General features: G+C 37.6%; 9 protein-coding genes and 2 long non-coding RNA genes across 29 annotated transcripts; 2 read left to right on the forward strand and 9 right to left on the reverse strand.

The window, feature by feature from the left end:
• Positions 1–834: 834 nt before the first annotated feature.
• On the reverse strand, positions 835–276,596 carry LOC5575210 (serine/threonine-protein phosphatase 6 regulatory ankyrin repeat subunit B). Of its 9 annotated transcripts, none has more exons than XM_021846207.1 (16): positions 275,062–276,596; positions 230,289–230,390; positions 180,074–180,175; positions 134,369–134,485; positions 110,957–111,049; positions 86,364–86,577; positions 77,617–77,912; positions 77,254–77,556; positions 75,764–77,191; positions 75,168–75,704; positions 74,867–75,073; positions 58,015–58,708; positions 38,277–38,488; positions 30,962–31,090; positions 16,284–16,398; positions 835–1,542 (listed from the first exon to the last, which is right to left on the reverse strand). In XM_021846207.1, exons 1-16 carry the CDS (start codon positions 275,506–275,508, stop codon positions 1,280–1,282), a joined length of 5,259 nt encoding a protein of 1,752 aa, XP_021701899.1. In that variant the 5' UTR covers positions 275,509–276,596; the 3' UTR covers positions 835–1,279. The 9 variants fall into 9 exon arrangements, with proteins under 9 accessions (XP_021701899.1, XP_021701892.1, XP_021701891.1 ...); XM_021846200.1 differs by lacking the exon at positions 38,277–38,488 and adding an exon at positions 37,725–37,954 and having other exon boundaries at positions 16,314–16,398; positions 275,062–276,592; XM_021846199.1 differs by lacking the exon at positions 38,277–38,488 and adding an exon at positions 37,725–37,954 and having other exon boundaries at positions 275,062–276,592.
• A 14,517-nt stretch (positions 276,597–291,113) lies between these two features.
• On the forward strand, positions 291,114–293,465 carry LOC5564950 (acyl-CoA synthetase family member 2, mitochondrial). Its single transcript, XM_021846208.1, has 6 exons — positions 291,114–291,375; positions 291,456–291,684; positions 291,745–291,873; positions 291,945–292,168; positions 292,222–292,584; positions 292,641–293,465. The coding sequence occupies exons 1-6, from the start codon at positions 291,332–291,334 to the stop codon at positions 293,446–293,448; spliced, it is 1,797 nt and encodes a 598-aa protein (XP_021701900.1). The 5' UTR covers positions 291,114–291,331; the 3' UTR covers positions 293,449–293,465.
• Positions 293,466–308,799: 15,334 nt separating this feature from the next.
• LOC5575211 (acyl-CoA synthetase family member 2, mitochondrial) lies at positions 308,800–311,958 on the reverse strand. Of its 2 annotated transcripts, XM_001661796.2 has the most exons (6): positions 310,908–311,958; positions 310,674–310,839; positions 310,485–310,613; positions 310,191–310,417; positions 309,766–310,131; positions 308,800–309,706 (listed from the first exon to the last, which is right to left on the reverse strand). In XM_001661796.2, the coding sequence occupies exons 1-6, from the start codon at positions 310,949–310,951 to the stop codon at positions 308,902–308,904; spliced, it is 1,737 nt and encodes a 578-aa protein (XP_001661846.2). In that variant the 5' UTR covers positions 310,952–311,958; the 3' UTR covers positions 308,800–308,901. The 2 variants fall into 2 exon arrangements, with proteins under 2 accessions (XP_001661846.2, XP_021701901.1); XM_021846209.1 differs by lacking the exon at positions 310,908–311,958 and having other exon boundaries at positions 310,485–310,609; positions 310,674–310,766.
• Positions 311,959–323,363: 11,405 nt separating this feature from the next.
• On the reverse strand, positions 323,364–338,704 carry LOC5575209 (acyl-CoA synthetase family member 2, mitochondrial). 2 transcript variants are annotated; one of them, XM_021846211.1, is made up of 5 exons: positions 338,421–338,702; positions 326,769–327,111; positions 324,689–324,915; positions 324,261–324,623; positions 323,364–324,203 (listed from the first exon to the last, which is right to left on the reverse strand). In XM_021846211.1, the coding sequence occupies exons 1-5, from the start codon at positions 338,465–338,467 to the stop codon at positions 323,396–323,398; spliced, it is 1,788 nt and encodes a 595-aa protein (XP_021701903.1). In that variant the 5' UTR covers positions 338,468–338,702; the 3' UTR covers positions 323,364–323,395. The 2 variants fall into 2 exon arrangements, with proteins under 2 accessions (XP_021701903.1, XP_021701902.1); XM_021846210.1 differs by lacking the exons at positions 323,364–324,203; positions 324,261–324,623; positions 324,689–324,915 and adding exons at positions 324,996–325,824; positions 325,884–326,246; positions 326,306–326,532 and having other exon boundaries at positions 338,421–338,704.
• A 24,061-nt stretch (positions 338,705–362,765) lies between these two features.
• Positions 362,766–963,556, reverse strand: LOC5575208. Of its 3 annotated transcripts, none has more exons than XM_021846215.1 (11): positions 962,888–963,556; positions 940,767–941,297; positions 930,994–931,828; positions 787,151–790,533; positions 726,134–726,228; positions 608,925–609,089; positions 583,562–583,726; positions 393,382–393,887; positions 377,118–377,301; positions 376,288–377,059; positions 362,766–365,865 (listed from the first exon to the last, which is right to left on the reverse strand). In XM_021846215.1, the coding sequence occupies exons 3-11, from the start codon at positions 931,000–931,002 to the stop codon at positions 364,413–364,415; spliced, it is 6,732 nt and encodes a 2,243-aa protein (XP_021701907.1). In that variant the 5' UTR covers positions 931,003–931,828; positions 940,767–941,297; positions 962,888–963,556; the 3' UTR covers positions 362,766–364,412. The 3 variants fall into 3 exon arrangements, with proteins under 3 accessions (XP_021701907.1, XP_021701904.1, XP_021701905.1); XM_021846212.1 differs by having other exon boundaries at positions 726,134–726,231; XM_021846213.1 differs by lacking the exons at positions 940,767–941,297; positions 962,888–963,556 and adding an exon at positions 931,942–931,958 and having other exon boundaries at positions 726,134–726,231.
• On the reverse strand, positions 420,323–421,246 carry LOC110676839. Its single transcript, XM_021846216.1, has 2 exons — positions 421,106–421,246; positions 420,323–421,013 (listed from the first exon to the last, which is right to left on the reverse strand). Exons 1-2 carry the CDS (start codon positions 421,109–421,111, stop codon positions 420,336–420,338), a joined length of 684 nt encoding a protein of 227 aa, XP_021701908.1. The 5' UTR covers positions 421,112–421,246; the 3' UTR covers positions 420,323–420,335.
• Positions 963,557–992,385: 28,829 nt separating the features above from the next.
• On the reverse strand, positions 992,386–1,096,989 carry LOC5566648 (protein mothers against dpp). Of its 7 annotated transcripts, none has more exons than XM_021846222.1 (4): positions 1,096,822–1,096,989; positions 1,083,242–1,083,466; positions 1,000,378–1,000,661; positions 992,386–994,389 (listed from the first exon to the last, which is right to left on the reverse strand). In XM_021846222.1, the coding sequence occupies exons 3-4, from the start codon at positions 1,000,645–1,000,647 to the stop codon at positions 993,244–993,246; spliced, it is 1,416 nt and encodes a 471-aa protein (XP_021701914.1). In that variant the 5' UTR covers positions 1,000,648–1,000,661; positions 1,083,242–1,083,466; positions 1,096,822–1,096,989; the 3' UTR covers positions 992,386–993,243. The 7 variants fall into 7 exon arrangements, with proteins under 7 accessions (XP_021701914.1, XP_021701913.1, XP_021701912.1 ...); XM_021846221.1 differs by having other exon boundaries at positions 1,083,242–1,083,749; XM_021846220.1 differs by having other exon boundaries at positions 1,083,242–1,083,782.
• Positions 1,072,123–1,074,580, forward strand: LOC5566649 (pollen-specific leucine-rich repeat extensin-like protein 1). The gene is made up of 2 exons (XM_001650982.2): positions 1,072,123–1,073,402; positions 1,073,468–1,074,580. The coding sequence occupies exons 1-2, from the start codon at positions 1,073,313–1,073,315 to the stop codon at positions 1,074,155–1,074,157; spliced, it is 780 nt and encodes a 259-aa protein (XP_001651032.2). The 5' UTR covers positions 1,072,123–1,073,312; the 3' UTR covers positions 1,074,158–1,074,580.
• A 2,771-nt stretch (positions 1,096,990–1,099,760) lies between the features above and the next one.
• Positions 1,099,761–1,101,813, reverse strand: LOC110676840. Its single transcript, XR_002500770.1, has 2 exons — positions 1,101,664–1,101,813; positions 1,099,761–1,100,737 (listed from the first exon to the last, which is right to left on the reverse strand). It is a non-coding gene; the product is annotated as an uncharacterized LOC110676840 (long non-coding RNA).
• Positions 1,101,814–1,102,540: 727 nt separating this feature from the next.
• LOC5564615 (polycomb protein eed-B) lies at positions 1,102,541–1,119,026 on the reverse strand. Its single transcript, XM_001648915.2, has 4 exons — positions 1,118,808–1,119,026; positions 1,118,604–1,118,737; positions 1,118,369–1,118,540; positions 1,102,541–1,103,532 (listed from the first exon to the last, which is right to left on the reverse strand). The coding sequence occupies exons 1-4, from the start codon at positions 1,118,883–1,118,885 to the stop codon at positions 1,102,639–1,102,641; spliced, it is 1,278 nt and encodes a 425-aa protein (XP_001648965.1). The 5' UTR covers positions 1,118,886–1,119,026; the 3' UTR covers positions 1,102,541–1,102,638.
• Positions 1,119,027–1,121,624: 2,598 nt separating this feature from the next.
• Positions 1,121,625–1,123,488, reverse strand: LOC110675868. Its single transcript, XR_002499864.1, has 3 exons — positions 1,122,444–1,123,488; positions 1,121,991–1,122,118; positions 1,121,625–1,121,925 (listed from the first exon to the last, which is right to left on the reverse strand). It is a non-coding gene; the product is annotated as an uncharacterized LOC110675868 (long non-coding RNA).
• Positions 1,123,489–1,129,868: the final 6,380 nt, after the last annotated feature.

Here is a 1,129,868-nt window from a genome sequence, read left to right on the forward strand (position 1 = left end):
TTTGAAATTTCTATCGAAATCGACACTTTTTCGTAAATTATCGGGTATTTTGAGTTGTATTCTAAAAAACAACTATATTCTTCAGTGCCAGGGAGGTAATTTTGTTTTGTACTGCGTCACCATGTTTTTTAATCACATTTTGTTCTGAAAAATGACCCTTAGTTGATCCATAACTGTGGGGTGACTGTAGGATATATTAGCGATTGCGTGATTTTCTGATTCCAGGCACCTATAACGGACGCCCGGGTCTCCCAAAAATAACATGTGATTTAACATATCACGCGTGGATTGCAAATGAGAGTCCTTATCATGATTGGCAAACAAGTTGATGGATATCGCCATTGTAAAACACGTTCAAATCATGTGAAACAGTCTTTGCTATCGAACCAAAGTCAATCCTTAACAGAATCACAAGTTAAACATGTCATTTCACCTTGCAATTTGACACGACAGATCCACATTAAAAAGAATTAGGATCGAACGTGTGGATTATTTTAAGTGTAAATAACTGGGCCCGTCAGCTAGTTTCGAAACTTGTAAACAAACGGAAAACATATGATTCGAAACGTCTCATAAAATGACTTATAAGATAGAGATTAATCAAAGCCAAACTCCAAATCATCAATAGCACATATCCAGAGAACCAGATAGTGGTTCAAACTGAAAACCACCATCGAATAATTCTTAAGGTATGTGCTGTTGATGACCAGAGGCCTGATTTCGATACACCTTCATCATTAGAACCGTGGAAAATTTAAGAAATGCACATTTACAAGATCCTTGAATACACGAAATGTGAATTTGTGATATATTGGAAGAGAAAGATGTTTCATATCATATTCGAATTAATTACAAAATATATTATAACCATCTCGTTTTGAAAAATGTACATTTTTACAGCAACTTTACAAATTTCCCTATCGAGTTTCCTTCGCGTAACGGACCCTATGTACATGGAACTTCCTATTATATCCTAAGCGATTTCGTATTAACTTGTTGATGATGTTAGCTACTAAAACTATGAAAGTCAAAATTTAGAAACACTTCCAAAAGTACGATCTTGAAGCTATAGCTCAATCTAAGCAAATCTATTCCTATATTTACAAGCAAATGTGACAAATGTATGTACAAAATGGTTGCATCTATTTCCCTTCTCGAATGAATCTGATCCATCAATGATTGAATACAAAAAACTATCATTTTGTTGCTGCGTCTATATCTCTCTCTCTCTCTGCCTGATCCGTATTGCACAGTCCACCGGCCTTGCAAACAACTCCGCTTAGACCTGATTGGCGTTCACGTTGTTGCCCATCTGCTGCTGGTTCTGCTCGTTGTTGCCCTCGTTGGCCGTCGAGCGGTTGTCACCCTCCGAGTCCTTCATAGAGCTGCTGCCGTCCTCGGAATCGATTCCCACCAGTTCCCGGTACTTTTTGGAAATCTCCGCCCAATCGGCAACGTTCTCGATTCGGGTCGTATTGACAGTGGTGAAACTGACTTGCGACCCAAGGGGAGACAGGTGCATAACGGACAGAGCGGTGGAATCTACGGAACGCGTCGCAGGACAATGTAGAACACGACGGAAGACACACCCGGACGGGAATATGGGAAAAGAAAAATTCGGTCAGTTTGAGGGTCGTTTCAGGGCTACCAAGCGGTCCACGAATGACGTAACCGAAGTTCAAGTTCTGAAAAGCCAACAGCAATATCTTCGAGCGCTGTAAGCTTTCCACGTTTTGAAAGTGATCCAATGGCGATCGGTGAGGTCATTCGAGGAAAGATCGACACACAAAATTAAAAGTGGCTTTCTACAGCCTCGTTCGGTGGAAGCTGGCTTTCAAAGTAGAGTAAAAGGCACATCTCAATTTTGTGTGCAACGAAAGAAAACTTAAAAATCAACGTCAATCCTAGCTACTGGCTATATAGCTAACAGTTAGACTCATTCATCGGGTCCCTAGATGAATAAGGAAGATACGAAATGAAAACACTGAAAATAGAAGAAATCAAATGTACGTTCCAAATCTACCAAGACCTACTACTCCGAGCAAGATACTTAAACTAGTTACACAGTGGTTGACATTTGTATGGTCAAGTTTTTTTTCTTAAAATTAGTCAGAAAATTCCTAGAAAATAGTTTTAATGGATTATTTTTGGCCGTGGTTATACTATATAATACTGCTTCATGGGTTGGTGATATATCGCACTTACAAACACTGAAAGAAAAACACGGAACAACATATGTCATTTTTGACCTAGACTTTTGTTTAGCAGCTCTCGTTTAAGTGATTTTTTTCTTAAATTGCTGAAATTTTTCCCCTTTATTTTTTTTTTGGGTAAAAGAAATTAAAAAGGCTTTGATATCTGCATATTTCTCTTCCTTTAAGATATTTAGAATAATATATGGGTACTTCTTTAGCCGAGTTAGAGTCCTCGGCTACAAAGCAAAGCCATGCGGTTAGAACGTTAAGCTGAGAAGAAGGCTCTGTCCCAGTGAGGAAGTAATGTTAAAAAGAATGCATAGGAGAAGGTATCGACCGTGATTGTTTTTATTTTAATTGTTTTATGGCTTTAGCGGTCATGTGACTCAATGCTAAAGGGAGTCAATAGAAGCAAATGATGGAAAATGAATAGGTGGATAGGCGTCGCAAGGGAGCGACAAGATTGAAATTTAATTAGGTGGTGAAAGTTGAGCAAGCCATTTTAAAGTCAGTAAGCATCGAAGCGTCCTGTATTTTGCCTAGCTTCTCTACTGGAAAAGGGTTGGCTTAAAGGTTGACCGCTAAAGCCATAAAACAATTAAAATAAAAAGTTAAAAAGAATAAAAAGAAGAACAATTTAAAGAAAGTATTAACGGCTCTGGAATTAAGATCAAAATGAATTAATTCCATGAAAATTTGTTACCGCGGTGACTCAACTGGGGTTAACCCGTTGACGCCCAAGGTATCCCTCAATTGTACTTAAGTCCCGAAAAATAAACACATTTTCAGCTAAACAATTAGAGGTGAGAAATAGAAAAATTGGAAGTTTGTCGTCGATATATGGCAGCTTCATAGAATTAATATTGCATGTAATTAAGACCAAATTTATGCTAGTTCATACTTTACAAACAGTCAGTGCTGTTAAAAATAATTTCGGTTTGAAAAGTTCAACTCTTTTATCACCAAGGACAAGAAAACTTATGTTTGCTTGGGTTGGGATTTTGAAATTTGTGCAGCAATCAGACACTTTTCCAAATCAAGAAGTTTTTAAGGTATATTCCAGTATGCCTAAAGTTATTTAGCAAAAAGTACTTCCTAGTTTTATCCGGTATGCATTTGTGCACAAATTAAGCAATGTACCGTTTTGTCTCAATTTCCTAACAGACTTATATTTCAAACAATTGTATTTTGTATCCAGATGCCGCTGAAACATTTTATTGAAAACTGTTAATGAATTTCTAGATAACGTCGATCATTTGCATTTCATTTACAATGCCTACAATGCTAACTTAGACCTTCTGTAGTTCCATGTTGCACATAGGTCCAGTTTTTCAAATAGCTGGCAAAAACCGAATTTCCAAATTTAGTTTAAAGTTGAAAAATAAAGCTAAACATTCATCTACAATATCAGATAGTTAAGAAATCGTACAGGAATCAAAAAAAAAAAAATATTTTTCAACATTTTCGGATGCAAACTAGCACATGTCCAAAACCTTAATTTATGCTTCAAAACCCGTGCAAGGTTTTAGAATGACTCTCTTTAGATTTTAGGTCAATAACTCTCTTTAACCTAGATTCGGCATCTCTGGATGCATATTGATTTTCATATGTCGTTTACCTTATTAAATGAACGCGAAGATAATTTGCTCAAATCGATTTGCTTGAATCGATTGAAGAAGATTCATCTTGCTTAGTTTTCCTAAACGTTAGTTTTTTGAAAAAGGTGAGAGCCTCAAAATATATATTAAAAACAGCAATTTTGTTATAATTCCAATCTATGACAAACAAAATATTGTGACATTGCACAAAATAGGAAAATGTGAGGAATGCGGAATTTTGCCATGATTTTTAAAATATGGAACACTGTGTGTCGAAACCATTTACTCAGATGCATTTAATTGCGATATTTTTTTAAGTAAAAATCACAACAGAACATCTTTAACATTGTTTTTATCAGCACAGTCAATAGTTTACAGTTTAACTTTTCAAAGGGATAAAAAGTTTCAAAAATTTCAGCTGACTCATGCCCATTATATGCATTTTAACTTAATGCATCAGCCTTATTTCTAAACCTTTTATTCTATGTATTAAAATTAGACCAACTGACATGTAGTTTTTTTCATTATGACTATGATTGTAGAAGCCCAACGAACATACTTGAGCAGAAATATAAATATTTTTATAACAGTTTGCATATAAAGCAAAATTCAATGCGCTTACTAATTGTTTTCTCAACTGAAACATGACTGCAAAAGTCTAGTGAATATGTTTATGCAAAAATACAAACATTTTTGATAACATCTCAAATTTATTTCAATTTCAAAACTATAAAAACCCCATATTTTTTAAACTGTTTGCCAATAAATCAAAATTTCAAACGATACATTTAGTGTTTTCACTTAAAATATAATTATACAGCCATTCCATGAAAAACCGATCTAGTGGGTGACCGAATTCCATGAAAATTTGCTATTTTGTTACTTATCCGAAATAAAGATACACGTTTTCTTGGATTTTTTTTTATGAGGGTGACCTTTCCAAAATAGGGTGTCCTTAAAAATCGCGACCTTGCAATTTTTTTTTTAAATTAGCTTTTAAACCGCTTGACCGATTTTCAATTTTCTTGAACGAAATAAAAGCTAAACATTTTGACTACTCAAAAAATGTATGAAATTCCATAAAAATTGTTTTTCTACCTGAAAAATAAATCAAAGATTTCGTTTTTTATGTGTTTTGAAGGCCTCAGGACCAAAAGGGTTATCGTTGTTCTCATTTTTTCTTGAAAGTTCAGAAAATTTTACGTTTACTGTCAAATTTTCAGCAATGTATGTTTCTTAATTTTGTATGGTAGATTTTTTTTGAAAATAAAAATCATTCATTTTTTATCGACACACACTGCAAGTCTCAGCGTTTCAACAACTTTTCAGAAAAAAAAACCCTATTTCGGAAATGGTCACCCTAATCAAAAAAAAAATAATCTAAAAACACGTGTATCCTTATTTCGGATAAGGAATAAAATAGAAAATTTTCACGCTTTTTTATGGAATGGCTGTATAAAGGTCTAGTTAACATTTTTGGGTAGAGATCGAAGTTTTAAATGCACTCAATATTGATTGTACTGGAAAATCTACGAATTTTTTTTTTCAAAATTTTTGCCTGCAAATCAAAAATTTAAACAAAGATATATAACGTATTTTTAAAAAAAGACACCGACACGTTAATGCTTCCAGTGTACGATTTGCCCTTTGAAGGAAGACCACACTAGACAACGGACTAACACGCAACGCCCAGTGGCATCGTCAAAATACATTTCTGGGTCAAAGGGTGTTGACTTGATGCGGCAAAATGTTAGGTAACACTAACCTCACGGCCACGAGACCTACAAATATTATTAAATTAAATTTGAAAAGTATAATTAGGTAAATATAGGAGAAGAGATCTGGGTTTTTAGGTAAAAGAAACTTTAAGTGTTTTCAAATTATATATTATTCTCTAGAGATTATATCTAGGATTCCTCAAGGAATTCCATGAGGATTTCTTCGTGAGATTTTATAAGGAGTTTTGTCATGCCATTCTGATATTTCATCATCCTCCAAGGATTACAGCAGAAGTTCTTCTAGAGATTACTGTAGGAGTTCCTCTAGGGATTCCATCAGGAGTCCTTCTGGGAATTTTATCAGGAGTTCCTCCAAAAGTTACATCAGGATTTCCTTCAAGAATATTAAAATTTTCTGTAAGAGTTTCTTCAAAAGTACTACTTCGAATTCAGAGTTTCTCTAGGGATTCCACCAGAAATTCCACCAGAGATTACTTCAGAAGTTCTTCCAAGTATTCCATCTGAAGTTTTTCTAGGGATTTCATCAGGAGTCTTTCAATAGATTTCATTAGGAGTTTTGCAGGGATTCCATCAGGATTCTATTACCAGAATCATTCAAGATATATCTTCCGGAATATCTCAAGGAATTTCTCGTGGAATATTTCCTGGGATTCTTGGGGGTTTTCAAGAACTCCACCAGCAGTTTTAACAAATTCTTATAAAGATTTCATAAGTAATTTTGGAATCCACGAGAATGAGTATCCTTCAGTGACTCTATGAGGAATCTTTTCTTCTAGGATTCACTGATAATTCCTTCAGTAATTTCACCAGGAATTCCTCCGAAAATTTCGTAACGATTTCCTCTAAGGATTCCAACTGAAAACCCCCTAAAATTTCTCCAACGATTTCAACTAAAAATCCTCCAATGATTCCTCTAAGGATTCTACCAGAGGTTCCTCCATGGATTGCATCTAAAAGTCACCCAGGGAATTCTCCATGCTTTTATTGGGAAAACCTTCAAGGATTTTAGTTAAAACACTCATATGGATTCCACCAAAAAATATTTCAGAAATTCCACCAATATTTTTCCGGTGATTTTACAGGGAATTCACAAAATCCTCTAGAGATCCTTTTGAAACATTCTGGAAAAAAATCCTTCAAAGGTTCCGCCAAGATGATCTCTAAGGATCCCATAACAAATTTCTTATGGGAATTGATCACAATTTCTGAAAAATATGCCTCTAGTAATTCCTTTAGAGACATCACCAGTATTTTTCTAGTTAATCCACAAGTAATTTTTCGAGAGAGGATTTTTCTTATGAATTCTGCCAGGAGTCCTTCCAGGGTTAACACTGGGAATATCACCAGAGTTTTACAACAATTCACATCAGAATAATCATTCAGAGCTTCGCCAGAAGTTCTACCAGAATATACTTCAATGGTTTTAGTAGGATTTTCCTTCTCAGAATTTTAGGATTTATCAGAAATTCCTCCAGGGAATTAACGAAAACATTCAAAAAGTTCACAAGACCTTTTTTTTTGGAAACCACCAATAATTTCACGAGAGAATCGACCAGGAATTCCGCGAAGCATTAAACTAGAAGTTCTTCCTTTATCTACACTAGGTATTCCATTAGGAAGGCATCTACAACATTCCAAAAGATAATTCCTCCAGGGATTCCACTGATATTTGCTAAGAGGATTGAAAAATTTGAAAAAAATAGAAACAATCTATTGTGAAATCACCAAAGAAATCACCGGGATAATTCCCAGAGAGTTCGTTGACAAAATTCCTTATATATCTCTCTGGCAGAACTTTTAAAGCAATCCCTGAAAGAGTTCCTATAGGATTACCCATGGTAATTCCTGGTGGACTTTACTTGAAAAAATAAATCCTTCAAGAAATACTGGAAGAAATTGATGGATGAGTTCTTTTCTAAGTCATCGGAGAAATTTCTGGTAGATTCTAGAAGTAATTCTTCCAAAAACCAAAGGTCAAATTCCTCGTAGGTTTACTTCAGTGATACAAGGAAAAAATTTGAAGGAAACACTGGAAGAATTTATAAAATAATTTATCGAAGATTCCCTAGAAGAATCTCCTGAGAATAACCTGAGGAAACCTCTCTAAAAATTGCAAACAGAATCTCTTAAGGAATGCCTGTTGGAATCCCTGGAGGAATCCCTTGATAAATCCTTAGAGAAATTCTGGGTAGAATCACTGTAAGAGTTCCTGGCGTAAATCTCTGTATGTATTTCTGTCAGTGGCGCGGGAAGTGAGTTGGGCAGGTAGGACATGCACTACGCACACAAACAATTGGGTAGGACAGTCAAAGGATAGTCCTACCCATGATTCAACAAAATAAAACAACAAGATCAGCAGATAGAATGGAGTTAAGTGTGATATGGTTTGTGCATGACCCCATACGTTCTGGCTCTCGAGAAGAACGATTGAGAATATTCATATTAAAAATCCTGGGAAACTCACTGTAATATTTACTACAAGCAAGTTCTTTTACCGCTTAGAAAAATAATGGAACAAACCTCTAAGTCATTTCTGAATGAATCAACTGCCTTTTTTTATTTTGAAAAACATTTACGGTCAACCATGTATATGATCTGGCCGTGAACTTTTCTGCAAGTAATTATTCAGAATTTGCTGGAACATCCATAGATTTTTTTTTTATCTTTATTAAGGAGACTTTCAGCCAGTGGCTGGTTCGTCTCCGTACATCCATAGATACTTTTCGGGAGATTATCGAAGAATCTCACAGAACATGCGATCACTTTTGATATAATCTATCAAAATATTGCTGAATCTCTTGACGATTTTCAGAGGAACCCCTACAAAGCTCCTACAGCTCAGATGATAATTACATTTTTTGCGATTCCGTTGCAAATCAATCAACTTTTCATTGATAAGATGCACTATATAATGGCCTACTTTTCCTACCAAAATAACAATGCTGAAAAGTGCTACTTTTCAGCACTGTTTTCGGTGCTGAAAAGTAGCACTTTTCGGTACTGTTTTGGAGGTGTCAGTCAAATATCCCAGTCTATTCTGCCAGAGCATCTGATTTTATATGTGATGTGCGATCCAGATGCAAGACTGTTAGAATTGTTGGCGCAAAAAAAAAAAAAATAGAAAAAGTTTCTCGCCGAAGTTAGATTTTTCTCAGAATCTATGCGAGATACCTAACTTTAGAAGTTGTGCATTCGGTTCGCATCCGGATGTGCTCTAATACGCCCTATTTCCGAAGCAGGATATCTTTCATGGATACCGAGAAATATCCATTTTAGGCGCACTGCATTTTCAGACCGATCTGACAATACTTGTTTGGATACGGATCGTCCAGCATTCGTAGTGGTGGCAGCAGAACCCGCTACTGTACGCACCTGTTCTGTCCTCCTATAGGGAATATGGGTCTGTGTGATGTGACGAGAAAATTTGTGACATTTGTAGATAGTACTATGTCGCAGCCTACGCGATTGAAAAATACTGAAATGATACTACACATGGATGTACACCTACGTGGTTTCTGTCGAAATGTTTGTTCGTGCTTTTGGAAATGATCCAACTTAAACGGAATTTTTCGTAATAGCAAAAAATGTTGTATGCAACACGTTGCAAAACTCAATTTTTTCAGCACTCGTTGTAATTATCCAACTCGGCGAGCCTCGTTGGATAAATGTACAACTCGTGCTGAAAAAATCATCATTTTGCAACTTGTTGCATAAATAACTATTTTGATATGACTGATAAAAAAAGTTGATACAATGGATGTTCTTAAGTATTTGTTTTAACCAAAATGGGATTTTTAAGTTTTTTATTTCATTATTTTACTCACATTGAATCCTGATGCAAAATTGTACAGGCTTCAAAGAAACCTTTTAAGGATTATGACAGTTTCAGCTAGCTTTTCAAGAATTTTTTCTCAGATTCTCTAAAAAAAAGCTTCTGGAATTATCATAGTGTTTTTATTTAGAATACTTTCAGGGTCTCCTTCAGGGATCGCTCCAGAAATGTTTCTAGGGCTCCATCCCATTACCCCGAACGCCATTACCCCGAACGCCACTACCCCGAACGCCACTACCCCGAATGGGTCACTACCCCGAAAGCCATTACCCCGAATGGGTCATTACCCCGAACGCCACTACCCCGAATGAGCCATTACCCCGAATAGTATGAGAAACAGTACAGTATCTTGTTTTGCGAGCAAAAATGCGTCTCTAATGAAGGCTGGTAATTAATGGCACGTAAAATTCGTCGGTAAAATGTTCATCATATATTTATTCTTTCGAAATATCTTGATGGCAACTATATTCTTCTCATTCTTTCTGAGACAGTGCCTGTTCATCAGCTCAGTGGGCACCTTCGCAATTCAAGGGTTCATTCACAAATTTCATTTCGCCAACAATTGCCATTTGTAACACCTACCCACCCCTCGTACTTTTTTTTTGTATGGAAATCCTACATATTGTGAATGGGCTGTAACATTTTGAGGAAAACCACCCACAAACTTTTATGCTCCCTTCAGCGTTACGAAATTTGTGAATGGGCTTTAATAAAATAAACCTTTTATTGACTGAAAGGAATTCGAATTCATAACCCTCAATATGGTGTTGCTAAACATATGCCTAATCACCGGTAGTTGGACTTGTTAGTGGTGTTGATATTTCAATCTTGTTTTGAACAAATATTTTTCTTTCTTATGAATATAGGCTGTGTCATAGCATCACGTTGTTACAGTGATCATTCACGTCATAGCTGCAAACATTTCACCAGAAATTTGCCCTTCTTTTTTAAATAGGCTGTTCTTTCACGTTTTTGTTGGATAAGCTAGTCACTAATATTTCTATATAGAAAAGCTTTTTATAAAGGAATATATCTTGAAGGCATTCACTAAAGTGATTCCTGCTATAATTCTAATCGAAAATTTTTCCTATCTTTTATCTTCTTGTGTTGAAACAGACAGGTCTCTTATGGATTTACTCACCACTTTTCTGCCATCATCATTTCTTCATTGTCTCGAATCAAAAAAATATTTTTATCTTGAATCAAAAAAAATAATGATCCCACAAATCAACAAAAGTTCTAACTGTAGCGTCAATCATAGGCCGCCGATTTTTCTAACATGTACATGTGTACAAGTGCGATAGCGGAACGGTCGTCTATTAGGTTGGTTTTTAGGCGGGTTCCATACAACAACTTTTGCAGCGACTACTCAGGGTGAACTTTCATTACCATCGTTTACGAAACAAAATCTTTAAGAAGATCTTAATCTTAATGCCCGACACCTATAAAATGAGTAAAGGAAGTGGCTACCGACGTCCAATAAGAGACTTTACTACATCCTAATTTTGTACATATTATAGCTATCCTTCTCATAATAAATTCACCCTTCTTTTCGAAATAGGCTGTTCTTCAGAGCATTGCAATGTGGCTGTGTGAATCTTCCCAAAATTAGAGGACAAAACTTAGTGTGTAAAAATTATTTGCTGAACAATCAGCTGCTTTTTTATCTTTTAGTATTTGAAAAATACATTTTTGAGCCAAACTCGTAAAATACTCAAAAGGAAGCGTACAATTATCTCCCCACTCTCTAACTAGAATATGTCTCAAAATGTTATCCATTCGGGGTAATGGCGTTCGGGGTAGTGTCCTATTCGGGGTAGTGGCGTTCGGGGTAATGACCCATTCGGGGTAATGGCTTTCGGGGTAGTGGCGTTCGGGGTAGTGGCATTCGGGGTAGTGGCGTTCGGGGTAGTGTCATAGAATCGTTTCTAGAGATTTCTACACCAACTTTTCCATCGATTTTTCAAAGGATGCTTAGAAGAGTTTCTACAGAATTTGCTCCACGAATCCTTGAGAACTCCGAAGCTACTACCCCCAGTAATTTCCTCAGGTATTACTTTGATTTTTTTCCAACAAATCCTAGAATTTCCTCCAGATATTTTTTCACAAATCCTTCAGCCGAATTCTCCAGTTTTTACTTTAGGAGATCTTCCGAAGATTTCTGCAGAATTTCTTCCGAGGAAATCCACAAAGTTGCTTAAGGTTTTTTTTTCAAAAAACTCTGCAAGAATTCTTCTGACTATTCATGTGGATTCCTTCAAGAATCCATCAAAGTTTCATCCAAGAAATCCAAAATTCCTCAAAGTTTTTTTTTCGAACAAATCAACTTTTTTCTAGGATTTTCTGCAGTATTTCATCTAAATGTTACTCCTGCAGTTTTCTTTTCTTTTAAAATTTCTCAAAAAATTTCAAGCAGCCATCGAATGTTTTATTTATGTTGTCACTCCAGTTAATACGACAGCTATTTTTTGAACCACTCTAATACGCAGTTAAGCAAGCAGTTTTTAAGTAGTAATTTACGGAACAAGTTGCAGAATGATTTTTACAGCACGAGTCGTACATTTATCCTACGAGGCTTGCCGAGTAATGATTCCTTACGCAACGCTTTTCCATTACGCAACTGTTTTGGGTTGCGTAATGAATCATAGCACAACAATTTTTCAGATATTGTGAAATAATGGTGAGTGCATTCCGGGGGGTATCTCGCATAGCTTCCGAGGAAAATCCAACTTCGGCAAATTGCATTTTCTAATCATTGACCGAATTTCCATGAGGATCGCTGAATATTATGATACGCAAAGCTTAACGTATCTACTAAAATTGAACAATCCGTTTTTCTGGGTAAAACCACTGGTGTTTTTTGTACAAGATTCTTTGGATTTTAAATTAAAGCCATGGTGTTGTTGTGACGGTGTTCACACTCATGCTGTTGAAAAATATGGTTTTCACAACATGCTCCCCATCTTCTCCCTTACAAAATTTAACATTGCTGCCCGAAACATGTTCAAACTGGATGTATATGGTACTTTTCCATGACCATGTAAACCAAACAGATTGATTTTGAAACTTCTCAGATCATCCCTCACACTTTTTCATAACTTTAGACATACATGTTAGCCATATTTTTCATGGACTTGTGAAAATTTTTGGCTTTCAAATTATAATTCAATCAGCCCTGTCCAACGTTCGTCCCGTTTGGCACCCTTTGGCCGAGAATAAGCGAATCAGCGGCGTAGAGTATAAATAAGCCTACAAGCGCAAATAGTTTCGCGTACCCTAAATAAAATGAAATCAATTAATTTAACTGAGAATAAACGATAAATAATCAACAATTGAGCTCCCGAATGAAAAATTGTTAAATGCAGAACAAGTGGTGAAAAATTTTGACAGATCAAACAACAATTTTAGATTAGCGCTTACTTAGATCATACTATAAAATCAGTTCGCAAGAAACGTCAAATTGAATCACCCCCTTCAGTTTTATGCTAGCGTTAAAAGCTGGATAAATGTAAAATCAACATATTAAACCGTTTAAGCAGGTTCCTTTTGAAGCCTAAGCCAGCATGATATTTCGTGAAATCCGTTTCTGACACATAGCAAACAACTCGGAAAACTCAATGATTGCTGAGATGAAAATTTCAGTTCACTGTGATTTTTCTAGCAACCCACTATAAAAAAAATGTGCCAGTCAGTGCGCCGAAATGTGCCATAGCTGCGCAAGGCACACTGCGTAAAGTGACCACCTCCTTGCCTTCTGCTTAGTTTATATCTTCTCTTCTCTAGGCCTCATCCAAGCATATTGACAGGGCTTCGATACTTTGCTCAAGGGATGATGTTGATGAGGTTTTAGGTTTCTATCTGCTCACGGGGGGCTTCCAAAATTTTGTCCGCTACTTTTGCTTGACCGTCCAGCGAAGCAGTTGGCATAGCAGCGATAATAAAACGAGTGGTGTTTGAAAGGGCTCGCTGCCAGAGGTTAGATAGCACATTGTCGGTGCAACCTACTCCACCCAAGCGTCGCATCTCGGACAGGAGGACACTTGGTTTTTGATCTCCTAAGGATATACCAGAGAGCAGGCTGGTCTATCGCTGTGTTTCTGATGGTTGGAAATGCGCCAGTACCGCTGCTTTGAGGCGGTCGTACTTGACGTTCGACGTTTGAAACTACATGTTACCGCCTTGAATCTAGATGTATTGTTGAATGTATTTTCCAGGGGCCCAGATAGCCGTTGCGGTAAACGCGCAGCTATTCAGCAAGACCAAGCTGAGGGTCGTGGGTGGTAAATGACTGGACAATGCGTATCATTGGTACTTCGCGTACCTGCAGGTATAAAATTGACCCCATTTGTGGTCCCTAGCCTCTAGTCCAGTAAAACCTATCTCTACCTCCCCGTGGTGCCGCCTGGGGTACGAGTAACCGTAGGGGTGGTTATACCATTCATCTACCAGAGCTGCGGCAACAGACATGAGCTGGGCACAGCTTTTATCGTGATGGGCGAAATGCAGAGGCGCGTAATTGGGTGGTGGCCAATCGACAACAGAAAGTTGAGGATCAAAGGCCGTTTCTTCAATATCAGCATAATCAACGTGCATAGCCCTCACCTGGCAAGTGACAATAACGATAAGGACGCTTTCTACGCGCAGCTGGAACGTGAATTCGACGGCTGCCCAAGCCATGATGTCAAAATCGTTATCGGATCTCAACGCTCAGGTTGGCCAGGAGGAGGAATTTAGACCGATTATAGGGAAGTTCAGCGCTCACCAGCTTACGAACGAAAACGGCCTTAGACTGATTGATTTCGCCGCCTCCAAAAACATGGCCATACGTAGTACCTATTTCCAGCACAGCCTTCCGTATCGGTACACCTGGAGATCACCCCAAAAGACTGAATCGCAAATCGACCACGTTTTGATTGATGGAAGGCACTTCTCGGACATTATCGACGTCAGAACTTATCGCAGCGCAAACATCGATTCGGACCACTACCTTGTGACGGTTAAAGTGTGCCAATGACTCTCCGTTGTGAACAACATTCGGTACCGACGCCCGCCTCGGTACAATCTGGAGCGACTCAAGCAACCCGAGGTCGCAACTGAATACGCGCAAAGCCTTGAGGCAGCGATAACGTCGGATAACAACTGCATCAGAGAAATTCGAAGACGTATCATCGCCGGAAGTCGTGCTTACTATGGACTCCACAAGACCTTGCGGTCTGGTAAACTTCACTTCCGTACTAAGTGTACCATGTACAAGACGCTAATAAGACCAGTAGTCCTCTACGGGCATGAGACGTGGACAATGCTCGAAGAAGACCTGCAAGCGCTACGAGTTTTTGAACGACGTGTGCTTAGGACAATCTTCGGCGGAGTATGTGAGAACGGCGTATGGAGGAGAAGAATGAACCACGAGCTTGCGCAACTCTTCGGTGAACCCAGTATCCAGAAAGTCGCCAAAGCTGGATGGGTACGATGGGCGGGACAATCCCGCAAAAATGATGTTCACCTCAAATCCGGCCGGTACAAGACGAAGGGGAGCGCAACGAGCCAGGTGGTTTGACCAAGTGGATCTTGGAAGTGTGGGGCGATAGAGAAATTGAAGGATAGCAGCCATGAAGCGAGTTAGTTGGCGTAACATTGTGGCGCAGGTCATGTCTTGAAGGACGTAGAGCCAGCAAAAGTAAAGTAAGTAAGCAGAGCATAGGAGACGTAACGCCAGAAAGAAGAAGAATTTTCCAAAATGATAGGAGTCGTTTATTGCTAAATAATTTTGGGTAAACGCATTTGTTTCGAGACAATTAAAATGGACGTTGATATTGAATGATGCTCGTATTCATTGCTGATTTTTTTTTCAAAAGCGCTTCGAAAACAAAAGAGATATGCATTCTAAAAGTTGGAATTCCATTTTTTTCAGGGATGTGCAGGTGTTAAAGTACACTTAATCATAATGTGACGCCACCTGTTGATGAAATCCGAAATAAAGTGTTCACTGAGTGGAAGATATCAGATCTAGGAACAAGTTTTCCAAACACTATACTATGTGACTATACCATTATATTTTATGTCGTTTTCAAGTTATTTGCGTAAAGCACTTTCCTCAATTTAGCACGCTGAGTGTTAAAGGGTTAAACAACTTCGGTTTATAAAAATAAAATAATTAAAAAACAAATGAACAGGGATTGAAAACCCAGCCTGCAATATTTTACTTTTATTTTCTTTATAAAATTTCTGTCACATTTAATTTTGTTTAATTCCATAAACATTTGTATCTGCATCAGTTTCAAATGCTGCAAATGAAAGGAGATATACCATCACATTTGCGACGCAGATGATGTGCAACTGAAATTACATGATATTACACAACATATTTTGCTATGGATAACTTTTATTAATTACGCTAAATGTCTTAAAAAGAACAAACACAATCTACAACTCAAACGACAATCTATTTTAAACACCTGTGAATCTAATAACAATAAAAATAACAATGCAGCAATGGCATAACCACGAAAAAAAAATTTTCAGTGGAACTAATATCTGATACATTTTAAAAGTAAAACTAACAAAGCTACACGAATGTCAACCACTATTCAAAATACTTATTCAGACTAGCTAAACGTTACACCCTTTCAAGCAATACTGCATTCATTAACATACTGCGTTCGATTCGGCATATCCTCTCATCGAAACTCAGGAGAGAAAGTTCAAAACATTGATTAAATGACCAAAAAAATCAAGCTGACTCGTAACGAAACCAAAAACCAAAAAAACTAATTTCTCCAAAAAAGTTCAAAACCAAACCAAAAAAAAAACTACAACACTCCGGTTAGCCGAAGGTAGAAAGGCCAGAGGTAGCGACTACGTCCGGGTTGATGCAATATTACTAGCAAGCACACGTGCACACCTTTTGGAGCCACCTGACCTTTCTTCACTTTCGACAACCATTTGGCACCGGCTTTGGAGCGGGGACTCTGCTGGCCCCGGTGGAGGTTCATCATCTGCACCAGCGACGGCCGTTTCTTCTTGACCAGTTTGGCCTGAGGGTTTTTTTTTTGGCGGTTCCGGAAGTGGGTTTTGCATTTGGCGGAAGTGTGTTGGGTGGTGGGAGTGGCGATGAACCGGGACGTGAACAGTTGTTGAAAAAGGGATAAATTTGATTAGTTGATGTAAGATTGTTAAATGTGTTCAGGTTGAGGAAGTAAAGCAGAGATGTTGCGATGTCGATTTCCAAAATCGTGACATTTCGTTGGATACGATATTAAAATCTTGTGATGATGGAAAAGCCATCTTCACTACATACTATCGCGGTCGAAATTATCAATTGATATGGAAATCGACAAGATAAACGCTAGATAAACAGACGTAACACTTAGCACAAATTTCTTTAAAATTCATCCCTCAGCTCACACCATCATCATCTGCCGAGTATATTGCACGAAATACTGTTTTGCGCAACAAAACCTGCAGATTGCTGTAATGTGAAACGTCAAACGCGAATCATTGCGCACGCCTCTAGCTGTGAGGTTTGGACCAGAACAGATTTCAAATTATCGTTAAATGAATGGTAGACGGAAATTTCGTCAGGATTACGTCTGTTTGTCTGTGATTAAGGTTTGTAACAGATGCTGCAGTCACTGCACCGGGGAACTCAAAAAGATAGATAGTGTTTTCAAAAATGTGAGATTCAAGTTTGTAAAAAATGCTTCTTCTTTAGAGACCTACGCGATGACATCTGAAACTTTTTTTACATACTCTTAACTTAGGCTTAATCGAAGAATTAATCGTGGTTAAGTAAATTGTGAATGGATTTGGACTGTGGAGTGATTTGGAGATTGAATGGACTTGGAACAGTCCGAGGACCAAACAATGGAGAACATAAACTGCCGTCGGGACAGCTGTTGAAGTTAACATGAACTTCAGTTTGAGTGTTGGTGAAAATTTAGACTCTGGAATGTCCAAAACAATATTAGTAATGATAATGTTGTAAGGTGAAGATGGGATGAAGCCACACCTCAAATTATAAATAGAAAACCAGACAATAATACAAGCTAAAAATTTGGTTATGACAAATTGATCTTGTTTTCAGCTTGTACGGGATTATGATTCTCTAGTTAGGCGATCTTGAAGATTTGTGGTATGGCTTCGGTTCATTTTCACCCTGAAAGACAATATCGAACGGTACATTGAACATGGAGATCGGCCCATGATTGTTCTGGAGATTTCAGAAGGTAAAATCTATTTTTCCATCAACACGTTATCAATTTATACACGGTGTCTTTGGATGAAGAAAATCGTTTCAAAACAATTCCTTCAAATTACCCATCAAACAAATGCATAAATCTTTTCGATTTAATTTGCACTCAGACAGAAATCAACCATCAATTTTACTAGATAAAAATAAAACCCTTGGTATTTTTTGATTCTTCTAGAATCTTCACTTTTGAATAAAAGTTATTCTTTCAACAGTGTAAGTGTAAAGTTTCATTGTTTTCAAAAAATATCTATTACCTTGTGTTCCATTCGTATTTTTTAATCTAATCTGTCTTCATTACGATAAATTTTGTATCATAAACTTAGGCTAGAAATAAATTCTACATATGTTAATCTCGACAAATAAAATTAATCAGGGCTTTGTGGAGTTATATATAAAATGGCCTGAAAGCCACGTCTAGGAAGATCATCAAATCTTCAGCTTGACATGTAAAATTCATTCCAATCCAAATTCAAAAATTTGAAATTTAAGTAGTCCTTTTTAATTTCTTAGAAAGCGAACAATGTCAAATATTTGTGTTTGAATATAAGCCCAAAAAAATCCTGTATGGTATATACATGCTAAAAAGTCGTTAGCTTCTTGAAGTTGAATATGGGTAATCATGTTATTAGTATGGACAAATTTTCTTTCAAATTTAGATAAAATAAGTAAAACATCTAAGTCGTAAAATCAAAAAATGTCTAAATTTACAATTTAACTTCCACAAATCTAATATAATTGGGTCAAAAATTATCAATAAAAAAGCGAAGAAGGAGCAGCAATTTGATGAAGAAATTGGGGTGCTCTTTTAATGTGAATTCCGTTTTTCCATTTATGTATTTGAGGCTACGTAGCTTCAGTTTGGTACATTCTTATTAATGTTAAGTACACTTAGAACATTGAATCTTGAACTAAGCCAAGGTTTTTATGGCCATATTCTCCAAGATGATCTTTATGAACTCTTGAACTCCTTGGAGTACAGGTGCTTAAATTTATAGAGCTGTTCTTCAAGAGCTTTATCATTGCAATTCATGCTCACGTAAAAACAACTAAAATCTATTGTGTTTTCAGTTCAACGCTTATCTAAGGTGATTCAAGTACTTATTTGAATTTAGGACTTCAAACCTACACGCATAACCAGTGACCTTTCTGATGTTAATGCATAAGGTTTACTCCCGAACATGCTCAATCAAATATTTGGTATCGAGATTCTATGTATATCTAGATTCTATGTAAATTCTCCTTATCACCACCCGCTGAGCAATTGAAATTGATCTCCGATCATCAGTCTGCGATTCAGTAGCTAGTTGATTGTCAAGTAGGCAGTGGATTAGAGTATTTGTAGCCTGACTTCTCTATCTTGCCGTTTTCGACTAGACGACCACAGCTTTAATTGTCTTCGAATGTGGAAACGTAGGAAAGTAGTCGAGTCGTATTAGGAAACCGGACTTCCTATCGCGATAGTTGCCAGCCCAATCGGCATCTGCATACATCTCGAGTCCGTCAGCTGTGAATCCTAGAAGTGTGGTTGCTGGTCAAATTTAAGTTTCCGAGCACCCTCTTGGCCTCGTGTCAATTTAGTTGTGTCGGACCGCTTGATTTTTGAGCCAAAATAGTAACTGCTACATACAGCAGACCGCCGATAAGACTCAGATATTGAGTATTGTTCAGCAAACGTAGTTCCTGCTCCTCCTCCTTCTACTTAAGGTAGCCAGGATCCAATGGTATTTTTGAAGGCTTGACGTTTTTCAGACCGAACCGTTCCACGAGCTTCAGGATATACCGTTCTTGATTAAGCTGGAATCCGTTACCATCCCTCTCGATTTTGATTCCTAGGAAATGTTTAAACATCTTCTAGTACTGTCACGTGAGTAGCGTCCTGAGGGTCACCTGCTTACCAATGGGTGCGAAGACCCCGTCGAAGCCTACGCCGTATTTCTGGTTTAACCCTCGTGCAACCAGCCTTATTTGTGCCGCCCGAAGTTTCCTCTTTCGTCCTCCTTCGCTTTTAAGGCTCCCCCAAATCAAGGCGATTTTTTAGGGCGACAGTAACAAACAATCTCCGCGATTTCGCTGGTGTTTTGCTGCATGCACAGTTCAATGAGCGTGTCTAAACCACAGCGACGCGATTTCGCAGCGATTTTCGTCACGTTGGTCTAGATAGTATCATATAAGAGTGCTTGCAACGACTCAACGACGGAATCGCGTCGATTTTTCGTCGCAGTCGCTGACAAAAAATCACATTGATTTGGGGGAGCCTTAAAGATCCACCTGCAGCCGATAGCTTTTCGTCCGGAGGTAGCTCCACTAGCTCCCACGTGTTGTTCTCGATCTGAGCTCGATATTCGTCGTCCATTGCTTGCTTCCACGGTCTCGCTTCAGGTCCCCTCAATGCTTCCACGCACTCCGATCACCACCGGTTGATGGTTGACGCCTGGCTGCTAGTCCTTGTTGCCGGTCACTAGCTGCGGGTCCAGGAAGGTAGATGGTGCTTCCTGCGTCCACGTAGATATCAGACTTGAGTTGGTTGTCTGAAAATCGATCGGAAGAGAGTCCTCTACTCGGAGAGTAAAAATCGTTTAACTTGCCTGGTAGGTAGCGCTCCCGTCCGCTGCGCCTCAACGCATGTGACTCGGGCGGATTTGAAGATAATCGCGGAGGGAACTCAGAGTTTGTCACGTCACAAATGGAATCAAGGAATTCTTCATCTTCAGAGTATGATTGATGTTCTTCCACAGGCACTATTTCATCTTCGACGTCAGCTGCTTCAGTTCGAACCGGTTCGGGATCCTCATGTACTGGAAAGGGATCACACAAGTCTAATCGTACGACTTTTTCTTCGATTTTGGATCCCACAGACGATATGCTTCTGTATCCTTGTCATATCCAATGAGTATACATTCGAATGCTTTCGCATCTCACTTTTTGCGCTTCGGCTTCGGAACGTGTGCCATTACCTTCGAAACGAAAACAGGAACGTGCGCCAGATTTGGTTTCCTACCGCTCCAAACTTCCTGTGGGGTCGCCGAGTTTCCTTTGATAGGAGACCTATTGAAAGACTGCTGTCGCTGTAGCTTCTGTCCAAAACGCTTTCGGGAGATTCGCTTCGAAAAGTATACATCGCGCTCGTTCGACGATGGTTCTGTTGACTCGCTCCGCCAGACCCTTCTGCTTGGGAGTGTAGTCCGCCGTTGTTTGAGAACGGATTGCCAAACTCTTCAAATGGTCTTTCAGTTTCCGATTTGTGCATTTAGGAATAATCTTCATCGTACCGCGGTTTGCGGCAATTAATGTGCCATCGCACTTACGAAGCTCCACCTGATACTGCGCTGTCTTCGTAAAATGATTAGATGCTCCCGAGTCGAATCGTTATCGTCCTCTTCAACCGCTGACATCACCGTGCACCAGGCATTTCAGTCGCTTTTCTTCGGCTCTCTGATCGAACACTCTTTTGAAATGTGGCCGAGATTGTGAAAGCTTCTGCACTTCGGACCTTTGCTTGATATTAGATACGGGTTTATGCTTTGCTGGCACGACATAAAAATTAACAAGGCAGGCTCTTCACTGATGTAAATATCAAGTTTGATTGTAAACATCTGACGTCACTCCTATCGTACCATATACCTTCCGGACCACTAGATCATTTTTTTCGCAAATTTGTTCGAGGTAGATAGGAATGACGTCGTCAATTAGCTGTCAGTTTTCGGAATATATCACCTTCTTAAATATAGTACACCGTGCTTTGCTGGATTGGTTTTCGGCCATGCTTGTTGCTAGCGAATGTGCCCCCCCACGATGGCACTCTGATCACCTGCAGCAATTTTGTCTAGATTACGTAATCGGTAATCGCTGCTCCGCAGCTTTCAAGAGCCTTGGGCAAAGGTCGATATTTTTCAGGTAAACCGGCCAGCAAAAGTGTTCCTATCCACTCGTCGGTAATCTCGAAGCCAATCCCACGCAGTTGATATGCGGTTGCTATGATGTCGTTAACAAACGTCTCCAGTTGGTGGTTGCCAAGCAGGTTGTGATTAGTTTTCTCAACAGGCCGACTTTCCGGGTCAATCCAGAGTCCTCGAACGCTGCACACTGGGGCAGAATCGAAAAAAACGCTGAAACAACCTGTAGTTCTTCGGAATGAAGAGATAGACGTTTGATGTCTTCTGCAAAAATGATCCTTTCAATGCACATTGGTCCCAAAGCAATATCTAGGAAGACAAAAATGATTGCGCCTAAATCGTCAATTTTAGATATATGGTGTCTTCGGCAAAGTTTCTCCATATTATTCAGACATTTTTTTCAGAGATGAGGCCGATGTTTTGAGATGAAGTCTTATTTTTTAGTGTTATTCGCATAAATGACTCATATGCCATTTCGGTCAAATGGCAGTTTAGGTGTATGGTTTCTTCGGCAAAGTTGATCGTTATTTTATGCTGAAAATAATTGCTGAAGACGTCAAATTTCCAAGGCCTACTACTTTTGAAATATTGGCATTTTTCATAAAAATGTGCTTAAAAATGAAATTTTTGAGTTTTGCTTATATTTTCAATTTAAATACCATATATCACCTACGATTATCTCAATTATTAACATAAAGCAGGTCTGGTGAAACTTCGATGGTAAAAATAATATTTTATTCGATACTAGTGGTCCCGGCAAACTTCGTCTTGCCATCAAGTAGGCTGTTGAAAAACGCTTTTGATCGTCCCATATAAAATGACAGTTTCGTTCGCGCTCGTTTTTTCAATTTTCCCGGTGAATATACTGGGATTTTTATACACACAAACACGTCGGAACCCTTGACGAACAAAATGGAGAAAGAATCATCCAAATCCGCTGACCCGTTCGTAAGCCATTTCGTGACATACAAACACCATTCCATTTTTATTTAAATAGATTTTTAGTAAAATTTTCAAAAAACAGGGATATTGCGTATAGGCCATTCTTGCAATCGGGCAAGTTCGGGCAGGTGTTTTCATCGCCATCCACTTACGAAAGGTCAGAGCATTCATGCCTTATTTTTTCAAGGATATGATATTTAATATATTTTTTCTATGCGGTCTGGAAGTATGCTAAGTTTATTAAAAGGTTCAAAATTATTTTATATGACAATGTAAAAGTTTTCCAATGAAAACACAAGTTTAGCATAATCATGAGCATTCTTGCAGTTTACTGGTAGCTAAATGTACTTAGCTATTTGCTTTTTACATTGCTTGTATCATGGGATAAGACACTCATTAATATTGGTATTAATATCCGTTAATACGGATTAATATATATTATTTTTATGATATCATCGAGATAGCCACGATTTTCCTAAAGACATCTGACAGAAGTATCTTGAATTTAAGTCAATGGCTTATGTACAAGCGGCTAGGGATCGTGGATTGTATGTCTTGCGGATCTGACATACCGCAGGAAACAAATTGTATCGGAATCGAGTTCGGAATGGCCCGGAAATCTTAGAAAGATGTGGGGCATTGATGACAATGAAGCTTCACCGAATGTGATGCATCGTACAAGGTGCCAGTCTCTTTCTAGCCAGACAAACAGTCTGTCTTGTATTTCTCATATATTTTGCTCAATATAGAGAATGGAGGTGAGGATGTTCTAATCACTGAATTTATTAATGGTATAATGGGGAATATCCTGGTCTGCAGAGACCTGTCAAGTATAGATTCTGATATTACTCCAACACATATTATGCTTCAGGAATATGTTTTCTTTCTTTTATTTTGGCTAAAAGGCAATTCTGATCCATTCACTCATCATAATATCACGACCAAATGGATCTGAGACGAAATGACAATAAACACAACTTGTTTTTTCATATAAATAACCAATTTGCCTTGGCAACTCTGGCAACAGGCAAACAGCAAAACTCCATGCATACTTGATAATATTCTCAATATCAATATTAATATCATTAATAAATATTAATATTTTAATACTGGATCTAGTGTCCTGCCCCATGGCTTGTATATTTGCTATTCGCAAAAAAGGTCCTAAGTGCCAGACTAATTATATCACACCATTTCGGTCGAATTGAAATTTAGATATATCATTTCTTCGGCAAAGTCAATCGTTATTTTAAGCTGAAGATGTCAAATTGCCATCTTTGAAAATGTGACATCTACAGCAATTGTATGCAGCTTAAAATAACGATCGACTTTTCCGAAGAAATCATAAGGACTGTTCATTTTATAAAGTGGACACCTTGTGCATACTGTATCTTTTTAATTTATCAATGAAATTTCAATCTGTTGTCTGCACATCGTTCGACTAGTATTGTACAATGTTGTGATAATAAAAATTCTCCAAAATAATTAATTTTCACGCGAATACGGAAAAACGATTAGAACGGTCGACTTTTTGGGGGTTATCAAAATCAATGATTGTTAGAAATTGGCTGGAAAATTCAACAACTTATATATTTTATTTTCAAAAAAGGCTTGTTTTTCGCAAGCATCATCAATCAGAAGCCTTATGGAAAAAATTAAGTTATTTTCGGAACAACAATTTTACGGATATAATAAAATCATTTTTACCCCATATTTTCTAGAGAAACTATTTTAAATTTGAAGGGAACTGATATGAGTAGAATCTTTTGATTAAAAGTACGTCCTGACGGAAGTCCTAATATAGTTTTAATATGAAAAATAACTTACGCCTTCAAAGAGTTACTTATTTAGTCCCCACGTCACATTTAAAGCACAATAGAAACACAATTGCTTTACTCTTAGAAGACCTTTCAAAGTACATTGACAATCATCAAAATTGGCAACACTGCTGTAATAAAATATATTTTATTTTCCACATATTATTTTCATAAAATGTAATTCTAAGATTACCAATTGAAATATTCGGAAAAAAACATTTACAATTTGCTGTAGATCGATGAATATGAGTACACGATTTTAAAAGTATGAGACTTTCTAGTAAAACTACCATAAACAGTAAAATTTGTACTTAAGACTGTGGTTTAAACGCACGATTTAGCTTTCGTTTGTACAAATATAGTTTCTTTAGTGAAACAAACAAGTTTTGAACACACTTTTTGCTTTTTTTTTTACTGGGAGTGATAGGATGGAATATCAACAAATTTGACCATAAATGAGTAAATCACTAAAGTTACCTAATGTCAGAGAATGGTGGAATATAGTGATTTTTTTTTAAAGCTATACCTTTAGTAGAATGGTAAAGGATACAAACATACAATTTGTTCATAAAAAATGAAAGTTTTGTTTTACGAAAAATAATGTTGAACTTTGACGAACAGCTTTTATTAGGAGTTTTTGGAAAAACTATTTAGCTCTTCAACCAAAAGCATTTTCTAAGATCTTATATTTTCATAGCATTGTAGAATAATAGTTAAACAATGCACAGAAAACCGATTATGATTTTATCAATAAATTAAAAAAATATAGCATAATCAAAGTGTCCACTTTATAAAATGAACAATCATTATACCTAAATTTCCATTTGACCGAAATGGTTTTGAAATAATGAGTCTGGCGCTTAAGGCGTTTTTGCGAATAGCAAATATACAAGCAAATAGATAAGTACATTTAGCTATCAGTACACTGCAAGAATGCCCATAATTATGTTGAACTTTTGTTTTTATTGGAAAACTATTACATTGTCAAGTAAAATAATTTTTAACCTTTATAATCTTTATAAACTTAGCATACTTCCAGATCACATAGAAAAAATATATTAAATATCATATCCTTGAAAAAATAAGTCACGAATATTCTGACCTTTCTTTAGTTGATGGAGATGAAAACCCCTGCCCGAACTTGCCCGATCACAAGAATGGCCTATACGCAATATCCCTGTTTTTTGAAAGTTTTACTAAAAATATCAAACAAAATATTATTTTTACCATCAAATTTTCACCAGACTTGCTATATGTTGATTAATGAGATAATCATAGGTGATATATGGTATTTTAATTTAAAAAAATACAAGCAAAATTAAAAAAAACGGTTTTTAGCACATTTTTATGAAAAATGCCAATATTTCAAAAATAGTAGGTCTTGGAAATTTGACGTCTTCAGCAATTATTTTCAGCATAAAATAACGATCAACTTTGCCGAAGAAACCATACACCTAAACTGCCATTTGACCGAAATGGTATAGGAGTCATTTATGCGAATAACACCAAAAAATAAGACTTCATCTCAAAACATCGGCCTCATTGAAAGGATCATTTTCGCAGAAGACATCAAATGTCTATCTCTTCATTCCGCATCTAACTGGAAAATTCGAGGAAAACCATAATTTTTATAGGTAAACATTTTCGTATTGTTTTTTTTTTTTATTTTTAACGGTAGGACTTTCGGTTTGTTGCAGTCTTTCATTTTTTGAATGGAGAATCTTTAAATCAAAAATTCTTTAAAATAGGTGGGGTCGGAAATGTAATTCGAACCATTTGGACGATTTTTATATTTTTTGACGATTTTCTCGTCGAAAAAGTTAAAATTTAGCGTGACATAATATGTGTACCATCCCTAATTATTTAGACAATAAACCTAGGAAGAACAGTATATGTTCAAAAGAAGGGAGAATATGCCATGAAAGCCAAAAATCAAATTCCATTAATTTACTTTGTGACATCAATCTACATCAATCTCCCTTTGAAAGTACAATTAGAAAGAACAGCCAATTTAAAAAGAAGGAAGAATAACTATGAAAACAAAAAAAACAATAGCTTGGATCAAGTTTGATCATAAAACACAGTATGGCATATGTAGAAACAGCTTATGTTAAACGATTGAGCTACTTTTCCTCGAACGTCGGTTTCCCAAATGTCGTTTCTCCGAACGCCAGTTCCCAGAATGCCAGTGCCCTGAACAACCCGTTTCCCCGAATAGCCTAGTTTCCGAAAAGTTTTTAGCTCTTATTATTATCATAACTTTTGTGTTTCGAGGTGGTAACGAATTGGTCATCTAATATGTACCCTTCTTTACTTGATTGGCGGTTCTTTCGAGTTTCACTATCATTGGCATTTTTCGCAAGATATATTTAGTCGAGGATGACTTTCAAATCTATATTATCTTCTTCTTCTTCTAATTTCTTCTAATTGCTAATCATTCATGCTAGTTCAGCACCCAGACCTTAAAGACTATTCTTGCACCTGTTTGAACTGCATCACTATTCGGGGATTCAGGGAAACGACAGTAGCACAATTATGAAATTAATTAAGACACAATTAAGAAAATTGTTTGACAGCATTTTCCTCCTAAGATTATGGTTGGGTCTGCCGATGAACTACTTAGCCACAAAACCACCTCTTTCCCCCTTAGTGATTTTTTGACCGTAAAAACTTTTTGAAATTTGTATGCCACCAAACCTCCCCCCCCCCCTCCATAGAAGATCAAGTGATTTATGGACGGCAGCTTAGATGGTTTGCCTGAGAAAGAGGAAGCAAACACTCGCCGTTCAAAAGATTTTTTAACTCAATTCCGATTTTATTCGCTTGAGATCCATAATAATGAATTTGACAAAATAATATTTTGGGTGAATTGACGTCTGTGTCCGGAATTCGAAGCTTCTGGGAATTCGAATCAATTCAGTAGGTACATTTCTTAACGACAAAAAAACTAAACTAGCAATTTTTTCCACTCTTTACAAACGTATAAAACCCATTCTGAGGAATGGTTTTCTGGGGAATGTCCCATTCTGGGGAATGGGTTTCTGGGGAACGTCATTCTGGGGAATGTCGTTCTGGGGTTTGACTTTCTGGGAAATGTCCTACAACCTCATATCTTATGCCTTCATTGCTCTTGTGACAGGACCATGAAACATCTTTTATTCCCGATGTAACGCCGATTCGAATCACCCTAACGAAAACGAATTCTCTAAGCAGTGCTAGTTTTTTTTATGTAACAGCTTGAAACTATACTTATTTATCCTAGTGAAGACAGGCCGAAACCAAACGTAAATAAGTTATTTCTTTTTTCGTTGATTTCTTATCTATCACTCACATTCTATAGTTTTCTGATTATTTTCCCCCTTCAACTAGTCAAATTCTGGTAGCGTGCAATTAAAAAAGCCCGTAGAGGAATCAATCTAGCTCCTAATCAACTGGAAGATTTCTGATTACGTTTGTTGAACTGAAGGCCTGTACTCAAAGAAGTTCTTGTATAACCTTGAACGGTCGTTGAAATAAAAAAAATGGTGGAATATATTCTCATGAGCCTATGTGAGCATAAATGTTGTTTTATAAGCCTATGAGAGTTCACTAGTTCACTTCTAGATCTGATGACATGTACTCAAAGGAGGATTTGATTACCTTGAATAATCGATGAACTTGAAACATGGTACAGCCTAACTGTATGGGTCTCTATAGATATTATCCTAGTTTGCAAGATTCTGAAAGGCCACTCGTTAGGATTGTAGATCTGATGACCTATATTCAAAGTAGTTCTTGGATAACCTTAAATACCCAAGTAACACCGAAAACATTTTTCCAGATAGCAGATAGCAGATAGTGTCATATAAGAGTTATAATGGTGAATACCATAACATCTTGTGTTATATAAATGTTATAAAATAGCTATCGGAAAACAAGTCATCCCAAAACATTAAATGCAAAAACGACAACCTGACTTGGTTGATTGGATGCTCTACAAACGTACATAATAAAATGTATGTTGTAATTATGCATTTTAAACGAATTTTTTACAAGATTCAAACATCAATATACCCATCATCGTCGATACATGTTGTGTGTCATTCTAACATCGACCATTGAAGTTGGGACAAAAATGCCATAATCAAACCTTGTGGAGAAAAATTGAACGTAATGAAATCGTTAGCGGGTGGTTTTCTAAGTTCGGTTGCTTTTCATTATCACAAAAAAAAAACAATCGGTTTGATACTATAAACTTCTGAAAGGGTGGTTTCAGTGGTTTCAGAGTGTACTGCGAATTGCCAAAATAAATATTTTTTTAGGTGAACAAAACTTCTGCCAACTGCGTTTGCTTCTTCAACTAGAATTCGGTGTTTTACACATGCACATAACGAATTTTGATATATTCAGATTGGAAAATAAACGCACGGTTTTAACACCGTGGTTGTCCAGAGTGTTTTATGTATATCGGCACCATAATTTCAAATTTGTTCTGGTAGCAGAAAACACATGATCCAAATGATGTATATTCCACTAGTGTTCAAATAAAGCAGGTTTCTTCTGTGCGGGCCAAAATTATTGTAGTCGAATAGGCTCTCAAATTGATGAATATCGTCGAAAATAACAAATAGCTACTGCGTGAGGTCTGTCAACATTACTGCAATTTTCACATTGTTGACATTTGTAGAGTAATGTTTGACGTTTGACAGATTAAAATCTATCCACTAAGCAAGAAGCTATATTTAAGTTATTTGGATGTTATAAACATTATTGAGAAAACAATCAAATGGTTTTTTAGATAATATGTTCTTATGACGTATTATGAACGTTATTTTAAGTCAATCTAAATCCTCTAGTTAAGATGCTCTGGAGACGTTATTACAACGTAATTTCAACTCATATCTGAATCAACATACACAAACATTTCACATTTTGCTAAATAAATAATCAGGCTTACAGTAACGGTTGAAAACTTGAATCACCTTACTTCGAATCTATTTAATTTGCATATCGATAATATTAAATTAAATAAATTGATTAGAAATCAGAATCAATTTGATAAGTTGCGTCATTCACAGCGATATAAAACAATTGAGTATGAAAAATTTAATAAAACAATTGAACCGTTCCAATATTTTTGGACGGCGCTGTAAGACATATTAAAAATCTGCCATCTTATTTTTTCGTGAGAATTGAAGAAAATTATACAAAACTGCACAATTTTGGGTGGCTTCGTTATACATTTAGAAATTATTATAATGGCCCATGAATTATTGAAAAGTGAAATTGAAAGTTTCACCATTAATTTTGATCCGCATAATAAACTTCTCAAATATCGTTCAACACCATCCTTTTTAATTTTATTCATCTCCGTGATGAAAAACAATCTTAGATTTTTTAGTTTGGAAACATTTGCCAGGCTATGGTAGCCATGTATTTTTGGAGGCAAATATGTGTTTTTTTTTTCTGTAAGTTACTTCGTTTTGCAGATTGGACATTTCAAGCAGATAATATGTAATATGATTGTGTTTTGCAAGTTATATAGCTTTCAAATAACGTCACAATAACCAGAGCATTTGCCTGTATTATAATCTAGTCATCTTGTGCCATATATATGTGGTTTGTACTTTAAAATAGCTCAATTACAGCACATGAAGTATGTCGTCATATACACTTGAATTGTGAGTCTTTAATGCTGAAAAATAACCTAATTATAACAACTGTTCATTATAGCTTATATTCCCATCTTTATTATGTTGAGAGTATGTTTATAAATCGTCAATAGTACGTCATTATAAGTGGTTGTCAGACCTATGAGATGTTATATAAGCCGCCATTTTTTGCGCTGTTTTAGCTATACAAGTGTTAGATATAAAGTAAATATCACTAGAAAAATACAACAGAATGTGTTAAAAACTGGAATTTTTAACTCTTATATAACTAGCTGTGTTACTTGGGTAGTCGTTGAGCTCAAATTCTATTAGCATGTAATTATGTAAGCCCGTATAGGTATCTACCTTATTCCTCCGAAAGATCACTGGTTACGCTTGTAGATCTGAAGGCCTGTACTCAATGAAGTTCTTGATCACCTTGTAGTAATAAATTTTCATGAGCCTATTTCAGTATCTATATTATTCAGATCACTATATATTATATTATGCTTGTTAAACAAATCTAGTTTGTATTCTAATCAATATTTATTCAAAATATTTTATACACAATTAACTGTGCGGGCTTAAATTCCATTAACGTAACAAAACCTCAATTTACGTTATATTCTGTTTTAAAAGTTGTTTGGATGTAGTTGGGCTTTAGACTTCTGTCATGATGCCAGTTAAAATAGGAGTGTGGACTAATAAATCCAAGAAGTTTTTGAAAATGAATTACTTTCGACAAAAATACTGAAATCTTTAAATTATGAAATCAAAGCACAAATACTGAACGTTTTCGAAAAAAATATTCCAGGTATACGGAAATTCGACAATAATATAAATTTGGACACCGTGTGGTGAAGAATGTGCCGTACCTATCTCGATTGATTGATATGATATACTTTACATTTTATCACTGAGAGTTCCAAATTTTTTTAATCCATAGTATATTATGTTGATGTTTCTCAAGCTCAATGCCCGAAAGTTTTGAGTTAAATATATTTTTTTTGATTAGTACAAAATTACCCCACAACCTTACCTCATGCATTCAGCATCCAACTTACCCTCAGTTTTTCCACAATCCACACGAACCACGTGGTAATCAGGTTCATCGGCGACGGGGCCGTCGAAGTTCGATGCATATTCCGGATCAGCTTCGACAGACCGTACTTCCACTCGATGTCGGATTGGGCCTGGCGCGTTAACCCGTTTTAAATCGCGCACGGTAACACAACAACGCAACGCAGAAGAAGAAAAATCGAGAACAAAACAAGCAAAAAACCGCTTAAGCATTAAGGCGACTAAGCATTTAGAAGGAAATTCAATGGAAATGTAAAAGTTATAAAACAATAACAAGAACAGGGAACAAACTCTGAACTGAACATGAAACAGAACAATGAAAGGGCAATTTATTTGGTCATATAACGCACACCCACCAGGCCACTGACGGATCGGAACAGACTCTGGGTCACTGATGGAAACGATGATCCGGCATCGATTTCAGCAGGACCCTCACTCGGAATCATTCAAACCCGTCATTGATCCCTCTTCGGATTGAGAAAGAACGGTCAAAACAGTAAGTTAGAGTAGGGAAAAACGTGACTGTGAAAATCGAAGACAGAGATGGGTAGAAGCCCGAAAGATGGGTGTGCGCCCTTACCAGAATAAACTACAAACTTGAGTTCACCAATGGATCTAAAGAAACATATGGGAGGTGGTGCATTGCTCAGTGTATACTATATTAGGAGAAAAAATGGACGCAATTCAGCCGCGATCGAACGACTTATGAATAATATGCTATTTGAAGAAAGGAATTACAAACAATCGAGTGGTAGCTATCTTGTTCCTGTAAAACATTAGTCATATTGCCCATTCTGCCCGCTTTCTTCTACTTTTATGAAAAACTCATATATTTTGGATAATATTGTGAAAAAAATGAAAAAGTTCAAACAACATTGCTGGCTTGTACGAAAAAGATCAAATAATCATTAGATTTACATCGAATCAAATTGTCATCAAAACGGTCGAAGAATAAACAACAAAGCGAGAGTGCTCACAACCGTTTGTCCCTACTTTTGCGGATTGGGATACAATCAAAAGAAAAATTGTCATGACTATCACAAGGGACAACATTGTTGCAACTTTTTAAGTTCATGATTAATCAGTTTTTAAACACAAAATCAAATTTGTTCTATGGATGCTGTTCGATAATGTTGCAATGTTTACCAAGACGGAGAAGGTTCTCGAAAGTTGCAATGCAAAGCCTAGCAAATTGTTGCGCATGCGATGAGCGATTATTGTCAGAGTCTGTCCAAGTGGTGACTGTTGTGGTCCAACTGTTGTTGCTGAACAAAATTGTTGCAACAAGAATAGGAGAGAACAATGTCTTTGTTGCTGCTTGTTGGTTGACAATTGATTCATTGATTTACACTTATAAAAGATGATCTCACTATTAGACATTACATTTTACCCACTTTACCCTAAATGGCCGTCCATTAATTTCGAAAGAGGTTTTTTGATTTGCATACAAAAAATCCTACTATGGGGGGATGAGGGTTGAAAAACCGTTAGAATAGTCTTACGATATTAATGAACAACCTCGTAACATAAAAATAGGGAAGATGTGCCGGTATGCGCCATAGTACCAGTATTCGTCACTCCGAATTATATACCTTATTACAACACAAATGAGCAAAAATCGTTAAGTATTCGTCAAATTGCTTTCAGATACGAAAATATTCTTGGAGACCTAAATTTCCTCAAAATTTTGCTAATTATTACGCCATGGTTTTCCTGATTCGCCATCATCCATATGAATTAACGTAGCTGGCGAATTCAGAAGCTAATATAAAAAACATGACATATACTGGTGCAAGTGATCGAGTATTCACCACCTCAAAAAATATGATTGACGAGTACCGACCAAATAAGGTACTGTCTTGCCCCTTGTCTTATTGAAGCAACTATCTCCTCTATACCTAGTCCTCCCTGTTAGTAGAAAAATGGAGAAATTGTTCGTCATTTCATGCAAATTTGTTTAGATAATATTGGATAATGGGCTTTTAATAACGGTTTTACTTTTTCGGTTCCGAAAACTAAATTTATTATATTTTCACCTTAAGTGTAAATTTATATCTAAATGGGTTTTAAATTGAACAGGTATATGATTATAAATATCTTGGCATTTGGTATGACTCCAAATTGAACTGGAACTCGCATATTACATACATTCAAAAAGTTTGTTCAAAAAGAATTAATTTTCTTGGTACTATTACAGGTACTTGGTGGGGAGCTCATCCTTCTGATATGATTACTCTTTGCAAAACTACAATACGTTCTGTTTTGGAATATGGATGTTTTACTTTTGGTTGTGCTACTCAAACTTATTTTTCAACACTTGAAAAAATCCAAATTCGCTGCTTAAGAATTTGTTTGAAATTAATGAATTCCACTAATACAAAATCTGTTGAAGTTTTAGCTGGCGTGGTTCCACTTAAATTCCGTTACGATGAATCAAATTCTAAATTTCTTATTCAATGCTTCAGTAATAATCATCCAATAAATGGAATTTTGAAAGATATACATGAAATAAATCGCACTTGTAAATTATTGAACTCATTTAATTATATTTTTACACAAAATATTGTTCCATTTGTTTCAAATATTTTTTATGATTGTTACATAAATATCCACTCTTTCCATCCATTGATTGATTTATCTTTACAAATGGAATTGAAACAAATTCCAAATTATACACATCATCATTTTTTCAAAATTATTATTGGAACGTAAATTTAATGAATTTGATAGAAAGCAAATATTTTATACGGATGGATCGCTAATTAATAATTGTGCTGGTTTTGGTGTGTATCATGTAGATGCCACTCATTTTTTCAGATTGCAATCCCCTTGATCCATTTTTGTTGCGGAATTGATCGCTTTATATTTTACATGTAACCTTATAGAGCAGTACTCTCAAAATGTTTATATCATATGTACTGATAACATGAGTTGCATAAATGCTACTAAATCTACTAATTTCAATTATAAAACACACCATTTATTATTGTTGTTGAGAAGTTTGTTGTATAATTTACATAATCGAGGATTCTTTATTAAATTTTTCTGGGCTCCAGCTCATTGTCAAAAATATGGTAATGAACAAGCTGATTATTTAGCTAAGATGGGTGCAACTCGTGGTATTATTTTCCATCGTGATATTTTCTATTCAGAATATTTTGCAAAATTGAAAAGAATCACAATGGACTTCTGGCAAATTGATTGGGATTCTAGTGATAAAGGTAGTTGGTGTCATTCTATTTGTCCAATTGTGCATAAAAATCCCTGGTTCATGTATTTATCTGTTGGTAGAAATTTTATTTGCCTTTTTTCCAGAATTATTTCCAATCATTATATTTGTAATAGTCATTTATATCGCATTAATATTATAGATTCTAATTTATGTGACTGTGGCGAGTCTTATCAAGATTTAGATCACATTATTTTTCATTGCAAGAATTAGGGGAAGATGGGGTAAGAGCGCCCGCCGGGGTAAGACGGACCACCTTCAGTTTGGCATGAAAATGGCAATTTTCTTAAAAGATCACCAAGCACTATCCATAAACACAAGATTTTTGACATTCCGTGTGTGATATTTACATCAAATTTTTCATAACAAATGTCAAAAACAAAGTTTCTGCTCGGCGATATTGAATTTGATCTAAATTTACCAGATGCTAACTTAAGGATTTCGGAAGGGATTTTTTTGGAAACACATAACAAATTACCCGTCCATGCTTTAACAGAAATGTGAAATATGCTTCGGTGAAGTGAAATATGAATTGTAAATATTAAGCTTTGAAATAAGGCCATAGTTGTGAAAAATGCGCAAGTGGGATAAAACCGACCACTGTTGACGGGGTAAGACCCCCACCCCTAATATACACAATAACTGTATAAATCATTTTTACGAGTTTTAACTACGTTGTACATTACAGTTTAAGTGAAATGTAATCAATTTTGTGAAAAATACAAGCCAAATCCGCATATTTTTTCTAGAATATGGGTGTTTGAAGGTAATAATAAGTAGGGTAAGTGTTCCCTTAGTTGATGGTGTTCCTATAGTTGCGGTAGTGTCGTTTTCACTGATTTTATTACCTTAGCCACAGAACCGACACTGGCAATCGACGTATTGGCTTGTTGATACACGGAATACTTGAAAAGAGCGTTCAAATTGCTTAAAAACTGATAAAATATCACTAAAAAAGCTAAAATTGTTTTTGCTTGTACCAATAGTTGCGGTAAAATGTTCCTATAGTGGAGGATCCCATAAGAAAACCACGGATACCGCAACTATAGGAACACAAATTAAAAATATACCGCAACTAAAGGAACAGTGTACCAATGGTGGAGGTATTATTTTTCACTGACATGCCGTGGATTACTGCGATGAAATTATTTTTCTCATTAAGTCAATGGTCGTTACTTCCCGTTACAACATCAACATGTACATTAATTGCACTTCTTGAATTTAAGTGGTTAAATGAAATTCAATCGTGCTTAGTACCTCCACTATTGGTACATCTACCCTATATATTTAAGTTTTATGAAATAATTAATCCTAAAAATGATTAAATATCCACGTTTATCAATGTGGGATTCATAAAACATTATACTTTTTAGAATCATAGGGAACTTATATATTTTTTTCGCAAAATTATGTATGAAAATCGTGGTGGTCGCTCTTACCCCGTGGGTGGGCGGTTTTACCCCGTCGCTAAAAATAATCGTGATAAGACATCACTTTCTAAAGCTTCAAGAAATAAATATTTTTTAGAAGTACAACACCTGTGATATTTTTTGATCATGCCTAAGGCTACAAAAAACGACATGCTATGTCATAAAGGATTTATTGATTCTTGATCTTGACATATGAATTAAATTGCTCAGGCGGACGGTCTAACCCCGTCTTCCCCTATGTTTTACCTAGAAAGAAAACACTGCGGAACACGTTTTTGTCTCCAGCACCAATATACCACTAATCACTTATTATTATTATTATCGGACAATTTGGGCCGAAGGTTCTCCGATTTGTATGAAATATTCACCAGAGGTAGAGCTCGTGGATACATGTCATACAGTCTCAATACTAAAGGTTACAAATAAAGGACATACAAAACACCCAACAGACCAATGGAGAGTGTTCCGATTGACGAAAAGCTTCTTCTTACTGGAAAGGGAAAGATTGTTTACTGCGTTACACTTACAATGCGTGTAAATTACTGCTGCCGTTAGCGCACGGTTATGAGGCCCACAATAGAACACATTTTCCTATGGGAAGCGCGCGGGTGGTCATCGGTTTTTCAATTGTGTCGCCCAGACGGTAAAAGATACCACTTTGGCGTCTTTGAACGAAAGTTAGAGTATAGATTGATGAAACAAAAAAAAAATAAAATTTTCCATGGTACAGACGATAGTTTTTTCGCTATTTTTCCTACCATTTCCTACCATTGTAAAAAAATTTCCGGGAAATGATTTTGTTTTTATATTTTTAATAGATTGCTGAGGAAATTTCCTTTCGATTTCACTAAAAACTTTTGTTCTACAATGCATAGTGCAGGAGATATGAATTTTTAAAGTTTGAGGTATATAAGGATATCGTGAAAATTCATCTAGAGTTTCCCGAGAAAATAGGCCACTATAATTTTTTTGAATTTCACTTTTAGTCATGTATCTACGAGCTTTACCTCTGCTGAAAATTTCATAAAAATCGGAGAACCTCCGGCCCAAACCTGTCCGATAATTGAAAATTTAATTATTTTTTTGTTAAAACCAATAAATAAATACATAAGACCACTAAGTTTCAAAAAACTTTCACCAAAAATTCGGCATGCGAGGGCTAAATCTTCATGAATCCATGTGATTCCATGTGACCATGTGGCCATCTGAAAGTTATGAGATTTTCTTTTCTATCTTACTGCTAGGTTTATTACTCACAAAATGTTTGCATTTTGTTTCTCTGAACAAGACCAGGATCATGTTTCGACCACAGTTGGTCCAATTATGGTGCAAAACACTCTTATATGGGGTCATCTAAAAATGATGTCCATCATGGGAGAGGGGGGTCAATAGTGCAAGGTCAAGAAATTCCGAAAAACGATGGACGTCATATTTGAATCGTCCCTATGTTCAACATATTATTTTTTTGTCATGCTTGTATGGTACAAAAAACATGTTCAAAATAATTACTGTTGAAGTTCAAATTCAAGGTCACGTCAATACGTCAACTTTAACCTTATTTCAAAAAGTTTCAATTCTTCAAAAATGCTTTATTGGACCATGTTTTGTACATATTTTATCGATGTCCAGTGTTGGGTGCTGCCTGGCACTGGACGATCTTCTCCTTATTTCTGATGTTTAAAGGATAGTAAACAAAATTAGATACTATTTGACCAGAAATAGACAATAAGCTTATCATCGTGAACACCACATGATTATTCGATCTTTTCTGTAAGAACCAGTAATATTTTTGATCATTTTTCTCGACAATATTAGGTACTTAAAATATATGAGTTTTTCACATATATAGTAGAAATTAGGAAAAATGGGACACTTACCTATGCATTTCAGAAAAAGGATGGGCGCCACTCGATTCTTCGTATTTTTTGTTGACGACAGCCTTTTTCATGAGCCGTTCGATCCCGGCTGAATTGCGTCCCTTTCCCCCCAACATAGTACACTGTGCATTTGGGGGGCTTTACCAATTCGTGCGATATTCGGAATTATATGGGGAAGGGATTCTATGTTTCTTCTTTAGTCATATGATACCTGAATTCTCTGGTACGTATCAGACATCATAGCAATGAGCAGATTGATAAGGACAACTACCGATACCAACATGTAAATGCCGAACACAATTTTGAACAAGTACTCGGTCCAATAGGGCTGCGTTCTCGGGGTATTCGTGGTCATTTTATCAATTTGTGTTTGATCGGTGGTGGTTTGACCAAATACAGCGAAAAAGAGCAGTTCAAAGGACAGAATCGGATTCATGCGCACTGTAGTTAGTTAGTTGTTAGTTGTGGGCATCGGGCGGAGGCAGCGGCGTATGGTAGGTGTGAACAGCAGGAGGGGCGTTTCAGCGCAGTGGTGGCAATTTGTGAGGGGCGGGGCCGGTCGACGTTTCGCATATGGTTATTGGTCGGATCCGGCGGCCGATGAGGTTTTTTTTGGATTTGTCCGATTGGTATTGATTTTGCACGTTCGGTTCCAATTGGTCATTTTGTTTTGACATGTTCGACACACACGACATATACACGAAGATGGGAGGGAAAGAAAAGAAAAAAAGAACAGCATTTAGCAACCCAGAGCACGACTAACCTGAATGCGTTGATAGGTATCCGACATCATCGCGATAAGAAGATTAATTAGTACAACTACGGAGACTAACATATAAATGCCAAAAACTATTTTGAAGAGATTTTCCGTCCATTCGGGACGCGTAGACCGCTGGGAGTTGATGTCGTCCGGTGAGGTCTGGCCGAAGACGGCGAAGAACAGGCGCTCGAAGGCGATGATTGGCGTCATCGGGACTGCGTTGTTGGCGTTGGCATTATCCGAGAGGGGGGTGGGATAGGAAAATCATGTTAGATGGACTGAACCCAACTGGGGGGCATGCTCTGTCCTAACACCTATTCTGATCGGGATTCCAATTCGTTGGTTGCACTGGTTGTTGATGTTGTAGTAGTTGTTGTTGTTGATGTTGGTGATTGTAGAGGTCTGTTGTTGTATTTTGTGTTGATGAAGGCAGCATTCGATGCCTTTGGTTGGCTCAACAAGTCAGTTGATTGAAAGCAAGCATGCAGTATTGAAATAACTACTAGTAATAAGCATTGTAAGTGAAATGAATGGTTTCAGGAGGATAAGACATGATTAAATAATCAGCTGTGACTGGAGATGAACCAGCCGTGGTCTGAAAATCTCCCTAATAAAGGTAATAATAATCAGCTGTGAAGAATTACTAATATTTACAACGGCTTTTTCTCTACCAGGGTAAAATTCCTATAACCTAAAATTCTGCAACTATTATTCAGCGAAGATTTAATGGGTTGGTATATCAATCTACTTAAAGTTTCATGAACTATTATTTGGTTTGTCGATGACAGCTTGAGATCTCTTACAGGAAAATACAGATAACTGGTTCGTCTTCAGAGAAGTTTCCAACCAAACCATCAAAATTTAAAAACATGAATTGTTACAATCCCTCAGAGTTAATAAAATGCAATCTTTACACAATTCAAAATAATTATCTTGGTAATTCTTGTGAAATGTTTGTCAAATTTCTTAGTTGCATTCGATAACATAGGTGAAACATAAGAATTATTTTTGCGAGCCATTAACTTGGCTTATTATTGGCTCACGTCCTTCTAAGAGGTCGTGATATACCCAACCATTATTTAATGCAAATTTAAACATTCTCGAAGCTTATAACGTGCTACGCCAAGACATTCAGCAGTATTTTATGCCATCCTTCAACCAACAAACATGGTGAATCTGTGAGTTATTGGACAGATCTGAATCTTTGGATGACATTTTTTTCAGCCATTCTGTCGAAAAAAAATTATACAGCTTACCTATACTGCCCATGTTCCCAAGGTTGCACCATTGACAATTGAAGCACAAATTTCAAGGTAGAATGCAGGAGAGAGATAGACTTTTGTACAGAGCCCAAATGCGCAGCTAAACAAATCAGATTGTATAGGAGCAGGAAAGTTATTGATGCTGGCACTTATTCTACAACCTTAGGTCCTTAGGTTGCTAATTTTTACTTTGTTGGATTACAGCTTAGTGAAAGCAGAAAAAGCTAGCTATGTGGCTGAAAGACTTTGGCATTATAGATATGTTAACGCTAATCGTACAATTTTTTCAACTGTTGAAGAGCAGAAAACAAATAATCGAGACCTAAAATTGTGGGTTAGGTTTGGATTTAGCGTTGTAAGTTATGGTAAAGATTATTATTTAAAACTAGTGGGCCCGGCAAACTTCGTCTTGCCATCAAGTAGGCTGTTGAAAAATGCTTTGGATCGTCCCATACAAAATGACAGTTTCGTTCACGATCGTTTTTCCGACTTTCCCAGTAAATATCCTGGGATTTTTATACACACAAACACGTCGGAACACTTGACGAACAAAACGGAAAAATAATCATTCAAATCGGTTGACCCGTTTGGAAGCCATTTCGTGACATACAAACACCACTCCATTTTTATTTATATAGATATTCGGGAAGAAATTTGGCAGAGCACCATTCGAAGATTTTGTAAAATCGTCGACTAAAAGGTCGTACGATTGATTGATTACACCGCCTTCAAAAACTTCTAGCACAGCCTTCACCAGTACACACCTGCCCATCAACAAATCAGACAGAATCATCGTAGGTATAACATCAACTCTAACCAATATCTGATGATCCACTGTAATCAACGTCATGAACTATGTTTGGTACCAACGGTCACCTCGTTATGACCTTAACCTGCTATTAGCAGGCTGCAGACTGCACGTGTGGTCTTGTTGCAGCAAGCGAAACTTCTGAACTTAGAATGTTATGAACTGAAATAGAGCAGACCCATATCGTTAAGAAGAAAAAAAACCGTCTAAAGTAATCCTATGCAAGGGTAAGAGGAAGCTGCATCAAGTTGAGTTATACATGGATAAGCATGGGATATCTTGACGGGCGTTTGTTAGGTTATTGAAAGTTGGAAGCAACACTTCTATTAACACCTGAACGGTGCTGAGAGCCCAAACCATGAGGGTCAAGATACCGGAGAAGTGGCGAGTGTGGCGTAAGGAGAGTTGGCAGAAGTCGCGTCAAATAAGGCACCGGTACCCAAACGGTATTCCGAATGTTTCCCAAAAAGTGTCAGTCAATGCGGATCCGGACATGTTCAGAACCATAATTCAACGCTGCATAGATCAAGAAATCAAATTGAATTGAATTACTTTTTATGGAAGGGTTTCTCTGTCGTAGGCAGGTTCTTCCCTGGTCAGGTTTTAAAAACAGAACTAGCCTGAAAAAAAACTACAGAAATGTTGAGTTTAACGTAAGTACACAGAGTTTTTAATATGGCACGAATTCAAACAAACAATGAGCTAGAAACACAATATATACCCGTTTCGTATGTGACTAACTTTCAGAGCGGACAGCGATCCGACAAGTTAAAAACTTCTACAAAACATGCATATCAAATCTTATAAACTAAACCAGCGTCCTTTATGAACGAGATAAGCGCCTCCATTGAAGAGAGGTCGTCCTGCAGGGCTTCTCCAATACTACCAGAAATCCCATACATCTGTCTGGGGTCATCAAAGGCTGAACAGTTCCAGATAAAATACTCAACCGTGTTACCCGTGTCACATATCTCATAGGACCTCATAGGTCCAATGGAAGGGTTTCTAACGTAATTGTGGGAAACTCTTGTGTAGCCAGTTCTCAACCGAGTCTTTGGTCTTTCATTGACCTCAGGTCTGTCCAAGCATCAGTGCTACGTTTGATTTTTCGCTGGTAGGCCCCTCGTGAGTTCGCCCACTCTGCCTGCCATGTCTGGCGTATGATTGATTTCACCCACCGTCGAATATCGGCAAGGAGCTGCAAGGAGGGCCGGATCATAATAGGAAGTTTGCAGTTGCGTTACCAGGAACACCGCAATGTCCAGGGACCCACATTATGGTGGCGTCATACGGAGCCTTTTCATTATCTCCTGAATCCACGTATGACGAAGGGCTTTGGATTGGAGCGCTGTGAAGCAGCTTGGTGAGTCGGTAATGATGACTATCGGGCTAGTAGTTGGTGCAAATGACTGGATAATGCGTACCATTGGTAATTCGCGTACCTGCAGGTATAAAATAGACCCCATTTGTGGTCCTTAGCCTCTTGTCCAGTAACTCCTATCCCAACCTCCGCATGGTGCCGCCTGGGGTACGAGTAACCGTAGGGAAGATCGGATAACCAACCCTGGTGGGACCTTGGTCGTATGCTGACAGGGTGAATGCTCTTCTGAGGGTGTAGCTTATCAGAGCGTCTGTTCTCCAAGTTAGCGGCGGCTCAAAACAGCGTCTGTTCTCCATGTTAGGAGAGGCTGATCATCGTCCTATTGACAGCATGGGACTCTAAACAGTGCTGTGTACGATGATCCTCCGGCGAGACAAGGGGTTGGTGCATGCCTTACAAGCCAGCCGTAAAAATCATCAGTACAGGAAGCATCGGAACAATCGGCATAGACCCAGGCATCAAAAGTAGGTGCAGTAGCGACATATAAAAAAGCAGCTGCTTTAGAGGAGAAGATTAAGCACTATCCAGGGAGGCTGAGGCTGGCTGATAGATTTTCATACATTATAACTATTCCAACACCTCGTACGGAGAGTGATCCATCAGTGTATCGTCGCTGGTGTGCTGAGTAGTCTCTCCGTAGAATCTCGGCGACGATTTTTCGCAACCGAATGGATGAGTTCCCTGTCCTGAAGCTCTTTTTAATTCTGTCATCAAATTTAAGATTTGAACTGCGCCAGTCTCGCTCCCCACACCAATATGTTTTGGCAAATGGTGGGAGATGCAAGCCGGTGGCGTTCTCAAACAGATGGTCTGCTACGTCCATGAGGCGAGTTCTGCGGTTTCCCACGGTTCTCTCTGCAATGGCGGCTGCTTTCGTGCAGAGAGTCACGACGACGTGGAAGCAAAATGGAAGGAGTCCGGCTTCCACACATGAAGGGTCAGCCGGAATTGCACGGAGAAGCCCCAAGACAATTCGAAAATTTCAGCTGTAGATCGAGGATAGCGCGTCGATGAGGTTGTTCATAGCCAGATACGTGATTTCCAATCTGTACAGCAGGCGACTATCGATGATGGCAGCGGCTATACGGAATCGGATATTCTGGTTATTGCTGTAAGGAGGTCCTTATCTCAATAAATTAAGACGACTTGGCAGTTGGCCCTGGCTCCTTCATAGTGGGGCTTGAAGGTCAGGTCCCAGTCGATGGTGACACCGAGGATTCTTGCCGTCTTACGGACAGGGATGGCTTGGTTGTTGATGGTGATCACTGTTATGAGGATCCCAATCAACGCACCAGCTGACAATATTTCCGCATGGTAGGTAGACATATGCCACAGATATTGTTGTGCTTCCCTGAATTTTTACCCTGACAACTGGAAGTTGGGAGCCGATATTGAAGAAAGTAGACGGAATCAACTTGAGCACCACGAGGGCGACGGAATGGCGGAAGTTGCTTCAGCGCTTAAGGTTCCAGGATCCAAGGGGATTCGCTTCTTGTGAGGATTTCAAGGTGAGCTCCGCCAGATTGTTAAAGAACCCGTTCATGCACAGCAAAAAAATCTTAAATTAACATGGCACGTAAACTTTCATGATTGTCATGTGAATCGAATTATCATTTGATATTAAACGATAAATAATGTAAACTGCCTCATTGCATTCAGGAATGCTTGCAAACTTGAGTGAAACTGAAACATTTCATGATCTTGCATCCAACATTCGCCAATGTTGCATGCTTACTTGCACCTTGAAAGTGAAATTGAAAACAAGATCGCTCAGTTTACATGATTCCACGTTGAATATTCTGCCAAAAATAATGCACATGGATGGATCGACGGCGTGTCATTCCATGTGCATTATTTATGATTGAATTTTCAGTGGGAAAATCATGTAAATCGAGCCGTTTTGCAAGCAACATTCTTTGAGAGAAGGCGTTTCGCGATCAATATTAAGGAATTTGGTAACAATGTTGTATATAATAGATGTGTTCATAGGTTTTATCATTGAATAAAACATGAGAGATGGCTTTACATGATTGAAACTAAAACAACGTTACGTGTAAATCTAAGATTTTTTTGGTGTGTGTGCCACTGCAGGCAAAATCTCGCTGGTGCTGGAGTGGGGTGACTTCTGCTTTCGCTCGGAGTTTGATTGAGTTAGTGGACGGTGTTAGTGCAACGGATGGACCACATTCCTACCAGCGGTAGATCTTGAGGGTGAACTAACAATAAGTGGCAGTTGAATGGCCCAAGTAGCACACGAAACATCTTCCAAAGAGATGCTTTCCAAAAATGGTTTCAATCGCATATCAATAAGAGCATCTGTAACTTACCTGGTTCTAGTTCGGTTGCATATCAATATTAGGGCTCATAAAGTTTCATTGTCATTCCAATGAACATGCATTTCACTCCTTGTTTGACGTTTAACGTTTTTGAAACGACAAGATTTGCTGCAAATGTCCTTTGCAAATAGCAATGAAGTCAAGTTTATCAAGATGTTTTCAGCAACTTTTCAAACAAACTCTTGAAACTTCTCCCAAAATGCCGTTTCTAATGTTATGTTTCAAACTACTTTCATTTAAAGCATCCGCAACTTGCATTCAATTTTCGTTCCCATACCCACAACTCAAGAAGATGCATCCCAGTTGCGAGATAGTTGCACACAACTACGTGTATGACAGCTAGAAGTTTGTTTGTTTCCATCCAGTTGCAATATGGTTAAATTGCACCTTACGAATCATCTAACAACGAAAACATGTTCTGGCAACAGTTTGTTTGTTTGAAAGGTGTTTCTCATTTGTTGCGTGGACGTTTTTGCGAAAAGTTTAGATTATTTCAGGCGTGGTCTAATTTTGCAGGTAATGAACTTGTATTCCGAAAGGTGCAGTAGAGTTATAAGCAACAAGTTTTGATTAATGGGCCATGTGGTCGCTTTTATAGTGCATTAGTGAAGCAATTATTCGAAGAGCTGGTGGAGTAGTGAGTAGAAGAAAGGATTGGTGATCTTGAGGTCGAAAGTTCGATTCTCGTTCATCGTTTTGTTTTCATTTTTTTTTCTTCTAAGCATTTTGCAACAAATAAGCAAATTCGATATAACTTAAATATGTTGCAAACAGACTCCGCCTCTTGCGCTTTTTGAGTTGCTATTCAGTGCAATTGTAAGTTATATTTTCAACAATTGACAACTCTGATTAGTTTAAAGAGATAATTTTGTTCCTGAGCTGAAACAAACTGTGCTGCTTGGGGGGGATCGGATGGTATTTCGGTATCGCTCTCGGTGTACTAACAAGACAGAGCTCAGATGGCAGGAATGTCCCGACAATATGAAAAAAGGGGATTGCAAAGGGAGACAATTGAATTGCTGTGACTAAGACCTTGCGTGATTCTGTGTTTGGAGGTAGCTTCACTTCCTGCGTTGTCCTTCAGAGTGGCGGGTAGACCCGAGTACCGTAAAACGGGGTAACTTTGATAATGCGGGTAACTTTGATAGTGCGAGACCCACGACATACTTAACGAAATAACAAAGTTTCTATTAATCACTTAAGCAAAACGAATGTAAAAGTAAATAATATTAGTATGACACTTCATGTCAAAGCTATTTTCGTTGAAATCAAGTACATTTGAGGATTTATATGCAAATATTAAAAATGTATAAGATTTTAGCATTTTTGAAACGCTCACAAACAATCTGTTCTACGATCACTAATTGATGAAGTCATAATGAGTTCGTCGCTTATCCTTGACAGCCTAGTTGTAGTAGAACATGAATTCGAAAACCATTTTTACAGACTGGGACCATTTTTGTAATCTAATTCAGAAATTTCCATATAGCGTTAAACGCCTAGAGGTATGCAACGCCCTATAAATGTTCCGTAATTGATTCAATTTTGTTCGATTTATACTCCATTATCAAAGTTACCCCAAAACAGAAAACCGACTTTCGATTATATGAAAAATTACATATCCATTCAGAATAAATCTTTTGGCAATCTATCAACTGCAATCGATAGTTAGGATACCAGTACTTGTTTTAAAAATATAAATTATAATTCTTTGAATCAGCATGCCTAAATATTGAAGTTTATTTTTTAAAACACTATCAAAGTTACCCCGTTTTACGGTACTTCAAGTTTCAATCCTGGGACCAATGTTATGAAGTGCGATGTACGATGAGGTACTGAGGCTGTCCCTTTCAACGGGTGTTAAGATTGTTGGCTTCGCAGACCACTAGTCTATGGCGGAAGTATAGCTTACAGCAGTTCCTTCTATCACCATAGTAGTGGAATGGATGAAATCTAGGAAACTAGGACTGGCCCGTCACAATACTGAGGTGGTAGTGGTCAATAACAGCACGTTCGAGCAACGTGCGCTTATCTCGGTCGGTGATTGCACCATAGAGTCCAAGATATTTCTTAGGCATCTTAGGGTAATGATCGATGACAGCTTGTTGTAAAAAGGGTATCTACGGCTTAAGCGGCGCTTTCGAGGTTGATGTGTAACAGCTTTGCTGTAATTGCCACGCAGGAAAAAAATACGTTGCTGGATTCATGAACAAAAAGCAGGCTTTGGAACAGTTAACGATCATTGACACACGAGCCATAATTTCATACCATTTAACCGCCTGCATTCATACAATACGCATGACATTTATCGTTCGTGGAAGATAACGAGCCATAAACGAAAACTAGACAGACACACAACAACCTAGAGGTTGTGGACTCGAAGATTTAGGTAGTTCAAATTGAACACAATCTTTTCCACGAGTGCTCACCATTGTGTGTTTGCTTGTCTCGTAGGAAACTACATTCAAAATGCACACTTAAAATACTTCACACAAAGCTCCATCCGTTCAATGCAGGAAATGAACCCAATGAATAGACTTATTCAGAAAGTCCTGGCCGTATGTTAGTTAGGAACATATTTTGAACAGTTGTACAAAACTTATACATAATTTGGACCAAACACAACAATTCTTTAACAGTTGGCTGTCTTTGTGTTACATACATTGTACAACAAGCGTGTCGAAATCACGACCGTAACTTTCCAGGCGTACTCAGATAATTTTTATGAAAGATTGAGTTTGACAGAAGCCTGGCTGCTTGTGGATTTTCCGTTCGCATCTCCCAGACAACAACCACTGTTTGGCGCCGATCACTGTCTGTCACTACTTATAACATTCGCTAACCCGCTCTCATTCTGATCATGAAACAGAGGCGAATATTTTCCGTTTTCTGTGCTATGTTTGCAACCAAAGGGGTTTTCATTGGATTATAATTGAGTTGGTAAAGGCTGAATTTCCAGAAAATATGAAAGTTATTACCAATTTTATGTAAACATAAATCACCAAAATGGCTCGATACTGTTTCAGTCTGTGAGAGTTGCTGCTCTTGAACGCTCTCGTGCCACGTACCAAACGAGAGAGACAAAAAGTCATGAATTCATAAAATTTTATGTTTCAAGATATCATGACTAAAAGTCATGAAATCGTGACTATTATGCAAGAATGCGTATAATTAGGGCGTTACACAAATCCACTTTCTTCACCATAGTCAACGTGTCTCATGGCGATCGGTAATGTTTTCTAGTGAAATTATAAAACAAGTTTTGTTTTTGAAAAAGTTCAAATTCTTCGAAACCTTGTCATCATATCGATTGCATCCTTGGCGAAATTTCCGTGGGTTCCCACATTGTTTCACGACACAATTAAGGGGTCGTCCATAAATGACGTAGCTTTTTAGGGGGGAGGGGGGTCTTCACGAATTTGTGACGAGGGGGAGGGAGGGGTCCTAGCTAGTGGACGTAGCATTTTGAATCAAGTCCGTTAAAAGAAAGGCGCTGAGAAAAATTGCATACAATTATTTTTTTATGACACTTCTTTTTTTTTACTCATAAACTTGGCTTATAAAATTATGATTAAGCTTAAAAACATTAATATGACAAGATTGAAAAAAATATCTATGAAACTGCAATCAAACAGATGTTTTGAAGCTTTAAATAATTATGTGAATATTATATTATATTCGTGTCCAAATTAATAAATTTATAAATAAACGAAATAAGTTTAATGAATTGATTAAAAATCAATGCTCTAACTACTTGGATTACATATTTTGCCATTTGTTAACATGACATAAAGTCAACCGTTTTAGTTTTAATTCCTTCAAGAAAATAAAATATGCTCTTCTTGGCAAATATTACATTTAAAGCAAGATATTTATTCCGTGAATTATGCCTTCAATGTTGCAGGAGATCTCCACCCAATCAACTCATCGTTTGTTTTGATATATCAATGCTCTTGATGGAATAGCCTGAATATCAATGAGAATAATAGATTCAAGTGTTAATAAAATTGCCCTATCATTAAATTTTGGTAATAACTCGGTAATTTATAAGATCAATTCAGTATGGAAACGATAAGAAAAATCAACTGAAATATTAATAGAGATTATTGTATTTGTATAATAATCGCTAAAATTTTCTAAACATTCCAAATATTTCAAGTTTAATCTTTTATGTATTTGGCCACTGTTTGCTAAAAATGATTTGAAATTGGATAATATTAACGATGATTCATTTCAAATTAATATATTTTCTTGATCATCTTCATTGAAGTCTATTTCCTAACAACGAATAATTAAAAAAATAAACAATCTTCTTATGTAACGAAATTTTTGTTCAATATATTATAAAATATATTGGTCCCTAACTCGACAGTAACGAGCTTCATCAATCCAATATTTTTTTTTTCACGTTTTTTATAGTAAACATGTTTTTTATGGGGCCCAGATAGCCGTAGCGGTAAACGCGCAGCTATTAGCATGACCATGCTGAGGGTCGTGGGTTCTAATCCCACTGCACTAGTTTTCACTGTAAATGAGAAGTATGACGTTTGATTTCAAGATATCCTATCTTAGGCAATATCACCATTAGCCAAACCGAATATATCATTGCGTAAAAGACCTGAAAATTGTCACTCAGCCCTGAAAAATGGCGTATTTAAAAAATACACGTTATTAAAAGCTGCATACTTTTAATTTTTCAAAATTTTACGGAACATATTTTGTAGTCAAGGAAAGCAGTGCCACGTGTCAGTTACCATGGATTTGATAGCTATTAAGTTACTCTTTTATATGTAAGCTAAAAATGTTGCCCCAATTTGCCCCTGTAAATGTTAGAGGAAGGTGAAATAGTCAATTTTTCAACATAAAATATCATATAACTCCGAAAATATAAGAGATACATTTTTTATGTCTTCTGAAGAAATGCATATTTTATTAATTAAAACAACTTTGTAGAACATGTGAAAAATCTCAAAAATACTCAGAAAGAGATATAACGAAAAAACTAGTTTTAAGGGGTCGTTCACAAAAAATGACCCATATCTCTTAAAATTCAATAGATAGAGCAAAAGTGTCTTCAGCAAATTTTCATGTAGTGAAATTATCTACAACTTTGCCGAAGACACCATTGCTGTATCTCCACTTTTGCAAAAAAGTGAAAATCTATCTCACTGCTAGGTGGATTCATCACAAAAATAATTCTTTCTTAAGAAGGGCTTCAACATCCCGAACAACTTCTCTGAAGACACCATACCTCTAAAACCAACTTTTCTGGTGCAAAACATTTTCGATCACGAATTTAGGCCCTTGGAAGCACTGTGCACTGGTCGAGGATCTTTTCGTAAAGGAAATTTTCTCGATTCCCAGGGCATAGAGTGTCTTCGTACCTGCCGCACGATATACACATGCAAAAATGGTCAATCGGCAAAGAAATCTCTCAGTTAATAACTGTGGAAGTGCTCATAAGAAGCAGGCTCTGTCCCAGTTGGGACGTAACGCCAGAAAGGAAGGAGGAGGATGTTTTTTTATGGTAAGAACAGCAATAGTAATATAATTTAGTCTATAAGAAACTGGAAACCAAAACCAAGGAAAATGTTTATTTAAGATTTTTCTAAATTACTTTTGAGCGCTACTGTATATCAAACTGTTAGAATAGATTATCCTTTCATTTCAGTCAGTAATCAATATCAAACTTTGTATTGAACTTCTCAATTGCATTTTTTTGTTTCAACCCAGTCACTAAGGAAAACAAAAAAAAAGGGGGGGGATGCTCGTTATGCTACGTATTTTCCAGGGGGAGTACCAGCATTTGTGACGAAATGCTACGAGGGGGGAGGGGGTGTAAAAAATCAGTGAAAAAATGCTACATCATTTATGGACGGCCCCTAATCTGCCGGAGCTGTTGGATGTTTCATAATGTACTTACTTCATCCTGACTATGCAGAACCGGGCAATGTTTGAATTTGAGTGAAGATTTTGTTTGACAAGCTTCTCGGTGATTTCAACTGTGCGGAAGTGATGCATTCACCACGTCCTACAACAGATCCGCTAAAAAAAGGCCTTCGGCAGCCAGATGTTCCAGATCCACTTTCAAAATCCACAGAGTCGTTAAGGAGTGTTCCATCACTCATGCAGTCCACCAGCCCAGGGACCAATTGCCAATTCAATTGATGCTCGAAACAACATTTTGCGTACAAACCTAACCACCGAATGTTCGCGTTCCTGCTAAAGATGTGGCACATTTAAGGAATGTTTTCACGGTTAATTACGAAACTACCGGCACAAAAGCAGTAACAATTTTAATCTTAATATTATTTGTTTACCAATAGCAAAGATAAACTGGGATCTTAATTGACGTATAATATTCGTTTTCATGAAATGAGTTCATGATTCAGGGATCAGTGATGCACTTTAAACTGAACGCGAGCCAAAAGTGAACTGAACGCGTTCTAATTTTGCACGAGAACCTAGTAGACATTGAACTCTCGTGCATGATTCTGCACCTGCTCATTGAAGTAAAAAACACGAAAAACACTACTTCTGAATTCCAATCGTTACAAATATATGACACTTTAAATGTTTCCTAGCATCTTTGCAAAACATTGCAACTTTGAAATTAGAGTTACATATTTATCAGGAGCTCGTAAATGTACTGACGAGCCTCCAACCAAACCGTCTCTTGGCTCATCGGAATCCTAGTGTGCTGCGCAAGACGGAGGCTCACGAAAATTCTAAAAGCGCGCGCTAGGTGATGTGCTCTCGGGAGAGTCGTCTCAGGTGCTGCTGGACGCTACGGCTCGCCAACGGTCACTAAGTTGTGGAACAACTGCTTAGTAACGAAGAGCATCTAAAACTATTTTCGCCTCATTCTGCAGGTGTCTAGATGGCCTACATGATATGGTCGAAGACTCGCGATCCAAGAGTTACAATTTCGATCGTTGAAAACTTTTGTAATCGCTTCAATTATTGCGCTAAATTTTAAGGCTAAGTAGGCCGTCATTGAAATTTGTACGCGTCGTTGATGATTGTTGCTAATTCATCTCACGATTTCGAATCAAAGAAAATCTGTTGGTTTTGCACTGACACACCTGAAAAAGTATCAGCATACTTTATGCAGGTTAGCGCGTACAGTGATACTTTTTCAAGCCAATATAAACTATCAAGGCTGAGTTTTATCACTTAGAAATCCAAGCTGAGAAGTCATCCTTGTTGCCAAAACGAATGACGGGCTACTTAGCCTTAAACAGCACATGTGACGGAGCGCATGAGATCGCATTGAGACACTTCTCAATGGCGCACCAAAAAAGGTCTCACAATGTACTGCGCGCCCGTGCGATTGCAAGCAGTGCTGGAAAAGTTCGCATCACGAAGCAGCTCACGAGTGTATACCAACGCATAACAAACATCACAGACTCGGGATCTGGCTAGGTGTGAGTAAGCCCGCACCCGTCTGCTCGGGAGAACATGTCAAAAGAAGTAGCAACAAGCTCGCGAGCGTTTACTCGCGAGTAACCGAGCAAGGTGTGATTTATTATGGTTTTGACAGACAAATTAATGGTATAACCATCATATCGATAGTAAACTACTAGTTTGTAGTCAAAAGCCCCCGAAAACCATAAATCTCGGAGGGTAAGCAGCTTTTTTCCCAAAAGCACAATATGACTCTGAGCAGCTCCGAACACGTTCACGAATCACTTTTTGCTTCAGTTACTCGGGAGTCGACAGATGCGAGTAAGCCAGCGCTCTGACGCTCGGGAGCGTTTGGTTTTGTTTTTGTTCCAGTTCAGATGAAGCGTTCGCTACTTTCCATCACTGATTGCAAGCAATGAGGCTCCGACACCTAAGGCTACAGCACGTGCACAGTAACTCTATTTGAAATAGGTCGTGTGACGACAGTTTTCATTCCGCGTTCAATTTTCAGCTCGCACGGGTTCAAATTTTTGAACTACTCAATGTTCAAGCCTACTTGATCCCTCGTTCAAAGGTTTGAACTCGAACGCAAACTGAATGCGTTCAAATGCAACACTGTCAGGGATCCTGCTTCATGATTTCAGCGAAATTGGAATCATAAATGACAGGCATCTGAATACATGAAAAGTGCTTATGTTTTCATGACCTGTTTCATGATATAAGATCTTGCTTCATGATTTCATGACGGGAATAAATGACAGATGACTAAATCGATGAATAGGCTTATGTTTCCAGCAATTTTTCTTCGCTAAAATTGAAAACGTAACGCACAACCGGCGTAACGATAAAATGCTTCATGATTTCATGACTTTTGGTCATGGTGTATTTCATAATATGAAAACACACCGTCCTCCCGAAATCATGACTCTTTCTCCTGTATTAGAGTATCGCATTTTTACCCGTGCAGCAAACGCAAGGTTGTGGCAGGCGTAACGCTATTCATACTGAGGTATGGAGGTCAAAATCGCTTAGAACAAGCAGAAATCTAAAGTGGTTGGACAGCACGTATGGGATCATGGAAGCACATATCGATTGGCTTCTAAAAAGGCCGTGTGTATCATGTGCCAGGATGACGCCCATCGGGCTCATCATCAAGGAACATGCCCAATACTTCAACCAAAGAGGTACCAGAGAAGTCCGCAACGCGTGTAAGGAGACAACGCTCAGAAGTTGGCAGCAGGAATGGGATAACTCCACTAAAGTAGGACGAACCCATCGTCTAATACCAATTGTGTCAGATTGGTACCGTTTTGATTCATATTACGGACACTTAAGGCCCCTGTGAAGTATAACCGATTGAAAAGCATATAAATTGAAACAAATTGCATGATACCTGTGCGTTACCAGACTTTTGAAACACTTAACTTCCCAACGGTGGCCGAAGATTCGGATTCCAAAGCTTGAATTACCTAAAATAAATAGAAATTAATGATCTTTAAATGATTCTTATTCCGGACGCATCCTCACTTTTGCTTCATTTTACGGACACCTTGTTTCAAATTCCGGACAACTCACGAAAAGAAAAACTTCAATAGTTAAATTATAATTAAACTCCCGCATTCATAATAGCAACGTCAAAACAAGTTGCGCATTATAAATTTTCATGGATTGCTATTTGAAATTCATATTAAAACGCGCCTGAAAGTTGGGAACTTTCAAACAGGAAATTTTGAAACATTTCAATTGAAACCTTTCCCATACAAAGTATAGTGTCCGGAATTAGAAGCTGTCCGCAATTTGAATCAAAACGGTATAAAAGAAACCATGGGGAAATGAACCTCCACCTGACACAGTTCCTTTCAGGACATGGTAGCTATAGGTAGTACCTGCACAGGTTTGAGCGCTCAGAATCACCTGCGTTCCCGAATTATGCTGGTATGGAGGGAACAGCGGACCATGTCGTGTTCGATTGCCCACGTTTAATTGTTGTGAGAAATATTATGCTCGTTATATGTATAGGAGACACGGATAACATAACACAGAAAATATGTTCAGATGTCGAGTGCTGGAATGCAGTAGCTACAGCTGTCACTCACATTATACTAAAATTGCAGCGCCTATGGTGCGCCGATCAAAAGTCGGCTGCGTAGGATTGGCCGTGCTGGGTTGATCCCCATGTAACAATGTTTAAGTTGCCTAAGAGGAGCAGATTGTTTAGGCTACTTCTGCTACAAGTGTTCATGTTAGTAGGTCGTCGGTAGTGCGGCATCCCGACACTCCCTGAGTCATCTTCTCAGGGCTCTGGTTGCAAATTTCCCCCATGTTAAAAAGATAGTCGTTGACAAATCAATATAAGTTGGAAAACTGACAATATTGAGTTCCTTCAATAACGTATCTCCTACGAGATTTGTTCTTTTTATCATTATTGACCATATTTCTAGCCCTGGGCTAGTTCATTCTGGGGTCAACGGATTTATATCCCTTCCAAAGGAAGTTGCCACTATAATTTTTTTTTTAAATTACTATCTCAGGGATGGGAATCGATCCCAAGTCCTCGGGGTGCGAGGCGTGTGTTCTAACCACTACACCCCTGCTACGAAATTTCAAAAAAGTGCTGATAGGACTTCTCCTTGGGAGTATCCGCATGCTTTTGTGCAGCTTCCAATATGACATCGAAAGATACGTCATTAAATGCACCTTCAATTTCCAAGAAAATAGGAAAAGGAAGGAAGGAAAAAAACATTTGTAATCGGATGAGTAATCATGAAGTTATGGTCAAACAAAGTTGAAATGTTTAGTTAAATGAGAAAAAAATGGAATAAACTACTTCTAACTAAAACTTGTTTTGATTTAAGACAAATTTGGTGTTCTACAAAGGTTCCATATATTTAATTTGGAAGGTTTTCATCCTAAAAGTTTCAAAATCGGTCGAAAAATAAAAAATGTTATGTTTACTTCACTGAGGGTCAATTTTTATAACATGAAAATTCACCTTGCGCCACCTCTAAATGTTAATATTTTTGGCTCAGATTTTGAGGTTTCTCTTTTAATGTGATTTGAATTCAGTAGAGCACTCGAATTTTTGGTTTTGAGAACTTTCGAAAAATAAGCCGCACCCGAATGTCTATTCACATGAAGACGCATGTTTGTAAAACGATGATCGGTAATGCGTTCCAGACATTAAAGAAAAAAAGAGGTCAGACTGCTAAATTATTAAGGGCCTATTAAATCCATTCGGTAGTTACGATATTGCAAGCCAAAGTCAGAGACTCCCTCATGAAAAGACGTTTCCTTAATCCATACATGCTATGTCTACGCATTTGGGGAAGTGTGCATAAAATAAACATTATAAAATACTTCATCAGAAGTCAGAAGACAACATTAAGCCAGCAAATTTCGTTCACTTGGAAATCTTTATTCAAACGTCTTAACTTAAACTGGAAGCATTTGTGCAAATTTTTCCTAGTTGAGAGTCAGACTCGGTTCCAGTTGAGACATAACGCAAGAATGAAAACAGTATATCAGTAATTTTGGATAAAACATTAAAATTGAACCTATGATTTGATAAAGTAGCCGATTAGTGAAACGTACTCTTAACATTTGGTTTTCTGACAAAGATAAGATAGAAGATAGAATCGAATATACTCCTCTCTGATGCCATTCATTTCACTTAGTCCTACATTTCCAATTATCGGTGTATGAGATGATTCTACTATTTCATTACTAAACTACCCTAAGGATTCTACCAAGTGCACTCAAATTTGGACAAGACTTTCCAACATTCACAATCGCAACGAAAAAAATCAACCAAAATCAAAACAGAACAAAGACATCGCTTGGTGGGTGCTTGTGTGCCAGGAGGTCATGCAGGCTCGAGTCTCCTTCCTTCACCGGATGCGTTCTTACCCCGATTTCTGCAGGCAAAAAGGGTTGCAGTCAGCCAGTTAGCCAGCCATGAGGTGAGAATTCCACGAAGCCCCCGTTTTTTGTACATGCATCAACGCAATTCAGATCAACAACGGCTTTTGTGAGCGTGTTCTTGTGGTCCGTCCATTCGCAGAGCCTTCCTATGTACATCGTCGACGGGTTTCAGAAAAAAACGGTCTAGATCTAGATAGTTGGTGCGATTTTTATTGAATTGTAACAAGTGATACCGAAAACTCATATGAAAAGCTGATGGTGCCAGGAAAGAACAGGAAAAGAAGCAACTTCATGCGCAGTCAGACCAAAGTAGCATCGAACATTGAACGTATGTTACAGCATGAATGGAAATTTGGCTACACATCACCATCACAGAAAAGGAAAATCATACGCAACGATTTAAACTATGTATTTTTTTTTTCATTGATCATCGAGTAACTTACATACACCGGACAGTGACAGTGTGGTTTTGAACGCGAAAAAACGTTTGGAAGAACGGTACAATAATGAAAACTGAAAACAACATTCCAAATCATAGAACCGAAAGAAAACTTAAATTCGACAAGGCAGAGATTGGTGCGTGGTTTGAGAAACACTGATAAAATTGATATCGATGGACGAAAAAGGACACAGACAACAGAGGCCGGCCTGAACAAACCGTGCAGAATCATTCGCCACATTCGCTTTGTAGGTTTTGGGTTTTTGTGGTGATTTCAATTTTAGTTTGGAGAATAATTTAGATATTTATCCTACTTGACAAATTTATTGGAATTTTCAGCTTCCAAATTCCCGTTCGGCATTGGAAAATTCGATCACTTACTGTCGGTTTTGTGTTTACGACGATAATCAGTTACGGATTGGCCAGCGGCCGCTCGTTTTATACGCTCAACCTCGTCGCTATGATAATCGCTGTTTTCGTCTGAGTAGAAAGCATCTTCTGCGATAGGAAAGTTGAGAGAATGTTAAAGAGTGGTGCCAGGGCCGGAGTTGGACGATGGGAGCGATTCGGAACCATGACAAACCAGGGTGGCCAGGTTGTGTTTTTATACGCTATCAATAGATTTGACGAAAAAAATATCTGTAGGTTCATTTAACTGAATAAAATATATAGGACGAAAAATAGGATCAAAAAGAGTTTTGGAAATAATGCTTAAGCCGTATAGATTTAAAACATTATATTGATTAACTGGAGATTATCAAATATCTACAAAAACATTAGTGTCAAACAAGATTATGACTTTTGTTTATGACTAACCTAAAAGAAAAAAAATCATCATTTTAGTTTAAAAGTATAAAAGTAAACATAGATGACCGTAGAATTCGTAGTTGCTACTCCGTGATTGACCAGAATAATCGAAGTTGCACAGAGATTTAATGAATGGGGCTTGGGATTAGCTTACCATTCTTCAATGTGCACTAATCGAGAGCTCACGTCCTCACGAGAGTCACGTCCTTACGGGCGGGGAAGGGAAGGAATGTTAGTTCAGCAACCGTTGTTACTAGAGACCGAGATCACCTCTGCATCTCCACAGTTGTCATGGAAATGTTATTGGGTTAATGGGATAAGATAGAGAACTGGGAGTCACCAATGTTTGGTGATGCGATCCATGATATAATCACGCTTTACCAAATTCGCGAAATAATTCGATTACCGCATAGTACTCCGAATGAGTGTTCGCCACTCGCCCACGCAAGAGCAAGCGACTCGATCAATAGATCAAACACTACTAACGATTCGCGGTGCTTTTTTATTTCACTTAGCGAACGAAGCGCGACATGTTTGATCCTGCCCTCATCACCCGCCCCCGCAGGAGCTAGCTTCAAGGTCGAAGGATCAAACACAACTCTTTAATATTAAAAAGCTCCGCAGATCACAAAGTATAATACCCTTTGCCCTTATAGAAAACAGTGGAGAAATTCCTTTTAGAATCTCTGGAAAACTTTTCCGGGTAATAAATAGCTTCCTATATAAATCTACAGATATCTCTTGAAACTAAAGCTCCTTGGTGACATAGCCCATTCCGTAATGTGGGCAACTGTTGAGCTAGAAATTGATTCGATTACAATTCAATGACCCTTAAAATTTATATACCGAATTTAAATTAAAAACGAATTCAAAACATAACTTTGAATAAAAAAAATAAGAGGCAAAAAATCAATTGTCAAACATTCGTAGTTTTTAGTTTAAAATAAAACATAAAAACAAAACAAAAAAAAAATGAATTGTGCTGAATTTAAGAAATTAACAGAAGACAAAAATGAAGGCCAAGAAATCTGTAGGCCTGGCCACCCTGATGAGAGGTCCTGTGGGCGGTCATACCCCAAGTTCACGGTTCAGAATCGCTGCAATCTGAAAATGAGTTTTGAAGTATAGTTGTTCGATATGGGATGACTAAACCAAGTTTAAAAACGGATAAAATTGATAGATTACTTATAACAAACTCGACATACTACCTGTTACAGAGTCTCTATATATCATGCAAATTTGGAAATAATATGGTTAATCAATCTTCTTATTTTCGCGCATCTTTTACCCAGGTTATCATGGTAAATAAAACATTACATCATTATCGGTGTGAGCTTTCGCTCACATAGCTACTTACGACCCCGGCAAATGGCAACTTACCATCGCTGAAGATTTCCTTATTCCTCGTCGACAGAGGTAACCGTCGGACCTCATCCTGACTTAGATTGTGAAACGATTGATTCAGCGCCACGATGTGCATCGAGAAGCCAAACACGAAAATCGCCAACACGGCTAGAAACCGAGCCAAATCCTTGAGCAGATCTCCGATGATGATGGCCCAAGGCCCGAACAGGTGATGGAACGACAGAAAGTCCAGAATCTGGACACACGCCAACAGGAACGAAAGGGCAAACAGCTGATTTCGGCAATACAGCAACGTTGGCCAATAGGTTTTCTGCACATACAGCATACCGGACACGTGCACCCCGACCCCGATGATCCCAAATAGCAGCACCAGTACCTTGATACTTCCGAGACCGGATTTGTCGCTTGGATTGGTCAGTTCGAACAACAGCAAACCGCTGAGCCAGATCAGCAGGCCCCACTCGTACCAGTAGGGCAGGAGACTGGCTCGCACTACCGGATAGATGGGCGTTATGCCCACAATCATCAGATGGATCATCAGGTAGATGTGCGATGTGAGATAGGACATGAACTTGATGATGGGCACCTTGTAATAGTTGTGCCCCAGCGGCAACGTGAAGATGATCCACACCGGGGGGCACACGATGAAGCCGACAAACAGCAACATTATTCGCCACGCCGTCCAGTTGAGCGTGCCTCGCCAGAGTTCCTGTTGAAGAGGGGGGTGAATTAGAGTGGGAATTACACTTTTGATTTTATTTTAAGAAACATGGACAAACTAGACACTGAAGATGGCTTTACAGTTGAGGTCGAAATACGCGTATGTATCTATCAAAGGATTGAAACTCTAGTGGAATTAAATGGTGTACTACTAGCTTAGGTTTTCATTTATTTTCATCCAGTTCAGTTGTTTACTTCGACACCTTCAGTCGCTGATTTTTCACGGTCAGTTATTTCTTTCGATTCCCCTTTAATAATTATGCTAATTACTATCGGACCCCAGTGTGTAGTATACTTTTGCCACCGGTGATTAGTGAATAGTGAGGATTTTGACAATAGCTGTCACATAACATTAAAAAACGCAATTCAATTTACAATTGTCCAGGCGTAAGGACGCTACAGAAAATCGCCTTCGCTGTGAAACAAACCTACACGGAGAAAATGAAGTATTCAAAATTGAATTCATTACACCCAATACGAGGTGTTCGTGCGTTAACTTAATTTTGAGTTAATGGGGTAGAAGTTACTTCAATTGGGTCCTAAAGCCCTGTCCCAATTTTAGTGCCAAACGCTTAAAATTAGGCCAAAAACACATGTTTACTCAATTTTCTATTGTTTTCCGTTGGTTTAAGCCCAAAAACATTTTTATTAGATTTTGTCGAATCCTTTGGCTTAAACTCAAATTTTGGGTGTATTTTGTTGTCCGTGTCCCTTACGAAACGTCAGATAGGAACAACCCCAGTGGTCGAACTAAAACCCCTGTGGTGTTTTTGTCGACTTAGCGAACGTCAAACATGATCAAAAGTGTCAAGGTTCATTTATGGACCAAATTTTTAAATTAAAGTTTAAACATGATACAGCCATTATTTGAGCGGGAAAAATTGCTAAAGTAATTACAGTAACATGCTTTTTCGTGTTATTAAATAAAAACAAGATTTCATTACAAATTTTAGGACCCAATTGCAGCCATGCAAAAAAAAACCTGCTGGCTATGTTCTGTTCAACCGACAGATCAACTAACTCAACTTTCAGTACCGTAATCCGGGGTATCATTGATCAGCGGGGTAATATTGATCGGAACGACTCATCTCATAAAAAGTTCGAATCATCATTTATTGATGAAACTTTTCCAAAGCATGAATTGCGTTTCTACCTTTTATATTCATGAGCTAATAAAAATTAAGAATTTCAAAATTGAGTTTACTTCATGCGTAAATTTGTCAATATTTCGAAACAACAATTTCAACGCTTGAGGACGACACTACCGAAGATTCATGTCTCACATAAGTTCTGCAAGCGATATGAGCAAGGAAAATGCGGTTCTCACCAAAAATGGCATCGCCGAAAACGGTTCCGTTGTCAATACTTCCGTTGTTGAGAATGTGGAATTTCCTTAGGAAATTGACTACCTTTAGGCGTATTCCGCGGATTATGGAGTTTTTAAGTTTGAAATAACTCAAAAAGTAAATGATTTGTATGCATTTGGGCTTCATATTCAGCTTAAGAAGCTATGATTGAAGTAAGTAACGACATTTTCAATATTACCGTAAGTTGTTTACATAGTTGATAAAAAAAAACCAGCTCAAACATTTTTTAAGCTTTTTAAAAACAAAATATAGTATTATCTCAAGCTCTGAGTAACAGTATTTGTTTCAAAAATATAAAACTTGCAAAATTTGCATTTCCATATGAAATATTTAAGAAATATCCGAAAAACTGATCAATGTTACCCCGGATTACGGTACTATGCCACTTACTCAAATTTGAGATAACGCCTTAACGTTCGGTTTTTGATTTGTTGTTTTGCTCTTCGCTCTCTGACAACATTAGAAAGAGCGAATGAAATAGGGAGAGAAAAATAACTCAAAATAAGTTAAAAAATACTCGGTTTCCGTTTTCTCCATGTACCGTAATTCGGGGTGTTGTTGATCAGCGGGGAGAAGTTGATCATTCCCGTACCCACATGTATAGACTGTTATAAGAGCTATGGCACGATTTCAATTATCACAATTTCTGAGTTGTGGCATTACCTGATAGCTACTCTTGATTTTCATAAATTCGGTTTGGCGTGCAAGGTAATTATTTCATGGAAAAACAGATTTTTTAGAAAATTTTTCATGAACTGTTGAAGGGTTCTTCTCCAAACAATCGACTTTTTCCACGGCTATACAAAGCTACAGTTTTAATAAACTGTTTCATACATTCCAGATATGTTTTGTGTTCCCAGTTTCGAATTTGTATTGAGGACACAAATACTTATTTTTAGAGAAAAAATGATCTTTTTGCAAGAGGGTTGCTAATTTCAAAGAAAATTGCCTACTTTTAGGCGTTTAATGTGGTGTAATCTGTAATTCACAACTTTCAATTAAAAAACTACCAGATTCATCAATCAGTTGTAAGATTTTTAAGTCTTGATTCTCTTGACCCCAAATTTAATGAATAGCATACTTCTTTATTTTAGGAAACCTATCGCAGTAATTGATCAACTTCACCCCGGAATCAAAAACACCACTTTTTGATCTCCAACAATTGTTTTTGTTATTACGATAATAATTCGTCAAAATTTCATTTATATAATTCGTTAAACATTCAACCAGTACAGGTTTTAAAAATGTTCGGATGATAATACAAGCATCCCACTAGGAATTATAGCACATAATCGCTCAAAAGTGATCAACTTCCCCCCAGTTTACGGTACGTCAGTTTTTTCTACTTTAACTTGCACGCAAGTCCGTGTTCGCTTGCAAGTTCTGCCTCATATCAACCCCGGAACTCAGGAGCGCAGCAACCACAAAGACCTAGCTAAAATTGCAACTGCCGCAGGTACTATTAAAGACAAAAAGCAAGACAACGGCAGTCTCCGTTGAGCAGAATCAGTCGGTAGTTTCGATGGATATTGCAGTTTCTGGAACCAACAAGGGAACTAAGCCGAAATTAAGGGAAAAATGCGGAATTTAACAGCGATGAACTTTTCGCCAAACGAACCAAGGCCAACAAATCGGTGATGTACATTTGGGGATTTTTTTTATTATCGTACAAATTGGGCCGAAGGGTCTCAGATTTTCATGAAACTTTTTCCACAGGCAGGGCTCATGGATATATGAATAAAAAAAAATTGAGAAAAATTCAGGGTCGCCTATTTTTCCGGAAAACTCAGGTGGAAATTTTTTGTTTTCCCTTGACACTACTTACTTTGAAAAATCATAACTCAAGAATGAAGCATCGTAGAAACAAAGTTTTTTTATGAAAATATAAGCAAACTTTCTCAGAAATCCAAAAAAAAAATATGAACTGGAAAAAGTTTTCCACAAAATTTTCCACCGTTGGGAAAATTCGTAAAGAAAATCCGGAAAAACTATGCTATAACTATAAATATTTTCGAGAAGGTAATTTTATGAGCTTTAATCACTGAAATTTTTGGAATGCACTTTTTTTTCGTTTTTGAGTTATGGCCAATTTTGTGAAAAATGTCCAGATGTGCCATATAAGACTTTTCTTTGAAAAATCATAACTCAAGAACGAAACATTGTAGAAACAAAGTTTTTATATGAAAATTTAAGCAGAAATCCAAAAAAATATGAACTGGAAAAAGTTTTCCACAAAATTTTCCACCGTTAGGAAAATTCATAAAGAAAAGCTGGAAAATCTATGCCCGAACTCGCGGAAAATTTTTATTAAAATATTGTTGAGAAGGAAACTTTATAAACTTCAATTCTAGTAACTTTTAGGATGTACTTTTTTTTTGTTCCTGAGTTATGGTCAATTTTGTAAAAAATGCAAAGATTTGGCATACATGCCTTTTCGTTTAAAAATCATGACTCAAGACTCATCATGACTTGTCGAACCGGTAATGGAGCACTTCACGCAAATTTTCATCTTTTCCGTAATCCACCAAACTCCATTCGAATGAAGCTTACTGATGAGGCCCTGGCTGATCGATCGTAGATTTGTCCTTACTGATTTGTGGCCGTCCAGTCCGAAGGGGTTACAGCATAAAGAATTGTATTCGTAATATTGAACTTTGTCCATTTCAACAGCTTCGGGAAAACTTTTTTCACTTTCCAAAAATTAATAACGAGGAATATACAGCTGATAGACAACACTTGCACTTTCTCACTGCTCTTTGTTAGTTTTTGGTAAACTTATGATTCTCAAGCCATTTCAACGCTTTAAACTTGAATTGGTAAATACCTATTTGTCATATTGTTTACCCATTTATTTAACTGTCAATTTTATAGTTACCTAACAGGAAAAAATTGCCTACATTCTGATTGAAGAAAACTTTGTTTCTATGTAGTTTCGTTCTTAAGAAATTTTGCTTATGAACTTATAAATTTGTAAATATATAATTCAAATAGCTCATCCTAGCAATATTTGATCATGTTTTAGGAACGAAAAATGAGCGTATTGAAAAATATTGTAGGATTGGATCTTATTGATCGCTCTTTTCAAATATACTTTGTTTGAAAGCTGGAATAGCTAATCAGGTTTTCATTATTTGTTTTCATAAACAGTGAAAAATGTCCTGGGAAATTGATTCCATTTCAAAAATTTCATATTTTTGAGATAATTTGAGTCCGGTTCGACAAGTCATGATGAGTCTTGAGTCGTGATTTTTAAACGAAAAGGCATGTATGGCAAATCTTTGCATTTTTCACAAAATTGACCATAGATCAGGAACTAAAGAAAAGTACATCCTAAAAGTTACCAGAATTGAAGCTTATAAAGTTTCTTTCTTAAAAATATTTTATTAAAAAATTTCCGCGAGTTCGGGCATAGATTTTCCAGCTTTTCTTTATGAATTTCCCCAACGGTGGAAAATTTTGTGGAAAACTTTTTCCAGTTCATATTTTTTTGGATTTCTGAGAAAATTTGCTTAAATTTTCATATAAAAACTTTGTTTCTACAATGTTTCGTTCTTGAGTTATGATTTTTCAAAGAAAAGTCTTATATGGCACATCTGGACATTTTTTACAAAATTGGCCATAACTCAAAAACGAAAAAAAAGTGCATTCCAAAAATTTCAGTGATTGAAGCTTATAAAATTACCTTCTCGAAAATATTTTTTTGATAATTTTCCACGAGTTCGGGCATAGTTTTTCCGGCTTTTCTTTACGAATTTTCCCAACGGTGGAAAATTTTGTGGAAAACTTTCCAGTTCATATTTTTTTTTGATTTCTGAGAAAATTTGCTTAAACTTTCATAAAAAAACTTTGTTTCTACGATGCTTCATTCTTGAGTTATGATTTTTCAAAGTAAAAAGTGTCAAGGGAAAACAAAAAATTTCCACTTGAGTTTTCCGGAAAAATAGGCGACCCTGAATTTTTCTCAATTTTTTTTTATTCATATATCCATGAGCCCTGCCTGTGGAAAAAGTTTCATGAAAATCTGAGACCCTTCGGCCCAAACCCGTACGGTAATAAAAAAAAATCCCCTTTCTAATTCTGAAAACTTCATAGAACTTTTCAATGCCCTTCAAAATGAGTCTGAGGTCGCAGAACATGGGGCCCAGATAGCCGTAGCGGTAAACGCGCAGCTATTCAGCAAGACCAAGCTGAGGGTCGTGGGTTCGAATCCCACCGGTCGAGGATCTTTTCGGGTTGGAAATTTTTTCGACTTCCCAGGGCATAGAGTATCTTCGTACCTGCCACACGATATACACATGCAAAAATCGTCATTGGCATAGTAAGCTTTCAGTTGATAACTGTGGAAGTGCTCATAAGAACACTAAGCTGAGAAGCAGGCTCTGTCCCAGCGGGGACGTAACGCCAGAAAGAAGAAGAAGGTCGCAGAACATGATATTTCGTCCTCGTCGGATGAATCAATGCAAGAGATCGAAACAGAATAAATAGTTTCATAAAGTTCGTCCTCTATTTCCAAATTACCTCAAATTATGTCACTACAGTGGATTGTACACCAAAAAGACATCTTTACTACGAAGAACTATTCTGTTACAGAACACGCATAAAAAAGAGGACTGCATAAAGGATAACGCCTTGGGCAGTCTGGGGCCCACTAGTGCAAAAGACTATGGTGTACCGAAACTGGTGGATAACCCCCTGGCCCCTTTGTAGTAGATACAGGTTTCATGATGAACATGTATAAAAAAATAACGGTGCATGACTAGTAACTGTTTAGCGTGCCTGTCTATAAATCGAAACGTGCCATAAAAAAAGAAACGCGTAAATAAAGCATGACGGTTTTGTCGAGTGTGATCTCTGAAAAGATCGCCTTTGCGTGGAAATGCGGGAAGGTGACAGCATGCGGTGGAGTCGTAGTTTACACGCTTTCCTTTTTCATCACAAACGCGAATGTGATGAACAAGGAAAGCGTGTAAACTACGACTCCACCGCTTCGGGAAGTCGGAAACGAACACGTTGATCGATATCGAGCGTGCCGTTGCGACTGTACGGATTATTCAGTCTGTTGGAAAATTTTAGTGCGAATAGACGTGCTTTTAAATATGTAGTTACTTGGTTTTGATCGCGAAGAATTGTGAATTGATTATTTAATCCAGCAATTTCGGGAAAGAGTCACGACAGGCTTGTTGGCAAATTCCTTGAGAACGAACAGAACGAGAGACATCAGATTTGGGACGCGTGATAACTTCATACATGCTTCACCTTGGTTACGAATCAACAGGTCTATCCTTCTTGATGCTAGATCAGACGCGCAAAAGTATGACCAATGGAAATACGATACCGACAACACCGCTATTCCCGTGGCCGTCCCTTCATCATCTTCGTCCGTGACATCTGTGGTTTCAACCCATCCGCAACAAGCAAGACCTCTATCAGCGGAGTTCCGTGACAGTCTATAGGCCTTTTCATGTGACAGGTCCGTCTATGCTTTTATTTACATCGGTGGAGGACCGGTGCTAACACGGGCCTGTCATTCGCATAGAAGAAATGTCAAAGTGCTTCCCAATCAGCTGATTTGAGACGTCATTTGAATAGGCCTATCTCTACCCTAGTAGCACACATGTTATAATAGAGGCAGAATAACTCTTATATAACCAGATCTGGTCATATAAGAGTTATTCTGTCTCAATTATAACATGTGTGCTACTCGGGTAGTCATAGCACCCTCGGAAAGCAAACAAAGCCAGCATTCAGATAAGACAAAAGAGTAAGGATTATTCCAATACACCAACACGACGCTAGTAGAATGAAAAGTATACGTTCATTACTAGCACTACAACAGAACATGAATGGCTTTTTAAACAATATGGCAGACCTAGAATTATGCTGCAGCGCCAACACCCGTTATAATTGCCATCCAAGAAGCATGGGCGTAAATAGCCATCAGACTTGAGGGGGGCCAGGGCCCCTTCTCATGAGAGATAAAAGTCGTAAAGGATTTAGATAATTTAACGATGCTTGTTTCGATAATATTTGTGAACCGATTATAGTGACGCACTTTCTTACAGAGGTAGATCAAAACCTAAAAATCATCCAAAACCGATTGATCAACTTTCTTAGATACCAAATGTCACTTATATGGAAAAATAGTAAAAATTTATTTAAAAATTTTTGTTTTCGTTTTAGATTGCCAAGATGACGTATTCAACCCAATCTTATACATAGATCTCGAATAGAATACAAGGATTTAAAAACAGATTATAATCAGGATTTACCTTTCAAATTCGATTTGAACTAGATGTTTGCAAAGTTATAAAACAAGATAAATATTTAAATGTATCACCTAAGCCTTTGCAAAAAAAAATGCTTGCTTGTTTGAAAATATGGATTATTGTTGCTCAGCATTTCTGATTTATTTCTCTAAACCTCTTGAAACATGGTCGCAGTGGTTTAAATCCCGACACAAAAAAACTTCTTGAAACCAACATTTGTACATAGGATTCATATTATTTTTTTGTTAAGAACTTTAAATCCTAAAGTTGCTTGGCTACCATCATATTGAAAGATTGAAGTTTTTTTTGTATTCTAATAAAGCTTACAGAGCAGAAGTTCGATCTTAGTGGTATAATCAATTTTTTTATAAAAACAATAGCAGTTGAAAATAAATACCATTCAGTGAACCTTCAACATATTTGCTATTATTTCAATGATTGTCTTAAACAAACTTCTGCCCCATCGGTGGGGTTCGACACTTTTGCGACAGACATACTTTATATAAACTTATGTTTACAGATAAATACACTCTAATTTTTCATCAAAAAATTGCCCAAAGCTCAAAAAACCGTTTTTCGCAAAACTAGGTGAAAATGTAAAATGTTTTTTCGCACGATCAGCCAAATTTCGCTAAAGTTGAAGATAATATGTGAATTTGGGGTAATTTGTAAATTTCTCTGCTAGGTCGAACTTTTGGCCCGCTGATTTGAACACACTATAGGCCAAAAATTGATTCCAAGCAATTATATAGTAACTAATACACCTCAAAGCATCCTTATGATGCATAAAAACGCCCTTACATAAAAAATCAGAGAAGATTTTATTCTCATTTCTTTCCTTGCAATGAAAGTTTGATAAAAAATTATAATGTTCACGTCAAAAAAACAACAAATAGCCATTATTTTTCCAAATCTCAATCGAATCTTATGATATTTGTAGTGAAAGTCTCTTACTTGAACACTATGGCATTTATAAGCTTTTATTTGATTTGAGCTAGAAGTCATAAACATTCGATATCTTATCCTTCATCTAGAAACAAGTTTTATCTATTTTTCTTACAAATAACGCAACTTCTTCTAATTACAGAAATTTTACATGAATACATATATATTTATAACGAAAAAAACATCTATGAACCGAATTGATGTGATGACGGACCTGGTGTAGAAAACACGACGAGGGCCTGGGATCGAATCCCATTCTGGAGGTAGTCACATATGACTCCAAAATTTATAGTGGCGACTTTATTTGGAAGGAAAGCGAAACTGTTGGTCTCGAAATGAACTAGCCCAGGGTTGAAAATCTCGTTTCCAAAGACAAACGAAAAAAATTGATGTAATGTCCATATAAACTTCTTAGGACGCCAAAAAAATTGGCGCAAGAAAAAATAATAAAAATAAATAAAAAAAAGGGTCAAATTATAAATACTTATAGAAGAATTAAGAGCGTGTCTTAAACCAATCTTCAGTATGAAATATCTTACTATATGTAAAGGAATTTCAATGTTCACAGTTTTGCTGTCACATTTTAATGCAACTGCTTCACTGTCGTCTACTTACTAGCAGTTTATATCTGTTCCCGACGTCTCGGAGACAAACTTATCGAATAGCTCATCAATTTAAATATGAAACCTTGGTTGGTTGGCAAGCCCATGGTTCAGGGGGGCCAGGCCCCCCCTTGCCCCTCCCTATTTACGCCAATGCCAAGAAGTCCATAGAGCAGATACCTCAACAAAGGGAAAACATTACCAGGCCAATACGAAAGGATTTTGAAAGGAGGCTCGGACATCTATCAGTCTGCAACATTTGGTATCTACAAGTCGACGACATATGTTGCTTATACTGCCGACAACCTAAGTTGAATCTCCCTTCCCGATAACTGTCGTTAGTATTTATGTACCACCATCGGATTGCAATAGTCTTGAAATCCTTATCTTGTTCCGAGAGATTTCAATGCTATGTTAGTTGGGGTTTACGAAGGAATACCAAAAAGGGTTCCGAAATTCTCCAGGCTTCAGAGAAAGCAAACCTTTGTGTACTCAATGACGACTCGTCCACTTTCTCTAGACCGCAAATCAGCTCTGCCATAGAGGTGCCCTTCGTTAATGAGAACCTTATCGGCAGCCTTCAGTGGTTGATCTCAGATGATCCCTTAGGTAGCGATCCCTACTAATCATTAATTTCATCTCTCCCAAAGCCATCACCGGGGGTGGGGGGAGGGGATGGAGGGGAGCTCGGTGGAAATGTGAGCTAGCTGACAGGCAGCTTTTCCAAGATACAATAGAAATCAGGCCTTTAGAAGACGATACACCACTACATAATCTAACGAACATAAGCCGCAGCTTCCGAAGGTATTCCAAAAACAAACCCGAATGCCGGGCGTTTAGATGATGGTCACCAGAAATCAAAGCTGCTATTGAAATGAGCAGAAAAGCGCTTAGAAATATTAAGCGAACTCCAAAAAGCCACCCTGACGCCGAAGCAACAGCTACAGATTACCGCACAAACCGCAATGCATGCCGAAATGCTATTCATACCGCAAAGCGCAAGTCATGGGATGCCTTTCTGAACAGTATAAGCAGTGTCAGTACAACTTCCGATTACATAAAATACACAACTCTTGCGTTTAGTATCATACAGGCGTATCTGCAGTGATCGATTTCTCTTTGGATTAGTACACGAAATTCAATCGATTTACACTACATTTTGCGATGTAGCATGATGATGGACGATGAATAATAATTATTGAATAAAAAATAAAAGTCCAAAACAGTTTCCCGGCCAAGTTATTAGATAAAAAGACAGTCGATGAAGAGAAATTGATCATTTGGTATTAGCCGATGGGTACATCTACCTATATTTGGGCTATCCCATTCCTGCTGCCAACTTCTGAACGTTTCCTTTTTACACGCGTTGCGGACTCCTCTGGTACCTCGATGGGCGTCATCCCGGCTATGATTCACACGGCCACTTTAGAAACCATTCGGTACGTGCTTGCTACTCTTAAGCACATGATCCTATAGTGCTTTCCAACCGCATTAGGTTTCTACTCGTTCTAAGCGCTTTTGACCAGATTATTCCTTCGATTCTCAGTAGGGATCCCAATAATTGTAGCAGACCGATTTTGACCAATCACATTGCTCTTGAGTTTGACGAGAGTTTAATACCGAAAATGTAAAATGTGTATTGTAAAGCCTATATTGAGGGTCCAGACGAAGGCTCGTGTGGCATGTAGCAAAGTGGAGCCGTATATGGGTATGTGAATCAATATGGTTATACAGGTTGGTAAATGCTGGGCATGGCGTACCATTGGTACCAGATGTACCTGAAGGAACAAAATAGATCCCTTTGAGTGGTTCATAGCCTCCAATTGTAAATGTTCCTGTGCTGAGGCTTGCAGAGCCTGACACAAACCCCCTAGATTTCAGGAGAACCATTCCCCCTAATGTTTGGAGGGCCATAAACCACAGTTTAGCTTAGAGTTTTACTCTGGCACTCGGACAATGATCAGCCGCCGCTCCTGACAATGGTACGCCATGCCAGTATTTACCACCCAAACGAACCATAATGTTCAATTGGTTGTAGTTTCTTAGAAAAATCGTTAACATGAATACAACTTCACACCGCACAAAAATACAAGCAACAGAAAAAACGTAATTAGGACATGAACTCAGAAAACCAGAAACATCAAACCAATATACATGGTCAAGCAAGTGCTGAAACTAGACAAAATTTTCCGTCGAATGCTTCTGGATGCATCCAATTACATTCAATTTTCAAAAAGTTTCAAGCACTTGTATTTAGGAAAAATTTCGCCTAACTCAATTATTCAGTACAGGGGACAACAGTCTTAGAACACTATTGTGTGAAACAGGCAGTGTTCCACATGGGATGTAAAGCCAAAGAAAAAAGATGATATAAAACGATTTGACACAGCTCAATGAGTCCTATAAATTAATTATTTTATTTGCAACTGATGTTGGAAAATACATAGTGGGACAGATATGCGTAGAAATTCAGTATTGAGACAGTTATGCGTAGAAATTCAATAGTGGGACAAATTGACTTGGTATGTTTTTCATAGAGTGTTCGAACAAAGTATATGTTTTTGAATTGTTTTATAATAATATGTGTTAAAATAGACTTTTTGGCTACAAAAGCTAAAAAATGACAAAAAGTAACATGGGACAATTATGCGTATAACAGCAGCATAGGCTTGTGGGAAGAGTACATTGATTATCGATCGCAGCAAGTCGGGTCACTTCTCTTAGAATGCTATGGCACCGCTGTTGCTGCACCGCGTTCTTCTCTTTGTGCTTCTGTGCGTGCGTGTTGCAGTGCACTGTTGCACTCTTCATCTATCCCGAAAGCAGATTGCTCGAAGATTTGCAATTGATTCGCACCACCAGTACATCGAAGGCTTGTTCTCTCTAGGAGGGGCTTTTCTCGGCATGGAAGTATCAGACGTTCGTAATATCACAGCAACTATCTCTTCGCCGTTTAGGTCCAGAGTGTTCCGTTCGCGCCTCAGGGCTTCAGTGAATACTTCGCCGTCGAAGCGCGCTGTTTTCCAACCTTGGACTTGGGTCGAGTTACATCGCGCTGCCTTCCGCCCGCCTGGTATTATACTATAGCGAATCGATTGATGGTCGCTATGAGTATAACCGTCATCAACGCGCCAGTCCATGGTACTTAAAACATTAGGACTACAAAACCTCACGTCGATAATCGATTCTGTACCATTTCTGCGGAAGGTACTAACTGTACCTACATTTTCCAGCTCTACATTTATTGCGGCCAGGGATTCCAGCAATAGTTGGCCTCTGGCTATCACTACTGACTGCAGATTAGCTAGCTCGGCTATCAATCTGTCGGTCATGCGGAAAAATTCCTTAATCGACCACCATTAGTCCTGGGCCATCGGTCACCTCACATGTTGTACTGGAGCGGCCAGTGCCTGCCATCGTCACAGTGTATACGCTTTTGTCTACACTGTTCTCATTTAAGTTGATGTTGGTCGCCTCCTTTCTTGGCGGGAACCTAAGCTGGTTACTGATAGGTCCAGAAGCCTCTCCTTCACATTCCGCTTGTTGTTTGTTTTCATTGATTATCTCTCATGGGTCCCCCTAAGAGCCACTATCCATCTGCGCTTGAATAGTCGCCTCTATGATCCCATGGTTATCCATGGGTATAATGTTCAGAGCCGGATCAGCGCAATGTCAGGTAATGGCATCGGAGCCTACTCCCGCCCAGTTGGAACAACCAGGCGACGGATTTGGAACGTACTCTAAGGCCAGCCAAGGTTTTACGGAACGGGGCAGTCTGCGCCATTAACCCACTCTCTGTTTCGTTCCAGTGTCACCCGGCCCTACTAAGGAAGTATAATGTCGCCGCTGTCAGCCTCAACGCATATTATCCAGTACATATACCTTATCCTTAGTCGTGCGCTGCCAGTATACATAATTACGGCCATACTGGCGTTGGTTCGTGCTCGAAGCACTCCGGTTCCATGCCTTGTCCGTTTGTTTGGTCTAAGGTGCTTTGGTACTTTAAGCGGCACCGGTTGCTTTGACAGAGTTGCATTCGGATTTTTGTGGATTTTACGAAGGTTCATCGGAGCCCACTCTAAACTGCACCCCATTCTAGACAACACCCCTCGTAGGGGTCCTAAAGGCGGATCCATTATACCCCTGGACTTTAGTCCATGCTGCCCCGATGCGTATTGTGTGGCAAGTATGATGATACTCTATCTCTTGAAAGTCAACAAAACTTCCAATCCAAAATGATCCTCGACCGGTGAGATTTGAACCCACGATCCTCAGCTCGGTCTTGCTGCGTGTTTACCGCTACGGCTTTCTGGGTCATACAATTATATTAATTTATTTAGTTAACATCTCAACAGATACCACTGTATCAAAAATTTCACGCCGCAATATTCGGTTCCTGTCCGCATCTCTCCATTCACTGTTCTGCTTCACGCCTTCTTGTACCAACCAGATCCGAAGCGAACACCATCTTTGCAGGATTGCTGTGCGGCATTCTTGCAACATGCCCTGCTCATCGTATCCTTCCAGCTTTGGACATCTTCTGGATACTGGGTTCGCCAGCCACACACCGTATTCCTGAAGAGCACCAGATGTTCGAAAACTTCAAGTATTTACAGATCCTCTTTGAGCATGGTTTACGTTTCATGCCCGTAGAGGACTACCGGTCTTATCAGCGTTTTGTATATGGTACATTTGGTTCAAGGATCAATCTTTTTTGACCACTGCTCCTTGTGGAGACCATAGTCGCCTCCAAATTTCACGGCGAACGTGCTATCAGCCGTCAGCTATGATCCAATGTAGACGAACTCGTCGTTCGAGGTAGACGTATCTCTGTATAACATTGCGTAACATTGCTTCCTAGGCGAGCCCTGTCGCGCTCGGCTGTACCTACTAGCATGTTTTTTGGCTTGGATGCATTCACCACCAGTCCAACTTTCGCTGGTTCTAGTTTTAGGGTGATATGCAGGTATATCACTTTTTGAAATGTTCGGTCGACAATGTCCATATCATCCGCGAGGTAAACAAAAAGACTGGATCTCGTGAAAATCGTACCTCAACTGTTGAGCCTGGCTCTCCGCATAACACCTTCAAGCACAATATTGAACAACAGGCACGAAAGTCCATCAGCTTGGCGTAGTCCCAGTCGTAATGCCATATCCGCGGTCCTTCAGGAAATCGGCGAGTATGCGTGTGCTTCAGATGAAGTTGAGTGATTAACTGTTCGCTGATTGTCATCGTTCGTATTCTCTCGACCAACCCCTTAGATTTCCGGAGCACCATTCCCCCTAAATGTTCGGAAGAGCGTAGTTCACAGCTTAGCGTCCTGCTCTGGCACTCCGACGATGATCAGCCGCCCTTGACATGGGGAACAGACTCTGTTGTGTGCCGCTCCTAACATGGAGAACAGACGCTCTAGGCTTACAGAAGCAAATCTCCTCTCCCTGCCAGAATACGACCAAAGCTCCCATCGGGGTTGATCACGCAATCTTTGCTAAGGTTGTTAGTACCCCAGCCAGTACCACGATGAGGTAAGTGTGTGACAGTGAATGCACATTTCCAAATACGCTAGCTTCCAACCCTCACAACCAAAAGCCTATTAACAGGACGCCTAGAATGTAGCATCAGATCGCACAACAAACTATCTAGTAGGCATGGCAAATCATAGAGGCGGCACTCTTCCAGTAACGTCAAAGCAAAATGTCGTGCTCTTAGTGGAGCTCCCGTTTGCTTGCCACAATACTAAACTTCACATTTGGCGAATCCTGTCAGGTTTTGTAACAATTAGGAAGCATGTTTTCGAACATTAATGGGTGAGCAATCGGGAGCTTCCACTAGATTTGGCTAGCAGTACATTTTGAAAGTTGAAATATTAAAATAATAATAGTTTCTGAGCAGGAGGCTTAGGACCACACAAAGGTGTCTACTTTATTCTTTCAGGTACGTGAGTCACCAATGGTACGCCATGCCCAGCATTTGCCAAACATTTTATAATTAGCCTAGTTTTCCTCACAAGAATAATTAAGAGAAATGATGCTGAAATTTATTAAAAATTAGTAAATTTATCGTTACTTACCAAAAATTGAATTCAGTAAAAAACAAATAAAAGCAAACAATATAAACTTATTAAACATAAATGAACAAACACCTATCTGTAGAAATGGCTACAGTTTGGCAATGCTTGAAAAGAAACAAAACACCGAAATAAAATAAAACAATATCAAAGTTCTGATCCGAAAGGAAATCTTGATAGTGAAAAACTCAAGTGGTACGTATATGTTTTTTGAGTTTTTAATTGTATTTGAACAACCATATGAAGTTCTCATTTAGTCTTTCTTCTTTGAGATTTGTGTTACTATTCAACTACTAAGTTTTCTGTGTCTTATATCTATTTCATGCTGCATTCCAATTTTAAACTGAAAGCTTCAAATACGTGGAGTTCATTTATATTTTCGTACCTTTTATAGAAACATGCATTCAGATATTTATAATACAATATCAGCATCCTGTTCTCAAAAGCCGTATCACGCCCTTATGTTTGATTGCAGGATTCTGTCATATAGATATTTACAGATTAACGATTCACGAAGATGAAGATGCGACTCGACATTCACTGGCCTAGAATGTAGATATCACATCCTGTTTTAGTCGAAGACATTCATCGCTGAGGCAAAATTTATTTATCAGCGCACGCATATGTTTAGCAAAATCACATTTGCTAACGCATTGGGTGCAAACTCTTCAACTGGAAACACTTCACAATCTGGACATCTTCTTGAAACTCATGGTATCTTGGTAGTGACGTGAGCATGCCCAACTGCTTCATCATGCTATGAGGTCCGAGATCGTAGTCTATAATCGCCAGGATAATTCAATCTTTAGTGGAGTGCATTTTCATGTGTCATGTGCGAGAGAAACTACCATGCAGTTCGAGAATACCTTAACGGTAACAAAATTACCTATTTTTTACCTGCAGATATCTTTGCACCACCGTGTGAGCGATCACCTCCTTCTGCTCGTTCTCGATCAGCACGTCCAGAAACTCCATGTTGCGTCGATCGGTGGCAGTTAGAATACGACCTGCCGAGTCTGCACCGGCGGCCAGCGCCAGCAGCTCGGTAGCCATCGTTTCGCACTGTTTCCCGGCGGCGATCAGATCTTTGGCTCGTTCCTTTTCCTGTTGTCGGAGTGTGGGTGCCGTAAAGGATAATGATAGGTGTTTTTCTTACAGTGCATTTTATGTCAAGCTATATGAGCTCTAGGCAACTTACCTTAGTCGATAAAACTATAAAAATATTTGACAACTTTGCGGCAGTATCAACGGGTGCAGGGGAAACCAGGACAAACTCCTCGATCGGCTTATTGTTATGATTCTTGGAGACGATCATCAGGTTGTATACGAATCGTTTGTCCTCCATCAGTGCGTAGGTGTCGTGCTCCTTGTGCATCAGATACTTGAGCACGTCGTTGTGGCCCTCCGAAGCGGCGAACCAAATCGGAGCGCAGCCGTAATTGGTTTCGGATTTGGGTGATCCGCCGGCTTCCACCAGCAGCTTCACGACATCCAGATGACCGGCTTTGGCAGTGCAGTGCAGAGGAGTCCAGCCGTTCTTGTCGGAGGCGTTGATCTCCGAACCTTGACCCAGCAGGACCTCCACCATCTGGTAGTGTCCGTGCATAGCCGCTATGTGCAGACCGGTCTTCCCGTGCCGGTCCACACTATGCAGAAGCTCGGCCGATCTGCTCAGCAGAAGGCCCACGATCGGTACGTGCCCACCAAAGCACGCTAAATGCAGGGGATTGTAACCCTGGAAAGACACGAAAGCATTACATTTATACATCACCTTAGCATTTACTGACCACTCACATTTTCCGTAGTCGCAGCATCGACTTGAACACCAGCGGAGTTGAGTAGCAGTCGAACAACGTTTTCGTTGCCGGAATACGCTGCCAGATGCAGCGGAGTCAGCCCGGATTCGTTCCCTAATTCAGGTACTAATGATGTGCCAGATGGAGAATCAGATTTAACCGTTGCGGGTACGTTGATGAGTAGCTCCCTCACGGTGTCCGCTTGACCGTAATAGGCAGCTACGTGCAGCGGCGTTAAACCCAATTTTTTACTGGACACCCTTAGCGAATTAGTGCTCCGCATAACCTCGAGCACCTGGCCGTGCCCGTTTTTTGCCGCCATATGGACAGCGGTGAAACCGGACTTGTTTTCGTCGGTACAGGAAGCCCCTGCTCGAACAAGGACCTTGACGACGTCCGCATGACCGCCTTCCGCAGCTAGTTGCAATGGGGTCGAGTCAGTTAGCTTGTTCCTGGTAGAAATTACACCATTCCGATCGAATTTCATCAGTTCCTCTATCACCTTCACCGAACCTTGCATGGCAGCTATATGAGCACAAGTGTTGCCATCTTTGCTCGTGGCCATGACAAGGTTTGGATGCTGCTGGAGAAATAATTTGGCAACTTCGGAGTAATTGTTTTGTGCTGCTACGTGGATTGGTTTCTGGCCAACGTCGTCCGTCGCATCGATATTGGCACCTAGTTCTAGAAGTAGCTTACATACATTCATCTGCCCACTGGCTGCGGCTAGATGTAGGGGAGTCTGTTTCCTCAGGGTTAAAATATCTACCACAGCGTTGTGATCTCGGATCAAAAACTTGACTAATTCCGTGTACCCGTTCATAGCGGCCAGATGGAGAGCCGTTCGACCGACTCGTGACTTAGAATTAATAAACGCCTTATTGGTAATGAGTGCATCACAGACTTGTAGGTAGCCATGTTCGGCCGCCAAGTGAAGTGCCGATCGGCCTTCGTTATCGAACACATCCACCCTCGCATGGTTGGCTAACAGCGTATTCACCAAATCCATGTGACCTCGATTACACGCGATCAACAGCGGTGTCCAACCGACCGATGACTGCCGATTCATCGCTTTCTGGATATCCGTAGTCGAAAGGTGGTTAATCATTTCTGAAAGAACATCGTTGTTACCAGCTACGGAAACCGCGTGAAAACATGTCTCTTGGGTGGCCTTGGTCGCCAGCGATACGTCGGCCCCATTCTCAAGCAGCATCTTCACGATTTCCCGATCGCCCGTTCCAGACTTCACCTCGTCTTTCGTCACCTGACAGGCGTAGTGCAATGCCGTCGCTCCGTCCTCGTTTGTGAAGTTTAAGTAGCTCTTCAACACTTCCTTCCCATGTTTCTGTAACACAAAGTCTATCAGGTGCCTAACAATAGCTGGATGACAGTTTCGCGCGCCCAAGTGAAGTGGAGTCTCGCCAACCTAATAAAACATGAAAATGCTTATCAATTTGCTAGAAATAAATGTGGATACAATATTCTTACATTCGACTTTATCAGTGGATCACCGTTATCCTCCAGCAGCAGATCCAAGGTTTGCACATTCCCGTACTTGGCAGCCACGTGGACAGGCGTCTGCCCATCGTCAGTCGTTTTGTTGGCACCTGCTCCAGACTTCAGCAACATAAGCGCGCATCGGTCCCCATCCGCCACTCGGGCAGCAATGTGCAGAGGCGTCTCCCTTAGCTTTCCACCTCGAACGTGCACTTCGGCACCAAACCCCAACAGCGTCTCCACCACTGCCGGCTTGGCCGACTGAACTGCGATATGGAGGGCAGTGTAGTTGTCCTGAAACAAAATTGTCCATTACATTTACTGAAAATCAGAGATTCAATACCCAATACTCACATTCGTGGGCACGTCGACCTTTTCGCCCTTGTTCAGCAGGGTGCTGATGATGCCCACGTGCCCGTACTTGGCTGCGGTGTGAATGCTCCGCGCGCCGCCTTTGTTCGGCATGTGCAGGTAGACACCCTTCTTGAACAGCGTCGTTGCGCACTCAGCGTGACCGTTCAACGAGGCGATGTGCATCAACGTACTTCCGTCCTTTGTGCGCTCGTAGATACTGGCCCGGAACTTGTCCGCCAGGATTTCGATGATTGACGCGTGACCGTTCTCCGCTGCGAGATGCATCGGCGTGCGATCTGGAGTGTTGGGAAAAATATAGAAGCATTATTTTTTAGTCTTTAATGGATTAAGTAAAAAAAAAAAATATAAAAAAATCGCTTACAACATTATCAATGTATAAATGAATCATCTATTGCTTGAAAAAAAAATAGTCCGTATAATTTTGCATTTTTTTCAGAGACATTCATTTTAATGATTCTGAACAGGTTTTCCAAAATGCATATCTAATATCAAGCGTGTGCTAGAAAAAGGGTGAAAGTAACATGATCAATTTCTCTTCATCGATTATCTCTTCAGTGAATTAAAGTGACAAAATGGAAATTTATTCGAACTGTTTTCCATCAAGACGCTTGGTCAAATCATGTCACAGAGAGGATCTGTGAAGAGAAATCGATCATGTTGCTTACGCACATATTCTAGCACACTCTTGATGTAGCAATTTTCTTCTCCACTGGCATAGTTGACAAGGAGACCAAGAAGTACAAAAATAGAATAGCTTCAGTGATTTCTTCGAATAGTTTTTATGTGCACTGAATTATTTTGTACGTGGTTTATTTTGAAAAATTACGATTAAAATCCCAGTCTATTTTTTTTAAATACAGAACAATGTTCTACATAATGTTAAGTATCGTTACGAAACGTCGAAAAACAAGAAGACTTTGTAAGGTTTAGAATTTTGTTCTGTAATATGGTCAACTCAAAAACAGCTTTATCCTTAGGATGGTTAGAACAAAAATCAAAGCAGAATGAATGCTCCGCAAGTAGCAAGTTGAGCACCCCTATCAAATACCTTTTAACGCCACTGCCCATAAGCCATAAGCATTGATGCAACGCGCAAAACATACTGCTACCGTCACCTACAAGTAATTTAAGGGAATCTGGGGTAATATGCACCCTTGAGTCAAATCGACCCACGGTAGGCTTTTTGCGAAGTGATTTTGAACAATATTTCATCAGGGGCTGATAGAAGAGAACCCTACCCAGACAACCAGAATGCACGTATAATGAAATCATCTTTTGCGTTATGCGATGCTTATATGTGCAATGTTTCACGTATAAGATGTTGTGAAACATACAAAAGTGGAAGCGATATACGTGCATATTTTAAATGACGAAACAAAGCATTCAACGCGAGTGTGTAGATTTTATTGCGAACTAATCTATACTCTTATGCGACATTATGATAACAAAATTTATTTGGCAGCTGCTACGGATTGATCCGAATTATTTTGTACGAGTATACGGAACGAAACGAAATGTACATATGAACTCGTAACATAGCGTTTTATGCGAGGAAACTCATCGATGAAACGATTTCAACCACCATTTAGTGCAGATGTGATGCAATTTATATGAGTAAACAACTTTGTTCGTAAACTGTTATGCGACTTCTGGTTGTCAGGGTAGCATATGATATGTCAAGAAAAAATCCGCGAAAATCGCTCATTTTTTCCAAAATATTCATAGAAACCCCAAAAAGTTGCTTTGCTCCAGGGGTGCATAGTTGCCCCTACACGAGAGGGATCCAATACTTATTCCGCTAGTGACGACCACGACGTCATCGCAGCCAGTATTGACTGTTTAACGATAAATTTGCGACGATCGACGCGCCACCATATTTCATACAACTTAACTTGGAGGTTATTTGGCAATTTGGAAGTTAAAATCCCCTCCAAACACTAGTGATTTTGCGGTGGGATGTTGACGTTTGATGACAAATAGGTGGATAGTAATCGATCAGATCGGAGATAGCCAGCTCACACATACATAGATCGCGCAAGATCATCTCAGTGTTCTCTCGTTAGATGGAGGGCTGCGGCAGGCATGATAATATTGCTCAATATCATTAGAGTTCGGTGAAATACTCTAGAGCATCGTGCTGCCTTTGCCGTTTTGCGAGAGAGCGATAAAATGAGCGAGGAAGATGCAACACAAAACACAACAGAGTAAAATTCCATCTAAAAAGGGTGCTCTCACAACTCCCCGAGGACTGTTTGTTCGGGCGGCAGGCTCAAGAGCTCTTTTGAAGTGTGAGTGAAGGTGAGCATCGCAACAAGAGAGAGAAAGTACGTAGCGTGGCCTCATGGCGCCCTTGGCGAACCCTCATTTCAGCGCCCCTTAGTCAAATCTTATCAAAACATACAAATAAAATTTCCTTGAATTGTCATAAATAATTAAAACATTTTCTTTAGTTTAGAACACATTAAATTAAATTAAATTATTTATTGACTCAACTTTTGCAAGAAAATATGTAGAATGTTTTTTTTTTTAAATATTATCTGTCCAAGAAATTTACAGTTCATATAGCTAGAAATAAATCTACAGAATCTACTGTATGTATCAAACAATATTTTTCGTTGCAAATTTTAGTGTAATACAAATTTTCATAGAAATTATCGTAAACATCTCTGAACAATTTCATGTAGATTTTTTAAGCTTTTTGCCCTGACGAATTTAAAAGCTTATGCCTGAAATAGAATTCAAAAGCCATAGCAACACTTCAAGAATTATTTATAATGACTTACTTTATAATTGCAATCGTAAACGAAAAATTGTAACTTTTTTAGATAGGCTAGGAAAGTTTAGCTTCATCAGAAATTCAGAAAAAATCTCTATGATTTAAAAATATATTTAATTGGAAATTTCGCGTAGATTTAGTCAAGATATTCCCTATAAGTTTTATTGCAAAATAGCAATGTGAAAATCTAAAATTTTGTCATTAATCAGTAAAAATTTTTTTGAAATACATCAAAGAGTTTTCAATTAGTTTCCAAGGAATCGCTGTTACCGTTGAACCGATTGAAAGCTTTTTTTTATAGTCGGATTTCAGAAAATGGGAATATTTACAAAAAATTCCAAAGGTTTTTCTAATAACATTATAATTGAATTCAACTTCATGGTGGAAGAGAAGGTTCATCAAGAATCTATCAAAAGTAAGTTTGCCATGTATAATTTAGATTGAATAAACTTAAAAAACCATCAAATGAATAAAAAAAATCTTAAACAGGCAAAACTTTTGAAAGATGAAAAGTTCAAAATAGTTACAGTCAATCTTTCTACTATATATTTTTTTCAGAAAACCAAACGAGTTGCAGCTAGTGTAGAGCATTCTTTGGCTTATTAAAATGTATTATAGATTCAAAAATTATGTCAGCTGTAAAAGTTTTCGGTTAGGTTTGAAGCAGATTAAAAAACTGTTCATAGATATCGAAAACTAACCAACATTCTATCAGAATTACACAATTATGTGCAAGACCAATCAACATAAAGCGAGAGCTCTGCTCAGAATCCTACCCTTGATTTTGTGAGAATCTTGTCCAACTTAATGTTGAAATTATGTCCAGAGATTCGAGGATTCCATTCAGAATAATGTTAAATTTATGTTCAGCATTCTATGAAAACTCTTTTTAGGGTCTAGCCTGGGATTGAGTGAGATTGTGTTCTACGAATTTAGTCATGATGCTGCATTCACGACGTAGCATTTTAAGTAGATTGTTAACACCACCTCCCCCATCGTAGCCTGTCATTTATAGACGGGCCCTAGGTGAGAAAGTATTTCTTGTAATTTCAATAAATGAATCGAGCGATCGCAACATACAGTCTAACGTCCAGCATGTATATATGTTTCTATTATATTCTCTTAAAAATGATTTTGGCTTAGTTATTCAACAAAAACTACCCAAAAACATGATTTTTTAATGAAAAAAAAAACAATTTCTTTGGATTATTTAAGTTTTTTCGCAGGAAATTACATTTTTTCTATAAAAATTAAATTTATAAAGCATCTTGCCTTAATTACGAGTTGAATAGTGAATATATTTTCTAACATATGCAAACATATTTTTGTTTCAATATTATTTAAAAATTGTTGCAAAGTCCTTTTCAAGGTTTAACAAATGAGAAAAACCAGTTGCATCTTTAGAGATAATATTAAACTAGCAAAAATTTGCAAAAAAAAAACTGGCATTTTTAGTTAAAAAATCATGTTTTTGTGTAGTTTTTGCTGAATAACTTAGTCAAGATATTTTTTTTTAGGAAAATTTGATGTATGAAAGGTTTGAATTGAATTAGCTTCAAAAGCATGTAAAAAGATTAAGAAATGGTTGAGTGATCATAAGCCTATGATTACTACAAAGTTGAAATTTTTAGTAAAATAAGGAAAAATTTGGAATAAATTGCTACAACTAAAACATGTTCTGATTTTAAACAAATTTGGTGTTCTACAAAGTTTTTATAAATTTAATTTTGAAGGTATTGATGCTACCGCGCCAGTTGTTTAGGCGTATTGTGCCACGAAGCGTGGGTTCGATTCCCGCTCCAGTCAGTGGAAACTTTTTGTCAAACGAAAAATTCATCGCTGGGCTACTGGGTGTTCCGTGTTGTCCGTTGCCTAATGTTCGTGATTGTTCAGCCTGTGCAGCCTTTGGCTGAAGACGGTGTAAATTGTCTTTTTTTACTTCACTGAAGGTCATTTTTTATAACCTGAAAATTCACCTTCAAGACGCTTGCACCACTTCTAAATGTTAATATTTTTGACTCAGATTTAGAGGTTTCTCTCCTAATGTGATTTGAATTCAGTAGAACACACGAATTTTTGGTTTTAAGAAGTTTTGAAAAAAAGCCATACCTTAGTGTGCATTTTATAGCAGTATGGGAAAATACAAAAATTTCTTGGAATTACCAAGACCTCAAAAGTGTTTATTTGAAGCTGAAATTTCATATAGTTCATATCGCATATTGGGTGAAGGGTCAGAAAAAAAATCGGATTGAAATACCATTATTAATACATTACGAGGCTCATGAATAACCTCAATGTGACTATAATGCGATAACAATTGACAATGTGACAAAACAACTTGGTATTTCTTTCAAGTTTTCTAGAACAATCTCACAGATTTCAATAAGTGGATCGAAAGTGTTCATCATTTGATGATCCTGCACGGTATTGAATCGAAATTGTCAAAAAAGTCGAATGTGATAAAAATGCAGCTATAGGCAGTAGGGGTCGGTAAAGTCACTCCCGACCAAGTGATCGCACTCAGCGTCGGTTACGACATAGAGGACTTGCTGTTGTAGAGAAATTCCGAGTGTGGACGGTCGAGGAGTGAAGAACTACTCTCCAGTAGCGGGTTCATCTACAATCCTAGGGCAGCCAGCCCAAAACCAGGCAGGATTACGAGATTTTTCCTATGGCGACATGAATTGCTTCAAAAAATGTTCCGTAATTTGCCCTGAAGTTGTCTTTAGGAATCGCTCTAATGATAAACTTGACTTTTTAATGTGAAATTATAATACTACTACTCCTTAGGATCCTTACAAGATTAACCTAAATAAGCATACTCGCTAAATTTTTTTTTCCAACTTCACGACTTTTTATTAGCGTGCCGCTGGATTTTTTTTTTCAAAGCACTACTAAGGCAGGAGTTTTTCTATATATCTTTTTCTTTCATCTTTTAAATTTGTCAAAGAATCAACTAGAAATTCACCTAAGAACACTTTCAAGCATTGCTCGAGGTATTTTCCAAAAAAAAAAATCTTCAATGAGTGCTTCAAAACATTTTGAGTTTGTTAGGAATATCTGTAGGTCACTTGTATTCAATGTTTTTGCTATCATAAACATACAAACAAATAATTATAATCATGCCATCATCAATTGATAGACAAAACATGTTATGTTAAACGGATTTACTGTATAAGGTGTAAAATGTATCTGTTCTCGAATACCCAAATTTTAATTTAGTTCTTATCTAAAATCAATCTAAACACTTTTTGTACGATAAATTATTTCTATTCGCAAATTTACGAATTCTGGTTTTCGATTTTTCTAATTTTTGTTTTTCTATAATCTTAAAAAGTGTGGGTCCCATTTAGTGTGCTATACAAAACTGTGTACATATTATATTCTTCTACAAATTAAAAAAAATCAAACCTGTTTTTCCGTTAGTTACACGGAAAATATACTATGTTCCAGAAAAAAATGAAATTTTCGTACACTCAAAAGTACCGCAAGCAGTAACATTTATCTTCTTCTTTCTGGCATTACGTTCCAACTGGGACAAAGCCTGTTTCTCAGATTAGTGTTCTTATGGGCACTTCCACAGTTATTAACTGAGAGCTTTCTTTGCCGATTGACCATTTTTGCATGTGTATCCGTGTGGCAGGTACGAAGATACTCTATGCCCTGGGAATCGAGAAAATTTCCTTCACGAAAAGATCCTCGACCAGCGGGATTCGAACCCACGACCCTCAGCTTGGTCATGCTGAATAGCTGCGCGTTTACCGCTACGGCTATCTGGTCCCCTATAAAGTAACATTTATATTGTTGTCAAAAATTGGTAACCAGGAAAGGCTCCAAGAAATAATGAAAAAGGAAAAGGATGTTCTTATATTTTCTGTGTAACTAACAAAAAAACAGGTTTATTTTTTTTAATGCCATAAAGCTCTCCTTCTGTGATAGGTTGTTTGTAAAAGAATATAATATGTGCACAGTTTTGTATACCACACTAAATGGGACCCTGAGACGAGATACTCTTTGGAATTTTGCGTAGCTTGGTATTTAAAATGATTTAATTTTTTGCTTAAGGTTTGGGCCATAACACATATATTGAGAAAGTTTTGTATGACTTTTGAAACTGTTTTGTATTACTGGAAAATGTTTGAAAATTGTTTTTTTATAACCTACAAATACCAGGGGTTCATTTAATGTGCAATTCAAAAAATCGTACACTTTATATTTTCTACAATCAACCTATCACAGAAGAATAAAATAATTTCATACCTATTTTTTCTATCTCTTATAATAATTTTATAAATATTTTTCTGGTAGCTACACGGAAAATAAGAAAAAACTCCAGAAAAAAATAAAAGTTCATTATTTTTAAGAGTGTTGTAAAAACTCATATTTTTATAATTGCCAAGACTCAGTAATCAGAAGAGGCTTCAAGAAAAAAAAAACGAAAAATACATCCAGGCAAATACATGAACACATCTTGTATATTAAATTAAGGGGTTCAGTTTTTGCGTTACTTTTTTGTCATAAAGCTGTCATAATTCAACTAAGGTATGAAATCTTATACATATTTTTTAACTCATTTTTTCAAGAAATCTGATTCTGTTCATTTATCAACAAAAATTAAAGCCATTTGAAAAAGTTTCTATAAGATATTTTGAGGTGCAGTAAAAACTGAGGTTAAAACCGGAAGATACATCGTTGGTATACACTAACTCCGAAAACATCAGAAGGATTTCCGTAATTTTCTAAAAATGGAACGTCTATTCAGCAGGATCAACGGTTTTTTGAAGAAAACGTGAGATACATACAAAATCTTACGACAGTGTTGGTTTTCATTTTGTGAAAAGCATACTGCTGGATAGATTAACATCAAAAATCACTGTGTTGTTTCGTTTGGCAATGCACTATGGTCCATAGTGCAGTATAATGCATTTAGTGCAGTTTAATGAAACATAAGATGAACACGGTCATCCACAAATTTATGTGTATTAGTAATGCCCTTTTGTTTGTTTTTTTTTAATCAAGGTGGTACACATTTTCTTAAAAATTGTATACCCAACTTTCTTATATGTCGAAATAATAGTACTGTCAGACGGGGCTACTGTTGATTCTAGGGACACTCACTTTTGGATTTATTTGCAGCATAAATATTAATCTGAACAATTTTGTGTCATCAGCGCTTTTATTAAGCAATATATGCTCTGCAACCAGGCGTAATTATTTTTTGGAACAACATCAACAATAACAGGATAAACAAGATTTTTTTTAAAAAAGACCAAACATATATTCACAAAGTAAAAAACGTATGCTAGAACGACACATAAAGCGCTCGCATTGCAATAATCGTTCCACATTTTATAAAGCAAAAAGTATGAATTTCGATAGTTCAGCTCGCTGCGTGTAGGCTCGGGATGTAGCAGTATGGAAAATTCAATTTTTGAGCCACTCTAAACTAATCAAGGAAAGGTTTTGCCAAATTGAAAATCTGGTCTAACTATTTTAGAAACTGATTCGACTCATCAAATTTGAAGGAGCTCGGAGCACTATTAAATATACATTTTTTCTGTGAGAGGAACGGTACCATTCACGGGAAAACAAGAATTTTAGTTTCCCTAGGTAATCGAAAGCTTCCGGTTTGTTTCAGTTTCTTCTATATTAATTGGCTAAGCTTCAAATCCATTATGGAAGACTTCCACCAACTCTAGTACAATCTTTGGTCGAAAATGTCATTAAGACCGTTTTCCAATATACTTGGTCGATTTCTTCGATACAAACTGCTCGTTTAGTTTGCTTAGAGTTGACAGATTCCGCTCAAATTTTTATGGTAGCTTTTGGGGTTTTTGTATGAACACATTTTAGAGATGTTGCTAAATATTTTTGAAGTTCGATCATTATGGAATTGCAATCTTTGATACTTTGTTGCAATCCAAAAGTCTCCAAATCTTTTAATTCTCACCTTGATTATCTATGATTCCCGCAGAAGCACGAACTGAAAAGAAGTACTTGACCATCGACTCGTCGCCTTCGGCCGCCGCTATATGGAGTGCCGTTTGACCATCGCCGTTCTGAAGATCCACATTGGCACCGTAATCCAAAAGGATCCGGGCCATCTCGACGTCTTTCCGCCGGGCGGCCAGGTGCAATGCCGTATCGCCATTGTTGGTAGTGGCCTAGAGGGGAAATCACATTTTTGTTCAAGTGGGAAGAAAACAAATAGATAGAGTATTAGTAATCGAACAACGGTAGGACACAATATCACTAATCCGGATTTTACATCGTCTACTACATCGAGTATGATTCCCCATCGTCGCCGCATTCTGAACCAATTTGGGTTAATCCAATCGCTTACTGCAAAAGCGGGTCATAAACTGCACAAATCCAATCATCTAATTGAACACATTTTGGCAGCTAACGGTCGACCACACTGTGCCAAGTCACTACACACATCAGCGCTAGTCCGCGAACTTACCGTAACTGGGCCCACCGATCCGCGATTCACTGGGTCAAGCCGTCTTGGCCAAGTCTTCCAAGCGGTTTTGTAGTTTTTCTCGCATTGGCTTCACGGATGTGTTTTTTTTTCTCCTTGAAGCAGGGCTAGCAGGGCTGTTAAGCTATCAAGAGGAAACAATAGAACAGTACCAATAAAAACAAAACATGACTACCTTTGAGAAAATTCTAAAACCAAATTATTATAAAGAGCTCTCAGTTAATAACTGTGGAAGTGTTAATAAAACATTAGAAGCGAAAAGCAGGCCCTGCCCAATGGGGACGCATTGCTTTGAAAAACAAGAGTAGTTAATACTACAGCATATTCAAATTCAAATTCTATCAAGAATTTCTTAAGTTTCATCAAAGGTTACTTAAAAAATTTTTATTTGAAAATTCCTCGGATAGATAATTTTTTTGTCTTGTTTTTTTTTTTTTGTTTTTCAAGACACTCAGCCACTACCAGCCCTGTTGATATCATCCTATTCTCCATATAAATCTATTCTAAGAAGTGAGGACAAACCTGCAGCTGTGAATCGGAAGGAACCCGAGAAAGGGAAAGTCCAACCAAATGGAAGTAGAGACAGAGAGCGCATTTTTTCCCATCTTGTTTGCCGGACTTCAGCGGCAACTCGCATGACACTTTCCATCCGCTTTCAGCCATGGCGGAAATGACGACGAAAGGAGGTGTTTACACATGTAGGGACGGAACTATAGCTATAAGTCTTGTGGCATGGTCAGCGCTTACCGTGGGACGTTTCTTGGCAGTCCTACTCGACTGTGGAAGACAGCATGAAAGAGTGTTAGACAATTTATAGCTTCGATTGTTTGCCCACTCGCATGTATTGTTGATGATATTTGAAGAAGGCTGCCAAAGCACGCGTTTCAGGGTTCAACTCAAGAAGGATATACGTGCAAAAAGTTTTCGCTTTAGCAACAGGCCTCAATGGTAGGTAACCGAAGGAAGGGTTGTTGAGGGACACACATCTTCGTTAATTGTAAATTTATTGCCGAGAGCCTTCTTTTGAGGGTGGCAGAACGGAGTCAAGCATACTCTGTGGAAATTGACCCTTTCAGGTACATGTTACACAAAACAAAACCTAATTTCAATCTACTTATCAAATGTTTTCAGTTGGTATAGCATTAGTATTTTCCTGACAAATTGTAAAATTAAAAAAAAAATCGTTAGGACGCTAAGGCCGTCTATTATGTGATGGAAGATACCAAAAAGTTTATATACACAAATTGCGGGGGTAACCATAAGTCTATCTTTTGGTATTTGCGCAAACTAATCGTTGTTAGCTCAGAAATTGGGTCCTAAAATGTTTAATGAATTCTTGTTTTATTTAATAATGCGAAAGAGCATGTTATTGCGACTACTTTAGCAAGTTTTCCAGCTCAAATAACGGCTATAACATTTTTAAACTTCAATTTTAAAAATGGTTTCGAATATGAACCTTGACACTTGTGATCTTGTTTGACATTCACGTTTTCGACAAAAATGCCACAGGGCATATAGTTTGAACACTGGGGTTGTTCCTATCTGACATTTCGGAAGGGACACGGAAAACAAAATATACCCAACATTTGAGTTTAAACCAAAAGGTGTGACAAATCATAAAAAAATGTTTTTTGTACTTAAACCAATGAAAATCAATTAAAAATTGAGTAAACATGTGTTTCTGCCCTAAACTTAAGCGTTTAATACTAAAACTGAGACAGGGCTTTAGGACCCTATTGCTACAGAAATGCCTCCAAATAACACTATCTACAACTCGGTTGGAAAGGGTTACCTCCAAGCACAAGCTGACATGGCGAGCCATAAGACGAATGTAAAAGAGCTCAATGTTTGCCAGTATTTAGTGCTCCTGGTCAGATAGCTGTTTTTCCTCACTATTCGTTTCCGTCGTTTGAGCACTCTTCCTGTCTCCCTTCCTACTCTTTACACGATTCCCCATTATGAATGAAATCAAGCAAAGTTGGGAAACCCCGTGGGAAATTTTCCCCCTCTAAACCAACATAGCATGGATTCCTTCGAAACTATACTTTTACAAAGCAGAACACAGCTAAGGAATGGCCATTTCACGTTCCATTGCATACAGGTTGGTGAAGTGTGGGCGGTTTTGGCCTGAACAAACTGAAAAACAGTCTCCTAGAATGGAATGATGAAGGAAAAAACCCTACTGGAGAGTCTCCAAGGCTCCAAGTAGTTTTTCATTATCCCCCACGGTTCGGTTGTGTCTATTTCGAGAACAAATTAAATACATTCAGACCGGTACTTGCAGGTTGGCATTTCGAGATCAGATCACCTTTATGCGGTTTTGTAAGCACTCTGAAAAAGTGTTGCCCAGCGGTCAAGGGTGTTAACGAATTACCCTGCAGTGTTGCATAATCAGTTCGAGTTTTTATGTCCAAATATAGCTAAGAATAACGCAAGTTAAAATTTCAATTTTGCTTTTTTTCAGACGACTACAGCACCAGAAATAAAACGCTCCCCCTACAGCGGAGAGACAAGTTCAAGTGAAACATCCATACAACAATGAATCACAAAGTTTTTCAACACCTAGAGACATGCCAACACTCGTTCGGTCGACTCACTTTTACCCCAGTTTTGGGAACAACATTTTTTGCTACCATAGTTATTGTATGCCTACAAAGTTTTCACTGTTTACGTTTCATTGCGAATTTTTCAAGGTTTTCCCCCCTAATGAACACAATACTATGGGTGATCAATACAAGTAGAATCGACCAGCTAATCGTTTGTGTTGAATTGTGCTGGTATCATTCTGAAGGAATTTACGAATTCAATTCCACTTCAATTGAATATAGTAGTGTACGTAAATCAACATTTTTTGTTTGGGGTTGAGAAGTATTTGGTTCAATTTCATTCTCGGGATTGAAACTTAAACACTCGAAAATTTTGCGAGGCAAAGCGTCACTGTTTAGCCGATTGTGTTCGTGAGTTTAATATCTTCACACAATTACACTGATCCCAATTTCAATTATTCCGTTGCCACGTGATTTTGGCTTATCATGTTATAGAAAAGGTGTTGGTAACATAAGGAAAACAAAAACGACGCGTTGTCAAGGAAGACCCAGTACAATAAAGTAAACTTTGCTTACGACTGAAATTACCAAAATGAATGAACATTTTTGGTAGCGTCATATAAACAAATGGTTATTATTAGCACAATATTGATAACTGATGTCTGCCATGGCTGGCGATTTGCGAAACAGAAAATCGATACCGAGTGAACTACAAATATAAATGGATTGTTTTGAGCGTTGTTGAAAAATCCATTGATAATACTCTCTACATCTGTAAGTAGGTAATGATCGATATTTAAAAAAAATATGAAATAGTGGGCTTCGTGACCGTGCGGTTAGTGCCACCAAGCATTCATACGCATCGAATCAAGGAGTGTGGATTTTTTCCGCTTCAGGTCGGAAAACTTTTCGTCAGGAATGTATTTCGACTGTGCCAGTGGGCGTTGCAGGCTAGTCCGTTGTCTAGTGTGGTGCTTCCTTCAAAGGACATAATCGTCCACTGGAAGCATTAACGTGCCGGTGTCTATTTAAGTTTTATCCATAATAGGCAAAAAAACCGAATATTCCATCAAAAAGTCTCTGAAATTTACCCCAGCAGTTCAACGGCATGTCCTCCGGCACCATTTTCTAAATTTTGTGAAGAAATTAAACTCTTTCGTTATTATTTTTGTCTGTACAATCATAAACTACCTTTGAAAATTAAGCATAAAAAAAAATCATTTTTGCGTGACTCAAAGATCAAATAATATATCTCTAGTATATTTGGGATTGCTGAATCTGATGCCACTTCCAGAAATGCTCCGGCACGTTACAATCCTGAGCTACTGATCGCCAAAGCTGAATATAATCCTACACACCAAAAAAAATCTTAGATTTACACGTAACGTAATTTAAGCCTCAATCTCTCAAAGCCATTTCCCATGTATTTTTCAATGATAAAACCTTTAAACACATCCATTATATACAACATTGTTACCAAAATCCTTAATATTGAACGCTAACCGTCTTCTCTCGAAGAATATTGCATGCAAAACGGCTCGGTTAACATGATTTTCACCGAATTTAGTACTATACCATTTGATTGCACTAGAGTTTGAATCTGTCAAAGGATACAAACTCTAGTGGAGTTAAATGGTATTGTACTAAATTCGGTTTTTTCATCTACTTATAGGTATTCTACTAAACAGCTCGAAGATTTATTATGATTTTCACGCTGAAAATTCAATCATAAATAATGCACATGAAATGACAAGCCGTCGATTCATCTATGTGCATTATTTTTGACAGAATTTTCAGCGTAGAATCATGTAAATGGAGCATTCTTGTTTGCAATTTCTCTTTCAAGATGCAAGAAAGCATGCAATATTGGCGAATGTTGGATGTAAGATCATGAAATGCTTCAATTTCACTCAAGATTGCAAGCATTTTCGAATCATTGCATTCAGTTTACAATAATTATCGTTGAATGTTCAGTTGCATCTCCTATTACAGGATTATCATAAAACATTACGTGTCATGTAAATTTGAGATTTTTTGCTGTGTAGATAAATAGGAATTTAAACTATGATTTATCATGGAAAACCTAACATTACATATTCTTTGCAATTTGATTAAATTGACGTGAAATTTGAGAAAAAGTTACACGTCTTTTCGGTAAGAGTCGAACTCACGTCTTCCAGTGCACTAGATAGGGCGCGTTACCCCTACACCACGAGAGGACTCATGGACGCAGAAGTCAAGTGAAGAATCATCAAATGATAAACATTTTCGATCATCTTACTGAAATCTGTGAGATTGATCAAGAAAATTCGAAGAAAATACCAAGTTGTTTGTCACATTGGTAATTGTAACCGCATAGCAGCCACATTGAGATTGTGCATGAACCTCGTAATGTAGAAGCAATGAAATTTTATCAGAATTAATTTCTTACTATTTATCCAATATTCATTAGTAGCTGTACAAAATTTCATGCTTATATAAGCAACTATGATGATCTCCAGGATTATTCACGGTATTTTAGGTGATTATTCTTGAAATTTGTTAACAACTCATCCAATTTATCTTCCACGAATTTGCTTCAGTAAACTCTAGAAAGTAGGAACCTGACAATAAAATATTTTTAAAAATTTTCACGTTATTCATCTCTGTTGAATATTCTAGAGAAATACTAAATGAACAATTATTATATCAAACAAAACCCTATATCAATTGGATTTGGCCGGATTTGGTCGGAATATCCCAGAACCGGTTCTGGTAGGGTGTGATGTGGACATTTTCAGATCATCATAGCCCCATCATGCGACAGATCATAATTCATGATTTTTTATCCAGATCATCATTCCAAATATCAAACATATTTATTCTTCATTTAATTATTCTTCTTGTTTCTGGCGTTACGTCCCAACAGGGATAGAGTCATCTTCTCAGCTTAGTGCTCCTAAGAGAACTTTGACAGTTATTTACTAAGAGCTATCTCTGTCGATTTGCATTTGCATTTTTGCATGTGCATATCGTGTGGCAGGTACGAAGATACTTTATGCTCTGGGAAATCGAGAAAAATAAGAAGATTAGGAACATTTGAGTACTATTTCTCCAGTTTTGTGCCTTTGAAAACGCGAGTAGGGTCACAAGTCGGCCATTGTGACGGCCATCTTTGAACTCCGAGATGTTTCACCTTAACGCTCATTAACCGTATAGCTGCATGGCGTGCTATCTCAAAGTAAGTTTTGGCGAAATAACGGGCTGCTTTAGTGCTATACCTTCAGGAGCGTTTCATGTTTCTGTCAAAAAAGCGTAACGCCTCGCGTTAATAAGGCGAATCAAAACAGAAATATTTTCTCCCTCTTCCCCTCTCGCTTCACGCCGTTGCTGTTGTTTTTTTTTGGATTCTTTTCGATGTTGTGTTGCATGTTTTTTGCTTCTTTTATTGCTGATCCGGTGATTGCTGATTGAAGTGCCTCGGGCAGAAATGTACGCTACAGATGATATAGTGCTGATCCTTGATTTTATGCATTAATTAAGATACGTTCTGTTCATTCATTTTGCTTCAAGCAGATTATGAAAACCTTAGGTATTCGATATGCGAGATTGGGATCATTGAATGCCAATGGGGTTCCGCATGAACGCCTCCAGTGAATCCTTAGTAGATTTTTCAAGTAAAATTTTTACTGGGATTTAGGGATTTCCTCCAAGGAATTTTCCAAGAATCCTTCCAGATATTCCTCCAGGAACTCTTCATGCGGTTTATCCTGATATTCTTTAAGAGATTCCTCCAGAGACTCCTTTCAAGATTCATCTTGGAAAAACTCTATAGGGATGCATGCATAAATGTCTCCAAGTCTTTCTCCAGGGGTTGCACTAGAACAAACAATCTTCAAGGATTACTCTAGATATTCATCAAAAATTTCTCCATAGATTTTATCAAAAAAAACATACAGGGATATCCCCAGGTAGTCCGCTTCAGGGCTCCATGGACTCCTCCAGGGATCGCTCCAGAGATTTCTCCAGGGATTCAACCAGAATTTTTTCCTCACTTCATGAATTTTTTGAGGGATTCTTCCAGGAATTTCTAGAGGAATACCTCCTGGAAAATCGCTAGGTAAATTACTTCAAAAAAAATTCTTCAAAGACTCGTTCTGGTTTTCTAAAAATTCCTCAGGGAATTCATTCCCTTAGAAATTCCTCTTTGGAATCATTCACCAAGAATTCTTTCAGAAAATACTCTAAGAATTTTCTCAGGGATTACATTGGGAAAATCTCTACCTAGATTCCTCTAGAAATGTCTCTTTATGGATTCCTCTAGATATTTCCCCATGGAATTTTCCAAGAATCATGCATGAATTTCAACAGAAATATCTCTGCAGGGATTCCTTCTTTACAGTGATTATTTCAGGGATTCCTTCAAGCATTACTCCATGAATTTCTCCAGGGATTCCTTTAGAAATTTTCCCAGGCATTCTTTCAAAGATCCCTTCATCAATCAAGCAAGGTAACCTTTAATTGATTCTTCCAGGAAAATCACTCCATAGTTCCTCCAAAGATTGACCCAGTCGTTTCTTTAACCCTCTAATACCCAACCTTGCCTTTAGACGGGGTACACTTTGGAATTTTGTGTATTTTTTCGTAGCTCGGAAATCAAAATGATTTTATTTTTGGCTTAAACCTTGACTTATAACACGCATATAAGAAAAGTTTTTATGACTTTTGAATCTTTTTTGTATTTTTGAAAACTGTTTGATAAAATGTATTCTTATATAACCTACAAATGCCCGGGGTTCATTTAACGTGTAATATAAAAAAACATACCTTTTATATTTTTCTACGATCAACCTATCACAAAAGAAGAGCGTGGAGGTATAAAAACAAATTCAAACCTGTTTTTCCGTTAATTGCACGAAAAATACAAATTTTGTAAAAATTTGAATTAATATTATAGCCAAAAATCAGTAACTAGAAGAGGCTTCAAAAAAAAAAATGAAAAAGGGTAGGGATGTTCAAAAATAAAAAACCAAAATTCATAGATTTGCGAATAAAAATAAATCATTGCCCAAAACGTGTTCAGAACGATTTTAGATAACTTAAAAGGATATTTAGATCGAAAATAAAAATTTGGGTATTAGAGGTTTAAGGAATTTCTCCAAGAAGTACTTCAGAAATATGTCGATACTAGTTCCAATAAAAATTGTTCCTGTGATTCCTTCAGGAATTCTTCCAGATATTTCCTAGGGTATTCAATAAGAAACGCATGATATTTTTCGGAGCATTTTCCAATGAATTTTCAGGGATTAGGCAAGAATTCCGCAACAGATTCTTCCCGATATTACTTTTGGCATAACTTTATGAAATTTTTCTAAAGTTTCCTCAAGGGATGGCCCAAAGAATTGCTCCAGCGATTCCTTCATGAATTTACTCAGGGGCTTTTTAAAATCTTCTGCATTAAAAGATTTCCTTGAGCAATTAGCCCCCTATGGATCACCATTTTTGTTTTTTTTTTTCTGGAGAAATCATTGAGGGATATCTAGGGATTACTCTAAGGATTTTGGGATTACTCTAAAGAATTCACGAAAAAGAAGTTTCTCGAGCAATTTCTGGTAAAAACTCTCAGAATAATTTCTGATTGAATTCTCGAAGGAAGCCTTGCGGAATTTATATAGCAATAACGAATCTCTAGAACAAATTCTCAATGAATTCCTGGAGTATTTCATATAGCGATTTCCTAAGAGATATCTCTAGGAGAGTTGAAATATAATAAATCTTCGAGCTGTATAGTGGAATACCTATAAGTAGATCAAAAACTGAATTTAGTACTATACCGTTTAATTCCACTAGAATTTTTATCCTTTGACTGATACGCGTATTTCAACCTCAACTGTAAGGCCGTCTTCGGTGTCTAGTACACGACACTGAAGACGGCCTTACAGTTAAGGGTACAAACTCTGATGGAATTAAATGGTATTGTACTAAATTTGGTTTTTCATCTACTTGAATTCTTGAAGAAAAACCTTATAGAATCCCTTGAGGAATTCCTGACGGAAACTTTGAAGAAATTTCTGGTGAAATCCTTGAAGGAATCCCTGAAGATATCTCCGGAATGATTTTTTTTTTTTGAGAAATCTCGAGAGGTCTACCTGGGTCAATTTATGCAAGTATGCTTGTAGGAATTCTATAGACATTTTCCTGGTGGACTCTTTGGATGAGTCTCTGGAAGGAAGCTCTATAAGAATATCAGAAGAAAACTTTTTAAGGGAATCTTTGAAGGAACCCTGGAGCTTGGAAAGGACATGGAGTAACTCTTGGCAAAAATTCCTGAAAGAATCCCTGTAAAGATTGTACTGGAAGAATCTATGGAAGAATTCCTAGAGACTCTCCTTTCCTGGAACAAACTGTTGAGGAATCCCTAGAATTGCCAGAATTGCTGAAGGTAGTCATAGGATTTAGTGCTTCTGGTTGAAGAATTTAATAGTAATTTAACACTACTAAATCGTAAGTTTTCACCGTATTTTGAAGTATGATTTTTACTTTACCTTTTATTGAAAATTCTCATATTTTAAAACATCTACACACTTCAACGGTTTCGCCGAGAACCCAACAGCTGATATCTCGGTAATAATTTGACGATTCTCGGTAAAACTTTTACCGAGATCTCGGTAAACGTTTACCGAATCTCGGTAACGTTCGCCGAGATCTCGGCAAAAAATTCGGATTGCCGAAATCTCGGTAAAATAAGTACCGAGATTCGGCGTTAAAATTTACCGAGCTCTCAGCTGTTGGATTCTCGGCGAAAAAATTTACTGAGGTCGGTGAAATAATTTAAGTGTGTATGCTCATTTACCGATCTACAGCAGTTTGTGAACGTTTTTTTTTTTTGAATCGGTGATTTCAAGACAACATTTTATGAAAATTGAGCACAGGAAGCCATAGCGGTTAATGCGCAGTTATTCAGCAAGACCACCAGTCAACGGAATTTTTATCGTAACGGAAATTCTCTTGACTTCCCGGGACGTAGAGTATCTTCATGGCTGCCACACGATGCAAAAATTGTTAATTGGCAAAGAAAGCTCTTAGTTAATAATTGTGGAAATGCTCATAAGAAGTTGAAGAGCAGGCTCTGTTCCAGTTGTGTGTTTAAAGCCAGAGAGAAAAATTATTACATTATGAAAATAATGTAATGGAACATTAATTCTATTCCATTGCATCAGAGTTGCCAATTTTGATGAATTTCATTGTGCTCTGGGAGGTTTTCTGAGAGCATTTTTTCTCAATTGTGTTTTAAATATGACTTTGGACAAAAAGAGCAACTCCGAGAAGGCGTAGATTATTTTTCATACAAAGACTATATTAGAACTTCCGTTAAGGCTCAAGAATCCATCATTCAATCATCAGCAGTCATCAGAAATGAAAAACCAGTTTTTTCGTTCAAATTCAATGAAATCCTCTTGAAAATCTATCATTGCATTGTAGGTAGCAAGTATAGTGCGATGATAGATTGTCTTGAACATTGCTTCAATTTTGAGTAAAAAAACTGGTTTTGAACATTTGTGAAACGATGATGGTTATTTTCCTCTTAAGACGTATGTACATTAAGCTGGAGCTTGTTTAAGCTTTATTGGCCGCCCGTGGTTGCTACTCCAGTATCGCCAGATCAGCTGCACCTACTCAAGGAACTAACCAGATGACTGCTTGGGACTAACAGACACCCTCAGTGTATAAGTGCTGGTGATCTTCTATTTTCAGGCCATTGTTGCCTGAAAATAGAAAATCACCAGCACTTATACACTGCCACGGCAGAATGCTGACCAATGAGGGGAAGGGGGAAGAATTGATGATGCACTAAACTAGCTCCCACAGTAGACCGGATATACCCCTGCATCTACGCCAGTTCATAGGAGAAGGTGTAGGGCTGGCAAAATTTTATGGCAGAGCGGCTTGCTGTTTGTTTAGCATATTGTCTATGTATCAGGCGTAAGGAAAGGCGTGCTATAATGATGGAAGTATGGAAGCTTAGAGAACCGGTTGTTTAAGGCGCAAGAGAAAATGGCACAAAAGTCAGAACTGAAAAAGCAGTTTTCTCCTTTTAAAACAACAAATTGATGAAAATAAAAACACACAGCCTTCTTATTTGGCAAATAAAAGTGCTGTGTGTTTTTATTTTCATCAATTTGTCGATTTATAAAGAGAAAACTACTTTTTCAGTTTTGACTTTTGTATCATTTTTACTTGGGCCTTAATCTGTCTCTGGTTTTAAGCAAATGCTATGAACTGTGATAGATTAAGAGTGGAAGATAGAAGCTAGTGAATGATACAACTACAAAGTACGAATGGGACGGAACTGGGATAAAGCGATAAACCACCAGCCCCGTCTATAGTACTTCCGTCAGGACTTAAAGCCTAAATCTACAATTGAAATTTATTTCAATTCTTTTAATTTAAAGATATTTTTATTTAAAAAACCGGTGAAAATTGTTTTTATGATATCTGGAAAATTGTTGCTTCAAAAACAACTTGATTTTTCATGGTATTTCTCGTAGAAAACCCATATTTTGAAAATAAAATATATAGTTTTATCATTTTTTTCAGCCAATTTCTTATAATAATTTAGTTTGATAACCATCAACAATCGACCGTTCTAAACATTTTTCGTAATTTGTGTGTGACCATATGGTCTAATTCACCGTTGTACTAAATTCACTCGGTCTGAGCATTGTGACACTTGAGAAGAACACGCTCCCGTATGATCCCCACGTGATCTGAACCCGCTCTAGTGTCAACATTCTTCGACCAGGATAGTTTAGTACACCAGTGGATAAGAGCATTTTCGACATACTTCGTTCCAAATAGCCAAACACTCACTCTTACCGTGAATGTTTTTTTTAAAGTAGCTTGTAAAAAGAGTTACGAATAATTGTGAGATCACTTGGAGCAAGGACATTTTTTCTCCGATCCATCAAAATTTGAAACAACGTATTCCGATATTCTACAACATTTTAAAGTTATTATTATTATCTTTATTAGGGAGATTTTCAGCCTAGGGCTGGTTCATCTCCATGAGACATTTTAAAGTTTTACAGAACATTATATGTATATTATAATAATTTGTAAAACTTTTAATTTAATTAAAATGTTTTAATGATTTAAAAAAGGTTTTGCTAACAATTATTGATTATTTGTTTTTATTTTTTATTTTCGCATTTTGTTTTAATTATTACTTTCTTCTTTTTTTTCCTGGCGTCGCGTCCAAAATGGAACAGAGCCTGCTTCTCTGCTAAGTGTTCTTGTGAGCACTTTCACAGTTATTTCTTTGCCAAAGTTGCCATTTTCGCATTCGTATATCGTGAGGCAGGTACGAAGATACTCTATGCGCTGAGAAGTCGAGAAAATTTCCAACCAGAAAAGATCATCACCCTTCTAGGTCCTATTAGAGGTGTCCGGGTTCGATTCCCGGTCGGTCCAGGATCATTTCGTAATGGAAATTTACTTGACTTCCCTGGACATAGAGTATCAACGTACCTGCCTCACTATATACGAATGCGAAAATGGCAACTTTGGCAAAGAAAGCTCTCAGTTAACTGGGGAAGTGCTCATAAGAACAGTAAGCCGAGAAGCCGGCTCTGTTCCAGTGGGGACGTTAATGCCAAGAAGAGGGAGGATACAATTTATTTTATTCACTTGGGCACATTTTCAAATTAATCTTTTATGATTTTTCGTCAAAATTTTCACTTTAATATTTATTTTAGTTGTGATTGGAAAATTTATCAAACATATTTTTCGATATTCAAGTTATGTCCTAAAAGCTGCGAAAATATTATTTCAAACCACACATTAAACAACTTTTCGCTGAATCTATCTATCGAAACTACTATCTAGCCTATCAAAGTTGACCATTTTGTATCAAAAATCGAAAAAGTTTCACATATATTGTCCATTGCTGTACACATCGAGAATATTGCCTGACGGAATTATTTTTCCCTCCGATCCTCTCAAGTGGTTCCCCGGCGACCCCACAAACTGAATGTGGTAGTGAAGCAATAAATATCCGTGAACCGACAACAATGTGTGAACCCGAGTGTTACAGTGTGCCTTAACTGGTGTCCTTCTGTGTATGATAGGCCCCTCAGCATTCCCATTTCGATCAACAAACGGTGTAAATGCTGACAAAGGAATACTTCCCACGCCCATTCCCAACCCCCTTCCAGTTCTTCTTTCCTCGTTGATCTCTCGGTGTGAAATTGGTGAAAAAATAATGGCCTCAATTTAGATTGCATGATTGCTTTCGGGTATTACTAGTGTTCGTTGGTGCTACCTATACTGCCCATAAAAGCTTTACTGTCCCAAATGGGATTTCGAACCAACACTTTCTATCGTCGCAACATTCGTGTTTAAATATAAAATTATCAAGCTTTGCTTGAAAATGTTGCATATAAATATAAATTTAATACGTAAATGACAATCAAATTGTATAGTCCATTTAATTCCAATAGAGTTTGTATCCTTTGACAGATACGCGTATTTCGACCTCAACTGTAACGTTGCCTTCAGTGTACTTACCTTAACAGGAAGAAATCCATCGTTTTCACACATTATATATACGAACAAAATACACGGATCTGTCAAAAGGTATGAACTCTGGTGGAATTAAATGGTATAGTACTAAATTCGATTTTCATTTACTTAAAGGTATTCTTCTAAACAGCTCGAATTATATTGATAATTAAAGTTATGCCTAAAAGCCAAAATAGCTAGGGCAAAATGTATTTTTTTTATTTTTAGGTGATCCATAGAAGTTAATTGAATAAATACGGAATGCAGAATTGTAGTAAAACAATATGATCATTTGTATGAGAAGACAAGCTTCTAGCTCAGTGCGCTATTTTTTCAATGCCTATTTTTCCCATATGGGACAGTTATGCTTTTATTGGCAGTATACTGTTGTCTACTAGTGTCTACTCAAAGCGTACACCTGCTCAAGGATATCGTAGAGTAGCATAGAAACGGCAATTCGAATGCTTCGGAGGGTTGTTTACCGTTGCTTAGTGGAGCCGAGCCTTCATAATTACGCTGCTGAATAATTGCGTCGAATTATTTACCCGTCTTTAACAAAGCGGGCTTTTCCACCGCCGAAAAGGGATTCGTGATGGATATCGATGATTGTTCTAATGAGGTGTTCGGTAGAGTAGGATATGTTCAAGGTTTAAGTTACAATCAAAAATTGAATGGCGGAGATAAACTATCATGAAAATAATATGTTTGAAAAAAATATAAGATTTTAGGCTAATAATACGTAACAAATCCGATTTGATATGAGCGAAATGTCGTATAAAGCTTTTTGTGTTTCATGATTCAATTCTCGTGAATGGTATATGAAGCAACTCGTTTCCATCAACGTTAGCACAAATTCAAGAACATAGTTCTTGTTTGCAAAGCTTTCATATTTGTTGAGTAACGCTTCCATGGCCGTGAATCTCAAATCACATTATCGAGAAGTAATAAGGCCGTACCCATGATTTTTTTTTTCAAAAACTCCTTTCAAGCGTACTGCTCAATTCGATAACGAAGGCATAAATTCAAATACCCTAAAGTTAGCAAAACAACATCTAATATAAATCTGCCGTTCTGTTTCTGCTTTCTAGCAGTTCATTTATGGATTTATAGTAATTTTGCATTAATTTTCTATGCAGTTCATGGATTCATGACGTTCTAACTAAGTTTATCCGTCCCCTCATATAATTCATAAGTCATATCAGCAAACATCAGCTTGTGAGCGAGATTTACATCTGAATCTTGAAGATCCTGAGCTGAATATGTGGATATCTAGTGGAATTCTGAGCTTCCTAAGATAATCCTGAGAACTTCCAATGGATTCTTTTAATTTCTAAGCTTCTAAGCCTTTTTTTTAATTCTGTTCGGAAATGCAAGATTTGAAAGTTTTATATTTACCAAACATGTGACGGTCAGATTTCTTTGGCTGTCTGAATAGCTTTGTCGAAGACTCGAACTTGCTATTTCATTAGGATTACAATACAGAACTAGCTTGAAATTATTCATTCAACATGTTCACTACCGCGACCTAGTGACAAAATTACGAGCTAAGCTATTTGCCTTTTGGATTACCTAGACCTTCTAACAACTTTGTCGAAAAATTGAACATTCTTCCTTATTAAAGTTATGAGGTAGAACATGTATGAAAATAAAAACAATTAAATCAATCTGTTTTCCGGATGCTCTTGACTTTCTGAACAACTTTGCAGAAGGCTCGAGCTTTCAATTTCATCTGGTTTCCAGAATAGAATTTGTTGGAATAAATATGCCTACTAGTGCCGGTTTGCGTTTCGGATGTCCTTGACATTATTTACAACTTTTCACAAGAAAGATGGAAAGATCGACCATTTTATTTGGATCAAAAGGTAAAACTAGTTAAGAATGCTCAATTTCACATGATCACTAGCGCCACCTAGCAGCAAAATTTAGAACCAAACTGTATGCAATTTAGATGTCCTTGAAATTATAATACACTTGGCCGAAAACTCAAACTTTCTATCTTATCTGGATGATGGGATAGATGCTCAATTGTATCTGCACACTAGCGCCACTTAGTGTCTAAATTTTGAATCAAATAAACTGTTTTCCGGATGTCCTTTATTTCCTGAACAACTTTGTCGAAGACTCGAACTTCCTATCCCATATGGATCACGAGATAGAACTTGCATAAAAATGCTCAAATTTATCTACTCACTAGTGTCACCTAGTGGCAAAATTGCGAACTAAACTGTCTGTCTTCCGAATGTTCTTGAACTTTGCCGGAGACTCGAACTTTCTGTTTCGTGCGGATCACAAGATAGAACATGTTTCAAATGCTCAATTTTACATGCTAACTAGTGCCACCTAGCGGTGAAATTGTTATCCAAACTATTTGCTTTCCAAATGTCCTTGATCTGCTGAACAAGTTTGCTGAAGACCGCAGCATTATAGATCACCAGCATCTCGAGATATACCTACCTGAATGTTTCTGTTTTGAGGTGATGCTAAACTTTTCAGAGTGATTCAATATTCAGCTGAGTGCATAAGGACTATATAAAGTACCGTAATCCGGGGGCAAATTAATCACTATTTTACAACTTTTTGTTGTGTTACCCATGGGAATTCATATATTGTCAAATAAATTTCGATAAAATCAGTACTCCATTGATCTTTATCAGTTTATGTAATCGAATTTTCATGAAAATATATGTAACATATTATAAAAATAGTTTAAATATCAAACAATAAAAAAAACATACTGGGGTGAAATTGATTACCATATAACAAAGCATGTTTAAGAATGAAAAATACTAAAAATACTAAATTAAGGTCTCCTGAATCTGAAAATGATGTCAAAATTCTCACAACTCGAGTATTTGATCAATTTATTGCAAAATTCAATCTTGAAAATCTGCATAATACGCCTAAATGTAGGCAATTTCCCTTGATATAAGCACATTTTTTTTTTAAATAAACGGTTTTATGAGCAAAAAAACTATACTTGCTATGCTGTATGATATCAAAAATAAGTTCAGTAGTTCATACTTAAGCTTCCGCAACATTTTAAATACTCAAAGTTGACATGTACGCATAGCACCAGTATATTGTTTAGCACCGACATTTCCAACGGAATTGCTTACACCTTAAAAAAGTGTGAATATTTCTATACAAAACTTACCCTAATAAAAATGAGAAAGTGCAACATCATCATTACACATCTATAAACTAGAAAACATGGTATGTCTGTGGTGCCAACGAAGCTTTCAGCATCCTTCGGAGGAAATGTTTTTTGGTACCGACCTAGTCAAATTCACCCCACTGATCAATTTGCCCCCGGATTATTGTACCGTAAAACGGGGTAACTTTGGTAGTTTTTTCGAAGAAAACTTCAATATTTAGGCATGCTGTTTCAAATAATTTTAATTAATATTTTTAAAACAAGTACTGGTATCCTAACTACCGATTGCAGTTGATAGATTGCCAAAAGATTTATTATGAATAGATATATAATTTTTCATATAATCGAAAGTCGGTATTCTGTTTTGGGGTAACTTTGATAGTGGAGTATAAATCGAACAAAATCGAATCAATTACGGAACATTTATAGGGCGTTGCATCCTTCTAGGCGTTTAACATTATATGGAAATTTCTGACTTAGATTACAAAAATGATCCCAGTTTGTAAAAATGGTTTTCGCTAAGAGATTTGAGACCGAATTCATGTTCTACTACAATCAGGCTGTCAAGGATAAGCGACGAATTTATTATGACTCCATCAATTAGTGATCGTAGAACCGATTGTTTGTTAGCGTTTTAAAAATGCTAAAATCTTATAAGTTTTTAATATTCGCATAAAAGTCCTCAAATGTACTAGATTCCAACGAAAATAGCTTGGACATGAAGTGTCATACTAATACTCTTTACTTTTGTATTCGTTTTGCTTAACTGATTAACAGAAACTTTGTTATTTCGTTAAGTACCGTAAAACGGGGTAACTTTGATAGTTTTTTCGAAGAAAACTTGAATATTTATGCATGCTGTTTTAAAGATGTACAATTTATATTTTTAAAACAAGTACTGGCATCCTAGCTATCGATTACAGTCGATAGATTGGCAAAAGATTTATTATGAATGGATATATAATTTTTCATATAATCGAAAGTCGGTTTTCTGTTTTGGGGTAACTTTGATAATGGAGTAAGATTCGAACAAAATTGAATGAATAACGAACATTTGTAGGGCATTGCATACCTCTAGGCGTTTAACGTTATATGGAAATTTGTGACTAAGATTACAAAAATGGTCCCAGTTTGTGAAAATGCTTTTAGCTAAGGGATTTGAGACCGATTGCAAGTTCTATGATAACTAGGCTGTCAAAAATAAGTGGCCAACTATTCAAAACTACATCCAATAGTGATCGTAGAACAGATTGTTTGTAAGCGTTTCGAAAATGCTAAAATTGTGTATTTTTTTTAAATTCGCATAAAAAGGCTAATATGTTCTTGATTCAAATGAAAACCGCTCTTTCATGAAGTGTCATACTAATATTCTTAAGTTTTGCATTCGTTTTGCTTAACTGATTAACAGAAATTATGATATTTCGTTTAGTTTGTGGTGGGTTACGCACTATCAAAGTTACCCGCATTATCAAAGTTACCCCGTTTTACGGTATGTCGTAGATCTTGCACTATCAGAGTTACCCGCATTATCAAGGTTACCCCGTTTTACGGTACTCACAATGACACTTCACAATCACAATGACACAATCACATTTTTTCAACGCTCATTACCTGATTAACATTACATATTATATGTGATGTGCTAGATTTAAGTTTAAATAACTGTTGTTGAATTTTATTTTAAGTTGTATCTTTCACTTGATTCTATCTCCCACTCTTAATCTATCACACTTAAACTGTTCGTCCATATCATTCGCTAGAACCAGAGAAAAAATATTTAATGATTAAGCTTTTTGGCTAGTTAACATAAATTTATGAGTACTACAAACAAAGATTTACATGGAATTGCAGCTACGATTTTCCCAAGATTATCTTAATCAAGGTTTTTGAGGAAGATCTTCAGAAGCACTTTTGAAAAATCTCTAGAAATATGGATAAATATGGCAAAAGAGCTTCTGAAGATAAAATAAGCCACAGGTTTCGAGAAACAAAAAAAAACGCAATATTAAAGATTTTAGAAAATTAACTCTTTTAAGAATTTTTTCACATGAAAATATATAAAAATTTCTAGTTTTTAAGGAAATGTTAATATGTTTTCATGATTTTTTTTTTCAGAGTTTTATATTTTTTTCTGAAAAGTTGATATCTTAGGCTTTTATTCCATAAAAAAAGCTTGGAAATCGGTTAAGCTGTTCATAAGTAATGATTTTTGTAAAATAAAAAATCTAATGTGCTGAGACCTACAGCGTGTGCTGATAAAAAATGACTGATTTTTTTTCTAAAAAATATATCTCATAAACTAAAAAACATACATCGCTGAAAATTTGACAGTAAACGTAAAATTTTCTGAACTTTCAAGGAAAAGTGAGAACAGCGATAGCCGTTTTTGTTCCGAGGCCATCAAAACACGAAAAAACGGAAGTTTTATGTTTTTCATGAAAAGTCAAAATCTTTAGCTTTCATTCCGTCCAAGAAATTTAAAGATCGGTCAAGCTGTTCAAAAATTATGATTTTTTTTAAATGAAAATTTAGCAAAGTCGCGATTTTTCTGGTCACTCTATTTCGGAAATGATCACCCTAATAAAAAAAGATCCAAAAACACGTGTTTTTTTATTTCGGATTTTTCACGGAATTCGGTGACCCACTAGGTCGGGTTTTCATGGAATGGCTGTTAGAGTGGTTCAAAAAATCGTTTTTGCTCCACATCGCTCATTCGATTCTTAGGTGTATTCTTAGTAACCTGTCAAAATTTGAGCTCATTTGATTAAAAACTGAGATTGCACAAGCCGTTTAAAGTTTGTATGGAAATTACTATGGGAAAACGTCTATTTATGGTCAACTTCCTCTAGGTTTTCCCAACGATACCTAGAGACCAGTCTAATGCAAGTATGTGTAGCTTAGTGTAATAGCTTTCAACTGGTGGTTGAAGTTTTAAAAACGAGTCACCCAAAAATTAGTTATTGATTTTTCTTTAAAGTTGGAAAGTTCAACCATGATCTTTGAAGTTTATTACAGGCAACACTTCTCAACGAATTTTGATCGTAGTAGCTGAACGATGCACTTTTGAATGCATTTCTGTGTTTTCGGTTTTTTGACATATTGCTGTTTGCATTTGGGAAGCAAATCTAGACTAAACGTCCTCCAAATGCGGTTACACAAAACAATCAAAGGACACCTAGCAACAATTAAATAAATCACCGCCGGCCTAGCAAGAAAAATCTATCTTTGACATCGCATTTCTTGTGAAATATCTTACCGCGTTTGGTGTTCCCGCATTTGATGTTTGCATTTCAAACGCACACAGCAATATAATGTTAGCGACCATCATCTGCGTGAAGTTAGCGAGTTTGTGTGATTCCCACTCTACTTTATGTGTATCTATCTCCGGGAGGGGATTCGATCTAAGGTCTTCGGCGTGAGAGGCGTGTGTTCTCACCACCTGAGAAAGACTCGCGAAGAGGAAAAATATCAACGTCATATGCAGCCCAGATTCCCCTCTCACGAAACGTCAAATGCAGCCCACCGTTTTTATGGCTGAAAAAGTGAAAAGTATTGTGTTCAAAGTAAACTGTTATAAAAAACCTCAGGCGGTGGAGCAGTTGCTGATAAATCTAAGCAGAAGATTGATTATTTCTAATGTCTGCTACGTTTGCTGGCATGAAATTTCACTCAAACGGCTATTTATGATTCGATGTGATGCAAACTCAATCATTTTTTGCTGAGAGGTTCATGTGAGGATTTGAACAGCATGCGCATAATAGCTTAGCTTAGCTTAGCTTAGACTGACTACACATATCAATGGTTGCTATTCCGTGATTGACCGAAGTCAGTGAAAATGCACAAAGAATCAACTAGAAGTTCGGCTGGGATCGGCCATAATCTTCTTCAGTGTGCATAATTCAGTGCCTCTATTTATACAGGGTCAATAACGGCGCCGGCCACGTCCTTGCAGTCAGGTGGGATTGGGGGAAGGAATGTTAGTGTGTAACCTTTGCTATTTGGAGACCGTGTTTGCCTCTGCATCTCCACAAAGGTTACTGGGAGGGATGTTTGTTAATGGGGAGGATCGTTGGGTCTCAGGATTCACTTTGATAAGCGATTAGACCATGATAAATAATGATTTGTGAGATATATACATGCTTATACGTAAATATAATATTTTCATTTGATATGAACAATTTCTATGTAGAGGAAAATTATGCCGACACTTGAGGTGACGAACCATTCAAAGTTTGTTGAACAAATACCTAAATGTAACATTCCTACAGCTGTCAGTACGAAAGCATGTGTTATTATATTTTACTCATTTGAAAAGAAACAAAAAGCTCGATTGGTTGGGACATCATAGAACACTCTTATTCTTATGCCGACACTTACAGTGGCGAACCATCCAAAGTTTGTTGAATAAAGTGAACCTTTCGCAAGTCTACACTTGTAGTGTCGAACCATTCAAAGTTTTTTTTTAATTACAAAAATAAAGGTATATAAGAGGTGTTCTGAAAAAAAAATGTTAAACATAAATAAATCATGAATCAGAGTTTGTGTCGACACTCACAGTGACGAACCATCCATAGTTTGTTGAAAAATCATATTTACATCCCACCATTGTAATGATTGAATGTGCAGTTATACATATTTTATAGATTAGAAATAGTAGCATGAAACGAGCTCACCAATTGATCCGTTATCCTTGACTGAGCAGCCACAATCCACTTTCGGCTTCACTCGTTTGCTCGGCTATAAAAAAGCACTCAGGAAAAAAAAATAAGCGCGCGACCCAAAAAGAATAAAAAAAGAACTGTTCGGGCTTTCTTGACGCACTGCCCAGGAGCAAGCGTCAAGGTCGAAGGATCAAACAGAACTAACCGATCGCGGCACTTTTTCAGTTACTCCAACCGAACTCACCGATCACGCCACTTTTTCACTTACTAGACCAACGCGCGACATGTTTGATCCTGCCCTCGTCGCTCGCCCCGGCAAAAGCAAGTGTCAAGGTCGAAAGATCAAACAGAACTAACCGATCGCGGCACTTTTTCACTTTCTTCAACCGAACTCACCGATCACGCCACTTTTTCACTTACGAGACCGACGCGCGACATGTTTGATCCTGCCCTCGTCGCTTGCCCCGGGAAAAGCAAGTGTCAAGGTCGAAAGATCAAACAGAACTCCGATTTGAACAGCATGCGCATAATTGGTATAAACACAAAGTGGAATAAGAAAAAAAAACTCAGCAATCACAGAAAAAGAAGACCGTCTTCGCGAGTCTCGTCTCAGCTCACCACTACACTAGGTCCGTTCCCATCTCAATCAATGATTTCCGTGGCTGATTGAACAACTTTGCCGAAAACGCTTTCTTTACAAGACGTCAGGATTCTGAAAAATCTTGCCAACAACTGCTCACTAGCACCGCCTGATGGCAGAATCTCGAATCTGTTGGCTGGAATAATGATAGCCTCTGGGGCTATCTTCGGCTACTGAAGCAGTTTGCCGAAGATTGAATCTTTCTAAGTGTTTAAGTTCCTGATATATCTACAAAACAAAAGTTCCATGTTCACTAGCGCCGCCTGGTGGCAAAGTTATGAATCAACTAGCTCTAATAATCATAGCCATTGATTTACTGAAAAACATTGCTGAGGACGCCAACTTTCTAAATAGACAGGCTCCTGAAATGTTTTCAAAAGTAAATGTTCATGCCTACTAGTGTCACCTAGTGGCCAAATTCCGAATTAAATGATGTACCATCAGATTACACTCCACTTTCAGAACAACTTTTTTCAAGACTCCAAGTTTCGAAATGATCTGGATTTGGAGATATGCCGATTTCAAATTGTGGTCTAACCGAACCGTATATAGTGCGTCCATTATTATGTGACTTATATTTACATTTGTTGATTTTACCGCTTTATAAAGGGCAATACGGGGATATGGGGTAAAATGGCTCACCTCATTAAATCATTTCCAGAACGTTTCAATTTGTATTCCTCGCCAAACGATGTAAAAATATGTTTCACCAAGAGTTGCCACCACAACCCTGGACATAAACTCACTGATTTTTGCTTGATTTTCCGGTGAAATCCAACATTTTTCTCCTTTTTGCCCAAATATTAAGATATCCCATGATTTCATTAAGTAATAAGCGTTTCCATACCACAGAGCAAACTCATGGAGAAATATGGTTGCTAACTACTAGTTGTTCATACTAAATGGCATTCTACCCCATCCATTTGGTCATTTTGAACCACCCCCATTTTTCAACCAACTTTTCTACACGATTTAAACCCGTTAAAAACTTAAATTTGGGAAATGTTTTCATTATGGGAGCTAGCAAATATTGTAAAGTTTCTGTTAGGACTTCGAATGGCGTTAAAATACCATATTTTTTTCTCATTAGGAGAAAACGACACAAATCCTTAAAGTGGTATTTTGCACCATTTGACCCTACTCTCAACAAGAACCGTCGAGTACTGTTCTTAAGATGATTCTTGAGGAAAACATTTTAGTTTGGTGTCGATAAATGTCTTTACTGCAAAATCATAGCATATAAATCTCGTTCCGAGATGAGCCAGCCTCGGGCAGCAAATCTCGTTAATAAAGATAATAATAATAATAATAATAATAATAATAATATAAATCTCAACTCTTGTACAAAGTACAGCGCGACAGCCCGAAGTTTAATGATGTATATTGCCCATAACTGTATGTTTGTTATATTCAAAAAAAGTAGGCATTGAGTAAATGGATAACCAAGTATATATTTCATAGCAGTATGGGAAAAATATATTTCTAAAAATTTCCAAGAACTCATAACGAGATCAATCAATTATTACCAAATTGTTAATTGGAGAAAATCACAGTTGATTTTATAATAAATTTTTTATACCATTACTGTAAAATTGTTATAGGATTCTTTGAAGTCATTTCTGGAGATAACCTGAAAAAAATTACTGGTTCAATGCTTCGCGAATCCTAAACAAAAAAATAAAGAAATTCCTTGAAAGATAATAACAAAATAAATTTTCATCCATTTATTTTGCATTTATTTATTATATATTTATTATTTTCCACTTGAAGGAAATTAGGAAAGGGCCTAAGATGTTTAATGAAATTGTTGAAGTAAATCATGAAAAAACGTAAGTGTAATACCTGGCGAATTATACAAGGATGAATCTGGTAGGTAGTTAATTAAAATCTTAGGGGATTTTTTAGTCAGGTTGTCGGAGATTTCTGTTAGGTCTCTTTTGATTCCATCTTGGTCTCGTTAAGGTTCCTGTTCGGTTTAATACATAGGGTGTCTAAATTTCCTATTATTATATACTTTGTCGCTGTCAATTTCATGAAGATAAGTAATTTGTAAAATAATTGGCACACAAATACTGCAAAACAAAACAGTTAAGTGGATTTGCGTTGATTGAATATCATTCGGCGCGGAATAAGGGCAAAGAATGTTTTGGATGTTTCATAAAAACCCTGTGTGTTTGAAAAACTGTGAATATTTCATTAAAATCGATCCTTAATTAACTCAGATATAATCCTCTCAAGTAAACCATTTTGTATTAAATATCGAAGAAGTAGCAAATGTATTGTCCCATGTTTGCACTTTCATCATCAATTTTGGTAGAGGAATCGCTCACGAATGCCAACACTCGATGTGTGTATGGTAACGGACGGGCGCATATGTGTGTGGTGAAATGCAGCACGTGGTTACGTAATGGGAGCGAATTCCGATTACGGTCGTTTTCGGCTAATTTCGGATGGAAGAGCTTTTTTTCTGGGATGGTATTAATGATTGGAATGTGGTTGACAATAAGGGGTCTGGTACTCACCTTCAGTTGATCCGCCGTTTGTGCCGATAGTAACTCCCTGCACATAGACTGGTTACCAGCCTCGACAGCAAGCAGGAGCGGTATTTTGCCTTTCTGTAAAAAATTATTCCTTACAATCTCTTTCCATGATGCAATCTGCCTCTTCTGTCTTTTTCTTCTATTCAAAGCGACAAAATTGGTGGCGAGCTTGTGAACTTCGACCCGGTTACTAGGAAAGGCCACGGTCCCACCCCGCCGTGACGGAGACGGGCTTTTACCAACCGAAGCACGCTGTTTACTAGCACCGACACCTCCAACGCCAAGTTTCACCGAACTGTTCTTACGCGTTGTACTATTCTTGCGAGCTGTACTGTTCTTCCGCGGTCCAGCGGGCTCATTTACCTCTGAGTTGACCACTGCGGCTGATAGCATATCCAAGGTGGGTGTCCTGGAACCCGCATCCGAGACGGAACCCTCCGGAGATTCACCTCCCATTGTGGCAGCCGCAGCCGCGAAAGCCGAAGCCTTGGCCGGATTAAACTTCGCATATTTTGATTGTACATTCTGAAAACGCTTTGCGGTATTAGACATGGTCCGATCGTACCAACTGTCATATTGAAACTACTGATGCGCGCAATTCTGCTTCGTTTCACTTGAGCAAAACTACCCAACCAATTCCGATACGATACGGTTATTATTATACACATTGATAGCGCAAACCCAGAGAGGAGACCTCGTCCTGTGGGGAAGGACAAGGACCGGGCGGACATAGGCGGAGTGGTGCACTATAACAACGCAAAGCGAATCCTATCCAAATCATATCGCCCCAACCAAACAAACAGGTTCGCAAACCAAACCCGGAGCCATCGTCGGTCGTCAGTCCTCGGAGGTGCACGGGACAAAGTCACGGACGGCGATGAAAGGTAGGTTTTTATCCACCGACGCCACACTAGCGAAATATTGCCAAAATATGAGACTTATCTCCCTACGGGAAAGTCGAACTACCTTTACACTTCAGAGCTAGATTCAGCGGAAACTCGAATGCTCTTCCACAATACGTAAGGTAAGAACGGATATTCATATCATCATTTGGCTTCGGAAGGTACCAACCCATACTACCACTACTATCACCACTACCGGTACGTTCATTTTCTTCGTAGTGGCATTCCAATAATGCTCATTGGAAATTTGCAATAAAATAAAGACAAGCAAACTCATGAAGCGGGTAAAAGCCCATGACGGAAACTCGCGGCGGCTATGGTGCCAAAATCAACAATACACAACAACACCGATGACGACTATGGAGATATCTCCGTTTCGGTAGTTTCCGACCAACCCCAGTAATTTTTTTGTTCTCTTCGTATGATTGTTAAGGTTGTAAAGAACGTTGAACTACGATGCAATCCTATGAGAATAACAATACTTTAAAGAGAGTATACTGTGAAAAAAATGGAACAAATTGGTGCAACCATTTTTGAGTAAAGATCATCTACGTTTTTGGCCAAAAAATATTTGAAAAACGTGAACAACAAAATATTATAATTTTGAGATTTCCTGAAGACAAACAAACTGATTTGTATGATTTTTTTTCGGAGAAGCTCCTTCCTGATATTGTATAAACACATTTTTTCATAAATGCATTAAAAACAAATTTGGTAAATGTCAGTCCCCAAGGAATATCGAAATATTTTCGAACCGAGATGACCAATAGTCGACAAAAACTCTAAAAAATAGCAGAGTTTCTTGAAAAATGATTCTGAAGTATCAAGAAATAAAAAGTTATTTGGGTATAATTGTTTTTCTTTTCTTTTTTAATGAAAAATGAAGCTGCTATTATGTTCTTGATGATCTTGAGAACTTTTTTGTGAGGCGCTGCCATTGTATGAATCACATTTTTATGAACCCGTCGTGAATCATCTAGAACTAGATACATAAATTCACCGTGGAAGCAATCGAAAGAATTGCCCCATAAAACCGAACACGTTTCACACACAATATTTCATCCCTCGATGAAAGTAAACCACACAGATATACACGATTTCGCAGCCCGATATCGTGACGTGGTCTAGACGCGATTCCATAGGCGCGTGACAACAGCGAGAAAACTTTTCACAATGTTCCACTTTTCACCCACTTTGACATTGCTTTTGTTGGATTGTTTGTTCGTTATTTTATTCTCACACACAAAAGAATACTAGAATCAATTACCAACCTCATCAAGTTGCAGTACATCGCTTCGATTGATTCGCAAATGGGATCGCGTTCGCAGTCGCATCAATGCGAACAGGTGGCTCCAAATGAACTGACCTGTGTTGGAAAACCAGGTGGTCACTTGAAGTAATGGGTCAATCAAGATAGCGTCTAATTATAAATTGCAACTTTAATGCGGCAATCACCCACCTACAAACCTGCAATCTAGATGTAAAGAAGAAATATTTTTCCATCCACTTCTTCAAGGGAAATGGACTTGAGGCACGGAATTGTTCCTGATTATACAACATGACGTTTAATTGCAACATCAAAAAAGTCTTGGTGACTTTTTAAATGACGAACAATAATAAATAACTAAATGCCATTTATGTTGAACGGAGATTGCAGCCTTTGATCTATAAGTAATGCGTCAAAAGATAGATGTAAAGAGCCACTTTCTTTTTTTCTGGATTCTTCGCGGACTTGTGAAATGAAAATTCCCAAGGTAGCCTAACAGAGCTTACAGGAAGAAACTAATAATTTCTGGACTTTCTTGAATCGCAAGTCGGCAGATATGTAAAAATTAGGCATTCAGAAATGGAATGGGAAGATTTGTGCGTTTTTGCCTAATTTTACAGAAAAAATCGTGCTGTATCATTAGTGCAACTAAAAGAGCATTGGAAGCATTACCATGAGCATGAGCATGATTGATCACCCGCATTTGCTGCTCCGTTATTGCAGGAACAGCTGTACTTCCACAGGTAACCAACAGACGCTACTCGAGATCAGTAGCATCCTCAGTAAGTACTGGTGCTTTCATTGTTTTAACAAACAATAACGGTGTCGGCTCGTACGTACCTATTCCGGACAATTTGAGGATAAGTGGAATATGTTAACTTGTTACTTGCTTTATGGAAGCCGAGCAGTCCTCTGAACTACTTTTGTTTGGGTAAACACTGAAAATATAATTTGAAATGAATACGTAAGCATATTCTTACACGGATGACCAAACCGATGTCATGGTTACTACTTTAACCAGAAATGATCGTTTCTTTGTTCGCTCCACAGATGCAACAGATTTAACGGATCAAACACTGAAAGATCATTGGAAGATATGTTGCAAACTGATATAATCTCAATTATCAATATCAACTAAAAAATCTTGGTCAATTGTTCAACGTACAGAAACTTTAGATATTTCACTGGATGTTTTCAACTACTCTGTATGCACTTTTAGTGTTTTCGACAAGACTTTTTTCCGAAATTCTCTAAAAATTAGAAAAGCCTACTACAATTCAGCCAAAAACTTCTACAGAGTGTGTTACGGGAAAATGCTCAACGGACCGTCAAGAATTTCTTCAAGTAATGCCTAGAGAAATCAAGATCATCATCAGCTACTGCCAGCAGCACAACACTCGTGTGTAACAAGCGAGCTTTGTTGAGGATGCGCAAACTCAGTGCACGATGCGGCCGGTCTTGAACTAATATATGGATTGTTCCAACGATTCTTTAGGACTCTTTCGATAGTTCTCCATCCATATTGCGGTAATTTATCAATAAAAAATTCTACATGTACATCTATCTGTAGATATTATATAGGAATGATGTCACTACGTGTTGGATAATGAGTAGGACAATCCTTTGACCGTCCTACCCAAGTTTTTTTTTGTGTAATCTTTAATTATAACTACCCAAACAAGCAAAATGTACGTATAGAGCGGTTCCACTCCAAATCGGTAAACGATGAAACTCGACTACCTTGGATTCAAATGGAATTTTGCACATAGTTTCGATATAATAGAATAAGTTTTTTCCACTGGTCTTCTTCTTCTTCTTCTTTCTGGCGTTACATCCCCACTGGGACAAAGCCTGCTTCTCAGCTTAGTGTTCTTATGAGCACTTCCACAGTTATTAACTGAGAGCTTACTGTGCCAATGACCATTTTTGCATGCGTATATCGTGTGGCAGGGACGAAGATACTCTATGCCCTGGGAAGTCGAGAAAATTTCCAACCCGAAAAGATCCTCGACTGGTGGGATTCGAGCCCACGACCCTCAGCTTGGTCTTGCTGAATAGCTGCGCGTTTACCGCTACGGCTATCTGGGCCCCTTTTTCCACTGGTGGAGAGACCATTTAAAATCAAGAGTAACTTCTGATAAGGGCGTAATATTTTTAGCATCACCATTTAAAAAAAATGTACCTCGGAAACCGTTTGTTATAGAGAAAAAGTGTCTGAGGAGGGATGGTAGACAATCAAATAGGCTTTGTAAAAAAATATACACTGAAAAAAATACCTTTATTTTCATGAAAAAATCAAAATTAAATCTTAAAACACAAATTGCAAAAAATAGGTATCTTCGATTTTTTTCAAATTTTTTCTGTAAAATTTCAATGTAAAACCAGATGTTTTAAGCACAGTTTCAACATGGCGCAATCTAAAATAAAAAAGTTTTTCTAAGAGCAACTTTTGGTGCATTTCTGAAAATTCAATTTCTGGCCGTAGAAAAGACGTTTTGATGCTGTAATATGATTCTTCACCCAATTCAAACAATTCAAAATGCTAATAACAATGATCTTCCTAAAACTAGCCGTTTTCAAGATATTTAGGATTCAATTATATAAATATCATAAAACTTAAGAAAATACGCCCGTTTCATAAGTTACTCCAGATGCTCCACCAACAATGTTACGTTTATCTCTTTCCACATGAATATCCCATGTTTTAAGGGCAGTTTCAACATGGTGCAATTTAAAATATAAATATCCCAATATAAAAATAAAAAAAAAATTGCGACCTTATGTCAATTTAAATCAAAGTACGATATTGACGTAGAATGGCATTTTTTTGCCACTGCACATGGTAAAGGGCCATGTGATGCCATTGGTGGCACATTGAAAAGGATGGCAACTAGAGCAAGTCCAGCAAGACAGCATGAGCATCCAATCACTAATGCAAAAGCTTTGTATGAGTGGGCTAGTAAGCGGAGAGAAGAATACCTGACAAAATTGTCATTTTGTTTTGTGTCACAGGAAGGTTACGAACAAGGATCAGAACTAAGTAACATACATAGGCTGACCATAAGCCAACCAGATAAAAACGGGACAGATAAAAAAATAAAAACGGGACAATTTTAAAAGACATAGATTAAGCGATTGTGCTACTTTTCCTCGAATTCCAGTTATCCGAATGGCCCGTTTCTCCGAATTCATTTCCCCGAATGACCCTTTCCTTTGTAAAGCAATGCAGCTCAAAAAAGTGCAATAATAGTCTTTATCCAAGCAGGCGAAAAAAGCTAAGTAATAGCAATCTTGGATACGGACATACAAAAGTGATAGTAACTTGAAAGATATAAGAGATAAAAGATCCGAAAATAATATCTAAAATTTACTCCTGGAATACTATTAGCATATCATATTTAGCTTTTATAAGATCTCACCAATATCAGCGAGTTATTCCTTAGATCTTCCAACATCAAATTTAGCTATTGCTCAGAAGTTCCAGGAATAATATTTTGATATTATCTTCAGATCTTTTGTCTCTTATGTCAATCAAATCAATAGCTCGATTTAATGGTCAGAACTTTGCTTCTGCTCATGTAGTGAGATAGTGTTAAGTTGGAAAAATCGATAAGCTACCAAAGAAGGAGATATTTGATCATTCTCGACTAATTACATGTTGTCAAAAATACATATTGTTCACCACCTTGAAATGCGAAAGGTTATGACAATTATGAGTGTTAGAACTTTTCAGAGAACTGAGCTATTGGCGTAAACGGGGTTTTCGGGGAACTAGCATTCTGAGAACGGGCGTTGGGAGAACGACATTCGGGAAACCGCCATTCGAGGGAAAGTAGCAGAACCAGATTATGCAATCCCAAGCTACATGTCTGTATGATTCAATAAAATTCACTTAAGAACCTTGAAGCGCATTCATTGATTTCCGAAAAGCAGTTTTTTTTAAGAATTTCCTTAAAAAAATCGTTACACTTTTCAATTTTTCAATTTCAAACTTCAATTTTTCCGATATTTCTTTATTTTATTGAAATATCCACTTTTTAAACAGTTAATCCAATCAATTGCGTATCAGAAGCAGGCTTGATAGAAACTCCTCTGCGATGAAAAGAGGAGGCGATTTTGCCGTTTTTCTGAGGAGAAAAAAATAAACTCAAAATTTGCAACACAGATCCTCAAGTGATTCAAGTGAGAGTGTAAAAAAATGCGTGGATTTTTTCAGGTACTCTCTCTCTCGTTGCGATGCTCACCATCACTCACCATTCAAACGAACTCTTGAGTCTGCCGCCCGAACAGACAGTCCTCGGGGAGTTGTGAGAGCACCCTTTTTTGATGGAATTTTACTCGGTTGTGTTTTGTGCTACATCTTCCTCGCTCATTTTTCGTTGCTTCTTTGCTTAGCATTTTTTCGCTCCCTCGCAAAGAGGCAAGGGCAGCACGCAGCTCTAGAGTATGTCACCGAACTCTGATGATGTTGAGGAGAATTATCAAGCCTGATCAGAAGTAAACACATAGTTGTTCTTTTTCATTTTAGGTATTATATGAATAATTATCTTATGAAGATCCGTATTTTGAAAATCCACAAAAATTTGGCATAAATATGAGTAAAGAAACGCAAAATGTTAAGCAGAATCATGTACGGATCAAGTTTAACTGTGTTTGTGAAACTAATAATTGCTTGGAAAATAGATGAGTAAGACAATAAACTCTGAAATATTTCTAAAACTGTTTGTTATGTTGTTATTTTTATTTTTTTCACTGGTTTTGGAAATTATGTGCCAATTCTCTATTTCCCAAAATACGGGACAATTCGAGCATTTTCCATAAAACGACGGGACAGCCCGTCGAGGGGACGAAAACGGTACTGTCCCGTTAAATACGGTACGTATGGTCAGCCTAAACATACATCAACAAGCAAAGCTAATTCCAGGAACACAGAAATTTCATTGCTTTGTACCCATTTCCGAAAACAAAATCGCAGCAAAACTGTATTCAAGTGATGAGGCAGTAAGCTATTATAATGTTTATAGAAAAGTAAAAACATAATCATATAAGTTGACATTTCAAATCTGTTCTATACAAATATATATTGAAACAGATAAAAATATTAAAATTATGTACAATAATCGTGAGAATAAATGAATAAGGTTAAGAAGTGTAAAGGCGTTTTTCCTTCTTCCCGTCCTTAACATCATTCATATTATCATCTTCCATCGTAATACCACAGACAAACAGAAGTAACACCTAGAACATTTTTCACAAAATTCTCTCGACCACAAATACTACCACCATCTAGTGAGCTTATTCAACGAAATAACTTTCTGTGCCACATGTCCAACAGGTGGCGGTAGTGTGAAACGTCAAACACGAAGGAAAGCGACGCGCGCGCCTCTGGTTGTGAACTTGACAACTGTTGTATTTTAAACTGATCGTTAAATTCGTGGGCGATGGAAATTTATCCAGTGTTACGTCTGTTTGTCTGTGGTAATACTTATATTAATTCTCAACAATATTCCAACAATCATCCTGTATCTTTCGGACAGTTCATCCAACCGTCTAAATGTCAAAAAAAAAGTAAATGGGATATTAATGTGGGAAGAGATTAACGTAACATTGTTGATGGAGCATCTGGAATAATGCAAGAAACGGGCGTATTTTCTTAAGTTTTATGATATTAATATAATTCAATCCCAAATATCTTGCAGCGGTTACTTATAGGAAGATCATTGATATTAGAATTTTGAATTGTTTTTGGATAAAAAATCATATTGCAGCATCAAGACGCCTTTTTTATAACCAGAAATTGAATTTTCACAAATACACCAAAAGTTGCCCTTAGAAAATTTTGTTTTTTTTTTTATTTTAAATTGCACCATGTTGAAACTGCCCTTAAAACATGGGATATTCATGTGGAAAGAGATAAACGTAACATTGTTGGTGGAGCATCTGGAGTAACTTATGAAACGGACGTCTTTTCTTAAGTTTTATGATATTTATATAATTGAATCCTAAATATCTAGAAAACGACTAGTTTAAGGAAGATCATTGTTATTAGCATTTTGAATTGTTTTTGGATGAAGAATCATATTACAGCATCAAAACGTCTTTTCTACGGCCAGAAATTGAATTTTCAGAAATGCACCAAAAGTTGCTCTTAGAAAAACTTTTTTATTTTAGATTGCGCCATGTTGAAACTGTGCTTAAAACATCTGGTTTTACATTGAAATTTTACAGAAAAAATTTGAAAAAAATCGAAGATACCTATTTTTTGCAATTTGTGTTTTAAGGTTTAATTTTGATATTTTCATGAAAATAAAAGTATTTTTTTTTTCAGTGTATATTTTTTTTTACAAAACCTATTTGATTGTCTACCATCCCTCCTCAGACACTATTTCTCTATAACAAACGGTTTCCGAGGTGCATTTTTTTTAAATGGTGGTGCCAAAAATACATACGCCCTTATCAAAAGTTACTCTCGATTCTAAACGATCCCCAATTATATGAGATAATTTTCGTCTCATATACTTAATACATCTGCGCAGTTTCATCCAAATCGGAATGGTACATGTCAGATTTCAGCATTTTATGGACGATTTCGCGTGGAACCGCTCTATAACAAAATTACTTTTTGCGTTTTGCGAGGCTCACGTAAAAGATGACACGAAAAGGCCTTCTTCGTACAAAAGTGGAGACGATAAACGTGCATATATTATGTGATGAAAAATGGCATGCAATGCGAGTGTATTACGCTATTACGCGAGTGAATTACGCTTCTGGTTATCTGTGTAAACTTCAAATAGAAAATCAGCTTCATTCGATGAAAAACGACTGAGAAACTGTGTTGGAAGAAAAGTGGTCGGTGTCTAATAAAAAAATTGACTGTAACTGATTTTGCTAAAGAGCATATAATGCTGTGACAAAATTTATCTGCTTAATTCGCTGAAGGTCCTATCAGAGCGGGCGTCGGTACCGTTTGTATTTAACGACAGGGAGCACTTTGATAGATTATGGCGGAGAAGTACAATCCATCAATCAAAACCAGATAAATTTGAGATTCCGTTTGCTGTGGTGATTTCTTGGGTGTCCGGCCATTTGGCCGAATTACGAATCAAAATTATAAAATTGCTACAACGCTGATGTGTAAGATTCTTAGGTGTTGCCCAATAATTGATCTGTTAATTAATTAATTGACTTATGAAGGGACGTCATGTTTGCCACTATATAAGTCACGGTGCTCTCCTGACCGTTATTATGAAAAACATATCTCCATAAAATATGTGCTCACCAGTCGTTTCGTATGACTAAACTGCGTGTCTGGGCAAAATTAAAGAAAAATCGTAGGGCCCGTGGTGGTTCATTTGCCGTTATGATTAAAAATAATATTTCATCGTTGATTGAAATTTCAGTTATTTTGTAGTACACCTAAACTTCACCTCCAGACTTATTCTTGGAAAAAAATCCTATTTGATTTCGAGTTACGCCCTTATAAGCCCTTGATAAAAAATGCATCTTTATTGTCGGATCTGTTACTCTTAATGCGCTGAATCAGAGCAGGTACGTTGTTACAATATACTTTTGGTACATTGGCATATTGCACCAACGGGATATTTTCGTCTAGAAATTGAAGTGTGTTCGCAATATTGAGTTATCGAAAAAATGATTTTGAGTTTTTACCTTTCGCAACTTCACTCAATTCTATGACACTAAACATATCGTCAAAGTGCGAGTTCATCTTCACAAGCTTGTTTTTAACTCCAGCTTCAAAACGCACGCCGCCACGTTTACATCCATTCATTATACCTAGTAATGCAATCAAAAAAGAAAATTTTATAAATTCTTGAGATTACTTGTAGAACTAATAAAATGCTACCCAGAGACTATGGAGATATCTCCGTTTCGGTAGTTTCCGACCAACCCCAGTAATTTTTTTGTTCTCTTCGTATGATTGTTAAGGTTGTAAAGAACGTTGAACTACGATGCAATCCTATGAGAATAACAATACTTTAAAGAGAGTATACTGTGAAAAAAATGGAACAAATTGGTGCAACCATTTTTGAGTAAAGATCATCTACGTTTTTGGCCAAAAAATATTTGAAAAACGTGAACAACAAAATATTATAATTTTGAGATTTCCTGAAGACAAACAAACTGATTTGTATGATTTTTTTTCGGAGAAGCTCCTTCCTGATATTGTATAAACACATTTTTTCATAAATGCATTAAAAACAAATTTGGTAAATGTCAGTCCCCAAGGAATATCGAAATATTTTCGAACCGAGATGACCAATAGTCGACAAAAACTCTAAAAAATAGCAGAGTTTCTTGAAAAATGATTCTGAAGTATCAAGAAATAAAAAGTTATTTGGGTATAATTGTTTTTCTTTTCTTTTTTAATGAAAAATGAAGCTGCTATTATGTTCTTGATGATCTTGAGAACTTTTTTGTGAGGCGCTGCCATTGTATGAATCACATTTTTATGAACCCGTCGTGAATCATCTAGAACTAGATACATAAATTCACCGTGGAAGCAATCGAAAGAATTGCCCCATAAAACCGAACACGTTTCACACACAATATTTCATCCCTCGATGAAAGTAAACCACACAGATATACACGATTTCGCAGCCCGATATCGTGACGTGGTCTAGACGCGATTCCATAGGCGCGTGACAACAGCGAGAAAACTTTTCACAATGTTCCACTTTTCACCCACTTTGACATTGCTTTTGTTGGATTGTTTGTTCGTTATTTTATTCTCACACACAAAAGAATACTAGAATCAATTACCAACCTCATCAAGTTGCAGTACATCGCTTCGATTGATTCGCAAATGGGATCGCGTTCGCAGTCGCATCAATGCGAACAGGTGGCTCCAAATGAACTGACCTGTGTTGGAAAACCAGGTGGTCACTTGAAGTAATGGGTCAATCAAGATAGCGTCTAATTATAAATTGCAACTTTAATGCGGCAATCACCCACCTACAAACCTGCAATCTAGATGTAAAGAAGAAATATTTTTCCATCCACTTCTTCAAGGGAAATGGACTTGAGGCACGGAATTGTTCCTGATTATACAACATGACGTTTAATTGCAACATCAAAAAAGTCTTGGTGACTTTTTAAATGACGAACAATAATAAATAACTAAATGCCATTTATGTTGAACGGAGATTGCAGCCTTTGATCTATAAGTAATGCGTCAAAAGATAGATGTAAAGAGCCACTTTCTTTTTTTCTGGATTCTTCGCGGACTTGTGAAATGAAAATTCCCAAGGTAGCCTAACAGAGCTTACAGGAAGAAACTAATAATTTCTGGACTTTCTTGAATCGCAAGTCGGCAGATATGTAAAAATTAGGCATTCAGAAATGGAATGGGAAGATTTGTGCGTTTTTGCCTAATTTTACAGAAAAAATCGTGCTGTATCATTAGTGCAACTAAAAGAGCATTGGAAGCATTACCATGAGCATGAGCATGATTGATCACCCGCATTTGCTGCTCCGTTATTGCAGGAACAGCTGTACTTCCACAGGTAACCAACAGACGCTACTCGAGATCAGTAGCATCCTCAGTAAGTACTGGTGCTTTCATTGTTTTAACAAACAATAACGGTGTCGGCTCGTACGTACCTATTCCGGACAATTTGAGGATAAGTGGAATATGTTAACTTGTTACTTGCTTTATGGAAGCCGAGCAGTCCTCTGAACTACTTTTGTTTGGGTAAACACTGAAAATATAATTTGAAATGAATACGTAAGCATATTCTTACACGGATGACCAAACCGATGTCATGGTTACTACTTTAACCAGAAATGATCGTTTCTTTGTTCGCTCCACAGATGCAACAGATTTAACGGATCAAACACTGAAAGATCATTGGAAGATATGTTGCAAACTGATATAATCTCAATTATCAATATCAACTAAAAAATCTTGGTCAATTGTTCAACGTACAGAAACTTTAGATATTTCACTGGATGTTTTCAACTACTCTGTATGCACTTTTAGTGTTTTCGACAAGACTTTTTTCCGAAATTCTCTAAAAATTAGAAAAGCCTACTACAATTCAGCCAAAAACTTCTACAGAGTGTGTTACGGGAAAATGCTCAACGGACCGTCAAGAATTTCTTCAAGTAATGCCTAGAGAAATCAAGATCATCATCAGCTACTGCCAGCAGCACAACACTCGTGTGTAACAAGCGAGCTTTGTTGAGGATGCGCAAACTCAGTGCACGATGCGGCCGGTCTTGAACTAATATATGGATTGTTCCAACGATTCTTTAGGACTCTTTCGATAGTTCTCCATCCATATTGCGGTAATTTATCAATAAAAAATTCTACATGTACATCTATCTGTAGATATTATATAGGAATGATGTCACTACGTGTTGGATAATGAGTAGGACAATCCTTTGACCGTCCTACCCAAGTTTTTTTTTGTGTAATCTTTAATTATAACTACCCAAACAAGCAAAATGTACGTATAGAGCGGTTCCACTCCAAATCGGTAAACGATGAAACTCGACTACCTTGGATTCAAATGGAATTTTGCACATAGTTTCGATATAATAGAATAAGTTTTTTCCACTGGTCTTCTTCTTCTTCTTCTTTCTGGCGTTACATCCCCACTGGGACAAAGCCTGCTTCTCAGCTTAGTGTTCTTATGAGCACTTCCACAGTTATTAACTGAGAGCTTACTGTGCCAATGACCATTTTTGCATGCGTATATCGTGTGGCAGGGACGAAGATACTCTATGCCCTGGGAAGTCGAGAAAATTTCCAACCCGAAAAGATCCTCGACTGGTGGGATTCGAGCCCACGACCCTCAGCTTGGTCTTGCTGAATAGCTGCGCGTTTACCGCTACGGCTATCTGGGCCCCTTTTTCCACTGGTGGAGAGACCATTTAAAATCAAGAGTAACTTCTGATAAGGGCGTAATATTTTTAGCATCACCATTTAAAAAAAATGTACCTCGGAAACCGTTTGTTATAGAGAAAAAGTGTCTGAGGAGGGATGGTAGACAATCAAATAGGCTTTGTAAAAAAATATACACTGAAAAAAATACCTTTATTTTCATGAAAAAATCAAAATTAAATCTTAAAACACAAATTGCAAAAAATAGGTATCTTCGATTTTTTTCAAATTTTTTCTGTAAAATTTCAATGTAAAACCAGATGTTTTAAGCACAGTTTCAACATGGCGCAATCTAAAATAAAAAAGTTTTTCTAAGAGCAACTTTTGGTGCATTTCTGAAAATTCAATTTCTGGCCGTAGAAAAGACGTTTTGATGCTGTAATATGATTCTTCACCCAATTCAAACAATTCAAAATGCTAATAACAATGATCTTCCTAAAACTAGCCGTTTTCAAGATATTTAGGATTCAATTATATAAATATCATAAAACTTAAGAAAATACGCCCGTTTCATAAGTTACTCCAGATGCTCCACCAACAATGTTACGTTTATCTCTTTCCACATGAATATCCCATGTTTTAAGGGCAGTTTCAACATGGTGCAATTTAAAATATAAATATCCCAATATAAAAATAAAAAAAAAATTGCGACCTTATGTCAATTTAAATCAAAGTACGATATTGACGTAGAATGGCATTTTTTTGCCACTGCACATGGTAAAGGGCCATGTGATGCCATTGGTGGCACATTGAAAAGGATGGCAACTAGAGCAAGTCCAGCAAGACAGCATGAGCATCCAATCACTAATGCAAAAGCTTTGTATGAGTGGGCTAGTAAGCGGAGAGAAGAATACCTGACAAAATTGTCATTTTGTTTTGTGTCACAGGAAGGTTACGAACAAGGATCAGAACTAAGTAACATACATAGGCTGACCATAAGCCAACCAGATAAAAACGGGACAGATAAAAAAATAAAAACGGGACAATTTTAAAAGACATAGATTAAGCGATTGTGCTACTTTTCCTCGAATTCCAGTTATCCGAATGGCCCGTTTCTCCGAATTCATTTCCCCGAATGACCCTTTCCTTTGTAAAGCAATGCAGCTCAAAAAAGTGCAATAATAGTCTTTATCCAAGCAGGCGAAAAAAGCTAAGTAATAGCAATCTTGGATACGGACATACAAAAGTGATAGTAACTTGAAAGATATAAGAGATAAAAGATCCGAAAATAATATCTAAAATTTACTCCTGGAATACTATTAGCATATCATATTTAGCTTTTATAAGATCTCACCAATATCAGCGAGTTATTCCTTAGATCTTCCAACATCAAATTTAGCTATTGCTCAGAAGTTCCAGGAATAATATTTTGATATTATCTTCAGATCTTTTGTCTCTTATGTCAATCAAATCAATAGCTCGATTTAATGGTCAGAACTTTGCTTCTGCTCATGTAGTGAGATAGTGTTAAGTTGGAAAAATCGATAAGCTACCAAAGAAGGAGATATTTGATCATTCTCGACTAATTACATGTTGTCAAAAATACATATTGTTCACCACCTTGAAATGCGAAAGGTTATGACAATTATGAGTGTTAGAACTTTTCAGAGAACTGAGCTATTGGCGTAAACGGGGTTTTCGGGGAACTAGCATTCTGAGAACGGGCGTTGGGAGAACGACATTCGGGAAACCGCCATTCGAGGGAAAGTAGCAGAACCAGATTATGCAATCCCAAGCTACATGTCTGTATGATTCAATAAAATTCACTTAAGAACCTTGAAGCGCATTCATTGATTTCCGAAAAGCAGTTTTTTTTAAGAATTTCCTTAAAAAAATCGTTACACTTTTCAATTTTTCAATTTCAAACTTCAATTTTTCCGATATTTCTTTATTTTATTGAAATATCCACTTTTTAAACAGTTAATCCAATCAATTGCGTATCAGAAGCAGGCTTGATAGAAACTCCTCTGCGATGAAAAGAGGAGGCGATTTTGCCGTTTTTCTGAGGAGAAAAAAATAAACTCAAAATTTGCAACACAGATCCTCAAGTGATTCAAGTGAGAGTGTAAAAAAATGCGTGGATTTTTTCAGGTACTCTCTCTCTCGTTGCGATGCTCACCATCACTCACCATTCAAACGAACTCTTGAGTCTGCCGCCCGAACAGACAGTCCTCGGGGAGTTGTGAGAGCACCCTTTTTTGATGGAATTTTACTCGGTTGTGTTTTGTGCTACATCTTCCTCGCTCATTTTTCGTTGCTTCTTTGCTTAGCATTTTTTCGCTCCCTCGCAAAGAGGCAAGGGCAGCACGCAGCTCTAGAGTATGTCACCGAACTCTGATGATGTTGAGGAGAATTATCAAGCCTGATCAGAAGTAAACACATAGTTGTTCTTTTTCATTTTAGGTATTATATGAATAATTATCTTATGAAGATCCGTATTTTGAAAATCCACAAAAATTTGGCATAAATATGAGTAAAGAAACGCAAAATGTTAAGCAGAATCATGTACGGATCAAGTTTAACTGTGTTTGTGAAACTAATAATTGCTTGGAAAATAGATGAGTAAGACAATAAACTCTGAAATATTTCTAAAACTGTTTGTTATGTTGTTATTTTTATTTTTTTCACTGGTTTTGGAAATTATGTGCCAATTCTCTATTTCCCAAAATACGGGACAATTCGAGCATTTTCCATAAAACGACGGGACAGCCCGTCGAGGGGACGAAAACGGTACTGTCCCGTTAAATACGGTACGTATGGTCAGCCTAAACATACATCAACAAGCAAAGCTAATTCCAGGAACACAGAAATTCCATTGCTTTGTACCCATTTCCGAAAACAAAATCGCAGCAAAACTGTATTCAAGTGATGAGGCAGTAAGCTATTATAATGTTTATAGAAAAGTAAAAACATAATCATATAAGTTGACATTTCAAATCTGTTCTATACAAATATATATTGAAACAGATAAAAATATTAAAATTATGTACAATAATCGTGAGAATAAATGAATAAGGTTAAGAAGTGTAAAGGCGTTTTTCCTTCTTCCCGTCCTTAACATCATTCATATTATCATCTTCCATCGTAATACCACAGACAAACAGAAGTAACACCTAGAACATTTTTCACAAAATTCTCTCGACCACAAATACTACCACCATCTAGTGAGCTTATTCAACGAAATAACTTTCTGTGCCACATGTCCAACAGGTGGCGGTAGTGTGAAACGTCAAACACGAAGGAAAGCGACGCGCGCGCCTCTGGTTGTGAACTTGACAACTGTTGTATTTTAAACTGATCGTTAAATTCGTGGGCGATGGAAATTTATCCAGTGTTACGTCTGTTTGTCTGTGGTAATACTTATATTAATTCTCAACAATATTCCAACAATCATCCTGTATCTTTCGGACAGTTCATCCAACCGTCTAAATGTCAAAAAAAAAGTAAATGGGATATTAATGTGGGAAGAGATTAACGTAACATTGTTGATGGAGCATCTGGAATAATGCAAGAAACGGGCGTATTTTCTTAAGTTTTATGATATTAATATAATTCAATCCCAAATATCTTGCAGCGGTTACTTATAGGAAGATCATTGATATTAGAATTTTGAATTGTTTTTGGATAAAAAATCATATTGCAGCATCAAGACGCCTTTTTTATAACCAGAAATTGAATTTTCACAAATACACCAAAAGTTGCCCTTAGAAAATTTTGTTTTTTTTTTTATTTTAAATTGCACCATGTTGAAACTGCCCTTAAAACATGGGATATTCATGTGGAAAGAGATAAACGTAACATTGTTGGTGGAGCATCTGGAGTAACTTATGAAACGGACGTCTTTTCTTAAGTTTTATGATATTTATATAATTGAATCCTAAATATCTAGAAAACGACTAGTTTAAGGAAGATCATTGTTATTAGCATTTTGAATTGTTTTTGGATGAAGAATCATATTACAGCATCAAAACGTCTTTTCTACGGCCAGAAATTGAATTTTCAGAAATGCACCAAAAGTTGCTCTTAGAAAAACTTTTTTATTTTAGATTGCGCCATGTTGAAACTGTGCTTAAAACATCTGGTTTTACATTGAAATTTTACAGAAAAAATTTGAAAAAAATCGAAGATACCTATTTTTTGCAATTTGTGTTTTAAGGTTTAATTTTGATATTTTCATGAAAATAAAAGTATTTTTTTTTTCAGTGTATATTTTTTTTTACAAAACCTATTTGATTGTCTACCATCCCTCCTCAGACACTATTTCTCTATAACAAACGGTTTCCGAGGTGCATTTTTTTTAAATGGTGGTGCCAAAAATACATACGCCCTTATCAAAAGTTACTCTCGATTCTAAACGATCCCCAATTATATGAGATAATTTTCGTCTCATATACTTAATACATCTGCGCAGTTTCATCCAAATCGGAATGGTACATGTCAGATTTCAGCATTTTATGGACGATTTCGCGTGGAACCGCTCTATAACAAAATTACTTTTTGCGTTTTGCGAGGCTCACGTAAAAGATGACACGAAAAGGCCTTCTTCGTACAAAAGTGGAGACGATAAACGTGCATATATTATGTGATGAAAAATGGCATGCAATGCGAGTGTATTACGCTATTACGCGAGTGAATTACGCTTCTGGTTATCTGTGTAAACTTCAAATAGAAAATCAGCTTCATTCGATGAAAAACGACTGAGAAACTGTGTTGGAAGAAAAGTGGTCGGTGTCTAATAAAAAAATTGACTGTAACTGATTTTGCTAAAGAGCATATAATGCTGTGACAAAATTTATCTGCTTAATTCGCTGAAGGTCCTATCAGAGCGGGCGTCGGTACCGTTTGTATTTAACGACAGGGAGCACTTTGATAGATTATGGCGGAGAAGTACAATCCATCAATCAAAACCAGATAAATTTGAGATTCCGTTTGCTGTGGTGATTTCTTGGGTGTCCGGCCATTTGGCCGAATTACGAATCAAAATTATAAAATTGCTACAACGCTGATGTGTAAGATTCTTAGGTGTTGCCCAATAATTGATCTGTTAATTAATTAATTGACTTATGAAGGGACGTCATGTTTGCCACTATATAAGTCACGGTGCTCTCCTGACCGTTATTATGAAAAACATATCTCCATAAAATATGTGCTCACCAGTCGTTTCGTATGACTAAACTGCGTGTCTGGGCAAAATTAAAGAAAAATCGTAGGGCCCGTGGTGGTTCATTTGCCGTTATGATTAAAAATAATATTTCATCGTTGATTGAAATTTCAGTTATTTTGTAGTACACCTAAACTTCACCTCCAGACTTATTCTTGGAAAAAAATCCTATTTGATTTCGAGTTACGCCCTTATAAGCCCTTGATAAAAAATGCATCTTTATTGTCGGATCTGTTACTCTTAATGCGCTGAATCAGAGCAGGTACGTTGTTACAATATACTTTTGGTACATTGGCATATTGCACCAACGGGATATTTTCGTCTAGAAATTGAAGTGTGTTCGCAATATTGAGTTATCGAAAAAATGATTTTGAGTTTTTACCTTTCGCAACTTCACTCAATTCTATGACACTAAACATATCGTCAAAGTGCGAGTTCATCTTCACAAGCTTGTTTTTAACTCCAGCTTCAAAACGCACGCCGCCACGTTTACATCCATTCATTATACCTAGTAATGCAATCAAAAAAGAAAATTTTATAAATTCTTGAGATTACTTGTAGAACTAATAAAATGCTACCCAGAGTTCTTCGTAAGCTCAAGTTATTTTTCGCATTTACTTTAAACAAGTCTTCGGTTTTTACCTTCGTTTGATCGTTTGCAGAGGTTTTCGAATTTATCTTCTTATAAATTGATGGCTTCCCATGCCGGTTTGAGAGCCGAATATCGCTGGATTCTATATAATTTAAAAATATCTAGTATTCATATTATATTAAATATTACGAATAAATACTATCCTACCAGATTTTGTCGATTTTTCTGCCAGGAAATCAGATACAGCAGCATCAGATGATGTCTTATTCTCTTGTTTTAGAATACGTGCCAAATTTTCTCCCCGACATGTAGTAGTGCAAAAATGCTTTCTACCACCATGAATCTCAGCCAGACATAAACTACACATTCGGACGATCTTTTTATCTACTGCTGCACCTGATTTTGGACGGCCTCGATTTTTTGTTCTAGCGAATTTTCCTGGCAAGTTTTTAGCCGTTGTTCTGCAAAATTGCAATCCATGGTTTTCCCTTTTTCCCCTTTCCTCTGGACAAACAAGCCCATAAGGCGCTTTAGCTTTTTGTAACACTGAAAACTTGTCAGCTGCCTTTCACGAAACTAGTTCTTAAAATCTTGGAATTGAGCTCCAATACCCATCGTGCAACGGCTCATTCTTCATGTTTAGTCATGAATAGGTCAACTTTAGACCGAAAATGGATATTTAACTAGAATGGCCACTTTGGGGACCTCCTATAGTTCCCTAAGGAACCTATCACTTTTGGGACCACCGGAATTTCCCGGAGGAATCTGTCATTGAAGACATCACAGCTTCCCTCAGGGATATCCGGTGGTCCCAAAATTGGCCACTGTAGTCAATTATCCATTTTAGGTCTACAATAGCCCTATTTAGCACGAGACATGAAAAATGAACTGTCGCACGATATGTATTGGAGTTCAATTTCAATTGTCCCTAATTATAGGTTCCCTCGGGGACATCCGGTGGTCCCGGAAGTAGTCACTGTAGTCAACTATCTATTTTGAGTCTACAGTTGCCCTATTTACGACAAGACTTGAAGAATGAGCCGTCGCATGATATGCTTTGGTGTCAAAATCGAAATGTCCCCTATGCAAGGTTCCCCCGGGGCACTGGGCGGCGCCATGAGTGGCCAAATCTGTACAAGACTCATTTTCAATTTATAATAAGGTATTTTATGATAAGCTAGGGAGAAAACAATATTGCGCGACATATTTTGAGTGAATAAATTGTTTGATCCCAATTCGGATCCACTACCGGCACCGATTCCGGGGAAATGGCCATATGTTGATTGTTTCTGGACCAATATTAATACTTGGCGCACCAATCACTTCAGAGTTAGATCTTCTATCTTCATGTGTAGTAAAATTTTGATTTTTTAGCCTAGACCTTTGCTAAAAACACGTCATAATTTTACTGCATAAGACATGCTTCCGGAAATCCGGATTATCACCGGTATCCGGTGGTCATAGTTTATCTCCGTGGATGCACCTCAAAACTAGATTAGTTGACCCGTCCATTACTTTTTAAAGAATTGAAATCGGTCAATTTTTGTCAAAGTTACAGCATTCCAAAGTTGGCCCAATTTGTGCCTGTCCCAGTTATTTTGACAACCCCCTGTATATGCATGCACCTTGTGCCGCAGCTCGCCCTATGGTATCAAGTAGTGTTTTGACATTCTAGATTCAATTGAACGTGATCAACAATTTTCCTGACATAAACAGGAGATGGTGTGCTGTTTCACATTTGTTTGAGCTGGAAATCCCATATTAACTTCAATTTAATAAAAGGACCGAATGAGCTGAAATTTTCAGGAAATCTTCCTTTATCCCTAAGGGATAATCCCGGGGGTGCCCTTGGAATTTAAAAAACTTTATTTTTCTCCCATACTGAGCTGGGCCAGTCTAATCTATAGTGTCCGGTGGCCAATATGCATGCCCATGTAAGCTACTAAAACTGTTTCAAATTTGCCGTCGAATGCTTTCAGATGCATCCTATTACATTTTTTTTTTTCAAGTTATGAGCTCTTGAATTTAGGAAAAATGTCGCCTATTTTATTCAATTTGCCTATCCTCTGTGCAGTACCATAGTGTTATTTATAGTGTTGAACAGGAAATGTTCTACATGGGATTTAAAGCCAAAGTACAAAGATGGTATGATAATAATTTTACACAGCCTAATAAAACCAATAAATTAGGGGGACGGACCTGGTGTAGTGGTTAGAACACACGCCTCTCACGCCGAGGACCTGGGATCGAATCCCATCCCCGAGATAGTCACTAAAATTTTTTCAGTGACGTCTTCCTTCGGAAGGGAAGTAAAGCCGTTGGTCCCGAGATGAACTAGCCCAGGGCTAAAAATCTCGTTAATAAAGATAGAAAAAAAAAACTATAAATTAAGCTATTAACTATTAAGCAACCTATAATTTAGCACTTTATTTGAAATCGGTGCAGATAAATACATAGTGGGACAGTTATGCGTATAAATTCAACAGTGGGACAAATTGACTTCGTATGCTTTTCAAAAAGTCAAGCTTGATTTTTTAAATTGTTCTCCAATAGAACTAAAACTAAACTAAAATAGACTATTTGGCTATAAGAAGTCAAAAACGACGAATAATAACATGGGACAATTATGCGTATAATGACAGTTAAATGCAACCTTAAGCACGGTTCATCAGAATGAGAAGCTTAAGCAAACATATTTCTGGGTCTCTAGCGCTTCAGATATAAATCCGTTCTAGCATTTTATATGGGCATTACTCCTATCTTCCCTACCATTTTATAACGCTTGAGTTCAATTGCACAGATCACAAAGGAATTCCAACTCGAACGTACCCCCACGCCAAACCATCAAAATATCGATCCATCTATCCAACCAACCAGCCGAATTGCTCCGAACAATTGCCGATTCGATAAGCTTACTATGAGCCCGGTTGCGTGTATTGGTGCAATAAATTTTTCGATGTTTTCGTCACATTCCCAAGAACTTTACCTCCCCCCACCCCAACTACGAAGGATTGGCGGAAACAGGAAATGGGGTGGATATTGTCTGTGACTCGGTGAGCTTTATCAGTGCATCTTTCCAGCTGTATCGTTATCATGCTTCCAATTGGTTGCGGTTACACGCACGGTCAGTTTGGAGCTGTGGTTGTGGTCATTTCGGAGATTTCAATGAGCGTTGTTGTGAGGAAACTTTGGATTTGGCTCAACCGACACGTACACAGGCAAACCCCATCCTCAATCAATATTTCAATGAATCACAGTAGAATGGAAACTAGCGAAAAACAAACAATGTCAGACCACAGGAACAACAATTTTGTCAGATGCCAAGAAATAAAATTGGAAATTGATTTCCATTCCCACAGCATGGCGTAAACAGAACACCTACACCTTGGCAACAAACACTGTAAGGGGGTTCCTATTTCTACTGCGAAATTCGTTCGACTTACTTCCTGCAATCTAGGCCACGTGTAGTAACACCTGTCAATTGTTTATCATTCAAAATTTTGCCCACCCTTCTGCTAAATTCCGTCCGTCTTCCTCGAAAGTCGAAAATCCATGGAAACTGTTGTAAAGCGCGTTACAAACAAACTTCTCCTAATAAGGATGGGGGGAGGGGCTCGGAAGGAAAGGGGTCAAAACTGGGCTGAATATTACACGGTTTATCATTCTCCGTTATTTTAAAAGATAAATTCGCTTCCATAAAAGCGGGATTAAAAATTGTCATTAAACGTAGCAATAGGACGTTTCTCCGGAATACGTGCTTCCTTCCAAGGGAGAAATAGTTAATGTTGATAATTGCATCGAAATGAGTAATCAGTTCGATAATTTAGACAAATTTTCCAAAGCCCAAATTGAAGCAGCATCTAGCCTTGGCCCTTTGATTCAAGTGAGGAAACAAAGAGTGCCGCCTATCGTAGTTATTTGTTTCGAACTTGGAGAATTTAAGCCGGAGATCTTGTATTTGATTAGAGGAATCAAGGTTTCCTTCCAAATACTTAAATAAAGGAGACTGTCGCGTTTTGTCGGAAACTCTTAACTTCTTCTCAAACACCAGAGAAGAAACAGAGAAGAAGCACATATTTTTAACATATGACGAAAAAACTGAACGTTTGTCTTGAAAGGTCTTTCAAGTGACTATAAGTCACCTGGAGAGATCAAAAATTAAATAAATGATTTATTTGGATTTTTCCAGTCCATGAAAAAGAGAACTCAATCTGGCATTCGTCAAAAAGAACTTTTCTCGAGAAACTTATTAAGTTCACTTTAACAAAAGTGAAGGAACCTTCAAAACGACCTTATTCAAAATTCCGGAGTAACTGCATCTTTTTTTGTCATCTTCCTAGAGGTATTATATTCTACAATAGAATAAGTAGATAAACCATTTAGCATTTAAAGGTTCGAAGGCATTTTTTTACAATAACGGTGAATAAAGCACCATTGTACCCGATTTCCCGCTTTTTTCCCCGCAGTGTTCAGCCACCTCTTGGTCGCATTTGAAGGGAAGAAAAAGACCATCAGGAGGAAATCGATTGTATCATTCGAAGCACACAAACAGGAGCGCATACTTACACCGTCAGTCTTTGTTCGGATATCCTTACCGGCCGCAGCTAAAAGTGCCCGTAAAATAGCGGTTGCAGTGCCGGTTTGTCTACTAGCTACCAAATGAACAGCCGTTTGTTGCCGTGACTGGAATGCGGGGGGAAGAACAACGAGATAATTAGATTAATTGGCGTGTAATTAGAAGGATGAACTAAAAAAAAAATTGCGGGTTAATCTTTCACTTAGCTTACAAATCGAAGGAAACCGAATCCTGCCTGGGTTGGGTTATAGGAAACTTGCAACTTTTACCGTTCTGGTTCTGAGAATAACTTACCCCTGGTCCTACCAGACCGTCCGGCAACAGTTCACCTACGAACTGCTCATCTTCCAGTACCAGTCTCTGAAAGATTTTGAAGAAGGCATCCTCCTTCGCTAGCTGCAGCTGCTGTTCTTCTTCGACAGCATTGAGAATCGCTTTCTGGAAGGATAAAGTTTGGAGTGTGGGAATGGTCGATTGAGAGGATTTGTTTCTTCAATGGCTGTCCATGCAAACCGATCGTGTTGATGCACGCGTAGTTTTATGGGATTTATAACCTACAACCATCTTTCACGCCAGCTTTTTGTGAGCTTGGAGATTATGCATATCGTGTGGGATTGAAATCCGTAACCTAAGAAGTGAATCTGAATCCGTCAACTTCAAGCCAAACGCCCACTTTTTGTATAAAGTGTACGAATTTTGAGGCTGCACGATCCCCCACTGTATGTCAAACTTACACAACTGCTGCCAAAAACACATGGGCATCCGAATAAAAGCGTACTTTTAAGCTGTTTCTTGCAAACATACAGTTATCCCGCTATTTTTTTATTTATTTATATAAAAACTTCAAAAGCCTGGCCTATTGTATGTTGGTGTGGGACTCACGTTAGGCGTGCTTAACCACTTAAAGCTTTCCCTACTGCTGCTGTGCCTCGGTGTTCCCCGGAGCTACATCTGGCAACTTCATCGGGGGAGGGCTGTGCTCGCTTATGCACTTTGTTAGTCTCAGCCTCAAACTGTTCTGTTAGCTCGCTGTTGAAGCTAAATGTCATCAAAAACGCTGCACTCTACGACTTTTCTACGGTGTCTCTGCAACTACTCGTTTTGCCCAATTAGGGATGGTAAACAAATTATGTCACGCTGAATTTCAACTTTTTTGACCCCCTCCCCCTCCTTTGTCACGTTTTTTGTATGAGTCCTCCAAAATTTTTGTAAGGCTTGTCACGCTTGGCTTGACCCCCTCCCCCCCCCCCCTCGGAGCGTGACGTAATTTGTGCATGACCCCTTAGTGGTAAAGACGGCGCCGGGGCTTTGGACAGCTTTCTGTGTGACGACGCATACTTCCCTTGGGCTGGCCTCGCGCCAGAGCCCTGTTTAACTTCTACTGGGCGCTCATGTGCACTTCGTTGCTCTACGACGACACTTTCTCCGCTGCTGCTGGTTGGATGGCGAGGTTGGTTCAACGATAACGGTTGGACGATGACTTCCGGTTCACTGGCGCCCCGACGACCCTTAACTGGTTTTTTACGATCGAGGCTACTCGGACTAATCCCGGACGGTGGAGCTAGCCTGCTCCGGCTACGCGCTTCTTCGTGCTTCGATACTGGCCGGTGGAGTGTCGAAGTCGGTCCAGCGATTCCGGTTGGAGGATGGCTTCCGGTGATACACAACGTATTACTCAGAGTAGTCCCAGGCGGTAGATCTATCCTACTACGGCGAGGATTTCCACGGCAGCGGAGGATCTCCCGAACCGATGCTACCTGGGCAGATGCCGCGGTCGGTCCTGCGATTCCGGTGGTGGGAAGCTTCCGATTCACCGGCGCCCCGACGATCATTTGCCGGTGCAACTACGCGTTCAACTCAACTAGTCCCCAGCAGTGGACTTAGTTTACTCCAAAGTTGGCCGGGCAGATGCCAAGGTTGGTACTGAGATTCCGGTGGAGGGAAACTTCCGGTTAACAGGTACCCTTACGATAATTTGCCGATAGTGTTTTGCTAATTACTCAGCTAGACTCCGACGGTGGACTCCGGCCTACTCCGATTCGACGTTGGTCGGCCAAATGCCAGGGTCGCTTCTGCAATAGCGGTTGGAGGATTGCAGGCACCCCGACGAATTATTATCGATACCACGCTACGCCTGCTCTACTCGGTCTAGTCCCCGACTAGGATCTAGCCTACTCCGATCGCGACCCGGAGCTATCTGGTCTTCACGTCATCTTGTTCAGATCGAATATAACATCCTCCGGTGTCTCCTCGATATTTGAACAGGCCGGATAATGTGAAGACTTTGCGTGTCCAAATCTGTGCAGATATTTTTGAAAGTATCCATGGCCTGGCAGAAAACTGGGTCAGGAAGAAGTTAATTTATCCATGTTTTCTGGTGGTCCACACCTACACGTTAGATATGAGCCTGTAGGTCCACCTTCCTTTTTCCGAGTTATTCCACTCCTACTGCCACTTGGCCATTGCATCCAACCTAATGGTATACCTCACATTCCTAGTGTCTCTTTGCTGGCAGCATGAGAAGTCCTCAGTCAGAGTGATGCAGATTGGGATCATTCCGGCGATAACGCACTCGCCAGCCGTATAGCCATGAGCCGGAACGTACCTGCCAGCTTATCTTGATTGTGTTTGGTTGTCAACACTGCAGCCCAGGCTTGGACTCCATATATCAGTATGGACGATGATATGGTCGCCAGAAGATGCTTCGTACTGCTTCTCGGTCCTCCAATGTTGGGCATGATCGCAGGCATAGTCTACGTGGCTGTTGAAGTTTAGCCTGTCATCGACCATTACTCCAAGGTGCTTTAGGGAGCGTTTCGATGGAATTGCGTGTCCTCCAGCTACTGAATCGCTTTGCAACCGCTTTATTGCTTATTATTCTCCAATTTATGCTGTGTATGGTTCCCTGTGGAACTCCCGCCGTTACTTTCGTTGACATCCGTTCCTGGTTTGTGTCGTAGATAAGTACCCGGTTTTGAAAGTAGCTTTGCAGAACTTTACGCAGATTTTCGGGAACCCGCATTCAGTGTAGGACTACGGCGATAGCCTCCCAACTGGCACTGTTGAACGCGTTCTTAATGTTTATTTAGCACTGCACAGTATCGATTGCCCCTCCTCTTCTGCTTGGACGCTTTCTCCGCGCACGCGATGACTGTCCGAATAGCATCAGCATAGCAACTGCCTTTTCGACAATCCGTTCTCGCCTTCCTTATAAATCGTTAGCCTGCCGAGGATAACCTTCTTCAGAAGTTCAGAAGTATCCAGCAAGCATATATAGAATCCCTAGCCCATCTGGTCCAGGAGCTTTGTTCAGCTTCAATCCTTTTGCAACTGTTATCAGCTCGGCGTTAGACACTTGGATACTGGCATTTTCTTTATCTACGTCAGCGTACGGTGTTGACGGCCACTCGGTGGGAGCATGCGTAGGAATGAAACCGTCTACAGGGTGTCCGCAAATTATCCGTACAAACTTTGAAGACATGGCTCTACTCAATCAAGCATAATAAATTAAATATTCTTGCATAGTTTTAAACATTGACTTATTATATTCTTAAGCAGTAAGTTTGACACATTTCCGATTTCAAATAATTGCACAACCAAAATGTATTGAGGTGTCTTAAAAGGAGCTGTTTTCCGAGCTTTATGACGGAAGAGAAATGTCCATACAACTCACTGGATTTGAACCGTACAATTTTCTATTTGCAGTTTAACTTGAAGCCACTAACCTGTAGATTACTTCAAATAATGATAGGACATTTGGATTCATCTCTTTTAGGTTTTAGGGATAACACATCTCCAGTATGACTAGCGGCCCTCAGGAAATACGTCTCACGTCGTCTTCTGTTGTGATCTCGTCCAGTTCTCTGCATTCGATCACTGCCTCCTGGGATGGTGCCTCGTTATCCAGCGACTTCGCGACGAGCTCCCGGCAGGCCGAACTCTTGATCGACGGATCTTTTTTGAGCTCAAAGAGTATGTCACCTTTCTGGATGCGCTTGGTTCTCAATACGTTTTCACCCAGCTCCTTCAGCTCTGGATCCTTCCTCATTCTCCTATCTTCCTATCTCACTTGCCTCAATGACAAGAGCATCGCTCTTGAACCTCTCACGAGGTGACCGCCGCTTTTTTTTCTTTGGTTTCTTTCCTCTCCTTTTGTGCTGTATTCTTCTCCTTTTGGACTTCCTTTTGGAATCTTCCTGTTCTCCTGTTATATTCCTTGTTCTTTTTTTCCGAGCGGGTGTTCGGATTGCTCCTAGGCGTCTCCTGTGAAACAGCTGTTGCATCCACTAAAATTAATGCTTTTTCCGCTATTATCCGCAATTCCTTCTATCCGCGTTCTGCGGCAGTGACGGCGGACTTGATGCTCGTGACCAGATGCTTGACCCTTAGGTGGACTTTTTTAGAGTTCATTGACCTTCCTCTTTACTTCCGACAACACTGACTTTTCATGCTGTCGGTCGTCTTGAACAGTGCTACTCCCCGACTTTGATGTGAACACTTGACTCAGAAAACCTGCATCCTGCTGGTTTCCTGTTGACTCACTCGGTGTGCTGTATCTGCTTGTGCTGGCTCCTACCGTCTGTGGAATCACTGGCGATCCCTGCATCTTTCCTTCATTCTCCTTGCGAACACTATCGCGACTTCGTTTCCTCCACAAGTTTCTCCATCCAAATCGATTATTATTTTGCTCCATTCGATTCCCTTCGGGCCGCTATCTCTACTGGTTGTATATTGTCGCCTCTCGTGATCCCATGGTTGTCTATGCAAGCAGGGAGGCCATGCTAGGGTTGACACAATCTTTCATGGGGGTTGTGTTCAGAGCCAGATCGGCGTTAGTCAGGAATTTTACATCTGAGCCTACCGCTAACCGAGGTTGGTGACGAGTTTTGGACGTACATTAAGGCCTGCCAAGGTTTTATCAGGACGGAGACAGTTTCCTCATAGTCTTATTCGCCGTTTCAAGTTGGTGTCACCCTTCTTTACCCAGGGATCAGTAGACTACGCTGCCAGCCCACGACTGTTAGTCGACGTATCCAATCCGAAATCCGTGTCTTGTCCGTTATTCTGCGCTGTGACCAGTAGACCATAATCTGGATTTCACTGGCATTCATCCTGATGTGCCGGTTGGCACTCCAGAGGGCTAAGGCACTTTGAAAGGTACCAGGATGTTTGTTCAGGGCTATGGGCTATGTGCAGTATGTGTTTTTTTGTAGAGATTCAACAGATCCCACTGCTGAACCCGCACCACATCCTAAGTAGACCATGCTTGAGCCCCTGGTCAGATGGACCACACGCTCGGCCACCTCCCGAAGGATGTACTAAAGGTGGTATTCCAAACGGCTGTATGTACGAGTTTCTCTTGGAAAGGGTAAGAATCCCAAGCTCTCACCTGACAACCCCTCACTCTAGCTGATGTCAGAAGGACAACAGTGCCCAATAATTCTTCTAAACAATTGCAAATCACATCAAAACATCTCTCAAAAAATGTAACAGCTAAAACAGCGTGTTTGTGTTGAACAAGTTGTACAGAGAAATCCCTAGAGGAACTTCTGGGAGAAATACTGGAGGAATCTCTGGTTAAACCTTTTTAAACATAACATAGGATAACTCTTGGAGGAACCATAAAATGAGTTTTCTGGAGTAATCTCTGGAGAAAATCCCGAAGAAGTAGACGGAAAAATCTCAGAAGGATTAGCTGGGTAAATTGCTGAGGAAATCCTTGGATACATCTTTGAAGAAATCCCTGGCGAAAATTCCTGGAGTTTCCTTGGAAAAAAAATGTGGAAAAATTACTGTAGAGATATTGCTGGAGAAATCTCTGTCTATATTTTTCTGGAAAAATCCCTGGAATAATCCTTGGACAAATTACTAAATTTATGGAGAATTACCTGGAAAAGTCTGGAGGTATCACCGATGAAGTCTCTAGAACAAATCTCTAGTGAAATGTCTGGAGTAATGAAATAGAGCTTTATCGCAACTGGTGTAGAAAATACGGTTGTGATTGAAAGTTCTTCCCAAGGAAATCTCTAAAGACATTTTTTGGAGAAATTTCTTGCAAAATTATTTGAAGAACCTCTGGAGAAATAGATACTATATAGATTTGGAGAAAATTATGATTAATAAAACGACCTACTGGGTGGCAATACAACGTAGGCCGGGTCAACGAGTTGAAAATTAAATCCCGGGAGGTTTTGTTATGTGAAAGTCCTCAATAAATTTATGAAAAGCCATTGGAATGAATCTGAAAGTGTTCCTGAAAAAATCCTTGCAGGATTTATTCCTTCTTAAAGCATTAAGAAAAAAATACACATTATGTATTAAGGGTCAGAAATGACCCATGCCTTGGAAACGCTATCAAAAAAAAATTGAAACGATATTCGTTCTTTTAGCTTTATATGAAAGATAGGGATTCCAAGAATACAACTCTGGACAGTTTTTGTAGGCATGGCCATTCTGAGCTCAATGGCACAAGGACAGCTGTTTCACAAGGAAATGGTACATATCACAATCAGTAGTTTAAACGTATGTGTGGTACAACGTTTCGGTTCTAGTAGTATATGGTGTGAATATTTTCAAACCGTCATATAGTTCCATAATGCGAAAGCACAAAATTCATGATTTTTCATCCAGATTTAAATAGACCGATGCCAAAAATCAAACATAAAATTCTCCTTGTTGCTAGCGTTACGTCCCAACCGAGATAGAGTGTACTTCTAAGCTTATTGTCCTTATGAGAACTTTTACATTTATTGACTGAGATTTCCCTTTGCTGATTGACCATTTCTGCATGGTTTGTGGCAGGTACGAAGATACTCCATGCTCTGGTAAGTCGGAAACATTTTCAATCCAAAAAGATTCTCGACGAAAAAAAAATTTAAGGAATCGGTATCATTCAAGTAATAATTCATGTCTTTTTTATCTATTAGTAAAACGACATTTTATTGCTGACGAATTTTATTTTTTGACAGCAATTAAATGACCAGTTCAAATGGGGCTCCAGATATTCCATCAGGAAAACTTCCAGGGATTCCTTCAAATATTCCTCCCGAAATATCTCCATAGACTCTTCAAGAGATGTCACTAGGAATTTCTTTTTTAGATTTCTCTAAGGATTTTACCAGAAATCCTCCAAAATAATCTCTCCCGTAATCTTTATAGGGATTTCTCAAAGGATTCAACCAGGGCATTTTCCAGGGATTTTGCCATGAGACAATTTAGACCATTTCTGATAGGGCTCCAGGATTACCTTCAGCAGTTCCTCCAGGAATTTTTCCAAGGATAATTCCAGGATTTTTTGCAGGGATATTTGCACAGGGATTCCTTTATTTAAAGATTTTGCAAGTAGTTCCTGCAGGAATGTCTCGAGTAATTCCTGTATTGATCCCTTCAGTAAAATCTTCACAGGTATTCTTCCAGGAATTTCTCCAAGGATTCCTCTATGATTTGTTTTAGGAGTACTCGGAGATTTTTGAAGCGATTTATCCTTGTATTCCTTCTCTAGGAAATCTTTCAAAGACTTGTCCAAGGATTCCTCTAGGAAGATCTCTACAAAGATATCTTGAAGGCATTCTTTAGGTATTGTTCCAGGAGTTACACTAGAATAATCTCTTCAAGCATTACAGAAGATGTTGCTTGCTCCATGACATACTCCAACGATCTCTCCAGATAATCATACAGGGATTCCCCTGGAATTTCTCGAGAGATTCGTTCCTCCTGGAGGTCTTCTTGAGATTCTCGCATGAATTCCTGCAGGAATTTTATAAGAAACTATCTTAACAATTTCTCCAGAAATTACACTAGGAAAATGCATAGTAAAATAAAGTATAATCTCTGCATCAATTTCTTTTGTAAAATCTCTTCTTGGATCCGAAGATTTCACCTGATGTTTCCACAATAAAAATAAATGGATTTCTGTAAGGGATGGTACACAAATTATGTCACGCTAAATTTCAAATTTTCAACTATAATCAACTATGACGACAATCGGCAATATAACCACAACCGAGACTCGTACTTATATGTATAACTTTTATAATGTATTTTATAAAGTATAGAATTTTATAAATATTATAAATAGAATCACTTCTCAACTTTTATCTATGAAAATTTGCTTCTTCTTGAAAATCTGTGGATTTTTCTTATATATTCAATCAAAAGGTTCTACAAATGCGTAAGCTAACAGGAATGCGCGCAATGAAATAATTGCAAGATTGATTTGCAACTATCATAGGAAAACCTATAGGTATTATGTATTTACAAAAGCTGATGAAAAAAACACAATTGGTTTCATAAAAAAAACATTTGACTCAAAATATTTATGTTTATTCAATTGCTGCCGAACAACAGAAAATTTCGTCGACAAAACACCTCGTAACCGAAAACAAAATGACTGAAAACACGTATGTTTCAAACCGCATGTTCCTCTAAATGTATATCCAATGCTCAAAGAAAATGTTTATTTGTCTTTTTGATTTATCCGTCACTGCAAAACATTGTAATTTTGATCAACAGGTTGATCAATAACACAAGTAAAAGTTGCAAGTTTACGCTCGACAATCACTAACTAGTACAAACATTGTTATTTACATCATCTATCACTTTCAGAATTATGTTTTTCATGTTCTTCTTGGCTCGTAACTTTTCCATTTCTGTCAGCTATTCTTCCAACGTGCACTCCGCAATTCAAACCACTTTTAAATACAAACGTCCAAGAATCACTCACAAAGCGTCTTGTTGCTGAGCTCCAACTATTTTGTAATCACCAGACAGGCAGAAACGTTTCTGAAGAGCCCCAAAACTCCACCGAAAAAAAAAACAGGAGAAATTATCGCCTGACCCAATGCTCTCCATTTTCAATAATCGCACGACGTTCTATCCATTTTTTGGGTGACTATAGGGTGGATCCAAAAATATGGAAATGGTTTTTCCTAATCAGGTTTACAAGTATATTATCATATCGTACTCTGGGAAACCTAAGGCAAGCTTCCGAATATTCTGATTTGGTTATCAATGAACGGAATTGCAACAGTGATAAATCTTCAAATTGCATGACCCTTTTTTTTCGCCTGGTTACATGCGGCGTTCAGTTTCATGTTCGACAGACATTTATTGACTTACTGAGTGGCTCGCGAGTGGCAACGGCACAACAATAACAACGGCGAAGATAACTCCCGGTGGATGCACACAAATTCACTGTTTACAGCAATATCCAATGAAAATTGCACTAGATGAGAGATTTTTCCAAATTTAGTTGCAAAATACTCAAACTTTTCTAATTTTCCCCCGGTCTGCTGGAGCTTTCCGGTGTACGCTCATTAACACGATCCGTTGGCAACTGAACGCAAAACGCGCCTTTTCTTACCCAGGTTTCGGCTTGGTGCAGATCAAACAGTTTGGAAAATAGTTCCATGGCGTCCTGGAAATTACTGTAAGCCAACCGGAGTTTTCGTGCCGCACAAAACCGGCCGATTAGTGCATACCAAGCCGACAAAGACGACGACCGGGGAGGAAAGTTTTTCACTCATTCCAACGGCTAAGGAGTGTATCGAAAAGTGGTCGCAAACATTTACCTATTCAAACATTTATTGCAATAAATAACTGGATGTTTCCCAATTGCCGACAGACCAGCATTTTTTATAATTTCGTGCAATATAAAAAAATGAACCTCCAGAAGATCCAAAATTTCATTAAGTGTAAGTCGAGTCTACAATACGACGCTGAAGATGGCCTTACTGTTGAGGTCGAAATAAGCGTATCTGTCAAAGGATACAAACTCGAGTGGATTTAAATGGTACAGTACTAAATTAGATTTTTCATTTATTATAGGTATTCCACTAAACAGCTAAAAGATTTGTTTAGTAAGATTTTGATTATAATTTTAGTTTCTTCAAAACTTGATGACAAAATGAAAATTTACCTAAAACAATGGTTGAAAGTCACCATTTAAGCTCTGAGTTATACCATTTTGAATGTTTGCAACTACTTTTCGATACACTCCTAATTGCAGCCAACTACAGTAGAACGCAAATATTGAAGAAAAGCTCTCTGCCTCTACAGTTGTCTGTGATTGATCCATCATCAGCGTGCTTTCCACCATTACCACCACCGCCGGGATTAAGAGGGGCAGCACGGAAGAGGAAAACTTTTTGACTGCAAACAAATCAAATTGAAGTGCCATTATTTGCTGCAATTCTCCAGACAGTTTTCCACGAGCGCAATCCGGCACTAGGAAGCGAACCTATACGAGTGTGTGAGCAATTCAAATCAAACTCGAAGTCGCTTTCACTGGGTGTAAGGTGTGCTATTTTTACACGTCAAAAGAAAAGGTTTCTACCATGTGGATTACGGAAAACTATTAGAATTATTTTGGACAACTAGAACAGCTGTATCAGGCAGTTGCTGATTGGGGGACGGATATCGCCATCATATCGGACCCATACCGAGTACCCGCCGGCAACGGCAACTGGGTCGTGGATGGATCCGGAAAAATGGCGGCGATATGGTCGACCGAGCGGTTCACGCAGATGCTGGGCTGTATGACGACCGTGCTGACAGGGCGAAGGCCAGTTGTAATAGCGGGTGACTTCAATGCCTGGGCCGTGGAATGGGGAAGCCGTATCACGAACCAGCGAGGTCAAATCCTGCTAGAGGCACTGGCCGTGCTAGATGTCGATTTGGCTAATGTTGGTACCAAAAGTACCTTTAGCCGAAACGGAGCGGAGTCGATTATCGACGTTACTTTTTGTAGTCCTGGCCTAACGAGTAGTTCGAACTGGAGGGTAGACAATGCCTACACTCACAGCGATCACCTGGCGGTTCGCTACATTATCGACTACAACAACAGCAGGCAGCGGATTGAGGAAGCGGCTAGGTCAAGGCCAAGCCCTCGTAGGTAGAAGACATCGTACTTCAATGACGAAGTTCTTAGAGAGGCGCTCCGCCGTGAGCGTAACCTACTCGGCCTAAGCGGGGACGAACTGGTAGCGGTTCTTTCGCGTGCATACGATGGGACCATGCCTAGGAAAGTCCTGATGGACTCAAGCAATTGCGAACCTGCGCCGTGCCTGCCTACGGGCCAGAAGGCGGATGCAGCGAGCACGTACCGAGCAGGAGCGTGAAGAACGACGGGCGGTATTCACCGCTGCCATAGTCGCGCTGAAGTCCGAGATAAGGGCAAGCAAAAAGGCCTGCTTTGAGGAACTCTGTCAGAGTGCCAACGCGAAAACGTGGAGTGATGCCTACAGGATCGTTATGGCGAAGACAAGAGGTGCAACGGCTCCTACAGAGCAATCTCCAGAGATGCTGGAGGGGATCATCGAGGGGCTCTTTCCGCGCCACAAACCTAGCCCATGGCCTCCTCTCGTAGGACAGCCAGGGATTGGGGCTGGCGATGAGGATAGGGTAACCGATGAGGAACTTGTAGGGATTGCAAAATCCCTCAGCATGGGACGGAGTTCCAAACCTGGCCCTCAAAGTCGCAATCTTGCACGGATAAAAATCTGATTCCCACACCATGATTTACAAGTCATGACATTCGAAAATTGGTTAGGTCGTGATATCAAGACGACAAATCATGGTTTCTGGAATCATAATCATGATTCTTCATAAACGTAACATCCAGAGCGACAACACAAAGCGGTGCACTTTGCTTCAAGTAATTCGCATCGATCACCCATCATTCATCACGATAGATTGGTACTGTGGTAAAGTATGTGGCTTTCAATCTAAAGGTTCTTGGTTCGAATCTTGTTTTAGCAATATTTGTTTTTTTTTTTGTTTTCATTTCATCGGGTTGACTGACAAAATTATAAATAGATCCGAAACGAATGCGCAAATCATGATTTTCGAGCATACGATGCATGATTTCGAGCACTCAGCTGTCGCGTTGTGACAATCTGACTCATGATATCGTGAGTCCAAATCATGGTGTATTTTTATACGATGAAAACAAACTGGAATCATGATATCCGGGTGCATAATCATGATTTTGGATTCTGATTTCTACCCGTGTGGAGGCTCCCAGGATGTTCAGATCTCCTATGTAGATACCCAGACAACCAAAATGTACGTATAACGCAATCACCTGGAGGCTTTGTATATGCAAAATTACACTCATAAGATGTCGCGAAAAGGCCTTCTACATACAAAAGTGGAGGCGATATGCGTGCATATTTTATGTGATGAATAATAACATGCAATGCGAGTGAATAAAAGTTCTACCGAACTAATCTGTGATTTTTTGCGACTTAACTTATGATAACAAATGTTGATTTGACAGCTGCTACGGATTGATTCGACTTACTTTGTACGAGTGTACGGGACGAAACAAAATGTACAAACTAACTCAGAAAAGAAGTGTTTTATGCGAGGAAACTCATCAATCTGACGAATTTGTCTACGGTGTTTTGCGGGTTTGATGTAATTAGTATTAATAAACGAGTTGTAATGTGAACTTTCATGTGATTTCTGGTTGTCTGGGTATGCCTGAACGAGGGAGTATTTCCAGATGTGTGAAAGAGGCAGAGCCTGGTACTATTGCCAAAGGCGGGAAAACCACCCGGTGACCCGTCGGCGTATAGACCAATATGCTTGATTGACACGGCGGGGAAGGTGCTCGAGAAGATCATCCTCAACAGACTGTTGAGGTACACTGAGGGTGTAAATGGTCTCTCAAGCAACCAGTTCGGCTTCCGGAAACGGAGGTCCACCGTAGACGCTATTCTGACGGTTAAGAAAACCGCTGAGATAGCACTCCAGCGTAAGAGGAGGGGTATTCGCTACTGCGCAGTAGTGACTCTGGATGTAAGGAACGCATTTAATAGCGCCAGTTGGGTGGCTATTGCTGATGCGCTCCTGCGTCTGGGGATACCCGAATACCTGTACAAGATTCTCGGAAGTTACTTTCAGAATCGGGTATTAGTCTATTACACAGAGGTGGGAAGGAAGTGCTTTCACATAACCTCAGGAGTCCCGCAAGGTTCCATCCTGGGCCCGGTGTTATGGAATGTCATGTACGACGAGGTGTTGAGATTAAAATTCCCGGTGGGTGTGGTCATCGTTGGCTTTGCCGACGATATTACGCTGGAGGTCTGCGGTGAATCGATCGAAGAAGTGGAATTGACTGCAGCCTACTCGATTGCAATTGTGGAGGAGTGGATGAGCTCCCGGAAACTGGAATTGGCTCACCACAACACTGAGGCAGTTGTTGTCAACAACTGAAAGTCGGTGCAGCAAACGGTGATCAGTGTAGGCGACTGCACGATCACTTCGAAGCGCTCCGTCAAACACTTGGGGGTGATGATCGACGTTACCTTCGGTAGCCACGTTGATTATGCCTGCAAGAGAGCCTCCACAGCTATTGTGGCACTGTCCCGGATGATGTCCAATAGCTCTGTGGTGTACGCCAGTAAGCGTAAGCTGCTGGCCAGTGTCGCCTCGTCCATACTGAGGTATAGTGGCCCGGCTTGGGGCACAGCTTTAAATACCGATAGCTACCGTAGCAAGCTCGAGAGTACTTATAGGCTAATGTGCCTGAGGGTTGCGAGCGCGTACCGTACCGTGTCACACGATGCACTCTGCGTCATCACCGGTATGGTGCCTATTGGTATCTTTATCATGGAAGACGAAAGGCGCGGCACAAGAGGCATACGAAGGACTGCCAGACAGGCCTCTATGGTCAAATGGCAGCGTGCGTGGGACAGTTCCACCAAGGGAGTGTGGACTCACAGGTTGATTCCAAGGTTTGATATCTGGGTCAATAGGCGCCATGGGGAAGTAACATTCCACCTGACACAGGTCCTCTCGGGCCATGGTTGCTTTAGACAGTATCTACACCGTTTCGGTCATGCGGGTTCTCCCGAATGTTCAGTTTGTGCAGGTTTAGAGGAAACGGCGGAACACGTTTTGTTCGTGTGCCCGCGTTTCTGCACAATGCGTGACCGCATGTTTGCCACATGCGGTCGGAACACGACTCCGGACAATTTGGTTCATAGGATGTGTGAAGACGAGTTTGGCTGGAATGCCGTTTTATCGGCTATCACCCACATCGTCTCGGAACTACATTACAACCCATTGCACTCTAGGCAGTTTGGCACTTTGCCTGACCTACATGCTGGGTTATGAAAAGTCATCAAAATGCCTCCCGAGTAGGAACGGTTCATGTCACATGTATAAAGTTCTTTGTTAAACCAAAACATCTGTTAAGCAAATCACCTGTTCGATAGCGATTGGCTATGTGCATTTTTAAACGTTTGTCCAAGCTCCTCCCATTCGTGCAGATTTGAAATTTATGTGTAGAGTTTATGTTTCAATGTATCAAAAAGAAATGATTGAATGAAGAATGATTTCAACGTTCAACTAGAGCGGTACACGTGCTATATACAGTGAACTCTCTCTTACTCGATATTCTGTATCGCGATATCGAGTTAGAGAACCATAGTAAAAGTTGGTTTCCATGGCTACCTCGATGGTCCCTTGGATCGCAATTCCACTGGTTTTGTGTTCTATAACTCGATGGTCTCTTCAATATTGAGTTATGGAGAGTTGACTGTATTTCAATATGCTTGACTGTTATTGTTCATGTTTTGTTCTCAATTTTCTCTCGTGTCGATATGATCATTATCAAAGGTAACTAGACCGATTTTTTGAAATTTAAACCAATTAAGGCCCAAGTAAAAAAAAATAACAAATCAAATAGAACGCGCAGCTTTTCAAAAATTAAACTCCGATCTTTAGCAATCAAAAAGTATTTGTCACAAAACCTGTGTTCCAGAAATATGGTTTTATCGCATCCTAACTACTTTTATTTAGATTACGACCGATTTACCTTTACGAAACAGTTGTAGGGGGAGATCCCCCAGTACCGGACAGCACCCAGACAAAATCGAAAAATTGGGAAATCGTGTTCCAATCAGGATGATATATCAGAAGAAAAGAAAGCTAGTATGGAGAGTAATGTTTGCGTAGCTCAACATATCCTTGAAATATTTATGTTTTTATAAAAAGTAAATATGTATGGAAATTTTTAAAATTTGGTCTGTCAAAATTCATATTTCTATTTTCAAATTTATTTTTGTAAGCTACAAAATTGGTAATGTTTATCATAAATGGGTAACAGGATCACATAAAACCAATAGTTTTTTAATATTAATTTAGTGGCTTAAGTGTCCGGTACTGGGGGATCTCCCCCTAATTCATATTCCCAATGATGAGAGTATCCTTCAAATTCGCATTTTTGTGTTCAAGATAATTCTTTCTATCTGAGGATAATTATCGGCCTTAGTAGTCATGAATAAAGGCGAAAACAAGTTTGACTTTACATACGACGGTTTCAGTTGTTTTATACAACCTTTATCAAGGATTCTAAAAAGATCGAAAAGTGTCTTATCAATTTTTAAATTTATCTTACTATAACTTAAAGACGCGTTTCGTTGTTAAAGAAGGGGTGGAGACCGTTAAAGAAGATGAGGACCGTATGCAGAACACCCTTATTAGTTTTATTGGTAACGTTTTGGTTTTTGGTAATACTCCAGAGGAGCATGATCGAGCTTTACAGAAGGTGATGGACACTTTTGAAAGCAAACATATTCTTCAAAATCATACCAAGTGTGTTTTCCGTGTCACCGAACTAGATTTTCTAGGACACCATCTATCAGGAAAAAGAGTGAGACCTACTGAAGAAAAAATAGTTGCTTTGAAATCTTTTCGGGCGCGTCAAACGGCAGAAAAACTGAGGAGTTTTCTGGGGTTCGTTACGTACGTTGGTAAATTTCTTCCGGATTAAGCAACTGTATGTGCATCGTTACGAGAGCTAACGCACAATGGAACCACGTTCAAGTGACTGCCATATCATAAGAAAGCATTCCAGTATCTAAAAGAAATGATTGCTGACATAAAAATGATACGGTTTTTCGACAATTCACTAAGTACCAAAGTGATTGCAGATGCATCGCCAGTATGATTAGGTGCTGCACTGATACAGTTTAGTGATACTGCAAACGATCTGGATCCACGTGTCATTTCTTATGCTAGTAAAAGTTTGAGCCCTGCAGAAAAACTCTATTTAATATTATATATTGGCTTTTCTCGGTGACAACACCGTGTTGCCACCGAGAAAAGCCAATATATAATATTAAATAGAAATTCACGGTGATCAATTCAACCAATAGAAAAACTCTATTGTCAAACAGAGAAGGAAGCGCTGGCGTTTCCACGACTTACCGTTTTCGAATTAAACTAAAAAGTCTCTCGGTTACTTACTTTTGTCTTTGAACAACGTGGAACTTTACGTGAAATGACTGCAATGTAATAATTCCCTCACAGGCAAAACTTCAAGTTATTTGTAGTTCGTCATCCAAGTTTTAGACAATTCGGACCACTAGAAGCTGATATACAGCACCCCAAACTTGGGCATTTTGTATGAAAAAACAGCATTTGGTTACTAACTTATGTCACTGACAGTAAGAAATGAATGTAATGTTTGGAATGATACTAATAAAGAAATTAAAAAAAAGAATCGAGTAAAGTTTATCAACGTGATGCACCACATCTAAAGAAAGTTCTTAGTTGTACATCTGTCAAAATCAAATTTCATCTTATATTTTTTTCTAGAGTACGACATCCAACCAAAAAACCCTCTTATTTGAAGGATTTTGGTATCCACGAAGTGTCTTCAGAGTGAATTATAATTCTATGAGAAAAACTAATATATATACGTTGATATGTTGAAATGTTAACCTTTGTACTTATAACTTATTATTGATAAGAGTGGAGGAGAAAAGAAGATAAACAAGAAAGGATAAACAAAGCTGTCCTTTACGACATGTGGAATACAACTATCGTATTATTGGAATATTAGTGGAACATTGTGGAATATAAATAATCTGGAGGTCAAGACTGCACAATCTGCATTATTTTCAACATCATTGTTTGCTTTCTTCCGTCTCCTTGTGGCAATTGAAGCCGCCCGTTGTATGTTAGTAGGGTAACTGGGGGTAAAATGCGCCCTCTAAGGAAGGAAGCGTTTTTAACTATGAAGAACATTATTATAAACCTTTTTTATTCATTATCTCATAGACAAACATGTTTTCTATCAAATAGTAAAAACATCTTTCCATTTTCTTTTTTCTGGAGTTAATAAATCAGTTTTTATAAAATGCTTGCTTATCTGCATTTTTATTTTTTGCGGGGTAAAACGCGCCACCTGATCTCGGCGTTAGTCGTTCGCGCGCACGCATGCGCAATCATGCTTGCAAATACATTGCATACATAAGGGCGTTTAATCAGATGTTATTGTTCGATTATAGTATACATGCTGATTCGAAAAATGTGCATTTGTAAGGTTCAAATTGGCACGTAACTACAGCTTGGCATTACGTTTGCTGGAATTTGAATTCAAACGGCTGTTTTGGTGTTATGAAATAGGTGTGGCCGTTTTGCCCCACGAGTTGATTAAAGTTTAAGTCCTTCAATACGCTTTTTAAGGATAGATTCAACACTTTTTGACGTAGAAGTACGTCTTTCTTCTCTATACAGGAGTGAAATTGGAATTTCAAAACCAAGAGCGTTACGCTGGCATGAAATATTTTAAACGCTTATAACTTCTCGCTGGTTTAACGAAATTTCTTGATTAGCACCTCAATCGAAAGATAAGACATCAAAGCTTCATGTCGTTTACTTACTGAATCCCACATGCCTGTCCAAATAGTTTAATAACTGTTTTAAAATAGAACGTTGATTTCAAGCAAATCTATAAATAGGGGTGGCTAGAGAAAATTTGACGTCATTTGCTTTTCACTCTCCGATTGGCTCGCATCTCAGCAGGCGACAGATCGGCTTGCTCTGACCGGGCCTGCTTCTCAGGCACAGACATCGATAGCGAAGGACCTCCCCGTTTGTCTTGCTTCGCTCAAATCAAACTGTCGAGCGAGCGAGAGAAGATGCCGTCCGAAGCCAAAGCCATCACCGATGCCGCCGCCAAGAAGAGGAAGAGGAAGCAGTCCACAGGAGAATTTGCGGTTGAACTGTGAACACGGTCGGGCGAGTCATTCTCGCTTTGTGGTTCACCGCTTGTTTGCGTTCACCCAGCCATCGTCATCGCCGCCGCAAATTTCATCGGCCGAGGAGCTGTTGACCCGCGCTTCAAAATTTCGACTCGTGATGAAATCATCATTGGTGGTCAAGAAGCAATCCCGTTAGGAGCAAATACCAGAAGCCCCCTGAGTTTTGCTGGTCCGAGCAGTGTTATTGATCCGTAACAACATCGAAGCTAACAAAGCCATCGGTTCTTTTCAGAGCCATCAAATTTGTGGAAAAGAGTTAAAAGAGAAATATTTCCGACTTTATATATAACTTCTAATATGCCTAAATCAATTTCACGGCTTCATACAAAATTTCATTGGTCATGAATAATTTATGACTCAACCATTTTAGATTGTACTCGCGGACGCTGCTGCAGTGCCGTCGGGGTGAGTGCTCAACATTTCACAACGATTGTAAAATAGAGTGGCTTTTCCAACAGCGCCTTTTATGTTCCATATTTTATGGGAACACTTTGATTAGGAAAATTATCCCATGTAACAAAATTGCGACAAATTTAGAATGCTTTTGATAAGACATTCTCGTTGAACAATTGTAATAATTTTGGCACCCATGGATCCGAAATTTACCGTCATAATAAAGAAAACTATTAATTATCAATAGCTCGTATTGAATATTTAGGGAATGTCAATCATTCCAACAATTCATGTTCGAGCAATTTCTCACGTATTAGTATTCTCCGCAATTTTCAAGTAATTCCAAACCCAACACATTATTGGCACATACCCATTTCCCAGATTGGTCGATCAGAAAGCGAAGAGTACAAAAGGGAGGAGCATCATCTGCTATTCCAAGGTTATAAAACATGCTGCCTTCGTTGGATTCAGTTTCATTCCATTTCCGCTTTCGAGCTGGTAAGAGCTCTTGCTTAGCGAGAAGTACCTCGCTGCTAGAAGCCTGCTAAGCTGTTAATCCAGAATCTGGTTTGTGAAATCGCTCAAGATTTCAAAATTGAGCTACGTTTCCAGATTTCAACTAAATCCCTGTGATCCGCTACCCTGTTGCTGTTGTGCACCCATGAAATATTTAGCTGGTTTGTCGAATAAACAAAGAACTTATTCACATCTTCTTCTTCTTCTTCTTCTTCTTGGCATTAACGTCCTCACTTAGACAGAGCCTGCTTCTCAGCTTAGTGTTCTTATGACACTTCCACAGTTATTAACTGAGAGCTCTCTTTGCCAAAGTTTCCATTTTTGCATTCGTATATCGTGTGGCAGGTACGATTATACTCTATGCCCAGGGAAGTCAAGAAAATTTCCATTACGAAAAGATCCTAAACCGACCGGGAATCGAACCCAGCCACCTTCAGCATGGCTTTGCTTTGTAGCCGCGGACTCTAACCACTCGGCTAAGGAAGGCCCCAACTTATTCACATGCATTTGAAACTTTTTCAATATTCCATACAAAATGACCAACTTTGGTAAGTTAGATCTCAGTTATTTATGGAAATATTTTCGAATGAAACTTTCACAGAACATCAGATGTAACTTGAGTTTTAACATATATTTTTGAATAATTTTTCCAATCACAAGTTTATAAGTAATAACGGTTTGACTAAACTGTAATTTTCGACGAAAAATTCAAAACTTTTTGTCTTAAAATCTGATAGCCTTACACAAAAACTGTCTTCAGCAAACTTATTCATCTCGTCCAAATCTACAACTTTGCTGAAGATACCATGAAGCTATTCCTTCAATATGTTTAGTTATGTCAATTATAAAAAATCGTCAAAAAATTCACTTTAGTCAAACCGTAACTGCTTTTCAACGTGTGATTGAAAAAATCACTCAATAATATATGTTAAAATTTAAGTTATGTCTGATATTCTGTGAAAATTCATTCATTCATCGGTCCATAAATAACTGAGATATAGTTTATCAAAGTTGGTAATTTTGCATGAAAAATCAAAAGAGTTGCAGTTTTTTTTCTCAGCGAAGAATCACACGGTGTGATTCACACCATCAACGAAAATAGCGCGAAAGCAATAACCAATCGCGTGCGAGTAGCGAACGGAGTGACGAAACAACCAAGCGAGAACCCCACCACTCGCCATCGGTGAACGGAGCTCGTGCAAATAAAACCACTGGTTGTTCTGCTCCCAGCTCATTCACAAATCGAACGGCATAATGAACGGATCAAGCAGCGGAGCAGCAAAGAAGAGCGCGTGAAAGCCACAGCAGTGTGCGAGTAGCGAACGGAACCAGAGAGCAACGAAGCTAAAGCAACAACTGAAAATCATTCAGTGGACGGATTAGTAGTCAGCGCCAATCGGCGACCTGTTGGAAAGTAACGCCAGCGAAATATACACCATCTGCCTCTCCTTACCATTCATATTCTTGTACTTGATGAATTCAATGAAATGGTTTGGTTTGGCGATGGAGCAAAGAGTTATTTAGGATGATTTTACTTGACAAAGAGTTGTTGATAAATATTCCAATCAAAAAGAGTTGTTTTGAAAAAGTTCACTTTTAGCAGATTTTTCCTCGGAAAATATATGCTTTACCAAAGAGTTGTTAATGAAATTCCTGCAGCAAAGGGTTGAGTTTCTCCCCACGAATATTTCCAGCCAGGACCAGTCATGGCTCCCGTTTCCAAAATTCTCGAGTACGGAAATTGGAAAATGTATTAAAATTGCGACAGATTTTAAATACTGTTAAAAAAACTGTTTCTTGACCAAAAAAAAAACTATTGATCTAAAATGATTTTTCTACATGTTGTCTATTGCGTTAATCTGAGAAACAGGCTATATGAAATTGATGTCTTGGCAAGGGATGTACAAGATGAGCATTATGCTGTTATTGCATCACGACGGCACTGCAGCAGCGTTCTCGGACCATCCTAAAATTGTCGTATTGTCGATTATTCATGACAAATCAGATATTGTATGATGCTACGAGATGAATTAAGAGATTATAGCAAGTATGTGGTAAGCACATTAAAAAATATTACTAGCTATACTGTGTTTATCACGAGAAGTTCTTACTAGCTCGAAAGTGTAAATGAAATGAACCGAATCCTGTTGTTGTTACAGAGGGATTTTAATCCGAAGGTCATTCGTCCCTTGCATGAACCGAATCTGTCGAAGATAGTATGTTTTACATAATTTGAATTGCAGACGATGCTCCTCCCTTTCGTATTCTTCGCCTTCTTCTGATTGACCAATCTAGGATAAGATACATGAAGTTGATGTCTTGGTTAGGGATTTACATATCTTGGAAAATTCACATGCGCGTTCGTATGTACAGTAAAAATATCAACATTATTTTAACAGCTTACAATAAATTAAAATCACGCATGTTTTGGTTTCGTGCAAATTTAAAATATTTCTGATCAATGTTCAATGTGTTCTGATATATACTATGACATTTGCAATAGACTAACTTGTAGAAAAATTTCAGATCACTAGTTGCTCATTACAATTGGTCAGGAAACAGTTTATTGAACAGTATTTAAAATCTGTCGCAATTTTAATACATTTTCCAATTTCCATACTCGAGAATTTAGGAAGTGTTCCCCCATTATATGATAAATCAACGTTGCTGTTAGAAATACCATACAATGCTGAGTAGTATGATGTTATTACGGTCCGACGGTGCTGCAGCGATAAATTCTCAAATTCATGTAATTATGTGGGGTAAATGATGTGAACCAAATTATAGTATACCGCGATATTTAGATCATTATAGATAAATCAGTAAATATCATCCAATAAACCCTTTTATGAACGTATGTTGGCCCTGAAAAGGGCCGATTGAGCTTGGATGTTGTGACCACGAGTTTACCACGAGTCGAAATTTAGAAGCGCGGATCGGTCAACCTAGAAATCTTGAGCGATTTCACAAACCAGATGCTGGATTGGCAGCTTGAAGATTAACAGCTCAGCAAATTTCTAGCAGCGAGGTACTTCTCGCTGAGCAAGTTCGGAGGAGCTCTCACCAGCTCGAAAGCGGAATTGGAATGATACTGAATCCGACGAAGGAAGCATGTTTTATAACCTCAGAATAGCAGATGATGCTCCTCCCTTTTGTGCTCTTCGCTTTCTGATCGACCAATCTGGGAAATGGGTATGTGCCAATAATGTGTTGGGCTTGGAATTACTTGAAAATTGCGAAGAATGCTAATGCGTGAGAAATTGGTCGAACATGAATTGCTGGAAAGGTTCACATTAACTTAATATTCAATACGAGCTATTGATAATTAATAGTTTTCTTTATCATGAAGGTAAATTTCTGATCCATGGGTGCCAAAATTATTACAACTGTTCAATGAGAATGTATTATCAAAAGCATTCTAAATATGTCGCAATTTTGTTGCATGTGATAATTTTCGTAATCAAAGTGTTCCCTTAAAATATGGAACATCAAAGACGCTGTTGGAAAAGCCACTCAATTTTACAATTGTTGTGGAATGTTGAGCACTCACCCCGACGGCACTGCAGCAGCGTCCGCGATTACAGTCTCAAAATGTTTAGTCATAAATTATTCACGACAAATGAAATTTTGTATGAAGCTGTGAAATTGATTTAGGAGTATTAGAAGTCATATATAAAGTCGGAAATATTTCTCTTTTAACTCTTTTCCACTAATTTGATGGCCCTGAAAAGGGCCGATGGCTTTTTTAGCTGTGATGCTCTTACAGATAAATAACACTGCGGGATGTTATCAGTTGATTGCCATGGTCAAACGGGGAATCCTCAACTCAAATGTATAAATTTGAGCAAGTTATTTGCTTATACGACGAACCGAAAGTTTCGTGGCGTGGATGGCGCACAACAGTAACAGGTAGTGGATCACCGGGCTTAAGTCGAAATCTGATGATGGCGGCGATGACGATGGCTGGGTGAACGCAAACAAGCGGTGAAGCACAAAGCGAGAATGACTTGCCCGACCGTGTTCACAGTTCTACCGCAAATTTTCCTGTGGACTGCTTCCCCTTCTTCTTCTTCTTGGTGGCGGCAGCGGTGATGACTTTGGCTTCGGACGGCATCTTCTCTCGCTCGCTCGACAGTTTGATTTGAGCGAAGCAAGACAAACGGGGAGGTCCTTCGCTATCGATGTCTGTGCCTGAGAATCACGCCCGGTCAGAGCCAGACGATCTATTGCCTGCTAAGATGCGATCCAAGCGGAGAATGGAAAGCAAATGACGTCAAATTTTCTCTAGCACTCCTATTTATAGATTTGCTTGAAATCAACGATCTCTTTTAAAACAGTAATTAAACTATTTGGACAGGTATGTGGGATTCAGTAAGTAAACGACATGAAGCTTTGATGTCTTGTCTTTCAATTGAGGTGCCATTCAAGGAATTTCGTTAAACCAGCAAACAGTTATAAGAGTTCAAAATATTTCATGCCAACGTCAGGCTCTTGGTTTTGAAATTCCAATTTCACTCCTGTATAGAGAATTTTCATTTTACTTTCAAACTGTGCGGCATAATCAAATGCAAACGCATTCAGTTCCCGATGGTTAGTGCCTGTGCTTTTACTGTTCATAAGTCGCAAGGTGGAACTTTCCCCGAGGTCGTGTACGACTATGACAAAAGCCAGGATCAGCAATTGGTATATGTTGGTTTGTCGCGGGTTACTTCATTGCAAGGACTATTTTTGACAAACTCTACTTTTTTCAAGTTCCATCACGCCAAAGGCAGCAATTCTCCCAAGAGGGTTGACTTAAGGAATGAGCTGCAGCGCTTAGGCAATCGCTTTGAGACGAACTGCGTGAAATACTGGATCATAGCGGCCAAACCTGCATATTGATGAGTATCGATGTACAGAGCCTAAATGCTCATGCAATGGATATTGCTACAGACCATAGCACTGGACCGATTCTATCGATTCTAACGATCGAAGCACCCGAGCTATCAAACATCTAATCTACTGGATGAGTTTGGCGAACTACAGCTGGAGCCAGAAACCGATCACCCAACCAAGCAACACAAGGAAGCAACGACCAAACAAACAAATTCAATCATCTGGCCTTATTCCTGGAACACCAAACACTGGTTCTCGGAACCACAGAACGACAAATGGTTCTTTTCAGGACTACCAAAATGAGTCCAAAAAGAGTTAACTTCTGAAAACTTCATCCGATCAATAACAACACAAAACTAGCACACTTACAAATTCATACACATGACAAATCAAATTATTGATCATCGTAGTTCTACGTCAACCCCGCGGTAATGTAATAGACATTACCCACCCCAAATTTTTTTGCATGGAATACAAACTATGGGAGTGCACAAGTCGATTCTCGGTGATAGTTTCAAAAATTTTGTTGTTTTTCGGCCTGAAAAATGGCCTAGAAAATAACACAAAATTACAACGAAAACAGCGAAAAACGTTTTTTCGAGTTTTTCACGATTTTTACCAGGAAAACACTTAAAAATATATATAGAGAAGTATTTTAATACATTTTCATTAACTCGGGTGAAAAACAACGTCCCAAAGCACTTAGTTCGTTCAAAACACGTGGCGTGTAGTTCGTTCAAACACGTGGCGTGTAGTTCGTTCAAACACGTGGCGCGTTTTACCCCAACGGCGCATTTTACACCCAGTTCCCCTAACCATCCTCAGCTTTACAGAGTAATTGCTTCTTGCTTCTTGCAGTCTTCTGTGCAGTACATCTGTGTAAATCTTTTCAATTTCTTGCCTAGTTACTGAAATCCATGCATTTGAAGCAGCTTCCATCCCTCACGAGGGATCACTTTCAGTGGGTAGATCGTCCATTCTACCGAACTGATCTTGCCGGCCTCTGTAGGCATGTGAACTGTGACCACATTTTACCACCGTTTATCGATTCTGCCTGTCAACCAAAACGCAAAGCAGCGACAGCACCAATACCATCATGCGCTACGCTGCCAACGGTTCACACAATGCTTTTGTCTAGCTACAAGATGATCGTTTTCTCTTCGGACAGCCATCTCGCGGTGAATGGTTGAATACAATGTTCAATTGATCAAGTGATTGATCAGTATCACTCTAACATTTGCCTCGTCTTCCATTTTTTTTTTTTCGTTTTTTTTTGCCTCAGCTCGCTGGCACACTTCTCTGTTTTGAGAATCTGCCTGTCCACTCGGTGTATCCCTCGTTTTTTTTTTTTTTTCGAGCGGATATCCTCATGGGTGCTGCGAACTGAACCCCTTTTTTTATTTCCAAGCAAATCTTGTAATATTATTCTTGTGAATAATTGGGTTTGTCGTATCAGTCCCTCAAATGTTACCTCAAATTCTCTGTTCATTAATTTTCGCTCTTTGATCTCTCTCTTGAAAACGTTCTAACTAACATGACTTTCTCAAAATGTGTTTAAACATATCTTGAGATCGGCTAATAGTTGGTCTTCGAGAAGTGCGTGGATCTATTCCACTTTTTATGCGACTGTGTCTGTGGAATACAATGAGATGTTCGTTCACTTAAAATTGAATATGTGCAGGCTTTTGCCCGAAAGTTTTTGTATTGAGCCGTGAAAACCCCTATTATGAAAATTTATGATATCATGGCTTTGTGTTCATTCGATATTTTTCTATGCATAGAAAAATTTTAACAGAATGTTAGTGATAATAAATTTTTTCTATAACCAAGTTTTATAAAGAACAATCACTTGGAAAGACTCCTTATTATTATTCGTAGACCTTTTAAAAAACGGCCGCATCATACAATGATTGAGAGCTATCGCTTACAACGCAATGCGTTACAGTCGAAGTCAGTTCAATCTAAGCCTGTTCAACCTCATCAAAGCCTCACGTCAACCGGAAACACATTGCATTCCATACCAGTTCCTCGCAATTTTCGACCATTTGCCTGTCAATCAAGTATCGCGATAAAACACCAATTGTTATTTATCCTAAATGATTGCTTCCTAGCAATTCACAACAATTCTGGAAACAACTCATTAACACTACGCGAAAATCTTCACAGCCCCCAAATAGCTTCCCTTGGCATTGATATCAAGGCCACAAAATTCAGCACGATCGGTTTGCAAAATTCACTAACATTGGCGACGTCATTCAGTGTAATTATCAACCACCTTACCTTGATCTTCCAACCCTTGGTGAGCGACATGCCCCGCTGCAGTATTCTCAGTGCTAGACAGTAGTAATAAAGTCCTTGCGCATATCTCCAACAGCAATGTTCACAACAGTGTGGCTCGGTTAAGTCCTGAAACACTGCCGCCACCATAAGCAGCCATCCAAGACCGAGCATTAGGGCCGTTTTGGGTCGTCTTGGTTCACGCTTGGGGGAGGCGGACTCCACCCCCACCTCCAACTATACGATATGCTACGATTGATGCACCTATTCGTGGATACACTCGCGTTGCAAAAATCATACTCTCACCGACATCTACCAGGAAATAGCTGCAAGCTTAGCTCATTTGCTTCCTAGATGGCGCTGACGTAGCTTTACTGACATAGGGCACCTAACTTTCTAGGTCACTTACTGGTGCAATGCACTTCAACGGGACGCATGAAGCACTTCTGTACTGGATTGACCCTGATCGGTTCACCATAAATTTTATGTCGCTTCTATTGGTATTATACATGCCAATTTCACTACAGATATAGCTGTAATTACGTAACAAACTCCCGCCGGTTGATGACATTCTCCGGAGCTCTACGTTATAGCACTACATCACGATCTTCACCGGTTCATACGTCACACACATCGGCCGAGTATGGATCGAAACGAAATGACACATTCAGCGATTCGCCGGAATTTCTTCACGCAGGACGTCTACGACTGAGAGAAGCCAAAGTTCTACTGAAGTGTGGCGTCCAAACGAGCCCATCTTCCGTCATTCGAGTACAAGACATAATATATAGAAATATGAACTCGCATAACATCGCGACACGATAGCAAGTACGTGAATCCTAGCGCCGCGCCGCTTGCATACGAATAAACAACTAAAATAGGGATCAAAGTGGATGCCAGGAAAAAAAACTATCAAACAAAATAATATTATTGCACCACACCGGTTCTACCTCACACCCCGATGTGCAAAAAAAGTATAAAACTCAATAATAATATTCCCCAATGGTACTGGTATTGGTAGCGACGCTTGCTCTTGCAGTTTGGATGTTCTTCGATTCGCGGTTACGCTCGGTGAAGCGAAATCGTTGAATAACCTCGGAGTCCAAATCGTCACCCTCGGAAAAGCAGACAAAGACAATCTGCGGCGCAGAGGTTCCAAACTTGGTGCTACTCATACTGTAAGACAATCCTAAGAAAAACAATTTAGGAATGTCCCTATAAACTTATGAAGGAATATAAGGAAGCATCCAGGTGGTATTCATGAATTAATTTCTAGAGATATTGATTATTTTTGTTCTAATGAAACTAATAATAACATTATGAACAGGATTCCTTTCGTAAGAAAAAAATCATTAATTGCATCCACGCAAAAATTTTGAGGAGAAATTCTTGGAGATGCTTACAAAGTTATCACAGCACAAATTTTTGAAAAAAATGTTTAGTATGTCTTGAACAAATTCTAGAGGACATCTTTTCAGTAATTCCAGCAAAAAAAAAATGCCAGACTTCAAATTGAAATCCTTGCATTTATTCCTAGTGTTACTCCCGACAATTTCTTTTGAAAAATCTTTAAGGATCTTCTCTGGTATTCTCAGAAAGCAATCCTTGAAAAATTCTGATGAAATGCAGGGTAAATGTACAGTTATGCAGCAAGGCTGTGTAGAACACGAAGTATTTCCGTAAAATGAGGCGGACAATACTCGATGGCTTGTAAGTGCTCCAGACGTATGGATCACATGAAGTTATAGCAAGTCTTTAAAGAGACGAATATCATCAAGCGTACAAAATAGGTCAGACTTCAGTGGGCTTATTACGTATTATCCTGGTATAGATCGGCGATATCATGGAATACGTTGGCTCTAAAAGCTAAATGTACATTAAAGCTAAAATATCCAAAAACGATCACTGTGCTACTATAAGACTTGGAGCTCCAACGAAATAGAAATTTGTACGAATAAAATCGATCAACTATATGGAAAACCCTGTTTTTGCAATTTAGACGTATGTGGTAGAATAATCGATGCATTTATTTTATTAGTGACTAAAGATTCTTAAAGTATAAGAGAAAAAAAAAGTTAGGTTGATTTTATTCTGTAGATATGTCCTTTTACCTCGAAGGACTTTTATTTCGGTTTCCTCAGGTATCACGTTTTTTTTTTGTTTCTAAAGGGCAAAGCTTCCGATTTGTTTCAGTCTCTTATCTGGTGATTGGGGAGTTTTCAAGTCACTAACGTAAAAATTTATCGATAATGGCGTCACATGTGAAAATGTAGTTGAAACATGTGTACAGTAGGGCGGTACAAAATTTGAAAATGTTTGAAAACCCAATCTCCAATATGTTCCTTACCATCCTTACCATAAAATAGTGTTCTGTGAAATGTTCAGCTTTTTCAGTGGTGGTTTAAAGGTCTGCCCAAAGACAATGTAGGTTTATATGGAAATTACTATGGAGAAATGTTGAGACATGTTCCAAACACTAGTACTGTAATGTAAGTACAAACTTATCATTCCATAGTAAAAATAAAAAAAAAACATTCTTCAAACCATAACAATGAAGTTTTCTGAAGAGAGAAATTCAATCCGACGGATAGCAGAAAAGATATTCATATGTTGGTTTGCTATTATTTAGCTTAATATGGGATTATAGCCCTGCAAGCATGTACAAAAATCCCAAACAAAATTAGCTCTAAAGCGATTTGTTTCTTCATCAACATCCTTCATTAAGGTTTGCAGAAAGTGTTTTCAATATGGGATGATAAGTTTCTACTTATTTTACACTACTAGCGTGTTTGGAACATTTCTCAAAATTTCTTCAGTGTCCTTAAACCTAGAAAGCTGAAAATTTTACAGAACACTATTTTTATGGTAAGGATGGTAAGAAGCATATGGGATATTGGATTTTCAAATATTTTTAATATTTGAATCGCCCTAATGTACAGTCAGTGACAAATGTAAGTAATCAAACGCTGTTTTTCCATGCAAAATGTCCAAGTTTGGGGATCTGTATCTCAGTAGTTCAAATTGGCTGAAATTTAGCTGACGTCTGCAAATAACTCGAAGTTTTGTAATTCATTAAATAGCATTCATTTTTCAAAGAGTTTCAGAGGGTTGTTTGAAGTAACGAAGAAATTTCTTCATTTAACCCAAAAACGGTAAGTTGCGGGTGGTTAATTTTTTCAGAAAAAATATTTACTTTCAGAAGTTATGCAAATTTGCAGAGCACTCCAAATAATTTCAACTTACCGCTTTTTAAGTAAATCGAAAAACCTTTCAGATACTTACTTATGCCTTCGAACAACCCTCTGAAACTTTGAAAAATGTCTGAGTTGTAAAGATTTGACTACTGACAAACTGGTTATTTGCTGATATACAGATATCGAAACTTGGGCATTTTATATGGAAAAACAGCATTTGGCTCCTAGCTTTTGTCACTGATTGTATATAATGAATTTCGCTTATACCTTCATGATAGGTTCTGCGGGATAGACGATCTATTTCTACAAAATGTATGGACATCCCTGGTGACGAACAGTAAAAAATGAATCAAAATAATACTATATACCAGGCTGTAAAGAAAACGTCGACACTTTTTGTGTCAAACCATCCAAAGTTATTTTTTATTAAAAAAACAAGAGCTAATGCATAAGTTTTTTTAAAATGAAAAATATGAAATAGAGCATGCCGTCATTGGGAGCGACGAACCATTTATTGTTTTTAAACAAACCGATATCCTTAACATTCGTACTGTTGTGCCGACAAAAACGTGAAGAGTCAAATTTTACTTATTAGACATAAAAGCATGAAACGAGCTCACCAATTTATAGTCCATCGTCAAAAGGGCAGAAACTTTCAATTTCGTCAGCAATTTCACCTTACACACACGAGCTACTTGACGAAAAAACACCACCGAGACGCAAAAACCGACTTGACGACTCGTGCCATATCAAAATTTTGTCCGCCAAACCGTGTGCAATCCGAGAACAGGAAAAACACGAGGCGAGAGTACCGACTTGTTTGCTCGGGCCTTCTCAAAGCACTCCTTGAGGAATTCCATCAGGATTACAATTTAAAAATATAAAAAGTTCATCTAGGGATTTTATCAGGACTTCCGTGAGGAATCTTATCCGGATTTCCTCCAGTGATTTCATCAGGAATTCAGGAGTTCCTATAGAGCTCCTATAGGAGGTCCTTCAGGGCTTCCAACAGAGTTCTTCTCAAGATTTCATCAAGAGTTCCTTCAGAGATTCCACCTGGCATTCCTCCAGAGATTATATCAGTAATTCGTAGAGAAATTTGATCAGGATTTCTTCTAGGAATATCATGGGCAGTTCCTCTGGAGATTCTATCAGGAGTACCATCAGAAATCTTATTAGAAATTCCTTCATGGATTTCGTCAAGAGTTCCTATAGGGCTTCAATCATGAGTTCCTCTAGAGATTCCATAAGAAGATTCTTCAGAGATTCCACCGGAAACTCCTCCAGGGATTCTTCTAGTTGTTACATCAGGAGTTATTTTAGGGATTTCATCAGGAGTTCCTTCAGGCATTTCATTAACATTTTTTAGATATTCTACCTGGTATTCATCGTGGGGTTCTATCAAAAGTTTCCAGGAGTTCCCCTGAGTCTTTTAATAGGAGTTCTTGTTGGGGTTTTGTCAAGAGTTCCCAAGGGATCAGGAATTTCCAGTTGGGAATTCCTACAGGAACAACAACAGAAGTTCTATCAGAGCAGCGTTGCCAACCTTCCAGATTTTCGAGGCCTCATTTTACAAAAATCTGGAAGATCCTGATAAAATTTGTAATTAATTTGTAAGGTTTTGTAAATAATTTGAAAGGTTCTTCATATACGACATAAAAGATCCATAATTTCCCAGACAAATTTTCAAAATATTCCAGATTTTAAAAAATGACTTGGCATCCCTGCTTCAGAGATTTCACCTGCAATTTCTACAGGGATTCTTTCAGAAGTTTCACTAGGGATTCTATCTAGAGTTTCTTCGGAGATTGTACCTGGAATTCCTCTAGAGATTATATCAGGGGTTCCACAACGAAATCCATCAGGATTTCTACTTGGGATTTTACAAGCTGTCTGCCAGGTATATTATCAAGAATCTCTCCAGGGATTTCATCAGGAGTTCTTATAGGGATCCCGTTAGGAGTTCTTTTAGAGATTCCATAAGGACTTTCTCCAGGGATTACATTAGAAGTTCTTCTAGGGATTTTATCACAAGTTCCTCCAGGGTTTCCATTAGGAATTCCTTTTGAGATACTACCTGGAATTTCTACAGAACTTCTATCAAGAATTTCTCTAATGATTCCATCAGAAGTTCTTCCAAGGACTCCATCAGAAGTTTTTTCAGAAATTCTATCAAAAGCTTCCGTAGGGATTCCATCAGGAGTTCCCTTGAGTCTATCAATAGCAGTTCTTGTTGGAATTTTATTAGGAGTTCCCAAGAGATTCCATCAGGAGTTTCTAATTAGGATTTCCTACAGGAATACCAACAGAATCAATAGTTTCCCCAGGGATTCCACAAGGAGTACCTTTAGAGATTCCTCTTAGAATTCCTACTGGGGTTCTCTCAGAAGTTTTATTAGGGATTCCATCTGGAGTTCTTCGGAGATTTTATCTGGAATTCTTATAGAGATTATGTCAGGGATTCCTCAAGGAATTCCATCAGGATTTCTACTTGGAATTTTACAAGGAGTTCCGCCAGGTATATTATCAGGAATCTCTCCAGGGATTCCGTCAGGAGTTCCTTTAGAGATTCCATTAGGAGTTCCTCAAGTGATTACATCAGAAGTACTGCTATGAATTACAGAAGGAGTTCCTCCAGGGACTCCATCAGGATTTCTTCTAGGGATTTTATCACGAGTTCCTCCAGAGTTCCCATTAGGAGCTCCTTCTGAGATACTACCTAGAATTCCTACAATTTCTCCAATTCCTAGAATTCAATAATTTCTCCAATGATTCCATCGGGTGTGCCTCCTGGGATTTCATCAGAAGTTCTTCCAAGGACTCCATCAGAAGTTTCTCTAGGGTTTTCATGAGGAGTTCTTCAATAGAATTCATTGGGAGCTTCTGCAGGTATTGCATCAAAAGTTCTTCCATAGATTCCGTTAGAAATACTTCTAAGATTTCATTATAAATTTCTCCTTGGACTTCATGTTGAACACCTTCTGGGATTCCATCAGAAGTTCTGTCAGGGATTCTATCAGGAATTCTTCTTAAGTTTCCTACAGGAACTCCTCTAGGATTATACTGGGTTCTATCAGGCTAATAATTACAGATTCCTCCCGAAGTTAATTGCGGAATTCCACCAGATTTTTCTTCCAGGGGTTTTTATTGAGAATTCTTCAAAAGGTTCCTCCAGGAACTCTTCAAGGAAGTTCTCCCGGAATTAATCAAGGAATGCCTCCTAAAATTCCTCAAGCAATTAATCCTGATGGAATTCCTCATGGAATCTCTAAGGATTATCGAGGGCAATGAGGAATTCCTCCAGGAATTTTACCAGAAATTTATTATAAAGATTTCATCACCGAAATGACTCAAGAGATTCTTTCCGGAATTTCTCAATGGATTCCTCGTGGAATTCATCACGGGATTACCCCTGGAATTCATTAGGGAATTAATCTTGTAAATCCTCAAGGGATCCATCCGGATTTTTACAAGCAATTTCTCGCGAAATATTTCCAGAAACTCTTGAGGGTTTTCAGGAATTCCTCCAGCGATTTAAACAGAAATTTATATAGGGATTTTAGTGATTTGAGAATTCCTCAGTATATCATGCAGTGACTCTATTAGGAGTTCTTCCTGGGATTCAAAACAGGATTTTCTTCAGGGATCCCTGAAGGAGTTCCTAAAAGATTCTCTAAGTGGAAAAATCTTTCAAGAAATACTGGAAGAGATTGATGGATAAATTCCTTTAAGAATCCTCGGAGAATTTTTTGGTAGATTCTTGAAGTAATTCTTGTAGAAATACCAGGACAAAAGCCTCGTAGGGTCCCTTCAAAAGTACAAGGAAAAATCATTGATGGAAACACTCGTGGAATTTGTAAAAGAATTTATTGATGATTCCCTAGAAGAATACCGGAGGATAAATTGGGCAAACCTCTCCAACAAATTGCAAGCATAATCTTTAAGGGAATTCCTGGTGATATCACGTGTTGGAAGTTTGATGAATTCTATTACAGCATTTCTCGTGGAATCCCTGAAGGCTTTTTGGTGGTCTCCTTGGAGGAATTCTTGATGGAATCCATGGAGGAACTCATTGACGAATCCTTGAAGAAATTCTGGGTAGAATCATTGTAAGAGTACCTGGAGTAAATCTTTGCATGTATTTCTGTAGGAATTTCTAGAGAAAATCGGTGAAGGATTTCCTGGAGGAACCTGTGGAGGTATTACAAGGGACATCACTAGATGAATCACTGGAAGATTTTTGATAGGAACAATTCCTGGTGAAAATTCTTGGTGGTATTTTTGATGGAATTCCTGTATTTATTTCTGAGAAGAGATTCTTAAAAAGATAGCCCAAGAATATCTATTTTAGAATTTCTAGAGGAATTCCTGATGGAATCGCAGTAAAAAATCCTGTTTAGATATTTCCTGAGTTCCGCTGGAAGAATTCTTAAATTAATCCTTGAAGGGTTTTATGGTGGGATTATTGCAGGAAGCATTGGATGAATCATTGAAGAACTCTCAGTAAGTTTTTGTATAATTCTCTGGAGGAATTTATAGAAACATTACTAGAAAGAATTGCTGAAGCAATTCCTGATGGAAATTCTGATGGAAGTTCTGAAGCAATTCCTTGTGGAACTTAAGTAGGAATTCTAGGAGAAAGTCCTGAAAAAAGTGCTGGTGAAATTCTTGGGGGAATTTCTGGTGACGATTTTCTCGAGGAATCCCTTGAGATTCCTAGATAATGCGAGACGGAATATTTGGAACTAACTACTTGAGAAATTCCTTTAGGAATCTTTGAAGAAATTGTTATGTCTGGAGGAGTTCTTGGAGGCAGCCTTGAAGTAAGCACTGAAGAATTACTAAATAAATTAAAAGAGGAATTTTTCGGATTGCTCTTTGAAGGATCAGTGGAGGAAATCCTAAATAATTTGTAGAGGAACCTTTGATGGTATCTCGGGAATAATGCGACCTGAACGATTTTCCCCGGAGGAATCTCTGGTTGAATGTGTTGATAATTTTTTAGAGAAATCATTGAAAAAAATGCAGGTAGAATCCCAAGAATCCCTAGTATAACTACAGGAAACCACTGAAAGGTTCTGGAGATAATGTCTGAAAAAAATCATCATGACTATTCCCATATAGATGACTTTTCAGAATAATCCCGACAGGGACCCCTCATAGTTTTGCTGGAATACTTTATGCGGATTATAACTGGAATTCCTCATCCATATCCATTTTTTCCAGCACTTCAACTTAGAAAGTTCTGCTCTTTCTTACTACGATTATTTTTAAAAAATCGTAGAGATGTTTTCGCCACAGCTGCAGAATGCAAAAAAAAAAATAATACATTCACATGTGTGTTTTGAGTCAATATTGGTCAAACCGTCTGAGCATCTGTGGGCTGCATTAGTGACTGCTGCCAACAACACTATATAACAATTTTCACTGGTAGGCACTGGAGGCAAAACAAAACTGAAATATAGTCGAATAGCATCCAATAAAAAACTCTTTCTAAATCACTTTGACCGAACAGAGAAGCCAAGATGGTAGAGAGGACGATGACGGTACCGTAATCCGGGGTAACATTGATCATTTTTTTGAATATTTCTCAAATATTTCGTTTGAAAATGCAAATGTTGCAAATTTTATATTTTTAAAACAAGTACTGCCACCCATAGCTCGTGACTTTGTACTGCATTTTGTTTTTTGAAAGATTTAAGCATGTTTAAAAAAATGTTTTAAGTGATTTTTTGATTTAGCTGATATGGGGTAACATTGATTACCTATGAAAACAGCGTTCGGTAATATTGAAAATATCGTTACTTACTTAAATCATGTCCCCTGAAGCCGAATATGAAGGCCAAACGCTTACAAGTTATTCACTTTTTGAGTTATTTCAAAATTAAAAACACCTCGAACCCTGGAATACGCCTTAAGGTAGGCAATTTCCTAAGGGATTTCTATATTCTTTACAGTAATTCGATAATGTTGCCAAATTGAGCATACTTATGAAAGTTTTGATAACGGAATCGTTTTCGGAGAGGCCATTTTTAGTAAGAACCGCATTTTCCTTGCTCATATCGTTTGCAGAACTTATGTAAGGCATGAATCTTCGGTAGTGTCATCCCTACCCGTTGAAATCATTGTTTCGAAAAGATGACAAATTTACGCATAATGTCAACGCAATTTTCGTAAAAATTCTCACTTACATTAGCTTATGAATATAAGAAAAAGAAGCACCATTCGCGATTTGGAAATGTTTCATCAATAAATTATGATACGAACTTTTTACGAGTTGAGTCATTCCATTGAATGTTACCCCGCTGATCAATGATACCCCGGATTACGGTACTCACAATGCCGTGGAAACTGGAGCCAAGGAACAGATGTCGTACAGCCACGGTGTACCATATTAAGAAGGTGATATATTCCGGAAACTGACAGCTACTTAACGACGTCATTCCTACCAACATGGAACAAACTTTGGGAAAAAATGATCTAGTGGTCCAGATGGTATATGGTACGATAGAAGTGACGTCACATGTTTACAATCAAACTTGATGTTTACATCAGTAAAGAGCCTGTCTTGTTAATTTTTTATGCCGTGTTACAGCCTACTGGTGAAACGGGACTTTAAGCATACTATGAGCGATAGGTTTTCCTTGTATTACACATACCGAGTCGTTATAGCAATGAATAAGGGCTCTTCCATGCCAACTGCGATGTACCCAGAGAAGCTTAAGATACCCGACTAAACGGACAAGATTATAATAGAATGTGTTACCCAGATATGATTTAAAAATAAAATAACAAAAATTCTAACAAAGTTTGCACCAAATTAAACTAAAATATAACAAACCCTGTTACAATTATAACAAAATTATTACAGAATGTGTTGCAAGGATGTTACAAAATAACAAAATTATTGCGAACTATGTTACTGTTCATGACATCGGATGTTATTTGCTACAAACTTAGAAATGCGATGTCAAAAATATAACAAATCTCGAAGACGTATTCAAACAGACTCAAGTCAAAAAAGTATATAAACTTGCTTTATCGATTATATGTGTTTCGCAGACGAAATTCTACAAATTCCGCTCTTAACCAATTTGATTTTTCACTTTTAGAACGTTTAATTTCCGAATTTACAAAACGACGAAAGTAAGATTCTCCACTTTCGCAACCTAACCGCTACTTTCGCCGCTCCGTTCGGAGACAAAGTGACTTAACCACGAATCAAAACAAAACACTACTTGAGTCGATTTTACACTGATACAAAAACGTCTTAAGTAATTGATTGAAACGGCTTATCATTTTCTCATACATTTTTTGTGGAAAATGATAGAAACTACCTAGTGTTTTAACGCGAGCTGATTGCATGCAAAATTCGAGCGATGTACACTGTAAAAAATGTTAAAAATGGGATTAATTTTAAAACAGTTTTAGAAGAAAGGTTGTGATTCTTCTTAATTAACGTTCTCAAAACCGTATGAAAGTTACTTACGTCGATTTGAAAAAGTAATCGAGAAATGTTGTTATAAATGTGTTACTAAAAATATAAGAAGTTGAGAACAAAGCCATCTTGATAAAAAAAATTTTGTTATTTTAATAGCTGCTGATAGGAATGTGTTATAATTTTGTTATGTGGTTCTGGTCGGGTAATCATAAATGTTTTTTCCAGCCATCAATAAATATCGTATGGTGAAAGTGAAAAAAGCAATTGCAGTACAAAAGATTCCGCAATACTTTACCAAAAACACCGAAGCTCTAGGACGTGCATCCAGAGTACTATAGGTTTCAGCCGTGAAACACAACACAGTGCCAAGTGAGGTGGAGGATAGCTTCACCGTCAGGAGCTATGTGGAGAGCAGGGGTTGAATTCTGAGAAAATTGAGAGTATCCAGGTTGGGAAAATTTAACGAACATTGACACACGAACCATAATTTCATCCCATTTATCCGCCTGCATTCACACAACACGCATGACACTTAACGTTCGAGGAAGATAACGAGCCACGAAAGAAAACAAGACAGACACACACACCACTTACTGTTTGGTAACACTTGTAACCTTCGTCTCATTCTTATCAAGAAACATAGGCGAATATTTTCTATTTTCTGTGCTATGTTTACAGCCATAGTGGTGTTTGAGGATCCAATAGATTATAACTAAGCTGTTTAAGGTTGCATTAGCAGAACATATGGTAGGGGGACTGGGGGTAGTTTGCCCACGTTAAGGAGAACAGCGATTTTAGATGTGAAAAACATTATTTTATGCTCTTTTTTATTATGGTCGGATAGACAAACATGTTTTCTACTAAATAGTGGAAACAGCTATCCATTCTAACTTTTCTGGGGTTTATAAATTAATTTTAAAAAATGCTTGCTTAAGTGCGTATTGTTTTGCGGGGTAAAACGCCCCGCTTGAGTTCGGCGTTAGCCATGCTGTAAACGAACGCACACAATCATGCATGTATATGTGTTGCATACATCCGGGCGTTTGTTCAGATGTTATTGTTCAATAATAGTATACATGCTGATGCGAAAAATGTACATTTGTAAGGTTCCAATTTTTGTGTAACCTCAACGTGGCATTACGTTTGGTAGAATTTGAATTCAAACGGCTGTTTTGGTGTTATGATATAGGGGTGGGCGTTTTGCCCCCAAAGTTGATTAAAGTTTAGGTCCTTCAATAAGCTTTTTGAGGGCAAATTTAATATATATTTTGCACGTAATACAAACTATGACAGTGCACAAGTTGGCTCTTGGCAATAGTTTCAGTAATTTGGTTATTTATCGACCTAAAAAATGACATTGAAAATCGCAGAAAATTGCAACGAAAATAGCGAAAAACGTTTTTATACGATTTTATCGATTTGTTTGAGAAAAACACATAAAAACATATTAGGAAAAGCATTTTCATCCATGTTCTATGATCTAGGGTGAAAAAAAGCATTGTAAAACTCATCGTTCGTCCAAATCGATGGTGGCGCGTTTTGCCCCCTATGGGCATATTACCCCCAGTTCCCCTAGTCATCACCAATTCTATGCAACACATATATCACCCGAATAGCTCGGCACCCTTGTAGACTGTGAGAGTTGCTGCTCTTGAACGCTCTCTCGCCACGTACCAAACGAGAGATTGAATGTAAACATTCATAGGGCTCTCCGATTGCAATATGCCACGAACTGTCACACTCTCCGAATATGGTTCGATCGGCTTATTCGGATGAAAATCCAAACATTGAGAGTATCCATCACTCATCGCTCTTTGTAACAATCATTATCCGCAACACATCATGAGAATATGTTTATTTTCCACTGCTACAGCTTTGAACTTTGATCAGGGGGATAACAGTGCATGATAAAACCCATCCAAACAAACTCCAAATCTGTGGGACGCTATCGCTATCAGATGTTTTGGGATTGATTTTGATGCCAAAAGAGTAAATCAACTGATATAAATAAGTGAGAAAACTGGTTTTCATCAACGCTCTCTTTTTGGGGCTCTACTTTGCGGCAGTTATTCATCAAGTTTGGTACAACTTGCGAACATTGCAGATCGTGAAACAATACAGATGCGATGTTTTTCTTCGCTTGCATTATTCGTGCTTCGAAATCGATTGAGTACGAATTCTGCACTGCCAGGTGGAGAGTATTCGAAAAGAAACCACGAAGTTAATTAGAAGAGCAAGTTTTAAAATAACAAAGACGTTGCTATGTAAAATATCAAGCAAATTTTCATAGTTCCTCATTCGATTTTATGTATAACCTAAGTCATCGGTATATTCTGCTAACTTCAAACCTTCAACTGAATTACAAGTTTGATTATTGAACTAAATAAGGCCCAGAATTTGCAAACCTCTGAACTTCGCTGGCAATCAGAATGGAAAAGCATATTATAAAGTTTTCAATTTGCTCCAAACGTAGACACAATAAGCAGATCGTTCGTAGAACGATTGAGTCGTTTCGAAACAAGTCTTATGGAAATGAAAAGAAAAAGTTGTTAGTCGTTCATCTAGAGGAGTAACCGAGACGTAAGCAAAAGAAGCGCCTATTAAACGGTGACAATCAAAAGTATAGTTTTTTTCCGGACTAAACTGAAACACTAAATCTTACTAAACGAGGAGGATGGGGGACATTATTAGATTTGGACGAAATGAGGAACAAAGTCTGATGCTTCGAACTTGTATCCAAAAGCAAGCAGCTTGGAAGCGGTGAAGAGAGTGCATGACTTCACAACGTTTGTCAACAGCTCAATCTCTATTGAATCTCTTGAGGAATGGGGAAAGTGTTCTACCAATGGCAACGTATTTTGTTATATGATTGATGATATAAAAACTGTGTCGAAAATGCACAAGTATCAAACAATATATGAAATTTCATTCCAAAAATCAAATAATACTTTCAAAATAGAAGGACATTTGCTCCCAAGTATATCACGAACAGATCCATTAATACAATTCATAATGTTTTTTAAGCGATTTTAATAATTCTAGGTAGGACATATTTCGTACATACAAACACAATATGATCAATATCTTCATAAAAATCACCGCAATCACATAAATTTGAATCCTTCAAATTTATACGATATAAATGACTGTTACAAATATAATGATTTGAAATCAATCTTGAAAAACAACAAATGACGTTTCTACTAAAACTTATATTTTTAAATCAGGGAGAATAATTTACTACAGGATAAATAGAATGACACCAACGACCTTTGTCGCTTGAATTCCAAGAATTTTGCCATTCATCCAAACAAAATGATTTAAGTTTAGAATAGAATTCTGAAGCAAAAATATTACGATTATAAATTATACCTCGAGCAACACCCAGTTTTGCTAAACAATCAGCTTGTTCATTGCCATATATATAACAATAACGTTTTTTTTGAGTGCTAAAAATATATGATCCGATTTGAAATTAAAATTTATGGAATTCAATGCATGTAGACAACTCATGCTGTCAGAACATACTATAAATAAATTTGGTTCACAATCATTATTTAAGTTACATGCATAGTATAAAGCAACTAATTCAGCTATAAAAATTGAACAAGGATTTTGTAGTTTCAAAAAATGACCTAACACAGTATTTTATACTCCAAAACTTGCAACATTTTGAATAAGGGAACCATCCGTGAAATACAACTGATTACGATTAATGCCATAACATTTCCTTTCAAATAATAAATTAGCTAAACGAGAATGTAATTGCTTTGGAATTTGTTGCAACTCTACATATAGAGAAAAATCAATTAGTGGTTGAAATGTATGAATATTTATATTGTAATTATGAAAACCAATAGAATTATCATGATTTATATTTAACGTGGAACAATAAATATAAGAACTAAATATTTTACTTGTGGGATTAATTTCGTATAAAGTTTGCAAGGTATTAATTATTGGATGATTGTATGAAAAGCATTGAATCAAAAATTTACAATTTAATTTGTGAAAACGAATGTTAAGAGGTTTAATGGCAGCTAAGACTTCGATGGATTAATTTTAAACAAATTCGTAAACATCGAAACTGAATCTTCTCTAGTTTTGAAAAATGAGTTTGAATAGCACTACCAAATGTGAAACATCCATATTCCATTACTGAACGAATAGTTGTTTTATACAGGGTTATCATATCAGAAGGGTGGGCACCCCACCAAGTACCAGTAATAGTACGGAGAAAATGTATTCTTTTCGAACATACTTTCTGAATATATGAAATGTGATTCTTCCAATTTAATTTTGAATCGAACCATAAACCAAGATATTTATAATCAAAAACTTGTTCAATTTCATAGCCGTTTAGATATAAACAAATATAAGTGATTTAATGTTTTTGAAATAGAAAATGTGAAACCATTATTATGTGCCCAGGTATCAATGTTATCTACGGAAAGTTGCATAAAATGTCGTATGATTTCTCTGTTTTTTCCACTAGTAGATAAAACATTATCATCTGCAAATTGTAATACATTACACCCATTAGGAATAATAGAAGCCATATCTGAAGTAAATAAATTAAATAAAAATGGACTCAAACAAGAATCTTGTGGAAGTCCAAAACAACTATAACGAATAGTTCTTGAAGATCCATTATGGAAAAAGTGCATAATTTTTAAAGAAAATAAATTGTAAATGAAATTTGAAATCATGATAGGAATTTTTAAATTATTCATTTTATCGAAAAGCAAATCAATTAAAACAGAATCATATGCACCCGAAACATCAAGAAAAGTAGAAACAACATCTTGTATCTTGTTAAACGAAAGTTGTATTTGAGAAACTAAGAGCGCAATACAATCACGAGTACCACGACCTTTTCGAAATCCAAATTGAGAAGAAGAAAATATTTTATTACTCTCAGCCCACAGTTCCAAACGATTTAATAACATACGTTCCATAAGCTTACGAAAACATTCAAGTAAGCTTATAGGTCTTCGACTATCAACTAAAGATGGATCTTTACCAGGTTTTAAAATACTTACTACTTTAACAAAACGCCACTCAGAAGGAATTATATTTTGAGAAATAAATGAATTATATATCGAAAGTAAATATTCTTCTCCATCTTCTGGTAAATTTTGAAGAACAATGAATTTTATATTATCAATACCTGGAGCAGTATTATTGGTTAGTGATAAGGCCAAATTCATCTCCGCTAAAGAAAATGGAATACACAAATCAGGAAAATGATTCACACATCTTGTTTTGTAATTTACAAAACTGGGAACGAAACTTGGGCATATTTTGGATGCAAATTGATCAATCCACTCTTCTGAATATTCTAACACATTTGGAGAAGTACAATCATAATTCCTTAAATTTCTAGCTACGGACCATAATTTTGTAAGTGAAGTATCTTAATCGAGGCTTTCTACAAATGTTTTTCAATAGTATCTTTTCTTGAATTTAGTAATTCTAGTGAATAATGCTTCAGCTTTCTGATATGAAAAATAATGTTCCCTACAACCAGATTTACGAAATAGTTTAAATGCAGCAGATTTATTTTTTAAAGCAATAGTACACTCATTATCCCACCAAAAAGGAGGACGCTTTTTCTTAAAAACATCTAGACCAACCTTTATTTTCTGTGCTTTATGTAAACAATCAGTTAAAAGATTTGAAAAATGATTGTACTTCTCTAACACAGAAAATGAATTACCATCATTATACAAAGAAAATGATACATAATCGGCAAATTTAATCCAACCTACATTATCACATAGATCAGGAACATGTACTTTTTGTGGCGTTTTGTTATGCATAAGATTTTGAAATCAAATTGAAATAGGTAAATGATCACTATTATTCGGATCATCAATAGTTTTCCAAGACGACATCATGAATAAACTATTAGAACAAAGAGATAAATCAATACATGATGAATGAGAAGGAGGTACTGCAATTCTGGTAAAAGATCCATCATTTAAAATATTTAAATTTAACTCATCAATCAATTCCAATATCAAAGAACCTCTTCCATCAGAGCTATGAATACCCCACGCTATATTATTGACATTAAAATCACTCAATATATAATAAGGAGAAGGAATTTCTTTTAAAATACATTTAATTTGCGATAAAGAAAAACTTACGTTGGGAGGTAAATAGAAACAAACAATAAAAAATTCAAAACCATCTTTTCTAATTGTAACGGCAATATATTTAATGTGTGATTGTATTGAAATATCCAAATATTTAAATTCAATATTATTTCGTATTCCAATCAGAAATCCTCCATATGAATCACAACGATGTTTTCTAAAAATTTTGAATTGTGGAACACGTAAAAATTTAGATTCTGTTAGCCAAGTTTCATTTAAACAAAAAATATTGGTATTTAAGCTATTTATCAAGGCTTTTGATCTATCGAGTTTGTTAATGATGCTGCGACAATTCCATTTTAAAATATTAAAACTATTTATATTTTTTGAAGCCATTAGGATGAAAACAAAGATGCAATGAGTGGTCCAAAATTATTCAATTTATCCAAAATAGAAGCCACAAAAGGTAAGATAATTTTAATATTTTTTTTCCAAAGACCACTAAGACCTAAAAATTCAACTAATTCTTCTAAAATATTCAAAATGGAATTATCGCTACCTTTATTTTTTCTATCTCCTGAAGTATTATTAGTGTTTGAATCAACATTGTTTGAGGAGTTATCAACTTTTTGAAAACCAGGAATGATTTTGGGGGTATTGGAAACATTGAGTGAAGGAAAATGTGTCTCATAAGAAGTAGATGGTTGAGGTTCAAAAGTAGGAATTGATTTTCTTGATGAGTTAATATAAGTTCGTTTTCTTTTGTTCACAGGATTGTTAAGAAAATTATGTTGTTTGTCATAATCATTATCATAGACATCTGGTAATAATGCAAATGAATTTGAAGTACTAATATTATCAGAAGATTTCATTATAGCAGCATAAGGGCTATCCATTAATTACGTAAGGGTTTAAGGGGGGAGGGGGGGTTTGAGATTTCTTACGCGCCATACAATTTATTTTGGATTTTTATACAAAAAATCTTATCACGGGGGGAGGGGGGGTTGAAAAATCCCGAAAAATGTCTTACGTAATTAATGGACCACCCCAATATGATAAAAGATTTTTGTTTTAAATTTTTTTATTCAATTTTGATTGATGCTCAATATATACAGAACATTCTCTCAAACTAGTATGTTTTTGTCTACAATAAATAAAAACATCAAATTTTTTCTTACAATCTTCCGATGAATGAAGGTCTCCGCATTTGGAGCATTTCAATTTATTCGAACAAAAATTAGATGTGTGGCCAAAAAGGAGACAACGCTCACAGTGCATGAACTTAGGGTAGTAAAGTCTAACATGAAAAATGACGTTATCAATCATAACATAATCTGGGAGAACCGATCCAGAAAATGTTATTTTTATACAATTAGATTAAACATATTTGCATTCATTGTCACTAAAAAATAATTTTGATAAACGATTACAATCTAAAATACTAACAGGAGCAATGGATTTGTTTTTAAACATACCAGTACCATTATTCCTAATGTCGTCACAATTTAAATCTTCATCGTATATAACTCCATTGATTTCACAAAAATCACATGGAGCATATACACGATAAGAATTTACAAAAAATGTTGATTCTAAAAGAGAGTTGGCATCCTCTCGAGATGCAAAAACTACTCTTAATTTGTCGAGAGAAATTTTCTTGATTTCTTTTACTGATTTAAATTTTTTGTAAACCTCAGCAGAAATCAACAAAACATTAATAGGTCTCTCCTTTTTTCTAAAATAAACTACATATGAACCCGGAAAAGTGGATGGATTAATTTTTATGCGAAAAGGTTTAATTGAAGGGGTTTCTATAGAATGATCATTTTCATTTGAATCTCCTTCTCCTGAATCAGTTTCCATAATTGTAGATAAATTCAAAACAATAACTAAATGTAAGATAGGAATAGAGAAAAAGAAACTTATACTCAACTATAATATATATAATAATGATACTTATCAAGCTTTCAACAAAGAAAATGTGTAGTTGAAACCACCAAATTGAGAATCCAGGAATCTTATAAAATCCAAAAATCTTGCCACTCGAACAGCATTACTCTTGTCAATACGCCAATCAAACTTGAAAGCCACCGCCAAATCAACGCACAAACAAACGTCCCAGGAACGTAGTCTTCAAATCTTCCGAGAATCAGACCCCACACGCACGCAAGTCTCAAGATTGCACAACCACTCTTTAACGAATCCAAACGATCCAAATACGGTCCTTGAAACACCTCCCTACACGTAAATCCTCACAATCGGAAATTCTTGAAAAAATCGTTTCTGAAAAATGGAAAAAAATGACAAGCAGAAAAAAAAGATGTAGTGGGACTGATTTGAGATTACTTTTATTTATAGAACAGTTTGATACGATGGTTTTCCTTAACTCTGCTGAACAAAAAGTGTTGTTTCGTTAATGATACTGTAAGTTCAAAACAGAAAAATGCGACTGGAAATAACTTGGTTCACGGCAGCTTAATGAATTAGAGAAAATGAAATACTAAACTAAGGTAAACTGTTTCGTTCCTATAAAGGAGTAATATCACATCCATGCTTTGCTTCCAGCATTACGTGTTTGCATCACGAGAAATGGTTTGACTTAACCTACATGAAATTATTCTGAAATATCAGCTCGAATAATTTCGTTACTCTATTCAGCTATCATAAAAAGCTTCTCACCTTTTCTATAATTAACCCAACGCCAAAGCAGGATTCGATTTCCTTATTGTGTTGAAATAATCAAGCTGAGTGCTGTCGATAAAACCTGCTACATCATTACAATAAAAAATAAAAAAGTAATAATCGCAAAAAAAAATCCAGGTCACAGTACTATACTTACCCCTCCCGTGGAGTATGGGTCGATGCCACGCTTATTTAAAAGTAATTTAACTACATCTTCTCTAGAGTACATGGAAGCAATATGTATCACATTGTAATTGTCCTAAAACGATAAATAAATTGGGATTAGTGTTCGAATCAATATGGGGAGGAAAAATATTTCCGATGATGATTAGGTACGGTCCCAAAATAGCACTCTGATGATTGATGAAGCCCAGAAAAAAAGGAAGCAATCTATTTCCATTTTAGTTTCTTTCTTGGAACATGAATTTCACTTTTGAACTATCACGCCCTTTCGGCGTTTAATTTCTCCGGAACAAACTCATTATCAAATTCATAAGAAGTGATGTATGCTTATAAGTTGATTGGATTTCTGCCCGTGGTGAAAAGGAACACACCCTTCGTATTATAATGACGAAGTAACATGCACGTATCGCTCACGTATGCATGCGGTGGCCAACAGTTGGTTGGGGGTTACTTATGAGAATGGCTAATTATTGTACTGGTAGTGCTGTCGTCATAGATTGAAGAAAACTGGGTTAGGCAGTAAGAAGTGATACATCTAAAGATAAGTTATTAGGTCACCTGCTTGTAAATGTCATATGCATTATGAGGATTGAATTTAAATTGGTCCAGTTTGTTATATGAATTAGAGCCTGAAGTGGACTCTCCTTCAACAATAAGAACATGACTCAATGTTTCAAGTAGCGTTTTTGTCAAGCATATTGCAGGAAGTTAATCCAGAAAAGATGAGGAAGGGTGTAAGTAAAAAAATGTGCTCTTCTTCACTTCAAGGTGTTTGAGAATAAGTTCGAGATCTTTAAAAATTCCCGGCGAAACGCGACAATCTCCTTTCTTTACGATTTGGAAGGAAACCTTGATTCCGCTAATGAAGTTCAAAATCTCCCGCCTAAATCCTCCTAATTTAGAACAACTGATCACAATTAGTGGTACTCTTTGATTCCTCACTTGAATCAAAAAGCCTGGTCAAGAGGCTACTTCGATTTGATGTTCGGAAAATTGGTCTAAAGCGTCGAATTGATTTGATGCAATTATCAATATTCGCCATTTCGCATTTCGACTTCAAAGAAATCCAAGACACCATCAAGGACGTTCCAGAAAAAAATAGTGCCGCACCGGTTAAAATAAATCAAATTGGCCGAATTCCGACAAATCCGTTTTCATGTTGCGGAAGCTCACGTGCCCCAAACTTATCCAAATTTAATGGTTTAACTGCAACGATAAATAACCACTCATCTGTTTGTCTTGGCTCCCCGAAAAAAAAGGAAACATAATAAAAATGATCGTTATCTGTTGCTGCACTATCACGGACGCGGTTCTGGCGGTAATAGTACTTTAACATTTAACCTGTGGAGCTTCCTGGGAGGTTGGCTTCAATCTTCTCCCTATTTGATGGTTTGGTTCTCTTTGGCAGCCCAATTTACAAGAATTTAAAGGAGAGGAGCATTCAGTGTTTGAGTTTTGATCCGAATAAGCCGATCGAACCATGATCAGAGAGTGTAACAGCTCTTCTTCTTCTTGGTATTAACGTCCTCACTGGGACAGAGCGTGCTTCTCAGCTTAGTGTTCATATGAGCACTTCCACAGTTCCACTGAGAGCTTTCTTTACCAACGTCGCCATTTTCGCATTCATATATCGTGTGGCAGGTACGATGATACTCTATGTCCAGGGAAGTCAAGGAAATTTCCATTACGAAAAGATCCTGGACCGACCGGGAATCGAACCCAGACACCTTCAGCGTGGCTTTGCTTTGTAGCCGCGCACTCTAACCACTCGACTACTTAAGGAAGGCCCCATACTCAATTAGTGCTTGTTTCGAATTATTTTACTGGTTGTTTTGAGAGAAATTAGTGCTGGTTATCCTTTTCCTAGGGCACGCCAATATTTCCCCCATTCTCTTTTCTCCACCGAGGTCAGGGTCAATCGGTCAGGCATTTGGATAGCTAGGTGCGGTTCTGTTCGAGAGCATCTTGGGCAGAGTACTCGCGGGCTGGCACGATGTGCATGATTCTAATTCATTTTCTTTACTCTGCACATCGATCGCGATAAGAAGCATGCAGGGAAGCATAAAGGGTATAGGGTAAGGAGAAAGTCTTTGGTCGAAAATTGCATGTTTGCGAGTGCTTATGACCACACCTAGGGTTGAGGAGCCTGTTGGGCGATGTGCAATAAATGTACACGTGTGTACAAGGATCCTGGTGAAAAATAAGAATCAGCGCCTTCGATTGCAAACGAAGAAATAATAGGAGGAAATCCTTGATGGTTAGTTCATAATTGTCGAGCATCATGACGACTTTTTATAAAATTAGTATGATTAAATTGATTGAAGGAATGAGCATACTCGGTAAAGTGCAGTGTACAGCCACATCTTTGTAGCCTACTTTCTTGCTTGGTTCATCCACCTATCTCGCTCCTCTACGTCTTATACACGTCAAATTCGAGCCATATAAGTTTGTTGTCTGACATTCTTGAAACGTACCGTGTAAATAGTATAATTCCAACTTAATTCTTGATACTGGGGTCGTCAAAAAGTTGCTCCAAGTCGTGATTCATTTTTCTCACTCATACGCTGTTTTCATGTACTCTTCCATAGATGACCCTTATCACATGGCGTTCATAAACTATCACTATTAGTCTACTAGTGCTTCAAAAATCCTCCTCGAGCATTGCTCACGTGTTGTGCACATATCGGCTTCATTAAGGTTTTGTGTCAGGTACACTTAGCATAGAGTTGCTGTTTGTTAGTTATCATGGATCTCAAGATCTTCTGGAGTTCATACTAAGCACGAATTCAGACAATAAAGCATCTCCGAATTTCATGGCAGCAGTTGTTATCCAACGTTTTTTATGATCCTAGGTATACGAACGCACCTACATCCTCGAATTCAGCGCCATCGACATTTCTATCAACAAAAAGATTCAGATTTAGACCCTCTGGAAAAAAAGCAATCTCTCTTTCTGTCAGCAAACGTCCATAGTGAAGTTTCAGGGTTCTCGTAACGATAATCACACCAAATAAAATTGGAATAAGTTCATGTCCTTTCCTAAATCAAATGATAACTAAAGTATATCCGTTCTTGTTTTGGACATATCAAACGAGAAATCAAAAGCTGAGAGCAGTAATATTGAGAATTTCTCATAGAACATTAACGAATTTACTCCACTCCACAGTATTTCCCTTCCTAACTAAGGCATCATTATAATCCGACTACAGCAGGTCTTTTCTTTTATTATAGGACGGTTATTTTTTTCAGATTTAGATATTCCTGGAACAATATCTGCTTCCAGAACCTAAATATCATTTTTGACAAAAATTCTAAACGAATTTTGAACATACTTTTTGAAGGAAATAATTAAAAAATGTTAAAGGGTTTTCCGTCATACTTTCTGAAGCTATGCCTGAATCGCATTGCTTTAATCAACGAATTCTGGGTTTTCTAATTGAAGGTGGTGGCCGATCTCTATCAAATGCAGAGCTATCGTTATAAGCTCTCTTGCAATGTTTAAGTGTGTTCTTAACTGTGCTTTTTTATGTACCGTCGTGCGGCGTGCCATTGGGACTAGGGGGTGACTTTGACCGCCCTTTTCGATGCATCTCATGGCTAGTACGGGAGTCGAAAAACTAACCCATGACCATCCAGTGGCTATTTATAATGCATTCTTGAAGTTTGTCACTTTGTTTTTCATTATTCCGGGTTTGGTTTGGCCCCCCTTACTTTTTATATTCAATGGGAATAAACGAAACGCAAAGTCATGTCTGGAAGGCGTTATTAGGAAAAGCCTAATAATTGATTTGTATTAGTATTGTCTATGTCATTCGTTTTAATCTCTGCGCAATATTCTTGGTTGTAAAAATCAAACTTCTTTAGAAGAGCCATACATACATAGTTAATGTCAGAAATCCGCGCCGAAAACCCGTTATGGATCTAATTCAAACAAGGATTTCGAAGGCAGTGTTGGAAATGTTCGCATCACGAAGCACCTCACGAGTGTAAACCAACGCAAAAAAAAAACATGACAGATTCTAGAACAGGCTTGGTGCGAGTAAGTTTTCACCCGCAGAACATACCAAAAGAAATAGCAAATAGTTCGCGAATGTTTACTCGCGAGCAACCGAACAAGGTTCGTTTTTTATGGTTTTGACAAACAAATCGACAGTATACTGACACCAGTTTGTAGTCAAAAAACTTTGAGAGGGAACATAGTTTTTTTCAGAAGCGCAATTGATTCTGAACAATGTCGAATACGTTCGCGAATCACTTTAGCTTCGTTTACTCACGAGCACGATAGAGCATGAGCATGAGCATAGATGACCGTACAATTTGTAGTTGCTACTCCGTGATTGCCCAGAACAATCGAAGTTGCACAGAAATTTAATGAATGGGGCTTGGAATTAGCTTACCATTCTAAATGTGCACAAATCAAGAGCTCAAAATTCAAAAGTCAATAACGGCGCCGGCCACGTCCTTACGGTCATCGGTGGAGCGAAAGAATATTAGTGTGACTACCGTTGTTACGAGAGACCGAGATCACCTCTGCATCTCCACGGTTGTCATGGAAAGGATATTGGGTTAGTGGGATAAGGTAGAGATCTGGGAGTCACCAATGTTTGGCGATGAGATCCATGATATAATCATGCGCGGCATGTTCGATCCTGCCCTCATCGCCCGCCCCCGCAGGAGCTAGCAACAAGGTCGAAGGATCAAACACTACTCTCGTTTACTCACGAGCACGATAGATGTGAGTAAATCAACACTATGATGCTCGCAAGCTTTTCGTTTTGTTTTTATTCCGGTTCAGCAGACATGTTCGTGACTTTTCATCACTGCTTGAAAGTTAAATAGTTGTCATTTCAGCAGTTAAACTGTGAATTTAATTGAATTTTAAAAATAGTTGCTTCTTTCATCAATTCAGGAATTCATTACAGTGTTTGTCTAGGAAAGTCACTACGTATACTTCCAAAAATATTCTCAGGATTTTTTCTACAAATTTTTCTGTAGTCTTCTTCAGATGTTTTTCCTTCCAGGGATTTAACCCAGGATATCTCCAAAACATCTTATAGCAAATCTTGCAGAAATCACCCTGATTTACACCACTACGTACAAAAAACATTAAATTTTCCCAGTTATAAATTCGTTGCATTTCACATACAAACGTTTAAATCATCGCAAATCCATAATTTCAGGTCAATCGGAGTACCTGCATCAGGCATTCAAACAAGACCATTTTATATGAAAAGTACCCAATGCAATTTAGTCTGTCCAGTACTGTATCTGTAAGACTTCCAGGACTCAACAAACAATTTCATACAAGTTGTCACTATTCGATATAAATATAGAATACATATTTGGCGCGGTAAATGGCTGGGCATGGCGTACCATTGGTACCTCGCGTACCTGCAAGAATAAAATAGATAAAATAGAATAGACCGCACAGAGGGGCGGTCCTTAGCCTCTTGCCCAGCAACTCCTATCCCTACCTCCTCGTGGTACTGGCCGGGGTACGAGTAACCTTGGGGAAGATCAGGTAACCAACCCCCGGTGGGAACTTTGGTCGTATGCTGACAGGGAAGGGGGGGTTTGCTTTTGCTTTTGCTTTTGCAAACCTGGAGCGTCTGTACTCCATGTTAGGAGCGGCTAACAACAGCGTCTGTTCCCCATGTCAGGGGCGGCTGATCATCGTCCGAGTGCCAGAGAAGAACTCTAAGCTAAACTGTGCTCTATGGCCCTCCGAACATGTAGGGGGAATGGTCCTCCAGAAATCTAGGGGGTTGGTGTCAGGCCCTGCAAGCCAACCGTAAAAACACATCAGCACAGGAACGTCAACGAGAGAATACGGACCGGAACAATCGGCGAAGACCACAGCAATGAAAAAGGACTAGCAATTGAAAACTCGGTACGTGGAACTGCAAATCTCTCAACTTCATTGGAAGTACTCGCATACTCTCCGATGTACTGAAGACCCGCGGTTTCGACATCGTAGCGCTGCAGGAGGTGTGTTGGACAGGAGCATTGGTGCGAACGTTTAGAGGTAATCATACCATCTACCAGAGCTGCGGCAACACACGCGAGCTGAGAACAGCTTTCATCGTGATGGGTCATATGCAAAGGCGCGTGATCGGGTGGTGGCCGATCAATGAACGAATGTGCAAGTTAAGAATCAAAGGCCGATTCTTTAACTTCAGCATAATCAACGTGCATAGCCCACACTCCGGAAGCACTGATGATGACAAGGACGAATTTTACGCGCAGCTCGAACGCGAGTACGACCGCTGCCCAAGCCTCGACGTCAAGATCATCACAGGAGATTTGAACGCTCAGGTTGGCCAGGAGGAGGAGTTCAGACCGACGATTGGAAAGTTCAGCGCCCACCGGCTGACGAAAGAGAACGGCCTACGACAGATAGATTTTGCCGCCTCCAAGAATATGGCCATTCGTAGCACCTATTTCCACACAGCCTCCCGTATCGGTACACCTGGAGATCACCTCAGCAGACAGAATCGCAAATCGACCACGTTTTGATCGATGGACGGCACTTCTTCGACATAACCGACGTCAGAACCTATCGTGGCGCTTTCATGGACTTCGACCACTACCTGGTGATGGTGAAACTGCGCCCAAAACTATCCGTCATCAATGATGTACGGTACCGACGCCCGCTCCGGTACAATCTCGAGCGGCTGAAACAACCGGATGTCGCCAATGCATACGCGCAGCATCTTGAGGCAGCGTTGCCGGATGAGGGCGAGCTCGATAGGGCCCCTCTTGAGGACTGCTGGAGGACAGTCAAAGCAGCCATTAACGACACTGCCGAAAGCATTGTCGGATATGTGGAGCGGAGCTCAAGAAACGATTGGTTCGACGAGGAGTGCCAGGAGGTTTTAGAGGAGAAGAATGCAGCGCGGGCTGCGATGCTGCAGCATGGTACGCGGCAAAACGTGGAACGATACAGACTGAAGCGGAAACAGCAAACCCGCCTATTCCGGGACAAAAAGCGCCGCCTGGAAGAGGTGGAATGCCAAGAGATGGAGTTGCTGTACCGTTCCCAAGAAACGCAGAAATTCTATCAGAAGCTCAACACATCCCGCAAAGGCTTCGTGCCGCGAGCTGAGATGTGCCCGGATAAGGATGGGAGCATCTTGACGGACGGACGCGAGGTGATCGAAAGGTGGAAGCAGCACTACGATGAACACCTGAATGGCGCAGAGAACACAGGCACAGAAGGTCAGGATAACGAAGGCGATGGCTACGTCAGCACAGCGGACAGCGGAAACCAACCAGCTCCCACGATGGGGGAAGTTAAGGATGCATTCAACAGCTCAAGAACAACAAGGCCGCTGGCAAGGATGGTATCGGAGCCGAACTCATCAAGATGGGCCCGGACAGGTTGGCCGCTTGTCTGCATCGGCTGATAGTCAGAATCTGGGAAACGGAACAGCTACCGGAGGACCAAGCAAGGCGTTCTATGGCCTATCTACAAAAAGGGCGACAAACTGGAGTTTGAAAATTATCGTGCAATCACCATCCTAAACGCCGCCTACAAAGTGCTATCCCAGATTCTCTTCCGTCGTCTATCACCTATAGCAAACGAGTTCGTGGGAAGTTATCAAGCAGGTTTCATCAACGGCCGCTCGACAACGGACCAGATCTTTTCCGTGCGGCAAATCCTCCAGAAATGCCGTGAGTACCAGGTCCCTACGCACCATTTGTTCATCGATTTCAAGGCGGCATACGATAGTATCGACCGCGTAGAGCTATGAAAAATCATGGACGAGAACAGCTTTCCCGGGAAGCTCACAACATTGATCAGAGCAACGATGAACGGTGTGCAAAACTGCGTGAAGATCTCGGGCGAACACTCCAGTTCGTTCGAGTCTCGGCGGGGACTACGACAGGGCGATGGACTTTCGTGCCTGTTGTTCAATATTGCGCTTGAAGGTGTTATGCGGAGAGCCGGACTTAACAGTCGAGGCACGATTTTCACGAGATCCGGACAATTTGTTTGCTTCGCGGACGACATGGATATTATTGGGAGAAAATTTGAAACGGTGGCAGATTTGTTCACCCGCCTGAAACGCGAAGCAACAAGAGTCGGGCTAATGGTGAATGCGTCGAAAACAAAGTACATGCTGGTTGGCGGAACTGAGCGCGACAGGACCCGCCTAGGAAGCAGTGTTCCTATAGACGGAGATACCTTCGAGGTGGTGGACGAGTTTGTCTACCTCGGATCCTTGTTGACGGCTGACAACAATGTTAGTCGGGAAATACGAAGGCGCATCATCAGCGGAAGTCGTGCCTACTATGGGCTCCAGAAGAAACTGCGGTCAAGAAAGATTCACCCCCGCACCAAACGTACGATGTACAAAACGCTCATAAGACCGGTAGTCCTCTACGGGCATGAGGCGTGGACTATGCTCGAGGAGGACTTGCAAGCTCTTGGGGTTTTCGAACGCCGAGTGCTAAGGACGATCTTCGGCGGTGTACAGGAGAACGGCGTGTGGCGGCGAAGGATGAACCACGAGCTCGCTCAACTCTACGGCGAACCCAGTATCGTGAAGGTAGCTAAAGCTGGAAGGATACACTGGGATGCCCTGCCAACCCCAGAATGCCGGACAACAACCCTGTTAAGATGGTTTTCGCTACGAATCCGGTCGGAACAAGAAAGCGTGGGGCGCAGTGAGCTAGGTGGATTGACCAGGTGCACCAGTACCTTGAGAGCATGGGTCACAGTCGAGGATGGAGAGAAGCGGCCATGAACCGAGTGAATTGGCGAATTATTGTTGGCGAGGCTTTATCAAGATAATTGATGTAAAGCCAAATAAGTAAGTAAGTAACATAAATTTTACTTAACAATTTTCGTATGAATTATAGGGTCTGTTTACTACTGGTGATGAGGAACAGGTGCTCCGCGCAACAATTTTATTTAAAAAAGTGCTCCGCGAGCCAAAAAGGCTGAAAACCCCTGTAGTAATGGATATGATGTTGATGCAAGTATTAATGTGTTTTTTTAATTCGAATGTTTTTTTTTATTATTGAAGATGTTTTAAATTACTAGAAACAAACTTGTAGATGTGGGTATCGTACTGTAATTAGTTTAAGTAATTCAATGAGAACAAAAAGATCAGTTGAAGTAAGTATCACAATTAAATAAATAAATAAATAAATATTCATCCAGGAACTATTCAATGAGATTCGACCAGGAACCCATCCAGAAATTTCTTTTTGTGTTGGTTCTTATTTTACTGAGAAACTCAGTAACGAATCCACTGATCCTTGCAGAGTTTTGCTTCAGAACTCAGAAAAAACATATGGTATATGATTATATTTCTAGATGATTTCCCAGATAAAATGTAAGAAAAAATAGAGCAGCTCTTTGGAGAATCCATGAACATCTGTTGCATATCAAGAGAGCATATGAAATTTTCTGTTTGAACTCATGGAAGAAGCAGCATTTTACCTCCTGCAAGAATTAAGGTGAGACTTCTTGGAAAAATCCCTCGAGGAGTTGTGGAAGATTTGATGTAGGGAGTCATGTGGCAATGCCTTCAGAAATTCTAATAACAATTCCTTCATTTTGTTTTAACAGCAGAGAAAATTATTGGAAAAATTTCTGGAAGAATTCCAGGACACATCATTATAGTTCACTTGTAGCTTTTCTAGAACAATGCGTGCATATAATATTGTTAGATTTCTTAAAAAGCCTCTGTAGAAATGAAATAATTTTATATATGTATATCGTAGAGCAAGCACGACAACATTCTAGGTCCTGGAAGGGAATGTCCGAAAGCTGTGCTAAACACATGCGTGCCACTTCGAAAATAATTGTGTCTCCCATTCTTCGCGAGTAAACTCAAAGCAAGGTGCAAGACCAGCGTTGCCAACCTTCCAGATTTGTTTAGAATATTCCAGATTTATGAAACCCCATTTAAAAAAATATGGTAGATTCAAATAAAAATTTATAATGAATTTGTAAGGTTAGGTCGTGTATGAAGCTTCTCCAAAAAAGTTTTCAAAATCTTCCAGATTTTTGAAAAAATGACTTGGCATCTTTGTGCAGAAGACAATTTGTTTTTAAGCGAGAACAAGCAAGACACAATCTCTTCCAGCTAGCACAAAAATTCACTCTAGGAAAATTTCGGCAAGGTATGCTTTGAAGGCGGACAAACTTATTAAGTACTTTACAAAAAAATATATGTATGGATCTTTATGTTATTGGTGAAGTCAGAATCATAAGGTGGCGATAAAATAAGTTCATCGTGTTTAAGAGTTTTGACAGTCACATATTAGTGAAATTAATTCAAATGGAATTTTTGACGCGTGTACGAAAACGCAAGAGTGAAAATGAGTAAACTCGATACCACGCAGCCAAGAGCACATTGCGAGTCAGCACTGCCAGGGTGCAGCGCAGAGAAATTGCTCGTGCACGTCTCTTTCGAATTGAAGGTGCTATCTCGCAGTAGCGCGTATAGCACCGAAAAAGATTTGAGTCGCACCCTTCCCTGGGAAGTTGAGAATAGTAAGAATTCGAAACTGTTAAAATCAGCTTGACTCTAATGAGCTTTTCAAATGCTCTAATTGAATGTCATAGACCCATTGGATTTTTTTTTTTTAATTGATTGTTAAGTAAAAAAATAGGTGTTTATTTTGAAATCATTGGGAACATCAAATATCTTCTGATTTGTCAAGCTCCAAATTCAAATCCAAACACGCTGATAAGCTGTCAAATTTTAACTTAAAACATAATGCATCACAGAATTGGTTCACAGATAAATAAAAATGGTGTAGAATTTTCAATTTTTTTTTTAATTTTACGTTTTCCTGGAAAGATTCAGTGACACAAACAAACAAACAGTATCTAGTAAAATTATAATTGATTGTTGGATCTACGTAAATTTGTAGATTATCTTCCTGTCACTTCTGAATAAAAAGTGACCATTTCCAAACGAATAATCTGAATATCGCCTCCTCTAGTCTACATGGTTCATTTTCGAGGCAATATTGAATTTGCCGTAGTGTTGTCGACCCCGTGATTAATATTTCACCACCACACCATTCTCATGTAAGATACTTACATAGCACTTGTCAGTCAAACATTCCAAGTGGGGGTCTTTCTCGAACATAGTCTAAGTTGAATGTCGTGCAATCTTGTACATTTTGTCATAGATTGTAATACGCCTCAAGGTAAACCTTTTCCGATAGCCGTATTAGATACATGTTTTGTCGACATTTATATTGAGGGTGATGGGTTCGAATAACGGATTGCAAATTTACTCGCCCACCCGAAGCATAAAGTATATTCATGTTTGTTACATTCACGATATTCACGTGCTAAATTATTCATTTTTCAGACAGAAATAGCTCTCAGTTAATAACTGTGGGAATGATCGTGGCCAAACTAAGCTAAAAACTATTTGCCCCAGTTGGTCTTATCAACGAAAAAAAAAAAAGATTTCCGCTCTATTATTGTTCTCATCTTCGATTGAAATAGCACTACCACCTAGAAATAGTAAAAAGCAATCATTTAATGAACCCATCACTTGTCTGAACACCAGTCCTGTTCTGACTCTGAATCACTTGGAGTTTATGCAGAGGGTTGGTGCTTGCGGTCAAGCAATTCAAGTGATGTGTCATACCGATTTCAATGAGATGTGACATAGTGGGGGAAAATAAAAATAGTAACTGTAACCCAAGAAGGAGAAAAAAACAGCAAAGAGGGAAAAAATCAAAGCAACTGCACGCAAAACTTGTTGCTTCCTGTTGGAATTCCAAACAACAAAACACCAACACCTCGCGTTGTTTGCAATGACGTTGACGACGCCAAGCCAACTTTGCAAATGATGATGATAATGATAAATGGGGGATTTGGGGTGGTATAGTCGTTTTCATCCTCACCATTTCACCCCAACCATGAAGCAGGTGTTCACATTTGATAGTATTGGTGTAACAAAAAACAGGTGTGAATGAAGTTGTCCTTTTCTGACACCTTGCGCCGTGTAATGTTTGGCTCTTGCCTGGAAAGCTTGCCTCCCAGCACATGGCCGCGGCGACCACGTGCGGGTGTTGATTTGCATTCCACTGGAATGTGGAAAGCTTGCACCTTAAGGGGGGGGGAGGTATTTGTTTACGTTTGCTTGCGAATTACTGAGACGGTGGACATTATTCAACTGTTCGTAGAAAATAAACTATTTTTAACATAGATCCACGTTCGGAACAATGGGTAGGATAATATTTTGTGCACAGTGAAGTAAATTTTTAACACTATTGAAGGCTGTATATTGAAAGTGACCTGAAGCAGGGGCCCAAACGCAAAATGGTGTAAGTGACATTTAAGTTGGTTTTGAGTTGCGTATATCGAGTATATCTATATAAATAAAAATGGAATGGTGTTTGTATGTCACGAAATGGCTTGAGAACGGTTCAACGAATTTCAACAATTCTTTCACTGTCGCATTTGCCAAGGGTTCCGACGTGTTCGTGCGTAAAAAAAGTTTGGGAAAGTCTTCGAAATAGTTGTAAAAACGGGTTTTCTTTCGTGTTTCATTTTGTATGAGAGTTTGTATGTCATTTTTCAACAGCCTACTTGATGGCAAGACGAAGTTTGCCGGGACCACTAGTTGAGTATAAAAATCTACCGTTTGCAAGCTTTCTAACGCTATTTTCAGATTATTTTTCCGCTCAAGAGGAAAAAATAACATAATTCTTAGAAGCCTGGCTTGATCTTAAAATTATGTTTTTGTCTCTGACCTCCAGATGATGGATCAGCTATGCATAGCTCAAGAAACGCAGTTCCTGTTCTGAGTTCTATCAAAAGCTCACCGAATCCCGTAAAGGGTTCGTACCGTAAACCGTAAGACGAACATAAATGAAGATGGAAGTGTCTTGGTAAACAAACGTGAGGTTATTGAATGCTGAAAGCAGCACTTTAGTGAACATCTCAATAATGCTTTCAGCCGATTAAATCAATCCACACTTTGAGGAGAGTTATGGATATCTTTTAATAGCTCAGGAACAATGAAGCAACTGTTAAATGACATTGCACATTGGTCCACGGAACGAAATTAAGTGGAATAAATTAATAACTTGTAAAATATAAGAGATAGAGTTTTGGTGTCTTCTGAACATTTGTTTGTCTGGTCATGGCGCGTTATATGCAAAAGTGTCATAAGCGCCAAATTTCATAGCTTTCGAAATTCGCTCTCAAACTTTTTTATTCAAAAGATAGCGCGACAAAATTTTCTACAATATTGAAGATTATAGAAAATATGAAAACTTCGTAGAACATCATTTTTTTCTATATCTGATAGTTTTAGAGATATAGGTCACTTTAGAACTTTTTGGTCAAAAATCGGGTTTTCCTCAATACTAACGAAAATATCAATTTTTCAAGCATACTATGTTCTGAAGAGTTTTAGATATAAGCAAAATACACATTTTCTCTGAAGACGTCATACCTCTAAAATTTTCATATGAAAAGATATAAGCGTTTTTGCAGTTTTTTCACCCACTTTTCCAAGCGTAACATTTCAAAATGGCGCAAGTGGAATCAAAAACTTTTCCCGTTACTTGAATAAGCATATCTTCAAGCTTTTCCCGTTACTTGAATAAGCATATTTTCAAGTGTATTTTAAGAAACTTCGGTGATAGTACATTTTGATTTTCTCTAATAAATGCGTTTTGAATTATTCCTCAATTTTACTTAGAAAACAGATTTTTTCTGACGTCTGGTGATACTTATGCAATTACAGCAGAATACTTTACAATATATTCATAAAAAATGAATTATATTAGGCGCAAACAAGAATATTGTAGATGTTTATCATGCCAATTTTTTTATAAATATCGGTAATAATTTAACTTTACAGAAAAGTTCGGCCTTTTAATTACCTTGACTTTTCATTATAGAATTCTGTTTACACTAAGTTTCATGGTAACGCCACAAATGCGGTCAAAATTATGCATATTGCATATGCACGCTCCTTCAAAGTGCGATAGCATAAGGGTCATCCAAAAATGACGTCCATCAATTGGGGAGATGGAGGGGATCTATGAAGGTGTAACAGTGCATGCATAAGGTATTGAAAAAAGCGTGACAGCGGACGGAGGGGTGTCCGGAAATCCCGAAAAACGATGGACGTCATATTTGAATCGTCCCATACCGTGTGTGTCATCTTATCCTTATGGTGTATTCGGTGCACTTATTCCTTATAATGTAATGTAACAAGTGCAGCGAATGAATCGGAATGATCTGATGCGGACGTGTAATTATGTCACACTTTTCTACACCCTGCAAATTGTGTGACCGTCCACCGTACGACGGGGAAGTACTCAATAATTTGTACAATCACGATCATATAAATCATATAAATTTCAAGTTAAAAAATTTTCTACTTGAATCATCGTGATTTCAATCAACATCGTCAGTCTTAAACTTTTTTGGCTGAATGGTGTAAAATTGTATATACTAGAATATAAATTGCTATTTTGATCCTCTCCCACTTCTCTAATACATATGAGTGGAACCATAAATAAAACTGCTGCTTTTCATGTTGGATAAATACAGTTTATACACTAAACGTCATTTTTCCGCACTTAAATTCGCAAACATGCACTTAAACCACACTTATGATGTCACGTTTTATAAATTATTTATTGGTAAAGAAAATAAAATGTGAGTTTTAAATTTTTTTTCACTTTTTAATCATTTAAGCTCAAAAATATTCAAAATCTATCATTATTTGCTTGTATCAGTCATATTCGAAAATTAATATTAAAATGATAATAAATCTTAGAGCTGTTTAGTTGAATAGATAAAAACCGAATTTAGTAGTATTCCATTTTGTACCGGAGGGCGTTACACCCGTCGAAGCTGCGGCAGAAATACCCACAGGGATGCTGAAAATCTGACGGACAGCTTGTCATCCTTTTGCTCTGATGAAGTAGGTACCGAAGTACAAAAGAAAACAACACGATGAGATTGTTTCCGAAAATCATGTAGTGTGACCGATGAGAGAAATGGTAACAAGTTTAATCGTCAGCCTATGAGTTTAGGAGTTTATACTCGAATTGTTTCCCTGCGCTAATACGTAAATTGTGTGTTGCGATTGAGCTTCAATTATATCGTGAGTCAAATGTTAAAAATAATACACAAAAATTAAATTACACTAAATTATACTCATACAAACATTTTAGGTTAGCTTCCATGCATTCCATACTCTTAAACTAAATGAATTAAACCTAAATTTCTTAAATTTGAATTGAATTCTACAATTACAAACTGTGAGTAAACTTATGACTATGTTTTTTGACTTATGACTAAGAAAATTGTACTTAAAACAGTTAGATCGACTAGAGACAAATATCACAGGACGGTTGTAATGACGTAAGAGAAGTTGACTAGGAGTCACAGATTTGTAAGTATTTGACACCTTCGAACCCAGAACCATAAGCAATAACAATTGTATAATACTTTTAGCTTTAAAGCTCTATCATGAATAAAATGAACTGCTACGAGAGCCGTGATTTCTTGATCTACGTTATGACCCGTGCCTACATCCTTTAAAGAAATCTACTCGATGCGAAGCTGGATCAATAGAATCGACAGACTTGCGGACATTACGGACGAATCCATGACGCCCCCAATTACGCGAGCAGCGGCGAAGGCCAATGCGGAGAACCCTCAGCGCACTTGCCAGGTGTGCAAACAATCCATTCACGCAGCAAACATGATAGCTTGCGATCGGTGCAATCGTTGGTGTCATCGTGCGTGTGTGGGGCTGGCTGAGAGTCTCGGTGGTAAGTGGACGTGTAAAGATTGTATCCCGACGGTGTCCATAAGTGGTACTTCGGTGTCTGGGAGATCCAGTAACTCTTCGCGGTCGACGCTGTTTCAACTTCGACTCATGCGGTTGGAGGAAGAAAAGAAGGCACAGGAGGAGGCCCTGGCTGAGAAAGCTGCCCTGGAAAAGAAATACCTCGACGAAAAATATGCTCTACTGTTGGCTGAGGCGGAGGCCACAGGAGCAGAAAGTCAGCGGAGTCGTCGAAGTCGTCGTAGTCGAGAAAGTCAACACGATCAGGTTCGGGAATGGATTCAGGGAGTAGATGAAGCTGCTGGGGGATTTTCGATTCTCGAAAATGTCGAGGAAATATTCCCGCCGATTCCGCTCGCCAGTGCCATGGGTGTGCCAAGAGGAATGGTGACGAAATACACCGGAACAGTGCCAAAAATCCCATCTACTACGACGAACGAAGCAATGAACGCTGGAGATAAGTTTTCTTCATCGAAACCTTCGACTGAATGGGCGGTTGGCAACGTTGCTAATGTAGGTGTAGGTTCTATTGCTGGTATAAAGGACCCGATCACTGCATCCACTCCGATTCGAGCGGTTGACGTGGTTCAACAGCAAACTTTACCCACCTCGCGATGTACACAAACGTTCGTACAGCCGTTGCGAACGGAGCCAGTGTACGCACAGTCGGTGATTACCCCTGTACCGTCCCTGCAGGCCGCCCCTGGAAGATCGAAATTAGTACCACGACCGGCTCTACCTACCTTTCTTTTCCAGCAACCTCTATCAATGCCAACTGATCGAGAGAGAGTATCTCTTCCACCAATAAGTGAGTCACCGGTGTCACAGTTGATCCCCATGCAGGCTGCTGCAGAAACGAATATCGAAACGTCTCGCTCGCGTTTAGCACAGCCACAACCACTAGCTCAGCGAACTATAGTGTCGTCGTCTCCACCACAACCATCCCATATGTTGCAGTCGCCGTTGGAACATTCAAGCAGTCCGGCTGAACAGAGATCGATGGTCCAACCAACGATGATATCGTCGTTCGATCAGTTGTCTCAGTTTCCACACACCCATGCATTCCAGAAATTGGGTCTGTATAATGAAACAGAGAAACGATCGAATCCTCCATCTGTATTTCGCTCATCATATACCCCGCAACCACCGCACCCACCCGTTTCGGAGGTCTTAGTGCGTGATATACCGGAACACCACCAGTTTACACAGTCGTCGTCACATGCATCGCTACAGCAACAGCCTGGGCCAAACGTTAGCCATCTGCAGCAATTGCAAAACCAACAGGCAATGTGGGGGCAATTCCAACAGCAATTGTCTGCCAGACAGGTGGTGCCTAAGGAACTTCCTGTATTCTCAGGAAATCCCGAGGAATGGCCTCTTTTTATAAGCAGCTTTCGCAACTCAACTGCCATGTGTGGCTACTCACAAGCGGAAAATTTGATGCGATTGCAGCGTTGCCTCAAAGGCAAAGCACTGGAAGCAGTCAGGAGTAACCTGATGCTACCTTCATCGGTGCCGAAAATTATGGATACGCTAGAAACGTTATTCGGTAGCCCAGAGCGACTAGTACAGTCGCTGCTTAATAAAGTGCGAAGTGTTCCCACGCCGAAGCCGGAAAGGCTCGAAATGCTGGTGAATTTCGGCCTCGTTGTCCAAAATCTTGTTGGGCATCTCAAGGCCGCCAACCAACAAGCCCACTTGACTAATCCCACTATGCTGCAAGAGTTAGTGGATAAATTGCCACCACACCTCCGGCTAGATTGGGCTTTGTATAAAAAAGCGGCTGGACATGTGGATTTGGGTACATTCTGCGACTACATGAGTGCCATTACGTCGGCGGCGAGTGACGTAGCGCATTTCAGCGACTTCGAAGGACCTCGAACAGGCGGAAATGAAAGGCCAAAGAAGGAAAAGGCGTTCATCAATGCTCACGTGACTTCCGAGCCCAAGAAGTTGGAGCAGCAGGGAAAGAAGGTTGAAAACAAAGACAGGCCGTGCTATATTTGCCAAAGCGTAAAGCACAGAATCAAGGACTGCAACAAATTCAAGTCCTTGCCACTCGGCGAGCGTCTGAAAGCGGTAGAGACACACCAACTGTGTGCGATCTGTCTGGTGCCTCACGGACGGTGGTCTTGCAAGTCCACACGGACCTGTGGAATCGGGAACTGTGACAAGAGGCATCATCCGTCACTGCATCCCAGCCCACCGACTACTACCAAATCAACTTCTTCTGATAACTCCGGGGCACCGTCAAAATCCGATGTCATCGTTAATCTGCACGACCGAATCCAGAAAGCTACGATTTTCCGTATAATACCAGTGATTTTGTACGGCAAGCAGGGAAGAGTATCTACCTTTGCCTTTCTTGACGAAGGGTCTTCGTCGACACTGATTGACGCCGAAATTGCTGCACTATTGAATCTTGAAGGAGAATCTCATTCACTGTCGCTGACATGGACAGCGAATGTTTCTCGACACGAATCGAATTCTCGGCTGGTCAATCTGATGATCTCTGGGGAAGAAAGCAACCGAATTTTCCCGTTGACGGCTGTGAGTACCGTGAGCAGTTTAGATCTTCCTATACAGACGGTGGACTATGGTGAATTGTCCAAGCGATACCCGTATTTAGCTGGTCTACCTGTGAAGAGCTACAAAGAAGCCGTTCCGAGAATCCTGATTGGACTGGACAATTTGAAACTCGCGGTACCTCTCAAGGTACGTGAAGGCCGACTGAATGGGCTGGTAGCAGCCAAAACAAGACTGGGATGGGCTGTTTTCGGAAGCATCGATAGCTCAACAGGAAATGTGAGTTCCTCGGCAGTTTTGCACATCAACAAGAGCGTGGAGGATAGTAACATACACGAGCTTGTCAAAAGTTACTTTGCGACGGAAAATCTTGGCGTTTCTGCAACACGTGAACTGGAATCCGAAGAAGATCGACGAGCGAAAGAGATTTTGCAACAAACGACTGTGAAGCGGAGTGACGGCCACTATGAGACAGGACTGTTGTGGCGGTACGATTTGGTGGAACTACCATCAAGCTACGGTATGGCGGAACGTCGTTTGATTTGTCTCGAACGGAAGCTAAGCAAACACGCCACATTGCGCGAGAGTTTGGACAAACAAATTGCCGAGTACCAGACCAAAGGCTATGCTCATAGGATAACGTCGCAGGAGCTCAAAGAAAGTGATCCACATCGAACCTGGTACCTCCCACTTGGCGTCGTAACAAATCCGCGCAAGCCTGGAAAAGTGCGCATCATCTGGGACGCGGCTGCCAAGGCGAACGGAGTTTCGCTCAATGACATGCTGTTAAAGGGCCCAGACCTTCTTACATCGTTGCCAGCAGTATTGTGTCGCTTTCGACAGCGGCAGGTGGCGATCGCAGGAGACATCCGTGAAATGTACCATCAGCTGAAGATTAGGAAAGAAGATCGTCAGGTACAACGTTTTCTCTACAGGAACGACCCGTCTAAAAAGCCGGATATATTTGTGATGGACGTGGCCATCTTTGGATCCACATGTTCGCCTTGTTCGGCAAATTTCGTAAAAAATACGAACGCGATGGAGTGGCAAGAAGAACTACCAGAAGCAACAGCAGCAGTAATAGAAAATCACTATGTTGATGACTATTTGGACAGTCGAGATACGGAAGAAGAATTGGCAATACTGGCGTCTGATGTACGGAAGATTCAGCAGAATGCAGGCTTTGAGCTACGTAACTGGCGTTCAAACTCGCTGAAGGTGCTGCAGATCATCGGAGAAAGCGCAACAGAAACGAAGAAGGAGTTCAACGCTGACAAAGCAACTCAAGTGGAGCGTGTTCTTGGTATGGCCTGGGTACCGGAGAAAGACTTCTTCATGTACTCCGTCAAGTTACCGGACAATCAGGAACATGCAGGACCATCAAAGTTCACTGCAACGAAGAGAAGCGTCCTGAGGTTCGTGATGAGCGTTTTTGACCCGCTCGGGTTGATAGCGCATTTACTGGTGCACGGTAAGATGATCATACAAGACCTGTGGAGGGCTCAAGTGGGTTGGGATGATACGATTCCAGCGAACATTTTCGAGAACTGGGAACGATGGATCAAGCAGCTTTCCAATCTGAGTGAAATACGTATTCCACGTTGTTATTTTCCCGGATATGATCAGGACAGCTTCAGATCATTGCAACTGCACATATTTGTAGACGCAAGTGAGTTTGCATTCGCTTGTGTTGGCTATTTCCGAATAATTGATCGTGGTCAACCACGATGTGCATTGATAGCCTCAAAGGCCAAAGTGGCTCCACTGAAGCCGCTGTCAGTCCCTAGATTAGAGCTACAAGCGGCCGTTATCGGGAGCCGATTAGCGAAATCCATCGCCGAGAACCACACCCTTCCTGTAAGTCGCAGATTCTTTTGGAGCGACTCTAAAACTGTCCTTTCCTGGATCGCCTCAGACGCTAGAAAGTACAAACAGTATGTAGCCGTACGAATTGGTGAGATTCTGGAAGATACGCAGCCTGAGGAGTGGCACTGGATACCCACCAAACTCAATGTCGCGGACGAGGCCACGAAATGGGGAAAAGGTCCCTCCTGCCAATCGGACAACCGGTGGTTCACAGGACCAAATTTCCTTTTGTTGTCAGAGAATGAGTGGCCCCAGCAGCAGGAACCTACAGTGAGCACCATCGAAGAAATACGAACTGTGCACGTGCATCGAGTGAAGTTTCGGGACCCATGCGTCGAGCCGCATCGGTTCTCCAAGTGGGAACGAATGCTCAGAAGTACGGCATACGCCTTTTCGTTCATGGATCGCTATTTGATCTTCGGCAAACGAGCGGATAAACAAGTGCTGAAGCAAGAGGATCTGGTTCGCGCAGAGAGGGCTCTGTGGCGAATCGCTCAGACGGATTCATACTCCGAGGAGATTTTCATTCTACAGCAAAACAAAAGTGCAGAAGGAAATCCGGCATTGAAACTTGATAGAAGCAGTACAATCAGGCAACTATCACCATTCATAGACGACTTTGGCGTTCTTCGTATAGCAGGTCGAACAGAAGCTTCCCCGTTGGCTGCATATGATGCGAAATTCCCAGTAATCCTGCCGAAAGATCATCGTGTCACCAAGCTTCTAGTTGACTGGTATCACAGACGGTTTGGGCATCAGTGCAATGAGACTGTAGTTAACGAAATCCGTCAACGGTATCACATTTCAACTCTTCGGACGGTGGTGCGCCAAGTAGCAAAACGGTGTCAATGGTGCATCGTGTACAAGGCGCGCCCTGAAGTGCCTAGGATGGCGCCTCTACCGGAAGCACGTGTAACCCCGTTTGTCCGACCATTTTCGCTGGTTGGAATCGATTATTTCGGCCCGTATTTGATAAAGATCGGGCGTGGTCAAGTGAAGCGTTGGGTAGCGCTCTTTACTTGCTTGGTCGTCAGAGCGGTTCATTTGGAAGTTGTCGCATCTCTTTCAGCAGAATCCTGTAAATTCGCTCTGCGCCGGTTCATCGCGCGCCGAGGTGCCCCAACACAAATTTACTCCGATCACGGAACGAATTTTGTAGGGGCTAGCAGAGAGTTGGCTGCTCAAATTGCTACAATGAATCGAGAATTGTCGGAGAGCTTCACCGACGCCAAAACTCGTTGGTTCTTCATCCCACCATCCTCCCCGCACATGGGAGGTGCGTGGGAAAGAATGGTAAGATCTGTGAAAGCAGCTTTGGAGGCAGTTAACTGTTCTCGCACGCCGACAGAAGAAATTTTCCAAACCATTCTGTGTGACGCAGAGTCAATGGTCAACTCCAGACCGTTGACGTATATGCCGCTGGAAACGTCGGATCAGGAGGCCTTGACTCCGAATCATTTTATCCTGCTTAGTTCCAGTGGGGTCAAACAACCGGAGAAACTACCAGCCACGGAGGGTGAAGGACTACGAAATGGCTGGAACTTGTGCCGATATATTCTGGATCAGTTTTGGGTGAGATGGATCCGAGAATATCTTCCCGTCTTGACTCGGAGAACCAAATGGCACGACGAGGTGAAACCCATTCAAGAAGGAGATGTTGTGTTCATCGTGGGGGAGACAACGAGGAATCGATGGCCTCGGGGTAAGGTGATTAACGTCATTCAAGGAAAAGATGGTCGAATACGGCAAGCGGATGTTCAGACTGGAGTTGGTGTTCTACGTCGTCCTGTGGCGAAACTCGCCGTGGTCAATGTTCTTCCGGTAAGTAATCCTGCTGGACCTGAGCAGAATTACGGAGAGGGGGATGTACCGGAGGGCGTTACACCCGTCGAAGCTGCGGCAGAAATACCCACAGGGATGCTGAAAATCTGACGGACAGCTTGTCATCCTTTTGCTCTGATGAAGTAGGTACCGAAGTACAAAAGAAAACAACACGATGAGATTGTTTCCGAAAATCATGTAGTGTGACCGATGAGAGAAATGGTAACAAGTTTAATCGTCAGCCTATGAGTTTAGGAGTTTATACTCGAATTGTTTCCCTGCGCTAATACGTAAATTGTGTGTTGCGATTGAGCTTCAATTATATCGTGAGTCAAATGTTAAAAATAATACACAAAAATTAAATTACACTAAATTATACTCATACAAACATTTTAGGTTAGCTTCCATGCATTCCATACTCTTAAACTAAATGAATTAAACCTAAATTTCTTAAATTTGAATTGAATTCTACAATTACAAACTGTGAGTAAACTTATGACTATGTTTTTTGACTTATGACTAAGAAAATTGTACTTAAAACAGTTAGATCGACTAGAGACAAATATCACAGGACGGTTGTAATGACGTAAGAGAAGTTGACTAGGAGTCACAGATTTGTAAGTATTTGACACCTTCGAACCCAGAACCATAAGCAATAACAATTGTATAATACTTTTAGCTTTAAAGCTCTATCATGAATAAAATGAACTGCTACGAGAGCCGTGATTTCTTGATCTACGTTATGACCCGTGCCTACACATTTAATTAGACTAGTTGAGTCTAGTAAACGACACTGAAGACGGCAGTTGAGGTCGAAATACGCGTATCTGTCAAAGGATACAAACTCTAGTGGAATTAAATGCTACTTATTAAAAGCCAAACTTCGAATTTTCAAGTGCACAAGACAGGATAATCTGACAACAGTTCGCGTTGAAAATCAATCAAATTACTTCCTTGCTGGTGGTGACCAGCAATGGGATAAGTTTTCAACGTGGAGTGCTGTTTGGCTCTCAAGTCTTGTGCTCTTGAAAATTTGAGGTGTGACTTCGTTCTATAATTACCTTAAATGAGGGATTAGTAAAGGTAATATATAAACTTGAAAAGGTATCGAAAATAAGTAGTTTTTAATATTTTTGAGATTTTGATCAAAATTTTATTTTCCAATGTTATATTCATACGGAGGCCGAGTGCATATAATTGACATAGTTAAGTATTGTCTAGTTCAAAAAACACTTATACAAACTTAAAAAAGGGAATGCAACTGCATTTGCATTGTCCAATCTAGTGAAAGCTTCAGCTTATATTGGCAGGACTTCCTTTAAATTTGTTTAAATTCGTCGAGTTTTCCTTCCATTGACGGTATTTTATAGCAAAGAACGAATATTTCTGTAATTATTAACGATATGAATAAAAATACCAATACTAAACTACTTGTTCATCCCAAGAATGATTCAGTATTTATTTATGTATTAAAAAATGTTCGACTGTAATTGAATAAGAATCTCAAGAAGTTGAAAATTCTGTTTTCTAAGTAAAATTAAGGGATAATTCAAAACACATTTATTAGAGAAAATCAAAATATACTATCACCAAATTTTCTAAGAATGCACTTAAAGATATGCTTATTCAAGTAACGGGAAAAGTTTTTGGTTTCACTTGCGCCATTTTGAAATGTTACGCTTGAAAATGTGGGTTAAAAAACTACAAAAACGCTTATATCTTTTCATATGAAAATTTTAGAGATATGACGTCTTCAGAGAAAATGTGTATTTTGCTTATATCTAAAACTCTACAGAACATAGTAGGCCTGAAAAATTGATATTTACGTTAGTATTGAGGAAAAACCCGATTTTTGACCATAAAGTTCTAAAGTGACCTATATCTCTAAAACTATCAGATATAGAAAAAAATGATGTTCTACAAAGTTTTCATATTTTCTATAATCTTCAATATTGTAGAAAATTTTGTCGCGCTATCTTTTGAAATAAAAAAGTTTAAGAGCGAATTTCGAATGCTATGAAATTTGGCGCTTAGGACACTTTTGCGTATAACGCGCCTTGACCAGACAAACAAATGTTTAGAAGACACCAAAACCCTATCTCTTATATTTTGGTGCATTGGTGCTGAACTCATCGAAATGGGCCCGGAGAATCTAGTCATTTTGGGCAACCTAGTGCCTATAAGGCTATAAGGAGGTCCTGTCGAATCAAGATGACAGGACAGCCACAAGAAAAGTGGTTCTACAAATTGGAGTGTGAAAATATCGTAGAAAACAATTAACAACTTTACAGGCTCATTTACGCTTTTATAGTTCCTGGGATAAAAGTTTTCATGTCCCTACAAATTGATTTCACGTGTCCACCACTTTTCCAATGCTGCATGTGACTTACGTCATAATGCGTACAAACATCAACTTGTTTCGCAACAATCAAGACGAAAAACCAAATTTACATCCCATTTTGAATGTTCCCATCTACGTCATAGATCTTCGCTTAAAAACGGCACCCTCTTGACCGATAACGACAGTTACTGGTCGGTGTCGGTGACCTGCTGCTAGTGGGATGAGGAACATAATTAATATAAAAGAAATCAGCCAACCGAACGCAATTTCCCCACCTCCTGAACTGGAAGACACGCTAATGCGGGTGGTCAGTCCTGCAAATCGCCACGTGGTGGATGACGTTCGAGGTGTTGAATTAGGTATCACTCCCTGCTTTCCACGTGGACTTCTATTCCATTTTCTATGTCCCTGCTTATCGCATGACTGGGAAACAAGTCAACAAAATTTCCCGCACTGCCCAAAGCTCACAAGGAACGCCGAAAATCGAGATTGTGACTACGCAAGACACGCCATCAGGTGATTGTCGCTGTATTTAGGTGGTGTGTAGGTATGGGACGGCATATTTTTGTAGCCTAGGACAAATCCAAGCAGTGGGAATTCCTTAAGAAACAGAGAGCCACAAACAAGTAGAAGTAATAATAACAGCACAGCAAGAAGTAAATGTGTAGCACACGAAACGTGATTCACGCCGAATAAACGGGGTCATGGTCTTCGGTCGAGAATGTCGTCCTCTTTGGAACTGGTAAATTTTGCCTTACGCGGTGACATCAGTTTTCATAGTTTACTGGTGTCAAACATGTCATTAATTTGCTGTTTAATGCGTTGTTCGATACGGAAAACATTAAGTGAGACAATGTTCCGTATTCATCATACGGCATAAAAAAAAACACAGAATCAGGAAATGCTTTAAAAATGTCAAAAAAGGAGCTTTCTCTTTAAAATAAAAAAATGTGTTTTAAAACTGTATATAATTGTGGCAACAAAAGAAGCAAGGACTTTTCTTCGGAATGCGTGCCTATTTCCAAGGTTGAAATGGTTGATTTTGATAATTGCATCGAAATGAGTAGTCAATTCGATACTTTAGAAAAAGTAAGAGGTTGTTTCCGAGATACGACCGCCAAATTCACGTTGGATAACGTTAGTGTCTTCTATTTCCTGGCTTGAGACCGTCATAAACCTATGAAAGATTTCTACTGCTAAAAATCCAATCAATTTTCACACTTTTTGTTGTATGTCAATTCTGATCTATTATGGACATTTTGTATTATTTGTTTGGTTCGGTTAACATTTCAACAATAGAACCGGTCGATGGAAGAAGACTTTTGCTCTTGAAACAAATATTCTGGTTGAACGTTAAAGCCACGCACATTTTTGGTTTCCGCTTCCCACTACGGGGCCGTCCATTAATTACGTAAGGGCTTATGGGGTGAGGGGGGGTTTGAGATTTCTTACGCGCCATACAATTTATTTTTTATTTTCATACCAAAAGTCTTATCATGGGGGGAGGGGGGGTTGAAAAATCCCAAAAATTGTCTTACGTAATAAATGGACCGCCCCTACACGGAGCCAAAAATTACGTACGAATTTCATAAGAGAACGCTTGTGAATTGCTTTCTTGACTGGGTTTCCCTCTTTCATGAGATTCTTATAAAACACAAAACGTCCGATATTCACAAGAAATTCTTGTCGTTGTCATTAGAGATCCTTTGAATACCTATCTTTTCTTAAATTCAAAGAGCGATTCTCTAAATACCTTATGGTCCTAAAGAATTACATAATTGAAATCTATGATCCTTCATAAGAGTATCTTATGATATTACACTCATTTGTATTATGAACGCAATGATTGATGGAAGTTCACAAGTTTTTCGAGTGAAATTACTGCGTGTTTTTTTTATAGGAAGTTGACTCTTTTTCACAAGTGTTACTAATCATTGTCATACGCACACTTATGAATCTCTATCGATAGTATTATGCTATTGACATCGCTCCTCGTAATTCATAAGATTTTCTTATGATTTTTTTTTTACGAAATTCTTTCTCCATAAAAGCGTCTCATAAAAGCCAACGATCAATCCGTATGATTACCAAATAGAGTTTCTTATAAAATTATATCTGTTTATGCTATGAGTATCATTTCCTTAGTCTTTTATGGAATATTATAAGATTCTAGAATGAAAAACAAAATACCGTAAAACGGGGTAACTTTGAGAATGCGGGTAACTTTGATAGTGCGAGACCCACAACATACTAAACGAAGTAACGATGTTTCTGTCAATCAGTTAAGCAAAACGAATGCAAAAGTAAAGAGTATTAGTATGACACTTCATGTCAAAGCTATTTTCGTTGGAATCAAGTGCATTTGGGGATTTATATGCAAATATTAAAAAAAATATAAGATTGTAGCATTTTTGCAACGCTTACAAACAATCTGTTTTACGATCACACAGCCATAATGAGTTCGTCACTTATCCTTGACAGCCTAGTTATTGTAGAACATGAATTCAGTCTCAAATCTCTTAGCGAAAACCTATTTTACAAACTGGGACCATTTTTGTAATCGAAGTCAGAAATATCCATATAGCGTTAAACGCCTAGAGGTATGCAACGCCCTATAAATGTTTCGTAATTCATTCAATTTTGTTCGATTTATACTCCATTATCAAAGTTACCCCAAAACAGAAAACCGACTTTCGATCATATGAAAAATAATATATCTATTCAGAATAAACCTTTTGGTAATCTATTAAGTGCAATCGATAGCTAGGATGCCAGTACTTGTTTTAAAAATATAAATTGTAATTCTTTGAAACAGAATGCATAAATATTGAAGTTATCTTCGAAAAAACTATCAATGTTACCCCATTTTACGGTACTTCTTATGTCGTTATTCCATAAGAAAATCTTATTTACTCATACGTTCGATTTCCGCAGTGAATAACATAATATTATCGATAGAGATTCATAAGTGTGCGTATGACTATAATTAGTAACACTTGTGAAAAAGAGTCAACTTCCTATCAAAAACACGTAGGAATTTCATACGAACTTATAATGGAATAAAGACATAAGATGCAGCTAATGAGACACATATCATAAATGTGTTTGAACGTGATTGGTTATATAAGAAAGGGGTCAACATTTTACGATTTTTCAATAGTTTGTTGCTAATAATCAATAGTGTTCTCCGTTTGAATCAATTTGAATAAATTTCCGATCGATTGATGGATAAATATTGAAAATCTATCAATAATTGGCTGAGTTATAAGCGGTCAAAACCTAACAATTTTTCGTCGCATGCTCAATTTTTCGTTTTTTGGAATTGTACCCCCATATGTTGCCGAAGGACGTTATCCAACGTTAAAACACATTTGTTAGAAAATTTTGGCACATGAGTCAAAGAGGCTGACCGTCGTACTTGTTTTCCTGCATTCAGTTTTTCAACATTATTGAAAACAGACAAGAAAACCATGAAAAATGATCAATTTCACCCGAAATTACGGTGCATGTAAATTTCAAACGTCAAAACCTTATAACAGCAAGAAAAATGTGCTTTTCTATGGAAAATAAGACATGCCTCGATATTTACCTATTTATCAATAGTTTAGTCATGAAAATCAATAGTTTTCATTATTGGAATCGATTCGTAGAAAGATTTACGATCGATTGGTGCAAGAATCTCGAAAATCTATACGGGCGTTAGTATGTTATTAACAGTCAAAATCTAACCACTTTTCGTGACGCGAGCGATTTTCGTTTTTCGAAATTGTACCCCAGTATGTTGCCGTAAGACGTTATCCAACGTCAAAAAAAATCGAATCGAAGCTGTCTCTAACCCAGGCTCTTTGATTCATGTAAGGAGACAAAGAGTGCCGCCAATTGTGGTCAGTTGTTAAAAATTTGGAGGTTCAAGATCATTTCTACTGGGTGAAAATCACTAAAAAATCTTGAAGAATATGCAAATCTATGATAAAACTATGATAAAAATAAATAAAGCCAGTTAGAATCTAAATTGTTACTTAGATTGGACTCACTCATCTTCGTTGCATTCCGTGATCGTAATCGGTCCTCTTGTTGTCGTTTCGATTTGGACCTTCTGACCCTGGAATTACTACGACTAGCAGCTGCAATTGTTTCCAGTGGATTTGGCCTTTCTGCATCTCCGTCACAATGCTTCTGTTTACGAGATTTTCTGGTTCTTTCAACGGTCACAAAACTGTCGCCGCCATCATCGGAGCTAGATTTGTTGCTCACTGTGCGAGGTCTCTCCCTAACCTTGCATTTGATTGTGCCATATTTTCCGAGAACAAGCGAAACTTCCAGGTCGGTTATCTCGGGTGGAAAATCGAAGATCCTCACGTACCGAATGCATCCTCCTGTAACCGTCATTCGTATTTCTACAGTTATTCCGTTGGAATACCGGAACGTGTAAGGATGGGGATTCTGTAGAAGAGCCTCTTTCATCGCTGCATCTAATTTGAACTTGATACAGATTACTCATTCATCAGAAATTTGTAGCTTGACTCCATGGTTTTCTTATCGGCATCAAACGCTTTTACAAAGCGAACAATCTCCACCAGGGTGGGCCCTGCAGTGCAGTTTCTGGGAACTGGAATACCAGCGTGTTTTTAACTACTCAATTCGACATCCTTCCTTTGGCTTTTTACCGGTTAGCCAGTTACGACTTAGAAAGCAGGTAAAATCTTTTTTTTGCATTCAATTCATGTTTATTTTTGTCAGATTTTACCTAGTAACAGTTTTTACATCTTAAGTGGTTGACCTTCAGGTCCTTTAGCTTTGTTTGCAATGGTTGTTTTTGATGCATTTATGAATTGGTTTTACCCTAGTGTTATTGCTCGGCCTTATAGGCTCTGGTAGTTTAAAGAAAAATTTGTTAACCTAACTACTGTTTACAAGGCTACTAATAAAAATTTGATAACCTAGGGGGGAACGAGGTCCCGGATGATCTGCTGGCCAGATTGTTGACAACGAGCTCTATACATATCGATCGAGTCACCAAAGCGCTCCACAAGTGTTTTCATCTCGGCCAGACCTCGGATTTCCTCATTCTCGGAGGAATTTATTCTGGGTCCTCTGGAGCCTCAGATGGTGGGTTTTGGCGCAACTCTCCCAGATTGGTACGCCATATTCAATGACCGAAAGAATGACCTGCTTGTGATCAGAGCAAGCTTGTTCTTCATAGACAAGGTTGACTTTCGGTTGACCAGTGGCTAAAGTGCTTTACTTAATCAAGATGTTGCATTTGGTGACCGTTTTGTCAACCTGTTGTTTGAAGAGAAGCTTGCTGTCTAGCCTTAAATCAAGGTAGTCGGCTACATCAGACCATTCCACCGTTGATCCATCGAGGTTGATTATACAATCCTCAGCCGAAACAAGTCTGGGTGATTTGGAATAGGGGAAGAGGATGACCTGGGTCTTCGCCGAGTTGATACAGATCATCCAGCTGTTTAAGTAATCTGACAAGACATTCAGGCCTCTCCGGAATCGAGATGTTAACGCTCTCGTGTATATGCCGCTGTAGACGACTGAGGTGTCGTCAGCGAACAGTGATAGAGAGCCGCCTTCAGGAAGCTGAGGCATGTCCGAGGTTGTATAGTAGGGGACCTAAAATACTTCCCTGTGGCACACTTGCGGAGATGTTGAGTGGGTCTGAGTTGACTCCATTGAGGGAAACCCTGAACGTCCTGTCAAACAGATAATTTTTGATGATTTTCACCAAATAGGTGGAAAGATTGTATCGGTGCAGCTTGTACACCAGGCCGTCATGCCTGACGTTGTCCAATGCTTTTTCAACATCGAGCAACGCCATGGCGGAGGATTTGGCGTGGGACTTGTTCCGCCTGAGAATGTTGGTTACTCGAGTCAGTTGGTGCACGGCTGAACGACCGCGTCGAAAGCCAAACTTCACTAAGGGTGGTTTCCATACAGACTGGCGGCCAAAAATATTTTTCCCATCTCATGTCTTATTCATGAGTTCTGTGATACAAATTTTATGTTTTATTTTCAAAAACAAGTTTTCGAGACTAACTTTTGAATAGGGCCTATACTGCCCATAACTGCATATCAGTCACATTTGACATTTTTGACAATTTCGAGTTAAAACCGTGGAGAGTCAATAAATGATATATACTTTCGATCTACTTACTAAAATCTGTGATTTCGTTCTAGAAAATTCGAAAAAAAAATACCAAGTTGTTTCTGTCTCAAATAAGCACGTTTGAGTTCCTGGTATTTTTTTTAGAAATTTTAGTTTCTTCCCATACCGCCATAAAATGCACACTTGGTGTTCAATTTACTCAATGCCTACTTCTGTCGAATGTTACAGATATGCAGTTATGGGCAGTATAGCGAAATAATAAATTTTGTTACTAATGATGCATATAAGTCATTTATGCGATTAACGTTGTGCAAACCATTATAAATGTTAGAACTAACGTAGAAATGATGATACACACTTAAATTATTTTACGGATTCCTGTAAAAATCTCAACAGCTGAACAGTTCGGTGAAATAAATTAACGGAGTACGGTAAATTTTTACAGTATTCGGTGAAAAATCACCGGAATCCGTAAAATTTCGACGAAATTACGATGTTTTATTTCACCGAACTGTTCAGCTGTTGAGATTACGGTGAAATTCACCGTAAGAGCTTAGTGTGTATACATGATTTAGCGATGTTCAGTGGGTGTGTAAATTGTATCCAGCACATGAATAATTTCTCTAGAATCTAAAAATTCGTGGAATGGTCAATATTCAATATAAATATAGATGTACATACATTGTTATATAATTATATTGTTTTTTTTCATGTTCTTCAATGTTAATTTATTATTCGTGTTAATTTATTGTTCATGTAATTATACATTATTTGATTGTCAAAATTAACAAATTCAATAGTTCACTTAAATATATGCGATATTCAATATCACAGTTCACAATGAAATGCACCTGTCCAAAACCGCATACAAAACTTGCATACAAGTCGCCTTCTACTAATACTGTATCAAATAAAAGTCCCTGTCGCCTTACAAACTGTTCCGACAGAGCGACCATCACCAATTTCTATTAGCGTGGACAGGCCACGTGTGAAGCCCCCGACGATCCCCATCGTCGTCAACTGCGTCATCCGTCATCGACGCATGTAATTTCCAGCGTGCGACACTTCATCAAGAGTTATTCCAAAAAGTCGCAGTTCGTTGCTGTATTTGGGGTGGCTGTCGCAATACCACCATCGTCGATGCGCTAAATCCGGAATTCTGCTTTGCCGTCGCATTTTTCGTCCGACACTTCTGCTTTGCCGGCGCATTACTCACCGTCGCTTCTGCTTTGCCGTCGGCATTCATCGCAGCTAAAGGAGTCCGTTAGTAACAACCAGAAACAAACTAAACATGCGCATGCGTTAAACTCCACACAACTAACCGAGCTCGGGAAGATGAAAGTGATCGTTGAACAGCGATAGAAGCAGGATAGAAAAACCGCACACACATTAGGGAAAGTAGGAAGAAGAATGACGAGGAAAGGAACACACAATTCTGAATAAAAACCTAGGTTATCAAATTTGAAACAATTTCTAAATGTTTTTGCTGTTCTCAACCAAATTATATATTTTTGTAATATGTTAGTGCTTTCCCTGTAACAGTTTTTGGTCTTCGAGATTTCTCACGTTTCGCGTCGTTCTACCTGTTTCTTTTTCTGTTTTTTGTACGCCAGGATAGACTGCCTGGGAAATCGGTCTCTCCACTCACGTGTCTGAAGCGGACTGGGAAATTTGAATGGGTGAGATCTTCCAGTCATGATATTTGTGAGTGGTGTCTTTTTGTGTCGGTAGAACGACGGTCAGCATCAACTATTTTTTGAGAATCGCTTAAGGCGACCTCTATAACTGAGAAATCTCGATCCACTATACCCTTTGAGTTTTCTGTATCGTTTCCTAAATTGCTATTTTTACTCTTATAAAACAAACCCGCCCTGAGGTTGGGTTTCTTGCCGGGCAAACATAACTCGACAGACGGTCCTCTTCGGAGGTGGCGCTAAAGCCGTCTGTTTTTTGAGCCAGGGAACGAAACAGGAGACGGAAAACCTTTAGCCGTATTTTACGTGCTACAATAGTGTAAAAATTCAAAACGCCCTAAGTTAAAAAAGTGCAAATTTGTGCAGTTAAATTCTTCACGATCTTTAAGTTTACAACTCAAAGTACCCTTGGAAATAAGTTTTAACCTGGGACAACTTGGGACAAAAAAGTATGGGATGTGTAAAGATTCGATATGAAATCAGTGCACTCCCCGCATTTTTCCGACCTAAGGTATGAATTTTTATGTAATTTTATTCTTCTAAGATAGCTTTTTCAATAAGCTTTCGGACAGTGTATAAAGATCTGTATAAAATATTACGATTATGCAGTATATTGGATTCAATGTGTACCTAGTGTTTGCACTGAATTATTCATTTTTCTTAAAAACTCTCACTTTGACATACTGTATCAATCAAAATATAAAAGATCTTGTCCTGATATTCCAGGAATATCTTAATAGAAGTGTTTACTATGGAATGATGTACAAGAAAAACTTATCAGAACAAGTCATTTTTCGATTATTGGCCACCTGATCGCCCATAGTCAACTGTTCCTCGAGTAAGATATTGCTTTGATCGGCTGTCGAAAGCAGCCGTCTGTTGATCGCTTTTTCAAAAAGCTTTCTTAATAATAATTAAGAGTAGGCTGATGGGTCGATAGCTTTTGGAGGAGGAAGATCCTTCCCAGGTTTCCTGTAGGGGATGACTTTTGCTGACTTCCACGACGAAGGGAAGTAGCTAAGTCGGAGGCACTGATTGAAAATCAGTGCCAGATGATGATAGAACTGGAGAGTCAATTGCTTGAGCTCTAAGTTCAGGATGTTGTCGAAACCTGGGACCTTCATGTTTTTAGATGTTTTGACGAACCAATGACATTTGGTCGAAAGACATTTAGTCGAATGACATTTGTTTAATGACGTTTGGTCGAAAGTACATTTGGTCGAACGGACATTTCGTCGAATGGACATTTGATCGAAAAGGTTTAGTTGCAACAGAAAGCATATGATATTTTTTTCGAACCAACATTTCGTGGAGAGGATGGTGGTCGAATCTAAATAGTATGGAAATAAAGTATAACATTTCGTCTGACTATCGTCGAGAGTAGCATTTTGTCGTCAATACAGTAGTGATTGAAATTTTACCAACAATCTCTATGCGATTAGCAAAATTTTGTTATCCAAGTTAATGGACGCTCTCCCAAAATATTAACTGTCACGCTACTGTGAGAAAAAAAAACCCCCGTAGACGACGGTGACCCCAAAACAGCGTTACACGGACTTTTCGAAAAATCATAACTTCACAAATATTTGTCCAAATGCTGAAAGTTTTTCACTAAACATTGTGGTCAAACGCTTATAGAAAAATAACACACATGGTCGTAGCAGGGTAGACGGTCCGTGAGGGGCTGAGCAAAGATGGTCAAACTCAGAAAAAAACAGCGTTACAATGGTTCAGAGCTCATATCTCAGCCATCAGACAACAACATTATAATTTTATTTTACCGTTGGAAACATTCAAGACCAGCATTGCAGGGAAAAATAGCAAACATAGCCGTAGCAAGGCAAATAGAGATCGGGGGGCTTCTATTTGGAATGTTTACCAAATCTATGAAAAAATATTGCAGTGCCGCTATGCAATCAATTTTCGATTTTGTTTCAGAAATCGACACTTGTAGTGCAGATATTCAAATGAAAAATATTTAACAGGGTCGTAGCGTGGAAATACAGGAATAAGGGGCTGTCATTTAAAATATGCCCAAAAACTTTAAAAATTCATAACTTTATAATGAGCAAACCGATTTTCGATTTTCTTTCACCATTTGAATGCCTGCAGTTGTGTCTTTCAGAGAAGAAAAAGTAAGAGGTTGTTTCCGAGATACGACCGCCAAATTCACGTTGGATAACGTTAGTGTCTTCTATTTCCTGGCTTGAGACCGTCATAAACCTATGAAAGATTTCTACTGCTAAAAATCCAATCAATTTTCACACTTTTTGTTGTATGTCAATTCTGATCTATTATGGACATTTTGTATTATTTGTTTGGTTCGGTTAACATTTCAACAATAGAACCGGTCGATGGAAGAAGACTTTTGCTCTTGAAACAAATATTCTGGTTGAACGTTAAACCCACGCACATTTTTGGTTTCCGCTTCCCACTACGGGGCCGTCCATTAATTACGTAAGGGCTTATGGGGTGAGGGGGGGTTTGAGATTTCTTACGCGCCATACAATTTATTTTTTATTTTCATACCAAAAGTCTTATCATGGGGGGAGGGGGGGTTGAAAAATCCCAAAAATTGTCTTACGTAATAAATGGACCGCCCCTACACGGAGCCAAAAATTACGTACGAATTTCATAAGAGAACGCTTGTGAATTGCTTTCTTGACTGGGTTTCCCTCTTTCATGAGATTCTTATAAAACACAAAACGTCCGATATTCACAAGAAATTCTTGTCGTTGTCATTAGAGATCCTTTGAATACCTATCTTTTCTTAAATTCAAAGAGCGATTCTCTAAATACCTTATGGTCCTAAAGAATTACATAATTGAAATCTATGATCCTTCATAAGAGTATCTTATGATATTACACTCATTTGTATTATGAACGCAATGATTGATGGAAGTTCACAAGTTTTTCGAGTGAAATTACTGCGTGTTTTTTTTATAGGAAGTTGACTCTTTTTCACAAGTGTTACTAATCATTGTCATACGCACACTTATGAATCTCTATCGATAGTATTATGCTATTGACATCGCTCCTCGTAATTCATAAGATTTTCTTATGATTTTTTTTTACGAAATTCTTTCTCCATAAAAGCGTCTCATAAAAGCCAACGATCAATCCGTATGATTACCAAATAGAGTTTCTTATAAAATTATATCTGTTTATGCTATGAGTATCATTTCCTTAGTCTTTTATGGAATATTATAAGATTCTAGAATGAAAAACAAAATACCGTAAAACGGGGTAACTTTGAGAATGCGGGTAACTTTGATAGTGCGAGACCCACAACATACTAAACGAAGTAACGATGTTTCTGTCAATCAGTTAAGCAAAACGAATGCAAAAGTAAAGAGTATTAGTATGACACTTCATGTCAAAGCTATTTTCGTTGGAATCAAGTGCATTTGGGGATTTATATGCAAATATTAAAAAAAATATAAGATTGTAGCATTTTTGCAACGCTTACAAACAATCTGTTTTACGATCACACAGCCATAATGAGTTCGTCACTTATCCTTGACAGCCTAGTTATTGTAGAACATGAATTCAGTCTCAAATCTCTTAGCGAAAACCTATTTTACAAACTGGGACCATTTTTGTAATCGAAGTCAGAAATATCCATATAGCGTTAAACGCCTAGAGGTATGCAACGCCCTATAAATGTTTCGTAATTCATTCAATTTTGTTCGATTTATACTCCATTATCAAAGTTACCCCAAAACAGAAAACCGACTTTCGATCATATGAAAAATAATATATCTATTCAGAATAAACCTTTTGGTAATCTATTAAGTGCAATCGATAGCTAGGATGCCAGTACTTGTTTTAAAAATATAAATTGTAATTCTTTGAAACAGAATGCATAAATATTGAAGTTATCTTCGAAAAAACTATCAATGTTACCCCATTTTACGGTACTTCTTATGTCGTTATTCCATAAGAAAATCTTATTTACTCATACGTTCGATTTCCGCAGTGAATAACATAATATTATCGATAGAGATTCATAAGTGTGCGTATGACTATAATTAGTAACACTTGTGAAAAAGAGTCAACTTCCTATCAAAAACACGTAGGAATTTCATACGAACTTATAATGGAATAAAGACATAAGATGCAGCTAATGAGACACATATCATAAATGTGTTTGAACGTGATTGGTTATATAAGAAAGGGGTCAACATTTTACGATTTTTCAATAGTTTGTTGCTAATAATCAATAGTGTTCTCCGTTTGAATCAATTTGAATAAATTTCCGATCGATTGATGGATAAATATTGAAAATCTATCAATAATTGGCTGAGTTATAAGCGGTCAAAACCTAACAATTTTTCGTCGCATGCTCAATTTTTCGTTTTTTGGAATTGTACCCCCATATGTTGCCGAAGGACGTTATCCAACGTTAAAACACATTTGTTAGAAAATTTTGGCACATGAGTCAAAGAGGCTGACCGTCGTACTTGTTTTCCTGCATTCAGTTTTTCAACATTATTGAAAACAGACAAGAAAACCATGAAAAATGATCAATTTCACCCGAAATTACGGTGCATGTAAATTTCAAACGTCAAAACCTTATAACAGCAAGAAAAATGTGCTTTTCTATGGAAAATAAGACATGCCTCGATATTTACCTATTTATCAATAGTTTAGTCATGAAAATCAATAGTTTTCATTATTGGAATCGATTCGTAGAAAGATTTACGATCGATTGGTGCAAGAATCTCGAAAATCTATACGGGCGTTAGTATGTTATTAACAGTCAAAATCTAACCACTTTTCGTGACGCGAGCGATTTTCGTTTTTCGAAATTGTACCCCAGTATGTTGCCGTAAGACGTTATCCAACGTCAAAAATATTACACATAGAGGTAGCAAGATATAAGGTTTTTAAGGGGTATCCCCTATTTAATTGTCCAGTTTGCCTGTAAATTGAAATTCATAGCTATGACATATAGTTTTTTCTGCATATCGTTGATTGTCGAAATGAACTTGAAAAATTTTAATGAAGATATATATTTTTGAAAACACTTAAAATTTATTTTACCTAAAATATAGCGGAAAAACTTTTTTTTAACTTGATTGCCTGTAGCTCAAAATAAAAAGCAATTATATGTACGTTTTTCACAATTAAAATAATTGCACAAGTCAAGTGAAGATGTTTGAATAAGAGAAGAAACTTCTGATTACACTCAAAATTTATTTTACCAAAGAAACTGCTAAAAACTCAATTTCATGAGTATGTCTGCCTGTAGATCGAAATCCAAAGCAATGGCATATAGATTTCTCGACATGAACTTGCTTGTGGAAGCAAAGTAAACATTTTTGAGTAGAAATAGACATTTTCTGATAACATTTCAAATTTGTTTAACCTAAGAATCTACGAGAAACCCTATTGCATGAGCTTGTTTACCTGTAAATCTGAATTCAAAGAGATGGGTCATAGCTTTTTCGGAAAACAATGTTATAGATAATTTATAGAAGTTAGGTTAGCATGTTTGAGTAGAAATAGATATTCCTAAATACACTAAAAATGTATTTTACCCAAGAAACTTCGTGAAACCCTGTTAACTGAATATATACGATTGTAAATAAAAATTCAAATCGATAGTTTTTATGTTTTCCAACTTGAGATTGATTTTAGAAGTCAAGTTTACATGTTTGGGGAGTAATACAATTTTTTGATTACACCCAAAATTTATTTTACCCAAAAAAACTACGCAAAACCAAATTCAATAGATATTTATGCTTGTAAAAAATATTCAGAGCAATAATATTTCATTTTTTTCAACATCAAATTGATTGTAGAAGTGTTATTACCATGTTTGAGTAGAAATAGACATTTCTGATTTCATTCCAAATTTATTTTGCCAAAGAAACTACGTAAAACCCTGTTTAATAAACATATACGCTTGTAAATTAAAATTCAAACCGGTAGTACATTGTTTTCAAACATAAAATTTATTTGAGAAGTCAAGTTAATATGTTTGAGGAGTAAAACTATTTTTGGATTACTCTTAAAATTTATTTTAACAAAAAAAAATACATATATGCTTATAAGAAACTATTAAAAGCAATAATGTTTTGTTTTTTCAACACCAAATTGATTGTAGAAGTTAATCTATCATGTTTAGGAACTATTGGAAATTTTTCATTACACTCAAAATTTAGTTCACATAAGAATCTAAGTAAACCCAGTTATCATGATTCTGTTTTCTTGTGAATCAAAATTTAAAGCGATGACATTTAATATTTACGTTATGAATTTACTTAAAGAAGTTTTACTTACATATAATGCTTGATTACACTTAAAGTTTATTATACTTTAAAAACTATGAAAAATATCATATTTCAAATTGTACTTCTCTAAACAAAATCTAAGGCGATGATATGTACTTTTTTGACAATAAATTGATTTTACAAGTCAAGTTAACATTAATGAGTGGAAATATAAATTTTTCATTACACTCAAAATTAGAAAGTTATTCAAGCAGTTTCTTACGTAATATAAGAAACTGCTAAAAACCTTATTTCATGAGACTGTTTGCATGTGAATCGAAATCCAAAGCAATGACAAGTAGTTTTTTTGGCATTAACTTGCTTATAAAAGTAAAGCGAACACTTCCAATTTATTTAGCCTAAGTAACTACGGGAAACTCTATTTCATGAGCTTGTTTGAGTGTAACTCTAAATTCAAAGCGATGACACTTGGCATTTTCAGAATGAATTTGCTTATAGAAGTTACGTTGACATATTTGAGTAAAAAAAGAATTACACTCACCATGTATTTCACCAAATAAACTACGTAAAACCCTTTAAATAAACATATATGCTTGTAGATTAAAATTCAAATCGATTTCATGTTATTTTTTTAACGAAAAATTGATTTTAGAAGTGCAGTAAACAGGTTTGAGAAGTTATACCATTTTTTTGAATAAACTCAAAATTTATTTTACCCAAAAACTACGTAAAACTAAGTACAATGCATATTTATGATTGCGAAGAAATATTCAAAGAAATATTTTTTTGTTTTAACATAAAATTGATCGCAGGAGTTAAGTAAACATGTTTGAGAAGTAATGGAAATTTTTGTTTGCACTCAAAATTTATTTCACCTTAGTATCTAAGAATACCCCTCTATCAATACCCTATTTTCCTTTGAATAAAAATTCAAAACGAAAGCATTTTTTTTTATGTTATTACTATATTACTATATTTTAGTTAAAATCATATTTTTTACCACACTCAAAATTTATTATACTTTAAAAACTATGAAAATCCCATTTTGTTTTCAAGTTAAGGTTCAAAATCTGGGATTTTTTTTTTGGTTCTAAGTCAAATAATTTTTAAGTGTAATTTCCTCGTTCTTGTTAACTAAACTGCAGTGAAGAAATTTATGTCGGAAAAAAATGATGTCATCTCTTTGAATTGTGCTTTACACTCAAACAGGCTCGTGCAGCAGGGTTATTCATATTTTCTTAGGTGAAATAAATTTTGAGTGTAACCAAACATTTATATTTCCTATTTAACATGTTAAGTTAACCTCTACACTAAATTTTATGCTGGAAAATCAACATATCATCGCCTTAAATATATCTTCACAGGCAGAAATGTTTATTTAACATGTTCTACAAAGTTTCTAATGTAAAATAAAATTTGAGTATAAATAAAAATTTCTATTACATCTCAAACATGTTTACTTGACTTCGATCAACAATTTTATGCTTAAAAACATAACATACTATCTCTTTGAATTGTCATTTAAAGGCATATATGTTTATGAAGCAGGATTTTACGTAGTTTCTTGGGTAAAACACATTTTTAGTGTAATCAGAAATGTCGATTTCTACTCAAACATGTTAACCTAACTTCTATAGGCAAAATTATTTCGAAAAAGCTACGAGTTATCACTTTGAATTTATATTTACAGGCAAACAAGCTCATGAAATAGGGTTTCTTGTAGTTACTTAGGCTGAATAAATTTGAAGTGTTATCAGAAAATGTCTATTTCTTCTAAAAAATGTTCACTTAACTTCTATCAGCAAGTTCATGTTGAAAAAATACATGTCATTGCTTTGGATTTCGATTAGCAGGCACACATACTTATTAAATTGAGTTGAAGTAGCCCGTCATTCGTTTTGGCAATAATGATGACTTTTCAGCTTGCATTTCAAAGTGATAAAACTCAGTCTTGATAGTTTATATAGACTTGAAAAAGTATCACTGTACGCGCTAACATGCATAGAGTATGCTGATACTTTTTCAGACGTGTCAGTGCAAAACCAACTGATTTTCTTTGATTTGAAATCGTGAGGTGAATTAGCAACAATCATCAACGGCGCGTACAAATTCTAATGACGGCCTACTTCGCCTTAAAGCAGTTTCTTTGGTAAAATAAATTTTGTGTGTAATCAGAAGCTTCTTTACTTATTCAAACATCTTCACTTGACTCGTGCAATTAATTTAATGGCGAAAAAAGTACATGCCACTGCTTTGAATTTTAAGCTCCAGGTTAAAAAAGGGTTTTCTGCAGTTTTTTAGGTAAAATAAATTTTTAGTGTTTACAAAAATGTATATCTTTACTAAAATTTATCAAGTTCACAACGACATGGAGAAAAAATTACATTTCATAGCTATGAATTTTGATTTACAGGCAAACGGGACCAAGAAATAGGACATACCCCTTAAAAACCTTATATCTTGCTACGACTATGTGTAATATTATTTTTCTCTGAAAGGCACAACTATATGCATCCAAATGGTGAAAGAAGATCGAAAATCGGTTTGCTCATTATAAAGTTATGAATTTTTGAAGTTTTTGGGCATTTTTTTAATGGAAGCCCCTTATTACTGTTTTTCCTAGCTACGAACATGTTGAGTATTTTTCATTTGAAGATCTGCACTGGAAGTGTTGAATTCTGAAACAAAATCGAAAATTGATTGCATAGTGGCACTGAAATATTTTTTTATAGGTTTGGTAAACATTTCAGATAGGAGTCTCTCATTCTTCATTTGCCTTGCTACGACTATGTTTGATATTTTTCCCTGCAATGCTGGTCTTGAATATTTCCAGCGGTGAAATAAAATTATAATATTTTTGCCTGATGGCTGAGATTTGAGCTCTCAACCATTGTAACGCTGTTTTTTAAGGAAGACATATTTTCACACCCCCCCTTAAAACTCTTTGTTCCTTGCTACGACTATGTAGTATATTTTTATTTATCAGTTGAAGAGTCAAGCTTCATGACTGTGAAAGAAGATTTGAAATCGAATGACTAGTTTGAGAGTAATGGCTGTTTAAAATTCTGTGTAACGCTAATTTTTAGCACCGTTTAGTGACAGTTAATCAACCTCTTGCGTTTCTGCAATTCAAGATAAACTGAATTTAAGGCGAAGTAGGCCGTCATTGAAATTTGTACGCGTCGTTAATGATTGTTGCTAATTCATCTCACGATTTCGAATCAAAGAAAATCAGTTGGTTTTGCACTGACATAGCTGAAAAAGTATCAGCATACTTTATGCATGTTAGCGCGTACAGTGATTCTTTTTCAAGTCAATATAAACTATCAAGACTGAGTTTTATCACTTTGAAATGCATGCTGAAAAGTCATCATTGTTGCCAAAACGAATGACGGGCTACTTAGCCTTAAATGGAAGCAAGCCAATTTTTGTCATCTCAGTCAACTTGTCTTCCCTTACTTGACACATAGAATTAGCACAGTTTTCAAGGCTTCTAATACACACACTGTTATTCACCCGAGGTCATCAACACTGTCAACAGAGCCATATATTTGCCTGAGGAATGTTCTTAAGCTGGAATTCACAATAAGCTAAATTACCATAAGCAGAATTACATACACCTAACATTTACTTCGCCGTAAAGGTTTTCCACAAAGAATTTTTTCCGTCCGCTTTATTTCTGATTCCCGCATTCAAAAATTGTACCCACGTCCGTAAGCTGCAAGACCCGGAATTCAAAAAAAGATCCCGAGCACACTTTCCGAATGCTTCCATCAGATGGAAATCAGCAGTTCATTACGAAGAACGATGATATTTCAAAAGAATAATATATAATAAAAACATTATGCACACTTGTTGAGCAGTTTTTCAAAGAATGATGATATTTCCAAAGAATAATAAACTCACTAGAGCTTAATATTTCAGTCAGTGTACAAAACAAAAACTCTTGTAAAAAGTTTATTTGAATAATCTAAAAATAAATCTACATAAAATGTCCCATTTTTATTCAACAACAGCTAATGATTCAGATCATTCAAGAGAATACGTTATCTCACTAACATTGTTTTATCCATTTTATGAACATTTAGAAAACAATATCCAATTTTACCAAATGATCTTTCAATAAACTATTTCAAAATAAGATTTCATTCAAATTACCGTTAAACTAAACTTCATTCGACCAAAATAAATGTTCCAAAATAATTCGACCAAATGTCCATTCGACCAACTATCCTTTCGACCAAATGTACTTTCGACCAAACGTCATTCTACCAAATGTCATTCGACGAAATGTCCTAAAGCCGTTTTGACATAGGCCAGCAATTCGTTAGCAGTGATCTCCAACTCCTCCGAGAAGTCGTAGGGAGATCGGTATAGGTTAACTGCATGTTCGGAGACAGCAGCTTCGTGTGGGCTAAGCAGGTAGAAACAAAGTGGATTCACCATGAATAGCTGATTCTGAGTGCAGTGGTTAAACAAAAAAGAATTTCGCTCCGAAAACTGATCATCTATTGCAGGGGTTCTCAACCGGTGGTCCGCGGACCCCTAGGGGGCCGGGAAGAGCTTTCAGGGGATCCGCGAATCCATTGAGAGCAAGTGCCGTTTCTCCTGATTGGTGTTAAATGTGAGGAATCTTAAATCCGATTTGGTTTAAGAAAAACATTAGAACCGAGTTTCAAATTTTTGATCTGGTAAGTATTTTTAAAGTTTAACCTATTTTATTTTTGTTTTTTCAACTGTGAAAGTACCAGGAAATACCTTCAATGTGATCCTGTCAGTTATGGATTGCACATCAACTATAATTACTCAATATCCGTTCAAATCTATCCAGTGAGATCTTAAAAATTAAAAACAATGAATTCTAGGAGATACCCATTTGAAAATTTCTGGAATATTTGTGGCATAATCCTTGGTAGGTTTCGCCAACTCACTGACAAGATCCAAGGTTTTCGGAGATTTCCCGACTTTTTTTTTGTTAATTCTTTCAACGGCAGATAGTAGGTTTTTAAAGAACTCACGAAATCTGCAGTTAACTCCTGGGAATGATGGCACAAATCTCCCAACTGGTGGGGAACGTGCCTTTGGAGCCGGCCTTCTGATAACTCCTGGGAATATTTTTGACGATTTATTAACGGAATTAGGAATGTTTGCAAGTGTTTTATTCTTTTCGCTTCTGATTCACTTCGTAGTTTCTTTTAAATTGCTGAGCTCATATTTGGTCGCAAAATTTGTTGTTTTCAAGCGCTTCTTATTGCCAAGTTTCAGATGATTCGGCCGAGAAAATTCCTCCCGTCAAAGTTGATACGGGAAATGTCAAAGTTCTTTATTTTATTCTGAACCATACATAAATGGGGCTTTCAGTTGTTCCTATTTGACCTGCATGAATTGATTACTTTTGTCAAGAACCTTTATGGAAGTTCCTTGTCGTATTATTGGAAAAATACTAGGTACATTCCTGACTCAATTCTTAGTGGACTCTTCCGAAAGATCACAGCAGGATTCTTCCATACGATTTCTTAAGTTCAGTTGTGGATTACAGGCATGATTTGTAGGAGTGCCTGCCCATTACATCAGATAACATTTCAATATTCGTATTGTGTATTTTGTACAACACAGTTGAAAAAACCTCTCTTTTTGTTCTCAGCAACAACGTGGTGCTTCTGGCAATGGTCAACCGCGTGACGACCGGAAAAATAAATCATTTTGACAGATTTGTTTTTTTTTTTACATTAACATTGGTTTTAAGAACATCCATCTTTAGGGGTCCTCTAGATGTTTGTAAAGGTTCAAAGGGGGTCGCGGCTCCGAAAAGGTTGAGAACCACTGATCTATTGGAATGTTAATAATAGCTTAATTCAGTTTCAACAAAATAAGGATTGTTGTGTTGCTCAACACGGAAAACCTATACATCTATATGAATAAAAATGGAGTGTTGTTTGTATGTCACGAAATGACATGCGAATGGGCTACCAGATTTTGACAATACTTTCTCTGAAGTGTTCGTGAACTATTCCGACGTGTTTGTTTGTATAAAAAGTTCAGAATATTCACCGAAAACGTCATAAATACAAAAGCGAACAGATCATGATCTTTTGTATGGTAGGTATCAAAGCGATTTTCAATAGCACAGCGTAACAAAAACATTTTTGTTTTTAATTAAGAATCGTGGTTTACGGCTTACCAGCCGAGTGGAAGTTTAACAACTACCGAAAAGCTAAACATTACATATAATTTGCAATTGGATTAGATGGACAAATTGATGTGAAGATTTGCGAAAAAGTTACACGTCTTCTCTGTGAGAATCGAACTCACAACTCCCCGATCTCTAGTTGGGGCGCGTTACCACTACGCCATGAGAGGACTCATGAATGCAGAAGTTAACCTGAATTCGATTTCAGCTCAATAATCACGTGGTCCTTTTTCGCAAGTGCACGCAAGTGCACAAAGTGCACGACGCGACCCATTGGAAGCCCACACAATAGAAACCTCAGCCAGCGCAGTTGCTGGCTAGTGTAGTGTGCTATTCCTATACCTAAAAAACAATGCGCTCTCGGGCTAGGCATTGGATTTATATAGAAAGCGTTGTGTTTGGATGGGCGTCTAATTCTTCCGAAAGAGGTGCACTCTGCGAAAAAGGACCACGTGCTTATTGAGCTGAAATCGAATTCAGGTTAACTTCTGCGTTCATGAGTCCTCTCATGGCGTAGTGGTAACGCGCCTCAACTAGAGATCGGGGAGTCGTGAGTTCGATTCTCACTGATGAAGACGTGTAACTTTTTCGCAAATCTTCACATCAATTTGTCCATCTAATCCAATTGCAAATTATATGTAATGTTTAGCTTTTCGGAAGTTGTTAAACATTTTTGTGTTTCTAAAGGATCAAATTATGTGTCTCTCGAAGATTTGGGGTAGCTGAATCTGATGCCATTCTCAGATATGTTAAAGCACGTCACAATTTTTAGCTACAGATCGCCAAAGTTGTATAAAACACCCATGTTTACCTAAAATTTAAAGTATGATTTAACAAACTTGTTTGCGATCTAATTTACCGTGCATGCATAATAGGACTTAAACTTTCATTTTAGATATAATTTGGTTGAAATTACCTGATTAAATTTAGATTAAACCGATTTTTTTTCTAACATGCTTGCTGTCTTCATACAAAATCTTCGTATCTCTTATATGGAATAATACAATACTTTTTCAAACCTCCAAAAAATAAATTTTCTGCATCGAAAACATTATAAATTTTGTGGATAAGTATTGTTATACACATTAAGTTTGATTTCTGTGAATAAAGCAAATGAATTACCTCCCAAGTAACAATTTTAGTTTTACGAATTACTTCCAGGCTGCTATAAATAAACGCCTATAAAACCATGGTCAAGGCACTGTTGTCTTCATCGCATCCCCCAAAACCTCTTGTAGATTAGAACGTGACTAGTTGGCCCACTCTGAAAGAGGCTATGAAGTGTATAATTATGTCACACGAATAAAGCAAAATAGCATTTATGGTAGCTATTTTGAGGCCACCTGTTCTAGATGAATGTCACTTTATCTTGAAAATGATTTTATCATAACGTCGATTTATTCCAAAGTAAACAAAAGAAAAATAGATTGAAAACACGGCTGTGATAGATTATTTCGTAGTGCTTTTTATTTGAATATAGTACCCAAATCTTTAGTGCCGAGTGAGATTTACTGTGAAATGTGATGAGAAAGAAGTAAATTTGCCCGTGCCCCCTCTGAAAGTGGCATATTTCTAGTTATTTAGTATTTGCTAAAATGAATCGCCAGGTGAAGAATTGAACATTTCTTAGTTTGAGTGGGCAGTAATTGTGCTTTAAATTATATTCAGTCAGTTTAATCATCACACCATAGCATCTGATGAGCGAATTCATGGAGATAATATTATTTGAAAAAGTGAAATTGTGGTAACCGAAGTGAAATTTAAATGGAGGAACCATAATTGATTGATTATCATCAACAAATGCTGTCTTGCCATCATAAATGCACAAATAAGGGTGCACTGTTATGATTCGGCATTTGCAGATGTAAAATTGCTTAAAAAATGCTGATTGAAGATGATTCAGCTTTTTTTTCGCTTTTTATGGTAACCAAGCAGCATTCAACAAAGTTTGCTGTTTGGGTATGCTATTATGAAGAATATATACGAAAAAATTAAAACGAACATTAGTTCGTCGTTTTTCCGTCAGGATAAGTGTTCGCCCAAGAGCCCAAATATCGATCCAAGAGGTATCAATAAGGTAAGTTATCAAGATTAAAGTGCAAATCAATCAGTTTAAAAGCAGCTTTTATGGCAACAAGGTGTATTATATCAATCTTTTATCATAGCCGTCACAAATCAGTGTCACTCAGCCTCCACTAGCAGTTTAAATGAGGTATTCTATGCTGCAATAAAGCTGGTTCTGTAGCCACAAAATTTTAACTTTATAGTTTGTCTCTAAAAGGTTTTGAAAACAACCAAGAGCTGACTTACAAAATATGACATTCTAGCAACGTTAAATGTCGCCTCTAGCTATCATAGCATTCACGTTACTGTCTTAGAACATTAATAAATTCACTCGAATGCCAAATTGCTGTGGAATTGTTACTTGGGCTTACAAGCTGGCAAACTTGCATGCAAGTTGTCTGATATTTCCACTTTTTTGCGTTTTCTATAGCTTATATCTCAAAAACTAGACGTGCTATGATGTTTTTGAAAACCGGAATGGATTCAGCAACCCTTAAGGTGAAGATGAATCGAAGCCAAACTTCAAATTTTCAAGAGCACGGATCTGGAGAACCAAACATCCGTTTGAGCTGAAAACTTAATCGATTGGTCACTAGCTGATTAGGTTTTCAGCTTAAACGGATGTTTGGTTCTCCAGATCCGTGCTCTTGAAAATTTGAACTTTGGCTTCGATTCATCTTCACCTTAATTGAATAAATGGCGGTATTTTGGTGCTTGAAACAAAATTGTGTTCCGCAGTGTAGCCTATTTGATGGCAAGACGAAATTTGCCGGGACCACTAGTAAGAAATAAACGTAGTGTTAAAAATGATTGTAATTGTAATTGTAATTGCTCGATCCACACCCTGGCAGACATCCGTCCGCCTATCTAGACACGGGCTAGGTGAGGACCTACCAAGCCTCCCCCGTTAACATGTCCTATACCGTTTAGCACACCGGGATCTTCCACAAGCAGGCGCCGGTATTTAAAGCGGTCCCACAAGTTTCAGATACATTAAATAGATATAGTCCCTCTGGCACTAAACCGAATAGCGCCCTCCACATCATCACCAGCACTGCCCATCCCGCGCGCCAACAAAATGCCGGAAGTAGCGTGCCGTGTAGCACATCAGATGTTTTACACAGCACACCACCTCCGACACCATGCTCAACGTACAGCAAAGACAGCGCTGATAAAAAGCGGAATGCGTCATTCGATTCAGTACCAGAGGGACTATAAATGTAACGAAGAGGAAATGAAAAAGATAGTAGAGATGGTTTGGCTGTTGGATTGCTGAAACGAGAAGAAATAAATAAAGTTATTACGTTAAAACGTGGTTTTTATAGTTAAATAAATGTATCGATAGTTTCTCATCTGTTTCTTTTCCGTATCGTAGTTGCGTCGATTATATCCAACTCGAGTTTTATCGTCTCCGCTCGGGCAATGAGGACCGCGATGAAATGAAAATATAAAAATATGAGCATTAGTGTTTATCTATTATTTAATGTGGTTCTCATTTGCTTTCCAATACCTAAGTAACATGTGAACTCTGCCTCTATCAGAAAATTCTAATAAATTATAATTTATCCTCCTACACTTCCCTAACACAAAGTATCTCTATTAAATAAAACATTTACAAGTGCAAAAGCGCAAATAATTACCAAACAAATACCCCAAAATTCTTTCTCATTGTACGACAAACATTTCAAAACAATTACGAAATGCTAAAATTCAACAATAACTACCCTCAACAAAACTTTCATTCAATCACCCTTAAAATACCTACACAGTCATCAGTAGACCCTGCACTATAATAACCTCCTAATATAACGCAGAGCTAAAAATGCTCTCTTGCGTTACACAATCTAAACAAGAAGCCATTTTCAAATACTTCCCATAATTTGTGCGCGGCAAAACAGATTCCACTTTCTACATAATGTAACCCAGCATGAACAGCTGCCCAACTCTCCAGATCTGCGCCCTCCAAGTACCAAGGTGCTGCTGCCTTACGTTGAAAACTTCTTTCCTCAAAGTCTGTCTATCAATTCCGAACTCTATTGCATTCTACCATACCAATCAGACCCTATTCCTGACTAGACACAAAGTCATAACCCCAATGTGATGGATTTACCCAGTAAATCCACAACCTTGTCATAACCCCTTTTACGTTAAGCAATCCTCGAGAGTCATCCATATTGATGCTTGGCAAAAAAAGAAATATAGGTGTCAGTATTCAATCCACAAATTCCAAATTACACCACATTACGTTGGTCCGTTTGGCGTCGCCGGTGGATACCTGTTCTGGCATTCGTTTCTTTCAAATTTTACTTCTGTCCTCCCACTTTATCAATACGAATGTTGACGAATCACGATAATCTGAAGATCGTGACCAGAACGGAGGTAGGATTTATCACTAGGGACCAACCACCACCAAGAAATAAACGTAGTGTTAAAAATGATACCAATAAAAGATTAAAAAAACATTTTGTTAAAAAATAGTAAATAATGTGTTTGAAAGTTCTGGCTAAGCTAATACACCATGAACCGTAAAACTACTCCTATAACAATGCGCGAAAATACTCGCAACAATCTGATAAAATCTATTTCGGTTCTGTCGATTTCGCGGTAAACACATTCATAAGCGTTGGGCATCAGCAACCGGTCATCACGCCAATTGATTACCGTATGGCTGGTTAAACTTAACCTGGAATGCTAATCAGATCCACTCATTTAGTCCTAGCCACCTACTAACGGTGTTCTGACTGGTCCCAAACACCTGGAACAACTTGAAAAGGAAATGTGCACGATTAATCGCTCCAAACACAAATGCCCTTAGCCACCCACCCTTCACCGGTTTACGAATCTGACGCGACTGGCGCGTGGGTGAAAACTATGCTTTCCGTTTGAGTGTGGCATTGATTTGGGATGTCAAGAGTTTATTGGGGGTGATTGTGTGTGAGCGGTTTGTTCTTGAATTATTACGGTTTTATGGAGATCTTGAAATACTTTTTTTTATCGTGCCGCTTCACCCATTCGGTGATAGTTTTTCAAGGTCTAAAATGAGAAGTCCATCTAGGAAAGAAATCACCGTTTTACGGGTTGATTATTCACGTATATTTGGAACCAGACCATTATTAAACTTAAATGAACCTAAACTTTTTTTCAGAGGGTTTTATTTTATGTACTAAACTATTCGAAAATCCTTCGTTCAAAATACTGTGAAAACTTAAAAAAGCGAAGATTGAAAAAATACATCATGGTTTCATTCACAGCTCGTGGTTTTGGTGTTTGTGTAACTAAAAAGTCAGTAAAGAGATCGTCTACCTAAGACGTTACGTGAGTATATATTGAACCAAGGATTTTCTGAAAGGTTAGACCATAAACTAAGACTCTGATATAGTTACTTTCAAGTACGATAATAATGCGGTTCCAGATATGATTCGCCCCATTAAACTAATCATCATCGGAGAAAAATTGAGAACACAGAATAAACGCTACTAATCACTCATACGCAAATTACTATGTCCTTAAAAAAACCAGCTACTTACATTATTCCTCGCCCCGACGTCCGATCCAAGTTCTATAAGCCTATCTAAGATTGATGTCCGGTTGTCCTTTACGGCATACATTAGCGGTGTCATTCCGGTGGCCTGCAAGAAAAAAAACACGTAAATGGAAACGAGCCATTAGACTTGGGGACGAACTTGATGTAGCCGAAAAAGTACTACCGTGAAACGTGGTTGCTTTGATAGTTATTTATTCATTAGATTTTTATGAGGCGTCTCTGAATTCATAGAAATACAGAAGAATTATGTTGGTACTTAATATGCAAAAAAATAAAAAATATAAAAAAAATCCCTTTTTAGTAGCATTTTTTAATAACTGATAAAGCTGAACCCTTTTTAACACCAGAAAAAATAAGTTTGCTGTATCTTGATACCTCTTTAATTCGATGGTCCCTTCAATACCTGGCATTATATTATTTAGAAAACTGTGGAACGGTAAGTAGTAACCCGCATTATGAAAGACACTCCGTTTTACGGTACCAGACATATTTTGTCCTACTAGATGAGGTTTTAAAAACCAGCACTAATCGCTTCCTCTCGTGGCCCTCCAGTGCAGCCCCCTGCAGAGTTGTTCCGGGTCCCCCAGTGTACTCCTCACGAAAGGAAGGAAGAAGGCTTTCATACGAGTTGCCATTCCTTTTTATCGGCTGGCCTAAATCTGGCGGTTCTGTTGCCAATCCTAAAGAACGGCCAGCACTTGGTCAACGACGGACAGAAGAAAATTGCCGGTCAGGTGGTTTGTAACTCAACGTGAGTAGTTGGTATCAGCGCCTGAACTGGATAATGGAATGGCAAATATCCGAAACATGCAACACGCTTCTGCTAGCGAGAGTGCTAGTAGTGTAACGAAATTGGTGGGGTGACTTTAAGTTCACCGAAGAATTGAGCTCAATGGACGAAAGGGTTAGTTTTAGTAGCTGGCGATTGCAGTCACGTTTAAAGAATTATGGAATCTATGTCATAGGCTGACCAGTAGCGTGTGATTTATTAAACAAAATTCCACGTAAATGTTTACCACGGAAGAAATAAATCATCGCATAGTCTCATGTTTTTTTATATTTCATTGAGATTGAAATTTGTAGGAGCAATTTTGGTTTTATCGCAGTTTTATGAACTCCTTCTTTTTTCATTTTTTTTTTTTTGGAACTTAGTGTTCAATGAGCACTTCCACAGTTATTAACTTAGAGCTTTCTTTGTCAAAGTTGCCATTTCCACATCTTTTTTTGTTTTACATTCGTATATTGTGTGGCATATACGATGGTACTCTATGCACAGGGAAGTCAAGGAAACTTCCATTACGAAAAGATCATGGACCGACCGGGAATCGAACCCTGATACCTTCAATCGAGTGTACGAATATTATTTATGTTATCGAAGTGATTTAAGGAAGTAAATCACAAAATATCAAAACATATGGTTTTGAACGATCAAAGAACTTTCTGTTGAATTTGTCAAACTTAGCAACACAATTTGTTATCTATTGAAGACTTTCTAATGCAAGACAATGTCCAAAAGTCTTTCGAAAATAATATCATTGGCTATCCAGGAAGAAAATATCGACCCTCAATCTATAAGTGTAACCAGTGGTCAATGACGATTTTTAATTCAGCATAGACCTTTAAAACTGCCCATAACTGCATAACAGTCACATTCGACATTTTTGACAAATTGGAGTTAATGCCATGGAGAGTCATCAAATGGTAAATACTTTCGATCAACTTACTAAAATATGTGATTTTGTTCTAGAAAATTCGGAAAAAATACCAAGTTGTTTTGTCACATTGGCAATTGTAACCGCATAACAGTCACATTGAGATTGTACATGAGCCTCATAATGTAGTAGCAACGAAATTTCTATCAGAATTATTTTCTGACTATCCACCCAATATGCGATATGAGTTGTAGAGTAAGGTGGGGCAAAAGTTCGACCTTAGTGGTATAATCAAAGTTTCCAGGAAAATAATAGCAGATGAAACAAAACAAATACCATACAGCGAACCTTCAACATATTGGCTATAACTTTGCTGAACAAACTTGTGTCAAAATATTTACCCATTTTTAGTTACAACAGATTCAAAATTGATTGTCTTAAACGAACTTTTGCCCCACCGGTGGGGCAAAAGTTCGAATCTAGTGTGGGGCAAAAGTTCGTTGGCTAAAACACAAAATATCAATACTTTTATGCCAGGCATACTTTATACCAGCCGTAAACTTATGTTTGCCGAAAAATACACACTAAATTTTCATCAAAAAATACCCAAAACAGGGTTAATTGTAATACACCCAAAAAAAAGCAGTTTTTCGCAAAACTAAGTGAAAATGTAAAATTTTTGTGACATTTTTCGCACGATCAGGCAAATTTCGCTAAATGTGAAGATAATATGTAGATTTCAGGAAATTTGAAAAATTTTCCGTGGGTTTATACATGGGTCGAACTTTTGCCCCGCAGATTCGAACTTTTGCCCCACTATGGGCCAAAAATTGATTCCAACTATTTATGGAAAAACTAATAAACATCAAAGCATCCTTATGATAGGCATAGAAACGCCCTTACATAAAATATTGAAAAATATTTTATCCTTATTTGGTTCCATGCATCGAAAGTTTGACCAAATATTACAATATTTACGTCGAAAAAAAAACAAATAGCCATAACTTTTCCAAATTTCAATCATTTTTTATGATATTTGGAGTGAAAGTCTCTTACTTGAATAGCATTCGAACCACCATGACATTTCTATGTTTTGATTTGATTTTAGCTAAAAATCTTAAAAGAAACTCTTGCTCCACTCGAACTTTTGCCCCACTTTACTCTAACGTGCTTTTTTAGAATGAAGCTGTATTAAAGAACAAAAGATGTCATCCCGTGTGAGTGAAATTTGAACATGAAAATGTTCCAAAGTAGGTCAAATGGTTACAAATCTTAGCTTGATTGGTTTAAAAAAAGAAAAAAAAGATAATCTCTTGTACTTCAAACTTGAATCTTCTGATCCTAAGGCCCAAGCCTTACCATCGACTCTATATTGAGCCGATGGCGATAAACTGTAGGGTTCAAAGACATGACGTCTAAATCAACTGTGGTTTTCATAGAGTGTATATGTGTTGGCAACCCTATGAGATTTAAGGGTATAGAGTGATACACTTTTCAATTATTTCGAAGTGAAATTCAATTCTCACATGAAAATGATGTATGAACGATATGTTCGTAACACTTAAATCAAATAGATAGTTTAATTGGATACAAAATATAATAAGATTTTTATCGGAATTTATAAGGCAAATTGAAAAAATATATTGCTTTTTTCGATATTTTTTGCCTAATTACGTTAAAAGTGGTTTATGGACAAAAGGTCGAAAGACAAAACGTCGAAAGGACAAAAGGTCGAAAGTCAAAAAGTCGAAAGGACAAAAGGTCGAAAATGATTTGCTTGGTGGGAAATTTTCACTTTTTTTTAAAAAAGATTTTCGACCTTTTGTCCCTTCTTTTTTGTTCTTCGACCTTTTTTTTAGGAAGCGGTCAAAACATCCTAGTGTCTTCGGCAAGTGATACACTATTGCGTTAGCAAAAGGTTAGTGTTATTTTCGAATCATTTTCATTGATATTTCTGGGTTTCAAGAACGCATTTTGGGAAAAAAGTCCAAAAAACCACAAAATCGATTTGATACACCTCTAAAACTTAACCAAATTGGCTCATTTTCGGATAGATAACTTATTTTGATAATTTGATGAATTTGATGTGGCACAGAGAGTCGGATAACTTTTTCCAAAAAGTGAACAGGTCTAATGTAGATAAAGTGCGCCTTAACGCCCTAAATCAATTAAAAACGCCCTGGAGTAATTTGATCTTATTTCAAGAAAATTAGGTGCATCTTAACGCCCTGAAGGATATCAATTGTAAAATACATGCTTCTAAAACGCATTAGAGTAATCTGACATTGTCTAATGTAGATCATTTTCATCTTAACACTCTATACAACTTGAAAATTTCAAGCTGTATAAAGGCCCTGGAGTAATGTGACCAGTGCTGGGAATGGTAATAGTAGTAGGCTTGAGTTTTTGCGAAAATCACGTGGCTCTCCTAATACAGTAGTTCAAAATTGTGAATCTCATCAAGTAGCCTATGTTGGGTACATGAATTTTCTAAATCAGGAGTGTCATTGAAGGCTGCAAATGCGGGAAATGCAACGGGAAATAGAACATTTTTCTACAGTAGTTTTGGGTTGCCCTTAGCAACGGGTGTTTTGCTATTTTCAAGGCATTTTGCCTACAGCAGCGATACGCGTGAGTTTCACTGGCTCCGGTGACTGTGATGCCTGCGCTACGCATGCCTACTGTAGTGTAGCTCCGGCTAGCGTACGACGGGTACTACCAGCATCCCGAAATGTTACCCACAATCAATCGATTGAAAGGCGAAATGTTGGCGCTTCAGCGTAACTTTTCGCACATGTTTATGCGAATGAACGAGACGCACGTGGCGGGAGAACCCGTCTCGATATTTCAATTGGGGGAGAGACGAAGGAGAAGGACCGTCATCACCCAGTTGCAAACGGAGGAGAATGAGACCGTTGCTGAGCCAGCAGCGATCGAAGCAAATCTGCTAAGCTTCTTCTCACGTCTCTACACGGAGGAAGCCACAGCAGAAAATAACAACGATGACGGGTTTACATGCGAGCGTGTGATCCCACCCAATGATCCCATCAATCAAGCCTGCACGGACGAGATCACCACTGCAGAAATCTTCTCTGCCATCCGAGCGAGTGCCCCACGGCGTTCCCCCGGCAATGATGGTATCCCACGGGAATTTTATTTGCGTCTCTTCGACGTGATCCATCGAGAGCTCAATCTCCTGCTCAACGAAGCACTAGCAGGAAACCTTCCCCCTGCTTTTGTGGAGGGCATCATCGTGCTGGTGAAGAAGAAGGGAGGCGACAACACGGCCCGATCGTATCGACCCATCTCGCTGCTCAACAGCGACTACAAACTCCTCTCGCGCATTCTCAAAACCAGGCTAGAGTGCGTCATGCGAGCCCACCACGTGCTGAGCGATGGGCAAAAATGCTCTAATTCTGAGCGAAACATCTTCCAAGCCACTCTCGCACTGAAAGATCGGATTGCGAGTCTCCGTCACCACCGGCGCACCGGCAAGCTTATCAGCTTCGATTTGGAGAACGCTTTCGATCGGGTTCGCCTCTCATTCCTGTTCGACACCATGTGCTCGCTCGGCTTCAATCGGGATCTCATCGCTCTTCTCTCGCGCATCGCCAGCCGATCCACCTCTCGGCTGCTCATCAACGGGCGTCTCTCACGTCCGTTCGACATCCAACGATCGGTCCGGCAAGGTGACCCGTTGTCCATGCACCTCTTCGTGCTCTACCTCCACCCCCTGGTGTGTAGACTCGAGCAAGCATGTGGCAATGATTTATTGGTCGCATATGCCGACGACATCAGCGTCATCGTGACGTCAGCCGGGCAGATAGAATTAATGAATGAAATATTCACCCGGTTCGGGACTGTTGCCGGCGCGCGTTTGAACGTGCGTAAAACTGTGGCGATCGATGTCGGGTTTTGCGAGGGTAATTTAATAAACACCCAATGGCTGCAAACAGCCAATGTTGTCAAAATTTTGGGTATTACCTTCGCAAACTCGATTCGATTAATGACCACCCTTAATTGGAATGCGCTGGTGGGAAAATTTACGCAGCAAATGTGGCTGCAATCTTTGCGTACACTGACGTTACAACAGAAGGTGATCATGCTGAACACGTTCGGCACATCGAAGCTGTGGTACGTTTCATCAGTATTGCCACCGCTAGGAGTGCACACGGCAAAAGTCACCTCCACGATGGGTGCTTTCCTGTGGAGAGGAATCCCCGCCCGCGTCCCAATGGTACAGCTGGCTCGCAGCAAGGAGAATGGAGGACTGAATCTCCATCTGCCAGCATTCAAGGCAAAGTCGTTGGCAATCAACCGACATTTAAAAGAGATCGATTCCCTTCCCTACTATAAATCCTTTCTATTCCACGATCATCCCCGCCCAGTAATCTCAATAGACCATCCTGACCTCAAAATAATCCTGACAAACTATTCCCACATTCCACCCCTTATCCAAGAAAACCCCTCCGCCGATCTCATCCACCGGCATTTCGTCTCCCAAACGGACATGCCCAAGGTGGAACGAAGTCATCCGACGATCGACTGGCTCCGTGTGTGGCGTAACATCAGCGACAACAAGCTCTTCTCGGCGGAGCGCTCAAAGCTCTACCTGTTGGTGAATGAGAAGTGGGAGCACCGAAAACTGCTGTTCGTGATGCGAAGGGCAGATGATGAGTTTTGTACGCACTGCGGCGGACAGCAAATTGAAACGCTCCGGCATAAATTTTGCGACTGTGCTCGTGTCGGCCCGGCTTGGACGGTCCTACAGCAGAGACTTGCAGCGCTAATGAATGGATGGAGACGACTTTCGTTCGACGACTTGATGCGACCGGCGTTGCCCGGTATTAGGAGAGCAACAAGAGTGAAGATACTAAAATTGCTTATAAAGTACATCTGTTTTGTTGATAATGTTAACGGAATGATTGATGTAAATCAGCTTAATTTTCACCTGGACCTAGAATTTTGAAATTGTACATAACTGTTTTTGTAAAACTTTAAATTGACTAGCAAATAAAACCTATTTTACTATAAAAAAAAAAAAAAAAATCTCAGAACTTTTCCCAACTCTGAATGTGACCGTATCCTACATAGATCAGCTGCATATTACCACCCTTTATGGCATCAATCAAAATTGTTAAGGTTCATTAACGTCATGGAGTTTGACCATGTCTCATTTAGATCAGACCTGTAGGACATAAACTGAAATATCCAAGCAGTATCAACGTTCTGGAGTAATTTGACATTATTATATGTAGATCGGCTGCATCTCATCGTCGTGTAGGGCAACAATTAAAAATTTCAAACTTTATCAACGCACTGAAGTATTTTGACCTAATTCCACGTAGATCATGTGCATATCTACGCCCTGTATGGTATTAATCAAAATTGTCAAGCTGTATAAATGCCTTGGAGTAAATTTTAGATGAGCAGCATCTTAACGCCCTCTGTGATATCAATAGAAATTAACCCGAGATGTATTAACGCACTGGAGTAACTTGATATTGTCTCAGATAGCCCATCCTAATTCTCTAGAACAATAATTTAAAATTCAAGCTTTATCAACGCCTGCAGAAATATGACCTTAATCCACATAGATCAGGTACATCTTTACGCTCTGTAGGACACCAATCGAAATTGTCAAGGTGTATAAACACCCTGGAGTAATCAGGAGCAAATAAACGCCTTGTAGAAAATCAACTGAAATTTCCGAGGTGTACAACCCCTTGTCATCACTGAGTTCTGAAATTCTGATATTTCTTCGGTATATAAATCACTTTTTCGTGTGAAAAGAAAAAATATGTTGAAATTGCGGCATAACTTCAGCATGAAACAATATCGATCGTATCATCTTAAGTAACTCTTGCAGTTTGATGAGATACGTGAAATTTTGAAGCAAAAAAAAACATTTCATATTTTCTAAAGACAGTCAGTTCATATTCTTGTTCATTTTGGGCCAATTGTTTTCATGTGGTAGTGAAAATTCATTATCAAGAACGCATCAAAAGCGGTATCTGCTGAAATGAGTTCGAAAACCTGCTGTAATGAATAATTACCAACTCTAAAACCAACGGTCTTATTTATTTATGAAAACAACATATTTCGTACAACAAAGTAATAAGTACAGTGACCCCACGCAATTGAATCACCCACAATTTATTAATCAGCTGACTTCAAAAGACAAAATTATTATCAAACTTGTCACAAGGCTTCACAGAATTATTTTTACACATAGTTTCTTATCAGTAAAAATAATTCTGTGATGTTTTGTGACAAGTTTGATTATAATTTTGTCTTTTGAAGTCAGCTGATTCATAAATTGTGGGTGATTCAACTGCGTGGGGTGACTGTATATCGCAGGTTCTTTCCTCGAATAAACTGTAAAATGGGATAAATTTTTGGGGTAAAAAATCTGGTGGCCATATTGTTTTATGACGCCGTCTTGATTTTAAGCAAAAGTATGAGTTATTTAGTATGATGATACTTACCACGATGAAATGAAATTAAAATAGAGTTGAAGCAAATACTCTCCATTTTGGTAATTTGTGTGAATTTTGATCATTTGTCCCTGGTTTTGAAGATATTCCGATGTATCTAGAGGGCTCGACATTATCCATATATTTTTTTCTCAAATTTATAGGTGTTTCTCCGTTTCACATTTTGATTGGAATGAACATTGAGCATGATCATGAGCATTGATGACCGTACAATTCGTAGTTGCTACTCCGTGATTGACAAGAATCATCGAAATTGTACAGGGAACCTACAGATGTAGCTTGGGAGTAGCATACCATCTTCAATGTACATTTTCAAGGACTCTGAAATTAGTAATGCCAATAACGGCGTCGGCCACGTCCTTACGGTCATGCTTGGGCCTCCGCAAAGCACTGGGCAAACGAACGAAGCCAGCAAAAAACACTCCGAACGCTCGAAAATGAATCGGACTGCTTGGGCCTCCGCAAAGCACTCCATTTTAATTGAAATGAACATTGAACACAAACTAAACACGTGCAAATGCAAATAAGTTCTCATGTGTTTGGAATATATGTATATTAATTTGATACAATTTTCTTGTGAGACTCCCTCATTAACGCTTGGGAGTACAAGCTCTGGGCTATGAGCCTCTGTACGTGCCATAAATTCTTTTGTTCTTCTGACTATTACTGTGCGCCGTGTGATGGTGCTGTCTCGCTCTCTCTCTCACGGGCAACTTGAAAACAGGGCGCACAGTAAAAGTCAAACGTTTCTAGCATGCATAGGCTCATAGCAACGCCCTCCTCAAAAGGGGATGACTAAGAAGCTCAAATTTTACGGCGACAGGGCTGAATATAACCCTATGTAAGATTGTTACAGAAAATTTGTCGAATTTAGAATAGACTTTTAGCAAGTTTCTTTAGAAATAATGAATAACATTCTCAATTCTCAACTCTCATTTTAAAATTTATACGAATACTGGGCAAGATTCTGGAGAAGAACAAGGTACATTCACATAAAATCTTGTACAGCATTTTCACTTAACTCTGAACTAAATTTTCGTCAAAGAAGGATTTTCACACATTTAGGGTCATGATTCTCATAAAATCTTTTGCAGGATTTCGAATCCGAGGTTAAATTTTGAGTAGTTTTTTTAAGCTTGATATCATATCCACAAATGCTGATGTAGATTTTTCAAAATATTCTGTCCTAGATTATTACATGATTCCAGAAGGGATTCTCAAAATATACAAATTTGCTTCATTCACTTATTTTTTCAAATTTCATTGTACTTACTAACTTTTGTCAGATTTCAATGCGAATATTTATGCATTTAGAAATGTGGCCCGCCACACAAAATTCTTGCTGCGATTTGGTTCACGATTCGAATAGGTTGGGCCTGCGTTTGAAGATAGTAGAGATGTTCGAGCTTCACATTTTGTGAAGCCAAACCTGACCCGTATCCGACTTATTTTATTTCATCTAACCCGGACCGAACACGAACCCGAAAAATCGCATTCCAAACCCGAACCTGACCCGAAATCCTATTTCTTTTTATGCACGAAAATTCCGAATAAAATCTTAGTTATAAAAATGATAAATTCATCTTTTCTAATGCATAGGGAAGCTTTCAGGTTGTTACACTGTTCGCAATTCTTACCAAACCCGACCCGTACCCGATAATTTTATATTGAAGGCTATAAAATTATCGGGTACGGGTCGGGTTTGGTGAGAATTGCGAACAGTGTAACAACCTGAAAGCTTCCCTGTGCATTAGAAATGATGAATTCATCATTTTTATAACTAAAAAAAATGAATTTTCCTGAACTCGGGTTTGGGTTCGTCTCGAAATTTGAGTTTGAAAATCCAAGCCTCGTACTGACATTATGAATATGCAGTCGGGGCCTCTCGTGATATGCTAGCATTGATCAGTGAGAACTGCAATTTTCCCAGTATTGCAGTGAATGATGCTGATAAAAACCAATGCCGAACATTTCTTTCTCAAAACGGCTTCAGCATTGTACAATAAGATTTTGATAAATCTTGATATATTTTCGGAAATAATGCAAAGAAAATGCATCTTGGCGTATTCTCAATTTGTTGTATCGTTTTTATTTCTGTCGCAATCAGTTTTCAGATTCGCCTCATAGCTTACGGCTCCCTGTGATATAGTGAGTGGTCAAAACGCAAAATATCAACGCTACAATAAAATGTTTACTAGAATATATAGATCTACGGACATCTCCCTCCATTCCTTCAGCATGATGGAATATACTGATCTTCTTTAAAATTCATTATTGTTATCAAAATTTAGTCCAAACATATAAACACAATTCCTTTTGACCGAACAATTATGGCATTTGCTCATAGTGCATCGAAAACAACACAATCAAAGGAACCGTATTTTTACGTCGATTTTTACGACGAATTATAGCGATTACGACGAAGTAGAACGAAACCCTACGTCATGCTTAAACTTTTTCACACATATTGTTTTGAATCTTCAAAACGTTTGCTATACATTCACTAGAATATGCACTCACAAGACGAAAACAGTGTTGAACATAATCATAAATGTGAATGCTTTACAAAACATACTACTCAAATTACGCCCATATTCACACTTGTGTACAATGTTGTAATCTTATGTGTAAAATGTTTAGCGTGAATCTTAAGTTGCATGACAGCCCACGACAGCATTCTCACGACAGCTGACTCGAGTTGACGAAGACTGTTACAGACCTTCGGTGGTTGTAATGTGAAACAGCCTGTTCGGCTCGCTACGGAATGATCACGAATGCTGTCAGCTGAGCTCGTTAGGAAGTGACTATTCCAATAAAGCCAACATTCATGATCCACGTTTGATTCGAAACGTACAGCAGAAAGAGGCAGTGAAAACGCACAGCGACCGTCGGTTCGGTATTTTCGCCTGCAGTCGTGTCGAGGCTGTACATTTGGAAAGCCTGGGTGTAACTTTTAATCGCGTGGGTTAAAATTATGTTTATGTTCCAATATGTATTGGAAACAAGAAGAGCTACGTCAGTTAATCTTGGGCGCGGTGATCGATAATCCTGGTCAGTCACACAGGTGGATGGAGACCATGGAGCGGGCTGGGCTACGTGTTTTTATGGTCAGGAAGGCGCCAAACCGGACTGACAAGCTAAACACGGTGGCCAAATTGCGTGCGCGGAAGCTGTACCGGCAAGGTCCGGAAGAGAAAGATGGATGAAGTACCCATTGTGGCAAACGATCTGCGAGTGCGGACATTACAGCAAGCCGTCCGTTACAACCGGCACCATAAGTGGGCAGATTTATCGAGAGGAATGCTTGCAGAAGCGCTTGCTACCCTTCCTCCGCTCTCACCGTGGTCCCACACTGTTCTGGCCGGATCTTGCTTCGTGCCATTACGCCAAGCCTGTAATGGATTGGTACGAAGCGCAGGGCGTCCCGAAGGAGGTGAACATGCCAAATACACCAGAACTGCGTCCGATCGAAAAGTTTTGAGCGATAATGAAGAAGAAGTTGAATAAAAGTGGAAAAACATTCGAAACCGATGAAATTTTGAAGAAAAACTGGGAGAAATTGTGTAAGAAAGATAGACAAAGTCTCGCCCAAGATCTCATGAGCAGTGTTATGAGAAATGAACGAGAATTTAGCTTGAGGGAGGAAATTCAATAAATAAATTATGCCAAAACATTGCAAATAGGTATATAGTTATTAAATACCTGAAAATTTGAGAAGTATGCGTTTAAAAATGAATTTTTGGTTATCGTTTTCGTGTGCCTCATTTTTCTGAGTCCAGTCTTTGGTCTTCCAGTCTACTGTCAGTCTACTGTCTAATTCAGTCTACTGTCTTCGGAGAAAATTTTGTACCTACTTAGTAATATCTGCCTTTAGGAGTTGAGAATCATTTTTTAAACTCAGAACATGGCCGGTAGTGTGATTCAAAACTTGAAACTGTTTGCCTATCATACCCTCATAGCTATTTCTTTTTAATTGAGATCAGTTTACATAGATATATTCAGATTTGTTGACGGTGTAAGCAATACTGTTGGAACTGTCGGTAATAAACGTTCCGCTGTTGCTAAGAAGCTGTCCGTTAACCACGTTGGCATTTTTTGGATTTTCAAACCCCTCCCCCCTGGTTACCAACTATCTTTCAGTAAAATTTTTCCTGAAACTCAACAAACAAACATCACGTTCAGCGAGATCTCGACAGAAAAATTGTTTGCTAATAACTAACCGGAGATTATCTCGGTAAAATGTTTTGAAAAATGCCGAGCTTCACCGCTAAAAATTAAGTTTGCATAAAAAATTGTGCAGGACCTAATTTTGGCTTAATTTGAGAGATTTGATTTGAGAATATTTTCACGTTTGCGAAGTGGTAATCATGAAAAAATGGGGTGGGTAATGTCTGTTACATTACCGCAGGGTTAACGTAGAACTACTATGGACACAACTTCGATCAATTCTGCGTCAGGCACTAACCACTGGGTGCTGAATACGTTTGCATTTGATTATGCCGCTCAGTTTGATACTAAAATAATAATTTTCTGTACAGAAGTGAAAGTGGAATTTCAAAACCAAAAGCGTTACGTTGGCATTACGTTGGTTACTTTGACAAGACATCAAAGGTTCATGTCGTTTACTTACTGAATCCCACTTACCTGTCCAAATAGTTTAATAACTATTTTAAAAGAGAACGTTGATTTCAAGCAAATCTTTAAATAGGGGTGCTAGAGAAAATTTGACGCCATTTGCTTTTCACTCTCCGATTGGCTCGCATTTCAGCAGGCAACAGATCGGCTTGTTCTGACCGGGCGTGCTTCTCAGGCACAGACATCGATATTGAAGGACCCCCCGTTTTTCTTGCTTCGCTCAAATCAAACTGTCGAGCGAGCGAGAGAAGATGCCGTCCGAAGCCAAAGCCATCACCGCTGCCGCCGTTAAGAAGAAAAAGAGGAAGCAGTCCACAAGAGAATGAGATAGTTGTGGCCGCTATCGCAGTCCTAAACTGTGACTATGGCTGGCAACCGAGAAGAAGGAGGAGAAAAAAAAAAGGCAGTTACTAAGCCAAACCCCACCAAGTTTCGAAGACCGCCGTGATGAAAAAGACCCTGAAGAAGCCGCCACCGCAAACCTCATCGGGCGAGGAGGATTTCAACCAGTAGGCCGTCAAAATGTGTTCCTTGAATTCAACAATTCAATCGGCCCTTTTCAGAGCCAACAAATGGGTTCTAAAGAGTTATCTGTGTAATATTTCCAAATATGTTTACCACATACTTGCTATAATCTCTTAATTCATCTTTTAGCATCATACAATATCTGATTTATTACGAATAATCGACAATACGATAATTTGAGGATGTTTCCAAGGACGGTGCTACAATGCCGTCGGGATGCAATAACAGCATAATGCTCATCAAAGACATCAATTTCATATAGCTTATTTCCTATTTAGCCTATTTCTTCGCTTTCTGATCTGGGAAATAGGCTATATAACAACCACAGCGATTAAGTCGAAATCTGGAAACGTAGCTCAATCTTGAGCGATTCCACATACCCAAAGATTGACAGCTTCTCGGATCATTCGATTATGAGGCTTCTTGTAAGGGGGTGCCTAACGGGATTGTATCTCGACTTTACCGATGCTGCGATTATCACGAGCAGGGATGGGAAATGTACTGTAGCAAACATTTACCATCTCGACATTTATATTTTTCTACACGACCATCAAAATCCAAAACAAACCATGACCGTTCAAAACAAAAAAATGTCACGGCTCTTTGAAACTGTAATATTTTTCTTCCCAACGTTTTTTCAAACCCGAATGCGAAATGACTCGAGCACAGTGGTGACACGATTTTTCCGGTTTTCGGGGTTTTTGCATTTTTGCTCGATAAAGGCAGCATTAAATTGAACTTGTTTATATGTATCGCAACGGAATGATTGTGCTCTTGCTATTAGCGCTAATAGATTTCAATTAGTTGAAAACACAAGCGAAATATTAGCGATTGAATTATTTAACATTTTTTTCAATCATTCACCTCGAGATGGCTGCCCGAAAACGATCATAGTGGAGAGACAAAAACATTCAAGCAGTGTGTGAACCGTTGGCAGCGCAACGCCTGATGGTATTGATGCTGCTGCTGCTTTGTGTTTTGGTTGACTGGCAGAATCGATGAACTGTGGTAAACAATTCCCCAGCCTGATCACGAGGAGCTCTTACTACCTCGAAGGTTCAAATGAAATGAACCGAATCAGTCGAAAGTAGTAGAGTAAGGTGGGGCAAAAGTTCGACCTTAGTGGTATAATCAAAGTTCCCAGAAAAACAATAGCTATTAAAACAAAACAAATACCATACAGTGAACCTTCAACATATTGGCTATAATTTTGCTGAACAAACTTGTGTTCAAATATTTACCCATTTTTAGTTATAACAGTTTCAAAATTTATTGTCTTATTCGAACTTTTGCCCCACCGGTGGGGCAAGAGTTCGAATCTAGTGTGGGGCAAAAGTTCGCTGGCTAAAACACAAAATATCGATCCTTTTATGACAGGCATACTTTACACCAGCCGAAAACTTAAGTTTGCCGAAAAATACACACTAAAATTTCATCAAAAAATTGCCCAAAACCGGGTTAATTGTAATATACTCAAAAATAGCAGTTTTTCGCAAAACTAAGTGGAAATGTAAAATTTTGGTGACAGTTTTCACACGATCAGACAAATTCAACTAAATTTGAAGATAATATGTGGATTTTAGGCAATTTGAAATTTTTTCCGTGATTTTATACATGGGTCGAACTTTTGCCCCGCTGATTCGAACTTTTGCCCCACTATGAGCCAAAAATTGTTTTCAAGCATTTATGCAAAATCTAATACACTTCAAAGCAACCTTATGATTGGCCTAGAAACGCCCTTACATAAAATATTGAAAAAGATTTTATCTTCAATTGGTTCCATGCAACGAAAGTTTGACCAAAAATTACAATATTCACGTCGAAAAACAACAAATAGCCATAACTTTTCCAAATCTCAATCGATTTTTATGATATTTGGAGTGGAAGTCTCTTACTTGAATAGCATTCAAACCACAATGACATTTATAAGATTTGTTTTGAATTGAGCTAGAAATCTTAAAAAGAAACTCTTACCCCACTCGAACTTTTACCCCACTTTACTCTATGTTTTACATAATTTGAATGGAAGACTCTTTCGTATTCTTCGCCTTCTTCTGATCGACCAATCTGGGACATAAGGTATATGAAGTTGATGTCTTGGTTAGGGATTTACATATCTTTGAAAATTCATGGACGCGTTCGGATGGACCATAAAATCGTCCCTTTAATGCTACAACTAGATAACTCGAAAATCGACGTTTTGAGATAAACGACTTTGAATATATTTGACCGTTTTTAAAGAACATGGTGCTCCGTTTCGGAGTATTTCTTTAATTTTATTTTATGATACAAACGTAATTAACTCATTCATTTTCCTATCATGTACAAATTCAGGCATCAGTATTATTTTTCACGGAGAAAAAAATCATTATTTGAAAATTTTGCTAGTTATCTAGTTGTAGCATGCACAATCATACAACAATTGAGGTTTGGTGATTGAGTGACCGATTTGTAAGGCTGTTTGGTTGACTTTGCTCTGCTAATTACTGTTAACGCTTGTGTATAACCGCTTTTAAAAAAGATTTCGAACGTCGTTATATTGTATGCCGAGTAACATCTCTCTGCTGTTTGAATTACATCAAGTCTTACAGTGTGTAGTGATATTAAAACTGCTTCGAATTTTCGGATACGAAATTCACAAATTGGTACCCGCCATTCCTACGCTGAGTGATCAAGAGCCTATTATGCAGTGTAATAAATGCATGCACACTATCGATCGAAAGCGAGACCGCTATACTGTGTGCGAGGGAAAGTGTGCAAAACGTTATCACGCCAAATGCGTTGGCTTATCTGAGGCTACCGTGTGCGCTTTTTTCTCCAAAAATATTCTATGTAGTTATTCATGTTTTTGTGCTGTATGTATTCATTCATTAATTTTAAGGTAAAATTTCAATAAGACCACAATGGTCAGTTGGAAGTAACAATAAATAAATAAACAATTTCTTCATATTCCGAGATACCTAGTTCAAGCCAATTGATAAAAATAACTCAAATACTACATAATTGATATCTTTTAAGATGATTCGCAACACTTACATGGAAACTATGATTAAAAGGAGGATTTCCAGACACCGGACACTTTCCCGTATCGAACAATGTTCAAAAAATATTTCTCCAAGGTGCTGAATAAGAAAAAGGAAAACTGTTTTAGTGAGCATTGTATTCATGAAATAATACTGATTTAAACCATGCACGAGTTTAAACAAATACAATGGTTCGAAACCGTTGAACATTGACGGTACGTCAAATTTTTAAACATTATTAACAAAATTTTTGTGAGAAAATTAATTTGTATCACAAAATTATAATTTAAAACAATAACAAATAGTCCAATTGAATTGAATGTGGACAAAAGATAGTGTTGGTCTTGCATGAATTTGTACTCCAGTTCATTTTCAATGATATATTGCAGGATATATTTTCACATTAGTGTCTGAAACTACACTTATTTTCTTTGTTTTTGACGACCATACCTTCAGACATACAATAAAACTGGTAAGCTGAACGTTAAGACCAGTAGAGTAAATGGTAAAAGGCTTAGAAATGTTAAGACGCTTGTTGATTGACGTCTACCTTAACAAGTCTAACTCTAATTAACCACATCTATTAACCAAAGCTCATATCAATATTTTCAAATCTATTTTTGGATGAATAGCCATGATTTAACTTGTCATAAATAAGTAATTTCAATAAATTATTTATTGTATGCTGTCTTTGAATAATTTTAAAGTTTTTTATTCAATGGTTCAATTGATTACCATATAGATACTGTAGGATCTCTACCGAGACTAGTTTTCCATTTTGTTTTCATAATAGCCAGTTGTTTCTTTTTTTTACCTACTTTAAGCACAAAATACGTTTGTTCTACGTTGAGTTATCTAGTTTTGAAAAAATACTATAACTTTTTTGTTTTAAATCGCACGTTTATGAGCTTTGGATATGTAATAGAGCCAGTTAAGAGCAATATTTTGGCATACTCAACTCAAAAACTTCAAATTTCGAGTTATCTAGTTGTCACATTTAGGGGACGAAATATTATTTCAATAGTTTACAATAAATGACAAACACGAATGTTTTGCCTTCGAGCAAATTTTTAATATTTCTGATCAATGTGCGTAAAAGTTATGGAAATCAGAATTCAAAACCCAATACAAGCGTTAATTTGAATGCTCTGCTTTATATAATATGGCAAATGTCAAATGGATTTCTTTATTGAAACTAACATGTAGAAAAATTTTAGATTAATAGATGCTTATTACAACTGGTCAAGAAACAGTTTAGTGAACAGTATTTAAAATCTGTTGTAATTTTAATACATTTCCCAATTTCCGTACTCGAGAATTTAGGAAGTGTTCCCCCATTATATGATAAATCAACGATGCAGAAAGAACGTTTGATGGCCCTCAAAAGGGCCGATTGAGCTTGTATGCTGTCACAGATGAATAGCACTACGGGATGTTATCAGTTGATTGCCATGGTTAAACAGGGAAACACCAACGAAAGTGTATATATGAATAGGTTCTCTTTTTATATGACAAACCAGCTGAATATTTCATGGGTGCACAACAGCAACAGGGTAGCGGATCACAGGGATTTAGTTGAAATCTGGAAACGTAGCTCAATCTTTTAATCTTGAATTTCACAAACCAGATGCTGTATTGACAGCTTCAAGGTTAACTGCTCAGCAGGTTTCAAGCAGCGATTTACTTCTGGCTAAGCAAGTTCGGAGGAGCTCTTACCAGCTGGAAAGCGGAAATGGAATGAAACTGAATCCGACGAAGGAAGTATGTTTTATAACCTTAGAATAGCACATGATGCTCCTCCCTTTTGTGCTCTTCGCTTTCTGATCGACCAATCTGGGAAATAGGTATGTGTCAATAATGTGTTGGGCTTAGAATTATTTGAAAATCGCGAAGAATGCTAATGCGTGAGAAATTGGTCGAACATGAATTGTTGAAAGGGTTGACATTCCCTAAATATTCAATACTTAACTATTGATAATCAATAGTTTTCTTCATTATGAAGGTAAATTTCTGATCCATGGGTACCAAAATTATTACACTTATTCTTTTCAAAAGCTTTCGAAATATGTGGCAATTTTGTTATATGTGATAATTTTTCTAATCAAAGTGTTCCTATAAAATATGACGCTGATATCAAGGACGCTGTTGGAAATGCCACTCTATTCTACAATCGTTGTGAAATGTTGAGCACTCACCCGACGGCACTGCAGCAGCGCCCGCGAATACAGTCTCAAATTGTTGAGTCATAAATTATTCATGACAAATCAAATTTTGTATGAAGCTGTGAAATTGATTTAGGAATATAAGAAGTCATAAATAATGTCGAAAATATTTCTTTTTTAACTCTTTTCCACTAATTTGATGGCCCTGAAAATGGCCGATGGCTTTCTTAGCTTCGATGCTCTTCCAGATAAATAATACTGCGGGATGTTATCAATTGATTGCCATGGTCAAACGGGGAATCCTCAACTCAAATGTATAAATTTGAGCAAGTTATTTGCTTATACGACGAACCAGCTGAATGTTTCGTGGCGATGGCTGGGTGAACGCAAACAAGCGGTCAACCGCAATGCAACAATGATTCGCACGACCGTGTTCACAGTTCGATCGCAAATTCTTCTGTGAACTGCTTCCTCTTCTTCTTGGCGGCGGCAGCGGTGATGGCTTCGGACGGCATCATCTCTCGCTCGCTCGACAGTTTGATTTGAGTGAAGCAAGACAAACGGGGGGGTACTTCGCTATCTCTGTGCCTGAGAAGCACGCCCGGTCAGAACAAGCCGATCTGTCGCCTGCTGAGATGCGATGGCTGAACTAAAGATCACCGTTCAGTGATTTGGTTCACTCTGACTGAACAATTTCTAGGAAAATAACAATCATGTAATGCTTGCATGGTCATATCCCTCTGGGGCCTTCCTTAGCCGAGTGGTTAGATTCCACGGCTACAAAGCAAATCCATGCTGAAGGTTTTTGGGTTTGAATCCCGGTCGGTCCAGGATCTGTTCGTAATTGAAGTTTCCTTGACTTCCCTGGGCATAAAGTATTATCGTACCCTGCCACATGATATACGAATGCGAAAATGGCAACTTAGGCAAAGAAAGCTCTTAGTTAATAACTGTGGAAGTGCTCATTAGAACACTAAGCTGAGAAGCAGGCTCTGTTCCACTGGAACGTTAATGCCAAGAAGAAGAAAAATCTGCTAGTTTAGACATAGCGTACATCAGTGTGCATTTCGAAGAAAATTTCATGCGTTTTATACAATCCTGACAACATGTCAACAATAATAACCATTGAATTTTTGTAATGCACGTCGAAAAAAATCAAAATTTCATCGATGGAATATTTAAAAACCTTCCGATTATGAAAATATAACCCAATTACTGAGCTCTAGCGAAAAAACAATCCGAGGTACATTCGATTTTCATAATCCGCTGGCTTAGACATAGCGTGTGAAGATATAAATTATAGCCAGCATAAGACTCTCAAGAAGCTTGAGTTCTCTACAATATATCAACTTAGTGGTATCAAGTCCCTTCTTAGGTTTTTTTTATAAATGCTACCTGCTCTGAAAGTGTTACTTGAGATTAGTCGAATACGAATGAAAATGTAATGGCCAAATATATATATAGTCGTGAATAGTCTTCCCAAATCTGTTAAAAACTTTCAACGAATATTTCTAACCTACGAAACCGTTGACATACTACAAAAAAACAAAAGTAACTTCATCCGATGACCCAGAATAAGCCTTTTCAAACGGATGTTCCAACGACCATATGACGCTACCAGCGATAGTTATCGACCATTATAGTATAAAATGGACCCGCAACACGACAAATAGCCTTTATAATCAGTCATGTATTTTTACTCATGTTATTGAGCTCGGGGCTGAATGAAATGGACTTTCTCTACATCAGTTAGAGGACATTTTTTGCTAGCGCAGCCAATGCACTTGGAAAGTTTTCAACCATCATAAAGTTACACCCACTCTCACTATTATAAGGTCCACAACATTCAGTTGCATCATCAACGACATTTCGCATTTGACACATTCTCCAAGTCAAGTGGTAGTTCTACTTATAGTTTCAACGTTGAGCACAACCTTTCAAGCTATTTGTAGGAAACAAAGATACATTTAGCACGGAAGTTAAAGACTTCTACGACATCCTGGCAGCTAGACCGTCAGGAAAATATGTTGCTATGGTTGGCTAATCGCCATTTAATTACACTTGCCAATTCTTATCATTTCTGTCAATCAGTGTGTTGGCGGGTATGTACAACTGAGAAACAAAGGAAACGCCTGGTCATTCAAGCAGTCCGACTTACAACCATAACATTCCAATATCAACGGCTAGAAGCAATTTATCAGATTTTCCTCTCGCATTACGCTCGCACTCTAAAGGTTAATCATCTGGATAAAAAGCGAAGAAAAACGCCGCGGAGCGTGCGGCGATAAGCGAGACGGCCTTGAAAGTGGTTTACAATCGCGCTTTCCCCCGTACTGGTAACGACGACCTATGGATGGTGCTTGCATGGTTGCTTGTAGGGGAACTAGGAGTAAAATGCACCATTGGGGTAAAACGATTCACTGCAATATCTCCAAGATCAGAGCGTGCTAAATTTTTCCGAATGTAATTTCCCCGAACGCCTGTTCCCCGAAAAGTTACATTGTGACAGGGTGTTGAACTAAAAAGAACGATAAACAATAAAAAAGGAGATATTTCGTCTTTTTCACATAGAGACATAAAGAATTATATGCCTTCTATAAAATTCTATTCTTCACCTCTACTAGCGTTCGGGGAAACGATATTCGAGGAAACAAAATTAGGGAAAAAGTAGCACAACCCCAAAGTCAATGGTATTCAGTTAAATTTATTCATTTCATACGCCTCTCACGAAAAAAAATCCCAATTTCGACATAAACAATCAAAAACAATTTTGGCAAACTTGGGAATAAATGACGTTGTACAAAACGTGCCACAATCAATGGTTGCTCAGAAACCATCGATGAAATTCAAATAATGCCGCAAAAACTTCAGTTCAAACGAGACAGCAGAATATGGAGAAATAGCATGCTTTTGCACAAAAAATCCATTTGAAACAAAGTGGTGCGTTGTAATCCGCTGTTTTGAAAATCTTTAACTATGGTTTCATTTCTTTGAAATTCCATTTCTAAGATATGATTGCCACAATCTTTTGATTGTGTTTATACATTGTAAGCATAATTATGATTATGAGACTTCTCTATAAATCCTTTAAGAACAACGTTTTCGACGACATTCACAATTTTTTTTTTCCTATAAGGCACATATTATCCCGCCTTCCCTTAGAATAAAGTTGTGTGATGGCAGGTCGTCGTCGTGGTCAATGCTATTCAGCGAGGGAAGGACGCTTCAAGAGTGTGGTTTTGACTTGCCAGGATCGCGCGGTTTTACTCCGTGACTTTGCCGCACGGGGTTGACTGATGGGTGGCCACAAGTAGCCTGACGCGAGCCATACACTTATTGCAAATGGAGGAGAAACGTATAATTTCTGCTAAATTTAGCACTTGCAATTTATTTGATTTATGGGGAATGGTGTTTGGTGGAAAAGACGTGAAATGAGAAATGTTGTAGTTCCAGTGTTGAATGCCGTCATATGAAATAATCAAGGATGTCAAATTTTATCTTGTAAAATTACAGTTTCGGACATATAAAATGCGCCAAAGCCATTTTTCTATGCAAAATGGACAACTTTGCGATTGTTATATCATTTCTCAACCGAATCTTTTCATTTTTATGTGATGAACTACAAAAAATCTCAAATTTTGATAACTATGGAAAAGTGGTGTGAAAATTGTTGTTGCAAGTTCTACTATGCCGTTGTATGTGGAAGTCCCCACAAAATCATATATTTTATCATAACTTTTTATCCGAAATTTTTGACATTTTTTATGTTTTCTACATAGTTGTTTGTCATGAACAAAACCCGTGTTTTTGCTGAACTTATAATCACGCTATCTTTTGAAGTAACAAAGTTATTTATGTATTACACTTTTCTCAAGGGGTAGTTTAGACCCCTATAACTGCCTTCGGCGCAAAATAGTGCAGACAATTCAATGAAAGTACCATATCTTCTCATTCGGCATTTGTCTAAAAGTTTATTTTTATGAGGTCTTACTTTTGAACAAATAAGTCTTATTAAAACGATTTCTACCGATAATTCCTTTATTTTAGGAGATAGAGAGGTGCAATATTCAAATTTCAAAAGTCTATAACGGCGCCGGCCACGTCCTTACAGTCATCGGGGAAGGGAAGGAATGTTAGTTCGACAACCGTTGATACTAGAGACCGAGATCACCTCTGCATCTCCACAGTTGTCATGGAAAGGATATTGGGTTAGTGGGATAAGGTATAGATCTAGCGCCTCCAATGTTTGATGATGCAATCCATGATATAAGCACACCTAACCGGATTCGCGATATTATTCGACAATCCCGTTATACGCCGAAGAAGTGTTCATCACTCGCCCCCGCAGGAGCAAGCGACACGATCAATAGATCAAACACTACTGATGCTTGCGGCACTTTTTCACTCTAACGCACAGACGCGCGACATATTTGATCCTGCCCTCGTCGCTCGCTCCCACAGGAGCAAGCAACAAGGACGAAGGATCAAACACTACTCAGAGCACTATTTTTATGGTAAGGAACATATAGGAGATTGGATTCTCAAACATTTTTAATTTTTGAACCGCCCTACTCTCCATAAATCGATATTCAAGGGACCATCGACTAATAGAATTATTGAGTCACAAAAAAATCGAAGAAACAAATTTCTGTATTTCCAATACATATATGGTCACTTCTATAAGAAAGCAATATTATTTTGTTCATAGTATTTTACAAACTATTATGTGAGAACTATTTTCAAAATGCTCGAAAAATCACATTATTTTACTGGCAATATTTTTTGTTATTTTCATGTTTTTCAACTTCTGATACAATTTGCAATTATCTATTCATTTCCAAACAGTAGTTAGATCAAGTTTCTCAAAATATGAATGATTTTTTAATAGATATCGAGTTATGGAGAGAAATTTACCTCTCACGTGACATCGACTTGTGGAGATATCGAGTTATAGAAATATTGACTTATGGAGAATGGGAATTTGAATCGGTCCCTTCAAAAATATCCATCGAGTTATAGAATATAGTGTATCGAGTTGTAGAGAGTCGACTGTATATTGTACTTGTTGACCAGATTCAAAGGAGAACAACCAAATTTTTTGTCTGTTGAAAATATCTCTTCTTAGATACACCTGGAGTTTCATCAAATCAAGCATTTTTTCAGCTAATAATTCTTACATATAATTACGATGATATTCTTCCAAAGGATGAAATAACTATTGAGTGTTGTGGAATTATGGTATTAATTCAAATAAGCAGAATGATTTTTGTATGATATGAATTTCAGTATTATTTTCACATTGTTTAATATTTGTGCATCCCTATTCTTTTTAACGTTCGAATATTCTTGCGATCGAAAACCGTTTTGCATTTACGTTCACGCCAGCAAAATCAAGACGACTATGGATTTGAACGAATAGGATTCGATCGCAAGTAAACGAGAATAAGGTAGATTGTCATCAACTGATCCGAAAGTTATAAGCGCTTTTTGACATAATATGTCCAAGGTTTGTTAAAATTTGATAAAATATTCAAAGGATGACCTCTGAATATTTTTTTCAAAACTTTTTGAAAATTAAAACCATTAGAATTTTGAAAATACAAGATTAGAAAAATGCGTACTAAATTTAATTACAGTGGGATTCCGTTTTTGGCAACAAAGTCGAAATTTTCAGTTGCCATAAACGGAACCGTGCCAAAATCGGAACCCAATTTTAAAATTTTATTTTTCAATTATTGGTTCTAAAAACATCATTGGGATGTTGTTACATCATCCTTATGGAATCATACGAGATCGAGACTACGAAACGGTCTACTTCGAGGCCGATTTCCGTAGAATTGGACTATACTATGTATCTATAGCCACGTAACACTAATTATGAATGTACCGTAAAACGGGGTAACTTTGATAATGCGGGTAACTTTGATAATGCGAGACTCACAACATACTAAACAAAATAACAAAGTTCCTATTAATCTGTTAAGCAAAACGAATGCAAAAGTAAAGAGTATGACACTTCATGTTAAAGCTATTTCCGTTGGAATCAAGTACATTTGAGGGTTTATATGCAAATATGGAAAATTTATAAGATTTTAGCAATTTTGAAATGCTGTCAAACAATCTGTTCTACGATCACTATTTGATGAAGTCATAATGAATTCGTCACTTATACTTGACAGCCTAGTTATAGTAGAACTCGACTTCGGTCTCAAAACTCTTAGCGAATACTATTTTTACAAACTGGGGCCATTTTTGTAATCTAAGTCAGAAATTTCCATATAGCGTTAAACGCCTAAAGATATGCAACGCCCTACAAATGTTCTGTAATTCATTCAATTTTGTTCGAGTGATGCTCCATTATCAAAGTTACCCCAAAACAGAAAACCGACTTTCGATTATATGAAAAATTATACATCCAATAAGAAAAAATCTTTTGGAAATCTATCAACTGGAATCGATAGTAAGGATACCAGTACTTGTATTAAAAAAATGAATTAAAATTCTTTGAAACAGCATGCATATATATTCAAGTTTTCTTCGAAAAAACTATCAAAGTTACCCCGTTTTACGGTACATACTTTTTATCTCTTAAATGTCTTCAATAATTTTTATAAGCTCTATGCACACTATGTGTGTGTCATATAAAAGCAATAATCGCATAAGTAACCTTTATTCAAAAACTGGAGATTTCTTTTAGAACTGTGTAAAATTACAAAAAAAAAACACTGGGTTTTACGAAACTGCATGAGCTTTTTAATTTATTGAACATTTAGAATCAGTTTAACTATATGGCCCGCGTAAAATTTGACATAATTCAGTTTGTTAAAATAAGTGCAGCTCATTACGAATGATTGACTGCAGTCAATAGGGCATGAATGCGGCCAATAATTTCGAAGAATACTCATAAAACTTCTTAAAATTTTGATTTGAAATGAGTTTCAATTGTTTTTTTTTAGAAGTTGAGCTTGATAGTAGTTGGAAGAATCGACTGGTACTTGATGATGCTAATTTATTCCGCTATCTCAGTCTTAATGTTTTACAACGATATTTATTTAATTCTGCCCGACGTTTCGGCCACGGATTTTGGCCTTTTTCAAGGGTAAAATTGTCTATCGTTTTGTCCTGGTTGAAATCGTCGTTTCTTCTGTCAGTTTTTTGTAGTCATTGCTTTTTTGTACTATTAAATAGTACAAAAAAGCAATGACTACAAAAAACTGACAGAAGAAACGACGATTTCAACCAGGACAAAACGATAGACAATTTTACCCTTGAAAAAGGCCAAAATCCGTGGCCGAAACGTCGGGCAGAATTAAATAAATATCGTTGAGATTTGAGACCGAATTTATGTTCTACTATAACTAGGCTGTCAAGGATAAGGGACGAACTTATTAAGACTTCATCCAATAGTGATCGTAGAACTGATTGTTTGTGAGCGTTTCAAAAATGCTAAAATCTTACAAATTTTTAATATTTGCATATAAATCCTCAAATGTACCTGCTTCCAACAAAAATAGCTTTGACATGAAGTGTCATACTAATACTCTTTACTTTTGCATTAGTTTTGCTTAACTGATTAACAGAAACTTTGTTATTTCGTTTAGTATGTTCTGGGTCTCGCACTATCAAAGTTACCCGCATTATCAAAGTTACCCCGTTTTACGGTACCCTTTCGTTGAAGATTCATATTGATTGCTAGATAGAGGAAGTTACTCATTACACTCAAAATAATTCAAACGTCATAGCTAAGTGAAAAATGACGTAGAAGAATTGATTTGCCTTAAGTTTACCTGACTAAGACCAAATTTGATTAAAAGATGGAGACCCGGCAGTTTTCACTGTAGTAAGCTTAGGCTTATCACACTTAAATTCTGACACGAGTTTCAATATCTAGACATTGCCTGTTAGTTAGTTAGTTAGCCGATTTATTTCAATCAATCTATTTCGAGGTAGGTAAATATGGTGTTAAGATACCGAATAATCCCCTATTTATCAAGAAAAACTGATTAACTATAATGGGTTACATGCATGGCCCGATTCGCTACTCACCACATAGTACCGTAAAATGGGGTGAAGTTGATCATTTTCGAGCGATTCTGTTCTGTAACTCCTAGTAGAATATATGTATTATTATCCAAATATTTTTAAAACATGTACTGGTTGGATGTCTATCGAATTATACAAACCAAATTTCGACGAAATGTTCACTTAATATCAAAAACATTTAAAAAAATCAAAAAGTGGAGTTTTTGATTCCGGGGTGAAGTTGATCAAGTAATGGGATGAGTTTCCTAAAATAAAGAAATATTCTATTTACTAAATTTGGAGTCACTGAATCTTGATTAAGCCTCAAAAATCTTATAACGTAATGATTAATCGATCAATTTCAAATTTAATGTTATAAATTACAGAACACACCACATTAAACGCCTAAAGGTATGCAATTTTCTTTGAAACTAGCAACTCCCGCACAACAATATACATTTTTTACTCAGAAAATGAGTGTTTATCCACTAAGCAAATTCAAAACTGGATTCACAGAACATATGCATGACACAGTTTATTTAAATGGTGTCTTTATATAGTCTTGTCAATAGTCGATTGTTTGGAAAAGAACCCTTCAACAGTTCATCAAACATTTCATAAAAATCTGTTTTTCCATGGTATAATTATATTGAACGTCAAACCAACCTAAGGAACATCAAAAGCAGCCATCAGGTAATACGACGTTACTGAAATTGTGCTAAATGATATCGAATCATAGCTCTCTTGACAGTTTATACATGTGGGTACGCGAATGATCAACTTCTACCCACTGATCAACTACACCCCGAATTACGGTAACGCACATACGCTACCCAAGTAGCACTGGTAACAAATGCAATATTTTAGAAAAATAAAACAAATTACATTGCCGTTGCATTTCACATAATTTGTAGCATATCTTAATGACAATTTTCAATTTTGGTTACTAAACTATTACATTGTAACTTACGCTTTGTTTACATTACATATGTGTTGCATTTTTACTTGCATGTAACTTAGCCTAGAGCTGTCAAAATGAATAAGTTACATTGAAATTGAATCTGTGGTTGCAAAGAAACAAATAACACACTAGGTTACATACAGATTGCTAAGTCACATGTGTGTAACAACATGAAGTTTATTTACCATGTGCCTTGGGGAAGGGGTGAAAAAATGAACAGGATAGTAAATAAACACCGAACTTGTTACACACGAACAACAAATTTCAATAAGTTTTATTAGGCACGGATGATTTAGAGCATAAATAAGAGTGTTTTTGTTGATACGGAGATGACGTCCAGTAATTAAAACTGATGTAATTTTATGTACGGAGGTGTAGAGGTTTTTCAATGAGGTGAATATCGTAATGATATGATGTCGAATCAGAAACTTTAGAACTGTTTTCGTTATGTGTTTCATTTATAGATGTATTTTCAGGACTGTAATAAAAACATTTCAAAAATGTTTGTTATGCTCGTGTGTTTAACCACCAACATAAAATGAACATTTCCATAATATTTTAATGACAATAAAAATATGTGACAATTTAGGTATCTTAGTCTTAATTCGCGTCGCTGCGTTAATTAACATCTATATTTTTGATGCTGTGCGATAGAACTAGTTATAATAAATAAAAACAATATAAATGAAGAACAATTTCGCGAGTAGACATATCACAGAATATCGAGTTACGATTGTAATGTTCTCTTTACTACTTTAGTGGGGAACGCCAAACTTTGGGCCGATGACACGGAATGACGAGAATTCATTTAAGGTGGCAGGATCCGTCATCAACTCGATAATTTTCAAAAGCAGTTTTTTTTTTCGTTCAAAATCATGAATATATTCATGAAAATGTGTTCACTGTATTTTATTCTCCAACTGAAACACAGTGAACACATTTTCGACGAGTAAATTTCAGTTTTGAACAGAAAAATGGCTGTTGAAGTTTCGATGATTACGATGACAGATCCTTGAACGTTAAAGTGTTTGGGTTATCTAGACAATTCTTAATCTACGTCCCAACTGGGACAAAGCCTGCTTCTCAGATTAGTGTTATTATGAGCACTTCCACAGTTATTAACTGAGAGCTTTCTTTGCCGATTGACCATTTTTGCATGTGTATATCGTGTGGCAGGTACGAAGATACTTTAAGCCCTGGGAATCAAGGAAATTTCCATTACGAAAAGATCCTGGACCAGCTGGAATCGAACCCACGACCCTCAACATGGTCATGCTGAATAGCTGCGCGTTTACCGCTACGGCTGGGAATCACGTTGTTACAGTGATTATTCACGTCATAGCTGCAAGCATTTTATCAGATATTATCGCTTTTTTTATCTTTATTAACGAGATTTTTAGCCCTGAGCTAGTTCTTCTCGGGACCAATGGTTTTACTTTCTTTCCGACGGAAGTCGTCACTTTAACTTTTATGTCATAATAGACTATCTCGGGGATGGGACTCGATCCCAGTTCCTCGGCTTGAAAGACACGGGATCTAACCCTTACACCAAGTCCGTCCCCAATTTTCCCTTCTTTCTAAAATAGGCTGTTCTTTCAAGTCCCTAATATTTTCATATGGAACAGCTAATTCTTTTGAAAGCAGGTTATATTTACAGCTTTCTTTGATTTTGAGGAATCGATCATATATCGAAACTGAAAGAGCAGATTTTTCCTGATTGATCAACAAATCAAGAAACACAAGATCGTCCGTGCATCATAACTCATCATAACGGTCGTTTTCATTTTTCTAGATTGTTTGTGTGATCGGAAAAGAACTGCTTGAAACAGTGAGGTATCTTGTGATACCTTGTGTACTGCTCACCATTTTTCTACCATCATCATTTCTCCATTGTCTTGAATTACACGCAGCTTATTTTTGTGGATATCTTATCAAAATTCAGCCCATAAACCAACGAAAGTTTTTACTGTAGCAACGATTGTCTATCAGGTTGCAGACCGATAATATCAGGAAGATCATCCATTGCCATCGTTTAAAAAAAAAACAAAACAAAATATTTTGGAAGATCCTAATGCCGGTAGGCCGACTACTGCGAGCAAGGTCCAAAAGAAGACGTCACACGGTAGTGAAAATGGTGCTTACTTCACTCTGTTTTCATTATTTTATTAGATCAATTATCATTTTTTCATACAAATTTCGTAATTTAAGGGTAATTATAAAGCCTTTCCAGTCACTTTGGTGTGTACGAAATGTTCTCGTTCCACTTTCTGCTATCAATGTGCAATCACGCGAGTAATTTCCCGAAAAATGTACTCCAAATTACAAAATTATTCTTTGCGTTGCTGGCTTCTAACGGCTGAAGCACATATTTTGAGAGTCATTCGTGGCCTGGCGAAGACTTTCTAATGGCATCTAAATACTCTTGGTTGGGTTCACTTTCATCGAAGCCGGAAGAAAGTGGCACACTCATGACGTGGCACATCCACCTGCCGGAAACTGCGTCAGTGTTCGCACGGAAATAAAATATGCTAATTGGCACTTTAAACACAATAGCAAAATCGGTCCAAATTCCGTGAGTCACGCGTGATAACCGCGCAACCTCATTTTCGAATCCTTGTAAATCAGAACACAGTTCACGCAAATCTTTTCAAAGCTCATCACGACGACTTGGCAACCGCCGCCGAGGGTTGTAATTAATTCAGGTACCTACACGCTAGTGGCCTCGGGCGGCTTGGCGTCTCTCAATACAGATGGCCACTTCCGTCGAATGGCCGGAGATTATTTCTTTTTGACACACAGTGCCGCAAAGCTGGTCAAAATTGTCAAAAATGAGATTTTAAAATTCACTCACTGATGTTTATTAAGCTTTCTTTGGCACTAAATGGCAATTCTTCAAAGTTTAAGATCGATTGGTGTATATGGTCAGATCTCCTATAAGACGCTGCCACCCGCTTCACGCTCGCCATAATTTCTCAGCTATTGCCCTATAGATTCTGAGTAAAGTTGGTAAGTAATAAGCTCATAGGACTATGCCCCAGTCACATACGAAAAATCAGTTTCATTCTTTGAGCAACAACTTAGAAATTGTCGTGGGATGAAAGTGAGCGTTAGCGTATCATAGGACTATCATAGGTGTATCATGACCGTATTTTAATTTTTCATATTATGTGAACTGTAAAGATGTATATCCTTCAAATCGTGTTCCAAGTCTAATCTCAAAAATAAGTATTATTTTTAAACGATTTAAGTAAGATTGGAACATTTGGCATACATTTGTGTCGAAAGCGGCCACCGTGCGTCATTGACGCTATGGGGTAAAGGGGCACTCAACATGTGTGCGTGCTACTGAGTGGAAAAAATTAAAACCTTCGTGAGTCGACGTCTTACCAACAGTTGAATTTATGTGTAAATAGGAAAGAAACCGTCCTGTGCGGACATAAATCCTGCAGGTCAGCTCTCTTGGCAAGTGGTAAGCTATCGTCGGAGGCCTTTGTCCTTCGGTTGTGGTTTCTTCTGCCTTCTGCCGGTTTGCAACAGTCGTGAGTGCGATAATAATTAAACTAAATTTATTCCAGGCCATTCGAGGTAGCCTATGAGAGGTTAGGTCCTTTAAAGCCGAAAATGTCCGTGCAAATAAGTGCATGTGGGTTGCATAAGTTTGCAGGGACCGTTCATGTTGTTATGCAATCAACAATATTCTCGTTGCAAAATGTCTCCACATCAGTCTATATAATTCCACCATTAGCATTGGCACTGGGTTCCTCCTTGTTTGCGAATCCTTGCCCTAATGCGGATTACCTATAGGCGAATGGAACCAGAAATGGGACAAAAAAGCTTTTTCCATTGGGGCAGTTCAGGACGAACCGTCCGCGGAATGATTTGCAATGCAGAACCTGGCTGACGGCGACGGTCAATGGACTTGGGCGTGCTATGTACGGAAATGGGCTAAGTTTTGCAAAGCTATTTCAGTTGATGTGACAAAGTGACGACGTAATGACGTTAGTATCGAAAATATAACTGAACATATTTAGTAACAGTTTCTCATTCAATCGACTAGAAATTTGAAATTTAATAGAGAAACATATAAAAATATGCACCGTCCATAAATTATGTTACGCTCTAGGGAGAAGGGAAGCAGGTTCAAACGTTACGGATCACACAAAGTTTGTTTTCCATACGTAATAAATGGACGTTGCCATATTAGTTTGCTAAAGAAAGTACGCACTGCTACTTTCTGGGTCCTATAGCCGGTCTGAACTACATCTTCTGACAACCTGAGTGTTTAAATCTCTCATGACGTGTTTTACGTTTTATGTTTTTTTTTTCTTTTGGACAGCTGTCACACTTGAGTACGAATTTTTACCAAGGATTCGATATCCCTAAAGATAATCAAATCCAAACACACATTTCAAGGAAAATTCCTTTCATAATTATCAGAAATTCTTCGATGAACCCCTTCCGTGTTTTTTGTTACTTGTGTTACCTCAAGAGATTTTACAAATTTACATCGTGAGTTCCTTCATAGATTCCACTAGAAACTCTCCCACATACTACTACAAGCAATCGCCTAGAATTCTTTTAAGGATAATCTTATACCTTGAAAATCGAAAATCATCCAAATATTGCTTTGAAACTCCTCCAAGTTTACACCTTCTCTGATTTTGCAACGATTTTTATATAATTTTCTTCAGGTGTTCATTCAAAAATTATCTAGGCATTTTCCAGAAAATTTATCCAATCAGGATTGTCTCGTCTTGTCTAGGGGCCCAGATAGCCGTAGCGGTAAACGCGCAGCTATTCAGCAAGACCAAGCTGAGGGTCGTGGGTTAGAATCCCACCGGTCGAGGATCTTTTCGGGTTGGAAATTTTCTCGACTTCCCAGGGCATAGAGTATCTTCGTACCTGCCACACGATATACGCATGCAAAAATGGTCATTGGCACAGTAAGCTCTTAGTTAATAACTGTGGAAGTGCTCATTAGAACACTAAACTGAGAAGCAGGCTCTGTCCCAGTGGGGACGTAGCGCCAGAAAGAAGAAGAAGGATTATCTCTCGCGGTGGCGGATTAGCCACCTACAATATTTTTGAATCGACCGTTAAAAAGGTGGTCGATGGACAATGATGAGAGTGTCTCGTCTATTTGTCTGTGGATTAACCTTCGCCTTCAATAACCCTGTTCCGTAGGTAGATGGCTCCTCAACATTCGGAATTTAGTTGTTTCTAGGGAACCTTCTCCGGTCGTTTTAACTGGGTCACAGGCCTTCATACATAATTCTCGAACCACTACATTTATTCATGCCAAAACTGGGCAATTATTTACCTTAACTCTGACATTTATTTTCTCTTATCGACTAACACAAAACGGATTGAAAATAGCCCGTGCGCAGCCTCCACACACGATCGGTGGTCTATTGGTATCTGCCCAATCAATATCATGCAGGTCATCAGTCTACCATGATCGCCCATATGCGATGTTTTACCTTCGGGTTCAGTGGGCCCTGTGAGAGTCGGCTACATCTCTTTATCTCTCCTTATTAGACGATGGTCATATTCACCACTGCTGCGGCTTATGGGAATCCATCCACGCTATATACATGGAGCTCATACCTAATTCTCCCGCTCTTGACCTCAGCAATGTGCGACAGTTCAAGCAGAAAGTAAGAACAACTGCATTCTCGTTCCGTATGTAGGTCAGTTATCTGCATCTTGAACAGGGTTGAATTCTGGATAGTACCGCTCTCCAACGCCCTCTATCAGGCTAATTTATTCTAAAATCATCCAAATTAAGTAGATGAAAACACCGAATTTAGTACTATATCATTTAATTCCACTAGAGTTTGTATCCTTTGACAGATACGCGTATTTCGACCTCAACTGTAAGGCCGTCTTCAGTGTCGTGTACTAGACTCGAAATTAAACTTCGCGGCACTTCAATAATGTGTTTTTTCTTGTTTCCGACACGGTTGACATCCCATCAATTGTCTTCGCTGAGTAAAGGGCTAGAAGCTCTGACTAAATGCCTTTCAATATGGTTTATGGACAAAAGGTCGTAAGACAAAACTCCAAAAGTGCCAAAGGTCGAAAGAGAGAAGATAGAACGGACAAAAAATCTAAAATGTTTTGCTTGGTGGAATTTTTTTCCTTCTTTAAAATAACATTTTTGGCCTCTTGTCCCTTCTCTTAAGTTTTATTTTTTTAACCTTGTGTCCTTTCGACCTAATATCTTTTGACCTTCTGTCCTTCTCGAAAAGTATTGTTAACCCGAATCTGCCTAGCAAATAGAAGAATGTTCAAATTGTTACCATTTTGGTAATCCTTGACGGATTGCCTTCGTTTTAGTTCGAATAGAATCGTCTAGATGTCTAATTTTTCAAGAATCATTCTCATACAACCAGAAGTCGCAAAAGAATTAACGCGAAAACTCGTTTACTTGTACAAATAACATCACACCCGCACAAAACGGTGTCGGAAATCGTTTAATGACGGGTTTCCTCGCATATTTTCGAGTGCATCAGTGCATTTAGCTACTTTCCGTATACACGTACAAAATACGTACAAAGTAATCCGTAGCAGCTGTCAAATCAACTTTATTATCATAAATTAAGTCACGTAAGATTACGGAATAGTTCGCAATAAAATCTTTACACTCGCATTGCATGTCAATTTTATATGCACATATATCGCCTCTACTTTTGTACGCACATTGCAACATTGCACATATAACCATCGCATAACTCAAAATGTGATTTCATTATACGTACATTTTGGTTATCTGGGTTGGAATTTTCGTTAATGCCCAGTGGTTTGAAGTTATCCCAGTGGGTAACTGGGTCAAACCGGGTAAAAAAGACAAAAAACTTTCATTTCAATTGACTTTTACCCAACTAATAAGTATAAATTTAACGTCAGTTTAACTACAGATTTTAACATAGTTTAAATTACAGACGTCATGTAAAAACTTAACTAGAAATTCAGACCAGCTTTATCCTTGAGTATTTTCTCGGTTGTTTATGGGCCCTCCTTGGAACCTGCCGACGATAGGTCAATTTTATTTTTCTTCTAAACTGTCGAAATTTGGGTGATAAATTTCATCATTTTCAAAAGCTTACTCAGATATGAAAAACGGAATATTCATTTCAAGGATATTGGCCACCAGTCACTTAATTGTGATCCAGGTTTTTTTTTACAAAATGGGAAAATCTTGTGCTTAGGAAATATTGTCACCTAATCTTCTATTTCTAGGTGGCTGATACCCTTAAAATAATCTTGTCCATACAGGTCTGATCTGCTTTTTCAAAATGATAATGATTTATAACCATTGCCAGTTTAGAAGAGAAATCTAATTGGCCTATTTGAGGCTGGTTCCGAGGAGGTCCCATAAATATCTTAACATATACCCTAAGCCAAAGCTGGTCCCATTGTCTAACTTATTTAACACATAACGTCCGTAGTCGAAAAAATTGAAATGGTGTCAGATTAATATTAATTAAGATGAGCCTTCCTTAGCCGAGTGGTTAGAGTCTGCGGCTACAAAGCAAAGCCATGCTGAAGGTGTCTGGGTTCGATTCCCGGTCGGTCCAGGATCTTTTCGTAATGGAAATTTCCGTGACTTCCCTGGGCATAGAGTATCATCGTCCTGCCATACGATTTCCGAAAGCGAAAATGGCGACTTTGGCAAAGAAAGCTCTCAGTTAATTACGCTAAGAAGCAGGTTTTGTCCCAGTGTGGACGTAAATGCCAAGAATAAGAAGAAGAAGAAGAAGATGATGAAGAAGAACCTCAAGGCCTCTTTTACCACCACACCCTTTATTTTTAAAAAAATGAGTAATATATTTTGTGCAATTGAGTCAAGGTGAAATTTTTACCCCTATTGTTGCAGAAATTTAAAAAACATGTACTCCAAATGTTGATATCTTTGAACGTCTCAGATGAGAAAACTATGAGAACGTTTTCATTTCAAAGAGATTATTCATTTTGAGAATAATATTTTTGAAAAAAAACCTCCGTTACTTGAAAAAAAAATCGAGATAGCTTTCAGATGGTCTCAGCAAAAATGAACTCAATTGAAAGTTCTAGAACAAAGTATAGTATACTAGTAGACTGTTGGAATAGTAATGATACCGTAAATTCGGGTGAAATTGATCACCATGGCATACGATTTTATTTCTTACTAATACAGTACCAATATCAATGAAACCTGTAGTACATGAACGTTTTTTATCTCAACTATTATCTAATTGTGTTTTGTGAAGTATTTTTTTGTTGATATTCTATAAAAAATATGTTAATTTCCAAAATCATTTTCGGTGTGGTATACGTACATCCATAAACTTTTTGTTCTAAACATGAACTTGGATATGGTGTTATCCGGAAACTTTGTGAGGATGCTCGAAATACATTCCCAAAACAGCATGGATCATCAACATTCGTATCAATTTGCTCGTTTTGTTGAAAAAAAAAGGAATTTTTGTAAGATATTAGGACATTCCAATGGAAATTGCTCACATTTAGGCGTTTTTTGCGTTATTCTTTATACTTATTTATTCATTATTTCCATAAATATTGTATTGTTAAGAATTTGACAAGCATAACACTGCTGAGCACGTTTTTGCTTCAAGCACCAAAATACCGCTATTTATATAATTAAGGATTGCTGAATCCATTGCCGTTTTCAAAACTATCATAGCACGTCTCGTTTTTGATACAAATTTTATTTTTCTATTATATCACCTTCCTTTCAAAAATCCAATAATTTTGAACGGGAGAAAAAAACAAGATTCATATTTTTTTTTTTTTTTTTGACAACAGTTGTTTTTTTTAACTTTTAAAGTAAAAAACTGGTAAAATATTGATTCACAGGACGATTGAAAAAACTTTAACAACTATCGTTAAAAATAAAAATTCCAACAAATGACTATTTTTTATTTTTATTTTTGTTCCTTATTTAGTTATCCCTCCACCCCCCCGTACCTTCCAAGTGGTCTCGGACATAAAAGAAAATTAATATTTGTATCAGCCTTATTGGTTGTTAAAAATGTAAAATTCAACAATTTAGTTAACTTGCATACAAGTTGCAAGTTGATGTGTATAACAATAGTTACCAGCAATGTTAACTATACTCTTTCTATGCTCAAAATTTATTTTTTGTTTAGGGTAAAAGCACCGGTTTTGGCCAGTCTAAGAGAGAATGTCAATAAACAGCTTCCCATACTGTATTTATACTACAAATATGTCAAATGCAAGCTTTCAATCCATATTATGTAGGTAATATAGCGAAACTTAACTAAAACCATTATTTTGCTTTGAAAATTTCGTTGGTCAAGATAGGCCACCAGAACCAGTTTCGGCCAGAGATTTAACTTCGGTTCCTTAATTGGCCAATCGCATTGATTTCTTATGACAGTCCTATTTGGCATGCTTGGTGGATCACATCAAAAAAAAGTTTGATAAATCATACCTTTTTCATGTAAACAGCAATAAAACCACTGCTTCATACAACTTTGACGACCTGTAGCTAAAAATTGTGAAGTGTCGCAACATTTCTGAAAACAGATCCAGCAAAATATCAGATTCAGCAATCCCAAATCTATTAGAGACACATAATTTGATTCTTGAGACACGCAAAAATGTCATTCTTGTTTCGCTGTGTAATCGGATTCAGAGACCCAAAATTAGTTATGTAGACTTGTTTTCAAACAATTATCGTATTGACAAGTTATCAATTACACTCCGAAATGGAATTTGCCGATTTTTTAAATTTAGAGATGATTTTTAACACTAAAATCAAATTTATTATAAAATTTCGGTACATGAGCCAATGATGTTCACCGTCGTACTTGTTTTTTCTGCATTCAATTGTTTGGCATTGACAACATTTTTAAAAATATGCCAGTGATCAATTTCAAACAAAATTACGGTAGTTCTGTATGCTTACCAAAGTAAAATTGGTACCGTAAAACGGGTTATAGTTTTTTAGATAAAAAAATCAGAATATTTCTGTATTTTATTTTAAATATTTTTATTTTATATTTTTTAAACAAGTACTGGTATCTCATTTATCGATTGCCGTTGAATGATTGCTTAACGATTAATTTTGAATGGACTTATAAATTTGCTTATAATCGAAAGTCTATTTTCGGTTTTGGGGTAACTTTGATAATGGGTATTTAAGCACATGACAATCGACAGCCGAACTAATGTTTGGCATCATTTCAGTTGAAACTTGATTGGAGAATGTTAATGGAGAACGTGGATTAAATTTTGTTAATAAAAAAAAATAAAACAAAAAATACAGAAAGAAAAACACCAACAAAAGTGTTTTTCGATCAAACATGTATGGATTAACGTACAATAATGCTTGTTAAAAGATCTCGATTGATATTCACATTTAGACATCCAGTTCATCATATAGATAAGTATATTCCGGACAAAACCAAATGAATTACTTGGAGAAAATAGAGCATTGCATGCTTCTAGGCGTTTAACATTATATGGAAATGTCTGACTTCAACCGAAAAAATTGCCCCAATTTTTACAGATGATCATCGATAAGGGTTTAGAGACCGGATGCATGTTCTACTACAACTGGGCTGTCAAAGATAAGCGACGAATCCTTCGAAATTTCATCAAGAAATGATCATACACACTTAAATTATTTTACGGATTCCTGTGAAATCTCAACAGCTGAACAGTTCGGTAAAATAAATTAACGGACTACGGTAAATTTTTACAGTATTCGGTAAAAAATCACCGGAATCCGTTAAATTCCGACGAAGTTACGGTGTTTTATTTCACCGAACTGTTCAGCTGTTGAAATTACGGTGAAATTTACCGTAAGAGCTTAGTGTGTAGAACAGACTATTTATTAGGGTTTCAAATAAGCTAAAACCTCATCAATTTTTAATATTTGAATATAAAGCTTCATATATAATACTCTCTACTTCTGAATTCAATTTGCTTAACTGATCAACAGAAATTATGTTATTTCGTTTAGTTTGTTGTGAGTCCCCTTATATCAAAGTTACCCACATTATTAAAATTACCTCATTTTACGGTGTTTATTATTTATTTATTTTTATTAAAACTTTGAAAGAGGGAAAACCTCTGTCAGAGATTTTTATTCAAAATCTTACTCAAAGAAGCACAAAACCTATTTAATTTCTCTGTACACGTTACAACACAAAATAAAAACTTTCTAAATGCTCACACGGCAACTTATCTTGATACCGTAATTTCGGGTGAAATTGATCATTTTTCACGGTTTCTCTTGCCCGTTTTCTATAATGTTGACAATGCCAAACAATTGAATGCAGGAAAACCAGTACAAAGGTGAGTCTCATTGACTCATGTACCGAAATTTTCTAATAAATGTCATTTTAGTGCTAAGAAATATCTCTAAAATAAAAAATCGGAAATCTCATTTCGGGGTGAAATTGATCACTTGTCAATGCGATTATTGTTAGTTTTCAAACCAACTCTATATAAAAAATTTGAGGTACCTGAATCCGAATATGCTTGCTAAATTCTTAACAATACAATAATTATAGAAATAATGAATAGTTAAATTTCAAGAATTACGCGAAAAACGCCTAAATGTATGCAATTTCCTAAGGAATATCTCGATATCTCACAGAAATTCAATAATTTCCACCGAATGACCAAATTGGTACGAACTTTTGGTTATGAAATCTGGTTTGGGGATATATTTCAAGCATCCTCACAAACTTTCAGGTTTATACCATGTTCAAATCCTCGTTTAGAACTAGAAGTTTATGGATGTTTGTCAATATTGTACCGCACATGATATTGGAATTTTACATTATTTTCATAGAAATAAACATTCTTTAACGCAAAACACTTGACAACACACAATTCAACAATAGTTACGACAAACAACGTTCATTCACTGCAGGTTACATTGATATTTGTGCTCCATTAGGATGAAATAAAATCGAGTGACACGATGATCAATTTCACCTTACTGATCAATTTCACCCGAATTTACGGTACATAAAAATCAGCTTTATTATTACGTTTCTGTTATCCAAATAACACCTTATTCTGCCAGAATGCAGTTTATACAGCTCATTACAGCTGAATGAACTTGTATTAACTCTTTACTAGCAGCATCACTTTTTTGCACAAAAAATTCAATTTCAAGAATTTTTTGTTTTCCAATATTTTTGCACCATTTTTCCACAAGTTCTCAAAAAGCTTTAGGAACTTGTTAAGGAGTCCGGAAAATTCCGTAATTCTTTGGAGAAACAAATTGTAGCCATATCCCACGTAAATATCTCAGGTTACTGATTTTTTTTAATGTTTAGCTATTCACTTTATGAAATCATAATTTGATAAGATAAGGTTCGTTGGCTTTGTGGTCGTTCGGTTAGTGTTATCAAGCATTTAGTCGTATAAATTCAAGGAGTGTGGGTTCGATTCCCGCTTCAGTCCAGAAATCTTTTCGTCAGGAACGTATTTCGACTGTGCCACTGGCCGTAGCATGCTAGTCCGTTGTCTAAAGTGGTGCTTCTTTCAAAGGACAAATCGTCCACTGGAATCATTAACATGTCGGTATCTTAAAATAAGAGTCTGTTGTGAAAAATGAAACAAATTTGTGCATCTGTTTCTGAGTGATTAGCAGTTATGTGTAAAAAGATCTTGAAAACTTCAAACAACATCATATTGTAATCACAGTTTTCTTGAGGACTACTCAACCAATTTTGACGATTTTTTTCAGAGAAGCTCCTTATAATCTAGCGTTATATAGCCTACATTTTATTTATTTGTTTTTTTGATGAATCTGCTAAAACCAAAAAGGCAGTTAAATAAATTTTATATGGGAAGTTTCTCTCAAAGAATACCGAAAAATCTTTAAACTCAAGGGCTGATGATCAATATCGAAACAGATTCTGATAATAAAAAAGTGTTACGAGTCCTTGAGAAAATATGGAGCAAAAATATTGAGATATAAAAGAGGTATTGCGATTTGAATATTTTTGTGGAGTAAAAAAAGGCTGCTGGCGGAGGGTTTAAGCTACCAAAGTTACTTGTGTTAGACTTATAGAAGAATATTATATAAAACAGGAATTTTTGAGGAAAATTATTATTTTGTGTTTTTTGCTAACCTCTCTTCTAAGGACCACATGTTATGGACTGTCGACTCTGAATACACAGAAGCTCATTACGAGAAATATATGCACGGAAAGTAACGATGAAATCTCAATAATTTCTTCGAGAGATTTTCAAAAAGGTCCTTCAATAATTCCACCAAGAATTAGAAATTCGTTCGCATTTTCAGGGTTTCTCTTAAAAGTCCCCAATATTTCCTTACAAAAAATAATACAGATGTTCCTGTAGTTTTCATCTAAGAGTCAGCTCAAGGACACAACAAAAGATTTTTCAAGAATTCTTGTCTTTGACTAAAGGAGTAATAAGTAAACCCATAAAAAATATTTGCATAAATTTATCTACGAAATCATCCAACATTTTCTCATACATTTATTGTACTTTTAGAAACACTAATGAAGAGATTTTACTCAAGATTGCTTCAGATATATTTCCGAGAAATCTAATCCAGGGAGGCCTCGTAACAATTTCTCAAAGATTTCTATAAAAATACATTCTAAAACTTCTCCAAGAGTTCCTGTATGTATTCCACAATTGAGTTTATCTTGAAAAATCCTTCAGCAGTTCCTCATTGATTTATTGTACATATATTCCTACGTGTTCCACCAAACAATCTTCAATGAGTAGCTCTAGAATGTTGTCCCATATCAGGGTGTCTATTACCTGGAAAAACCTGGAAAACCTGGAATTCTCAGGGAATTTTATTCAACCTGGAAAAAAACCTGGAATTCTTGGGGAATTCTGGCCGAACTCAGGGAAAAAATTTTGGAACAGTAATTCATGGTTGACTATGTCCACGATTAACTATTTCGAAATAATTTTTGCACACTTTATTTAATATATAAAATTTCGGCTGCGCCGCTTTAAAATGCTACTTGAACGATTCAGTTCATTAATGAACTTGGACGTGTTCCGTGAAATGCTTTCAAATAATTCACCATATATTTATCATAAGGTACTGAAATCATCGATTATTCGTAGTTTCGGAAAAAAATGTCTGTTTGTTACAGGTTATGAATCAGCATAATTAAAAATTTCAAAGGTAGCAGTAATATTACACAGCTTAACAAAGATAATGTTTTTGAGTGACTCAAAGATTAAATCATGTGCCTAGTGAATTTGGGGTTGATGAATTTAGGGTTGGTGAATTTGGGGTTGGTGAATTTGAAGCTGATTTCGAAAATGTTTCAGCACGTTACAATTTTGAATTACGGGTCCTCAAAGTTGTATAAAATGCTGTTTTTATAATGTTGAAAGTTAAACTATGATTGATATATTAGATCACTATATACCATCATAGTTTAACTTCCAACATTAAAACAAACAGCATTTTATACAACTTTGAGGACCCGTAATTCAAAATTGTAACGTGCAGAAACATTTTCGAAATCTGCTTCAAATTCACCAATCCCAAATCCAATAATCATCAGAATAGGATTATGTAGGATTCACTTTGAGTTGAATGCCAAATAAATGTTGAATAAATCGATTTTTCAACACGCCGCCATCGTCACACAAAATTATTCGTTCCTATTATATGGCAAGACACCATACTTTTCTAATACATCAACTAATAACTTTTGTGCTTTGAAAGTATTATGAAATTTGTTGAAAAGTATTCTCCAACACATTAGCCGTGAATTCTGTAGTAAACTAAGCAAATAAATCTTCATATAAGCTAGTTCTTGCATGTAAGTTGACTGTAGTCGTTAAACAATGCAATTCAACACCCAATATGTCAAAAACTAGAAGATATTTTTGAAAATGGTCATGGTTTCATTCTAATTTAAGTAAATAGCAGTATTTTGATGCTTGAAACAAAGACCAGACTAGCTGTTTAGAGCCCGCTCTCAGAATATATTTTAAGCATTCCTGTTTTTCGTAAAAATTCTAATGAAATACAAAAAAAAACAAAAGACATTTTATGTCTTTTGCAGAGTTGGTAGCAGGTGTACTTGGTGTCTATTTCAATGCCAGTCTTGAAAAAGTTACTATTTTTTTAAGGAAGATCTCTAAAGTCTCTGTTGTGAACAAAATGTTACTTTATTCATAATATTGCTTGCAGTTAATCCTGATGCAAAATTATACACTGTAACATTCAGAGATTATAATACGACTATTCAACAGTTTCATCTAGATTTTTTTCTCGGATCCCTCGACGACAAGCTTCAAGAAATATCCCAGTAATTCCAAGAGATTTGATCTGGAATACTTTCAAAGATGTTCTCTAGATTTTTTTATAGAGTTCTCTCTACCAATAATTCCAGAAATTCATCCAGTGATTTTTTGAAGGATGCTTAGAGGAATTTCTCCAGATTGTGCTCCCGTAATTTCTTCATTTATTTCTTTGATTTATTTTTTCGAAAACTATCCCAAAACTATGCACTAATTCAAATTCTAAATTCGCTTAGATATTTTACCAAGAGGACCCCACAAAAATTCCTACGCTTTTTCATGTGAATTCCTTTAGAGTTCATCTATGGGTTCTTCCAGAAATCGCTCCAACAGTTTTTCGAGGGGTTATTCGAAGAAATCTATTAGGAAGGAAGGATTTCCCAATAAACTCGATCGTCGATTCATCATAATGCTCCTATAAATTGTTTCTAGAATGTTCTTCAGCATTCAGCATCCAAACGTTTTCCAATGAATTTCTCGAATAAAATTCCCTTGAAATCTTCTAAAGTTTGTTACCACCACTGCAAATTTCCAGTAATTACTCCGATCATTCTTACACAAACTTCTTTGGGAATTCCTTCCAATGTTGTTCAAGAAATTAGAATTCAGAAAATTCTACGGGATAAGCTATTCGATTGATTTTTGTTTACTTAACAATTGATCTAGGAAATCTTCTAAAACTTCCTCAGGTGTCCAGGAGTTCATCAAGAGTTATTTACTCAAACCATACATAAGCTTCATCAGAGTTTACTTTAGGTTTTCTTCTAAAAAAATACTCGTCCAGATTTTTATCAAAGATGTATTTAATAATTTCTGAAAAATTTTCATGAACTTTCTTTGACGATATCCTTTTAAAAATGCCTGAAAAAATATTTGAAGACTTACTTGGGAAATATCTCAATGAATTACTTGAGTAATTCCTTAAGAAATCTTAGAAGAAATGTCTAGGGTACAACCAGCAAATATCCATAGAGAAATTTCAAGTTGAAATTTTAAAGATATCCTAAATAAACAATGTTGTAGGGAATTCTAAGGTGCTTTCTGGAGAAGATACTGTTCTTTAGATGTTCTAAACGGGTATCTTTGAAAGTGCCCAAAAGGAAGCGATGGAAGAATCATTGCATAAAAGTCTGGAGGACCTAAGACTTTTTAGGAGAATTAAATTAAAATTAAAATTAGGAGTAATTTTTAATGAAATCTCTGAGGTGTTTTCTGTGGTTCTCCTTAAAAAAAATCCGTATTGTATTCTTAAGGTTTCTAAAATGACATTGTAGGGAGAATTTTTCGGGAAATAATCACTAAAGAACTAATTAAATCTTTGTTTTTTTTTTTTTTTGTTGAAGTGTTTTGAAGCCACCTATCGTTAGAAATGAATTCAAATTCATTCAACATTAATAATTCAATAATCATTAGTATTTAAGAGTTTTTTTTAAACCTGGAATTATTTCTTAAGACCTGGAAAAAACCTGGTAATATCAGGGAATTCCATTTCAGTAAACGAGTAGACACTCTGCATATTTTCTCGTGAGATTTCTCTAATGATTCTTTCTAAAATTTGTCCGAGATAGAATACAAATAGTTTGAGTTGTATGAGTATAAAGGTCGATTTCTAGCAATCCGATTGGTCTGAAATTTGAACTGCATGTGGGAAATAACTTCAAATTTGACCATTGAAACGATTGGACCATATCATAATGAGAAAGGTAACCCTTTTCCGGCTAGTGAAAACATATCATTTCATCATTTACATCAAACCATTGACAAGGGTGTAGTTATTGAAAAGGACTTGGCAACTATGAGTGATCGGGAAAACCGAAGGAGACGTTTCAAACAGCCCACTTTTGCTCTTCCATTATTACTTGAAACGCTTCGTTCGTATTTACATGCAATAGTTGCGAAATGGAAAAAGAAACAAGATAAATAGCCATCATTTATAAGTTTCCTTCTAGCCAAACCCAAACAAACCCGATCAAACTTACCGGATCCATGACCCCGGCTAGCGGGGTTGTGTTGGCGTCCTCTCCGCCGGCGGCTACCGCCTTCTCCAAGCCTTTCAGCACAGCTTCAACGGGAGCCCATTCGCTCTTCATGGCCAGGGTAAGAACTTTCTGGGCACCGTCGCGGACCGTCGCTCCAGCACTGCCAGGCTTCGGCTGCGATGGTTGCTCAGTGTCAGCCTTATCCGATTTTTTGTCGCCGTTTGCCGCAGCGGAAGTTTCATCCTTGGTGGCACCCGGTCCACTGGGATCTCCTTCCGCCTTAGCGCCGGCTCCCGGTGCGTCACTATCACTGGGCTTTTTGGGCGGTCCTTTGCCGCCGCCACTTGCTCCTGCTCCAGGTCCACCTTTTTTTCCTCCTCCAGGTCCTGGGGCTCCACCAGCTGCTCCACCGCCAACTGTTGTCGGTGGTTTCTTCGACTTATCCATGTTTGTTCACTTGGATAATGAATTCGAACTACTTTCGATTTTAGGACACAGGCTTCTTATCTCCTACAAACACCATATTGGATCGAAAAGTAACTCTGATCACTATTCTGAGGAAAGCTTCCAGTTAGCTCACTTTCTACCATAACGAGGAACACAAATCCATTGCTTCCATAGTTTCAACATTGCAAACCCTTTTCACTGGTTCAAATAACTCAAAAACTTTAGATTATCCGAGATGTCTTCGTACGAACGGTTCCAGTACGCACTCCTACGTTCTAAAACTCACAAGTCACAAGCTTTCTACCAAGGTAGCCACAAACTCAATCCGACTCCGAAAAAATCGATGCTTATCGTAATATCCTTGACGAAATCTGTTCGAGGTTGGAACCTACATTACTTCTTGCGCTAGCTACACACGGGTTTTGTGTAATAAAACTACAATTCACTACGGGCACTTTTTCACAAATTATCTACAAAACTATTTACATGAACTTTTTTACAGAAAAATCAATTCTTTTTCGCTAGGCTACTGATTGCAAAACGGGGTTTTTCTTCAATTTTTTGCTCCTTCTTAGAGAGGGCCGCGGAGCCAACGCGCAACCACGACCTTTCTCGTGCACAATCTCAACTGAAATAGCCACTGGAGAACTTTTATGGAAGGCGAGAACATCTAATTAACACACTTTTGCTCTACTTGAACTCCTTTCGGTCACTCTTCGTGGTCTGGCCTAGCCTAGCGTGTATACGATTATTATGTTTCTTTTCTGACTGTTCCAAGAAACCTCCGGAGAGGGGGATACGACCCGCGATTTCCACCCTATTCGAGCTGCAGTCAATGGAGAAGCCGTCCTTATGTAATTCGCGGCACCTCCGTGCTCTCTGTAGTAACCTGTTCTTCGCTATCCTTTATATGGCTGAGATTTGGGAACTTCCAAAAGCTCGAAAGAAATAGCACTACTGCTTCGAATTCCAGCGAACTCGCTTCTGTCTTTTTCGCTCAAGAAAACAAATCACTCGAGAACCGTGTCTCAATTGGCAAACAACCGATTCTTCGTGGGTCCAAGAACCGCAAAACTTTCAATCCGTTCGACTCCACGTCTCAAAGCTGTCTAAAACGTCGTAAGTGAAACCTCAACGGTGGCACCTATCGACTAACCGTCTGTAACGACTTCGTCACCATCGTCAGAACCTCGCTGCGTTTCTAAGACCGTACACACGTTATCCCCCCAAATGCTAACCCACGAATCGCTCACGCCAGCATAAACTACCCACACTAAACCACTTCTCCGCTGGGGATGTCGGAATTCGCACATGCCACATAGCCCACATTTCACCGTTTGGCGTCCGCTAGCCGGGAAACCTCGAAGGCGCGCGCCTTTCATCCGTTGCCTGGGAGAAGCATCTTACCAATACCAGTACGCAATGGATCTAGAAACAGGTACCTCAGGATGGAAACTAGGCTCCCCACATACCGGATTGGACTTCCAATGGAAATGCGAGAGAACGGTAGAAAACGTGAGAGAGCATGTTTTCCAACTATAAACAAAATACCGGTTGAAGACGCTGCTTAGTTTGTTGCCTTTGGCATGTGAGCTAAACAGCTATGTTACAACGAAGGGGTGGAAGGAGGCGGATTAGCTGTATTTGCCTAGACAGGGAAAAATCGTGCCACACAAAATGTTGTATCACACCTTGTAGAATATTGCAATGAGATGTAACAGATGCAACAATCATTTTTTTCTAAATAGATACATGATGGTACAGATGTTGTGAAATTCATTTATTTATATTTCTTTTTGATGAAAAATGTATGATTGCAATTTTCTTTTAAACAGTACCTCCCAAATTTTCCCTCACCCATGTCTGGCAGTAAATCACAGAGTTAAAAAAATAAAACATGTTTAACTCACAATTTGATCCATAGTTACCCAAAGTAAACAACGGATTTAAATAAATAACCCTAACATATTGGAACCCTAATGTATTGGAATTCAATTCCAATTGTACAAAATCTCAGATTCCCTCGGGGAAATTCCCGATGGTCTAAAAAGTGGTCACTCTACTCAAATATCTATTTTCAGTCTATAGTTAACCTACTCATGAAGAATGAGCCATCTCATAATATTTATTGGAGTTCAATTCCAATTTTCTCCAATTACAGGTTCGCTCGAGGACATCCAAAGGTCTCAAAGGTGGCCACATTAGTTAAATATGCACATTGTGTCTACCGTTACTCTGGCCTAACGTTTTGGTGTAAAAATTGAAATGTATAGGTTCCTTTGGGAACTACAGGTGGTCCCCAAAGTGACCATTCTAGTTAAATATCAATTTTCGGTCTAAAGTTGACCTGTTCATGACTAGACATGAAGAATGAGTCGTCGCACGATGAGTATTGGAGCTCAATTCCAATTATCCCCAATCATAGGTTCCCTAGGGGACACCCGGTGGTCCCAAAAGTGGCCACTTCAATTAAATTCCCACGTTGAGTCTACAGTTACTTTATTCACGACAAGGCATGAAGAAAAAGCCGTCGCATGATATGTTTTGGTGTAAAAACAGAAATGTCCCCAATGACAGGTTCCTCCGGGAAATTCCGGTGGTCCCAAAAGTGGCCACTGTAGTCAAATACCCATTTTAGGTCTGCAATAGCCCTATTTAACACGAGACATGAAAAATGAACCGTCACACGATATGTATTGGAGTTCAATTTCAATTCTCCCTAATTACAAGTTCCCTCGGGGATATCCGGTTGTCATTAAAGTAGTCACTGTAGTCAACTATCCATTTTGAATCTACAGTTGCCCTATTTAAATGGAGAATGAGCCATCGCATGATATGTTTTGGTGTCAAAATCGAAATGTCCCCTATGCAAGGTTCCCCCGGGACAATTGGCGGCGCCATGAGTGGCCAAATATGCACTACCGGCACCGATTCCGGGGAAATGACCATATCTTGGTTGTTTCTGGACCGATCTTAATACTTGGTGCACCAATCGCTTCAGAATTTGATCTTCTATCTTCATGTGCAGTAAAATTCTGATTTTTTTTTATCCGAGATCTTTGCTTAAAATACGTCGAATTTTACTGCATAAGACATGCTTCCGGAAAGCCGGATTATCACCGGTAGCCGGTGGTCATAGTTCATCTCTGCGAATGCACCTCAAAACTAGTTTAGAATTGTCCATTACTTCTTAAAGAAATAAAATCTGTCAATTTTCGTCATTTTCTATTTCACTTCATTTGACTTTATTGTTATCTTGAGTATGAGATTAGATATGAGCTGATCTGATGTAAACAGAAAATCCTACAGGGTAACAGTACACAACGCCTGATTCAACTCAAAAACCAAGTATAAACCAAACAAGAAGTAAAAATGAACATACTGGATAATGAATCATCAAAATTTTACTGAAACCCAATGATAACACTTTATATAAGCATTTATGATCAATTTCTTCGATAATCACTTCACTATGAGATGGATGTACTGAGTGAGCGACTGGGGTCACAAACCGGACCATATTTGTTTTCCAATCTTACGGTGTAGTTACAGCTGCATACGATGAAAATCAAACAAGAAAAGATGCTTCAGCATTTTACTGGCAAATTTTTAATGCTCTTACTGTAATAACTTGAAAACTGATAGTCACAAATTTGCAACCTGTCTCACTTTTTTTTTTATTTTCGTTTCTTTGATATGTTTGTAAAAATTAAATCATACGCGTTAGTTATAGTAAACGCAAATCAACTGGCGTTGTGATGATGAATTACCTAAAGAATATGTACATATAGAAAAAGTTCGACCTTAGTGGTATAATCAAAGTTTCAAGAAAAATTAAAAAAAAAGTTGAAACAAAATAAATACCGTACAGAGAAACTTTAACATATGAGCTATATTCTGATTTTCCAATTTGTTCCACATGCAACTGCAAACTTACTATTAAACATGTACTATTAGATTGTAAAAAATATAATAGGTGTAGAAAAGCTATAGGAATTAATGGAACATTGAACAATTTGTTACAAAATGATAAACAACACGAAGATAAAATAATAAGTTTTGTAAAAGCAATAGATTTGAACAATATATTGTAATCAATATTCATGTAATAATAATAATATTGTCAATAAAGAAAGACGCGAATGACCTATATGGTTAAAACGTCTATAATGAAAAAAAAAATATATATATATATATGAGCTATAATTTTGCTGAACAAACTTGTGTCTAAATATTTACCCTTCTTTAGTTATAACAGTTTCAAAATTGATTGTCTCAAACGAACTGTTCCTCCACCGGTGGGGCAAGAGTTCCAATCTAGTGTGGGGCAAAAGTTCGCTGGGTAAAACACAAAATATCAATACTTTTATAACAGGCATACTTTATACAAACCGTAAACTTATGTTTGCCGAAAAATATACACTAAATTTTCATAAAAAAAAATACCCAAATCAGGATTAATTGCAATAAACACAAAAATATCAGTTTTTCGCATGTTACCATGAAGATACCATGTGGATTTTAGGCAATTTGATTTTGTTATCAGTTAGTTTAAATTGTAAATTATGCACCTTATCGAAGGCGACGATTTGTAATCGTCGCCGATGAAACCGTTGCCAGCCAAGCAACTGCTGTGAATTTGACGTTTCACCACTTTAACCAACACAATGGCATATCACCTCCCTTGATTCATTTTCTGACGTTTGACGTTTCACCAGTCTTACCAACATAAAGGCAACTCACCTCCTATGATTGGTTTTGCTGGCGACGATTTTTCAGTCTGTTTGAAAGTTGGCGGCGTGTTTTGTTATGAATGAAACAGACAACATATGGGTCCAACTTTGGCCCCTCTGATTTGAACTTTTGGCCCACTATGGTCTACAGAAGATTAAAACAGCATCACTCTCGTTACGGAGACGAAATGACCACACGCTCACGCAGGAAGATAATATGTTTGTCGATAGCTGTATAAAACGAAAAGAGGAATCGATGTATCGTAAAACGGGGTAACTTTGATAGTTTTTTCGAAGAAAGCTTGAATATTTATGCATGTTGTTTCAAAGATTTACAATTTATATTTTTAAAACAAGTACTGGCATCCTAGCTATCGATTCGGTCGATAGATTAGCAAAAGATTTATTATGAATGGATATATAATTTTTCAAAAAAGAAAAGATTTCGGCTCTGTTATGCCCTACGGCACCCGAGTCTGCCAAATAAACGAGTTAAGTAAAAAAAAATCTAAAATATTATTCAATTTTTAAATATTGAAACAGGCTTAGATGCCTAAGATCGAATATCGAAATAATATGTTTCTATTTTCTTAGCCCACGGCCTCCCAAGCAACTTTGGTGAAGTATGTATGCTTCTCCCAAAATATCGGATTTTTTTTAAATATTTTTCCCTGGTCAAAAAAGAAATCTAGCGAACGAATTTTGGAATATGTTGTACTTATTTCGCAGATCATTCTCCTAAAATATTTTAGAATCTTTCTTCTAAAATATTCAATATTTTGAAACACGAATTTTTATCATATTTTTTATCAAAAAAAAAAAATAAAAGCATCTGAAAGATAATCGGGATAATTTGTAGCTGTTTTCGGAGACTATATATGAATAAAACGATAAAAAAAACTTGGTTCTCTGATATTTGTCGATACATAGCTGCATATTGCTCTTAGAATAACTGTGATTTTCTATTGTTTACTCAACATCATGCAAGCAAACAAAACATCATTGTATTGAACAAAGTTTATATCAAGCATCTAAATCAATGATTGATACAAAACTTCAACATTGCTGATATTGCTGTTATTTACACGCGATACGCGAGTGCTTCTTATCAAATCGTCATTCATAAAATGAGCGATCATTAGATCCGAAACGACTCGTATATTGGACTATTCAATGTTACATGAACAAGACAAGGCATTTCATATGAAAATATAATGTTATCAGTCCCTTGTACCGCGACTAATCTACTAATAACAGCGCGCTGTGTATTCAAAGATTATCTGATAGATGCGTTATGTTTCAAACATGATTCTATATGGGCCCATTCACAAATTTCATAACGCTGAAGGGGGTGTCCTCGTGCTGTTACGGCTCATAAAAAATTTATAAAATGTAAAAAGCGTTACGAGGGGGTGGGTGGGTGTCGTAAATGGCCATTTTTAGCGTTATGAAATTTGTGAATAAACCCTATTGCTACGAGTTGAGCCGCGTTCGGATTTAGTTGTGCGCTATTTGGTTTGGTGACGATCTGACGATAGCATTCTGCATTCTACATGATGCGGCCCTGCCTATTTCAGGCGTGTGTGGCAGCGTTACTTCTCAAATGACGTTTCTCTATCCGCACGGCAGCTGATTGAAAAAATATGCCGCTGCTAAGTGGGGTCACGACAAATTTTTCAAAAATTATGTGCAAAAATGCTCAAATTAGGGCCCCCCACTATGCCTATGACCTGCAGGGGAATACGAGGGTGCAGGATATACAAAAATATGGGTATATTTTTTGTATATAAGCTTCAAATGAGAGGGTGAAAAAATCATTCATTTCAATACACTGATCCATAGACGCAGACGTTACACGTTCAATTTTTGAACCAGTTTGTGGAAAATCCTTGGGAAAAACGTTTATAGTTTCAATTTATCACCTGAATCAAGATAGTTACCCTTTATTCAGTAATTAAAAATATTTAGAAAATTCATATCCAGCCCAGTCGTTTAATATTTAGGCACATTTCCACGGTACGAAAGTATCAAATTTTCCGGGAAAATCGAGAACTGATTTTCCGGAAAGTACCTCAGTGACAATGTTTGAGATCATTTAAACCATTTTGAGTAGAAAAAAGTATATGTCACCGCTTTAAATTTCCTGAAAATTACGTAAATACCTAATTGGTGGAAAAATTTTCCCGACTTTGCTTGTTTCGCCGAAGTAGGAAAAACGAAGGAAAATTCTGGAAAAGTTTTTTCCACGATTTGAAGGAAACATGATCCCTCGTAGCGTGAAAGGTTTTATATGACCCAATTCAGCCAGGTTTAAGCAGCCCAATGGTCTAAAGTCAGCATAACGCCTTCGCTCCCATACAAATTTCAAATCGCTCAAACCCATTAGACGATCGCCTTAACGCATCCCGGAAAAGCTTCGTGCCGCGAGCCGAAATGTGTAGGGATAAAGATGGAAGCATCTTCACGGACGGTGATTGAAAGGTGGAAGCAGCACTACGATGAACACCTGAATATCACGGAGAACACAGGCGCAGGGGTTCAAGACAGCGGAGAAAGTGACTATGTCAGCACGGTGGATAAAGGAAACCAACCTGTTACCACATTGAGGGAAGTTAAGGATGTCATCAACCAGCTCAAGAACAACAAGGCAGCTGGTAAGGACGATATTGGAACTGAACGAGGAAGGTGCCAGCTCTGGACGTGAAGAATACGACAGCAGCTGGAGTGCAAGCAGCATGAACAATTCGATGGAGAAACACGCGTAATGTTTTCTTACGGAAAATCAAGGATGAATCAGATGAATGGAAGGATCGATATAGTTGGCGTGAACAGTGGGTTATCTCCCGCCTAAAGGCCAGAACGCAATGATAGCGGAACGGCAACGGAAGGCGGAACCGATTCGCCAGCACGAACTATAACATGCTTGTCGTTCATGTTGTTGGTTCACTTTCATTCGTTGACAGCTCAGTCGAGATGGTGTTATTCTTGCGTTTGGGTCTTAAGAGTAGGGCACACCCGTTTAACACATGCGAATTTTATTTCAAAGGTTGAACAACCCAGATGTGTACCTTGTGGACAAGCTCTTACAGTGGAGCACATCCTTCTAAAATTCGTCCAATGTGATAAAGAGAGAACTTCCACAAACTTGCCCACAACTATATAGAAGGAAAAAAATCTTAGATTCACAAGCCTATCTTCATTGTACGATTGTATATGGAAATGTAGCGGAACAAAATTAGATTTAAATAATTCTCGAGGCGAACCAGCCGCCAGGTTTAAAGCCTTTTCAATAAGCAACTACCTGGCGCACAATTAATAATACCACAGAAAAATTAAGAGAAGTTTTCGCAACTTTTGTATCACAGTCAATTGATATTTAAACGGATCAAAATTTATACCCGTACCTTGCAGCATGCATAAACACTTCACAACGGTCAGCTGGTATACCAGTTTTGACATTAAATTTTGTCCTCGTTTTCGTTGGCCACACACAATTGATCTAGACGGCGCGCAACTATCTCGACGAAAGTAAAATTTTACAAAAATATTCGTAATACACGGTGTCGTGTATTTTAGTAGCACAAATACAGTTAGGTTTCCTATAAGACGCTGCCTCCCACTTTCCGCCTACGGCAATTTCTCAGCAGATTGGTATAGGATTGGTAGCCGATTTTTTGTTTATGACTAACACATACTATGAGCTAATCGCCTACCGGATTTCACTTGAATCGATATGACGACAGCTTAGAAATTGCGGTGGGCGTAAAGTGGGGGATAATGTCTAACAAGAGACCTGCCTATAGCAGTTTGCTCAAGAAGTTAAACTGTCGTTTTAAATTCCTTTTGTCTTCCATTTTTCTAATCAAATCCTATTTAACTGATACACTCCCGTGCAATGCCAAACAAAGTCACTTTTTTTCATGATACGAAGATACATTTTGATAAATTTACTCTTAATTAATACATAGTATTTTAGAAACTTTTCATAAATTTAGTTTTAAATAAATTGTAAAAACAAGTTAAACCCTAATTTCCACCTATCAACAATTTTGATTAATTTTCTGTTTTCATTAGTTTCATTATTCTAGATTCGCAATTGAATCATCTTGTTGAAAAAAAACACTTGTCTAATGAGTTTCTCAAAAAGGTTTAAACCAAACTAAAAACCATCGCCACTCTACTAAGTCGCGTGACAAGGAATCGAACTATTCCCAAGTAACATTACCCACCGTACAAGCAACGTGAAACTATTTGCTGCAACAAACACATTAATTGTCGAGTCATGTTTTGTAGCACCTAAGTTACAGAACATTCTCTCACTACGGTAGAAAGCTCTCCCTCATTTGTTACCGGCATGCAACAAAACATTCTTCAACGTACAACGCAATGTTCAAGCAATATACCTAATCCCAATAAGCGACGAACTTTCTTATGTGCAAACATTCGTTCCAGCTGGCAGCAAGCGTCTCCGTCGGTTATATTTATGCTTCTCCACGTTTAGTTTCGCGTGTTCCCCATACATCCTTAGCCTTACTTGCATGCACGGATAGTTTGCTTCCCGGTTGAGGATATTTTTCGCTAATTTGCATAATCGATCCCTTCATACTAGCCCACATTCTGCTACAGGTTTTCGTTCTTTGGCGGACTCTCCTGTTAGTGCGAATATATTACAGGATATTTTCGCCTGTCCGTTATGCACCTATTTTGGGCCAGCCCCTCCGAAGCGGACAAGACATTTGAATTCCGTGAACTTTTGAATGAACTCCACCCGGCGTGTTGCGTGGCATGCATTCGCTGTTATCGGCGCGCACAGTGGTACCGTTCATAGGCCATAAATCAAAATGTAGTATGGTTTGTTTCTCACTTCATCGCCTTTTCTTAAATCAATTGTGATCTCAAGAAAGAAGAAATCTTGGCTGTTTTTATTTTTTTAATATATGTGTATATCATGTGTTTCTGCAGTATATTTATTGTCGATTACAAGTTTATACATTTTATACACCGTGCTTTGTAGACCTCCTGTGAGTTCGCTAAACAAACTCGGCTACGACTTCCACGTGCGATCCATCGAACAGGTTCGGGTCTGGGCTTTGGTGGGGATTGATTTACGCAGACAGCAAGAAAGTTATGCGGTCGGTCGGAGACGCCGTTTATTGACTGGCAGACTGAAGCCGAGACTAGATACAGGTTACGGAATGCGACCGGTGCTGGATGGACGGATTTGAGAGAACCGATGCAAGTTGGGGCGCGGATTTCTGTTGCTAGAAGTGAATTTTGTTTAATCGAAATATTTATAGACAACGTGATGCGTTGTATTGTGCCACGTGTGCCGCTAACTTCCGCTAGGGAGTAGAGTGGAAAGTCATTCGAATGTGTGTTAAGCGATGGGGGGTGAGTTCGATGCGTGCAGTTCAGCTGAATTGGGCTATACAGAAACGGAAACTATAAACAGGTCGTCGACGAGCCCTCCTCCCATTAGGCAAGTTAAAAGTAGTTTTGGCAAACGGGAGGGAAAGTGTTTTGTCGTTATACACGAGAATTAGAACCGCGATGGGAATGTTTCGGCTATGTTGTCACGAGCAATTATGCCGGGAGTTGATTTATCAATATTGATTGATAGGTGGTCGGAAAATTCGGAGGAATGTATTTAGATAATGCTATTGGCTTTATAAATGTGTTTTTGCATTTTGCGTAAACTGATCAGGATCGCTAATAAAGACAATCAAAAGTAGATTTCAGTATTTTGTACCCTTTAATTCTGCCTGTATTACTAATCTTATCACAGATTCCCGTATTTCGACTTAACTGGTTTGGACGATAGCTCGAAGCTTCTGCAGGATTTTTATCCGGTTTTAAAATTCGTACAACCTTGGCATTTTTCTAGTTGTCATGGAAATATGCCAACTGAAAACATTTGCAAATTAAATCAACTTAGAATGATAAGATATGTTCTGTAAGTTTTTTAATAAGGATGTAAAAATACAATTGTGCTACTTTTCCACGAATGACCCGTTTCCCTGAATGCCATTTCCCCGAATGACCCAAAAAGTGGAGCAGTTTAAATAGGTATTATAATAGTTTTCAGTGGCAGGATGGTGCATTAGAAAGAACGGTAAGCAATCAAAAGTAGGAGATTTTTGGTCATTTTCGGCTATGAATATGTTTCCAAAAATGCTGAAGACAGTAAAACTCATAAGAACCGCCAATCAAATAGGGAATGGTGCCTATCAGGTGACCAGCACGCTCACCACTCTGAAATGCATAAAGTTATGACAATTATGAGCGCTAAAAATTTTTCGGAGAAGTAGGCTATTCGGAGAAACAGGATATTCTGGGAAAAGGCATTCGGGGAACTGGCGTTCGGGGAAACGACATTCGGAGAAAAGTAGCAAAACCGTTAAAAATGCCATAATCATCCAGGACTGTATTTTTAAATTTTTAAATAATAGTTCTCACTTCTTCCATACTAGTCCCTTAGGAACCTTCGAAACGTTTTCTTTATTTAGAATACCTCGGAGATCCAGAATAACTTGATTTTCAATTGAATTAAAACTACTTGCGACATCATTGGCATAGGTATTTCCTTGGATATTTCTTTTCAAATTGAAAAAAAAAATCAAACGTTACCCCCCGATGAAAGAAAATTAGTTTGTGAATAGGCATGATTACAATTTACCTTTCGGGTGTGATTATTATGCAACAATCGTTAACTGAAAAATGGAAATTTATTCAGTGCTCTTATGTGTTTTCTATTTTATCAGAAAAGACCAGAAAACCCAAAAATAAAATTGTAGATTCGTAAAAAATCTAAATGTTGCCGTAATAGCTAGCCACCCCCTAGTTGGGCTACAACAATATTTTATGAATAATAATAATTACTCAAAATTGGCTTCGTAATGCCTTACAGCGCTTGAGCCTTTGAAAAATTAATCAACTGTAAAATACTTTGGCGACATGTATATGCAATTTGTCAATGCAAACATTTGAGCATGCTTAACGGTATCAAAATGTCTAATTAATCTATAAAAAATTAGTGTTTTCAACAAAAAAGGGAGTCATCTCAAATTTCGTCTATCTTCTCATTCAGAACTCTACCACGAGGTTGCAAACAACTAACCAGCTTTGAATCAAATTTTGATGGTATATTTCTTCTGATAATCAAGGCCAGTGAAAACCCGTTTAAATATCTCAAATTTCCTTTGAATTAGTGGACATCAAAAGGGCGTAGCTTTAAAACATCCCGGGATGAAAAATACCGTAAATTCGGGTGAAATTGATCAGTAGGGTGAAATTGATCATCGTGTCACACGATTTAGAGCACAGAAATCATTGCAACCTACAGTAAATGAACATTGTTTGTCTCAACTATTGTCGAATTGCATGTTGTGAAGTTTTTTGTGTTAAGGTACGTTTATTTCTATGAAAATAATAGAAAATTCCATAATCGTGTTCTGTGTGGTATTGGCAGACATCAATAAACTTATAGTTTTAAACAAGGATTTGGACATGCTGTCAATCTGAAAATTTATAAGGACGCTTGAAATATATCCTCAAAACAAATTTTATCATCAAAATTCGTACCAATTTTTTCATTTTGTTGTATAATTGAATTTTTTATAGATATCAGAAGATTCCTTTGGAAATTGCCTACATTTGAGCGTTTTCTGCGGTATTGTTGAAAATTAATTGTTTATTATTTCCATAAATTTTGCATTGTTAAGAATTTGGCAAGCATATTTGTATTCAGGAAGCCCAAATCAAATAAGTAAAGTTGATTTCGAAACTAACAATAATTGTTTCGACAGGTGATCAATTTCACTCCGAAATGGAATTCCTTGATTTTTTATTTTAGAGACGATTTTCAGCACTTAAATAACAACTGTATGAAAATTTCAGTATATAAGCCAATGAGGCTCACCACCGTACTTGTTTTCCTGCATTAAGTTGTTTGGAATTAGCAACATCATAGAAAATATACATGGAAAAGTGATCAATTTCACCCGAAATTACGGTACCGGGATTTGACAAATTTCTGGATCTTCCGATGTCAGAACTAATATCCTGGGAATCCCGGGAATTCCAGGTTTCCCGAAATGTGCGTAAAATTCGGTAAGAACCACTAAATTTCAATGAAAAACTGGGTGGGCTTCGTGGCCGTGCGATTAGCGGCGTCAGTCGTTTAACCGTATTATGTCACGGGGTGTGGGTTCGATTCCCACTCTGGTTGGTGGAAACTTTTCGTCAAACGAAAAATTCATCACTGGGCTACTGGGTGTTCCGTGTTGTCCGTCGCCTAATGTTAGTGATCGTTCAGTCTGTGCAGCCTTTGGCTGAAGACGGTGTGAATTGTCTATTTTTTTAAACAATGACAAATTTATTCATTATTAAGCCTTATTTGATGAAATAGAAATATATCATGAAAAAAATTATAAACGAGTAATTATTTTCATGATAAGACCAATTTATCGAATATGAAATACATATTTTTATTTGTCCAGATGTTGTTTTTAAATGCTTTTCTCTTCAACATTAGACATTTAATTAGCCTAAGCTGAGAAAGCAAATTTAAAAGCACACATAAACTCAATGATTTTTAGTAATGAACTCTTAGCATGATCTTCTATGATGCTATTCAATCGTTTCTTTTGTTCTGAAGATTTGATGACTTTTCAAAAGTTTGAATCTAACTGCTTTGATATTATGGCTTAATTCTTTACCATACTTCCATTCAAAAGTGTGATAGAGAATTCGAGCAAACCTGTAAATAGTCAAGCTAAGTTTTAATTTTTGTTAAGTTACTTCATCAGAATAAGAAAGTCATATCTTCTATACAAATAAAAATGGAATGATGTTTGTATGTCACGAAATGGCTTGAGAACCGGCAATCGGATTTTGAACATTCTTCCATAGTTATGTTCCTCAGGTGTTCCGAAGTGTTTGTGTATATAAAAATCACAGGATATTGAACGGAAAAGTCGAAACAACGGGAGTGAACGAAACGGTCATTTTGTACGGGACATTTCATGGCATTTTTCAATAGCCAACTTGATACTTCAATAGCCTTATTGAAAATTTTAGAAATCCCGGCATCCCGAGATTTCTTCAGCAGTTCATTAAATGATTATTCCCCGTGGAATTCCTCCAAGAACTTTGTTTTGGATATGTCAAGAATTTAACCTAGATTTAGTTCAAGGATACCCATAGAAGTTACCTTAGCGAGCCCATCAGGAATTTCCCTTAAATTCTTTTAGATCTTTTTCAAGAAAGTCCTTAGTCTCCAAGAATTTTACGGTGATTCTTTCATAATTTCCTTAGTATGTCCTCCAAGATTTATGTTTAGAACATGTTCAAAAAATCTTTGTAAGATCTCTTATAGTAACAACTGGAGAATTCTGTTGAAGAATTGGTGTAAAATACCTAGAGGAACTCTTAGTATAGTATTCGGAAAAAAAATTCGGGGTATCCCTAAGACATTTACTGGAGGTAGTATCGTTAGAAGAATTTCTGGGAGAATCGGTAGAAGAATCTCTACAAGAATTGCTAGAGAGATCCCTGTATGAGTCCCTGAAAATATTCCAGATGAAATGCTTGAGATTCCTTCAAGTTCTTCCTCGAGACATGTGTGGTAAAATTCTTGACGAACCTGCTGAATAGACGCTTTAAAATTTTTTTTTTCTCTTGAGCCTGTACAATTTTGCATCAGGATTCACTGTAATTAGAAGAAGGAAAAAAAACTTTAGATACTATTTTGAAAAACTAGAGGTTTTGGAGAACTTCCATAGAATAAAGAGATTTTTTAGAGACTTGCATTTGAATAGTAACCAAAGCTCCGGGCCCCCACATTTGTAAATCCGGCCCTGCTTGTAGTGATAAACCATCCATAGTGTCTTGTTCTTGATTATCCATAGTTTGTTTGAAAAATACAAAACCGTAACGTTGCCTCGATATAAATTTGTAATCATAAGCATGAAACGTGCTCACCAGTTGGTAATTGGTAAAAACAGATGAAAAAGGGAACCGCATCGACGACACAAAAAAGAACACTTTTGCTTGGGACTCCCTGAAACACTGCCAAGCAAATCGCGCACAAACTGAGAAGAGGGGGACCCGCATCGAGACCCGCACAAAAACCACGAACGCTTTGGCTTGGGCTTCCCCGAAGCACTCGGCGAATCAGTTCAATTGATCCAAAAAGATTATAAATTTTGAGGGGTCCAAAAATTACCTCAACTTTTCTAAACATTAGGTGATTTTGAAATTCCGTAATACCCACGGTTTTAATGTAGACGCATCTCTGTCCTTGTCTACTTCGGAGTAATTATGTGAAGGAGCCCCTGGAGGACATTTTGTATGAATTCTATGATGGTAGCATTTTTAGATTCCAACTTTGTTGGTGGGGTTCGTGTATGAATGCCTGAAGAAATCCACAAATATTTTTTTGAATAACCATAACCAATTTTATGGACGATTAACTGTGAGCATCCCTGGATGAGTTCTTGGAAAATTTTCTCGATAAATATTAAGATGAATTCTTTGAAATTAAGGATGTGGTTCCTGTAGAAACCATTCAAGGAATGCTTCAAAAATTCCTGAAAAAGTATCTGGATAAGTTCTCAGCGCAATCCCTAATCTTCCTGCAGAAATGTTTCACAAATATTACACAGCAATTTGTCTTTCGTCGTGCTATTATCTTCATGTTTTGATTTAAAAAAACAACTCAATGACTGCAAGAAACGCATTCACCCCATCGTTTGTTTACCAGCTTCCGTATTCCAATCAGCAATACCACCACCGGTAGGCCCACAAGACGACGCTACTATCACCACTGCACTAAAAAGACGTTGTTTATGCTTTGGTCTGACTAATGCCGGCAACGCTGGCGCTAACTGATTACGCTTAACTCGACGCTCGTGCTGATTGGAGAATTATTTTCGTAGTTGATACAACAGAATCTCGTTAGTTCAGTTTGAACAGTCGCGGGGGTCAGCTCGACGACATAGCTTGCGGTACAAACTCCACAATCATTGTGCAAATTCCATTTTTTAAGAAGAGATAAGTCTTAAGTTTGGATACTGTTTTCAATTTTCAAAATGCTTAGAAACTCACGCTTGGCTTTGAGGATTACACCAAAGAGGTAAGCTGAAAAAAATGTCATTTGTACGATACTGAATCCCATGGTGGGCGCTATTACTGATAAGGTGCACTCTTTCACAGATTACTCCACATATCTCCAAAAGTTTTGCGCTCTTCGTCTGGGATCGAAGTCCAATCGTTGACCGCCGAAGGTAATCAAAGCTATGTGCACAACGCAGATGCACGACCTTTGCTGTACCGGAACATTGGCCAGCACATTCGCTTAGCTGCAGAGAAATATCCGAACAATGAAGCGTTGGTGTCTTGCCATGAATCCAAACGGTTTTCGTTTTCTGATGTTTTGGAAAAGGTTGTTGATGGATGCGAATAATGTGTTGAAAGTAGGACAAACTGATTTGTTCGTTTACAGGTTGATCGATTGGCCAGCAGCTTGCATCTTCTCGGATTGGAAAAGGGTGATCGCGTAGGAATTTGGGCACCCAACTGTTCTGCCTACTATTTGACCACTTTGGCAATCTCACGTGCTGGAATGATCGCCGTAAGTATATACTTTACATATTGTAAAGTATATTAATCGTTGTTCTGATCCTAAGTTCGTTATCTTCGTAGGTTGGTATCAATCCGGCTTTACAATTGCCAGAAGTTGAATATGCAATGAACAAAGTTCAAATAAAAGCTCTGGTGACTATTGAAAGCTACAGAACGCAAAAATACTACGAAGCGCTGTGTCAATTGATGCCGGAGCTTGCCGAGAGTTCTCCAGGAAAACTGAAGTCTTCCAAAGTTCCTTCCCTGAAAATGGTCATAGTTGATACGGAATCCAAAAAGTTACCGTAAGTTTTCTCCTATATTCCGTCCATGGAATTGAAACAAATTAATTTTTCAGGGGAACCATGACCTTGAACGACATGCTGCAGATGGCATCCGAGGAGGAGATATCCAAGATTGAGTCTCTTCAGCCGGGTATTTCTCCGGATAGCGGTGCCGCCTTGTTATTCACCTCTGGAACCACTGGTCAACCAAAAGCTGCCCTGTTATCTCATTTTGGATTGGTTAACAACGGAACGCACTCGGCCAACCGTCTGGAGCTTGATTGCAAACCGCATCGTATTTGTCTTCAAGTCCCACTATTTCACGTGTTCGGGATGTCCCTGGGACTAATGGCGTCGTTCAACTACGGCAGTGCGTTGGTGTTCCCATCAGCAGGATTCCAGGCCATTGCCTCTCTGAAAGCCATCGTGGAAGAGAAGTACAATTTCATCAATCCGTTATTCGGTCAAAACCTAACACTTCCTTCGTTTCCAGATGTACCATGATTTACGGAACTCCAACGATGTTCGTGGATTTGTTGAATGAAGTCCAGAAGGATAGCAAAAAACTACCTCCGCTTGACTTCGCGCTGATTGGGGCTTCTAGTTGTTCACCGAATCTCATACTGGAGGTGAAAAAAGGTTTGGGTGTTCGAGAAGTGCTGGCTGGCTATGGAATGACGGAAGCTTCCGGAGCGACGTTCACTTCTGGCCGAGGAGACAAAACGGAAGTTGCTTTGGCTACGGTTGGCAAGCTTATGGAGCACTTTGAGGCAAAGGTCGTTGACAATGAGGGTAATGCAGTGCCGTTTGGAACACCTGGCGAGCTGTGCTTGCGAGGCTATGGGACCATGCTGGGTTACTGGGAAGAAGAACAGAAAACCAAGGAGATAATAGGAGCAGATCATTGGTTGAAAACTGGCGATCAATTCGTGTTGAGTCAAAACGGTTACGGTACGGTGGTTGGTCGAATTAAGGAGGTTATCATCAGAGGAGGAGAGAACGTGTATCCTAAAGAGATTGAAGACATATTGAATACGCATCCACATCTGCTGGAAGCGTACTGTATTGGCGTGCCGGACGAGCGATTGGTAGAGGAAATTTGTGCTTTCGTGAGAGTGAAAGAGACGGCACCGAAAGGAGCGATCGATCTAGATGAGATCAAGCAATTCTGCCAAGGGAAGCTGGCCAATTTCAAAATTCCTCGACATTTGAGGATAGTTGAACATTTCCCGAAGACGACTTCTGGGAAAATTCAGAAATTCAAATTGTTAGAAATGTTTATGAATGAAAATAAAGTATAAATATGTTTTTAAATAAATATTTATTAAATAGATGCTAGCCTTCCAAATAAATTCAACTAAATTTTGAAAAAGTGTTTCGAACACAGACTTGGAGTTTGATTTAACGCGCACCATCAAAACTAAGATAGAAATAGTACTAGTTCTTGAATGATTTATCGTGGTCATCGTTAACAAAAGGTAATCTTAATTGTTATAGAATTTGTACTTTGGACGATAATTCATCGTTTAATATCCAGCGCTCCATCATATATCTATCTTTTACCCGACTCCGTGAATCATATCCAAACCTAAACAGATTTATGGGGAAAAATAACGCTCTGGCGAAAAAAATTCATGCCAATTTCACTGGACATCTAAGGCTCCAAGAACACCGAATCTTCCGTGGTTGTCGAAACCCTGGAAAACTTCTTGGTAGTCTATTCTAGGATTCGCCATAAGCAGCTAAACCAGCTTATCTTATTTTGTAATTCCGCAGGACCATAGCATCCTTTTTCTTCACGTAAGAGCTCAGCTTTGCGCCCAGGTCTAATTTTGTCAAATCCATCGGCTTTAATGGCATCGGTGCCACGTCACAATCCTTCTTTTTGAAGCTGAAGTAAAACTGTTAGATCTTATCAACAGGAAAGTTGATGCCACATTGCTCTTTTCCGAGTGAATAATGAGAAAATCTGGTCATCTCTATTACCAAACCCAACCTAGCCTCTTAGGACACTTTCAAATGTCGGTCCTTATCTCTCGCGTGCTGATTTTGAAGCATTTCGAAGCAGTTGGACCCTTAGGGCACGGAATGACCTTCAGACCAGAATACGGCACCGACACATACTTCGCTATCTCGAAGTCAGTCCTTCTTCATGCATTGTTGAGAAAAGAGCAGTACGCCAACTCTGTTTCACAGCACATCTCCAAGGCGTTCAATGACGCACCTTGTTTTTTTTACAAGGGGACAGTTTGCATAAGCCATTCTCGCTGAATTGCTCAAGCGGTGTACAGAGTTCACCGACATTGCCCTTGGCCTCAAACCCTCATCTCCCCGGAACCACCTTACGGTATTTCTTCGGGGAAGGGCCAGTGCATATAGCACAACACATATAGCAGAAGTACCCAAGTAACCATAAGCACTAATAATGTGCCCTTAATCAGCATCATAGATGCGTACATGCATTATAATAGCACCACAAATGCTTACACACCTTATAACAGCACTTCCGCTGCAAAGAAACCCTATTACAGCATCATTAATGCTTCTAAGCCTGATACATACAGGCATTAAATAAGCACTATATTGGCTTTATATTCGAATACAGGGCATGTTTAAATGCCATCCAGTGTTTTGACAGATAGTGCTTTGTGTTTGCATATAGTGGTAAGAGGGAGTCAAACATAAATCTGCTCACTACTACAATTGCAGGTTTTATGACGGGGAAAAGTGATGGTTTAAATTGGTCACTTTTCTTTCCAATACTATTCATCTTATGTGGCCGTAGGAGCAAAGGAGCAGGACAACAACTCAACAATACGGGTGTCGCAGGTTCGAGACGCAAAATGAGGAATTTCATCATCATAAAACGAGGATCAAAATGTGGCAATTGCAAGTCCTCAAAAGGATGAAAACTACCTAAACGAATATGTCTGATACGGAGAAGTACTATCTGTATCATTTTATTACATTTTTTGCATACTATTAGAGGTTTCCGTTTTCATTTATTCATTTATTTACCTTGTGTACCAGTTGCTTGGCCGCATACGCGAAAGCTCTCTGGCTGCGTACGCGAAAGCACAAAATATTCGCCCTAAAAACCTGGCGAAAACAACTGACGTTTCTCACGTGGTCTTATATCACTTATGGCACTATAATGGCACGCTATTTCGCTTTTTCTGGCATTATAATAGCATTATATACGTATATAAAACTGACATGCATCAAATGATTACCCTATATGCGCATATAATGCTGTTACCGTGCCGCATTATCGTGCTTACTGGTTACTTGGGTAGCCTAGGCAAACTGCTTATTCTAGCCAAAAACAATGTTACAAGAGAAAGAACAGCCTCGACAGAGCTAATCTTCTGCAGCCAACTCTTGGTCGGCACGCCATAGGCGCTGCAGTTCTAACATAATGTGAGTGACAGCCGTAGTTACTGCATTCCAGCACTCGGCATCCGCACACATTCCCTCTATTGTTTTGTCGGGGGACGTGCCCCCTCTGCATGTAGCAGGCATACGATCTCTCACAACAATGAAAAGGGTGTTCAATTGCTCCCTCAACATGGTCCATTGTTCCCTCCACACCAGCACAATTGGGTCACGCAGGAGATCCTGAGTGCCTAAACCTATTCAGGTACTGCCTATAGCAACCATGTCCTGACAGAAACTGCGTCAGGTGGAAGTTCACTTCCCCATGGTTTCTTTTATACCGATCTGACTCATTTGGAATTGGCCGATGGGTCCATCTACCTTTAGTGGTGTTAGTCCTGTGTGGGGCGAGACAACGCTGGTGATTGTATTTCGTTGATACCGAAAAACTTTGTTGAAAATTAACAAGTGAAATTTTCTCGAATACTCTCCAGACTCGTACCATATTGAAAGAAATTGTCACGACGCAACCATGTTCGCTTCCGGAAAATATGTTCGTGCGCCTCCAGCAGAGCCAAGTGACGATGAGGGCACATCTTGTGATGAAGTTGAAGCGGGACGTTTCGTGCGTGCTCCTCATCTTCAATACTCCAATATCGAAGAAACTGATGATGATTACGCCGATTACTCACGCGTTGGTCCAAATTATCAAGAGGAAATGGAAGCACGGATTTTGCAGTTTCAGAACGCCTTGAAAGAAATGAGCGAAACTCTTGAAGCTTCCCGTAACCGTGCCCACAAGGAAAGTCCAAACATGGAAGTGACTAAAACAGTGAATGTTCCGTTGACCACGCCGTCAGTACCACCATCGGTTCCGTCTTCCATCTCACCATCTGCTCCTCCTACCAGTGGAAATGTGATCCGGTGGGACAACATTAAGCCTTTCCCCAAAAATGTGGCGGCAGCCAAAATGTGGGAAGCTTGGATACACTTTCTGGAGGATTTTGAGATTGCTGCCTCTCTTTCATACCTTCAGGATCCAAAACGTCGGGTTGAGCTTCTCCTGTTGTGCATGGGTGATGAGCTCAAGAGCATTGTACGAGCCGCAAAACTTCGACCTAGAGAAGATGAAGGGGAAAATTATTACAAACAATTTGTTGACAACATCTATCGGCACCTGAAGGCGATGACGGATCCTGCAGCAGAACACGAAGAATTTTCAAGAATGGTCCAGGAAGAAGGCGAATCGGCTGTGAAGTACCACGCTCGTCTTACCGAAAAGGTACTCCTGTGCGATTACAATCCAGCGGACCAGGATCGATTCGTCCGAACTCAGCTCTTAAGAGGACTTCGCAATGAGGAACTGAGAAGAGCAGCACGAACGTACAGCCATGATTCAAACACGATTGTCCATGCAGCTACACGAGCCGAAGCATTTCAAGCGGAAATAGCGGTTCGCGGGAGCGACTCGAATGCCCTTGTAGTAAGCAGCAACAGATTCCGTCCGTCCGAACGTCAAATCAAGCGCAAGCAGGCTTTCCATCAGCCAACAAGCAATCCAGTGAAGCGGTCCAAGTTTGACAGGCCGCCTAGTTTCGAACAAAGAGCAGGCTCTAGTCGTCGTAATAGGTGTTCCAGATGTTTCAGACCTGCTCACCGAAATGAAGAATGCCCAGCGCTGCGAAGAAATTGCAACTCTTGTGGAGAACGCGGCCATTTCGCAGTGGCTTGCCGAATGGATCGCGTGAGCACGGTTAAGAACGAGAACTCAACAATGCCTGTGGATGAAATGGGTACAGAACAGGTAGAGAAGTAGACGAAATTATTCAAAGAATAAATAAAAGAGATACCTATGTCGATTTGGTCCAAAAAAAAACCTTTTTTTTCTTCTCGTTATAGTTTGTCAATGCCTTGTCCCTTGAAGATGTATTGGTAGAATGCCGAATCGGTTCATCTAGCCCAATCAAACTTTTGATCGATTCTGGAGCTGACGTCAATGTAATAGGAGGTGCGGATTGGGTTGTGCTGGAGAGGCAATTCAAGCTGGGAACAGCTACTCTTGACTTCAGCACAGCCTCGCCTAAAGCCAATCTTCGAGCCTATGCTACTATTGAACCAATGCAGGTACAATATAGCTTCAGAGCTACGGTGAAAGCAATTGGGTTTACCAAGCCTATAATTGATGCAGATTTTCTGGTCGTTAAAGAAGGTAGGAGATCTTTACTCAGCAGAGTCACAGCGAGTGACATGGATCTTTTGAAAGCTGGAGCAATGGTTAATACCTGTGAAAAACCAACAATATTCCCGAAGATGCCTGGAGTGAAAGTGCGGTTCAGTATTGACCCCGCGATTCCTCCTGTTCGTAATGCCTATTTCAACATTCCGGCAGCTTACCGAGAAGAAGCACGTCAAAGACTTGAACAGATGGAAGCGAAAGGAATCATAGAGAGGGTCACTAGCGCACCGAAGTGGATCAGTGGCATGTCTGCCGTCCCAAAGGGTAAGAAAGATTTCCGCTTAGTGGTAAATATGAAGGCACCAAACAAAGCCATTAAGCGGGAGTATTTCCGCTTGCCGCTCATCGATGAGATGAAGGTAAAGTTACATGGTGCTAAATTTTTTACCAAGCTCGATCTTTCGGATGCATTCTACCATCTTGAACTAAGCGAAGAGTCCCGGGATCTTACCACGTTCGTATCAGAAAATGGAATGTACCGATTCACGAGGCTAATGTTCAGCGTGAATTGCGCCCCAGAAGTGTTTCAGCGTGAAATGACACGTATTTTGAAGGACGTGAAAAACAAAATCATATACATCGCTATTGTTTGCTGAAACTATACAGGAGCTGAGAATAATAGTAACCCAAACGCTGCAAATCCTAAGATCGAATAATCTGACTCTAAATGCCTTGAAGTGTGAGTTCGACCGGACACATCTCAACTTCCTAGGGCACGAGCTGAGTGAAAAAGGTTTCAATATTGAGGCGTCGAAGGTAAACGATATTCGAACATTCCGTCATCCATCCACGTCATCTGAACTCCGAAGCTTCCTTGGACTTGCATCGTTCGTAAGTCCATATATCAAAAACTTCGCAGACATATCTGCTCCTTTATGGTCAGTTTCGACAGCACAAAAATGGAGCTGGGGTAAAGAGCAGAAAAGTGCGTTCGAATTCGTGAAACAGCGCATCATAGATTCGACAATATCACTTGGATTCTTCTCTGATTCAGACCGAACAATTTTGTACACGGACGCGTCCCCTCATGCTTTGGGCGCCGTATTGATTCAAGAAAATAAGGGGTCTATTTTATAAGTCGAGTCGACCAAAGTGACTCGACTGGAGTCACTGTCGACCAAAAATTTCACTCGACACGGCCTTGTCACTCGAGTTTTTCGACAGTTGTCACTTTAAGTGACTGGATTACTATGGGAGTCGACGGGTGACATCTGAAATATGCATGCTTACTTTGATCGACAGTGACCACAGATGAGTCACTTGGATCTGCTTGATTTACAAAATAGACCCCTAAGGATGGAAAACCACGAATCATAGGGGCCTATTTTATAAATCGAGCAGATTCATGTGACTCGTCTGTATTCATTGTCGATCAAAGCAAGCATGCATATTTCAGATGTCACCCGTCGACTCCCATAGTAATCCAGTCACATAGAGTGACAACTGTCGAAAAACTCGAGTGACAGAGCTGAGTCGAGCGAATTTTTCGGTCGACAGTGACTCCAGTCGAGTCATTTTGATCGGCTCGACTTATAAAATAGACCCCATAAGCTTTGCCTCAAAATCGCTGACAACGACTGAAAAGAAGTACGCCCAGAACCACCGAGAGGCGCTAAGCGCAGTTTGGGCGGTGGAGCATTTCTCCTACTTTTTGCTAGGACGGCATTTCACTCTGCGCACGGATGCCCAAGGGGTAACATTTATTTTAAACCGATCCCGTGAATCGTCTAAACGGGCATTAACAAGGGCTGATGGATGGGCCCTGCGTCTCAGCCCATACGATTATGAAATCGAATATATCCGAGGAGTGGAAAATATAGCGGACCCGTCGTCGCGACTATATTGTGGAGATGATGACGAGTTTAGTGAAGAAGTCAGCCCTTGGGAAGTATGCTCCTTGGAAAAACGTAGTAATGAAATTCTCACTGAGAAAAAGATTCACGACTACACTCAGCGAGATGAGACCCTGATGAAGGTAATTACTCTTGTTTATAAAAACGACAAATTTCTTACTTTAGTTTTTTTCTTGTTGCGAACTTAGGTGGTTCATGCCATGCAAACTCAAATTTGGCCTAGAGATTTGTTCAAATTTAAGTCTATTGCGACTGAGTTGAACTTTTCCGACGGAATTCTCGTTAAGAATGGTTGTGTGGTCATCCCACACGCGCTTCGAGATAAAACACTGGAAATAGCGCACGCAGGACACCCGCTTGAGGCGAAAATGAAAAGCATTATGCGTAGACGAGTTTGGTGGCCCAGAATGGCTGGTGATGTAGAGAATTGGGTAAAATCTTGTGCTGTTTGTGCAGTAAATGGCCGTCCAGAAAGGCCACCCCCCATGCGAAGAGCATTCGCCCCTAAGGGTGTATGGAAAACCATCGCCCTCGATTTCAACGGGCCATATAATAAACTAGGAGGTATATCAATCCTAGTTATTATAGACCTTCGGTCTAGGTACGCCATAGCAAGACCAGTGAAGTCAACTAAGTTTGAGCACACAAAAGTCGTGTTGGATACTGTGTTTGAGAGAGAAGGTTTTCCAAAAGCAATCAAGTCCGATAATGGACCGCCGTTCAATGGCGAGGAATATGCAAGTTATTGCGCTGTACGGGGTATTCAAACCATATTTTCGACCCCGTTCTACCCCCAGCAAAACGGGTTGGTAGAAAGTTTTATGGAAGTTGTTAACAAAGCTATGTCTGCAGCAATATCATCAGAAGCAAACTATCAAAAAGAACTGCAGGCTGCAGTTCAATCATATAATGCAGCCGATCATAGCATCACTAAACTCCCACCCGAGGAAGTAATGACTGGGCGTAAAACTAAGCGTGGGTTACCACTGGTTAGCAACGAGAGTTCTAGTAAGAAAGAGCAGTCGCTGGACGAAAGAGATCGCATCGCTAAACTGCTGTCAAAAGAACGAGAAGACGGTCGGCGAGGAGCCAAACCGTGCCGAGTCAAACCTGGTGATACCGTCATCGTGGAGCGTACATCTAGTGGTAAAGGTGACAGCAGGTTTGATCCTAAGCGCTTCACCGTGGTACAGGAAAACAACGGAAGTTTGGTCATCTGCGATTCAGAGGGGCAGCAGCTGAGACGCCATGTATCGCAAACCAAGAAAGTCCGGCAGTGGCAAGATACAGTATCGCCTGGACGATCTAGCGGTTCTGTGACTTCCGTACATCCCACAAGTAAGAGCGGCGATGTAAGCGAGCGGCCCAATCGATTGAAGCGGCCTCCTTCGTATCTGGCGGAATACACCCAAGTAATTGAGAATTGGCAGAATAAATCACTCAGTCAGGGCTTTATTTTATGCATGTAAGTTGTAACTTACCATTTCTTTTCATAACAGGAGTTTTAATTTCTTTTATTCATGCCTGTTATTCTTGACTTTCGCTTCCTTATAGTAATCTGTGCACGAACATTTTGGAACTTCAGAAATTGTTCTCCAGTCCTCGGAATTCACTTCTTCATGGCACCGGCTCTTGCAGGAAACTTATTTTTTTCATGACAGGAAGTGTCAGGGCTAGCTACGATTTTTTTTAAGGATGGAAGATTTTCAATAGTCAATAAAGTTTTTAGCTAAGTTTACTTTGTTTAATTTTTTTTCGATCGGAGAGAAAGGGGGATGTGTGGGGCGAGACAACGCTGGGCTATTACGGCCCGTATTATATACTACCTATGTGGTTGTAGCTCATGCAGTTGCTCGTCATACGGGAAGGACTTCCTCATTCGAGGTCAAATAGCTGACGAGATAACACGCGTGTTGGAGCTGCAAATTGTGAACTGCGCAATGGGTGATTTCCTCGTGGAGTTCTACACTACACAAGTCCATTCCTGCTGCCAACCTCTGAGCGTTGTTTCTTTACACGCGTTGTGGACTCCTCTGGTGCCTCTTTGGTTGAAGCATTGAACATCTTCCTTGATAGCGAGCCATCACGGCTCTGATGCATACGGCTTCTTTAGATACCGTTCGGTATGCACTTGCTACTTTAAGCACATGATCTTGTACGTGCTTCCCAATTGCTTTGAGTTTCTGCTCGTTCTAAGTGCTTTTGATCAGATTTATCCCTCTTACCACAATATGGATAGCGACACGCCTGCCAGAAGCTTGCGTTGGCTGGCAATTACAGCAGAGCTGTTAGAAATAATCCTCGCCGATATAGCCGTAGATGCCCTGTTACAGGCATATTCAATGTGGCTAGCGAAGCTGAGCTTGTCATCGATCATTACCTCAAGTTGTCTAAGGGATCGCTTGGACTCTATGATGCAATCACCTACCGAGATAAGTGCCCATTGCTTGGAGTTGCGCTTGTTGCCCACCACCCCCTCAGTCTTGTGACGGGCCAGTCCTAGTTTCCTAGACTTCATCCATTTCTCAACTATGGAAATAAAGTGCGCTGCTGTCAACCCGTTGAAGGAGGCAGCCTCAGTACGTCATCGTACATCGCATTCCATATCAGCGGGCCCAGGATTGAACCTTGAGGTACTCCCGCGGTAATTCGAACGCTTTTCTGCCCCTCCTCTGTGTCATACAGTAGAATCCTACCATCAAAATAGCTTTCTAGAAGCTTACACAACTGTACCGGTACCTTGAGGCAGTGAGGTGCGTGTGCTAATGCTTCCCAGCTTGCACTGTTGAACGCATTCTTCGCATCCAGAGTGACAACCGCGCAGTAACGGATATCGCTCCTTTTATGCGCGATTGCCACCTCAGCTGTCTGAATGACTGACTGGATAGCGTCCATAGTAGATTTACCTTTCCTGAATCTAAACTGGTTGATTGACAGGCCCTCCACACTCTCCGTATACGGTACTAGCCTGTTGAGAATCAACCTTTCCTATAACTTGCCCGTCGTATCTAGTAGACAGATAGGTCTATACGCCGACGGGTCACCTGGTGGTTTCCACGCCTTTGGTAGTAGCACCAATTTCTGTCGCTTCCATACCTCCGGGAAGATTCCTCGAACAATGTAGCGTTGCATTGTGATTCTGAGCGTGTCCAAATCCGCATTCACTGCCGCTTTTAAGGCAACATTCTGGATACCATCGGGTCCCGGTGCCTTATTTGACGCGAACCATTTCACGACTTCAGCCAGCTCTTAGTTCGTCAACCTCGCGACTTCTTCTCCTTCATCTGCCGCATACGGCGCTGGAGGTCATGGGTTTGTGGGGTGATGCGGGGAGAGTACATCGATTATCGATCGCTGCAACTCGAGCGGCTTCTCTTGGGGCGCCATGGCACCATTGGTCTTAGCCATAGACCAATGCTTGCGTTCACTCGTTGACGTTTGAGCGGTGCCGTGTTATTTATGTGACCATAGAAACGCGTAAACTTGGCACCGTCCAAACGTCAAATTAGAGAACTTGTGCATCGGTCCATTACCACTCTGTAGGCGTCACCCCATGGACTCGAATTGGCACTCTCGCATAGACTATCAAAGCATGGCCGTTTTCGACTCTTGATTTCCTTTTTGAGGGCCAACTTTGTCTCTCTGAATGTTTCACCGCGTTCTTTTCTTTGTGCTTCTGAGCGTGCGCGTTGCATTCTTCGTATAACCCGAAGGCAGATTGATCGAAGATTTGCAATTGATTCGCACCACCAGGAGGAGCATTTCTCGGCATGGAAGCATCACATGCTCGTTATATCACAGCAACTAGCTCTTCACTGTTAAGGTCCAGAGTGTTTCGTTCACGCCTAAGGGCTTCAATGAATACTTCGCCGTAGCCGTCGCCTGTTTTCAGACCTCGGGCTTGAGTCAAGATACATCGCGCTGCCTTCCGCCAACCTGGGATTCCAACAATAGCTGGCCTCTTTGGTTGAAGGCTTTAAAGTCGCCAGCTACCACTACTGGCTGCCGATTAGATAGTGTAACCGTTCAAAATCCACGAGGTTTTGCTTAAACTCGGTGGCTTAGGTGCCACTCCCGGAAACCGAGAGACCACCGGTCGTTTTAAACTTTGCCCGACTACTTTGAGACTTTGCCCTCAGGGGACTCGTGAACGGCTTTACTAACTTCTCTCTCACCTTGACGAACCTTTTAACTCCACGCCAAAAGTTAACCTTCAATCCACAAAAACTTTTACCTCAAGACTTTAAAGTCGTTCAACCTGATCTGACCTTGAATGGAGTTTAGAATTCTGAAAGGCCAACCTACCAGAAAACGAAAAGCAAACAATTGACTTTCAGAACTTCAACTACTCTTTATTCACGGAAACTCATTCGGGTTGGACCTATTTACTGTCGGGTAATAAGGGAAACTATCATGGCCACGAATAAGTTTTCCACGTACCTGCACAGGATTTTCGGTGACTCGATGACGTTTGACGTATCCGGCGGTTGTCGCCGGAGGACGGTCGTCGCTTTGATCGCTCCTCGGAGCAATGGCGGGAACTTAGCTTGTCCGCTGCTATGATGGCGGCAGCGACGAATAGTTTGAGCTCGGGGAGAATGGCCAATTTATCGTTGCGAAGGAGTTGGAGGCTGGACGGAAGGCTTCCGATTTGGTCTTCTACGAGAGCCGCAACGACGGTTTGTCGTGCTTCCCGGGTTTGACCGCCTCGAGGCCAACGTACCGTCGCATGACTTTGCCTTGGGGGATCTGACCGCACGCGATAAAATGAAACCCTCACCTCCAGATTTGGTCCGATCCAACGTACGACAATTGGCTACGAACGGGGATCGCGCTCTCGGATTCCGTTCATCGCGGTTGTAGCGTAAGGTGAAGTAGCGACGGTTTTTGGCTACCGTCTGAGAACTTCGTTCAAAGGGTTGACGAACTTCACCTCCCTTCGTTTAGCTACCTTTATGGCGAGCCTTAGTGGATCCCGAGCTCGAATACTCTTGTTGATGGTGGCGCCGGATACGCCACGGTTGAAACCCAAAAGGGCTCCACTTGTCGAAACTCTCAAACCAGCCCATAATACAAAAAGCGCATAAGCGCTGGAAAAGTCCAACGCGAATGGCGAAGTTAGCATTTTGTTAAGAACACGAATAATAAACTCAAACAATTACCTTTTTGTACGAATTCACAAACACGAATAGAAGATTCGTGGAACCACGGTCAAAGCGACCGGAAACAACGCGTACAATTTACTAAAATTACAGGAAAGATACAAAAAAAACCGTTTTAAACACTTCACATAAAATTCACCTCTTTACACAAAACTACCTTCAGTACGTTAGCGAAGGGCACAGAAAAGTCTAACAACTTAAAAACCGCGATTACGTCTATACTCCAGCCTAGTAAAGAATGAAATGACCAAGATTAAGTCTTTTTCGCTTAAAGAAATCTACATTGAACAATCCCCTTTTTGTCTAAAGAATCGCGCCAACGAATCTTTCGACGGCGATCTTTGCGCTTCTTTGGGTTCGTCAAGATGGTGTAAATGAGTTACATATATTCAGGAGCCATTACTGCACTCACTACGTCTTTTTATGGCATGCATTTAGCCTAGACACAAACCAATTACATACAGTTTCTATTTCACGTTCCCATGAGGCAAAGTCAAAATGAGAATTTGAAACTAAATCCAAAATACTCTTCGTCGATATTTACAGATAGTTATTTTATTTCACAAATTTTATTTAACAATTTCAAACTATAATTTTGCGGGCCTTTCTAAGGTGGATGGCCTTACTGGCTACGTCGATGTCACACTGGTCTTTGCTTGCGCCCTGTGGATGCACTACCTGGCTCGGGTTATCCCGTGGCTCCTTTTTCTTGGCTTTCTTGGCCTTAGGCTTGGTGTTGGCCTCTCCTTTGTTGCCATGTCCTCTTGATCGTGGAGCTTGGCTCGTGCCAGCTTTTCCGCTCTGGAGGACGGCCGCGTAGGTCACTTTTCCCTTAGCAACCATACGTCTTTTCGCCACGTATGCATCTTCGGAAGGTCTTCTCTTTCGCATCGCGTATCGAATAATATCATCAGATATATTCGCGTTGCCTGTGAGGGTCTGACTCGACTTAGTGCCTATTTTGCCTTCTACCATGCCAAGTTATTCCTTGGCTTTTTCGTACTCCTGCTTTGCAGCTAAGACTGATTGTCGCAATTTCAGTAGACTAGTTGTTTGTTTCTAGACCAGTACGCACTGGTCTGTCAGTCGCAAAGTTCCAGGTTGTTACAAAAACTTATTTGTTTCATAATTGCTAGCGTTGATTTTTATAGGGGGTTTCTATGTATTTCGATAGTCGGCCCATCAAGGCTCTTGACGTTCTGGCAGGTGTTTTACCGCTACAGAACCGATTCTGGGTACTCTCGCTAAGAATACTGATTAGTGTGGAACGAGCGACGAACTCGTTATAGAAAACTTCGAAGAAATGTTCAAACTGAATACTCAGTCAAAATTCATGAGAGTTTATATGTACTACATGTCTTCTGACATAAGTCTTCCATGTTATAACCCTCCACGTGTATGTTTCACCAATGACAGTTCCACTGTTGAATACAATCTGTCCATGAAACAAGTCATTCATGGAATTCCAGATCAACTTCGATGTATAATTATTCTATGTATTCTCAACGCAACGTACTACAATGTCGATGCCTACAAGAGATATTTAACTCACGGGTCCCGTATTAACTGATCTACTGGCTTCGGTGTCTTCAACGAAAACTCTTCCGCCTTCCGAAAACTTCAGGAATTTTGCTCGGTTTATGTTGCTGAGCTGGCAGCATTCAGCTTCGCTTTGGGGATGATCTCAAATATGCCCGCAGACCACTTCTCCATCTTCTCGGATAGCCTCAGTTCAATTGAAACACTCCGGTCGATTAAACCTGTATAGCACACATCTTACTTTCTTACAAAAATAAGAGAGCCGATGTGCGCACTAGTCGAAAGATCATACATTGTATGGGTCCCCTCACATTGCTTAATTTATGGCAATGAGGCGGACTCTCTCGCAAAGTTGGGTTCTGAGGAAGGTGAGACATATGGTCGGCGTTAAGTCAGAGGGGACCAAGTACAAAACTTGGGAAAATTGATTATTCTCGCATTAGATGCGAAATTACCTTACCTCCGATTCACTTTGATCAGATTTTGAATATGCTGTAAACTGCAAGAGATATGTAACAAATTTACTTTGGATGATCAATAAAAATCGATAAAAGGTGCAGTCAGAGTGGACCAAGGTCTTATTACCATATCAACGAAAATGATCAGCGCGCTGAGAAATGCGAGGAAATGAAAAACAATAGGGTCCTAAAGCCCTGTCCCAATTTTAGTGCCAAACTCTTAAGTTTAGGCCAATAACAAATGTTTACTCAATTTTCTAATGTTTGCCGTTGGTTTGAGTCCAAAAAAACATTTTTTATGTTTTTTTTAGATTTTGTCACACCCCTTGGCTTAAACTCAAATTTTGGGTGTATTTTGCTTTCCGTGTCGCTTCCGAAATGTCAGATAGGAACAACCCCAATGTTAAAACTAAAACCCCTGTGGTGTTTTTGTCGACTATGCGAACGTCAAACATGATCAAAAGTGTCAAGGTTCATTTATGGACCCAATTTTTAAATTAAAGTTTAAACATGATATAGCCGTTATTTGAGCGGGAAAAATTGCTAAAGCAGTTGCAGTAACATGCTCTTTCATGTTATTGAATAAAAACAAGATTTCATTAAAAATTTTAGGACCCAATTCAAGAGATTCGTCAGATTTCTCGACATGGAATGATTCTTCTACTTATTCATCAATAGAAATTTATAAATATTAGTTAATTCGGTGCATTAGAATTTGATTTTCAATCATTTACCATATTTGGATGGGTGGTCAGAAATTGTTCCAATTTTTGTGCAGATAGAGTGGACCATGTGTTGAAAAGCAATCAACTGATTGATTATTGCATTGAGTCAATTTCAGAGTCTGATAGAAGTTTATGGTAGTTCTATAGTGTATGTATGGAATGTGCTACAACCCGCATATTGGACCAGCATATTTTGGTCGGTACTCAAGATTTTCACTTGATCCACTCTGACTGAACACATATTTGAATATTTTTGGTCTTCAGTACTCTGACCCTGCAAAACCTTAATTTTCAAGCTGGCACTGATTTCGGTATTGACGGTATGGATTATTGAAGAATTTACGATACTGATGTTGAAAGGTCTTTATAATCTGTTTTTCTTAGAGATATGCGCCCAGTTTGACCATGCAAGCATTGAATGATTGTTATTTTCCAAGAAATTGTTCAATCAGAGTGGACCAAGTACACATAGTCCACCAAAAAATCGTTCTATCAGAGGTTTGGACTATGATTTTTCATGATTACCACTTCACATTATATTGTTTAAAAGTAACACAAAGATGTGTACAAATATTGAACCAAATTTTGAACGAGTTCAAAAATTACAGAGCGTTAGACTTTAAATTTATTTTTCTCAATATATGAAAAATGTCACTTGGTCCACTCTGACTTAACGCCGACCATATGATAAATGAATTTCACATTCATTCATTTTTTTTTTTCATTTAGTATGTCAAAGTTCTCTTCACGGTTGGCAAAGCGATTGGCTAAATGACCAACTGGGACGGTGGTTACATTCCATAATCCCAAAAGTTTCCTTGCGAGCGTTAGATTAAGTTAAGGTTAGGATGTAAGTCGAGATTTCCAGAGCGCAACTTTTGGATACCCTTGCCGAGGTAGACAATCCTATGTTACAGTTAGAGATGTGTTGGGCTCCCACGATTTCGTCTACATGATGTTGATTTGCGATTTTCCACCCTGACCATCCTAAAAAAACAAATCTGACCATTAATCTCGAGTTGCCACGAGTACCCTGGCTCCATCCCGTACTAACTTTGACATCTAAGAAATTATCAAATTCTTTACAAATACAAAAAAATCGGCTCCGTAAAGTGTCAAACGCGATTGAGCCTTAAATAAAATAGTGAAATAAAAAATCAAGGCTCTTGTACATTTGGGGTAATAAAATTCTTGATTATGGACTTCGTTGTTATGCTACATTCGGATTGATGGCACCTGAGGTAATGACATTCGAGGTAATGGAATTCCTGATTATGGAATAGAATACTGCACAGAGCTTCAAATATGATTATTTTCTTGACAAAATCATTCAGAAAACTGTTTAGTTACCCACATGATTTTATTGACAACGATAACATCATAACAAATTTAAAAAATAATCCAAACTAAAGCTTCTTCTTCTGTTCCATAAAACGCTCCAAAAGTTTAAACTTTTGGATTTTACCAGACGTGGTCTTAGGGAAGTGATCAATGATTTCCACATACTTCGGTACCTTAAAGTGGGCAATTTTTCCTTTGCAAAACTCCTTAACCTGAACCCGATCAAACTCATTCACACCATTATTCAACCGCACGAAAGCGCACACTTCCTCTCCCATCCGATCATCTGGAACCCCAACGCAATGCACTTCCAAAACATCCGGATGCGTAATGAGAACGTCTTCGATTTCCCTTGGATAAATGTTTTCACCTCCCCTTATCACCACCTCTTTGATTCGCCCTACAATCTTTCCGTATCCATCCTCCCTCAGAACGAATTGATCTCCAGTTTTGAGCCATTTATCGATTGCGATCGTTTCCTTGGTCTTCTGCTCATCTTCCCAGTAGCCCAGCATAGTGCCATAACCGCGAACGCATAGCTCTCCAGGCATTCCAAATGGCACCAAATCACCGTTTTGGTCAACCACCTTTGCCTCCCAATGGTCACCCAGGTGTCCAACTGTGGTCAGAACCTTCTCCTGAGACTCTTCCCAAACTGAGTGGAAACAAACGCAGGTGGTTTCCGTGAGTCCGTAGATCGTTTTAACCTGCTCAACTCCGAGTACGCTCTGGATGTCTTTGTAGAGTTGCGGTGCACATGGAGCTCCCCCAGTTACGACCAATTTGATCGACGGTAGATCGGTTCCCGTTTTCTTGACTTCGTTCACCAAATCCACGTACATTGTAGGCGTTCCATAGATTACGTTGCATCTGTTGATGAGATCTTGTATGTGTGTTGGGTTAGTTCGACGATTGATTCATTAGAATACCTTTCACTAACGATGGCCAGTACGGATGCTGAAGGGTTATAGCCTGGCCCAGGGACAACGAGAGCACAACCATGGCTAATCGAACCCAGAATACCAGTGACGACTCCAAATACGTGGAAGAACGGAACCTGAATGCAGACTCGGTGATTTTCGGTGAGATTGAATCCATGCTTGAGCCCTAGTGAAATTGCATTGTTGATGAAGTTGAAGTGCGAAAGGAGAGCTGCTTTCGGTTGTCCAGTGGTGCCTGAAGTGAACTGAAGATTTACGCCACTGTCCGGTGAGATGTTGTGCTGAATGGACTCCACATAAGCGATGTCTTTCTCAGAAACGGTCTTCATCAGGTCTTCGTACGAAATGGTTCCTCTGAAATAGATAGAATCGTGAGTTTCCCTGGCGGTAAATGTACATTGGAAAACTGATACTGAAGCTTATTTCCACTATTACTCTTCATAATCACTGCTGACAAAGATGGGACCTTTGAGCTTACGATATTTCCAGCGTAGGACGATTCCAACTCTGGTACAATCTGTTTAATCATTTCGTAATAATTTGTGCTGCGATAACTTTCTGCTGCAATCAGTGCTTTAACTCCTACTTTGTTCAATGCGTATTTCACTTCCGGAATCTGGTAAGCTGGATTGATCCCAACCTTAAGAATAGTAGTAGAGAATCGTTAACAGCTAATATCTGATGAGATGTGCGAAATGATAGCTTACCGAGATCATTCCTGCACGTGCCGCAGCCAAAGTGGATATATAAAATTGGGTTCCACTTGGTGCCCATATCGCAATGCGATCACCCTTCTGCAGACCCAGTTGATAGAACGAAGCTGCTAGACGATCTACCTAGAAGATAATACGTATCTTCTGAAAATGTCTCTAGATCCGTCGACTACAATCCCAAACCTTATCTAAAACATCGGAGAACGTCATCCGCTTTGCTTCGTGAACAGAAACCAGGGCTTCATTATTTGGAAACCTCTCCGCTGCCAATTTGAGATGTTGACCAACATTTCTATACGCTAACGGATGCTTTCCAATGTTGTGGACGTAGCTTAAATGTCTAGCAGTGCTTTGGAAGTAACATCGAAATCTACATTAGTTCATGTGATGAGAAATGAGAAATACTATGCTGATTACCCTTGAAAGGAACGTAACCTGAACATTTGCCTTATCCGTATCATTCTATTTCAAATGTAAATAAACGCCAGAAGTGCGAAAATGATGACACCGCACTTTTTTCTATATTAAGATGGTGTTCTCCACGCGAATGCCAAGCGGTAACTGAATGATGTGTGTGGCCGGCAAGCAAGAAGAGCGGAGAATTCCCATCCTCAAGTGCTCCCCAAACCGACTCGGGAGACTGACGCGATTTCGTTTCCAATCCGCTACATGCACTTTTTTATGAGCTACCACTTCAATGCGACAAAAATTCTGTTCTCTCATTGATGTTTACAGCAAATGAGTAGAGAAATCGCAGGGACAGAGCGACAAAAATCGCAGCGAATAGTCGAACCGGTATGAAAGAAGCTTGACACGAGAGCGAACGCTAAAGCTATCAATACACATTTTACTGCAAATATTTGACTACGAATGAATCAACAGACAAACATCAAGTTCAATTCTGAATGAAGCTCTGCAATATCAAACATTCATTTGCCTCCGATCCACTCGTAGCTAAATAAGCCCCACCGGGCACTGATGCTTGAGGAAACCATATCATTCCCAGACTAATGTTACGAACGAGCGATATTGCCAAAAAAGATGCTCTACATATGCTTGGATCTTAGTGAGAAAAATAGGAAAAAAAGGAGACTGAATAAATCATTAAGTCGTTGAAATGATTACTATAGCGGGTATCCCTTTATTTGCGAGGCTAATTAGTAGCGCATACATGAAGCCTTGTTGCTAATAAAATTTCGTTCAATTAGTTTTCAAACGGCCTATCAATGACATCAAAACTATGGAGACGCATGGTAATTTTATGAAAAGAACCAATGGAATCAATTCGCTTGTGTTACAATTTTATGCATAAACTCCTTCGGATATTCATCTAGGACAGGGGTGTCCAACCTTTTCTTCTCATTTTCAACATAAATGGTTGGTACGTCCGCAGGATTAGTTCAATATGAGAAATTTTAACCTCAAATGAAAACTCTGTTGTATACCTACTAATCCATGAAGTTAACTAAAAATTTAACTAAAATTCTAGGCTAGCAATGCAATTATGTCGAAAAATTCGTGCGGCCTACTGGCCGGATTGATTTTTGCCTTTGTTTGAATAGATAGCAAAAAAAAAATCGATACAACTATACATGGATTAGTTGGATATAATATCGAGCTTTTGTTTGAAACAAAAATGGCTCATATCGTCCAATTCTTGCGGACGCGTCAACCATTTATGTCGATAAAGAGATAACAAGGTTGGGCAGGGCTGATCTAGGAACTCTTTTAATTATTCCTTCAGAGTATCTTTCAATAGTATCTAAAGGAATATATCTAGAAATACTTCTAGTTTTACTTTCTAGAATAACCTCAGCGTTTCCTGAAATCCACTTCAGTGGTTTTTGAATAACTTTTTAATTCCTACAAATTTTTAATATGAATTTCTCTCTACAGTGTAGCTTCTGAAATCCTCCCAGAGATTCCTTCCAGATTATTTCATCGTTTGCTATAGGAGATTTTGAGATTTCTAAAACTCATCTGTGAGAAGATGTCGCACTTTTAGAATCTCGCCGGAGACTACGGCAGGATGATGGATGTTCGTGCCTACTATTCAGTATTGTGCGTGGAGGAGTCACCCGGTACGTTTTTACAAGATCCAATCAATTTGTTTGCTTCGCGGACGACATGGAAATTATGAGATGAAAATTGGAAACAATGGCAGATAAGTACACCCCCTTGTAAAGCGAAGCAACAAAAGTCAAATTCGTAATAAACATGGCGAAAACAAAGTAAGTAGGATGAGTAGGATGGAGTTTACTTCCAGAAATATTTCGTAGTGAAAATTAACAAAGTGTAAAATGATCATCGATTCCTAAATTTTATCCTGAGCTTGAGCTTGATTAGCTTGATTAGCCGCCCGTTGTTGCCACTCCAGTATCCCCAGATCAGCTGCTCTTACACAAGGAACCAATCAGACGACTGCTTGGGTTTAACAGACACCCTCAGTGTCAGGGATTGAATCCTGAGAAAATTGAGAGAATATCTCACGTATCGCTCTCTGTAACTATCATAACATGCTGCACATTATGAGAGACTGTTTATCGTATACTGCTACAACTTTGATTAGATTGGGGGGATAGTAGTGCATGATAAAACCCCTCTAAACATGCTCCAAGCCTGGGGGACACTATTGCTATTTGAAGTTCGTGGATTGTTTATCGTGTCAGTAAAGAAAAACACCTGTCCCCAACGGTAAACAAGCGAGAAAAATGGATTTTATCATCGCTCTCTCTTTGGGGCTCTCGCTTACTGCTTCCATTTATCAGACTTGTTACACCTTGCGATACAATGACGATCGTGGACCGCAACAGATGGGATGTTTTTCTTTGCTTGCTTTGATCATGCTTCATACTCAAATGAGAGCGAATTCTGCAATGCATGCTCAGTAGACCTATTCATATTTTCAAAAATGTCTGGAAACTCCCCAGTCAACCAATACTTTGGTTTTTCAGTGCGAAATGAACTTCTGGCCAAAATTTCACTTAATTTAGAGTAAATTTAGTTGTGCTTCAAATCAATTATATGTTTTTGGGCTATTTTCAAGCTTTAAAAAATCATAACTACCGAACGAAGCATCAAAATTTATCGGAAATACTTCTACATAGTAGTTTATCCAATTCTACGAACTTTTGCCGAACACAATTTTATGATTGGAGCAAGTCTTAACATAGTTTGGTTGAGGTTTGTATCTCGAGGTTCTTGAAAATCTCTTTTTTCGGGAATTGTTTTCACTGAACAGCATGCCTGCATGAAAATTTCGGATTTTTAATTTCCAGACAAGATGACAATGCATATCTAAAAGTCAATCCCGTTCAAAGTAACCATTTATCTTACGAACATTAATTGTAAAAAATAGGTAATTATGAAGCACATTTGTAAATCCACTATTGGTGAGCCAAGAGCACCACCGTGAGCTTCAATGAATACGAAAAATGAACACGTTAGCACTGCCTTTTCTTAGTCGATGATGATGTTTGTTTCAAATCGTTCTAAATGATCAGTGAAATGCGATCAAAACAATCATCACTCGGAAAGAAAAAGCAATGCTAACTTGTTCAATTCATTCGTTTCCGGTACATGTGTCATGCATGATTTAACTATCATCAGGTTGCGATGCGGTGCTCGATCTTTGGGCATTTATTGTAATTTATTGACTTTAGCAACATGTAATCTGTTGATGGTCAATGAATTCATAAATGTATTATGTTTGATTCCCGTTGACTAGGGCCTGAAAAAATAATACCAATGCATGTTTTATATACCATGTATATTGAGAAAACTGTAATTTCTGGGTACAGCGGAGTACAAATTTGGATCAAACAATGTTAAAACTCAATTTAATCTTGTTAGCGTGTTCGACAAACTTTAGCAGAACAGAATTAGCTTTCAAATAGTGGTAATAGCAAGTGGTTTTGATTTTCCACATGCTAGTTATGATTTTTCAAACCTTGAAATAAGCCCAAAAACACATTTTCAACTTGAAGCATACTGAAATCTTCATCAAATGAGCTAAAAATTTGACCAGACATTGTTCTTAGCATGAGAATTCTGAATACTGCTTGACCGGTAGATTTCCAGACATTTTTTAAAATATGAACAGGTCTAATGCTCAGTGTATAAATACTGATGATTTTCTACTTTAGGCAACAATGGTGCCTGCCACGTCAGAATGCAGACCAATGAGGGGAATGGGAAGGAGTTGATGATGTTTCAACTGGCTTCCACGGTAGACCGTGTATACCACGGTGTCTACGCCAGTTCATGCAGGAAGGTTGAAGGGGTGGGGTAATTTTTTTATGGCAGAGAGGCTTGCTGGTTTGGTTAGCAGACTGCCTAAGTATTAGGCGTGAGGAAAGGCGTGCTATAATGATAGAAGAATAGAAGCGTGAGGAAACAGTCTCGAGACCTAGAAAATGCTATGAACTATGATACATCAAAGTACGAGGAAAGGGACGGGCCTGGGATTGAACCCATGACCTTCTGCTTCTGAAGCAGAAGCGGTAATCATTGGACCACGAACCCCGTCATCGGTCCCTAAATTATATCTTGTGAAAAAAAAGATTTTAGACGAAGGTGTAAAGGTGGCACAAAGGGCACTTTTCGCGATTTTAGAGAATTCTTCATTATTTTGTAACGGTTTGAAGGTTGTTCAGATTTTCAGTTTATTTCAATAATGAAAACAAAACCCAACAAAAAATTGTATGACATCGATACATCTACAGGAAATGTATGGTTTTCGTATAGAAAATATAAGATTACAATACGAATACTGTAAATGCCTTAAATTTTCTGTATATGCAATGACATTATACAATACTTGTAAGTATTCCATGCAGAATTTTCACTGCACTGCAGAAAAAATGTACTAAAAGCAGCACCTAATACATGCGGTTGTACTATTGGTGATCAGGTGGCTAAAACTCGAAACAATGACTAATTCTTATGGGTATTTCTTGTACAGCATTCCATAGTAAACACTTATAATAAGATATTCCTGGAATGCTAGAGTAAGAACTTTTGTAGTTTCCTTGATATAGTATGCCAAAGTTGGAGATTTTAATGAAAATAAAGAATTCGGTGCAAACACAAGGTAAACGTTGATTGAAGTATACTGCATGATCGTAGTACTACATAGCGTAAAACGGGGTATCTTTGATAATGCGGGTAACTTCGATAGTGCGTTACCCACCACATACTAAACCAAATATCATATTTTCTGTCAATCGGTTAAGTAAAACGAATGCAAAACTAAAGAATATTAGTATGACACTTCATGTAACAGCAGTTTCACTATTTGATGTAGTTTTTAATAGTTCGTCACTTTTTTTTGACAGCATAGTTATAATAGAACTTTTATATGGTCTCGAATCTCTTAGCGAATATCATTTTCACAATCACCATTTTTGTAACCTAAGTCAGAAGTTTCCATATAACGATAAACGCCTACAGATATGCAATGCCCTTTAAATGTTCCTAATTCATTCAATTTTGTTTGATTTATGCTCCATTATCAAAGTTACCCCAAAACAGAAAATCGACTTTTGATTATACGAAAAATTATATATCCATTCAAAATAAATCTTTCGGCTATCTATCAACTGCCGTCGATAGTTAGGATGCCAGGACTTGTTTTAAAAATAAAAATTATAAATCTTTGAAACAGCATGCATAAATATTCAAGTTTTCTTCGAAAAAACTATCAAAGTTACCTCGTTTTACGGTACACAAAATCATCCATTATCTCAAGCCTGCTCTGGCGTAGTCAGACCACCTAGGAGTTTATCCGTTATACTGTAGGCCAGTTTTAATGCAACACAATTCCCCCGCCCAGTGACGTAGCTAGAATTTTGGGGGCCGGTGCGGGGGTGGATTTTAGGGGCCAAATAGAAGTTTGCCAAATATGCCTTTTGTTACCGAACTCATACGTACCTTCATTTTTTTCGAAAACGTTTAACATTTGGAAGAAAATTTTGTGATTTAAAGGTCAAACAATATTCTGCCGGTAAAACACGCTCGTATGGGCGCGGCCAAGATTTCCGCCAGGACGTAGTCAAGATGTTTTTGTGCTCTGTCTTGTGATATCAAAAAATATATATGAAACAATTGCTAAAGAAATATCTGTTTCTGTTTAAAAGAATCTTAAAAGGTATTCTTGGATAACTTTCTGTATGTCGTACGGTATTCTGTAGTTTGCTTACAGTTATTCCTAGTTGAACTCTTTGAAGATTTGTGAAAAGGAATCTTGGAACAATTCTTATGAAAATATCTGGTTAAATCGTTGGACAATTTTTTTTTTGCTTTTTCATGATCTACAGGAGGCAATCAAGTTGAAATGTTTGATTTTATTATTTATGTTATTTTATGGGAAATTCCCAACACTCAAAGAGGCATCCAAAGTGAGCTTTTTGTAATATACCATAAAAGAAAACGTGTAGAGATTCTTCTGAAATGAGAATTTGTTCTTAGAACTAGAAAATCCTTATATTCTCGGATTTTTCTTGGAAAAAAACTGGTAGGATCGTTTAGGAGTTTCTGAGGAAATAACTGATTTTATCACTTGAAGAACTCCTTGTAGTAATGAACAAATTCATGAAGCGCTCACTGAAAAAATGAAGGACACATCCAGAAAGATTGCAAATTATCTGAAGAATTCTCGCAAATTCTCAAAGAAGGATACGAGAAAAAAAATCATCACATAAATTGGAGTATATTTGAAATAAGTTAAATAATTCGTGGAAGAATACCTGGAGTTATTGGTAAAAGAATACTTGGGAAAATCATAGAATTTCTTGGCCAAAGGTTAGCCAACAAATCCCACCAGTGCACTATGGGCCAGAAATGAAAATTTCGCGACAAAATGTCAAACAGCTTCAAAATGTATGAAAATCAAACTAAAAATAACACCAACTTATGAAAACATGGAAAAGTCGCATTTGGGACGAATAAGATGCATTTTGAGTTGATTTGAGAATATTTGTAAGGATTATGAGTCTTTGGAAAAATATGTTAATTAAAGCATTATTAATCAAAATTCCCTTATAGTTCATATTACAAAATATATTGCACATTTTCAAAGATATCATTCATATATTTCAAAGTATTTTGAAGATACACCATGAAATTGCTTAGAATAATTTGAAATGCCTGAAAAATGTGATCATGAAGTCAGAGTTGTTTGACAACTATTAATTAAACATATATATCAGTATTTCACAGTATATTAGCATTTAATTTATCATTTACTATTTAAATTTTATAAAGCCTTGTTTTCGCTATACATCAAGCTATAAAATCATCATACAGTAATAGAGCAATTGTCCGAAATGTAATTAGTTAATATGAGTTGCATATTTGTAGATGCTTTGCTGTTTTAAGCATAAGAAATTCACATAGTTTGAAGCGTTTCCATCAAACTAACTATCAAAATATTATGGTTAGAAATACTTTAGCTGTAATGGATGTGTTGAAACATCAGGATCCAGTTCACATCAGGTTTCGGACGATATTATAGTATTACTTACTTACTTATTTGGCTTTACATCAATTATCTTGATAAAGCCTCGCCAACAATATTTCGCCAATTCCCTCGGTTCATGGCCGATTCTCTCCATCCTCGACTGTGACCCACGCTCTCCAGGTCCTGGTGTACCTGGTCAATCCACCTAGCTCGCTGCGCCCCACACCTTCTTGTTCCGACCGAATTCGTGGCGAACACCATCTATACAGGGTTGTTGTCCGGCATTCTTGCAACATGCCCTGCCCAGCGTATCCTTCCAGCTTTAGCTACCTTCACGATACTGGGTTCGCCGTAGAGTTGAGCGAGCTAGTGGTTCATCCTTCACCGCCACACGCCGTTCTCCTGCACGCCGCCGAAGATCGTCTTTAGCACTCGGCATTCGAAAACCCCAAGAGCTTGCAAGTCCTCCTCGAGCATAGTCCACGCCTCATGCCCATAGAGGACTACCGGTCTTATGAGCGTTTTGTACATCGTGCATTTGGTGCGGGGGTGATCTTTCTTGACCGCAGTTTCTTCTGGAGCCCATAGTAGGCACGACTTCCGCTGATGATGCGCCTTCGTATTTCCCGACTAACATTGTTGTCAGCCGTCAACAAGGATCCGAGGTAGACGAACTCGTCCACCACCTCGAAGGTATCTCCGTCTATCGTAACACTGCTTCCTAGGCGGGTCCTGTCGCGCTCAGTTCCGCCAACCAGCATGTACTTTGTTTTCGACGCATTCATCATTAGCCCGACTCTTGTTGCTTCGCGTTTTAGGCGGGTGAACAAATCTGCCACCGTTTCAAATTTTCTCCCAATAATATCCATGTCGTCCGCGAAGCAAACAAATTGTCCGGATCTCGTGAAAATCGTGCCTCGACTGTTAAGTCCGGCTCTCCGCATAACACCTTCAAGTGCAATATTGAACAACAGGCACGAAAGTCCATCGCCCTGTCGTAGTCCACGCCGAGACTCGAACGAACTGGAGTGTTCGCCCGAGATCTTCACGCAGTTTTGCACACCGTCCATCGTTGCTCTGATCAATCTTGTGAGCTTCCCGGGAAAGCTGTTCTCGTCCATGATTTTCCATAGCTCTACGCGGTCGATACTATCGTATGCCGCCTTGAAATCGATGAACAAATGGTGCGTAGGGACCTGGTACTCACGGCATTTCTGGAGGATTTGCCGCACGGAAAAGATCTGGTCCGTTGTCGAGCGGCCGTCGATGAAACCTGCTTGATAACTTCCCACGAACTCGTTTGCTATAGGTGATAGACGACGGAAGAGAATCTGGGATAGGCGGCGTTTAGGATGGTGATTGCACGATAATTTTCACACTCCAGTTTGTCGCCCATTTTGTAGATAGGGCATATAACGCCTTGCTTCCACTCCTCCGGTAGCTGTTCCGTTTCCCAGATTCTGACTATCAGCCGATGCAGACAAGCGGCCAACCTGTCCGGGCCCATCTTGATGAGTTCGGCTCCGATACCATCCTTGCCAGCGGCTTTGTTGTTCTTGAGCTGTTGAATGGCATCCTTAACTTCTCCCATCGTGGGAGCTGGTTGATTTCCGCTGTCCGCTGTGCTGACGTAGCCATCGCCTTCGCTGTCCTGACCTTCTGTGCCTGTGTTCTCTGCGCCATTCAGGTGTTCATCGTAGTGCTGCTTCCACCTTTCGATCACCTCGCGTCCGTCCGTCAAGATGCTCCCATCCTTATCCCAGCACATCTCAGCTCGCGGCACGAAGCCTTTGCGGGATGTGTTGAGCTTCTGATAGAACTTCCGCGTTTCTTGAGAACGGTACAGCAACTCCATCTCTTGGCATTCCACCTCTTCCAGGTGGCGCTTTTTGTCCCGGAATAGGCGGGTTTGCTGTTTCCGCTTCAGTCTGTATCGTTCCACGTTTTGCCGCGTACCATGCTGCAGCATTGCAGCCCGCGCTGCATTCTTCTCCTCTAAAACCTCCTGGCACTCCTCGTCGAACCAATCGTTTCTTGAGCTCCGTTCCACATATCCGACAACGCTTTCGGCAGCGTCGTTAATGGCTGCTTTGACTGTCCTCCAGCAGTCCTCAAGAGGGGCCCTATCGAGCTCGCCCTCATCCGGCAACGCTGCCTCAAGATGCTGCGCGTACGCATTAGCGACATCCGGTTGTTTCAGCCGCTCGATATTGTACCGGGGCGGGCGTCGGTACCGTACATTGTTGATGACGGATAGTTTTGGGCGCAGTTTCACCATCACCAGGTAGTGGTCGGAGTCAATGTTGGCGCCACGATAGGTTCTGACGTCGGTTATGTCGGAGAAGTGCCGTCCATCGATCAAAACGTGGTCGATTTGCGATTCTGTCTGCTGAGGTGATCTCCAGGTGTACTGATACGGGAGGCTGTGCTGGAAATAGGTGCTATATTATAGTATTACATGCAGGAAATTCTTATATGAGAATCATCAATTTTTATCCAGATCTCGCATAAGATTGATTTTTTATTGAAATAAATCAAGCAGAATTCCTAGTGTCTCATTTGCTTTCAACGAAATTTGATGATTCACTTATGCACAAATTAATAGTTCATATACTTAAACCACTTATATTCTCTCGATACCATCACGCTGAAGTTGCCAATATCTCTCTTTTCTGATATTCCAACGTAGTATATAGTACATAGCTGCTTTTTTATAATCTTTTGAAAAATATAAATTCATTCTAAGTACAAAAAAACACTAAAATAAAGACAAAACAAAACATAATGGACCATTAAATTTAAAATCGGGCTCGTTTTAGATGTTTCTTCTTGATCTTTAAAACTTTTGTAAAATGTTATACCAATGATTCAATCCTGATTAAAAAATACTCAGCATGATTGATATGACTCGTTTTAGAAAATTTATTCTAAATGTCTATTATTAATTAAAATCATCGCGTTAAGACATACAAAAACTCCAGCCGTAACATATTTCTTCAAAAGTCTATTATCTTTAACTGGAGGTTGTCCAGAAACGTCACATAAGTTGTTATAGTGGGAGCCTCAAACAGATTCCTCTGCTATAAGCTTATCATCACATATATAACTTGACCTCAAAAGAAAATTGGACAAATTAAAATTTAATATATATATTTTCTTAAAGGACTCTACCCATATTTCTGAATTTCAGCTAGCTCATGAATGGACCCTTGCTAAAAAGTAGACGGTAATGGCTGCTTTCGATGTTTTGAAATCAATAAAACTTATGTAATTGATTGATTGTATTAACAGCAGCGAAGTTGAAAATATAAAGTCAAAAAATTAACCGAATTATACTTAAACGAATCTATATCGGCCATCCGCAAAAATATGCAAAAACTTTTGGTAGCACATGAAAGAGTGAAGTCCAGACTTCCAACTCAAACTGGTAGCAAGTCCAATACGGTGGAATACTTTAACTTTTAAGTTGAAATAGTAAAAAAAAAATATTATGGGTACATTGTGAAATTCAAATTTAACGTTATTTATATATCAAACATGTAAAATACACTTAATTTGCCTTCCAAAAATGTACACGCAATAATTTTTCTCGCGATTTGTCCCCACAAACCAATTTTTTTTAATATAGGCTGAAGTTCATGTTTTTCAGTTTAAATAAAATTGAACTCCATAAATTGCAATGAAATAATGTTATAAATCAAAAAAGATTGTTGGTTTAAAATCACACATGTTCAAAAAAATGAGAAATTCAAATTCATTCATTTTATTAAAAAAAAAAAAGGATTTTGGACTTTTGTCGCGAAATTTTGATTCCTGGCCCATAGTGAAGTGGTTTAAAGCAGAAAATGACGTTATGTTTCCTAGAATGATTCAAGTAGAAACTCTTAAATAATTCTTGAAAAATTAAGGTATAGATTTTCGGAATTTCTGAGGCAATTTTATCAAAAATCCCTTAATGAATTGACGTCCATATAGGAGCAATAAGATTATTACTAGCTATATTATAGTAGTTTTACACCTTAAATAATTCTTCAAAAATTACTAGCTTAATTCCTGATGGCATTGCTCAGAATTTTCTGGTGAGTTTCTACGTGGAAGCGTTGGAAAAAGTTCCCTGGATTTATTGCTAATTGTGTATCTAAAGCAATCCTGTTAGAATTTCTGCAAAACTTTTCAAGCGAGTTCATGGAAGAATTATCGCGTTTTTTTTAACAAAAAGTAGGAGAAATCTCTGGATAGTCCCACAAAAATTCAAAAGTTTTAAAGGAGAGAAAAATAAACAAGCTCTGTTTAACCCCATCAGGGTTTTAACGTATTCAAAGTCAAGCAACTCCATTGAATAACAACCCCAACCTAAACAACCTTCTAACATTTCGTCAGAAAGCTCAAAATTTCGATTCAGATTTTTGGAGGGCTACAAACTTTAGTAGATTTGATTGGAATTAAGAATTCATGAAGTAAATATTTAGGAATTCAAAGCCGTAATTCGACTCAGTATCATCAAAAAATGTATTTGAGCCTACTTAAGCATCTACATTAGGGCCGCGTTTCGCTATAAGAAGACTCAGTTCTCTCATGCATGCAATCGATTGAACAAAAACAAATATCTGTGAAGGCTCCGAAAATGTGGGCGCACAAAGCCGCACCTCCAGTTCATTTTTCAACTAGCTCTAAAGTATCAATGATAATCAAGGGACTCCTCCTATACATCACTGATCAGAGTATCCTCCGAAACATATGCTTGTCATGCTCATTTTCAGTTTCCTACAAGCTATATCGAACTTGCATTCATTTTAGGAGCTAGGGCCCGGTGTGGACCGCACCCATCCCTAGCTACGCCATTGCCTCCGCTTTCCGCTCATTGGCACCTGCGACATTTGCGCCTAAAAATAGAAGATCACCAGCACTTATACACTGAGGGTGTCTGTTAGTCCCAAGCTTTCATCTGGTTAGTGGTTCTTTGTGTAAGTGCAGCTGATCTGGCGATACTGGAGTAGCAATCACGGGCGACCAATCAAGCTCAAGCTCTCAAACTCCATTGGTCCTAATATTGCTGCCACACGTTTCAGGAGCATAAATAGCCACTTTTTCAAATGTCTGGTCTACAATATCCATGCCATCCGTGAAGGGAGTCTGGACCAGCTGGAGGATCTAGTTTGTTTTGGAGCAGCCATCAACGCAATCAGAGCTTGATAATTCGAAACATACTCAACGAATCAACAGATCATCAGGATTACCAGTGGACCAAAGCATCATCCAAATTTGACCAAAACTTCGACCAATACCAGCAAATTTAAAAACCCAGACTATGCAACGTTGCAGAGATCTGTTATTATTTGAAGAGCTTCTGTCGTCAGTAAAGGCTCGTTGGATTTATTCTTTTACGGATAAATCCTTAACATAAACACGATGGATCAAAAACATTTCAACGATAAAAAATCTTGTTTTATTTGCCCTCTCCGGATTCTTCTTTAAACATTTCTACAAGTTTAAACTTTTGCACCTTACCGGATGTTGTTTTCGGAAATTCTTTCACCACCCGTAAGTACTTTGGCACCTTGAAATGTGCTAAATTCCCCTTGCAAAAATCCTTAATTTCGTCGAAAGTCAACATCTGCCCTTCTTCCTTCAACCTTACAAACGCACAAATCTCTTCCCCCATTCGCGAATCCGGCACTCCCACACAATGCGTTTCCAGCACCTTGGGATGCGTGTTCAAATAGTCCTCGATCTCCCGCGGAAAAATATTCTCCCCTCCTCGAATAATGATCTCCTTGATCCGCCCGACAATCTTCCCATAACCGTCCTCTCGCAGCACAAATTGATCCCCGGTACGTAGCCATCCATCCGCATCTAGCGTCTCCTTCGTTTTCTTCTCATCACCCCAGTAGCCGAGCATCATCCCCGACGATCGAACCCATAGTTCTCCGGGTGTCCCGAAGGGAACGGTATTGCCCTGCCCGTCCACAATTTTGGCTTCAAAGTGATCCATGATATGTCCGACCGTCTCCAATATTTTCTCTCGAGAATCGTCAAACAACGATTGGAAAACGATACCGCAGGCCTCCGTCAGCCCGTATACAGTTTTCGCCTTGCGGACGTTTAGGACTTCTAGGATATCGGAGAAGAGTTGTGGAGAGCAGGTAGCTCCTCCAGTGACGGCTAGGTCAACCGGCGGTAGTTTTATATTGGTTTCTCGGGCTTTGTTCACAAGATCAACGTACATGGTTGGCGTTCCGTAGATCGCTGTACACCTAGAATTTCAGAAGGGTGGTTAGGAATATTTGAGTATACCGCAGAAGGCGTAGTACTTCTCTTTTATTATCGCTTCAATCGATTCCATAGGTTTGTAGCGTGCCCCTGGTAGTACAATGGTTGTCCCATAGGTGAATGCAGTCAGGACACCAACCACCATAGCAAAAGCATGAAACAACGGTAACTGAAGACAGATGCGGTGCTGCTTCACATCAAACTCATTGCGATGAGCCAAGTGAATGGCGTTGTTAATGAACCCATTGTGCGTCACGAGAGCTGCTTTCGGAAGACCGGTAGTTCCGGACGTGAACTGCATGTTCAAACCACTATCCGGAGATATGCTGCTCTGAAGGGATTCGATTGCGCTGATGTTCTGTTCAGTTGGTAGCCGTAGCATATCTCTGTAGGATATTGTTCCACTAAAATTAAAGGAGTATTGAAGCAGGTTATGATACGGTTCGTTCCTGATCCTCGAACAACTCACGGCAATGCAGATCCATTATTCGTGTCTACGACAACAGTTTCGAGGGTGGGAACTCGGGTACTTCTCAGTTTACCAGGTAGACTGTTCTTCAATTCGGGAACCACCTGTGTTGTCAAATCATAGTAGTTCTGCGTGAAATGCTGTTCAGCCAATATCAAGGCTTTGACGCCAGCTTTGTTCAAAGCATATTCGGCCTCTGGAGCTTGAAATGCTGGATTGATCCCTACCTAAAATTATTGGTTTGATATAAAAGAAATCCAACAATTTTCATTGAAAGAAAGTCATCATAACAGAAAGCAAAACAAAATAAGAGGTCGTGACTTTATTTCTGATCACTTTGGACGGATTCAGATTTGAATAATTCTACTAGCTTAAATTTCTGTATTTTTCCTGACACGGTTTTCGGGAAGTCATCGACAATCCTTAAATACCTGGGAATTTTGAAGTGAGCGATTTTTCCCTTGCAAAATGCTTTCATCTCTGCGTGATCTAAACTCATGGATGAATCCTGAAGTCGCACATAAGCGCAAATTTCTTCTCCCATTCGTTCATCTGGAACACCAATACAATGCGTCTCCAAAATCTTCGGATGTGTGCACAGAAAGTCTTCCAGTTCCTTAGGGTAAATGTTTTCTCCACCTCTGATCACCATCTCCTTCATGCGACCAACGATCTTTCCGTAACCGTCCTCTCGTAGCTGGAATTGATCACCGGTCTTCAACCACTTGTCAACGTCGATTGTTTCTTTGGTTTTCTGCTCATCACCCCAGTATCCAAGCATGGTTCCGTAGCCTCTCACCCAAAGTTCTCCAGACGTTCCAAACGGCACTGTATTCCCATCCTGATCGACAACCTTCGCCTCGTAGTGATCCGTTAGATGACCAACCGTCTCAAGGACATTTTCCTTTGATTCGTTAAACAGAGATTGGAACAACACAGCAGAGGCTTCCGTCATACCGAAGACAGTTTTCACTTGTCGAACTCCCAGAGCTTTCTGAATGTCCACGAAGAGCTGTGGAGAACAGGCAGCTCCTCCCGTTACGGCAAGATCGACTGGTGGTAGTTTGATCCCGCTCTCTCTCACGGCTCGTACCAAGTCAACGTACATGGTTGGGGTTCCGTAGATCACCGAACATCTGTGGAAAACAAAGTTGTTACAATATTCGTTGGTAAATTAGTCTAAATCGCTACTAACTTCTCCTTGGCGATCGTCTCCAGCGATTCGGACGCCTTAAACCCAGGTCCCGGCAAGACCAGTGTTGTTCCGTAACTCATTGCACCTACGATCCCGATGACGATTCCAAACACGTGGAAAAACGGCGTCTGAACGCAGATCCGATGGTCTTTCAGGTCAAACTCGTTCCTGTGACCAATGTGGATCGCATTGTTGACGAACCCGTAGTGGGACATGAAAGCCGCCTTCGGTTGACCTGTTGTACCGGATGTAAACTGGATATTAACACCACTATCAGGAGGGATTTTCGACTGTAGTGCCTCAATTTTGGAAATTGCCGGCTCTGAGGGAAGATTGAGCAGTTCTTTGAAAGCGATGGCACCTCTGCAATTAAATTGATCATAAGTCTTACGAATTTTTTAGAAAAGACAACAATATCTTACGGCAGCTTGTTATTCTGTTCACTATCGATGACAACTGTCCTGAGCGATGGCAGTTTAGAGCTTTTGAGCTCGCTAGGTTTACACTGGGCTAGTTCCGGTGCCAGTTGAGCTAACATGTTGTAGTACTGCTGAGATCTGTAGCTCTCATTGGCAATGATGGCCTTCACCCCAACTTTGTTGATAGCATATTCAATCTCAGGTACTTGATAAGCCGGGTTGATCAGAACCTGTAGATGAAATAAGGGTTTAATCATAGTGTAATACCTAAAACCATGTGGATACATACATGAGAAATTATATGAAGAATAAAACTTATACACTTCAATCACTGTTCACTAACCGAAAGATCATGCAAAACTATTCGATAGCGAGGGTCTTTACGTTTGTAGAGAAGATTCATTGATAACAGAAGTTAAAGTCAACAGAAGAACTTTTCTTAACAAAAAAAAGTCCACCAACTCACCGATATCATTCCGGCTCGTGCCGCAGCCAGCGAAGACAAGTAGAACTGCGTTCCGTTGGGAGCCCAAATTCCAACGCGATCACCTTTCTTCAGGCCCAGCTGGTAGAAGGAAGCCGCGATACGATCGGCCTTTTCCAGCACATCCGAAAACGTGAGCCGTTTGTTCTCGTGACACGATACCAGTGCTTCATTGTTGGGATACTTTTCCGCTGCGATTTGTAGATGTTGGCCGACATTCCGATAGACCAGGGGCTTCTTCCCGATGTGATGGATGTAGCTTTGGTTGCGTTCGGTTGTGTTGGTGTTTGCTGAGCAGGCTAGGGGTTTGTAGGTGTGGATCGTTCTGAAATTAGGCAAAAAAAACAGGATGTACTTAGCTACATATTATTGATTCTCGATTTTTCGGTCCAATATTTTTAACAGCATTTAGGCAGCGTCCATTTATTACGTAACGCTAAAATTGGAAATGTTTTACCCCCTCCCCCCTCCTCCGTAACGTTTTTTGTATGAAAATTTTTAAATTTTTGTATGAGTCGTAACGCTTGAGCCTACTCCCTTCTTCCCCCTAGAGCGTTACGTAATTTGTGGATGCCGCCTTACGAGAAACCCCCGTGTTGCAAAATTGATTTTTTACGGATTATTCAAGAAGTTCCTGTAGGTATAAGCACATCTACTTGTTTTTCGAAACACTTCTTTCAAAATTTCCATAAATTCTATCAAGAATAACATTTCTTAAGGACTTCATTTCCTTCACAGGGCCTTCCTTAGCCGAGTGTTTAGAGTCCGCGGCTACAAAGCAAGGCCATGCTGAAGGTGTCTGAATTCGATTCCCGGTCGGTCCAGGATCTTTTCGTAATGGAAATTTCCTTGACTTCCCTGGGCAAAGAAAGCTCTCAGTTAATAACTGTAGAAGTGCTCTTAGAACAATACGCTGAGTAGCCGGCTCTGTCCCCATGCTAAAATGAAGAAGAAGAAGGATTTCATTTTAGAATAAACATCATACAACAGAATGAGTACCACTTCTAGTACTGCATTTGATCCCTTGGTACAGTAAAAGGTACCCAAGTTTGATATATCGCAGTATACTTTTTACTCACTTTTCTAGATTTTGCTCTATCACCTTACTTACTTTACTTTTGATGGCGCTTCTGCCTTCAAGACATGACCTGCGTCACAATGCTACGCCAACTAACTCGATCCATGGCTGCTAACTTCCAGTTTCTCGATCGCCCCACGCTTCTAAGATCCTGCTCCACTTGGTCAAACCACCTAGCTCGTTGCGCTCCTCTTCGTCTTGTACCGGCTGGATTCGAGGTGAGCACCATTTTTGCGGGATTGTTCTCCGGCATTCTCACAACGTGTCCCGCCAATCGTACTCTTCCAGCTTTGGCGACTTCACCGTAGAGTTGCGCAAGCTCGTGGTTCGTTCTTCCCCTCCATACACCGTTCTCAAATAATCCGCCAAAGATCGTCCTAAGCACACGTCATTCAAAAACTCCTTGCGCTTGCGGGTCTTTTTCGAGAATTGTTTACGCCCCATGCCCGTAGAGGAATACCGGTCTTCTCAGCGTCTTGTACACACAAATAGTACGGAGATGAAGTTTACCAGCCCGAAAGGTCTTGTGGAGTCCGTAGTAAGCACGACTTCCGGCAATGATACGTCTTCGAATTTCTCTGATTCACGTTTCAGCCTGGTATACTGTTCAGAAACCACCTGGTACGTTCTTACGACAATGTCCACGTCGTTAGCAAAACAGATGAACTGGCTGGATTTATTGAAGATCGTGCCCCGCATGTTGAAGCCCGCCCGTTTCATAACACTTTCTAGCGCAATATTAAATAGGAGGCAGGCGAGACCATCGCCTTGTAAGGCCTTAGCGTGTTTCAAACGGGTCCTATAATGCACCCGATATCTTCACACTGCACTGCACACTATCCATCGTTGCCTTGATCAGGCTAGTCAGTTTCCCGGGAAAACTATTCTCGTCCAAAATCATCCATAGCACTACGCGGTCGATGGTATCATAGGCCGCTTTGAAATCGATGAATAGTTGGTGCGTAGGGACTTGACATTCACGGCACTTTTGGAAGATCTGTCGCAACATAAAGATTTGGTCTATTGTCGATCGCCCGTCCACAAAACCGGCCTGATAACTTCCCACAAATCTGCTTGCCAGTGGCGATAGACGGCGGAAGATGATCTGGGAAAGCACTTTATAGGCTGCGTTAAGAATGGTGATCGCTCGATAGTTCTCACATTCTAACTTGTCACCCTTTTTGTATATTGGGTATATTATTCCCTCCTTCCACTCCTCTGGTAGCTGTTCTGTATCCCAGATCCTGGCTATCAATCGGTGCAGATAGGTAACAAATCTGCCCGGGCCTATTTTAATAAGTTCCGCTCCAAAACCATCCTTTCCAGCTGCTTTGTTGTTTTTCAGCTGTTTGATAGCATCCTTAGCTTCACCTATTGTGGAAGTTGGCACGTCTCCCTTATCCGCCATACTGATTAAGCCATTCCTCCTGCTGACTTGGGCTTCCTCCTCTGTGCCATGCAGGTGTTCATCGTAGTGCTGCTTCAACCTTGCAATCTCCTCACGTTCGTCCGTCAAGATACCTCCGTTCTTATCTCGGCACATTTCGGTTCGCGGCACAAAGCCTTCGCGGGATGCATTGAGTTTCTTGTAGAACTTACGCGTTTCTTAAGAACGATACAGCTGCTCCATCTCTACGCACTCCAACTCTTCCAGGCGGCGCTGTTTATCCCGGAATAGAAGGGTTTGCTGTCTTCGCTTCTGTTTGTATCGTTCCACGTTTTGAAGGGTTCCTTCCTGCAGCGTAATCACCCGCGTCCAATACCGTCTGACGCTCCTCGTCGAACCAACTGTTTCGCCGATATCCTTCCGCGAACCCAATGGATCTTCCGCTGCGTTGTTAATGGCTGTTTTGACATTACTCCAGCAGTCCTCGAGAGGGACTTCGTTGAGCTCTTCCTCTTCCGGCAATGCTGCTTCAAGGCTTTGCGCGTAATCAGTTGCGACTTCGAATAGCTTGAGTCGTTCCAGATAGTATCGTGGTGGGCGTCAGTACCGAATGTTGTGAACAACGGAAAGTCTTTGGCGCACTTTGACCATCACAACGACATTTTCACAATTTTCGACAGTCTATCGTCAAAAATCAAAAGTTTTCTTAATTTGAGTAAAATGTTGTATTAATTCCCGACCGATTGGTGGGAAAGTATTGAAATTCTACCGGTAAATGGCTGAATTATTAGTATTAAAAATCTTACATAATTTCGTGACGGTCGCAGCATTTTAGATTTTCAATTGGCACCCAGTATATTGCCGTAAGACGTATTTAACGTCAAAAATAGAATCCACACGGAATTCCCAGTATTTCTACACAATCCACACAGAATCCCTGAAGGTTTCGCACCCAAATTCCCAGAGAATTCTCACATGACTCTTATGAGATTATTACATGATTCCCAAAGTATTTCCAAGGGATTCTCTCAGAATACTAATTGTTTGCCACTTTACTCTCACAGGATTCCTTCCGAACTCACATCGAATACTTTTCACAGAACATATTTCTACGGTGTTTCCACGAGATTTCAACAATATTTCAAAATCACACTCACAGGACTCCCACAGTATGGCCACTAAAAGACCAGGATTCTCACATTTAATTATTTCCATTGGAATTGCAGAAGCCTCACTGAAATATAAGCATTTACACTGAAAAATCATTATCCTCACTGGAATTCCAGGATCCACATTGGAATCCAAAAATCCGGACTGAAAATCCAGGATCCACACTGTAATCTCAGGATTCACCTTGGAAATCAAGAATTCAAGTCCCAGTCCCACACTGAAATTGCAAGATCCACATTAAAAGTCCAAGATCCACACTGGAATTACAATGTACACTAAGGTGCGGCTTATTTTTCAAAACTTCTCAAAACCAAAAATTCTTATGCTCTACTGAATTCTAATCACATTAAAAGAGAAACCTCAAAATCTGAGCCAAAAATATTAAAATTTAGAGGGGGTGCAAGCGTCTTGAAGGTAAATTTTCAGGTAATGAAAAATGACCTTCAGTGAAGTAAACATAACTTTGATATTATTCAACCGATTTTGAAACTATTAAAATTAAATTTATGAAAACTCTATAGAACATCATATTTGTCTGAAATCAAAAATAGTTTTAGTTACAAGTAATTTATTCAAATATTTTCCTCATTTTTCTAAAAATTTCAAATTTGTTTGACCATAACTTCATGATTACGCCCGATTCCAAATCTTTTTACATGATTTTAAAGCTTATTTAATTGGTTTCAAACCTTTCATACATCCCATTTCACTAAAAAAATGTCTTGACCAAGTTTTTCAGCAAAAACTGAACAAAATCATGATTTTATAACGAAAAATGCCAGTTTTTTTTTTTTAATTTTTTGCCAGTTAAATATTATCTTTAAAGCTGAAACTGGTTTTTCTCATTTGTTTAACCTTTGTGAATGACTTAGCAACAATTTTTAAATAATTCTGCTACAAAAATATTTTTGCGTGTGTAAAAATATATATATATATGCACTATTCAACTCGTAATTTAGGCAAGATGCTTTATAAATTTAAGTTTAATTGAAAAAAAGCAACTTCCGGCGAAAAAAAACCTAAATAATCAATAAAAATTTGATTTTTTCATTGAAAAATCATGTTTTTGGGTAGTTTTTGTTGAATAACTAAGTCAAAACCATTTTTAAGAAAAATGTGTTGTATGAACAATTTAAGAACAAATAAATTTGCTTCAAAAACATGAAAAAAGATTCGGATTCGATTAAGTTATTATGAAGTTATGGTAAAAAAAATGATCTTTTTTGTAAAATGAGGAAAAATTTGGATAAAAGTATTTTTAACTAAGACTAGTTTTGATTTTAGACAAATTCGATGTTCTACAATGTTTTTACAAATTTAATTTTAAAGGTTTTTATGCCAAACGTTTCAAAATCGGTTGAAAAGTTACAAAGTTATGTTTATTTCACTGAAGGTCGTTTTTCATAACCTGAAAATTCACCTTCAAGACGCTTGCGCCACCTCTAAATGTTAATATTTTTGGTTCATATTTTGAGGTTTCTCTTTTAATGTGATTAGAATTCAGTATAGCATACGAATTTTTGGTTTTGAGAACTTTTGAAAAATAAGCCGCACCCTAATGTACACATTTAAATCTAAAGATCCACACTGAAATCCCGCGACGCACGTTACAATCTGGAGTACTGGAGTACTAGGATTTACACTAAAACCCCATTATCCACTCTGGAATCCCAAGATTCACACTGGCACACTACGATCGATACTGACATACTACAAACCACACTGAAATCCTAGGATCCACAATGCAGTAACACAATCAACACTAGAATCCCAGAATCCATACAGCCCAAGTAACCACGAGCCCGCTAATTCGCCTTTTTGGCCTTATAAGGCTATTGTACGGCCAATCAATGTGCAATGTAGGACATGACAGCTCTATAATAGCCCTATGTCAGCACGCAGGGTGCTATTTGGTTACATGGGTAAAGCACCAGGATCCACCTTGTAATCCCAGGATCTACACTGCATCCCCTGAATTTCAGAATCCATACAGGATTTCCAGGATTTCAACTGAAATTCCAGGATCAACACTTAAATACAAAGATCCATACTGGGAAGCAGTAATATTTAATTCACAAATGCAAATGTTCTGAGTTTTATATTTTTAAACAAGTACTACCACCCATAGCTCGTGACTTTATACTGTATTTTGGTTTTTGAAAAATTTAAGTATGTTTACAAACATGTTTTATGTGATTTTTTCATTTAGCTGATATGGGGTAACATTGATCATCCATGTAAACAACGTTCGGTAATATTGAAAATGTCGTTACTTACTAAAATCATGGCCCCTGAAGCCGAATATGATGTCAAAACGCTTACATCTTATTTACTGTTTAAGTTATTTTAAAATTACAAACACCTCGAACAGCAGAATATGCCTAAAGGTAGGCAATTTCCTAAGGGAATTCTATTTTCTTAACAGTAATTCGTCAATGTTGCCTAATTGAACATTCTTATAAAAGTGTTGACAGCGGAATGGTTTCTGGCGATGCCATTTTTAGTGAGAGCTGCATTTTCCTTGCTCATATCGCTTGCAGAACTTAAGTGAGACATGAATCTTCGGTAGTGTCATCCTTAACCATTGAAATCCTTGTTTCGCAAACTTTACAAATTTACGCATAAAGTTAACGCAATTTTTGCTGAAATCTTAATTTTTAATAGCTCATAAATATAAGAAAGAGAAGCAGCATTCAAACTTTGGAAACGTTTCATCAATAAATGATGATTACCGTAAAACGGGGTAACTTTGATAGTTTTTTCGAAGAAAACTTGAATATTTATGCATGCTGTTTCAAAGAATAATAATTTATATTTTTAAAACAAGTACTGGCATCCTAGCTATCGATTGCAGTCGATAGATTTCCTAAAGATTTATTGTGAATGGATATATAATTTTTCATATAATCGAAAGTTGGTTTTCTGTTTTGGGGTAACTTTGATAATGGAGTATGAATCGAACAAAATTGAATGAATAACGAACATTTGTAGGGCATTGCATACCTCTAGGCGTTTAACGTTATATGGAAATTTCTGACTTAGATTACAAAAATGGTCCCAGTTTGTGAAAATGCTATTCGCTAAGAGATTTGAGACCGTGTTCAAGTTTTATGATAACTAGGCTGTCAAAGATAAGTGGCCAACTATTCAAAACTACATGAAATAGTGATCGTAGAACAGATTGTTTGTGAGCGTTTCGAAAATGCTAAAAATGTGTCAATTTTTAATATTCGTATAAAAAGCCTCAAATGCACTTGATTCCAATGAAAATAGCTTTGACATGAATTGTCATACTAATAATCTTTACTTTTGCATTTGTTTTACTTAACTGATTAACAGAAATTTCGTTATTTTGTTTAATATGTTGCGGGTCTCGCACTATCAAAGTTACCCGCATTATCAAAGTTACCCCGTTTTACGGTACCCCAAAGTCTTGCACGGTAGTGTAATTTCCATTATCTAGGCGAATTGTCTGCATTATCTAGCGAATCACCACAAATCAGCAGGAACAAACTTCCCTCTTCTTTCTGGCTTTAAGTCCCCAACCGATATAGTGCCTACTTTTCAGCATAGTGTTCATATGAGTACCGTTATCCGGGGTAACATTGATCAGTTTTTTGGATATTTCTTAAATATTTAATTCACAAATGCAAATGTTCTGAGTTTTATATTTTTAAAACAAGTACTACCACCCATAGCTCGTGACTTTATACTGTATTTTGGTTTTTGAAAGATTTAAGTATGTTTACAAACATGTTTTATGTGATTTTTTCATTTAGCTGATATGGGGTAACATTGATCATCCATGTAAACAACGTTCGGTAATATTGAAAATTTCGTTACTTACTAAAATCATAGCCCCTGAAGCCGAACATGATTTCCAAACGCTTACATCTTATTTACTTTTTGAGTTATTTTAAAATTAAAAACACCTCGAACAGCGGAATATGCCTAAAGGTAGGTAATTTCCTAAGGGAATTCTACATTCTTAACAGTAATTCGTCAATGTTGCCTAATTGAACTTTCTTATAAAAGTGTTGACAGCGGAATCGTTTCTGGCGATGCCATGTTTAGTGAGAGCCGCATTTTCCTTGCTCATATCGCTTGCAGAACATAAGTGAGACATGAATCTTCGGTAGTGTCATCCTTAACCATTGAAATCATTGTTTCGCAAACTTGACAAATTTACGCATAAAGTTAATAACGCAGTTTTTGCTGAAATCTTAATTTTTAATAGCTCATAAATATAAGAAAGAGAAGCTGCATCCAAGCTTTGGAAACGTTTCATCAATAAATGATGATACCAACTTATTACGAGATGAGTCATTCAGATCAATGATACCCCGGATTACGGTACTTCCACAGTTATCCACTGAGAGTTTTCTTTGCCAATTGATCATTGTTGCATTCGTTTATCGTCGGGAAGCACGAAAATACTCCGTGTCTTGATGAAACAAACTTTACTACAGCTGATAAAGGCAGTGGGTGGACGCAACTGTACGAATCCGAGATAGGTTATCTAAATTATTCTCTGATTGACGGAGCTATTAAGCATTCTCGTTTGCCGCTGATAATGTTAATTCGATAATTTACAAACGGACAAAAATTAGGCGATGCTTCCTGCTTTGCGTTATCTACGGTTAAATGACCTGTGATGGATTACCGTATCTGGAAAGGAACGTCTGTGTTCTAAGCAAGTATGATAGTGATTGAAAAAGCTGAGTCCTGATCCGTATTTTTGCAGTTAAAGCATGATCAGAAGACTATAATGCTGCATTGGGTCATTAGAGATGCAATTACCCGCAAAATAAGATACTGCACTGTATCTCATTCTATTCGGGGTAATGGCTCATTCGGGGTAGTGGCGTTCGGGATAATGGCATTCGGGGTAATGGCGTTTAGGGTAATGGGTTGGAGCCCTTTGCAATAGGATGTGACTCATTGTTTATTTTCACCAAATCACTGCAATTCAAATGCAATGAGTTGAAAATCTCTTGATTTCAAACAGTGATCCATAATATGCCACAATTTGATCCATAATATGAAAATTGATCCATAATAGTGTTTTCAGACACTGATAGAGCTTTTAATTTTTATGCAATTCTGAGTTTTTTACACACCTAACAGTTTACTTGAACTGGATTCGACACTTATTGATCCATAACTGTGGGACCATAGTACATAAGAGTGATGCAAATTTTGAAATTTTGGCTTCCACTTAAACGATTACCGTAAATAGCATCCTCCCAGAGTTTGATGAATGATTCGGAAGAAATTTGACTGTACATACGCCATTTGAAGTTTATATGGAGATTACTATGGAAAACGCCAACCTTTCATGTTCAGCCGTCTATCTCTTCGTCATAATATTTTATGGAAAAGTGAACAACCTCTTCACATAGGAAATCCTTCCAGTTACACTTCAAATTTTGGCAGAATGGTTTTTACCATAATTGACACCGTTTAAGCATAGAGGAGCAAAAACTTTAAAATTTGCTAGACTGACGCAAATTACATATTTGATTAATTAAATATTCATTTTAAAATTTCTCCAGCAGATCTCGCTTACAAAATCTACGTTCAATTGTATAAACCGATTCTATAAGTTCAATGAAATAATAGTTTGACTAGTTAATTTTCGATAATAGATTCCGTGGAGTCTTACTAAAAGCAGTGCTTTGTGATAGTTCAAGCAGTAAGAATAGTTTGTGGCTGCTCGGTCCAGGAATTGGTGAGCTCGTTTCATCCTGTCCTCGATCCCACCTGACTATAAGGATGTGGCTGGCGCCGTTTTTGACGTTATACGAATAGAGGCACTCAATTACGCACACTGAAGTAGGTTACTGCCCATCCAAGGCGAACATAATTTCTGAACATTTCTGGACAAACATTTGGAAAAGGTCCTAAGAAGTCTTGAGCCTCTAGTTCAGAAACGTTGCTGTTGAGCCCTTTTTAACCTGCCCACGAAAATGACCGCTCTTCCTTATAGTGGTATTGGTGAGCGTGATCGAGTTGAAATGGGCTCAACAGCCAATGCTTTCCAACGTCGATGTGCCCTTTTGAAATGTTTCACGTTAAAAAAAAGTTACACAATACAGGTCGGACTCGATTATCCGGAGTTTAGTTTTTTTTTTCTTATTCCGGATAATCGAATCACTAAGAAAAAAATTTAAATCTTCGATAAAAGAGCTTAAATATTTTTTTTTTTTTTGTTGTTTTATTTATATGATGCGGTGGTGTAACCAGATTAATTCTTAGAACAGTAGGGGTCTATATAAGAAAAAAAATTTTGACCAAGCATACACAAAAAACACTTTTTCAAGCCCCCCTTTTCTTAAATACGTTCAAAACTGCAAAATCATTCATATTGTATATTGCAATACCAAATTTATCAATAAATGTGGAGGCTTGCCCCAACCCACCTCGATCTTTTCAGCCGAGGCTACGGCTATCCTTTCGGCTATCACAGAACAAAACTCCACCTGGAAAGCTATTATCACCGACTCAGCCAGTGTGCTGAGAGCCCTTGAGAACCCAAAGAACAAACACCCTTTGGTGCAAGCTATCAGAACAGCCTCAAACATCAACACCATATATGTCTGGGTCCCCAGCCATTGCGGTATCAAGGGAAATGAAGCTACGGACAAGCTGGCAGCAGAAGGCAGATCAATAATACCAGCGAACCCCGAAGTACCTGCAGCGGATTTGAAAATATGGATCAAAGCAGTTTTTGCTTCGGCATGGGAGAACGAATGGAGACAGGTTCAAGACTCTTTTCTACGGAAAATAAAAGGCGACCCACATCGCTGAACCGACACAAAAAACTGGCAGGACCAGAGAATACTTTCTAGATTACGCTGCGGCAATACCAGATTCTCACACGACCTCGGATCCCGGGATGGTTTCCTCAAACAGTGTACGGTGTGCTCAACCCATATGTCGGTAGAGCACTTGATTATTAATTGTCCTGCATTCCAAATCATCCGAGATCAACATGACATCGGTTCCAGCATTAGAGATGCATTATCCAACGATGCAGGCAGAGAAAAATCAATAATCGAATTCCGACTACTAACACCGACTACTACCAAATAACATAGACCTGCGTAACCATTTATGACAAGGTTGACGGACGGGACTAGACGAAACATGCTTACTGATATGTTAAATGGACGAACGACGACTACACCCCCGAAGGCCATGAACACTATCCACCTAAAACTGAAGAAAATTAAGTTCATATCCTCGAATTTCGTAGGAATTTAAAAAAAGCTTTATATACCCACATACTGTAAAAATTACCATAACTCTTTTCTTTCAAAAGAGACAAACCAGCTCAGGGCTGAAAGTCTCTATAATAAAGCAATAAAACAAAAATACCAAATTATCTCAGATTCATGCGTGAAAATTGAAAAACAAGAACATCAAAAAACAAATTCCGAATAATCGAATCCCGGATAATCGAGTACCCGGATAATCGAGTCTCCGGCTAATCGAGTCCGACCTGTATTGAGTGCAACTCACACAAAATATAGCTCTTCTGGCCCATCACTTTTTAACATATGCTGGAAAACCTGTTGTTAGGATGATTTCTTCTTCTTTTTGCAGAAGCTCTGTAATACTAAGCATCTCTGTGCGTCGTGTAGTTTGAGGATATTAATCAAAAACCAGCACAATATTGATTTTTCAGGATGATTGTTGGTCTAGAGGAGCCCGATTTTGTGTAAAAAGCTCTCTTAAGCTTGGCACGCTATGTCCAACCCCCTCCCCAGCTCTCTTGAAGTATTTGTGTATAACTACTAAGCTGAATTCCGTAGGAACTGAGTAAAGTAAAGTTGTATAGTCACATAATGATTTAGTATTGTGAATGAACCCTAATTAGACCCAAAGAAAACCTTATTTTGCATTATCATTATTTTTTCCCTGCTATCAGCACCGCAGGTTCGTTGCACTAGTTTTCGACCTAAACCCTTACGCTTCACATTTTTAATAAGTTCACCTTACTCCACTCGCAAAGGATAACTTCTTCGACGAAATCCGCAACATAGCGAAACGCAGCCTCGGAGCTCGGTAATTAAAAATTATAATTTTCGCGTCGCTCTACAACTACACGCACTAACGTCGCAAATTATTCGCTATCAGTTCGCTAAACAGCGCAATAAACACTCGGTAATCAGCGGTAATGAACGATTGAATGGCGCGGTCACGAAAACGGCTTAGCTTAGCTGGAACCGAACCACCGAATCGCTGAACGACGACTAACTGAACTGAAGCAACCAAATGGTCGGTTTCATGTTTGGGTGCGCGACCGGCTTCTTATCATCCAGTTTAGAACCCATTATCAAGTCATTTGCATTGCTCGTTCATTCGCGATTTTTTTCGCCACCAAGTCGTTGTGATCTTCTCGGAGGACTATGGACTATTAGGTGGCCAAAAATCAAAATGACTCGTTCTGATGTGTTTTTCATCTTTTTCATTTTTTCTAGCTTTATATCCCAAATATTACGTAAATGGTTATTTAGTTTGGCACATAATATACTGATGAATGTTTAGTATATTTTGAACATTGAAGCATGTGCTTAACCAAGAGAACATCTTGGTAGCTATATCTTGTTCGTCTTGGAGGCTATATGGTGATATAAGGTATGTCTACTTGAACTCCTTGGAGTTTAGGTATTCAGTGCTAATCAGAAGCCTTAGTATTGCAAGTAATACTCACGTAAGATCAAACAACTAAGATCCATTATGATTTAAGTTCAACGCCTATCTAAGGTTGTCCAAATAATCCATTGATTTTTTGGGCTTTAAATCTACACGCATAACCAGTGAACTTTCAAACGTTAATGAATAGTTTACACTCCAACATGCTCAATAACGGTTATCCAAAACCTTCTTTGAATGTTAATGAATGAGGTTCAAACCCAAGCAAATTCAAACAAAAACTTGGAGTCCAACAGCTTTCTAGGGTTATCCAAGAACTCCTCCAAGAGCCTAAGTTCACCCATCAACAAACTTAACCAGCAATATACTTCTTTTTTGCATTACGTCCTCACTGGGCAGAATCTGCTTCTCAGCTTAGTCTAGGAAATTTCCATCACGAAATGTTCCTGAATGTATTATTTCACTTCAAAAACATGGTTTTAAAAACAAAATTTCTACTTTGTACAACAAAACAATTTTGAAAATATTTTGACCACCAGATTACACGGAAATTACCCAAAGTGCGGGGGCTCGACAGATGATCGAATGTTTGGTCGCGACTGCGGAATTGGGTTTGTTCGTTTGTTTGTTTGTTTGGGTGGATTAAGTCTCCTTTTGGGCGAATGAATAACCGGTATTTATAATGGTAGGTATATCTCGACCGGTTGAATTTGGGCATTGGCTTTGCACTGTGAATGGGGCATGACAAAGAAATGTGCAAATTCATGGTGATCATGCTTGGAAGGCGTGAGCGAAGATAAGGTATTCTGTGAAATTTTCCACGTATCTTCCATCCTCAGGTTGAAGACCTAAGATGTTTTGAGAAATAGAATCCCATTATTTTTGTATTTGTTTTCATGAACACTATTCCAAACTTATTTTTAGCATCAAGGTATTCTAAACTTGTTTATCTTCTTCTTCCTGGCATTACATCCTCAATAGAACAGAGCCTGCTTCTCAGCTTAGTGTTCTTATGAGCACTTCCACAGCTATTAACTGAGAGCTTTCTTTGCCAATGTTGCCATTTTCGCATTCGTATATCGTGTGGCAGGTACGACAATACTCTATGCCCAGGGAAGTCAAGGATATTTCCATTACGTAAAGATCCTGGACCGACCGAGAATCGAATCCAGACACCTTCAGCATGGCTATGCTTTGTAGCAGCACACTCTCACCGCTCGGCTAAGGGTGGCCCTTTTTTGAACATCCCTATCCTTTTTCATTTTTTCTTGAGGCCTCTTATGGTTTACGAATTTTGTCAATAATAAAAATTTGAGTTTTTGCTATTCCTTTGTTATTTTTTTCCGGAACATATTTTATTTTCCGTGTAACAAACGAAAAAACTCCAGCCGCAGGAACATTCTCGAGATTCTTTGGTCACTTTTAGAAACTAGATATATGCACGAGTATACTGACAAATAATAATTGAAATCCGTTATGTATTCGCTTAGTTAGTTTTAGTTTTTTTCACTCAGGACTGTACGGGTTAAGTGTGAACTTCTGAACTCATTTTTGAAATCATACAGCATACCGTCGGACGGGGCTACTTTTGATTCCGGGGGCTACTTTGGACACTCACCTTTTGAATTTATTTGCAGCATAAATATTAATCTGAGCAATTTTGTGTCTTCAGCATTTTTATTAATCAATGTATGCTCTAGCACTAGGCATGAAATTTTTTTGGAACAATATCAACAATATCAGGATAAACAAGAAAACATTTCAAAAAAGTTCGAATAAATATTCACAAGGTATAAACCATTGGCTATGCAAACATGGTGTCAATTTTTCCCAAGTCGTGGAAAATTATTGGGAGCATCATAAAACTATCAAATCGTCATGTTTCTTAAAAAAATTGATTGTGTTTTATTAAAATATGTTATTTTATTAAAATAATTGATCAAATGTCATATTTTTAGGCCTTTTATTTAATTATAATGTATTGGTTTATAAAATTTACAAAATAAAAACAAATAAAATAAATATTTGTAAATGTGAATATTTTGATACGTACCAATGGCAAGTTCACGACATAATCTCCAAACAAAATATTTTACAAAGGTTTGCAGTATAAATAAGAGTATAAAACAATTGCGTCCTTCTATTTCTAAAATAAACTACTCTTAAGCCAGCTCTAGCTCTAAACTGCTAAGAAGCTAAAATACTAACTTTTACTTCTTTACGATCTTGCAAAACTTTACTTCATAGATTGCGTTTTAAATGAAAATTACTCTTTAGTTACAGGTAATTCATGTGATGCTTCTACATATCGTTCATGTTATATGAAGAAGAATAGAAAAGTTAGTTTTTGTACATTACTCATTAATCATCGCAGTACCTATTAGTTACATCGCTCGTTTGTGTCAACTTAAAAATCAAGCACGACCTTGTATATTGAAAAGCTCAAAAAAGAATTTTGTATCTTACTTTTATAGGGATAGATCAAAATGCTGAATGCATCAAAATAAACGCATTCACTGACTGGAGACCAAGTTTTTCAGTAAGAGAATACGCTTTTTTTGATGCATTCAACATTTTGATCTATTCCCCTAAAAGTAAGATGAAAATTCATTTTTTGAACTTTTCAATATGCAAGGATGGCAAAAGTGGTAGAAAATGCTGTTTAGAACAACTTTGTTGAGGACACCAAGTTGGTAAGATCAATACTTTGCAAGATACACTGAAACCTTAATTTACGTCGTTATTTTTACGAAGTGCCAGTGGCGTAGCTAGGGTTTTTGGGACCCGGTGCGGAGTTCGATTTAGGGTCCCTCAAAATTAAGCTGAACGCCGTCTAAGTGGAAGACGCTAATGTTGGACCGACTGTTGAAATAAACATTGAACAAATAGCTTTTGTAAACTAAATGGATGGAGCTTATGTTGGTATGTTGATATGTTGTTATCAAGAGGACTTCCAATGAATTGACATGGAAGTGGAAATATTAGCTGGCAAAGTAGCGCTGGAAAGCAATTTTCTAAGAAAATTCGGACAGTTCTCAATTTTATGTTTTTGAGAAATTTCCCAAAGATGTCTTCAAAGAATTACCCCAGTCATTTTCTCAGGAATATCTCCAGAAAGAGATAAAGGATTTTTTTCAGAAATTATTGGTGAAATTTTTCAAAAATTCAGGAGATATTTTAGAAGAAAATCTGAAAGTAGCATCTGATGAAACTCGATTTAGTTTGAAAGTAACCCTTGACGAACTCCCACAAAGTTCTTTGAAAGAACTCTTGGGCTCTCGAGAAAGTCTTGAAGGATTTCGTTAGTGAATTGCTAAGATAATTGGAATAACTAGAATCTTTACTGTAGTATCTTGGAGATGAACTAGCCACCAGCTGAAAGTCTCGATAATCTGTACTGTGGTACCTCAGATGACCTTTGGTAGAAGCCATGAAAAATAACCTTGAAAAAATACACGAGAAATTGTTTGGAACAATTGCAGGAGTGATTTGGCATAAAATGTTGGAGGAATCTTTAGAGAAATTTCTGAAGGAGCTTCATGAGGAATCCCAAGTTCTCAGAATCTAAGAGGAGTTCCTAGAATAGCATTCATTATATATCCTAGGATAATCCCAGGAAAAATTTTAGGATCAACTCCTTGGAAAAATGTGAATAAATGCTTGAAGGAATTCATATAATTACTGAAAGCATAATTGAAGAAACTGTCACAGGAATTCTCGAAGATCCTTCCTGGAAAAATCCCCAAATAAATTTCTTTAAAAACTGTGGAATGATTTTTTTTTTCTTACGATAACTCCTGTAGGAAATTTTGGAAGATCTACTATAGTTACAACTGGGGAAGACAAAATAGTCAAGATAAGCGTTTTAGTGCTCATGGATTTAATGGATCAAATTACGAAAAACATCATCCAACCATCTCTTGAAACAATGCTGGAAAAATGTTTGGGAAACTTAGTGGTGGGATCAATAGAGACATTTCTCAAGAAGATCCTAGAAGTATAGCTGAATAGATTTTTGTTTAAATCACCAGAAGAATTCCTTAAGTGCCTCGAGGAATCTGGAAAGAAATTCCTGAAGACCCGGTAAAAAATCGCGTAATAGTCTCTGAAGGTATCTATCATTAAAAACAAAGAAATGCATTAAAATAGAAACTAAACTACTAAAAAAAGATCTACAACCATTCTGGTATGTGCTCAAACCATGTCCCAGAGATGGTAATTTATTTATTTTTTCAACTATAATTGAAATTAAAATTGACTAGAAGCAGAGGTGAACCGACTTTGAAGTTGAGAACCTCTTTTATAAAGATAATAATAATAAAATCCACTAGAAGAATATGATCTGTAACATTCCTCCAAATCAGTTCCAGATACAATTATGGGCCCCGCACATTTAGGTAGATCCGGCTAAATTACAAAATTAAACCGAGTTATCGAGAATGAATTTTTAATAGGTATTTGAGCTACTCTAATAACTAATAACATTGGTCATGGACCCCCTACAAACTGCCGATCAAGGTCACTTTCAAACTGAGTTTGTATCTGCATGTTTACGTGTTAGTTTTCTAGTAACGATTTTGGGGCCCCTATGAGCTCGGGGCCCGGTGCGAACCGTACTCCCCTAGCTACGCTACTGCGAAGTGTGTAAATTGAGTTTAGACAATTATGCGGGAAATTATGTAATGGAATGACCTCCTAAATTCAAGAACATCGGTACAGATCACTACATTGATCCATTTGCTTATATGAAGAGTTAAGATTTTAAGCAATAGCGAAGTACTCAAGCCTATATTCCGTAGAGTCCTTTGAAGTCCACGAACATCGACACAACTACAATACTTCGTTTACTAATATGGATATTTAGGGGCCTTCGCAATATTCAAAAACTACATATTGATAATTTATTACGCTAGTAGATCCTAAGGCTATATTCGATAAAAATCTTAGAGGACCAAGAACATTCACACAAACTACGAAGAGTTTTGTATGGAGACTGGAGGCATGTTGATTTAATCGATTTAATCGATTTAATCTTAATTTTCTCGTGCAATTTCAACCAAATTATATCTGAAATGGAAGTCCTATTTTACATGCAATGGCAACACAATAATCAAATTGAACACAATAATTTAGTAATATTTGTAGAGTAATAAAAATTAACGGTAATCAAATGAGAGATTGAAACTACAAAAAAAGGTGCTTCTAGTGGATGGAGTATCCTTTTAAAGAAACACAATTACCAAAGCAACCAAAAGTTCAGATATTACTTAATAATCGAACTCAGAAGTTCACATTTAGCTTAGATTTAGTTCCGTAGAACTTTATCGCTGAATAACAAGTACGTGTGTACGTCAAAGATATTTAATTCCCCAAGAAGTACCAATTATAATTAATGAAACCAAAAAGTTCAAATAGATTTAAACAGAACTTCTATCGAACCTCCAACACAAAGTTCGTTTAAAGTATAAACCGAACTTATCGTGAACTTCTGAGAGAAGGCGAGTTGATCAACACAATCCAGCTTTAAATGCATTTTCACTTTTAGTAAATAATTCAATCAAACGTACCTGTTGAGCATTCTTCAATTCAGATATCTCGATGTGAATGCCTTTTCGTTCGTCTGAGGGTTTTGTAGAGCTCCACTGCCACAAGTGCAAAATATTCACACAAAAAATCAAATCCTTCACTGATATCCACTTTATATATATACCAATGTGTAGTTAGCCTCTGAATATATATTAGGCCCTCTATTCAGCATTTCTGTAAGATAGTTTTATTTCTAATCTGATTAGCGCAGAGATTCAAAACATCATTGGGAATCAAAACAAACTGAGAAATGTCAAACTATGAAGTTCACAAACAGTTCCTCGTGAACTTTTTCAAACTTTTAAGTTCGGTTTAAGTTTAAAGTGAACTCTTAGGAGAACTTTAAGTTCATAATAAGTTTCTAGGGGAATAGATTGAGTCTGGATTCATGAAATCACCATATTGAGTAAAAGAATGTATAATTCCACTACGCGCACATGCAGCAGTGGTATGCGCTCTGGCTTCAACGCTAGGAACTCGAGTTCGAGTCTCGACGTAAGTATCAATACGAATATGTACAACATAAAAAAACTAATATGCGTACAGTTCATAATCCCGTTCCCAACCAGCAACAAGCTGCCACAAATGTTGGCCATCCGTTATTTTCTTTTTTTGTCAGTTTTTCGCAGTTTATTTTTTGGCTTAACAACATTCTTTTCAGCGGCTATTGCGAACCTTTTGTGAACTAAAGTTCGGTTAATTACTTAAAAAGTTAGCTGCATAGACGGCTTTTCATAGTCTTTCAAATAGCTGATTAAGCCAAAATATACCATTTAATCCGTACTTTTGGTTGCTTGGGTTAATCATTGAAAACCAAATATATTTTACGTAATGTAAAAAAATATAATTTAATAATTTAATAAATAATGTACGTTGTTTGTTGGCGGTTAGCATACATATGTAAACAAATGAAGGTATAATTAAATCAGTAATTCAGAATTAAGGATTTAAGGAAACGTTTAATGCAAAATTTAAATGATAATCGATCGGTTGTTGATTGGATATCACTTGGTAGATTAAGCTCAAAAGTGTTTTTATAGCAGCAATTACACTCACACTAACACATGTTGTGATATTCAAACATTAGATAATAATTCATCAACAATAACATAGAAAATTTCAATCAGCAGTGCCATTAAATGACAAAAATGGCCAAACTTTACTGCGTTAGACATCCCAGGTAATATTGATAGCTGAATAACAGCTAATTCAGCTGAAATTCTTCTTATACAGCCCCTTTTAAGCTGAATAAATTGTTACCTGATCTAAACTGTTAGTTATGACCCCGTCAATGTTGCTATGAATATGCATACCCTCAAACGGGGTAACTTGCAACAGGGGTGAAACTTGCAACACTACGACATGTAACTGAATTGACGTTTTCTAAAGCATTAAGTAGAATTCTAATTTGTTACACCGGCTAATGACCTCAGGTATAAAAAGGGAGGTTTTGGTGAGGCTTTGGGTATTATTTTTACTTTGGTTGGTTTGCTAGAGTAGAAAATCATATCACGCGTTTGATCGAAAATCAAACGGGATATTAATGTTATTCTAGGTATTTGCTATTCGTTGCAGTATTAATAGTGTTCAAAAGGACTATAACAAAGTTTTGTTAAATTTGCGTTTAAATACTGAAAATTATTAAAGAAGTTTTTGACTAACCATGTGGGGTAACTTGCAACAGCATTTTCAATCTCAATGGCAAGATGTTTTCTGCCGTTTGTCATCAAAAACACATTGAAAAGCAAGATTGACCATTTATTTGTACATTAACATTTTTGTACCTCAACCAACTTATTACACGTTTGGTATAAAATACTAGAAAAGTTACATTAATTGCATTATTATTGGAATTTATTATTTTTTCTTCGTGAAAACTATGATTAATTTGAAAAATCTGTTTCAAATGTAACTTGCAGATCTACCATTGTGATCTTTTTGCATGAAATATAGAGTTAGCTATTTTCAATGGCTTACAGAGGCCATTTCAAGGCATGTTATCAACATATGATCTGTTGCTTTGGTTAATATATGAATAAAAAATAAGTTATGTGAAGCAAAACCTAAAAAACAATGCATTTAAATAAAAAGGTTGCACTAAAACATTTGAATGGCTTTCCCCTAGCCAAGACGTGTGATTTGCTAGAATTTCCACTTGTGTTCCACATCAAAATACAAATTCAATTATTTTTTTAATCGGATAGGGTCAATACACTCATAATTCAATAAATAATTATGATTTTTCAAAAAGTATGGTACTTTGTTTATTGTCATGCTTTTACTGCAGTTAATTATTAATGATAAAGAACACGGTATTGATAAAAAATTTTGATAGTATACCTTAGTCAGCATTGTGTGTTGCATGTTACCCCACTTAAGGGGTAGCATTAAAAATGCATATTTTCAGCCTCTCCTGATCCCAGGAAACCAAACTATAATAAAATAAATACCACATGGTATTCTTTACGTGGCGATTAGGATAACAGATTGTATTTGGTTCATCTGAGTCCTTAACATTTTCATCCACATAGATTTGAAGTTGGAACGTGTTGCAAGTTACCCCGTTTGACGGTACCATAGAGAAGAGAGCATATTGAGAACGTTTTGAGAAAGGGGCTGACAAAATTGGTTGCAGTAAAGATTTTGTGGAAATTAATTTAACAATATTTAAATGCCACAATATAACATAACAAAAAATTGTATACAATATATTTTATAAAATAGTGATCAATTTACCCCGGATTACAGTACTACAATATAATGAGGCAAGACAAATGTCGACAGCAAGACCACATTACCTGTCATACGCTATAATTGTATTGCAATTGTCAACGAAAGCTTTCATTTATTAACCGTGGAGGTGCTCATAGCATTGAGACGTAGAAGGAAAAAAAAATTAACGTAACAAGTGAAAATTAATTTCCCAAATCACTGAGGTATGATAAAAATTAATCGTCATCCACTTTTAGATTTCTTAATAAGACATAAAACAGCTTCAACAAACAAAACTACAGTCATCTCTCCCTTACTCGATATTCTGTATCTCGATTTTTCCCCTAACTCGATGGAATGCGCGGTCCCTTCAATCTAGCATGCTTTGATACCTCTGTAAGTCGATACCTCTCTAACTCGATGTTCCCTAACTCGATGCTATCTGTTTCAGTTTCCCAAGTAAGTTCACCTCTCTAACTCGATATTTTCATGAAAAGTTCCAAATATCCTCCAAACGTTAATAAATTTCATGAATTTGATTATTATGATTTAATTGGTAGTAAAATTAAGGTTTACTGCCGATTTCTGGGTGCTAAAATTTTTAATTTTTGCGGATCGGTAAAAAAGTATCACATAGGTAAATATGGAAAAATTGTAATGTTTTTCACGTTAAAATAACTATTTTGAATGTATTTTGTCAAAATAATAAAAAGTTTAATATTTGAAAAATATGTGTTCTGTATCTCGATACCTCCCTAACTCGATGGTCCCTTCAATATCGAGTAAGGGAGAGTTAACTGTATACCCTTAATTTTTATTATACATATGGTCGGCGTTAAGTCAGAGTGGACCAAATGACATTTTTGATATTTTGCGAAAAATGGGTTTAAAGTCTAACGCTCTGTAATTTTTGAACTCATTCAAATTTTGGTTTTAAATTTTTGCCCATCTTTATGTTACTTTCAAACAATATAATGTGAAGTGATAATCATGAAAAATCATAATCCAAGCCTCTGATAGAACGATTTTTTGATGGACTATGTGTACTTGGTCCACTCTGACTGAACTAAAGACCACCGTTCAGTGTAGTTGGTTCACTCTGACTGAATAATTTCTAGAAAAATAACAATCATTCAATGCTTGCATGGTCATACTGGGTGCAAATCTCCAAGATAAGCAGATTATCAAGACCCTTCGACACCAGTATAGTAAATTCTCCAATAATCCATATAGTCAATACCTAAATCAGTGGCATTACGATAGCTTGAAAATTACACTCAAAAAAATCCAAACGTCATTGCTACGTGAAAAATCACGTAGACCATTCCAAATTCATTTTACCTCCACTTCACCTGACTGAGATAAAGATCACTAAACCATTCATAACCACCAAATAGTGACTCGGTAATGTTTACTGAGGTTACCTATCGCACTTACGTGGAATTCTCGTAGGTGCCTAAGTTTATTTTGACATCTGCATAGTGTACGTACATTCGGTGTTGAGCTCAAATCCTAAGATGGCGCCCGCTTGATTTTTGAAGAACTTCAGAAGCTGCTGCTGCTTTAAACACTGTGTAAGATTGATTTCAAGGTAAATATGCTTTGAATACCGAAGAATCCCTGCATTACTTCATATTTTATACCTGATTTATAATCTCTATCAATTATAGCACGCGAAGGCTACAACAAGACAGACTAAACTCACAAAATTGGGGAAACAAGATTCAAAATGCTCAGATTGACAATAAAAATATCACAATATTTTAAGTTTGTTTACATTTTCCAATTGGGAATAAGTTTTCTTCCAAAGCCTATTAGAAATAAGATTGGTCTTTATTACAGATAAATTTAATGCAAAGCCATCTATGTCCTATTGAAACGCATCGTAAAGGCTACTGGAAAATCCACGTAGCTCTTACGTTTAGCGACGGTGGAATGGACGAACTTCCAAAGTTCATGCGTTCATTCTGGGCTACCTATGATTTACGTAAGAGCTACGTGAAAAGTGCGATGGAAAAAAATCACGTATGTTTTCACGTAACAATGACGTTTGGATTATTTTGAGTGTAAGGTTTTGCAGGGTCAGGGCATTGAATACCAGAAATATTCAAATATGCGTTCAGTCAGAGTGGACCAAGTGAAACCAAAATATGCTGGTCCAATAAGCGGGTCCTAGGACATGCCATACATACACCATATAACTACCAAAAACTTCTAGCGGACTCTGAAATTGACTCAAAAAATGCCATAACCAATTAGATTATTGCTTTTCAACACTTGGTCCGCTCTGTCTGCACAGAAATTGTTGCAATTTTTGACCACCGATCCGAATATGGTAAATTGTCAAAAATCAAAATCAAATGCATCGAATTATGTAATATTTATAAATTTCTATTGAAGGATAAGTATAAGAATCATTCGATGTCGAAAAATCTGACAAATCGCTTGAAATGTTTTTCATTTCCTCGCATTCCTCTGCGCGATGAGCATTTCCGCTGTTATGGTAATAAGCACTTGGTCCACTCTGACTGCACACTTTCATTGATTTTTTTTGATCATCCAAAGTAAATAGGGTAATGTTTATTTTGTTCTCAAACGCTAGCAGTTGGCGCTAGCGGCAAAAATTACAGGCAACAACCTTTCGACCATTCAGTTTCTTCCACTGGCCGCCGTGCGACGACACTGTTGTTTGTATCCCTCTCACTGATCGCGCTACGCTGGATTCTCAAATTTCTCAAACTTCCAACACAAGCGCATGGAAGAATGGTAGTCGGAGAACTGTCAAAACGTATGGAAAATAATGAAAATCGTGAATTGCTTGCAATTAGGAAACTGAATCAAAAAAGTAGTGATTAGAAATCAAGTGTAAAGTGAATACATAACTTTTTGTGTTAAGTTTATCTTCCGTGGTGCTTTCTTTGCTTCAGGATTTCGTTTTTACTACCATTGAAAAAGAGCCATCTATTGCATTTTCAGTTTTGAATATCGCCCTATTTATTACATATCTCTCGCAATTTACAGCATTCATCAAATCTGATCAAAGTGTAACGGAGGTAAGGTAATTTCACATCTAATGAGACAATAAGCCAAATTTCCCAAGTTTTGTACTTGGTCCCCTCTGACTTAACGCCGACCATATCATAGACAGCAATTACTCAAATTAAACATTTTATGTCGAAACAGAATCGGCTAATAGTAACATGGAACAACAGCAGTATTATTAGATTAGCAACGAATTATTCTTTGTTCAATTTGTTACTCTTTTATTTCTGTCAAAAATCGTAACTTTTTGATTTTGCTTTCTTTTTTTTCATGATATGAAACGACTGCTAACTATGAGTCTTACTATGCCGATTGAATGGATTTTTTTTTTTTTTTTTTTTTTTTTTTTTTTTTTTTTTTTTTTTTTTTTTTTTTTTTTTTTTTTTTTTTTTTTTTTAATTTCTTTATTAGTATCATTCCAAACATTACATTCATTTCTTATATCTAGGTGTTCTGTGTTATTAGACAACACTATCATCCTAATTTGGTAAAACAAATTTAAGATTTTATTAACATTTTGTTAACAACATATTACATTTCATTTGCCGTAGCAGTTCAGATTTTTTACAGGTGAGTTGATTTCACCTACTTATAAGAGGAAAAAAAAAAGTTTTTAATATACTTAACCTAACTTAACCTAAACATATAACGCATTAATCGTGGCAATAGAAGATTGTAACGATTTTTGCCTGAAATTATTAATTATTTTATTTGACATTTGTTCCAATGTTTCAACATTGGATATTCTATGTAACTCATTGGTACTATACCAGGGAGGAAGTCTCAGAATCATTTTCAAAATTTTATTTTGAATTCTCTGCAGAGCTTTCTTCCTGGTATTACAACAACTAGTCCATATTGGTACAGCATACAACATGGCTGGCCTGAAAATTTGTTTGAATATCAAAAGCTTGTTCTTAAGACAAAGCTTTGATTTTCTATTAATAAGGGGATAGAGACATTTTACATATTTATTACATTTGGCTTGAATGCCCTCAATGTGATTTTTGAAAGTTAAATTCTTATCTAGCATGAGCCCTAGATACTTAACTTCATCTGACCAATTTATTGGAACCCCTCTCATCGTGACAACATGTCTACTTGAAGGTTTCAAATAAAGAGCTTTTGGTTTATGTGGGAATATTATTAGTTGAGTTTTGGAAGCATTAGGAGAAATCTTCCATTTTTGCAAGTATGAAGAAAAAATATCCAAACTTTTTTGCAATCGACTACAGATGACACGCAAGCTTCGTCCTTTGGCGAAGAGGCCTGTGTCATCCGCAAACAAAGATTTTTGACATCCCTGAGGTAACTCAGGTAAGTCAGATGTGAAAATATTGTATAATATTGGTCCCAAAATGCTGCCTTGGGGAACACCAGCTCTTACAGGAAGTCTTTCAGATCTGGAGTTCTGATAATTAACCTGAAGTGTACGATTTGACAGATAACTTTGAATTATTCTAACAATGTATGTTGGAAAATTAAAGTTTTTTAATTTTACAATCAAACCTTCATGCCAAACACTGTCGAATGCTTTTTCTATGTCTAGAAGAGCAAGACCAGTAGAATAGCCTTCAGATTTGTTGGAACGGATCAAATTTGTTACACGTAAAAGTTGATGAGTGGTCGAATGTCCATGGCGGAATCCGAACTGTTCATTGGCAAAAATTGAATTTTCGTTGATGTGGGCCATCATTCTGTTCAAAATAACCTTTTCAAAAAGTTTACTGATGGAGGATAGCAAACTGATTGGACGATAGCTAGAAGCTTCTGCGGGATTTTTTTCTGGTTTTAAAATTGGAACAACCTTAGCATTTTTCCATTTGTCAGGAAAATATGCTAATTGAAAACATTTGTTAAATATATCAACTAAAAATGATAAGCTACTTTCTGGAAGTTTCTTGATGAGGATGTAGAAAATTCCATCATCGCCAGGAGCTTTCGTGTTTTTGAATTTTTTAATAATAGTTCTCACTTCTTCCAAATCAGTCTCCCAGGCATTTTCGAAAACGTTCTCTTGATTGAGAATATTTTCGAACTCCTGAGTAACTTGATTTTCAATTGGACTAGTAAGTCCTAAATTAAAATTGTGCGCACTTTCAAACTGCATAGCAAGTTTTTGAGCTTTTTCACAATTAGTTAGTAATAATTTGTTTTCGTCTTTCAATGCCGGTATTGGCTTCTGAGGTTTTTTCAAAATTTTAGATAATTTCCAAAAGGGCTTAGAGCCAGGGTCCAATTGAGAAATCTTATTTTCAAAATTTTTATTTCTTAATTGAGCAAAACGTTTCTTGATTTCTTTCTGCAAATCTTGCCATATAATTTTCATAGCAGGATCACGAGTGCGTTGAAATTGCCTTCTCCTCACATTTTTAAGACGGATCAAGAGTTTAAGATCATCGTCTATGATCACGGATTCAAATTTTACTTCACATTTTGGAATTGCAATGCTCCTGGCTTCAACAATGGAATTTGTTAAAGTTTCAAGAGCATTGTCAATATCAAGTTTTGTTTGTAAGGGAATATTAACATCAAGATTAGAGTCAATAAATGTTTCATATATATTCCAGTCGGCTCGAAAATAATTGAAAGTGGAGCTAATAGGATTGAGAATCGCTTCATGGGATATTTGAAATGTAACAGGGACATGATCAGAATCAAAATCAGCATGAGTAATCAGTTGACTACAAAGATGACTAGAGTCAGTTAAGACCAAATCAATCGTAGATGGATTCCTAGAAGAGGAAAAATATGTAGGGCTATCAGGGTATTGAATTGAGAAATATCCTGAAGAGCACTCATCAAATAAAATTCTGCCGTTGGAATTACTTTGAGAATTATTCCATGACCGATGTTTGGCATTAAAGTCACCAATGACAAAAAAATTTGACTTATTGCGAGTCAATTTACGCAAGTCAGTTTGGAGCAAATTAACTTGCTGCCCAGAGCATTGAAAAGGCAAATAGGCAGCTATGAAAGTATATTTACCAAACTGTGTTTCAACAGAAACACCTAAAGTTTCAAAAACTTTAGTTTCAAATGACGAAAACAGTTGATGTTTTATACGCCTATGAATGATGATTGCAACTCCCCCACATGCCCCATCAAGTCGATCATTACGATAAACAAAAAAGTTAGGATCTCTTTTGAGTTTAGATCCAGGTTTTAAATACGTTTCGGTAATAACTGCTATATGCACGTTATTAACCGTAAGAAAATTAAACAGCTCGTCCTCTTTACCATTCAGAGAACGAGCATTCCAATTTAAAATATTTAAATTATTATTTGGATCCATTAGAAAAACGTAATCCAATAACAATTTGATTTGTAAATTTTACACCTACTTGGACTGCTTCAGTCATAGTGGTGGCTTTGAACATTGCATCAATCATTAGATTCAATTGTTCAGTTAGAAAATTAAAATCTGTGGCAGACATATAACTTGAAGTGGGTCCATTTGATGATTTCCCATTAGAATTTTCGGTAGACGAAGAAGCTGAGTAAGAGTTACCTGTGGCGGTAGGGTTTTTTCCATTTGATTTGAAACAAGTAGAATGGGTACTTATGGAACGAACAGGGGAGGAGTTCGAATTTCCTGCTACGATATCGGCAAAGGATTTACCGTGGGTAGATACATTCGAAATAGAAAGATTCGAACGGCTACCCGACGGATTAAAATTTGTTTGTGAATGAGCATGATTATGATCTTCCTGATGGGTATGATTCATGATCAAGCGATCGTTAACTGAAAAATGAGCATTGTTCGATACTCTACCAGGCAAATTCCGGAAACGACCGTTATCGTAACGGATATCATCTTTCATCTGCCTGGCACGAGCCTCAATGACCCTTTTGCGTGAAGGACAATTCCAAAAATTGGACTTATGGTTAGCCCCGCAATTACAGCATATGAACTTAGTGGTATCTTCCTTCACTGGACAGACGTCCTTGGCGTGAGAAGAACCTCCACAAATCATGCATTTAGCATCCATGCGACAATTTTTTGTACCATGACCCCACTTTTGGCACCGACGGCACTGAGTGGGGTTCTGGTAATTTCCTCCAGGTTTCTGGAAATGTTCCCATGTCACACGGACATCAAACAAAAGTTTTGCTTTTTCTAAAGCTTTAATATTATTTAGTTCTTTTTTGTTAAAGTGAACTAAATAAAATTCTTGAGAAAGCCCTTTCCGAACAATGCCAGATTGGGTTCTCTTTTTCATAATGATTACTTGGACTGGGGAAAATCCAAGTAAATCATTTATTCCATTTTTGATCTCTTCAGGTGATTTATAGTCACTTGAGAGACCTTTCAAGACAACTTTGAACAAACGTTCAGTTCTGTCGTCATAAGTAAAAAATTGGGGTGGGTAATGTCCATTACATTACCGCGGGGTTGACGTAGAACTACGATGATTAATAATTTGATTTGTCATGTGTATGAATTTGTAAGTGTACTAGTTTTGTGTTGTTATTGATCGGATGAATTTTTCAGAATTTAACTCTTTTTGGACTCATTTTGGTACTCCTTAAAAGAACCATTTGTCGTTCTGTGGTTCTGAGAACCAGTGTTTGGTGTTCCAGGAATAATGCCAGATGATTGAATTTGTTTGTTTGGTCGTTGCTTCCTTGTGTTGCTTGGTTGGGTGATCGGTTTCTGGCTCCAGCTGTAGTTCGCCAAATTTCTCCAGTAGATTAGACGTTTGATAGCTCGGGTGCTTCGATCGCGAAAATCGATAAAATCGGTCCAGTGCTTTGGTCTGTAGCAATATCCATTGCATGAGCATTTAGGCTCTGTACCTTGATACTCATCAATATGCAGGCTTGGCCGCTATAATCCAGTATTTCACGCACTTCGTCTCAAAGCGTCACTAATCGATGATTGCCTAAGCGCTGCAGCTCATTCCTCAAGTCAACCCTCTTGGGAGAATTGCTGCCTTTGGCGTGATGGAACTTAAAAAAGTAAGAGGTTGTTTCCAAGATACGACCGCCCAGTTGACGTTGGAAAACGTTAGCCTATTCTATTTTCTGGCTTGGGACCGTCACGAACTTATGAAAGATTTCTACTGCTAAAGATCCAATTAGTTTTCACACTATTTGTTGCATGTCAATTCTGATTTATTATAGACATTTGTGTTATTATTTTGTGTTAATACAAAATAATCACTTTACATGTATTCAGAAGCTTAGTCCGTTATATTGAAGAATTGATTTTTAAGTGTATACTTAATCATTGTTAATTTGGAGCAATTAATTCAAAATATTTGAAACATTCCTTAACAATAGAAAATATATTGCATTACGACAGCACTGCAGCAGCGTCTTCGGAAACATTCTCAAATTGTCGTTTTGTCAATTATTCATAACCAATCAGAGATGAATTATAGCAAGAATGTGGTAAACACATTAGCAAATATAACACAAATAACTCTTTAGTACACATTTGTTAGCACTGAAAAGGGCCGATTGAACTGTGAGAATCGAGTAACTATTATTTAGTTTACCGACAGTTCTGTTTCTGTGAGAATTGCCAATACTGTTGCGCTTCAAGGTAGAAATATTTTCAAAACTCTTTCAAAATTGAATTGTCGTCCTGAAAAGGACGGTTGGGTTTGGATATCGTCGATCGCCATTCCATGCTCAGGTTTGATGGATTCAGTGCTAGTTTTGAATTCTGGTCTCGGTGATGGAGGTGGTTTAACCTCAAAATCTGTACAGCGTACGGCCCTGCCACTTCAGAGCGTAGCCGACAGAATTCTGGATGACTTCAGCACACCGCGGGTTTTCTCGTAGATGAGACCGAAGGTACGCTTGACGTCACCACGGCGAGCCAGACGGCGGTGGTTTGGTGATGATGCAATTGATGTTGTCACGCAAAACCTTGCGATGACGCTTGGCGCTTCCTTTTCCGAGTCCGGTCTATCTTCGGTAACGATTGTAACAAAACTGATGCTTGGCCGCCGGCTCGGCTCCTTTTATGCGGTACGCAATGGATAAATTCTTCTTGCTCGCTCGCTGTTCACTGTTCGTCTCGCTCGCTCGCAAGAGAAGATCATAAAAGGGACCGGCAGCCGCGCACATTCAATCATTCATTTGTTTCAATCCGTCCAGAGAACACTACGACGATGGCTCTACCAAGCAGACTGCCCGTAAGTCCACTGGTGGAAGCGGCCCCACGAAAGTCGCTCGCTAGAGCGCCTCAGCCACCGGAGGAGTCAAGAAGCCGTATCGCTATCAGCCATGAACGGTCTCTCTGCGTGAGATCCGTCGCTACCAGAATTCGACGGAGCTGCTGATCCACAAATTGTTTTTCCAGCGCCTGGTCCGTGAAATTGCTCAGGACTTCAAGACCGATCTGCGATTACAGAGCTTGGCCGACATGGCCCTGCAGGAAGCGAGCTAGGCCTATCTTTGAGGCTACCAACATGTGCGCGATCCACGCCAAGCGTGTGACCATCATGCCGAAAGCCTTCTAGCTGGCTCGTCGTATCCGTGACGAACGAGTTTAAATTGAATTGGGACACAAGCAAAACGGCCCTTTTCAGAGCCACAACAATGCATTCCACGTAAAAGAGTTACGGCTAGAGATATTTCACCTTTTATTATTAATTAATTAATTTATTTAATTGCCAATTGAAATTTCGGATGATTAGTTTTCCAACGGAGTGAAATGGCAAACAAAGTTTTATATAGGTTCGCGTCGGGCGGCGGTAGCATTTTTGCAGTCTTCTCTGTGCGATTATTAGGTTTCGATCGACAATTTCTTACCAAATCAAATCATCAGCGAAGCTGTTGCTGATAAGTTTTAGCTTTCAAATCGACAAGTTTATACTGATCGATTTGTCATGCATGTGGTTAGCAACGACGACGACAACGGCATTATTCAATCATCGCTAAATGCGAGGCAAACCGGGATCCTCATTCTAGTGCCGTCCCCAATTTATGTCTCATGCACACAATGTCGAAAATTGCCCTGCAAGAGCGCGATGGGAAATTGATTTCTTGGCCCTGTGATTCTCGAAAAGCACTAATGTTGACGCTAATGAAAGATTGCATGCAAATGACTGACCGAAATATGAATCCATCACATCCATTCACCAGTAATGTCGCTCTTCACGGTGTAAAATTCTCATAACTCGCTTTCAAAATGAAATTGTCGTCCTGAAAAGGACGGTTGGTGGTAGTCACAATCGATCGAACTGGGTTTTCATTCCATTCTTAGACAGAAACACACCAAAAGATTACCGAAGACGATTTAATTAAAATGCGGTCGTGCGCGTGCGCGTGAAGTGGAATTTGATTGGCTTCGACTGAACACGAGATAATGGAGAGAAGTAAGAAGAAGACTGAAAGGGGCGTTTCCCTTTGAATGACGAAAATGGCTAAGATATCGCGCAATGATGTCTGTGTCAGGAATACACAAGAAAAATGTGCTTTTCTATGAAAAATAAGACATGCTTCGATATTTCTCAATTTTTCAATAGTTTAGTCATGTGAATCAATAGTTTTCATTGTTGGAGTAGATTCGTAGAAAGATTTCCAATCGATTGGTGCAAGAATCTTGAAAATCTATCCGGGCGTTAGTAAGTTATTAACAGTCAAAATCTAACCACCTTTCGTGACGCGAGCGATTTTTCGTTTTTCGAAATTGTACTCCAGTATGTTGCCGTAAGACGTTATCCAACGTCAACATCAATTCAGATCAATAGTTGCTCATTACAATTGGTCAAGAAACAGTTTATTGAACAGTATTTAAAATCTGTCGCAATTTTAATACATTTTCCAATTTCCGTACTCGAGAATTTTGGAAGCGGGGGCCGTGATGCTCGGGATGGATTGTCCTCCATGACTGGTCCTGGCTGGAAATATTCGTGGGGAGAAACTCGAGTGCGTTTGCTGCAGGAATTTCATTAACAACTCTTTGGTAAAGCAGAAATTTTCCGAGGAAAATTCTGATAAAAGTGAACTTTTCCAAAACAACTCTTATTGATTGGAATATTTATCAACAACTCTTTGTTAAGTAAAATCATCCTTAATAACTCTTTGCTCCATCGCCAAACCAAACCATTTCATTGAATTCATCAAGTACAAGAATATGAATGGTAAGGAGAGGCAGATGGTGTATATTTCGCTTGCGTTACTTTCCAACAGGTCGCCGGTTGGCGCTGACTACTAATCCGTCCACTGAATGATTTTCAGTTGTTGCTTTCGCTTCGTTGCTCTCTGGTTCCGTTCGCTACTCGCACACTGCTGTGGCTTTCACGCGCTCTTCTTTGCTGCTCCGCTGCTTGATCCATTCGTTATGCCGTTCGATTTGTGAATGAGCTGGAAGCAGAACAACCAGTGGTTTTATTTGCTCGAGCTCCGTTCACCGATGGCGAGTGGTGGGGTTCTCGCTTGGTTGTTTCGTCACTCCGTTCGTTACTCGCACGCGATTGGTTATTGCTTTCGCGCTATTTTCGTTGATGGTGTGATTCTTCGCTGAGAAAAAAAACTGCAACTCTTTTGATTTTTCATGCAAAATGACCAACTTTGATAAACTATATCTCAGTTATTTATGGACCGATTTGAATGAAATTTTCACAGAATATCAGACATAACTTAAAGTTTAACATGTATTTTTGAGTGATTTTTCCAATCACACGTTGAAAAGCAGTAACGGTTTGACTAAAGTGAATTTTTTGACGATTTTTTATAGTTGACATAACTAAACATATTGAAGGAATAGCTTCACGGTATCTTCAGCAAAGTTGTAGATTTTGACGAGATGAATAAGTTTGCTGAAGACAGTTTTTGTGTAAGGCTATCAGATTTTAAGATAAAAAGTTTTGAATTTTTCGTCGAAAATTACAGTTTAGTCATACGGTTATCACTTATAAACTTGTGATTTGAAAAATTATTCAAAAATGTATGTTAAAATTCAAGTAACATCTGATGTTCTGTGAAAGTTTCATTCGAAAATATTTCCATAAATAAATGAGATCTAACTTACCAAAGTTGGTCATTTTGTATGGAAAATCGAAAAAGTTTCAAAGGCATGTGAATAAGTTGGGGCCTTCCTTAGCCGAGTGGTTAGAGTCGGCGGCTACAAAGCAAAGCCATGCTGAAGGTGTCTGGGTTCGATTCCCGGTCGGTCCAGGATCTTTTCGTAATGGAAATTTTTTTGACTTCCCTGGGCATAGAGTATAAATCGTACCTGCCACACGATATACGAATGCAAGAATGGAAACTTTGGTAAAGAAAGCTCTCAGTTAATAACTGTGGAAGTGCTCAGCTGAGAAGCAGGCTCTGTCCCAGTGAGGACGTTAATGCCAAGAAGAAGAAGAAGAAGAATAAGAAGATGTGAATAAGTTCTCAGTTTATTCGACAAACCAGCTAAATATTTCATGGGTGCACAACAGTAACAGGGCAGCGGATCACAGGGATTTAGTTGAAATCTGGAAACGTAGCTCAATCTTGAAATCTTGAGCGATTTCACAAACCAGATTCTGGATTAACAGCTCAGCAGGCTTCTAGCAGCGAGGTACTTCTCGCTAAGCAAGTTCGGAGGAGCTCTTACCAGCTCGAAAGCGGAAATGGAATGAAACTGAATCCAACGAAGGCAGCATGTTTTATAACCTCAGAATAGCAGATGATGCTCCTCCCTTTTGTGCTCTTCGCTTTCTGATGGACCAATCTGGGAAATGGGTATGTGCCAATAATGTGTTGGGCTTGGAATTACTTGAAAATTGCGGAGAATACTAATACGTGAGAAATTGGTCGAACATGAATTGTTGGAATGATTGGCATTCCCTAAATATTCAATACGAGCTATTGATAACTAATAGTTTTCTTTATTATGACGGTTAATTTCTGATCCATGGGTGCCAAAATTATTACAATTGTTCAATGAGAATGTCTTTTCAAAAGCATTCTAAATATGTCGCAATTTTGTTACATGGGATAATTTTCCTAATCAAAGTGTTCCCATAAAATATGGAACATAAAAGGCGCTGTTGGAAAAGCCATTCTATTTTACAATCGTTGTGAAATGTTGAGCATCCACCCCGACGGCACTGCAGCAGCGTCCGCGAGTCCAATCTCAAATGGTTGAGTCATAAATTATTCATGACAAATGAAATTTTGTATGAAGCCGTGAAATTGATTTAGGAATATTAGAAGTTATAAATAAAGTCGGAAATATTTCTCTTTTAACTCTTTTCCACAAACTTGATGGCTCTGAAAAGAACCGATGGCTTTTTTAGCTTCGATGTTGTTACGGATAAATAACACTGCCTGGACCAGCAAAACTCAGGGGGTTTCTGGTATTTGCTCCTAACGGGATTGCTTCTTGACCACCAATGATGATTTCATCACGAGTCGAAATTTTGAAGCGCGGGTCAACAGCTCCTCGGCCGATGAAATTTGCGGCGGCGATGACGATGGCTGGGTGAACGCAAACAAGCGGTGAATCACAAAGCGAGAATGACTCGCCCGACCATGTTCACAGTTCGACCGCAAATTCACCTGTGGACTGCTTCCTCTTTTTCTTCTAGACGTCGGCAGCGGTGATGGCTTTGGATTCGGACGGCATCTTCTTTCGCTCGCTCGACAGTTTGATTTGAGCGAAGCAAGACAAATGGGGGCTTCCTTCGCTATTGATGTCTGTGCCTGAGAAGCTCGCCCGGTCAGAGAAAGCCGATCTGTCGCCTGCTGAGATGCGAGCCAATCGGAGAGTGAAAAGCAAATGACGTCAAATTTTCTCTAGCCGCCCCTATTTATAGATTTGCTTGAAATCAACGTTCTCTTTTAAAACAGTTATTAAACTATTTGGACAGGTATGTGGGATTCAGTAAGTAAACGACATGAAGCTTTGATGTCTTATCTTTCGATTGAGGTGCTAATCAAGAAATTTCGTTAAGCCAGCGAGAAGTTATAAACGTTTAAAATATTTCATGCCAGCGTAACGCTCTTGGTTTTGTAATTCCAATTTCACTCCTGTATAGAGAAGAAAGACGTACTTCTACGTCAAAAATTGTGCTTCTTCTCTTCAAGATGTCTGAGAAGAAGTTCACGATCTTTAAGAGTTTCCGGCAAAACGCGACAGTCTCCTTTCTTTGCGATTTGGAAGGAAACCTTGATTCCCCTAATGGAGTTCAAGATCTCCTGCCTAAATCCCGCAAATTCGGAACAACTGACCACGATAGGCGGCACTCTTTGCTTCCTCACTTGAATCAAAGAGCCTGGGCTAGAGGCTGCTTCGATTTGGTGTTCGGAAAATTTGTCTAGAGCATCGAACTGATTGCTCATTTCGATACAATTATTCATTTCACCCTTGGAAGAAAGTTCGCATTCCGGGGAAGCGTCCTTTCTTCCATTCTTGCCACGTGTAGTGACAGTTTTAAAACCCACTTTTTTGGAAGGAAGTAGTGAATTCAGAGATTCACCCTTCCTTTTGTTAGTTGTTGATACCATGTTTAGTTAATAAACGAGAAAGACGTGACCTTCGAGAGGTTTTTTCCCTAGACGGTGTCCAAGAAGGATTACCACCGCTAGCTTTCGCCAACGGGTCCAACGAAAAATCGAAGGCACGGGTCCAAACAAGGATCGTAAAGGGATCAATAGTAGAAAAAATAGTACTGAAAAGTACTGTTTAAGTAGCACTGAAAAGTACCGTTTTTAATTTTAGCACTGAAAAGTACTGTTTGTGTAGCACTGAAAAGTACTGTTTTATTGCTTTAGGTAGTTTTTAAGAAAACTTCCAAGAGCAGAGAGAATTCGTGTACGCACAGCACGAAGGTACGATGCGCACTGGCGATTGAATGGATTATGAAACACAAAACACAGACAAACAGACGTAACACTTAGAACAAATCTCAATCAAAATCATAGTCACGAGGACATGTACGCCCAATACTAAAATCGGTGTGTATGGCCGACAGGCCAACAGATGGCGGTAGTGCGTAAACGTCAAACGCGAACAAAAACGATGCGAGCGCTGCGGGTGGCAGATTGGCCACTTACCATATTTTTGAATCGACCGTTAAAAAGGTGGTCGATGGACAATGATGAGAGTGTGACGTCTGTTTGTCTGTGCACAAAACTTGGCTATTTCAAAAAGTATCTAGGGCACGATAGCATTTAATTAGCGTGTAGTGTTCAATACATGCTGTCACTTCTAGTGCTTTATTATCCAAGACACAGTACCTATGCTGTCAGTTTCTAAATTCGAATCGAAACATTTCAGAGTGGCTTGCGAATAAAGAGAACGCATGGTACTTTGTACAAAACGGTGATGAAGAATGATGTCCACAAGAATCAAAATGAGGAGTTTCGGATGAAAATAAGTAACACCAACGCAGAATTTATTCATATTTTCAGTTTATTGTGTGTCACTGTTTCAATTAATTATCTCATTTCACTTTTAGTTGCATAAACTGCTAGCTGAATGTGTGTCTGTAGGTATATGTTAATCTGTCCACCTGACTCTCTGAGGGGTCAGTTCCGCTTTATATCAATGCAATAAACGTAATATCGTACATCAGAACTCTGTTGCATATCCTACGCAATTTCTCTTTCTTGTAAATAAAGTCAAATCATCATTACCATCTCTTCGCGTCTCGAAACTATCTTTTTCTCGTGTTGCTCTTTGCTAGTATCATTTCGTCCTTAGTCGGGATTTGCCGTTTCTTCAGTAGCTAACGTGCAAAACTGAAAAGACTTCATTTCAACGATCTAATTGGTTCACCAAAAGCTTAAAAGCCAATGCAAAAAGAATGCATTGCATTATAGCATTGAGCCAACAATTGGTAATATTTGGAGAACGAAAAACAGCAAGAAAATAAACGTTCATCACCCTACGCAATAAAAAAAATGGAAAAGTGTTTCACATATCTATAGATAAAACGCTACAAATTGGTTTCAATATATATCCTCAAGAACTGCTCGCTAATTAAAAATGTAGTTTGATTATTCCTCATCCAAAGATTCCAAAAGGGCGGTTAAGTATAATCCATTATTGTGTGTGATTTCTGTTTAGTAAACTTTCGCTACAAACTACTACACAATATGTGACAAAGTTGTTTCATTTTATATCGAGCTGCAGCACTTCGCATGCTGAAGCATATCTAATGCGCAAATTCCAAATGAGCACCAATTTTTTTCCTATCGCTTCGGCTGTTTCTGGTCCAAAAAATGTCTACGGTGCCTTCGCTTCACAAATCGTCCGCCGCTTTGTCGCTACTCTAAAGATTAGTCGTATTATTATACACAAATAGGGGTCGAACTGCTTTTGATTCTTTATTATTTTCGACAAGTTTTTACATTCTGGATTAAATCTCTCTCTTATAAGTCTAATAACAATTAAATATTTTTCTGCCAAAGGACAATTTCTTGTTCACTTAAACGAGCTTTTTTGTATTATCTTCAAAAGCCGACTCTACGAGTAGAAGATCGACGAAAAATCTTACTCTGCTAATAACACATCCTTCTTCCATTTATCTTTCATTTTAATTTGCTCCGCATTAATCGCCTAATAGTTACAACGACACAAAATTATTAATCTTTCAACCGCTTGTGACTGACTGTTTCTTTTGCATATTGATTATATAATCTGCTGCTTTCTATAGTTGAATCACTAAACACAAACTCAAACATGCCATCGAACGGATACTCGTTAAAAAAGAAACTGAACAAAACTGAAGAAACAATGAACAAAACTCCCTCTCAATCTCATACGCATATCTCATTGGACCTTTTCTTATCGCGCGCGCAAAACCTTTTCCTCTACTGACTTTTACATATAAATACAGAAAATTATACATTTAACAACTGATTAACCTGACTAACTGTGTAAAACAAACAGAACCTACTGTAATAATAAAAAAAATCAGGATGACGGCCATTATTTCGAGCTTTCGAAGCCATCAGTCAGCGCATGTTCACATAGACGGGAAACGAGAGCGACTTGGCCACTCCGTTTCCGTAACATTTAAAAGCTATCATCGTCTTGTCATACGATGGACTCGGACGGATCTCCGTCCTCGGACCAGCTGACTTCCATGGGCGTGTCATTGCCCTCGTTGGAAATGGTTCCGTTCAGACTAGCTACGATTTTCCGCAACAGGGGATCTTCGCTAGACATTGCCCCGCGGATTTGTCCGTGTTCTTCCAGCTGCACTAGCGCTTCCCGAGCCTCACCGGACGACGACCGGGATGAACAGGATGGTCCTCCGGTGCTAGAGGAGCTGCTACTGCTACTTCCACTGCTAGTGCAGCTTGCTCCAGACGAGAGGTCATCGGATAGGCAAGAAGAGGAGGATGCCTCATCGTCCGAGTTCGAACCGGATACTAAGGCCTCTCCGGCCGCTTCCTTTGGTAACGAGTTGCTCTTGCCAGTTAGGCTTTTGCGTGCAAACTCACGCCGTTTCTTGTGCGCCGGAGTGTCGCTCCCGTACTCTGTCAGCGCTGTCGTATCACAAGTTATCAAACCCCGATTTTCTTTGCTTTTCTTAAAGTTTGGGGTTTTGTCCCGGTGAAAAAACTCGACCGGCTGCTCCGATGTACCTTCGGCAGGTCCCTCTCCGAATGATCCCGCTCGGCTCCTGCTGTAAGGGCTTTCGCCACCCATCTCGCCTAGAAATTCCGTTTCTTCGAGAAATAAATCTTTCCCATCTCGAAACGACTTACTGACACCGTTTTCCATTCGCTCGTTCAGAAACCTTTTGTGAGCGTACGGGGAGCTGCTGTAAAGTGGGGGTTCCTTCCACGAAAGTGGCATCTCTGCCATCCGAATGGGTTTGGAAACCGCCGACGACGAAGCACCCGAGTTCGAACGTACGATCTTCTTTGGTGGTTCTGTGGCCGCTTTGATGCTGACAGATTTAGACCTCAGTCTCGGGGTTGTGGGCGTTCCCATCTTGGATGGCGATGCCTCTTGCTGCTTCAAGATTGATCCCACTGAGCTGGATTGTTGAATACCGTTCAACGAAGTGTTGAAGCATCGCTGTCGTTTCACATCCTGATTGGCACCACCGGCGGCGTTTGCATACGAAGACCGAAAGGATCCCGCTCGACGAACCATTCGCGAGGCGGAAATCTCCGGTGGTTCGTCGTCCATCTCCAGAACCCACGAAACCGAATCGCTCTTTTCAACCACACCCTTGATGACCGGAGAAGTCGGTGGCGACAGGTCGTCCATCTCGAATACCCGCTCTGAACCGGCACTGGATCGGCTGTGGTTGACCTGCGAAGTTGTCGGCGGGTCCAAACTGACCCGGGTTGCGTTCATGAAGCTGCTGGTGTCGTGGTAGCTCTTGGACAGCTCGGCGTACACGTGTGAGAACTTCTCCGAGTTCTGTTTCAGCTTCCACTGCAGTTCCTCGTTGTGCTGCGACAGTCGGGTCTTGGTTTTGGTTTCCTGCTTCAGGTTGTCCTGGAGTAGCTTCAGCTTCTGCTGCAGGTCCCTGGAATGAAAGAGTGAGGAGGTTAGTTTGCTATTCGTGGATGAAGAGGGTGAAATATGGGCCCTTATAATGACAATGTAATATCTATGATAAGGATAACGAAAGCCATGTAATTCACATGAATATTATCACGATGTTAAAGTAAGTTGTCTTTGTGATGTATTTTTACCGTGTAGCGATATACTTAACCTTCCTTGAACCGCAACAAAAAGTTAAAGACCCGGAATTTCAAACAGCTCACAAAAATCAGTCAGTTGGCTGATGTCGGTTCTGTTGGGCTGAGGTCCGCTACTATTGAGTTGATGAATAGTTTGCCTACAATTAGGAAATATCTTACCGGGACCAACCGGATGCCATTTATTTTGAATTCCGTCAAGTTAGATCTATGCGGAACCATTCCTGGGAACTCGAAAGGTGGCATCATCCATAAATTTTAATGCCTGTGGCTTTTTAGTTCAATTATAGATGAATGACTGTGGAAATGGGACATTTTGTAGCAAAACTTAACATTCGGCGACTTAATCTTAAAGGCGAAGTTGAAGTGGTGCGAATCGAAGTAAAAACACACACTGTTATTTTAGTTGCCAAATAAAACAGATGTGTGTTTTTATTTTCTTCAAAAAAAAAACTGAAAACTTCATTTCAGTTTTACCTTTTGCTCCATTTTTACTTGGATCTTAATGATTTATCATGTAACTCATCCCACAAAAATCTGTTCTTTTTCGACTACATTTTTTACTTGTAGCATCAGAATTCATTTTTATGGAGCAAAAAAAAAAATCAACAGTGCTCTCCGAACAACTTCTTCGCCGTTGGCGTAGTTTACTCAAAAATATTTAGTTTAGAAGTGCTCTAGATCAACGCCTGTATTGAGAAAAAAAATATCAGTTTACACCAATTATGTCAATCTTCACAAGTTTGCTCAGAGTGTCGAAGTCAAACTAGTGATATGATATATACATAAAAAAATTGAGATTTCTTGTATTTAGGTGAATATAAATCAAAACCGTATCTCAATTTTTTAAGAACTTCTAAAAAAATAAGGTTAGAGGTATTTAAAAATTAACATTGACTATAACTTCTTGTTTTAAGAAATGTTTAAAAATTGCTGAATCAGGGTTCAAGCGTTACATTAGGATTATATCAGGAGCTTTCTTTCCTTCTTTGTTTTTTTTTTCTAAGACTACGCATAGAATTCCCCAGAAATTGTAAAGATATTTCTAAAGATGTCTCATGGGTTCTGAATAATTACTCGAATTTTTTTTCCTGATAATCCAGAAAGTCCATCGAAAGCAGAAATTCTATAAATTTGGCTTAAAGGATTTTTTCGATAATGCATATAAATTTTGTGAGAGTTCTTGGAGATATTCATAAAAGATCTTAAAGGAGTTTCTTAGAGCACTGCTGGATGAACGAGAAATGCAAGAGAGACATCAGAGTTTTTTTTTTCTTTCTTTGGTAATGAGGTTTTCAGCTTTAGGCTGGTTCATATCAGATCTGAAAAAAAAATATTATTATCGCATACTTAATTGAATCCCTGAATGCATTCGTTTAGAATCTTTAGATAAATTCCTTTTGAAAGAAAACCAAGGCCCAATTCATATCAGAATCCGAAAACATTAACAAAAATAAATTACCTGTAACGCATTGACGTAAAGAATTAAATTGAAAATACAGTGGGGATTCGCTGGTTAGAACATAACTGCCATACAACTAACGAGTCCGAAGCATTAGTTGGAATGCACATAAACATGCAAGTTTATTCTATATATGGAGAGTTCAATGCGACGGTTTTGGAGACGTCAATGCCAGTTTGACATCTACTATTGACATGTTTGTGCGTTTTAGTTGAATTTTTATCCAACCACAGAGTCGTTCAATGTAGTGAAGTCCCAACGAGCGAATTCCCACTGTATCTATTCCAAAATAATAAACACATTTTTTGGAAAAAAAAAAAAAACAAAACATATACTATGTGATTCCTGAAAAAGCGATTGGCAGTGTTCATTAAATATTCTCAAGAAGTCCAAATGTTGATCTATCTTGGAGAAATTGAAGGCGGAATTTTTGAAAAACATCTTAGCAATTTTTAGCGAAAACTCAGGATGTGGTTTCTTAGATTATACGAATCATTCCTCCATAGAATAATCTAATGATTTCTTTAAAATCTTTGGATTATTTTATGGAGGAATAATGTAAAAGTTCTTAAAACAGTAAATGAAATAATTCCTTGTGATATTAAAAAAATATTGAGCTCAAAAAAGCTTCTGGAGGAAATCTTAGAAAAGTTCCTGGAGAAGTATGGGAGAAAAATCTTGTAAAATACTAATTTTAAAAGAAATTTTTAGGGAACTCTGTTTGATTCTTTGTACCAATTCTCCGAGATAGATCTTCTGCATAACTAAAATTTTATCTTGAAAAAACTTGAGAAAAAACTCAAGAAAGTTTATAACACAACTTGACAAACATCGTACTTAGTTCGATTTAAATTAAACAATTTAGTGGTCTAGAATTTTTCCGAAAAACGTCTAGAAAGTCAAGGAAGATAATAAATCTTCAAGCTGTTTAGTGGAATACCTATAAGTAGATGAAAAACCGAATTTATTACTATGTATACCATTTAATTCCAGTAGAGTTTGTATCCTTTGACAGATACGCGTATTTCGACCTCAACTGTAAGGCCGTCTTCAGTGTCGTGTACTAGACTCGACTAGTCGGCTCATCTCTTCCACAATATTTTGGAACAGTTTATTTATATTTTTTTTTTTGTATCAAAACTAGGAATTCGACTGATCATGGTTGTGACCTGGGAGTGAGAAACCGATACGAAATTTATGTACGTCAAGGTGAGCTGAGATTTCGCTGTCACGAACTGTCACTGTGAGCCAAAATTTTAAACAATGGACAAACATGATAAAAGCGCGTAATTGATCAAAACATATTTTTGCATTGCATCAAATGTGACAAAAATCGATTGAGAGGCTATTCGTGGCACGCACACTAAATGTCTTCTTCTTCATCTTGGTATATACTCTCATTGCGTATACACCACTGCGTCTACGCCAGTTCATGCGGGAAAGTGTATAGGGGTGGTAAATTTATGGCAGAGAGGCTTGCTGTTTGGTTAGTAGACAGCCTATGTATCAGGCATAAGGAAAAGCGTGCTATAATGATGAAAGTGCTTCCAGTGCACAATGGTCCAGATAGCAAGTTTAGACGGACATGAACTTTTCGACGTCATTTTGAGGTTTTAGAGTATAGGTTGCTTCCCAGAAGTGTCTCGAAATTAGTTGTACTACAATTCGTACGAAAGGGATTTTTTTCTCTGCACTAATCGCAATAGTGTCCTATACGCCAACTTTTTTATGTTAATAGATAGCAAGTTGGTATGTTCAGCAAAGTTGTAGCATATTTTAATACAAAAAACATTGTAGAACAAACTTTTTCTCTATCTTTTATACTTTCTGAGATAATTGACTTTATATATGAAAAAAAAATGAAGGAAATCAGTTTTTCACTCATAAGTCATTTATTTCCAAATTTTAGCAGCCTACTATGTTCTACAAAGATTTTGGTACTGCTATATTCTACAACTTTGGTGAATATACCACAGTTGTATTTCTTCTCGTTTTCTTATTGTCTTCTTCTTCTTCTTCCTGACGTAACGTCCCAAAGAAGATTTTAATTTAAAATCATGCCGTATTAAAAATCATACATGGTAATATGTTGCAAGAGTTGAGAGGCATTCAATTTATTTATCTTGAGTCTTTGATTTATGTATAGCAGTAACTATTACAGTAGTTAAAGTCGTATTGACATCAGTCATAGTAACCATGTCAAAAAAATACAATTGCGATTGCTACTCACATCAGATCCAGTGATCTCACTGACAAATCGTCGAATCGCACAGAAGCATTCGGAATTGCACGAAGAAGCGCAAGAATTATTGAAAAAGTTTTGAAAATAATGCTTTTCAACAAATATAGTACAGTCTACAAAATCAAACAGGTGTTGATTATTTCATGCTGAATCGCGGCGGCCATCCCAACTAACAATTTTAGCGCTATAAGCCAAGATTATTTGCTTTGTGCTGTATAACAGTTGAATTGAAGCAGCGAACGCAGCAAATAATGAAAGCTGCCAAAAATAGAACGATTAGCGTTAATACAGCTGTAACGCAAACTTTTTGCAGCTACAAATATTAGCTGAATAAATTTCGTCAGTTATCGCTTTTGCTGCTTTCACTAAGCTGTAACTCAACACCGTAAAAGATAGCAACCTAATGATGTGGAATAAAACTCGCCATCATCAATCCGGCTGCTTCTATACAATATGATTTGTTATGCTGCTCAATATATATTTAAGAAGCGCTTTGTCGTTAGTTATACAGCAAGCATACAGCAGTATGCAGTAAAACAACAACTTGTGGCGCATCTACTCAGCTTGTTGGATGTAAACAATGCGTTTGACGTTTCGCACCCTTTTACAGCCTGATGAAGTGGTGTAAGCGCGGCTATGGCATCTTTTACGATCATTATAAAATATTGTGTGAACCGTTTTCGATGTAGAACAAAACGGTGTGTTTTCTTTGCCTTTCAATATAGACTGTGGTGGCAACAAGGACAGCGTCGAGACTTGTGGATGCAGAGATCGTGAGTTCGATTCCAAGCGGTAGCAGGTAACGTTGGGAATATTAAATTCAGATACTTATGATATGAATTCCGGAAGCTGTGAAACAGCTTGAAAATAATATTTAATCGATAATACAGCGAAGCTGTATAATAATTATTCAACAGTTGCGAAATGGTTGAGAAAGCGCCTTCGGAAGAAGTTACACAGCTACTTGTCGTATAACTGTCGAGATAGAGCAATGATCGGTATGAATAAAAGCTGCCAACACAGCTTAAAAGTAGCTGAGTAGATTCGCCAGATTTGTTGGTAAAGGGATCGCATAGAAGATTTCGTTCGTATGTACAGCGCCTTTACTCAGCATAAAGCCGTATAAAGAGGGCCTAGAGAATGTTTAAATTTGCACTAAATGTTAGTTGGGGAGGGCCTAGAGAATGTTTAAATTTGCACTAAATGTTAGTTGGGATGACTTTTGTGTGTTTTATAAAAAAGATGATTAATTAATGTATTTTAATTGCAAATCACCCGTCATTGAAGATAGTCTTAAAAATATATATAAACATAATATATTCACCAAATTTCACTCAAATACTCTTTAAGGGGTGTAGAGCCACGGTGTGACAGGTAGGTTCATTTTCAAGTGCATCTTTGCGAGTTATTTGGCCTGTAATACGGTATGGTTTTAAATTAATATCTCCTACAATAAGAAAACCAGAAGAAACACAACTGTGGTATATTCACCAAAGTTGTAGAATATAATAGTATCAAAAACTTTGTAGAACATAGTAGGCTGCTTAAATTTGGAAATAAATGACTTATGAGTGGAAAAATGATTTTCTTCATTTTTTTATATAAAAAGTCAATTATCTCAGAAAGTATAAGATATAGAGAAAAAGTTTGTTCTACAAAGTTTTTTGTATTAAAATATGCTACAACTTTGCTGAATATACCAACTTGCTATCTATTAACATAAAAAATTTGGCGTATAGGACACTATTGCGATTAGTGCAGAGAAAAAATCCCTTTCGTACGAATTGTAGTACAACTAATTTCGAGACACTTCTGGGAAGCAACCTATACTCTAAAACCTCAAAATGACGTCGAAAAGTTCATGTCCGCCTAAACTTGCTATCTGGACCACTGTGCAGTGTCCGTCTCTAGTTCTAGCAAATGCTATGAACGAATAGATCAACTGTAATAGATTAAAAGTGGAAAGATAGAAGCAAGTGAAAGATACAAATACAAAATACGAGGAACGGGAAGGGCCTAGGATTGAACCCATGATCTTCTGCTTATGAAGCAGAGGCGGTAGCCATTAGACCACCAACCCCGTCACTACTCTTAGATCAGACATCAAGAAGTAGAAAAAGGAGGTGTAGAGAGCAGAAGCTGTTGAAATCAAATTAGCGAAGACTAAAAGTGCTCTGGCGACGGTGATACTGCAGCAAGAAAAAACCGGAACATCCACCGGAAAAAGGAACAGAGTAAAAGGGAAGTCAGTTGGAGCCACACCCGGTTTCATTCCAAAAAGAACTCGATCGTCGCCAGGTGACGAAAGATTGGCAGCATCCAAGAAACAAAAGAGCGCAGATGTAAAACCGACGGACGAAGCAACCGGCGGTGAAAATAGTGACACCCCTTGGCGGATGGTTCAAATCAGGAAAGACAGGAGAAGGATGGATAGCGCGAGAAAGCAAAAGCCCATCAGGAAAAAAGGAAAAGGTGAAGCGGTCGTCGTAAAAGCAATCAAAGCCACATACGCCGTCTTGCGGCCCATAAGACCCACAACTCAAGGGGTTTGGTGCTGACATGTGCTGACGTGCAAAAAGTCAGACGCACTTAAGCAGGGGATCATCGAGTTGAAAAAGGACTGGGTGAACAGAAGCTTAGCTTATAAAGAGCCTACAGAGAGCGTAATGGGCAAGAAGGTGAAAGTGGCAGCCACGAGTCCTCCACTGATTTGGACGAAATTACCTCTGAAGATGAGATAAGGGCCGCTGTGAGAGAATTTGATGGCTTCCAGTAGACGCAGCCAGCAAAGCGCTGAAAACCGACAAAATCAAGGTCGAATATTCGGTATGCCTACTAAACGGCTCTCAGCGACCTGATGGGTGCTACAGGTGCCTAGAATATGACCATCTGGCCCTGTTCTGCAAAGGTGTCGAAATAAGTAAGCTGTGTAGATGGTTAGGAAGGCCACAGAGCACAAGACTGTACCAAATCACAAAAATGTCTGATTTGTGCAGACAAAAAACGTAACAAGCCTAAATGCCCGGCCTCTAACCAGAGAATCATTAAACCAAAGTGCAGGTAACCCAACTAAACCTCAACCAATGCGACACAGCACAACAATTGCTGTGGCAATACGTAACGGAATCGAAGTGTGATGTAGCTCCCTGACTGAGCCGTATCGCATACCACATGGAGACGGTAACTGGATCGCCGTTAAAGCAAAGACAGCTGCAATATGGACGATGGGGAAATATCCTATCCAAGAAGTTGTGTTCCAGGCTTCGTGATCGCCAAAATGAATGAAGTACTAGTGTGTAGCTGCTACGCACCACTTCGATGGAAAACAGTTCAATCAGATGGTGGATGAACTAACTGCTGTTCGGAAATCACTTGTAATCGCCGGCGACTTCAATGCATTGGGCGGTAGAGTGGGGCAGTCGTCTTACCAACCCACGAAGTCATAGTCTGCTCGAAGCCCTGGCAAAGCTGAATGAAGACTTAGCAAACGATGGAATCACTAGTACGTACCAAAGAGATGGACGAGAATCGATAATCGATATCACCTTTTGTTGCCTAGTGCTATCGGGAAGTACGAACTGCAGAGTCTGCGACGGATATACCCACAGCGATCACCAAGAGGTCCGGTATACAATCGGTGAACGGACACAGAATACCCAAAGCGAAAGGCAACTAGATAGAGCACTCAGAAGAGAAGATCCGATACTGAATTTGAATTCGGAGGTTTTATTTTTTATCGGAAAGAGTTTCCATAAAGAACTTCGATAGAAAAGCAAAATGTGAAAGTTTCCCCAAGTAACCACTAGCCTGCTAATTCGCCTATTTGGCCATATAGGGCTATTGTACGGCTAATATATGGCATGTCAGCTGTATTATAGTACTAGATTGGCACGTAGGGCGAATTAAAGTGCTACCGTTTTCTCAATGCGTACTTCTTGCTTGCTAGATACACTCGGGAAGCTACTGGAGAGGATCATCCTTAATAAGCTGACGGTGCTGCTTAATATCAATCATATCAGCTGATGGCTGATGGTCTAAAACTATCAATATCACTTGCGAGCTATCATTATCCCTTTGATTTGACAACCAACAGCAGTGATGTGACATCGCACTCTAGATCAAAATCACTGCAGAATGAGTGATCACGTGGTCATTATCCATGTTATTAATGTTTTTCAGTGACCAACACATAGTTTTAATCTATCTGCAACACTGCCGAAAATATCGTACTGATAAATTGCCATTTTATCTGCTTAATTTAAAGCTAAACTTAACCCATCAGTGATATCCATAGTCTATCGCTATCAATGCACTGGTGATGGAGTAGACAGCATAATATTGATGTGATATTGTTGTCGAAGAATTCGTGTACTTGGGCTCACTGGTGACCGCCGACAACGACACCAGCAGAGAAATCCAGAGACGCATCGTTGCTGGAAATCGTGCCTACTTTGGACTCCGCAGAACGCTCCGATCGAGCAAAGTTCGCCATCGCACGAAGTTGACCATCTATAAGACGCTGATTAGACCGGTACTCCTCTATGGGCACGAAACATGGACCCTACGTGCAGAGGATCAACGCACCCTTGGTGTTTTCGAACGGAAGGTGTTGCGGACCATCTACGGCGGAGTGCAGATGGAAGACGGAACGTGGAGAAGGCGGATGAACCATGAATTGCACCAGCTGCTGGGAGAACCAACCATTGTCCACCTCGCAAAAATTGGGAGGCTGCGGTGGGCCGGGCATGTCACCAGAATATCGGATACCAACCCGGTGAAAATGGTTCTCGAAAACAATCCGACCGGCACAAGACGACGTGGTGCGCAGCGAGCAAGATGGGTCGATCAAGTTGAGGACGATCTGCGGACCCTTCGCAGAATGCGTGGCTGGCAACGGGCAGCCATGGACCGAGTCGAATGGAGACGTCTCCTACGTACAGCAGAGGCCACCCAGGCCTTAGCCTGACTGGTAAGGTAAGATGATGTGATATGGAATGATCCGATTTGTATCGCAGTCGGCCTGTACAAATCAGCAAATTTTAAGCATTGATAGTGACATCGAGCAACTCTGCTGACGGCGATGCGGTTCGGATTTCGGAGAGGGAAGTCAATGATAGATGCAATCAAAAGCGTGGTGGACACAGCCAATAAAGCAAGAACGATAAAACGATGAGGCAACCGCTTTTGTGCAGTCGTTACGATCGATGTAAAGAACGCATTTAACAGCGCAAGAAGGGAAGCCATTGCTGCAGCGCTGCATACGATGAAGGTTCCTGACTATCTGTGCAGGATTCTTAGAAGTTATTTTGACAATCGGACACTGAGTTACAACATTTGTGAATAAGAGAAGAATATTGGAATCAATGCGGGCTTGCCCAGGGCTCTATTTTGAGTTCGACGCCGTGGAACGCAATGAACGATGGAGTGTTGATCCTGAAGCTATCAAGAGGCGTCGAAATTGTAAGATTTGTACGCGACATAACGTTGGTGGTGGTTGGCGAATCACTGGAAAAAGTGGAGATGCCGTTGTTGAAAACATGGATGCGGGAGAAAAAGTTGACCATAGCTCATTAGAAAACTGATGCTCATCAGCAACTGTAAAACGGTTCAGAATGCTGAAATCACAGTTGAGGAACACGTCATAGCATCAAAACGAGAACTGAAACATCTCGGCGAAATGATCAATGTTCGGCTCAACATTAATAGCCATGTCGATGAAGGCAGCAAAAGCGAATACGGAACTATTCAGGATTATGCCTAACAATTCGGATATAAACAGTAGCAAGAGAAGGTTATTGGTGAGCACGTCATCATCCATCCTTAGGTACGCTGGCCCAGAGGTATCGAGTTCGACTTGGCAGTAAGTTCAGCGTTCAGGCTGATGGCCATTCGGGTATCGAGTGCCTACCGCACCATATCGTCGGAGGCGGTTTGTGTGATAGCCGGCATGATCCCTATCGGCTACGTTTTGGAAAAAAAATATTATGAGTGCTACGAGGCCAGGGGCAATAGAGGAATTCGGAAGACTTTAAGAATCGACACAATGAGGAAGTGGCAGCAGGAGTCCTACGCTACGAATGGAAGGGGACCTATCGTCTTACCCCAAACCTGTCGAAATGGGTGAACAGGACGCTCGGAGAAGTCAGGTTCAACATGACGCAGTTCCTATCAGGCCACAGCTTTTTTAAAAAGTTCCTGCATAGGTTCGAGCACTTTGGATCGCCGCTCTGTCCAGAGTGCGGTGATGTAGAAGAAACGTCTGAACACGTAATTTTCGAGTAGCCCAGTACGTAATACTGCAAGGTGGTGCAGGAGGGAAAGTCAGGTGAAAGCGATCCTAGGAGTGTTTTAGTGGCACACAAGTGAATCCCACACAGCGCCAAATTAATCTGAACACCGGCATGTGAATGAACAATACACACAACAGGTCAGTCTTTAGAAGATTTTTAAGTTCCTAGACGCACAAAAAACAACTTAATGGACAATCGACCTCTTCCCCTTTTAAAATTAGTAACTATCAATCAATTGCTTCATTCTACTTACTTTTCCTCCTCAGTTTTGGTCCGAAGCTGCACCTGCAGATCCTCAATTCTCGACTCCAGGGCGGAGATCTTCACCAGCGCTCCGGGCAGCTCCTTGGCGTCGCGTTCGTACTCCTGCGTCAGCTTTCGCAGGTCGGATATCTCCCGCTGCTTAAGATCCAGCACGCATCGCAGGCTGTTCACCTCATCCTGCAGCACCTGCGCCTGGCTCAGATTTCCCGACGACCGGTTCGTCTGCAGCGGAGCTCCCGTAAACGAGTGATCCGATGTGAACGATCCGCCAAGGGAGGTACGCTGCGGTGGTTCGTGATCCTCGTTTGGCGGCGATGGTTCCAGCGAGCTTCGGCTGTGCCGTAGCACGGTACACTCATCCTGTGTGAGGCTGATCTTCTCCTCTAGTTCTAGCTCCCGAGCCTCCGCTGCTCGGCGCATTTCCTCCATCTGCCGGTTTAGCTGCTTGAGCTGTTCGGAAAGGTCACGTTCGCGCATTGCTGCCGCTTGGAGCCGTTCGCTAAACTCCAACTCGCTGGAGTGCACTTTCTCGCGGAGCTCATTCTCGGTACAGGTGAGGGCGTTTATTCGCTGAAGCAAGTCCTGTTCCCGGGCTTGCGACAGTTTGAGCTCGGCTTCCCGTTCGGCCAGACGGGATTCGTACAGTTCTGTCGTAGATAGTAGCTTGTCGTTCGCTTCAAGTTCCTTTCGAAGCGCTTCTGCTTCCAGGGCGGTAATCCGATCCGCGGCCGAGCGTTGATGCTCTTCTAGACAGGCTTCCACTGTAATGGGATCGTATGGTTAACTATGGGTACTACATGACTCGATGATGTAACATACCTTTATTAATTTCACATCGGTGCAGTTCCTGAAGTTCTGCCTCCCGTTCGGTGTTCTCCAGCAGCTGCTGCTTGAGCGACTGGCACGTGCTGCGCTCCTCATCGAGCATTGATTTGGTCTCTAGCAGGTCATGGGTGGTCTTCTGATGGGACTTTTTGACAGTGGGACAGGAAAAGGCATCCAGCTGTAATGATAACCAACGAGAGAACGAAAACTGATTAGATCCACAATCCAAGCCAAGGTGGGGATGCTTCTCAAACCAAGAGGAAGTGAAATCTTTGGAACATATTGTGAAGGCACGCGCCCTGTTCCGAGGACAAACTACGAATAAAACGAAACCATACAGATTTCCAATAAAACAAAAATGAGATCAATCTTTGAGAGATCGATGCGCGATCTGGGGCTACACAGAAGATCCAGATGATGCGTGATGGCGGCAACCATTCGAGAAGGGCAGATAAAATAAAACACGGGCAATCAATTCCGTTCCGTGTGAGTGATCCGTGCCGGCAACGACAAAGTCGTTTTCGGTTTCCAGCCTCCGTGTGCAATAGGTAGACGAACTTCACATCGTGCTCACCAGTTATGAAGGATGAAAATTGAGATCTTCTTCTAGATCGATCGGGCATTGGAGAATAATATGGAAATGTGCAGTTTGTGTTTTTTTGTCTGTTCTGCTTGTCGGTTGACTACCTGAGTTAGATTCAAACGACAAGTTCTGTCTTCGCTTATCCTGCCTGGTTCTTTACAGGTGAACCTACTTAAAGCTAGCTGCCTGTTGATTAGACTAATCCTTAATAGAAATGCCTTCTACCTTCATGAGATTAAATAACTTTGCACTACAATTTTTTGCAAATATCCCAAATATTGCGCCGAAGAAGGCTAGTTTGCCTTTAAATTTAATATCACTTACTTATCATAATATGATTGCTATTGTAGAAGGGGTAATATGCATCATCAAACGCATCTGGTCGTTTGAGAACGTCGCGACCCATTGGAAGCCCACACAATAGAAACCTCAAGCAGCACAGTTGCTGGCTAGTGTAGTGTGCTATTTCAATACCTAAAAAATAATGCGCTCTCGGGCTAGGCAATGGATATAAATAGAAAGCGTTGTGTTTTGATGGGCATCTAATTCTTCCGAAAGAGGTGCACTTTGCGAAAAACGACCACGTGATTATTGAGCTGAAATCGAATTCAGGTTAACTTCTGCGTCCATGAGTCTCATGGCGTAGGGGTAACGCGCCCTAACTAAAGATCAGGGAGTCGTGAGTTCGATTCTCACTGAGAAGGTGTGTAACTTTTTCGCAAAACTTCACATCAATTTGTCCATTTAATCCAATTGCAAAGTATATGTAATGTTTAGCTTTTCGGTAGTTGTTATCACTATTCAGTTTAGAGTTGCAAAATCCATGGGCGGCCATCTTAAAAAAAAAAAATCATGTCACATAAGAATGCATTGTTTTTTGAAACCAATCATCTTGCATACAAGTTTATCGGTTTGTATGCTGATTTATTCGCTTAATTTTCTACACATATGTATGGAGATTTTATTTGTAAAGATCTTTGAACATTTAGTCGATTTTTTGCGTAAATTGCGGATCTTGTTCAACTCATAATGATACCCATGATGGATTGTATACAGGATTTTTATTGGTGTTTTTCTTGTCAGATTTTATTGCAAATTCAGGGTGGATTTCAACATGTTGAAATTATGGTCTGGTCAAGATTCTTTTCAGATACAAATTTTCTGGATTTCGTGTTCGCCACACAACATAACTTAGTCAATGGGCAAAAGAAGGTTTCAGTTGAAAACTGTCAAGGTTTTTGTTTATTGAAAACTATGTTGAGAGGCAGTATTTGACTTAGTTGGGAAATAATGCCAGAAAGAGGGAAAAAAGTAGCTGATTTCTGAAAGGCTCTCTTTGGATTGCTGTTAATTGCACATTCTAAAACAGTTCTTAAAATAAAACTAAAAAAGTGGGGTTCTAAAATGTATTAATGCAATATTGTTTTTATTTAATTACACATAAGAGCACGTTCTTGCCACTACATTAGCAATTTTTCCCGCTCAAATAACGGCTATATCATAATTGAAATTTCATTTGAAAAACAGGTACAAATATGAACCTTGACACTTTGGATTATGTTTGACACTGGAGTTCTTACTATCTGACATTTCGGAAGGGACACGAAAAACAAAATACACCCAAATTTGAGTTTAAACCAAGAGGTGTGACAAAATCTCAAAAACCGTAAAATAATATTTACGGACTTACATCAACGAAAAACATTTAAAAACTGAGTAAACATGTGGTTCTGGCCTAAACTTAAGCGTTTGGTACTAGAATTGGGACATGGTTTTAGAACCCTATTGTTAAAGAAATTCCTGCGATTCCCACCACAGCCATTGAACATTTTCATCAGGAATATTTCTCGGCTTCGAAGCATGCTTGTCCGTTGTTTAGTGTTAAGTTGTGTGGACTTCGTGGCCGTGCGGTTAGTGTAACCAAGCATTTAGCCGCATCGAATCAAGGAGTGTGGGTTCGATTCCCGCTTGAGTCCGGCAAACTTTTCGTCAGGAACATATTTCGACTGTGCCACTGGGCGTTGCATGCTAGTCCGTTGTCTAGTGTGGTGCTGCTTCCTTCAAAGGACAAATCGTCCACTGGAAGCATTAATGTGTCGGTCTCTTTTTAAGGTACAGTCTGTTCAGCTTAATGGCTGAAGATGGTCTTCGTGATTTTTAATCTATGATATAAGAGAAATCTTGTAGAAATTCATTAAAAATGGGACAAAATGTGAAGGAATCTCATAAACCATGTTTGGAGTGTGAATTTTTTTTCTCTGCATTCTAAGTCCATTAGTTAAGAGCTGTCATTTTTGTAAACGTCAACTGAGAGCAGTATAAAGCGTGTACTGATCCGATTTTGTCAGCTTTTTGTTTGCGCGGATTTTGTTGTTGTCACCGTTCTATAGTCGAGTTGCCTCCATTTTATTAATCCAGCTTAAAAACTCTTAATTAGGGTAGAAGCATCGGTTTTAGCCATACGCCAGCGTAGGCATAGTGGATTACACTGTTTTACATCACCAATATGCAGGTAACCTTTTGTGTTCACATGAAGCAGCTACATTAATTCACTCGTCATAAAGGTTGACAATAGAACTACAATAGCTTTGAATCCCTGAAGAAGATTCAATATGGATCGAAACGTTAAAAAAAGGTCAAAAACTAGTTTTTGATCCCGAAAATCCGCGTGAAGCGCCAAAAATTTCTCGTAAAACGTTGCAATTTTTAAAAATCACTTATGACATTAACAGGGCTGGTAGCGGCTAGACAGCAAAATGATAATGATTTTAGGGACTATACTTATCAGAAAAGTACGCCCTAAATCGAAAATACATTAATTCTGGTAATGAATAGAAATCTACCATATTATGTGAAACTTAAAAAGTGGTATTCTGCATTGTAATCTGAAATATGTCCTAACCGTTTCATTCCCATGGTAGCTCCAGAGACCCATTGGTTTTCAACGATCTTGAGGCAAACCGAGTCAGATTAAATTTCTATTATAGTTACTAGAATGTGATTCCATATTCATATTAATCAGATCAGAATCCAATAGTCAAATTATTGTTTTAAAAGTAAAACGATTGATAAACAATAAATTCACTATTGAAAACAATTTTTTGATGCACTTTGGCAGTGGAGTTTTTTGAAAGCTGTTGAGCCCTTTTTTTGCTAAAATATGCGTCGTATTAGACAAATTAAACATCGAATTGCCCAAGTAGCTCTGCACTAGGGCTGTTCAAAATTGAAAATTCAATCTCCCATATCTTTCTTACCATAAAAATAGTGTTCTGTGAAATTTTCAGCATTCTAGGTAGTTATTAAAAGGTGTCCCAAAGACGATGTAGGTTTATATGGAAATTACTATGTAGAAATTTTGAAAAATGTTTCAAACACGTTAGTACTGGAATGTAAGTATAAATTTATCATCACATAGTAAGAACTCATTTTTCACAAAGTAGCTGAAGAGAGCAATTGAATTCGACGGATAGGAGAATAGATATTCACCACCTAGAAAGCTGTAAGTTTGACAGAACACTATATTCATGGTAAGCATAGTACGAAATATATGAGAGATTGGATTTTCAAACATTTTATAATGTCTGAATCGCCCTACTCTGCACCCCATTGTTTGTTCAAGCACTTCTTATAAAATTGCTTTATTCGTAGAGAAATAGTCGATCGAAGCCGTGGGAAAGACAGGGTTAACAGTTATCCGTCCAAGATACGACTTGATTGCTCAACTGTAGAATTTTATTTATCATAATATCATGTATGGAGCGTCATTGCATGTTGGTATTATATCTATAATTTCATATTTCGAATGTCAGGTGGAAGAAAAAATCTGGAAAATCAAGTCGATGTACTCCGGAATTGAAGTGTTTATAAAATTAATTCAACATATTTCATATGTTGTCTTTTGGTATTTCTGGATTTATTCGTGGAGGAGGAAAAAGGGTAAATTTTTCAACAAAAACGCGGATTTCCCGAGGATCTTATTCCGATGCTTTTAGATCAATGGGCAGAATATAAAACAAAGAAAGAATACTTGGAACGAATTCTTATAAAAAATAATGAACAAATTTTCTACTGAGTTTTAGGCGAGATCCTTGAGTAAGATTGTTTGGAACTCCAGTGCAATTTCTAAATTATTTTCTAAAAAATTGTGTTGATACTTCTTTAGAAGGTAGTTCAGAGATTCCTCCTAGTTATCCGCCGACAAAAAACTCTAAAAATTTACACAGCAATTCCGTTATACAGATCTGAAGGAAATACGTCATGGGTTTCAGCCAAACTATTAAACTATCTCACCCACAAAATTCTGTCCAAAACTGCTTTTCAAATTTTACCTGAGTTTTCACCACAATTCTGCCACAAATTTTTGCGTGACATTTGGCAGAATAATCGCCAGGTATCCCTCTTTCTCCTAAATTATAGATGTCATGATTTAAAAAGTTTGTCTTTTGGATAACATAAAAAAATTTACATCTTGCTGTTTTAGTCGAAGAAGACTATGATAACTTTATCTTCATATCACGGAAATAGTTACTTTAGTGACCAGTTTTGTAAGAATAGTAACTGTAGTGACTTTTTGATGAAAATATGGACTTTTCAGTGGCCAGGTTGAAAATAGTGACCAAGCCACTAAAAAATGACTCGCTACCAGCACTGCTTGGAACAATTTCATTGTATGGTTACAAAAACTGTCATGTCAATCATTCAATAATTTTCACCCTGCAGATATAGATCCTTTGGCAGTCACAAAAGGATAACTGCAGAACTGCTACCGAATTAGCCGAACGTAAGCCACGTTTCTTCATGTGTTCGGTATGAGTGCTTCTCAGGCACGAAAATGACTCAACTTTCTCATTGCTCCAGTTTACAATAATTGATCCATGCTGTGCATGATACCTGCCATTTTATCACAGATTCGTAGTGTTGTTCTTACCCATAGACTTCACTAGAGATTTTTGTCTGATCCTTTTCCTTCCAGATAGGTTGAAGAAACAATTTATGAAATACATAGCTTAAGAAATTTGAACAAGATTTCCATTTCTATTAAAAGTTGAGTGCAGGATTCAAACCAGTGAATGGTAGTAAGTTATGCAATTATCTAAGTCAAAGCTATTCGACTAAGAGGCAAAGTTTTGAGATGCAAATGATAATCAGCTACATTGCGTTCTACAGACCTTGCTATCCAGAGTAACCATGAGTTCGAAAATGAAACTCGTTACATTTCCAGTCAATCAGAGAAACTTGTGCTCGAGAAATTGCGAGACAATATAATTGGTATAAGCTTATGATGCAGTGCACTTCATGGTTCAAGTAAAATGTTAAGTAGATTTCTGAATAAGGATTTTAAGTATACAACGATAATTTGCAGTTTTATAATAATCAATCATTGACTTACAGCTTCATGCAGTACATTATTTTAAAAATCTAGAATTTTTTATCATACTTTCAGTACTGGATTAATAATCGGTTCCTAGAAACTAGGAGCGTAGATAACTATTATTTAAATTTTCATTTCAATAAATGTAAACCTAGCATTGTAGTAACACTTCTAGTCGTTTCTGACATAGTAAAGAATACATTAATTTATAATTCCAATATCACGTCATGGATATCCTGAGCATATGTTATTACGCCCCTTGGAGCTCGGGTTCAATCAATCACAGTCTATTTAATTAAGCAATTTGCAATTTGATTTGATAAAGTTGTATCGTAGAAGCAGAACGAGGAATTTGAACTCTAATTCTGATTTGATTTGAAAAAAAGCACATTTCTCACCCTTTGCAGGTCGTAGATATTCATATCCATAAGGTTGAACATTTTCTGTTGAATCACTGATCCGATGCCGCTCAGAATTCCTGTCATACTTTGTTACATTGCACTTTTCACTTAGGTTTGAAAAAAAAATCACATATCCAGTTTCAAATGAAACGCGTTTTACCACAGGAAAGATTCAAACTGACTGACACTGTCGTACCGGTAAGGTACTTTCCCAGTCTCATTTGTCAGCTGAGCTGGGACCCACCACCTTCGTCTTGTTAGTGGTAGTTGTCCAAAGGGATCACTTCGCAAAGGTAGTTGTGGGGTGCATGTGCTGAATACTAACGCAGATTTCCAGAGATCCCGAACCATTTATGATCGAAGCTCAGGCAAAATTGAAAGTGACTACAACCTGGTGTAACGTGGGACCACGCTTCGGTTACCGGTCAGGTACACCGAATCCCGACCGGAATCACATAACAAGATTGTAACATATTTCTATCAACAGCAGTTGAAAACAACGACAGTTAATATAATTTTCCTATCAAGATGGGTTCGTTCTTAATTCTTAATTCTCTTAAAAAAAAGTTACCCAAAAAGGCCGACATCTGCGTAGAATTTTCACAAACGCTAAAAACTTAGATTTTTCTTGCTAATATATGCTCAATTTTCATGTCAGGTTGAGATGCCTCATATTGCGAAGCATCTTCCTGTGTCATATACTTTGCAAAAAAGGTAAAAGAAATCACTTAAGAAGCAGTTTTCCAGAATGTGTTTAAATTACAAACATGATGTGTTGGTCCAGTGAATCAATTGTCAGCCAACACGTAGCAACAAAGACATTCTCCTATCCTATTCTTGTTGCGACAATCTTATTCTGCAACAAAAGTTTATCACAACTTGAACAGAATATGACAATGATTGTTCACACGGGCGCAACGACTATTTAGGCTTAGCATTGCAATTTTCGAGAACTTTCTCCGACTTAGTGAATAATGCCACATTTACGAATTACAACCATAAAACTAATTTGTGTATGAAATGACTGATCAATTACGAGTTGGAAAGGTTGCAACAATGTTGCTGTTACAATATTGTTTCTTCCGTCTGGTCGGGGTTGAAGTAAATTTCCATAGGTAAATTGTTACCGGGATAAAGTACAAAGCAATCAAAGCTGCATTTCATGCCTATGCGGGGATATAATCGGACACCAGGTAAAATCGTTTCGATTTGAATATTGGACACGTATTAGTATTTGTGTGCGGGACACATCTGGACAGGTACCGGCAAGCTTTTATGGTCGTCGGAGCAAGAAAGAAATGCCATGCCGCAAAATTTATTACCCCTCCGCCTAAGCGCCAGCCCGCCGGTTACACCGCTGGAAGAGGTCATTTCGTTGTATCAATCTAGTTCATGGTTGATAGAATCTCGTCCCTAATTGTTCCTCTATTTGATTTGGATATTTTTAAGGGAGTGGTATCAAAACTAAATATGTGTTTGTGATAGGCGTTTTACATGAAAACTTCGAATTTAAAAACATTTTTGTACTGTAATATTTATTTCATACAGAAATCACTCAATTTTTTTTGTGAGGATACATAATAATAAGCGAATATCAAGCTATTGAACACGAAACTAGTAGTGAGGTGAAACAGCTTGAAATCTAGTAATCTAGTATACCAAAACTTTGGCACAAATCTCGTTAAGAAAAAACAACATTTATATTTTAATTTTGTACACTACCAATAAGAAAGTTTAAAATGAGAAGTTTGATTTGATTGGTTTACTGATATTTAGTGCCTTTGGAGAAGAATGCTTTTGCTATTATTCAAAATCGTGATCAAGATATAAAATATAAATATGTGGAAAGTATTTCGTAATATCAAACATTAATACATTACATTGGAGCTTAATCTCATGGAATCCATCTTTTACTTCAAATTTCGAATGATGTTTTGCTGACGTAACTAACGTGTTTTATTTTGTTTTATAATTATATACTTTTCCGGCAAACTCTTGCCAGTTGATGTAATAGAGGATCCAAAATCAATGTTAACAAAACTGTCAAGAACACCCATTTCTGATAAGAAGATTAATTAACGCAACATTTCTAAGAACTTCACATTCATTTTGGGTGTTTTAGCATTTCAGACATCGATTATGATGTAATACCTACAGAAATATAACGAGATTTCTACCAAAAAATAACACTCACAAACCAATCACCGATAGCAAAGCTAGCAAAAGGACTCGCCATCGATTGACTTTTATTGTTAGCTGGGAATGATGGGAGATACCCCATTCGATTGCACCGATTCGACAGAAAGGAGGTTTGTTATGTATGCTAAGGTTCAACCCTTTCCTACCCCCTTGTTAATAACGGCCGGTGAGGACGGTGGCAGAACAGAAAATGTGGATAAATATACGACAGGTTTGATGGAATGGAAGAAATAAAAATCGAAAAGAAGAAGGAGTGCATCTACCTGGTGAACTAGAAACGTGGTGGAATCGATTATTTTCTAATTATGGAAAAAAAAATTGGGAAGCGACACACTCGTAAGCAATGTGTGGTTTTACATTTTCAACACTCAGAGGTAAAGAACAAATCTTGTGTCTCCAGCAAATTTGAAAGTTTCACCAGGAGTTCTATCAGAAATTCCAAAAGGGATTTTTTTAGCGGTTCCGGGAATTGTTATCCGACAACTCCCAAAGAGATTTCTTCAGAGATTCTCCCAATGCTTCCTTAAGGAATTCCACCAAAAAATCCTCCAAAAATTATTCGAAAATTCCTCCAGCTTAACTTCAGGAATTCCCAACCAGACTCTTTTAGGATTCTTTTCCTGCGATTCCACCAGATATTTCTCTAAAAATTCATAAAAAGACTGCTCAAGGAATCCCTCCCAAGAAATTACCACAGGGAATCCATAAAAAAAATCTACCATGAATTCCTCCTATCAAAAATTTTCCAAAAATCCTGGAGAATCATCTAGGCGAGTTCCAGATGAAATCTATGGAGGAACCTCTGGTGGAATCCTAAGAGAAATCCTTTAAGGATTTATGGAGGGAATTTTAGTTGGAATACTTAGAGAAAATCCTAGCGGAATTTTCGAAGGCATTCCTGGTGGAATTACGAAAGGAATTCATAGAGGAATCCCTAAATTCAATCCATTTTGAATTTGATAGTCACTGGACGATAAACTGGTGGATTCCCTAATTACTGGTAAAATCTAATTGAGTAATTTCTGATAACACCTACGCTGCCGTTATACGCATAATTGTCCCATGTTTCAAAATATGCTATCGAGAAAAATGCGTTTAAAGATTTTAATACATTTAGGCCTCGTATTGACCACAAGTGTAGTTAATTAAATTAAAATCTTTACAATAGTATAAAGAACACCGTGTTCATTAAAGTCAAGAGTTTGTATTATGGGAATAAAGTAAAATAAGCTACGAAATTCAAAGTGGGACTGTTATGCCCAGAAATACGGGTTTTTTGGTGAATTTTTACGCATAACAGTCCCATTGATAGTAGTGACCAATTATGTGCTAAGCATACTGCTGTAGATGACCGTTCTTACGTATAGTTTGTACCGCATGTAGAGGTATTTCATCCTCAAGACTATGTTAAGGCACCTAATGAAGGCTCAAGTGACATGTGCCAAACGGGGCCACGTATGGGGAAGTAAAGAAATACAATTTTATACATGGGGATAGAAAGCAAAGTTTTCTGTATGTGTGATAATGAGAAAATGTATGAGTAAATGGAAGTAAGATTGGATGAGTCAGTTAGAGAGTTTATAAAATGTAATAGATTCCTATACCGACTCTTCCAGCTGCAGGCTTGACAGAAACTCAACTGCGAATTCAAGGTTATCCTGGGGAGTGAATATTTAACTAAAAATTGACGACACAAAACTTCACACGGTTTGACATTTCTTTGAACTTGGTTTGCAAAATCATGATATTCGATGCATCGCAAATTAAGTTTTAGAACCGCCAACATATTTGCCACTTGCACCGAAGAACCAGTTATCCGGAATAACCCAGTATGTGGCCTCTTGAACTATTCTTCTTTTGACTTGATTTGCAAATTCATGAAGTTTGATATGTTGCAAGATAGGTTTCAGAACCAAAACAACCTGGCATGTTATCAAGTCATCCAAGAACGTTTGAATTACCATTCTTTAGCCTTGATTTGGGAATTTATGAAGTTTAATGTTGCCAGCTTGGTTCCAGAACTGACAGTTTAGTGGCCATTTCATCCAGGGAATCGGGAATTCGGAACAATCCAACGTGTGGTCAAGTCATTCAAGTCATTCATGAAAATTGATATGTCGCAAGCCAGGTTTCAGATTCGCCAATATGATGGCCACTTTTACCAGTGAACCGGTATTCGAAACAACCCAGCATGTGGCCAAGTCATCCAAAAACGGTCGAACTATATTTATTTAGACTTGGTGTGCTAAATCATGAAGTTGATTTGTCGCAAGCCATGGACTCGAAATTAAAGTGATTACTAATTCTTCAAGTGGAATTTCTTCAGTACTCCCCGTGATGAATCCAAAATTACGGTAAATTTCTAATCGATGGTAGCGGTTCCAAAAACTAAAAGAATTTTGTGATCGCCCCTGAAAATTCAACTTAAATTCAATGAAAAACGGGTGGGAAATAATATTTTGATATTGAAAATTTCAATCAATTTTGACGCCAGGCTCGCATCCCGATAATTCACATAAAACAGGTTGTGTTCCACATTGGATGTAAAGCCAACGTAAGAAGATGTTCAAAACGATTTTCTCCAACACCAGCTGATTAAAAACTGACTACTGAATATTTTGTTCGAGATCAACGCAGCGACTTGTATAGTGTGACAGTTATGCGTAGAAATACAGTAGTGGGACAGTTATGCGTGGAAATTCAACAATGGGACAAAATGACTTGGCTTGCTTTTCATTGAATTTCCGAACAAAGTTATTTTTTGGTTAATGTTTTCTAAAACCATACGTAGAAATAAACTATTCGATGACAAAAAGTCAAAATGCATAAAAATGAACATGGGACAATTATGCGTATAACGACAGTACGAATCTCTGGAGAAATTCCTTTTAAAATCCCTTGATGAATTCCAGGATTAAGTCCTTGAAAAGTTTCGAGAGGAATATCTTGATTAATTCCGCAAGGAATCCCTTGAAAATTATCGGTGGTGAAATCCTTATAAAATTTTTTTGGTAAAATCTCTGGAGGAGTTCTCGATATCCCTCGGGAACTATTTGAGATAATCCGGAAGAAATGCTGAGAGGGATCCCTTAAAAAATTCCGAGATTAATTCCTTGCGGAATTTCGGGACGCATTGTTTTATTGATTCCGGGAGAAATTTCATGAGGAATACCGGAAGGATTCCCTTGAAGAATTCCTGGAGGAATCTCTTGAAGAGTTCCCTAGAGAAGAACTCCTGATGTAATCCGCAGAAGATCTTTTGATATAATCCCAGGTGATATCTTTTGATGTATTCTTTAGAAGAGCTCCTGATGGAATCCATATAAGAACTCCTATTGAAATTTTCGGAGGAATTCCTGATAAGATTCTGATGGAATCTCAGAAGGAACATCTGATGAAATCTCTAAAAGAAATAATATCTGGAAAAAATCAAGTGGAACCTCAGAAGAAACTTCTAATGGAATCTCAAGAAGTAATTACATCACTCCTGATGTAATCCTTATATGAACTCCTGATGAAATCCCTGGAGGGATTCCTGTTAAGATTCCTGATAAGATTCCTGAAAGAACTCTTGATGGAATCGTTGGAGGAATACCCAATTATATTCTTGAGGGAATTCCTGATGGAATCATTGGAGGAACTCCTTATGTAATCCCTAGAAATCACCTGAAGAAATCCCTAGAGGAATTTCTGATGGAATCCTCTGAGGGAATTCCTGGTGGAATCTTTGTGAATCTTCTGATGAAAATGCTAGAGAAACTCCTGATGGAATTCCTAGAGAAGTTCTAGGTGGATTCCCTGAAGAGACTTCTGATAATATTCCTGGAGATATTTTAGATGAAATCTCTGAAGGAACTCCTAATGGAATTCCTGGAGGAACTTCTGGTAAAATCCTCAGAAGAACTCATGATGGAATTCCTAGAGATACTTCCGATGGAATCCCGAGAAGAATTTCCGATTTTGATGAAGTTCGTGGGGGAATCTCTGAAGCAATAATGACTCCCATTTATTTTTTGCAGTTTTGATTATGAACTAAAAAACGATCCTAAAAATTCAACTACCAACAAAAACTCCTTTTAAGGTGTTCGAACTCTCTGAGCAGAATCTCAACAAAGAGAATCCTAATTGCTTTTATTTGTCAAATACGCGTATTTCGACTACCATTGGTAGCCTTCTTCAGTGTAGGTTACTCGCATACAAAAAAAAAAAATCAAGTCAGAGCAATACAAGCGTTTACTATCACTGAATACGGTCATACATCGAGTGAGCTAGCTGTTAAAATGGGACCTTCCTTAGCCGAGTGGTTAGAGTTCGCGGCTACGAGGCAAAGCCATGCTGAAGGTGTCTGGGTTCGATTCCCGGTCGGTCCAGGATCTTTTCGTAATGGAAATTTCCTTGACTTCCCTGGGCATTGTGTATCATCGTACTTGCCACATGATATACGAATGTGAATATGACAACTTAGGCAAAGAAAGCTCTCAGTTAATAACTGTGGAAGTGCTCATAAGCAATACTAAGCTGAGTAGCCAGCTCTGTCCCAGTGAGGACGTCAATGCCAAGAAGAAGAAGAAGCTGTTTAAATGAAATGTAAACCAATAATAAATTCTTCGAGCAATTCTACTTACCTTCAAATTGTTTCCGAAGTTCCTGCAGAAATTTGTCTAGGAATTTCTTCATCAATTATCCCAGCAATTTTATATGGATTCTGTCAGCGGCCACCATTCGTGGCATTCGTGGGATGCTCTGGGAACTATTCCAAAAAAATCGTGTATAAATTCGTTTTAAAACACGAAAAACAATCCTCTCGGAATATCTCCAACAATTTCATAATGAATTTCTGCAGGAGTTTATTCAAAGATCTATCCAAGAAGGGCTTCTTCGAGTGATTTCCCAAGAAATCCGTGAAATATTTGTCCAGAGATTTTTCCATGGATTTTTGTTACCACAAAAATTTATTCATTGATTTCTCCAAAAGCTGATCAAGTTCTCCGAATTCCCCAAAGGATTCTCCCAGAATATCGCAAATAATGATACCAGGTATTCATTCAGCAACTTTTCTATAGAAAATCATTCAAAGGTTATTACTTCGTTTTTAATAGAGTTGTCTAACGATTTCTTCATGTTTTTTTAACAATGAAAAAATGTTGGGAAATTTATTCTAATATTCATCCAGGAAATTTCAAAATGATTTGTTTTAAGTTTTTAACTAATAATTCCTGCATGCATTCCTCATAGTAAAACTCTTGAACTTTCATAATTGCCTCAATTATAATTGTTTCCAGGACTATTTTAAGCAATTAATCCAGAGAATCCATCAATATATAGATCGAAATTGACAACAATTCAACAATGCTCATAGGCTGCTCAACTTTAACATTTGTTGAGATTCCTGAAAAACCTTATATTGCTAGTTCTTGTAAAGTTCCTCCGAGTATTCAAGGATTCCTCAATGTTTGTTTTTTTTCGGAGTACTTCAAATCATTTTAAGGATTACTCCAAATAAATAAAAATAAAAATCGAGTTACTTTACATCGCGAGATATAATTGTAAAAGCAAATTTCAACAGCCAATCATGCACAGTTAAAAATGTTACATCGAATTGCATACTTATTAGACAAATTCCATCCAGAATGAGTCGAAAAAAAATCGAGCTCGATGATCTTCGATTTTGATTAAATTTCACACATGTTTTCAGTATGTAAGAATAAGTGTTTTTCATAGATAAATATATTATTTTGACTCAAGAATAAATTTTGAAAGTAACCTATGATATTTTGCATGCAATTTGTTTGAAAAATTCTAGTTCCGACATTGTTGATTTTAGAGAAAAGTGTTCTATGGGGAAGTTGTAATGAACTGTTATACACTGAAAAAATGTTCTATTTTTTATCATGAAAAATTTAATTTAAATTTCAAATTACTCAAAAACCACATTTTTCATATTATTTAAATTTTCACAATAGAATCTTAATACAAACAGATGTTTGAGACAAAGTGTCATGATGGAAATTTTTTGAATAAAAATAAGTCATTATAGAGAAATATGGCATATACTCTCAAAAACCTATTGTTCTTGATGGAGAGCCGCAAATAACTGATGAAAATGGCCTATTTTATTATTAAAATAATAGATATAATAGATTTTTGTTTAAAATTTGAAATAACTCAAAAATCTATACTTATAGAGAAGTGATCGTGATTATCATTTTGGTTAAAAATAATTTCAAGTTGCTTATTAAAAGTTTCCTTTATCGGCTTTTCCGGCTATTATTTATCTCACGAAGTCGTCGCAGCCCTATGAGATTTCAACTGTGAAAGAACTGCGTAGATCCGTTGACTCGTTCTTAAGCCAAATCGTGACATTGAAACATCATTTCATTTGTATTCATTTGTATATGTTCAATCTTTCAAATGGTACGAAGTTTTACTTTTCTGGTCTGTCTTGATTTTATTCTATACTTTGCATGCACCAACATAGAAACATCAAAAAGCGCAACTAATCTGGCTAATGATGCCACATCTGACAGAAGTCCAAACTTCGAATAGAGAAATAAAAAGAAACGACAATCCCTATGAGAACCCATACCTACAATATTTCTCTCAAATTTAAAGCAAGAGCTACACCGAGTCATGAAGCCATTCACTTACAAACAGTTTAATCTATCTCAAATGCAACCATTCTTTATCCCAGATTTCATCTGTCTGGCTCATAAGTCATCCTTTCATAATCTCTAAAAAGCTTCTGGCGGATAAAGAGCAATTATGTGCATCAACGCTTATCTCTCCTGTGTATAGTGGTCCTCCAATACTTATTCAACTTCAGAACGATTGAAATACTTCGTATCTAGGAAAGAGCTTCTAGAATATATTTCAAATCTGGGAATTATCAAATTAATTCGAGACACATGATCACATATTTCCCCATCTGACACCACAAAACCCAATTCTGTCGGGTGATTCAAAGTACATCTTTATTGCCCTGACTACCCGGGCAATCCCCGGAAAGGATTCAATTTTCTACGCCGAGGACCTCACTGGAGAATCGCAAAAAACACCAGAAAGGATTCGAATGAGTGGCATTCGGAGCATTTGCATATTTAATTGCCCTTGCTCTAATTTGCATACTTTTGCCAACCCACTTTTGACACCTTGTGCCCAATTGGAGAAATCCACCACCAATCGAATCTTGGGCGGAAAACCATCACCTGTGAATTGTTCCTTCGTTGCAGTGGCGTGACAGGAAGTGGTGCACTTGCAATTTAAAGAATGGATTTGCCACGTTAATTGCTTTCTCTATAGTCGAGTTGAAATATTACCCACTGAAGGATCGTATGCAAATGAAAGGATTTAAGTAAGGGTATGCGATACTAGACACGGAATTCCTAGTAAGGGATTGTTCAAATATTACGTAACGCAACAGGGGGAGGGACATAGTGTTACGGTTCATACAAAAATTTAAAAATTTCCATACAAAAGCTGTTACGTGGGGGAGGGAGGGGGTCCAAAAATGGGCAAATTTTGCGTTACGTAATATTTGAATGAACCCTAATGATAATGACAAAACTAAACGGAATATAGAAATGATTCAACTAATCAGCTATGAGTTGAGAATTTTCTGCGCTAAGACTATGAAACACCTCCTGTGGTTGCCATCAACCTCAACCATTAAAAAAGCGAAATTAAATAACGGGATATACTCACATTAAAAACTAAGTATTGTACTAAAACTCCCAGCGCCTCCACGCCCCGGTTGGCATGATTGAGCAAACTAATATCGACTAAATTGTTGTTGCGGTACGAGTCCACATTATTGCGTCCACCAGTGCCATCTCCAGTAGTGCCGCCATTTAGCAGTGTCGTCGTCTCTTTGCTGCCAAGGATCTTCTGTCCAACGACGACTGGCGGCACATCGCCTCCTCCATCTCTTCCCCCAAGAATCAACGGCGAGCTGGTCTTCTCCAGGATAATGGTTCCGTTGCGTTGGATATTGGCAGCATTCTTCAGCGCGGTCCCATTGCTGGTGATGGTGTTATTGTTGTTGTTGTTGCTTTTGGGACAGGAAGGCGTCGTCGTGGTGGTCGTCGTATTTGTGGGTGGCGTCACGGGAGATGGGTGGGATCGGATCAAAGTCTTTGTCTGCGTTTTCGGTGAATTCGCTCCGGGCTGCTGTCTGACATTTGGCGTCGGGCCAACCAAGCGATTATGATCTGGAAAATTGAAATAGAAGAAAAAAAAATGATATTAATAGACGACTTTACCGGATTATAAATATGTGTTTGAAAAGTAAAAATTAAACAGACGGAGCATTTTCATTCACCTGTTTTTCTCGAACGAAAACAAACTCTGACGCACGAAGATGTGAATCAATTTCTGCTAATTTAAATTCTTACGGGCGCTGCAGAAAACACACATTTCCAAATCGATAATATGCACGTTTGGGATAAACAAAAACAAAAAACCAATTGGCATTGGATCTGTATCGAAGCATGTACGAGAAGAGCTGTCTCTGGTAAAATTAGAATCGATTCAATACGTCTTCTCTTGGTGAAATCGAACGCTTCATTCATTTTTTACAAATCAAACGCAAAAAAGCGTGTCTAGGGTTACCATCCGTCCTGATTTAGATTCTATTGAGGTGTCCTGGTTTATTTGTCATATTTCAAGTTTTGTCCTGCTTTTTCTACTTGCCGAACCATGAAATTTTAAAGATAATTCAAATTAAAAAATAGCTTTAATTATATCACTGTCAGAATGAAAGAGATATCTGAAACTTCTATTATCGAAGTTTAGCACAAATGGTAGCAATCATGGGATCAGAAAAATGTTTCCTATCGTCGTATAATATTTTGATGCATCGCAAGAATCCCTCATTTGGATGCCATATTTTTGGAACTCTAGAAAGTATCGAATGAGAAGGCTTGTACTATTGCTGTCATCATAGAATATTCAAGATTGCTGAATTAACAGAAACCACGGCCGAAACTACCAGCGGATGCACGACTGCCCAACATCTCAAACACCACATAGCTTGCAATGAATTTTTGGAGAAATCCTACACAAATGCTTCTCAGAATCAAAAGATGTCTGTAAGATTTCTCTCAGGTTGATTATAAGTGGGACCCTTCATGATTTTCTGGCGCGATCCTTGGCAAAATCGCACAGGATTCTAATGAAAATATAAAGAAAGCTTCTTCATGAAATTAATTACAAGATTTTTGGCAGAATGTCTGTAAACCATGATTCGAGGAACCCGAGCGGAATTTCCTTGCATCTCAATTAAATCTTTGAAAATTAACTTTATGCAAACTCAACAAAATCATACAGTTCTATTCTACATTCTCAATGGATTTTTTAAATATATTTTTTTAGATTATATGAAATATACCTAATTGATTATTTTCTGACGTTCTTAATAATTTTCTAGCAAGATTTTGATTAGACACTAAGTAGATTTCTTTGAAAATCATCGGTTTATTGCTTGTGAGATTGTTGCAGGATTTCTTTAGATATCTAAATGGGTATTTTGAGACCCATGGCAAATTCTCAAAGGATTTCTGTTGCTGGGATCCGGGATGATTTAAAAGCCGCACAGGACGTCATTATAATCACCCTATTCATTTGAAGAAACAAATCTTGAGTACCACTTCATACATCGATGCGGATGAATTCTATATATATAGTGCACTGCCCATAAAAGCATAACTGTCCCATATAAATTTTCGAACCAACACGTTTTTTCATCGCAATATGTAGGTTTAATATATACATTACTATGCATACAAAAATTTACAAACTTTGTTTGAAAATGTTGCGAAAAAATATGAGCTTGGTGCAGTCCCATATTGAAAAATAAAGACATAACAGTCTCTATATGAACTTTCAACCCAGTTAGCAACAGCAAAACGTAAATTGTGTTCAAGTTTATATTTTTTGCTGATCAGTAGAAGCAAAATGAGTTATCTGTTTGGTGGTGCTTAATGAATAAAGCGTGCAGAAATATACTAGAAAATTATGAAAATTTATATGAGAAAACAAACTTCAAACTATGAGCGTTATTTTCTCAATGCTTACTTATTCCATATGGGACAGTTATGCCTTTATGGGCACAACCCATTAAATTTCCAGCTTCATCGGTTCACTAAACCTTGAGATTTGCTTCTGCAAAGTTTTGATGATACTTGTTACAGTGAGACATAAGATATGAAAAACAACACGGTTTCTCGTGCTACCTTAAGCGAGAATTCTTCTGCAGTTTTTGGCAGACTTCAAACAATAACATTGAGAAATTTCTTATCAGAAACCAAGCCAAACTATTGTAAACCTCTGACGATTTTTTGTTGTATGATCCCGACTAGAGGGTTCTAACAGAAAATTAACATGATTATAACACATTTTGATATTTATAACTTATACTGATATAATTTAGTTGTGATTGATTGGCGTCCTGTAAATGATGTAACTCAATTGTAACAAATTATGATAACATTTGACAGTAGGATGACGCTTATTTTCACTTATGAACAAAATTTAATATGAGACTTGATCATATTTGACGTTCGCTTAGTCGCCAAAAACACCACAATGGTTTTCAGTTTTAACACTGGGGTTGTTCCTATCTGACATTTCAGAAGGGACACGGAAAACAAAATACACCCTAAGTTCGAGTTTAAGCCAAGGGGTGTGACAAAATCTAAAAAAATAAAACAATAAAAAATTGTTTTGGACTTAAACTAACGAAAAACATTGAAAAATTGTAAACATGTGTTTTTGGCATAAACTTAAGCGTTTCCCGACTATGGGTAAATAACAAAATTCTATCACCTTATGATATCGTCCCCTTAATGCTACAACTAGATAACTCGAAAATCAAAATTTTGAGATGTGCAACTTTGAAAGTATGACCGTTTAACAAGGTGATGGTTAATCGCAGAGATTATGATTGAAAAATAATCTTTAACTTGTGTATTTTGAATCACACGCTTAAGACCTGTGGATATTTTGCAGTTCTAATTAAGAAAAATGTTTTGACATATTGAAGTCAAAAAATTCGAATTTCGAGTTATCTAGTTGTACCATCAAGGGGACAATATTATGATAAGTATAAAGATTTTATCGAACATAGGTTGATACAATTTTGATGCAGGATGTTGTTAAAATAACTAAAATTATAACAAAACATATATTTTTTTGTTATAATTTCAGTATTGTATAATAAATATAATTAAATGTGTTTTAGATCAATCAAAAACATATCAAAATCAGTAATAATTTCTGATACGAAGTATCAAAATTATAATATTGTGAAATGTACGGGGTAACTCATTTAGTTACGAGTTTTTTGATCAATTATAAGAAAATTCTAATAAGACAATAAACAGAAAAATGTATGTTTTGCTATAAAACAAGCAATTTAATATTGGCATTGTGAAGCAACAAGTTAATTTTTAATCACGCAATTATTCAATCATATGATGATCATAACATTTTGTTAACAAATCCCAGAGATTTTTCTTTTATTCTCCCTAAATGAAAACATAGTAACTCATTTTTATCATAAGTTAGTTAATATTTACAAAAAAATGATATGATTAACAACAATATAGATATACAATTTGTGTAAATGTTGAAATAATAAAGAATATGATTGGCACTAACAATGGGAACAATGCTTTAGGACCCTTTTGAAGCGAATCATTGATGCGACATTATTTAACTTATTAGAACGCTTATAAATGTACATATTTTCAAATAATTTCAATTATTAACTGAGAGCTTTGTATGCCAGTTGACCATTTCTGCATTCATATATCGAGTGGTAGGTACGAAGATACTCTATGCCCTGAGAAGTCGAGATTTTTTTCAACCCGAAAATACCCTCGACCGGTGGGACTCGAACCCACGATCGTCAGCTTGGTCTTGCTGAATAACTGCGTGGTGACCGCTACGGCTATGGTATATATAATTCTATTAAAATCTAGTGGTCCCGGCAAACTTCGTTTTGCCATCAAGTAAGCTGTTGCAAAGCATCATGTAATTCCCCATACAAAATGACGCCTCGTTTTTCCGATTATTCCAGAGACTTTCCTAAACTTTTTTTCTTACACGAACACGTCGTATCCGTTGAACCGTTCTCCACTCCATTTTTATTTATAAAGATAGATAGATTAATCGTAACTCAAGGAGTTAAAACATGACATAATTTTGTTCAAATTTAAACAAAACATGTTACTTTTTTGATAGGACTCAATACAATGAGTTTTATAATTGCCCAACATGATGATCAATTCCTTAACATTACAAGTCCACAAAAATAAAAAAGAATAAAAATAACCGTTGAAATCGCTACTGTATGAAAAATGAACTATATTCGGAATTTGAGACAAACATTTTGTCCATTAATGGAACTTACAAAAAAAGTTGTGAAAATTTAAAAATGTTCTGATTTTGAATCTTCAGGAGATGGTCACCCTAAACGTGTTCATTCATCTTTTCCAGCACCATCATTTAATTGGATACACGGTGTGGTGCGAAAAATTGATATAAACAACTCTTAATGATTAATATGTAGGGTCGGTGTTCTCTTAGTAGACATTCCCCTATAGTCGCACTAGTGGCTATGAATTGTTGCAAAATATTTAATGACATCAAGGTCAGGAGCCATTTATCTAAGTACCATAGACTCACAGGTTGATTATATCCAAAAAATGCACCTATTGTACCTATAGTAGCACTACTGAGAGAAACTATTTTTATTACACAAAATAAAGGAAGAATTATGAAATTTTTAGTGACTCTATAATATCGCGATATGAACATTATTGACATTGCGTTTCTGAGATGGTTTCATGACGCTCAATTTGTTCCTTGCCTCCTATCCATAAAGTACTTCCGGAACCTGGTTCCAGGCACACGCCATGCATGAAAATAAATAAAATGATATATTTTTGCACTCATCCGTTATTTTAAGTCTAAAAATGGCTTAAACCTATCGTTAAATATTGGTTTCGTTGCTAAAGTTGTAAAAATGTGACAAGGGGAAAACTTATTTTCGGTTGACAAACAAGTCAAGACCTGAGCTTCCGGTTTGAAAACCCCGCTCGCAGGAAGTCTAACTCATCTCAGCAATCGTAGTGAAAATCGTGTTTCATTGAACTTAGGGGACGTGGTGGTAAAATGAACAGGGGTGGTAAAATGAACACCGTGCCTTTTATCGAGTAAAAACAAATTTCGATGAATTTTTATCACGCACGGACGATTTAGAGCATAAATCTGAGTGTTCGAATTGATACGGAGGAAAAGGAAAGTGAAAATGTCAACAAAACTAAGATTTTAGAAAACCACGTTTGAAAATTAGAACTGACGTAACTTTTAGCTCGGAAGACTTGGGGTTTTTCAGTGAGGTGAATATCGTTATGATATGATGTCAAATTTGATACCTTTAGAATTCTTTTTGAATGGGTTACAATCATTATTAGGTGTATTTTTGGTGGGGCAATGAAAATTTTGAGAAATATTTGTTTTGCTCACGTTTTTTGCATGGTGTTCATTTTACCACCAACCGCTGTTCATTTTACCCACATAGTGCAGGTAAAATGAACATTTGCATCGCTTTTTGTTAGCGATGAAAATATGTGAAAATTTAGCTATTTTAGTCTGAATCCATGTAGCTACTATAGATTACATCCCTATTTTTGATGTTGTGCGGTTGAACTATACAAATTCCTCGTTTTTCTATCAGAAACAAGATGATTTCCTTAAGGTGTTCATTTTACCACCCCTTCCCCTATTTGTTTCTGAGCACCAGTCGATGGAAAATAAAATGTCTGTTCCGGGGCTTTGAGGGTAAACACGATTTACGTGCAATTTCAATTAAACAATGTCGCATACGATTGTACGACATTTTCCAGAATGACGGTCCCCAGAATGACATTCCCCAGAACGCCAATCCCCAGAATGGGACATTCCCCAGAAAAAAAATAACAAGTGATTTTTGGCCTGTTCGAATCCAGGTAAATGGTAAATAGTAAATTGTGAACACATTTAATTGGACAAATTCGAGGAAAACCATATTATAGTTTTCATAGGTTAAACATTTTTTGTTTTTTGTTGCAGTCTTCAATTCATTGATTAATGAATCTCTAAATCCAAAACACAAGAAATTATTCAAATACAGCGTCGGAAATGTAATTGGAACCGTTTGGACGATTTTTATATATTTTGAAGATTTTCTTCTTACAAACTTCAAGCTCGTTTATCCCCTCCTTAGAGTTGATGGATTCTGTTTAAAATTTTTACAGTAGTTTATTATAGGCTGACTAATATGGGCCACTCAGACACAGATTTGGCGGCATCCACAAATTACGTAACGCTCTAGGGAGAGGGGGGAGTAGGCTCAAGCGTTACGACTCATTCAAAAATTTGAAATTTGTCATAAAGCTTTACTGAGGGGGGGAGGGGTTCAAAAATTTCAAATTTATGCGTTACGTTATAAATGGACGCTGCCTTTTTTTATTTTGTAGCTATTAAGTTTTGCTGTAAAAAGAAACTATCAAAGACAAGAGAAATTTTCTAGTGTAATTGTGTTTCATTAATTTACATTTTTATGAATACAATAAACCTAGGAAGAACAGCCAGGAAGGGGCCCAGATAGCCGTAGCGGTAAACGCGCAGCTATTCAGCATAACCAAGCTAAGGGTCGTGGGTTTGAATCCCACCGGTCGAGGATCTTTTCGGGTTGGAAATTTTCTCGACTTCCCAGGGTATAGAGTGTCTTCGTACCTGCCACACGATATACACATGCAAAAATGGTCATTGGCATTGTAAGCTCTCAGTGAATAACTGTGGAAGTGCTCATAAGAACACTGAGCTGAGAAGCAGGCTCTGTCCCAGTGGGGACGTAACGCCAGAAAGAAGAAGAAGAAGGAAGAACAGCATATGTTCAAAAGAAGGGAAAATATGGTATGAAAGCAAAAAAATCTATTAATTTATTTTGTAACTAAAAAATAATATTATCACACAAATACATATCACTCTTTAAAAATACAATAAGAAAGAACAGCCAATTTAAAAAAAAGGATAATAACTATGAAAAACATTAAATAGCATGGGTCAAGTTTGATAAAAAAAACATAGTATTACAAATGTAAAAGCAGTTTATCTCAAACAGTTGTACTACGTTTCCCCCAAAGTTGGTTCCCCCAATATCGTTTCCCCAAACGCCAGTTCCCAGAATGCCATTGCCTCGAACACCGCGTTTCCCCGAATAGCTTAGTTCACCGAAAAGTGTTTATCTCTGATGTGCACCCTTCTTTACATGATTGGCAGTTCTTCCGAGTTTCACCATCATCGCCATTTTTGGCCAAATGTTTTTAGTCGAGGATGACCTTATAATCAATATTATCTTCTTCTTTCGATTGCTTATCATTATTTATAGTTCAGCACCCAGTCCCTAGAGACTATTCTTGCACCTGTTTGAACTGCATCACTTTTCGGAGAAATGTCTTTTGGGGAAACTGGTCATGCGGAGAGCTGGCATTCGGGGAAATGCTATTCAGGGAAACGACAGTAGCACAATCATGTTAAGCAGATGTAAAACTGTTAAACAGAATTTTCCTTAAGATTCCATTTGTTTTTTTTTTTGGATTCGATTCCGATTTTATACTCTTGAGATCCATTATAATGATTTTAACAAAATAATATTTTGGGTGAAATGACGTCTATGTCCTGAATTCGAAGCTTTTGAGATTTCGAATCAATTCATAGATACATTTTTCTAACAACAAATAAACTAAATAACAAAATTTATGTTATCCATTCTTTAAAAATGTACAAAAACGATTCTGGGAAATGTCCTATTCTTGGAAATGGGATTCTGGGGAATGTCATTCTGCGGTTTGACTTTCTGGGAAATGTTCTTCAACCTCTCATACAAAAGTTTAAGTAAACTCGGCGGATTAAAGTACGAATAATAACAATACATCATAGTTTGAATACCATTTAAACATTATTAAAACCAGTATTTTGACAACTTTGACGTCTTGTAACACAAAATTATGACATGCTGGAACTTTTCTGAGAGCGGAAACGGATTCAGCAATACCAAGCACCCCCCCCCTCGCCTGATGAGATGTTAAGCGAATATCTATTGAAATGTAGTTCTTCTTCTTCTTCTAAGCATTTACGTCCTCACTGGGACAGAGCCTGCTTCTCAGCGTAGTGTTCTTATGTCTTGTGGCAGGCACGATGATACTCTATGCCCAGGGAAGTCAAGGAAATTTCCTTTACGAAAAGATCCTGGACCGACCGGGATTCAAACACAGGCACCTTCAGCATGGCTTTGCTTTGTAGCCGCGGACTCTGATCACTCGGCTAAGGAAGGCCCTTAAAATGAAATAATTTCAACACCCAATTGTTCTAGAAGTAACCCTAGGAATTACTGTCAGATTTTCTACATAATTTCTGCAACAATCCTTTAACGGATACCGTCAGGAATTACTCTTGGCCTCTCACGCCGAGGATCGGGGATCGAATCTCACCTCAAGATAGTCACTTATGATATAAAAAGTTATAATGACGTTGACCCCGAGATGAACTTACCTAGGGTTAAAAATCCCGTTAATAGAAAAAAAAATCACGAATAGTTTAGTTTAATGAATTGTGTAGTAAAACATTACAGCAAATTGTCTGGCGATTTTTAAATGAGATTTCCAAAACTATTTTGAAAAGAACTATTGAATAAGCATCTAAATGATCATCTTCAAATGTTCCTCGAAGGATTCTTAAATTATTTTATTTCGTATTGTTCCAGGAGTTACATAGAGATAACTACAGGAATATATCGCAGAACTTGTCATTGTTTTTTTTAGGATTTCTAAAAAACACTCAATGGACATCAGCAGTATTCCCCTAGAAAAAATGAGCTGTACAGAAATTGTTCTTAAAAACTAGCAGAGAAGTTCTCTTTAAATATAACAATTTGTGACGACTTTAGAAATTGATTTACAGATTGCTTCAGAATTTTTCGCAGAAACATCTTAGAATTTCATCTATGAAAGGAAATTTCTGAATTTCTTTTAGAGCTGATGCTCCAAAAGCACTGGTCGACAGCTCATCTACAGGTATTTAAACAAGAACGCATATGACTGAGATGCTTGGATAAACTAAACTAACTAATTATCATATGGGTTCTTGTTCAAATACCTGTAGATGAGCTGAAGAACAATTCCCGGATGCATCCCAAAATAAATCCCCAGGAGAACTTATGAAGGAATGTCCAACTGTCTCTGGATTAATTCCAATGGGATTTTTTTTTCAGAATTGTTACAATTTTTTGTTACAATAAATGTTAATTGTTGAATGTTAGTCCACAATTGCGTTAAATCACTAAATAATGGGTAAAAGGCCCTAAGTCAATTGAGTGGAACCTTACAAAGGTATAAAAATTAAATGCTTCAAGAAAGTAGATGATTTGTGACGTGTTCAAATAGCCCGAAAGAAGGCAAATTTAGGACTTGATTAATTTGTGCCACTACATGTTTGTGCATTTTATTGCTTTCCGACCCCAGACATTAACTTGTTAATGTCAAAGAAGACGATTCAATAAAAGGGTGCCTAGTAAGAGATGGAATCCTAGACAAAAATTCAGCTATGAGGGCAGAACTTATGCCACTGTCGACTAAAAGCAATGAAGCTTATTGAGAACCTTGTATTTACGGGAATGACTTGAGGACCCAAACATGTAATAAGAAACCTCGTGATAGGCCAGGAGAAGTGGATGAACTTGTTATTCATTTTCCTGTCAATTTTCATACAACATCTACTTTTTCTCTGCTATAAATTCACTCGGGGTGAACCACTTTCCCTGGCCTATCCCGCAGGGCTCAAATAGTGACGTTCCTCATACAAGTAGTAGTGAAAACGTTACAAATGTAACTTGATGTTATGTGATTTGTCTGCTCGTATAATTGTCTTAATTTATTGATTTTTGTAACAGAATTTTCCCTGATTTATCTTCTCAGAAGTTTGGTTGCAGATTTCCTTCTTGTAAAAATACACCTTCTGTACATTGTGATGAGATATCCTGAAAAAATCACATCTTTGTTACGTATGTGAAACTATTCGGGCGTTAATGGCTCAGTAGCATCCGCAGCAAAACCATTCGTTCTTATAAACTACAAACTTCAAGCTACTACAATGGATCACCCCGACCACCCAGAGCAGTGCATAAACCATTGCACCACATATATTTCACATTCTCTTCATCATATCCCGAAACCTCCAAGTAACCGGAGAAGGTGCCAGAACCCCGAAAGCTTCCCCAAGACGGAAGCCGGACTAGTCCCCGGCCGGATGGAAACTGGGCAAGATTTATTGGACAACTATCCTGCTGCACACCCGTATCGGTTTTTTGCTTCGTAGTTGCTCTCTGCTACTGAAAACAGAACAGTAACCCGAGCGAGCAAGTTTATAATTTTTTTGAATTTCCTTTCCTGTTTCTGCATCTTTTCGGTCGACACGGGCGACTTTTGAGAACGGTCTTTGGTCATAACCATTTTTGTCAGATTTTCGGTACGGCACACGAAGGTCCAGGTTCTGAAAAGCTGGTAAAAACCCAATTTTAAAACGAGTTTGAGCTTGAGCTTGATTGGCCACCCGTGGTTGCTGCTCTAGTATCGCCAGATCAGCTGCACTTACACAAGGAATCAACCAGATGACTGCTTGGGACTAACAGACATCCTCAGTGTATATGTGCTGGTGATCTTCTATTCTTAGGCGATAATGGCGTCTGCCACGTCAGAATGCTGACCAATGAGAAGAAGAGGAGGACTTGATGATACATTAAACTAGCTCCCACGGTAGACCGTATATACCACTGCGTCTACGTCAGATCATGTGGGAAGGTGTAGGGCTGGTATAATTTTTACGGCAGAGAGACTTGCTGTTTGCAGACTGCCTATGTATCAGGCGTAAGGAAAGGCGTGCTAAAATGATGGAAGAATGGAAGCAAGTGAAATATACAACTACAAAGTACGAAGAAAGGACGGGCCTGGGATTAAATGGATGACATCCAATTTTCAAACGAGTTTGAGTTAAAAAAGGCAAGCAACAAAGTCAGAAAGTCAGATAGTTAAGAACACATATACGAAAATCTTAAAGGGGCAGGATCCGTCATTAATTTTGAAATTTTCGAAAGCAGTTTTTTGTTCAAAATCAAGAAAATTTACAGGAAAATGTGTTCACTGTATTCTACTCTCCAACCGAAACACAGTGAATACATTTTCATAGAATAATTTTTCGTTTTGAACAAAAAACTGCTTAAGAAGTTTCGATGATGACGATGATTACGATGACGGAGCGTTAAACATTAAGAGGAAATTGTTTTCTTCGAAGATTTTCTAAATCCGTACCACTGTTCGGCTGCTCCGATAAAAGATAAGGACCATATTTTGCCGTGCATCTCCCGGGCAGAGGGAAATATGATTTAGCCTTCATGAATATGGTGATGATAACCTATGACGGCGCATCCAAAGCGTAAACTTCACTTTTGCCTTTATCGGTGGTGCAACAGACGGTGACTGTTTGCGATGTGGGCGGTGGTTGTGTTGTGGTGGCGTTGATTGTGATGATGATGGAAATCAAATTCTATTGAGGCAAAATTTGCACCTCAACCAGGTTTTGGCTTTTCGGGTAGTGAAAGTTATTCGTGTGGGTGCAAACTTTCCTCCGCGCGAGGTGCATCAAGTGGAACTTTATGGGAAGGAATACCTCATGCACTAGAGACTAAGGACGTAGCCAGAGGAGGGTCCCTTGTGGCCAATGAAAAAAATAGATCGATACGGATATTATTTTGTAGAATTTCATTGATCATTTTTCAGGGGTCCACGGGATGACTGTAAAACAACAAAAGGGCGCAGCTTCAAAAAGGTAGTGAACTACTGGTGTAGAGGTTGTGTATCATGGTTGTTTCTGCTTGAAATTCCTGAATGAACTTTTGGGTTCGCTTGCGAGCAACACCCCCCCCCCCCCCATTTAGATGAAAAACCTTGCTTCACCCATGAACGTACTCAGGCCATTATCTCCGTTTGTAAATCGTGACTTAACGATGACGGCGGAAGTGATTCGCCACAAAGTAAGTGAATATAGACAGGCACTTTGGCCGACGAGGGAGGCATACATACACATAATTAATTTATACAAACTGTTTGTGTTCGCATAATTTCGAGCTCCAGAGCGCATTCTTTTACGCTTGGAAGAGCACCCGTCAACCGTCGTTGACGGAGAATGTATCGTTCGTACACAAATGGTTTTATGAATTTCATGCGACAATCATGATAATTATGACTGGTCGGGGTCGGTCTCCATCGGTTGCGGTGTCCATTACGGGGCACGTACTTTTGCGGCATACAATGAGCGTTTCAGTAGAGCACCAGATCGGACACGCTTGATTATCCGAGAATATTGGGGTTAATGCAGATTAGAGCCATGTCGTTGGCGTCATCGTCGTCGTAATCATGATGATGTGGAGCTTGGATCTGGTGACATTTTTCATCCGACAATCATGATGAAAGGAGAAAAAAAAACTGTCAGGGTATTTGCTCTCTCGGTGCTGTAAATTACTTGGTATATTGAATTAATTTGTTTAAATTAGCAATGTGGAAGTTATAGTTGAGACAGTTGCATCAAGTGGAACGGATCCACTGTCATTCGAGAGCAAACCTTGCATTGGCATAGATGCGGTGTAGAGCTACTCGCCTACATGTGTTATTACATTCATGGCCATTATGACGGGTGATTACGACACTTGAACTGTACTGTGAATTAAACATTCAAGTATAAGTACGATATTCTATTTATTGTACAACGTTTAGTGACCTTTAGCAGGATGTATGTGTTTTCATCTTTCTGACTCAAACTTAGGCGTCATAATTGATGGAAACTCGATCCTAAGCAATCTTGATAGAAACTCTTTTGCGGTGCAAAGATAAGGCGATTTTGTCGTTTTTCTAAGGAGTAAAAACTGAACTCAAAATTTTCAAGCGATTCGAGTGAAAGTGCAAAAAAAATGCGAGGGTTTTTTCGGGTACTCTCTTACTCTCACGCTTCACGCTCACCTTTACTCACGCTTCAAAAGAACTCTTGAGTGTCCCGCCCTAACAGGACAGTCCTCGGTGTGTTGTGAGAGCACTCTTTTTCGATGGAATTTTACTCTGTTGTGTATTGTGCTGCATCTTCTTCGCTCATTTTTCGCTTAAATTTTTTTTCGCTCCCTCGCAAAGAGGCACAGTCAGCACGCTGCTCTAAAGTATGTTACCGAACTCTGATAATGTTGGGGAGTATTATCAAGCCTGATCCTAAGTTTACACCACGGAACTCGATCTTAAGTTTACACCATTCTTGATAGAATTTCTGAAGGAGTTTATAAAAAATTCCGAAATACTTCCAAAGGGAATCTCTGGAGAAATTCATGAAGGAATCACCGGAGGGATCCGTGGAGACATGTTCATTGCAATGCTTGGAAAACTCCTGAAGCATTCCCAGGAGAAATTTCTGGTGTAGTTTATAAAGAATTTCAAGATGAATTCCTGGAGAAATTTCCGAGGAATACTCTAGAAGAATTTCTGAAGTAATAACTGAAGACTCTACAGAGGAGTTCCCGAAAAGATCAATGCAGGAATTTCAGGATGAATACTTGAAAGAATCCATAGAAGAATCCTTGGGATAATTCCTGAAGTGATACCTGGAGAAATCTCTGAAGGAATTCCTGGTGGAAACCTTTCATAAATTATCAAAATAATTCCTGGAGAAATACCCGAATGAGTTCCCAGAAAGCTTCCTACAGGAATTTGTAAGAGGATTTTCTGGAAGTAGTACCTTAATGAATACATACCAAAAAAGTATTATAAACACTTCATAATGTCCATATAATCATATGATAATAAAAAGACACGGATACCATCTTCAGCCATTTAGCTGCACAGACTGTAACTTAACACTAGACAACGAACAAGCATGCTCCAGTGGCACGGCCGAGAAACATTCCTAACGAAAGTTTCAATGGCTGAAGCAGGAATCGAACCCACACCCCATGACACAATACGCTTAAATGCCTGACGACACTAACCGCACGTCCACGAGACCCATATATGTTTATATTATCGGCAGATCACCTTTAGTTGCCTGTTTTCATCAAACCTTTTCCAAAACTGGTTCTCCGATAGATCAAACGACATGATAAATAAGAAGATCCGGGTGTGTTATCGTAGTGCACTTCACTACTGGCACTATGTCAGATCTCTTCTTTCTAAAAAAAATGAATTTGAAGCTGTCACAAAGTACCAAGTCTATGAGATCTATAAGACTTCCATTTAAGGCCTACCGGTACTGATATTGGAACAGCTGGATATGGTCATGTCCTGTTATTGGTTTATGGCACCATGTCTATTAACTTATAGATGAAAAGTCGTTGAACTTTATTATTATGTAAAACTTCCTAAGTGTCCCTTCAGTCCCTATATCGGACCATATGGCAACAATGGTCCTGTATAATCTTAAACTGCTCAGAATACAGAGTATCTAAGTGTTAATCATAATGAATTTCGGCTCCGTAAAGCATTTGGAGCGGTTGAGCTTCAACTAAATGATTCTGTAAAAAATGTTCTCATCATGTAATTGATTACTCGATGTTTTAGAGTAATTCAAATAGGTATTTGCTGTAGATATCCTTTTTTTTTGGCTGTCTTACATACACCACAGAACATTGAACCTTTTTTAAAATAAGGTAGTTTTACGAATTATTTACATAGCATACACACTCCGAAAAAATCATGTGATTTTACGTCTTTTGGATGCACATAAAAGAAGCAATCCGTATGACGTGAATTTATGTCACACGGTGCCCCGACAGACCGTTATTATGTAAAAAAATTGTCCATCAAATCTGAGCACAGGGCTCAATTCCTGAGGTCATTCTGCACCTCTGGGCCAATTTAAAAAAAATCCTTAGGAGGAGTCTCAAGAAATCTTGATTTGAAGTTTTTTCACTTAAAAATTAAATATAATCTATATCAAAATGTTGCAACAGCACTGAAAAACCCTACAAAAACGCTCAAAAAGTAAGCCAAACTGTTCGCAACTAGTATACAATTGTTACCGTTGTAACAATTAGAAATATTTACAACTGGCTTAATTTACCAGAGTGGCTTAAGTATATTTTTACATGGCTTAAACCAGTGAGCTTAGTTAAATAGAATGAAATCTAAGAAATAAATGTCAATATTTGATTGATGTCTCGTTCGATAAACGTGAAGCATTCAATGGAGAATATTATCAATTAACAGCTTATTTTACGACTTTCATACTAAGTGACCAGCCCACCAAAGTCTGCCGTATTTATTTTGCTTAATAAAAATTGCTTTTTGTACATCTGGTACTTCTCTTGATGTTTACGTCAAGTTTTCCACCGATTATTGCCCTCAGCACTTAACATAAAAAATGTTTTGTTCAACATTCTCAGCCACAACAGGATTATAACTACACGAGAAACATGATTGTCATATGGTGGGTGTTCAGATAGACTGGACCAAGTGTTTTTTAATGGTTTCAGGAAAACGTACCCCAAACAGTCGGTATAAGTATTATAAAATATGTGCATTATTTGCTGTAAGAAGGGAACTTATCTATTTGAAGAAACATCTGTTTCAAAATAGAATTATAAATATTGTAATTGATGAAGTCCTTGATTTATATTTGCAAGGCCAAAATGTCATCTAGTCAGATCTGTCTGAACACCGACCATATGTAGCTAGTGTTCGACGATTAACAACTTCAAACAAATTCCCAATAAGTACTATTTAAGTATCAACTTCACTAGGACATTCACTATATATACCTGCAACCCTTCACTTCGTTTTATTTTTTCGGGATTCATCGTCAATCTATTTATTGACTTCTAAGTCGCATTCGACTCAGTAATAAAAAAAATAGCTGTTGCAGGTAATATCAAAGACTTAAAGCTGAATAAGTTGACAAATACAATCAGGTGTAAGAATTATAGACGAGGAGCTTATTTTTTTTTGGTAAAATTACTTGGAATAAGAAAAGATGAGTTTCTGAATTTACTGTTCGATATTGCGTTTTGTCGCATATACTCCTTGATTTTGCAGACCAGGATTTTATTGGAATCGATCGCAGTTCAGTAAAGAAGGGTTACACTATTTCAAAGATGAACAACTAGGATAAGCTTGTAATACCATTAACTCTACCCAAACGTATATGGTTGCATGTAGAGAAAGAAGCAGGTTCAGATGTGTTGGTGCCGAAGTAGTGCTTGATTGATGTGGATGAATTTGTTGAAGAGCCATATAACACTTGTGACGTATGATAATAATGTTTCCCTTGTAGTAAAAACACGTGTTCTGGCTGCGAATATCTCCTTTTACGGATTACGTAAAACGACATTTGAAAAAGGCTTATCGGACTTCATAGATCCATTATTTCATTAACAACTTCGCCAAAACACCTCGCGATCCTTTATTGTACAACACTGAAAAGTGTTTCGAAGACCAAATCAGTTTTCAATAATAATGCAAAGAGAGCAACGATGAATGCAAGCATGCCTAAAAGAAACATCACTGTTAATTTGCCATGTATAAAACCGCTTATTCTTGGCTCCCTTAGCACATTTATTTGAGAACAGGAGCGAAAACTATTGAGCGAATACAATAGGCAAACTTCAATGAGCTGGTCATTTAGTGCGAATCCCGGAAAAAAAAGTTACATCAATCAGGTGAAGCTTAGCGACCCCGTGGATGGCATCGGCGTATGATTATTCTGTTATTGACTTGAGCGTACCAGAGTAACTAAATCATTCAAAATTTGAAAGAACCAGTAATACTAGCTCTAATTGACTATAAAAGTATTCACATGACTTATCTGCTAACTATTATTGTGCTATTATTCCCAGATCCTTTTTTTAAATAACAATATTGTGAATTATTGATTTATTTGGTTTACTTTTCAATCGGCTTAACATGGAAAACAACAATCAATGAAAATTAAACCAGTAAACTATGAAAATAAAAAAGTTAAATCGAAGCCAAGCATCATTTTTTTAAGATCACGAATCTGGAAAATTAAACATGAATGAATGAATTCAGCTTAAACCGTTTAAGCTGAAAACCTAATCGACTGGTCTCTAGCTGGTGGTGACCAATCGATTAAATCTTCAGCTCAAACGGGTGTTCGGTTCTCCAGATTTGTGCTCTTGAAAATTTGAAGTTTGGCTTCGATTTAACTTACTTTATCATTCATATTCACCTTAAGGAGTGGATTAAGTTAAGCCAGTTGTAAATATTTCTAATTTAAACAACGGTAACAATTGTTACTTGTTGAGAACAGTTTGGTCAACTTTTTGAGCGTTTTTGTAGGTTTTTTCAGTGCTTTTGCGATATTTTAATATGGACTATATTGAATTTTTAAGTAAAAAACTTCAAATCACGATTTCTCGAGATTCCTCCTAGGGATTTTTTTTTTAAATTGGCCCAGAGATGCAGAATGACCTCAGGAATCGAGCCCTGTGCTCAGATTTGATGGACAATTTTTTTACATAATAACGGTCTGTCGGGGCACCGTGTGTCACATTTCAAATACCATAGCGTCTGATTCGGGAAATGACGATCATAGTGACATCGTTTTTGTGTCTTTTAACGTGTAAAATTACATTTTTTGTTCAATACATCTTCATGGACACATTTTTGTGTCGTTTTATTATTTACATCATGTATCATTTAGTCATATTATGAATTACGTCCACAGTAATTTTCATTATTTTTAAGAGTGATAGCATAGCAAAGGGGAACCAGATAGCCGTAGCGGTAAACGCGCAGCTATTCAGCATGACCAAGCTGAGGGTCGTGGGTTCGAATCCCACCGGTCGAGGATCTTTTCGGGTTGAAAATTTTCTCGACTTCCCAGGGCATAGAGTATCTTCGTACCTGCCACACGATATACACATGCAAAAATGGTCATCGGCATAGTAAGCTCTCAGTTAATAACTGTGGAAGTGCTCATAAGAACACTAAGCTGAGAAGCAGGCTCTGTCCCAGTGGGGACGTAAACACCAGAAAGGAGGAGCATAGCAAAGGCTGACTGACTACACACTACGAAACAATCATGTGATTTTACATCTTTTGGATGCACATAAAAGAAGCGAGCCAAATGAAGTGAATGTGTGTCACATTTAAAATACGATGGTGTCTGATTTGGGAAATGTCAACCATAGTGGCAGCGTTTTCATGTCCTTCATCATGTAAAATAACATTTTTCGTTCAATACATTTCTCAGAACACATTTTTACGTCATTTCATCAATTACATCCTGTGTCATTCAGTCATAATGTAAATTACGTCCGCAGTGATTTTCATTATTTTTAAGAGTGTACTCCGTGATTGATCGGAACTGGTAATGATTACACTTGGATTCAAATTAATGGGGGATGGGACTTTCCGCTTGCTCTCCAGGTGCACATTTGAGCAGCTCTCATAATATTGATTAATAACGACGCCGGCCAAGTCCCTACAGTCAGTTGGGATGGGGAAGGAATGTTAGGGTGTAATTATTGTTTTCTCAAGAGCTCGAAAATACCTCTGCATCTCCACAATCACCACGGAAAGGGTGTTGATTATTAAGGGAGGAAAAAGAACTTGGAGTCACCTTTGGCTGAAGATGCGATCCATGGAAAAGGTGAAAATTACGACTCTTACTTAAACCTAGTTTTGCATTTTTATCTTGCGGTGAGAATAAAATGGCAGAAAATCAAAAAAAAGTACGGCGACATTAATCGAACTGTTCAAAAATTATTTTTAGTTATGAGAAAAAAGGAACATTATATGAAACAAAATGTGTTATTATGAACACGAAAGCATAAAAGCTCATCATCCTTGACTAAACACATTTCTTTTGAAACAACGCCCGTCTTAAGAATTATTCACAATTATACTAGTTTTCCGATCCATGGAGGCAAAATTATTGAAAGTTGAAGAAAAAAAAATGATTTTTTATGTTGGTACTGTAACGAAAGCGTTATACGATGCTTATATGTGTAAAGTTGCACGTATAAAATGTCGCTAAAATGCATGATACGAAAGAAATGATGCATATTTCATAAGATAAAACATAAAATTCAATGCGAGCGTAAAACCTTTTATTGCGAACTAATCTGAACTCTTCTGTGACTTAATCTAACAAAGTTGGTTTGACAGCTGCTATGGATTGATCCGATTTGTTTTGTACAAGTATACGGGACGAAATGAAATGTACATATCTTGCGTTCAGTATCATACAGGCGTATCTACATTGATCGATTTCTCTTCGTAGATTTTCTCTTTGAGTCGAGTCAGTACACGAAATTCAATCGATTTTCCCAACATTTTACGATGCAGGACGATGAGTTCATTAAACTTAATGAGAAATAGTGGTTGAAAACAGTCGTCCGGCCAAAAAGTTAAAGAAAAAAAATCGATGAAGAGAAATCGATCACTGTAGTTACGCCCTTATGACACTGAACGCGAGATGAAACAACGTTTTATGCGACCAAACTCATTGATCAAACGATTCCATCCAATATGTAGTGCGGGAGTGATGCAATTATATAAACTACTTTATTCGTAAACTATTATGCGACATCTGGTTGTCTGGATTGAGAACAACAATCGTCAAATTTCGTGTAGTAATTTGTGTAGGAATTTCAACAGGATTTCTACAGATTCTTCCCAGATTTTCGTTGTATTTTTATTTATTTTTTTTTGTACGGATTTCTCTTTGTTACGGAACCAGTGGAGGAGACAATTCACAGAGCTACAACCAGGGATGGACTGCAACTCACATACCTTTCGGTGCTACACGCACTGCTGCGAGACAACACCTTAAATTTGAAAGAGACGTGCACGAGTAATTTTTCTGCACTGTACCCACTACACCCCAGTGCTGACTCACAATGTGCGATGGTTTGAGTGGGTATCGAGTTGTCTCATGTGTTTCGTACACGTGTCAAAAATTCAACTTGAATTCATTTCACTAATATGTGACTGTCAAAACTCTTAAACAAGATGAATATAATTTATTACCACCTTATGTTTCTGAATTTATAAAATATATTAAGATCCACAACCATTAGTTTTTGCAGAGCACTTATTAAGCTTGTCCGCTTTCAAAGCACACCTTGCTGAAATTTTCCCAGAGTGATTTTTTGTGCTGGCACGAAAGAGATTGAAAGAGTAGAGTTTGTGCTTCACTTTGTCTTGCAAGTACAAGTAGTAACAAGTAGGCCTTTTCACAAGACGTTTCTAATCAGCTGATTCGAAAGCTGTTTCACAGTTATTTTTCCGGAAATGACAGTACCGTTACATGAAAAGGCCTATTTTTTCCTGCACCTTGCTTCGAGTTTACTAGCAAAGAATAAGAAACGCACAAATAATTTCGGAGTGGCACGCGTGTTTTTTGCACAGCACTGCACTGAGTCAAAACTTACAAATGAATTTAATTAAAGAACGCTTATGAATTGATTTTTTGACTATTTTTCTTTCTTTTTATAAGATTCTTGAAAAAGCACAAAACATCCGATATATACAAGAAATTCTTGACGTTATCACTAGATCAAACCACTAAATGTAACCCTACAAAACCACTTTATTAGTACAACCATCGTGTGACATTGGCGCAGAACCAAGAAAAACATGTTATGTTTCCGAAACATAGCTTGCTGACAGACCTAGCAAGTAGTCAAACCTTGTCATCAAAAACATATTTGATTAGTGCTGTATGTTTATCGGCAGTGGCAGTGGTCTGCGCTAAACATAATCGCCGCCTTCGCATACTGTTCACTGTGAAAAAGCAATGTTCACAGTGAAGCAGCAAGAGAGACAGAGAGAGAATTGCGTCATGCAGTGCTGTGCGCCCTAAACAACCGATCATCGCCGTGTTTATAATTTGTGTGCGTGTAAACAAATTAGCACATTTCGGCGCGAGCCAACCCGAGAGAGGGTCACGCACGCACGGTTAGTTGGTTTTGACTTTTGAACATATACCTACACGCGATCGGTTTACGATGCTCATTTCGGCCATTCAGCCGGTCGTTACAAATCAAAAACATCGAAAATTTACGTTTGATTGCCGTAAACTACGACGACCACTAGGGGGATTCGCGTATTCTCGTCAGTCTAAGCCAATTTCGCGCTTTCAATAACTATATCTGACAAACGAAGACAATTTTGTTGTTTGCCTTATTATATGTATGCGCTATTAGTTACCTGTACTGATTGACATCGATGGAATTATCAAAAACTGTTTATAAAACCATGTTACAATGCTTTGAACTTTTCATGCGAGTGTATCTATTATCGGCAGCCTTATTGTCTTCGACAACCTACCCATAAGAACCACTAGTTAATCTGCTGTTCTTTTATCGGCCTCTATAGTCAACCCCGTTTTTGGTCGTATTAATTTTGAATGGAGCCAAAACCGTAACTTACCCTAGCTGTCCATTCTTACAACTCGCGGGACTTCATATCGTGGAACAAATCTTGAAATTGCACTGAACAATTCAGCTTGGCCATTCGATCGTTGTTGGGTTGAGTTGCCCAACGACGATGCCCGGCGACAGCTGCGAAACGTGCGATGAAGGACAAGATCGGCTGTGTGTTTGCGATAGACTTGACTTGAACGGTTCTGGCAAATTTCCAACGCCCAAAATTACGCGCCACGAACGCGATCGCGAGACGGACCGAAAACCCAAACAAAAACAACAGATGCAGGCCGCGGTAGTGATCTGCCCGACCAGGCGAATTGTAGAAGAAATTGTGCCGATTGTTGGTGGGATGACTCAAAATTGATGGATTTACCAGAATGATCTGCCTATAGATACCTATTTATGAGAAATTGGAGTAGTTCACGAAGCGGTGATGTTACCTTCACCGTAATAACTAATTATCGTGGACGAATCACTTACAAACGCTTCAAATAACGTTTTATCAGTTGTTTGGGACATAACATTGAATGAGGAACTTTTTTAATTGTGTTCTTTCATGTTTCCAGAACAACGACCGTTAAGGGCTATCCAAAAACATCATAGAGTGTATGACTCTATCTATATCTTTATCTATGAGCATAACCAAGGAGTATGTGGATGTTTATGAACAATTATCATAGCCATATAGACTTATGAAAATATATTCTGACAATTTTTTAATTCTACGGGCGTTAAAGATTCTCCGAAAACTAGTTACTTAAGGTATAGATCATCAGATCTACGAGTGTAAGGAGTATTTACGGGAGCTTATGCAAATAGTTAATACTTATATAGGTTAGTTTGGAGGCCTTCGTTAGCCGAGTGATTAGAGTCCGCGGCTACAAAGGAAAGCCATGCTTAAGGTGTCTAGGTTCGATTCCCGGTCGGTCCAGGATCTTTTCGTAATGGAAATTTGCTGGACTTCCCTGGACATAAAGTATCATCGTACCTGCCACACGATATACGAATGCGAAAAATGGCAACTTTGACAAAGAAAGCTCCCAATTAATAACTTTGGAAGTGCTAATTGAACACTAAGCTGAGAAGCAGGCTCTGTCCCAGTGAGGACGTAATTGCCAAGAAGAAGAAAAAGGTTAATTGAACTCATAACCGCCCAATATATCCCAAAATTATAATTAAGCACCGATTTTATTACCAATAGTTAAGTTGTCTACTAGAATTGCCCACCGGCTGGTTGGATGGCCTCATCCGCCCTATCTACAAGAAAGGGCACAGACTGGAGTGTGCCAATTACAGAGGAATTACCCTGCTGAATTCGGCGTACAAAATTCTGTCGCGCATCCTGTTTAACAGACTGAGACCGCTCGAAGAGTCCTTCGTCGGCGAACACCAAGCTGTTTTTCGTGAGGGCCGTTCGACAACGGACCAGATGTTTAGCTTGCGAATGATCCTAGACAAATTCCGGGAGTATAACCTGCAGACTCACCATCTGTTTATTGATTTCAAGGCGGCGTACGACTCAGTGAAAAGAAATGAGCTTTGGCAGATAATGTCTGAAAATGGTTTTCCGGCGAAACTAATTAGGCTTATACATGCTACGCTGGATGGTTCGAAATCAAGTGTCCGGATTGCAGACGAGGTGTCAACCTCGTTTTTGACGTTAGACGGATTGAAGCAGGGAGACGCACTTTCGAATTTACTGTTCAACATTGCACTCGAGGGTGCTATTAGGAGATCTGGCGTGCAGAGAAATGGCACTACTATCACAAGGTCGCACATGCTCCTTGGCTTTGCGCATGATATAGACCTAATTGTAATCGATCGCAGGTCAGAGGAAGAGGCCTTCGTGCCTCCGAAGAGGGAGACAGCGAGGATAGGCCTGACCATTAATTCAACCAAAACGAAGAGATAGAGTCAGGCATGGTGGTGTAGGTGCTCAGGTAGTGTTTGATGGGGATGTGTTTGAAGTTGTTGAAGAATTTGTTTACCTTGGAACACTTGTGACATGTGACAACGACGTTTCCCGCGAAGTGAAAAGACGTGTTACGGCTGCGAATAGGGCTTTTTACGGACTACGTAACCAGCTTAGGTCCCGCAGCTTGCAAACAGAAACAAAATTCGCCCTGTATAAAACATTGATTCTCCCGGTGGCTCTCTACGGGCTGCGAATAGGGCCTTTTACGGACTACGTAACCAGCTTAGGTCCCGCAGCTTGCAAACGGAAACAAAATTCGCCCTGTATAAAACATTGATTCTTCCGGTGGCTCTCTACGGGCACGAAGCGTGGACGTTGAAAGAGTCAGACCGGAAAGCTCTCGGTGTTTTCGAGCGTAAAGTGCTGCGGACAATATTCGGTGGGAAACCCGAAAATGGTGTGTGGCGGAGACGCATGAATCACGAGTTGTATCAAGTGTACAAAGATGCGAATATTATCAAGCGTGTAAAATACGGTAGACTTCAGTGGGCTGGTCACTTAGTGCGAATGTCGGAAGAAAGAATTGCGAAAATAATATTCAGCAGGAAACCAGGTAGAGGTCGGCGGCTTCGGGGAAGACCACGAATACGCTGGCTGTACGCAGTGGAAGAGGACCTGGCGACCCTTACGCCCGGCAATGGCGTGACGTTACGCTGTAGCCATCAAGGTATCAAGGTAGGTAGTTAAGTTGTTTCTACATAACAAATTATTATCAAAAAATTTACCTCTATTGTTTGAGTCAAATAAGAAATCTTAAACTGTGTTGATAATATCTGACATCTTCATAGGATTATGAAATTTTTGACCAATGTAATTTTGTCCTCCTTTTTTTATAATCACTTTATAATCTAGAGATACACAATATTATCTAATTTTATAGATACTACCGCCCACTAGTGGGCGAATTCAGAATCGAACTAACTCTGTTTTGACTTTATCTACAGTTTTCTGAATATAGCATCCTTCCAGCAAATTAGAATCTTGAAATGCAAATATTTTTAAATATGTACAAACACTAGGGCCTTGATCAATTGAAACTCTCTGTGACTGTCAAGACGTGTTATGAAAACCTTAATTCTGCTTCTTCGCGCTCAAAAACAAATTTTACGTCACGAAATATGTTTAAGCATTTGATTATCATAGGCCAGTGATTCCCGAAGTAGGCGTTTTTACCGACAGGGGGCGATTTTCAAGTCCAGGGTGGCGAAAATGAGAAAAGCAGAATTTTTGAAATCATTAGAGAGTGAGCGAAAGTACAGTTACGGGAAGAAACAATCATATATAAGGACTGTTCATTTTATAAAGTTGACACTTTGTTTATGCTATATCTTTTTTATTTATTGATAAAATCGTAATCAGTTTTATGTGTATCGTTCACCTATTATTGCTATGAAAATATAAGATCTTAGAAAATGCTTTTGATTGGAAAGCTAAATATGTTTTCCAAAAACTCGTAAGAAAAGCTGTTCGTCAAAGTTTAACATTATTTTTCGCAAAACAAAAATCCTCATTTTTATGAACAAATTGTATATGTGTTTTCTATTCTACTTTACTATTCCACTAATGATAAAGCTTAAAAAATAATAATTATATTCCACCATTCTCTGACATTAGGTAACTTTAGTGATTTACCCATTTATGGCCAAATTTGCTGATACACCATCCTTTCACTCCTAGCAAAAGAGAAAAGTAAAAAGCGTGTTCAAAACTAGTTTGGATTACTAAAGAAACTATATTTGAATAAACGAGAGCTAAATCGTGAGTTTAAACCACAGTCTTGAGTATAAATATTACTGTTTATGGTAGTTTTACTAAAACGTCTCATACTTTTAAAATCATGTGCGCATATTTATTTATTTACAGCAAATTGTAAACGGATTTCTCCGAATTTTCAATTGGTAATCTCAGAATAACATATTATGAAAATAATATGTGGAAAATAACATCGATTTTATTACAGCAGTGTTGCCAATTTTGATGATTGTCAATGTACTTTGATAGATCTTCTAAGAGTAAAGCAATTGTGTTTTATTTGTGCTTTAAATGTGACGTAGGGACTTAATTAGTAACTCTATGAAGGCGTAAGTCATTTTTCATATTAATACTATATTAGTACCTCCATCAGGACGTACTTTTAACCAAAAAATTCTACTCATATCAATTCCCTTCAAATTGAAAATATTTTTCTTTAAAAATATACGGGATAAATGATTTTATTATAACTGTAAAATTGTTGCTCCAAATGAACTTGATATTTTTCATCAGGCTTTTGATTAACAATGCTTTCGAAGAGCAAGCCTTTTTTGAAAATAAAAAAAATTAAATTATCGGATTTTCCAGCCAATTTCTAACAATCATTGATTTCGATAACCTTCAAAAATTGACCGTTCTAATCGTTGTTCCATATTCGTGTGAAATTTCATTATTTTAGTGAATTTTTATTATCACAACATTGTACAATACTAGTCGAACGATGTGCAAAAAGCGATTGAAATTGCATTGATAAGTTTAAAAAAAACAGCATGCACAAGGTGTCCACTTTATAAAATGAACAGTCCTTCAGGTATCAGGTATCAGTTAGTCGGCTCTAACGGCACGTTCCCCTCCAAATGGGAGATTTGTGCCATCGCATTTCATAGCCTGTATCATCATTTACCTGAGGGGAAAGGATGAACGAGGAAAGGAAAATTAGGATAAGAAAAGGAAGAAAAGGAGAGGTTTGAAGGAAAGAGAGTACATTACATGCAAAAGCGAAGAAGAGCATGAGCTCTTTATCATAAGTTTAAGATATTACAGTAGTAAATTCTTTGAAACGTTCAATTAAATTAAATCCGAATTGATCAGTAAGAGTTACTTAAAAGTTAATTTTACATAAAATTGAAAATCATCATTTATTATAAAATCGAACACTTAAAAAGTTATTTTAGAGAATTTAAAATTTGTTTCTAATAAATAGTGCCAAAATGCGGAAACATCAGCCTTTTCACGAAAGATTTACATATTGTACTGCATATAGCGTAAACGAGTAGAATATATATTCAAAAACTGAGCTATTATTCGACAAAATTCACTTTATTCAAATTTAAGCACTTACTTAATGAAAAGAAAAAAAAAATCAATTCAAACTTGTTTTACATGATGTTATTAGGCGAAAATACATTATGCGGTGTCATTTTTTGCTGTGATTGACAAAAACACTTGAGAAAAGGCATAAAATACTTTACATCGTTGTGATTCTATAGCCGAAACAGAGCCTTCGTCGATTTCCATAATTATCGTATGCCGACCTCCTTGTGGTGGAAGCACTCTCAATACTCTCCAATAGTTCGTGCATAGATTTGGGTTTAGCCTAGCAATATTGCGAAGAACCGACGACTTGGCATCCTTGCCAAGACGTGGTATCGTGGGGACTGAGAAGACAACTCGTCGAAGAGGAGAGATCTTAGTGTACGGCAGCACTTCCAGATCAGGGATGATCCGTTTTTCCACAATCCGTTTCAAAGCTGACTTTAGCCATAGCATCGATTCGTCATCCCTGGCATAAAACCATCCAATGCCCATCTTGAAACCGGATCCATAAAATCCAGGATAAGTAACATCACTGGGAATATCACTTTGAATATCCGAAAGCGCTGAACAAACTGCCTCAAAGAATTGTTGGTCAACCTCGGCATTTTTTCTTTTAAACGCTAACTTCAAATCTGTATTCTCCACATGCGACTTTTTCGCCTCGCTAGAGGCTGGAGAGTTAGCGGCCCTTTTAGCACTATCCTTGCTTGCTGAAGATGCATTTGCTGGTGACATCAGTAGGCGATATTCCGTTTCAAAATCGATGTCCTAAAAAATAAAAAATAAAAATACATTTGTTTCTGATTTCGTCGCAGTTCATAATAGAGAATTAAAATTCGGTATTCTATTTAAATACTTACGGACATACTATTCACAGTTTTAGTTAATAACAAATTTTATTAAATAAACTTAATCAACCCGCGTGCAAAAAACCGCACTTGCTAACGATGACAAAGAATCGATTGTGGACGAGTTTACAGAAAAGGAGAATAGAGTACAAAGGTTCGATATCATTGAGATAATATTAAGGTGAAAATGGATCGTTGTATCGAAGCCACCCTTCAGATCTTCAAGGGCACAAATCATGAGAACCCATTGAAGCTGAAAAACTTGATCGATTTATCACTCATTTGTGGTGACCAATCGATCGAGTTTTCACTTCAAGACGCTATCTGGTTCATTGGATTTGTGGTCTCAAAGATCCGAAATATGGCTTCAATGCATCTTCACCTTAAGAGCAAAAGTTTTATGTATATTTCGGATAGCATTCAGCTGTACATTTGTTTTCCGCTTCTATCGTTATATCATATTATCACAGTGCGTGTAGTAGTTGTAGACGGAGCGAATAGATGATCAAGTGAATTATTGAACATCAGGTGCTCTCAAACTGTTGTATGCAACCCACGTAATATTTTCTATTATAGATAGTATCAACGATTGAAAGTTGACAATTTATACATTTTAAAATGGATGAATCGTCATGAGTAGTATTGCTAAAATTGAAATAATTGAGTTAGTGCACACAGAAGCCATAGCGCAAAAACACATTCACTTAGATTTGTCATTGTGATACACTGATTTCCGCAAGCCAATACAATTGCATATTTCGCACACAATCATGGAACAAAAAATAATTTCACATTGAACAGCATCACAAATATTAAGTTTCTTCAATTGAGATTAAATAATTTATAACACAAACAACATATCATTAGAAGATAGAACTTCAGAATTCTAAAATTAATCAATTTGATTTTTTTCATTGTTGATTTCACTGAGATTTAACTGAAAAAACACTAGCTATTCAAGCGTGCCATACGTCTAATACGTACGCACACTTGTCACTATGAAAATAATATGTGGAAAATAACATCGATTTTATTACAGCAGTGTTGCCAATTTTGATGATTGTCAATGTACTTTGATAGATCTTCTAAGAGTAAAGCAATTGTGTTTTATTTGTGCTTTAAATGTGACGTAGGGACTTAATTAGTAACTCTATGAAGGCGTAAGTCATTTTTCATATTAATACTATATTAGTACCTCCATCAGGACGTACTTTTAACCAAAAAATTCTACTCATATCAATTCCCTTCAAATTGAAAATATTTTTCTTTAAAAATATACGGGATAAATGATTTTATTATAACTGTAAAATTGTTGCTCCAAATGAACTTGATATTTTTCATCAGGCTTTTGATTAACAATGCTTTCGAAGAGCAAGCCTTTTTTGAAAATAAAAAAAATTAAATTATCGGATTTTCCAGCCAATTTCTAACAATCATTGATTTCGATAACCTTCAAAAATTGACCGTTCTAATCGTTGTTCCATATTCGTGTGAAATTTCATTATTTTAGTGAATTTTTATTATCACAACATTGTACAATACTAGTCGAACGATGTGCAAAAAGCGATTGAAATTGCATTGATAAGTTTAAAAAAAACAGCATGCACAAGGTGTCCACTTTATAAAATGAACAGTCCTTATTAATCAATATCAATATCAATATACAGCCATTCCATGAAAAACCAATCTAGTGGGTCACCGAATTCCGTGAAAATTTGCTATTCTGTTCCTTATCCGAAATAAGGATACAGGTGTTTTTGGATTTTTTTATTAGGGCGACCATTTCCGAAAAAGGTTGACCAGAAAAATCGCGACATTGCAAAATTTTCATTAAAAAAAATCATAACTTTTGAACCGCTTGACCGATTTTCATTTTTTTTGGACGAAATGAAAGCTAAAGATTTTGACTTTTCAAGAAAAATATAAAATTTCACAAAAATTGTTTTTACATGTAAAAAATTAATTTCCGTTTTTTTTTGTGTTTTGAAGGTCTTGGGACAATAGGAGCGATTACTGTTCTCATTTTTTCTTGAAAGTTCAAAAAATTTTACGTGTTTTATTTTACTGGCATGATAAACAATTGTTGAACGTCTGATAGCAATAGTGGCTCCCAGGCTTTGGAGCAAATTTTCATGCAAAAATATTGTTGATATCTATTTTGGTTCAGAAGTTATTAAAGTTTTTGTGATAAAAAATATTTGACTTTCAAGACGTTTTATTAGAGTTACAAAAATAACACATTTGTAATTTTTTGATATAATATACAATTTTATTTTGTCTTTTGAACGCCGTCAAAAGATATTTTTTATGTTTGCCCCAATCAGAGCTATTCACAATCAAAGTAGGCATGTTTTTGAGAGAAAAACAACAATAACTCCTAAACGGAAGGAGATAGCGGGTTTCTTCACTCACCAAAATATGCATTTTTAAAAGCTCTAAAAGTGTTTCATAGACTACTTTGATGAGAAATTTGAATTGAAAACTCTAGAGCCAGAAAACCAGTTTTGTTTGGACCACCCTATGTCACCGTAGGAAAAAAGCTCTAAATCGGTCAATTTAAGAGATACAAAAAAACTTTTTTTGGCAAAGTTGCTTGAAATTAAATGGTCTATAACTTTGCTGAAGCAAGTATAATATAGTTTCTACAAATAAGAAAGTTAGTTACACAATTTCTATGAAAATGTTGTCCACCCTAATTTTCAATAATATCAAACAAAGGGCTTAACTAATACAAACAACTTTGTAGAAGACCATTTTTGTCTAATGTTTCATTCTAAAGCTCAAAATGCATCTTTCCGCGTAAAACTGATTCCTGGACCATAGTGCACTGTTATCCTCCGATCTAATCAGAGCTGTACTGCCCATAAAAACAAAACTGTCCCTTATTAATTTTTGAACCAACAACTTTTCTCATTGCAACATTCATGTTTTACTTTATACTTTACTAAACATATAAAAACTTGACAAACTTTGTTTGAAAATGTCGTAGAAAAAGATGAGATTAGTGTGGTCCCATATTGAAAAATAAAGGCATAACAGTCTCTATATGAACTTTGAACCCCAATAGCAGCTGCAAACCTTGAATTAAGTTCAAGTTCATATTTTTTGCTGATCAATAGAAGCAAATTATGTAATCTGTGCGGTTATGCTAAATTACTATGGCATGCGAAAGTGTACTAGAAAATTATGAACATTTGTATGAAAAGGCAAAATTTTGAGAATTATTTTCTTAATGCCTACTTTTTCAATATAGGACAGTTTTGCCTTTATGGGCAGTGTAGCAGAAGATGATAAACAGGTTCTCATGATGTGCTGCGGATCTTGATTGGTATAGAGCGCTATATGTGAGAGATACTCTCAATTTTCTATGAAAATCAACGTTTACTAAGGTTCTCTAATTCGATATCAAGATACGCAATATCGAGTAAGGGAGAGGCAACTGTAATAATAATAATTTGAATTAATGTACAAAACATGGGAGCCAATTATTAAGAAGGTAACTTTTCGGTATTCTGCGCCCCTTCGCTTCCAGATTGTCCCAATTACTCTAATCAAAATTGAAGGCGATCATTTTCCATTAGTATATTATTGAAGTGGAGACGCTGCTGTGGAGGTCAATCAACCAAGTACACAATCGTAAAGCAAAGTACACATACGTATAATAGGTGCACCACCCTCAATTAGTTTGCTCATCATTTGGCCACGCACTTGTTTGCGGCGATGCTCGTTAAATTGCTTGCACACATGGATGGGTCGGATAAATAGTAGTTAGATGGCTAGGCCACATCAACGGACAATTCCATGTCAAGAGCGGTTGCTGGTTCACTCACTCTGACCACCAATTGATTGGACGTCGTCACGGTGCGTGGGTGGCATCTTTGCGTCTTCCGTTTCATTTACCTTACGGCCACCACACTACATACCGATGACAGCGTGTATTCATTAGAGATGTCACATTACCCTAAATGCTAATTGTAATCGAGAAGCAGGTCAATTGTATCACCCACATCGCTAGGATAGAAGGTGATGCTGGGTGGTCGTCACAAGTGGGACGGTTACCGATGCACAGTGGTACCAAATGTAGGCCACAAATCTGGATTGAAAAATGAGTTTCCACTATGGAATGATAAGATAATTCTTAAATTTTTGAAAACTTATCCATAGTAATTTCTTTGGGCCACCGAAAAAGCTGAAAATTACTCAGATAAGGATGAAAACGGAGATTTGATTTCCAAACTGTTTTGAATTTTGAACCGCCCTAATATGTAACTTTGATTATTCTGGTCAATCGTGGAGTGCAACTACGAAGCAGTCATCCATGCTCATGCTCAAGCTTATGACTATGAGTTTCAGTTTCTTTTTGTCGCATAAAATATTTTAAATAACACTGAAATTACAATATTGAAAAAAAAAATAAATTGTTTTGATTGTAAAAAAAAACTTGATAGATTACTTTAGTAATGTGTGGTATTTTTCATCCTTTATTGTTTAACATGACTTACAACCACACTGTAGAAAAATGAAACCATTGTGCGATGTAAGTGTACGCCTTGTATCCGCGTTGGTGCCAGATCATAGAGCGAATGTAATGTTCTTTCACCAATAAAAAGCACATTCAAAGTTAAAAGGTTAGGTCGTTGTCATTACGAGACGGTAGCGCTGCCATTACGTGAACCATTCATGAAGAAACCCAGAAACTTAATCTTCTCAGTCGGTAGGAATTCGGAATGACTATTTTCAGTGTCACTGCTCCTCCGCCCGGTGGAATGCAAGACAATAAGCACTCCAGTTTCGTTTCACTTGTCTGATTATGTCACTTTCTTAGCAGCGCTTCGACACAACCAGCAGTAGGTGCCTTGTTCAACAATCGTTACACCTCATTTTCCAGTTCACATTCCACCACTCACAGCGCGGAGCAAGGCGAAAAAAAAAACAAATCGCTTTCCAAGCGCATTTCGAATCAAATCGAAATCGACTAGTTTCGAGCACAACAAATAGAAAAGCTTCAGAGGAAAACAATGGCTAAATCGATTGGATTAGCGCGATTAATGCCGCTGGCTGTTGAGGTGTTATGCTTGTCTAGTTGCGATAATCGATGGCGGTGAATGTGTGATCTAGGGATGTTCCGATTTATCGGGATATCTTGGTAAATTTAGGAGGGTTTACCGCAAAAGGATAATGCTGAAAGCTGAAGGTGATGTTAATTTTAGTTGACGTGTAGTGTATAAAAAACTAAATAGTACTTCCAGGACTATAAAATATTTAATGGCTACCAACATCTCTTATCCCTTAAATATCAGGATTCCGCTGGTTCATATGATATGACGTCTTATCGATATTCTTATTCATCATATCGATGGAATCTATACTTTGATTCGGTAGTCGTATCGCTCTGCTTCAAACTGCTCATCTTCGTTTATAAAAATATGCGTGTCCTACTTAACTTTCAACAGTGCAACCCACTGTAAAAGAAAAATAAACACTTGATCCGCTACTACTACTGTGCAAAATAGATTCATGAATGGCATACGACCGGGAATTTCCATTTCATTCTTCATCGCAAAGAAAGATTGGAGCATTCGTGTATCGAAAACAATCACATCCGGTGCGAACTAATTATAAAATTCTACCTGTGCGTACCGTTTTGATTCATATTACGGACACTTAAGGACTCAGGGAAATATAATCCAGCATAGAGCATACAAAATAAATCATTCTGTATGATTCCTTAGCGCTATCGAGCGTCGGAAGCCCTTTACTTTCGAACGGTGGGTGAAGAATACGCTTCCACAACTTCAATAATTTTAAATAAATCAAAATGTGTGGCCTTTTCATGATTCTTATTCCGGACGCTGCCTCACTTTTGCCTCATATTCCGGACACTTTGAATCGAATTCCGGACAGCTCATGATAATCATTAATGGAACAGTCAAATCATCAATCGAAATCGTTAAACCACCAAAGAGATATCTAAGGTAGTTGGGCATTATAAAATTTCAAAGATATTTATGGAAAAAGTTTACTAAAACGAGCCTTGAAATTGAGAACTTTTGAACAGCAAAAACTGAAACATTTCGCGTGAAATGTTTCCCATACAAAGAAGAGTGTCCGGAATTTGAAGCTGTCCGTAATATGAATCAAAACGGTACGTCTGCCAACGAACACCGGAAGATATACACCATACCTCGAACATACAAAAAAGAAAACAGAAATCTTGTTATTTTTGGCACTGCCTTCCAAGAAAAACAGATTGGCATTTATCGCACCGTGATGTCTCCCCTGGGTCTCACGAAAAAATACTCATTACCGGCAATGCTTTAAACTGTTATTTCACACAACATTCTAGCACAGACGCCCTTTCTGTGTTCCCTCATACAGTAGGTACTTCAAATCATTGCTTTGCAATACGATATCGATTCCCATGGCAGTTCTTGCGGACGTGATCATCACCTTCAAACATCTCCGCAAACGCCGGATACCGGAGGTGTAATTTAGAGTGTAACCTAGCGCTCATTAAACTCGTTGTCAATCATCCCGCGCGTAACAATATTCACCGAGGAGGCCGGAATGAGAATGGAAAGGCGTGCCTATAAAAAAAGGTCATAACAGGCCTATTCTCTTTCTTCCTGTCGCATTCACAACAAGTGCGTTGCGTAGCACTTGTTGACAAACTCGGAAGGCTAATTATTATTACAAATACTTCCGGTCTTGGTTCCATGCTCGCGCTGGAACCGACTCTATAACTCATCATTTACCTGCAACCACAAGAAGATCGTCGTCATCGTCTTCATTACTGTTTCATGGGTGTGACTAGGTTTCAATCAGGGGGTAATCGAAAGGTAGTTTTACATATTTAAAAAAGAAAACAGCATTTTTGACACATTCGTGCTGAATGATTTCGTCTAGGGATTCCTATAGATATAGTCATTATTTTTCTTCGAGATTCTTTTCTCAGAACTCTTTTAAAAACTTATCTAAAAAATTATCGAGGCTTTTTTCAATAAACTACTAAAGAGAATCAACTCTTTAGGAAATTCAAAAAGATTATATATTAAGTGACGGGTTTAGAAGCAAAGGGATATATAGTATGGCCCATAAAAAAATGCGAAAATTGTTTGAACGTGAATATAGCATCCACGAGCGTTATTTTCATTGTTTTTGCTAGTGAATGTAATTTCTGATTATTGTAGTATATTCTGACATAACTTCGCTATCCAGGACATTTTTTGTCATATTTTTCTTCCTGTTCTAAATAATGTAATAAAGCAAAGAAGCTCAAAGGTTGTGTCCGCCCAAAGCAAGAAACAGCGTCTGATTGTCGTATACTCTGGTGATAAACTTTCCACCTTTAAAAATCACACTTTATTGTTGAAAATTATAGTTTGTTTGGAATCAGAGGATGGAGGAGTTCTTAGAGAACGTGTTTTTCATGATCACAATAACATATTTTGCCGGGGTCATAGTTTTGAGGGCAGTTGCGTCTTATAGGTTTGATATGCCTTTATTTTTTGTAAAAGCTGAATAAAAAATAAATACGAAGGCCTATACCAGATTTTTGAGGATGGAATTTGTTCCTTCGGTTAGAGACAACTTATATCAATACTAGCTCTTAGGTTTTGAGCAAAACGGAGCCGCTTATCACACTTATGTGAAGGTTCAATCAAAGCTCTCCAAAATGAGCCGTTTTTTCGAAAATATGTTTAAGTCTCCAATGACCCAGGTATGAACCAATTCTATCTTTTGATATGGGCGTATGCTGGAGACAAGGCCTGTGAAGAAGCTGACGTCATCGTTGATGTTGTAGAAGCTTTCATCACACAGATATTGAACTCGACGTCCGCATGATAAAATTTGAAGGTATGCTTCCAATTCCTCTCTGGTAAGGTGAAAGTAACAGATAAAAATCATGTCCAAAGCTAAAAACTGAGTCTTAATAGATTATAAAATACAAGTAATGAATAATATTTATGTTTCATTCACATTTTGTATATAAAACTACTATAAAACATGATATGACGATTTTCACATTTTTCTATGGGCCATACTGTAAGTGACAAAAACATGCTTTTAAGAAAAACGATTTTGAAGTTTCTGCAGCAATTGTGCATTCCATAATAATGCCAATCTTCTACGAATAATGTTATTTCTTCTGTTAGATGGAAAATTCACCCAAAAATACCGTTGAGAAGCTTGAAAACAATAGATTTTTAGTGTACTTTACTCAAAACCGATAAAAATATCACATGCACCCCTCTGCGTTTTAGTAAAGATAAAAATGTCACTTTAACGATCAACGCTCCGTCATCGTAATCATCGTCATCATTGAAACTTCAAAAGCAGTTTTCTGTTCAAAACTAAACATTATTCGATGAAAATGTGTTCACTGTGTTTCGGTTGGAGAATAGAATACAGTGAACACATTTTCCTGTAATTTTTCTTGATTTTGAAAGAAAAAACTGCTTTTGAAAATTCCGAAATCAATGACGGATCCTGCCCCCTTAACTCCCCTGCATTCGAGACTTGATTCTTCCATGAATTTATCAGATTTTTTACAAGATTTCGTCTTTAAGTGCTTCAGAAGAGACACTCAGAATTCTCGAAGAGATTATTTCAGAAGCATGAGCATTAGACTGATGCAAATTTTGAAGTTTTTGCTCCCCTATGCTTGAACGGTGTCCATTATGATGAAAATCATTCTCCCAAAATTTGAAGTGATTTGGATGAAATTTGGTTGTGCACACGCCATTTGAAGTTTATGGAAAAGCCAAACCTTTTGTGTTCAGTCCTCTATCTGCGCGTCATAATAATATATGAAAAAGCGAACACACTCTTCCGATGCAAAATCTTCCCAGCTACAACTTTGCCGAAGACCACATTTTGTTGGGACGTAAGGATAATTTGTTATTCTTGATTCCAAAGTCTAAACCATGCTGAGATGATCATTCTACTACTTTCAGAGTAACACTGCTGTTTTGCTGTAGAACATAGTAGCCTGGATTACTTTGATCTATTCTTCCCGCCAGGAGCACCACTGTTGCCTGCCGAATAGTTGGTGAAGCTTACTGAAGGCAAACCCACTTTATGATGATGAATAACAATTTTTCCTGACGTTCAATCAAAATGTGGTCTTCGGCAAAGTTGTAGCTGGAAAAATTTCACTTGAGAAGAGTGTGTTCACTTTTCCATAAAATATTATGACGAAGAAATAGAGGGCTGAACACAAAAGGTTGGCGTTTTCCATAGTAATCTCCATATAAACCTCAAATGGCGTGTGCACAGTCAAATGTCTTCCAAATCATTTCAAATTTTGGGAGGATGCTTTTTACCATAATTTAAATCGTTTAAGCATAGGGGAGCAAAAATTTCGAAATTTGCATCACTCTAATGAGCATAGATGACCGTACAATTCGTAGCTGCTATTCCGTGATTGACCAGAACAATCGAAGTTGCACAGAGATTTAATGAATGCGGCTTGGGATTAGCTTACCATTCTCAATGTACACAAATCGAGAGCTCAAATTTTAAAAGTCAATAACGGTGCCACGTCCTCACGGTCACCGAGGAAAGGAACGATTGTTAGTTGGACTACCGATGTTACTAGAGACCGAGTATACTTCTGCATCTCCACAGTTGTCATGGAAAGGATATTGGGTTAGTGAGATCAGGTAAGGATCTGGGAATTACCAATGGTGATGCGTTCCATGATATATATACGCCTAAACCAAATTCGCAATATTATTCGATAATCGCATTGCACGCCGAACAAGTGTTCATCGCTCGCTCTCGCAAGAGCAAGCGACGGGATCAATAGATCAAACACTACTAACAATCCAAGGCGCTTTTCATTTAACTACGCGAACGACGCGTGACATGTTTGATCCTGCCCTCATCGCCCGCCACCGCAAGAGCATAACTCGAAGGATCAAGCATAACTAACTCTCTGAGAGATTATGTCAGGAGTCACAAAAGTTCAAATTTGGTATTTTTTCTCAGAATAATTACAATTTTATTTTCTTCGGATACCTAAAGCTTTGAAATATTATTCACCAAATATTCTGTTCTAGGAGTATTTCTCTAGGGCATCCCGATGAGATATTTTAGATATTCAGCACCTCCAAGAAATCGGTCAATCATTTCAGAGAATTTCTGGAAGTAATCCTGTCTTTGTTCTAAGATAAATTGCTGTACGAATCCATACATTATTCTGGATAAATCGTTTGAGTAATTGAAAAATAATTTCTTCGATAATCTTTTGAAAAAAGTCAAGCAATTGATGAAGCTATAATTGTCGGAGTAATTCCTAAAGTTTTTGGGCATAGACATATAAGGAATAATTTGTGCAAAACTAACTTGAAGTTCATCTTCATTCTGGCCTTAATTTCTAGGACAGAGCCTCAGGTACGTGTTCTTTTCAGCACTTCCACAGTTATTAACTGATAGCTTTTTTCATAAGTGACATATAATCTGAAAGGAAAATCTAGCCTATTATTTCATCTAACATAAGATCTTATAGGTTCGATCCTTTTACATTTTGGAGTTCTAACAGGCGTAGAGAAAAAGGTTCGCTTGAAACTTGTAAGTTGGCGAACATTTTTCATAGTTCCATTTCGAATGTGTTGCGAACAATTGTTATAATAAATAAAAAATATGACAATTTCACAAATAAAAATATCACAGAAAATATAATCACTGGGCTGGTAGCGGTCAGCTAGCAAAATAATAGTGATTATTTATGATTATATTAAGTGACTTCAAAACTATACATAAGTCATAAAAATCAATCTACATATTGGGTGAGTTTAAAATGTAGAAGTCTTATTCTATACGGAATAAGACTTGATTACCATACATGATCAAAAAGATGGCGCATTGGAGATTTCACTTCTCATTTTTAGCGACACGAATATTACTTTGGCATAGGTTACATACGTGAACCAGTATTGTGAAAAACTCAATTTCTCATAACTCACGCTTGAATTTTTTCATGCGTGAGTTATCAATCACGCAACTCAGCAGTCATAAAATCATAGATGAGTTGCTTCACCTGTTTGACTTTTTGTCTCGTATTTTCACAGTTTACTCGTACACGGCAATAATTTTATGTTAGTCTGGTAGAATTATAGTAATCCTTTCTAACGTAAACAACAGCATTCAAGTTTCACTAGTTTTTGACGGGTTTTGTGACTGAATCATGTTTTACGGTTTGAGTTGATTGACTGATTTTGCATCAACATCTCAAGATTTGCGAAGCAGTCTCTAATGAGTTCGCTCTCACGGAATAGCGTTTTAAGATTTGAGTGTGAGTCTATCAACATGGACTACGAAAAATAAACTTGTGATACATTTTTTAGGTAATATTTCTGTAAATGAAGAACCTATTGCCCAAAATTCATAGAAGATTTTGCAATAGAGGTACAAAACGAAATAAATGAAACATTTACAAATCTGTGGAATGAATCGAGGGAAAATTTTTGGTTTGGATTGTGGCGGATTTTTTAGAAAGTATCGCGAATGAATTTGAAAAAAAATCCTGTTGGAATTTAAATTTCAAAAACAAGCAAAAAATAAAAATTCATGGCAAGTTAGTGGCAGAATTTCAGTAAAATTAAATAATTTCTTCTACATAAACCGTAACTCCAGAACACAATTGATTTTTGACGATTGTGGCAAACCAAATTCGATAAATGTTGCGCATAAATAATTAGAAAATGATTCCATGCGTATTTAAAATATAATTTCAACTGAACGTTTCAAAAAATGAATTATTAAAAACAATGATATCACTCACAGACGACTTATAACCTCTTGTTCAATCTGTTCTACTACACTGAAAATGATTAATTTTGCATACTTACATTAAAAACAAACAGTAAACAATTGAAATCGTTTTTTTAAACAAATTTTTATTTATTAGATTCATATTTGTTGCTGCAATTCGTAGCCACTGATCTGATATCACTATTGGTTAATTATTATTGTCCAACAATTACAGGAATTTATTATATAAACAGGTTTTTGGTATTGTTGACCAACCAAAGTTATGGAAAACACAGTACCAAGGGTTAAGAAATGTAAAAATGTATGGCTTATTTGTTTCGGAATAGCGACCAGAAAATTCAGGCCAAAGTCGCTTCCTAAGTTTTGCTAGAATCTTCTCCAAAACTTCAGCCAGAGTTTGATTTACAGTTTCCGTTAGAAAGTCTACCTGAATTCTTCCAGGAAGTTCACCATGAATCCCTATCTTTCTTGACACTTTGATTTCCAAATCACACTTCTGCTGTTTATGTTTGACCCAGCCTTAAATTTCATTATCAACAAATCACGAAAATAGTGATTTAAGTGACATTTTTCTAAAAAAAGGGACCTCAGTAACTTTTTGTTGCAAATAGTGACTTTTTAGTGAGCAGGTCGAAAAAAGTGACCATAAAAAATAGACTCTCTAACAGCCCTGTAATTACATTTGAATCGTTCCTCCTGACTCGTGTGGGGAACGTCATTTTTGAGCCCTATGCGATGATGAGGTTTCGTATTAAATGTCTGGGTCCTCAAGTCGTTCCCGTATATACCAGTATATTTTACGAAGTAAATTGCTCTTAGTTGACAGTGTCACAATTTTTGTCTTCATAGCTGAATTTGATCCCGGATTCCAACTCCTACATAACAACTTATACTCAATCGACTCTTTTGTAACTAACAACTTGATGTCTGGGGTCAAAAAGAACTAAAATGCACAAACATGTGTTGGCACAAATTAATTAAGTCCAAAATTAGCTGTCTTTCTTCTTTCGGGCTATTCGAACACGTCACAAACCATGTGCTTTCTTGATGCATTAAAATTTAAACTTTTGTAAGGTTCCAGTCGATTGATTTAGGTATTTTTACACATTATTTAGTGACTTAACGCAAATGAACAAACATTCAACAATTCCAATCTATTGTAACAAAAATAATCATAATAAAATATACAGAAGCACAAAAGCGATAATTAAAACAAAACTCGTAATATTTAAGAGAATAAGAATTCTGAAAATAACGGCAACTTTTAGGGTAGGCGCACCGGTTTTGGTCGGCCTTAGAGAAAATATCTTTAAACATTATGATGAAAGCCCAATATGCACAGTTAAAAAACTGATTGATTTTTCAGTGACATTGGACGTATTTTTAAAACAAATACGCATTTTAAAATGTGAATTCTATCAACCTTACGTTGTTACATCTTTACATGATATTTTTCTTAACGTGAAAATTACGTCATTTTTTTTGTAATGTGTACAGTTTGTGCTCATAATATGAATGTCTCTAACGTTTAAAATTTTTGTTATATTGTCATAGATCCGCCAAAGGGAAATCATCGAACAGTTAGCGAAAGTTTTGGAAAAAAAATGTTGATTTTTGGTGCAAATGATCAGAAAATTATGTTACACACAGAGGTTTGTACACACCATAAAATTCTTAAATTTACATGTAACGTAATACTACCATCAATCATGTATCCCCATTAGTAATGGATAATTTACGGATAAATTTCACAAAGACGGTTATTACATCAAATATTACTAACAAAATCCTAAATATTGAGCTTAAAATGTCTACTCTTTAAGAATATTGCAAGCGAAATGACTCCATTTACATGAATTCAAACTGAAATTTTTGTCACGAATGAGGCAAATAAATGATGGAGCCCATTTATGTGCATTATATTGACAAAATTTTTAGCGTGTAAACGTGTAAAAAGATCATTTTAGACTGAAATTTCACTTTCAAGTTGCAAGAAATCATGCAATATTGACGAATGCTGTATGCAAGATCATGAAATGTTTCAGTAATCAATATTGCAAGCATTTTTACATTCGATGAAGCAGTTTACATTATTGAACGTCGAATATTCAGTTATAACTTATTTTACATGATGAACACTGCGAAACACGTTTTTGTCTCTAGCATCAAAATACCCCTATTTACTAAATTAAGGGTTGCTGAATCCAAAGCCGTTTTCAGAAATCTCATAGCACGTCTAGTTTCTGAGATATTGACTGTCGAAAATGCAGAATATGGCTATTTCAGCCAACTTGCATGCAAGTGTGCCAGCTTGTATGGCAATTTATTCGTTTAATTTGCGAAAGAATTCAAACTTCATATGTATTACAATTATTATCATCAAAGTTCATATTACTTTTGATGCTCGAAAGTTATTTTTTGATGCGTTCAAAATAGTAGTTCACGGAACAAGTTCCAGAATGATTATTTTTGTTTGATGATTACCTGCATTTTATGAATGAAGAGAACGGAAGAGGTTACATTTGACAAATTGCAATTAGGCTGTAAGAAGGCATTGTTGTGTAATATTTTTTAGAGTGAGATTAGTCAATAGTGTTTTTATTCTCTTCAGCTGCAAAATAAGATTATTTTTCCAAAACTTTCCAGATTTAGATTTAGATTTATAGCTGGTACATTTTTTTTTTCAAATGATATAAATAGTTAAAAAATAGTTATCATGGGCTACTGTTTTCATCTCCAATATGATCATATTTATTTTTATACCTTTTAGAATCCCATTGTCTTTGAAAAAGTAATGGTTTTTTTTTTAAGACAATGGGGTCCTAAAAGGTAAAAAAATAAATATGATCTTATTGGAGATGAAAACAGTAGCCCATGATATTCAAGGCTCCTCTTTTGGATACTCATGGATACATGTGAAACCTATAGAATATACAACGGATAATGATGTAATTTGAATTCTGGGAGATTTTATCGACATACATTTTCCTACGACAAAATCATGAAAAATGGCCATTGTTTACTCAAAACTTACAATATGTTTTCCTGTTTGCATTTTAAACCCCTATTGAATTCCACAAAGTTGTGTATATCGATTACACTGCGGAACACGTTTTTGTCTCAAGCACCAAAATGCTGCTATTTACTTAATTCAGGGTTGCTGAATCCATTACCGTTTTCAAAAATATCATAGCACGTCTAGTTTTTGAAATTTTGGTAGTGGAAAATGCAAAATTAGACTATTTCATCTAACTTGCATGCAAGTTTGCCAACTTGTATGGCAATATATATGCTTAATTTGTCCCATATTTCAAACTTTATGAGTAAAACAATATTTATCAACGAAGTTTTTTATAATATTTTCAATGCTCAAAAATTATTTTTTGGTGTTTTAGAAAAGTTTTGTATTTTGCCATATAAGAGAAACTGCAGGGAAGACTGCAATCATGTTGAAAAATTCGATCGATTCTGAATTTATTCGAGCAATATCAACCAAATTTTATCTGAAATGAAGGTTCAGATCCTATTTTACATACTCGGTGGTTAGGATCACAGAAAAGTTTGATAAATCATACTTTAAATTGTATGTAAACATCAATGAAATCAGGGTTTTATACAACTTTGATGACCTGTAGCTAAAAATTGAAACGTGCTGGAACATTTCTGTGAGCGGCATCAGATTCAGCAACCCTAAATCTACTAAATACACATAATTTGATCCTTGAGACAAGCAAACATGTCATTTTTATTATGCTGTGTTATTTACATTATTTTGTAGAAATATCAAAAACCTCAAATTTTGAAAATATTACAAAAAACGATATTTTGAAGTCCTTTTATAAATTGTTTGTGTCCTTCGGCAGGGTTACCAGATAGAAAATTGGTGTATTTAGAAAACTTGTTTCCCTTACAATTATTTAAAACTTTGTCAAAGACACCATGTTTGGAAATCGTCAGTTAAAAAGTTTAAACTTACAACGCCACCTGTGGCGGATTTCCGAACCAAATGTTCTGGTTTTCATCCGAAGACACCATACCGATAAATACACGTTTCAGCACAATACTGAAAAAAGTTCATGATTTTGAGCATTCGGCCCAGTATGAGTTGATTTCGTTTTTTTGTTTCATTGGCCAAAGGGGAGGCAGTGCCCCACCCACCTGCCGTCTTTCGGCTTCGCCCCTGTTACTGTTTCTTCTTATTCTTCTTCGGCGAAGACCGGATAACATGCAAAGGCCTCGTATAGTGAGCGGATCCAAACGCAACCAAATTATGGAAAACTGTCTCCCGTCATCATAAGCAGTCGTTACGCGCGCTCGATCCAAACGGTGGATTTAATGTGTCAAAACAAGGCTCATGTCGTCGTCGCCCCGAAGCGGAACGCACAAATCACCGGCTAATGAAAGGTACTTTGACAGAGTTTACGCTTGATGACAAAACGTGTATTGTGTCTCCTGTGGTTAAACATGTGCGATTATTACAGCACACGGGCCAACGACGAAGCAATTATGCTACTTTGGGTGCTTTCGACGCGAAATTGAAACCACCAGTTAAATTTGCATCACTCGAGATTTACCACGTGACTTACGGCCATAGGGGAAAGTGGGGCAGTTAGGCCACCTTACGGAAAATTTATATTAAAATAAAATTAATATAATTGCTGAAAATAGATTGAATCTGAGGAATTTTGAATTACTTCCAACAATGGATCATTGAAGGTAGTTTTTGCCAATGCTCACCGCATCAAAACAAAGGCGCCACTGTATATAGGATTTGATATTGTGACAGCATTGCTGTTCTGTCAAACACAAAAGGCTACGGTGGCGCTATCTATGCTTTTCATAGCGGCCGTTTTGGTTATTTTAATGATCCATTGTCAGTTTATTACATTATATGCACTTTTCCCTTTTTTAAAAGCTCACGAATTAATGAATGGTTTTTCATTTTTGTCCTGTTTTTTTTACCGATGGGATTGCACTTGAAAGTTGATATTATCTATAGCTTTTCGGGGTAATATGGGCTGATTTTCCGAACATTAATTATTTTCATTTGAACATTTAGTTTTCTATGAGTTTAGAATACTGACTTGTTACATGTTCATTGTTTTATTACCTTGTCAGTTTTAGGGGTCAGTTTAAGGTTGTTCCTGATGTAATTTTAAGAATTTATGCGGTTTCTCATCTCATTGGCGAAATAGCCCCGACCTCCCCTAATTCCGCCGTCGAGTGAGAGTAGTCTTTTAAAATCGCTCATAACGGCGGCCATGCTTACCTGCAAAGAAACAAAGCAGAAAAGAAGGGTTGTTAGTGAAAATTGTTCAATCGATGGGGCTGTTGCGGTGTGTTTGTGTGTCTAGGAAGGTACTCGAAAGCAATAGAAAAGCAATCAAAGTGTCAGCAACCTTCGGTTTTCGCGGCGACGAAGAAAACGACGACTTTGCGAGCGAGGAAATTTACTTGGATTGGCAAAATTGCAACAGGTGGTGCCGGGTGTTGGCGATGGTAAGTTGTTCCGCTCTCGGAGGTGAGATCCTTCCCTTGACTGTTGCTTATGGAAATAATGGGGGTTTGTTTGCTTTCGATGTTGCTTTCAAAACAGAACAACAAAGTCAACAACATCGATTAATTTCAATCTTGAACACGGTTGCGCAACTCGAATTGATAGTAATTATGAATTGAACATGGCTATGAAAGTCATTGGGGATTTATTGTTGCTTGAAGCATGTGTTAACTGTTGGATGTATGTGATTGATTTTCCCATGAGCGGTTCCGGTTTAGAAACAACTTTGTAGTGACTCGCATAGGCTTAAAAACTCGAGCATTACGCTATCTATTGGGAGAAAGTCTGCTTTTCAGCTGAATGTTCTGGAGCACTTACATCTTGCCATCTGATCATTTTTGCATATCATAGATACTACAATCCTGAAAAGAAGATTTACATCGCGAAAAGATCCTCAACACATAGATCAGAAATGTATATTTATAATTTTAGATCGTACAGAGTTACTGAATTTATAAAACAAATCTTTTTAAAGAAATTATAGGTGTAATAAGAAAAAAACTTAAATAAGTAGTATTGGGTAATTAATAAGTATAACATCACGCCAAGGGCCTTCCTTAGCCGAGTGGTTAAAGTCCGCGCAAAGCAAAGTCAAGCTGAAGGTGTCTGGGTTCGATTCCCGGTCGGTCCAGGATCTTTTCGTAATGAAAATTTCTTTGACTTCCCTGGGCATAGAGTATAATCGTACCTGCCACACGATATACGAATGCGAAAATGGCAACTTTGGCAAAGAAAGCTCTCAGTTAATTACTGTGGAAGTGCTCATAAGGACAGCTGAGAAGCAGGCTCTGTCCCAGTGAGGACGTTAATGCAAAGAAGAAGAAGTATATATGATGAAAGATAGCACATTTTACGATGTTGTTGTGAATGTTCATTCTTCTTAATTTTATTGCATGTGTGATACCATGATCGACGGAATCCATAAAAAAGGAATGTATTTCTAGACACTGGTGCCATAATTACAAAGATATCATATAACAAAGCAAGCTGTCCGAAACTGGGGGACAGGAGGTACTTAACCAAAATTGTAATTTGTCCATATTTAGTTCAATTATGATACAAAATTCATTCATACTACCAAATAAGGCATATGTTCGAACATGCTTGCGTGATCCAAAGTATTTTTTCATATTCAAAATAATTACTAAATAGGCTTAAAATTAACCTTCCAGTCGTCGCGCGGTTTGCCACCGTCAGAACCACCACGCTGCTGTTGTGAACGAAAAGCGAGGTTTTTTCTACAGTGTTGTACAAAATACAACAGCGCAACGACTGAAGTGTTAAGGCGATACGTAAATTTTTTAAGTTTTTCAAACTTCTCTACTGTTTTAAAAAGGCATGCATATTTCAAGGGTGTGTTATTGTACACAAACATTAGTCTCTATAGTAGCTTTCTTTTCTACTAATACACCATCATGATTGGACCATGATTTCTCAATTTTTCGACTTTGTTCGGTATTGGGTGCTGTTAAGTACTAGGGGATTTCCCCCTACATGGTTTTCTTTCGAATCTTCAAGGAATTCTTTCAACAATCGCACCAGTGTTACATAATTTCCAGAAATTGTTCCTTTGAGTACCTTGAATTTCTCAGTTGTCAGTTATACCTTAAGGTATTTTTTTGGAATGCACCTCTGGGGTCATGCCAGATTAACTAATTCTTCAAAACACAAGGAATAGCTTCATGATTTTGATTGAAGAGTTCTAGCAAAAAACTTACTGAGAAGCTTATAAAGATTTCTCCGAGTATTCGTTTAAGATGGCACGTTATGGGATTCTCCTGTTTTTTTTTTTAAAATAACGCCTTCTACAATTTTCTACATATTTTTTCTAGCATTTTCTCTCTAACTCAGTAAGGAGTTACTGCCTGTATTCTGATTTTAGATTTATATATTTTTGAGTATCACTTAAGGAATACTTTCTTATATTTCTTATCTTGAAATTTATGAATCACTCCATAAACTCTATAAAGGATGCCTTCAAAATTCCTTTTCCTGATATTTTTCTGGAAATCTTTGATAAAATATAACTCTGGATTCATTCGGGGAAACCTCTGAGAACTCCTCTAAGAACTCATTGTGAGATGTTTACAAAAATTTCACTTATCTTAATTTTTACAGACTTAACATAATTTTAACAGAATTTTCAACAAACTTTTCAAACAATTCTTTCTGATCATTTCGTTGAATTCCGAAACTACTACGATTATCGAAAGTTTCGTAGAGGATTTATGATTGGTATTTGTTCAGGAAAGCGCTGCATATTTTCTCGAGCGTTTCTTTGTCGAAAAATAACGGTATCATTAGGAAGGTGGGTTCTACGAAACTATTATTGTACGTGTGTAAGTGTATGAGGGATTGGAAAAACGTGACAAAGGAGGGGTTCTAGAAATCCAAAAAAAAAACGATGGACGTCATGTTTGAATCATCCCTTTTCAAATTGTTACATAAATTACTGCAAGTTAATATAAAAACATCCAGGTTAAAGACATAAAAATATCATATGGCACTTTCTGCTGAACTTTTCTCCAGGCAATTTTTTGAGGGCTCAAAAAGTTCCCTAAAAATTCTTACGAAGAATTCGACAGCTTTCAAGTTTTTTCGAAAAAACAAATCGAGAAATAAACTAGAAGTACCTTCAATTTGATTTCATACAGGGATTACATTTAAAACGTATCGTATTGATTTGTCATGGAATTATTTTTGTGATTTACTCAGAAAAAAGTCTAATGATTTTTCTCGGCATTCCACTTTAGATGCAATCGGAATGAAAAATCATCGGCATAATTCTAAGCATGTTCTTCAACATATTGCTTCTCGGATTCCACAAAATTTTGATATTAGGGAGAGTGGAAATTTTTTAGTTGAAATCGTTGCATAAGTTTCCAAACAAAAATCAGAAATATTTTTAAAAGATAGTCCTGGATAAATTTTCAAAGCATTCTTGGTAATATTTATGTAGAAATCTCTATATGGAACAATGGAAGAATTTTTCTAAATTATGTTTAAAGGGATTCTAAGAAGAGCTCCTGCGGAATTATATTTTCTTTTTTGCATAAGTTTCTGAAGAAATTCGTGGAGTAATTTTAGGTAATCTCTGTAAGAACTTTGATAATCTAAAAGAATTTTTTAGATTCTTTGGTGTTAATATTAAAAGAATTCTTGACATGACGAACTTCTGTACGGAATATTAAATGAGTTTTCAGATTTTTTCGAAGATATCTCTGAAAGAGCTTGTGATAAAATCCTTGTTTAAATTTTATAACAATTATTTTCATTAGCTTTATTATTGTGGCTGATTCATCTCCAAATAAATGTTATTAAGAATCTCCAGAGAAATTCCTCAGGAAAGATATGATGAATGAATCTTTAATAAAATTAATGCAAAATTTGTGAGTTCTTGAAAAATTACCAGAGGTAATGTCTAAGGAATTATCTTGAGGATGTCTCAAAAAAAAAGTTAGATGAAATTTAAAATAATATATTAAAAAAATCTTGAATTGTTTCTTAAAATTACATTGACAGTATCCCTGAATCAATACTTAGAGTAATTCCGAGTGTAATTCCTGAAGGAATTGAAGATGAGATATTTGGAATCTCTGTAACAAATGTTAGTATAAAACTGCATTGTGCATTGTGTCTTTTCAGAAATCTATTTGATGGAATACATTGAGCTGTTTCTGAAAACACTCTGTCTATTTCTAGACATATTCATGAATTTTCTGTCTGATCCCTTGGAGAAAATATTGCTTTAATGCATGATGAAATTTGCAAATTATTCCTGGAAGAAATTATGGATTGATCTATCTTAGAGAGTCCTTGGAGAAACTGTATTGAATCTTTATATTCCATTTCAAATACTAGGTAGACTAAAATTGCCGGTCAACAGGACCCCAAAGAACATCAGTAGCTCAAGTATGTTTGAGAGTGATTTTTTCAACTATTACTATTCAAATGTTTGCTGGGAACTCAACCAATCGAATCTTTAGACTTTTTTCAATCTGAAATTTTCCGAGTTGTTAAAGGGATCAGTTATTTGGTGAACAATTTGAACCAAGTCGCATTTTGGATTCCACTTTGCTCATTGAGAAGGAAAACAGGAGGGTGGATGTCTGTCACATTTTAATGATTCATGCAAAAAAAATACGCAAAAAAAACCGGGCTACGAACATGTATTTCAGACAATTCGGTCAAACAAGTGAATAATAGAAGTTTCCAATTAGCTCTGTGCTTTTAGTAAAAGTGACGATTATTTTTATTGTTGACAAATTTTTTGATCTTCAAAAAAATTGGAAATTGTTAGAGATGGCTGTGTTTAACATTTTTCAAACCCGACTCAAAATCCGAAATTTTTGTAGTCGTCGGGTTCGGATTTGAAAACGAGGAACTTACATTTCTGGACCTTTCTATTTTACAGTTTAAACTCTTTGTAGGTTATAGATATTAGCTCCTAAGTTGTTGTAGAGATAATCTTACGAAATACATATATCTGTTTTAGCATTAAGTTCAACAAATTTCATCTGCAGTAGTTCGTAACTAGGTTGAGAAACTAATTTGAGCACTAACTGTTGTTTTTAACTATTGTTTAACAATTTTTCTGTATAAAATAGCTTAAGAAGAAACACTCAACGCTGTCTATCGATAGTTTTAGTTTTGTTTTTGATTCCATCGCAATGACGTCGAAAAATCTCTCGGTTACTAACTTTTCTCTTTGACCAACCCTCTGAATCTTTTCGGAAAATAACTGAAACTTAGTGAGCTCAGTATACACAAACTTCTGGTTGGGTAGAATCGCTGCAGTACTAGGGTAAATATACCAATAGTGGAGGTACTAATTGTACGATTCAAGAAGCGCAATTAATGTACATGTTAATGTTGTAACGGAAAGTATCTACCATTGACTTAATGAGAAAAATGATTTCATCGCAGCAATCCACGACATGTCAGCGAAAAATAATACCTCCACTATTGGTACACTGTTTTTTTAGTTGCGGTATATTTTTAATTTGTGTTCCTATACTTGCGGTAATCGTTGTTTTCTTATGGGATCCTCCCCTATAGGACACTTTACCGCAACTATTGGTACAAGCAAGAACAGTTTTAGCAATTTTAGTGATATTTCATCAGTTTTAAAGCAATTTCAACGCTTTTTCAACTATTCCGTGTATCAACAAGCCAATACGTCGGTTGGCAGTGTCGATTCTGTGGCTTATGCAATAAAATCAGTGAAAACGGTACTACCGCAACTATTAGAACACCCACAACTAAGGGAACACTTACCCTACTTGGTGTGAAACCGACAATGAGATTTTTAGAGTCCATGGAGATTTTATTTGAGACATTTAAAATGCTTGAAGGAACTGCAATGACTCTTGAATGAAGTGCTAGAGAAAATACTGGAGAAGCTTCATGAAATATTTCAGGTTGAATTGATAAAGGCATCCCTTTAGGATTTTTGGGAGCAATTCCTGGGGGTAACAGTGAAAAAAAATCTTCAAAATATCCACATGCCTGGACGAATAACTGGAACAACTGGAAATGGAAATGTTGAAGGTTTTTTTTTCAATACTACAAAAGATTTCAGAACCCTAGAAATTCGGGAACAAATTTTTGTGATTTTCTCGGAAATACTTCTGTAAAAATCATTGTAAGAACTTTTGGAATAACATCTGGAGAAATCGGTGCAAGTATTGGTGGAAAAACATATAGAGTAACGTGATTTCTTTGGAGCCTCTAGATTTTTGCATCAGAATCTATTGCAAGCAGATAAAGGAAACAAAAAACTTTAGATCCCTTTATAAGAAACAGACATGTTTAAGAGACTTGAATAATAATAGTGACCAAGTATCAGTAAATAGACCTGCTGCTAGCCCTGCAATAGATTCGGTTCAATTTTTCACAAATAGTTTGAAGGTGATCCTTCAATATTTGCACTTTAATAATTACCAGCCATTCCACTTCAATAAAAATAGTGTTATAACATCACAATACGATATCCACAGGTTTTATCACGGGGTGCGAGTTTTTCTGGCCTAGTGGTAATGCCCTCGGTAGGTACTTATAAAAATCAGGCTTTATAATGCTCCTCAACGTCACCAGAGTTCGGAAACATACTCTAGGTCTAGAGTAGCGTGCTGTCTTTGCCTTTTTTTGAGAGAGCGAAAAAATGCTAAGCAGAGAGGCAACGAAAAATGAGCGAAGAAGATGTGACACAAAACACAACGAAGGAAAATTCCATCAAAGAAGAGTGCCAATCCAACTCCGCGAGGCCTGTGCTGTTCGAACTAGTCACTCAAGAGATTTTTTTTCCAAATCTGAGAAAAAGTGAGCAGCAAGGAAGAAAGGGTTTCTACCAGAAAAAATCCTCGCATTTCGATGCACTCTCACTCGAATCGTTTGAGGATTCGTCTGGTAAATTTTGAGTTCACTTTCTACTCCTCAGAAAATTCTCGAAATCACCTATTTGTGCATCACAGAGGAGTTTCTTTCAAGCCTGGTTAAAACGGTAAATTTGACGCAAGCTCTCAGTTAATAACTGAGAAAGTGCTCATAGAATACTTAGCTGAGAAGCAGGATCTGTCCTAATGTGGTCGTAATACAAAGATAATAAAAAAGTAAAAGAAAAATAATAATAAGCAGAAATTAGTTATTCAGACTAGATGCACAAATCATATTTTAACTCAAGGCTGATATTTCGTTCTGTAACATAAACCTCACTCTCTAATTCGATTGCATGAAGGGCAATGTCACCGATTCACCTGCAATTTCAACGAAATGATCCTAAACAACACAAACCGAAATGCTTGCACACACATGGTTCGGGTTCATTAGCAAACCATGTAAACAAATCGTATGTTGTAATCCTTGTAATCTTCTGCCTCGCCATCATGGTGATGTACATTCTTCATGCAAACTCACGCCACGCTTCAACCGTCCAACTCCGCTAACCGAACTGCACCCAGCGCAAAACGATCGCCGCTTGTTTCGGCTGAGCAATTTCACGTCCAATACGGCCGACCAAGCAGTAGGGTAGATGTACCAGTATTCGCGACCCTATGGACATTTCACCACTCATCAACTTTTACGTGTGACAAATTGATTCGTTCCAAAAAATCTTAAGGCTATTTTACTGGTCTTGCTCTTCTGGACATAGAAAAAGCATTCGACTCTGTTTGGCTTGAGTAAAATTAAAAAAAACAATTTTTGTGTAAGAATAATCTAGTTATTTCTAAAATCGTACACTTCTAGTAAATCATTAGAACTTAAAGTCTGAAAGACTTCCTGTAAGACCTGGTGTTCCTCAAGGCAGCATTTTGGGACCAATATTATACAATATTTTCACATCTGACTTACCTGAGTTACCTCAGGGATGTCAAAAATCTTTGTTTGCGGATGACACAGGCCTCTCCGCCAAAGGAGATCGTGCGTGTCATCTGTAGTAGACTGCAAAAAAGTGCAGGATGATAGGAATTCCAATAATTTGGTCAGATGAAGATAAGTATCTTGGACTCATGCTAGATAAAAATTTACTTCAAAAAATCACATTGAGGATATTCAAGCCAAATGCAACAAGAGGATTCAAAATAAAATTCTGAAAATGATTCTGAAGCTCCCTTTTTGCTTAAAGTACTAGCCAATATTAAAACGTTGCTATATTAAAACATTGGAACAAATGTCGAATATATATATTTATTAATAATTGAATACAAAAACCGTTGCGATCTTTTCTTACCACGATTTTTTTTCTATTATTTTCTTGGCATTTCGGCGAATGTTGCCATATTATTTCAAAGTGATTTTAAAAACCTAGTTATACCTATTGTGAAACTGTATATTGTCTGATGTTTCGTATATTGGTACTATACCAACTACCGGTGCATCTACCCTAGTAGGTAACTCGCTCGCCAAGAAGAAAAACTGTTGCATGCCAGCCAGTCCAATTTATCGAATTTCCCCTAGGTAAAGGTAAAAACTGTGACTGACTGAGACTGATGGCTGATCGATGGACAGTTGGTCCGTGTCGGTGAATGCGATCAACCAAGCGCGAAAAGCGGTTCCAAGAAGTCGTGCAACCACCATAGCAGAGAGCTCTCTGGTCGTCGAGCTTCACGGGTTTAACTAATTGGAAATTAATATATGCGTGCGAGCGCAACTCTAACTCGAGCTCGGTTTCCGTGTGTTGATTTACCGAGTTTCCCTCACTATACCTACTGACTGGCTGGGAGTGAGAGATTGAGTGCATTTTTGGGTCCGTTGTCAGTCGTCGTCGTGGCGGTGTAGAAAGTAATCAATATGAGCCATATCTATTTAGTGGACGGGTTTCCGGTGCTCCAAGGCGGAACGGTTTCCCGGGTATAGTCCACTGATGACGACCGGTGGTGGCCGTGGGTGTAGCCAGGATATCACCTCAAAACATTATTCACGAATTTCACGCAAAAACGACGAAGAGAAACGTATACGATAATCAATCTATCGTAAAAATTCTGGGGAAATATTAAAAGCTTTCTCAAAAGAAATTTCCAGGATTCCAGGACGAAATTATTTTATGAATGTAAGTGCTGGGTATAATCTTTGAAATTCAATCACAAGATTTTTCCAGTAGAATTTATTCCCTCTGACTACGTCCATGACTGGATACGAATGCTGGGAGCACTGATCGATCAGCAAATGGACCGCAGACAACCGTAGCCGATTGGATTCGATTTTGACGCCGTTTAATGGAATCGAAAAGACGCACAAACAGACCTTTGCAGTGATGATTATGATTGACGGATGGAATGATGATGATTCGCTGCTGAGTGCGATTCCTGTAGCTACTGGAAGGAAGCGCCGATTTTGAAGAAACTGAATGAAGAATAGGCGAATCGAGGCTATAAGGTTATGGTGTAACGGGGCTGGTATCTTGGGCTGGTTATCTGTTGCGATTGATTGTTTTGCGAATAACAAGTCAATTTTCAGTTTTGCAGTCAGTTCAGCAGCAAATTTCAATTGTTCAAGTGACAATTTCAATCATTATAATAATGTCAGTCCTCATAATGATCTCGAAGAAAACCTGAGATCTGAGTGATATCGTTATGACCATCTAGACCGTTCAAAAACATTCATAAGACTCTAAATTCATGAATCACTCTATTTAGTTGATACAACTTGAAGTTGAATCGGCCTAGTCATATATTATGATAGTGATCCAAAGGTGTATGCACATAGTTTACACGGGTTCTATCCCGTTAGGCCGAAGGTCGTTAGGCCGAAGGCCATTGGGCCGCATGCCGTTCTTAGGGTTGTAGGACATTTCCCAGAATGACATTCCCCAGAGCGCCATTCCCCAGAATGACGTTCCCCAGAATCCCATTCCCCAGAAATCCATTCCTCAGAATGGGACATTCTCCATAATAGGACATTCCCCAGAATTGTTTTAATACATTTTTAAATAACGGAAAGAAATAAATTTGGTTTTATTTAGTCTTCTGTCGTTAAAAAAATGAACTTATCGAACTGATTTGAATTCCCAGACGCTATGAATTCCGGACATCGACATCAATTCACCCAAAATGTTATTTCATTAAAATCATCATTATGGATCTCAAGCGAATATAAGTTGAGGCCAAAAAATCCTTTTATGTGTTTGCTTGTCTCAGGCAAACTATCTAAGAAGCCGCCCACAAATTATTTGGTCATATATGGGGTGAAAGGTTTTGGCCAAAGATTACGGCCCAAATGATCAGCGAGAATGAAGTGGTCTTGAAAATATTAAATAAATGACTACGTGATTTATGGCCAGACCCGACCAAAATCTTGAAGAGAAAATGCTGTTTAACATGATTGTGTTACTTTTCCCCGAATGCCAGGTCTCAGAATGACCCGTTTCACCGAAAGCCATTTCCCCGAATGACCTGTTGCTTCGAAAAGCGATGCAGTGTAAACAGGTACAAGAATAGACTAGGGACTGGGTTCTGAATTAGCAAGATTTATAAGCAATCAAAAGGAGGAGATTATAAGATCATTGTCAAAAATGCCAAGATCGATTAAACTCGGAAGAATCACCAATCCAGTGAAGAAGGGTGCATATCAGATGACCGGTTCGTTCATCACCTTGAAGCACAAAAAGTTATGGCTATTATGAGAGCTAAAAACTTTTCGGGGAATTGGGCTATTAAGATAAACTGCTCTTAAACATGTATGTTATACTATGTTTTATGATCAAACTTTACTCAAGCTATTCGGAAAATTATTTTGTTTGGAATTCATAGTTATTCTGCCTTCTTTTAAAATTGGCTGTTCTTTCTAATTGTATTTTAGGTGACTTGTATTACTGTAATATTCTTTATATTCACGAAATAAATTGATGGAATTTGTTTTTTTTTTGCTTTCATAGCATATTCTCCCTTCTTTTTAACATTGGCTGTTCTTCCTAGGTTTATTGTGTTCGTAATTATGAAGAATAATAGTACACTAGAAAGTTTCCTTTGTCTTTGACAATTCCTTTTTACAGCAAACTACTTTAATCAATTAGAGGATGGATGCGGAGCAGCATCCATCAACTCTAAGGTGGGGTTTTTACGAGCTTGAAGTTTGTAAGGAGAAAGTCATCCAAATACATGAAAATTGTTCAAACGGTTCTAACAACATTTCCGACCATAGTTGGCGCTGTAATGAACTGGAATTTCGTGATTTATTAATTTGAAGATTCTCATTTAGTTAATAAAAGACTGCAACAAACAGGAAGTTTTGTCGTTAAAAAAAAAACAAAAATTTGAGCTATGAAAGCTAAAATTTGATTTTCCCTAAATTTTCCAGTTATTTGTGTTCACTATTTACCATTTACCTGGATTTTAACAGCCCAAAAATTTCCTATATTTTTTCTGGGGAATGTTCCATTCTGGGGAATGTCCTATTCTGGGGAATGGAATTCTGGGGAATGTCCCATTCTAGGGAATGGCGTTCTGGGGAACGTCATTCTGGGAAATGGGTTTCAGGGAAATGTCGTACAATCGTTCTTAGCAGTGAAATGTGAAAAAATAAGTAGAAAGTTCTTGGGCGAATCACTAACATATTTTCTAGTGTATTTGTGGAGGAATCCCTGGCATCTTTAAAAATATCGGAGGAATCTATAGGAAAATCGACAGGCAAACTTTACTATAATTCCAGCATAAAATAAAAATACAACATCTGCCAGAATACCTGAAGAAAAAACGCTTGTTAACAGCATTATGGAACTATTGAAAGTTCCTGAAATGTGCATTTAAATTTTTATAGGATTTTATTATGCTAAATTTGACAAGTCATAATTCATGTTTTTTGACTATAAGTAAAAAGACATTTTATCACTGGCAATTTATAGCTTTTGACAGCAATCGAAATTTTGGGACCAATTCAAATAAGGCGAGATCCTTCCACCTCCACGAGTTCCTTCGGAAAAACCTCCAGAGATTCCTTCAAGAAATCCCCTCCGCCTCCCCTCTTCCATAGATTTCTTCAGGAATTCCTTCGAAGATTCCTTCAAGAATTTAACCAGTAATTGCTCTAATGCAGCGTCCATTTATTACGTAACGTTAAAATTGCATCCCCCCTCCGTAACGCTTTTTGTATGGAAAATATAGAAATTTTGTGTGAACCGTAACGCTTGAGCCTACTCTCCCCCTCCTCATAGAGCGTTACGTAATGTGTGGATGACGTCTAAGATAATCTACCCTAATCCCTACATCGATTTCTCTATCTGTAGATTACACCAGAGATTTTACCAGAGATTGCTTTAGGAAGAACTTGTCCGCTACCAGATAAATTTAAGACCGGTTCCTATATAGCTCCAGAATTTCTGAAGATAGCAACTCCTTCAGGAATTATGCCAAGAGTGCTTCCAATGTTTCTTCCAAGAATTATTCTGGCAATTCTAGCGATTTCGCGAGGAGTTTCTCTAGGAATTCCTGCCGGAATGCCTTCAGTGATTTCCTCTATAGATTACTCAAGTAACATCTTTACTGGGATTTATTCAGTAATTTATCCAAAGATTCTTGAAGGAAACTTTTCCAGTAATTCGAGATTACTTCAGAGATTCCTCCAAAGATTGTTCAAGTGATTCCTCAAGATATTCTTACCAAAAATACTTCAAAAGACTCCTCTGAGGATTCTTTCAGGAAAGTCTTCACAGTCATTCTGGCAGAGTTTTCTTCAAGGCTTTCTCCAAATTACAATAATCTCTTCAAAGGTTACTTCTCTCAAGAAAAATCCCAAAAGGATACTTGCAGGGTTTTCCTCAGATAGTTTTCTCGAGATTCCTCTAGCAGTAATTTCTTTAGGGGTTCATCCAGGAATCGCTTCAGAGATTCTACCAGAAATTCCTACATGGATTCTACAAGAAATACTCCCCAAGAGTTTTCTTCAAGAGATACGTTCAGGAAAATCGCTACATGAATTATTCCAAGTATTATACCAGGTTATCCCCAGGGATTCTTCCTAATATATCTATAAAGATTCCGTGCCTCCAAAAAATTTCTTTAGAATTTTTTTCCAGAGATTCCCCAATGAATTCTTCCAGAGATTTCAACAAAAACGATTTTTTCTAGAAATATCTTCAGAAACTCTTTTCTGTAAGAAATTCCTGCAGGGATTCTTTAAGCAATCGGTAGAGAAATTTCTAGAAAAAATTCTTGTGTAATCCTTAGAGGAATCCTTTGAGAAATCCCCGGTTGAATCCCTGGAGAAATCCATGCAAGAGCGAATCGAGGAAATCTCTGGGAAAATTCGTGATGAAAACCCTGGAACAATTTTTAGAGGAAATCATGTAGATTTTTATGGAGTAATCTTCGGAGAAATTCCTGAAAAAGTTGCAAGTGAAACCTCTACCGGAATCCCTGTAGAGATTTTTCTAGAGATCTCTGGAGAAGTCTCTGAAAATAAATTCCTGTAGGAATCTCTGAAGGATTATCTGAGTAAATTTCAAAAGGAAAAGAAAGTTTTTCTGAGGTAATTACTGAAAGACTCCCGGAGGCCATCTTTAGAGGAATTTTTGATGGAATCCCTGCAAAATTCGTGGAGGTATCCGAGGAAGAATTATTGTAGAGATTTTGCTAGAGGAATCCCTAGACAATTCTCTGGAAAAATCCATGTAGAGATTTTTCTGAGGAATCCATAAAGAAATCTCAGAAGAGATCACTATAGGAATCTATTTAGAGATAATATAAAACGAATGTATTAGAAGATTTTACTGCAGAAATTAATATACAGATTTTGCTAATGTAATTCCTAAAGAAACTCTGAAGATAATTTCTGATAAAATTTCTAGATGATTACATGGATCTCAGGGCGAATTTTTAGGAGAAATCCTCGGAGGATTTTTAGAGGCCCAGAACAAAAATGTCTATTAAAACCGCTGGATATTGAAAATGGATGGATGGAAAAATGAAGATTTTGGATAACTTCAAAGGAATTCCTCAAAAGCTTCTGAAACACTGATGTTGGGTTTTTTAAATGACTTTCTGGATTCTCTATATGGCCTCTTGCTAAATGCTCTGACAAATTAAATAGTGATGTTTAGAAGATGTGTAGAAAAATTCATATATCTTCTAAAATTGAATGAATAGATGAATTAATAAATGAATATTTTTAATTCTTGGTGGACTGGCTGACAAAACTCTGGAAGAAAATGTAATTTTCGGCACAAGGATAGAAAAAATTCTGCAATAATCTGCGACAGAAGTTCTAGGATGTTTTTGAACTCTATCTGAATTCGAACTCAAATTGGCAGGTTCTTTCAGGTTTTTGACTATGCATTTTTTATCGAGTTCCAGGTGACATTTCATTATGAGTTTATAGTTCAAGAAAAAAATCCTAGCAGTTAGGACCAAAAAACGAAGTTATATCCTATGGAAAATTGCAGATCGAAATTTGCTTGCTGATTCTTGGAATGCCCTAAAATAATTCCTCTAGACCCCTGTTGTCCTTAATAATTCTGGAACGAGTTTGAGAGAGGATGACTAAAAAATGTATTGCAGAATATGTAGAAGAATCCCTGTAAGTGCAGTACGAAGTATTTTCAGATGAATATTTGGAGCAAGCCTTAAAAATATCATGCCTCGTGCAATAATTACTTAAACAATTCAAAAAGTGAATTCTCTGTGCTTCTGATAAAATATGAATGAAATACTCGGAAGAACGCTCTAAAAAATCAACGCTTTTCGGCAGGGACTCAGAAAAAACTACAATTTTGTAGTTACAAAATTGATCATATTTGTAGTTCTTTCAGCTCGATTGCTTGAAAGGGAACAAAACTACAGCATGTCAAAGTTGAGCATTTTGTATGAAAATCGACATGCGTTGCTATTATTCAGAACAGCACTGTAGATTTTTCATGAAAATTTAAACTATCAATGCAAACATGCCAAATCAAATTTCGACCCATGGTGTCAAAATCATGTTTATTATAGAATTTCAATGTGCCTTGGATATTTTTGCGAACAGGTTCAGCATTTGGGCTTAAATTTCGTAATTAGATAGTTGACAAAAATCTGTCGGTGAAAATTATCCGTTCTATTTTGTATAGGACAGATTAAGGCGTATCACAAATTTAGTATGGAGAAACACCTAAAAGTTAAAAAAAACTTCCCACAGGGGATATGTGCACGTATTTAAAAGTTGGTCAGAATAGTTATCCAATTCGAAAAATAGTGTATGTACCTTAGATATTTTTCGACTTCGATAAGTTATCTGACCAACTTTAGTAAAAATTTTAAAATCGTGTGATTTTTACCAAATTTTGAAATTTATGAAAAATAATGTGAATCCTGAATAATCATGCAATATGTCATGCTAGAAGAAAAAAAATAAAACAATTAATAAATTGCTGGGATTTGCACACAAATCCTCCAGGTAAGTCGCTTTTCGTGACATTCCCTGATTTTCGAGATCAAATTTGCAATTTTGTAGCTTCCGAATTGTTTTTGTTTTTCATTGATCCCGTTTTTATCTTGTTAGCTTCTGGTCAACCTAATCCATTCAGATTGTTCCGTTCATCAGAGGTAGACTCGATCAAAAAGCTCAAAATCTGGAATAATTATTTAGCATAGGAAGAAGGAGTTTTGCAAATATTTTTAAAAGCAAAACGAAATTTAGAAATCTAAATAAGAGTACTAAAGAAAAGTTTATTCAGTTATCCAAATTATTGAAATAAATTTGTGTATATCATAAACAGAAAATTGGCTCAGTAATGCCTTATAGTGCTTTACTGCCCATAACTGCATATTTGTAACATTCGACAAAAGTAGGCATTGAGTAAATGGGATACCGTAATCCGGGGTAACATTGATCATTTTTCTGAATGTTTCTTCAATATTTCGTTTGAAAATGCAAATGTTGCAGGTTTTATATTTTTAAAACAAGTACTGCCACTAATAGCTCGAGACTATATACTGTATTTTGTTTATAGAAAGATTTAAGCAGGTTGAAAAAAATGTTTTAGGCGATTTTTTTATTTAGTTGATATGGGGTAACATTGATCACCTATATAAACAACGTTCGGTAATACTGAAAATGTCGTTTCTTACTTAAATCATGGCCCCTGAAGCCGAATATGAAAGCTAAACGCTTACAAGTCATTTACTTTTTGAGTTATTTTAAAATTAACAACACTTTGAACCACGGAATACGCCTAAAAGTAGGCAATTTCCTAAGCGAATTTTACATTCTCAACAGTAATTCGGTAATGTTGCCTAATTGAGCATACTTATAAAAGTTTTGACAACGGAATCGTTTTCGGCGATGTCATTTTTAGTAAGAATCACATTTTCCTTGCTTATTTCGTTTTCAGAACTTATGTGAGACATGAATCTTTGGTAGTGTCATCCATAACAATTAAAATCATTATTTCGGAAAGTTGACAAATTTACGCATAAGGTAATCGCAATTTTCACAAAAATATTAACGTTTATTAGCTTATGAATATAAGAAAGAGAAGCACCATTCATGATTTGGAAATGTTTCATCAATAAATGATAATACGAACTTTTGATGAGGTGAGTCAATCCGATCAATGTTACCCCGCTGATCAATGATACCCCGGATTACGGTACCAAGTTTACATTTTATTGCAGTATGGAATGAAACTAAAATTTCAAAAAATCACTAAGAATTCAAAAGTGCTTATTTGAGGCTGAAATTTTGTACAAGTCATATCGCATATTGGATGAATAGTCAGAAAATAATTATGATAGGAATTTCGTTTCTACTGCATTATGAGGCTCATGTATAATCTCAATGTGACTGTTATGCGGTTACAATTGCCAATGTGACAAAACAACTTGGTATTTTTTTCGAATTTTCTAGATCAATCTCACAGATTTCAATAAGTTGATCGAAAGTATTTATCAGTTGATGACTCTTCCTGGTATTAACTCCAATTTGTCAAAAATGTCGAATGTGACTGTTATGCAGTTATGGGCAGTTTAGCCGATAATAAATAAGTTGTTTTTTAGAGAAAAAAGGAAAGTTAAGGAATGTAACAGCAGTTTGTCATTGCCAACATTTGAACATGATTAACGGTATTAAATGCAAAATTAGTCTATTTAACCTTTGCGTCCTTAACCTATTTTTACAACCAAATGTTCGTGATGTTTTGGCACTAATTACCGCAATTCTCAGCTGATTCCAATGAAATTTTGACACAACACCACAACACTATTCATGTTCCATGAGCTATACTGCGTTCTCAAATCGAACTATCGGTTCCAAATTTATACGGATGTCCCATGGGGTCTGTCCTAAGGTCATTTGAGACACTTGCATACTTATTTTATACGGTTCAAACAAAACTACAGTGTGTGTAAGTGAATCATGAACTAGTAGTATATTCCTCCTCGTCCAACTTATTTGAAACCATAATGGCCAGTTCTGGATTCCCTAGAATCGGCTCCTGGGGCATCAATTGAGACCAAAATGTGATCAGCACAAACCTTTATTCGAAACGCGACTCGTCAATCTTCAAGATTTAACAACGGAACTATAATACAATGCATATTGAGTGATTTCTTGCAACATAGGATCATTTACATGTGCTTCCGGGATGTTCTGGAGCCGATTCCATGACTTTGGATGAGGACAACAATCCAATGATTGCAAACCCTATCATGAGACATATCCATGTTCAAGATTTTGTTTGATCCGTGCAAAGTATTTATGCAAATATCCCAAATGATCTTCGGACAGACCCCACGGGACATCCATATAAATCCGGAACCGATCGTCCGACTTGGTTTTCCAGTACAGGCCATCAAACTAGAATAGTGTTGTAGTGTTGTAGTGTTGTTCATTGAAATCGGCTGAAAACTGTGGAAATTAGAGCTTAGGTTCAACCACGAAAATTTGTTAGTGAAAAATAGGTTAGGGACGCAAAGGTTAAAATGAGTGCATTTCATTGTTACGTCGCATAAGATCATAACTCCAAATTTAAAAGATCTCTTCATTCAAAACTACGTTAAGAGTCTGAACATGTCAACTTTGAATTATGTTCTGAGCAGGCTTCCGAATTCTCACTCACTCTCACGATAATGGATTTATCCCTCACAGCAATTTTTAGCGATTAGCTGCTTTGCGATTTTATCCGTCCACAAAACAAAGCGAAAATAGATAATTGCACATTTCCGCAGCTGTGATAAGTTTGTTTTCTCTTTCTCCGATCCATGGAGAACTTTTCCTGTATGTATCGCCACAAGCAGCAGTTGCTTTTATGCACCAAATCAACCACTCCTTTCGTCAAGTTGGTGTGCTAGCATGGTTAGCGTGCACGCATCGCGGTTGTTTTTAGCAATGTTCTAGGTTTTTTTTTTTTTTTTTTTTTATTGATATTAGAAAAGGGTACAGTTTATACTTGGATTACATGTTCATTTTTCCTTATCAAAACCTTATTACTATGTACTTTTCAACATATATTCAAATTATTTCCAAAGTGTTTTACAAAAAGTTTTCGATTGTTCCATCTTAGCTCTCTTAATTGCTTTTTAAAAACAAACAAATTAGGAACGGATCCTGCTAAATTGAACGAAATCACGCGTAAAGTCAACCATAATGCAGCTTTCTGTTTTTGTGATCGCAAACATATCGTTTGTGAAAGAAACTCTTCTAAATCATCTACGTTACAACCCATTCGTGTCCGAATAATCTGACTACACCATTGCCATACAATTTTGGCATTTGGCCAAACCTTAAGCCTGTGAGTTACATTATCTACTCCTCCACATTTATCACAAACTGCTGCTTTACGAACATTATAGGCATAGAGTTTTTCTCCTGTAGCTATCAAATTGTTTACAAAACAGAACACTTTGGAACGATCATTCAAAGAAATAAAATTGTGATTTAAATTTTCCCATAATGTCGGCCAATCAATATCGATTTTTTCTTCAATTTTTGGTACAGAATTGTTCATACCAACAAAATAGTCGTATAATGACTTTGTTGAATTTAACTGAGGTCTAGATTTAACTTCAATAGCGTTTGCTATCCATTCTCGAGCATTTTTCGTTATTCTTTGAGGTGTTCTTAATTGAACTAAAAAGTTTTCCTCTAAGAAGTCTCCATTCATGTCTTCATTATAGAGTAAATTTTTTATGAAAAGCGCTTTCATTTTTGCCTCGGGATCAATTAATCTCAATCCTCCCTTGAAATAATCAAGATAAAGTTGATTCCTTTCCAATCTAAATATCAAACCATTCCAGATAAAGTTTCCACAAATTTTTCTAATTTCAGCAATATGTCGATTGAGTGGCGGAAAAACCTGAGCAATATACCAAAGCTTTGATAAGATGAAGGTATTTAAAACCATACATCTTTCATAAAGGTTCATGTTTCTTGTTTTATGTTTCTGCAAGAGTGATTTTATATGACTTATTACCGAATCATAATTTGCAACTACTGTGAGATACCAGCTTTTATAGAATGTAACTCCTAGAATTTTCATATTTTCCGCTTCTTTTATTCTTTGTGGTCCTTTCATAGCCTTATTCAAACGCATATATGATGACTTCTCAAAATTTATTTTGATCTTTGCATACCTTGAGTAGCACTCAAAAATGGTTAACAGTAAGTCAAATTCTACTTCGCTCCGCACTATAACGTTGAAATCATCAGCAAAGACAATAACTTTAATGAACTTGTCATACACCCAAAATCCTTGTAAGCTTTCTGAAATTTTCCTAATCAACGGCTCTAAATACAGAACGAATAAAATCATACTCATAGGACAGCCCTGTCTAACCGATCTTGTGATCCTAAAGGCGTCCGTAAGAAATCCGTTTGCTAAAACCCGAGAGAAAGCAATATCATATAGATTTTTTAAGCAATTTATTAGTGTTGGAGGAAACCCAAATTTCTCTAATACATTCCATAAGTATTCATGATCTACTCTGTCAAATGCTTTGTTCAAGTCAATGCTCACCAAACATGCTTTGAACCGTTTATTTTCGCAGGATTTCGTAAGAACTCTTCTCAAATTTTTTAGGTTATCTATACAAGATGTCTTCTGGAGGCACGCTGTTTGACCGGTTCCTAGTAACTTATGCATCTTGCTCTGAATCCTTTCTGCTAGAATTTTCGTAAATATTTTATAGTCGCAGTTCAACATGGAAATCGGTCGATAGTTATCCAAGGATAATTTTTTCCTGTGATCTTTCGGTACCAGCGTGATCACTCCATCTGAGAAGCCTTTCGGTGGTAAAAAGGTTCCCGAGAGATAAGCGTTGAAGATTTCTAACATATCATACTTTATAACCTCAAAGTTTTGCAAATAAAACTCATAGGTTAGTCCATCCGGACCGGGGGATTTTTTCTTCTTAGCTAACTCTAAAGCATCTTTCAACTCATCTAAACTTATAGGTGATACCAACTGTGCTCTATCCTCATCATCCAAACAATTCGTTAGATGATTCAAAGAATCTTCAATCTCTCTCTGGTTTGAAACAACAGTTTCCTTTTTAAATTGATTTGAATAGTAATCGTAAACGTGTTTTCTGAGCTGTATTGAATCAGTAATTATCACATTATTTTCTTCGAGTTTTAAAATGTTATTTCTTTCTTGTCGCTTAATCTGGGCAGCAATCTGAAAAACGTTGATTATTTCACCTTGAAGCAGGTTTTGGATACTGAAAGTGTTCCCCAAATGGTTCAGTCTTTCAGTTTCGATTTCCATTATCCTTGATTTAATCACTTTAATATCCAAATATGTATCATCACCCCTATTTATTTTTTCCATATACTCTTTCATTTTACCATAAAAATATTGTTTTTCGTTTGTTATCCTACTTATCAATTCCCAACTTTTTGATTTGTAAAACTGTTTACATTTAATTTTGAATACTTCATTCCACCATTTGTTTTTATTTAAATCGTACACTTGCCTCAACTTCCATGAATCGCAAGCCTCTGCAAATAGTTCAGAAACTCTATCATCTTTTAGAACAGTTGAATTTATTTTCCAAAATCCTCGTCCTCGGCTAACTATCATCGTTTGATCTACTTTTATTTTCATGACTACCCCGCAATGATCAGAAAAAACAACAGGCTCTGTTTTGAAATCAAGAATGTTACTTATGAAGTTTTGTGGTACATAGAAACGGTCCAATCGGGACGCAGAGTTCGCTCTATGAAAAGTAAACTGATTCTTTTTCAATTCCCACGCTACATCTTTCCATCCAAATGCCTCAATTAATTGTCGCAGACCCACACAGTAGCTTTTAGAATCTCCCAAGCAATCAGAACTGTTGATGATACAGTTGAAATCTCCTCCCACAATGTTCGTAGATACATTTGCCTTCGCTAGATGTGTCGTCAGATCATTTAGGAACAACTCATCCCTCTCTTTTTTGCGGTTAGATCCCGAAAATGCATATACGTTCACAAAATTTATGTTCTGAATCACGATTGAAGTTATTCTACCATTCAAACTGAATAAAGGTTGACTTGTCTCGAATGAATTCCGTATCAAAACAGCAGTTCCGGATTCACGCTCATTTACATTGATATACGGGATATGTGATGGAACAAACGAAAATTTTGAATAACAGACTTCTTGCAAAAATATTACATCTAAATCATTGTTAAAAATGAAATCCTTCAACAGGTTTTTGTTGACTAAGTTCGTACTGCTATTTAAATTAACACTTGCTATTCTCATAACATGATTCATCTTGAATTATTTTTTGAAAAGGTTTGAAAATCTACAAAATTATCAATTACAAATCAACAAATCTTCAAATTTACAAATCTACAAATCTACAAATCAACAAATCTACAATTCAACAAATGTACAAATTAAAAATCTTCATGTCTAATAAATCTACCAATCTACTTATCTACTAAACTGCTAATTGCGAATCTGCAAAACAATAACTCTACATTTCTGCATATCAATACATCCATAATCTCTATCGTTGCTCAATATAAAACTCTCCCATAAAACATCCATACTCATACCGGAACTCACAAATATTCCTATGTATCGTAGATACAACTATTCTCTTGCTAATTAACTTTGTTCTAATCATCGTTTGATTTTTCCCTCACTGTTGGTTCACATCCTGCAACAGCGCTACTCACATCGTCACTCATTTTTTTCTGTTTTGATCTGCTACGAGTTATACGATCGAGCGATTCACTCAACGCACCTACCTTAACCCCTGCTTGAGTCGTTGGGTCACGATGCAGCTTTTCGGATGGTGACTCATCCGAATCCGAAGTTCCTTCTTTTTCTGCCGACTTCTGATGTTTCCGTCCTCTTTTACCGGTGACCTTGATGAAGGCATTATCCGCTACATCCATAACGCTTTGTTCCACGTTGCCACAGTTGTCCTCGTGCTCTGTTTCGCTTACGCAGAGCTCGTTCTGGTTCACTGTAGATGTTTGGACGTCCTCAATATGGTTATCCTCGTTTCACTGCGCTGCCCCTTCATCCCTGTCCTGACACGAATCCAATAGTGCTTGAGTTGTATTGGATCGCTTTGGAAGACCTTGACCGAGTTTGATCATTCCGTCTTTTTCATTGCTGCTTGTTTTCACTTGTTGTTTCAACCATTTTCCACCACCCCTCAAAATTCCGCTGTACGACGATGATTGATGATTGGTCAATCGCTCGTTAACCGACTTTTTCTCCGGACACTCCGCTTTGAAATGATCTTTACTCCCACATAAATAGCACTTGTTGATTATGCCCTCATAGGAAACTCTCGCGCGAAGATTCCTGATGAAAACCGTTGCCGGCACTTCAATACCCTCCTTCAACTCCACATATACACCACGAACCGAAGTCCATATTGGGAACCCCGTTTCTTCTCCATACTTTTCCCGCACTAACCGCACAACTTTTCCATAACGTTGCATCACTACTGAAATTTCGCGATCATCGACCTCTGGAGGCAAATTGAACAGTCTTATGTATCGCACGATAGCATTTGCCGATGACAATTTAACCTCCGTACTCTCATATTTGCTATACTCAAAAACCATCGTTCCCGGTAGATCTGATAAAGTGTTTCGCATATCTTCCTCCTTTTTGAACTTGACGATAATCGACGTTTCATTCTTGTCCTTGTACATCGAAAGCAACTTTTCGCTGTTGAGACCCATCTTCGATTTCATGAATTTGAAAATCTCACTATCCGCCGGCTCCGGCACCCCGCGTTCGAAACGAATGCGCAGAGAATTCGCTCTCAACTCTGTATCAGCCATTTTCTTCACTACTCCTCACTTCTTCTTTCAAAAACTAACGCTTTCACTTTTTTTTGGAATCAGCCTTGCTGAGATCCGGGCGCTCACAAATCAGAACTTTTTCTTTCGTACTCTCTATTATACGTCTGCACGGCACGAAATCCAAACACGAACTGGGGTTCGAATCCCGTCGCCGGCACTAGTTTTTGTTTATCCACATAGTTATAATTCTCGGGAGCAGTTGGTGAGCGAAAATATGATGGAGTGAAAAATATATTATCCCCGGAGTGGAGTGATTTTCGGTTATCCACCATCGTAGCTCCAGGGAAAATTAATGTGAGCGATAAAAGATGTTCACGTGAGGAAGCGAAAAAAGTATTCTCCTTACGTGCGAAAAATCGTAGATTTAGCATCATTGATACGAACAATTAGAACCCTGGTTCTGAGGATATATGCCTTATGATAATCACGGCAAATGACAGCCCGAATACATTTTTTTCGTTTTTCTTTGAATTTGTAAAATCATAACCATAAAAAGGGCGTAACTTCAAAATGGGCCCAATGATTTTTTTATTTTGGTCAAACATACAGCTTAAACGTAGAAAACGATTGCTGAGCACAGATTCGATGAAATTTTTTTTTCTGATAACAACGGTCTGGGGAGCACCGTGCCATCGTCCAATAATCACCATCTCGACAGCACAACTTGTTGATCGAATTCGGCGCAACGATAGGCAGCCACCACTCGATCATTTCGCTGAGTGTGATCGATCGACAGATGATGATTTTTGAACAGCAGGCGCCATCGTCTCCGACTGTAGTAACTTCATCACAGGATCGACGGTCAATATCTCTCCGAAAAAGTATAATTAACTCTTGAACCTTTCAAGTCACCGACCGCCGTCCAACTGGTGGAATGTGTAATTCCATTAGCCCAAATTATGTAAATCGATCCGATTAACTTTCAAGTTTGGACGGAAATGCGATCGAGCTGTTTTAGTTGTGAATTTGGTTACATCACCTATTTCTGTCTGCGTTTGGCTGCAGGAAATCTCAATGATTTAATGGAAAGGTTCAAGCCCTGAATTTGCCACTCGAGAGTCAAGTTCATGAACTTCGGGCACGGAATAAATCACTGTGCGAGCTGAACTTGTGCTCGAAGCAAGGCTCAAGTTTCACCCCGGTGAACAGAGGAGGTTCTGGTGACTGTTCCTGTTCTCTACTAAATTTGGATTTGGCGTCATATGTGTGAACAGTAGGTACATACACGTAGCACATGAAAGCGTGATGATGATTCATTTGCCTGGCTTTTAGATCGGATCGAGATGGGTGGGATGTGGCCCGTGAATGGTCTGGTGCAGATGTTTTATTTTTAATTACCAGGAAGAGGCAAAGGTTGGGACAACTTTGGCCTTCGGTTGTTTGTGTATTGTGGCAAAAGGAAAGGGAGCGTTGTCCGGGTAGCTTGAAGAAACTGAGAAACATACTTCTCAACTTAGTATTTCTTATGAACACTTCCACCGATTTCGAATAAGAGCTTTCTGTGCAGGTTGACCTTTTCTACATATATCATGTTAAAGGATTTGCGATTGGAAACTCGGATCGAGAAACTGCTGATATTTGAATTTCATTTGGAGTACACGAACTTCGTGTCACGAAGGCTCTTCGATGGACTGAAGAATCGTAGCATCTATTCCCAGCACAGCCTTCCGTATCGCCACACCTAGAGATCACCACAGCAGACAGAATTGCAAACCAACCACGGATTTGAACGATGGCCGGAAACCATATCGCTAACATTGACTTCGACCACTGGTGATAGTGCAACTGCGCCCAAAACTATCCGACATCAACGATTTACGGTACCGACGCCCGTTTTGGTACAATCTTGCACAACTGAAAGAACTACAGACGTTCGGTATGATGGACGTTTCAAATAAAGTAATTTCATTCAAGGACAGGTAGCATTATATAGATGCATAATTATCTTTATGCCAAAAATTCATTATGCGAAACGTCCACTCAAAAAAACTATGCGAAATAATTCGTCTTTCTCAAGGAAATCGTAGGATTCCTCAATCCGAAAATTTCCTGAACCGTTGGAATTCTCTTTCAGAATGATATTATCAAATAACTGCGCCTTTTCCATCTGAGTTAGACAAAGGCCCTGATGGTATCTCTTTCGTTTCGCTAATCATGAGAAAAATCATGGCAATTAGTTGCCCTAGAGCTTAATCTTCCTCGACAATAAAGTTAAACCTAAGCAGCGCGCGCTTGTATTTCGAAACCCCCGTTGTCGGCCTTAACTCACACATAATAGCCCACAAGAGGAACGAACAATAAACAATTAGCAAGCTAGAAAGAAAAAACAACTTTCGTTCTCACATTTTGGCACTTCCTCGATGCAGTTGCTTTCTCTTCTTCCGTTGAACGCCGAAATCCAAATCTTCTCTCTAGCTTCACCAAACAAGCACTGCACTAGTTCAGTTTGCTCAAAAAAAAATCAATCCCAAAGTGCGGTTGCCGTTCACTGCCACGCACAGTTTCCTATGACGCAACACCGGAAAAATACTCAAACAAACGGTCGAATCGAGCGTCCGCAGTTTCCCGTAGTAAACAAATCCCCGAAAATATTGGTTTCCGATTCTGGCCGCGCGCGCAGCCAAAACAAACTGTCGTGTGACGGCGGTCACACGACTACCTACGACTTTGAGTGCAGATTGCAGCAACGGAATCAACGCGTGAGCCTTAGTGAGACCGAAGAAAGCGCTACCAGCATACTGAATTAATTTATTCACGAGTCGGTTCGGCATGGTTCTTGTTTTGATTGCTCACAGGAGCATTAACGCTCATCTCTAGAATCTTGGCGTTCTGCGGAATGACGATGGCCTTAATTTGAGCGGAGAGAATGTGACGGTATCGTGCCGCTAGAATTGGGAGCATATTGCGCATTTCTTTTACAGTTGGATTTTCAAAACTTTGGACTTTTCTGAGAGTCATAGTGGAAGATTACGTCAACCAGACTATAACGATCCAGTGCGCATTGTAATCTTCTGCTATAATTACCTCAATTTATACTTTAGACACATTTTTCGAACATCAAATCCTAGTAGCCTCTAACTCAGGCTCTTTAATTCACCTGAGGAAGCAAAGGGTACCGCAAATCGTAGTCAGTTGTTCCGAATTTGGAGGATTTAGGCAGGAGATCTTGAACTCCATTAAGAGAATCAAGGTTTCCTTCCAAATCGCGTTTTGTCGGAATCTCTTAAAGATCGCGAACCTCTCCTCAAACATCTTGAAGAGAAGAAGCACACATTTTTTACTAATGACGACAAAACTGAACGTTTGTTCGAAGTCGTCTTGAAGGGTTTCTCAAGTGACTATGAGTCACCTGAAGAGATCAAAGAGTGAATAAATGATTTACTTGGATTTTCCCCAGTCCTAGTTATCATTATGAAAAAGAGAACCCAATCTGGCATTTTTCGGAAAGGGCTTTCTCAAGAATATTATTTAGCTCACTTTAACAAAAAAGATCTAAATAATATTGAAGCTTTAGAAAAAGCAAGACTTATGTTCGATGTCCATGTGACATGGGAACATTTCCTGAAACCTGAAGGAATTTTCAAGAACTCCACTCAGTGCCGTCGGTGCCAAAAGTGGGGACATGGTACAAAAAAATGTCGCATGGATGCTAAATGCATGATTAGCGGATATTCTTCTCACGCTAAGGACGTCTGTCCTGTGAATGATGATACCACAAAGTTTGTGTGCGCGAATTGCGGGGGCCATCATAAGTCAAACTTTTGGGTTTGCCCTTCGCGTAGGCGAGTCGTTGTGACTCGCTTGATTAAGAATCATACCAGTGGCGTGGGAAGTGGGTAGGATAGGTAGGACATGTACTACGCACAAAAAGACCTAGGTATGACGGAAATCTTCTCACGAACGAACGTGAGGTGGTCGAAAGGTGGCGGCAGCACTACGACGAGCACCTTAATGGTGATGTGGCCAGTACCGGAGGTGGCACGGAAATAACTTTGGGAGCACGCGCGGACGACGAAAGACTTCCGCCTCCAGATCTCCAAGAGGTAGAAACGGAGATTAGACGGTTGAAAAACAACAAAGCCGCTGGAGTGGACCAACTTCCGAGCGAGTTGCTAAAATACGGTGGTGATGCACTGACAAGAGCGCTGCACTGGGTTATTTCCAAGATTTGGGAGGAGGAAGTATTGCCGGAGGAGTAGATGGAAGGTGACGTGTGTCCCATCTACAAAAAGGGGACAAGTTGGATTGCGCCAATTATCGTGCGATCACAATTTTGAGCGCCGCCTACAAGGTACTCTCCCAAATTCTATGCCGCAGTCTATCACCAATTGCTAGAGAATTCGTTGGACAATATCAGGCAGGATTTATGGGCGAACGAGCAACAACGGACCAGATATTCGCCATCCGCCAGGTGTTGCAGAAATGCCGCGTATACAATGTACCCACACATCATTTATTCATCGATTTTAAATCGGCCTATGATACAATCGATCGAGAACAGCTATGGCAGATTATGCACGAATACGGTTTCCCGGACAAACTGATAAGATTGATCAAGGCGACGATGGAGCGAGTGATGTGCGTAGTCCGAGTATCAGGGACACTCTCGAGTCCCTTCGAATCTCGCAGAGGGTTACGGCAAGGTGATGGCCTTTCGTGTTTACTGTTCAACATTGCTTTAGAGGGTGTGATAAGAAGAGCGGGGATAGACACGAGTGGCACGATTTTCAGAAAGTCCGTTCAGTTACTTGGTTTCGCCGACGACATTGATATTGTTGCACGCAACTTTGAGACGATGGCGGACACGTACATCCGACTAAGGGCTGAAGCTAGGCGAATCGGACTGAACATCAATGTGTCAAAGACGAAGTACATGATAGCGAGGGGCTCAAGAGAAGACACGGCACGCCCCCCACCTCGAGTTCATATTGACGGTGATGAAATCGAGGTTGTCGAAGATTTCGTGTACTTGGGCTCACTGGTGACCGCCGACAACGACACCAGCAGAGAAATCCAGAGACGCATCGTTGCTGGAAATCGTGCCTACTTTGGACTCCGCAGAACGCTCCGATCGAGCAAAGTTCGCCATCGCACGAAGTTGACCATCTACAAGACGCTGATTAGACCGGTACTCCTCTATGGGCACGAAACATGGACCCTACGTGCAGAGGATCAACGCGCCCTTGGTGTTTTCGAACGGAAGGTGTTGCGGACCATCTACGGCGGAGTGCAGATGGAAGACGGAACGTGGATAAGGCGGATGAACCATGAATTGCACCAGCTGCTGGGAGAACCAACCATTGTCCACCTCGCAAAAATTGGGAGGCTGCGGTGGGCCGGGCATGTCACCAGAATGTCGGATACCAACCCGGTGAAAATGGTTCTCGAAAACAATCCGACCGGCACAAGACGACGTGGTGCGCAGCGAGCAAGATGGGTCGATCAAGTTGAGGACGATCTGCGGACCCTTCGCAGAATTCGTGGCTGGCGACGGGCAGCCATGGACCGAGTCGAATGGAGACGTCTCCTACGTACAGCAGAGGCCACCCAGGCCTTAGCCTGACTGGTAAGGTAAGTAATGACAGTCTTAGGACTGTCCTACCCACGATTCAACAAAAAAAAAACAATAAAATCATCAGAAAGCTTGGCCTCGTGTGAAAAACGATTGAGAATATCTATAGGAAACTCACTGTAAGAATTGTAATAAGAAACTTCTTTAACTGTTAGAAAAACAAATGCAGCAATGGCATTTCTGAATGAATCAATGGATGGTATCTTAAAAATATCTAAGGCCAACCCTGTAATGAGATGTTTTTGGAAACTCGATCATTATTTCTTGAAGAATCTTTGGATGAAGTAATGGTTTAACCCTCTAATACCCAAATTTTTATTTTCGATTTAAATATTATTTTTCGTTATCTAAAATCGTTCTAAACACGTTTTGGGCATTTATTTATTTTTATTCGCAAATTTTTAAATTTTGGTTTTTGATTTTTATAATTTTTATTTTTGAACATCCCTAGCTTTTTTCATTTTTTCTTGAAGCCTTCTCTAGTTGTTAATTTTTGGCAATAATAAAAATTTTAATTGTTACGGTATTTTGAAAAATATTAAATTTTTAATTTTTTTTCGGAGCGTATTTTATTTTCCGTGTAACTAACGGAAAAACAGGTTTGAAATGATTTTAATACCACCAGGCTCTTCGTTTGTGATAGGTTAATCGTAGAAAAATATAAAAGGTACGATTTTTTATATTACACGTTAAATGAAGCCCAGGCATTTGTAGGTTATATAAGAATGCTATTTTTCAAACAATTTCTAAAAATACAAAAAAGTTTCAAAACTCATAAAAAACTTTTCTGATATGCGTGTTATGCGTCAAGGTATAAGCCAAAAATAAAATCATTTTGATTTCCGAGCTACGAAAAAATACACAAAATTCCAAAGTGTACCCCGTCTAAAGGCGGGGTTGGGTATTAGAGGGTTAATCTAATACCAGTCCTAACGTGTTATTCACAGCACGAGTGTGACGGTGCTAGCGATTTTTGAACGTGCAATCATTTTCGATATAATCTATCAAAATATTGCTGAATTTCTTGACGATTTTCAAGGCAATTCCTACAGAACTCCCACAATAAGTTCTTGAAAAATGATTAGATCTTGAGGCATCATTCATAAAAATATTCAGAGCAGATTTAGACGATTGTCTGAGAAATGTTTTTTTTTTCAGGATTGTCGAAGATGTTCTAGTGAAATATTTGATGGAGTTTTTGCGCGATGAAACATTTTTCAAGAAAATTCAGATTTTTCTGATAATATTTGCTGTTAGGGTCACTTCAGTGCAAAAAAAAAACGAAACTACATAAGTTAGAAGAATTTCGGCTGTTCAATAATTTGTTATCTAGGAAATAAGAACAACCTCACTGGTTGTGAAGACAAGCAGTTTGGTCTATTGAATAATAATTCAAGTTGACCCAATAAATGACCCTAAAGGAAGGGCTGATGGTAGGTTTACTTTTAGAGACTTGGTCTCTATTATAATGCAAGTCTCTAAAACGTCTATTTTTAATGGTGAATCTCTTCAGTCTCTATTTTAACCAAAAATGATCTCTAAAATCTCTATTTTCCTAATTCTGCTAGTTTTGAGTCCTAGTGCAAAATTACACAGACTCCTGAGAAACCTTCAGAGACTAGGTTCAACAGGCTCTTTAAGAGAGATTCCCTCAGATTCCCCGAGGAAAAGCTTCAGGAATGATGATAGTGATTGTAGTGACCTACAAGAATCTCTCCAGAAATTCACCTAGAGATTTCTCTACTAATTCTTGTAGAAATTCTTTCAGAAAATTTTCAAAAGATGCTTAGGAGAATTTCTCCAGAGTTTCCTTCAGGAATTTTTTTTGAACTCCAAAGCTACTACCTACAGTAATTTCCTCATGTATTCTTTTCCAAAACTATCCTAGAATTTCCACCAGATATTTTTTCACTAATCCTTCAACTCAATTCTCCAGTTGTTACTCTAGAAGACCTTCCTAATATTTCTACAGAATTTCTCCTGAGGAAAAGGATTTCAGAGTTTTTGGTTTTTGATTTCGAGAAACTCCTCCGCATGTTCATGTAGATTCCTTCGAGAATTCATTGACAATTCCTCCCAGAAATTCAAAATTCTTTAAGGGGTTCTTCGAAAAATAAATCTATTATTTTCTAGGAATTCATCCAGCATTTCATCCAAGCATTACTCATGCAGTTTTTCCGAGCATTTTTTAAAAAAGTTTCTCAAAAAATTTCCATGCAATTTTATAAGTTTATTTAAGTTTCCACAATAGCTAATAAAACAACAATTTTCTCAATAATTCTTCCGATTATTCCTAAACAAACTATTATAGAGATTCTGTCCATTGCATTTCGTGAAATTCCTTTAGAAATCGCTGCGAAATACTATCATGAGATTCAATCGATTTTTTTTAGATCGTCTTAGCATTATCTTGGAAAACTTCTTAAAACTTCCTCACGAGTCCAGGCGTTATTCCAGAGATCATTGTTCATACAGAGTGACTTTAAAGCGTCCACTAGTTTTATATGAGGTTATTTCAGGATTTTCTTTTGAAGTGCCTCACGGATTTATTTTTCAGAATAATTTGCTTGACATTTTCCTGGAAGTTTATTTTACTTGAGAAAATCTCAAGGTATTACAGGAGGAATTTCTGCAGAAACCTTAGAAGAAATTTTTGCAAACGCTGAAGGTATTGTTAGAGAAATCTCTAGTTGCAATCTCATATAAATTCCCATAGACAGTTTTATAGGAAATCCCTAATAATTCTTGGTGGTATTTCTGGAGAAGTTTTTGACTGAATTTCAGAAGATGTTTTGACCGGACAGCTTGCAGGATGTCTCAGTGAAATAAAGTGATTAATCCCACTGGATAAAATCTTAGAGGAGTTAGGATATTTTTGAAAAAAAAAATCATAAAGAATTTTTGAGGAATTATGATGATTCCTGAAGCTATCTTTGGAGAAATTCCCTTTCTGTGCTTCTCCTTGAATAAATCCAGGCTGTATTCTTGAGGCATCCAAAACAAGAATCTTGGAGAAATTCTCTAGGAAAATTCAACAAATTCGTCTAGAAATTTCCGGAAATATATTTAAACATTTTATCTGAATAAATTTTAGATAAAACTCCTAGAGGAATTTAGCTAATTCAGATCCCAAACAGTCTGCTCTGGTGCTATGATGAATCAAACTCTTATCTCATGGCTCTAATTAGGTTTTGTTTTGTTTTCTTGGTTCCTGTTTGGTTTCTTTTCGGCCACTTAGTCTTATGGTAACGACAGGCATGACACTGAGGGGATTAGAAGCAAAGGGGTGTCAGTGACAAAAAAAAATAGTTTTAAGAAAGTCTACTTTGAAGTTTTTCAGCAAGTTATGCTAGTCCATTGTCTAGTGTGGTGCTTCCTTCAAAGGACTAAAGTCCACTGGAAGCATTAACGTGTCGGTGTCTTTTTTAAACAAGTTTTCATTCTATACAAATTGTATAAGTCAAAAAAAAAACAAGCCGGTATGTTATTTCTTTTCTGAAAATATCGTTAGAACGCTTGGAAACAATTGAAGCTCCTCAACACAAAACCGACTAAAATATCACTTACACCCATTTACGTTTGAACCCCTAAAATATGATTATTTTCCAGTCTAGGATTCCATAGGGTTAAAAATTTTCTTAGCTTGACTGTGCACACAATGTTTGCCAACGTTTGTCCTATCCATGGGATTTTTCTCGGGATTGTTATCAGAATCCTATCGGAATGCTCATCAGATTCCTCTCAAATTTTTACCAGAACTTTCTCGAAAATCTCATCAGAATCCTCTAATTCTTGATTCTCATTAGAAAACTCTCGGAGTTCTCATCAGAGTTTTCTCTGGATTATAATCAGAATCCTCTCCTGACTCTCATCAGATTTCTCTAGGGATTCTCATCAGAATCCTCTCGAGAATCTCATCAGAATGCTATCGAGCTTCTAATGAGAATCCTCTCAGGATTCTCATCAGATTTCTCTCGGTATTGTCATCAACAATCCTCTCATTATTCTCATTATTATACTTTCAGGATTCGCATCAAAATTCTCTTGGGATTTTTAACAGACTTATTTCAAAATTCTCATCCGATTTCTCTCGGGATTCTCATTAGAATTCTATCGAAATACTCATCAGAATCCTCTCCAATTTCCTCTCGGAATTCTCATCAGAATCCTATCTTGATTCTGATTAGAATATTCTAAAGATTCTCATCAGGGGTGGTAAAATGAACACCTTAAGGAAATCATCTTGTTTCTGATAGAAAAACGAGGAATTTGAATAGTTCTATCGCACAACATCAAAAATAGGGATGTTATCTAAAGTAGTGACATGAATTCAGACTAAGATAGCAAAATTTTAACACATTTTTATCGCTAGCAAAAATAGATGGAAATGTTCATTTTACCTGCACTATGTGGGTAAAATAAACAGCTGTTGGTGGTAAAATGAACATCATGCGTAATACGTCAGCAAAACAAATATTTTTGAAAATTTTCGTTGCATTTCCGTAAATATATCCATAAATGATTGTAACCCATTCAAAAAGAAATCGATATGGCATCATATCATAACGATATTCACCTCACTGCAAAACCTCAAGACCCCCGTGCTAAAAGTTACGTCACCTCATATTTTCTAACGCGGTTTTCTAAAATCTTAGTTTTCGTTGATATATTCACTTCAATTGACTTCTGTATCAAATCGAACACTTCAATTTATGCACTAAATTTACGTGCGTGATAAAAATGTATTAAAATATGTTTTTTCTCGGTAAAAGGCACGGTGTTCATTTTACCACCCCTGTTCATTTTGCCACCACTTCCCCTAAGGAATTAAAAAAACTAAACCATGGTCGTTCATCTCCACATCCAAAAACCCTTCAATACAATACATCAAACGATCCATCAGCTAAAGCTGAATTCCGTTAACCATCATCATAAAATTTCCAGCATATTTTGAATAAATCAAATTTGATGCTCACCTTCCGGCAGAAATTTCCGATGGACTTATACGATGATCCAGAGCCACGTTTCTCTTTGAACACTTGCATCCGTTACTTTGTGGCAAAGTCCTCCGTTCGCATCTGGAGTGGAGATTTAGCAAGCCACATCGCGAAGCCGATATGTAAATGTAAATAATGTTACTTCTTCCGATAAATTTGTTTACCCGCTCTCGCGTTCTGACTTCACAACTTAAAGTATTTCGCTTTCCGGATAACTCATGGGATGTTGATCTTAAGGAGTGCCGCAGCGGAAAATATGTTTCCCCTTCGTGCGCCTTACATCCCAAATCATAAAATCAATATTTGTACTCAGCATGTTCCTTTGTTCTCCGCCCGAAAGGGCTCGCATTTTTCCTCGAATTTTCGCTCATTGATGTTCAATTTTCCCATTTCCCCAAGTGGATTTGAGATATTTTCCCATTTTTCATTCCTGCAGACACCGTGTCTCGTCAAGATCAAAGGCACACATAAACTAATTTTCCCACCGTGCTCGGTAAGCTGTTTTGTGCTCGCCCGACTAGCAAATCATATTATGAAAAATATGATGAATGTATTATATTGTAATATGTTTAATTCTTGTTGTTAAAATTTAGATATGAAAAAACATGTCTCCAAAATCTCAAGCAAGATTGTATCAATTATATGTATGTAATAATTAATTTTATTACACACTAATATACAATTTCGTTCTAATTTTGAGAAAATCGATTTTGACTCCTAATTTTGACAAAAGACATAGCCATCTTGCATGGTATTATGCACATCTATACAAATAAAAATGGAATGGTATTTGTATGTCATGAGTTGGTTTGAAATGGGTAAAAGAATGTACCTGATTCTTCATAATTAGGTGCTTGAAATGATCCGACACATCGAGTTATAATTCTGTCAGTTCCAGCTAGTCGGAATGGTTCCTCCGCATGGTGCTAATCTTCCGGGAAAATTGTCAATTAGTAAAACAAATGCACTGGAAATGCCAAATATTTTCACAAAACTTGTCATAATTTATGAGGCAATACGGTATGTGTATGCCCGTTCCGCACGTATGGTTGCGGCTTCCAATTTTTTCGTTTTCCAATTAAGCCTTTCTCCGTCCGGTTTTGAGTACGGGTTCATGCGCTTTGGTGCACGTGTTGCATTTATTGTCGGGGCGGCGGATATGCGAACCATCGACTCGCACTTTTCACCATAGTTCAAAAATATTAAAGAGAGCGGTGGGAATCCAACTGTGACCGGGTGCGTGTGTTTGTATAAATTTCTGAGTTCTTCCGTTTATCGTGTTTCGATTGGACTGTTTTTTGTTATTGATTTCTCACGCATTCTTGAATTATGGGCGCAGCCGGAGCGGAAAGTTAAGCGAGACAGGATGCGGTCGATTCGTGGTTTGCGGTTTGATGTGATCTTACAATGAAGATTTAATTCTCATTTAACTAGTGAAATGTGAGAAACAGAAACTGACTTCACACATTTGATATTGAAGTACAATTAACGTTAACGTTACATATAACGTTGTAGGCCAAAAATTTATTAGGGTGCGATGCTATAATTTCAGATGTGTAATGCGCTTTTCATATAAAAAAAAACTAAATCTTTTTAAAACCATCCTTTAAAGGTAGATAAAGACGTTTTGTGCCCTTTTGAAAACGATTTCGAATTGATATCACTTAAAGGGGTTTTTCCCTCTTTCAAAAATAAACAAATAAATAAATAAATCCATTAGTGGTTTGGTCCAACTGAAAGACAAATGAAATATCTAGGGATGTCATATCCATTATAAAACTGAATCATGCTCATCAACAAACAAATTTTATCCCTACCATGTATCGATTTTTGATCCTGTCAGATTTATCTCAGAGCCAATTGAGATGCATATAAATTATATATCGATATCAATCTTGACGAAACCGTTTCTTTGCAGACAAAAGCTGGTATTGGCAATACGCACATTGAAGAAGTTGGGGGCCCAGATAGCCGTAGCGGTAAACGCACAGCTTTTCAGCATGACCATGCTGAGGGTCGTGGGTTCAAATCCCGCTGGTCGAGAATCTTTTCGTGAAGGAAATTTTCTCGATTCCCAGGGCATAGAGTATATTCGTACCTGCCACACGATATACACATGCAAAAATGGTCAATCGGCAAAGAAAACTCTCAGTTAATAACTGTGGAAGTGCTCATAAGAACACTAATCTGAGAAGCAGGCTTTGTCCCAGTTGGGACGTAATGCCAGAAAGAAGAAGAAGAACATTGAAGAAGTGAGGAAATTAGAAGCAAAGGGATGTAAGTGACAAAAAACTAGTTTTGAGAAAATCGACTGAAATTTTTTCAGCAACTTTTCAATACATACAAATTATATGAAAGAATCATATAAAAAAAGCATGAAAACATAAGATTCCAGTAAACTCAACTGAAAACCGACCAAAATGTTACTAACACCCCTTAGCGCTTGAGCCCCTTTAGTAAAATTCGATCTTAAGCCTTCGATTCGTCTTAAAACGTGATGAGAATGTATTTTCAATAAGTAATTTTGAGGTATTATTAAAATTTTTATAGAAACACTTATTTAAATTTCAACATTTCACTCAATAAATCATTTAATTTTTTTTTTAAATTTTTATATTTTGTTTATCTTGTCACAGATAGGTCTATTTTGTTGGCGAATGACAGACTTTCAAACGAGCACTTGACACTGAAAAAGTCGGCAAGCAAAATTAAGCATAAGCATAAGTATAGATGACCGTACAATTCGTAGTTGCTACTCCGTGATTGACCAGAACAATCGAAGTTGCACAGGGAATTAATGAATGGGGCTTGGGATTAGCTTACCATTCTTCAATGTGCACAAATCGAGAGCTCAAATTTAAAAGTCAATAACGGCGCCGGCCACGTCCTTACGGTCATCGGGGAAGGGAAGGAATGTTAGTGTGACTACCGTTGTTACTAGAGACCGAGATCACCTCTGCATCTCCACGGTTGTCATGGAGAGGATATTGGGTTAGTGGGATAAGATAAAGATCTGGGAGTCACCAATGTTTGGTGATGCGATCCATGATATAATCACGCCTAACCGGATTCGCGAAATAATTCGATAATCGCATTAAACGCCGAACACGTGTTCGTCACTCGCCCACGCAAGAGCAAGCGACGCGATCAATAGATCAAACACTACTAGCGATCCGCGGCGCTTTTTCATTTCTCTGAGCGAACGACGCGCGACATGTTTGATCCTGCCCTCATCACACGCCCCCGCAGGAGCAAGTGTCAAGGTCGAAGGATCAAACACTACTAACGAACCGATCACTTTTCCACCGCTTCACTACCGACTCGCGACATGCTTGAACTGAAAAAGTCGGCAAGCAAAATTGTTCAGAAATAACGTTTTCTACATGTTTACTGCAAAGTGGTACCACGAACAATACAGTTTGTTTTATAATTTAAACTCAAATGTCGATTCCATCCAGAATAAGTCGAAATTTCTGGAACATGCTTTTGTGCTATCCATAAAAAAATCGATTCTTTTGACTCAGGAATAAGTTTTCAAAATAATTTATTTAAGAAATTCGGAACTGTTCATTTCAGAGAAAAAAAAAATCTATGAAGAAGTTGTAGAGAACCGTTTTGGACTACAAACAAGAAATACAGTGCCTTACCGATTTTGGCAACAAAGCGTGATTTTTATGTAACCCTTATGGGGATGTTGCCAAAATCGGGAATTTAGAAATATGTTTTTAATCATTTTAATCTCTAATAGTATCAGAAAAGGCATGGTAACTATTACGAATTATGTGAACAATGTCTGGGAGCCTTCTTCAGTTCAGCTTTTGACCCAAAAGTATAGACATCATGCACTGATTATATGCACTATCTGAAAAGCAGACTTGTTTGTTGTACACAATGCATGCGTGGTATTACTTTCAGTGGCCGTTTGCGACAGTTCTAGGGTGTAAAAGTACAACTTTAAAGCCAGACTATATTGAAAGTAGCAGATACATCATCCTTTCGAGTGGGTTAATTTTTGGTATACCCTAAACATAGAGTGCAATTTTGTATTACCACACGTCTTATGTAGTGAACAAGGGTCTAAGTAGAAAAAAGTGTAAGTTCTTATAAATTACTAAGCTTAAATTTATTTTCTCAGAGTTAAAACATAGTAGTAAACATATCAAGAATGAATAGAAAAAAATAAAGTCATGGCACTTTTCAATGCTTTTTATCGAGATCTTTATGCACCAGATAAAATAAATGACGAGATCTCATCAAGCAGTATGTTCGTTTGCTGAGATTCGGGAAATATTTTGCTGAGAGTAGCAAAATGAATGAAGGATTGGAAGGAATCATTGTGCTGGAATTATTGAAGCAACATGATTAGTAATTGTTAAATTGAATATAAGTGTATATTTCTGAAATTTCACGTTTCACTCTTTTCATTGCGTTTCACAAAAATACCGTTATATTTTTTACCGTTTTTTTTTTAAGAAACTGCTTGCGGAATCGCTTTGATTCCATCAATTGATGCTTCTGATGAAAATACAAACCCATTCTCAACAGTTTGCCCAAATTGTCATCTAGAGTTATGAACAAAGTTTCTCAATGCTTTCCTCAACAACTGTTATTGAAATGCCGACAGAAATACCTTAAAGAAACCACTCACCAGCTATTCCATTTTTTTATGGATTAACTAATCGATAACCACGAGGTATTTTGAAAACATTTACAGGCTCATCAGACCGTTACATATCATCTATGTAGTAATAATTTATTCAGCTTGCCTGCTTTATAAGACTCCTCCTATACGTTAATTAAAAACTTTGAAAAATATATATTTTCCAATATGTTGCCGAACTCGGGAAATTTTTTTACCAACAACGGGTGTTGCTAAAATCGGGGGTAGACAAAAGCGGGTTTTGCCAAAATCGGAGAGGTACTTTACGCACTAAAACAAATAGTTTATGTTTTTTTTTTCATAAAATTCAAAAACAGAACTTAAAGTTTTAATTACACAAAAACCCCTTTTTACTTTGTTTTTATATTTTCACCATAAAATCTTGATAGATAAGAGATGTTTAAGACAAAGTTTCATAATGGGATAATTTTTAATAAAAAAGATTTTCTAAGAACAACTTTCGGTCATTTTTTTTTTGTCAAAATAATACGTTGGTATGATAAGTTCTGATGATCACTTCTCTAAAAGTAGCCACTTTAGAATTTTATTGAAACGCAAAAAAATATTAATTAAAGAAGGCCATTTTCATCAGTTATTCACGATTCTTTAAAAAAATATATGGCCTATACTCTCGAAAACGTATTTTGTTTCTATGGAGAATCGCGAATAACAAATGAAAATGGCCTATTTGATTATTTAATTCATATTTTTTTGCATTTAAATTGATATAATTAACAAATGGCCAAGCATGGAAAAATTCACTCACTCACCCGAACGCTACCGATAAAATATCTGCAAAGTATCTGCTGCCACCGAATGTTCAGTGACTGTCGAACGCTACTAGGGTAAGCGCAATCCCGACGAATCGCAAACGATTGAGATAAATCAAAAATGAAAAGATATACGGAGTGGAGAGAGCACCTATCCGCTCTTAAATGGGAGACACAAAAGAACGCGTTCACCATTCAATCACTGGATGCTTTCTGCGAAATGTACAGATCTTGCGTTCACTGAATTATTTCGCCTTGTGTATTCCCAGTCAGTGAACGCTCTTCAGCTCTCAAACACGAATGCCACTCGTGCGGAATCGGAATGTAAAGAATCATTCGCTGCAGTAATCTGATGCCTTCGGCACTAGGAGTCGGTAGTGAATCATTCTGTTGCCGTTTTTGTCTAACTTGTCGCTCAGCTAACAAGAAGAAAGCGCATTGGAAATTGAAACACTCAGCTTGGTTGGAGACGGCAACCTCGCTCCTGACCGCTTGTGGAAGTGAGCGAGAGAAACGCAATATTCGATTGAATGTTTCCCATGCTTGCAAAGTGATCATGATAATCATTATGGTTTAGAAAAATTTCAAGATACTTATTGTATCATCAGATCAAGATTTTCTGGTGAAAATTTAAAAAAAATATTTTTTTGTGTAATTTTTAATTTGAGTTTTATTTTTGATTTTTTTTTTTCAGTGTATATTTTTTATTTGCAGTCCAAACGGTTCTCTTCAACTTTTTCATAGAACATTTTTCTCTTAAATCAATTATTTCAGAGAAAGAATTTTTCAAATAAATTGCATGTAAAAGCTTATAGGCCATTTTCAAAAGTTATTCTTAAGTCAAAATTATCTATTTTTTTTTTTTTTAATTAAATGCTACCTGTGAAAATTTTGTTTGGTAATATAAATTTTGACATTGAAATTTTTGATATTAGAAAATCAATTCTTATCTAGCCAACACAGCCCCTACTTTTATATTGTGTTGGAACTTAACTAGTAATGAATGTTTTTTTATCAAAATTCTTTGATGTAATGAGTTCAACTACATTTTAACTTAAAAGATCCACAAGATTTTTTTTTTTCAAATTTTATTTGTTTCGCTAGAAAACCTTTGACGAAATGGTAAAATTCTAAAACAATGCTTGTTTTTCTCTCCACATAAAATTATGTTCACGAAATCATAGCTTTTCAGGTATTTTCAATGTAAATAAAAATTTATTTCAATTTTACTTAAGTCAAATATCTATACTTTTAGATAGACAGTGAGTTGAGGAAAAGCAGAAGAAAATTCATGTTCTAGTAACTCTTTTTCTCGTCTCCATTGAAAATAAGGACGTAAACAATTTTTTTATTGATCTAAAAAAATAGGAACTCTGAAAATTTACATTGAGGAAGATGAACTGGTTTCAATCGTTATCTATTAGTTTGCTGTGCTATAGGGTGCGGCTTATTTTTCGGAAGTTTTTAAAACCGAAAATTCGTGTGCTCTTCTTATTTCAGATCACATGAGAAGAGTAACCTCAAAGTTTGCGCCAAACATATTAAGATTCAGAGGTGGCGCATGCGACTTGAAGATGAATTTTTGCGTTCTTACATATGACATCCAGTTGTTATTTGTTATTTTCCAATCAATTTTAAAGATTTTAGCATTAGCAATCAAAATTATAGAAAAAATGGTTGAACGTCAAATTTCTCTGCAATCATAACTAGTCTTAGTTAAGAGTAGTTTTCTCCAAATTTTTCGATTGTACGACATTTCCCAGAATGACGTTCCCCAGAACGACATTCCCCAGAACGCCATTCCCCAGAATGGGACATTCCCAAGAAATCCATTCCCCAGAATGGGACATTCCCCAGAAAACCATTCCCCAGAATGGGACATTCCCCAGAAAAAAAATAACAAGTGATTTTTGGGATGCTAAAATCTAGGAAAATAGTAAATAGTAAATAGTGAACGCATTTAACTGGAAAATTCAAGGAAAACCAAATTATAGTTTTCAAAGGTTAATCATTTTCGTATTATTTTTTTTAACGATAGGACTTTCGGTTTATTGCAATCTTTCATTTATTGACTGGAGAATCTTTAAATCAAAATTTCTAGAAATTAATCAAATACAGCGCCACCTATGGTCGGAAATGTAATTCGACCCGTTTGGACGATTTTTATATATTTTGACTATTTTATCCTTACAAACTTCAAGCTGGTTTAGCCCCTCCTTAGAGTTGATGGATTCTGTTCAAATGTGTACAGTATTTTATTGCAGTCTATTAGGGACCACCCTAGTGCTACGATATTTTGTAGCTATTAAGTTTTGCTATAAACGGAAATTTTCAAAGACTAGAGAATTCTAGTGTAATTGCGTTCCATTAATCTACATAATTACGAAGACAATAAACCTAGGAAGAACAGCATATGTTCAAAAGAAGGGAGAATAGGCTATGAAAGCAAAAAAACAAATTACATCAATTTATTTTGTACATATAAGGAATATTACACTATACAAATCACCCTTTGAAAATATAATTAGAAAGAACAGCCAATTTTGAAAGAAGGAAGAATAACTATGAAAAAAATCCAATAGCTTGGGTCAAGTTTGAGCATAATCGGTTCCCCAAAAGTCGTTTCCCCGAACGCCAGTTCCCAGAACGCCTGTGCCCCAAACAACCCGTTTCCCCGAATAGCCTAGTTCCCGAAAAGTTTTAGTTCTTATAATTGTCTTAACTATTTGTGTTTCAAGTGGTGAACGAACCGGTCAACTGATATGCACCCTTCTTCACTTGATTAGCGGTTCTTTCGAGTTTCGCCATCATCGACATTTTTGGCAAGATGTTATAATCTATATTATCTTCTTTTAATTGCTTATCATTCAATATTCAATGATATTCAGGGAAACGTCAGTAGCACAACCATGTTAAGTAGATGTAAAACTGATAAACAGCATTTTCCCATTAAGATTTTGGTTGGGTATGCCGGTGAACCACGTTATCATTTATTTTGGATTTTCAAAACCACCTCCTCTGCCCTTCGTGATCTTTTGTCAGTATAAACGTTTTGAAATGTGAATAGGACGTGGTTTTTGACCAAACATGCCCCCTATAGATGATCAAGTGGTTTATGGACGGCCCCTTGTATGGTTTTCCTGAGACAAGGGAAGCAGAACTCAATTCCGATTTTATCCGTTTGAGATCCATAATAATGATATTGATAAAATAATATTTTGGCTGAATTGACCTCTGTGTCCGGAATTCGAAGCTTCTTGGAATTCGAATCAACTGAGAGGGTACATTTTTTAACGAGAAAAAAATCTAAATACCCAAATTGATTTTTCCACTCTTTAAAAACGTTTAAAAACGATTCTGGGGAATGTCCTATTCTGGGGAATGGTTTTCTGGGGAACGTCATTCTGGGGAATGCCGTTCTGGGGTTTGGCTTTCTGGGAAATGTCCTACAACCCTTTTGAACGGCAAAAATTGAAACATTTCGTGTGAAATGTTTCCCATACAAAGTAAAGTGTCCGGAATTTGAAGCTGTCGGTAATATGAATCAAAACGGTATTTTGGGTGAATTGACGCCTGTGTCCGGAATTCGAAGTTTCTGGCAATTCGAATCAATTCAGCAGGTACATTTTTTAACGACAATAAAACTAAATAACCAAATTTATTTTTTCCACTCTTCTATAACGTATTAAAACGATTCTGGGGAATGTCATATTCTGGGGAATGTCCCATTCTGGGGAATGGATTTCTGGGGAATATCCCAATCTGGGGAATGAGATTCTGGGGAACGTCATTCTGGGGAATGTCGTTCTGGGGTTTGGCTTTCTGGGAAATGTCCTACAACCAATTTTTCATTATTTTACTAAAATAAATCATCTTTATTTGACAATAACTTCATGAATACTCAAAAAAATTCAAATATTTGTAAATGCTTTTGAAGCAAATTTAGTTTTTTTAATTTGTATACAAAACATTTAATTTAAAAATTGTTTGGCCTAATTATCTAACAAAACCAGCTAAACACATAATTTTTAATGAAATAATCTTTTTTTGTGTAGGAAATTACATTTTTACAATTACACTGAAGTTTATAGAGTATCTTGTTATATCTGCTGTAACAAGTTGAATGATGCATATATATTTTGACAAATGAAAAACATATTTTGTTATAAAAGTTATTTGAAATTGTTGTAAAGACTTTTCTTGAGCTTCAACAAAAGAGAAAACCCAGTTTCAGCTTTATTATTTAAAAAATGGCATTTCTCATTAAAATTTTTATATTTTTGGTAGTTTTTGTTGAATAAATAAGTTAAAACATTTTTAATAAAATGTGTTGTATACACAATCTAAAAACTGCTTTCATAACTTATAAGCATATAAGAGATGTGAAATCGGTTGAGTATTTATTAAGTTATGGTCAAACATAGATTAATTTTTCAGTAACATGAAAAACATTGGAGAAACTACTTTTAATCAAGACAAGTTTCACTTTGGTACAAATTTGGTTAGAAAATAACAAAGTTATAGAGACTTCGCTGAAGGTCATATTTTATAACTTGAAAATTCACCTTCAAGTTATTTCATAACTTGAAAATTCACCTTCAAGTTGTTTGCGCCACCTTAAGGTTCACACATTCGGTTTGTTTACCACAGTTTGCTCAAAATTGTGTACAGCCCCCTTTGCACAGAATCTGTGCTGCATGAAGAGAGGCTGATTTTGTGTACTCGGCACTCATTTCTGAGCGTGACAAATTTAGCGTGAAGATTATCAAGAGAATCAAGAGAATCAAGAGAACAAAGAGAATATAGAGAATCAAGAGAATCTAGAAATACAAAGAATCAAAAGAATCACGAGAATCAAGAGATGCAAAAAAAAATCAAGAGAATAAAAAGAATCAAGAAAATTGATTCTTTCAATTATCTTGATTCTATAGATAATTGAAAGAATCAAAAGAATGGATGAAATAAATGAAAGAACTACGTGCTCTATATTTCAGCTTTCAGGTTTTGATATTATTTTCCAAAATTGTATACTCGCAACACTTTCTCGATGACGACATCATTTTAAAAATGTTTGGGACGCGCCGGTTCCAAATTCATCATCAAACCTAGGCCCTTCACACCCATAGATCAAATCGAAGGAGCGACGACGGCATGGCGAGACAGTTCAAGTGATATCCGCGAAAAACACAGCATCCCAAGTCGGATGACATCATCGCTACCGGTAAGGGAAGCCATCCATACTAAACGGTGCCACAACATTCAGGCACATGCGCACAATTTATTGAAAGAAGGCACAGCATAGCAGCAGCAAAACAGATGATTCTGAACCGGGCAATGCAACAATTGTCGTCGGAGATGAGCAGATACCGACATCGATCTGATTGAACAGTACCGCAATGAGATTTTTTGTCATGCATCAGGAATAAAATATTCATGATATCTATTAAGTATGATTTTTTTGAACTGATCTAATAAAGTGTTTTCTCTAAACAAAAATTGAAATTTGAGTTTTTAACACAAGTTTTTTTTTTAAATTTTTTCTTTAACTGAAAAAATATTTTTGAAGTTAAGCTTATAACATAACATATGTAACATATACTGCCCATAACTGAATATCAGTCACATTCGACATTTTTGACAATTTCAAGTTAATACCGTGGAGAGTCATCAAATGATGTATACTTTCGATCAACTTACCAAAGTCTGTGATTTTGTTGTAGAAAATTTGGAAAAAAATACCAAGTTGTTTTGTCACATTGGTAACTATAACCGCATAACAGTCACATTGAGATTATGCATGAGCCTCGTAGTGCTACTACACTACGAAAGAAATTTCTATCAGAATTATTTTCTGACTATTCGCCCAATATACGATATGAGCTGTATAAAATTTCTGCCTCAAATAAACACTTTTGAGTTTTTTGTAATTTAGCTAGCTTAGCTAGCTTAGCTTAGCTTAGCTTAGCTTAGACTGACTACACATATCAATGGTTGCTATTCCGTGATTGACCGAAGTCAGTGAAAATGCACAAAGAATCAACTAGAAGTTCAGCTGGGATAGGCCATAATCTTCTTCAGTGTGCATAATTCAGTGCCTCTATTTATACAAGGTCAATAACGGCGCCGGCCACGTCCTTGCAGTCAGGTGGGATTGAGGGAAGGAATGTTAGTGTGTAACCTTTGCTATTTGGAGACCGTGTTTGCCTCTGCATCTCCACAAAGGTTACTGGGAGGGATGTTTGTTAATGGGGAGGATCGTTGGGTCAAAGGATTCACTTTGATAAGCGATTAGACCATGATAAACAATGATTTGTGAGATATATACATGCTTATACGTAAATATAATTGTTCATATAATTTCTATGTAGAGGAAAATTATGCCGACACTTGAGGTGACGAACCATTCAAAGTTTGTTGAACAAATACCTAAATGTAACATTCCTACAGCTGTCAGTACGAAAGCATGTGTTATTATATTTTACTCATTTGAAAAGAAACAAAAGACTCAATTGGTTGGGACATCATAGAACACTCTTATTCTTATGCCGACACTTACAGTGGCGAACCATCCAAAGTTTGTTGAATAAAGTGGACCTTTCGCAAGTCTACACTTGTAGTGTCGAACCATTCAAAGTTTTTTTAATTACAAAAATAAAGGTATATAAGGGGTGTTCTGAAAAAAAAAAAATGTTAAACATAAATAAATCATGAATCAGAGTTTGTGTCGACACTCACAGTGACGAACCATCCATAGTTTGTTGAAACATCATATTTACATCCCACCATTGTAACGATTAAATGTGCAGTCATACATATTTTATAGATTAGAAATAGTAGCATGAAACGAGCTCACCAATTGATCCGTTATCCTTGACTGAGCGGCCACAATCCATTTTCAGCTTCACTCGTTTGCTCGGCTAGCACCCAGAAAAAAAAAAAAAAAAAAAAAAAAAAAAAAAAAAAAAAAAAGGCGCGCGACTCGAAAAAAAAACACGGACGACAGCTCGGGCTTTCTTGACGCACTGCCCAGGAGCAAGCGTCAAGGTCGTCGAAAGATCAAAAAGAACGAACCGATCGCGGCACTTTTTAACTTACTCCAACCGAACTCCCCGATCACGCCACTTTTTCACTTACGAGACCGACGCGCGACATGTTTGATCCTGCCCTCGTCGCTCGCTCCGGCAAAAGCAAGCATCAAGGTCGAAAGATCAAACAGAACTAACCGATCGCGGCACTTTTTCACTCACTCCAACCGAACTTCCCGATCACGCCACTTTTTCACTTACGAGACCGACGCGCGACATGTTTGATCCTGCCCTCGTCGCTCGCTCCGGCAAAAGCAAGCGTCAAGGTCGAAAGATCAAACAGAACTAACCGATCGCGGCACTTTTTCACTTACTCCAACCGAACTTCCCGATCACGCCACTTTTTCACTTACGAGACCGACGCGCGACATGTTTGATTCTGCCCTTGTCGCTCGCTCCGGCAAAAGCAAGCATCAAGGTCGAAAGATCAAACAGAACTAACCGATCGCGGCACTTTTTTACTTACTCCAACCGAACTCCTCGATCACGCCACTTTTTCACTTACTAGACCGACGCGCGACATGTTTGATCCTGCCCTCGTCGCTCGCTCCGGCAAAAGCAAGCATCAAGGTCGAAAGATCAAACAGAACTCACACTTTTGAGTTTTTTGTAATTTTTAGAAAATTTGGTTTCTTCCCATACTGCCATAAAATGCACACTTGTTATTCCATCTACTCAATGCATACTTTTGTCGAATGTTACAAATATGCAGTTATGGTCAGTATAGCAGTTATACTCATTTGAAACCTGGATCCGAACTCAAAATATTTTTGTTGTTCGTAATGATCGTCAGACTGGAGCAGTTATTGTGTTATCAAACATCAACTTTTTTCGTAATTTGAAACCAAAGTTTTCCAAAGTGAGTGCGTATGTCCACTTTGGAAAACTTATGGAAAATACCAGTTATCCATAAGTCTTACCACATATATATAATATGTACTAAGAAAATGAAGCATGAAATAAAATCTGTAATATTTCTAAGACAAACATTTTTTAAAAGAAGGGTCTTACGTTTTCCGTACTGAAAAAAAGCAATGATGCATTCAGCATCGTCAATTTATCTGGTAACAAGTTTATAATCAATTTGTGGTAACAAGCTTATTTGAATCGTTTGTAGTAAAGGAAGGACTTATTATTAGAAATTTAATATCCCCTCCAATAAATTCGAAAATAAAGACATAAGTTAGTGGAGTCTAATGATGCTCGCGATTATAAAAACCAACATCACCAATAAAATAGGAATTTTTATACTTCGACGAGTGTAAGTTGACCACCAGACCGGAAAATCCTTTGTCGGTTTTGACGTCACGCGTATCCCCAGTCACTTGAGTAACCATCATCGTATATGAGTTTATAAGCTACACTCTATGATCGTTATGATCATCATCGAAGTGCATCGTCGTCGGGAGCCCAATTATAGAAAGTGAAGCCTCTTGGTCCAACAATTAGCTCACTCGCATGCCATCTGTCCGGTGTGATGGCGTAGTAACAACCACTCAGAGCCATAGCCGATTTTAGAGCAGAGTTTACCAAACTTTTTTAACTGTTGCCCTCTTGATCGCAACATTTTTAAACAGTTTTTGAAAGCTTTTTTAATTTGTATTTTTATTTTTTGCGAACATAAGTTTGTCGCTGGTATGGAGGATGCCTGTCATAAAATTATCGATATTTTGTGTTTCAAATTGCGAAATTTGGTTTCACGCTAGTTTCGAAATATTGTCCTACCGGTGGGCAGAGCTTCGTTTTTTATAATCAATTTCAAAACTGTTAAAACTAAAAATAAGTAAATATTTTGAGTATTTTCAGCAAAACTGAAGCCAATATGTTGGAGATTCACTATGTGGGATTTATTTTGTTTCAACTGTTATAGTTTTTCTGAAAATTTGTAATATTCCATTATTTAAGGTCGAACTTGCATCACCTTTACTCTACAATAAACTGAATGTACCCTCCAAACTTTGGGAATCACTGCACAAGAGTAAGTGCATGACGCTGAGAGGCACATCTCCATTCGGGGAAGCAATACTGGCGAGCGAGCGGTTGTTTACATACTGTAAGTTAATTTTGCTCATCAATCCGATCATGCGGTCGGTGGAGGTGTTGATTGGAAATTGGAAAATCATATGGCTTTCGGTCCGAACATTTGACCACTAAGGCGAATGGACGACGGTACGCCGCACAGTGGACGCATTCAACATAAATATTGACCAAAAGTACAAATCTCGTTCAAAAATCCCTATTCATTGACAAAACACGATTTTTGAAGGCCATTTAATGAAAATGAAAAAACACGTCATTTCAGGTTTAAAATAAACACATTTCTTTACTTTACCTAATAAAACCGTAATTAAAATGCACACCAATGAATCTGAAACTTGTGAAAATAAATATTCAATGCTTAAGAAAGCCAGAAAAAAAAATATAAAGAAAATTATTTTCTAACTTTGTTTACATATTGGCCAGCATTAGACCACTGTGCGCCGGAAAAGAGGAAAGTCTTGGAAATTTATTCGCGGCATGGCCCAGTGGAGTTCATCCACACATAAAGCCACGGACCGACGAAGACGACGATTGATGAAAGTATCGATTGATGGGCGGCAGTGCCCCCCAAATGGTCAATTTGAGGAAAATGTATGGGGGAAAATCGAAGGTGAGTCAGAGGGTCAAGTTTGTTTGGAAAACATGAACATAAGGCGGGAGGTAGGTTGCTCTCGATCGTTTACCTGGTGTATGCGGATCATCCTTTATTAGATGGGCGGTCAGCTTACCTGAAATGGAGAAGAGAGATTGTTGAGATGTTAGAAAGTGATCGTATTGGATTTTTGTTGATTGGGATTGGGATTGATAATGCGAGACCACCAAGATTGTGAAATTTAAAAAAATGAGGTATAATAATGTTGATATGAATATGCTTGGATTTTGTAGGATACATATTGAATAAGGTAATACGTTATTTAACTACCGAAATTTGAGTTATTTGTGGACTTCAGTATCGTACTAAAGTCCACGACTACAAAACACAGCCTTGCTTAAAATGGCAGGGTTCGATTCTCGGTCAGTCCAAGATCTTTCGCAACGGAAGTCGTGGGGAATTTCTACTTTTCCAAAATCTAGGTTTCGGCCACGTCCCCACGGTCATCAAGAAAGAGAAGAAATGCTAGATACTGAAGTAGCGATGGGCAATCTTGAATCGATGTTCCGAACATAGATTTTTTCGTTTTGATAATCGATTTTATGAATCGATGTTAGGAGCACTCAAAATCGAGTGAATCAATTTTCTTCATTCGATTTTTTGTTTCGATTTGAAAGTATGATATACATCAATTTTTTTTGAATGAGCTGATTTACTATAAACACAGATTTGAACTAGCCTGTTAAGTACTTAAATGTACAATTTTAAATATCAAACGCTATTTAAATAGAGGAACTAAAAAACCAAATGCGAATGCATGTGGTCTTATTATGAGAACTTGTTTTTGTAAATTTTTATATAATCTTGGAAATCGAATCGATTCAAAAACATCGAATCAGTTGATCGATGAACCGATTCGACATATCGAATACGTATCGATTTAGTAACATCGATGTTCTGGTCAAATTTGTCCAACGCTATACTAAAGACGGATAGAATAATTTCAAAACGACGTCGAAATATTTCGCATAATTCTGTAGAGTATATCTTGTTTCAGTTTTTTGATGATTTTTTAAGAAGTTCCTAAATAGATTCTGAGAGCAGACTCTTCAGACAGAATTATTGAAAAGCTTTTTATGAATTTTGGTAGGGACATCTAAAAAGCTCCTATTATTTATTAGATTTCAGGTCAAATTAACATAATTTATGTTTGATTCTTAAACTTGTGAACATTTGTTTAACATATTGGATCAAGTTACAGTTATGCTTTGAAAAGCTGTTCGAGGAGGCCATCTTAGTGAAAATGAATGTTTGTAACGAAATGTGAAACATTAGTCATGTAGGTCCCACCGTTTATTATTGATTGTTATTAGGAGATGGGCAGAACGGCTCTATTTAGTGAATCGGATCTTTTGAATGGCTCACGCGATTCGGGCCATTCGCGACTACGAAGGTAATTTCCACCACAGTTGACCCTATGCGTGAAGCTCCGATTTATTTACATGGGAAAGCATAGGAAGTCAATTTTCAAATGCTTCTTAAACATTGAAAACACAAACCACTAAAGAGACATCTAAGGTAGTTGGGCATTATAAATTTTCGAAGATATTCATGGAAAAAGCTTACTAAAACGAGCCTCGAAATTTAGAACTTTTGAACGGCAAAAATTGAAAAATTTCGTGTGAAATGTTCCCCATACAAAGTAGAGTGTCCGGAATTTGAAGCTGTCCGTAATATGAATCAAAACGGTATGATTTTTGCTATCTAAAATCGATCTAAGCACGTTTTAGACAGTATCTTTACTCAGATTTGTTTCGAATTTGGTTTTTATTGTTCTGTTTTCTCTTTGTACATCCTTATCCATTTTCATTGTTTCTTGAACCCTCGTCTGGGTGTTAATTTTTTAAACAATATTTTCAAGTTTTGCGGTTCTTGAACATTTATTATATTTTCTTTTTTTTATTTTTATTTTTTGTGTGATTAACGGATTCCCAAGTTATGAGTAATTTAACCATCACCCGAATTTTATTCTGGGAAAAATGTTCGCAAAAATCAAGTAGAAAAAAATATATTTAGCGCATGATGGATATACGAGGCACAACTTATTCTCTTAACCTTCCAGTCGTCGCGCGGTTTGCAACCGTCAGAACCACCTCGCCGTTGCTGTGTACGAAAAGCGAGGTTTTTTCACCAGTGTTGTACAAAATACACCAGCGCGACGACTGAAGTGTTAAAATATGATTATTTCATAAAAAAAATATTATAACTTTTTCTCAGCTTGAAATTAGTGTGTAAGCTAGGTGATGAAAGAATCTATTTTTTTAGCAAAGTAAGAAATCCAGAGAAGTTCTTTCTTGCTTATTTGATTGAGAAATAGTTCATATTCAAAATGAAAGGCTGATACTCTTTATTAATAGTTTATTCACGATTTACTTTTGTTTTCGATACGATGTTTTAGCTCGTTTTCCTGACATTTTATATGATTTTTATCAGCATGAACCAATGCAGCACGATTTACTTATAAAAAACCTTAAAACTAACAGAGGGTAACTGAAAAGTATTGCCATTTCATAGTCTAAGGCAGCAACCATTTATTACGATACGACACAATCACACTTTTTTTTTAATTTGGTATGCGCCGTAACGCTTGAGCCTAAATCCCCCTTTGGCATTAAGTAATTTGTGGACTCCGCCTAAAACTATTAACTAATTGCTAGGTGTGTTCATTGTGCCTTCAATCCTCCTAAAATGGCTAAACAAAATATCGGTTACTTTTTTTTTAAATCATTAAAACTAAACCAGCAACAATCTATCGGTATCTCCAAAAAATAGTCCAGAGATTCCTTCAGGGATGTCTTAGGATTTCTGTTGGAAATTTCGTCAGAATTAATTTGAAAGAATTGACTTATAGAAAATTGAAGGATTAGTCTAGTGAATCATCTGAAGATTTTTTCAGCAGTTTTCAACAGATTTCTACAGAAAAGTGCCCATGAATTCCTCAAATAATTTAATCAAAAACTCTTCCATGGATTTCTCAGAAAATTTCTCTAGAGAATTGTCGTTTCTTTAAAAAAAAAAACACTGATGAAATTCTGGTAAAATGCATGAAAAACTTCTACAGGAAAGGAGGAACTTCTGAACCCTTGAGGATATTCCAAAAAAAAAACTTTCATCGGAAAAATCACCTAGCGAAATCCGGGATAATATTCAGCTGGGGCTGTGAAATCGCATGTGAACTTTTGAAGAATACATGGAGAATTTATTTGAAAAACTACTCGAAACATCTTTGGACGAGACAGCAAAAGTAATCTAAATGGAAATATTAAGAGAATCCTACAAAAATTGCTGGTAGAATTAAGGGAAATAGGTTTCAAATATTTAGTAAAAATGGTCGGGTTCATTTACATTCACATTTTATTTTGATTTCTGATGAATAAGGAAGCTTTAAGGTTGTTTCTTTAATCGCAATGCTCAACAAACCCGAATATAACCTTAATTTTTCCGAAACTAGACCAGACCCGTACCAGATAGTTTTGTAACCTTTCAAACCCGAGCGCGAAAAGTTTTGATTTTACAAACCTGGGTCTGGTTTTGGGTATGAAAACCCGAGACCCGACTATCTCTTATACTTATACTTATACCCAGAGAGCCGTAGTGGTAAACGCACAGCTATTCAGCAAGACCAAGCTGAAGGTCGTGGGTTCGAATCCCACCAGCTGACGATCTCGAACTTTTCTCAACTTCCCAAAGCATATAAATATGCAAGAATGGTGAAATGGCAAAAAAAACTCTCAGTTACTAACTGTGAAAGTACTGAGAAGCAGGCTCTTGGTTGGGCCAGTTAGTACGTAATGCCAGAAAGAAGAAGATAAAGTCATGATGAAGAACAGGTGCTCCGCGCAACAATTTTATTAGAAAAAGTGCTCCGCGAGCCAAAAAGGCTGAAAACCCTGCCCTAAGTATTTTTTTTTATTGAAAAATACATGGAAATTTTACTTGAGAAACATCTTCAGACAAGAATGCAGAAATAATTCCAGCATGTCCAACTGAAAATATTTTTTTACAATGCGATTCGACTTATCGACTCCTTGAACGAGTTATTGTAGAATATATTAATAAAAATTCTGTAGGGCTCTTTGTAGACTATACTAGAGTAACAACTGGGAGAATCTTTAGATTATTTCTTGGAGGATGTTCGGAATTAATCCAGCATTGGACTGCTGAAGGATTTTCTTGGATGGAATTCTGAAGGAATTCTGTTGTTCATGAGCATCCCTTATGGATCTAGAGGATCTTATCATCGAAGGAATTTCATAAAGGATTTTTAGGAAAACTGACGGTGCAATTTTTAGAGGAATTGAGGTTTGAGGAATTTGTGAAGAAACTCCTGAACAGTATACAGTATGACCCAGAAAAATGCGAAAATCGTCTTATCATGTTTTATGGTAGTTTTTATATGAAAAGTTAAAATAAAACAGAAATGGTAGAAATTATTTTCATTGTTTAATTTGACACAGAATAAAAACTGTTTTTCGCTATGGACATGATATTTATCTGTTACTTTTTCCTCACTAGAGAGTAATTGGAAACATACCTTCAAATTTTATCATTTAGTCATCGAATTCAATGTATATGAGATGAAAGCTTTTAAAACGTCAACGATGGAATGTGATTCTTCACATGCCTTGATTGAACATTCACCAATGTTAAATGATAGGATGCATTTGTACCCTATACGTGGAGTGCTGGAGACCTAAACATATTTTAGAACAAAAGGCCCATTCTTAAGAGCCGTTGTTAAACCTTTATATAAATGTAATAAACGGCTGTTTTTGCAAAAAAAAAAAAAAAAAAAAACATATGAGCCTCTGTTGATCAACAGTTAAAGGTACAAACGTCTTCCTCAAAAAACTCTTCTAGACCTCTGAATCTGGTTTTATTGAACTTCAACGAACAATAAAGGTACACAAATCAATAAGACGCAAATGCTCCCAAAACTATGACCCTGGCAACATAATTATATTGTGACTATGAAAAACACGTTTCCTAAGATCTCCTCCATCCTCTGATGCCAAACAAACTAATATTTTCAATAAGGCTGATACAAATATTAATTTTCTTTTATGTCCGAGACCACTTGGAAGGTACGAGGGGGGGGGGGGATAAAAATAAATAAGAAACAAAATAATAAGAAGAAAAAATTTTTTTTTTAATTTTTATTTTTAAAGATAGTTGTTGAACTTTCTTCAATCGCCCTCTGGATCACTATTTAACCTGTTTTTTACTTTAAAAATTGAAAAAAAACTAACTGTTGTCAAAAAAAATATGAATCTTTTTTTTGTCCCTTCAAAATTTTTGGATTTTTGAAGCGGGGGGGGGGGGGGGGGTTGACATAAAAGAAAATTAATATTTGTATCAGCCTAAATAAATGTGATTTTCGAAGGTGGAAAGTGCGACTATCAAACGCGTTTTCTAACAAAAACTTCGAACTTTTTTGCTTTAGTACATTATTTAGTTATGTAAAAAAATACGATAAAAATCGTCTTTTATAGTAAACCTATGTCAGCCACTCACGAAAACAATGAAAACAACGCATGTGGATGCTAAATATACATTCAAACAACTGCAAAAAACACTGCAAGAATAAATAACTGGAATGCTGTAAATATTTCTTAACTATGAACTTCTGCATGTTGATGCACGATTATTGAAAATCATATCAATGTGACAATTTCCATCCAGTCGATATGTGTGAACAGAACAGTAGAAATGTCCAGAACGAAAAAAACGGTAACCCAATCAACAAGGAAAAATCGAAACCGTCCCATACCCCTTCCCCGCAAAACAAGTAGGTCGAAGCTGCTAACTATTCCCGTTTTGAGAAAGCAAACCGGGATAGAACGGATCGCGTTCTGAATTGATGGCGTAATTTCTGCAAACAAATATCGAACCTAATGTGATGCAAGGCATCTTTGACGCAACACAATTATCTCAAGCGAATCATGCAATTGAAATAAAGTCTTAAAAACAATTCACTATCAAGGGAAATCCACACTGAGCGAAGCTGATGAAGATGATGATGATGGTGGGAAAACTCTGGAACATCGCGTAAAAATGCATCAATTGAAACCAGAAAAACTCAAAACACCTACTCTTTGCCAGATTCCGCTTTGCTTTCTTCCACGGGATCAAATAGATTAATGAATTCATCGCTATGATTGTGCACTGGGGGGCAATGTGATTACTTTTCGTTGCGGATTCGAAGTTTCGCGGTTCCGTTTACTTTTTTCTTATTTGCGAACGCAAATTTATGGCTCACTTTTAATGGTCCGTAAGAGAAAAAAAAACTCAAGATGCGGAAAACATCGTGAAAAAGTTGACACGAAACACACAAGCAACACTCAAATGTTGATGACACCGAAGAGCGCAACTTCCAGATGGAAAACGAACGTACGAAAAATCACACAAGCAACTACACAACATGAAGAAAAAAAAACGACTACACAACAGCACCCAGCTTCGGATGTCGCGACTTTTGCAATTATGACGGTGAAAAGTAACTGCAATCCTTTCGTCTCGTCGTTCGGTGTGAATGACTCAGATAATGGCTGACAATGTTGTCACTTTTGTTTTTCACTCCGCGGATTCGCAATTTATCTCCGAAAATTAATTCACTTCCACTCCAAGGAGCTACGAAAAAAAAGGCTTTTCCTCGATTCGCGTCAGCAGATCCAAATTTGACGTTTCCTGCTGCACACTGCACCGAGTGTTTCTCGAGTTTGCTTTGCAGTAGTGCATCCGCTTTTGACATCACCACCCACTTCCCCTCGAGTTTCTTGGGCACACAGAGGAGTAAGTTGGGACAATCATGGACAAACCAGTAACATGATCCCTCTGATTTTGATTTTTCAACTGAACAATTGAAACAAATGATTGTTGCAATGTTCAAAACCACCATAATGGCTGAAGCAGTCCAAGTTGATGTAAAATTTACTAATCAAATTGTGATTGGATTACGTTTCTCCAAGGGATCCAAATAATTGTTTAAACATTTTGAATTAGAATGCTCGTTTTTTGAATGGTATATAAGATGTTTAATTTTCTAAAAGCTAATAACAAACATATAGCAGTTATTACTGAAACTTATTTGAAACCTGGATACAAACTCAAAAGAGATCCAAACTTTTTGTTGATTTGAATGATCGATTTGATGGGGCGTATAAAAAAACTTTTTTCGTCATTCGAAACCAAAATTTTTGAAACTTTGGGTGTTTCTGTTGACATAGCTTGGTTAATATACTTTCATAGCTGTCTATTTGCCTTTTCAATGCGCTGGGCAGCAAGTTAATTTGCTACAAACTGACTTGAGGAAATTGATTCGCAATAAGTAATTTTTGTGTCATTTGTGACTTTAATGCCAAACATCGGACATGGAATAATTCTCAAAGTAATTCCAACGGCCGAATTTTATTTGATGATTGCTCTGCAGGACATTTCTCAATTCAATACCCTGATAGCCGTGCTTGTTTTTCCTCTTCTAGAAACCCTTCTACGATTGATTTGGTCTTAACCGACTCTAGTCACCGTTGTAGCCTGGTTACTCACAAAGATTTCGATTCTGGTCATGTCCCTGTTACATTTCTAATATCCCATGAAGTGATTCTCAATCCTATCAGCTCCACTTTCAATTATTTTCAAACCGATTGGAATACATATGAATTATACATCGATAGTAATCTTGGTGTTGTTTTTTGCAAACAGAACTTGATTAGACTATGCTCTCGAAACTTTGACAAATTCCATTGTTGAAGCAAGGGGCATTGCAATGCCAAAATGTGAAGTAAAATTCGACTCCGTGATTATAGACGATGATCTTAAACTCTTGATCCGTCTTAAAAACGTGAGGAGATGGCAATTTCAACGTATTCGCGATTCTGCTATGAAAATAACTGCAAAAAGAAACTAAAAAACGTTTTTTTTTTCAATTAAGAAGCAAAAATTTTGAAAATAAAATGTCTCAATGGGACCCTGGCTCTAACCCCTTTTTGGAAATTATTGAAAAAACCTCAGAAGCCAATGCCGGCATTGAAAGAGGAAAACAAATTGTTACAAACTAATTACGAAAAAGCTCAAAAACTTGCTATGCAGTTTGAAGGCACGCATAATTTTAATTTAGGACTTACTAGTTCAATAGAAAATCAAGCTACTCAGGATTACGAAAATTTTGTCAATCAAAAGAACGTTGTCGAAAATCATTGTCGTAGCTAGGATTTTTTTCAGGAGGGTCCTAGGGGAGGGGGGGCTAGCAAATACTTATTTTACAGATGTAATGTCGGTCGCAATAATCACGATTTTCGCTAATTTCGTAGTTTTCTCGTTTCGTTGCACATCAGTGATATTTGTAAATTTGAATTTTCAATCCAGTCAAAAATCTTCAAAATTACAGGTATTATTTTAGGTATTCAACCATGTGCGTTGAAGTAATTTTTCGAATTTCTAAGGGAATTTCTTCATAAATTATGTTCGTACTTTTCAGGGCTTGCTCGAAAAACTCCTTTTCCTGTTTTCACTGAGATCGTGCTGAGATTCTCACGGAAAATCATTTCTAAACTTTCTGATCTCACCAGAAAATTTATCGAATTACTTAAAAAATTTCATGAAGAATTCCACCAGAGAATGCATTACAAATTCTTTAAAAATTTCTCCTGGAAGGTCCTCCAGGTACTTATTACATACAAGTTCCAATTGTTAGTTTAAAGTATCCTCCTGTGTTCAATAATAACACTGCGGAACATGTTTTTGTCTCAAGCACCAAAATACCACTATTTACTCAATTAGGGGTTGCTGAATCGATTGCCGTTTTCAAATATATCATAGCACTTCTAGTTTTTGAGATATTGACTGTTAAAAATGCTAAATTTTAAACTTTCAGCCTACTTGCATACAAGTTTTCCAACTTGTATGGCAATTTATTGGCTTAATTTGTCACACAATTCAAACTTCATGTATTAAACACAACTTTTCAACAAAGTTCATAATTCTTCCGCTGGTAAAATGTTATTTTTTGGTGGTTCTGAAAAGTATGGTCTTATGCCATATAATTCGATTTGGCGGCTATTCGGCCTCAATGGAAGTTGATCCTCAATATCAGCTTCTATATTCGAATAGCCTAGATAGCCGTGTAGTGTCGGTAGCCGATTGCAACAAGGCTAGAAATAACACTACGGATTGCCTGTTCCGGTGGTATAAGTCCATCATACAGGTGGCCCCTAATTCATGGTGTCATGCGGCTAAAAGCATACCGTGCCTAGGAATGAATGGTTAGGGGGGTCAAAAGAAACCTAACCGTGAACGGTGCCTGTGGAGTACCAGGGCACCCTCCACAGTATTATGCCCTTACTGTGCTACCCGGAGCAATGGCGCAGTTGACCTTGTACTTCTCCGAAATAATCGGCTACTCATATTTAGCCTCAAATCAGAGGCTTGATACGAGTGGGAGCATGTTAATATAATATGAATCGAATCAAAATTATCCAGGTGAACCTTCATCATGCAAAGGGCGCATCAGCAGTGCTCAGCAGAAGGTTCACCAAGGAAAATATCAATGTGGGACTAATTCAAGAGCCCTGGGTAAATAATGGAAGGGTACTTGGTTGCCCTTCGAGCAGTTGTAGAGTTTTGTACGACGAAACTCAGTCCAAACCACGGACGGCTATTCTTGTAAATAGGGACACAAAATTTGTCCCAATCACAGAATTTATCCGTAGAGACATTGTTGCGATCAAAGTAGAGGTGCCAACTATCCGTGGGAAAACGGAGGTATGTATTGCTTCTGCTTACTTTCCTGGAGATGTTGAAGATGTGCCTCCATGCTCTGTCGTTCATTTTGTCAACTACTGTAAGAAAATTAATGCCCAATTTATAATAGGGTGCGATGCAAATGCCCATCATACAATTTGGAGCAGCACCGATATTAATAAAAGAGGAGAAGATCTTTTAAACTACATGTCGTCTAACAACATAGACATATGTAATAGAGGTGATTCTCCTACTTTTGTAAACTCTATCCGACAAGAGGTTCTTGATCTCACGATCTGTAGCGACTTGTTATCGGAGAAGATTGTGAACTGGCATGTTTCTGATGAAGAATCATTGTCAGATCATAAACAAATCCGGTTCGATTTTAAAGCTGGATCAGAAATAACAGAAAGCTATAGAAACCCGAAGAAAACCAATTGGGATCTCTATCGTTTTCATTTAACGAATAAGAATTCGTATAACGGTGAACAGTTCACGACTGTTTCACAACTGGAATATGCCTCTGATGGGATCATTGACCAAATGGTCTCATCTTATCATGCTAGCTGTCCTATTCAACAAAGGTCATCTAACAGGGATGTGCCTTGGTGGAATGACAAGCTGGCAGGATTGAGGAAGAAATCCAGGCGGTTGTTCAGTAGAGCAAAGATCACTTTAGATTGGGTTGAATACAAAAAAGCCCTAACAGAATACAACAGAGAACTAAGGCACGCCAAACGTAAGGACTGGAGACGGGTATGTGAAACCATCAACAACGCTCCTGCAGCTGCAAGGCTGCACAAAGTCCTTTCAAAAGACCATTCAAATGGTCTAGGTTGCCTTAAAAAAGAAGACGGCAGTTATACTGTTGACTCTTCTGAAACACTGGAAGTAATGATGAGAACTCATTTCCCTGAATCGATCCCATATTCGGATGAAGAACAGGTCTCAGATGAGGCAAGACATGTATGGTCGATAAATGCCTATCAGAAAGCTTGTGAAATCTTCACGCCTTCGAGGGTCGAATGGGCATTGAGTTCTTTTCAGCCTTTCAAATCTGCCGGGAAAGATGATATTTTCCCAGCCTTACTGCAACAAGGAAAAGAGACGCTTTGTCCGCTCTTAACCGAAATATTCAAAGCAAGTGTTGCGCTTTCATATATTCCAAAAGCGTGGCAAAAGGTTCGAGTTGTCTTCATTCCAAAAGCTGGAAGAAAGGATAAAACAACTCCCAAAGCCTTTAGACCTATAAGCCTTTCCTCTGTTCTTTTAAAGACAATGGAAAAAATAATTGATGACTTCATCAAGTCAACAAGTTTAATAGAAATGCCTCTTTGTAAATACCAATTTGCGTATCAATCAGGTAAATCTACCATTACGGCGCTGCAGTCGCTGGTAAATAAAATCGAGAAATCTCTTGAAGCCAAAGAAATAGCCGTGGTTGCTTTTCTCGATATTGAAGGAGCATTCGATAATGCATCCTATAGCTCTATGAGTTCAGCCATGGAAGCAAGGGGCTTGGATAAAAGTGTTATCGAATGGGTTATGACCATGCTCAAGGGTCGCACAATTTCTGCTGATCTAGGAGGTGCGCAAATATCTATAAGATCTACGAAGGGATGTCCTCAAGGAGGAGTGTTATCGCCCTTACTGTGGTCTCTTGTAGTAGACGAACTCCTCAGAAATTTAATAGATCAAGGTTTTGAGGTAATTGGATATGCCGACGATGTGGCCATCTTAGTTCGTGGAAAGTTTGATAACACGATTTCCGATCGGTTGCAAACTGCGTTAAACATTACTCTCAAATGGTGTAGGAAAGAGGGGTTAAACGTAAACCCTTCAAAAACTACTATCGTGCCTTTTACCAGAAGGAAAAAGGTAAAGCTTATACAGCCTTCTTTGAATGGAGTTCAAATTCAATTTTCGGAAGAAGTTAAACACCTTGGTGTTACTTTGGATAAGAAATTGAACTGGAACTCTCATCTGAGCAAGGTCATAAGTAAGGGTACTAATGCCCTATGGGTCTGCAATAAAGCCCTAGGAAAAACTTGGGGACTGCGACCTAATATGGTAAACTGGATTTATTCAGCAATAGTCCGACCAAAAATTAGTTATGCTTCACTGGTATGGTGGCCCAAGACAAATGAGGTAACCGCTCAGAAGAAGCTGGCTAAGTTGCAGAGACTTGCTTGTATATCAATGACAGGGGCAATGAAAAGTACACCATCGGTTGCCTTGGATGCCCTTCTTAATATACTGCCTTTGCATCAATTCATTAAACTGCAAGCTGCAAAAAATGCCTTGCAGTTTATTCGTTATAATAAAATACTAGATGGTGATTTGATTGGTCACATGAAAATCATCAAGGAATTCGATTTGAATTCAGATAACAAAACAATAGAAGATTGGATGACAACGAAGACCAACTATGATGTTCCCTTTAAAGTGGTTAAACCAAGCCGCTATACTTGGGATTCTGGTGGGCCAAGTTTACGTGCAGGTTCTATTGTGTTTTATACCGACGGGTCAAAGATGGGCGACAATACCGGAGCTGGAGTTTTCGGCCCTGGTATCAGCAAGGTAATCGCTATGGGGCGCAGTCCCACTGTGTTCCAAGCTGAAATACAAGCCATCATTGACTGTACAAATGTTTGTCTCAAAAGAAACTATAGGTTTGCAAAGATCTGTATTTTCTCAGACAGTCAAGCAGCTTTGAATGCTCTAAAGGCATTCACATGTAGATCAAAGTTAGTGTGGGAATGCATTCTTTCTTTGAAGCAATTGGCCAGTAGGAACGAAGTTACATTGTACTGGGTGCCCGGCCATTGTGGAATTGAGGGGAATGAAATCGCCGACAATCTAGCAAGACAGGGTGCAGCTTCGAGCTTTGTCGGCCCTGAACCGTTCTGTGGTATTCCTGAGTGCACTCTCAGGATGAAACTGAAAAATTGGGAAATGTCCATGGTAGAATCCAATTGGAACGCCACGGATACGTCCAAGCAAGCGAAAAGATTCATAAAACCCAGTCTAGCTAAAGCCCGGGCTATACTGAATCTTAATAAAGAAAATCTTAGGGTAATAACTGGCCTGATGACCGGTCACTGCCCAAGTAGGTATCATCTTAAAAATATAGGAAAAATACAATCCTCTGAGTGTCGTTTTTGTCAAGCTGAAGACGAAACTGCTGAGCATTTACTCTGCAACTGCGGAGCATTGCTTAATCAAAGAACGTTAACATTTGGAAAAGGGTTATTGGAGCCCTTGGAAATTTGGCAAGGTAGTCCTAATAGGGTAATAGACTTTATAAAACGAGTTGTGCCCAGTTGGGACAGTGTGACACATCAACCAATGTCTATCACATCTCAATTGTGAAAGGATATTTGATGAGCACCAAATAAAATATGGGTCATACCACAATATTCCTAAATAATGGAAGCAGTGGTTAAAAGGCTCTACAGATGAGGAAGAAAAAATGTCATATAAGAGAAACGAAGAATTTTATATGGTGACTGCAAGCATGTTGAAAAAATCGATTTAAACTGAAGTTAGGCTGATACAAATATTAAATTTCTTTTATGTCCGAGACCTTTTGGAAGGTACGAGGGGGGGGGATAAAAATAAATAAGGAACAAAAAAATGAAAATGAAAAAAAAAGTTATTTTTCGAATTTTTATTTTAAACGATAATTGTTAAACTTTTTTCAAACGTCATCTGGATCAATATTTTACTTGTTTTTTACTTTAAAAATTGATTACAACCTAACTGATGTCAAGAAAATGATAAATCTATTTTTTCTCCCCTTCAAAATTTTCGGATTTTTGAAGGGGGGGGGGGGTGACATAAAAGAAAATTAATATTTGTATCAGCCTTAATGGTACAATCAAATTATATCTCAATTGAAAGTTCAAGTCCTATTTTGGATTGAATCACAAAAAAGTTTGATAAATTATACTTTAAATTGAATGTAAACATTAATAAAACCTGTGTTTTATACAACTTTGGCGACCTGTAGCTAAAAATTGTGACGTGCTGGAACATTTCTGAGAACGGCATCAAATTCAGCGTCCCAAAATCTACTAAAGACACATAATTTGATCCTTGAGACACGCAAAAATGTAATTTTTGTTATGCTGTGTAATTTGTTGAGAATTTTCAGGAATTTCTAAGCATTTCTCCAAAAAATAGTACAAAAAATTCTAGGAGTCTCACCGAAAATGTCTTCAAAATCATCATTCGAGTATTAATTCCTCGAATTTTTCAGAGAGTTTGCCAACAGTTTTGCTCTTGAAGTTTTTTAAGTCTCACTAAAGGATTGTTTGAAAAAAATCGCAGCAAAAATTATCCTGACTTCCTGTCAAAAAAATAAATGACTTATCCAGGTGTTACTTTAAAGATTCCTCGTATTAATCTTCAAGAATTTCATGAGCAATTAAAAAGAATTCAATTGGGAAAATGTTATTCATGATTTCTCAGAGTAGTTCTCCGCAAATTTCTCTGTATTTTTCGACACATAATTATTTTTTTTTATTTATCTGAATTCAAGGAGCAACATCTCACATTCCCTCAAAACTCTCTCAATTTTTTTTTATTATTTTTTTTTTCAAGAATGCCTAACTAAGAAGTGTTTAATAAATTCTAACATTCCTATAAAACTCCTAGCGGAAAACGTTTAATTGTTCTTTCAAAAACTCTTCTGCAAAAATACTCACAGATTTTCCAAGTATTTTGTTCAGGGATTCCCCAAAGAATTTTATTATTGTTTCCTAAGTTTCTTCCGAAAAATAAAATAACAATTATTCGTCTAAGCATTTTTCAGATTTTTTTTTTCTTTAAGCCGCACCAACGATTTTTTTGAGTTTTATTTTTATTTTAAGAAATTGTACACCAGATTTTCTAAGATTTTACAATTTATTCTTGAACTTCTCAAAAAAAAAAAAAAAAAAATCTCCAGAAGTTTCATCAAGTATTCTTTTAGGCTTTAGAAACAACTCCCATTTTTTTTGCAAATGCTAATTCAAAATCTCTGGATTCTTTCATAAATAACATTTGAAAATTTATCCACTCTCAATTTTATTAGTTCAAAAACTACTCCAGGAATATCTGAATATTTTTCAGGGATTGCTTTACAAATTCCTCTACAAATCATTCCATATTAGATTTCTGAAGAAACAAATATAAATAAAGGTTTGAAAGAACTTTATTGGTAATTTCTCGAATAATTTCAGCTTTAATATAATTTGGAAAAAAATACTAAATTCCTGTCGTCAAATTCAAGAATTAAATCGCACAATTTCTGAAACTTGTTAAGAATGTAACTCACAGAAAAGCTTGTGAGATTGAATACAAAAAATCTTGTTCTTTTTTCTACGTCCTTTATAATAGAAAATGATTGGTGTTAAAACGGGTGGTTTTTTTACCGAAGTATTTGTAACTTAAGTCTTGGATAATATTGTGTGTGAACTCCGAAGTTTCATGACAATATGGTGAACATATTGCTGTGTAGTCCATTTTTTCCTGCCTCTAGAAATTCCGAACAAACTTTTTTATCGACTTTGTAGTACTGTAGAAGTTTAACGCGAAAATGTAAGATTTTAGTGTATTTAAATCTTAGTGAAAACTTTTGCATTACTTTGAAAATTTGTTGAGGAATACCTGATGGACTTTCAGGAATCAGAAACCATACGTATAAGAAATCTACAATTTTTCAAAGCTCCTATAATTTACATTTTAGAATATTCTTTGAAATTTTGGACGATTGAAAAATTTTTGTACGAAGTTCTCCAAGCATCATGCAAAGGAAGAAGAAATAACAAAATGTTGAAGCAGGTAGAACAATAGATGGGCAATGGTACTATGAAAGATAGTTTATAATATTTTCTCTGGAAGTAAATTACTGAATAGTAAAAACCTCTCTAATTAGTCAACAAATGACACAAATTTCACAAGAATCACAATTTTCTTTAGAAATTATTCTTGAAATTCATCCTTCCTTTCTTTCTAGAATTCTGCTAGAAAGCCTCTTCAAATTCCACACTCGAATCGCATAATTCAAACCAAGAATATGGATTCTGCCAATATTTGGTAAAATTATTTATAAAGAAGTGTTTTAAGGAAAATCAATACAAATATCTTTATGAATAGCTTAATAAATCTTTTCTCCTTCCCAGTTATTTTGCTACATGTTCCTCTACAGATTCCTTTACCGCTATGCTAATTTCAAAAGCGAAAGTTTTTCTGGGGATTTTCAACAAATTTCCTCTAAAGATTCAAAAGCAAGAGCATTTGAAGCAAAATTTTTGCAACAAAAAACATAGCAGAATTTTTTATTTAATTTGTGAAGTATTTTGAAAATATTATTTAATGACTTTTAATGAACTTTGAAGAATTTGCAATATTTTTTTGGTAAAACTATTCAAACAGGAGAATTTCTAATAAAAATTACAGCGATATATATCTATATTAGATTTGACAGAATCATTGATTTTTTGGAGGAATTGCGAGAAAAAACTGATCGTTTGAAAGATTAAGTAACATTTTTCAGGTAAATCCGGGAATAGAAAGTAATAGAAAGTAAACATAGAAGGAATGGATGTCCACCTGGAAGAATTCGCTTTAAAAGTATTAACAAGTCCCACAATATTATTTGACAAATTGAAAAAAAAAATTGCAAAAGTTTTGAAACCACTTCAGTCGTCGTGCTGTTGTATTTTGTACAACACTGGAGAAAAAACCTCGCTTTTCGTTTACAACAGCAGCGTGGTGGTTTTGACGGTGACAAACCACGCGACGACTGAAAAGTTAAATATTCCTTGAGGAATTTGATTAAACTAAAAGTTTATCGAAAAGTTTTTTGATTCACGCGAAAAAACTTTAAAAATTAAATCCAATTCAAAGAGAGCTGGAATAAAACACTGTGGTCGATTTTGGTACATTTCTGCCATTCATCTTCATTTAAATTTCTGCCATTCATCTTCATAAAACTTGGCCATGCCGAAATTTCTTGAAAGCTAAGCTTTATTTTTCGTCAAAAATTTCCGCTATGCAATGTCTGAGAAATTCCTTAACTAATTTTGTCAATTTTTTTAATTATTTTTTCGGATAATATAAGAGTTGAAATTAATGTACAAAATTCTTTAGTGAATACTCATAAGGAAGATCATCATCATCACCACACACATCGAGCAGGGTATGCTTCTAAAACATAAGAAATCAGATTGCAGTGAATATGCTGCTTTATGTTGAAACAGCATTATTTGGATTTTTCAGAAAAAAAAACGGACTTTTGAAATCAAACTTTTGTTTTCGCAAACTTTCGACGGGCTGTTGTCGCACGATTCACCGAGGTCAGAACCGTTACGCTGATGCTGTACAAGGTAAGCGTGGTTTTCTAACTATAGTGTTGAACAACAGAAAATAACATCGCCACTGAAGAATTTTTGTCAATAACAAGAGTCAGGTACATTGATTCAGAAGATTTTGCATAATGTTCAATTGTTTTTTTATTATCATTAAAAATTCTGGGGAGGCCTGGATGGTTCTGGAGGGGGGCAGGCCCACCTACCCCCCCCCCCCTTTCCCAGTTCCTACGCCAATGTCTAAAATTCCTGGAGACTGATTTGGAAGAAGTGAAAACTTTTATTAAAAAAAAACAAAAATATGAAAGGCCCTGACGATGATGGAATTTTCTACATCATCATCGAGGAACTTTTTGAGAAAGTAGCCTATCATTCTTGGTTGATATATGTAACAAATGTTTTCAGTTGGCATATTTTCCTGACAAATGGAAAAATCCTAAGGTTGTATCAATTTTAAAACCAGACAAAAATATTGCAGAAGCTTCCAGCTATCGTCCAATTAGCTTTCTATCTTCCATCATTAAACTTTTTGAAAGGTCATTTTAAACAGAATGATGGTCCACATCAACGAAAATTCATTTTTTACCAATGAACAGTTCGGATTTCGACGGACATTCGACAAGTCATCAACTTTTACGTGTAACAAATTTTATTGGTTCTATCAAAGCTGAAGGCTATTCTGCGGGTCTTGCTGTTCTAGACATAGAAGAAGCATTCGACAGTGTTTGGCATAAAGGCTTGTGATTGTAAAATTAAGAAATTTTAATTTTCCAAATTACATTGTTAGAATAATTCAAACTTTTTTGTCGAATCGTACACTCCAGGTTAATTATCAGAACTCCAAGTCTGAAAGGCTTTCTGTAAGAGTTGGTGTTCTTCAAAGCAGCATTTTGGGGCCAATATTATACAATATTTTCACATCTGACAACCTGAGTTACCTGAGGGATGTCAAAAACCTTTGTTCGTTGTTGTTATTGAAATTTCAAGTGATGAACGAAGCGTAAGAGTTGTATGCTGTAACTGATAGGTAATATTTTTAAGTTTCACACTGTGACCGAAACTATACCGGGTCGTGCCGCGTAAAACAACTTTTTTTTTATAATTATTTACTAACTAGTGGTCCTGGCAAACTTCGTCTAGCAATCAAGTAGGTTGTTGAAAAATCATTTACAAGTTATTTATACGCAATTTTATACAGTAGCTGATTCTGTATTCATACACAAAAAGCGTAGTGCAAATTTCATATATATTTTTTAGAAACTGAACGGAAACAGAAAAACAACAATTCTCTACACATAACGGATATTGAAAAACAAAAACATTTTAAGAGCACTTGTTTCGTAATTTTCTCACATTTTTACAATTTATTTGAAGATTTCTTCATGTTACCATAACATTCGGCATTCTATTTGCTTTGTATAAAAAATATAGCGGAATCAAAAATCTGAACTTTCAAAATTTTAAATTATGACTACTGTTTTGTTCTAGTCACTCTTCTGTGCACCGCCACGAACACCAACGAGTGGAAACCGGCTGTCCAAAGGATATGCGAACCGAACGCAAAAGAGGGTCGCGATTCTGGCAAAATCAATGGAAACGTGCAGTGCTTGTGCAAGGACGAAAAAGGGTGCGCGCGCATACCGATGACTGTGATGATGCCGCCGGCTGTGTCCTCAATGTACGTGCGATTGGTATGTGTGCAAGAATGTGGAAGGAACGATGCAGCCTGTACTACACTGAGGCAAAACTCTCGCATGATTTTCATAAGATCAAACTAATGAACGCGTTTTTTATTATTTTTTTGTTGGTTCATAAGACACTTGCGTATTTCATTCGACGAGATTGAGATTCATAAGACAAGTGTAATTTTTTCATAACAATCAATTGCCAATGTCATAAGAACGCTTATGAACCCCATTGCTCATCATTGTGAAGAACCACGTGAGGCAAATTTTCTCGGTACAGCCATTTCACTATCAGAAATTCAATATGGCTTCCGAAATGGACGTGTTTGCTGATTTGTCGCTGGCTGACTCCGTTTCTAATGCATCAAAGGGTAAATATTTTCTATTTATCATCAATTCCGCTGTAACTAACACTTTCTTTCGATCAGATTAAGGAATTGGATCCAAAGAATAAGATTTTTGAATGAAAATTCAAAACAATTTGTATGACGCGTAAGAAATCACAAACCCCCTCATCCATTGATCCGCCCCTAACGTAAACCTGCACCAATTCAGGCGTTCTTCGCAACTTTTTTCAATAATGTTTCGCTGCTATAATATACTTTTTCGCGTTCAAAATAGGTTAGCCAACTAGAGAAAATCGAATTTTCATCCATTTTGTCGTATCGCAAATCGATTCTAATGCTTACAGTAAAGTGCTTTAATCGAATTGCGACATGACAAAATGGATGAAAATTTGATTTTCCCAAGTTGGTTAACCTATTTTTCAACGCGGATTAGTATTATTCACTCATTGAAATTTATAATCTAAAGCTCAAATTACACAAGACAGTCTTATGGAACCAAGAATGGATCAGAACGTAATTCATAAGACTATCTATGGATTTTGTTATCAAATCAATGCTGGTTCATAAGACCATCTTACGAAATTCCTTCGAGGTGTATTATGGAAACAACATCTGCCGAAAACCATACGATGGTCTTATGAATTTCAAAGATTTTTCTTGTGTCGTAATTCCATAAGCAAATCTTATGACAATCTTACGTTTGCTTTCCTCAGTGTATAGTTACAGCTGGCAATCGATGTATACGCCACTAGCACCATTTTTTTGGGGTTAGGAATAAAAGAAGGGTGCCGAAGATGTTATTTAGAAAATTACAAACGTCTATCAAGGACGGAAAGACTTTTCCGGAATATCACAAAATCCTAATTTCCAAACAACAAGCACGCCAAAAACTACATAAGAATATGTTAGAAATTTCTAGAATGCCATGCAAAGTTTTACGTAATCAGTGGATGAGCCCTTTCAACAGAAAAACCAGTATAAAGGAAAGAGCAAAGAACGAATAAGGGATTGCGAAAGGAAAACATCGCCAATTTCTGCGAAGATGAGTCATCCTTATGCGTAGCATTTGCGTATTTATTGGAACACATTTAGAGCATTACCTCAACCAGGTTAATTGAATTGGGTTGGAATTTGAATTGGCGTTTGGGTTTGGATGCTTGGATTGAAACTTCGATTGGGACTTGGATTGGAACTTGGATTGGGACTTGGATTAGGACTTGGATTTAGACATGAATTCAGACTGAGGTTAGGATAAAAAAAATAGATTGAGATTTGAACTAGAACTTGAATCGGGACTTTGAGAGGTACTTAAACTATGTTTTGGATTGGGACTTTGGTTTGGGCTTGGTTTTGAACTTGATTGAGAATTGAATTGGGACTTGGGTTAGGACTTGGATTGAGATATGAATTGGGACTGAGGTTAGGACTTGGCTTGGAACATAGATTGGAACTCGGGACTTATATTGGGACTAGAATTGAAACTTGGAATTTGACTTGGAATGAAACATGAATAGGGACTTAGGCTAGGACTTGGTTTGGAACTAGGATTGGCCCTAGAATTGGGACTTGGGTTGAGACATGGATTGGGGCATGGATTACGACTTGGATTGGGACTTTAATTGAGACTTGGATTAAATCATGGATTGAGACATGCACTGGGATTGATATTAAGACTTCGACAAGGTCTTAGATAGGGATTTGTATTGCATTTTGAATGGATTTCGATTTGATTTCGATGGGTTTTGGGCATTTCAGTTGGATTCGATTGCATTTTCTATTAGATTATTCGATTCAACTGGTTTTTGATTAAACTGTTCTTTTTATTTATTTGATTATGACGTTTTTCAAAATCTATCAAACAAAATGAAATATTTGGAAAGCAATCAGGAGAAATTTATCGACAAACCAACGCGTCTTTGGCTTCCGCTATGACACCGCAAAACAATACCGCAAATCAGCATAAAAATCCGCGGCAAACTGTCATAATTGATTCAACACAAACGAGACCCCATTTCATAACTGTCCCCATAGGAGAGAGGGAACGATCAAATCCACTTGTAATGAGCACTTGTCCACCGCAGTTTTCGCTGCTGCCGGTCGTCGTCTTGGTCATTAGTGCCCAATGGGTCCCACTTTCCCCGCCATTCTGCGTGGCAGTAAAAGCATCAGCCCGAGCACTAGGAACTAGGCAGTAGCAGGCGACAGGTATCCAATAGGGTGCGGCTTATTGTTCGGAAGCTCTCAAAAACTAAAAATCGTGTGATCTTCTAGATATAAGTTACATGAAAATAAGGAACCTCAATGTTTTAGCTTAAAATATCAAGTTTTAAAGGTACCTAAAACGATTTGAATGTGTGTCTTCAGTCCATAAAAATTTGCACAACTTATTTTTTTCTTCCCGCGCCATTGACATTACGTCTTCACTAGGACAAATCCGGCTGCTTAGCTTATTGTTCAATGAGTACTTCCACAGATATTAATTGAGAGTTTTCTTTGCATTCGCATATCGTGTGGCAGGTACGATGATACTTTATGCTCAGGGAAATCAAGGAAATTTCCATTACGAAAAGATGCTGGACCGACCGGGAATCGAACCCAGACACCTTCAGTATGGCTTTGCTTTGTAGCCGCAATATCTTCAATATTAAATTTATGAAAGTGTTGTAGAAGAATTTAAAATTTCATAATTTCATTTTTTTTTTCTTCGTAAAATAAGCCACACCCTAGTGTCCAATCATAATAATAATCGCCATTGTTGTCCCCATCGTGGCTTTAGAAAACAGACAGCCTCTTGGTGGGTCATTTAGATTTTGCATTTTCCTCAGTTGTCAGTCAGTCACTAGATACGGGTTGCGTGTGGGTATATGTCACCTTGATTTGAGTTGAATCGCTCTAACTAACCGAAGTACGCTGGCAACCTACGGCAGATATTGTGAGTGTTTCAACAATAGGGCACAAGTGCATCGTTGGTGTCTGTTTATCGTTACGAGCATAATAGGCAAATGTAGTGAGGTGGGCTATTTGCCATTAAGTTTGATGGGAGACAGGTGCAACTTTGAACTGATAGATCACGTCCATTTCAAATCCGCGATAGTATTTTTAATGATGTAGCACACGCCAAACATTCTACGTCCGAAAGCATTTGATGTGACTTGTTTTTGTCGATGAGCCTCCGCATATTTTCTGTTATTGCCGATTTGAATCAAAAAAAAAAAAAAATTCAAAGATGATTGTCAAAATTGATCTTTACATTTACACCAAATTCTTTGGTGAGCTCATTTCATAACTTTTTTTGAAAATATTTTGGCATTTAAGTGGATTACATTATTTTCTCTCTGTAAGCATTGAGTATATCCAATTGGATTAATATTCCGCATAACTACATAAAAGTCTCACTAGGGTAGCTGTAGCGGAATCAGCATTTACTGACTTTACTGAAAAATGATATAAAAATCTAGATAATAAATCTTCGAGGTGCTTAGTGAAATATCTATCAAAAAATGAAAAATCATTTAATTCCACTAGAGTTAGTATACATTGACAGATACGCATATTTCGACCTCAACTTACAGTTAAGGTATTCGCGTATCTTCCAAAGTATGCAAACTCTAATGGAATTTAATGGTAAAGTACTGAATTCGGTTTCTATTTATTTAAAAAAATCTTTTTTAACTTTTCATCAAGAAGATGAATAACATAGTTTTCTTACCAAATGAAAAGTGACACTTCACCATATGGACACAAAATCTCAAGCACCATAATCGTTTTGGAGAGAAATATTGGAAACATTGTTAAATATTGTTGTTGATTCCCATATACCTAAATCGATAATCTGGTATCAATTGAGAAGCTCAAATGCAAAGGGATGTAATTGTACTGTTTCCAAGCTGTCCAACGTGATTTTAGGTGATTTTTTCGTCAAACAGAAAAAAATATAACATAATTTTGGCTTTTCTAAATGGCTCTTTTGCAATTTGTATGGAACGAAGAATTGCTGAACCAATATCGAAGCCTATATTCTCAAAAAAGGTATTCGGCACCTACATACCTATGCTTCTAACCCCCTCAGTTTAATTTACATGATGCGTTATGGGTTTGCTTCTCTTGACGTTTCGAAGTCCTAGCAGAAGTGAAGAAAAATGGAAGCTATTCCACTTTTTAAGTGGATGATTTTAGATTTTTTTTTACTCTTCATTTGCAAACGTATTCTCAATTAGCATTAACATTGTAAGGATCAACTTATGGATATATTGAAAAGATACAGGGCTTTCAATTTTCCAATTTTAGTACGTCACAGTCCTTAAGTCGAATTATTATTATTAAATCATCCAGGAATTAAATGAAAATCTTAAGTGGATTTAGTCAGACATCAGCCGAGTATGTTGTTAATAATCTGCCAAAAAAACATGTACAATCCGCCTTGATGAAAATGCAGCAGAACCTGAAACTGGGAGGTAGAGGTTTACAATGAAACAGTTATTTTTCTTTTTGAATAACTAACAATATGTTTTGAAGAAACAGGCATTTCCATCCATTGAACTATTGCTTTTTCCACATCTTTGGTTTCGATCTCTTGTCATGTTATAATTGAACCACAAATCAAAGTTTATTCGGCGAACTGCTATGAATATATTTGCAAGAAAATTGTGGTAAAATTTTCCTAAAATCTATTTTTTTACAAAGACTTGTTTTTGATAGGTTTTAAAATAGTTTACACACAGCTTTAAAAAGTATCTTAGAAAAAATAAGTTCAGTGTTTAAATTTAACTGTGCATATAATCTTAATGAAAATGCAGACAATGTGGAGGGTATGATTTGAAAATATACAAGTGGTGAACAAATCTGATGCTTAATGTTGTTTATCAGGACAAACACCATCTAAATGACATCTGATTGATGGGGTAATTATGAAAAAAAGTTTTACTGGTTGAAAACAGTTTGCTGGAATCAACTGGATTGTTTTTGAATTTCCTTATTGAAAATTGACATCAACAAAGTTATTATTTAGAAATAAGTCTCGCCTTCTTATGCTCGTAGGTTTGTTGTGTTAACCCGTATAGGCCTGAGTGAAAGCAAAAATACTGAAACCCTCACCGCTCAGAGAATTCTTGACGGATTCAAATGAGTTTTTGTCAGTTCACTGGCCCATATATCTTGTTTCTAGAAGTGGCCACAGGAACTCGGAAATATTCCTGTGGCCGGAGTTATTCTGGTGGGTCACTGGGTCAAGTCGGGTAAAAATTGGCTATTTTTTGGGACATGCCAAGTTACCTTTATTAATTTGCAATGACAATCATTTTAATTTGCATAAATCATTAAGATCTAATATTTAACATTATGAATGAAGAGCTTTACATTGTTTGAGCTATACCGGAAGTGGCCATTCGGACGTAATGCCCGGAAGAACCGGCTATAGATTCGTTGGATACTAAACCGTTTCAATTCTCGAAAAGTAGAAATCGAATATAATTTTAACCCAAAATGCATTCCTATAAGCTTGGCACAGATGTTCAGATACAAATTGGCCACTTCATCGTATGTTTGAGGCGTCCCAGGACCCGAAAATGGTCATTTGTAGGATTTATCAAATGCAAAACTCATAGTTATCCAATTCAAATGTTTCTCAAAAGGTTTACACTGATGAAATTTTCTCAATATTCCGTCATATAGTGGCCACATTATACCCGATTCCGGAATTTATCTTTGATTTGAAATTTGCCTACCTCCAGTGGCACAAACGCAGAGCACCCTTTTCACCCGACCTGACCCAATGATACATCGCACAGTGGTTCCATTCGTTCTACGAAGCGGTCATAAATAATTTTACTCAATATCCGAGGCAAATACCATCAGAATTTGCCAAATTAATTATTTTTGACTGTTAAAACTCCGTCGAGGATGATGTCGTAATTCATATCACTTCAAACATTCTGATTAGGATGTGGAGATCATAATGCGAAGGCTCTGTTATATGAATGATTATATAAGTGCATAAAACCGATATTGCAATTATCTCTCCTTCCGTGTTTAAAATTAATTAAAGTATTTAATATTTTTTTGAGAAGAATAACAAAGTCTATACATTGAAAGCAATATATCAGGATTATTTATTCCATCTTGAGAAAGTTCCCGGCTCAGAGTTGCTCATAAGCCTACTTTTAAGTATGGTCAGGCCCGGATTTGGGGGGGTGCCAAGGGGGCAAATGCCCCGGGCCCCCCGATGAAGGGGCCCCCCCGAAGAATCAAAGTTAAAAACAAAAATCATTTTGAAATACCCTAAAATAGTTTCTCTTGAGACATTTAGACATATAACTCTAACGTCAAAGTCAACTTTCCAATATTTTAGTTATCTTTTTTTCATTACCTAATCTCACAGTATGGTTTGGTCAATTGTGATCCTTCAATATATTCCAAAAAAAAACATGAATATTAAGCCAAAATCTTCAAAATTCTTCTCTAGTTAATTTTCAAAAATATTTGAATTCGAAATGCGCTTAACATATTTGCAGGATCTTCAAAAATACGACGAAACCTATAAAGCACTGCTAAATTCAAAGAGTTTATCTGGTTCCAATCAGAACTTTATAATTAAAACATATTTGCAATTCTATCAGAAACATAAAGCATAAGGGGAATTCTTTTGTGATTATTTTTAAATACTTTTCTGTTTGCTTTATTCCGTAGTTGATGAAATTTTCTTTGAATTCAGGAAAAGCTTAGAGTAAACCTTGAATATAGTTAATAGAATATTCAGTACATTAAGGCAGATTTTAACACAAAAATAATCAAGTTTAGGGAACTGTAAAACAGCTTCTAACAAACCGATTGAGCTGAAATTTGAACTACATCTCATAAATAACTTGAAATTTAATTTATGAATTATATTAATTATATTCAAGAGTTTGGTAGCTATTAAAAATACTGTTTTGAGAAATTTTCAAATTGGGATATTTTTGTAATGTGGATATTTAGAAAAAAATCGTGCTTCTGCAAATTCGTTCTCTTAGATGAAATGCAACACTTTGTAGAAGATTATACTTATCCTAAATTGTTTTTTTTTTTTTAATACCTTCAAAGCATCAAAATTTGGACATTTTTGTCGAAATGGGTGGATTTTAAGAACTTAGATACTTTTGCATAGAATTTGATGATTCATTCACAAAGTTAATTTGATATTTTTCCCAACCTGCACCTCAATTTTCAGGTCAATTGGCCTTGTATACTGTATTCTTGCCAGTACTGCCAATACTTTGTTTTTGTTTTTTTTCTGAGAATGCGGCAACCAGAGACAAATTGGAATCAGAAAAACGGCTTTGAAGATTTTCAGCAATTTTTCACTCTAAACAAATTATCAAGCAAAAAAACGAGCCAATCTCCTAATAATTATTATATTTTTCTCTTTGGACGGAAAAATCACCACAAAACACAATTGGAAAGCTTAAAAACAATCGAATTTGTCAATATATGTTATATGCAATGTTGTACGCAACCGAAAATGTCACAATTGGAAGTAGTGTAGATTTTGGGCCCATCATATGTTTAGATTGACCAAAGACAAATTAAAGACCTCCATGTCCCTTGCAGTTGCCTAAAATTTTATGGCTCATAAGGTAATCTAGAATGCCGTGAAAAGTGTTTTGCGATCTGTCAAACTTGGGTACCTTTTGCACTACCGAGGGACCAAATGCAGTACTAGAAGTGGTACCCAATCTGAGCCCGAGTGGGACGGATCTGGACTGACCATCTCGTTCAAAACTCAAATTTAATACGTTAGTTTGTGGAATCCCAAAACGTGCTGAATTTTGTATAAAGGGGCCCCCTTTATGAGATCTGACCTGGGCCCCCCGAACCCCAAATCCGGCACTGAGTATGGTGGTATGAAAAGCTATTGTACACTTTTCTAAGTGCCGAAGATGTGAATACCAAATAAACACTTGAAACACTTATTAATTCATAATGCCAATTTCAGATCATATCTCTACCAAAACCAAATAACGAACATGCCATCTAATGTAATTAACATACTTACAACTAAGAAATAACCAATGAATTATTTGTTGATATATTGTTGCTTCTTGATATATTTTTTATTCTCACACTTTTATATTTTAGCGCTGGATCTATAGATACTAGAATTTTGTGGAAGATCTTGTTTTGATGCTAAACATATAACATTTTCATGTTGTTCCTCCCACTTTTTGGGAAGTTGTGTCATGTGTATTTGAATGGATGTTGTACAATTACTAATTTTCTTAGGATTTTATTGTCTCAACGCCCTCACTAAAACTACTCAATAAATCAATGTACAATGTTGCAAGTGTATTCATAATCAATTGAAGCATAAGTAGTGAGAATTTTATAATTTTGTACATTCATTCCAGTTAGCTATAATTATACTGGTATGTAATAAATTATATGAATATTTTTATCAATACCTTTATTGGTAAAAACCAACAACTTCGAAGGCACACTGCTAACTTATTTGCAAATATTTGCAGCTACAACCTTCACAAGTTTATTTTCCTATCCAAATATTATCATGTGGTGGCAGAAGTTTGATTAAATGTGATTAAGAACATGTTCAAAAACGTACTTCATATAAAGTGATGTAGTTACCAAGTGAGTATATTTTCTATCCTCATTACTCACATTAATACTGACTCCTAGATGTCACATAACACTCTAAAATGTATCGGAAGTGATAGATATACATCTGTAGTAAGCTTCTGCAATATAAACTGATGGAAAAATCATTTGATTCCGGTTTGCGAAGACAATAAACAAAGTATTGAAATCGCTTAATTTTCAACGTATTTTTAACACATGAAAAATACATTTCATCATTCATAGCGCTACTATGAATATCATACAGGAACGCCTTTAATTTGTATGTTTTTACATTCTTGAGATCATTATTGATCCATGAAAAAGTAAAGGAGTGACAAACAAGACATTTTGTTTTTCGATTTATGGCCTATGGGCGGTACCACTGTGCACCGGAATAACTCCGACCACAGGAATATTTCCGCGTTCCTCTGGCCACTTCTAGAAACTAGATATGTGTACCAGTGAACTGACAAAAAATCATTTGAATCCATTAAGAATTCGCTGAGCGGTGAGGGTTTTAGAATTTTTGCTTTCACTCAGGCCTACACGGGTTAATATATTTTTGGTTGCAGCTGCTTACGATTGCATCAGAAAGTTTCGCTTCTTTTACTAGAAGGCTGTTCTTTAAAGATAAATACACTGGTCCCACAGTTATGAAGCATTTAAGGCTCTGCTTAAATTTGAAAAATTGTAGAGAGCAAAATAAACAATATTTTTTGATGAAATCAATGCCAAATGGTAAAGTGGGGTATATACCTGCAGTTCATGCACAATGTTATAATTAAATTTGTTGAAAACATTTGAAATTTTCACTTATTTGAACATTGTTTTAAACCACAATTTATGAATCGGCAAAAAATTTGCCCACAAATATGAATCAATGTGAATACGGTTTATGAATCAGTTGTTTACTTTCAATTATTTTGCAATCAAATGCTATATAGTTCATATGTTTATTACAACACCGCCTCGGACAACGTTAATTATATCCGGAGGAGAACCGGAACCAAGTATTTTAAGAATCTGCATGACATTGCATGATTTTCAATGTTGTTACTGAGCGGGCTGAACTAGTGATCATTGAATTCATATGCTTCTGAAGCATGTTTATTTGGAGGATGGTGAAAGGTAGTGTAAATTTGAACATTGTTTTAAACCACAATTTATGAATCGGCAAAAAATTTGCCCACAAATATGAATCAATGTGAATACGATTTATGAATCAGTTGTTTACTTTCAATTATTTCGCAATCAAATGCTATATAGTTCATATGTTGATCATTGAATTTGTGGATTTATATGCTTCTGAAGCATGTTTATTTGGAGGATGGTGAAAGGTAGTGTAATTACTAATTAGACAATCATTATATCTAGATTGCAGAACTCGTATATGCTTGACCTTACGACTGCCTTTACTGCAGTGATGAAAATTCACACGTTCGATTTGTGTGTTTAAAATTATCGATCGATTCATGAACGTCCATATCGAATTGCTGTGATTTTTTCTGCAAACTTCGTGTGTGTTACACATTTAATTCCTCTGTTTTAGTTCATGGATTGATTCATCAACCGATTACAGGGATTCCAAAATTTGTCCACACAAGTTCCGGAAGCTTTCCCTTCAGATTTGTGTGCGTCAACCTATGGACGCATTGATCATCACCCAACACGGATTCAGTGTGTTTTGCTTACGATTAGCTTATGTTCAAGTTGGTCAATTGGTCGATTTGCTCAATGAGTTTGTTATGTTGAAATCGATGAGCTTTGCTACCGATTTCCATGTTGAAAACTTTTAAATTGTTTGTGATAAACCCATAGCGAACTATACTGCGGTTGGACCTCGTATCGAACAACAGTCATCATCATTCTTCCAAAGAGAAGAAGCAAATTTTGAAACTGAATGTGTTATATGAAAATTTGTGAATCCGATTCTTCTTTTATTAGTAAAGTTGTCCGATGTTTTTATTTTTAAAAATGTGAATATCTTTCGCTTCTCCATGTGTCTGATAAAAGAGCCAACAGTTTTTAGCCTGGGAGTTGATCTAATAAAAACTTACGTGCAACAAAAGTGACCATAAAAATGACAAACAATTGGTATTGATATCAATCAGAGAGGATGCAAACCAGTTCTTTTCTTTTCCACTCGTTGCTTTTGGTCCTTCTTCAGAAGCGATACCCCGTTTTTATAGCGAAATAATGGAGAACCTATCAGGTGTAACTAAATAATTTGTTTACATTTTTTACATCTATTCTGTTTCTCTTTGTTCCTCACATATTTAGGAGTTTTATTTATCCAAAAATTATTCAACATAATAATCTTTGAGGCCTAACAAAAAAAACGTCCTCAATTTTAATAGCCATATAAGACTATAAGCCCCCTAAATAACTTTTTTATAAGAATTTGTTTTTTTTTTCAAAATCATGGAAATTCATTTGTAGGTTCAAGTTCCTTTTCCACAAACAAAATTCCGTAGTTTATGAACGGTCCCAAACCACTTTTGCTGTCCCATAACAAAATTTTACATTGAAAATTACTTGAGACTAAGAATCTAGTAGTTTGAACGCTGATTCATAAACTGTGACTGGTGTGTATATTTCCCACAATTTATTGATCAAGTATTTTACTCAAAAATCTTATCCAAATCCGTATAAAGACGCATTTATCTCTCATAGCTATGTTTATTGAATCTGTAAAAGTTGTCTGGGGCTTAATCTCTCAAAAAAATCTTTGAAACAAACTGTAAAACGTCATGTCTAGCTAAGCGTCAAACGCCACACGGCTTACAAAGTTGGCCAAAAATACAGCCGAAATAGCTACAAAAATAATTTAGTAATTTTGTTGGTTCATCAAGAGCTTTTTTACTGAGATAAGAAGGTTTGAATTGGCTGAACACTATGTGTTGCTTAACAGTAAAAATAATTCTGTGATATTTTGTGATAAGTTTGATAATAATTTTTTCTTCTTAAATCAGCTGATTCATAAATTGTGGATGATTCAACTGCGTGGGGTTACTGTACATCAATCAAATTAATAGAGCTATTGAAATGGTCATTCGAATTTTTACTTATTTATGAGTAATTTTTTCGAGTGTGTTCGTTAAAGCAGTTACTACACATTCTATTGTTTTCATCCATCATCTACTCTAAAATACAAAGATATTTATGTTTCAAAATCGGCAATAATAATGTTTGGCAGAATTGTTTCTAAACATATTAAAATATTTATCTGTAAAATTCATATTTTTTGTCAGAAAATTGGTAAATTAGCATGGCGTTGCGTCTTTTTAGAAGTATCTGGATGGAGAATCCTGGAGTTTCAATAATGTACAGGCCAGGTACAAAAACTTCTATCTCTAGCCATATTAAAACCTTATGGATTTACTGAAGTTACAGCCCTTTATGTCACACTAAGTATAATGAAAAAATACGTTTGGTCTAAAGTACGAAAATCATAAGGAAAATTGGTGAAATAATATATATTTGGGAAAATATTTGAATAAAATAAATAAATGAAAAAACAGCATATCATCAAGAGAAGGGAAAATTTTAAATGAAATATTATCAGCATAGTGCAAATAACCATTGAAACAGTATAACTCAAAAGAAAAGCCTATTATTCTAAGAAAGAAAATTAGGACAAATGTCCATACGGCCAAACATCTTCATGCCAAACTTATCGCTTCCAATGAAACTGCCTATCATACGCTCTCTTTTTCATGCCATCCTATCATCATTTTTTAAATGTTATGCCCGTGGTACATCTTTTTGAACAGTAGTTATTTATACACATGGATCTTATAACAAATTTTCATATAAACTTACTTCTGGTAGTACGATGAACACATTTTGGTAGCAGAATCATGAATAGCTTTCAGTATGTAGAATAAATGAGATTTTTTTTTCGAAGAAATGGTACATTCGAACATCATTCGATTCGGCGAAATGGCCGACAATCGGTACGATGATACTCTATGCCCAAGGCAATTCAATGAAATTTATAGCACCGGACTTTTTCCACTTGGTCAAGGAAAGCCCTCAAGTTTCTACAAATTAATTGTGTAAATATTATCTAGATATTTTGGTAAACTATTCTAAGAATTCTTGAGAAATTCATGATTTCATGGCTGCATCTGGATGAAAACATAATTTTCACATCGCACTTACAAAGTAATTCGCAGATTGCGTAGATTCTGGAAGTTATTATTCGGTTTACTCTTATAATTAATCATTAATAATTAATCATGAAAACTATTTCGAAAGCATGGTAAGGCACAAAAGTTCTGTCATTAGCCTAGTTATTTTTTTTTTCAATACAAAAAAGAAGAATTATAACGATAATATGAAGACAAAGACTCAAAATGACCTTAATGATGTCAAAATCGAAAGATGTGGATTAGGATTCACTTTAAGAAATGATACAAACTAGGTGTTTGGAATAAAATTTGGAGGAATTCCAAACCAGCCTACTACAATAAGTTTGAATTAAACTTCTGGTGAAATTGTTAAAGAAAATACTTCTATAAAATCTGACACAGTTCCAGGAATGGTTTGAAGAGTCTCTTTACAAATTCTAGGGTTTTTAGAACGAACTCAAAGATAAATTATTAAACAAATATATAAAACTATCAGGATGGACTCTCTAAAACTAAGATTAACCCATTATTCACAAGTACCAAGTTTGTAAATTGATTTATATTTTTTCTTTATTCTGGGACCAATATTGTACACTATTTTCACATCTGGCTTATTTGATATATGTCAAAAACCTTTGCTGAAGAATAACATAGGCCTCTCCGCCAAAGAACGAAGTCTGCGTGTCATCTGTAGAAGATTGCAAAAAGATTTGAATATTTTTTCTTCATAATAGCAACAATGGAAGAGAAATCCTAATGCTTCCAAAACTCAACTTATAATATTCCCACTTATACCAAAAGTTCTTTATTTGAAACCTTCAAGTAGACATATTGTCACGATGAGAGAGGATTCAATAAATTGGTCTGATGAAGTTACATATCTAGGGTTCATGCTAGATAAACATTTAACTTGCAAAACTCACAATGAAGGCATTCAGACCAAATGTAATAAATATATAAAATTTCTATTCACTTAACAACAGAAAATCAGGACTTTGTCTCAAGAACAATCTTCAAACAAATTTTCAGCCGGCCCATGTTGCACATATATTGGTACATATGGACTAGCTGTTGTAATACCAGAAAGAAAGCTCTGCACAGGATTCAAAATAAAAATTTAAAAATGATTCTGAAGCTCCCTCTCTAAAATAGTAGTAATGACTAACATAGGGTATAGAGAATGATGATTTCCATAGAAAACATAAATTTTTGCTAAGTTGCAGAAGTAGAAATGTAAAAGTCTTTTTATACATATTTTAACAAACTATAGGATTTATGTTAGAATCATAGAAAGGTCAAATTCGCTCTTTCAAAATAACATTTTAAAGAGTATTTTATTGACAGTACAAGCATTTTCCCACTTCCCATTGACCTCAATTCTAAAACGAGCGTTAAGTCCAGATAAGCCAGTTGACAAACGACCTCATCCAACGACTCTGCCGAGGAATGACTCACAAGTCCCACCCGGATGAAAGGGATTGGTCATGCTGAGAGACTTATGCCATCACCGTACCCTTGATGAGTCAGTCAATGCAGGTCAAGCTGCATCATCGCCCATCGCTCGTCAATATTCCCAACCAAACGCCCCATCATTACCTTTAATTTTCTTCGGAATCCTCAGCGAACTCCACAGCGTCTGTTTCTTGACTCCATAATCACTGCTCTTTTTGCATATGTCGAAATCGCTGCCAAACAACTGCTGCCGCTGCGCACTGGATTTCAACCTGTTGAGCTGATTCTGCTGATCCAGATAGGTATCCTCCTCCACGTCACCGTTTGCAGCATTCCGGCGCCGGCCACTTCCAACATCTCCCGTGGCCGCCGCAGACAACACGTCCGATTTGGACATCGAAATCAACTTGTTCAGTCCCATTTTGTTGCCAAAACATACACTTGATCTCTAAGTAAGATCCTCGCCTAGAACACCATCACAAGAAATTGATTGCTTTCTAAGCCCCGCCGTCACTTTTCGATCCCTTGACCGTCTTCATTCCAAGCGCCGATTGCTTCATTTCATATCACACCGTTCTAACACATGGCTGTATCCAATTGACTGCGAAACTGCTCACGACCTCAATCAAGATCAATGTGCCGTTTGATCCATAAAGACTCTCTCCCAACTTGCACTCTCACCGCTGCCGTGATGCACTAAATTCTTACTCCTCCTGGACCCCTTCGCCACCTCCCTTCAAGAACTTCTTGACCCACCGAAACCGTTGATTCACTTCACGTGCATTTCCCCGCAAGAAGAAAACCACGGTCGCGTCATTTCGAAAAATCTCGCGGCAAAACGCGCGCTTGCATATTGGTTTACGAACTGGTTGAGACCCCAACTCGTCGGCACTACGGTTACGATCGGTTCGGCGTCGTGAATGAAACTGAGCTAATCGTCTGGCTTCGCGGCCGGCAGCTCTCGGCTCTTGGGCGCCCTCCTCGGCAACCGTCGTCGCGTCAGCAGCAGAATACGCACTCTCTTCTTTCGCGCTCCTTCGTGCACACAATTTCGCCGCAGCGGAGTTTCCTCAAGAGATGCGCGAGGAGAACGGTAATTTTATGCTGGGTAGGGTGATCGCTTGTTGTGGGAATTTTCTGGCGACAGATGCGCCTAGGTGACTTTTTGTTAACCCTCTCAGGACGACTTTTTTCTACACATAGATTACGTACGGATTTGAATTTTTGTGCTGATATGTACAGGACAGAATAAAGTACGCATTTGCCGTTTTTCCATACATATTAGTCAAGTTTGGAAGCTTTGATCACGACTATAAGTTCTCCGATTGATCTGAAGCAGCTTGTATGTTACTTTATATTTAATAAGAGATGAATCCAGCTTGTCATAAACATACTTTTGAGTCTCAAATTTTGATAGAAATGAAAAAAAAATAGAAATAATTCTTATTTGGAAAATTTAAGAGCAATTTTCCCTCCTAAAAAAAAATGTTCATTTAGATAAGACACACAAGTTTGTTAAATAACAATTTTTAGTAAAACTGTTTGTTTTCAAAATATTTCCAAAATAAGTTCATGTCATTTTTCACAAAATAAGAGATTTTCAACCTTTATAGTACTGGGTGCCGATATCAAAGTTTTATAATTGTGTAACTTCGTAATCGTTCGATTGGTTTTGATGCAATTTTCAGGGGAAATCACAAATGAAATATATTTTTAATTCAGGCATTGAAAGTTTCGAATTCGGTGATGGCTTTAGACTTAGGCTCAAATTTGTTGGGGTCCTAGGGTGTTTCATTATGAAAATTATGGGGGAAATGCAAGAAATATCGTTGAAAACTTATAAAAAAAAGCAATGTAACTTTGATTTACTTGACAGAATGCATCATCTGTTACAATTTGGAGACTATTGTGGTCGTTCCGAAAACATAGTCATCATTTCCAAACTACTTTGTACTGATACCTTTCGACAGCTCAAAATTTATGATTTTCTACCCAGAAATGAATAAATGCCATGTCGTGAATTATTAAGTGGTTCTGATCAGGGCTGGGCTTGGTAAAAGTAATAGGCTTGAATTTCGCCAATATTACGTGGCTCTTCTCACTACAGTAGTTTTAAATCATGAATCTCATCAAGTAGCCGGTGCATGAATTTTCTGAATCAGTAGTGTCATTGACATTGTGACATTGGCTATACATTGCTCTATTCGCAAAAATGCCCTAAGCGCCAGACTGATTTTATCAAACCATTTCGGTCGAATGACAATTTAGGTATGTATATGATTTCTTCGGCCACTTTGATCGTTATTTTATGCTGATATTAATTGCTGAAGATGTCAAATTTCCAAAGCCCACTATTTATGTAAAACTGATAAAAAAAATTTCAGTACTATATTCAGTTTCTCCGTACTACACTCGGTACCCAAGATTGGCCAACATGTGTTACACTTGCATTGGAGTTTGTTTGTTACACTCTCAGTATTTTACATTTTTGTATATTACCTCAAATGTCATCAAATTTTAAGCAAATGCAAGCAAAATGATCGTCTTTATTTCGTCCTTGGTTAGAGTGAATGCATTTGTGCATTGCGATAAGTTTGCGTTTTGGAATTTTTGGCTGAAATCCCATATGCTACGAGTACTTCATGCACGCGGTATGAATAACTGTCCAACAAAGGAAAAGCTGTACAAGCTTTGACACAGTTAACCGCAAGAATATTCATCATTATTTGGAACTTCTTTAGCTTAGCTTAGCTTAGACTGACTACACATATCAATGGTTGCTATTCCGTGATTGACCGAAGTCAGTGAAAATGCACAAAGAATCAACTAGAAGTTCGGATGGGATTGGCCATAATCTTCTTCAGTGTGCATAATTCAGTGCCTCTATTTATACAGGGTCAATAACGGCGCCGGCCACGTCCTTGCAGTCAGGTGGGATTGGGGGAAGGAATGTTAGTGTGTAACTTTTGCTATTTGGAGACCGTGTTTGCCTCTGCATCTCCACAAAGATTACTGGGAGGGATGTTTGTTAATGGGGAGGATCGTTGGGTCACAGGATTCACTTTGATAAGCGATTAGACCATGATAAATAATTATTTGTGAGATATAAACATGCTTATATGTAAATATAATATTTTCATTTGATATGAACAATATCTATGTAGAGAAAAATTATGCCGACACTTGAGGTGACGAACCTTTCAAAGTTTGTTGAAAAATCATATTTACGTCTCACCGTTCTAACGATTAAAGGTGCAGTCATACATATTTTATAGATTAGAAATAGTAGCATGAAACGAGCTCACCAATTGATCCGTCATCCTTGAGCAGCAACAATCCACTTTCAGCTTCACTCGTTTGCTCGGCTATATAAAAGCACTCAGAGAAAATAGGCGCGCGACCCGAGAGGGAAAACAACTGACGACTGCTCGGGCTTTCTTGACGCACTGCCCAGGAGAAAGCGTCAACGTCGAAAGATAAAAAAAAACTAATCGAACGCGGCACTTTTTCACTTTCACTCGACTGACATGTTTGATCCTGCCCTCATCGCAGGAGCAAGCGTCAAGGTCGAAGGATCAAACACAACTCTTTATTCGTGATACCACATATAACAGACGTTTAAGTCCGATTGTAAAACTGTGTAAGGGCCGATTTCTTCTCCTTCGTTTAAGCCGTAAACAACGTTTACACATACGATTAAACCAGGTTTCTTCATCATTATTTGGAACTTCTTTAAATGAAAAACTTTGGAAATTTGACATCTCTAGCAATTATTGTCAGCTAAAATAACGATCAAATTTTATACCTTCCAAAATATCAAATCGACCGAAATGGTTTTACATAATAAATCTGGCGCTTAGGGCATTTTTGCGAATACATAAGCAATGGATATGACAAATATTTAAGTAAATATAGCCACCAGTATACCGCAAGGATGCTCATTATTATATTTAACTTTTATTTTCATTGGAAAATTGCTACATGGTGATGTAGAATAATTGACCCAGCATAAGGAATACAAACGCACGCAACAGATAGTAGACGAAACTTAAATTATTCCGATAGGGCATGTTTGCTACCAATAGACGTTAAAGCGTAGATAGGAAGGTCACCAAAAAGAAATTTTCGTCATTAGCCGATAGTCCGTTATGAGTTTACAAAAACCACCAAAGTGTAAGATTTAAAAAAAAACAGTTCACGATGCTATAACATTTTTAAAACGCTTTAAAATAATTTCACAGCATGTACCAACATACAATTTACCAGACAGTTACAGTTAGACAAAACTTAAGACCAAAAACGGCAGAATTAGTGTAAGTTGTACTGACGAGACTATGTATCGGACAACATTATTAGTGGCATATTTACACACTTCCAGTTCCCCCTGAAGAAGACACCAACCCCGTGTCGAAACGTTGGGCAAGTAATAAACCTCGTTTCATTCCCGAAAAGACTGCGAAGCCGTTAAATCCGAACGAGATAGTGTTACAGTCAAACCCCCGCCAGATTAATATATTAAATATCATATCCTAGAAAATAATAGACAATAATGCTCTGACTTTTCGTCAGTGGATGGCGATGAAAACACCAGCCCGAACTTGCCCGATCGCAAGAATGGCCTATACGCAATATCACTGTTTTTTTAAATATTCTTTAAAAATCGAACAAAATTTTATTTTTACCATCAAATTTTTGCCAGACTAGCTTCATGCAAATAATTGACATAGTCATAGGCGATATATAACATTTTAATAAAAAAAAAATACAACAGAACTTAAGAATTACGGTTTTCTGCACTATTTTCTTAAAAACTGTCTATAATTTAAAAATATTAGGCGTTGGAAATTTGACGTCTTCAGCATAACACAATGAACAACTTTGCCGAAGAACCCATACACCTAAAATGCCATTTGATTTTTTAGTAAAAACTCACATAAAGGTGTACCATTTCTCGTATACATTATTGTACAATGCGCCAAGTAAGCCTTTTGAGATACTTGAAGTCGACAGACAGTAAAATTTCTGCAGATTGGCTGGGTGACGTCAGTGTCAAAATTGCAACAGTGTCGAATTGTCATTTCCATATAAAACCGCAGCAGCAGGAGATCTGTCAAAACTGGGACATGGAAGAAAGGTCGAAAGACAAAACTTCGAAAGGACAAAACGAATAACGACATATTGAGGAAAAGACGAAAATAATATTCGTCTAAATCTTTTACTTCCAGTAATAAATCTTAGAGTTTCTCCAGTAATTTTACCATAAAATATCTCGGAAGCATCTCAAATTTCTTGAGAGAGCCCACAGCAATATTTTTTTGCGAATGTCTCTAAAAAATCTTACAATTCATTCATGAACTAGCCTGAGAATTTTGTCTTTTTTTTTTAATCCGCAAAGAATTTCCCCGAATACCTTTCCAAAAATTTATCTATGTGAAAATCTTTCAAAACACAATTGTTTCATGTATTGTTATTCCATAACTTTTAGCATTGAACATAATAGGAAAATTGTTAGATTTCTCCATGTATTTATTACAATTGGCAGCTTCAGGAGTTTTTCTACACAAGAATTCGTCAATAAATTTATTCATGCTTTCCGTCCAGGATTTACAATCCGATGTTCTTTCAAAGATTAATACATCAAGGGTGCCTTTATGAATTTATTCCTTTGCATAATCCATCCAGTTGTTTGTGTTTTCTATTTATTCTGAAAGTTCATTAAGTAATTTCTTTTACTTTCCTCCTAAAATTATTTTCCATTATTTTAATTATTTTATAGCTTTCCTAGCAAATCCAAGCATTCCTTCTCGTATTCCTTTGGAAACTACCTAAAGCATTATTTGAATGAATTCTCACAGCAATTATTGCAGATTTTTTTAGGGAAATGGAAGGGACTCCACCAAAGATTTTTTCCAGTATTGTATCTAGGAATTCTTCTTTGTACCTTGTGTTTTTATGGCGAAGTTTAATAGTTCTTGCAGAATTTCTCAAGAACTGTTTGTTAATGAAAAATGAACGTTTCGGTCCGGATTTAAGACCTGATGATGGACCAACAGTTGTTTCGATACAGCACAAGTAAGCCGGTGATGATAGAAAATTAATCATCCCAATTGACCAGACCTTACTACGAAAAATCAGAGAAAGTTCATGGACGTATAATTCTTGGGATTCCAGAAAGAAACCCAAAATCAATTGATAGTTGAAGTATAAGACAATAGCGACAAATTCATGATTTCATAGTAAAGTTATTAAACAAATATCTGTCGAAACCTGGAGAATCCTGGAAACAAAAATTAGTTTTTTCATTAGTTTTTATATTGTATATATTTTTTATATTTTTTTTCTCAAAATTCAAGGAATCCATCATGGATTCCACACAAAAATATAATAATACTTATAGAAATTTCGAGTTTGGCGAGAAGTTCCTTCGAAAAATTACAGTTATCCTTCCATCTAAAGGTAATTTTCCATGGAAACGAAAAAAAAACATCTACGGAAGTCCCAAGAAATTTCTCAGAGCTGCTTCGGCACTTCCACGATTCACTTTGGCATGGGGATTTGGAATAGGATTCGGCTCCCTATTAATTCTCCAATCCCAGTTGGAGATACAGTAGAAGCTCGTTAAAACTTTTATAGCGACAAAAGTTCTCTATAACGACATTTTTCGGTCCCTTGAAAAATATGTTTATGTTATATCTATTCTCTTTAACGACTTTTCTCTATTACAACGGTCCTTTGCGATGTCGTTATAACAAGCTTCGACTGTATTATGAAAAGTAAAACCGATCTTGACAAAACATTTGAGGAGTTTCTAAAAAGCTTCTGAGAAAAATTATAGAAGAAATTACCTAAGAAACTCTTCGACAAATCCTCGAGATTACTGAAAAATTTTGTAGAATTTTTTTCTGTTTTAAGAAGCTTCAAGAAACGCTCGTGAGCAAATTACTGTCAGTATTTTGAAGGAGATCTAAAAGAAACCCTTGGAGCTTTATGGTTTAGTATCTGAAGAAATTTTGGAAATCAAAGAGTAATGTGTAGATTCTTGAGGTTGTCTCTGGTGATAATTGAGGAAAAAAAAACAAATATTTGTCTGGAAGAATTTGTGAAAAGAAAAAAAAATCTTCGAGATGTCCTTACAAATGTTTCTGGAAGTATTGTTGCAGAAATGGTCTCATTTCTGTAGCAATCTCCAGCGATGAGATCTCTGGAGAATATCTTACGGAATCCATAGAATAGTTCATTGCAGGATTTTCAGGAGAAATGTCTTATGAGATATCTCGACGTTATTAAAAAAAACTGATTGAAACTGTGAAGTAAATCTGAGTATAATTCCCGAAATAAATCAAAGATAAAATACTACTCACCGAAAGTATGTAATCGCTGCGACACTGAGTATTGCAGGACTGAGGAAAAAATCAAATCCTTGGTAGATGTAGTAAACCATTTGTCCTAAACTGGTGGATTATTTGACGATCCTTGAAGATCTAATATGCATATCTATATAATATAATATCTAGCTTTTGAATGAATAACTCCGGTTGATGCAGTAGATGCTCAAGCTGATTTGTTCTTAGGATATCAAGTATGTAAGAACATAAATTGGCAGTACTGTACATAGATTCACAGAAGGTGGTTACAGTATGTACTGTTAAAAATAAAAAGAGTGAGAGTCTTGGTAGATCTGATAGATCATCTGACAAGAACTCCCGGATTATTTGACGGCCTGGAACATCTCGCAGAAAAGCTTAAATAACATATACCGTTATTGAACATCATGAAAATATAAATAATGATTACAAATTCATATTTAATATTTCTAATATACTCTAAAATAAATTTCCAAAAGTAAAGCGACCATATATGTCCCGCGAAACGTTTCCTAATCAAACATCATCCATATTGATAGCGTATTCTACAATTATGCTAGGCCGTAATCATGATCTAAATGCTTAGTTCAGTCAAATCAATAGATTTGACGCTATAATACCCTGATGAAAATTGCGCTGTCCCGCGAAACGCGGGACGTTTGGTTACTTTATCCAAATGTTTTGGATATCTCCTTTCAAAATAGGGTAAGTGTTCCCTTTGTTGTGGGTGTTCCTATAGTTGCGGTAGTGACGTTTTCACTGATCTTATTACATTAACCACAGAACCGACACTGCCAATCGACGCCTTGGCTTGTTGATACACGGAATAGTTGAAAAGAGCGTTCAAATTGCTGTAAAACTGATGAAATATCGCTAAAATTGCTAAAACTGTTCTTGCTTGTACCAATAGTTTCAGTAAAGTGTTCCTATAGTGGTGGATCCCATAAGAAAACAACGGATACCGCAACTATAGGAACACAAATTAAAAAAATACCGTAACTAAAGGAACAGTGTATCAATAGTGGAGGTATTATTTTCACTGACATGCCGTGGATTACTGCGATGAAATTATTTTTCTCATTAAGTTAATGGTCGTTACTTCCCGTTACAAAATTAACATGTACATTAATTGCGTTTCTTTAATTTAGGGGGTCTTTACTTAGTTGTTCACTTCTGATACCTTTGGTCACAATTACAAACACTATCGTAAAAAAAACCACAAGACGTTACATCAGTCACAAAACGAAGAAATTGACCCACCCTAACTCGTTGATTGGTCTGCAACCGGTGCGTGCGCTACTACACCTTGAATGCGCTCTCTCTCCCTCTCGAATGTGCGCGCGCGCACAAAACGAGAAGAGAGCGAAATGTGCGCACGCAACCCAACCGACGATATTTCGCCCGGTTTCGATCGAGAAGTTTGGATATTTTCGCGTATCTTTTTGGCACACTTGTGAACTTCTTAGCCCTGAAGAGGTTTCGGTGCTTTCTAGGGTGCGTTCGAGGATGGACTGGTGAACGTCAGCAGCTGGTGGGCGCCTTCTGACCATGGCACACGTCGGCTAAGGTCGTGGGGGCATATTTGGGGTGCCCTGCTTCTGATGTTCGCTTCACTTGACGCAGCAAGAGTGGCTCGAAGAAGGCCGTTAGAAATATGGACTTAAGGGGCTCTCTTCGAGTGCTTGGTACGAGGGTGGATGCCGTTCTACGCCAGAAGTGGTCTTGAATTGGTAAACGTATCACGGTAGATTAGCTATGGACGGTCAGTTCATAACTGACAAGAGAATTTGACAGGGTGGGTTTTTTTGGTTTTGTAATGAATCTTTCATGAGTATCTTGGTTGAATGCAGTGCTGTCAATCTGTTAATGATCGTTAGAGCGATCTAATAATTGGCCAAAATCAGGGAACTATTTGTTCAATGTCAGTTTGATCCATTAGGGGAAGACGGGGTAAGACCGCCCGCCTAAGCAATTTAATTCATACGTCAAAATCAAGAATCAATAAATCCTTTTTCGACGCAGCATCTCGTATTTTGAAACCTTAGGCATGACCAAAAAATATCACAGGTGTTGTATTTCTAAAAAATAATTATGTTTTGAAGCTTTAAAAAAGTGATGTATTATCACGATTATTTTTAGCGACGGGGTAAAACCGCCCACCCAAGGGGTAAGAGCGACCACCACGATTTTCGTACACAATTTTGCGAAAAAATATATCAGTTCCCTGTGATTCTAAAAAGTATAATGTTTTATGAATTCTACATTGATAAACGTGGATATTGAATCATTTTTAGGATTAATTATTCCTAAAAACTTGAATATATACTTATTAGTACCTTCAAAAACCCATATTGTGGAAAAACTATGCGGATTTAGCTTGTATTTTTCACAAAATTGATGTCATTTCACTTGAACAGTAATGTACAACGTAGTTACAACTTCTAAAATGGTTTACACAGTTATTTGGTATAAATCAGGGGTGGCGGTCTTACCCCGTCAACAGTGGTCGGTTTTACCCCGCTTGCGCAATTTTCACAACTATGGCCTTATTTCAAAGCTTAATATTTACAATTCATATTTCACTTCACCGAAGCATATTTCACATTTCTGTTAAAGCATACACGGGTAATTTGTTATGTTTAACCAAAAAAATCCCTTCCGAAATCCTGTTAAATTTAGATCAAATTCACTATCGACAAGCAGAAACTTTGTTTTTGACATTTGTTATGTAAAATTTGATGTAAATATCACACTAAATTTCCGGAATGTCAAAAATTTTATGTTCATTGAAAGTGCTTGATGAACTTTTAAGAAAATTGTCATTTTCATGCCAAACTGAAGGTAGTCCGTCTTACCCCGGCGGGCGCTCTTACCCCGTCTTCCCCTATACTTTTTTGTCAGTAGACATAATAACCGTCAGGTAATAATCACTAAAACTATTATCACACTAAGCTGGGTTTCTGTCAAAATAGAGGCGTACTGCCACAAATAACAAGAAGAGCATCTCTCGGCTAACACTAAATTTGTGTAACTTTCATAAAACAAGATTAAATTTCGATAATTTTTCAAGGATGTTGAAAAACTCATCATGGCAAATTTAGCAAAACTTTGCTGAATCCAGCGAAATTTTTTTTTTTTTTTGAGAGCTTCTCTATAATGAATTGTAAATAAACCGTTCGTCATACCTTGCGCCCATGAATATTGAACTCACGTGAAACTTTAAACCACTACAACGCACATGCTTCTTCCGATCCAGGGTTACCTAATTTGCTCACCGATTATCTGTGTGCCATTGTTTCTGGCGGCACATGTGGCTATAATTACCACTATAAATGTACAAAAATAGCCTCGCATCGAGCCCCCGCAATTTGGGAAAACGTTCCATCGCTCCCAAAGCTTACGGGTTTTATGTATGGATACCGAAATTGACGTTCGTGTGTGTATATTTAAAAAAATCAAATTACACCTGCTAATTACTGAAGCATCATTCAATAATATTCGCACAAAACTCAAACACTGACGGCTGAGGAGTAGGTAATTGTTTTCTAAGTTGTTTTCGTCTTACTCCACGAATGAATACACAGTGGTTCAAGCCCAGTTAAAATGTCAAAATTCAAAGTCTTTGTTTCCGGACGGTATTATTTTTCTCGGCTTTCCAGCACTTTTGTGGTTTGCATCAAAAACTTTAACCGGATTCATTGTATTTTAAATTTTAAAAAATTCTTCGAGCGAACCGTGGAAATAATTGTTTAGGAAAACAGACGTTTGCCATGCATAATTCACCAGCTATTTATGAATACAAACAAAATTGGTATTTTTAGAAAAGTTGTTCTTAGATACATAAAATATAAAATGTTTTCAAAAAAAAAAAAAAAAAAGTTGTTCAGAACCTTGAATGCAATTTAAGGCAACACTGTTTTGTTAGCAGTGTTACCGCTACGTGGCGCTAGTAAGCATGTTATTTGGGCATATTCCAGTAGACTCTAGCTCATGATCCTGACCACCTGAAAAGTTCGTGTCTTCAGCAAAGTTGTTAAGAAGCGTGAAAGCAATTTAAGGCAACACTGTTTAGTTAGCAATTTTGCCACTACAAGGCGCTATTGTGCATGAAAATTCGGTAATGTTCATGAAGCTTGAAAGCAATTTGAGGAAGCACTATTTAGTTAGATATTTTACCGCTATGTGGCGCTAGTGTGCATGTAATTTGGACATATTCCAGTAGACTCTAGCTCATGATCCTGGCAACCTAGAAAGCATGTGTTTAGCAAAGTTGTTCAGAAACTTGAATGCAATTAATAGAAATATTAGTAGATCGCTGGTGGCGCTGTTGTCACAAAACTGAATTAATTTATAATCAACTTTAACTGTAACTTTTCATGCTTTGATCAATGCCATGTTGTAGAGGATGATATGTTGTGTTTTTAAAATTTTTTTTGACATTTTGAGTCCCGGTACTCACACTGTCAGCACGTGGCGAACTAGATGTTGGTAACACGAACAGTCGCGACATTAACATTCTAAGCAGAACTGAAACTGAAGCAGCAAAATTGCTAACTAAACATGGCTTTCTCAAATTGCTTCCAAGCTTCAGAACAACTTTGCAAAAAACACAAACTTTCTAAGTAGTTGGGATAATGGGCTAGAATATGGCCAAATTGCATGCACACTAGCGTCATGCAGTGGCAAAATTGCCAACCAAATAGTGCTGACTCAAATTGCTTTCAAGCTTCTGAATAACTTTGCTGAAGATACAAAATTTATAAGTGTTCCGGATCATGAGCTAGAACCTTCTATAATATGATCGAATTACACGCACACTTGTGCCACGTAGCGGCAAAATTGCCAATTAAACAGTGTTTTATGAAATTTGTTTCAAGCTTCTTAACAACTTTGAAGGCACGAATTTTTTAGGTGCTCTGGATCATGAACTAAAGTCTACTGGAATATGACCATGGATGGAAATCTAGTGATCATGATAAAACAAATGATGCATCGTGGTTGTTCTTTGTCATGCGATCATAGCAACAACGATAAACCCTTAGTCGTCAAGCCATCACAACAAACTTGGCTCCGGAAAAAATGAATCTCTCGGCATGTGTGCAAACGATCAATTGTTCGCAAACCGAATTCATAAATTTTGGAAGATTTTCACGCTTTCACTCTGCGATATGACCTCTAGCATACCATTTTTGATCCTAAAGTCAATCGTGCATGGAATGTGAGAAAGTTTATCCGTGAATTTTAAATTGATTCGCATTAATCGCAACTTGTTACAATATCCGACAAACCTTTTGTCCTACGACAAACAGTTTATCGGATGCTCGATATATCTATGATTAGCGCGCGTGGTGAGGTGTTGAAATCATGTTGCTGCAAGATCGATGGCCCTCTTGGGCCGTTCAAATACCGTGTTTTTTTTTCTATCTTTATTAACGAGATTTTTAGCCCTGGGCTAGTTCATCTCGGGACCAACGGCTTTACTTCCCTTCCGAAGGAAGTCGTCACTGAAATATTTTTAGTGACTATCTCTGGGATGGGATTCGATCCCAGGTCCTCGGCGTGAGAGGCGTGTGTTCTAACCACTACACCAGGTCCTTCCCCTAAATACCGTGTTGTTTGTCGTTAGAGCTGATTTTTTTCCATCCTTGAATATAACCAAATAATATGCTCACTAGCGCCACATACCGGCAAAATTCCGCTTCAAAAATTTTACCTAATAAATGCCATAAGGTTGTTGAACAACTTTTCTGAAAACCGCAACTTTGCAGAGAGTAAGGATTTCAAGAAACTGCATCATAAATATTATAGTTTTAAGGTGATGCTAAACTTTTCGGGGTGCTGCAATATTCAATTGGGGTATTGCAACACTATGTGATGCGATTTCATACTTATGGTGGGTAGTGTAAATTTAAAAATATGTTTCGAACACCAGAACTTATGATATTCAAACTATTGAGATTGTTATATTGAAAAATGAAGCTTCGAAGTAATAACAACATTAAAGTTACCAGACGTACCGGGTTGTGCGGGACAGTCTCGGATTTGAGTAATCTGTCTCGCATCACCAAGCGTCCCGGAAAACGTCCCGGATTGCAAAGATAATTAAAAATAATGGAATTTGTGCTTGAAATATGAACAATTAATTGTTATTACTTGTTTAATGAAAATTCAAAATTAACAACCACATACTGGTCGGGTTTCTCTAAGAAACAACAAGATTCAAATACAGAACATCCAGGATTCTAGTCAATATCTTAACAGAACTTTGTTCGTATTCTTATTAAATTTATGTTGAAATCTTCGCAGAAAAGTTTGGGAATCCTAACATAATTCTGTTCGCACTCAACATTGCTGTAACTGTTTAAATTTTTGTTCGAAATTTATGGTATCCACGGATTTACCTATCGTCGGAATTCCAACATGATTATAGCTAATATCAGAATTTTCACAATTATTAACGAGTGGAATTTTTCACAATATTTCAACCAGAGCCTTGCCAAAATACATAGTGGGTACGGAACAGTATTTATTATAGTTTACGCTCAGGTTTTGATTAGAGTTTTCTCACTGTTAGGTACTGTTAGGAAACCTCTCATAGTTCTGCCCAGAGTCTTCCAATAATTTCCAGTAGCTCTGTTCTCAAAACATTTGTGCTACTCCTACAAAGATTTTTTCTAGGATCACGTGCGAATTCTGAGGAATTCGTCAAGCATAATAATTCTCCGTTTACAGATTAGAATATTTCTAGATTAAGGATTGAGTTCGAAATGCTATAAACTTTAGCTTCAGTATCTATGAAATCGGTTTGAGGTGCTTACAAAAATCTGATTGGAACTCCTTAAGAAAACTGGTTCGAAAATATATATATTGTAATATTGGATATATTGGAATATATTGCAAAATATTGCACAACAGACAATGGAAAACTCACTAAAATATGTGGAATTTTGAGCAAAAGTGTGAAGCAGTCATTTTGATAGTTTAAGAACTCGATAAAAATAAGGCCCAAGTAAAATTGGAAAGAATGTTAAAACCTGTTTTAACGTTAAGTCCAATTTAGTCAGCAGTCAAAAAATCATGGATGAGTTGGATCACCTTTTTGATTCATTGTCTCGTTTTTCCACAGTTTACTCAAACACGGCAATAATTTCTTGTTAGTCTGGTAAAATTATAGTAATCCTTTCTAACGTAAACAACAATATTCGGGTTTCACGAGTTTTTGACGGGTTTTGCGACTGAATCATTTGTTTTACGGTTTGAGTTGATTGAGTGATTTTGCATCAAAATCTCAAGCGTGAGATTTGCGAAGCAGATCTATAATGAGTTTGCTCTCACGGGAGAGCGTATTGATTGAGATTTGAGTGTGAGTCTAACACTGACCATGACGTAGAAGATAGTATGTAGATTTTCGGCAATTTGTAAGTTTATCCGCGAGGTAATGTATGGTTTGATCTTTTATCCCGCTGATTCCAACTTTTCCCCACTATGGGCCAAAATTTATTTCTATTGGGCTTATTCTACGAATGGCGCGGGCAGAGAATTGTCGGTCTCGTATAGTGATGTGACAAGTCTCGACACGAGTGAAGTGACTCGCCGTGTAAATCAAATGGAGAGTCAATTCACTCTAGTCGAGAATTGTCACCTCGCTATACGAGACCGACAGTTCTCACCTCACGTCACTCGTAGAATAAACCCTTATGTGTTTATGAAAAAAAAAACTAATACAACATAAAACATTCAAATGATAAAGTCTTGAAACTCTCATTCGTAAAAAAAAAATCGATTTCATTTTTATTTTGTTTCATGCTATGGAAGTTCGACTGAAGTTTAAATCACGTCTAAAATCAACAAATAGCCATAACTTTTCCTAACCTTATTCGTTTTCTATAATATTTAAAGTGAAAGTCTCTTACTTGAATAGTAGCCCTGAATACGAAATAATTGAAAATAAAATTTAGTAAAGACAATATGTTAAACATTTATGTGAGGCAAAAGTACAATATTAACTATTTCTATAAAAGTTTGAGGTTTTGCCCATTATTTGATCTAGATCGATCCACTGTGGACTGGTTCGTAACGGTTCCGTCCATACCCCGGCTTTTCCTTCACGCTCCATTATGTGCATCGGATCTTGAGTCGATCGTTGGCATCTTTGGCTTCAGAAACCCTCACCGTCAAGCAGGTAGGTAGTCGTAAGTAACCTTGCGTATCGTTCAATGTTAGGACCCAGCGTGTAATTTGCATTACGAGATGATTTCTACCGCCGCTTTGTGGGCTAAACATTTTTGGTCCGGAGATCCAAATGTTTGAAAGCTCAATAATTGTGAGAAGGCCCAAAGTTGTGTTTGTTGTTGTGGCGGAGTTTCCTTGAATCAATCAAAACAAGATACAAGCGCAAAAAAGTGGATAGGAAGCCCCAGAAATGAGTTTCAAACTACCAAATGGAATGGAAGCGCTACAAGCGAGATGCCTAGCAATTTGGCGGTCAATCGGTGATGCGAAACATCCGTAGGGTCGAGCGGTAGCTATGGGAATCAGGGAGCAAACGCAGGAAAGCGGTCAAACGTCCGTCCATATGCGTCTTAAGCTTCGATGAACGACGACTATGTCTTCACACCATTGATGAGATGTTTCACTTATTGGACGGTGCTAGGCTATGGTTAGTCGGTTGGAATAGGGTAGTGGATCGACTTGAGAGCTATGATTACGAATACAGGCAAAATTAGGTGTGGAAAACGGTGGTTACCGAGCCATGGTCACTAAATTTGGACATCAATAATATTTTCCTAACGGAAGGAACAACCTTAATAGTTTCAAATGAAATTTGAAATGACCAAAACTAAAAAATCTGTTTTATTTAGTATAACATATATTAAGAAACTGGGATTAACCAATCAAGATCTGAAGGAATAGTCAAGAAAAATGGACCTCCCAGTGGTCCACTTTTTCATGATAATTTATTTGATGGAATTGGTGTCAATTTTTGATGCTTTGGAATTTCAAGGGCACATATCTGGAGAACCAGACAATCGTTCACGCTGAATACATGATCGATTGATCACTTGTTGATGAAAACTAATCGATCAAATATTCAACGCAGAACATTTTTCGATACTTAAACTCGTAATCTACAAAATTCGATGTAGGGCTATGATTTATCTTTACTTTAAAGCTAGAATAAGTCAAAATTTTCACATGAAATTTTAATTTTCCTATATAAAAAGTGCCTCATTGCAACGCGGCCAAGTAAATTTTCGTTTGTTTTAAATCAAAAACAAAAAATAGATGCTGAAAATATGCATTTTAGAATTGCCTCAAATTAATTTGAGATTTTATATGTTTAATGTTGATAAACACAACTCTTAGAAACTTCAAAGTTCCAATCTAGATCCGAGGAGCATCTTAGGGGCCCAGATAGCCGTAGCGGTAAACACGCAGCTATTCAGCATGACCAAGCTGAGGGTCGTGGGTTCGAATCTCACCGGTCGAGGATCTTTTCGGGTTGGAAATTTTCTCGACTTCCCTGGGCATAGAGTATCTTCGTACCTGCCACACGATATACACATGCAAATGGTCATTGGCATAGTAAGCTCTCAGTGAATAACTGTGGAAGTGCTCATAAGAACACTAAGCTGAGAAGCAGGCCCTGTCCCAGTGGGGACGTAACGCCAGAAAGAAGAAGAAGAGCATCTTAAACAGCTTTCTATTTTAAATTCTTCGAAACTTCGCAAAGAAGTTATCAACAAGTTTTTGTAGCCTCTCAACCAATAACTCATCAAGAAGCTCTATTTATATATTGAAACATAAAATAAGATATTTCAAAAGCATAACAAGTAATCATAAGCATAAGGGGCCCAGATAGCCGTAGCGGTAAACGCACAGCTATTCAGCAACCATGCTGAGGGTCGTGGGTTCGAATCCCGCTGGTCGAGGATCTTTTCGTAAAGGAAATTTTCTCGATTCCCAGGGCATAGAGTATCTTCGTACCTGCCACACGATATACACATGCAAAAATGGTCAATCGGCAAAGAAAGCTCTCAGTTAATAACTGTGGAAGTGCTCATAAGAACACTAATCTGAGAAGCAGGCTTTGTCCCAGTTGGGACGTAATGCCACAAAGAAGAAGAAGAAGAAGAAGAACAAGTAATCAAGATAATGGAAAAATAGTGATGGATTAGCTGTTTGACGCCAAACATTTGGTAAATACTAAATTAATTGTCGACCAAACGTATAGAAACCTATTTACCTGTAGCTGGTGTCAATCAAATTTTAACATACCTGTAAAGAGAGAAAAAAAAGCGTTAATTTTATCACCTAAGCATACATGCAAAAAATAATAGAGTGAGTATCAGTATCGTCTCACAGCACCCTATTACCCTATTAACTCAATTAACTATTCAGATTTCAGCCTTTTATGTGCAACTGAGCTCCCCCTGATAGAGATCTCCCGCTATCATGACGATCGTGAAGCTCACAGAGGTGCAGCCACGCGATTTTGATGTTCGTTCCATGTTAGGTACAAGTCCAATTCCCTTTCAGCGCCCCAACCAACCGCATACATCAAAAACATCAAGTTGCACATACGGGGCAATATCAGATTTATTACACGATGATAAAAAGTACACACATAGCTAGATATCGAATCGACAAAGCCCCTTTTCGCCAAAGCGCGTTTCGAAATCCCTTTCATTTTTTGGATCGAAAAATCCAGCTGACTAGAGCAGACCGTTGTTGTTGGTTGTTGTTGATGGGCATGCATGTTGACGTGATTATTGCACTGCACTGTCGAAGCACAATGGTTTAAAAAATTGGCCAAAACACAAAAACCGAGTGTTCGGAATATGAGTCTGTGCATTAGGTATATTTTGAGCATAATAAAAATGAAAATGTAAAAATCTTACAATAACTGTTTTAACTTTTGGCTACTTTTTTGCCTGAGGCTCGACCATTGTGCAGCGATCATAGTTGCAAGAGCCGACGACGCACGAAAGGGGGGTTCGGTATTGTAATTTTTCATGCCAACAAACTGGTAAGTAGACCGAAAAACTTTGCACAGCTGCCGCTCCCTTTAAAAACATCCAACAGCGATGCGCAGAGTATCGATTTGCATCTCTGATCTTTGCGGCGATGGCTGGTTGCTTCTCCGTTCGAGTGAGATTAAGTCATAAATGCTCGGTGTTTCCCACGGCGGAGGCATGAACCAACAGTAAGATCATAACAACTGTGTAAGTGCCCCCCCCCCTCTCCTTTTACAACCAAGTGCGTTTCTGTTATTAGGGGAAAGAAATTATTGTTCCATTGAGGTGATGATTGAAGTTTATTATTTGAGTGCAGGAGATTCCCGAGATATGCGATTGGATTTGAAGTTGTCGGACTGTATAATTACAATTCAATGTAATACACAATATGGGACGTAGTTTATAAGTTGAGTCGAACAAAATGATGGAGTCACTATCACTAACTTTAAAGACCTAGAAAAAAAACCAAAAAGATCGACCGTAGGGTCGATGTACCAATAGCCGCATAGCTAAGAACAAATATTCGTATAAAATCGAAAAATAACGCTAGCGTCATTATTTTTACATCATCTGAAAGCTTTTTATCTTGGTTTTGTGGGAAAAATATGAAAACTACGAAAACTCAAATGTTTGTATTTATTATCGCGTGCGCCACTATAGGAATACATGTGCCTATAATAGCACTATTTCTAATTTCTGTTCCTATAGTAGCACTAGCATCAAAGCGTTGGCAAAATACTTATCAAAACAGTATTTTTACAAAACTTTCATATTTTTCCTACAAAGTGTGGATCAAATGCTTTCGTTTGATGTAAAGTTCTTAATTCATCAATTATTTTGTATAATAAAAAATAGTTTCTCTCAGTAGTGCTACTATAGGAACAGTATGTACTATAGGCGCAAGGGAGCTTAAATTTTAATCAAAACTAATTATTTCGATCATTTTTTGAACAAAACCAATCTGTGTATCAAAGGTACTTAGATAAATAGCTCCTGACCTTCATGTCAAAAAATGTTTTGAAAAGATTTATAGCAAAACGGCCGTAAAAAGCCACTAGTGCGACTATAGGGGACTGTCCGCTAAGGGAACACCGACCCTACATGAACCAAGAACATAAAAATGATTCAAGCAGGAAGGAGTTAAGATGAAGCAAAAGAAGTTTTCTTACTTAATTCAAAACAAGCGACATAAATTTCACTTGAAAAATCATATAAATAGATTGAGATTTGGAGACAGTAGGTTTTTCACAAGAAAATAGTAAATGTTGAGCTAACTTCAATCATAAGAAAAAAAAAATCTTCAATTCAGAGCTGCAGCAAAAGATAATAAACAGACTCTCACGATGGGTTGCGGATCATGATTGTTACAGAGAGCGATAAATGAGAGATATTCTTGATTTTCTCAAAATTTAACCCCTGGTTACAATCGTTGAATTTTTGTTGCGTTTCAATTTCAAACTTTTGCCCCAACTTTCGGAAGATATATTTATAAGTTCGTTTGATGATTCTTTTACAAACTTTTTAAGCCATTCTCGGAGATTTTTTTTATGCTACCTTCAAGAATTCATCTTGGATTTTTTTTTAAATAACCTCAAAAAAACTCTAAAGACTCCACCAGGAATGCCCTCAGGATATTTTTTTTTTCGAAATATTCTACACATTTTTTTCAAGAAAGCCCTAGGTCATCCAGAAATTCGTCCAAGATTTCAGTTTAGAGCATCTTGAAGAATTAAAGCAATAATTTCTACAAAATTTGCATAAGAAAGTTCTAAAAAATTCTCTGGGAAATGAAGTTCTCGAAGATTTTTCTCAGAAATGTCTCCAGGAAAATGGCAAGGATGTTGTTTACAAATTGATTTGAAAACCCGAACAAAATACAGGAAGAGTTTGTAAATGAAATAATGTTATTGTGTTGTTGAGGATTTTTTTTAGAAATCTCTGTAAAGATCATAGAAAAAACACCAGGACTCCAGTCCATTTTATAAACATAAGAATAAGCAATTCGTAGAATAATCGAAGTTGCACAAGGAACCAACAGATGTAGTTTGGAAGAAACTTTCCATCTTCAATGCACCCTTTCTAGAACTCCAAACATTGAAAAGTCAATAACGAGAGACAATAGAGACCGAGATCACCTCTACATCTCCATGGTTGTCATGGGAGAGAATTTTGTTAGTAGGGAGGGATCATAGCTGCATGATCAGGATTCACCTAGGTAAGTGATGCGATCCAAACAACCTCAGTTCAAAAAATCACCTATCAGTACTCTAGACAACGTGAACATATGTTATGCCGACCCTTTAAGCGTGGATGGATGGATAAATTACTGAAAAAAAAATATCCAAAACCATATAGAGAAATTCCAGGGTAATTCCATGAATAATTACTGGAGCGTTTCCTTGAAGTCAACTGGCGCAAATAATGGAAGAATTCCTGGATATATTCCCCAAGAAGCCTGGAAAATGATTGGAGGAATACCAGGAAGAGTCTTTCTAAGATAGTAATATCCTGATGAATTTTTGAAAAAAAAAATAGTCATTGAAGGAATTCTTGACAAAAGAAGTGATGGTGCCGTTCAAACTGTTTTAAGCCGTCTTAAGCTTCTTTAAGTCGTATTAAGCCGGTTAAGCCGCTTCAAGCCGTTCAAAGCTGTTTCAACCTTTAAACCGTCTTAAGCCGTATAACGTCGATTTAAACCGTGTTCAAAGTCGTTTAAAGCTCTATTAAGTTGTTTTAAGCCGTTTCATGTCGTTTTAAGCTGTTTTAAGCCGTTTTCAGCTGTTTCAAGCCGTTACAAGCAGTTTTAAATCATTTTTAGCCGTTTTAAGCTGTTTAAGGTCGTTTTTGGATTTGGATTCCAATTTTTGGATGTTGGATTTGGATTCCAATATTTGGATTTTGGATTTTGAATTTTGGATTTTGGATTTTGGATTTTGGATGTTGGATTTTGGATTTTGGATTTTGGATTTTGGATTTTGGATTTTGGATTTTGGATTTTGGATTTTGGATTTTGGATTTTGGATTTTGGATTTTGGATTTTGGATTTTGGATTTTGGATTTTGGATTTTGGATTTTGGATTTTGGATTTTGGATTTTGGATTTTGGATTTTGGATTTTGGATTTTGGATTTTGGATTTTGGATTTTGGATTTTGGATTTTGGATTTTGGATTTTGGATTTTGGATTTTGGATTTTGGATTTTGGATTTTGGATTTTGGATTTTGGATTTTGGATTTTGGATTTTGGATTTTGGATTTTGGATTTTGGATTTTGGATTTTGGATTTTGGATTTTGGATTTTGGATTTTGGATTTTGGATTTTGGATTTTGGATTTTGGATTTTGGATTTTGGATTTTGGATTTTGGATTTTGGATTTTGGATTTTGGATTTGGATTTTGGATTTTGGATTTTGGATTTTGGATTTTGGATTTTGGATTTTGGATTTTGGATTTTGGATTTTGGATTTTGGATTTTGGATTTTGGATTTTGGATTTTGGATTTTGGATTTTGGATTTTGGATTTTGGATTTTGGATTTTGGATTTTGGATTTTGGATTTTGGATTTTGGATTTTGGATTTTGGATTTTGGATTTTGGATTTTGGATTTTGGATTTTGGATTTTGGATTTTGGATTTTGGATTTTGGATTTTGGATTTTGGATTTTGGATTTTGGATTTTGGATTTTGGATTTTGGATTTTGGATTTTGGATTTTGGATTTTGGATTTTGGATTTTGGATTTTGGATTTTGGATTTTGGATTTTGGATTTTGGATTTTGGATTTTGGATTTTGGATTTTGGATTTTGGATTTTGGATTTTGGATTTTGGATTTTGGATTTTGGATTTGGATTTTGGATTTTGGATTTTGGATTTTGGATTTTGGATTTTGGATTTTGGATTTTGGATTTTGGATTTTGGATTTTGGATTTTGGATTTTGGATTTTGGATTTTGGATTTTGGATTTTGGATTTTGGATTTTGGATTTTGGATTTTGGATTTTGGATTTTGGATTTTGGATTTTGGATTTTGGATTTTGGATTTTGGATTTTGGATTTTGGATTTTGGATTTTGGATTTTGGATTTTGGATTTTGGATTTTGGATTTTGGATTTTGGATTTTGGATTTTGGATTTTGGATTTTGGATTTTGGATTTTGGATTTTGGATTTTGGATTTTGGATTTTGGATTTTGGATTTTGGATTTTGGATTTGGATTTTGGATTTTGGATTTTGGATTTTGGATTTTGGATTTTGGATTTTGGATTTTGGATTTTGGATTTTGGATTTTGGATTTTGGATTTTGGATTTTGGATTTTGGATTTTGGATTTTGGATTTTGGATTTTGGATTTTGGATTTTGGATTTTGGATTTTGGATTTTGGATTTTGGATTTTGGATTTTGGATTTTGGATTTTGGATTTTGGATTTTGGATTTTGGATTTTGGATTTTGGATTTTGGATTTTGGATTTTGGATTTTGGATTTTGGATTTTGGATTTTGGATTTTGGATTTTGGATTTTGGATTTTGGATTTTGGATTTTGGATTTTGGATTTTGGATTTTGGATTTTGGATTTTGGATTTTGGATTTTGGATTTTGGATTTTGGATTTTGGATTTGGATTTTGGATTTTGGATTTTGGATTTTGGATTTTGGATTTTGGATTTTGGATTTTGGATTTTGGATTTTGGATTTTGGATTTTGGATTTTGGATTTTGGATTTTGGATTTTGGATTTTGGATTTTGGATTTTGGATTTTGGATTTTGGATTTTGGATTTTGGATTTTGGATTTTGGATTTTGGATTTTGGATTTTGGATTTTGGATTTTGGATTTTGGATTTTGGATTTTGGATTTTGGATTTTGGATTTTGGATTTTGGATTTTGGATTTTGGATTTTGGATTTTGGATTTTGGATTTTGGATTTTGGATTTTGGATTTTGGATTTTGGATTTTGGATTTTGGATTTTGGATTTTGGATTTTGGATTTTGGATTTTGGATTTTGGATTTTGGATTTTGGATTTTGGATTTTGGATTTTGGATTTTGGATTTTGGATTTGCATTTCCGTCAAAAATCACACATTTTCATGATAATACAGTGGGATTCCGTTTTTGGCAACAAAGTTGAAATTTTCAGTTGCCAAAAACGGAACCGTGCCAAAATCGGAACCCATATTTCAAATTTTATTATTCAAATATTAGTTTTGAAAGCATCATTACAATGTTAATACATCATTTTTATGGAATCATAAGGCGTTGAGACTTCGAAAAGGTTCACTTCGAAGCATTTTCCCGAAGGGTTATACCATGCTATGAATCTATAGCTTCGTAATATTAAATCTGGCAAACGATATTCTGGTCGCGTTTTTACGCCTCAACGTATTCAATTATTTTTTAGAAGCTTTATGCATAATTTTTGTATAAGAGGGCCTTGTAAAACCAATAATCGCATAAGTGACTTTTATTGAAGAACTGGACATTTTCTTAAAACTATGAGAGAAAACAAAAAAAAATGTTTTTTTTAAAGACGTATTTGCGAATCAAAAGCGCTGGGTATTGCAAAACGGCATGACCTTTTTTCTAATTAAATGAACATTTAAAATCAGTTTAACTTTTGGACTTTAGCGTAAAATTTGAAAAATTCGGTAAGTTTGGAATTGCTCCTTCAATTTATGTTTCTAATAAAGTGAAGCATTTTATAATGAATGGTTGACAGTATCAAAAGGGCAAACAAAAACATGAGAAGATGCATAAATGTCTTGTAATTGTGTGGAATTTATTTTTTTCTTGAAATAATTGTTAATTTAGCTAGATATATGCTTTACACCTGCCTTATGGAATCAACTGAAATTTACAGGATCCTGTTATGAAACCTCATGAACCTTATAGGAATCTTCAGGTTCTCATAAGAAATCTACAGAAAAAACGCTTGAGCACTAAAGCATCTTGCCAAGCATCCGTAGGATCTCGCAGAGCGTTCTAAGGATCTTGTTAAGGATTTTGCTATGAGTTAACATCTTGGAATTCCGTTGCGATGTTGCCGAAAATTCTCAAGTCTCCGATGAAAAAAAAATAAAAGTTTATTATTATTAGGCTACCACTAGCACACCTCAAATTCCTCTGGGAACCTTTTCAAAATCCTAAAGCTTTCGCCGAAAATATTAAAAATACTACTAGAAATTCACATTATCCCGCTTAAAATTTACAGGACGCCCTAGAGTTTATTAGGAATCACCAGATTTTGGACATAATCCTCCATAACCATTTATACACTCTAAAGATCCCTTAAGAAGCTCTCAGTGTCCACTTGTAATCTGCAGATATCCTCATGAATTCGTTAAAATTTCTGAAAAGTTCCACAAGAACGAAGAATCCCTTAAGGATTCTCCAGGGTACAGTAAGGATACTCATAGACTCAGCTCGTAAGGAACATTTTGATGATGTTGAGACCCGTATCCTTGATTAATAATCTTGTACAGAATTCTGGATCGTCTCTTAACAAATCTTACGCCTTATAGAGTCTATAAAAAAAAGAGAACGTAGCTTTAAATAGTTGACGCAGAAAGATCAATATATACACCAATACCACAGACAAAAAGTAAAAACACTCTCAGTCGTATTTACCGCACGCTTCAATGGTATTATTGAAAATAAATTGTAGTTTGGACTGTATTCGCATTTGTCATGTTATTTAATGAAATTAAAAAAAAGGTTATGATACACGACATTTTGCTGTACATATTTATATCTATTATTGCGGTGTGTTTTTACATACGCAATGTTTGTAAATCCATAATAATAAAGACAGCGAGACAAAATTTATGATTGTAACTCTGTGTGAGTCATAAATTTTTCGTTGCTCTTATGTGCTTTGTTCGAACAAGCTGTTCCAAATCTGAAGAAAAGTGTTTTTATTGTATCACCTACTGGCAGACTCAAGTGGGCTGGTCAATATGGATGCCTATGAAAAGAGATTGGTCTTAAGTTGAGATACTGGTGGAGATTATTGGTGTCATGAAACGTTGCCTATGTATGACCAATGACCATTCTTAAGTAAGTAAGCGCGTACGCGAGTTCTAGTAGTTGGTGAGATTTGGGGAAACATCGACGAAAATGGAGATCTGGAATGTAATCGGTGTGGAGTTGACATGCTATTCAAGTGACTAAAGCAACAGACACGATAATATTTACAAAAAAATACAAATTTTAATGGTATTGAAAAATGTTGCCAAAAACGGATCCATTTTGTTGCCAAAATCGGGGGGTGCCAAAATCGGAGCATGCCAAAAACGGAGCATGCCAAAAACGGAATCCCACTGTATTAGAAACCGTCTTCATTTCAGATCGTCATCATTGTAAGGCGAAGTAGGCCGTCATTGAAATTTGTACGCGTCGTTGATGATTGTTGCTAATTCATCCCACGATTTTGAATCAAAGAAAATCAGTTGGTTTTGCATTGACACAGCTGAAAAATTATCAGCATACTTAATGCATATTAGCGCGTACAGTGATACTTTTTCAAGTCAATATAAACTTCGAAGACTGAGTTTTATCACTTTGAAATTGAAAGTTTCAAAGTCATCATGGCTGCCAACATGAATGACGGGCTACTTAGCCTTGATGAATTTTGATGTGTCGTATACATATATAGAATAGTAAAACTGTATTTTGTTCAATCATTGACAAACTAGAAGTTGCTTGTAATTTTAGTTGATTTCTTTTCATCTCTTAACACCCCATTTTCGGTATATTATCAAATTTCTGGATACATTCCTAAAGGAATCCCAAGTAGAATTTCTGGAAAATCCATGGCGTAATTCTTTGGAGGATACCTTTGAAAAAAATCTTGTTGAGAACATTGTACATTTCCATAGAAGCATCCATGGAGGTATTCTAGGATAAGTATTTAAATTTTAAGTTGTAAGAGGGATCGTAGAAAGAATTTTTGTAAGGATCTTAGACAAAAATCGTAAGGCAATATCTTAAAAATTTCCTTGAACATTTTCTTGGAAAAATACTTTTTCTCCAGTTGAACTATGAAAATACAAGATCGGCGTAAGGCGCACACTTCTAAGTCCATATTCATCTACAATATCCATCCTGATCTCCCAGGAGGGCAACAGAGTGAACGCACTTTTCCCCCTGTTTTGACGTCTGAATCCCAGTTTTCGAACAATAACTTCACGTTTTTCGCTCCACTACTTCGGCGCACACAATTCGCGCCCGCGGGAAAACGGTAGTCAAAACTGGGTCAGAAAAGTCGGCTCCGGCGATCTTGTTTAACCCATATGCTGAATGGAGAATCGAACCGTGCGATTTGTGCGTCTCGTTTGCTTCCAACGAAACAGCTGTTAATCCGCTAAGCGTTGAAGAGAAGCTTAATCGGTGAATTTAGAGCATCGATTATGGTAAAATGGTTCAAATTTCCAATTTACACCAGCTCACTATTCTACGGTGGTGGCGGTGGCGTGAAGTAAAAGTTAAATACTCCAAAACAAGCTACGATTCCAACGCCGAAGTCGGAAGAATGTGACGTATTTCATTCAACAATCAGCGCTCCTACTCAGTGAATGAACTCATTCACATGCTTTGCACGTCTTCATGTAAGTGTACCACGTGTAGTATGCTACTGCTTTCTTATGGAAGAAGCTACACGGGAGTGCGAAAAAGGTTATCTCGGTGCTCGTCAAAACAAAGAGTGCTTCACCGTGTTGCAAAACCACCCAAGAAGGAGTCGAGAGATTTCCCGAGGAAGACATTCCGACGGTTCGTCCGTCCGTATGTTCGCCAGCCAACTCGTACGGAGGCGGTTCTTTTGTGCAGATGCCGACATCTCGCGGCGAAATCACTTCGCATCCATCTTTCGGATTTTGCACAATTCGTTTATGAGCGATGGAGAAAAAAAACGCAAGAAGAAAATTGAATGAATGCTACGTACTTACATCAAAAGCTGCATAATTTTGGCACGCGTATGGTATTCGGGCTCTTTGTTATGATGTGGGTAATAAATTTTGTGGCTGCCGTATGCTACCATATGGCAGTTTGAGGTGCTGCATGGAAAAGGTTGTCTAATCTTTCTACATAAGGAAGTGTCTAACTTAACTAAACCGTAATTGCTATCTTAGAATGAGTCTAATGAACAATAATTAATTAACCATTCAATTTCACGGGCAATTGAGTGGTGGGCTAATTCCAGTCGTATTATGTTTTGATAGGCGAAAACACACTTTTTCCCTGCTTATGATGAATGATCCTGATACAAACCAATGCCAAACAGTTCTTTAACTAGAAGAAATTATCATGATGAATAAGTATATTGATAAATCTTGATCGAATTTTGGTGATTTTAAAATAAATTAATCACCGATCGTCGCCTATTCCCATCATTTCTATTTTTATTCTAGTCATAATAATTTGTAATTCCCGTCTATCATGAATATCAGCCTTCAAATCTAATACCTAGGGTCAATGGAAATTCGCGAATTCGCGGAAGCCGCGAAATCCGCGAAATTTGAGCATCGCCGGAAATTCCGCGAAAATAGTTAAATTTGGAGAATTTATATGAAAATCACAATCAATTTCAATGTTTTTGCTTATGAAAATTGTTTTTTCATCTTAAAGTCGAAGTTTCATAGAATATATCATCCATTTAGTTTTAACTTGGACGTCTTTCTGGCTTACTACTTTCGTTTTAAACCTTGCATTAATCCTCTAATAACAAATTCTATTATCTAGGTTTGTAAAATAAAAGGTATGTTTAATAAAATTCCGTGAAATTTACACAATTTAATTTTTTTGTTCACTGAAAATGTGTATTTTTTTTGTAAAATATGGCCAAATGTATGACACCGCGACAAAGCCGAGAAATTTTAAGATTTTCGTTTTGGTCGCCCACGAAATTTTAAAAATTTTGCCGCGAATTTCCATTGTTCCTACTAATACCTGACAGATTATAGGGACGTCTTTTAAAGTACATCGGTCTCATCTCGATATTGTGTAAAAAATATCGGATCGCAAATTTAGTGGGTTAAATCCACCTCCAGGAACCAAACGGAAAAGAGTCGGCGTGACGTAGTGACGGTCGGAGGAGCATCTTTGAACCGAAAGCTATCTTTCACCGGAAACATAGAACTGAATTCAAAAGCTGACAGTTCTTAAGAAGTTAAGCTCTAATGCCATGACATGTTGTTTTTAAGCTATTGAACGCCGAACTCAACTAACCTTAAAGTGTCAACTGTTGCGTTCCCATCTTACACAGTACTAAACTAACCATTATGCATTTGTTTTCAGCATTGTTCAGGTGTTCATCGTAGTACCTCTACCAACTTTCAATTACTGTATTTTTTGTACACATTCTTCCTGATCCTATTGCGAATTGCACAGTGATAGGACTATTTATATGCTTCGAAAATGTTTGACGCTAGTATTATTTTACTTCCAATTGTAAATTTAATCTTCGATCCATAAACAATGCAATAGAAATAAATAAAAAATATAGATACAGTAAAAGGAAGTCTTTCTATAATCACTCATTTCACTTTTCCTTCCTCGATCCGATATGTAAAATAAACATTGAAAAGTTTCCACCTTCAATCGAGATGCATTTCTCTTAATTAAGTCTCAGTCGCTTCCGCCAATAAGCCAACTAACCAACTGACCGGTTTAACCAAACTCGTACGTGGCACGCTCCCTTTATGCAGCATAGCTTAAACAAGCCCCCATCATCTCATCGTCATCAAAGAACCTTCCATCCAACCAAGTGATGACAACGGTTAATACGGAACAACATAAACAACCGCGGCGGGCCCCGACACAGAAAGTGCAAATAAAATCAACTTTTGCTCTCGAACCGGCTTCCCCCGATTGGGGGAATACCTTGTTAATGGACGAAGCAAAGGATGCAACGGAAAGCAAGCAACATTTCTGCCTTAACGACGACGACCACTCCAAAACTGAACTGTAATGGACGGAGGAATTGTATAACTCTGGCGATTCCCGGCTAATGTAGCCGCGCGAAAATGATGCAGGATTAGAGATTTGGTGTATGACGGCGATCCTTTCGGTGATGAATCTGGTCGACACCTCTCGATCAACGGTGCACCCCGTTGGCAGCAGTGCACAATGGTTCGAATTGATAATTTTGGAGGAGAAAACATTGCTCTCGTTGATTTTAACCGAAGGATACTTTCAGAGAAGTTGTTCGTAATTGCGTGTTAAGGATACTTTCAGAGAAGTTGTTCGTAATTGCGTGTTGCATCTCCTTAGAAAAAAGGTGGTCCTTATTCAGCTTTTCAATTTTCAATGGAACTATTTTGTTCAAAATAATTTGTGGTAACGTTTTTCAGAAACTTTCGGAAATTGTTAATATGAACAACTTAGCCGTATACACTACTGATACAATTCTTTATTTGAGCTTAGTTAATCTAATCTGAAAGTTTAAACTTAGGGTGTACCAGGGTGTTTTCGATTTGTTGATGAACTGGGCTTTAGAAAATTTGTAGATGAAGTAATGGTATACATATTTGCTGAACAAGTGAATCCTCCGGTGGGGCGAAAGATTACTTTGGAGAATTAATTTTTAAGCTGTTATAACAAATTAATCTGACATAAGCTTGCGTAGAAAAATAGTAGCCAATATATAATGATCTAGTCCGCGGTATGTATTTCTTTTGAAGTGTAATTGTTTTTCTGGTACTACCGTTAAGTCACCAGTCACCGTGCGGTCTCCATTCACCGTGCACACATACAAATTCCTACAGAATATTCATATAATTTTCACAAATTATTCTTTTGTCAGCAATATAAGGTAAAACTGATTGAATTAAGTGGTTCTTTTCACAAAGCCTTCTGAAAAACCTGATTTTAGTAGTCAAAATCATGTGAAATCTGTTCAATAATGGAATTTTTTAAAGCTCTTAGTAGAAATGCCAGAAAATCACATTTTTCATTATAACGTTACAGTATCAAATTTTTCAAAATTTCAATATGTTTTCGCCATTGATACTTCTAGTTACATGTATTTCATCGTATGAACCATGACATTTTATGCAAATTAGATTTTTTTATTGTGTTTCAGTCGAAACACAAATGCACGGTGAATGGACCCTTTTCAATATGTATGGCTCCTATTACCGTGCATTAGTGTAAAAGGCTTGAAATTTTTGGGTAATATTGGATTTATCGTTATGACCTGATTTAACTAATCCACATTCAATTGTTGAGCCAATAGGAAATTGTTTGGACAATACAGTCAAACCTCCTATAACGATTTCAATGAAAAAATAATAATTTAGCCAGTTTTTCAACTTTCTATGGCTTTCATTGTAAAATAAGGTTTGAATACCCTTAAAACTGGGTGCGCACGCTACTAGTAACGTAGTTGCTCCACCAACAACGTTTCTTCAAGATACAAAATTAAATCATGACGAAAACTATACGCACGGTAAATGGTGCACCAGTGTGCACGGTAAATGGTGACATAGCACGGTACGAGGCGACCTTAACAATACATTTGTAAACACATTTTTTGAGTTTTTTTTGTTATGCATCGCTAATTTCAGATTTTTCCCTGAATTATGGTATAATTGTACGACTCTTAGTGGTATTCTAGTTCGCTTAAAATAATTTGGAAAAATAATATAATTTTTTGAAGTGTAGATTTTTCTTAAATGCACGGTGAATGGTGGCTTGACGGTATTCATTATTTTAATGAGGTCAAACTGTTGCCCGTCTTGCTCTTAGTATTTTTACGCTATTTTTCAGATCCTGGGGACTCCAGGTCTGGTAGGTAGCGACTAAGTATTTTGAAAATAGCCGTTTAGAGACCTCTTGCCTGAAAAAAAGAGACCGAAACGAGACCAGGACAGGAACAAACAAAATAGAAATGTAGGTATCAAGAAAACAAAGTGAACGCACAGAATGTCTTTAGGAATATTTTTAAGATATTTTTTGGGAATTCCTCATGACAATACTGCTTGTATTGCCATATGTAATCCATCATTATTTTCTCCAGGAATCGATTGAGTTAGATATTTGCTCAAAGCTTCCCTCAGATATTTCTCCGAATATTTCTTCAAAACCTTTTTTATTGATGTTTACGAAACTTCCTAAGAAATCTCTCCTAAAGTTTAGAGTTTGGTACTTTCAGGAATTTGTCCAAAAATAACTACAAAAGTTTACCCAGAAATTCCATCAGGAATTCATCCAAAGATTCTTTTAGATTTTTTTAAGAAGGTGCTAAGTCCTCCAGGATTTACCCATTTATTCTACTATCGTTTTCTTCTCGAATTCAACCAGTATTTTCTCCAAGGATTCTCTGGAATTTCCTGCAAAATCGACTTTCAAGATTTCTCTAAGATTTCGATCAGAATTTCCTGAAAGAATACCGCTTTTGGAATCAATCCAGAGATTATTTCTGATATTTCTTCAGGTAATTTTTTGATAATTTTGCCAAGGTTTCTTCAAAAAGTTTTTCCTGCAATTTTTTAGACATGTCTCCAGGAAAATTACTGGAATGATTACTGTAAAAATGTAATGTTATGAAGATTTTACTTGAGAAATTGCTCTAAAAATTGTTTGGAAGAACTGCAGAAGTAATTCTTGAATTGAAAGCTGCATGATTTTAAAAAAAATATTCTGGAGGAATATTCTGGAAGAGTAATTAATATATTGTCTCGAAATTCCGCCAACATTTTTGGAGAAATTCCTGATACTTGAACCAAAAAACTACGATTTGTACAAGAAGCTGCATATCCGACGATTTGCATAAGCAAAAGCTTTTACTTCGCTGAGATTACCTGTGAACATTCTTGTGTGTTCATTCAAATTGATATGATAAAACTGAGCAATTGAGTACCTATTTACTTCCAAGCTTGAAAATCCATATGAACTGAATGCTGTACTCGTCTACTGAACTACCTCACATATAAATTAACATTTTTTTAAATTTGGCTATTTCTTTTCCCAGGTAAAATTATAGCTATTCCCAAAGAACTTCCCTGGAGAATTGAAATCCCACATAGATTTCTCAGAACTTCCTCTTGAAATTTTAAAACATATTATTCCAGATAATCCTTCAATGCTTCTCCATGAACTCGTCTAAGCTTTCCCCTAGAAGCATTTTATCTCCAGGGTCTCTAAAAATTGTTGGATGTTTCATTCAGATTCAAGACTGAAGAATCAAGAATAGCATTTGGAATACTTCTAAAACTATTTTTCAAGAATCACATGAAATTTTCCCAAGATGATTTCTTTTCTTTCTCTAAGAATACTTTCGATAATACTTCACGGTGATTCGTGACAGGAAATTCGTTTAATTATTTTAGGATTTCAGTATTATTTACCCCAAGTTTTTCTCTCAGAGGAATTTATCTAAATATTCTTAAGGTGATTACAAAACGAAGCCAAACTTCGAATTTTAAAGTTTACAGATCTAGATAACTTGGCATTTGATCGATTGGTTGCACTCTGGTAATGATCAAATGAAAAAATTTTCAGCTCAGATCGCTGTTTCGTTCTTCAAACTAGTGCTCTTGAAAATTCGAGGTTTGGCTTTGTTTTATACTCATCTTAACGGAACGCTTTCAGTGATTGAATAATGCGCTAATAATTAATTTAATTTAAGATTATTTCCAAGAATATTCCTGAAATTTCTGCTTTTCTGGGATTAAAAAATCGAGGAATTTTGAGAGGCAATCTTAAAAGTTCTGGAGAATTTCCTGGGTATATTCTCCAAGTATAAAAAACTGGGCATATCTATAAGAAACCTCCTGATTAAAGTCCTGAAAGGAGGCGGTATTATCTGAATAGACTGTTTTCAGGAACAACCTGAATAAAAATCAAGAAATATCCTATCCGAGGATATCTGTAATAGCCATATTTGGTGGATTTCTGCAAGATTTCTTGATATTTGATAAGGTGTTTCGAAGAATTGACAAGTGAAAAAATGAAGAACAAATTCTCACTAAAGATAGCTATCAGAGCTTGGTGGACTTAACTTTACTTAGGTAATATCCGGCAACATACATATTGAGGTAGGCTACTTGCCTACTAGTAGACTAAGTGGTGGATCCGGGATGGTGGTGATATTTTACTTAATTAAAAGGCTCAATTAAGTGATGATCTGAGACCATCGAATGGAACTGGCTGTATTTGGCTGGTCAGAGGTATTTTATACCCGTCCAGCACTTCAAAAGTGTCGCACTACATTTTACAATTACATAGGGTCTATCGGAAGACTTCTGGAGTGATTTGTGCTTTGGTCAGCGCGTGACAATTAAAGTCCATCAAGTGGATGGCTCATAGCAAACGAACATATTGCAATCGAACTGTGCCCCCAATGGGGCGACGGTTCGATGCAGTCTTTCGCGCGCGTAAGCATAACTATTTGGTAGGTGCTATGTGTTAGCACCGAATTTAAATATTGCGCATGGGCACATGTTTTCACAAGTACACCACAATATGTATTTTTTTTTTGCAAGATCTTTATGGATTTCTAGGAAAATCTTTAGACAATAATTGAGTATTATGTTCAAATCTTGTGAAAATTCACTGGTATTCGCTGGACAAATATTGGGTATTTATTTTTTAAATCTTGTGAAAATTCGCTGGTATGGCTCTCAAGACATCCCTAATCAACTCCAGGAAAAATCTTTGCCTAATTGTTGACGTTTATTAAGGAAGGAGACATATCTTATGACTGATATTTTTGATTCGCTTTGGTATAGGGTTCTCTGAAAGCTACTGATTATTATTTCAAAATATGATCAATATGTACAGTATATGAGTACATCTAACTGCTGAACTTCAGACAATTTGACCGCAACAACGTGAAAGTGAATCATGGAGGCGATTACCATACTTACCATGCATTATTTCAGTGAGATTGGATTATTTTTAATGGAAGTTCCTTATTGGACTATTGAAAAGTTTTTCTACCAATTGCCAAGTATTGCTGTTAAATTATTCTAAGATCTTCGACCATTGATTTCAAGAACATCCCTTTTTGGGGGTCCGTGTATTATTTGTAGAACTTCAAAGGGGGTCATAGCATTAAAAAAGGTTGGGAGCCACTGATTTAGCTAGAGTCATGGTTTTAGAGGTAATTGCATTTTGTGGGTTTTACGTTCCTTAATCATTTACCAAAGTTTAACGAAATGTAAATACAGACGGTAATTCTTCTTCTTCTTTTTGAAATTTACGTCCTCACTGAGACAGAGCCTGCTTCTCAGCGTGGTGGTCTTATGAGCACTTCCACAGCTATTAACTGAGAGCTTTCTTTGCCAAAGTTGGCATTTTTCGCATTCGTATTCGTGTGGCAGGTACGATGATACTCTATGCTCAGGGAAGTCGACAAAATTTCCATTATGAAAAGATCCTGGACCGACCGGGATTCGAACCCAGACACCTTCAGCATGGCTTTGCTTTGTAGTCGTGGACTCTAACCGCTCGGCTAAGGAAGGCCCTTTTTCATTATTCTTATTCAAAAATGTAGTCAATTTTCCACAAGTCATCCATACAACACTCTTTTACAGGAGTTGCGATTTTTCGAAATCAGGTGAAAAAGTTTGGCTCGTTTTATATAATAGTCCAGATAAATTTTGGAAAAACTAAGTATGCAAAGTGGCGGTCAGAAAATTTTATGAAATTTGAGAGGGTGATGCCAACATCTGTTCGAGTTGGCGCGAAATGCGTTTTTTATAAACAACACTTTTCTTCGAAGCTGCAGTCCGTATTCCGATATTGATATTTCAAGAGGGCTTATTTACATTAATTGATTTCTCTTCATCAGAAAACTGATTCACTTTTCATGACACGCTTCCATGCTGTAGGATCAAAAAAACACTACAACTTGCTTCATGAACAAGAAATACACATGAATTTCGAGTTTCAAAGGGTATATATTTTGAAAGTTAATTCCTTCAGTTATAAAAATAATATAACTTTTGCAGAAAATTTGCATTGAGTACAATTTTTCAAATGCCATAAAAAGAAAAAATATCGAACCAACTCTATGAGACATTGGCATGTTGGCATGTTACTTCCTCTACAACTCTTCTGAGAACCGAATTCTTAAAACATAAATAAATAAAAACAACTGCTAGAACAAAAAACTTGATTTATTCAAAAAAGTTTGATTCAAGATTTAAAAATAGATAGGGTGATGAGCTAGTATCAATCGTATCAAGCATTGATCATTAACAACAGCAATTTTCCCAGTATTGCAGTGAATGAAGCTGATACAAACCAATGCCGAACATTTTTTTCTCAAAACGGCTTCAGCATTGTATAATAAGATTTTGATAAACGTCGATCTATTTTTGGAAACAATGAAAAGAAAATGCATCTTGCCGTATTATCAATTCGTCGTATCGTTTTCATTTCTGCCACAATCAGTTTCCAGATTCGTCTTACAACTCACGAATCACTGTGATATAGTGAGTGGTCAAAACACAACATATCAACGCTATAATAAAATGTTTAACTAGAATATATAGACAGCTTTCACAAAATTATACTTGCAAAATAAATCTATGTTGCAGATAGGTTAGAATATCCGCCGTAGTGGAACATTTCAAAATCGATACGACGAATAATAGCGCTTACGACGAAGTAGAACGAAACCCTATGTACCACCCTATCCATTTATTTTCTAAGAAAAATGAATTTGAAATTTTCAATAAGGTACCGCGGGGCAAGTGAGAATCCGGGGTAAGTGGGGCGTTTCGTCATAGCTCAACTAGGAAAAGTTTTTCATGGGGGTATTCTTCTAGAAAGTTGAAGATACAATGACAAGGAATGTATTTAGTACTAAACATATTGTTATTTTTATTACCATGTGGTTCATGTAACAGTTGTCAGTTTAGCGCCATTTTCAACTTGCATGATAAATTGTGACACGTTTCACGTCTTGTATTGACCCACAAAAAATAAATGTGTTTTAAATCGAATTTCCATCAGTAAGCTATAATTTCAAGTATTAATACAAGCTGCTTACGATAAACCAGTATTTTGTTTTCATTTCATATGAAATTTTCGATGGTCTATCTTACCCCAAAATATATTTGTACCTGGGGTAAGTGGGACCTATCAAAACAAAAACCAGAATCAAAACTTTTCGTACACGTTTCATACATTTTCCTAGAGAGTAGCACTAAAACATTCAAAAAATGATTTTTATGAAAAAAAAAAAGATCAACCTCAAATTGCGTAATTGCATAAGAGGGGAATAAAAGTGTTATTATTCTTTATTTTTTAATTTATTTTTTATTTTTGAAATACAACTTCAAAATTGAACAAACACACAGCTGAAATTTGAAGTGCATCATGATAACGATTACTTTTCTATTTTATTTGAAATTTACTTGTTATTTCTACCAAATTAAGGATTTGACTTCCCGGGAAACGGTAAATAAAATTTTCATTTCCCGGGAATTCCCGGGATCCCGGGAAATTCTCAAGAACATGAAAATTAAGTTAATTTTATGCTTTTTTAGCAACTCTCCGTATTTTATGTATATTGTATTATATGCCCGTAAATTTCTCTTTTTTCTAAGTCATTTTTTTATGTTCCTTACAAACGCTTGGCTTGAGTTGAACAAAAAGCTCCAGAACAACAAAAAAATAATATAAAATTTATCTCAAAGACCACGCAATAAAATTAAGCTCATTCTCGACCAGTGGCGATTCCCTCACCTTGTTTTACAACAAATTCACATCTACTTGGAAGAAAATGGTTCTAATAGTTGATTTCAATCATCGTAAATTTGCCATAACATCAATTTATAGTACCGTAGCACAGGTAAAAAGTGAGGTTACGAGTCGCCTCTGTTCTCGACAAATCTAATAAAGTTGAAATCATATTTGGCAACATTAAATTAAAACGATCAAGTACTAAAATAAGACCCAACTAGAGTCTTACATTGAAATTATGACTTTTTCACTGAACAGAATCAAATTTGATAACCCTTCTTAAGTTATGAAATAGATCTCTCGAAAATTTTGCATTGCAATATCATGCTTTAAAAAATAAGAAGATATGAATTTGATTGATAAGTAACTATTTGATTACAAAAAAGCAACAAATAAACATTGAAATATAATTGCACAATAAAATAATGGTCAAGTTATTGGCAATTCCTGCTTTCTGTTATAAGGTTTTTGACGTTTTGAAGTTTACATATACACGACGAAACACGTGTCAAATGTACACATTGAAATTGAAATTGCAAAAAGAAACCACGTGCTCCAGTGGGGATCGAACCCACGGCTCCCTATTCGCTAGATGGGCGCTTCCACCTACAAGCCGCGGAGCTCCTTGAGAGACCCCGACACTCGATGGCGAACTAAACTCGATTACCTCAAAGCACATGCCCAGTAAACACAAACTCGTATGCGAATGCGCATAAGAGTACACAAGTGGAGGCGATATACGTACATGCGCCATAAGGCTGCATGCAAGATGTACGTATATCGCCTCCACCTTTGTACTCTTATATACCATCATATACGATGGTGTGTTTACTGGGTGGGATCATCATTGCGCATCATTTTGAAATATAACTAGTGAACTAGTAAGGACTTTGATTGGCATAACATGACGAGTAAATTGTGCGATAGTTTTTCTTTGAAATAATTTCAAATTTCATTTTTTAATGAAGTAGAACTTCCCGAGAAATACGGGAATCCCGGGAAACAGACATCTTTTTCCCGGGAAACGGGAATCCCGGGAAATCTCATTTCCCGGGAATTCTTTCCGGGATTGGAAACTCTATTATAAATGATATATTTTGAACATGTTTAATTCCTCTTTACGCTTTTATTGAGGAATGTGAGGTAACATAAAGGGTTTCTTCCTAAAACGTACCGTATTTTATGGTTGATCCCTTATCAGGGCCGGATTTACAAATGTGGGGGCCCGGGGGCCAGTGTCTGGTGGGGGCTCTTTTACCAGAAAAACATTTTGATACTTAAAAATGGACTAGATATTTTTTAATGTTTATTGTAAGGTTTGATTATCAGAAGTCATACTATTTTATAACGTTCAAAAATGCTTTAGATCCCTTATGAAAGTTAACCAATTTGAAATTTTTATTAGTGGGGCCCAGATAGCCGTAGCGGTAAACGCGCAGCTATTCAGCATGACCATGCTGAGGGTCGTGGGTTCGAATCCCGCTGGTCGAGGATCTTTTCGTAAAGTAAATTTTCTCGATTCCCAGAGTATCTTCGTACCTGCCACACGATATACATATGCAAAAATGGTCAATCGGCAAAGAAAGCTCTCAGTTAATAACTGTGGAAGTGCTCATAAGAACACTAATCTGAGAAGCAGGCTTTGTCCCAGTGGGGACGTAACGCCAGAAAGAAGAAGAAGAAGAAGAAGAAGATTATTGTGACTAAAGTATCTTTGTAGGTTTTATTTTTTCAGGTTAAATTCAATGATTTAGAGCTTATTTGTCAACAACAAAATCCATATGTCGATTATCTTCTTATTGGTTATTCTATCATGTTTTCATATTCAAGTTGTTTAACATACAGATTTACTTCCCAACAAACAATTTAGCTGAATAAAAGTTGAGCAAATCACTCTTAAGCATATCTCAGCCCAATAAACTATTATTCAACTATCAATGTTACTTGGGTAACCAGTTTTGAGTTGAAGATGTAGGGCTGGTAGCAGGTCGCTTTCTAGAGACTTGGCCTCAGTTTTAATGCAGGGTTATATTTTCATTGTAAGGTCTGTAAAGTCTTTATTTAACTCAAATTGGACTCTACAGTCTCAAATTTCCTTATTCTGATTGCAGTGAATCATAATGCAAAATTCTTTAGGATCCATCCAGAGAAAAGTTCAAAGACTATAACGCGGCTATTCAGCAGGTTCTTCGAAAATTTTGTCTCACATTCGTCGAGGAAAAACTTCAAGACACCTTGTCCAAAGATTTTATCTGCAATACTTTCAGAAACTTCAACATGGATCTCTCCAGAAATTCTTCTAGATATTCCTCTGCCAGAAATTCTTTCAGGGAACTACGAAAATCGCTGGATGAATCACCGGATTAAATTCTGGAGGGCTTAGGACTTCCTTGAAAATAATCTTAAATAATATATAAAAAAATTCCTGTTGGAATCTCTTAGGTAATTTATATGGTTATCCTTGGAAAAATCCAGGTTATATCCGAAGATATCTATATAGAAATTCTTGGATGAATTCAACGGTAAATAATTACTTAATGAACTACTGGAGAAGTCTTCGGAATGATCTCTGAATCTTTAGAAAAATACTTAAATTCCTAATGATATTCTTAGATAAATCATGTACTTACAAACAGTAATACGAGCAGTAATAATGTCGTAATGTCGAGAAGAATTACGAAAACAAAGAGACATGTCTGGCCTAATTCTATAATGAAGAATCAAAGTGTTGTTTTCTGGTTTCTATTTAGTAACGTTTTGTTTTCCTGTTAGGTCTATTCTTGGTCTCTTTTTTTAGGCTAGATAATGTTCTTTTTTCAAGGCACTTATATGCTACCAGCTCTGCAATACTTTTCAAATTTTTTATTTTCGAATAAATATTCAAATAATTAAGTCCCATTACTTGATCTGCAAATGTATAAATTGTATTCAAACCTAGTGTTAAACATCGTTGAGAAAACTTTCGTTATTTTTCGTTCGTTAGGAAAAAAAACGTTATAAAACTGTTGGGAATTCAAGCAAAAGGATGTAACTTGTTTATTCAAATCGTTTTTGAATCTTTCTTATTCTTCTTGTTTCCCGTGAAGTCAACAACATCTCATTCTGAATGTTATAATATGTGGTTTTAATAATTTATTTCTGAATCTTTTAAATCATATGATGCAGTTCCAAAAAGTGTGACCATTGCAGAAGTTCAACTATAAGTATGTTTATCGAGATTTGTGGGGGCCCCAAAAATGTGAGGGCCCGGGGGCCATGGCCCTCTCGGACCCCCCGTAAATGCGGTCCTGTCCCTTATGTACATCAAGTATGTACCTAAAATTAAAAATCTATGACTTATCAATCCTATTATTGTAATGGTTGACTTACTGATGTGGATTGACGCATGAAACTGGATGTGTCCCACTTGCCCCGTTTAGTGAGGCAACTGCGTCCAATGGCTCATTCTAAAACTTTCTTCCAAGGATTTCACAATTTCGAAATTATTCGATTAGTTTCATGCACACACCAGCAAATATGTTGCCAAAACATGATTGTGTTGTTGGATTTGAAAAATATTGACATTTGGAAATGTTATTGAACAATTTGTTTGAACTATCGTTTTTTTCGTTCCCACTTGCCCCGCGGTACCTTAATGAACACCTTATCTGAAGAATTCATACGTCTAAAATTAACGGGAACAGAGAAAAAAGTTTCTTCCTTTTTAGTTGCCAATTCGGACCATCGTGCGCTGTTACTGACTGACTTCTTGCTCGCGCAGTTGCCCTCGATTGCGATGATGATGGTGTAAGAGATAAATCTTTAACTTTCCACGCAGATCTACAACCACGGGGGGTGCCGAAATGATTGACAGTCACCGGTGCGATTTTTATGTTTTACCACCGCATTGTGGAACGAATTATTCGGTTGCTCAAACCAGAGCATCGTAGTAAAACAATTAACTATTCGCGGCCGTTAAATATATGGGAAAACGATGGATTGGTTAATAAGTTTCGTCTGATGGGCCTCTGGGGTGAGCGATTGGTGTGTGAAAGCTGTAATTGTTCCGAAAATTAATGAGTTGTCATAGTGTTATTGACAAGAAAATGCTTTGAAGGATTGAGTAATGCTTTACTTCGCAGAAAACATAATGCTGCTTGAGAAATTTTGCCAAGCCTGCTGAATCTCTTCATTTGCTTATCAAACAATAAAACCTTGAGCAACAATCACAATCTTGTCCGTTCGCCGCTGTGGTCAAAAAACCCTATTACAAATTAGATTTGGTAAGCCTAAATCGTCTGTCGTCAGCAATTATGGGCACTTTGGGCTTTGAACGTTCAGTGCGAAGGCTGTCAGTGAACTTTGCGTAGAGAAAACTATGAAGTAATAAGGCGAAGGCCCCACACGGCGAACCTTGGCAAAGTGAAATTTGCTTGTTGACCGTCCATAATTACTCTAATTGTGTGGTCTTCGCAGAAATTCATTGCATAATCAATGCCAAACGAAATGCGTCACAAGGTGATAATATAAAGTGCGAAGGAGATTTAAAAGCCTTGAAAAAGAGGTAAACGTGTTGTAGTTTGATAACACGTGGTATTTAGGAAACAAAATCACAGGAACTTTATCTTTCCAAAAAAAAAGGGCGAAAAGAAATAAAAAAAAAAACAAAAGCAGACCAGGAAATAATCTGAATATGTTATAAGAACTCTTCAGAAATTGGGCCATACATAACTCTATGTATTTTTATTTTCCATAATTTTCTCTACCAATTTCAACACTTTTTTTTGTATTTGCTTAAGATTACCTTCTGGTATAACGTTTGTGATTCAAAGATTACTGATTAACAGTGATCGAAAGTGGTGAACATGAAACAAAAACAAAACAAAATGCTCGCGTCTGACGTACTCGCAAGTAAACGAAGCTAAAGTTATTCGTGAACGTTTTCGGAGCCGTTCAGAGTCAATTTTACGTTTTGGAAAGAGCTATTTCCCTTCCGAGATTTCTGGTTTTCAGGGGTTTTATACTACCAACTGGTAGATTACTGTCGATTTGATGGATATATAATTGATTTGTCAGTCAAAACCGTAATAAATCAAACCTTGTTCGGTTACTCGCGAGTAAAAGTTGGCGAACTTTTTGCAAATAGCAAATAGCTTTTGGTAAAATCTCCTGAACAGACGAGAGCGAACTTACTCACACAAGGCCTGTTCGCGAGTCTGTCATGTGAGTTCGTGAGTTTGTGAGTTCAAGAAGATATGTCTTACTTAGATCATCAAGACGGATAAGATTACCTTTGTTGACATTATAAGAAGCTTCAGTGTACTAATAGGGGCCAAAATAGCCGTAAAGGTAAACGCTCAGTCCCGAATTTGGACGTAACGTCAGAAAGAAGAAGCACGACAACTAATTAACCAACCCACTCTATTAATTTTAAATAAGTCATTTCCGTTCGATAGCAACCATCAAACACCATTAAGATAAAACCTCCACCCGGCAGGAAACCCTTCCACCGTTTAATAACCATTTCCTGCCCCATGGGTGGTGGTTGCGTTGAGTGCAACCACGACCGACCGACCGACCACAACCCCAGGCGATAACGTGCAAAAATTGCATTAACAAACCACGAACCCCGCCGTGGTCATCGCTCGATGACGATCCGGTTTGTAATGCATCTCTTCGTGGACGCATTCAATCACTTGGAAGTGCGCAAAAAAGTTCGATCATCGTTCCATCGGTCGACAACACGTTGAAAGTGAAAATTCCAGCTGCCAACCTTCCTTCTGGTGAACACACTTCTCAGAAATGCGCCAAACCAATGCGCGAGTTTTCCGCGTCTGTTTTTGCTCTCGTCATTTCAAGATCATGTTGGTTTGTTTTGCAATCGTCATCATCTACTCTACGCGCGGTCGATAGTGCGGCTGTTGAAGTTCGATTGAAGTGTGTAACGTAACAGGTTTCCATCGATCGATGGATCGATCAACCAGAGGAAGGTATGAACATGGGAAAGCATGCTTACACGTGGAGATCGATCACGCAATATAATCAACATACCAACACTGCACGAGAGCATGCGAACCCAGAGTAGGTGCGTTATTGATAGAGACTGAGAGAAAATCGATGTCTACAAAATCTGAATAAAGGCGAAAACAACTCGTGGATCTTGATATGGTTTAGACAAATATTGAGTAATAAACTTTGCTTTTTTGGGAAAGATTATGAACGTGGAAAGATACCACTCCAAGTGTACAAATACTCAATCGGGGATCATTGTTCGATCGTCGTTGAATGGGGTTTCCCAGGCTTAACAATTTTGTTTGAGCAATGTTAAAGAGCATTTCACGTTCAATATTGAGCCATTATTATCGATATGGATGTGGCACGTGTGGCTCAAACTTTACAATTTTACGCTTTGAGAGCATTTCTAGACTTCTGATCTAATGAGTTAGATCAACTTTTGAAATCAAGGCAAGTTCACCACAGACAAGGTTCGGATAATTTCTGAAAAGTTTTATCATAATCTTGACAGTTTACTTGACGAATTACTAAAGTTTTAGCATAGACGAATATTTTCTTTCTGCCTCTTTTTCATTCTGCTTTAAATTTTTACTCTAACTGTGATTTGGCATATCGATTGAGTTAGCGATATTTTAACCCAGGTGAAATAGCAAATAGCATAAAAATTACAGCAGAGTGAAAGAGAGACTGATAGAAAATAATCATATATTACTATAATGTGAAAAATTCTGTGGTTATCCGTGTTTCTGAGTATACCTGTCAATAGAGTGAGTATTCACAAATTAGTTGTAATATTCCTGTGATGGGACTGCAGTAGCTTAGTACAAACGTTGTTTCGCCCTTTTAACATGTAAGTTTAAATTTGAGGACGTTTAGAAAGCTTAAGGATCGATTTCCCAAAACATTACATTCGTTTATACTCTGTCAGGATTTGAATTTTGAGAAAATTGAGAGTATCTCCCACTTATCGCACTCTGTAACAATCATGATCCACAACACAACATTATCGTCTACAGCTCTGAATGTATCGGGGGGATAAAAGTGCATGATAAAACCAATCTAAACAAGCTCCAAACCTGGGGGTCATTATTGCTATAGGAAGTTCTGGGGTTTTTCATCATGTCAGTGAAGTAAAAATCTACACCCAATGGTAAATAAGCGAGAAAAATGGATTTTATCATCGCTCTCTCTCTCTCTTTGGGGCTTTCTTTCGCAGCTGCTATTTATCAAGCTTGTTACAACTTGCGAAACATTGCCAATCATGGGCCGAGGCAGATGCAATGTTTTTTCTCGCTTGATTTGATCGTGCTTCGAAATCAATTGAGAACGAATTCAGCAATGATTCTCGTCAACTTATTGATATTGGTGCTATCTCATTAGGTCGAATTCCATTAGACCGAACTCATTTTGAAGGGTTGTTAGGCCAGACAAGGTTTCTCAATTATAAATGTCGTAAAACTAAAACGGTTGTTAGGCCAAAATGGTCGAAGCGTCGAAAGGACCGATCAATCAAAAATGCCCTTAACTCGATAAGCTTGGAAGACTAAAATGGTCGTTAGGCCGGAAAGCTCATTAGACTTAAGGTGAAGATGAATAGAAGCCAAATGACAAATTTTAAAAAGCACAAATGTAAGGAACCAGACAACGGATCAAGTGGAAAACTTAATCAAGTGACCAATCGATCAAGTTTTCAGCCTAAACCACTGTCCAGTTCTCTAGATTTGTGCTCTGGAAAATTTGAGGTTTGGCTTCGATTCATCTTCACCTTAAAGGCTCGTTAGGTTGAATTTGGTTATGGGCCGAATAAGTCGTGATGCCGATAGGGTCGATCAACCAAAAGGATCATAATGCTGTCAATCAATCAATCTGACAAAACTCAGGTTACATTTATAAGGTTTAATCACCGCATGACTTTATTATTATGAAAATTTATTGGCTTTTTTCGGTGAATGCAATACCTATACTCAGAGTGTTAGTAGTGACCAACACTACAACATCTAGCCGTTCGAGACCAGGACGTTAGGCAACGATTTGTCGTTTCGATTGTGTTGTTCACACATATGGCCCTCTGTTAAAACAAATTTTCAACTTCTATTCATTTCTCTCGTCGCTCGCTTGCGATTCTATCCATCTTGTCATTTCATTACTTTCGTTACTCCCTTTCACTCTGAGTATAGGTATTGCATTCACCGAAAAAAGCCAATAAATTTTCATAATAATAAAAAACTCAGGTTAGTTTGACAGATTAATCACGCAAGACAAAGTAAATAAGTAATGCCATCTCTCCTTTCCAGAGCGCAATCTGTCAAAATGACATGAGTATTGTCAAACTTAGTGAGGACACTTTATGTTGGATGAAAAACGGTATGGTAAGCGAATCAGGGTCGTTCAATTACTAGAGATAATAGTGTAAACTAGGCTGAATTCCGTGGATTCAAACCACTTTTAATCTAGAGTAGCGGTTTTCATATCGTGCTCCGCGACAGTTTTGGAAGTTTGTACCAATGTCTTGAAATAATTCATTTGTTTGTTTTGAATTACACTTTTGATTACTCCAAACTAAGCAAGTATAAATTTAAAAAAACGATCGCACTAAAAAAACACATTAACATTTTTAGAATAAATTGCAGTAAACTGTGAAATTGATCAGTAGATTTTGACTGTAAACGAAAAAATACAGATTTTTCTGTAAAATATACAATTTTATCAACAAAATCCGTGAAATCTGCTATTTTACCGCCAAAATACAGGAAAACAAACAAATTTACCGTAATCCTGTAAAATAATAACGAACTGTTCGGTGACAGTGGCCACTCAAGCAGGCGTGATCTCCTTTTCTTTCGGTCTTTGCACACCACTGATAATCGGTGAACGCTGATGTAGGGTAGAAGTACCAATTATGGCTATAGCACCAATTATGGCAATAGTGGGAACAAAAAGAGATTTTTCTTATTGTTTAACTAGAACATAACGGCTTATATTCACAAGAATGATAAATCTATTTGTATTTGATGGTAACTAAACCATAATGAGACCATTCGTGCAATAAGCTTCGAAAAATGAACATTTGAAAATTTTGCCTCACACATATGTCACCTTCTTAGCAGTTTGCTAAAGAACACTCGTTACAAAATTTATGTTTTCATCCCGAAAAACTGCTTCACCCGATAAATGTATGTTTCCTAGTGAGCATAAATGAATAAATTTAGGTAGTGAGCAATCAAATCTACTGTTTTAAGTTGGAAATCGTGTTATTTCCACTATGTCGATAACTGGCACAAAGAGTGTATGAGAGCCCAATTATGGCAATACTCTGGAGGCGGTTTGTTTACATATTTTGATCAGTGAAATTAAAGAAGTAAAGCTGTTTTACGGGTGACTTCCACGACGGGACGGTTCGGTAAGGCATTATCTTCATGTTTTGTACACAATTACTAAGATTTTTTAATCACACGTTCGAAAACTTTGGCAAGCGGAAGATGCTAATTTCATGGTAGAGAGGGGTTTTCAGAGACACTCGATTTTTGAGTTTTCCCTCTTTTCTCGTTAAAACTATGCACTGGAAAGGTAATGTGAGTTCATTAATGCTGTTTTGTATCATAATCTGCATTTTCACTACATTTCGACTCCTTTTTGAAAATTAATTTGCTCCCATGAACCCATAGCAATAAATTGATTTAACATCTATTTAACACAATGTTTTTGGAAAAATTTATGAGCAATCACTTCATTACATATTAGCGTTGCATTATCATTCGCTCTGGATGGCGTTTGAGTTCATTTCGTGCGAATATTCGATAGTCCATAATTGGTACACTTTTATGTCGAATGCTAGGAACGCTATTGCCATAATTGGTACAGAGACAAGACTTTTTGAAACACATGTTTAATAACCTCAAGTCAATTTACTACTAAAACTGTTTATATCAACTGTTTTGCAAGGCTTCAAACTAGTAATTAACACCAACAAGTCATGCTTACGTTTTAGAAACGCGGTTAAAACTTTATTTTTATCTATCCTGTTGACATATTGCATCCATATTTGGTACACCGACCCTAGTAGAAACCATCCTGTCTTATGATCGATTGGTCGAGAGTTCAAGTCCCATTTTTCGTATGATTTTGTACAACGATTTCACAGATTGTTAAACAGTTTTTCACCGATAGAATTTTCATTTTAGACCGCTGTGTTGCTCTCTAGTTTGTCCTAATGGAAATTTAGAGGTGGTTTTAAGTTATCTTCGCCATTTAATGTTTGCGACGTTATAGTGGACACATTTTTACAAGTCTAATACAGTGTCAATCGCTATTAATATGGACTTTTATGTACCTCGAATATTTTTTCGGAAACGTTCAACATTTTGGGTAGTTACAATATACTGGAAGGTTAAAAATATTCTATTGATGGCATTTTTCTCTAGTATTTTGTATGGGACAGTTTTATTGGATTGTCTTGAATTTAATATGGAAAACAACTCTTAGAGTAGTAGAATTCCAATTTCCTCCAAGAGAATATTTTGAAACTTTCAGGATTACTTATTCTCTTCGAAAAAAAATCTGAGGCACATGCCATTTCGATGAAAATTGAAATTTTTTCATCATGATATTCCCTGTATCACATTTTTAATTCACGATTTATTAGAATTTTTCCGAGAGTGTTGAAATTGTTTTCATCGTTTCAGACACATTAACACTTCAGTCGTCGCGCTGTTGTATTTTGTACAACACTGTTGAAAAAACCTCGTTCTTTATTCACAACAGCAGCGTGGTGGTTCTTACGTTGACAAACCGCGCGACGACTGAAAGGTTAAAAAAGGTTTAAAAGAAGATATATATCTCCCAAAATAAGCTCGCTCCAAGCCAAACATTTTGAAATATTTGACGAAATCAGTTTCATTTAGATGCCTAATTGTCCTAATTAAACCTTGTTCAAAAATTGTTCAATCAAATGAAACAAATATTTTTAAAATAAAATATAATCAAAGTTATTGAAAGATTGACCAACACTTTATAATTTTGGTAGGAATTATACGGTCGATTTAAGCGAATCGAGATTTCAAACGGAATAACGATGAAGACCAGGTGCTTCGCGAAACAATTTTATTTCAAAAACTGCTCCGCGAGTCAAAAAGGCTGAAAACCCCCGATCTAGAAGAACGAATCCAAAGCTCAAAACTAGAAAAAAACATGTTATTTGAAAAATAACAAATAAAATGCCAATCATAATCAATACGTTACACTTATGACCATTTTAGCCAAATCGCAGTTATGTTTCAGCTTTTATGACTAAATAAAAAGGATCTTATTTAACAACCTTTCAGTGTTTGGATTTCGATCCGAACATGCCGAATAATCCATATTCAGAGAGTGTAAAATTTCATGAACCGTAACAGTTCGTGGCACATCGCAATCGGAGAGCTCAATGAATGTTTATTATTATTACTCTCTCGATTGGTTCGTGACGAAAGAGCGTTCAATAGCAGCAACTCTCGCCGACGACAACGGTACTGAGCGATATTTTGCCTAAAACTTGGACTAACTTGCATGTTTTCTGGTAATAAACCCATATTTATAATCTTTTGGTTCATCAAACATCGCTTTGGATTCAAACATAGCACTGAAAATGGAACATATTCGCTTCTGTTTCTTGATCAGAATGAGAGAGTGTCAGCGAATGTTGCAATTGGTTACACACAGTGATCTTTTTTTCTCCTTTACAAGTCATTATCTTCCAGGAACGAATAAATTCATGCGTGTTGTGTGAATGCAGGCGGGTAAAATGGATAAACCTATGGTTCGTGTGTCAATGATCATTGAATTTTCCAAAGTCTGCAACCTTTTCATCCCAACGACTCTTCCAGTCCAAAAATCACATCAGCCTATGAACCTTGTTGAAGTTTCATGTCAATTTGGACTGCCCAGTGAACACAAAATCTTATACGATAGTGTATAAGAGTGCAAATGTGGAGGCGATATACGCCCATGTGCCGCAAGGCAGTATGTAAAAAGTACGAATATCACATCCACTTCTGTTTTCTTATATGCTATCATATATGATCGTGTGTTTACTAGGTAATGGCTGTTCAGTGAATAAACAATCATATATAGTATCGCATATAAGTAAAAAAAAAGTGGAGGCGATATACAGACATTTCATAGTCAGTTTAAAGAATCTCTTGAGAGATTGCTAGATATGTCTTTCGAGGAATTTATGGTGGTTTCGGTAGTCCTGAGCGAAAATCATGGGGAAATCCCTTGCATAATTTGCTGGTTAAAATTCTGAAGAAATTCTAGTAAAAACATGGAATAATTTGTATTGTAACCCCTGGATATAATCAAAAGAGATAAAAAACTTGCAGGAACAATTTCATAAGAAACCCGGACCAAAACCTTAGATCTTAGACATTCATGGTCAGATTGTCTAGGAATCCCTAGTTCAAGGCACAATGTAAGAAGAATTGTTTGGAAGAATTTCTCCTAGAGACATTCTTTCTGGTATAATTGACTGAGTAGTATCTGGAATAATATCTGGTTCAATGCTTAGACGAATTCAAAGCTAACAAAAAACAATAATAGGGTGGCTGATCCAGTGGTAGTGTGTGTTCCAATAATAGTGGTAGTTCGGTTTTAAGCGTGTTATAGGTATTTATATATTTATGTGTATTTTTCTAACATGGCCCTTGTTAAAATAATATGAATGTGTATAAAAAAATCTTGGATATCAGTAAGGAAATAGTAGAAAACAATTGAAACCCTTAACTTTTTTGGTCCTTTGCACCAGCAATAGTGGGGCGTTCCTATAATAGTGAATCTCAATGGTAAATTAATATAAACCATCATTATAGGAACACCAGTTAGCAAATACCACTATTACTGGAACATGTTACAGTAATGAAGGAAATGATTTTTTGAAAGATTCAATGAGTTTATCATTCTAAGATTATTTTTTACGCGAAATGGAATAGAATAGTTTTCGAATGACGTATTCAGATATGAAAAACGACCTTCCGTTATTTTTTGGCGATTTTTTATTCCTCAATCTGTTACTATTGCCTCTATCACTCGTACAGACGCCTTAATGTGTAAAAAAATCTCTGAAGTAATATATGGAAGTGTGCTGATTGGGATTCTTTTCGAATGTTTGAGAATTTCTTGCAGGAACCGCATGGCGAACTCTTTTAGTAGATGTTGGTTGGTGTAAATTCTGAAAAAATAATTAAGAGTATCTCAGAAAAATTTCAGAACACATCTGTAGAATATTTTTTGGCAGTGTATTTCCAGATCGAAATCGTGGAGTAATCCCTTAGGGGATTTCTGCTTGTGTTTCTGGTATTATGAAATTATTCCTTGCGTTTAGCAATAACTTTTTTTAGAAAATGCACTGGAGATGTCAATAAAGAAATTCTTTGTGGAAAAATTACAGCTACCTTCCAGACAACCAAAATGTACGTATAACGAAATCACCTGGAAATAACCTGTGATCTTATACGACTTAACTTATGATAACATATGTTGATTTGACAGCTGCTACGGATTGATTGTACGGGGTTGAGTGTACGGGACGAAACAAAATGTATAAATGAACTCAGAAAAAAGGCGTTTTATGTGAGGAAACTCATCAATCCGACGATTTTATCCTCCGTGTTTTGCGGAGTTGATGTAATTTGTATGAAATAACGAGTTATTACGTTAACTTTTATGTGACTTCTGGTTGTCTAGGTGATCACTGAGGACTTTCATAAAAAAAAATCGTGAAGGATCAGATTGATTCATAAAACAACTCTCTGGAGAATTTTCACAGTAATTTTCTTCAGGAAAGTTTCTCTTCTGGAAGAATTTCTATGGCGATATTCCATAATCTCTATAGAAGACTAGTAATAATTCCTGAGGAAATTCTTAGAGGTATTTCTGGAGAGATAAAAAATGCGGAAAGTTTCTATATTAATGTTGTATGACCTTATTATATATTTTCCTCATGGTACACCACTGGCAGAAGTCTGAAGAGATCTACGACGAATTTCCAACGAATAACTTCCAGTGAAATCTTTGGAAAAAGTAGAATCTTGAAATTTCTGGCTAGACTAGAACTAGACGTTCTATGATATTTTTGAAGTTGGCAATGGATTCAGCATCCCTAAATTTAGAAAATAACGGTATTTTTGTGCTTGAGACCAAAACGTGTTCAACAGTTTAATTAGTACATTATTGACATAAATGACAAAAACATATTTTGTAAGTTAAATATCATTCGTAACAAGGCAAGTGAAAAACAACATTTAACTTTTTTACTGACCATGTCATTCACGATTCCGATGATCAAAATGTTTGATTTAGGTATCATCCATCAAAATTTGAAGTCAAAATGTTTATTCACTTTCCTCAATTCATGCTTTCTACGCTCATAAAACACAAAGGAAGTTTCTTTCAAACAAAAATCTGCCAACGATCGTCTGTCAATTTCTGGCCGTTAATCAACATACAGCATACACTTCAAATGCTACCGCACAAGGCAAGGGTGCCAACCGAGTCGTAACGAAAATTAATGAAAAATGTTTCCAAAAGCTTTGAATATTAATATTTTGACACAGCACCAGCAAACCCTGCCGCCAAATGGATCGCAGTTTCGGGCGAAAAACAGAGGAAAAGCGAAAACTTGCGCGTAAATCACCAATGGAACGACCGACGACGACGAGTGCGTGGACAGGGGGGCTGAGCTGGGCCCGGAGTTGTCTTGATGAAAAGGTTTTCTTTTTGCGGTTTCTCCACCTGAATGTTTGTCTCCGAGTAATTTTTCATCGCGTTTTACGATCCACTTTTCGGGCGGATGGTTCCATTCTTACAAAACCATGATGGTGTCTTCGTCAGGTGCGATGTGGGATCTTTTCCTGAACAAACGGTTTAGCTAATTGAAAAATTAGAGCGGTTCAAATCACAAAAAATATATCTGAAAATCCAATCTTCCATATCTTTTTTACAATTCAAAATTAATTTATTTGTTGCTTTAGCATCTCTCTTCATTAGTCGGTGTTTCAAACTAGCATCAACAATGATTATGATAGTTCTACTGATATTGAAAGTATTATTTTAATTTCTACAATTATTTTTTATGTAAACCTTTGCATACCCATTTAAACGGCTGAAATTTTGACAGAACTATAGATTCATGGAAGCTGGAACTTTTAAACTTTTTTCTCAATTTGAACCGCCCCAATGAAACATGTTGTTTTTGACGCTTGATAATGATTATCCATAAGTTGCACTAAGATGACCGTTAGCTACGGTTGCGGATGAAGAAAGGTGTTCACCCATAGAGTCCCATCCCGAATGAGTGAACATTTTTTCGGCTACTTTAAATGGAAATTTTCACCTTCTCTAAAAACAATTGTGAACATACAAACGAAAACTTCGCACCACCAGACGGTCGATGTTCGTTCGAGTGAGGGCGCTCAAATCGCGAGCACAGGTGCATGCCAAAGCTCCGTAACAGTGAAGGGTAAAACCCTGCTTTTGCTTTATGGGGGTTTTAATGATTATACAAACACCCACTTTTCGAGACAAGGAATTCCATTTCATCGTGGCTTGCTTATTATTAGCGTGAGATTTATTGAATGAAGTGGTGCCTCGATGTCTACAGATAGGTGTGATCACTGAGATTTTGAGTTTCTATCGCTAGAAAACATTATTGTCAAAATGTCGGAGATGGGATTCGATCCCAGGTCTACGGTATAAGTGGCGTGTGTTCTAACCACTACACTAGGTCCGCCGTGAGTTCAACTATGAACCATAAGAAATTTGATTAGACCTCATGGTAAGCTCGAATTAACGCTGTACAGACGTCATTTTAGTTAAATTTCAAAAGATCAATTATATTGTATTAAAATACTTTTTCAAGCAAAACCAAACAATAGGCCAATTGAAATTCAGCGCAATATGTTCAGTCCAGTGACGAAGCAATCGAATGACGCCCTAACTTAACCAGTTCGTGATTACTGTGACTGACGGTTTGTGCGGACAGCGTTTGCGAAAACGTCCAAAGCACAGTGCTTTTAATTGCGAGCAGACACTGGATTTTCCATAACCAATTTGAATTAGGTTTTTTTTACCAACAACCGCCGTGCGAACACAAATAACTGTGATTGCTGCGCTGAAAGCTTGATTATTTGATGCGAAAATGATGACATTCACCGTAAGATTGGACAGATTTTACGCGGAGCGTTCGGTCTTCTGCACTGTAGTTGGGGTTATTTGGGAGTGGTGATTTGCTCGACATGGAATGATGCAATTTATGGATAATTGCGATGACAGTTTAAAATTCTTCCAAAACAAAACCAACCTACCACTCTAAAGTTAGATGACCGTGGATGAACAATAAATTGAACTCTTAAAAAAAAACGCGTATGTGTCTGGCAAGAATTGCATTCAATTTTGCTTTGATCATTCAATCATAACTTCAATTGCTCACAAAATAGGGTTTAAATACTTTTTGATGAAATGAACTCACGAGCTGTCTTTGTCTCTGCAAGCAACCATGTTCTTCGCTAGATATCTAGATATTCAATTCACCAACACACTTTTGGTATGAATAAAAAGCCTTTCGAACATGCAGTACGTACTGCTTTCGAACATGAGCTTTTACTACATACGAGTAGCAGTGACTGATTTGTGTGACAGTGTGTATGATTTCATGACGATGGTACATCAAAAAATTTTCTGGGTGGGTTGCGGTCTTCGCCAGCGCCAGTGTTTGACGATTTTTTTAAATTTTAGCTTAAAATCTATGAAGAGATCTTGAGATTACAGCTATCAAAGTAAGAACCACATATTTCCTAGCACCAGTACTGAGATTCTGGTGAAATTGCAGTACAATTTTGAAGCTCCCCGTGTGTTTTCTTAACAGCATGTTGAATTCCGGAAATTCTAAGTGTTTCTGTGATATTCTCGTTATTTTGGTGGGGTTCCTGATAGTATCCTTGTAATTTCTAGCATGTATAATGTAGAGATTTTTATGGGAATTGTAGTGACTGCGATGATAGTCGTTAGAATTCAATAAGGATCTCTCCCAAAACACCAGAATTCCCTTTGAAATTATTAAGATTCTTATCGATTTCACAAAAGATCCCATTGTAATCTAGAAAATATTTACCGACATTCAAAAGGTTTATATTAAAGCTTCGCTTTGAAATTCTAACGGAACTGGAGATCAACGGTTTTTACAATTATTCCAAAGATTAATTTTCAGAATTCCAAATAAGGTACCGTGGGGTAAGTGGATACAGAAAAATCATTAGTTAACTTTATTGTTATGTACAGCTAACGTGAATAATGTAATTCAAACTTTTTTCTGTGGATAACAAATGAGGGACTATTATACTTCAAATCGTCATTTATTTCTATTTTTCTAATTGTTATGTAATGAGTATAAGAGACTTAAAAATTTGCGCCAAATGATCCACTTGCCCCACCATGGTGGGGTAAGTGGATCACCAATTAAAAAAATCTGTTCTCCAAACAAATGTGGTGTGATTATGTATAATTAAAATGATGTTACTCTCGTTCTTGTTATTAGTGCTAGAAATGTTTAAAAAAATTCAAAATATAGTAAAAAGTATGTATATATTAGTTCATACTAAATCTAACAAAAAAAACATTGACTCTAGAAAAAATTGGAGGAAATTCATCCATTTATACGCATCAGTTATACAGAAGTATTGTTGGATTATTCCTAACGATATTTTCGAAAAACACTCTTAGTTTAAAAATATTAGTTACTTTTACTTTGGAATAACAAACTGAAATCCTTCTTTTTTATTTATGAACACATGTGTATCATCTGTCTAGAACAATTTATATGGTCAAATAAGGTCGATTGGAAAATAAGTATATTTTGCTCTTTTACAACTCAACTTAGATAAAACACGAAAAGTTTCATGTAAATTTTGAAATTATTATTCTTTTATATTTTTTTTCTGCCAGAAAGGTTAAAAAAAACTTTTTGGTGGATTAATTCAAATTTTCTATGGTCAATATGACAAATTCAAGCCGGGAAGAAAGAAAATAAAGATAAACAACATTTGCGGATATTAAAGCTTAATAAAATTCATGTAAGCAGTCTGCCAATAAATGATAATAATTCTTGATCCACTAACCCCATCCCATTAAAAAGTAGGGGTAAGTGTACCATGTCCAATATATTTGTATTTATTTATAAAAATCACATATTTTTCATTGTGATTCATTCAATAAGAACTGAAATGCTCACCATGTGTCGAAAAAATAATAGAATTCGATTTAAGACAGAGATACAATGGATTTTTGATTGATGGAAAACGATTTTCAAATTAATTACTTTTTGCAGCTAACAAGTTTGCTTGTGTTAGTGTACGTGTAGTACCAGTTTTGCAATAGTATCAGTGTGGGCATAAGAATATAACCTAAAACGAAGCAATGGTGCGAAAGCATTCAACATATTCAAGTATTTATGCTTTATATTGACAAATGATCCACTTACCCCACTGATACACTTCCCCCACTGTACCTTATGTACCGTAAAATGGGGTGTTAAGGACTCGTGGGGTTTTAAGGGATTGAACTTCTCCATCAAGTTTGACAAGTCACAAAAACGTCGAAAGTCGATATATCAGTCATTTGAAATGCTTGATTTGTGCGGAGGATTGTGAACTGCAGTATGTGCTAGGGAATGTCTAAAAAAATAAAGTATTGTGGAGTCTAGATATTGAAAACGATTCAAAAAATTTTGGTTCAAATTTTATAGGCTAAATACATTAATCTACAAAACTATGTAACAATATTAAGATAAATATGTGAGTAACTTAGAAGATAAGTATATTTAATTGAAATCACAATGTAGGCAACAAATTTTGAAAATTTTATCTAGATTTCGAGTTTTAATATTTTTAATGGAAAAAGTCTGCTTTTGAAAATACGTGGGGTGTTAAGGAATTATTTTTTCTACTTTTTCCAAGTTACTAAACTCATTCGATTTATGCTGTAATATATTTCAATATACTTTTGCCTTACTCCGTGAGGTAGAACTGCATTGTAAAAGTTAGGGACCCTGTTTTGTTTGTTACTGAATATCCCAAAAATGTCTAATCTCAAAAATTGGTTAAACTGGTTGGAAAATCTTGTTAACTACGTATTAAAGTAAATATAGGATTTTTCTAGATATTATTTCCAAAACTTGTTCGAACTTACTGGTAAAATTTTTGATAAGTTAAAAGGATTCTTTTACTTGGAAATGCAAAATGGTTTTGCAGCCGTTGTTTCTTTCAGTGGTAATCCTATGAAGTGGTAAACAAAAATAATATTTTGTCATTTCTCAGAGTCTATAAATGAAAAGTTGCGCGAAGAGTTAAAACAAATCTATCGAGCTTTCAAACCGTCCAGCTATCAAACAGATCAGCAAAACAAATTAAGGCTTTTTTCAAAGACGAAGGAGAACAATCAATCAAAGAAGCCTCTTCGCGTAACTCTCTGTACATAAACTCTGTCATTTCTGAGCTCTTTTGAGCACTTAACGTGTTATATAGTGAGCGTTTGATTTCCGCTCCATACTGGAACACTTTTCCTCTTCGGTATTTTTCGACCATGCCACTGGGTGTTGCATGCAGATACTTTGTTTAGTGTGTTATATTTTCAGGACAAATTGACCATTTCCCCTATTAAAAATAAAAGCTTGTTGAAATTATCCTTATACTATAGATTATTTAAGAAGTTGCTCTGCATAGCTTACAGGATTCGTAAACTGCAAATATTTAGGTTATGATCCTGTTGCATATAAGTATAAAAATCATTTCAAGACAATTTTATGATGTTTTGATAGTTCCCAAATAGGATTAATAACTGTGAAAAATTTAGCAGTTAAAATGAAACGGTTTGCGTTTGCAGGAGTTCCAAGTTCAATAATATTGATGTATTATCTGATTAAGGTTGAACATAACTTATGAAATTGAATAAAAGCACCAAAGTTATTGACCAAAAAGATTATGTTTTGCTGTTTGAAAAGTATGGTTTAATTTACGAAACTTAAATTCCTTAACACCCCATTTTTCATTTCCGTCAAAAATCACACATTTTCATTATTATCTCAGATATCTCTCATGGGATCTTTATAATTGTATTTGGCTTTTGATATACACGACGAGAGAATGGTAGGACAATACTTTGTTCAATTATTGACATACTAGAAGTTGCTTGAAATTCTAGTTGAAATTTTTTTTCCACCCCTAACACCCCATTTTACGGTACACAATAATTCGCAAGAATACCACCTAGATCTCAAGGATTCTTATAGAAATACCGTCTCAATGATACCCACAGAATTGAAAAAAAAAAAAAAATAACCGGAATCCCATTCCCACATAAATTCTAGAGTTTTTAGCAGATTCCTAATACCTATGTTTGCAATATTCCTATTTTTTAATAATATCAGAATTATCATTAAAATCCGACATGCCTATCGGAATCCCAAAGTCCCTACTGGAATTCCAAACGAAATCTGAGAACCTGAGATATCAGAATTCACACGTAAAATTCAGAATTGCTTTATAAATATCTGAGTTACAACCGACATCTCAAAATTCTAAGAAAATAACAAAATAACATAATTATCGTAATACCAGAATTCACACGGATATTAAAAATGTCTACGGCTGGTAATCTTACCGGAATCTCAGAATTGGCGGGGCGAATGTTTCCGTAACCTCAGAACTCCTAAGCAAAACTCAAAATATCAAAACTCATATAGTTTTCTCATGATTTTTACTCAAAACTATATTTTTCCATTCAATTCCGCAACCTCAAAGCATGTATAGCAACCAGGCATTGCAGAATTCGCTCTCATTTGAGAATGAAGCACGATCAAAGCAAGCAAAGAAAAACATCCCATCTGTTGCGATCTACGATCGTCATTGTATCGCAAGGTGTAACAAGTCTGATAAATGGAAGCAGCGAGCGAGAGCCCCAAAGAGAGAGCGATGATAAAATCCATTTTTCTCGCTTGTTTACCGTTGGGGATAGGTATTTTTCTTTACTGGCACGATAAGCAATCCATGAACTTCCAATAGCAATAGTGCCCCCCAGGTTTGGAGCATGTTTAGAGGGGTTTTATCATGCACTACTATCCCCCCAATCTGATCAAAGTTGTAGCAGTATACGATAAACAGTCTCTCATAATGTGCAGCATGTTATGATAGTTACAGAGAACGATACGTGAGAGATTCTCTCAATTTTCTCAGGATTCAATCCCTGATAGCAACCTCTGAAGCTGATTCCCAGTAGCTTTGTAGTAAATGGGGATTTTTGACGTTGGATAACGTCCTTCGGCAACATATGGGGGTACAATTTCAAAAAACAAAAAATTGAGCATGTAACGAAAAATGGTCAGGTTTTGACCGCTAATTACTCAGCCATTTGTCGATAGATTTTCAATATTTATACATCAATCGATCGGAAATTTATCTACGCGTCGATTCAAATGGATGACACTATTTATTATTGGCAACAAACTATTGAAAAATCGTAAAATGTTGACCCCTTTCTTATCTAACCAATCACGTTCAAGCACATTTTTGGGTTCCGCTTCCCACTATAAAAGCGCACCGGTCCTGCTTCTTCCCTCAGTCTTCTTTTTGCGGTCGGACTATGAACACGGTCGGGCGAGTCATTTTCGCTTTGCGTTTGCTCCCGCCGTCACAGTTCAATTTGTGTCTTCGGAAGAAGAAGACGCAAGGTTGTTTTGCGGCGGAGATGACGATGGCTTGAGCGAATAACGTCCAAGCCGTCGTCATCGCCGCCGCAAATTTATCCGCGCTTGCAGATTTCGACTTTGAATTCAGCATCGGTGTTCAAGAAGCAAGCCCGCTAGGAACGAAATACCACAGGCCCTCTGAGTTGCTGATCAGAGGAGCTGCTTCTAATCGAGCGTCGGACTTGTGAAATCGCTCAAGATTTTAAGAGTGAGCATCGTTTGCAGATTTCGACTTATGCCCGGTAAACAACAACCCGTTGCTCTTGTGCGCCATCCACGTCACATCATTTAGATGGTTCGTCGTATAAGCAAATCGACGCTTTTTAGGGCCATCAAAGGTGTTGAAAAGAGATGAAAGAATAATATTTTCGACCTTATTACATCTTTCTTCATTTCTCAATCAATCTCACAGTTTCATACAAAATTTAATTTGTCATGAATAATTGATGGCACGACAATTTGATACTGTATTCGCGGACGCTGCTGCAGTGCCGTCATAACATTTCACAACGATTGTAAAATAGAGTGGCATTTTCAACAGCTTCTTAGACTTGTCATATTTTATGAGAACATATGTAACAAAATTGCGACATATTTAGAATGCTTCTGAAAAGAAATTTTTATTGAACAATTATCATCATTTTGGCACCCATGGATCAGAAATTTTCATTCATACAAAAGAAAACTATTCATTATCAATAGCTAACCATTGCATATTGGAAATCTTTCTACGAATCGACTCCAATAATTAAAACTATTGATTTTCATGAAAAAACTATTGAAAAATCGATAAATATCAAGGCATGTCTTATTTTCCATAGAAAAGCACATTTTTCTTGTGTATTCCTAGCACAGACATCATTGCTCGATATCTTAGCCACTTTCGTCATGCAAAGGGAAACGCCCCTTTCGGTTTTCTTCTTACTCCTCTTTATTCTATCGTGTTCAGTTGAAGCCAACCAAAATTCAATGATCCCCGCACACATCAGTCAATCATTGACCAGCAATTGGAGAAGAACTCCTATCGGAATAAATTTTACACATTCGTCGCTGCCGCTGCTTCTGCTCTTTTTTATTCCCAACCCAAGCTAAATGCTGCAGGTTCCGTGAAATCGCTCATCATGGCCATGGGCATCCAGCTGCACCAACAAATTCGTGGAGAACTCGTCTAGAAACCTTGAAAATTGCCGTCGGAGGAGTGAGCAAACCAACGAAAACAACGAAGTACAAAATTACCGACTGCATTTCGATTTAATCGTCTTCGGTAATCTTTTGGTGTATTTCTGTCTAACAATGGATTGACAACCCAGTTTGATCGACGGTGACCAACCGTCCTTTTCAGGACGACCATTTCATTTTGAAAGAGTTGTGAGAATTTTCCACCGTGAAGAGCGACATTACTGGTGATTGGATGTGATTGATTCAGATTTTGGTCAGTAATTTGCATGCAATCATTTATCACGGCTAAATAATGCTTCTCGAGAATCACAGTGTCAAGAAATAAAATTCCCATTGTGCGCGCGCGGTCAGGTAAATCGCAAACGGCACTTGAATTAAGAATCCATCACGGTTTGCCTCGCAATTAGTGATGATTGAATGATGCCGTTGTCGTCGTCGCATGCTAGAGCGATCAGTATCAACTTGGCGAACAAAGAGCCAAAACTTATCAGCAACAGCTTTGTTGACGTTTTGATTTGGTAAGAAATTGTCGAATCGAAATACACACACAGAGAAGACTGCAAAAATGCTACCGCCGCCCGACCCTAGTGACGAGAACCTAGATACAACTTTGTTTGCCATTTATCTCCGTTGAAAGCTTATCATTCGAAATTACAATTGATAACTAAATATTATTTATTCAATTGTGGCCCTGTAAAGGGTTGTTGTTTGAAATTGTGCTTCAATGCAATTTAAGCGCCTTCGCCACGGATACGACGAGCCAGCTGGATGTACTTCGGCATGATGGTGACACGCTTGGCGTGGATCGCGTACAGGTTGGTATCCTCAAACAAACCGACCAGTTAGGCCACGCTCGCTTCCTACAGGGCCATGACGGTCGCGCTCTGGAATCGCAGATCGGTCTTAAGGTGACACGGGAGACCGTGTTATTTTCCCTATCTTTTGTCTCACTCTAACAATTATCATCATAACTTTGCAGAAGCAAATCTCTAGTTTAGGTGAACCGATTAAACTGAAAATTTAATGGGTTGTGCACTACATATATATAATGCTAGTGATACATTTTTCGCATCGATATATTGAGTGTCACTTGAGATAATTTTTTCAAATGGAGAGGGTGATTAAAACACCGTCCCGTGACCTTAATCTAGAAGTCCTGATCGATTTCACCGCCAGCAACAACGATTGCTGTGGCGCACAAGATTCGAAAACTCTGCACCTGTTATGATGTGGAGCTTGGCTTGTCAGATGATTATGGTAATATTTGCGCTGCCGAGATCACTATAATGAATTGTCGGCCACTACTGGTTTGCCTCTACATTTCTCCGGATACCACAATGAAGCAGAAGAAGTTCTTTATGGCGCGGAACTTCTTCGAGTATCAAAAGGAGACCATGCCAATCATCGTGACAGGTAACTTCAACATCGATTTGAGCAAAGAGGAGTACACAGAGTTAGAGGACTTCATGGACAAGAGCCTCAACCTCAAACTGGCTTCGGAATCCACTAAAGCAACCAATCTTAGAGGATCATGAATGGACCTAACGTTCAACCGGTATATTTGTTAGGAGAGCAAAAGTTACCGCTCATGCTTCATCTTCCATCGACCGGTTCTATCGGTGTTGAAGTGTTAACCGAACCAACCAAACAATAACACTCAATGTCCTTAATAGATCAGAATTGACATGCAACAAATAGTTTGAAAATTGATTAGATTTTTTGTCAGTACCTAGAAATCTTTCATAAGTTCGTGACGGTCCTAAATCAGGAAATAGAAGAAGCTAACGTTATCCAACGTCAACTTGGCGGTCGTATCTCGGAAACAACCTCTTACTTTTTTTATTACCGTACGGGTCATGATGAGTCTTGAGTCATGATTTTTAAACGAAAAGGCATGTATGGCAAATCTGTGCATTTTTCACAAAATTGACCATAGATCAGGAACTAAAGAAAAGTACATCCTAAAAGTTACCAGAATTGAAGTTTATAAAGTTTCTTTCTTGAAAATATTTTATTAAAAAATTTCCGCGTGTTCGGGCATAGATTTTCCAGCTTTTCTTTATGAATTTCCCTAACGGTGGAAAATTTTGTGGAAAACTTTTTCCAGTTCATATTTTTTTTTGATTTCTGAGAAAATTTGCTTAAATTTTCATATAAAAACTTTGTTTCTACAATGTTTCGTTCTTGAGTTATGATTTTTCAAAGAAATGTCTTATATGGCACATCTGGACATTTTTCACAAAATTGACCATAACTCAAAAACGAAAAAAAGTGCATTCCAAAAATTTCAGTGATTAAAGCTTATAAAATTACCTTCTCGAAAATATTTTTTTGAAAATTTCCCACGAGTTCGGGCATAGTTTTTCCGGCTTTTCTTTACGAATTTTCCCAACGGTGAAAAATTTTGTGGAAAACTTTTTCCAGTTCATTTTTTTTTTTGGATTTTTGAGAAAATTTGCTTAAATTTTCATATAAAAACTTTGTTTCTACGATGCTTCGTTCTTGAGTTATGATTTTTCAAAGTAAGTAGTGTCAAGGGAAAACACAAAATTTCCACCTGAGTTTTCCGGAAAAATAGGCGACCCTGAATTTTTCTCAATTTTTTTTTATTCACATATCCATGAGCCCTGCCTGTGGAAAAAGTTTCATGAAAATCTGAGTTCCTTCGGGCCAATTTGTACGATAATAAAAAAAAATCCCCAAATGCTACCATCATTCAAGGCAACGCGTTGTTTGTAGTATGTTCGAAAGGTGTAGAAAGGAAAATGACACAAACATGTTCCACTCGTGTTCCTCATGTAGCGTTTCCTACCGAGAATGTAGTAAACTCAACTTTACTACATTTTATACATACCTCGCAATGAATCAGGACGAATTTTGAAGGATTTCATAAACTACTGCCTTCGGCGAATTCATCAAACAAATGTTTAAGTAATCTCTGTTGAAACGGCTTGTAGAATTACAAATAAGAAAAAAAAAACAAGAGCAAACTGTACCTATTTAACAAAAAAAAACTTGTCTTCTTAATCCAGGTAGATAGTCATCCATGAATGCACACAAAACCTCTCTACAAGTTCACTCAAAATAACGATAACTTTCACAATAACTTCGCTCATCACTGTATCATTGTGCAAAAAACGATCATAAACCTCAAATTTTAAAGTATACCTTTAGGCTAACCCATGAATTCACCCCAGACGCTTCATTTATTAAATTTTAAGCGTTTCCATTCACTTACGTTTGTGAAAATTCACGGAAAGACAAAAACATCGAACACAAAAATGACTGGAGGTGTATTTCGAAACTCACCTTTCAGTGGCGTCTTCACCACGGTGTTGCCTGAGACCGGCGTGGAAAGCGTTCGCTTTGCGATGAAGTTGCGCTTCGGTGGCGGTGGCGATCCCTTCAGCTGCTCCGGAACGATCGACGGTATGGTGGCGTTTGCCACATTGCCGGGCGTCGATATTCGTTTCTCTGCAAGGAAAAAAAGAAATGCAATGGTGAAGAAGTGAGATTCGTTGAGGTAAGGTGAATTTGAAAAGTAATTTGAATGCATACATTCAGGCGGAAACATATTTCTTTTGGTAATCCTCCAATATCCAAATATTAATTTTCGATCAAATAAATACCTTTTTTTTGCTATCTAAATACAATCGAACACGTTTTGGACACTGATTTATTTTTATTCCATCTTTTTCAATAAAGTTTTTAAATTTTCTGACATTTGAAGAACTGCACCTGTTTTTGAAGGTGACATAATAAAGTCATTTTTTGGAGTGAATCTAATATCATCAGTTTTTTTTATATGATAGGTTGAATGTAAAATCTATAAAATATACAATAATCGCATAACTCATGATCTCACCCTAAAAGCCATTGATAACCTAGTGTGTAGCAGTAGAGTGATGCAAATTTTGAAAACTTGGCTCCCCTATGCTTAAAAGATTTGTATTATGGTAAATAGCATCTTCCCAAAGTTTGAAGTGATTGGGAAGAAATTTGACTGTGCACACGCCATTTGAAGTTTATATAGAGATTACTCTGGAAAACGCCAACTTTTTGTGTTCAGCCCTCTATCTCGTCGTCATAATATTTTATGGAAAAGTGAATAAACTCTACTCATGTGAAATCTACAGCTACAACTTTGCCGAAAACCACATTTCGATTGCACTTCAGGATAAATTGCTATCCATAATCATAAAGTGGGCTTGCATTTTACATGCTCAACCAACTGCTCGGCAGGCAACAGTGGTGCTCCTGGCGGGTAGAATAGATCAAAGTAATCCAGGCTACTATGTTCTACACCAAAAAAGCAGTGTTGCTCTGAAAGAAATTGAATGATCATCTCAGCATGATTTAGACTTTGTTATTTATGATAACAAATTATCCTTAGTCCAATCAAAATGTGGTCTTCGGCAAAGTTGTAGCTGGGAAGAATTCACATGAGAAGAGTATATTCACTTTTCCATAGATTATTATTACGAGCAGTTAGAGGACTGAACACAAAAGGTTTGCCTTTTCAATAGTAATTTACATATAAACTTCAAATGGCGTGTGCACAACCAAATTTCTTCCAAATCACTTCAAATTTTGGGAGAATGATTTTTGACGTAGAAGTACGTCTTTCTTCTCTATACAGGAGTGAAATTGGAATTTCAAAACCAAGAGCGTTACGCTGGCATGAAATATTTTAAACGTTCATAACTTTTCGCTGGCTTAACGAAATTTCTTGATTAGCACCTCAATCGAAAGATAAGACATCAAAGCTTCATGTCGTTTACTTACTGAATCCCACATACCTGTCTAAATAGTTTAATAACTGTTTTAAAATAGAACGTTGATTTCAAGCAAATCTATAAATAGGGGTGGCTAGAGAAAATTTGACGTCATTTGCTTTTCACTCTCCGATTGGCTCGCATCACAGCAGGCGACAGATCGGCTTGCTCTGACCGGGCGTGCTTCTCAGGCACAGACATCGACAGCGATGGACCTCCCGTTTGTCGTGGTTCGCTCAAATTAAACTGTCGAGCGAGCGAGAGAAGATGCCGTCTGAAGCTAAAGCCATCACCGCTGCCGCTGCCTAGAAGAAGAAGAGAAAGCAGTCCACAGGTGAACTTGCGGTCGAACTGTGAACATGGTCGGGCGAGTCATTCTCGCTTTGTGGCTCACCGCTTGTTTGCGTTCACCCAGCCATCGTCATCGCCGCCGCAAATTTCATCGGCCGAGGAGTTGTTGACCCGCGCTTCAAAATTTCGACTCGTGATGAAATCATCATTGGTGGTCAAAAAGCAATCCCGTTAGGAGCAAATACCAGAAGCCCCCTGAGTTTTGCTGGTCCGAGCAGTGTTATTTATCCGTAACAACATCGAAGCTAACAAAGCCATCGGTTCTTTTCAGAGCCATCAAATTTGTGGAAAAGAGTTAAAAGAGAAATATTTCCGACTTTATTTATAACTTCTAATATTCCTAAATCAATTTCACGGCTTCATACAAAATTTCATTTGTCATGAATAATTTATGACTCAACCATTTTAGATTGTACTCGCGGGGGTCGGGGTGAGTGCTCAACATTTCACAACGATTGAAAAAAAGAGTGGCTTTTCCAACAACGCCTTTTATGTTCCATATTTTATGGGAACACTTTGATTAGGAAAATTATCCCGTGTAACAAAATTGCGACGTATTTAGAACGCTTTTGATAAGACATTCTTATTGAACAATTGTAATAATTTTGGCACCCATGGATCCGAAATTTACCGTCATAATAAAGAATACTTTTGATTATCAATAGCTCGTATTGAATATTTAGGGAATGCCAATCATTCCAAAAAATCATGTTCGACCAATTTCTCACGTATTAGTATTCTCCACAATTTTCAAGTAATTCCAAGCCCAACACATTATTAGCATATACCCATTTCCCAGATTGGTCGATCAGAAAGCGAAGAGCACAAAAGGGAGGAGCATCATCTGCTATTCCAAGGTTATGAAACATGCTGCCTTCGTTGGATTCAGTTTCATTCCATTTCCGCTTTCGAGCTGGTAAGAGCTCTTGCTTAGCGAGAAGTACCTCGCTGCTAGAAGCCTGCTGAGCTGTTAATCCAGAATCTGGTTTGTGAAATCGCTCAAGATTTCAAAATTGAGCTACGTTTCCAGATTTCAACTAAATCCCTGTGATCCGCTACCCTTTTGCTGTTGTGCACCCATGAAATATTTAGCTGGTTTGTCGAATAAACTGAGAACTTATTCACATCTTCTTCTTCTTCTTGGCATTAACGTCCTCACTGGGACAGAGCCTGCTTCTCAGCTTAGTGTTCTTATGACACTTCCACAGTTATTAACTGAGAGCTTTCTTTGCCAAAGTTTCCATTTTTGCATTCGTATATCGTGTGGCAGGTACGATTATACTCTATGCCCAGGGAAGTCAAGAAAATTTCCATAACGAAAAGATCCTGAACCGACCGGGAATCGAACCCAGACACCTTCAGCATGGCTTTGCTTTGTAGCCGCGGACTCTAACCACTCTTCTAAGGATTTGAAACTTTTTCAATTTTCCATACAAAATGACCAACTTTGGTAAGTTAGATCTCAGTTATTTATGGAAATATATTCGAATGAAACTTTCACAGAACATCAGATGTAACTTGAGTTTTAACATATATTTTTGAATAATTTTTCCAATCACACTAAACTGTAATTTTCGACGAAAAATTCAAAACTTTTTATCTTAAAATCTGATAGCCTTACACAAAAACTGTCTTCAGCAAACTTATTCATCTCGTCAAAATCTACAACTTTGCTGGAGATACCATGAAGCTATTCCTTCAATATGTTTAGTTATGTCAATTATAAAAAATCGTCAAAAAATTCACTTTAGTCAAACCGTTACTGCTTTTCAACGTGTGATTGGAAAAATCACTCAATAATATATGTTAAAATTTAAGTTATGTCTGATATTTTGTGAAAATTTCATTCAAATCGGTCCATAAATAACTGAGATATAGTTTATCAAAGTTGGTCATTTTGCATGAAAAATCAAAAGAGTTGCAGTTTTTTTTTTCTCAGCGAAGAATCACACCATCAACGAAAATAGCGCGAAAGCAATAACCAATCGCGTGCGAGTAACGAACGGAGTGACGAAACAACCAAGCGAGAACCCCACCACTCGCCATCGGTGAACGGAGCTCGAGCAAATAAAACCACTGGTTGTTCTGCTCCCAGCTCATTCACAAATCGAACGGCATAACGAACGGATCAAGCAGCGGAGCAGCAAAGAAGAGCGCGTGAAAGCCACAGCAGTGTGCGAGTAGCGAACGGAACCAGAGAGCAACGAAGCGAAAGCAACAACTGAAAATCATTCAGTGGACGGATTAGTAGTCAGCGCCAACCGGCGACCTGTTGGAAAGTATCGCCAGCAAAATATACACCATCTGCCTCTCTTTACCATTCATATTCTTGTACTTGATGAATTCAATGAAATGGTTTGGTTTGGCGATGGAGCAAAGAGTTATTTAGGATGATTTTACTTGACAAAGAGTTGTTGATAAATATTCTAATCAATAAGAGTTGTTTTGAAAAAGTTCACTTTTAGCAGAATTTTCCTCGGAAAATTTCTGCTTTACCAAAGAGTTGTTAATGAAATTCCTGCAGCAAAGGGTCGAGTTTCTCCCCACGAATATTTCCAGCCAGGACCAGTCATGGCCCCCGCTTCCAAAATTCTCGAGTACGGAAATTGGAAAATGTATTAAAATTGCGACAGATTTTAAATACTGTTCAATAAACTGTTTCTTGACCAATTGTAATGCGCAACTATTGATCTGTATTGATTTTTCTACATGTTGTATATTGCGTTAATCTCACGGTGTACTAAAATTAAGAAGGTGATATATTCCGAAAACTGACAGCTACTTGCGACGTCATTCCTATCCACCTCGAACAAATTTTCGAAAAAAAATGATCTAGTGGTCCGGAAGGTGTATGGTACGATAGGAGTGACGTCACATGTTTACAATGAAACTTGATATTTACATCTGTAAAAAGACTGCCTTGTTAATTTTTATGCCGTGGTTAATCTGAGAAATAGGCTATATGAAATTGATGTCTTGGCAAGGGATGTACAAGATGAGCATTATGCTGTTATTGCATCCCGACGGCACTGCAGCAGCGTTCTCGGACCATCCTCAAATTGTCGTATTGTCGATTATTCGAGATATTCAGATATTGTATGATGCTACGAGATGAATTAAGAGATTATAGCAAGTATGTGGTAAGCACATTAAGAAATATTACTAGCTTTACTGTGTTTATCACGAGAAGTTCTTACTAGCTCAAAAGTTTAAATGAAATGAACCGAATCCTGTTGTTGTTACAGAGGGATTTTAATCCAAAAGTCATTCGTCCCTTAAATGAACCGAATCTGTCGAAGATAGTATGTTTTACATCATTTGAATTGCAGACGATGCTCCTCCCTTTCGTATTCTTCGCCTTCTTCTGATTGAACAATCTAGTATAAGGTACATGAAATTGATGTCTTGGTTAGGGATTTACATATCTTGGAAAATTCACATGCGCGTTCGTATGGACAGTAAAAATATCAACATTATTTTAACAGCTTACAATAAATTAATATCACGCATGTTTTGGTTTCGGGCAAATTTTAAATATTTCTGATCAATGTTCAATGTGTTCTGATTTATACTATGACATTTGCAATAGACTAACCTGTAGAAAAATTTCAGATCAATAGTTACAATTGGTCATTACAATTGGTCAGGAAACAGTTTATTGAACAGTATTTAAAATCTGTCGCAATTTTAATACATTTTCCAATTTCCATACTCGAAAATTAAGGAAGTGTTCCCCCATTATATGATAAATCAACGATGCTGTTAGAAATACCATACAATGCTGAGTAGTATGATGTTATTACGGTCCGACGGTGCTGCAGCGGTAAATTCTCAAATTCATGTAATTATGTGGGGTAAATTATGTGAACCAAATTATAGTATACCGCGATATTTAAATCATTATAGATAAATCAGTAAATATCATCCAATAAACCCTTTTATGAACGTATGTTGGCCCTGAAGAGGGCCGATTGAGCTTGGATGCTGTGACCACGAGTTTACCACGAGTTGAAATTTAGAAGCACGGATCGGTCAACCTACAAATCTTGAGCAGTTTCACAAACCAGATGCTGGATTGGCAGCTTGAAGATTAACAGCTCAGCAGGCTTCTAGCAGCGAGGTTCTTCTCGCTAAGCAAATTCGGAGGAGCTCTTACCAGCTCGAAAGCGGAATTGGAATGAAACTGAATCCGACGAAGGAAGCATGTTTTATAACCTCAGAATAGCAGATGATGCTCCTCCCTTTTGTGCTCTTCGCTTTCTGATCGACCAATCTGGGAAATGGATATGTGCCAATAATGTGTTGGGCTTGGAATTACTTGAAAATTGCGGAGAATGCTAATGCGTGAGAAATTGGTCGAACATGAATTGCTGGAAGGGTTGACATTAACTAAATATTCAATACGAGCTATTGATAATCAATAGTTTTCTTTATTATGAAGGTAAATTTCTGATCCATGGGTGCCAAAATTATTCCAATTGTTCAATGAAAATGTCTTTTCAAAAGCATTCTAAATATGTCGCAATTTTGTTACATGTGATAATTTTCCTAATCAAAGTGTTCCCTTAAAATATGGAACATCAAAGACGCTGTTGGAAATGCCACTCTATTTTACAATTGTTGTGGAATGTTGAGCACTCACCCCGACGGCACTGCAGCAGCGTCCGCGATTACAGTCTCAAAATGTTTAGTCATAAATTATTCATGACAAATGAAATTTTGTATGAAGCTGGGAAATTGATTTAGGAATATTAGAAGTCATATATAAAGTCGGAAATATTTCTCTTTTAACTCTTTTCCACTAATTAAAGGCCCTGAAAAGGGCCGATGGCTTTGTTAGCTTTGATGCTCTTACAGATAAATAATACTGCGGGATGTTATCAGTTGATTGCCATGGTCAAACGGGGAATCCTCAACTCAAATGTATAAATTTGAGCAAGTTATTTGCTTATACGACGAACCGAAAGTTTCGTGGCGTGGATGGCGCACAACAGTAACAGGTAGTGGATCACCGGGTTTAGGTCGAAATCTGATGATGGCGGCGATGACGATGGCTGGGTGAACGTAAACAAGCGGTGAAGCACAAAGCGAGAATGACTTGCCCGACCGTGTCAACAGTTCGACCGCAAATTTTCCTGTGGACTGCTTCCCCTTCCTCTTCTTTTTCTTCTTGGCGGCGGCAGCGGTGGTGACTTAGGCTTCGGACGGCATCTTCTCTCGCTCGCTCGACAGTTTGATTTGAGCGAAGCAAGACAAACGGGGAGGTCCTTCGCTATCGATGTCTGTGCCTGAGAAGCACGCCCGGTCAGAGCCAGACGATCTATTGCCTGCTGAGATGCGATCCAAGCGGTGAATGGAAAGCAAATGACCAAATTTTCTCTAGCACCCCTATTTATAAATTTGCTTGAAATCAACGTTCTATCTTAAAACAGTAATTAAACTATTTGGACAGGTATGTGGGATTCAGTAAGTAAACGACATGACCCTTTTTTGTCTTGTCTTTCAATTGAGGTGCCATTCAAGGAATTTCGTTAAACCAGCAAACAGTTATAAAAGTTCAAAATATTTCATGTCAACGTATGGCTTTTGGTTTTGAAATTCCAATTTCACTCCTGTATAGAGAATTTTTATTTTACTTTCAAACTGTGCGGTATAATCAAATGCAAACGCATTCAGTTCCCGATGGTTAGTGCCTGTGCTTTTACTGTTCATAAGTCGCAAGGTGGAACTTTCCCCGAGGTCGTGTACGACTATGACAAAAGCCAGGATCAGCAATTGATATATGTTGGTTTGTCGCGGGTTACTTCATTGCAAGGACTATTTTTGACAAACTCTACTTTTTTCAAGTTGCATCACGCCAAAGGCAGCAATTCTCCCAAGAGGGTTGACTTAAGGAATGAGCTGCAGCGCATAGGCAATCATCGATTAGTGACGCTTTGAGACGAACTGCGTGAAATACTGGATCATAGCGGCCAAGCCTGCATATTGATTCTCATGCAATGGATATTGCTACAGACCAAAGCACTGGACCGATTTTTTCGATTCTAACGATCGAAGCACCCGAGCTATCAAACATCTAATCTACTGGAGGAGTTTGGCGAACTACAGCTGGAGCCAGAAATCGATCACCCAAGGAAGCAACGACCAAACAAACAAATTCAATCATCTGACATTATTCCTGGAACACCAAACACTGGTTCTCGGAACCAAAGAACGACAAATGATTCTTTCCAGGACTACCAAAATGAGTCCAAAAAGAGTTAACTTCTGAAAACTTCATCCGATCAATAACAACACAAAACTAGTACACTTACACATTCATACACATGACAAATCAAATTATAATTCATCGTAGTTCTACGTCAACCCCGCGGTAATGTAATAGACATTACCCACCCCAATTTTTTCATAATTGACATCGTTTAAGCATAGGGGAGCAAAAACTTCAAAATTTGCATCAGTCTAGTGTAGCAGGTTGTTTTTGAGAAAATTAATTGACCAAGATAAAAACTATCACCACTGGCAGGTAGCAGAAGCTCTTTTCTTTATTGTAGTATTGTATCTCGAAACTTACCTCCTCTAAAAAGTTTAATATTTAATAAAAAAGCACTTATTTATCAAAAAATGGGGAATAAATCCCTGTCATTACATGTTAAATAAAAATACCAGGCCGTATTAATAATAAACAAATAACTCAGGCGAATAGATACGTTTTAATTCTTAAAAAGCTACAAAAGTTTCATAACAAAGCGTCACATTTTATGTTTCTATTTTGACACATGAGGCTCTGCAAAAAAACATATGATACAATACACTGAATGTGATTCTACACTCCAATACAAAAAAAAATTGAGTCACTTAGGGCAAATCAAAACTCATCTTCAAATCAACGCTTGGAAGCCGTTATTAGTCTTCATAACTTCATTACCAAAACTAAACCAAGACACCGTTCACCCCTCAGCTAGTCCGAAACAACCGCCCAACGATTTACGATTTCCTGTCCCGTGTCGACCCTGACCCCAAGCGACCAAAGCGCGCCCAGTGCACAACCAGCCAGCAACCCAGAGCCAGAGGTTAATGAATGAAACTTCGAAACAAGGGACAGCAACTCTGCCATGAACGCTAGAAGCAGCAAAAAAGCTTTTCACAACAAAACGCAAGCGAACCTCTTTCTCCACCACCATTGGATAGGTCCCTACTAAAGTATGCTTATTTCTTGTATGACCAGAAGCATACACAGCAGCAGAACAGTAGATGGCAGTGACATTACAACAATTCAGCAACAACGACGACGACGATAACGCAGCAACCGGTTATGTTACGGAAGATGACTTTCCCGGCTTGCGTCGTTGCCTCCCAAACCACCCTCGCAAGACTCTTTTCGATTACCTTCGGGCGAGCTTGAAGATGCACTTCTTGTTCCTGTATGAGGAGAAACAGCACACCACAGCTTCTAGTCTAGCATCTAAGTGGGTGGTCATGGGCGTAGCCAGTATTTTCGTCAGGGAAGGAGGATATGCGAACGACTTTTAAAGTTATTTTCAACGTAAAAAGTTTAAATCAACATTTTTCGTTTGAACATTGCCAATAAGTACCTACATGGAAGGTTCATTCTTTCTCATAAATATTCATGAGCTAAAAAGTAAGAGGTTGTTTCCGAGATACGACCGCCAAGTTGACGTTGGATAACGTTAGCTTCTTCTATTTCCTGATTTAGGACCGTCACGAACTTATGAAAGATTTCTAGGTACTGACAAAAAATCTAATCAATTTTCAAACTATTTGTTGCATGTCAATTCTGATCTATTAAGGACATTGAGTGTTATTGTTTGGTTGGTTCGGTTAACACTTCAACACCGATAGAACCGGTCGATGGAAGATGAAGCATGAGCGGTAACTTTTGCTCTCCTAACAAATATACCGGTTGAACGTTAGGTCCATTCATGATCCTCTAAGATTGGTTGCTTTAGTGGATTCCGAAGCCAGTTTGAGGTTGAGGCTCTTGTCCATGAAGTCCTCTAACTCTGTGTACTCCTCTTTGCTCAAATCGATGTTGAAGTTACCTGTCACGATGATTGGCATGGTCTCCTTTTGATACTCGAAGAAGTTCCGCGCCATAAAGAACTTCTTCTGCTTCATTGTGGTATCCGGAGAAATGTAGAGGCAAACCAGTAGTGGCCGACAATTCATTATAGTGATCTCGGCAGCGCAAATATTACCATAATCATCTGACAAGCCAAGCTCCACATCATAACAGGTGCAGAGTTTTCGAATCTTGTGCGCCACAGCAATCGTTGTTGCTGGCGGTGAAATCGATCAGGACTTCTAGATTAAGGTCACGGGACGGTGTTTTAATCACCCTCTCCATTTGAAAAAAATTATCTCAAGTGACACTCAATATATCGATGCGAAAAATGTATCACTAGCATTATATATATGTAGTGCACAACCCATTAAATTTTCAGTTTAATCGGTTCACCTAAACTAGAGATTTGCTTCTGCAAAGTTATGATGATAATTGTTAGAGTGAGACAAAAGATAGGGAAAATAACACGGTCTCCCGTGTCACCTTAAGACCGATCTGCGATTCCAGAGCGCGACCGTCATGGCCCTGTAGGAAGCGAGCGTGGCCTAACTGGTCGGTTTGTTTGAGGATACCAACCTGTACGCGATCCACGCCAAGCGTGTCACCATCATGCCGAAGTACATCCAGCTGGCTCGTCGTATCCGTGGCGAAGGCGCTTAAATTGCATTGAAGCACAATTTCAAACAACAACCCTTTACAGGGCCACAATTGAATAAATAATATTTAGTTATCAATTGTAATTTCGAATGATAAGCTTTCAACGGAGATAAATGGCAAACAAAGTTGTATCTAGGTTCTCGTCACTAGGGTCGGGCGGCGGTAGCATTTTTGCAGTCTTCTCTGTGTGTGTATTTCGATTCGACAATTTCTTACCAAATCAAAACGTCAACAAAGCTGTTGCTGATAAGTTTTGGCTCTTTGTTCGCCAAGTTGATACTGATCGCTCTAGCATGCGACGACGACAACGGCATCATTCAATCATCACTAATTGCGAGGCAAACCGTGATGGATTCTTAATTCAAGTGCCGTTTGCGATTTACCTGACCGCGCGCGCACAATGGGAATTTTATTTCTTGACACTGTGATTCTCGAGAAGCATTATTTAGCCGTGATAAATGATTGCATGCAAATTACTGACCAAAATCTGAATCAATCACATCCAATCACCAGTAATGTCGCTCTTCACGGTGGAAAATTCTCACAACTCTTTCAAAATGAAATGGTCGTCCTGAAAAGGACGGTTGGTCACCGTCGATCAAACTGGGTTGTCAATCCATTGTTAGACAGAAATACACCAAAAGATTACCGAAGACGATTAAATCGAAATGCAGTCGGTAATTTTGTACTTCGTTGTTTTCGTTGGTTTGCTCACTCCTCCGACGGCAATTTTCAAGGTTTCTAGACGAGTTCTCCACGAATTTGTTGGTGCAGCTGGATGCCCATGGCCATGATGAGCGATTTCACGGAACCTGCAGCATTTAGCTTGGGTTGGGAATAAAAAAGAGCAGAAGCAGCGGCAGCGACGAATGTGTAAAATTTATTCCGATAGGAGTTCTTCTCCAATTGCTGGTCAATGATTGACTGATGTGTGCGGGGATCATTGAATTTTGGTTGGCTTCAACTGAACACGATAGAATAAAGAGGAGTAAGAAGAAAACCGAAAGGGGCGTTTCCCTTTGCATGACGAAAGTGGCTAAGAAATCGAGCAATGATGTCTGTGCTAGGAATACACAAGAAAAATGTGCTTTTCTATGGAAAATAAGACATGCCTTGATATTTATCGATTTTTCAATAGTTTTTTCATGAAAATCAATAGTTTTAATTATTGGAGTCGATTCGTAGAAAGATTTCCAATATGCAATGGTTAGCTATTGATAATGAATAGTTTTCTTTTGTATGAATGAAAATTTCTGATCCATGGGTGCCAAAATGATGATAATTGTTCAATAAAAATTTCTTTTCAGAAGCATTCTAAATATGTCGCAATTTTGTTACATATGTTCTCATAAAATATGACAAGTCTAAGAAGCTGTTGAAAATGCCACTCTATTTTACAATCGTTGTGAAATGTTATGACGGCACTGCAGCAGCGTCCGCGAATACAGTATCAAATTGTCGTGCCATCAATTATTCATGACAAATTAAATTTTGTATGAAACTGTGAGATTGATTGAGAAATGAAGAAAGATGTAATAAGGTCGAAAATATTATTCTTTCATCTCTTTTCAACACCTTTGATGGCCCTAAAAAGCGTCGATTTGCTTATACGACGAACCATCTAAATGATGTGACGTGGATGGCGCACAAGAGCAACGGGTTGTTGTTTACCGGGCATAAGTCGAAATCTGCAAACGATGCTCACTCTTAAAATCTTGAGCGATTTCACAAGTCCGACGCTCGATTAGAAGCAGCTCCTCTGATCAGCAACTCAGAGGGCCTGTGGTATTTCGTTCCTAGCGGGCTTGCTTCTTGAACACCGATGCTGAATTCAAAGTCGAAATCTGCAAGCGCGGATAAATTTGCGGCGGCGATGACGACGGCTTGGACGTTATTCGCTCAAGCCATCGTCATCTCCGCCGCAAAACAACCTTGCGTCTTCTTCTTCCGAAGACACAAATTGAACTGTGACGGCGGGAGCAAACGCAAAGCGAAAATGACTCGCCCGACCGTGTTCATAGTCCGACCGCAAAAAGAAGACTGAGGGAAGAAGCAGGACCGGTGCGCTTTTATAGTGGGAAGCGGAACCCAAAAATGTGCTTGAACGTGATTGGTTAGATAAGAAAGGGGTCAACATTTTACGATTTTTCAATAGTTTGTTGCCAATAATAAATAGTGTCATCCATTTGAATCGACGCGTAGATAAATTTCCGATCGATTGATGTATAAATATTGAAAATCTATCGACAAATGGCTGAGTAATTAGCGGTCAAAACCTGACCATTTTTCGTTACATGCTCAATTTTTTGTTTTTTGAAATTGTACCCCCATATGTTGCCGAAGGACGTTATCCAACGTCAAAAAATGAGGTTCATGCGAAGAGTAAGCTGCCCATAACTGCATATTTGTAACATTCGACAAAAGTAGGCATTGAGTAAATTGTGCATTTTATGGCAGTATGGGAGGAAATTAAAATTTCTAAAAATTACCCGGAACTCAAAAGTGCTTATTTGAGGCTGATATTTGGTACAACTCATATCGCATACAAGCAAAATAGTCAGAATCTTACAGATTTCAGTAAGCTTATCGAAAGTATTTATAATTTGATGACTCTCCATGGTATTAACTCCAATTTGTCAAAAATGTCGAATGTGACTGTTTTGCAGTTATGGGCAGTAAGGTCCTTTGTCAAATTTTTGAAACAAAGATTTCCATGATTTTGCGTAACAATCCTAGAGATTTATGTCTCACATGAGCTCTACTAATAATATTAGCAAGTAAAATGCTGTTTTTACAAAAAGGGCATACGATTACGCTGTCATGATTATCATACGTATGTTCAATAGTGTGGGACAAAATTTAGATTCCCACTCCAGTCCACTTTTTGGATTGTATTTAAGTCCCATAACAACTGTGCAAAATTTCAGCTCGATCGGAGAAACTTTATTTTAGCGCCAGCCGTTCAAAGTTTGTATGGGATTTACTATGGGAAAACTTACTTTTACAAAGAAAAATCGCCAGAGGCCGCCCATTGAAAAATTAAAAAAATCACACAAAATGAACACAGACCGATGAAGAATATTGATGAAGACCGCGAAACAATCCGACACTTGTGAAAAAAGTTATTGAATGAAAACCTTTTGGCAAGGCGACGTTGATTAACACTTAAATGAATAACAATAATAACAAAATCGGTCAAAATTTCTGAATAGTTTATGCTTAATAACTTTTTTCACAAGCATCGGATTGCTTTGTGGTCTTCGGCAATGTTGTTCATCGTTGAAATACCTATCTAGATCTGGGGTTAATAATTTTTATAGAGGACAATAGGCAATCTCTTCCGATTTTTCTTTGTAAAAGTAGGTTTTCCCATAGTAAATCCCATACAAACTTTGAACGGCTGCCGCTCAAATATAGTTTCATCGATCAAGCTGAAATTTTGCACAGTTGTTATGGGTTCTAGATGCAATTCAAAAAGTGGACTGGAGCGAGAATCTAATTTTTTCATATAACCGTGTCCTAGGCTAATGTTCAATTAAGCAAAATCAACAATATCCTTAAGAAATTGTCTACTTTCAGGCGTATTCCAGAGATATATGATTTGTACGAGTTTGGCTTTCATATTCGGCTTCAGGGACCATTGTTTAGGTAAGGAACGGTATTTTCAAAATAATCGTGTGGGTTTGTTTTCAAATTTCATAACGCTGAAAGGGGTGAGTGGGTGTCCACGAAATGTTACAGCTCACACAAAATTCCTAAAATATTTATACAAAAAGTGTTACGAGGGGGTGGGTGACTGTCAAAAAAGGCCTTTTTTGATGTTATGAAATTTGTGAATGAACCCTATTACTTAGATTTACTTGAATGATCAACGTTATCCCAAATCAACTAGATAAAAAATCGCCAATAACATTTTTAAATCATTCTTAAAACATTCATTAAACAAAATACAGTAACAGTCATGAGCAAGGTTAGGAATTCTCACTCACTCTCACGATAATGAATTTATACCTATAATTACTGAGGCGCAGAACAGCATGGAACAAAATGATATGCAGAGATTTTACGAAACTGCCAATGGCGAGCGAAGAATAACAGCGCCGTCTCCCGTCATGGGCAATGGGAGAAAGATGAACTGCCTGCTAGCTGACTCAGTATTAGAAGGGACACAGACTGGAGTGTGTCAATTACCGAGGAATGAAGCTTCTCAATTCGGCGTACAAAATAACGCTACGTATTCTGTTCAACAGATTAAGGCCGCTGCAGGAGACCTTCGTCGGCGAATACCAAGCTGGTTATCGTGAGCGCGAACAACAACGGATCAAAAATGTTTACCTTGCGACAAGTTCCGGGAAACCAACTTGCAGACTCACCATCTGTTTATTGAGTTAAGCCCCAAGCACAATGTGAGCGGCAGCGCGGTACAGCGGCAAAACGGCAAGCCCATCTTGAGCTACACTCTACTTGTCAAGTCAATGTTGAAAAGGATTTAGTCAACACTGGATTGATAAGTAAAGTATCGATCAAGATGGGCATGCCGTTTTGCCGTTGTACCGCGTTGCCGTTCACATTGTGCTTGAGGCCTTAGGTGCGGCGAACGATCCACCGAAGAGAAATGAGTTATGATAGAACATGGTTTTCCGACGAAACTGATTAGACTGATTCGTGCCAAGTTAGATGGATCGAAATCAAGTGTGCGCGTTGCGGATGAGATTTCGACTTCCTTCGTAGCGTTAGATGGATTGAAGCAAGGAGATACGCTTTCGAACTCTGTTCTACATATTCGACGTAGGTTCAACGTTGCGGATTGTAGCACATCAAGTATCAAGTAAGTATCCAAAAAGTTGATCAATGATAGTGTTGAGTCAACTCCACACTATCTTTGTATGATTTTTTTCCTGTATGAAATGTGACACTATGAAAGGCATACAACCTCCCTTGTCTTAAAAAAGCGACAAAGTTGAATTTCTCGGCTGAGTAAGAAGTGCCGAAATGATTGGTCAGCCTTTGTAGTTTACAGAATAAAACAATTGATTCTATAAAAAAATTCAAAGAGTTTTCCAGTTTTTTCAACGCTTTTTTGAGAAAAACAATATCCATTTTTTTCTAGGGAATTTATGGAGGAATCTTTGAAAGACAGCAATTCGAATTTCATGAAGATCCAGTATGGATATTCATTCATAAATTATATCAGGTAACTATTTCTCCAGATAATTCTTCGAGGTCTACATTAATGAATGTTTGCCCTTTACTGGCATAAACCAGATTTGCTGGTATGTCTGAAACATAGTATTTGGAAACTTGCAATCAGAAGACACAGTGTGTTTGTTTGACAAATTGAGACATGAATTTGCGAAAAAATACGCGTTCTAGTGAGACTCGAACTCACGACTCCGTGTACGCTAGACCGGCGCTTTAACCAACTAAGCTACAGAACACCTTACCGAAAAATCTTCTATAAATTTCTCAATGAATTTTCAAAAATTCTTCAAATTATTCATATAAGAACTCTTCTATTGAAACCTTCATGAATTTCTTCATTCTTCAAAAACTTCCTTCGTCCAGAGATAGCGAATACCTAACAAAATTTCTGGTAAAACTATTGTGGATATAATTTAAAAATAAATAGTGGAAAAATCCATAGAAAAATTCCATTAGTTTGTTTTAAAGAACAATTTTAAAAGAAATTTTAGCAGAATCTTTTGTAGAGATGTTCGAGATGTGCTAGAAAATCATCGATCGAGTTTGGATATTCGTTCATAAATTCTTTCAGGTAAGTATTTGTCCAGATAATTCTTCATGCTCTTTTCCGAAAAATCTTCCATAAATTTCTCAAGTATTTTCAGTTTTCAACTCTAGGAGGACTCACAAAATTCAGAGCTTTTTGAGAAAGCCTTAGAGGAGTTTCTTCTAAAAATTCTAAGGAAATTTTGATGATATTCTAAGCGGAGTTCTATTTCCTGATTCTGAAGATTCTGCAGTAATCACTGTATAAATTTCATAAGGAATTTTAAAAAAATCTTTAGCAAAATCGCTGCTTGAAATCCGGATAAATCCTTAGGATATTCTTTATAAATTCCTTGGAATAAATCCCTAGATTTTTTCTTTTACGATTTTTTCAATGTAATCAAAGGAATCCTAACAAAGCAGCAACTTCTTTTGGAATAACGAAAATACATAAAACTGTTTCTCAAAAAGTTTCTATACCAATTTTTTTTTCAGAAGTTTCAGAATACATTTTTGTAAAAGTATTGAAGAGTACCTAGAATATTTTATATAACTGTGCATAGACAAATTCCTTCCTCTTGGAAGAATAATGGAAAAAAATGTAGAAAAATAGGAAATTGATAGGAAAATACATAAAATGGTGTTGGTGTTTATATGTCACGAATTGGCCTACAAACGAGCTACAAGGTTTTGAATATTTTTCACTATTTTGTTTATGAAGTGTGCCTACGTGTTTGTATGCACAAAAAGATGAAGATATTCAAAGAGTAAGTCGAAAAACTGAGTAAAACGAAACTGTCAGTATTTTAACGAAGTTTTACATGGAATCATTAACAGCGTACTTAGAGGCAATACACCGGGACCATTAGTTTCTGATAAAATCAATGGACGAATTTCTAAAGAAATTCTTGTAGCAATTTCAACGCAAGTTGCAGACAACTCTTCACTTCTCGATATTAAAGGCACCATCGAGATAGCGAGGAACTGCAAATAGGATAGTGCAAAGGAACAACGAGGTAGCCATGAAAACCAACTTTTACTTTGGTTCTCTAACTCGATATAGAGATACGAAATATCGAGTAAGGGAGAGTTGACTGTACAGAAATATGGAGTTATTATTAGCTACGGATTGAAATCTTTCCAAATTCCATTGATCCATTATCCATTGATTTCCATATTACTTTCTGCAACATTTCCGATTAGAGCATATTCAAGAATTCAAAATTACTTCAGGGATCGCTCGAATTTTTTTATAACAATTTCTCAAGGGTTTTTTTTTTCAATCAAAGGATGTCTCCAGGTAAATGTCAAGGATTTTTTTTAAACATGTCAAAATGACTAAAAAATTATAGGACTGCACATAGCAATAGCGGCAAAAAGATTTGGTGTCGCAATAAGGACATATTCTACCATGTATTACTGATTCAAAATAATTTCCCTGATTGTGGCCGAAATTCTCTGGGAACTCCAGGTTAAAATCCCCTGATATGTCCAAGTTTTTCAGGTTGTAGACACCCTGATATATCTTTGCAAGAATTCTTTGCAGTAACACATAGAGTAAGTCGTGGGCGAATCCGTGAAAAGATGTATGGAAAGCTGTTGAATTCTCGTTAAACTTTTTGGAGGAACACCACAAAGAAATCCACAGATAAATCGCATAGGGTATACCTCAAATAACTAAAATAATTCCTTGAGTTGTTCCTAAAGGAGTCAAATGCTTGTTTTAAGACCACACAATGACATTTTTTTAAATTACTCTCGGCTAGTTTTCATGTTTTATGTTAGTACGACGTGCTACATTCATTCATGTTAATAAAAATCATATCATATACCAGAAAGTGGGCTTCGTGGCCTTGCGGTTAGCGGCGTCAGTCGTCTAGGCGTATTGTGCCACGAGGTGTGGGTTCGATTCCCGCTCCAGTCGGTGGAAACTTTTCGTCAAACGAAAAATTCGTCACTGGGCTACTGGGTGTTACGTGTTGTCCGTTGCCTAATGTTAGTGATCGTTCAGTCTGTGCAGCCTATGTGCTGAAGACGGTGTAAATTGTCTTTTAAAAGTGAGATAGCAAATTAGGTCCAAAACAAGGCTAGTAAAAAGATATCGGGGCAAAATGAACACTTGCATGAAATTTAATGATTCCAATATATTGAATGTCTGTCAATCGTTTCAATGTGTAAAAGGGCTCTCCCACTATCATAAGAGTTGAAAAGAACCTTTCTGGATTAGTTATTTTGCTCAAAAATTAGATTCTCCCACCGCACTGTGTTTTAATTCCTCGTTTTCATGGGCTTTTTGAATAGCGCCCTAACCGTTGATTTTAGCGATATAGTTTGTTCGGAGAAGTTTCTTGGTATATTAAGGCGCAACTTTTGACGAAAAAATTTTTGTGATCAATCCACCTAGCAGTGAGATAGAAAAACTATTTTTTCAAAACATTTAGATAGACATATGGTGTCTTCGGCAAAGTTGTAGAATTGGCAATTTGAAACAACTTTGTTGAAGACACAATTTTTCTATCTCTTATACTTTTTGAGATATATGCCGTTGTATGTGAATGACCCCTAAAAATCATATTTTTTATCATAACTTTTTTCCAAGATTTTTAACATTTTTTGTGTTTTCTACAAAGTTGTTTGTCATAGAAAAACCCGTGTTTTTGCTTAACATATCATCACCCTATCTTTTGAAGTAACAAAGTTATTCATGAATTACTCTTTTTTCAAGGGGTAGTTTAGGCCTCTATAACTGGCTTCGGCGCAAAATGGCGCAGACAACTCTTACAAATCATAAAAGTACCTTATCTCCCCTTTTGGCAGTTGATAAAAACTTTTGTCTATAAGCGTCTTTGCATGGGTTTTTACTATCAAACAAATAAGCCTTATTAAAACAAATTCGACTGATAATTCTTTTACTTTAAGAGATAGAGAGGTGCAATGTTCAGCAAAAACACGCGTTTTAAGATGTTTAACAACTTTGTAGAAGACATGAAAAATGTAAAAATAAAACTCTGAAAAAAAAATAAATGAAAATAAATATATAATAGATTCTAGTTTATAAGGAAATTTTTATTGTTTTGCTTGTTAGCTCCTTGACAAAAAAAAACTGGGGAGATGCATGATAAATTTAATCGAATTTTATTTTGCGAGATCCGTGGTGTATTTCGACGAAATCTATAGGGAGATCTTTGGGAGAAACCTGGAAGTATTGTGGACACCATACATTATGGGTAACGCCCCACCTCCCCATCTAGCTACGCCCATGATATGGGTATGCGGGCACCCCAGAAGTTTATACACGGTTCTAAAACTCTTTAACCACTCATCCTTTGGTTGGAGTTGGAGCAAACGATAATTTATTCATGCTTCAAAAGGTATGGGGCTACCTACCTTCGAAGGTGACCAAGAAGCACAACGCTAGCCAATCATATCTTGCCCATCGGCTTCCCGAAGGGGGGGAAAGGGAGAATCGAACCTTTTGCTTGAGCGAGTAAGTAAACGCTAAGCCAAATCGGAACGATTTTCCGCTTGCTTAGGCTTCCCTTACCGAAGAGAGGCGATCCGATCCATGGTGTGGAGATTGTGGAGAGAAGAACGATCGGACGATGAGGTGAGTGTGTAGAAGCGTAGCTAAAGATATGAAGCCATTTATGTGCTTCGGGAAAGGTGTAACAGCAGCGGCGACCAGGGGACAATAAACGCGAAGTTTTATGCGCTCATGTATTGTGTGTTTGAACGAATGGACGAAGAGGAAGAGAACCGAGCATTTATGGGAAGAGGAAAAATGTTCCATCTATGGAACATTGATGAACGGTTTCTTCCCTGAGTGGGCCTGTTAATACCTTCACTACCGGTTGACGGGCAATCGATTCTGTGTCACCAGGCTAGTTGGGTAAATGCTAATTGAGTCGAGCTTGTTGAGGTAAACAAGAAATGTATGAAACCAGGACAATCAGAATAATTAACTATGGTATTTGATTAACCATGACTTGATTGAGGCAAATGTTAAGTGACTTTAGTCCCTCTTTTCGGATACCCGAGGTCCATAAATACAAGGTCCAATTGAAAACAATTGTTAACAAGTTTTGTTGCCATGTTGCTTCCATTGACGTCGCCGGCCAAGTCCTTACAGTCAGTTGAGATGAAGAAGTGTGTAATGATTGTTGCTTCTACAGACCGAGAATACCTCTGCATCTTCACAATCACCACGGGAAGCATGTACCTTTCGTCGGTGATGAGTTCCATAGATAATGTGGAAAAACACGGTTCTTATTTAAAACAAGTTTTGCATTTGAGCGGTTCCATTTGAATTCGAATGTCGGCTTACTTTTGTATTTTTTGATTTGGCTGAAATTTGGCATATGCTTTCTTTATACCAAAAAATGCCTATTTGCGTCATCGGTTCGCCATTTTTACCCTTGCGTTACTTTTGAGAAGGGCCTAAGAAAAAAACCTTAACAATTTTCAAAAAAATTAAACTAAAATATTGAAACTATTTGTCTGATTGGTTTGGTGTCTTCCACAAAGTTTTATGTTATTGTTGGAACTATCTGGAAAAAAATATACACTGTAATAAAAAATGCTGTAATTTTTTGTTTATCTCGAAAATAAAGCCCAAAAATCCATTTTCTCAAAAATCGTTTTTTTGATTTTTTATTTTTATAATTTAAAGTAGACAAAAAATGGAGTCTATTCCATAGTGGGTCAAGATGGAGACATCATGGACAAAAAACTTATGATATTTTTAAAAAAGGTTGATTTTTCAATATAGTCTAAATAAACTTTTTGAATGCTTTTCGACCCGATTCTATGAAAGTACGCAAAATTTGCCTCAAAAAAGGTTTATGAGAAAATTTTGCTAATTGCTACCGTTTCCGAGATCCAGCGATTTTAAAATTAAATTTACTGAAAATTCACAACTTTTGGTTCTTTTCGAAAGATTTTCGAGTTGATAAAATAAAGAATTTTTTTTTTCTGAAAGCATTTTATTTCATGTTCTTATACAATGATGGAGCATCCTATTTTGATACAGATTTCTTACTTTTTCATAATGTTTACAATTTTTTTTACTATCATTACAGTTTGGAAATTGCCTAACTTCTATTTTATCTACGGAAACTGGAATAAATGAATGGTATTTTGGTGTTCCCTGAATAGTTATTGCTTTCGAATATGTTCATACTCTGTTGTAGTTGCATAAGAAAAGAAAATTTGTGTTAGTTGCTCCTCCTTTCGCTTTTGAGCATTTGAGGGACGTTGGAATCCGTTGTCTCAATCGATGTTGCTGACGTTGCTTCTAATGTCTCCTTACTAGAAACATTCAAGTTGGAGTTCGTTGATTCTATTGAAGTTGCTGACGTTGCTTCCAATGACTCCTGACTAGGAATATTCATATTGGAATCCGTTGACTGTATTGAAGTTGCTGATGCTGATGCTTCTATTGTTTCCTCTTCCATGCAAACATCTTCCTCTTCACTACTTGATAAGTCATCAATGCTTGATAATGCTGTTCTTTTGGCCAATTGTAAACGACACGAATCGCAAATTTTAAATTGTTTATTAAGCTGATTTTCATCTGCAAATCCTAGTTCAACTAGTTTGGCAATATTGCTTTCCGTGAGATTTCGGTAACTTTTTGAACACTTTTTGAAAACACATTTACACAACCTTTGTTGATGGTGTTCATTTTATACTTCATTGTTCTAAGCTATCTTTTACTTTTCAGTTGATTATCACTTGCTTGTGTCTTTGCTGCATCAGCTCTTTTTATACCAACATGGGTGCTTGAATCAACTATTATGTACGTTTCTGTCCGACCACAAAAATATACCAACGTGCTGTACTTTAAGAAAACGTCAGGTATATTTGTGTGAGACAACTGGGCACGTTACTCCTCTATTCATAAAGCTTTTGTTTTCGAATGGAAATATTTCATTATCTAAAATCAACATAAATGCATTTCACGTATTGATTGCTTTATATTCGTTATTTTGTTATTTTTAAACTTTTAACATTTTGTTCCATACTTTCTTGATAATTACATATCAAAATATCACAATGTTGAATGTTGAAGTTGTGTTACGTTAAAAAAATAAATAAATCATTTTTACAGGGCACATTTTTTATTTCGCCTCAAACCATAAAAAAATACCAAATCAATATTTTTTCAAACATTTTAGTCAAAAATTATCTGCTCTTTCAGACAATGAACAAATTTCTAGGCTTATGAGCCTCGAAAAACATTCGAAAATGACCGAAAATTGAAAATTATATCATAATTTTGTATTAAAATCGCTGTATCTTTGAAACGGTAAAAGTTAGCCTAATTTCCTCCCTTTTTTGTTGTAAATTTTGCGTACTTTTATAAAATCGAGTCGTAAAACATTTAAAAAGTTTATTAGGACCATATTCAAAAATTCACCTTTTTTTTAATATTTAATATATATTTTTTTAATATTTTGTCCATGATTTCTCCATCTTGACCCACTGTGCAAAAGACTTCATTTTTTGTCTACTTTAACATATAAAAAAATAAAAAAAATCAAAAATACGATTTTTGAGAAAATTGATTTTTAAGCTTTATTTTTTTTACAGTGCATATTTTTTCCAGATAGTCCCAACAATAACCTAAAACTTTGCGGAAGACAAACTGATCGGACGAACCGTTTCTAAGTTATAATTTTTTGAAAATTATTAAGGATTTTTTTCTTAGGCCCTTCTCAAAAGTAAGGCTAGAGTCAAAATGGCGAACCGATTATGCAAAAGGCATTTTTGGGCATAAAAAAAGCATGTGCAAAATTTCATCCAAATCAAAAACTATAAAAATGAAATTTGGGAAAATAAACTATAAAAATGAAATTTGGGAAATTTCTGTGGAACCGCTCCTTTTGATTAAAATACATTGGTTCCAGATTAAAAAGTTCGTCGATATTCATAAGGTCAAACTATTTAAATGTTTGTTTATAAGAATGACGAAAAGAGGTATGTGTACATTAAAACTATACGAAACAGGATAATAAGAGTTTATATTGGCACTTGTAGTGACGAACTATCCATAGCTTGTTTGAAAATAACATAAACAAAGAAAATAGACAAACAAAAGAGTATTGCAAAATATTCATATTAACATTAACAATCAAGACAAAAATTTGAAGGCTTCGAAAAAAATAGTACTACAGCTGAAAAAGTCTTCAGATTATCTTCTTTATCTTGCTATTGATCTCACATTCGATTTTAAATTCGTGAATAATTTTGCAAACCAGTCAGTGAAACCCTGAAGCAGAATAAAATCAGCTCCGCAGCATTCAAATCAAAATCGAACAACGCGTAAATTTTCATCATCATCATTGATGCTCCGGAGATTGCCATCTTTTGTCCCCCCGTGGTGAGGACCAATCAAATCCAAAACCTAAATCCGCTTCACGTAGTGTGCCGTATCTGGTGGGACGTATCACAACAATTGCCCGAATCGACATTTAGGTCCACATGTACCTACATACATTAGGTACTTCTCGAAACTCGATGGGAATCCAACCGAGCTCTGCCATTTGATTCGCAAAAAGTGTCCCCAACAAATATCACTTTCAAAAAGCCAATCAAATCATAAATCTCCCTCTGCTCCGCTGTGGATTCCACTCGCTTGTTTCTATCGATTCATGTGTGAATTAGAGTGTGGCTCATTTTTGAAAGTTTTAAAGTAGTAGTTCTAGGAACATTTACTAATTTTAATTTTGAAGATTTTGGTGCGGAAAGGTTTGAAATTGGTTGAAAACTAACAAAGCTATACTGTTCCTCAATTTTGAGGTTCTCTTTTTATGTTATTTGAATTCAGACAAAACGTTTAGTTTTTCGACTTTTCGAAAAATAATTCACACTCTATTGTGCATGGCTGAGCGCCTGTATGGCAAACGTTTTATGCTTTGGAGCTTGTGTTTGGGAATTTGGCGAAACACAACTGCACTCTTAGGATTGAAAGCGGCAGAAGCACCGGTGGAGATTATAGGGTTTTGTTCTTCTTCGTCGTAAGCGCTACTATTCGTCGTATCAAACTTTAAATGTTCCACTACGGCGGATACACAAACTTACCTGCAAAATAGATTCATTAATTTTGTGAAAGCTGTTATGGTTTGTACACTTGTACACCAAAAATGCAATAAAACTACTGTATTTCGGTAAATAACTTCAGTTCAATTATCCACTTTGCACTTTTTCACCGAAATCGCATGGACGAACACGATTTGAGAGAAATGCTTAGCGATCGACTGAGCCACACCACTTTCCAACACACGTTTCTTCCCACCCCCGTGGGTGACTTACTTCGCCGGGCACTTATTTTCACTATGGAAAACCTTCGTACTTCTTCACTGAAGGATTTCATTCCAATCACACGCCGTAAAACTTCAATAAATTATCAAATTTTACGAAATTTCCTCAACCGCCGCGTATAATTGAGAATGTAAACAAAGTTCTATCCGTCGTACTGAGAAAAAAAAGCTTGTGCGCATCAATGTGTGTGCGACGCTCGACGTAAAAATACGGTTCCTTTGATTGTGTTGTTTTCGCTGTACTGTGAGCAAATGCCATAATTGTACGGTCAAAAGGAATTGTGTTCATATGTTTGGGCTGAATTTTGATGACGAATAATGAATTTTAAAGGAAATTAGTATATTCCATCATGCTAAAGGAATGGAGGGAGATGCCCGTAGATCTATATATTCTAGTAAAACATTTTATTATAGCGTTGATATGTTGTGTTTTCACCATTCAATACACACAGTGAGCCGTAAGTTGTGAGACGAATCTGGAAACTGATTGCGACGGAGTTGAAAACGATACGACGGACTGAGAATACGGTAAAATGCATTTTCTTTGCATTATTTCCAAAAAAAAGATCAATATTTATCAAAATGTTATTGTACAATGCTAAAGCCGTTTTGAGAAAGAATTGTTTGGCATCGGTTTGTGTCAGCATCATTCACTGCAATACTGGGAAAATTGCAGTTCTCACTGATCAATGCTTAATACGATGGATACTAGCACATCACCCTATTAGCAATTCCGATCGGAGAATTTCACTTACGCAATGTGGCCGCCGCTCGGAGACTAGCTCGCTGGTGTTGTGTCTGCATTGGGTTGGTGATGGCATTGGGCCCATTATTGCCACTGCTGCCGACGGTTTTCGACGGTGGACCCAAATCGCTGGATGACGAGTTGATTGTGCGCACATCTCGCTTTTTGGCCGGTCCTGCAAGAAGAAAAGGAGAATATGTTCGGTTGAGAAAAACGGGTTGATGATATGATAATCGGAATTTCAGATTTTCAAACGGCTCAGGGCAGGGTTGTTAAGGATATGTGAGAAATTTTAACAAGACTGGCAGCTGTACCCGACAAAGCAATTGAACTGTCGGCACAGTGATTTATAACTCAATAAAAGAGATTGCTGCAGGAGAGGTTTTCGATAAAATTACCAACGATGGTTTCGTTCAATATACAATTAGATGCATCTGAATTGTTGTGGTTGTTAACATTTCTTATTCTTTCTGGCGTTACGTCCCATCTGACACAAAGCATGCTTCTCAGCATAGAGTTCTTATGAGCACTTCCACATTTATTAACTTAGTGAATGAATTGCCCAATGACCATTTTTGCATTCGCATATCGTGTGGCAAGTACGAATGAGAAGTCTAGAAAATTTCCAAGCCGATAAGCCCTTTTCGAACTTATGACCCTCAGCTTGGTATTGTAATTGGCTGCGCGTTTACCGTTACGGCTCTCTGGGCTGGGCTGTTAACCCTCTAATAAGCCATTTTACGAAGCCTGGTCCAGGGTTGGGAAAAAATCTGAAACTCACTCTACAGTAGCCAAACAAAGCCAATCACAGTCAGCGAAGCCAGTGAAATTCACGCCCATCGCTGCTGTAGGCAAAAGCCTTGAAAATTGAAAAACACTCGTTGCTAAGGGCAACACGAAATTACTGTAGAAAAATGTTCTGTTTCCCGCTGCATTTCCCGCATTTAGAGCCTTCAATGACACTCATGATTTAGAAAATTCGTGCACCCAACATAGGCTACTTGATGAGATTCATGTTTTTGAACTACTGTACTGGGAGAGCCACGTGATTTTCGCGAAAAGTCAAGCCTACTACTATTACCATTCCCAGCACTGGCCTGGTCAAATAACAGGAGACCTGGGATTTTTCAATCATCGGCGTCAGTTTTCGCGATGATGATGGTTGATGACTGTGCGCATTTCTAGCGTAGCTTTTCATCCAGGCGAAAACTTAAATGGGGAAAAAATATTAAAATATTTCTGATCACAAAAGTGCTTTTTTATGTGCAATATGGGTAACAAAGAGGTAGCTGATACAATAACTAGGTGTAGTGTTGCAGTAACGAACATTTTTGGATCTCATTTTCGTCATTTTCTCCATGTCCTCGTTTGGTGAGATGAGGCGTTATTGAAAATTACGCTGGATTTAATCCCAGGTCTCCTGTCAATTGACGCCGTTGCGGCGATCAGCTGTTCCGAAACGTCTCGTAAAATGGCTCATTGACTCCGTTGCGGCGATCAGCTGTTCCGAAACGTCTAGTAAAATGGCTCATACCCAAAATTATTTTCGTTCTATACAGGGTGTTCGAATACAACATTTCATCGTTGTGTAGGTGCGCACCATGTAAAATGCACATTGTTTTGGTATTGGTATCAGCTTTAGCCTAACCGACGCGCATGATGTCGACTTGCTGTCATTTGTTGTTTGTTTATCGCGCACGATGAAAGAGCTCCGCGACGTCGTAGTAAAGTTGTTTTCGAGAAGTGAGCGACCCCGTGGCATATTCCGACGATTGAAATCCCTCGTGGTGAAGCGGAATTTCATTTATACCACCATACCATCAGACTGGGAGACGGGCTCGGTCAAGGGCCGTGTGAGATCCGGGCGACCGCTGCTGACCTGGATGTGTCGATTAGGACTGCTCAGACCATTATGACGAAGGACCTGGGATACAAGCCGTACAAGAAGCGCAAGGTTCACGGAGTAACGGAGGCTACAACGAAAAAGAGGCTTGACAGAGCCAAACTGATACTTTCGCGGCACGCAGGTCAGGATTTCGCGTTTTCTGATGAGAAACTCTTTGTTTTGCAACAGCCACACAATGTCTAAAATGAGCAGCTTTGAGCGCTGACGTTCGCCAGCATCCCCAAGTTCCTCATAAACGTCCCAAAGCGCCTCGTCGGTGATGGTTTGGGTGCCGTATTCAGGCGTGGAGAAAAACGTGATAATCAAGGCAGCGTATTATAAGGACCTCTACGGTAAGGATCATTACGCCTTCAAAAGCGGTGCACCCACGGCGAATATCGTCCAAGCGTGGTGTCGAGAGAATTTGACTGATTTTCTCGATAAGCCTCCCAGCTCCCCAAATCTTTTATGTATATCCGTACATGCTGGCCAAGCAGAGCGAATATAAAGTAAGCACTATGGATTAATTTAAAGAGGCTCATTTCTAAGATTTGGAACGAGATGCCGATGAACTCGCCACAAATCACAAAGGGGGATGCTCACAATAAATATTACTTCAATAGAAGTTCACTTAGAAAAGAATATCACGTATTTATTTTTTTTAACATTTTTAAAGTGCATTCGAACTTATTTAACACCTAGTATATCAATTGTTACTGTCCTAAATCGATCCCAGAACGTTTTGAGCAATACTTTACTTTATTTGTAGATTTATGAACCCAGGTTTTTGATTTTTTTTTGTTCAATCCTTATTTTAATCGGTTCAATCGAAGAAGTCAACATTCGAGGAGAATTCCCTATGTGGATAATGAGCTTAAATGACTTTCATCACAGATCAAATGAGATTTCACTGTGCTTTGCAATATAATCAATGATTTCAGAGTAAACATTTCGAACAAGAGTCATACTCAAATTTGAGTAAGCTTTCTTTTAAATTTCTACAATGTCGAGTTTTTCAATGGGTTATTGTCAAAATTTGTTGTGTATTTCTGACACCAACTCTACCAAGTTTCTCTCGTGATGTTCTCCCAAGAATTTCCCCAGCGGTTTCTCCAGAATTTCCTTCAGGTTTTTAAGCTTTATAAACGAATTTCTTCAGGGATTTCAACACAATTTTAAGAATTAAAGAAATCATTCATTCAAGGCTTTTAGCATTTTTTCTCAGAGATTCTTCCAAGTATCTAATTAGATTAGTGAAATTTTCGTCAGGAACTAAAGCTTTTAAAAACTTTTTTGAGATGCGTGTTACTGAGTGATATGTGGTCTTTTGATTGTTTTGCGAGCATTCCGGTACGTTATACATTGACATTTAGCCCGTATTCGTTTTTCTGGTTGGTGACGAAATTTATAGTAATTTGGAGCTGCACTGTCGACGATGGGTTTATCAATTGGTGAGCTCGTTTCACGCTTCTATTTCAAATGAGCGAAGTATGTTTACACAAATCTTTATCGTGAATTCATACTGTTAATGTTGCGATTGTGTATTTATTCAAAAGACAATGATTGATGTGACACTCCAAGTGTCGGCGTACTATGATTCATGTTTTACATAATACATATTGAAGACGCATACCAGACCAAACGAAAGTTTTTGTAATTACAAAACGGAACTAAAATGTACAAAACTTTAAATGATTCAGCACAAGACATGTACATAGACGCACAAGCACAAGAAATTTCTTTATAGACTGATAGAAGCCTTTCTTTATTCATGTCCCATTAAACGAATCACTTACCAAACGAATATATCCTATATTGCATTTACAAACTCTTTGGATGGCTCGTCACCAGAGGGGTCGATATTTTTTATGCTCAGCATAATATAATAGCAAAAGTCTATGTAAATAGATAACTTTTAAAATTGAGGTTGCATGATTCGTACATCTTACCAAGGTGAATCCCGATTGTTTAGCTTCTAAATTCTTCCCTCTGAAAAAATCTTCCAGTGACAACCATGAAGATGCAGAGATATACTCGGTCTAGTATCAACGGATGTCACCAGAGGCGCCAACTTCATGAAAATATTGGAGGGGAAAAGCTTACAATTCGACGAGATCGCGGAATCAAGTATTTCTGTTTTGTTAATTATAAGGTTTTTGACAATTGTAAATTCCCTTATTTTTATATTAACGGATACACATTTGTCTTAAATTAAACCATTTTTTTCGACTCTGCTGTATTTACCCCAACTGCCCAAGTAACCACTAGCCCGCTAATTCGCCTTTTTGGGCTAGAATAAGGCAAATCAGCTCTAAAAAATCCCAATATTAGCACGGAGGGCGAATTAAGGTGCTATTTAGTTACTAACTTAACCAGGTTTAGCTTAATGTTTTTGAACACTAATTACCAATGCTGATTTGAGCGACATTTTTTCTCCGTCATGAGAAACTTTCATAGAGGGGAGCTTACGTATTTTCAGTCGATTTGTTCTCTTCGTCATGAGGAAATTTTGTCGACCAAATCTTCTTCAATTCAGCAGTAAGATGCGCTTATAGGCTAACAGTTTTGGTGCAAAATTGGTGCTCAATATGTTTTAGAAAACCACCCAAGACGAATAGAGCAAAGCCACCGAATTTACTACAAGCCACCTTGTACCTATGAACTTAAAAATTTTCGTCTATATTCTTTGCATAAAAAGCAATACAATGATCAATTTCAGACAACTTATTGAACAAAACTACCTGTTGCATACCGTTCTTAACAGACAAAGCGTAACGTGAATCCCGAGCGCTCCCTTACATGAACTGTCAGCAGAACGACGAGAACAATAGGAAATCGCGGAGCGAGAGATGCGTGTGTGTACTGGTCGACTCTGTTCACCATGATACATCGGCGTATGCTGTAGAATAGATGAGAAGCCAGTTAATCGCATAAATTTAGTGATCGGTAGCATCGGGTAGAATTGTGAAAGCCAAATTTAGCTGTTTATTAACCGGTATCACGGCAGCCTGGACTCTGCACGGTGATATACAGTTTGAACCGATTGTGACACCAATTTGTGGGCAACCCAGAAAGACAATTGAGCGCTATAGTGTAGAACCAATATTTGCTATAGAGTTGTAAGTGATAACATAATTTGTTATGCCTTAATATGAATTCATTGCTGATAGCAAAAGCTGTTATTTCTTATGATCGATCCAATTATTCATTTTGTTCTCTTCAGCCATGATTAGGATCAATGAAAATCGTGTTGAAATTGAGCTGAATTAGTTTGCCTTGCGGTTTCTTGAAGAGCAGAAGAAACACTTAATGTAAGCGTTAAATTCAATTGTAATCTTTAAAAAATTAATGAAATCTAATAAATTTCAGCTTAAAAGCTGGGAAACATCCAACCTGCTAAAAAGACAGTTTTCTTCCTTGGAAACCCGCAAACTCGAACAAACTTTTAAGATTAACTGTTCATCGAGAAAGTCCTTCGAAGTAAGTGATCCTGCGTAGTAAGCAGATTAGACCTGCGAAGTAAGCAGTACAGTGCCCATTTCAGAACCTCCACTGCACACCGGAATCCCTCTTTTGTTGATGATGGTGGGACATGCTAAGACCTGCGGTGTGTGCACCAACGGTGGGACGACCGCCTCGATGATGGGGTGTGATATGTGTGATTCGTGGTTCCACCCTAACTGCATTGGTGCAAGCGAAACCAATATCGAACCGGACAAGACCTGGAGATGCAGTCGCTGTGCTAGAGATGGCGAAGTTACAGAACCGGCAAGTGCGTGCAGTCTTAAGTCGAATCGAAGTTCGGCTAGCAGCCAAGCGCGTAAACAATTATTGATACAACAGCTCGAAGAACAGCGTGCCCTGAAACTGAAGCAACGGGCCGAGGAGGACGAAATCCGTAAACGACGAGCGGAAGAGGACGAAGCCTACCTTCAGCAGAAGCTGAACATTATCTTGGAGGAAGATGATGACGAAGAGAAAATGAGCCGTTTGAGCAGTCGCGCCAGCCGTAAGAAGGTCCTAGATTGGCTAACTAATGAACAATCAATCGGAAAAGCTCCCGTTACTGGTTCATCCATTATCAACGTCAACCAAACGCACGGAACTCCAGTCACGGTATCTGGGCTACAAATCCCAGGAGCTGTGGTTACAACATATAGTACGATGGTCGTGCCAGCATCTACATCGACACCGAATTCGGAAACCAACGGAGCTCCCCCACCCGTTTCTCATGCAATAGTGCCGACAGAAGCGACTACTACAATGTTGGATGCTAGGAAGCCTATGTTAGCATTTCCGGTAACTCGGGCAGGCATCACGGGTTACACCGCACCGCCAGAGCACCAAGTGAGTGGTACATTTGGTAATATTGCAAATCATCCGGAAATTCACTCCACAAAAATACGCGTAAGACCTGCCTTGCCGGCAATTCCAACTGGTTCAAATTATGCTTTTGGGTCAATCCCGTCGATAATGCCGCTAACGACACAATTCGCCACCGGTCTATCACTTCGAAGTTTACCTGCTGGTCAACCATCGATGGGTTTCTCGGCTGGCGCTCCGGCAATTCAATCAACCACGATTTTCTCCGGCGATGTGGCATCACGCTTTAACCAAATTCCTCCTCTATCAGACCCAACAGCCGCAGTACATTCTCGACCAACTATAATTTCGCAAGATCCGGTGCCACCAAGACCAACACCGAGCTCAGTGACATACCAACCGAATCACGTTCCACAGCCTGGAGTTGGTGACGAACAGCAGCAGTTGGGATTTCCATACCAATCGGTGCCCACTAGTGCGCAATTAGCAGCACGCCAAGTAATGCCCCGGGAATTGCCCGTCTTCTCCGGTGATCCGCAGGACTGGCCGTTGTTTTCTAGTTCATTCTATAACACTACGGCAGCGTGTGGGTTCACAGACGCTGAGAATCTGGCTCGACTCCAACGTTGCTTGAAAGGGCACGCGTTAGACTCAGTGAAAAGTCGCTTGTTAATGCCAGAATCAGTGCCCCACGTTATGGAGACACTGAGGAAATTATATGGACGCCCGGAAGTCTTAATTCACACTCTGATGCAGCGGTTACGCGAAGTATCATCTCCAAAAGCCGAGAATCTCCAATCAATCATAAACTTTGGAATGGCTGTTCGTAACTTGGTGGACCATATGTTCGTGGCACAGCTCGTAGACCACCTCCGAAATCCGATGCTGCTACATGAGCTAGTAGAAAAACTCCCACCGCAACTAAAAATGCAATGGGCGTGGTATAAACGTATGCAAACCGACGTCAACTTAGCGACGTTTGGTGAGTTCATGACCGAACTTGTGGATACCGCATCAGATGTAACACTTCCATCGCAAACACAACTCCAACAGAGTTTAAACAAGGCGGGCCGAGACAACCATAAACTGTATGCTCACGCAGAAGCCGAAGGTAATCCAAATATGACAGCTACTAGCCATCTTAGACGTTCACAAGTCGCAGAATCAAGCAAACGAGCTTGCTGGTATTGCTCTGACGAGGCGCACGAGGTAGCTGGCTGCCCGCAGTTTAAGTCTTTAGATTTGGATGGACGATGGAAAGTGATTCGTTCGAAGGGCCTTTGTAGAACATGTCTTATTCCACACCGTAGATGGCCTTGTCGTTCATTAAAGGAATGTGGGGTTGATGGTTGTCGACTACACCACCATGCTCTACTTCATTCACCAGCAGCGTCTAACGTTGCCGTCGACCACCATTTGGCCTTGCAGAATCATCACTCGACGCTGAGCATTTGCCTTTTCCGCTATGTTCCAGTGACGCTCGAAAATAACGGAAAGAAGGTGGAAACGTTTGCGTTTTTAGACGACGGGTGTCAAACTACGCTTATGGAAACTGAATTGGCAACGGAGCTAGAAATCTATGGACCAACGGAAACACTCTGGCTTGGATGGACCGGAAACATTTCTCGTGAAGAAAGGGGTTCACAACGAGTCAATGTGAACATTTCCGGTAGAGGGCTAAAAAGCAAGTTTAAACTGAGCAACGTGCGGACTGTACAACAACTGAAACTGCAGGGACAGACGTTAGATTATGATGAGTTACAGAAGAGGTATCCACATATGCGAGGTCTCCCACTGTACAGCTACGTGGATGCGACACCAAGGATCATTATCGGCATTGAACATGTGCAGCTCCTTACCACTCTCAAAGCACGAGAAGGGCGACCGAACGAACCAGTGGCCGTCAAGACACGATTAGGCTGGTGCGTATATGGCAAGCAGGCAGGAGAATGTGAGTCAGTTGAACGGCTGCATATCCATACAGAAAAGCATATTGAGAATCATGAGCTGCACGAATTGATGAAGCAGTTTTTTGAAGTCGATGAAGCAGCAGTAGCCTCGCCGATCGAGTCCGCGGATGACATTCGGGCCCGGAACATTCTGGAACGTACAACACGTAGAATAGAAGGAGGATTTGAGACTGGCTTGCTGTGGAAGTATGATCAGCCAACCTTTCCCGATAGTTATCCATTGGCACTCCACAGACTAGAATCGTTGGAGAGGCGTTTCAACAAAGATCCAGAATTGCGGGAGCGAGTGGTATCCCTAATACATGAGTATGAGAAGAAGGGGTACGCTCACAAAATTACTACAGAAGAGCTAGAGTCAACAGAATCCAATCGGGTGTGGTACCTACCTATTGGAGTGGTGCGGAATCCGAGAAAGCCGGAGAAAATTCGCTTGATTTGGGACGCTGCAGCACGAGTTCGTGGTCTCTGCTTCAATGACATGCTGTTGAAAGGACCAGACATGTTGACTTCATTATTCGACGTCTTGCTTCGGTTTAGACAGAGATCCATAGCTATTTGTGGGGATATTCGAGAGATGTTCCACCAAGTCCGTATCATCTCAAGCGATAAACAATCCCAGAGGTTTCTTTTTCGTGAACATCAATCGGAGCAGCCACAGATCTACGTTATGGATGTGGCTACCTTTGGCGCAAAGTGTTCACCTTGTTCATCGCAAGCTGTGAAAAACAAGAATGCGGAAGAGTTTGCAGCAGAATACCCCAGAGCAGCCGAGGCCATCATCAACGCCCACTACGTGGATGACTACCTCGATAGTGTAGATACTGTCGAAGAAGCCGTGCAACTGGTGACAGACGTCAAGCACGTACATGCAAAAGGTGGATTTGAGATCCGCAATTTTTCGTCCAATTCGGTGGATGTGCTACAGCAGCTGGGAGAAGCACGAAGTCTGGAAAAGAAGTCGTTGAGCATGGATGTATCGGCATACGTGGAACGTGTGCTAGGCATGGTTTGGAAACCAGCCCTGGATTTGTTCACCTTCGACACGGCACTGAAAGATGAACTGGAACAACTTTTGGAGCAGAATGTAACACCAACCAAGCGGCAGGTACTGCGATTGGTAATGTCGCTGTTCGATCCATGTGGTTTTATTGCTCATTTTACCGTGCATGGTAAAATACTGATGCAGCATATCTGGCGAAGCGGGACAGACTGGGATGAGCAAATAGCTGACGATTTACGTGAAATGTGGAAGGATTGGACACGACTGTTGAAACAGCTGATCGACGTCCAAGTTCCAAGATGTTTCTTTGGAGAAGGTGAAAGTAAACTACCCGCCACTATCCAGCTCCATCTTTTCGTTGATGCAAGCGAACTCGCATATGCATGCGTGGCCTATTTGCGAATTGTACAAGCCGAGACAGTTCGTTGCATTCTGGTTGCAGCCAAAACCAAAGTGGCTCCACTAAAACCACTCTCCATTCCTCGGCTGGAGCTACAAGCTGGCGTAATAGGCTGTCGTCTGTTGAACACAATCTGTACCGCACTGGACCTACCGATCGAGTCAAGGTACATTTGGACTGATTCAGCAACGGTACTTTCCTGGATCAAGTCTGACAGTCGACGATACCACCCGTTCGTAGCGTTTCGCGTGGGTGAAATCTTAAATAGCACTAACGTCGACGAGTGGCACCATGTACCAAGCAAACTAAATGTGGCTGATGACGCAACGAAGTGGGGCAGTGGCCCTGATTTCAACCCGAATAGCCGCTATTATGTCGGTGAAAACTTTCTGTATCTACCGATGGATGAATGGCCAAAACAAACCAAGCAGAAGTACATCACGAAGGAAGAGCTTCGGACAGTATTCCACCTCCATCGAGAAATACCCTCACCGCTGATAAATGTGTCCCGATTCTCCAACTGGAACCGGTTGGTGCGATCAACTGCATACGTGCTTCGTTCGCTGAAGAAGATGCGTGGCGCAAAACTCTTCGGTGAATTAACTAGCGATGAACTACTACAGGCTGAGAACTTTCTCTGGCGCCAAGTACAGCTCGAAGTATACCCAGACGAGTATTATTCGCTGCAGTATAATAAACAACACCCTGACGACACGCCGAAGTCAATCGATAAGAGTAGCCCACTCTACCAGGATTCCCTGTTCTTAGACGATGCGGGAGTGATTAGGATGTTCAGTAGAATAGGGGCGGCACCCACTGCCCCATACGAAGCTAAGTATCCAATTATCCTACCTAAAGATCACCTCTTAACGTTGCTCCTTGTCGACAGCTATCATCGCCGATTCGTTCATATTAATCATGAAACCGTGCTTAATGAGGTGCGCCGGCGATTCAGAATCCCTCAACTACGTCGCGTGATCAAACGCGTCGCGAATTCTTGTCAACGGTGCAAGGTCAAGAAAGCTACTCCGCGTCCACCGATGATGGCACCGCTTCCTGAATTCCGACTGACACCGAATATTCGGGCATTTAGCTACACCGGCATTGACTACTTCGGTCCGCTCTTGGTGAAGGTGGGCCGCAGCTTGGCGAAGCGCTGGGTAGCGCTTTTCACGTGCCTCACTACACGTGCAGTGCACTTGGAAGTTATACATAGTCTTTCAACAAAAGCATGCATCATGGCAATCCGTAGGTTTGTAGCCCGAAGAGGTTCTCCAGCAGCAATCTACTCCGACAACGGGACATGCTTCAAGGGGGCCAGTAACATATTAGCCAACCAAATTCAAGGCATACACGAAGACTGTGCAGTTACTTTCACAAACGCAAGGACAACATGGCACTTTAACCCCCCGTCCGCTCCCCATATGGGCGGATGCTGGGAGCGAATGGTTCGCTCAATCAAGGTAGCAATGGCGGGAATTGCAGAGTACCCTCATCATCCAACAGACGAAGTGTTAGAAACTGTTGTACTGGAGGCGGAATCTATTGTAAATTCGCGACCGCTAACGTACATTCCGCTTGACGACATGGAGCAGGAGGCCTTAACACCAAACCATTTTCTCCTGTACGGCGTTCAGGGGGTCGTTCAACCTAGATCAGTCTGTGAAATTGAAGGTGCAACACTACGTGATAGCTGGAAACTAACCCAGTGTTTAGTTGATCACTTTTGGAAGCGCTGGGTCCATGAATACCTGCCAACAATAACCAGGCGCACCAAGTGGTTTCGGCCAGTCAAGCCATTGGAACTAGGCGATTTGGTACTAGTGGTGGACGAGAATAAACGAAATGGGTGGTTGAGAGGACGGATCATCGAGGTGAAGCGCGGAAGTGACGGACAGGTGCGCAGCGCAGTTGTGCGCACCAAAGATGGGACACTCACCAGACCAGCCGTCAAGCTGGCACTGTTGGACGTTCGTACTATTGACGATCAGGATATAGAAGAGAGAGCGCCGGTACTACACGGGGAGGAGAATGTTGCATACCGTTCTTAACAGACAAAGCGTAACGTGAATCCCGAGCGCTCCCTTACATGAACTGTCAGCAGAACGACGAGAACAATAGGAAATCGCGGAGCGAGAGATGCGTGTGTGTACTGGTCGACTCTGTTCACCATGATACATCGGCGTATGCTGTAGAATAGATGAGAAGCCAGTTAATCGCATAAATTTAGTGATCGGTAGCATCGGGTAGAATTGTGAAAGCCAAATTTAGCTGTTTATTAACCGGTATCACGGCAGCCTGGACTCTGCACGGTGATATACAGTTTGAACCGATTGTGACACCAATTTGTGGGCAACCCAGAAAGACAATTGAGCGCTATAGTGTAGAACCAATATTTGCTATAGAGTTGTAAGTGATAACATAATTTGTTATGCCTTAATATGAATTCATTGCTGATAGCAAAAGCTGTTATTTCTTATGATCGATCCAATTATTCATTTTGTTCTCTTCAGCCATGATTAGGATCAATGAAAATCGTGTTGAAATTGAGCTGAATTAGTTTGCCTTGCGGTTTCTTGAAGAGCAGAAGAAACACTTAATGTAAGCGTTAAATTCAATTGTAATCTTTAAAAAATTAATGAAATCTAATAAATTTCAGCTTAAAAGCTGGGAAACATCCAACCTGCTAAAAAGACAGTTTTCTTCCTTGGAAACCCGCAAACTCGAACACTACCAAAACTTGTTTCCTAAGTATCCCGTTTATAAATAAGCAAGGGCAGGATTTCACGTGATTCGTAGTTCATTTTTTTGTCTTGAACTGGACAAAATGTTAAGCTTTTTCAACATGTTCCAAAATTCAGCTTTATCGATGGACTATACCTTAGAGAGATTACTAAAAAAATCAAATAATTATAAATTCAGGAAATGTGGCTTCACTTCAGAACCACATTTGTACAAAAATTTAAAATACACGACCTTTTTTATTTTAAGAATGTTAGCATATTAGCCAAAAAATTTTAGAAGCGTGACAACATTCATTGCCGGCCACGCAAATTTCTCCATGAGCAATGAAGAAATGTTGATAATAATGCAGAGTGGCCACCAAATATCCATTTTGAAATTCCCGCTTTTTTCCCGGTTTTCCCGGTATAATTTTCTAAACTTTCCAAAAGGGTGACCCTTTGATCGGTTTTTTAATTGAATATCCAAAAAAACTGATTTTTTAATCCAATAGGGAACAAACTATATTATTCGTAGAAGATTGGCTTATTTTTTGGCTCCCGAACAATTAGTATTCTTATTCTTCTTCTTCTTCTTGGCATTAACGGCCTCGCTAGGACAGAGCCGGCTTCTCAGCGTAGTGTTCTTATGAACACTTCCACACCCCATTAAACATTTGACAGTTCAACAACCGACTAAATTGGTCGAAAAATCGGTCGATTGTTGCACCGACGCCTATGGAAGTTTAACACAGCGATCAACTGAATAATCGCTAGATTAAATCGGGTGACCGAGGAAATCTGATGTTTAGTAGGTCAACTTGCTTGGATTTTACTCAAAATACCGATTTATCCACATATTTAGTAGGATTGCGTCGGCCCACCCAATTAAATCGGGTGATATTCGGTTGATCCCTGTGTTAATCTTCCATAAGCGTCGGTGCAACAATCGACCAATTTTTCAACCAATTTAGTCGGCTGTTGAACTGCCAAATGTTTAATGGGGCAGTTAACTTGACTGAGAGCTTTCTTTGCCAAAGTTGCCATTTTTGTATTCGTATATCGTATGGCAGGTACGATGATACACTATGCCCAGGGAAGTCAAGGAAATTTCCTTTACGAAAAGTCCTGGACCGACCTGGATTCGAACCCAGACACCTTCTACATGGCCTTGCTTTGTAGCCGCGGACTCTAACCACTCGGCTAAGGAAGGCCTCCCCGTACAATGAGTTTGGTACAAAAATTTTTAAGTCGACTTTCTCAAAACTGAGTTTCTGTCAGTTACACCCTTTTGCTTCTAATCCTTCTAATTGTGCCAATAGGACGGTTTCTACTCTTGGTACTTTTGATTCATTTTAACATGGGTTTTGTCCAGTACGCTGATCATAAGTACTGTGCAAAAGGATAGGACAAGAAACGGTCAAGGAATGATTCCGCTACCGAAATTACTTGAGCTGTACGCTACTGAGAAGTAGAGCTGATTTCATAACGTCGGTAACGCTTGCTGTACAAATCAAATAGAGCTGTCACATTTCCGTACGGAAAAATGTGCCGCTTAATTATTCCGTAAGTAAAAGTGACACTTTGCTCATACTGGATCGGCTGTCAAAATTACTTTGGTAAAAAAGAGTAATTTTACTTGAGCGCATTACGTTTCAGGTGCATACTACGCATTTATTTTAAAAGCTACCAAGTCCATATTTATCAACTGTCAGCTGTCCCGGCAAACGTTGTATTGACCAGTAGGCCGTAGAGACTTTGACAAAAATCCCGAAGTTTATGTCCAATTTGCATTTCCCGTTTTTTCAACTTTCTCGGAGGATTTTAAAAAATATTATTCCACAAACACGCGTTAGAGCCCTTGATGAAAAAAGTGAAAACATTGTTCACATCGATCGTTACGTTCTCAAGCAACTCGTGATATACAAACACCATTCCATTTTAGTTTATATAGATATGCCCCTTTTGTACATCTTATTACCACACTATTTGAAAGTATTTCAATTCTTAATCCTTCGATTTTTTGTCTTCCTAAAAATGAAGAGTTCACTTAAGTAAATAAGATTAAGATAAGGATGAAACAAGCTTTAAAGCTGCACATGTTGAACATGTGTCTCCTTACTGATTTAATTGTTAGCCGATTAGATAACGACTTATACATTATAAATAAAAGGAAAAATCAATGCCTGACAGTAAGAGAAAAAAATCATAAAATATTCCGTAACATAACCAACTAATTTGAAACATTTCTAAGAAGTTTAGTGTAATAAAGTAAATTATTTCTACAAGTAGTTGAATCAATAATGTTTAAATGTAATTTGTCCAAGGTCACTTATGCTTAATGGAAATATCATCAACCATATCAACTTTCTACAACTTATTTTTGGTGGTTTGTAGATTTAGGGCTTGTTTAAAATTATTTTCCCGGTGATCGTCTCAAATTCCCGGTTTTTCCCGTTTTTTTTTTTTCCGATGGATTCAAATTCCCGTCATTTTCCCGTTTTTCCCGGTTCGGTGGCCACCCTGAATAATGGTATGACCTCGTTAAAGAGAGACAAGCTGTGAAGTAGGGTGCGGCTTAGTGCTCGAAAGTTCTCAAAATCAAAAATTCGTGTGCTCTTCCGGATTCAAATCACATAAAAATGGAACCCTCAAAATTTGAGCCAAAAATATTAAGATTTAGAGGTGGCGCAAGCTACTTGAAGGTGAATTTTCAAGTTATGAAATATGACCTTCAGGGGTCTTCATAACTTTGTTGTTATCCTACCAATTTTGAAGCTCTTAGCATCATTCTCTTTAAAATTAAATTTATGAAAAGTTTGTAGAATATCAAAGTAATCTACAATCAAAAGTAGTATAAGTTAAAAGTAGTTTTCTCTAATGTTTTCCTCGTTTTTACATAAAAAATCATCTTCTTTTAACCATAACACCATGAATACTCATCTGATTCCAGATCTTTTCACATAATTTTGAAGCTAATTTAGTTGTTTTCATACTGTTTATACATCGAATTTAATTGAAAAATAGTTTGACTTTGTTATTTAACAAAAACTAACCAAAACCACGATTTTCAACAACAAAAATTCAAATTTCTTCGAATTGTCGATTATTTCTTGCCAAAAATCACATTTTCACTGTTTAATTAAAGTTTATGAAACATCTTGTTGTAACTTCGAGTTAAAAAGTGCATAGTTTTAAAAATTTCAAAAATATTTTTGTTATACGATTTATGAAAAATTACTTCTAAGTCCTTTTCAAAGGTTCAACAAATGAGAAAAACCAGTAAGCTGAAAAGTATTAACATTTAACTGGTAAACAATTGAAGAATATAATATTTTCCGTTGAAAATTCGTGTGTTTGGGCAGTTTTTGTCAAAACAATCTTATAAATTAATTTTTGTACACACATCTGAAACCAAAGCAGCTTGTATTAAAGCTTTAAAATTGTTGGAAAGAGAACTTATTCTAAATTGGAATAAATTTCCATGTAATGTATCTAAAGTTTTATGCAAAAAGTGATCAAACAGAAGAAAAAATTGTCGATCATTGTTTGCATTAGATAAAGGCTATAAAAACTAGAGGAATTCGTGAAAAATTGATAAAATTATTTTAAAACATAGAGCCATGCTCAAAGTATCTATGTTTGATTCTCCGTTGGTTCAGAATATTTTTGTTATGCAAATTTCATTGCCTTCCAAGGGCATAGAATACTATATCGCCTGACAAACGAATATATTAATTTTAGGAAAGACAGCACTCAGTTATTTACTGTGAAAGTGCTGTTAAACATTAAGCTGAGAAATAGGCTCTGTTGTAATGGGAAAACAATACAAAAATGGAGAAGAAAACATAAATTAAACTAAGTAGAATCCTAATTGTTATTCGAGTACTTTTATTGTTCTAAAATGATCACTCTTATTATGCTTTGAGACATTGATTGCCTTCTCTGGAAACTAGTTTGTTTGATCAAATTAAAAGAATGCAGCCATACGGTGGAAACCTCCTCGCCTCATTTCATTGCAATTCTTTATAAGACTGCAATCGCGATAAACATTTGGAAGCAGCCACTGCGCAACAGAACTCTATAGTGCAATATATTGCAGTAGTTTTTCTTTTCCCGACATTCCCCAACAAAGTAGATGTAGATTCTTGCTCACTAGTCCGGATGGAACGTTCACCCGGAGCGGATCTTCGCCGGGGTTTTGATCTCAATAGGAATGAGAAAGAAGATTAGCAAAATGCAGATATGATGATACACGTCGCTTCATAGAAATGAGGACTGTGATGAATTTAACTTGTAAAATCACACAACGTTAACCTCAAAATTATTGTATCTATGCATTTCAGATTAATTCTGTTTATTATTCAAAATCTATTAAAAAAATTAAGCTTGTAAAGAACGCACTCATTAGCTCTGTTTATCTGAAACAATTGATACATAAGAACGTAAAAAAAATGTTTCGCCAAATCGACAGAAAATTTATTGTTTTAGAGAGAAACTATGAGAAATAGTCAAATATTTTTGTAGATTTTCTTGTAAACCGATAACCTAAAATATATTTAATTAACAGAAAAAGTTATAAGTTTGATCCTATGACATTCCGGAGTATATTCTCATACAAGACTTTGACTTTTCCAAGTTTAGTTGGTCACAGTCCTTAAGTGCACTCGTGTGGCGGCATTATGCTCAAGCTTCCTCAAGCTGTTTTGTAAGGCAGAGGCTTAATCTACTATATGCAGATAAGTGCACATACATACGGGCGAGCGATGGATGAATGTCACTCAAAGTGAAGCTGCTTCACAAGTTGCTTCGGAAAGACGCTTTTTTCTTGTCTTGGATAGGCGGACATTTTTATGGGATTAAAATTAGATTAAATCCGATTCTTTTGTACGCAAGGGTGGAAAGTAAGCTGATTGAGTGAGCAATTCCGTAGCGAAGAATTGCACACGATGGAATGCGAGAGTTTTATTGTGAGTCGCCCACAATGAGAGGCGTTCAGTCGTTTGTTTTCCATAAAATTGCTCTTAGGTTTCTCATTGAGTTCATACTAATTGACACTCCGACTGCTAATCAAATGGTAATTGAGACTACAAATTTACAATCGCTCATTAGATCAAGTTTGATAATTAGTCCCACAATTTCTACGCAATTCCAAATATTTTATTCATAAGATCATGCCAAATTGTTGTGTCAATCGGTTGTTTCTACCTTCCCAGCTGTGAGCTAATCTTTCCAGTTCGTACATTTCAAAGCCAACTAAAGGCGATAACATTGACTGCCATTCTGCGAGGCGTAATCTTAACTGTATGTTAAATTATAACAACCTCATAATACGTTACGTACGTACCTCGCGCAAGTCCATACCGGGTAGAGAGAGCACGTCTCAAGTTCAAGATCTTCGTTCACAGCTAGAGCTGTCTGCCTACCGGTAGTCACGAGTTTACCTTCCGATTTCCGCGAGGGAAGCAAACCAACCCATAGCCATAGCAAGTGTATAATGAGTACTCACTCGCACTGCGATGTTTATTGTTTTAATTCAATCGTTTTGACTCCTCGTCGGGGGTTCTCTTCATGGTGTGTAGTAAGTAGTTGGTAAACAGCTGCTGTGACTTGGAGAGAACCAGTTTCCATCGTTTGGAATGTTGGCTAGAATTGGCTAAATGGAATTGTGTATTTGCTAGTGGATGTTCATGGAGGAGTTGGTTGTAATGCTTTATATCAGATGATATTTATTGGGGGTGCAAATTGAAATACAAAAACTGTAAGGAAAATTTCCTGAAATTAGTGTTGGTTTAGAACAGCTAGACTTCGTGAGAATCTACGGCAAACTGTTAGGGTGAGATTCCTGAGACAGCATTGAAAAAAATTAATTTTTGAGCCAACCTGTGCCATAAGTTACAAATAAGAGCATACGCTGGTAAAGTGTTTTTTGTTAATTTTATTACAACTCTTTTCTAATCTGTTTGTTAGAAAACAAAAAGATTATAAACGTATTGTAATAAAATTCTAAAATTTTGAATAGTCAGAAAAATTTCATCCATTTTTTTTTTTAAGTTGTTGCAAAAAAAGCATGCGACAACAAACAGAGTCATTCTTTGGATACATTATTTAAGGAACTCTCAAAATATCCGTAAATAATATTTGTGAATTCTTGTAGTTATTGCCTTTTTTAAGTCAAAAGATATTCTTAGTAGTGCATCCATAAGTCACGTCTGTATTTCAACACAGATAACACAAGCATAATGCCGAGTTATTCTGGATCTGGATAGACTAAGTAAATCAAAAATCTTGACTTGAGGAACTTTTAAAAAGAAAATTGCCAAAATTTAACAAAAACCAGGTTGCTGAGAAGCCACTAATTTGTCAAAGATATTCTTAGAAGAACAATACAGATTTCGGTAATAATCGTGCTAAAGGTTTTTAGGTTTCACCTTTTTTTTGGGTATTTTCAAAGTTTCATCAGTATCCGCAAAGCTTCGTCAAAAAATTTCCAAAAATAGTTTGGGTGTCTATCAAGTATCCCCCCGACAATATGTTATGAATATTTTGATAAACTTGCTAATGGGTATTTTATGAGTCAACTTACGACATTTTGAAAAAAAAAAATCTTCAAAAATTTTGTTGGGATTTCCTCAAAAATTTTGTCAGATATTCTTCAAGAATCTTCACTGATATCTTCCAAGGATCACTGCAACAGATACCGATCGTTCATCGTTCTTGCTGATAGGTTCGAGAAGATTTCGAAAACGTGAACAATTTTCAGACCCGTGAATAGTTTGGAATTGGTAAAGAATACTTTTTTTGATGTTCATACAAAAAATCTTGCCATGGGAGGAGGGGGGTCCGACAAAATAGTCTTACGTGGACTACATCATAAGCTCCAATTCCTTATATCAATGTTTTTTTTTTTTGCAGAAAGCTTGGTGGAATGATTCATGGGTCTAGTCAGAGGGGGGCAGGGAGGATTGCAAAATATTATTCTCTACGGATTCCTAAATAAGTCTGGAAACAACTTTCTGTGTTAGTTATCATACTGGCAATTTTGTTGTTGATTGTATTGTTGTACTTGATGCCGGTGTGCTACCCTCCACAAAGTTGTTCTGAAATGCTGAAAAATGATCATTTTTATCGTCTTCTAGCACAAAAATGATTTGCAACCGCCCTCCTTAAATCAACCTCTTACAACCACTCACAAACCCCTGCAAAAAGAAGCAAATATTTATGACCACAATTCAAATGAAAAAGACATTGGCACCACATTTAAGCCAAAGCTCAGAGAAAGAGCGAAAAAGATGAAACATTGCGCATTGTATTGTTTTCCGGGGCGTCTGTTTCCCAAGTGTACAACATAAATTTTCGCATTCGCTTCGTCGGGAAAGTTCATCGTGTGGAGATCATCATCATCTTCCATCCAACATGAAATGGCAACATCGTCGTCATTGTTGGTATAAACATTCTTCTGTGGGCCAACATTTTTCCTCTCTATGTTGTTTGCAGAATTCCACCTTTTCGTTTGAAGTGCGGTGTATTATTATTATTGGAGGGGGATTGTTCCGGTTGTTGATTACCACTAAAAGCAGCCATAGAAATTTTTGAAACAAAGTTTAAGTCTTGGGAAAATAGGGCGTACGACATAAACATCACTTTAGTCCGACAAATTGTGAGTGGCTTCTAAGAGAACCACCCTATCGACAAACAAAACATCTGACTGGCAAATGTTTGCCATTTCCTCCATCAGCGAGCGTTAAGAGTTTGGACCTCGGGAAAAAAAATCCCCATTTCCCCGTTTGTTCTTTGTATGCAAATTTCGACAAATGCCGACCATTTCGCTTCCTAAAATGCAAAATACAACGTCTTCTCTGATCCGTCACAAGTTCCCTTCTTTGTTGCAAATATTTGCTTAATTGCAGATCAACATTTGAAAACAATCTAGGTAACAAAAATCAAAAACGGCGTGGAAAAAATGTAAAAAGGACGTTTTTCCGAAATGCACACTTTCATCCAAGAGAGGAATGGATAATGTTGAAAATTGCATCCAAATGAGCTATCAGATTGATGCTTTAAACAAACTTTTCAAATCAAGTGGGGAAGCAAAGAGTTTCGCCAATCGTGGTCAGTATTTCCGAATTTGGAGGATTTAAGCAGCAGATCTTGAACTTCACTTCAAAATAGCGTTTTTTTTACATTTCAGAATAAGATATTTTTATATGTTAGTCAACAATTGTCTTTCATCTGTTTCCAGTGTTATTATATAGCATCAAAACTACAAACCTGTTCTGCCTCTCTTCCCAAAACTTCCGAACCGCTCCCGCTCGATGGATTGCACATGTACATAGCGTTCGGAAGCGGATCGTGTCAGCTTTTCCTTGGAACCATGAGCCCCCATGATGATCGGGCGACTTTTTTGCTATCTAGTAGCGCACTATCACTTCACTTTTCGTCCAGCAATCACTTTCTTCTTCCTCACATGACGAATAATTGCCATCACTCACAAAAGTTTCCCAACCAAAACGTTTCACGCAACACGGTTTCCCCTTTCCTGGAGCTGAATTATTGTTACCATTCGTGCCTAATTAACACCCATCTCGGCGCGGTTGCATTTGGACACATTTCCATGGTTGGGATTTTCCGCCTTTCAGAACTTTCTGCTGGCTTTTTTTTCTCTCGGTTCCGGTTCTCAACTGGATTCGTTCATTTTCACTTCAGACATATAAAAAAGGGAAAAACATGGCATGAAAACTCCTCAAACCATCGTACAGTGGGCAAAAAACGGACCCAAAACCGCAATTTTTTAAAGCCAACATTATAATGGGACTATTTCCATGAAAAAAAACACTTAAAATTGATTGGTGATAGTCTCGTCTTGGGCAGACTTAAGGATTGGACGATTGTTTTTGAAACTTTAGGTGTTTTTGTTGAAGCATAACTTGGTAAATTTGCTTTCATAGCTGACTATTTGCCTTTTTAATGCTCTGGGCAGCAAATTAATTTGCTTTAAACTAACTTGCGAAAATTGACTCGCAATAATTCAAAATTGTTTGTCATTGGTGACTTTGATGCAAAACATCTGTAATGGAATAATACGCCAAATAATTCTAATGGTAGAATTTTATTTGATGAGTAGAGTAAGGTGGGGCAAAAGTTCGATCTTAGTGGTATAGAGTAAGGTGGGGCAAAAGTTCGACCTTAGTGGTATAATCAAAGTTTCCAGGAAAACAATAGCAGTTAAAACAAAACAAATACTATACAATGAACCTTCAACATATTGGCTATAATTTTGCTGAATAAACTTGTGTCAAAATATTTACCCATTTTTAGTTATAACAGTTTCAAAATTGATTGTCTTATTCGAACTTTTGCCCCACCGGTGGGGCAAGAGTTCGAATCTAGTGTGGGGCAAAAGTTCGCTGGCTAAAACACAAAATATCGATCCTTTTATGACAGGCATGCCTTACACCAGCCGTAAACTTAAGTTTAACGAAAAATACACACTAAATTTTCATCAAAAAATTGTCCAAAACCGAGTAAATTGTAATATACTCAAAAATAGCAGTTTTTTGCAAAACTAAGTGGAAATGTAAAACTTTGGTGACAATTTTCACACGACAGACAAATTTAACTAAATTTGAAGATAATATGTGGATTTTAGGCAATTTGCAAATTTTTCCGTGATTTTATACATGGGTCGAACTTTTGCCCCACTGATTCGAACTTTTGCCCCACTATGGGCCAAAAATTGTTTTTAAACATTTATGCAAAAACTAATACACCTCAAAGCAACCTTATAATAGGCCTAGAAACGCCCTCTCATAAAATATTGAAAAAGATTTTATCTTCAATTGGTTCCATGCAACGAAAGTTTGATCAAAAATTACAATATTCACGTCGAAAAAAAACAAATAGCCATAACTTTTCCAAATCTCAATCGATTTTTATGATATTTGGAGTGAAAGTCTCTTACTTGAATAGCATTCGAACCACCATGACATTTATAAGATTTGTTTTGAATCGAGCTGGAAATCTTGAAAAGAAACTCTTACCCCACTCGAACTTTTGCCCCACTTTACTCTACTCTTCGGGATAGTTCTCAATTCAATATCCTGACAGCCCTACTTGGTTTACCTCCTTTAGAAACCCTTCTACGATTGATTTGGTCTTAACCGACTCTAGTCACCTTTGAAGCCAACTGGTTACTGACGCTGATATTGATTCTGATCATATCCCTGTTATATTTCAATTATCCCATTAAGCGATTCTCAGTTTTATTTTCAATTATTTACGAGCCGACGGGAATACATATGAAACATTCATCCATAGTTACCTTGATGGTAAACATTCTTTGCAAACAATACTTGATAATTGACAATGCATTCGTTATCTACTTTATAGTATAAAATGTTATGCATGAATGAAGATACTTCCCACTAGTTTAATGCTGTTTTGATCTTATTACATTTGAAAAAAAAATCGAATTAGGGCGAAATGGAGCAAAATCAGACACTTCCCAAAGTCTGCACAAAATGAGATCATCATTAATCGATTCCTCGTGATTTTTTTACATAAAGTTTTAAGCCAGCAGCTCCTAAAATTTACTTTTTTATCCGTGTTTGCCCACTGTGCATCGGAATGAACCGCTTTTGCCAGTCAGACTGGCAAATGAAATCTGGGAAGGGCTCCGTTCCCACCACAACCACAGCATACCGTTTCGCTTCGTTAACACCGGTGACCTTCGCTTCCCTGTCAGTCCGCCATGGTACAATTTAATTATTTCCCTAGTACTCTCAATGCTTTTCCATCAGGGTTAGGGTTTTGCCATTCTTGATTTCGTTGATTCGCCATTCCGCATCCAATTCTTCGTCAGTTCGATCAGTTAGGCGAAGATGCAACCTGGGTATCTTCTACTTTCGCCCCCTCAATACGTGGGCTGCACATCTTGTCTACTTTTTTAAAATTTCCAAGCACTCATTATGCCGCGGGGAATTGGAGATAATTATGCTCACTGGCGCTATTCTGCTTTTTTCGCTTCAAAATTCCACGATACGACTTTTACGGGGGAGAGCACTGAAGCTTCACGCTCTTTTTTCTGGCACTATTCGCTAATCACTTTAATTTGGCATCGGTGAAGCTGGAAATGAAATTATCAACTTTATGGGTATATGTTCGTAACTCGGTTTAATGTTTCAGAGATCGTGTACGCGGTGTCAGTTTTTATGCATGGTGGAGAACTCAACAGATAGTCTTAATGGCTATAAATACATTATGACGAAAGTTTTCAGGTGCAATGGATATTTGTACTGCTCGACGGGATGAGAACTAAATTAAGCCGAATTTCAACAGGTTCCACTTCCACAGTATCACATTGGCTTTAAACTGATCGAATTTGAGTCAATGAAATTAAATTTAAATAAACATTTTTATTGAGATCATAAACAGATTGATTATGATTGCTACTTTTTGATGGACAAGCGGAAGTGAAATTGCACCTTGAATAAACGAAAAGGTAATCCAGAAGTTTTTTTTGACCATAGTTGAAGTTCAGGTGGCTTGTCAGCTTTAATAACTGTGGAAGAATTCTTAGAACTCTTAGCTGAGAAAAAGTCTCTGTACCAGAGCGGACGTAATGCTTAATGAGAGAAGGAGTGAAGTAATAATAAACAATCAATTTGGGTTTTAAGATTCCTACATATAGAACTTTCATAGAAATAACATAAATATAACCAAAGAAGAATATCTCTCAAGTTTGAGAATACTGAATAGAAATAGCATGGAATGAGCTCACCATTTCATTACCCAACTCCAAGCTACAGCAGATTTGACCAAGGGAACACAAATAGCAAATGTGATTTGTTGATTATAACTAACACGAAGAAGCGTAGGAAAAGTGTTGATATCTTGTCGTGCTTATCGCGAAGCACTCTGTGAATTTTATGCGGAAATGAGCGACATTCCTTACAAAAAGGCTAACTTGTTTAAGACTTCCTATGGCAAGATTTTCTAAGAAGGTAATGCAATTTTTCAAGAACGATTTGTTGTTCCTATCATTAGGTTTGATTTATGAAAAATAGCCAAAACGAATTACTAATCTTATTTTCTTTAAACGATTACCGACAAGGATCATAACATAATCAATATATAGTCAAGATTATGCCAGAACGCCACTAAGAATACAATTTCACTCAATATTTGTGTAAGTGCTCTTAGAACACTAAGCTGAGAGCATCCTCTGTTCCATAGCGAACGTAATGCCCGAAAAAAAACAAGGAGATAATCTGTATAATTTGAGAAAAGTGGATAAAGCAGCATGGAATGAGCTCACCATTTTTTTCTCATTATCAAACTTCAATCTACAGCAGGTTCAACCAAGAAATCACAAATATCAAATGTGAGTGATTGAGTCTAGTTTAGGAAAGCGAGACAATCAATATATGTTAGCAGAAAATTAGCGGAACTCTTTCCAAAGAGACTAGCTTTTTAATGTCTTTATGCCGCCAATTTGAACAAAACGGGATTTTCTTAGAAAGTGATGCAGTTTTTAAAGATTATTCGTTGTTCCCATCGTTAGGATTGAAGTATGGAAAATAGCCTAAACGAACTATTGAACGTTTGTTTTAAACGGATAAGGATTTCCGACAAGGATCGTAACAGATGTCTATCAATAAATAGTCGAGGTAATACCAGAATTTCATTTAGAAGCTTATGAGGCACTTGAAGTAAAATTCGAAATGTTGTCGAAAGCCTTTTGCAAATTGAGTCATGCAAATTCACTTAGAATCTTTCCCGTCTGTATCTGAGTTTGAAATGTCAATGATGCCAGGAATCCACGGACCACCAATTGGGAACGATTGCCATAAAGGAATAATTCGTTGCAGTGAAGTTTATCGATGGATTCTCGTAAAAGTTCGTTTAGAAATCCTTAGCATTTCAATCAGAAGAATTCCTAGAGATTTGATAGAAACTTCTACAGAAATGCTTCAAAAACTTTTGAAAATTTCTTCGAGAATTTTCAACAAAATTTCCATTTTTCACTCGATTTTCAGTCTAAAATTACTTCACAGTATCAATTGGAAATGTCTTCAAGAACTTTAACAGAAACGTAAACATTTCCTTCAGTGTTAAAAAAAGCGTCGAAAAAATGAGAAAGATTTTTTGTTAGGAATTATTTCTTAAATGATCTGAAAATTCTGGACTTTCTCATGAAATTTGTGAAAAATTCCGTAAAGAAATCATGTACCCCACTTGACTTTTTTCTAGAAGATTTGCCTAAAATTTGTCTAAGAGTTATCGCCGCGAGATAATTAGCAGCAGTTCAAATCATTAAATCAGTAAAATTCTAACAGCTTGTCGAGACCCGCTCGATGTCGCAAACTCCGATTAAAAGGATCACATTTACATAACGCAAAAAAAAACCAGGTTCGAAAGGGACATAGTATATAAGCATAAAACAAATAAAATTTAGCCCCTTCAAGTTTGCAAGAAAAATCAATAAAACATTTGTAAATCCCTGGACTAAAAAGGGATATGGAAATTTCCACTCAACATTATTTCAGTTGTACATAATTATACAACAACAGTGTAATCTGTAGAGTTACAATAACTTTTGTACATTTGACACGAAATAAACCAAGTTCAAAGCTCACTCCAGGGTTTCTATTTATCCGAAACCACGGACTCAAGTATAGTACAAGGTAATTATTAATCCAGCAGCCAAGTGAAAATTTATCTCCTTTACTGGAGAAAAAAGTAGCTTGGTAAACCTAGAAAGGAAGTTCAGATACAGAAGCGAAAAAAGGATCTCCAACTGGAGAATCAAGTAGCTTTCTGAAATTGACAAGTTTCAACAGCAATACCGTCAGTATAAGTAACATTTTTTGTTTTTGCTAGAAAGCAGCCCATTTTTCTGTTTTTCAAACTGTTATAAATAAAGCATAAAAAAAAAACAATCCTCATTACTCTTCTACAGGGGGTTTGTGAATTTTTAGCTCGCGGAGCACTTTTTGAAATAAAATTATTGCGCGGAGCACCTGGTTTTTTATTACGAAGTGGTCCATCATTCAATTTTTCGGACACGCGTAAATCGACCCTATAATTGCTACCATCGGGAAGTAATTTTTAAGTTCGTCACTTTGGTTCAATTTTAACATTTTAATTCCAATAACTGATTTTATTTATTTTTTATTGAGAAAGCTTTACAGCTCAACCTGTGACAATTCTCCTTAGAACTGTTTTTAATTTATCATAAAATTTTCCAAAAATCTTTGTTCGAAAACGGAAAAGCTGCTTTGATTAGTACATATTCCGAATTTTGTTTTGAGTTCATACAACTGAGGAAGTTACTGTAGCGAAATACCGCAAGTTGTTACGAGCTCGAACTACAGATTCGTTACAATTCCTTAAGTCTAAACTAGCATTTAAGGTAATAAATTTGAGATGCAAATAATCGTCATTTCCTGAAATTTTTTTGGTATATTTTAATAAAATGTTTCAACCAAATCTTCATATGAAACTCAAGTGTTCGAAGTATGAGTCTGATCGGAATTTGAGACAAACGGTGTTCTTTTTAAGCCTTTATCAAAGTGTTAATGGGACCTTCCTTATCCGAGTGGTTAGAGTCCGCGACTACAAAGGAAGGCCATGCTAAAGGTGTTTGGGTTTGATACCCGGTAGGTCCGGATTTTTTTCGTAATGGTAATTCCTTGACTTCCCTGGCCATAGAGTGTCATCGTACCAGCCACACGATGTACGAAAGCGAAAATGACAACTTTGGAAAAAGAAAGCTCACAGATAATAACTGTGGAAGTGCACAATGAACACTGAAGCTGAGAACCAGGCGCTGGCCCATTGAGGACGTAACGCCAAGAAGAAAAAGATCTTATAACTGTACCTGGAATTTCTGTTGGAATTCCTGCAAGAAAAATACAAAATATATGTGCAAGGGATATCTTAAGATATTCCTTCAGTAATTTATTCACAGATCTTTTGGATCTATCTTCCCATGATTTCATCCTAAGAGAATCACAGTACAGGTCGGACTCGATTATCCGGCGACTCGATTATCCGGGATTCGATTATCCGAAATTTTAACTCGATTATCCGGAATTTGTTTTTTAATGTTCTTTTTTTCAGTTTGTTGCATAAATTTGAGATAATTTGATAATATTGCAATTTGCAATATTGCAATATAAATTATGAATGGTTTTGAAGTTTTGGATGTAGGTATTAAAATAGGGGTTAGAAAAAGGTTTTTTTAGTGTGCTGATCAAAAATATTTTCTTCTTCTCAAGACCCCTAATATTCCTAGAAATAACTTCTAACTACGCCACTGCATCATATAAATAAAACAACGACAAAAGATAACATTTAAGTTTTATCACAGAATTTATTTTTCTTTTAGTGATTCGATTATCCGAAGGATTCGATTATCCGGAGTCAAAAAAATCGATACTCCGGATAATCGAGTCCGACCTGTAGTTCCTTACAGGAAACTCTTAATAATTCCACTGTTATAAAAACCTGCGGAATCTTTAAAAATTTCTTAAGAACCTGCTGATGGATGTTTGCTAGTGAATTCTTCTGTAATTCCCTAAAAACTATACCCAATTATTCTTCACGGTTCGCTCCTTTTACTACTCTAGGTATTCCTGTATGTACTTTCTCAAAAGAAACCTACGAAAGTATTTTCCTGGAGTAGTTTTACCTAATAACTCTCTAGAAACTCGGGCCTTCTTTCAGAAATTTCTGCATGATTTATCTTGGACTTTCTTTATGAATTTTAGCAAAGATTTTTGCAGTAAACCAGAAATTCGCTATTGAAAGTGCACCATGGTTTTTTTTTCATGGAAATTCTACTACGCTTCTTCACTGATATTGTTCTAGATATTTATAAGGTAATTTCAACAGAGCTCGCGTGAGCTTGAGCTTGATTGGCCCGTGGTTGCTACTCCAGTATCACCAGATCAGCTGCACTTGCACAAGGAACCAACCAGATGACTGCTTGGGACTAACAGACACCCTCAGTGTGATCTTCTATTTTTAGACAACAATGGCGCCTGCCTCGTCAGAATGCAGACCAATGCACACTGTAGCCGTCGCTGAAAAAACGTGATCGAAATTGTTTTGACCTTGAAAACATGATTTTAGTACTATAGTGTCTTCGGGAAAGTTTTTCCAAAAAATAATCGCTATTTTATGAAAGTGTCAATTTGGTGATTAATCCACCTAAAAGTGAGAACAAAATTTTATTTTTCGTATTTATGAATTTAAAAATAAACTTTATTCGGGAAAGTTTAGAAGAAACAACTTTGCTCAAGACACCGTATGCTCATTTTTTGATTTTCATGTACATTTGTGGAACGCCCCTAAAAATCACTTTTTTCATCATAACTTGGTTGGATGATTTTGTACAATTTTCAATTGTTCTAGTGTTATTTGTTACTTGCAAAAACGCATAACTTTCTCCAAAAGAGCATATTTTTATCTCTCATACTTTTCGAGTAATTGAAGGTTTTATATAAAATTTTGCACCTTTTTGACACTAAAAATCATTAGGTCGCGCACATTTCCGCAGTCTGAAACATGCTCATCCAATGGTTTGAAACTGATACTATGAAATGCAAAGAATGCCACTTTTAGCCTGCTTTAGCCTGACGGTCAAAAAAAAGTCTGAAAAAATGTTTACTTACATGCAGATATAATTTACACTTATTCACTTCACCCTATATTGGCTTAACTTGAATATCTGGCATCACCATATCGAATTTTATGCAATCAAATCAACAATGACATCAATCAACAACAGATCGGAATAATCTGTTCAGACAGGTTTACCACAGACAAACAGACTAAATATCATACACTCTTTTCATCGTTCACTTTTCTAACGCTAGTTCCATATATGAAGTAGGTGGTCAATTAGGGATTCCGGCTCCGACTACTTTTGCTGAATACCGATTCAACGGTACTACATCGATCAGTATTGGTAGGGTTCATGGACAAAAGGTCGAAAGACAAAACGTCGAAAGGACAAAAGGTCGAAAGACAAAAGGTCGAAAGGACAAAAGGTCAAAAATGATTTGCTTGGTGGGAATTTTTTCCTTCTTTGAAAAAAGATTTTCGACCTTTTATTCTTCGACCTTTAGTCCTTTCGACCTTTTGTCTTTCGACCTTCTGTCCTTTCGGCCTTTTGCCTTTCGACCTTGTGTCATAGATTCATCGGTAGTACTAGTAAAATACCGATAATGAAATTTTTTCCCACTAAACCAATAAAAAATGTTATAGTTTTCGTGTAGCTCATAAGAAATCCCTATATTTTAGTTTTATTCACAATTAATACATTTATGCATTTTATTTTACAATAAATAGTTGATAATTTGTGGAGAATGAAAAAAAAAAAAATACGTTTGTTGAAATATTTTAGAATATTAGTAATAGTTATCGGAAATATTTACCCTCGTGTCATGTGATTTGCCATCACCAGAACCGCTTGATTGATGATACGATTGGCGAAGGTTATTTATCAGCATCATACAAAATAAAACAGCGGAATTACAGAAATCTTTAGATGATCATATTAAAGATCATGTAACAAAATTTGTTCATACATTTTTCTATGATAACATTTTGTTGAATTTGTTCATTTGTGGTGATCGAACCCAGGTATAAAAGGGAGCATTCATAAATTACAACCTGCTTACACTGCTCATCTACACTTGATTGTCCCATTTTCTTTGTAAACCTTATGAGCTGCGAGCCAAATATGCGTAGAACGGCAGTACACGAAGGCGATTGTGGATTGTTTCTTCATAATTGTGTAAATATGTTTTAATGCGAGAAAATCGGTAAGTATGCATTTCAAACTTAATTGCTTTTTGGTTTATATGAGTGGCACCCAATATCAGCATCCGTAATAGCTTTGGCTGAGTTTAAATTGATATTTCGGATATTTAAGTTGTCATTACGATTAATCGATATTTTGAATCGATGTTTGGAGCATCTAGAATCGAATGAATTGATTTTCTTAATTCGAGTTTTTGATTCGATTCATTTTGTAGAAATCGATAAATATTTCTTAATGAATTGATGGGAGAGAAACCAGATTTTTAATAAGTGAAACTGTTGTATCGAATATGAAAACTGATTTTATTGAAAGATGTTGGTGTCGACTGCTAATTCATTTGATCCCATACCAAACTTCATAAATTTCAATTCAAATATATAGATGCAAAGGATTCGATTAAATCAATAAATAGATTCGACAGTTCAAATGTGAATCGATACAGTAACATCGATGCTATGGAGAAATTTGCTCAACGCTTTGTACACTGAATCCTTATACGAGGAAGTGAGGTAATTTCTTTCTTGGTCTCTATTGGACAGTTGACCGAAAAGGCTCAAGAGGATATAACAAGGATATTAAGAATTGCAGGGAGGATCTCCAGAATTGATACTGACTAAGAATTATTACACTGTTTGTTGGCGACATCAAATCCTATGATTACATCTATTAGAGCATTCCCGAGAAAAAAGTGTTTCCTTATCAGGATGGGAAAATCTTTTGGTTGAAATAGATAACGAACAAACCAGTGATAGCGAAGCTAAAAATAATGATGATAATCTTAAACATTAATATTTACTGATTTATGGATTGCATATGAATTTTAAAGGAAGAAATAAATGTTTCATAGTTATATTATACATTTTACTTTTTGCTGTGAGCTCCGAAAAATTCTCAAGAAAGGACTGAGACTTCTTGCAGAAAAAATAGCCAATATAGGGTGTAGTGAATAAGTGTAAATTATATCTGCATGTAAGTAAACATTTTTTCAGACTTTTTTTTGACCGTCAGGCTAAAGCAGGCTAAAAGCGGCTTTCTTTGCATTTCATAGTTTCAGTTTCAAACCATTGGATGAGCATGTTTCAGACTGCGGAAATGTGCGCGACCTAATGATTTTTAGTGTCAAAAAGGTGCAAAATTTTATATAAAACCTTCAATTACTCGAAAAGTATGAGAGATAAAAATATGCTCTTTTGGAGAAAGTTATGCGTTTTTGCAAGTAACAAATAACACTAGAACAATTGAAAATTGTACAAAATCATCCAACCAAGTTATGATGAAAAAAGTGATTTTTAGGGGCGTTCCACAAATGTACATGAAAATCAAAAAATATGCATACTGTGTCTTCAGCAAAGTTGTTTCTTCTAATATTACCTACAACTTTACCGAATAAAGTTTATTTTTAAATTCATAAATACGAAAAATAAAATTTTGTTCTCACTTTTAGGTGGATTAATCACCAAATTGACACTTTCATAAAATAGCGATTATTTAATGGAAAAACTTTCCCGAAGACACTATAGTACTAAAATCATGTTTTCAAGGTCAAAACAATTTCGATCACGTTTTTTCAGCGACGGCTACAGTGTGCAATGAGGGGAAGGGGGTGGAATTGATGATACATTAAACTGGCTCCCACGGTAGACCGTATATACCACTGCGTGTACGCCAGTTCATGTGGAAAAGGATAAGAGGTAAGGTAATTTTATGGCAGAGTGGCTTGCTCTTGGTTAGCAGACTGCCTATGTATCGATTCTACCCCATTACCCCGAATCCCATTACCCCGAATGCCATTAACCCGAACGCCATTACCCCGAATTCCAAAACCCCGAACGGCCCATCACCCCGAATGACATTACCCCGAATTCCAATATCATGAGAAACTGTCATCAATATCATCATGTCAAGATAATTGTTAATTCGGGGAGATAGCATTCGGGGTGATGGAATTCGGGGTAATGGTACATTCGAGGTAATGGAATTCGGGGTGATGGCATTCGGGGAAATGGTATTCGGGGTAATGGGGTAGAATCTATGTATCAGGCGTAAGGAAAGACGTACTATAATAACGGAAGAATGGAAGCGTAAGGAAACGGCTATAGCAATTGCTAGGAACGAATAGTTGAAGTGTGATAGATTAAGAGTGGAAGATGAACCAAAAATTACGAGAAAAGGGACGTGTCTGGGATTGAACCCACGACCTTCTACTTATGAAGCAGAAGCGGTAGCTATTCAACTATCAATCCCGTACTTCTTCCAAAAATTACTCTAAGTATTCTCGTAGAAACATTTGAAGTAATTATTTAAAAAAAAAATACGATTCATACAAAAAATCTACAGCAATTTTGTTTCAGATATTTTTTAAATAATACTTCTAATAAATTCTCCATAAATTTACCCAGAAGTTCTTTTAGCAATACTTTTAGTGATTACTTAAATAATTTATCTTAACGTTTCTACAAGCTTGTAGAAACATTTTGGCAATCATAGAGGGATCTTTGCCAAAAAATCTGGATTAATTTTAAATGTAACGTTTGAAATTCTTGAAATAAATATTTAGAGTGCTATATAACCAAATTTATATCCGAGTCTGGAGAACTAGAAATTGACGTATAAGAATCGCAATAACTCATGGAGTAAATCTAGGAAAAGTGCGATAACCTGTGAACAAATGGGAAAATGCCTGTGAAAATCTGTTAATTTTCTGCAGAATTCCTGTAGCAATAACTTTTTCATTCTCAACATAAAATCAAGAAAAAGTACCTTGAAAAATCCCTAAGAAATTGTGTCTAGGTAATTCTAAGAGCAAACATGAATAAATGAGATTTCTGGTCAGATCTTTGAGAAAATCGCGTTTTCTGGAGGAATCTTGTGAGTAAACCCTGAAAGAATTTTTGACTGCATTTCTTTTTAATTATTATTATAAGAAAACCCTGACGGAGATCTAGAAACATTTCTAAAGAAATTCCTAAATGTTCCATCAAGACAAACTCACAAAAATATTGCAGGAATTCATAGAATTTCATGTATGTAATAATACCAGCTGCCATTCCTGGGAAAATATGTAAAAGGTAGTAGGAGAATGGTTTAATTTTATAAACGAATTCCTAGAGAACTCTCAGGAAGAATTCCTGTATAAATTCAAACAGAACGAAATATTTGAGATTTATTCTTTGAATTTGTTTATCGACATATCGGTCTATTTTGCTCGAAGTAAGAGGGAGCATGGAGAAGAAAGCAATGAATACTAGATGGATAGGTACCGTAAGGGAACGGCGAGAGAAATTGGATTAGATGTTGAAGAGGGCTTACTATATGAAACAGTATTACTTGAAACGTCCTTCCTTGTGGCTAACGTTCCCTATGGGAACGGCTTGGTGTGTATTGAGAATGACACTACCAAGACAGCCAAGGGGACCCATAATATTGTGAACAGTGTATTCCTCAACATCCTAGGAATGACTTTTGGTGAGATTGAGTTTCTAATTACTCACACGGTACAACAAATTTCAACTATTTTTCATGCACATGAAGGAAATGTCAGGAATGACACAAAATTCTGCGATCCTTAAAATTTACACTTAGATTGGGCGTAATGTAAATTTTAATCGTCGTGTGAACAGTGTTGTAAGCAGTCTCGGTAATCGACACGTTTTCATTAACATTCGACAACTTTTGCCTTCAGCATTCAGAGCGGCCAAACGAACGAACGAAAGAAAAATGTCTATTGAATGCCGTTTTTTTTTTCATAATAAGTGCTACTTTCACTGTATGTGTGTCACATTCAACATAACAAGCAAGAATAAACGCTTCTTATAGTTTATGGTCGGACATTTCTGAAATCTATGTAATATTTGTGATTTATGAAAATGTCATCGTGTCAAACGATATTTATTCCACTTTACTAGTTTTTCCCCGAGAGTTTTTCGAAATTTGTCAATTTTTACAAAATAATTAGAGCTACACAAGAACTGATTAGAGTACGTGTAACCAAAATAACAAAATGTACAATGTAGAATTTGTTCCTATAGAAACTGAAGGAAGGCAATGGAAACAGTTGTTGTTTAGCACCAAATAAGTTATCGATGATAATCAAAATTTCTAATAAATTAAGAAGAATTCTTGAATGTTCTTCGTTAATAGTTAAATAACTGAATGCATAACTCAGAGTATTATAAACCACCATATACAAAATAAAATCTTGGATATAGTAAGGATTAAAAATAATTATTCTTCATATGTATTAGAGCATTAAGCTGCGTATCTCCTCCAGGCATTATAAGTCGTTGTTTTAAATTGCTAACATGCTGAAAATTTCACCCCCTCGCAACCTTTTCCGACCTAAATTCCATTCAAGAAATTTTCGCCTCCTAGACCTGAAAATCGCCCCTAGGGGCGCAAACTCCTCCACTTTCGGAACAACTGTGACAAAGGAATCCATGGATGTATTCTTGGTATAGCCGTTATTTGAGAGAAAAAAATCCCAAGTAGTAGCAAGAAATCGCTCTATCGTGTTATTCAATAAAATCAAGATTTTATCAAAAATGTTAGGACTCTATTATCAGTAACTTACGAAAAGATCCTGGACCGACCGTGAATCGAACCCAGACACCTCCAGCATGGCTTTGCTTTGTAGCCGCGGACTCTAACCACTCGGCTATGGAAGGCCCCTGTTCATAATCCTAGATTTTTATTATTTTGGCAAGAAATAAACAGAAATGTATTCAATGTTAAAACGTATCTTGACATGCAAAAGATATCGTCATGAAGGTAAATGTAAGATCTATAGTTCGTCTTCTTAAACCCAAAAAATATATGTCGACGTCACCTTCAAAATTCGATTTCAACATTCGATTCTGTTAAACTTAACAGATCTTCTACAGAAATGCCACCATTGACATGGACAACCTGTTACGTTGACAACGCAAAGCAACACATTACTCAATGGCTCACGTTTCGTCTCAATGTCATCACCTAGTTATCGACCGTTTCAAAATAATTTTATGCGTTTATTTTTCTTCTGTTGGATAAACTCATCGACATAAGCCGCAGCCACCCACCGTCGTCGTGGATCAATGCGACTTCTCAGATGCCACCATGACTGCGGCACATTTGAAACTCTCAGCGCCACTCCACAACCACGAAAAATGAACAATATTCCCACGTCATCAGCATCAGCAACAAACCGAGAGAGAAAACGATAAAACAGAAATGTTTTCTATGCTGCCTCATTTAGTTTGTAACACAATCTTGACCAGCGCCATAAATTGTCGCAACAAATCCGGGCCGCCTGACTTCGGGTGGGTCATCGAAGCGTTGGTGGATGATCCAATTTTTCACACTTCAATCAAAAGTTGTCCGATCCTCCATCGAAATCTCATTTACCCCAGGGGGGGTTGACAATATTTTCCGATCCAATCTCATTAGCCGGGTTGGTCCGAAATTGAACCGTGGATTGAATTTCCAGGGAAACCAATCGAATAAATTTACTCCCCCCGTTTGGCGCCAAATGCTCGCATATGAAGTGCAGAAAAATTGTAAAACTGCAAAGTTGAATGCTGCGCTCCAAAACAGGGCAAGAGAAAAATGAAACGATGATAATGGATATTAATGTCATTTTACTCGACACATTTGCGCTCGGGTGATATGCCAGGAGGAGTCAGCTAAAGTGAACTCTCGAAGAGACGACGATCCGACCGTAAAATGCTGTATGTCATGCGAGCGAAAATGTGACCGCTGCACTTAATTCAATTTTGAAAATGCTACACTTATGACAGCTGTCCCGGGGATCCCTTTCGGATCACCAGAGTTCGGTGGCAGTGATTTCCAAAGTGGATGATTTTAAGGTTCAGGGAATTAGGAATTTAGGAGGCGAGAGTACAAGTATGGAAGCAATTGAAAGTAACTTTTTTCCAATCAACTTAAATTAGCTTTACCTAAATATTTATTTAAAGTGAAGATGAATCGAAGCCAAACCTCAAATTTTCAAGAGCACAAATCTGGAGAACCAAATAGCCGTTTGAGCTGGAAACTTAATCGATTGGTTACCACCAGCTAGTGACCAATCGATTAAGTTTTCAGCTTAAACGGATGTTTGGTTCTCCAGATTTGTGCTCATGAAAATTTGAGGTTTAGCTTCGATTTATTTTCACCTTAACGCATCAACAACAATAGAAGAGGCAACGATTTTTGTCTAACATTATTTAAAATTTTATTCGACATTTGTTACAATTTTTAAAGATTTTTGAAGCTTTTACATAAAGAATGTGAGAAGAAATTTCTGCAGAACCTCTGGAATAGTTGCGTAGTAATCTCTGAAATTATCTAGGCTCTAGATTTTGCACCACCATATTGTATTTTAACAGAGACTAAGTCTTAAAGACTAAAGAGACCCGCTACCAGCCCTAAAGTCACATGTCAAAGAAGGCATTTCCGAAAAATGTTATTTTCAAGGAAGATTAAGAAACACTGGCTTATGGGTGTATTAACAATTTTACAAAATAGTGTACTGATTGCAGCAGGAAACTCAATCCCAGCCAAAATCCATCACAGTTTCCACAAATTGAGCGCATTTTGATTACATTCTCCTCCGCCGCCGTTGGCACCGCAATTTGGTGAGCACTTGAAGCAATGACGACTTCTGACGGAAATCGATTCCATTTCGGTGCAGAAAGATAAGCAACCCGTACCAGTCGCAGTCAAAAACGCGATATTCGATGAAAAGAAAAATCACCACCATTTTCCATTTCCACTCAAAAGCAGCCGGGTTTCGTTTTCTGGGAAAATATGATGGAACTGCGAGCTGCAACCCACCTCGTTTCTACGAACCGCTACTCGAGGCCCTTGGCGTATCCTCTCTATAGTTGGTACCGTAAACCGGTATAAGATTGATCTATTTTTTGGATATTTCTTGAAAATTTCAATCATTTGAAACACACTTAGAACAGAACTGGCAACCATTTAGAGTAAACAATGTAATAGCGGATTATTCAATGTAAAAATCATTTAAACGCATGTATTGCAATCAACATTGCTAACAAAATCTCCAATATTGAGCGCAAAGTGTCCACTCTCAGAGAATGTTGCAAGCAAATCGACTCCCTCTACACATGAATCGAAAAATGTTGATTAGAACTTTTTACAAGGAGGACCGTTCCGATCGATGTTACCCCATTTTACGTTACATATTGATTACGAAAAGCCATTCTGACGTAGTGCGCCAGAAGCATATTAAAATAAATTTCGTTCGTGTTTTCGCTGTTCCGATTTTGCAATCCGGGCAGAGTGCACATGGGGGGAACGAGCCAAAGTGGAAGCAGAGCACTACTAAAGTCGAAGCACGTTTCTGGAAGAAATTGAAGGAAGCTATGAAACTATTTCGGTGTGTTGCGCGATGAGAGGTGCGATGATATGGAGGTGAATCATTTTTGGATCCGATTGCTCCATTGAATTCAAGTGGAATGACTGCAACGGAGTAGCATGGGAAAAGAATATTATCGTAAATTATTGGGAAACGTAACTACTTACTGTGGTTACTAAACTGATAAGCAGACTCTGTCCCAATAGAAATATAATATCAGGAAGAATAAAAATTGAGTCATATCATAGATTTGAAGGAGAGAATATTTTCGTTTTAAAAGCTTCACTATTTGTAAAAAGTCTTTTGAAAGATAGATTTGGAGTTTTATGCCTTTCTTTTTCAGTAAGTCCCAATTAAGAACAAGTTTTTATGACTATATGCCATTTAGAGCGATTGAAAATTTTTCTTCTCCTTCTTCTTCTTGACCTGCTTTTCAGCTTAGTGTTCAATAAGCACTTTCACAGTTTTTAACTGAGAGCTTTCTTTGCAAAAGTTGTCATTTTCGCATTCGTATGTCGCGTGTCAGTGAATCATGTAAGAAGTGAATTCCCAGGATCCTTACAGGAATTCTAATTGTTTGTCATATAACTCTCACAGGATTTCCTCCAAACTCATACCAAAACCCTCAGACTTTCCACAGGGCATTCACAAGAATTCCAGGTTACCAGTAAGATTCTTCAGGTATTCTGAAATGATTTGCTCACTATTACCGCAGTGTTTCTACAATATTAGCACAGTAGCATAAAAAAAACTCTCACCGGATTCCCTCAGTATTGCCACTGAAAGCCCAGGATTGTCACAAGATTCCTAGGATTCCCATTTAACCATTCCCATTGGAATTCCACAATTCTCACTGGAATACTGGCAGCCAAACTGGAAAGCCATAAACTTCACTGGAATCCCAGGATCAAACACTGGAATCTCAAAATCTACACTAGAAATCTAGCATCTGTACGGTAATCCCAGAATTCGCAGTGGAATACAAGGAAACTCAAAATATCCACTGAAATCTTACGATCTACACTGAAATTCCAGGACCCATACACTGAAATCTCAAGATCCTCACTGGAATCTCAGGTTCGACACTCCAATTCCATGATGCATACTGACACACTACTATCCACACTACAGACCCGGATTTCACACTGAAATTCATCAAAACCACACTGGAATCCCAATATCCACATTAGAAGCCTAGGATCAACAATGAAGTAACTTAACCCACACTAGAATTCGAGGCCCACACTGAAACTCTAGGACTCTAAGAACACCAAGATCCACATTACAATCCAAAGATCCACACTATATTCCCAGCATCCACAATGGAATCCCAGAAACCGTACTGGATATCCAAGATCCATATTGAAATCCCAGCATTCACATTGGAATCCAAAGATCTATACTGGAATCTCAGAATCCGCATTGGATTCCCTTGATCCACATTGAAAAACTAAAATCCACACTAGAAACTCAGAACCCACATTGGAATCCCAAGTACTGGAAAATCAGAATCCACACTAAAATACTGGAATTCCATTTAAAACATAGAAATCACAGGATCCAGACTCGAATCACAAGATCCAACCTGGAATCCCAGCATCTACCCTGGAGTCATAGGATCTAAACTAGTTATCATATGATACACACTGAAATAACAGAATTCAGGCTGTAATCTCAGAATCCACACTGTAATTCCAAGATCCACACTGAAATCCCAAAATTAACATTTTAATCCTAAGATTTACACTGTTACCAAAGGATCCACACTGAAGTAACAAAATCCTTTCAGATATCACAGGATCCCCACTTTAATCCCAATATTCACACTGGATTCCTAGGATCTACACGGGGATCTTAAAATCTATACTGGAGGCCTAAGATCCACACTAGAATCTCAATACTTACACTGGAATTCAAGGATCCACACTGAAATACCACGATCCACATTGTTACCCTACAATTCACATAACAGTTCTACACGCTCAAAAAAGAGTTTTGGAAAACGTGAACTGTCAAAAATACACCATGAACTACCATCATGTTTACGCAAAAACATGATCTAGTTCACGGTGTATTTTTGTTTGTTGACGAGTTCACGTCTGCTGTTCACGGATACGAGAACGGATTTTTTTCTGTGTAGGATCCACTCTGATATCATTCGATCAACACTACAATCCCAGGATTCACACTGGAATAAAGGGATTCACTCTGAAATACCAAAATCCTTACTGTAGTTCTGGGATCAACACTAGAATCCTTATATTCCAATTGAAAACCTGCGATCTACCGTCAAATTCTGCGATCCACACTATCCCAGTATCTTCACTAAAATTCTGCGAGCCATATTACAAACCCAGGATCAACATTGTAATCGAAGGATCCACACTGAAATATCAGGATTCATAGTGGAGTTCCAGGATCCACACTAGAATCCAAATTTGTATTCCAAGTTCCTCTCTGCAATTCGTCGATCCACATTACAATCCCAAGATCCACACTGAAATCCTAAGATCTACACTACAATCCCAATATCCACACTGTAATCAAAGAATCCACACTGAAATACCAAGATCCACACTAAAATGCTAAGATCCCGTTGAAATACCAGGATACACTTTGGAGACTTAGGATCCACACTGTGGAATTCTAGAATCCATACTGAAATCCTACAATCCGCACTACAATTGCTTTTACAACTTTGCCGAAGATACCATCAATCCATGGTGTCTAAAAACTAAACTGTATTCATAAAAGCAACTGATCTCAAATTGATCACTGGACGTTCGAGTATTCTGATCTCAAAATAGAACACTGGGCGTTAATGGGTTAAGCTTAAGGAATCGATTAGGGAAGAATTGTTTTGCCCAAGTTTGCCTAAACATTCTTTTTTTTTAATTAATAAGCTCATTACTCGCGATAAAGATGTATAAATTATAATAAAACCTTCTGACTTATAGGGACACCAAGCGGCTCGGTAGCTTTGTTGGTAAAGCACTCGTCTAGCATACAAGAGTCGTCGGTTCAAATCCCACCTGACCACGTGAATTGCTTTTTTTTATAACTTCACTCATAATTTATCCATCTTTATGATTTTTAATGAGTTAATTATTTTAAAAACCATCCGGATTATTTTTTTCGAAGAATTTGAGAGCCTCAAAATGTACTTTGTTAAGATTTTGTTCGATAAAAACCGAAAAATGGTGACTATGTCCAAAATAGGGTCTGCAACCCTAAAACATATTTCACAACACTTGACATAATCAAAACATTAAAAAATAGTGAATGCGTAATTTTTAAAATGGTTTTTCAAGCCTGGTCAATTGTGCAGGAGTAACCGTAATGGTATCAGCAGAAACCTCATCCGGATCAATTTTTCAAAGGTATTCACAACTAGGGGTCTTAATCGAGATCGCCTCGAAAGTTTTCACAGATATTTTCAAAGAAGCCTCGACAGAGTTTTTTAAGCATATCTCCAAAAAACCCACAGACATCTCATAGTGATCTTCACAGTAGCCTCCCCAAAAATTTTCACAGAGACCTCCATAGCCCGAATCATATACATGCAAAATTTGAGCAAGAAAAAAACTGATATTTGACCAGATTTGTTTATACAACAGCTGCCATGATAAAAATAATATTTTTTGTGCAGCTTGGGAAAAATCTGCAAAAAAAATATCCCATGAAGGCTTCAGAAATATTTCCACTGAAGTGTTTTCAGCGTTTCCATAGAGGACTCCATAGGTATCGCCAAAGATGTTTCAAGTATTCTTCACAGAGTTCTCCATAGAAGTTTACACCACAGAATATGCACTCTAGGGTGCAACTTATTTTTCAAAATTTTTCAAATCTGAAAATTCGTGTACTCTTCTGAGTTTAAAATCACATAAAAATGGAAACCTTAAATATTGAGGCAAAAATATTTAGATTTAAAAGTGGCACAAGCAACTTGAACGAGAATATCCAAGTTATGAAATATGAACTTCAGTGAAGTCATCATAATTTTTATTCAAACCAATTTTGAATCTCTTAGCATCATTCTCTTCAAAATTAAGTTTATGAAAAGTTTGTAGAGTATCAAATTTGTCTAAAATCAAAACTAGTCTTTTAACTAAGACTTAGTTTTCTCTAATTTTTTTCCTCGTTTAACTTGAAAAATATCATTTTTGTTTGACCATAACTTCATGAATACAAATTCGATTTCAGATCTGTTTACATACTTTTGAAAAATTGTAGTTATTTAACAAAAACTTCCCAAAAACATGATTATCAATGAAAAAAAAAACATTTTCTTCAAATTGTTATTAATTTTACGCCGGAAATAACATTTTTGAAGTTTATCTTGTTATAACTTCAAGCTAAAAAAGGCATACATTTTAAAAAACCTCGAAAAACATTTTTGTTCAAGAATTTATGAAATATTGTTTCTAAGACCTTTTTGAATGTTAAAAAAAATAGACAAAAAGTTTCTGCTTAGATTTAAGGTTTAGATTTGAGGTTTAACCGACAAAAAATTGAAAAAAATATGTTATTTTCTTTTGAAATTTCATGACAGTTATGGCTAAATGAGTAAGTCACAACAATTTTAAAATTAATTTTTTGTTCCCACAATTTGAAATCTATTGATTTTGATTCAAAAGCATGCAAAACAGATTTAGAATCAGTTAAGTTTTCATGAAGTTATGGTAAAAAAAAACGATTTTTTTATTAACAAGATGAAAAATTTGGAGAGAACTACTTTTAACTAAGACTAGTTTAAACATTAGAAAAATTTGATATTCTATAGACTTTTCATAAATTTAAATTTAAAAATAATGATGCTAAGAGCTTCAAAATTGGTTGAAAAAGTTATGAAGAATGAAGATCATATTTCATAACTTGAAAATTCACGTTCAAGTTGCTTGTGCCATCTCTAAATCTTAATATTTTTGCCTCAAAATGTAGGACTTCCATTTTTATGTGTTTTTAACCCCTTTACAGGCAGTTTCAATTTTTAACGCTAAAAAATATTCAAATCACGATAGCTTTTTTGTTTCTCGATATTTTTGCACCATTTATTCACAAGACCACAAAAAAACTCTCCTTTGTTTTTAGAGTCCGTGTCGGTATTAATCATTGGTGATCTAGTAAATTTGAAGATATTCCGATGGTCCTTGGGGGACCGACATTCTTCATATAAAATGTCTTTGGTGACCATTTTGTTTTTGGTCAATTTATCAAAAAAAAAATGTGGGCTATATAATGCCTGGTAATAAGGAGCTACTTTGAAAAAATAATACAAATCAATTGTGAATTCTGAAAATTACGATATGATGTTCTTTTATGTTTTTAAGATCTTGATTTGGCCAGCGTGGTTCCAGAAACCTAAATGCTCATTACCTAAAGACGGCTGCACCAAATTGCTTATTTTTTTCAAAACATACTCTCTTTAATGTATTGTTCCGAAGCAGGCGTTGCAGAATTCGCTCTCTTTTGAGTATGAAGCACGATCAAAGCAAGCAAAGACAAACATCCCATCTGTTGCGGTCTACGATCGTCATTGTATCGCAAGGTGTAACAAGTCTGATAAATGGAAGCAGCGAGCGAGAGCCCCAATGAGAGAGCGATGATAAAATCCATTTTTCTCGCTTGTTTACCGTTGGGGAAAGGTGTTTTTCTTTACTGGTGCGATAAACAATCCACGAACTTCCAATAGCAATAGTGTCCCCCAGGCTTGGAGCATGTTTAGAGGGGTTTTATCATGCACTACTATCCCCCCAATCTGATCAAAGTTGTAGCAGTATACGATAAACAGTCTCTCATAATGTGCAGCATGTTATGATAGTTACAGAGAACGATACGTGAGAGATTCTCTCAATTTTCTCAGGATTCAATCCCTGTTCCGAAGAGTGAATATCTGTATACGATTTAAAATCTGTAGCCTGAGAAATTAACGGGTGTTCTGGTTACGCGTCGGTCTCCCAAGAAATTTTCGAATATCTTCAAAACCAGATGATCAATGATCAATATCGACACAGATCCTAAAACTAGAAGAGTTTTTTGAGAACTTGTAAAAAAATTACTGCAAAAATATTGACAAACAAATAATAATTTATAACGATTTGAATATTTATGCAGTAAAAAATGAAGCTGCCGGCCCCTCTACCTCTACCTCTACCCCTCTGCCTTAAGATCGTAGTGAGTGAGAGAACAAAAGAATTAGCCTCCTTCTGAGTGAAATAATCGAGGACTTCACATAAATCTGCATAGAAGGCTCTTCAAAAGTGAGCTGCGCGTAAAAGAAAGGAGCGTTAGTTTATTTAGTTTATTATAACGCAATAAAAAAACCTAATTTAAAACTAAGTGAGCACTTAAAAAGCCGATTCGTTACCCGTTCTGTGGCGTAGTTGCTTAACGCGCCCAGTCTAGCGTATTTGGAGTCGTGGGATCGAAGCTCACCAGAACGATTCCATTATTTTTCCCAATTTTACATCTCAATTTGTTCAAAATGATTTTTGTGTCTACGAACTTCAGGTTATTTTTACTTGAAAATGTTACACAGTATTGATTTGAAAAGTTTTCGATAGAATGAGTGAAATTTCTGGCAAAATGCCAGTGTACTTTCTTCACGGGTTCCATGGATTGGCAAATTTACTAAATGAATTCCAGAATGGATCTGTTTAATAGTCAGATATTTGGACGCGATTAATACGAAGCCGATTTTGTACATTTCTTCAAGTATCCATCTAGAAACATTCACATGTTTTGGAATGATTTTGTCTATTGGTCAGAACAGAATGAAACATTATCCAATAGGTGAATTACTCAGAGCATCACACTTTTTTTTCGCAAAACTGATTGATAGAAAACGGCGGCACGACATCACGCGTGGAAGTGATCATGCCTCTTCACACCGTGTCGGACACTAATATCCGTTCGGATGAAAATAACAAGCCAACTACAATCATATACCATGCTAAGCTATAATACCTTGACTTGTTTTTGTTATCTATAACAGTACAGGCATTGCAGAATCGACAATGAATCGCAATTTGTAACAAGCTTGGTAACAAGCAGCTGCGAAGGAGAGCCCCAAAGAGAATGCGATGATAATGAAACCCATTTTTCTCGTTTATTTGCCATTGGTGGAAGGTGTTTAACTTTACTTTCAAACATCCAATAGTGCCCTCCAGGTTAGAAGCTTGTATAGATGGGTTTTATCATGCTCTGTTATCCCTTAGACATAATCAGAGCTGTAGCAGTAGACGATAAACAAGCTCTCATGATGTGTTACGGATCATGATTGTTACAGAGAGTGATGAGTGCGAGATACTCTCAATTTTCTCGTAATTAGATGATATAGTATTAAAAGACCTCTGTTTGTTATTGTGCAGACTTAGATGCTGGTATTTAATTTCAATACCATATGACATGGTATTCTTTGTGATGCTTTCCTGCTCGAGATGCGAAGCAAATGAAGGAGGAGTAAATGATCGTCGACCGATGGATTGTGCGGAGGTCGGAAGCTAGTCATCTCGTTGGGATAATTTTGTTTTCAATTGGAGACGGTTGTTATCCAATCTGTGTGAGGTAGGTCCCGGCAACACACGACATCTATAAGGGCGCGGTGCGGTAACTTGTGGTATAATCGGGTAAAAGACTCTTATTATCTGACGCGGATTGGCGGATAGCCGCCAATCCTCAGTAGGATGGAAAATGATGTAACATAATTTCGTTCACGCCTCGGTGAGATGGAATTATTTGGGCTTCAACTTGGTGGGATGTGGCGGCAACCGTTTAAGGAAAATTTGCGGAGTTCACTTCTGGGACCTTCAACTGTTGCCCGTGCCGGGAAGATTTATCGCCAATAAAGGAAAATTCCACGCTGTCGGAGAGCGATCGTAAAACACTCTCGCGAGGATTCCACTGGTATTAAAATCTGCGAGGATTGAGAAAATGGAATCAGCCAGAAGCGGAATCTTGATTCCAACTTTAGGACCGTGATGATATAAAACGAATGATGGAATCGTAAGACCGGAGGAAAACGACTTCAACAAGGTTTATTCTCGCGAAGACTAGAGTTGGAACTCCAAATTTTAGCACAGCACTTATTGAAATGTGCAATTACTCACCTGTGATGACGGAAGACTTAAGGATCCCCAATGCTCATTGTCCCAACTCAATAATTTACGGTGTTTATTTTTAAAATGATCCCAAACTTAACAAATCTCACCCGAACAATTAAGTATTCGATTACTGTCACGAGAAATTCCCCATCTTGCGGAAATGGCCCCGAGACGCGTCACTCAAAATCCCTCCCAAAACGAATTATGATCCCATCCGCGTTCGTTGCCGTAAAGAACCGGCATCATCCGCCAAAAATAGCTCAGAGTTTTCTGCGAGTACTACTTGGGCCGAAGCGATTGGCGGCAGACACTTGTCAGTGGTAAATTGCCATAAAGTAAAATTTAGATTAGACAAGAAGGAGTTGTTCTGCGCTTAGATCAACCAGCTGCTACTTGTGGTTCCAAGTTGTGAGTCATCTCAACGCTTCAATATCCAAAATCAACGTCGAAATTTCCACTTTCACACAATTTATGCACAATCTGTATGCTCTGGGATTAGAAACTGAGGATAGATTCGTCCGTTTCGATGGAAACAGCTCAAAACAAGACAAACGACCGACGGCAGTCGGTCATGTTCCAGTTTGTTTTGGAATTAGTCATCCCTGGATGCTCTCCGCTGGCTGTTCGCAAACGATCCGTGGAAACCTTCACTTCCATAAGGGACACGTCACAGCCGCGAAAGCATAGAAATCACGGCCGACGGGATGACATTAATTTTAGAGCTGCACACGATGCTTGTAAAACGTAAAACGAAAACCATGCTGATGACGTGTGAGCTTGCATTGCAAAATCTTCGTCGATGGAGTCATCTTTGACTTTGCTCTGGCTCTCTCTAGGTCGGAGATGACATAAAAGCAACATGACATGTTCCCGCGATTTGGATAAGTGTATGCATGCATCTACATGGGTACCAACGAAAACGGTGAAAGATTTTCAGATAATCAGGCGTCACACGACATATGGAATATTCATAAATATCTTTTGAGTGCTTGACAAGATTTTTTTCAGATTGAAATACAGTTTATCATATTACAAACGATTCACACGGTAGTAAGATACAGAAAAGTGGAAAGAGGATTAATTCCTTTTATTTTTAGTTTATTCGACAGCATATTTGCCGTATTTCCTTTTTATATGGGAGCCTTCCACGCGGCTACTAAAAAACGGTGTCTGAGTTCGAGTCCCAGTCGGTCCAGGATCTATTCCTTGACTTCCCTGGGCATAGAGTATACCACACGATATACGAATGCGGAACTGGCAACTTTTGCAAAGAAAGCTCTCAGTTAATAACTGTGGAAACACTAAACTGATAAGCAGACTCTGTCCCAGTGAAGACGTAATGCCAAGAAGAAAAGAAAAAAAGGCATCAGAAGTAGGGGGAGATCCCCCAGTACCGGACACTTAAGCCACTAAATTCATAATTCGAAAAATATTGGTTTTATGTGCTCGTGTTACCCATTTATGATAAATATTATCATTTTTATAGTGTACAAAAATAAATTTGAAAATATAAGTATGAATTTTGACATTGCATTTTGATGATGTATTTTAGTACCAAATTGAAAGGTGGCACCCAATACCGGACACAATCTGGAAATGCCTCGAATTCTGTAAATTTGAACATCATTGAATGTGTACACTTTAGGAATAGTAATAATTGCCAACTCAATGCATTTGCAACATTTACAAGAACAATTTGAGTATATCATAGTTTGCAAGATGCCATCAAAAACCTCTTTCTTATATGATTAAAAAAATAGCACATTTTACGATGTTGTTCTGAATGTTCATTTTTCTTAATTTTAGAGCATGTTTGATACCATGATCGACGGAATCCATGAAAAATGAATGTATTTTGAGACACTCGTGCAATAATTACAAAGATATCATATAACAAACCAGGCTGTCCGAAACTGGGGGACAGGAGTCCAATTATGGTACAAACATTCATTCATACTATCAAATTAGGATTATGTTTGAATATGCTTGCGTGATCCAAAGTATTTTTTCATATTCAAAATAATTACTAAATAGGCTCAAAATTAAGGCAATACGTCAATTATTTTGAAATTTTCAATCTTTTGTACTTTGTTAAAAAGGCATGCATATTTCGAGGATGTGTTATTCTACGCAAACATTAGTCTCCAGAATAGCTTCCTTTACTACTAATACACCATATTGATTGGACCATGATTTCTCAATATTTCGACTTTGTCCGGTATTGGGTGCTGTCCGGTACTGGGGGATCTCCCCCTAGAGAGACAGTCTCGAACATATCGCAGACCCGAGTTCAACTCCCGTCTTGGTCAGGATTTTTAAAAGTCGATTTTTTTACACTATTGTGACAATATAAAATAAGAATCACACTTTAACTTTTAAAACATCAGAAAAGAGTTTACAAAATAAATATCAAAATAAGTTTTTACTTATTTATACTAGTAAATACTAGTAAATGTGTTATTTTGTAACACGCCCAGTTAAATTGAAAATGATAACACCAGTTTTTATAATTCTGTTTTCTCTGTGCCAGATCCTCGACCATATCGAACACCGAACGCAGCTATTGATATAGCTTTGCGTAATAGCTGTGGAATTTACAACAAGATGCAGAAAGATTTCTCAATAAAATGAAAACAAACTGATTATCCAAAGTGTCTAAAATTATGATAATATGTTTTCCTTTACTACATTGAAAAGAATACCATAAATATCATCATATTGCTCCGGCACCATGTGAACCCATTTGTTCTTGAACCCATTATACACCTTTCACAGCGCCAGGGAACCAAACCACATCAACCACCTTCGTTCGTTAGTTTGTAATTTTATTTTTCACATCCAAACCGCCCGATTCAATTGCATTTATGTTTCCACATTGCACCAACCGCAATTGCACTGCTGGTCATGTCGTCGTTAGAAATGAAACATTGTTTTTAATTTTATCTAGAATGGTGCCCTTGCTCGTTTGGTGGTTGGTATGCGGTAGCCTCCCATCGGTAGACTACAAAAAAAATGGGCGGATATATTCGAATTCGTGGAGACACACTAGAAAAAGTGTTCAACGCGTGTTGGCATCTACTCTTAGAGAGCGGACATCGTTTTTCATTTTTATGACCGCTGTATGAATCCAGATGAGATTTGCGTTTTATGTTTTTGCAATTTGTGACAGAATGTTTGAGATAATCACAGAATACTGCACTTTGAGGAATGTGTCTGAATGATATTTTGATAAACTTATTATTATTGCCCTGATTATACTCTAAATTATTTTAGTAGTTAACAGCTTGAGAACTAGCTACAAGGTTGTCAATACACATGACTATTAAAACATGGCATACACTTTTCAAAGTTTAAGTCTCCTGAGTTAGAGAAATTCAAAGTCCAGGAACAATTCAACGATCCGAAACGGAGGTCCTAGAAATATCTTTAAACCATAAAGCCCAACAATCATTTTGTACCTCAAAATTGGTGAGCTCGTTTTATGTTATTTATTCAGATTTCTTCTCTACACGATTCATTGAAACAGCCAGATTGATAATGCTAACCGACAGTCAACTGAGAATATGATACAAACAAGTAATATTTTAGTTTTGGGCAAATTTGAAGAAATCGCGCATCTCATCGAACCAGGGGAAATATCGAGATACAGATAATCGAGCAAAAGAGAGTATCATACATTTCTACCAGTCTAAAATTCTAGGGCATGTGTATGAAAATGTTCAAACGAAGCAAACATTTTTGAGGTAGGGTGCAAAGCTACTTGGACACTTCCATGATTGTGGCCACATATGAGCTCAGTAACTTTCGAAAATTCCCACTGCCGAAGTGAATCAAAAGTGCCAAGAATCCCTATCAGGTTTTAACCAAACATTTTTAAGGTATGACATTAACAACCTCATGAAGTGCTCCTCGTACATTATCATCGTATTATTATTGATTCTGAAATCAACAAGTTACAAAATGAGATTTCCAGTATTGTGACTACAAATTTCTAAAAAAATATCTGTGTGTGACCTATTATCTGAAAGCTGAATTCCAATCCAAAAGTCTCATATAGCGATAGTGCGAATAACCAATGAATAAACAAGACCAAACGAAAAGTAAAATCCTTAGAAGGCAGTCCCAGTGCCCTCGAAAGAACCTTCACATCACGCAAAACTATGGCAACTTCTCAAAAGGGCCCTCAGCAACAGCCCATTATTCCAAAATAGTCCAAGCACAAGCCTCTCCTAGGTAGGTAACTAACCGAAATAATTAGGCGACACTGTCGTCAGTCGGCCGAAAGCAGAAGGCAAATGATGGTGCATGTTAAACGCGATACCATCCTTCACCAACAACGCCACAAGGCACTATGGGCGATCAGGTGGCCAAAAATCGATAAAAATGACTTGTTCTGATAGGGTTTTCTTGTTCATAATCCTACAGGTAATACTTCCAGATGTATCTGGAACATCAAAGCATGATCTTTTGTAGATTTGTTGATACAGTTTGCTAAAGTTGAAGATGTTAAGTAGAACAAGGTATCCGTTGAATAAAATAAACTGCCATGTATTTCCTACATCGAAAAAAAACATAGAATTTATATCGCAAAACTCATAAATATGACAAAAGATGACAAAAAATACATTTTGCCGCCAGACTAAGTAGAAACTGCTCAGAGTGCGCTGCAGTGCCTAGGACATTGTGGGGACACTTGAGCATGAATAGTTGTTGGGTGCAAAGTAGCGATGATGGTGCACAAGATGTCGACGACGACATAAGCAACTCAGAGGCCAAATCATGTGGTGACGACGCGACGGCACAGTGCTCAACTTGGGTAGTTACCAGCGTCGTTGTCGTCCTCTTGAAGCTGCTGTTGACCGATGGAGCAATCATTGCGGGTTGATTATTGGCCCAATTTTTCGTACGTTCACCTGGCTGCAGAGCCGTCATCACCGCTGGATTTACATGCAAAATTGGTCGCTTTCCCACCATCAATTTGTGTTTTTGCTCTTTTGGGTACTGACGACAACTGGTCGGACCGCGATAATGACAGAGCAAGTGTTGATTTTGCGTTTTATTGAGTAAGACCGTAAATTGGCAATTGGCAAAATCCTGTATGCTGAATGCAGAATGCGACTTGACTGAGAGTGATTCATTTAGTTTTACCGTAAATCTATTCAATACGATACGTAGAACAGCCGATTTATGCATAGCGGTGACAAATTCTTGAACGAATTACATCATGCATTCTAGCGAATTTCGTCAACACAATGAAATTGAATTCAGTACGCATTTGTTCTCGTGTTACATCTCAGAGCTACAAAACAGTACCTTTTTGAGATGACTGAGTCATGATGTCCGAGTCATTATAAGTTTATGTGAAATCTGTATAAATAAAAATGGAATGGTGTTTGTATGTCACGAGTTGGCTTGAGATCGACACAACAAATTAAATTTCTTATGTCCACAATAAGACATTTTTAAAATAAAATTTCTCAATTGAATCCTGGCTCTAAGCACCTTTGGAAATTATCTAAAATTTTGTAAAAACCTCAACAGTCAACTCCGGAATTGAAAGAGGAAAACAAATTATTACTAACTAATTGCGGAAAAGCTCAAAAACTTGCTATGTAGTTTGAAAGCGCGCACAATTTAAATTTAGAACTTACTAGTTCAATAGAAAATCAAGTTACTGAGGACTTTGAAACATTCTCAATCAAGAGAACGTTTTAGAAAATTCCTGGGAGATTGATTTGGAAGAAGTGAGAACTATTATTAAAAAAATAAAAAATATGAAAGCCCCTGGCGATGATGAAATTTTCTACATCCTTATCAAGAAACTTCCAGAAAGTAGCTTATCATTTTTAATTGATATATTTAACAAATGTTTTCATTGCCATATTTTCCTGGCAAATGAAAAAAAAATCCAAGTCCAAGACCAAAACCGGACAAAAATCCTGCGGAAGCTTCTAGCTATCATTTTAAACTGATCACATTCTGCTTCTACTATAAGATATAAGCTATAAGAGAAATTTTATGGAAGTCGGCCTGTATACTAACTTCAACCAACAAACTCTGTTGTAATACTGGGCTTATAGAAGCGACGGTGTTTGTTGTTTGCGTTAAACTGAATAAATTTAATTCAATTTAGAAAAACTTCAACCACATCATGCGTCTCGGTTGGAATCGCCCCCTGCAAAAAGCGACAGTCAGCGGATGAAGCTCAAAGAGATTCAACTTTGACTTGATTTTTTGCGAGCAGATCAAACCACTTACTCTGACCGGCAAACTGCTGCGATTAGAATCCTGACCGGATCTCATCACCAGCAAGATGCGGAGAAGAATTCAATTTATGCTTTGGTCCATCTGATGTGTAGCTTGAAGGATCACTACCAGCACAGTTTTTGGTATCGCTGGGACTTATGTGAGGGGGAAACTAAAACGGGAAAAATATTATTGTGCCCTAATGAAAAATTCAAAACAGGCTAAAATGAGTATAAATTAGCAACTGAAAATTCTAAAGAGGGTTAAAAATACACGTTTGGCCAAAAAACCACAAATAAAAACAATAAAAATATGAAAATCAGCTCTTCAGAATATTTTACAGGAAAAAAGTTCCAATGATTATTTTTCCATTGAGTTTTTTCGATTTTTAAATACTAAGTTTCAATTTGAATTTGATTGTTTCGGGTTATGTAGTGTTTTTTATTATTATTTGACATCAAGTAGGCTGTTGTAAAACGTTATGTGATCGCCCATACAAAATGACACATCAGTCTTCTCTCGTTTTCCAGATTACCCCGTAGACTTTCTCAAACAATTTCCATCGCACTATCACGGCGCAGCCCTTGCCGAGTGCAAAACTTATGTCAATCCGTTCATCCGTTCTCAAGCCATTTTGTGACATACGAACACCACTCCATTTTTATTTCTATAGATTTTCAATTGCCTTTTTAGAGAGTGTTCCCCTTCTTTAAATGCTTGCACATTTGGCTGCCAATCTAAAACCATCAAGTAGAAGCAAGTTTGAGTAGATTGTGTTTGTTCTTTGTTGTGGTTTATAAAGTGTAGGGCTTCGACTTGGACTGGGTAATGGGGATGGTCGGAAATGATCCGAACATTACTCGAGACCTCATCTGGGATTGAGTTTGTGACGCTGTTGTATTTGCCAGATCAAAGCCGGAGATTTCGGAACGAACAGCTTGCGATGCCAGTAATTTGATAAACCGGCGAGACTTTTTGTGGTTTCGATAGTCTCTAATAGGGTTGATACTCGTTTCACACTGAGTCAGAAGCGTGAAACCGGTAGCGTTGGGGATCTTAGAATCAGATTGGTGTTATGAGTCAAGCCCGAACAATAAAGTTTAGAAGTAAAAAAAATCGAGTTTTCCTTATAAAATCATATAAACCATGAAATTTGAGGGGACGGACCTGGTGTAGTGTTTAGAACACACGCCTCTCACGCCGAGGACCTGGGATCGAATCCCACTCCCAAGATAGTCTCTTATGACGCAAAAATCTCATAGTGACGACTTCCTTCGGAAGGGGAAGTAAACCCGTTGGTCCCGAGACGAACTAGCCTAGGGCTAAAAATCTCGTTAATAAAGATAGAAAAAAAAATGAAATTTGACTAAAAATCCATGGTTCGTAGCAAAGCTAATGCATACAGAACTGCTTTGGAATCATATAATGAACAAATGGCGTCAGAAATTTAAACAGTATTGCCAGATTATCTCTTTTTATTGAATTGATAAAAAATATCAAACTAAGGACATGTTATTCAAATGTATCAAGTTTCTATGATTTATAGTGTTGTTACAAAATGTGATGGATGTCTAGAATTTTTTTTATCAATATTCAAACAAAAATAACAAGTAGTCTGATATAAAACATAGCATATCGAGAAACAGTGGCAGCTCATATTTCATATAAAAAGTTTTTGAATATATGGTGAATTAGCAACAGGGGTTTTTTTTTATTTCCGTACGGGTTTGGGTCGAATGTCAAATTTCAAAAATGTATGCAACCATGAAAATGATTTTAAAATTAAAGCAGTATGGCACTTTTTCCCAACCTCACATGGAAAAGGTCCTTGTGATGGTATCGGTGGCAACATTAAGCGAATGGCTAGAGATGCTAGTATTAGAAAGTCAGCAGACATTAATAACGCCAAACAATTTTTCGACTGGGCTGTGTCGCAAAAGGTGAAAGACCAATTTAAAAAAGATTGGGAATTTATCTATGCAACTGAAAATGACTATTCAGAGGATGAGAAATTTTTTCAGGAAAGATTTTCTAACCTTGTTCCAATTCCTGGGACAAAAAAATATCATTCATTTATACCAAAAGACGAACGAAGCATTTTTGCTAGTGAATTCTCAGATGCACATGAAAACCAAGAAAATACAGCATGCTTTGTTCTTGATAATACAAAGAAACGAAAATCTTCTGGTGTTAGCAACCAAAGACAATCTTCCCGGTTGAAAAAATAGATAGTATTAAGATGAAAATGTAAGTTATATACTGAATAATTGAATAAATAAAATTAAAAAAATAATAATAATAATCTTATTTGTTCCAAAGAAAGAATCCCTTTTCAGTGTAATGAATAATTGAGGCATAAACAGTTTTTTTTTTCAGTTTTTCTTAGCGGTGTAATTTTTTGTGAAAAATATCATCCATTCCGACTAATACTTCATTAAAACCAATCCCATATCTTTTTTCAGATGTTTTAGAAAATTTGCAATTGCTTTGATAAAAAATCTTTGTTTTTCCTATGATTCGATTGAAATATGGGTTTTCAAAGAAAAGGCATATATGGTCTGGTCATTTTCCACAAAATTGGCCATAACTCAAAAACGAAAAAAAAAAAATACCATTTCAAAAATTTCAGCGATTAAAGCTTATGAAATTACCTTCTCAAAAATATATTTTTGAAAGTTTTCCACTAATTGGAACATAGTTTTTCCGGCTTTTCTTTACGAATTTTCTCAACGGTGGAAAATTTTGTGGAAAACTGCTTCCAGTTTATATTTTTTTTTATTCCTGAGCAAATTTGCTTTCATTTTCATAAAAAAAAACTTTGTTTCTACGATGCTTCTTTCTTGAGTTATGATTTTTCTCAAAATGGCACATTTGCACATTTTTTCAAAATTGTCCATAACTCAAAAACGAAAATAAAGTACATTTTAAAAATTTCAGCGATTAAAGCTTATGAAATTATCTTCTCAAAAATATTTTTTTTTTAATTTTCCACGAGTTGGAGCATAGTTTTTCCGGCTTTTCTTTACGAATTTTATTTTATTCATATATTGATGAGCCCTGCCTGTGGAAAAAGTTTCATGAAAATCTGAGACCCTTCAGCCCACTTTGTACGGAAATAAAAAAAATCCCCAACACTGTTGCCGATTTTTCATTGTCTATTGCTTGTGTAATTCTTAAAATGTTCAGAATATCTTAAATTTTATTTGACCCTAAGCTTTTCGATAAAAGCAAAATTTCTTGAGATTTGATATGGAAAATTCATTTTTTTTTTTTCAAAATGCTATTTTTTGGGGTTGGCTCAAAACACTTTGGGTAGTTAAGTGTTTCTAAAGGAAAATGTCTAATAAATACAATGGGATCAAAATATTTGAAATAAAATATTGAAACATTAGACATTGACCATTGAAAAATGGACTGATTTTTTAAAGTAGGAAATATGCATGTTTAGCAACACTGCATTAAAAAAAATTATCGTTACAAATGCTTAAAGACACTTTTATGTACGTCCAAAAAATTCCAAGATATAAATGCAAAACTATGCATTTTTATCAATTACAATTACGGAAGTGATCCGATAGGCTTAAAATTGGATTTCTTTGCGTACTGCAAGCTGACGAGATTTTTTAAGAGAAAGACAATTTACACCGTCTTCAGCCAAAGGCTGCACAGACTGAACAATCACTATCATTAGACAACGGGCAACACGAAACACCCAGTAGCCCAGAAATGAATTTTTCGTTTTACGAAAAGTTTCCATCGACTGGAGCGGGAATCAAACCCACACCTCGAGGCACAATAAGTCTAAACGACTGACGCCGTTAACCGCACGGCCACGAAACCCACAATTTGACCGAAATTTGGTTGAAATTGACCATCAAATTGCACTTTTTTTACTTTTTATGGGCACTTGGTATGAATTGACCCATATCTCTTATCATTATTTTTTGCAAGTATCTTTCTTCAATTCAAATACTACAGGGACTCTTGCAGGAATCACCACAGAATAATTTTAGGTATTTCCCTAGATTTTTTTTTACAGGAACTCTGGAAGTTGATACGACTTTCTAATGTGAATAATAAAAATTCTCTTGAATACTAAAATTGAATAATACAATTTCTCTTGAATACTCTTGTAGTCGTATTTTTTTTTCGGATGCTTTCATGAATTATCCGGGACATTACATAAACAAAATCTTCCGCGATTCCAATAGGATTTTTTTTTTCAGGGGATTCTCAAAAATTTAAACATTTTTTTTTTTCAAAGAGTCTGGAAGTGTTTAGTCCGAAGATCTCCTAAGCATTTCCTCACGAATTACAGGATTGTCTAGAATTTAGTAGGCGAAAAACACTAGTTTTCAACCCACAAGAAATCTGTGTAAATTCTCAGATTTTCATACAAAGTAGGCCTTGATTGATGTCAACATTTCTCCATTCTTTTTGATGCAGGGATTCCTTCAAGAATTTATCCAGCGAATGTTCTAGAAAAATATTCTCTATGCAGATTTTTTCCAGGGTCCCACAAAGAATTCAATAGGAATGTGAAGATCTACAAAAAAATATTAGTATTTAACCAAATTAGTATGGAATGAAAAGTTGCTGAAAAAACTTCAAAGTAGATATTATCTTAAATTGATATTTGAAAACAAAATAACCAGCGTTCCTGAAATAATCCTTACAGAAATTTCAGGCCTAATTCCTATAAAAATTAAAGAGGAAACACCATAAGGTATCCACTGACGAATTGCTGTAGGACTTAATGATAAATTCTTAGACATATACTTCACGCATTCCTGTAGAATGTTTTTATGAAATAATCTTTGCTTAGATTCCCTGCAAAAATAATGAAGTGATTCCATGTGATTTTAGAAGCAAAACCTATAGGATTATGATCCTAGTCTAAACAATTTAGGAGAATATCCTGGATTCGGAAAATTCGGAGAAATTTACACAGGAATTGCAAAATCATATCCAGAGGAATTTCTGTCAGATTGCTCGGAGAAATCTTTGAAGTTTTTTTTGCAGAAATTCTAGTTATTACTGCTAGAGTAATTAGATCAAATGCTGACGGATTTTTTCCATGGGATTTTTATTTATTGATTTCGGATTTCTTTCGCAACCGACCTAATCAAATCAAATCAAAAATCGTTTACTGAGCTCATTGCCTAGTTAAGAAATAAAATTGCTCGTATGACTCTGCTTACCGCACTACAACACAGAGTGGAGGGTATACGGTTTCATGCAAAAGTTTAGAATACTCACACATATCATCAACTCAAGAATAACCATTTTGTGAGATATTGGTATATAATGAATTTGAGGCTGTTTATCCTGATGAAAATTCTGGCTATGCCCTTGAGTAATCTTGATTGGGAATCGATGTAATTCTGACTCTTAATAACTCGACAATCGAAACCTTTTATCGATAATAAAATCTAAGAACAATCCTTAACTGACATAAACGTCATAGAACATGATTTCCACCTGATGGCCAATTCCCATGAACAACCAAGAATCAAGATTGCAATTCCAAATGGGATTCAATTCCAGTCAACACAGCCATAAATCAATTTTACTTTTGCTTGTTTTCCCAGCAACTTTCCACAATCGCTCCAAGGCTCACATTCTGAACCGTAGTCCGAGAGCAATTACATTTCAGTGGAAATGTGTCGCCACAGGATCGTTTGCCAAAAAGACGAGACGTTTTGGCACACTCACTAGCTTAGCTAGTAAGTAGGTACCTACTAGAGAACCGAAGGACGCCACTTCTGCAAAGAGCATTACTGGCGTCATCGGTGATGAAAAATCGAATGTCAACCTCGGAATGGTCCGAAATCGCACTTCGCCGGTTTGTCAAGCAGGCAACATAGTGGTTTTACGTGGTACTGGTATAACCTTGGTTGGATTGCCACTTAATCAAATAGAGTTGTGTGTCGCTGATGATGGCGTTATTTGACGTGGCTTGTTTACTCAGAATTCTGTGGTGAAATTTTCCGACAGAAAATTAATGGATTTTCAATCCGATCGAAATCGAAATGTTAGAAATGGACTGTGAACGGTGATTGAAATTGATATTTTTCAGCAAAATTTGGAGCTACTGTGCTTCGAACTTTCTGTTACTTGGGTTCCCTGAAAATTGAGTGTAAAACTTTCAACGTTGATGCAGATTGATAATACCTTATATTATAGGAATGCACCGTAAATCATTTATTCATCTGATTACTTTTTATTGCTCACTTCAGTGTTGCATCTACCAAACACTCAAAAACTTTCAGTTTCGTCCAGACGCCAATGAAATTCGGTACAACAACAATCTACATTAGACTGGCCCATCTCAATATGGGAGAAAAATAAAGTTGTATGATTCCACAGGGCACCCTTCAGGATTATTTCTTGGGGTTAGACAAAACCTTTCTGAAAAATTCAGCTCATTTGGTCGTTCCATGAGCTGGCGCAATTGAATTGAAGTTAATATAGGATTTTCAGCTTAAACATATGAGCAACAGCACATCATTTACTGTTTGGTTCAGGAAAAATGATGATCGCGTTCAATTGGACCCAGAATGTCAAAAACACTACTTGATGTAATAGCGAAGAATATTGTAGAAGATTGTACCATGATCAAAATTAATAAAGTTGGTGTTTTAACCATCTGAAGTATATCATGGAATACTGCTTGTATTTCTTCAACATAGCTTGGAGGTAGCCACTAAGCGCATCATAGCCACCTATGACGCTGGGCGAGCTGAGGCACATGTCGCATGCATATAAGTGACTGTACGGGAGTGCTGATCTAAGCCTAACTTTCAACAACTGAAAGAGTAATGAAAATGAGATTAAATCCAGATACAACCTTCTGCAATTGTGTTTATTAGGGTATCAACTAGTGTATTTGTCATTCTGGGCTTATTTGAACGCGAACAATTAGTTTACGGAACGAAACAGTGACATAGGATCAATTTTCAATATATTTGAGACGAATATCCCATACAAACTTCAAATCGAATGCGCCAGCTGGTGAAGCAACCAATTGAGTTGAAATTTTGAGAGAGTTTTTTTCTTACCCTAAGGTTCATATCTAGGGGGTGCCCCGTTGAATTTTACAACTTTTTTGTTTAAGGGCCAGTCTAATCTACATTGACAACAAAGACAACAGATATTGACGTTTGCAACGCTTGTAGCACACAACTTGTATGCAAGGTAATGACAGTGTCGTTATGATCCGAAGACTAGACTTCTACAAAATTTTTGGTTAACCAATAATAAACGTGTTGGGCAGAGGTTTTCTTGTGGTTTTATAACTGACTTGAAGCCACAATACAACCAAAAGTTTTACTAGGGAGCCCAAATAGTCAGCGGTAAACGCACACAAGCTCGAATCTTGGTCCAGTCGAGAATCTTCTTAAGTTCGAAACTTTCTTGACTTATCCGGGTATTTTTGTGTTTGCCACACGATATACGAATACAAAAATGGACAAATGGTAAATAAAGCTCTAGTCAACACCATAGATCTCAAAGCTGGGCTTTTCTCCAGAAACAAAACGCTGGAAAGCAGAAGAAATCGAAGCTTCCCTGTAAATGAATTGATTGCCGCCCATGGCATGAATGGTTTCACACTTCCAGCACGAAATCATTAAAAGTAACGCTTTCGCACTGTCACCAAACTATGCAGCAACACGTTCCAAAGCCGTAAACTCGTCAATTGGTCCGGTAACTTGTGTGCAAACCATCTTGGCCAAACACTGCACCAGCTTCGAGCCAGTTAGTCTCGTTCACTTCACGACACACACAAGGCTTGCCACACAAGAGGCAATTTTCTCAATAGGAGTAGCTCAACCGGCATCTCCGGGCAAAATTACTTTTGCTTTGGAAGATCCATACTCTCCAATCATTGCAAGTGTGTAGGCACTGCACTGTAGGGTGCGGTTTGTTTTTCTAAAATTTGCATAACCAATAGTTTGTGCGCTCTTCGGATCTCAAATTATATGGAAAAAGAAACCTCAAAGTTTGAGTCAAAGTATTAAGATCTAGAGGTGGCGCAAGCGACTTGAAGGCGAATTTCCAAGTTGTAGAATATAAACTTCAGTGAAATTATCATAACTTAGTTGTATTCTAATTAATTTTGATTGCTGTAGCATCATATTCTTCAAAATTGAATTGATGAAAACTTTGTACAACATCTAGTTTAAGACAAAATTGTTCTACACGCATTGGATCAATTAGAATTTGAGAAGAATGGTGTAAAATGAATCAAAATTGATTGAAAAATAACGAATTTATAAAAAAAAACTACATCTTATTGTTCTTTCTGGCATTAACGTCTTCACTGAGACAGAGCCTGCTTCTCAGCTTAGTGTTCTTATGAGCACTTGCACAGTTATTAACTGAGAGTTTTCTTTGCCTAAGTTGCCATCTTCGCATTCGTAAATCGTGTGGCAGGGTACGATTATACTCTATGCCCAGGGAAATCAAGGAAATTTCCATTAAGAAAAGATCCTGGACCGACCGGAAATAGAACCCAGACACCTTCAGCATGGCTTTGCTTTATAGCCGCGGACTCTAACCACTCGGCTAAAGAAGGCCCCAAAAATAACTTCACTGAAGATCATATTTTAAAACCTGAAAATTCATCTTCAAGTTGCTTGTACCACCACTAGGTTATTTTTGGCTCAAACTTTTAGGTTTCTGTTTTGAATTCATACAAAAAACACGGTTGTTTTTGTTTTGAGAACTTTCGAAAAATAAGCCGCACCCTACCACACAGAGGCTACTGATTGGTCATCTCGCCGAGGACGACGACGCTCATGCAATATCGGATGAGTAGTTTTAAATTAAATTTAACCCTGCAACGCTGTCCCCGCACTCTGTGGATAAATTGCGTCGCCTTATCGAAACCAACCTCACCTTTTATCCAACTAGGGCATACGCTGTGCTCTTCCCCCCAAACAGGAGTACCGTAAACGGGTGGAAAATTGATCACTTCAGAACGTGCTGTTAGATTATTGTTAAGAATTCGTATTATGTCAAATTCATTTAGACAAAATCAGCACTTCGTTGATCTCTATCAGTTTTGTTAATAGATTTTTTAAAAAGTAACATTTTATGAAAGTGTCATTTAAATTATATACCTACTAAGGCAACATTTGAGTATAATAATAGTATAATAAAACAGGATTTGTAATAAAAAAAAGGTCTCGTGAACCAGAAAATGATGTCAAAATACTTACAACTCGTGTAAATGGCAAAATTGAGCTTTAGAAATCAGTATAATACGCCTAAATGTAGGCAATTTTTCTTTAAATAAGCTCGTTTTTTTAAATAAGTTTCATTATTGAAGAACTCTGCTTTGTACAGACTTTTTCAAGATATTGCCTACAACTTCAAAAATTGTGAATATTTCTATACAAAACTAATCTTATCTACTTTTCAATCTATCGATCTGTATAAATAAAAATGGAATGGTGTTTGTATGTCACAAAATTGCTTGGCTATCAGATTTTCAAAATTCTTCTAGAAAACATGGAATGCCTGTGATGTCAGATTGGCATGCAGCACCCTTGGAAGGATACCATTTGATACCATCCCATTCAAACTAACCCCGAATTACGGTACCACCTCGATATCACCTTGGCAAGAGCAAACTTGGCACATACTTGCTCCCAGCAAATTGCTCTACACTGCGTTCACCGGTCGTGTGCGTTCGTGTGCCTCCTGGATCCAGTTGCGGCATACTACAGAAGACTTTTAACTGGAGCGTCCAATGCTACTGTTTCAATAAAAGGAAGGGGTTTAAGGCGGCCCCTGGTGTAATTATGGAATGCACATAAATATGTGTTCATGAAGTGCACCACACCGCCGCGTGTCCTCCTGGGCACCTGTTTCGCTCTCGGGAAGACTTTGGGCTTCATAGAGACTGCGAAAGCGGTTTCCGTGGACAATTGGAGAGCAACGCCGTGCGGTATGCGATGCGGGCGGTCCAAGTTTGTCGAGATAGTTTAAGATGCTGTGCCTGCAGCCGATGTTGTTTGCGATTTAGAAAGTATTTAGTTTTCTAAGCTGTGAGATCCGGTACCTCCGCTTATTGGAAGAAACGGTAAATGACTTCTGTTTCAACTTGCAAAGTAATCTAAGAGCGAATCATCAATATTTACTTCCTTTTTTCGAAGCGCTTTTTCCAATTAGCTAAGAATAACACTACGAACTGCCTTTTCCGGTGGTGAAATCCCACCTCACAGATGACCCATAATTCATGAGTCTAACAGCGTTATGAGTGAGGTTATGAATATGTTGTTATTTAATAAAAAAATATCACCTACATGGCTTCGCATTATGCGTTTTACAGTGTATTCTGTGCTTTTCGCCGTTCGCGAATTTCTATAGATAGCAATATGGTGTTTTTGCTGCTGGTCTCTTTCGTGCTGAGATTGTAAAAAGCCTAACCCTGCCTAGTTTGGGTAGTGTTTTCGATGAGGATAGTTCAGATCAATCCTCAGCATAAAAGTACAGCAGCGTAGAAAGGCAGACTCATGCGAAATGGTACAGCCCAAGTGGCGCTTATCCAAGAACCATACTTTCGTAAGGAGAACTTCTATCTTGGTGTGCAATCGTTGCCACACCCTTCTTCCAACTGGGACAGAGCCTGCTTCTCAGCTTAATGTTCTTATGAGCACTTCCACAGTTATTAACTGAGAGCTTTCTTCTATGCCAATTGACCATTTTTGCATGTGTATATCGTGTGGCAGGTACGAAGATACTCTATGCCCTGGGAAGTCGAGAAAATTTCCAACCCGAAAAGATCCTCGATCGGTGGGATTCGAACCCACGACCCTCAGCTTGGTCTTGCTGAATAGCTGCGCGTTTACCGCTACGGCTATCTAGGCCCCACCCATTTCTGAGTAAACAACCAGAGATGTGTGTGCTGTCACAATCGAAGTTTCTGTTGGCGACCTCAATAGGAAATACGTCTTTTGTTCGATGTATTTATCACATGATGAATCATCCCCAACGGATGATTTTAAACGAGTTGTCGTACATTGCGTAACAAAAGGCCTTCCGCTGATTGGGGTCAGTGATGCCGATGCTCATCATATCATCTGAGGTAGCTCAGACATAAATTTGAGAGTCTCCAATCTGATGGAGTACTTGAGTAGTACAGACTTTGGATCGTCGTCGAACAATCGCCCAATACTCATGGTATCTACCAGAGAAGAAGCGTTAGACAAACGCTCTGCTCGAATAAGGTCAGTCACGTGTTGACGACTTGACATGTATCAGATGAGAAAGCATTACCTGACCATCGCTACATCTTTTTTGAACATTCGAATGTAACTTCACAGACTTGTCGTTTCAGAAATCTACAGTCAACTAACTGGGAACTCTAAATTGAATTGATTACGACCAAATTTCATCAATACTCTCCGTCCTTTAAAAATCCAAGTGATTCGCATGTGCTGTTGATGCTACAACATCCTACATTATGGAAGCTTCTGAAGAAGAATGTCCTCTGCGGTCTATGGAGACTACAAGAGGGTCCCTAGGATGGAGTTCCGATCTGACTAGACTCAAACCATGTAGAACCAGTTGGAACAGACGCCGATCAACTGGATCAGAGTCGTTCAAGTCGGCTCGCAAGGCTAACAAGAAGGCTCTTCGATCTGCTGCTTTGTACAAATGTTTCCCGTTTGTATGAAATCAGCCGGCTAAGTAAAATCCCTGCAAAATCTAAGGATTTTCAAGTGGGCGAAATTTGCTTACCTAATGGTGACTTAACTTCATCTGATGAACAAGTTTTAGAATGTTTATTCAATACATACTTTCCCGGATGTGTGGACATAGCATCTACGGATGAACCAAATGTCTTTTCAAGTAGTTATGAGCCTCTGGCTTCGGCTCGCAGCATCATAACTACTGAATCGATTTAATGGGCACTCAATAGTTTTGCTCCTTTCAAATCTCCTGGAGCAGATGGGATTTATCCTGTTCTATTCCAGAAGGGATTTGAGTTTATCAAACATTTTTTGAAAAAGCTAGTTGTAAGCAGTTTTGCTACCGGGTATATTACCGTTAAGTCACCAGTCACCGTGCGGCCTCCATTCACCGTGCACTCATACAAATTCCTACAGAATATTCATACAATTTTCCCAAATTATTTTTTTGTCAGCAATATAAGGTAAAACTGATGGAATTAAGTAGTTCTTGTCACAAAGCCTTCTGAAAAACCTGATTCTAGTAGTCAAAATCATGTGAAATCTGTTCAATAATGGAATTTTTTAAAACTCTTAGTAGAAACGCCAAAAAATCACATATTTCATTATAACGTTACAGTATCAAATTTTTCAAAATTTCAATATGTTTTCGCCATTGATACTTCTAGTTACATGTATTTCATCGTATGAACTATGACATTTCATGCAAATTAGATTTTTTTATTGTGTTTCAGTCAAAACACAAATGCACGGTGAATGGACCCTTTTCAATATGTATGGCTCCTATTACCGTGCATTAGTGTAAAAGGCTTGAAATTTTTGGGTAATATTGGATTTATTACTATCACATGATTTAACTACTCCATATTCAATTGTTGAGCTAATATGAAATTGTTTGGACAATACAGTCAAACCTCCTATAACGATTTCAATGAAAAAATAATGATTTAGCCAGTTTCTCCAACTTTCTATGGCTTTCATTGTAAAAAAAGGTTTGAATACCCTTAAAACTGAGTGCGCACGCTACTAGTAACGTAGTTGCTCCACCAACAACGTTTCTTCAAGATACAAAATTAAATCATGACGAAAACTATACGCACGGTAAATGGTGACATAGCACGGTACGAGGCGACCTTAACAATACATTTGTAAACACATTTTTAAGTATGTTTTTGTTATACATCGCTAATTTCAGATTTTTCCCTGAATTATGGTATAATTGTACGCCTCGTAGTGGTATTCTAGTTCGCTTAAAATGATTTGGAAAAATAATACAATTTTTTGAAGTGCAGATTTTTCTTAAATGCACGGTGAATGGTGGCTTGACGGTACCAGATCCTGGCGTGATATTACTGTGAAGTTTGTGGGCTTCGTGGCCTTGCGGTTAGCGGCGTCAGTCGTCTAGGCGTATTGTACCACGGGGTGTGGGTTCGATTCCCGCTCCAGTCGGTGAAAACTTTTCGTCGAACGAAAAATTCATCGCTGGGCTACTGGGCGTTTCGTGTTGTCCGTTGCCTAATGTTAGTGATTGTTCAGTCTGTGCAGCCTTTGTGCTGAAGACGGTGTAAATTGTCTTTTTTATTGTCTTTAACCCGAAAGGAGAGCGAGCGTCGTACGAAGAAATAAAGAGTATTAGACCAATCAGTCCGACATCTTTTCTTCTGAAATGTTTTGAACGCATTATCGATCACCATATCCGTTATGTTTATGTGAATCAACATGCTTACCAATCTGGAAAGCCCTCTCGCAATTTTTTTTCACAAAGTTATATAGGATAATGAGAAGGCATTCGCTTAGAAGCAATCCTTCTTGGGGTGTTTTCTTGGATATTGGGGATGCCTTCGATAACGTGACTTACGATGCCATATTGGAAGCTACACGAAAACAAATAGCTACAATGATTACCAATTGGATTCATCAAATGCTCAAAGACCGACATCTCTTCTCGATATTGCGTCAATATGCGACTCGAAAATTGAGTGTTTGCGGATGCCCTCAAGGGGGAGTATTTTAACCATTTTTGTGGAATCTCGTAGTCAATACGCTATTGAGGCAACTCAATAACAGCGATTTTCCAACTTACGGGTTTGCCGACTATGATCTAGCTTTAGATATTTGGTATGTGCATAAGTACCCAGTTCGACCTGATGCAAAGAGCTCTTCAGATAGTCAAGAGTTGGTGTCGCCAATACGGTCTTTCGGTAAACCCGAAAAAAACATCTATTGTTATTTTTACGGAAAGACGGAACCGTGATGAAATTCGACTTTAACGTCGGCACTGAGATTGACGTGATTGATCAAGTAAAGTACACCGGAGTCATTCTAGATCGCAAACTTTCCTGGACACCTCACATTTAATACAGAGTCAAGAAATCTTGCATGGCCTTTGGGCAGTGCCGGCGAACCTTTGGTAAGATAAGATTGCGGCCTCACACAAGTAAAAATGGATTAACAAGGGGTCGCATTCGCGAGGGAGCTGAGGAGGCCATAGGACTCCACAAATCTCGACAAACATATTTACGAAAAATTGAAATCAATGCAATGGTACATACATTTTGGGATTGTATTAAATATTCAAGGTGCCTCAAAAATGCGAAATGATGGGCGAAATTTATGCAAATAAACCTAAATAAAATAACTAAACCAAAACATTAGATCATTCAGAACAGGATTTTATTGGCTTCACGAGAAACAAGAAAGTTTAAAAAGATTCAAAAACAATTTGGATAAACAAGTAAGGTGCCATTCTTTTGCTTAAATTCCTAACGTGAGTATTTCCAACTGTTACGAAAGCAATCTCAACTAACTTTACAACTAGGTTTGATGTACTGAGTCACCGAATTCCGTGAAAATTTGCTATTTTGTTCCTTATCCGTAGTGAGGGTACACGTGTTTTTGAATTTCTTGATTAGGGTGCCATTTTCAAAATAGGGAGACCAAAAAACCGCGATTTTGCAAATTTTTTATTTATAAAAAAATTATAACTTTTGAACCATTTGATCGATTTTAAATTTTCTTCGACGAAATAAAAGCTAAAGATTTTGACTTTTCAAGAAAATTATAATTTCACAAAAATTATTTTTTTACATGAAAAAATGAGAATTTCCGTTGTTTCGTGTTTTGAAGGCCTCGGGACAAAAGAGGTTATTGCTGTTCTTAGTTTTTCTTGAAAGTTCAGAAAATTTACGTTTACTGTCAAATTTTCAGATAGCCGTAGCGGTAAACGCGCAGCTATTCAGCATGACCATGCTGAGGGTCGTGGGTTCGAATCCCGCTGGTCGAGGATCTTTTCGTAAAGGAAATTTTCTCGATTCCCAGGGCATAGAGTATCCTCGTACCTGCCACACGATATACACATGCAAAAATGGTCAATCGGCAAAGAAAGCTTTCAGTTAATAACTGTGGAAGTGCTCATAAGAACACTAATCTGAGAAGCAGGCTTTGTCCCAGGTGGGACGTAGCGCCAGAAAGAATAAGAATAGGATGTTTTTTAGATTTTGAGATATATTTTTTTTAAATAAAAAATCAGTCATTTTTCACTAGCCCACACTGTAGGTCTCAGTGCATTAGATTTTTTATTTTAAAATCATAGCTTTCGAATAGCTCAACCGATTTCCAATCTTTTTACATGGAAGAGCTTAAGATTTCAATTTTTCAGAAAAAATATAAAAGTCTGAGTTTTTTTTTACATGAAACAATATAAAAATTTCCTAAAATACAAAATATTTTTATATTTTTTCATGTAACATTTTTTTTTCAAGGTTTTCAATTTTGTCTGAAAAGTTGAAATCTTAAGCTTTCATTCCATAAAAAAAAGATTGAAAATCGGTCGAGCTCTTCAAAAGTTATGATTTTTTTTTGAATAAAAAATCTAATGCGCTGAAACCTACAGTGTGTGCCGCTAAAAAATAACTGATTTTGTATTTTAAAAAAAAAAAAAAAAAAAAAAAAACTTAAAAACATACAATATTGGTTCGAAAGTTATAATTTTTTTATAAATAAAAAATTTGCAAAATCGCGATTTTTTATGGTTACCTTGATTCGGAAATGGTCACCTTTAATTAACCCAATTAATCAAAAAATCCAAAAACACGTGTATCCTTATTTCGGATAAGGAACAAAATAGCAAATTTACACGGAATTCGGTGACCCACTACATACATTTTTCATGGAATGCATATATATGACTTAAACATTTTAATATTTATTTTGAAAACAACTCAAGCGATCACACTGCAGAGCTGGTGGCGTTTAAATGTCTCGAAAACAGGAACTTTATAAACCTCTAGCCTGAAAAAAGATACTTAAAAGGCCAGACACGAACCAAGAAGAGACCGAAAATGGACCAAACAGGAAACAGAAAAACAAAACGTAACTCAATAGGAACCAGAAGAAAAGAGTTTGATTCTTCATCATAGAATCAGGCCAAACACTTCTCATTTTCATTTTTAATTCCTCGTGACATTACGACAGTATTGCTAACTGCTATTATTGATGTATGTATTTTTCTGATTTTTCATGACTTTCTCTAGGAATTTCGTGATAATTTAGGTATTTTCCTAAAGATTCAGAGACTATTCTAATTTTGTTTCGGATATCTCAAGAATATAACCTGTTTTATTTCCAAATATACCCATAGAAATACCTCATTTCCATCAGAAATTTCTCGAAAGATTATGATACATATTTTTTAAGAAAGTTTGAATGCCCTCCAAAATTTTATCCAGTGATTCTTCCATCGATTTCCTTGGTATATCCTCCAAAATTTCCGTTACGAATATTATCAAAAAATCTATGTAACATCTAGAGTTTTAACTGGAGAATTCGGTTGAAGAATTAATATCTGAAAAATATCTGAAGGAACTAGTATACTGCCCTTATACGCATAATTGTCCCATGTTGCCATTTGACCATTTTGATTTTTTGTCATCAAACAGTTAATTTTTACGTATAGTTTTAGAAAACACTTACCAAAAATTACCTTTGTTCGGAAACTCAATGAAAAGAAAGCCAAGTCAATTTGTCCCATTGTTGAATTTCCACGCATAACTGTCCCACTACTGTATTTCTACGCATAACTGTCACACTATACAATTCGCTGCGCTGATCTCGAACAAAATATCCATTTGTCAGTTTTGAATTAGCTGGTGTTTGAGAAAATCGTTTTGAACACCTTCTTACGTTGGCTTTACATCCCATGTGGAACATAACCTGTTTTAATCAGGAAAAAAATCGTGATAATCCTTGCGGAAATTACTGGATAGTATCGTTGGAGGGCTCAAAAATTTCCCAGAGAAAATTCTGAAGAAAATCCTCTAAGCGTCATTTGAAAAATCGCAGGGAGAACTTCTGGGAGAATTGGTAGAGGAATCTCTAGGGCAATTTTTGGAAAGATCCCTGTAGGAATCTCTGGAAGCAATCCACATGAAATCTTTGGACAAATTACTACAATATTTCATGAAGTTTTTCCTCGAGGAATGTGAGACGAAACTATTGAAACTATTGAGCTGAGTAGCCGCGTCATTGCTTCTAAAGCCTGTAGAATTTTGCATCAGAATCCACTGCAACCAGAATAAAGAAAACGAAGAATTTAGAACCAATTTAGTTAAAATAGAGACTTTAGAGACCTTCCGCTGAAAATTGAAGCTTTTTAGAGGCTTTCATTAAAATAAAGTACAAGTCTCTAGAAAGAGACCTGATATCAGCCAAGTAAATCTGTATTTTCATCAATTTGGATAGCTATTAAACATGAATAAAATAAGCATAATATGAATTAAGATACCGATAAGAAGGGAACATTAAAGGTTTAAAGCATTTTTTGAACGTTATAAAATGGTTTGACTTCTGTTAATGGAAAACTTACGAAGAATATTAAATTCCGGCCCTGGATTTACACAACTTTCGTTCGACCAATATTGGCATATGATAGTCTTGTGTGTAACACAAGAGTGGAAGTGAGAATAATCCAATAAAAATTGGACTATCTTCAAAAAATGTACTTGATGACGATGTCTGGTGCGTTTTTCCGACGTTGCGCCACTACACATACATCTTAAACAAGAAGCACTCTCCTGCTCTATCCGTTTTTGAGTACTGGATCTACTGTAGAAAAATCCAGTGAATCGTAGATCTACACACATTTCGTTGTTTCCACTTTTGGTGAATTGGGACAACATTGTCCTTGCCCCAAACGATCTCATAATTGCTTGTCCTGTTTCCTTAAAGTATGTTGCACTGATGGCTCCCTTCTTGACGGTAGAGCTGGTTCTGGTGTATACTCTCGTGAGCTAAGGCTGAATCAGTTCTACTCACTTGGTAGATACTGCACCATTTTTCAGGCGGAATTATTTGTTCTAATGTGTACAGTGCAACCGCACTTTAACAGCACGTAATGAGTGAAGCCATATACTTATGTTCACATAGTCAGGCTGCTCTTGCTTCGACCAACTCAAGATCGAAGCTTGTTATCGCATGTCGAACTCAAATTGAGGAATTGAACTCAGTCAACTCTGTGCATCTTGGCCAATCTTCCATCGCTATAAATGGATTGGCTGATGAGCTAGCTCGTAATGGAGCATCACATGACTTCGTTTGCTCTGAACCAGCTATTCCAATTCCGAAGAGCTGGGTGAAGCTTCAGATCAATTTTTGGGCGGCAACTCAGCACAAGTACTGCCCATAACTGCATATTTGTCACATTCGACATTTTTGACGATTTCAAGTTAACACCGTAGAACATCATCAAATCATCAATTCTTTCGACTAACTTAATAAAATCTATGAGTTTGTTCTAGAAAGTTCGGAAAAAATACCAAGTTGTTTTGTCACATTGGTAATTATAACCGCATAACAGTCACATTGAGATTATACGTGGGTCTCGTAATGTTGTGACAAAGAAATTTCTATCAGAATTATTTTCTGACTATTCACTCAATATGTGAGACGAGTTGTAGAAAATTTCAGCTTCATATATGCATTGTTGAATTCTCGGTAATGTTTTGAAATTTTGGGGTCTTCCCATACTGACGAGAAATTCACATTTTGTACTCCATTTACTCAGTGCCTACTTTTGTCGAATGTTACAAATATGCAGTTATGGGCAGAGTAGTTCCGTAATAGTTTGGAGTCGTGTCGTCAAACAAAATTGTACATTACTGAGCCATCTCCAAGGGTGATGAATTATTCAACACATCTGTCAAAGCAGAATTGCAGTCTCTTCGTCAGAGCGTTGACAGGCCACTGCTTACTCAACTATCACGAGGCAAACATGCAGCGTGCAGATTCATTTGAATGTGATAGTTGTGAGTCCGATTACGGAACTTCGAATCATCTGGTATGTAATGGTCCAGTTTTTGCAAATCTGTGGTTCCAATTACTTGCGTAGACGTTTATGCGTAATTCTGTAATACTGTTATACCCCTGCTATCTCTCATTTTTCCTTTTCGGGTAGATGATTCGTTATTTTTGTGATATACACCTGGTGTGATTGCCACATATACTGTTTTAGTATTTTGTTTCTAAGCGGTGAAATTCGCTACAATCAAAAGAGAAACAGATATTGAATGAGTCAGTGAATGACTTCTGTGTTAGCTCGAAAAGGATTCTAAGAAGTAACACACAGTTCGAACGAAACGTGTAAATTTCTGAGACATATAATGCACATAATTGGAGCGTGGAATATAATGGATATTTACATGATATCGTCCCCTTGATGCTACAACTAGATAACTCGAAAATCAAAATTTTGAGATGTGCAACGTTGCAAATATGACCGTTTTACAATGTGATGGTTAATTGCAGAGAATATGATTGGAAAATAAACTTCAACTTATGTATTTTGAATAACACGCTTGTGAGCTGTGTATATTTTGCAGATCTGTTTGAGAATAATGTTTTGACATATTGAAGTCAAAAATTGCAAATTTCAAGATATCTACTTGTAGCATCAAGGGGACGATATGTCATGTAAACTTCATTCCTTGCTGTGCGCTTGAACAAGCCAGTTCAGTTTTTGGCAGTCGGTAGTTTTTTGGTTTTTTCTTCCACCGCCCGTGTGGTTTTTACCAGTGCAGTATTGTACCGTAGTGCTTTAAACCGCGCATCGTGAAGGAAGCGAACCAGATTGGCAAGGGTCAACTGGTATCGTGCCACGAGAAGATATTGTCACCATCATCCCCTGGTGATTGGATTCCCCGTTTGCATCAGCAGCAAAACGACGACACGTTTTTTCTGCCTACCTACGGTGTAGAAGACCAGCTGCGGTCATCGAACGGGAACGGATAAGTATCAATTGTATACCTACTCCACATCCTTTTGAATTGCTTTCGCATCTCCGAACAAACAAGGTTGAGTTCAAGGTTGTTTTTCGGTTCACTTCTGTCTCTCTCCCGGTGCCAGTTTTGCCCGAATAGGGGAGGCTTGTACAAAACAGCCCTAATCGGTTAAGTTTTTTTTTCTCGATATATTTTTTTTTTTTTTTGGTATTATTTTTTTTTTTTTTGCCCGTATAGGGGAGGTGTGTACAAAATAGCCCACTGATAAGTTAACTTTAAGCATTTTTTGTTTTTTTTTTTTTGTACTTTATTATTATTATTTTTCTTTTTTTTTTTTACTTTATTGTTTTTTTTTTTATAATTATTTGGTTGCGGTTGATTTTTATCCCGCATGGACGAATCGGATGGAGGCGATACGCCTCCTAAAGATCTCGTTGCTCGAACGCGGTTTTATCAACCGTCTTCGGCTGGGCCTTGGGTTGTCTATTTCCGGCGCAAAAATAAGATTTTGAATGTGCTCTCGATCTCTAGAGAGCTGACGCGTAAATATCCTGGGACCGTTATTCACCAAGTGAAGCAATCCAAGCTGCGTGTAACTGCACCTAGTTACAAAGCAGCGAATGAGATTGCTCAGCATGAGGCTTTTACTGTGGAGTATTTTATCTACATACCTGCCAGAGAGGTCGAGGTGGAAGGGAAAATTATCGACGCGAGTCTGACATGCGAAGACATTAAGACTGGCAAAGGTGTTTTTGAGAACCGGTCCATTCCTGATGTGGCTATACTGGATTGTAAACAATTACAATCAGTTTCCATGGAAGGAAATAAAAAAGTGTTTTCGCCGTCAGCCTCGTTTCGTGTAACTTTTCCTGGTTCCGTTCTCCCGAAATTTGTTTGCATTGATAGTGTTTTTTACCCAGTGCGCCTTTACGTGCCGAAGGTATTCAATTGTACCAACTGCAAACAGCTTGGTCATAGTGCTAGCTTTTGCGACAACAAGCCCCGTTGTGGCAAATGCAACCAAGCTCACTTGGAAGATGATTGCACACAGGAAGCTGAAAAATGCAGCTACTGTCGTGAGGATCTTCATGATTTGCAGAAGTGCCCGGCATACAAAAGGCGCATTCGAAATGAGAGTCGCTCCATTGTGAAGCGCTCCAAGAAGACGTATGCGGAAATGGTGAAAGCTTTAAATCCGCCTGCAAAAGAGTCTTCATCAGCCATCCCAGTTGGTAACTCTTTTCAAGAGTTGTCTTCCGACGAAGCGAACGACGACGAAACCGATGGGGGAGATTCTTCGGAGGTACACGCACCCGGAAAACGAAAGTCTCCATCTTCTCCGGGACTGCGCCGTAAGGTAATGAAATCTTCCCTCAAAAGTTTGCCGAATTCTAAAGGAGGTGGGGCAAATTTGAAAATCCCGAAGAAACAGGTCTTTGATGCTTCCGTTCCGTGTTGCAGCAAAGATCTGCCGCCCCCGCCTCCGCCGATTAAATATACTTCGAAAAGATGCTCTAGACAAGATAGCAAGAAAAAAGCTACTGAAGTTCCTCGCTCTTCCTCGAAAACCCCCCGGGCCAAGCGAGGACTGATAACTTTTACGGCCCTTGTGGATCGCATATGTGATGCCCTCGGAGTTTCAGACTCATTCAGAGGCATACTCGACCTTTTTCTCCCCGCAATAGAAGAGTATCTCAGGGAATTGACTATCTCGTGGCCCCTCCTTGCTTCGATCATATCTTTCGATGGATAATTCATCGAGTGAGGTACAAGATATGATCACTGTGTTACAGTGGAACTGTCATAGTCTAAAACCTAAATTAGACACATTTAAGTTTTTGCTTCACAATTCAGATTGTGATATATTTGCACTTTGTGAAACATGGCTTTCTTCTGAAGATGATCTTAACTTCTACGATTTTAACATTATACGCCAGGATCGAGATGATAATTACGGGGGTGTGCTTTTAGGGATCAAAAAGTGCCATTCATTCTACAGAATCCCCATCCCGACTCATCCAGGCATAGAAATCGTTGCTTGCCAAATAAACGTAAAGGGTAAAGATCTTTGCGTAGCTTCTGTTTATATTCCTCCAAGAGTTTCAATAAACCGCCGTCATCTTTGGAATGCAGTCTCTATGCTTTCATCTCCAGTTTTAATACTGGGTGATATGAACTCACATGGTACTGGATGGGGCGAATCTTATGACGATTATAGAGCGGCTATTTTCTATGACTTATGCGACGATTTCAACTTGAACATTTTGAACACAGGTGAAGTGACACGTATTTCATCCGACGGCAAAGAAAGCCGTCTTGACCTGTCTTTAGGATCAAGTTCACTATCATTCGATTGCATGTGGAAGGTGATCGATGACCCCCATGGTAGTGATCACTTGCCCATAATAACCTCTATCAGAACTAATTGTGAAAGGTCAGAACAGTCAATTCAGGTTCCTTTTGACCTCACTAGGAATATCGATTGGCAAAAATTTGCATCAGCGGTAACTTTTGGTATCGAATCATTCAACACTCTCCCACCGTTGGATGAGTATCGATTCCTAACAGAATTGATTTATAAAAGTGCATTAGAATCCCAAAAGCAACGAGTTCCAAGTGCATCCTTCAAAAGACGACCAGCCACACCTGGTTGGGATGATGAATGCACTCAGTTGTATCGAGAAAAATCTAATGCCTTTAAAGCTTTTCGTAGATATGGTACCTCAGAACTTTATTTAGAGTACTCGAAGCTCGAAAAAAGACTGAAGAATCTTATTAAAGCGAAGAAGCGTAGCTATTGGCGGCGTTTCATCGATGGCCTCTCACGAGAAACTTCAATGACGACGCTTTGGAGAGTGGCTCGCAACATGCGAAACCGCTCATCCTCAAATGAGAGTGACGAATACTCCAATCGTTGGATATTCAACTTCGCAAAAAAGGTCTGTCCAGACTCAGTTCCAGCTCATCCGCCTTTTTGGGAAACTCCAAGAGACGATGCTTTGGATAGACCATTCACTATGCTGGAATTTTCTATGGCTCTTCTTTCATCAAACAACTCCTCTCCGGGAAGCGATATGATTAAGTTCAATCTTCTTAAAAATCTCCCTGATATCGCTAAAAGACGGTTGCTTGACCTGTTCAACTCATTCATGGAACACAACATTGTTCCACCTGAATGGAGACAGGTCAAAGTAATAGCTATTCAAAAGCCTGGGAAACCAGCGTCTGATCATAATTCGTACCGCCCGATCGCTATGTTATCATGTTTAAGGAAATTGTTAGAAAAAATGATCCTATCCCGACTCGATCACTGGGTCGAATCAAACAACATGCTTTCCAGTACACAATTTGGCTTTCGCAAGGGCAAAGGAACAAACGATTGTCTAGCGTTGCTTTCATCAGATATTCAACTAGCCTTTGCGGACAAGGAGCAATTGGCTTCGGTTTTCTTGGATATTAAGGGCGCTTTTGATTCAGTTTCCATAGAAATATTGTCAGAAAGCCTGCACAATAGTGGATTACCTGGAATATTGAATAATTTCTTGTACAATCTGTTGTCAGAAAAACACATGAGCTTCACTCTCGGTCAACTGACAACTTCCAGAATTAGCTATATGGGCCTTCCCCAAGGCTCATGTCTGAGTCCCTTGCTTTATAATTTTTATGTTAAAGATATTGACAACTGTTTGGAAGAACCATGCACGCTTAGACAACTTGCAGATGATGCTGTGGTCTCTATGAAGGGTCCACGAGCGGAAATCCTGCAAAGACCATTGCAAAATTCCCTTGATAATCTATCCACTTGGGCTAGAAACTTAGGGATCGAGTTTGCTCCGCAAAAAACTCAACTGGTTGTATTTTCTAGGAAGCGGAATCCTGCCCAACTGAAGCTTAAGCTTTTGGGAACAGACATCGACCAGTCTTTGACTTCAAAATACCTTGGGGTCTGGTTTGATTCAAAAGGCACTTGGCGAACCCATATTAGGCATTTAACGGAAAAATGCCAACAAAGGATCAATTTTCTACGAACAATTACCGGAACATGGTGGGGTGCTCACCCGGAAGACCTCATAAAACTCTATAAAACAACCATTCTCTCTGTTCTAGAGTATGGCTCTTTCTGTTTTCTCTCAGCAGCAAACTGCCACCTGATTAAATTGGAACGAATTCAATATCTTTGTTTGCGTATCGCCTTAGGGTGTATGCACTCAACACATAATGCGAGCCTAGAGGTTCTGGCAGGGGTTTTACCGCTACAGAACCGATTCTGGGAGCTCTCGCTAAGAATACTGATTAAGTGTGGAGTGAGCAACACACTCGTTATCGAAAATTTCGAAGAATTGCTCAAACTGAATGCTCAGTCAAAATTCATGAGAGTTTATCTCTACTACATGTCATCTGACATTAGCCTTCCATGTTACAACCCCCCACGTGTACGCTTCACCAATGACAGTTCCTCTGTTGAATATGATCTATCCATGAAACAAGCTATTCATGGAATTCCAGATCAACTTCGATGTATTACTATCCCACGTATTTTTAACGCAAAGTACCAGAATGTCGATTCCTACAGGAGATATTTCACTGACGGGTCCCGTATAAATGGATCCACTGGCTTCGGTGTCTTCAATGAAAACTCTTCCGCCTTCCGAAAACTTCAGGAACCTTGCACGGTTTATGTTGCTGAGCTGGCAGCAATCAACTTCGCTTTGGGGATGATCTCAAACATGCCCGCAGACCACTTCTTCATCTTCTCGGATAGTCTCAGTTCTATTGAGGCTCTCCGATCGATGAAACCTGTAAAGCATGAATCTTACTTTCTTACAAAAATAAGAGAGCAGATGTGTGCACTGGTCGAAAGATCATATAAGATTACCTTTGTATGGGTCCCCTCACATTGCTTAATTTATGGCAATGAGAAGGCGGACTCTCTCGCAAAGGTGGGCGCTGAGGAAGGTGAGATTTATGATAGACGAATTTCACACGATGAATTTTTTCATTTAGTACGTCAAAATTCTCTTCACGGTTGGCAAAGCGATTGGCTAAATGACCAACTGGGACGGTGGTTACATTCCATAATTCCTAGAGTTTCCTTGCGAGCCTGGTGGAAAGGTTTGGACATAAGTCGAGATTTCATTCGCGTGATGTCAAGACTTATGGCCAACCATTACTCGCTAGATGCACATCTACATAGGATTAACCTCGCGCTGAGCAATATTTGTAGTAGGTGTGGTTCCGGTTATGATGACATCGATCACGTAGTTTGGCAGTGCCCGGATATGGACGCCTCCAGAGCGCAACTTTTGGATACCCTTGCGGCCCGAGGTAGACAACCCTATGTTCCAGTTAGAGATGTGTTGGGCACCCGCGATTTCACTTATATGGTCGCAATTTACGATTTCCTTCGCTTGTCTTGTATAAAAGTTTAATTCTCTTGTGTTCTCTTCTCCAGTTTTTTTTTTCTCTGTGTTGTCCCTTTTGTGTTGGATTGAGGATCCTGGCCATCCGGCAGACGAATACCGGCAAGAAATTGGTACCAACGCCATGACACGATAATAGAGCTACCACGCTATACCTCCCGGATGAGCTGCAGAGAACCCTAAACCCAATCCTTACCATGTCCTTCCCTTTCAAAATTGTGACCATTAACCTCGAGTTGCCACGAGTACCCTGGCTCCATCCCATACTAACTTTGGTAATGAAAATGTAAATAAATTGTAAATAGTACAAAAATGAACTTCGGCTCCGTAAAGCGTTACACGCATTTGAGCCCCAAATAAACGAACTAGTAAAAAAAAAAAAAAATGTCATGTAAACTTCAATTATATGTCATGTAATGTAGCAGAATCCTGAGTGATTACATGACATATAACACATTTTTACATGATTTCAGAATTAAATTTACATGACGTTGTGTTTACATGGCATAAATGAAGTTTACATGACGTGTAATCTTCATTATTTTTAACTGTGCACGTTTCGAGTGTTACGAACGGTTAAATAAGCCCACGATATCTCATAATGTTCACACTCGACCGAAAGCGAGAATCTAGAACAAGATCAGCAACGTACAACCAGCGTATTCTTGCCAACTTCCACTAAATCGCAACGTTTCTATCGCTTTCCTCACACCTACCGCTAATTCATCCGAGCATAACACGTATAGTGCACAAGTTCTTCCAAACGACCGACCGAGCATTCCCACGCACACATGTCATCGAGCCGGCATTTAACCGAATTGATCCGGCACAGCTCTCCGGAGTTGTTTCACGTTCCCAAAGCCTTACCCTCCACGGTCTGCACGATGCAATTCGAGTGACACTGGAATAACAGCTCAACGAGAGCTGTGAGACAAGTTCCGTTTGTAATAGAGTCTTTCAAAGGGACTTACATCAATACCGATCTTGTAATGGTACACTAGGAGAAGAGGGCACATAAATTCTAGATGATTTTTGGATGGAATCGACAAAAAAATGATTCAATAAACTTGATTGAGACTTTGATGGATTGATTGAGGTTTCTTCGATGTGCCCGAAATAATCAGCAAGAGTTATGAATGAAATTTTCACAAATCCAATGAAGAAATTCCATCACATTTACGATCTGCATTTTTTCGGGTGTAGCTTTAACAGACTGTTGCATAACTCGGACGCGGTTCGGCAACCATCACCGCCGCACACACCATTCCGCCGTTAATGATCGCTAGAGAGAAGTTTTTGGAGCGCGTAGGTGAACCATCATATGGACGGACATCACCACCGCCGGCTCACAGTGGTCGAGATTTTAAAAATTATGGCGAAAAATTACAGAAACTTAAAAGTAGATGGAGTACCGTATACCTTTTAATTCCACTCCTAAATGCTTATCTTTGACAGATACGCGTATTTCGACTACCACTTGCAATCTTCTTCAGTGTCAGTTACTCGTATCAACTCTGGAAACGAGTAACTGACACTGAAGAATACTGCAAGTGGTAGTCGAAATACGCTTATTTGTCAAAGATAAGCATTTAGGAGCGGAATTAAAAGGTATACGGTACTCCATCTACTTTTAAGTATCTCTATTGAGATTCTGCTCAGAGGTTTCGAACATTAATTGAAGAGAAAAATTACACATATTTTGTACAGTCAATCCTCCATGAGTCGATATTGAAGGAACCATCGACTAGACAATTGTTTGATTTCGTTTTTCCATTTTGAACCATGTTTAGAAGTTGGCATTTTGCCAGTTTTTTTATAAAACCGGGTCCTCTGTGTAACCGCTCCGTGGAGGTAAGCTCGGTTGAATTCGGCGACGCAACGCAACTCAAATGGCAATCGGCAGACAAAAACAAAAACGTGACCAAAATAAACTTCCTGCCGTGACTGTTTTGGCGCCCCGGCGATTTACGTTTTCGGAACATGTGAATGAGCAATTTGGAGTTGCACATTGGTCGGTTGGTGAAAGAAGAAACATCACTTCAATCATCTCTTCCGAGGTGCTGTAATAGCATAGGCGATGGTGATCGATGTTCCGAGAAGAACCTTTTGGGCACGATTGCGAAAATCGAAATTTCCCGTCGGCTCCACATCGATTCTCCGCTAGAAACACAGTCTAGAGTTTGAGACACGTACACAATGGGCCAATTTGCATACGAGTTCCATTCTGGTCTAGCCATGGTCCAACAACTAGGTATATTGTTGCCTGTGCAGCAAAGTTTTTTCCATTCAGACTATAACAGTTCATTCAAATTATCATCCTACGTCGTTTGCCACATCCTGTGTACCTAGTTGCTTCGGGGGAGCCGGTGCCCAAACAAAGGGAAGTCATAGTTTCAAAACAAATTAATAATCCGATAGCAATAGCGATCGAATAGTGGTGGTATAGTTGTAGTTCTAGTTTCATTTTTATGAGATGTCCAGAAAGTCTGCTCAAGCTTTTGAATAATTCCCCTTCAAATATGTGCACTGATACTAGAGAAACGTTATCGTCCAAACCATGAGTGATTACACAAAAGGTCAATATAATTTATGAAATTTCCTTAAAACAAAATAGAACGAGCTCGCCAATAAAGTGAATAACTACCTTGGCAACAGAAATACCAATTCCCTTTAGTGTCTTTCTTCGTCAAATCAGCTGCTGTGGCTTTGCAGTTTACGAATTTCGTTAAAGAGTGAAACTGAGTAAAAGATTTTCATGGAAAGCCGGTGTAACTGAATTTTTTTCTAACATGCTATCATTTCAGTAACCCTTCGCCAATTTTGTGCTAGCAGTTGGTACAAAAAGTATGTGTGTATTTCATTAAACAGCTCAAAGATTTATTATTATTCCCATTTCTGTTATCAAAATTTATCAAAAAAAAATCAGGATAATTTTTTTCATGTAAATCTCTAAGTACGATTTTTTAGATTTAAACCCGAAATTTCTCACAATGTATCAGGAATCAATTCAGAGATTCGTAAAGGACATCGTTCAAACATTTTTCCAGAAATTTACCAAGGAATTCCTCACATAATTTATCGCGGAATTGTTGCAGGGAAGATCTATAAACGAGTGTGAAAGTTAAAACCCCGTTAAGCGGAAAGAACATATTAAATCTTACTGAATCCAGAGCCAAACGCCCATTCAATCTTGCTCACACATATAAGTTAAACCGACGCGCAACAAGTTCCATTCCGATGCACGTACCATTTTCTTAAATAAAACTCAACAACCAAAAGAACAAATCACTTTGGCAACTGTAATACACACCAGCACTACCAAAACCAGCAAATTCCACACATCGATCTTGATAAGAATTAGATGGCGATGCAGTGCAGCAACCAATGAATTTAGCTGTTGCACTGCAATGCCGTTTACAAGTTTGGTCGTTTTTGCTGGTGCACGTTTCACAGTCGAAATACACGGCGCCCTCTAATTAGATCCACTTAGCATGCAACAACACAATACTGGAGCAGTCAACGAACGAACAGAACTGTAAATTAAATTATCACCTTGAATCAACCGCAGCGCGCGGATTGTGAACATACCGAAAACCCTACCGTTGAGTTCGGATCTCCGGTGGGGTTCCTTTCTCTTCTTTGAGTACAATGGCTGGCAAAGTAATCGTTCGAGAAAAAAAAGAACGCATATTTCTTCCAGCCAACATAAACTTTCATGTTGCCTTCATCGTTCACTGACTGGATTTTGTTCGTGCATTTATACTCAAGTGTAAGTCACCTTTCGCCGACAATTTCGTTGTTGATTCCAACCTCATGATAAATTTGTACTACACGCACCGAACGCTCATTTGAATGCTCTTACTTTGGCACAAATCTGTTTCGTGCGACGACCTTTTCAGCCTTTGACAGCCCGGAATCGGATTGCAAAATCGAACGACATGTGTTCAACAATGCAAAATCGTGACCCACCTCATTTCGGGACGGGGGAACGAACCATCCAGCTGTGAAGAAACCGGAGACCCTATAATTGTTTCGGGATGGTTGTACGATGACGCAGGCCTTACGTTGCGGTACCACCCATGAATAGCCGAGAGGACGACGTTCGGCAAGTCCTCTATGATTTAGTACCCTTGTACTTTTGCATATCATTATGAAAAGCTCTCCGGCTCTCACTCTTGTCGGCGGGATCCACAAAAGCGGGAAGAACAGGTTCGCAGATTTGTGTTCGCAAATTTGCCCTCAGCCTAGCGACTAAAAAGGGTGGCCAGGTCTAACAATTTCTCGGTAGGCGTATTGATTCACAGGCCTGAGCTCATAAAAACTTCCAATTAAGTGTCTTAAGAATAGCAACTTTAGAGACCACTTACTTGCTCAAAAAATAGCCAAAACCAGAACAAACAAGTACCAAGAGGAAAATAAGAAACCTTAATGGAACCAGGAATTGCTCATATAATTTGACCAGACATTTCTCTAAGAACATTTTTAAGCATTTTTAGGAATTCTTTGTGATACGAATACGACTAGTGTTACCGCTCGTATTACAGTATGTATTTTATCACGATTTTGCACAAAAATTTCATCAGAGTATTTCTTCAAATATGACTTCGATGTTTTCTTCAGGTGCTCAGAAATTTTTCAACCAGCTCTGAAATTCTCTAAAAATTAATCCAGTAATTCATCAATCCATTTCTCCAGGAATTCCTCCAAGACTCCTGTTCAAAACTGTACAAGAATTTTTAATTTTAGATTTCATCCAGAGATGCCTCTGGGTATTTCTTAGGATTTCCAAGATCAACTCAACTGGGATTTCCAAAATCGTCGTTTAGAATTTCTTCAAGACATCAACTAGAAATTTCTCTAAGGATACCATCAGGAATCATTCCAGAGATTCATCCTAAAATTTCTCCAGAAATGCTTTGAGAAATCTCCCAAGGAAGTCTCAATTTTTTTTCAGATATTCTATGTATAATTTTTTATGAGATGTATTTAAAAAAAAATAAAAGAAGCAAAAGAAACTCGTAAAATAATAAGTAATGAAACTTGTGTAAATTCTAGAGTGTGTTTGATAGCTTAGCTTAGCTTAGCTTAGACTGACTACACATATCAATGGTTGCTATTCCGTGATTGACCGAAGTCAGTGAAAATGCACAAAGAATCAACTAGAAGTTCGGCTGGGATTGGCCATAATCTTCTTCAGTGTGCATAATTCAGTGCCTCTATTTATACAGGGTCAATAACGGCGCCGGCCACGTCCTTGCAGTCAGGTGGGATTGGGGGAAGGAATGTTAGTGTGTAACCTTTGCTTTTTGGAGACCGTGTTTGCCTCTGCATCTCCACAAAGGTTACTGGGAGGGATGTTTGTTAATGGGGAGGATCGTTGGGTCATAGGATTCACTTTGATAAGCGATTAGACCATGATAAACAATGATTGTGATATATACATGCTTATAGGTAAATATAATATTTTCATTTGATATGAACAATTTCTATGTAGAGGAAAATTATGCCGACACTTGAGGTGACGAACCATTCAAAGTTTGTTGAAAAAATACCTAAATGTAATATTCCTACAGCTGTCAGGACGAAAGCATGTGTTATTATATTTTACTCATTTGAAAAGAAACAAAAAACTCGATTGGTTGGGACATCATAGAACACTCTTATTCTTATGCCGACACTTACAGTTGCGAACCATCCAAAGTTTGTTGAATAAAGTGAACCTTTCGCAAGTCTACACTTGTAGTGTCGAACCATTCAAAGTTTTTTTAATTACAAAAACAAAGGTATATAAGAGGTGTTCTGAAAAAGAAATGTTAAACATAAATAAATCATGAATCAAGGTTTGTGTCGACACTCACAGTGACGAACCATCCATAGTTTGTTGAAAAATCATATTTACATCCCACCATTGTAACGATTGAATGTGCAGTCATACATATTTTATAGATTAGAAATAGTAGCATGAAACGAGCTCACCAATTGATCCGTTATCCTTGACTGAGCCGCCACAATCCACTTTCGGCTTCACTCGTTTGCTCGGCTATAAAAAAGCACTCAGGAAAAAAAAATAAGCGCGCGACCCAAAAAGAATAAAAAAAAAAAAAAAAAAAAAAAACTGTTCGGGCTTCCTTGACGCACTGCCCAGGAGCAAGCGTCAAGGTCGAAGGATCAAACAGAACTCGTAAATTCTAGAGTGTGTTTGATCTTGATAAACTCTTGGAAAGATTTCGACTTTTGAGGAGGCCATAGAGAGTTTTCTAGAGCCTCTGAAAAATTTCATGTAGCATTTTCTGAAGGAATTTCTTGAAAATATTGGACAAAATCCCACAAGAAATTAGATTTGATTTTTTTTAACCTTTAAATTAATCTACGGAGATTTACATTGAGAAATAACTCGAGAAATGTGTTTAAGAACTGCAGGAACAATTCGTGTAAAATATTTTGGATAAGTTCATAGGAAAAAAAGTCTCGAATTTATTGAAGAAATATTGGAAGAGTTTCAATAGATTTCCTTTATGATCCAAAGGGTAATTCTTGGGAGTAACCGTGGGTAAATTCCTATCGAATTTTATATAAGAATGTCTGGAAGAATAATTGGAAAAATCAGCACACTGGAATTCTTGTCAGGTTTCATGGAAAAATCCATAAACGAATTTCTTTAAAAACTCTGAAATAAACCGTTGTGGATTTTCTTGGAAGATCTTCTTCAAGAATTAGAAAAACTATGGATCCTCTGTATAATCACAGATTCATTAAGGGATTTTATTGAAGTAAAAAAAAATCAAAGAGCTTTTACTTGAATTGTACTAGTATTTTGAACTGAAATTCAATCATCATTTTCTCAGATATTTTCCCCCAGGATTTCTACCATCATTTTACTAAGGATTTCTCTAGAGGTTGTGCGAAGGATTCTGAAAGGGATTTCCCCAAAAGTTTCTTCAGAGATACCTTTGTACTTTGTAGATACTTTTTGTAATTATTTATCCAGAATTTTTATTTTTTTCATGTTTTGAAAGAACTCTCAAGGATTTCCAACAGATATTCCTCCAGAAATTCTAGCAAGAATACTTGGAAGCATCTCTCAGTGTTTTCTGCAAAATTTAGCCTGGAATTGATCAAAGCATTTCATCAGAGATTCTACAAGGATTTACTCTCATATTTTAAAATGCATTCAAGTTTCCACATTGAAATATTTTCGATTTTTTCGAGGATTCATTTTTGAGAAATTGAATGGCGATATTTCGATATGAGAGATTACCTGAAGAAACCAGTGGAAATATGTCTGCAATATTTCCCTCAAGATTGCTCGAAGGGTTCTCGGATTTATTTGAGAAGAAATTTCTGAAGGAATTACTGGAAAAATTATATGAAATCCTGGAAAATGAAAAAGAATGTAAAAAATCAAGAAGAAGTTTTCGGAGTGCTCTTAGATAATTGTTTGCTAATTGTGACACAATTTAGACAAAAATCTAGGAAATTAATTATCCCTAGAGAAAACTCTGGATCAATGCATGTAAGTATTTGAAAAGAAATTACTCTTAATACCACATATACAAACGACTGAAAGGTTTTTACAGAAATTTCTCATAAAATTCTCTTAATATATTCATACAATGGATTTTTCAAAGAGTGGAAAATAGAGAAGCTACCTGAAGAAACTTTTGAAAATATATTTTTTTTATGATGTAGTGTCTCTCTATATAAAAAAAATTTCATAAATAATATGGATCTGAGATTCTTGGTTTTTTTGCTATTCCTGGAGAATTCGCTTGTATAATTCTTGTAATAATATCTTTTCTTAAATACTTTTCCAATAAATCACCAAAGCACAATGGTCCTAATCGACAATTTATCAGAAAAAAAGGTGTTTTCACTGTTTTTGTCCATACGTCTATGATGTCGTCATAGAAGTGCTTTGTAATTTAGTTTACATAGGGCAAACGCTCCGTTAGTGGAGGTAGCTCCAATAGTGGAGGTAGTGTGTTTTGGCATGTTTCGCGCTAATAAATTATTATGTGATATTTTTGTATTATGTACGATGCGAAAATGATACAAGTAATTGAATAATATTCATGAAATTTAACCGTAAAACTATTTAAAACAATTGTTTTGCTTAATTTTTTTTGCTCCTTTGCACCTATAGTGGTGCATCAGTACCCATAGTGGAGGGTCCCATAAGAAATCAATGGTTTGCGCCACTAAAGGAACCATCCTTAAAATATACCTCCACTAAAGGAACAGTGTTCCTATTATTGGTGCAAGGCTTTTTGCAGGAAAATTTCAAATGAATCGTGATTTTTATACATTTGAATGATAGAAGGATTTGAGATCTATCGAATGATACGTTAAAATCATATATTTCATGATCTTAACACCGTGTTTTAGCAGTTTTCCCTTAGGTGCACCACTAATGGTACACTTGCCCTATTCCAAGAAAAAAGATGATTAATGTGGCCCTAATTTGAGTTTAAATTTTGACTCAAACTTTTTTGTTTGATGAAATTTGTGGCTGCAGTTATTTTGAACAACTTTGCCCAAGACACATTCGGTCTACCTCTTAATTTGAGCTAAAGCAATTTGGTACTGAAAGTTTAAAAAAAAAATCAGTTTTTCGTTTTCAGTTTAACGTGAATTTGGTTTTCAGAAGAGTTATAGCCGAAGTAAAGATACACATTTTTGCAGAACATTGCAAATTTGTAATTCTTGTGATTTTGGAGTTATAAACAAATTTAAGTTACAAGCAAAATCGATAAGACCGAAGAAAACTCTTTTCTCTACTAAATTGTTGATGATCTGATTGTACAAAGGTAAATTATTCAGAGTGGAAATTTTATGAAAATTATTGTACAAAATTAAAGAATGACTTCTGAAAGAAATAATGAGATATCCTTTATGTAATATTTAGATTGAATATCTTAAAAGCATGTTATCTTCTATATGAATGAAAATGGAGTGGTGTTTGTGTATGACGAGTTGGATCAAGAACGGGCAAACTTACAAAATTGATGAAACTCACTCGAAAACTAGAAAAAAACGCGTGAAAAGAAAACTGTCACTTTTTATAAAAGCTCTGAAAAACAAATCACATAGCATACTCAGTGGCAATGCAATGTTTGCCGGGACAACTAGATTTCAATAAAAAAAACTTCCTTTATAATTTTTATATCCTGCAAATAATGAATAAAATAATATGTTAACCAGTCCACAGTTCGGGAAGTCTCTCTTCTGCGCCTACGGTAGCCAGTATTTATAGCTCAGAAATCCCGTAGGTACGAACAGGTAAAAGGTACCAGAGTCATAAGGAATATCACTTGAGATAGGTAGACATGACAATAATGACCTTGAACATTTAAATTCTAGGAGCAAAACGGATTGACACGATTATATATACCAACTTATCCAAACAAACCAAGGTGTCCATTCAAAATCAATTTTTCAATTCTCGGTTTTTTTTCCCGGAAGCCTAAAAGTCGCAGAACCATGACGACTTCATATTTTTAGATATTTTTAACAGAAAGTTTTAATATTCAATGTAACTTGAAAGAAAAAATATCAATCTAATGGCTTTCAAAGTAATGCCTTCAAATAATAAGTTTTTTTCCCCGATCAAAAACTTTATGTCAAACTACACTACAAATGTCAGAACACCATTTCATTTTAATGCTATAAATTATGAAATGTTGAATTTAACAGAGTAGAGTATTATTTGAATTTAATCACTAACTCTTAGAAGGATTTTGTAGATTCTTCAGCTGTTTGCTTTTGGAATAATTCAGAACTTATCAAAACATTTGCCACTTTTTTGTTTTGTCATAAAAATCATCAAATTTTTAGGTACTATCAAAGTAAAATAAAACGAAGAACAATAAAGTACTGTGTGTTAGAAACGCTTGAATTTTGAAATAGTTTTGGACAAACAGATATTATAGAGTTATTAAAAGTCTAAAAGACCAGCAATAAAGATGTTTTACGCAAACTTCCATGAATTCACAGGACAAAAAGTTTGCTAAAGTTACCCTTAGACCAGGTTTTTTCTACACCCAAAAGTTGAAACCGTCATTATAGGAGTTTTCTGCGTCTATTGATGGCGGAAAAGTGTTCTTCTGAGCGACATGACGTTTTTGAGCGTCTATTGATAGGCAGATAATCCGGTCATTGAGTCGAGCAGTTTTTACGGTACAAATGGGGAAGTACAACTTCATATGCTTTTTGAACCACGCATACCAACAAGCGGGTTTAGTGCTGTGGTATAGTATTTGGTTCTCACGCTCATGACCATGGATCGATCCTGGTTGATGTCGCATGTGTATTTTTTTTTCATGTGCGTGCATCACCAACACATGTATTAAAAAATAAAACTTCCACACATATGCCTCTTTTAAGTGCATGTATTGGAAGTATGGAAATACGCAAAAAAACGAGAGGGTGCAAACCAGATCCGAACCATGATCATCGGATCGACTAGCACACTGTGTATCTACTGCTCCAAACTTACTGCTGAAGTGAAGAGTAACCAAAGTCGATGTGGTTTTACGTTTCATATGCATGATTGCTCATGCTGTTGATAAACATGTGAACATGTGTTATCCCCAGCAAAATAAAGATATACAGTCAAGTCTCCTTTAAAGCGTTAATCAACGTATGTTGAACAAGTTTAATGTATATTCATAATAATTTATAACCTACCAGAGTAGCCACATTCTCTATTGTAGAACTTACTTAAGGACTGTTCATTTTATAAAGTGGACACCTTGTGCATGCTATATCTTTATAATATATCAATAGAATCGTAATCGGTTTTATGTATACAGTATCGTTAGACTATTATATTATTGCACGACGGTGTTATAACAAAAAAGCCATCAAAATAATTATAATTCACACGAATAAGGAACAATGTTTAGAATGGTCAAAGATTGGTAGGTCTGGAGCCAAGTATAATAGTTGAGTATACCAAAACACAATTCATTCATAAAAATTCGGATTTTTGGTATGTGAAAAATATTGTTTAAGTTTGAAGAACATCTTTTCTAGGAAGTTTTTGTCGAAACTTCTTTGTTCTTCTTTGTAAGATCTTATATTTCCATATAAGAGGAAAATAATAGTATTACGATGTACAGAAAACCGATTATGATTTCATTGATAAACTAGCTAACCCAGCGTGGCTAGTCACGTTCCATAAGAATTTTCAAGCAAACACCTCTTTCAAAGATTAATAATGTTTATGTTCAATTACAAAACGATAACATGGACAGAGAAATTTCTCTGTTGATTAATATGCCATTGGTGTATGAATAATAAGCTGAGACACGCATGATATTTATGAACGCAAATTTATGCTCTAACCATACTCCACTGTTATAGTGCCGTTATTCTGATCTGAAATAATTACAGCCTTAAATGCTGTTGTGAAATATTTCAAAAGTTCCAGAAGCTTCTATAAATTAGAGAGAAGAATCTGACTGAAAATTCTAGAATATTCTATTGAATCCCGATTAACCAGTGCTACAATTTCTGTATAGATCTTTGTGCTGCGATGGCGATCGTCAACGATATACAACGAATCGAATTGTAATTAGGGGACTATCGACTAATGAATATATCGTGCCATCGAACAGGAATGCTTTGGAAAGCTCTTTTAGGGGACCATTATAGTTACCATAAAAAAATATTTTTATTTTGCCTTCATAAGTCGATGTCGAACCATGGAACATCGACTCAAGAAGGTTGTGTAAATAAAAAAAAACTAGAATATTCGGCCCACAATCATGTTTATCTTTCCTTTGCAAATATCTTATTTGTTTTTGAACCTTATATTGAAATGACGAAAACCGTAATGAATCACATTTTCAACTTGCATCGGAATTTAAGTGCGGTTGAACAGCATAAAGTTGGTTTGTTTACATTTTGATTACCGTCCAAGTTCATAAAACCGGAAAACTACAATGATAAAAAGATCGTGACTTTTATACGAATTAGGAAGGACAAAGCTCCGGAAAACTCTAGAACACCCTGTGCAATAGCTGTTATAGTGCTCCACAATTTGCAATAGGGTCCTAAAATGGTTAATTAAATCTTGTTTTCATTTAATAACACGAAAGATCATATTACTGCAACTACTTTAGCAATTTTTCTCGCTCAAATAACGGATATATCATATTTAAACTTTAATTTCAAAATTGGATCCATAAATGAACCTTGACACTTGAGATCATGTTTGACGTTCGCTTAGTCGACAAAAATATCACAGGGGTTTTAGTTTTAACACTGGGGTTGTTGCTATCTGACATTTCGGAAGGGACACGGAAAACAAAATACACCCGAAATTTGAGTTCAAATCAAGGAGTGTGACAAAATCTATAAAAACATAAAAAAATGTTTTTTGTACTTAAACAAATGAAAAACATTAAAAAATTGAGTAAACATGTGTTTTTGGCCTGAACGTAAGCGTTTGGCACTAAAATGGGACAGGGCTTTAGGACCCTATTGTAATGTTGTTACATTCAAATGGACTTTTGCAGTGCTCTTAATTTGACTGTTGTTGTGCTCTTAAATTGCTGTTGTATACTGCTCAATGAAACCTTTCAAAGCGTTACTGACAGACAGAAAACTCTGGGATTTTATATACATGATAAAAAAGATATAGCATAAACAAGGTGTCCTCTTTATAAAAAATAATAAATGAATAGTCTTTAAAACATGAAAACTCTGTGGAATCTTTTGCTGGTGCTATTCAAAGAAAACAAGATCACGGTTCTACTTTCACATTGATAAAAAAAATATCGATCCAATGCTGATGAATGCTACCCAGAATGAGCCGATTATAAGAAACCGTGCCCCATATATGGGATTAAATTTTAACCATGGTTTTAGTATAATAGTAAAAGAGTTTTCTATAGATGAATCGATCATTTTGACTCAAGAACAACTTCTGCAAATTGGCTATTAGTTTTTGCAAGCAATTGATTTTAAGAATTATGGCACCGATATGTTGATTTTAGAACAGAACGTTCAGTGGGGAGATTGTAGTAAACCGTTTGGAGAAGTCAAGAGAACATATATACTGATTTTTTTTATCATGAAAAATATGAAAACAACATTTCATTTTTATATAACGCAATAATCTTTTTTTATCATTTTTAATTTTGACTATCTATGAATTGTGATAAGAATTAGTTGTTCAGGACAAAATTTCAGAGACATTTTCGATAAGAAAGTTTTTCTAAGAACAACTTATGCTGTCCATAAAGGCCCATATTGAAAAAAGTAGGCACTGAGAAAATAGCGCTCAAACTTTGAAGTTTTTCTTTCATACAAATGTTTATAATTTTCTATTAGGGGCCGTCCATAAATAACGTAGCATTTTTCACTGATTTTTTACACCCCCCTTCCCTCTCGTACCGTTTCGTCACAAATGCTGATACTTCCCCTTGGAAAATACGTAGCATATCAAGCACCCCCCCCTTCTTCTTCTTCTTCTTATTCTTCTTCTTGGCATTGACATCCTCACTGGGACAGAGCCTGCTTCTCAGCTTAGTGTTCTTATGAGCACTTCCACAGTTATTAACTGAGAGCTTTCTATGCCAAAGTTGCCATTTTCGCATTCGTATATCGTGTGGCAGGTACGATGATACTCTATGCCCAGGGAAGTCGAGAAAATTTCCAACCCGAAAAGATCCTGGACCGACCGGGAATCGAACCCAGACACCTTCAGCATGGCTTTGCTTTGTAGCCGCGGACTCTAACCACTCGGCTAAGGAAGGCCCCCCTTTGCATTTTTTATCAATTTTCCTCAGTGATTGGGTTGAAACAAAAAATTAGAATTCAGAAGTTCAATACAAAATTTGATATTAATTACTGACTAAAATGTAAGGATAATCTAATCTAACAGTATGATATACAGTAGCGCTCGAAAGTAATTTGGAAAACAGTTTCAAATAAACACAGTTCCTGTTACATAATTTTGGTATCTAGTTTCATATAGGCTAAATTGTATTACTTTTGCTGTTGTCACCAAGCCAAACAAGTTTACTATAGAAAATGTGAAAAAAAATTGATTGGATTGATGAAGCTCGTTATTGTTGAGTTAGGGTACAATATATTTTTAGTTTATTTTTAGTTAGAACAAAAATTTCGTTATTAAAGGATTGTTTTTTTTTTTTTTAATTATTCTTTGTTAGGAAATAGATTTCAATGAAAATGAACAATAAAATATATTAATTCGAAATGAATTATTATCCAAATTCAAATCCATTTGGCAATCAGTGGCCAGATATAGAAAAGATTACACTTGATATACTTGGAATGTTTAGAAAATTTTAGCGATTATTATACAAATTATTTATATCTATTAATATTTCAGCTGAACTTCATTATCTTTCTTCATAATAAAATAAACCTACACAACCTATAATGAAACAGTTAAATAATAAAAAATTATCATATTACCAAGTTATCAATAAAATTGAATGATAGGGCAATTTCGATATCACTCGAATCTGTTGTCCTCATTAATATTCAGGCTATTCCATCAAGAGCATTGATACATCAAAACAAATCGATGAGTTGATTGAGTGAGATCTCCTGCAACATTGAATGCATAATACACGGTATAAATATCTTGTTTCATGTAATATTTGCCGAAAAGAGCATATTTTATTGTCTTGAAAACGGCTGACTTTATGACTTGTTAACAAATGAGAAAACAATGTACTCCAAGTAGTTAAAGCATTGATTTTTAATTTATTTATTAAACTTTGATTTTGTTTATTTATAAATTTATCAATTAAGACACGAATATAATATAATATTTACATAACCATTTAAAGCTTTGAAAAATCTGTTTGATTGCATTTATCAAGAAAATCTAAAATTTCTCAGATTTCTTTTCAATCTTGATGAATGTTTTGAAGCTGAATCATCATTTTATAAACCAAGTTTATAAGTCAAACAAAACAGAGGACAGAGCCTGCATCTCAGTTTTCTTATGAGCACTTCAACAGTTATTAACTGAAAGCTTACTGTGTCAATGACCATTTTTGCTTGCGTATATCGTGTGGCAGGAACGAAGATACTCTATGCTCTGGGAAGTCGAGAAAATTTCCAACCCGAAAAGATCCTCTACCGGTGGGATTCGAACCCACGACCTTCAGCTTGATCATGCTGAATAGCTCCGCGTTTACCACTACGACTATATGGGCCCCGTAAAGATCCCCCTCCCCCCTAAATAGCTACGTCATTTATGGATGACCCCTTACATTTCTTCCTGACATATTTAACACAACCGCATAGCTTACTAATTTTGCTTCTAATGATCAGCAAAAAATAATAAACTTGAACACAATTCACGTTTGCACCTGAAATTTAAATTAAAAGTTCATATGGAGACTGGTATGCCTTTATTTTTCAATATGGGACTGCACCAACTTCATATTTTCCAATACATTTTCAAACAATGTGTGTTTATTTTTATATGCATAATAAAATGCAGATTAAAATAAGTTTTATTGCACTCATTCGAAAACTGTCAAGCAATGATACATAGTTTTGACATCATGAATGCATGACTTTAAATCGAAAATATGTTGAGCATTATTATTATTAGTAAATTTTCTGGGATGTAGAAAAAATATTGTTCGGAAAAGATCTTCACGAGTTTTAATTAGTTATGCGGCTTGGCAAACCTCTGAACGAACACCAACACCAAAAAATCCACTTAAGGGTTGAAGAAATCATTTCGTGACGCGTTCACCATTATTTTGCGATTATGTTGTGCACATAAGTTTTTTGAGAATTATTATTTATGTATATCAATTCCAAAAATATGGAAAATCTGGCTTTGGTGTAAAATGTTGAGTGCGATAATTAAACCTTATTGTTATTTCTGTAAATTCCAGTAAGGTACTATTGCATCTTCTTTACAAAAAAATATATAACGGTAAATGTAAATGACTGCTAATAAGAGCGGTTTTAAATTTAAAAAAAGTTTGAAATTCCAATCCCCATATCTTTCTTAGGGGTCGTCCATAAACCACGTGAACATTTTTCCTGACTTTTCAGTCACCTCCTCCCCCCTCGTGCTTTTGTGTGGTTTTGACGAATAACCCCCCGCTCGCCCAATGATCATGTGTTTCATTTGTTCATGAATGAAACAGAAATTTGAAAAATGGGAGAAAAGATATTTATGAATTGGTTTGCTATTATTAAGCAAAATTTGAGATTATAGTGTGACAAACTTCTGCAAAAATCCCTAACAAAATTAGCTTCAAAAAGATTTGTTTCTACTGCAGTGTTCCTTATTATTGTTTGAGGAATTAGTTTTCACTTAGAGATAATTTTGTATCAACATTACAGTACTAACATGTGGGGAACATTTTTTTTTTTTTTCAAATTTTGTCATAGTAATTTCCATAGAAATCTTAATCGTCTTCTAATCGTTGTTGGTAAAAAAGATATGAAATATTGAATTTTAAAACTTTTTTTTTTAATTTGAACCATCCGACTGCTAATGAAACGTTTCAGGTTTAGTTGATGGTGGAATTTTCTTTGAAACACAAATGGGTGGACCGTGGTCTTTGGCTAGATACCCCCTCCCCGCTAAATGATAACATAGTTTATCAACGGCCTCTATTTTGATAAGTAATTGTTAAAAGAATTACGGTAATCCAGTTTGCTGTATGCACACTTAGATGTTTGATTACAATATTACATCGTCAAATGAATCGAATCCCACAAACCCTGGGTCTCCTACTTCGAGGAGTCTCATACCGACCCCAACCATGCGAGTAATAGGAGACCGAAATGTAAATAAATGAAAAGTAAATCAATCAGCAAACGTCAACGATAAAATTCTGCTTATAAAGCGCCCGACTGTTATAATCAAGTGTGTTTATTTGTTTCTCCCTAATATATTACCCAATCCAACACGCACGGCATGAAATTCTATTTCCACTGCAAATGTATAAGTCATTGCCGATAATAAAGATATACAAACATATAGATTTTGACTCTGGTATAAGTAAGATATTCCCGCAGCACCGCGTTGGTACTTTAAATATATTTATAGAACATATCATCTCACCCCTTCTCGCACTTGGCTGTCCAACGGGTGTTGTATTTTGCTCCTCTTGCAGGTTGTCCTCCGTGACAAGATGGTTCCATGTTGTGTGATGTAGAGAACTCCACACATGAGAAACTGCGATAGGGGAGTAGTGTGGGTTTATGTTCAAGGATCCGAAGGTAGCGGTTTCAAATCCAGTTACTGTGATTATTTTTTTGTTTTTCATATTTTGGTGTCTAAGGCAAATTTCTTGTGGCGGAGCCTTGGGGCAATCGGGTATATGGGGTAGCTAACAAGGGAAGGTCACGATGTGTTACACGGGGTTTTCAACCGGACTATTTTTGTTGGATTCAACATGTCGAAATATGTGAAACCCCAAAGCCTTTCGGGTGAAGAGCCAGGGAGATGTAGTATGTTGTTAACAAAATGTTAATAAAATCTTAAATTTGTTTTACCAAATTAGGATGATAGTGTTGTCTAACACAGATCACCTAGATATAAGAAATGAATGTAATGTTTGGAATGATACTAATAAAGAAATTAAAAAAAACATGTACATCGTAATGTTCTGAATGGCTTCAACGGATGACGCATGAATTTGGATACTAGGTTCAAATAATGACTTATTCAGTAGGTACAAGAATGTTGACACTTTTGACCGGGTTAAATCCGCTCGATAAAGGCAATAAATACATTACTTAGAAAAGAGATAACTTAACTTTATATAAAATGAGTAGTAGAAAATCGGTAAAATAGAATGGTGTTTGATTTTCGATGATGTTATTACTTTTAATAAAAGTAACATTGTTGCTAAATAAATAACTTTACTCAAGAAAATTGTTTTAAAAAGAACAAAATGTTTATTATTTATGTGTGATTTTTTGTGTATTCATACACTAACAAATGAGGCCATTTGAAATCACAGATCTGACTGTTATTTTTTTAGTTTCAGTTCAGTCATTTAAAACGACAATATTTTCACTTGTCACACTAGTTTCCAAAATTTTCAATATTTACCTTGAACTTTGGCACAAACATTAAATTTAAATATAGCATAGATTTAGTATGAAACAATCTGAAAAATATAGTAGATCTTATTCATTTTATTTATTTTAAGAACCCTCTCTATACGATTTCCTTTACCCATTTGTCACACGGTACCTTATTTCGATAGTCACTCAAGCAAAATGATTATCTAAATACAGGGACCGGAATCTATTATGATAATACGCCACAAGAAATCGGGTTGAATTTCATAAATTTGCCTGAAGAACCAAAAAATAAAAACAAAATATATACTCGCGCTTATTCAGAATCGAACCAAGGACCCCCCGATTCATAAACAAGTACTAACTCCACGAACCTATCAACGGCTTGATGAGAGAAGTGACAAAAGCAATATATAAAGCGTTTTATATTGCAATATTCATTCCATTCCTCTGACATGTCCACCATCCATTTGCCGCGTGACCATTTGCCTAAGTGTGCGTTTCCGATGCCATCATTCGGCTTCGGATTGGTTGTGCAATTGTGTGGGTCGGGCGTAAACATTTAGATTGCTCGAATTTTGAAGTCCAATGTGCTCGATTTCAATTGACGGGTTTGCCCATCTACGCTTAGGAGGCGAATCTTACCATCAATAGGTGGATTTAGCACCTAATACGCTAGGAGGGAAATTCGCCATCCGAATTATTTTGGGTGTAGATGTATCAATCCATTTTTTTTTTTTGAAAATTGCATTTAACTTCGAATTTGCAGAAGAAAATAATTGAAATGGTAGAAATAACCTACTAGTACTTATTTTCAGTCGAAAGAACCAAAATACGGATAATGGCATTCACCCAATAGAATTCATAAGAAATTCAGAGATTTTCGAATTAAACTGTGTATCTAAATTCAGGTCATTGTTCCAGTAATCAATAATGTTCAGAATGGGCAACCCATCATCTATAAATAAATACAAATAAATTCTTGATCTGGTGCATTTCTTGGGGGTCTAAGAAATTTTTATGACATATAGGTACATCGCAAAAAAATGACTAATTGCTTGCAAAAAAATAATGACATATCTCCAAACAAGCATCTTTGCAGGAATCCATCGAAAATTTCGTCAAGAATGTTTTCAAGAAATAAACAGAATCAAGGATACATAGATTACCTTGCCACTTATTCATCCATCAAAAAGCTCTACATTAATTCATTAAAGGTCTCACAAGGAATACGCTTAGAATGACAGGAAGACGTCACTGTAAATCTGCAGAAACTTATACAAAATCTCGTCAAGTACCAAACTTGGACTTGGTTATAGATCACGAATTAGTCAAATTAGTAATCCAAACAAAACTTCCTCAGGAATCCGTCAAAAAGCAAATCTAAATGAATGTGTCCAAAATATCACTGGGAAACCACTAAAATCTTCCAAAAATTTCATAACAATCTTCAAGCTCAGTTTTACTACAATCGCTAGTAGTGTGCTTAAAATTTCAAGAAAAAATCGCCGCCACTAAAAATCTCATTTCCAAAGCACTAGTTTTTTTCAGTGATTTTCCAAAGAACTTTCAAGCAACTGATCATTTATCGCCTCGATTCCATTTAAGATTCCTGAAAAGATGTCATCAAAAATGTACCATAGAAATTCATCAAGTCAAAACACTTGCCAGGTAGTTGCAAGTAGTCTTCTAAACATTTTGCAATGATACTAATGATTTTTTTTTTCTACAAATTGCTTTATGTTTTAGCTTAAAAAATCACAAAACATTTTAAAAGAAATCGTTAACAATTGTGACACAGATCTTTTTTTTTTTTTGAAACCAACGAGTTTTTGGCTGAAAACTATATCAGAAACCGTTAACTATTTCTCTAGCATTCAGTCGTGCACTCCATGGCAAAATTTTCTAGTGCCTTTTTCCGGTGTGTCCTCAAATTTCCCGTGTATTTCTTGTATTTCTCCCGGTCATTTAAAATTCCCGGGTTCTTCCCGCTTTTCCCGGATGTCCCGGGTGAAACACTCTGAAACAAACACATCTTTGATTTGACGTTTGTTCGGATAGTTCAGCGTATAAACCAGGTTACTAAGACAGTGACCGGATGTTTACGTCAATTCTTGCATATCTCGCCCAACAATTCAAAAGGGCCAATCCTCAAATCGTTGATTCTGAGAAAATTCGGTGTAGATATTGTTCACCACATTTTCTTTTTTATAGGCCAACTTGAATTTTGTTAGCGTGCCCTAGCCCTAGGCTTTTTTCGCTTGTAGGCTCTCGTGATGGAGATAGATCCGATCATTCAGGGTGGCCACCAAATAATCATTTTGAAATTCCCGCTTTTTTCCCGGTTTTCCCGGTATAATTTTCAAAATTTTCCCGTTTTTTTCTGAGGGGCCCAAGCGCAAAAGGGTGACCCTTTGGTCGATTTTTCAATTGAATTATACTAAAAAAATCTACTTCAAGCTTTTTAACGGTAGTTTCAGGTGATTTTTCCGGAAAAATAATATTACATATTAGTGGGAAAAAATAATATTCAATATTAATATGAAAAATAATATTATTCTTGTATTTTTCTTTTTGGCTCCCATACAATGAAACCAAAAAATGCTGAAAAAAGTTTCTGTCACTTACACCTCTTAACTTTTAACACACTTTTGATTCACTTCGGCAGGGGTTTGTTTTTAAAGCTACCGTAGAAGCTTTGAAAAAAACCAGAATTATATGTCAAATTTGAATTTTTTCGATTTCCTAACTTTCTCGGAGGATTCTCAAAAATAACATTCCACACAAACACGTCGGAGACCTTGAGGGAAATAAAAGTGAAAGAATTGTACAAAGTGGTCGTCTCGCTCTTTTTTTTTTTCGTTTTTTTACAACTCGTGACCAGTGTTGTGAAAAACTCAATTTCTCATAACTTACGTTTGAGATTTTTCATGCGTGAGTTGTCAATCACACAACTCAGCAGTTAAAAGATCATGGATGAGTTGGCTCGCCTTTTTGACTCATTGTCTCGTATTTCCACAGTTTACTCACACACGGCAATAATTTCTTGTTAGTCTGGTAAAATTATAGTTATCCTTTCTAACGTAAAAAACAACATTTGGGTTTCACGAGTCTTTGATGGATTTTAAGACTGACTCATTTTTTACGGTTTAAGTTGATCAAGCGTGAGATTTGCGAAGCAGATCTCTAATGAGTTTGCTCTCACGGGAGAGCATTGATTGATTGAGATTTGAGTGTGAGCCTATCAACACTGCTCGTGACATACAAACACCATTTCATTTTCATTCATATGTATAGATAGAGAGCCGGATCCTATTCTTGGTACTTTTAATCCACTTCGGCAGTGGGTTTTTTTTTTTGAAAGCAACTGAGCCAATATTTGGCCCCAATATGCGTCGTATTGATGTGCTTCTAATTGCAAAGTTTCAGACAATTCCGCCGAGAAAACTCCCCATGCCAAAATGAATCATGGAAGTGCCCAAGTAGCTCTGCACCCTATGCCCCTTTTGAGTATCTTACTATGTTATTTGAAAGTATTTCAGTTCCTGATCTATCGATATTTTTCTTCATAAAAAATAGAAGTTCACTAAAGCAAATAGATTTAAGGTATGAATGCAAGCCACACATGTTGAAGCACGTATATAATATTACTTATTCAATTTTTAGTCGATTAGATAACTTGTGATACATTTAAATAAAGTATTGTTGGCAAGAATATTCTGATTTATTGATTTATTACTAACTAAAGAAAATTACGAATCCAATATGTATGAGTGCTTAAACCTTCTGCAAGAAGTTTTGAAACTCTGAATCAAAACATTGAGTCAGATAACTTAGAGAAAAATTGAAGCCCTGATAATAAGAGAAAATAAAAACATTACATATTTCAAAACATTGTCAACCAATAAGAAATGGGAAACATTTTTAAAATGTATAGTGTAGCAAGGCAGACTATCTTTACAAGAAGTTAAATAATTAATTTTTACATGTTATGTGTCCAAGTTTACAGATGCTTAATGACAATATCATCAATCATATCAACTTTCTACAGCCTATTTTTGGTGGTTTGTTGATTCAAGCTTAAAGATTTTCAAAATAATTTTCCCGGTGATCATCTCAAATTCCCGGTTTTTCCCGTCTTTTTCCCGATGAATTCAAATTCCCGTCTTTTTCCCGCTTTTCCCGTTTTTCCCGGTTCGGTGGCCACCCTGTTGGCCGTTTTAAGTAGAAGGCCAATTAATGAATTTCGAAAATCGGGTTGGTAACGGTAAGTTTTATGATTATGTTGACAATGTTTGAATAGTTTGTGGGTATTGGGAGATGCTATCGAATGGTATCAAAACCCAATTTGTTTACAATTTGATCATTGGCCGTTTAGAATTGTTACGCGAGATATAATCGTTCATCAGATTGGTCGTAAAAAATATTGTTCCAGTTGCAGTTACAAAAGTATGACTTCAATCTAAACTCGGTCAACTTTTGAATTTCATTTTTCAGAAAATGTACAGATTATTTGTCTGAAATTATCAACAGATGCAAGAAAGCAGCTGGAAACACTAACGCGGTTACGTCAATCACGCAAACATGCGCAGAACTGTGTAAACTTTTTTTTCTCGTTTTTTACCTCCCCCATAATACTACAAATATTTTTTACTGAACACATAAGCAATATATCACTATTTAAAATAATCGATTCAACTTTTGACCTCAGCGCTATCCTAAGGACACCAATATACTTGTAATTTTGCACCTCATATCCTGAATTATTATCAAAAAAGGCGTAAGTTAATGCCTTCATGATCTACATGTTATAGCGTCATATATTTTCACACTACAAATACAGTAGACATATGTAGGTACTCAAAGTACCTTGAAATTATGCAAATAGAGTTTAAAGTGCTAGCTGAGTATGTCAAGGTATTCAGAAAGTCTCAAAAGCATCTTAAAGTTATTTCCTAAAATCCTATGTAATCTACCACTTTTTTTTACACAACTACCAACAAAATCTACAGTTCAGATCTTGCTTAACCCCAAACAAAAATTTTACATTAATCTAGTTCATTCGAAGTACTCCAGAGTTGAGGTCTTCAATGTCTACAAACTCTACCGAAAGATTAATTAATCTATAACTCATAAGGATTATATTTGACTATATCAATAACATCTCAATATAGGATTTATATCTGTCGGTATAACCATTGATGCCATCAAAATTGATGTGTAGAGTTTCCTAAACTATATGGACTACAGTTAGTTTTAGTCGATATACGCATGTGGTTTATATTCGTTGCTATCCATAGTGCCTCGAAACCATTGCCCATACTGTGTTAGTTGAACATTGTAAGGTGTCTAAAGGGTTGTTTCTTAAATTATGTACACTCAACTATATTTCAATTTGTACGATTAGGCTCTGTAAAACGAATATGATATTTCAAATCGATGGCCGAACAGCTGAGACTTGAAACTTAAGTCCAACACTTGTTATTCAGCCCACCGATTTTTGTTCATCAAACCTACCGATAACGAAAAAAATTAACCTGGCAACCCTACAGTCGGCTCCAGCAGCCAGAGCCAGCAAGCCGTCAGGTTGTTAGCAAAAACGTGTATAAAAGAGTATCATAGAGTCGCCATCACACACCCCGCACTCTGGCTGGGGTCAGGGCGAGCGGGTAGGACCTAACGGGATTTCTCGCTTTATTTGCGTTCTTTTCTTCGGAAAGCGTGTATTTTCTGCGGAATCTCCCTCGGACGGAACTCTACATGCTACACGATGTGGAGCCCCCGTGCCCGGAATTCGTGGTTTGCCAATGCGCGAAATTGCCGGTTTTTATGCTTTTCTTCGCTTCATTGTACTAGGTACCTGCATTTCATGGCCCCAGGTCAGTAGTTAGTCATCCGCTGATAGTGATCTGCGTGCTCTCAGTTTGTACCAACTGATGCTTCAAGAACCCCCCCAACTATAAGATGGTGGGGTGGATTCGAAAGTCCTCATTTGTACCGTTTCGTTGCTGGGCGAGATTACTATCATCGAAAAGTAGTGAGTGAGTGAGCTCGTGAAATTCATCCACTGATTTGTTGTCTTGATGCTGGTCGAGGAATCATTTCTCCCATTATGTGCCCGATAAAGATCATTGATGACCTGAAGCATGCCATGGGGGGAGTACTGTTGATGAACTCAACGTGCCAAGGCGTGCGGCCAGCGAAGCGTGTCTGATCTGGACCATACTTAAAAGCACCCACGCGGAATCACGAAATAACTTGAGTGCCTTCTTTTATGGCTTAATTGGCTCTCCTCAAGTGACCCCTTGTTGCTGGTCATTGTCAAGAGATTCGGCTTGCGAGTTCAGGTGGGAATTCAAAGCGGAAGAGCGGATGTTTGAGAGCTGCATAAACATCGGCTGGCTATTTGTTTTGATATGGAAAACATAATCAAATTAGGTTGAGAATAGTGAAACGTAATTTGTTCATCAATTTTTTAAAATTTAAATTTATTTATGTATTTGCAGTTTTGTTCAGAATAATACTAGTAAAAGCTGATTTTCATACAAAGTGCTCAACTTTGGCATGCTGTAACCATGTTTCCCGACTAGTAATTTGTACGTTTTTTACAAAGAACTACAAATATGTTCAAAATGATTATTACAAAATTTAATTTAAGGTTAAAAAAAACTAAGCACCAGATGAAATCGCTCAAAATAATAGCAGTTTTTGTGCTGAAAATGTTGGTGCAGCAACAATTCTGTAAAAATGGCCTGCTTATATATTTGTAGCTTGGGTGGAGATTTTTGAAACGATGAACGAAGAAACATTTTATAACATTTTATTAATAAATAATTCAATAAGAATATTTACCTAAATTCTTGAAGGATCATGTCAGAAGTCAATCAAGGATCGAAACAAAAATCCACCAAGGCACTGACTGTTTTGTCATACAATTAAATAAAATGAAATGTTTTAAAATTTATTTCTTGCGTTACGACCCAACTGAAACAGAGCCTGCGTTTCAGCATAGTGTTCCTCTGAGCACAGTAATCAACTGAGAGCTTTCCTTACCCATTGACCATTTCTGGCGAGGGAAAATCAAGAAAATGGTCAACACCAAGAGATCTCGACCGATGGGATCAAAATCCACGATCTTCAGTTTGGTCTCGCTGAAAAGCTGCGCGTTTACAGCTATAGCTATTCGGGATCTTATTTATTTTTTATTCAACTTTGATGATAGTGCATTATTATTTCAAAACCGTCATTGTTCTCAAGCCAAAATCATGAAACCAGTTATTCCAATCGTCATTTCATAAATTATCATCTATAGACATCAAAGTGTTAAGCATTCTTCTCCACCATGCATAATCCTGAAACGCCATAGTTTTTTCAACGATTAACACAGAGCAAGTCCTGGGATTAGAATATCGCCACCACACAGCATTGGAAAACATACCGTTCGAGCTCCTCTCTCTCTCTCTATCACACTAACTTCATCCTATTCGAATGAAATCCCGAAAAAAAATCACACAGGCACACAGTGAAACGGTTGCATAAAGATTTATGCAAATTTTATGAAAGCTTCCAACAAGATAAAAATTAAAACCTGCTGCTGGTCGTACAAATGTCCCATTCGCCGGCACATGACCGGCCCGCACCGAACACTACACGCTAAAACGAAGTTGCACAAAATTGAGTACGAGCTCTTCTGGACCAACACATCAGGTGTGTACTTTCAACACATGCTGTTCCTGGTATGATTTATTCTTCGTATTTTGTGCAAAGTATATTCGTAAGCAGAAATCTGTACTAAACCGATTTTCCAGGATGTGTGAAAACAACACACATGGTGTGTTGGTCCAGAAGAGACTCGTTTTTTGTGTAACTTTATTTGAGAGAGTATCCACTATCAGCAACTACTGGTCGTCGTTTCGTTTCACCAACCACTATGCTAGCGCGCGGGTGACAATATTTTATGCACACGTTATCTCTGAATCCCCAGCTCAACGCAGCGACAATCCTCATTGGGGCCGGCAGCGAAAACTACCAGCAACATAGGGGGGCTAACCCGCACCGAGTACACTTGTCGCCGGTTTAGCTTTCCGACAGCACAGGAAATTTGCCGTTGTTTGTACAATTTCTGGTTTTTATTTGCTATGCCACCGTAGCCGGTTTCAGTTGTGTGGCTAAGCACTTTGGGCCAGAAATCGAAATTTAGCGACAAAATCACAATCATTTCAAAAATGAGAAAAAAAATCAACCTAAAAGTAATACAAACTTAAGTATACCTGTAAAAGTCGTGATTGCAGTGACAAAGATGCCTCTTGAATTAATTGAAAAAAATAATTACGTGAATTTATATAATTACGGCAAGCTGTTCTCTTCATCACGGCAGGTTTTTATTCAACCGAATTCTCTGAAATTGGGCAGTTAAATTGCGCTTACATTAAAAAAATATTGATGCAAACTTCAAGCAAAACATGTTCTGAAAGACAAAGCTGCCGAAAATATAACAAGTCTCGCATAAACTGTGGTCTCGCCCTAAAAGCCATTGGTAACCGAGTGTGTAGCAAATGAATGAATCAGGATGAAAACTATCAGCACTGGGAGAGAGAGGAGTATCTTCTCTTCATCATAGCATTGTTGAATAACGTGTAAATCCATTCGTTTGCTCGGTAACAACGAGCTAAACACTCGGTTACCAATGGCTTTTAGGGCGAGATCACAAATTATGCGAGAAGTCACCCTAGTTCACTTATAATTATTATCAGGGTTTGAAAAAATCTTGAAATCTACTCAACAGTAGCCAAGCAAAGCTAATCACAGTCAGCAAAGCCAGTGAAACTCACGCTCATCGCTGCTGTAGGCAAAAAGCCTTGAAAATAGTAAAACACCCGTTGCTAAGGGCAACCCAAAATTACTGTATAAAAATGTTGTTTCCCGCTGCATTTCCATTATTTAGGGCTTTTAATGACACTAATGATTTGAAAAATTCATGCACCTTGATGAGATTCACGTTTTTGAACTACTGTACTGGGAAGAGCCACGTGAGTTTCTCGAAATTCAAACCTACTACTATTACCATGAGGGCCCAGATAGCCGTAGCGGTAAACGCGCAGCTATTCAGCAAGACCAAGCTGAGGGTCGTGGGTTCGAATCCCACTCGTCGAGGATCTTTTCGGGATGGAAATTTTCTCGACTTCTCAGGGCATAGAGTATCTTCGTACCTGCCACACGATATACACAAGCAAAATGGTCATTGGCATAGTAAGCTCTCAGTTAATAACTGTGGGAGTGCTCATAAGAACACTAAGCTGAGAAGCAGGCTCTATCCCAGTGGGGACGTAACGCCAGAAAGAAGAAGAAGAAGACTATTACCATTCTCAGCACTGTTTATTATTACAAAATATATTCTCAATTTTTCAAAGATGTCCGTCATGCATTTTGGTATATTTCGAAGTATTAAGTTTCTAAACAAAAAAAAATCAAAATGCATAAAAAATATGATCAAGAAGTCGCTTTCTCAAATTCTGCTGATATACCAACATTAAAAAATGTAATAAGATCAGATAGAGTACAGAGATTGCTTGATTCAGATTACCAATTCCTATAAGCAATTCATATTATGAATCGACTCTTTTAATCAATTCAGTGACATATTTTCTAAAATAAAAAATAAGCATGTATCTCACATAACAATATATTTCAATTTTAATATTAGAATTTTTATACAATTGGTTAAATTATGGTTTATGGGCAAAAGGTCGAAAGACATAACATCGAAAAAACAGAAAAATGATAGACAAAAAGTCGAAAATGATTTACTTGATGGGAAATTTTTCCTTCTTTGAAAAAAGATTTTCGACCTTTTGTCCCTTCTTTTTGGTTTTTTGGCCTTTTGTCTTTCGACCGTCTGCTCTTCCAACCTTTTGTCTAGATTTGGAGCTTTCTTTCAAAAATTTTGGTGCTAGAAAATGGCGACTCTTTCCAAAAGAATCGTGAGTCGTTGACTATTTTATAAAAATCGATTCTGAATGATTTTTGACTGAGTCGCCCAAAAACAAGCATGGAAATAAAACAATTCTAAAATATACAGAACTTTGATTGTTGATAGGGATGTTATCTATAGCAGCAACACGAATTCAGTCTGAAATAGTTAAATTTTCACATATTTTTATCGCTAGCAAAAAACGAAACAAATGTTCATTTTACATGCACTTTGTGGGTAAAATGAACATCATGCAAAAAACGTGAGTAAAACAAATATTTTTGAAAATTTTCATTGCATTCCCGAAAATATATTCATTGATGATAGTAACCCTAAAGGGAACAGATTTGACATCATATCATAACGATCCTGTTCGGAACATAAACCACTGCGACCAAGATTTGATCTATTGTAGTAATATCATAACGATATTGACCTCACTGAAAAACCTCAAGACTCCAGAGCTAATTTTCAAAAGTGGTTTTCTAAAAAATTGGTTTTCATTGACATTCTCACTTCAATAGACTTCCATATCAAACCGAACACTCCGATTTATGCTCTTAATCGTCCGTGAGAGATAAAAATTCATTGAAATTTGTTTTATCTCGGTAGAAGGCACGGTGTTCATTTTGCCACCACTTTCCCTGTACCTGTGTATTGGGAAGATTACAAAAATTGCTTTCATACCATATATTTTTAAAGAATATAAGATGTTGCTATAACTTTTAGAAGTTAAACTTTCTCTTCAAACTCAATGAAAAACACATTGTATTGATAAAATGTTACTTCCAATCAAACAAAAAATCCAAGTTGTTATACACGAGCTCGGCTGTGCAAATCTCGGTTTTTCAATTTTACCCGAAACTCAGTAAACAAATTGCCCGGTTGCTTAGCAACGAAGGACGATTTGCTGATACGATTTTATTTCCCGGCTGTGCAAATCTCTGTTGAAATTAGCCAAGATTCTGCAGTGTGTAGGTATTCCACTAAACAACTCGAAGGTTCATTATGAAAAAAACATGTTTTATTTAAAATCTGAAAATTCACGAGATTCAGCAATTTCATCCCAAACACTGTTACAGGCAAAAAAGCAGGGAAATTGACCCTCTAATCTTAATTTCTCCAGCAAAAGCAAGACCTAACACCAAAAATCTATAATATCGTTGCATATACAGAAAACATAAGGTTACCTTACAGAGAATATTACACAGTTAAAAATTATGAAGATTACACGTCATGTAAATTTCATTTATGCGATGTAAACATGAAGTCATGTAAATTTAAGTCTGAAATCATGTAAAAATGTGTTATATGTCATGTAACCACAGAGGATCCTGCTGGATTACATCATATATAATTGAAGTTTACATGAAATATCATGTAAATATCCATGATACTCCACGCTCCAATTATGTGCATTATTTGTCTCAGAAATTTACACGTTTCGTTCGAACTGTGTATGTTTCAATACAAATACTGTAAAATATCCTTGGATTTTCTGTAAAGAGTAAAGTGGGACAAAAGTTCGAGTGGGGTAAGAGTTTCTTTTGAAGATTTCTAGCTCAATTCCAAACAAAACTTAAAAATGTTATGGTGGTTCGAATGCTATTCAAGTTGAAGACTTTCACTCTAAATATCATAAAAATTGATTGAGATTTGGAAAAGTTATGGCTATTTGTTGTTTTTTGACGTGAATATTGTAATTTTTGGCCAAACTTTCGATGCATGGAACCAAATGAAGATAAAATATTTTTCAATATTTTTTGTAACGGCGTTTCTAGGTTAATTATAAGGATGCGTTGAGGTGCATTATTTATGCATAAATGCTTGGAAACGATTTTTGGGATCGCAGCAGGCTGTGCGCGCGGATGGATGTGTTTTGCTTTTGCTGTCACGTTTCATCTCGGTTCCTAAATTTTTGTTCTAATTCGGCTGGTGAGAATAGTGGTGCTATGCCACCTGGAAGATATTTCGATGTGAGAAAAATTGTGAGAATTGTGAAAAGAAAGTGATGGAAAAGGTTTATTTCGATTTCGCGTTATTGACAAGTTCGGCTGGTTAAAATTGAATCGGCTGATGGTGCCACCCGGCATAGCATGTGAAGAAAATTCATTTGTGAAGTGACTGCAAAAAAAAACCTGAAATGTTTAAGAAAACGGAGTTCTGCATAATGTTTAAGTGCTTTTCTGTGCTTCAAGAAAAGTGTTGTTCCGTGACAGCCAAATCCGCGGGGTTATTTTCGCGTCCCTGTGAGAATTTTTTTTCTCGATTACCATGTATGGATAGTGCGTGGTAAAGCGTGTTTGTTTTTGCATCGAATACAGAACGGGTATGCTGGACAGTTTAGAGGTGAATTTAATAAAAACTTCTAAAAAGAATCGGTGAGATTGTACGAGTACCGTTTGACCGTCTTAGTGTGTGTAGCTTGCTTTTGCGAGTGGATTAGAAAAACTAAATTCAGGATCAATTTTGTTTAATAAGCAGTGCGCGTAATCAAATAGTAATGCGAATCGCGTCGTGTTTGATCTCTCGAGCGTTTAGCCTACTCCTGCGGGGATGAGCACAAGAGCGTTTTCCATAAAGCAGCGATGGAAAGGACAACAAACTGGTGAGATCGTTCATAATTATATAACCTTTTGAAAACACTAAATACGTGCCAGAGTCGAAAATTTAATTTTCGATTCGGGAAGTGTGAACTCATTTTAGATATCCATTTGATATCCAGATGTTTTCATGCGGGGCTTGCTGTAGTGAGAACGACCTCAGAATGTGTGTGTATGAACAGCCATTCTTGAAATGGGTCGTTGGAATTGCAGTAGAGCTATCACCTTCCATCTCCAGGGCTAAAGTTGTCTGCACCTATATAGACATACATGATTCTCGATAAATAGATGCAAACAAATTTCTTCCATAAAAGCACTGCCGGTCAGTGGGCGGTGGATTGTAAACACACACACACACACACACACACACACACACACACACACACACACACACACACACACACACACACACACACACACACACACACACACACACACACACACACACACACACACACACACACACACACACACACACACACACACACACACACACACACACACACACACACACACACACACACACACACACACACACACACACACACACAATGCTTGGAAACGATTTTTGGTCCATAGTGGGGCAAAAGTTCGAATCAGCGGGGCAAAAGTTCGACCCTTGTATAAACTCACGGAAAAATTTGCAAATTGCCTGAAATCCACATATTATCTTCAGATTTAGCTAAATTTGCCTGCTCGTGAGAAAAATGTTACCAAACTTTTACATTTTCGCTTAGTTTTGCGAAAAAACTGCTATTTTTGGGTATATTACAATTAACCTTGTTTTGGGCAATTTTTTTGATAAAAATTTAGTGTGTATTTTTCAGCAAACATAAGTTTACGGATGGTATAAAGTAAGCCTGTCACAAAAGTATCGATATTTTGTGTTTTGGCCAGCGAACTTTTGCCCCACCGGTGGGGCAAAAGTTCGTTTAAGACAATCAATTTTGAAACTGTTATAACTAAAAATGGGTAAATGTTTTGACACAAGTTTGTTCAGCAAAACTTCAGCCAATATGTTGAAGGTTCACTGTATGGTGTTTGTTTTGTTTCATCTGCTATTGTTTTCCTGGAAACTTTGATTATACCACTAAGGTCGAACTTTTGCCCCACCTTACTCTATGCGCCGATATTATACGAGATTTGTAAAGTTTTCATGCACAATTGTATTAAAATCTGGCAGTCATTGGTTGGGTATCCTAACACGTCTTTTTCATATATAGTTGAGTTTGTATTACTTATAGGTTGATTTTTGTTAATTATGAAGTTAAGAAATTTGTCGCCAAATTTCGATTTCCGTCCCATAGTGAACCGATTTCAGTTGCACGGGTACGGAATGCTCTCGTAAATCCTGTTCTACACTCCGACGACCGGCACGACCCTTTCACTGCGCCGCGTCGTCATCCAGCTGCGATCAATCTCTTCGCTCGGGTTAAGCTCTTCTGACTCGTACACAGGTTACATACTTAGAAGGGACCACACGTGCTTCGTCGACGGTATTCACTTCCCATAAGCCCCAGGATCCAAATTCAAGCGATCATCACGCACAACTTGACAACAGGAAGCCTCCCCAACTTCCAATCTTAATCACTCCTTTTTCGGTGACCCAATTCTCGGCTGCCAAACACCACACACATAAATCAAAACAACAGCAGCTCTTCCATTTTTAGCACGTTTGATTCAAAATTAACATTAGAACAAAACCAGACAGAATTACGCACATCGCACTTTTGCACTAACGAGCTACCAGGGAGATCACACTTAAAGGGAGTTACACAAAATTGAGTACGATTCGCATGAAATCGAGCCCTTCTGGATCAACACATAAGATGTGTCTTGAGATGGTTTCTTCTTTTTTTTTGCAAAGTATATGACACATCTCTGTGCGTCGTCTTAGTCCAGAAGAGTCCGATTTTGTGTAACTTTATTTTAGAGAGAAGGGCCCGCAGAACCAACTTCAAGAATAGCAATTCACACACGCACCGGTGGAGAATATCGTCAAGATGTCGTTGTCACGGATTAGATGTCCGTCCACTTCACGCGCCAGTGAATTTCGACTTCGAGCGTCGCGTCCTCGGCGTCGTTGTCGTCGTCATGTGTTGTTTGCCCACAACACAACCTGCGCGTCGGAATGCGTTTTTTAGTTTTGTTTCGACGTCGTCCGGTAAAAAGCGCGGCAGGAGAAAAGACCCGAACGCGATCGGAACTTAATTCGTACTAAACTGTTGGGCTAAGTCGTCCGGCTTTCGTTTGTGCTCCACGCGCGATCGCCGTTACTCTCCTCGGCTGCGCTAAGTCGGCTCTCAGCTGGCGGTGTTCGGTCAATCCGCAGATCGTTTGTTGCATAAAAAAGACACGTTCTGCGGGTTATGCGCAAAACTCTTTCATTGCGTGTGTGAGAGTGTGGATTACGGCCGAAGGTAAACGAAGGTTTTGTGACAGTGGAGCATCGTTGGAGCGGATGGGGTGGATAAGTGAGGCTCACTTGAGCTGTCCGGGCGGTTGAGAGAGCTATTAGAAACGGAGTAGTGAGATAAGTGAACTGCGAAAGCCGGTTGCGAGATGAAGTGACGTTTTTGATGTGCCTGATTGAAGGGTTTAATATGGACATCGGTTACTAGTGATCTATAATACTTTTGTAGCTCATAATGTCATAAATGCAATGGATCGTTTTATTGAATAGGATTTAAAATGTTGTATTCGTATTAAGCTAAGAATGCCGATTGCCATGATCGTGTAATTGGTAGTTGTTACTCTGTGATTGGCCAAATAAGTGAGGCTTAGTATTAGCTGAACTTTGAATGCGCAAAAATGTAGAGTTCAGAACTTGCAATTTTCTTAGTCAACGTCCTTAGTAGAGTCATTGCAGGGAAAGAGCACTAATTGTCGACCCATCAATAGTTTTGGCCTACTTTGTATGAAAATCCAAAAACTGACACAGAATTCTTATAGGGTAGATGTACCAATAGTGGAGGTACAAAGCATGATTGAAATTCATTTAACCGCCTAAATTCAAGAAGCGCAATTAATGTACATGTTAATGTTGTAACGGGAAGTAACGACCATTGATTTAATGAGAAAAATGGTTTCATCGCAGTAATCCGAAGTGAAAAATAATACCTCCACTATTGGTACACTGTTCCTTTAGTTGCGGTATATTTTTAATATGTGTTCCTATAGTTGCGGTATCCGTTGTTTTCTTATGGGATCCTCCACTATAGGAACACTTTACCGCAACTATTGGTACAAGTAAGTAAAGCTTTAGCAATTTTAGTGATATTTAATCAATTTTAAAGAAACTTGAGCGATCTTTTCAACTATTCCGTGTATCAAGAAGCCAATACGTCGATTGGCAGTGTCGGTTCTGTGGCTAGTGCAATAAAATCAGTGAAAACGGCACTACCGCAACTATAGGAACACCCACAACTAAGGGAACACTTACCCTATGTCGAAACTTAGTGCTTTTCCCCTTTGTACAGAAACAAATCTGAGGTAGGTTTCGCGGTTTATTACTTTTTTCTGTAAAAACCATTTTGCTTCTAAAAGCGACTTCAAATGGATAAAACAAACTTCAATGTATTGACAATACAGATTCTAGATATTTTTCTAGAATTTATTAGAACATTCTTTCCGAAGCAACTCCAGAGATTTGAGCGTCGAAGAAAGTCAAAAATCTTTGTTTGTGAATGACACAAGCCTCTCCGCCACAGGACGAAGCCTGCGTGTCAGTTTGGATATTTTTTCTTCATACTTGCAAAAATAAAATTGAATAAAATATAATAAAATAAAATAAAATAAAATAAAATAAAATTGAAAATTCAATCCACTGATTGAATGTAAATTTTTTTGCAAAATATTTATTGAAATTTCTTGAAAATTTTATGAAGCTTAAAAAAATTCCAGTAAGAATTCTTAGATGAAATTCTTGGAAAAATATTTAGAGATATCATTGAGTTTTCTTCAGAGGAAAACCTTCCGAAACCGCTATAAAAATTCTATAAAGCAATACCTTAATTAATTCCTACAAAGAGGCGTTTTGAAATATGCACAAAGGAAAACACCTTACGAAGTTTTTTATTGACAAAATATATTCAACCTGCAAATAATTATGAAATAATTCTTTGAGAGATAGTTGCATATTTCAGATTTTTTTTTAACTTTTACAATCAAAAACTCATAAAGGTTTAACGACTCAAAACATCGTAATAATTCTTTCATGAAATTCTTTATGTTTTTATTCGTGAATAGCTGACATAATAAGGTATCAGTAGTGCTTCCCGGCTTTTATTATCCTGTGTTTAAAAAGACCCACTGCGAACTTTTGCCCCTCAAATTATTCTTTGTTAAATGTCGAGATGTCTATTAGAATTTCCCAGCTCGGCATTGCATTATTGTTAAATTTTCGAAGATTCCTCCAAAGATTATACAAGAAATAACTCCAAAATAATCTCTATCGCAATCCCTACAGTGATTTCTCCAGGGGTTCCCCTGGCGATTTTGTCAGAGATTCCTTCAGGAAGAAGTTTTATTCGATACCAGATTTTCTAGACCGGTTCCGATAGGGCTCTAGGTATCCAGTGAATCCACCATAGATTCTTCTAGTAATATCTTTACTTATTTCTCTTGAAGTTCCTCCGAAAAATCTTCCAGAAACACCTCAAAGGATTCCTCTATGATATGGATTTAACGTTTCGGTGTTTATTATACCTTCTTCAGGGAATTAGAACTTATAGTCGTTCTCGTTCTAGAACCTCAGTCGATAGCATTCCGTGATTACAATAAATAACTTCATAATTCCTTTTCACATTCCTCACATGAATTATTCAAATGATTTCATCCCTATGAAATTTCTCCAGAGATACTTCCTACAGAGATTAACCCATGAATTCCTCCAGGGATTTCATCACAAAGTATAAAAAGTCTTCCAGGGTTTCCATCGCGTTTTTTAGAGCGTCCTTTAACGTACTCCTTTTTCTGAAATTTTTTTTTTATGAATTCCTGGAGCAAACTCTGGGGAACCCGTTGAAAAAATCTAGAAGAATCCCCGGTGAAATTCCAGAAGAAAATCCTGGAGAAATTCCTGCAGGAGCCTGAAGAAATCCCTGGAATTTCTTATAATAATATACTTTTTGGCTACATAAATTCATTAAAATTTACAGTCGAATCTCTACCAGCTCATCCCTGCTACAATTTCTAGAGGGAACCATTAGAGATTTTTTGGAGCAATCCTTAGAAGAATCCCTGAAAGAAAACCTGGAGAAATCTCTGCAGGAATCCCTCTAGAGATTTCCCTAGAGTAAACCCTAGAGGAGTCTCTGAAGAAATTCCTCGTGGAAAGATTATCTAAGTTAATTACTAAAGGACTCCTCTCTGAAAGAATCCCTGGAGATTTTTTTGAAATATCCCTGGAAAAGTCACTGTAAAGATTTTGCTGGTGGAATCCCTAGAAAAATCCCGGAAAACCCCCTTGTAGAGATTTTTCTGAAGACATTCCTGGTATTATCCTTGGAGGAATCCATGGAGAAATTTCTTTAAAAATCCCAGGTGAATACTCTGAAGGAATCAATGACGAGATTTTTCAAATAGAATTGATGTAGAGATTAAACTGGGGAATTTTTGTAGACATTTTTCCTAGAGAAATCGTTAGGATGATTTCTGACAAAATTATTGTAGGATTTCGTGGGAGAATTGGACCCGATTGGACCCAATCCTCCCCAATTGGAGAATGGGAGAATAACTTTTTAGAGTCCTAGAACGAATATCTTGAGAAATCTCTGGGGAATCCCTGTAGGGTTATCTGGAGAGATCCTTGGAGTAAGTCATGTAGCGATTATTCTGGTGATATCCTGAGTAATCTTTGAAGAGACTGCTCTTTGTTCTACTCTTGGTTCTGCTCTTGGAAGACTACTTGCAACATTCTTGGTAAACTTCTCCAGAGGATGGTAGTAAATTTCTTATGTGCTACATAGTGGATTTCAGAAGAAATCTGAAAAAGAAAAAGTGCTCGCCAAGAATTTTTGATTTATTTCTCATGATTGGACGATTTTTCTAGAGCTTTTAAACAAGCTTCTTGTTAGATCTGATCTGATAAGCTGGCAAATACATAGATTATTGAGAAACTTTTACGACATCCTTGTTGAATTTCGGAGGAGAACTTTGCCGGAAGTCTTTTGAAATTATTAAGTAATTTCAGTTAATTCAATATGATTTTCATTTAAATTTTCATATTATAATCACAGTTTTTTACTGGACGAATTTAGCCAAATTTTCCGTTTCCCTGAACTTTGATTTCACTCGTTACTCAAATCATGATAAGACATATTTGTATTAGCCTTCATGACAAGGATCACTGGTTTTGCATGCAGATCTAAGGTATGAACTAAACTAAGATGAAATTCGCTTGCTAGAACTTATTTGATTGATCACGCATGAGTACAACCTGCTTAACCAATATGTTCAAAAATAGTCGTCAGTGGCTGACCAATTTTCATATGATACGAAATATGAACTACGGCTGCTTTAGTGGAGTACTAAAATATGCTTCAGGTGCTTCAAGAGAGTACTTTAAGTTGCTCAGGACCATTAGTGGGTAACCAATTTATCCCTGTAGAGTAGAATATTGTTTCATGAGGTCCACAGCAAGCAAAAATAAAGATGTTTGTATTCAAAGCTTCACCTTTCCTACAGATTCATCATCCAAGAGTAATTTTTTTATGTAAATACAATCGCTTCATTTTGTCAGTATAGTTGCAGAAAAAACAAACACCGACATATAATTGGTGAAGACTGTTCCGAATTTGAAAGTTTTGAAATATAGAAATTCGAAGAAACAGCATTAAGAGATATTTAGTGACAGGTACCGTTTTGACTCATATTCCGAACACTTAAGGCCAACATGTGATGTGTGGCATGTGATACGTAGAAGTATCGAACAACATTTTGATTCAAATGCCGAACACTGTGTTCATTTTGTCTCATATTCCGAACAGCACGAATAAATCGCATTCAAATGAAAAATTTCACAAAGAAGTTTATCTAAGCTAGTTTTACTGGTCTCAAACGAGATGATCATCAGTACTCCCGAAGCATAAAATAGATTGAAAGACGTTAAAATTGAATTGCAATCGACTGCCATTTCTTGGTTATTTTATGACATATTTCAGCGAAACATTTCAACCAAATCACCATACAAAAACCGAGTGTTCAGAATATGAGTCTGTACGGAATTTGAGACAAAACGGTACGTCATATTCCAACCAATTAAAGAACCACTACCATTGATTTGGGTGATTAAGGGGTGTTGAAGGTTGCAATTATGCAAAGCAAAAATATCAAAACTGTTTCAAGAAAAAATCTTTGCAACTCAAACCATATAAAGAACTTTTTTTGTGGCAAACCATATAAAGAACTCAAATGGCATTTATCACTTTATAAAATTTTTATGTGCAAAATTTCAAGATTTTAAGTTTTTTAAACTAAACATTCCTCTTCGGCAGTTGTTTTTGTAATTTGTAGAACAAAGCTTCAAAAGTCGTAAGCAATTTCTTAACATTTTCTTCATTAAATATCAATGTGCAAATCTCTTCCAGATGATAAAAAAAACAATCTAGTCCTATTTCACTAATCGCCGAGAGCAACCTGTTCAACTCTTTGTGCTATCTCTCGTGAGAAAAGAAGCAAAAAACTTCCGCTCACTGTTCATCAGAAGATGAGAGAACAGCGTAATGAAAACAAACAAAACTTGTAAGCAGAGCCCATCCGCAGCTACGGAAGGTGGAAAATTGCCCTTTTTAAACCGCATTCAATCCACCTTGAATCGAGAGAAGGTGCTCACTTATTCGCGAACAACACCGAAACGATGACTAGTATAAAACAGCAATAAAGCGATATGGGAACAAGTGGTTTGTTGGTAAATCCATCATCAAGCAGCGTCGTATTATGTTATTTCATTTAGGATTTCCACCGGCTTTAAGTGGATAGCAACGTGAGAAGCAAAGCTGTTGCTACATACACTTTACAATGAAGGAAGAGGCCAGCTATTCGAAGTTTGGAACTGAGACGGGGGAAGAACAGCTTCATAAGATCAATATCGACAGAAGGTTCAGCACTAGAGTGGTAGCTGCCGTCTTCGGATGGTATTGATGAATTTAACCGCTTTTGACAACGATCGAGGCAATTATTCTGCGAAACGTAGAACGCATTATTAGGTAGACTCGCGTAACATTTCAAAATGACCCATCTAACAATGAGATGCTCTCTTTGCTTACTTTCTCTTTTATCATTAACTTAGGCAAATTAACCTTCTCTGTTGCGTATTTTCTGTGAAACGCTATCCAAGGACATTGTCGTTCGATCTATAGTGAAAAACTTCCGGAAAACTTTAGTATGACATTGTTATAATCGAAAGAGAGCTTAGAATGTTAGAATTCAAATAATTGAAGGAATGTAACATATTTTTTGCGAGGATGCATAATGCAATTAAATTTCGAAGAATTCTGTGATAATTTTGGCTTAAAGCATCTCATGTTGTTTCTCTGCAATAAGAACGAAAGGAACAAACCCAAACCAAAGCTCCGATGGTCTACCCATCCAAGTTTCTCTCCACCAACCGAAAAAAAATAAAAGAACAAACTCAACAAAGAAAAACAAAACTTTGGGCGCCAAACTCGGTTGAAGGCAGAAGTTTTCTTTTCTCCGCAAGCACGTGCGAAGCATTCCGACCGAAAGGAAAACACATCCACGAAGCATTGTGTCGTGGTGGTGAAAACGAACGACACGAAAGAAACCGCCAAAAAGTATGCAACTAGCGAGGCAATCGTACCTACCCATCATCACTACGGAAGCGATCGACTCGATTCTCTTACGTGAGGGAAAGGAAAGCTTCTCGGTAAGAATTTCGAATTTTTTGTGCTATACGCTGAAGCGGGTTTAAAAATTGAGTGAGTGTTTTAAAAAAATTGGTCCTGTGCAATCATTCGAATAATCGTAGAAACATCAAATATATTATATCAATTATTTCAAAAATATTAAGTGAAAAAAGTGCTTTTCCAATTTTAAATTCATTCATTGATTTTTTATATGAAATATTTATTCGAATTGCAGTTGATTCAGATAGGCGTATCCGCCTTATCCGACCTTGTACTCACCCAAGTTCAAATCATATCTAACAAAATGATTTTCTCTACGGGGATGAACCAGATGAAATCAACTAATAAAATGATCATTTTCTGGCTGGATATTCATGAAAGTAGGATATAAAACATATTCAAGCATTGAAGTAATCTTCAACTGGAAGTCAAGTAATGAAGAAATGTCTTCCCTGAGAGAATTGTGACAATCAGTATAGTATAAAGGAAAAGCTACTTACGTGTGCTGGATGCTTTGGTCTGCAGCTTCGGTGATCCACCCGTCAAGCTCAGATCACTCTGCGAGCTTTGCTGGCTGTCTTTGCTGTGGGTGCGACTGCTGAAACGGAAAAGCGGAAACGGAACGTGAGATTTTATGTCTTCGTTCGTTTATATCGGAGGAGATAAGGAGCGTGTGACGTGAGACGTGAAGGTGCAAATACAATGTGGTAAATGTGTAGATAAAAGCGTTGGAAAGTGCCTGAATCGAGGAGATAAGAGGAATGGTCTGTTGGGGAGATCGCTTGACCAGTGGAATTTGGTGTAGAGTGGACAAATTTAGGAGGCGATATCTTGTTTACATTTCACCGGCAGCGAATCGAAAGGTTTGTTATCAATATGATAAGAGTGTGGCGTTTGAAAGACAGCTTTAATTGAACTAGGAATGCGGTAAGCACGTTTACTGATAAAATACGAAAGGGAGGGTTTTTGGTGAACGAGTTCGGTTGACACCACAATCGGTAATGGTTGAAATGAACAAAGTAATGTAATAATCATTGACAGCGTTAAAACAAAATAGGGAGCCGGGCCTGCTTTTTTTTTTTTAAATTGTGTTTTTGATGTAGATTTAAGAGAATTTTGGCGTACATAGAAGAATTTCTAGCACCAGAACGGACTCATTTATGATTTTTATTTTTTTTTTTTTTGGCACCAATAGTGTAACTTCTGGCACAAAAATGGACTCATTTATGATTTTTTTTTAAATATTTTTGGCTCCAATAGTGTAACTTCGGTGCAGTAAAGTGATCAAAACTGAGTATAAACGATTTTTTGATTTGGAGTTTGGGGGGACACGTGCCCCCCGTTGGGGGTCTACGCCAATGCGGATCATATTCTTGGCACTATTGATTCACTTCGGCAATGGGGTTTTTTGAAAGCTACAGAGGCTACATATTTGGTCAATATATGCGTCGTATACTATTCAATGATGCGAATAGTAAAAAGGGACATGCCACAAAAGTTCAATCCAATGGAATTGGAATGGCTTAACCTTTCCAACAAAAAAAAATGCGTCGGACTAAAGCACTTCTTATTGAAAAGTTTCAGACTATTCGGCCGAGAAAAACCTTCCATGCCGAAGTGAATCAAGGAAGTGCCAAAGTAGCTCTGCACCCTACATTGCCTTAAATATAGAAGTTTTATTGAATGCATGATTTTCCAATACTTGTTATTCAAATGCTTTGGTTATAAGCAAAGCTATTAATATTTATATATAACATATTTATATATTGACAATTTTAAATTTTCTTGGAATTTCTAAAGTAGAGTTTCTACAGCCCATTTTTTTTAACTAACCCTTAACTTATTTTCGAGAGATTTATGAACGTTTTCTGTAGAAATTACTTAAAAATTCTTTGAAAGGATTAAAACATTTTGGCATAATAAAAATCTATGTAATCAAACTGCTGATTTCAGAGAATAGTACGATGCCACCTCCTTTTGCCACTCACTTTAAATATGTTGTGCTTATTTAGTAAGGATATTTATGAACAAAACTTATTTGAGTCCTTTAAACGTTCTCAGAGAAATTTGAGGCAGAAACAAACGAAAGGTAAATCATGATATTGGATAAAAAATTCTAAATATTTGTTAAGATCTTTCAGATTATGTTTTAACTCATTCCCAATTCCCACTAGACCGAGGCTTTGAGTTATATATATCTTATGCAAAAAGTAAGTTTGATATTGTTGTATGTTATTTCAGAAGCAAATTTCTGTTATTGTTGTTATTTTCATTCAAAAAATTTAGTAGTTCAGTTATTCACCTCTCGAGATGCAATTAATAGTTCATGACAGAACACCGGGGATTTTTCCCGGCAGAACTGCATATTATTCTTAGTTGTTTTTCCATTTGTAGTTTTAGAGGAATTCCAAGATGAAAATTGTGCTGGAATCAATGTAGAGCAACCAATCTTCTGTATATGTATAAATAAAAATAAAATGATGTTTGTAACTCACGAGTTGGCTTGATAACTAGTCAACGGATTTAAATGATTCTATCCCCGTTTTTTTTCCTCAAGATTTTCCGACATGTTCGTGTGCACTAATAGTTTGAGAAATCCACCGGAAAACTATGAAAAATCGAAGAAAAATAAATGACAGTTTTATGGAGGTCTTCAGAGCATCAAAAAACAATACAATACATGGGTGACAATACAACGTTTCCCAAGCAAAATTGTTCTGAATAATTGAGAATAATCTGGACATTTTTCCATGTTTTTTTCAGAATACATTTGTAGAAAATTGCTTTACTGAATATGCGACCATTTGAATAGAAATTTCTGGATGAAGTCTCATTACGTATTTTCAGCATCAATCGCTTCAGTAATTTTTATGTAAATTTTTAAACAAACCCTGATATTACAATTCCATTGAATTTTTTGTTAAAAATGTATTCCGGAGAATTTCCGCAACAAATTTCTCTGGGAATCTTATTTATGTTTTGCGCTAGGAATTCCTCCACCAGTCGTCTAAACGTTTCCATTGGTATCGTGGTGAACATCCTTCCCTGGATTCCCACTTAAACTACGCCGGAAGCTTTGTCCCATAGCTAAGGGGAAGTCTTGCAACTGATTATGAAAGCACTTGCTTTATTCAATGCGTTATCCAGATCCTTTGTAGAGCCAAACGAAGTAATAATTTAATTGCCTGAGATGGATAACATCAATTCGAAACCAACATTTCAATGTCTTGGACGTAGTTTGGCTTTGGTTCATAATCATGTTAAGTGCATTTTAATGCTGAATATCAGATAATTTGGCTGACAAAAGCCCCAGGTGCCTAAGTAAATCATCAAGATGTCCAAGTAGTTCTTTGCCGTAATTGAAATTATTTCAATTCTTAATCGTTTGAATTTTCTTCTCTAAAGCAAATAAGTTCAAGGTATGAATGGAACAAGGCCACACATATAGAAGCATTTATTTAGGGATCACTCACAATTTTAATAACACCGAAAATTATCATTTTTGCCATCCACCCACCCTCTCGTAATGCTTTTTGTATATGGATATTCTACACGTGAATGAGCCCTTATTCAAAATTTTGTCGATTAGCTAACTAGCTTAAAACCATTTTATAAAAAAGGCTTGTTTTCAAGATAAGTTGTGGTAGTCAGTAATTACAGAAGAGTTGTTGTAGTTTGTTTGAGGGGAGCTTTAAGCCGAAGGTCATTCGTTCCTTTTACAGATGAGTACTAAACCAATCTGCAATAAGAAATTAAACTTTGATACAAAACATCGAAACATTTTTAAGAAATATGGTGTAGCATAGTAGAAATTAAATCATTAATGTTTGAAAGATATTTGTTCGAAAATGCGGTTGGTTTGTAGATAACAGCTTGAAGTGTTCGTTCAAAACGGTTTTCCTGATGATCTTCCCAAATGCTCGGTTTTCCCGTCTTTTTCCCGGTGGATTCGAATTCCCGTATTTTTCTTGCATTTCCCGGTTCGGTGGCTTGAAATCGTCGAGAGATTCCACCCGAAATTTCAACAGAACTTTCGCCAATAATTGCTGCCAAACATATGTCTAAAATTTCGCTTCAAACTTGTTGAGCACTGATTTCAGTAATTACATTCAAATTTCTTCGAAAATTCTATCAGAAGATCCATAAGTATCACTATAACTTTATTCTGATTTTTTTCAGTTACTGCATCTGGAATTTTTGCAAAGTTTCCTCCAAAAAACTTCGCCACACTAAGAACCCGATCAAGATTTCTACAAATAATAAAGGTGAAAATCCCACAAGAGATTCAGTAGAATGAAAAACAAACATTATTTTCACTGCAATTCCACTGATTGATCTACCAAATTTTCAACAAAAAAAAATTTTCTCATCATTTTTTGTTCAATACACCTTTAAGGAAACGTTTTTGTGTCGTTCCATCACGTACAGTGACCGGCAAAAATGAGAAAAAAACATTTTCCAGAGCAGCTGGACAGCGGATTGAAAGGCCACTCGCTGGTGGTGATAAATCGGTCAGGTTTTCAGCTTGAACTGCTGTATGGTTCTCTAGATTTGTGCTTTAGTTTTGGTTTCGTTCCATCTTTACTAGAAATATTGTTTTTTTTTTTTAGTTCGCACGTGTTCTGAGTGCAATTGAGTTCAGGTTTTCGCGTCGTCGGAGTGATTTTTGGAGTATGCTGATTAAAGTAGCTACAGTTGCTCAATCAAGTATGGATAAGGATCAAATTGATGAGCTCGTTCCATGCTTTTGTTTTAAATGAACAACATATTATAAAACGTATAAACATATTACAAACGTCATGATGGGAATTTTACTTAAGTGAATTGGTTTAACAAAATATGAACAGTTCGTCACTGTAAGTGTCGTCATAGACTTTCGAAAACCACTATTTTTTATCATTTCAAGGTTATTTCCTTTAAATGGTTCGACGCTAAAAGTGTCAACTTACCGTATGTTGCATTGTCTTTAGAGTACTGATAGGTGATTTATTGAACTGAGGTTGCATGAATCGCATCACTTACCAAGGTGAATCTTGATCATGCAGCTATGATCCCTTTCCATTAACAAAACTCCTTCCCGAGACAACCATGGAGATGCAGAGGTGATTGGTCTCTAGTAACAATCGAAGTCACTAACGTTCTTTCCCTTCCTCGATGACCGTAAGGACGTGGCCGGCGCCGTTATTTACTTTTTAATGTTTGGAGTTCTCGAAAGTTTACACTGAGGATGGAAAGCTACTCCCAAGCTACGTTTCTTGGTTTCTTGTGCAACTTCGATTATTCTGGTCAATCACGGAGTAGCAACTACGAATTGTACAGTCATCAATGCTTATGCTTATGCTTAAAAAAATTCTCGCGGATTTGAAAAACAATTATACAAAAGTTAGAGAGCAATTCATTTGGAAATGCTTTAAGTAATCAAATCATATTTTTTAGTAATTATGCCAAAAAAACTACCTAAAACTCCTCCGAAAACTGTGTTATGAGTATTGTCATAAATCTTTGCTATTGGGAGAATGTTCAAAAGCAGAGGGATGTAAGTAAAATTTTGGTCTATTTTGAATAATGTATACATAAATATTCTGCTGTTGTCAATCTTTTTAAAAGAAATAGTTGGTGATTTTACTGTCAAACAGGCAAACTAACGTTATTCGTAAACATGAGCTTGTTTTGCTACATTCTATACAATTCGTATGATGATAAAAATTGCTGAAAAACTTTAAAGACGTGTTTCTTTAATGTTGTTTTTTACACTCACAATTCTTCGCTTTTAATAAACTTAGAAAGCGCATTACTCAAACTTTGTCTTAAATTATAAGTTATCATTTTGAATGATTGAATCACTATATCTGACTTATTTGATAATTACTACTTACTAAAATGTCATTGACATACAAATTTAACGTTTAAAACAAAGTTAATTGCTCATGACCCAGTAAACACACCATCGTATATGATGGTATACAAGAGTAGAAAGAAGGAGGCGATATACGTACATCTTGCATGCAGCCTTATGGCGCATGTACGTATATTGCCTCCATTGTTGTACTCTTATGCGCTATCGTATACGAGTTTGTGTTCACTGGGGAAACAGTTGTTGATTAATAACGTGCAAACTTATTAAATTTTTCATCAATTTATATTTCGACGAATGTCTTTACAGGATTTCGTTGTTCGAATAACATTCAAAAAGGATTTATTTCCTGTATTGCACCAAATTTGTTCTGTTGTACGAATTATCACGTCTATTACAACGCAAAAACTGGGCTTGTAGAAGAAATAATCAAAAGATAAGTCCCTTAACCACACACAAAAAATAAACGATCAAAACAGTTCGGCAATTGTAACAATCCTCATCAGTCAGCAACACGTCCATTCAGGAAAAATACAACAACAACAGCAAAAAACGTGTGTCAACATTACGACAAACACGTAACAACCATTAACGACTGTCATCGCAATAAGTATTTCATCACTCACTGTGCCGAGACGACTGGCAGAAGCGTCACAACACAATGCTTTGCCACGCAGTTATCACAACAAGCAAGATACGAGAATATCAACCTGTTTTCCGATTCATTTGCTTCCACAATGTGGTGGCTCTGGACTAGATGGACTGGATCATAGTTTCCCAAACTGTGGGTCGCGAGCCCCTGGGTCCGGTTGCAAAAAAATACAAAGAACGTTCAAAGTAAATCCTTTTAGTGTGGAATATTTACATAGAATTATAAGCGCATATCGTAAAATATTTAACTTCTGTTTGTATTATAAGAGCATCTGATCAGTAATCTGAAATGTTTTGAAAATACTATCATTAAATGTTTTGAAGTCATAATGCATTTTAATTAAAAATATTGTTAAAAAAAATTGAAATATAATGGCGGAGACGAACCAGCCAACGGCTGAAAGTCTCGATAATAAAGATAATAATATAAAATATAATTTCTTGATTCCAGCATAGAATATTTAATGGTTATTTTAAAAAATAGTTCAAAAAACCGCAATTAACGCCTCAGAACTTCAAATTGGCCGACAAAACTCATCCAAATCATGGGGACTGTCCATAAATGACGTAGCATTTTCTGACTGCTTTCAACACCCTCTCCCCCTCGAAACTTTTTATCCGAATGTTGAAAGTTTTTATTATGTTTGAGTTGAGCTTGCTGCTTTCAAATCTTCAATTTTCATAAAAACTTGACACAGATTTAAATTTTAGGGGACTTACTAAGGAGCCTAGCATAGCCGAGTGGTTAGAGTTCGTGGCTACAAAGCAAAGCCATGCTGAAGGTGCCTGGGTTCGATTCCCGGTCGGTTCAGGATCTTTTCGTAATGGAAATTTCCTTGGCTTCCCTAGGCATAGAGTATAATCGTACCTGCCACACGATATACGATGCGAAAAGGGCAACTTTGGCAAAGAAAGCTCTGAGTTAATAACTGTTTTAGTGCTCATTGAACACTAAGCCGAGAAGCAGGCTTTGTCCCAGTGAGAACGTTAATGCCAAGAAGAAGAAGAAGAAGAAGAAGAAGAAGAAGAAGAGGCTTACTAAGAGCACAAGATTTTTTGGTGGGTCGTAAAAATTACACTTGACGTGTAAGGCCGATGACATAGTAACGCGTATGCGTGCGCGAACGCATTGCGATCAAAGGAAATCTTATTGTTGATATTCTGATTTCGCATACGCGCACGCAACGCATGACGCGTTCACTATGGCAGCGCCCTAAAGGTGTCGAACATCAGAAAAGATTGGGAACCTATGGACTACATGGATGCTAGACTTGACACCGCAATTGCTCGAATGTGGAGGTGTATATCGGAAAGGTGGTCGTCGTGTCCAGCTTACATCATCTTATCGACTCCGATTCCATTCTCACCATTTCAAGCAACTGCATCCCCGCCCTTATCTTATCTTCGCAGACGCGCTTCCTAATCGCATTCGCTTTTGTTCCCCAATTTCAATATGTGTCTCGGTTCGGTATGCGATCGATTGTTGTCGCCTCCGATTCGACGGCGACAAAAGATTTGTCTCAATTCGTGAGTGATTGAACGATTCTTCTGTGCTCGAATGGGCGGCGGTATCATTTAGGTAGGTGTGTGAGAGAGACCACTTAACGCTATCAATATAAACTTAATCACAATTCAATGAATCAGTTGCTGCAACTGCGACGCCAAAGGGACGACAGCTGGGGACGTGTTGGAAATTAATTAGCTGGATTTGGTCAACCGCTGTTCGTCCAAGGTCACTTCCAGTGCTGCCAATCTCCCAGTTTGTTCTAAATTTTCCATATATTTGAAATTCTATTTAAGAAAAGTCTAGAAATTCCAGACATAATTCTTCAAACTTCTAAAATTAACCAGATTTGTAAAAAAATGACCTGACATCCCTGATCAAATCCGAGATATCCCGCATGTTTTTTTTTTGTCGCTTCGCGCCCGATTTGGCTGTGAGAGTAAACTCTCTGCGATTGGCGGTGGCGATTCTGGCTTTGCTTTGGCGTGGACAATAGTGGACAATAAAAGATGACTTTTGGGACGAAGGCGATGAAGAGAGAGCAAGAAACACATTTTTCATAGCTCGTTCAAAAGGTATATGTAGTTGCAAGCTCCAACAGAGGCCAGAGGTTCAGCTATAATGGTAGTCTTGAATGTATGGGAACCACCGGGGATCCATTTATACGCATAATTTGGTACGGCTGGACTGGTGAATGACTTCGTGGAGATGATTTTTTATATTTTTTGGAAACTTATTGAGATGACCGTCTGGAACTGATTCATTTGATGAAATAAGAATTGATTTTGTAATGCCACGTTCACGTTTCACGAGTTTTTGGCTAAGAACCTAAGCAGGAACAAATACAATAATTAGTTATCGTTCAGTAGTTCTGGTATTATACTGTTATTGGAAATTCATATAAAATTATCTGATGTGTCAAATTATCTCGTATGGAATACCTCAGCTTGGTATTCAGCAGCAATACTCCTCGGGAAGAATAGACTTTTTATTTTAGAAAAATAATATATTTGTTTCAATAGAAAAACGTGAGAGATTTCACATGATTATACAGCATTTGTAAAATGGGCACTGCGTCCTATTTCTATCGAATAAGACAGAGAATTGTTAATATAAGCGTTGATAAACTTATACTCAAATCCCAATCTACCGGCAGTTTCATTTCTTACCACAAAAGTATTCAAACAGCGATAACTTTTTTGTTTTTCGATATTTTTGCACCAGTTTTTTACAAGCCTTTAAAAACAGAAGAGTTTTAGAATCTGCATCAATATTGATCACTGGACATATGGTTTTGATTATATTAAGATGTTTCTTGGGGGACCAACATTCCCCATATAAAAATTTTTTGGCCACCATTTTCTTTTTAGCTAGTTTTTCAAAAACTAAAATATGAGCTATACAATGTCAAGTTATAGAAGCTTCTCTGAAAAAATCATATAAACGGTTAAGTTGTCTTCAAGAAATCTTAAAATTATAAAATAATATTTTTTGACCAGGAACCAGGTACCAGGAACAAAAATGTTCATTACTCCAAAACTGTTGCACCAATTTACTTCATTTCTTAACAGCAGACTCTCATTGAAACATTGTTTTGAGCAGGGTTGGGAAAAAATCTGAAATTCACTCTACAGTAGTTAAACAAAGCCAATCACAGTCAGCGAAGCTCATTGAAACATTGTTTTGAGCAGGGTTGGGAAAAAATCTGAAATTCACTCTACAGTAGTTAAACAAAGCCAATCACAGTCAGCGAAGCCAGTGAAACTCACGCCCATCGCTGCTGTAGGCAAAGAGCCTTGAAAATTGCAAAACACCCGTTGCTAAGGGCAACCCAAAATTACTGTATTACTGCATTTCCCGCATTTAGAGCCTTCAATGACACTACTGATTTAGAGAAATTCATGTACCCAATATAGGCTACTTGATGAGATTCACAATTTTAAACTACTGTAGTGAGAGAGCCTAGGTCGAACATGAGAAACATTCTGTAGCCTGAGATGTCTAAGTGGGTTATAGAAAAACGCCGGAACCAGATGACCAATGACCAATATCAACACAGATTCTTAAAATAGTAGAGTTTTTTTAGGGCTTGTGAAAAAATGGTGCAAAAACATCGAAAAACAAAAAAGTTATCGCTGTTTGACTATTTTTTTTTTTGTGGTATAAAAGTGAAGCTGACGGTTGAGGGGTTAAGCTCTCACGCGGGAGTAAAATCACTTCACTCACTTGAGTTCATGCCATCAAAATTAATCATAAATCAATCGAAAAATCGCCAAACTCTTCAAAATTTCGTCCATAGAGGAATTAGGATTTCCCCAAAAAAAAAAAAATGTTCCGGATCTCTGTAAAATTTCAATGAGAAACTTTTTCTAAGGATAACTTCTGGAATTATTCCAGAGATTGCTCTAGCCCTAGAGCCAAGGATAACTCCTGTTAAAATATCTAGACGCATTTTTTAAGAAATTCTAATATAATCTCAGATTGAACTTCTTGAAATATATAATTAACTCGTGTAGGAGAAAAATCCTGCTAGGCTCTCAGAATCAACTAACAGTCGGGTCTCCTATTAGACGCTGCCACTCAATTTACGCCCACCGAAATTTCTCAGCTGTTGTCCAATTGATACCAATTGAATTTAATATCTAATAAGTTCATATTATGCCTCAGTCACAAAAGAAAAATCTGTTTCATCCGATTGAAAACAGCTGAGAAATTGTGGTGGGAGAAAAGCGGGTAGCAGCGTCATAAAGGAGACCTTACTGTATAAACCCTTGAAAAAGCCTTCACAGATAAAAATATTTAGTTCTCAATGTAGCGTAAACATAAGAGTAAAGCAAAAGTATATTAAATTCGTCTATTGTAAATTTAAGGTGCATTCGATTAAAAATTCAGTTTATTTTGCTGTTCCAATTATGTGCATGAATATTAACTGAAACTTACAACATATTTTTAGCTGTGTTGGTTGATACTATAAATATATAAAATATTACATAATATCAAAAAATACTGGAATATCAAACGTTTGGTTGACGAAACGTCGTAAAATGTAGAAGGTGCAAAACGTCGAAAGGAGCAAATTGGAAGGGAACAAAAATTTCTTGTAAGAATGATCATCTTCCGAACGAATAAATAGTTCAACGTTTTGTCCTTTCGACGTTTTGTCTTCCGACATTTCGTCCTTAACCTTCCAGTCGTCGCGTGGTTGACCACCGTCAAAACCACCACGCTGCTGTTGTGAACAAAGAGCGAGGTTTTTTCACCACTGTTGTACAAAGTACAACAGCGCGACGACTGAAGTGTTAAACCATATTAATCAATGATGGAAAACGTGAAATAACATTTCAAAGAACTTTCGTTTGAATTGTTGTTCACTAAATGAAATTCTGGGGAAACCCTGCAGCAAACTGTTAATAAATTCCTGAAGGAGCTCTATGAGCACACATTATAGAGAAATCCTGAAGAATCACTCCTGGGAAAATGCCACGGAATTCAATCGGACTGTAAATTTGGTAGATGTTTTTTTTTATGGCTTATGTTGACTTCCAACCCAGTGATCTTGCTTAGGAATAGATTGAATACTGGTAGAGAGAAAAAGACGATGAATTTCTTGCAGAAGCTTCCAAGTTAGTCGAAAACAACTAAAAAACGATGTAATTTATCTTTCTACATGAATACACGTGTTTCCTTTGATTTGATGTACTTAGGTAGCCATGACTTTTGTGAGTTGAACATGTATGAATATTCAATAAATAAATATATATATATATATATATATATATATATATATATATATATATATATATATATATATATATATATATATATATATATATATATATATATATATATATATATATATATATATATATATATATATATATATATATATATATATATATATATATATATATATATATATATATATATATATATATATATATATATATATATATATATATATATATATATATATATATATATATATATATATATATATATATATATATATATATATATATATATATATATATATATATATATATATATATATATATATATATATATATATATATATATATATATATATATATATATATATATATATATATATATATATATATATATATATATATATATATATATATATATATATATATATATATATATATATATATATATATATATATATATATATATATATATATATATATATATATATATATATATATATATATATCGTCTATTAGTAAAATCGGTTTTAAACTAGATAGAAAAATATCATCTTCTCCATACAAAATAGCTAATTTTAAGATGAAAAACTCAAATAACATGAAAACCATGAGAAATACACCTTTGGTATGTTCAGCAAAGTTGTAGCAAATGATAAGTATGAAAACTTTGTAAAACATAGTAGGCCAATAAAACTAAAAAATAAAACAATTAAGAGCAAAAAACGATTTTTTATTAAAAATACTTAATTAAGGGGGCAGGATCCGTCATTGATTTTGGAATTTTCAAAAGCAGTTTTTTCGTTCAAAATCAAGAAAATTTACGGGAAAATGTGTTCACTGTATTCTTTTCTCCAAACAAAACACAGTGAACACATTTTCATCGAATAATTTTTAATTTTGAACAGAAAAACTGCTTTTGAAGTTTAGATGATGACGATGATTACGATGACGGAGAGTTGATCGTTAACTCGGCTCTTAAGCAAAACCGAGAAAGAGTTTGTTCGCAAAGTTGTTCCTATGATTATTTGCTACAACTTTGCTGAACATACAAACTTACGATTCGTTAAAATAAAAAAGTTGGCCTATACGTCACTCTTACGATTCTTGATCCGTACATTTTGTAGTACTGAAAATTCTGAATATATATTCTCAGAAGAAACTATGACTCGAAAATCAATAAATCTTGACGAAAACCTCATGTCCGCCTAAATTAGCTTCCTGGACCAGTGTGCACTGGCCGCGCTGAAAGCGTTCATGTCGAATCAGAAGGTAAAATCTCCCGAGGAAATGTCATAGATCATGGGATCCCTGACAGACAAACGTCATTGCAGTGAAGATTAGAGGAGACATTGTTAATCCTTCGGATTGTAATATTTCATTTCGAATAGCTTAAATTCTACCCCTAACTTTGAGCACAAGTGTATTATCTACTTCACTAGCTTAACCTGAAAGGTTCTGATAGAATTGTTAACCCTTATACTACCAGCGGTAAAGAGAATAGTTGAGCATACCAAACCTTATTGCTCTGAAGCGCCGCGTAAAATAAGATTTGTTGGGAGAGATTGAAACTTGAAACACCAGATTGTAAGTAGTATGAGCGTTAAGCATAAAAACAATCTAATAATAAACTCTTCTCTCAGTTTTAAGAATTCGGTACACTAAATCTACCCAACAACTTCCATAGGTCTACTTGAGAAATAACTCGAGACATTTTTTGAACAGTCTGCTCTAGTAGTCCACTGAATGAAATTCTGGTGAAACCACAGAGAAATCTGTGTAGAAATTCCTGGAGGAGCATCATGAGCAAACACTGGACAAATTCATAGAGAAATCATGACGATATTTCAGAAGAAATACTTGAAATAACTTTGAGGAAACTCTTGAGCAACTACCCAAGAATTCGGAAACATTCTGGAGGTTTTCCAACATAATGTAGAATAGAATTTCTTAATCAATTTTAAAGAAAATCCGTAGGGAAATTATCTGAATATTAGTGCAAAAACGGCCAAGTAAATGCTGGAGAAATTGTTGAAGGATTCCTGAAAGAAAAATTATGAATTTCTCCAAATTTTATAGCAAACATTTTTATGTTTTTACGCTATAATTTCTTCTGAAATATTTAAAAGATCTCCTGGCAATCTTCAAAATAACTACGTAAAAATCTGAGGACAAAACCTTGATATCCGTGAGAATGTTTTCAGAGCAGTTTTCGTGGAAATTATTGGATGTATGAGCGGTATTCTGAAGGAAATTCCGTAGGAAGGCGCTGAAGATTTTCGAAACAAAACCCTGGAAGAACTGTTGGAGGAATTAATGGAAGAATTCCTGGTGCTTCCGTTTATATTTCTGATAGAATGTTTGGTGGAATGAATAAAACATTCGTCTATGAAATATATTCAAAAATCCATCTTGATTATTATTGGAAGTTTCCAGGAAGGTTCATAGTATGTTTTTTAATTATCCATTTCACGCGGCTCTTTTGCTCGTAATATGACATAATGCTTGAACATAATTCGCCTAGAATGATTTGGCGGAATCGTTGTAGTTAAAGATAGAACTATAGGAAAACTTCTGTTCAACTAATTCATGCTGTGACAGATCTTTGGTGTTAATACATAAGGATTACCCGATAGCAAATTTTGAGATTTTTTAAAATGGAACAATAAATGAAAGTCATTTTGGGCGAATTACTAGTTGTTCCTACATAATTGCTGTTTAAATTAATATAATTTGTGTTTAGAAAGTGTTACACTACATATTTTTAAAGGGTTTCTAAAAGAAGTTTTTGATGCAATCAGTTTGACCAATTATGTCGGAATTTTCAAAGAACTTTGCAAACTTTTGGTAAGCAGTGTTGGAAAATTACAAAAAAGTCATGAAATAAAATTGATATTCTCATTTAATAATAGACGTTTTTATTCTAGAAAGCAATGCCAACTACAATAATGGAGCAATGACAATGACAATGATGCCAAGATCACGCGCAGCGATTATACTTATGTCACAAGAGACAATGATATTCACTGAAACTTTAAAGCTGTGGCGGTAGATTATAGTTGTTTTTGACGGTATTATCGATGAAATGTTTTTCAAGCATTTTTAGGTAGTGGCGCAGTTTCTGAAGTAACAATGAGAGAAAAAATACTTAGTATTAGCAATTATTGTAGTATATTCTAGGGTAACTGTTTGATATACTATTGATTCAAGATCCTAAAAAAATCATTTTCAAAATCAGGTGGTCGAAATTTAGAAGTTAACGAATTTTTTATTCCTAAACTTATTTTGGTGATCCATTTCGCCCCCTTTTTTATATTCAAGATAGTTTTATGATATATTTAATGAAATTTCATAAAAAAAAATCAATAACGTACACTGGTAGAGATCAACGAAGTACTGATATTGTCGAAATTAAGTAGACAATATCTCAAATCCTAAGGATAATATAACAAAAAGTATCAATTTGCTTGATCAATTTGCCCCGAATTATGGTACTTATTTCTCACAAGTGGAAATTAAATTAACAATTATCAAAACTCGTTTAAAACTTTTACGCTCTGGTGGTCGGTTATAGTTGTTTTTGAAAAAAATATTCTTGTTGTGTTTCGCAAGATTTTTTCTTAGGGTTTTTTTAAGTGATTCATGACTAAACTCCTGGCAAAGTTTCTTAACTAATAATGAGAATACTTGCGCAATAACTGATATATTATTGATTGAAGATCCTAATATCATGATACTAAAAGAAAAACCGTATATGAAAAGATAGATCATATCATAGTTAAAATCATTACTATTCAAACATGAAACGTTACCATCCAAGCGGAAGCACCCATTAGAGGAAGTAATGTGTAGGTACTCCTGTGCATAGTCACGCATAACCTTGCAGCCATAATCTGATGATAGGCAGTGTTGCTGTGGCCCATCCCTAGAACATAGAGCACCAGCTCATTCCGATAACATCATCGTGTTCCGTTTTACTTTGTGCTTTCCACAGTGCTCCAAAGACCTGGACCCAACCCAAGCCCGGAAAGTGACGCAATAAATCAATAATCAAACACTATTAGGTACGGGATACCGTTGTGATATCGCTCCTAGCAAGACTCGAGCTACACATATCGGGTGTTATGAGGTCCTTCTTCGATTCTTACCTGTATCAAAGAGTAGAGCAGGGCAAAAATTCGACATTAGTAGAAAATATTATATAATATTGGCCCCAAAATGCTGCCTTGAAGAATACCAGCTCTTACAAGAAGTCTTTCAAATTTGGAGTTCTGGTAATTAGCTTGAAGTGTACGATCTGACAGATAGTTCTGGATTATTCTAACAATGCACAGTGGTCCAGATAGCAAGTTTAGGCGGACATGAACTTTTAGACGTCATTTTGTGGTTTTAGAGTATAGGTTACTTCCCAGAAGTGTCTCAAAATTAGTTGTACTACAATTCGTACGAAAGGGATTTCTTTTCTGCACTAATCGCAATAGTGTCCTATACGCCAACTTTTTTATGTTCATAGATAGCAAGTTGGTATATTGAGCAAAGTTGTAGCATATTTTAATACAAAAAACTTTGTAGAACAAACTTTTTCTCTATCTCTTATACTTTCTGAGATAATTGACTTTTTATATGAAAAAAATGAAGAAAATCATTTTTTCACTCATAAGTTAATTATTTACAAATTTTAGCAGCCTACTATGTTCTACAAAGTTTTTGGTAATATTATATTCTACAACTTTGGTTACTATACCACAGTTGTATTTCTTTTGGTTTTCTTATTGTGGGAGATATTAATTTAAAATCATGCCGTATTACAGGCCAAATAACTCGCAAAGATGCACTTGAAAATGAACCTACCTATCACACCGTGGCTCTACACCCCTTAAAGAGTATTAGAGTGAAATTTGGTGAATATATTGTGTTTATATATATTTTTAAGACTATTTTCAATGACGGGTGATTTGCAATTAAAACACATTAATTGTCATCTTTTCTATTCTTCTTCTTTCCTCTGGTCGAAGCTATCATCTGACAGCTTCTGTTTGTGGCCCGGTGACTTCGACCATATGGCCACATCTTTTCTATAAAATACACAAAAGTCATGGCCGCCGCGATTCAGCATGAAATAATCAACACCTGTTTAGATTTTGTAGAGTTTACTAAATTTGTTAAAAAGCATAATTTTCAAAAAAAAATCAATAATTCTTGCGCTTCTTCTTGCAATTCCGAATAATTCTGTGCGATTCGACGATTTGTCATTGAGATCACTGGATCTGATGTGAGTAGCAATCGCTAGAACACGTCATTCAAGTTCACTAGTCGACTGAACTTGCGGGAATGGTGCTCCCTGAATTTCCTTATGCACTTGTTGCGTGTCTCCTGGGCTTCCTCACTCAACATTCCGAGGGGTAATGCAGCGTGTTTAATAATATCGCTGCCGTGTAGCAGCAGTTTATGTACTGTAGGAGACAGCATATACCAGCCGTACACCTTGCAGTACATTCGATGCGTCTCGGCAGCATAATTCTCGAAACTTACTTCGTCGATCTCCTTGTTACAGTTGACTATAAAAAGCAGTGTTGCGAATCGGGATAGGAGGTTTCGGTTGAGTCCGGTGATTGAAGCGACCGTCTCGACCTCCCGGAAAAATCACCGTGCTGTGTTCCCGTCGTTAGAGTTGCCTCCACCTGGAAGCGGTTCATTGCAAATCCCAGCTTCTCTTTCAATGCTTGTCGGATGGAAACCTGGCGGTCCTTAACAATTGAATTGTCTTTGCTTACGCGCCAAGACGATTTTGGTAACGTAAGCCGATAACTTACATTCAGTAACAACTCCATGGTTCTAATTTGGGCGTGAAGTGGAGAGAACACACACTTCACACTAGGGAAACGGGGCAGACGGGTCAAATGTACGGCTCGGAACGCACCAACAGGGTAGCTCACCGGGACAGACGTACCAGATATGCAGATGGCAGGTTCGGGATCGCACAGACAGGGTCACTCACTCACGGTCACACACGGAAACGGAACAGACGGGTCAAATTTACGGCTCGGGATTGCACCAACCTTCTGCGCGTCAACGCCTACTGATCTTTAACAATTGTAGTTTTTTGACATGGTAATTATGACTGATTTCAATAAACTTTAACTTCTGTTATAATTACTGCTATACATAAATCAAAGACTCAAGATAAATAAATTGAATGCCTCTCAACTCTTGCAACATACCCAAGTAATCAAATAGCACTTTAATTCACTCTGCGTGCTAGTATACTGCTATTATACAGCTGACAAGCCCTATATTAGCCGTACAATAGCCCTTTAATGCCAAAGAGGCGAATTAGCGGGCTAGTGGTTACTTGGGTATTACCATAAATGACTTTTAATACGGCATGATTTTAAATTAAAATCTTCTTTGGGACGTTACGCCAGGAAGAAAAAGAAGAAGACAATAAGAAAACGAGAAGAAATACAACTGTGGTATATCCACCAAAGTTGTAGAATATAATAGTAACAAAATCATTGTAGAACATAGTAGGCTGCTAAAATTTGTGAGTAAATGACTTATGAGTGAAAAAATGATTTTCTTCATTTTTTTCATATAAAAAGTCAATGATCTCAGAAAGTATCAGAGATAGAGAAAAAAATTGTTCTACAAAGTTTTTTGTATTAAAATATGCTACAACTTTGCTGAATATACCAACTTGCTATCTATTAACATAAAAAAGTTGGCGTATAGGACACTATTGCGATTAGTGCAGAAAAGAAATCCCTTTCGTACGAATTGTAGTACAACTAATTTCGAGACACTTCTGGGAAGCAACCTATACTCTAAAACCTCAAAATGACGTCGAAAAGTTCATGTCCGCCTAAACTTGCTATCTGGACCATTGTGCAATGCATGTTTGGCAATTTTTTTTTTATTTTACAATGAATCCTTCATGCCAAACACTTTCCAATGTTTTTTTTATATTTCTAAAATAGCAAAATCAAAAGAATAGCCTTCAGATTTGTTGAAACGAATCAAAGTTGATCCAATCAATATTTTTGTCCGGTTTTGAAATTGGAACAACCTTGGCATTTTTTAATTTATCAGGAAAATATGCTAACTGAAAACATTTGTAAACTTTATCAACCAAGAATGATACTCTATTCTCTGGAAGTTTCTTGATGAGTATGTAGAAAATTCCATCATCACCAGAGGCTTTCATATTTATGATTTTTTTAAAATAGTTCTCACTTCTTTCAAATTAGTCTCCCAAGAATTTTCAAAAACGTTCTCTTGATTGAGAATGCTTTCTTAACTTGATTTTCAATTTGACTAGTGAGTCCTAAATTGAAATCCTTCGTGTTTTCAAACTGCATAGCAAGATTTTGAGTTTTGATTTTTGAGACATTTGTAACATTCGTTTTCAATTGGTCTAGAAATCTCAAAGAGGAACCTTTGCCCCACTTTACTCTAATATCCATCCAACAAAACGCCTCGGATGTGGGAGGAGGAGGGTATAGTTCGATCTGATTTACTACCAACCAGGACTGCTACGGATTTGCTTCTATTGTTTCCAACAAGATTATCGTCCGACAATAACCAACAACGAAGCCCCGGCGACGGCTCCGAATGATTGAGTTCTGTGCCTATGGCGGCAATGAGAAGTAGAACGGAATTTGTGCTCCATAAATATCGACCCGTTCGAGCATTCCGACGAAGGGGATGAAGGGGACGGACCTTGACTGGGCAGTTATGAGAACTGTGGCCCTGGGGATTCGATCTCGGTTGAATCGTAGAGGTTTGATTTGGGTTAGATATGCATATGATGTTGAAAAGTTTCCAATCGAATAGGATGGAATATTGCAATTTGAATATCATCATCATCATTATCATCTATATTGCACAGACAATCAGGCGTAACACTAACGAAATTTGCATCGACCACCCTTTAAACGATCATCTCAGAGTGTGCGACGCTTTTAGAAGGAAATTTTTCTAAGTGTTACGTCAGTTTGTATCTGTATATAGGATTAAGGCAAGTAGCTCACCGCCAACCGATAGCATGCAGTAATGAAAGCGAAACTTCACAGCCAAGGTTCGGGCAAGTAGTAAACATGTGCCTATCTATGGGATGCTAATATTATAATCATAGAGTCAATTGAGCGCGAAATCAATTATCATTATTATTACTCGCTGGGTGATTGTGCGGATCATACACAGTGTTACGTGTGCTGCAAAGTTGCGTACCGGAAGATTATGGCTAAGAGCGGTCGCACCTTGTACTGACTACTGAGTACATAGCTCAGTGAAAAACCACGATTATTGTGCACAGCTCGAGCGTAGCTCGTTACAACTGATGAAACGTTAAGAAAATTACTAATTTTGTTGAAACAAAAAGAAGTTTCTTAACTTTGTGGGCTTCGTGGTCGTGCGGTTAGTGTTACCAAGCATTTAGCCGCATCGAGTCAAAGAGTGTGGGTTCGATCTAGTCTGGAAAACTTTTTGTCAGGAATGTATTTCGACTGTGCCACTGGGCGTTGCATGCCAGTCCGTTGTCTAGTGTGGTGCTTCCTTCCACTGGAAGCATTAACGCACTGGAAGCAAAACTTTGTTATATGTAAATTCTTCTTCTTTCTGGCTTTGTAACATAATTTAGGGTTAAGTTTGCTTCTCAGGCACGAGCACTTCCGCAGTTATCAACTGAGAGTTTTCTTTACAAATAGACATTTTTTGTATTTTTTCTAGGCCAAAAAAATCCATTACCGACAATATTTGAACCCACCAGCTCAGCTGATTACTGCTAAAGCTATTTTGCCTTTATAGTTTAGGTAATCTACATAACTTCAGAGCAAGGATTGGAAAACTCACTTGATTTGAAACACATTCAAAATCTTTTTAGTAATTCAATAACACATAACGTTTTTTATAAGACTATTGTATTTTGGATTGATCTGTATGAATGTATGTTGTATAATTCATGAATGGGTATTGTATGATACATGTTGGTAATCCAAATGATTTAAATCATATCTATTATAGTAGATACCGTTCTGATTCAATTTCTAGACACTCTACTTTGTATGCGAAACATTTGCCGGTCAAAAATTACATCTTTTGAGGCTCATTTTAAGAATCATTTCCCAAATATACATACGAAATTCTCAACATTCTTAGACGACTTTCTAACAGCTGGGTGAGTTCAATTAATAATTGACATTTCTAATCATGATTTTCATGACCTGTCAATAATTCGAATTAAAGTGTACGGAATATGATGCAAAAGTGAAGAAGTGTCCGAAATAATTATCTTGAAAAGACCACGCAGTTCTATTTATTTAAATTATTTCTAGTAAAGGAAGCGTAATCTTCACTTTCCATTCAAATGCTAAAGGTTTCCCAAGCTTGATAACGATGATGATTTTTTTTGTATGCTCTATTTTGAGCTACACTCCACTGTAGTGTAAAGTGTCGGTAAAATTAATCAAAACAGTAAAATTTTATATATATTTTTTAATTTTATATTTTATATGTTTTCGATTGATCCAAATTCTTAGAAAGTTATGGAATAACTCAAAAGAAAAATATTACAAAATAAGAAGAGATTTTTTTTATTCTCAACGCAATTTGGAAAGCATTTGTTATTGAGTTGGATAGAATTCTAACTTCCTTGGTATAGTTTTTTACAGAATTTCTGATAAAAATCTTGACTCCCTGCAGAAAATTATGAAAGAATGTCAGCAGAAGATTTTTGTTCAAGCATATTATTTTAGAAATACTTCTAAGAACTTCACGACTCGAATGACCAGATAAAAAGGTCGTAAATAAATCAAACAACAACAAAATTCTAAGAACTGAAGAAGTGTGACCATATTTTCAAGTCTTTAAAAAATGATATCAATTCGTTGAATTATTTTTTTCTTAAATATGATTTACTAAATTAGTAACTTGAATCATAAAACCCAAACTACATGTTTAATTTTCCTCTATGAACAGGGCTGGTAGCAAGAAGTGGTACTAAAAAAAGTTGTTTTTGTGACCATATTCTAGAGACTAAGAAGTGACTTTTGATTCTCGAAAAAGTGACTTGAAAATCAAACTGTAACCAGTTTTACTTCAATTATATTATTCTGTTTTAGGATCAATATCCAATATGATAGGGAGAATTCAATATGATCTACTGCAGGTAGTAGGTCTAGTTGAGTACAATAGTTGGATTTTTTTATTGTACTTCCAAAATTTTAAGATATTGCCTACAATTGTTTCAAACTGAAAAATTAACATTTACGTAAACAATCCTTTTTAAGCAAATTTTTAATCTTTTCAGAATTTTGGGTCTTTTATAACACCCAAGTATTGTGTTTTATCATTTCACATTTCCATCCAAACTCCCACATAAATAGCATCTGAAAAACCACTAGAATTGAATTCATTGTAAACTGTGGAGATCCCTAATTTAAAAATTATAAGCATATAGATGAATTTACGACATATGTAATATTCACAGAAGACAATTTTCTATTAAGCGTTATTAGATTGTACTTTAACGCTTCTAATAAGGCCAATATTTTGTGTAACTAGATCAAGATTACGGAAAAGGTAATACTTGGGCATTAATCAATTTTTTTTATTAAAATAATGATAGAAGATTGAATATGATTGAAATACCGATTAAGAGATAACAAATGGTTGACATAAGCCTGAGTGACATTAGAATTTTCCATCAGTAAGGTAAATAGGAGGTATTTTATGTGTAGAAACAATTGGTAAAATAGATTCCTTAATAGATGCTTAAATACATGCATAATAAAAAAAGAAGTCCTAAAAGGAATTTTTGTACGCGGTGCCGCATAAAAAAAACACGTTATTTAAAAAAAACGGTTTATAGATTTGGTTTGTAAATAGTCTTTCTAAGAAGTATTATAAAAGAAGATTCAAATATGACGCACATCGTTTTTCAGGATTTCTTGACCCCCCCCCCCCTTCCCACTCTGTGACGCTTTTTCCAGTACATAACACATGTACTGTCACACTTTAGTAGATACCACCCCCTCCCCCAAATGATGGACGTCATTTTAGGATGACCCTCAAGTTTTTACTTTCAAATAGAATAAAATATAATTAGAATCATTTTTTTGTTTTGCATTTTAGTGTTAAATACCTATATTAGAAATTTTGTAAAAATTTAATAGCTAGTATGCTTTATACCAGGATGGTTTGGTTAAAAAACGAATTTCGAAGACAAAGAGAATAATTAAGAAATCTATTGAAGATTTTTTTTAATCCATATTTTGATACTGGCATGAAGTTGTTCTGGAGAAAACCTAACTTAAAATGTACCCTTAATTAAAAAAAGTCGATTCATAATATTTTCCCGAAATTATAGCTAAAATAAGTTGAAAAAAGTGACTTTTTGACAGAAAAAGTGACTTTAGTTGAAATAACTTCAAAAAAGAGGCTTTAAAGTGACTGGCTTAAAATAAGTGACCAAGTCACTAAAAGGTGACTCGCTTCCAGCCTTGTCTATGAAAAGCATACCTACAAAAAGTCACAACATTATAAATACAATACACTAAAACCTCGATTTACGAATTTTTTTTTCTATCTTTATTAACGAGATTTTTAGCCCTGGGCTAGTTCATCTCGGGACCAACAACTTTACTTCCCTTCCGAAGGAAGTCGTCACTGAAATTTTTAGTGACTATCTCGGGGATGGGATTCGATCCCAGGTCCTCAGCGTGAGAGGCGTGTGTTCTAACCACTACACCAGGTCCGTCCCCTAAGCCTTTTTACGTAAATTCAATTTACGTTACTTTTTTACGATATTCGTAATTTGAGTTAAAAAATTAGTATGATATGTTTCGCGAAAATAATGTGATGTATTTTCAACTTCTTGTTTATAGTTCAGTTCAAACGTGTTTATTTAAAGACACCATAATACAAATTTTCGGCCATACCTTACTTAAAGTCCGGAATACTCTGGAATATGATTTCCAAATCTACAAGCGTGATCTTTGAACTTTTGAAAATCTTTGCAAATGCAATGAAGTTCAGAGCAATATGTTGGTTTGGTTTTATTGTTGAATTATATTAAAGAAATGTTTTGAGTCATCTAAGAGCTTCCTGTATTGTAGGCTTTAAGATTCTCAACCGTGATAAGAAACTAGAAGGACGATTACACTGCGGAACACGTTTTTGTCTCAAGCATCAAAATACCGCTATTAACTAATTAAGAGTTGCTGAATCCATTGCCGTTTGCAAAAATATCATAGCACGTCTAGTTTTGGAGATATTGGCTATACATACAACTTTGGCGACGTATAGTTAAAAATTGTGACGTGCAGGGACATTTCTGAGAACGGGATTAGATTCTACAAATCTACTAGAAACACATAATTTAATCTTTGAGACACGCAAAAATGTAATTTATGCTACACTTTGTTATTGATGTAGTACATGTTTTTAGTTATTCAACGAAGTGAGTTTCATAAAATCTAAATCTGAATAGAAGAAAAATGGATAAATAAATTTTGTAATATCTGGGTCATCCAAGAACTTTCTGATATCTCGCGTAACAATTCTAAAGAGCCAATAATCAAATTGTAAACAAATCAGGGTTTGATACCATTCGATAGCATCTCCCAACACCTACAAACTATGCAAACATTGTCAACATAATCATAAAACTTACCGTTATAAAATCGATTTTCAAAACGACCAATAACCGCTTTTTTTCAAATAATACATTGGCTCCTTTCTCGAAACAGCCAATGATCGCTTCTCTTTCTATCAAGTGGGCCTACAATCGGAAAATTTCGCAAACTGTTATTGGCCTTAGCGTGGTGAGAGGCCAATGACTCTCTCTTGCTCACTTATTGAAAACCACTCATCGAGCAAGAAATCATACTGAGAAATATGAATTGAAAATGTGGTGAACAATATTCACATTTCTCAGAATCAACGATCTATGGATTGGCCCTTTTGAATTGTTACGCGAGATATGTAGGTCTTGAAATCCACGAGCGTGATTTGTTACATATCGAAGGGTTTGAAATTTAATCTGTATGAATTTATGAGTTCAACGAGTGCTATTTCCGACCAGTGAATGAAGTCTCGTTTTACGTAAATTGCCTTTACGCACCTTTTTTTATTACCAAGTTCGTAGATTGAATTAAGACGATTCTATGGAAAACTTTTTAATGGAATGATAATTTTAGCTTTGTCGTTTAGTTCACACATGTTCAGCCTATAAATTAAATTAATGATACATATTCTCGGTTATACTAAATATTGTCTTCATATGTACAAACGTGATCTGTGGAACATTGAAAATCTTAACAAACGCAAAGAAGTTCAAGGCAACATGTTGCTTTGATTTTGTTGTTGTATGTCGAATTCAAAAGATGTGCTGAACCATCCAAGTACTTCTTGGAATGCAGGTCTTTTGGTCTACATACATAACAAGTGACATTTTAGTGAATTATTACAACAGTACATGCTCAGCTCGTAGTCAGTCAGTGAAGTAAAATTTCGAATTCGATACATGCTCAGCAAATATTGAAGAATAGTATTGCGTATTTCAATGAATAGTACACAAATTCAAAGCCATCCTGAAACTTCTCGAAAACATAGGTGCCAGGATCTACTAGCTAAGTAGAAGCTAAGGCCTGTAATATATGGAGTCCTTGGAGTACTTAGCACATCAGTATGAATCAATATATTACTCCATTTACTTATAGGAAGAGTTGAAATTCCATGCCATAATAAAATACCACCAATACCGTTTTGATTCAAATTCCGGACAGCTTCTAATTCCGGACACTCTACTTTGTATGGGAAAGGTTTCAATTGAAATGTTTCAAAATTTCCTGTTTGCAAGTTCCCAACTTTCAGGCGCGTTTTAATATGAATTTCAAATAGCAATCCATGAAAATTTATAATGCGCAACTTGTTTTGACGTTGCTTTTACGAATGCGAGAGTTTATTTATAATTTAACTATTAAAGTTCTTCTCTTCGTGAGTTGTCCGGAATTTGAAACAAGGTGTCCGTAAAATGAAGCAAAAGTGAGGTTGTGTCCGGAATAAGAATCATGGAAAGATCATTAATTTCTATTTATTTTAGGTAATTCAAGCTTTGGAATCCGAATCTTCGCCCACCGTTCGGAAGTTGAGTGTTTCAAAACTCTGATAACGCACAGGTATCATACAAAATGTTTCAATTTATATGCTTTTCAATCGATTATACTTCACAGAGGCCTTAAGCGTCCGTAATATGAATCAAAACGGTATATAACTGCTTACGTTTGAAGATCCTAAAGCTCATATTTCATGAAACCTTGGAAGAACCAAGATCATAAATATAAATCAGTACAACACTCTGTTTACTGATATGAAAGGATAAGATTATCAGCCATAACTAAAAACTATAAGTAGAGCAGTGATTACGCTTGTATGTGCTAAGGCTTGTATTACATGAAGTCCTCCGAGAACCAAGAATGCTCGTACAAATTAAAACAATAACCTGTTTATTTATATGAAGAGTTATGGTTTTAGGCTATAGCCAAATACCATCAATATACAACTCCTTACGCTCGTAGATCTTTAAGGCCTTCATTCCGTGGAGTCCTTGGAGGTCCAAGAACATCGAAACATATCAATATAATCGTTAGGACCAAAAACGTCCGTATAATCATTCCGATAGCTCAAATGAATGGTTGTGAGACTGTACCATGTTTAAAACTATCAATAAATCAATGCTCACACTTGAAGATACGAAAGCTTATATTCCACGGAGTCTTTGGAAGACCAAGAACGTCGATACAAATTATAACAATACTCACAATCAGTTTACTGAAACGAATAGATAAGGACCTGTGGCATATCAAAAGAATATCAACGAATAGCGAAATACGCCATTTAATTACAGGTATACATTCCAGGATTTTTTTGTATAATCTAGAACACCTATTGTTCTTATCAAGTTATCCAAACGGGGACCTTGATGAAACAATTGATTGTACAGAAAAAAAACAACTATCTAAGAGACCAGGGTTCAGAGATGTTCTAATGCTTGGAAATATTGAGTAGATCTCCTTTTACTCAAATAGAGTCCCAAATCCCAAGGAAATATTGAAAGAATCGCAGATATTGTGGCTAGCTAAGATTCATAAAAATCAATTTAATATGATTTGTTCCTGGAAAGCAAAATTTCTTGAGACGATGAATTTCTTACGAACAGACTTCAAAAGGCAAAACCTCGGTTTACGAACTAAACTCCCTCGTTTAACGAATTGATTCAATTTACGAACCCCCGATCTAGTTCGTTAATTGAGGATCCAGTGTTTATTAGTATTCAATGTAAAAGCTGGAATATATTAAATATAAAAAAATATTAATGAATGTATCGCGGTAATTTATATACAGATTCGGTAAGAAGTTCAATTTTTCCTCTTGAGTTTATGTGATGTGGTATAAATAGCACCAAACATGGGTTTCGTGAGAAATGATAAAGCAGAATCCACAGAAAAAGAAGAAGAATTCCTCCATCAAATTTGTGAATCAATTTTGCCGCAATTCCTAACAACAAATTTCGACAGTAATTCTCCTAAAATTTTCTAAAAAAAAACTTCTCTAGAAGTTCCGTAACAAATGTCTGCGATCCGCTGATTTTTTTTTTTTTTTTCATAAATCCAATTAGTATTTCTCCCACAAGCCTCTTGAGAATATTCGTAAGAATACATCCAACAATACATTGTTAGGATTTTTTAGGAGCTCTGTCAGAAAATGCAAAAAAAGTACCTCCAGAGAATAATAAAAAATGCTCTCAGAAAAACCATCATATACCTACGAATGATTTGGAGTGAACTTTTTACGAAGAATAATGGTAAAACATCCAACAATTGATTCTAAAATCTGAATTCTTTAGTACAGTGGGGCTACCGTTACTTATGTTCTAGAGAGTCTGTAGCGCGTACTTTTTCCAGAAAAAAGTTCATTTCAATAGTTAACAGTACAAGGTTTCGAATACTTGCCTGGAATTTGATGGCAATCTATTCATTTGTTTGGACTGCTCAATGGACATGGCTTCAGCTTGTATGACAAACCGATAGTTAAAATTGGTCTCGTAGATATTTTCATTATCATTTTCTACCGGGTAGGAAGATATTAATGATATTCAATTGAACGATATTCAAAACTGAAAAGGCGAAATGATGCAATAAAGGAAGCACCATGGAACATGAAGTAAACGCAAAAAGTTATTTATTCACATTACGCATGATTTATAATCACTACTTTTTCTATCCATTTTCCAAATTATAAGTAATTTACGTTTTTAATTATTTTCCATACATTTTGACTGCTCTCGACTACCATTCTTTCATGCTTGTGTTGGAAGTTTAAGAAATTTGAGAACCGAGCGTAGAACGATCAGTGAATGGAGTACTAGTATCAGTGTCGCCGCTCGACGGCCAGTGAGATAAACTAAATGTTCGAAAGATTATTGTCTCTACTTTTTGTCGCTGGTGCCGACTGTTAGCATTTAAGAAACGATGTAAATAGTCAATAATCCTATTGACCCATACAATAACTAGTTACTTATTAGAGAAACGCGATCTAAAATTTGAATATCAGTTCGAGAAATTAGAAGCCCACATATATTTTTTGATGATCACAAGCTTCTTTTTTCTAGACAAACCTTCGTAATCACACAATTTCCAATTCGTGAATTCTGTTGAAAACGTCTTAACCAACATTTGAGGCTAACATAACTACACTGTTCCGGCATTGCTACCGCTCTATTTTCTCCTGCAAATAAGAATGATTCTCGGACCATTAACCGCGCAGCAGTCATCTGAATCAATATTCAATCAGCACCATCGCCATCAAGCCATTTACCGAAATAATGCGAGCAACGAACCCCAGGCGAAAGCAAATACCATCCAACATACTAGCCTAGGTCTCGGATGCCAAACTGAAACGAGACTACGGGGGTATCAAATCAATATTGAGCTTCATACCCCACCATGCCTCGTGAAACAAACCAAATTTGTCGCCCAGCAATAACAACAGGAGCAACAAGCAATTTACTAATTGACACATCCCAGATAGAGCTCGGAATTGAATGAGTTGGTTATTTGTCATAAACCACCAATCAATGGACGCAATAGCGCTAGTGGAACCGAAACTCCCATATTGTTTTACTGACCTAGGTCCTAATGGCCAAATCTAGACAGTTAATTAAATTTCGGGGACCATCCATCAACCATCAACTACTGATTTGGTTGTCGGGGCGCAACAGTTCCAAAATGAATTCCTGCAGTTGATTGGTGGTTAATTAAGCGGAATGTATTGTATAAATGGGCACTGAACAATGGTCGAAAATCAATAAAGTTTGACCAAAACTAATTTTATCGCGTTATACAAAGAAATATCTGCTATTGGCCTAAATAGCAATAGTATTGCGTATTTTAATTGTTTTAGAAGGGACTATTAACATATAACATAAGTTTTGTTTAACCGTCTTTTCATTTATACTTGTTTTATTTAAAAAAAAAACTTATTTAATGACTGACTTTTGTTGGATGTCATAAAATGGATTTGTTTGTGCACTACAAAAAATTTGGCCTGCAACCAAATACAGTTTTTTTTATTTGTCCCGCTTTTCATAAATTAAAACATAATGCATTAGATATACTTAAAAAATAAAATAAAACATATTGAAATTTAGTAATTCTGGCCACCTCTTTGTACGAAGCCCGACCACAGTGCACTGTGTTGCATTGTCCAGTGATTACTGATAAATGATTTGGCTGTGAGCCTATTGTCGCAGAACTCATCCTAAACCGAGTGGTTCGACAGGTTTGGTGACATTTTAGCCGGTTCATGATAATCGAACTAACACCCCGTGGGGTGACGAAAGCAAACCAGGGAAATATTTGCTTCAGAATGACACGACGGATTTGTGCTTTGAAGATAAGAAAGAATCACACAGTGCAGTGTGGTCTGAGGCAGGTAGATCGAAGAAAAATGATACAAGTCTGGACACGAGTGCGCTGCCGGTATGGAACCGCAACCTATGGGTTGCATATCTGCTCGATTTCTTAACCATACCGTGCTGATATGATGCAGGAGATGCAAAGCACACGTATTTTCCATAGGTGTGTCTATTTATAAACCATTGTGTCAAATGATTTGGAAAACAGGTTGACATTCTCCTCCGCCAGCATGACATTGTTGTGATAGCCCGGCGGCGGCAGCGAGATGCGAAGTAAATACGTATGATTCCAGCTGTTGATGTCGCGTCTGTTTTTGCCATGGCAGTGAGAAATGGACTTTTTATTGTGATGACACTGGTGGGAGCGTTTTGTGTACCAATGCATAAACAACAGTGATGTTTGCACAACTTGTGTGACATTTTCTTCATTGTTTCCCAAAAGTTGACGGATATGGATGCACCTAATTCATTTTGCTTTGTTTAAACAGACTATACATTATTATACACTTCATATCAAATCCTCCGGTAGCGATTCAGTTGCCCACATTGGAATGATAAGCTAAAGTATTGTGATAACGGCGAGCAAATTTAGCAGGCACTGACATTGATTTCACAAGTACATTGGAAAGCGCCCAATAGATTTGTCGGCGTTTCGTGTGATAGATTACCTACTTCTTCATTTTCACTGACAAGTAACGTTCTCTGGAAGCTTCCTGAATGAAATATGCCGAGCTGGCTTGCGTAATTTCTTATTGCTCTTCTCCGGATAATGAGAAAGCAGACCTTCTATGTAATGTATTAGAAGGTATTATTTAAGAGTTTGAGCTTGATTGGCCGCCCGCGGTTGGTACTCCAGTATCGTCAGATCAACTGCACTTACACAAAGAACCAACCAGATGACTACTTAGGGCTTACAGACATCCTCAGCGTGTAAGTGCTGATGATCTTCTATTTTTAGACAACAATGTCGCTTGTCATGTCAGAATACAGACCCCAATGAGCGGAAAAGAAATTGAATTGCATTTAAAACTGACCTACAGTAGACCGGATATACCACTGCATCTACGCCAATTCATGCGGGAAGGAACAGCAGTAAGGCATTTTTTGGCCTAGCCTAGAGGCTTGCTTTTGGTTATCAGACTGCCAATGTATCAGACGCAGGGAAAGATCTGATACATAGGCAGTCTGCTAACCAAAAGCAAGCCTCTCGGCCGCAAAAATTGCCTTACTGCTATTCCTTCCCGCATGAACTGATGTAGATGCAGGGTTATATCCGGTCTATTGTAGGTCAGTTTTTAATGCAATATAATATTTTTCCATGTTATAAGGATGGAAGAATGGAAGCGTATTTATGTGTGATAGATCAAAAAAGAAAATAGAAGCAATTACAAAGTACAACAAAAGCGAAGGATCTGGCATGTCCAACTACTATGTGTTAAACTCATCGACTTTATATTTTCGACGATGCTTAGTTAACTGGTTTAAATTAGTTCTGTATAACACAGAATGCATAATCTCGTTGAAAAGGTTTGAAGAGAAATTTGAGAAATCATGAGAATCTGTGTTGTGGGCCCAGATAGCCGTAGCGGTAAACGCGCAGCTATTCAGCAAGACCAAGCTGAGGGTTGTGGGTTCGAATCCCACCGGATCTTTTCAGGTTGGAAATTTTCTCGACTTCCTAGGGCATAGAGTATCTTCGTACCTGCCACACGATATACACATGCAAAAATGGTCAATTGGCATAGAAAGCTCTCAGTTAATAACTGTGGAAGTGCTCATAAGAACACTAATCTGAGAAGCAGGCTCTGTCCCAGTTGGGACGTAACGCCAGAAAGAAGAAGAGAATCTCGCTAATCTGGAGATTTTTTTTTTCATTGCTCGATACCTGAACTTGTAGCTTACACTTATCTAAAAGGCATTTATGTAGGAATAGTTTGAAATTCCAGAAGCACCACCAGTAATTTTACCAGAAGGTCTGCTTCATGCTTAACGTGACACAATTCAAAAGTACTTTTCGTAGTACCGTAATCTTTATGAGAAACATGATTTCATCGCAGTAATCCACGGCACGTCAGTGAAAAATAATACCTCCACTATTGGTACACTGTTCCTTTAGTTGCGTTATATTTTTAATTTGTGTTCCTATAGTTGCGGTATCCGTTGTTTTCTTATGGGATCCTCCACTATAGGAACACTTTACTGCAACTATTGGTACAAGTAAAAAAGGTTTTAGCAATTTTAGTGATATTTCATCGAATTCAAAGCAATTTGAGCGGTATTTTCATCTATTCCGTGTATCAACAAGCCAATACGTCGGTTGGCAGTGTCGCACGGTGTGCTGGAACACACTTATTATCGAACTTGCATGAACCTCCGATCTTTTTTCACTAAAATTTCGCCTTGGTAGACTAGATAAGCTTGCGGCATATTAAAAAATCTTTCATCGGCAAAAATGTGAAAAAAGTCGATTTTTGTATGTTTGTCCTTTCTTTATATATGGGGTTCATAGGAGAATAGTGAGTTACACTAATTTCGATGAATTTCAACCGGTCAAAGACTAATTTCGCACATCATAAACCCAAGTGAATTATAAAACGTTCCACATTTAGAAAAAAATCACAAACATCTACACAATATTACCAGCCCATGATAGTATGCCGTATTTTACCAACTTGACATTTACTAAGCACACATAAATATTATCAATGTTATCGATTTCTCAAAATAAATGGAATCATGGCGATTCGTTAATCTAAAAGGTTAGGAATTTGCTTGAGATAATAGAAATATTATACAAATATATAATTGCATACAGCCATTAGATCATTATAGAGCACTGTACTGTTTTAATTTAGTCTGTGATTTTGAATTTTAATCGTCTTGTTGTTTACCAGTAATATTGAAACTTTTATTTATTTTCTAAATTTTCGGAGAAAGATATAGAAGGGTTTTTGCTGCATAAATTCAATCAGATTCCATTGATTTCCAGCGTTGACTGTAGCTATCAATTGTTTTGCTTTGGTGGTTTTTAAATATAAAAAAAAAACTCGAATCCTTAAAAAAAAAAGACCCCAAACGGGTTTAAACGTCGGGAAAGATTGAAAAACCTTGTTTTCAATTCTTACCAAGACTGCTAAGCCAATTTTTCCCAAAGATTAAATTCGCGGTCTTCTGCAATATTCTTCATCGTAAAAATATCATTTGAGGTCTGTGTTTATATTTTTATAGACGTCAATGTATGACCTCTTACGATTTTTCATTGCATAAGCAAGTCGTTCCATACAATATCCCATTGGTATAAACATTGAACGGCTGGCGCAAAATTTAATTTTACACCAATTGAGCTGTAAAACTGTTCAAGTTCTGGAATCCAAAGAGTGGACTGGAACGAGTATTTGAATCTGATGTTCCAGTAGTGGAAGTTGATTCACTGATGGTCACCACTAGCGAGTAATCAATCGGTCAAGTTTTCAATTCAAACCCCCGACTCGTTATCTAGATTTGCGGTTTTGAAAATTTGAGGTGGGGCTCTGTTGTATCTTCACCTACAAATAAAGTAAAGTTCTAGAGATTATTTGTACGAAACATTCAAAAGATTTCAATTACTGCTACTACAAAAATGTTCAACTGACGTGCAAATTTATTACTTTATTTTAAAGCTTTTGCACCAGTCTTTTACTGTAGCACTATCCAAACTATTGGTAAACGTTCACCAGCAGTAATTAATATTGGTACCGGTATCCTAGCTGCTGCAATGTGCTTAGTGAAAATTTTGATTACTTCAAATGCGGCATACTGTCATGGGCTGGTCATATTATGTGAGTGTATATAAAAATTACGGTAAATTCAGAACCTCTTATAAATTATTTGGGTTCAAGATGTGTCAAATTGGTCTTTAAGCGTTGAAGTTTACCAAAATTAGTGTAACTCAATTATTATTCTATGAACCTATTCTATTAGAGGACAAAAGCACAAAAATCGACTTTTTCAAATTTTTGCCGATAAAAGATTTTTTAATAAGCCGCATGCTTTTCTTGTCTACCAAGGCAAACTTTTAGTGAAAAAATATCGGAGGTTCATGCAAGTTCTATAATATGTGTGTTCCAGCACACCGTGTGTTGGTTCTGTAGCTAGTGTAATAAAATCAGTGAAAACGGTACTATCGTAACTATAGCAACACCCACAGCTAAGGGAACACTTACCCTATGTTAGATAAGCACAACTTCTGGAATATTTTAGGTAAGTTACTAATGGGATTAAGTAGCAAACTTACGGACGTCATATTTTTTTACATTTCGTCAAGAACTCTTAGAAACATTTTCAGCTGTCCATTAAAAAACTTAGCACACAATTGTTTCGTGTATTACTGCTACAGATTTCAATGGAAAATCTCATACGACGTCCTCCAGAATGATTCGAAGGAATTCCGCCAATGAGTGAAAATTTCGAATCCCATTATACCCTTTCATAGTTCGACAAGGAACATCCAAGTATTTTTTAAAGGAATTTGACCCAATTTGCAAAGGTTCTTAACCCGTATAGGCCTGAGTGAAAGTAAAAATTCTAAAACCCTCACCGCTCAGCGAATTCTTAATGGATTCAAATGATTTTTTTTTTTTTTTTTTATCAGTATACTGGCACACATATCTAGTTTCTAGAAAAGGAAAGAGGAACGCGGAAATATTCCTGTGGCCGTCAGTGCGCATCGTACCTTCGTGCTGTGCGTACACGAATTCTCTCTGCTCTTGGAAGTTTTCTTAAAAACTACCTAAAGCAATAAAACAGTACTTTTCAGTGCTACACAAACAGTACTTTTCAGTGCTAAAATTAAAAACGGTACTTTTCAGTGCTACTTAAACAGTACTTTTCAGTACTATTTTTTCTACTATTGATCCCTTTACGATCCTTGTTTGGACCCGTGCCTTCGATTTTTCGTTGGACCCGTTGGCGAAAGCTAGCGGTGGTAATCCTTCTTGGACACCGTCTAGGGAAAAAACCTCTCTAAGGTCACGTCTTTCTCGTTTATTAACTAAACATGGTATCAACAACTAACAAAAGGAAGGGTGAATCTCTGAATTCACTACTTCCTTCCAAAAAAGTGGGTTTTAAAACTGTCACTACACGTGGCAAGAATGGAAGAAAGGACGCTTCCCCGGAATGCGAAGTTTCTTCCAAGGGTGAAATGAATAATTGTATTGAAATGAGCAATCAGTTCGATGCTCTAGACAAATTTTCCGAACACCAAATCGAAGCAGCCTCTAGCCCAGGCTCTTTGATTCAAGTGAGGAAGCAAAGAGTGCCGCCTATCGTGGTCAGTTGTTCCGAATTTGGGGGATTTAGGCAGGAGATCTTGAACTCCATTAGGGGAATCAAGGTTTCCTTCCAAATCGCAAAGAAAGGAGACTGTCGCGTTTTGCAGGAAACTCTTAAAGATCGCGAACTTCTTCTCAGATATCTTGAAGAGAAGAAGCACAAATTTTTTACTTATGACGACAAAACTGAACGTTTGTTCAAAGTCGTCTTGAAAGGTCTCTCAAGTGACTATAAGTCACCTGAAGAGATCAAAAATGGAATAAATGATTTACTTGGATTTTCACCAGTCCAAGTAATCATTATGAAAAAGAGAACCCAATCTGGCATTGTTCGGAAAGGGCTTTCTCAAGAATATTATTTAGTTCACTTTAACAAAAAAGAACTAAATAATATTAAAGCTTTAGAAAAAGCTAAACTTATGTTCGATGTCCGTGTGACGTGGGAACATTTCCAGAAACCTGGAGGAAATTACCAGAACCCCACACAGTGCCGTCGGTGCCAAAAGTGGGGTCATGGTACAAAAAATTGTCGCATGGATGCTAAATGCATGATTTGCGGAGGTTCTTCTCACGCTAAGGACGACTGTCCTGTGAAAGAAGATACCAGAAAATTTCAATGCGCCAATTGCAAGGGCCCTCACAAAGCTAACTTTTGGGAATGCATTTCACGTAAAAGAGTCGTTGAGGCTCGTGCCAAGCAGATGAAGGATAATATCCGTTACGATAACGGTCGTTTCCGGAATTTGCCTGGTAGAGTATCGAACAATGCTCATTTTTCAGTTAACGATCGCTTGATCATGAATCATACCCATCAGGAAGATCATAATCATGCTCATTCACAAACTTATTTTAATCCGTCGGGTAGCCGTTCGAATCTTTCAATTTCGAATGTTTCTACCCACGGTAAATCCTTTGCCGATATCGTAGCAGGAAATTCGAACTCCTCCCCTGTTCGATCCATGGGTACCCATTCTACTTGTTTCAAATCAAATGGAAAAAACCCTACCGCCACAGGTAACTCCTACCCCGCTTCTTCGTCTACCGAAAATTCCAATGGGAAATCATCAGATGATATGTCTGCCTCTGATATTAATTTTCTAACTGAACAACTGAATCTAATGATTGATGCAATGTTCAAAGCCACCACTATGACTGAAGCAGTCCAAGTAGGTGTAAAATTTACAAATAAAATTGTTATTGGATTACGTTTTTCTAATGGATCCAAATAATAATTTAAATATTTTAAATTGGAATGCTCGTTCTCTGAATGGTAAAGAGGACGAGCTGTTTAATTTTCTTACAGCTAATAAAGTGCATATAGCAGTTATTACCGAAACTTATTTAAAACCTGGATCCAAATTTAAAAAAGATCCTAACTTTTTTGTTTATCGTAATAATCGACTTGATGGCGCATGTGGGGGAGTTGCAATCATCATTCATAGGCGTATAAAACATCAACTGTTTTCGTCATTTGAAACTAAAGTTTTTGAAACTTTAGGTGTTTCTGTTGAAACACAGTTTGGTAAATATACTTTCATAGCTGCCTATTTGCCTTTTCAATGCTCTGGACAGCAAGTTAATTGGCTTCAAACTGACTTGCGAAAATTGACTCGCAATAAGTCAAAATTTTTTGTCATTGGTGACTTTAATGCCAAACATCGGTCATGGAATAATTCTCAAAGTAATTCCAACGGCAGAATTTTATTTGATGAGTGCTCTTCAGGATATTTCTCAATTCAATACCCTGATAGCCCTACATGTTTTTCCTCTTCTAGAAATCCATCTACGATTGACTTGGTCTTAACCGACTCTAGTCATCTTTGTAGCCAATTAGTTACTCATGCTGATTTTGATTCTGATCATGTCCCTGTTACATTTCAAATATCGCATGAAGCGATTCTCAATCCTATCAGCTCCACTTTCAATTATTTACGAGCCGACTGGAATATATATGAAACGTTTGTTGACTCTAATCTTGATGTTAACATTTCTTTAGAAACTAAAATTGATATTGACAATGCTCTTGAAACTTTAACAAATTCCATTGTTGAAGCCAGGAACATTGCAATTCCAAAATGTGAAGTAAAATTTGAATCCGTGATTATAGACGATGATCTTAAACTCTTGATCCGTCTTAAAAACGTGAGGAGAAGGCAATTTCAACGCACTCGTGATCCTGCTATGAAAATTATATGGCAGGATTTGCAGAAAGAAATCAAGAAACGTTTTGCAGATTTAAGAAACAAAAATTTTGAAAATAAAATTTCTCAATTGGACCCCGGCTCTAAGCCCTTTTGGAAATTATCTAAAATCTTGAAAAAACCTCAGAAGCCTATACCGGCATTGAAAGAGGAAAACAAATTATTACTAACTAATTGCGAAAAAGCTCAAAAACTTGCTATGCAGTTTGAAAGTGCTCACAATTTTAATTTAGGACTTACTAGTCCAATTGAAAATGAAGTTACTCAGGAGTTCGAAAATATTCTCAATCAAGAGAACGTTTTCGAAAATGCCTGGGAGACTGATTTGGAAGAAGTGAGAACTATTATTAAAAAATTCAAAAATATGAAAGCTCCTGGCGATGATGGAATTTTCTACATCCTCATCAAGAAACTTCCAGAAAGTAGCTTATCATTTTTAGTTGATATATTTAACAAATGTTTTCAATTAGCATATTTTCCTGACAAATGGAAAAATGCTAAGGTTGTTCCAATTTTAAAACCAGACAAAAATCCTGCAGAAGCTTCTAGCTATCGTCCAATCAGTTTGCTTTCCTCCATCAGTAAACTTTTTGAAAAGGTTATTTTGAACAGAATGATGGCCCACATCAACGAAAATTCAATTTTTGCCAATGAACAGTTCGGATTCCGCCATGGACATTCGACCACTCATCAACTTTTACGTGTAACAAATTTGATCCGTTCCAACAAATCTGAAGGCTACTCTACTGGTCTTGCTCTTCTAGACATAGAAAAAGCATTCGACAGTGTTTGGCATGAAGGTTTGATTGTAAAATTGAAAAATTTTAATTTTCCAACATACATTGTTAGAATAATTCAAAGTTATCTGTCAAATCGTACACTTCAGGTTAATTAGGCTGATACAAATATTAAATTTCTTTTATGTCCGAGACCTCTTGGAAGGTACGAGGGGGGGGATAAAAATATATAAGGAACAAAAAAATAAAAATGAAAAAAAAGTTATTTTTTCGAATTTTTATTTTTGATGATAGTTGTTAAACTGTTTTTAATCGTCCTCTGGATCATTATTTTACTTGTTTTTTGCTTTAGAAATTGAAAAAACCTAACTGATGTCAAAAAAATGATGAATCTTTTTTTTTCTCCCCTTCAAAATTTTCGGATTTTCGAAGGGGGGGGGGTGACATAAAAGAAAATTAATATTTGTATCAGCCTTATCAGAACTCCAGATCTGAAAGACTTCCTGTAAGAGCTGGTGTTCCCCAAGGCAGCATTTTGGGACCAATATTATACAATATTTTCACATCTGACTTACCTGAGTTACCTCAGGGATGTCAAAAATCTTTGTTTGCGGATGACACAGGCCTCTCCGCCAAAGGACGAAGCCTGCGTGTCATCTGTAGTCGATTGCAAAAAAGTTTGGATATTTTTTCTTCATACTTGCAAAAATGGAAGATTTCTCCTAATGCTTCCAAAACTCAACTAATAATATTCCCACATAAACCAAAAGCTCTTTATTTGAAACCTTCAAGTAGACATGTTGTCACGATGAGAGGGGTTCCAATAAATTGGTCAGATGAATTTAAGTATCTAGGACTCATGCTAGATAAGAATTTAACTTTCAAAAATCACATTGAGGGCATTCAAGCCAAATGTAACAAATATGTAAAATGTCTCTATCCCCTTATTAATAGAAAATCAAAACTTTGTCTTAAGAACAAGCTTTTGATATTCAAACAAATTTTCAGGCCAGTCATGTTGTATGCTGTACCAATATGGACTAGCTGTTGTAATACCAGGAAGAAAGCTCTGCAGAGAATTCAAAATAAAATTTTGAAAATGATTCTGAGGCTTCCTCCCTGGTATAGTACCAATGAGTTACATAGGATATCCAATGTTGAAACATTGGAACAAATGTCAAATAAAATAATCAATAATTTCAGGCAAAAATCGTTACAATCTTCTATTGCCACGATTAATGCGTTATATGATTAGGTTAAGTTAGGTTAAGTATATTAAAAACTTTTTTTTTCTCTTATAAGCAGGTGAAATCAACTCACCTGTAAAAAATCTGAACTGCTACGGCAAATGAAATGTAATATGTTGTTAACAAAATGTTAATAAAATCTTAGATTTGTTTTACCAAATTAGGATGATAGTGTTGTCTAATAACACAGAACACCTAGATATAAGAAATAATGAATGTAATGTTTGGAATGATACTAATAAAGAAATTAAAAAAAAAAAAAAAAAAATCCTGTGGCCGGAGTTTTTCCGATGGATCACTGGGTCAGGTCGGATGAGAAGGGTACTGTGCGTTTGTGCCCTTGGAGGTACGCAAATTTCAAGTCACAGATAATTTCCGGAATCGGCTATCAAACGGTACAAAACTCTTCATTTATAATGTTGAATATCAGATCTTAATGATTTTTACAAATTAAAATGATTGTCATTGCAAATATATAAAGGTAACTAGGCATGTCCCAAAAAAATAGCCCTTTTTTATCCGACTTGACCCAGTGACCCACCGGAATAACTCCGGCCACAGGAATATTTCCGAGTTCCTTTGGCTACTTCTAGAAACTAGAAATGTGGGCCAGTGAGCTGACAAAAAATCATTTTAATCCGTTCAGAAGTCGCTCAGCGGTGAGTGTTTCAAAATTTTTCCTTTAACTCAGGCCTATACGGGTTAAACAAATGAATTTCCTACCAATGCATCTAGGAACGATATAAGTTGCATTTCCAATAAATAGACACAAATTCGCGCTGGAAAAAATATTCCAGAAATGCCAGTTAGGTAGAAAAAAGGCTTGAAGTCTCTCATTATTCCTTTCGTTACCAAACCCCCTAAACAAGAGTAAAAAAACACGTTTTAGGATGTAACATTGTCACAAGAAGCGGATATTTTTTTAAAGATAGCACATTCTATGAATAAGCTTCAATGTCTGGGACCTATTTGGCCGTTGTGCAGCATAGCATAGCATAGCATAGACTGACTGTACATTTCAATGGTTGCTATCCCGTGATTGATCGGAACTGGTAAGAATTGCACTACGATCCAAATGAATAAGGGATGGGAGTTTCCGCTTACTCTCGAACTGCAATTTTAGCAGATCTAATATTATTGATCAATAACGGCGCCGGCCAAGCCCTTACAGTCAGTTGGAATGGGGAAAGAATGTTAGGGTGTAATGATTGTTGCTTCTAGAGACCGAGAATACCTCTGCATCTCCACAATCACCACGGGAAGGGTGTTTATTAGGGAGGGAGGAAAAGATCTGGGAGTCACCTCTGGTCGGTGATGCGATCCATGGACAAGGGGGAAATATACGACTTATATTTAAAGCTAGTTTTGTATTTTTGTCTCGAGAAGTTTTTGGTAGAAGCTTTGAAAAATACGTCAACATCTATAATGTCGAACAATTCAAAGCAATGACGAAAACTGAAAATTACATGTATATATTTTAAATTATATGAAATAGGAATAATGCCGACACTTGTAGTGACGAACCATACATAGTTTGTTTGAAAATTACATATGAGTATTACTGTGCATTTTGTCTCGATATGGTAGAAGTCTTAGAAAATACGTCAACATTCACAATGTCTAACAATTCAAAAGATAATTTTTAATAATGTCAAAAAGAGAAAAACATATGTATATTAAAATTGTATAAGAAAAAAGCATAATGCCGACACTTATAGTGACGAACCATACAAAGTTTGTTTTAATATTACATAAAAGTTACGCTTTCAAGAAAAAATGTGTTATCATAAGCATGAAACGAACTCACCAGTTGGTTATCCATTCTCGACTGAACACAAAACTGACACTGACAGCAAAACTTCTTGGCGTCCCGAAAAAAACGTCTTGCTTGGGCCTTCCCAAATACCTACCCAGCAAGACGCTCCAAAACAGGAAAAAAAATCTCCGGCGACGAAAACACGCGAAACCGTGAGCAAAATTTATCGGACGACGCAAAATCGAACTGTCCTGCTTGGGCTTTACGAAGTAGTCTCTGGGACCTATTTGGCCGTTGTGAAATCAAAACCCGGGTTTCCGAGGACCGTTACTCGGAAACCAGGATATAGATTCCAAAGGGGTCAAATAGATCTCGGGCGTTGCAGCTCACCCATAGAATGTAAGATCTCCAAAAGTAAAGTTTACTGACTTTCTATAATTGACCCCGGAACCGGTTCCTCGGAAACCCGGATACCGGATCCAAAGTGGTCAAATGGATTCGGTACTGTGCAGCTCATAGAGTGAAATCATTTGCAAAACCATGAAGTTTGATGTGTCACATTTAGTGTATTTAGTCACCTTCGAAAATTGAGCCCGGAACCAGTTCCTCGAAATCCCGGATATCGATTCCAAAGTGGCCAAATAGGTCTCAATCGTTACACATCAGCCATAGAAGGTAATATCTTTCAAAGTCATGAAGTTTGATGTGTCGCATGACAATGATTACTAAGTTTTAAATAATTGTTCCAGGAACCGGTTAATCGGGAATCCGGATATCGTTTTCAAAGTGGCCAAATAGGTTCTGTGCTGTGCAGCTCGGATATAGAACGCAATCATTTGAAAAATGATGACGTTTGATGTGTCGCATGATAGTATTTAGTCGCCTTCGAAGATTAACCCCGGAACCGGTTCGTCGGAAACCCGGCTATCGGTTCCAAAGCGGTCAAATAGGGGCCAGTCATTGCAGCTCACCCATAGAATGTAATATCTTTCAAAACCACGAAGTTTGATGCGTCATATGATGATTTTCATCGATTGATTCCGGAACCACTTCTTCGGAAATCCGTATACCAGTTCCAAAGTGGCCAAATGGGTTCTGTACTGTACAATTCAGTCATAGAATGCAATCATGTAAAAAAATCATGAAATTTGATGTGCCGCATGGTAATATTTACTCACTTCCAAAAAATGGTTTGGGACCAGTTCCCCGGAACATCCACAAATTGTGATCCGCGCTCAGAAGTGATCATGATGGACTTCAAGACATCCTTTCCCATCGTTATAGAACTAAAAACTCAAATGATTGCACATTGCAAATCCACTTTTTTTTTTGGAATTGGGCAAATTGAAACATCCGACTTGATTTCGGAATAACTCCGGAACCAGATGGCCAATTCTAAAATTCTGACCACCACTAGAAAGATCTTCTTGTGTCAAATTTAGGTTTAAAAATATCGAAAAACAAAAAAATTACCCGATTCCCGCTTCAGTCTGGAAAACTTTTCGTCAGAAATGTATTTCGACTGTGCCACTGGGCTTTGCTTGCTAGTCCGTTGTCTAGCCTGGTGCTTTCTTCAAAGGGCAAATCTGGAAACATTAACGTGTTGGTGTCGTTTTTTAACTACATTTATTTAAAATTGGGTCCTGAAATTTTTAATGAAATTTTGTTTTTATTTAATAACACGAAAGAGCATCTTACTGCAACTACTTTAGCAATTTTTCCCGCTATATCATGTTTAAACTTTAATTTAAAAATTGGGTCCATAAATGAACCTTGACACTTTTGATCATGTTTGACGTTCGACAAAAACATCACATGGGTTTTAGTTTTAACACTGGGGTTGTTCCTATCTGACATTTCGGAAGGGACACGGGAAACAAAATACACCCAAAATTTGAGTTTAATCCAAGGGGTGTGACAAAATCTAAAAAAACACAAAAAAATGTGTTTTGGGCTCAAACCAACGGAAAACTTTAGAAAAATGAGTAAACATGTGTTATTGGTCTACATACTTAAATTATTCAACGGATTCCTGTGAAATTTCAACAGCTGAACAGTTCGGTAAAATAAATTAGCGGAGTACGGTAAATTTTTACAGTATTCGGTAAAAAATCACCGGAATCCGTTAAATTCCGACGAAGTTACGGTGTTTTATTTCACCGTACTGTTCAGCTGTTGACATCACGGTGAAATACACCGTAAGAGCTTAGTGTGTTAACTTAAGCGTTTGGCACTAAAATTGGGACAGGGCTTAAGGACTTCCTTCGAGATTAGTAGATAGAGTTCTGAACCACGAGCTCGCTCAACTCTACGGCGAACCCAGTATCGTGAAGGTAGCTAAAGCTGGAAGGATACGCTGGGCAGGGCATGTTGCAAGAATGCCGGACAACAACCCTGTAAAGATGGTGTTCGCCACGAATCCGGTCGGAACAAGAAGTCGTGGGGCGCAGTGAGCTAGGTGGATTGACCAGGTACACCAGGATCTGGAGAGCGTGGGTCACAGTCGAGGATGAAACATTGTCAACAAATAACAAATAACATTGTCCGCACTACGAAGCCACGAACTACTACAACCATGCTCTATCCTCCTAAGATAGAAAAGCAGATGGTTAAGCTTGAGTACTGCACACAAAATCGATCAATTTTGATCCTAGAGAGCCACAATTCAAGTTTCGGTGAAATGAAATGAGTGAGTGAGTGAGTGCGAATCATTTCACCGAAACTTGAATTGCGGCCCACCGAGATCGAAACTGTCGGATCCCATGTGCAACACTCAAGCCCAACCACCTCCCCCTCCATCTCAGGAATACAACGCACAGTTATAACAGTTCATGGCTTCACAGGGCTTCACAATTCGAATTTCGGGGAAATGAGTCTGGTCAACACTGGGGAGAATCAGTATTCAGCTGAGGTTAAAAGGGTGAAAGGAATTAAACAAGGATGTCCGTTATCACCATTGCTCTTTAATTATTTAATACAAGATGTTCTCAAAAAAGTAGTTGCAGAAATCCCAGAATTGAAACTAATGGGCATTAATCAATTGATTCTTCCACTATTTCTAGTGTTTGCAGATGACATTCTAATTATAGCTAGAACGAAGGCGGAGTTAGAGAAAATATTGCATAAATTAGAACTGCAACTTGCAAAAGTGGGCCTTGAAATTAATTGCGACAAAAGTCAGGTTTTGATTAGATATCCAAACGATAAGGCTCAACACCCAAAGGAGATTCTTCTAAATAACAAGATATTCAAAGTGAACGACAGTTTAGCTTACCTAGGAATATGCTTGACTGCGACGTTAAATCGTAAACTTACATGTAAGCAAAGGTGTTTGAATGCAGTAAAATCATCGAGGATAATAGTAGATTTTTGAAAAATTTTTAAGCCAAGCTGGGGATTAAGAAAGTTAATGTATAAGACCGTGATAGCACCGTCGTTGATATACGGAACTAAAGTGTCTGTTATGACTAAGAAAAGCAGGTTAAAAATAGGTAATTATGAAAAACTTATACTCAGGAACATTTATCAATATTGTAAGAAACCAAAAGACTTAAAATTCAATGCTAGAAAATTATTAGACGGAAAAACCATTAACAGAAGAATTAGAGTAGGAAGAATAAGTTATTTTGGTCATGTAAGACGTAGAGAAAAAAACCATCCGCTGAAGTTAGCATATAAATTGAAATTTGATAAAAAGAAAGAAGGCAGACCATCTTTAACATGGCTGAAATCATTAGATCAGGATTTTGAGAGGTATTGAATAGAAGTAGTTGGGAGGAGCTATCAAAAGACAGGGTAAAGATTAAAAAGAAGCTTGATGAAATTTATAAAAATGAGGAGAGCGAAATTTCCGATGGGGAGTCTTCAGATAGGGACCAAAACTCGAGATACAAACATAGGAAATGGAAAAGGAGGAATGAGAAATGAAGCGATTCAGAATGGCTAGAGTTGAAGAAGAGATGAGAGAAGATCACCATATTGGGCATTGCCAGAATAAAGGTATTGTAAGTACAAATCAATGTTTTAAATGTGTAAAATGGAAGTCGAACAAGTATACGTTATACTAGGAAGGTTTAATATAATTGTAAGAGAAATTATTACAAAACATAATCAATAGTACTAATCGTAATTTTCATATATCATATATCAAACAGGACACCCAATTGAAGCAATATGGATGAGGAGAGTGGAATTGCCAACTCCTTTTCGATAAAATACTGTGGATTGTCCTTAAACCCCACTCATTGAGACTTCCTTTTGTATTATGAAATGACCGGTAGACCGGTGACCAGTATATAGGTTATAATTTTTAGAATGCCTTAGGTAAACCTTAAATAATAGCAAAGAACTGAAACTATCAACTGGATAACATCATATAAAACGGACAGTCTACTGCAACAATGAGTGGTTACCCTTACATACATACATACATACATACAAAATTGGGACAGGGCTTTAGGACCCTATTGGCCTCTTGGACTCCTTGGAAAGTCGTAACGGTTCACTAGGACCACCGGTTGGGAAACCCTGCTTTAGGGAATTACAAACGCTAGTTTTTTTTTTAATATTTTCCCGGCGTTTCGGTCCGTCTCAAGAGTTCAATCACTACGGTTTTCTAGGCAATATAGCTTTGCTAAACTCTAAAAATTGCCAAAAAATCATCCAGGCAGTCTCTTTGTTATTGCACTACAATTAATGCTAGACAATCTTCAGGTGATGCATATAATGATTTATTCCGAAATCTCTTAAGTAATTGTACCATAAATTCTGGTGTCCAAGAGATGTGTTGTTATGATCCATAATTTTTACTGAAAAATAATTCTTCAAGAAATTTTGCCAGGCAAAATAGAAATCAGAAATATCAAAGTGAATGCCAGGAAATTCAAAAAAATAATTTATTTATTTCTTTAAATTCATTTTTTTTTTCATCAATACCGTCAATGATTTGTCAAGCAACTTTTTAGAAGTATGCTTCAACAATTTCAATAGAAGTGCCTACATGGACTGACTCAGGTTTTGTTTCAAAAATTTGTTCATTAGTATCGCGAAAAAATATAGGAGGGAAGCGGAAGATATGGATTGTGAGTTGATAATAAGTCCAGAGTGAGACGAAAATCAATTGAAAGTGTTAATATTCAGTCGGGACGTTGCCCACTATTGGGATAATCAAGAGTTTATTGACAGTGAGTTAGGAGAGATATCGAATACTATTTGCTGTCAACAAATTCGAGTCCAATCGGAACATAAAACAATGGCTTTAGATCTTTTTGGTGGATTTTTTCTTCGGCTTTTCAAGCATAGTGCTCTTGCCTCGTTATGTACGAATTCATACAATAACTGGAAAAGCCATTCGATTGACAAATGAGAAAATCTTTGAGCTTTACTAAAGGACCTATGTAACAATAAGAGATTCTCTCCTCTCTTGCTCTCTTTCGATTAAAGCAGTGCAATTCTAAAGCTTTTGAGAAGCTTTTCATTATAGATCGAAGGACAATGTCCTTGGGAAGCGTTTCATACAAAAAACGCAACAGAAAAGGTTAGTGTGATTCAGCTACTGATTAAGGAGAAAGTTAACAAAGAGAGCCTCTCAATCGGGGGTGCGAACTGGATATCAACAAGCAGCCAGGCTGCTGTCAAGCTAAAATGTTCATCAAAATGATCCGAGTATGCCTAGGAATGTGTAGCCATTGCTTCGTCACGCTAAAAACTGGTAAGCATTTTATGTGACAAAAAACTATCAACTGTTGAAAAAACGTTTACTTGGTCTTATTGATGCGCAAGTTTTTCAGAACTTTTGTAAAACATATTTTTAACTAACATACGATCAGAAACTATCTGGTTCAGCTGATTAATTGGACTTATTACCTGCATCAAATTGCAGAAGCTTTGTGTGAAGTATTTTAAGTGTGCATCTTGAAAATGGTTTCCTGCGAGACAACCAAACAGACAACGGTTAGCACTGGTTGAAAAATTTGTGTTCAAATTGAATGACCAAAATGTTCGAAACCGCACCCCTCATCTCTCAATAGAAAGCTGATTATAGAAAAAGTAAACTAAGGTAGTTTTTCTATGTTAGATAGGTCGCTTTGAAAAGTTACTCAAGAAATGCATGTTATGGGAACACTAATTCGAAGGAGTAAACCAAGATTATCAAGAAGATTTTGGAATTCGGTTTTCTACATATACCTATTACACAAATGAGCAAAACGTGCCGTTAGTTCCGTAGACTTTTTCCCCGGTCAAACAGCTGATGATGACCGATGACGGACTGGTCTTCGTGAGTTGATCAGGTCATCGACCAGCAGCCTTAAATCCGCTGACGATCAACCCCGAAGACATTACACTCCGGCGGGGCGGCTGATAATGGTGATGAGAAAACGAGTTGGAAAAATTGGTAATCATCATCATCAGTTTATGAGCGATTAGAGAGCGCGCCCGGTGCTTATACCCGGTCAGGGTCAACGTTGAGCTCTTTTGCAGAGTATAGCTGCGCTGCAGGTGAAATCCTCGTTTCTTTCTTTCGCCGCACTGCGCCGCACTGCATAGCGCTATCAGTAAAGTTCACGGAGATCAAAGCTAATAATGGGCTTTGTATGGTTTGCTTTAGCGTAGTTTGGTAAACTTGACTATCATTTTCGTTCAGCTGGCTGAACGTGGAATGGAAATTTCCTCGCTTTGTCAAAGACTAGTAACTAGGTCAGTTCAACAGTTCCTGCTGCCAGTATAGATGAACCATACTCTTCAGTTGATTATTCAAAATGAATATTGATATTTGACATAGGACTGTGAACGAATTCGTTTGTTTGACTCCGTTTTCAAAAAGCCAAGCTGTGTTCGCGCAAAAATTCGATCCTAATTATGGATGTAAATTAAAGCAGTATGTGAACAATGTTTCGTCCACGGTCGTTGCTGATAGCAAAACAACCATAAGCCTACGGATACTGGAGATTCTCAGGAAGAGAAATTTAACGGACCTGTTGACTATAACTCATCAACTTCGTGGATGGGCTTCTCTGACGATATGTTTGCCGCAAGCTACTCGCAATAGGGGAAGATGGTCAACAGTGGAATAAAAGTTTGTTCAGCAGATCTAGTTATTCGCAAATATTTTTGTATAAGCCTATCAACTTCAGGAATAAGCTTCTTATTCTTCTTCTTCTTCTTCTTGGCACTGCATCCTCACTGGAACAGAGCCTGCTTCTCAGCGTAGTGTTCGTATGAGCACTTCCACAGTTATTAACTGAAAGCTTTCTTTGCCAATGTTGCCATTTTCGCATTCGTATATCGTGTGACATGTACGATGATACTCTATGCCCAGGGAAGTCGAGGAAATTTCCATTACGAAAAGACAGGATCTTCCGGGAGCCAGACCGGGAGTCGAACTCAGGCAGCTTCAGCATGGCTTTGCTTTGTAGCCGTGGACTCTAACCACTCGGCTAAGGAAGGAATAAGCTAATCCGCTTTAATTAGATGTTTCAGAAGATTTTTGGTTTCAGAAGTCTCACTTTTCACAACTTTCCCCTACACACGTTCCGTACCGTGATGGCGCAATCAAAGGCCCGCTCAATGATCGATTCGTAGCCGGTACCGGCACACAAATACCTATTTGCACTGTCGAAGTAATTTTGCAGTTTATGAGTTTGCTGTTGTCTTTTCCGTTTGCAGACTTGTTCGTTTCTTGAACAGAGGAGCATTGGTTGCGACGATCTGCGCGCGCTCCGCTAAATTGTTGCTTTGATTAAGATGGATCGCCATCGAACTGACTGCTGTAGCTCCGGCTGATTTTTTGCTAAAGCGTTGATTTATCTCTGAAGGAAGCAGTTTTTGGTGGTGTTTTTGGTTTATATCGGAAAGAAATCTTGCTTTTCGCTGTCGGCTTTCGGCAATTTCATGGTAATCCGGGTGGGCCAGTAGCTGTACAACTATTATGGGGTGTAATTAATAGCATTGTTGTTGAATTAATGATGTCGATTAGAAGTCATGGCTGATGCATCCAAGTTAGCATGAAGACCTTTTACATAAGGGCGTTTTTCATAATGGATGGTTGTCTAAATGAGAATTATATGCCTTTTCAAAGTGCTGCCTGTGCTTGTATGATATTGCATTATGTCAAACGTCCTTATGCGAAACTTCCTTGTGCGAAACGTCTTCATGCGAAATGGGCCACCTCAAAAGGGTTTGTCTAAATGGAGATGGCAAGAAGAAAAATGAATGCACCGGTTTTGACTATAATAAAACATTAAGCCATTAGTATTGAACATCATTTTACGAAGCGAATTAGGCTTTGTAAGCTCACTCCCATAAGAAAACAAAAAAAATCGTTACAGCCAGTACAGAAAGCCAATATTTTGCGCCAACTCGAACAGATGTTGGCAGCATCCTTTCAGAATTCTATGAAATGTGTAGACAGAGTCTGACAAAATAAGCCACTTTGCATACTTAGTTTTTCCAAAATTTATCCTTCCCCTATCCCAAGTTTCGGTAAAGATGGGCGTGGCCGGGAATAGTGATATTCATACTTTTAGTAGTCTTGTTTATGATTTGAACAAGGTATGCTCCCCTGCCTTGTTCCTGAAAGTAGTCAGGATGAGATTATTAAAAAGAAACATGAATGTTGCTAGTATCCAATCTACGAAGTATACCGTAACTACGCTAACGCTAACGCTAACGCTAATTTATCTGGACAAGTTTTTGAAAAGGTCCAACATTTTAAGACGTTTTTTTTTAAATAATGTAATCGAGAGCGTTAAAAGTGTTATAAAGATGACTTGTAGATAATTGTGTAAATTTTTGAATAAAAATACTGAAAAAAATCTCGTTTGTGGAAATTGAAACAAATTTATTTTAAAAAATGAAAGTCGATTTAGAAAAAATGACCATTTTTTATTTAAATGAAATGTTATCTCAAGATAGATAATTAGGTTTGCTACCAGTGGTCCATACATCGCGAGATGGGCACTTTTAAGGAAAAAAAGTTTTTTTAACAATAGCTTTTTCGTGCCTTAATTTTATTTTTGCGTATCATTTACAGACTAAACACGTGAAAGTCACAATTATATCAGAATTCAATGAAGCTTGTTAAGCGAGTTAATTTGGTCTAATCAGTATACAGTAATGCCTTGATACAACGTAACTCGATTTTTATTTTCGTTACGTTATATCAAAGCTTTAATTTTGTTCTACGAGTATTTATTGATGAGAAAATAAATTTAAAATTTATGTTATTCACCTAGCAGGCATTTTCAGCCTTTCTTACATTTATTTCCATTATTTTTCCCTGTTTTATTTTTTGTATTTAATTGTTTATACTCCATAACTAAGTAACTTAAAGATTACTGGAGGAATTCTTTGAAAATGTATTTAAATAAATAAGAAAGATTTTTTTTTTCAGAAATCTAAAAAAAGTTTATGTTTAGAGCATTAATTTCTAGTGCATTCTGATCGATTTCGACTAAAATGTATTGATGGATTTTCTAGATAAATGCTGAGAGAATCCTGGAAACAATAATGAAGAAGGCAATAACGGAAATTCATTTATTATACAGAAAATCATAGTTATAAAACTTAAAACAAACTAATTTGAAATTGATTGGAAGAATGTGTGAACAAAATTTTGCAAGAATTCTTGAAAAATATAAAAAGAATTCACGAAGAAATCATCAGACAGTTCAATCAAAAATCAAGAAATATTATTGAAGGATTTTCTATAGAAAAGTTCCAGAAATAGCTGGTAGAATTATTCGCAGTATTCCGGGAGCATTCTTTGGGAAACTTGAGGAACTTTATCAGTTTTTGGAGTAATCATAGAATATTTTTTTTAAATAAAAGTTCTATGTATTGGTTCAAAAAAAAAAAAAATTCTGGGAGAAATCACTGAAAGAACCAATTGAGTAGTTCCTTCAGAACTTCCTGGTGGAATCAATGAAGGATTTCTCTCCTACAAGAAGTTCTTCAAGAAATTTAAGTAGTACGTGTGGTTCTTGAATAATTTTTTGGGGAATCTCCTGAAGAAGTTTATAATGAAATTACTGCAGATATTCCGAGAGCATTTTTTTTGTGTTTGAACGATTATCTGCACGATTTTTTTTTTTCAATAATTGCTTGAGCAATCCACGAATAATTACTAGATTTCTCCGCTGAAAAACAAATTATGCAAATTTGCTGGAATGATTTACGAAGGAGTCTCTAGATAAATCCCTACATGAACTCCGGAAATGATTCAAATGTGTCGTAGGCTTAATTACTTGAAGAATTCATAGTAAAATTCACTTTAAATTCTAGACAAATTACTTGATGAGGTTTTTTATCAAAGGCATAGCAGAACTCATGGATACATTTTTTTTTCAACTATTGGAGAAATTCAAAATCCTTGAGTTCAAATTTCCTTGAATCCAGAAAAAAAAACTTTTCCTAAGCATTTTTCGAGCGAATTTTCAGTGTTTTAAAACTTCTAGATGACGGAAACCGTGCTCTTGGTAATGCAAAATGTAAACAAAGTTATGGCAGTCATCTTTCAATTCTAGCAACTTAAGATATTTATGGAGGCAATGATTGTGGAATTGCTGCATTTCTGATGAAGTATGTGTAAATCTAACTGAAAATTCCGAGAAAAATCCCAGAAGAGAGATTTGGATTAATTTCTGATTGGAACTTGGGAGAGATTTTGCAAGATTTGGCCGATTCTTTCAATATTCCTGAACATATAATTCAAACGTGTGCTAGAATAAAGGTGAACGTAACATGATCGATTTCTCCTCATCGTCCCTTCTTTCTGTGATTAAAGGTGACAAGATGTGAATTTGTTTGCATGTTTCCGCCTCAGGATACAAGATTGCTTCGATGACTAACATCTTGAAAAGAAAAAGTGCTAAGAAACTTGCATCTTGTCACCTTTATTCGCAGAAGAGATAATCAATGATATTATGTTCAAAAATATGCCTGGAGAAATTTCTGAAGAAACATTTGGAAGGTAAACCTCTTTGGTGAACCCATTAAGCAATTCTCAAAGGAATTGCTGCATAAGTACTCCAAAAACATTATACAACAGCTTCTGTGTCGAGTCACGGAGGAATCACTGAACCAAAAGTTTTTCTTCTAATTTCTTGTGATATTACTACAAGTATTACTGTATGTATTTTTTGTGATGTTCTCAAAGTGATAACCTTAATAAGTCTTGCAATTTTCTTAAAATTCCGTCATGTAGTGGCCACATTATAACCGATTCTGGTAAAAACCTGTGACTTGAAATTTGCCTACCTCCAGGGGCACAAACGCACAGTACCCTTCTCACCCGACCTGACCCAGTGATCCACCGGAATAACTCCGAGCACAGGAATATTTCCGCGTTCTTCAGTCCTTTTCTAGAATTTAGATTTGTGTGCCAGTATACTGACAAAAAATTATTTGAATCCATTAGGAATTCGCTGAGTGGTGAGAGTTTTAGAATTTTTGCTTTCACTCAGGCCTATACGGGTTAAGCATTCAAAACATGTGATATCCAAGCATCTTGCCTGTAAATTTGAAATCATTACGTCGAGAAAATCTGAAGTTACAGCGATTTGTATATTTACCATTATTTCTATGAAGTCTAAATTAGAGCTTTTTTTTGGCTTCTTTATATTAGTGGACAGAATTTACAAACAAAAATGTCCATATGACTGACACTCGGCATTCAAAGGATGATTATTCAAGCATCTTCGCAGCTAGTTTGAGAATACTTTATGTAGAGACAATACTACTAAAGTACTTTGAAGTTTTGGACCTATAATAAAATAAATTTTGAGTATTCAATTATCACGTTCAATGTTTTACCACTACTAATTGCAACAAATTCATATCAATATGTTGATCAATGTGATTTAATAGCAAGATTGACCGCCTACTGTTGCTTCTCCGTTATTACAAGAGCAACTATACATTATTTTATTTTTTTTAGAACATTATCTGGATGAAATTTTGGTCAAAAACCTGAATTAATTTTTGATGAAAGCTTCATAGAGAAAGAGATTTGGTTTCCCCTTTCTCAGTTCAGGGAAAAGCAATATTTTTTCAATTTCTCAGTTCGGTTGAGAGTATTTCCACACAGTTCTTCGTTTCCCATCGGAATTACACTCTTCTGATGACGGAGTACTCACCCTCAGTTCATCTCAAAAGCAATGATGAGGAGTTTGCAGAGCCCCGCAGTAAGCAATAGATGTCAAATGGAAGATGTGCATTTGGCTACAGCCAACGTTTCTCTCTACTCTCTTAGCCACGAATTGTTCAATTAAATCCAATGCTCTCATAATTATTGTGAGCGTACGAGTTTACTCCATCTATCAGAACAAGATGAGTAAAATAAAGCTTGGAGCAGGGATTGAATCCTGAGAAAATTTAGAGTATCCCTTACTTTTCGCTCTCTGTCGCATTCATGATCAGCAACACATCATGAGAGTACGCTGCTATAGCTCTGATTGAATCGGGGAGATAACAGTGCATGATAAAACCCATCAACAGAAGAACCTAGAGGACAGTATTGCTATTGTATGTTTCAGGATTATTTATCATGTCAGCAAAATAAAACGCCAACCCCCAATGATAAATAAGAGAGAAAAACGGGTTTCATCATCGCTCACTCTTTGAGGCACTCGCTCGCTTTCGTAGTTTATCAAGCTTGTTACCGTTTTGATTCATATTACGGACACTTAAGGCCTCGGTGAAGTATAACCCAGCTTGCACCATACAAAATGAATCATTCTGTATGATTTTTTAGCGTTATCGAGCGTCGGAAGCCCTTAACTTTCGGATGGTTGGTAAAAAATACGCGTCCGCAACTTGAATAATTTTAAATAAATCAAAATGTGTGGCCTTTTCATGATTCTTATTCCGGACGCTCCCTCACTTTTGCCTCATATTCCGGACGCTTTGATTCGAATTACGGACAGCTCATGATAATCATTAATGGAATAGTCAAATCATCAATTGAAACCGTCCAACCACTTAAGAGACGTCTAAGGTAGTTGGGCATTATAAATTTGCAATGATATTTATGGAAAAAACCTAATAAAACGAGCCTCGAAAATGAGAACTTTTGGACGGCGAAAATTGAAACATTTCGTGTGAAATGTTTCCCATACAAACGAGAGTGTCCGGAATTTGAAGCTGTCCGTAATATGAATCAAAACGGTACAACATGCGAAACATTGCCGATCATGGACCGAAACAGATGGAATGCTTTTCTTCGCTTGCTTTGATCGTGCTTCAAAATCAAATGAGAGCGAATTCTATAATGTCAGGCCTGGAGTAATAATCTCCAGACTAAATGCTGAAAAAACATAGAGAAATTTCTAAAGACAATCAATTAGAAATTGCTGGTCGATTTTTTGTGAATTTCCTGAAAAAGTTCTCCATTGATTTTCTGGAATAATCTCTGAGCGAATTTTTGAGAAATTTCTGGAAAAAAAAATGTGGATGAATTATTTTTTCTTGGGAAGTAATCTTGGCTTCGTGCTTGCCAATCGATATACAAAGGCAGAAATGGTAGGTTCGCAAAGAAAACTCTCAATTACTAACTGTGGAAGAATTCGTAGAACACCACCCAATAGGGACATACCATCTAAACAAAATAGACGAATAAATAAAATAGTTCAACATAGAACGACTGCCCCTCTGTAGAATTCGGCCCTAACGCCCTAACGCGTCCACATCACCTCGTCGTCGCCAAATTGACCCATATTCTGGTATTGAGCCACTTCGATTTGAACTTGCGCCAAAACAGCCGCCGTCGTCTAGCAAACAGAAAAGAAAGAAACCCTGCAGCCGGCGGGCGACTCGATGTCATTATCAAAAGCATCGTTTGTCCGACCGAACGCGAGTTCGGCTTGGTTTCGCCTAGCTGCTTGACCCAGCAAATGCGGCAGCGCAGCGTCGTCGTAACCAGCCGACCACGAACGAAGCTTTGGCAGCCGCCCCTCAAGTCTAGGCTCTAGATCGGTACGCTCAACATTTGTGAAACTCACCCATCCATCGAACGAACACTCGCACTCTCAGTATGCACACTAGGGTGGTCTGTGATGATTAGAATACAAAAATTTCAAGTTACACCTTTCAAATATGTTCGTTTAGACCCCAAAAAGATACTGTGAAAGTTTGAGCGGAATCCGTCAACTCTAATGCTTTGTGGCAGTCTATTCTCTATTGATAGGTGAATCTCTGGTGAAGACACCAGATCGATCCGACGTAATCCCGCACTTTTAACAAACTTCAGGGTCGTTCAGCCTCTTCTTAGAAATGACAGATTCCGCTGAAACTTTGTCAGTAGCTTCTAGTAGTCCAAATGATAAAAATGGATGAATGAAACTAACGTATTTTGTAGTTTGATCATTATGGACCACCCTAATGTACACCTAATCTACTTAGAAGGTACACAACAAGCGCAAAGCTATGCCGCCGACCTAAGAGAGGTGCCCGAGATTTTTCGAACGTTTTGGCTTCATTCAACGCAATCTACCTCTATAGCTAACAACTATTGTTCGGGGCAAACACAAAATCCTACATATGCATGAAGCTAGGTTTGCATAATTGCGAAAATCACTTCAAAGTGATTTTCCGAACGCAAAACAATCATCCCAGCTTTTATTGCGACTTGAATTTACCCGTCAATTTAGTCGATGTTGACTTGAAAAATTATGACCTGTGCGCTGCTGAGATTCCAACAAATGTGACGACATGCTTCGTCTTCCACGCATGATTGACTAGCAAGCTTGAATGCTCTCTTCTTCATTCAAATCCACCTACCTACTAACGTTCGTAAGTATACTACTATGTACTTTTTCTTCTCCTTTCTGATGTTACGTCCCAACTGGGACAGAGGCTTCCAGCTCCAGCTCCAAAGATCCTCGAACGGCGGGATTCGAACCCACGACCCTTACCGCATACGGCTATTTGGCTCTCTAGTATAGTAGTAAGTATAATACTGTAGGTCAATATTTACGTAGCACTATACTACCTCTTTACGCAAAACTGTCCCATGTATATAGGAAATCCAATAGAACACTGGACAGTTATGTGGAGAATATTACCTATATGCGTCGTCATCGTGCAAGGTAGTACACTTCAACCGGAGCAATTAAATAATAGCTTGTTTTCATTATCATCACTGGATGGAGGCATCTCAAGTGGACTCGCGCAGTGGTCATTCACATAAATCGCAGGTGAACGCGAGCTGAAGTGTACGATGGTGTTTGCAAACAGCTGACTGACTGGTCACTACTACTGACTGTGTGAGAAATTCGTTTTCATGTTCGGAGTTGAGTTGGTGTTGAGCGATAGCAGCCTTTAACTTATCATCGACGAATGCACCTTGCCTGAAGTTCCAGTAAAAGGTACATGTTGAGTTTTGAGGTGCTGCGCTCTGTCAAGGGGCCGATGCAAACAAATGGCCACCAACATCAAAGTGCCTTTAGGTGAGAAACCGGTTCTTTACATAATATAGACCTGCGTTGTGGGCCGTATGCACCAGTAGGGATTCGTGATGACTTAGAGTTAATTCCAAGTTTGTGGAATTCGGGTTACGAGCATTCAGGAAAATAGTTGTCGGGTACATGACTTAGAATCATTATCAGATTTATGCTGTTCTAAAAAAATAACATGGTCGTTTAGTCTAGAAAAAATATTTTTCTTGGAAACAGTGCTTGCCAATATAATTATTTTATTTTTATTTAAATAGTTTGTTTATTTGAGGCTCAATTGTGTTCAACGCTTTACGGAGCCATTTTTTTTTGTATTACACTGTCGTTCTACGCATATTTGTCCCACGGTCCATAAAATTTACATACTTGATTATCCGGATACTCGATTATCTGGCGACTCGATTATCCGGGATTCGATTATCCGGAATTTTGGACTCGATTATCCCTTGTTGTTCAGTTTTTATGCATAAATTTGAGATAAATTAGTATTGCAATATACAATATGAATGGTTTTGCAGTTTTGAACGTAGGTAAGAAAAGGGATGTTTGAAAAAGGGTTTTTTCATGTATGATGCTCAACAATATTTTTTTCTTCTCGAGGTCCCTAATGTTCCTAGAAATAATTTCTGACTACGCCACTGCATCATATAAATAAAACAATGAAAAAAGATTATATTTATGTTTTTATCGCAGATTTTATTTTTCTTTTAGTGATTCGATTATCCGGAGTGAAAAAAATCGGTACTCCGGATAATCGCGTCCGACCTTCTTCTTCTTCTTCTTGGCATTACGTCCTCTCTGGGACAGAGCTTCTCAGCTTAGTGTGTTCTTATGCACACTTCCACAGTGAAAATACTTTATTCGCTGAGTTTGAAGAAAATTATATTGATCAGTTATCATTTGAGCAATGGGTGACCACGGATAGGTGTGACCTAGAAACTATTGTAAAACCTGTAGATGAGTTTGTGTCATTTTTTTGCTTGAAATTAGAAAGTTTAATTCCTCACGACTTTATTAAAACAGAGCAATCCCGCTTTTTAAAAATACGAAAAACACATTACAAGATGGTGAATTTTTAGTCATTTGTGATTTTTCTGAAAACTATAGCTTTGTATTGCAAGATGAAGTGCAGTCCCATCACTGGAACGTACAACAAGCTACAATTCATCCATTCGTTATTTATTTCAATGGAAGTACGCAAATTGAACATTTTAGTTTTATTGTAATTTCCGAAGATTTAAGACACGACTCAGTATCTGTAAATTTGTTCATTGCCAAAATGATTAACTTTTTACGCGTTGATAAGGATAAAGAAATCAGAAAGATATATTTCATGTCTTATGGAGCAGCATCGCAGTACAAAAACCGTAAGAATTTTTCGAGCCTATGTCAATTTAAATCAAAGTACGGAATTGATGCAGAATGGCATTTCTTTGCTACCGTTGGTAGTTCGACTGTAGTTCGTTATTGGTGATATATTGGCTTTTCAGTCTTGACAAAATTAAAAACTGTTATTTTATTTTGTCCAACGTTTCGGTCCGTTCGGGACCTTCCTCAGGGACTCTGGAAATTTGTTATGTTTTCATATAATTTTATGTTAAGTTTTAATGTATTGAATTTTTACCAATTGTTACAGTTCTTTCGTCCAGTGTGGTTCGGTAGAACCTGTAACTGTCTGGAGGATCGATTTTCTGTTTGAATTACAAAAAGTTAATATCGACACTCATTTTACGCCTACGCATTCTTTCCGTGTACTTACTCCCGCACGACCGCAGCCAGTTTAGGATGCTTTTTCGGTGGGAAAATCGAACTTAAAGCTGCGCACCGAAATTTAGTACCTGATCCAATATCGATCACCATTGCTTTTCGTTTTTGTTGTAGTGTTCGTGTGGCATGTCGTATTTGTCAGTGTGTGTAATTAAAATCTAAATTGCAGTGTGCGTGTGGGGATTTACAATTTGTTTTTCATGTTCGTTTTGATCGATCTGTTCTGTTTCTCCGGTACAGCTGTACCGGATTGTAAATCCCCACACGCACACTGCAATTTAGATTTAAGTAAGTACACGGAAAGAATGCGTAGGCGTAAAATGAGTGTCGATATTAACTTTTTGTAATTCAAACAGAAAATCGATCCTCCAGACAGTTACAGGTTCTACCGAACCACACTGGACGAAAGAACTGTAACAATTGGTAAAAATTCAATACATTAAAACTAAACATAAAATTATATGAAAACATAATAAATTTCCAGAGTCCCTGAGGAAGGTCCCAAACGGACCGAAACGTTGGACAAAATAAAATAACAGTTTTTAATTTTGTCAAGACTGAAAAGCCAATATTTCTTTGCTACGTCACATGGCAAAGGTCCTTGTGATGCTATTGGAGGAACCATAAAGCCCATGGCCACAAGAGCAAGTTTAGCCAAAGAACGTGAGCATCCAATTAAAACTGCAAAAGAACTATTGGATTGGGCGAATCGCAGAAAAGAAGAAGATTTAACAAAATTATCATTTTGTTTTACTACTACTGAAGAGTACGAATTAACGGCATCAGAGCTCAGCGAGCAATATAATAACGCGAAAACGATCCAAGGAACCCAAAAATTTCACTGTTTCATTCCATTGTCAGAAAATAAAATTAAAGCAAAACTATACTCGAACTGTACTGATAATGATGCAAAAGTGTTCGCTATTGTAAAAAAATTGAATAACAATAAATAAATAAATAAGTATTAATAAAATGTTTTCATGATCTCATAACGCATACCCAAATCCAAAACTTTTAAAGTTTATATATAACATTTAGAAACTCATCGATCATACTCTAAAAAAAATATCCTGGTAAAAAAAAAATTATTTTCGTGTAATCTGTTAATTCATTTTAATTTATACATATATACATATACATATAATATTTATACATATACATAATATTTATACATATAATATACATAATACTAATGAATACATGAAAACGACTTGTTTAATTCACGCAAGGCCCTTAACAATAAAATCAGCAACAAACTGCGGTTCCCGTAATAATTTACACCGAAAAAACAATTTTTTTTCTACTAAATGTGAAAATTGTGACATGTTTGAAATGTCATAACTTTTTTGTTTATTGGTTTACCATAACCAAATTTTTATGGTAGATAGCTAATATAATGGACCGTTTTCCCTCAAAAAATTACGTTGGTATTCCGATAGAGTTTTGAGATATTTGAGTTTGTGTGTCAAAAATTATGTTTTTCAATGCAAAAAAAAAATTTTTACTGTGTGTATTTTTTGGAATCTTTATTTAGTTGTCTAACTTTGTTTCTTTAGTTGTCTAACAATCGAACGAACCGTTTTTGCTGTGCAGCTTTTTGAATATTTTTGAACCATTTTCACATACACCCTTTTGAAAAGTTAGTCGTGACTCAACTTGAAGATTTGATATCGGAAAATGACGATTTAGATGGAACTGGAAAACTGTGTAAAGTTTCAGCTCAATAGAAAAAAATGAATTAAAAAATTTACCAAATTTTGGTGCTGTTGCTTGGAATCACTCATCTCCTAACGAAAACATCAGTGGCCAGTTTTTTTTTTCAGCGATGGCTTAAAAGAACAGCCTGTTCCAAAAAAAGGTAATTTCTTAGCAAATGTTTGTATCTATGATGCCAATAATAACTATAACAATAAGACTCCATTATATTCAACATAGGATTTCTGATTCAAATAATAGGGAGATATATTTTTTTTTTCCTTTGTTATGATACTTGCCGTACAGTGAATACTGTCCGAAGCTCTAAACTAGACATTAAATAGGAAAGAGAACGTAATCCTTCTGAAGCAGTTCACCAGACGTACACGGAAAGATGGCAGACAGATGATACCGTCGAGATGAAAATGAAATGCCTCACATAGGGTGGCCAGCCGCTTCTATCGCGCCAACAGGCATGAATCAGCCACAAGCTGAAAACGTCTCTAAACAGGTAATGATAATATCGATAAATCATTATAATACGCCCAAAAACATTGTTTGAATAAGGGTTTATAGTGTTTTTTTTTAATTTAAGTACAACTGGTGCATAGAACATGGGATAAGTAGGCGTAGAAGGGGAGTATAAAGGAGCAAAATTCGCATCCCGGCAAAATTTAATAAATTTTATACATATTCTATGCAGCCCTTGTTCACAGGCGCCACTGAACTTTCATATTTGAACGACAAATAATCAATACTTTAACATTTTTCCACGCATAGGAGAGTGTGAGTGATCTCACCCTGAAAGCCATTGGCTTTTAAGGCGAGATCAGAAGTTCAGCATGATTTTATTCGAAATTATAAACTGAATAATGAAATTATGTAATGACATATATGTATTTTCCTCAAAGTTTCCTTGACTTGAAAACAAGTGTAAACTAACAAGTTATCGTAAGAATAAATTAACAAATTACAAATTACCAAATTAGAATGTTGCAATCGTCAATGGCGCTTACGTCATCCTTGGGCAGTATAGGTGCTTTTTGAGTGTTGAACCATTCATTGTTTTACAAATCTGTTTATTATATTTTATTAGAAGTAATGCAAAACAACTAAACATGTTTTACAGGTATTGTAAACCCGTTTAGTAAAGCTTCTGAAAATAAACACGTATGAAAACATTATTCCCTTATGGAGCATACGGCCCACCACGCCCGAAGCATCAACTCTCAAAGCAAACCAATTTGCAGCCACCTAAGCGAGTTTGCCGCATTGTGACGTTGATTCCACAAGCATGATCGGCCGAAATCCCAAACAACACAAAAAACACAAATCACGCGCACTGAAAGGTTGTTGCTGATTCAATCAATCGATTATCTCAGCCGCGGAGTGTTGTTTTGCTTTGGGCGCATGTTATTGTAGTGTCCGAACTCTGAATTCGATCGAATCGAAAATCAATTTCCACACTGGGCGGCTGCCATTTAGGTATTGCAAATTCGCATCCACGTGAATCCCATTGACGGCATTTGATTTGAATTGTTGATTATGTTTGAGACGTGAATGTTAAAATAGATTTCTTTACGTAACGAAAAGTGGCAAACTGGAGAGCTTGAATCAGCTGATAGCAAAAGGGCACACTTACCGCTTCACCGATCCGGAAATAGTCCGCTTCCCGCCCGTCATCGGAATTGCTCCGATGCTCCGGTTGCCCACACTGCTGCATTCCGAAGGAGGACTTTTGAGCGACGCCGGAGAATCCAGTCGACGCCCCGACGCCACCGATGAGGACGACGTCGAAACCACCGTCTTGCCGCAACTGATTTTCGACTTCACATCACTGAAATTTTTCTTCACGACGGCCTTATTCTCGGCAATTTTACTCATCACTGCGTCCCATTTGTTCGGGGTGGCTGATTTCTTCGTAAAGCTCAAATTTCCGACACTGGCACTGGCACGTGGACCACAGCCACCGCGATTAGCACTGGTGGGACGCTTATTTTCCTGATTTTCACACTCATTCTCGACGTCCAGATTCATAGCACTTCCGCCGACACTACGCGACGCTTTCGAAACGGCGCTCTCCTTGAAGAGACGCGTCCTGACCGCGCGCGACGACATTTCATGTTTTTTCAGCACTAAATTGGATTCGTTTTTCTGCTGTTTACGACTGGAACCGGGCTTTTTGCCAACACTACCGACATTACTACTACCGATACCTCCACTACCGACGAGTGCGCCAGACAAACTGTCGGTGCTGCTAGCGATTGGCCCTGCTCGGACGATGGTGATGATGTTAGTTGCGCTCTCGGCTTTACTACTAGCCGCTTCACCAACACAAGTGACGCCGACGCCGTTCTCACCACAATCGATTCGGCTGCCGGCGTCGCTCACCAAAGAGGTCGCCGACGGTGACGATTGGATCTGGTGCGACGCTGTTGCATCAATAGCCGCGGCGCCACCACTTAAAGAAGGTGTGACAACGTGTTTGGTGACGTCACTTTCACGGTAAAGACTCTCCGGTTTTGACCCATCGAGTTGGGCAGGTGTTTTTGAGTCGTTAGCGTTTATGGGTGGAACCATTGAAGTAGTTTGTAAACAACTAGCACCGTGTTCGGCGTTTCTCGCGTTTAGCGGAACCACCTTCTTCTGACTGCAAGCCGTATTGCTGCTGCTGATCGTATCGGTAGACACGTCAGGGCTCATATCGCTATCGGCAACCTGCTGACCTACCCCGTTGATGGAATGCTCGTCATCTTCCTCACGTTCTAACCGGTCTTCGTTCTCAGACCTTCTATGCACGAGATCGTCCTCCCCGCGGTTCTCCACATCCGTAAAGATACCACTCGACTCCATGCACGAGTCATCATTTTGCGGTTGTTGATTTATGAATACATTAGCCCCCTGCATCATCGGTCCGTACAATTGGCCGTCAATTATCTGCGCCCTTCGATCTCCGCGATTCAACACATCATCTGCATCGCTTTCGGTGAAGAAGTCACTGTCTGTCATCGGATCCGGCCGGCGTGGCACTGGGGCTGGCTGTGCTACCGGACCGTTCCATATGGCTGCAGCTGCTTGATTTTTCAATCTTGGTCCATTCGACGGGGAGTGGTCGGCCCCGCGGCTTGCTGGACGAGACATTTCGCCATCTCCCTGGTAGCCGGTGTCCAAACTGGTGATGCTAGTGATGCTGGTAATGAAGCTGTTGGATACCTTGGAGGTGGCAGATTTCGTCATCTGATCCGTTTTGGAATCCGAATCTGTTTGAGATATCTCTTGGTACATTATTGGGCCGGCGTTCGAAAGAATCTCCGACGGTAGAATGATGTCAGACATGTCGGTTTTGACACCAATTGGGTCTAGGGGCAACTCTTCGGGCGATGGTGTTTGATCTATTCGACAGTGATGGAGACCGTGTTTGTGAGAACCAGTGTTCAATTGAAGCTCCAAGTTGTTGGTATTGTTCGTGTTAGTAGTTGTAGAGTCCAAGAATTCTTTCATCTGATCGGGTGTCAGTATTCCCAAACTTTCGTCCATTTCAAACGATCCTTGTTTCGTCATGCAGCTAGATACAGGTGATTTCAGGTGTGGTTTTGCCGACGATATCGAGGAGTCGCAAAGTTCTATGGAGCAGTCGTGCAGCAGCGTTTCAGTAAGATCCAGACCAAACGAATAGCGCTGTCTCGCCGGAATCGAGGTTCTTCCTTCGATCGGACGGATCAGCACTTCATCCTTCCCTATAGACGGCGGTTCATCTAAACTCAAATCAAACATCTCCTTCCCCACTCCGCCATCGTCAACATCCATCGTTTCGCCGAATTTCGCTCCATCCAAATCCTCCGCCACCAGCGTGCGATCTCCACCACTCACGTCTAACTGCATAGCGTCCACTAAGCTGGATCCATGGATGTCTCTCGTGACGTTCAAAACATCCTCAATTGTTCCCACCGCCAGAGGCGAATGCATCGTCGAGCTGAAAACTTGCGTCTTATTCAAGGCTGCCGTAGGATCAGACGCATTCAAAATGTTCATGGTTTCGTTCATGTTGAACGTCAGTCTAGTGGGGCGCTGGGGAACCATCGGCTCCGTAGGCAATAGCCTGTCGGGGCTAAGCACTTCATGCGTTTGATACATCAAACTCCTTCGATTGATGTGCGGCATACCTTCGATTTCTGCGGTAACATTTGGAATGCTTTGTGTGACGTTCATCGGCCTGTCAGAGACCATGGTCGAACTAAACGGCCCCTTACAATCTCCCACATCGATCAATATCGTATGGGTTTTGTCCAAAACCGGCGACTCCCCGCTGCTATTGCTTTGAAACAAGGACGCTCCCCTCGTTCGGTTCAATGATTCTCGACTACCGCCGAGTTTCAGCGACTCCTGGGACGACTTGACAAAGGTTTCGCTGCGTTTCACTTCATACGTGACGTTTCCGTCGCAGTTGAGCGTCACGGTTTCGTTACTAGACGCCGGTTTCAGCATGTTCATACCGTTCTGGTTCTGTTGAGCTAGCACAATGTTGTCCGTACTGTCGGCCCCGACCAGCTCCAGCGATTCATCAACTAGCATCCGACCGTCATCATTGTAGTCTACGTTTTGGCTAGCTGGCCTAGGCTGCGTCGTCGTCGTAGATGATGGCAGGGCAAATGTGTCATGCAGGTTTTCGGTCGATGCCAGCTCCAGCTTCTGGTAGAACTCGAGCCCACTGGTGGGTTTCACAGTCGGGGCTGGGGTAGAGGCGGCCAGAGCTGGCAGAAGAGGTGTGCTTTCACCGCATAGTGCGTCCCCGGAGTAGGATCGGGCGATGCTGATTGCTGTGGACTTCGGCGGCCGAAGATGTCTTCCGGCAGGTGGTGGCGCTGGTGTTGCAAATGGGGTTGACGGTGCAGGGATCGCGGAGGTGGAGGGTTTGGCTATTTTCGACTGGAATCGTGCTTGGGGTAGACGAATCGATCCGGGAATTGGGATTCTACTGCTACTTGTGGTGCTGCCGATCCGTGGTATCCGTGACTGAGTGGGGTCCTGCAATGAAAAAAAGCAGAAGCTGTTTTAGCAAAATAATTTTATATCTTCAAAGTTCTATAATGTTATAGATCGACATGATAACAAGTTTCGGCGGTAGGATGAATCGACGTAAAAAAAAATCCTGGAAACATGTTTTATGAAATTCCTGAATTAAATTTCAGGTATTTCTGCAACATTTCTAACAGAATTCTTGAAGTTTTTTGGTCATGGAAGAAACTTCTAAAGATATCCTTCAAAAATCCAGAAAGAACACTGCGTAGAATTCTTATGAGAATTTGTGCAGTGTATCTCGCAGGAATATTTCAAGAAATTCTTGGAAAAATGCAAGGTGTAATTCTTGAAGCAATTCCCAAGGGAGTTTTATTAAAATTCTTTCAATAGTTCCTAGAAAGACCTTTTCCCGTATGGAATCATGGAGAAAACTGGTGAAAATGTAGCAATAATATTTGTAGTCTTTTAAAGCTTTTCAAAGAAATAAAGAAGGATTCGCAGGATTTCCGGAAGAAATTCCAAGGAAAATGATTGCAGGAATTTTCGATAAAATCCCAAAAAAAAAAAATCAAGAAGAGCCTGACCAGCTATAGCAGGAATATATTGCTGTGTGCGTTCGAACGCAAATATTAAATATGGGAACACCAAACGCGGTAAGATTTTTAACAAGGAAAGCGTAGTCAAGGATTGGTTTTCTTTGCTAGGTTGGCGGTGATATGGACCATGGTTGCTAAGTATTCTTTAGTTACTGTGTGTTACCGCATTTGAAGCTTAGTGAAACTGGATTTGTACGTCACACGCAAACAGCAATATGAATAAATCCTATCACGGCTTCGTAACTGTGCGGTTAGCGGGGTCAGTCGTTTAGGTGACGAAGCGTTGATTCAATTTCGGCGCTGTCGATGGAAACTATTCAACGAACGGGGCTTTTTGGTATTTCTTGTTGTCCATTTACTAATGTTAGTGATCGTTCAGTCTGTGCAATTTTTGGCTGAAGACAATGTAATATTTTTGTCTGTTTAAGGCTAAGTAGCCCGTCATTCGTTTTGGCAACAATGATGACTTTTCAGCTTGCATTTCAAAGTGATAAAACTCAGTCTTGATAGTTTATATTGACTTGAAAAAGTATCACTGTACGCACTTACAAGCATAAAGAAAAACTCTTACGATCATTGCTTAACGATTCCTGTGATAAATATTACTTGGTGGAACTAAATGATAAATGTTTGAAAAAATCCATTTAGGAGCAATCTTTGGATGAATATCTAAGTTTGTTGTAGGTTATGGCCTTCAGTCTATTATGCTCAAAAACGGATTTTAAGTTTTCATCCGACGTTTCGGACACATCTATTGTGCCTTTTTCAAGGAGTTATCTGTGTTCCGTTTTTTGGTTAACTTGCCCACAGCATAGGCAGCATAAGTCAACATACAGAATTTTGCCCGTTCTGGTCTTAACACGGGCTTAGAATCCGAAAAACGATCCGGGTCGCAGAACTTCGATAAAGTTGCCTGTTTATCGCCACTTATTATAAGCGAATTACTAGCTCGATATCTGGACGAACATCTTGGGAGAATCCATAGACAAAATTCTCGTAAAAATCCCTGAAGAATACTCTGAAAAAAATCCATTATTCTTAGAGGAATACCATGTATATGAGATCGAGAGGCGCGTCCCTGTGCGAAACCATGGGTAGGACAAACAATGGCAAATATTTTGTGCACAGTGAAGATAAGAAAAATATTAATACTATGGAATCTTAGGCTGGAAATTGAAAGTGACTAATTTTGAGGGACCCAAACGCAAAGAGGTGTAAGTGAGTTTGAGGTTTTGAGTTGAGAATATTGAAACAAATACTGTTTCCAGGCTTATATATTTTCAAGGGATTGTCCGAGCAACAGAAAAAAAACTAGTTCTGAGAATAAGGACTGCTCATTTTACAAAGTGGATACCTTGTTCATGCTATGTTGTGAGAAGTTATAAAATCTAACCAAATACTTCTGATTGAAGAACTAAATATTTTCTGCAGACACTCCCAACTTAGGAGTCCTAAGAAAAGTTGTTCTTCGAAGGTGAACATAATTTAACGCATCCCAAAAATCCTCATTTCAATGATCAAATTGTATTTTGTTATCCTTTACTATTCTACTATAGGTAGAGCTTCGAACCAAATTGCGGGAAAAACACAAAGTTGATTTTCTCAAAATTAGGTTTTCTGTCCCTGACATCCCTTTACTTCTTACCCCTTATTTTCATGCCAGTCGTTACTACAAGACTAAGAAAGCTTTTTCAGGGTATCTATTCATTGAAATTCACTGATATTTCCAGTGAATACAAATGTACATCTAACAGGAACCATGACAGCTTGATTCCTCATTTGAACAGGCACTCATCTAAGAATATTTCCAAGACTTCTTCTTGGGATTTCTGGTGACATTTCGACAAGTATAAATGCTCGTTTTACTGTAGTTTTATTTCACACTAGTGGTCCTGGCAAACTTCGTCTTGCCATCAAGCAGGCTGTTAAAAAAAGCTATTGATCGTCCCATACAAAATGACAGATCTGTGCACTCTCGTTTTTTCAACTTTCCCGGTGAATATCTTGGGATTTTTATACACACAAACACGTCGGAACCCTTGACGAACAAAACGGAGATAGAATCATTGTAATCCGTTGACCCGTTCGTAAGCCATTTCGTGACATACAAACACCATTACATTTTTATTTATATAGAAGAAGATATTACTCCGAAGATCTTTTTAGAGGTTTCTTTGGTGATTTTTCACGAACTTTTTAAGTAATACATCCTACAATTTCGTTTCAGATACATTTAGGAATTCAATTTGTAAATTTTCTATAGAAAGCCACATAAATTACTACGAAGATTTTACTAGGAATCCATCCAAAGATCGTCTCAGACATTTTCGAAAAAAGTCCCAAGTTCTCTAAAAAATTGTCCATTGATTTTCCTAGGTTTTCCTCCAACATTCCCATATTTCAAGAATTAAAAGTTCCTTCAATAATTTTTCCAAATTTGTTGGAAAAATTTCCCAAGGGTGTTAAATTTGTTATAGTAATTCATCCAGGGATGTGTCCAGAGAAAAATATAAGCAATTTTTCAGAGTTTCTGGAGAAAATTTTGTGAAAATTCCGAGAAAACTCCTGCATTCTTCTCGATTGAATTGTTCCTAGAATTTTCTTAATTGCTATGATTGAGCCGGTACATATTTGACTTTGGCTTCTTGTGTCCCCCCTTTCAAAATGTTCCCGCCCAATTTGGTATTTTGAGGGGGCAGTTGAAACAATATTTATCAAATCCTGAAGGTTTTCACATAATTTCTTCTTTAATATTTTTTTCAATTTTATTGCTTATTTTTTATTATCTTCCCTCTCAACCGTCCGAATGTCGACATTTTGACAGAAATTTCTAGTAGAAAATCAGACAGAATCTTTTTTAAAATTTATCTATGAATGATTGGAGCAATAACTGTAATAATTACTGCAATATTACCTGGTGTGAAACATCGGAAGCTTTGAAAAATGCATGGAGATTAGGAAATTTTGTTTGATTTTTTAAATGTTTGAACCACAGCAATAATATTTTAAAATGCTGGAGAGAAGCCGAGAGAAATTTCTGGAGGAACCTAATGTCTAATCTCAGATGAAATTTTTCGAGGAATTCTTGGAAAACTTTGTAATAGTTCGAACAATAAGCAGGATTTTTTTAGCAATTTCTGAAAGTAATCGTGGACAAATTCCTGAAATAATCCCTATAAAAATGTCTGGAATAAATAAAAAAAATAGGCGTAGGAATTATTGTAGGGGTTCTTCGAAAAATGTCGAAACATATTTTTAACTCTGAATAAACGTTGGTGAGCAATTGGATAAAAACTGTGAAAGAATCAGTGGAAAAAAACATCTGGAGGATTTAATTTTTCATAGTAATCTTTCTGAAAACGACGGGAAATAGTAGCGTTGCTCTGGTTTTCAAAAAATATACGTTAAGTGAAATTGATTCTGAATAGTCATGAATCAACGAAATTTCTGAAATAGGACAATCAAATTTAAACAAAAAACGATGAATTAATTTCCCCTAACGAAGACACCATCCCCGTGTCGAAACGTTGGGTTAAAACAAAACTCGCTTAAATCATTCCAAGATTGCGTAGCTGTGAATTCCACTATTAAACAATACAGTCGATTCCACGATTCTTCTTCTCCACCATACATTGATTCATTCAGAAATGCCATAGAGGATTACTTCATTAGTGGTTGATCTGCTATATGAACTATTCAGTAAAAAATGTAGAAAATCTTATGAAGAAAACTTTGGATAAATTCCTGACGAAGTCTCTGGAATAATTTCTGCGAGAGTTCTTAGAAGTGTGCATATATGAAATACTGGAGAAATCTTCGAATACCTGGAGGAACCCCTTATGAAATTTCTAGAAGAATCTATGGCAAGAATAATCAAACAATATCTATCTGAATACTCAGAGATATCCTTGGAAAAACTACTTAGAAGGTACTATAGAATGAAGCCCTGTAGAAATAATTGTTGGAAACTCTGTAGAAGTTTTAGGATTCCTTGATTCTTGATCGAATTCTCATTGAAATTGTTAGATATCTCGCATAACTTGTGATCTCGCCCTAAAAGCCATTGGTAACCGAGTGTGTAGCTCCTTGTTTCTAAGCAAATGAGTGAACCAGGATGAAAGCTTTCGCCACTGGAAGATAGATGAGGATCTTCTCTTCATCGTAGCATTGTTCAATAATGTGTAGATCCATTCGTTTGCTCGGTAACAACAAGCTACACAGTAGGTTACCAATGGCTTTTAGGGCGAGATCACAAGTTATGCGAGATATAGGTATTTTTGAAGGTTCTATTAACCTGTCAATGGTGTGCGGAGAAAAACAGCGCCGTCTACCGCCATGTGCAACGACCACGAGGTAGGAAACATTGGTGGCCGCCAGGTGGAAAGAGTACTTCAAGTCATTGTTGAACGGAGATAACGGAAGTGGATCTGGTAGTAGAATCAAAATCGATGACGATGGACAGGCTGTGGAACTACTGTCCATCGTCATCATCGAGAAAGCTATTAATGGGCTGAAGAACAACAAGGCTGGTGGGAAGGACGAGCGCCCTGCCGAACTTCTCAAACACATTTGCCTACATTTGCCCTTTGTACAAGAAATGGTATCCACAGGCATTGCAGAATTCGCTCTCATTTGAGTTTGAAGCACGATTAAAGCAAGCAAAGAAAAACATCCCATCTGTTGCGTTCCACGATCGTCATTGTCGCAGGTTGTAACAAGTCTGATAAATGGAAGCAGTGAGCGAGAGCCCCAAAGAGAGAGCGATGATAAAATCCATTTTTCTCGCTTGTTTACCATTGGGGATAGGTGTTTTTTTTACTGGCACGGTAAACAATCCACGAACTTCCAATAGCAATAGTGTCCCCCAGGCTTGGAGCATGTTTAGAGGGGTTTTATCATGCACTACTAGCCCCCCAATCTGATCAAAGTTGTAGCAGTATACGATAAACAGTCTCTCATAATGTGCAGCATGTTATGATAGTTACAGAGAGCGATATGTGAGAGATTCTCTCAATTTTCTTTGGATTCAATTCCTGTGTCGACCCCACTGGAGTGCGCTAATTACCGAGGGATAACACTCCTGAATTCGGCGTGCAAAATCATGACTGGACAGTGCTGTAAACATTCGACACTTTGCGCGACGTTCGTTACGTTGCCATGGTCAGCAGTTACAGCACAAGTGTCAATTGAATGTCGTCTGACACGATGACATTTGCATAAATCATAAGTTTTGCATAGAATTCAGACATCAGATCATAAACAACATGAATAGTATGATCTTGCCTGTTATGTCGAATTTGACACACATACAGTGGAAGCAGAAAAGATACAAACAAAACCGTAATGTTTCCTAGCGAAGCTATCGTGGTCAGAGGCATTCAATTGACATTTTTCTTTTCGACATTCGTTTGATCGCTCGTGTTGTGCATCTTTAAGGGAAGCGCTGTCGAATATCAGCAAAAACGTGTCGACTACCGTGATTGCTTACAATACTGTGTCTGGAATTCTATTCAACAGATTGAGACCGTATGAGGAGTCCTTTGTCGGCGAATAACAGTATGGTTTTCAAGAGGGCCGATCAACGACGGATCAAATGTTTACCCTGCGTCAAATCCTAGATAATTTCCGGGACTACAACATGCAGACTCATCATCTGTTTATAGATTTCGACGCAGCGTACGATTCACTGAAGAGAAACGAGTTGTGGCAAATTACGTACGAACATGGCTTCCTGCGAAGCTGATAAGACTGATTCGTGCAACGCTTGATGGATCGAAATCATGTGTGCGGGTCGAGATTTTGTCATCGTTCGTAACCTTAGAAGGATTAAACAGGGTGATGCTCTTTCTAATTTGCTGTTTAACATACCGATCAAAGTTGCTTTCAGGATAATTCAGGTCGACTGGAAGCGATTGGCCCAGGACCGATATCAGTGACGAAGACTCATCCATTCGGCGCCGTTTCATCGTAGCGAGTTGTAGCCCATCAAATATAAAATAAGTAAGATATTTTAGATGAAATTACAAAGGAAATTTCTTAAAAAATCAGTGAATAAAATTTCTTTGAAAAAGTTTCTGGACATGGACCTGGTAAATTTTTTGGAACAATCCTAGAAGATGTTCCTGGTCAAATATTGAACAATTTCATGGAGCAACCAATAGAGGAAATATAGGAAAATTCATCCAGAAATCTTTTGGGAAATTTGTAGAGTTATTTCTAATGGAATCATACTAATTCTAGGGGGATCTTCAAAGAAGATCTAAAAGACAAAACTTTGACACAAAATAATACATAAATGAAATATTGGAGGACTTTTTTTTCAGAATTATCTTAATCCCCAAAGCAATTTCTAGTTGAATTGCTGGCAGTTGTATTTGAAGAATATGTGACAGAATAATTATTGATATTATTTGAAGCAATCCCGTAGAGAAATTCAACTTCTGAAGATGTTCATGGAGGAATCATTGTAGATTTATCAGAATGAATGTCTGTAGAAGTTATTGAAGGTATCCATGGGGAAGTTCCAGGAGGCTGCCTCGGAAGAGTCTCTGGTAGAATTCTGTAGCGGTATTTCTGAAGAAATCTCTATAGGAATTCTTGGAGAAATCTATCAACGAATTTCTGTAAGAATCGTTGTAGGAATTCTTAAAGCAAATATTCATTATAAACCTTGCGAAGTTTAGAAAAACAATTGTTTTATTCTTTTATTAATTATGCCAAAATATTGAAAATATTAGAAATTGACTAAACTTGTAATAAATGATCCTAATATCGATTTCTATCATTTCCTTCATCAATTCGCATTCGGAAATGGACAAATGGTATTCCCCCACTAAATTGAAATTCGCTTATCATTCAGCAAACGCAAAAAAAAAACTGATTTACTCTCGGTTCATCATTCGCAAATATTCGTCGGTCGGCAGTCGTCACTCTTGGCAAAAACTGCCCGAAATTCACAATGACACAGCACCCTGCCCATTTATTTCATTCGAGATACCGAAAGCCCGGGAACAATATCAACGAGCCCAACTGTGAACTCCTCCCCGATTCCCCCGGGACCTCGTTCTCTCCGAGAGATGCCGGACGAGTGATGAATGGTTTTATCAGCTGAACATGAATTTTATTACCCTCCGTTGGATTACCACAATTTGCTCGCACACAAGCATAGCCAGGACCAACAACGGTCCTATGTAGCAGCGTTGAATCCTTTCACCGGAATGCCCCGCGGTTCATGACAACAGCTCAACCATTGTTGTTTCTGGTAACAGGCACATTCAGATAACTGGGAAATGTACAGAGTACATTTCCACTCTATCGCATCCCCACCCATGATCCAAATGCGCGCCCAAACCGGAACATAGAGGGATGTAAAGCTCATTCGAATCGCAAACAGCCATTAAATTAAGTAATGAAAGCGAATGGTCTAGTGTCCTCTGGCGGCAAAGTTCTAGGTAGGAGTGTCGGAATGTGTGAGTGCGAGTTGTAAAGCCTGATCCGCAAGTAAATCGGTGCATTTCAATTCAGTTCTGTTTCAGTTTTGTTCTGTTTCTGTTCCTGCTCCCGTTCCTGTTCCTGTTCATGTTCTTGTTCTTATTCCTGTTCCTGTTCCTGTCCCTATTCCTGTTCCTATTACTGTTCGTATTCCTGTTCATGTTCATGTTCATGTTCCTGTTCTGTTCTGTTCAATTTCAGCATTCATTTCCACTGTTTGATACCATCGTCATTTTTTATCATATTATTCCTTCATTCTATTCCAGCATTCTATTCCATCGATCAATATTCATAATTCAATTTCATAATTCCTTTCCTTACATTCACTTTTAGTTCTTTTCCACGCTATTTCATTTTCATACTTTCATGCTTTCTATTTCATTTAATTTAACTCTACCGTTAAGTCACCAGTCACCGTGCGGCCTCCATTCACCGTGCATATATACAAATTCCTACAGAATATTCATACAATTTTTACAAATTATTCTTTTGTCAGCAAAATAAGATAAAACTGATGAAATGAAGTAGTTTTTGTCACAAAGCATTTTGAAAAACCTAGTTTATGTAGTCAAAATCATGTCAATTCTGTTTGATAATGATATTTTATGGTTCCTTTTACCGTGCATTAGTGTAAAAGGCATGAAACTATTCGGTAATATTAGATTTATTGTTATGTTGTCATTGCACTACTTCATATTTAGTTTTTGAGTGAACATGGAATGGTTTGGACAATACAGTCAAACCTCCTATAACGGTTTTAATGAAAAAATAATGATTTAGACAATTTTAATTTTTTTATGGTTTTTATTGTAAATGATGATTTGAATACTCTTAAAAATAAGTGCGCACACTACTAGCAACATAGTTGCACCATCAACAACGTTTCTTCGAGATACAAAATTAAATCATGACTAAAACTATACGCACGGTGAATGGTGACATAGAACGGTACGAGGCGACCTTAACATTACATTTTCAAACATAATTTTTGAGTATTTTTTTGCTATGCATGATTAGTTTTAAATTTTTCCTTGAATTATTATATAATTGCACGCTACGTAGTGGTATTCTAGTGCGCTTCAAATTATTTGGAAAAGTTTTATAATTTTTTGAAGATCAAATTTTTCTTAAATGCACGGTGAATGGTAGCTTGACGGTACTACATTCTATTTCTCTTTTCCCCAATGGTTCAATGGTTCAATCTAATTAGTTGCAACAATTTTTAGATCGATTTAAAGATACCACTACTCAAAATCGAATCGACTGTGTACAAATTTACCACTGGTCAATCATCCCATCTCCCAATCTCAATGGTCTGTGTCAAATTTTACACCCCTTCACTTCTGCTCACCGTGGAATGTGGTTTCCGTCCGCGCGTAGGAGGAAAAACGTAGCCATGAAAGTGTGGCATTGAACCGAAGACGAGAGAGAGACAGAAAAAAGGGCATCCTTTCTTTCGAGAGCACTCCAGCTTCCGGGAAATGATTTTAATTAAAACGACTATTGCCGTCACTTCCGGGAGACGCATTTCCCATTTTTTTTGTTGAGAATGAGTTAGGGAATCGGAGATTACACGGGTTTTATGTGACTGGGCTAGATTGAGCGTAGAGGAATCTGAAAGGCTTGGATTCAAATGGGTGGAAAAAGTTCTTACTAGAATTGATTACTAGAGGAAATTAACTTAATCAACTCCGAGCAAAAAGATGGACAGTAGAAAAAGAGGATAATGAACAGAAAGCTTGGATTTTATTGAACTGTTCTGCTATCTCATCACAATTTATTTTAGTTCGCCTCTCCAGGAATACTTCCAGGGATGCTTCCAGAGATTCTTCAGAAAATTCTTTGGGAGATTCTTCCAGGAATCCCTCCGTAGATTCCACCAGGAATCTTTCTGGAGATTGCTTAAGGAATCCCTCCGGAGATACCTCCAGGAATCTCTCTTGAGATTGATTTAGGAATCCCGCAGGTTGCTCCATGAATCTCTTCAGAGATTCTTCCAGGAATCCCTCTTGAGATTCGTCCAGGAATCTCTCTGAAGATTGCTTTAGGAATACCTCTGGAGACTCCTTCAGGAATCCTTCCGGAGATTCCTCCAGGAGATTCAGAGATACACTCGGAAATCTCTCCAAAGATTCTTCCAGAAATCTCTCCAAAGATTCTTCCAGAAATCTCTCCAAAGATTCTTCCAGAAATCTCTCCAAAGATCTCCCCAGATATTCCTCCAGGAATCTTTTCAGATATTCCTCCATGAATTTTTTTTTTCAGAGATTACTCCAGGAATCTATCCAAAGATTTTGCAGGAATCTCTCCAGAGATTCTGCCCCAAATCCCTCCAGAGATTTCTCCAGAATTCCCCTCTAGAGTAACAATTGATTTTTGAATTATTTCTTCAATTTAAAAATGGTTTTGCAGCAAATTCGTAAACAATTGCTCGCACACAAAACCCATCACAGATCGTTACATCGCGCTTGGCAGGGTATATTCACATTTTTTTTGGCGTCAAGCCGTCAATGTACACCCAACGCTCCAAATTCAACTTTTTTCTCTTTCATTTCGCGATTGCCGCTAATTAAACTGATCGCCGCGGATGTAATCACATCACGGTCAGCCATCTCCAGCTGCGGTCGGTAGTCTTGTTGTTTTTTTTTTCTGAAATTGTTTGTATGAACTCGATACGCACATAATCATCATCATCATCATTATCCAACGAGAGAAGCTCGTTCCGGAAAGCATCATGTGCAAAGTGTGGCCAAGATTAACACTGCACACCGATCATCATTAACGCTTAGTGGGACATCGAGATTGCGATCAAAGGCGGAGGCAGATTATGATTTGTTTTTCACAGCAAGTAACTTGGGGTGAAATATGTAATCAGATGATGTTGGATCATGTAGGAGATCCAATTATAGCGAAAAATGCGTTGGCTGAGGAATCGATCTTTAAAATTATCGTTGGGTACAAAACACCAAAACTATCATTTTCAGATCATCAAAGCTCGTTATGGTTAATGGAATCCTAATAAACGCAAAACTACCAGTTTCGAATCGCACTTCATCGTCACCCGCAATTCCATCAACAAGGTGGTTCGTGCCTCACTTACAGGGGGTGCTAATTAATCACGCCTCTGAAAACGGAAAATTTATCCAATCAGCCGGGTCTATCGCTCACCGACGAGCATCATAATCTTCAGGGCACGCACGTGCTATCATCTAACGCAGAGGTTCCCAATCTTTCCGGATGTGCGGCTCACCTAAATGTCAGGATTACTTTTCGCTACCACTAACGAGAAATGATAAGATGAAAGTTTTAAAGTTTGGTTAGGGAAAGTACCAGTTATGGCCATAGTGGTTCCCTATTTGGCCATATTTGAAATTTTGATAACGTTCACATTTTAAATATTTTTGAATGTTTAAATATCTTAAATCTAATTACTCCAACACACAAAAATTTTCATTATTTGAAGACATCAAAGTAATATTGTATGGCGAAATAGGGAACCACTATGTCTATAACTGGTACACCTACCCTACTTGATGAAATTTTTTTTGTAGAATATTTCATATGATCAATATTAGGATTGCATTTTTCCAGTTTACAGTGAATGATGCTGATACAAACCGATGCTAAACAGTGCTTTCCGAAGACGTCTTTCGCATTGTGCAATAAGCTTTAAATACATCTTTACCGTTTTTTTTATAAAAAATACAATTGAATTATCACTTTCAACTGCCTATTTCCGTCGTATTCATTTTAATTATAATCATAATCAGTTTCGATTCGTCTCAAAGCTAACGGTTGACTGTGATATACTGCCGTGAATTGCAAGCCAGTCCCATCAATAAAAAGTAGGCATTGAGAAAATGGTATGTGAAGGTTCCAAACTCGTTTTCCATACGAATATTTATAAATTCCAATGATTTGGAACATGTTCAAATCTTACTGAAACTTTAACAAATTTGCTTTTTATTACGATATCTCGCCGAGAAAAACATAAAGATGATCAAAACACGGTTCATTTTTGTGTTACACGGTGCGGACATCTGTAGTGGGTTACTTTTCATTATGAGGCAATTTGACTTGCTTTTCTCTCTATTGTTTTCGAACAAATCATATTATCTCATTAGTGCAGCTAAAAGAGCATTGAAAGTTATGTTGAAAACTGAACTCAACTCAATTTTGACGAAAACGCAGATGGGACTGACTTGCGATTCACGGCAGTATAGTGAGTGTTCAAATAACAATATTTCAACTTATAAAACTATGTTTAAATTTTTGTTTTTTGTTCGGGCTTTCGCATTCATTTCTTCAGCATGAAAATAATTTAAACACAGCCCAAATGTATGAGAACAATAACTTTTGACTGTACAAATGCATTACGGTGAGCTTTAGGACATTTGGTCGAATGACATTTGGTCGAAAGTACATTTGGTAGAAGGGACATTTAGTCGAATGGACGTTTGGTCGAACTACCTTAAAAAAAATTGTATTATTTTGTACGAAATATCGTTTGGTTCAACAGATATATTTTGCACAATGAATGATCTTATGTCTTTTTCGGGTAAACATACTTTTCATCAGAAGCCCATGACGAATTTATCTATATTTTTTGACTACGCTTTGTAGCGTGGTTAGCATGCATATTAGATTGATGCAAATTTTGAATTTTTTGCTCCCCTATGCTTAAACGGTGTCAATTATGATAAAAATCATTTTCTCAAAATTTGAAGTGATTTGGAAGAAATTTGTGTGTGCACACGCCATTTGAAGTTTCTATGAAAATTACTATGAAAAAGGCAAAGCTTTTGTGCTCAGCCCTCTAACTGCTCGAAATAATAATCTATGAAAAAATGAACAAACTCTTCTCATGTAAAATCTTCCCAGCTACAACTTTGCCGAAGACCACATTTAGATGCACACACAAATTTCTTCCAGTTGTAGCTGAAAGGATTTTACATGAGAAGATTGTGTTCACTTTTTCATAAAACATTATGACGAAGAGATAGAGGGCTGAACACAAAAGGATGGCGTTTTCTATAGTAATCTCCATATAAACTTCAAATGGCCTGTGCACAGTCAAATTTCTTCCGATTCATTTCAAACTTTGGGAGCATGCTATTTACCATAATATAAGTCGTTTAAGCAGTTTAAGGGGAGCCAATCACTATAATGCATATATTAGTGTCTATATATAGGATTAATAATTCTTGTACATGTACTCATTAGACCATTTCACAAGAATCGAAATTTCTGGGATTCAACCAGTCATCCCCTAGTCCTAATTGCAATACTTAAACAAACTACCAGACACATTTTCATCCAATTTGGAGAAGATTAGGAGGTGCCTCAAGTCGAATTTGTGTTTTTTGGCTATTTTTTATCTTCAACAAATTCTAACAAGAATTTGGAAACACGAAAACTCAAATAAATACCACTAGTTGAACTATTATTAATATTTTACAACTTTTGAGAACACTGTATGCCGATTAGAGATGGTTTTGACCTCATAAAATTGATTTCTGTTCAATAAAGTACCTGTAAAACATACATTTCTCTACAGTTTTTGTTCTACGAAATTCTTAACCTCATTCCTAATCATAAAAATTCAACCGTAGTATCATTCCTTTGTCTTTTCTGAACATTATTGTAGTACATCATTTTCGTGTCCGAATTACAAATAGATTGCAAAAAATCGTCGGAAATACGGCATTCCTCATTTCTCGGCATTTAGAGCTGCTGACAAATGGCGCAATTGCTGACATGCAAAGCTACTATGCTTTTTCAATGATGGATGATGATTGGAGCAAACATCTAGCAAAAGTCATCAATGCAGTCGAGCCACAAACAACATTTGCATTTGATGCCAAGCAATTGCATATGCGATATAGCCCCTAGGTCAAGCTTCTCGACTTCCGATCTTGAGGATTAATTTAATTGATTTGTTCTATTATTACGAAGAATAAGAGGACGAATTTTGATGGCCATGGTTTTTAGGAAACGATTTTGACGGAGTCCATCGGAAGATCCGCCTGTAGGATACGTTTCCTACTCATGATGAATTATCGTTATGATTATAAATTCCAGCTAAACTACATTCCTTGGGCAAACATGTGGGTTTGATAGCGGAGTTGATGACTTTTATCGTAAATAAGCTGATTATTAATTAAATCGAAAGTAATCAAACAAGATACTTGTGTTAATCCCATGTATCGCGTGAGGTGAGACGAGTCGACTTGGTTGATGAAAGTTTACTTGCTCCTATTTGAGCTCAGCTCTTCGTGATTCATCCGACTCGCAGAATAAGCCTGAATTAGAAAAATGACATCGAGTGGCGTCAACAATGTCGATTTTGTGGGAGTCTGGAAGATCAACTGGAATCCCATAATATCGCTCGTCGCTTATTAAAAGCTTGAAGTTTATTCAATAAATACCAGGAAACCAATGCAGATTTCTTGCTCTCTATCATGTTGTTCTTGCTTCTGCAACCTCACGTAATAGCTCCTACCATACATGCTTTCTGCTCTTTCAATCTCAATAACTGTATATTAATGTCAAAATATCACTCTATAAAATATAATCTGAAAAACATCTACCAAATGTACTTTCGACAAAATGTCATTCGACCAAACACCATTCGACCAAATGCAGCAGATTGATTACGGTGCATATGGTGCTGCAAAAACAATCACAATCAAAGGAATCGTTTTCTACGCCAAATATCACGCACACATTGATGCGCACAAGTTTTTTCTCAGTCCGGAGTCCGGACGAATGAAAAACTTTGTCTACGTTCTGAGTTCTATGCGGTCGTGAATTATAGTAGTTTTACGGCGTGTGGGGCCCAGATAGCCGTAGCTGTAAACGCGCAGCTATTCAGCAAGCCAAGCTGAGGGTCGTGGGTTCGAATCCCATCGGTCGAGGATCTTTTCGGGTTGGAAATTTTCTCGACTCCCAGGGCATAGAGTATCATCGTACCTGCCACACGATATACAATTGCAAAAAAAAAGGTCAATTGGCAAAGAAAGCTCTCAGTTAATAACTGTGGAAGTGCTCATAAAAACACTATGCTGAGAAAGCAGGCTTTGTCCTAGTTGGGACGTTACGCCAGAAAGAAGAAGAAGACGGCGTGTGATTGGAGAAAAATCCTTCAGTGAAGATGTACGAAGGTTTTCCATAGTGTAAATAAAGGCAAGTTGAAGTAAGTTACACAGGAGGGGGGCGGTAGGAAATAATGTGGCGAAGCTCAGTCGATCGCTAATCAGATTTCGCTCGATACGTCTTCGTCCATGCGAGTTGGGTGAAAAGATGCAAAGTGGATAATTGAACTGAAGTTATTTATCCAAATACAGTAGTTTGATTGTATTTTTGGTATACAAGTGGACACATCATAAGAGCTTTCACAAAATTACACTTGGTTTGATATGACGAATATTAGCGCCTGCGACGAAGTAGATCAAAACCCTGGTTGTGATACATTTCCTCGAATATCGTTTCCCCGAACACCACTTCCCCGAATGACAGTTCTCGGAATACCCCGTTTCCTCGGATAGCCCATTTTTCCGAAAAGTTTTTGTATTTTTCAAGGTGGTGAACGGCATTGGCGTAGCTAGGATTTTTTTTCTGAAGGAAGGCTAGGGGGAAGGGGTATAGCAAATTTTTGTTTTACAGAAGTAATGTCGGCCGCAATAATCAATATTTTCACTAATTTCGTAGTTTGCGTTGATTTCATTTGTTTGTGATTTTGTCTCACTGCACATCAGTTATATTTGTAAATTTTAATTTTCACTACGAAAAATATTCATTTTTTGTCTAATCCAGTATGAAAAATCCTTTAGGAATTCTTACGAAGAACTCACGAGGCATAACGCTTGTGATCCTACACGAACTTTTCAGGTATTCTACCATGTGGTTTTCAGAGATTTCTCTGAGAATTGTAACGGGGATTCATTAATAAATTCTTTACGTACTTTTTCAGAGCTTTTTCTAACAGATCCTTAACCTGGATTCTCTGAGTTCCTCCTGGTATTTCCACGCAAAATCGTGCCCGAAATTAGTAGTTCTTATTCAACAGATTTTGTTTTAGGCTTACGGATTTACCTAGAAAATTTCTCGAAGGTTCTATATCAGATAGTTTTAAAACCCTATTGAAGGATTCCGCCACAGAGTACTTCAGAAATTCTTCTAAATTCTAAATTTTATACATTTCACCATACTCTCCTTTGCACTGGTCCTCCGCATAACTTGTTACATATAAATTTCAATTGTAAATTTAATTTCATCTATCCATGAACAAAAAATTTCTTCAAGATTTTCTGGAATTACTGAGGAATTTCCTAAGAAATAGTACAAAAAATAGGAGTCTTACCAAAATTGTCCACAAGGATTTAAGTTCACCAATGGTTTTTCCAGCATTGCCTTTGAGGTTATTTCTATAGTTTCAAATACCTTCCACAAATCTTTCAGAAAATCTTTCGAAAATTCTTCAAGGGTTGCTTGAAAAATCCGCAGCAAAATTCTTCAGGATCCTCTGAAAAAAAAATTAAATAATTCTCCCAGGTGTTACTTTAAGGATTCCTCCTAATATTCCACAATATTTTTATAAAAAATTAAACAAAACTCGATTAAAAAAATGTTCTTGATGATTTCTCAGAGAGATTCTTCGCTGATCTATTTGCATTTTTCCACAAAAAATCTTAAAACTCTCTAAAAATCAATATGATGTTCCTTTAAAACTATCTCAGGAATAATATATTATAACTTCTTCAAACAAGAGAAGAAAATTTGGAAAAAAAAACAATAAATATTCCTATAAATTTTAGGGCGGAATGGGTTCAAATGTTATTTCTCAATGTCTTCTGAGAAAATACTTAAAATTTTCCCGAGCATTCCTCTTGGAATGTCCTCCTAGGGGTTTTCCAAAAACGAAATATCAAAGATTCATCCAACTATGTTCCAGGGCTTTTTTTTAGCAGCACTAGCGATTCTTCGAGAGAATAGTTCAACAGATTCACAATAGCATTTGTAATTCGTTCTTGAACTTCTAAAAAAAAAAATCTTCGAAAATTGCATCAGGTTCCTTTTTTGTAGTTCTTTATAAATTTGTAGTTCTTTATAAAATTTCCTTGATTTCCCTGGGTTATAAAATTCTTTATGAAGACAAAAAAATCGGGAATTATACGGTGAATTCTGGAAGTTTCCGACAAGGTTGAGTACATTTTTCGAATTCAATTTTAGCTACTATTATCTATCAAATTTCTTAATGAACCTATAAAGAAATTTGATGGATAGTTGCAGTTTAAATTGAATTCGGAAAATGTACTCAATCCTTCCAGAAACTTCAAAAATTCACCATTCTGAAACTTTGTGTCTTGATTTCTGACGATATATTTCACGGAATAGTTTAAATAATTTTTATTACTACAAAAAATATGGTTTTTTCTTCCTTTTTTATAATGGACAATTGAATGGCGTTGAAACGAATGGAATTTTTACTGAAGATATTTATATCTAACATCTTTGAAAATGTTTTGCATGAACTCCGAAGTTCTGTGATAGTATGGCGAAGACATTAACGTAGAAACTATTTTTTTTCTTCTTGAAAAAAATTCAAACAAACTTTTTTGAAGGCCATAATTTAATTATTGTGGTAGAACTGTGGAAGTTTAACGCGAAAGTATTGGTGTTTTTTAAGAACATTGCCAATGATGTGTTATAATAAAGTTCGTAATGTAAGATTTCACTGAATTTAAACATTGGAGGAATAACTTTAAAAAATCATTGAAGAGTTCCTAATGAACTTTTAGAAATCGAGAACCATACGTATTAGAATTCTGTAATTTTTTCAATGTTTTAGAGTTAACCTTTTTTCTTGAAATTCTCTTAAGAATTGCTCTTTGGACAATGAAAAGTTTTTTGTAAGGAGTTCAAGCAAATGTCATGCGAAGGAAAGAGAAACAACAAAATGTTGGACAACGAAATAATGAAAGATAAGTGACTATTAAAAGGTGAATGGTTAAAAGGTAATTAATTACCTCTCTAATGATTTAAAAAAGAAAATTTCTCAAGAATTTCAAAGTTAAGAAAATTATCCTAGCAGGAATTTCTGTCAGAAAGCTTCTGAGAATTTATCCTGGGAATTGCACAAGAATTCAATTAAGGATTCTGCCAACAATTGATAATACTATTAGACATAGCTAGGGAAAATTTTTACAAATCTCTTTATATTCTTCTTCTTCTTATTGGCATTACGTCCTCTTTGGGACAGAGCCTGCTTCTCAACTTAGTGTTAAATTAGCACTTCCACAATTATTAACGGAGAGCTTTATTTTGCCAAAGTTGCCATTGTTGCATTCGTATATCGTGTAGCAGGTACGATGATAGACTATGCCCAGGGAAGTGAAGGAAATTTTCATTACGAAAAGATCCTGGACCGACTGGGAATCGAACCCAAACACCTTCAGCATGGCTTCTAGCCACGGGTTTTAATCATTCGGCTAAGAAAGGTCCCAAATCTCTATGTATTTCCTATTAAACCTCTTCTCCCTTCTCAGTTGTTTTGAAGATTCGATGGCAAAAGACATTTCAAACACACTTTCGTTGGTAGTTCTTGTATAATCCTGAGGTTTGAAGCAGTATTTACAAAAAAAAACTGTGACGCAATTTGTGATGTATTTTAAAAATATTTCTGGAGAACTTCGCGAAAGAATTTGTATTATATTACTGGCGAATTATTTGAAGGAATTCACAGAGGTATTTACAGTATAATTTTCAGCTAAATGTCTGAGTATAAGATATGACAGAATATATGATTCTTTTTTTAAGGGATTGCGAGGGAAAATTTTGATGTTTTGAAAAGTATTTTTTTCTAGTTGAATCCGAGAACATATTCCGGAACTGGTAATTTGTACAAAAAAGCAGGCATATAATAAATTGTTGTTCTCCTGGAGGAATTCACGTTCAATGTATGAACAAATCTCACAATATTATTTGACTAATTTCTAAGATATTCGAAGCGAAAATTCTAGAGCCACTCATCGATATTACTTGGAGATAAGAGTCATGTTTCTCCACCTTATAGACAATTATTTTTTAAATTTTTTATTTTTGAAAATTCTGGGGGCCTGGCCAATTGTCTGAAATGCATCCTTTTTTATATAATGAGCTTTTTTTTTCTCAAATTTAAGTGTTCAAATTTTTGGCAATATCTTTTAAGTCGAGAATGACCTTTCATCTCCCTCTTTCGATTGCTCATCACTTTGTCACTAAAGATAATTATTGTACTTTTTAAATTGCATAATTTTTCGGGGAAACGGGTCACTCAAGGAATATTTCAGTTATCTGGTATATTGTTCCTTATTGAGGATTTTCTTGGAGAGTTTTCGATCTAACTAAAATTGTTTGAAGCTTATTAAATTACTGCTAGGTCAGAAAATTTCTGCTTTCCATCTTTAAATTTTACTTATTCTTTGAGCAATTTAACAAAAAGTAAGTTTCAGTAATTATTGTACAATTTTTGGCATTCCAAAACGTAGGCTGAAATCCAAAACTCTCTTGATATGGGCTCACATACCCCCGGGGAGCTGCGACCTGCAGTTTGGGAAACTATGATCTAATACTGTTAGATTCCATCAGTTGAGGGTCCACGTCAAGTCAGGGAGCGATTTCCTAAACCGACATCGTTTGTCCATTTTTTTTCGCGGTTTTCTTTACGCCTGTCAACCGCTCTGCTGGTACAAAAAAAGGTCACTGGATTAGCGGCGCCGGACAGCTTGTGAAGTTCCTAATCTAATTAACTCACGTCGTCGTTTGATGGGTGGGCATTTTGATCCACGATGACGAGCCGCACCCTAATCCCCAAAAACCGTCACCGTTCTTTCGAATGGTAGCTAGAGCATGACAAAAAATGGTTTGCGGCAACCACCTGGTGGCCATTTACTGTAACATAGGCTTCTCATACCATGTGCTTTAAATCATCCGAATGGTAAAACTCTTCTTCCTGACTTTACATCATAAATGGGAAAAAATTTGCTCCCATTCTATAATTGTTTTCACCACCTAATATAATAGAAACTTTCTAAGCAGAGAGAATCGGGCCGATTTTACTGTAGAAGACATAGGGTTGGTGTACCAGTTATGGACATAGTGGTTCCCTATTTCGCCTTACAGGATTACTCGAATTTCTTCACATTTTGAAAGGTTTTTTGTGGTGTAGTAGTAAGATTTAAGATATAGGTCTATCTTGATATTTAAACATTCAAAAAGATTTAAAATGTGAAAGTTATCGAAATTTCACGAATGGCCAAATAGGGAACCACTATGACCATAACTGGTACACTTTCCCTATGTCTCGTAAAAATTTCAAACTAATCACGAACCCTGACCTCTTCAGCATGACTTTCGTAACAACGCATTTTTCCACAGAGCTAGGAAAGGCCTCATTTCGTATACAGCAATGGCCATCCACCCCATAAATCTAGATATTGTCAACCGAAGCGATGCTGTTGTTTGCACAAACATGCCTGACGAAGTACGAACCGATAACTTTGTTGTCCGATAACGTGACACAGGTGAACTTCAAGCGCCAAATTGTCTAGGCTTGTGAAACCTGCTGCAATAAAACTCACAGACAGGACGGCACTCAAACCAACTTTTAAAACAATCAATATGCAAATTGAACGAATTGTTTGTTCTAGCTACAGAGTACTCAGAGAGATATTTTTCATACATACAGATGTGATCAAAATAATAGTACGAAAGGCGTTTTTCATAAAAATAAGATAATTTTGACATGCTGTAACATTGATGCCATATGAGCAATCAGCATGAAATTTTGACAGAAAACTACTAATAAGCTAAGGAATATGACATTTTCGATCTATTAAAAAGTTAAACACCGTGTAAAAACACTTAAAATATGTAATCATAATCAGAAGCAGAAACAGAAGCAGAATCAGAATCAGAATCAGAATCAAGATCATAATCAGAAACAGAAAAAGAATCAGAATCAAAATCAGAATCAGAACCATGATCATAGTCATATTCATAATCGTATTCATTATAATAATTATATTTTTCTAGGAATTTTTATATAAATTTTGATAAGTGCAAAACATATTGCAAAAAGCTAAACAACATTTTTTGAAATAGACCCCTTGAAAATAACTAAAAACTCATAAGCCTTGTTACCATTACATTAGATCACTATAATGTATGTCATAAATAACAGCAACAAAAGATATTCAGGAAGCTCGCCGTAATTCATCCGACGTAATTTGTTTAATCGTATGCATGACAGCATAATGTTGCGGCTGCTACAGCCAAATCGATTCGGCTCCATACCCGCAGCAACGAGCAATACATAATTTGTTTGCATCCTCTCTCTCGCGCGCGTGAGCAACATATGTATGCTTTCAGATGTCCACCGTATCATCTCGATCCCAAGCCAAGCGAGTATTGTTTGCTACTGTGCCGTATGTAATTAATTTGTTTTCACAGCACGGCAATCAATTAGTTTTATTAATTTTATTCGCCAAACAGCTAAAACAATATTGAACATGATACTGCACGAGAACGAGTGATGTTGTTTCACCGGCGGATGATTGTGATTTTAAATTGCACATTATGATACAGATCATCATCAACATAAGGAAGTATCAACTTTAATACTGTCGGAGTGTGATTGATGGTTTCATATTTAAGTTGATGGGGACCAGATAGTCATAACTGTTAACGTGCCGTTATTCAGCAAGACCAAGTTGAGGGTCGTGGGTTCGAATCTCACCGTTTGAGGATCTTTTCGTAAAGAAAATTTTCTCTTGGGTGATCAAAATGATCAATTTGCAAAGAAAGGTTATAGTTAATAACTGTGGAAGAACACTAAAATGAAAAGCAAGCTCTGTCCAAGTTGGGACGTAATGCCATTAAAAGAAAAATAACATTAAAGTTGCTCATCAAATTCTGACGCAACAGTCGCAGTCTTCAACAGCGTGCCGAGAAGAATGCTCCTATTAAGATCGGTCGATAAGGCACGATTCTGTTTTGTTCTGTTAGAAGATTTGCCGATTTTCGTCTACAGCGGTTCAGCGGGTGGGTGGGTAATAACTGCCGGTCATGAACTCGACTCTGACGCCCATTACTATTGATTTTATTACTACTTATTATGAGACTGATTCACTTTCAGGGTTGCAAAAATGCGATTTCACGATATATAAAGAGTTTGGCGTATCAATGTCCAATAGATTTCATACACTCCCGTGTAAAATTTTTGGTTTACCCCCTAAAATACACACAGAAGTGTTTTGTCCATATCTCTGTGATTACACGTCCAATTGAAACTCTCTAGGGCGCATTCGACAGTCAATGAGTTATTCTTACTTCGTGAGTATTTGTCCAATTTTTTTTTCAGTTTTGCATACTAAATTTTTACTTGAAGTTGTGACACTTTTCAAAAACACACTAAAAACATGGCTAATTTTGTCAGCTTTGGATTGACCAAAATTTTAAATAAATGTGTCATTAGAATTGTAATCTTATATTTTTTAAAGAGCACTTACGAAATTTTGGCGGAAAAATCGGAAAACTATTCAAAATCAATAAAACAGTCATTTAAGACATCGTGCGAAAGTTTGTGTTAACTCCTCAGTATATACACCATGCTGCAAAAGTTTGGGTTCATTTTAAATTAATGATTTAAAATTTAGGTCGATCCAATGCTAAGGAAATAAGCCATGTTTTTCAACGTATTTTTGAAAAATGTCACAACCTTAAGTAAAACTTTAGTATTTGAAATTCAAAAAATGTTGTTGGAAAATACATACGAAGTAAAAATAATTCATTGCCTTTCGAATGCGCTATAGAGAATTTCAATTGAACATGGTACATGGGTGAAATTGTGAAAAAAATCCACGTACTCGGCTGGGATTTGAACTCAGGGCTCTTGTATGCTAGATGAGTGCTTTACCAACTACCCAAGTAGCACACATGTTATAATTGACGCAGATTAATTCTTATATGACCAAATCTGGTCATATTTCAGTTGATATGCCTTAATTACAACATGTGTGTTACTCGGGTAAGCTACCGAGCCACTTGGTTACCCAATAACTGAGTTGGTTACAAGTTTAGATTTCAAATCCTCACAGACCACACACTGAAAATATCTTTTCGTATTTTATCCAAAATCCATTTCGTAATAGTAGTTTACGGAACAAGTTGCAGAATGATGATTTTTACAGCACGAGTCGTAAATTTATCCTACGAGGCTTGCCGAGTAGGATAATTACGACGAGTGCTGTAAAAATCGAGTTCTGCACCGAGTTACGTACAACATTTTTTGCAATTTCGTAGAAGACCACTTGAGGGTATCAGAAATTATATCAGAATGCATTCACCATTATTTTACAATTTCTGAGAAATTGTTGTGTTATGATTCATTACGCAACTCAAAACAGTTGCGTAATGAGAAAGCGTTGCGTAATGAATCATTACAGCACTGGTTTTCTTAAGGTAATGACTATTCCCGCACTGCATACTTCAGTGCAGGAAAGTAGGCCGTTCCATGACAGATTGGCGTGATGAAAAACAGCCTATTACGATGAGAAATTGCAAAAAACAAGTTTTCGTATATTTAACGCTATTTTCATTCATTGTACGAATTATTTTTACTTGACAGAATTTCGCGATTCAGTGACTTTACGAAATAATCGTAAGATGTACGATATACAATTCGTAGATGTGCGTTATGGTGTTGTTCGTATTACGAATTGTTTAGTATTACGAAACTGATCATTTAATCTACGAAATCATTCGTTAGTTTTCTGCAACGAAAGGTATCGTAGACACATTTCGTAAAATACATCATGACACGACCGCAGCCGAGGGAGGTAAGTAGAAGCGCATATAAATGTTCGTTCTGAATACGAAACAAACGAATTTCGATTACGAAATGTTTAGTACATTATAGCAATCATTGTTTGTTTCGATTTCGAGCTTGAATCATCTTCTGAAGCTGGTTGCATACATTTTACGAAACTGTTTCGTTGCAGAAAACAACGAATAATTTTGTAGTTCAAACGAACGATTTCGTAATATAAAACAATATATATTTTCAGTGCACAGACCTTTTTCATATCGCACATCCATCCATCACATGTATACTACACACATACTAGTGATTAACTCAGTTATTGAGTCACCAAGTGGCTCGGTACCTTAGTTGGTAAAGCGCTCGTGTAGCATATAGGATTCCTGAGTTGAAATCCCAGCCGAGCACGTGGATTTTTTTTCATAATTTCACCCATAATTTATCCATCTTTACTACGCGCAATGAATTAAATAATTTAATAACCATGCGGATTGGATTACCGAACAGCTTCATATAAGCGTCAATTTACAATTTTGTATGTTCTTATGGGGGTGAACCCAAACTTTTGCATGGGATATTATACATAAGTTGCAATTTGAATGAATTGATAGGAGTACATAACATATTACTTACAGTCATACATTTTGTAGAAAAAAACATCGTACCTGCAAAAATAAAATAAAACACATCAGTTGCGATTGGAAAAAAAAAGTTTTCAAAAAATCAATTGTAGCTTAAACTATGCGATATCACTGTTTGATGAAATAAAATCAAAGTTTTTATTTCTTTTTGATCGAGATTTTGATATTTTTCAATACGTTTTATGCACTCTATCAAAACATCATTAGAAAAAAAATATGTATCAGAATTAAAATAATGTTTATGACATATCCAAAATTATACTACTTATTCTTCTTACTCACACAAATGTAACTATTCAGGGCTGGTAGCGAGACACTTCGTCACTATTTAGAAGCCAGTCTATAAGATATTTTTAAAAAGACATTTGTACTAAAGTCATATTTTAACGGTAAGCCAATATTTTGGGCAAAAGTTCCAAGATAAATTATTATAGGCCATTTTTTCTTGACGTTAAACTAAGTTTTAAGTTTGGATACCCAAAGTATAATTTCAAGGGAATATTAAAATATTAGTTCTTGATGTTTTAGTGAAATAATTTAAATGCATTATTGTAAATCTAATGGTTTGAATCTTCAATGTCCTACTTGTATTTTCCTGGAATTCTTCTTAAAAGTGGCGTCCATTTATTACATAACCCCCCTTCAGTAAAACTTGTTGTATGAAAAACAAACAAATTATTTTATGAGACATAACGCTCTTTTTCCAAAACTTTTTTAGATTGCTTCTAAAAGATATTTTCTTGAGATACAGTACTGGATAGAATAAAATCATATCAATCGTTTTTCCATTCAAAATCCGAATGACCTAAAATTTTCACCACAGCTTGAAAGTACTTTCAAATTTGGTAAGCTGGAAATTTTGAGCTTTACATAACCAAACTTTTGAATTATCACAAATTTCCATGCCTGACAAAAATCATAAAATTTTGAATCAGAAATAATTTTTATTGGACAATCTTATAGCAGTCCGCCCTTCTATAGAATAGTTCAATACAAGACATACAAGTTAGTAGAACAATTTTATGTAAAATTAATTGTTTTAAAAATATTTCCAAACTATTTTTTGCAAGTTCATATTATTTCTAAACTGTGGTGAACATTTCAGGTCTGTCGGATCATTCAAAGCCGAGATCTAGACCTCTTATTATTGCTAATTCGAAATAAAAATGAAAAACGAGTACTACATTCTGTCCAGAACTATATGAGCTCTAGATGGGTGCCAACTAAACGTATACATGGGGAAAAAAGTTACTAGGGTCGGTGTTCCCTTAGTAGACAGTCCCCTATAGTCACACTAGTGGCTTTTTACGGCCGTTTTGGTTTAAATCTTTTTAAAATATTTTTTGACATGAAGGTCATAAACTATTTATCAAAGTACTATTTGCACACAACTTGATTTTGTTCAAAAAATGATCGAAATTATTAGTTTTGTTTAAAATTTGAGCTCCCTTGCGCTTATAGTAAACCTTTGGTTCTTATAGTAGCACTACTGAGAGAAACTATTTTTTGTTATACGCAGTAATTAATGAATTAAGAACTTTTTTACGTCAAACGAAAGCTTTTGATCCAAACTTTGAAGAAAAAATATAAAAGTTTTGTAAAAATACGATTTTGATTTGTATTTTGCCAACGCCGTGGTACTAGTGCTACTATAGGACCAGAAATTAGAAATAGTGCTACTATAGGCACATGTGTTCCTATAGTGGTACATGCAATAATAAATACAATCATATGAGTTTTCGTAGTTTTCATATTTTTCCCACAAAACCAAGATGAAAAGCTTTCAGATGATTTAAAAATAATGACGCTAGCGTTATTTTTCGATTTTATACGAATATTTGTTCTTAGCTATGCGGCTATTGGTACATCGACCCTATATATTAAGAAAAACCGTGAAGTGCAAATTACTGGTTGTCAAAAAATAATATATGATATATAGATTGAAAAACTTGAGCTTAATCAGACAAGGCCAACTTGATGACAAAACGTAACAAAAAAACTTTATTGCATATCACAAGGATCTATGAGTCTTTAGTAAATTTGGTGTTGCTGGATCTGATGCTGCTTTCAGAAATGTTTCAGCACGTCACAATTTTGAGCTAAAGGTAGTCGAAAGTTGTATAAAATTTTGGTTTTCACAATACTCACATGAAATTGAAACTATGAATTATCAAATTTTTTTGAGAGCGTCTACCTTGCATGCAGAGTAGGAATTTAACATTCATATAGGATATAATTGCCCATAAAACCAAAACTGTCCCTTATGCAAGTAGTAGGCATTTGAAAAATTGGCGCTCAAAGTGTGAAGTCGGTCTTCTCGTGCATATGTTATTGCTATTTGGGTTTGAAGTTTATATAGAGACTGATACCGTTTTGACTCATATTCCGAACACTTAAGGCCAACAGTTATTTCAAATGCATCTGATTGGCATAAATTGGCTGATATTCGTGTAAATTTTAATTTCCTTGCAAAGCCTTAATGTTAGCTGTTGGTTGAACCAATAATAATGTTAATTTAATTAGTTTTAGTATTGTTTTTACGTAAAAGTATCGAACTACACTTTGATTCAAATGCCGAACACTGTGCTTATTTGGTCTCATATTCCGAACACCTTGATTCAAACTCCGAACAGCACCAATAAATCGTATTTAAATGAATAATTTCGCAAATAAATGTATCTGAGCTTGTTCTACTGGTCTCAAACTCAACTACAAAAACTGAGTGTTCGGAATATGAGTCTGTTCGGAATTTGAGACAAAACGGTATGTCTTTGTTTGCAATGTAGAACTGTACTTAACTCATATTTTTCCACAACATTTTCATACAAATTGTGTTCATTTTCATTTGCGTAGTAAAGAATATATTAAACATGATTATTTTGTCGATCATATGTGTTTGTTTCAGAAATGTGTTTTTGTAGAAGTACAGTTTGGTTAAAATCGAACGATCAAATTTAAATTTGATCAATTTGTACAATAATCTTGCAGCCTCCATTCTTTTCTTTTATATGACAAGATACAAAAAAAAGTAAAGCATCGAAAGTATTATAAACCATTAACTTTAAAGTTTAAACTCTATGGAAAATTGAAGTAAATTAAAACACTAGCTTGTATGTAGAGCTAGTAAACTTGCATGTAAATTGACTGGAATTGTTAAATAACGTATTTTCAACGACCAATATTACAAAACCTTGAATTACTACGATTTTTTTTTCAAAACGGCAAATAAAACAACCCATTGATGCTACAGACAAAACAAATTCTGCAGTGTGATGTATACATAATCATAAAATACTAGTTGTCTCAGCATTCTTCGTCTTGCTATCAAGTAGGCTGTTGTAAAATGTCATATATTCCCCCATACAAATTGGCACATTAGTCTTCTCCCGTTTTCCCAATTATTCCGGACACTTTCCAAAACTTTTTCCTCGCAATATCACGTCGCATCTCTTATGGAGTGCAGATGTGAAAATTTTAAATCGATCCGTTAATCCGTTCTCAAGTCATTTCGTGACAAAAAAACAACTTAATTTTTATTTATATAGATAGATGTAGATTCATCCTTTTTTTGTAAAATGTGAACATAAGAAATGTACCTACATGAATCTAGGCTAACAATTCCAAAGTTTTTACCAGGGATTGTTTTTTTATAGAATATCCTGATGAATAATTTTATTTTCACACTAACTTTATTGAACCATTCGTTCTTAATTAACGTTGCAATCTATGAAAAATTGGTTTCATGGAGTATTTATAATCTTATTCGATATTCTATCAAAATTTAAAATGACTAATGTTGATGTTGTTCTATTTACACAAAACATTAGTCCATTATGGTAGAAGGGATAATTTTTACAAATAGAGTTTTACAGTTACAATTTACAGTTTGTACAAATACAATTGAAATTTGTTCGTTCGATTATCTTTAGATGGGTTACGTTGTAAATGGGCTCCCCTTAAACATAAGAGGCAAATTGCCGATGTTAGGGGTCTATTTTGTAAATCGCGCAGATTCACGTGACTCATCTGTAGTCACTGTCGATCAAAGAAAGCATGTGTATTTCAGATGTAATCCATTCACATAAAGTGACACTTGTCGAAAAACTCGAGTGACAGAGCCGTGTCGATCGAATTTTTTGGTCAACAGTGACTCTAGTCGAGTCATTTTGATCGACTCGTCTTATAAAATAGTTCCCTTAGTAGCTCTGTATTTCTCTTGTAGTCGATTATTTGACAGCTCAAAACTCAGCCCTATTAGTGAAAGTCTTTCAAGTGGTTAGCCACCTTTAGCGAAACGAACAAAAATTTACTACAGTAGTAATATCTTTATCCCTCCAGCAAAAGTAAATTTCACATGAATATTTCTTTTTTTTTCTAGAACTTTCACATGCACATCTTCTGTCTTTCTAGAACTTCAACTTCAACAAGATTGGAAATGACGGCACGCTCAAAAAAGAGTTCTGGAGAACGTGAACTGTTAAAAATACACCATGAACAACCATCATATTTACATGAACGTTCTCGGAACTAGGCAACGCGCTCACATAAACATGATCTAGTTCACGGTGTATTTTTGCTTGTTGACGAGTTCACGACTGCTGTTCACGGATACGAGAACGGATTTTTTTCTGTGGTTTTCATTTGGTTTTCATTAGTACTCGACTAAATGTACAACTTGCAGTAGATGTATAATTTTTTATGACAGTGCAATTGAACTAAAATTAAACTGATTATGGTTTGATATTCAAGTCACTTTTAGTGTTTCGCGTTTACTTCGTTCCGCGTTTTTTCAATTCGGCTGGTGAAAATTAGATTCGGCGGATGGTACTTTACTACTTTTTTTACTTATTTTTTTCGATTTGCGCGCGTTTCGCTCGAGTAGAACTCGTTTCGCGCGACTCGTTCTTTTTAATCTCGTGTGTGTGTGTGATTCAAAAATTTAATATGGTTTGTAGATGCTCGGTTGGGGATGGATTACCAACTGCAGTTTTTTGTCGGTTTTTCGGGCGGTACGTGCATTTTGATGGGCAGTGCTAAGTTACGGCTCAAATAAGCATGTCCATTTATGTTATGTAGTTTCTAAAAATGAATGTGATGAGTTTGTTTTGATCAGCAGCGCCAAATCTGGTCAATTAAATAATCAATTTTGGCAACCAACACTGCTATACTGAGATGCAACTCAATTTTTTGTGAAGTGTTTGGCATAGGTCAATCGATATAAGTTTACTTTGTCTAGATTTCAAACTGTTTGAACATGTCTGAAGCTGAACTTCAACACATAAATCGCAATTCATAGGTGAATGTCCTAACACACCATTTCCCATAAAGCATCCCACCGAGAATTGCACGTCAAAGTTCGACAATTTGCTTCACGAATCAAACTTTTTATCTCTTTCGACGAAACCACCCGGGAAGAACAAACTCTTAATTTCTAAATCAAAAGTTTTCTTTCTCGTGGCTTCCTTTCGCCGAACTTCTCTCGCCACCCCTAAAGTGACGCATCACATTATCGTCGGAAAGTGTCGGTGAGTTTTCCAACAAACGGCTAACATTCACCAATCACGCGAAGCGCGAAAAAGTTTTCCCGATTGAAGAGGATTAGCATGCCCAATTTGCGAGAATGGTCCTCGATTGGGGAGCAACTTTTCCCAGTTTTTGGAAGAGTTTCGTCACCACTTTAATTGAAAGTTAAGCCGCCGATGAAGAGATTCTCCATTTGGATTTCACTCCCAATTTACAATTTGGGCACTCGTAAAAGTAGGCCATCTGAAACTTTCTGACCGTAGAACAATGGAAATGTTAAACGGGGAATTTTCCCGGAAGCCGAGAGCAAATTTTACGGGCCCATGAACCATGAATTGTTCCCTTCCGGTGCCTGACAGCTTTCGTGTCGAACGGGATAATGGAGAGAAGGATTTACTCTGCCCGGCTGTGGTTGCATTTCAGTAGGTATTATCCCCGATAGGATCAAACTTTCTCGTATTTACCGGCGTGTATGCAAAGGCAGGCATACGAAAGTTGATGAGAAATGACAAAATAACAGCGAATATACATCATCGCGAATTCATGGAGGACTGTTCTCACCAGCAAAGCGAACAATAGGCGTTCAATTTTGGTACCATATTTACTCTGGGATTTTTGGAGTATTATGCAGTTATGTACGAGAGATAGATGCATTGTGAACTCACGAGGCTGTAAGTTGTGAATCAATTATCGAAATGAAATGCGGAGGTTTTATGAAACAGTCAATGGAACGTGGATGAATACTGTGCCGGTACCCACCATATGCACCATGTTCATCGATCAGCGTGAATGGTTGTCAGGTACTTTAGATTTGTGCTCTTGAAAATTCGAGGTTTGGCTTCGATGCATCTTCGCCGTAACGCCAGAAGGAAGAGAAAACTATAGAAACATTATCCGATATTAACTTTTTAATAACTCTAGAGAATTCGCTCAAAAACTTGGGACCAAAGGTGTTTTAAAATTATTTACACAAAACATTCGATAGAATTATAGGTAAACAATCCTATATATTGGGGGATAAGCCTGGTGTAGTAGTTAGAAAACATGTCCCTCACGCCGAGGACGCCAATCCTAGAAAATAAGTTTTTTTTTAAGAATTTGGAAGAAAAAATTTCGATTGATTTCAAAGCTAACAATATAGTGCCCCTCATCGTAAAACTCATAATTTTGCACCTCTTTTCATTGCTTTCATCATTTTAAATGAGCACAAACCCCACTTCACAATCAATGTTGAGTTTATGTTCAACGTCGTAAAATATTCAATGTAATCGTTTTCCGCTACTTCGTTATCAACATCGTAATACATTTCCCAATACACGACACGAAAAAAAAACCTCAGCCCCAAAAACCTTTCCAATATTGACTGGGCCGAACAGAACCGGTCACCGTTTGTGCTGTGCCCCATTTCCCGGTAATTATTAGATTTGCCCAAATCCCAAACACAGATTCGATGAATATTTAAAAGCACAAACAAAACCGATCGCCGGTCGCTGGGACGGAAGCTCGGATTTACTCTAATGTATGGAACCGTCACAAACAACGTGTTGTCCTCGAAAAGGCGTCAGAATGCTTAAAGTGTCGTTTCGGATGACGATTGAAGCTTGTGAAGTATGGTGGAAAAATCATCAACTGCCAACAAACGGACGAGAACCAGTTATTTGCTGGGAAATTGTGGCGCATGCGTATTATGGCGCCTGAGGGAAATGTTATTCTTATCCGATTCACTTCTATGGGGATGTCTATAGACAACGTCGATCAATTTCCTGATTAAAAAAGTTAAAGGTATCTTGAATGAACATTCGTCAAAATTTGCATGATGAGAAAACAGTTTCCTTTCTAATAAATCCTTAGGTGCGTAATTAATGGACGGCCCCTTTTGGAGTTCACTCTTTCATGTAGCAAAGTAGACTCTCATGTACGAATGGAGCCTTCAGGGAGATATTTGCTGAACATTATGAATGAAATATCCCAGTAACCGATTTGCGACTCACTTGGTGAAATGAATCTTTCTTCCTTGAATTTTGTTTCAATATCCGAATTTATAGGAAATTTCCAGTTCAGTCTCCCTAAAAGCTTCGATTTTGTTCGAATCTCGTTCTCTGTCCAAAGGGGTAGATTATTTCTCCTCTTGTGAAAGGTATGCAAATTTTAATTAAATTGATTCCGGTTTTATTCCGATGTTGAGTGCAAAAGTTTTCAAGAGACACAATTTCCACCATCGAACATGGATTTCGTTTCAATAGTTCGCTTTCGATTCTGGTCATGAAGGTGCAAATCAATGGCTGTCTCTCGTTTGGCCACTCAACGATGACTATGAACAAACAGCAAACAGAGCTAAAACGAATGTTTATCCTTGGCTCGATACGTATGTTTGTTTTTCCGGGCCAACCGTTGTCCGTTGTTTTCTATGCGAATGTCCACTCTCAGCGTCCACCAGTTTTGGGAACCTAGTATGGAATAATCAGTAGGAGTGCTGGGGACGGGGTCCATAGAGGGCTGTTTGCATGTGGTATGGAGTCCTATTTCCTCATTTAGTGCTTATGGGAGCTAAACGTGGTGAACTGGGTTGCGGTTGTTTGCGATACTGCCAAAATATTCAATTAGTGGCAGGGAAATCAATCGAATTTGGTTCTAGGAATCTATGACAGAATGTCGAGAAACGAAACGTTGGGTCGACAGGTAAAAACCGTTGGAAAGTGAAGAGGAAGTTTGGGAAAAAATGAAGAGACAGGCCAAAACTCTACATTAAGAGAAAAAAAAGATTTTCATTACAGCAGTTCAACTTTATAGTTTTATGCTTATGACTCTTTTCCTTTTATCTCTCTGATATTTTGTCTTTCGATCTTCTAAAAGGGTTTGTTCTAATTTTGCTAAATGATATTTGTTGGATAATCCTAATATTTTGTATAGGATGAATATGTAGGACATCTACGCTCCATACGATTTCTCTAGGAATTCTCCAAGAAATATCCAGCAATTCCCTCAGAAATTCTTCTTGGACTGCTTCTGAGAACCAATTCAGAGATTCTTCCAGGTACTCCTCTTTTATTTGGTCGGTGTTCAGACAGACCGGACTAGATGATATTTTGGCGTCCTAAAGATACGTCAAGGTCTCCATCTAATTTTTTTGATCTATTTTGATACAGATTCATTATTAAACATATAAGTTCTATTATCACAGAAATTAGCGCCAATATCTTGATATTTGGAATGTCTGGGGTACGTTTTCCTAAAACCACTAAAAAAACACTTGGTCCAATCTGTCTGAACTCCGACCATTTCAGAAAGAGACTTCCAAAACTTCCTCTTTCTTCTAGAGAATCCGTCAGACACTTCTTCTGATATACGTTTTATGTCGATCCTGAGCTGTTTGATAGCATTAATTTCCCTAACCGTTGCAATATTGATATTCTACCTCCACGCCATTCAGGTGTTCATCGTAGTGCTCCTCCCACCTTTCAATAACCTCATTTTCATCCGTCTAGATTCTTTCAGCATATCACGTCAAACATCAGAAATAACATTTATCTTGAATAGTATCCGGTTTCATTGCTGAAACAATTTAGAAAACTAAATGCTTATTTGCCAATTGACTATTTGTATTTGTATTGGCTATGTGTATATCGTGTGATAGATATGTTCTATGCCCTGGGAAGTCGAGGAAATTTCCAAACCGAAAAGATCCTCGACCGGTGGGATTCAAACACACGACCCTCAGCTTGGTATTGCTGAATAAATGTGCGTTTATCGCTAAAACTATCTGGGCCCCTATGTCAAACAATTTTATGCCAAATGGGGAAAAATCATCTTATTCGATAATGGATATGAATTCATGTTTACTGAATCATTTATTAACAATTATGTAAGAAAGATTGCGCTTATTCTCAATAAACGTTTTGATCTAATTATCCCGAGTTTCGTGTATAGCACAAGGGTAGTATGCGAGTATAATTCATATAAAAACTACATGCACCGACGGCATTGCCGATTGGGGAAATAAATCGGTTTCTGTGAAAATGTAGCTGAGAGAGGAATAAATGGTCTTCCAAGCAGTTCACAAATAATAAGTTTGGCGATAAAAATTTGAGCTGAAAATATGATCCCGAAAGCTGATATTAAGTATCGTCTCTTTGGGGGAAGCTAGACGCCGTAAAAATGCAGTAAGTGGAATGCTGATGATAATAGAAAATTTATCGTAATGTGCTGTATCTGAACCGAAGCCGACAGAACTCTGCCCTGATTGCTGTCACTATCCCCAGCTAATTTATGTAGCAGTTTACTGGGAGAATAAAAATCAAAATTTCTGGACATTTTAACCCATTAGGGCCCAGTACATGAATGATTGTTAGCTATGTAATGGATTACGTAGTTAGTAAGTGTTTGCTGTAATCGTTGCATACACTGAAATTGCATAACTACACAAACATTTCAACACATCCCCTACCAGGGCAAAGTAGGTTAAAACGGTTGATGAAACTATCCTTCCCCACTTGTCACGAGCACAGAAACCACCCTAGCAGTAAGTTTGACCTGCTCACTCACAGTTCAAGATTGATGCACACTCCACCCGCTGCTGGGCGAAGAAGGATATTCTTTCCTTGCGATAGCTCACGAACCCAGACATACGAAACAGCAGCGTTTTTCAAACAGTGGTTCGCGATTCACTGACTTAGTGCTTTAAATGCTCAGCTGACTATAATATGTTTTTTTGCAATTCCGTTATATATTGGCCTACTTTTAATCAAGAAGATAGACTACATAACGGCCTACTTTTCTTAATCAAAGAAACAGCACTGTTAACGGTGCTGAAAAGTAGCACTTTTCAGTACTGTTTTGGTAATCCTCAACTAAATATCGAAGTGTCCGTGAAAACCATTCATCGAATTGCTCTGGTTTTTTCAATGATTGACATTTTATTTTACATCCGTTGAACGATCCAAATCCGACTCAGGTGAGCGTTTCTGATTCGAAATAGGATCGTCTAGCAAAATAGATGAGGTTTACCCCCCAAAAAGTCCGGCGCTTAATGCGTCTAAACCAAAGCATCCCAAACACGGTTTTCGCGGCGCACCAGCCGTTCGCAGGATCACTTCTTCGCGCCGCAAAAACCGAGTTTGGGAAGCGCGGGTCTACACGGTTCAGGATACAAGTGTAGGCGATTTGGAAAATTAAGAATATACAATTTATCCGGTATTTTACCTGGCTTCTGTCAAACAATAAGTTGTGGTCATTTCAGCTACGATGGTGAAAATTTGTGACAGTTTTGTAGAATGTATGAATCATAGCTTACCTGATTGGAAAATATTGATTTTATACTACGCATGTACGCCCACGTGGGTTTTCATGAAACATGTTTGTGATCCTAGAATCAATCCGAATGAAACGGTATTTTTTCGTAATAGCAAAATATGTTATAAGTAACTCGTTGCAAAACTTGATTTTTTCAGCACTCGTCATGTTCATCCAACTCGGCGAGCCTCGTTGGATAAATGTACAACTCATGCTGAAAAAATCATCATTTTGCATCTTGTTGCATAAATAACTATTACAAGCATCAGTAATTTTACCGAATATCGATAGATTTTGAAAATATATAAAATAATTACACAGCGCAACAATTTTGCCATCCAAACAACAACGAAAAATTCTGCTGTTTGCTCAATTTATGGTTGCTAAATAGCATGGTACGTCATGTTTTTGAGATATTGGATTATACAGTCAACTCTCCTAACTCGATATTGAAAGATGGTACCGAGTTAGGAGGGCAGCTACTGAAAACAAAACCAGTGCAAATGCGATCCAAGGGACCATAGCGATAGCTTTGAACACCAACTTTTAACAAGGTTCTCGAACTTGATTCGTAATACCGAATACGAAGTAAGGGAGAATTGACTCTATATCAATTTCAGTAAATTTTCATGCAAGTTTATCAGCTTGTATGCTGATGTACATCCTAAATTTATAACAAAAAAATGTAGTATGTATCATTGATGCTTGTAACAATTCGGATATTAAAAAGGTATTTTTTTTTTATGTTTTGGAGAAGTGTTGTATGCAGCCATTGTATAACCTTCCAAATTTTTAGTGCACAAATGATTTCTACATGTTTGTACACTCATAGTTAGTTGAAAAAATACTTTTTGAGAATTTGTAAAAGTATTGCTGCTGAGCTCAAAGAGATTTTTTTAAAAGTCCTCAAATTAATGTTTACAATTTTATAAGGATTCATCTCAGAATTCAGCTAGAAATCCACATAGGATTTTGTAAAAATGCCATCCAGTATTATTATGAGAAATATGTCCCGGATTTTGTGAGAATCCTGCAAAGTGTTCTGTAAAAAAAATCTAGTATTCCTTTAAAAATCTCATCAAAATTCAATTGCAATTCTAGAATGCTGTACAGGGTAATATGAAAATCCCAGTGTTTGGATTTTGATCCGAATAAGCCGATCGAACCATATTTGGAGAGTGTAGCAGCTCGCGAACCATAACAGTTCGGGGCACATCGCATTCGGGGAGCCCAATGAATGTAAACAGTCACTCTCTCGTTTGGTACGTGGCATGAGAGCGTTCAAGAGCAGCAACTCTCACAGACTGCAACAGTGTCGAGCTATAGGCCAGGAGAAGTGGATGAACTTGTCATTAATTTTCATGCCAATTTTCATACAAAATCTATTTTTTCTCTGCTATAAATTCAATCTAGGTGACCCCCTTCCGTTGGCCTATTCGGGTGATTTATGTTTTGCATAAAATTGGTAATAATCTTTTGGATTATTTAACACCCCTTTGGTTGCAAAAATAGCACAGAAAATAAAAAAAATATTCGCCTCTGTTTCTTGATCTGAATGAGGTTGTACCACCGAAAGTTACAAGTGTTGACACACAGTGATCGGCACCAAACAGTGAGTCGTATGCGTCTGTCTTTTTTCCTTTCGTGGCTCGTTACCTGTCACGAACGATAAATGTCATGCGTGTTGTATAGATGCAGGCGTATAAATGAGATGAAATTATGGCTCGTTTGTCAATGATCGTTAAATTATCCAAAGCCTGAAAAATCCAGCAGTGCTTTCACTGCGCATATGTGTGTCACATTCGACATATCAAGCCAGATCTAGGTACATACATGGGGGCCTTCCTTAGCCGAGTGGTTAGAGTCCGTGGCTACAAAGCAAAGCAATGCTGAAGGTGTCTGGATTCAAATCCCGGTCGGTCCAGGATCTTTTCGTTATGGAAATTTCTTTGACTTCCCTGGGCATAGAGTATAATCGTACCTGCCACACGATATACGAATACAAAAATGGCAACTTTGGTAAAGAAAGCTCTCAGTTAATGACTGTGGAAGTGCTGAGAAGCAGGCTCTGTCCCAGTGAGGATGTAATGCCAAGAAGAAGACAAAGTACATAGTGATGTTGGTTATGATCTGATACCGTTTTGATTCATATTACGGACAGCTTTTAATTCCGGACACTCTTCTTTGTATGGGAAACATTTCACACGAAATGTTTCAATTTTTGCCGTTCAATAGTTCGCACTTTCGAAGCTAGTTTTAATAAACGTTTTTCATAAATATCGATGCAAATTTTCAATGCCCAACTGCCTTAGACGTCTGTTAAGTGGTTTGGCGATTTCAATTATTCGACTTTTCTATTTATGATTTTTCATGAGCTGTCCGGAATTCGAATCAAAGTGTCCGGAAATCAAGGCAAAAGTAAGGATGCGTCCGGAATAAGAATCATGGGGAGTCCACACATTTCCATTTATTTAAAATTATTCATGTTGCGGAATCAAAACCTTCACCCACCATTCGAAAGCTAAGGGTTTTCAAGGCTCGATAACGCAAAGGAATCATACAAACTGATTTATTGTACATGTTTTTTGATGAGTAACACTTCACTGAGGCCTTAAGTGTCCGTAATATGAATCAAAACGGTATGTCTGAATTCTTTGCAAAACTTATGATTTTAGGAAATGTCATCGTGTCAGACGACGTTCAATCGATAGTTTTTTGTGTTTGTCGATGTTCATTCGAGCTGTGTAAGAGATGGCGGTAGTGGAAGAGTGCTGAAAAATAAAATGACTGCTGAACATGACAACGAAACGAACGTCACGCTAAGTGTCGAATGTTTACAAAACTGGGTTCACTCAAAAGAACGAGTGATCCATTCGTGATCAAACGTCAACACCCCACCGCAAAATCGCTAGTGTTTGGAGGTGATTTTAACCTCCAAATTGCGAAATCATCACCTCCACAATAGTTCTAATACCCTCCGTTATATGAATTATGATGGCTCGTCGATCGTCGCAAGATTCTTGTTAAACAGTCAATTGGTCTTTTTTGGCGAGAGTCGGTTCTTGATCAGCACGGATCAGACAAAAGGTTGCCTGGAAAAGAACAAATCGATTTGTGTCCACTATTCTCCTTCGTTCGCTTCTCGGCTCTATTATAACGCTTGACACATGCCTTCCTTTATGCGCTAAGGCACACATGCAAACGTAGTTTGCTGCAGCTCGGCACTCTCAGCATACACAACTAAACACATTCATACATTTGACATTTTTGACAATTTGGAGTTAATACTTAAATTGAGGACTTCGGCTCCGTAATGCCTTCGGGCGCTTGAGCCTTTAGAATAAACAAAAAAAACTTAAAGAATCCTGTCCAATAGTTTGATAGAATTCTCCCTAAGCTTTTATGACAAAAAAACAATGATCTAAATAATTGTGATAGGGCAAATGTACCATTAGTGGTGCATCTAAGGAAAAACAGCTAAAATGCGATGATAAGATCACGTAATGTGTGATTTTAACGTATAAATCGATAGATTTTAATTCCTCTATCATTCAAATGTATGAAAATCACGATTTATTTGAAATTTCCCTGCAAAAAGCCTTGCACCAAAAATAGGAACACTTTTCCATTAGTGGATGTACCTTTTGAGAGTGATTCCTTTAATGGCACAAACCATTGTTTCCTTAAGAGACCCTCCACGATGTACCACTATAGGTGCAAAGGAGCAAAAATCTTAAGCAGAAGAAATTGTTTTAAATGGCTTTATGATTAAATTATTTTCGCATCTTACATAATTGAAAAACATCAACTAACCAACTAAGAGCGAAACATGTCGAAACACACTACTTCCACTAAGGGAGCGTTTACTCTGACTCTGTCCTGTCCATAAATGTGAATATGGGCTATGTAAAATGCATGACTAGTATTCTGTAAGCATCCAGCTGTTGATTCGATGAGACCAATAATTGGTTTATTTATTGGCAACAACATTCATTCAAGCTTTGAGAAAATTTCGTCTACCAAATAATGTAAAAAGTTGGAAGAAGGAATACGTTTTTTGGTACTTTATCCTTATGAAACCTTCTTAACTATTTAAAATTGAATATTTTCGGCCAAACATAAAATCAAGTAAATGAAAAATAATAGAATAAAATATGAAAAAAAACATCAAACCAAAAGGTTAGTATGATATAGTGTATAAATATGAAATAATTATTCCTGATACTTTCTAACTTATAGTTGGTAGTGCGATCAACGGGTCAACTAGTATCTGTACATCACGTATAATTAAAAATGGAGTGGTGTTTGTATGTCACGAAATGGCTTGAAAATGGAACAACGGATTGACGTAAGTTTTTCACTGTTACACTTGACAAGGGATGCGTGTGAGGAAAAAGTTCTGGAAAGTTTCCGGAAAAATCTGGGTGTCATGTGGTAGGAGGGATTACAAGACGTTTCACAAACAGTCTACTTTAAGGCAAGATGATGTTTGCCGGGAGCACTAGCATCTATATATGAATGAAAATGGAATGGTGTTTGTAGGTATATCACTAGTTGATTAGGAAGCGAGAAAATGGATTCATTGTGTTTTTTCACAATAACCTTTGTTCAAGGTTCCGAGGTGTTCGTGTGAAATTATATGTGAGAAACCCTATCGCGAATGTTGGGAATACAGGAAATACAAATTTAACATTTTGTAAAGGGTTTTTTTTTCTAAAATTAACGGCTTTTCAGTCTTACGGATGAATCAAAACGCTACGTTTTATTTAAAATCCAACGTTTCGGCCATTGGACTTGGCCTTCTTCAGGGATATAAAGGTATCCCTAAAGAAGGCCAAGTCCAATGGCCGAAACGTTGGATTTTAAAAAAACGTAGCGTTTTGATTCATCTGTAAGACTGAAAAGCCGTTAATTTTAGAAGTTACACAACAGTCGTATTCTAATAAAAAGGGGTTTTTTCCAAAGCCGACTACAAATTCTACTGGGCAGCCATGCTGAAGGTGTCTGGGTCAGCGTTGGGCGATTTTGAATCGAGATGTGTGTGTGTAATTCTTCTAACCCCCACTGTCCGGCAGTGGTATTATGGAAGAAAACTTTCTGCACTTCAGAACATTCTTTGTTTGCAAAAAGTTTTAGTCCGGGAGTTAGATGGCGATAGCTCTATTGTAGATCCCATGACCCATTTCAGAATGGCTGGAGAGACACGTCCATTCAGAAGTCACTTTCACTTACAATAAGCCCCGCATGTATATATTGTCTTTATCAAATGGATAATGGCAATGTATTCACGCTTCCTGGTTTAAAGATTTCATCTTTATACCTGGCGCGTATTTAGTTAATATTCATGATAATATGCATGTTAATATAATTGATTCGATCTCACCATTTTCTGCTTTTCCACTCCTTTTCCGATGCGATAGCTTCCTCTGAGATTCTCTGTATCTCTCCTCTTTCTTTTATTCGGGCGATTTTGAATCGATGTTCCAAAAATCGATGTTTTCATTCCGATTAATCGATTTTTTGAATCGATGTTTGGGGCATCTAAAGTCGGATGAATCGATTTTCTTCATTCGATTTTTTGATTCGATTCATTTTGTTGAAATCGTTGGATATTTCTAAATGAGCTGATGAAAAAGACTTCGAATTGTGAAGTAGTCGTGAAGTAATGATTTTTTTCTATTGAATTTCTAAACTGATTTGTTTTAAAGGTGTTAAAATCGAATGTAAATGCATTTGATCTCATTTTAAATTCATAAATTTTAATTCAAACTCGATTCGCATTGATTCACAAAACATCGATTCAAAGGATTTGATTAAATCGGTAAATCGATTCGACAGTTCAAATGTGAATCGATTCAGTAACATAGATGTTATAGACGAATTTGCCCAACGCGAGTCTGGGTTCGATTCCCGGTCGGCCCAGAATCTTTTCGTAATGGAAATTCCCTTGACTTCCCTGGGCATAGAGTATCTTCGTACCTGCCACACGATATAGGAATGCGAAAATGGCAACTTTGGCAAAAAAAGCTCTCAGTTAATAACTGTAGAAGTGCTCATAAGAACACTACGCTGAGAAGCAGGCTCTTTCCCTGTGAGGACTATAATGCCAAGAAGAAGAAGAAGAAGAAGAAGAAGAAGAATCATTTGACATAAACTTTACTTGGTTTAAAATTGCATGTTGTATGGATCGTACGGTTATTGGATATTTATGAATTGAAATTGATATTTGTTGCAAATTAATTTGTGATCAAAGTGATTCTGCACCCAATAAAAGGTTGAAACCCCCTGTATTACATAATATTTTTTCCTCTCCACCTCCTTTCAAAAATACTGAAGTGTAGTCGTCGTCTTCGTCGTAGTTATGGATGGAATACAAACCCCTTGTTCGCCCTGGCCCCGAAGCTGGAATGACAGGCGCCACTTGCCCTGGTTGCTACCGTCCGTATTTTTTTCTTTTTCTACTCCGTGTCATGATGCGATATTTATTGTGGCGTATTTTTCCCTCGTCGTCAAACAACATCAACAGCAACAACAAATCTTGGTCCAAGAAGAAGGAAAACCGCGTCGGGTGTCGGCCAAGGCGACGGCGGCGGGAAAACCCTCTTGAAATGCACAACAAAAATAGAGCAACGAAAAATGATTCACATAGCGATGCATAAGGGGGCGCGGATAGCCGCAGCGGTAAACACGCAGCTATTCAGCAAGACCAAGCTGAGGATCGTGGGTTCGAATCCCACCGGTTAAGGATCTTTTCGTAAAGGAAATTTTCTCGACTTCCCTGGACATAGAGTATCTTCGTATCTGTCACACGATATAGACATGCAAAAATGATCAATTAGTAAAGAAAGCCGAGAACCAGACCAGGCTCTTTCCCAGTTGGGACGTTAAACCAGAAAGAAGAAGTAGAATCGTTGCAGTTCGTCAAAGTAGCGTCACATGGCGAGGCCACGACCGCCTGATGGTTTTGTGCATTGCTCGAGGTTCGAGACACCTTAGCTCTAGCTAACGCCGCGCTGTTGCACTTTTTGCAAGATGTGTGCGTATACAAAGAAAAATGAAGGAAAACTGTAATGGCAAAAAGATGAATCACCAAATGTCGTGCTTCGGGATGTTTCAAGTAAGGATTGAGATTGGAACAATGTACTGAGGGCGTCGGTCTAGAGTTCTTATGTTAGCAACTTTTGTGATTGAATGATGGTTTTATTGCAGCTTTTTACTTAAAATGATGCACGCACGGAAACAAATTGTACAATCACAAACATAATAAATAACTGACATCTAGCCTTCCAAACTTGATCATTTTCTATTCTATTCCATTCTAAGTGCTTGTACAGTCAATATTGAAACGAATCTTGCAAAAACCGAAATTTTTTCCACAAATTTTCTTGTTAGAATTAATGTTTGTAGCATTATATTTTTCAATGATTTTATAGAAATATCAAAATGGCCAAGTCTTTTGCAGAATTGAGCTTTTGAATGTAATTTAAAAATCTCCGGCGATCAGATTTTCCACTAACATTATTGGTGGAAAATATTAACAAAAATTGTGAGGGAAGAAATGGAGATAATCGCATCAACCGTTCCATTGAGAAAAGATTAAGCTAATTTCGCAGACTGTTAGATCTGAACGATAAGATTACTGCTTATTAATTGTCTGATTTGTCGGAAATTTCAATAAAATTTGGTTAGTTTATTGCTCATCAACTGGAATTGAAATGTTGTTGAGTTAATATACCGAATAAATCCTCTCTGGGCATTATATTGTCGGTTTAATTGTTTCGCATCGTATATTCAAACAATATTTTAAAGCATTTTAAAAGCAAATACAAAAAAAAATCGTTCTAGCCCTTGAATAAAAGTTGCGTCTATCTATCTTACAGGATGAGGCAACTGTTTGATTCCGGAGAGCACATGCTGATACATACCGTTTTAAGAGCATCTTCTATAGCTATACCGTCTATACTGACTATTTTTGCGTCACCTTCGTTGAGCTGGCAAGCATGGATTTTTAAATATAGAACTGTAAAAAAAGTTCCATCCTCCATACACAAGTGGAAAGTCGACGACAACCACCTGCGAGTAATTTCTCCCCGCCCTTCTTTCCACAACCCCTCACGAAATGTTCATCTCGCGTGTAGTGGAACGATGTTATGTTTCTGGAGTAGAGAAAAACAACTCCCACTTGGTACATTGTTTCCATACTACGTAGCTACCACCCTTTGCGCGGCTGGCAGTTTCAGAACGGAACCACCTAGCAGGAGGCGCTAATTGCTTCCAAACAGACAATCTCCGACAATGTAGGGCGACGCATAGAACATAAAGCGTACTGGAAGATCATATCTGGGTCTGGATGTAATCAAGAAGTCAAATAGTTTAAGACCTCCATTCAATCCTTCTTACTCTTCTTCTGCTCGGTATTACATTCCCTCAGGGACAAAATTTGATTTTTAGCTTAGTATATTAGGAGCACTTCCACAGCTATTAGATTTGTGTTTTGTTAAACAAACTTGTCATTTTTGCTTTCGTTAATAATGTCTCAGAAACAATACTTCTTATTCGTGCAATTGGAATGCTGGCTTAGGACTCTTAAGGCCTAAATGATGTATAACTCATTAATAAAGCATATAAAATGAATCATTCTGTATGATTCCTCCGCGATATCGAGCCATCGAAACACTTTACTTTCGAATGTTGGATTTCGTGTGAAATGTTCCCCATACAATGTAGAGTATCCGAAATTTGAAGCTGTCTGTAATGTGCATTAAAACGGTATGAAAGTTGTTTATTCGAGTGTCTCATAAAATGTGTATTTTACTCACAAAAAACAGAATTATGGCAAAATCATGATGAAGGCATAAATAGAAGAAACTAGGGTTGACTGCATGGTTGGATTCTTCTTCTTCTTTTTGGCATTACATCTTCACAAAATCTACGCTATGTTCTGAGCGTATGATGGAGTTGCCACCTTGACAAATACTCCGAGCTTAATAGCCGTAAAATTGCGAGAGCTTAAGTGATGTGTTTTAGTCTAAGCGGAACTAATGTAATCGTACTTGAACAGTTGGAACTAGACTTATTTGTTTCTTTGGTTGAATCTAGGTAAATTTCTTTGGCTCTTTCGTTGATTATCCCTCTACTGCCTGCGAAAATGCTTGCAAGGGGTCATCCATTAATTATAGAAGGTAAGAGTTTATGGGAGACGGGGGTTTAGAAATTTTGTATGTGCCAAACAAATTATTTTTTAATTTTCATACAAAAAATCTTGCTAGACCCCTAGACGGTGTCTGAAAACCGCCAAAATTGTCATACGTAATTAATGGACAGCCCCCAGAGGAAGATGCGACACACATTCAACGGAGGAAAATTCCACAAATAAGAGTGCCATCAAAAATCTGCGAGGCCCGTTTTATTCGGACGGGTCACTCAAGAGTTCATTTAAAGTGCGAGTAAGGGTGAGCATAGAAGCAAGAGAAAAAGAGTACCAAAATCTCGCATTTCGTTGCACTCTCACTTGAATCGTTTGAGGATTCATGTTGTAAATTTTGAATTTAAATTTTGCTCTAAAGAAAAAATTTCGAAATCACAGAAAGTTACTATCAAGCCTTCCTACAAGTTAAGCAATTTTGTTTAGTTACTTAATACTAGAACTATGCCATTGCGTTTCCCGTAACGCGGGTAGATCACCTTCTCGAGGTGCGTTACGAGGTAATATCTACCATATTGTACTCTTGTTGTATTTGTTCTTGTTAATACTGATAAGTTATGGTCCGAAGAGTATAAGAGAGTAACAAGTCACTAAGACCCACCTAATTGTCCTAGATGATGAGGAGGTCAAAGTGGAATAAAAAATGATTCAATCAGAATCTGAGGCTGGTTTCAATCCATGAGACAAGTTCTTTCCGAGATCAAGTGCTTATTTTATAAAAACCTAGGAGGTAAACGATTCCAAATCAGTAGAGTAGCAGACCTCCTACATTTTAAACAAGCTTCGTGTTTCAAGAAATCTAAATATCTTATGCGATGGAACCTGTTAACAATTATAAAAACAGCTTTGAACCTTATAAGTAGATGCAATAACTTGATACGCAAGAGTACCGCTGCATGGTCAAAATCGGTATCATTCAACCAGCATAGTGGCCGAATCTGATTAAGGAGCGCGCTTTTGAGAGTTTAATGGTGACAAACTGTTTTCTCCAAAAGGTATAAATAGCGGAATAGAGGGTCTATGCAAAATGGTGAAGAATGATAAGTGTATAAAAAACGACTACTTCATTATTTATTAAAAGTATTGAAGTAGAACGACATGGACTAAACAAAGGACACGGGTATACCGCAAAAGATCACAGAAAACTGGTCGTAGTGGTTCATCCCGAACAGAAACAGATACCATAGAGTGTTAGTCTTGATCTAACAAAGTTTAAAATACCGCCAACAAAGTTTAAAATACCGTCTCTTTAAGGTAGTCATTAATAACTTTCACTGCCTGGTGTTTCTACCTAACATCACTAGCGGTATTCTTTACAGTACCTCATGATTTCGCTATCTTTTACTTCTGTGTTCTTCCTATGGGAGTTCTGGACAGCGTAGCAAAAATCTCAAATTCTAATTTCTTATGCTTGAGCTTTTTTACGCTTGATTTGCAACGCATCTCACCCAACTCAGCAGCGAATTGGCTTGTATTTATTTCCACAGATTTTCTACGCAAAGCACTTATTCTTTAAGTTTTTGTTAAAAATCTAACAAACTTTTCTAATGTAAACTATAACATTGAATTTTAACAGATTTTTGATGGATTTAAAGATGGATTCATTATTGACGACATGATCGTGAGCAAGTCATTTTGCATTAAAGTCTCATGCGTGAGTTTTGCGAAGCAGATCTCAAGTGAGTTTGCTCTCACGGAAGTACTCAATTACTGAGGTTTGAGTGTGAATCTACTGACGAAAGGGCACTCTCCTCTGCTTCCCGAACAGTGGACTGATTAACATGTTATTTTCTTTTTTTTTCCTTTTTAAAACAAAATGGTCAAATTTGGAGGACCTGATCTAACTTTTTTATGCATTAGATTTGAATAAATTCGATTTTGGACAAAACAGATACATTATTTATTGAAATATCTGAAAGACCTCCTCGAATTTATGGGAAGTTCAGAGAGATTTGTTTTCGGTGTATCTTAATTTAGAAAACATATTTCCATAAAAGAGCAAAGTTCAATAGCCAACCCAATACCGTTTAAGAATGCCTTCCAAATGATGAGTTAAATATGGGTTATATTTCAAAGATATAGCCAAGAATTAACAACATAACAAAATCTAGGCAAGAATCCTAAAGGATTTCGCTATTTATTTATCCATCGAAGGTCTTGCCATGAATCTATGAATAATCTTACTATTTGTCGGGAATTATTGAACAAATCGGCTATAAATTTGCCGAAATCCATACAAAATCTCGTGAAAGGCCTCATAAGAAATTTGTCATAGTTCAAGGACTATCAACACTAGTCCAGAAAAACCTTCACCTAGAATCAGTATCATCAACAACCCTAGATATGCTCCAACGAAATTCATAATGAATCTGTCCCTGACTTCAGTAAATCTACCAAGATAGATATATCTTTTGGCTCAACTTTTCGTCAAACTCTACAAATGTACAAAGAATTTAAAAAAAATCAGCCAAGCATATTTTTCAAAATATCTAAACACTGCATTAGCAATCTACTCATAAACTTTTCAGTGTTAGAAAGAACTTCCAAGAAACTGGTCAATTATCGACTCGATTTCTATTAGGATTCCAGCAAAGTTCTCATTCAAAATTTAGCATGAATCGAAATGGAATTATAACAAGCATATCATCAAGAACCAACAATCTCTAAGTCCGCTTCTAGAAATACTTCAAAAAACTCAATTAAAAATCTTATGTTTGAAATACACAATTTACCAGTGTGTTCTGCACCTTGTAGTTCTTCCTTAATACTTCTATGACAGATACGCGAATTTCAACTACCACTTGCAGTCTTCTTCAGTGTCAGTTACAGTGGATACGACACTGAAGAAGACTGCAAGTGGTAGTCGAAATACGCGTATCTGTCAAAGATAAGCATTTAGGGTGGAATTAAAAGGTACAAGGTACTCCAATTTACTTCTAAGCTTCTATATTGAGATTCTGCTCAGAGTATTCGAATATTAAAAAGAGCTAGAATGCATAACTTTTTATGTACAGATACTGAATATAGGGTAAAGAACTACTTGGGCATTCATTTTGGTATGTGGGGTTGTTCTCGGCCGAATTGATTGAATGTTTTCAGTAAGAAGTATTTCAGTATGTGATGCCTTTTGTGGTCAAATATGACCCATTGGAATTGATTCAAATTTTTCAAGAATGGGATACGAAGCTGCACAAGGAACCAACAGATGTAGCTTGGGAATAGCTTTCCATCTTCAATGTACACTTTCGAGAACCCCAAACATTATAAAGTCAATAACGGCACCGGCCACGACCCTACGGTCATCGAAGAAAGGAAGAATAATGAGTTTGACATCCATTGTTACTAGAGACCGAGATCACCTTTGCATCTTCATGGTTGTCACAGGAAGGATTTTGTTAGTGGGGAGGGGTTTAAAAGCGATGCGATTCATGCAGACTCAGTTCAGAAAGTCACACATAAGACACTAAAGACAGCGTGAACATATTCTAAGTCGACATTTTTAGTGTCGAACTATTGAAAAGGGTTTTTGTAATGGCAAGAAATAGGTGAAATAAAAGATATGTTATCCTAACCATGAACAAGATTTGGTCGACTCATATAGTGAAGAACCATTCATATTCTGTTGTAAAAATACATAAAGAGTGACATTCCTATCGTTTTCATGATAAACATATTGTTAAAAGGCACCAACACGTAATGCTTCCAGTGGACGATTTGCCTTTTGAAGGAAGCACCACACTAGACAACGGACTAGCAAGCAACGCCCAGTGGCACAGTTGAAATCTTGGGTGGGAATCGAACCCACACTCCTTGACTCGATGCGGTTAAATGCTTGGTAGCACTAACTGCACCGCCACGGAGCCCACAATATGTTTCATAATAATCAAATATTTAAGATAAGAAGCATGTAACGGGCTCACCAAATTAATTATCCATGCGTGATGAGCAGGAGCATACAAAAATCCACTACGCAACGCGAAAACCGAACTCTGAAGCTTGGGCCATTTTTTCCGGACGTAAACCTTGAAAATTATAAATGAAAAATCGTATCACAAACGCTGCCTATATTCACTAAAAAGGATCATTCGGAAGCAACAGAAAAAAACGCGAGCGAAAAATGTTGACGTCTGTATCTCACTTCCATCCTATTTGCGCAGTAGCGTAGCTAGGGGGGTGCGGTGGGTGCGGTCCGCACCGGGCCCCATATTTCTAGGGGCCCCAAAATCGTGGAAAAAAAAATCCTCATACTATTGAAAATTCGTCTACCACTGAACTAATATGTAAACCATGAATGCAAAATCCAATTTTGAACATGCCTGAATTGATAGTTTGTAGGGGCCCTTGATCAACTAGTACATGTGATATGGGTCCGTATATTTCGAAAACAATTTCAATTTTGCAAAACAGTTTATGCAATAAGATAAACTGCTTGCTTTATGCGATAAGATAAATTGCTTGCAAAAATCACTATTTTGAGTTTATAGTTAAATACTTTATTCAAATAAATAAACCTCATTATTTGGGGCCCCTAAATCATGGTCCTGTTAAGTCTAATGTTCATCTGTTGATTTGTGTGGTGTCTAGTACTTAAAAGGTTCCAACAAGAATTTAAATTTATGCGAAATTGAGGACTTCTTTAACTTTGTTCAACAGTTGTGATTTATATGCTATAATTTTGTAATAAAGATATCTATCGACACCAAACCAAAATGTATCCCTCAAGAATCTTCTTAAGAACAATACTCAACAAATTTTGTTTACAGTATGGCTCTTTATAATGCGATTAAATAAACAAATGTACATAGAAGTCGGATAATAAGGAGTAGACCACAATTTTATATCGGTATATCTCAAAATCCAGATAATTTCGAAACATGGGGTCTTCAGTACAGTCAAAGATGGTTAAAAGGAAACAGATGATCGACTCTTTATTTTGCCATATATTTTGTCGACGACACGTTATTCAAGTAACACTACTGCCATCTGTTGAGTCAAAAGCGCGTAAACATTATATTCAGCTAAATTAAAATCATCGTGCAATCAAAAAACGAAAAGTGGAAGAAATCAAAACAACCATGCTTAAAAATTGTTAAACATAAGTGAGTTCGACTCACATAATATCAGGCTTTTCTGGAACAACACAAAATTTGAGTAATTTTTATACATACTAAAAACTGTTCATTTGCTGTTTTTTTCTTCTTTTTCTCACATTTTATGCCATTTAGAGATGATCGGCAATGTCACACATCCTCGTTTGAGCTGTGTACTTTTTTTCAAGCGTGAATGTCATTAACGAACACCTCAACATCTGGTGGTCACTAGGAGAACATTGCATATTAGTTGGCTTTTGACTCACCAGAGCGGCACTATTCATGTCGCCTAGAAAACACGAGAGTCGGTTATCTTTTTCTTTCTAACCATCTTTGGTACAGTTGTTATGGAGGTGGAGCGCTATCTGATGGTACATCATTTATTTTGGAATTTGACCGCTAGGTGGCACTAGTGGACATGGAACTTTTACTTTTGTTCTGCATATATTTCAGGATCCTGACCATTTAGAAAGTTGGCATCTTCGGAAAAGTTGTTCAGTAAGTTACACACTAAAGTCATTTTATCGGAAATCGATGAATTTCACCGTAATATCAACAGCTGAAAAGTTCGATGAAATAAAACACCGTAATTTCGTCAGAATTTCACGGTTTCCGGTGAATTTTCAACGAATACATCGTAATAGGCTGTTTTTCATCACGTCAATCGGTCATGAAACCGCCTACTTTCCTGCACCGAAGTATGCATTGCGGGAATAGTAATTAAGCAACTGAAACCAGTGCTGTAATGATTCATTACGCAACGCTTTCTCATTACACTACTGTTTTGAGTTGCGTAATGAATCATAACACACATTTTCTTCAGAAATTGTTAAATGATGGTGAATGCATTCTGATACAATTTCTGATATCCTCAAGTGGTCTTCTACGAAATTGCAAATAATGTTGTACGTAACTCGTGGCAGAACTAGATTTTTACGGCCCTCGTCGTAATTATCCTCGTGCTGTAAAAATCATCATTCTGCAACTTGTTCCGTAAGTAGATGAAAAAACCGAAATTAGTACTATACCATTTAATTCCACTACACTGAAGACGGCCTTACAGTTGAGGTCGAAATACGCGTATCTGTCAAAGGATACAAACTCTAGTGGAATTAAATGGTATAGTACTAAATTCGTTTTTTTATCATCTACTTATAGGTATTCTACTGACAGCTCGAAAATTTATTATCATTGTTCCGTAAACTACTATTACCGAACTGTTCAGCTGTTGAGATTTCACAGGAATCCGTAAAATAATTTAAGTGTGTAAGAACTATCATTGTTCGAGCTAGTTGATTCAAAATGTTGCCACCAAGCGGCGCTAGCGAGCATGAAACTTTTGTTTTACTGATACTCAAGGATCCTGACCTTTTAGAAAGATGGTATCTTCGACAAAGTTGATGCGTAGCTCAAGGACCATCATTATTTTAGCTAATCTCGAACTTCAGGGATTAAACAAAGAAAGGATTAAAGCTACTGAACAACTTTGCCGGAGATGCCATCTTTCTAAGTGGTCAAGATCCTGAGATCTACCAAACAAATGTTTCATTCTCACTAGCGTCACCTGTTGGCAAAATTAAGAATCAACTAACTCGATCAATTATAGCCCATGAGACACTGAACAACTTTGCCGAAGACCCTATCTTTCTAAGTAGTCAGGCTCCTGGGATATTCGCAAAACCAAGCATGTTGTACAAAGTACAACGCGCGACGACCGAAAGGTTAAGTATTTATTGCTAAATTATCTGATAGTAACGAGAAAGCTGAAGGTTCAACAAAACATTCAAATCAATAGAGTAACGCGATGTAAGCACATATGTAACAATCAATGTCTAATAGAGCTGTCTGAGATATACTGGAAAACATTAAGAATGATCACTTGAGGATTACCTAAAAAGGGTTTTTGGTCAAATAGTTGAATTTAATCCACATTTTCAATCATATTTATTAATTGTAGATTTCTCAAAAAAAAATTAATAAACTTATAGATTTATTCTTGAAAAAAGAAATATACAAAAACTATTGAATTTGAATTAAAAATACAACGATATAATAAAGTCATACTACAAATCATATTTGACATTGAACTTGGGTGCACAATGTTTGACGTTTGAATTTGTGAGGCACTTAATGGATAAATTAGCTGCTCCAAAAACGCTAATTTGGAGCAGCTAGTTTATCCCTTAAGTTATTTTTTGTTCCCAATATTTTTGCCACATCTTTTGAATGAAGGGTTGTTATCACTGAGCTATGAAATATGCTTCGGAACGCTACGAGATACCTTGATAGATTTAAAACATTTTTTTATTCTCAGGTAGCTTTCGATCTATGTCTTTAAAAATTTTACCAAAAATAAAGAAATCATCAAAATCATTTATTTTGTAATTCTTCCGAAACACCTTATTTGTTTGACATACGAATTATTATGTTTGACGATTACTGTAGAATAATTAAACTTTCTTGAATCTTTCAAGGACTTTCCCCTAAGAATTTGCAATTAACTAATACAGCAACAGCTTATTTCAGGCCTGTCCAACCTTTTTGAATAGCGGGTCGAATCGCAATAGTTAACAATGTGACGCAGTCAATTTTTTAAATGTTCAAATATTCGCATGAAAGGAGATTGGGCAAATCTGGGCCCGGAATGTACACAGATGACTCATATGTCATTTGAAAGATCTAAATGAGACAAGAAAAAGTTGGTATGGGGTCAAAAATATCCGTCGTGGGAGAAAAAAGTTATTCCGCATGGTTTGAGATGAATTTTCTATGTTTATTATTATATTTTTGCTATATTTTTTATCGATTAAAAAAAAACATATATTTTTCTGCACCTATATAATGGTTAAAAGCTCTATGTTTTAAAGAAGTGAATTAGGACTTTGATTCAAAGATGAAAACATTACATGGTGATGTTAGACCGTAATAACATTACAAATCGTTTTAAAATACATATGTGCTATTCAGTAAAGTTTTCTACCAGACCCTGCTACCCACATTATACAAACCAAAATGCTTAACGGTTTTTAACCGACTTATACGATATTTTTGTTCGTAATAAGGTAATATTACGACTTGTATTCAAGTAAAAAAGTCAGCCTCATTCGATGAAAAATAATTGGAAAACAGCGGTGAAAGAAAAGTGTGTGATGTCTTATAAAAGAACTGACTGTAATTGTTTTTGCTGAAGTAAATATTTCTACAGAACGGATTTTGCGAAGAGATCAATAAAACCATCAGCTTATCCTCAATGAACAACATCATCAGTAAAAAAAAGTTTAATGTGAGTTGAAATGCTCATTGTCAAATGCTACGCAGCCTCTATGTAAATGCGTAGTTTTAGGATTTCATGTGTTTAAATCAATGATAATCTAGCTCGCTAGTATAAACCATATCGCGCTGTATACTGCATACGTGGATGTTTAGTATCACCTCTACTCCTACATTATCCAACCAGTCTTAAATTAAAATGTCAATCATTATCGTTTTACAAGTTGGTATACGAAAGACGTGGAGTTCAATGACATTATTTTTTTCTAATGAGTGCATACATATCTTATAGTATCTCCTACCTCTCTCTTCGTCTATTATCCTTCAGTAACTTGTGTGCAAACCTTTGACAATGTATTACAGATAGAAGAAAAGACAGATAGATAATCACTAACGTTTTCTGTAGATAGAATATTTAACCCGTTGGCTCTACTCCTCTTGCAGATGTTATGTCTGCCAGGTTCTTACTATCAGCCGATGCAGACAAGCGATCAACTTTTCCGGGCTCATCTTGATGAGTTCCACTCATATACCATCCTCAGCAATTGCTGTGTTATTCTTGAGCAGTTGAACGTCATCCTTAACTTCACTCAAAGTGGGATTTGGTTGGTTGCTTTCGTCCAATATTCGGACGTAGAAATGCTCTCCTTAGCCTTGAACCACTGGTCCTGTGTCATCAACACAAGTCTGCTGCTTCAGCTTCTGTGTATGGTGCTTCATGTTCTTTTCCTCTAGAATAATTCGAAACCTTTCAGCTAACCAATCGTACCATAAACTACGTTCAACGCACAATGACTCCATCTGTGAGTTGATGGCTACTTTTACTGTAGTACAACAGACAAGAAGGGTTTCAGCAAGCAAAACCTATTCTGGTTACGCTTGCTAGAGATGTAGAACGATGCTGTGGCGACATCCGTCTACTTCAGACGCTGAAGGTCATGCTGAGGTGGGTGTCGGTACCGTTCATTGTTAACGACAGGAAGTTTGAAGTGCATTTTTATAATTATCAGGAGTGAATGTTAGCACCACGATAGTTTTTAACGATGATTATGTTGAAGATGTGCAATATATCAAGCAATACCTGATCGATTCGAAATTCCATTTGCTTGTGGATAACTGTGGCGATCACCATTGGTACAGGAGGTTATCTTAGAAGTAGGTGCTAGACCATAATGACCATATTCTTGGAGGCGGAAATACAATCAAGCATTGGACATTCAGAGCACTGATCTTCCCAATCGTCAATCTCGATTCCTTATCTTGGCGTTCAAATCTCATATAATGATCTTGACGTGGAAACATGGGTAGCGGTCCTACTTGCGTTCAAGCTGCGTCTTTGTTATCATCCGTTGACCGAATGTTAATCCTCAACCTGCACATTCTTTTGTTGATCGACCACCATCCGAGCTCATGTTTTTGCATGTCGCTCATCCCGATGAAAGCTGTTCCCAACTCAAGTGTGTCGCGCAGATCTAGAAGATGGTATGATTACTTCTAAACATTCACATTATTGAAATCCTCATGAGTATTTAGCGTTCTTAGCGAAGCATTTGTGGAGCCACATGTGCTCAGGCGTCGCCTATGGAGTTGATATTGATACGGACTGAAATGGTTCTGGTCGGATTATTGGCAGTTTGTTCATAAACAGTCAAATACAACAGTTACTTCTAGTTCAAATGATCGCCTTCTCTGAGAAGCAATAGCATCCTAGTATAATGTTATTGATATCAAAGATATTAGTGTGGAAACTGTCGCGCGGATTTCTAGCCCGCTAAAGCTGTGTACGATAAGCGAGGTATTTCTTCCAGTGTAGTACAGAATACAACAACGCAACCACTGTAATGTTAAAACGGATATAGTCTGGAAAATCCTTCCTGAGTAAAACGCCGGTTTATACAAACATATTGCTAGAACACTGAAATAGGGTAATACGATTTGATATTTCTGTCCAACTGTTACTTAAAGTGACATGTTTGTCAAACGCCCATACCTATATCTTTAAATTTTTTATCTCCGTATGTTTTAAGTATTCACATTTCAGCAACTCAAAACGTTCTGAAATCTGTGTCAAATCACAACATTTTTGAAATATTTACAATAAAAATAAAAATATACCTAAGCACATTTAAAGGCACGAGTTCAAAACATTTGCGCAAGCAAATATGCTTGAATAGAAAACTGTCCAAAACATACCTCTTTTTCCACCATTCCAGTACACATAACTTTTTTCTCCCACGACGGATATTTTTGGCCCCATATCAACTTCTTTTTGTCTCATTTAGATCTTTCAAATGATATATGAGTCATCCGTGTACATTCCGGGACCAAACTCCATACATTTTTGCCCAATCTCCTTTGACAGATGTCAGTGAATGAAGCAAATTTCTCTTGTAGAAATGAAAAAAAAAAGACAAATGCTGATGGATCAATAGAGAGAGAAATCATATGATAATCTTGCAGAGTATATGTTGAAAAGTCTACCTCAGAAAATTTTTGACCCTGTGATAATAATACCGAAGATTTTATATGAAGTATACATGGATTCTAAATCCTGGTTAGAATTCTGTGAAACTCAGGATTGTGCCTAGGATTTTTTTTTCAGAACTTTGCCCAATATTCATCTTAAAAATCTATCTTGAAAACTTTGAAAATGCTGTCCAGGATTCCATTCTAACCTTGGCAAAGTAAATTCTAGCTAGAACTCTATGGAATCCTATTGAAGATTCTGTTAGAATCTTGCCCATGTTATCCGCGAAGATCATATTCAGAACTCATGGCCAAAATTTCGTGAAAATCGATTTGAAATTCTAGTCATAACAATATTTTTTGTTAATTTTTCAATTATCGAAATTTGAAGGAAGTCATGTAAAAATTATTGTTGTTACCTAACAGGCATAATCTTATAGAATGATTAGAGTTACATATTTCTCAGGAGCACATAAATGTACTGACGAGCCTCCAACCAAACTGTCTCTCAGCTCATCGGAATCCTAGTGTGCTGCGCTAGACGGAGGCTCACGAAAATTTTGAAAGCGCGCGCTGGTGATGTGCTCCCGGGGAGACTCGTCTCATGCGCTGTTCGGCGCTACTGCTCGCCTTCGGTATCCAAGTTGTGAAACAACTGCTTAGTAACAAAGAGCCTCGACAACTATTTTCGCTTCATTATAAAGGTGTCTAGATGGTCGAAGACTCGCGATCCAAGAGTTACAATTTCGATCCCCGTTGAAAACTTTTGTAATCACTTCAATTATTGCGCTGAATTTTAAACAGCACATGTGACGGTGCACATGAGAGCGCAGTGAGACACATCTCAAGAAAAATGAGGCGCACCGATCAAGGTCTCACAATGTACAGCGCTCCCGTGCGCTTGCAAGCAATGAGGCTCCTGAACATAAGGCTACAGCAACTCCAAGAATGATTTTTTTTTTCAATTTTATTGATCCTCAAATTTATCTTCTCTAGTAAGATTCATTTGCAGAATAATAGAATAGCTAGAAATATTTACTGAATTTTGCTGATGAATATCAAATTCAGTTATTTGAATGAAAAACCAGCCATTAAAATAATTCAGTAGGACATTTTCAACCCAACGAGCATTATTATGGAGCTGAACAAAATCATTGAATTCCATGATCAAGAAAACAATTTCTCATTATATAATTATTTGCTTTTTTCAGAAAGGTGGCGTATTGGTCCCTATGAACATATCTTGATTGCCATTGTGGGTACAACTACTCTACTAACTAAAGTCTCATTCTTTTACTATTAATCATAATAACATAAGACAAACACTTCTACTTTAGGGGCCCCCAAAACTGACTCCGCACCGGGCTCCGAAAACCCTAGCTACGCCACTGTATTTGCGTATTCAATCAAAACGTACTTATTCAAGAATTTAACTGCGAATCTATAGTTTTTTTCTTCGTTCTTATCAGACAACTTTATTTATTTTCATTTCATATGAAATCTGAACACAAATTTAAACAAATGCCTTCTACGATTTCGCAAAAAAAAACTTAGCTGAGTGAAAGTAAAATTACTGAAGCCTCACCGCTCCTCAAATACTTGACGGATTAAAAAAAAATGTTAGAAAACTCGTACACATATCTGGTTTCTAAAAGTGGCCAGAGGAACTCGGCAATGTTCCTGTAAGCGGAGTTATTCCAGTGGGTCACTGGGTCAGGTCGGAAAAGGGCTATTTTTAGGACATGCCAGGACCGACTAGAATACACTGGATATAGCCACTCGGATTTAATGCCATGAAGAATCGGCTATAGATTTTATGGATACTAAATCGTTTCAATTCTCGAAAAGTAGTTATCAATCATAATAGATCACAAAAATGTGTTTCCATAAGCTTGGGACAGATGTTTAGATACAAATTCACTACTTTATAGTAAATTTCCAGAGACCCGGAAATGGTGTAGGATCAATCAAATGCAGGAAATATGGATATCCAATTTAATCGTTCACACTCATCCGTTTTTCTTAAAATTTGCCTAACTCCAGGGGCACAAAAGCACAGCACCCTTTTCACCAGTAACCCACCGGAAAAATTCCGGCCACAGAAACATTCTCGAGATCGTTTCGACACTTTTAGAAATTAGATATGTGTACGAGTATACTGACAAAACATATTTGCAATCCGTCAAATTTTCGCTGAGCGGTGAAAGTTTTTGTTTTTTTTTTTGTTTCATTCAGGCCAGTATACGTGAATCAAGTCAGCCCCATCCGTAAAAAGTAGGCATTGAGAAAATGGTTTGTGCAGTTTAAAAATTCGGTGTCCATACGAATATTGAAAAAAATCCAAAAGATTCAAACATACTTGAATCTCAATGTGATTTTCACATATTGATTTTCTCTCCGATAGCTTTCCGAGAAAAAATTGACGTGACCAAAATACGGTTCATTTTTTTAGTTCCGCGGTGCGGAAATCTGTAGTGGGTCTGATATACGGTTACATTCTATTATGGGACAAAATAATATCAACTCAATTTTGACCAAATGTGTAGATGGGACTGACTTGCGATTCACGGCAGCATACGGGTTAAATTATTTTAACCGAGGTTTAGCTTACCAATTGTTCGATCAGCAACGAAGCAAGATCACCGAGCATACTCAGTCTAATTTTGTCAACATGTTACCAAACATTCCACCTAAAAACATGTTAAAAATTTCGGGAAACATTTTCAGGAAATCTACACAAAATAGCTTGGCGGAATGCGCCAGAGAGTTCACAATTTCGAAAAAAACCCCAACATATTCAAAAAATTGAATGTCTTCAAAATATGTCAAATGTCTTGAAGACATATCTGCACGACTCGCAAATTTCATCAAGTCAATGCTAATTGGAAGGTATCAAATGCATTCCACCAGTGAAGATTTACCCTTCCCATTCTGGACACACATAATTTTGTCACACATCCGACCACAAACAACCCAGAGATGAAGCCTGTAGATGATCCGTAATAAATTACGGAAGTAGGGGAACATACTTATTTACGGTCGATTTTTTTCTTCGTGATGGGGGGTTTCAGTCGACCGAATCCTCTGAAATTCGACAGTAAGACACTCTAGAGGCATATAACAAAGCTGTCGAAAATTCAACAAGTCTTCCTACTTCTACTGTGAAAAAAATAATATTCAAGATGTTCAACTTTATTATGGCGCATTAATTCGGACTACCTCCACCTCAAAAACATTTAGCACGATATTGCACACTACTTCAATTGTATCATAACATCTTATGTCATCGAATCTACCCCGTGAAAATATCATCCAATCGAACTTTCACTTTAACCGCATCTCTATCACTTGGCCCTTATACAAGACAAACGATTCAGTACAAAACCACAGTATAGACTAAGAAAAAGTTCATATCAACCATCGCCCGGGTGGCGGAAGCGTGAAGCATGCGATCGGACTAAAAAGGTGGCGTTTCACATGAGCGAAACTGGAAAAGCCCCTTGGTTCGGGAAAAGCCTTCAACGTTTGTTTTTTATCTTCCTAAATGGTTGACGGCCTTTCCCCTGTTTCCATTTGTGTGGTGGCATCTTTTGCTCTCTTATTGCGCAACACAAACAGACACTGTGCGGCACACAATTCAGCGCAAATCTGCGCGCGCGACTAAGGGAGATGCTCTAATGGTGGAGGTACTAAGTATGATTCAAGTGGCTGGCAATCAACTTTATTTGGAGTTTATTTTAAGTTTTTATTCAAATACTTGTTGCTTTCTTATATGGAATTCACCTCTATAGGAACATTTTAATGCAACTATTGCTGCAAGAAAAAATAACTTAGTAGTACTCCTGGATGTATTTAATAAAATTTGATGAATTTCCAACATTATTTTCTTCTTTTCATGATTTTTATAAGCTTATCTATCGATAAGAAGTGCCAATAGGCCAGGGGAAGTGGTTCACCCAGAGTGGATTTATAGCAGAGAAAAAGTAGATTTTGTATGAAAATTGACAGGAAAATGAATGACAAGTTCATCCACTTCTCCTGGCCTATAAGGCAGCTTATTCAATGAACACAGTATAAATGGCACTACCGCAACTATAGGAACACCCACAACTAATAGACCACTAACCCTACTGCTCTCCACATCTCATTGGCCATGGCGATTACATACGGCGCGCGGTAGTGGCGCTTCAAGCTCGAGGAAATTGGTAAAGATAACTGAGGCCGTGAATTGAAAGGAAAAGTGTTAGGCAAAAGGCGGTAAACGAATGCCATTAATCGTTGAAATGGAAAGATGATTGATTTATTGTTGCAGGTGTGTTAAGATTTGTCGGCTCCAGGGTAGTTGTAGATATATATTTTCTTGAAAGGCCCAGATTGAAAACAAATAAGTAAGGCAATATATATTTTCAACATTTCCTGCGCCACTAACTTCCAGTCTACATCAGCTGTGTGGTACGTACGCAAAGCCACACTGTAAATGTCTGGGTTCAATTCCCGAAACAGTTCGGGAACTTTTAAGCTTAGCTTAGCTTAGCTTAGTTTAGGCTGACTACACATATCAATGGTTGCTATTCCGTGATTGACCGAAGTCAGTGAAAATGCACAAAGAATCAACTAGAATTTCGGCTGGGATTGGCCATAATCTTCTTCAGTGTGCATGATTCAGTGCCTCTATTTATACAGGGTCAATAACGGCGCTGGCCACGTCCTTGCAGTCAGGTGGGATTGGGGGAAGGAATGTTAGTATGTAACCTTTGCTATTTGGAGACCGTGTTTGCCTCTGCATCTCCACAAAGGTTACTGGGAGGGATGTTTGTTAGTGGGGAGGATCGTTGGGTCACAAGATTCACTTTGATAAGCGATTAGACCAGGGGTTTTCAGCCTTTCTGACTCACAGAGCACTTTTAAAAATAAAATTGTTGCACGAAGCACCTGTTTTTCAACCTGTTTTCCTACGAAAATTGTGAAGTAAGATTTGTATGACTCAATCTGTTATAAATTTTGATTTTATTCTAATCCAAAAATATTTGTTCTTCGGAAATCGAAAAAAAATCGGAATTCTTCAACATTATTGATTGTTTTCCATACTAAATTCATGAAAACTCAATAAAACTTTCCCATACGAAATGTGTGAGAAAACTTTCACCAAAAGAACCTTATTAACATTTTAGTTACAATGCCCAAATGTTGAACGTTTTCGTGAAAATAGACTCAAAAATCAATTCGACATTATATTATAGCTGAACGTTCGTTTAAAAATAACTTAATACGAAATGGCCAATAAAGCCATAAAGGAAACTCTAAAATGTTCCGACCGGGAATCGATCTCTTGCCCTACCGATCAGGAAGTAGACTTATTACCACTACACAAGCATTAACTGATTATTAGTGTTCTGCCCATAACTGCATATTTGTAACATTCGACAAAAGTAGGCATTGAGTAAATGGAATACAAAATGTGCATTTTATGGCAGTATGGGAGGAAACTAAAATTTCTAAAAAAAATACCAGGAACTCAAAAGTGCTTGTTTGAGGCTGATATTTTGTACAACTCATATCGCATACTAGGTGAATTGTCAGAAAACAATGCTGATAGAAATTTCATTGCTATTACATTACGAGGCTCATTCATAATCTCAATGTGACTGTTATGCGGTTATAATTACCAATGTGACAAAACAGCTTGGTATATTTTTAGAATTTTCTAGAACAATCTCACAGATTTCAGTAAGTTGATCGAAAGTATTTATCATTTGATGACTCTCCATGGTATTAACTCCAATTTGTCAAAAATGTCGAATGTGACTGTTTTGCAGTTATGGGCAGTGTTGTGAAAAACCAAAAGAAAAGGAGCTCATACTTGCCAAAGCCTCTGTTAAATGATTTCACAGAAGTTCGGTGAAAATAATGCTGTCACAGAATTTTTCGTTAGTATTTACATATTTACGACAAATTTGTTTGTTTTCACAACAATTGAAAATCATCAATACTGTGCGGAAAAATCAATATGTTTTGTATTTATTGGGAGTCAAACCTTGTTTTCCAGTCTTACATTCTTATAATATCTCGCATATTTTGCGTTGGTGAGTTAAAGATATTTGTCTAATTTTTTGTACTAAACATTTTAATTGTAATATTTATACAACCCTCAATTAGTACTCAATTTATACTTATCCTGCATTAAACATCAAAATATTGATTTGAACTACGTGAAATTAGAGGTGGCACTTTTGCCCCGGGTGTCCTTCTTGCCCCATGTCCCTCTACGTTTGTCGATCAGTCGACTCAACGGAATGTTTGGATAACTCTAGAAAGCAAGCCGTTTGACTTGATATAATATGTTTGTTAGAGTCTGTTCGGGCATGGAGCTTCAAAAGATCACTGGTTACGCCTGTAGACACAAAGACCTTCATTCAAAGAGATGTTTAGGTAATCACAGAAAATAATTGATTTCGAAATTTTATACGACAGCCTGTTTGGGTATGAACTTTATTCATTAGCGTCAGAGAGGACACTGGTTAAGCGTCCTAAATTCGAAGGAGTAGTTGGACAAGTAATATCTAATATAACGTGAAAAGAATTACGAATTAGGCGCATTTTCCTCAACATTAATCTCCGCTCTTCATACAAAAAGCGCGTTTTTTTAATTTTCAACAATTCATCCAACAAAATTTATTGAAACTTCCACGTCGCTTTTTTAAAGAAAGAAAGCAAAACGAAAAAAGTCATATCCTACCAACAGCAAAAATCTATCGACGTCATTCAATGTAATACATCTTCATCAAACAGAATGAACCGAGGCAATATAAGAGGAACGTTAAAGCAAAAAGAGGTACTCAATCAATATTGAACCAGAATAAAATCGTTCAACTTTTTGCTCCGTCCACAGGAAAAGGGAAAAAGTTATGTCTTAATACTTATCATCATAAATTATGGATTCATGTCAAGGAGCCAAACGGATGAAGTTTACAGTTTTAATTGCCTGGAAGCAAACTAAGGAAGGGTTTCTACTTAACTAAATGATGCATGCCTTTACCGTACCGTGCCATCCAGTGTAATCGTCCGAATAAAGTTCATAATCCATTACCTGCAACGAGACGAAAAGACGAAATTGTCCATTAGTGTTTTGAACAGATTAACAAGTTTGAAATTTGTTGGGCTATCGATTATGGGACATGTTGTTTAGTTTGATCATGGAAGAAAAAGTTTAAATCGTTATTCACATCGGTACAGAGAATGAAGTGCCTTTGAGAGTTGTTCCATACAGTATCTGTATTAACCTCAACTCAGCAAAATTCTACAAAATATACCGAGATGGCATGCACGTATATTCCTACTAACCTATATTTTTATTTTACGTATACATCAACAATTTGATATTTGATACCTCGCAAGTGAATAAGTAAAATTTTCGACTGACAATGATTATATCACCTGTGAAGTAAACGAATTGACTGGATGAATTCAGAACAATTCAAGTGTTCATCGAAGTGTTACTTCCATATCTCAAACATCTCATGTTTGTCCGTCTAGAAGCTCCTATCATTACCACTGCGCACCCAGATTTGATTGTGTTGGATCAGTATCCAGTCATACTTTGAAAAACTATTAAAACAAGTTCTTATGGCTCGGCAAAGGTAAATATTAAGAAAACTCAACCGTATATTTCCGAACAGAAACTCATCAAATTTTTGTCAAGTAGCTTGTCCTCCACAATGACGTTGATAACGACTCAAAACCGCCAAAGTGAAAAATTACAATTGCGAAAATTGCCATTCGAGCAGAGAATCTCCCATTACCGGTAGGATAATATACTCCATATTAATAAACTTTTCGGTATGATATAACCGCAACAACAAAACTGTTCACATCTGCAGCGAGAGTAAAATTAATGGCTTCCATAAAACCAAACTTTACTGGCGCACATTAAACACAACAACTGAGCTGCACTTGCCGTTTCGCGCTTTCGCGTATCACTCAATTCGCGCAAGAAATTAATTTACGTTACATTCGCCCAAACGACCATTCCCAATTATAAACGTTCGAGTTTATGTGAGTAGTTTCGGATGGGAAAACTGCACCCATAACCTCACCTCTCGGGCAACTTGTTAAAGTGAAACCGAAAGTATGACTGTTGCAGCGAAAACTCTCTGCCAAATTGCATCTCCTGCGCCGCGGCGGTGACGAACTCTACTCAAGTAGATATTGCCGGTAAAATGTGGGGATCAAGGTGGCCCATTTTTATATGGAAACAAAATCATATCGTAAAAGTCTTGTTACAATCATTCATCCAACCAAGCCTTCAAGTCTAAAAAGGGCATAACGAATATGAAGTATTTTAAAGATAAAATTGATCAAAAGAATGTTAATTACATTTTAGGTCATAGGTGGCGCTTTAATTGATGCAATTCCAGCATTTGAAGATTATCCAATCAATCTATATAAATAAAAATGGAATGGTGTTTGTATGTCACGAAATGACTTACGGACGGATCAACAGATTTGAATGATTCATTCTCCGTTTACCGCTCGGCTATCTGGGCCCCTTACACCTGATGGATCGCGTACAAATTTTCCTTATAGCTTAAGGGATTTTGTGTGACTAAATTTGGAGGGTGGTAACTTAAGATGTCTACTAGACCTATTCATATTTTCAAAAATGTCGGGAAATCAACCAGTCAACCAATATAGCAATAAAAAATCATAACTACCGAACGGAACACCAAAAATCATTGGAAATACCTCTACACAGTAGTTGATTCAATTCTACGAACTTTTGTCGAACATGATTTTACGATTGGAGCAAGTTTTAACATAGTTTGGTTGAAGTTTGTGCTACGAGGTTCTTGAAAATCACTAGTTTTAGGAAGTGTACTCTTTAAAAAACATACCTGTATGAAAATTTCAGATTTTTAATTTCCAGAACATGATGACTACACATATCTATAACTCAATTCCGTTGAAAGTTACAAGTTATCTTACGAAAATAAATTGTTAAAAATTATAAATTAGGAAGCACATATGTGTATCCGCTGTGGGAAAGCAAAGGGCACCATCGTGAGCGTTGTGGAATGTAAAAAATGAACACGTTAGCACTGCTTTTTCTCAGTCGATGATGATGATTGTTTTCAAATCGTTCTGAATCGTCAATGAAATGCGATCAAAACAATCATCAATCGGAAAGAAAAAGCAATGCTAACGTGTTCAAATCATTCATTCGTCGGTACATGTGTCATGCGTGATTTAACTATCATCAGATTGCGATGCAGTGCTCGATCTTTGGGCATTTTTTGTAATTTATTACCTTAGGTAACATGTAAGCTGTTAATGGTTAATGAATTTATAGCTTTACAATGTTCTATTCCCGTTGACTATGGTCTGAAAAAATAATGTCAATGTGTGTTTTTTGTACCATATATATTCAAAAAACTGTGATTTCAGGGTACTGCGGAGAACAAATCTCGATCAAACAATGTTACAACTCAATTTGATCTTATTAGCGTGTTCGACAAACTTTAACAGAACAGAATTAGCTTTCAAGAAGTGGTAATAGCAAGTGGTTTTGATTTTCCAAATGCTAGTTAAGATTTTTCAAACCTTGATATAAGCTCAAAAACACATTTTCAACTTGAAGCATATTGAAATCTTTATCAAATGAGCTGAAAATTTGACCAGACATTGTTCTTAGCATAATAATTCGGAATACTGCTTGACCGGTAGATTTCCAGACATTTTTTTCAAATATGAACAGGTCTTATGTCTACTCTTTGATGGCAATGGACCACCCTAGTGTTGATGTTGCACTGCTGGCCGACGCTTCGTCTCTGTTACCATTTTTTGACCGTACTTGCCTATTACAGAAGCTGGGGCAGTGCGACATCTCGCGAATGGGAAATTTTTAAACCCACCGAAGCGCATCTGCTCGAAGCGCTGCTGTGCCTACTCAGCTATTTGTAGCGTTACGGGGTTAATCGAGCGTGCCGCTTTGTTGTGTCATCGGACGACGGGCGACAGATTGAGTTTGGATTCGATTTCAGAGATTAGGGGACAATAATCTTGATTTAAGGATTAAACTAATTCGAATGGATGTTTTGGATACGATTTAGCGATGTCTGGTATGATGTTTAAAACAGATCACACTAAATTAATTAACTCATTACGCGTGGTAATATAAGCGTCAATTTACAGATCAAACTAAATTACTGTAAATTAAGCTCATGGGCGTAACCAGAGTTGGTATGAGGTGGCAGCTAGTTTAGTTGTTCAACAGATTGAAACAACTTGAATAGTCCTTCGAATACCAAGCTGGTTTTCGTCAGGGCCGATCGACGTCTGGTCAAATGTTTACCCTGCAACAGATCCTCGATGAATTCCGAGAGTACAACTTGCAGACTCATCCTCTGTTCATTGTTTTCAAGGCGGCGTACGATTCAGTGAGAAGAAAACGAGTTGTAGAAAATAAGGATGGAACATGGTTTTCCGGAGAAGCTCTTTAGACTGATTCGTGCAACGTTATAAGGATGGAAATCAAGTAAACGAGCTGCGGATGTGATTTCAACATCCGTCGTGACCTTAGACGGATTGAAGCAAGACGATGTACTTTCAAATCTATTGTTCAACATAGCGTTAGAAGGTGCAATAAGGAGAACTTGCGTGCATAAGAACGGCACTATCATCACACGTTCTAGACAGCGCGAATTTAGCTCATCATAATACCGTGATGAATCAAAATCCGGACGGGACCAATATCCGGACACTCAATTAATATTAATTGTTTTACCGATTAAATTTAACAATTATCTTGTTATATTTTCTTGTATTTTTAGATTTAAACTAATTTTGTCATTTCACAATAATTTTACATCTAGTATGCTTTGCCATTAAATATTAAAAATGAAAACAAATTCGCAACTTCAGTTTTGCTTTTTTCCTGCGTCGTGCATGTTCATATTGTAAAGTTTCCAATTGGCTCATCAGAATTCATTCATTGGCGAATGTGTGAATAGATATTATTTTTACTGCTTGTTTGGGTCAGAAAAGTGAATGTGATGGTAAAGTATAAAGTTTGTTGTGATGAAACAGTGATTTGATGTGAAAATCAACTAAATCAAGAGCAAAAAGACGCTGTCCGGGTTTGTGAGCCAGTGTTTCTCTAGCCGGACACGAAATGATATCGCAATATATTTGCCATGAAAAGTTCTGTGTTTGAAGAATATTTGAGAAAAAATAAAAGTTATGATGGGAAATGAATGTGATCAAAGATAAGACAATTGTTTTTCGCAGAAAACTGCTTAAAACCACGATTGTTTCTGTGGCACTGCAGCACATTTTCAGCATCGAATCACAAACAATGAATGCAGGTAAAAATGTGCTCATTAAACATAAAGTTCGTAATTATATTTTATCAAACAGCAAATGTATGTACTACATTACCGGAACAACAATCTTCTAGTTGATTTTAATGATTTTTATACAGATATAGTCAATTTAAATAACGTTGTCCGGATTTTGATTCATGAATGTCCGGCTTATTGATTCACATGTCTGGGTTTAAGGACAAGAATTGCTTCATTGTTTTAACGTTTTACAAGTGGTTTTTGCTAGTTTTACTGAAATTTTCTCGTTTTTGTGAAGATGTGATCCTAAACTAATTGTATAAATATCACACATTATTCATGTGAGAAAATAAGGTTGTTAAACCTGAGGTGGTCCATTTGGTGCCTCCTCAACGTCCGGATATTGATGCATCACGGTACCACAAAGGCAAAATAAAGGTCGCTGGTAGACAACGTAGGCCCATAGGTGATGTCGGTAGTGAGGTGGTGATAGGTGCTGATACTTTTGAAGTAGTTGAAACATTTGTGTACCTTGAAACTCTAGAGACTTACGATAATGATGTTACCCACGAGGTAAAAAAGCGTATTAGAGCTGCGAGTAGGGCATTTTGCGGACTTCGTAACTAGGGTAAGTCCCGCAGCTTACAGACGAAGACCTCGCGTTGTACAAGACTCTAAATCTTCCGATTGTACGGCCACGAATCTTGGCCGTGAAAGAGGTCAACCGGAGAGCTATGACGTAAATGGTAGATTGGCTTTTCAGTCTTGACAAGCTTAGCTTAGCTTAGCTTAGACTGACTACACATATCAATGGTTGCTATTCCGTGATTGACCGAAGTCAGTGTAAATCCACAAAGAATCAACTAGAAGTTCGGCTGGGATTGGCCATAATCTTCTTCAGTGTGCATAATTCAGTGCCTCTATTTATACAGGGTCAATAACGGCGCCGGCCACGTCCTTGCAGTCAGGTGGGATTGGGGGAAGGAATGTTAGTGTGTAACCTTTGCTATTTGGAGACCGTGTTTGCCTCTGCATCTCCGCAAAGGTTACTGGGAGGGATGTTTGTTAATGGGGAGGATCGTTGGGTCACAAGATTCACTTTGATAAGCGATTAGACCATGATAAACGATTATTTGTGAGATATTAACATACTTAGAAATATAATATTTTCGATTGACATGAAAAATTTTCAAGTATGAGAAAATAATGCCGTTACTTGAAGTGACGAACCATTCAAAGTTTGTTGAACAAATAGCTAAAAGCAACATTCCTACAGGATATTTTACTCAAATTGAAAAAAAATATCGATTGGCTAGACCATCACATAATATTCTTATGCCGAAACTTACAGTGGCGAACCATTCAAAGTTTTTTGAATAAAATGGACGTTTTGCAAGTCTACACTTCTAGCACAGACCAAACCATTCAAAGCATTTTTTTATGTATAAAAATAAAGGTAAGTGATTTTATATAAAAAATATAAAACAATAAAGTTAGAAGCGAAGTTTTTTCAGCAGTGTTATACAAAATACAACAGAGCGACGGCTGAAGTATTAAACATACTTAAAACAATTTTTTTTTCTCTGAAAAAAATGAAGCACATTTTAGAGGCCACTAGGGACTTTCTGTAGCCCATATTTTATTTTTCCGATAAATTGACTAAACATAATTGGCGGTCAAAGAAAATGTATCTAGAGAGTGTTGATAGGTCCCTTGAGGATGGTCAAAAAAAAAAAACAAAATGATCAGTGATCAAAATCGATAAAGGTACTAAAAATAGAAGAGTTATTTGACAAATTTAGGAAAAATGGTTTTAACCCGTATAGACCTGAGTGGAAGCAAAAATTCTAAAACCCTCACCGCTCAGTGAATTCTTAATGGATTCAAATGATATTTTGTCAGTATACTTGCACACATGTCCAGTTTCTAGAAGTGGACAGAGGAACGCGGAAATATTCTTGGGGCCGGAGTTATTCCGGTGGATCACTGTGTCAGGTCGGGTGAGAAGGATACTGTGCGTTTGTGCCCCTGAAAGTAGGCAAATTTCAAGTCACAGATAATTTCCGTAATTGGCTATAATGTGACCACTGCATGACGGAATTTTATGAAAATTGCGTCAGTGTATACCTTTTGAGAAACGATTGAATTGGATAACTATGAGTTTTGCATTTGATCAATCCTACAAGTGGCCATTTTCGGGTCCCGGGACGCCTCAAACTTATGATAAAGTGGCTAATTTGTATCTGGACAACTGTGCCAAACTTATGGGAATGCATTTTAGTGCACAATTATTTTTTATTTCTACTTTTCGACAGTTGAAACGGTTTAGTATCCAACAAATCTACAGTCGGTTCTTTCGGGCATTACGTCCGAATGGCCACATCCGATATATTTTAAACGGTGCAAAACTCTTCATTTATAATGTTGAATATCAGATCTAAATGATTTATGCAAATAAAAATGATTGTCATTGCAAATAAATAAAGGTAACTTAGCATGTCCCAAAAAATAGTTCTTTTTTACCCGACTTGACCCAGTGACCCACCGGAATAAATCCGGTCACAGGAATATTTCCGAGTTCATCTGGTCACTTCCAGAAACTATATATGTGGGCCAGTGAACTGACAAAAAATTATTTGAATCCGTTAAGAATTCGCTGAGCGGTGAGGGTTTCAGTATTCTTGCTTTCACTCAGGCCTATACGCGTTAAAATAACAAAAAATAAGAAGCTGTCGAAAGATTTTGATCTGAGATCTGTGTGACAACAAAATTAGGCTGCCGAAATTCTGCGTAATCACCGAAGAGCAGACTAAACTCACAAACCTCATTAGGAAAGAATTTCGATCCCGCCGTTAACATAAATCAAGCAAAATATGTGATACTCAAACATGTATGATAACAATGCAGCAAACCATTGTGGGAACTGAATTCAAATTATTTTTTTGCCGCGGTTCAAGATGCCGACAATGAGATGATGACGTTTCTACGGCTGATGGGAGATTATCGCACCACACCCATTATCACCGTCGTCGTCGTCGTCGTTGGGGTATTATTCAAACGTAATGAGTTTTACTTTTATTTATGTCATTTTTTCGCTTTCTTGGCGTAAAACGATTTGCAACTTAAACTGGCATTCATCGAGAAAACTTTGGAGCAGCGTGGTCTTAATTAAATATGATAGAGATAACTTTGTTCGCAGCAATATATTGTGCGTTTTAGATGCTTCATGCTGCAATTTAGAATCGAGAATAATTGAACTGAAACTTTTTTTTTTCAGACCTACTTTCTTAAGTTTAAGTTCAACCATCATTTGCCACACAAATGTCTAAGCTAGTATCATTCCGAAGAACACGTTTATCAGATTTCATGGAAAACATCCTGTCAGCTTCACGATCCTGTATCGCAACGGGCGAAGTGATAAAAAGGCCATAATTGTGTAACAAATTTACAGCGATTTTGTCGGTGGTGATTGTCGTCGCTATTCTTAGCTAGCAGACATATATTTGCAGCTGTGGAAAAAAAAACACAGCGCCGGAGAGAAAAACCGCAGCTGGCAAACCGTATAAAACCAGTAGATAAGGGCACTTTGCACGACAAACGTGATGAGCATAACTCTTAGAACTCTACACAGTCGGATGAACACCCTATAGGTCCCTTTCCTAGGTGTGTACACTTCCGGGCAAAAGTTTTGGGTCACCCCCTAAAAACATGTAAAAGCGTTTTGTTCATAACTCTGTGATTACATTTCTCATTAAGTTGAAGATGAATCGAGGCCAAAGTTCAAATTTTCAAGAGCACGGATCTGGAGAACCAAACATCCGATTGAGCTGAAAACATAATCGATTAGTCACTAGCTGGTGGTGACCAATCGATTAGGTTTTCAGCTCAAACGGATGTTTGGTTCTCCAGATCCGTGCTCTTGAAAATTTGAACTTTGGCTTTGATTCATCTTCACCTTAAAGCTCTTTATAGCTCATTCAAAAACGCAATGAATTATTTTTCGTAGGTATTTTGAAAAAAAAAAGTTTTTTGTTTACTGAATTTGAAGTTGATACATTTTTGAAAAATCACATCTTATGCTAGTAATGGACCCCTTAGTAGCTGAAATTCATTCTCGACGCTTTTCCGCAATGATATCTCAGACAAATATACGTTTTGTATAGTCTAACAACAAGTTCAATGTCTACTTCATAGTACGCCTATGAAACGTACAAAATCATTCGATTTTCCCAGCGAAATATACATTTGGAAAACTGTTGTCCGAATGCCTATTATTATAGGAATGTTTACAAATTTGACGTTTCCTTTAATGTACCCTCCATTTGATTCCTATGTAATCCGGCTCGCTGCCGACGTATTATGGACCCTCTTGTGTGGTTTAATTTACAAAACTGTTCAAATATCTGTATTTATGCATCTCAAATCGAATATTTTGTCTGAAACTGCTGACTAACAATGCGATCGAAGTTCCCCCGGTGGATTTTCATAGGAATAAGGTTGCTTTGAGTGTTAATTTTATGTTTTTCTGTTGGGGGTAGCGTTGGGCAAAATTGTCTATAACTTCGATGTTACTGAATCGATTCACATTTGAATCGATTCAGCAGATTCACCGATTTAATCGAATCTCTTGAATCGATGTTTTTGAATCGATTCGAATCGAATTCAAATTCAAAATATAGTTTGAAATGAGACAAGATGCAATTACATTCAATTTTAATATACCTCAATTAAATCAGTTCTGAAACTCAATAGAACAGATTTACTATTGCAAACGGCTTATTAAAAAAATGATTTATTTTTCATCATGCCAATAAGAAATATTCATAATTTTCAACAAAATGAATCGAATCAAAAAATCGAATAAAGAGAATCGATTCACTCGATTTCAGATGCCCCAAACATCGATTCAAAAAATCGATTAATCGTAATGAAAACATCGATTTTCGGAACATCGATTCAAAATCGCCCATCGCTAGTTGGGGGTCCATAATACGCAAAGGGTCCATAACCGGCATCGACTCCCTATGTTACAATGAGAGATTCTCTCCTCTTTCGCACTCGTTCGGTAATAACAGTGCAATACTAAAGCTTTTGAGGAGTTTTTCACTGTTTTGGTTTTTCAGTGTATTTTTCATATTTAATAACTTCAAACAACAATTTTGTAAGAAAAATAAAAACCTGTTTTTTTAAATACCTACTAAGTAACTAATTATGTTTGGAAATACCCATAGAGAATTTCAATTAGAAGCGTAATTACAGATCAAACATTTTTAACGTTTTAAAACTTTTGTACGGAAGTGTAGATACTGCCACCACTAGAACTTTGCTGCGCTGGAATGGCGTTAGAATTGTAAATGAGCCATTCAGTTCAAGGTCGTTGCGGTGTCGGCGGCGTTAGATGCTGCTCCACAGTTAGACACGGTGTCGTTTTATTCTCTGCTAACTAAGGGGCGACACATCTGGCAGAATGCGATCTAATCAAATTATGTTGACATGAAAATTGATACGCGGCCTCGAAGGAGATTAAGCAATTGAGGTTCCGTGATTGGGATGCACAAGAGCGTTCTGAATAACTTAGGTGGTTCCATATGTTTGAGATTGGGTTGATGTTTCAAAGAAGGCTTCAGTGAAATGAATAATGGGATTAACAAAAGAAACATTGAAGAGCATTAGTTGAATATCTTCATAGAGTCTATAAAAACTTCATGATGCTTGAAAATATTTGTAAAGCTCATACTCTTTGGTGTGTTGGCAACATCTTACAATGTGAACATTTGGAAAAGAATTTGGAAAATTATAGTAAATAAACTGACATTTACATAAATGATTTGGACCGTTAGAAGTCAATACTAAACAATTTCAAATAGATCTTTGCAATAACTTTTGTTCAAATTTATAAAAAAGTTTTTAAAATAATACTACAATCATTTGCAAATGCTAAAAAAATGAAATATGTTAATTTTTCATTGATAAAAAATGAAATTCTGAAGCAACTAAATTCTACAGATATCTGTTTGCTCGCGTATACGTAGCCTAATCAACCTTGAAAAGTATGATCTCCACACTTTTTCGATTGCCATTGGAATGATATCTTTTAGCCTCGATTGCCACAGGCAATAGCTAGAGCAATCACTATACTCATCCTGCCGACTAGATTCCAGTTTATCGAGATTCAAGCCTGCGGATAATGCAGCTACAATGTCTATACACCGCACAGACATATCTGCACACATAATTCCGTTCCATTCAGTGTGTTCCTGGCAGACATTGTGCTGCCAACTGCTGCTTCCAACATGTACGCCGTTCCCGATAGGGAAAAGAAAAGTTTTTCAATAAATTTTGCACCATTTTCCAACATCCTTTATCGCAACTGATCTTACTATGTCTGGTGCGCCTTGGGGACTGCAACAGTCCCATATGTTTTCACACTTTCCGCAGGAAAAAGCCAGGCTAAGTTTAGAAAATTATTACTTGTACCGTCAAGTTTTCACAACACAACCCGTTGCTCCGTTCAGAAAGGTTAAGTACGTGACCTGCCAGGGGTTGGAGTCCGATTTCGAAACGGCCTGTTCGAAAATCAACGACTTCACTACGTGATACTGGCAACTTTATGGCAATTTCAATTCTGAATTTCGTACGTTCCCGAACAGTCGGAAAGATCGTGAACAGCTATTGATTAGTTAAAAATAAGAAATAAAATATTGAAAAAATATTCAAAATTATTATAGAGAAGCATTGAACAACATCTTGTACGATATCATAAGACCAAAATGATATCAGGCAATTTTATAGATTGAACAACAAATCAATATCAATGTGACAAATGATGAAGATTTAAAAAAAACACCAAAGGTCAACAACCAGCATCAAACCCTGGACTTTCAGATTTATTAACAGATTTGATAATCATTAGGCTATGTTTCACAATTGGAACACTTGATAATTAATCTCACATATGATATTAAAATTTGTTCGATTCGAGATATCATTTTGATATTTCCGCTCGCCCAGGTTCCGAGTGGTTCTTCCCTAAGATAGTCGAGTATCTTTCCGTCTAAGCGCAAATCCCTAGAATCACACAAACAAGTGGATTGCAACTTCGACGAGCTACGGTTGATGCAATCTTGATGTCCTATAAAACGGTCTTATGCGCTTCTTCTATGAGCTCCGGTAAGCTAAGCGCCCACGACGACAGTCAAACCGGCGACGCCGGTTGGTGTTGATTTAGAGCTGGCGATAAAATTATATGACCGAGTCTTTTTTTTTCCACATTCACTGCTCCAAATTACACGGTTCATCTTCGTCAATTTTGAACACGTGCCCGGTGGAGGTGGTTTGTCGTTTCGTCTTCGAAGTAGGCATTAGCTGTGAGAGCGCCGGGTGCATGCCATGGTCTGGCTGAATTAGGACTGGAGTGGATTCATGAATGAGCTTGAAGTGCTTCTTCAAACGGAAGATTGCTGACTAGTCAAACGATGTGTAAACACGAAAATGATTTGTTTAGATTGATGGCATTTGGAGGAGGGTTAATCGAGAATGTAGGAAGTTGAGTGTTGATTAGCCAATTTTGAGTTTATTTTTATGTGCAGTCAAAAAATGCTCAAATTTCGTACGATACAAAAAACCATTCTATATAAATCAAGGGGCAATCTGGTCTATAATTATGATAAATACAAATAATAAATAAACTATTGTTATAATTGAGGGGCCCAAACGCAAAGAAGTGCAAGTGGCATTTTGGTCAGATTTTAGTTAGGTGTACTGAAATATTCCACTATTGTAAAGCTTCCCAACTGTATTTTTAACGATTTTTTCATCGAACAGGAGAATAATCATAATTCATAGAAGATTGGCTTGTTTATTCAGTTCCCAATTTGTATTAAGCAAGAATTTACTGAAAAACTTCAAAGCCGTGTAATTATCGGGTAAGCCAATCGGGAGCACCACAGAGACTCCCTGGCTCAAAACCTCAGGGTCGGTAGGCTTACCAATATAACTCGCGGTTAGAAAATTCTCACACGTAAATTAGTTAACCACAGAACTTCTTCAAACAATTTATTGGCTGGCTAGCTCCACTCCCACCTTCTTAACCTAGTCTAACCTTATGCGGGGCCCTTTCTTCTTCACCACCACCTTGCTGCTACAGGATCTCTGCAACTACGGCTTCTGCGACGCAGATCGGTGCAGAGCTCTACCTCGACGACGAGGCAGCACGGCGTTGTCTTCTGGGGTGGCTTGGGGTTAGGGCTTCATAGATCTACTGTGTACCCTGGTCCTGCCGATATGGTAACAGATCGGCCTTCGGCGGGTTCGTTGCCGGAATGCTGCCCAGATGGACACCGGGACACCGCAAGGACGGTCTACTAATGCTATTTTAAACCGGCGTGGTTCTGCATGGAAAAAAATGCCGTCATGTTTCGTCACAGTGACTGAACTTGTTTTTGTCTTTAACCCTTTTTTTACAAGGCTATCTTGATGTTATTTCACGTTACAATGGTCAATGGTAGTTAAAATTGTTACTAGCAATAATCAATTTTCTAAAACTGACAATCAAAAACATCAACGATAACGACATGGTTTGTTTTCTTCATCTACTTTTGTGCCATCTTCATTAATACAATCATATTGTTAGTGGTGCGGTTACTTTGATGGTGGCATAAATGTCAGTAAATTGAGTACACTGAGCATATTATTTTTCTTCCCTGCATTTGACAATTTACATTCTACGATTTTTTTTAGATACCGAAAGCTAGGGTGAAATTGATCACTGTACCATATGATTTTCTTTCCTACTGAAAAAGCAACAATGTTAATGTAACCAGTAGAAAATGAACGCAGTTAGTTTGTCTTAACTATTGTGAAATTGTGTATTGGGAAGGTATGTTTATTTTTATAAAAATTATGTAAAATTCCAGAATCATGTTTGGTGTGGTATTCAGTGATGCATTTCAAACTGAACGCGAGCCAAAAGTGAACTGAACCCGTTCTAATTTTGCACGTGAACGCAGTAAACATTGAACTCTCGAGCAAAATTCTGACGCTGCTCACGAACGGCCCCGTTCAGTTTGAAATGCACTGTGAAGCACAAAACTTTGAAACACTACTTTAAACTACATTGAATTAATATCACACACAGTGTACAGAACCTTAAATGTTCCTAATTGTTCCTTGACACCTTTGGAAAATCTTCCTGCTTTTAAATATGTTTAAAACCTGCAATGAACGCAATTTTCCTCTCGCGTTCATTTTCCAGCTCCTTTGAGTTCAAATGTTTAAACTGATCAATGTTCAAGCCTACTTGATCTCTCGTTCAAAAAATTGAACTGGAACGCAAACTGAACGCGTTCAAATGCAACACTGGTGGTATTGACAGACATTCATGAACTTCTAATTATAAACAAGGGTTTGGACATGGTGTCAGCCCGAAAGTTTTTGAATATACTGAAAATGTATGTATGATTTTATCACCGATATTTGTATCATTTTGTGCATTTTGTTAAAATAATTGAATTTCTGTTATATATTAGGACATACCTTTAGCCTACATTTAGGCGTTTTACGCGGTATTCTTGATATTTAATTACACTGTTCGACAAAAAAGTCGATCTGAATGCACAGAGACCGGATAACCCGGGCTTGACAGTATAAAAATAAACAAAAATAATGGCGTTTTCAGAATGTTCGTGTCTGCCCCAAGTCATTTTTAAAATATACTTGAACTTTTTGCATTTTTTTATTTAAAAATCTAATCTGATCAATAAACCGACACAGTGTTTTATATTCAGGACAGCGGAATTCATGTACCATATAATGTTTTAAACGTTAAGTCCAATATGAAGAGTTGTAATAAGATTTACAGGAAGCCCTCCCCCCTTTTTTTGCACCCTCCCCATTTTTAAAGTATCGCAAATGATGAAATATTTGATGTACAGGGGGTTGTCAAAATAACTGGGACAGGCAAAAATTGGGCCAACTTTGGAATGCTGTAACTTTGACAAAAATTGACCGATTTCAATTCTTTAAGAAGTAATGGACGGGTCAACTAATCTAGTTTTGAGGTGCATGCACGGAGATGAACTATGACCACCGGATACCGGTGATAATCCGGATTTACGGAAGCATGTCTTATGCAGTAAAATTATGACATTTTTTTAGCAAAGGTCTCGGCTAAAAATTCAAAATTTTATTACACATGAAGATAGAAGATCAAATTCTGAAGCGATTGGTGCGCCAAGTATTATGATCGATCCAGAAACAACCAAGATATGGCCATTTCCCCGGAATCGGTGCCAGTAGTGGATCCGAATTGGGATCAAACAATTTATTCACTCAAAATATGTCGCGCAATATTGTTTTTTCCCTAGCTTATCATAAAATACTCTATTATAAATTGAGAAAGAGTCTTGTACAGATTTGGCCACTCATGGCGCCGCCAAGTGCCCCGGGGGAACCTTGCATAGGGGACATTTCGATTTCGACACCAAAGCATATCTTGCGACGGCTCATTCTTCATGTCTTGTCGTAAATAGGGCAACTGTAGACTCAAAACGGATAGTTGACTACAGTGACTACTTCCGGGACCACCGGATGTCCCCGAGGGAACCTGTAATTAGGGACAATTTAAATTGAACTCCAATACATATCGTGCGACGGTTCATTTTTCATGTCTCGTGCTAAATAGGGCTAATGTAGACCTAAAATTGATAATTGACTACAGTGGCCACTTTTGGGACCACCGGAATTTCCCGGAGGAACCTGTCATTGGGGACATTTCTGTTCTTACACCAAAACATATCATGCGACGGCTCTTTCTTCATCTGGTATGATACCATAAAGGACTTATCGGAATTAGTCAACTTGACTCTCTGGTTGTTGATTATGTTCTGTCTTTTATTTTGAAGTCAATCTTACAGCTAACCTCGAGCTTAATCTAGTACTCCACTATATTACGAGAAGGCTGAAACAACCAATATCAATTAACCAATCATAGAATACAAATTTAAAAGAAGGCGTTTACCAAACGGATGGGTAAACGTTTACATGTGTGTTCGCTGGGCCGTTGCACTGTCGGGTCAAATCAGTGCAAAGGCAAAAGTAGAAATTGTCTTTATGGGAATTGAAATATGAAGCTTCTCAGCATGAATGCGCTTCGTCATGAGAACAAAATAAGTTGCTCAAGTTGTGTGGTATGTGGATAATCGATGGGTTGAAAAATGAAACCTAGTCAATTAGTTGAAAAATGACATGTACCAAATGCTTTGAAGATGCAAGTACAGCTAACTTGCGTGTGGGAATGTTTTCCTAGAAGTTGAGCAATGTAAGCTGTCATGATCCTTAAATTATGATCTTTTTGAAATGCGTTAAGATAAACATGCTACACCATCCCCCTTTGGGTGAATGACGTAACGTAGTGAAGACATTCAATTCTTGTCAACATATGTGATATAAATGAAAAAAAAAAATGTTGTTTCAATCTCCTTTACAATGTTAGATTATATTATTTTGATAGAATATTGGTAAATGTATTCAAAAACAAGAAGAAAAAATGCTTAATTAAATATCCGAATTTCTCACTTCTCAGCTTGCGCTAAGAATTTTGACCTATCTCATTTTTTTACTGTTTTTTGATTTTCATTATTTTTTTATGAGATTAGGCTCGGTTTTAAAACTAACACTTCCTAGGATTTAATTAACCTATTTTTATGAACTAAAGATAATTGATTTGTTTGTAAATTGATGATCTCACAATTTGGTTCTGTTATTGATTTTACTTTATATGGACCTGAATAAAATGAATCTAATTTACGTCTGTTTTCTTTTTGCAAATAAACTATATCTCCTATCTTGATTTGTAATGGGTTTATCGAACGATCATTTATTTCCTTTCGTATTTGTTTTTGTTCAAGTAATTTTTGTTTAACTATTTCATGTGACTTTTGAAGTTTGTATCTTAATTCTTTACTATAGAGATCAAAATTATAAACAGGATCAATTCTATCTGTGTATGTTTCGTGTGGTACTTTTGCTTTAACTCCAAAAACCAATTCATATGGTGTTAAACCATGATCAGTGTGTGGGCTAGTATTATATGTAAATGCATAAAATTGTAACCAATCATCCCAATCTGACTGATGTTCGTTGACAAAATTTCGCAGGTATTCATTTAAACACCTGTGATTTCTTTCCAACGAACCAATCGTTTGAGGATGATAGGCTGTAGAAAAAGTTTGCTTAACCTGTAATAGTTTACAAATTTGATCAAGGACTTCATTTTTGTATTCAGTTCCTTGATCCGATTTTAACTCTAAAAATTTTCCATATATTAAAATAAAATTTTCAACTAAAGATTTAGCAATTACGTTTGCTTCTTTTGTTGGAATAGGGACTAAAACTACATATTTAGTTAATTCACACTGTATCGTTACAGCATATCTATTATTATTGTTTGATTTGGGAAGTGGTCCTATAGTATCAATAGATACCACTTCAAACGGTTTAGACGGTGTATTTGTAATTGTTAATTTTTCCTTTGTATGTTTGGTAATCTTGTTCAGTTTACACAATTCACAGGCCTTTATAAATTGTGCTATTGAACTTTTCATATTTGTCCAATTATAAATTTCTCTCAACTTGAGGTATAGTCTGTGCTGACCTATATGTCCTCCAGTCGGTGTTTGATGGTAATTTTCAAGTATTCTTTTAATCTCATCAAGATCACTAATGAACTTGGGTGGATTATATATTATTATCTGCAAATTTTTTATAGATTTCAAAACTAGTTCTTTAAATGTTTCTTTGGGTACCCATTCAAAAATACAGTCATGACTCGATAGCGCGATTTTTGTAATTCTCTTCATTTGCATTTCTTTTTCTAACACTGAAAGTGCAAACACTAATGTTTGTCTTATACTTCGCAGTTGTGTTGTAATTCGTATTATTATTTTATTCTTTTGTGATGCTTCATGTAATGTAAAAATTAAATTCTCATTTTCCATTGCACTTCGAAGTTTTGGTAGTTTTCTAGTTTCAGTCGGATTCTCTGTCGTATAAATAACAAGTTGATCAGGCTTATTATTAACGGCATTGTTTTGACTTTTGTTTTCATCAGGTAGTTCCTGACTACGTTTAGACTCTTTCAGTTTTCTTTTTGTCATGGCTCGTGTATTAACAGTAAATATACTTTTAGATTTTAATTCATCTGACGTCGTTACTATACGTGATAACGCGTCGGCAGTAACATTTGTTTTACCTTGAATATATTCAATAGTAAAATCGAAATCTTCCAAATCTAATCTCATCCGGGTCAGTTTGGATGTTGGGTTTTTCATATTAAATAAAAATACCAATGGACGATGATCTGTACGAATTACAAATTTACGTCCATACAAATAAGCTTTGAAGTAATCGATAGCCCAATGTATTGCTGTCAATTCCTTCAAAATTACTGATTTATTCTTTTCTCCAGGCGTAAAACTTTTACTGGCAAACGCTATGGGTAAATCGTTGCCATCAATATTCTGTGATAATACCGCACCACATCCTACATCTGATGCGTCGGTAGTCAATATAAATGTTTGCTTAAAATCTGGATATTGTAATAGTTTTGGTGACATCAAAAATGATTTTAGAGCATTAAAAGCATCTTCACATTTTGATGACCATTCAAATTTTATGTTTTTTCTCAACAATTGATTCAACGGGTATGCAATTGTTGCAAAATTTGGGACGAATTTCCGGTAGTAGTTACAAAAAGCTACAAACCTTCTGACTTCGTCACTGTTCTTGGGAACTGGATAGTTCTTTACGGTATCATATTTACTACTGTCGGGCAAAATACCTCTATCGGTTATTCTGTGCCCTAAGTACGTTACTTCTGTATTAAAAAATTTGCATTTTGACAAATTTAATTTTAAATTATATTTTCGAATTCTTTCAAAAACAACTGATAAGTTGTGTAAATGGTGTTGCATTGAACAACCTACAACAATTATATCATCGATGTAAACAAATGCTAGTTCTGGCGTCAACCCAGACATTGCAATTGTCATCATCCTTTGAAAGCTGTTTGGGCTAATGTTTAGTCCAAACGGCAATCTTGTAAACTGGTAATGACCTGATTGGGTCGAAAAAGCTGTATATTTTTTCGAATTTTCATCCAATGGGATTTGGTGAAATCCCGACATTAAATCTAAAGTTGAAAAATACTTCGCTCTACCAAGCTGATCTAATATGGAATCAATTCTTGGTAAAGGAAATTTGTCACTTAAAATCTTTTTGTTGAGTTGTCTAAAATCTATGACAAGACGCCATTTTTTCTTATCATCTGTTGATTTCTTCGGAACCAAGAGTATTGGACTATTATATAAGGATACTGAGGGTTCAATAATATTATCCTTCAACATTTTATTAACTTGGGATTGTATTTCATTACTTTGAGAATGAATAGTTTTATAATTTGGTATATAAGTTGGAACTGGATCATTCAAATTAATGGTCTGTTCGTAAAAATTGTTTGTAGTTACTGGTTCATCGGGTAGTGAAAAAATATCTGTATATTTTGTAATTAATTGTTTTAAATCATTTTTTGCATAATCTGGAACATTTGTTAAGTCAACTTCCTTCAAAATTTCATTATTTCTTTTCTGTGTGTCATCGGGTTTATTAATTTTTCTAGTATTTAATATTTGATAACGGGTTAATGGTTCTAACATAAATTCTAGGTCAACATTTGAAACATTGATGGGTCGTGATGTAGTATTCATAAATTTTACATACTGACAGGTTGGTGAAATTATTGCATTACCACAGAAAAGACCAGGCTTAATTTCCTTAGAAAATAAAACCATGTCTTCCGTGATTTTTAAATCTTTGATCTTCCGAATCACTTCACATCTCTGTGGAATTATGTAATTCTCATTTACTGTATCTTGGATTGGAACAGATACAGCTATATTATCAATATTAAAATTCAAAAGCCAAGATTCGTAATCAATATTGCATCTAAAAAGAGACAAAAAATCTCTTCCTAAAATACCATCTGTTAAAATCGGAAAATTCGCATCAACTAAATGAAATGAATGATTAACTCTTATCCCATTTCCAAAATTCAACACTGTCTCTGTTATTGCCATTGTTTCAATTTCTCCTTCTGTAATGCCTGTAATTCTTGTTTTAACTTTGTAGTTTATATTGTGATTTGTTAAAATTTTGTCAGTTTTAAATATAGAAATGTCCGCACCAGAATCTACAAGTAAAGTACAAACTGAATTTGCCATTTCTACTCCAATCTCGATAAAATTAGAAGCAGAAAGGTTTATGGTTAACACTGACCTAAAAAATTTCTTTGACTTTGTTGTTGTTGTTGTTGTTGGGGAGCAGCTCTGTTTGGAGCATCGCGGTTCTGGTTTTGTGGTGGACCGTACGGTTGATCCACATTTGCCACATATACTCGATTAGGGTTGTCATATCGTGGACGATTATCATTAAATCTTCCACGATTATTGTATCCGTTATGGTAACCACCACGTTGGTATCTTCCACGCGAAGAGTTATGATAATAATTGTTTTGGGGTCTTTGAGAAAAACCTCCTCTATAGCAATTTCCAAAATTTCGGTTTCTGTTGAAACCATTACTTCGGAAATTCATTTTCCTTTCATTTGGGTTAAATTGTTTATTCCGCAAATTGAAAACTTGCGATGATGTATTATCAGTAGCACTCTCTTGTGCTTTTTGCAAGGCTTCTCTAATCGAAGAGAAATTGCCAGCTTTTAGGATTAGTTTAGTTTCGCTAGCGTTAATGCCATTAATGAGAGCATTTACGCCTGCTTTTGTGGTCATTGCCTTTGCTACATTTTCCGGGACCTTTTGGGAAATGTAACTATTTTCGAGTTTGCTACAGAGATTTTCAATCTCTTCACAGAAATTTAATACTTGCCCTCTCTGTTTTGTTGCATTTAATTTTGCAACGATCAGATCTGGTGTTAAAGTATCTTGACACTTTATTTTAATGTGCTCAATTAATGCATCAATTGTTACTATCGTATCTGGAAAGCCACAGCGAGCTTTTCCTGTTAAACGTGTTTTAAGGAATTTTACGGCCATTGCCGTATGGTTAGGTTGAATCAATTCTTTTAAAAAATTTACAGAATCGATAAACGATTCCAAACCAGCCGCACTACCATCATAGGGCTGCACTAGCGCTGTTGCTTGTTTAACGTCAAACTGACGTTCCACTTCTGGTTGCACCATACTGATCGAAGTTTCGTCCAACTGGTTTTTGGTGTTTAAATTATCTAACTTGGCTTTTAAAACTTGATTTATTTCTAAATACCACTTTTTTGCATTACTTATTAAAATTTCATCCACAGAGTTTTCACTAAAATAAATTTGCAAATTTTCATAAATTTCCTTACAAGAATCTGATTTCTCTCTCAGGGTGTTCTCTGTGAGAGGAGTGTTAATTGATTTTTTTATATAATTATATAAATGTTTTAATTTTTCATATTCACTCATTTGAAATTCAAGATTATTAAATCTTTGGAAATTATTAACTATAAATGAAATTACTAAAATAACAATAAATTTGTGATGCTTGCTATGTGTTACATAATAATTTTTCCTAAATCAGTATATGATGGTGATGTAATAGTGATGTAATTGCACGTAGAGAAATAGATACACTGACCTCATCTAGTCGACTGGTCCGCGACTACAAACCTCAGCGACGGTAAGCCGGAATCATCTTACGTACGAACTGGTCCGCATTCCGCAACCACGAATCTCCGCGGCAGCAAGCAGGCATCATCTTCTTATTAAGCTGCCTAGAATCACTGGACACTGGCACCATCCCTGTACGTTGAATTGTTGCACCACTGCTCCACCGCAAAAAATCTCAAATTTACACGACTCGCAATTTCACCTTGAACCATGTAAAGTCATTCTTTTCCACGTTTCTGAAATAACTTTTTCCGTGAACTCTCAAAATGCTCACATAATTGTGCACTGTACGGTGGTATTAGATTTTCATTTGCACACATACTGTACTGGAACCAAGAATGTTTTGTTCGTAATCACCTTTTAACCTTTTCAAACTGTGCGGAGGTTACTTAATTGTACTTCTCTCCTCGCTTCTTCTTTCACTTTTCCTTGCATGTACTTTGTGTACATCCTCATTATGACGAAAAGAATTAAAACTGCCACAATCACTACGAGTGTAGATGCAATTACTGTGTTCTCGGGCGTGGATGCATTGGCAACAATCTCATCGTTACTGAAAAAGCCCATTATCACTTATAATATCACTGTTTTTCCACTAAAACTTTGTCTGATTTTCCACTAAGACTTTGTCAGTTTTTCCACTAAAACTTTGTTGACTGTGAATATTTCACAAAGTGTCAACCAGTCCGGTCGCCATCTGGTATGATACCATAAAGGACTTATCGGAATTAGTCAACTTGACTCTCTGGTTGTTGATTATGTTCTGTCTTTTATTTTGAAGTCAATCTTACAGCTAACCTCGAGCTTAATCTAGTACTCCACTATATTACGAGAAGGCTGAAACAACCAATATCAATTAACCAATCATAGAATACAAATTTAAAAGAAGGCGTTTACCAAACGGATGGGTAAACGTTTACATGTGTGTTCGCTGGGCCGTTGCACTGTCGGGTCAAATCAGTGCAAAGGCAAAAGTAGAAATTGTCTTTATGGGAATTGAAATATGAAGCTTCTCAGCATGAATGCGCTTCGTCATGAGAACAAAATAAGTTGCTCAAGTTGTGTGGTATGTGGATAATCGATGGGTTGAAAAATGAAACCTAGTCAATTAGTTGAAAAATGACATGTACCAAATGCTTTGAAGATGCAAGTACAGCTAACTTGCGTGTGGGAATGTTTTCCTAGAAGTTGAGCAATGTAAGCTGTCATGATCCTTAAATTATGATCTTTTTGAAATGCGTTAAGATAAACATGCTACATCATGCCTTGTCGTAAATAAAGTAACTGTAGACTCAAAATGGGAATTTATTTGAATTGGCCACTTTTGGGACCACCGGGTGTCTCCTAGGGAACCTATGATCGAAGACAATTGGAATTGAGCTCCAATACTCATCGTGCAACGGCTCATTCTTCATGTCTAGTCATGAATAGATCAACTTTAGACCGAAAATGGATATTTAACTAGAATGGCCACTTTGGGGACCTCCTATAGTTCCCTTAGGAACCTATCATTGGGGACATTTCGATTTTTACACCCAAACATATCATGCGACAGTTCGTTCTTCATGTCTTGTCGTAAATAGGGCAACTGTAGACTCAATGTGTATATTTAAATATTGTGGCCACTTTTGAGACCACCGGATGTTCCAGAGGGAACCTGTAATTAGGGAAAATTGAAATTGAACTCCAATACATATCGTGCGACGGTTCATTTTTTATGTCTCGTGCTAAATAGGGCTATTGTAGACCTTAAGTGGATATTTGACTACAGTGGCCACTTTTAAGACCACTGGAATTTCCCGGAGGAATCTGTCATTGGGGACATCACAGCCTCCCTCAGGGATATCCGGTGGTCACAAAAGTGGCCACTGTAGTCAAATATCCACTTAAGGTCTACAATAGCCCTATTTAGCACAAGACATGAAAAATGAACCATCGCACGATATGTATTGGAGTTCAATTTCAATTGCCCCTAATTACAGGTTCCCTCTGGAACATCCGGTGGTCCCGGAAGTAGTCACTGTAGTCAACTATCCGTTTTGAGTCTACAGTTGCCCTATTTACGACAAGACAGAAAGAATGAGCCGTCGCATGATATGCTTTGGTGTCGAAATCGAAATGTCCCCTATGCAAGGTTCCCCCGGGGCACTTGGCGGCGCCATGAGTGGCCAAATCTGTACAAGACTCTTTCTCAATTTATAATAGGGTATTTTATGATAAGCTAGGGAGAAAACAATATTGCGCGACATATTTTGAGTGAATAAATTGTTTGATACACTACCGGCACCGATTCCGGGGAAATGGCCATATCTTGGTTGTTTCTGGATCGATCTTAATACTTGGCGCACCAATCGCTTCAAAATTAGATCTTCTATCTTCTTGTGTAATAAAATTTTGAATTTTTAGCCGAGACCTTTGCTAAAAACATGTCATAATTTTACTGCATAAGACATGCTTCTGGAAATCCGGATTATCACCGGTATCCGGTGGTCATAGTTCATCTCCGTGGATGCACCTCAAAACTAGATTAGTTGACCCGTCCATTACTTCTTAAAGAATTGAAATCGGTCAGTTTTTGTCAAAGTTACAGCATTCCAAAGTTGGCCCAATTTTTACCTGTCCCAGTTATTTTGACAACCCCCTGTACCGTAATTCGGGGTGTAGTTGATCAGCGGGGAGAAGTTGATCATTCCCTTACCCACATGTATAGAGTGTTATAAAAGCTATGACACGATTTCAATTATCACAACTTCTGAGTTGTGGCATTACCTGATAGCTACTCTTGATTTTCACAAATTCGGTTTGGAACTCAAGGTAATTATATCATGGAAAAACATATTTTTTAATAAATGTTTGATGAACTGTTGAAGGGTTCTTCTCCAAACAATCGACTATTTCAACGGCTATACAAGATTTCAATTTTAATAAACTGTTTCATACATTCCAGATATATTTGGTGTACCCAATTTTGAATTTATATTGAGGATACAAATTCTTTTTTTAGAGAAAAAATGATCTTTTTGCAAAAGAATTGCGAATTTCAAAGAAAATTGCCTACCTTTAGGCGTTTAATGTGGTGTAATCTGTAATTCACAACTTTCAATTAAAAAAATACCCGATTTATCAATAAGTTGTAAGATTTTTGAGTCTTGATTCAGATTCAGAGACCTGAAATTTAGTAAATAGCATTCTTCTTTATTTTAGGAAACCTATCGCAGTAATTGATCAACTTCACCCCGGAATCAAAAACACCACTTTTTGATTTCCAAAAAATGTTTTTGTTATTATGATGATAATTCGTCAAAATTTCATTTATATAATTCGTTAAACATTCAACCAGTACAGGTTTTAAAAATATTTGGATGATAATACATGCATCCCACTAGGAATTATAGCACAGAATCGGTCAAAAGTGATCAACTTCCCCCCAGTTTACGGTACATCAAATATTCCATCATTTGCGATACTTTAAAAATGGGGAGGGTGCAAAAAAGGGGGGAGGGCTTCCTGCAAATCTTATTACAACTCTTCATATTGGATTTAACGTTTAAAACATTATATGGTACATGATTTCCGCTGTCCTGAATATAAAACACTGTGTCGGTTTATTGATCAGATTAGATTTTTAAATAAAAAATGCAAAAAGTTCAAGTATATTTTAAAAATGACCTGGGGCAGACACGAACATTCTGAAAACGCCATTATTTTTGTTTATTTTTATATTTTCAAGCCCGGGTTATCCGGTCTCTGTGCATTCAGATCGACTTTTTTTGTCGAACAGTGTTATTTAAGATATGTCCATATATATTATATTGTTGAAAATTGAGCAAGGATATTCGGATTCAGGGAGCTCAAATTAAGTATGCAGAGTTATTTTCGTTGTTATCACATTGACAAATGATCAATTTCATCCCGATATGAGATACAATGAGGGTATTCACTTAAAGCTGCGTACACTCAAATCCTGCGTAAGATAGAAAAGTTCAAGTGATATGCTTTTCTTCATATTCTAATGTCATGTCAAATAAGGAAAATTTAATCTAGTTGCCCGCTATAACCGTCAATAACACTCTTCACAATTTTGTTGTTGGAACTAGAAAAAAAAACACGCTTCCATCGGGATACGCGTTGCTGATCTTTACTGTTGGAAACCCAGGCGCTGCTGACTTTTATTTTCTAATCCGTGATAAATTTGATAAATATGTACCTTACACTCTCAGTCGTTGTTCACGAGGATCGAAATAAAAATAAGCCCATCTTCTTATCAAAATAGATATGATTAAGATGCATTGGTTAATTCTGTTCAATAATATTTACTTCCATTCCGTAAAGCTGTGAAGATAACAACAATAGTTCAACAGAATCTTAATACAAGACGTTTTTTAATGGAAAGCACGGATATTGAGACCAATAGCTTCTGATAATGAACAACGTAGCATATATTGCGGTTATTTTGAAAAAATTCCATTTTGCGGTAGCCGCCAAGTTCTACCGCAGCTGTCAAAGTTCTACCGCAGGCTTGAAAATCATTATATCATTGAACGGAAACATCTAATCAAAGTATGCTAGTAGAGTCCAAAGCTTTGGAAAACAGCAGAAAACAACAATCATTAGCGTGGTTTCCAAGCTATCATCGAAGCCGGTCGATGATGCTTTGTGAAAATCAGTAATGTGACAGTTGCGGTAGCTTTCTGTTCAACCGTAGAACGGAAAGTTATCTCTGAAATTGCAATATCTTTTTGTTAATCTACGTGTTACCACAGTATTTTGTCTTTCGTTTCTCAACATATTTTGATCCATTTGTTTTTTTTTTTTTTGTAGTCTTGACAGTTGCCAAGATCACCGGATTACTCGGATCGCTATACGGGCAACTTTTAACAACCTGAAATGTTTCATAAGCAGCTTAAGTAATTGCATGAAATATTTGATATACCGTACCGGGGTAACATTGATCATTTTTTTTAGTTTTTCTTAAATTTTTCATTTCACAATACAAATGTTACAAGTTTCATATTTTTAAAACAAGTACTGGCACCCACCGCTCCTAACTATGTACTTTATTTTGTTTTTCGAAAGATTTAATTATGTTTAAATAAATGTTTTAAGTGATTTTTTGATTCAGCTGATATGGGGTAACATTGATCACCCAAGTAAACAACGTTCGCTAATATTGGAAATGTCGTTACTTACTAAAATCAGGGCCCCTGAAGCCGAATATGAAGACCAAACTCTTACAAGTCATTTACTTTTTGAGTTATTTCAAAATTAAAAACACCTTGAACCGCGGAATACGCCTAAAAGTAGGCAATTTACTCATGAAATTCTACATTCGTAATAGTAATTAGTTAATGTTGCCTAATTGAATAAACTTATGAAAGATTTGACAACGGAATCGTTTTTGGCGATGCCATTTTTAGTAACACCCGCATTTTCCTTGATCACATCGTCTGCAGAACTCACGTGAGACATGAATTTTCGGTAGTTTCAGTGAAAATGATAGAAATCATTGTTTCAAAAAGTTGACAAGTTTGCGCATGAACTAAACGCAATTTTGGCAAAAACCTTAATTATCATTAGCTTATGAATATACGAAAGAGAGGCACCATTCATGGTTCGAAAATGTTTCATCAATATATCTTTATTTGAACGTTTAACAAGATGAGTCATCCCGATCAATGTTACCCCGCTGATCAATGTTACCCCGGATTACGGTACTCAATTTACGCAGCTTATTACGCTGTTAGATAAATCACCTTAATGATTTTTATGGTTATGGTTTATGGGTTATGAAAGGGGTCTGCGTGGTCTGTAAGGATTTGAATTCTAAACTTGTAACCAACTCAGTTATTGGGTCACCAAGTGGCTCGGTAGCTTAGTTGGTAAAGCGCTCGTCTAGCATACAAGAGTCCCGAGCCGAGCACGTGGATTTTTTTCATAGTTCCACCCATAATTTGTCCATCTCTACCACGCGTAATGAGTTAATTAATTTAATAACCATGCGGATTGAATTACCGAACAGCTCAATATAAGCGTCATTTTTTTCTCGTAAAGGATATGCCATGGGAGATCTATTTTGACATCTCTGGCAAGAATATTAGTATGAACATAGAACATAGCTTAAAATTTGCTGGCCGATAGCCTATGCAATATCCAGTCTAGATTATTTGTAAGGATTCAACCCCGTGAACAACTTGACCCGGCACATCTTTTCGTCGAATGTAACATAACTCCGATTTCCATTACTAATGCAAACTGATAGGGTAAGATCGAAATCTTTTAGATTTTAGACTCAAACCATAAAATATTATCTTTTATCTTCAGCATATTATTTTTAAGAATTCTTTCATACATTTTATGAAGAGTTTCCGGGGATATTTCTTGACAAGATCCTTTATGAGTTCTTGCGGAATTTTTTGGTGGGTGTTTCGCTAAAAAATTATGGATCATTTGTAAAATTGTTAATTTATGACAAAAATTGATGATTCATGATGCTTGGTTCTTAAACAGAAATTGTCAATTGCTACCATATTTCAGACAACTTTAATACTTTCTGTTTTGTAGCATTTCGGTCATCTCACTTATTTCTCTTTCCAACCGGGCCAACTAACGACAAAATAATTCTGATTAATTTCCTAAGAAGAGCATGCTTTGTGTCGTGTTCGATTACACTCATCGTAGCACATGCTACCAAGTGAAACTGAGTGCGAAAAGCCAACGCCAACGATACGGAGCCATGCTAGAAAGCTACTTCCACGGAAGTAGAACAGTTGGAGTGTTGGAAGATGTTCATCGAAAATGGCACAAGAGACCCCTTTAGGGGAGTTGGCGTGCTTGGCTACATTTTACCTCCCAATAATGCATTATTTACCTAGTCTCTAGTTGGATCGTGCGCTAGAATTACCGCTTGAGAGAGACGAAAGGCTTGCATGACAATTACACACATACAGGCACCTCACACGATGAGATGGCGAAATAGAACACACCCGAACTCCGGGTGGTATCCAAACCACCCAAGTGAAACCAGGGGTATTTCCGAGAGAGCCATCCATCGAAGCGAACAAACAACGACAGACCGAAATAAGAGACAAAATCAACTTCGCCACTAATGAATCAGTAAATTTAGAGATATTTTGCGCCACCAAGAGCTCTTCAGCGCTTGTTTGATTTACCCGTTACGATCGAGGAAAGCAAATATAACGATGCCTTTTGGGCACAGAAAGGCACCCGAAAAAAATGGATCAATTTCATTCGGTAATAAGTCGACATTCTGACAAAAAAAGTAAAACGTAAAAAACGTAAAACACTTTGCAAATGGATCGCTCATTATAATTATCCGAGTGTCCATTGTTTCAGTCAGATTTAATTCGTTGCAAGATTGTTCCATCTACATCTTATACAACGCCACAATATAAATTAAATCGTACCAAATTTGCAACTTGAACAAGTTGAACACACCATTCATTCCATTCCAACCGAGCGAACGAATTGAAAGCCTTCAATTCACATAATGAGAGTACTTCAATTATGCAGTTTCCTCGACGCGAAAATTAAATGCATCTATTTGGTCTACACTTGTAACGCTGACTGTCATCGTGCAGTAACTTGTTCGTCAGTGGCAGCAAACGAGATGCTGAAGAGGCTGAATCTCAGATGGAATCTCTTGCAGTTAACGTACAACCCATTCTGGTACACTATCTTGTACAAATGCTCTATAACAGACAGACAATTGCATATAAAATAGGATAACCCGATCAGTGAATTAAAACAGAATTGTAACAGAGATTGTAACTTGATTGACACGTTTTTTCTTACAAAATATATTATGATTTTGTAAGGTTAGTTATCAGAATAATAAAATTTATAACAAAATAACATCGAACAAAATTGTAACAAAACATGTTACAATTTAAACAAAAATGTAATTCAGTATATTTTAAATTAAACAAAAATCTAACTTATTGTGTTGTTTTCCATAATTGAACTATAACAATATGTGTAATTATCTAAACATAAAATAAAACTTATATAAGTAATTCTGACCAGGAACGAAAAGTACAAGTGTAACGACCAGAGAAATTATTTTTAAAAATATTTTTAACAGATTGAATTACGACTTTACGACCGGTTAGGTGTTAAATTGTACAACTTCATGAAATTGAAGACCTTGACATAAATTCACCTAATTTTCAACACATTCATATAATTTTAAGGGAGATGTTATAAAACAGGTATATATTTTCAATAGGAAATAAAGTAAAGCACAACAATTACTGATCTTGTAATAGTTTCAATGTTTTCAGGCTGGTTGAGAACTGTCTGGTGCACAGAAATTTACAATTCAATGCACTTTGTTCGGCCACTTAATTGTCTTGTCAAAATTCCGAGTGGCATCAAAACTGTACCAAACAATGCTGGATAATAGCGTTTGAGTGCTGCACAACAACAACCAGTGACTATTGGGCGAAGTTTCGTTTTTTGCCATTTCCTATGATTTACAGTGGTGGCTGATCGGTTTGGTACCCCGTAGCCCAGTGGCAAAACATGTTTTTTCCTTCTATTGTTGTCGATGGATACTTTGCATTCCGTTTCATTAGCGGACATGTAATTATTGCTGCTAATTTTGTTTCTTTCTTTTTGCTACTGCTGGTGTGCACTGTGTAGTGGAAAAGTTTACTGCCTAGTCAATGGCGAATTTATGCCCTTCTAGTATGGAGAGGCTATGGTCGATCGTAAAGTCGACATAAATAGCAGCTGTCGACTGGTTTACTTAAGGCAGGGCTAGGCGGTCTCAGCCATTTACAAAACAAACAACTTAATTGTTGGCGTGAAAACAAGGTGCTGAAGCAGGTGAACAAGAAATCGGGGCATTGTGATTGATTTTTTGCTTTATTTTTTCCTACAGCTTATTCGGTTGTCATTTCAATCCAATAAGTTGATCGAAGTAAGTTGATTCGAAACATACGTTAAATAGGTATAGTTACGAAACATTGAAGAAAAAGTAATTATAATAATTGTTCGAGCAACCACTTATCTAATCGGAACTAATGTATCATTCTTCTTGTTCCCGGTTTTAAATATAATTTTTAATTGTTTTACATCCTAGTATTATAACTTGGAGCATCTACAGCTGAGCCTTCTACAGTAGGTAATAATCACCTCATCTTCTTGGTTTCACGTATCCACTGGGACAGAGGCTGATTCTCAGCTTAGTTTCAATGATCACTTTCTAAGTTAGCTTTCTTTCACTAGAACGTAAAAATCTTGAACTGTACTGGGATCCAATTCATGACACTTTTGGCATTGCTTTGTAGATACATAAGCACGTTATCAAACAGATAGATAAACCTACGGAAGAGTTCGAACACTTTGACGCGCAATTTTTGATTGAATAACAATTATCACGCTATTATGAACCGTATCCTATGTTGATACTTTATTATTGCCGAAATTTTTTAATGCCAATCGTCTTGGTATACTTATGAGGTAATTTCTGTACAAATTCCGGAAGCGCTGTATGTTTTCGGTGAAATTTTGATATAATTTCGATGACAAATTTTAGTGTAAACACCCTCATAATTCGATCGTTTTTTTTTTTCATGAGCTATTCTAAAAACATGCATCTGCGGCCCGCGAAGGTTTTTAAGATTATTAACATTCTTCCGTTTAATATTCTATCAGTTTCTAATTAAATCTTACCAAGTTTACAATCTTGATATAATTTATAGCAAATATTTAGTTTATAATTTTGTACATTATATTTTTGATTCTTCGAAGTAAGGCTTGTTAATCAGGACCATCTGCTTAAAATCCAGCGATTTTTTCTGGTCAGCTTTTCCCACTTCATCAAATTTCTCCAGCTCTTCAATTAACGAACAAGCTTCAACAAGCAGCAAAAGCTTTCGGAGATACTGAGGAAATTTTTAAGAAAAAAATTGAAAATTCCTTGGAAAATCCGGAAGATATTTTTAAACTAAATTCTAAGGATATTACTGATTATGGTGAAATCGTGCATAATTCATACAGAAGAGGTATTTTGAAGATTTTCGAATTCCTTCCGGATGAATTTCACTAAAATTTGAAGAACCCATGGTGAAATTACTTCAGAAATTATTCTCTAAAACTTTGAAAACTTCTGGAGAAATTTATGAGAAATCCCCGGTTGAATTTATTGTGAAATTTCTGGAATGATTCCTGTGGAAGGATATTGTGCAAAAATCCTTGAAAGAATTTCTAGACCAATTTTTCTCTGGGGTAAGACCTGAAGAAGTGGTTCTAAAAATGACTGAAAGCATTACTAGAAGAGCGTCATTAGAGCTTTTTCAATTAAAAAAAAATATAAATGAATTTCTTTAACCTTTGTAAATGTTCCTGGAAGAAGATCTATAGGAATATTTCTCGAATTATTAATATGAGAAAATAATACTGAAGAAATCGGTAGAACATTGTTTTTTTTTTAATCTTCCCAGAAAATCCTGCAAGAATTTCTGGAAGCATTTGCATAGTAATTCAATTGTTGGACTGCTGAAGCATACCTTGAAAAATCATTAGAAAAATTTCCAGAAGAATTCCTCGGAGAGTCGCTAGGGTCATCTTTATAACAATTTCTGGAGAGAATTCTGAAGGAGTATTTGTACGTGTTCCTGAAGGAAGCTCTAGATTGTTCACTGGAAGAATTCCTAGTTTAAAATCAGGAATTCCTTAAACCTGTGGAACAGTTGTAGCAGCCTCTGGAATTTCAAGAATCTGGGTTTATCTCAATGCGAAAAATGAAAAAAGGGGACTCCATATACTGTTTTATGTAAATAGAGACTGTTGAAGGCTTGTTTCAAATTATGGCTTTTAATAAAGTGTTTCCAATCCAGTTCCTGGTTTCCTCTGGCTCAAGTAATAAGAGCATTCCGGAAATTCGATGATAAACAGAATAATGTATATTTGAACCCAAAAACACCATGTTATGTAAAAAATAAGGGCTTCTACATATTACCAATTCAGATCTTGATCCTCCCTGTGAGTATACATATTTGTTTGCAAAAAACGAACATCTACTACGATGGGAATTTTCACCATGATTACGGGGCCCCTGAGAAGCCGGGGCCCGGAGCGATCGCACCCAACGCACCCCCTTAGCTACGCTACTGGAGTTGTTCCAACGATTCTTTAGGAATCTCTTGAAAGTTCTCCATGCCAATTCCAGTTATTTGTCAAGAAATACTTCCAGGAATGCTCATGGCAATCAATCCAAAAAGGGAAATCTCAAATTTCGAGCCAAAAATATTAATATTTAGAGGTGGCGCAAGCGACTTGAAGGTCAAATCTATTTTTTAAAATGATTTATTGTACCCACAGTTTGAACACTTCTGAATTTGCTTCAAAAGCATGTAAAAAGATTTGAAATCGGTTAAGTGTTCATGAAGTTGTGGTCAAACAAAAATATTTTTTTAGTTAAAAAGAGGAAAAATTTGGAGAAAACTACTTTTAATTTTTTTTTTAATAAATTTGATGTACTACAAACTTTTCGAAAATTTAATTTTCAATGCAAAGAGCTTCAAAATTTGAAAATAACGAAGTAATGAAGACTTCACTGAAGGTCATATTTCATAACTTAAACATTCACCTTCAAGTCGCTTACGCCACCTCTGATTCTGAATATTTTTGGCTCCAAATTGGAGGTTTTCTCTTTTTATGTGATGTGAATTCAGAAGAGCTCACGAATTTTTGGTTTTGAAAACATTCGAAAAATAAGCCGCACCTTACTGTATAAATTATGTAGGAATGATGTCACTTCGTGAAGAATCATGGGTAGGACAATCGTTTGACTGTTCTACTCATGTATGTTAGTTTACCGGGTTTTCACCACCCAATATTCGGATTACGATGTCGAACCATAACAAAACCGACACCGATCGCTATGACTTCAGATCAACAACTATCTCTTTATTCAATTCAAAGCAATATACCTACATCAGTTCACCACTTTTTATTAGGAATGCTCAATTCTTAAATCTAACATGTATTTTGTGCGTAGGACATGTCCTACCAGCCCTATCCACTTTCCGCTCCACTACGAAAAATACAGTGTTTTTTCGAAGCATTAAACAAGTACGTCTTGAGTATCAATAGTACTATGAGTCTTGTTTTTGGTACATTGAAATTGAATATTGTAATCATTTGAAAAAAAAAACAATAACAAGCTAATAAACTTGGCAATGGGTGCAGTAGCTCTAAACTAAGGGACAAGCGGTATTTTGGGGCATAAAAAAAATATTACGCTGTATTATTCCAAAAACTTGCGAAAATGAATCAAGTAAAACTAAGGGCCCAGATCAAGTAAGGGGGCCCAGATAGCCGTAGCGATAAACGCTCAGCTATTCAGCATGACCATGCTGAGGGTCGTGGGTTCAAATCCCGCTGGTCAAGGATCTTTTCGTAAAGGAAATTTTCACAATTCCCAGGGCATAGAGTATCTTCCTACCTGCCACACGATATACACATGCAAAAATGGCCAATCGGCAAAGAAAGCTCTCAGTTAATAACCGTGGAAGTGCTCATAAGAACACTAATCTGTGAAGCAGGCTTTGTCTCAGTTGGGACGTAACACCAGAAAGAAGAAGAAGAAGAAGAAAACTTTTTCACAGTTCAAACAGAGAAGCGTACATAACATAACGCAAGTTTAAATTTCTAGCGCCAGAAAAGGAATCGCAAATTCAAAAGAGCTCCGTTAACCAAATCAGATATTGTTGAGGAGTACCACAGAGAACAGACATAAATCTCCCTCAAAGTAATGTAAAGATTTGATATGGAATTCGTCGAAATCACTAGCGCCGCCACAGAGCGTATTGCAACAATCAGTGGTAAGTATTTGCATCCTTAAATATTTAATATTCATCACTGACGTCGTCATGGGTACTTAGCGATATTAGTGCCACCAGGGTATTGCTACTTGTGTTGCCATTTTCTTCACACAGTTTCAAAATTGGACTTGGATCTTCACAGAAATCACTACAAGGATCTCTAAAGTGATTACAGGAGGCTTCAAAATAGTATTTAGAGTGGTTTCCACTGAACTCCTCAAATGGGTCTCAATAAAAGTATTCACTGGGGTTTTGCATAGGAACACCTACAGAAATTTCCACAGTTTCAACAGATGTCTCCATAGAAGTCTCCACAGTAGTTACTGCACAGAAGTACTGCTTCACACTGTCTTCACAGAGGTCTCTCACGAAGGTCCTACAGAAGCTTCAAGAGAAGTTTTCACAAAGGTATCCACATAAACCTTCTCGAAAATCTCCACAAATAGTTTCCACAGAGGTTTGCATAGAATACATTGAACAACTGGAGTGTTAAATAAATAAGCAGAGCGTAACTAGGTCGACACCGATCATGATCATATGAGCAAACCTAAGGTAGGCTTTCACTTCTTATTAACGGGAATAGTGTAGGTAAAAAACTTCAAAACAAATGTTTGAATAAACTTCTAGCGAGCGCAAGCAGTGTATAGAACAATGCACAATTTGTGAACGTAAACTGACGATTAATGCTTAGAAATCACGTGCCCCATTTCCCGATTATTTGCGTGTTCGAAAGCGGTAGTCGTTGACACTAGAAGTTATATACACACACCAGCATACCATGCATACTCCATATCGACAAACACTGAGCACAGGGAAAAAACTAAAACAAAAGAGCCTATTCCGGCACAAAAACTGTCGCCGCCGGTAGGAAAAAAGTATGAATTTTTAATCACATTGACAGGCAAGTCAAACCCGGTCGCAATATACAGCAGCTATGTGTTCCCTTTCTGCGAAGGCCTCTACACATATCGTTCTACGTAATACCTCCATGGAGAATGCTGTTTCGAAGCTATTCGAGTGAGGAACCGGGAAAATAGTCACCCGCCCCATGAACCTATAGCTGCGAAAATTGGAATATCGATTTTCTTGGCAGCTCTGCTTCGGTGGTTCTCTATTTTTCTGTGAAGGCTAGCCGACAATGGATGACAGCCCTCACACGAGGTGCATATTGGCAGCAACGACACATGCCACTCATATGTAGACACGGCGGCCGTTCTACCGGGAGCTAAGGTGATAAATGAACGCGCATGCTGTTATATGTATGAAAATTGCAGGTATAAATTTTCAAAACGACGTATGGAAATACTGAGAAGAAACGAGAAAAATGCGATATTATATTATATCGCAAGTGCATTTTCTACACCTGTGTCTAGCATGAGTTGAGAATAAGAACACTAGTGCTTTAGCAACAGTATGACGTATCTGCTGATCGAAATTTATGTTTTGATTCTGCACAAAAGTCGTTTTACTATTAACGTATATTTGGTACGTATGCAATCATTAAACAAGCTGACAGTTGAGCCACTTTGCAAAGCGTAGGGTGTATGAAAAACATCAAGAGACTTGCACATTGGGCACACATAAGAGAAAATTGTTTTAAACAAAATTTGAAAATTGCTTTTGTAGACTCAGTATGCAGTTTATGTGATTGTCGAGCGCATGCAAATCAAATCTCGACTTGATTATTTTTGTGCCTTCCGTCGTAATGGAAAGCTCCACTCGAACTTTATGCACTCTACCGATACGTGCGCTGCAACTCTCCTAGGGCTAGACAAATGAAAATTCCCTAATCCCACAGCTTTATGTTTGGCCATCGTCGGTCTGTTCATGGCGGATTTTCCGCACATAAAGCACCGGCACGTTCCCCTTCGGAACTATGATGCATGACTCACAATAACCATAATTTTTCTCTCCTCTCCCAGCAGGACGCAAGATACCCCTTTCAGGTTTTGGGTTATAAATTTCGAACATTCGGTACCTGTCCATCAAGACCGCTCCGCCGCCTCAATCAAAACCCAACAACCAAATGCCACGTAATAGTGAAAGATTTATTCGAGGTCGCTCAAAGATGCGATATACCCCACTCTCATATTCAACTCTAATGTTGCACATCCATCAAGTCTACTTTCTAGAGAATAAGAAAAACGGTCGAACTTTGCTTCATTTTATATCGGAAAACCGCCTTCCGCCGGCTAAATCGGTGTTCTAAAAAATTCATGATCAAAACAGAGGAACGGTTCCATCACAGACAAGTGGCATCATTTTTCTCAGACGTTCGCGAGGACTAAAAATAATCCATCGTGCGGAATACGGTTAAGGAATTGGGCAACATAATATATGGCGCTGCTGCCGTTCGGGGGTCATTCATAAATCACGACAAGGCTGACGAAAGTGTCTGCGGTCGATAACGTACGGAAGAAAGTCTACGTGGCGGGAGGATAGTCGAAAATTTGTCTACGTGGTTTGTGGACTACGCTTCGCTATACATATCACACAATTTTCTTGGCATTGATCCAGATTTTCTCATCTAGTGAGTGAATGTTGCACACAATTCGCCTAGCCGGGCACGTTCATATGTTGCTTTATTGATCCCCTGATGCTGGTGAGAATTTCGAAAATGATGGATTGTTCAAGGAGCTATTGTGTTATACCGCGAAAATCGTCTACCAGTATGTATCATAATCAAGTTGGCAGAACATGCCTACATAACTGATTGGGGGAAGGAAGTGGTAAACTAGTTTCATACTATAGTTGATCCTTTCGCAATATTTTCATGGAAAACATTTTGATCACTAATTGACTCTTTTTATAAAACAAATCAACCATAGAAAAGTTAATTAAGGTAAAGATGCATCGAAGCCAAACCTCGAATTTTCAAGAGCACAAATCTGGAGAACCTGACAAACATTGCCGCTGATTTGATCGATTGGTCACCATCACCGAGTGACCATTGAGTTAAATTTTCAGCACAAACGGTTCTTTGGAGCTCTGGATTTGTCTCTTCAAAATACAAAGATTGCCTTCTATGTATCTTCACCTCAAATTCTTATATTGGTTCATCTAATTTCCCAGACACTACTGCGAAAGTTCGAGCAAAATCCATCAAGTCTAAGTAGAGCTCAGTGAGCTTGAAGTTTGTATGAAGAAAATCGCTAAGATATATGATAAATACTGTTCGAATTACATTTTTAGCCATAAATGGCGCTGTAGGTGAGGAATATTTTTCGTTCTTGGGTCGAATAATCTCCAATTAAAATAGAGACCAAAAAGATTTACCTATGAAAAGTAAAATGATGGTTACCTCGGTGTAAAATGAACAAATCCACAGTGAAAAAGTCATTTTCAAACTCAGTCTCTTCTCTATTGATTTGGGAATATTCAAGTCACTGACATCTTAGATATGTTAACAACATTGTAAAACGAAGGAAACTATAATTACCTACTCCATATAATGATTATTGTTTTTATTTTGTCAAAAATGAACTTCTGATCGAGTGCTATGTAGATCAAGCCAAAAATTTGATTGTTGTTTTTCGTTATATTTCGGTCAATCGTCCATTATAACAAAAATGATCTTCGAATCAACCCTTTAAGTTTCTAAGCATTAAATTGCTCGTTAATTTCAAGTTCGGTAATGTATTATAGCCTATACATACATAAATAAAATGGAAACCATTCCATGTTTATGTCACGATTTACTGATTTACTGATTTACAATTTTTCCACTGATACATTCAATCTTGTTCGTACGTACAAAAATACAAATTCACCGGGAATGTCTAGAAAAACTAGAGAAAACTGAACTGTAGAGCATTAGTACAAATTGGGAAAATAATACCCATGAAAGAAGGAAGAAATCATTAGTTATGCTTGTAGATCTTGTATAGATCGGTATGATTATATTTATTGAAGTTCTTAAATGATATTTAACCTGAATGAATGAAAACCTTATTCCTTATTCATCGGTTTTCTATTTTTATTTTAACACATTCTCATCATTTTAAATTATTCTTAACACACTTGACGATTACTTAGTTGATACTTGATGGGCTACAATTCGCTAAGATGAATCTGCGCCGATTGGATGAGTCTTCTCCACTGGGCTCTGTCCTGGGCCAATCGCTTCCAGTCGCCCTGAACGTTAAGTGCCCTTAAGTCCTCCTCAACCACAAAAAGCCATCGTGTGCACGGCCTGCCACGAAGTCGGCGGCCTCGTCCGGGTTCTCTGTTGAATATTATCTTTGCTTGTCGTTCTTCCGGCATACGGGCAACGTGACCAGCCCTACGCATGATTCATGCGACGCCGCTAGATGCCGTTTTCTAGTTTACCGCCGAGTATTGTTCGCAGCACTTTACGTTCAAACGCCCCGAAAGCTCTCCGGTCTACTTCCTTCAATATCCATGATTCATGGCCATATAGGACAACCGGAAGGATCAGTGTCTTGTATAACGCGAGTTTTGTTTTCGTTTGCTGACTACGGGACTTCAGCTGGTTACGGAGCCCGCAGAAAGCCCGACTCGCAGCTGCAATACGTCTTTTCACCTCGCGGGCAACATCATTATCGCATGTCACTAGTGTTCCAAGATACACAAATTCTTCCACGAAATCTTGTCCACCACCCGCGCACTTGATTTTGATCCATCAAGCGTTGCACGAATCAGTCTAATCAGCTTCGCCGGAAAGCCATGTTCGGACATAATTTGCCACAACTCGTTTCTCTTCACTGAATCGTACGCTTCTTTGAAATCTACAAACAGATGATGAGTCTGCAAGTTGTACTCCCGGAATTCATCTAGGATTTGACGCAGGGTAAACATTTGATCCGTCGTTGATCGGCCCTCTCGAAAACCAGCTTGGTATTCGCCGACAAAGGACTCCTCATACGGTCTCAATCTGTTGAACAGAATTCCAGATATGATTTTGTACGCCGAATTAAGGAGTGTTATCCCACGGTAATTGGCGAACTCCAGTCGATGCCCTTTCTTGTATAGAGGGGAAATGAGACCTTCCAACCAACTAGTAGGCATTTGTTCTTCCTCCCATATCCTCAATATGATACGGTGAAGGAGTTCGTGCAGCTGCTCACTTCCGTGTTTGAGAAGTTCGGCCGGGAGCTCGTCCTTCCCAGCAGCCTTGTTGTTATTCAGCCCATTGATAGCTTTTTTTACCTTATCTAGCGTTGGAGGTTCCACAGCCTGTCCATCGTCATCGATTTGAATTCTGCTACCAGATCCACTTCCATTATCTCCGTTTAACAATGACTCGAAGTATTCTTTCCACCTGGCGGGCACCATTGTTTTATCCGTCAGCAAGTTTCCTTCGCGGTCGTTGCACATGGCGGGAGACGGCGCTGTTTTTCTCCGCACACTATTTACGGACTCGTAGAACCGTCGCATGTTGTTCTGTTCCATAGCTTCACGCCTGAGCAATTACTGCCTCTTCATGCTCCTTTTTCTTTCTGCGATGGAGCCGTTTTTTGGCTGCCCTTGCTTCCTTGTACCGCTCTCTGCTCTGACGGGTACCAGACACCAGCATCCGGTTTCTAGCCAAGTTCTTCTCGTTCGTCATTCTCTGGCACTCCTCGTCGAACCAACCGTTCTTTGGTCTCCGTTGAGCAGTACCTACCACTTCTCGCGCTACTGTGCTCACCGCTCCGTGGATTGACTCCCACAGATCGCTGAGGTTGACGCTTTCGTCGATTTCGCTAATCCGCTCGTCGAGCTTTTGATGGTAGTCCGCTGCTACACCATCTGCTGACAGGCGTTGGATATTGAAACGCAACGATTGTCGATTTCTAGAACTCGAAACGGTTGATAATCGCGCTCGAATTTTGCTTACAACGAGATAGTGGTCTGAGTCGATATTAGGACCCCTGAAAGTTCGAACATCAATGACATCGGAAAAATGTCGGCCGTCTACCAGAACATGGTCGATTTGGTTGCAAAGTTCGCCATTTGGGTGTTGCCAGGTGTGCTTGCGGATATCCTTGCGTGCAAAGTAAGTGCTACTGATGGCCATCCCTCTGGTGGCAGCAAAGTTCACTAAACGTAGGCCGTTGTCGTTGGTAACAGAGTGAAGACTCTCTTTACCAATGATAGGGCGGAAGAAGTCCTCTTTTCCGACCTGCGCATTAGCGTCACCGATGACAATTTTCACGTCGTGTTTTGGGCATTCTCCATAGGTCTTGTCGAGACAATCGTAAAACGCGTCCTTCACGTCATCGGGTTTGTCGTTAGTCGGTGCATATACGTTGATCAGGCTGTAGTTGAAGACCTTGCCCCAAATCCTCAATACGTAGATCCGCTCGTTGATCGGCTTCCACCTAATAACGCGCTTCATCTGTTTCCCGATCACTATGAAACCGACTCCGTGTTCAGCTTTATCGCCACCGCTGTGGTAGATGTTGTATTTGAAAGCGGTGTTAGCCAACGCACTTCCTGAATTGCAGCCACGCACACGCCAACTTTTCGCAATTCACGAGCCAAAAGGCTCACTCGTCCAGGTTCATTTAAGGTCCTGACGTTCCAGGTACCGAGTTTCCAATCATAGTCCTTATTTCGTTGCCAGGTCGGTTGCCGAAAATAACGTTCGTTTCTTCTTCTTTCTCCATTTTTCGTGGTGGATAATGAATTCGGTATGCTACCTTACCGGGGTCGCGCTACCTACATCACGTTGATGGGACTGCCATCTTAGGTGTAGCTGACGTGATACAGCGTGTCATACTCAGCCGCTGGATGCCAGAACAGACACTGTTTGAGCCGCACCTCCTGGTGTGCAGACGCTCAAAACGCACCTCCTCACTCTAGCTGATGTCAGAAGGACAACATTGCCCAGGCTGCACTACCAGCTAAGTACGCAACCCTTAGCTGGCGGTCTTTGTCATCATTTGACCCGTGGAAGCGCGATGTAGGAACTTGTGGGGACCAGAGCTGTGTTGGTCGCTCCTTCCTGATTGTCGACTCACCATTTTGCAGCCCTGACTGATAAACATTAAATTAGATTCAAATTTTTTACGTTATATAATAAATCTTTTTTTTAATGAACCAACCACGGTCTGAAAATCTTAATAATAATAATAATAAACCAATTTTATAAACATTTTTCTAAAAGTCATCAAAAACTTTCCTACTTACTATAAGATATTAGTAGGAAAGTTTTTGATACAGTTAAAATAAATAAATTTCCATGCACATATGTGAAAAATCGAAATAAAAGGAAATTTCAACGGAAATTCTTAGACTTGAATCAAAATAACTTTAAATTTACAGGATCATGGAACATTCAAGTAACACACTGAAACAAGACATGAATTTAGTTTTATTTTCACGGTACACTTCACTTCGTTTCTGTTGCTTGTTGCATTAATTACTATTTTCTGTGCAGTCTTATTAGTTATGAGCCTACTATTTTTAGGCCAAAAACTCATTTTTATTTCCAAATTACGGAAAAGTACCCAATCTTAAAGTGATTTGGGTATAAGAAGGTCAACCTGTTAAATTTCACACTAGCAATTAATGCGGCTTCCAATTCAGTTTCAAGTTAAAGAAGAAAAACGGAAAATTGAGGACAAATGTACTTTGGACAGAAGCAAACCTTATCAAATTGATGTTTTACCTACTTTTTCAAGTATGACACAGCTCCTCTAAAAGATGTTTCAATCGTTATATTAGACTAAATGGTGTTATAATAGCCCATAATAACTCCATCTATTGAATAGAATTTCATTGCCCTTTTCTTGCATCGACATTCACTTTTGGGAATGAAAGCAAACATAATTATTATCTGCAAACACTACTTCCATACTCATTAATCACATCTACCAAACCCGGTGACGATAATAACCATTGTGAAATGAACTCCAAACACCCCATACTCAGCAACCACACAGACCACCATCATGAAGCCTCGAACCCCCAAAAAAATAAAAAAAAAACTGTCCAATCTCTCCAAGCCCACCCAAGGGAGACAAGGCCGTCCATTCACCTCGTTCGTTGCCTTCGAATCGGATGGGGCATGGGAAGGCTTCTTACACTTTTTCCATCTCTTTGCCTACATTTTAAGTATCAACTCATTTCCCTTTCATCGCCAGTAACAACACTCCACCAACATCCCGATCAGGAAAGTATGACAGATAAAAACTCAATTGCATCAGAATTTGTTATTCTATATAAGTAAAAATGAAATGGTTTTTGTATGTCACGAAATGGCTTGAGAACGGGTCAATGAATTTTTACTATTCTTTCACTGTTGAAATTCACCACGCAAAATGTAAAAAAAAAAACAAAGTAATACAAATTTGACGTGTTTTTCATGAGGATTTTCGCTTAGCCTACTTGGCATTAGGTACAACTTTTTCCGGGACAACTAGTATTTAAATATTTTGGATCCAGAGATCCCTCCAGAGATTCTGAGACGACCATTCCCCAGGTTCTTAGGTAGTTTCTTAATGGTCCTCAAAGAAATACTCAAGTCAATTATTCTAATGATTTATCCAGATGTTTTTTTGGAATACTTTCAGGAACTCCTCCGAGGCAGAGTTGCTCGCTGTTACACTTAAAATGTGTACAGGCCGACTGCGATAAAATTCGGATCAATCTATATCACATCAACATCATGCTGTCTACTCCATCACCAGTACATTGATGGCGATAGACTAAGGATATCACTGATGGGTTAAGTTTAGCCTCAAATTAGGAAAATAAAATGGCAATTTATCAGTACGATATTTTTGACAGTGCTGCAGACAGGTTGAAACTTCGTGTTGATCACTGAAAAACATTAAAAGCATGGATAATTACCACGTGATCACTCATTCTGGAGTGATTATGATCTAGAGTGCGATGTCGCATCACTGCTGTTGGTTATGAAATCAAAATGATATTGATAGCTCGCAAGTGATATTGATAGTTTTAGACTATCTGACATCAGCTAACATGATTGATATTAAGCAACTCTGCTCCGAGGTTCTCTCCAGCAATACTAGTAGAGATTTCTCTACTAGTTCTTCAGAGAATTCGTCCAGTGATTTCTTAAGGGATACGTAGAACATTTTTCCTACTTTCTTTAGAAATTACCAGAGGAATTAATATTTATTTAATTATTTATTTAGGTCGACACTTTATGTAAAAGAAAAATTAAAGAAAAGAAAAAAAAGACTAGGGATTATTCATAGATTGACTCAAGTTATTTTGTCGTTATTATCCCCAAGACTCTTCCAGCTTGTAAATTATTTCTTGCAATCAATAAAACCCACAAGGGTCTTTTCTACATTTTTTGAAGTAATCGTTAGATCTCTGAACGATTAAATCCAGAAAATCCCACAAAAATTTCTCCCGGAGTTCCAACGTCGATTTTTTTTTAGTTATTCTTCCATCCATTTTCATAGAGATATCTCCAATAATCCAATATCTCCAAACTACAGCTTTTCCACGAATTACCCAAAATCTCCATAAGGATTTTTCAAGGAAATCATTTAAAAATCCTTCGGGATGTCCTCCCAAAAGGTTTAGCATTTGAGATTGAACCGAAATCCGTTACATAATCTAAGCGTGTAAGGTTGCACAGCAGCAAATAATACAAAAATATACTGCAAAAATACCGAGCACCCCCGTTGCTTTGACCACGTTTAATTTGAACAATTTTAAATTTGATCCCCGCTAATTTGCACATTGTTCAAATTAAAAATGGTTCAATTTAGATTCTTAGGTCATGGAACGCAATGAAGTAAGATGGAACGTCTTGAAACGGACCGCAGATTCAAAACAATTAATATTGTAAACAAAAACGCATTTAAGACTTGTGCGTAGAGTAACTAGAGGTTCGCATTGAAAACAAATCCCGATAGTTTGCATGAGGTACCGTTCAACTCAGACCCCCGCACGGTACCTCCGACCGTTCTTTCAGAAGTTTTATCAGGGATGTTCCCTGCATAATATTATCCAGGTTCAAATAAAATCTGCCAAATAAATATTTTAGCAATTCATCAAGTTTTTCCGGAGTTCATTGCAGGAGTTCATTGCAGGAGTTCACTAGGAATTTCTACAGAAGTTTAATTAAAGATTACTTTAGGATTATTTTTTTCTAGAAACACTTATTTGAACACTTAGAACACTTATTTGAATTTTCAATATAGCCAGTGATTTTAAAAAAAATTCATTCACAAGTCGCTTTAGACATTCCATGAATAATAACTGAATAAATTTGTCGAAGTAATCGATCGAAGTAATTCGACCAGACGGAAGAAACAAGATTATAACAGAATGTGTTCCCTTGATATGTTTTTTTATATCACCAGGTGTTATAAAATATGTACCTTTAGTAGTTAAAATAACAAAAATTCTAACAAAATTTGACCAAATTCAACTAAAATATAACAAACCCTATTACAATTATATCAAAATTATTACAGAATGTGTTTCAAGGATGTTATAAAAAAAACAAATTATTGCAAACTATGTTAGGCAGCGTCCATAAATGACGTAGCAGTTTTGGCCAATTTTCGACACTTCCCTCCCCCATCGTAGCCTATTTTCACATATTCATGGTTCGTAGCTAAATCGTGGACCCCTAAATGCTACGTCATTTATGGACGGTCCCGTACTGTTTATGACATCGGATGCTATTTGCAACAAACTTATAAATGCGATGTCAAAAATATAACAAATGTTGTTATAAATATGTTACTAAAAATATAATAAGTTGAGAAAAAGCCATCTTGATATCAAAATTTTATCAACTTAATAATAACTTAACTTTTATAACTGCTGCTGATAGGAACGTGTTATAATTTTGTTATGTGGTTCTGGTCAAGAACGCTCAGGAATCCATGGAGCCATCTCTGAAATTTGTAAGTTAAAGTCAAGACAAATATAAATTAAGCTCATAAAGAAAAATCGATAGGAGTAACAATGGAATAATTCCTAGAGGATTTAAAATTCCTTGAGATTTTTTGAAAGAATCTTTGGAGGGTTTGCTGAAGAAATTTAGATAGCACTCTCTGGGATGATCTTTGAAAAAATACAGATTGAATTCTTGAATGCATCTTGAACGAAATTCTTGGAGGAATTGCTTAAGAACCCCCTAGAAATTACCATACAAAATCTTCAACAATTTAAGCAGTAATTAATGTCGACAAGTCGATATGAATTCCCAAAAACTATTCGAAATATAATTAGCCTCTTCAAAACTGTTGACGAAATTTACGTCAAATTGGTCAGACACAGAACTCGAATATCTTCGATTTGAAGTAAAATTTCAAATGTTAAGTAAATGTTTTCAGTAGGATAGAATAAGTGTTTTCCATAGATAAATTAATCATTTTGACTCAAGAATAACTTGAACTGAAAATGGCCTACGAGTTATGGTAAGCAATTTATTTGAAAAATTCTAGCTCCCAATCTATTGATTTTAGAGAAAAACGTCTCCATAGAAAGTTGTATGGAATTGTTTGGGCTATAAGAAAAAAAGTTTACTGAAAAATATTCGATTTTAAATCACGAAAAGTTTAAAATAAAACTGAATCATCAAATTACACAAAAAAGGGGGTTTTTAAATTCTCATTATACAATCTTAATAGAAGACAGATGTTTGGGACAAAGTTTGTAGATGAAGTCTACAGTTTTTCTAAGAACAACTTTTGATCGATCTTCCAAATAATGATCTTTTGTTGAAAGAAATACGTTTTGATAAAAACAATAAGTTGAAATTTGTGTCTCGCTCTCGCTCTCAAATGCATAGGTAATCAAATGTGTAGCTTGTTATAACCGAGCAAACGAATGGATATACACGTTGTTCAACAATGCAAGCGAGATCACTAGTGCGAGATATATTCCTCTACTGACTTATTGCTATTGTTGGAGAATCGCGAATAACCAATGAAAATGGGCTATTTTATAATTTTAATAAATTATTGCATTAAACTTGAAATAACTCAAAATTTGCTACTTCCAGAGAAGTGAACAATTTTTATTTTATCATCAAGACTAATCTATTTCACAAAAAAAAATGAATTTTGAGAATCGACCAAAATATGTTCCTAGTAACATTTTTTATTAAAATTTTTGAATTGTGTCCTAAACATCCCAAACATTACGTCTAGGTTCTTGTACGGTCTCTTTTTCAGGAATCTGCTCCTTAAACTTCCTAATTTTAAGACATTCCGTTGCTACCCTTGCTAAATTTCTAACAACCATTATTGTTATTATGCAGTCAACTTTGTCTTACTCGATATTTTGTATCTCGATATCGAGTTAGACAACCATAGTACAAGTCAGTTTTCATGGCTATCTCGATGGTCCCTTGGATTGCATTTGCAATGGTTTTGTGTTCTATAACTCAATACCTCCCTAACTCGATGATCCCTTCAATATCGAGTAATGGAGAGTAGACTATATCTTCTTTTGTTTTAATCTAGATGATATAGTTTCATTTCATGACATGTTATAATTGTGTTATTATAACATCAAACCGATTACAAGTTAAAGTACATTCTGTTATAAAAGCTGTTTTGAATAATATTTCCAGTTGTTACAACTTTGATATTCCTTTTTGATCGGGATAGCCGTAGCTGCATTGCTGAATTTCTGCTGTGCTTGGGTGCGGAAAACTTAGAAAGAGAAAAAAAAAATCCGATGAAAACACTTGGTCCACTTTCTCGCGCTTCAGCTTGCCGCTGGTCGGAGGATCGTCGCGTCGTCGACGACGGTTTGGCGAAAGAAATGAAACCAATATGTCTGCTGCCACCCAAGAGCCCCCCAAGATTGCTCCCATATAAATGGGAACGAATGATTGAACGAAATTGTTGGTTCAGGTGTACGCGCTCAATATGCAGGTAGAAAGATGTTTTATATTAAAAGGCACACGAATTTTTCCATGCACGCTAGTCGTCGAGACGGCGAGAGTCTGCTCAACTAGAAGTAAAGAAATGCAATGCTAGAGGAAGGAGTTAGGCACGCTCTGGTAATGGATTGAGGGTACTAGGACTCACGCGAACCATGTTGCCAAGAAGACCTTTAACCGAGAGGGAAAAGGGTTCCGCTTTTTGGGATTTGGGTTATTGAGTGACCCCGGACATGGGAGAGATGAACGGCATTTTAAGCGACAGGTAAAAATGGCGTATGGTTTGGGCTGTGTGAGTTGCTAATTGGCTGGCATCATGTGAGTATTTCCTGAACATGGAATGGTGTACTCAATAATGCCGGAAAGGACCTTCCACTGGTTCTATGATTTAGTCAGAAAAATTGAAACAGTATTAAAATTATGTATTATACTGGAAGAAAAAATCCAATCTGGTTGTTTTTAAAATACAAATAAACTCAAATTCCATAATATTTCACGAAAACTTATTCAAACAATCTCAAATAAGAAAAGATAAACTTGCTTCATCGATCCTACGTGTTTTGCAGACGAATTTCTACACGTTCCGCACAAAACCAACACGATATTTCACTTTTAGAACGTTGCATTTCGGATTTACGAAACGGCGTAAGTAAGATTCTCAACTTTCGCAATCTAACCGCTACTTTCACCGCTCCGTTGTATAGAGACAATACGACTTAATCACGAATCCAAACACTACTTGAGTTGATTTTACACTGGTACGAAAATGTCGTAAGTAACTGAATGAAACGGCTTATCATTTTGTCATAATTGTTTTGTGGGAAATAATAGAAACTACTTACCAAAAAATGTTTAAATATGATTCATTTTAAAACAGTTTTAGAGCACTGGTTGTGATTTTTCATAATTAATTTTCCCAAAACCGTTTGACAGTTACTTACGTCGATTTGAAAAAGTAATCGAGAATTTGTTTCTCGGATAATTTATAAAGTGCGTAACATATATTAGAATCCATCAATTCATCCCTCACATAATTTTATCAATAAAAACCCTGCCATCATTTGGTATCCCCACATTTGGGAAAAAAGATAAGCTTCATCATCCTCTCGAAATCAACAAGGTGTCTGAACGTTTCTGTTTGATGCCCACATTCACCATGACAACCAACCGGCATAGATACAGCCGTAAATGTATTTTTATTTTCCACTCTTCAAACAGAACAAAAGCATTTTGACGAAGGGCGAAAGGGTTTTCCACCCGTGTTGAAAGCTCTAAATCCGATGCCAGCGACGAAGAATGGCCGTTTTCACACGAAAGCATCTAATCAAAGAACCAATTGTATGGGCAGAATCATGGTTTTTGTTGCAGGTCCTTTTGTACTGTGGCCCGATGGAATATCGATCAGCCAAACACGATGGACGACCCATTCACATGCAATGCACAGCACTTGTGGCGGTTTGGTCTTTGAATGGTGGTGGGGCTCATGTGGGAAAAGCTTTTGTAGAAATTTGCGGTTGCCTGAATGGGAAAAATGAATGGGAGCTCAAAATGGAAATCAATGAAAGAAGGTATCAGTTCTTGCAGTCCAAATTTATTGGGAATGCAATAAGCATCCTACACATCTAAAAATATATTGTAAATTTTAGTTTATTTTCATGCACATATTTGGAGCATCAAAATAAACTGAAATGTCAACGACAATTCGCTTATTTTTCAATCGAATGCACTTTAAATTTACAAGATCATGTAACATACAAGCATCTTTAGTTGAAAATTACTATACTCTTCTGTTTACGCTACATTAAAATTTAAATATTTTTATCTGTGTATAACTGATTGTGTGTGCTTTAAAACTTTATAAACTGATTTGATTGGTTCTGAGTCTAAATCACCTGGTTAGTTTTTACGCAAGGTATGAATTTTACGGGAATTATAAATTCAAGAAATTTTACAGTCATAAGGATTGGACTCGGAACTTTTTATCACGATGGTAAAAACTAGTGAAATTTTGGGTAATACTAATTTAGAGTGTTATGTTATGTTTATCGCGATCTGTCAAGTAGTTTTCAAGATGCATTCGAAACAAGAAGAGCTACGCCATCAAATCTTGGGCGCGTTGATCGATAATCTTGGTCAGTCGCACAGATGGATCGGTAAAAGGCTTGGAATCCACCATTCCACCGTGTCACGCGTTGTGAAGATGTTCCAGGAGGCGAAGACCATTGAGTGGCGCGCTGGAAGCGGCCGAAACCCGAAAACGGAATACCCAGAAAAGGCGCGGAAGATAAGGCAGTACTTTAAGAATAACCCGAACCTTTCCACCCGAGACGTGGCCAAAAAGGTCAATTCGTCAAAGTGGACCGTCCAGTAGACCATGAAGCGGGCTGAGCTACGTGTTTCAAGGTCAGGAAGGTGCCACACCAGACTGAATCGCGGTGGTCAAGTTGCGTGCGCGGAAGCTGGTGGGACTCGAACCCACGACCCTCAGCTTCGTCTTGTTGAATAGCTTCACGTTCACCGCTATGACTATCTGGGTCTCTAGTGATCCCTACATGAACTACTCTAAGGATTTTCCCATGAATTCGTCTCGCAGCCCCTTTTGAGGACAATCCATTAATTATTCCTAGAATGCCTCCAAGAATTACTCCAAAAATCGTGCAAATTCCACAAACATAAAAAAAATCTCAACATTTTTTTTAAAGAATTTCTATTGGAGTTTCTTCAAGGATTTATCCAAGTATCACTCAACTTAAGAAAATCTCCAAGTATTCTTCTTCAAAATTTATCAGATAGTTTTTGAAGGGTTCTTCCGATGATTTCTCTGAGAAATTCTCTAAGTATTCGTCGATAGATTTGACTTTGAATGCCTTCAAGAAGCATTCCTTTTTATAACAAGAACTTCTTCTCTTTAATCAATGTTCGAATCCTCTGAGCAGAATCTCAAATAGAGAAACTTAAAAGTAGATGGAGTACCGTGTACCTTTTAATTCCACTCCTAAATGCTTATCTTTGACAGATACGCGTATTTCGACTACCACTTGCAGTCTTCTTCAGTGTCAGTTACTCGTATCCACTACTTCTTACAGAATTCCTTCAAAAACTGATCAAGTAATTATCCATAAACTTCTTTGGAATACCGTCAAATATTCTTTCAGAATCTTTTTCATGGCTAATATTATCACCTTATCTAAAATGCTCCTTAGAAACTTCCAGAGGATTCTATTCAGGCCTGCAGTAAGCCACCGGGATACCTCATAAGGCACCGCACCAGTGGCCACTGCATACCTCAGCTGCCGGCCATAAACACTTCATATTTTCTGTTCCAAATCTGGTTTGACAAATGTTTGTTTACCAATTCGTTATTATTTCTCCGGGGAAGTCCACCTAAAGATATCTCCAGGAGCTCTTCCAGGAATTCTATCGAAATTACTCGGATGTGCCTACCAGGATTTTAACCACGAATTCTTCCTTCTACTGCAGGAATTCCTCTGGGAATAGAAATTCAGAGGTTGCTGCAATAATTACTCCGGGGATTTGCTCCAGGAATCCTTTCGGAAATGTATTTTATTCATAAATTTCTCAGGTGATTTCCACCAGAAATTACTCCGTGGGTTTTCTCCAGAAATTTATGTGGGGATTTCTTACAGCAATTCCTACAATATTTCTCCCAGGAGTTCCTCCGGGAATTTACTCCAGGAATTACTTTGGCAATTTCACCCAGGAATTCCTCTTTAGATTTCCACCAGGAATTTCTCCAGAAATTCATCCGGGTAATTCCCTCTGGAATTTTTCATGGGACTTCCACCCACAATATCTGCGAAGACTTCTTACTAAAATTATCCGGGATTCCCTCCAGGAGTTCCACCGGCAATTTGCTCCATGAATTCATCCGGGGATATCCTTAAGAAATTCCTCTAAAGATTTCCGCCAAGAAATTCTGCAGATATTTCTACGGAGTTTTCCTTCAGGATTTTCTTATTACCACCAGAATGTTTTTCAAATTTTATCCAGCAATTCCTCCAAAGATTCGCTACAGAAATTCCTCCGGGTATTTACTCCAGGAATTCTCCTGGAGATTTCCTTCAAAAATTCTTCCGATGATTTCTTCTAAAAATTTCTCCAGAGAGTTCCTCCGAAACTTCCTCAATGAACTTCTTCAGAGACTCTCCAGTAATTCCTACAGAGTATCTCTAGAAATTCCTTCTCGAATTCTTTTAGAATTTTTGCCGGGAATTCCATCTGAGCCCACCAGGAATTTCCCCAGAATTCTTCCGAGAATTCTACCGTTCTTACTACGATCCCTTCGGAGCACCACCGAAAATTACATTGGGTTTCTTTGTGAATTCTTCAGGAAAATTTTCAGAGTTCCTCCAGCAATTCCTCGGATTTCCTCTTAAAATTTCTCCGAGCACCTTCAGGAATTTCTTTGGAGATCCTCCGGAATTTGCATCAGGGTTCCTCCGGAATTCCATCAATGGCACCATCAAATCCTTCGGTGTTCTTCTAAAAGTTCCTCTAAAAGTTCGAAACTTTTGCCAGGAATTCCTTCGGAGTTCCACCGGTTGTTTATTCGGATTTCTTACATAGATCCTACGGAAATTCTTCGGAGTTCCTCCAGAAATTCCTTGGGGTTCCTGTAGAAATTTCTCGGAGTTCCTCCAGGAATTCCTTTGAATATGCACCAGGAATTTCTGCAGAGTTCCACCGGGATGTCCTCTATAATTCTTTCAGGAGTTTCTCCAAAGTTTCTTAAAAAAAATAGTCAACAGTTCCTCCTGCAAATCCTTCAGAGCTCTCCCAGGAATTTTTGGAGGTCCTCCAAGAATTTCTTTACAGTTCCACATGGATTTTCTTTGGAGTGCCTCATGGAATTCCTTTGGAGCTCCACCGGTAATTCCTTCTACTTTCCGCCATTGTTACTCCAGGAATTTTATCAGAGTTTGTCCAGAAATTCTTCAGAGTTCCTCCAGTAATTCCTCAGAAAATCTCCGTAGTCTCCTGGAAATTCTTCTGGAGTCACTCCGAGAATTTTCCTAGATCCTCCGAAAAATCCTCCAAAGTTCCTCCTGAAATTTCTCAAGACTCCTAGAATGTCGCCGGAATTCCTTCAGAGTTCCTCCTGGACTACTGGTGAAGCTGCCCTTATTGTATACAACAATACACTTCTGGAAAATTCCATGAAAGTAAATAGGGAAGAACAGAGTATAAATAGAAACCCATTAATCGTAGAATATTAGTCTCAAACAATCCGTAAATCTTTCTCGTGTAACTATTTTTTGTAACAGTTTTTATTTTATACAGAATTGAGGTAATGCTCATGAAAATCTAGCATTGCAGTGCATTTGCTATCTGTAACGCGATGATAGATTTCAATGAGGATTGCTTTAAATTTGAGCGAAAAAACTAGTTTTTGATTTTGATGATTGCTAATGATTGAATAATAGATTCTTCAGCCTTCAGCAATTTCACCAAGATTTTTCTAAGCTATATTTGTCGGATTCATCCCTGGACTCCTTCAATAAATACTTCCAGTAATACCTGTGATTTCCACGAGTTTCTTATGGAAAAACAGTCTTAAGGGGATTTCGCCATAGGTTCCACCGGACATTCCTTTCAGGATTTGGTTTAGTGATTGCTACAGTTAAAACTCCAATATAATTTCTCAGGCTAAACATTAAAGGATTTCTGCAGTCAATTAGCTACAGATCTCTATACCAGAGTATGCTTCTCAGCTTATATTCCTAGAGTTTTTTGAAAGTTGTTTTCAAATTTGGCATTTTTCATTGTAAATCGTATGGCAGCTACGAATCGGTCTTATGCCAGGAAAGCTCTAAAAATTACATTAAGAAAAATTCTATAGGGGGAAATCCCCCAGTGCCGGACAGCACCCAATACCGGACAAAGTCGAAACATTGAGAAATCATTGTCCAATCAAGATAGTGTTTTAGTAGAAAAAGAAGCTATTATGTACACTAATGTTTGCGTAGAATAACACATCCTTGAAATATGCATGCCTTTTTAAAAAAGTAGAAAAGTTTGAAATTCTTTTAAAAATTGACGTATCGCCTTAATTTTGAGCCTATTTAGTAATTATTCTGAATATGAAAAAATACTTTGGATCCCGCAACCATGTTTGAACATAATCCTAATTTGATAGTATGAATGTATTTTGTACCATAATTGAACTAAATATGGACAAATTACAATTTTGGTTAAGCACCTCCTGTCCCTCAGTTTCGGACAGCTTGATTTGTTATATGATATCTTTGTAATTATTGCATCAGTGTCTCAAAATACTTTCATTTTTCATGGGTTCCGTCGATCATGGTATCAAACATACAATAAAATTAAGAAGAATGAGCATTCAGAACAACATCGTAAAATGTGCTCTTTTTCATCATATGTGAAAGAGGTTTTTGATAGGCATCTTGCAAACTAAGAATAACTCAAATTATTCTTGTAGATGTTGCAAATGCATTGAACTGGTAATTATAAACTATTCCTATAGTGTACACATTCATTGATATTCAAATTTACAAAATTCGAGGCATTTACAGATCGTGTCCGGTATTGGGTGCCACCTTTCAAGATCGATCAATTTGGTACTAAAATTCATCATCAAAATGCAATGTCAAAATTCATATTTATATTTTCAAATTTATTTTCGTACACTATAAAAATGATAATATTTATCATAAATGGGTAACACGAGCCCATAAAATCAATGTTTTTCCAATTATGAATTTAGTGGCTTAAGTGTCCGGTACTGGGGGATCTCCCCCTAACTATTGTCATATACCAGCTATGGAAGTGCCTACTGAGAAATAAGTCCAGTTACAATAAAAAAACCTGCTAGAAATTTAGAAAAAAAACTTACGATATTGAGACAAAATATGATAAGAAGGGCTTCACAAGCCCTTAAAAAACTCTTCCATTTTAGGAACCTGTGTCAATATGTGGTCATCTGGATCCGGAGATATTCCGAAATTCCTTGGGGAACCGACGTTTTGCCATAACTTACGTTAATATCCCAGGCAAAAGATATTTTTCTCATATTCGGTCATTTACTGTTCGAAGCAATACTGCAATGAGAGTATGTTGTGCAAAAAATGAAGCAAATTGGTGCAACCGTTTTGAAATAATGCACATTTTTGTTTCTGGTACCGATCTAGCCATATGAAGATCTTGAAAACTTCAAAAACATCACACTGTAACTTTCCGATATTCATGATTTTTTAAGAGAAGCTTCTTATAACCTGATATTGTATAGACCATATTTTAGTTTTTTTTTTCGATAAATTGAATAAAAACAAAATGGCGGCCAAGTTAATTTTATATGGGGAATGTCAGTCCCCCAAGGAACATCTCAATATCTTCAAAACCATATAACCAATGATCAATATTGACACAGATTCTGAAAATAAAAGAGTTTTTTTATGGTTTGTGAAAAAATGGTGCGAAAATATTGTAAAACAAAAAAGTTATGGCTGTTTCAATACTTTTTTGTGGTGAAAAAAAGAAGCTGCCGGTAAAGGAATTAAGGCTTCTTGTATGGGAAAAGGGTTCGGTTTTCAAGGCATTATTTTCCGTTGAAAAAAGTAAAAATATGCGTATCTCAATACTGGATATTCAATCATATAAGGTGATCTCTTGACATTACTTTTAAATTTTTCAAAAATACAAACTGCTATTGTATGTTTTTATTTTCATCTATATGCAGGTCCCTTGAACTCCAAGTGACAAATTGTGGAAAATCGTCTAGTATCAACAATAACAGCTCGTGGTTCACTGACGGCTCCAAGCTCCATTTCCGACTGCAAATCAAACGGGCAAACCGATGACAGTTAACAAAAACAAATCGATTTTTTTTTCCGTTCAGATTAATGAACTTTCACTGCACGATTTGATGATATTATAGCAATATTGTTACGTCCAATCAACGATAGGTGCGCCATTGAGCCACTAGACCAAATAAGCGAACGTTTGTTGGAAGCAGAGACCGCAATACCAATAACAAGTCATAGTCATTTCCCAACTGCCACCAACTATGCTTTGCTCGGAATGCGACGACTCGAACGTTCAATCACCCCATTTTTCGCCAAATGTCGGTATCACATTTTTTTTCCAATCGTACGTCGAATGTACCTACTCATCTTTTGATTGACTTATCTTCCATTTGATTCAGTCGGCGCACATCACATTATTTCCTACTGCTGTTATACAGCAATACAACAGAGCACAATGGTCCGAATCCACAATTTAACAGGAAAAATGTATTTTGCTCTGCACTTATTGATTTTCCACGTATCTTCAGAGAATTTGTACAATATTTTTAAAAGGCATCCAAAACTTTCCACATACCAAAAAAATTGGACCAAAATTTAAACCTAAACCCTATTAAACTTTTCTTTAGAAAAATGCAAAACTCAATTACTTCTCTGAAGACATTATACGTTTAAAATCAAGGAGAATAGAGAAGAAAAAACGTTTCTCTTGCTAAATTGTCGATTTAGACCATTGTGCAATGAGTTTTAAAGAGCTGGTAGCAATAAGTATCTTGAAGTATCCAATAAGACACACTTCCCGGTGGAAATGACTGAGTCGGCATCGCATCATTCGAGAGCTCTCAGTGTGACTGAATGCGATTTCACACGGAGCTATGATAGATGGAATCCTACAGTAGTTATTCTACAATTACATTTCACACAAAACTCATTCCATCACGGCAAACGGTGGAAGTAAAGAGTCGTTCCCTTTGCCAATCGAAACGACATCATCTTTGCAGTCATGTAGCGACAGCATCGTCATCGCCGGGAGCAATGGCCAATAGGTAGGGGAAAGTAGTCAATGTTCACCCCTCTGTTTTACTTAACCTTTACTTTTCCAAAATCTTCTGGTTACAAAAACCTGATGTCCGATGTTCCTTGCTGAACTCCCCAAACATGTTTTTTTCTTCAGATATTTTGTTTTTAGTCAATTTATCACAAAAAATAGGGCGGAAAGTGTCAGCTATTAATCACACAAATTGGATGAGTTGTTTCCAAGAAATCTGAAATTCTCTATTCGTAAATCCCAAAGATCTATCCCAATTTTAGTAACAAACGCTTAGGTTAGAAACATATGTGCAAGAAACATATGTTTACTCAATTAATATTGTTTGCGTTGGTTTAAGTCCGAACAACAATTTTTCCATCCAGCGAGCGAGTAATGGCGCTTAAGCCAACCTACTAGAACCAAGACATGAGGCCTAAATACCTATGTCCCATCTCAGGAAAACATACATACATCAATGATGTGTTCAACGGTTGGTACGGCTGTCCTCGTTTCATCCTTCCTAAAGTTTAAAAACTATCGTCTATCATGTGGTTAAAAAAGTGAATAATCTGAACTGAAGGCAATCAAGTTTTTAATTTATCTACAACACCAAGTCTGCACTGTGCGCCTGGCCATTTTATTATTTGTAGTACATTATGTTGTGTTGCAAGTATTAATATTGACAAAAAAATACCAGAAATAATTTTGATTTGGATGCTATTCAATATTTGCTGTGCAAGCGCTTAGAAAAGAATAGAAACAACAATTTTTCCGGGTTTTGAGATATGGCACACTAAAGTCACATCTTCTATCTCGAATCGCCATCATTTCTTTTATTCCAAGGAAATTGCAAAACAAATCATGGAAATTGGAAAACTTTGCCAGTTCTTCAAACCATCTCCTCTCCGGAAAACTCAGTACACCAATCGTATGATGGTTCTAAGAAAAAAATAAAAATCTTCTATCTCAATACTTATCTTATTTCTTGATTCGTCTCATTTCTTGACAACTTCTCATTTATCATTTATTACTTGTATCGCAACGACTACTTTACCCAGAAAAGGATAGTAAAAGAAATAAAAGTTTCTTATAAGATACGATTCCCAGTTGATGAACATGGCAAACGCTACGGGAGATGTCACTCGTCAACCCAATATCTGCTGATAGTGTCATTCATACCGTTAGATACCTTTTCCATGTAGCCGCCAGTTCAGTCTAAAAGCTTTTCATTTTCCACCGTGTGGTTGGTCGATCGATAGTTTTGCTCTTTGCTATACAATTCTGTTCCCAACGTTGGTTCCGAAAATTAAATGGAGCGAAACGAGTACAAATCGAGTGCGGTGGGCGGTGGCCAGTTTGAGGGCGGCAAGACTAATAGCACAGACAACCGGACGTAACACTGACAAAATTTTGATCGACCACGCATTTAGCGATCAATTCAAATTCGCTATTTTTTAAACCTCATAACCAGAGACGCGCATTTGACATTTCAGACAACACCTCCTGCAGGTCTTGTTGCACAAAACCGTATTTTGTGCAACATGATCACTAGATGATGTAAGGCGGCATCCACAAATTACGTAACGCTCTAGGGGGAGGGGGAGTAGGCTCAAGCGTTACGGCTCATACAAAAATTTAAAAAAAAAATCATACAAAAAGCGTTACGGAGGGGGGGGAGGGGGTCAAAAATTTCCAATTTTAGCGTTACGTAATAAATGGATGCTGCCTAAGCATGTCTAGGGGCGATGGATTTTAAAGTTCTAAGTGTTACGTCAGTTTGTCTGTGGTACCGGTATGGCTATGTTGGGTGCCATCGGGGATGCCATAATTGTGCGTGGAATAGACAGTACGATTCGCAATTTTACGCTCAACTAGGTAACATTAGGTAAGCACTAGGAAGCAATTGTGATGCTAGCAGGTTTCGATTGATTCTGGAAGTATGAATGCACTTCAGAACTAGATACGTAGAATGGGCGTTTGCAGACGTTCATGAAATGAGTTGCTCAATTAGTAATTTTCATCATGGGTTGAATTCTCCGCTGAGGTTGTTTTCGATCTCACAGTTGTTATCGAAACCTAAGTTTGAGTTTTGAATTTTTTCTCAAAATAATAGGAATATTGAAGGTACAATCGGAACATCAGTAATTCTGATCGTCAATAAAGTGTTCACTGTGGGTCACTTTCATCTTTCTACCACCTCACGCTTATTCTTGACAAGAAGCCATTATAATCAAAGTAATAATAATTAAATTCTGTTGATCAACTATGAAGATCAGAAAAAAGGGGTACCTTTGATATATATTTTATACGGATATTTTTATAGTGCAAGTCACCAAGGTATCCAAATTTGGGCTGTAGTTGATCAGTAAGTACCCAAATGTAAATATACTGTCAGGGAAGCTATTATTTGATTACAATTATCATTTTTTTTAATGTCGCATCATCTGAAAGCTACTTTTGATGTTCCCTACATTGGGTTTGATATTCATGGTAGTTGTAACATGGAAAAAATATGTTTAGACAATGTAGGGCAAATATACTATTAGTGGTGCACCTAAGGGAAAACTGCTAAAACACGGTGATAAAATCCTAAAATATATTATTTTACCGTATCAGTCGATAGATTAGATTTCAAATCCTTCTATCATTCAAATGTATGAAAATCACGATTCATTTGAAATTTTCCTGCAAAAAGCCTTGCACCAATTATTGGAACACTGTTCGTTTAGTGGAGGTATGTTTTAAGAATGATTCCTTTAGTGGCGCAATCCATTGATTTCTTATGGGACCCTCCTCTATGGGTACTGATGCACCCCTGTAGGTGCAAAGGAGCAAAAGTTGAAAGCAAAATAATTGTTTTAAATAGTTTTACGATTAAATTTCATAAATATTATTCTATTACTTATATCATTTTTGCATCGTACAACACAGAAAAATATCACATAATCATTTATTGAATGCCAAAACACACTACCTTCACTATTGGAGCTACCTCCACTAAGGGGGCGTTTGCCTTAAAAGGGTTGATCTCCAAACAATCGACTATTTCCAAAGCCATTTAAACACTTGCCTGGTGTATTGAAATGGCCTTGGAAATAGTCGATTTTTAAACTGTTGTATGCATTCCAGATAAGTTTCTTGAATCCAGTTTCAAATTTATCCTGAGGGTAAAAAAATCATTTCTGGATAAAAAAAATGTTTTTTTCGTGAACAAGTTGACACTTTCAAAACATGGCCTTCCTTTAGGCTTGATAGGATAACCCCTATCCAAAAGCCATGTGGCCATTCAGGGAGTGATGGGTGTATCTGACCATAAAGAAAATCATTACTGGTTTATGCACAGCCCCTGATAAGATTCATTCTGTCATTCTTGCATAACATTTGAAAAGGGCTTAACTGCAAATTTTTTTTTTAAGGCACTCTGTGCTTGTGGCCACTACTGTGCCGGAATCAGTTGATCTGTATCTTCTTTACCGATACAGATCTATTTTTAGCTTATATATATATTTACATCTTCTTTCACTCTCTCCTACTCTTTTACTCTCACACCGAGCAGGTAGGAGAGAGCTCTGCTGTTAGTGAGGCTAGCTGCCTTCGAAGAGGGTCAGTTTGTCTCAGTCACTATCTGATACTGACGGAGGATGGAGGTGCTCCCCAAAGCACAGTCCTCCGTGAAGCGTCTTCTGGTGGCTGGACGGGTTTTTTGTGGAGGGGCTGGGAATCGAACCCATGACCTTCCGCTTATGAAGCGAAAACGTAACCTCAAGGCTACAGACCCCCTTTAACTGCAAAATTTTAACAAACACGATTTTTCATTATTCGTATTAATTTTTACGTAAACAATTCCTACATACTCTCACGGACATGCAAAGCGTATATTTTTAGAGGTAATTTTATTCAAATTTTAAAAGGTCCTTTCTGAAAATGATAGACCTTAAAGGGCCTAACTTAAAGATGTATTTTTGCTCCAAAACGGGACACAATTTAACATTTTCGATCATGTTCGCACATACCACTACAGTGGAAAATATGTCGGCCAAACTTTAAAGAGTACACACCAACTTTTTCGCTGAATTCAGCAATATTTTTACCTTGCTGAAATTTTCTGCAAAATATTGCTTAGTTTTTCAACAAATTCTGGTGATCGTTAGCGTTTATTTACTGAGATTTAGTAATCTTTACTGATTTTCAGCGCTTTGGATTGCTGAACAACTCAGCTTGGCAAATTTCAGCAGAATATTGCTGAACGGGTTTGGTGTGTACGTGTACGAAACAAAAGTGAGTGCAACTTTTTAAATATTTCAATAATTTATGTGAATCTACGAACTAACGGTTTATCAAACAGTTGAGGTGAAACAAGGAAGTTCAAGGATTCATTATCACAAAATTTGATTATCTTTTATAGTCTGAAAAATCGGCATGTGTTTTCTCTTAGGCTGTCCACAGTACCACAAAACTGTTTTCACATAATCCTGGACTGTTTTCTTACATCCTGGTAAAATTCTGGCCCTATTCTTACAAGATCCTGAGCGAAATTATCGCTACATATTGCGAGGGATTCTTGCATAATTCTGAACAGGGTTTTCAAAGTTTTATTTTAAACAGTGAGGTATGAGCGCACTCAAGCGTTCTATTACTTAAACAACTAAACTGTTTGGCAAATATCTAATACATAAACATCCTATGTTCCCAATGTACAAAATTCGGGACTATTCGGCGAATAGTGGGACGTTTGGGCTATTCAAAATTTAAAAATGTATGAAAATCCAATCTCCCATATGCTCCTTACCATACCTACCTTAAAAATAGTGTTCTGGGAATTTTTCAGCTTTTTCGGTGGTGATTTAAAGGGGGCCCAAAGAAAATGTAGGTTTATATCGAAATTACTATGGAGAAAATTTAAGAAATGTTACGAACACGTTAGTACTGTAATGTAAGTACAGGCTTATCGTCCCATAGTAAAAACTCTTCATTCAAACTTTAATGAAAGATGTTGCTGAAGAAACAAATCCCATTTGAGCTTATTTTGTTTGGGATTTGTGTAGATGTTTGCAGATATATAATGCCACATTAATCTAAATAATAACATACAAACTCATGGATATCTCTTCTCCTATCTATCAGATTGAATTTCTCTCTTCAGCAAATTTCTTTATTATGATTTGAAAAATGAGTTTTTTTTTATGGGATGAAAAGATTGTACTTACATTCCAGTACTATCGTGTTTGGAACATTTTTCGAAATTTCTCCATATTAATTTCCATATAAACCTACATTGTCTTTGGGCCAGCTTCAATCACCACCTAGAAAGCTGAAAATTCCACAGAATCCTATTTTTATGGTGAGAATTGTAAGGAATATATGGGAGATTTATTTTCAAATTTCAACCGCCCTAAGATATAAAAGGGACTGAATGGAAATTTCCATCAAAATCAGATTGACCCTTTTGTACATTTTCAATTTTTTTTCTCATATTTTCCAATATTTAAGTAGTGTATTGTGTTTTTCCCATATAATCGGTCCTGGGGGTCAAGCACAAATTACGTCACGCTCCAAGGGGGGGGAGGGGGTCGAGCCAAGCGTGACAAGCCTTACAAAATTTTCGGAGGACTCATACAAAAAGTGTGACAAAGGGGGGGAGGGGGTCAAAAAAGTTGAAATTTTGCGTGACATAATTTGTGTACCATCCCCTGTCGAAATATTTGAAGAGGGCCTATATGCAAAACGTAAACTTTAGTTGAACATTTTATACCATATTGATTATTCCTATTTTGCTAGTTTCAAACTTTTGTTCGATACTCATTAAATTCTATTACGTGGCCCATAACGTTTTTAACCTCGTGACAATGGTTGAATTAAAACATTATCGGCAGATAGGCCCTTTTACGAATCTTCAAACTAATAAGGCCCTTTTAGCTAGGCACTTTGATTGAAGATGGTTTAAGTTAGGCCCTCCAGTGTGGCTCTTTTAGTAAAAATAGTTCCAGTTGACCCTTTTGTAATTTGTTAATTTTCATGATTGTTGAAGTGATTTTCATAGTTCTTGAACAAAATCAAACGATTATGCGAGAAAAACAACATACAGTCAATCCTCCATGAGTCAATATTGAAGGGACCATGAGTCGATGGAAATATCGAATCATGGAACAGCAATGCTATAAAAAGCCGTTTAAGGGGACCATCATAGTAACCATGACAATTGATTTTTAATATGGTTCTATGAGTCGATATCGAGTAATGGAACGTCGACTCATGGAGGTTAAACTGTAACAGCTAAGTATTGGAGATTCTCTATTGAATGCTCAGTACTATATTGATTGTTATTCCTAATCCTAAGGTGGTCTAATGCGAAGTTAGTTGAACAAATATTTTGAAATACTGAAGTTTTTGTATCCGGAGCAAAAATTTCAATTACATTAATTTTTTGAAAATATTTTATTTGTCGTGGGTTGTTGCCTCTAGTTGCGGATCGAGTGTCAGAAGTCGTGATTTTCGCAAATACAAGTTTGAAGGTTTTGTAACTGCCCTGCAAGTAATAAACAAGTAAAAATTAGAATGCCTATTTCAAGTACTGAATCCTCAACCGAGAATTTCCTATATTTAGAATTCATAAAGGATCAAACTGGAGGGGCCGAACTGAAAGGTCCTAACTGGTTTGAAGATTTGTAAAAGGGCCCAACTGCCGATGATGTTTGACTTCAACCATTTTCACGAGTTATTTTATTATTTGAGGTTTAAAACGTTATGAGCCACGTCGTATACAAATTATGTCACGCTCCAAGGGGGGAAGGGAGTCAGGCATAACGTAACAAACCTTACAAATTTTTTCGAGGATACATATACACACTGAAACGGATTCGCCGAGAACCCAACAGTATCTCGGTTACAATTTGACGATTCTCGGTAAAACTTTTACCGAGATTTCGGTAAACGTTTACCGAATCTCGGTAACGTTCGCCGAGATCTGGGCAAAAAAAATGGTTTGCCGAAATCTCGGTAAAATAAGTACCGAGATTCGGCATTGAAAATTACCGAACGCTCAGCTGTTGGGTTCTCGGCGGAAAGTTTTACTGAGGTCGGTGAAATAATTTAAGTGTGTAAGAAGCGTGACAAGAGGGGGGAGGGTCGAAGAAGCCGAAATTTAGCGTGACATAATTTGTGTATCATCCCTTAATAAAGGTATTGGCGAAATAATTGTATGAATCTGTTGACGCCATTATGTGAAAAACAAACACCATTCAATTTTTATTTATATAGAAGATTTTGTCAAAATTTCGCCTACATTGTTCGAAGTTGAACTCAACTTCATCCCATTTGGTCTAATATATTATTTGACAACATCCATTATTTACGTAACGCTAAAATCGGAAATTTGTGACCCTCATTCCCCACCACTTCCGTAACGCTTTATGTAAGTTTAAGTTAAAGTGTATTAATAGATGGAGACATCCCAGGTAACATAGATAGCTAAATGAAAATTAATTCAACTGAAACGAGGCTGTATAAACAGCATTTTAGCTTAATAAACTGTAATTCAGCTACCAGCGTTACTTAGGATAATTTTGCACTGAAATGCCATTGATTACTGCAATGAAATCATTTTTTTTCCTTGATTAAATGGTTGTTACTTTCCCTTACGATTTCAGCGAGATAATCAAGTTGTACCTCCACAATTAGAAACATTTCTCTAAATTGTATTGGCGATCAAAATCGAGGTTAGGTTGCGAAAGTTTTTCAAATTATAATTAATATTTACGGTTTCCTGTGCCTTAAATTGCAAAAATATTGTCAGTTAAATCAGACCTGCCCAACCTTTTTTGCGCTTTTTTTGACATAAATGACTGGTGCGTTCGCAAGAATAGACCAATATGAACAAAATTAGTCTCAAATGAAAGCTTTGAAGTATATCTGTCTAATCCATTTAAACATTTTAAAAAGTTTTATTTCTCCTGGAAATTTTGTTCCAGAAAATATCGTAATAAAGCCGTATGGAGTGCTGGATACCCAAAAACAGACATTCATGTAAATCCTAAAAACGGTAAAACTGATTTTTATGATAGGTCCAATCAGCGGAGATAACTGTTTCCATAGTTTAAACTAATAGCCAGGTGTCGAATATTGAAAGTTATTTCAGGTTCTTGCGTCCAGACAAGTCTATCAACTTTTACCCATTCAAATAAAATCCAGCACTATTCATCTTCTTGGGTTAACGTTTTTTCATCAGCTTAATTACTTTTTCCACGCCACCTCAGACTAACCTTACTGCGGTTTATCAATTACTCTACGCGTAATACCTTCTCCCAACCTTCAAGATAATTAAAGCTACATAAAAAGCAATTAATTTGCATAAACCACGTAGCTTCTCTCGCATTATCTGCAGCTCCACTCTTTTCTCACTAGACTCTTATCCATCTTGTATGAATAAATGTTCATCAACTAGAATAACACAGCGCAACAAAAACTATACTTTATGTGTCCCTACGATCGAATTATGTGTCTTTAGTAAATTTGGAGTTGCTGAATCTGATTCCAGCTTAATAAATGTTCCAGCACGTCATAATATTAAGCTATAGGTCGCCAAAGTTGCATAAAATACTGGTTTTATTAGTTTTTACAATGAATTTATGATTTTTTAGTAATCTAAACCGTATGCTATATGGATCTAAGAATTCAAGTAGGATATTTTCTAAAGCGTAAACAAATAACTTCTGAGCATGGAACGAATTATGAACTTTGTTGATAAGCATTGTTTAACACATGAATTTAGAATTTTATGATAAACTAGTGGGCCCGGCAAACTTCGTCTTGCCATCAAGTAGGCTGTTGAAAAACGCTACGGATCGCCCCATACAAAATGACAGTTCTGTTCACGCTCGTGTTTTCCGACTTTCCCGGTGAATATCCTGGGATTTTTATACACACAAACACGTCGGAACACTTGACGAACAAAACGGAAAAATAATCATTCAGATCGGTTGACCCGTTCGGGAGCCATGTCGTGACATACAAACACCACTCCATTTTTATTTATATAGATATAACAAATAAATCGCCATAAAAGCTAGTAAACTTGCATACATGTTGGTTGAAATCTACAAATCTCGAAAACTCATTCAAACAGACTCAAGTCAGAGAAGGAAACCAACTTACTTTATCAATCCTATTTGTTTTGCAGACGAAATTCTGCACGTTCCGCTCTAAACCAACTCGATTTTTTACTTTCAGAACGTTTAATTTCAGGATTTACAAAACGGAGTAAGTAAGACTATCAAGTTTCACAACCTAACCATGAATTTCACCGCTCAGTTTATTGGAGAGACAAAGTGACTTAACCACGAATCAAAACAAAACACTACTTGAGTCGATTTTACACTGGTACAAAAGAGTCGTAAATAACTGAATGAAACGGTTCATAATTTTGTCATACAATTTTTGTGGGAAACTATAGAAACTACCTAGTATTTTAACGCGAACTGATTGCATGCAAAATTTAAACGGTGTACACGGGGAAAAAATTTTAAGAGGGGATTAATTTCAAAACCGCTTTAGACGACAGGTTGTGATTCTTCTTAAATAATTTTCTCAAAACCGTATGAAAGTTACTAGTAAGTAAACGTAAACGTCAATTTGAGAAATAATACATTTTCAAAAGTCTATACCACAAAAACTTGACGTATTATGATAATTTTGAAAACGCCAATGGATTCAGCACCCTTAAATTAAGTAAATAGTTAGTTAATTAGCGTCTTGGGTCAAAAACTTGTTCCACAGTGTAATCATTCTTGAAATGAGCGATTGGACGCTTCAATAGATCCACGTGCTCCGAACAGACAATTACCACCACGCGAAGACGAACTGCACCTGATGCGATCAGAAGAAAATGCATTGATGCGTCTTCGATTTGAACGCGTTTCCCATCGTAAGGGGGGACGGAATGAAACAGCAGTTTTTGTGCCCAGCAATATCTATAGACACACGATGATGACACATCGTCACGTAATGACGAAACATGACAGCAAACAATAATCGACGCTAATGGTTTGATTTGAGGTTCAATTTCGAACGATTTTTCTCCGAAGGCCCCGCATGTTGCGTTATCGCACGTGGCTTGGAATCTTCGGGGGCAATAAAATTAATTGGATTTTTCTTTAATATAGATCAGCTGACGGGTAGTCATTGGAAAATTAAAGCTTTTAAAGCAATGAAATCAAACGCTGATGGAGGATAGCATGCAAAACGCAATGTCGCTGTACGACTGCACTATTGATTTGATTTTCCAAGTGGAAAATTGTACCTTAATAGCAGTACGTGTGTCTGAAGTAAAGTGCACTAGGCCAGAGCTTGATGGTCATCATGATTCAAGCGACGAACCAAGACGACTGGTGCAAATATCTTCTTCGTTCCATTCGTCAGGAAGGTTGCGTGTAGTGAATGACTTCCTTACCCTGTGGTATTGTCGAGGTGTAGTTGTCCATGGATGTAGCCAGATTTTACATGAAAATCGTTGCAATCTTCTATTGGCTTGACAAGTGCTTTATACATGAGTGATAATAAATCATCCAGTTGTTTAGTGGAATACCTATGAATAAATGAAAACCGAATTTAGTACTTTACCATTTAATTCCACTAGATTTTGTATCCTTTGATAGATACGCGTATTTTGACTTTAACTGTAAGGCCGTCTTCAGTTTCGTATACTAGACTCGATATACGGTTTTTTATTTATTTTAAACTAGTGGTCCCGGCAAACTTCGTCTTGCCATCAAGTAGGCTGTTGAAAAATGTCATAGGAGCACCCATACAAAGTAACATATTAGTACTCTCCTGTTTTACCAAATTTTCCGAACACTTCCCTAAACTTTTTCGTCGCACGAACACGTCGGAACCCTTCAAGAAGACAACAGTGAAAGAATTGTGCAAATAGGTTGTCCCGTTCTCGAGCCATTTCGTGACATACAAACACCACTTCATTTTTATTTATATAGATTATTTCACAGATAAGGTTAGGTTAGGTTAAGTTTATTATAAGTTATGATTATTCTTATAATGTAATGTTATATGTTATTTAAAATAATGTGAATAATAGCCTCATTTAATATTACCAAATTATAATGACAGTGTTATCGAATACAGAACTCCTAGATATAAGAAACGAATGCATTGTTTGAAATACATAATACAAATAAAGGAATTATATAAAAAGTAGGATGAATATTCTTCATAATTCAACGCTTCATGTAAAATAGTGTACAGACTGTGTTTAATTCCCTTTTTTGCGTGAAATTATTAAATAAACTTTCGATGTCGCTCAACCCATGATGTATATCCTGGCTACGCCAATGCAGTTGTCTCTTCCATGTCATCAAGATGAGTCACAACAAGTTGCAGCTAATTCGTGCAACCATTATTACATCATTTTCAACATTTCTCTTGAGCACTCTTGCAGCTCTGTTATGCACACACAACAACTCTTTGATATGAACTAGTTTTTGATTCATACCGCACGCTAGTCGCCCACATTTGAACATCTGTATGAACACGACGACGCGGGGGGACGACGCCGATCACAGTCTGTTGAGCGAATTAATAACTGTGTAATTATGTTGAATTGCAATTTCCCAGCGCTCAAGCACAGAAACCGAATCGGAGGAGAGCAGTGCAAATAGTGTGCATATTCCACCCACAATGGGCAATCTAAATACCATACGTCACCCGTTCAGCGAGACGATGGCTTCTGTGTTCAAACATGTCACAGCAATGGAACTTCTGTTACCAGCTGATGCAGCAAAAGCGGGAACATTTTATCAATCGTTCCTACATCTATCTAGGCTGCCACCTTCCCCCCAGTCAGCGATTCGTCCCATGCTACACCATTAGGGTGTTCAAGAAAAAAAAACAATGTTCGAAAAGTCATGGTGCTAAACGACAGTCAACTCTCCCTTACTCGATATGTTGTATCTCGATATCGAGCTAGGCCTTCCTTGGCCGAGTGGGTAGAGTCTGCGGCTACAAAGGTGTCTGGGTTCAATTTCCGGTCGGTCCAAGATCTTTTTTAATGGAAGTTTCCTTGACTTCCCTGGCCATAGAGTATCATCGTACCTGCCACACGATAAACTACAGTCTCCTCTCCACATCTCGATATCGAAGGGACCATCGAGATAAGGAGAGATCGAAACAAAGAACAAATTTTTGATGAATACTAGATTGAAAAACACTCCGTTGCCAAGAAAGTAATACACAAACAAACGTCATTTTGCGCTCCTAATTTGTTTTGAATCCCAAAACTTTGGTCTAGTAACCTTTGAAATTGCTCATATCGACATACGGAGAGAAAATTGAGAACGAAAAATCAACAGAAACACATTGAGATATGGAGATATCGAGATAAGGAGGATATCGAGATATGAAGAGTGAAAATGTATGCAGACTGAAGGGACTTATGAAATCATCGACATAGGGAGAGATATCGAGATGTAGAACATCGAGGTGTGGAGAGTCGACTATAATACGAAAATAGCAACTTTGGCAAAAAAAAAGCTCTCAGTTAATAACTGTGGAAGTGCACATTGAACTCTAAGCTGAGAAACATGCTCTGTCCCGGTGAGGACGTTATGCCAATAAGAAGAAAAAAATGTTATGAAAAGCTCTGTAGACGAGAAAATTGAATATATATAAAAATAAGTACCGTACGAATGCTCAATAATACTCATGGGAAAATAATAAGAAAGAAATAATAGTAAGCTTTGAAAAAAAAATTAGATGTTAGATGTTTATAAAAAATATATGTTGGAACCTCTAAACGTTCTTTTAGAAGATGGTTGTTTCTATAAAAAGTGCTATAAATAAACATATCTTATTCTAGAGTTGAAGGCTTTTCGAGTATTTTTTTTTGTCTGGAACGCCCTAATGGTGGTGCATTGAAGCTGCCTGTTCATAGCAAGAGGTACACAGACATTGCATTCACAGAAACTGGGTTATCCTTTTGAGATGCTCCGTTTTTCAGCGCGGAAAAAACGCTTCACAATCGGTTGGCGGTGATGTTGCAGCAGAAAATGCACATGCGGAACCGTGCACCAAACAACCGACCGCGACATGGGCCATACCGTGCCTGGATGGAAATGCATGCTTGCATGAATGAGGAAAGAATTCCACCAGACAGACAGCATGTGAGTTTGTGATGCTGATTCCAGATGTGAATATGGTTCCGCCTGCTTGCGAGATGGGTCGATGAAGTGGTTCGACAATATTGTTACGATGAATGGGAAAGCTGGGAGAAACTTCAGGTGATAGATTGGGATCGGAATTGGCAGTTTGGGTGCCATGTTGTGCCGATTTGACTCTAAACTGGGAGTGGTTGTTTGAGAAACTAGTTTTGTGTGGAATGAACGAAAATCCGATTTTCTTTTCAAATATGTGACTTAAAAGAGAATGCAAATGCACAGAGAGCACTGTCAAACTGTCCTTATTTGTCTTTTTAAATCAATGATTTTTATGAGCATCAAAATAATCACCTGTTCATTAATTCAGCAATGTCAAGTTATATTTTGTACTATTGAAACATAACTTCATCGTGGTGGTTTTTGTAATGATAAATTAAATGACAATCAAAAACACCTAATTCTTGAATAAAAATCACTGGCCAATGCAATATTTTTTTAGTTAAATAAAACAATATCGAAATAATGATATAAAAATAATTAATGAACAATTGACAACTCCATTGTGCATTAATATCGGTTTTCACTAACACAACCATGTTATACAAAAAAATGCGATTTGTGATGGTTTTCTGTTAATTATTACAATCGATCACATCTACAAACTAAGTTTTATTTCACGAGCTCAACTCTGCTAATCAATTTTGATCGAAATTCGGCATTAATAGAAATATAACTTTATACGCTTACGTGCAGAAAGTATGCTGATACTTTTTCAGGTATGTCAGTGCAAAACCAACCGATTTTCATCAATTTGAAACCATCCGATGAAGTGGTAATAACCATTGATGACGCGTACAAATTTCAATGATAGCCTACTTCACCTTAAAATAAGCATTCTAAATTGAGTGTGTACCTTGAATTGGTTCCAGACTACTACCGTTTGTCTAAGTCCAAAAATCTGTCCACTAACCCCAATTCTCTTCGAAAAAGGCGCAATTTGATATGATCAGGCATTGCATTTCATCTCATATTTTGATCTTCTAAGAAAGATACGGATCGAATAATGGAATATCATCTAGAGCTCTATGATCGATCTTTTATCAATATCTTTGGTTCATTTGATGCAAGATAATATCCTTTAAACTCAGCAGTCCACGCGCAATAAACCATTGCGAAAAGCTGTCGAAAACAGTGACAGTGGTTGATGGCGGATTTATAGTGGAATACTTTGAAACCCAAAAAATCAATTGAAAGTGAATCCATTGAAATAAGTAAAGGATACACTTTTAATAAGATCAAATACAGTGAATAAATTGTCACCCAACACGCAGCAACAAAGACATTGTCACCTCCTATTCTTGTTGCAACAATTTTATTCCGCAACATGAGTTTATCATCACCTGAACAGAATATGACAGAGATCGATCACCACGTGCGCGGCGATTTTCTGGGCTTCGCATTGCAATTTTCGAGAACTTTCTCCGTGTTGGTAAACATTGAAACATTATCAAACAGCATCCATTAAACAAATTTGGTTTTGTGTTTAAAATTACTGATTAATCGCGAGTTGATAAGGTTGCAACAATATTGCGCTCTGTGATTGTCATGACAATTCTGCTTTTAATTGTGTCCTTATCCGCAACAGTTGTGACAAACGGTTGTGAGCGAGCTTGCTTTGTTGTTTGTTTTTCGTCTATTTTGATGATAATTTGATTCACTGTCAAATAATCATTGGATTTTAATTGTAGATTTGCAAACTACCAAAAGATGCCGTTGGTGCCCGCTTCCTTCAGAATTTTACAACCTTGGCTGGTTCTCCGGAAATTCTGAGCGTAAGACTCCCGCTGGTTCTGAGCTGAGAGAGACTCGCGAAGAGGAAAAATATCAACGTCATATGCAGCCCAGATTTCACTGTCACGAAACGTCAAATGCAGCCCACCGATTTTATGGCTGCAAACGTGAAAAGTATTGTATTCAAAATGAACTGTGATTGAAAACCTCAGTCAGCGGAGTTGTTTTTTCCAAAGTTGCTGATAAATCTCAGCGCAAGATTAATTATTTCTAATGTCTGCTACATTTGCTGCCATGATATTTTACTCAAAAGGCTATTTATGATTCAGTGTGATGTAAAGTGACCAGACGTCCCGGATTATCCGGGACAGAACCATTTTTAACTTGACGGTACAGTGTCAATACTTTTTATTTCAATTAACTTTGTATATAGAACATGTCTAAGATTGAATATGAATGTAAATTGTACATCAAATATAGGCAGCGCTTCATTGAGTATGAGATCTGACAAGCGTCCCGGATTTTTTTCCGGGACACATCTGGTCACATTAGTGTGATGCATACGCAAACATTTTTTGCTGAGAGCTTCATGTAAAGGTTTGAACGGCTTGCGCATGATTGGTATAAACACAAAGTGTAATAAGAAAAAACTCAGCAATCACAGAAAAAGAAGACCGTCTTCGCGAGTCTCGTCTCAGGTTTTGAGAAGAAATGATATGTGCAATACTAATGCCAAAAACTTCACCAAGAATATACAAAAAATCCTGCAAAAAAATACGTAGTTTACTGTTTATTTGATTACAAATTCTCATTCTTAAACCTACGAATTTTTAAAATATATGCTATGATTGAACAAAAAAATCCAACAAATAGAATACTTTAAGATCCAGTCAAGATTTAAGGCACCAGCAAAAACTCATCATTAATTCACTATCAAATTATCTCATTGAAAACAACTGAGAATGCCCACCATACCACAATACCAACAAATCCACCAAATTCGTACAAAAAATCTGCACAAAAAATTGGGTTAACATCCGCTAAATCTCTTGCAAATGTTCACCAACTAGCTCGTCAGGAATCTGCATACAGGTTTCCTTCAAGAATGTGTAGAAAATCTAAAATGGTCTCTCGATCCGCGCACTTACCCCCAAATTAAACTGCCAAACAAGTTGTAGAGGATGTTTCTTTCCGTTCGTGTTTTTTTTAACTACAGTAATTAATAACTGCACCAACATTCGCATTCGACATCACATTAATCTGCACGTTTGAAGGAGTGTTCACATTTTTGCGTCGATTCACAGTGTAAGTAATCTGCAACGTATTTCTAGAAACCGAATATGTGATTTCTTTAAAAATATACTAAACATTTAGCAAGAAAACCATAGAAAATCTTAGAAAACATCCATGAAGAATTTCAAAAGTAACCTCAACCTGCCTAATAATTCACTAGGGAATCGATTGAACTGTCTACATGATTATTTTAAGTATTTTGCCTGAATCCACATACCACATTGTCTGACTGACATTAGCTTTTCTTTCACCATTCATTTTTGTATAATTTACCAAGCAATTAGAGAATCTGCCATATTTAGTACTCCTAAAAGTCTTGCAAATAATACGTTTGAAATGCTCAAGCAACTGTCAAGAATATCTATTGAAGTATCAGATCGAAAGATGATATCACATCAAAGCGCTCTTGGATTGAGGATAATATCTCGCCACCAGAGTTGCTCGCTGTCTCTATCAACGCTTAAAATTTGCTGATTTGTACAGGCCGACTCACAGTGGCGGTCCTTCATACGAAGGTCGGACAAAACCTCAAATACGTCCAAAATCGCTTGATAATGGTTAGCTATTACCTATCTTGGATACCTGACATCATCCCGTTGGAAAGAACTGTCAAATTGAAAATTCGATTTTCTAGTGAAATTTGACAATATTATTTATTTTTCATCCAATCGAATAAAAAGCCTATTATTACAAAAAAATGAGTCGTAATACAAAAATTTGTGCATAAACCTGAACTAGAGATACATATTTAATTTCCTTTTAGTAAATCCAGTAAAATTTCAAACGGGCCATGGCATATTATACTGATTTGAATGATGAAATGGTGAAATAATAATGAAAAATGAAAATGTAATTTTCACCTCTAGGGGCAAAGAGGGGCAAGAAAAACTGTTGCACTTCAGAAAGTATGGATGATTTGCTGCTTCATAGTGAGTGATTCATTTTACCGAAACACTTCACATAAAACGGACGAAGTTTCGAAAATTTAACAAAGTTTTGGAGAAAGATTGCGATAAACTTTTTTTGGTACAAATAACAACTCAATGTGTAGAAAATTATGTAATTATTGACCAAGCAGAGGCTTACAACTACGCTTTCAAATGAAACCTATTGAGATTAAATCGGTTATGATTTCGTTGAGATACGGCTGTTTGAAGCTTGATAGGTAAACCATAGTTCATGAATTTTAAGCAGTCCAATTTTGCTGACTTTGCCACACTTACGATGCTGCCAAAAATCGAAAACAAAACAGATCACTCTCAAATTTTGAGAAACTGTCACTAAATGATAAAGAAGTCTATAAAAATATTACCTAGTGATTTTGAGAACATGAATTTTTGAGGTTTTGTCCGAACATGCGCCACTGTGCGACTGCGATACAATTCGGATCAATGTATATCACATGAACATCATGCTGCCTACTCCATCACAAGTGCATTGATGGCGATAGACTATGGAAGTTAATGGAGTTAAAATGGTAATTTATCAGTACGATATTTTTGACAGTTTTACAGATAAAATGAAACTATTTGTTGGTCACTGAAAAATAGTAAAAACATAGATAATTACCACGTGATCACTCATTCCGCAGTGATTATGATCTAGAGTGCGATGTTGCATCACTGATGTTGGTTGTCAAATCAAAGTGATATTGATAGCTCGCAAGTGATAGTGATAGTTTTAGACCATCAGCTATCAGCTGATATGATTGATATTAAGCAACTCTGCTCGCCACCATCTAAAGATGATCTTAGTGATCAGATCAGATTGTAATGCCTGGATATGATGCATAGCAGGATTTTGTTCAATTCAATATGTGGGCACTTCTTCATCCAAAAATAACGATTTCCAGACCACAACCGATAGTCAATTATGTGGATAATTTGTTCACCATCTATAATTATATTAGAAACTAGTGGTCCCGGCAAACTTCGTCTTGCCATCAAGTAGGCTGCTGAACGTCATGGAACGTCCCATACAAAACTAGCAGCTCTGTTCACTCCCGTTTTATCTAACTTTCCCGGTGAACATCCTAAGCTTTTTATACACACAAACACGTCGTAACATATCAGGATCATATCTAAATGAATAATTTCAGAATACTTAGGCCATTCTCAAGCCATTTCGTGACATACAAACACCATTCCATTTTTATTTATACAGATAGATAGATGTACTATTTAATGTGTCGCATGGTAGAGTTCAGTCAATTATACTATTTGGTCTTCTCTGGTGACATCGTTTAGGACCGCTGGAGTAGTGTTAAAGTAATCATTGTTAACAACGCAAAAGATTGTATCGTTTTCAAAAAAAAAAAAATAAACGCATTTCGCAAATTTTACTTTTTTTCTCGTCCCGTGAAATGAACTATACTAAACTCTCCATAACTGGATGTTCAAGAGATCATCGACTTTTTTATCTATTTAATTTATTTGAGGCCCAATCTAAGATCAATGAATTATAGAGCATACCAACACAAAATATAGATTTTTCTAGAGATCATAAACATTGTTTTGAATTAACTTTATTATTTTTGTTGTTGTGGTGCTCGAAAAATATTTTTTATTTAGGGATCCCCCTGGCCCCTTCCTTTTTACGCCAACGGTACCTGCCACACGATAAAGGCCTCTGCACTGTTTTGATTTTGTATGGGATTTTGACTTTTACTGGCCTTGTTGTTTACAAATTTCATGAAAGAGTGATAGGGAGGAGTACATTTTTGTGCAGAGCCCCATACAAATGCTAGAATGGCAAATGTGGCAAAGAAACCTCTCATTTAGCAACTGTGGCAATGCTTATTGCACTAAGCTAAGAAGCAGGCTCTGTCTCATTGGAAATGTAATGCCGAGAAGAAGGAAAAATAGAAAGGGGGTGAAAAATCCATCGAGTTATAGAAAATATTGAATTATAGAGTATAGAGTTGTGGAGAGTCGATTCTATAGTGTTTTCAAATGCTAGATTAACTCCCCATTACACGACGTTAAGTGATATTTTTCATATTTTGAGAAGAAGAGGCGTAAAGTCTAACAATTTGCAATTTTTTGAATCGTGAAAAATTTTAGTTCTATATTTCCACACATCTTTGTGTAACTTCAAAACAATACAATGTAAAGTGATAATCATAGAAAAAAAATCCAAACTTCTAATAGAACGATGTTGGTTCATTCTGACTGAACAATTGTTTGGAAAATAAAAATTATTTAATATTTGAGTGATCAAACTGGATTCATCTTCTTCTTGGCACTGGGACAGAGCCGGCTACTCAGCTTAGTGCTGTTATGAGTACTTCCACAGTTATTAACTGAGAGCTTTCTTTGCCTAAATTGCCATTTTCGCATTCGTATATCGTGTGGCAGACACGATGATACTCTATACCTAGGGAAGTCAAGGAAATTTCCATTACGAAAAGATCCTGGAGCGACCGGGAATCGAACCCAGACACCTTCAGCATGGCTTTGCTTTGTAGCCGCGGACTCTAACCACTCGGCTAAGGAAGGCCCCAAAACTGGAATCATAGCTTTAAAATAAACAGATTACCAACATTCTTTGACATCAGTATCGTAAATTCTTCAAGAATCCATATTTTCGATTCTGAAATCAGTGGCATTACGACAGCTTTAAAACAAAAGCTTTTTTCCAGAATTCCTCCAGAGATTTCCTCGGATATTAATCCAGAGACTTTTGCAAGAATTTATTCTAAGGAAATCTTCCAGGGATAATAGAATTAACCCAAGAGCTTTTCAAAAACTCCTTTAGCAAAAAGGCAAAAGGGAAAATTCTTGGAGGAATCCCTGGACGCACTCTTAGGGTCACCATATTTTTAAGAGAGAAATCATCCAGAGGTATCTAGGGATTACTCTATGGATTTCTTCATGAAATTTTTCTAGACGTTCCTCCACGGGTGGCTCAAAAAAATTCTCCAGCGATTCCTTCAGGAATTTTGTCCAGGGGCTTTTTAAAAACATCTTCAGCAAAGGAGTTCCTCGAGCAATTGCTGGAAAAAAAACCTTGGAGGATTCTCTGGAGGCACTTTTAGGGTAGATTCTGGTTAAATCCTTCGAGGGATTCATGAGGGAATCTATTGTACAGAAATAACGAATCTCTAGAAAAAAAATCTCGAGTATTAGTAGAATCCCTAGAGGAATTCGTGGCAGTAACTCTGAAGAAATTCTTGATGGAATACCTGGAGGAATCTCTGATGAAATCTTCGGAATAATTTCTGGTGGGATCTTGGGAAGTCTACCTGGGAAAATTTCTGCAAGTATGGTTGGAGGAATCACTGGAGAAATAACATGAGTAATTTTTAAAGATCCTTGAAGGAATTCCAGCATAAAGCCAAGAATTTTTGTAGAGATTTTCCTGGTGGAATATTTGGAGGAGTGCCTGAAAAAAATTCTGGGCGGAGCTTTATAGGCATATCAGGAGAAAACGTTTGAAAAAATATGCAAAGGAATCCCTGAAGCTTGAAAAATTCCCGAAGAAATCCTTGGAAACATTCCTGATGGAATCCCACTGGAGGAACCTATGAAGGAATCACTGGAGAAACTCCTTGCAAAAGCTCTAGAAGAATCCTTGTAGAGATTTTCCTGCAGAAAGCCCTGGAATAATTTGTGGAGGAATCCCTAGAGGATCCCCTGACGCTGACGATACTCCATGAGCTCTGTCGGAACTGATCAAAAAAAAATCTACACCTAAAACAAGGCCTAATACAAAAATGGTATAATATCGTTGCAAATACAGAAAATGCAAGGTTTTCCTACAGAAAATTTAAGATTCCAATACAAATATTGTAAGAGAACCTGAAAATAATACTGTATTTGCAACGATATTATACATTATTTGTAAGGGTTTCATTGCATTGAAATCTTACAGTCACTGATTGTGTGTAGTAATGATCAAAAGTTCTCCCTGGAGAAATTCCTAGAAGATTTCAAGGAGGAATCTCGAGCGAATTGTCTAGTGGCATAGCTGAAGAAATCGTTGAAGGGATTACGGTAGAGATTATCTTGGAGGAATTTCTGGTACAATTCCAAAAGGAATCTTCGAAGTGATTTAAGGAGAAATCTCTGGGAGAGTGTCTGGAGAAATGACTAAGGGAGATATTGCAGATATTTCAGGAGGAACTCTTTATGGAATCTCTGGAGTTTTTCATGAAGGACTGGACCTATATTTAAACTGGTCTCAAAATTGCGTTTGCGCTCAAAAGCGATAAAACGTAATTCTACTAAGAGGATCAAAACATGAATAATGATTTGTCGCATGATTTCTTATAATTTAGCCTAACGGAAACGGTTATTAGTATTCGGATATAATAATGTTATGTTATGACCATTTTTGCATGCGCGTACCTGCCACACGATATACGCATGCAAAAATGGTCATGGCATAGTAAGCTCTCAGTTAATAACTGTGGAAGTGCTCATAAGAACACTAAGCTGAGAAGCAGGCTCTGTCCCAGTGGGGACGTAACGCCAGAAAGAAGAAGAATGTTATGTTTGTGAGTCCAACATAGCCGGTAAACACGCTGCTTTTCAGCAAAATAAAACTAAGGGACATGGGTTCAAATTTCATTGGTCGAGGATCTTTTCGGGTTGGGAATTCTATCGACTTCCCAGAGCATTGTGGCATGCACATGCAAAAATGTTCAATCGGAAAAGATAGCTCTTAACAAATAACTGTAAAAGTTCTTATAGGAACACTAAGCTGTGAAGCAGGGTCTTTCCCAGTTGGGACGTAACGCCAGAAACAAGAAGAAGAATTTCAAGTTTGGTATTTAGCATGGTGTCTATTTAGATTTGGATGAAAAATCATGAATTTTGAGCTGTCGGATGATGGGACTATATGATGGTCTGAAAATGTCCACATCACACCCTACCGGAACCCTACTCAAAAACTTAATATATTTCTATGTTCAACTAACTTTTTCAAAAACAAAACAGTTTAAAATCATCATCAGACAGAGAACATGGAATGTCTGTGATACCAACGATGCATTCAGCATCCTTTAAAGAAAATGTAATCCCTTGTGATCAATTTGACCCCAGATTGCGGTATGTATAATATAAATTAATATTTTAATTATATTTCTTATGCATATGTCTACTGTATGTAATAATTTGTTTCTATCAGTCGATATCGATTGCTACATTAGTTCATCTATAATAATTACTGTTATATAGTGCAATCAGTAAATAACCCAGTCAACAAACAACATATTGCGTGTATCGCTCACTCACCTTTGACATATTTTCATCCAAATTAACTCTCCAGCTTGTTACTGCGTCGCTTCTCCTTTCTTCCTTACTCCTTCCCCGTCTTCAAGCCCAAATTGACCAGTCACCAAAAACTGTCTCGGTGTCCCCCTTCCGCGGCACACGACGTCAATTCAATCCACACGCGATAATATTCCCACCGGATCAACACTAATTTATATATTTGCGTTCCTCGCAACCGGGAGCACCTTACTTCACCATACACTTGTTTCTTAGCCACCGCAATTTTTCTTCCTCCTCGCTCTCTTGAATGCACTCGAGGGTATTCACTTCACGTCAGATTAATCTTTTGATCCGGTCCTTTCACTTGTCGTCATTTACCAACCGCTAAAAAAGCTCATCAAATCAACAAATCCAGCTCGCAAAACAATGGCGCTGTGATTTCACTGCTCACTCGCCAATCAAAAACTCGTGCTCCGTTGATGGGGGTTAATATCTTCCGAGAGACGTTTCCACTCGAATCGATTTGCCCGCGAAATGCTTCTCCGTTTCCGTAATTGGCTTGCGCTTTTTCCTGCCCAAACTGCCTTTATTCATACGTAAAGTAATCTTCTCCGACTAATTTCAATATTTGTTTTAAAATTTTCTCCGTTTTTTGGCGTTAAAATGGAACAACATTCAATCAACGTTTACTGGGATGATTTTTTGTTCGCTTCTCACGTCACTCACAAAAACTCCGAGGAGCACTCCGAGTTTGGGTTGCTAAGGGGTAGTAGACCTGCTCTCATCGGAGGCTGTGTCAGGTGGTGGTTTCACTTTTTTCTTCTGTTGCTCTTATCTCGTAATGTTGCGGTAGTTGCTGTGCAAAAAATAAAAACGGAGAAAAGTTAATGGCAAACAAATTAAATAAATTCAATAGACTTGTGCCGTGATTCAACGAATTTAGCAGCGACTGTTGAGCGAATGGAATACACTGTGCTTCTGATGGGCAACAAACTATCATGATCTTCGGGCTACAACTGAGTTACTCGATTGTTGATTCCTAAATTATTTCCATTATGGACAGAATGCTCCACAAAAAACTACTTTCTAGAAAACATTGATTACTACTAATAAACTGCGAAAAAGCTTAAAGACTTGCTGTGCAGTTTGAAAGCGCGCACAATTTTGATTTAGGACTCACTAGTCCAGATGAAAATCAAGTTACTCAGGATTTCGCAAGCATTCTCAATCAAGAGAACATCTTCGAAAATTCCTGGGGACTGATTTGGAAGAAGTGAGAACTATTAATAGAAAATTTAAAAGATGAAAGCACCTGACGAAGATAGAATTTTTTACATTTTCATCACGAAGCTTCCCGGGTAACTTGGTGGATATATTTAACAAATGTTTTCAGTTGGCATATTTTCTTGATAAATGGAAAAATGCCAAGTTTGCATCAAACAAAAAACCTGCCTTAACTTCATGCTATCGTCCAATCAGCGTGCTTTCCTCCATGAGTAAACTCATAATGCTTCCAAAGCTCACCTTATAAGTGTAACTTAACACTAGACATCTAAACCACTAAGACCTTCATTTGAAACCTTCAAGTAGGCATGATGACACGATGTGATGGGTACCGTATCTAAAACTCATGCTGGAGTTGTTATAGGTAAGATATTGGGTGTCCCAGAAAGTATGGGCACAACTTCACCATACTGGCATTTCCAGATTACTGCATATAAAAACCAGATTTTCACACACTTGATTCTTCACACATCAAGAGTAGATTTTAAATTTAACGATTTATTTTATTATACATTTGTAAATGGCGTTACATTTGTTAGAAGCATCACTGTCTGTGCGAAAAAAAATACGTTGTCTGTGTTTTCGGGTCATATTGACTCCAAAATCAAATCGCTATAACTTCACCATATTTGAACGAATTTTCGATTTTCTGCAGTTTTGGAAAGCAAACTTAATTGAATTTTAGTTGAAAATATAAAAAAAAATCGAAAGGGAATGGTCCATTGCGGAGAGGGGTTTTTGTGAAGAATGGTCTAAAAACATCGATTTTTGAAACATTGGACACTTATATCTCAGAAAGAGTTCTATGTGAATATTTACTTTATTCGGTGAAGACTTGTAACAGAGAAAGAAGGGCTACTATAATACGCTTTTATTAGTTGGGAATTCTACCGCTTGAGGGCGCTTACTAAGAAAAAGGGTTTTCTGGTTCCCCTAATGCTACGTTCAGACTAGACCTGATATTGTAATATAAGCTACCTTGATATCAAACGTCATACTTTTTATTTCCAGTGAAAACTAGATATAAAGTTTCTGATATCAAGAAAGCCAGCTCTAGTCTGGACGTAGCATAAGCGACTATGACGTTCTGTAATTAGATCTTGGTTATTTCTGATATTTTATTCTATTTTCATAGCATATTTCCCAGGACGTAGTCTGTGCGGTCTCTGGCTGGTTGGATTTTTCTTAATTATTGCTTATATTTTGTGAAGGTGTTTTCTGGAAGACATTTGGTGGACAGAAGATATCTGTACCTCTTGTGTTACTCAATCGAATATATGGGCTGATTTTCGTATTGACAACCCAAATAAGGCATAATCAGAACACTACATCACATTGACATATGGCATCGAGTGTACTGACAGTAAAATGTAGAAAATTCAATGAGCTATTAAAAAATTTACACTTAAGATTCCTCGGATTCCTGAAAGAAACTAAATGAAATAATCAGTTTGATAAATACTTTTAAGAAAATAGAATTCCAACCGAACCTAACCGTAGTGAAAATTATTGACAGCTCAATCAACAACTTAAAATTTCTGCCTACTAAGATCGAGCTATAAAATCGGTACGCAAGAATTGTCAAAATCGAATCACCCCTCGTTGTTTTATAGCTAGCGTAAAAAGCTGGATTAGTTCGATTTTTGGCAACTGAGGGGAACTAGTAAGTATTTCAAAACCTTGTGTATTTGAATACTTGATAATTTAGTTGTAGGTATTGTCGACCAAAATTTTTGTTGATTCTCAACTGGAAACAATGAATTTTGTGGTCCCGGCTTTAGAAACCTTTGGTATTCGTTTGTTTCACCACATTTTCGTAATGCCAGATTATGGAGGAACTAAATATGAACTCGTTTGTTCTAACAAATACTATGATCTCTGCTATCAAAGTCATGTTCATACTTTCTGGGATACCCTATACTGCCAATAAAAGCAATGAACATTCAAAACCACATAATTTTTTATTGTAAAAGTCTTGTTACTTTACTTCACAATGCATTCAAAAAATAAAAGAACTACTTCCGAAAACATTTTGGGATACGTTCGTGCAGTCCCAAATTGAAAATTGATGCATATCAGTCTCTATATGAACTTTCAATCCCCATGGGGCTCTACACTGTTTTGCTTTTGCATGAAATTTTGACGTTTTCTGGCCTTGTAGTTTACTAATTTCGTGAAAGAGAGACAGATTTTTGTGCAGAGCCCAAACGCAAATGTACCACATGAATTAGATATGTTTAAGTTTTCATTTTTTGTTGACGATGATTCTAAATGAATTTGACATGCAAAAAAGTTCTACAAAATCATAAACATTTGTAACTTCAAGCCGTATCTTCTCTTTGCCTTACTTTGGTATAGCTGAAAACATAGGTAATTCTTGTGTTTTAACTTGTTAAGCTTGACCCTATATCTCAAGAAGTTTTTTTTGGGTAATATCTACTGAGCGATCATAAAAAAAATCTCATAAAACTACAACAAACATCATAAAAAATGTACTCACTAATTTTTCCAGATACCTTGCAAAAACACAACTTTGACCCGGGTAGAGGAGCATTGCTAATTGATAATAAAATTTACCATTAAAGTAGAATGTTTGAATGCCATAAATTATTATTTGTTTGTTTGAAATAAGAGTTAAAATAAAAAACGTAATAACTAAGTTTGTACTAAGTGATAGTTGACTACAATTTTTAAATTATGGCACGCATGGCTTTCGAAGTTGGAGAAATTTCTCTCAAATATTTGTTGATTTTTGTTTGAAGAAGTTTTTTTTTATTATGTAAAGCTTATGTTATGATTTTTTTGTCAATCCCAACTGAAATTTTCCCAAGAATTATTTTAAAAAAGCTCTAGGGCACCGTTTCCCAAACTTTCGTTTCCCCGGTTTTCGTCACGTCAGCTGGCTTTTATAGAACAGACAAAGCACTGACAAGTCGCGGGTGGCGAAAGCCATATTTGAGAAACTATGTCCTACTTCAAGAGCTGCTCAACGATGTTTTCTACACGAAATTTAAAGTATGATTTATCAATCTGTTTTTTGATCTTATCTACCTACCATGCAATATATGACTTTAGCTTTCATTTCAGATAAAATTAGGTTGAAATTGCTTGATTAAATTTAGATTAAATCGTTTTTTTCCAACATGCTTGCAGTCTCCCTACAAAATTCTTCGTTTCTTTTATATTGCAACATATAATAATTTTCTAAATTACAAAAAAAAATAACTTCTGAGCATCGAAAGTATTATGAACTTTGTAGATAATAATAGTTATACACATGAAGTTTGAATTCTGTGCAAATGAACTGAATAAATTGTCATACAAGCTGGCAAACTTGCATGCAAGTTGGCTGGAATAGTCAAATTTTGCATTTTCAACGGTCAATATCTCAAAAACTAGACGTGCTATGATATTTTTGAAAACGGCAATGGATTCAGCAACCCTTAATTTAGCAAATAGCCTTATTTTGGTGCTTGAGACAAAAACGTGTTCCGCAGTGTTTCCGAAAAAAAATATTACAGTCAACTCTCTCTCTAACTTGATATTGATGGGATCATCAAGTATCAGGATACAGAACAAACCATTTTCATTTTTTCAAATATTCATTATTTCAACAAAATACATTTGAATTGTCATTTGAACGTGTAAAATATTAAAATTTCAACAGATTTAACTACGCGACACTTTTTGAAAAGTCTGTACAAATTTGAAATTTTATCACCCTAAATGGGTTGTAAGCCTTCATTTTACCATCAGCATAGTCGTAATATTAAAATTCAACAGATTCATTGTCATTTGGAGAGTATATGAAACGTTAATAGATATCAGTAAGGAAGAGTTGGCTGTAGGTAATATTCTCTAAGAATCCAATAAACATTCGTGGAAGAATCATCAGTAAAATTGTTTACAAAATCCTGGAAATTATTCCCAAAGATCTCAGGGTAGAATGTTCAGAAAAAATCTGGGCTAAATTCCCACGAAATCATGAGTACAAATAGGTATAACATAATCCTGATCAGTATACTCAGCAGCAGATAGAAGTGGGTTGTGCAATGAAAAAATATGATTACTGAGTTAGGCAGATTGAAAAGCATGATCAGGTCTTGTCTAAGATTACAGAATGTCGCTGAAAAGTGTTTCGTTCTTGTCAAGATTCAATTAAACGAAAGTTGTACACTATTCAACGAACACTGAAATGAGTTTTATTGCAGAAAATACTGAATCCATGGTAATATTGAGAACTCTCGCCAACGATTTTCTAACGATCACAAAAATTTGTTAAGGGGTTGTTGATTAATTACGTATGACGATTTTTGAGTTAGCGTCGATAGGCGAGTGATGTACGCACGGGCCTGTCGATTGGACATTACGTTACGGTTCGATTCCAGATTACCGCGAAACCTTTTTTCTTGTCAAATCTTGGTTCCATTACGCAAATATATTAATTTCAATCGGATTGGCGAATTTCCATAATGGGATTGTATGTATTTCGACAGTCCAGGCAAATGGATATTCGTAGAGATTAACGCGCAATTATTCAGCAAGACCACAGTCAATAGTCGCGGGTTCCAATCCTACCAATCGAGAATCTTTTAGGGTTGTAAAATTCTTCTAATTTTAAGGGCATTGAGTTTCTTTGTTAATTGACGAAGAATATTATCATTTGATCACTGCGGGAGTACTAATACTAATAGCATAAAGTTCATGCTAATATCTCATTCCAAAGGTAGGAAGGAGCTGTGGGAAGCGTCACAAGCTTATAAAATTGCCAGTGGGGAAGTTGGTCAAATTTGTCAAATTTTTGCACAAAGCTATTTGTGTATAATCCAATGACTCAACAGTATGATCTTAGCTTGAAGGAAGGGAAATTTCATGATGTTTAATATTAGCAGGCTTCTCATCAAACATTTTTCTGTCGGTATTATTCGGAAGAACGTTGTTCAAATGTTCAAAAGAAGGGCGATTCTCTATGAAAATGGTAGTAGCTATAATTGGAATTCATGTTGATAAATTTGTTTATCAGTTTGAAAATTGCTATTTTTTCTTAAGGCATAACTTGGAAAAGGAGCCTATGTGCGAAGGAAGGGCAATTATCCAATGAAAATATAGGGGGAGATCCCTCAGTACCGGACAGCACCCAACATCGGACAAAGAAAGCTATTATGGAGAGTAGTGTTTGCGTAGAATAACACATCCTTGAAATATGCATGCCTTTTAAAAAAGTAGAAAAGTATGGAAATCTTTTAAAAATAGACGTGTTAGTTTTGAGCATATTTAGTAATTATTTTGAATATGACAAAATACTTTGGATCACGCAAGCATGATCGAACATTATCCAAATTTGATAGTATGAATGTATTTTGTACCATAATTGAACTAAGTGTAGACAAATTAAAATTTTGGTTAAGCACTTCTTATCCCCCAGTTTCGGACAGCTTGATTTGTTATATGATATCTTTGTAATTATTGCACCAGTGTCATTTATTTTTCATGGATTCCGTCGATCATGGTATCAAACATGCAATAAAATTAAGAAAAATGAACATTCAGAACAACATCGTGAAATATGCTATTTTTCATCATATATGAAAGAGGTTATTGATGGACATCTTGTAAAATAAGAAAAGCTCAAATTGACAATTGTTCTTGTAATAGCTCTACCAGAATAACACGAAAATGGACCGGCCGAAAAGTTCCTCACAGACTGCACATAATACCAAAGTAGAGGTTTAAAATATCATGAGACTATTTAGTCTTAAAGTAAGCCTACAGTTGGAAGCAATATGAGATCTTGAAAATTGGTCCACATGATATATAAATAGACTAAACTAAGCTTGCATTCCATTTGTTTGTAAAAAAAAAAACAACCCGTAAAAATTCTCGATCTAATAAAAAAAATACGGTTGTTAGAATCATTTTAACTGCAAACATGTATTTCAGGGGATTCGCTGGAATATGTCTTATTAATGTACTACTAAATTGCTACTATGTTACTAAATTGATATTTTATTAAATATTTTAATCTATCTATCTATATAAATAAAAATGGAATGGTGTTCGTATGTCACGAAATAACTTGAGAACGGGTCAACGGATTTTGACAGTTCTTTTGCTGTTGCATACAACAAGGGGTGCGACGTGTTCGTGCGTAGGAAAAGTTTAGGAAAGTCTTCGGAATAGTCATTAAAACGGGAGAAAACTTATGTGTCATTTTGTAAGGGGTATTGCATGTCATTTTTCATCAGCTTACTTGATGACAAGACGAAGTTTGCCGGGACCACTTGTTCAACATAAAAAGGGATGCAAAGAAGCATGAATTTTCTAAACGATGCATCAATGAAGTATTACCGGCGTGCGGGGTGACATACTCACTTAAAAATTATTCGCGAGCTCGGCATTTGAAATTGCTGAACTTACTCGGTTTTCACACATTTTGCTGAAAACTCAGCTAAAATATAATTGTAACCGAGTTTCGGCAACTCCTGAAACTGAAATTTCGGTTAACTCTATTTTTTACCCGTAACTCGGCAACAAAGAGTGCCGAGCACCAACGTTAAGAATGTTTTCGCCGAAGTCAGTTGTCTTGAATGCTGATATATCGGTTTTCCACCTAGGTTTACAGAGATTCTCAGCATTTTGTTTAATCATTCGCCATCTTGATTTCATTTCGGTTCGGAAAAGTGCGTCGGTCGTACATAAGTTAATATAGTAAAATATAGTTAAAAAGTTCCAAAAAGTGGTCCAAATTTGGCAAACAGTGAAGCCGGAGGAACTAAGATTGCACGAGATCTTCAGTTAGTACGCCAATGTATTTTTGTTGTTCTTTTTCTAGTGTTCAATGTCGTCTCTTATATGCTTTTTCTGTCACGGAGTAAATGTGAAGTTCTTGGCAGACTGTCCAAGTTGCGTGACTTATCCGGAGCAGGCCATATCTGTACCATATCCGGAGCAGGCACTTTGAACCGTATGCTGTATTTTTACGATTGTACGGTATCAAAATGATTGTTTTTAATTTTAGCTGAGATTTCAGTTTCTGTAATGCCGAGATTCTCAGTTGAAAACAGTACCTGAAACCTCTTGTACAAACTGACTTAATCGGTTAAAACGATTAAACCGAGTTCACTACCGAGCGCTCGGCTGTGCGGATCTCGGTTTTCGAAAGCCGAGTCTCGGCAGATAAATTTGAGTGTGTAGACCTTGAGGGTGACTTTGACCACCTACTTCGATGCATCTCATGGCTAGCATGAACAAAGGGTTCTTGTAAGTTTCATGATTCTGATATTATTTTGCTGTAAAAATATCGGTCCAATGCCACCCTAAACGACCGAACATCATTTGTTTAAAAGTTTTCTTTGACGTTGATTATATTATTTATTATTAATAAATGCGTCATTCCGGGAGACATTTCCCGGGAGATAGGGTCTCCGGGAAATGGTATAGAACCCAGTTCTTAATTTTACCATGGATTCAGTAGATTATACAACAACATTATTACGGGTAGGGAACCGGATCCTATTCTTGGCACTTTCGATTCACTTCGGCAGTAGGGTTTTTTGAATGCTACTGAGCTCATATTTGGCCACTATATTTGGCTACCTGTGTGGCACATTAAAATGTTTCTTATTGCAAAGTTTTAGACGATTCGGCCAAGAAAAACTATCCATGCCAAAAAGATTCATGGAAAGGCCCAAGTAGCTTTGTTACCAACAAAATCAGATAAACGTCTATGAATCTGCTTGTGTTAACTTGCCTCAGTGATATATTTTATTAGAGACTAGTGTTCCCGGCAAACTTCGTCTTGCCATCAAGTAGGCTGTTCAAAAACGCTATGAATCGTCCCATACAAAATGACAGTTCCTTTCACGCTTGTTTTTCCGACTTTCCCGGTGAATATCCTGGGATTTTTATACACACAAACACGTCGGAACACTTGACGAACAAAACGGAAGTATCATCATTCAAATCCGTTGACCCGTTCGGAAGCCATTTCGTGACATACAAACACCATTCCATTTTTATTTATATAGATTATTCAAAAGTGTTCTTTTTTAGGAGCATCTGCAAACACCCAATACCACAATCGCTGGTTACGGTATTGCTGAGAAAATATGTCTATCCATGAGCATGTGATGAATGCAACCCGATAGCCATTAATTATTAATTACTCAATATTAACAGCTTTAAAATTTAAAGTTCTTCAAAGCTTTTCAAAGTTCAGACTTTGTTTCAAGATACGAATTTCTAATTTTATATCGGAACAACCTGTTCACAACGGGGCAACCCACAACTAGGTAGGGAGTTACTCACAAAGTCGAGTGCGCTTATTTTGTTGCTTGCAATTTTGCCAATTCACTTTCTTTTCGCTCTCCTCCCCAATTCTCGATCGTCTGTCATTGTGGGGCACACAAGAGGCTCTTGTTGGCGTTGTCTGGTGGATCAGTCGGATCACACGCCGCATCCATTCGCTCTCCAGCTGTTGCTAAACCATGGGAAACACTTTTATTAATCACCTCGCTGCGATGTTTTGTGTCGTCGCTCATCGATGAAGTCTCTCTCTCCTGAAGCACAATGACGACACCCACTGACACTGCTTTTTGCTTTTTCGCCGGAGCACCCGCCAATAGATATCGGAAACAAGCACAAAAACATCCAACCGCGGGCGTTTCGGATTTTCCGCTGCTTTATTAGACGCAGAGGTGCAGTCAACTCTCCGTGGGGAAATTCAGCACGGCTCCAAATTGCGACCAAAACGACGACGATGACGGTTGTACAATCGATTTTCTCCACTATTACACTATTATCGTGGGTTGTTTCGTTCGACTATCAACGACTACACTCGGAAAGTACCTTGACCGGGACAAGATTACCGTTTGTTCGCAGGAGGTTCTTTTCGTCACTGTATAGTTATAAGTTACTTAAAACTCTTCGTTAATGCATCCACTATCGACGAATGGGATCGATTTTGAAGGGCAACAGTCATTCACACGCGATCAATTAGCTTCTTTGGAATTTCGTTCATTCAATTGGGTACAATTGATATCCTGAAATAAAAAGAAATGGAAAACAACTGATGAGATCAATTTATTAGCAAGTATTAATTTAGGAATCATGCTAAAATAAGAATTAAAGCCAACACGGTTTATCATCGAGTTCGGGACACTGTTGTTGGATACGACAACCGCGACGCGCTCGGAATAGTATTGTGTTTTTTGGTGGTTTTCGCGATCGGATCGTTTTTCTAAGCCATTCGACGCATAGTGGCTAGTGATTACTAGTGGTTGAACGTAAAATCCGAGTTAGATCGGTGAATACTAGTGCGAGAACAGTGAAGATAAAGTGCTTCTAACGCGTGGGCATGGTGTAAACAAGAGCCCGCTGTTTCACTGTGTGGTGGGTTTCATTGAATCTCACTGGTGGACCACCCGAGTAACATAAAGTTGTAAAAGGTGAACAAACCAAGTTTTCTGTTTTTTGGTGAAAAGTTTGTTATCGAAGGAGTAAGTGCCAAAAGCCACCTTGTTGGTGATTTTGCTAAACGGTTTCGACGTTGAAGGAGTCAAAGGTAGGAAATTCCATTGTTTTCTATATCACATTGCCTCTGGGGTAAGCAACGGGTGACCGTTGCACTTCTCACTGTTTTCCAACGTCCGCCGTGTGTATAAGCGAAAAATTGGTAGAGTAGGGTACTGAGGTCATGGCGGCCGCGAGTAGCGGCGATCCTGGAGGATCCAGAAAGCGATGGCCAGCCTTAGGACAACTACAGAACGACTTTGGAGAACTGACGTACCTCCAACTGCGAAGTAAAGACGAAAGGAAGCCTTTGTCGTCCGATCCCTTCATTGTTGGATTATCTGTGGAAGCAGCTGCTGGTGGTCCTATTGAAGATGCTGCGACGGAAGCACAAGGTACCCGGTGGACACTAAAAGTGAGGAATCAAGCGCAGGTTACCAAGTTGCTGAAGCTGACCACTCTTTCAGATGGGGCTGATGTTATCGTCGAACCGCATCCAAACCTAAACGTAAGCCGTTGTGTTATTTCTTGCTACGAAATAGTTCGCATGTCTGAGCAGGATATCTTGCATGGTCTAACCAGCCAGGGAGTTATGCGCGTACAACGGATTACCCGTAAGGAACAAGGAAACCCTGTGAATACGCCCGCCCTTATTCTAACATTTAGTAGGTGCAATTATCCGTCCCATGTAAAGATAGGTCTCCTTCGCGTTGCTACTCGACCCTACTATCCGAATCCGCTCTTATGCTATGGTTGCGTCCGCTTTGGTCACCCACGTGCCCGCTGTCCTGGTCCGAAACGTTGTTTGAACTGTTCTGCCGAGCATGAATTAGCAGAGGGTGAAACATGTCCTGCCGCAGCTCACTGTATCAACTGTAACGGACAACACCGACCGAATAACCGACAATGTCCGGTTTACAAGAAGGAGGTGGAGGTGATCCGACTAAAAGTGGACCACAACCTAACCTTCCCGGAAGCACGTAAGCGTGTTGAACAAGGGCTAGGGAGCTACGCTGCAGCGGCAGCCCAACAGACTGCTACTCAGCGAAGGCTTGAAGAGCTCGAAAAGAAAATGGAAGCGAAAGATGTGCTAATCTCCCAGCTAATGGCCGCGATGAAGGAGAAGGACGATAAAATCGAAGAGCTTATGTCGCAGACCAGACATGTCCAGATCCCAGCCCCAGAAAACCAAGAAAGCCAATCAACCTATCCGAAACCGACCCAAGTGGACCAACACATCAGTCCAATTGAATCGACGCATCATAATCATGTCGTCAGGAAAGCAATAGAACCGCAAACAAAGATGCAACTACGAAATAGATCGCCAGCTATATTACCGCCCAAAGTAATTGAGCAAGGAGCCAAGAAGAAGAAGAAAAGACAGAACAGAAGTAACAACAGTTCACCCGGCCGTCAAAGTCCGCCTCCGAAGAAGATTCCCGCAGAGCAACCACCTTCGTCGGATCAGGAAACATTCAGTGTCGACGAAGAAATCGAAGAAACCCCCCGCAGCCAGCACGTTCGATAATATCGAACACTCTAAACGATTACCGACCAGCAATACCATCCTGACCAACGAACAGAACAACACCAACAATCGATTTGATGGGAGGGAAAGTGTAGTACCCCTATCACTCTCACAAGCGAGAGCGCGGCAGGCTAGAGGATCCGTCCGGGACGTTATACCCCAACCCGTTGATGGAGAATCCCCTGCTGCGGTCGATTTTGAAACCTCATACCCATCTACTCTAATACCAACTCGCACTCATACGCACATCCGAAACACACCGACCGGAGAAGTGCCTGCTGAAAATCACTCGTCAACAACTAGCCAACCACGTAGCACATATCACCATTCTCGCACCGTACACATTACTGGCGACGCCACTTCAGTGTGCACTGCTGAAGATCATCATCATGGATCGTCATCACGAACACAACAACAACAGCAAACAACCACAGCTAGAACCGGAGCCAACACGGTTTCCAACAATTGGCGTGGGGATGGAGAGCGTGAAGTAACCTCCCCCCTCTCAGTGACGGGAGTGGATGTCCGGGGGGATGAGAGTGGGACCAGTCACGAGCGTCTTACACCCTCTGTTTCCTCCTGGAATCCAGCCAATTCGTCAGTAAGAACCCTCAGAGGACCACTATTGTCAACATCGTCATCATCGTCGTCTGTGTCCCACCCTGAAGGCACTAACTGCCTTGCACTGCAGTGGAATATACGCGGCCTGCGTACCAACATCAACGAGCTTAAGCTGTTGATCAGCCAACTTCAACCACGTGTTATTGCGCTTCAGGAAACAAAAACGGATAATCTGGTGACTCCAGCCGATTTCATCGGCAAAAACTATACTCTAATGCTCAGATCCGGCAGTCGACGTTATTGGCAGCAAGGAGTGGGTCTTGCTATTCGCGAGGGAGTTCCTTTCGAACGAATCGATATCGACATTGATCTCCAAGCCATCGCGATACGGATACACCTTCCGAGTCCAATGACGGTAGTATCGATTTACGTCCCTCCTAGTTCCCAGCAATGTCAATCTGAGCTTGATGAGCTGCTCGACCAATTACCTAAACCGTTGTTAATTCTTGGTGACTTCAACGCACATCACATTGCATGGGGTTCCTCAACGTCAAACACGCTCGGACGCTTCATTGCAGAGAAAACTCTGAATGAGCAACTCGTCATCTTAAATAACGGATCACCCACTCCTATTTGATCCAGCCACGGGTTCTACTTCAGTTTTGGACCTCTCAATATGTTCTGAGACACTAGCCCCCAGACTTGTGTGGCGAATTGTACCGGACAGTCATAATAGCGATCATTTTCCGATAGCTGTCTCTTCATTGGGTCTCTCTCAGATACCGACAAAAAGACGAAGATGGTTGTATGACCAAGCGGACTGGGACACATACGAACGAATTACGGCCAGCACTATCAAACCGGGCAACGAAATCGATGTAGACGAGTTTGTGGAGCTCATAATTTCAGCAGCAACAGCGAGCATACCGAGGACATCGGGACATGTCGGACCCAAATCAGTGCCGTGGTGGTGTCCAGAAGTAGAGGCAGAAATCAAACAACGTCGAAAAGCACTCAGAGCACTAAAGCGAGTTCGGGCAGCCGGCTTAGACACAACCGATACCTTAGAAAGGTTCCAGAAAGCGAAAGCTTCTGCAAAAAAGGCAGTTAATGAAGCAAAGTGTCGATCGTGGGAAGAATTCGTGGGCAAAATTTCATCAACTAGCTCGGCTGCCGAAATGTGGCAGACAGTAAACACATTACGTGGTAAGCGGCAAAACAGCGTACCTGTCATTAAACGGCAAGACGGATTTACGGATAAGGCAGACGAAGTAGCAGAAGAATTGGCAAAGCACTATTCAGAGAGATCAGCGACCTCCAGCTATCCTCCATTATTTCAAATGGCGAAAGAAAAAGCTGAACGAGAACGTGTGAATTCGTTACCCAATACAAACGACATCTATAACTCGGATTTCACCCTAAACGAGCTGCTGTGGGCACTCGATAAAGGACGCAGTGTTTCTACAGGACCAGACTCGGTAGGGTATCCGATGTTACGACGACTGCCGCTATCCTCAAAAACAGCATTACTGGACACGCTCAACAAAGTATGGCAAAGCGGTACCTTTCCAGCCAGCTGGCGAACTGGTTTTATTGTCCCTATTCCGAAACCGAGCTGTTCCGTCTCCGGCCCAGCAGCGTTTCGGCCTATCACGTTGATCAACTGTATAGCAAAAGTGTTTGAGCGTATCGTTAATAGGAGATTGACCACAGAACTTGAGGAGAAGGGACGACTCGACCAAAGGCAGCATGCCTTCCGGGCCGGCCGCGGCGTCGATACGTATCTAGCGGAGCTGGATAGATCGTTACCCAATCGCGATGAACACTGCCTTGTAGCATCACTAGACCTTTCAAAGGCCTACGACTGCACATGGAGATTCGGAATTTTGCGTACCCTACGGAAGTGGCGGATTTCTGGGCGAATGTTCAACATTTTGAACAGTTTTCTCGCTGACCGTACATTTAGAGTAAACGTGTGTGGTGTGCTCTCGCAAGAAATGCAACTGGAAAATGGTGTCCCTCAGGGCTCTGTGTTATCGGTCACGCTCTTTCTCGTAGCGATGCAACCGATATTCCGTGTAGTCCCACGTACCGTCACTGTTCTCCTATACGCGGATGATATCTTGCTGATAGTACGGAAGAATAAGAAGCAACATTTACATCATGAACTGCAGGCCGCTGTAACAGCAGTCAATAAGTGGGCAAAAAGTGTCGGTTTCAAAATCTCAGCGGATAAATCCAATATATTTTATTGTAGCCCAAACGCTCGCCAGGAACCGAAGAAAGACATCATTATCGACAAGATGGCTGTGCCAAAAACACGGCAATTGAAAATTGTCGGCATTATTCTGGATCGAACTCTGACGTTTAAACAGCACTGCAAGCTGCTAAAGGCTACCTGCGAATCACGATTACGAATAGAGTAAAGTGGGGCAAAAGTTCGAGTGGGGCAAGAGTTTCTTTTTAAGATTTCTAGCTCAAATCAAATCAAAACTTAGAAATGTCATGGTGGTTCGAATGCTATTTAAGTAAGAGACTTTCACTCCAAATATCATAAAAATCTATTGAGATTTGGAAAAGTTATGGCTATTTGTTGTTTTTCGACGTAAATATTGTAATATTTGGTCAAACTTTCGATGCATGGAACCAAATGAAGATAAAATATTTTTCAATATTTTATGTAAGGGCGTTTCTAGGCTTATCATAAGGATGCTTTGACGTGGATTAGTTTTTCCATAAATAGTTGGAATCAATTTTTGGCCCATAGCGGGGCAAAAGTTCGACCCATGTATAAACGCACGGAAAATTTTTCAAATTTCCTGAAATCTACATATTATCTTCAAATTTAGCGAAATTTGCCTGATCGTGCGAAAAATGTCACAAAAATTTTACATTTCCCTTAGTTTTGCGAAAAACCGCTATATTTTGGGTGTATTACAATTAACCCGGTTTTGGGCATTTTTTGATGAAAATTTAGTGTGTATTTTTCGGTAAACATAAGTTTACGGCTGGTAGAAAGTATGCCTGGCATAAAAGTATTGATATTTTGTGTTTTAGCCAACGAACTTTTGCCCCACACTAGATTCGAACTTTTGCCCCACCGGTGGGGCAAAAGTTCGAATAAGACAATCAATTTTGAAACTGTTATAACTAAAAATGGGTAAATATTTTGACACAAGTTTGTTCAGCAAAGTTATAGCCAATATGATGAAGGTTCGCTGTATGGTATTTGTTTTGTTTCATCTGCAATTATTTTCCTGGAAACTTTGATTATACCACTAAGGTCGAACTTTTGCCCCACCTTACTCTACTAAAAATAATTGGTGCTAGAAACCCTCGTGGACAGCGGGGATCGTTGCTGCGTATAGGTTCAGCGATCATCACGTCACGCCTTCTCTATGGCGTTGGAATCATCAGCAGAGCGAAAGAATCGGTGATTCGAAATCTCGCACCCATATATAATAAGATGATCAGACTAGCATCTGGCGCGTTTGTAACAAGCCCGATTCCAGCTGTTATGGCTGAAGCAGGCACTTTGCCATTTAACCTCGTGTACCTCCAAGCAGTAGTTCGTGTTGCCATCCGCATGTTGGAGAAGGACTCCAGTAATAGCAGTCTCCCTGTTGTTCAACGAGCGACTGAACGCCTCATGGAGACAACTGGCGTACAAACCCCAAACATTGCTGTGCGGACACGATTTGGAAACCGAGCGTGGCATGCATCCAAGCCATACGTCATGTGGGACGTGAAACGTCGAGTAAAAGCAGGGGATCCCCCGGATATCGTACGCCCCGTTGTAAACGAGTTATTGACAAACCGGTTTCCCCAAGCTACAGTCGTGTACACCGATGGCTCAAAATCCGATAGTGCTGTTGGAGCGGGCGTGTTTAGCAGCAGTATGCAAAGATCAATAGGCCTTCCACCACAGTGTAGTGTTTTCTCAGCGGAGGCGTTTGCAATCAAATCAGCCTTATCAAATGTCACATCAAACGAATTGCTGATATTATCTGATTCAGCTAGCTGTCTTTCGGCCATAGAAAGTGGCAAATCGCAGCATCCTTGGATTCAAGAAATTGAAGACATAGTTCGAAACCGCCAGGTACGCCTCTGCTGGATCCCTGCACATACTGGTGTCCACGGCAATGAAGCAGCTGATCGTCTAGCTGGCGAAGCAAGAAATAATCCGCCGCAAAACGTAGCAATTCCAAGAAGAGATGCCGTGAAAGGAGTGAACTACACCATCCGTCAACAATGGGAAAACCAATGGATGTTAATGACAGACATGAAACTGAAGGAGATCAAGTTCGACACAAAAAAGTGGATGGATCAAGAAAGTTCAGCTGATCAGAGAGTTCTCACTCGACTTCGCATCGGACACACAAGACTAACTCACGAATTCTTGTTGAAGAAATCATCACCCCCGATTTGTGAATGCTGTGGAACGGTCGTTGATGTTCGTCATATAATTCTGCATTGCAGAAAATACGATGACGTTCGAAGGAATTACGGAATCGAACCGACGAGTCTGCGCGAAGCCTTGTGTAATGATGATGACAACGAGAAACGAATGCTGATGTTCCTAAAAGAAATTGATGTTTATCGCAAACTGTAAAAAGAGATGCGTTTAAGAAGGATGAAACCAGCTGGAAAAAGAAGAAGATGGAAGAAATGGTGAAGGAGAAACGAATAAGAACAGAGTATGGCGTAAAAAGTGATAAAAGTGATAATTGATAAAGATGAAATTAAGGGAAAAAACTACATAAGTGATTCATGAGAACAGGAGTTGCGCGAAGATTAGACAATGCAAATGAAACAGTGCCTAAGACAAACTACACAATGTAATGCAACGGAGAAAGCAGGCGAAGCAGAACGGACCAGAGCCACATAATTGCAAATCAAGGAAACGAAAACGTCCAAGATAAGTACAGAATGAATCTAATATTATGTGTAATACAAAAGTGATTTCTTTATACGACACGAATGCACTTCGGTGTAAAGTGTCTCTAATAAATAATAATAATAATAATAATAACACGGTTTATGAAATGCGACCACAAAAAAGGGATCGAGCGATAGCAGTGATGAATGATGTGGAGTTCCACAAAAATAATTTATGTAGAAGTTCAGGTTCTTCATTGGAAGTTCACTTTGTATGACCTTAATGATGATGAGATTAGTCCTTCTGAGTAAAATATTTGCTTCCATATATTTTCTGTCTGCGTCTGATAGGATTAAGAATCGCTTCATGGTATATTTGAAATGTAACAGGGACATAATTAAAATCAGCATGAGTATCCAGTTGGCTGACTAGAGTCGCTTAAGACCAAATCAATTGTAGAAGGGTTTCTAGAAGAGGAAAAACAAGTATTATGGCTAAAGGGATATTGAACTGAGAAATGTCCTGAAGAGCACTAATCAAATAAATTCTGCCGTTGAAATTTCATAAATTTTCTCTTCTACTGGAAATTGCTATGCATTCTCTCCTGACCTCCCAAACTCTGATATCGATAATGTCGCAACTCTTTGAGTCAACCAACCTATTTCGTAACTAATTCCCTCCCGAACGTCGCCACAGCTGATGGTTAGTGGCCATAAACGGTCGATCATCAAAAAATAGTGCATACAATGAAAGACACCTCAATTTTGCCAGCAATCGTGGGACAAGTTTGACGAGTAGGTGTCAGTAAATACATTAATTGGAACCTCACCATGATTGCATCGTATAGTGCTGCAGATGTCCACCGATGCAAACCGAAACCGAAAAGGCAACCATAAAACCGCAAACTGTAAATCGGGCACATTTTCAGAAATAAACATATGAGGGGAGGCAATCGACGGAGTCGATTACCGATAGTTTGGTCCCTAGGCTTGCGAATCGGTATACACTCCCGTGCAAAAGTTTGGAGTCATAATTGGTCGGCGTTAAGTAAGAGTGAACCAAGTACAAAACTTGGGAAATTTGGATTATTCTTTATTTAGATGCGAAATTATCTTACCTCCATATCACTTTGATTAGATTTGATGAATGTTGTAAACTGCGAGAGGTATGTAAGAAATTTACTTTGGATGATCAATAAAAATCCATAAAAGTATGCAGTCAGTGTGGACCAAGTGCTTATTACCATAACAGCGACAATCACCAGCGCGCTGATGAATGCGAGAAAATGAAAGACATTCCAAGTGTTTTGTCAGATTTTTTCACATCGAATTATTCATCTTCTCCATCAATAGAAATTCATAAATATTACTTATTTCGATGCATTTGATTTTGATTTTTGACCATTTACCACATTTGGATGGGTGGTCAGAAATTGCAACACTTTCTGTGCATACAGAGCGAACCAAGTGTCAAAAAGCAATAAACTGCTTGATTATTGCGTTTTTTTAGTCGATTTCAGAGCCCGATAGAAGCTGTTGGTAGTTCTATGGTGTCTAAATGGAATGTCCTAGAACCCGCGCATTGGACCAGTATATATTGGCCGGCACTCAAGATTTTCACTTGGTCCACTCTGACTGAACGCATATTTGAATATTGCTGGTCTTCAATGCCCTGACCCTGCAACACTTTAATTTTCAAGCTATCGTAATGCCATTGATTTTAGGATTGAAGATATGAATTATTGAATAATATACTATACTGATGTCGAAGGATGTTGATAATCTGTTTATCTTAGAGATATGCACCCAGTTTGACCAGGCAAGCATTGAATGATTGTTATTTTCCTAGAAATTGTTCAGTCAGAGTGAACCAAATCACTAAACGGTGGTTTTACAGAATGTTCGTGTTTTGAGTAAGTTTTATAAGCGATTTCTTCACCACCGCTTAGGCTTTAAACCTGGTTTAATTGTATGGGTAAACGTGGTTTACGGCTTAAGCGAAGGTGAAGAGTGACTTAAACTTTGGCACGATGATTTCAATGACTGTTTTAATAATTTTTAATAGTTTTCAGACTATTCCACCACAGTTTAGCAAGTTTTCATTAAAGATTATGAGACTCAAATGTCACACTTGTTTAAAATTTTGGTCGATTGTTTTATATTGTTTTTTCAGTGTTATTTTCAACAAATGTTTTTTTTATAATAATATTTATACATATATCAAGTAATATTAACTCATTGTCTTTCAAATGAGCCATAGAGAGTTTAAATAAAACGTGTTAGCGCAGGGATATAGCCGAGTGGTTAGAGTCCGCGGCTATAAAACAAAGTCATGCTGAACGTGTCTGGGTTCGATTCCCGGTCGGTCCAGGATCTTTTCGTAATGGAAATTTCCCTGACTTCCCTGGGCATAGAGTATCATTGTGCCTGCCACACGATATCTATACGAATGCGAAAATGACAATTAAGGCAAAGAAAGCTTTCAGTTTATAAGTGTGGAAGTGCTCATAGGAACACTAAGCTGAGAAGCCGGCTCTATCCCATTGAGGACGTAATGTCAAGAAGAAGAAGAACGCAGAGATACGGATAAAAACGTTTGTACAAGAGTGTAAGTAGAACCATTTGGTTCGATATCCACTCGTAAGCGAAGAGCAAAAGCCGACGGAGGGGTTTTGAATTGCGTGACCAAACATCCGGTTGTCGATCTTCGGTTTCGATTTCTGCTTATGTTCCATGTGATGGGTGGTAGATATCGGTTCAGAATTCTGAACTGGTATCCTACATCAACATCATGTATGGCTTTGCGGCAATGTGAGGTCGAACGTGTATTTATATCCGTACATGCAAGGCTATTTGCGGTTGAAAACTGATTTGATTTTATTAAAGTTGAAAGTTTCGTTATCGATCTGTATGAGAATATTGAGCTCTCGCCGAGCGGTGTCACGAACACATGCGCACATTTGCTGGTTGAAAATACTGCCATTTGATTTTGCTGGAAACAGCTGATCTTTGTTTATATTTTCAACCAGCAATCTTTAAGTAGTGTTGGTGCCATGTAACGTGTATGTACACGAGCGCAGAAACCACTATTGCATACATGCTTCGGAAAAGGGTAGAAGTGCGCTGTGCATGCCATAGATAGAAGTACGAACTAATCTATATAAATAAAACTAGAATGGTGATTGTATGTCACGAAATGACTTACGAACGGGTCAGCGGATCTGAATGATTCTTCTCTTTCTCCGTTTTGTTTGTCACGGGTTCCGACGTGTTTGTGTGTATAAAAATCCAAGGTTATTCTCCGGGAAAGTCAAAAAAAAAACGAGATTGAATGGAACTGTCATTGTGTATGGGACAACCTGGGAGGGAGGCACCGATACTACACACGAAATTGGATACAATTGTTTTCCAAATTGCAAGATAAGTCTAGTTTGCCAACGACAATCAAGGCAGGCTTAGTGAAAATCGCTAGTTTCCATTTGTTGTGTACCTTCGATCTTTCTGGACAAAGATTGAAAAAGGGCCACAGTTTTCTATGCGTTTAATTTTCAGTTTTAATGAAAACAGTAAAAAAAGCCTCATTTCAATACGTTACTTTCAATTAGACAAAAACGGTGCTCTCGTGACGTTACTTTTGAATGTGCATGAATTGATTTTAATTCGATTTTTGCTACTTTTGATAAAATGCAAAAATATGCTTAGGTTAATAACGCGCTTTTATCATGTTTATCTATTGTTTAAGATCCGGGCTCACAGTGACAGTTCGTGACAGCAAAATCTCGGCTCACTGTGACGTAGAGAAATGTTGTATTGGTTTCTCCCTCCCAGGGACAAACTATAGCGTTTTTCAACAGCCTACTTGATGGCAAGACGAAGTTTGCCGGAACCACTAGTACGAAATAAAGACGTAGCAATCGGACTTGGAAAAGGTACCACTTCTAAAGCCTGATTTGCTACTGAAAAGGAATCGCTAAAGAAATTTCTCGTCAATTCCTTGCAGAAATTTTCTACGGCGACTCCCATTTGAATTGATATTTCTTTTCAACTGCGTACTGCGATCAGAAAAAGCGCATTCTTGATCGATTCCTTGCAGAAATTTGCCATGCATCAAGATAGGCTGAGAAATTACTTGTCAGCAGCGAATCAGGCTTAAGACCGTGAATCGAAAGTCAGTTTGGATGTGTTGTGTTATAATGTGTTCCAATACTTTGCATTTATCAGTATGAATATGGGATCATTGAGGTGCGTTGTGTCAACTAAGCTTTCGCCTGAAATCTCAGCCGGAAGACCACCACTAGAAGGTTGTTGCAATCAAGATGCACCATCCACTTGTCGATTGTTCACCGTCGACAAACCACCAGCAGGAATAAACACCACAAAAACAAACGAACGTTAGGTAAGCTCTTTCTCAACAACGGTAAGTAGGCATAAACTTGATAGAAAACTAGTAACTTTATTCAAAGAATTTTCAACTGAACTAATTTACTTTTATTTTTCCTTTCAGGTACAATTTAGACGTTCCGAAGTGACCAGCGTATTGATAGTAACTCAACTTTGATTTAAAGCAAATGGCTTGGCTACGTCCCCTCATGTATGTTTGTAGATGTAGTATGTACAAATATATCTATCTATATAAATAAAAATGGAATGGTGTTTGTATGTCACGAAATGACTTGAGAACAGGCTTTCAGATTTAAAAAATTCTTTCACTAAAGTGTACGTGAAGTGTTCCGACGTGTTTGTGTGCACAAAAGTAGTAGATATTCAACGGGAGAGTCGAAAAAACGGAACAAAACGAAACTGTCAGTTTGTAAGGAAATCTTGCAGAGCATATCATAACATATCAAGTTTAGCCTCGATTCATCTGGTTCTTCTTTCGTTGGGACGGGGGTTGGTGGTCTGATGGCTACCGCTTCTGCTTCATAAGCAGAAGGTCATGGGTTTAATCCCAGGCCCGTCCCTTTCATCGTACTTTGTTGCTGTATATCTCTCACTTGCTTCTATCTTCCATTCTAAATCTATCACACTCAAACTATTCGTTCATAGCAAATGCTAGAACCAGAGACGGACAAGAAACCGTTTCCCTAACGTTTCCATTCTTCCACGCGCATGCTTTTCCTTACGCCTGATACATATGCAGTCTGCTAACCACAAAAGCAAACCTCTCTGCCATGCCTTTCCCCCAATTCATACACTCCCGCGTGAACTGGCGTAGATGCATTTGGACTCCACAGTCTACAGTGTGCAACATCATTTCCTCCCCTTTCCCCAAATTGGTCAGCATTCTGACGTAGCAGGCACCATCGTCGCCTTAAAATAGAAGATCACCAGCACTGTATACACTGAGGATGCCTGTTAGTCCCAAGCAGTTATTCGGTTGGTTCCTTGTGTAAGTGCAGCTGATCTGGCGATACTAGAGTAGCATCTACGGGCGGCTAATCAAGCTCAAGCTCAAATCTTGCAGAGCAAAAAACAACAGCCTACTACAAGGTAATACAACGTTTGCCGGGCCCACTAGTATGTGAATAAAGGCCCAAACGCAATGATAGCGGAACGGCAACGGAATGCGGAACCGGTTCGCCAGCATGTATCACAACATTCTTGACTGAGCTGACAACGAATGAAATTAGATCAACACTGAGTCGACAAGCTGATTATAGTTCATGCTGGCGAACCGGTTCCGCATTCCGTTGCCGTTCCGCTATCATTGCGTTTGGGCCTTAAGTATTGAAGGGGTTCAGCCGCGTTAGCCTAATGAAGTTCTTATCGTACGTGACTAAACATGTGCAAACTGCAACTAGATGCAACACTTACCCAGCTCATTAATTTCGATTCGTCTTTATACTGCGAATTTGAAACCCGATTGAGAATCTACGGAAGTAATTACGGAAATCCACTAGGAACTTCCAGATCCCGTTGAAAAGGCTCAACACTTTGATTGAAGTTCTCAAAAGTCAAACCTGTAATCGCTGTAAGACTGTACCACTTAAACATTTATCAGACATCAACATTCTTAGATGGAACTTTTGGTTAACTCTCTGAGGTACCATTGAAAAAAAAACTGTTTCAAAAACTAGAAAAAGTACAACTGGAAAAATAAACAATACCAGTTTTAAAACTGTTATCATGTTCCGGGCAGGAATCCCCAGAAAGAATTCTTCGAAGAAAATTAAGAACGATTTACGCATTAGTGTCGTAAAAATGCTTTTAATAAGTGATACTCCAGGACATATCTTTAAAAAGTTTCTGAATCTTGAGATTCTTGAGAGGAATTAAATTTATTTGAAAGAACTCTTGATTAAATTCCACACTAGCAGGGCAGTGTGGAATTTTTTCCTAAATTTGCTCAAATCGAGTAGCTGTCTTCAACAAAGTTGTAGTTGAAAATTGGAAAAAAAAAAATGAAAATTTCTGAGACATCAACTTTGTACACACGCTTCCAACAGTTACAGTTACAGATCATTTTGTATAAAATACTTCTGAAATCAGACTTTTAGGAATAAAAGCAACGGTTTAAGCAAAAATGCGTTATTCTAGAAAGTTGACCACAATCAAAAAATCATTGTTTTTCTTGAAAACACCAACTTTCTATCTCATCTTCTTGTAATGTTATTAACGATTTTAGTTTAAAAATTGTCACTGTTTGTCTTAAAATATCATGAAAAGCTGCAATGAGCGGAAAGCCAAACAACTTCCATTTGAAATATTCTCTTTTAGGTTAACGATCAGCCATTGTTTCATTTTGTTTCGTAATGTTCCAATGCTAATTTGGAGCTACTGTTTATGGACGAGAAAACCCCCCATACCAAAGGGTAATTCTTTATCCTATTGTTTGACCTAGTCTCAAGGACGAAAATACTCAATCTACCCTCGCCTATATTGACACTTGCTGGGTTGAACATTCGTTGATTTTTATTTGTTTTCACCTCACCTTGACACAACAAAGATTAACAAAGTGCTGGTTGCAAATGAAATTCATTCGAAGCAGCTTGACTTTTTAACATTTCGCTACGGGAAGTTGTAATTTTCGCACGAAGCAAACTAAAGACGCGTCAATATCGTCGATTCCATACATCGGATCGTTCATTACCCGTATCACAGCATATTTTGTTTTAATTAATATGAACCTCATTGATCCTCAATTTTCTAAAATTGACACTCTTCTGCTTCTGATGATCAAAAACACCAACGACAAACGGGCATCGTTTTTTGCTTGCTCCATCTTCTTTTGTGTCATCTTAATTGTACAATCATATAGGTCGTGGTGCGATTACTTTGATGGTAGCATAAATGTCAGTGAATTGAGTATAGTGAGCATGATTCTTTTCGTCCCTGCCTAGTCTCATAATATAAACAGTAGTTCCTTTGGCAAGATCCGTGACGGAATTCCGAGGAATTTCATATAACTTGGCAGTTATCTTGCATGATCCTATGCGGATTCTAGACAAAAGTTATTAATGATTTTAGGTAACAGATTTGGCAGAAGCTAGATTTTTTTTTAACTTAAAACAATTTCTAACAAGTTTATAATTTTGAATTAATGTGAGGCCAAAAAATTAACAGAAAAACTAACGAGAACTGTCAAAACGTATGGAAAATAATATGAAACGTAAATGATTTTCATTTAGGAAACTGGATCAAAAAAGTAGTGATTAGAACTCAAACGTTATGTGAATACATAACTTTTTGTGTTTAATTTATCTTCCGTAGTGCTTTCTAAGTTTGCCTTTGCAGTTTTGAATATCGTTCTATTGAAAATATCATCATGTTTTTTTTGCTTTCATCGTTTGAAGAGCAACTTAGCTTATCCCAGATAGTATTCCGGCGCCCCAGCTTCGTTGATATTCTGTCAAACACTCGGAACTACAAAGGTTCCCGTACGAAGATTTTACTGCGGGAAGGTTATAGACAAAAGGTTAAAATTAATTTGCTTGGTGAAAAATTTTACCTTCTTTGAAAAAAGAATTTCGACCTTTTCTCCTTTCTGTTTTTTTTTTACTTTTGTCCTTTTATCCTTAAGTCTTTCGATGTTCTGAAAACCTTATGTCTTTCGACCTTTCGTCATAGGTTTACGCAATCGTCATGTGTTTGCGAACTTTCACGAAATTTCCTATTTCTATGTGTATCACTACTGGATTTTCAACATCGCTGGGTGCCCAGCCCACTCACGTTTGCCGGTGGTTGAAACAACTAATAGAAAATAGCTGAAGTGAAGTGAAGTGTTAAAGTTCAATTAATATTGAATAGTCGGCATAAGTGCCAATATGACCAAAATGCATATTTTCATTGCTGACATGCGAACATTGATCTCGCGTAGCTTTTCAAAAGGGCCTATCTAACATTGAGAGACTCTCTTTGTATACTTTCTCTTTAATCAACAACTGAGCCACATTAACTTCTTCTGTTACGTTTTTAGTATGAAACGCTTTCCAAGGACATTGTCTTTCGATCTTTAGTGAAAAACAAAAGCTTTTGTATTGCAATATTATAATCAAAAAAGAGTGAAAAAAATCTCTCATTACATAGGTCCTTTTACAAATTACGCGAAATTGTTCGTATATTTTTTAGTTAACAGAATAAATGCCATGTGAAACAAAACACAGCCCTAGTCAACTTATGTATTTTAATCTTCAGCAAATGGTCAGACTATTTGAATAAAATTACTAATAGATGGAAGAATGCAGCCGAAAGCACATTTTTCCCCAGCATTGATTGTGCTCATGGGTTGATGTTTTGGCTTCCTAATGCTTAAACAATATAAATTATGGGAAATATTATTCTCCCAAGGTTTGAAGGGATTTGAAAGAAATTTGACTGTGCACATGCCATTTGAAATTTATATGGAAAACGCCAACATTTGTCCTCAGCCCTATAAATCTTTGTCATATTCTATGGAAAAGTACACAAATTCTGAAGCAAAATCTTCCCAGCTACAACTTTGCCGAAAACCACATGTTGGAAGGACATCAGGATAAATTGCTATTCATAATTATAATGTGGGTTTGCATTTAGCATGCAACTGCAACTGGTCGGCAGGCTACAATTCAGCTCCTGGCGAGAGGAATAGATCAAAGTAATCCAGGCTACTATGAGAGTAATTGAATGATCATCACAGCATGGTTTAGACTTTGAAATCAATAATAACAAATTATTTAGACGTTCAATCAAAATGGTTGGCAAAGTTGTAGCTGATAACATTACACTTGAAAAGAGGTGCAGAACTTTCCCATAATATGTTATGACAAAGAGTTATATGACTGAAGACAAAGGGTTAGCTTTACCTAGAAAATATGGATATTCTTTAACCTTCCGTCAGTCGCTCCATAAAAAGTTACACCAGCGGTCGCATCGTGTACTGAGTACACGCGGAGCAATTTTGATTGTCAATCTAAAGCTAGGCAAGATAGAGTATTGATGTCTTCGGCAAATTTCTTCAGTGCAACGATACCAATCGGTCAGTGGACAAATGAAACTTTGAAAACACCTTCATCCTTCAGTGGCCATCGGAATGTGTCCCGGGGGAACCGATGAAGTGGACATTTCGCAATGCAACATCTCGATCACAAATATCTCAGGATCTAGATTTTTTGGCAAGATGGTGTCTTCGGCAAAGTTGTTCAATAAATCAAGGACTAACATGTGATAGGCTGCTTGTTTCGGAATTCTGTCACCAGTTGGCGCTAGTGAGCATGTAATTTTTTAAACACGGATATCTCAGGATCCTGATTACCTAGAAAGATGCGGTCTTCAACAAAGTTGTTTAGTAGGTCAAGAACTATCATATCATAGGCCATCTAACTTGAAATTCTGCCATCAGATGGCGCTAGTGAGCATGCAATATTTCAATCACGAATATCTCATGATCCCGATTTCTTAGAAATATGGTGTTTTTGGCAATGTTGTTCAATTTTTTTATATGGCATTGACATTCACTGCTGGAATTGTTGACATATTTTTTATATAGAGTTTTGATTTTATGTCAGACGTGCAACGATCTATTGTAATTGCCTGTGTTGTTTATAAATAAATTCAAAATGCTCTCAGCGCTTCTCTAGTATAATCCCATTCTCTGGGTTTATCATTATAGTCAACGCTCCATGATTGCTCTGATAATTGAAGCGATTATCGACTCATGGTAATATCGCGTTATGTACAGTAATACCTTGGAAAGCTGTTGTTGGAGATAATTACAGTGACTCATGTTGGTTTCACAATATACCAGTGCAGAGAAAGTTCAATGTTATTTATGTTGTTATAAACCGAAGCATGTCGAAATTAAATGATCTTTTCATGACTCATTTTTGTAGTCATACTATTTAAACAATAAAATCGAAAATCATCCTTCAACATTGATTTTATTATACACTTTGTTCTTTATATTGATGCTATATCATAACAAATTTAGGAAACACTTTGGCATGGTGTCGAAAACGAATCTTACCAAAATCTAACAGTAATTATGTTGTGAAAAATTCGGTTAGCCGACATTTCGGTAGATTATGTTCCGAGATTCGATATTTTAAATTACCGAATTCTCAGCTCTTGGGTTCTTGGCGAAATGTTTCGCTGAGGTCGGAGACCTAATATAAGTGTGTATGGATGTTCATTCACCTGTATATCGCGTAGATATAATGCGTCTTATGTGAGGAGAACTGTTTTGCGTTTTACGAAGTCTTTTCTCGCAAACATAATCAATGTATTCATCAGAAGTTTGATTAATGGGCTAAATATAAAAATAAGATTGATCAATTTGAATCTAGATTTTGAACGATAATGAACCTTCTATCCCTTGTATTATTTTGTGCTTTCCTATCAATTCACTGGTAGCGAAATATTTTAACATTTGACAAAACGTGCACCGATAGCCCAAATGATCAGAATCATTTGCTCACTTTCGCCGGGTTACATAATTCCAAATGTAATTGCCCATAACATGTCAGCACTTGCTTACTGAATAACTTTGAAGAAGACGTCTCTGAAATGATCGGGAACTCGAGATTCTGCATTAGAAAAATTTGAATTGGGACCACTTGCGTAGCCTGATGGAAGTACATCTAGCATCCCACTGTATTTTAAATTGAGTACATTTAACCCTTTACACGTTGCCCGTGATATACAGAATAACTTGATCAAAGACGTCATCTTTCTAATCTAATTTTATTTTCAAAATGAGAAATATAAATATGTTTGAAAATCCAATCTCCCGCATCTTCCTTATCATCCTTACCATAAAAATAGAGTTCTGTGAAATTTTTAGCTTTTTCGGTGGTGATTGGTGGTGCAGGTGGCCCAAAGACAAAGTAGGTTTATATGGAAATTACTATGGAAAATTTTTGAGAAATGTTCCAGACACGTTAGTACTGTAATGTAAGTACACATTTATCATCCCATAGTGAAAACTCATTCTTCAAACCCTTATGAAGGATGTTGCTGAAAAAAACAAATCACTTTTGAGCCAAATTGTTTGGGAATTTCTTTTTAATGTTAATAATCCCGTATGAAGCTGAATAAAAGCAAAAAACTCATGAATATCTCTTCTCCTATCCGTTGGAATGAATTTATCTCTTAAGCAAATTATTTTATTATAGTTTGAAGAATGAGTTTTTACTATGTGATGATAAGAACTAACAATCTAGTATTAACGTGTTTGGAACATTTTTTAAAATTCCTCCGTCAACTTTCTAAGTAATCGGGATACCGTAATTTCGGGTGAAATTGATCATTTTTCGCGGTTTTTCTAGTCTGTTTTCTATAATGTTAACAATCCCAAACAACTAAATGCAGGAAAACAAGTACGAAGGTGAGCCTTATCGACTTATGTACCGAAATTTTCTAACAAATGTCATTTTAGTATTAACAAATACCTCTAAAATAAAAAATCAGAGGATCTCATTTCGGGGTGAAATTGATCACTTGTCAATGTCATTATTGTTAGTTTCCAAAACAACTCCATATGATAAATTTGAGCACCCTGAATCCGAATATGCTTGTAAAATTCTTAACAATGCAATATTTATATAAATGACGAATAGTTAAATTTCAAGAATTACGCTGAAAACGCCTAAATGTATGCAATTTCCTAAGGAATTCAATGATATCTAACAGAAATTCAATAATTTCAACCATATGAGCCAATTGGTACGAGTTTTGGTGATGAAATCTGGTTTGGGGATATATCTCAAGCATCCTCACAAACTTTCAGGTTTATACCATGTTTTAATCCTTGCTTATAAATAGAAGTTCATAGGTGTTTCTCAATACTGCACCGTGCATGATTTTGAAATTTTACGTTATTTTCATAGTAATAAACATTCTTTAACGCAAAAAACTTCACAACACACAATTCGACAATAGTTACGACAAGCAACGTTCATTTACTGCAGCTTACATCAATATTTGTGCTCCATTACGAGTAAATAAAATCGTGTGATACGATGATCAATTTCACCCGTCTGATCAATTACACCCGATTTTACGGTACTGAGATATCTGTGTTCAAAAAATGTCATACTCACTAGTGCCATCTGGTGAAAGAATTAAATTAAATAGATCATCACATATTAGTCCTTGAACTATCGAACAACTTTGCCAAAAACACCATATTTCTGAAAATCGGGATCATGAGATACTCGTGATTGAAATATTGCATGCTCACTAGCGCCATCCTGAGATATTTGTGATCGAGATGTTGTATTGCGAAATGTCCACTTCATCGGTTCCCCCGGGACACATTCCGATGGCCACTGAAGGGTGAGGATGTTTTCAAAGTTTCATTTGTCCACTGACCGATTGGTACAGTTGAACTGAAGAAATTTTCCGAAGACATCAATATTCTATCTTGCCTAGTTTTAGATTTATAATCAAAATGCTCCGCGTGTACTCAGTACACGATGCGACCGCTCATGTGACGGGCCCGGTAAAAAAAAGTTACACGAGCGGTCGCACTGGTGTACTGAGTACACGCGTAAAAACTTAGGTTAGAAACACGAAGTTTTCGAATACTTTTCATTGATTTTTTCGAAAAATTTCTTCCCTACAAGCAAGAAGAAGAGTAGATCTTGGAATAGGACCAACGCCCGGAGCGATTTGAAGGGGTTTTCATCGTGTTTTTCGAATTTTTGCAAAGTGCGTGTACTCAGTACACTAGGGCGACCGACGGTGGGTTAAATGACGTCAATTTTTTTTTTTTTTTTTTCAAAACATTTCAAAACTTTGGGAGGATCAAACATATAATAACTTAAATCATTCAAGCATAGGGGAGCCAAAACTTCAGATTTGCATCTCTCTAATGGACAGCGTAGAAAACGCAGAGCTGTCCATCGGTACCATTTCGTGGTCGATTTTTTTTTCGGGTTGCTCAAAGATTAACATCAGCAAGTAACAGTTTTGTTAAGCAAATTTAAGAAAAGCCAAAATTAAGTAATGAAATTGTGCACTGTCAAGTGAGTGTTGAGCGATAAAAGCCCCTCAGCACGAGTGATCATTTATTTCAGAGCAACAAAGCTCAATATGAAAATTAAAAATAAACTAAGTAACCACTTAAGGTGAAGATGAATCGAAGCCAAACCTCAAATATTCAAGAGCACAAATCTGGAGAACCAAACATCCGTTTAAGCTGAAAACTTAATCCATTGGTCACTAGGTGGTGGTGACCACTCGATTAAGTTTTCAGCTCAAACGGGTTTCGGTTCTCCAGATTTGTGCTCTTGAAAATTTGAGGTTTGGCTTCGATTAATCTTCACCTTAAAGTGTAGAACTGACTATCTCCGAACCACATCAATCCAATACAAATAAATAAACAAATATCTACAGTAAGTATTCAAAGTCATTCCCTCCAATCAATAGAACACACAGCTGGCAATCTAGTGCAACTCCACCGAACTGTATCGGATTCCGATAGAATGAAATCAGCTTTCGAAACAGCAATAACGTAACCAAGCCGAGTATACACCTTCCACGTTCTAAAGGTAAGTTGTACTTCATCATGCTCTCCATAGCCCGGGGTATGGGGAAAGAAAAATAAAAACAATCGATAAACAACGCACTCTGTCTGTCCGTCCGTTCGTTCGTATGTCCATCCGTCTGCCAGACAGTAGTCGCTGGGTCTGTTCAACTATTTCTGCCTTCTCATGCTCCCTTTCCGATTTCACTCACCTTAAGGTTTTCCACTCTAGAAGCGTCCAACGGAACCAGCAAATGTTAATCCAAGTGTACTGGCAGTTTTAATCCACTGGTAATCCTTTTTCTTCGGCCCTTCGAAATGCCCCGGGCTACTTTGTTTTCACTTGACCACCCAATAGCGACGGTGATGACTAATGTATTATCACTTCCACTGAGCGCTTGCACAACTTCTGTGTGGAAAATTCGCTGGTCGCACGTGTCAGTCGCACTTTTTTAGACTTTCTCTACACACGCATCCGCTATTCACTTCTTCAAATCCAATTACAGAATGTTTTCCTCCCGCTTTTCTTATGAAACAGAACCCCCGCTTATCCCCGACCCCTCACTGTGAGTCTGTCTACGGAAAATCCAGTCCACGCATCCAGTAGGATCTGTTGTCCTGTCGAACCCTACAAATGCAAGCCATGGTCCGCGTCCTGTCGTCACTTTCTGATCCGCTTTCAAGAGCACACAAACTTCTGCCCGGAAGGCGCCACCCAAAAACTATACAGAAGGGGTGGGTTTACTCCTGGTTATCACACTCTGGTCTATATCCTTAAGAGACCGCACCACAGAAAAAATAAGCAAAAAATAGTCCTTAACACCGTTCGCCGGCCACGGAAATTTTCCAACCAACCGATCGATACCGAAGTCAACACCGAACTGAACCTGGTAATGGTGCTTTCTCTCGGTTTCGGCTCCGGAATTGAAGTACGACGACGAACGGCGATGAGCAGCAGATACACATAGCTAGCTAGGTGAAGGAGCGGAAGCCAACCAACCTGCTAGCATCGGTTCGCAGCACCACGGAGCAACACCCAAGCTCGGTCACAGCGTCACGGTGTGTCTAAAACCTTCAATAATGCAAAATTTGCCATCTATTCTTGCGTCAACCACTGGAAAGATATCATATCCTAGCATCCTCTTTTTTGCATTTTTCAAACCTGTTTTCAGCATTTTTAATTCGCTCACAAACAATCTGTTCTACGATAACTATTGGATGAAATTTTAAATAGGTCGTCACTTATCCTTTTTAATTTTTTGAGAGCGCAAGTTTGAAAAACAAACTAACCGTTCACGCTGAAAATTTGATCTATTGATGACTCAGTTGCTGATAATTTATACTCACTTTTTAGAGAGTTTGGCTGTTAAAAATTTGAGGGTCGGCTTGCTTCAATTTATTAACAGTTTAAGATTTGATCGCCGTCTTTGTGGACGATAGAACACAGTTTTAACGAGTTTTGAACAAAATTAGCAATATTTCGCTAAAATATATTCGCCCAATTTTGCTTTCTCTATTTTCAACATATAAAATGAAAAATCATATACAATTTCATTTATAATCGAATCGCCAAAATTTAATAATGAAATAAAGCAGTTTACTAAATAAAATTAGGCATCTTTCCAGATTAGATTCAATTGTTTAAACAAAAATTAAATTATAATTTGATATAATGCAATAATAAAATTTAATATAATACAATAAACACAGTTTTAACTTCTCGATTTGTGTTAGCATTATTGGATTGAGTAACTCGTGTCGAAAATTCCGGGTTTCAAATGGAGTCGAATCAATTTAATTTTAAAAAGTAGGTTAGGTGTACCAGATGTGCATATACTGGTTTCCTATTTTGTCATACGTGGTAATTTAATTGTTTTCAATCATTTTGCGTATTTTAGAAGTTTAATTTACAATATATCTTGAGCTTAAAATATTCTGAAATACACAAAAAGTAAAAATTTTCAAGAATTTACATATGGCCAAATAGGGAACCACTGTAGCTATAACTCGTACACTTTCCTTACTTTTCGACTCGAAAAGACTGAAAATCCCAGCATTATTTAATTCGTTCGATCTTGTTCCAAATTAACTAATACATATTCTAAAACCAATTGATTTATAATAATCTAAAAATTTTATAAAATTACGCCCTGTGCTAAAACTATGGGTCACCCCTTACAAACATATGAAGATGTTTTTTTCATATCTAAGGTTACACGACGTATTTAAAATAGCTATGGCTGAATCAAATGGTAATGATTTAATCTGTTAATATTTTTTAGTAAGATTATATTTTTTAATTTGTTGAAATAAACTTTTACTTAAAGTTGTGACATATTTTCAGATTGCACTGAAAAAACATGGCTAATTTTTGCTGAATTGAATCGATCAAATTGTTTAATCAATTAAAATCGCACCAGAATCGAAATCCTTAGAATTTTAGCGAAAAAATCTGAAAACTATTTAAAATGAATAAAGTAATCATTTAAGTTATCGGTCAAGGCTCGATGAGGTGGTCATCCCTCAGTATGCAATAATTCGTGATCACTAAAACTCACTTGAATCTCTAAAATTCTGTGAAATTTCATATCAATTGTGTATTTGCGTTAGAACAAACCGTAGTTGATATTGGTTTAAAATTGTTATTTATGCTCTTCAAAAATTATAACATTACGGTTCTAATGCCGAGTTTAAAAAATTTGGTCTATCCGTTGCTGAAACCATGTTTTTACAGTATAATTTTTGAAAAGTACATCCAGCTTTTTACGCTAGCTATAAAACTGATGAGGGTGATTCGACTTTGACATGTTTTGCCCACAGATTTTATAGTACGATCCAAGCAGTTACCCATAACGCGGGTAGATCACCTTTTCGTGGTGCGTTATGGGGTAAAGATCTACCAGTGAACCCTAGTCCTGACTGCTTCAAACGAAGAGTAATCAAAGGAACAATTTTAGTCCTTGTTACATTTTTAAACTTTGTTGACAGTGACAAGTCTCGGTTTTCCTAGTGGCCGAGAATGATCTTGAGAAAAGGAAAAAAATGAGTCGAATACAACAATTTGTTTTTCTAATATTTTATTTATTTAGTTCTCTAGTTTGAAGCAGTAAGGACTAGGATTCTGATGCATGGACAATATCGGTGTAATTTCTTGGCTTTATCAAGGGATTCGATTTTGACTGATAAAGGGGCGCGCCTGTGGAGAGTGTACCCACCACATTCTTCAAAGGGTCTAAATAGCGGAACCTTTCAATTAGAATCCTTTCCTACGATCAAGTTAGGAATTACAGCTGTAAGAAAACCGAATACTTTATCACTTCTCAATAGTGATAAGGTAACACGACATGCACTAAACAAAGTACACGGGATATATTACAATAGATCAAATATTGGTCGCAGTGGTTTATGTTCCGAACAGGAAAAAAAAAATGATCCAAGCAAGCTGTTATTTGAAGTTGTTTATTGGAGTGTCAAAACTTTTCACTATTTGTTTTGCAGCTGGGCATCATCAAGTTCGGAAATCAATTCTAAAATATTTATTGCTTTCTTTCTATAAACTTATTTCTTCCATATTTGTTTAAATTCAGCAAATCGATGCTAATGATCAGAAAGGCAAAATTCAGCGAAAATTTTCGGAATTCAGCGAAGAAAATTGATCTGAATGGAATAATGACGACCAAAAATATATATTCCACAAAGCGACAAGTCTGTAAGGCTTTTGAATATTGCAATGCTATGTGGTTTACACATTCATTTCTAACTTGTCCCACAGCTTGTACGCACACTTCTTCCATGTTTAAGTTAATATATATTTTGTAGGTGGGGAAATATTAAAAATGCGTTGCGGGAAGATGGTGTGGAAAATTTGGAATTGATTCCTATTAAAAGCATCAATTCAACGTATTCGGTTTGAAAAAAAAACACAAGCTCAAAGCCAAAATAAGATTGTAAGGAATAATTATGGCCACGACCAAAGCAATGTCTTGTTCTGAATTAGAAGGTCCTCCAAAATGAGTACATTATAAAGTTCCATGGCTCTCATGGAAATATCTTCAAGTGGATGATCACATTTTGGCATTTGAACATGCTCGTTGTCCTTGATTGTTCTTCATTAATCTGGAAGAGAAAACAGTTGAAATAAAATAGAAAACTTAAAAACATTTTTGATTTCCATATCCTAGTAACAATAATGAAAATTTTTGACGTTCCATGTCAATAAAACAAATTTCATATGCCCAAAGCATACTTTGATCTAGCTATAAAAATTATAGTGCATGCAAGAAATGTCAATAAGGGGTGATTCAAAAATTATGGCATGCTAGCGTAAAAAACTGGATTGACACCTTCTTGTAAAACTTACTATAAGATTAAATACTTCCGATGGAAGATTAGCCCATTGCCCTACGATTAACACTTCAGTCGTCGCGCTGTTGTATTTTGTACAACAGTGGTGAGAAAACCTCGCTTATCGTACACAGTATCAGCGTGGTGGTTTTGACGGTAGTAAACCGCGCGACGACTGAAGGGTTAAGAAATAGAAAGTTTCATTTAGACGTGTACTCACAAAGACTTTTGTATGCTTTTATGAGGTGATGTTTGTCATGATTGTTGCCACTCAGAACACTTTTTTAGGTGATTTTTTCTAAAATTTCTGTACTTTAATGCATAAAATTTAATCAACGTTCTCTATTAACGTTCTTCATTCCAGATGTCATACAGTATTTTGATTGAGGATTTTTACGTATTTACATATCTATTATCAAAGTTACCTAAAAACTAAAATCGACTTCAGGTTATTTTGAACATTATTATATGAATGCAAAAAAAATCATTATGTAATCTTTCAACTGCAATCGATAAGTTGTTTGAAAAAATAAAATAAAAATCCTTGAGGCAAAATGCAGAAATAATTAAATTTGTTTCCAAAAATGTATCAAAATAAAATCGTTATGTTTAAAATGTATGTCAATATTTTCATTTAAATCATAGATAGCTTTGAGTTTCGAAAAAGAAAAATATAAATGTTTTGGTCGCACATTCCCTAACAGGAGACAAGATTAAAGAGCTCAACACGAGCAGACAAATGGAAAAAAGTAAGAACCTATGGAAATAAGGTTAATGCTATGTACTAATGTTATTCATATCTTCTATATTAAAAGTTTTTATGTTCACAAATAACATATTTAGATACTGAATTTTCCCCGTTTTGAATACAATTCTGACATTTTAGGATTAAAAAAAAATCAAAACTGTTAACTGAAAAGCAGGCTCTGACCCAGCGAGGACGTATTGCCAAGAAGAAGAAGAAGAAGAACCTTTCCATTTAATATTCAAACTTTTACATTTCAACTCGTGGACAGTGTTGTGAAAAACTCAATTTCTCATAACTCACGCTTGAGATTTTTCATGCGTGAGTTGTCTATCACGCAGCTCAATAGTCAAAAAATCATGGATGAGTTGGCTCACCATATTTATGATGCAACCAGTCTTAGTATAAGACAACCACGATCATCAATTGATACTTCTCCGTGTCTTCGAAGCAGTTGAACCGCATCTTCTAGTACGCGACGCAAAGATACACGCACAACATAGGGAGATACACGCACAACATAGGGAGCCGGATCCTATTCTTGACACTTTTGATTCACTTCGGCAGAGCTTTTTTTAATTAAAAGCTATTGGGCTCATGTTTGGGCACCAGATGCATCATATTGAAGTACATTATATTGCAGATTTTTTAAACAATTCGACCGGGAAAAAATACCTTGCCAAAGTGGATCATGGTGATGCCAAACTATTTCTTATCGCTTATTAACTACAGTGCTCGCTAATTGAGCACATCTCTTCTATTGCATTGTGTTATTTACAATACTACATGTTATTTATAACACTAGATCATTAAGGACAATAAACTGATAAAACCCTTAAAAATATCATACTCTGAATCAAAAACACTTCATCTGTCTGTAAAATTCTGTCATTGGAGAAAAACATAATTTATATATAGGGAAAGTGTACCAGTTATGGCCATAGTGGTTCCCTATTTGGCCATATTTGAAATTTCGATGACTTTCACATTTTTAATCTTTTTGAATGTTTTAACATCAAGATATATCCTATATCTTACAGCTAAAACACACAAAACTTTTCAAAATGTGGAGACATTCAAGTTATTACGTATGGCCAAATAGGGAACCACTATGGCCATAACTGGTACACCTACCCTACACCTCAATTTGGTCAAATAACAGCCATTGTCAGTAGATTCCTATTGCTGATCTACGCTGATCATATATGGTTTGATCGATCAACGTCAACTCTCAACGTGTTTGACTAATCACGGCCTATCCCTTAGCTGATCATCAAGTGAGCCTCAAATAGACTGATTTTTGCTCATAAACTAAACATTTTCAATAGCAACTGCAGAGCTTAAAATTAAAAAAAAAACATCAAAATATCCACTTAATTTAACGAGAACTCTTGATGTTTCCAACAGTTTGTGATTTGATACTTTTCTGTTTAGACAGTAGAAACATTAGCCTTAGAATGCTAATGTTGCTACTGTTCGTGTGAGCAAAATCTAGTTTACCACACTCTGTCAGTTTGAGTACCGGGTCTATAAATGTCGAATAATTTTTTTCAACCAAAATAAAACATTATCTACAGCATATAATCTAAAGCTCTAATAATAAGGTGATTTTGCTTTTCATCGATAAAATATTGACAAATTTTCAAAGAAGTGACTCAAATATTATATTGCTTGAAGGTCATATAGACATTTAATAGTTGTTGGCAGATTTCTTCGATTTAATTTAGGAAGTATTGCAAATTTACTACTATTTTAGCTAAAACACCAACTTTTTCAATTTGTATTATCATACTGTCTTCTACAATATTGTTCGCTATGGTATCAAGTAGTGTTTTTGGCATTCTGAGTTCAATTGAACGCGATTTTCCTGACCCAAACAGAAGATGATGTGCTGTTTCCCATATGTTTGAGCTGAAAATCTCATATTAACTTCAATTCAATTGCACCAGCTCATGGAACAACCAAATGAGCAGAAATTTTCAGGAAGTCCTGATTCCCATGGAATTATATAACTTTATTTTTTTTGCCATGCTGGGCTCGGCCAGTCTAATACAAATAAATGAGGCTTAACATATGCCACATTAAAATCATTTTAAATACATTGTAACTTGTGATTTCCCCAACGACAGGTTTTTAAATTTACACGGAAAATGCCAAGATATCACATCTTCTGAATGCCGAATAAATAATATAAAATTTGTCTATAAATGGTGAACGATGCACGGTGTGCTGGAACACACATATTATCGAACTTGCATGAACCTCCGATCTTTTTTCACTAAAAGTTAGCCTTGATAGTCAAGAAAAGCTTGCGGAATATTAAAAAATGTTCTTCGGCAAAAAATTGAAGAAAGTCGATTTTTGTATTTTTACCCTTTTCCCATATATGAGTTCATAGGAGAATATTAGAGTTACACTAATTTTGATGCATTGCAATAGCTCAAAGACTTATTTGATATACCTTGATCACGAATCGATTACAAGACGTTTCAAATTGAGCATAATTTCTACCTACATTCACACAATGTGACCAGCCCATGGTGGTATGCCGTTTATTAATCGCATTTTTACAATATTTTTTTAAGGTAAACATACTACAACTTATCAAGTTTCAATCAATGTTTCCTATTCTTCTGAATAATTGAAATCATTGGAGTTCGTTGTTGAACATAAAGCTTTTTAAAGATAACAGACAATTGTATAATTACATGCAACCATTAATATAAACCGTCATACAATTATATAGGGCAATGTACTGTTTCAATTTTGTATAGTATGTTCACTCTAGCTGATCTTGTTATTCACATTTGTTTTAATTGAAAGATGGAGGAAGATTTTACGCAAACCTGTATACGGTATGTCTACATCCAAAACTAGAACGCATACAAATATTGTAAAATATCGTAACATATACAGGGTTTATACAGAAAATGTACACGCAAACAAATTTTGTTGTATAATCTACCGAATCCATGGTAGTGCAGTAAATGTGATCATGTCCATAGTAGCATCCACTACAAAGCATTGTATTTCAATCAGTGACACCCACCGTACAACACAGTGTGGTCAAAAGTAGAATGCCAAAATTGTCCAATCAAGAATGTTTTTAGTCATAAATACTGCAACTGTGGTTGAATAAACGGAATATATTTTCTTGTGTAGTGATGTTGTCTATGTTTTGGTAGAATTAACAGATAAATGTAGTCGGTTGAAAATCGTTGGTGCAGTTCTTAATTTTACCATGGATTCAGTAGTTGCTACAATAAAATTAATTTCAGTGTAAGATGTGAAAATAAAAAAAAATTATGATAGTCTTATATTCCTTGTATGAGTAACAATATTATATAATATTTGAAAAGTTGTCATGCCGATTTATATTGAAATCTTGCAGCCGCTGGTTGGGTGCGTTTGCTAAAACCTCACATCATTAACGTATCCTTAGTTACCTTCACATACTTAAAACTAAATACATACCATAAAACGGGGTAACTTTGATAGTTTTTTGAGAGAAAATCGAAATATTTTATTTTTAATTTGTAAAACAAGCACTGGTTTGTTAGTTATCGATTATACATGAAAGTTTGCATAACGGTTCGATCTTAATGAATCTATAGTTTTTCATACAGTTAACTCTCCCTTACTCGATATTGAAGGGTCCATCGAGTTAGGGAGGTATCGAGATACAGAACACATATTTTTCAAATTTTAAACTTTTTTTATTTTGACAAAATACATTCAAAATAGTTATTTTAACGCGAAAAACAATACAATTTTTCCATATTTACCTACGTGACATTTTTTTACCAATCTGCAAAAAATAAAAATTTTAGCACCCAGAAATTGGCAGTAAACCTTAATTTTACTAGCAATTTAATTATAATTATCGAATTCATGAAATTTATTAACGTTTGAAGGACATTTGGAACTTTTCAAGAAAATATCGAGTTAGAGAGGTGAACTTACTTGGGAAACTGAAACAGATAGCATCGAGTTAGGGAACATTGAGTTAGAGAGATATCGACTTAAAGAGGTATCAAAGCATGCTGGATTGAAGGGACTGTGAATTCCATCGAGTTAGGGGAAAAATCGAGATACAGAATATCGAGTAAGGGAGAGATGACTGTATAATCGAAAGTCAGTTTTTTTGGTAATATGGTGTTACCCTATTGATAATGAGTAGATAAGCACATGAAAATCCAAAACAAACTATTGTTTGACATCATCACAGTTTGAATTGGATTGGAGAATGTTAATAGAGAAACTGGATTAGATTTTATCAATTAAAGTACAGAATTGATTGAACAAAAACATCTTTAAAAGGGTTTTCAGTTAAAACAAACATGATAAACACCATTATAAGTTGATAATAATGGGTATAAAAATATATCTCTGAATAGATATCTATTCGCTCCCAATACGACAATTCGTCCGGTGGAGTGTGCTGCCGTGAGGGGCCCAAATAGCCGTAGCGGTAAACGCGCAGCTATTCAGCAAGACCAAGCTGAGGGTCGTGGGTTCGAATCCCACCGGTCGAGGATCTTTTCGGGTTGGAAATTTTCTCGACTTCCCAGGGCATAGAGTATCTTCGTACCTGCCACACGATATACGCATGCAAAAATGGTCATTGGCATAGTAAGCTCTCAGTTAATAACTGTGGAAGTGCTCATAAGAACACTAAGCTGAGAAGCAGGCTCTGTCCCAGTGGGGACGTAACGCCAGAAAAGAAGAAAAGAAGAAGAAGTGTGCTGCTGTCGTCATGATGATGGTTGACGAGAGCAATGTCAAACTCATTCATGGTTTCAAAACATTCGGAACAAAATATTTATTTTCACCGCTTACTTCACTTATGTATGAAATTGAATGAGATCCAATGGTAGAGAATTCATTTATCTACCCAATGGTATTTTTAGAGGCGGCGGAGAATGTCCCGAAGCGTGTTTTATTCAAGCGCAAAATTCGCTCATGCGAAAGTTCCAATGAAACTAACCTCACATATCCTGGTTTTCCAACCTCAAACTAGTGCTCCTACCAGCCGGATCTCAATTTTTATGAAAGAAGTGCAATAATACAAAAAAAAAACAAACGTATGTAGAACATAGATAATGGATATTCCTACCTTTTCCGCCTAGCTGTTTCACTGTGAACCGTCTTATATCAGGAAAATAAAACATTTTCCCCACAGCGGCATGTGATGGATGCGTGAAAAATCAAATCTCTCATCATCTGATCAGTTGCGCTACCAAAGTATAGATGGCTAACAGTATGTTGCATTTTGCAATTGAAAGCACATGAATACAGCCTATACTGCCATGTGTATCAATTTCTGGGAATTCCTATTCTGATTAGAACCGCATACGTAAAATATTACTGATTTGATTCAGAAAGAAGAATACAAAGCGTTCGTATGAGCTTTTCTGAAGTGAAAAGTGAAATTTCCATTATATAAAATACAGCATACCACCATGGGCTGGTCATATTGTGTCGATTCCCGGTCGGTCCAGGATCTTTTGGTAATGGAAATTTCCTTGACTTCCCTAGGCATAAAGTATCATCGTACCTGCCACACGATATACGAATGCGAAAAATGGAACATTCGCAAAGAAAATTTCAGTTAATATCTGTAAAAGTGCTCATAAGAACACTATGCTGAGAAGCAGGCTCTATTCCAGTGATGACGTAATGCCAAGAAAAAGAAGATATCCCGTGAAAAAAGCTTCCAATCAAAATAACTTTTATTTCCCTGCATGAATCATTTTCAAATTCACGGATAGAATGCTAGGATACCACATCTTTCGAATGATGGGTGCAGAATTGATGGTCATTTTTTCTTCGTTAATAACGCTGTAAGGCACACCGTGCGCCAGCCTAAAATTGTGATCATAATTTTCTCTCTGACGACGACGACGCGATGCTCACTTTTCTTCTCGCTCAAGCTCTGTATTTGGCTCTTCGGTTACGAACGGCGGCGGTGAGTAAATTCCGCTTTCGATGGCCAACAGCGCATCAATTTGCGCATAACAACAAACGCTTCCAACATACAGTCAGCCAACAAACTCCACCATATCCCCAAGGTGGTGGCAGGTGGGCGGTGTGATGATAGAAGCAATCTAGAGCAGAAGGCTTGGTAAACACATCGCAATGCTCATACAAGGCAGTATGCAAGGATTCTTCTATGCTGCTTACTGTAGGAATTCTACTTTACGTAGTTGCGGATTTCCATTCTTTAGTAGGGTGGGTCATGCGTGGGTGGGTGGGTTCGAAATTAGTGGTGGCAAGCCATGAGAATTGTTTGTTCCTAATCTTATTCTTCTTGATATTACATCTCCACTGAGAAAAAAAAACTTCTTCTATGCTAAGAATTCTGAAAGCGCTTTCACAGTTTATAAACCCTCGAAAGCCTGGTACTGACTTCGAATTTAAAAAAAAAAACATTATTTAATGAGAGCAGTAGATCAATTAATTTGAAATAAATGCGGTTTGTTGATTCAACAATACGCCTCCAATCGCGAAACGCAACATACTGTTCGCCATCTATACTTTGGAAGCGCAACTAGTCAGTGGATAAGAGACTTGATTTTTCACGCATTCATCACATGCCTTTGTGGGGGAAAATGTTTTATTTTCTTGATAAAAGATGGTCAACAGTGAAACGGTTTAGTGGAAAAGGTAGAAATATCCATGCTCTATGTTCTACATTCGTTTGTTTTTTATATTATTCCACTACTTTCATAAAAATTGAGATCCGGCTGGTAGGAGTACTAGTTTGAGGTTGGAAAACCAGGATATGTGAGGTTAGTTTCATTGGAACTTTCGCCTGCGCGATTTTTGCTCTTGAATAAAACACGTTTCAGAACATTCTCCGCTGCCTCTAAAAATACCATTGGTTAGAGAAATGAATTTTCTACCATTGTATCTCATTCAATTTCATACATTACTTCACTTAAGCGGTGAAAATAAATGTTTTGTTCCGAATCGTTTGAAACCATGAATGGGTTTGACATTGCTCTCGGAAACCATAATCATGACGACAGCAGCACACCCCAGCGGACGAATTGTCGTTTTGGGAGCGAATCCTTTGGTGAGTTATCCCCCTGTCCCTCCCATTTTCTGTATAACAGCAAAACCATGGACACGAAGAGTCTAAAATTGTTACATTGATATGTAACTGTCCAGTTTTTGTGCAAATGCTATTCCAATTACTTGGTAAACACTTATTAAGTGAAACTGAATTCAGAAGCCTGAATCTTCAGGACATTTTGTTATTCTTAACCCGCTGTGGTAATGAGCTATAGGCTCTCTTTACGTTCATGCGTTTTGCAGTGCCCTTTTTAGGGCACTGTTCGAACCCATTGTGGTATGGAGTACATGTTCTCAATTCGCTCATGCAATCTTCCCTCTTCAAGGGACCCCACTCCTATTTCCTCCCATCTTTCCCTTCCCTTTCCTCTACCATCGGGTAGATGATGAAATAGGCTCAAATATGGCGATGGCACAAATCTCACAACTGGTGGGAAACCTTTGGAGCCGGCCTTCTGATAGCCACTACCCAAACTAGGTAGGATTAAGCTTTTTGCAATCTCAGCAACGAAAAAACCAGATCGGTACCTATTGAAAGTCGCCAAAGGCGAAACATCACAGAATACACTTTGTAAAACGCATAATGCGAATCCATATAGGTGATAATTTAAATTAAATAACAACATATTCATAATCCCAACCTTATTAAGCCTCAGGATAGAGACTGAAGAAAGGCAGCCGATTATCTCGGAGAAACACAAGGTCACCTGTAGTGTGCTATTCCTATACCTAAAAAACAATGCGCTCTCGGGCTAGACATTGGATATATATAGAAAGCGTTGTGTTTGGATGGGCATCTAATTCTCCCGAAAGAGGTGCACTTTGCGAAAAAGGACCACGTGATTATTGAGCTCAAATCGAATTCAGGTTAACTTCTGCGTTCATGAGTCCTTTCATGGCGTAGAGGTAACGCGCCCCAACTAGAGATCGGGGAGTTGAGAGTTCGATTCTCACTGAGAAGACGTGTAACTTTTTCGCAAATCTTCACATCAATTTGTCCATCTAATCCAATTGCAAATTATATGTAATGTTTAGCTTTTCGGTAGTTGTTAAACTTCCACTCGGCTGGTTAGCCGTAAACCACGATTCATAATTAAAAACAAGTAGGTTTAAGGACTAAGTGGTGGTGAAGAAACCGCTTATAAATCGTTTAAATTTAACAATTTCTACCCACTGGGGTTAGTACCCAGTCAGCCACTATCTGAAGAGAACCATTTGAACATTAATTTGGGAACCTCTGGAGATACGGAACTACGTATGTGACTTGCTCCAAAACAAACAAAAATCCGCCAAACGGTGATGGTGGGTGCAATTTTCATCGTTTTTCTTTCCTATTTGCGACGTAGCCCATTTTCGTATCGTAGTGCTCTCATTAGTCTATTTTGTTATTGAAATCCCATGATGTTTTATATTGCTGAACAAAGTTACTAGTTTATGCGTTTTGACCATCGCTACCAATATAATATTGTGTTTTAATTGATTACGCTGCTTCACATTTAAAGATTGTAGTATGATTTTTAGATACCGGATCTTTCTGAAAAACGACTGACAACGCGTCGCGACGGTTTCATGGCGCATCGAATGTAGTGCATGCGATTCCCCGTGCAAGCGAAAGCCACCCATCCAAGTAAACAGAGACGAGAGAGAATAAATCGCGAATTCGTGGGGTAACTTGCAAGCGTTTTCCCCCAACATAAAATGGAGAGCGAGAATGATTGGCATGGTTTGCTTATGCGCATCAGCGTGTTGCACGACAGGGATTCAGTAGCGTGTGTGATGTTGCAACAACCAGTGTTGTCAGTGATGTTGGAAAGGTTTTTTAAGTAAATTGTACTGATTACTCGAATTACCATGTGAAGGTTTAAATTGAAAACTAGAATTGCTTCACATTTTTCATAATTTTCAACTGTAATTGGGCATACGCAGTGATGTTGGAATAGAATAGAGCTTCCAACATAGTTTCTACGTTTTTTTTTCTACTCCTTCCTGATTTCTGATACGATAAACGGTCTTTTTGATCTGGAAACTAATATGTATATAGGACAGCTATCTATAATTAATAACTGTTGGGAAATTTGATAAAAACTGAAAAGGATGACCAGAACAGCATAGCATTGCATAACTGAACTGGTAAGAATTGCACTACGATCCAAATGAATAAGGGATGGGAGATTCTGCTTACTCTCGAAGTGCAATTTTAGCAGATCTAATATTATTGATCAAAAACGGCGCCGGCCAAGTCCTTACAGTCAGTTGGGATGGGGAAGGAATGTTAGGGTGTAATGATTGTTGCTTCTAGAGACCGAGAATACCTCTGCATCTCCACGATCACCACGGGAAGGGTGTTTATTAGTGGGGGAGGAAAAGATCTGGGAGTTACCTTTGGTCGGTGATGCGATCCATGGACAAGGGGGAAATATACGACTTATATTTAAAGCTAGTTTTGTATTTTTGACTCGAGAAGTTTTTGGTAGAAGATTAAAAAAAATACGTCAACATTTATAATGTCGAACAATTCAAAATGAGTTTTTATTAATAGCGAAAACTGAGAATTACATGTATATGTTTTAAATCATATGAAACAAGAATAATGCCGACACTTGTAGTGACGAACCATACATAGTTTGTTTGAAAATTAAATATGAGTATTACTGTGCATTTTTGTCTCGAGATGGTAGAAGTTTTTAAAAAATACGTCAACATTAACAATGTCGAACAATTCAAAAGATATTTTTAATAATGTCAAAAAGAGAAAAATATGTGTATATTGAAATTGTATAAAACAAGCATAATGCCGACACTTATAGTGACGAACCACACAAAGTTTGTTTCAATATTACACAAAAGTTACACTTTCAAGAAAAAATGTGTTATCATAAGCTTGAAACGAACTCACCAGTTGGTAATCCATCCTCGACTGAACGCAAATATATCTTCGCACTCACACAGTGCGAACAGAAACACTTCTTGGCACGCGCGAAACCGAGAACAAAACCTATCCGACGATGCATCAACGAACCATCCTGCTTGGGCTTCACGAAGCACTACCCAGCGAGACGCTCGAAAAAAAGGAAAAAAGAAGTTCTCCGGTAACGAAAACACGCGCGAAACCGAGAACAAAACCTCTCCGACGACGCAACAACGAACCATCCTGCTTGGACTTCACGAAGCACTCCTGAAAAGGATGACCAGAACAGCAATGATAAACATGTTTTGTTTCAATATAGTGTTGGCACAAGAACACTGTCAAGAACGGATGGCCCAATACTGTAGCAGACGACGTGACCCTTTCAAACCCGACCGTATGATATTTTACAAAAAAGTTTTAATTTGTTGATTTATGTATCGAGGCCTGAAGATGGTCCAATAGCCGGACCGAAACGTCGGCGGTGATTAAAAATTAATCAACGCAATTAATTAGACTGAAAGCCGAAACTCAAAAATAAATAAATAAACAGATGGTTAGGCTGTAAGTTATTTTCTTCTTCTTTCTGGTGTTGCGTCCCAACTGGGATAAAGCCTGCTTCTCAGACTAGTGTTCTTATGAGCACTTTTACAGTTATTAACTGAGAGCATTCTTTGCCGATTGACCATTTTTGCATGTGTATATCGTGTGGCAGGTACGAAGATACTCTATGCCCTGGAGATCGAGAAAACTTCCTTTACGAAAAGTTCCTCGACCAGCGGGATTCAAACCCACGACCCTCAGCATGGTCATGCTGAATAGCTGCGCGTTTACCGCTACGGCTATCTGGGCCCCACACTCATATCTGTGCCATTTCTTGTAAATTGGGCGTATGAGGCCATCCAACCAGCCGGTGGACATTTCTTCGTTTTCCGTACTTCGTACTCCGAAGAACGACTGGTAAAACTGCCCACTTCCGTGCTTGATCGATATCTCATCCTTCCTAGCAGCTTTACAGTTCTTTTTAATATCTCCCATGGTCGGTGAGTCTACAGCTCAATCGTCATCATCAATGTTCATCGTGTTTCACGTTACATTTCCATTTTCACCGTTCAACAACTGTTGGAAATGCTCCTTCCATCGGGCCTCTAGCCCGCGGAGACGTGATGACGGTCATAGCCATCACAACCATCCACCTTTATCACCCCTATCAGGATTTAGACCTGTTATGGCAGTACTCACTAACAAACATTCGAAAAATAGAAACGAAATTTCTTGAGTTCTTTTTCTTTTCTGCCATTACATTCCAACTGGGACAGAGCTTGCTTTTCACCTTATTGTTCTTATGACCACTTGCTGAATACAGAAACAGAAACTGAAGTTTAGATCATTACAAATTTAGTTAAAGGCTGTAATATTAAAACGTAAAACCCAAGAACAATACTCGATAGATGAGTGCGAAAACGGTCAATTGGTAAAAGCTCTAAGAATAACTGTTAAAGTGCTGATAGAACATTTATCTGAGCAACAGGTTCAGTCTCACTAGGAACATAACAAAAGAAAAAAGGGGCAAACGAATTTTCATCCATTCTCCATTGTTCGTTTTTTTTTTCAAATCAGAAGAGACTATTTTCGTCTGGCTCGAACTATACAATAGTTTCTTTACGTTGAGACCAACAAATACCATCCCCTAATGGGTTAATCAACCAAGATTATTCTAAGCAAATAGTGTTTCGGATGTTCTCTGAAAAAAAAAACTGTCCCAAACAGTACATTTTTATTGATTTTATTGATTCATTGTTTACTTACTGATTTACAATTTCAATTACTTTTAAATGATATAGTATTCCATTGTTATTCACTTCGAATTCTGTTTCTCTTTCGGTTTCTTGTCGCTGTTAATTTCATTTAACCTTTTTGTTTTCCTTTTCCTATCATCTTTCGAAACCTACCTACCGTTCACACTATCGCCAGGTAGGATTTCCCAATCTAGTTTATTCCATTTTTTTTTAAAGTTCACACTCGCAATTAACCTACAACAACTTTCCGCGATACCTGCCGGGAAGAATTATTTCCATTTTTTTTGTTTGGGTCAATACTTTTGTTGCTGTATGTGTAATTTAAATCTGATGCAATTTACTTCTTTCCTTTTCTCTTGCTTCAACATTGATGATTGGTTTGTGTGTGCTTTTTGTGAAACGATGAGTATATGTCATATAATGGGGTTTGCATTTTGTGATTTTCGACTGAGTGCGGTGTGCATCGATGAGCCAACTGGTTCCGAGAGGATTTTCACGACGTTGATTGTAACGAATAGAAAATGTCAAGTGTATTACTTAAAATGACATGAGATCAAAGATGGATTTGCATTAATGTGTCATTTTTTCTTACATTTCTCGATCAAATTTTGTATTTTGCTGGTGATCTATCAATTTTTTGTTTCGCTAATTCCTACTAAGATTAGAGCCTTTGCAGCTTTTCTGCTCGTGGTTGCTTGAATTTATTTCATTATTTATCTTCTTTTGTATTTGTAGGGTTGTGTGTGTGTCCTCCGTATGGTTTAAAAATAATATGCCACGAAAATATGTATTATTTTAATTTTACTGTCTCAGTATTCACTTGCATACGAGTTGTAGAGATAGAGTTTTGTTTCGATCAATATGTTTTCATTCCACTGTTCCGTGTCTTCGTTTATTCACGCAACTTCCTTTTTCTTCCTTTTTGCATTTAACAGAAAGAATTATTTTATCTTTCCCCTTCTTGTTCCGTAATGTGATTATCATTCAGCCAAGTATTATTCTAATATGCATTTTTTCACATCTCTCTAACTAAAAACACTTTTGCCTTTGATTTTTTATTCTTACTATACTTTTAAGTAGTTTATCTCAATCGTATGATTTGCTTGTTTTACTTTTATGCATTCTTCCATCACACGAACATTCTGTCATTGATTTATTGAATCTTAAGTAAAATGTCTCTTTTATTACCGTTATTTCCGTTTATGTGAGTGTTTTCTTCCTACCATTATGCACTAGTGAAACACTTTAGAGGGTCTGGGTCATTTGGCATAAAGCCATTTGGCATAAGGTCATTTGGCATAACGCCATTTGGCATAAAGGACATTTGGCATAACAGCCATTTGGCATAACGGTCATTTGGCATAATTATGAACAATGTGAAAATAAAGGGTCATTTGGCATAACGGACATTTGGCATAATATCAAGACATGTGTAAAGTAAGAATCAATTGGCATAATATCGAATCATATGTGAAGTAAAGGTCATATCGGACATTTGGCATAATATCAAACCATCTGAAAAGTAAGGGTTATTTGGTATAATAATTCAGATATTCCTTTTTCTATGTGAAAAAAACTGTTGTAATATTACGCGAAATAAAAAGTCATGTTAAAAAGAAGGGCAAATTCCTATATAACAGCATAACGCGTCGAATCGCTATTGCAATAACCCACGAAAGAATACCTTATGTTTAAAAGAAGGGTAAATCTCTAGATAAATATCATGACTGAACAGGATAACAGAAGATGAACTAGGGTGTCAATCAGTGACGCAATATTTCTTAATTTGAAATTAAAAATTGAAAACAAGGTAATGACTTTGTTAAACAGAAGAAAAAATGCAGCAACATTGCTACTACAATTATCTTTTAAATAACATTTCGTGTTCCAACGAACCCGATCAACCAGTGCACACTGGTCCAGGAAGCTAATTTAGGCGGACATGAGGTTTTCGTCTCGATTTATTGATTTTAGAGTCATAGTTAATATGTGCCATTTGACCGAATGCCGTTTGGTCGAAATTGAAAACAAAAGTGAACATAATGAATTTCAAAGAACTTATTCTGCTAATTCATGGATAAGGTTACACCATCATTGACATACACATAATTAGCTTTTCAGTAGTATTTCTAGAAACATTTCGTGCTGAAAGATGAACATCCTAAATGTAAGCAGTTATTCACTTCTCTGCTAGCGGTGATAGCCACCTGCAGATGTTTGTAGTTAGATTTTTACAGTAACCACAAAGGTTTAAGACTTATTCGTCCTTTTGCTGGATCTGGTTGTTTTGATCCCTCGGATCGTACTAAGTAATATATCATAGCTCTAGTAACCACAAGTTTTGGTTTCTTTGACTTAAATATTCCCCGAGTCATTTATTGCTATACGCAAGCAGGAGGAGAATGACACTCACCCAAGTTGAGGTAAAAAAAATGTGTTTTGAATATGACGTAAGGGAATCTGGGGTAATATGCACCCTTGAGGCAAAACAACCCCACGGTGCCTTTTATGAGTATTTGCAAAAAAAGTGGAAAAAAAACATCAAGGGCGGATAGAAGTGACCCAAAACATGCAATTTTACAAATCCAACTTCCAGAAAAATGTCTATATTTTTCTAAAATATTTGTAGAATCTCCGAAAACTCGTTTTACTCCTGGGGTTCATATTACCCCTGATGCCCTTATTATAAGCTTTAACATGAATAACTAATTTCTCATAGTTATTCACTCTTGAAAGAACAGCCTATGATCAAAAGAAGGAAAAATCTCTTATGAAAAGTTAGGCAAGTGTAATGCATATAATAGTTTTATCAGTACAACTACAAAGAACTTCCGATGATATAAAGAAGGTGAAATTCCCAATTAAAATATAAGCTGAACTATTTTCAATAGTATAACTCGAATGAACAGCCTATGTGCAAAAGCAGGAAAAAAATCTGATGAAATCAATAAATAACTTGAAACCTTATTACACCTTTGGTAGTCCAGAGGCGAATTAACCGTCACCTCAGAGTCTTGACGCAATGTGAGGAGCTCACAACTTCGTCCTGAATTAACGGGTCGATTTTATCATTCTCTTAGAGCTCTTATAGTGTGACAAAAAATTACGTCCTGTCACATTATGAAAAACAACAAATTAATTAGCTTATCAGTTATTAGGTCACACTTATGAAACCTACATATCAGAGGTGGTGTTATATGATTTTTATTTTCATGATTCAGCCAAACGGCATTCGGCCAAATGACCCGTTCGGCCAAACGGCATTCGGCCAAGTGGCCGGACACCGAATTTTCAGTACTACAAAGTGTACGCATCAAAAATTTTTTACGATTATTACAAGATTGAAGTAGGTATAGGCCAACTTCTTTATTTTAACGAATCGTGAGTTGGTATGTTCAGCAAAGTTGTAGCTAATGATCAGAGTTGCTCAATATCAGTCATAACAGCGTATGGCTGATTTACATAAACTATTAATATCAGTTGCGAGCTATCAATATCACTTTGATTTGGCAACCAAAAGCAGTGATGCGACATCGCACTCTAGATTATAATCAATTCAGAATGAGTGATCACGTGACAATTCTCCTTTTCCCTGGGGCCTTCCTTAGCCGAGTGGCAAGAGTCCGTGCCTACAAAGCAAAGCCATGCTGAATCCCAACTGAGAAACAGACTCTGTCCCAGTGAGGACGTAATGCCAAGAAGAAAAAGTGACAATTCTCCAAGCTATTATTGTTCTTCTTGACCAAGACATAGTTTCAATTCATCTGCAGCTTTATCAAAAATATCGTATTGATAAGATGCCATTTTATTTGCTTAAAGGGGCAGGACCGTCATTGATTTCGGAATTTTCAAAAGCAGTTTTCTCGTTCAAAATCAAGAAAATTTACAGGAAATTGCGTTCAATGTATTCTATTCTCCAACCGAAACACAATGAACACCTTTTTATCGAATAATTTTTAGTTCTAAAAAGAAAAACTGCTTTTGAAGTTTCGATGATGACAATGATTACGATGAAGGAGCTTTGATCGTTAATTTAAAATTGAACTTAACCCATCATTGATATACATAGTCTATCGCTATCAATCATCAATGCATTGGTGATGGAGTAGACAGCATGATGTTGATGTGATATAGAATGATCCGTATTGTATCGCAGTCTGCCTGTACAAATCAGCAAGTTTTAGGCGTGGATAGTGACAGTGAGCAACTCTGCAAACGATTAGCTTAAGAGCCGCGATAATTGAGTATTTTTAATAAAAAAATCGTCGCTCTCAAGTGTTTTATTTTTTCGATTTATTGGCCTACTAAGTTCTCAATTATCCGGAATTTATTTTTTGATGTTCTTGTTCTTCAGTTTTTATGCATAAATCTGGGATTATTTGGTATTGCAATATACAATATGAACTGTTTTGCAGTTTAGAACGTATTTAAGAAAAGGAGGGTTTGAAAAGGTGTTTTTTTGTGTACGCTGGTCAAACAATTTTTTTTCTTGTAATGACCCCTACTGTTCCTAGAAAAAACTTCTAGCTACTAAACCGCATCATATAAATAAAATAATGAAAAAAGATAATATTTAAGTTCTTTTATCAAAGATAACAATTTTTTCTTAGTGATTCGATTATCCGGAGTGAAAAAAATCTATACTCCGGATAATCAAGTCCGACCTGTATTTTGTGTGCCTTGTATCTCAACTATGAGCACCTGAAGAAAATGATTCTTCCCACCTAATGATTTTGCAGTCTTTCGAGTATCTATGAGCAAAATTAAGAGAAGATGACATTGTGTTTGCATTTGACGTGCAAATCCAGTATTACTGAGCTGCGGTAACACAAAGTAGCCAAAGGATACTTAGCAACAATGATCCATGTCACCGCCAACATAGCAAAGAAAATCACTCTTTGACTTCGCTTTCCTTATTAAAAATCTTACCGCGTTTGGTGTTCCCGCATTTGATATTTGCATTTCAAACGCACACAGCAATATTTTCTATCTCGTTCAAAATCGATTTTACTAATAGACGATATGAGATAAATCCATATTTATTGAATATTCACACATGCTCAATTCACAAAAGTCACCTGAGCATATACAATTTGAAAGAAATTCACCATTTTTCCTTTATCGGTATTTCGTCTATTAGTAAGCGAGATCATTGGAAGTCAACGTAAAGTCGTATAAAATACATCTACAAAGTTACAATCCGATTGAATTCGGTGGTATGATTTAACCGGAATCTTCTGATGCATTCATACCGCACTTGTTGTGCTTCTTCGGCGACTTGCCAGAGAAGAGAATAAATAAATTATTATAGAACAGATTCAGCTGTTACTAAAATGAAACAGTAATAAAATGCTAAAATCTTAAATTTAAGTATGTACAGAAAATGTATTGAAATTATGCCAAATGTCCGTTATGCCAAATGACCCTCATCTTTCACTTAGTTAAAATTATGCCAAATGTCCGTTATGCCAAATGACCGTTATGCCAAATGTCCTTTATGCCAAATGGCGTTATGCCAAATGACCTTATGCCAAATGGCTTTATGCCAAATGGCCCGCTCCCCAAAGAAAATCACTCTTTGACTTCGCTTTCCTTATTAAAAATCTTACCGCGTTTGGTGTTCCCGCATTTGATATTTGCATTTCAAACGCACACAGCAATATTTTCTATCTCGTTCAAAATCGATTTTACTAATAGACGATATGAGATAAATCCATATTTATTGAATATTCACACATGCTCAATTCACAAAAGTCACCTGAGCATATACAATTTGAAAGAAATTCACCATTTTTCCTTTATCGGTATTTCGTCTATTAGTAAGCGAGATCATTGGAAGTCAACGTAAAGTCGTATAAAATACATCTACAAAGTTACAATCCGATTGAATTCGGTGGTATGATTTAACCGGAATCTTCTGATGCATTCATACCGCACTTGTTGTGCTTCTTCGGCGACTTGCCAGAGAAGAGAATAAATAAATTATTATAGAACAGATTCAGCTGTTACTAAAATGAAACAGTAATAAAATGCTAAAATCTTAAATTTAAGTATGTACAGAAAATGTATTGAAATTATGCCAAATGTCCGTTATGCCAAATGACCCTCATCTTTCACTTAGTTAAAATTATGCCAAATGTCCGTTATGCCAAATGACCGTTATGCCAAATGTCCTTTATGCCAAATGGCGTTATGCCAAATGACCTTATGCCAAATGGCTTTATGCCAAATGGCCCGCTCCCCACTTTAGACGACTTTTCAGTCATTATTACTAATACATACATATCGGCTATCTGAGAATTTTGGATTGTAGTATTTCAACTGCAGCTTTATCGGTTACCTCTAAGTTACAACACTGTCTGGACTTAATGGATTTTCATTATGGTTTTCACTTACTGTTCGAATGATGATGGTTTGTCTGATAAGCACTGGTACGTCCAGGTTTTTGTTTTACTGTTTGGAATATCAATGATATTTGATTTCTAAATCGAGTGACACATTTGTTTTATAATATATTCACCAAAGGAATCCAGTGAATGTTGAAGTTTAAGTTTAGCTTTAAAATAGTTTTGTATTCGTAAGGGGTTCTACTCAAATTACGTCATTCGACATAACTTCAAAACTTGTCTCATGTTCTTCTATGCTATCTGAATTACATCACTAAATGAGCAAAATAGAGTTCTTTTTTGTTTTGTTCTGTTTTTATGATTCTCAGTGTTCACCAAATTACTCGCATTCATATCTCGTGTCAAACGTTCAAATTTTTTTTTATTCTTTTGCAAAAGCTACAAAGCTGTTCTCTTGTGTAAAACTTTGATCAGGCACTGATCGTCCGGCTCCGGGAAATAAGGCATTTTCAGCGAATGTAAAACAAAGCACAGAATTAGGCATATCGATCACGTTCTATGGCAACACTGGTTTCGTGTATATTATCTGTTTGCGTAGGCACAATGGGCCACCGTTTATCCGGCTGGATAAAACTGTGGCTTTTTTCTAGCAAAGGCCTCCCATTGTTCGAAGGTTTTACAATTTCCTAAATATTATGAGTATAAGTTGTGTGTGTTCAACCCTCGAGCATCTGTCGTAAACCGTAAATATATGAACGTGTTGCTTGAAAAATTCAACATCACTATGCATTTTGAGATCGAGCAGCCGGGGTTTCGCGCTCTTAAATAGCCACTTGGGAACGAAGGGTCAAGGCCTCTTTTGAGTTGCTGGAGCGAGCCTCTTGATGGCACGCTGCAGGACACGTGTCGCTTTGTGTTAACGGGGAAAATAGTGTGGTTTAGGAAAGTGCTGAATTTTTGTCAAATTTTAACAGGTGCGAAGTAAGCCACTTTTCTTTGTTCGTTTTTAGTATCATTTAGTATCAATGTTCGGATGTATTTTGCGTAAAACGAGGTTCAACTATGAATACTTCATACCTTCAAAGCTTACTGTTTTAATGAGGTTGCCTTTAAAAACTATACAGATTAGAAATTAAACTACCCAATTTTCAAAATCAGTGCTTGCTGTTGATAGCTTTGAGCTTAAAAACATGCTACAGGCAAAAAGAAAGATTACTCAGATTTACGAATATGTGTAATGATTCTGCAAATGACCGAGGAGTTTGACCAGTAACAAAATCCTTACAATTTATGGGGCAATTCCTGGAAGAATTCGTAGATATTTTTTGTAAGAATTCCTGTGGATCGAATTAGAAGAATTACTTTAAAAAGCGTAGGAACTACTGGAAGTTTTTTTTTTGTATTTTTTCTAAGCATTACTCTAAAGGAGTAATTCCAAAAATCTGGGAATACAATTTATTCCAAGATTTAATCTCTTAGTTTCCCTGGATGAATTCCTGTCATATATTTTGAAGGATCTGCACCTGGTGTAGCAACTGCAGAAACCAAAGGAACACTTACTATGTGAATCTGTAGAGGAAATCCTGGGAGAATTCAAATAACATATAAAAGTTTTCCTGTGTAATTATATGCAACCTTGCAAATGCATTCTAATGAATTATCAAACAAATCAAAGAGTTAAGTACGTGGCCGAATTGTCTTGAAAATAGCAAAACACCCTACACTTATTTATTAAATTTAGGGGGGCCTTCCTTAGAGTCCACGGCTACAAAGCAAAGCCATGCTGAAGGTGTCTGGGTTCGAATCCCGGTCGGTGCAGGATCTTTTCGTAATGGAAATTTCCTTGACTACTCTGGGCATAGAGTATCATACTACCTGCCACACGATAAACGAATGCGAAAATGGCAACTTTGGCAAAGAAAGCTCTCAGTTAATAATTGTGGAAGTGCTCAAAAGAACACTAAGCTGAGAAGCAGGCTCTGTCCCAGTGAGGACGTTAATGCCATGAAAAAGAAGAAGGGGAGGTATAATTGGAGTATGTTTAAGAGAAAAAAAACTACTAATTAAACTTTAACACTTCAACTTTTGCAAAAACAAAAAAAAAATAAATACTAAGGGGCCTATTTTATAAATCGAGCAGATTCATGTGACTCGTCTGTATTCATTGTCGATCAAAGCAAGCATGCATATTTCAGATGTCACCCGTCGACTCCCATAGTAATCCAGTCACATAGAGTGTCGAAAAACTCGAGTGACAGAGCTGAGTCGAGCGAATTTTTCGGTCGACAGTGACTCCAGTCGAGTCATTTTGATTGACTCGACTTATAAAATAGACCCCTAAAATCACTAGTAAGGCGAGCAAATACCTTTAAATTCTAATATGTTGCTTATCTTGACAGATATACCTATTTCGTCTGCGACTTACAGTCTTCTTCAGTGTCGAGTGCTCGACTTGACCCGTTGTTAAAGGCAACCCAAAATTACTGTAAAAAAAAGATTTATTTCCCGCTGCATCCCCCGCATTCAGAGCCCTCAATGACACTAATGATATAGAAAAATCCCGCACCCAAAAAAAAAAAACTACTTGATGAGATTCACGTTTTTGGCCTACTGTAATGGGAAGAGCCACGTGATTTTTCCTAAATTCAAGCCTACTACTATTACCATTCCCAGCATTTCACAAGTGTTAACGGGACTTGAGGACCCACAAAATTAACCCGTATAGGCCTGAGTGAAAGCAAAAATACTAAAACCCTTACCACTCAGCGAATACCTACTCGGACTCAAATATTTTTTTGTCAGTATACTGGCCCACATATCTAGTTGCTAGAAATGGCCGGAGGAACTCGGGAATACCCCTGTAGCCGGAGTTATTGCGGTGGGTCACTGGGTCAAGTCGGGTAGAAAAAGGCGATTTTTTGGGACATGCCAAGTTATCTTTATTTATTTCCAATGGCATTCATTTTATTTCTAATATTCAACATTATAAATGAAAAGTTTTGCACCGTTTAGAGTGTACCAGATGCGGCCACTCGGGCTTAATGTCCTGAAGAACCGGCTCTAGATTTGTTAGGTATTGAACAGTTTCAAAATACTGAAAGTATATAGATCGAACATAATAGTTCACTAAAATGCATTCCCATAAGCTTGCAGAGCACCTGCTGAGACTCCATGAACAACTCAACCGACACTGGCACACCATTTAAGGTTGAAAGAGCTTTAATTATTTGATGCTCACTAGCGCCTCATAGCGGCCGAATGTTGACACAATGAATATCTTTGCCGAAAACGCTAATAATGTAAAACTTAATTTCATCTTGAGAGAGGGCGACTATAGTATTTTCAGTAGCTTTGTTCTCTTCACCATGAGTCGTCATAAAACTTTAAGCATGTAAGCGCATTTTACTGCCGAATTTCGCCGACAAAACCCCTCATGACGAAGAGAACAAAACGGCCGAAAAAACCTAGGTTCGCCTATGTAAGTAAGCTCGCAAACGCCTCTTAGTGAGCATATCTGCCGAAGACATCAATCTTCCACATCGTTTTACTGAAAATAATGATTCCTATGCTAGTGCCATCGTGTGGTAAAATTTTGAACAAACGAGTGTATTAAATAGCAACCCTCCATCTTTGACAAAAGCCAAATCGATTTGGCATGAGGTCGTTTACCATAAAGATTGTTTGGCATAACGGTCATTAGACATAATGGCCATTTAACATAATGGCTATTTGGCATAAGTAGTCATATCCCTTCTTTCAAAAGATTCCCTTTTTATGTTTTGCCATATAACAATTATGTCGAATGACCTTCATGACAAATGTCATTTATGCTTTAATGACTTTCTGCCAAATGGTCCAAACCCTTTTATATAGCATATACTGTTTCTAAGAAACAAACGTCCAAAGCTCAGGGTGTCCATTCAAAATCAGTTATGCAATTCTCGAAATTTTCCCAGATATCAGGAAAAAAAATGGATGACAAAATTGTCCTGCGACTAGATACTTTAGTTTTTCTTGGTCTAATTTGAAGGGAATTGCTCTCACTTATTTATGCATTATTTTTTTTTTATAAAATTTAGAAAATACTGTGAGCTAAGAACGGTTTGAATTTCGAAAAATATAGAAAACAATTTGTTGAAATATCAAAAAGACTGCCCACTTACTAGAACTCATTGGATGTTCAGAGAGATTTTGGAATAAATAAATTGAACAAATTTCTGTTCTGTGTATCTAAATTTAGTCTTAATTTCCATGAAACGGCAGAAATCAATAGCCCATCATCTTCTAAGAATGCCTTCGGAATTATGCGTTAGCCACAGTCCACGGCTGGTCTCTGAAGAAATTCATCTGGCAAAACTCATACTGGATCCAAGGTGAGATCTTCTTAACAAAGCCGATATCTCTTCGTTTTTTCTTTGTAAAGTTCCTTAGAATTGACATGAATTGGCAAAAATTTCGTCAAGAACCTTACAAAAATCTGGCCAAACATACCTAAAGAACCTCCCTATTTATTTATCCATAAAAGATCTTTCCATAAACTCATTAAAAATCTTCCGAGAAATTCGTTGTGAATGATTGGAAGAATTCGCTGTAATCTGAAGAAATCCAATGCAAAATCAAAGGTGGTCGATGGACAATGATTAGAGTGTGACATCTGTTTGTCTATGATAAAATTAAGCGCATTTCTGGTCTGCTCAAAATTGCCGGTGCGACCACTTAAATTACCTTCTAAAATAGTAGTTTATACCGCATTTTCTTTGCGTCTGGGCTGCTAGAAAGCCAACTGGCTAATACAACGTTGTTTCAAATAGTGTTTAACCCATATAAGTCTGAAAGAAAGAGAAGAAACTAAAACTATCACCGTTCAGCGAATACTTAACGAGTTTAAATTATTTTTTGTCACGCTCGTACGCTCGTATCCAGTATCTAAAAGTGGCAAGAAGTGGCCACATTATAGGCTACCAAATTTGCCTACTTACAGGGGCACAAAAGCTGACCCGACCTGAACCACCGGAATAACACCAGCCACAAGAACATGCTGAGTTCCTCTGGCCATTTTAGAAACTAGATATACTCGCTGAGCGGTGAGGGTTTTAGTATTTTTGCCTTCACTCAGGCCTATACTGCCCATAAACGCATAACTGTCCCATGTGAATAGGAAATCCAGCAAACATGGGACTGACATGCATTTATGGGCAGTATATGGGTTAAAAAAATGAAATAGCAAAAATCTAAAGGCCACAATTATTTCACAAACAAGAAAAACAACATACAATAGCTTTGCGGACCGCCTGGGAAGTTATCATGTCCCACTCAGGCGTCCGCAGACTACCAGTTGAGAAGCCCTGGTCTAATTTCTCGCTAATTTCTATACGAAAATCACGGGCTGTTCAACATTTGGCGAGAACTTACACTATTCAACAATTGGCGAACTACCTAAGTTTTTGTCTTTATCTATCAGATTGCCGATTGCCGGTTACCATAATCATTGGAATAGGATAAAGTCAGCTCTGTTACCAGGTTGACGGTAAAGGCGCAGTTTAAAAAGTCAAAAATACAGTATCGCCATCTGATGGATGTATGATAAAACTTCAAATGCCGAACCACAGATGGCATCAATGCTGCACATAATTGCAAGTATACGGTAGCGACAACTGCATATCGTTCTTCGAAATTATTACGAAACCTTACAGAAAAAGCTCCATAACGGTGACTGCCTACTAGATTTGTAGTGTTCGGCTCAATTTTAGTAACATCAGTGAGCTATTTCTTTTTTACAGCTACTAACAATTAACATTGAAATAATAGGATACAATGATTATTATTGTAATTTGTAGTTTATGCACCTTTTATCATTTATCATCATATCTACAGTCCGGTAGTCTGTTGATGTAAACCCAAATGTAAAGTAGTGAATATAATTGTGTTGATGAAGGATTAACTTTACTCCAAATTTCGGCACTGCAATAGGTTTGACGGTCCTTAAAACCCGAGAAGATTAAATTATATATGCGTTTTTCAATTAAAATCTTTATATCTTCTTCTTCTTTCTGGCGTTACGTCCCAACTGGGACAAAGCCTGCTTCTCAGATTAGTGTTCTTATGAGCACTTCCACAGTTATTAACTGAGAGCTTTCTTTGCCAATTGACCATTTTCGCATGTGTATATCGTGTGGCAGGTACGAAGATACTCTATGCCCTGGGAATCGAGAAAATTTCCATTACGAAAAGATCCTAGACCAGCGGGATTCGAACCCACGGCCCTCAGCATGTTCAGCTGAATAGCTGCGCGTTTACCGCTACGGCTATCTGGGCCCCTAAAAATCTTTATATACAGTTTTGATAATATGCATTACGCAACATCAAAACTTCCACCCAAGTTAATATCGTTGCCATCAGAATCACACCACTGATCTTTTATGAAACACCAAACCCCATTATTCAGTAAGCTTTGAAATACGCACTTAGGTAAGAATCATATTCATTAGTTATATTTTTTTTTGAATTTCTAGCATTTCCTGTAGTAACTTTAGTAATTCTATTGTTCCGAAATTCGTTCCAAATGCTTCCGAACGGGTGCATAGCTGGGAGAACCGGTAGATAAAATAGGCACTTCCAAAAAACGGTCTCCGGGGAAACGAAAACAAACTACACATAAAAGAAAACGTGTTAAAACTTAATAAAAGAGCGAATCTGTTCTTTTTAAAAGAAGCACTTGTATTAAAATATATTCTGCTACACTATTTTATAGATAAATCTTATAAATTTTGATTATATCGTTAAGCTTTCCATTCAACTGCAACGAAACAATAATGGCAAACTGTTTTATTTTTTGTTTGGAAAAATTGCACATTTGAGGAAAAAAATACTTTTATATCAAATTTGGGAAGATTTGTTTTCTGTTTGCAAACTTTGTCCGAAAATAGATTGTTTTTATGACCGCGTAAAATTTTGCAATCTTACGCACCTACCACTACCGACAGCAAATCACTTGATCGTTACTAATAGTAAATATGAAATCATTACTTTAAAAAATAAATGTCACTACACTATCATTATCGCTTAAAAACTACCTCCGTCTATAACGTGTACAAATTGTGGGTGCTTAAAAAGAAGAGCGAACCTTGTCTTTAGAACATTCCCACGCACATCTCATACTTGCACAACTGCTATCGTTCCTTCTCCTCCAAACGGCTCCGATTTCTCCTCGTATCGATTGCTCACACATCCGAACGGGCGTTCGCTAAAAATTAAATCAGTTTATAATCCTCGTCCCCACACGCATTGCAACCAAAGTGCACTCATTCATCCCCATCCAATGTCTCGTTCATTCCCATTTCCCACTTCCGCCTTACGACACCGAGCTGATTGCATTGTGGGGCGATCCCATCTGGATCAGGACTTTGTCCAGCCACTGCAGCGGCCCGTGCAGGTGAATCTCGATCCAGCAGGGCGTGGAGGTCACATCCTGTCGGTGGTATTCGGCGCCCCAACCCTTGACGAAGCTCATTCGTATCGTGCACATCTTGGTCAGCTCGTACACCGCCTCGAACCCGTGGTTCACCGATTGGGACAGAAGCTGGGCGAATTCCTGATTGTTGAAAATCTTCAGCGAACAGCCGGGCGGGATTTTGCACACCGTGCTGGGATGGAACCCGTGGTGGTGATTGCAGTTGCGGCTCTGCACGAAGATGGCCGAATCCGAGAGGCACTCGGCGTACACTTCACCTCCAACGTAATACAGGTGCACTCCCTTTCCGATATGACGACGTGTGTTTTCGATTGTACTGTTGCGGTTGACGTTGCTCAGCTGACCGAGGCAGAACCGGTCCGAGTTGTTGGAAGGGTTGGTAAAGCCATCCACGATGACGGAGGTTGAATTGCAATGGAACACTTCACCGACTCGGCAGTTCAGCTCATAGTATGCTATACTAGCCCAGTAGGGAGGTTCCTGGTAGCTAACTGGGGCTACCTCGCCATGCATCTGATTGGTATCCATCTGGTTGTTGTCCTGGCTGCTAACGTTGTTCCCATCTTCCGGAGGACTGTATGCCGGAGGAGGCGTTTCAGGTAATGAACCGTACGGGCTCTGAGGATTCGAGTTGATCGGTCCCGGACTGGACACCGAGGAGATAGGACTGTTTGGGCCCATGTGCGAGGAAATGGGCGAGTTGGGTCCGCCTCCGCCCATGTGCGAATTGTTGAAACCGGAGTTGGTGTAGCTTACGTTGTGCGGCATGTTGGGTTCGTTCATCTGGTGGAATGGCAGCAGCGAGTGGCCGGGGGCGAATTCCGAGTGGCGCGGAACCAGCACCGGCGGAAGGACCGGACTTTCGACGCGTTTGTAGTGATACGGGTTGATGCAGACCTCTTTCTGCTTGGCGCTAAACGGATACTGACACGTTTCGATCGGTTTCAGCTCGTGGTGGCTCTGCAGATCTGGCCAGCGCCAGACGCGGCAGTAGATGACATGTGGAAGTCCTTTTCGGTGGGATACCTGAAAGTGGGCAGAACGGAAAATGTTAGTTTGTTTGAATAGGAATCATTTGAAATTCAAACAGGAACAAGTCATGAATAAGCTATATTTCGCTTTCAATAAATTTAAAGATACAAGGAATAGTCAAAATGATTAACAGGCACAATTTTGGAAAATGTGGTCTTTTTTTGTTTTTACAAGGGAGAGACCTGCAAATAGACCCCCTGAGAAGGTAACTCAGGCAGTGTGGGGATGCCGCACCAACAACGACCCACTAAAACCAGCCCATGCACTGTACTTGAGCATTTCTTTTTGAATTGCTCAAGTGGTGTACAGTGCATCGACATTACCCTTGGCATCAGACCCTTATCTCCCCGGAACCAGCTTACGGTATTTCTTCAGGGCCCCTCCCTGTATAGTGTATATAGCACTTAACGCATGTAGCAGAAGGAATACTGCTTCTCCTAGCCAAGTTGAACTATTTTACAAGTGACTAGCATCGGCAGGGTTATTCCTCTGCAGCGAACTTTTGGTCGGCGCGCCATAGGCGCTGCAATTCTAACATAATGTGAGTGACAGCCGTAGTTACTGCATTCCAGCAGTCGGCATCCATTCTCTCTATTATATTGTCGGGATACGTGTCCCCTCCGCATGCAGCGAGCATGCAATCCCTCAAAACAATGAAACGGGGGCAATTGAACACGACATGCTCCGCTGTTTCCTCCACACCGCACAATTGGGGCACGCAGCAGATTCTGAGTGCCCGATCCTATGCAGGTACTGTCTATAGCAACCATGTACTGGCTAAAACTGCGTCAGGTGGAAGTTCACTTCCCCATGGTTTCTTTTATATCAATCAGCCACATATGGTATTAGCCGATGGGTCCATCTTCCTTTAGTGGAGTTATCATATTCCTGCTGCCAACCTCTGAGCGTTGCCTCTTTATACGCGTTGCAGACTCCTTTGGTACCTCTTTAGTTGAAGCATTGAACATCTTCCTTGAATAGAAGACCGATGGGCGTCATCCCGGCTATGATGCACACGGCCTCTTTAGAAACCATTCGGAATGCACTTGCTACTCTTAAGCTCATGATCCTTTACGTGCTTTCCAACCGCTTTAGGTTTCTGCTCATTCTAAGCGCTTTTGACCAGATTGGATGGATAGTATGGATAGCGCCACGCTTGCCAGGAGCTTGCGTTTACTGTTAGACATCATCGTTGAAAGCGCTGCTATAGCCGTACATGCCCTTTCACAGCCATATTCAACGAGGCTAGCGAAGCTGAGCTTGTTATCGATCATTACACTAAGATGCCTAAGAGATCACTTGGACTCTATGGTGCAATCACCCACCGAAATAAGCACCCTTTGCTCGGACTTGCGGTTGTTGACCACCACCACCTCAGTCTTGTGACGGGCCAGTCCTAGTTTCCTAGACATCATCCATTCCTCAACTATAGAAATAGAGTGCGCTGCTGTCAACTCTACTTCCTCCATCGATCGCCATAGACCACTTCGTCGGCGAAGCCAACAATCTTAACACCCGTCGGAAGAAGCAGCCTCAGTACGTCATCGTACATCGCATTCCATAACAGCCGGCCCAGGATTGAACCTTAAGGTACTCCCGCGGTAATTCGAACACTTTCCTGCCCCTCCTCTGTGTCATACAGTAGAATCCTACCATCAAAATAGCTTTCTACCAGCTTACAAAACTGCACCGGTAACTTGAGGAGGTGAAGTACGTGAGCTATCGCTTCCCAGCTTGCGCTGTTGAACGCATTCTTCACATTCTACGTGACAACCGCGCAGTAACGGATGCCGCTCCTTTAATGCTCGATTGCCGTCTCAGCTGTCTGAACGACGGACTGCATAGCGTCTAGAATATATTTACCTTTCCTGTCTCTGAACTGGTTGTTGAACATGCCGTCCGTACCTTCCGTATACGGTTCTAGCCTGTTGAGGATCAACCTTTCCAACAACTTGCCCGTCGTATCTAGTAGACAGATAGGTCTACACGCCGACGGGTCACCTGGTGGTTTCCCTGCCTTTGGTAGTAGTACCAATTTCTGTAGCTTCCAAACATCCGGGAAAATTCTTTGATCTATGCAGCGTTGCATCGTGGTTCTGAACATGTCCGGATCTGCATTCACTGCCGCTTTTCATTCGGGATACCATCGGGTCCCGGTGCCTTGTTTGACGCAAATGATTTCACGACTTCTGCCAGCTCTTCGTTCGTCACCGTCGCCACTTCTTCTCCTTCATCTGCCGCATACGGCACTCGGGACTATGGGCTTGTGGAATGATGCGGGCAGAGTACATCGATTATTGATCGCAGCAACTCGGGCGACTTGGGGGGCTATGGGGCTCTGCACAAAAATCGTTCTCTCTCCTTCACACTTACATAAAATTAGTAAACAACAAGGCCAGTAAACGTCAAAACCCCATACAAAATCAAAACAGTGCAGAGGCCTATATGGCACTCTGTCATAGACTATCAAAGCATGACTGATTTCGACTCTTGATTTCCTTTTTTAAGAGCTAACTTTGTCTCTCTGAATGCTGCACCGCGTTCTTCTCTTTGTGCTTCTGTGCGTGCACGTTGCATTCTTCGTCTAACCCGAAGACAGATTGCTCGAAGATTTGCAATTGATTCGCACCACCAGTACACTGGCGGCCTGTTCTCTTTAGGAGAGGCATGGAAGCATCACACGCTCGTGACATCACCCCAACTCACTCTACGCCGTTTTGGTCTAGAGTTTTTCGTTCACGTCGCAGGGCTTCATTGAATACTTCGCCGTCGAAGCGCGCTATTTTCCAACCTCGAGCTTGGTTCGAGTTACATCGCACCGCCCTTTGCCCACCTGGTATTATACTATAGCGAATCGATTGATGATCGCTATGGATATAACCGTCATCAACGCGCCAGTTCATGGTACTTTAATAGTTAGGGTTACAGAACGTCACATCGATAATGGATTCTGCTCCATTTCTGTGGAAAGTACTCACTATACCCACATTTGCACAACTTAATGCGACCAAGGATTCCAATAATAGTTGGCCTCTTTGGTTGGTGCAGCGGATACTCCACTCCGCTGTCCATGCATTAAAGTCACCAGCTATCACTACAGGCTGCCGATAAGCCAGTTCGGCTATCATCCTGTCGACCAGGTGGGAAAATTCCTCAATCGACCACCTTGGGGCGCGTAACAGCTGCAATAGACTACTTCTTGGATTGGGTTTCGTCATGTCGTCCCTATAGCTGTTGAGACCTATTCGCCATCCAGTTCCCGTTGTTGGCTAGTATGCGGTATGGGTCCGATAGTAACACCACGTCGGTCTTCGTTTCTGAGACTGACTGCCAAAGCAGCTGCTGGGCTGCTTCATAGTGGTTTAAATTTAACTGTGTTACTTCCGTTTTTGCTGCTTTGATACTCCGCTTGTGCCCGGACATTTGGGTTCGCCCGTTAAGTGTCCGTTGTCTGCTCTGTCGATTAGCTATTTGCTTACAATTGCTTGCCCTATGACCTTCGGTGCCACATTTTCTGCACAAGATACTTCTGTCGGGACCTTTGCATTTCCCCGACTTATGACTCTTCCCGAAACTCTTGAAGCTAAGTTCAGGAGACTGTTGTATGCTCAGCCGACAAACCGACCACCCTACCTTGAATATGCCTAAGTTTTTCGCTTTGAAGGCCTCTGCACTCGGCATCGGCGCCACCTGGGTGCCCTGCGGGCCCTTTCTAAGGTGAATGGCCTTACTGGCTACGTCGATAACACAATGCTTTTTGAGGGCAGCCGAGACCTCCGCTGCATCGGTGATTTCATCCAGATTTTTACCCCGGAGAGTCGCTTCTGCAGTCAAGGATCGCCCATCAACTTCGTCGCCAAGTACTTCTTGTACTAATTGCTTATAAGCTGCACCCTTTTGCTTGGCGTCTTTCTTTATGCGCCCAATGGCGATAAATTCTCCGTGCTTCGCATCGCCTTCAAAACCTCGCGTATTTTGTCTTCTCCGTTTTTATAGCGAGAGCATCGCCTAAGTTTCTACGTTTCACTATCCTCGGTTTTAGATTCTCCTTGGTCGCCGTTTGCGGTTTTCTCTTTTGCTTCTGCTTTCCAACTCGTATCCACGGGTTGTTATTGCTTTTCGCTCGTGGTTCCTGTGGAAGCACTGCCTGGTTCAGGCCATCCCGTAGCTTATTTTTCCTGTCTTTCTTGGCCTTAGACGTGGTGTTGGCTTTTACACTGTTGCCATGTCCTCTTGATCGAGGGGCTTGGCCCATGCCAGATTTTCTGCTCTGGAGAACGGCCTCGTAGCAACTATGCATCTGTTCGCCACGTATTCATCCTCGGAAGGTCCCCTCTTTCGCATCGCATATCGAAATATCATATCATCTGATATATTCGCGTTGCCTGTAAAGGAAAACACTTCAGTTTGGCATGACCTAGTGTCTTTTTTGCCTTCTATCTTGCCAAGTTGCGCTTTGGCTTTCTCATAGTCCTGCTTTGCAGCTAGGACTGATTGTCACAATTTCAGCAGACTTGTTTTCAAGTCCATGCTAATATTGCTTTTGCTCTTAACAAACTCGATCGAGCTGTTCAGCAGCCACCTGCATTTTTGGGAGGTCTTCAATCACCTCACATGTTGCACTGGAGCGGCCAGTGCCTGCCGTCATCACAGAGTCTAGGCTGTTGCCCACACTGTTCTCACTTACGTTGATATTGGTCGCCTCCTTTCTTGGCGAGAACCTTAGCCGGTTACTGATTATTCCAGAAGCCTTCACTTCACATTCCGCTAGTTGATTGTTTTGGTTGATCAGCCGCTATCTATCTCCGCTGGAATAGTCGCCTTTATGATCCCATGGCTATCTATGCAAGCAGGGAGGCCATGCTAGGGTTGACATAGTCTTTTATGGGGTAATATGTTCGGAACCGGATCGGAATAAGTCAGGTAATAGTATCTGAGCCTACTTTCGCCTAGTTTGAACAACCAGGCGACGGATTTGGAACGTACTCTAAGGCCTGCCACGGTTTTACGGAACGGGGGCAGCCAGCGCCATTAGCCCACTCGCCACTAAGGGAGTAGAATGTCGGTGCTGTCAGCCTCAACGCATACCATTACTTCTCCTTAGACGTGCGCTGCCAGTATACATAATTGGAGCCGTACTGGTGTTGGTTCCAATGTGCTCGAAGCACTCCTATTCGTAGTTCCATGCCTTGTCCGTTTGTATCGCGACCAGTATGCCATAATCAGGATCTTACTGGTATCAATCCTGGTGTGCCTGTTGGCACTCCTGTTATTTTGATAGTTTAAGCGGCACAGTTTCCAGAGTTGCATTCGGATTTTTGTGGTTTTTATGAAGGTTCATCAGAGCCCACTGTGAACTCCACCACATCCTGGGCAACTCACCAACTCGCAGAGGTCCTGGGGGGTCCGTTAAGCCCCTGGACTTTCGTCCCTGCTGTCCCGGTAGATCTTACCTCGTAACGCACCACGTAAAGGTGATCTACCTGCCTTACGGGACCACTCTAGAATCTGTTTCGATTTTAATCATTGGTCATCTGGATCCAGAGATATTCCGAAATTCCTTGGGGGACCGACGAGTAGCCATAACCCAAATAAATATCTTTGGTTACAGATTTTCTTTCTCATGTTTGGTTATTCGCTTTTGTAAACAATGCTTTTTAAGAGTCTGTTATGAAAGCATGAAGCGATTTGGTGCACCGTTTTTTTTTTTGAGATATTTGCATTTTTATTACCACTCCGTGTTAAGATCGTGAAAACTTAAAAAAACACATTGTAATTATGAGATTTTTTTTTAATCGACTTAACACAAACTGGCTACCAAAGAAATTTTATATGGGGAATATCAGTCCCCCATGGAACATAGGAATATCTTATGAAAATGGAGGAGTTTTTTGAGAACTTGTGAAAAGTAGATAGTAAAAAGTTTTTTTTTTGCGATTTGGATATTTTTATGTGGTTTAGCCAAAGCTGTCCGACACCCACCTGTAACCGCCCGTCGAGCGAGCGGGGAATGGTGACACACTTGGACGGCTGCCCGGGACAGGACAGGGCCCGCTCCAGCTCCTCGATGGCACCTTTCCGCTTCTTGAGCTTCTTGACCAAACTGTCGACGGCTTTTTCGGCCCATTTTTCCTCCTCGTCGCCCTGCTTCCAGCCGAGCAGTTTCTTCACTGCCGGACTGGTGAACGAGAACAGACTGTTCAGGCTGGACATGGTACTGCTGCTCGACGACTCCACATCATCAGTGTCCATCGTGAAGAAGTAATCTGCGGGGCGGGAGAGAGAGAGAGAGAGGACAAATCGAATCGATTAATGTCATTGTTTTGAGGATGCGTCATTGATAGGTGCAAATATTGTCTAAGTATGATAATGCTTGAACCGCACTGCTGCGCGCGGTTCGATGTTTGGTGTTTACCCGAGAAATAATGTTCCCATCAGCCAAAACATAAACATCAGAAGTATATACTGACAATAAACGGAAAGCGAGGTTCAAGATAATTCTTCTGTTTTATGTTACAGTTGTTCGTTCAGCACAATATGAAATGATTTTACCCACTGCTGTCATGCCTGGACAGGTTGTTCTTATCGTACTCTAATTCTAATTTGAACTGCCGCACTGGATGAATGCTTTGCGTCATTAAACGCATGACTAATTCAGTGGTTATGATCGATCGGTTGGAAGAAGGCAAATTTTCAGAAAGTATACCGTTTTGATTCTACCCCATTACCCCGAATGCCATTAACCCGAACGCCATTACCCCGAATTCCAAAACCCCGAACGACCCGTCACCCAGAATGGCATTACCCTGAATTCAAATATCATGAGAAAATGTCATAAATATAATCATGTCAAGATAATTGTAAATTCGGGGAAATAGCATTCGGGGTGATGGAATTCGGGGTAATTTTACATTCTGGGTAATGGAATTTGGGGTGATGGCATTCGGGGAAATGGAGTTCGGGGTAATGGGGTAGAATCGTCCTCTGAAAATTTTGTAAGGCTTGTCACTATTGGTTTGACTTTTGTTTGAGTCAAACAAAAAAGTTCAATAATGCATTGACAACCACACTCTTGCCTGATTTACATTTCCACCACACAATATTTTCTCAAACCAGTGCAATTTGTCAGCTGCAATAAAAAGTGGGCCACGCAAATTAGCCCCCACAACGCTGCTGGTTTGCACTTTTCTCGCCCACTGCTGATAAGCTTCCGCAATTATAATGACTGATTACTATATGAGCTGCTCCCAAGACCACTTCTACCATATTAAGAAAGCTGCATGCTTCCCCTCCATTACTTAGTAATCACTTGCAATCCCGACCAGAATCACATAACAGGATTATAAAACATTTCTATCAATCGCAGTTAGAAGCAATAGAAATTGATATAATTTGATAATAAGATGGCTTTGTTTTTGACTTACATTTTTATAACATGTTTGTTATAAACCACATAATTTGCAACAATATTGTTGTTGTTTATGATAGGATTTGTTGTATTCTTATATTATTTGATGTAAATTTTGCTAGAATTTTTATCATTTTAACTACTAATGGTACATGTTTTATGGTGAAATAAAACAATTATATCAAAGAAACACATTCTGTGATAATCTTGTTTCTTCCATCCAGTCGGGATGTACCTTATCAAAGTTGAAACAAAAAAAGGGTAACCAGCTGCACAATTATCAAGAACCCCGTTCAAATCTGATTTCGGTTGATTATTTCGCGACCACTTTAAGTCGTCCGGTTCGGTCGAATAAAATTTGCATGCCATTTAAAACGAATGGAGAGCGAGGCGAATGGCAGTCAACTTTTAAGAAATGGACATAGATTTCTGCCGACTAGACACCGAACCGAACCGAAGGGTGTCCGAACGAGAAAAAGGTGTGACACACCTGTAATTAATTAATTGATGGTGTCGTATGCGAGTGTGGAGGCGAGTAATTCTGTCAGTAGTATCGGCGTGGGTTGTTGAACGTTAGGTTCTCGCTAGACTCGGTAGACAGTGTGTCGCGGTTTTACTTTTGCTGACAACAAAGTGAGCCGTAAATGTAAAGCGCAGCCGGTTAATTGGTTCGTAATTTATGGCGGAACGAATGGGTTTAAACATTCAGAAATTAGGGGTTGACCAAGGGTGGTCATTAATGGTATGAATATGATTATAAATGAGGTGAATGAACCAGTTATTACTATAATGTGGTTTTGAACGCACTTTTCTAATTATTATTTTAAACGTTTATTTTTTTCTTTTTTTCTTGACAACTTCAAGTTTTGTTGTTTTAGAGCGGGATTATGAGTACGTAGAAATAACTTACTTCTGAAGATTTTTTAACCTTTATTTATGTCAATTTTAACGCTAATGTTTTACGCGGTTTTAATAATTGAGTCGAATTACATTTCACATTTTTTATATTGCAATGCTTCTTGCTTCAACGACATAATTCGTTATAGTTTTGAGACCATTGCCAATAGCAAATTGCTTACGCAATGAAATGTTTACGTCAAGATTGCTTTCAAAAGTTTTATTCGCAAACTATTTTTCATGATTACTTGAAACCATATGCTAAACACACTCATGTTCGAAATTAACACAGATATTACGAAATTCGTAACATGTGCTTGGGAAGCACGATCAAAACAATTAGCAATAGTCTCCCCCAGAAAAGGGGCATGGTTTTTGAAATGGAGTTATCAAACAAATTGAATAATGTTATCTAAAACATATTGATAACATGTTTTGTTTTTGAAAAAAAAATAAATCTTGTTTGTCTCTTCTTACACTATGAGTCGATGTTCCATTACTCGATATATGCATTATTTAGAGGTTGGAAACCTACCTTCTGTGTTAAAATTATTTGCAGAGTTAATCAAATTTCGACTCAAGATAGGAAATTAATGCATTTGGAATATGCTTGAGCCTTGAGCTTCAGAATAAACATTGAACGAAAACGGTCTTTCAAAAAGTTGTTTGAAATTGAATGGTCTACAACTACAGTTGCTTGAAATTCAATGGCCTACAACTTTGTTGAAGTATGTATAATATAATTTCTACAAACAAGAAAGTAAGTTACACCATTTCTATGAAAACGTGGACCACCCTAATTTTCAGTAACATCAAACAAAGGGCCTAACTAATACAAACAACTTTGTGGAAGACCGTTTTCGTCTAATGTTTCATCCTAAAGCTCGAAATGCATCTTTCCGCGTAAAACTGATTCCCGGACCACTGTGCAATGGTGCTCAATATGCGGCCCTCATCTATAACTGAGGCCCTTAATTTCATACAATATTGAAATAAGCTGCTTATCACTTTTATTTCAAATGTGAATTTGAAATGTGTTTCCGAAGTTGAGCTGGTATGTTGTTAATCGATCATAAGAAATCCACGGAAATTCGCCAGATCTCGCTATGAAACCCCAAGAGCTCGAAAGCCATCACCAGGTGGTCGTTAAGAATCCACATGAACCCGCTAGGATACTGAAGTAGTTCGTTAGGAATCTACAGGATCATGGATTCAGATAGGAATTGACATCTTTCCAAGAGCTCACTAGGAATTGTGGGAACATTCTGAAATTTCTCTGCAATATTGCTTAAAAATCTCGTAAGGATCTCCAAGATTCGTTTAGACCAACATACATGATTGAAATAATGATATGGAATGCAGTATACTCCAACTTGAGCACATCTGGTTGGATTGTTAAAAAAAACGCCGGTCTACTCCAGAGGGGGGACCCAAATTATAGTTTCGCAAGGTATAACTTCTCTGTTTATATACGGAAAGACATCCGTTTAATTGCAGTTTCTTCCATATTGATTAAAGTATGTTAAAATTCCAATTCTGTCCGAAATGTAGTTGGAACCGTTCCTTCCATAGATTATGCAATTGTTTTTTTTTCATACAAACTAGGAACTCTTTTAGCCCTCTCTTGGAATTGACGCTCAAATTATCACAGCAGCTTCTGGAGGTCCAAATGAACACATTTGTGGAGTGCAACTTAAAACTTTTGTAGTTTTCTGAATATGGGCCATTGTAATCAACATACACAGACAAACAGCGAAAACACTTTCAATCGTTCTCATTGCAATTTGAAACATATACTTTTATGTTTCTCTTGTGTGAAAGCTTTTGGTTTGTTCCAACGAGTTGCTCCAAATAAATAAAAGGTTTTTTGTTGACTGTATCACCTACCAGCAAACTCATGTGGGCTGGTCGCAAAGTGTGAATGCCTGAGAAAATATTACTTAATTTAGATGAATAACTTCATGAAAACGAAGATATGAACATCTAGAATTAAATAAGCGCACACGCTAGCACTAGCAGTTGGTGCGATTAGGGGAAATATCGACAAAGATGTAGCTCTTGGATGCGGTATGCAGGAAGCTGACTTGGTTTTAAATTGACTAAAACAAAAGACACAATGATGTTTACAAAAATTTCCAAATTTCAATGGCATTCAAAAATGTTGCCAACAACGGATCCATTTTGATGTCAAAATCAGGGGGTGTCAAAAATGGAACATACTAAAAACGAAATCCCACTGTACATCGCCTTCACTTTTGTACGTTTAAAGCCTTTTGACGGAATAATACGGAATCTGCAATATGTGCAAATAAGCATCGTATAACGCTGTACTATATGTACATTCTGGTTGTCTGAGTAGTGTAACGAAGCATTTGCGGCATTAGGTGTCTTCGGCAAAGTTTTTTTGTAACAACGAGGACCATCTACATAAACTAATAGTTGGTAGTTCGTCCGCAAATGTGGTGCTACAATCTAACTTTTTACTGTTGTGTTCTAGACTTGACATGTTAGGTAAAGTTATTGGCAAAATGAGACCAAATTAGAAAAAAAAAACGGTTTTCTTTTTTACCGAATTTGATATTTTTCTTAGGAATAATGTCATAAAATATTGTTTGCTGCTAAATATACAACAAACACAAACTTGAATGGAAAAATTTTAATAACACCACACATAAAAATTAAGAAATATTGAAAAATTTTGAAAAATAGAGCATAGAACAATAATAGATAAATGGATGTCAAAATTTCACAGAGGTATATTTTAGTGTTTTAGAGATATTTCCATTTTTACAATGAAGGGACAATCAACTTATAGAAGTAACGAGTAATGGAACAAAACCTTTAGAAAACATTGCCGAACATGCCAAATCTCACAGTAAAAAGTTAGTAAAGAGTTAGTAAAAAGTTAGATTTTAGCGACACATACGCGGACGATTTACGAACTGTCCGTTTTTGTTAGTATATGGTCCTCGTTGTTACAAAAAACTTTGCCGAAGACCCCAAATGCCGGAAATGCTTCGATACCGAGTTATTAATTTTGTCCCTCCAGATTGCGTCCCTGGCCCATAGTGCATTGTAGATTGCAATGATAGGATAAATCACTATTGTTTCTAAAATCATTAACTTTCTTTTGGTGCCTTCATTCAATAGCAGGTCGTGCTAGTTTGTCACAAATATAGAAAAAAATGCTCTATAGTCTCACAAAGTGCAACGCAGTACAAACTTTGTTCTCCATCCATTTACTGAGGATTTGCTTCAAAATTTTCATTCAGGAATTATCCCAGTCTCAGAGATTTGTTTCAGGCTCCCTTCAGAGATTTTTCCATACATTGCCATGGAATTTATTCAGAAAATGCTTTTTAATGTTCAAAGAAATATGTCATACATTGCTCGCTGACACTATAAACGATTTGTACAGGCTGAAAATCATCATATCATTAAGTAATCTGTGATGGAACTTCTAGAGGAATACTTGATACAACTCCTGCAGGATAAAACCTCTATAAGGATCTCTGAATAAACTTCAGAACTCTACAATTATTGTTATGAGCCCCTAAAAAGGGTAGACGTACCGGTATTCGTCATATTACCAGTAATCGCCACCTTGAATTTTACGATATACATACGCATAGAGTAAAGTGGGGCAAAAGTTCGAGGTGGGTAAGAGTTTCTTTTTAAGATTTCTAGCTCAATTCAAAACAAATCTTATAAATTGCATTGTGGTTCGAATGCTATTCAAGTAAGAGACTTTTACTCCAAATATCATAAAAATCGATTGAGATTTGGAAAAGTTATGGCTATTTGTTGTTTTTCGACGTGAATATTGTAATTTTTGGTCAAACTTTCGTTGCATGAAACCAATTGAAGATAAAATCTTTTTCAATATTTTATGTAAGGGCGTTTCTATTTTTTTTTTTTTCTATCTTTATTAACGAGATTTTTAGCCCTGGGCTAGTTCATCTCGGGACCAACGGCTTTACTTCCCTTCCGAAGGAAGTCGTCACTGAAATTTTTAGTGACTATCTCGGGGATGGGATTCGATCCCAGGTCCTCGGCGTGAGAGGCGTGTGTTCTAACCACTACACCAGGTCCGTCCCCGTTTCTAGGCGTATCATAAGGTTGCTTTGAAGTGTATTAGATTTTGCATAAATGCTTTAAAACAATTTTTGGCCCATAGTGGGGCAAAAGTTCGAATCAGCGGGGCAAAAGTTCGACCCATGTATAAAATCACGGAAAAATTTTCAAATTGCCTAAAATCCACTTATTATCTTCAAGTTTAGTTAAATTTGTCTGATCGTGTGAAAACTGTGACCAAAATTTTACATTTCCACTTAGTTTTGCGAAAAACTGCTATTTTTGAGTATTTTACAATTAACCCGGGTTTGGGAAATTTTTGATGAAATTTTAGTGTGTATTTTTCGGCAAACTTAAGTTTACGGCTGGTGTAAAGTATGCCTGTCATAAAAGGATCGATATTTTGTGTTTTAGCCAGCGAACTTTTGCCCCACACTAGATTCGAACTCTTGCCCCACCGGTGGGGCAAAAGTTCGAATAAGACAATAAATTTTGAAACTGTTACAACTAAAAATGGGTAAATATTTGGACACAAGTTTGTTCAGCAAAATTATAGCCAATATGTTGAAGGTTCACTGTATGGTATTTGTTTTGTTTTAACTGCTTCTGTTTTCCTGGAAACTTTGATTATACCACTAAGGTCGAACTTTTGCCCCACCCCACCAGATGAGTTATATTTTTGATTCATGTCTTGACAATTTTGAATTGGGTTACGATTTTAGATTTAAGTCCAAATTCGTTGTGGTAGGGTAGCTCTGCACTTGAGCATTTCCATGATTCACTTTGGCATGGGGTTTTTTCTTGACTGAATTGTCTGAAACTTTGTAATAAGTAGCGCTTTAGTGGCCAAATATAAGTCATAGAGTGGCCAAATATAAGCTTGGTAGCTTTCTGAAACCCCCACTGCCGAAGTGAATCAAAAGTGCCAAAAATAGGATCTGGCTCCCTACCTGGGGTGTTTCGAAATAGAAATGTCGAGAAAACGCACACACTCCGAAAAAATCATGTGTTTTTACGTCTTTTGGATGCACATAAAAGAAGCCATCCGAAAGACGTGCATTTATGCCACATTCAAATACCATAGTGTCTGATTCGGGAAATGCCGATCATTGTGACAACGTTTTCGTGTCCTTTAACGTGTTTACATTTTTACAATTACATTTTTTGTTCAATACATATTCAAGGACACAATTTTTGTGTCGTTTTATCATTTACATCATGTGCCATTCAGTCATACTATCAATTACGTCCACAGTAATTTCCACTATTTTTAAGAGTGCAAGAAACCTAATTAAACATTTGGAAAAATTCACTTGTTTCTATTTGACGACTATTGCATACAAATGCAAAAATCTGTTAATGTTTTCAGGTCAATAATGTGCAAATGTTCGTGAAATACTGAGCTGAGAAGCAGACTCTAATCTGGTTGGCATAATAGTTCCCAAAATGGAACATTAGGAGCCTGCCACCGGGTGGCCAAAAGTGGTTAGAACCACTTTATAATTCATGACATAATATTTAAACACTTCTGGGAAAAAATCATGAATTTTAAGCCGTCGAAAGGTAACAGTGCATGATATTCTGTAAGTGTCCTTTTAAAGCCCCTACCGGAACTGACATCCGGTAACCATGTTCCCGAATTTACAGCAATGGTGCACAAACTGAAACAAGTGGCATATTATTTCAAACAGATCAATATTCCATTTACTTTTTTAAGTTTTGGATTAGGTTTTTTGTATGTTTTTCACAATTTCCATTCCGAAATACCCTAGGTACACCAACAAATTTTGACCTGAATCTGGAACCGTCACCGAATCCAGAATTTTTAATGTATAATTCAAAAATATGATCCAGTTGTGATTTTTCCTGAAAATCTTATCAAAATCGGCCGAACTATTGCGAAACCAGAGAATTTTGAAATTTTGATCTTGATAACTTTGAAAAGATGTGGCAACATTCACAGAAACCTCAAAATTTAATGATATCTTCTCGAGTAATTACTAAAGAAAACGGCTATAGAAGTAATAACTAAAGAAATAAGCTATAGGAGTGTTTCCCTATGGATTTCTCAAAATAATTCTTGGTAGAAATTCTGAAAAACTTCTAGGGAGAAACTGAGGGAATTTAGAACAAAATCCACGTGAAAAATAGCTTGAAGAATTACTGAAAAAATAGATAAGTTCTCATATGATTTCTTGGTGGTTTTCTGGAAGAACTCTTTAAAGAATTAAATGAAATAAAAATAAGAAAGGACCGGCAGAATCTTTAGAGGAAATCCTGGGTGTATCCCTGAGGGAATATTCATAAAAATCATTGTGGAATTTCCTGGAGGTATCAACGAATAAATGGGGAGACTTGCCGGAGGATATTTGAATTGACCATTGAAAAAAAAAATCCTAAGTTTCTGCTTTCAGAATTATGTGAAAGAATGCCTTTAGATCCTAAAGAAGAGTCACGTCTGAATTTTTAGATCATCTTTCTAATTTGTACCACGCTTCAAATATACTTAAGTTTTGAGAGCACACAGTAGATTTGCGCGCTGTCACTATCAACGCCAAAAATTTTCTGATTTGTAGGGGAAGATGGGGTAAGGGGCGGTCTGAGCAATTTAATTCATATGTCAAAATCAAGAATCAATAAATTCTTTTTCGATGCAGCATGTCGTTTTTTGAGGCCTTGGGCATAATCAAAAAATATCGCAGGTGTTGTATTTGTGAAAATTTATTTATTTCTTAAAGGTTGAAAAAGTGATTTCTTATGACGATTTTTTTTAGCGACGGGGTAAAAGCGACCACCTCGATTTTCGTTCACAATTTTGCGAAAAAAATATATCAGTTCCCTGTTATTCTAAAAAGTATATTGTTTTATGAATTCTACATTGATTAGTGTGGATTTTGAATCATTTTTAGGGTTAATTAGTTCAAAAAACTTAGATATATACTTATCATTACCTTAAGGTGAAGATGAATCGAAGCCAAACTTCTAATTTTCAAGAGCACGGATCTGGAGAACCAAACATCTGTTTAAGCTGAAAACTTTATCGATTGGTCACCAGCTGGTGGTGACCAATCGATAAGGTTTTCAGCTCAAACGGATGTTCGCTTCTCCAGATCCGTGCTCTTGAAAATTTGAACTTTGGATTCGATTAATCTTCACCTTAAGACACCCATATTTTTCAAAAATATGCGAATTTAGTTTGTATTTTTAACAACATTGATTTTATTTTTCTTGAATAGTAATGTATAACGTAGTTACAACTTCTAAAATGGTTTAGACGCTATATTTGGTATAAATTAGGGGTGGCGGTCTTACCCCATCGACAGTGGTCGGTTTTACCCCGTTTGTGCAATTTTCACAAGTAGAGCCTTATTTCAAAGCTAAATATTTACAATTAATATTTCACTTCACTGAAGCATATTGCACATATATGTTAAAGCTTGGACGGGTAATTTGTTATGTTTTGACAAAAAAATCCCTTCCGAAATCCTTAAGTGAGCATCTGTTAAATTTAGATCAAATTCAGTATCTACGAGCAAAAACTTTGTTTTTGATATTTGTTATGAAAAAAATAATGTTGGTACTATCCTAAATGCTTTGGAATGTCCAAAATCTTGTGTTTATGCAAAGTGCTTGGTGAACTTTCAAGAAAACCACCATTTTCATGCCAAACTGAAGGTGGTCCGTCTTACCCCGGCGGGCGCTCTTACCCCGTCTTCCCCTACAGGCCGACTGCGATTCAATTCGGATCAAACTATATCACATCAACATCATGCTGTCTACTCCATCACTAGTGAATTGATGGCGATAGACTATGGATATCACTGATGAATTAAGTTTAGCCTTAAATTAAGTAAATAAAATGGCAATTTATCAGTACGATATTTTGGACATTGTTGTAGATATTTTGGAACTATATGTTGGTCACTGAAAAACATCAATAGCATGGATTATTACCACGTGATCACTCATTCTGCAGTGGTTATGATCTAGAGTGCGATGTCACATCACTGCTGTTGGTTGCCAAATCAAAGTGATATTGATAGCTCGCAAGTGATATTGATAGTCTTAGAGCATCAGCCATCAGCTGACATGATTGATATTAAGTAGACTGGCCCTTAAAAAAAGGTGGAAAACTCAACGGGGCACCCCCTAGATATGAGCCTTAGGGTAAGAAAAACGCTCTCTCAATATTTCAACTCAATTGGTTGCTCCACCAGCTGGCGCATTCGATTTGAAGTTTGTATGGGATATTCGTCTCAAATATATTGAAAATTGATCCTATGTCACTGTTTCGTTCCGTATACTAATTGTTCGCGTTCAAATAAGCCCAGAATAACAAATACACTAGTTGATACCCTAATGAACAAAATTGCAGAAAGTTGTATCTGGATTTAATCTCATTTTCAGTTGTTGAAAGTTAGGCTTAGATCAGCACTCCCGTAAGTCACTTATATGCATGCGACATGTGCCTCAGCTCGCCCAGCGTCATAGGTGGCTATGATGCGCTTAGTGGCTACCTCCAAGCTATGTTGAAGAAATACAAGCAGTATAACATAATATACTTCAGATGGTTAAAACACCAACTTTATTAATTTTGGTCATGGTACAATCTTCTACAATATTCTTTGCTATTACATCAAGTAGTGTTTTTGACATTCTGGGTCTAATTGAACGCGATCATCAATTTTCCTGAAACAAACAGTAGATGATGTGCTGTTGCTCATATGTTTGAGCTGAAAATCCCATATTAACTTCAATTCAAATGCGCCAGCTCATGGAACGACCAAATGAGCTGAATTTTTCATGACCCTAAGAAATAAACCTGAGGGGTGCCCCGTGGAATCATACAACTTTATTTTTTTCCCATACTGAGCTGGGCCAGTCCAATATTAAGCAACTCTGGCACACAGTTCAGTTTACTTTTTTGAACATGGACTGCATAAACCAAAAACATGCTGAAAGATAAGGCTTTTTAAAAGAAATATCTGTGATATACTAAGTCATTTATTCTTAACTGCATCGCTGTATATCACATACGTATTGATTAGGATGTAGCCCAGTTTAGCACTCTTATTTCTATAAAAGCAGATGACCTTGATCAATGCAAACCACTACTTACCGGCACTACTCTAAAACCACAAATGTCGCACGCCTGGGCTTAAAACCACATGAAAACCAAGCCAAACAAAAAAACAAATCTCACTAGGAAAGACGATATAACAGCTTTTACGAAAGCCGTTGTTGAAACTAAAAGTAATATCAGTCGACTTAGGCTATCAACTCTCATTTGCATAGCGCGCGCTCTTCGCTGCGAAAAGCGTACACTCAGAATAATTCAAGCGTGAATTTCACTGGAAATAGTTACCAAATATTTTTGTGATTTTACATGATGCTACCCTCATTGGCAATTCCTATAAACCTGCAATGAAAACCTTTTTCAAATCACATGGTCAGTTTTTTTTTCTAGTGAACAAGTAGAGTTTGAAGGTAGAAATAATAAAAGCGTTCGTTTTAGTTCATCGCTAACAAGCTGTAAATCGCAATGAATGCAATCAAGTATAAAAAAAATACTATAATTTGGAGGGACAATTCGCTTGAATTTTGTAGTAAATTTTGTAAATATTTTCTTTAATAATCCACATAGCTTTCAAATGTTTAACTAGATGGAAAAATTCTACTTATCACTTCAGGCAGCTTTCAAGTGAAACCTTCCCTCAGTGTACGAAACCAAAAATATGTCATCCCCAGTCAGACCGGCCTGTCTGCTGTTTTGGCCGGCCGGTAACGTTTAATAAACGTCGAGAAGGAAACTGACAAAATTCCACTGCCTGCCACTCGAGACGGATACGCGTACGCACGCGACTCATCAACTGGCTCGGCAAGATCAATCAAAAATAATCGTCCGAAAATGTGTCCCAGGCAAATTTGTTGGCTGGCTAGGTAGGTAGGTAATCGACAGATGCGAGATGCTGAATCAGCAAGTCAAAACATTCCCCCTGCCACCAGTGGTCCCTTTCCCGTTGCGTGATGGGATTTTTCTTGTTCTGGTTTACCACGTCAGCCGGGAGAGATGTCTTCTAATAAAAAGCTTTATCTATAGCCATAATTTGTATACTTATCGGATGATTGGGCTGCGGGTTTCCGGATATTTTTGGAAAACGAGCTGCTGGAGATTGCTAATAGTTCTTCATCGGAGATGTTTTCAAAGGTTGTCATAATTTACATTTGTACAGTTTTGTGTAGTATAGACACGAATATTTAATTGCTTTGAAGGTCGCAAATTAATTTTTCTGTCACGTGTACTATAAGAATATATTTTTACATTAATAATGAAGGTTTTTATGTTGAATGACATATATATGCCATATATATTTAATATAAATCGGGGACAGTAATTGTGTGAAGCTTTCATTTACGTAATATTAATATATGTTTTCTGATACTCGCGTACTAAAGCTTTAGTAGAATGTAACTAAACGACCTTGTATGGGTATCAACCTTGTTCATAACACTTCGAGAGATTACTGGTTACGCTTGTAGATCTGAAGATGTTTGCGAAGGAAGTCACGCAGTTTGTTTGTTAACTATTTTGATTTTTTGGGAGACTTCTTCCTGACCAATAAGCACAAACATTTTGTCAAATGTCTCATCAACAATTTTACTGGTAAGTATTAGTTCACAATTAATGCCATCTGATTGTACCCACAAATAATCAACCAACAAACCTTCCTAGATTAATACATCAGAACCGTAGCAATACTTCACCGACTAACCATTCGTGTAATTTGCCATTTTTCATCAGGCCTCTCCATGAACCGCGGTCATCCACCACAGACTGGGGAGCTCCGTTTTCTCCGTCAATTTTTCCGCCAATACCTTAGTTTCCTCCACTCTTGTTGGTGCACTCAATCACTAAGCCCTTCGTCGTAATAACTGGTTGCTTTTGTATCACCACTCTTTGCCCTCCTCGGTCCAGTTTCTCAAGCCTCCAATAACCGCCTCACAAGCTCGGTTTCCATATATCGGAATCTAACTGCCGTTCCCTAGTTTTGCTTCACTTTTCGCTATATTTCATGGCGAGTCTATTTCCACAACTAAAAAGATGTCGTTGTTGTTGTTTTTTTTTGCTATCGCGATTCGTTCGTTGCCCGCCTGATGATCAATATTTCATACATATGGTTAAGGCGAAATGATACGAGAAGTTGGTGGAAGCAAAGCGAGACAAGAAAAAAAAAACTGTAGAACGCTACGCACAATCACTACACTTGTTGTAAATCACTTTTTTTTTTTTTTTTTGCAACGATGTGCGAGCAACGATTGGTGAATTCCCGCAGGCGTTGTTCGCAAGCATCAGCTTTCTTCCTCAATTTCGTTCTCTTCAAAGACTATTATCGTGTTTCTTTCCTTTTATCTTGTTTTGCCAGTTTCAAATGTTCTGAAAGGTCATATTTTCTGGTGAAACAATTTAACAACAGAAAGCAAAAACTTCCTTAAAACAATTGATAAATGCACAGCTATAAAGCAAATCCAATCTAAATCTTCAATGAATCCAATCAAAATCATATTAAATCTAAATCCTAACCAAATCCAACCCAAATCCAATCCAAATCCAACCCCAACCCAATCCAAATCCAATCCAAATCCAAGTAGAAGTACTCAAGGAAGTACTATGCAGGGAATGAACCAATAACTATTTTAAGAAATTACAAAGTAATTGAAAAGAGAAACAAACTCACCTAGCAATGAGAAGTGTACTCTCACTGCTAGGTGAGTTTTTTTCTCTTTTCAATTACTCGCTTCTCGAAACAAACACCAGTAGCGCGTTGATTTCTTGGAGTTGAATGAAAACAAACGGCAATATTGGAGAATATTCAACGCACGCACTTTACGATAGTTTATTATATGGTAAAGAGGACAATAAAAATAAATAGGGGTTTATTATTATTAAATTATATCGTTTGCATTGATTGGTCTGTAATTATTTGAAAAGAGGTTATCTGTGGGGAAAAATGTTATCTAAGTAAATTCAGTATACCCAAAATTGTCCTCGAAATGAAAGCTTAGGCTCTTTCTTCATTCATTCGATGTCAAGAGAGAATTTTTTATCTGGAAGCAAGAATATTTCTTATTTTTTTAAGTTTCAGAGAAATATTTATTTGTATGCATTTTTCACTCGTAGTCTAAAGGGTGTTAGGTTATTTGGCATAATAGTCGTTTGGCATAATGTGTATAACATCAAGAATTTCGTAAGATGACATTCGTTTTTACGTTTCTTTTAAATTCCTCTGAAGACATCAGGCTTATTTGGAGTTGGAGTTGGAGTTTGGAGTTTGGAGTACTAAAGCATATTGGGAAAGTTATTGTCACTAGTTATTATTATTTATCCATAAATTACCCTTCTTTCAATATTAATTTTGTTTTTTTATTAAGCTATTGGAATACATTTTTGCATTGAAGATTTTGATAAATTTAGCACAAATTGACATTTTTTTTCAAACATGTGATGTTCTTTCTAAATATGATGTAACCATAATTATACGTATAAAAATTGTTGTTTTGAAATTTAAAAAAACACCTCTTTTTTACATTGGCTAACTTTGGAGCTATAGTTCTTAGATGTTTTTTTTTTTGTTTCTAACTGATATAAGGGCGGCAATCGATAATGTTGATATGCTCAAGTTATCAGCGAAAAGAGAAATCGATAACTGCAGTTACTCACTCCTATGATTCTTAACGCAATTTTTGATGTCTTTTCGTTTTATTATTTCACAATAATTTTTGGCGTCCAATCTTCAATTGTTTTAATAATAAATTTTGCCATCTTTTAAAAATAGGCTGTTCTTTATATTTATTTGGCGTTCAATCTTTTATTGTTTTAATCATAAATTTTGCCTTCTTTCATAAAAAGGCTGTTCTTTATATTTATACTGTCATAACATCAAATATAGTAAGGCTGAATGTTAACCATTCTTATATTTTGCTGTGTCATTTGGGCGATTCAAATTTTAAAAATGTTTGAGAATCCAATCTCCCATATGCTCCTTACCATCCTTACCATAAAAATAATGTTCTGTAAAATTTTCAGCTTTCTAGGTGGTGATTTAAAGGTGGCCCAAAGACAATGTAGGTTTATATGGAAATTACTATGGAGAAATTTTGAGAAATGTTCCAAACACGCTAGTACTGTAATGTAAGTAGAAACTTATCATCCCATATTGAAAACTCATTCTCCCTCAAACCCTAATGAAGGATGTTGCTGAAGAAACAAATCCCTTTTGAGTTGATTTTGTTTGGGATTTTTGGACATGTTTGCAGGGCTATACTCTCATATTTAGCTAAATAAAAGCAAACAAAGTCATGAATATCTCTTCTGATATCCGTCGGATTGAATTTCTCTCTTCAGCAAACTTCTTTTTTATGGTTTGAAGAATGAGTTTTTACTATGGGATAATAAGTTTGTACTTACATTACAGTACTAGCCGGTTTGGAACATATCTCAAAATTTCTCCATAGTAATTTCCATATAAACCTACATTGTCTTTGGGCCACCTTTAAATCACCATCTAGAAAGCTGAAAATTTCACAGAACACTATTTTTATGGTAAGGATGGTAAGGAGCATATGGGAGATTAGATTCTCAAACATTTTTAAATTTTGAACCGCCCTACTGTGTCATCAATTGCTGTTAGAATTATCATTACTTTATAATCTGCTAATATTTCAACATATTTTTTGTTGATTTCCATGCTGTTTAAAGTAAAATCATATTTACTTGACAAAAGATGACAATTTCAGAACCCAATTTTTGGATCCAAAGTTCCGATTATGTTAAACATCAAATAACACTGTTTCAGAAAATTATAACTTGTAAAGTTGGAACATTTTGAACGTCTATACGTTTATGTTCCGTTTTGAGTTTTGTTCAGTATTTCTTATGTTTGATTCCGGAATACATATTGATATTTTTAGAAATAATTATTTTGTGGCTTAGAAATGTAGAAAAAAAATCTGGTCATGAGAAATATAAAATTCAACTGCTTCAAAAAGGCAAAACTATCGGAAGCTACATAAGAGTATTTAGGATACGATCGAACATTATGTCGGAACTCGTTTCACAACAACAACAAAGTTTCACTTTTCACGGAAGATCAATGTTTTTTATATTTAGGATTCCAGTTTAACTGGGAGGATTCTTTCGGGAATCCGTAAATGATTCCAAGAAGAATCCCGAAATGATTTTTATGAGAATCCCCAAGAAGCTGATGAGAATTCTGCATGGATTCTGATAAGAATCGTAAAATGCTTCTAATGAAATCCCTGGAAGAATCCAGGAAGGTTTCTGATGACAATTCTGAACAGTATCTGGTGAATATAATGGAAGGTTTCTGGTGAAAATCCTGGTGAAACTCTGATGAGAATTCTGGAAATATTCTAATGAGAATCCTGGAAGAATCTCTTTAAGAATGCTGGAAGAATTGTGATGAAAGTCTTGATTTCAGAAGCGATCCCTGCAATATTTCTGAAGGAAATCCTAGAAAGTTTGAAAAAAATTCATGGAAGGATTTGATATGAATTATGTAAAAAATATGATGAAAATCCAAGAAGGATTCTATTGAAAACTTGAGAAAAATTCTGATGAAAATTCAAGAAGGACAGTTGAGTATCCTGGATGGACTCTGTTGAGAATTCTGGAAGAATTATGTGGAAAGTAGGATGCGGCTAATTTTTTTAATGTTCTCAAAACCGAAAATTCGTGTGTTCTTCTGAATTTAATCACAAAGATTCCTCATCCTCAAATTTTGAGTCAAAAATATTAAGATTAAGATGTGCCACAAGCGACTTTAACGTGAATTTTCACGTTATGAATTATGACCTTCAGTGAAGTCTTCATAACGTTTTTGTTTCCTAACCACTCTTGAAGCTCATAGCATCTTTCTCTTCAAAATCAAATTTATGAAAAGTTTGTAAAATATCAAGTTGGTCTAAAATTAAAACTAATCTTAGTCAAAAGTAGTTTTCTCCAATTTTTTACTTAACCGATTCCAAATCTTTTACATGCTTTATAAGCAAATTTATTAGGTTTTAAACTGTGAGTACAACAGATTTATATAATCATAGTTTTGACTTTCAACAAAAATACTATATTTTTGAATTTTTGTCAGTTAAACGTTAATACTTAAACTGAAACTGGTTTCTCTCATTTGATGAACCTTCTAAAAGGTCTTAGAAACAATGTTTCATACATTTTATAACACAAATATTTAACCAACAACTCGAGGAAATTTGACTTTTTAGTTCATTAAAAAATAAGTTTTAGGGTAGTTTTTGTTGAACAACTGAGTCAAAACAATTTTCAAATTAAATTTGATGAAAACGCAGTTCTACAACTACTAAGTTAGCTTCAAAAGCGTGTAATAAGATCTGAAATCGGATGAGTATTGTTGTATTGATGTAGTTATGGTCAAACAAAGATTTGTTTTTATTAAAAAGAGGAACAATTCAGATAAAACTACTTTTACTAGTTTTCATTTTGGACAAAATTGATATTCTACAAACTTTTAACAAAAATAAATTTTGAAGAGAATCATGCTAAGAGTTTGAAAATTGGTTGGAGAATAACAAAGTTATGAAGACTTTTTACAATGAGAATTTTCGAAAAATAAACCGCACCCTAGTGGAAAGTCCTGGGAGCATTTTGTGGAGAATGTGTGGAGGATTTTGATGAAAACCACAAAAGTATTTTGAAGAGAAAATTGGAAGGATTACGACTAGAATTCTTGAACTATTCCGATGAGTATAATGGAAGGGTTCTGATGAGAATCCTGGAACGTTTTTCATGAACTACCTGGAGCGATTTTAAAGAGGATTCCGATCAGAATATTGAGAAGATTCTGATGAGAATCCTCGAATTTCAAAGAGATTTTTAAGAAATTACAATGAAAAACTTAAAACGAGCCTGATATGAATTCTGAGAGGATGCTGATGAAATACCTTAGAAGAAATTAAACAGAATCCTGAGAGGATTGCGAAATACGAATCCCAATAGGATTCTGATGTGAATCTTACAAGGTTTTTCAAGACAATTCTGAGAAAGAGGATTCCGATTATATTCCTGAGAGAGTTCTGAAGAAAGTTCTGTGAAAATTTTGATTAGAAACCTGCGAGAAATGTGATGTGAATTCTGAAAAGAATCTTATGTGAATCCTGCGTTGATTCTAATTCTAACTGCGAGAATTCTGATTTAAACAATGAATTGATTTTGATGAAAATCCTGAGAAAAATTTGACGTGAATCCTGCGAAGACTCTTATGTGAATTCTACGTTGATTCTGATTGTCAGTACGAGAATTCTTATTTAAATAATTAACGAATTCCGAAAAGAGCCTTGAAAGGAATTCGATGTGAATCCTACGAAGAATCTGATGTGAATCAGATACAAAATAAAACAATGAAAACAAAATACAATCCTGAGAGGATACTAATGAGAAACGTGTGAGAATTCTGAGATCCCAGAGAGAATTCACTGGAAACCACCTAGGATCCTCATCCTTCCTGCCAGGATTTTCCAGGAAATCAAAATTTCAAAAAGGAATCATAGGAACTTTGTTACTAAACCTGAGTTTCAGCACATTATCGAATATATTCAAAATAATCAAACTTATCTTTCAAAACTCGTGATAAGAATTTTCTCCAAGTTTTCCTTCATGTGCAACGAGATATTTTTTTTTTTCTTAAAAATATGAATCCTTCCCTGTCACACCAAGTCGTTTAAGTAAAGTTGAGGGTTTAGGGTAGATCAGCTTTTCGTGGTGCGTTACGAGATAAGATCTACCAATTTGAACCATAGTCTCATCTTGTTTGTCGGGCTAGGGTAATAAGATCTGGTAATTCAAGGATTCGCGGTACAAAGACCTTGTTACTGGCAACAGTTTCTGAAATTGAATATTTTTTACCTAGCAGATGGTTCAAGCCTCGGAGTTCATCAGTCCCGAGACTACACTTGAAGCCAGGAAAACAATCATGAGTATTAACTCTACAAGGACTGTTTGATTGGTACTGGTTGATTGGCTGCTAACACAAAACCCCTTTTTTCTAGTATTTTTCTGGGACTAAACTGAAAGCGAAACAAGGATGGCACTAGAGTTTCGTGGCATGGTCAAATATCAGTAGTACCGATTTGATTCCTCAGGAATTCAATCGATTAAGGGGCGTCTTTTGCTGAGATATAAGTGTCTATGAAGAGTGTAAGTAGCGGGACCTTTTCATTACATTCGATTTTTATCAATCTCTGAGGAATGAAAACAAGAACTGTACAAAGTCGATGCTTCATTACCCAGCATCGAAAATGGAGTAATGCGACATGCACTACACACTAAGGATACGGGTAATGCCACAATATAACATTCTAAAGCGATTTGGGAGGAATTCTCGAAGTAGGTACTACTTGGAAGAATTTCTGGAAAAATCTCAAGAAGAACACTTGGCAGAATATATAGCGAGAAATTCTAAAGGAATTTCTAGAGCTATTCCTAAAGAGATAGCTTAACGAATTCTACGGAAATTTCACGGATAGTTTTTTTTCTCACATAACTATTGCTTTTAAGATTTTTTGGAAGAAACCTGGGACCTTCATAAGGGTTATTTGATAGTTTCTTTGCAAGATCCGTTATGGATTTATGATGAATCCTTTAAAAGTGAAATTTGGTTGTATTGAAAGAAAAGTATTTGTTTGACGCTAGCGAAATTCGATTAGTTTGACAAATAATCATCGATCACTCATTCAAATTTCAAAACTTAAGCATAGATAAAGTATCTGCCGAAACCATCGGTTTTCCTATAACAAACAAAATAAGCTCAACCAAAAGCAATGATACAGCATCAAAACCGTGTTTCGCCAACGTGAAACTAGAGACCCACTATGCTTTGCATTTGTGTGTGGGATCAAGAACAAATTGAACGCAACCCCACAAGCGGTACTCCCAATCCACACCACAGCTGACGCTGGCAGCCTACGGCGGTTGCGGCAGAAAGGAACCAGGAGAGGAAAATCCATACGCCAAACAAGCCAACAACAACAGCCATTTCCACTATACACAACAAACATTCAAAACTTTTATACGCCACCACCAATCGCTGTTTGCGCTTCTCGCTTTATATTCGCTTTGCTTCGCACCACGTTTCTGCTCACTTGGCCTTTTCTCGCTCGGTCGCGCACCTCCCCCAGAGTTCCTTAAATCATCGCCCGAGGAATCACACCACCACCTCCGAGGAACAGTGGGCCAAAAACGGATACCAAGCAGCAATTTTTAAAAGTTATGTCGATTGGTGATATTCACGTCTTGTTCGGACTTTAGGAAATGCTTGATTTTGCCACACTTTGCCCTTTTTTGTTCGATTTCAATAAAGCATACTCAGGATGATTTTCAAATAACACTAGATGGGATTTTCACATAATCCTATGCGTGTTTCTCATAGAACTCTGAGTAAAATTTTTGTAAAACCCCAGAAATCTTTTTCACTGATTTTTCAAAGAGTCCTGGTGTAATAGAGGGCAAAATTCTCATAGCACTCTTAATAAGATTGTCACATAATCCTGAGCAAAAGCAGCAAGAGCAAAATAACTAAAAATAAATCAGAAAACACTTTTTTCAGTGCAATTAACATAAAACCAAATAAAGTGATACTTTGGTTGGTTTTATGTTGAGTGTACTGAAAATAATTTGTTTTAAGCTTATCCTAATTATTTTTATTTTTGTTTTTAATTGTTGGAATAGATTCTTATCCTTAACCGTAGAAAAATATAAATAATCTTAATAAGCTTTGTTTATCTAGTTATGCATCAAACGGGATTTGAATAAAGCAAAATACGGCACTTCCTGAAATGTGTGCGAGACGAGACAAATACTAATCGAATTCCTGTGATTTTCACATGGATTTAGGTACATTATAACGTTTTGAAGCAGTGTCTCATAAAAGTTGCGATATTAGGTCCGTTTTTGCCCACTGTGCGACACCGCGCACAATGGTGTCGAATTCCACCCACTTTTGGCACCACCACCATCACTAATTGCAATCGGCACGAAAAGCAACCACAACAACAACAACCAACGAAAGAACGAACGAATCCGATGTCGAAAAAGTTTCACATGTTATCAGTTGGAACTGTCTCACCGTTGCATGCACAGAACAACCCCGTCTAATATCCGCGATTGGTCGCTTGGTGTAAACAAACCGTTCCGAGTGCGAACGAATTGAAGAATCTGTCGCGGGAACCAACGAACCTCGAGAAGTTTTGCGGGAACAAAAAAACAGCACCAAGCATAAACAACGCCAAAACTGAGAAACGCGAATCCCCCCACGCACGAATCAGCCTCTTGAAATCGAACCGCTTAATGCCGTGTCCGGGAACTAACTGGTGCGGCGTGAACCGTTTAGCAACTTTTTTCCCCCAGCCCCAGTGGGTTGAGTTGGCTTCTGGCTTCTGGGTTGTTGTTCCAATCCAAGCGCGTGCTGCTTTTCTCTCTTGCTCATTCGCGCGCGGAATCTCAACCCGCTTGGGGCTTGGGGAGAGATTTTCAATCTCCAAGTTCGATCCTTCCCGGACTAGGGTGGCACTAGAAGGGTTGGATCAGTTTGAATAACTCAAACTTTTTTGAAAAGATGAATACAATTTATCTAAAACGGCCCTTTGGAATTAGGCGAAATTAGGCTTACCAGAACGCAATAAGTCAAAATATAGTAATGTGGGGCAAAAGTTCTAATCTTTCTGTTCTCACAAGATAACTAAGGGATTGAAAGCGCTGTCTTGTAAAGAAAGTTACACATAACTCAATTAGGTCTTAAATAGCCGTATCGGAAAACGTGCAGCTATTCAGAAAAATCAAGTTGAGGGACGTGGGTTCGAATCTCACCGGACGAGGAACTTTTCGTTAAAAACATTTTCTCGACTTTCCATTTTCGTACCTGCTACACGATATACACATGCAACAAAGGTCAATCGGCAACGAAAGGTCTCATGTCATAACTGTGGAAGTTTTCATAAGAATCGCATATTGTTTTTATTCTCATACATTTTTTTAAACAAAATTAAGTATGATTTAGGGATGGTAGCGACTGCATGTCTTAAAAATTGGAACTTTGGAGACCTCATTGCTGAAAAAAGGCGTCCAGAATGAAAACTAAGTTGAACCTGATTATAACGACAACTTTCATAGCGACAAAATCTCTCTATAACGCCATTTTTCTCTTAAAGAAATCAATATCAAAACTAATCCGTATATCGACTTTTCTCAGTAACGACCGTTCCTTTCGATGTCACTATGATAAGCTTCATGTTCATTCATAATCTTTTTTTTTCAAAAATTCAGCCAGACATTTGTCCATAAATAGGGAAAGTGTACCAGTTATGGCCATACTTAGTGGTTCCCTATTTAGCCATATTTGAGATTTTGATAACTTTCACATTTTAAATCTTTTTCAATGTTTTAACATCAAGATATATCTTGAATCTAACTACTACACCACACCAAATTTTTCAAAATTAGAAGACATTAAAGTTATCATGTATGGCGAAATAGGGAACCACTATGTCCATAACTGGTACACCTACCCTATTCCAAAGGTTTTTTTTTTTAATAACGACAAGGAGGTAATGCTGATTTTATTACTGTAAGCATTTTGTCGATATTTTATACAAGAAATCCATCAGATACTAATGTTCAAAGTTTCTTTTAGGTATTATCCAGAAGCGGGGATGGGATGCGACTCAAGTCTCCTTCGGTGCTACACGCGCTGCTGCGAGACAACACCTTAAATTCGAAAAAGACGTGCACAAGTGATTTTTCTGCACAGCACCCCAACAGTTCTGACTCGCAATGTTCGATCGTTTTCACTCTTTGCGTTTCGTACACGCGTCAAAAATTCCACCTGAATTAATTTCACAGTGAAAACTCTTAAACACAATGAACAAAATTTATTACCACCTCATGTTTCTGACTTTACCAAATATATTAAGATCCACAACTATAAGTTTTTGCAGAGCACTTATTAGGCTTGTCCGCCTTCAAAGCATACCTTGCTGAAATTTTCCTAGAGTGAATTTTTGTGCTGGTACGAAAGAGATTTAAAGAGTAGAGGATTGTGCTTCGCTATGTCTCGCATAAATTGTCTCCAGCGCTTTGCTTTGAGTTTGCTCGCATATAATGGGAGATGCACAATTAATTTCGGAGTGGCACGCATGTTTTTTGCACAGCACTGAGTTTTCAGACATTCTCTGCCCAGAAGATTTCTTCAGGAATTCTTTTAACTTTTACAGAACTGGGTGCCGACATCGAAGTATCAAAATTCTGTTATTTCGCAATCGTTTGATCAATTTTGATGAAATTTTCAGGAAAAATCACAAATGAGTTAAATTTTTGATTCATGCATTGAAAATTTCGAGTTTGGTGATGGATTTGGTCTTAACTTCAAATATGTTGGGATACCTATGGTATTTCATAATGAAAATTATGGGAAAAATCAAGCAAACTTGTCAAAAATCAATGCAACATTGGCAGCATGTATCGCCTGTTTCAGTTTGGAGATTGTTATGGTCAGTCGGGGAACATAGTCACGGGATATAAGTTTCGGTAGGAACCCCAAAGGAACATTTCCAAAATATCATGCACTGATACCTTTCGACGGCTCAAAATTCACCCAGAAGTGAATAAATGTCATTGTATCAATTATTAAGTGATTTTGATTATTTTCGGACATTTTGTGACAAGTTCTGATACTGCTTCAAATGGCCACTTTTGGGAACTCTTGTGCAGTTGTCGTGTGACGGCTTGAATAACATGATTTTTCTCACAAAATTGAATTTAAATCTTCTCATATACAATAAGGTTTTTTTACGTCGGTCGATGTCCCGCGTAAAAAAATGCATTAATTACAAAAACGACGAGAAAAGACAGCGTGAACTTAAAAAATTCCGTAAAAAACCACGGTCATAAAAAACCTCCTGTTTTTCGACGTTTTATGGCCATACGAATTATAATGTAGAACATTGATTTGTTAAAAAATATTTTTGAAAGTTTTTCTACGTCGTTTTTTGAATTTAGAAAACTTCACTTGCAACTTCTTTTTGCAAATATACAATGTGTCGTATTTGTGTGCAACATTCTCCAAACTAAAACAGTTGAAACTTTCTGCCAAGCAGATCTACTTTACACTAATTTTATAAAATAATTGATAAGGTTTCTTGAATTTATACATAATTTTCCATTCGAAATACTTTAGGCACCCCAACAAATTTGTACCTAAGTCCAAAACCATAACTGAATACGAAATATTTAATACATAAATCAAAAATATAACTCATTTGTGATATCGACATCCAGGTAGTAAAGGTTATCCCCTCTACTAGCATCATTTTTTCTACAACAAAGACATATTAACATCACGATAACTTTTTTGGTTTTCAAAATTTATGCTCCATTTTTCACAAGTTTTCAAGATAGTCGTATGAATCCTGAGATATTACAGTATTGCTTGGGGACTGACGCGTAGCAATAACCTACTTTTATGTTAGATTTTTTTCGCGTGTTTGGTTATACACTTTTCGATACAATAATTTGATGAGAGTCTGTTGTGAAAAAATGAAGCGATGTGGTGTAACCGTTTTTGAGATATGAGCATTTATGTACTACCCTGACCGTAGGAGGATCTTGAAAACTTAAAAAAAACATCAAATTTAAGATTTCTCAACCGATTTGTAAGATTTTTTTTTCAGAAAAGTTCCTTATTGCCTAACATTGTATAGCACATATTTTATTTATTTTTTGATGAGCTGATCACAAATAAAATGGCGGCCTAAGAAATTGTATATGAGAAGTGTCGGTTCCCCAAAGAATATCGGAATATCTTCTAAGGCAGATGACTGATGTTCAATATCCACATAGATTCTGAAAATAGAAGAGTAGTTTGAGAAGTTGTGAAACAATGATGCAAAAATATCGAGAATTTCTTATAATTTATAATTTTTCCAGAGATGCCTAAACCGATCTCTTTGGATTTGCTCCAAAATGGTCTTTCAAAGAAATACTTCAGACTTCAACCAGAAAATGTTCAGGAAAAAAATCAGAAAATACTTCAGAGATTTCTCATAGAAGAAATCCAGCAGTAATTCCTTGAGTTTCCCCGAACTAATTTTGAAAAAAAAACAAATATTCAGAAAAGTTTCCAGATTTGTCTCCATGGAGCTGTGTATAATATATATTTTTAGAAATATTGGCGAAATTTCTAAAAAAAAAAACGGGAGGTGTTTCTTATACAAATCATATAGAGATTTCTGATAAAAATTGTGTGGAAATTCTCGTAAAGTTTGGCAAGTCTCTAGATATTTTCTGAAGCAATTTCTTGAAGAACATCAAACGGAATTCCTACAGAAATGTGTGTAGAAACGATTGGAATAAATTATGTGATATATTGTGGAGTTACACCTTCTAGATTGAATTTTGAAGAGTCCATTAGGATGTTAATTAAGACAAAACAAATCCAGAGTTGTTTAAAAGAACTTTAGGAGCAATTCGTGGATGGAATGTTGATGCAATTCCAAGAACATATCTGGAGGAAGTTAAACTTAAAGAAATCCCTGGTCGAATCAAATGAGAAATTCCTGGAGGAGTTCTTAACAGATGTCGTGGAACAATGCTTTGAGTAATTTTAGTGCAATTCCTGAGACTAATCATAAGCAATTCATGTAGGAATCCATATGAAAAAAGCTTGAAGAATAACTGGAAAATCCGCGTACAGTCTCTGACGGACTCTTACAGGGTTGCCGGAAAAATCTCTAAATGAATTTCTTTAACATCTCTAAACCTTTGACGATTCTTGGAAGAGCTCCTGAGAAAACCATTGGAAAACCTGCAAGAATAACTACTGGCAAAATCAATGGAAGAATTTGGGTGAATTAACGAAAGAAATCCTGGAATAGTTTCTGGTAAAATTCTAGTATTCATTATGGAAACTACTGGAGGTAGCTACGTTTGATCTTCAAAAACTTTAAATTGTGGAGAAATTTGTCTAACCATTTTTTGAAAAATCTCTGGGGGAGTATGTGCACGAACTCCAGGAAGAATTGGGGGGAAACCACTAGAAGAATTGCTAATGCTTTCCTTCGAGGAATATGAGAAAAAATAATCTTGAAAAATAATTGCGTAAGGGTATTTGAAGGTTACTCCCAGGCTTCTTCCTTACAAAAGAGAAGCGAATTTACCCACAAACAAACTGAGCGTCCGTACTCTGCAAGATGGAGAGTTTACACGTTTTTGTTTGCTTGTTTTCCTTCCCACAGTTGTGAAGAGTTTGTTTTAACATCCTCAGTGCTCTGAAGAGAAAGAGATAGTTTTTCCCCTTTCTCAGTTCGGGGTAGAGCATTTTTTCCCATTTCTCAGTTCGAGGAAGAGCATTTTGAGACAGCTCTTTGTTGTCTCTTTGCTGCTCTTTTCCCAAAAAGAGCAAAGAGAAAAGCGAAACCATGCTCTTGTGTTGACGGAGCAACCAACCTCAGTTCATCCCAAAAGCAATGATGATGTGTTCGCAGAGCTTCGCGGTAAGCAACACAGAAAGAATGCCAGATTTGTCGCTAATTTACATGACACATGACGTGTAAAATTACATAAGCATCATGTAAATTTATGCCAATTGTCGCGTAATCGGTTAGAGTCCATGCTAGATTACACGATGTATAGCGGAAACTTACATGATGTTATTGCAATTTTACACGATATGAAGTGTAAATTTGCGACATTTCTGGCATTCCCTTTATGTACACGATTTTACGCTGAAATTTATATGGATTTTTCTTTCTGTGAAGAGCTATCAATAAAAGATATGCATTTGGCTAGAGCCAACGTTCCACTCCACTCTCTCAACGTTGTACAATACACATCGAACACAAAAAGAAAAATATATGTAAATTTCAGCGTAAAATCATGCATATAAAGGGAATGCCAGATTTGTCGCAAATTTACATGACACATCGTGTAAAATTACATCAACATGATGTAAATTTATGCGAATTGTCGCGTAATCGGTTAGAGTCCATGATAGACTACACAATAGACTACAGCGGAAACTTACATTATGTTATTGTAATTTTACACGATGTGACGTGTACATTTGTGACAAATCTGGCATTCCCTTCATGTGCATGATTTTAAGCTGAACTTTACATGGATTTTTTTTCTGTGAATGCTGACTCATAATTGTTGTGAGCGTACGAGTTTGCTTCATCTATCCGAGCAAAATAAAGCCTGGTTACTCCGTAGCCGCTAGACTTTAGCACCAGGGTTCACAAGAAGTTAAAAGTGAAAACAGTGACTTTAGACATCATTTTGATGAAAAAAAGACACTGTAGAGATCTTCTTTATAGAGCCTTGCATTTAAATAGTGTCCAAGTATCTAAAAAGAGACCTACTATCACCTGCACAGTTGATTACACTTGAGTTATCTACAAGTATATAAAGTAAATAACTACGTCACTAATTTACACGGCTTCTTATGGGAGCTCGCTCGCTTGTAGTTGTGAAATATGTTGCACCATACACGGATGTCATGCACACTAAATGTCTTTTCCTCTGGTATATATTCTCATTGGGTACTGTCCCGTTAAATACGGTAAGTATAGTCAGCACATTTTAGACCACCCTACCGGTCGCGAATGACAAGATACGCGTGCGAATCGCATTCGAGTGGTGCGATGCGGTAGAAGCTGGAAAAAGAGCAAATCGCTTGTTCTGGTCCAGCATCCACGGAAAGCACTGTAGAGGTATGCTGTGCTGTATGCGCTGACTGATACCGAGTAGGTTATGGGTTCATTCCACGTAAAGAGGAACGGAAAAAAGTGCTGGTTGTTGTCGGTCGGTGGTAACCTTTCTCGTCGTCACCACAGACAACTGACAGTAAGCAATGTGGGGGCTCTACAACACAAGTGTGTGAAGCAGCTCTATAACATCAGCGAAAGAATCAACAATACTGACAGATGAATGGGATCTGGTGGAGTGCGAGAGGAGATGGTTGGTGTAGCTCCGCCAGTCGGTATCAATATTGTACCCAATATTGAGAATGCGAGTGCGGGGTTCTTATCCATTGCTTTGCGTTTGCAGCATAAACAGATTCTTGTTTTATTCTGGTTGGTTTGCTGTTTTAATGAAATGATACAGCACTTATATGTAGAGCAAAAATGGTGAATACAGATTTTGAGCATGAGCATGATTGGCCATCCGCAGTTGCTACATTGTTATTGCAAGAGCAGCTGCTATTAAACAGGGAACCAACAGACGCTACTCGGGATCAGTAGCATCAGAAGCATAACAATAACGGCGCCAGCTGCGTAAGAATGCAGGTAAATTTGGAAACGAAAAGGAAATGTTGATGGGTTACTTGCTTTACGGAAGCCTTTGAGTCCTCTGCACTTCCAAAAAAACGAAAAAGCTGGATTCAGATATACGTCCCGAGTGTCTATTCATCACCTGAGATGACGTACTATCCAGGGTCGAACAACATATAAAGATTCGAATGATATTGACCCCATTAGAATCGATCACATGAAGATCGTGCTATTGAAAAGAGAGATACTGACTTACTTTTAAATGCAGTTTACACTCCTTTAATCTATTCAAAATTGAAACTAAATGAAGGGGATAAAATAATTTAATATATGAGGATATCTTGTGAGATTCTCAAAAATACACTATGGTTATTAAATTTCTAGAAAATGACACAACTAAAAAAAATCGAAGAGACCTTGAACACAATCGGCAGCTTCTTTATGTACAATTAGATCGATTAGACTAACTGCAACCATTCGATATCAACACGATTATTTTGAACGGCCATAAGAACAAGGAGTTCAAAACTATTATCCATTTCCAATCGATAGCTATAACAGCTCTATCCCATCACTTCCACCAGATGTAACATGGAAGCATCTAGCGCCGTGGTCAAGACGTGGTGAAAGAAACAAGCGGCATGCGGCAAATAACTAGTTCTCTCTTGGGCACGCACAACCGATCATACAGCTCAACGTTTGAGAAGAAGTCCAGTACCGAACGAGAATATTAAGCAGTGAGTTCCTGCCCGTGTTTGCTGCTCTGTGTGGCTTATCCACGTATGATGGAGATGATAGTGCTGGGGAGAGGGGGTGTGGTGCCTCATCCAAGTTAATGTGAAGAAGATTTTTCAATATTGACATCCATATACTCGATATTCCGTGTCTAGATATGGAGTTATAGAACCATGGTAAAAGTTTGTTATCATGATTAAGTCGATAGTCCTGCGAGCAACAGTTTGCACTGATTTCGTGGTGTTATATAAATCGATAACTATCAGTGTTGTGAAAAACTCAATTTCTCATAACTCACGCTTGAAATTTTACATGCGTGAGTTGTCAATCACGGGGCCCAGATAGCCGTAGCGGTAAACGCGCAGCTATTCAGCAAGACCAAGCTGAGGGTCGTGGGTTCGATTCCCACCGATCGACGATCTTTTCGGATTGGAAATTTTCTCGATTTCCCTGGGCATAGAGTATCTTCGTACTTGCCATACGATATACACATGCAAAAATGGTCAATCAGCATAGAAAGCTCTCAGTTAATAACTGTGGAAGTGCTCATAAAAACACTAAGCTGAGAAGCAGGCTCTGTCCCTGTAGGGCCGTAATGCCAGGAAGAATAAGAAGAGTGGTCAATCACGCAACTCAGCAGTCAAAAAATCATGGATGAGTTGGTTCACCTTTTTAACTCATTGTCTTGTATTTCCACAGTTTACTCACACACGGCAATAATTTCTTGTTAGTCTGGTAAAATTATAGTAATCCTTTCTAACGTAAACAACAACATTCGGGTTTCACGAGTTTTTGACGGGTATTTTGACTGAATCATTTTTTACGGTTTGAGTTGATTGAGTGATTTTACATCAAAATCTCAAGCGTGAGATTTGCTCTCACGGGAGAGCGTATTGATTGAGATTTGAGTGTGAGTCTAGCAACACTGATAACTATCTATAGATGGTCACTTCAATATCAAGTTTTAGGGAATTGAATTACTTCTAACTTTCTCCAAATTAGAGTTAAAAAAGGACATATGAAAAAAACAATATTAAAATTGTAAATAGTTTCACATTTTTTTTTTTCAACCAATCAGCATTGCATTGCATGCCAGGTAGGGATTCAATAATTTAAGAAAAAGGGCTTTAGAGACCTAAAGTATTAAAAAATATCAAAAAGACATTAAACAGGAACTAGAAAGGGATCAAAAAAGACCAAACGGAATTTGACGATAACAGTTTACATCAAATTTATCAAAGTATCCCAACAAGCATTTCATTAATAATATTTCTTATAGTTTTTTTTTCAATTCATGTGGTATTATGACAACTACTACTACTCGCATTACTGTCTGAATTACCTTAGTCAAAATTTAATCAAAAATTCATATGTGTACCCAAAATTCGCTTCAGATATTGTTTCGAAGATTTCTTCAAGACTTCAATAAATATTCTATACAAAAGAACATCCAAAAGTCTTATTCTCTCTGGAGAGCGATTTGCCCTTACTCCCCTCTTTATAGGGCAGCAGTAGCTACTCTGTAGCGGCATGGGCAGTAGCAGAACAGCAGCAAACAAACTTAGAAAGCACATAAACCCATAGAATGATGATGTTGGAGAGAAACCATAAACGATCTGCGCCACCTCTCGTCTGCTCCCCTCCAGCCCAAAGTTTGAAAGAAACTCCGTGGTAAGCGATTATCGTTCATAACTCGACCGGTGATTATGTGAGTGTGCAGAACTAAATCTAATTATGCACATTATGCGAAAAAGCGAATGGAAACCAATCATAACGCTAAACTGCTAGGAACCGTGCCATATTTAGCTGACACGGTCTCTCTGCTTCTGGCAGAGCAAGAAACGAAACGTTCATCACATCACGAGAACCGTCGTAAAAACTTTGCACGTGACTGGGGTACTTTGCGGTGATTTGAGCTAGGCTAGAATCGATACTTTGCAATTATTCTGGTGAGTTCCTCCGCGAGATTACCGATGAACCTACTGGTTGGAAATCAATCATTCCGGGAAGTCGTAAACTTCACTGGAAGGCTGCTGAACCCTTCTGCAACTTTTTTGTGTCTCCGGCACGTGAAGAAAGTAACCGTTGATACCGTGTAAATATTCATGCTGTCACATTCGTCCAAATTAGGCACACCGAGTAATAAGTTACCAATTGCGCGAATCTACCGAACTGGCTCTGGTGATGAGTGACCCTAAAAGTAATTTATGCCCATATTGACTTTCCGCAACGCGCGGCGGTCCATTTATGAAGTCGTCAAACAGGTTGAGAGAAGTCCATCCATCCGCCTTGGGAGCGAAGCGCCAGCCATATGTATATTTACATTTCGGACTTGATAGTTTTCCAAACAACAACATGCATTTACTTGTGTGTTTGCAAAAACACGATCAACATTGAAGATCAACTTTTTCCACTGCGGTTGAACATTCCGTTTTACCGCGCCGCTACGCGACGAAGAAGACGCCGGTATAGTCTGAAAGGTATCCCTGGTCGACGATCGATGGTCGTGACACAGACAAACAGACGAACACAACAAGACCTGCAGAAGCTAGTGTGAAACGTCAAACACGAAGAAAACGATGCGCGCCCTTAGATGTTAGATTTGAAACATATTGAATTTGAAATGATCGTTAAATGAGTGGTCGATGCTAATTTCGCCACTGTTATGTATGTTTGTCTGTGGTCGTGGTGTACAACGATCGTAGGTCTATTGAGTGCATGCGGTGGCATAAAATCACATAAATCACAATCCGCAGACGACAGCGCAACTATGGTGAAGCATGCACGTGTACGCCTATGTATGTCGTGTTGAGCTAGATCGGTGTACGTACGCACATAATTGTGCCGCAATGCTAGATGCAATTGACAATTTCTAGGTGCAGAATCAAAATAGTCATTGCGGTTTTCATTCTACGCTTCTAAACGCTTCTAAAAGAAACTATCGCTTGGATGGAAAAGCAATAGAGTACAAAAGATATATCTTTTCTGTTCTAAGAGTATTTTGTAAGTGACACATTCACTAACAACTGATAATGTACTAATATTACAAAGGTAAAACAAATGCGAAAACTATTCTGATGAAAAATTCTTGTTTTATTAACGTTTGAATTAAGTAAAGTTTTCAGTACTAAAACGAAAGCAGGGCATCAACAGGGTTATCGAAAAATAGAATAAAACCTTAAGTAATGATATGAATTTACGGATAGTGATTGCTGGTGACCAATATCTGGTTCAACAGCAATTGTAACAAAGTAGTTTGTGCTTCATCAGTGCGTATCGTACCTTCGTGATGTGCGTACACAAGTTCTCAATCAAAAATCAAATACGGCACTTTTCAGTGCTACGAAAAGAGTACATTTCAGTACTATTTTTACTACTATTGATCCCTTTACGATCCTTGTTTGGACCCGTGCCTTCGATTTTTCGTTGGACCCGTTAGCGAAAGCTAGCGATGGTAATCCTTCTTGGACACCGTCTTGGGAAAAAACCTCTCGAAGGTCACGTCACTTCTTTCGTTTATTCACTAAACATGGTTGCAACAACAAACAAAAGGAAGGGTGAATCTCTGAATTCACAACTTCCTTCAAAAAAAGTGGGATTTAAAACTGTCACTAAACGTGGCAAGAATGGAAGAAAGGACGCTTCTCCGGAATGCGAACTTTCTTCCATGGGTGAAGTGGATAATGTTGATACTTGCATCGAAATGAGCAATCAGCTCGATGCTCTAGCCAAATTTTCCGAACACCAAAATAAAACAGCCTCTAGCCCAGGCTCTTTGATTCAAGTGAGGAAGCAAAGAGTGCCGCCGTGGACAGTTGTTCCGAATTTGGGGATTTAGGCAGGAGATCTTGAACTCCATTAGGGGAATCAATGTTTCCTTCCAAATCGCAAAGAAAGGAGACGTTTTGTCGGAAACTCTTAAAGATCGCGAACTTCTTCTCAAACATCTTTTTTACTTATGACGACAAAACTGAACGTTTGTTCAAAGTCGTCTTGGAAGGTCTCTCAAGTGACTATAAGTTATCTGAAAAGATCAAAGATGGAATAAATGATTTTCTTGGATTTTCCCCAGTCCAAGAAATCATTATGGTGAAGAGAATCCAATCTGGCATTGTTCGGAAAGGGCTTTCTCAAGAATATTATTTAGTTCACTTTAACAAAAAAGATCTAAATAATATTAAAGTTTTAGAAAAAGCTAGACTTATATTCGATGTCCGTGTGACATGGGAACATTTCCAGAAACCTGGAGGACAATACCAGAACCCCACTCAGTGCCGTCGATGCCAAAAATGGGGTCATGGTACAAAAAATTGCCGCATGGATGCTAAATGCATGATTTGCGAAAGTTCTTCTCACGCTAAGGACGTCTGTTCAGTGAAGGAAGATACCGATAAGTTCATATGCGCGAATTGCGGGGGCAATAGTAAGTAAAATTTTTAGGCTTGCCCTTCGCGTAAGCGAATCGTCGAGGCTTGTGCCAGGCAGATAAACAGTAATATCCGTTACGATAACGGTCGTTTCCGGAATTTGCCTGGTAGAGTATCGAACAATACTAATTTTTCAGTTAACGATCGCTTGATAAAGAATCACACCCATCAGGAAGATTATAATCACGCTCATTCACAAACTAATTTTAATCCGTCGGGTAGCCGTTCAAATCTTTTAATTTCGAATGTATCTACCCAAGGCAAAACCTTTGCCGATATCGTAGCAGGGAATTTGAACTCCTCCCCTATTCATACTATGAGTACCCATTCTAATTGTTTCAAATCAAATGGAAAAAACCCTGTCGCCACAGGAAACTTCTACTCCGCCTCTTCGTCTATCGAAAATTCTAACGGAAAATTATCAGATAATGTACTTACCTCAAAAGATATGTCTGCCTCTGATTTTAATTTTCTAACTGAACAATTGAATCTAATGATTGATGCAATGTTCAAAGCCACCACCACTTCGAAAGCATTCTCAATCAAGAGAACGTTTTTAAAAATTCCTGGGAGACTGATTTGGAAGAATTGAGACTTATTATTAAAAAGTTCAAATACACTACCCGCCATAAGTATGGAATCGCATCATCTAGTATTGCAACACCTCAATTGAATATTGCAGCACCCCCCAAAAAGTTTAGCATCACCCGTAAGCTATTACACTAATGACGCAATATCTTGGAAACCTTACTTTCTAGAAAGCTGCGCTCTTCAGCAAAGTTGTTCAGAAGCTTTACGGCGTTCATCAGCTGACATTTTTAATGCGCCATTTTGCCGCTACGTGGCGCTAGTGTGCATGTAATTTGGCCATATTTTAGACGGCTCTAGCTCATGAACCTGATTACTTAGAATGTTCGTGTCTTCAGCAAAGTTGTTCAGAAGCTTAAAAGCAATCTGAGGCAGCACTGATCGGTTAGCATTTTTGCCGATACGTGGCGCTAGTGTGCATGTAAATTGATCATATTTTAGACGGCTCTGGCTCATGAACCTGACCACTTAGAATGTTCGTGTCTTCAGCAAAGTTGTTCAGAAGCTTAAACGCAATCTGAGACAGCACTGATTGGTTAGCAATTTTGTCGCTACGTGGCGCTAGTGTGCATGTCATTTGATCATATTCTAGCAGGCTCTAGCTCATGAACCTGACAACTTAGAATTTTCGTGTTTTCAGCAAAGTTGATCAGAAGCTTAAAAGCAATGTGAAACAGCACTGATTGGTTAGCAATTTTGCCGCTACGTGGCGCTAGTGTGGATGTTAATTGGTCATATTTTAGACGGCTCTAGCTCATGAACCTGATTACTTAGAATGTTCGTGTCTTCAGCAAAGTTGTTCAGAAGCTTAAAAGCAATCTGAGGCAGCACTGATCGGTTAGCATTTTTGCCGATACGTGGCGCTAGTGTGCATGTAAATTGATCATATTTTAGACGGCTCTGGCTCATGAACCTGACCACTTAGAATGTTCGTGTCTTCAGCAAAGTTGTTCAGAAGCTTAAACGCAATCTGAGACAGCACTGATTGGTTAGCAATTTTGTCGCTACGTGGCGCTAGTGTGCATGTCATTTGATCATATTCTAGCAGGCTCTAGCTCATGAACCTGACAACTTAGAATTTTCGTGTTTTCAGCAAAGTTGATCAGAAGCTTAAAAGCAATGTGAAACAGCACTGATTGGTTAGCAATTTTGCCGCTACGTGGCGCTAGTGTGCATGTTAATTGGTCATATTTTAGACGGCTCTAGCTCATGAACCTGACCACTTAGAATGTTCGTGTCTTCAGCAAAGTTGTTCAGAAGCTTAAAAACAATCTGAGGTAGCACTGATTGGTTAGCAATTTTGCCGCTACGTGGCGCAAGTGTACATGTCATTTGATCATATTCTAGCAGGCTCTAGCTCATGAACCTGACAACTTAGAATGTTCGTGTCTTCAGCAAAGTTGATCAGAAGCTTAAAAGCAATGTGAAACAGCACTGACAGGATCCCTTGTCTTTTGGGAACTCGCAATCTAAGCCAACTCTCTCCTCTCTCTCAGATGTGCAGGTAGGTTTGGTTATATTTTCGCGGGCTCTAGCACATGATCTTGACCACCTAGAATGTTCGTATCTTCAGCAAATATTTAGAAGAAGGCATTTTCTAAGAACCTGTTTACTTAGACAAAATTCAAAACATTGTGGAATTTAATACAGTGAGGACCCGATTTTGTCAGCCCCTCGATGAATTTTAGGCTGACAAAATGGGGAACCTGACAAAATCGGATCATTTTATTATGTTCCTGTTTTTCAAATTTCGACATGTTTATGATTGCTTGTGAACCGCGTCAAGAACTTGCATGGACTTTAAAGAGTTCATTAAAAAATTACGTAAGCCAAAATTTGTCAATTTTAGACCCCCTTTCACCTCCACGTAACAACTTTTGTATAGAAAATTTTAAATTTTTCTTTGAACCGTAACACTATGTAAGACCCTCTCCCTCCCCTGTTGCGTTACGTAATATTTGAACGGTCCCTAAGGGGTCGATGACCATTGGCGTAGCCAGGTTTTTTCATCAGGGGGGGGGACTTGAGAAGATCGATTCTTAACATTTCATTCACGATTTTCACGACAAAACGATCACGGTGAGATAGGGTAATTATTTAATGGGTTAAAATGGGATGAAATGATTCTCGTATGTGGAACTTATTTCTGTGTTGCCAAACGGACCGATATTCCTAGCTACAAACAATACATTACACTCTTTTTGCATGAAACATAAAACTATACAAGATATTCAACGTATTTTTTTTTTTTCATAGTAAGCTAAGTAAAGTCCTAAACGCGTCTTATTTCAATGTTGAGTGACGGGTCTATTTAAAGTCTTGCAGATTTACCTATTGGAAAAATTCCAAAGATTCGATTCGTTGTGGTCCCTTTGATCGCCAATTTTGATTTGTCCAGTAAAACAAATGGAATCAACCTGAGTTCCTAGTTATACATGATCAATGAATTATCTAAAAATTTCTCACAGAACACAGAAATTCCTAAAGAGGTTCATATTAAAAATCCTCTTGATTCAGAAACTCCTTCGAAATAGCATGAATGATTGCCTCGAAGCTCTTCTTGGAATTCATTTTAGTATAATTCAAAGAATGTTTCATACGGAGTTTTCACATAATTTTTCCTAAATATTGTTTTAAAACTCAATGTTCGGAAATGGAATGTGTGTAAAAATATTTCTTACTGTATGAAAACCAAGAAATTTTCTTAAGTTTTCATGGATTTTTTTTGCTGGGTTTTTAGCGCAGAAGTATTCATAAATTACATCACATGGAGTTGTGAATAAATCTCATAAATTATTCCTATACCTAAGGGATGATTTAATGCTTCAAAATGATTTTGACTAAATTCCTAGTCAAGTTCCTTAAAATCTCGTGAGCAAATTTTGAAATTTATCTCGAGACATACTGAAGATAAAAATTGAATGAATTCAACAAGGACTAAAAGAAGATAATTATTGAAGTAATTACTTGAAACATGAAAATATTCTATTAGAATATTAAGTGAAGTTTGTGGTCGAGTTCAAGTTCAAGCAAAAATCAATTTTAATTTAGACGCAAAACCCTTTTGGTGTACCCAGTATGTTTCTGGAACAATTTATGAAATTATTGTTTGGAAATTTTTGAAAGAAAAGTTTCAACAGGAATCCATAGATTAATTTTTGAAATAGTATTGAGAGAAATTCTCGGAGGAATTCATGAATGAACCTACACACATGTTTTTTTTTGTCATAAACTCGGCTGTATGAATCCCGTTTTTTTTTTAATTTTAAGAATGATTCAACTAGCGAATTGCCAAGTTGCTAAGTAACGAAACACAGTTTTATGATACTTGAGATCGCTGTACATAACTCGTTTAATATTTGGCATATTAAATTGAGTTTTTATGGAAGAATTTTTAGAATAACCTCTAGAAAACACCTTTAAATTTTGTTGAGGAATCTCTGGAGAAATTCGAGGCACAGCCAGGAACGATTTATATAATAATTTCAGGAATAATTGGAGAAACACGTTGGAGAAATATCTGGAGGATTATGAATGATATCTCGAGTGGAATTCCTGTGGGATATACGAGGAGTCCGATTACTCTAATGATAATATTCTGCTGAAGACACGAACATTCTAAGTGGTCAGGTTCATGAGCTAGAGCCGTCTAAAATATAACCAATTTACATGCACACTAGCGCTACGTAGCGGCAAAATTGCTAACCAATCAGTGCTGTCTCAGATTGCTTTTAAGCTTCTGAACAACTTTGCTGAAGACACGAACATTCTAAGTGGCCAGGTTCATGAGCTAGAGCCGTCTAAAATATGACCAATTTACATGCACACTAGCGCCACGTAGCGGCTAAATTGCTAACCAATCAGTGCTGTTTCACATTGCTTTTAAGCTTCTGAACAACTTTGCTGAAGACACGAACATTCTAAGTGGTCAGGTTCATGAGCCAGAGCCGTCTAAAATATGGCCAATTTACATGCACACTAGCGCCACGTAGCGGCAAAATTGCTAACCAATCAGTGCTGTCTCAGATTGTTTTTCAGCTTCTGAACAACTTTGCTGAAGACACGAACATTCTAAGTGGCCAGGTTCATGAGCTAGAGCCGTCTAAAATATGACCAATTTACATGCATACTAGCGCCACGTAGCGGCAAAATTGCTAACCAATCAGTGCTGTTTCACATTGCTTTTAAGCTTCTGAACAACTTTGCTGAAGACACGAACATTCTAAGTGGTCAGGTTCATGAGCCAGAGCCGTCTAAAATATGGCCAATTTACATGCACACTAGCGCTACGTAGCGGCAAAATTGCTAACCAATCAGTGCTACCTCAGATTGCTTTTAAGCTTCTGAACAACTTTGCTGAAGACACGAACATTCTAAGTGGTCAGGTTCATGAGCTAGAGCCGTTTAATATATGACCAATTCACATGCACACTAGCGCCACGTAGCGGCAAAATTGCTAACCAATCAGTGCTGTTTCACATTGCTTTTAAGCTTCTGAACAACTTTGCTGAAGACACGAACATTCTAAGTGGCCAGGTTCATGAGCTAGAGCCGTCTAAAATATGACCAATTTACATGCATACTAGCGCCACGTAGCGGCAAAATTGCTAACCAATCAGTGCTGTTTCACATTGCTTTTAAGCTTCTGAACAACTTTGCTGAAGACACGAACATTCTAAGTTGTCAGGTTCATGAGCCAGAGCCGTCTAAAATATGGCCAATTTACATGCACACTAGCGCCACGTAGCGGCAAAATTGCTAACCAATCAGTGCTACCTCAGATTGCTTTTAAGCTTCTGAACAACTTTGCTGAAGACACGAACATTCTAAGTGGTCAGGTTCATGAGCTAGAGCCGTCTAATATATGACCAATTCACATGCACACTAGCGCCACGTAGCGGCAAAATTGCTAACCAATCAGTGCTGTTTCACATTGCTTTTAAGCTTCTGAACAACTTTGCTGAAGACACGAACATTCTAAGTGGCCAGGTTCATGAGCTAGAGCCGTCTAAAATATGACCAATTTACATGCACACTAGCGCCACGTAGCGGCTAAATTGCTAACCAATCAGTGCTGTTTCACATTGCTTTTAAGCTTCTGAACAACTTTGCTGAAGACACGAACATTCTAAGTGGTCAGGTTCATGAGCTAGAGCCGTCTAAAATATAACCAATTTACATGCACACTAGCGCTACGTAGCGGCAAAATTGCTAACCAATCAGTGCTGTCTCAGATTGTTTTTCAGCTTCTGAACAACTTTGCTGAAGACACGAACATTCTAAGTAATCAGGTTCATGAGCTAGAGCCGTCTAAAATAGGACCAAATTACATGCACACTAGCGCCACGTAGCGGCAAAATGGCGCATTAAAAATGTCAGCTGATGAACGCCGTAAGGCTTCTGAACAACTTTGCTGAAGACCGCAGCTTTCTAGAAAGTAAGGTTTCCAAGATATTGCATCATTAGTGTAATAGCTTACGGGTGATGCTAAACTTTTTGGGGTGCTGCAATATTCAATTGAGGTGTTGCAATACTAGATGATGCGATTCCATACTTATGGCGGGTAGTGTATATGAGAGCCCTCGCAATGAAGGAATTTTATACATCCTCATCAAGAAACTTCCAGAAAGCAGCTTAGTAGGTTGTACCAATTTCAAAACCAGACAAAAATCCTACAGAAGCTTCTAGCTATCGTCCAATCAGTTGGCTTTCCTCTATTAGTAAACTTTTTGAAAAGGTCATTTTGAACATAATGATGGTCCACATCAACGAAAATTCAATTTTTGCTAATGGACAGTTCGGATTCCGCCATGGACATTCGACCACTCATCAACTTTTACGTGTAATAAATTTGATTCGTTCCAACAAATTTGAAGGCTATTCCTCTGGTCATGCTCTTCTAGACATAAAAAAGCATTCAACAGTGTTTGACCTAAAGGCTTGATAGTAAAATTAAAAAAAAAACTTTGGATTTCCAACATACATAGTTAGAATAATCTGTCAAATCGTACACTTCAGGTTAATTATCAGAACTCCAAGTCTGAAAAACTTCCTGTGAGAGCTACTATTCCTCAAGGCCGCATTTTGGAGCCAATATTATACTATATTTTCACATCTGACTTACCTGACTCAAGTATGTCAAAAATCTTTGTTTGTAGATGACACAGGCCTCTCCGCCAAAGGACGAAGCCTGCGTGTCATCTGTAGTAGCTTGCAAAAAAGTTTGGATATTTTTATCATACTTGCAAAAAAGGAATCTCCTAATGCTTCCAAATCTCTTATTTACACATAAACCAAAAGCTCTTAATTTGAAACCTTCAAGTAGACATATTGTTACGATGAGAGGGGTTCCAATAAATTGAATGAAGTTAAGTATCTAGGACTCATGCTAGATAAGAATTAAACTTTCAAAAATCACATTGAGGGCATTCAAGCCAAATTTAACAAATATGTAAAATGTCTCTATCCCCTTATTGATAGAAAATCAAAACTTTGTCTTAAGAACAAGCTTTTGTTATTCAAACAAATTTTCAGGCCAGCCATGTTGTATGCTGTACCAATATGGACTAGCTGTTGTAATACCAGGAAGAAAGCTCTGCAGAGAATTCAAAATAAAATTTTGAAAATGATTATGATGGAGTTAAGTGTCTAGGGCTCATGCTAGACAAAAATTTAGCTTTCAAAAACCACTTTAAATGCATTCAAGCCAAATGTAACAAATTTATAAAATGTTTGTATCCAATTATTAATCGAAAATCGTAAATTTGTCTTAAGGACAAGCTTTTGATTTACAAACTAATTTTCAGGCCTGCCACTAATTTTCAGGACTAGCTGTTGTAATAACAGAAAGAAGTTCTGTAGAGGATTCATAATAAAATTTTGAAAATGATTCTGAAGTTCTCTCCCAGGTATATTACTAATGAGTTACATAGAATATCCAATCTTGAAACATTGGGTCAAATGTCAAATGAAATTATTGATAATTTTAGACAAAAATCGTTGCAATCTTCTATTGCCACAGCAAATTTTACGTAGGAGAAAGTGACAAACCCTTGCATACGAGTTATTTGTACTTTACGCCTTTTAGTTTCGCCGTAAACTACTTCTGCAATCACTTGTCCCATCTCTCTTTCCCACCATCCAGCAATCCAGATGATCGATTATCCCTAGCTTCGCAGCACTTCCTACATTCTATGATAAATCACCAGGTTCATCCATGTGCCCAGAAGGATGTGACCCGAATATATGACTCAATCCTAATCGTTGCCCAACGATCGCCAGGCCTGGCCTGGCACATCGTAATAACGACATTATGCACATGATGCTCGTGTGCTAGCCAGCAGTAGTAGTGAGTGGTGCTGTAAAACCCGCTCCATGGCGCCAACATACTTTGATCACCTTCACCGAAAAGAGCGTGCTGCAGTTACTATAGATAGCGAAAAAGCGAAAAAAAAAAAGTCGAACCCGGATCGAGCCAACAGGTCCAGTCCATCCGCGTTGTCATCGTTTGCCTTTGCCGTTACGGTTGTTTAGCGAAAAAGGCCAACGGACAGTGGCGCACGGAGATCCGTATAAGGAGGATCCCGCTTCAGATTGCGATATCATCAGGTAGGGTCTGAAGATGTGTTTCCCTAGTCTAACTTCTGTGCTGCATCCGCAGGGGGGAAACAGCTCCTACATTTCCCATGAGCGAGCATAATAACACGTTTTGCACGCGCAATACCTCCGATTCCCTGTAAACGATTACCTACGTACCTAGCTACGTGAGGATATCTAACCAAGCGGCAATTGTCTGGATTTTCTATACCGCGCAGTTGACAGTGGAACAAATGGTCAATTATTCCATTACAAGTCAATTGATCGGTCACTTCCAGGGAGAAAGTATGACAGATTAGATAGAGTAGAGAAACAGTTCAATTTCCCAGTGCTTTTGTAGTCATTTGAGTATGGTTCAACTCAACAGAAGTGAACAGACTAACGTTAATTGACCTGTTTCGTCGATAGAAAGGATGTGCTGATCTCGGAGTGGCCATTCCAGAACAGGTTGCCCCAGAAGCTTTTGCCACAAGCACTTATCAGTGCAACCTCACCAGTAACACAATTCGTACTGTATATTTTTGTCTAATTCCTTCATAAGTATCATTTAAAACATTACATTCATTTCTTATATCTAGGTGTTCCTAATTTGGTAAAACTAAATTAAGATGCATTGAGAAATGTCCTAAAGATAACTCATCAAATAAAATTCTGCCTTTGGAATTGCTTAGCGATTTATTCCATGTGCTATGTTTTGCATTAAAATCACCAGTGACAAAAATTGATTTATTACGAATCAATTTCCAAAATAACTTGCTGTCCAGTGCATTGAAAAGGCAAATAGGGTAGATGTATTAATCTTCGCCCCCTCCCTAGTTTTCGCCCCCCTGGTAGAACATTAGCTTGTTCTAGATTGTAATAAAATAAAAATGTTTTACTTTTTAACTTATATAAAAGATTGGAATAAAATATACTTAGTTTCCAAATGTTACTAATTAAAGTAATCTTCTAAACCGCCAAATAATCACATATAAAAATGTGGAAAAAATGATACGCTATTTTTTGCGTTCATTGAGAAAAGCGTCTATTTTAAAAGGCAAGGAAAACATATTAAGATAACTATTTCATCTTTAAAAAATGAATAGTTCTGATAAGACATGCATCAGCAAGAGACACGAATAGATTTTTTCAACTATTCCAGCAATTATAACCAGTTTTAAACTATTTTTTCAGGGTGGCGAAAACTAAAGCACGTTTTTGTACGATTCTAATCTTCGCCCCTGGCGAAACTACCTGTAACGTTCTTTCAGTGGTGCGTGCATTAATTTTCGCCCCTCCTCGAAATTGTTCGAAAAACAAAACAAACTCATTGATTTATTAACTGTTTACAGGAGGTTACAGGAAGTTTAAAGGATTTTCTAAATGTACCGAATAGTTCCTTCTTCTTCGTATTACGTTTCACTGGGACAGAGCCTGTTCTTAGCTATATATTCTCAGCAGTATTCATATGAGCAGTTGCACAGTTATTAGCTGAGAGGTTTCTTTGCATAAGCTGCCATTTTCGTATTCTTTTATTCTGTGGTAAGCACAAAAACACTTTATGCCTAACGAAGTCAATATTATTCCCGTTAAGAATAGATCTTCGACCGACCAGGAATTGAACTCAGACACCTTCAGCATGGCTTTACTTTGTAGACGCGGACGTTACCACTAGAATTAGGTGGGATTAAGAACTTCATCAACGTTTTTCAACCGACTACTAAAATCTGTTTAGTTTACCATAATCTGGTAAAAATCCTGTGCAGTAAATGTGACCATTTCCATAGTAGCATTAACTACAAAGCTTTTAGATCCGTGACACCTACCGTACAGCACAGTGTGGTTCAAATCAAGTTTATTTCTAGTCATAAATATTGCAATTCTGGTTAAATAAATAAATTTTCTTGTGTATTGATGTTGACTACACTTCAAAAAAGTTAACAGATTTATGTAGTCTTGAAAATTGTTGGTGTAGTTCTTAGTTTTACCATGCATTCAGTAGTTTCTACAATAAAATTCATTTCAGTGTATGATATTTGTTGCTCATCATTATACTGATAGTCTGTGACGAAGAACAAATTGAACTTATTATTGTCAATCAAATAACCCACCATATTCAGCAAGAATGGAATAGAAACGAAATATGATCCACCGATTTTTAATATTAAATATTATTTTTACCACTACATGAGTTAATGGGTTTACCGCAGTACTTTTTTTTCCGCATTCAGTTTTTGGCACTGCTAACATTATTGAAAACGCTGAATATGATAAATTTCTCCCGAAATAACGGTACTTGATATAATTATTTAAAAAATATTGGAGAACTTTAATGTATGACATATCGGGGTTGATTCCGATATTCTGACATTGGATTATTTCATGTTGGGAAATTTCTCGACTTCCTGGGAATAATAACATATATCCAGGCTTCCGAATTCTCACTCACTCTCACGATAATGGATCTATCCCTCACAGCAATTTTCAGCGATTAGCTGCCTTGCGATTTTATCCGTCCACAAAACAAAGCGAAAATAGATAATTGCACATTTCCGCAGCTGTGAGAAGTTTGTTTCCTCTTTCTCCGATCCATGGAGAACTTTTCCTGTATCCATCGCCACAAGCAGCAGTTGCTTTTATGCACCAAATCAACCACTCCTTTCGTCAAGTTGGGGTGGTAGCATGGTTAGCGTGCACGCATCGCGGTTGTTTTTAGCAATGTACTAGGTTCGAATCCCGTCGCCGGCACTAGTTTTTGTTTATCCACATAGTGATAATTCTCGGGAACAGTTGGTGAGCGAAAATATGATGGAGTGAAAAATAAATTATCCCCCGGAGTGGAGTGGTTTTCGGTTATCCACCATCGTAGCTCCAGGGAAAATTAGTGTGAGCGATAAAAGATGTTCACGTGAGGAAGCGAAAAAAGCATTCTCCTTACGTGAGAAAAATCGTAGATTTCGCATCATTGATACGAAAATTCAGAACCCTGCATATATCACATAAATGCTACAAGAGCATAAATAATTACTTTGCAATAAATAAAAACAATACATAGTGGAAATCAGGACCTTCCATAGCCTTCGTTAGTAGGCGGCTACAAAGCAAATCCATGCTGAAGGTGTCTGAGTTCGATTACCTATCGGTTCAGGATATTTTTGTAATGGAATTTTTATTTGAGTTCCTTGTCCATGAAGTGTCATCGTGCCTGCCACACGGTACGACTGTAGAAATGGCAACTTATGTAAAGAAACCATTTAGTTATGAACTAAGTACTCTTTGAAAATTAAGCTGAGAATCAGGCTCTGTCCTAGTGTGGACGTAATGCCAAAAAGAAAAAGACATAGTGGAAATAGGCAGGATAAGTACCAGTGAAGATGAAAAGTGAGAAGATAATAAGTACTTGATTAAACTATCGAAAACCTGTACTTCAATTAATGGGGGCGAAGATTAGAGCATGGGTGGGGCGAAGATTGAATTTGGGGGGACGAAAATTAAAGCACACCATCAATCCAAAAATTATACTTTTTTCAATAGTAAAACTTTGTTTTGGATAACTTTGCAGCTTGATCATCCTAAAATAATAGATGAATAGTTGAATAAACCCAATAACATTATTTGATATTGATTAATAGAGTCAGAAATTTATTATTCCTGCGATTACATGGTTTAGGGGGGCGAAATCTAGTGCTTCTACCCTAATAGTTTGAAAAAATCGTTATGAAAGTATATTTACCAAGCTTTGCTTCAACAGAAACACCCAAAGTTTCAAAAACTTTGAAACGGAATAGAAGTTTCTGCGGTGACATAAGCATGAGTATTCCCATTTGGTTTGAAACAATTCGAACGGTTACCCGTAGGATGAAAATTTTAATGGGAGGAACTGAAATTACCTGCGACAACATTGGCATAGAAATTTCCTTGGGTGTTTCCATTCAAAATTTTAAAAAAATCGAACGGTTACCCGACGGAAGAAAATAAGCTTTTGAATGAGCATGATTAAAATATACCTAATGGGTATGATTATTAGGCAAACAATCGTTAAAAATGAGAATTGTTGGAGATTATGCATGGGGAATTCCGGCTACGAAATACGTTGCCGTTCAACGTTGCCGCCTCAACGATTCGTTTGCACGAAGGGCAATCGCAAAAGTTAGACTCATGGTTGCATCCGCAATTTGCGCTTCCAAACTTTTGGGTATCTTCCTTCACAGGACAGAAATCTTTAGCATGTGAAGAACCTCCGCAAATCATGCATTTGGCATCCATGGGGCAATGTTTGGTATCATGACCCCACTTTTGGCACCGACGGCACTGAGTGGGATTCTGTAAATTTCCTTTTCAAGATCGTCGTCGCGATAAATAATTGCGCAATACACAGTAACAGCATCCTAATAATATTTGAAAATCAATTTTTAACCGAAAATTTTGATTTTGTTGTTAAAAAAAGGTTTCTGACTTTCTTCGGCTGAGTATCTTGAAAACAGGAAATTTAGAGACCTCTTGTCTGAAAAAAGAGACCAACCAGGAACGAAAAAGATCGAAAAGAGAAACCAGAGCCAAGGATCAAGGAAGCAAATCGAAAGCTTATACAAATCAGTTATCTTCTGGAACTTCATAAAATCAAACTTGACATTTTTATAAGATATAAGATAAGGCAATTCTTTTTGACATGACGACAAGTATTATTGTATGTATTTTTTTATGATTTTCATCAGAAAATAATTTATGTATTTTTCCTAGAGTTTCATATATTACTCCTAAGATTGCCTGAAGGCTTCATTTAGTGATTATTTCCCATGGAATTGCTCCAAGAATGTTCCTAATAAATTTATCCATGTTTTTTGTTTTGGGTACGTCAAGAATTCAACACGGATTTTCCACGGATTATCACGGAAAATTACATTGTAGATCATCAACAAATCCTCCAAAGATTGTTTCAGAAATAATCAAGAGATCAAAAATTCTGTCAGATTTTATTTTGAAAGGAAGTTTCAAGTTCTCCTGGATTTTTTCCTGTAATTTTTGCGCCGATTTCCCTCGGATGTCTAACTTAATAATATCTCCCTCCAGAGATGCCTCCAGGAATTTATTAGGATTTCCTACAAAATTATTTGTCAGAATTTATTTAAGATTACGACTACGAGTTTCTCTCAGGATACCTTCAGGAATTACTCCAGAGATTTCTCCCAAAATTTCTTCATGTATTCAGATATTTTTCAAGAAAATCCTTAAAGATTTTTTTCTCGGCATTCATCTAAGAATGTCTCCAGGGTAATGTCAATGATTTTTTTTTCAGAAATCATAAGAAAAAAAATCCGTGAGTTACTTGTAAACAAAACTCTAAAGTAAATTCAGATGAAACTTGTGTAACTAAACATCACAAAACTCCTGGACTCTTAAGAAAATTTTAGAAGAAAGAAAGAAAAAAAGAACACTCGAATTCCTGGATAATATCCCGCGGTATTTTCTGAAGGAACTTCTTGGAAAACATCGGACGGAATACCTATAGAAACATGTGTAAGGATGATCAGAATGATGCTGCTGAACCTAAAATCAACTTTTGAAAAATCCATTGATAGTGTGTGAGAAATTTCATAAGAAGTGTTTGGAAGAACTGCAGTAGTACTCTTTTAGTTTGTGTAGTTAGTTAGTTTAGTAAATACTCAAGGATTTTTTGGAGACATTCCAGTAAGCCTCCGTCGAAAAATCGCTGAAAGATTATATGAGAGAACTGGTAGGTTAATTGAAGAATTTTTAGATAGTCTCGCAAATGTCTAGTTTCAGAAACCCTCCCCGAGATCCGGATTTGATCACCGGGAACCTGCTACATCTGAAAAAAGTCCCTTTAGAGACTCTTACTTTGACAACCTGTAGTTTCATAACTAAACAAGTAATCTGAATCATCCTCATATTGTTGAATAGGTATTCACGTGGACTGTGAATAGAGATTAGTTGTTCATACCCGGTTCCGGAAACCCGGAATATCCGAAAAGTAAGTTTCCATCGCAGTTTTGTAAACGTAATTCACATCTGTATTACCTATAAAATGTATCTGTAATAAGGAATCAATTACCGCCGCACATCTCCTGAAAACATCGGTACAGTATGGTCCATGTGGAACCGGTTCCTGGAGTCCCGGAAGGTGACCAATCTGGACAATGAGATGATTTATGCTTTATGCCCCCGATTTATGCTCCACAATCAAATGAATTGTGTCCAGTTCTTTAAGATTTTTCATGTTTGGATGTATTTTGCCAAAATGATAAATGAATGGTTATTTTCGTTCTTTTGGAGCACCAGAATTGCCACCGGGAAACTCGTAATATGGGACCACTAAGTTTTAGCACCAAAAATAGACATGCACGGCTCAATGAATTTGAATACTTGTGACTCTTCTAGTTCAATTATAGATAAATGATCACTATGGCTCATTGTTACCACTGAAGTATCCCAGGAATGACCACCGGAGATACCCGTATTGTGCGATATTTAAGTTTTTGTACCAAAACTAGGCATACGACGGCTCATTCTACATGATTTTGAATATCTGTGACTCTTCTAGTTTAATTATTGATGAATAACCACTCTGGCTTATTGTGACCACAGAAATAACTCAGGAATGACCACAAGTGATATCCGTATTGTAGGATATTTGAGTTTTTGTACCGAAACTAGGCATGCGACGGCGCAATCTTCATGATTTTGAATACCTATGACTCTTCTTGTTCAATTACTGGAACTTCTGAGTTCGATCAACACACTGATTATTGCGAGCTGTTTGAATTTTCGGTCACAATTTGTAACTTTTTTTCTGGAAGCTTCTCTAGGGATTATTCAAAACTTTTGTTTTGAAATTTTATTTTCCTACAACAAAACAATTGTCAGAAAATTTCAAATTGCTAGGTTATTTCAATCAAAAGTTACATTGATTTGAATGTTGAAATGGGTCGAAAAAGACCCAAGGTCCTTACTAAGGTTAAAGACCACTTCAGTTAGAATAGAGACTTTAGAGACCTTTCACTGAAAATAGACTTACATTAAAAAAAAAAACATTGGGAAAAACACATTTTGAATATCTATTAGTGCTGAGAATATAGTCATCATACACAATACACATACATATTTCTCCCATACGACTGGCTGCGACGTCATCATAAGTCAATCATTTCATTACAACTAATTCAACAACCAACGGTGCGCCGGTTGCACGCTTTGAGCTGACAGCACATTGAATTTCAAATTGGCACTAATATATCCATTGATTGACCATCAGATGCTGAATTTGACAGGCCATTCCATGCGACCCACTGGATCATAGGCGTGATGTTTAGATATAATGAAGAAAAGCCTTTCAACGGAAAATTAAAAGGATTAATCTATGCTGGGAAGGTACATGATAGACACCTACGACTAGCTGTAGTAGATGCACCAGTATCATATCAGTTGATCGTATTTGACCGCTACATACACCGAATGAGATCGTAATAAATTAGTCTTAACTCAGTAGATTCAGATTGAGATATCGTTGAATTTCAAAAAATCTAGAATGATCTAAAATTTGATTATAGAACTTGTAACAATTTACACATAAAATTGCACTGAGAGCACGCCACAATCTCATATGGCTTGTAACACCACAAACAAGAAACAAGCAAGCTCCCCACATTGCTGTGCAAAATTAAATCCGCTCTCCGTTCAATTGAACTTGATTGATCTGGACAGATTTAACTGTAAGTGCACGTCATACGTCGCAGCAAAACTGGTACACCAGTAAGTAGGTAAGTGATCTTGGGGAGCCTCCGACCCGCAGCAGCTCGTTGCATATCATGTTCCTACACGCTTTCCGAGCGAGATTGATGCACTTAGTCGAGCAACGGCGTGCGGTGTGGATCCAGTTTGTGCTCTCGCTCGTTGCATAGAAACCCCTCTATCTGCTATTTGACTCAATCAATCGTCATCCAATTATCTTAGCATCATCTTGGAGCGCGCACCGAGCGCTGAATCTGTTGGGGACGTGTCACAAAAATGCTAATCCTATGTTTAATTAGTTCGGTCCGATTCAGAAGCACCAACGCTTCTGACCTACTTAATTGGTCAGAGCGATCGAACCGAAATTGAAATTGCCCATAAGGGTTTTATTTGATCGAGACGGGATCACGTAAAGAGTGGCGCCTGCTGTACCCTACTTGGTATTCCGAACTCAATCGGTGCTTCAATGTGTTACAATGCTATTTTAAACGGTTTTATGTTATCTCAATTTATAATTAGCTCGGATATTCAAACTACGTAAAAATAATCATCCGACATAAACAAACCGACGTGTACAACGAGCCCCCATCGCTGCTACAAAAAGGCCTTTAACTGCTTCGGAGTGAGTGCGCGTTGCTCACATCTAGCACATTATTTATTATTTTTATTGCTCTGGTCGGCCACCACTTTGGGCGCGCATTGCCTTACACGGACATCTACCGTACGGACAGCTGCTATCTTGCTGGTATCTGCCTACTGCAGCCGAGCTCCTACAATCGCTTCGATCCAGTTCCAGTTGCATCGCGGGTAACTGCTGCTGAACCACGGGATCAGTCTAATGCGATATGTTTAACGATAATTATGCTCTTATAAACATCTCATATCTGCGCGTTAAACTCATACAATTTCGATATGAACGCGGGTAATCATGGGTTTTCGCGTGTTCCGTCGATTAGACGGGCGATGTTTGCTTTCCTCGGGCTTCTGTCCCTATAAATTATATTCCGAGATGCCAGCCCGAAAGGGGTTTCTGATAAAAGTTGGAACCAGTTGGTAGCGCACTGCGCGGCTCGGCGAAGGGTGAAGTCACGGGAGCGATCGACACGCACCGCCCAGTGTAGATCAAGTGATCGCGGTGGAGATTGTTGTTTACAGATTGTAAAACTAGGTTTTACCGCAGATTCCGTCGCAGATAACTGTAATTCTTCGCTGGAAGTGTCGCCCGACCGGTGCAATAGACGATTTATTGGCACATATTTACGCTTGGTTGATGTATTTGCGACCGAGTTGGAGTTTTCGATTCGAGCTGCGCAGGAGACAAGACGCCACCCTGTTGGATCGGGCCTGGTATCTCTTTCCGAGAACTGGGGGAAGATGCGTTCACAATATGTTCTAAGTTGGCAAATTGCATAAACTTTTATTGGTTCAAAGAAAAGAGTGTAGACACCAACAAAATTTGATGTTTCAAACGTGATAAGATATGAAGATATAGTTTTCCATTGCTTTGCGAAATGGAACAGGTTCCAGAATTGAGCATACGTACCTGAAAAGAGACAATACAAACATTACATTAATAAACTGAATACGAACAATAAAAAAATGAAAAAGGTTTAAAACAGAGCCGATCACAGAGAAACATTCTTTGAAACATTCTAAAGTTTCACTCTAAAGTCTAGAAGATAACTATTTCAAATCTGGTCAATTTGATTTGGTACTTATTTCAGTATTAAGTGCAACTTTGTTGCATATAAATTCTCTCACAGCGCACTCATCTGATTTCAAACCACAATTTGACTTCCTAAAATAACACCAAACGGGTCAATTGATAATCGTGAAAATATTTTCATCTTACAAAGTATGCACAACGCTCTCTCACGAAGTGTCTACCATCGAGCTGACTCGTTTCAAATATCCTAGAAAATGCAGCAATAAACGAAAAAAACAACGACACGTAGAAAATCCACCTTATTATGTTACCGTTTAGGCCAACTCATAAGAAGAAACCGGCGCAACACACAATTCACGTGAGCAAATTGCCACAATTTAATGGCTTAATTTGCCAAACCACGGCGAGAAACAATGACCTCGCGAGCGCGCACTTTGCTTCCTACAGCACCGCAGACAGACCAGAAACACCAGAAGGCACAGCATCTCCTTGCGTTGCCTCTCGATACGTGGTACCAGCTAATAGGGTGAAGTGAGCAATAGTTGACCATATTGATAATTCGTGTGGTTTCATTAACATATTGCTCTAACGCTGAAAACTACTAGGGGGAGATCCCCCAGTACCGGACACTTAAGCCACTATATTCATAATTCGAAAAATATTGATTTTATGGGCTCGTGTTACCCATTTATGATAAATATTATCATTTTTATAGTGCACAAAAATAAATTTGAAAATATAAATATGAATTTTGACAATGCATTTTGATGATGTATTTTAGTACCAAATTGATCGATCTTGAAAGGTGGCACCCAATACCGGACACGATCTGGAAATGCCTCGAATTCTGTAAATTTGAACATTATTGAATGTGTACACTATAGGAATAGTTTATAATTACCAATTAAATGCATTTGCAACATTTACAAGAATAATTTGAGTTTTTCTTAGTTTGCAAGATGCCTATCAAAAAACCTCTTTCATATATGATGAAAAATAGCACATTTTACGATGTTGTTCTGAATGTTCATTCTTCTTAATTTTATTGCATGTTTGATACCATGATCGACGGAACCCATGAAAAATGAAAGTATTTTGAGACACTGACGCAATAATTACAAAGATATCATATAACAAATCAAGCTGTCCGAAATTGAGAGACAGGAGGTGCTTTACAAAAATTGTAAATTGTCCATATTTAGTTCAATTATGGTACAAAAAACATTCATACTCTCAAATTAGGATTATGTTCGATCATGCTTGCGTGAGCCAAAGTATTTTTTCATATTCAAAATAATTACTAAATAGGCACAACATTAAGGAGATACGTCAATTTTTTAAAGATTTTCAAACTCTTCTACTTTTTTGAAAAGGCATGCATATTTCAAGGATGTGTCATTCTACGCAAACATTAGTCTTCATAATAGCTTTATTTTCTCCTAATACACCATCTTGATTGAACCATGATTTCTCAATGTTTCGACTTTGTCCGGTATTGGGTGCTGTCCGGCACTGGGGATCTCCCCCTACTACTAAATCAGAACACGAAAGGTATTAGAAGCCTCAATAATTATTTGTTGCATATGTAGCATAAGATTGCCAAACAAAAGTCAAAAGATCCATATGTAATATTTTTAGGGTAACTGTGCAAATTTGATTTGGTTAAAATTTTGAATCTAACAATATATACAAGTCTGCTAAAATAAGACCAATACCTTTGAAATACTGTTGGAACAGCTAAGCATCTGCAGATACATAGCCAACTTTCATATCGCGACCAAGAAACAAAAAATTTTGCTGCATTCGGAATTCCTGAACGAAACTTCATCGAGAAATAGCACAGCTTCAGACGAATGGTTGAAATTTTTGGAAGCATTGTTGAAGGAGATAATGAATTTATTTAAGTTGCGATTGATGCAAGCATGTTTGAAAGCGAGTTTTAGAGGAAATCCTTGGTAAATTCTTTATCTTCTTATGTTTGTTCAAGACAGCACTGAGACAGAACCTGTTTCTAAGCTTAGCTTTCCAAGAGCAGTTCTTCAAAAATTAATTGAGAATTTTCAAATCTAAAGTTGTAATTTTGTCCTCGTATGCCTTATTGCATGCATCCGCACCAGAAGAAATCAAATTTTCAATCCGAAAGAACAATAACGGATTTTTAACAGAGGCAACTTCAACAAAGGCTTTGCAGGCATCACAAAAGTAGAGTAAGGGGGAACTGTCTCAAAATTATTTTTTTTTTTTGAAGCGATTCTTGGATGTTTGGACATTTAGTTAAAATTTTCATATATTCCTAATATTCTTATTGTTGGACTTTAGCAGTCCCTGGAGGAATAATCGGAGAAATTTGTTATTGAGCCTTTTTTCAGAAACTTTCCTGTTGAGCCCTTTTTAGCCCACCCACGCAAACTAACACCACTATCAGAACGATTGATGCTAGCTCTTCCTGATAGTGGTATTGGTGAGCGTGATCGAGTTGAATTGGGCTCAACAACGTCTTGCAAAGCCAATGTTTATCAATGTCGATGTGCCCTTTTGAAATGTTTGTCCAGAATTCTTTTGAAAGATTTCTCCGCGAGTTTCTCAACAGAGTTATCCTGTATTTTTCTGTTTTCGTCCGTTAAATTCTAGAACTCACAGTTTTATAATATTTAGTGATTTGATTATTTCATGCATTTATTCTATTCTATTCAATTCTAAGCGCTTGCACAGCCAATATTGAAAAGCATCCTGGAAATACAGAAATTTCTTCCAGTACTTTCTTGTCAGCATTAATATTTGCAGCATATCAATGATTTGATACAAATATTAAAATCGCCAGGACCACTGTGCAGACTTTGGGTTTAAAGGTACTTCAAAAATTAACGGCGATCGGATTATTCACGAATAAATAACATAATAGACGGAAAATTTTGAAATATTTTGCAGGAAGAAACGGGGACAACCATACCAACCGTGTCATTTAGGGAGAAAGTCAAATCCCTTGGAAGTGGCGTTGCCAGGAAAGTTAATGCGCACTTCATTGTTGTTTTATTTTCTGGGATGGGACACAGGTATTTATCCCGTATGCCCTGGCTCTAGAGCCTAGGCTTAAGCGCCATTACTTGCTCTGATTATTTCATGCATTTATTACGTTTAAAGTTGAATATTGAAGTGTATGTATCAAGCAGAAGTGTAAATTGTTGTTATTGTGAAGATTTTTCAAGCGCAGTGTTACTGCTGTTTCCAAAAACGGTAAACTTCTGTCAATGTGTGAGTCCGAGTTCAATTGGAGGAAGTGACTTTGGATTGTGAATAGACGAACAAGAAGTATAATGTCCGGAGGCATACATAGCAGACGAAACAATGCATCAATGCTGTCTTGCTGACCATCAAAAGGCTACCGTAAATTGCCTCAAGCGCAACATGTAATCATTGGAAACAGCGGAATCCACGATCCAGGAGAACTAAACCATCAAACGTTTGTACACTACTGAATTCTAGTGAGATCGTTTTCAATACTCAATATTTAATTTTGATGAATATGTACACATGGTCTCATATTTTGTGAGCTATATCAAGTATTCATATTATTTTTATTCCTAACTAGTGGCCCCGGCAAACTTCGTCTTGCCATCAAGTAGGCTGTTGAAAAACGCTATTGATCGTCCCATACAAAATGACAGTTTCGTTCGCGCTCGTTTATCCAACATTCCCGGTGAATATCTTGGAACACACAAACACGTCGGAACCCTTAACGAACAAAACGGAGAAAGAATCATTCAAATCCGTTGACTCGTTCGTAAGCCATTTCGTGACATACAAACACCATTCCATTTTTATTTATATAGATTTATTTTTGTGTCAACCTTATCTATATAAATGAAAATGTAATGGTGTTTGTATGTCACGAAATAACTTACGAACGGGTCTACGGATTTGGATGATTTTTTCTCCGCTTCGACAAGGGTTCCGACGTGTTTGTGTGTATCAAAATCCAAGGATATTCACCAGAAAAGTCGAAAAAACAAGAATAAACGGAACTGTCATTTTGTATGGGGTGTTTCAAATCGTTTTTCAACAGCCTACTTGATGGCAAAACAAAGTTTACCGGGACCACTAGTATACTATAATTTTTTGATATAATGTTTATTATTCTGCACAAATATGTTTAAATTTATGAGAAACTGTTTTGGTTCTTGTATACCAGAAAAGCGGCAAAATAATGTTTCATCTCGTTTCAAAAAGCGAGCAAAGGCGCTTAAACATAGGCTCTAGAGCCAGGCCATGAGGAAGAAATGTCTATGTCCCACCCCAGGAGAAAAACAGTGGAGTGTTCATTAACGTTCTTAGCAACTCCACTCCCAACTATAATCCTGAATTGAAACGGTTGTTACGGTTGTCCCCGTTTCTTCCTTCTTCGTGAATAACCTAATCGTCATGATTTTTTTTTTCAATTTTCTTCAACCCCAAAATCTGAACATTTCAATGTTTGTATCATATCACTGATATTCTGCAAATTTTCAAACTGACATGAAAATACCTGAATACTTTTAGATATTTCCAGGATGCTTTTCAATATTGGCTGTGCAAGCACTTAGGTTAGATTAGATTAGATTAGAGTTATCCAGTATTTTTAAGAAAATACTTCAAATATTCCACGTGACAGTTCTCTAGAACAATATTATGGAGTTAATTTAGGAGTACCACAGAGTTTTCTAAATTATTTCTTCCAGGAATAATTTGATATTTCCTGCAGTTCTTTCTCGAGGAAAAAAAAACTTTTTCCGGTAACATCGCTAAAAAAATCTAAAATTGTTTGTTTAGGATTTTTTCCGAAATGTTTCTAACATTTTCTGCAAAAACTTCTCCTAAGGTATTCTTTTACATGATTTTGGATTTTTTAGAACTTCTCTAAGCAAGCATTTGTATGATTGACCGTGAAGCCATGTAACTTTTTTTAACATCAATCAGCTCAAAGAAGTCCAGTGAATATTTATGGGTAGAAATATATTGCTTTTATCACCCTCAATTTTTTTTTTTACTAGGACTAAATTTGACTACTTGTGAATTTGTTTATCTGTGTCCAAACATATTCTTTGTTCTCATGCAATTAAATTTAAGTCAAAAAACATGGCTTTACATAAGTGAAAGAAAAATTGTTTGAATAATAATATTTCCTAGTTTTTTTTTTTTTGTAAAATAAATTTCTAGTGTTAAAAGAACAACATGTCATATCTTTGCATTTTGATTTACAGGATAACAGGCAAACACCTTGACTTTTTCGTAGCTTCATCAGTAAAAAAAAATTAGGTGTAAACAAAAAGTTTTATTTTTGTCTGACGTGTTGACTAGCGTTCTACATTCAATGTTTTGATTTAAAAAATTGATCGCAATAAATTTTGATTTACAGGCAAGTAGTCTGAAACAAATAAGATTATTAATAGATTTTTAGATAAAATAAATTCGGAATGTTTCCAAAATTTCAATTTCTGCTCAAATATATTCTCTAGACTTATACATAAAATATGTCGAAAAAGATAAATGCCATCTTCAAGTTTAAATGGGGCCCAGATAGCCGTAACGGTTAACGCGCAGCTATTCAGCATGACCAAGCTGAGGGTCGTGGGTTCGAATCCCACCGGTCGAGGATCTTTTCGGGTTGAAAATTTTCTCGACTTCCCAGGGCATAGAGTATCTTCGTACCTGTCACACGACATACACATGCAAAAATGGTCATTGGAAGTGCGCATAAGAACACTAAGCTGAGAAGCAGGCTCTGTCCCAGTGGGGACGTAACGCCAAAAAGAAGAAAGAAGAAGAAGAAGCTTAGATTTACTAACAAATAAATTAAAACAATAAGTTTTCTAGACTTTTCAGCAAAACAAATTTTGAGTGTAATCTGAAATATTAATTTTTACCCAAACATATTTCCTAAACTTCGAAACTAAGCGAAATAATGCGAAAAAATGTATGTCATCGCTTTGAATTTTGATCTATAGGCTAACAAGTTCAAAAACTTGGCTTTTCTCTAGTGTTTAGACAAAAGAAATTTTGAATGTAATTTGTGTGTGAGTGATTTCAAAATTTAGTAAATATTTCTTCCCAAACATGCTCACTGAATGTAAAAAAAATGGCATTGCTTTATATATTGATTTACAGGCCGAGAGATTGAAAGTTTTATAAAAAAAATAAGTGTATTCCAAAATTTCTTTGTTTGCTCAAATATGTTCACTGGACTTGTAAGAGTAAACTCATACCGAAAAAGCTAGATATCATCGCCAGGGAATGTCTAAACTCAAGGCTGTGCAAAAAATATGTATGCCACTCCAAATTCTGCGTCTCCCATTCTGTGCGAATAACTCAAAGCAGGGTGCAGAAGACAATTTGTTTTCGTACGAGACAAACCACAATCTCTACTCATTCAATCTCTTTCGTGCCAGCACAAAAATTCACTCTAAGATAATTTCAGCAAGGTATGCTTTGAAAGCGGACAAGCCTAATAAGTGCTCTGCGAAAACTTATAGTTGTGGGTGTTAATGTAAGGTGGTAATAGATTATGTTCATCGTGTTTAAGAGTTTTTACAGAGTACGAAATGCAGAGTGAAAATGAGACAACTCGATAACACGCAGCACATCGCACATTGCGAGTCAGCAGTGCAGGTGTCCCTTTCGAATTTAAGGTGCTGTGTCGCAGCAGCACGTGTAGCACCAAGAGAGATTTGAATCACACCTCATCCCTGATCATCGCCATGAATTTTGATTTGCATGCACACAGTTTGAAAACATTAAATGCTTGGCAGGTTTTTGAGTTAAACAAATTTCGAGTGTAATCAATAATTTCTATTTCTACTCAAAATGGTTCATTGGACTACTGAAATCAAATTAATGTCAAAGAAACTGCGTGTCTTCGCTTTGAATTTTGTTTTATAGGCAAACAGTTTAAAATATAGTTTTTATTACTTGTATTTAGTGAAATAAATTTTGAGTATAATTAAAAAACTTTATTTCTACTAATATAGTTTCACTGCAGAAACAAGAAATTTCACGTCGAAAACAATATATGCCATCGCTTTCAATTTTGTTTTAATGTTGAATGTATTTTCTAATATGCTAGAAATTGTCTATTGCTAGACTAGGCTGTCTATTGGTTAGACGCATTTATGTCGAAACAATTAAAATAGACGTTTGATCTTAAATGATACTCGGTTCCGTTGCAGAAAAAAAAAATCGAAATCGCTTCGAAAATAACAAAGATATGTATTGTCAAAGTTGGAATTTCAACTTTTCAGGGGATTGGATGTGCAGGTGTAAGATACATTTGATCATGCTGGAGCCCGATTCTACCCCATTATCCTGATTGCCATCACCCCGAATATCATTAAACCGTATGTAACATTAACCCGAATGCCATCACCCCGAATTCCATGTCCCCGAATGTACCTTGAATGGCATTGCCTCGTGATATTCTAATTCGGGGTAATGATTCGTTCGGGGACATGAAATTCGGGGTGATCGCATTCGGGGTAATGGAATTCTGGGAAATGGAATTCTGGGAAATGGAATTCGGGGCGTTTTCAAGTTATTTACGCAAATCAATGTCCTCAATTGAGGACGCTGGGTGTTCGGCGTATCTGCCCTCAAAATAGGACGCTGGGCGTTAGCGGGTCATCTGAATTTTGTAAATCACCTATAAAACATTGAGATAGTACGCGGAATTCCATAAAACTTTTAGAAGACTTATAAAATATTTTTGATTAGGATCCACACAAAAATAATATTGCTCTACGATTACTCAGGATATTTCAGGGATCTGTTTAAGAATTACTCCAGAAATTTTTTCCATGGTTCCTCCAAGAATTTCTCCAAAGTCTCTAGAATTTGCTCCCAAATTCTTTTAAGATTTTCTCAAGAGTTGCTCCACGCGGCCTTCGGCAATATTTTTTCTAGTACACATGCTACTAAGATTTGTAATCAGTTCTCGCGTTCGGTATCATAAGGGCGTAACTGCAGTGATCGATTTCTCTTCATAGATTTTATCTTTAGCTAATTACTTGGGCGGGCAACTGTTTTCGATTGCTATTTGGCTCAGTAGAAAGTTCTCATTATTCTTCATCGTACTGCACCGTAATATGTTTCGAAAATCAATTTAATTTCGTGTAATAATGCAAAGAGAAAATCGACGAAGAGCAAATCGATCACTGCAGATACGCCTGTATGATACTCAACGCGAGAGTTCTCTATACAGGTTGATCGATGTCCACTGATGATTTTTGTTCGAAAACATATGTTTCCCCAAAACAAATCCCATATAAACTTTGAACAACTCTGGACAAACATTTCAAAAGGGCACATCGACATTGGTAAACAATGGCTTTGCAAGACGCTGTTGAGCCCAATTCAACTCGATTGCGCTCACCAATATCACTATCAGGAAGAGCTAACACTAATCTTCTTGATAGCGGTATTAGTTTGCGTGGGCGGGCTAAAATGGGCTCAACAGCAACGTTTCCGAAAAAAAGGCTCAAGACCTCTTGAGCCCTTTTCAAATGTTTGTCCAGAACTGATGCCCAATTATTTTGCCCCACACTTTATCAAGTTGCCATCATGCCACCTACACGATATACGAAGGCTGCAAAATATTCCATGAAGGCTATTAATAAATAACTTTGAAAAAGCTCATCGAACACTTATAAAATAGGAAAACTATATCCTGTAGGGATTTATTTTCTTCTTCCTTTTTCTGGCGTTACGCCCCAACTGGGACAGAGCCTGCGTCTCAGCTTTGTGTTCTTATGAGCACTTTCACATTTATTAACTGAGAGCTTTCTTTGTAAAAATCCCATTTTTGCATGTTTATATCGTATACCAGCTATGAATATACTCAATCGAGAAAATTTCCACGAATTTTTGTGCTGGCACGAAAAGATCGGCGGGAATCGAACCCCCGATCCTCAGCTGTGCGTTTACCGATACGACGTTGGGACGTATACCACAAATTTCGAGTGTCGACTACTGGTCAGACTCCCCTAGTTGGCTACTTCCCCAGATGACATGGGGCAGACTAATGGACGCGTAGTGCGCGTCCTGCTGAGTCGATCGAATTTTTGTTCTCAACTTATCCCAGAGGACGCTGAGGTGTCTGTCGCGGAAAAAAAGCGTCAGAAAAAGTCGCCGACAAACGCTACCGACCGTACCGATTCGAAACTGTACGTACACCCATGACAGCCCCGAATAGTCACTCACTCACGCTCTGACTGCTGACTGATGTCTTGTGCTAGCTTTGTCGCAGACTACACATCTGACGGTTGCCGCGCGAAGACGAACATTTTAAAAATAGGTGGTACAATTAAATGCACACCACAACATTCTGCGCTAGGTTTCGCACACGACAAAGCAACGATTAGAATCATCTGAGGTGAAACATGTAGGATTCCACAAACTGTGGACTACCGCACACGCAGAGGTACTTACGAGAGATACAGAAGATGCCTATTTGGATCCATGATCGATCTACACAAATGGAATCCGATGTTATCACTTCGAAAAAGCAGGATCGAACCAATCTGAATCTATAGTTTTCTTAGTGGGGAATTTCCAGTAGTTGCCTTCGTGTGATGCTTCTTCGTTACTTCAGGCTAGACACACTCACTGCTATCTTCTAGGAACAATACAAACTCACGGAACGCTAATTAGGTCTTCCCCCGCTATAAATGCTGTGTCATTCACATTATCGCTGTTCTACGTGAACGAAATCAACCTGTTATCACCGTTGCAAAACACAGACCAATTTTGTATTTCACTGCTTCAATTGATACCCTAGACCGGAAACACTTCGTCGATAGTCTGTTACATAACTGATAGGTTCTTGGCTCAGCTGATTAATGGGGTTTATTCCAGTGCTAATGGATATTCGAAGTTCAACCTTTTCCGTACCTCTTCTTGAAACAATACCAAAATACCATCCAAGGAACTAATTACGACGACGAATGTCTGCCCCGAGTCCTTCAGTAACCAATTTTCAACCGGACCGTCGCGAATCGTTGAACGTAACTCAATGATCCTAGTTCGACAATCTGTTGATTTGGATTAAATTAGATGCGCGACCGGTAACGAGCATGATTCGAATCCGGAGCGTCACCAAGCAAGACGATCTCGTCCTCTGTTCTCTATAGCGCCAATATTGCTGACATTTGCACCATCACAGAACTATGGTTGGGCAAGTGCGGTGTGCAGCTTCGAAGTAATGCAACCGGTAAGGATAGGGATCGGAAAGGAGAAGTTCAAAGTCCACCCGTACACTGCCTTTGGCACATTTATAGTTTAACATTTGAAAAGAGCCTATCTGCTAAACAGAAACATTCTGTACCATATTCGTTAGTCTTATTTCCTACGCAATCACAAAGTTTTATGCTCGCGTTTAATTCTCATGGCAGTCTATTAGGTGGCCCATAACACCAAACCTCACATAATATAAAAGCACGTGAAAACGGTTAAATCCGACCATCATCAGCAGTTTGGCCATTTAACGAGTCTCCAAACGAGCTAGGCCCCTCCATCCAGGCTTTTTTTATTGAACAGGATTCCAGTTTGGACGTTTAATTAAACAAGGTTTAAGTTTGGCCCTTTTATTAAACATGGTTCGAGTTAGGCCCTTCTGCAATATGTTAATTTTATCGATTATTAAGGTGATGTGCATAGTTTTTTTCACAATATTAAAAGGTAATGTAAAACAAAAGTTTAATATAACAGCAAAATATAGGCAAAAAACGAGAAAATACAATTTTTTTTACAAAATGATCAATCTGATTCTGAGTAATTTTACTGTGAATACCTTTTATGTCCAATAAAATGAAAAGTCGAATTTGTTTACATTTTTCAATTAAGCTCCTTTCAAATGTTACATTATGGTGTTTGATGCATCGGTTCTCGAGGCGATGAGACTGAATGGGACAAATGCCCGATGAAATGCACTGGTTATGACTTGAGTGCACGGAAAGGGGCGGAGGAAAGTACCATTGCCGCGGGAGATCGGTGTTCAAGTAGATATGTACCTCTACGAACAGCTTAATCTTGTGGGAGGAACGATGAAGACGACATATGGGATGATAGTGGTGCGAGCGAATCTCGTGATTACATTTCAATGGTGACGAAATATTTACGGACTGTGATTTTACTGGCGATTGCGCTTCTTACCAACATGGGCAGATATCATGAATTAATGATGGTTTGAATTGCTTTTTAGGTTCTGCGAGTTAGCAGCAGAGCAATCTTTCTTCGGTATCGACTTGATGGAAAGTTATGGAGTTTCAATAAATTATGTAGGAAGCATAACCGTATATCGGCGTGATACCTATTTTCGGGCTTGAAAGCAGTTGAGCAAACATACTGTTCTCAACATATCATTACAAGATTTGAGGCTTAAATGTCATTGAAGACTTCACTTAACAAAATTAGGCTGTTTAGTAGTAGTTCTAGTTAATTTTATTTTTTATTGTAAAAGTATTTATTGGTCAATACGTTCATATATCCTTAAAGAAAAAAGTCACTTTTCTTGTCTGTTCAACAATTTCTCGAACCTAGCAAGAGAACCCTAATGATCGATCTCAGCGTCTTACTTTCCATAGTAATTTGATTGTACCCCGTTTGCCATAAAGTCGTTTGGCATAAGGTCGTTTGGCATAAAGTCATTTGGCATAAAGTCGTTTGGCATAATGGTCGTTTGGCATAATGGCCGTTTGGCATAATGGTCATTTGGCATAATGGCCGTTTGGCATAATGATTGACTTAGAATGAATATCGGCATTTTTGAAGTTTTTACCGAGATCAACACCACCAACAATTTTTGGTAGGTTCTCAATAAGCGTAGTGTTCGTTTAGAGGTTTTCCAAGCTATGAATGTCAAAAATTGTTGTGACATTAGAGAGCATAACTGAATAAAACTCGTGACGGATCTGGAAGATCTGTTCGAAATAATAATTTTCTCTACATCCCAGAACATAGAGTATCTTTGAGCTTAATGCGATATACATACTTGAAAACAGTAAATTGGCAAAGAAAGTTCGCAGTTATTAATAAAAAGAACGCACATAGAATATTTCGTTTCAGATCAAGCTCTGTCCCAGTATGGACGTAAGACTTGATGAAAATTACTTGATAAACAAGGGACAATTTATTTGCAAAAAATAAAAACTCTAATCCAAAGATCTTTTATTGTTGCATAATGCAAAAATAAAGCAGATTTTTGTTTCGTTCAAAATGCTTAAAGTCCTAATGCAAAAAAATCTTGCTACAACATAACTCAAATGAACAACACATGTTTAAAAGAAAATATGTGTGGCAAAACTTTTGGAAGATTCAATATAAATTTTGAATTTGGAAGTATACGTCAAAAACAAGCCGTCTATTATCGAAAGAAGGAAAAATTTGTGATTGATTTTTTTTTCCAGCATATTTCGAAAGGAGATCATGTGTTCGCAAAAATATGTTGATTATTGGCAGGTTCTAAAGTAATTATCATTCTAACAGCACGTATTGCCAGAATTGCTAAAACAGTAAAATATAAAATTGGTTAACATTTAGATTTACTTAATAATAAAATTTAAAACAGTATAAATATAAAGAACAGCCCATTATTGAAAGAAGGCAAAATTTATGATTAAACCAATAGAAGATTGGACGCCAAAAACTATTGCGGCATAATAAAACAAAAAGACATCAAAAATTGCATTCAGAATCATCGAAGTGATTGTGCTACTTTTCCCGAATGTCGGTTTCCGAATGACAGTTCCCCAAATGACCGGTTTTCCCGAAAAGTGGTGCAGATCAAATAGGTGTTATATTAGTCTTCAGTGACAGGATAGCGAACGAGAAAGGATGATAAGCAATCAAAAGAAGGAGGTTTTCTGACATTCTCGGCTATACACATGTTGGCAAAAATGCTGAGGACGACTCGAAGAACCGCCAATTAATTAAAGAAGGGTTCATAACAGATGGCCAGTTCGTTCACCCTCCTGAAATGTATAAAGTTACGACAATTAAGGATTTCAAAAACTTTTCGGGGAAGTTGGCTAATTGGGGAAACGGGTTATTCAGGGAACTGGAGTTCAGGGAAACGACATTCGGGGAAAAGTAGCACAATCCATCGAAGTAACTGCAGTAATCGATTTCTCTTTTCGCCAGTAACTTAAGTAGATCAATGTTACCGATTGCCACCTCTTGGTCAGATGGAAACAAAAAAATATATAAAAAAATATAGCCCCAAAGAACAACCTATGTATAAAAGAAGGTGAAATTTATTTTAATTTTCAATCAACAGTCCTTATACTTATAATTATGGTTATATCATATTTAAAAATAAGTAGAATGTTTGAAAGAAGAGTTAATTTGTGCTAAATTTATCAAAATCTCCAGCGCAAAAAAAAATATTTCAATAGCGAAACTCAAAAGAAGAATTAATATTTGAATGGAGGGTAATTTCTGAATAAATAATAAAATACTCTTTCCTTATATGCTTTAGTCTATTCAAGAGCATATGATTGTTGAATAAAGTATCTTTTTGTATCAATTGACTTCTAAACAAGCCTGATGTCATCAGAAAGATTAAATAGAAACGTAAAAAAGTTCTAATAAATTCTTGGTTTCAGACTCATTATGCCAAACGACTATTATGCCAAACGACCATTATGCCAAACAACCATTATGCCAAACGACTTTATGCCAAATGACCATTATGCCAAACGACTTTATGCCAAACGGCTTTATGCCAAACGACTTTATGCCAAATGACCTACCACCTAGTAATTTATATAGTGAATATTTAAGAGTAAAGTTCCTTAGGCTTCTATAACAGTCTCCTACAAGATTCACTTTTCGGTGGCAAATGCAATGCTTCACAACGCCTACTTTCTACATGTAAATTTTGCGAAAATGAAGCTGGAATTAGATTATTTATACCGTTGTTAGAGGTATTTCTATTTATGGCAATGTAAAAAGATATTCAAATAAGATTGTCGCCACTTATTTCTACTCAGTGAATCTACTAATCATTTTCCTCAGAGTAATATTCCCTACGATAGGGGGGTCCGTAGCCTTGAGGTAACGCTTTCGCTTCATAAGCGGAAGGTCATGGATTCAATTCCCAGCCCCTCCAAAAAATAACCCGTCCAGCCACCAGAAGACGCCGCACGGAGGACCGTGCTTAGGAGGGGAGCACATCCATCCTCCGTCAGTTTCAGATGGTGACTGAGACAAACTGACCCACTTCGCAGGCAGCTAGCCTCAAACGACTCAGGAACACGGCAAAACGAACCACCGCGAGAGCAATGGACTATGGCTTATGGAAATCGATTGGACCAACAGCAGAGCACTCTCCTACCTGCTCGGTGTGAGAGCAAAAGAGCAGAAGAGAGTAAAAGCAAAATGTAAATATAGATTAGTTAAAAATAGAACTGTATCGGTAAGGAAGATACAGATAAACTGATTCCGGCACAATAGTGGCCACGAGCACGGAGTGCCTTAAAAAAAAAAAAAAAAATATTCCCTACGTCGTATGATAACGATGTGTCTAGCTAGCTAATAGTAAGAGTGGCTACGGATCATTCTGGTTAGCAAAAGGCAAACTGATCGTCACCAATAGTATTAATGTCCACTTCGAATAGATTATTTTTTTTAATGGGCATCAATTCTATCAATGACGCAGAATGTCCGTTGGATCACATGCCATATGAATTATGACGCGGCTTTAAGCAAAAAAAATGCCAAAATGTGATACCACCACTACAGGTTTCCATCATTTGGGCTAATGGATTATGCCCTCCCATCGCGGCAAGGTCGCATAACCAAGGGGAGGGGTCAAAGGATACAAATTCTAGTTGGAATTAAATTATATAAAAGGGGTACAAGGGGTAAAATGAAAACCCTAAGCCATTTTCATGTTTTCTTGCTTATGAAGCTATTATATTCTATCTAAATCGGTCAGGATTGAAGAAGGATGTTTATGCAATGTAACAAAGAAATATTGAGATGGTAATAAAATGTTATCAACATTATTATAATTTTGAAAATTTCTTTCCACAGAGTCAATGTTCCAAACATGTGGGTAAAATGAACATGTGATGGGGATAATATTAACATAACTTGGGGGTAAAATTAACATTAATGGAGTTAATATGAACATATACTGGGGGTAAAATAAACATCACTCAAATTGTACCGGTTGCGGTATGATTCTCGGAATCTTCTACATGATCAATGCATATCTCACAGACATTCCAGAACCGATGGAACGTTTAACCGCGACCATTTAGATGGCTGTCCTTGACTGCCTTTGTATTTTTCTTTGATAAACTCTTGGCATCTGAAATAAAATCCGGTAGTATTCATCCTACCCCGGTATTCATATTACCCCCATCTCGAGTGGTTCATTTTACCCCCAAAGAATAAACATCTTCAAATCATTTGTTTTCAGAATTTAGAAGATAAAAGGTCTTTTAATTTCCGTCAAATAATCATAAATACTTCAAAGATATGATGTGCTACGCAGTCCAGTAAAGGTTAACTGGTTTTTAAACGGTTAGACTGGTTTTTATTTACTTTTCCAGTATTTAATAGTTCTAGATCGCGCTAGAGTTGTAAAAATAGTTAGTCTGAGAATTAAAGAATTAATCCGCTTATCCTCCTATTTCCGGGTAAAAATTGATTTTTCGTGTCAAAAACCAACATTTTTCGCACGGATATATTCTAGCAATATTAACAACTTTCAAATGAAGTCGTATGATATTATTTTTTATCATTTGATAAAATAATACTTCATATTGAAAAAAAAAACAAGACCACGTGAGCGATTATTGGATCACTAGGTATTTTTGTGTATTCCAATAACCGGTCATGCAAAAAATTAAACAAAATTTCAAGGAAATATCGATTCTAGTATGGAGCATTCTTCATTGCAGTAGTAGCTATGGTCAGTGAATCAATTGTCACCCAACCCGCAGCAACAAAGACATTATAATCTCCTATTCTTCTGCAACAACAGTTTTTCACCACTTGAACCGAATATGACAATGATCGATCACCACGTGCGCAGCGATTTTCTGGGCTTCGCATTGCAATTTTCGAGATCTTTCTTCGTGTTGGTAAACATTGACACATTATGAAACAGCATTTATAGAACAAATTTGGTTTTGTGTTTAAAATAACTGATTAATCACGAGTTGAAAAGGTTGCACCCTGTGATTGCCATGACAATTTTGCTTTTGATTGTATTCCAATCCGCACAAGTTAGGACAAACGGTTGTGATAGAGCTTGCTGTTTTGTTTGTTATCCATCTGTTTTGATGACAATGTGATTCACTGATGAATAATGAAATTCGAAATAATGCATTTTTAGTAAGTTCGTCACGAAATCTGTTTACCGTGAGCGGAAATAGGAACACTTAGATGCAATAACAAATGCAGTAAAATAGTTTTGTTATGAGTTTTATTTTGCCGCTGATTACCTAAACTTTGAGCTACATTGAGCTTGATTGGCCGCCCGTGGTTGCTACTTCAGTATCGCCAGATCAGCTGCACTTACACAAGGAACCAATCGAATGACTGCTTGGGGCTAACAGACGCCCTCAGTGTGTAAGTGCTGGTGATCTTCTATTTTTAGGCAACAATGGCGCCTGCCACGTCAGAATGCAGACCAATGAGGGAAAGGGGGAGGAATTGATGATGCGTTAAACTGGCACCCACGTAAGCCGTATATAGCACTGCGTTCAAGCCAGTTCATGCAGGAGTGTATGGGTTGGGGGATAGGCATGGCAAAGAGGTTTGCTCTTTGGTTAGCAGACTGCCTATGTATCAGGCGTAGGGAAACGGTTTCTTGTCCGTTTCTGGTTTGCTATGAACGAGTAGGGTGTGAGTGTGATAGATAGAGAGTGGAAGATAGAAGCAAGTGAAAGGTACAAGTACAAAGTACGAGGAAAGGGACGGGCCTGGTATTGAACACATGACCTTCTGCATATGAAGCAGAAGCGGTAGCCATTAGACCACCAACCTCGTCAATTAGCTATACTTGGAGCTACATTGTGACATAAAAATAATATTGATCGAAACAATAGTTATTGTATAATAAACGTTTGAACACATAACTTCCCTTAAATGAGCGGGATCTGGTACACTGATATTATTTAACGTTTCTTTATTATAGAGAAGCCATCCCAAGTAACATTTTTAGTTTTTTTTCATTTACTACAAGCTGTTGTTACCACCAGATCGTTAAAACTCATTTTAGAACTTATTAGACTTCTCTCTCTCTCTTCTTGGCATTAACGTCCTCACTGGGACAGAGCCTGCTTCTCAGCTTAGTGTTCTTATGAACACTTCCACAGTTATTAACTGAGAGCTTTCTTTGCCAAGGTTGCCATTTTCGCATTCGTATATCGTGTGGCAGGTACGATTATACTCCATGCCCAGGGAAGTCAAGGAAATTTCCATCACGAAAAGATCCTGGACCGACCGGGAATCGAACCCAGACACCTTCAGCATGGCTTTGCTTAGTAGCCGCGGACTCTAACCACTCGGCTAAGGAAGGCCCCCTTATTAGACTTAACAACCTTAATAAACCTTTGATAAAACTCCGTTAAACCTGAAGAGGCCCACACTACAGGAGGTTGTTAAGGCTATACCTTAAAACCGCTTCTAACCTTTTTGGTTTTGCATCGTATGCATACATCTACTCTTGTAGTGTACTATAAAACATACAAAAGAGCTATTGTATAGTCTTATTGAGCTCAACTGGCGGTATTAGATCTTTTGCGATATCCTAAAATACGGAATAAAACCAACGTTAAGAGCTTATGATTGAACAAACATCAGCCAACAAGTTGTTTATAAATCATAACCTTTTTTATAATATTGAAATCATCATGATGTCTGCCGAACCATAATAATATATTAAAATCATCATTTTTTTGCGGGGCAGTAAATTTCCTTTCCATTGCGTGAAATTCATGCCAAAGAAAATTTACTGGTGGAACGACACAATATTTTTAGATTTACAACAACGCGCCACAATTACGACATCATAATTGACTATCTAATTTTTTATTTCATTCCATTTTCAGAATGATGGCATGCTCATCACAATCACAAATTGAAATTTCCCACGCATGAACCCGAAACAGCGACAGTAAAAATTGATTCCATCCATTTAAATCTTGCTGGTTTTGTCTGGAATGGTTTAAGATCAATTGGTGATTATTCCGTATAATATAATCATTCATGAGAGATTTTGATCTTATGAATCCTTTCGCAAAACCCTCCACTGGCCAAAATATTCCTAAATCAGATTAATTGTTCTGCGCAAAGACAAATAGGTTTTTTGGGACCCTTGGCTTAAACTTAATGCGCTCAGGAAAGCTAGTGCTGTCAAAAAGATAAACAAATCGGAAGATATGATTTTGTGATGTAATTTAATGAACTAAATTTGCGTTGTTACGTATCAAATTATGGTTTTACTTGAATGAATTGTTGTGTCGGTTGTACTGATGCAGAGAACGGTAAGTGATAGGTGCCTGAAAATTGAGAGTTTGTTCGTGTAGCTCATCTGTTATTTGCGGTATCGTTGCCTTACTAGAACGGGAAGTTCAGGCAAGCATGGGAAAAATATGCTACATACGGTAATAAGATAATTGTACGAAATGAATATTTGTCATTTCTATTTTCGGGTTCTGATTAACTCATACTCCATGTAGAGAATTATTATTATCGACATTATGATATTGGTAATCACACGCAGACTGCATTCCAATATCATCAGACAATTGAGATTTAAGAAGGTTTTAACATGACTTAGTGCAGTTTTATCGATGTCTTTGAAAGACAAATATGATGAGGTTTTAAGTATAGGTTTTCTTAGACACTACACAGCTCCTTCAAAATAGTACTTATAGGTATCTACAGAGCGTTTTAAAGTGGTTTTTGCTGAAAAGACCGTTTAGCACTTTTCAATGTTGTATAAAATTTGTCAGGATTTGATGCATCTCTAATAAAACCTCCATAAATAACATATAAGATCAAAAAGCATTGAAATTGTTACTTGGGATGCTTAACGGTCTGGGTGAAAGCTTTATTTACTATCATGTGAAGGATTTAAAAAAGGTTTTTTTACTAGGATAAAGGATTTCGTAGAACTAAATAAAAAACTAAATAAAATTACATTAAGAGTGTCAAAATGTCAAAATGTTTTCTTCAGGATTAACAAAATAATTCCAGATTCAAGAAATACAATAAAGATAGGGTGTCCCAGAATTTTAAAAAAAATTTCTTGGGGCATTTTAAATGCTGCCTGTGAAAATTTTGCTTGATAAAATAACCTTTTACACTGAAAGTTTTATTTTTTGAAAATCAATTCTTATCTAGCCTGCACAGACCATATTTTGTGTTTTGTTGAAACTTAATTAGTAATGAATGTTTTTATTAAAATCATTCGATGTGGTGAGTTCAAGTACATTGTAGCTATGAAAATGGTAAAAATAAAAAAAGCACTTATTTTTCTTTCCACTTAAGATAACTTCACAAAATCATAGTTTTTCAGGTAGTTTCAATATGAATAAAAATTATTCATTTCAGATATTTAGATTCAGATCTATACTTTTGGAAAGGCAACAAAAAATTTAGATTTTTACATGTTTTAACGTTATTATTAGCAATCGGATTTGATGCTTTTATAAATCGACCACAGCTAAAATCGGATGTTTAGTTCCTATTCAAATTTCATATACTTACGTTTATAATTTTCATTAAAATTAGTGACAGCCGGAGAAAATTCTAGGGAAATTTCTCAAGATATCCTTTAAAAAATCGTTGAAGGAATATCTGGGAGAATTTGTAGAGTAATCTCTAGAAGAATTTCTGGAGAGATCCCTGTAGGAGTCCCTGAAAGTATTCCTGATGAAATCTTTGAAGAGACCACTAGTTAAATTTCTGGAGCTTTTCCTCGAGAAATCTTTGATGTAATTTTTGAATAGTCACGTAACAGTCTCTGAAGACTTCTCTGGGGTCTGCAGGAATTTGCATTAGAATTCACTGCAAGCAAGATAAGGAAAAAAAGAGACTTTAGAGACAATTTTGTTTTTAAAAAAGACCTTTCTTTAAAAATAAAGACCAAGTCTCTAAAAAAAGACCTGGTACTAGACCAGAAATTAATAACTTGGTTGTTTCGAAATTTTAAATTTTAAATTGGTCTGAATTTCAGATAACTTTCCTAAAAACATTTTTCCAAAAACATTAAAAATCGTGCATGAAGATATGTGAATCCATTACACATCAAATTAAGAGATATTCATACTGGGAAGCCCAGTATAATTAATCTTGGTTTAAATACAATTGTGATAGTTTTGGACTACAGTTTAAATTGGCTTTTTGGAATCAGCCATGCAACGGAAACAGTATTATTATTATTTTTTAAATTAATGTGTATTCAATTCTTTCCTGGTGAATGAGTCTTCCACAATGATCTGTGGTCACTCTTTCTTGTACAATAACCCCATATCAACAGCAAAGCATGCTTCGCTTCCCAAGCGATCCTCAACTCCAAACATACAGAAAGCCCGCATCGCTTCACAGCGCGCAACCAGTATTCCAAACAACTGGCGCCTACCGGTCGTTCCAAAGTATCAACTTTCACTACCAGACGCCGGTCAGCGCGATTCGAACCCATCCAGGCCGTGTGCCGTACAGCAAAACCCCCTTAGACCGATTACGAATAACGCCGCACAGAAAACCTTAACCGATCAACATGAACATGTGCAGCATCTAACCCATTCAAATTCGACGACACGTGTGACTTGAAACATTACACGCGATCACTTCGTGGTCTTTGCAAAACTCGCGCAAACCTTCCACACCAATCAGCCGATTATTAGTAATCAATGAACCGCACCCGGCAGAGCACCCTTTTTGCTTATCAATGTTTGCCTTACTTCCCGTCCGCGTCAACATATGTATTTCCATCGATAGCTTGGGGTTTTGAAGTTTGATTCCGGTTCACCGGCGTTCTGTTTGAACTGAGAACGAATCGAGAATCGTAGGCAAACAGCTGATCAAATCGCTTGGAGTCATTTCCGTTTGCTCGTTAGCATATGTGTATGAGAAACAGTGCCAAGCACTGTCAACGCCGGAATGGAATTTATTGATGATAAGCGATCACACACTCCACCAACATTGCGTAAATGGGAAGAATGCTGAGCAGATTCACGCGCGTATTGAGTCTATGATACGCGCATACGATCATCATTGATCAATGCTGTTGGGCATTTGATCGTTTTGTAGGCCGTAACTTGTTTGCGCGCGATAAGATGCAGCCGCAGTTTTTGGTCCCCTTGGAACTTTAGAGGTCAGAAGAATCTAAAACTGGCCAAAATGCAACCGGTCGTCTCCAGCAGAACAGTCACAGGTATAAAAGATGATGTTAGAATCCAATATGCAGTACATCACATCTGCTCTTCAATTTGCAAACATCTGTAACGCAAATACGCACATCTTCACAATGCGGGTAAGTATCCATATTTCATCTTATTCTAAGGATTTTAATCGAATTGGTTTCCTTTATCATTTCAGTTTACCTTCGTTATGCTGGTAGTGCTACTGGCAGGAGTAACACTCACATCTGCCAAGCCCTTGATCCTGACGAAGGCATTCCTCCGCTATGTCCTGCCCACTATAACAGCCAAAGTAGCCGGTCTGTCCGGACTGAGTGGTCTCACTGGTCTCACAGGACTCACTGCATTGGGTAGCCACTCAAATCGATTGGGAGGACTCTCAAGCGTCAAGAAACCAGAGTCGATCGGTTCGGTGTATCTGCCGAATCGTGTGTACTCATTCTTGTTCCCGAAGGACACCATCAACCCTCCGGCATCGGTTGTGTACCACTCGTTGGAAGATTACTGCGTTCCCGATCCATTCGTGCCACCACCACCTCCACCACCAGTACCTGTGCCGCCACCAGTTGCCTTCCCTCAGCCAATTGCCTATCCGCCAGTTGCCGTTCCAGTTGCTTTCCCGCCACCCCCAGCAGCCATTGCCTACCCACCTCCGCCACCACCACCAGCACCACTTCCAGTTGGACCGGTAGCGCAAACTTGGGAACAGGACGGAGCCCAGACTACGGTGAACGTGGACACTCCCCTCGGCGGACCATCCGTGTACATCGCTGAGACACCGGCCGGAAGGCACGAGGCTCCACTTCCGGGCTTTAACGGCCCAGTGCTTTCCTCAAACACAGCCCCTGCACCCGGTACTTCGTTTTAGTGAGTGAGCGATCATAAAATACTAGCCAAATACCTCCGCATGACGATGCCGCCCAGGCACATGAGGAGATAAATTATTCTAGCCAATTGCACAAAATTAGGACAAATTTATAGCACATTAGGAGTGGTTTGCGAAAACTTGATACTGAGATGGCATTTACCGAATCATTGGAATTGCTTAATTTAAATTTTTCATTTGAAAACATTTGACTTCAAACATTTGAAAAGTTAGCCCACAGAATAACTCAATAGCAAAGTATTATTAGAGAAACATTCATAGTATAAATTCCGAGAAAGTGAATCAAGGTAACATCATTGTGATTACATATCTCATGCATTGCAAATACCCATAAAGGTAACTAACTTCAAGTATCATGAAGGAAAAACAAAGGCCAAGAAATGCCTTTTGAAAAAAAAAAGAAATTAATAAAAAATGATGAAAAATAACAAAATGTTTTATAAATAATGATCAATAATAATATCACAAGCGACTACCTATAAATAATCCTGAAAGCAACCTTAACTTTATAAGCGTAATAAAATTCCAAATTCTCAAAAGACTGCTCAACAAATTGAAATACACATTGATCAACAATAAGGTAAAAATCGGAAACCATTATCTCAGCTTCTAGAGCAGCTCATACAAGAATTGTATACAAAAAACTACTCAGAAACTGGCAAGACTTTGAAGAAAAACAAGAATTCTTCAAAATTAGTTGAATACACAAATTCCGTTAATTAAAGAAACGCGTTACTTTAAATACCAATTAACCCGTATCCGCCCAGCAAATGAAAAACAAAATCAAAATACTGTCATTCGGAAAGGTTAGGAACTGAACCTAAGTTCGAATGGAATCGTCCGGATGTCTAGTTTTTCGATTACACGGCAAAAAAATCCTAAATTTACATGGCACGTAAACTTCTATGATAATCATGTTAACCCTCAAATCCCCGGGACAGACCTTTTATTTTCAATCGATTGGTGTCCAGAAACAAATAAGTCTAACGAAATGCGGTTTTCACTATGATCGATGGGATGAGTTAGACTTCCTGCGAGTGGGGTTTTCGAACCGGAAGTTCAGGTCTGAACATCTTTTTCAGCCGGAAATAAGTGTTCCCTAGTCACATATTTTACAACTTTACAGCTAAACCAATGTTTAACGATAAGTTTTAGCCAGTTTTAGACATTATGTAACGGACCAAGGCAAGAGTACACTATGTGGTTTATTTTCATGCATGGGACGAAAGCCGGAACCTGGTTCCGGAAGTATTTTCCGGGTAGGAGCCGAGGCCAAGGAACACATAAATTTGACCCAAAGCAACATATGCGGCTACTTGAACGTCATGAAATCAATTTAGAAAGCTAATAGAAGACATCAACTCTCAAAATTGTCAATTTTATCATATGGCCAAGGGTGGGTTATAGGGTCACTTCCGGTTAACCAGGACACAAATGTGGATGAAGCTCAAAACTAGACATGCGACCGCTCAAACTTCATGAAAGAACATCAGCGTTGCTGTAAGAACATGCTTTTTACGTATTGATGCTTCTGTCAGATGAACAGACAAGGGCCGGTTTCTGAGGTCACATCCAATGATTCAGGAAAAAAAACATGAATAGAATGAAGAGTAAAACTAGAAATGCGACTATTCAAACTTCGTAAAACAACCTCAGCGTTCCTGTATGACCAAGCCTTTTACATGTATTGATACTTCGGCCATATAACCAGACAATAACCAGATTTTGAGTTCACTTCCGAACCAAGAAACAAACACAAAAAAGTAAAACTGGACATGTGACTACTCAAACTTCATGAGTTATACTCATTTTTTCTGTAAGAACATGTTTCTTGCATGTAGCCAAATGTCCGGATTTTGAGATCTATTCTGTTGAATCAGGAAACAAATATGATAAAAGAACTCGATTATCTTTTATCAAAATAAAGGTGAACACAATTTTTATAACTTGTGTATTTAACAATTGCAAACAGCAAAGCAGAGCTAAGACGATTTCATGAAGTTTGAATAGCCGCGCACCTCTTTTTATACTTTATTTATGTGTGTCTTCTGGTTCACCAAACGTGACCTCAGAACCCGGTCATTGTCTGGTATTTTGGCCGAAGTTTCCTTACAGGCAAGCATCATGTTCTTATAGCAATGCTGAGGTTGTTTCATAAAGTTTGGGCAGTCGCAAGTCTAGTTTTGATCTTCATCCACATTTGTTTCCTGATTCACCGAGAGTGGCCTCAGAATCCGGTCTTTGCCTGTCCAACTTGACGAAAAGTCAATAAAGGAATGAAGCATGTTCAAGCAGCTACTCTGAGATTATTTCATGAAGTTTGAGCAGTCGCACGCCTGGTCTTACGTATTATATATGTTTATCTCCTGGTTCACCGGAAGTGAACTCTTGTCTGGTTATATATCAGAACTATCGCTGAGGTTGTTTAATGAAGTTTAAGTAGCCGCATTTCTAGTTTTACCTTTTATTCTATTCATGTTTGTTCCTTGAATCACCGGAAGTGACCTAAGAAACCCGACATTGTCTGTTCATGAGGCCGAATTATCAATACAAACAAAAGCACGTTCTTATAGCAACGCTGAGGTTATTCATGACATTAGATCGGTCACATGCCTAGTTTACCCAATTATATATGTTTGCTTCTGATTCACCGGAAGTGACCTCGAAGTGTCCATACAGGCATGATCTTACAGTCACGCTGGGGTTATTTCAATAAGTCTAAGCGGTCGCATATCTAGTTTTACCTGTTGTTTATGTTTATCTCTAGATTCACCGGAAGTGACCTCAGAATCCCAACAACGTTTTACAATCTGGTCGAAGTGTCCATATAGGAAAGAAGCATGTTCATACAGCAACGCTGAGGCTATGTCATGAAGTTTGAGCAGTCGCATGCCTTTTTTTTTGAGCTTCATCATTATTTGTGTCCTGGTTCTCCGGAAGTGACTTCACAACACAGCCTTGGCCACATGGTAAAATTGATAATTTTGAGAGTTGATGTCTTCTATTAGCTTTCTGAGTTGATTTCATGACGTTCAAGTAGCCGCATATGTTGCTTTGGGTCAAATTTATATGTGTTCCTTGGCCTCGGCTCCTACCCGGAAAGTACTTCCGGAACCAGGTTCCGGCTTTCGTCCCATGCATGAAAATAAACCACATAGTGTACTCTTGCCTTGGTCCGTTACATAATGTCTAAAACTGGCTAAAACTTATCGTTAAACATTGGTTTAGCTGTAAAGTTGTAAAATATGTGACTAGGGAACACTTATTTCCGATTGAAAAACATGTTCAGACCTGAACTTCGGGTTTGAAAACCCAACTCGCAGGAAGTCTAACTCATCCCATTGATCATAGTGAAAACCGCATTTCGTTAAACTTATTTGCTTCTGAGCACCAATCGATTGAAAATAAAAGGTCTGTCCCGGGGCTTTGAGGGTTAAACGAGTTATAAATGAATGTTCAACGATAAATAATGTAAACTGTCTCATTGCATTCGAAAATGCTTGCAATCTTGAGTGAAACTGAAACATTTCATGATCTTACATCCAACATTCGCCAATATTGCATGCTTTCTTGCATCTTGAAAGTGAAATTGGAAACAAAATCGCTCAGTTTACATGATTCCACGCTGAATATTCTACCAAAAATAATGCACATGAATGGATCGACGGCTTGTCATTTGATGTGCATTATTTATGATTGAATTTTCAGCGGGAAAATCATGTAAACCGAGCCATTTTGCAAGCAACATTCTTTGAGAGAAGACGTGTTGCGTTCAATATTAAAGAATTTGGTAACAATGTTGGATATAATAGATGTGTTTATAAGTTTTATCATTGAAGACTGCATGAGAGATGGCTTTGCATGATTGAAACTAAAATAACGTTACGTGTAAATCTAAGATTTTTTTGGTGTGTATCATTGGAATTTTCGAAAATGACCATCGGTTCGGAGTTATTACGGTGGGTCTTTGGGTCAACTCGAGAAAAAAAGGACTTCATGTTCAATCAACTTCTATCCAACAAATATAACGATATAAATCTGACTCCATTTTAATTTCTATGAAAATTTATTGGCTTTTTTCGGTGAATGCAATACTTATACTCAAAGTGAAAGAGAGTAATGAAAGTAGTGAAATGGAAAAATGGATAGAATCGAAAACGAGCGACGACAGAAATGAATAGATGTTGAAAATTAACAGAGGGCTATATGTGTAAACAACATAATCGAAATGACAAATTGTTGCCTAACGTCCTGGTTTTGAACGGCTAAATGTTGTAGTCCGACACTTGTCGCTTCAGGCGGGTGAACAAATTCGCCACGGTTTCAATTTTTTTTCCAATAATATCCATGTCGTCCACGAAGCAAACAAATTGTCTGGATCTCGTGAAAATCGTGCCTTGACTATTAAATCCAGCTCTGCGCATGACACTTTCGAGTGCAATATTGAACAGCAGGCACGAAAGTCCATCGCTATGTAGGCTATCAGTTGATTCAGACAAGCAGCCAACATCTCCGGGCCCATCTTGATGAGTTAGGCTCCGATACCATTCTTGCCAGCGGCCTTGTTCTTGAGCTGATGTTGCATGGCATCCTTAACATCCTCCATTGAGGGAGCTGGTTGTTTTCCACTGTTCGCTGTGCTGACGTAGCCACCACATTTGCTATCTTGACCTTCTGTGCCTGTGTTCTATGCGCCATTTAGGTGTTCATCGTAGTGCTGCTTCCACCTTTCGATCACTTCACGTCCGTCCGTCAAGATACTCCCATCCTTATTACTGCATATTTCAGCTTGCAGCACGAAGCCTTTGCGGGATTGAGCTTCTGACAGAACTTCCGCGTTTCTTGAGAACGGTTCAGCAACCCATCGCTTGGTATTCTACCTCTTACACACGGCGCTTTTTGTCCCGCAATAGGCGAGTTTGCTGTTTCCGCTTCAGCCTGTATCGTTCCACGTTTTTCCGCGTACCATTGCAGCCCGTTCTGCATTTTTCTCCTCCAAAACACCCTGGCATTCTTCGTCGAACCAATCGTTTCTAAAACTCCGTTCCACGTACTCGACTATGCTTTTGGCAGCGTCGTTCATGGCGGCTTTGACTGTCCTTCAGCTATCTCCCTATTGAACTCGCCCTCATCCGGCAACGCTGCCTCGACGCATTGGCGACATTTGGTTGTTTCAGACGCGCTAGATTGTACCGAGGCGGGCGTCGGTACCGTACATCGTTGATGACAGATAGTTTTGCGCGTAGTTTCACCATCACCAAGTAGTTGTCGGAGTCAATGTTAGCGCCACGATAGTTTCTGACGTCGGTCATGTCGGAGAAGTGACATTCATCGATCAGAACGTGGTCGATTTGCGATTCTATCTGCTGAGGTGATCTCCAAGTGTGCCGATACCGGAGGCTGTGCTGGAAATAGATACTACGAATGGCCGCACTTTATGTGATAACTAAATTAAACAATGGGACCACCAATTTTTTTTCTTTGGGTATTTTTTTTTTTTGTTTTTTTTTGTTATTTATACCGGCCCCCAGGCCCATGGCAAGGGATCATTTTTAGCGAAGTCAACATATTAACGTAAATTATTTACCCACCGGACCCATTGACGCACCGGAATAACTCCAAACCGGTGCACATTTTCAAAAAATCGAATTAGCCTAGACATCGAGACGAACTAAAACAATCCGCATGTGTGAGTGGTAGTTTCAGTTTTCATTTTTTATTAATTTCTTAGCTCTTAACCTGCCAGACGTATATTCTTACCGCTTTAATTTTTAGTTTTTCGAAAACCTCACGTGTACACCCAAAAGAATTACTGTCAATTACTATATATAAAACCGTGATTTGTCGTCATATCTTTCTTTTTATCTGTAATACTTGCATAAAAGACAGTTTGCATACAATTTGCTGGAGAATTATGGAAGAGTAAATAATTTGACGAAAATTTTTAATTTTTTGTTTGAAACGACAATATTTTTACTTATCCTACTAGTTTCAATCTTTTAGGGATATTATAGACATACAGTGGGGATTCGCTCGTTGGAGCTCCACTCCATTGCATATCGACAAAAATTTCTCTTCAATTGCTGTAATGATAATCTGGTCATCATCGTAAATCAGAATAAATTTTGTCGCTCCTCCTGTAGTGCTGCGCTTGTACAAACTTTGATTAGTTCGACACTGTTTGAAACCCAACCAACGTCTTGAATACTGCATAGACTTTTCTGCTCCAGACCTTCACCGATTGTTTCAATACGTATTAACTCCTCCTTTACCTTCCAGTCGTCGCGCGGTTTGCCACCGTCAGAACCACCACGCTGCTGTTGTGAATGAAAAGCGAGGTTTTTTCAACAGTGTTGTACAAAATACAACAGCGCTACGACTGAAGTGTCGCATATAGATAGTTTCCTCCAGTTGTCCATTAAGATAAGCGGTTCTAACATCTACGTGCTTCACATGCGTCTTTCTATGACTAGCAATACTCAACAACATGCGGAACGTAACTTGCTTCGCTACAAATGCGAATAATTCATCAAAATCCATTCGGTACTTTTGAGTAGAGCCTTTTGCGAAATCCTTACTTTGTATCTGACAACGTTCCCCATTTCACTTCGCCATTATTGTCACGTCATTTAAATCGTCAGAACTATTTTTATGACTCCTTTCTGTGAACGAAAAACACTGCGAAACTTCAGATTCTTGCATTTCTCTTCTCCAGTATTGAATAGCTGTTCATTTTCCTAATCTGATCAGTAATAGTAATGGCTTTTAAAAAAATCTAGGCTAACAAAATTATGAATTCTTGTCTCGTTTTGACAGACTATTGCCTTTTTCTTGATCTCGTTCTATTGACTTATGGATAAAATTAACATCTCTACTCTTAAATACTCTATACTACACTTAACGGAATCATAGATAGATGATAGGTTCTTGTATGTTTTGCATATCCCATGAAAATAGCTTCATTTGATTTGGCATCCCATTTCAGTTTCTATGGCTTAGGAACGGGACTCGGGACATATCTGGTTTTCGTCTAGACCACGCTTCTTTTGGTGTTTGCTTACGCCTTTTCGTTGCAGATCGGTTTTACCAAAATGAAGCCGCTGATACTGCTTCTGCCCAGAAATCTTTCGGTAACGCGATCGCTCCACTATGGACCAATGCACGGCTTCACTTTTTGACGTTTTAGCGGTGCCGTGTTATCTATGTGACCATGGCAACCAGTGAATTCGGCACCGCTCAAACGTCAAAATAGTGAACTCGTGCATTGGTCCATTGTACGGTTAAGACACTTATAAGCGGTTTCTTCACCACCGCTTAGGCCTTAAACCTGGTTTAATCATATGGGTAAACGTATTTTACGGCTTAAGCGAAGGTGAAGAAATCGGCCCTTAGCCATACCTTTCTATTCTGGATTGTAGTTAGCTGATGTCTGATGTTGTTTGCCATGCTTCTTCAGAAAGTTCAGGAAAGCTTGTTAGTGAATTCCTTACTATTATCAGTTCATAACGTTTGTAGCCTTCGTCCAATTTGATTGTCAGCAAAACTCCTAAATTGATTGAATATGTGTATGACTTCGTCTTCACTTTTTCGTTCCAGATAATGTGTATGTAAAAATTCGTCTTGTCTTATCATCAGTGAAAGATAGGTAACAGCGACTTCCACCAAGAGACATATTTCAGTGGAAATGTTTCAATCTGGGCCCATAACCACTTAGTATACTGTAGTAGAATGAAGTACTGACCGGTTTGAGAGTTGATCAGGGAATGACTAGATCACGGCATACCAAGACAAGGCAGTCTCTTTATTTATGTAATCATCAAATTTGATTGTAAACATGTGACTTCACTCCTATCGTAACATATACGGTCTGGATCACTAGATTATTTTTTCAACAAATTTGTTCGAGGTGGATATGAATGACGTCGTCAAGTAGCTGTCAGTGTTCGGAATATATAACCTTATCAATTTTGTAAACCGTGGACTAGATTTTTTTTTTCATTTATTCATCATCTAGGGTCACTATGATGAAACATAGGTCCAAACGCCTACTGCTACTAACAGTTCTATGGACCGATGCACGAGTTCACTAATTTGACGTTTGAGCGGTGCCGAATTCACTCGTTGCCATGGTCACGTAAATAACACGGCACCGCTCAAACGTCAAATAGTGAACTCGTGCATCGGTCCATAGGGATCCCTAAAGGAGTCCTTAAAAGTATGTATTCCAGAAGCAATATCTGCAGAAACCACTAGAAGAATGCCTGAAGGTTTTTCTCGCAAAATCTGAGATTTTTTTTTTGTAAAATCTGTGGAATAAATAAACGCGTAAGAGACTTTGATGATTTCTCTGGATTCTTTAGAATTTCAAACATGGATTTACTGCACGGAGAAAAACAGAAAAAGGTGACCTTAGAGACCATCAAGAATTAATATTATTTAATGATAATTTTTGTTGGTTTAAAAAAACACTTCAGAGACTTTTCTTTGAATTAGTGACAAAGTTGCTATTTAAAAAAAACAGTCATAAAAGTCAATCAAAGCAAATTGAAAATGTGCACAGCAGCATAATCTTGGCCCGATAGCATTGCACACCACCTCCTGATTACATTACAAAACGAAACAACATTGACTGTTTATGCGCGTGATAGCGCACTTCTTGGTGTTAGTACAATCGAACGGAGGATTGGATGCTTTGTTTGTGTTGTGTTCGAAATCAAATCTGTCAAAACGGAGGAATGAATTTTTCCGCCTTGATTGGAGTTCGACGCCGATGATGATGCTGAAAGTGAACCGATGAGTGAACTTTTCAATCCACTCACGACTCACCACTATTTTTTTTTTATGTGCGGTTTCCTCCCTCCAACCCGTGTGCTGTCCTGTCATGAAAAATAACTTTTGATGGAAGGAAAATGATTCACTTCATGCGATGAATAAATAATTATCTAGAACACACGTCAAAGGGTGCAACCCTTCCGCCCAACCCCACTTTGCCACATTTTAGCTTTCAAGGGAGTGGGCGCCCAAAGGGATGTTATCATTTTTCTCGGGAATTATCCTATTACTCACTTGGACTTCCTGGTTATTTCCGCAAGATACAGTTGTTGCTGCTGCGCTACTGGACTTTCGACCGGATCAATGTGTTGGTTTTCTCTCTTTTTATTTGAAGGTTGCGAGAAATGGCCTCCTGTAGAATGTTTCGTGGGTTGATCCCCGTGTCACTATATACTGCACTGATCCTGATGCGGACAATCTATGAGGCCAACACCACACACTGCGCCCCCCTTTACTTATCTAAACGAATAAAACACTTTTCACCGCTTGCACGCACCAAATCCAACCGAAATCACCGCAATTCCACCGTTCGCCACTAATCTCGAGCACCGTAATTCCGCACGGACAACCGAAAAGCGAAGAATCCGAATCCGTTTCGTTAGCGTCTGCTAAAGTGACAAAAATTTCACACTCTTTCTTCTTCTCGACGACGACGACTACGGACGGCGATGGAGTTTGCTTTCATCCACATGCACACACAATTCGGGTTGCCTCTCACATTCACACAATCCTAAGGACGGTGCTTCAATAGGACAACATTTTTGAAAATCCGGTTCTGAAAGACTAAATATTTCTCAAACAAAAAAAACATTACTTTATTGGGGCCTTCCTTAGCCGAGTGGTTATAGTCCGCGGCAACAAAGCAAAGCCATGCTGAAGGTATCTGGGCTGGATTCCCGGTCGGTCCAGGATTTTTTTGGTAATGGAAATTTTCTTGACTCCCCTGTACCTGCCACACGATATACAAATACGAAAATGACAACTTTGGCAAAGAAAGCTCTCAGTAAATAACTGTGGAAATGTTCATTGAACACTAAGCTGAGAAGCAGGCTTTGTCCTCGTGTGGACGTAATGCTAAGAAGAAGAAAAGCATAACTCTATCATCTACGTCGGAATTTCTAGCATTTTTTTACAAGAGGCTAACCATAAATCAATCGTGAAAGAGAAGTGTGACCTCTCAGATGCCCAAAACATTGACCACGTGAGTTTTGGACAACTCCAAAGACCTTGAAAGGGTGTATAAAAGCTTAAGAAATCAAGGAATCTTCTGCACTACACAGCAGGATCTGATATAACACACTTTTAATTTAATTAGTTCAAAAGGAAAATGTCCGGTTTATCTTCTATCCACTTTGCATATAAAGAAGAACATTTTATATTATATTATCTATCAATAAGAAATATAAAACGATACATGCAACGAACTAGACTATTGAAATTGCATCAAAGCATCAATATTTCAAACTTTGGTTACTCAAAGAAAATTTAATCCGAATTTTTGCGGCAAATTTTCATAAAAGGGGTTTCTAAGCCATCTCGATAGTTCGTTTGTCTGAGTGTAGGATTTAATCGACACTGCAACTTCAAAAGAAATTATCTGACTTTATCGATCCTCGTTTTCGATAACAACATCGCCAAAATAAATTCTTCCTCAATATTTCTAGCTAACGATGCAAGGTTCGGTGATTCTATATTTCTATATTAATATTGACAATTCCGGATCAGCTGATTTGAAACGTCATGTGAAAAGGCCTATTCTAATTCAGTGCTTCGTCGATGCATAAGGAATGCCTTTGTCGACGTAGCACTTCGGTAGAATGCCGACGCCGAACTTCGGCAAACTTTTGTTGGTAATATTTAATTTCTCTTATGAACTTCGGTCTAAAATTAATCTGAATGCACAATATGAAGCGACCAAGAGAAAACGATCATTCCATGCAAGTAAATTACGTACTTATAAATACACAAACAAAACCGCAATTCACAATAATTCCATTTAAAAAAAAACTGGGATGCAATTTTTTATTTAATTTGGGGCATAATTTCAAAGAATCACGTTGTTCAAGAAACATTCAACGCAAAAAACGCCGTAAATGGGTTACTAGTGTAACACACTTCCAAGATGGTGTGTAGGAGTTTGTGTATGAAAACCGTGACGTCACAAATTTTCACACATGTGAACGCATCGTGTAACGTAGTACATGCGGATGAAGTGTTGTGTTCAGTAATGAACCTCTCTGCAACATCTGTCCAAGACGTGCAACGTGCATATGTAGTCTAGGAGAAGGGGGTAAAAAGCACATTCCCGCGAAACAAGTTCCACATCTCGTTCTTCCTGCTAAGGCCTTCTTTAGCCTTTTTTTTTTTTTTTGTTTTTTACAAGGGGGAAATCTGCAAACAGATCCCCTGAGAAGATAACTCAGGGAATGCGGGGATGACGCACCAACGACGACCCGCTAAAACCAGCCTATGCACTGTGCATGAGCAATTCATTTAGAATTGCTCAAGTGGTGAACAGTGCATCGACATGACCCTTGGACTCAGACCCTCATCTCCCCGGAACCACCTTACGGTATTTCTTCGGGAAGGGACCAGTGCATATAGCACAACACGTGTAGCAGAAGTAGCCTAGGCAAACTGCTTCTCCTAGCCGACTTAAACAATGTTACAAGGGACCAGCCTCGGCAGGGCTAATCCTCTGCAGCCAACTCTTGGTCGGCGCGCCATAGACGCTGCAATTCTAACATAATGTGAGTGACAGCCGTAGTTACTGCATTCCAGCACTCGGCATCCGCACACATTCTCTCTATAATATTGTCGGGGGACGTGTCCCCTCCGCATGTAGTGAGCATGCGACCTCTCACAACAATGAAACGGGGGCAATCGAACACGACATGCTCCGCTGTTTCCTCTACACCAGCACAATTGGGGCACGCAGGAGATTCTGAGTGCCCGAACCTATGCAGGTACTGTCTATAGCAACCATGTCCTGACAGAAACTGCGTCAGGTGGAAGTTCACTTCCCCATACCAATCTGACACATTTGGTATAAGTCGATGGGTCCATCTACCCTTAGTGGAGTTATCCCATTCCTGCTGCCAGCTTCTGAGCGTTTCCTCTTTACACGTGTCGCGGACTCCTCTGGTACCCCTTTGGTTGAAGCATTGAACATCTTCCTTGATGATGAGCCCGATGGGCGTCATCCCGGCTATGATGCACACGGCCTCTTTAGATACCGTCCGGTATGCACTTGCTACTCTTAAGCACATTATCCTGTACGTGCTTTCCAACCGCTTTAGGTTTCTGTTCGTTCTAAGCGCTTTTGACCAGATTGGTCCTCCATACCTTAGTATGGATAGCGCCACGCTTGCCAGCAGCTTGCGTTTGCTGGCAATTACAGCAGAGCTGTTAGACATCATCCTCGAAAGCGCCGCTATAGCCGTAGATGCCCTTTTACAGGCATATTCAACGTGGCTAGCGAAGCTCAGCTTGTCATCGATCATTACCCCAAGATGCCTAAGGGATCGCTTGGACTCTATGGTGCAATCACCTACCGAGATAAGCGCCCGTTGCTCGGACCTGCGGTTGTTGACCACCACCACCTCAGTCTTGTGACGGGCCAGTCCTAGTTTCCTAGACTTCATCCATTCCTCAACCAGGGAAATAGAGTGCGCTGCTGTCAACTCTACTTCCTCCATCGATTCACCATAGACCACTAGGGTGATATCGTCGGCGAAGCCAACAATCTTAACACCCGTCGGAAGGGGCAGCCTCAGTACGTCATCGTACATCGCATTCCATAACAGCGGGCCCAGGATTGAACCTTGAGGTACTCCCGCGGTAATTCGAACGCTTTTCTGCCCCTCCTCTGTGTCATACAGTAGAATCCTACCATCAAAATAGCTTTCTAGAAGCTTACACAACTGCACCGGTACCTTGAGGCGGTGAAGCGCGTGTGCTATTGCTTCCCAGCTTGCGCTGTTGAACGCATTCTTCACATCCAGAGTGACAACCGCGCAGTAACGGATGCCGCTCCTTTTATGCTCGATTGCCACCTCAGCTGTTTGAACGACCGACTGGATGGCGTCCAGAGTAGATTTACCTTTTCTGAATCCAAACTGGTTGATGGACAGGCCGTCCGCACTCTCCGTATACGGTACTAGTCTGTTGAGAATCAACCTCTCCAATAACTTGCCCGTCGTATCTAGTAGACAGATAGGTCTATACGCCAACGGGTCACCTGGTGGTTTCCCCGCCTTTGGTAGTAGCACCAATTTCTGTCGCTTCCATACATCCGGGAAGATTCCTTGATCAATGCAGCGTTGCATCGTGGTTCTGAACATGTCCGGATCCGTGTTCACTGCCGCTTTTAAGGCAACATTCGGGATACCATCGGGTCCCGGTGCCTTGTTTGACGCGAATGATTTCACGACTTCTGCCAGCTCTTCGTTCGTCACTCTCGCCACTTCTTCTCCTTCATCTGCCGCATACGGCGCTGGGGGCCATGGGCTTATGGGATGGTGCGGGAAGAGTACATCGATTATCGATCGCAGCAACTCGGGCGATTTCTCTTGGGGCGCTATGGCTCTGGCTAAGATAGCCATTACCACTCTGTAGGCGTCACCCCATGGACTAGAATTGGCACTCTCGCATAGACTTTCAAAGCATGCCCGTTTTCGACTCTTGATTTCCTTTTTGAGAGCCAACTTTGCCTCTCTGAATGCTGCACCGCGTTCCTCTCTTTGTGCTTCTGTGCGTGCGCGTTGCATTCTTCGTCTAGCCCGAAGGCAGATTGCTCGAAGATTTGCAATTGATTCGCACCACCAATACACTGGCGGCCTGTTCTCTCTAGGAGGGGCTTTTCTCGGCATGGAAGCATCACACGCTCGTGATATCATAGCAACTAGCTCTTCACCGTTTAGGTCCAGAGTGTTTCGTTCGCGCCTCAGGGCTTCAGTGAATACTTCGCCGTCGAAGCGCGCTGTTTTCCATCCTCGGGCTTGGGTCGAGTTACATCGCGCTGCCTTCTGCCCGCCTGGTATTATACTATAGCGAATCGATTGATGATCGCTATGCGTATAACCGTCATCAACGCGCCAGTTCATGGTACCTAAAAGGTTAGGACTACAAAACGTCACGTCGATGATCGATTCTGCACCATTTCTGCGGAAGGTACTCACTGTACCCACATTTGCCAGCTCTACATTTAATGCGGCCAGGGATTCCAACAATAGCTGGCCTCTTTGATTGGTGCAGCGGCTACCCCACTCCACTGCCCATGCATTAAAGTCGCCAGCTATCACTACTGGCTGCCGATTAGCTAGTTCGGCCATCATCCTGTCAACCATGTGGGAAAATTCCTCAATTGACCACCTTGGGGGCGCGTAACAACTGCAATAGAACACGCCGTTGATTTTTGCTATCGCAAAACCGTCATTTGAGCTAGAGACTACTTCTTGGATTGGGTATCGTCCTGTCGTCCCTATAGCTGCTAGCTGTTGAGACCTATCCGCCACCCAGTTCCCGTTGTTGGCTGGTATGCGGTATGGGTCCGATAATAACACCACGTCAGTCTTGGTTTCCGAGACTGACTGCCAAAGCAGCTGCTGGGCTGCATCACAGTGGTTTAAATTTAACTGTGTTACTTCCGTTTTGGCTGCTTTGATACTCCGCTTGTGCCCGGACATTTGGGTCCGCCCGTTAAGTGTCCGTTGTCTGCTCTGTCGACACATATTAGGCACTTAGCGATTTGCTTACAATCGCTTGCCCTATGGCCTTCAGCGCCGCATTTTCTGCACATCTTACTTCTGTCGGGACCATTGCAATTCCACGACTTATGGCCCTTCCCGAAACACTTGAAGCAAACTTCAGGAGGCTGTTGTATGCTCAGCCGGCAAACCGACCAGCCTACCTTGAGTATGCCCAAGTTCTTCGCTTTGTTGGCCTCTGCGACCGGCAGCCTGATCGCCGCCACCTGGGTGCCCTGCGGGCCCTTTCTAAGGTGGATGGCCTTACTGGCTACGTCGATGTCACACTGCTCTTTGAGGGCAGCCGAGACCTCCGCTGCATCGGTGACCTCATCCAGATTTTTACACTGGAGAGTCGCTTCAGCAGTAAGGGATCTTACATCAACCTCGTCACCAAGTACTTCTTGTGCCAGTTGCTTATAGACTGCACCCTTTTCCTTGGCGTCCTTCTTTAAGACTAGGATCATTTCACCAATCCTAGTTCGCCTTATGCTTCGCACGTCTGCGCCCAATGGCGATAGCTTCTCTGTGCTTCGCATCGCCTTCAGAACCTCGGCGTATTTTGCTTCCTCCGTTTTGATAACGAGGGCTTCGCCTAAATTCCTACGTTTCGCTGTTTTCGGTTTAGCGCTCTCCTTGGGCTCCGTTTTCGGTTTCCTCTGTTTTTTCTTATTTCCAACTCGTATCCACGGGTTGCTGTTGCCTTGGGCCCGTGGTTCCTGTGGATGCACTGCCTGGTTCCGGTTAACCCGTGGCTCCTTTTTCTTGGCTTTCTTGGCCTTAGGATTGGTGTTGGCCTCTCCTTTGTTGCAATGTCCTCTTGATCGCGGGGCTTGGCTCGTGCCAGCTTTTCCGCTTTGGAGGACGGCCGCGTAGGTCACTTTTCCCTTAGCAACCATACGTCTTTTCGCCACGTATTCATCACCGGAAGCTTCCCTTTTCCGCATCGCGTATCGAATAATATCATCAGATATATTCGCGTTGCCTGTGAAGGAAAACACTTCGGTCTGACACGACCTAGTGTCTTTTTGGCCTTCTACCTTGCCCAGTTGTTCCTTGGCTTTCTCGTAGTCCTGCTTTGCAGCTAGGACTGATTGTCGCAATTTCAGTAGACTTGTTTTCAAGTCTTTGCTGATATTTGTTTTGTTTTTAACATATTCGATGATGACATCAAGTTGCTCAGCAGCTACCTGCATTTTAGGGAGGTACTCCCTATTGCGATCCATGGCCTCGATTAGTCCCGGGCCATCGGTCACCACACATGTTGCACTGGAGCGGCCAGTGCCTGCCGTCGTCAGTATCTAGGCTTTTGCCCACACTGTTTTCAATAAAGTTGGTCGCCTCCTTCCTTGGCGGGAACCTTAGCCGGTTACTGATAGGTCCAGAAGCCTCTCCTTCACATTCCGCTAGTTGTTTGTTTTGGTTGATCATCTCTTATGGGTCCCCCTAAGAGCCGCTATCCATCTCCGCTGGAATAGTCGCCTTTATTTAGGCCTTCTTTAGCCTAGGCTAACTATAGTGCAACGTCTGTGGCTACAAAGCAAAGCCATACTGAAGGTGACTGGATTCGATTTAGGAACATTTGGTATAGAAAATTTCCTTGGTTTCTTTGGGCATATTGTATTATAGTCACACGATATACGAATAAAACCAATTGTTAAGCCTTTCTTTCCCTCGATTTTAAACGAATACTAAATACATATTTAAATTATATATTATTAATTAAATACATTGAGCTCTGGAGCTATGGCGAACCACCGTTGGTCTGGCCAGTTTAAATATGAACACTTTTTAATTTGCACATCGTTCATATTATGGTTCGAACAAAATTTTGCTCATGGGACGAAGTAAAATAAAATGAAATATCGTGGAGCGAAACGAAGAATCAAAACAAAACAGCCAAAGAGGGGACCAGAAACACGACAGTAGGGTGCCTAAATATGTTCAAATTGAAAATAAATCCCAATGGTTTGCATGAAATATTGTTCAATTAAGCGGGAGTTCAAGGGAAAGGGAGGATTAATAACTGCCCGGATAAAAAAGTACCATTCAGTGAACGGAATAAACCATTAATGTACAACCATACATTATTGGATACAATACAGCGTATTGTAATTGAATGTCGAAGCATCATTATTCTTGTTTGAATATACAATTCAAAAACTGAATCAAAGAGTAGAATCGCAAAATTAATATTATCGACAGTTGTTAATCAAGTTATGTGAAAATATTATGGTCGCGATTTATATCCAATTGTAGAAAAGTGTAGTGACAGGATGGAAATGGTAGTCAACTATGACATACCCTATAAGGTGATCATGTCTTCTCGTCAAGAATGGGAAGAAGGTGGACCCAACATCCCTCCAGGGTCTATTAAATTCTACACAGATGGTTCCAAAATGAATAATCTGGCAGGTTCTGGAGTCTACGGACCCCGAACAAAAACCTCAATTCACTTAGGACAGTGGTCTACAGTATTTCAGGCAGAAATATATGCTATCTTAGAATGTGCGTTACTATGCCTGAAGAGGAAATACAGACACGCAAGTATATGTATTCTCTCCGACAGCCAAGCGGCTCTTCAGGCGCTTAACACTTACACGTGTAACTCAAAACTAGTGTGGGAATGCATTCTAGCTTTGAAAAAACTAGCTCTCTGCAATCGAGTTAACTTATATTGGATCCCAGGGCATGCGGGTCTAGAGGGAAACGAAATTGCTGATGAGCTGGCCAGAAACGGATCTGCTAATAGGTTCACTGGCCCCGAGCCATTCTTCGGAATATCAGACAGTTTCTTAAAAATGGAACTGAACAACTGGCTGGTTAGCCAGACCTCATCAAACTGGGATGCATCTCCTAATACGAGTCAGTCAAAAAGGCTTGTAAATATAAACCCAAAGAAAACCCAACAACTATTAGGTCTCAGCAAAAGGGATCTCAGTTTATACACTGGTCTAGTAACAGGACACTGCCCCAGCAGATACCATTTACAAAAGATCGGTGTTGTTCAAAACTCCAACTGTCGTTTCTGTGACGATGAGCGAGAAACATCAGAACACCTCATCTGCTATTGCAGTGCACAAATCCATTGTAGGTCCAGGATATTTGGTAAGCCCTTCTTAGAGCCTGCCGATATAAGGATCGCAACCCCCAGCAATGTTATAGGCTTTATTAAGCTAATTGCACCAGACTGGGGGAATCCTCACACTGCAGCTTAGGACCATTATTTCTCAATAATAAGGTGTTCATGAGCTCAGAAGTACATAGATCATTTAGTGACATACATGTCACTGGATGATGTATGTACTATACATACAGTAAAAGGGTATATCACAATAGTTCAAGTTAATTGGACGCAGTGATTCAACACCCGACAAAGAAGGAGGATGGTCGCGATTTAAATATTTAAACTATCTTTTGTGTTAAATTTTGCTAGCGTTTAGGTTGTTGTGTGTATTTTGATAGTGAAAAAAGAGTAAAAAAAACTTCCAAACTGCCTATTTTTTGTTCCCGTTTCATCACCGTCGGACTAAAACCAGCCGAAAGTTATTTGAACATTGTTTGATTGCCGTTCCGGTAGTGTCGGACAGTGCCAACTAGAATAAACCATCCGTCGGAAGGTTCTCCACTGACCATGAAGGTGCTAAGGGCGAAATTGCTGTCGTGTACGTGATCGGTAAGCGTATTTAACTACACGATATTCTTGTATTCTATATGTGTTTCTTTTCTTTGATTCCAGTAGGTGGAGATTGTTTTAGTCAATGTAATTTTCCGGTCTTTTAGATAACCTGTACTCCAGCAGTCGTCAGGATCCTCAGGAATCGATTCTGATGGATGAAGGTGTGTAATGTTGAAATTCCCTGGCAAATCTCTCATATTAACCGATAATATTCTGGATTGCAGCGGAAACCGAAGTCAAAGACGAGGAGTAAAAGGCCATCCGTGAGCAGTGAAAGTGGAGGAGTAAAGTGCCAAAGTCGCCGGACAAACAAGCTCCAATGTTAGTTCGAACGAAAGCGACGACGACAATAAGGAAGGGGAGGGTCTCGTTTGCAAGCGACGGGGACACAAACGAGGAGGACAGAAGAGACGAAAGTTGGGCCCTGTCTCCGGCCAATCGTTTAGGCCTATCCGGAATCGCTCCGCCAGATCTCAACGAAGATGACGATGAGCATGATGATGATGAAGATGTGGTTCTGGTGGGTCATTATTTCAAAGAGAGGACGATACTTTCAAGGATCCACAGAGGCATGATGTCAGATGGCCTATCACCTTTGAAACGACGTGGCCATTTAAGAAGAACGTTAGTGTTCTGAATTTAGCTCTGACATAATAAATGGACACGATCTACGAATCAAACCGTTTGTTAGTGCATAAACAGTGTTTAAGATGGAATGCAATAAAAGATCAAATCATAACATTGTGTAATTTTTTTTATTATGATGATTGCAAGAAGTGCGTTTAAATTACATAAAGTACAAGCATAACATTACAATATGGTGTAGGGTTGAAAAAACCATAACACACCGTAAATGATTCGTTATACATACATTACTAGTTTTATTTCATTTTTATTGGTCAACAATTTCACTACTGTTTGCGATACGGTGAATTGGGCAAAATATGGATAATATATCGACCATTTTTCATCTCACCATTGACAAAAATTGTTCGAAAATATCGGCGTTTTCAAATGGTGACATAACTTAACCGCCTATTCCCCACATTATTATTTGTTCAATTACAATTTGCCAAACTGTCAAAATTGATCAGGGTAAGGTTGGTTTATTGTTACATTGGATGTTATACGAAATTGTTTATAAATTGTCGCAAACAGTTGCGGATAGTTTGGGAAACAGTGGCTGTATTGTTCCGGTTTATGCGGGTTATTTCTGTCTAAGAACGGAATGAAAACCCAGTTCAATTGACGGTGACTACTCCCAACCGTCCTTTTCAGGAAGACAATTTCATTTTGAAAGAGAGTTATGAGAATTTTTCACCGTGAAGATTCAGGTTTCGGTCATTCATTTGCATATAATCACTCATCATGGCCAAATGATACTTTTCGAGAATCACAGTGACAAGAAATGAATTTCCCATCGTGCGTGTGCGGGGCAGTATGCGTCGACAATATATGCATGAGACGGATAAATTGAGGACGGAACTAGAATGAATAATCCATCCCGCATCCCGGCTTGCCTCGCGTTTAGCGATGATTGAATGATGCCGTTGTCCTCGTCGCTACCTACATGCATACTAGAGCGATCAGTATCAACTTGTCGAACAAAGAGCAAAAACTGATCAGCAATAGCTATATTTGTGTTTTGATTTGGTATGAAATTGTTGATCGAATCGAAATACAGAGAAGATTGCAAAAAATCTGTTTGCCATTTCTCTTCGTTGAAAACTAATCATCCGAAATTATAATTCTGGTCCGTCGACTTTTGGTAGCGACAGATCTCAATCTGCCGATAGCGATGCGGCTTTTTGACTCCTCCATGGTGTGGAACTTATTTGAGTATTAAAAGGAGAACATGCCAATCATCGTGTCAGGCAACTTCAACATCGATTTGAGCAGAAGAGAACATGGAGTTAGCGAACTTCATGGACAAGTACCAAACCTCAAACTGGCTTCGGGTCTCACTGAAGCAACCAATCTTAGTGGATCATGCATGGACCTAACGTGCACCCGTAATATTTTTTTGGAGAACAAGAGTTACCGCTCATTCTTCTTCTTCCATCACCCTTTCAGGGCCATGAAATCAATGTAAGAGTTATTTTGTATTGTTTGCTCCAAATTAACAAGCAGAATGTGTACACTTAAATATCATTTCTATTATTATTAACACCAAATAATAGCACACAATGTCCATAATAGGTCAGAATTGACATGCAACGAATAGTGTTAAAAATTGATTGGATTTTTATCTGAAGAAATCGTTCATAAGTTGTTCATCTCAAGTCAGGAAAAGAGGAAGCCAACGTTATCAAACGTCAACATGGCGGTCGTATCTCGGAAACAACCTCTTACTGTTTCTTTTGTAAAAGTGACGTGAAGTGTTTAAGTTCAATTAGTAGTTGTTTCTTAAACATACTCTAAGAATCCCTTCCATAAATTTTAAAAAAGAGTAGGGTTCCTGATCTATTTATTTTAAATTATTTGCTAGTGCACAATGCCAAAACAAAAATTGAACTTTTGACCGATGTCTATAGGCTTTCTTGCTTTCTGAACTTGTTTTGTTTAATTCTTTCAGACAAGCTACACAGAAAAAAGCAACAGTTGTTTTACGCGAAAATAGGAATTTGACCAACATTGTAAGGTATACAACCAATAAAAAACAATACAGTGTTAGTTACAATATTATGTATCCGGTAGAAATCAAGACCAACATTTATTTATAATTGTTGTTTTCTCGGGCCCCGTGCGTCGCAGCTAATATGTGAATAGTGCGCTGTGTTCATAAAAATCGTAAGAATGCAGCGCCACACTAAAAAACTGATTTCAAAATCGCGCGAGTTGAGGCGCGTCGCGAGTCTCACTGGCGCGATCCGGTTTGGTGGCGGTGCGACAATATATTATATTGTTTTTGAATTGTATATTCAAACAAGAATGATGATGCTTCGACATTCAATTACAATACGCTGTATTGTATCCAATACGTTATATTGTACATTAATGGTTTATTCCATTCACTGAATGGTACGTTTTTATCCGTGTACTTCGCAAGATTGATGCCATAAAAGTTTTGGTGTAATATTGGAAGTTGGATTCCAAGCAATTTCGCCTTAAACGAATAAAGGATCGGTGAAGAGAAATCGATCATAATTGACTGTTTAACGATAAACTTGCGACGATCGACGCGCCACCATATTTCATAAAACGGAGGTTATTAGAACTAACTTGAAGGTGATGTTTTGGAGGTTAAAATCACCTCCAAACACTAGCGATTTTATGTTGACGTTTGATCACGAATAGGGTAACCAATATATTTTGGACCCCTTGGCCATGTTGACGTTTGATCACGAATAGGGTAACCAATATATTTTGGACCCCTTGGCCATTTCACTGCAAATTTCCCAGTTTAAATCGAAAAACCAACTCAATTTGCATGCCATTTGGGAAGATAGGACTATTCCGCACTTGCATCAACCGTTTGTGCAAAGAAAATGTGTTCATTTTATCTGAAATTAATTCAATTTAATCGGTGCATCGATGCAACCGTTACAACACGTTACACACAGAAAGCCGTCAGAAATTTATCAAATGTAAACAAAAACTTTTTTGAAATTTCTGAACAAAAAGCGTAGAATTTCTTCGGTTTTCCATTTTTGATCGATTGATTAGACTATAGGTAAGCATATTATACATCCAGTGTCATGGACTTTGTCGCCAAACGATAAAACAATGCCGGGGGATTAAAATATATACTTTGAGGCTCCAAAATGTATTGGTGTGTCCAAAATAATGAAACACAGTGCTTCACAATTCAATTTTTCCGTCTTTTTTTGGATCCTACATGACCGTTTGGGCATTTTTATCTCGTAGAGGAAGTATTTCTCTACATTTTGACATGTTCTTTGACTTGATTACGCTGTGCAATTCATTAATTGGGACACAAATCTAAAATCACTTCCTTAGGGGGTTCAAAATACGACCGTTACCCTACTAACGCCCCTTTTGCTAGCAACCGCTAGAAGAATTTTAGTTATCCAGCCGTCAACGAATTATGTCGAATTCGTTTTTGAACCCAGGTTGGAACTGGCGCAACCCGTTCTGAATCACAGTTTCAGCCCCAACCCGATTCAGGTTCGACCGAACTACAATTTGCTTGACGTTTGTTTGTTTATGTGTTGATCACAGACCCAGTTCCTTAAAACGAAAACGACATTAGATACGCAAAATAGCTATCACATCGACTGTGCCGTTTTACACCATTCTCCCCAGACCGAATCCCTTGCTACTAAGCCGGCGTTCACTTCATCGAACGAGAAAACCGACACCGATGTCGCAAATGATGGCGACACCAAGTCTGCATTCAATTTTCCACAACTTTTCACAAACTTCACCTTCAACCAACGGTCCCACACGGCGGCCAAATCTAACGCGCAACGGCTCAAAACGATTACGATCGGTTCCGGACGGATTTCACGCGGTTTTTGATGCGGTTTTCTCGGAGCATATCCACTGTTGTTTATCTGGAAATGCGGCACGGAGTACACTTCGGGACGTCAAGTCGCATGAATTCAATTTGTTTGGCGCGGGGCTTGTGGTGGTGGTGAGCACGAAAGATGTTGCGTCACGACGAGGGTGTATGAGTGTGTTGCGTAGCTTAGGTGAACACGTGAGTAGTTCGAAATTCGAAACGTCGAATATGAATGATTATCACTTTTGCCAAGCAGTGCTGCCCTAAAGCGGTCGGAGTCTGAACTTGAAGCAGATAGGGTGACCGCTCGGTTCGGTGTCGATCGCAGCACAATTTTTATTGTCCTGTGAGTCAGATTTTTCTGAAATGTCGCTTATTTTGCCTCTAGGGCAAATGTACCATTAGCGGAGCATCTAAGGGAAACCATCAGTATACCAGCCACCTTATCACAAAAATAGACCATCCTTACATATACAGAGAATCCTCCATGCAAGGACTCGATATCGACTCATGGAACCATATCTACTAGAAAGTACAACCGGGGTATGAAAGGATACTCTTCAAATTACAAATCAACCCAATGGGACGATTGATTTGTAATGTGTTTCTTTGCATTTCGAGACCTTTTCTTAGGTGGCCCTATTGAACCTACATTTACCAATTTTACTACCGTTAGAACATCCAAATACAGTGACTCAATCTCATTTTCGTACGGGGCACTGTTTTCATATCAAGTTGGTATAAATCTATTAAATGGTGCATGGACTTCGATATACTTTATCAATAATGAAGGTTATAGGTGTCATCTATTGTTTGGCAATGACAAACTGTATTCATTTGCTTAAATCTTTGGAATAATGGAAAAGTATTGAGATTGTGTCTATAATTGACCCAATTCCAATTCGTACACCTAACAAAAAAGAAATATACAGCATTCAAAACTAATTTTTAATGGACTAGATGATTACTTAAGCTCTTCGTTGTGTTGTTCAGATGCAGTAGAATACATTTGGAAAATTTAAAAGCTTTAACTTAAGTAAATTTAAGAAAAATACCAGTTTTTCCATGTTTTTTGCTAAAATATTCGGTAAGTCGAACAATAAATTGCATTTTTTTCAACATCACTTCCTTAAGAATGATAACTGCGAGTATTGCACAAGTTTCAAAAAATTATAATCAGTTTTAGAGTAGGTTAGGAGTGGATATCGACAACTTATACTTTTGAATCTTAGGTAGTATAACATTTATAACAAATCCAAAACGAAAATTTTCAGTCAATTTTTTTATGTTTGGCTCCTAAATGTATATACATAATCCATAGTTAATGTTCCTATCAAAACATTGCGAAATTATCATTTTTAATTTACATTTTACTACCAAACATGATTATAGAGATTTAAAGAATAAATATTATTGCCATAACCGCAACACAAACGTTTTTTAAAATGATGAAAACAACAGGATATATTCTAACAACTACCGAAAAGCTAAACATTACATATAATTTGCAATTGGATTAGAATTGCAAATAATATGTAATGTTTAGCTTTTCGGTAGTTGTTAAACTTCCACTCGGCTGGTTGGCCGTAAACCACGATTCATAATTAAAAACAAGTAGGATATATTCTATTAAATAGTATATCAATGCTCTCTGCTCATTCAAGTTATTTTGTATTTTTCTTATAAAATGTCAAAATAGGGTGCTATTTTAAATATAATTTGAATATTATTTCAAAGATAATTGAATATTACGATGAAATCAATTATGTGGAGGTAGGTACAGCGTAGTTTAGGGTACTTTATTATAAAACGAAGTTCGTAGTTCAAATTATGTTTACAGACAAATTCAAAATTAACATTTACCTGTTGTTTAGAATGAAAATTTGGTTTACATTGATTAAAAATATCATTTAAGAAGAGTTTTGAACTTATGGCACAACAATTTTCTGAACTCAAAAGGGATAAAAACTGTCTATGATTTCTGTAAACTATATATATTTCAACTAAATTTCTATCAAAGCTTACGAGTATAATCTATAGATTTGATCCAATGACAAAAATAAACGTTATTGTTCGAATTATAGGATTGAATAGCAAAAATTATTGGAAAACTGGCATTTCTCATAACTTTACCTAAGTTTCATATATGTCCACTAATAAATTGTCCAAATATATTTCACTACATCTGAACATCATAATAAATCATTTCAATAATCAAATAGAGCTTCTAAATTTAGTTTTGAACGTTGTGCGTATGAATTTTGGTAGGTGTACGAATATGGAATTGGGTGAATTTTAGACATCAATTCAATACTTTTCTATTAATCCAAAGATGAATGTAAATGGAAACATTTTGTGATTGGCAAACAATAGATGACACCTGTTACCTTCAATGTGGATAAAGTATTTGTAGCTCAATACTTCATTTAATAGTTTTTTACTAACTTGATGTGGAAACAGTATCCTGTACGAATATGAAATTGGGCCACTGTATTTCCCTGACTTCTCTGGGCAAAGAGTATCATAGTACTTGCCACACGATATACGAATGCGAAAATGGCAAAGAAAGCTCTCAGTTAATAACTGTGGAAGTGTTCATTGAATACTAGCTGAGAGGCAGGCTCTGTCCCAGTGGGGACGTAATGCCATGAAGAAGAACATCTACGCCAATGACGTGTAAGACAAGATTACACCAAAATTTTACCGCCGTAAATCAGCAAATTTGTGCTGATTTTCAAGCTGTAAATTCAGCAATCGATCCAGCAAAATGAAATTTATTGGATCTTTCAGCTAAGCAAAGTCGCATGAAAACGACAGCTGTTTTACTGACCATGCAGCAAAGTACATTTCCACTTGCAGCACTTTTTTTTTTTTTATGTTGCTAGCCGTACAGTGAATACTGTTCAAAGCTCTAAACTAGACTTTAGATAGTAAAGAGGACGTAATCCTTCTGAAGCAGTTCACCAGACGTGCACGGAAAGATGGCTTCCAAGAAGACACTGTTGCGATCTGTCTCAGAAGGTTACGGTAGAAGGTGGGAAACGTTATTTTCACACTATCACTTCACTTGATAACTATTAGATTACTTCATAGCACTATTCACTGGTATTGATATCACCATCTTCATTATCAACAGAATTTCTACTAACAACGCCACCATTATCCATATTAATTTTATTATTAACATCACATCTATAACCCAGCCACAACACAATACTACTGCTTCATCAAGTTTAAAGTATAAAACTTCTCATTAAAAATAATCACTGTAATAAATAAATCACATCAACACCAATATCATTATCTTCATTAAAATAAAAGTAGGATTCTCGTTTCTTATATCACTAATATTCAAAATATCACAAACTATCATCACTCTAATAATCACAACCTTAGTAGCTTACTACCATTAACCACACAAAATTATTCGACACAATAACGTCATCTCACTATATTATCACATTATCACTATTTTCTTAGTAACATGATCAAAACCAGCTACGGAATTATTCATATATCTTCTTAAGGTGATCCCGCCGAGGGCTGAAGGCCGTATAATAATGAGAACAATGTCCTGCAACAATGAAGCGCATCGCACAGCAATCACAAGTACAGATTATACTATAATCACTTACACTTACAAAAATTCAACCTCAGCGAATAAACTGTTTCTATTTTTTACCGCGCCGATGATATGTCATTACTAGGATCTGTTATAAGAATAAATTTGTTCTTTACGTTGTTTGAAAACTCTAACCGACACTATCAGATTATTAAAATTGTAGTAATCTCTGATAATTTGGTGTTATAAATAATATGTGAATATAATATGAGCTTACCTTTTCAGTGTTGGGGGTGTTGGAGATCGCAGTAGGCTTTGCCGCGAACGGTCGTGTTTTATTTTGCTCCACGTGCTTTTTTTCGTGCTCCCGTTTTCCGTGATTCCGCAGATATTGGTTAGTGCTACACCAGCAGAATTTTTGCTTGAGAGTGAATCACCGAAGCCTCCGTAGTTAAACGTTCTAATTCGTGTTTTGTTGTAACGGTTCACCGCCAATTGCAACTGGCTAGTAGGTTTATCCCTGGAAAAAATTGTCTCCGGAATTTCGATTTTGGTTCTACCGCCACCCAGAATGTTAATGCGTGATAGAAAAAAGTCGCTAATTGATCGCAGAGAGCCTCTTTCTGACAAAAGGAACAAATCAGAAGCAATAAATATCGCGTTCTGTAATTCGGTTTGTTGGAGAAAAGTGCTTCAATGTGAAAAAAAAAACGTCGTGTAATTAAAGACATTGAAGAAATTGTTTTTGTGTGGTGAAATGACGAACGAATGCGCGGCAAAGGCGAAAGAGGAAGACAAATATATCCCAAGGCTGGTTGAGTCGAAGGTTTCCATGGCGACGGCAATGCCACCTTAGATGGTTTTCGGTGAGATTGTTCTGATTATGATTTTTACTAAAAAAAACTAAATACGAGCCTGTTTAAAAGAAAACATCTTTTAAACAGGAAGTGTGTTTTCATTACATTTATCCATTTGATAACGGTAGTGCATGCATGCGGGGCTTATTGTTAGTGAAGGTGACTTCTGAATGGACGTGTCTCTCCAGCCATTCTGAAATGGGTCACTGGATCTGCAATAGAGCTATCACCTTCTAACTCCTGGACTAAAGCTTTTTGCAAGAGCATAAAAAAAAGCATTGCAGAAAGATTTCTTCCATAATATCACTGCCGGACAGTGGGTGTTAGTTGGATTACACACACACACCTTTTCAGTGTTGGGGGTGTTAGTGATTAGTTCGTACTCACTTATATCCTAGTATTTTTCTCATGAGTTACTATTCCTATTCACGGTTACGGGTACCTATAAATAGAGATAGCGATTAGTCACACGTTTTTTTAGTCTGACGGCATTCTTATAGTACAGTTAACTCTCCCTTACTCGATATTCCGTATCTCGATATCGAGTTAGAGAACCATAGTAAAAGTTGGTTTTCATGGCTAACTCGATGGTCCCTTAGATCGCAGTTGCACTGGTTTTGTGTTCTGTAACTCGATACCTCCCTAACTCGATGGTCCCTTCAATATCGAGTAAGGGAGAGATGACTGTATATTCAATGCTATAATGAAAACCCTAGTCCTGAAATGACGCTTGTTGACGAGAAGAGAATGATATAATTAGTAAATTAGTAAATAGTTGTATTAATTAATTAATAAGATTTTGTTGTATCCTTGTACGTCGATGCGTGTTCCTGTTCAGCACGATTTCTTCAATGTTAGGAGGTTTTGATTAAACTGTTACCGGATGAGTGTCTGGAAGCATAAATAAAAAACGTATAGAAAAAACAAACAAGGACCGCTTCATCATAGACCACGTAAAGTATCGGTTCTCGGTGATGCTAATCAATAGTGTTCATTAGAAAACACTCTTGATTATTATCACCATTGGCACCACTAGTGTGCATCTTTCTCTTCAGAGTAAAGATACATTTAAGCCCCGAGACCTGACAGCAGTCAAGCTGATCACAAGGTTGTGCCTTTGCCCAGGGCATTTCCACTTGCAGCACTTGATTATTAAATTTTGTTAACTATGTCAACTAACACTGAATTTCGGATCTGAATGCATAACATTAGTTCCCAATGTATTAATTTTACAATTGTATTAATAATCGACTCTTAAAAATAAATACACACACAGGTGAATGGAAAAATAGCAAAAGTATCCCCTCAGGCCGCCCAAAGTCTACGAGGTTCTGTCCCAGCGCCAAACGGTCCCATCGTCACAGACGCAGATCAGTACATCGCCGTTCCTGGAGAACGAGGTCTGCCGTATGGCGGTTGTGCACTTGGGATGATACAGCTGGCTGCATCTGGGATGAACGGGATCATCCGTATCCAGCTCCCAGAGGTAGGTCTTGCCGTTTTGGTTTCCCAGCGCCAAATACTTTTGCCAGTAGTCTAACGAAAAACGAATGAACCAAATATCGCACTCCTTATACTCCAGAGTACTCAGGACCGTGGTCGTGGTGTCATTGTTCTTGATTTCCACGTCATCGATCTTGCCTGCCTTCCAACAGACGATGGTGTTCTCGCACGACTTGGACAGAATGTAATCCCCCATCCATCTGACGCAGTCCACATAGTTTCGGTGGATATCTCTCGTCGAAAAGACCGGAAAATGCTCGTTGACCGTGGGAAACCGATAAACCGCCTTCGAAACATTGAACGTGTAACTTCCTCGAATGGCGTCTTTCATGGTATCAGTATCCAAACGCCACATCTTCAACGAGTGATCCATTCCGCAGGACATAATCCGCGATCCCAGGATATCGAAATCCGCACTCAACACCTCATCTCGATGGCCTTCCACCCCTCCGAAAACCGCTATGCAAACATCAGTCTTGGTATTCCACAGCCGCAGCGAATGGTCCTTGCTGGCCGACAGCAGCAGATAGTATTCCTTGGGATGGAACTTCACCTCGTTGATGGCATGTCCGTGGCCAATGTAGTGCTTAGCCGTGTTCAACGTAGCGGGACTGAAAACACGAATAACTCCTCGCAGCCCAGCTGCGGCCAAAATTGGGCGTCCCGTTTCACTCTCATGGGACCACGCACAGGTGTAGAATATCTCGTCAACCTACAAAACAGAAAGGTGTTACTAGAAAAAATAATCCACCAAATCACCAGTAAACTACTATAACTAAATTTCATATTCATATTTAGGGCACTATTTTCACATCAAGTTGGTAAAAACTGTCAAATTGAAATACTTTTTTATCAAACATGTTAATAATACCTGGCAATGACCTTGGCTAGCGTTTCATATAAAAAAACGCAAAAGAAAAGGTAAATGTGGCTCAGTTATTGATCAAAGAGCAAAAGAACAAAGATAGCCTCTCAATGTTCAATAGGTCCTTTTGTAAAGCTGCGCGAGAATCCGTCTCCGAATTTGATTAGAAACCTCCTCTGGATTGAGGGAATCCTCTCCGGGATTAGAAGAAAATCGTTCAAAGGATTAAGAGAAAATCCTCCTAATGAATCCGAAAGAATGCTTCTCTGGGATCGGTGAAAATCCTTTTGGATTTGATCAGAATCCCCCCTACAGGATTCAGTTTTAAGCAGATTCATTGGATTTTGAATTTTATACAGCTCCTTGATTGGACTGTGGACATGATTTTTCTAGAAAATTTATATTTGCGATCCATGTTTCACAAGCTATTTATGAATTTAAAGAGAGCTCAAACCGCAATGATGTCTTCAGAGAAATTGTCTGTATATACATAAAGTACACCTGAGTTGAATAAAAAATGTCATTAAACAGACCAGATCTAACCCCCAGTCTTTGTATTTTTCTTCGAAAGACCATATTTTTTTAATGAATATTAACGCTTTCCGATTTTGTGTATACGCACTCCTAATTTTCTTATGAATTTTTGAAAACATGGATACTCACCACATTTTGAAAAATAATTCGAGATGCGGCACAGTTGGTTCAACCCTCTGGGTATCAGCGTAGTGATTTTTCAACAGTTTTTCGACTGCACCCCTGCATTGGGATGCTTGTTTACAGGGTGTCTACTCGTTTACAGAAATTAAATTCCCTGATATTTCCAGGTTTTTCCCGGTCATGAAAATTAATTCCAGGTTTAAAAAGTCTCCAAAATACATAAACGATTGACGAATAGTTAATTTTAGATGACTAAAAATATATTTTCAAAGATTGGAATCCTAGAAAAACAAATTACGTAACTATAAATTTCAAAGTGTTTTTCTCTTCTAAAACTATCTGTTTTGTTCTAAACGTGTAAGCAACATAGGGAAAAAATCGAAAATATTGCTGATGATCTGAAAATGCCTTTAATCATCACAGTCAGTTATAAAAAACAGTCTATTAGATGTTAAGGAAAAAAGCCTTTCTTATAAAATTATATAAAGATTTATGAACATACCCAGAATATTTCTCTGGAGAACGTTTTATATTTTTTCCTGATTGATATTATGGAAAACTCAGGTCTGGTCTTATCGTCTTGAAAATAAGAACTTTAGAGACCTCTTGCATGAAAAAGAAAAAAATATGAACCAAACGGGGTCTTACATGAATTGGTCGGGGTTCTGCTAAACCGCACCAAACGCCATTTTTTTCAAAAATGAGTTATTTACACTAGAGGATTCAGATTATCATAACCTATCTACATTTAAGATATCGAATAATTTGAACCATCCCTCGTTGAGCAAATTCAAAATTTTTCTCTAGCAGGATATGTAAAACTGAAATTGTATCCAACCAGAGCGAACCATAAACCTTAGCTTGTCATTGGAGGTAATTTAGAATTTTGATTAAAGACGGCATTTTTTTTAATTCTTCCTCAAATATTGCTAAGTGGCCATTCCGGACAACATACAGTAACAACACCAACGGATTTTAGTATGTCATGTAAGTTAACGGCTTTGTAAAATACAGTATTGTTTCGGTGGTGCTGATCTAATATCATTCCAATTTTGTTCAGCCACACCGCACCAAGTACCATTTATATAAAAATCGTGTTTTTGTGTGAAGAAAAGATATCAACATTCGCTAAACGCTTGCCTTCGCTTTATATATAATATGTCGATGGGTCCATGCAGGAGCCGTGATGAAATAACAAGTCATTTAAATTTGATGTTGTCTGAATAATTTGGAAGCACTTGGTGCGCTTTAGCTGTTCAAAAAATTACGTTTTCACCTGTTTCAGCCTCCTTGATCAGATCGCGCACAGCTTGTTTCGAGTTATTCGCTCTCAATTCAACAGTTCAAAATGACCGAGAGGTAGCACGCCTAATCACCACTCGAAGGACGCGAGTTCGAATCCCGATAAATATTTTTTTTTACGTTGTCGATAACAGGGAGTCATAAAAAATCAATCAACTTTTAGCTTTTATGACTATTTTTGAACAATAAAGCACAAGCAGTTTCATGTACAACGGGAATGATGAAATGCATGCCATTCCTGGAATGCACTTCAGATAAATAATCGTCAACTTGTTCAGCCAAAGTGCGCTAAATGGGAGTAACTTGGTGCGCTCTGGCAGATCAAATTCATGATTTTCTTCGATCGTCACATTCTATAACTACATCATTATTGTCTTTATCAAATCTTTGAATGCGTGAGGGACTTGGTTCAATAACTCTTCTGTTGAAATAGATAATCCATCAAGAGAAAGTCGGTAGAATACGTTAAAATACGAATTGGCTTGTACCAATTCATACCACTACATTGTGGCCAGTTCTATGGAAAATTACAAATCTTTTCCGTTCATAGTGCTTAAACATTTGTGACAAGCATTCCAACATGTATGGCGATGATATGAACCCTCTTTTTCCTTTTTTTTCTTTGTTCTTGGAAATCATGAAACACGTTCAGCCATACCGAACTGAAAACCATTTTCTTCAATTTTTGTTCAGCCAGAGTGAACTGAGTACCTCTTGATTTGAAATCAAATCTAATTAAATGGAAAAATTTTGATGATTTTTTTGAATATTCTATCTTGAGTTACTTATTGGAACCTGTTAGTCATTCGTGAACGGTGAAATTTTCAAAAGAGTCATTTGCGATTTACTCGCAGATGAGTGAACTTTAAACTTAAATATGTCAAAATAATACTTTTGGCACTTGGTGCGGTTTAGCAGAACCCCGACCAATTATGAATACAAAAAGAAACATAACAGAAATCACGACATGAGAGTTAGATTCCTAACTTCTACAGACATTTTTATAAGATTATTTTTAAGACTCTTTCGGAATTCCTCGTGACATTACAAGTATTACTGCTCGTTTTACTGTAGATTTCCTTCACATATTAGTTCGAAGATCTCTCCAAAGCAAACGATTTTTCGATTTCTAAGTAATTCTTCAAAAAAACCGTTTTAAATACTCTAAACAATATAACTAAAATCTGGAATTTTTCACAGACATTATCGAAGATTCCATGAAGAATCCATACAAATATTGTTTAAGACATTTTTAAATGAAGCATTAAATTCTCCAAATAAATATTCCATTGATTTCCCTAAGATAAAGTGAGCAGACGTAGCGCGTTTCGCGGGACACCCCAAAGCGTCAAATCTATTTGTTTGATTGAAATAAACAATTCGATCATGATTTAGGTTTGCAATGATTGTGGAATACATACTCGATACGGAAAATGTTGGACTGGAAACGAGATGACTTCCTTCAACATATTCGATTAGAGCCCATTCAAAAACTAAAAACTGCTTCAGAAATTCATCCTTTTTTTTAAATATTACTACAGGTAGTCAAGAATTTTGGAATGTCTCCATAGAAATGTCGTGCAAATTTTTCAGATTGTTCTGGAGAAAACTATTAAAAATATTCATGATGAATTTTGAAAGAAAATCCTAGAATAACCTCTGTTGAAACTTGTGTGAGTTCTAAGTATACCTTGATGAATTTCTACAAGGATTTCTGAAAGAGCTTCAATATTTTTGATAAAATTATTCTTTGATTTTTTTTTATAAATTGCTAAGCAATTATAATCTCTGAGTAATGTCCTACAAGACTAAATTCTTTGATGCAATTCGGACTGTATCCCTGAAAAAAAAACTATCTATGATTGATCAGAGCAATAACTGTAATGATTGCTGTAGTATTAACTGGTGTAGAATCTTGAATAAAGTTTTGAAGGATCCATGCAGATTTGGAAATTTTAATTGAAAATTTTGTAGAGAAATCTTTGAATCTCTGCAATAATATTTTGAAGAACTGCTGGAGAAATGCCTAGAGAAACTACTGGAAGAACTTAATGAGGAATCCCAGGTCAATTGTATCGGGGAATTATAATAGATTTTATCAAACAATGCCTGAATGATTTTCCTGAGAGTAATCGAGGATGATTTTTAAAAAAGAATCCAAATAGAAATGCCTAAAAAAATTAAAAATAGAATAAAAAGGAATCTGAAGGATCTGTGGGGAATTTTCAAGAAGTAACAACAGGTGATATAGGTAAAAAAATGAGTGGAAAAGCATCTGGAGGATATCCCGGGATAATCTCTAGGATTTTTTTAAGGTTATTGTGATTTTCATGAATGAATAGACTTTCATGACGGAATTGAAAAGCTGCCAATAGTGTACTGATGGTACATTTTCAAACACCATTTACCTTTTATCCTTGATTTCAGTCACTACCAGCTGGTTTTGAAACGACAACACGACCAGCTGGAGCGTGAGAACAATGGCGATGACTGTAAACATCGGAGGACCAGCTGGTTTTGTTGTGTAAACCAGACCAGCTGGTGAGGCGAAAACAAAGAGAAAATGGTTAGGGGTTTGTTCACAAATTTCATAACGCCAAAAAAGTCCATTTTTGACACCCATCCACCCCCTCGTTGCGCATTTTGTATGAATATTTTTCGAATTTTGTATGAGCTGTAACATTTTAAGGACACCCACCCACCCCCTTAAGCGTTATGAAATTTGTGAATGGGCCCGAACACTGAGCTGGCCGGAGTAAACTGTCATGAACATCATCGCATGGGCGGTGGTGATCGAAAAGGGGCAGCAAAATCGAAAGCGAAATCTGAGAAAGACGAAATTCAAATCACTAAGGTCTAAGTGGTAAAAAAAAATCGCAATATCTCTGTGAAAATTACTGTAGGTTTTTTTTTAAACTCTGGAATTAACGTTTGTGGGAGTGTTGAGTGCTCTAGAATTCTCTGAGCCAAGTTGTGAAAATAATCTTCTAAGCATCCATTGAAAAATCGCTTGTTGCAATGCAGGAAGAATTTGAAAGAACATTTGGAATGTTTACACCTATGTTTCATCTGTTCATGAACGACTCCCAACTGGAATTTCACTTGCCTTTACTAACTTGGCAATCTTAAGTTCTGCTTCTTTGGCTAAACATGTATAACTGAATAAATAAAAATCGTCAAAAGGACCAAACATGTCAACTAGCGGTTTGATAGCGGCGCAGCCGAAAATTTTTCGATTAAAAAGATTCCATGTCATAAAAACGACATTTTCTACCATATTCTACCATGTACTACAGCTTCAAAACAAACTCCCTGAGTGTAGTCGAAATTCCCTGAGAATTCCAGGTTTTTTCCAGGTTGAATAAACTTCCCTGATAATTCCAGGTTTTCAAGGTTTTTCCTCAGTAGACAGCTAACTATAGCAGCGAACGGTCGCGTTGAAACCGTTCTCGTATATCGCTTGATTATTCGTCGCGTTGGTGGTAATAAATTACCTCTCGTCAGTTTATCTTCGCTCCATTTTGAGCCAGTCCTAAATAGTGTCTGCTTGAGTAGTTTTTGATAGCATTTAGAGCGTAATATCAAATATTAATTGTGCTGTAGCCTCGGATCAAGCTTTTGATTTCAGAGCGCTGTGTGGAAATCAAACAATAGAGCTGATTGCCATTGTCTGCAGCTAAGCAAAAATACCGCCTAGTGAGTGGCATCTCGTGCTGTGAAACTTGTTTTCTCTTTCGAGCTGGTGAACAATAAGTGGTCTACCAGTTCCCGACATGCTGTCGGGGACTAACCCTTTCCCCATCTGGGATACGGGTCCAGCTAATCGTCGGAATGGAGAATTCACAGGACCCCTCTTGGCTGAATGGGGAGATCCGGATGGTAACCTCGGTCAAATGGTTATGCTAAGGATGGAAGCCGTGGAAGGTACTCTTCCCCCAGCACCTATCCTTCTCAGGAAGTCAGTAGAAAGCTACTTGGGAGCGAAGGTGGAGGGAGCTTATCCTGAAGCGAGAGGCACTTCGTATGTCTTGAAGCTAAGGAATACTGCTCATGTGGAGAAATTGAAAAGAATGTCTCAGCTTGCGAACGGATTCCCGATTAGAATCGTGGAGCACCCAATCCTCAACGTATCCAAGTGCGTCATTAGCTGCAGTGAGTCGTGTAACTACTCGGACAAGGAACTACTCGAGGAACTGCAACCTCAAGGCGTGAAGGAAATACGCAGGATCACCAAATCTCACGGCGAAACACGCATCAATACACCCACCATCATTTTGACCATCCAAGGCACCACCGTACCCCAATATGTGCACATCGGTTGGATCCGCTGTCGAACCCGCCTATTCTACCCTTCACCAATGCTTTGCTACTGCTGCTGGGAATTTGGGCACACCCGCGCTCGTTGCACTCAGCTTAACAACCCGACTTGTGGCCTCTGCTCCGAAAAACATGTGATCGACAAAGACAATCCGTGTACTGCTGCTGCTTTCTGCAAACGATGCAACACTATCGACCACCCACTCTCAAGCCGCAAGTGCCCCACTTATACGAAAGAAGAGGAGATTCAACACTTGCGAGTGGATATGGGAGTTTCGTATCCAGCAGCCAAACGTCAATACGATTTGAATCACAGCTCAAAATCAATGGCTTCCGTCGTAGCCGCTGGCAACGATCAACGTTACGCAGAGCTCTCGTCTAAACTGGACAACGTGCTAAAGGACATGAAAACCAAGGATAACAAAATCGAAGCGCTGATTACAGAAGTCCGAAATAAAGATGCCCAAATTGAAAAACTCCAAGCAGCGCTTAAGGCCACACCGCAAGACAGACTAAATCTGGTGAAGGAACATGGTACGATTCAGGACCTAGTCGACAAGATTCGTTCTCTTGAGTCTGCTCTTGCCAGAAAAGACAGGGAAATTGCCACGATTCGAGACATATACATCCCAAAAAGAACCGCCGATAATCTTTCTACCGACCGCTCCACCAAGAAGCAAACTACAAAAAACCAAGAGTCGAATTCCACCAAAAGCTCTAACAAAGGTACGAAGAAGAAAGTGGATAAAACTGATAGTTTTGAATCTCTCAATAAACGCACCAAAAATCGCCCTTCGCCATCAGCCACTCCTGAACGTACAGATCCTGCTCCGGAGTCCCCCTCGCACACTGTCCACATGGATTTCTCTTCAGGGGACGAACCGATGCTAAACGCATCCGGTTACATATCCGACACGTAAATGTTTCGGCAGTAAGACTAGTTTTCCCTCGATTCTTCATAAGATCAACAGAACCACCAACGACAAACTTCAATGTTGCCCCATCGAAGCAGAATTGAAGCCATCAACCGTAGTATAGATCTGGAAACTAGTCTAGTATCTACTCACACACCAACAACATCAACCACCAACAGCATCTTTAACTTGGCATCCATCTACGACAGTCAACTTTCCACCCCTTCAACTTCCCCGGTGGAGCTACCGAGCAGTCGAGGCCCCGTCAGTGCGGAAGTCATGACCACACCGGAACTGGCGGACAACCCCCGACACTCCGTAGCGGCCGGAAGAGGGACGGACAAGGGAGGAAACTCCTATCCCCCTGAGGACAACGCGGGACTCAAGACTTCAAAAAAGCCGGCATCCAATCATGTTAAGAAACAATCCTGGAAACGCTGTAGTACTACTCCATCGGCATCTGGCCGATATCCACAAAGAAGAGCCTTGCCTGAAAGTGCTAGAACCAATGCAGCATTATACGACTTAATACAATTCAAGCATACGAGAACTCCTTTTCCAACAGCGGGACGTTCTAGCTCGCCTCTCCACGAATCACAACATGTCAACCAAGAAGAATCATCCGAAGCACCAAGTCTCATCAGGACTCCACGTTTACCTGAAGCTGGTACTCGCCTATCTATCGCGGAATCATCAATCCTGACAACAAATTCTCCTACTCGACTATCTCGAGACAACTCAAGCAGGCTTACTACCAAAGCTCCGCTGGCCATCCAATAGAACATGAATGGCTTTTACAACAACATCGGGGACCTCGAATTACTTATCCGTGATCAGCAACCAATTATCCTTGCCATTCAAGAACCCCACAGGATCAGCACCGATGGACTAAACCGCTCTTTGAGGGGGCAATATAAGTGGACCCTTAAATGTAACGAAAACGTCTATCACTCGGCTGCTATCGGTATTCTGTCATCTGTCCCCCACTCTTCTATCCCATTGGATACCGATTTACCAATAGTAGGCGTGAGACTTGATTACCCCTTCCCCCTGACAGTTATCTCGGGATATCTGCCTAATGGAAACGTACCGAATCTCGAAACTCAACTCATGGATATATTAAAAAGCTTGGATACACCAAGCCTGATCCTATGGGACACTAATGGTCATCACACAGAATGGGGTAGCCCTTCTTCTAACGCTCGTGGTTCGCTTATCATGAGAATTGCAGAATCGCTTGATCTGGTAGTTCTTAACGACGGAGCTGTAACCTTTACTAGAGGGGATACACAATCTACTGTTGATATCAGCTTAGCTAGTGTGAATATAATCAACCGACTTTCCTGGACAGCCGGAGAAGACCCTTTGGGTAGTGACCACCATCCGATTACAATCCGCTTTGACGAACAACCAGTGGCGATTACACGCCGCCCCCGCTGGAAGTATGACCAGGCAAATTGGTCCCAATTCCAAGAAACCTTAGACACGACAGTAGCAGATATGAATCCGAACAACATCGATGATTTTCTGAATGCTGTTCACCACGCGGCATCATCTACCATCCCTCGAACAAAAGGGAACGGTGGCCGAAAATCGCTTCCTTGGTGGTCTCCAGATGTAAAAAAAATAATAAAAGAAAGAAGAAAAACTCTCCGTGCAGCTAAACGATTGCCCAAAGACCACCCGAATAAATACCACGCTGATGAAGTCTACCGCAAGAAACGAAACGAATGTCGTCAACTTATCCGAGAAGCAAAGCGGAAGTCCTGGGAAGACTTCTTGGAGGGGATCAATGCAAACCAAACATCCTCTGACCTGTGGAACCGAGTCAACGCGTTGAGTGGCAAACGAAGAGCAACAGGCATGACCCTACAAGTAGCGGGAGGCCTTACCCGCGATCCGCATTTAATAGCCAACAAGCTAGCAGATTACTTCGAATCACTCTCTTCATTGGGTCAATACGACAACAACTTCATTCGGCGCAATCACGTATCCATTAATAGCATTCAAAACATAGCTATTCCAGAAGACACTGCTGTTCCTCTCCCTATTAACTCCCCATTCCGCCTGGAAGAACTGAACTTCGCTCTACGTCGCAGTAAGGGCAAGTCAGCTGGCCCAGATGAACTCGGTTACCCGATGTTTCAAAACCTATCCATTAACTCAAAAGCTACTTTTCTTGAGCTTCTAAACAAAACGTGGGCCGAGAACACTCTTCCCAAGAGTTGCACCCATAGCCTGGTGGTCCCAATCCCCAAGGTAGGAAAAGTTACTAAATCACCAAGTGATTTCCGGCCGATCTCACTCACCTGCTGTGCTAGTAAAATTCTTGAGCGAATGGTAAACCGCCGACTGAGTCGATTCTTGGAGGATAACCAGCTTCTTGACCATCGTCAACATGCGTTTCGACCAGGTCACGGAACAGGAACGTACTTCACTGGGCTGGGAGATGTTCTCCAGGATGCCATGAACAAAGAGCTTCATGTCGATATCGCTTCCTTAGATCTGGCAAAAGCGTATAATCGCGCCTGGACTCCAAAAGCCATCAATCAATTGTCCGAATGGGGCTTAAGTGGCCACATTCTCCATTTCCTGAAAAACTTTTTAAGCGACAGGACATTCCAAGTGATCATTGGAAACCACTCCTCTTCAACTCGGAAGGAAGAAACCGGGGTCCCACAAGGATCCGTAATTGCAGTGACTATCTTTCTGGTTTTGATGAATAGCGTTTTTGATTCTCTCCCAAAAGAGATATACATATTTGTATATGCGGACGATATTGTCTTGCTCGTTGTGGGTCGTACTCTTAAGTTTATCCGACGGAAACTCCAGGCTGCAGTCACTGCAGTTGCTAGATGGGCTCTCCACTCTGGTTTTAAGCTGTCCGCTGAAAAAAGTGTAATATCCCACATCTGCCGCTATCGTCATCGAATGCTATCATCGCCTGTGAAGACAAACGGGTCTCCAATCCCAATGAAGAAAACTGTTGTTATACTTGGAATACGATTGGACCGCGTGCTGAGATTTGAGGACCACTTGCGCGATACCCAAAAGAATTGCCAAACCAGACTGAACATTCTCCGCACTCTTTCAAAACCACACCGTAGTAGTAATCGAGGAACCCTCCTTAAAGTATCTAAAGCAATCGTAAATAGTCGACTACTTTACGGTATTGAGCTGTTATGCCTAGCAGAAGATTCCCTCATTTTATCTCAACTTGGCCCTACGTACAACCAAAGCATAAGAATTATTTCTAGTTTGCTCCCATCCACACCAGCAGATGCAGCTTGCGTAGAACTAGGTGTGCTTCCTTTTCGGTACCAAATGGTGGAGACTTTGTGCTGCCGAACAACCGGCTACCTCGAAAAAACCACGGGAGACCACGAGGTCTTTCTCCTCAGAGAGGCGAATAGAGCCCTCGCAAATCTGGCCCATTTAGAACTCCCCCCGGTTGAGCAGGTCCACTGGGTTGGAGCCAGAAGGTGGGACGCTGCAAACCTACATGTTGATCTTTCCATCGCGAATCGCTTCCGTGCAGGAGATAACTCCATTGCTATGCGCTCACATGTCACCGAATTGTTAGCTAGAAAATATTATACTCACCAACTCCGCTACACTGATGGTTCCAAGACCAGGGGGAGAACCGGTTTTGGTGTTACCGATACGGACAGCAGCCACTTTTTCCAGCTCCCCAATCAGTGCTCAGTGTTTTCTGCTGAGGCTGCTGCAATACTGTTGGCCATTACAACACCAGCATCCAAACCAATTTGCGTAATCTCCGATTCAGCAAGCGTCCTATCTACGATCAACTCTCCAACAACCCAGCACCCATGGATTCAAGCTATTCAGAAGGACTGTCCCGCAAGAACCGTTTTCCTTTGGGTACCCGGCCACTGTGGTATCCAAGGCAATGTAGAAGCAGATCACCTCGCTGCCATAGGACGAACCGGTCGCATGTTTACCAGGTTGACACCAGGTGCGGATCTGAAACACTGGTTAAAGTCTACAATCCGCGTAGCATGGGCTCAAGAATGGGCCAATGTGAGACAACCCTTCATACGCAAAATTAAGGGAGAAATTACACAATGGACCGACACTACCAATCGCCACGATCAACTGATACTTTCTCGCCTACGAGTTGGACATACTCACGCTACGCACAATATGGGATCCACGGGGCCTTTTCGCAGAATATGTTCAACATGCAACATAACCATGACGGTGGAACACCTACTAGTCAACTGTCCATTCTACCAGGGAATACGAGATCGCTATGATATATCAAACAACATAAGAGACATCCTTGCGAACGACCCAGCCAGAGAAACAGCACTAATTTCATTCATCAAAGATGGCGGGTTACACCGGGCCATTTGAGCCCCAAAACACAGAACCAACATAAAATATCCACACCATTCATCATACGGATCAACTAAGCTACGATTTTGTGTTAATGTGTTGTATATCGATTTTATAAGAATATCCTTTGTAATTGTAACTAAACTATGAAACTGTATGATAGGGGGGCCCCTCATTGTGAAGCCCTCTCCCTTTTTCTTCCAGAGACGAACCAGCCACGATCTGAGCTGAAAGTCTCTTTAATAAAGATAATAATAATAATAAGGTTTTTCCAGGTAGTAGACACCCTGGTTTACATTTGGAAACGTCAAATCAAGTGCAAGCTCAAACTGACCGTGATCCCAGTCACGACGCCCCAAACAGGAGCGCCAACGAAACTAACCCCAAATTACTCAAACAAACATTCTTGAACCAGGTTGGAACTGGTGCAACCCGAATCACAGTTACAACCCCAACCTGATTCAAGTTTTCCTGTAGGAAAATATATAACCCACCCCGTAAATAAATCTCTCATACACCGAACAGCTACGGTACCGGTAGTTCTATTAGAGACTATTTTTGCTGTTCATGCCGACAAATGCCTAAATCTATCTGTTGGCTGTTGATCCGGAAGATTCCCTCCTAGAGGCAACAACAACCAGCTTATTCAATCCTCGTCGGCACAAAACATCTGTTGACTACAATCCTTGCGTTGCAGAACCGTGTAGTGTTCGGCGGGTGCAGTCATAGCCGGCCGAAGCGGTGAAGGTGGTTTCCGCGGTGATAACGGAGATTTCAGGAACCGTGAAGGAAGCAGGTAGCGGAGCCCATTATGATGAATGAAAACATAAACAAAAATCATCTGGTCATGCCAGCTGATTATAAATTCACCACAACGTGATGACAAAACCTTAGGGGAAAAAGGGGTCCGCATTTTTTCGAGGTGAAACAAATTGTAGGGGACCGAGGGGACTAACGTGCCACCCGTTTTTCATTGTTTTCCAATAGTTAAAGGCTTCAAAACACATTGGTTCCTTAGGAAGATTTTTCAATGACAGGAAGCATATAAGCCAATAAAAAAATTTGACGGAAATGGTCTATTCATACAAAGTAAATTAAAGTTAAAATTGGTCAAAAACCTATATTTTTTTTTAGAAAAGTACCCTAAGACATTAGTAGCCCGCGAATGCCCGCGATGAGCTAAAAACAAGAGCTTTCATGTAAGGTACAAATTATTTTGTGAAAACTTGCGACAGACTCCTTTCAATGCGTTTGAGGGTGTACGGAGTGCAATTCTAATTAAATAATAATAATAATAATAATAATCCCGTGATACGCTAGTACGTGCAGTGCAATCGCAGTAGCCATGAATTGCATCCCGAGATGGAACGAAAAACTCGCTCATATCTTCTTCATCTTTTTTTCTGACGTTACGTCAGAACTGCAACTGGGACAAAACCGGATTCTAAGCAGGCAGGTGTTCTTATAAGCACTTCCGCAGTTTTTAACTGAGGACTTTCTTTGCCTATTGACCATTTTTGCATGTGTATATCGTGTGGCAGGTACGATGATACTTTATGCTCTGGTAAGTCGAGAAAATTTACTTTACCAAAAGACTTTCTACTAGTGGGATTCGAACCCACGATTCTCAGGTTAATTTAGCTGAATAGCTGCGCGTTTACCGCTAGGACTCTGGGCCCCTATGTATACAATATTTTGGTCTTATACACACTAAGCTCTTACGGCGAATTTAACCGTAATCTCAACAGCTGAACAGTTCGGTGAAATAAAACACTGTAACTTCGTCGGAATTTGACGGATTCCAGTGATTTCTTACCGAATACTGTAAAAATTTACCGTACTCCGTTAATTTATTTTACCGAACTGTTCAGCTGTTGAGATTTCACAGGAATCCGTAAAATAATTTAAGTGTGTACCTTAATTAAATATTGTCCACACCTATATTTTATATTATTAGGGTATTGAAGTACTTTAAATTTAAATTTGAACTATCACTAAATAATATGACACAAATTATCTCGGCTTATTTAGATGGTTGAACAAAACTATTTCCTTCGACATGCAGCCTCCAGATAAAATTAAACAAGTTGGAAAAATCATTCCCTACGTGGACTTGCTGTTGCTGTTAAAACAAGTATGTTAAAAGACTGATGCTATAGACATGACAATCATATTAAAACTGATTAAATGGATGATACTTGCATCAAGGCTGGGTTAGATCTGAGATATTTAATAAATATTATTATATTATAATATTATTATTTTATTTATGGACAAATTTCCACATATTTTCAGACTTCACATGAATTTTAACATATATTTTTGAGCGATTTTTCCAATCACGAGTTCATCGTAGTGATTTATTTTATAAATTTGGAAAATTGGCTTATAAAATAATTAAGGTGGAAGATATGGGAGCTCTATACAAAAACCATCATAATTAAATATGTTCATCAAGTCTAAATACGAGATGAACATTAACTTATGATGGTTTTGTGTAAATAGAGCTTCCAAATCTTTGGATGAATAGTTTATATTTTATCAAAAAATTCACTTTAGTATAGTTATTTTTTCTATTGGAGTTGTGCATGGAAAAATTACTCAAAAATATATGTTGAAATTCAAATAATGCCTGACATGCTGTGCAAATTTCATTTCAATCCGTCAATAAATAACTGAGAACTAGCCTGTCCAAGTTGACCATGTTGTATGTGTAGAGAATGAGATGAATGGATTATCAGGATATTTAAGAAGTTTGGTACTGTTACATAAAAATACATTTTGGAAAAAGCATGTAGCAATTCCGGATTGCCCTCTTGGTCACGACAGTATGGAAGATTGAAAAAGTTGAAAATGTATTGTCCAAACCTGAATATTCTAATGATCAGTCCAAAACAAGAAAAAATTGAAAACAAAAGTCCATAATAATTAAACATGGCATAAAATATGTCAAATATATGATTTCAGCTATATTAAAGAGAGTTTGAGGTTTTAGCCGACATTAGTTCTAGATCGAACCACTGTGGGCTGGTTAGCGGTAAAACACGATTCGTAATTAAAAACGAGATTTTGATAGATTTTTACCAAGTTGATGTGAAAACAGTACGAATATGAGTTCCAGTCACTGTACTTACGTCCGGATCGGAGTAGCACTGCAACAGTTTGAGATTTCCGTTTTCCAAGCACTGATAGATCGTCACGCGATTGCTTCCAACGGCGGCAAACACCGGAAGCTCCCCCTTCTTCAGATTATGATTGAACTGGCACCCGAACAGGGGCTGGCCGTGATCTTCCTTCACGTAACACCTAAAACCAAAAATCGCCAAATTTAACGGAATGTCTTCCAAACTTCATTCCTCAAATACTCACGCAAACTTGAACAAAGGACGGGTCACCTTTGGTGGTTTCTTCTTGGGGCGCCTCCGTTTCTTCCGGTTCGGATGACTCTCGCTTCCGTTGGAAGTGTTATCGGTGCAAGTGCTTCCTATGCTGGAAGTGTCGTGCTGCGGAAGTAAACAAAATTTCAATGAGAGGAGCGTCCTTTTCACAAACGCAAAAATGCAATGAGCTTACCAGGTCCTCTTCCTCCTCGTCGTCGGATGCGTCCGCTGCTGGGTTATTTGTGGGGTCTTCCTTAGTTCCGAGCTTCATTTCTGTCCCTAAATAGTTTCGAGAGCCTTTAAAGTTTTGATAAGACAGTGTATTTTACGCGGAATTTGCAAACAAGCACACCGGCGGCGGGTGGATTTCGCGGCTGATGGCTTCGTTTTGTTCGGAACGCGCATGTAAACAAAAAGTGCGAAGCAAAAAAGAAAAGCGGCAATTTTGACGGATGAGTTCGAAATTTCGAAATCCTAAATAGGGCTGGGCGTTTAATGGTGGAAGGCAAAACAGACGATTGAGATTAGGTCGACAATGGGCCGTATGAATAAAATGTAGTAAAGTTGAGTTTACTACAGTCGACTCTCCACATCTCGATGTTCTACATCTCGATATCTCTCCCTATGTCGATGATTTCATAAGTCCCTTCATTCTGCATACATTTTCACCCTCCATATCTCGATATCCTCCTTCTCTCGATATCTCCATATCTCGATGTGTTTTTGTTGATTTTTCGGTCTCAATTTTCTCTCCATATGTCGATATGACCATTATCGAAGGTTACTAGACCAAAGTTTTGGGATTCAAAACAAATTCCGAGTGCAAAATGACGTTTGTTTTTGTATTACTTCTTGGCAACTTAGTGTTTTCAATCTAGTATTCATCAAAAATGTGTTCTTTGTCTCGATCTCTCCCTATCTCGATGGACCCTCCGATATCGAGATGTGGAGAGGCGACTGTATTGTGCATTCAGATTAACTTTAGACCGAAGTTCAAAAGAGAAATGAAATATCACCGAAAGTTCGCCGAAGTTCGGCGTTGGCATTCTACCGAAGTGCTACGCCGACCAAGGCAATCCTTATGCGTCGGCGAAGCACCAAATTAGAATGCCGACGCCGAACTTCGCCGAAGTTTTGACTGCCGAACTTCTAATTGTCACTCGAATTATCAATACATTCTCGGTAGTAAACGCTGTATGTGGAACACGAGTGGAATATGTTTGTGTCATTTTCCTTTCTACACCTTTCGAACATACTACAAACAACGCGTTGCTATGAATAAAGGTAGCATTTACTACAAAGCTACTGGTAGTTAGCTTAAGAGGTTGCTACTCATGCTTTGAGATTGCGAAATTGAATGGAATAATTTACTTTTGAGTAAAAATCATGGGAAAACGATATGAGTTTTGATATTTTGGAAGGTATTTTGAGTTTTGCTTAGGAGTTCTGAGGTGACGAAAACATTCGCCCGCCAATTCTGAGATTCCGGTAAGATTACTGGCAGTAGCAATTTGTAATATTCGTGGCATTTATGTTATTTTTCTAGGAATTTTAGGATGTTGGTAGGAATTCAGATATTTATAATGTAATTCTGAATTTTACGTGTAAATCCTGACATCTCAGATTCGCAGATTTCCTTTGGAATTCCGGAATTCCTGTAGGAACTTTGGGATTCCGATAGGGATGTCGGATTTTTTATGATAATTCTGGAAGTTTAAATACCATTCTAGAAATATTGCGGAAATATTATAAATCTGGTAAAAATTCTAGAATTGGGGTGGGAATGGGATTCCGGATATTGATCTCTTGGAATTCTGTGGGTATCTTTGAGACGATATTTCTGTAAGAATCTATGAGATTGCGGTGGGATTCCTGCGAATTATTGTGTGAATATTTGTAATTCTGAAAATCAATCTTTGTAAATGTTGTAAAAACCTTTAAGATTCCGTTGATCTCCAGTTCCGTTGGAATTTCAAAGCAAAGCTTTAATATAAACCTTTTGAATGTCGGTAAATATTTTATAGCTTACAATGGGGTTTTTTTTTGTGAAATCGATTAGAATTTTAATAATTTCAAAGGGAACCTGGTGTTTTAAGGGAGATCCTCATTGAATTCTAACGACTACCAATGGAATCACTACAATTCCCATAAAAATCTCTACATTCTAAGTTCTAGAAATTCCAAATATACTATCAGAAAACCAAAATAACGAAAATATCACAGAAACACTTAGAACTTCCGGAATTCTACCGCAATTTCACCAGAATCTTAGTACTGGTGCTAGAAAATATGTGATTCCTAATTTGATAGCTGTAATCTCAAGATCTCAAGGGGCCTTCCTTAGCCGAGTTGTTAGAGTCCGCGGCTACAAAGCAAAGCCATGCTGAAGGTGTTTGGGTTCGATTCCCGGTCGGTCCAGGATCTTTTCGTAATGGAAATTTCATTTACTTCCCTGGGCATAGAGTATCATCGTACCTGCCACACGATATACGAATGCGAAAATGGCAACTTTGGCTAAGAAAGCTCTCAGTTAATAACTGTGAAAGTGCTCATAAGAACACTAAGCTGAGAAGCAGGCTCTGTCCCAGTGAGGACGTAATGCCAAGAAGAAGAAGAAGAATCTCAAGATCTCTTCATAGATGTTAAGCTAATATTAAAAAAAAAATCATCAATCACTGGCGTTAGCGAAGACCGAAAACCACTCAGATAATTCTTTGATGTACCATCATCATAAAATAATACACGCTTAAAAAAATATATGCTAAATAGAGTAAATGTCATACTAAAACCATATTGGGTCTATTCACCCCAAGCAATGAATATGTACCTAATATGCATTGCTAGTATAAACTACTTTTATAGCAACGTATGTATATCTCACAATTATTTTCTCCAATGCATAATGAATGATAATGCACTAAATTTCTTAAAATTTTGTTTCTTTGTATCGTTTTTGTAAACAAATGAAAAATCTCACGATATTATTCCGCGAATAATTTATATTTATTGAACCAACTATTACACATCTGATTAAGGATCACATGCAAAACCATAACATTAGTTGGCTTCACCCGAGTCGTATTGGTTCATCGTGTTGCTCACCGTGTTCTCGATTCGACATCATCCAGTCCATGTTTTCTTGAATGTCCTTGACTCACTCTGTGGTCCGATGGAGAGTAAATTACGTACATTTGAATCGAAATTTGAATAACTGCTTGCGTTTATCGACCATTTGAGGAAACAACTTCAGTAATCCAGGGAGAGAAGTTTGCTAGAATTCGACGGAAAACGGTCTGCTTCGTGTGGTACTCCTGCAATGAATAAATATTACAGTTATATGATAGAAAAAATCTACAAAAATAACTTCCGGACTTACCTTGTCAGAATCAAAGTAATTTTGGAAATGTCGCAGATTCGATCGCGCTCTGGAATGGGCTTTCTACTGGTCACATGCGGCTTTGAAGGTCTCCCCCTGCCACCATTCGAACGCCCCGATGGAACTTACTGAAAAACATTGAATATCCCCAATGATTTGATTTGGAATTAGAACCACAGACAAACAGACGTAACACTTAGAACAAATGTCGATCAAAATCATAGTCACGAGGACATGTACGCCCAATGCTAAAATCGGTGTGTTTGGCCGATAGGCCAACAGATGGCGGTAGTGTGCAAACGTCAAACACGAACAAAAACGATGCGAGCGCTGCGGGTGGTGGATCGGCCATCTACCATATTTTTGAACCGACCGTTAAAAAGGTTGTCGATGGCCAATGATGAGAGTGTGACGTCTGTTTGTCTGTGTTAGAACTTTTAATATTCAAATTACCTCTACATGCAATTTCAGCTGCCCGATCAATTTTTGCCATTATTTTATTTTAAGCATTTTTAACGATGGAAAACTATCAGCAAACGTGTCGTTGCTTACAGGTTTGTCAGGAAAATTAAATTCATTTCTACAAGTTCCAAGATTAGCAAAAGGTTTTGTAAAGTATAAATTATAATCATGTAGTGCATGTTTCATATGCATCGTGATAACAGTGATAAACATGAAAAATGTTAAGGAAATATTAAACACTAAGCTAATTAGTATTTTCAATTTTCACCGTGTAGACATATGTGAAGAGAATACCAGAATAATCGCAAAATTACACTGCAAATTGTAGTAAAAGAGATAAGAGAAAAAAGCAAATATAGTAATTTGAACGACTTCGTAATATAATTAATGGGTTCAGCACATTTGTGTTATGTTGAAAACAATTCAGAACATCTGGCAGCCTTGATCCATTAAACGCTAACTTTAGCGTTTTGGTTCCGTGTAGAGAAAGGGAGAAAGAAAAACGCAATTGTGAGACGGGGGAGTTTTTAACAGGAAGTGATCGTGGATGATTCATTCTGTGTAATATTTTTGTGGATGGAGGACGTTGTTTCGGCAGCTCGAAAATTTGGATACGACATGGCGGAGCCGGTAGGTAAGTAGAGTGCAATCATCCTTTTTTTCAGAGCTGCATTAATAAGTATAGATGCACCAATGGAGAATATTGAAAAAGTGTAGCTGAGAAGCCAGAAAAAGCTTTTTTTTCTGATATTAAACATGGCGTCGTTGCAAATAAACAGTGCATGAGCGATGCGGTCTCAGCACGAAGCAAAAAAAAATGTGTACGAGCGATGCGGTCTCGGCACAGAAAGAGACAAAAAAAAAAGAGAAATGTGGAAATGTGTACGAGCGATACGGTCTCGACACAGAAAAAAAAAATTAAAATAGCAATATGTGCACGAGCGATGCGGTCTCGGCACGCAAAAAATAACATAAAAAAAAAATTTGGGGTGGGTAATGTCTATTACATTACCGCGGGGTTGACGTAGAACTACGATGATTAATAATTTGATTTGTCATGTGTATGAGTTTGTAAGTGTACTAGTTTTGTGTTGTTATTGATCCTTCATCCGATTCCATTTCAGAAGTTAACTCTTTTTGGACTCATTTTGGTAGTCCTAAAAAAAACCATTTGTCGTTCTGTGGTTCCGAGAACCAGTGTTTGGTGTTCCAGGAATAATGCCAGATGATTGAATTTGTTTGTTTGGTCGTTGCTTCCTTGTGTTGCTTGGTTGGGTGATCGGTTTCTGGCTCCAACTGTAGTTCGCCAAACTCCTCCAGTAGATTAGATGTTTGATAGCTCGGGTGCTTCGATTGTTAGAATCGATAGAATCGGTCCAGTGCTTTGGTCTGTAGCAATATCCATTGCATGAGCATTTAGTATTTCACGCAGTTTGTCTCAAAGCGTCACTAATCGATGATTGCCTAAGCGCTGCAGCTCATTCCTTAAGTCAACCCTCTTGGGAGAATTGCTGCCTTTGGCGTGATGGAACTTGAAAAAATTGGTAGAGTTTGTCAAAAATAGTCCTTGCAGTGAAGTAACCCGCGACAAACCAACATACACCAATTGCTGATCCTGGCTTTTGTCATAGTCGTACACGACCTCGGGGAAAGTTCCACCTTGCGACTTATGAACAGTAAATGCACAGGCACTAGCCATCGGGAACTGAATGCGTTTGCATTTGATTATGCCGCACAGTTTGAAAGTAAAATAAAAATTCTCTATACAGGAGTGAAATTGGAATTTCAAAACCAAGAGCCTTACGTTGGCATGACATATTTTGAACTTTTATAACTGTTTGCTGGTTTAACGAAATTCCTTGAATGGCACCTCAATTGAAAGACAAGACATCAAAGGGTCATGTCGTTTACTTACTGAATCCCACATACCTGTCCAAATAGTTTAATTACTGTTTTAAAAGAGAACGTTGATTCAAGCAAATTTATAAATAGGTGTGCTAGAGAAAATATGACGTCATTTGCTTTCCATTCTCCGCTTGGATCGCATCTCAGCAGGCAAAAGATCGTCTGGCTCTGACCGGGCGTGCTTCTCAGGCACAGACATCGATAGCGAAGGACCTCCCCGTTTGTCTTGCTTCGCTCAAATCAAACTGTCGAGCGAGCGAGAGAAGATGCCGTCCGAAGCCAAAGTCATCAGCGCTGCCACCGCCAAGAAAAAGAAGAAGAAGAGGAAGCAGTCCACAGGAAAATTTGCGGTCGAACTGTGAACACGGTTGGGCAAGTCATTCTCGCTTTGTGCTTCACCGCTTGTTTGCGTTCACCCAGCCAGATTTAAAAGTGAAATATTTCCGACTTTATATATGACTTCTTATATTCCTAAATCAATTTCACAGCTTCATACAAAATTTCATTTGTCATGAATGATTTATGACTAAACATTTTGAGACTGTAATCGCGGACGCTGCTGCAGTGCCGTCGGGTTGAGTGCTCAACATTCCACAACAATCGTAAAATAGAGTGGCTTTTCCAACAGCGTCTTTGATTTTCCATGTTTTATGGGAACACTTTGATTAGCAAAATTATCACATGTAACAAAATTGCGACATATTAAGAATGCATTGGTCAACCTAGAAATCTTGAGTGATTTCACAAACCAGATGCTGGATTGGCAGCTTGAAGATTAACAGCTCAGCAGATTTCTAGCAGCGAGGTACTTCTCGCTGAGCAAGTTTGGAGGAGCTCTTATCAGCTCGAAAGCGGAAATGGAATGAAACTGAATCCCTCGAAGGCAGCATGTTTTATAACCTTGGAATAGCAGATGATGCTCCTCCCTTTTGTGCTCTTCGCTTTCTGATCGACCAATCCGGGAAAAGGGTATGAGCTAATAATGTGTTGGGCTTGGAATTACTTGAAAATTGTGGTCGAACATGAATTGGTCGAACATGAATTGTTGGAATGATTGGCATTCCCTAAATATTCAATACGAGCTATTGATAATCAATAGTTTTCTTTATTATGACGGTAAATTTCTGATCCATGGGTGCCAAAATTATTGCAATTGTTCAATGAGAATGTCTTATCAAAAGCATTCTTAATATGTCGCAATTTTGTTACATGGGATAATTTTCCTAATCAAAGTGTTCCCATAAAATATGGAACATAAAAGGCGCTGTTGGAAAAGCCACTCTGTTTTACAATCGTTGTGAAATGTTGAGCACTCACCCCGACGGCATTGCAGCAGCGTCCGCGAGTACAATCTCAAATGGTTGAGTCATAAATCATTCATGACAAATGAAATTTTGTATGAAGCCGTGAAATTGATTTAGGAATATTAGAAGTTATAAATAAAGTCGGAAATATTTCTCTTTTAACTCTTTTCCACAAATTTGATGGCTCTGAAAAGAACCGATGGCTTTGTTAGCTTCGATGTTGTTACGGATAAATAACACTGCTCGGACCAGCAAAACTCAGGGGGCTTCTGGTATTTGCTCCTAACGGGATTGCTTCTTGACCATCAATGATGATTTCATCACGAGTCGAAATTTTGAAGCGCGGGTCAACAGCTCCTCGGCCGATAATTTGCGGCGGCGATGACGATGGCTGGGTGAACGCAAACAAGCGGTGAACCACAAAGCGAGAATGACTCGCCCGACCGTGTTCACAGCTCGACCGCAAATTCACCTGTGGACTGCTTCCTCTTCTTCTTCTAGGCGGCGCCAGCGGTGATGGCTTTAGCTTCGGACGGCATCTTTTCTCGCTCGCTCGACAGTTTGATTTGAGCGAAGCAAGGCAAACGGGGGGGCCCTCGCTATCGATGTCTGTGCCTGAGAAGCACGCCCGGTCAGAGCAAGCCGATCTGTCGCCTGCTGAGATGCGAGCCAATCGGAGAGTGAAAAGCAAATGACGTCAAATTTTCTCTAGCCACCCCTATTTATAGATTTGCTTAAAATCAACGTTCTATTTTAAAACAGTTATTAAACTATTTGGGCAGGTATGTGGGATTCAGTAAGTAAACGACATGAAGCTTTGATGTCTTATCTTTCGATTGAGGTACTAATCAAGAAATTTCGTTAAGCCAGCGAGAAGTTATAAACGTTTAAAATATTTCATGCCAGCGTAACGCTCTCGGTTTTGAAATTTCAATTTCACTCCTGTATAGAGAAGAAAGACGTACTTCTACGTCAAAAAAATGTAGACTTCATATCAGAACATTTTGATTATGTTTATTGCAAGAGCGTAGTCTGTATAGTAATAATAAAACCAAAATAAGCAAGTGGACAAATCTCGACAAAATGTATTTACTTTCTCGTGTGAGATATCAGTGAGAACATCCGATATTGTGGAGTCGAAATATGGAATCCTGAAGGGAATTTTTGTTATCTTTCATTTCACAGGAAAAACAACGCAGTGCAGAAAACAAAAATGTTACAAAATGAAAGACTTGACAAGCGCACCGAGAGAAGAGAACGCCTCACGCGAGAAAATAGCGGCACCAGCACATAATCAGACAGTGACGGAAACGGGAAAGGAACGAAACACACGACAAATGGACTTAACAAGTGAGACGGAGGCCGAGGTTGCTACCGTCGCCCTAGCTGAGGAAGCAGTGTCGGCTAATAAACAAAAAAAGACGAACAGAGCCAAACATTTGTCTCGCGAGTTGGCGGCAGAAAAGGCACGAAATACACGACTATTGGAAGAACTCAGGCGTAGCAAGCAAATCAACGAGGAACTAATGGCAATCCAAATGGAACGAGATGGCGATGAGATAGAAAGGGAAACGCGTTTCTCCAGCACCCGTAGGACGCCAGGTGCATCGAACATGGAGGAATCCAGGTTCTACACGTCTATGAATCAGTTATCCATTGCGTCTGTCAACATACCGGAGTGCAAGCCGGCAGAGGATGGTGAAATTCATCGTCAGTCTTTCGAAGCTTGGAAGGACCTTCTGTTGGATTCAATGATGTTGGCAGGAGTAGATGACGAACTTACCAAGTTTACGATTTTCAAGGTGAAGGCAGGAGCGAAATTACTCGAAATTTTCAAGAACACTAAGTCGTCGAAGGAAGACCCGAATGCGGATCATTTCCCATTCGCAAATGCAATTTCCAGGCTCAAATCATACTTTGGATCGGGATCGGATGTTATGCTCTTGAGGCGTAGATTAGCGTTGCTGACCCAGAAATCGGATGAATCTGACCTATCGTACATAACGCGAGTAGGTTCGATGACTTCAACGAACTCGACCGAACAGACGTTGTAGAGAAGGACGCCGAGACTAAGCTCACATCTAAACAATACGCCGACCGTGTACGTGGAGCAAAGGAGAGCGAAATCCAAATAGGCGACACCGTCTTCTTGGCACATCAGAAAAGGAGCAAGACAGAACCAAATTTTTCGTCGGAACGATTCGAAGTTGTAGCTAGAAATGGGGCGAAAGTGGTGGTAATGAGCAGGTCAGGGCTCCAGTATGCCAGAAACATCCAAGATATAAAACTGGCACCAGCATCGATTTCGCGTCCATTAGATGCGTTTGTGGATGAAACAATAAATTCTGGAGATAAGCCGAAGAACGTTGATGATGATACTGCTGAAGATACATCAAAAACTGATGATTCCACATCCAATCTTCGACAGCGCTCGAATATAAAACGACCATCCAGGTTTGATGATCAGTACATATTTATATCGGGTATTCCATTGATTTCTCGAATCAGGAAGCATAAGCGAACCCTGTAAGGAATGAAACATAAATACGGACAACGATTGGTAAATTCGTTTTTTTGCTTTTGTAACCTTGTAACAACGATAAAATTTGAATTAAAAAGAAACTCTTTCAAAAGTATGTTCACGATCTTATCACTTTGTCAAAAAAAAAACAGGATGGTGCTAATATTTGACACAAATAATGTCAACAATTGCACACTCAGTTTACTTTAACTGAATTTGATAATAAACTTACTTGCTTGGGGTTTACAACAACTCGCCGAAATCGCAACTCGCCGAATTTTTTTTTCTTGCAAAGTTATTTATTGATCTCAATATAGGAAGAGTACAGATGAGAGCAGATGTAGTAAAAGAGATAAGAGAAAAAAGCAAATATAGTAATTTGAACGACTTTGTAATATAATTAATGGGTTCAGCACATTTGTGTTATGTTGAAAACAATTCAGAACATCTGGCAGCCTTGATCCATTAAACGCTAACTTGAGCGTTTTGGTTCCGTGTAGAGAAAGGGAGAAAGAAAAACGCAATGGGTTACATCAAAGATGGTTAAAAGGAATAAGATGACCGACTCTTTATTTTTCCATACATTTTGCCGACGACACACTATTCAAGTAACACTACTGCCATCTGTTGAGTGAAAAGCGCGTAAACTTTATTTTCGGCTAAATGCAAATCATTGTGCAACGTGAGCAAGAGGAAGAAATCAAAACAAACACGCTTAAAAGAAAGATACACAGAATTGAGTACGACCAACACAAAATCTGGCTCTTCTAAACCAACACAAAATTTGTGTAATGCTAAAAAATCACTCCTGTGCTGGTTTATTTTTATTTTTCTTACTTTTTATGGAATTGAGAGATAATTGGGAATATCGAATGAACCCGTGTGGCTGTGTATCTTTTTTTAAGTGTAAATGTCATAAACGAACATTTCGACATCTGGTGGCCACTAGGAGAACGTTACGTTTTAGTTGGCTTTTGACTCACCAGAGCTGCGCTGTTCGTGTCGCCTAGAAAAGGCCGGAGTCGGTTATCTTTTTCCATCAAACCATCTTTGGTTACATGCATGCCCTGATTCGCTACTCGCCACACCGTAACGCACATGCGCTAGTGTCTATGCACGAAAAATCGCTAAAAGGTAACTCGGAAAATATTTGCATGGCGAAATGCATCTAACGAATTATTTCTCAAAATTGGGAAGTATTTTCGAAAAAAATATTTGGTACCGGTTGTACGCGATGATAATGACTATCAAGCCTACCAAATATTTTTTTGATTAATGCTTTCATTCACGAGAAATTTGAAGTTAGATGCCTTTCCCCATACAAAATTAAACGAGAAAACTTCTGCTGATCAACTGTGAACAAGAGCAAAGCAGGTAATCCATTGTGAGACGGGGGAGTTTTTAACAGGAAGTGATCGTGGATGATTCATTCTGTGTAATATTTTTGTGGATGGAGGACGTTGTTTCGGCAGCTCGAAAATTTGGATACGACACAAATCTTGTCAAATTACAGCATCTTCATGATTTTGTGCAAATTGTCGTGTAATCGATTAGATTCTATGAATTTCCTGCATATGCATGATTGTATTAATTTTAAGCGTCACTCTGAATAGATTGTTCTTTACGTGCAGAATCACTCTGCACTCTGAATGGAAATTTCTTAACGTGCAGCTTCAGTCACTGCTC

The sequence above is a fragment of the Aedes aegypti genome, chromosome 2 (assembly GCF_002204515.2).
Source record: "Aedes aegypti strain LVP_AGWG chromosome 2, AaegL5.0 Primary Assembly, whole genome shotgun sequence".
Lineage (NCBI taxonomy): Eukaryota > Metazoa > Arthropoda > Insecta > Diptera > Culicidae > Aedes > Aedes aegypti.

What these genes read in the sequence shown, in the direction of transcription:
- LOC5566648 (XM_021846218.1), bottom strand. An exon ending in CGCTCGACGGGCGGTTACAG is followed by an intron (nt 994,390 to 1,000,377) that starts GTGGGTGTCGGA and finishes GCCCACTTTCAG; the next exon opens with GTATCCCACCGAAAAGGACT.
- LOC5575211 (XM_001661796.2), bottom strand. Translation starts at nt 310,951, where the DNA reads ATGATACGGATAAGGCAAATGTTCAGGTTACGTTCCTTTCAAGG. An exon ending in AGGTTACGTTCCTTTCAAGG is followed by an intron (nt 310,840 to 310,907) that starts GTAATCAGCATA and finishes TTACTTCCAAAG; the next exon opens with CACTGCTAGACATTTAAGCT. An exon ending in AATAGTGGAAATAAGCTTCA is followed by an intron (nt 310,132 to 310,190) that starts GTATCAGTTTTC and finishes TATCTATTTCAG; the next exon opens with AGGAACCATTTCGTACGAAG.
- LOC5564615 (XM_001648915.2), bottom strand. Translation starts at nt 1,118,885, where the DNA reads ATGAAGCTCGGAACTAAGGAAGACCCCACAAATAACCCAGCAGCGGAC. An exon ending in ACGAGGAGGAAGAGGACCTG is followed by an intron (nt 1,118,738 to 1,118,807) that starts GTAAGCTCATTG and finishes TTACTTCCGCAG; the next exon opens with CACGACACTTCCAGCATAGG. An exon ending in AGTGCTACTCCGATCCGGAC is followed by an intron (nt 1,103,533 to 1,118,368) that starts GTAAGTACAGTG and finishes TCTGTTTTGTAG; the next exon opens with GTTGACGAGATATTCTACAC.
- LOC5564950 (XM_021846208.1), top strand. Translation starts at nt 291,332, where the DNA reads ATGCTTAGAAACTCACGCTTGGCTTTGAGGATTACACCAAAGAG. An exon ending in CACGTGCTGGAATGATCGCC is followed by an intron (nt 291,874 to 291,944) that starts GTAAGTATATAC and finishes TTATCTTCGTAG; the next exon opens with GTTGGTATCAATCCGGCTTT. An exon ending in AAAGCCATCGTGGAAGAGAA is followed by an intron (nt 292,585 to 292,640) that starts GTACAATTTCAT and finishes CTTCGTTTCCAG; the next exon opens with ATGTACCATGATTTACGGAA.
- LOC5575210 (XM_021846198.1), bottom strand. Translation starts at nt 275,508, where the DNA reads ATGGATAAGTCGAAGAAACCACCGACAACAGTTGGCGGTGGAGCAGCT. An exon ending in TCCGAACAAAGACTGACGGT is followed by an intron (nt 111,050 to 134,368) that starts GTAAGTATGCGC and finishes AATTTTTTACAG; the next exon opens with AAAGGCAAAATACCGCTCCT. An exon ending in AGGTCGACGTGCCCACGAAT is followed by an intron (nt 77,557 to 77,616) that starts GTGAGTATTGGG and finishes ATTTTGTTTCAG; the next exon opens with GACAACTACACTGCCCTCCA.
- LOC5575209 (XM_021846210.1), bottom strand. Translation starts at nt 338,467, where the DNA reads ATGTTGCGGATTTCGTCGAAGAAGTTATCCTTTGCGAGTGGAGTAAG. An exon ending in TCCTTTGCGAGTGGAGTAAG is followed by an intron (nt 327,112 to 338,420) that starts GTGAACTTATTA and finishes GCCTAATTTCAG; the next exon opens with AACGATCCACACCTACAAAC. An exon ending in GAACAGAATAACAAGCTGCC is followed by an intron (nt 326,247 to 326,305) that starts GTAAGATATTGT and finishes ATTTAATTGCAG; the next exon opens with AGGTGCCATCGCTTTCAAAG.
- LOC5566649 (XM_001650982.2), top strand. Translation starts at nt 1,073,313, where the DNA reads ATGATGTTAGAATCCAATATGCAGTACATCACATCTGCTCTTCAATTT. An exon ending in CGCACATCTTCACAATGCGG is followed by an intron (nt 1,073,403 to 1,073,467) that starts GTAAGTATCCAT and finishes TTATCATTTCAG; the next exon opens with TTTACCTTCGTTATGCTGGT.
- LOC5575208 (XM_021846212.1), bottom strand. An exon ending in CCGAGCGGCGGCCACATTGC is followed by an intron (nt 583,727 to 608,924) that starts GTAAGTGAAATT and finishes TTTTCCTTGCAG; the next exon opens with AGAAACGAATATCGACGCCC. An exon ending in GGTGAAGACGCCACTGAAAG is followed by an intron (nt 393,888 to 583,561) that starts GTGAGTTTCGAA and finishes TCAATTTTCCAG; the next exon opens with ATCATAATCGCTTGGTTGGC.